The following is a 933,597-nucleotide window of genomic DNA, read 5'->3' as shown; positions in this document are numbered from 1 at the left end:
CAGTTATAACGAGCTATCCAAAAAAGAGCACTTCCATGCAAAAGGTAAAGATCCAGAGTTCAAGTCTTGGTCTGGCACACTGTTTTAATCTGCCAGGAAGTTTCATATCAGCATACACTCTGCTGCAGAGTGAAAAATTATTCCAAAAACTGTTCCACTTGGTATGCAAGATGTACAAGGCAGGCAAAATATCCTCAGACTTAGAGAAGAATGTAATAATCCCTTTTCCAGAGAAAGCTGACAGGTTTGAATATTACTGAACTACCAGTTTAATGAGCCATAGTTGCAAAATACTAACACAAATTATTTACAGCAGAATGGAAAAATGATAGAAGCTGACTTAAGTTTGAATTTTGGGGAAATGTAGGAACATGTGAATCAATACTGAGCCAATGACTCAGATCAGAGGGTAGATTAAGAAAAGCCAGTCTTACATTTCTAGCTTTTGTAGATATGGAGCAAGCTTTTGACAATGTTGTTTAGAAATTCCGAAAGTAACGAGGATAAAATACAGGGAGTGAAAGATCATATACAACTTGTACAGAAACAAGACAGTAGTTTTAGGAGTGGAGGGACATGAAAGGGATGCAGTGGTTGAAAAGGGACTAAGATAGGGTTGTAGCCTATCCCTGATAGTATTCAAGAGTAAAGGAAATCAAAGAAAAATTTGAAGGTGGAATAAAGTTCAAGGAGAAGAAATAACAACTTTTGAGGTTTGGCTATGACAGAATAATTCTGTCGGAGACAGCAAAGGACATGGAGGAGCAGTTGAATGGAATTGAGTGTTTTGAAAGGAGGATATAAGATAAACATCAACAAAAGCAAAACAAGGGTAATGGAATGTGGTCACATTAAATCAGGTGATGCTGAGGGAATTGGATTAGGAAACAAGATATGTAAAGTAGTAGATGAGTTCAGTTATTTGAACAGTAAAGCAACTGACGGTGGCTGATGCAGAAAAGACTGGCAGAGGCAAGAAAAGAATTTCTGAAAAAGAGAAATTTGTTGACATTGAATATAGGTTTAAGTGTTTGGGAATCTTTTCTGCAGGCAAATGTCTGGAGTGTAGCATTGATGGGAGTGAAATATGGACGATAAACAGTTCAGACAAGAAGAGAATAGAAGCTTTAGAAATGTGGTACTCCAGAAGAATGCTGAAGATTAGATGGGTTTTTTATGTAAACATTGAGGAGATAATGAATAGAACTGAGGAGAAAAGAAAGTTGTATAACTTGAGCAAAAGGAGGAGTTGCTTGATAGGACACATTCTGAGTCATCAAGGGTCAGTTGGTACCATTGGGCCTTCAAGGCCTGTTTGGACAGAGTTTAGTTAGGTTTCAATATAAAATGATGCATTGCTTGATCACACAGTTATTACATTCCAATTAGAACTAGGAAAATTAATTACTGTAGTGTCAAAACACAGATGGATACTGTAAGACAGAAGGACCCATATGTCAGTAAGTATTTGTTGTTGCACACATGTTTACATGACTTTACCTCATTTAGACTATATAATCTCCTATAGGATTATGAGACCTGTTTTTAAAAATCCTAAAACTTATGTTGCTCATTGGACTTGTTAAATGGAGCAGCAGAATCACTTGAATAAGATCAATACAGTAATTGGCAAATATTGCACAAAAAATCTGCAGAGCAGAGAAATTGCCATTCATGAAGACACTGACAGCTGTCCAATATAGTTTTTTTTACACCCTAACAGATATTGGACTATACCTGAAATTCATTTTCGTTGTGCACAAGATGTCCTTATACACTCTACGTAGGATTCATTCTTAATTCAGTGATTTTTAGTGAAAGATATAAAATTATGTGCACTTCATTCTTAACTTTGCAAGTGGTAGTGAACCCACAACATTTTGTAAAATTGGGACTGACCCCACACCTCCCTCTCAGTAGTGTCAAAATGGTGAGAATACAGAATTTATTCAGAGGATGTTGACAAGGGGGTTGTATGAACTCCCTCACCAATCCTCTTCATACTGACAGGGTGTGCAGTACACAACTGGGACCTAAACATATGTGTACAGGAAGATGCAATTCTCAAATGTTCGTGAGAAAATTGAGTTTGAAAATTGTAGGTGTACTCGTGTGATGACTGTGAATCAAGAAGTCTACAGCCACTGAAGTAAGCACTTAGTTTAATTAGGACGAGATCTCTAAATTGAAACTCACTGCTGGTACATACCTTTTTTTCCATTCCAGTGTAATTCTAACAACAGCTTTATCATGACTGTGCAAATTATCAATATTTAAAAATTCATTTATCATGATGATCTTTGTTGGAAAAGGAAAAAAAAATTTCTTAAGGAGACTGATTTTTAAACAGGATATACAAGTAAATTCAATCAAATCAATATAGACATTTTATTTATATTATCTTGGAGCACTGCATGAAACAGATTGATAATGATCATAGAAACAAGGAGACAGTAATTACTGCTGCGTACACGATGTAATGAAAGCTGAATTTTTGCATGAGCTTGGTTTTCTCAGTTTGTGGGCAGCAAAACAAACTTGGTTTACATTCATATATGGTTCTCTGAAATCACACAGTTTCGGTGTGTATCACGTGTATCTGTTGCTGGAATTATGCAGAAAGAAAAGGAAAAAAAAAAAAATTGAAAGTAACATTCGATCCAGAAACCTTGTGAAACAAAGTGCTTCCTTGCTGTGCTGCATACTCCTAGAATACTAGTGGTCATGGGAGGTATATAAACACACCAAAAATTTTCAAACTAGATCTTCTCAAAAAGTCAATTGAAAGTTGCATCTCCATGTTTACATATGTTGAGGTCCTAGTTGTGCTCTACATATCCCCTATCAATATGAATCAAATTGGGGAGAAGTTCATATATTCCCCTTACGAGTACTGACTGGGCAAACTTGGGATTATAGTATGGGGGCTGGTCTGGTTATCCAGTAATTCTGCTTAGACAACAACCATAAACAGGTGTGACAGCTGAACATTGTGTGTTCAATAGAATGGGGACCTTGGATTAGATTCCTATATCCCAAGGATGGTACCAACGTCAACCTCAAGGTTAATGGGGTGTTTGGATTTTTGATGCAAAAGTCTCTAGTGATAATTTTTGCCGCTTCAGTTGCAGGCCAGTAACATTAGGCTTGTTAAAGAACGTTTTTTCCAAAGTAGATATTTATTGTCTTTACTGCTTGTGGGAATCTATTCTGACAAAAAGTCAGTGGAGCGTGTCAAATAATGTTAGTACTGTTTTCATAACCATTTGAGAGAAGGCTGTTCTTCAGTTATGTTCAGGGGTTATTGTTAATCGTAACAGTATTGGTCAAATGCACTGGAATTAGCAAAAGTATTGTAATGTGAAAGACTTTAATGGACATCCCAATATCACAAATGAAAAAGGAAAAGATGGAGTAGCTTGCTATACATATTCACTATCAACAACAGACTATAAAACCTATAAAATATGGCAGTTGCCATTTTTATGTTTTAGACTCTATTGTTTGGCAAATTTATTCAAATGAAATGATCATATTAAGACATGGTGCTGTCCCAAATATTGTGCCACAGTTAAGGGGAAAAAGTGACAAAAAGACAATGTGGAGAGGCACAAAAACCTGTATAAAATATGGGTGTACCGTAAATAGGTTGGTGACACTTTCCACCTGATGTTGTCTTGCGACAACCCAATCTCCAAAGAGGACAGACTTTAGTTGTCTCCATATGGAAACTGTTTCAATCATAAAGATTGAGATTGATCTCTTTGGATTTCATATTCAGTTGTGCTTGTTACACTGGTTGCTGTTCAGCCCTAGTGTGATACCATCCACTAGAAACACAATTCTAGTTTCCATATGGAGAAATGAGAGTTTCATAGTTCATGCTTTGTGTAATTAAAGCCCATGTGATTTCCCTCCAAGTTTACTTATGGCAATTAGCAGGAGCATTTTGCATCGCCTATGTTATTTGGCAAAAATAATCATTTTCTCCTGCACTATGTCATCAGGAGAGGTTAGAAGTGTGATCCACCCATCCATTTTTTGTATATATTGTCAAGATGATTTTCAATTATCTACTCCCCACAGTATTCTTACTGCTTGCTTATGCTGAACAAATGTTTTATTTACTTTAGGTGCAGTGCTCCAGAAGATAATTCCGCAAGACAATAGGGAGTGAAAATGTGAAAACTAAACCAATAGTCTTGTGTTTAGGTCAATACAATAGGAGATACTTCTAAGAACATAACACAATCAACTTAGCTTCTCAATTAGATAATTTGTGTGTTGACCCATTTTGACTTGTTGACACTAATTGGTATTGATCTGTCTTTGTCAGAACCAGTTGACTACCAAATGTGATTCTTGAAACTGAACGCCATCTCACTCTTCTAGCATTTGTTTTCATGCTTTCCTCAAATGTTCTGTGAATCTCTGTTAAGTACACAAAATGCTGACAGCCATTTTGCTGATGGTCTGCATTTGAAATTGCCTTATCAGGCAAGTGATCCTGTGAACTTGAAATGCAGACCATCAGCAAAATGTAGACTTGTGTTCCTTGCTGCATTGTACCATAACTGTCACCTAAACTGACCGTAAGATTTCATAGATGCTCCAGCAGCTTGATAATTCAAATTTCTAATTTTATCATGATGCCCAGGGTTCTGTAAAATGTCAGTTTCATGCCATTTAGCATGCATCTAAAAGTAATTTAAGGAACTTTACAGAAGCCAAGGGCTTGACCGTCAAAGAGCAACCACACGCTCCAAGAATGAAAACGGGCATGTTGAGCCTTTGTGGCATATGTAGTATGAAAAGTTGTGTTGTACTCAAATTCACAAGTCACACTAATGATCTGTACACCCATTCAAGGAAATATGTGTTTGTAAAAGGAAAGTAGCAGACATGCTTTTTTGTGATATGAGTAGAAGTTTTCTTCTTTTGCTCCAATAACAGCTGCAGATCATGAAGAAATCAAGTCTTTCCTCAGCTACACATGGGATTTCAGAGGTACTGATTAGCAGGACCTCTGCTTCAAGAGAATCGACTACAGTGACTGGATTAAAAGAGAAAGATAAATCTCTTAAATGTTTTGTTGGGTAACAGACCTTATGAAGTGTTCTGGCTCAGCTTAAACTACAAGGAGTGAGCCAGCAGCTACACAAAACCCTAAACCAACAAGAAAAACACTTCATTTGGCTCCCAGTGTGCAAGGCTTGGAACACTGGAGCAAAAGGAAGAAAATAAAGAACTATAAATTTTCAAAATCTAGAAATTCAACCAGTGATAAACTAAAACATTGCTAAGAGCAACAAGGATTAACTGTAAGTAAATGTATGTAGAACACAATAACAATCCATTACGAAGAAAGCGAAAAGAAATATTCGATCATTTCACAAAATCTGTAAACAAACCCTACTTATACAATTGTGCTACAAGTATTATGGCAGCTTCAGTTAAAGTACATATCAAATAAACAACGTTGACACGTGAATAAAAGAATGTTTTAAATACAATGGTGTAATTTCTAAGCAAGTTTGGAGGAGAAGATTTTGAATCCTGACATCGGCAGAGACGCAGCAGTAGCTGAGTAATGCTGCAGGGGTGCTGTTGTACAATACAGTGCAGTCCACCTATGGCAGTGTTCAAGACATTGGCTGCGCCAGGTAGTGCAAATCATAATAGCCATCACAGTCTAATGTTAGACTGTGGCGAAGCCGTGACAAGTCCATTCTGTAGGGACTTCTTCCTCTGGTGCCACAGTGAAGTACCTTAGCAGAAGCGGTCCCTGGGGTGGTGGTTTGTTAGGGAATCCATCTCTGGGGTACTGTCTTTTTTTCTTCTTTCCCTCTTCTTACTTCTCCATTAGGAGTACCAAATCTACCCTTTCTCTAACCATATGAAACATATGGTGCACGGGAAGAATGATTGTCTGAATGCCTCTGTGCATGCAATAATTATTCTCATTTTTTATTCCTGATCCCTATGTGAGGGATACATAGGGGGTCGTAATATATTCGTATAGTAAGCATTTAAAGTAGTTTCTTGAAATTTAGTTATAGGCTTTCTCCGGATAGTTTTATGTTAACTTCTAGGGTCTTCCATTTCAGTTCCTTCAGTATCTCTGTCACTCTCTATTGTGGATTAAACAACTCTGTGACCAGTCATGTTGGCCTTCACTGCATAAGTTTAATATCCCCTGTTAATCCTATCTGGTACAGGTCTCTCACATTTGAACAATATTCTAGAACCAGTTGCAGAAGTGATTTGTAAGCAGTCTCTTTTGTAGAGTGATTGCACTTCCCCAGTGTTCTAGCAGTGAACCAAAGTGTACACCTGCTTTACCCACGACTGAGCCTATGTGCTCACTCCATTTCATATCTCCACAAAGCGTTTCACCTAGGTATTTGTGAGAGTTGGCCGATTCCAACAGTGGCTTATTGATGTTATGTGATACTATGTTTTTTCATTTTGTGAAGTGCAAATTTTTCTACTTTTGAGTATGCTGCCGATCTCTGCACCACTTTGAAAACTTATCAAGATCTGACTGAATATTTATGCAGCTTCTTTCAGATAATACTTCATTACAGATAACTGCATCACCTACAAAAAGCTTGATATTACTGAAAATATTATCTTCATTGCCTTAATATACAAGATGAACAGCAAGGATCCCAACACACTTCCCTGGTGCACACCCGAAGTTACTTCTACATCTGATGATGACTCTCCATCCAAGATAATATGGTGCGTCCTGCCTACCAAAAAATCTTCAGTCCAGTCATAAATTTCATGTGATACCCCCATATGATCGTACTTTTGACAACAAGCATAGGTGTGGTACTGAGTCAAATGCTTTTCAGAAATCAAGAAATAGAGCATCTACATGACTTGCTTGATTCAAAGCATGGGTATGTCATGTGAGAAAAGTGTTGGGTTTCACATGATCAATGTTTTCAAAATCCATGCTGGCTGGGACTGAGGAGGTCATTCTGTTAAAGATACCTCATTATGTTTGGTGCTCAGAATATATTCTAAGATTCTACAACAAATCATTGTCAGTTATATTGGACAGTAGTTTTGTGGGTCACTTCTACTACCTTTCTTGTAGACAGGTGTGACCTAGACCTTTTTCCAAGAACTGGGCACAGCTGTTTGTTGAGGGATCCACAGTAGATTATAGTTAGAAGAGGAGCTAACTCAGTCACAAATTCAGTGCAGAATCTGACAGGAATTCCATTGGGCCCTGGAGATATTTTCAGTTTTAACAATTTCAGCTGTTCCTCAACACCCCTGACACTAATACTTATTTCATTCATCTTGTCAGTGGTATTAGTATTAAATTGGAGCAATTCTGGGCTTTCTTTTGTAAACGAATATTTGAAAACAGAGTTGAGAATTTCAGCTTTTGCTTTGTTACCCTCAATTTCAGTTACTGTCTCATTCACTAGGGACTGGACACTAACTTTGGTGCCACTAACAGCCTTTATATATGGCCAGAATTTCTTCAGGTTCTATGAAAAATTCCTATTGCAAGATCTCTTCTCTTTATGGTCTGTATAGTAGAATTTACAATCTACAACAGTAGGATTGCTCTTAGAAACATGATCCTGCTGGAGACAGCAATGCAGAAGTCTTTCCTATGGAAACATCATCTAACAGGCATCTCTTTCAACACAGAAAATGCAAGGCAACGTATTGATGTGTTACATGCCATTTAGACAAATTACATTTCGCACTCCTTGTGTACTACAAGGAAAGATGATCGTGACAGAATGATATTAAGTAGGGAGTAAGTAGTGGAACATATCCTGTACACAGGTGTTTGTTTTAGTATGTGCAGACATTAAATGGGCAGTATGGAATATGAGAAAATGGTTAGAGGTGGTAACAAATAAACATTTTGGTATTGCAGCTTTGCAGTGACTTGACTATCAAAGAGCAACCACACTCTCCAAGAACGAAAACAAAAGGCAAATGAAATATATTGTAATGTGGATAGTCATGCTGAGCTTTCGAGGCTCACACTAATGACTGTACACTCATTCAAGGTAATATGTTTGTTTGTAAAAGGGAAGTAGTGAATATGCTTTATCGTGACATTAGTAGCAGTTATCTTCTTTTGCTCCATTAACAGTTGCAGAACGTGAAGAAGTTGCACCTTTCCTAGGCTACACATGGCATTTCAGAGATACTGATTAGCAGGACCTCTACTTAAAGAGTATCAAGTATGGCACTTGGATTAAAAGAAAAGGTAAATATGTTAAATGTTATGACACATGACAGATATCATGAAACTTTCTGATTCAGCTTCATCTACAAGGAGCGAGCCAGCAGCTACATAGAACCCTAAACTAACAAGATACATAAAACCCTAAACTAACAAGAAAAACATTTATAGTATTCCAAATTAACTTTACAAGTGGGATTTTTGTAGCTGGCTGTCATAATTTTTTTAAAATCTTTTCTGCCTTTGTGAAATTCTATTAAATTGCAGTTTGCTTTTTACGCTAATTTATGCAAAAGAATAGGGTCTTGCAGGTAAGTATATGTTAAGGGTCACTCAATTTGCTATATCAATAAACAGCTTATCACTTTCGATAGGAAGCCCACACCCACATGGATAACAGTGTGTGTTAAAGTAATATTTCTGGAGCACAGGGAGGCAAGCCTGCCCCAGACTGAATCTACCTTGCAGATTATTGAAGAGGGTTGTCAAGCCTGCTAGTCTGGAAGTGGTTTTTAGGCAGTTTCTTTCATCCAACTAGGTAAAGACCACACTCCAGATGAGGTACAGATTCTGTCACATATATATATATATATATATATATATATATATATATATATATACATATATATATACATATATATATATATATATATATATATATATATATATATATATATATATATATATATGTGTGTGTGTGTGTGTATAATAGAGGGAAACATCCCACGTGGGGAAAAATATATCTAAAAACAAAGATGATGTGACTTACCAAACGAAAGCGCTGGCAGGTCGATAGACACACAAACACACACACAAAATTCAAGCTTTTGCAACAAACTGTTGCCTCATCAGGAAAGAGGGAAGGAGAGGGAAAGACAAAAGGATGTGGGTGGATGGATATGTGTGTGTGTGCGCGAGTGTATACCCGTCCTTTTTTCCCCCAAGGTAAGTCTTTCCGCTCCCGGGATTGGAATGACTCCTTACCCTCTCCCTTAAAACCCACATCCTTTCGTCTTTCCCTCTCCTTCCCTCTTTCCTGATGAGGCAACAGTTTGTTGCGAAAGCTTGAATTTCATGTATATGTTTGTGTTTGTTTGTGTGTCTATCGACCTGCCAGCACTTTCGTTCGGTAAGTCACATCATCTGTGTTTTTAATATAATGGAAGGAAACATTCCACGTGGGAAAAATTATATATAAAAACAAAGATGAGGTGACTTACCGAACAAAAGCGCTGGCAGGTCGATAGATACACAAACAAACACAAACATACACACAAAATTCAAGCTTTCGCAACAAACTGTTGCCTCATCAGGAAAGAGGGAAGGAGAGGGGAAGACGAAAGGAAGTGGGTTCCCCCTAAGGTAAGTCTTTCCGCTCCCGGGATTGGAATGACTCCTTACCCTCTCCCTTAAAACCCACTTCCTTTCGTCTTCCCCTCTCCTTCCCTCTTTCCTGATGAGGCAACAGTTTGTTGCGAAAGCTTGAATTTTGTGTGTATGTTTGTGTTTGTTTGTGTATCTATCGACCTGCCAGCGCTTTTGTTCGGTAAGTCACCTCATCTTTGTTTTTATATATCATCTGTGTTTTTAGATATATTTTTCCCACGTGGAATGTTTCCCTCTATTATATATATATATATATATATGTGTGTGTGTGTGTTCTTATGACAGTGCTTACCCTGTATGAGTAATGGGAGGAGGAGGAAGAAGAAGAAGAAGCTGTAGTTGAGTGCTGGGAGACTAGATGATTGGAGGGAAAAAAATGATTGGTTTTAACTTTTTTAGTACAAATGACAGTAATGTAAATTTACTTAATGTAATTTCAGGTCACTGTTTGTAATTTTAAATTACTGATGAGGTTTCTGGGTCTCAAATTTTCTGATCAATTTTCAAGCTTGCCATATGTGATAGATATGAAGTTACAGAGATTTGCACGTTAAACATTGTTAAGTTCACCAGTAACAGGATCTGGTATGAAGAAAATTTTTGCATGGTGCAGTTTTATTAATATTTTGTATGGCCCTACCTGAATTAAGACTTTGTAGTTTACAGATCTGTGCGATAAAATTACTTGAAACTGCTAGCTTTTCCACCAGGAGAATATAAAGTTTAAAATTTTTTGGAACATTGATCTATTAATATTATAACTTAATAACTTATTTAATAAACAAAGTCAGGATAACATTTTAAAAAATAAAATTTATAACTTAAATTCAATCAAGACTATTTTATTTTTAATAGGATAAGGTTGGTGGCGCAGCCTACGGAAAGAGTCCCATTCACAGTTTTTTTGCAGAGTTTGCTGGATCACCTGTTTCAGTCAGAAGGTAACTCTTGTTGCATAAAAATTGGATAAGATTGCCATCAACATCACTATGACCAATGTACAGCAAATTATTTGAGTGCATTTTCCTGACTGCCACAAGTCCATCCGTGGCCACACCAGAGCCTCTTGTGCCTGACGCAGTGTATCTGCTGCCCTGGCTGTGAAACATTCATCAATATGCATGCGGCAGTCAACATGTTAAAAGAAAAGCAGGGAACGCACTCAGCTGTAGTTCAAAGAACAATCCCACAAGTTTAGGACTGGAAACACGTGGTTTTTAATTCGTTCCTTTCAAGACAGGAGTAAGTTTCTACACTGATTATTAATGAGTCTGAGTGATTACAATTTACATAGTGTAAGAAGTCTCTGACTCTTAAGTAAGTTTGAAACAATTTTTATTTAATTTTAGATGATTGTTCGATTTTTGTGTAGTTCACTGCAAGGGGAAATCACTAGGTGTTCAATGGTTTTCCTGACCATACCCTTGAGATTCACCCAATTTACTATTTACGATGCATTGAAGTATGTGTAGTTTGCTGGGAAAACTGTCCCTGACATTCATTACACTCCTCTCCATTTACAACTTGTAGGGGAGTACTGTAAATCTCATACCTCTGGGTATCAAGGCACAAGGTAGTTTGGACAAACGAAGCCAACATAGTGGCCAGAGACATGTGAAGGGGCCACACTGGCACAACCTGATACTGAACACCCCCGGCCCCCAGCATGCAATCACACTGCATTGAAAAAGTAGGTCATGTGTCAATGAAAACTGAAGTTACTGAAGAAAATAATAAGAGAACAGCACACTGTCTCCCAAATACATGGTTACCTTCATCAAGAAACAGGATCCAACAGTTTTCAACACTTGTTTAACTGAACCATTTTTAACACATTGACTGCTGTGTGGCCGCTGCCAGCTGCAGCAGAACAGGAGGCCTGACATATGGCTATCAGCAGCTACAGCAGAGCATCATGGCGAACGACCTATGCCTGGCTTCTTGTCTGGTTGTGAAACTTCCATCACTAACCATGTGGCAATCAACAGGGGAACTAAGTACATTTTATGCACTGACAGGAGGCCCTACCTGGGTTTACTAGGTGACATTCTGTGTTTTAGATGAGGTGAATGTGGTCATGATTTTTAAGGTCTGATAACAATATGAATTAGGATAGCTTGCTATTCACCATATGGAGGAGGAGTTAAGGGGCAGACACACACATTTAAAAGAAGACTGTTTGTTATTATTAAGCTATCAAACAAAGTCTAATGTTGGGTTGCTAGGTGGAACATTGGAAGTCCGTGACAGGTGGAGGGGTGGAAACAGAGAAGAGGAAAGGACAATGCAGGTGCAGTTCCACTGCCCACCTAACCTACACAGTAGCCTCATCTGTCTGTATTCCACTCCTGCTACCAGTCCCTTGGCCCACCGCTCACATCTCTGAAAAAGACTGAGATCCAAGACCTGTCCCATACAGCCTCTCACTGTCAGTTACTCATGTCCTGCTACAGACAGTGCCTACCCTATCACAGGCAAGGCCAACTGTGAAAGCAGCCATGTGTTCTACCAAGTTAGCTACATTCTGCTGCTTTGTACGTGGGCATGACCACTGACAATCTTGTCTCACTGAAGGAATAGCCATTGCCAAACCGTGGCAAAGAGACTGCTGGACCACCAAATTATTGAGCATGCTGCACAACACGGTGTGCTTGACTTCAATGACAGTGTCATAGCCCATGCCTTCTGGATTCTTATCACCAACATCAACTCTCTTAAACTGCACAGGTGGGACCTCTCCATGGGATGTAGCCTTCATTCCTGTAACACCATGTGAGGCCTAGTAACGCCTCCATCCCATTCCCTGGTCCACTCCGGCCTCATACACACTTTCCTTCTCTGAAGTGCAACTTCAACTACATTCATACTCTGCAAGCCACTGTATGGTGTATGGTGCATGGTGTTGGGTTCCCTGTACCACTTCTAGTCATTTCTTTTCTGTTCCACTTGCAAATACAGCAAGGGAGGAACGACTCTCTGTATGCCTCCTTATAGTCCTAATTTCTCGTATTTATCTTCATGGTCCTTACATGAAATGTACTTTTGTGGCAATACAATCATTCTGCAGTCATCTTCAAATGCTGTTTCTCTACATTTTCTCAGTAGTGTTCCTTGAGAAGTATGCCTTTCCTCCAGGGATTTCTGTTTGAGTTCCTCTTGAATTGCTTCAACATCTTCCTTTAATTTGACCTGGTGCAGATCCCAAACACTTGAGCACTACTTAGAAATGGGTCACACTAGTGTCCTATATGTGGTCTCCTTTACAGATGAACCACACTTCCCAAAATTCTGCCAATAAACTACAGTCGACCATTTGCCTTCCCTATTACAATCTTTGCATTCTTGCTCGATTTCATACTCCTTTGCAATGTTATATCTAAATATTTAATTGATGTGACTGTGTCAAGCAGCACACTACTAATGTGTATTCTAACAGTATGGGATTGTTTATCATACTCATCTGCATTAACTTACATTTTTCTATCTTTAGAGCTTGCTGTCATTCATCTTCATCACACCAACTGGGAATTTTGTCTAATCATCTTATAAGCTCCTACAGTCACTCAATGACATGACCTTCCCACACATCAAGCATCATGAGCAGACAGCCTTACATTTCTGCTCACCCTGTCTGCCAGACCATTTATGTATAAAGAAGGTAATAGCAGTCCTGTCACGCTTTCCTGGTGACACCCCTGTCTCTGATGAACACTCATCACTGAGGACACTGTTCTGTACTCTGTTACTTAAGAAGTTCTCCGACCACTTACATATTTGGCAACCAGCATAGTCCTTTCCTCTTTTTTACTTATTTGTCCCCCCCCCCCCCCCTTTCCTCTTGCCTCCTGATGCTGCATCTAGCAGCTCTCCATCTTGTCCTCGCACATTCCCAGAGCATGTTGACCAGTGCAAGTTTTACTGTTTAAAGTGTTTAGTAGTTTCTTTCAGAAACCCTCAATCTCAGAAAGCAGAAAGCCTTTCATTTAACTTTAGCTACTTGCTAGACTAACATTGAGAAAATATCTTTCTTTACTGTGTATATATTTTTTGTGAGTTAGTGTTTTGTTTGTAGACAGCTTGGACAGGTAGTGCTCTTTTAGTTCATATTTTTCATCCTGTAACAGAGGAAGTAATCTACATACACTTATAATGCTTCTGTTTTAGATAGATAAGGTAGATAAGTTACTGGTAGATTACAGTGTAGCTTTTTGTGGTGAAGTTTAGACGCGTGTTGTTTAAAAGTAGTGTAAAATTTGACCATAAGTGAGATGTGTGCAAATTATTGCAATGTGTTATGGAGCACACTATGAGCTGTAAGTAAGTGCTTTCACTGGGGTGAGTGTAGTGATGGAGCTGGTGGGGAATCCAACAAGGTTCTCCTGAAGCTGCAGCACCTGTAGTATGGATAGATTAATACTAGAGCAAGAATTGAGAATATGTGCCCTTCAGGCACAGTAGAGGATGTTACAGAGGAACTAGAGAGGCTATAGAAGATAGAGTGGAGAAGTGGAAACTACCAGTTGGTATTTTAGCCATTAGGAAGGGAACACACACTGATAGTTTCATTTCGAATGTTGATAAAAGATTTGGTCAGCTGTCAGTCAGGTGGAAAGGAGCTTCCAGTAGCTGCAGGAGCAAGTAGTCTGCAGCAGACATCCAGTGTTGTTAGGAAGCCTTAGTTAGATAGGAAAATTAAGAAGAAAGGGATTCTGCTGTTAGGTAGCAGGCATCGGTCTAGTATAGGCACACAGTTGTGGGAGTATGAAGTCACCAGCATTGTGAAACTAGAAGCTGGGCTTAATAAGGTGGAAGAAGAAGGTTTTTCAGGGCTTTGCATAATGATATAGCTGGTGACTTGGAAAGGTTTGCTGCAGAAACTCAGACAGCTAATATTTACTCTGTACAGCTGTTCCAGTGTTACAATCAAGCCCATCTCCACAGTGCTGCAAGGAAATTTAATATGGGAATTGAGAGGATGCTGATGACTGCTAACAAGGTACATATTTTGGTGTAGACAGTTGAGAAAACCCTTATGTGCAGCTGTACTAAATACAGCCTACCCCTAAACAGTGTTGGGAAGGGATGGTTGGTGACATAAGTGACAGTATAGTAAGTAGACATGGGTCCACTGAAGGCTAAATTCCATTGATAAAGTGTAGAAGGGTTAGACCATTTTTAGAATAAAATCAGTTATGAGGTAATCTCATTGAAGAATTTTCCTTTAATGCTGAATGATAGTTTAACAAATGGAGAATGCAGATCAGTAGGTGCAGTAAGCTAATTTAATCAAAGTTTTAGGAGAATTAAAGGTAAAGTAAATGAATTGCTAAATAGATCTTGACACTGAAATTATTTGTATCTAAGAGAATTAGTTGTGTAGTGAATAAATACCAAGGCTTCCCTTGGAGGGGCACATCATATCTGATTTTTATGCAAGGTGTTTATTGAAGAAGGGGAGAGTGGCCATTTATGCAGATTTCACATGTCTAAATATTGTTAAGATCAAATATTTGAAAGTTGTGCATGGTAGTTCGAATTTTCAAGGAGTAAACTTTTCATTATAGGCCTCTACAGATATCACAGTTCACATTACAGGGTTTTCCTCTCCAGACTTGAAACTGTGCTATGCTCGGTTCTTAATCGAGACATGAAGTTGATTCTGAGTGGATTTCAATGTAAACTTTGACTGATTCTCCGGAGAAAAGATTTATAATGGATTTATTTGAATCTTAAAGCCTTGTACACACAGTATACTTTTTAATTAGAGTTCAGGGAGATAACAGCAAAGTTATAGAACACATCTTCACAGATTGTCCTCTGGTTGATGGACAAAGTGTGAGAAAAATTAGTAATAGTAACGGCCTGACAGATCATGATGTGCAGATAGTAATGAAACAGAAACAAGTAGTTTTGCCACTTAACAAGAGAGTCTTGCAGTGAGCTACTGAGCTGGCTTTACTGCTACACCCACGCCCTATGTTCAGGACATAGGCTATGGTGATGTTAATTGATGAAGAGCATGTTTACCAAGTGATGCATTTTATTTGCCACAAATGAGTACATGATCAACTGACTGTGATTTCAATTCATAATGTTTATGCACTGGCAATTGCATGGCCGGGGTAATTAGAATTCTGTTCAAACACTGATCCAAGGAGGGCTTACACTCCTCAGAGATGCAAGTGCTTCATCTGATCGCGTGATTATGGGAGAACAATGGACATGTGTCTGGAATGAAGCAAACTTTTTCGCAGTCATGGGGTGCCATGTACTTTGCAGAATCAATGAAACAAAAGTGAAAACAAGTGGGGAGCATCAAACAAACTTCTGTTTGCATCGGTGGGGATTTCCTGTTGGGCTCAAACCACGTGGTCCACAGATGAAAACCTGTTTGCACCATACAATGGCTCAACTCACACTGGCTGTTGCTTTTTGCTGACCTGTACCCATGCATGCCACACCGTTGCCAGTATTTTGCTTCTTGGTAAATGTGCATGTTGGTGGGTATCTGTCACTATCTTGTACTGGCTGTGAGTAGCTCTGGTCTGTTTGCACATTTCTGTGGTGTGGCTGCCACAGAAGTCTACCCCTTGGAGAGAAAACTTGAAAGCTGTGAGAAAGTGCAGGCATCTAGCCTGCATCTGTCTCCTGTAACAAATGTTTAGGTTTTGTGTGCTTTGTAGTGATGTCAGCACAAGCATGATGGAGGCAGTGAAGTAAAGCACTCACGAGTTGTACACTGTTCAGAATGATGCGAGTTATACTATTCAGATTCACAAAGACACACAGACGTAGAAGCATGCCGCAGGATTTAATCTGGCCTTGGCACTGGGACACAGAAGAGACAACAGACACGGAGATTACGCATGTGTCTGTACTCATGCAAATACAGTGTCGTTGCAACTTGTAAGGAATCTTGGAACAGCGACAGACAAGTGGAGTGGCGCGGAGGGTGATGTCCAAGCTCAATGGGACAGAGCACACATAACCAGTGTGGAAGTTAGTCTGGCCACACCCAACAAGCAGAGGCAGGTGGATGCAAATACGAGTCTAGTTGCTGTGATGGACATGCAGCTGGCTGTGTGGGAGGTGGAGTCTGAAGCTCGACTCGATGTGATTTGTTGAAGATGCAGCCTGCTGCAGACAGGGTGACTCCTGCAGGTGGCAGCTGGGGGTAACAGTTTGTAACTCATTTGGTGACTGGGGTACGGGCTACTGCATTGTGTGGCAGGCTGTTATGGTGTATCACGGGTGTCTGAAGTGAACGCAGGGGGCAGAGCACATGACACAGTCTGCTGGCACTTGTGGTGGGAGTCATCTGGCTGGCTCTCGTGGGCATGGCTTGGGCAGCTATGCCATCTGGCTAGGCAAGATGGGGTGGGGCTGACATACACATAGCAGCATAGTGACAGTATGGGTGCATCTTTCAGAGCCATGGGTATGGGCTCTGTCTGAGTGGTGATGGGGAAAGTCATCGATTGACACAGCTTCTGCTGGACTGAAGAAGTGAATGGGAGCAGGAGCAGTCAAGACGTAAGCTGGCTTGACTTCGTTGACACTTTGGTTGGCTTGCACTTGTATTCGATATCATGCATTAGCTCACAACAGTGATGACATAGTGTAAAGCAGTCAAAGTGGAAATTGTACTGCACTGGCATGTACAGTTTTGTTGGTATGTACAAATACTTTGCCATGTCGGTGCGTGCTGTTGTGTGCCGAAGTGTCGTGGAGTGGTGGTACCTCATCCATAAAATCTCCAAGGATGCCAAATGATTGGCCATAGACAAGGTTGGCAGGTGAGGACCTCTTCTTTAGTGTTACTCACAGGCTGAGCAGGACCAGTGGAATATTACTGTCCAGGCAGTGTCATAGGGGCTTTCAGTGTTTGATGGAGCTGCTCGACTGTGGCGTTATAGTGGAGAACTGCGATACATACAGCCTCTGTTTGAAAGATTCTGTAACACTCATAATTTCATGCCATTGGTGTGTTGGAGGGCAATACAATTGTCATCCTTGCACACACCTGTGTTTAATGTGTAACTGTCAGAAGTTTCATTGTTGTATTTCTGTTAGTTATTGTTCAGTGCTGTATTGAGTAGAACGTTGTGTTGCACTGTTCGCGAATTTCGAGATGGCAGAGTTAGAGGAGCAACATTTCTGCACTAAATGAGGTTGAGACCAATCTTCAGTCTTCATAATGCATCGGGAAAGGTTCCCCAAGGCAGAAAATGCTCGTCAGGTCAGGTCAAATATCAAACCCATGCTGATAGTTCTCTTTCACTTTGAAGGAATAGGTGATCATAAATTCATGCCACTTGAACAAACTTTTAATCAGTGGTAGTATCAGGACGTGCTGTGATGCCTGTGAGAAAATGTGAGAAGGAAATGGCCAGAAATGTGGTGAGGCAATTCTTGGCTCTTGCACCACGATAATCCACCTGCACATTCATCCCTGTCGGTGTGTATCCATTGCATAAAAAACAAAATTGCTATGCTGGCTCATTGTCTGTACTCTCCAGACCCCTGCAGACTCTCTTTTATTTCCAATGTTGAAAACCCAAGGACAAAGATTTGCAACGATACACGAGATAAAAGAAAATTCCCACACGGCGCTTCACACGATCCAGCTAGAGGCATACCAAGACTGCTTTTGACAGTGGAAACATTGTTATGAGCAGTGTATCACTTGTGGAGGAGAGTATTCCGAAGGAGACCATGCACAATAAGTAAAAGGTAAGCATAGAAAAATTTTGTGGACAAAGTTGCGGAATTTTTTTGAACAGACCTCATACTCCAACTGTCACAACTGGTGTGGTGTTCACTTGGTATTTTTGTTCTGAAACAAGTGAATTACATGCTTGTGGTCAGTAAAAATCACTTTCTCGAACACTGCAAGCAGCTCAGGGTTGTGAACATTCCTGGTGCATTGCAACTCTAATAGCTCCTGTGAGAAGAAACCGAATGGCAGCCAGTTACTGACTGCACACTGTGGAACGAGAAACGTCACTCCACTTGGACTCAATAAAAGCTTCTCTCCATTGAATCAGCCCAGATAATGGGAGTCCTTCCCTTCTAGGTGGGGACGCAGTGCGGCATTAGGTAGATTACACCGACAAAAATTTCTCATGCTAAGGTAGGGGCGTAAGTCTTAGTGTCTGTGGGTGCAGCACATTCAAGATCACTTGTACCTTGTCTGGTAGTGACTTAGATCCGCTATGGATCATTAAATGGTCTAGAAACTTAATTTCTGTGGCCCAAAGTATACACTTTGAGGGGTTAATAACAAAGACGGGCTTGCACAGGGAAAAATGGGAACTTGTTAACACGTGGCTAAAATCATACATGTGCAGTACAGCATAATAGCCCCCACATGGTCACTATGAATTGTCTTTCTTGGAGACTAAGTGCAAGGCACAGGACCATTGATGGTGGACTGTTGAATGTCCCTTGGTGCACCAGGTGGGCAAGTGAGCTCTGGAAATTTGTCCAGCATGTCTGCGTATGGTCGGGGAGAGGGAGACATAACGGGTTTTACAGTGAAGTGGCCTGCCGGTGTTGTCCCACTATCGTCAAACTTGCTGTTGAATCAGTCAGCCGGGCATTTGCAATGTCAGCTAGCAGCTTCTGCTGGCTGAGCAAATCCGCTCCTAGGATCAGCTCATTGACGTCATCCACGTACATACAAATGTGAGATGCAGTCAGAGATCTGAATTTTGGTGCTGTGAGCCAAATGTTTTATTGCCTCAGTTTTTTGTCACTGTAAGAGACAGTGCCTTTGACTTCTGGAGGTGACAGACAGAAAACCTTATTGCTATGGTACTTCACACTGCCAGCTCGTTCTGCTACAAAGACGCCTCCTGGATATTCCACTGCAGCTGGGGGCTTCTAGGCCTGATTGAAGATGGTAGTTGGATGTGAGCAGGGAGGCTGACACTTTTTCACTTCATTGCCAGAGTGGATATGATACCAGCAAAGGCTGCCCAGTGACTGATCAGATGCTGGAAGAGTACCGATAGAATGGTTGATACTGTACTGCCAGTTGTGCAAGCCAGTTCAGCAGCACCTGGATCTGCTACTGCTGCACTGCTTGTTGCCCTCTGGCTGTACATGCATGAACTGGTTGACTTGCTTGCTGCCAACTACAAGGCCAAGTTCTGACTAGATGGTGCAGGTCAGCATCCGGGGCAGTGGCTGTGGCCGAAGGATTGCCATGGAGTGAAACTTGCTGGTGAATTACGGCATTGTAAGCTGCTGCAGCAGCTATATTAAGCACCATTGCCAGTGCATTATGCATCCGATTGGCCAAGTGCACAATGGCATCCAGCTGCATTTCTGTCCATGTAGTGATGATCACTTGCACTTGTGCTGGGAGGTTGCACACACAGATAGCATGCAACTCTTGAGTCCCGAACCATGTCAGACTATGCCAGGCTCTGCAGATGGCACAGGAACTGTGATGGCCTCCTGTCACCACATTCCTCTTGGTGCAGCAACTGATACACCTGTTATTCCTGCGATGATGAAATTCACCAGATTAATTCCTCCTTTAGTCACTTATATGAAGCCTGTGTTAGTTGGACAGTGATTATGTCCTGCACTTAGGCAACATAATCTTTGTCTAGCTGGCTCATGATATGTCTGAATTAGGTGAGAAGGAAAACTGTCTCCACTTGACAAGCATGATTGGGTCATGGGGCCAAAAGGGCAGTGGCCTAACCAAAACCCCTTGTGCTTGCCAGTGCTCTCATATCTGTGGGAGGTGTCAATGTGGCTGTGCTTTGCACACAGAAGTTTTTCCAACTTGGTTCCAGGTGTGCAGAGTCCATGCCTGTGGAGAATGTCCGTAGCTTGCTCACCAGACTCCTCCTCCCCTCCAGTTGCTCTACCAGTGATTTCAGAAGATTTTGAGAACATAATGTGTGGGAGAATAGTGGCATATCTCAGGGCACACAGCTTGCTGTCAAGACTCCGACTACAGAAGGAAGTATCCACAAAAAATTGTATTAATTGTTTTGTGTGTGAGGAACTAGCACGGCTGAACAATAGATTGAGGACAGTAGTTGTTTACTTGGACTTAACAAAAATATCTGATAATTTCAACCACACATTACTCACATAAAAGTAGAATTTTACTGTCCGAAGGCTGTCAAGTTTAAGTTGGCAACGCCATGTATTCTGAATTCTTAGGATTGTGGGTAGATCAAAAGCTTTCTTGGAAGTATCGTGTTCAAGATCTTGTGGAAAAACTGAATGCTGCTATCTTCACTATTATAATGATTTCCACTGTTTATGTCACAAACACATAAGCTTGTTTACATTACTGTCATTTTATTGTCTCACAGTTTATAGTTCGGGGCAACTCTGTGCACTCTCAAAAATATACTTAGTACAGAAAACGGGTGTCAAACTGATCTGCAGTGTTGTTCATGAACTCCATATACAACTCTGAATACTCCCTCTGCCATCCCTGTATATATATTCGACCATGGGATATTTTGTTGACAATACTGGGTCATCCAGTGAACACTTTATGGAAATACAATACACACCTCGATAATGCTTCCTTAAGCACTGTACAGGAAAGTGTGCACTATTCAGCAAATTTCATTTTCAGTAAGCTTCCAGCAGAACTGAACTTGAGTGATAAACTCTGAGTATTTACCTCCAAGTTGAAAGGTTTCCTTGTAGAACACTCCTATTCTGTACAAGAATTCTTCAGTAGTTGAGAACTTTTTCTATAATGTATTATTTATTCATATACTGTTTCTTCATGTGGGTCCCAGAGAACTTGGTGTGTGTGTGTTTGTGTTTGTGTTTGTGTGTGTGTGTGTGTGTGTGTGTGTGTGTGTGTTTCATCCATATTTTGATAGCTGTCAACCTGTCACACATTTATTTTGTTTATCAAGTTCTCCACAAAGAGACATGGAGATGGGAGCTGCAACTACAATTTCCTTTTATTTTTTAAGGATTAAAGCTGGCCAACAGTTACACTTCCAAATAAAATTCATTCTAGAACATTATCAATTTCAGTGCTTTTTTCAGATCATGGGGCTCTACTGTAGTTTTTTTGTTAATCAAACCAGCAAGACAAGCACATAGGAGAGATTTGGAACATTTGAAAGGTAAGAGTGATCTGTTGGTAGAATTGAAGCTGTTGGGGTCAACTACGACTCATGCATGAATAACTCGAGTGGTAAGAGTGTTGCGCATGAAAGGCAAATTTCTGAGGTTCAAGTCACCCACCCGCAGTAGAGCAGAAAATTCTTTCTGATGATGATCTGCACACCAACAATCTGAGGCAGTGCCCCAATAAAAAGTGCACATCATCTTTAACTTCGATGAGGCTATTATAAGCTGTACATATATGAAAATTAATACTGAAAAATTGCAAAAAAGAGTAAGGAGAGTGACAAATTAGCTGTTTGTATATTTTACAAATGTTGTCTTAAATGGCAATTTTTGCCAGTTATACCATTAACTTGGTGTGACATCCCAGAAGACACTGCTTTATGATGACATTTATGGAACATATTATGTGAATAGATAAATCGTAGCCATTGGGGGGGGGGGGGGGGAGGGGGGGGGTCGGTGTTTGGTCAATGACAAGCTATAGAAAACTATTGTCTTCAGTTTAACATTCAAGTTGCTACCATTTCCTGAACATATTAATGTTAGTTTTGTTCTATTGAAGGTTACATCCTAAATTTCAAATCCTAGGCACTGATAGGCTTTCATTACACAACAAACAACTAAAAATGGTGTAGACAATTTGCACACTGGAGAACAGGGACAGAAAGTCTTAAAGGTCTCATGTGAGCTTTAAGAGAAAAGTTTGATCACATGACGGTAGATGCAAATTAAAGGCAACGAGGTAAATGTGGGATGGTAACACATGAAGGAGGGCCAGGGGACGATAGTTGATCTTCATGAAATCCGTAACACCACATAGCAAAACTGTAAAAGTCATCACCAGAAAAATCCTCCTTGTTACGTTAAATTGAATCTCACAGACGATACTTTTACAACCCATGGATGGCTACAATACTACTACCCTCCTAATGAAAGAAGGGATACACATCCACAAGTAGTTAATGTGGTGCTGCCTTCAAGAGCTGCATATGAATTTATAGCAGGTGCTTTGCCATCTTATTTGACTTCTTCAATATACTGTTAATGTGGGTTCATTACATCCACCTTAACTGTACAATATTCCTGATTCACAGATGATTTTACAGTACTTTGGTTCTCCTCTACTCCCGAGATGGCTATCTACCAGTAGCATCTCATCATGAGGATGTTGGAGGAACTGACGTTAAATTCTTTATAAACAGTTAAATCAAGATGAAAACCTGAGCATTTGAAATGTGGTGCTACAGAAGAATTCTGAAATCAGATGGGTGCATCAAGTAAACAATGAAGAAGTACCAAACTGAATTTGAACAAAAAAAAAAAAAAAAATCTATTATTCCACAACTTGACTAAAAGAAGGGACTCGTCTCTTCAGTTTGCAGACTGAAAAGGATACAGGGTGCATCAGTTATGCTGACACATAGAGGCTTGCATAGGATAGACTAGTGTGGAGATCTGCATCAAACTAATCTTTGGACTGAAGATGACCACAAACAACAACATAAAGAAAACTACTGTATAAATATATTTCATTGCAACATGTTAAAAATAAGACTCCCCTATTATTGTGAAAGAACTGATGAGATTTTTTAGACATGTAAATAACAGGCTCCATTTGTTACCACATCTAGGGGAATCAAAAACATAGGAGTTTCCATTATTGTTACATAATTTGACAAGTGAATTTAGTTCTACCATTGGTTGTTTCCATCATAAAACTATTCACCACTGTGGCTTGCCTGATTTTGCAAGTACATTACTACCCAGAACCAAATGGGGTATCCATTCAACAAGTTCTAAGTGACCTGTCCCACCCACATCTCCAATAAAGATGATGTAACCTGGAGTTTTGAAAGCTAAGAATGACACTAGAAGCGGCACCCACAGAAATTAGTCATCCAACTCCCTTAAGCAAATATTAATCTGATTTTTTGTAGCACTTCTGAAAATATGTGGATGGACAATTAAAGAAGGGAACAGGGAGATAAAAATGACTGGTTTCATTTAGGAAGTAGAATGCTGTAGTCACAAGTAAATCTGCAATGTGCCTTAAACTGCAAGTTTATGGCCAATATACACTGCCCCCAGTGAAACAAGAACACGAATTGATGTTAAAGTCCAAAAAATGAGGTTTGCTGAATTACAAGTGGAAAGATGCATAAAAGACAAGAGTCAAGTCCTGATAGTGCTTGTGAAGATAAGAATGGTGATAGATTTCACATGAAGTGAGATGAAATGATGGGAGATTGATTAAGGACACTCAGAATATCTACTTACTCATCAACAAAAATAATTTACTGCTTTTATTGGACTCTTCCACCCAGATATGACACTACTGTCTTGCAGGACAAGAAAAAGGTGGTTACATAGGGAACAACCAGCATTATTCAATGACTGAAATATACATTATGCACTTTTCAGGACATTCTCAGAGAATATAATTTCCAGTAGATATGTCATTTCACATCTTTCAACAACATACATCTTGAACATGAGCCATTTGTTGGTTTTCAGTTATTCATGTTTTATGATCTACATACTGTAAAGTGCTTTGATGCATTAGTCTTTATCGGTTAAGAGTATTTGGTGTAAAGAAAATGTTTTCAATACTCCAAAACAATGTACTGTAAGAAATAAACAAGAGAGACTGTGGGGAAAATGTGATGAATGTAAAAACTGTTATGAGAATTGTAACAACATTATATACATATGTGTATTAAGTCCAGTCTGACCAATAGTCAGGATTGTGCTATCTTTACTTGTTATGAACATTAGGAAAGAAAGAATGTATAAATAATTCTGTATGCAGCAATATTGGGTATCACTAGTAACTTTTAAAATACTCCCCAATGTGTTTTAGAACACAATTTTGGTTAATGTACTCTTACAGTGAAAAAAAGTTCTTGAAAAGCTTGAAATGTCATACATGACAATTTCTTTGTCAGTACCCACCAAATGGGGTTGCAGCTGCTGCATCAAATATTTTTGAAGGCCAGGATTGTATTAGATTTAAATTGGTGTAGGAGGGAGAATACTCCCAACTGCACTTTTGAATTAACTTCTAATAATCGTGATCATATGGCACCTTACACAGGAGATTTTATGCCTTTTCTCAGTCATCTCAAGTTCCATTTAGTGAACAAATTGACCATTTATGATGCAATGATACCTATGACCTGCAGGACACTGGAGCTGTTGAGATTTTTTGAGGTACTAAATTTATCCGCTCCAACTACCTGCCTGCATTTCAGCCATCCAGTTTATGTACTCTGCAGCAAAAAATAGTTCAACCCATCCAGGCCTATCACCTTATGTGCAGCAGCTGGCAAAAGTGCCGATATTCCATTATAGCATGTAGAAATTCAGGGCAATAATTTGACAAATTCAGAAACCCAATTCAATGACCTTCATGTTAAAACACAGGGATGCACCATTGGGAGGAAGACTGGCTGGAAAAGAGGAGCAAGTTATGGTCAGTAAGCAAACCTGCTCAACTGTATAACAGTCACTAAGTCAGTTACTAAGGTGATATGATGTACTCCTTACTTGCTTTCACACTGGATACTGCTCTCTGACAGATGGTGAGCTCTCTTTTCTGAAGATGACTTTTGTTCTTTTTCTGTAGTTTTCATTAATTTTGTAATTTATTTACTATTAACCTGTAAATCACATGTATGGAAAATGGATCACGTCCAGGCTGTTTTGTGCCCTAAAAAAAAAAAAAAAAAAAAAAAAAAAAAAAAAAAAAAAAAAAAAAAAAAAAAGAGCCAGATTTGCAATGGTGGCTATGCAAAATGAATAAATAAACTGCACAAAAACTTCTTAATATCTGCAATGATGATATTTGATATAAATAAATAAATAGAGAAGGAACCTTCATTTCACTACAAGATCTAAGTAATTTTAAGTATTTTAGTTTCTCTAGTATAAATTAGCTAAGGAGTAAAGGCATATACTCATCAAATAGCCAAGATCCTGAGTTGTCAAAAGGTACATAAATGAGACAGAAAATGTTGCTAGCTTTTGGACAAATCATCCTGCAGGGCTTTAAATCATTAGAGGTATGAAGAAGGATTTGACCAAAAGCTAGCAACAACTTGTCTTGTTTATGGGCCTGTCACTGACTCAGCACAGCACCTCAATTATTCAGTGAATTGTTACCTTTAGTCTCTGAATGGTTTATATTTCACCAAGTGCTTTCTGCACCATATGTTTGGTATACTATGTGATCATTTACAAAGGCTTCATCTGCTCTTTTTTGGCTGTTTTATAAAATAACATACAGTACATAAAAACAGAAGGGATGGGAGGAGATATGAAGCATGTGCAAATCTGAAGAGAATTTCATAGAATTGCCTTCTACAGTATTTGCATTTGGCTTCTTTGCTGTAAGTAAAACTTGTTATGGATAAACATACATGGCAGTTTCATTTGGCCCAACAACATTATTTTATTTTTGAGGTAAATTTTTTAAAATATTTTCAGTCATTTTATGCAGAAAAAAATGGCTGTAAAGTACAATTGTATTTTTCAATAAAGTTAATATTATAACGCAGTCTTTGAATTCACTTTTATTCAATGCACAGAATAACTCACTAATTTCAGTTGGTCAGTGCCCCACTCAGTCAATTTTATGATTAGCCTAGTTATTTCACTTCCATGTTAAGTATTCATTCTTATTTATTACCCTCTGTAGGTCAGAGCTGTGTGAATGAAATCTATAAACTTTTTAACAGCTGTGCTAAAAAAGGGAATCTATCACTGAATCTCTGTGGCACACTGTTTCACACCATGAAGAAAGAGTGTTGCACATACAAAGTAAGAAAGAAGAGAAAATACAATTATCAAATCTCAATTGTCTTATTTATTAGAAATACAAATGTAGTATAACAATAAGACTAGATATTTCACAAAGTAGAAAATGTTACGTATTTATGTATTTCAGTATTTAGTTAAGAAACCCTGATTTCTTCCTAAGGCACATCCAGAAAAAAGATGATATATGAGGAATGAGTAAAGAAAGTAACATCTTCTAGTGTACAAAACATGAAGTATATCTTATAACAAAACACATATATACAAAGTACTTCTTTTTTAAATATTTTATATATAATCAAATTTTGCTGTCTCAACTCTGCATTTTATTAACTTGCTTTGGAATTTATACAGAATGGCTGCATGAAACTTAAGTACAACACCTAAGTGATGAGCCATATTCTTCTGTATCAATAATCCAAACTTTAGAAAATAAATATAGTAATGACGACATAACAACAAAATGTGAAATTAACAAAAGAGCACATCAACATGAAACTAAACTTAACACAATTACTTTGTGTGTTCATCTACCAACAGACAAGTTAACTCAAAATGCACAAACACAAACAAGAAATGGAAAATTCTAAAGTTATACTGCTTAGATATTGTGAAGTGATCTGAAACACGTGTTTCAGACAGGGCAATGACTATGAATGTTTTATTTACAGATTCAATCCAAAATAATAATAAACAGCACCACTTCATTAAGAGCCTCTTTGGTTATAAGTTGTATAAAAGCACCATTTAAATTACTGGACAATGAAATCTACAACTTTCATCCAAAATTTGCAAACTGTTAAGTATTTTGCAACAACTGCTGCTGTTATCATATGTTTTTCTGGCCATATGATATAATGAGTTATGGTCTGTCCGTCTAATTGAATGGAGCGACATATATACTAGTATGTAGGCTGTAAAACAGTGTAAATAGGAACAGGGACTCCAGAATGAGTATACAAGTTCACAATGTTTGGTTACCAATATGAAATATATGATTTACCAGAAGAAAATAAACTCCTTTGTAACATGAAAAACATGTCATGAGTAACACACATACTACATTTAATTAATACACCATAACACTCAATGTTCTTGTTTTAACAGATATGTATACACATTATGAATTAGCAAAGGACTTCCACTAAATTAGTTTCAAATTCAGGTAGAAATATTACTTGCCATTCTGCTCTATTGTTCATCTGTTTGAATTACGCATCACATATATATCTGGACATTTCGATGTATCCTATGACATAGTAGTGGAATCCAACACAAGAATTGGCAGTGTTGTACCAAAACAAGCAATGTTGTTATTTCATTCAATGATGTCTTGAAGTGCTGACATATTTGATACAACACAATTTCTCAAACTAAGTTACTTGAGTAACACAATTCACAAAAAGAACATAATCTTTCATCGGTTCCCTGAAGTGTAGTGTAAGAGGCCAAGATTCTTGACTGCAAGCTATGGCAAAATGAATGCAGCTTATTACAGCTAAGAGGTTGCTACTGTCATCATATTTCACCACATACTGCCTAACAACCTCTTTGACAAATCAAGTAATCCCTTATTCATTAAACATCACCACTTTTGATTTTTCAATAACAGTGGAATCCTGCAGTCATTCTAATATGATTACACTAATCAAAATATAACATTAAAAGATATTTAGTATTGTCATTTTATACAGTATATACCTTTCTGTAGGTGACGTGGAGCCCCACAATGTTATAGAAGCCATCAATAATTGCATCTTTAAAGCTTTAACATTAAATAACTTGAAATGTTTTCTTTCAAATTTTGCAAGCATCAATTTCACATCCGACCTAGATCACATTAATTATTCTACAATAAATATTAACAAGGTACAGTTCAACTTTGCAGAATCATGGAAACTTTTGAAAATACAGCACTCCACAATTCAGAGAGATTTCAGAGTAGTGGGTTACTAAAAATTAGGTAGCTGCTGAACGACTGTACTGTGGTGTGGTGTAATACATAACAGCTGATGCAGGTAACTGCCACCGTGATGCGTGAAGCTCAATCAACTGCAGGAGATGCTTTTTAATGAGGGGAGTAGCAGCTGCTGTGAGGAAAGTGTCTCTAATTTTAGCAAGGAGCTGCTGCAATTGTTGTGGGAGTTCTTGGTCCAGGTCCCGTCCAGCAGTAGTCAGCACAAAAAGTAAGCAATCCGTCTGTAAGAGAAGGGTCAAGTAATAAACTAACATTAACATGCAAATTTCATATTACAGCTCTCTAGACAAATTCCAAATGTCCTTTAAATGTAGAAAACAATAATAGTGACCAAAGTATCAAAAACTAACAATTTGGAAATGGAACAGATAAGAAGAATTTTGTCACAGTGATTCACACTTGTCATAAAATATTTATGAGCAAAACAAAAGAGAATATCAGCCCAAAAAAATAGTTGTTCACCAATTTTAAAAACACCGATTTGGGCTGCTTCACTACATGCAACATGGGGATAAAGACAGTTAGAAAAACCATGTAATTTACCAACATTTTTTCGCTTCATCGTCGTACTACTCCTTTCCACATTAACACACTACTTTTTTCACTAACATTAGTTAACGAGTATTTCCCCGATTCTTTAAAGAATCAGGCTTCCGTGTATTGGACAACATCAAGTGTCTGATTAAAAATGAATTAATGCATCAAGATGTATTTGATGTTATGCATGACAGTAAGGTTAGTTTAGGAAAGGTATCCAGTCATGCTTAATGTGCTTTCATTAATAAAACACTGAATGAATATAGACTGGACAGCCTGCAAAACTGTTGTAAATAGAGTTAGTGTTAAAGAAGTAATAAATTAAAATGTCACACCTAATGCTGAAGTTTTACTGCAAGAAAACTGAAATTGTAGTAAGCAACATATTTTCTCCTTTCATCATGGTGAATATCAGCCAGAAAAAATTGATAAAGGTGTGGCATAGAGCACCATAAATATTGATATTTGTTCAGTGTATAAGTGTGCTATCTTTGAGGAGAGGGCTTTGGGGATGTTGGCCACTAACGGCAGTTAGCCTCTGGACTTGTATCTGTGTAGAAGCGAAGTGCTAATAAATCTGTACCTGAGAGAATTCTAATTGTTTACCTACAACTATATCCTATTCCCTCAAAGGTTTGAAATTTAGTTTAAATTCGTTGGAAATCACTAAAAGCCCTTGTTCTCAAATATTGGTTGAATACACTCGGGGTGATTTCCTATGTTGCTCAAGGCGCATACACGGGTTCTAACTGTAGTATTTGTCTTACTGTATTAAACCTTTAACATAAGAGTATATTTTTTAATGGGTTAGTTATGATAGCATGACAGTAACTTAAATTTTTAAATTTGGCCAGTAATCACAGGACATACTGAAATCAAGTAACTGTTACACCTAGGAGCCACTGGATATGCAACCTCAGCTGGAACAGTGTTACCAAACCCCCAGTTACTTGCTTGGTAATATAGATTATTAAGACACTCATTATTAGTAGTATCCTGCACAGAAGATCGGTAAGTGATAAATACATAGAGAGGATAAACAATCGCATCAGAGAACAGTGCAACAGCCTTGGTGTAGTTTTCGTGGATTCGAACAAATTTATTAGTGATAAATGTCTGGGACAAGATGGACTGCATCTGAACAGGCAAGGATCAGCAACATTCAGCAATATATATAGTGATATATGTAAGAACATACTTGACAAGGGAAACTAGTATGCAAATATGGGGGTGTAAAAATTGATAACGAAGTTTCAAACCAGATGCCATTAGGAATATTCAATGAAGTAACAATACGTTAGTAATGCACTTGAACATAAATGGGTTAAGTTCAAATTACACAGATGGCAGAGAAACAAAAATTAATGACTTGCAAATCATTTTGTCAGAAAAACCAAATATCAAGATTGTATGCTTGAATGAACACTGGCTTACAAAGGATAGTATCAAAATCTTAAATAACCTTGATAATTTTTATGTTGCCAGCAGCTTTTGTAGAAGTAATTTAACTTGAGGCGGATCATGCATACTAGTGGAAAGATCAATGGAATATAAAGCAAGACTCGATTTTGATTCCCTTAGTGAAGAATGTATATTTGAATGTTGCTGCGTAGAATTACGGCAAAATATTGTAATTTTATCTGGGCACAGAATTCCGGGCGCAGAAATAATGAAACATTTTTTTTCGAAATTCCTGCGTCTATTGCAAAAACTTCAAAAAGAAACCAAGAAGAGTGTCATAATAAACGCTGATTTCAACAAAGATCTAGCCAGTGAAGCCAATAACTCAACAAAATTCATTGATATGATTCAAACATCGGGTTTCAGTGCAAATTTAACTGATTTCACTCATGTAAATGAAGTGTCTGCAACATGTATAGATAATATTTTAACCAATTACACTAATATTTTAACCAATTACACTAATATTTTAACCAATTACACTTATAATGAGGCAAATAAGTTTTGTTTGGATTAAGGACTTTCTGATCATTGTACTCTGTTTATGGAGTTAGCAAAAACAATAGAACTTACCAAAAACAATAGAACCTTGCTAAAAAAAAACCTACACCAAACGCCAGTTCAGCAAAGAAAATACAAACTTATTTGAACGTAGATTAAATAAAGTGGAGTGGTCTATAGATCATAGTATTTCATGCTCTGAAAATTTTGCTACTTTCTCGGAAAAATTCCTGCTCGTTTTTAATGAAACTTTCCCCCTTTCTGTGCATCATGAAAAAGTAGGAAATAAAGTAAAGTGGATTACTGAAGGAATAAAAATCTCGAGTGCAAGAAAAAGATGGCTACATAGGGAACTAAAACATAATAAAAGTCCTGATTTTGTTACCTATGTAAAAGATTACAAAAATATTTTTTAAAAAAGTTGTAAAGGCAGCCAAAGAACTGGCAAATAATATAATTATATTGGATAGTGAAAACAAATCAAAGGCATTATGGTCAGTGATCAAAGCTGAAACAGGTGCCACAGGTAGAGGCCATGATATTTCTGAAATCAAGATAGAGGATAAAACTATTGTAAATCTTGCTCAAATTTTTAAATTGTTTAATGAATTCTTCATAAATGTAAACAATGTAGCAGAGTATCCAGACGCAGTCAATTTCTTCAATGGTGAGCAGCCTCATGGTGAATTTTTGAGTACATTTACAAAAACTACAGTAAAAGATACAGAAAATGTGATACTGTCACCAAAAAATAAAACATCAGCAGGATGGGATGGGATGGGATGCCAACAAAAGTGTTAAAAACAGTCTCTAAAATAACTGGACAACCATTTCATCACAAGGAGTACCCCAAGGTTCTGTCTTAGGTCCCATTCTGTTTTTGTTTTACATAAATGATCTGCTATTTAATATTGAGTGTCATTGAATTTTATTTGCAGATGACACACCTTTAATCATTGAAAGTAACATTACAGATGAAATTCCACAAACTGTATTAAATGCTTTAGAAAACTTAGATACCTGGTTTGATTTAAATGGGTTAAAATTAAACAAGGAAGACTCAGTTAATGCAATTTAAAACAAAACAAGCAAAATTAAATGATATTCAGATCAGTCACAGAAACCAGGTTTTGCAGGAAGCTAGCTGTGTGAAATTCATGGGAATGCAACTAGATATAAATCTATCATGGGGTCACACACACAGTACCTTGCAAATAAATTAAATGAGAATACTGTACAATGCTACCAGTATGGGCATAAGAAAAGTAGTATATCACAGCTACTTTGAGTAAGTAATAAGGTATGGAATTGTATTTTGGGATACGTCAAACTATATGTGTCGAATACTAAAACTTCAGAAAACCATCATTAGAAATATGCACAATGTAGGGCGAAGAAAATCGTATCACCCACTCCTAAAAAATCTGAGTATACTATGTGTTTCCTGACTATACTTATATGAGATGATTGTCTTTACACAGTAACTCTGATTTATTTGTAGCAAATCATTTTCAGCATGATTACAACACCAGAAATCAAAATAATTTTATGCTACCAACCCACTATTTAAAAATTTATGCTCAAACACCACACTATATGTGTATGAAAATTTATAACAAAGTGAATGGAAGAGCATTGCTCAGCATAAATTTAGAAACACTGAAAAAATCCTTATATGAGAAACTATTGCAGAAATGTTACTATTCAGTAGAAGAATCATAAATGACAACCTGAAAATTTGAGCAGGAGAGAGCAAGTACTTAGGACTGTTAATCTTAAAACTTTGTTACTTCTGAAGAAAAACTATTAATTGCTTAATTAAGTAATTATTCAGTACTGTATATTATGTTACTGGTATTATAAGGAAAACTGTAAACCAGTTTTTATGTTTTGTTGAGTCTCCTGTACATTTAAGTCAATGACTTGAAATTGTATGTTAAGAGACAATAAACTTCCACTTCCCTTACTATTAAGTGCTGTGGATGTTGTAACAATGCTGATATTTGACACATTTATTTTTGCTCTAGTCTTCTTGGAAAAAGATTTTCAACTAAGGAAGTTGATCAACTCAAATGCAAGGGAAAAGAATTGAGATTCAGCAAATTTTTGTCTTTACTATACTACAGACGAAACTTGTTTAAGAAACTTTCAAGACTGGAGCAAAATGAAAATAATCTCTCATTTAAAGACATAAGCAATATAAAAGCCATGATTATGAGCAATGCTTCACTTACATCGCCTTCAGTGGTAGGAGGTTTTACACAGTCCTGACAACCTTTGTACAACAGGTTTAATAGCACCAAACCAGGAGGTATACCTTCATACTGTGTCCGCAGCTGAAGTTGGCGGCGTTTCAGCTGAAAAAAAGAATTTTTTCACTTGATGAGTTAAACTGGTGTTGGGTGTAACAACAATTTCCTCAATTTCAACACTGTTTCCTATTTTCATCAATTCAAAATTATGTAAAATGAAATGTGCTTTACTCGAGTCTGTCAGCATTTTTTAATAATTGAAGACATCTAAATTCATATAATACATCGAGCTAAATAGAGCTGTTCCATGATGTTTATGTTTATGGCTGTTATTGAAAACAATCGGTGAAGGAGCTTTATGGTCAATGTGATACAAAAATTCTTTTAATACTTCTTTCTTGTGTGATGCCCTTTTATCCAGCCAGTGCCATATTGGGACCAGTATGTTACTTCTATTTCATGAAGAACAAACCACAGCCATATACAGGTTATTATTATGATGGGGTAGCCACTCCCAAAGGCAATTTAGAGTTACTGCCAGTTCTTACCTAGAGATGAATCTGTGTACCTCTAATGTCCATCTACAGTGAAATTGCATGGTAAAATACGACACTGTGGTACCAAGTGTTTGTACATTATCCATAGGAAGTGAGACATAGGAACCATTACAGTGTCTACCTAGGTGGCTGTGGAAAGCCACCTCAAAACCACGTTCAGGCTGACCAGCACACTTGTTAAACCACAGGGCAGATTTGATCCACATTCTGATAATGTGGTACTCTAACACACTCAGCTATCCAGACAGGTTTTCTTATAACATTTTAGTGTGTAAACTGAATCATAGTTCAATTTGGCATTTTGAGCACCCACAAAGTATTACCAGTCATGAAAGTCACAGTACCTACCAGAATAAAATCTTAGATATCAAAACCTGTTAACCACCTTACCTATCAAACTAAAAGCTAGGTGGAAAACAAGCTCCTGAGTAAATAAGCGTGTTAAAATGTGTGTTTTTGCAACACAGGAGTCAAGCTGGTCCCAGGTCCAATCTGCTTCATGGATTAATGATGGGGACTGGTGTACTGGCTAGCCTGGAAGTAGTTATTGGACCGTTTTCCAGGTACTGATCTTACGGGCTAGAAGATGCTCCTTAATTTTTAAGTTATTTTTTAAAGTAATATTATACCATTTTTATTATCAAACTACAAAGCCAGACTAAAAAGAAATTCTTAATGTATAAAGCTGAACTGACCTTTAAAATCCCTGAGAACTATTTCTTCTTCATCAATGTCCTCTTCACATATAAGATGGTCTTCACTGGCATCAAGAGCATTACTTATGCCCCACTTGAAATATTTAACAATGTCTTCTCTCACTCTAGACCACAAATGTTTTATTCACTGACACAACTGTTTGATTGTAGATCATTTCAAAGCTCTCTTCAATGTGAATTCATGTTGGGTTTCAGCCCTCATCAATTTGTTCCATTCCTCTCTCATATACACTTTAAACAGTTTATTTTTCAAGACATCAAGAGGTTGCAGTTGTGAAGTTATCTCCTCCCAGAATAACAGCAAGCTCTGTATTTCCCTGTCTCAATTTCTATTTCACAAAATTTTTCAAATGGCCACTAAAATGATCTAGCAAAAGAACAGAACTCTTCTTGAATAAAATACCTTGCTTCCTCTCCCACACTCTGTTAATCCATAATTCCATACCAGCCTTGTCCATCCAACCCTTGTCATGCGCATGAACAACATTGCCTGGCAGTATTTCAGAGGGTTTTGGCATTGTTCTGTGCTTGAAAATGATAATTGGATTAACTTTAGTACCATCAGCACAACATGAAAGTAGAACAGCATAGTGCATTTTTTCTTACCCACTTGTTTTTTTAGTTACAGTTTTATCACCTTTCATGGCAACAGTTCTGTTAATCTGCCCATCACATGTCAGAGGAGTTTCGGCCATATTTGCTTTAGTTCCACACTGAATAATAAAGTGATGGAAAGATAATATTTTCTCTTCATACTCTTGTGGTATTTTCTGAGATCTTTTGGTTTTGGTTCACATGCTAAGTACATGACGCTTCATAAACCTGTAGCACCAACCAACACTACCCTTAAAGTCTTAAGTTCCACTTCTAGAGCTAGCTTATGAGCATGTATTTGAATCATTTTTGTATTAATTCCAGTGCCATTTTGACGGTGTCATTTCAGTACGTCATCATCTAGTTTTGTTCATTTTACATTCAGTCCTCTATTTGCACATTTAATTTTTCTCATTTTTTTTCTCCCCCAGTTCTTCTTTAATAGCCCGCCAATTGCAAATGGCTTTTTCTGTATGTGGAGGACCAAAATGCCACTCAGTTGCTCTGCTTCCATGTTATTCCATGTATAGCCTTCATCATAAGAATAACTTTTATTTTTTCCATTATGAAAGTAGCTACTAACAGAAATGATGTACTGTTACTGATAACACAAATCACTTTCAATTCAGGTTCTCTGGCACTGTAGACTGCAATGGCTACACAGTGTTCTGGGTTTGTGATTGCAGGGCATGAGGGAGACAGTGTTACCAAGCTTGTGAACCCTTGAAACTCATGTTCATTGCATAGGTGCACTTCTGCTACCAGTGCCATATAGAGTGAGTTTTCCTCTGCATAGAATATATGGACATTTTTAAGACTGGCAGGAATTGTATTAATTTCGAGTATAAGAAGCACATGAATTTTGGAGGCAATTTTTAAAAGAGAAAGGTGTATCTTATAGTATGTAAAATACAGTAAATAGAGGCCTGGTTCCAATGTACCACCCCAGTTATATGAAGCACCAACACACTGAAAAACTGTCACATTTGAAAGTGCAATGTACACTAGAAACAGACGGAAGAGGTACACAGATTCCTCCCCAGAGAGGAGCAGTGACAGTAGCTTTAAAATGCCATTGGGAATGGAAATCCCAGTGTAATAACAGCCTACATACAAGTATGGTTAATTCTCTGTGAAAATTGTGAATTCCCATAGTACTCCTGAACTGGAACTGGTGGATATTGGGACAAGGAAGGAAGGAAGGAAGGAAGGAAGGAAGGAAGGAAGGAAGGAATGCACCCAGGAAGCTCTGGAAAAATTAAACTAATAATCATGAGAAAAACTGTTTACAGTATGGCCACAAACACTAATGCCAAACTTTTTGTGGTTAGCAATTTTGGCTGCATGTCCACACACACAACTTAATGTTTATGAATATTGGCTTTTGCAGCCCTTGTTATTTTTAATAAAACATGTATGGATACAAGGCTGCATCATCACATCGTTTCAGTGGGTTTTAACACTGATGCTGCTCTATATAACTTTACAACATGATCATAAATCTGGAAAACTTTTTAATTTCGTGTTTGTAAAACTATTACCAACTATGTCATGGACTACAAAACAATGCAAGGATCAGTCATGCAAATTACTACACACCTGGTGAAGAGAATGGACAAAGTGTCGCTTGCTGCAAAACTGAGATGTTGAGAAACTGACAGGCATATTGATAAAATTTCAGGAAATGTCCTTCGTCAGAGCTGTTCAAGATATCTCAGTATGTTAGAGCTCAGAATAGGTTCTAAGATTATCTAACAAACTGGTGTCAAAGGATATTGGACAGCAGTTTTGTGGATCACTTATACTATCTTTCTTGTAGATGGATGTGACCTTTGCCTTTTTCCAAGAACTGATTACAGTTTTTCGATCGAGGTATCTACAACAGATTATAGTTAGAAGAGGGGGCTAACTCACCCACGAATTCAGTACACAATCTCACAGGGATTCCATTGGGCCCTGGAGCTTTGTTCTGTTTTAAAGATTTGAGCATTTCTCAACACCACTGATACTAATACTTATTCCATTCATCTTTCCAGTGGTACGATGATTAAATTGGGGTAATTCTCTTGGGTCTTCCTTTGTAAAGGAACATATGAAAATGGAGTTAAGCATTTCAGATTTTGCTTTGCTACCCTCAATTTCAGTTCCTGTCTTAGTGACGAGGTACTGGACACTACATTTGGTGCCACTAAAAGGCGTTACAGGTGAACAGAATCTCTTTGGATCTTGTGAAATGTCATTTGACAATATTCTTCTATGGTAGTCATTGAAGGCATCACACATTGCCCTCTTGACAGCCAAACGTGTTTCATTCAGCATTTATTTACAGTTCTATGCTTCGTTTTACACCTATTACACAGTAATCTGTTTTTTTAGAAGTTTCTTTACAGTGAATATATACCTTTGAGGTTCCCTCCCATTATGAGCTGTTCTACTGGGTACATATCTATCCGGTGCATGGTCAACTATTCTTTTAAAATTGAGCACAGTTCCTCCACACGCTCCTACCCTATGATGCAGTTTCAAGTTTCTCATTGAGATAAACAATAATGATATTTTGTCTAGTTTCCTCAACATATATAGCTTTCTGCCTGTTTTAGTTGTTCTTTTTACATTGGTAATCAATGTTGCCACAAACGTGCCATGCTCACTGATACCAGTTTCGATGTGGACATCCTCAACAAGGTCAGGTCTATTTGTTACCATTAGATCCAACATATTTCCATCATGAGTGATGTTCATAACTACCCCTTCTAGGTAGTTTTCAGCATTTAGTAAAGTTCCACAGGATGTCTTATGCCCATCACTAACAAAACTGTAATTTTCCCAATTGATTGTTGGATGTTTAAAGTCTCCACCAGTGATTACAGTATGATTGGGGAACTTATATATACAAGTGAATTGAGGTTTTTTTCTAAGGCTTTCAGTTACCTAACGAGATGAGTCTCATGGGCGATAGAAAGATACAATTTTCATTTTATGCTCGCCGCTGATACTGAGTTTTGGCCAATCTCACATACTGCTTCAATTTCTGTCTCAGTGGATTTGAGTTTGCCTACTGCGACAAAAAAACAACCTCTATTTGCCATTTCCCCAACCTTTTGATTTACACTTAAATTTCCCCAAAAAGAATCTTGCTGAGCACCACCCCAGATAAATTTAGCATTGTCTTTTAACAGCTCTTGGAGTGCCTGGATTTGATACAAAAATCTTTGGTAAAATGACAGTAATAAGAACACAATCTGAGGAAGCTTCTCACATCTCTAATACTTTTAGGAATAGGAAATTCTATTATAGATCTCACCTTTTCTGGGTCTGGCCGCACACATTCATTTGACACAAGGTGTCAGAGTATTTTGATTTCTTTTGCTCCAAAGAGCCACTTTCTTAGATTAAGTTTCAGTCTGTCTTGTTGGAGACACTTAGGAATGGCCCTCAGTCTTTTTATGTGTTTATCAAATGCCTCTGAGAACACTATAATGTCATCTAAATAACAAAGACATATCATCCACTTCAGGTGACTTACAAGATTATCCATCATCCGTTCAAAGTTGCTGGTGCATTACACAAACCAAACGGCATTACCTTAAACTCATACAGCCCCTCAGGGGTGATGAATGCAGTTTTCTCATGATCAGCCTCATCTACTTCGATTTTCCAGTATCCCGAGTACATGTCCATGGTTGAGGAAAACTTAGCCCCCTTCAGACAATCTAGTGTATCGTCAATTTGTGGAAGAGGGTAAACATCCTTTTTAGTTATCTTATTAAGCTTCCTGTAATCAGCACAAAAGCGCCAAATGCCATCCTTTTTCCTGACAAGAACCACTGGTAATGACCACTGGTAATGGCTCTTCGAAGGCTGAATGACGTCATTATTCATCACTTTCTCTACCACGTCATGAATTATTCGACGTTCTGTTGCTGACACACAGTATGCCCTCTGGCTTATTGGTTGATGGTCTCCAGTACTAATCCGGTGCTTCACTGTTGATTTGTCTAATTTGCTCTTCACCTGTGGATTGAAGCATTCAGAGAACTCTTTAAGAATGGCAAGTAGCTTCTTCTGTTGTTCCTTAGTGAGATCTAGTGATAGTCGAGATAGAAGATCTTGTCTCGTAGTGGTAGTGCTAATTTCGCCCACAGACTCGGCATGGGAAGTTCCTATGATGCTCAGCTGTTCTGCAATTAATGGCTCAGCGTTTGCTATGCACATGCGTCTTGCAAGGCTCTGCGGTTCTCGGCAACAGTTAACTATCCACAATTCACCGAATCTGATCTTAAACAAGGCAACAGAGGCTGGAATGTCCAAATTATTCTTCAGTTGTATGCTTTTCTTACATTCCACTACAAGATCCATGGGTTGATGCATGGCATAACACATGACAGTTACCTATCTAGTGCTGACAGCAGGAATGATCACTTCATCCAGCACATAGTCTCCACACACTCAGATGTGCATCTTCCTGTCCACAGTATCTCATCTCGTCTAGCATAATCTTCAAGCGAACACAACCTATAATTGCCTGAGAAGCTTTCAAAAAGTCCCATCCAAGAATGACATCATGACTACACTCTTGCAAGACAATGAATTCTAAGGGCTGTGTATGGCCACTGATACCCACACGAATGACTCATCTTCCTGTAGGTTTTACATATTTCCCATTAGCCACCTTCAGCAGAGGGGTTTTGTAGTCAACAAATACGGTTTTCTGCAACTGGCGACGGTACTTCTCCGAAATGACTGAATATTATGCTCCAGAGTCCACAAGAGCTTGGGCTGGTCGGCCATCCATGAGGATATCGACATAGTTTCGTATCTTTTTTGTAGTGATCGGCGGCAGAGGATTTCTCTCTTCAGCAGCCTCACCTCCAAGGAAGGTCGCACCCTTTAGTTTTCCAGGTTGCGGCGGCTAGGTGATTGGCTGAAGCTTCTAAACGGCGATGGAGATCTTGTTCGGCATGTTGGGGAGCGTCCTCTCCAGCGGCTAGCTTGCAGCAATGGTGACCTACGTCATCCTGCACCCACATCATCTTGTTCATCTTCGTCGTCCCGGAGTTGGCGTTGGCTAAGATCAGTGGCCTGCTGTCTTCTGGCACAGGCATCATCAAATATCTGCCACCTTTCTCAACAATATTGCACCACATGTCTCGGTCGTCCGCAGTGGAAACAGCTGGTTGGTTATCCTGGGTCCTCCAGACATTAGTCTTCCTTGGTGCCCAAACAGGTTCCTCATGTGGCATTGTAGAAATATAACTTCGCCTGGGGCTCCACCGTTTTAAAGGGAAATGAAGGACGAGAGATTGGGTTAATGTCTGTTCAACTCCCTCCCTTATGACCACTTGAAGCTTCTCGGTTTTTTTCTCACTGTGCAATCCAAGTGCCTTCTGAATTCCCTCTCTCACTATCTGACAAAGAACACTTATGAAATCAGTTTTTTCATCTATCACAGACATCAATACAACATTTGGAAGCTGTTAAAAATTGTTGCATTTAATTTTTTTTTTGATACATTGTCTCGATATACTGGCACCATTTTATGAAGGAGTCTACTCTCTAAACCTCCTTCAGGAGTAGGGATTGATGCATGTTCTCAGCAACACCCTTCATGAGATGTGCAACCTTATCTTCCTCCTTCATTCTAGGATCCACTATTTTACACAGCTCCAAGACGTCATGAATGTAGGATGCTGTAGTTTCTCCTGGCTGCTGTGCCCTGCACTTTAATTTATCTTCAGCCTTCCACTTCTGTCATTGTGTGTCACTGAAATACTCACATAGTTCCACCTGGAATACTTCCCAGCTTGTGAACTTCCCCTCGCTGTTCTCATACCACTGCTTGGCAGTGCCATCCAACTAGAAAAATACATTAGCCAAACACACAGTGTCATCCCATTTGTTAAATTTGGCTATACGCTCATCTTGGCCATTGTCACCAGAGAACCCGGAAGGATGTCTCACGTGGTGGCACACAATTGCTGTCATTGTAACATCCTCCTCTTCTTCTGTCTCCTATAGAGCGCGATCTGTTGAATATGGCTCAAACTCGGGTTTCTCACCACGTACACGGCGGCTCTGTCAAGGTCTGATAGGAGCCACTGTGTCGTCGATAATGTGCGCTATCTCAAGTCCCAATACCAAGCTCCTCCACCAGACTAATGTCATGTAGAAGAAGATGTAATTAGATGAATGACGAACACTAATGTCACTTAACGAAGGTTTATTCAGCACTTGCACATACAAGATCACGGAGCAAACTGCCTCCAGTCAGAACACATATGGTATATATAAAGTTACAGGAGATTCCAGTACAATGATTATTGACATGTTTGGATCCTTCTAGAATGTACTCAAACCGAATATAGAAATTAAAATTTTACAATTCAGGTGAGTTTTGAACTCACAACCCACCATGCAACAGTCTAGTATCATAACCCCTACACCACGGTGTCTGTGCTACTCTGCTTCTTCTGTGCCAATATCACTGCTATTAATTTCAGGTTTCAACCAGCTTTCCATACCTAATATAATGTGAGTTCACTGCTGTTCATTTTATTGCGAATGCTTCAGTAGTTAACTAGTTAGATTTTAATACTCTCACCTGTGGGAAGCATTTCTTTTGGTCTTACACTGATACTTCGGGTTTCCTTCAGCTATTGTTATCTGGATTGGTTGAAGAGTCACCTAATCTAAAAAAAAAAAAAAAAAAACACATTGTGTGTGCCCCCCGCCCCCCCCCCCCCCCAAACAGTCAGCTACTTGAGTAGCAGCCTCTGATGTGTAGTGCACACCTGACCTATTTTGGGTAACCTTACAGTTAACCCTCTAGCCAAAGTCCAGGAAGGCGCAGCCTAGCTTGTCGCAGAACCACTGATGTCTCTGATTCAGTCCTTCCACTACACTCAAAATTAAATTTCCACCATTAGTTCTGGGGACATTGCTGCAAAATTGTGAGCTTTGTTGAAACTCCACACACAAGGCTGGTCTTCTCAACCTTCTCTGCCAGTCACTGGAATGACCCATGAATCACCTCTGAGCTCGGACAACAGGCAACATTTGTTCCAATGCGCATCACAATCTGCAGTTAGTTGCACCCTGTTCCCTCAATGGCTGCCAGAATAGCCTCCTCAACATGCTGAATGAGGCCCCCAGGCATACACACTGAGCGCAACTGGAGTCCTTTCCTTTCTCTTGCTACCATTTCCCTATGAGGTACAATCTTTTCCATACATTTGAGCTGCCTACCCTTTTGTGTTTGTCTCCTCCTGACACTGGATAAAACTAGTTTCCCCAAAACAGGTGAAGTGAGTCCCATTGGCTCAGTTTCAGTTACAGTGAAAGACAAGACCTCAAACATATTGGTTGGTGGGGGGGGGGGGGGGGGGGGGGGGGGGGGCAGTGGAACACACCGAGTCCTCCCTAGTCTCCGTTCACCGTGTGCAGGACACCTAGATCTACCATTGACATGCCACTCACAGTTGAGAGGAATAGACTTGCGACGTCAGGTAACGCCACCACCAATAATCACATGGAGTGACTCCTGGGGACCTGGGAGGCCGAGCATGACGGAAAAGATGGCTCAGCATGCAATCCTCACCAAACAATATGCACAAAAGGTCTTTCACACATGTAGCAATATGGGGTGGAGTGCCACCCACCTTCCAGCAGAGCCAGCTAGAGATGAGCTGACTCCTCCTCTCACTACAGCTCATATTATACACAATTCTCATGTGATGTCACTGGTGTGTTGCCATCCAGTGCCATATATTGGCGAGTTTTTGCACTCACTTTTGATTTTAATAAAATCCTGTGTCATTTCAGGCACGTGTGTCAATTTTTCTCTCTCTACCTACATTATTTCATGAATTAGTGGTCATTCTGTATATTTAAAGGAAAATGAGGAGGTGTATTTCCAAATATCTTCATTAAGTTGAGAACAAATGATCATGCAATTACTCTGTTTACTGAAAAAGGAAGCACTGTGATTTGTATTTATATAACATTGTGTCCACTTTCTTTCATTATAAGATAACTGTATTTTTTATGTTAATATACAGAACTATAATCATTTCCAGTAAGAAACAATTACAAAATGAAGTTTAGTATACAGAGAACTTGTTAAAGAATAGCTATTGTGCTGGTCAATGCAGTTGACAATATGCAATGAATGGACCAGGAAAAAAAAAAAATTAGCCTACCCGCCTTTCATCAGTGGTTTGATAACCAACAAAATAGGTCATATAGTAAGAAACTGAACAGTAATGTAGTATTATTATATTTTATGCTCAGAAGAGGCTGTAAGCTATGTCCTATAAATGGCAATTAAACTACCTGCACTGCATTATTCTGCCTCTACATGTAAGTTAACCTCAGGAACTAGTGTAGGGATTTTAATAAACTTTCCACTATATAATTTATTACCACAGTGCTGGACAAGATGTGTCATACCTCATGGTATTTAATGTTTACAATGTTCCTAGTTAATATTGAATGAGCTGAGTAAGGTTAGTGAATAATATAATGGAAATTATTTACATGTAAAATACAGAAAAATAATAAATTTGCAGCACAGAACAATGGCCCCTGAACTAACATACGGTGCAGGTAAAGTATTTTTAAAACTGCTAAGAAAATCATTAAAATGTGAATTGGATTGGTTAAAGCATAGACAGCAGTTAAGGTTTTCTCTGTAACAACAACTTAACTGAAATATGAGATCAAGATACAGAGCATTAAACATTTCAAATAGTTTTTTTGTTAATTTCAAAATCTTTTTACATGGACTAAATTTCAATTGAATATGAACGAAATATTGTGATCTCATGATATACAGGGTGTTACAAAAAGGTACGGCCAAACTTTCAGGAAACATTCCTCACACACAAATAAAGAAACGCTTAATTTCCATGTTAGAGCTCATTTTAGTTTCGTCAGTATGTACTGTACTTCCTCGATTCACCGCCAGTTGGCCCAATTGAAGGAAGGTACTGTTGACTTCGGTGCTTGTGTTGACATGCGACTCATTGCTCTACAGTACTAGCATCAAGCACATCAGTACGTAGCATCAACAGGTTAGTGTTCATCACGAACGTGGTTTTGCAGTCAGTACAATGTTTACAAATGCGGAGTTGGCAGATGCCCATATGATGTGCGGATTAGCACAGGGCAATAGCCACGGCGCGGTACGTTTGTATCGAGACATATTTCCAGAACGAAGGTGTCCTGACAGGAAGACGTTCGAAGCAATTGATCGGCGTCTTAGGGAGCACGGAACATTCCAGTGTATGACTCGCGACTGGGGAAGACCTAGAACAATGAGGACACCTGCAATAGACGAGGCAATTCTTCGTGCAGTTGACGATAACCCTAATGTCAGCGTCAGAGAAATTGCTGCTGTACAAGGTAACGTTGACCACGTCACGGTATGGAGAGTGCTACAGGAGAACCAGTTGTTTCCATACCACGTACAGCGTGTGCAGGCACTATCAGCAGCTGATTGGCCTCCATGGGTACACTTCTGCGAATGGTTCATCCAACAATGTGTCAATCCTCATTTCAGTGCAAATGTTCTCTTTACGGATGAGGCTTCATTCCAACGTGATCAAATTGTAAATTTTCACAATCAACATGTGTGGGCTGACAAAAATCCGCACACAAGTGTGCAATCCCGTCATCAACACAGATTTTCTGTGAACGTTTGGTCAGGCATTGTTGGTGATGTCATACGGGATACTCTACCTGTGCTGCTAGAACATGTGCCTTTACAAGTACGACACAACATGTGGTTCACGCACAATGGAGCTCCTGCACATTTCTGTCGAAGTGTTCGTACGCTTCTCAACAACAGATTCGATGACCAATGGACTGGTAGAGGCAGACCATTTCCATGGGCTCCACGCTCTCCTGACCTCAACCCTCTTGACTTTCATTTATGGGGGCATTTGAAAGCTCTTGCCTATGCAACCCCGGTACCAAATGTAGAGACTCTTCGTGCTCGTATTGTGGATGGCTGTGATACAATGCGCCATTCTCCAGGGCTGCATCAGTGCATCAGGGATTCCACGCGACGGAGGGTGGATGCACGTATCCTCGCTAACGGAGGACATTTTGAACATTTCCTGTAACAAAGTGTTTGTAGTCACGCTGGTACGTTCTGTTGCTGTATGTTTCCATTCCATGATTAATGTGATTTGAAGAGAAGTAATAAAATGAACTGTAACATGGAAAGTAAGCGTTTCTGGACACATGTCCACATAACATTTTCTTTCTTTGTGTGTGAGGAATGTTTCCTGAAAGTTTGGCCATACCTTTTTATAACACCCTGTATAATGTGATATTGTAAAATATGAACTATTGACTGATTTGGACTTCAGTTAAGTTGTCACTCTAGAAAATGATTCAGTTGTAATACTTTCTTTAGGATACATTACGAATTAGATGTCTTCTTCTGGACAATGAAACAGGGACACTTCTCGAAGGTCTTTTGGTGTATTCTTTTCTTATCTTCCCTTCTATCTTTCAGATGCTTCTCAAAGTAATACTGCAGTTTATATCTTTAATTGCCAACTTCTGTGCTGCTCTTATACACATTCTATGTGCTACATTAGTTCTGTATTGAGCCAACTGTTTTAAGAGTCTTTCACATTCCTGCTTTTATTAATTCATTCCTCTAACATGCATTACTAACATTTCTATCTTCTTTGGCTTCATTGCAAAAGATTCCCAAAACCATTAAAGTTTGATTACCTTTTATATATTGCATAACCCTTAAATTTGTTGTGTAATTTCTCTATCCCAGCTGTCATAGCTATTCCAGCAATTGTTACTCCACTTATAGAGGTTAACCTTTATTGAACTACATAAAGAAGAACAAAAAAATCTGGCATTCTAGAATGTAGTGTTAGCGCCCTTAACTGTGTAGGAAGGTTACAGAACTTGAAAAGAGAAAGTGATATAGGAACATAGTGTGAATTAATGAAGTGTGGTGGCAGGAAGAAACGGATTTCTGGTCAGATGAGTAACAGATTATCAACACAAAATCAAACTGAGGTAGTATGTACCAGAAAACAGAAATGTGGGTTAACTATCAAGAATTAAATGTGTTATCATTGATAGGCACAAAGTCATCAGCAGCTGTACAAGTATATATGCCATGTAGCTCTGCAGTTGATTCAAAAGTAGGGAAAGGAAGAGAGGAAGAAAATAGTAGAACATGGACTAGGGTGATGTAATTAAAGGAGGACTTGCCCGATAAATTTAATCAGTGCTAATAATCGGATTGAATTTAAGTTCTAGGAAGCTTATTCTGAAAATCTTTATCTTGGGAATGGCCTTATGGATGATAAACAATATACCCAAGAAAAGAATAAAAGCTTTTGAAATATTGTGTTTAAAGAATGATTCCGAGGATAAGATGAGTAGATCGAGTAGCTAATGAAGAGGTAATGCACCAAACTGGGGAGTAAACAGCCTCATGGAACAGCTTGAATGAAGGATAGGTTGATAGAACACATCCTGGGACACCAACGAATAGTTAATTCGGTAATGGAAAGAACTGTAAGGTGGGACAAGTGTAGGCTGGACTTGATTGCAGCAAGTAGGTTCAAAAGAGTGTAGGTTGCAGTAGACAGAGCTGAAGAGTCTTCACACAGGATACACTAATATGCAGTGCTGAGTCTATAGTCTTCAAACTGAGGATGACAACAACAACACTGAAAATTCTCTTTAGTTTCATGTCCCTCACTCATATTTCATCTCACTACAATCTGAACAGCACAACATTTGTGTCTGCCTACAAATTTTGGACATGTATTGCCCACCCAATCAGAGGATCTGAAACATTTGTGATGCCTCTAAAGGGCCCCAGAAAACCTCATGAGGTGACTTAATTATATTTAAAAAAATTTGTCAACAAAAATAGACATATATTAATATGGCTACAGTTACAGTTATTTTTGTTTTTAATGTTCTGGTACTGTCCATCTGTACCAACATCTCCAGCTTTGTTTCCCCATTCCAAGGATTTCATCAATTTCTGTCTGTTTTTGAGCAGTCTTATCATAAGGTTATTTGGCTGTGAAGGTCTCATATACTAAAAATGCCTATACCAAATGTAGACAGACAAATGTCATTAATTACCCTAATGAACATAGGAATATCTTAATGGCAATTACAAGCATGAAGAATCACTATCTTTTTCCATCTCTCTATTAGTTCTATGACACACTAGCAATCTATCACAGTGAGGCATATATTCAACAACTTCTGGGTCATTGATATTATGTTCATTTCATATATTATTGTTTTTCATTTGTAACAAAAATACAATAGTCAACAACATGAAAGTTATTTTGAAAACCAAAGTATAGGGTGTCAATAATTAAAGTTCCAGTTTCAAAACAGGGGAGACAGAGACCCACTGCTTGAAGGATGTCAAATTTGAAGAGCATATTACTGATGCAAGAGGAAACAGGAAGGGGGTGGGGGGGAGAGGGGGGGGAGAGGGGGGGGGAGAGGGGGGGGAGAGGGGGGGAGAGGGGGGGAGAGAGAGAGAGAGAGAGAGAGAGAGAGAGAGAGAGGGGGGGGAGAAGACACCAATAGATGGCTCTGTAAATGTCAGAATATGCACACCAATATACACAAGGCACACAGCTGTTCCACAGTTTGCAATCCAGGCATCCAACATGACCGTCTCCATGAAGCATTACATGTTGCTGGTAAAGCTCTTTTACAAGAACAGTGTCTGTGAACCAGTATCCCTGCAGAAGTTCTGTGCACTCAAGGGTATGAAGAAAGGCATTGGTCCAATGTCTGCTATGGGTATGGAGAAAATGATTACCAATTTTGAAAAGACAGGTTCTTGCGACATGCAATGTGCAACAGGGGAAAAAAGTAGTTGATCCAATATCCATCTACGATGTGGCCAGACCACTGCAGGAGGGGTAGGGTGGGGGTGAGTGAACATGCAGTGCACGGGTAACTGCCCATACACTGGACATGCCTGCAAGCACAGTGCATAAAATCCTACGAAGCACCCTGCATTGACAGCCATACAAAATCATCCATGTTCAGGAGTTCCTTCCTGCAGACCTGCCAGCAACATAAATATTCACTCTGGAATTTCTTGCTAGCTTGGAAGTGGGCAATGAATGGCCATGGAATATTATGTGGTCAAACAAAGTTCAATTCCATCTCCATGGACGTGTCAGTAGGCAAAATTGCAGAAGACTGGCAATGGGAAATCCACAAGCACATCAACCAGTAACACTTCATCCTGCTAAGGTAACTATGTGGTGCAGATTGACGCCATTGTTTATCATAGAACTGTATTTATTCGAGAAGATGAGTTCTGAGAATCCTGTTATCTATACCATGACTGGTAAAGGCTACGAGAGTCTTTTGGGCATCAACATCATTCCAACCCTTCAACAGTGTGGACAGCATTATTTAATGCAAGACAGCACTCCTCTGCACACTGCACAGCCAGTGAAGTGGCAGCTGCAGAGGCATTTCAGAAATGCTAGGATTATCAGCCATCATCTCCCTACAACCTGTCTGTACAGATTACCTTATTTTGCTCTGTGTGACATCTGGCAGTGGAGTCATCTGGAGATCATATGCTCAGTGCTCTAAATACCAATGTAGCTGAATTTAATGCACGCATTGCGCAATGCATTCTGAACATGATCCCTGAGGCACTCATACATGTTGTGGAACATGTTGTTTCTCGATTTCAACTTGTGGCACAAAATGGTGGACAACATGTTGAACATGTCTTATGCCAGTCTCATGGCAAATACAAACTGACATCAGTTTGCTCTTTATGCAGTTTTTGGCCTCAGGACAATTAAAAACAAATTTTTCCCATCCAACGTGGTATGACCTTGCCATGGCAGATGAACTTACCTAACTAACAGTGCCGCAACTGTTGACTGTTGAACTTTTGAAGTCATGCACTTAATAATACGGACTGTGTAATGTGCAACTCAAACCATAGTCACCTTGCTGTGATTCATCTGTAATTTGTAGCCGCCACATATTTACGTTAAGATGCTTACAGCAACATCTACTGGTAAAATTTTCCTTAAATTTGTTGCATGACATTTCTTCCTGTGTCAATAATATGCTGTCCAAATTTGATGTCATTCTCAGCAATGGTTGTCTTTCTACAGCATTCTGAAATTGGAATTTCAGTGATGGACACCCTGCACTTTACTAAGAAATTGTCAAATTTAAAGTGATACTTTCTCACTTTTTTCTATGGCATGAACTGATTTACCAAACGTTTTTATAGGATAAACCATGTACAAAGTGATCCTCCAGCTCTGAAAATGAGTAATTTTTATTATTTAAATTTTACAAAGGTTCTACCTATTTTGTCCATTGCCTTTCAGCTGAAGCAATAACAATCGACCAATTCACACTGGAATAGACTGAATCATCATCAGCAAAGCCTCCTCTCCAGTCAAATCATGCCACCAGATCACTTGACTGGTCAACTGAGGGCTTCTGAAGCACAACTGAAAAACATCTCTCTCTTCTGCTCTGAGCTGCCATCTACATTGACGCTAATTGGCTTAGTTTCTCCTCCTCTGAATTTTACCTTCTCCTTCAAGACGGTTCTGGAGCTACTGGAGTCGTCATCTCTTATCATCCTGGGAAACTTCGTCACATAGTCCCCATGAAGAAACAAACCGACATGACTTCTTTTCCTAAACCTGAGTACTGTGTATCAACTACAAGTCCACATCATTTTCCAATCATGACTACACTCCGGAGGGGATGTACAAACTGGTCCCCAACTTCACAAGCAAATCGGACAAAAATGTCCACACTTTCATTCAAAATATAACAAATGTAAGGAAATAGTCCATATAGAGTGACGAGGTGTCGGTAGGAGTCACTGATCTTAAGTTGCAAGGAGAGGTATGCACTTGTGTAAATTCCATGGAAGAGCTCAGATATACTCAGGAAGGGCTCAGATGTACCTAAGCATTAGATGTTCTTTCAAAAGGGCTAGTGGACAGCTATGAGGAAATGCACAGCATTAGCTATTGTATTTCCCATCCTATGCCAAAATTCCAGAGAGGATTTAGATCATTTTGCTGACAGAATATAAGAGCTGTGTCATGTCATACATATGTACTAGGAGAAGGTAATGAAAGGAATGATGTATTACACAGTGAAGCTGAATCTCACTGTGTAGATGTATTTGTTCGCAGGACTGACTCACAAGTAGGTGCTGAGGTAAAGTTTGCTTTGCTGAGCACACTAATGGCAGCTGTATGGCTCACATTTCCACATGAGGACTCTCCCCAATTTGTCTGATCTTCCACCAGGGTAAACTCCACTAGATGTGAATTCATTGCTAATGTGTGCTGCACTCGTTGAAAACTCCCAAGTCACAAAGCTCCTGAGAGTTTGGCACCATCGTGCACCTACTGTAGGAAGACTGGAAATGTGAGAGCGTACTGTCAGTCTCTACAGCATCACACTTGGCTAACCAAATAGGTTATGAAAATGCATAAAGGAATGCGAATACGGGAAAAGCATGCAGGAGTGGTTCTGCCACTGCCCCTCACTCTCATTCTATGAAGCGAATCCAGTAAAAGGTAGGACTCACTGAAGTTGCAAATGTAATTTTGAAGGTGAAATAAATGGTAGGCTGTCTATCATTACCACAGATTTGGGTGCCCAAGTAAGTATTTTGTTCATTAAATCCACTCGAGCTCGAGAATTAAAACCACAACATTGTAGACTGAGTGGATCGAAAAAAAAGGTAGTTTAGCCAATAAGTTTGCAATGCATGGAACTAGAAATAGATGGAAGGAGGTACCAGTTAATATACAAAGTGGTATGGAAGCATGACCACAACTCTGATACCATTTTAGGCAATGATTTCCTTCACCATTTTCATTACATAGTTAACTCCCAAATTGGGGGAAATGTTCACCACTTTGGTAGCATTCCTGTTGTAAGAATGTGAAGGACTCCAGAATGAATGCCATGTTCTGACAATGCACAAAAGCAGGTACCACAGCATTGAAGTTATACAAAACCGAGAAAATATCGGGCAGTACAGGGAAAACTGTTTGGACAGAAGTGAACAAAGATTTTTTAAGAGGAGATATTTTCTCAATGGATCCATTAACAAGAAATGAGGTATTAGATAGTGAACAGAAAGCAGAGATTATGTAAAATGAGTACAACAAGCAAGGGTACATTTTTGCCAGTGAGTGTAGTAGATAATTTTGGAAATAATTAAACCACCTTTCAGCCTCTGGTCTTTACCTACCGTTTGTTCTCAAGACAACCAATAATTAAGAAAAGGGTATCGCATTAATATAGATATGCGAGCAGTCAATCAGATCATGAAACTTGATACTTATCCCCTTTCCAAGGGGATAACACTGTTGTGCAAATTCTTCACCACCTTATATATGGACACTGTCTACCATCAAATTCTTATAGCTCCAATAGGTTGGTAAAAAAAACAGCTTTTGTTGTACCTTCCAGTCATTACGAATACCTAAGGATGCTCTATGGCCTCTGAAACACTCCTACATTTCAACATTTTGCTGTTACACTTTAATTTGGTTTAAAGCCAATCATGTTTCTAATATATCTGGATGCTGTAACTGTTTCTTCAAGTATGACAAGAAAACATGCAGAACAACTGAGAAGCATGCTAATTTCTGTTAGTGATGCCAGTCTGAATTTGAAATTGGGAAAGTGCACTTTTATGCAGTAACAAGTGCTCTATATTGCTGCAGATGATGTCTGACCAGATTTGCATTTAAAAGGATGCATTGAACAATTTTCAAGCACCAAGAAATGTTGCAGAACTGCAATCATCTCTTGGATTAACAAATTACTATTGTTGTTTCATGGAAAATTATGCAGCCACCCCAAAACTGCTCACAAAATTACTAAAGAAGGGAACTACTTTTGTTTGGACAGCATATTTCGAGAGTGCCACGTTAAAACTGAAGGAAATTCTTACCCGGATTTTATGCAACCTTTTACCTTGTCATGTGATGCTAGCAACATACCTGTCGGCTGCATTTTAAGTCAAATACTAGCTGGTGAAGAAAAACCAACTGGTTACACATCAAGTCAGCTGAATCAAGCTGAACTAAATTACAGTACCCTGGAAAAAGATCTTCTATCACTTGTTTTTAATGCCCGTTACTTTTGGTGTTACTTATTCAGATGACAGTTCACAGTAATGATAGATTACGCCATTTTACAATGGCTTTTTAAATTTAAAAGATCCCAGTAGCAGACTTGTTGGATGAGCCTTAAAACTTAGTGAATATGACTAAACAGTCAAGACCAAGGGAGACCAAGAGATGAATACACTAACCAGATTCAGAAGGATGTAGGTTGCAGTAGGTACTGGGAGATGAAGAAGCTTGCACAGGATAGAGTAGCATGGAGAGCTGCATCAAACCAGTCTCAGAACTGAAGACCACAACAACAACAACAACAATAACAGTCAAACTCAATCCTGGCAAGTTAAACAAAAAGACAGAGGTGTTGAGTATGAAAATTAAGATCCTGCAAGTGGATGAGGTGCTAAGCCTATCTGTAAGTGGACACTACAACCATGTCATGATAGCATACAAAGCACTTTGCAAGCAAGCATTGGAGGCCATTATTGGTAGCCACAACAGAAGAAAGATGTGAAAGAATACTTTCTAAATTGTCTTCCATGTGCTAAGAGAGTGCAAGGATCAAGATCAAAAATACCTCTTAAAACTCTGCCTACAGCAGTAGGTCCTTTTCAAATCATAGCCCTTGATATAGTCAGATCATTTCATAACTGCTCAAATTAAGAGATATGTTATATCTATCACTAACCATTTCTCTCGATAACTTATTATGATAATTATTTAATATATGATCACTGAAACAGCCCCCCCATGAACCATGGACCTTGCCGTTGGTGGGGAGGCTTGCGTGCCTCAGTGATACAGATAGCCGTACCCTTGGTACAACCACAATGGAGGGGTATCTGCTGAGAGGCCAGACAAACGTGTGGTTCCTGAAGAGGGGCAGCAGCCTTTTCAGTAGTTGCAAGGGCAACAGTCTGGATGATTGACTGATCCGGCCTTGTAACAATAACCAAAACGGCCTTGCTGTGCTGGTACTGCGAACGGCTGAAAGCAAGGGGAAACTACAGCCGTAACTTTTCCCGAGGGCATGCAGCTTAACTGTATGATTAAATGATGATGGCGTCCTCTTGGGTAAAATATTCCGGTGGTAAAATAGTCCCCCATTCGGATCTCCGGGCAGGGACTACTCAAGAGGTTGTCATTATCAGGAGAATGAAAACTGGTGTTCTACGGATCGGAGCGTGGAATGTCATATCCCTTAATTGGGCAGGTAGGTTAGAAAATTTAAAAAGGGAAATGGATAGGTTGAAGTTAGATATAGTGGGAATAAGTGAAGTTCGGTGGCAGGAGGAACAAGACTTCTGGTCAGGTGACTACAGGGTTATAAACACAAAATCAAATAGGGGTAATGCAGGAGTAGGTTTAATAATGAATAGGAAAATAGGAATGCGGGTAAGCTACTACAAACAGCATAGTGAATGCATTATTGTGGCCAAGATAGATACGAAGCCCACACCTACTACAGTAGTACAAGTTTATATACCAACTAGCTCTGCAGATGATGAAGAAATTTAAGAAATGTATGATGAAATAGAAGAAATTATTCAGATAGTGAAGGGAGATGAAAATTTAATAGTCATGGGTGACTGGAATTCGAGTGTAGGAAAAGGGAGGGAAGGAAACGTAGTAGGTGAATATGGATTGGGGCTAAGAAATGAAAGAGGAAGCCACCTGGTAGAATTTTGCACAGAGCACAACTTAATCATAGCTAACACTTGGTTTAAGCATCATGATAGAAGGTTGTATACATGGAAGAACCCTGGAGATACTAAAAGGTATCAGGTAGATTATATAATGGTAAGACAGAGATTTAGGAACCAGGTTTTAAATTGTAAGATATTTCCAGGGGCAGATGTGGACTCTGACCACAATCTATTGGCTATGACCTGTAGATCAAAACTGAAGAAACTGCAAAAAGGTGGGAATTTAAGGAGATGGGACCTGGATAAACTGAAAGAACCAGAGGTTGTACAGAGTTTCAGGGAGAGCATAAGGGAACAATTGACAGGAATGGGGGAAAGAAACACAGTAGAAGAAGAATGGGTAGCTTTGAGGGATGAAGTAGTGAAGGCAGCAGAGGATCAAGTAGGTAAAAAGACGAGGGCTAGTAGAAATCCTTGGGTAACAGAAGAAATATTGAATTTAATTGATGAAAGGAGAAAATATAAAAATGCAGTAACTGAAGCAGGCAAAAAGGAATACAAACGTCTCAAAAATGAGATCGACAGGAAGTGCAAAATGGCTAAGCAGGGATGGCTAGAGGACAAATGTAAGGATGTAGAGGCTTCTCTCACTAGGGGTAAGATAGATACTGCCTACAGGAAAATTAAAGAGACCCTTGGAGAGAAGAGAACCACTTGTATGAATATCAAGAGCTCAGATGGCAACCCAGTTCTAAGCAAAGAAGGGAAGGCAGAAAGGTGGAAGGAGTATATAGAGGGTTTATACAAGGGCGATGTACTTGAGGACAATATTATGGAAATGGTAGAGGATGTAGATGAAAATGAAATGGGAGATAAGATACTGCGTGAAGAGTTTGACAGAGCACTGAAAGACCTGAGTCGAAACAAGGCCCCGGGAGTTGACAACATTCCATTAGAACTACTGATGGCCTTGGGAGAGTCATCATGACAAAACTATACTATCTGGTGAGCAAGATATATGAGACAGGAGAAATACCCACAGACTTCAAGAAGAATATAATAATTCCAATCCCAAAGAAAGCAGGTGTTGACAGATGTGAAAATTACCGAACTATCAGTTTAATAAGTCACAGCTGCAAAATACTAACGCGAATTCTTTACAGACGAATGGAAAAACTGGTAGAAGCGGACCTCGGGGGAGATCAGTTTGGATTCCGTAGAAATGTTGGAACACGTGAGGCAATACTAACCTTACGACTTATCTTAGAAGAAAGATTAAGAAAAGGCAAACCTACGTTTCTAGCATTTGTAGACTTAGAGAAAGGTTTTGACAACGTTAACTGGAATACTCTCTTTCAAATTCTGAAGGTGGCAGGGGTAAAATACAGGGAGCGAAAGGTTATTTACAATTTGTACAGAAACCAGATGGCAGTTATAAGAGTTGAGGGGCATGAAAGGGAAGCAGTGGTTGGGAAAGGAGTGAGACAGGGTTGTAGCCTCTCCCCGATGTTATTCAATCTGTATATTGAGCAAGCAGTAAAAGAAACAAAAGAAAAATTCGGAGTAGGTATTAAAATCCATGGAGAAGAAATAAAAACTTTGAGGTTCGCCAATGACATTGTAATTCTGTCAGAGACAGCAAAGGACTTGGAAGAGCAGTTGAACGGAATGGACAGTGTCTTGAAAGGAGGATATAAGATGAGCATCAACAAAAGCAAAACAAGGGTAATGGAATGTAGTCGAATTAAGTTGGGTGATGCTGAGGGAATTAGATTAGGAAATGAGACACTTAAAGTAGTAAAGGAGTTTTGCTATTTGGGGAGCAAAATAACTGATGATGGTCGAAGTAGAGAGGATATAAAATGTAGACTAGCAATGACAAGGAAAGCGTTTCTGAAGAAGAGAAATTTGTTAACATCGAGTACAGATTTAAGCATCAGGAAGTTATTTCTGAAACTATTTGTATGGAGTGTAGCCATGTATGGAAGTGAAACATGGACGATAAATAGTTTGGACAAGACGAGAATAGAAGCTTTCGAAATATGGTGCTACAGAAGAATGCTGAAGATTAGATGGCTAGATCACATGACTAATGAGGAAGTATTGAATAGGATTGGGGAGAAGAGAAGTTCGTGGCACAACTTGGCCAGAAGAAGGGATCAGTTGGTAGGACATGTTCTGAGGCATCAAGGGATCACCAATTTAGTACTGGAGGGCAGCATGGAGGGTAAAAATCATAGGGGGAGACCAAGAGATGAATACACTAAGCAGATTCAGAAGGATGTAGGTTGCTGTAGGTACTGGGAGATGAAGAAGCTTGCACAGGATAGAGTAGCATGAAGAGCTGCATCAAACCAGTCTCAGGACTGAAGACCACAACAACAACAACACTGAAAGAGTTGCGAAAGCATTCGTCAATTATTCAGCACTACTGTTTGAAAGTCCAGAGGCTATTATAACAGAGTAAGGAGCAAACTTTATGTCCAATCTTATGGCACAAGTGTGTCAACCATCAAAATGAAATAGCAAACTACTCCATTTCATGCTAAGAGTAATGGCAGTATTGAATGCATTCATAAAACAGTTGTAAACATTATGTTTTAATACGTGAACAGCTCATGCTCAGACTAGGGTAGGATTTTTCATTTGTAATTTCATCACAGAACACCAGGATACATGAGTGAACAGGGGTGAGTCCCTACGAGTTATTAACTGCCGTAAAATGCACTCGGCATTTGACATAGCGAAGTGGCCACTGGAATAAATTCCAGGTAAGTGAAGCACGCGGCTAAAAGATTAAAGTTTATTTGAAAAAGTATTCAGCAGAACAATGCAGTGGCAACACAGATGCAATAGGCCCATAGTCAAAAGAATGCTAGGATGCCACAGTGCCACGTAGGAGATTATATAATATTATGATAAACTGCCGTGAGACTGGGAAGAACTACAAAATTTGTGTCCTGGGATGTACCATTTCAGATACTGCTTTTCACATTGCCTTTCAATGCCAAATACCAAATCCCAGATTGGAAGATTAAAGTTCACTTTGATTGCTTAACCGAGAATAAAGGCTGTGATAAACCAGCTCCTGTAGTGGAGCCATCAAAACTCAGGAAAAATTATTTAGTGCACTAAAGTTGTTACACAGCAACCAACGAGTTCATGTCGCTATTAATTATGTTCTGCCCCTCTGCACAATTTATAGCCTAGGGACTGAGAACAAATTTTTCCCGAGTCTTAGGTGGAAGTAGAGTTAGTACTTTCTATGCCAATGTATTGTTTAGCCATGGTGACGATACTGGTCCTTATAGCTAGAATATTTTGCTTTGTGCCATTCTTGTAAAGTTGCCCCTCAGCCTTACAGTTTTTTTTAAACATGTTAAGTTTGTCACCGCTACCGTCTGCATAACACTTATTCCCCATCTGGATGAACAATAGCCTGTCGGTTATGGACATCTGGACTTCGTGAAACAACGCCAGCCACACCAATGACGTCTTTTGCCCACTGTGGGTTCTAACATGGTTGTACCTCAGTTCCACAAGACTAGCAAGCCTTTTGTTACTAATGCATCTCTACTTTAACATTTGTATGTTGCACACTCCTTGTTATCACAAAATTATCTGGTACACCCTTCCCAGCCTAATTTTGCTGCTCTTTTATTTATTCCTTTATATTTTATTATCAAACTCTATTATTGAATGATTTTGTTGCTAAATAGTTTTCACCACTGTCTAGTATGGCCAAGTTATGTTCAAAGTTCATGGAATTTTAAAACTTGGGTTACGAAAGGGCAGACCACAATATATCATCATGAAAAGGGCTGCCATGTTGTTTTGAAGGATTCTGCACAAATAAGGTCCCTCTCTATGCCAAACTGAACCACCTACTGTTCAACCACTACTGAGTAAGTGCAACCCAGCACTGGTCCACATGCCTGATCTCCGAATAGAGAATGGCGACACAATTCAGGATTTTTGTGGATTCTGCTCCTTCTTAGAACATACTGAAGACAGTTTCTTATATGTAACAAATTCAACTGGTCCCCGAATTAACTGGTTTAATTAATGCAACCTTTGTTCCACAACATAAGAAACTGCTAGTTGCATGTTGCCCCATATCCCATTCAGCTTTCACCTGTGTGTTCACATTGGAATTTCACTCCCCACAGTAATGCTGCATAACAGCGGACTTTATTCAGAACTTTCTGTTATTATACCGTGGGGCCTGAATTTCACATCTCGCATTGTTGAAAAGAACCTTTAATGATACTACCAAACCATTCCTGTTATTCATCCCAGAATTTAACTTTCCTCTCAGTGCCCAGCCCCCTTTACCAGTTTTTCCAGATACTAACAACACTGAACTCAACATTGAATTGTTCAAATCCTGGGATTAGTTGATGGTGCAGGAGCACCAATGAACTTAACTTCACTAGGGTGAGTGCTGCCAATATTATGGCATTCTATCAACTTTTATTCAATATAATTGTTCCTGCAGCAACTCCCACTCTTACTGCTATTCTAATACCTAATGGGACTTTTGATGTTCCACATGCAATTTATGTAGTAAAATACGTACAGCCACTCCAGCTGACCATGTGCCTTGACCAAGTTACAGTCCAAAGTTATGACGACTTTTATTTTCCTACTGTTACAAATCGTAATTTTGTAATCTCACTTGACTTACAATGGTTCCATCCTCCCTTATTACAGTTAAAACAAACTTTTGTGTTTCAAAATTCAGTGATATCATCAGGTTGGCAAACAACTGATGCCACACTGATGGTTACACAGCCACTGCAAGGACATTCTAAAACAAACCAACCACATCTACTATTCTATTAGAAACTACACTGGGTTCATTACCTACTTAACAACACTAGAAATTAATCATTCACTTCTTTATCAATAAAAAAATGGAAGCAAAAAAGATTTGAAACAATCTGTATACACATATTTATTATTTTTATGTTATATCCCAATCCTTGCTGTATGAGTGTTTTTAAGTTAATTGTATTCCTCAAAGCTGTCTCTGAAACCAGCTTCTGTTAACTCTGTAATGCCGCCACCATCACAGTTCTCTGTCAACAACTGCTGTCACTACATGGTGACCTAACTATTATACCCACATTCCAAGTTTTGATTTATTAAATGAAATTGAAATATTGTATTGTTAAATTAAAATCAAATACTTTTACCCCATGTATTTATGGCCCCACTGAGATTGTTGAGTTCACTCCTGGTGTGAGGGGAGGAGATATACAAGGTATACCAAGGTCCTGAATGTGAGCAATTTTTATTATTGAAATTTATAAAGAGTCTACCTATTTCATCCGTCATCTTTCAACTGGTGCAATAACAATCTACTAGTTCATGCCAGAATACACCAAATTATTGACAGCAAAGCCGCCTTGCCAATCATATCATATCACCATAACACCTGATTGGTGAGACTGAGGGCTCTCACTACCACAAGTGAAAAACCCCTCTCTCTCTCTCTCTCTCCCCTGTTCCAAGCCTCTACCTAAAGCAGACACTAAATAGCCACAAGTGAACCCCCCCCCCCCCCCTCTCTCTCTCTCTCTCTCTCTCTCTCTCTCTCTCTCTCTCTCTCTCTCTCTCTCTCTCTCTCTCTCTCTCTCTATCTCCATCCCCCCCCCCCCCCCCCCCGGCCCTGTTCCAAGCCACTACCTAAAGCAGACACTAAATAGCTTATTTCTTTCACCTTTAAACTTTCCCTCCTGTTTTGAGATGGATCTGGAGCTACTGGAGATATCTTCTCTTGATGTCCTGGAAATCCTTATCATGAACCCCCCCCCCCCCCCTCCCTCCCATGAGCAAATAAACTGATACGGTTTCTTTTTCTAAACCTGAGCACTGTGTATTAATTACAAGCCCACACCACTTTCCCATCTTGACTACACCTCTAAGGGGGTGCACGCCTACAGTTTAATGCAGAATCCAAACTCTGGTGCAACTGATCATTTTCCCCATACTGAAACAAATGGCTGTAGAGAAAGATTTTACAAAGTTTATTGGAACTAATATTATTGCTTATTTCTATATATACCAATTGTTGACCAGATTAAATAAATTTATGGACAAATTTATGTTGTTGTTGTTGTTGTTGTTGTTGTTGTTGTTATTGTTGTTGTTGTCGTCATCAGTCCAAAGTCTGGTTTGATGCAGCTCTCCATGCTACTCTATCCTGTGCAGCCTCATCTCTGAATAACTACTGCAACCTGCATCCTTCTGAATCTGCTTAGTATATCCATCTCTTGGTCTCCCTATACAATTTTCACCCTCCATGCTTTCCTCCAGCACTAAATTGGTGATCCCTTGATGCCTCAGAACATGTCCTACCAACCGATCATTTCTTCTAGTCAAGATGTGCCACAAATTGGCTCTGAGCGCTATGGGACTTAACTTCTGAGGCCATCAGTCCCCTAGAACTTAGAACTACTTAAACCTAACTAACCTAAGGACATCACACACATCCATGCCTGAGGTAGGATTCGAACCTCTTTCTAATCTCTTTTCTCTTCTTGTCTAAAATCTCTTTTCTCTTCTTGTCTAAAATCTCTTTTATCTTCTTGTCTAAAATCTCTTTTCTCTTCTTGTCTAAGCTGTTTATCGTCCATGCTTCACATCCATACTTGGCAACACTCCACGCACATGCTTTCAGAAAAGACTTCCTGACACTTAAATCTGTGCTCAATGTTAACAAATTTCTCTTCTTCAGAAACGCTTTCCTTGTTATCATTAGTCTGCATTTTCTATCCTTTCTACTTCACCCTCTTCAGTTATTTTGCTGCCAAAATAGCAAAACTCATCTACTACTTTGGGGTAAGTGTACCATTTCCTAATCTAATTCCCTAACCACCACCTGATTTAATTAGACTACATTCCATTATCTGTTTTGCTTTTGGTGATATTAATCTTATATATTTCTTTCAAGACATTGTCCATTCCATTCATCTGTTCTTCCAAGTCCTCTGCTGTCTCTGGCAGAATTTCAATGTCATCGGCGAACCTCAAAGTTTTTATTTCTTCTCCATGGATTTTAATACCTACTCCAGATTTTTCTTTTGTTTCCTTTACTGCTTGCTCAATATACAGATCGAATAACATCAGGGAGAGGCTACAACCCTGTCTCACTCCCTTCCCAACCACTGCTTCCCTTTCATACCCCTCGTCTCTTATAACTGCCATCTGGTTTCTGTACAAATTGTAAATAGCCTTTCGCTCCCTGTATTTTACCCCTGCCACCTTTAGAATTTGAAAGAGAGTATTCCAGTCAACATTGTCAAAAGCTTTCTCTAAGTCTACAAATGCTAGAAATGTAGGTTTGCCTTTCCTTAATCTATTTTCTAAGATAAGTTGTAGGGTCAGTATTGCCTCACGTGTTCCAACACTTCTACAGAATCCAAACTGATCTTCCCCAAGGTCGGCTTCTACTAGTTTTTCCGTTTGACTGTAAAGAATTCGTGTTAGTATTTTGCAGCTGTGACTTATTAAACTGAGAGTTCGGTAATTTTCACACCTGTCAACACCTGCTTTCTTTGGGATTGGAATTATTATATTCTTCTTGATGTCTGAGGGTATTTCGCCTGTCTCATACATCTTGCTCACCAGATGGTAGAGTTTGGTCAGGACTGGTTCTCCCAAGGCCGTCAGTAGTTCCAATGGAATGTTGTCAACTCCCGGGGCCTTGTTTCGACTCAGGTCTTTCAATGCTCTGTCAAACTCTTCACGCAGTATCGTATCTCCCATTTCATCTTCACCTACATCCTCTTCCATTTCCATAATATTGTCCTCAAGTACATCGCACTTGTATAGACCCTCTATATACTCCTTCCACCTTTCGTCTTCCCTTCTTTGCTTAGAACTGTGTTTCCATGTGAGCTCTGAATATTCATACAAGTAGCTCTCTTTTCTCCAAAGGTCTCTTTAATTTTCCTATAGTTCCTACAGTTCATAACCAATAAATTGTGGTCAGAGTCCACATCTGCCCCTGGAATTGTCTTACAATTTAAAACACGGTTCCTAAATCTTTGTCTTACCATTATATAATGAATCTGAAACCTTCTAGTGTCTTAAGGACTCTTTCACATATACAACCTTCTTTCATGATTCTTAAACTAAGTGTTAGCTATGGTAAGTTATACTGTATGTAAAATTCTACCAGGCATCTTCCTCCTTCATTCCTTAACCCCCACGACTATTAAATTTTCGTCTCCCGTAACTATTTGAATAATTTCTTTAATCTCATCATACATTTCTTCGTTATGTATGGAGCTACTGGCATATAAACTTGTACTGCTGTGGTAGGCGTGGGCTTCGTGTCTATCTTAGCTACAATAATGCTTTCACTGTGCTGTTTGTAGTAGCTTATCCACATCATTTCTATTTTTTATTCATTATTAAATCTACTCCTGCATAACCCCTGTTTGAATTTGTATCTACAACCCTGTATTCACCTGACCAGAAGTCCTGTTCCTCCTGCCACTGAACTTCACTAACTCCCACTATATCTAACTTTAAGCTATCCATTTCCCTTTTCAAATTTTCTAACCTACCTGCCCGATTAAGTGATCTGACATTCCACACTCCGATCTGTAGAACACCAGTTATGTTTCTCCTGACAACTATGTCCTCCTGAGTAGTCCCAGCTCAGGGATCCAAATGGGGGACTGTTTTACCTCCAGAATATTTTACCCAAGAGGATTCCATTATCATTTAACCGTGATTAACAAATTTATATGCTTCAGAATAATTGCTGTGACCAAATACAGAGGACAAATCATAATGTTACCTTCTGGAAGGAGATTAACTGGAATGAACTAACAGCCCAAATCACTAAGAATAGAAATCTAATATTTGGAGAGGTTCTTTATCTTATGCTGTAGGAATTTTCAAAATTTCCCCCCCTAAGGGGGTGAAATACGGGATGACAGATTTTTGAAAATATGCTGCTATTACGGCAATTTTGAAGCTAGACCTACGAACATTGGTATTTTGTTTCTCACTCAGATACAAAGCATTATGGGTTTCAGCATCTTTTGAAATTGTTTCCCTTGGAGGTGACATAGTGTGTGAAAGTATTTTTTTTTTAATATATCATTATTAAAGAACAATTTAAGGATTTTTAAACCTTCATCTATGAAAACTGGTATTTGACTTGTTGGTAACAAATAAAAAATAATTTTTAGTAAAATATTTCATTATGAAAGCATTTTTCAAGCTCAACCTAAGAAAATTTGTATTTGGCTTCCCTAGGAGGGGAGGGTTAAGTTTCACTGTATTTGGAAATTCAATCCCTCTGTGGCTGAAATAGGGGATGAGAGATTTTGTGGAAATACTATGCAAGCATTTTTTAATCTAAATCTATGAAAATTTGTATCTGGTTTCTCTGTTAGAAATGAAAAAAAAATTGTTTCCTCTTTCTGGAAAATCAACCCCTAAGCGACTGAAATAGGTGATGAAACTTTTTTTAGAATATATTTCATTATTAAAAAAAATTAAAGCTAAACCTATGAAAGCTGCTATTTTGCTTCTCAGTTAGATATAAAGAAATATGTGTCAGGGGATTAAATACCACCACACTAATGTAAAAGGTGTGATTAACAAAAATCTTTGACTCCAGCCACTAGACTCATTTTTTGGTCAGAAGCGTATTTGGGGAAACACCATGCCTCTATGACCTCAACTAACATGGAAATTTTAGAAGGTGTTGCAATATGTGAACAAAAAAATTTGATTAAAAATACTCTGTGCAGTCTATACAGTCCACATGAGCAAAGCAGTGGATGTAAAGCTAGCTAATTATAAAAGGCACAAAACTTTTTTAATTTCTATTCATTTTCACATGATATCCACTACAACATTAATGCAGCTACTCGCAAAGTGAATTTCCAATCTGACACATTACATGCTCATGCAGGGCACGAAGAAACGACGGTCAGCCGAAAGCTATACCCAACAGTACAATTTACCTTATATAAAACTTCTTATCTAGAAATAAAAATCATATACAATTCCTACACATGTGCGAAGTGTATAGAAATGAACATGTTAAGACAACTGTGAGAGTAATTGAACTAATTCTTTCTAACGTTAATTCATAGCTGTGCAGCAATAGTTCATTGATTTGATTTATAAATAAAGTGGCATGAAAGTATTTTAGTTATATAAATTATCTCATTCAAAGCAAACTTTTCAATTAAGTTTTTACTCTTACCTCACAATACATCTCATTAACAAAGTGGATGAAAGCACAATATCGGTTGTTAGAGGCTCCGTTGCTCTTCAACACTCTCTCTCTTTCTTGGTACCACTGCTGGCAGGTATTTAACAGTGATTCCAGAAAAGTCTCTTTCTTCTCTTTCTGCAACAAACGTTATAGCACTGCAGCAACACAACTTGTTACACAAACCTCTGGTTTCATAACTAACTGCTGAATAAACAAACACACAAATACAAATCAAACAAATAAAACAAAAACGGTGTCTTACTACTATGTTAAACTCAAAACCCACCATTTTAAAGGCCATTGATTATGTTTCTTAACTATTATTCAATCACATCATTAGCCAATGGAATAGTGTCTCACCAAATGCATTTGTTCACGAGTGGTTAGTACTGCACAGTTTTTATCACTTTTGTAGTGCTTTTTCACTGGGTGAGTACAGCATTCAACTTCTGGAGTGTTCAAATTTGAAAAAAAAAAAATAGTTGCACAATTTTCAAGAATGCTGACATAAGCTTGTCAGATGAATATTCTGGTATCAAAGGAAAGACTACATCATTTCCACCAAAAGGAAAAGAAATAGTATGATTAAAAGGTCATTAAAGACAGGGGACAAGCTTGGGAAGAGCTAGATGGGGAAGGAGAAATCAGCTACGGCCTTTTCAAAGCGATTTAAAACTTAAATCTGGAAGGCTCCACAAGTATTTCAACCCCACTGCATCACTTGGCTTGGTGTCATCATCTCAGCCACCATGCTCCAAAGATATTAGCCTGAAACTGGATGCTAGGTTATTCCTCAATTACCTTCCATGTTGGATGAAAATGACAGGGAATGGGAAGCTGCAACATGTTGACCTATTCCTGTGGATCATACAGTGAAAATTCAGTAGTATATCCTTTTATCAAGAACAATGCAGAAGCTAAATCTGGAAATTTACTGTGAAGAAAGTGGGAAACTGATTGTATAAATCTCTTATTGTTGAAATTTGAAGACTGAGATGATAATCAGCAGATAGCAGTACCTTATACTTCATCTCAGAAGTTGTTGAACAAGGAACGAGTTACGATAAAGAAAGAATTCAAACTCCTTAGCACCCATATCAAAAATGTAGAGTGGTTAAGAAAATAACTGGAGATCAACTGTTGTAACCTCTGTGGTAATCAATAATTGAGAGCCATGTTTCAGTCCCAACAATCTCCACTTTTATTGTAAATTGTGCGATTGGTACTGGGTTTAATTTTTACATGTAAAATGGCCAGCACTGAAACTTTTACTTCAACAGTTTCTTCACTTTCACCAACAGAAGACAAAAAACAGATAAGGCAAATGGACAAATGCAAAAAAATGTTGTGAAACAACAGAGACAGCTACAATAAAATTTTATGATCTTATTACCTTACACATAATGACATAAACCCATGTCTTCAGTCTTACACCTTATTCTTTCCCAGGTATGTGCCAATGCTTCTACCAGAACATTCAAGGGTGCAAACACAATATCAAGCTCTGCAGTGTGCCAAGCTCAGGATGTCCAAAATAATGACATTCCACAGGATGTTTTATGCTTCTAACAATAAAACTGACAAAGATGAAGATATTAAGAAATATTGCTGTCATTTCAGTTGCAAGCAGAAGGCCAAAAAATGAAAGGCATCAGTGCAACACACATTAAACCAAATACTTGATTAAATGCAAAGGAGCCAAATCTCTGCCAATGGGCCAGAAAACATTTCTTAACATACTTCCCAGTCAGGGCAACATTTTCGACTGTCCCCGTTGACTTATATTGACGCCTGTATGCAGATAAGCATAGTGATTTTGTTGTAATTTCATTATCAAATCGAGCTGCATGGTCACTGATGGTATCTGTTCTTTTGTACGTGTCCGAAAGAACTTAAAATACACTGAACACAGGAGGAGTAATTTGCCAAGCAAATTGGTGTTACAGGGCTTTACCCTGGAGAAAGAAGTGGTGGAGCTAGAAAGAAGATGAAGTTCATGGAGCACAAGACTGTTCTTATTAGATTCCTTTCTACTTTTGTGCTGTGGTACCTGCCATCCACTCTTAATACTATTAAAATCTGGAAAATGTACAATGCTCAACTCACAAGCTTTCTAATCACAAAGAAGTCGCATTTTAGGACCCTATTTTCAATACAATTTAATGTGGGTTCTGGCGACTGATCTAAATAGAAAAATGATGTAATGGTTATTAGACGAGCTCATACATTAAGAGCTGAAACATTTTATGGAACACTGCATTGCCCTGATGAAAATGTACTGAAATTTCCTTTTGATACATAGAAAACTTCGGTGCTACCTAAAGTGCCAATCAGTAGGCTTATTGCAGTAGGCAACTATACCTGTATAATTTTACAGTAGTTACAAGGACATCAAGGCCAATGGACCTGCTTCTGTGATAACACCGTTTACCGTCAGATCACTGAAGTGGTTGGCAAGCGAGGTGCACTTAGCCCTTGTGAGGCAAACTGAGGAGTTACTTGATTGAGAAGTAGTGGCTCCGGTCTCAGAAACTGACATATGGCTGGGAGAGCGGTGTGCTGGTAACATGCCCCTCCATATCAGCATCCAGTGACACCTGTGGGATGAGAACGACACGGCGGCTGGTCGGTACCATTGAGCATACATGGCCTATTCGGGTAGAGCTCTTTTTCTTTCTTTCTTTCTTTTTTTATTTTTTTTATTTAATTTATTTAATTTATTTATTTAGCTCCTCTGGCATCTAGCAAACTGTTTCAGTTACATTTGGATTGAAGGTCAGTTTCCCAAAGGAGCTAATCAGGTCTCCTCTGATCTTTATCATTGTTTACAAAACACAAATATGTCCCAGTTCAGAAAAGTCACGTTAGTATAAGACGGATGTTCTGGACAAAACAAAAATAGAATTCTTCTATCTGTGTACATGAAGCGGTTGCTGAAAGCTCCATAATATATCTGTACAACTCAAGTTTTCTGTTACGTAACAATACTCCATTCCTCCCTACAAGGCATTTGGAAATTTAGAAAAGGTTTTCAAACAGCATGAAGTGATATCCAATTCTAAGGAATATGTAGAAATAATCTTGTTTAAAGCAGCAGAGCAATACCAAATGTTAGACTGGCATAAAGAGGCCGATACTTATCTCAAGCAAACAGGATCCTGGCATTTTCAGATATCCACTTCAAAACATAGTTCCAAAGTGACTTAGAAATATTAGTTTGAGGTGAACAGTCAGGCTGTCCACACAGGCAAGGGAAAAAAAATCCCGGATTTTTCCTGGATTTCCCGGTTAAAAATAAACTTTCTCCCAGGTGAAAATACACTTTTTCCATGTTAAGTGACAGTATACTTTTCTTTGGAACTGTGAAACATATCAATCCTTTGAATGGTTACAGTTTTACACACGGTTTAGAATTTCCTGGCACTTTAGAAAAGGGACCTCAGAGGAAAACAACATGTTCTGGAAAGACCTGTGTCATGCAGCAACATGTACACTGGATGTTTTCGTATTACGAAAGTATAAATTTGAATTCCACCAAACACCGCCTGCTACTTTCCAAAACATTGAAATCAAGATTGTAATGTGCTTTTGTAAGCAGGTCATAGCTCATGTCATGTGATCTTGCCAGCCGATGACAGCGGATATTCAGAGTATAGGACACATGAGACAGTCAGCCAATAGCAACATCACTGTTAAGTAGCGCAAACACACAACCAGAAAAAGGTAATGGTTTAAATTAATGCACATAGTGTTACTACAAGAAAAGCAAAGCTTTACATATTATATTGGTCTCTAAGATTAATAAGCTGCAAAAGAAGCTAAGTTTCACATATAATGTTGTTCTTTTTTGAGTGCTTTACACTTTAAAATACATCATACAAATGTGTCAGTAAAATTTTTATTAACAACACAAATGTCTGATCTTCTGGGCTCGAAATAGTCGTCCTCAAAGAGTTGATTTTCCAACAAGAGTCAAAAGCTCTGTGATTTAAGAAATTCAGCGTCCATTCTCATACACAGTTCATCTTGAGTAAAAGGAAATTTACTTTGAAAGTAATGCTTTTCAAACCACCATTTGCAATATTTTCCTGTGACCTGTTAGAAATAGGTTCGTTTCAGCAGTTGTCAGGTGACACCGTGCTTGCACAGCTATGATGATGCAGGATGCTCGTATATTCAAATGTTTAAAACATTAAAAGAGCTTACATTATGTCACAAAAGAAACAAGACATCAGAGAATACTTCAAGAGAACCAGAAATTCGTGAACCATACTAAAATGCACAACTTCGTTTACAGTGCACACTTTTACATGCAGATTCGGATGTAAATTTTCTTGAAGTACCAGTACTGTATTATCTCATGTTTGGCTATTTATTATGGTGGAATGGCACACATGCTAGAAGATGAAAATGTGCACTCAAAATGCAGTGAACATTTGAAACTAGTCAATAGAGTGGAATCAAATACTTCATTTCAAACAAATTGACTGCCTGAGTGGAAAAGATTAATAAAAGCCAAATTTCTTTAGCAAACCGACAAAAATAACTTCCAATTTTCTGCAAGGTGACTAATGCTTGACTGTCAGAAAGGTGGAAATAAAACAAAATCTGAAACTAGTAACATATTTTAGCCTTCCATAATTATGTGAGTGTGTTTTAATTTGCTTGATAGCGCCTGGCCACAGAAACCCATTTTGTTTTCATTTCACATGCAAACTGTAAATAAAGAGGAACCAGCAAAATCAGTAAATGTGAACACTGGTCACGTGGAGTCTATTTTTCAAAAATATATTCATTTTGTACTGCACATCTCTCTGAAGAGTCTGATACATAAAACATGTGTTCAAGCAAATGTAAGGCACATGATTTGGTCTTAAGTGTGCCAGGGTGCAGTGCCATGCCTCTTCACACAGCATTCTTCAACCACACATCACTGTATTTCGCTCTGCCATCAAGCTATATTCAGGGCAGTGGTAATTAAAGTGTCCTGTGGTGCCCCTCTTGCTCCCAGTTGGCCGGTTTGACAGTCTGCTCCTCTTAAAAAACTCACAATTAATACAGGATGGGATCACTTGTAACTGGGAGAATAAGAACTCTTCAAAAAAATCTGACTCTTTATTGCCAATTAGTTAATAACTTGCTGTTTTGTGTGACATAAAGTGAAATATAGGATACATAAAACCAGTAACGACAAGAGACGAGGAAGACAGTAGACATTTCTTCAATCCTTAAGTCCTAGCATTGTCTTCTCTCTCATCTTGTTACAGTTTTACATGGTGTGCTTTCCTTTCTGCAAAAGAATCTATTACCTCATCAAAGTTTGTCATACGTTTTGCTATATGAAAAAACGAAATGTCATTTTCTAATACTGAAAAAGATGTTAATACAAATAATATGAGTCAAAAACTCACCTGAGCTGTAAAATTTTAATTTCTATATTTGGTTCGAGTACATTCAAGAAGTATCCACAAATGTCAAGAATCATTGTACTGTAATGTTCTGTAACTGTATATATACCATATGTGTTCTGACTGGAGGCAGTTCGCTCCACGCTCCTGTATGTGCAAGTGCTGAATAAACCTTTGTGAAGGGAAGTTAGTGTTCGTCATTCATCTAATTACATCTTCTTCTATGTGACTACATGACGTTAGTCTGGTAGAGTTGCTTGGTATTGGGACTTGAGATAGCACACATTATCGACGACACAGTGGCTCCCATCAGGCCATGACAGAGCCGCCGTTTACATGGGGAGAAACCCTAGTTCGAACCATAGTCAACAGATCACAATCTATCAGAGACAGAAGAAGAAGAGGACGTTACGATGACAGCAACTGTGTGCCACCAAACGAGACATCCTTCCGGGTTCTCTGGTGACAATGCCCAAGATGCAAACAAGTGGCTGAAGCTATATGAACGTATAGCCAAATTTAACAAATGGGATGACATCGTGTGTTTGGCTAATGTATTTTTCTACTTGATGGGCACTGCCAAGCAATGGTATGAGAACAATGAGGGGAAGTTCACAAGCTGGGAAGTATTCCAGATGACACAACGACAGAAGTGCAAGGCTGAAGATAAATTAAAGTACAGGGCACAGAGTCCAGGAGAAACTACAGCATCCTACATTCAAGACGTCTTGGAGCTGTGTAAAATAGTGGTTCCTAGAATGAAGGAAGAAGATAAGGCTGCACATCTCATGAAGGGTGTTGCTGAGGACATGTATCAGCCCTACTCCTGAATGAGGGTTTGAGAGCAGCCGACTTCATAAAATGGCGCCAGTATATCAAGACAATGCATCAAAAAAAATTACACACAAGAAGTTTGAATGGCTTCCAAACATTGTATCGATGTCTGTGATAAAGGAAGAAACAGATTTCACAAGTGTTCGTCAGATAGTGAGAGAGGAAGTTCAGAAGGCACTTGGATTGCATGGCGAGCAAAAAACCAAGATGTTTCAAGAGGTTATAAGGGAGGGAGTGGAACAAACACTGAACCCAATCTCTCGTCCTTCATTTCCATTTAAAATGGTGAAAATGTTGAGACGCAGGCAAAGTTACATTCCTACGATGCCACATGAGAAACCTGTTTGGGCACCAAGGAAGACTGACGTCCGGAGGACCCAGGATAACCAACCAGCTGTTTCCACTGCGGACGACCGAGACATGTGGTGCAATATTGTTGAGAAAGGTGGCAGATATTTGATGATGCCTGCGCCAGAAGACAGCAGACCAATCATAGTTGGCACCAACTCTGGGATGACGAAGATGAACAAGAAGCTGTGGGTGCAGGATGACGTAGGTCACCACTGCCACAAGCTAGCCACTGGAGAGGATGCTCCCCAACACACTGATCAAGATCTCCATCGCCGTTTAGAAGCTCCAACCAATCACCTAGCTGCTGCAACCTGGAAAACTAAAGGGTGCGACCTTCCTTGGAGATGACACTGCTGAAGAGAAAAATCCTCCACCATCGATCACTACAAGTATGATAGGAAACTATCCTCATGGATGGTCAACCAGCCCAAGCTCTTGTGGACTCTGGAGCATCATATTCAGTCATTTCGGGGAAGTACCATTGCCAGTTGCAGAAACAAAACATCTCTGCTGAAGGTGGCTAATGGGAAATATATAAAACCTATGGGAAGATGCGTCATTTGTGTGGATATCAGCCCTTAGAATTCATTGTCTTACAAGAGTGTAGTCATGACGTCATTCTCGGATGGGACTTTTTGACAGCTCCTCAGGCAATTATAGATTGTGGTCGCTCAAAGATTATGCTAGACTCCACCTGGCGAGTCATCCTGTTGGATCCTTGAGACCTGTCAACCAACAAAGTGAATGATGGTCTGTAACAACTGTGAATGGCCTTCCATAGAGATACTGTCAAAATTTGCACATGGCTCGGATCACAGCGATACATTCTCTTTCTGTAGTTGAATAGTTTCTCTTGGTTTTTGCAAGTGTTCTAGAAGCATCTCTTTTCCATCCGAAATTTGTACCAGAACAGCACCGATCCCATACCCAGTGGCATATGTGTGTAGTTCTGTAGGTGCTCTCTCACCATACAGACCAAGTACAGGGTCAGTCGTCAGAGCTTTGCGGAGCACATCAAAAGAATCTTGTTGAGCACCACCCTAGATAAATTTAGCATTGGCTTTTAACAACTCTTGGAGTGGCCTTGCTTTGATAAAAAAGTCTTTGATAAAACGATGGTAATAAAAACATAATCCAAGGATTCTTCTCACATCTGTAATACTTTTAGGAATAGGAAATTCCGTTATAGATCTCAGCTTTTCTGGGTCTGACGGCAAACCTTCATTTGACACAAGGTGCCGGAGTACTTTGATTTCTTTTGCACCAAAGAGACACTTTCTTGGATTAAGTTTCAGTCTGCCTTATTGGAGACACCTAAGAATGGCCCTCAGTCTTTTTATGTGTTCATCAAATGCCTCTGAGAACACTATAGTGTCATCTAAATAACAAAGACATATCATCCACTTCAGGTGACTTACAAGATTATCCACCATCCGTTCAAAGATGCTGGTGCATTACACAAACAAACGGCATTACCTAAAACTCATACAGGCCCTCACGATCAGCCTCATGATCAGCCTCATCTACTTCGATTTGCCAGTATCCCGAGTACACGTCCATGGTTGAGAAAAACTGAGCCCCATTTATACAATCTAGTGTATCATCAATTCGTGGAAGGGGGTAAATGTCCTTTTTAGTTACCTTATTAAGCTTCCTGTAATCAACACAAAAGCACTAAATGCCATCCTTCTTCCTGACTAGAACCACTGGTGACGACCATAGGCTCTGCGAAAGCTGAATTATGTCATTCTTCATCATTTTCTCTACCTTGTCGCGAATTATACGACATTCCATTGCTGACACACAGTATGCTCTCTGGCTTATTGGTTGATGGTCTCCAGTGCTAATCCAGTGCTTCACCATTGATTTGTCTAATTTGCTCTTCACCTGTGGATTGAAGTATTCAGAGAACTCTTGAAGAATGGCAAGTAGCTTCTTCTGTTATTCCTTAGTGAGATCTGGTGATAGTTGAGCTAGAAGATCTTGTCTCGTAATGGTAGCGCTTATTTCACCCACAGACTCAGCATGGTAGTTCCCTATGAGGCTTAGCTGTTCAACAATTAATTGCTCTGCGTTTGCTATGCACATGCATCTTGGAAGGATCTGCGGTTCTCGGCGGCAGTTAACTATCTACAGTTCACCGAATCCATTCTTAAATGAGATTACAGAGGCTGGGATGACCAAGTTATTCTTCAGTTGTATGCTTCTCTTACATTCCACTACAAAATCCTTGGGTTGATGCATGGAATAACACATGACAGTTACCTTTCTAGCGCTGACTGCAGGAATGATCATTTTATCCAGCACACACAGTCTCCACACACTCGGATGCGCATCTTCCTGGATGATGAAGATAGTGACTGTCCCACTGCACTCCAGGATATCTCTGCTGAGCAGGAGGAGAATGCCAAGATATCTCGAGTTATGCTTGCCTTAAATTGGTTGGAGGATGTGAAAGGACAATTTAAGGTAGTTAATGGATTACTTTGCAAGAAAAACTTTGATCCATTTGGAACGACGTGGCTACCAGTGATTCCTAAATGCATGCGCTTAGATGTTCTACAGGAATTCTATGACACACATGAGGCCGGATATTAAGGATTTATTAAGACATACGATAGGATCCCCAAGAGATTTTGCTGGCCAGGTTTATTTAGCAGTGTTTGTCACTGTGTCGCACTGTCGAGAGTGCCAGAGGAGAAAGGCAATTCCTCAGAAGCCACCTGGCAGACTCATACCAATTCCACCAGCCAAAACACCTTTCCAGCATGTTGGGATTGACTTCCTTGGACGATTTCCAACATCTGCTAGTGGCAATAGATGGATTGTTTGCACTGATTACCTGACACGCTATTCCATTACAAAAGCCATGAAAACAGCCGAAGCATTCAAGGTAGCCAAATTCATCGTAGAAGACACTGTATTTAAACACAGTACCCCAACGTTGTTAATTATGGATTGAGGGGAAAGTTTTTCAACCAAATCTTGTGACAGAGATAAACCTTCGGTGCAACATTACTATCACATGACGACTGCCTACCATCCGCAAACTAACGGGCTTACTGAACGCCTTAATAAGACCTTGGCCAACATGCTATCAATGTTTATCAATGTTGAGCAGAGCAACTGGGATGAGGTGCTACCTTTTGTGACATTTGCCTACAACACCGCCAAACAAGACACCACAGGGTTTACGCCATTTTTCCTGGTGCTCAGGCGTGAGGTGACGACGACGATGGACACTGTGTTTCCGTTACATCCTGATGACATGGATGATGACTACATCTGGCCAGATGTAAACCAGAGCTGAGGAAGCTCAGCAGTTAGCTCAACTCCGCACGCTGCTGGCTCGAGAATATGATCACCGAAGGTATTACACGAGCCACTGCCCTCTTGTCCACCAGCCTGGTGACCTCGGCTGGATCTTCACTCCTGTTCGGAAGGTTGGACTCTGTGAAAAGCTCCTCAGACACTATGTTGGACCTTATAAGGTTGTAAGATTTTACTTATGAAGTTGAAGATTTTGACCCCGACACAAGACAATGAAAGATCAGAGATACGGTCCACGTCCTTTGAAAGAAGCCCTATAAGGATCCTGCAACCCAGGGTAAATACAAAGCTCCAGTGACAGGCAACAAGTGGAAAGGTGACAAAAAGCATAGTAGCAAGGAAAGTTCTAAGGAGATCACTGCCAGGGCAAACATCAGTCATCGAGAATCTGAGTGTGCAGGACCAATGACTTGTTCGTGGACTAGGAGGACGTAACACCAAGACACTGTTCTCCTAAGGAGGGAGCAATGTTGCAGAAGAATCTGAGTAGCACTGTCACTGTAGTGTAGTGGTAATGATACTAGACTGTTGCATGGAGGGTTGTGAGTTCAAAACTCACCTGAACTGTAAAATTTTAATTTCTACATTCAGTTTGAGTACATTCAAGAAGTATCCACAAATGTCAAGAATCAGTGAACTAGAAGGTTCTGCTACTGTATATATACTGTGCGTGTTCTGGCCAGAGGCAGTTCGCTCCACGCTTTTGTATGTGCAAGTGCTGAATAAACCTTTGTTAAGTGAAGTGAGTGTTCATCATTAATCTAACTACACCTTGTTCTATGTGACAATATAATTCACGAAGTACCAATATCAGATGTCTATTAGGCCTATTACAAGTAAAAATCTTTGTGTTAGGAAATAGTTTCACATTTCATTCATATGCTTGAGCTTCTCAAGCATGAGATCAAAAAGTAGTAAGAAATTTTTATATAAATTTGGAACCATCATACCCTTTCATAATTTTGTGTGATGACTGCATTTCTTCTCCTTCCTTGTTCTAACAGACAATATTGTCATCACTAATTCTGTAACCATTCCTGTCAGTGTCGAAATATATTCTCTAGTTGACCTCACTAACCCTACCACAATCACTGGTTTAGTTATCACATGTTTATTCTCCAGTTAGGCATTATTATGTGTTTGTACAATGGGTTTTCCATGCTGCTCCTAGACTAGAACTTAACCGGCTGCTAGATGGGGACTGTACAACTAGCCCTTACTAGTGTAGCATTCTGGCTAAAAATTTGTCAAAATTTCATTTTCTTGAACACACTGAGAAGATAATATGTAATCTTTCTTACCTGTTGTTTCTGTTGGTCGTTTATTTCCATTCTGGTACTCTGAACCTATGGATTTCACTAGTAATTATAACAAAGCTGATCATTCGCAATCTGCCAACCACATAAACAAACAGCAAATTGGCATTCACCCATTCGGCTTTATTCTGCTCAGCTTGTATAGCCCTGTCCCCTTTTGTATCCAGGAAAGTTTATTTCTAGATGCAACGGCAATTCCCCTGGCAGAGACATCACATACACTATGCAGCACACATTCAAAAATCAACTTATGATTCATTCAGAAATCAACTTAGAATGTGTTCAAAATGTTCAAAAAGCAGCAGGGATCCATTTCAAAATCATATGAATAATCGATAGGCCACCAAGGTTTTTCTCTCAAGAATTTGAATTTGGCCCCCACTCCCCCAAAATTGCCACAAGGGGCAGATATCCCGTTCTGCCCCCCCCCCCCACCCCCACTAACCCCTAGATCATCTGGGCCTGTTGCACATGTGTGAATCTGGGAGCTTGGGCACGCCAGTAAAATTTTTCCAGGTAGCATTTGGCCGCTTGCTGCTACTGCTTATTCAGCTAACAGCCACACTTCCGTAGCCAAAAACTCAACGAATCTAATGTAAACAGTTGTGATGTCACACTCATCAGGGGCAATTTGTTGCTATGAAGCATTGCATAGTCATCCTAAAGTCTTTGACACATTTTGCTGTTGACAGATGCTTGTATGAGCACTGTGTTGTACATGGCACATTTCCTTTGCAACTTCGTTATATTTTTGTTTACTTTTTTTTGTTGCTCATTCATGTTTTATGGCTGCAGTGTTGTTCTGTAGTAGTGGGATACAGTAATATCCTTTTGTTAGAGTATTTGTTCTTACCAGTCAAAATTACACAAATTTAAATGAAAACTAAAACAATGAAAAATTCCTGGAATTCTTAAAAATTCCCTGGTTTTTCCCAGATGAAAAAATTCCCACATTTTTCCCAGACCTCGCAGTTGTCCCAGGTCGTATATACCCTGACAGTTCTACAAGAGTAACTTAGATGGTTGAAAATGCATTAGGTGCAGAAAGGGGTCTGTTGCCGATATTGACACAGGGATCATATGTACCACTAGGTACTTACCACAAAGTGGCATCAGTAAAACTGAAAGACATTCAAACTTGGTAAGAAGACAATTTGGAGAGCAATGGAGACAGCATGAAGATTTACAGTACCACAAAGAGGTGTTGTCAAAAATAGAACTATCACCACCTGCAGTTTCTATCTACAATAATGATCCAGTGCTTGAATGTGTAGTGGAAGAAGACATAGCTTGGCGCATTTAAAGGGGGAGAGGAGAAACAGGGTAAAATAATGATTTTTAAATTAGTTACTTGAATAACTTGAATAACTCAGTATTTATGTGAATTGTGAAAGTGTTTGCACTATTTTCAACAATATAAACAGACTCATAAAATAATATCCTGGATTAAAACAGATTTTTTTCATTTCTCATTACATCAAAATTAGCAGTCTCCCTATCTCGTTCTGTCACAGTCAACAATTTCCGAGTATTGTTTCAAAGTCAGCAGTCTCCATATCTTAACTACATGTCACATTATACAACCAGAGTTTACTTCAAAAATAGATAATAATATGCATTCTCACTGATCCAAACAATTGTGACAAACAGATGAATACTCTCAAAACTGATGGGAAGTACGTACTAGGTGGTTTTTTTTTTTTTTTTTTTTTTTTTTTTTTTTTTTTTTTTGCATCTGTGACAAAATCATCGAGAATGCTGGGTTTGAAACTAATATCCCCCCCCCCCCCCAACTGTCTCTCAGTCTACTGCTGTCACTCTATGCACACTAAAAAAGTGAGTGACTTTCCAGATCTATTGTACACTAGCCCCAGAAATAAATTGGAAGGTTGATAATCATAGTTAAAAAAATACTCTGAATGGTGCATGTGAAAAGTGGCAGCCACTCCACAACGTGACAAGGATCTGTCAGTGAAGTGTATACCATTAAAATCCTTCTGGGTGTGCTGATGCAAAGTCTTATAAAACATACTTCTCGCTATAAAAATGACATCAGGAAGAATAGAAATAACAAAATTTTACTTGTAGTATATAAACTGTTCAGCATAGCAAGAAGAATTCAGGATTAAATTTTTGGGTGAGTTGCGGGAATACAGGGTACAAAATATAGTAAACAATAGCTGCTACCTCCTGTGCAACAATAGCTCTAGCCTAGCTGGGCATTGTGCAAAATGACCTCTGATAACAGATACGGGTACTTCAATCCACGCTTTTTCAACTCTTGATCAAACATAGTGCCTGGAAGTGGTGGAATACCCATCTCTCAGCAACCTGTTATTATGTGTTTTCAATGAGTGAGAGGCCTGGAGGATATGCTGGCCAGGGCATTAATCAAATATCCTCCATATCCTGGTAGGTCAGGAAAGCACGGATAACATACAGTCTTGCATTATGTTGTTGAAAGGTAACACAACAGAGAACTCAAAGATAAGGCACAGGCACAGATCTTAACATGTCAGAAATATAATGGCTGTTGTCCAAATTATAGGCTACCCAAACCAGAGATGATCCTGATGTGTACCCATGACGCCCCATACAATTGCATACATGCTTGGTCCTCACGGCGATGACAAATGCAATCAGCAACATTCATTCTCCTGACAGCTCCACGCATGGGTACACCCATCATGATGGCAATGGAAACACCACTGCTGGTGTACCTTGTTGCCATTTCAAGGGATACCACAACAACACTTGCCATGTTGACCAGTCTACAATCCTACAGACATCATCTCACTGTCTGCGTTGGTACTGCGCTCCTACAAACCCATTTTCTGACTCAAGGTACGTAACGAGTCTGTATGATCTTGAATGGCTGAATGAGTAATATATCTGCCATATTGGGTACAAGATACATGCAGCCACTGAGATCCGGCAAGATGTTGAAAATGGCCATCCTGAACCCATATATTCTATATTCATATGACAGTTGTGAGATCTCGACCGATACTAGCAGCAATATTGTAGAAGGATAAAAGTAAATGGTGATTTTGAAAGGCCGTGATCCTCAGATCAGATTCAGATACATCCTGATAGATGCATCTCCTTACACAAGGTATAGCACAATATTTTCACAGTAAACATTCAAATGCTATTGGGGGAAAAAATAACATTCCATTTAAGAAGATTAGTGACTGTATCAAAAATTAACAAAACTTTATAACAAGTCAATCACTTTTTCCGGTACAATTGTAACTGGTTTCGGCCCACAATGGCTCTCTTTAGGCAGTATAACAGGAAAAACTTGAAAGCTTTTATTAAGATCTTAAAAAAAGTAAAAACATCTTAACTAGGTCTATTTGTAAGTCAAGTAATAAGCAAGTAAAATACATGTAGACAGTGATGTGGGTTGGGCGAGTGTTCAGTGGGCAGGACATTTATAAATGGGCATTTGCCCAAAGTTTTAAATGTCCAGATTCTGTGCACTTATAAAAAAAGTACTTTTGTAAAGTTTTTACTGTTGGAGTGTATAGCATACCAATTAAAATATGGGATGTAATGATACTTCCTGATATTAAAAGTTAGGAGATGTTTACACTGAAACTTATGTATGTTATTCATTGCCTTTATTACTATGAATAAAAGAACTGGCATTCCAACTTGCTGTACCAAAGAAGGGCATGTGTCAATGACAGCTGCTTATCTCCGTGTCAAATCTCTGAATATTACTAAAGAGTGATTGTTGATACCAAAATTATTACTGAATGTATTAAACAGCCAGCATGCGTTTCTTGATAATAAATGTATTCTTAAATGTTAAATGGTTTTCAGTGAAAAAACAAGAATGCTTTATTGTCAGCTGCAGTGAGTGACATTTGAGATAGACTGTAGTTTTCTATTCTGCTTTGTTTATCTACTTTCATATGACTACACTGCTGTGAAGGTAAAATGAGGACACTAACATAAAAAAGATTTATTAACAAAGAATCAATGCCCATGAGGCTAGAATTGTTCGATTCCGATACTAGTCAATTCCTATAGAATTGGTGATTCTCGGAATCGGCACTGGAAACATACATAATTAAAAACATTATGAATGAACTTTTTTGCTCTAATTTCTTTACAGTAGTATAGCATAAGTAAAAATACATAGGTTATCTGCCTAATATAAACTAGACTTTATTTCAAAAATTACTTTTAAACTTGAATTTTGTTTTCTTTCTTTCTTTTCTTTTTTTTAAATTAGAACTGACTTCATTTAAGATGTAAAAAGTCATGTTTACATTCCAATTTATTTCCCTAATAACTCTTCTCTAATTTTCAAGCAACTTTTTCAACTTCATTACCCAACCACTAAAGAAGCAGATTTTCCAATAATAAAGATCAATTTAAAATTCTTATAAATTAATCTTTAAAATGCTTAAATGCCCGGGAACTTATGAATGTTGGGCATTTGTCTCAATTTATAAATGTCCAGGCATTTTACACCACTTCATGCATCTAGATCATACCTATGGGCAGCATTGGTGAACACACTCAATTGTGAAAACCATAAAGTATCAAATCTACAATGAAAATCCCATCAGCTATTAGTAAAGTGGTAAAATAGAGCTCTGTGGATACTGAGAATGCGTGTACAAAGATTTCCACTGAAGGGGCCTTTGACACAAGTATATAATTTCATATGTAACACATGCCTAGGCAAAGCTGCAATTATAACATTGACTGTTCTGTCATATAATTATTTTATGTTTGTCAATAAATGTTACAGGCATGGCAATGGACTCAGTGTGGGAAACTGTGGAGTGAGAACCATAGCAGACTTTTTATTAACCAGCTACATTTTTTTTAACAGAGGGAACAAAATGCAAATCGAGAATTTGGCTAAAAATTGAGCAGTTTGCATTCCAGAACATGAAACAGACGGAAAGATAAATTTTTAGATATTACAACTTGTAACAAAAATGGCAGGCACACATTTCACACATATAGGAGACAGGCATGTATGTACGTGATTATCAATACTCATTCCAACCATCACCTACATCAGAAACATGCATACTTGTGCTCCTACAATACATAGAATAATATGACTTCCATCATGTTAACCAAAAGGGAATATAGAAATTCGTATATTAAGAGTTTGCCTGAGCAAATGAGTGGGAGTCTGATATAGTGAACACCTGATATAACAAAATTAAAAAGAATTGGAAGTTCAGGGTTGAGTCCAGCCACAGCAGCCAGAGACAGCAGTCATCTGTGCGATTTGTGCTTGTGCATGTGTGTGTTCTACTTCTGAAGGAGGCCTTTTGGCTGAAACTAAAATATATAGCAGTCTCATTGCTATTACCAGTTTCAATAGATCTGGACTGTCCTCACTGGAACTTTTAACATTATTAGTGTACGTGCTTTTTACAACACTGAAAGTCATTTGGTATTGCTGTAAAGAGTGTGTACATCTAATAATGTTACAGGTTCCAATGATGACAGTGCAGATCAAATAATGACAGCACAGATCTGCTGAAACCAGTAATAGCAATAAAAAGAGTTACTAGCAATATTGGCAAACTTCATTCTTTAATAATACAACATTCAGATAATCCACCAACAATTAATGCAATGACAAACATATATATATAAAAAGAGAAATTAATCACATATACAGACAGGAACCAATAAAGTCAACTGCACTACTATGAAATACATAGGCAAAATATCAGATAAAATTGTGCACGTATTCTGCATAAATGGGGTTACAATTGCCTTCCACACATCAGGTACTGCAAAAACCTGAGTTTATCATACTTTTCACATTGGAATAATATATATGGGGAATCAGGAGTTAAAAGGTTATATCAACTAAACCTAACAGTTAAGTTGGACACCTACACCAGCAATGAAATATCATTAGGCTCACATATGCTAAAGCAGGGACATGGTATTGGTAACAATGATGGGAGACTACAAATTTTACATAAATTTAAAAAAGTTTACACTTAGATATTTTAAAAGAACTGAATATTTTTGTTGTGTAACGGAAGGAACTGGTCAATTTCCTCTGAGTAGAATGAGTTTGCAACAGATACATATTTTAATATTTATGATAATCTATTCAGTTGGGGTAGTCACTGTGTCATCCACATGTGAGGTGCTATCCAAAATTTTCGGGACTGGTGCTGCCATCTGTTGAAAATCTTACCTTTGGACTAATGGTCACCATCACACTTGAAGTAGTTCCCATCCGCATGTACACACCGGTTCCAGCACTTCTGCCACTGCTCAAACATTTTCTGGAAGTCCTGTTTTTTAAGGGTGTTTATCACCACCAGCGATGCTTTTTCAATCCTCCCTAAAATATTGAACCAATGGCCTTTCAACCTGAGTTTCAGTTTTGGGAATAGCGTGAAGTCGCAGGGTGCCAAATCTGATGAGTACGGAGGGTGGGGTGCAACCACCATTTCTCTCTCTCTCTCTCTCTCTCTCTCTCTCTCTCTCTCTCTCTCTCTCTCTCTCTCTGGCGCCAAAAAGGTCATAGTGAGCAAGGACGTGTGACAGGGCACATTGTCATGATGCAGCAGCCAGTTCCCTGGACACCAATGTTTGGGCTCTCATCGCCGCATGTTTTCACGGAGCCGTCGCAAAATGTCACAGTAGTACGAGAATTCACTGTTTGGTTGGGTGAGACGAATTTTTTGTGCCCAATTCCCTTGATATCAAAGAAAATGATGATCATGCTCTTCACCTGTCTCGCTTTTTTGGGTCTTGGAGAGCCCAGGCTCTTCCACAGGGATGACTGTTGCTTTGTCTCTGGGTCATAACCGTAAATCCAGCTCTCGTTGCCTGTGATAACCAGCGAGAAGAAGGTTGGATCATCAGATGCGGTCTGACAAAGGTCCATGCACACTTCAACATGTTGTGCCTTCTGATCTGCAGTCAATATCCTTGGCACAAATTTTGCGGCGACACGATGCATGCCCAATTCTTCAGTCAACATTCATTGACATGTCCAATAACCAATACCCACTTCATCCACAAGGTCTTGAATGGTTCGACGTCGATCTGCACGAACCAACTGTTGAAGTTTGGCAACAATGCCTGGCGTAGTGCGGCTAATGGGCCTTCAATTGTGAGCATCATCTTTGACGTCTGTATGGCTGGCCCTAAACCTAGCTTACCACTCAAACACACGCGTATGGCTCATGATCTGTCCCCTAAAAACTTGTTGAATCATTGCAAGGGTCTCCATAGTCCTTTTCCCAAGATTCACACTGAATTTGATACACACACGCTGTTCTGTTTGTGGATCCATCATAAAATCGCCACACAACAAACACAAGAGTGTTACGGAAATCACTGTGGATATGCAACATGCCCTCCCAGCTGAATGCCACTCCGCACACTGACTCATCATATATGCAGCTATCGCCACCTTCTGGTGCAAAGACCTCCTCCTATTACTACTACCTACTACTTCTTTCCAGATGGCAGCACCAGTCCCGAAAACTTTGGATTCCACCTCGTATGCTCCCAGCTAATGACTGGGCCTCTCTGGGACATAGTGCTACATTGTGTCATTGCCTTAACTTCCAAACACCTGCCCTACTAATGTAAACATCTCACAGCCAGAAGAAGAATTCTAACAATCAGCAGCAGAATGCCACCCTTGTCATCGGTCCATCTGTCTCCTCTGAGCTTGTGGGTGGCAGTGTAAACATCTGGCAGTCCAAAGAGCAGCAAAATCAGCCTTCAGTAATATGTACCATGACAATTATTCTTTTTATAATAAATAACTTACTCTGTTTTTAAATATAGTTTTACTGCTTTAACAATCTGTGTCTATTTTTTACTTTACAAGTAGCTAACTGAACTTTTATTGTAAATTTAACATATTCTATGGTTTTCACAAGTAAAGATTTGTTTCAGAGAAGCACACATTGAGTGCAAAGAAACAGACACTTTTTGTACCTAAATAAATGCCTGATTTTAGGTAATATTTTTAGTCTGACAATGCATGTTCACCAAATGCTGTTGTATTTTAGTTGCACATTATTTAAATCACAAGAGGATCTAGTAAAAACATTTTTACTTGTTCTAGAGTCTTAAGATAAGCTTTTTATTTTTCATGTGGTTGCATTTGAAGACAGCCATTGTGGACCAGAACTGCTTATGTTCATGTCAAAAATAACAATTCCATATATATGAAATGAAAATGGTGTTACTCCTACCTACTTTGTGCTGTTTTATTGAAATACTAATCATTTGCATTTTCATTATTGTAAGCTGTTGTTTCTGTATGCAAAATATCACACATGATATAAGAAATAAGTACACATGCACCTGAACTTACCTCAATAATTGTAATACAAAGTTTAGCTGCTGGTAGAGCATATGCAACTCCATACAAAACTCTTTCCATTATTATGCGTACCAGTTCCATTAAGGTACGTGTTGATACTTTATTTGGATCTGAAAGTGTTCAAGGTAGTATTGCATTACAGAAGAAGAGGAAATGAAAGATAATACTCAATTTAACTATCCATATCTAATAAAAGTTGATGACATAAACACGGAAATCCAGAATGTACACAACGAACATCTTGTTCATCAAAAGCCACTAATGACCCATATTACTGAGGCTTCTGTGACCACTTGTTGACACATTACAATGGCCAATGTTTTTTAATCATTTTCTGATGCTCCACCATCATCAGTGGCTGGCAATGTCAAAGTTTCACCCATCACTGGTAGTGGCAGACTAGAGTTGAGCCTGCAGGTAGGTACTATATTTACCTACCGCACCAATGTCTGAAAACTTTTTCTTGGTCATTATTGCAGTGGTTCTCTGCTTGCTCTCAGGATCACTGCACAAGAAGCTACTGCAGACTTGTACAGGTGGAGAAATTGGCTGTGGCAGAACATGCACTGTAAGAGACCAACTACTTAGGAAAATTTGCTGACAAGGAGATTCTTACTCTGTAGAAAAGCTACCATGCCCATTCGTTCATGGTAGCCATCGAAATTCATGAACATGATGATAGTTTCAATAAGAAAGAAGAAAGGTTCAAGATAAAAGGATCCTGGTTTCCTGTGCTGCAGCAAATGGCCATGGGCTTGCCTGCAGCCTGCCACCAGCAAAGGAAGGATGAAACTTTGATAATGTCAGGCACTTGTGCTGGTGAAACACCAGCATCAGCCCAAGATCCTGAGACAGAAGCTGATAGGCAATGCTCTGTGACCAATATCATTTGAACATAGCCAAAATCAGTTATGATCATATCATAGGATGTGATTGTCTTAAAAGAAAGGATGTTCACAATACATCTATCACTTTATCTCTCCCCTCCCCCATCCCAAAAAAGCAAGCAAGCCTGTTTCTTTGTGTCCAAATCTCCCCCCTCCCCCCCACCCTTACCAACAGACGAGAAAGTGGTGCTGCAAATAAAAGTAGGTCACTATTTGCTGCTACTCCAGAATATATGAAGAAATCGGAAATTTTGACTATCTCCGGGATTTTGCAGAGGTCTGTATTACTCAAATCAAGCATTTTTTATTCAAATTTCCCTGACAGTCACTCTAGGTTTTATTTATATCACTGATGCTGCACAACTATCAGCTTAAGAAAAAAACACATCTTTCTTCCTCATTTAACATGTTCCAGATAATAGCAATAGTGCACAGTTTAAAGTAAATATGACATACAGCTGTATCCATCATATCACATTTTTAATAAATTATGAGAATTAGTGCCCAGTCTTTACCTTCACATGGCAAAATGTGTAGTAATGCTGATAGACACAAATAAAGGTAAAAGTAGTTCCTTTCTCTGGGAGGAGATTAAAAAGAAAGGGCAGGTCACTCACCCCTGGATGAGCAACACAGAGAGACTAGTCTCAACTAGGGTTGCCAAGTCTACCATGTTTCCCACATTTTCACGTATTTTAGCCTTTTTTTCGGTCTCTTGACTTACATTTCTCTCATTTTTCATTCTAATACAATAATACTGTGCATTGAAGTGGAATATTTTTTCGATTTTCACTGATTCAACTTTGATTATCAAAATGTTCTGACTGACAGCAGGAACTGTAAATTGGCACCATAGTTGTTTTCCAAAACAGTAATGAACCTACTATGCATCACATAAGCACCACTGGAAACATGAAATTAGTTTTATAAGCATGTACTCAAATTTGCATTTATGTAAGTTTATGCTGGTATAGATTGTACAACTGCCACATGGAACTAAATTATAAACTTGTCTGCTTGTGTCGGTATATGTGTGGATGGATATGTGTGTGTGTGCGCGAGTGTATACCCGTCCTTTTTTCCCCCTAAGGTAAGTCTTTCCGCTCCCGGGATTGGAATAACTCCTTACCCTCTCCCTTAAAACCCACATCCTTTCGTCTTTCCCTCTCCTTCCCTCTTTCCTGATGAGGCAACAGTTTGTTGCGAAAGCTTGAATTTTGTGTGTATGTTTGTGTTTGTTTGTGTGTCTATCGACGTGCCAGCGCTTTCGTTTGGTAAGTCACATCATCTTTGTTTTTAGATATAAATTATAAACTTTGTCATACTACAGACCAGAAGTTGAAGATACAGAAAAGGTTATGTTCCTCAAACTTTCTTTTGTGGGGGCTGCGTCACTGGGTGCTTCTCTCTTCTCTTGTACAGTTACAGTATGGCTGTTGTTATATAAGTGTGGTAGTGAAAGTAATGATGAGTACCATTAAACACCAGCAATGAAGAAGCTCGTTAAGGTGTTCTTATCTTTCAGACCGGGAGGAAAATTATTTTGATTTGCCTAGTGAAAACAATCAAAGCACATTGTTCTGTGTAAATTGAAAACAGACAAAGCCAAAAGAATATCTCACACAGAGCGAACAATGACTTCCTACAACATGAATCTACTGCAGGCAATTAATAATGTAATATATTTGGCCAAGTGTAATGCAAAGTTTTGTTTTGTTGGGCCACTTCATCAAGGGTATTTCTATATTAAACTGTAATTAAACATGGTATCATACTTTGAAATGGTGTAGTAATTACATATTTTTCAATTCTTAGGTCATAAAAGTAAGAAATGGGAGATAAAACAAAATACCAAAATCTCTACCTTGTTCAACAGGTCTAAACTTAAGAGAGTTGTTTGATAATCAAACTCGTAGGAAAAATGTCATGTGGACACACGATGTCAGAAAAAATAGTGAAAAATGTTTTAGCTCCGGAAATGATAAGCATAATCAGTGCCAATTGCTATACACACAATACTTGTAAAAATGAGTTCAATTCATTACATTTAGTTGGTGAAGTAATTGTCTTAAAACTGTATGCCACTTTTCTTCTTCATCTAAACACAGAGAGAAATTGCGATTATTTTTTTACATCAGTAGAATTAGAATAGTCAGAAATATTGAGGCATGTGCCCACCAGGTGACTTTCACTCACACCTACTGAGGATAGAATTTTATCTAATTGGGATGCCATTACAAGTTATATGAGAAGGTTGAGGATTACAGTAGAATTTTACAGAAGCATTTTAGTGATAGTGAATCTGGAAAGGACTTGATTCTTCAGACCTACTTTAGATTCTTTCTCACATTGTCAACATATTTCTCAAGAGTTGAAAGCACATAGAAAAAGCAAATACAAATATAATGAATACTTACACTGTTGTAAAGGAACATCAGAAAGTATGTCTGAGAACGAATGATAATTATTTTGTTGCTGTGAAATACAAAGTTTTGAATTTGTTAGATACAAGTGTTAAAAAACAACAGAAAATTCATATTTAACTATTTCAATATTTCAATATTTCAGAGAATATGCAGATTAATTATCTTCTTCCTCCTTGCCTAATCAAAGAAATTTATTTCAGTGAGCTACATGATGTTTTAAAATATTTTGAATTTGATGTAAATGAAAATGAACTGAATGGTGAGATCTATAGTGTCAGGGAAATTTTAAATGATAAAAGTTGATCTTTCTGGTAATACTTGCGAGAAGGCATCTGTGTTTTGTGATTCTAAATGCAAAGGAAGTAGTTACAGAACAGAATTTGCAAAAATTCTTTGTTTAGTTATCAGTATCCGAGATCTGAGGACCATACAGAAAGTGTGTTTTCAAAATAACAAACTCATGTGAGAAACAGAAGTTCTGTTGAACTCACAAGTAGAAATACAAATTGTAGCAAATTTCAATTTAAGATGTAAAGAATTTTTGAAATATGTGAAAGATGATAAGTTTCTTTCTGGGTGTAAATCAAATTGCAGACACTTATTACCGTATTTGCACATTCAAGTGTTTCATATATTTTAAGTATGTCAGAATAAAAATTCAATTGGGCTCATCACAGCTAAAAATTGTAATACTATTTAAAACAATAATAGTATAGTGTCACCTCCTACATTGCACAATTTATTAGTAATTTTCAGAATCTCTCTTACTATCAGTTAGAATACCTGGCCACCCTACTGTCAACCTCAACCCTCTCAACCTATGCTCTGAGTGACCCCCAATCTATTCCTCTTTCCTTCCCGAGAAAAACAAAAATGTTTCCAAAAGCCCACCCTATAATTTTAAGGGTTTCACAAGTGAATTTTCCTTTTGATATAGTATTAGTCACTGAAAGCTTAAGAGTTTAGCTGTTTGCTGCGAATCAGTTATAAGCCTGTTCCATTAATCTTGCCTGTGTCTGATATGGGTGTATTTGTGAAATTCTCGACCTTTATCAGTATACTTGGGTCACCAACAAACATCAAAGTTTTTGAAGACTACTTCGATGTCGTGGGTAAAACATTTCTATCAGTCAAGAACAGGAGTGGGTCAAGTACTAATCCTAAGCAGAGGTGGAGGGGAAGGGGGACCAAGGCCAAAATAGTCACAGAAAATACCAACTGTGTAATTTTTACTGTTTAGTTATATCAGGACTGGGTTTGTAAGACCGTATATTGCTTTCTTGGCACAGAAGCTTTCACGGAAACCAAACTGAACCTTGTTAAAATGTTATTCCCAGAACAGTATTCTGTTATAAGGTATCATGCTAAAAAATATTAAGATGACAAGAAGGAAAGAGATAAATCTCTAATTAGGAGACACTCCCTTATCTTGACTTTTATAAATGGGCGGAACTTGTGCATACTCCAGTCTTTCATGAAATACACCTCAGTTCACTGACTGGCTTCTAAGGTGACCCAACAGGGTGCTACCAGGACACATTTTCACCTGCCAGGAAGTTTCAAATGAGCACACACACCACAAATAAAAGGTAATAAAAAGCTTTTTTTAGGTTGAACATAGTTTGTAATTTCTAGGATTTCTTGCTATTTTCAAGATTCAGTTTTGAACCTACTTTACTTCTGAACAGGGTAAAATAAATTTGGAAGTTTATGCTTTCCCAATTTTCTTGTTTTTAGGCATAAAGGCAAATGGCTGACATGTGAGCAGGCAGGCAGCAGTATCATAGTCAATGTGATTGTGCTGACTTGACTGAGTGCCCCCAGTCAGAAGTGGAGAGGTTGCTCAAACATGTCCAGAATGTATGCGAATAGGGCTGCCTAGCAGATAGCTTAATTTAATCTGTGCCCGATGCGGGCAACCTGGCTATCACTCAAAGCCCCCCCCCCCCCCCCCCTTGCCCTATGGAGCAGTGTTGAAACAGCCTGCTGCACTCTCTCTGTCTATCAGAAGTATTTATCCTAAAAAGCCCTTGTCAGCTCCGACTCCTTTCGTGTTTCTGCATATCTGGGGGATGAAGAATGTGCAGTGTACGTATCACTTTGGGGCAAGTCATGGGTTTCCCCATGTCGTTCTTTAATCAATGAATGTGGCTGTAGACAGAAGCAAGTGTTTTCTTGTTAGTTAAAAATTTAGTTTCAAACCACCTAATGTGAGCAGAATTTTGTTTCTTTCGTTCATATGCTTGAGTTTGGCTGGATGCGGCATATCTGCAATTTAGGTTGACAATGGCGTGTTGGTAAATTTCTCTATGCCTCCTTCATCCCAGCCCAGAAACACGCTTTGTGTAATGGAATCTAGAAGATAGTTACAAAAGTGATGATATCACAATAAGTGACGTCAGCAATCATTAAGTAGACCTAAAAGAGTATTGATCAATTTTATCTGTAACGAAGTGTTCCAAATTATAAATATTAGATACAATATATAAATCATTTAAAAAGAGGAGGTGGGTATAATATTGTAGAAGTTTGTTCCCCATAGGTCAGCTACCACTTTTCAAATTCCTCACGTTTAACACAACACTTGATAGCATAACATTGCTCTAAATTCCACTGTTCCTTTTTAATAACAAATAACAAAAACACAACTTCATTGATGGCACTCTCAAAAATCATGTTACAGCTGTGCAGAGTTGTACTTCTGGCAGTGTTGGAAGGGATGAACTCACTGGTCTACACAAATAAAACAACACAGCATTGCCAGATCACTTGCAATGTTGTCATTCTCATTACTTTTCTCAAACACCTCACACAGAGGACAAAAATAAAACCAATAAACAAATGTAACTGAAAAATTCTTTATGTAGCTAAATAGTACACTCGACATACGATATTTCATTCTGGCCCCTTTTGTGATACAGAATACTTGTTCTTAGCAACCACAATTATGGCACTGCATAAGCCATTGTAGACATCGAAGCTGAAGACTTAATGAAGAATTACTCTTTTGAGGAATAATTATGAAATTCCTCAACAATAATTACATCGAATAAGAGTTTTGAAAATCCACGAGTCTGAAGATTGTCGACTCTGGAAACTGAGGGCTTCAGTTATGTCAGTAGTACTTCGGCTACAACAGCAGTCTAAGGCAGTTGCAGCTATGCACCCAGCTCCAGTGCCGCAGGTCCTTCACATAACTTCAGATAGGCATTGGAGTGGTGATGCCAAGAACTATATAAATTTTCAAAATTAATTCATTACCTGCAAATTTATTGATACCAGCTATATCTGGTATAGTTCTAATACCTGATAGTGACACATGAAAATCTGTGGCACACTGAGACTCAAACCCATATTTCCCACTAACTGCGAGCGCTTGCCTTAACAACTTTGGCTATATGTTCATGTTCCCCATACAGACCCAAACTTCTAAGTGTCACACTGTCTACTTCCCTTATACCGTTGCCCACTAAATCATTTCAAAAAAATTTCATGTAATTGTGGATGGTCAACAATGTAATCTTTGAGACAGTCATGTGAGTATTACAAGCCTTGGTGGGTACATGACGCTAACAATATTGGTCTCGATTCCTCGTTGTCTCTTTCTTACTGTTGTGGGAATCCAAGTACTGTTTCCAGCATCAAGTGACAAATTTAGAGGACCATAATATAAGGATGTAGACAATGTGACATGTGGAAGTTTTGGGTTGGTACAGCAAGCATACATCATCAGTAGCTGAAGTGGTTAAGGTTATCACTCATGATAAGTGGGAAATCTGGATTCAGGTCCCAGTCCAGCCGAAGATTTTGGGTAGTGGAACTCTACCTAATACAGCCGATGTCAAGAAATTTACAATCAGTGAATTTCGAAAATATTTAGTACAGCTGTGAAGCGTCAACAGTACCTCGTTCTTTCTGATGCTTGTAAGCTACCCAAGTGATCTTATGAGAGGTCATTAGTTCAAACCAACTTTTCTTAGTAGCTGGTTGCGGTGGCGTGTTGTGGGTGATAAGCAGTTTAACAACCTGAAATACTGGTTTAGTGGCCTACTACAATAAAGAATAAATATATTCTTGTGAGCACTGTAAGCCAGTGATAATGAGAGTCACGGGGGTGAGCTTGCAATAATTGTTTAAGAATTTGCGAGGTCAGTTAAGGGCAGGTCTGGAACTGATGAATTGAGTACTTAGCTGAATACTGATCTAGGTACTAAAACTGGTACCTCAAATGCTGATTTAAGTAATACGCTAGATAGGAATGTTGCTTATTTACAGTTAACATCTAGAATCAAAGCCCAGGGCACTAATGTCAAACATGCTATTTCTGAAACAGGAACAGTGAATATCAAACTTGAACATATTACCAACTCACATACAGAACACCTTGAAATAATTCATAACATATCAGAATTAGAAGTTACTACAGTAAAGATACCAAGGGAGTAACAGTATAGTGTAACTGTACAGTCATATTTTGTGGTAAATCTATTAGCTACATGTTTTGTTGAGTCAAATATTTATCCAAAACAAACCTCAGACACTGATGTCAGTATAGCTATTTTCAAAACAAGATACAGGTTAATGCCAGGTAGAAGTTTTCTATACTGAATTGGCAGCTTTGGTGTGGTTTAATAGTGCTTCCTTTGAAGTGAAAGTTCAACACAATGTGGAGTTGGCTAATAATTCATGTCTTTCCCCAGAATGGTAATCTATTTCAGAAAGATTATCTGATTTTTGATGCAAAATTGCATTTATGTGGTATGCACATGTGTGACAGAATTCTTGTGAATAGTTTAAGAATAATTGTGTGGATTTGAGTTGTTTATGGACTTAATGTGTGTCAATTTAGTGGCATGTACAGTACTTAAGGTATCAATTTATATGAACTATCTGATACTTTCATCATAGTTGTTTGATCAATGAAGTTGTTTATTCAATTTTGTATGGTAATTTTCAACTGACATTTCTTATTGTTTGTGGTGAAATATTTCAGTAAAACTTTCATTGAGCGTTTTTTGGTTTTAGATAAGAAATTATGTGAAGTTTTTGTGGTACTGGTATTAGTTATGGTTTAGTAGTATTAATAAAAGTGGTTGCTTTATTAGTAGAGTGAAATTTGTGATCACTGTTGTAACTGCGACAGGGACAGTCGCGGGGTTGAAATGATGGAAAGCGTGACGGGACCCGAGGAGAGGTCTGTGAACAACAACACAATGAGAGAGGACGAACATGACCAACGAAGGACAGAATGAACAATGACAAGATCGAACAATGGAGTCACAAGGAAACCTAACAAACCTGTCCATTCGTACACAGAACAAGGAAGTAAGTAAACTGTCTAACGCGAGGCGATGCGTCCACAGACGTACGCGAGATTAGAGTGGCTGGCTGAGCGAGAGGCAGGCGCTTAAATACTCTATCGGGGGCGCCGCTATTGGCCGCTGGAACCACGTGTTCCACTGTGGCGCCCTCACACTAAAAGCAGGCCAGGAGGCACGCGCCGCCACAGCTTACGGCGTGATGGTGCAGAGACCTCTAGGGGTCTTAGACGTCCATGACCTCTGGCGCAGATTCAAATTCTGCGGTGCGCAGTACCAGAGTCGCCACTGTTAGTTCTTTAAACAGACCTACTGTAGTAATTGAACTTAGGTAACATAGATGTTTAGCTTTTTCAATAACTGTTCACACTTTACCATGCGTGAGAAGTGTGGGATTTGTCATGGGTTTGTGATTAGTATGTTATGGTGAGAGATTTGTTGAAAGTATTTTTACTGGGGCAATGCAGTGGGGAAGCCAGTGAGCATTCTAGTGAGAGTCTCTCCTGGAAATGCAGAATGTGTAGCAGAAATAAGTTGATAGAGGAGCAGGAGTGTAAGATCTGCGCCTGTCAGGAGCAGTTACAAGATGCAGAGGAGGAACTAGATAGGTTGAGGAGGGTGAAGGGCTCTGGGGAATGGAAACTAGCAGTTGGTAAAATGGTAGCCAGGTGGAGGAAATATTCAGACAGCTGTACTTTGCGTATAACCAATAGATTTGATCAACTGTCAAGAGTTTAGTGGAGAGCAGCCTCTTTTAGCTGTAGGTGCACAAAACATGAAGCAGTTCTCAGCAGTTAGGGAGCCTCAGTCACTTGCAAATTCTGACAGAAAGAAGAAGGTTCTGGTGCTATGTAGTTCACATGGCAGAGGTGTGGGCCCGCAGTTGCAGGAAGCGGTGGAGTGTTGGCTCAGGCAACTGTTAATGTAGGGGAGTTATGCAGGAATTTTACAAAAAGAGGATCAGGTAGTAATTGTGGGTTGAGCTGGGAATAGTCTTGATAGGGGTGGGGAGTATGATGTAGGTAAAGATAGCTACTCAAACTGGAAGCACTAATGTCCACTTCGTGCCACTGTTTCAGCATCATGATTGAACTTATCTTAATGCTGCTGTCAGACATGTAAACCAGGAGCTTGAGAAGGCACTGATGGCAGACAGCATGGGTCACATTGCAGTTCCGCCAGTTGAGTCCACAGAGTTGCCACAAGTTTCCACAATTGAAATTCCCTGACATTTCCCTATTTCCCGATTTTCAGACAAGTTTTAACATTTTCCCTGACAAATTCTGAGATCTCCAAAAATGTGTAATGACTTCTGTATTTCTCCCCTGTGTGAGTAAAAATCTTAGGTACTAATACCGTCATCATTTGTAATGAATTGTTTCCAGGTGGAGACAGCAAGCAAAATGGTATGGGTGTTTCATTAAGACCAATGTTGCTATTTTATTTCAATGAAATGAAACACATTTGGTGACAAAAATGGGCATTTCCTTGGAGTCGCAAGACAGATTTAAAATACCTTCACTATTTTCAGGAATAATCTCAGAAGAAGGTAGGCCTCTTGAATGAAGCATATAAGGCACAGAAGAATTGTGTAAACTAACACTAGAGGTGACTGACAATAAAATATTGGCTCTACTATGTTTGTTATTGTCAGTTATTATCCATTGTGTTGTGCCTATTATTTTACAGGCATTGTGTGATTTTTCTTTTGAGAAACATACGAGTACATAGCATACAAACTGCCAGTGACTCTCTCAATTTTCTTCTTATTGTCCATACTTTCGAAGTGCCAAAATGTACTACAATAAATGTCTATACAATGCTGCACTGTACAATGTACTGGTGATGAGACAATCACAGTTCCTAAAACCCATTGCCTGTTGGCTCTGGCCTGCCGAGGAGCACCATAGTCTTGGGTACATGGTTAAACCACGAAAATCTGCCGCATTACGCCACACACAGACAGACCCAGCCTGCAGACAGATTGGTGACACTAGATCCCACTGGCAGGGCCTACGCATTAGTGGGAAACAATGGGCTTCAGATCGGCAGGCCTGATCCATTAGAGATACCCGCAAAAACCACCGGTGATTTTGACCTGTCGCGCAAATGCACTCATGTCACAGACACCACGTTGATGAAATGAGACTGCAGTGATCAATCCATGCAATAGATAACTTGCACAAATACTCTGAGAATCAATACTAATGAGGATAGCTAGCAGTTCATCGTAAAATGATCCCTGAGCTGCAGGCAGGCACATAGAAAAGACACTCACAATGTGAGAACTAAATTTTTGGCCAGAACCTTTGTTAGAAAATGAGAGCACACATACATTCACACAACCACCCAGACACGGTTCATGCAGACATGACCACTGTCTGGCCACTGTGTCAACAATCTCTCAGAATCAGATCCAAACAATCCTCTCCTTACAGCTCCCTGCCTCTCATTGGCAAGAAATGGTGACAGCACTGACTGCAAGCTGAAGGGAGTGGTAGGAAGGGGAGAAGCAGTAGGAATGAGAAAGTAGGGAAGCAACACACATATTCAGCTGTGCCCAGCCAACGACAATGCATGACATTGCAGTAAACAAACCATTTCATCTACAAAAATGAAATTATCCAACTTTTTTTAAAATTTCTCTGATATTCCTGACATGTTTGAAATTCCTTGATTTCCAGAACTTGTGGCGACTGTGGTCTATCAATAGATTGGGTTTCACTATACATGGCCTGCACCTCAATAGGTATGGGAAGGGGAGGCTGGCAAACCTTATACGTGACAGCATAGTGGTCGGTGGTGGGATCACTCATGGAAAAATTCTGTAGTAGTTGGTGATAGAGATGCACCTTTTTTATACTGAAATCAGCTGATAGGTATCCCTTGTTAAAGAAAGTCCCTCTTACAAAGTAATCACTTTCAGAGGTGGTCTGGTATCCAAGCAGTGAAGGAATTAGCATATTTCATCAAAATATAAGAGGTATTAGAGATAAAGTTAGTGAACTGCTTATAGATGTTGACTCAGACATTACTGGTATACCAGAGCAGCACTTAAATAATATGACAATTCAGAGGCTCCCTTCACCAGGATAAAGATTAGCTGGCTGTTTTTCAATGAGTTCTTTGCAAGGTGGGGGAGTGGCTATGTACTTAAAAAACCAGTATTCCATTTGAGTCCATAGACATATCACAGTACTGCACTGAACAGGTATTTGATAGTTGTGCAAGGGCAGTTGAATTTAGTGAAACTAAACTTCTAATTGTTATTTATAGGTCCCCTAATCCTGACTTGTATGTGTGGTATTGTATTTTGGGGTACCTCTTTCCGTTCTCAAAGGATATTTTTGGCTCAGAAATTGGTGATTCGGACAGTAAAGGTGTAAGTTTGCAAACCTTTTGTCAACCCATGTTCATTAGTCTGGGTATTCTGACATTGCCCTCTCAATATATATATATATATTCTTTGCTGTTGTTTGTTAACAATATCAGCTTATTCTCAAGAATTAGCAGCTGTCACTCAGTTAATACTAAGAAGAAATGCAGCCTGCATTTGGATCGCACTTCCTTGACTCTTGTGCAGAAAGGCGTGCAGTATACTACTGCATCCATTTTCAATAAGCTACCACAAGAATTCAAAAATCTTAGCAGTAATCCAAGGGGTTTCAAATCAAAACTGAAGGGTTTCCTCCTTCTATTCTGTCGAGGAGTTTCTTGAAAAATTAAGCTGATTCCCATGTCATATTGTTGATTGCATTTACATAAACTTACGGTTTTTTTTTTTCATGAACATTTTATTTTATCTGTTATTACTTTTGTATTGAAATTTCATGTACCGAGTCATTCCATTACTTTGGAGATTTGCTCCTCAATTTGGTTCTACAGAACTAAATGTTTGAAATAAAATAAAAAGAATTTAATACAAATGATTTAATGTCAACAGTTGTGAAAATGATTACTTACAACAAGAACAGAGACATATAGTTATATCCAATAGTAATTTAAAACATTTTGGAAAATATAAAAAGAATTTACATGGTATATTTGAAGTTGAATACAAATGATCTTGAGCCTATATTAAGCAAATTGAGGTCCTTGGTTTGATAGGAATATCAGAAACTACTTACTGGAATATTCTTCTCAATGCCACAGGCACACAGTGGTGACAGAGATGTACCATAAGCCTCAGGAGAGTCTACATTATGTATGGACTAAGTGGAGGGACACCTATTACGCATCCAGTTATCTGTTATATATTTTCTTATTTACATTTAATGTAAGTTTCTTAGTCTTTTACTGTCTCCTTTAAAACTATAATGATTCATTCCTTTACATCCCTACACAAAATGAGATAAAATTGAACAGTACTATTAAAAATAAAGAATATATACTAATTCGGACATTTAGCATAATCACATACTGAGTGATGAAATTTAGATTTACTATGCTTCAGAGTCTACGTATGTTTTAAACATTAATTAATTAAAAAGCAAGAGGTGTACAAGGTATGTCTCATGACAGATGATTGCATTCCTATCTACATTCATTACAATGATTGAAAGAGGAAGCACAGAGAAATGGTACATTAATAACACACCATCACTCCCTCGCAGGTGATCTGAACAATTGGAAAATACAAATACAAAGTTAACTACAAATTAAGAATTTATGTTTTACTAGCATTATCCATGATGATACAATAGTGGCAATTCCTCTTAGTATTAATGACCAGCCTAGTACCCTCTGCTTCGCTTGCATAGACTCTGAGGCCCACACAGATTTCCCACCCCTCCATTTTTTTCTTTAATCAAATTTTTAAGTTGTTCACAAACTGCATCACCTTCAAAACTTTTCACGCTAAAAATGGTCAGAAAAGCAATGTCTTAGCTGAATGTACTTCTCACCAAAAAGCGATTCTGGAGTCCAAGGTTTTCGTTCATCACACTTTTTGCTTCTTGTGGTGGTATTTTCATACAAAATTTTGCCTCCAACACATTTTCAATGATTTGCATTTAAAAAATTTTTTGACGTAACAAAACATTTTCTTAAAAATTTTCATCCTCTATTTTACCCCTTTAGTGGCTGAATTTCCAAAATTGCTGAAACATGTATTTTTTTTATTTCTGACTGAAAAACCAAATACCAACTTCTGTAGTTCTAGCATCAAAATTTCCTAGTACGTATTTTCAAATTTCAAACAATCCCTTCTTAAACAAGGCCTACAGTATAAGATCCAAACCCGATCCAAATGTTCAAGTTTCTATCCTTAGCGGTTTTGGGTTGGGAGAGGATGAGTCAGTGAATCAGTCTGGCTCTATTCCACCGCCTGGGGGTTAAATTTGCAAAAAAGGTGAAGCATGTATTTTTTAATTTTTAACTGAGAAGGCAAATACCAATTGTCATAGATACAGCTTTAAAAATGCTTTCACAATGAAATATTTTCATAAAACATTTCACCCTCCCCCATGTCAACCACCTTAGGGGCTAGGAACTAAAGACAGTGATTTATTTTCATTTGTAACAGAATAGCCAAATAAAAATTTTCATAGACATTTCTTCAAAAAAATGCTTGCATAATGAAATACTTGTACTACTGTAGTAGGCGTGGGCTTTGTGTCTATCTTGGCCACAATAATGCGCTCACTATGCTGTTTGCAGTAGCTTACCCGTACTTCTATTTTTTTATTCATTATTAAACCTACTCCTGCATTACCCCTATTTGATTTTGTATTTATAACCCTGTATATTGAGCAAGCAGTAAAGGAAACAAAAGAAAAATTCGGAGTAGGTATTAAAATTCATGGAGAAGAAATAAAAACTTTGAGGTTGAGGTGAGCTTTTGACAATATTAACTGGAATACTTTCTTTCAAACTCTGAAGTTGGCAGAGGTAAAATACAGGGAGCGAAAGGCTATTTACAATTTGTACAGAAACATTAAATCGGGTGATGCTGAGGGAATTAGATTAGGAAATGAGACACTTAAAGTAGTAAAGGAGTTTTGCTATTTAGGGAGTAAAATAACTGATGATGGTCGAAGTAGAGAGGACATAAAATGTAGACTGGCAATGGCAAGGAAATCATTTCTGAAGAAGAGAAATTTGTTAACATCGAGTATTGATTTAAGTGTCAGGAAGTCGTTTCTGAAAGTATGTGTGTGGAGTGTAGCCATGTATGGAAGTGAAACATGGACAATAAATAGTTTGGACAAGAAGAGAATAGAAGCTTTTGAAATGTGGTGCTACAGAAGAATGCTGAAGATTAGATGGGTAGATCACATAACTAATGAGGAGGTATTGAATAGAATTGAGGAGAAGAGGAGTTTGTGGCACAACTTGACAAGAAGAAGGGACCGGTTGGTAGGACATGTTTCGAGGCATCAAGGGATCACAAACTTAGCATTGGAGGGCAGCGTGGAGGGTAAAACTCGTAGAGGGAGACCAAGAGATGAATACACTAAGCAGATTCAGAAGGATGTAGGTTGCAGTAAGTACTGGGAGATGAAGAAGCTTGCACAGGATAGAGTAGCATGGAGAGCTGCATCAAACCAGTCTCAGGACTGAAGACCACAACAACAACAACAACAATGAAATACTTCCATAAAAGCTTTCATCCCCTGATTCATCCCCACAGGGGTTCAATTTCTAAAACCAGTGAAACACATTATTTTCTAATTCAAATTTTCATACACTTAGATTTCAAAATGTTTTCATAACTGAATATTTCATAAAACACCCCCATAGGTGTTAAATATCCAAAAACACTGAAACACACATTTTTTTTTTAATTTCTAACCGAGAAGTCAAACAACAATTTTCATAGATCAAACTTCAAAAATATTTCATAGTTAATTAATAATGATTTTGACACTCTCTCTCTCTCTCTCTCTCTCTCTCTCTCTCTCTCTCTTTAGATGGATCCCTGTATTCGTTGTGGCATACTATCCACAAGTTCATCAAGGCATTGTTGGTGCAATTGTCCCACTCCTCAACGGCGATTTGGCGTAGATCCCTCAGAATGGTTGGTGGCTCACATCGTCCATAAACAGCCCTTTTCAATCTATTCCAGGTGTGTTAGATAGGGTTCATGTCTGGAGAACATACTATCCACTCTAGTTGAGCGATATTATTATCCTGAAGGACGTCATTCATAAGATGTGCACGATGGGGGTGCAAATTGTCATCCATGAAGACAAATGCCTCACCAATATGCTGCTGATATGGTTGCACTATCGGTCGGAGGATGGTATTATGTGCTGTACAGCCATTACGCCTTCCATGACAACCAGCCGCATACATCGGCCCCACATAATACCAACCCAAAACATCAGGAAACCTCCACCTTGCTGCACTCGCTGGACAGTGTGTCTAAGGCATTCAGCCTGACCGGGTTGCCTCCAAAAACGTCTCCAACGATTGTCTGTTTTAAGGCATATGCGACACTCAACGGTGGAGAGAACGTGATGCCAATCCTGAGCGGTCCATTCGGCATGTTGGTGGGCTCATCTGTACCGCACTGCAAGGTGTCATGGTTGCCAAGATGGACCTCGCCATGGACATCAGGAACAAAGTTGTGCATCTTGTAGCTTATTGCGCACAGTTTGAGTCATAACACAATGTCCTATGGCTGCACAAAAAGCATTGTTCAACATGATGGCATTGCTGTTAGGGTTTCTCCAAGCCAGAATCCGTAGGTAGTGGTCATCCACTGCAGTAGCAGCTGTTGGGTGGCCTGAGCAAGGCATGTCGTCGACAGTTCCTGTCTCTCTCTATCTCCTCCATGTCCGAACAACATCACTTTAGTTCACTCCAAGATGCCTGGATACCTCCCTTGTTGAGAGCCCTTCCTGCCACAAGGTAAAATTGCAGACATGATTGAATTGTGGTATTCACCATCTAGGCATGGTTGAACCACAGGCAACATGAGCCATGTACCTCCTTCCTGGTCGAATGACTGGAACTGATCTGCTGTCGGACTCCCCTCTGTCTAATAGGCACTGCTCATGCATGGTTGTTTACATCTCTGGGCAGGTTTTGTGCCATCTCTGAACAGTCAAAGGGACTGTGTCTGTGATACAATATCCACAGTCAACGGCTATCTTCCGGAGTTCTGGGAACCAGTGTGATGCAAAACTTTTTTTGATTTTTGTGTGTGTGTGTGTGTGTGTGTGTGTGTGTGTGTGTGTGTGTGTGTGTGTGTGTGTGTATTTTTCCTATTCTCTACTTCACCCCCTAGGAGTGGAATTAAAAAAAAATCATTCTTAAATGATGCCTTTAGTATAAAATCAACACCCTTTGCAAATTTCAACTTTCTATCCTTAATGGTTTGGGCTGGGCGACGATGAGCCAGTGAGAGAGTCAATCAGTAGGGACATATAATCACATTAGATTAAAATACATAAATTAACAAACTCGGATCAACAAATAAGTTATAAAACCGTAGGAAAGGATATATGGCCCTAGTCAGACATTTTCAAGAGATGCTGAGTTTTAGTGAAGTCACATAGAATGGGGGAAGGAATGGGAAGTGTGTTAACATCCAGTGTAGAATCAGATGTAACTTAAATAGGGTAAGTTTGGAGATATCTGCAGCACAGGAATGGAAAATAAAAAGGAGTGTACAGAAAATACAAGCAAGACATAATAGATGAGTGAATTCAGCCACCAAATACAAAAGTCTACAATGTTGAACAGGAGATTATATATATATGATGAAAAACTTTTTTTGATTTGTGTGTGTGTGTGTGTGTGTGTGTGTGTGTGTGTGTGTGTGTGTGTGTGTGTGTGCGCATGTGTGTGCGCGCGCATGTGTGTGTGTGTGTTTTTCCTATTCCCTATTTCACCACCTAGGAGTGGAATTTAAAAAAAAAAAAAAAAAAAAAAAAAAAAAAAAAAAAAAAAAAAAAATTAAAAAAAAAATAAATAAAAAAAAATAAAAATATCCTCTTAAATGATGCCTTTAGTATAAGATTAACACCCTTGCAAATTTCAACTTTCTCTCCTTAAGGGGATACGGAATCGGATTTTGGGTTAAAAAATCGAATTTTTTTTATTGGCGTATTATATTCTGCCATGTTTCCTCTTTAAAATGACGTATCATACATAGCTCTACTACAATTATAACTATTTTATTTTTATATATTTGTGAGATCGGGTATTGCGCTTTAGTTATACACGTCTCTCGTGGCTGACCATTAACTTTTTGGCAGTACCTTTAAAGTGACATGAATTCAAATATCCCGGTTTCCAGCGACTATTTATACACTAGTTGCCCGAAAATGTTTCTCTCTGGTTTCCTCAAGTTACTCTTTGACTTTGTGGCGGGACTGTTTTGTAAACAGTGTGATATAAGAAAGTAGTTGTTGTTGAGTTATTTCGTATTTAGTGCTTCATTTTTCGCAGTGAAAATGCCTAGAGCTAAAGCAAAAGTATTTAAAAAGCGTGTGAACTGGCAAAAGAAAAGAAATAATGATTCATTAGCAAAGCAAAGCAGTTCATCATCATCACTGTTGGAAAATGTGAATCCACTTATTACTGATTTGCCGAACGAACTTACACCAAATGAAAACAGTGCTTCTCATAAAAAACTAAGAGATTTGGAAGAGAAATATAATTTACTTGATAGAGGGAATGAAGTTTTTGAACTCATTGATACGAATATATTGTGTGAAGCTCTTGAAAACAGTTTGTGCTGCAAAAAATGTCATGGAAACGTTTCTCTGAAAGTAGAATCCCATGTTGGCCTGGCTGCCCAGTTTAATTTAATATGCAGTGTTTGTAAATACAGCTGTAAGTTTCCAAGTTCGATTTCAGTAACTGTAAATAATGGATACAAGAAAACTGAACTTTATAGTGTAAATATTAGGTTAGTTTATGGATTGCGAGCAATTGGTAAGGGCAAAGCAGCTGGTGATATGCTATGTGGTGTTCTAAATCTTCCAAGTGCACCTTCAAAGTTTGAAGCTTACAATTATGTACTAGGATCTGCAGTTGAAGATGTAGCACAGAAGTCAATGCAGGTTGCTGTGGAAGAAGCAGTGGAAGAAAATGATGGCAGTCGTGACCTCACAGTGGCGTTTGATGGCACGTGGCAGAAAAGGGGCCACACCTCCAACAATGGTGTTGTAACAGCAACTAGTGTTGATACTGGCAAGGTTATTGATGTTGCAATAATGTCTAAATACTGTAGGTGCACAGGCAGGCTGAAAAATGAACACAGTGATGACTGTATTGCTAATTATTATGGTAGTAGTGGTGGCATGGAGGTTGCTGGGGTGAAGAAAATTTTTCATCGCTCTTCACAGTGGTATAATGTTCGCTATGTCAAATATCTGGGAGATGGTGACTCTAAAGCATTCAAAGAAGTTTTGGAAAGCAAACCATATGGGAACAGTGTAAATATAAGCAAACTTGAATGTATAGGACATGTGCAGAAGAGAATGGGTGCCAGGCTGAGAAGGTTAAAATCAGTTATGAAAGGGAAAAAACTAGATGATGGGAAAACCTTGGATGGCAGAGGAAGATTGACTGATTCCATAATAGACCACATTCAGAACTGCTATGGCCTTGCAATCAGGCAAAATACAGGCAATCTTGAAGAAATGAGGAGAGCTATATGGGCTTTATATTTCCACACCGCATCCACGGATGAGCATCCACAACATGGTTTGTGCCCCAAAGGTGAAAACAGCTGGTGTAAATACAATAGGGGACTAACAACAGGAGAGAAATACATTCACCATCACAGTCTACCATCAGCCATCATGGCAGAAATAAAGCCCATTTTCAGAGATCTGGCTGACAGAAGTCTTCTGATGAAATGTCTTCACGGAAAAATGCAGAACCCCAACGAGTGCTTGAATAGTGTGATATGGCATCGTCTCCCAAAAACAGTGTTTGTCGGAATTAATACACTACATTTTGGTGTGTATGATGCTGTGGCAACCTTCAATCTTGGAAATATAACTAAATGCCAGGTCCTTCAAAAGTTGGGTATGTGTGTTGGTTCCCGTACGGTACGTGCTATGTTCTTTTTAGATCAGCACAGACTAAGGCATGCTGATAATATAATCAAGACATTAGTGAAAAAAGCAAGACAGGTGCAGAGGGGTGCCAAAAGAAGACTTGAAGATGATTATGAAGACTGTGAAGGGGGTATTAGCTACGGATAAGGAATGTTTTAATCTTCTTTCTCCGTTTCCCGTAAGTTTACTTTTTACTTCATCTAGGAACATTATCTCAGGTACTGGTCAACCTAGAAGTCTGAAATTTTTATGACGTAGTGACATAGGTCCCTATTACATACTGAAACAACGATTTTTTAATTACTTGATTTACAAAAGACTTAGGGGTGATAGTCTAGTAAAAAGCGATGGAAAAAATTTACTTAAAAATAAATGTACAATATCTCTGTAAGAAAATACTTTGACAATAAACTGTTGTTTCAGTATTGTTGTAACATATGAATGCACATACAGTAAAATTTTTACCTCTCTGTCTCCAGTAGTTTGTGAGAAAATGTTCCCTATAGTAGGCATATATTAACATTGCGGGGATAGGTGATTCCGTATCCCCTTAAAGGTTTGGGGTGGGTGACGATGAGTCAGTGAGTGAGTCAATCAGTAGGCACAGTATCCCGTTCAACATTGTACACTTCCATTTGTCCTCCATTCACGATAATTTTGAATGTCTCAGAACACATGACTGTAGAGACATATGTAATAGAGGGAAACAGTACACGTGGGAAAAATACATTTAAAAACAAAGATGTTGTAACTTACCAAACGAAAGCGTTGGTATGTCGACAGAGACACTAACAAGCACAAACACACACACAAAATTCAAGCTTTCGCAACCCACGGTTGCTTCATCCTTTCTTGATGAAGCAACCGTGGGTTGCGAAAGCTTGAATTTTGTGTGTGGGTTTGTGTTTGTTAGTGTCTCTATCGGCATACCAATGCTTTCGTTTGGTAAGTTACATCATCTTTATATATATTCATTATTAGATTAGGTAGACCCAATGCAGGAGAATTATGACCAAGGTTCAAAATGGTTCAAATGGCTCTGAGCACTATGCGACTTAACTTCTGAGGTCATCAGTCACCTAGACTTAGAACTAATTAAACCTAAGTAACCTAAGGACATCACACACATCCATGCCCGAGGCAGGATTCGAACCTGCGACCATAGCGGTCGCTCGGCTCCAGACAGTAGCGCCTAGAGCTGCACAGCCACTCCCGCCAACCATGACCAAGAAATGGGGGTAAAAGAATATACCGAGACATTATTGCTCTCAACAGAAAATTGTGGTTTAGGAAACATATGTCTGCAGAATATGATATACTTGACTTTTCCTGCTAAAGAAGGGTACTGTTAGATTTTGAGGCTTACTCCAAAAGTGAGAAGTACATGACCTATCTGAGTTTTGGCATCCATTTTATACATGATTTTAAATAAATGAATAATAAGAATGCGTTTGCCTGAGCTTCATATACTATGCACCACTCAGGTTGTCTGTATTCACAGTTATAAGAGCAAAAGTCTTTTTAATAGTTAAGGAAATTGTTCATTTAGTTAGGTGATAAGAATTATGATGACATCAATCACCTCAACTGGGTGGGGGGAGGGGGGGCAGGGGGGAGGAGGAGGAGGAGGAGGAGGAGGAGGAGGAGATTAGTGTTTAACGTCCCGTCGACAACGAGGTCATTAGAGACGGAGCACAAGCTCGGGTGAGGGAAGGAAATCGGCCGTGCCCTTTCACAGGAACCATCCTGGCATTTGCCTGAAGCGATTTAGGGAAATCACGGAAAACCTAAATCAGGATGGCCGGAGACAGGATTGAACCGTCGTTCTCCCGAATGCGAGTCCAGTGTGCTAACCACTGCGCCAGGGGCAGGGGGGGGGGGGGGTTGGAGGGTACGTGGTGTAATGTATCACTTTGGGGAAAGTAAAGTGTTGACTCCTGTCCTTGTCTAACTGACGAATGATGGTCATGACCCTGACAAGTGCTTTTGTGTTAGTTAAGTAGCTAGTTTCAACAAGCAAACTGGGCATGGAACTTTTGAAACTGATAAACAAAGACAAATGTAAAATTCTTTGTATAGTTTGTTTCCCTAGTTTATAGTTGTTCAAGTATCAGTAAGTTATTAAATTAAAAACTGAAGACAACTGTCATCAAACATACAACATATTCTGTCTGCAAGTATTTTAATCCTACATATCTACTACTGCTAAATGTATGTGATCCAGTCTGGTTGTAGATGAAGTTAGGAAAAAGCATTGCAACTTACCTTCAACTGCGCGTGATATATTGCTCAAAACCTCTAGTGGAAAATTTCCTAAATCTGGTGCTTCTTTAGCCACACCAAATCCTGGTCCACTTCTGTTAAGAGCCATATCTGCTGCACTCATACTTTTTGATCTTTTAAGGCTAAATGCAGAAATTCTTAAGTCTCTCAAACCAGAGGTCACACTCTCACTAGGCTCAATGGGCACCAGTCTTTCAGGAAATATTAATTTCATTTCTGATACACTAAATGACTTCTGTGGAGATTTCACTGCAAAGTCAGATGGTGCCTGAGCTGTCTTCTGTGCAACAGCCATGTCTTCACAGCTTGTCTCTTCAGATTCTGCTTTTGAGTCCAACTGGAAGTGAACCCTGTGACCCTGACAGAAAGAAAAGATGCACATAGTTTTATATATTTGAAAGAATTAGCTTATTTAAACAAGATAAGACAATAAATTCCCAAAGTATGTTGAAATCTATAAATATCCCACATTTTTATTTAATTATTGTGTCATCGACTGCTGCCTACATTGAACGTCTCCACACCAGCCATACACCCATTGTGGGTAATACAATCTCATCCACAACTAGCCACTAGCCATGCCTAGCACTAATGCTGATGGGACATGAACAGGTACCCTTCAGCTGGGGTCTGCTGTGGATTGACATCAAGCAACTCCTGGGCACCATCAAGGGATCCTTGCTTCACAGACTGGGCTTCAATTGCATCCAACCCCCTGCGAGCTGCTGGCTGACCAGTGTTCACACCTAGCAGCAAGGCCACTTTGGCAATCAGTCTGCTGCCATTACTTACCTGACAACTGCAGACTTAAGGTACTTACACACCTGTAGAGACACTGACACCACACCAGTGCTGTGGTCACCTTCCTCGACTGACTTCACTGTTGCTGCTATGTGCTTTGCTGGGAATCACAATCGCCCAGGGTCATCACATGCCACAGGGCAATGTCTACACCAACTGTAGGAATTCCGCTGAATAAACATGTTGTCATTTCCAATGGCTTCTTAATTCCATGACAGTCAATGAACTGGCTCTTCATATCTGCTGCCCAGCCTACAATGTCACCCTGATCAGATGTGGGGTCACTACTGCTTGGATCATCCTGACCCATAATAACTGATATCAAAAGTGACTATGGGCCCGCATACATCATCAGTGCAATACGATGAGTCGAAATACACTATCTTTTCCATCTGTGTTTCCTTCATGTATTACATGATGTCAGGCTCATTAGATCGGCAGACTTATTTGAAGGTGAAATTTGTGAACATTAAAGAGGACATAAACTTGAGCAAATTCAAGGAAAATGCAAGAGAGAGAGATGCTGGTATGCAGCCTCTCAGATATCAGATATAAATGGGAAATAGTATAAAAGATGTTATAGCATAGTTAATATTTTCTCCATGTCATCCTATTGTGTTTATCCTATTCCATTTGTCCTACTATGTTACAAAAAAGCTTCGCAAAAAGTGAATCAAAAGCGATGAGGAAATGATTCAGTCTTTATTGGATCAGGTAGCTGAAATGAGAGCCAATAATACTTATCTGCAAAGGCAACCAGATGCTTTAAAACGACAGAGCCTTGTATAATTTATTAGTCCTCATCCCATAAGCTACTACTACTAGCCCAGTTGACCCTTTCTCAGGCAAAGCAGATGAAGATATAGTAGCATTAGCGGATAACCTACTGACAACCGGAAAGCTGGGATGTTGGGTTATGTCCACCCTTTATGTGCTGGGGGAAAGTTCGGTACAATGATATAGAAAACAGATTAGCTGTAGGAACTATCTCAAGCAATTAAAAGAGGTCACAGAAGCAGTACAAATCCATGTTAAGTTTCACAGACAGTATAACAAACTTCAGTGTTAAACCCTGTGAGTTACCAGACAATGACAACACAAATAGGGTCCGTCGTCCTGCTAGGAGTGAAGTGGAGGGCACTGAGATGCATTTTGTTATGAGGATTATCACCCAATGTGTTGAGAGAGGTGCATGCAGAATTTTGAAGGACAGCTGGAGCCGTAGGCATAGCAATGACTTTGCAAGAAACAGATGTGGTAATTTGAGTCCATTATAAGAGATTTAGTTTTCCACTGACATCAAGTGTTACCACTGTGGACAGTTGGGCCACATACAGTGTTAATATCATCAGCCACAATGTAGGAAATGTGGAAGAATTGGACTTTGAAAGTGGGGCTAGTGAAAGTAATGGTCACAGTAAGAGGGGTTGTAATGGAAATAGCCAATTTTTAAACAGAAAAAAGAGCTCCCTGCATCACCAATTGGTGCTCCCAGTAACTTTTGATGCAATGGGAATGAATGCAGAGGTCAATTTTTGCATGACTGGCATAGCAGATAGAAGGGAATCCAAGCATCTATCGGACACACAAGCACAGGATTGGACCTTATCAGAAAGAGGCAGTAAACCCTCCACAGTATAAGTTATGTGGAGTTAGGGGTAATAATCATTCGGTTTGGTGACATTAAGTTTTTAAGTGGGGGCAAAACAGTTCCCAGTGCATAGGGAAGTTTTGTCTATTATGGGTGATGGTTATTGTGCAATCTTGGGGTTAGATTTTCCTTATAAGCACCATTCCAAAAATTGGCCTTCATCTGGGGAAAACATTTGTCAAGGGTACTCTGCTGTAAGGCTCTCGTCTCATGAAAGACGAACCAATTTAGCTGCACGCGAGAGTACTAAGGATAATTCATGTGCTAAAGTATTGCAAGGTATAGGGAAACTCCTACAGATGAGCAAAGGAACAAAGCTGCTTGTAAACATGTGTTTGGTTGAGCCATTAATGGAAAATGATCATTTGCTTAAAGTACTGTGTTTGTCCATCTGTTTTAATTCTGGGACCAGAGATTATCCAAGGGATTGTTGGTTGGCAATTTAGATGTTCAAGATGAAGATGATTTATACAAACGAATTCAGATCCTACCCATTAACAAGCCCCCAGTGTGGCTCTACCACATGGGAAGTATTTAAAAAAGAACAGAAAACCTGTTTAATCCTCGTGGATCTTAACCAATGAACCTGGAGGTGCAATACAGAATCCCAACTGGGAATAAGTCACCTGTGTATCATAAACCATATAAGGTGCTCCATCACTTACAACCAGTGACTGAGGTGTTCATTAACCAGCAACAATGTGATGAAATCCCAATTCTTTTCCTGTGGAATACTAAGCGATATCTCCCCACTATTGAGAAAAGTATTAGCTCATTGAGTGCACCAGTAGAGACAGCGCTGAAAAAGAGCTCGGACAGAACGAAGAAGAATCTATTTTGTTGCAACTATAAATAACCAGTGACGGAGAATTCATTAACCAACAATAATGTGATGGCCTTATTGAGAAAAGTACTAGCCTGTGAGTGTACTAGTGGTAAACACACTGAAAAAGAGATTGGACAGAGTAAAGAACTATCTACTTTGTTGTCACTGTAGATACTTCAACAGTCATACAATTACAGAAGTGTATTCAATTCCAAAAATAATAGAAACCCTGGAAAATTTGGGGCAATGTACCGGGTGATCAAAAAGTCAGTATAAATTTTAAAACTTAATAAACCACTGAATAATGTAGATAGAGAGGTAAAAATTGACACACATGCTTGGAATGACATGGGGTTTTACTAGAACAAAAAAAAAAAAAAACCCACTCATATTGCTAGACGTGTGAAAGATCTCTTACGTGCGTCGTTTGGTGATGATCGTGTGCTCAGCCGCCACTTTCGTCATGCTTGGCCTCCCAGGTCCCCAGACTCAGTCCATGCGATTATTGGCTTTGGGGTTACCTGAAGTCACAAGTGTATCGTGATCGACCGACAGCTCTAGGGATGCTGAAAGACAACATCCGACGACAATGCCTCACCATAACTCCGCACATGCTTTACAGAGCTGTTCACAACATTATTCCTCGACTACAGCTATTGTTGAGGAATGATGGTTGACATATTGAGCATTTCCTGTAAAGAACATCATTTTTGCTTTGTCTTACTTTGTTATGCTAATTATTGCTATTCCGATCAGATGAAGCGCCATCTGTCGGACATCTTTTGAACGTTTGTATTTTTTTGGTTCTAATAAAACCCCATGTCACTCCAAGCATGTGTGTCAATTTGTACCTCTCTATCTACATTATTCCGTGATTTATTCAGTTTTCAAATTTATACTGACTTTTTGATCACCCGGTACTTACTTTTCCACAATGGAGTTACAAAATGGTTATTGTCAGCTGAAGGTAGCACCAGAAGACTGGCCAGATAAAGTACTGCAAGGTACACTGGACACTAGAATGTGAAACCATTTGAAAACCGGAAGGAATTGTTAACAACTAGTCCAATATTGGTCTTTTTGAACTACAAAAAAGGAATTATGTTATTGTGATGCTAGTAATCCTGCATCAACCTATGTTTTAAGTCAAGAGAGAGCAGGGAAAAAACACTGGATCGCCTACCTGCTGCAGTTAACCAAAGCAGGTAGGAATTATTCCACCACAGAGAAGAAAGTGCTGAGCCTTGTAAATAGCTTGACAAATTTCCATTGCTGTTTGGATGGGAAAAAATTCAAAGTAATAACAGATCGGGCTGTGTTGAAGTAGTTAGCACTTGATGCTGAAGCTAAATGAGCAATTTTGAAATATCCCATAAACCCAGTAGAAATCACAGTAATGCAGATGGCCTCAGTAGGAAGAATGGTGTGTTATAGACAGTAGGTCATACCACTGCAGAGTGGCAGAAAGCATAAGCTGCTGACAAGGAATGTAAACAATGTGCAATGCACCCCTGGTTCATTGTACATGATATGTTGCGTAATATGACAAAGCCTGGACTGCACAATGTGGTGAATGGCATGTTGTGGGAGAAAGTCTTAAAACAATCTCATGATCATGTATTACCCAGTCCTGGGGATGGCATAGAAGCACGTAACAGTGAGTAGCTGAATATTAATGGTTGGGTAAGTGGAAACAAGAGGTAGAGCAGCATGTTAAAAACTGACTGGAGTGCACACAGTGGGCACATTTGAGCCATCAAAATATTACACTGAAAAGGATAACGGAAGCTAATAAACCTTTTGAAACAATTGTAATGGACATTTTAGGACTTTTAGCCAGACACCAATGAGGAAGCACTATGTCTGAAACAAAATAGATCATTTCTTGCTTTATGTGCAACTGATTGCTATCCTGAATCAGCAATCCAACACACTGGGATAGGCCACTGTGAATAGCTGGCTACTAAAAACAGTGTTTTGGAAAAGTTAATCATGGATCAGGGCACCAATTTTACATCAGAATTGATGAAGCAGTTGTGCCACTTGTTCCATGTTCATAAGCTGGGGAGAAGCCCTTTAGAATAGTAGAATGGAGCACATACATCAAACAACTGGAAAAATGTTACGCCACAGTGTGAATAACTATCACAGTGACTGGGTTACTTAACTGTCATACAATGTCATAGCTTTCAATTTAAAAAATCCATGAAAGCACAGGCATTTTAGGAAGTAGTGTACAATGGCAAAACACTGTTGCCATTGCAAACATTCAACCCCAAGGTGGGAAAAAAATGGCAAGCCATTGCGAAATTTCATGGAAGCATGGAAGCAGATATGGAGAACTGACAGCAGAACCCTTGAATGTCTGGAATGGGAGGGCAATGCAATACTAAGCTAGCAAAGAATTGTGTAGATCTGCAGATAATGCTGACAAGCCCACGCATCCCAAAGAGCGAAAAGAATATCATCACATGGTATCACAGTCCTTACCAGGTAATCAAGATAACCTCATCAGTGAAGATTAAACTTCAGCTTCTGACACAATCAACAGTCATACATGTGAGATGTGTAAGTCTTTTTCAGGGTGCACCAGGTTTATGCCACCAGTACTGGCACCACTTCCAAATGGGGGGGGGGGGATAGTAAGAAGGAAAAACAGGCCACACACTCCAAGCTACACATGTTACCACGTGCATTAATGCCCTAAAAAAGTTGTGTATTAAGATATTTGTATTTTTTTAGTTGTATTTGTTGTGTGATGTATCACAGTAATGAGTACAAACAATGTAGGAGGAGTTGTCTTTTTTTTTTTGGGGGGGGGGGGGGGGGAGGGATACTGGTTTGCAGGATATGACATGATAAGTTATCAATTGTTTTGGGGGTTATTCTGTGTGTAATTTGCCTGAACTGATTTGCCATGTTGGTATAGCTTTTGCTAAGAAACATCAGGTAATGAAGATTGAAGTTATTCATTTCATTGGGTGTGTACAGCATACTGAGAATGTTGGTGTAGGTATTTGTGGATGACAGACTTAATCCAGGTAGTGGAGAGTGATTACAGCTTCCTTTCTCCAGGTGACATCAACAGCAAGGATGACTGCAGGGTCCATCAACACTTTTGCAGTTGGAAAGGGGTGAATGAACACTTTGCAAAAGTGACCAATTAAGGGAGGGCACTTTTCATTAGTCAAGAGGACACTGTCTTGAGCAACTACCAGTGGATGTTGAGGTTAATTTATGATGCATGGGGGTAAGTACCGAGGTGTGAAGGCTGGATGAAACTTGCTCAGAATTAAACTTGGAAGCCAGGAATAAGGGGGTTTTAAGTGACAGACAAAAGGAAAAACTGAATGCTGTGTATCTCATATGAGCACCTCCACGACTAGGTGCGGCAAGCCATGTGGGGTCTTGAACATTAAGGTGATGGGGGAAGGGTGGCAGGAGGGGGGAGGAGGCAGACTACTGAAAACAATATTTTGAATAATGGACACTTATGCACAGGGGCTCAAACGACATGCTAGTAAAGATGCTGAGAGCCAAAGGTGCCAGAACCATGACAGAATGGCAGACGACTCAGTTAGCGAATCTCGAACACAGATTATTGAATAATACCATAATGCTGGGGGGGGGGGGGGAGAGTTACGAGCAAAGCTGACGCGCTGCATCAAAATGACCAGCACTTCTATGAACCAAGATCTCAGTTTAATATAGGGTGGTTAGACATATTAAGATATCCAATTGGCTGTGGCAAAACTGTTGCATATGCTTGCCATCAGCATATGGAATGTCCATATTGAAGTATCATAATTACAGGAAGCCTTATACCATGGCAGCGTATGGTCAGTTAATTCCTACTTTGTTGCCACGAATACAATCTCTGGTCAGTTTGTGTCAGGTATGGGATGCACTGCCAGGTTGTGGCAATACAGGACAGCACCAACCTCACCCACTTCCATGTGTTGATAAGACGCCTTCCAGCAGTAAGTAGCAATGCCCGATAGTAGTGCTATACAATTCACCTATACCTCTGGAATGAGGGGCCTTGGGGATGAAGGAAATACTACTGTTTATGCAAAGAGGAGCAAAATCAAACTGCCCATCTTGGGTGGTCCAGACTACCAGAGGAACGTGTGAAATGAAAATATTTTTAGGAGGAACGGGAACAGAAGGATGCCTGCAGAACACCGTCGTACTACAATCCCATTGTCAGAAGGTAGGTCCACATTGTGTATATTCAGCATATGACCCAGTGTTGGTTATCACAAATTGCCAACCTAGGGGAACAACTACTGAAGCTACAAGATAGCGTATTTTAATAAACGGACAATGTGTAATATTTTGGGGGCGACTTTTCAGCTACCATCAATCATAACAAAGGCTACGATTCTAGAACTGGGGTATCCACAACTGTACTTGCCTGACAAATCTTTGAAGACACTACCAGCCAAAAACAAGACTTTTCTGAACAATATCCTCTCAGTCCCAACACTTCTGACCTACTTAGTTCCCTGACAAATTTATAGCAGTGCAGGAGGGGAGTATTAATGAGGAAGAAATGTTTCTACAGCAGTATTGCAGCAGATACCAGCACAAAATCATGGTGATAGATGTCAACTTCAAGCACCACCTTGATTCCTAGTCTGGTCTGTGCAGCCTACATCTATTTATGACAGAAAACTGTCCATCCTCCTGAACTCCTGCTGACCAAGTACCAACCGAGTAGGTCACCGTTAGTCATTAAGCATATCAGAGATTAGATATTGTGAACTGGACTGGATTAGTTATAAGGGCAGTAGGAGTCAAAGGTGTACATAAACATAAAAAGAAAATTATAAACACACCATGTAACATTTAAGTCATTAACAGATTTGGCAGCCACCTGCAAGTGGTGGACTAAATGTTGCATATGGGGTAGGAATGCTACACTACCACCTTACCAAACCAGTTCCACAACCTGTGACCAGGTGAGCCAGCGGGCTGCTGGAGCAAGGAAAGTGTTGAACTGGCATGGTAAAAGCTCTGCTCTGGCACCATGGTTACCACACACTGAGTGGGAAGAAATGCACTTTCACAAGAATACAGGGATGAGCCCATGTAAATTTAGGCTGCTATGGCCGTAGAATATCTGTCGTTGGCCACTGCTTCCACTGAGAATGCTTCCATTTTGGCCTGGCATTAACCCAATGTGGGTCTTCAACTAGCCACTGCCCATGATGATCAATGGGCCGCACCTAGAACTGATGACTCGAGGGGCCTGAACTGACACCTTGCAACTAGGGTCAGTTGCAGGCTGACATCAATCAAATCCTGGATGCCACAATGTTGTCCTTGATTCGCAGACCAGGATAGGTACCTAACCCCCCTTTGAGCTACTGGGTGACCTCTGTACTAACACCTAACAGAGATTGCTGTCACTGCGCAGCTGACATCTGCAGGCTCGATCCAGCTACGTGTCTGCTGAAGGCACTGACATCAGACTGTCACTGTGACCACCATCCTGACCTTGCATCCTTATTGCCACCGTGCTTCACTGGGAAAGCACCACCAACCAGGGTCATCATATGCCCCTGGGGCAACATCTGCATCGGCAGTATGAATTCTGCTGAATTATCATGTTGTCATTTCCACTGAGTTTATGATTCCATGATGGCCATAGAACTACCTCTTCATACCACCCACTTGCCCATTCAACGTCATCCCGAGCTGTTAAGAGTCAGTAACACTCTGAGCATCATGACCCATAATAGTATAAATGAAGTCACTGATGAGTAAAAGCCCAGAGATAATTAAAATAAGGCAAAACTTATATATCTTAAGAAATTTATGATTTAGTCCATATTTTAAATCAAGTACTCTGTGAAAAATTTTAAGAAGTTAACCAGTCATTCCTAAGTTTTATGGTAGAAATGGGGGAAAATCGGGATAAATTTTAGTAAACAAAGGTACTGTAATCTATTACTGGAAAGTGAAGCCTGTCAGCTATGTTATACACCTATCAGCATTCAGTAGCAACAGACTCACCAGTGTCAAACCAATACCATGAGGGATATCTAGAAAGTATGCTTACAAGACTTTCTTACACAAACAAAAATGCTTATATTTCAATGAAACCTATAGGAACAGTGGCACAAGAATGACATCATTTTCCACATAAACAAAATTTATTTCAACGCACTTTATCAACCATTTGAAGAGTTTTATAATACTTGCATTGTCAATGTCTCCTGCCAACTCCTTAAACCACTTCTCCAGTTTTTCACCTCACCATCATTGAAAAAGTGTTTTAAATCCACATAGTCACTGGCAGCGAGATCTGAACTGACAGAGGGGTGGTTTAAAAGATTCCAATGAAATAAGGTCAACATCTCTTGAGATGCTTGAGCAGAGAGCGGCCTAGCATTGTCATTAAGGACGACTCCCTCCCTCAGCATTCTATGTTGTTTGTTCTGTACAGATCTGGAGAGTTTCTTGAGGGTCTCACAGTAATGTGCTGAGTTGACTGTTTTGATTCTAGGCACGCATTTGACAAGCAGAAACCCTTTGTCTCAGAAAATGGTTGCCGTAACTTTTGAGTGAATTACTGATCCTTTTTTAAGGGGAATGAGTGTAGTGCCATTGCACTGATTATCACTTGTTCTCTGTGGTATGATAGTAAACCCATGTTTCATCCCACGTCATTACAGAGTCGAGAAAAGTCTATCGATCTCTCACAAAATGATCAAAAACACTCATTTGGCATTGACTTTGTTGATTTTGTGTTCTTTGTGCATACAACTTGCAATATCCCAGTCAATCACTCACGATTTCATGAACGACAGTTTGAGAAACTTCAGGACACACTTGGTGCAGATCACCAATGGTCACATGGTGATCAGAACTAATATGCTCTTAAGTCTTTGCACTGCTTTATCAGTCACTACAGACAAGTGTGAATTTCCTTTCTTCCAAAGGTGAAATTCCGTACTCATTTTGTCAAATGTCATGATGCAACCTCCTCCCCATACATTGACACTATTTCACAATAAATCAAGCAGTGCTCATGCCTCTGGCATTTAGATAATTTATCACTGCATGCACTTTGCAGGAAACAGAATGAAAGTGCTCACCTTTAACCATCACCACAATGTGTGTTGGGATGCTGCTGATGACTTTTACCATCCATTCATTCATTCATTCATTTCAGAGTGTGTTTCCATACAAAACATTGGTACCCCACCGCAAAAAACTCAATTCCAGGGTAAAATTACAGGTCTTGCAATCTTACATTTCAGACATCCCTCATATGAAACTGTTTTAGAAAATTCTTTGTTCTAAGAAAAAGATGTCTTGCAAATGTACAAAAAAGTGGTCTCTTATTTTTTGCAGACAAAGAGAACTCGTTAAAATGGTTGTTGGTCACACTGTTGCTAGTATCACTATCTCAGCTCCCAAATAACCATTAGCGTGCTGCACTCAGATGCTCGGTCTTGGCTTGGCACCCATTCAAAATGGAGTTCCCATTGAAAACACCACCAAGTGCAAAGTTCAAGCAGTTACAGAGTTTTTTTTTATGCAAAAGGTGTTAAACCGGTTGAAATTCAGCACCAATTGACTGAAGTTTATTGACAGTCATGCATGGATGTCAAAAACGTTTGTACATGGTGTAACAAGTTTACAGCCAATCATACTGAGGTTCATGATGCAGAAAGAAGCAGTACACCAATTTCTGATGAGACAGTCACGATGGTTGAGGACGCCTTGCAAAAAGATCAGAGGATCACTCTTGATGCCGTCTGCATTTTGGTTACTGAGGTTTCCTGAAGCACCACCCACAGGATTTTAATGAGAAAGTTGCAATATTGGAAGGTGTGTAGAATACGGGTATCACATATGCTGACAGAAGACCACAAACGGCAATGAGTTTATTCTGCTCACAAATTTATTTACCACTATGCATACGAAAAGCACAACTTCTTGGACTCTATTGTCATACCTGATGAAACATGGACATTCCACTTCACACCTGAGAGAAAACAACTGTCACTTGAGTGACAGCATCCCTCTTTGTCCAAGCCGTGAAAATTCAAACACATTCTGCCAGTGAAGCCACGGAAATTGTGTTTTGGGACTGAAAGGGGTACTGCTGGTTGACTTTCTGCCTGCAGGGACAATAATAAATGTTGATGGGCACTGTGAAACACTTCAAATACTCAGAAGTGCAATTTGGAACCAAAAAAAGAAATGCGGAGCAAGGGCATAAGCATTCTCCACGACAATGCCGATCCACACATCATCCGTCACACCATTGACCTACTGCATAACTTTGGCTGGAATGTCATCATCTGCGCACCATACAGTCCAGACTTGGTACAAAGCAACTACTACCTGTTCCATAAAATGATGGAACATTTATCTGAAAGGCAATACTCCTCTAGTGACAAGGTGAAAGGTGAGGTTCAACACTTTCTGAAGGCTCTGAGCACTATGGGACTCAACTGCTGTGGTCATAAGTCCCCTAGAACTTAGAACTACTTAAACCTAACTAACCTAAGGACAGCACACAACACCCAGCCATCACGAGGCAGAGAAAATCCCTGACCCCGCCGGGAATCGAACCCGGGAACCCGGGCGTGGGAAGCGAGAACGCTACCGCACGACCACGAGATGCGGGCCTTTCTGAAGGACATGGCAGTCTATAAAAATGTGTTGACCAAAATGTCAATAATATAGAAAAGTAAAGTACTCTTCCATCCTTAAAATAATGTAATACTGCAGAAAATGAATGGTGGTTTGCATATTGAAAAATGTAGGAAACCTTTGTTTTGGGGTTGTCCTCATAAGAAGAAACTTAGGAGGCAGAAAAATGGTATAATAACTGAAAATTTTAAGAGTTGCAGTCAGAAGAAGCTTGCATTATTCACTCTGATGATATCACACTACATACAGTATCTGATGGCTGCCTCCATCATCAGTGTTGGGGGGGGTGAGTCCGACTGTTGTGAAACTGGTGAGACTCCCTCTTTTATGCCCAGAGGACGGCATCTGATTGGCTGGATTAACTCACATAGAAGGCAAATACTGGGGCGGTGCCCTCTACAACTTTAGGTTACATCAGCTCAGGCTATCAGGTGTCACTCACAGGGAAACCAGGAGGTAAGCTATGAGAAGACTTCCTCTGTCATCCTTCTTTATCAAGTGCATAGCCTGTGTCTCTATTAAAGTTGTTCTCGCATAGTCTAAATTCAACTGCTACCCTGATTACACAGCCCCAGCAGTTCAATGCTGAGCAAGAATTCTCATTTGTTCAAACACAGTTCTGTGTGCATCTAACAGACTGTTCATCCACACCTGTTTCTTTGAAATTCCCGTGTAACGTGATGCCGGTGCCCGACATGACGATTGGTGACAGTCTGAATAGACAGCCCACTTAACTGCAGCCACACTCGCAAGTAAGAATGGTCTGATACCTTGCCTGTTTACCTTACCTGTTGTACCAATTGTTGCACTACAAAATGGAAGCCACACTATGTGTTGTCCTTCTAGATTGGTTGAATGGCATTGCGTCTAGGTTTGCTCAACAGTGTTGACCTAACACGGACAGAAAAACTGTTCGTACTGAACACTATTGTCAGATGGCTGATCTCATGGCAAGGGTGCTCCTCATGTGAAATAGTCCTGGCTCTGTGTATTATGGTGTTCATCATGATAACAGAATAGCATAGTCATCCAACAGCTTTCTATTCAACCAACACATCTAAGAAAGGCAACTTTTCATTCTCCATCTTATATTAGGATGTACAGCATTCACATTGTCAATGAGCTGCTGCAGTAAATCACTACCATACAGAAAATTAAAAAAGGATTATCAGCTTATCTGAACTAGCAGGAAGGATTGGGAGCAGGCAGCACTGTTCAACATTCATTCTTCAAACCACTCAATGAAAAAAAATTAGCTATTGCTGATAATGGCAATGATTTAATATTTTTAATTTCGCCACATGGCACTGAGGCACTGCAGTAGTTCACTGATCATATGAACAATATAAATCCTAATATAAGATTTCTAGTTGAGATATAGAACAGGAGGTTGCCTTTCTTTGACATATAGGTAAATAGGAAAGTTGGATAGGTAAAAGATCTCACAAAAGCAGCAGCATAGCACGCATATAAAAAGAGGGTTGTAATTGGGCAAGCTTTCAGAGTTAGTGGCTTCTTCTTCAGGGAGAAGGGTTGAAGAGAAAGGAAGACGGATGAAGGAAAAGGACCAGATTTCAGGGAAGTCACCCAGAACGGCAGGTCAAGGGAGACTTACCACAAAAGATGAGAAGGAAAGACTGATTGTTGGGGACTGCATTGGATGAGATTTGAAAACCTGTGAGCTTAAAGGTGGACAGGGTAATATGCAAGACAGGCATTACTGCTTAAACATCACGCACGAGTTAATAAGAGTGAAAAGCTAAGTGCATTGTATGTAACAGAGGTGGAAAGGGGGGGGGGTGAAAAATAGACGAGTAAGACAATGAAAGATGGAGAAAAGTTAAAATGGAGTGAAGAAAAGAGTGTTAATGTGAAAAAATGCTGAGACGGAAGAAATTAACGTAAATTAAAGCCAGGTGGGTGACGAGCACCAAGAACATGTAGCAGTGGGCGGGTGTAGTGAAACAGGCACCGAGATCATGATCGCCAAGTCGTAGAGCATGCCCTGCAACAGGACGTTGCGTGTTGCCAATATACACACTCCACCTATGCCCATTCATCCTAATTGATAATTTGGTGGTATTGATGGTGATGTAAAGGGCCGAACAGTGTTTACATAACAGCTGGTATATGACGTGTCATTTCACAGGTAGCTCTCCCTTTGATAGTATATGTTTTTCCAGTTACAGGGCTGCTATAGGTGGTGGTAGGAGGATGCATAGGACAAGTTTTGCAATGGGAATGATCACAGATGTAGGAGCCACAGGGTAGGGACATGGGTGCAGAGGGTGCATAGGGTGTGACAAGAAATTTGCAGGGATTGGGAGGGTGACAAAAAGCTATTCTAGGTGTGGTGCGCAAGATTTCAGACAGAATGGATGCCATTTCAGAGAATGATTTGAGGAAGTCATGGACCTCTTAAAATAGCTGAGTAATACATTTGAAGCCACGCTAATACTGAGTCATCAGTGGTGTGCTCTGAAGCTGTTCAATGGAGGGAGCAACAGTACCTGGATTGGATGTGATTGCCTGGGAACTGTTGCTTTTGAAGTAGGCTGGTGGAGTAATTACATGTAGTGAAGGCTGAAATCAGAATGGTGGTGTATTGCTGTAAAGTGTCTGCATCTGAACAAAAATGTTTGTGCCGGATGCAGATTCTTTACAGTACTACACCAACATTCTCTCCTCAGCCTTCACTGCACGTAATTACCCCTCCAGCCTAGTTCAAAAGCACAATTTCCCGGGCCATCACATCCAATCCTGGTACTCCTGATCCCTTCAAAAAAAAACAACTTCGGAGTACACCACATGTCACCCATATTATCCTGGTCCGGAATGAATCAGACAGCTACTTCAACAAGGCCACGACTTCCTAAAATCATGCCCTGAAATGACATCCAGTCTGTCTGAAATCATGCCCACCACATCTAGAATAGCTTTTGTCGCCCTCCCAATCTCCACAATATTCTTGTCAGACCCTATGCTCCTTCTGGACCCATCTCCCTGCCCTAAGGCTCCTACCCCTGTGACTGTCCCTGCTGCAATACTTGTCCTATGCACCCTCATATCACCACCTGTAGCAGCCCTGTAACTGGCAAAACATATACTATTGAAGGGAGAGCCACCTGTACAATGACACACGTCATATACAGCTGTTATGTAAATATTGTTTGGCCTTTTACATCGCCATGACTACCACCCTGTTATCAGTCAGATGAATGGGCATAGGAAGGGGGTGTATACAGGCAACACACAATATCCTGCTGCAGAGCATGCTGTACAACATGACAGTCATGAACTTGGTGCCTGCTTCACCGAACGTGCCATCTGGATTCTTCCCCCAGACACCAGTTTCTCAAAACTCCACCAGTGGGAACTAGCACTGCAATGTCCTTGGTTCTCGCCATCCACCTGGCCTTGCTTTACGTTTGTTTCATTCATCTCAGCATTTCCACACAGTAACTACTCTTTCCTTCACTCCGTTTTAATTTCCTACATATTTTATTGTCTTACCCGTCTATTTTTCACCACCCCCTCCCATCTCTGTTAATTACAATGCACTTAGCTTTTCACTCTTATTAACTCATGCATGATGTTTAAGCAGTAATGTCTGTCTTGCATATTACCCTGTCCACCTTTAAGCTCACAGGTTTTCAAATCTCATCCGATGCAGTTCCCAACAATCAATCTTTCCTTCTCATTGCCTGCAGGTAGTCTCACCTGATCTTCGGTCCTGTGTGACTTTCCCAAAATCTACTCCTTCTCCTAGACCTCTCCAGTCCTCTTCCTTCACCCCTCTTCCTTTCACTTCAACCTTTCTACCTGAAGAAAGAGCCACTCATTCCAAAAGCTCACCTAATTACAACCCACTCTTATGTGTGTGTTCTGCTGCCACCTGGCGAGTAGATTTTCTATCTATCCAATAAATTATTTTGTCAAAAATTTATTGTTTTCGTTGTTAAAAAGGAAAGCTGATTGATGACTATGCTATTTTGTGAATTGAGAAACCATGCCTGTGGATCTACATTTCAATGGGCTTAGCTTTCACCACCCAGCTTGGAAAAGAGCTATGCTGAATGTCCTAATACAAAGAGCCACAGAACCACAACTATTTCAAACAAGGTGCATCTCAGCTCCAAGTCTGGCCATCTGATGACAGTGTTCATAAGGAACTGGTATTCTGTCTTTGATATTAGATCAATGCTGTTTAGGTACAAAAACCCCGGCTAGTCCTATTTGGTACGGGGTACCACATACTTATGCTATGGTTACACAGGTAATTTGTATGCAATTCCCTTTGTAGACTGATTGCACTTCCCAAATCTTCTACCAATACCTCCCACCTGCTTTAACCACAATCTGAGCCTATGAGATCATTCAATTTCATATCCCCACAAAGTATTACTACTAGGTATTTGTAGGAGTTGGCTGATTCCAACTGACTGATATTATACAGGGTGTTCAGAAATCCCCATTACAAACGTCTAGGACTTGAAGAGGGGAGTGAGTATGTAATATTTTGAATACAAACCCATGTCCAGAAACATACTGCTTCCATTCTACAGCTGTTTCAATTCAGATGTTTAACTCACCCACTTCTAAATCTACATCTATAATCTGCAAACCACCCTGATGTCCTTGGCAGAGAGTACGTCCCACTGTGCCAGTTATTAGGGTTCCTTCTGACTCCATCCATGTATGGAGTGTGGTAATAATGACTGACTGAATACCTCTATGCATGCTGTAAATTATTCTAATCTTATCTTCATAATCTCTACGTGAGCGATACACAGAAGATTGTAGTATATTCCTAGAGTTGTCATTTAAAACCAGTTCTTGAAACTTTGTTAACAGTTTTTCTTGGGACATCTGTCTTCAAGAGTTCCCAGTTCAGTTCCTTCAGTATCTCTGTGACACCCTCCCACAGATCAAACAAACCTAACAACATTCCTGCTGCCATTCTCTGTCTCCTTTCAGTCTTACCTGCTATAGATTCCACAAACTTGAGCAATAATCTAGAACCAGTTGCACGAGTGATTTGTAAGCAATCTACTTTGTGGACTAATTGCACTTCCCCAGCATTCTACCAATAAACTGAAGTCTACATTGGCTTTACCCATGACTGAGCTAATGTACTCATTCCACTCCATATCTTTAGAAAGCATTAAACGCAGATATTTGTAAGCACTGGCCGACTGACTGATATTATAGTCATAGGATAATATGTTGTTTCATTTTGTGAAGTGCAAAATTCTACATTTCTGAACCAGGGTGTATATGTGGACAAGGAAAAAAAATTCTATGATTTTTCCTGGATTTCCCAGCTAAAAATACACTTTCCCTCGGGTGAAAACACACTTTTACCGTGTTGAGTAACAGTATATTTTCCATCGGAACTGCAAAACTTATCAATCCTTTGAATGATTATGGTTTTATACACAGGCGTAGAATTTCCCAGCACTTTAGAAAATGAAACCCAGGAAAAAAAGACACATTTTGGAAATATCTTTGATGTGCAGCAACATGTACACTGCATATTTTCATATTATGAAAGTATACATTGGAATTCCAACAAACACCGCATGTTACTTTCCTAATCATTGAAATTGAGATTGCGATGCGCTTTTGTAAGCCAGTCATAGCTCATGTCACATGATCTCACCGGCTGATGACAGCGGTTATTCAGAGCATAGGACACCTGACGTAGTCAGCCAACAGCAACATCACTTTTAAGCAGCACAAACACAAGAACAGGGAAAGTTAATAGTTTAAATTAATATACACAGTGTTGCTACAAGAAAAGCAAAGCTTTCACATATAATATTGGTCTCCAAGGTTAATAAACTGCAAGAGAAGCTGAGCTTTCGCATATAATGTTGATCTTTTTTACGCGTGTTACACAGTAAGACATATCACACAAATGTGAAAGTAAAATTTTTTATATTGGCATAAATTTCTGACCTTCAGGGTTCAAAATTCTTCTAAATGACTTATCATTAAAGAGTTTATTTTTAAATGAGAGTCAAATCCTCTGAGATTTAAGAAATTCATGGTACAGTCTCGTACATAGTTCAACTTACGTAAAAGGATAATTACTTTGAAAGTAACACTTTTCAAACCACCATTCACAATATTTTCCTGCAACTTGTTAGAAATAGGTTCATTTCAGCAGTTGCCAGAGAGCGCAATTAACAGATGACAGATGACACCGAGCTTGCGCAGCTACCATGACATAAGAAGCCCATATGTACATATGTATAATACATTAAAAGATCAGACATCAGAGGATACTCCAAGAGCATTGGAATTTTGTGAACCATACTGAAATGTGCACATTTAAAGTGCACATTCATATGTCCAGATTCCTCATGAAGTAGACCTCAACCTGATGTTAAGCTTTTCAGTGTGGTTTTCGGCATGTAAATTTTCTTGGAGAACCACTACTGTATTATATCATGTTTGGTTCTTTATTATGGTATAATGCTATACATGTTAGAAGATGAAAACTTGCACTTAAAATGCAGTGAACAGTTGAAACTAGCCAGTACTGTGGAATTAAACATTTCGTTTCAAATACATTGACTGCCTCTGTGGAAAAGGTTAATAAAAGTCAAATTTCTTTAGCAAACAGACAAAAATAACTTCATTGTTCTGCAAGGTGATTAATGATTGACTGTCAGAAAGGTGGAAATAAAATCAAATCTGAAACTAACAACATATTTTAGCCTTCCGTAATTATGTGAATGTATTTTAATTCACTTGATAGCTCCCAGCCACAGATATCCAATTTTTTTTCATTTGACGTGAGAATAAACGAAGGGGAAACAGCAAAATCACCAAATGTAAACAAGGGTCACATGGAGACTACCCACTATAACTCAGACTGCTCTGCACATCAGCCCCGGATCTACGATATATGTGAACTGGATCAATACTAAAAAAAAACATCGAATTTTCACAACTATGTTCATCTTGTAGCACACATCTTTCTGAAACATTAAACATACGTGTTCGAGGAAATGTAAGGCATGTTATTTGGTCTTAAGTGTGCCAAAGTGCAGTGCCATGCCTCTTCATCCAGCATTCCTCTATCGCAAGTCACTGTATTTCACTCTGTGGAATTGAAACGTGCAAATTTTGTAATGGATGCCATCAAACTATATTCAGGACAGTGGAGACTAACATGTCCTGTGGTGCCTTTCCTGCTCCCTGTCGGCCATTTGACATCCTGTGCCTATTTAAAAAAAAAAAAAAAAAAAAACCCTCTCAATTAATACTGGATGGGATTATTTGTAACTGGGAGGACAAGAATTCTTCAGAAGACTGGCACTCTTTATTGCCTATTAGCTAGTAACTTGCTATTCTGTGCGACATAAAATTAAATATAGGAACATAAAACCAATGGAAATGGAAATGAGCATTTGACGTCATTGGCCGGGAGGCCCCTTATGGGGCAGGTGTTATTGCATTCAATGCCACATTGGGCGACCTGCACACCAGATGGGAATGAAATGATGATGAAGACAACACAACACCCAGTCCCTGAGTGGAGAAAATCCCCAACCCAGCTGGGAATCGAGGGGGGGGGGGGGGCAATCCTTAGCTCCTAGCATTTTTCTCTCTCTAATCTTGCTACAGCTTTACATGGCGTGCTTTCCTTTCTGCGAAAGGATCTAATATCTCATCAAAGTTCGTCAAACGTTTTGCTACATGAAAAATCGAAATGTCTTTATCCAGTACTGAAAAAGCTGTTAATACAAATAATTCCCAACACTGGTGTGGTTTCTCAATCTGATTATGTCTATTCTGTCATTGTCTGCTAGATAAAACAAAATAGGCCTTTCTAATATTGTAGCAATTTTGTAACACACACCAAATAAACAAGACTGTTTTGGCACAAATGGTCATTTTTATAACATGACAGAATATAATCCACGAAGTACCAATATCAAATGACTATTAGACCTATTCCAAGCAAAAAGCCTTATGTTAGGCAATAGTTTCACATTTCATTTATATGCACCAGTTTCTCAAGCATGAGATTGAAAAGTATTACTAAGAAATTTTTATGCAAATTTGTAATAGTCTTATTCTTCCATAATATGTTTGATGTCCCTGTTTTTCATCAAAAAAAAAAAATGGTTCAAATGGCTCTGAGCATTATGGGACTCAACTGCTGTGGTCATAAGTCCCCTAGAACTTAGAACTACTTAAACCTAACTAACCTAAGGACAGCACACAACACCCAGCCATCACGAGGCAGAGAAAATCCCTGACCCCGCCGGGAATCGAACCCGGGAACCCGGGCGTGGGAAGCGAGAACGCTACCGCACGACCACGAGATGCGGGCCTGTTTCTTATCCTTCCTCATTCTAACAAATGATCTTGTCATCACCAATACTGTAGTTACTCCTCCCACTGTCAAAATCTGTTCGCCGATTCACTCCACTAACCCTGCCAGAATCACCACTTTAGTTATCCCGTAATTATCCTCTGGTTAGGCTTTGTTACATGGTCGTACAACACGTTTTCCACGTTACTTCCAGAACAGGACTTAAGCGGCTGCTGGCCAGTGACTGTACAACTGGTCCTTACTAGTGTAGCGACCTCACCAAAAATTTTCTGTCAAAATTTCATTTTCTTGGATACACCAAGAAGATAATATGTAATCTTTCTCACCTGTTATTCCTGTTAGTCGTTTATTTCCATTCTGGTAGTCTGAATCTATGGATTTCGCTAGTAATTATAACAACGCTGATCATTCACAAACCCAATCAACGACATAATCAGACAGCGATTGGCATTCATCTGTTTGGTTTTACTCTACTCAGTTCGTATAGCCCCATCCCCTTTTGTCTGCGGAAAGTTTATTTCTAGATGCAACAAGGATTCTTATGACAGAGACATCACGTACACTATGTACGCATACAAAAATCAACTTATGATACATTCAGAAATCAACTTAAAATGTGTTCAAAAATGTTCAGAAACCAACAGGTATACATTTCAAAATCATATGAATAATCGATAGACCAACGTGCGCTGGATGCTAGGCGCTTTGTGAAACAAGTTTTTATCCTCAAGAACATGAATTTGGCACCCCCTTTTCCTGGTAGCATCTAGCTGCTTGCTGCGACTGCTTGCACAGCCAACAGCCACATTCCTGTAGCCAGAAGTGGAAGAATCTACTGCTCAAACGTCATTCACAACTGTGCATGCGCATGAGCCCACTCGTAACTGCTGAAATGAATCTAATGTAAACAGTTGTGACTTCATGCTCATCGGAGTCAATTTCTTGTTATGAAGCATGCATAGTCTTCCTAAAGCCTTTGACACATTTTGCTGTTGGCAAATGCTTGCATAAGCACTGTGTGTCGTCATTGTATATGATGCATTTCCTTTGCAATTTAAGTTATTTTCATTTTTTTCTCTTGTTTATGTTTCATTGTTGAAGTATTATTATGCAGTAGTGGGATACAGTAATATCCTCTGTTAGAGTATCGGTTCTTACCAGTCAAAATTAAAAAAATTTAACTGAAAACTAAAACAATGAAAAATTCCCTGAATTCTAAAAAATTCCAGGGTTTTTCCCAGTTTTGTCCCGGATGAAAAAATTTCTGGGTTTTTCTCAGATCTCCTGGTTGTCCTGGTTCGTATACACCCTGTGAACATTTAAAGCAAGCTGCCAATCTTTGCTCCAATTTGAAATCATATCAAAATGTAACTGAATTTCAGACAGTACTTCATTATAGGTCACTGCATTATCAAAAAAAAGTCTGCGGTTACTACTGTCTGCAAGATCCCTGAGGCACAACTGAATTTACTTCAACATCTGATGATGACTTTTCATATAAGATGACACGCTGTGTCCTACCTCCCAACCAGTCTTCAATCCAGTCACAAAGTTCACTTGATACCCCATTCGATCGAACTTCTGATAATAAACATAAGTGTGGTACCGAGTCAAATAATTTTAGGAAATCAAGCAATACAACATCTACCAGATTGCCTTGATCCAGAGCTATCAGTACGTCATGTGAGAAAAGGGCAATTTGGGTTTCACGTGATTGTGGATTTCAAAATCCATGCTGGTTCGCACTGAGGAGGTCGTTCTGTTCAAGACACCTCATTGTGTTTGAGCTCACAATATGTTCTAAGATTCTACAAGAAATTGATGTCAAGGATATTGGACAGTAGTTTTGTGGATCACTTCCACAACCCTACTTGTAGATGGGTGTCACCTGAGCTTTCTTTCCAAGCACTGCGCACAGTTTTTTGTTCAAGGGATCTATGATAGATTGTAGTTGGAAGAATGGCTAAAACAGCTGCAAATTCAGTACAGAAGCAGACAGGGATTCCATCAGAACCTGGGGCTTTGTTCAATTTTAATGACTTGAGCTGTTTTTCAACACCAGTGGCACTAATACATATTTCATTTGCCTTTTCAGTAGTGCAATGATTAAATTGGGGCAGTTCTCCTAGGTTTTCCTTTGTAAAGGAACATTTGAAAACAGAGTTTAGCATTTCAGATTTTTTTGCTATCTTTCATTTGAGTTCCAGTCTCATTCTTCAAGGACTGGACACTAACTTTGGTGTCACTAACTGCCTTCACATACAGACAGAATTTCTTTGGGTTCTGTGAAAGGTCACTTAACAATATTATGCTATGGTAGTTACTGAAGGCATCATGGATTAATCTATTGACAACCAAATGAGTTTCATTCAGCATTTCTCTACCTACAGCCCTACATTTTGTTTTACACCTATTATGCAGTAATCTCTATTTCTTTAGAAATTTCTTTACAGTGACTGTATACAATGGAGGTTCTCTCCCATTATGAACTGTTCTACTGGGTACACATCTGTCCACTGCATGGTCAACTAACATTTGAACTTTAGCCATAGTTTCTCTGCACACTCCTGCCATGTGCAGAAAGTTTCACGCTCCTCATTGAGATACAACACTACTGATTTTTTTAATCTAGTTTACTGAACATATATATCTTTTGCATGGTTTGGTTGTCCTTTTCACTCTGGTAATCAATGCTGCCATGGCCACATCATGCTCATTGATACCAGCTACGATAAGGGCATCCTTAAAGAGGTCTGGTCTGTTTGTTGCCAGTAGAGCCAATATATTTCCATCATGAGTAAGGTTCCTAACTATCTCGTCTAGGTACTTTTGAGAGAAGATAATTAGTAAAATTTCACAAGGTGTCTTAACAGGTCCACCACTAACAAAAATGTAGCTTCCGAAAATTCTCACACACACACACACGTTTATTTGCGCTGACATACAATGTAATTCAGGAATGATTATTCTTTGGCACAACAAGGAACCACAAAATGCTGATTTACTATGAAGTAAGCTTTTTTTTTGTATACACTCATACTGGTAACTTACAAAAATATAGTTTGGTAAGCACCCAAAAATTTTCAAAAATAACCTATTTCGTAATTGTACAATGACTTTAGACAATGGTTGCTTTGAATGAGCATAGGCCCACAATTCTCAAAAAATTTAAAAGAACACAATTAAGCTTAAGCCTAAGATTGACAACAGTAGTACAAATTTATCGTGGCACTCTTGAATGTTTGAAATTTCACAATATGTCACAATACAACCATCCCTCAGCTGTTTCTGTGCACGCTTCTACAATGGCATGCTGAAGAAGAACACTGAGGCATGAGTTTATCTCAGTCATAAATCACGAAATGTGCAGCACCAACCAAACACATTCTCTGCCTGTTGCAGCTAACTTATGCTTGAGGAATTGAATTAGTTGTGACACAGAACAATTATTCCAAAATAGAAAAGAACCGTGCATACTGTATATACAGAACAGTATTGATGCACTACAACAACTGCTCAAAGTAGCAACCACCAACATTATTACAGACATCAGACCTATTAAGCATGCTTTGGTACACACACTCCATCCCACCTTGTCGTTTTTCAATTTCTAGTGCACAAGTCAGAATTTGTGCCAGCAGATCTTCCTCTGTCTCTATAGGAGTCTCGTTAATTAAACTTTGCAACAACCCCATAAGAAATAGTACACATTATCCTGTCTACCCCACTGCATACCAGCACAAGCAATTCAGACTTTCTCTTTACCTCAGCAAATGTGGACGCATTACACATCTGAATTGAAACCTTTGTAGCACAGAAACAGTACGTTTCTGGATACGGATCTCCAATCAAAATATTATGTACTCATTCCCATCTACAATGTATTTATGTAGCTTCTTTCAGATAGTATACTTCATTATAGATAACTGCATCATCTGCAAGAAGTCTGTAGTTACTGCTGTCTGCAAGGTCATTAATACACAACATGAACAGAAAGGGTCCCAACACACTTCCACCTGAAGTTACTTCTACATTTGACGTCAACTTTCCATTAAAGATAACATGTTGTGTCCTCCCTAAAATAAAGTCCTCAATGGTCACAAATTTCACTTGAGACCCCATATAATCATACTTTTGACAATAAGTGTATGTGTGGTACTGAGTCAAATGCTTTTGGGAATTCAACAAATGCTCCATCTACCTTACTGTCTTGATCCAAAGCTTTCGGTATGTCATGTGAGAAAACTGTGAATTGGATTTGATATGATTGACTTTTTCAGAATCCACACTGGTTGACAGAGGGGGTAATTCTACTAGAGATATCTCATTACATTTGAGCTCATAATATGTTCCAAGATTCGACAACAAATTGACGTCAAGAGTATTAGATGTCAATTTTGTAATCACACATGTTACCATTCTTGTAGACTGGTGTCACCTGTGCTTTCTCCCATCTACTGGGCACCATTCCTTGTTTGAGGGGTCTACACTACATTATAGTTAGAAGAGCGGCTAGCTCAGCCGCAAATTCGGTATGAAATCTGACAGGGATTCCATTGAGCCCTGGAGCATTACTTAATTTTAATGATTCAGCTGTTCCTCAACACTACAGACACTAATACTTACTTCATTAATCTTTTCAGTGAGATTAAATTGAGGGAATTCTCCTGGGTTTACCTATGCAAAGAAACATTCAAAATCAAAGTTAAGCATTTCAGCTGTTTATTTTCTACCAACAATATAACCATTTCTGTAAAGTAATCCAGCCAAACAGATACCGTCCTCTGGGTATGAAAAAACTGGGAGCCTCGCTGGTCATGAAAGTCATACTGAGTCCCTGACAATGACAATGGAGGCAGTCATCAATAGCTTGGGATATTATCTGAATCTGACATGGCAAGTAGATTGAGAACTTTTTATCCAATGACTTCCATTATGAAATATTTTGTAACCATAAGGATATTTTTGTCTGAGGTGGTAATGAAAATTTGGGTTACAGTCACACGGGATGCATTAATTTGTACAGCATTTGCTGTCTTTAATTAGAAAATATATTATCTTCACAAACTTATTAACTTAGTAAATATTCTAACCTGTGGTATGTTGGCACTTGAACCAGACTGTTGTAGAGAATGCAGTACATTTCCACTGGACTTCGAACTTTGCAGGGAGTGCAAAATATTTCCACTTGATTTGGAAGTCTGCAAATAATGTGAATGGCGATGATTTTCACGATGTGCATGATTGTGACAGTGGGTGCTGTTGAGAGTGGATGGTAAATTAATACTTGACCTGCAAACAACAAATTTCAGCATTAATAATATTATTACCATTATTATTATTATTATTATTATTATTATTATTATTAAGAACGATAAAAACCCTTAAGCTTTGTGAAAAATATGGCTACAACACACCTGATTTACACATCTTAAGAAAGCTTCTCCTTTCATAAAGTTGCTGAATGTATACTGGAAGATGCCTAGGAAAGGCTATAACATATATTAGTTGTTAGGGTTACTGTCAAGAGTAATTTTATTTAAAAATAAGAGGAAAGATACTTTCTTACAGACTTTCTTCCTAGTGGGCTCCACAGTCCTGAACTAAATGAAGGCAGAATTTTTTGACTTAGGCTGTATTTATTCACACCTATAAGGACAAAGAAGAGAGGTCTAAATAAATACAGCTTAAGTGGAAAGACACCACCATCATATAATCATTTCTTATTTTTCAAAATGGAAAAATGCCACAGTCATTTAATCATTTCTTATACTTCAAAATGAGGGGCACAATGAAATCTCTCATCTGACACAAGAAAATCCTGAAACAACTGACTACCAGTTTTATGGAAAGTGTCCAATCAGTACTGTGCTTTCTGACCGACATAAAAGCCTTTTTGCAAAATACTTAGAGGTAAAAAACAAGTTTATTTGTCGAGAAGCATTAAAAATGCTTAATGAAGCCTGTTTGTGAACCACGGTTTTCATGTAATACCATGGTAATGTTGAAGAATGATTTTCAAAATGACATGAACTGCTGAAACAGCAACTACAAATAAAAATATTAAAAAATCCATCATGCAGGAAACAGTTGGAGCTGTGTCTCAGTCACCCATAAAATTGCCTCATAGAAACCATAGAGAGGAATGTAGATGTAAGATGGTTTTTTCCAATTATTTAATCAGAAATTAATATCCTTAAGTCTCTTAAAAGTCCTACAGTAACCCACCGGTTACTACACCTACCACCCACAGTGGACATAAGTCAGAACACTATGGCAAGAGTAGTGTGCACAGACATTAAAACAGAGCGCCCACAACTGAGATGGTCACCAGGGGTAACCCTGCCACCGAGTGCCACCATCGGCTCCATTATGTGCACACGGCACTACACCAGTGATCCCTGATGTGGATAGTGTCTTTATAAGGGCATGCAAGGGCCTCCAGGCCCTCAGTTGTTATAGCTGTCTGAGATGCGTAAACTATTTTCATTTTATCCTTGTTTTTGTCCCTCCATGACCCAACAAATTGTTTCTAGTTAGAACACAAGTGGCAATGTCAAGGATCAGATTTTCGCTTGTTTCGGACACTGCAGTTTTTCTGCCATTTAGCTCTTCCACTGAGGGTTTACTCCAGTCACTTCTGCAACAGCAGCAAGCACATATGGCAGTGTTGCAAAGGTTGCTGGCTATACTGACTCAGGCTCAGCTGCCAGTTGTTCCCCCATCCCCCTGCCCTATGATAAATCCATGAAAGACTGGGACAGTCATGAAAAGTGGCACTGCTAACATTTCTTGACACTCCAGGTGATAAACACGGAGCTCTATTTCATTATCATGCATACTACCTTGTATGTATCACTTACTGTGCTAGGGCTTCCCTGCATGAACCAGCGCCACATTCTTTTGACCATGTGTGTACGATGCTGTCCTCTTATCACGACAAGTGTGTACTAAACTAGTCACTGCGTGTGGTGATTCTTTCCATATTGCAAACAGCTGCAATAATCGTACCAAGCTGGGGCAGCCAAACTTCATGGCCTCAGTCTTCAGTGTCGGTTCATCATGGCTAAGTCTCAGGAGTCTCATCACATGCAGACAGCATGGCATGAGAGAGAATCATTTGTTCAGTCACAGATATGGACATGTGTCAACGCGCCCTTCGGTTTGAGGATCCTATGTTGGGTTGGTTGGTTGTTTGAGGTTTAAGGGACCAAACAGCAAGGTCATCAGTCCCTTGTTTCAAATATGGTCCATTCCGCTAATTGGACATCTCAAGAAAGTCAGAACAATAAAAGGGAAAAAGCTAAAAATGTAAAAGGGCAGTCATGTTGTCAATGGTAAAAACAAAATGAGGGAAGTCAGCAAGAGAACGAACCCAACACTATGCTGAAGCAGCATAGGCAAGACCACCTGTGACTTAAAAGGTGCAACCGCTAGAATGTAGAAGTATGTATGGGAAAAGGAGACTAACCAGTCCTTAAAAAAAAGAAGGTAAAAACAGAGTAAAAGGGGAAGAAAAGAGGATCTCGGTCAGGGAGGTGAATCGGGAATCTCCGAACACAGCATACAGAGGGAGACACCCAAACACTCACCGCCCTGCCCCAACACCAGAGAGAGATTAAAAACCTTAAAACTGAGAATAAAAACCACTTTCCTGGAGGAAACCGAGAACCAGAGAGACCATCCGGGAATTGTCAGCCAACATCAAAGGTAAAGTGTAGGGGAGTCTGTACTTAGCATGCAGAGCCAAAAGAAGGGGGCATTCAACCAAAATGTGGGCTACTGACTGGAAGGCTCCACAACCACAAAGTGGGGGTGGTTCATCACGCAAAAGAAAACCATGGGTCAGCCTGGTATGGCCAATGCGGAGACGACAGTGTGGTCGAGTCCTTTCGGGAGAGGCGCAAGGAAGAACGCCACGAGCCTGGTGTCACCTTAATTGCACAAAGTTTATTAGACAGGGGAGTAGCCTCCCAAGAATTGGCCCATGACTGTGCGAAGTGGGATTTGATATGAAGCTGTAAATCCGCTGCAGGAGGGGTTACAGAAAACGGGGGGTTAGTGACTGCTCCCCCAGCGAGCTCATTACCCGGGATACGCACATGGCCAGGGACCCAAAAGAAGTCAATGGAACAAGCAGCACGGTGAATATCAGCGAGATGGTCATGGATGGCAGAGACCAAGGGCGCGAAAAACACCGGTCAATAGCAAGAAGGCACTCATCGAGTCCGTACATAACAAAACGCAGTTGTGTTGGGACTGTTTCATAAAGGTAAGGGCCTGGGAAATTGCCATCAATTCCGCAGTAAACACCCCACATGTAGGTGGCAGCAGATGATTTGCCGTTCCAACAGAGGACGTGAAGGCATACCCCACATTATCAGCAAATTTAGAGCCATCAGTGTAAAAAACAACAGCATCCCGAAACTCCCATAAAATTTGGTGGAAAAAGGAACGGAACACCACCGGGTGGATGGAATCTTTTGGACCTTGGTGGAGATCCATCCAAATTCGAGGCCAAGGAACTAACCAAGGGGGGGTGGAGGGGATGGAGCGAGGAAGACAGGACAAAGAAGGTAGCTGAAAATCATGGCAAAGAGACGCAAGGCAGAGCCCAACCGGTAAACCCGCCTGTGGGCGGGAGTCGGGTGGGCGATGTCCATGGTCTGGGAACGGGATAGAATAGGAAGGATGAGTGGGAGAGGAACGGATAGTGAGTGCATAAGATACCAGAAGCTGGGACCACCGAACGGAAAGGGGGGGGGGATCCCAGCTTCAACCAGAAGACTATCAACAGGGCTAGCAGGGAAGGCACCGGTGGCCAAACGGATACCACGATGGTGGACTGGATCCAGCACGTGCAGTGTGAAAGGAGCAGCTGAACTATAAACTTGACAACCATAGTCCAAGTGAGATAGAACTAGAGCACAATAAAGACGGAGGAGGAGGGAATGGTCCGCACCCCAAGAGGAGTGGGCAAGGAAGTGAAGGACATCGAGTTTACAGAAACATCCTACCTTCTGGAGTCTGATATGGGGCAACCAAGTGAGCTTGTTATCGAAAAGAAGACCCAGGAAATGAAACTGTGGGACCACAGGCAATCGTTGTGCATCGAGATAGAGCTTTGGATCAGGGTGGATCAAAGTAGGGTGACAGAAGTGGACCACCCGCAATTTTGAAGGAGAGAATTGAAACCCGTGTGAGAGGGTCCATATAGCTCCCTGGAGCAGTCGTTCTGCAGATGCCATCGAGGAGGAACTAACCCAAATGCAGAAATCATCCACATACAGGGCAGGGGCGACCAAGGGACCGAAAGAAGCCACAAGTCCATCGATAGCAATGAGGAAAAGAAGGACACTCAACACAGAACCCTGTGGGATGCCCGTCTCCTGGGTCCGTGGAGAACTAAAAACAGTACCAACTCGAACTCTGAATGACCGATGGAACAGGAACTGGCGGATAAAAATTGGGAGTGGGCCCCGAAGACCCCACTGATGAAGGGTAAGTAAGATGTGATGGCACCAGGCCGTGTCATAGGCCTTGCAAAGGTCAAAAAACACTGCAACCAAATGGCGGCGCTGGGAAAAAGCCTGCCGAACTGCGGATTCCAAGCAAAGTAAATGATTGATAGGAGACCGTCCCTCTCGAAAGCCACACTGGTAAGGGGACAATAGATCCTGAGATTCGAGGACCAAATTGAGCCGACGAGCTACCATCCATTCAAGTAACTTACAAACAACATTGGTCAAGCTAAATGGCTGATAGCTGTCAACAGATAGGGGGTTCTTACCAGGCTTAAGGACAGGAACCAAGATGCTATCCCTCCACTGAGAAGGGAAGTCACCCTGGAGCCAGATACGGTTAAACACCCGAAGAAGATGGTGCCGTTGTGGAGCACTGAGGTGTTGAAGCAGTTGGTTATGAATGGAATCTGGGCCAGGGGCCGTATCATGAGAAGAAGATAGAGCAGAAAGAAATTCCCATTCAGTAAAAGGTCCGTTGTAAGATTCTGACTCACAAGGGGTGAAACATAAGGTGGAAGCTTCAGCCCGCTGTTTCTGGTGAAGCAAAGCAGCTGGTTAGGAGGCTGATGCTGATGCCACTGCAAACTGGGTCGCAAGATGTTCTGCAAGAACTAATGGGTCCGTACAAAGGCCATCTGGAAGGTGAAGGCCTGGGAGGGTGGACTGCCGATGGCAACCTTGGAGAGAGCGAAGTGTAGCCCATACCCGTGACAGAGGGACAGTAGAACCAAGGGAAGAAACGAATCGTTCCCAACATATCCGCTTGCTCTGTTTGATTAAATAACGGGCGGAGGCGTTTAAATGTAGTAAGGCTGGCTACGTATGGGTGCCTCTTAAAGTGTTGCAAAGCTCAACGGCAATCACGGATGGCAATGGCAATGGCCGTACTCCATCATGGGACTTGCCGGCGACGAAATGGCCCAGATGAGCGTGGGACAGCAAGGCTAGCAGCACGAACAATCGCGTCAGACACGTCACGTAGGACGTCATCAATACAACCCAACAAAGATGGAGAAAACACGACCTGTGCAGTGTATAGAGGCCAATCGGCACGTTGGAAAGACCAACGAGGTAACCTGTCCACCGGGGAGTGGGAAGGGAGCGAGATAATCAATGGGAAATGGTCACTATCACAAAGGTCGTCGTGTGGCGACCAGTGTAATGAAGGGAGGAGAGAGGGAGAAGAAAAAGAAAGATCAATGGCAGAAAAGGTACCATGATCGGCACTGAAATGAGTAGGGGAGCCATCATTAAGAAGGCACAAGTTGTGGTCTGCAATAAACTGGTCTATAAGAAGACCTTGTCTAGACGGAAAGGCACTGCCCCACAAGGGATGATGAGCATTAAAATCCCCAGGGAGGAGGAAGGGAGAAGGAAGTTGCTGAAGAAGGGCAGTTAAGGCAGCAGGTGTAAGAGTCCTGTCAGGAGGGAAATAAAGATTGCAAACTGTGACCGCAGAGTCTAAGTGGACCCTAACAGCAACCGCTTCCAATGTAGTTTGAAGAGGAATCCTCGTGCTAGCAATGTCTGTACGGACCAACGTACAAACGCCACCAGAAGCCCATAGGGGTCCGACCCGATTTTGACAGAAAACACGGAACCCATGGAGGGTCGGTGAGTGAGCATCAGTAAAATGAGATTCCTGGAGAACCACACAAGCTGCAGAGTAGGACAAAAGAAGGGATTTCAATTCTGAAAGGTGATGATAGTATCCATTACAATTCCATTGGAGAACCACAGAACAATGATTTAAATGGGGGCTGAACATGCTAAAGCCAGTCATACCGCTGGGTCCCCACCCATCACCGACAAGGAGGGGGCGACATCCATGAACGACAGGTCAGAATCCGGTTGTGAAGTCGGGGAAGGGACCTCTGGTGAAACCAGAGGCTCTTTGTCCCGGGACTTATGTTTCTTCCTCTTTTCAGGCTGAGATTGAGGAGGGCTGTGTAACATAAAGGAGCCAGCTGCAGCAAGATCAGGAACAGAAAGAGACCGGGCGACCTGGGGGCCGACAGACCACGGCTCTCGCAGTCGTCGTGCAGCAGCAGACCTTTGGCCTGGAAGGGGCATCCCGGGAGAGGCGCCCTCGACCGGCAGACGCCGAAGGAGTGGGACACTTCTCCGGCTGGGGAGGGGGAGCAACGCCCAGAGGAGAAGGTGTGGGAGCCGCAGGGGAGGGGGGGATGGAGAGGGGTCCGGGATGGGGGTAAGGAAGGGGGAGGAAGGGGTGAAGATGTAACCAAGGCGTAACTAGATGTCATGGACACAGGGTGAAGACGTGTATATTTCTTACGGGCCTCTGTGTAGGTTAAACGATCGAGGGACTTATACTCCTGTATCTTCTTTTCCTTCTTATATACTGGGCAATCTGGTGAACGTGGAGAATGACTACCATGACAATTTACACACACAGGAGGGGGAACACAGGGACTCCCCTCATGGAGTGGACGTCCACAGTCACCACAGAGAGGGGTCTGTGAACAGCGGGAAGACATGTGTCCAAAACGGAAGCACTTAAAACACCTCATAGGAGGTGGGATGTACGGCTTCACATCACATTGATAAACCATAATCTTAACTTTCTTAGGGAGGGTATCCTCTTCAAAGGCCAGGATAAAGGCACCAGTATCAATGCGATTGTCTTTAGTACCCTTCTGAACACGCTGAACAAAGTGAACACCCCGCTGTCCGAGATTGTCCCGAAGTTCCTCATCAATTTGAAGGATGAGGTCCCTGTGAAAAATTACACCTTGTACCATATTTAGAGACTGGTGGGGGGTAATGGACACAGGAATTGTGCCAAGATGGGTACAGGCACGAAGGGCCGCAGATTGGGCAGCTGAAGCAGTTTTGATCAGCAACGGACCCGACCGCATCTTGGTCAGGGAGTCCACTTCGCCAGACTTGTCTTCAATGTGTTCCGCAAAGAATAAAGGTTTGGTATTGGTGAAAGTATCTCCATCAGTCCTGTGCAAACTAGATAACGGGGGAAAGGTTTTGCCCCTAGCCGACAGGCCTGACCCTCTTCCCAGGGGGTAGCCATATAAGGGAAGGCCGAAGGGGCAAGAGAAGCAGCACTTGAAGAATCAGTTCCACGCAGAGAGACGGCTGCAGAAGAACGGCCAGAGTTCTGGACCCGTAAGCGTTTCATTTGCATAGCGTCCGCCCTGATACCACCCACTCCAATCAGGGGCTCTCCTCACGGGCGCCACCCAGCCACAGCACGGGCCGTCTGGCACGGCGGCCATTGCCGGGAGTTCCGATGCTCCAGGATGACGAGCAACCACTCCAAGGCATGCATGAGGAGGTCACAGCTCAGGTATCAGAAGTGTGATCCCTGTGTGTTCAGGGGGCTCAACCAAAAGGGTACATAGCGACCCCACCACACAGGCTGGCTACCGTGCTGGCTATGCACCCTAGCATCAGACGACGACGTGAAAGGAGAGGTGGAATGTACTAGGAGGGCGCACATCAGAGATACTAGGTAATGTGCTCTTCCCCAAATGGCTCACACTACGGAGGAGAAATTTTGTAATGGAGGTCAAACCCCAGAGGGGGACCAAGGAATGCCAAAAGGAGGAGATGATTACGCAACAAAGCCGAATTGTAAAACCAACAGAACCAGGAGGATATTGGGGGCCAACATAAGCAAGGACACCGAGAGAGGGAGAGGAGAGGGGGACGGGAAAGGAGCAAGGAGGGGAAAGGAGGGGAAGGGGAAAGGAGGGGAAGGGGAAAGGAGGGGAAGGGGAAAGAAATGCAGCCCTGGAGAGAAAGAAGGCTGCAATAGCTCGGGGACCCGTGCTCGCCACGCACGTATCCACAAAAGAGTTGTGGACCCCCTGGGGGACCTATGTTGGGAGAGGTTTTGAATACTGCACAGGTGTTCAGGATCTTCCGTGCCGTAGGCCACCAATTATAGGCTAGAGTGATGTCGCCATTGCCATTGTCAACAGCATGCAGCACCAGGACATGGAGCCTAGCACACTGTGGGACGAATAGGCTGTTGTACTTCCTTCATGTCCCTCATTTCATACAACACGAGCATGCACTCTGTCCCAAGCAGTGGGTTTCTTGCCATAAATGTATTCACCAGTGTCTGCAGGCTAAAACAAACCTTCCGCTGAAATGCATGTGATGGATAAGCCATTAATCCTACAATTCGACATATGGGCACTGTGCTCTTCTCAACTCACAAGCTGTATGGCGGGCTTCAGTCTCCACCACTGGCACACACTATGTGTCGAATGGTAAGCCATAACAAACAGCAGACTACTATTCTCAGTAAATTTATGCCTGATACGGTTTACAAGCCAGCTGTCTGTTCCATTATGTACTTGGTGGTTAATGATACAAGTACTCAAGATTTATTTTGGCTTAACATCACTAGGAGTGACAGACCGAAGTCCTCAAGTGAATGGGCTATGCCTTTAGTGATAAAAAAGAAGCAGTCCAGTCAGCTTTGGCTCTGTGGCTCACTATCAACGCACAGGCACTTGCAAACACATGCACTCCCTCTGGAGGAGTTGCTCACGAAGTAAGCTGCGGGCCAATTCTTTTTGAAAATCATCTTGGTTGACTCTACCTTCAGATTCCATTGGATGAATCATCAAAACAGTTGCTTATGGTTAATACACCTGGCCTGTATCATTATCAATGACTAATGATTGCGGTCGCTAATGTGCCTGCCGTCTTTCAACATTTTTTTTCAAACAGGTAATGATGACTGCCCCTCATTGCATTAACTATCTGGATGACATCATCATGACAGGTGCTACCACAGCGGATCACTTACGTAACATCTGTTCTTTACCCACTGATCTACAGGCATCAAATTTCATCTCAATTTTTTAAGACTCACTTTTTTTAGCCTTCCATTTTTTATTTTGGTCATAAAATTTCCTGGTAGGGCTTGTAGTCCACAGGAACCACACGTCATCACTATTACGGCTTTGTCCCATCTTTCGAACCTACAACAACTTAGGGCATTCCTTGGCAAAGAGGTGTATTACCACAAGTTTATTCCCACAGAGGCAACTACTGCTCAACCCTTTCATATGTTGCTTCAGAAAAGTGTTTCTTTTGTTGGCCTGCAGTCTGTGTGTATGCTTAAGGATAATTTTGACTCCACACCATGTCTTGCAACACTTCAACCTGGCAATCATCTGGAACTGGTAATAGACACATCCCAGTATGGATTGGAGGCAGTCATGGCCCATCATCATTCAGATGGCTCTGAACAACCTACCGCCTTAACACCAAAAACACTCAACTTGACTCAGTGCCATTATTCTCAGGTGGAAAACAAGCTCTTGATATTCTCTAAGCCCTAAAAAATTCCATGTGCTCTTGTGTGGTGCAAAATTTCATTTGATTACACACCATAAGCCCCTGGTTTCCATGTGGGGCCTGTCTTCAGTGTTGAACTCTGTTCTTCTTGCAGTGCAATTACGGTATCCATTTATGTCCCGTATCACAACATGCAAATGTGGTCGCTCTGTCCTGGCTCCCAGTGGGCTCTGATCCATTGCTTAACCAGGAGGAACAGTCTTCTTTTCAACTGGATACAGAGGCGAGGCACATGGTAGATGGCTTCCCCACCACCAGTTTCCATATCACCCCTGCCGCAGCAATGGGTCTAGTGCTCTGGCAGGTCATACGAATGATACAGTATAGGCAAGCCAACCATTGGATGGACTGGGCATTGGATTCACTTCAGAATTTTTGTATGTTGCACCATTGCTTCTCCCTCTTGAATGGTGTTATTCTCCTGTTGATAGAAGGGTTTATTCGCCCTGCACCACCGCCCCAGTGGCTCTGTGGCAGGAGGTCCGCCATTTATTACATCAGGATCACTGGAGGATTTTTCACACAAAACTGTTTGCACGCTACTACATGTTTTTCCATGGCATTGACTGGGACTAGAATACCTTGTCATGTTCAGTATGTGCTGCTGCAGATTGATTTTTTGCCATGGCTGGTCCTGACACTGCCTTTTTAAACATTTTCTGGTTACTGGCAGCTGATGCTTTTTCTTGTTTTCCTCATGTCATTCATTGTCCATCTGCAATGGCAGATTGGACTGTTAAGGACCTGTCAAAGATATATTTCACAGAAGGCTTGCCTTGCACCCTGGCTTCAGACAACAGTTCTCCATTTGTGTCACAATCTTTTGAGGACTTTTGTACACACAATGGAATTTACCACATCATGGCGTCTCCCTTTCATCCACAGTTGAACAGCAAGGTGTAACGTTTTGTCAGAATGTTTAAGACGTAGATGCACAAGCAAGTAGAATATTTCCTGGCAGAGGGGTTTTCACATAACATAGCAAACTGGGGCCAAGTGTCCCAGCAGCTCCTGCATGATTGTCAGTCATGGACGCTACTCAACCTCTTGGGGCCAGGCAGGCATCCCCAGCAGTCAGTTTTGTTGCCATTCACACACCAATTGGGCCAGGAGTTTGGGCAGCAACCTCACTGGATTCCAACTGTCATCCACATCACGCCAGTAGCCATGGCTTCATGGTGAGAACCATCCATGTCCTGTGAGTGCTGTGCCTTTACCGCTTGAACCAAAGATACTCATTGCATGCAACCGAAACTAGCTGCATCCCAGGATGGGTCCAGGGCCTCTACTCGGGCCACGGTCCTGGCACCTTGCTCTTGGTTGACCCTGGCTATTCTGGGGGTGATGTAGATTTAGTTGTGCAGTTGCACGTTTTTTCAGCATCAACAGTGGGTTTGTTTTCTGTGGCCAGTGCTCACACTTCTCACTGCACGGAGTGCGGAAGAAGTCTCATCTCCATTGCTAGTATCTCCTCTGCATTATGCCATCATCACTGCATGCACTTTCATCTGAAAGCATCGATCCAGGCGGATCGAGATCTTCATGCACCTTTGGCTGTCATCCCTGGCAACACCATCTATACCATGGAAATCTCTTCAGTCACAGCATCTCTGACACAATACCTTGTGTCCCTCCTCCCCCTCTCCCCAACCCCAGAAGTCAGAAACTGTGTGCAACAATACTCATCCAACCCAATGACACCCTTCATCACTCTATAGTCCAGGTTTTATTGCTTTTCATGTTACAGGCATTTCCATTACTTACTGGTGGTTTTGGAATTCCATCTCACCCTGAAATTCCCAACTTATGGAGCCCCCTTCATGTTTTTCCAGTGCTGACATGGTTCATAAGAGTGACATTCATTTCTGCAGTGACTACTGTAGCCTTCATTGTCTTATTTTTCACCACAATCCTCTTCAATTACTATCCATCACAACCATTCAACACACACTTTTGTACATGTTGTGACTTAGCAGATGTTTTTTCCACTTTTCCTGTATGCGATATACGGTGTCTGTTGACACACCAAACACTTTGGCTACCTTGGTTATGATAGAACTCATATTACCAGCACCAACAATTTGCCAATGTTCAAATTCACTTAGCTCTGACATAATGCATTCAAAATTACACAGAAAACTGTGCTGGTCACCACTGACACTTGCAACATGTTGAGGAAATTGCACAGGTGCCATTCATGCTCAATCAATCACAACCTGGAGGCTTAGTTAGCACTGGTTTTTATGTGCAAACACGCATTTCTCACAGCATTCCCATATATTTGCACAGCCCCAGTAAGCACGGGGAATGATTATCTCTAATACAAGCAATGCCATATTGTTAGATACTGTGTTGTTATAAAGAGTAAAAGGTTTATGCTAGGCACAAAACCAAGCAACGTGGTGGTGTGTGAGGACAGCAAGTCTAATCCCCATCCAGACATAGGTTTCCTATTGTTTACCTAAAATCACCAAAACAAATTACAGGATGGTTTCTTTGAAAAGGACATGGCCAATTTCCTTCCCTATCCTCTCCCAATCTGAGCATGTGTACCATCTCTAAAGAACTTGTTGCTGACAGCACATTAAACACTAATCCTCCTCCCCTCATAGGGAAAATGCAAAGAGGTCTCACAATAAACAAAACTTGTTTGCAACATTTTTAAGACTTTGTAATCCCATGACCTGTACCATTAATGGTTTGTTATAGTGAAGGTGAAACCGAAAAACTTGATCACAAATTACGAAACTAAAAACTGAACAAAACAATGACACTACCACGGTGTATATGTATGGGGGAGGGTGTGGGGGAGGGATATTTTTCAGTTAAAAATACACTTTCTCCTGAGTGAAAATACACTGTACCTGGGTGAAAATACATTTTTTCTGTGTTAAGTGACAATATGCTTTCCCATTGGGGCTATAAAACTTATCAGTCCATTCACTGGTAAAGGTTTCAGCCATCGATATAGAACTTCCCAGCACTTTAGGAAATGAAACCCAGCAAAACACAATGCATTTTGGGGCAATATTTGATGTGCAGCAACATGTACACCACATATTTTCATATCACAAGTGTAACAAATACAGCACAGTAGCTTCCAAGGCAGTTTTTTGATGTATAATTAAACTTTATGCATCGTTATTGCATAACTTGAGATCTATGAAAGAACTAAAATAAATACGAAAAACTAACCTTTAAGATTTTTTGATCATGAGTGACCTAAACACAAACGTTCAGGTAAAATTTTAAATAATGGCATAAATAGCTGTTCTTCTCGGCCCAAAATTTGTCCAAGTGGCTGGTCCACAAAGTGTTAAGTTTTCAATGAGAATCAAATGCTCCTTGATTTAAGAAATTCACCACACATTCTTGCATGTAACACAATTCATGTGGTGTAAAAGTAAATTTACTTTGAAACTAATGTTTCTCAAACCATCATTCCCAATATTTTTCCGCAACCTGTTAGAAATGTAAACAGTTGTGGCATCCTACTCACTGAAAGCAGTCTGTTGTTACAAAGTACAGCATAGTATTCATCCTAAAACCTCTGACACATTTTGCTGTAGGCACAGGCTTATCCTGCAGTAGCAGGCTAAAGTAAAAGTCTTTGATCACTTTTTTCAAGCCAAAATTTAAAAAAATATAACTGAGAACTAAAACAATGACAAATACTTGGAATTCTAAAAAAATTCTGGGTTTCTTCCCAGCTGAAAAAATTCCTGTGTTTCTTCCAGATTTCCCATGGCGTATACACTCTGCACTATAAAATGCATTTCTCTTCATCTAGGTGAAACTAAAACATTTTTCTTAATTGTTATTTATTATATTCAATGGGCTGCAATAAGGAAGGAAGATAAGAGTTTAACCTTCTGTCACAGGAGAGGTCATTAGAGACGGAAGGTAGGTAGGTCGGTCGATCGGTCAGTGTTTAACATTAACATAGAGGTCATTAGAGACTGAGCATACGCTTTGAATGTTTCAAGAATGGTAAAGGGAATTGGCCAAGCTCTTTCAATGGAACCATCCTGACATCTGCTTGGAGAGATTTAGGGAAATCATGGAAAAGTTGAATCTGGATCGCTTGATGTGGATTTAAATCATCGTCCTCACCAATGCAAGCCCAGTGTGCTTACAACAGTGCCACCTCATTAGATTTGGAGTATGTGGTTGGATTGAAGGAAGTACGGAGAAAAAAATCTGCTATATCAATCTATCTTTCATTCTTCTTTATCATAAGAAATACAAACTGAACATGAATATTAAAATTCATACATAAAATTAGAAAAACGGACAGAACACATGGCAATGAATTGTAAGAATACAATCTGAAAGTGAAATAAACAAATGTTCTCTTACTTCAAAACCATTCCATTCCTTTCAGAAAGAAAAGAGGTAGGGATAGAAGGACGGGGAGGGGGGGGGGCAGAGAGTGAGTGTGTGTGTGTGTGTGTGTGTGTGTGTGTGTGTGTGTGTGAGAGAGAGAGAGAGAGAGAGAGAGAGAGAGAGAGAGAGAGAGAGAGAGAGAGAGAGAGAGAGGAGGGGGGAGGGGGGGGGGTCATACTGCATCTACTACATCCTTCACAGATAATATTGCTGTCACAGTTTGGATAAAAATAAGACATCAGAGGTAGCAGAAATATTTAAAGCGTAACAGTACTAGCAGGTTCCTTTCTTTTCTTTTTACATTTCACTTACTTGGAAGTGGTCAGTTCTCCATGCTTCATGGTAAATTCTTTTGCATGGACATTAAGTCGCGGATTGAGTGGCATGGTACCGTTCTGCATCACATCAGTTCGGACATCTGTAACAAATCCAGAAAATCACGTGTCATCATATGAAGTTGGCAATATTTTCATTTTTGGCTAATTAACGAAAACTAGTGCTTGGGTGTATGAACATTTTCTCCCATTTCTCTAGTTCTTTACAACTGACAACAAAAATTGAGGTTCTGATAATATAGCATGTGAAGAGAAGAGAGATATGTATAACTCATTTCTTCTGCTTCTAAATTACTTGCGTCTCTCAAAGGAATTGCAAAGTAGAATATTCATAAAAACAAACACAAAAGAAATAAACGTTACAGAAACAGCAAAAAATTATACAACAAACACAGAAAAAAATGTTTAAAAATGTTTTTGTGATCATCTCTCTCGTCAACAACAATAAATTTTGACTTTATTGGTTCTGTTGGTTTATCCTGCCTTCCATGACTAAGACTTTTTCTGCTTTAATAACTGTGATTATGGAAAAAATACAGTGAGGAAATTACGAAATTAATTCTTTTTGTCATAATTTCTTCCTCAGATAAAGGCCGATGTTTGATACTACACTTCTCTTGGCCAGGACTGACCCCTCTGCCTGTGCTAATTTACTTTTATTCGTTGTGTGTTATTCTGCTTCCGAGGCAACAGAATTTCTCAACTTGATCTACTTCCAATTTCGATATTATGCTTATCGCTGATCTCATTACTGCTACTCACTACTACCTTTATCTTCATCATCTTCATTGTAATGTTCACTTCATTCAACATGTACTGTAATTATTCTTAATTTTCACTTATGGTAGCAATGACATCAGTGAATCTTAACACTGATATCCTTTCATCCTTAATTTTAATCCCATTTTTGAATCTTTATTGTATTTTTATCACTGCTTCTTCAATGTACAGACTGACCAATTGGGATGGAAGATGACATCCCTATTTTTACACTCTTTTGAATCCAATCACTTCATTCCATTCTTATCATTCTCTCCTGGTTCTTGTACATATTGTGCATTACTTGTCTCTCCCTATAGCTTACTTATATTTTTCACAGAATTTTGAACAACCTGCAGAGTTTTACATTGTTTAATGCTTTCACCAGGTCAATAAATCCTACGAACATGTATCAATTTTTTTTCTTGAGTCTTGCTCCCATTATCAGACACTTCAGAACTGCCTCTATAGTGGCCTTATCTTTTCTAAAGCAAAAAAGAACTTCAACCAACAGATTCTCACTTCTGTTTTCCATTATTTTGTATATTGGAAGGTCTCACACATATCTGCTATTGACCATATAGCAGAGACGCTTAGCTGCAGGTAGGCACAACAAAAAGACACTCAAATTATAGCTTTCGGCCATTAAATAGCTTTCCTTTTCATAATATTGTTACATTCCATCCTGGATTTTCCATTGTTTGATTTACATCTGCTTTTGGTGTCTTCAAAATTGTGTGGATGATACTTTTCCAGATGTCTGATGATATGCCTCCAGGCTCATTCTACAGTAATCACTTGGTTGCCATTTCCCCAATGCTTTCTGAAATTCTGAAGGAATATTATCAATCCATTTTGCCTTATTTAATCACAAGTCTTCCAAAGCTCTATTAAACTTTCATTCTAATCATGGACCCCCCATATGTCTGCCGTACTGATTCCCATTTCTTCCTCAATAATGTCATAACCAGAGTCATACCCCATGTACGGAACCTGCAATGTATTCTTTCCACTTATTCCCCCTTTCCTCTGTGTTTAAAAATAGAATTCCCATTGCACTCTTCATGTTTATGCATTTGATTTTAATTTCACAAAAGGCCCCCTTGCACTTCCTGTTTATTTCAATCTTTAGTGACTTATATTTCTGTATTCCTGATTACTCAGAACATTTTTGTACTTCTTTCTTTTGTTGGTCTGCTGAAGAATTTCTTCAGTTAGCCAAGCTTTCTTCAAAATTACCTTCCTTGTACCTACGTGCGTCAAACTTCATTGAGTTACAACTGTATAAAGCTAACTTTTGAGAAGTGGAACATCAATTTTGATAAAAGAATATATCACATCAGAAATTGGCTCATCACATCTACAAGGCAGGATGGTGAGTTAGCGTCTCTACCTGTTGTCTGGCTGCTTGTTCCTTGACATCAAGGCTTGGAGGTGTTTGCGGCCACAGAGAAAATGTAATTGTTGAGATAAGCAAAAGATGTAATGAATTGTCTTTTGAATCTTATCTGAACTAGGATGATGTAAAGATTACTCTGTCATACAACACGTCCTGAAGACTGTGAAAGTTATTGTGAATGGACATAATGAGATTGTATTAAGAAGAGTTAATATAGGAGTTCAATACAGAACTCTTCCAAAAACCATCCAAAGGGAGACAAAGGCAGTAGCCTACTACTCAGACACTTTTATTTGGCCTTGCCTTGTAGATTTGAATCACTAAAATCGGAGACCACAAGAAATTTTACTAGCTCATGAAATCATCAGGGCTTAGAGGGTGACAAAACCATAATTTCAACAAATCACACTTCCTTGCCCACTTTTCACTTCCAGTGAATCATCAGTGAGGTTAATCTTCCTTCATGTGTGTCCTGTGAGAGTAATCCCAAAAGTAAGGTCTTCTATTTATTTATAAGTACATAGACCTGTTTATTTCTACAATGGTTTACATCAGTTTACAGCTATTTTTCGACATAATCACCATTTCTGTCAATGTATTTTTGTAGACGCTGTGGGAGTTTTTGTATGCCCATGTCATACCAGCTCGCCGCCATGTTGTTGAGAAAGTTATGAACCTCTCCTTTCACCTCGTCATCAGAGCTGAATCGTTTCCCGGCCAAATGTTCTTTTAACCTAGGGAACAGGTAATAGTCACTGGGTGCCAAGTCAAGACTATAGGGTGGGTGGGTGCGTGATTATGTTCCACTGAAACTGTGGCAGGAGAGCAACGGTTTGCCAAGCGATGTGTAAGCGAGCGTTGTCATGGAGAATGTGTACGCCCTTGCTCAACACTCCTCTTCTCCGGTTCTAAATTGCAGTGTGAGTTTTTTCAGTCTCCCTCAGTACCTGTCAGCGTTAATTGTGATCCCAATGGGCATAAATTGGACCAATAATATCCCTTTCCGATCCCAAAAAGCGGTTGTTATGACTTTACCAGCAGACTGTGTTTATTTGAATTTCCGCGGTTTTGGTGAAGAAGGATGCCGCCACTGGCATGATTGTTGCTTGGTCTCAGGTGTAAAGTAGTATGCCCAGGTTTTGTCACCCATGCCTACTGAGTCCAGAAAGTTGTCCTGTTTGGCTGCAAGGCAGTGAAGAAATGCGTGGAAAGTATCAACTCATTGCCACATGTGGTCCTCAGTCAGCACGCGTGGCACCGATCTTGTGCACCCCTTCCGGTAGTTCAATGTTTCCGTTAAAATTCTGTGAGTGGTGCTTTGGGAAACCTCATGAACCAACGTGCAGAGATCATCCAGGGTGATTCGCCGATCTTCACACATGCTTTGCTCGACCTTCAACACTGTCTTCTCAGAAATTGATGGCCTCCCACTCCTTTGTTCGTCGTGAATTTCGGTCCAACCAGCTGAAAACTCTCTACACCACTTACGAACATTTTTGACATCCATGCACGACTCACCATACACTTCCACCAATTGGCGATGGATTTCAATCAGCGCAGTGCCCTTTGTGTTCAAAAACCGAATAACTTCGCATAATTCACACTTGGTGATAACATCCAACAGGAGCTCCATTCTCAATGGCTGCCAAGCCAAGACTGAGCGCCTCAGCGCGGTGTGAGCATGTTTACACACAGCGCGTGAAGCACTCTTTGTAACAGTGTGACCAACTGCCACACAAACAGAGTTATGCGCTTATAAAAAAATAGGAGACTTTACTTTTGGGATTACCCTCATAATATAGCAAATCAACAATTTTTTTCTTACAAGGAAAACAAAAGCAAGAGAGGTGAGAGAAAAAAATCACTGATGGCAGGAACGTCCAGAAACACAGCTGACCACCGTGGCATCATCAACAACCATCTTATTCCACAATGTAATCTAACTGCAACTTTGGTAAATACAAGTAATGTTCCACACACTAAAAAAATTGTGTTGCTTAAATGCTAGGACAACTGGTTTCCTATCAGTTTCCAACTGAAATGGCAACAATTTCCATTGTTCCCAAGTGATCTAGGCCAGTGGTTTCCAGACTTTTTGTCACTGTGTACCATCTAACATTTTTAGAAATTTAAGTGTACCATTATAACTTTTTTACTTTTTAATAAACTCAGGTGCATGAAGGCACAGTGCAGTTGAGGAGGGAGTGGCACTATAGAGGCTAAGAGGGGGAGGGGGAGGGGGGGAGGTGTTTGTGCAGAAGATTGACCAATGAATGACACAGGGGTGAGGAAGAGTAGAGAGGGTATAATTTTTTCCTTTGTGCTCAGTGCTGAAAACACACACAAATAATAATGTTTCATGGAAGCACTGATTTACAGATTTGTTCCATTCCTGTTCACAAGTGGTACTTATATGTAGCAAATAATATGAAACTCAATTAAACCAGTTCTGAAACAAATACACAATGAACAAGAGAGGAATGACATTTAAAATAAATTCTAATTTTACATCACAAACAATATCAATCAGCTGCACAAGAGAGTAATAAACTGAACTGTGTACAAAAAATTAGAAGTTAAAAAATAGTTGGATCAAACCAAACTTTGATGGTAAATCATACTTCAAAATTAGTCATTCGACAGTTTTTTAATTTAGATTCTGATGAAAAAATATATATGTGTTTCAGCTGGAAGCATATTATTGTTTATCTTGAATCTGAGCTTCAAAGTCTGTCTCAATAGAGTTCAACTTAATTCTCAAGTCTTTCACACTAAGTCTGTTTCCATATTTATTTTTAATATACAACAATTCTGAAAACCAATTTTCATGCATGTAATTCATAGCAAATGGTTTCAAAAACTGATGAGAAGGCTATTCCGTTTTTGTTCACATCCAAAAAGAGAGGAGCGCTTTCTTTTTGAAAGCATCTACCATTGATATGTTGCTAGTCATTTTTTTCATGAGTACTTCTTTAGACACTTTTCCCGAAAATAGATTTTGTATCCAGTCACAATTTGCGTAATCTTTGTAAAAGTACTTTTCAAAACTTTTTTGTAGAATCTCTAAATATAATATTTTTATAAAAATACAATAAATATGTAAAAATCTTCCATGTGAGCTTGTTCATTGTCTTTCAAAAATTTATGGAATGTAAAAAAGTTATTGTTCTGTACTTCTGAATTAAAGCAAGTCTACTTTCTTTGAAAGCTGCTACTTTGTTACCTGCCTAAGTAGTTGTGCCTTGTCCTTGTGGTCCCACATTCAAAATGTAAACCCTGCCAAATGTATCAGCTAAACAATAACCACTGATCAACGAAAAAATTCTTCACGGCATGAGAGAGCCATCTTACTTCAGTATGAAGAAGCAAATTTTTAAATTTACCCCTCATGTATTCACACAATATTGTGCATAGCCGTGAGTTTAGAGCCCTTGGCTTGATGAAGTTTATAACCTTTACAGTGTCTGCCACAACAACAGGAGTTTCAGGCATATTCCTGGAAGCCAGTGCTTTTTGGTGTATTAAATAGTGTGTGCTTCAACAATTAAGGGTAATTTTCTTCACTTCTGCTACCAGATCTGTCAGGTGACAATATATTGTCTTGCCCCATCTACACAAATAACAACATGCAACAATACCAGAGAAGGAAAGTTGCTACTCAACACATAGCAGAGATGATGAGTTGCGATAGGCACAACACACACACACACACACACACACACACACACACACACACACGTCTGCAGTCTCGGAGACTGCTGACATAGGCTTTAATGGCCGAAAGCTATAATTGTGTGAATCTTTTTGCTGTGCCTATCACGACTCAGCATCTCCGCTATATGGTGAGTAGCAACTTTCCTTCTCTGGTATTGTTACATTCCAACATGTTTTTGTCAAGGAATAAGTACTTTTAACAAAGAGAAGTCAATAATACTAAAAATCTTTTCTGCTGTAGCATTTGACTCAACCAGATTGCAAAATAAAAACTCTTAGATCATCATCATAGTCATCATGTACAAAAGCAAGTAACTGTGCCATGTTTGTAACAACTGTACTCGAGTCTGTTGAAGAACAAACTAAGCATACTTTTGCAGTTATAACGTTTCTTCAACATCTGAAGACTGGTCTTCATTAGCCACTGAACCACATAATAGGATAATGGAATTTTTGCATATCTTTGGGCATTTTTTATGCTAAAACCACTTGGACAATGTGTCTAGCTGTGGAAGGTAAGAGACTCACCAACTGCGTGAGGTTTTGATTCCTTTGCAGTTCTAAAACTAACTTTTATCAAGTTCTTCTAGTATCAGTTTTAGTAAAATTTGCTACACATTAGGATTCTTTCTTACAAAATGCATATCTCAACTGAAAACGGCAAATGTTTACCATCTACTTCAGAGTTCTTAGAACTTTGATGACGTTTGAATAAAAAAGGCCTCTTACTTTGATTTGACTGTGTTTCTAAGCATACAATGCATTGGAGAATTGGTTCATCACTGGTTTCTGTACCAGCCTTTAATGTAATGCCAAACTGCAAGTCGCTTCATTATGACTGTGGTTAGGCATTAAGTCACACAATAAAGATAAATCCCACATCATAATTATAGCAATGAAGAATCAGCTCATTGTAATATGCACACTCTCTGTTTCAAATTCAAACTTTCTTCACAACACACTGCCATTTAGGGTATCACCGAACAAAGTGACAATAAGAGTGATAAACAGTTGACTGCATAATTACTACTGCAGTGCCACACATTGGTATGACACATTAGCTGACAGCAGTTGCAAAACAGCATGAAAACTTCCAAATAAACAATGACAAGACCCAATCAAAATATCACCAATGTCAAATCAAGACGAAACATTCCCTGCCTACCCAGGCACTACTAATGAATGGAGGAATGGGGTGGTTACAGTCCGTCCTTCCTGTGTCCTGCATACAGTCGAAAACGAACATTCTGTGGTAAACCCATTTTCTTCATCATTCAGAAGCTGCTTTTATCAATCAGTTTTCTCATTATCATTTTACTTTAAAAATGAAATGACGTAAGAGAACAATTTGATGTATAGCCTACCAGTACATGTTTTATTTATTTGTCTGCATACCACCTGATGTGTCCTTGTGTACCACCAATGGTAGACCGATGACCATATCAGTCTGGTCCCTTTAATCCCACAAACCACCACCAATGGTACTTGTACCATGGTCTGGGAATCCCTAATGTTGGTGAGAGCCAGGATGTTTTCTTTACTAAACCAACTATAAATTCCTTTATGGTCTTTTTGTAAAAAAGGAGATACTACTCCATTTAAAATGCAAGAAAATTAAAAAAGAAGGGAAAAAATAGCACATAAACCCAAAGCTCAGAGTAATACGAATGTTTTTCAGACATCAATTATATTTGCACTAATCAAACCTTAGCCTACAACACATCTTCAAATGTTGGGGGTAAAGGGTGTCTGTTTTAGGCAAGACACTAATTATAAATCCCATTCAACACTTTCTTCTCTAACAGCCTATTATGACTTGAAAGTCAGCATATTTTGCTGCAAGTATTATGCATCATTACTGCGACTTACTGTCGTTCATGAACTTTCAACTCATCAATAAGTTTCAGCTGAGTTGTGACTCTCACCATGAGGAAACTTAATAACATCACACCATCCACATTTTGTGTCTTAGACATGTATTCTTAGAGCTAGCAATGTAAGGGGCGAGAGGGAGGGGGGGGGGGGGGGGGAATGTCTCAAAAAGAAGCTGGTATAGTAGTCACACAAACTCTTATTCTGTGAGGGAGTTTTTCCTGTGCAGCAAAACTCTTTTGAGTACAATGGAAGGGTAGTGGAAGGATAAAAAACAGCTTTAATTCTGACAGCTGAAATTAATGGCCAGGAGGTCAATGTGTTAAACACATATTCCTTACTTTTTTGGCTCATCAGTCTTCTGACTAGTCTGACGCAACCCACCATAAACTCCTCTCCTGCACTAACCTCTTCATTACGGAGTAGCAAATGCATCTTACATCAGTCATTTGTTGGATGCACTCCTATTATTACAGGGCATGTCCCACCACTGTCCCTTCTTCTTGTCAGTGTATTTCCATGTGTTCCTCTGTCCATGGATTTTGCAGAGAACCACCTCATTCTTTATCTTATCAGCCCATTTAATTTTCAACATTCATCTGTAGCACCATATCTCAAATGCTTCGATTCTCTTTGTTCCAGTTTTCCTGCTGTCCATGATTCACTACTATACAAAACTGTGCTCCAAATATACATTCTCAGAAATTTCTTCCTCAAATTAAGATCTACATTTGATACCAGTAGGCTTCTCGTTGCCAGGTATGCAATCTTTGCCTATGCTAGTTTGCTTTTTCTGGCGTCCTTTCTTTCTCCATCATGGATTATTTTGCTGCCTAGGCAGTGGAATTCCTTAACTTCATCTACTTATTGATCACCAACTTTGATGTTAAGTTTCTCGCTTTTCTCATTTCTACTACATCTCATTACCTTTGTCTTTTTTGGTTTACTCTTAAGTCTGTACTCTGTACTCAGACTGTTCACTCCATGCAATAAGCCAGCAATTCTTCTTCGCTTTTACTGAGGATAGCAATGTCATCAGCAAATCTTGCCTTGATATCCTTTCACTCTGAATTTTAATCCCACTCTTGAACCTTTCTTTTATTTCTGTCACTGCTTCATCGATGTATAGATTGAACAGCAGGTGTGGAAGACTACATACCTCTCTCTCACTTTTTGGTACTAAATCAGTGTGTCTCACTTTTCAGTCCGAGCACTTCTTTCTTTGTCTTCCAGTCTTCTTTTTACCACTGGTTCTTGTATACAGGGTGTTACAAAAAGGTACAGCCAAACTTTCAGGAAACATTCCTCACACACAAATAAAGAAAAGATGTTATGTGGACATGTGTCCGGAAACGCTTAATTTCCATGTTAGAGCTCATTTTAGTTTCATCAGTATGTACTGTACTTCCTCGATTCACCGCCAGTTGGCCCAATTGAAGGAAGGTAATGTTGACTTCGGTGCTTGTGTTGACGTGTGACTCATTGCTCTACAGTACTAGCATCAAGCACATCAGTACGTAGCATCAACAGGTTAGTGTTCATCACGAACGTGGTTTTGCAGTCAGTGCAATGTTTACAAATACGGAGTTGGCAGATGCCCATTTGATGTATGGATCATCACGGGGCAATAGTCGTGGTGCGGTACGTTTGTATCGAGACAGATTTCCAGAACAAAGGTGTCCCGACAGGAAGACGTTCGAAGCAATTGATTGGCGTCTTAGGGAGCACGGAAAATTCCAGCGTATGACTCGCGACTGGGGAAGACCTAGAACGACAAGGACACCTGCAATGGATGAGGCAATTCTTCGTGCAGTTGACGATAACCCTAATGTCAGTGTCAGAGAAGTTGCTGCTATACAAGGAAACGTTGCCCACGTCACTGTATGGAGAGTGCTACGGGAGAACCAGTTGTTTCCGTACCATATACAGCGTGTGCAGGCACTATCAACAGCTGATTGGCCTCCACGGGTATTCTTCTGCGAATGGTTCATCCAACAATGTGCCAATCCTCATTTCAGTGCAAATGTCCTCTTTACAGATGAGGCTTAATTCCAACGTGATCAAATTGTAAATTTTCACAACCAACATGTGTGGGCTGACAAGAATCCGCACGCAATTGTGGAATCACGTCATCAACACAGATTTTCTGTGAACGTTTGCGCAGGCATTGTTGGTGATGTCTTGATTGGGCCCCATGTTCTTCCACCTACGCTCAATGGAACACGTTATAATGATTTCATACGGGATACTCTACCTGTGCTGCTAGAACATGTGCCTTTACAAGTATGACACAACATGTGGTTCATGCACGATGGAGATCCTGCACATTTCAGTCGAAGTGTTCATACGCTTCTCAACAACAGATTCGGTGACCGATGGATTGGTAGAGGCTGACCAATTCCGTGGCTCCACACTCTCCTGACCTCAACCCTCTTGACTTTCATTTATGGGGGCATTTGAAAGCTCTTGTCTACGCAACCCCGGTACCAAATGTAGAGACTCTTTGTGCTCGTATTGTGGATGGCTGTGATACAATACGCCATTCTCCAGGGCTGCATCAGCGCATCAGGGATTCCAAACGACGGAGGGTGGATGCATGTATCCTCGCTAACGGAGGACATTTTGAACATTTCCTGTAACAAAGTGTTTGAAGTCACGCTGGTACGTTCTGTTGCTGTGTGTTTCCATTCCATGATTAATGTGATTTGAAGAGAAGTAATAAAATGAGCTCTAACATGGAAAGTAAGCGTTTCTGGACACATGTCCACATAACATATTTTCTTTCTTTGTGTGTGAGGAATGTTTCCTGAAAGTTTGGCCGTACCTTTTGTAACACCCTGTATATTACATATTTCCGAACTCTGCCTGTGGCTTACTCTTATTTTTCTCAGAATTTCGAACTTCTTAAACCATTTTACAGTGGCAAATACTTTTTCTAGGTCAACGAATCCTATGAGTGTGTCTTGATTTTCTTCAGTCTTGTTTCCATTATGAGGTGCAAAGTGAGAAATGCCTCTCTGGTGCCTTTGCCTTTCCTAAAGCCAAACTAATCATCATCTAACAGATGATCTATTTTCTTTTACAGTCTTTCATGTCAGCAGCTTGGATGCACGAGCTGTTAAGCTGATTGTGCGATAATCTTCACATTTTTCTGCCCTTACCATTTTCAGAATTATGTAGATGATATTTTTCAAAGTATGATGGTATGTCACTGGCCTCAGATTCTACATGCCACCTTGAATAGTCATTTGGTTGATGTTCTCTGCCCCCCCCCCCCCTCCCCCACTGTTTTTGAACTTCTGATAGAACACCGTCTATGTATCCATTACTTGATCTCAAATCTCCCAGAGATCTTTTAAAGTCTGACTAATACTGAATCCACTACATTATCCACATTGACTCAAATTTCTTCTTCTATGGTGTCATCAGACAAGTCGCCCCCCCCCCCTTCATATGGACCTGCAATGTACTCTTTCCACTTATCCGCTCTCCCTTCTGTATTCATCACAGGAAATCCCATTGCAATCTTAGAATTACAATCCTTGCTTTATTTCACTGACGGTTGTTTTGACTTTTCTATGCACTGAGTCAGCTCACCTGACATCTTTTCTTTTTCTATATCTTCCCATCTTTCTTGCAGTCATATCACCATGGCTGTCCTTTACTTCCAAATTTCATTCCTAAAGGATTTGTTCTGCTGTTTTCCTGTCTTTCCCTGAACATTTTTTACTTCCTTCTTTCGTCCATCAATTGAAGTACTTCACCTGCCTACTCAGGTGTTCCTTATTGCCTAATTGTAATACCACATCACCAGCAAATTACAAACAGGTCTCATCATTCCTCACTACTTCAAGTATCACACTTCCTTTCATATTGATTCTTTCACACTATTCTCTTAAACTTCAGTCTACTCTTTTCATTTTGCAAATTGAGATCCGAGTCTATATCTGCTCCTGGGTATGTCTTACAATGTAATACCAGCTTCAGAATCTCTGACCGTCCGTGATGGAACCTTCCTGTGTCTCCAGATCTTTTCCAAGTATACTGCCTCCTCTTGTGATTCTTAAAAAAGAGTATTCTCTATTACCATCTGATATTTATTGCTGTACTCAATTAGTGTTTCTCCTCTCCCATACCTACTGCCAAACCCATATTCTCCCACAACCCTTCCTTCAATTCTTTCTCCTACAACCAGGTTCAAATTCTCCACACTCACTGAACACCACTACATCTAGAGTGAGTCTTTGCATTTCCTTTTTTGATTTCCTAGCTTTCCTACTATTTTCAAACTTCTGACATTCCACACTCTGACTCATAAAATGTTATCCTGGCACTTGGCTATTCCATTTTTTTCTGAAGGTCATCCCCCCCTTGGCAGTCTCTTTGTGGAGATCTGAATGAAGAACTAATCCATAATCTTTTGCCAATGGGGAGATCAAGAGATCTCATGACACTTTACCAATTTACAGGCCACATGTTGTGTGAATACATATTACGTTTCTTTAATGTAGTTGTTTCCACTGACTTCTGCATCCTCATGGCATTGATCATCACTGACTCTTCCACCTTTTACTGAATGAGGGTAATTTCTTATGCTGGAAGTCTTCGACTGCCAGTGCCGATCAGTTTTACTCAAAATTTAAGCAGTGGCTGGGTTCAAACCTGGGGCCCAAGAAGTTTTTATTAGTAGTCAAAGACACTATACCTAGACTTCTACCACACACTGCCATCAAATTGTGAATGCTTGAGTAGCTAGAATTGTATCAGAAAATAAAAGTTTTTTATTACTTACTCGGCGGTCTATATATTTCCATTGTTGGCTTCCCTCTAATCGGCATTGCGTTCCTTCTTCTGTTTCCAAACTCTCTTTGCTGTAAAAGAAAGAGAATATTTGGGAATAAGATAGTATAACAACAACATTCAGAATGCAGGTAATGTTGACAATATGACACTTCATTAATTTAAAAAAAAATAGTTAAAATTGGGATTGATTCCATGATTCAGAAAATTCTCTTTAATGAATTAGTTATTTCCTGTTCCACTCACAAACAGAACAAGGGAAAAAATTACTTACCATTCATGCCTCCACATGAGCCTTACTTCCTTGTATCTTAGCAGTCCTTAAGCAAAGTGTATGTTGGTGTCAGTAGAATTATTCTGCAGTCAGCTTCAGATGCTAGTTTTCTAAATTTTCTGAATACTGTTTCACAAAAAGAATGTCCTCTTTCGTCCAGATATTTCCATTGAGTGCATGAAGTACCTCCACGACACTCATGTGTTGACTGAATTTACAGGTAACAAATGTGGCACCCCGCCTACAAATTGTTTCAATGTTTTCCTTCAATCCGATATGGTAGGAATTCCAAACACTCTAGCAGTACTCAAGAATGGACTGCAATAGCACTCTATACACAGTCTCCTTTATACATGAGCTACACTTTCCAAAATTCTCGCTATAAAACAATGTCGAGCATTCGCCTTTCCAACTACCAACCTGACTTGCGCATTCCATTTCATACTGCTTTGCAATGTTATGGCTAGATATTTAAGGGATGTAACTGCATCAAGCAGCTCATTACTAATGCCGTATTTGAAAATTATGAGATTATTTTTCCTACTTATCTGCATTAACTTACATTTTTCTACGTTTAGAGCAAGCTGTCAGTCATTACGCCAACTAGATATTCTATCTATTTTGTATCCCCCTACAGTCAGTCAATGCCACCACCTTCCTGTATCACAGTGTCATCAACAAGCAGTCATAAACTGCTGTTCAACATGTCCATGAGATCATTTTTGTATATCGAGAATAAGAGTGATCCTATCACACTTCCCTGTGGCACTCCTGACAATACCGTTGTCTCTGATGAATACTCGCCATAGAGGACAAAATACTGGTTCTATTACTTAAGAAGACTTTCTGTCACTCATATCTGAGAACCTAATCCATATTCTCAGACCTTCATCAACAGTCTACAGTGCGACACTGTATCAAACGCTTTCTGGAAACCTAGGAATATGGAATCTGCCGTTGCCCTTCATCGATGGTTTGCAGGATATCATGTGAGAAAAGAACACAGGTTGTACAAAGTTAAAGATGCCGTCATGAATTTTACACACATGTACAATGTATATGAACATGATGATACTGCAGCTATGTAAATATGATAATATAAATTAACTGTATGCAACACAAGTAATAAATACAAATGTTGGGCACAATACATTGCTAGACAGTACACACTATAAGATTCAAATAGGCAAAGTAAGAGTTAAAGAACAGCTTGTCGTTAACGCAAATTCTATGGCCGGTTAGCAAATAGATGAATCGGAAAAATCACATCAACTGCAGCTTTACATATTTTGAATTAAAGCCCTCCACCACACTTTTGTGTCTGTATTTGAAGGTTAATTTCAGCAACTTGTGTAGGGACTTTGGTACAGTTTTCACTAATAGATAGACTGATTCACAAGGAAAGTTTCAGTACATAATTTATTACCACTACACTAGGCAAGTTGTCAGGATGTAGATATTAAGTGCCTCCTGTTCAAAGTCGGGGAGAGTCACCAGCACATACATTAGCCCATGTTACTTTGTGTTCAAAGTGAATGAATGCCAAGGAATGTAGTTGAGATACTATCATTACTGTGCAGTCTAGAAAGAATATTAGCAGTTTTAGAGTGATGAATCTGAATTCATTGGTTCCAAACCACATATTACACGTTTTAAGGAGCTCTTCACTTTTCTGCTTTAGTTCTTCTGAGTCTCTCACTGTATGCCCAATTAGCCTATAAACTCTGTCTTTTTGTAGCTCTTGAATTCCAGAAATGTACATCATTGGTCCCTCTAGCACCATCTGCTGTCTAAATGTCGGCCTGGGCACAACTTCATTTTTCGTTAAGTCATAATTTGTTTTCCACTACAGTTTATTCCTTGGTATGTTTGTTTATATTTCTGTCTCCCCTTTCAAACAAACATATTTACATTGCTCTTTGAACATCTCCCACTTCGAGTGTGTTGTAGCAGTTTACATACACCTGGTGCAGTGTGTACTACAACAAGACGTAAGTGTATAGACAGATGTGGTAAAACGTACTCTCAAAAGGTTTGGGATACCACTAAATTGGTGGTAAGTATGCTTCCCAAGGACCACAAATGACAGATTAATTTTGTGGTAAGTATACTTCCAAGCCCCTTCCGAAACTACATTGGTGGTAACCATACTTGCCAATAACCATTAAAACACCATTGTTTGGTGGGATATATAATTCCCACTGACCTGAAAGCTATATTTCACAACAAACAGAAACTACAGCTGGTGTAGATGCAAGGAACATAGATAAGTAGTAACACACATTCCCTCAAACGCTATAAAGAAATATATTTAGTGGGAAGCGGTTAAATTACTACGTGTGTCTACAAAAGTGACGAAATGTGGTATCTAATGTAAATGGATAGATAAAAAATCTACTCGCCAAGTGGTGGCAGGGGAAAACACACACACACACACACACACACACACACACACACACACACACACACACACACACGGATTTAACATTTACAAGCTTTCAGTGGCAGTGGCTCCTTCTTCTGGCAGAAGAGTTGAAGAAAAAGGAAGAGGGGCAAAGGAAATAGACTGGAGGGGTTTGAGGGAAATGAATACAGCTCAAAAAGTCACGCAGAACCCCGGGTCAGGGTACACCTACCAGACAGAAAGAGAAGGAAAAGTTGATTGTTGGGGACTGCATGGGACGAGATTTGAAAACCTGAGTGCTTAAAGGTGGAAGACAGGGTAATACACATGACGGAGATTACTACTAAAACATCATGCACAATACATAACAGACGTGGGAGTAGGAAGAGGTGGGGGGGGGGGGGGTTGTAAAAATAGATAAGTCAGATAATGGAAGATGTAGAAACTAACATGGAGTAAAGAAAGGCGTAGTTACTGTGAATAAATGCTGAGACGGGAGGAATTAAAGCAAATTAAGGACAGGTGGGGGGGGGGGGGGGGGGTGAGAACCAAGGAAGTGTTGTAGTGCTAGTTCCCACCAGTGGAGTTCTGAGAAACTGGTGTTTGGGGGAAGAAGGAAGAATCCAGATGGCGCGTATGCTGGAACAGGCACCACGGTTATGACTGTCATGTTGCAAAGCATGCTCTGCAATAGGATATTGTGTATTGCCTGTATACACACACTGCCTATGCCCATTCATCTGACTGATAACTGGGTGGTAGTCATGGTGATGTAAAAGGCTGAACAGTACAAGTCTTGCAGTGGGGACGGTCACAGGGTAGGAGCCTTAGGGCAGGGAGATGGGTCCAGAAGGAGCATAGGGTCTGATAAGGATGTAGCGAAGATTGGGAGGGCAACGAAAAGCTGTTCTAGGTGTGGTGGGCAAGATTTCTGACAGAATGGATGTCATTTCAGGGCATGATTTTAGGAGGTCCTGATCTTGTCGAAGTAGCTGACTGATACATTCCAGACCAGGATAATACTGGGTGACATGTGGTGTTCTCTGAAGTTGTTTTTTGAAAGGATCTGGAGAACCAGCCCTATTTATTCACAGTTACTACTCCTTCTCTTACTCCATTTTAGATTTCTGCATCTTTCATTTTTCTGACCTGTCTATTTTTCACCAACCCCTCTCCCACCGCTGTTACATACAGTGCACTCAGCGTTTCACTCTTATTAACTCGTGCATGACATTTTAGAACTAATCTCTGTCTTGCGTGTTATCCTGTCTTCCACATTTAAGCTCTCAGGTTTTCAAATCTCATCCGGAATAGTCTCCAACAATCAGTCTTTTCTTCTCATCCCATTCAGTAACTCTCCCCTTACCTGGGATTCTGGGTGACTTTTCTGAGCTGCACCCCTTTTCCTAAACCTCTTCACTCCCTTTCCTTCACCCCTCTTCCTTCCCCTTCAACCCTATTGCCAGAAGCTTATAAACTTTACATCCTTTTGTGTGTGTGCCCCTGCCACCACTTGGTGAGTAGATTTTTTTTATCTAGCCATTTACATTATATTATCAATAACTGTCATTTTCATTGAAATATGGTATCTATCCAACCTAACTATCAGCTTTGTTTTCAACTGTTTTCTCACAAATTTTTTTCTGAAACTTATCATTTCCTCTTTAAGACATTTCCTAGTTGTTTTGTTTAACTCAGAACATTCTGCCATGTTCCTGTTATTGTCTGAAACACTCAATTTTACTATGGGCCTGCCCAGCCCCACGTGAAATCAGTTAAAAAAAAATAAGAAAACGAACCTTGATGATTTATTATTTTGCAATTATTGGTCATTTTAGCCCAGCTATAAAAAAAGATAAAAAAATAAATAAAAAATTATAGAGTTTTTGGATACTTTGTTTCTAAATTATTTGTTTCCAAAATTGTGTGATTTTTATCCCATTTCGAATTTTTAAAATTGTCATATCTCAAAAACCATTTGAGGTGAAGCAGTAAAACATATACCATTTCATTCAGTTTATAGTAAGTTTTAAAGTAGGCACTACTCAACCAAATGCATTAAATACTGAATTTCCCTAACCAAACTTAATATAATTCTGAAAATTTCAAATTCGGATGGGTCTTACACTATTTGTTAACTGTGTGCCAAATTTATTGATAGTATTTCAAAGGGAACATTTGGAGAGGCATTTTATTATACTGCAATTCACATTGCCAACTGCACATTGCCAAGTGTACCTCAGCTGCACATAGTTTGCAAGCTGGTTCATTCAACTACAGTTAAAATGCAATTCTTTACTACTAATTAAGCCCACTTCATTTTATCATTTTGAAATTGTACTAAATCATGCCATGCAACTAACAACATAAATACTATAATTGATAGTAGGCCTTTTCCATTTTATATAATTTTTATTTTCAGTAGTAATAGTTCGTATTTATAGAACAACAGTATAAAGATCTATACTATCAATACATAATATAACAAAAAACATTCACATCTACTGAAGTAATTCACTTCAGTAAAATTAACAAAGTACTAGTGAGAGGAAGGTGAGCAAGTTGCTGCAGGCACATAGTAACTCAATAAGCTCATACGCAGGGATAAGGTGGCGGAAAAGAGTCAGTGTCATGATTTAAAATGGTTAGTCACCCAATAAAATGCTGAAAGTCACATGTTGGAATGCAACAACCAAGCACAGCAAATGTAGTGGAATACTGTATTTATCGCATTCATCTTTTTATTGGGCAATTAAGCATTTGAAGTCATGACACTGGCACATTTGTGCCACTTTGTCACCGAAGGATATTCACATAGAACTGAATCAAAAAAGCATCTAAAACAAGAGTTGAGGTGATTTTCTGAACATTCATATTGATCAGTTGTGGAAGATCAGCATGATCAAATATTTACTTCCCTCCAACTGTTTGATATATATTTATTTATGCTATCAGTCACTTTTTTCTATGTGACAAAAGTGGTGAGCAGTGACAGAGAGGACTAGTTTACTTGAATTTTCCCATAGAAGCTGTGAGTGGGCCATTGGTCATTTTAAACTTAGGACAATTTTTACATCTTCCACAATTTTTTAATATGAGCCAAAGCATAACTGTGCTGCTGGTATTTTCAAATTTCCCCACCATATTTTAACACAGGTCACATAAGCTGTGACATCAGAGGGGTTGTGAGGGTGACTGCAGTACTATAACAGACAACATATTAGTGCGTGAAATGGGAACTTCTATATTGGATTTTGAATTTCCCACAATTTTTAACTTAGGACGAGTGGGCTCGGGGATTCTAAACCTGAGATCCAGTGCCCATGGTTTGTGGGGCAGGCAGCGGCGGAGTGAGGGGGAGTGGGAGGGGGGAGTGTAGGACAACTGCATTATTACAACATTTTAAACTTGAATTTCCCACCAATTTATATTTAGAATACATGGGGGTCTAGGTTTCTAAACTTAGGATTCTGTGCATGTTGTCCATGGGGGCACATAAGGCAGTGTGCAGCAGCAGGACCAGCAGAGCAGTAGGCGAGGTACTGTTAGCATGTGGTCGGTGACTGCAGTGGCCCTTAGAGATATGAGCTGAAGAGATTCTCCTGCATTTATTTTTACATGAAGACAATCATTCCTATCCTATATAAAACCAGCAGCCGTGGAAGATGTTTAAACATTAAATATGAACGTAGCACAACTGGACTTCGGCCAAGTCACTCCAAACAAGATGTCAAGTTTTGATGTCAGATGTATGGGGGCAAATTGTCTAAATATACAGGCTGCACTATTTTTGAACTTAAGGCGAGCGAACTTTAATGTCATATGAAAATCGATTTTTGAATTTCCTGCTACTTTAAACTTGGGTCAGTTGACCTGACAACCACGCCAGCTGCACCCATAGTCCTAGATCCAGCATATTGGACTCTGAAGTCATAGGGTTAGGGAAATCCTACAAAATCTGAGAACAGGGCAGTCTGCACTCCTATCCCATGTCCACCCTCTCCGATTTTCAATCACATGGATCACTCCACATTTTTGTGTTTGCCATTATCCTACCTGAACACTCAACTGTGACACCACAGGAATGTTGAAAACCCTATACTTTTTGAAATGCCTGCTATTTTTTCTTTTCCTGCTATTTTATACACAAGGCCATTGGCCTGTCACATGGGTGAGGGGAGAAATCTGGCAATGTTGCATGATGTGATAGGGGAGGAGGAGGGGAATCTGGAAACAATGCTGACTGCACCCTTAGTTGCACAGTGCCACTACTACTGGTTACTGCATCCATTTGCTTTACTGCGTCAACGTGGAGTAATCATGATTGTGTCAGTTCAGAGGTATAAAGTTCAATGTCTCTCAAAGACAGGGTACGGACATTTTGTAAAATGTATGGTGCAGGTATGGTATGCAATTGCCAGCACATAGTAGAATTACAGTGTGCCTGTAACAGGGAACCTCGACTGGGTGTATGCAGAAAATTGTTTGAATAGTTATTACGGAAAGAGGTTTGTTCTCGTGCAGCGTCCCACTGACGACAAACCGTTAGGGACCATACATGGCGTCTTACCACATATTGAGGTTCCTTTTTGTTCCGTTCACATATGATGCGCAGGAAGAACCACTTGAATGCCTGTGTGTGCACTGTAATTAATCTTATCTTATTTTCGCAGTCGCCACCAAAGTGACACTGAGGAGGATACATTCCCAGACTACTCAATTTAGCTTGAAACTTCATAAGTAGGCTTTCACAGAATAATTGGCTTCTATCTTCAAATCACCCCCCCCCCCCCCCCAAATGGAGCAATCAAATGGGACAATAAGAGACAAGTATGGCAAGACTGTATATTGTCAACTTATTTATTCAATATGTATGCAGAGCGGATAATGATGACTGCTGTGTTAAATGAGGGAGAAACTAGAGTTAAAATGATTGGGATAAATATAAATAACTTTAGGTATGCAGATGAAACCACCCTGGTGGCAGAAAATGAAGACGAGTTAAAGACCCTGGTATTAAGGTGAAAGAAGAAGTGCAAAGGCTGGCCTAATGCTGAATGTCAAGGAAATTACACCTGCGACTTCATGGCATCTAGGAGGAGAAACAGTGGAGGTAGTTTCTATGTTGATTTATATTGGCTCCCAGATCTTTGCTGTTACTGACTGGAGCTATGAATCAAAGAGACACCCGTTACTTGGTAGAAAGGCAATGTTGAACCCTGATAATATTTTAAGGAGTAGAGATGTTTCGCGGCCGTTAGCCACTAGTCACTTGAATCAGCAGTTGTCTTGTGACAGCCAGAGCGAGAGCACCAGCAGCAGCGAGTACTGTTTGTATAAAGCGTTTTTGTACTTATTTGCTGCGCTTAGCCTTTAAATAGTTTTTCTGGGAAAACCTAGCGTAGTTTTCGCGTCTCGTATTTCAGTGAGTGTTTCTTGATTATCAGAGTAGCTCATCAGAAGATTATCTTGGGAATTTGTCACCGTATAGAGTAGGGTAAACATAGTCATGTGTAGGGACTGTGGTGGTTGTGAGCGGACGCAAGGAGAATTGGCCACTCTTCGGGGGCAGGTGGAGGCTTTGTCTGTTAGGCTCATCGAGCTCGAGGCGCAGGCGTCGGCTCGTAGTGGCGTTGGGGCAACTGTGGTGAGACCTATGCCTACTTCGGTGGCCTTGGAATCACATGGAACTCCTGATGTCGCTGTGTCTTCCGGCAGTGAGCATCTTACCGGTCAGCCATCACTCCAGGGTGAATGGCGGACAGTGGTGGGCTCGCGCGTGCCTGGCCGAAAGGCGAAGGTGGGATCTGGCCGCGTGGCAGCTGCCTTACCCCTTTCCAACAGGTACGGGGTGCTTCCTAGTGGTGATGACATCGTTTCCGAGCCACCACAGGATGCCTCGCCTGTTGGGCCAGTGGCCGATTCTCCGGCAAGGTCCCGACAGTCACAGAGGGCGGGCCTATTAGTTATAGGGAGCTCCAACGTTAGGCGGGTTATGGAGCCCCTCAGGAAAATAGCGGGTAGGTCGGGGAAGAATGCCAGTGTGCACTCGGTGTGCTTGCCGGGGGGTCTCGTCCGTAATGTGGAGGAGGCCCTTCCGGCAGCTATTGAACGCACTGGGTGTGACCGGCTGCAGATAGTAGCACATGTCGGAACAAATGACGCCTGCCGCTTGGGTTCTGAGGCCATCCTTGGTTCCTTCCGGCGGCTGGCTGATTTGGTGAAGACAACCAGCATCGCACGCGGAGTGCAAGCTGAGCTTAATATCTGCAGCATAGTGCCCAGAGTCGATCGCGGTCCTCTGGTTTGGAGCCGTGTGGAGGGTCTAAACCAGAGGCTCAGACGACTCTGCGACTATAATGGTTGCAAATTCATCGACCTCCGTTATTGGGTGGAGAACTGTAGGGCCCCCCTAGACAGGTCAGGCGTGCACTACACACCGGAAGCAGCTACTAGGGTAGCAGAGTACGTGTGGCGTGCACACGGGGGTTTTTTAGGTTAGAGGGACCCCCCCCCCCCCCTTGGGCGAAACGATAAAATACCTGACGGCTTACCAGAGAGGACATTATCATCGTTGATAAAGAACGTCCGTCCTCAGAGACCAAAAACAGGAAAAGTTAACGTAATATTGGTAAACTGCAGGAGTATCCAGGGCAAGGTTCCTGAATTAGTATCTCTTATTGAAGGAAATAGTGCGCATATAGTATTAGGAACGGAAAGTTGGTTAAAACCGGAAGTGAACAGTAACGAAATCCTAGACACAGAATGGAATATATACCGCAAGGATAGGATAAACGCCAATGGTGGAGGAGTATTTATAGCAGTAAAGAATTCAATAATATCCAGTGAAGTTATTATCGAATGCGAATGTGAAATAATCTGGGTTAAGTATCAAAGGTGGGTCAGATATGATAGTCGGATGCTTCTATAGACCACCTGCATCAGCAACCGTAGTAGTTGAGCGCCTCAGAGAGAACCTGCAGAACGTCGTGAAGAAGTTTCGTGATCATACTATTGTAATAGGGGGAGACTTCAATCTACCAGGTATAGAATGGGATAGTCACACAATCAGAACTGGAGCCAGGGACAGAGACTCTTGTGACATTATCCTGACTGCCTTGTCCGAGAATTACTTCGAGCAGATAGTTAGAGAACCAACTCGTGAAGCTAACGTTTTAGACCTCATAGCAACAAATAGACCGGAACTTTTCGACTCCGTGAATGTAGAAGAGGGTATCAGTGATCATAAGTCAGTGGTTGCATCAATGACTACAAGTGTAATAAGAAATGCCAAGAAAGGAAGGAAAATATATTTGCTTAACAAGAGTGATAGGGCACAAATCGCAGAATATCTGAGTGACCACCATCAAACGTTCATTTCTGAGGAAGAGGATGTGGAACAAAAATGGAAAAAATTCAGAAACATCGTCCAGTACGCCTTAGATAAGTTCGTACCGACTAAGGTCCAAAGCGAGGGGAAAGATCCACCGTGGTAAAACAATCATGTACGAAAGGTACTACGGAAACAAAGAAAGCTTCATCATAGGTTTAAGAGTAGTCGAATCATAGCTGATAAGGAAAAGCTGAACGAAGCGAAAAAGAGCGTAAAGAGAGCAATGAGAGAAGCATTCAACGAATTCGAACATAAAACATTGGCAAACAATCTAAACAAGAACCCTAAAAAGTTTTGGTCATATGTAAAATCGGTAAGCGGATCTAAATCCCCTATTCAGTCACTCGTTGACCACGATGGCACCGAAACAGAGGACGACCGAAGAAAGGCAGAAATACTGAATTCAGTGTTCCGAAACTGTTTCACTGCGGAAAATCGTAACACGGTCCCTGACTTCAGCCGTCGCACGGACGCCAAAATGGAAAATATTGAAATAAACGATATCGGAATTGAAAAACAACTGCTATCACTTAGTAGCGGAAAAGCATCCGGACCAGACGAGATACCCTTAAGATTCTACAGTGATTATGCTAAAGAACTTGCCCCCTTTCTATCAGCAATTTATCGTAGATCGCTGGAAGAACGTAAAGTACCTAGCGACTGGAAGAAAGCGCAGGTCGTTCCCATTTTCAAGAAGGGTCATAAATCAGATGCGAATAATTATAGGCCTATTTCGCTTACGTCAATCTGTTGTAGAATAATGGAACATGTTTTGTGTTCTCGTATTATGACGTTCTTAGATAATACAAATCTCCTTCATCATAACCAACATGGATTCCGCAAACAGAGATCATGTGAAACTCAGCTCGCCCTATTTGCCCAAGAAATTCACAGTGCCGTAGACACTGGCGAGCAGATTGATGCCGTATTCCTGGACTTCAGGAAGGCATTTGATACGGTTCCGCACTTACGTTTAGTGAAAAAAATACGAGCTTACGGAATATCGGACCAGGTTTGTGATTGGATTCAGGATTTCCTAGAAGAAAGAACACAACATGTCATTCTTAACGGTTCAAAATCTGCAGATGTAGAGGTAATTTCGGGAGTACCGCAGGGAAGCGTGATAGGACCTTTATTGTTTACAATATACATAAATGACTTAGTTGACAACATCGGTAGCTCCGTGAGGCTATTTGCAGATGACACGGTTGTCTACAAGAAAGTAGCAACATCAGAAGACTCGTACGTACTCCAGGAGGACCTGCAGAGGATTAATGCATGGTGCGACAGCTGGCAGCTTTCCCTAAACGTAGATAAATGTAATATAATGCGCATACATAGGGGCAGAAATCCATTCCAGTACGATTATGCCATAGGTGGTAAATCATTGGAAGCGGTAACGACCGTAAAATACTTAGGAGTTATTATCCGGAGCGATCTGAAGTGGAATGATCACATAAAACAAATAGTGGGAAAAGCAGGCGCCAGGTTGAGATTCATAGGAAGAATTCTAAGAAAATGTGACTCATCGACGAAAGAATTAGCTTACAAAACGCTTGTTCGTCCGATTCTTGAGTATTGCTGATCAGTATGGGACCCTTACCAGGTTGGATTAATAGAAGAGATAGACATGATCCAGCGAAAAGCAGCGCGATTCGTCATGGGGACATTTAGTCAGCGCGAGAGCGTTACGGAGATGCTGAACAAGCTCCAGTGGCGGACACTTCAAGAAAGGCGTTACGCAATACGGAGAGGTTTATTATCGAAATTACGAGAGAGCACATTCCGGGAAGAGATGGGCAACATATTACTACCGCCCACATATATCTCGCGTAATGATCACAACGAAAAGATCCGAGAAATTAGAGCAAATACGGAGACTTACAAGCAGTCGTTCTTCCCACGCACAATTCGTGAATGGAACAGGGAAGGGGGGATCAGATAGTGGTACAATAAGTACCCTCCGCCACACACCGTAAGGTGGCTCGCGGAGTGTAGGTGTAGATGTAGATAACAAAGGTCCATGAAGTAATGGATACAATATTTCCAGTTATGATGTATGGATGTGAGTACTGGACCATTAGAAAGACTGAATGGTATATATTCCTTTGAATTCTGGTGTTGGACGGAACTATTTGTTCCATGGACTGTGAAGAGAACAAATAGGCCAGTATTACAGAAATTAAAACCAGAGGGTTTCTTGAAAAGAAACAAAAACTGATCTACTTGGGCACATCTTCAGACAACACGATTCACTATAAAAGACATTAATGCTGAGGAAGAAGAGGCTGCAAGCGATGAGATGTACCAATGGCATCAAGAAAGTAGTGGAGTCCAACCTGGAAAATCTATGGGAGATTGCGCAGGTCAGAAGCAACTGGTATGCTTTAGTCACTGGGGTCACGGGCAGTTGGAATCGACTAATCAGTTTTTTCAGAATCCCCTGTGTCAAACGAAACGGTGACTATTTGTCCTGCTCTTCTTCGTATATGTTCAGTATCTGCTGTTCTATCTGGTATGGATCCGACACACTTGAGCAATGTTCTAGCATGGGTCACACAAGCACGTTGCAGGCAATCTCCGTTGACCGATTGCATTTTCCCAGTAAGCTACCATTCAACCGAAGTCTGCCACCTGCTTCACCTACAATTGAATCTATGTGATTAATCAACTTCACACCCCTACAAATTGTTGCCAGGTATTTGTATATAAAGTGGTTGATTCAAACTAGTCTTACGATACTACTTTTTTTTTAGTTTTGTGCACAATTTTACATTTGTGAACATTTCAGATATTACTTCATTATAGATAGATGCATCACAGGCAAAAAGTTTGAGACTACTATTAAAACAGTGTCCGCCAAGTTATTAATTTACAAGGTGATCCTCATTAATGTTTAAAAACACCTGAAACGACGTAGGTGACACTGAGACAAGTAATTTAATATAAGACTTATGGGGCTGCAAATGTCGGGAAATAACCGAAAAGTAGATGACAAACACGTTACATCGCCCGATGATGTACATCGCCGCACTTCCAGCCGTTGAGCCTATCAGTCTACTGTACCGGATCATCTCAACAAAATCACCTCTTCACGTCGGTGGAGCTCTGGGCCGACGTGCGAGACTTTAGCGTGTGACATGTGTTTACACTGTGGTAAGTTTTATTACTTTATTTAGCAGTTTCGCAGTCTCCGTTGGTTTATTGCAAAGTGCAGTACAACAAAAACCTACCGTATTGCGTCACAAGTAAATGAGTTTAAGCTTCGAATTTGCGTCGTTACCCATACATGACCTACGCATCCTTTATCAAGTAAGTTTTGAAAACAAAAAAGAGAGAAAAGGAAAAACTCAACAACAGCTGTTGCTTGGTTACCTCTGGTAACGTCACGTATGTTCAGCTCTTGTCATCCGCTTTTGAGGCATTTTCCGATCCCACGTTGTTTTGTATTAAATTGCTTTTTCGGCGTCATCTACATCGCTTAGGGTTTTTTTTAAGCGTTAGTAAGAATCACTTTGTGCAACATAAACAGCAAGAGCCCCAACACACTTTCCTGGGGCACCGCTGAAATTAATTCTACATCTATACTGTGTCCTTCCTACAGAAATCCTTTATCCAGAACTAAATTAATGAGCAGCATGACAATGAACTCAAGTACTCCTCAATTCGTCTTTATTTCACAACAACGTGATCATTACACTGAAAGTACGACCACATAAAACGCTGGATAATTCCTTGAATTGAAGAAAACACCCCTCGTTAATATGGATCCAATACAGGTGACATTCATCAAACAGCGTTTTAAAATACAAACACCGTTTTAATCATACGGTTTGTCTTGAAAGTAATGCGCAGGAATCGTTTTCACTGCACAACGGCAATGCTTCACAACACAGATTTGTTGCGCCTCCACGTGTGCGAAGTCGAGCGACGCTGAATATAAATTGAGTGCACGGCCTCAGCAGCTCAAGAATCAGCATCCAATATGTATTCTGGGAACCACAAGTCTTGAACACCTGGTGCCGCATGCCAGACCTTGACACTGCGCGCCAGAGAACAAAGCAATGTGCTAATAAGAGGTAAGTTGGGATTGGACAATGGGCGGTGGTTACACACAGGATGTAAAGCAACTTTCGTCAAAGGAATGCCTTTGGTTCAGGGACTCTGTCATAGCCGTTCACACCTACTTGCATACAATTGCTAAAGCAGCAAGCTGTACAGTAACCCAAGTATTACTTGTTACAAACGTGCATTCGACTACATAGTTGTGAGGAGCAAGGGTTAAGTAGTGGACGCGAGACTGTAGTGTATCAACGTTGTGTCACAAATCGCAATGAGCAACACATCTATAACATCAACTGGTCAAGACATTATCCATAACGTTCTGAAAAGAAAAGTGTATGCAAAGATTGTGCACACACCTTGATTACTTAAACTCTCGAACAAAAGCACGAAGCGAGGACACTTGCTGCGACCATTGAATTGTGAGACAGAGAAAATTCTTTTCTGGAAAAAATCTCGGGTGACGAGACTTCTTGTTAGCAATAGAAACCTTCCGCAAAACGATGAAGTGCAGAAATCCGATGAAGGGGCACTGCTTTCACGACAACCCGGCATTCAAGCCAATGTGATATGCAATTTGAACACCATCCACTATGCAGAAAAATGAAGCGTTTAAACTATCTTCCCTCTGGTTTTTATTAGTCCTGTCTCTGAACTTTTCGGACTGACACGGTTGGGTTAGGACTGAAAGTCAAACTACGGGAGAACGTATGACTTCATTACGGGCTGCTAACTACATAAGTAGGATCTATATATTACGCATGCCACTGTACAATGTATGGCAGAGGGTACTTTGTACCGCTGCTTATCATTCCCTTCCCTGTTCCACTCGCAAAGGGAGCGAGAGCAAAATGACTGCCTGCAAGCTATTGTGCAAGTCCTATTCTTCCTTGTTTTATCGTAACAGAGGAGAGGGAGAAGATCGCCTTATCGCCAAGGATTCCTATCTATGCTCACGGTGCATTCCCATGAGACCCATTTACTGAACGAACCTACCAGTAACGGACTAGCAGCACGCTTCTAAATTACTTCAGTTTATTCCTTTAATATGAGACAGCGAGGATTCGAAACAGTCTACTGAGATTTAATAATTTTTTCGTAATGTGGAGCCACAGTCATAATATATTTCTTTAAAGTCAGTACCGCCATTTGACTTTTTTATTTGCAGTCTTACATTTACACGATCATTATTTCGCCTTTAAAGTGTCATTATCAAGAGTTTTAATGTTATACAGTGCCTAAGATGGCATACTGTCGTATTTAAAATACACTATTAGACACATTGTCTAAGGGTCAAAATTTCTGGTAAAAACCTACTGCTTTGTTTTATCACTGAGTATACCATCTTGACTGAATGACATATGGCTAAGACTTAGCTAACTGTCATTCCCTCAAGATGGTTATACACAGTGATAAAGCAGTAGGTTTCTACCACAAATTTTGACCCTTAGACAATGTGTCTAATAGTGTATTTTAAATACGACAGTATGCCATCTTAGGCACTGTATAACATTAAAACACTTGATAATGTCACTTTAAAGCCGAAATAATGATCGTGTAAATGTAAAACTGCAAATAAAAAAGTAAAATGGCGGTACTGACTTTAAAGAAGTCTACTAACAGTACTCAAAAATGGTCTTGTTTATAGGTATGCTACACTTTGTCTCAACTCTCCCAATAAAACCGTATGTGTTCGTTTATTTTCATATTTTTTCGGAATGTTAAGCCTACATATTCAATCAATGTGACGGAAACAAGCAGCAAACCTTTAATTACCCAACCGCATAACTGACATTATCCATCTTCACGCCAAACTGATACGATACTCTGCACAATTCATTCACAATCCCTCTACACTCAACGAGGACACTTTCCCGTACACAACAGCGTCATCAAGATAGTCTCTGATTGCTTCCCACGCTAACCTACAGCTCGTTTAAGTACATGAGGGATCCTATCCCATTTCCCTTGAGCATTCCTAACTTTACCTGTTTCTCTTACATATATTCGCAGTCCAGGACAGCATAAGAGTTGCACACAATGTGATCAAAAGTATCAGGTCACCCCCCCTCCCCCCCATCCAAATATACGTTTTTCCTATTAGGTGCATTGTGCTGCCATCTACTGCCAGGTACTTCATATTAGCGACCCCAGTAGTCATTATACACCGTGAGAGTGCAGAATGGGGCGCTCCGCGGAACTCACGGGCTTTGAACGTGATCAGATGATTGAGTGTCAGGGTGTCACTTGTGTCTTACGTCTGTACGCGAGATTTCCACACTCCTGAACATCCCTGGGTCCACTGTTTCCGATGTGCTAGTAAACGGAAACGTGAAGGGACGTACAGCGTCAAAGAGTACAGGCCGACCTCGTCTGTTGACTGACAGACAGCCGACAGTTGAAGAGGGCCGTAATGTGTCATAGGCAGACATCTATCCCGACCATCACAGAGGAATTCCAGACTGCATCAGCATCCCCTGCAAAGACTATGTCAGTGAGGCGTGAGGTGAGGAAACTTGGATTTCATGGTCGAGCGACTGCTCATAAGTCACACATCATGCCGGGAAATGCCAAACGACGCCTAGCTTGGTGTAAGGAGCGTAAACATTGGACGACTGAACAGTGGAAGAACGTTATGTGGAGTGATGAATCACGGTACACAATGTGGTGATCCGATGGCAAGGTGTGGGTGTGGGGAATGCCCGGTGAACGTCATCTGCCAGCGTGTGTAGTGCCAACAGTAAAATTCGGAGGCGGTGGTGTTATGATGTGGTCGTGCTTATTATGGATGGGGCTCGCACCCCTTTTTGTTTTGCGTGGCACTATCACTGCACAGGCCTACATTGATGTTTTAAGCACCTTCTTGGTTCCCACTGTGGAAGAGCAATTCGGGGATGGTGATTGCATCTTTCAACACGATCGAGCACCTGTTCATAATGCACGGCCTGTGGCGGAGTTGTTACACGACAATAACATCCCTATAATGAAGTGGTCTGCAAAGGGCCTGACCTGAATCCTATAGAACACCTTTGGGATGTTTTGGAACACCGACTTCGTGCCAGGCCTCACCGACCGACATCGATACTTCTCCTCAGTGCAGCACTCCGTGAAGAATGGGCTGCCATTCCCCACGAAACCTTCCAGCAGCTGATTGGAGGTATGCCTGCAAGAGTGGAAGCTGTCATCAAGGCTAAGGGTGGGCCAACACCATACTGAATTCCAGCATTACCGATGCCGGGCGCCACGAACTTTTAAGTCATTTTCAGCCAGGGCGCCACGAACTTGTAAGTCATTTTCAGCCAGGTGTCCGGATGCTTTTGATCACACAGGGTATCACCCACAAAGTCTTCGAACCACTACTAACATGTCTGGAAGGGCATTGCAGTAACGCAACGGCGAGTGTTGAACCCGGATGCTAAGATTCTCCAGAACGGTTGCCTTAACCACCTAGGCTACCCGGACACGCTCTCCGTCAGACCCATATTCCCAACTTCCCGCTCGCCACACCGCAACTAAGCAGTTAAGACAAAAGTTCTGGAGAATCTGAGCGCCCGGGTTCGAGTCACGGTCAGGCACAAATTTTTAACTCTTGGCGGTGCATTACCACAATGCACTGTGCGGATGATAGTCATTTCCTTCCCATCTCTTTCCCATTCCATTTCCTTTCCATTCTTTTCACCCCACTTATTCACGTATACGTACCAGCTGCTTCACTGCGAGTGATGTCTGTCCTGTTGGACATGCCAGTCAAAACAGACACCACTCATATCTATAATTGGAGTGTAGAGCCGGCTGCACTTATTTAGAGACTGAATAAGTGACCTTTGTAAAAATTTATTTACTGCTATTCTGTATCTTGTAATATATCGGGAGTATCTCACTCAGACTGACCTCTTCCCGTATATCAGTGTACAATAATCGCAAAACCCTACAATCGAGATGGGTAAATATTAAAAATATTTTGCTGATAGTTTGTCTACATTCGGTAAGCCATCCTTGACGGTGAAAGTTCCTGATACATTAAACCTGTGTGCCGGACCGGGACTCGAACCTCGAACCTTTGCGCGCCCTACCTGAGCATGACTCACGACACGTCAGCAGCTCTAATTTACAGAAGTCCTCCTGCGAAACCTGCGGGACTAGCGCTCCTGGAAGAAAGGATGCTGTGGGGACAGGGCTTAGCCACAGACTGGGTTACGTTTTCGGTAGTGTTAGTCCGTTAGTTTCGCAGAACATCTGTGAAGTTCAGAAGGTAGGAAATGTACAACCAAAGTAATGCTTTGAGGATGAGTCATCATTGGTGCTCGTCTCGCTCAGTTGGTAGAGCACTTACTCGTGAAAGGCAAAGGTCCTAGGTTCGAGTCACGGTCAGGCACGCTGTTTCAATCTGCCAGGAATATTCATATCAGTGCACAGTCCGTTGCAGAGTGTAAATTCATTCTGGGTCCTTGATGATAAGTTGTGAGCATTTCAGAGTATTTACACTTTTACTCGAACCTGCATTACGCTACTCGTCGGTGGGTGAGACTGTCGTTTATTTCACGAATAGACGCCCCGAATGACGTGTTAGGAGACGAGCCAACGCAGGAGATGAACGCAGCAGTTACACGAGACGTTCTCGCTCGCTGCCATTGTCACTAACGAGGGGACCTTCTGGGACGTGCATCGAGTTATGAGCTCCTATTTCGCCTGCTTATAGTGTGGGTAGGCATCTATCACACTCTAAAATTGTAGGTGCCAATGCGGACTCGGTTTTTTAAATATTGCCTGTTGGTTTGGGCAGATTCATGGTTGTGGCAAGTGAGCGAGACTTCCGTCCAGGCGACCCTGGTTCGAGACCCGTCTATGCTACTTTTGTTTCCTTTTTTTCAAATGTCTGTTTTAATTTATAATTAATCATGAAAATTCCGCAAGGAATCGATTAAAAAGAATTACAAGCCTCTATAAATCAAAGTTACACGTTGAATGTCAAATTTTGTTTTTATCTTTAGCGGTTTTTTAACGGGAAATTAACCGTAATGTAATTTCTAAAAATATTTCATTATTGTTCAATTTTTTTCGTTGTATTTTTAATTTTGTTCCGTTGAGGTAGGGAATATTAAAAAAATACCAACGAATGAAGGATTAAAAATATGTTTCATTTAATGGAAAGTTAATCGATTCCTATATTTTGACGAGTACATTCCGAAGGATTATACTTGTTATAAAAACAATCAAAACATTTGTACTTTCGACACCACGAACGTTGTAAGAATGCACATTCATTTTCGTCGCAATCGCGTCTGTGTTTTCTCAAATCCTCAGGAAACGCCACTGCATTGACGTTATGGAATATTGTTAAAATAAAAAAAAAAACGAAACAAAATTGAAACAAAATTTGGCATTCAATGTGTAATTTTGATTTATAGAGGCATGATGATGGTCGAAGTAGAGAGCATATAAAATGTAGACTGGCAATGGCAAGGAAAGCGTTTCTGAAGAAGAGAAATTTGTTAACATCGAGTATTGATTTAAGTGTCAGGAAGTCGTTTCTGAAAGTCTTTGTATGGAGTGTAGCTATGTGTGGAAGTGAAACATGGACGATAAATAGTTTAGACAAGAAGAGAATAGAAGCTTTCGAAATGTGGTGCTACAGAAGAATGCTGAAGATTAGATGGGTAGATCACATAACTAATGAGGAGGTATTGAATAGAATTGGGGAGAAGAGTTTGTGGCACAATTCGACTAGAAGAAGGGATCGGTTGGTAGGACATGTTCTGAGACATCGAGGGATCACCAATTCAGTATCGGAGGGCAGCGTGGAGGGTAAAAATCGTAGAGGGAGACCAAGAGATGAATACACTAAGCAGATTCAGAAGGATGTAGGCTGCAGTAGGTACTGGGAGATGATGAAGCTTGCACAGGATAGCTTAGCATGGAGAGCTGCATCAAACCAGTCTCAGGACTGAAGACCACAACAACAGAGGCTTGTAATTCTTTTTAATCAATTCCTTGCGGAATTTTCATGATTAATTATAAATTAAAACAGGCATTTGAAAAAAAGGAAACAAAAGCCTCACGGACGGGTCTCGAACCAGGGTCGCCTGGATCGGAGTCTCGCTCGCTTGCCACTTTTTTTTTTATTGGTCATAACATTCCACAGTAGTACATAATTTTCAACTGACATTTAAAAGTAATAAAACAAACTAACATTAATTACAGGTCCTTGACATTTTAGAAAAAATCCAAGTCTAAACCAGATAGTGATGTTCGTCACTTGATCGTATTTGTTTTTCAAAGATCAAATTGTCTCTCGTTTCTTCATGTTCTGAATCGCATCATCGAAAATTTAGTTCACATGATTGTTCTCCTGAGGAAGTTGGCGTATGTACCATAATAATTATTCATGCGTAGTTGCTTGTGATGCTGGTCGGAAATGTACGTCCAAAAATCTCCTTCGCTCCTTTCTTTACTGGACAGCAGGTAAAATACCGCGTGTCCCTTCAACCAGTTGACGGCATTTTTCTTCCAGGTGGGGTATAGTTCTTCTTCCGGGTATAAAAGGCACGCTGGCGTTATCAAATACGGCGGTCTTCTCTGCATAGTTGCCAATCTTTTTCTGATTGCAACCATCTATTATTTGTATTTCTACAGACAAGTTGATGTTCATCTGTGTCAATCAGGTTGCAAGAGGTACACAAAAGGGAATCAGCCAGATGAATGGAATGTAGTCTGGAGTTCGTTGGAAATTTCCTGTTCACAAAATAGTGCCACAATGGCCGCACTTTTGTTGGTAAATGATAGTGGTGTATATTCCTCCAGATATCATGCCAAGAGTGACCAACGTATTTTTGTTCTATGATGTTCTTGGTCTGAAAGTTCATTAAGTTTTGGTATATTTTCTTGACTTTGATAACATCTTTCTCGGGTGTTCCCAGTCTAATGTAGCTATATTCTACGAAGAAATGTTTTAGGTGGTAAAGTTCATCGGCTACTCGCTCACTTGCCAGAACTGTGGAACTTTTCTGTACATATGAAGAGCTGCCCAAACTTTAACAGGCAATATTTCAAAAACGAGGCCGCATTGGCACCTACAATTTTAGGGTGTGATAGGTGCCTACCCACACAATAAGCAGGCGAAGTGGGATCTCATAACTCGATGCACCTCTCAGAAGGTCCGCTCGTAAGACATACAGGCTGCTCGCTGCGTACCGGCTAGGCTACGTTTGATATCATACCAACAAGCGTGCCTCAAACTTGTTCCGATAATGTAAAGCAGTTCCGAAATGCGACGACGGCGTGTCTGAGTTAAATAACGCCCATAGGTATTAAGACCAGGGTACTCAGTCCAGAAATGACGTAAGGAATGAACACAATGTGTTATCATGTCAGCGACAGAGCCCATAGATTACGCATATTATTTATCGCTAACATCACGTTACCCTCCAAATTCATGTGACTATGGCTGACGTAAGATTTGCGCGTAAGAACTTCGTAGATTTTGGATGAGGACCTCGCAACACCACAAGATGATTGTCTCCAGATTTTAAGTATCATTACATCGCTAGTCCAGACAGATCCCGTTCGAAGGTGCTGCGGATTCTGTTTACATTTTTCATTAGCATCTTAATTTACTTCCATAAATGGAATTAATATGGTTTAAGGCTTTGAAGGGATAAATTGGAGGATTTTACTTGTCTGCGCCAAGTCTCACAGTTCAGAGGCCGCTAATATTGGCGATGTATGTAGCAAATTGGCGATGCTCAGACAACGACATATTTTTAGAGATGAAACGGTTGAGGTTTTCTTTCTAGTGCTATATGTTTGTAATCTTCGTTAGCCTCAGGGAAATAGCTACAGTTAAATACACACCAAAATAACTAGTTTCCACAACACTACCACAACCCCAAGTACATAGTTCACCTTTGAGTATTTGTTTACTAACAGCCGCTCATATGGTTGCAGATGACATGATGATCGCTAAGTAAAAAGACGGCAACAGAAAAAAGAGCACAGAAAATATGTCACAAACAGCGCCAATAATAGCTTAAAACATGCTGTAGCATACAATAAATAAGGTAGTATAAAAGTATCAATATAAAACTCTATTTCAAAAGACGATTTGTAAAAATGTAATAATGTTTTACTGTGTTTGTACAACCATACCATTTTCTGCATGTTTTAGATTTAAAAAAAACCCACTGATGATGGTGATATTTGTCGCCGAAACTAGTTTGGGATAATAAAGAAATAAACAAACAACACGGTGTTTCGCATCAAGGCGGACTCAATTTGTGATATTACTGGTTTTCTATGCAAACACGGACCAAATGGAAGAGTTCCAAGATGATATTATTGTACAAACACAGAAGAAAGAAAACCATGAAGAAGCTGTTGCTGCTCGGCCGGTGTCATAGCCGTCTATGTAATAACGGATTTTGAAACCTGCGGCAGGCGCTGTATAATTCAATGGGTAAAAGGAGGTTCCAAGTGTCGCCCTCGCATTTAGATGCAATACTGCACTTGGTCTGGCATTGCGAATTCTTTCAAACACCGTCGGGAATGCTGGACACTTCACAATTTAGATCCTACACAGAAAATTCGGAGGAAATCAGGAAAACTTCAAAGAGAAGTCTAGGTAAAGGCTCTGCTCGACTTATCTTTGACTATATTTTCGCAGCAGCAAAATGTGCCGATGCCCGTCTTGCAAGTAACATTCCTGTCTTTCGGGCCCAAGTCAATGGGGCCTTAATCGAAAAGTTTGCATTTCAACTACTTTTGTACTGAAATCAGTAACGCAGTTATCTTGCAAACGCCACTTTTCCAGCTAATGTTCGCCAGAACGTTTTTGTTTGTGCTTTTATCATAGAATAATTTCGCACGTGTCAAGTTTCGGCTATTAATTACGATACAGCCTGTCTAACAGAGCGGTCAATTACTGTTCTCGTATACTTAACTGACGTCATGACAAATTTTAAGAACAGATTCATACGCCATGCTGCGATCTGTCAAACGCATTAACTAACGTAAGACAGGGCATCAAATATAAGTTACACATTACTAAGGCAAGACAAGTAATTTTTATTGGACGCTGCACTACTTCTAGCTGGCACAGATAATTGACACTTTTCTTTAAACATAGTCAGCAATTCTCGGTAAACATCAGCCGGAATCAGAATGAGATTTTTACTCTGCAGCGGAGTGTGCGCTGATATGAAACTGCCTGGCAGATTAAAACTGTGTACCCGACCGAGACTCGAACTCGGGACCTTTCCCTTTCGCGGACAAGTGCTCTACCATCTGATCTACCGAAGCACGACTCACGCCCGGTACTCACAGTTTTACTTCTGCCAGTATCTCGTCTCCTACCTTCCTGAGTCGTGCTTCGGTAGCTCAGATGGTAGAGCACTTGCTCGCGAAAGGCAAAGGTCCCGAGTTCGAGTCTCGGTCGGGCACACAGTTTTAATCTGCCAGGAACTTTCATCAGCCGGAACGTTCTACCAACCGTTCCATTCCTTGACGGCAGAAATCCGCTCCTTGATCACAGAGCCATTCGAGAACTGTAAGCGTACTTATCGTTGGAAAATATATTTCCCCCACGATTGCCGGGAATACTTCGATTGCATTGACACTGCCGTCTGAGGTCGATGTCGATGGCCTTACTTCCCGATCAGCACCTCTCACGTTGTGTAGCCTTTGTCAAATTGTTGGCACCATTTCATTACGGCTGAACAACATTGCATTTCGTCCCTATACCTCCAGAATTTCACGGTGAATGTGTGTGGAATTTAGACGTTCTGCCCTTAAGGATCGCGCAGTCCCGCGTCCTCCGACTTTGCAGTGTGTTTATAATTTCCGCGCCATTCCATTCGTGTACTATGATGCAAATGTTACACGTTGCACAGCAGAAGTATGTCACCAGGAAACCCAGAACATGTACTCTCTTCTGACAATGCGCCACTCTTACTGCGCAATAGACTTAGCGTTGGACGTGTGTAACTTTACGTTCTGCATGCCCAAGGTATATGGTGGCCATCTCATAATCCAAAGATATCCTCTCAGTTACCATTGCAGAATTGTATGACATGCACTGGTTACACAGTTCGTGTTAACGACTCTTTACGTGACTCACAGGGGTTTAGCAACAATAAAGTAAAACAAACAACTTGATATTTGTAAGGTATGCAAGGTTTTTCTCAATTTTTCTGACGAACTCCTAAGAGGTATGGTTGGCGCCAGTTAGCTAATGATTTGAACAGGAATCTTCTTACGGCGATGAAATGATTTATTGATGTAGGGATGAACATACAAAATAATCTACTCATTTTCCCGCGCCTGCTGGGAAAAGAGCGAAAACAGTTTGTTGTGGTTATGTTGAATAACACCATTGCAATCAGCACACTAGTGTGCTAAGGCACGCACGAAACGCACAGTACTCGCATGTCACGGTAAACCAGGTTTCCCGAACTATGTTCAGCTGAACACTTATGTTCCACAGGGTATGAATAATTAATTGCTCCCTGAGGTATTATAACATGGCGTTTTTTAGACTTTTTCTTATTTTTTTTAAAAAAATAAGATTTTTGTGGATTAGTTATGATTTAAAATTGACTTAATCACTAAATAAAACAGGTTTTCTTACCATTTTTTTATTTATTAACCTTAAAAATAGACAAGGTGTTCTTTCAAAGTACCACGATTCTCAAAGTGTTCCATCAGAGGAAGCGTTCAGGAAGCCCTGCGTTACTGTGTATTTTCTTCACTAATGCTTTGTAACTGCAACATAATTTACTACTCGCACTTACCCGGGCCCTCTACACGCCCGAGAAGATTGCTAGGCTAATGTAAGAACACATTGTTTATGTATACGTAAATCACAAAACAATCTTGTAAGCGGCTTGCAACCAACTACTTCATTTTAACAGTTTCCATTATTTCATATCCACAGAAGTACAACATTTTTCAGTAAATGGGAAATTTCTTTTAAAAATCAACTGACTATCTCGCTGTCAGCAGTAACAAATTATTCCTAACCTTATAAGAAGGAAAAAGCGATGAAAAAATTTGTTAACTTACACATTTTTCAAAGGATGAATACAGTAAACACATTTAAAATAAAATCTTTAACAAACATATTGTAATATTAACTTAACAACATCCATACGTCCACTCCCATCAGTATCTTGTCCTAATAGAGTGTTTTTCCTAAGTAGTAGGCCGTGTGTGCCTAACTTGGGATGAAATTTAGACAGGTGTTTCTAAATTATACTTCTCCCCCTCTCTACCCCAATTCCTGGGACTACTAGGGGTGTCATACATCCACAATTTTTTCCCAAGATATTAAGTAATGTGCGTACCAAATTTGGTTGAAATTGGTCCAAAAGAGTCAGACTTATGTTCATCATATCATACCCCAGCAAGAAAAGTGACAAGTCGAAAAACGGTATCTTTAGTTTATGTTACTGTAAAATACGTGTCAAGTTTTCCAAGTCAAGTTTTTCTCAAGTACTGCATTTTTTTTTTTTTTTTTTTTTATAGTTGTGTCATGATTCTTGCCGGGATGCGATATGTCAGCAATTTCTCTTCACTCCACTCCCATAACTAGGAATGTTGGGAATACCTTACATCCACAGTATTTTTTCATAGATATTAAGCCACAGCTTAAGAGAAATTTCTCCGTGGTTTCCTGACTTAGTCACCCCCATTAAAAAGTCCGGCACGTACCCCATCCCACCCCTAGAAGTATTAGAGTGTTCCAATTCCAGAGTATATTTTCTCCAGATATTAAATCATAAGCGTACCGAGTTTTTTTTTAATCTGCTCGTAGCGTTCCAGAGTTATGCCTTACATTTCACTGTCAGCCGCATATCTGTGGGTTAAATACCGACAACAATGTCATCTATCAGTTCAATAGCTCAGAAAATTGTGGATTCGACAGTAATATAGTTCGTTTTCGATCATCTTCACGTGTCACACCTTTCACACCCCATACCACTTGTGAAGGCATCTTACTGCAACGGTATTTTTTTCCGTAGATGCTACGTGTTTGGTTGAAACTGCTCCAGACGTTTCTGAGTGATATTCGCGTGACATCACCTTCCCCACTCCCTCCGCCACAAATATGAGCGCTAAGTATGGGAAGTCATGCCTCACGTGTTCTGAGCTACGTCGCTTGGTTTAAATTGCTCTAGGAGGTCCAGACAACTCTCCCCCACCCTCCTCCCCCCCCCCACACTAACCTTTATATATAGAATCTTTTAGCTTAATTCCTCGTAGGTAGCAGGCAAGGTTTGGCTTCCCAGACATCGATGTCTCTGTAGCAGACATTTTATAAAACGAACTTGCAGGATTCACGAAGCCTTTAGCGCGAGCTGCGGCTACCCTGACGGGTGTTCGAACAGAAGCCATAGTACGTACGAGGTCGTTCGGCTGCGCTAAAACAGTCCCGAACGTAATTGGCTTGCAGTTAGACAGCTCTCTGCCGACGCTTCCGCAGGCACGCTACACAACACCTAATTAAACCATCGGCGGTGCTCTGTGGGATCTCACTGCCTCACCGTGAGAAAGCGGAAGGCAGGCATCTTCTGGAAACAGGTCTGCTACTGTATGTCGCCAAGGACCGTCCGTTGTGACAAAGTAGGTCAAGCTGCTCGGAAACGATACTGCCAGAAGAATCTGACTCAATGACTGCAGGTGTACTAACGCACGTATAGAATTCAATGAATGCAAGAGACTAGTATCAACGCTTCATGATATTTCATAGCTTTCAATTTGATATAAAATGTGTCGGCCGCGCTTAAACCCAGAATTACAATTCTAAAGGTGACTGCTGTAGCTCGAGAGAGGATTAAAGTGCAATGCGCACGTAAGTGTATAGCATAATACCCATTTTGTCCACTGTGTACCGTAGCGGAGAAATAGCGATGTGGTGGACTAACAAGAAAGGAAGGACTGGCGTCGAGTGTACCAGGATCGGCAAGTGTCTTGCTGCGTACTGGCCTTTCGCTCTACACGAAACGGTGGTAAAAATATTAACTTTACGGAAAAAAATCTGTTACGGATGGTGGATAAAAATCTCTTCTCGATTCAGTTTTCAAGGAATATTACGTTGTTCTTGCGTTTGGCCACACATTTAATGAAGACCATGACACTGTCAGCTTTGTCTTCCAAGACGAAAATATTCAAGTGCACTGGGTTAAAATTGTGGCTTATGGTACGAGGACCGTCCAGGATCAATAACATACCTTTAGAGTTTATCTCAGCCCCTATCTCAGCCCATAAAATATTGGATTGGACTATGCAAAAGTGAATAAGTAATTGTTCTTAATGTGGTGGAACATAGTAAAAGTGAGTAAGTGTTCCTTTCGTGTAAAGACTGGTAAAAAGGGCGCTAAATGATAAAAATGTCAGAGAAGATTTGAATGACTGTGGGAGAATGGTAATAATGAGCAGTTAAAGGTTACACTGATTTACTGTTACAGCGAACGTCAAGTAACTGGAAACAAAAACCGGAATATTACTTCGCTGGAATAGAAGAAATGCAGCGCGTCGAATCAAACTGAAGTTCTTTCCCCTTCCGCCCTTTAAATACTGCACTGCAGAGACGGCGTTTCGATGACGTCACGGAAGCTGCGACACCGGCGGTCCAGCGCAGATGCAGCGAGAAAGGTGCAGATCAATGCTATGATGCGGCCCGTCTTCCCACGTTTGTGAGAAGGGGGCAATGAACTCTGGTGTAGCACAGTTTTTAGGAACTCTGGGGGGACTTTAAAATGTACAGAATTTTTTTAAGTACAGTACAACTGGTAAAGCTAGATTGATCCGATCTGCAAGTGATTTTACTTAATAGAACAATAAAGGCGCTACGCAGGCTGGCTGACTGACTGTCCGTACTATACGATGTGGGAATACGGCAAATCAGTGGAAGCTGTGATGTGTGCACTAGAGGCCATATCTATAGTTGTACAGTCTGAGCCAACGCAACGAACGTGTGACGTATATTCTGTGTTTCGTGTGTTAGTTGTTTCGGCTTTGCAATGATCGGCAACGAAACAATTAAAAACGAATGAATGTTTTGATACGACAAAGAAAAAGTCGTAAATCAACATTCCTCGTGTACCGAGATAGGCCACGACATTTCAGGCAATACGCCATCTTGCGTTATGTTGTTGAAATATAGGGCCACAGGTACATCTTAGACGGGGGATAGCTACCAGTCTTCACGTGTCAGAAATGTAATAGCTGCTGTTCCAATTAAAAGCCTTGCGAACCAGAGGTGTGCTAATACAAACATTAAAAAAAAGTTTTGCATCGCCCCAGTTCCCATAACTCTTGAAGACAGACGTTGACTGTGGATATTCTATCACAGACACAGTCCCTTTGTTCAGATATGTCACTAAACACGCCCAAACATGTAAACAACCATGCATGAGCAGTGCCTATTAGACGGAAGGGGTCCGACAGCCGATCAGTGCCAGTCATTCCACCAGGAAGGAGATACACGGCTCCTCGTGTTGCCTGTAGTTCAACCATGCCTAAACGGTCAATACCGCGGTTCGATCGCGTCCGCATTGTTACTTTGTGCCAGGAAGGACTCTCAACAAGGGAAGTGTCCATGCGTCTCGGATGAACCAGAGCGATGTTGTTCGGACATGGAGATACATAAACTGTCGTTGACATGCCTCGCTCAGGCCGCCCAAGGACTACTACTGCAGTGGATGACCGCTACCTAAGGAACACTGACAGCAACGCCACCATGTTGAATTATGCTTTTCGTGCAGCCAAAGGACATCGTGTTACGACTCAAACTTTGCGCAATAGGCTGCATGATGCGCAACTTCACTCCCAACGTGCATGGCGAGGTAAATCTTTGCAACCACGACACCATGCAGCGCGGTACAGATGAGCCCAACGACATGCCGAATGGACCGCTCATGATTGGCATCACGTTCTCTTCACCAATGAGTGTCGCATATGCCTTTAACCATACAATCGTTGTAGAAGTGTTTGGAGGCAACCCGGTCAGGCTGAACGCCTTTAGACATACTGTCCAGCGAGTGCAGCAAGGTGGAGGTTCCTTGCTGTTTTGGGGTGGCATTATGTGGGGCCGACGTACGCCGCTGGTGGTCGTGGAAGGCACCGTAATGGCTGTACGATACGTGAATGCCATCTTCCGACGATCGGCAGCGTATTGGCGAGGCACTCATCTTCATGGATGACAATTCACGCACCACAGTGCACATCTTGTCAATGACTTCCTTCAGGATAACGACATCGCTCGACTAGAGTGGCCAGCATGTTCTGCAGACATGAACCCTATCGAGAATGCCCGGGATAGATTGAAAAGGACTGTTTATGGACGATGTGACGCACCAATCACTCTGAGGGATACACGCCGAATCGCTGTTGAGGAATGGGACAATCCGGACCAACGATGTCTTCACGAACTTGTGGATAGTATGCCACGACGAATAAAGGCATGGATCAATGCAAGAGGACGTGCTTCTGAGTATTAGAGGTGCTGGTGTGTACAGCAATCAGAACCACCACCTCTGAAGGTCTCGCTGTATTGTAGTACAACATGCAATGTGTGGTTTTCATGAGCAATAAAAAGGGCGGAAACGATTTTTATGTTGATCGCTATTCCAATTTTCTGTACAGGTTCCGGAACTCTCGTAACCGAGGTGATGCAAAACTCTTTTTGATGTGTGCAGCATCCTATACCAACATGCCAGGGGACGGGTCTATACGACGACGAATACGATATGTCAATGTTATTTCTCCTAGGAGTCTCTGTAGGCGGGTAGGTCTATCATGATGTCGTAATGATGGATGTACGAGGAACTCGTCTGAAAAAACGATATAGTGCCACCATTCCTGTGTCCAGTGTTGACGGGCGCATCACTGTCAGTGAGCCCCTCTCATAGCGTGTCAATGGAACACCGTAACAGTGTTCACTGTGCCGGCACTCCGTAATGCTCCAGACGTCGTCACATTGTTGGCGTGAATTGATGCAAACGAGCCCAATTCCTTACAACGTACATGACGTGGCTAAACGATGCCAAACGGTCGAGCCAACAGTATGTCTCTCCTTTCAGGCGCTAGTTGCGTGGGTCTACTGAAATCTGAATGGCTTTCAATATGGCCATCCTGACTCCAGTCGATTTCGTATTCGCATGGCAGTCACCCGATCTCGACCAATGCGAGAAGCGCTATCGTGGAAAACTACAAACTGCAGTCTCGACAGAGTACGAACTGCCGCTATCTAACAGCTACACGTGCAGCTAGACATTTCTCCTTGCAAGAGGCGCAACATAATTTTCTCACATACAGTCAACATCTAAAACGGCTTCTGAACGAGGAACCAGCTGTACAAACTGTAGATGTCGTTACTGCTACCTACTATGTTTGATTACCCAGCAATGCTAACCACCTGCACATCCAAGCATGCAGCTCACTTCATGTCAAATTGACTTGATGTCGCCTTCATCGTTTTACGTTTGAGACTATGGGGAAAGTACAGAAAGGGCTTCTGTCTCAAAGGGTGCAGGACGAACAACGGACGAGGATAGACATAGCCAGCGATCAGTATTGTAGTCGTAAATTGTCAAAGATGTGGTGTAAAAGAACCAGAGCTCCAAGAGCTAACAGAAAGCACTGAAGATCACGTCGTTATAGCTAAGTAAAGCAGGTTAAGGCCGCTGATAGCTTCACGCGAAATTTTTACAAAGGACCTAACGGTGTTCAAAAGGGATAGGATAAATATAGTTGCGGCGTGTTTGTTGCTGTTGGAAGTAGTTTATCTTGTGGCAAAATATAAGTGTATATTTATGTGGCTTATGATAGGCAAAGGTTATCTTGTCAACATGAAAAAAATAACTGGTTCATTTTGCCAACCCCACGGCTCAGATTATTCAGTCGCTCAAGAGCTGAAAGAAAGCTTGACAATCATCTCAAGTAGATACTTCACTCATACAATACTAATTGGTGGTGACCTAAAGCTGCCCTCGATATGTTAACGAAAATAGATGTTCAGAGCCGATGGTAGCTATAAAATTTCGTCAGAAATTGTACTAAATGCTTTCTTCTAAAGTTTTTGAGCACTTAGTTCTGGAGCCCACTCTTTGAAGTGTAAATGGTTGCGAAAATACACTTGACCTCTTAGAAACGGATTATCCTAAGAAAAGAGGTGGGCATCATGACAGATACAGGGAATAGTGACCACGGTCGTTTATAGAGCAAAACTGACCACTAAAAAATCCAAATCCACCAAAAGTAAACACGGCATATAGCTGAGTCACAGATAGGCTGCAAGCAGGAGCAGCAGCAAAAGCAGCAGCAGTAGTGCATGATGGCAGAGGCAACTGGGTAGGGTAAGGAGGAGACAGACATTGAGAGGATAGGATATAGCAGGGTAGGGGTGGAGGACGGTGAAGTGCTGCTGGGGAGTGTGCAAGGACGAGGTGGAGAGGGGGTAGGGCAGCTAGGTGCACACAGGAGGTTAGACGAGGACGTGGGGGAAAGAGGAGGGGTAGTGGAAAAGGACAGAAGTAAAAAGACTGGGTGTGTTGGTGTAGTAGAGGGCTATGCAGTGCTGGAATGGGAACAGAGAAGGAGCTAAGATGTTGAGGGCAGTGACTACCAAAGATTGAGGCCAGGAGGATTACAGGAACATAGGATATATTCCAGGGAAAGTTCCCACCTGCACAATTCAGAAAAGCTGGTGTTGGTGGGAATGATCCATATAGCACGGGATGCAAAGCAGTCACTGAAATGAAGAATGTTGTATTGAGTGGCGTGCTCAGCAACAGGGTTGTCCGCATGAATGGCCACCAACAAAGTGTAGCCAAGAAACAACTGAACTACCCTGTTGGTGAGCATGCAGCCAACATGACATTCTTCATTTCAATGAATGCTTCACAGCCAATGCCATATGGATCCTTCCCGCCAACACCAGCTTTTTTGAACTGTACAGGTGGGAACTCTCTCTGCAACATACTCCATGTTCCCATAACCCTCCTGGCCTCAACTTTCGTTAGTCACTGTCCTCACCCATCTAGTCCCTTCCCTGTTCCAATTCCAGCACTACATAGCCCTCTACTTAACCACACACCCAGTCTTTTTAAATCTGTTCTTTTCCGCTACACCCCCCCCCCCCCCGTCCGCCACACTCCATCTAACCTCCTGACTTCACCTGGCTGCCCTAGTCTCTCTCTCCACCTTGTCCCTGCACGCTCCTCAGCATCCCTCGTCCCTACCCTGCTATACCTCCCCCTTCCCTCGCCAGCCTCCTCCTCCTTATCCCTACCCAGTTGCCTTGCCCATCATGCACTGCTGCTGCTACTGCTGCTGCTCGTAGTCTGGTCTCAGCTGCCAGAGACTATGGTCATGTGAGTCTGAGTTGCCCGCGCGTTTGTGTGTGTGTGTGTGTGTGTGTGTGTGTGTGTGTGTGTGTGTGCGCGCGCGCGCGCGCGCGCGCGCCGTCTAGGTAACTTTCTAAGTGTAATCCAAATGTGGCTGACATTGAAAGAAATCGTAACTCATTTATACCGTATAAATTAATAAAAGATGCTGCTGATCTCCAATGATACACAAAACAGTTGAGAGCCCTGTTGCTGTAGCAACTGACATGTTGCCCGATGTCGCTCGTCCCTCCTTGACACAGAAACTAGTTGTTACAAATGGTGCAATTAACATAAGAATCCGCCCGCGTTTCTTTATGTATGTGTACCTACGACATAACATGAAGCACAAGTACGAAGGACTTAGTATTTGACGATTTATACGCAATTATCGCGAGTTAATTTGAAAATCTCTATAAGCTGCTACTCCTATGCCTTCGGCAACGCTGCAGTGAACATACACATTCGTTCTGACATTTTTAATTACTCACGGAACTGCCGAAACAATGCACATCACACTCCGACTGTCACAGAGAATAGAATCGAATTGTCGACGTAAAGCGCGGGAAACAAAGCAATGTCGAAAGTGTGATGATGATTTGTTTTTCACGATTCTTGTCCATCGATAACATAACTTTCGTTCTCGGCAATTATGGACATAAAGATTTAAATATTACGCAGCAGGACACTGAGATCGCAGGTTGAAAACTGTACTGTCCATTTCAAATCTGGACGTCTGGTCACTGGTTGGTTGGTTTGTTTAAAAGGGGGGGAGGGACCAAACTGCATGGTCACCGGTCGCTTGTTGCTATTTTAACAATTCCACAAGGGCAAGAATAAAACAAAGGAGACATACAGCACAACACCAAGAGGAAGGAAAAACCACAAGAACGACAGAAGAGCAACAAACACAAGGAACAAAATAGGACAAGAAAAACACAAATAGACACAAGAAACAGGTAGAAGAGAGAGAGCAGATTACCATGGCTGGCTGACCACGAAAATAAGAGGATAAGATAGTCACTCTGCAACACAATAAAAATGGTCAAATGTGTGTGAAATCTTATCAAACTTAACTGCTAAGGTCATCAGTCCCTAAGCTTACTCACTACTTAACCTAAATTATCCTAAGGACAAACACACACACACACGCCCGAGGGAGGACTCGAACCTCCGCCGGGACCAGCCGCACAGTCCATGACTGCAGCGCCTCAGACCACTCGGCTAATCCCGTGCGGCACACATTAAAACCTCCACCTTAAAAGCACTAGGTTGGAGGACACAGGTGGACAAGGGATATGCGCTAAAAGTTAGATCAAATGATAAAACCCACCCTCAAAATCAGCCAATGAGGCGTTGTCTGCTAAAATTAATGATAACGAGTCTGGTAACTGAAGATGATGTCTCAGGGTAGCCAAACTAGGACAGTGCAAAAGAAAACTTAAGTGGGTCTTCACGGGGCAGGAGGTAGCCGTGCGTCGCCCAAGCGTGGCCGGCAGAGAACGCTACAGTCCCTGAAAGAGGCCCACATGGAGGACTTCCACACATAGGTAGTCTCCTTGATGGCACGCAGTTTTAAGCGCTTTCCGTGTAGCCAGCCTGTCGGCATGTTCGTTGCCTGGGATTCCGACGTGACCTGGGGTCCAGACAAACACCACTGAACGCCTGGGCCATTCCAGGGCATACATGGACACCTGGATGATCGCTACCAAAGAATGACGAGGGCAGCACTGGTCGATAGCTTGTGAGCTGCTCAAGGAGTCAGCACACAGAAGAAACGACTCCCCAGGGCATGGACGGATGTGCTCAAGAGTACGAGATATAGCCACCAGCTCTGCAGTGAAAACACTGCAGCCATTGGACAATGAATGCTGTTAAATATGGCCTCTGTGAAGGTAGGCGAAGCGAACGAGACCATTAGGCATCGAGCCGTCGGTGTAAACCACTTCAGAGCCCCGGAATACGTCAAGAATCGAGAGGAAGTGGCAGCGGGGAGCCGCGGGATTAACTGACTCCTTACGGCCATGTGAAAGGTACAGGCGAAGCTTCAGCCGAGGTTTACACCATGAAGGTGTACTTGACTGGACCTCGTGTAGAGTTGGTAAAGGGAAGCGCTACAGTTCAGACAGAAGCGATCGAACGCGAACCGCAATCGTAAGCCCCAACCTGGGCCAGCAATGCGGGAGATCAACCACAGTGGTTGGAAAAACGAGACAGTAATTCGGATGCGCAGAACTAAGAATGTGTGCAACGTAACTGGCGAGCAGTTTTGCACGCCTAACCTTCAATGGAGGGACTCCACCAGGACCCCCGTCGATTTTGCTCAGGCAGCGGAGGGCATTGAGGTGATGCCCGCACTTCCGCTTAAGCTGACGAAGGTGAGGTAGCGAAGTCAATCGGGCGTCGAAAACCAGTCCTAAGAATCGATATGTCTCCACTACAGTAAGGTGATCGTCATTAAGGTAAAGTTCTGGTTCTGGATGAACGGTACGACGCCGACAGAAGTGCATGACACGACTTTGCGGCTAAAAACTGGGGGCCGTGGGTTGGAGTCCATGACTGCGCCTTGTGGATGACACACTGTAGGCGCCGCTCAGCAACACAAGTACTGGAGCAGCAGTATGAAATGCAGAAATCGTCTGCATACAGAGATGGTGACACGGAAGGCCCTACAGCTGCTACTAGAACGTTAATGGCCACTAAAAATAGAGATTTACTCAATATAGAGCCCTGCAGGACCCCATTCTCCTGGATATGGGGGGAACTATGGGTGGCACCAACCTGGACACGGAAAGTACGGAGCGACAGCAAATTTTGGGAGCGGGTCCCGGAGACCCCACTCATACAATGTGGCAAGGATATGATGTCGCCAGGTCATGTCGTAAGCTTTTCAAAAATAAAAAAAAAACGGCAACCAGGTGTTGGCGTCTGGAAAAGGCTGTTGGGATGGCAGGCTCGAGGGACCCAAGATTATCAGAGGTAGAGCGACCTTGGCGGAAGCCGCCCCAGCATGGAGCCAGTAAGTCACGTGACTCCAGGACCCAACCCAACCACCGACACACCATACGTTCTAGCAGCTTACAAAGAACGTTGGTGAGGCTGGTGGGCCGACAGCTATCCACATCAAGTGGGTTTTTACCTGGTTTGAGCACTGGAATGATGGTGCTCTCCCGCCATTGCAATGGAAAGGCGCCATCGCACAGATGACAAGGATATGTCGCATGTAGTCACACGAGAGATGTTTAATCATCTGACTGTGGATCCGATCTGGCCCAGGAGCCGTGTTGGGGCAAAGTGCAAGGGCGCTGAGAAGCTCCCAATCTGTAAATGGGGCGTCATAGGGTTCAATGCGGCATGTAGTGAACGAGAGGACGTTCCCTTTCATTTGCTGTTTGAGGATGCGAAAGGGTAATTCTCTGATGCACAGGCTCGTGCATAGTGCTCAGCAAAGTGCTAGGCAATCGCGTTTGCGTCGGTAGATAACACGCCATCGATGTTAACGCCAGGGATACCTGTTGGGGTCTGGTAACCAAAAACACGTCTGATCTTCGTCCAGACTTGGGAAGGTGACGTATGACACCCAATGGTCGATACGTACCTCTCCCAATACACCTGTTTCCGTCTGTTTATAAGCTGGCGGACGCGGACAGGGAGCCGTTTAAAAGCTATCACGTGCTCCAGAGAAGGGTGCCGCTTATATCGCTGTAGAGCGATATACAAACTGAGTAGTCCATGCACAAGATATGCAACATCAAGGAGACTGTAAGATCAGGAGAGCCGTGGTCTCGTGGTTACCGTGAGCAGCTGCGGAATGAGAGGTCCTTAGTTCAAGTCTTCCCTCGAGTAAAAAGTTTGATTTTTTATTTTCAGACAATTATTATCTGTCCGTCCGTCCGTCCGGTGCAAGATAACTGCGCCGTAGTATGGGGACGCTACTCCAAAACAAACATCGAAACACACGACGTCAGTCGACTACAGCGCACGGAAGAGAGAGGTTCAAATGGTTCAAATGGCTCTGAGCACTATGGGACTTAACATCTGTGGGCATCAGTCCCCTAGAACTTAGAGCTACTTAAACCTAACTAACCTAAGGACATCACACACGTCCATGCCCGAGGCAGGATTCGAACCTGCGGCCGTAGCAGTCGCGCGGTTCCGGACTGAGCGCCTAGAACCGCTAGACCACCGCGGCCGGCCGGAAGAGAGAGTATTCCTGCTAACGAGACTCCCTGGCTGGCAGTTGACTGTTCGCTATTTTGGACGAGAGTGCATTAAATACGTGGGATGTTCCCATTGGAGAGACACGACCTTTCGTCTACTAATCGCATGGTTTTGCGGTGCGGTCGCAAAACACAGACACTAAACTTATTACAGTGAACAGAGACGTCAATGAACGAACGGACAGATCATAACTTTGCGAAAATAAAGATGGTAAACTTTCACTCTAGGGAAGACTTGAACCAAGGACCTCTCGTTCCGCAGCTGCTCATGCTAACCACGAGACCACGGCGCTCCTGAGCTCACACTCTCCTTGATGTTGCCTATCTTGCGCATGGACTACTCAGTTTGTATATTTTGCTTATTTTTTTCATAGTTCCACACAACTTCTTCCCGTTCTCTCGATTGATCTGTGTTCAGTTTTTCAAAGCCTATCCACTGTGCCAACTTATAACTAAATCTGAGGGGGGTGCGATGGGGAGGTTCCCTTGTTAGTATGAACGGCGCTTTATAGTCGTCTCTCATTCTAATCTATTTCCTAATTCATCTATATTCTTTCCTATGCCTCCGAGTGATTTTCAAGACCTCTCTTCATTAATCGACAAGCCATCCTCAAATTTTTAATGGTTTTCGAAAGAGAAGATCACGTCTCACTGTCATGAGTTGAAACTGTTGTTCACTGCCAGTTTCATGGAAGCTTCATATTATAAAATTTCTTTATTTTACTAAAAGCACTCAAGCTCACCTTTATTCTTCTATTTATTGCTTTTCCTGTCCATCCAATGGCAGTAATCAAGTGGCATCTGTAGCCAATTCTAGTTGTATTTCTTCAGATTAGGAAAATTGACCAGGGATCTAAGACCAGTTTCAGTGGATGAACGAATATTTCCAGATCGTTAAATCTGAGCCAATGTATAATTTATTAGGCCCTGCAAAGGCAAAACACTATAAATAGATTTTCATACAGCAAAACTGGTATTGTTTACTAGCTATTACTACTGGAAGGATACGGATTTCATTCGTCATGTTTTACAGTTGTGGAAGTGACTTTCTTCTACAGTCGCAATTAAATAATTGAAGCATTGAATGAACTACCTACATAGCGTCGGACATGCAATGGCGGACATCAAACCATGTAAATGAACGGAAACAAACAAGCATCCCACTGATTTAATATTTTTTGGTTTCGTAAAAAAAAACGTGGAAAACGCCTCAGTTTACTTCTATTATAAATAATCTGCCACTCTAAAAATACTAGTGCTATATTTTTTTTACAGTCTAATGTTCGGTTGGGCCAAAATTTGTTTCGGATATTGGAGGACTGCTGATCTCGTTTATGTTTCTGAAAGATTGGGAACAACGGATCTACTGGGACGTGGGAAACCGCCTAAAATAAATATAAATGGGACAGTGCACGGGCACCAGAAGTTGCGCCAGCTACCCAGCGTAAAGTGGCTTCAGAGCGATAGACCTACCCAAATGGATTTCCAGTGAAGGCGCCTTTCATATCAGTTTTGTCTCATTCGTCGGTCGCGTCCAGGTAGGTGCGGAAGGTGAGGCGCAAGAAGCTCGCACCGGCTCTCGGCTTTCTGCGGGCGCTATTTATACCGGCTGCTAGCGGCTCCAATAACAACGGTCGCCCCCGGCGTTCTTTTCGGCACGGAAATACTCGGCCCCCTGCGCCGACGCAGCAGCGGACGCGCAGAATTTTCCCGCGACACATAGGCGCCACGTCACTGCACTACACGCCAGCGATACACACGATCCATTTCCTTAGGATATCCGTTCCACTTTTTCTCGCACTTCCGCCACCCGACGGAGGTCATCTTGTGCACACAGCCGACAGGAATGGTGATTGGTACAAACAGTCAATCACATGGAGTATTACTGACATCCGTGACTTGCAGTGGCATCCTCTGAGAGGTGAAGGATGTTCTCACATTCCATCGCTGAGTATAAATTACTGTACTACGGCGGCCGTCAATTCACCTCCGTTTCAGTCGTTCACAAGACTTCCCGTGCTTAACCCTTTCGTGGGCAAAATTATTGAGCAGTTTTTCTTAATGAATGTAATGAATGGAGAGCAGATAGTAGTTAACAGATAGGTATATTTATCATACAGAATATCAAATTTGCTCGAACTGTGAAAGTGAGGTCACACAACAAGGTGGGAAGCATTCTTCCCACTGCCCTTTCATGGAGTTAAATGACAAAAACAACTTGTTCAATATATGTCATACTTATTTGATAAATTTACTTCTCTTGTTACAAAGATTGTTCACAATTACTTGCCATGAAATTTTCTGAAACATGGGTCTATGCAAAGTGGTATTTGACAATATGTACAAACACAGCTCTTTTCCGCAGCTTTGGTACTACAATGACGGCACGTCCAGTAGATTTCTCCTAAAATGGTTTGATGCTCCCCTACAGCCACATGGCGAAAATCTTCAGGTACTTTACCCTTTTTGCCAGAAAGACAGGTTTTTGTCCACTCCTTTTTTGGGATGAGAAGCCAACGATCAATTGTCTGACTAGATGGATCCTGTATGTGAGCTGATCATGCTGTCCACTTTCTCTTTTACTTAGTTTCCACAGGATAAAACTGTTCACTGCAGCAACGTCCACCAGGACATAAAATATTCTGTGCCACCATTTTACAGAACGCCTGCCAATAACATACCTTTCCCGTAATTGATCAAACTTATCGACACCACCCAATATTTTGTTGTATTCTGCCAAAACTTCAGGACAAGAAATCTCTGTACTAGTACCATCCTTGTTTTTCCTTTTCACTGTGGCTGTTTCTCATGGGTCATGAATTGAGGACAGGAAAGTGACTGGACGTTTATCCATCCATTTTACTGCAGAAATGCCACCTTTTGTTTCAGACTGGAATTCTCCTCGTTCCAGTTTTACGTTTTCCTTCATAAATTTGGGTAAATCAAAAGTACACTCCTGGAAATTGAAATAAGAACACCGTGAATTCATTGTCCCAGGAAGGGGAAACTTTATTGACACATTCCTGGGGTCAGATACATCACATGATCACACTGACAGAACCACAGGCACATAGACACAGGCAACAGAGCATGCACAATGTCGGCACTAGTACAGTGTATATCCACCTTTCGCAGCAATGCAGGCTGCTATTCTCCCATGGAGCCGATCGTAGTGATGCTGGATGCAGTCCTGTGGAACGGCTTGCCATGCCATTTCCACCTGGCGCCTCAGTTGGACCAGCGTTCGTGCTGGACGTGCAGACCGCGTGAGACGACGCTTCATCCAGTCCCAAACATACTCAGTGGGGGACAGATCCGGAGATCTTGCTGGCCAGGGTAGTTGACTTACACCTTCTAGAGCACGTTGGGTGGCACGGGATACATGCGGACGTGCATTGTCCTGTTGGAACAGCAAGTTCCCTTGCCGGTCTAGGAATGGTAGAACGATGGGTTCGATGACGGTTTGGATGTACCGTGCACTATTCAGTGTCCCCTCGACGATCACCAGTGGTGTACGGCCAGTGTAGGAGATCGCTCCCCACACCATGATGCCGGGTGTTGGCCCTGTGTGCCTCGGTCGTATGCAGTCCTGATTGTGGCGCTCACCTGCACGGCGCCAAACACGCATACGACCATCATTGGCACCAAGGCAGAAGCGACTCTCATCGCTGAAGACGACACGTCTCCATTCGTCCCTCCATTCACGCCTGTCGCGACATCACTGGAGGCGGGCTGCACGATGTTGGGGCGTGAGCGGAAGACGGCCTAACGGTGTGCGGGACCGTAGCCCAGCTTCATGGAGACGGTTGCGAATGGTCCTCGCCGATACCCCAGGAGCAACAGTGTCCCTAATTTGCTGGGAAGTGGCGGTGCGGTCCCCTACGGCACTGCGTAGGATCCTACGGCCTTGGCGTGCATCCGTGCGTCGCTGCGGTCCGGTCCCAGGTCGACGGGCACGTGCACCTTCCGCCGACCACTGGCGACAACATCGATGTACTGTGGAGACCTCACGCCCCACGTGGTGAGCAATTCGGCGGTACGTCCACCCGGCCTCCCGCATGCCCACTACACGCCCTCGCTCAAAGTCCGTCAACTGCACATACGGTTCACGTCCACGCTGTCGCGGCATGCTACCAGTGTTAAAGACTGCGATGGAGCTCCGTATGCCACGGCAAACTGGCTGACACTGACGGCGGCGGTGCACAAATGCTGCGCAGCTAGCGCCATTCGACGGCCAACACCGCGGTTCCTGGTGTGTCCGCTGTGCCGTGCGTGTGATCATTGCTTGTACAGCCCTCTCGCAGTGTCCGGAGCAAGTATCGTGGGTCTGACACACCGGTGTCAATGTGTTCTTTTTTCTATTTCCAGGAGTGTATTTACCTTATACTATAGCTTTGAGGAAAAATCACAAAATGTCACGCAAACAGCACTGAAAGGCTCCTCTACAGAGCAACACTCAGCTATACAATGCCTCTGCGCGAAGGTACAGCAAAAACGGCGGGAACTTCCGATTGGAAGTATTACCCTATACTGTTCACTTAGTGGTAGCACCATACAGAGGTGGGAACTGAATCCCACGGGACTAGGAGCGAGTTTATTGTAGTGGGAAGCAAGTTTCCTGCGGCTCACGAAAGGGTTAAAGGAGGAGACTGAAATCCAACGCTAATAAAATTGTCCAATCTGCACTTTTCAATCGAAGGTGGGTAAAGTTTGTATGACGATATGATACAAGATTCTGTGGTGCCACATTGATACAGTTATGGATCAGATTCTGAAAATGAATTATCTTTTTTAAAAAGAATATTAGAAAGATTCAGCAGAGCGGAACTACCACTACCATCTTGCCTGTCATTGTGTATCGAGTTACAGTTGCTGAATTTTAGGCGCCAATACTACATTGGGTAGCTTGTTTCGCGATAATCTGGAGATTTTCACTGGAAACAATTTACCTTCGTTGCACCGGAGGGCTTTAAACTTCATTATTCGGGGTAAGACGGCAGTTTTAATCATATCGTATTTAGCGAACAATTGTTCCTTACGTATTCTGTGATGGCCATAAGTCTAAATAAAACTCCCGAAAGTCGCGTGTTATAAGCGATTCCTGAAGACTATGATACTATTGGAGACCGATATGAGGTTAGCAGAGTCGTTGCAATCATTCTTGAATGCCATCTAAACTGACTTAATCATGTTAATATATTCTCAATCATCATTACTCAGAGTATTTTGAATAATATCTTCCTGGCAGTTTTGTGAGCCACATGTCAGAGACCATAGTTCGAAGTTCACTAGGAACTTAAGGTCCCCTTTCAACTACTAGGAAAATCAGTTCAACGGTCATAGTACGGCAAGGGCGCCTCCATGGTAGGGCACCCACCGACGTGGCATGGTTCAAATGGCTCTGAGCACTATGGGACTCAACTGCTGAGGTCATTAGTCCCCTAGAACTTAGAACTAGTTAAACCTAACTAACCTAAGGACATCACAAACATCCACGCCCGAGGCAGGATTCGAACCTGCGACCGTTGCGGTCTTGCGGTTCCAGACTGCAGCGCCTTTAACCGCACGGCCACATCGGCCGGCTCGTGGCGTGGTATTCTTTCACATATCAGTGGCGTGACATACATGTCACTCGATTGAAACAGCGAAGTGGCGGGTAAAATTGTTCTTCGCACTATGAATGTCTTCTGGATTTAGTCAAGTTGTTTCATGTGCATCAAGCAAAGCTATACCTGTGTCTGTGGTTGGTTTCTCAGTAAAACATTTACTTTTTGTGTGAAGAATTAAAAATGTCTGTTTTGAAATTCGCGCGAGTTTTCCGCTATGCAGTCTCATTCGATTTTGAGGGAGATATTCCATAAAAAAAAATTGATTCCTTCGCACCTTGTAGTCTCAAATCACAAATAACTGACGATTCATTATTGGCCACAGTCACAATGCTTCGTAATTAAGTTACCTCTCACACGTAATTCTGGAATTTGATAGAGACCATACCTCTTTCCAGACTCTAGCACACAGACACGCGATAAATACCGGCGGTTGGCCGCTACCGGCTATGAAACAGTACACCCGATATTATTATCGTGTATTATGTAGAGTTGTGGCTTGTGTTTCTCTTTTGCATGTGGTTTATGAAGTCAGTCAGGGCAACACTAAGTTCACACTGCTTCCACAGTTATTTTCATTTCAAAGTCAGATACAGACAATAGCAGACCCAACGGCAGAGTTATTATACTGCATGCATAAATTTTTCTTGTCTCCCGAAAGTTTCATGCACGAAATTTTCATTAACAGATTTTGTTCAAATATCGTCGAACAAACGGCGTGTGTTCCAGCGAGTAACGAGTACGAAATTGGATTCTGCTGTTGATATAACAACTAAAGCATACTGTTGCGAGAGGTATGGTTAGCAACTAGAAGACACACGTACTGTGAAAGGATTTGAGTTCTGCCACAGGCTTACCATCAATCCCGTTAAATCGGGACCGTCACCGTTATGGGCCTTCTTGTCCAGACATCCCAGCAAGACACAATTTTGTCCCAGTTTTGCAAAATACTGTTACGAGCTTCGCTCATGTGTTGAAGTAACGCCATCTGTTAGCGCAATGTGTAAGTGCAGCCTCAGTTTTATTTTTCCTGTATTGGTGATGTAAGTATCTTCTAGATCTTGCGCCATCATTCGAGAAAATACTAGACTTCCCCAGTTTTACAAGACTGTAACTATTTAAGTGGCGCCACGCGGAAGAATCTGGCAGTTCAAATTTGAATAGCGATCTGATAAGACTATTCTTGCTAAACGTAACACCAACAACACGTAAAAAGTTAGAAGTGTTTACTGCGGGCGTGAAGTGTACAGTGACGTATATTTCGGCGTTTGCAGTGTTTCGACTATTTACCGTCCAATAAACGTATCATACCTTACGAGAATGCCTAAGGATGGGAAGAAAAATAACTTTTCGGGTGATTAAACAAACGCGTGTTCCTTTGTCAAGAAAAGACGCACGGCTCACGAAGTGTTGTGTGAGATTTGTAGCTGTTTCATGTCAGTAAATCACGGAGGCAAGGCAGATGTGGGGCATCTCATTTCTACCAAGAATCATAAATACATTCGCAGTCGCATCGACATCAAAACCTCTTTCTACATTCACGATTAAAGAAGATACCCAGGAAAAATCTCTCGTTTTTGCTGCAGAACTAACAAAAGCTTATGAAGTTGTCAGGTATCATCAATCCTTCAGTTTTCTTGACTGTACCGCAAAAACGAGTGGCGCAATGTATCCTGACTCCAATGTCGCCGTAAAGCAGCTAGAGAGATTGTTAAAAATATTCTAGCACTACACGCCGAGTCCAAATGCATAAAACTATTGCAAGAAGTTTCATTTTACGGCTTAGGCACCGACTCATGGAACCATAAGGCTGAAAAAAATCTTCCTTTAGCTGTTCAATACTTCACTGAAACTGACCTCAGTCCAACAGAAGCTGTTGAAGTTTGACACGCTGAATAACGGAACATCGGATAATACAACTGTAAAGCGTTGTCTGGACACTTCCAGACACCTGCAAATTCCATTAGTCGCTTTTTGTGGGGAGAATACCAACTTCATCGACGCGGCCAGCGGAATATGTTTCACCAAAGTAAAGAAGTACTACAAAAAAATACGAGGTGCATTCAAGTTCTAAGGCCTCCGATTTTTTTTTCTAATTAACTACTCACCCGAAATCAATGAAACTGGCGTTACTTCTCGACGTAATCGCCATGCAGACGTACACATTTTTCACAACGCTGACGCCATGATTCTATGGCAGCGGCGAAGGCTTCTTTAGGAGTCTGTTTTGACCACTGGAAAATCGCTGAGGCAATAGCAGCATGGCTGGTAAATGTGCGGCCACGGAGAGTGTCTTTCATTGTTGGAAAAAGCCAAAAGTCACTAGGAGTCAGGTCAGGTGAGTAGGGAGCATGAGGAATCACTTCAAAGTTGTTATCACGAAGAAACTGTTGCGTAACGTTAGCTCAATGTGCGGGTGCGTTGTCTTGGTGAAACAGCACACGCGCAGCCCTTCCCGGACGTTTTTGTTGCAATGCAGGAATGAATTTGTTCTTCAAAACATTTTCGTAGGATGCACCTGTTACCGTAGTGCCCTTTGGAACGCAATGGGTAAGGATTACGCCCTCGCTGTCCCAGAACAGGGACACCATCATTTTTTCAGCACTGGCGGTTACCCAAAATTTTTTTGGTGGTGGTGAATCTGTGTGCTTCCATTGAGCTGACTGGCACTTTGTTTCTGGATTGAAAAATGGCATCCACATCTCATCCATTGTCACAACCGACGAAAAGAAAGTCCCATTCATGCTGTCGTTGCGCGTCAACATTGCTTGGCAACATGCCACATGGGCAGCCATGTGGTCGTCCGTCAGCATTCGTGGCACCCACCTGGATGACACTTTTCACATTTTCAGGTCGTCATGCAGGATTGTGTGCACAGAACCCATAGAAATGCCAACTCTGGAGGCAAGCTGTTCAACAGTCATTCGGCGATCCCCCAAAACAATTCTCTCCACTTTCTCGATCATGTCGTCAGACCAGCTTGTGCGAGCCCGAGGTGGTTTCGGTTTGTTGTCATACGATGTTCTGCCTTCATTAAACTGTCGCACCCACGAACGCACTTTCGACACATCCATACCTTCATCACCACATGTCTCCTTCAACTGTCGATGAATTTCAATTGGTTTCACACCATGCAAATTCAGAAGACGAATGATTGCACGCTGTTCAAGTAAGGAAAACGTCGCCATTTAAAGTATTTAAAACAGTTCTCATTCTCGCCGCTGGCGGTAAAATTCCATCTGCCGTACGGTGCTGCCATCTCTGGGACGTATTGACAATGAACGCGGCCTCATTTTAAAACAATGCGCATGTTTCTATCTCTTTCCAGTCCGGAGAAAAAAAATCGGAGGCCTTAGAACTTGAATGCACCTCGTATAGCAGGAATTGGATGCATTGTGCATATTCTCCCCAACAGAATATCAAGCGCTACTGCAGTATTAACTGTTGATATCGAAATAAATGTCAAGCAAACATTTACTTTTTCAAAATACGCGGTAAGGACAGAAGTGGAAGAGTTCTGCTTATCGTTGATGTCAATCATCAGACTCTTGTATCTCTCTCTCAAACGAGATGGTTGTCGTTAACGCCCGCAGTCGAGAGAATAGATTTTAACAGGCGCCAAACAATTTTCTTTGACGCCATAGATAGGCCACTTGCAATAATTCCAATTTTTTCAATAGTCCGATCAGTGAAATTTACTTAATGTTTCTGCGGATAAACTTGGCTCTGTTTGAGAAAAAAAGTAAAATACGTGGAGTATAAGTGTCTCGATAATCGAAAAATGAAATACATTAATCGACACTTAAAGATGTCTGAATGAAAGCAGGACTGACAATTTTATTGACATGCAAACCAAGACGAATTAGAACAAATTAAAGAATGAGAACTCTAACCAAGAAATGATTAATTTTATTTCGAAATTTTGAGGAAGTGACAACGGGTTTCTATGCTACTGTATGTGATTACTTAGAGAAATCCTTGTAATAAATAGGCCCATAAATTTTTCGATTGGATAACGCTATCTGAAACCGCAGATTGGGTGATGATTGATAACACTGTTATATACCTGACTAAAACTGGTGAGAAGAATTCTAGCAAAAATTGTTTTCATGAAGATATGTATCTGAAGAGCTTTTTAGAAACTAAACGTGTCTCGGAAGAATGAAAGTCTAAACACTCCGTTGAAGAAAAGTAGATTTAGACTAATGGTGGAGTGATAAAAGAAATTGCCTGCTGCCAGGGACTGTAAAATCAATGTTACAGTGTCAGTTTAACTACAAGCTCAAAAAATGTGTGTGAAATCTTATTGGACTTAACCGCTAAGGTCGTCAGTCCCTAAGCTTACACGCTACTTAATCTACATTATCCTACGGACAAACACACACACCTATGCCCGACTCGAACCTCCACCGGGACCAGCCAGCGCCTGAGACCGCTCGGCTAATCCCGTGCTGCTAACTACAAGCTGAGTTGGTTGGTTGGTTGATCTGGGGGAGGGGACCAAACAGCCAGGGCATCGGTCCCGTTGGATTATGAAAGGATAGGGAAGGAAGTCGGCCGCGCCCTTTCAAAGGAACCATCCCGTCATTTGCCTGCAGCGATTTAGGGAAACCACGGAAAACCTAATCAGTGGTGGTGGTGGTGGTTAGTGTTTAACGTCCCGTCGACAACGAGGTCATTAGAGACGGAGCGCAAGCTCGGGTTAGGGAAGGAGTGGGAAGGAAATCGGCCGTGCCCTTTCAAAGGAACCATCCCGGCATTTGCCTGAAACGATTTAGGGAAATCACGGAAAACCTAAATCAGGATGGCCGGAGACGGGATTGAACCGTCGTCCTCCCGAATGCGAGTCCAGTGTGCTAACCACTGCGCCACCTCGCTCGGTGAGCTGACTTGCATGGAGTTTTATAAATAAGTAAAAGGGAAAAAGTTGCTGAAGTGAAATATTCCGAATAATATGATGTTCCAACTAACTACTACTGCCATAGCAAGTTCCATTAAACAGAATTACAAATAAAAAGTAATTACATTTTTTACTTCATTTGAACGCCCCCATGTCAGAGTGTCCGACGAGGTCCCATCTAGATACGGAAACCCTAATCTACCGTCATCTTTGATGACTAGCGAAAAACCTTGGCAGGGTAGCAAAATTTGTGGAAATGTGAGCTGTCATAAGGATTTCCCATCACACGTACAATTTTGTAATTTCGTTTTTCTATCTTGTTATGTTTGGCATTTTTATCTGAACGTTCTTCCGAAACACGAAAAGACACATCTGCTACTATTTAATCTTCCTCACACTATTTTAACATGGCTTTGCTAAATGTTCTAATTTTATAGATGTCTCACTTTTCCATAACTTAATTCTCCAAGGCAGTATCATAGGTTAATTCATATGTTGCAAAGGAATTTATGGCATTATTGTCACTTGTTCACGAAACGAGCGAAGTAACAGTATCCTTGTCACACCTTGTAAGAAATTATAATGCATGCTGGCACCGTTCCTTCATTCTTATCATTTATCGTATCTGTTGCGCATGTTTACAATAAAATAAATTGCATGTTTCTACCAACAACGACGGTATCCAGCCATCGATCATTCACGCCGGGAATACTTCAGAAATCACATTTCGAACTTGTATAGTTATTTGATCTGTATTATCCTTAACCGGACTTAAAAAAAAAAAAGAGTCCGTCGCAGTTTCCACTGAATTTCTCTATTCGCTAGATTGAGAAGAAGCACGATGAAACAAGTCAATCAACAATTACACAAATGTAGCTGTATCCTAAAACTTTATCGGGCAGGTGATGTTGAACACCCCGCTCGTGCAAATACAGCCTTAAAATGGTTAAAGAGGTTAATATTTATCACACTTTCATTTATGTGAAAGCGTCTACGCACTCGCCGGACGACTGTTCTCGTCTGATAAATACTCTCCCTTTGTTAGCCTACGTAGGGGCATTGTCTTTTGAGAAAAGTATATATGTACCTACATATCGAAAGGATCTGGTATCACACTGGGTACAGAGGCAATAGCACAAGTAGACCAGAACCATTCGTAAACTGTAGCACAGACAGTAGCAAGAGTGGGGCACGCCGCTTTCATCTGTCAGTGGCGTGGCGAGCCGTACGACGTGTCAGCCCACTACGCGTTGCTCCAATGGACTGTGTTATGTTCCACCGGAAGCAGGAAGCCATCGTATTTCTGTCAGATCTGCCGAATTGCGAAGAACCCTTTGTCGCGTTCTGGAGATATTACTTGATCCACTAATTAGCATACTGTGAACTGCTGTATTGTTTTTATGTCAAATCTGGGAAGCAGGGTGACGTACAGGATTTTTTTTTGCGAGAGTGTTACTACGATCCACTGTACACAACAGTTTCAAACTATCTTAAAGGAAAGTTAAAGATCGTCCGATGGTGAATGCCGATGTAGGCCTACGTATTGCTACTGCGCATTTCTCTGATCTGCATTCCTCCGTATCTGCTGACTTCTTTTGTGTACGTACCGCAAACAGTTGAAATCACTGAGGTACTGACATGTATAGTCCGACATTAGATTTCATGCAATTCGGGATGCCTTTGGGCCTTATCGTCAAAATACACGTTTGTAGACTTAGGTCGCGAATTATTTTGAACGATTTCTTTAAATTCGTCGCACCTACAACAGATATGCAGTTGGAATAAATGTATCTCGAATATTTTTTTAACTAATAAATCAACACAATCACAATGAACAAAAAAATGATGTGGCCTATAATCATCCACAACCAGGTTAATATCTTCGACAAGACGGCAAAATTTCTGCTAGGGTATTCATTGTTTCTGTTTTCCGGCTGTTTCTTGGAACTGGCGAGATGTTAATGACATTGCAGTGTGTTTCTGGAATGTTTTGTTGAGTCAGTTTTCACAGGGTATTGGACGCAAGTCGCCTATATAGCCCTTAGAACTTTATAAATAATTAAAGACCATTCAAAAGACAAGATCGCATAAAATATTTAAGACAACTGGTTTCAACAGACACTGCTGTCATTTTCAAGTTTTTAACATCATCTTGTTGTAAAACAAGTTCGTTTTACGCCGAACCTCACGCACAAGATGTCGTGTGGATCAAACTCAACACATATCCACTTTACGTCACGTGTGTGAGGTATAGCGTAAAATGAACATGTTTTACAACAGAAAGATGTTAAATAGCTGATGATGACAGCAATGGCTGCAGAAACCGGTTGTGTTAAATAAAAAAGTATTTTCTGAGATCTTGGCTTTTGAATGGTTTTTAATAACTGAAAAACAGATCGCCCTTCAGTACTCTAAAAATAAGAAAACTCACTCTTTCTTTATACAGGGATGGGCAAAATCACGTGGACAGTGGTAGTAATGGGATGATTGTGTCTGACAGACAACAATGCAGGCAAGGACTAGGCATCAGTGCAGGTTATTTACTTGTAGTGCACACTTCATATTTGCATTCAGAGGCCGAAGTCGACGTGCAATGAACGATCTAACAGAGTTCTAAAGAGAGCAGACAGTTGGGGCCCAATTAGCTGGAGAATCAGTAACGAAGACAGCCAACTTATTGAATGTTTCAAGAGCAACTGTTTGAAGTCATGACAGCTTACAAAAAACATGAAAAGAATTATCGTGTATACGTAATAGTGGGGGGAAATTAAAACTAAATGATAGAAATCGTCGTACGCCAACACGAATTGTGTCAAAACAACACAAAACTACGGTGGCTAAAGTGACCGTAGAGCGCAATAGCCATCTTCGAGACCCCGTATCTATCGACACTGTCCGCCGAGAAATCCATAAAGCTGATATTAATGGACGAGCTGCTATACCGAAACCACTAGTGACAACAACCAATGCAAAGAAGCATAAAACATGGTGTCAGTAGCATAAATCCTGAAGGCTGATCAGTGGAAACACGCCATATGGTCGTACGGGTCAACGTTTCGTTATCTCCAACATCGGGCCGGGGTTACGTCTGGAGAACATCAAAATAAGCCTACAATCCTGATTGCTTGATTCCAACGGTTAACCATGGAGGTGGAAGTATGATGATGCGAGCAGCCATATAATGGTGTTCTGATGGTCCCATCATTACTCTCAAAGCACGTGTTACAGACGATTGTGTTTATGTGATCAGGTGCACCCAATGATTCAAATGTTGTTCCCAACAATGTCACATTTCACGACGATAATGCACCCCATTCATACAGCCAGGATAGTACGAGGAGAATGCAACTCAACTGCAGCGTCATCCCTGATCAGCACAGTCCCTCGTCACTACAGGAGTTAGAAGAGGTTCTGATCGAACAGTGGCATAACATTCCACTGGAGACTATACAATCATTATATGCCAGTATTCCAAGAAGAATCACATCCGTATTACGGACAAGTGGGGGGTCCATCCCCTTATTAATAAACTATTCCCAAGTAAGTACAGGTGTTCACATTTTCCCTATCACCTGTAAATCCATATTGGCTTGCAGTCCTTAGACACGAAGAGCCTCATCGATACACACATTTTTCGAGGCATTATCTCGGGAAACTGCCTTTTTGTCCCTCAATTTCCAGTCGCTAGGTATTAAAGTGCCAATAGGAAATTGATTGTAGCCGAACACTTTTAACTAATCTTTTTTGGTTTGCTTTGGCGCTGAACGCTTCCTACTCCACACTAAGTCTGGCTATCACCAGTAACTACTTGCGTTTAGACAGCAGTTACCGCACCAGTTGCATTATCAAAACGTGTAGAATCAGCATCTTTCCTGAATATTAGGCTGCGCCCTCCATCGCGGAGGTGCATAGTTGCTCCTCTCCGATGAAAAACAATTTTAATATCTGACACTGGTGGAAAGTTTACACTATTCCCAAACAATCCGTTGATTCATTTCGCCTGTCACCCTACCCAGGAAATACATTCGCTTCGCGCGCTACGTAATAGCTGTGCTGTTGGGAGCTCCCACCTTGCACGTGTGTAAAATCTCGTAATCTAACCCATCGCTGCACCCTAACGATAAAAAATTGTGGTGTAATTGTCGTAGCCTTTGTTGAACGGTTATAATTTATCCAACAGGTAATTTGTAGCAGGAAGTAATTTTACTGAAGCTTTACTGAACACGCCACTATGTAAGACGTTTTTTCAGCGTCACCCAATCTCTGTGGCAGTTCGTTTGTGTTGCGCACGTCATTTTCCTCTCGTGCCTCTCTCAAGTAAAATCGCCCAAGTTAAAAGTGTGGGCAGGTTATTTAGCTAGTAAAAAACCTCAACCAGCTGTGTAAGTTCAAATGGTTCAAATGGCTCTGAGCACTGTGGGACTTAACGTCTGAGGTCATCAGTCCCCTAGAACTTAGACCTACTTAAACCTAACTAACCTAAGGACATCACACACATCCATGCCCGAGGCAGGATTCGAACCTGCGGCCGTAGCGGTCACGCGGTTCCAGACAGCAGCGCCTAGAACCGCTCGGCCACTCCGGCCGGCAGCTGTGTAAGTCATGAGATGTAATCATCACAGTATAGTTTAAAAGTATACCAAGTGACAAGTTAAAACCGTGTGCTGGTAGTCTATGAAATGAGAACTTCGACTTGATACTGAACTGTCTCCATAAATTTCGCAGAGGCTCTGCCACAATGTTATAGGAATAGAAACACCGGAAAAAGAATTTCAGGAAATTTGACCTATTCATTGCCTCTGTTACGGGGATGCGACTCTGGGCTGTGTTAGTAACATGTAATAATAGCTATATCGTAACTTATCGTTCACATTCATTACAGCAAATCAACAAGATGTGCTTAGCAACCGTGGAAGTTTTTATAACTAGGCGCGGGAACAGACATAATTATCTTTCTAACGGAGATAAAATGAATTCTTCCAACAATATAAGCAAGAATGTTTGTTATTTGCAAGGTTAATGCTTGTTTTCAGTCTGTTTTGTGATTGGGATCAGGTTACTTCCTTACGTCGCTCTTAACGGTACAAAGTTGTTGAACGTTGGGGGCTCCGTGAAGCTATTCGCGCATTATGTTGTTCACTGAAATGCTCAACGTCACATTGAATTACTTTAGGACACCAGAAAAATATTTATATCTTTCGAGATTAAATGGTAATGGCGTTCTGCAGCATTGCCTAAGTTCGGCGACAAATGTGTCAATTTAACAGATATCACGCTCTCTAATGATGAGATTTCCCTTCTTTCAAAATGACGAACACATACCGCAGCCCACATTAAGCGATGCGACAAGGATATAAAGCAAATTATAGCTGAGGTGAAGTGCGCTATCCATGCAGCCAAACTATCCGTGGCTCAAAAAAATTTGATCGCTAATAAAGTTACTAAAACAAATCAAATGCAAATAGGATGTAAAAATAACAGTAAGAGAATAAAGTGTGAGTAAAAAGTTGAAACACATTGTAAGGAATTAGTTATAGACACCGTGGACATTACAAGCGAAAATGATTTTTTTTTTTCTGGCAGAATAAAAGTAAATAAGGACACTACAGCGAAATTTCATAATGATTAGAGACATAAAAGACGTAACTTCCTTTTTAATGATACTGAAAAACATTTTCTTGTTATGAATCCGCACAGGTTATGCTGCGCTAGCAAGACCAGTCCATGAGAATAATCTCGAACACTTAATGGTCCTAATGCACATATTAACACATCTGGAACATTCAATCAACAATTTCACACTAAGAACACCTATGACTTCGCTGATACCGTCAAACTGCAGTGTCGGAGGGTGCGTTGATTCGTCACTTCACGTAGCGAAGATTTTTGTGTGTGCTAGTCACTGAAACTCTAGATTTAATTAACAACAATTTACTGATGGATAAACGCGCATGTACGGGAAACGACAACCAGCACTTTTTGCAAAGGGTAAAGCCCTCGCTGGTATCATGACAAATGTTCATGAACCGTACAGGGCAAAAACTTTTCAATGAACACCAAGAATTAGCTAAGTAAATAATATACTGTAACTATTATGTTGATGATTCCATTTCATTATTGAAAGGGAATGCAAGTGATATCAATGACGGTGCTTTCCACCCTGAAGTAAAATTTACTGCTGAACGTAAATTTACAAGGGTAATCAATTGACGTAACTGTCGTAAGAGAAGATGCTAGACATGAATGTAGCATTTGCAGGAAAATCGCTTTTACAGATTTCGTAACGGTTTCTGCATCATGTGATCAAACTACATACGAAACAGCTACCATTAACTGACCACGAAAGGAAAAAAAATGAAATGGCCATTCCTAAGGATGTCGTGGAATACTCTCTTTCAAATTCTGAAGGTGGCAGGGGTAAAATACAGGGAGCGAAAGGCTATTTACAATTTGTACAGAAATCAGATGGCAGTTATAAGAGTCGAGGGGCATGAAAGGGAAGCAGTGGTTGGGAAGGGAGTGAGACAGGGTTGCAGCCTCTCCCCGATGTTATTCAATCTGTATATTGAGCAAGCAGTACAGGAAACAAAAGAAAAATCGGAAATACGGAAGCGTCCGATCCCACCTGTCTGCTTTGACCCATGACGTCACAAATATGGCGGAAACAAAAACAAACACACACACTTTCCACAAGAAGCCTAATGACACTAACGGGACAAGCGCGGGAAATGGGGTGTTTTGGGTGGGGGGCAAACTAAATATAAACTAATTTAGACGCCTTGCGTAGCTACAACGTGTATGTGAAGACAGCCATGCATGAATACCCACCCACCTCCCCAGGGGTCGTAACCCCTGCAACCCATAGAAGATAAAGATGCCTAAGTAGCTGATTAGTGTTTTTTGTCTTTTTTTAAAAAAAATCTCACGGGATAGAACGAACAGATCAGAAAGATAAATATAATAAACTAAAACAAATTCGAGGAAATATAATTAAAATAAGTAATAAGTGTTTTTAAATTTAAAAAAATCTCACGAGATAGAACGAACAGATCAGAAAAGAAAATAAAATAAGATAAAACGGAACTGGAAACAGCCACACTCAAACCAAACTCCGCGCCGTCATGACGTCACACACGACAACACCCTTACGTCACGGGTCAAAGCCGACGCGTTGGATCGGACGCTCCTGTCGACCCGAAAAATCTGGAGTAGGTATTAAAATCCATGGAGAAGAAATAAAAACTTTGAGGTTCGCCGATGACATTGTAATTCTGTCAGAGACAGCAAAGGACTTGGAAGAGCAGTTGAACGGAATGGACAGTGTCTTGAAAGGAGGATATAAGATGAACATCAACAAAAGAAAAACGAGGATAATGGAATGTAGTGGAATTAAGTCGGGTGATGCTGAGGGAATTAGATTAGGAAATGAGACACTTAAAGTAGTAAAGGAGTTTTGCTATTTGGGGAGCAAAATAACTGATGATGGTCGAAGTAGAGAGGATATAAAATGTAGACTGGCAATGGCAAGGAAAGCGTTTCTGAAGAAGAGAAATTTGTTAACATCGAGTATAGATTTAAGTGCCAGGAAGTCGTTTCTGAAAGTATATGTATGGAGTGTAGCCATGTATGGAAGTGAAACATGGACGGTAACTAAGCTTTCGAAATATGTTGCTACAGAAGAATGCTGAAGATTAGATGGGTAGATCACATAACTAATGAGGAGGTACTGAATAGGACTGGGGAGAAGAAGAGTTTGTGGCACAACTTGACTAGAAGAAGGGATCGGTTGGTAGGACATGTTCTGAGGCATCAAGGGATCACCAATTCAGTACTGGAGGGCAGCGTGGACGGTAAAAATTGTAGAGGGAGACCAAGAGATGAATACACTAAGCAGATTCAGATGTATGTAGGCTGCAGTACGTACTGGGAGATGAAGCAGCTTGCACAGGATAGAGTAGCGTGGAGAGCAGCATCAAACCAGTCTCAGGACTGAGGACAACAACAACAACAAGGAATGTTGCTAGAAGTAATCATCACAAGATTGAAGTAGGCCTATCAGTAAAACGAAAAATTAAACAGAGCACACCAGAGAACAACTACTACCACGTTAAAACAGGGCCATCAAGTGCGAAAAGCTATTTATATGCTTGTAGAGGGGTCGGATACAGCGCAGCAGGTTTGAAAAAATCGGTTAAGAATAGGCTTTCGCGTAAGTTACACTCTTCTTTTTAAACCAAGAAATTATATAAATAAATTTTAAATACAGCGTGCGTAATATATGTAACGACTGTAATTAAATGTATATAAGTCAGATTGGTAGACCTTTTGAAATTCGAAAACGCACTCTACATCGAAATATTAAGACAGCATTTGAAGAAAATAAAATTGAAACCAAACACCCATTACACATACATTGAAATTTTACACACGGTGCCTAAGAAACGCTTTTTTAACATCTTTGAAACATATAGAGATTACCTGAAGAACCAGGCAAAATAACCTCCAGTATTCTGAAGACGTACTCAGATGGCATAGTCAGCCCCTCTCACCACCTTGCAAGCAGCGTGGCTGCGGGCAGACTGGGCCCAAGTACACACGTTGAAAAACGCAACACAGATGCCATCTGGTGACACCTGCAAGCACTCAGTATTTCAGATCAATTTTTAATTTACTCATGCATGAATTTTATCAAGATGTCTCGCGTGTCGATATTAAGTCCATTATTCAAATCGCTTGTTATTTTTAAATAATTTGCATACATCTTTTAGAAAGTATTTTTGCTAAGGCCCCACACACGCAACAATTTATCGGTTGACCGACCGACCAATTTCGTGGCAATCTCCTCGTTTCCCGACGCACTGCACTCAGAGATTACAGAACCGCCTTGTAGTTGTGATTTGTATATGCAAGTTCATTGTTCTGTGCGATCCCGCTTGGTTTTACATAGAAACAAAAGCTGAAATTTACCTTGACTGTTTTAGAGGTAACAAGGCCAAAAAAGCGGAAAGAAAGCGAATACAGTCACGAGAGGGGCAGTAAGCGGCGACGAGAGGCTGCTAGCTACATTACGGTTTCTATCTACTGGCAGAATTTAAGAGGACCTCTAATTCAGTGCTGTTGTATCCACACAATTATTATGTACAATGATTCCTGAAACCTAAAGTGATTTACAGTTGCCTCACATGTTAAAGGAAAAACAAACAGATTCATGTAAAGTAGCATAAAAAAATGCCCCTGTACGTTTAAGAAACTCATTTCAATTTACAAGAAGAAGGACTACAAATGGTGGTGGCGCACAGTATCTAATAAATACAACAACATATACATAAGAAACAAAGCATTTAGCAACTGTCTGTAAAACAATAAATCTCACACTTTGCTCGTCGTAGCAGAAGGTTTGGATGTAGGCTGGACTTTTTTAACGTTTATAACAATGGAGCAAGTACATTTTACGAATTAATGTCCACTGATTGTCTACATTTCGATTTTTTGGTTTCACTTCCGATACGCGTCGCAAATGAAATCTAAAATCTAATCTGTGTTTTGGTTTTTTGATTTCTTTTCGGGTAAGTATAGGAAATGAAACTCAAAAACCGAAATACAGAAGACAGACGGACTTTTATCGATAAAATACATATGTTATACTCTATATGCCACTTGAAACCATAATGTATTCGTTCAAAAATGAAAAAAAAGCTTCATTTCTTGCATCTCCTTTGCTACACTCGTCGGACGACATGTTCCACAAACATCTACAGTCTTTAAATTTCCCCAAACACTCTGTCATTAAAATTTCGACCACCTCCCACTCCGTCATATCTACAGCTTTAAATCCCATATGCACTTACAAAAGACGAACTTTTGTCGGGCGGCTGGAACGACAGCGCTACACACGGCACCTGTTTGATGGGTGGAATACTGGTGGACGGTCGGCTGACCAAAGCGCCTATACACTTCCGATTTGTCGAATGGTTGGTGCTTGTGCAGGTGCCTCTACATTTAAAAAAAAGACGGTACTGTTGCCTCTCCCCTTTCCCTGCGACCTTTCTTCTTCCCCTACCCATCATCCACGACACATTGGTCCTTGTGTTGCGAAGTCGGTTTCGTAAATTGCTCCATGCCACTGAAAGTTGTCACAAGTGCACTACAGAACTATTCCTTTTATTTCACAGCGTATGCCTATGTTCCTTTGAAAGAAATCCGACCTTCCACAACTCGTAATTAATCATGTATAATTTTAAGAATTTTAAATATTGTCAATCTATGTTAACCCCTTTTTACGTACAATTTTAAGAAATCCAAATTTCTAAATATTATCGATCTATGTTAGCTACTTAAATACTCACTTATTAATGCTTTTTTTCCAAATCTGAACATGATAATTAAATGTGATCGGAGCGAGTTATCAAGAGTGACTAACTGCCGCTGACACTGTTAAGATGAATAGGGCTACTTTTAAAAATGTGCTACTGTTTGATTACACTTCCTTAAAGTACTTAGGACTAAGCATTTGGAGCGACCTAAAGAGGAACGACATGTAAGAAGCTTTAGGAAATACAGATGTGAGGTTAAGATTCGGTGGGAAAATCCTGACGAATTGTAGTTCAACAACGTGAACAATGGTTTACAAAACACTGGTAGGACCGCTTCTTGAGTTACTGCTCATCAGTTGAGACATTCACCAGTTTGGGTTAATACAAGAGATACAGAATAATGCCACGTTTCGTCATGGGATCGTTTAATCGGCAAAAGAGCTGCTCAGCGAAATCCAATGGCAACCGCTACTAGAAAGCGTTGTGTACGGAATGGTTTTCTGTTGAGATTCCGAGAGCGTATGTTCCAGAAAGACTCGGCAGCATATTGCTTCACTCCTCACAAACTGAAGCGCCGAAGAAACAGGTATAGGCATGCGTATTCAAATAGAGAGAGATATGTAAACAGTCAGAATACAGTGCTGCGTTCGGCAACGCCTATATGTCTGGCGCAGTTGTTAGATCGGTTACTGCTGCTATAATGGCAGGATTTAAGTGCGTTTTAACGTGGTGTTATAGTCGGCGCATGAGCGATGGGACACGGCATCTCCGAGGTGGCGACGAAGTGGGCATCTTCCCGTATGACCATTTCGCGGGTGTGCCGTAATATTAGTAATCCGGTAAAACATCAAACCTCAGACATCGCTGCGGCCGAAAAAAGATCCTGCAAGAATGGGCCCAACGACGACTGAAGAGAATCGTTCAATGTGACAGAAGTGCAGCTCTTCCGCAAATTGCTGCAGATTTCGATGCTGGGCCATCAACAAGTGTCAGCCTGCGAACCATTCAACGAAACATCATCGATATGGGCTTTTGGAGCCGAAGGCCCACTCATGTACCCTTAATGACTGCACGACACAAAGTTTTACGCCTCGCTGGGCCAGGCAACACCGACATTGGACTGTCGATGACTGGAAACATGTTGCCTGGTCGGACGAGTCTCGTTTCAAATTGTATCGAGCGGATGGACGTGTACGGGTATGGAGACAACCACATGAATCCATGGACCTTGCATGTCAGCAGGAGCTCTTCAAGCTGGTCGAGGCTCTGTAGCGGTATGGGGCGTGAGCAGTTGGAGTGATATGGGACCCCCGATACGTCTAGACGCGACTCTGTCAAATGACTCGTTTGTTAGCATCCTGTCTGATCACCTGCATCCATTCATGTCCATTGTGCTTTCCAACGGACTTCGGCGATTCCGGCAGGACAATGCGACACCCCACACGTCCAGAATTGCTGCAGTGGCCCCAGGAACACTCTTCTGAGTTTAAACACTTCCGCTGACCACAAAACGCCCCAGACGTGAACATTATTCAGCATATCTGGGCTGTATTGCAACGTACTGTTCATAAGAGATATCCACCATCTCTTACTCTTATGGATTTATGGGCAGCCCTGCAGGATTCATGGTGTCAATTCTCTCAAGCGCTGCTACAGACAATAGTCGAGTCCATGCCACGTCCTGTTGCGACACTTCTGCGCGCTCGCGGGGGCCCTGCACGATATTAAGCAGGTGTACCAGTTTCTTTGGCTCTTCAGTGCATATATCGTAAATTAAGCTCGAAGAGAAAATGACAGAAATTGGGGATGATACGGAAGTTTACCGATAATCAGTCTTCTCAAGCACCATCAGACGGGTAAAACATAGTTCTAAAAAATGTACACCGTAAGGTGGCTTGCGGAGTATAGCACCAAATGTTGAAGTTGAAAGCTGCAATATCGCTTTGCAATTCGTTTTATATTGTATGGACTACTCTTCTACATCGCATACAGAATCTACAAACGAAAGTGCATCATGGTGAAAACATATTTCTTTCTTTCACTTTGGGATATTAATCCTCATTACCTAATAGCAGCCAGAGTCTAAAATCATACATAGATCCAAGTCTACATTCATTTGTGGTGCCTGTTCTGCCAGACATGTCCATCAGAACTGACTCTACTGTTCTTTATACAGTGGCTGTAAATATTAATATTTCGAGGGGGCTACCGACGGCAGCCACAATTGGGCCTTGAAATGATTCAATGGCGAAAGTTGAAAATTTGTACCGGACCGCGAGCGTTCGCCTTAAGCGCTACGGCTATCTGAACACGCTTTCCGCCCGACCCAAATTCTCAACTTATCGCACACTACGAAGTGGCGTCCCTGCACATTTACCTTAGTTTCTCGGAGCGTTTCCCGTATTCCCACAAGAGGTTCGGACCCTATTCAGCATCCGCAGTAAGGATATCCTAGCAGTAAAGCTTACAGATATATATGTGTGGTGTCTGTTCTACAACGGCCGTAAATATCAAAAATTTTAGGGATAGCTGAAGCGGTTAAGGCGACAGCTAGTGTAAAGCGAGAAATCCGGGTTCGAGTCTCGATCCGTCAAATTTTTCAACTTTTGCCACTGAATTATTTCTGTGCCCAATTACGGCTGACGTCGGTACCTCCCTCGAAATACATTCATCTGACCGTCTATAAACCAAATTATTCGTGTCATTTTCATTACCAGTACGATGAAGGTTTACTGAAAATTAATTTTAATGAAGCATTTTAATTTACAACGTGAACCTGATGGACGTTCTGTGCTATTTCCTAATAACACACGAAAACGAAAAAAAAAAAATATCCTGTCGAGCAATCTGTCTGAAAACTCACCTGCAAACGCGGACGGAGTTATCTAACGCCCATGCAATATGAGATAATGAAAGCATATAAGGCGGCAACAGCTGCAAGCGAAGGTGACTACATACAGAACAAGAACGTTAACGCCGCTTCAAGAGAACATTAAAATATGACGAAAATCTGAACCTATGTTAAAATTTACTAACTAGACAGTTCGAAAAAGTACTTTTTCTCGTGCCTTTGTCCAGCGTCGGCAAAGGGTCGGCGTTATTAGTGATGGATTTGGCATGGTTAGTTTAGGATTGGCCGGATGGCCTTCCTGTCGCCGCCCCGTTATCCCCCGGGACGGAATGTGTGTACCCCAACTGCCTACCTGTAGTGTTATTCATGTGAAAGTGTGCGAAAGTTTTCTAAATAGTTGTAAATCGTGTAACTGGGGCGGGACTTGGGTACCAGCCAGTTATTCACCTAGTTAGGTGTGTGAAAACGCCTAAAAACCACATCCAGGTTGGTCGTCACAGAGACCCTCGTCGTTAAGTCGCCGGAAGTGGCGCTTTAACACTCACGGCTACCTGCGCGGTATGGTTGGTTGGTTGTTTGGGGAAGGAGACCAGACAGCGTGGTCATCGGTCTCATCGGATTAGGGAAGGAAGTCGGCCGTGCCCTTTCAGAGGAACCATCCCGGCATTTGCCTGGAATGATTTAGGGAAATCACGGAAAACCTAAATCAGGATAGCCGGACGCGGGATTGAACCGTCGTCCTCCCGAATGCGAGTCCAGTGTCTAACCACTGCGCCACCTCGCTCGGTGTGCGCGGTATGCCTTAAGGGGGAACGAAGGGGGTGACGGACGAAAATACTGCTCAATTCAGAATTTTTTTTCTCCGTACTGGAATGTAGCAGAGAAATGGGATTTACTGTAATGAATAAGGCATACTCTTCAGTTTTTATTGGTAATTTTTATTGAAAAATATTAATATCTACACTGTGTAATTGGGATTTTCCCGAGGCAGCTCTGAAAGGAGGGAAATCGATGGTTGTCGCTGTAACTTCGGTTGTGATTATCTGAAACATGAAATTAACGTACCACCCTGAACCTTACAGACGTAATTTTGGTTCAACGTAGGGAACCGCATTTTTTTTTTTTTTTTGCGGGATTACAGATTTTTGAAAAAAATGATCATTATTTGGGCCCCTCTTTTTTGGCCGTAAAAAATACTAAATATCAACAAAAAAACTACGATGAACTGAAGAGAATTCAATTTGCTTCAAGGGAGACCAAAAATCATTAAATTGGATGAAAATTGTAGCGTGGGCGACGACAACCATGATGAAAAACATGGCTTTGAGGAAAATGCGTTGAAAGTTTGCAAGTATTTATTATATAGAAGAGATTGGAATTTATGGGATATCATCGATGCCACGTCCATGATAATTATCGTCCCGACTAGTGGAGTCCGCAGCTCGTGGTCGTGCGGTAGCGTTCTCGCTTACCACACCCAGGTTCCCGGGTTCGATTCCCGGCGGGGTCTGGGATTTTCTCTGCCTCGTGATGACTGGGTGTTGTGTGCTGTCCTTAGGTTAGTTAGGTTTAAGTAGTTCTAAGTTCTAGGGGACTGATGACCGTAGATGTTAAGTCCCATAGTGCTCAGAGCCATTTGAACCATTTTGACTAGTGGAATGGCGGCTACTTTGGCCTGATAAGCCCTCATTATCGTCCTCAAAGCCCTTTTCGTCGCTGAGCGCATCGCCGCTGACGTCTCTGTCTTCACAGTACCGGCGCATTTCACCGCCCATTTTAATTTGAAGAGCATTTATCACGTGCATTAATGCAGTACGACCTACCTGAATAGACATACGGCCAAATTTGAAGTAATGTTGACAATTTCGCTTAGACTGGATATTATTTTTGGAGGGTATCTCCGAATGAGAGTACTGAAACTTTCATTCACATTTTGACTGAGACCGCACAAACAGCTCTCCAGCAAATCGGGTTTACTCAAATCGGTATAAATAGGGAGCGTGAGAGCGAAATCGGTTCTCTAACACGAGGCGTCCTGTGCACGCTCGACTTCAAAAGCTCACAGAATCGTTACTTTTTGGAGTTCGCGCAAAATATTTTGGGGAATAATTCTTCAATATGTATACATTCGAATTCCGCAATTAAAAAAAATTTCGAGTTACTTCGACCGTCACCTCGTCGTTCCCCCTTAATCTGCCACGCCGCAATGCATCAATTTTTCACTGAGGCTTTCTAATTTGTCACGTTTACTAATACCCAGCATGTAGCAAAGCTGACGTCTACAGGTTGCTACATGATACGGATGGGCTGCAAGATATTTCTGGTAGATTATTACCTTATGCCTTAGGTGAACTGGTCTACAGCGAAAATGTACTTGTAAGGCTGTTGGATAGATTGAGGGTCAGCCGATCTTGATTCAGTTTAGTTGGTTACCCTTCCATCGCGCCAAACCCGAACTGGAAGGTCTTTTTAATCACACCAGAACTGATACCATTTTCATTTATTTTTGCTCCAGAATCTTTGATCTAGCTCTGGTAGAAATGTAATGCCATTGAGAAGATTGCTTTCCCACGGGTGACTTACTCGCGATTCAGAAGCGTTGCTCGTGCGGTTGAGTCGTTTGGTGGAATCGCCGGACCTACAACTGAACTGCGCGGCTGAGGCTCGGTTGGTTGTTTTGGGGAAGGAGACCAGACAGCGTGGTCATCGGTCTCGTCGAATTAGGGAAGGATGGGGAAGGAAGTCGGCCGTGCCCTTTCAGAGGAACCATCCCGGCATTTGCTTGGAGTGATTTAGGGAAATCACGGGAAACCTAAATCAGGATGGCCGGACGCGGGACTGAACCGTCGTCCTCCCGAATGCGAGTCCAGTGTCTAACCACTGCGCCACCTCGCTCGGTGCTGAGGCTCGGTGACAAGGGCTGTGTTTGCTTGGGCGAGACAATTACTAAACTGCAACAAAATGACTAATAATTCATAGCAAAAATGTGTTCCGCACAACATTGTTTGAAAAAGGTGTCGTGTACCGGAACAGGGCATATGCAGCATATGAGAACTTTAGGGGGCGATTCTGTTCAGTCTGCAGTTTTCGAACGGTTATGAGCAAATGCAGAAAGACAAACTTCCAGTAATTGCAGGTGCCTGTCTCGATCAGCGCCAAACAGTGTCACAGGGCATTTACGAGAGATGTCGATTTTGGAACTCGATAAGGATGCTTGTAGGAGAATCAAGGAACCCAGTGGTCTGAAATACACTTGTTTATTGCATTCAGTCTAACAAGTACACTTAAGGTTATTTCCAAGCAATAGAAAAGCAAAGGAATCGACTGTTGGCACAACAAAAGTCAGTGACTCAGTCCATGGCGTGAGAGCTAACAGAAGTAGCAATCACTAACACCATAAAGTACAAAAATTTGAACGGCACTCCAAGTGAGAAAACAGACTTAATCGGAGCTTACCCGAACGACACGGAGTCGGCATCATATCATTCTGACTGTGAACTCTAATGAATAAGAAAATCTTTGGTTTTAAAAGGATTGTGGTGGCGCAAGGGTTTCTCCCTATTTACAATCGGTCCGTCGGTTAACCGGCGTAGGGATGTTCGTGGCCTTTGCAGTAACATACCCCTTGTTTCGTGGCAGCAGCGTTTAGTTGAAAGGTAAACATCAATGTCCTCCGTAGCATGGCTAGCAACAACAGTATTTTACGTCACTTTGCCCCTCCTTAAGGGTGAGACAACTCTCTCTCGGGAGTGCGGACTGCTGTTCCAGGGCTTTTACTCATTTCGCGTCTCACTCTGACCTATGTGACTCTACTGACGTAGTTGTACTCACGAGCAGCGACCATACTTGCTGCATATGCTAAGATATGCCTATTTGCGACCACCGTCTACTGTGGCACTTTACAGCAACATCTAAATGGTGTATGAAGTGGTGGCCAAGCGGTTCTAGGCGCTACAGTCTGGAACCGCGCGACCGCTACGGTCGCAGGTTCGAATCCTGCCTCGGGCATGGATGTGTGTGATGTCCTTAGGTTAGTTAGGTTTAAGTAGTTCTAAGTTCTAGGGGACTGATGACCTTAGAAGTTGAGTCCCATAGTGCTCAGAGCCATTTGAACCATTTTGAATTCTGCGTACTGAAACTCCTACCCTGGGACACCTGCCACGCGTGTATGCAGTTAGCTAGCGCCTTTCTTTACTGTTTACCTTGTGTAGCCCAAACGCTAGCATCTACGGTGGCTACCTGCGTTGCAGCTCTGGTTTCCTATCTTGGAGTACCCTCACCGGCTTCCTACAGCCTCAAGTTTGACAATGCTTCAGCCACAAAAAGTCGTCAATAAATGAAGAAGAGATATATTCAAGTCGGATGAAAATTTAAAAACAATTGGTTTCGAGGACGTACGGAGCACCACGCCTATTAAGACGCAGCTATGCCTCGGATATACGGAACAAATTCGCAGATTACTTTGTTGGCAATGAAGGCTCTGTTCCTTGCATGGGGGACAAGATATAAAATGTATTCTCATAAACAATAAACAAAATAACATATACCTATACGAGACTGGTTTTTTATACAGTTTTGTTTTCGAAGTAAGGAACTTTTTTTTTCCTGCGAAGCATTTCGTTTTTCGATCTTATTTCTATAATCCCCATTTCCTCAATCACAAATTACTGAACGATATTCTGCTTCAACGATGAAAAGTTTCACGCCGATAGTCACTTTTGCACCAAGAAAGAACATGAACATTCTTTGAGGCGACACATGCAAAGCCGGCCGGAGTGGCCGTGCGGTTCTAGGCGCTACAGTCTGGGACCGAGCGACCGCTCCGGTCGCAGGTTCGAATCCTGCCTCGGGCATGGATGTGTGTGATGTCCTTAGGTTAGTTAGGTTTAATTAGTTCTAAGTTCTAAGTCTCATGACCTCAGAAGTTAAGTCGCATAGTGCTCAGAGCCATATGGACCATTTTTGACACATGGAAAGCACGTAATTCAACAATCGTGAAAAGCTGACGAGCGACAAATACAGCTCAACACCAAGCGTGCAATGGTCAAATGCGGCTGAATCGTGTTCATTTGCAGGGTTCAGCGGGAGCAGTGCGGGTCGCGCGGTCAAATCGTCGGCGTGTAAGGTCTTACGGAAACTGCGCGTTAAATAAAGAACGCGATTCAGCCACGCGGGTAAATTGCGCGACCGAGTCGCCAATGTGTATGCAGCCGGAGTGTGTCGCGAACCCAAGAATCTCAATCCCAGACTTAGAGAAAAGAACAGTATCATAAACCACTGTGGCGTCCGCCCCTGGTAGCTGAGTGGTCAGGGCGACGGAATGTCATACCTAACGGCCCGGGTTCGATTCCCGGTTGGTTCAGAGATTTTCTCCGCTCAGGGACTGAGTGTTGTCCTTATCATCCTCATTTCATCCCCATCGACACGCAAGTCGCCGAAGTGGCGTTAACTCGAAAGTCTTGCACCAGGCTATCGGTCTACCCAACGGGAGGCCCTAGTCACACGGCATTTCCATACCACTGTGGCTTACGCCCGAAAATATGAACCAAAACCAAACTTCATAAAGAGTGTGAGAGGATTCAGGGCGCTCGACATGTTCGGTCTTGTGATTCTGTCACTATAGGTGATTCGGAAACCGCTTTGAGAGGCATAATTGATATGGTTTACTTTTGTGACAATAGGAGATAATTCGTATGCAGACACTGGTGATAGGATGTTGAAATGCAATACTTGTAGGGGGATGACGGTCACTGTGGTTCATCTCGCAGGCATTCGAACTTACACAACAGTGCGCGCCGCGTTGGAAGTCCGCCCCGTTTTGAACGTTTCTGTACATTAACCTCTACTAACTGCCGACAAGCAACGATTTTTTGTCTCCTTCCCGACGGAGAGCAATATCTGCTTTCCTACAGACTTCGCCGTTCCCTCACATTAATGACAATAGAACGTCTGTCTCTCTATGCGCTAAAAACCCTCCGGTGTAATGGGTTGGACAGATTTACCATATGCAATACTAGGATACTCTTAGGTGGCTTAAGCGACTATCGGATGTGATTTCATCCGTTTGTATTTTGAGAATAGCTGCACGATACCGTCAAAAAGTAAACAAATCGTAATAGAATTCCATGGGCGGTTTTGTGTATTTATAGTTCCTGATCACTTATCACCCTGCAAAGCATATCGAAGACCTGGCCAAGGCGATAGCACCTTCTCATTTACATTCTAGAAACGTAGCGGAGGTAGTTAACACGGCGTACCCCAGTGTTCTTAAAAGGGAGCACTGTCCCACGGTACGCGTCTATACGCCACTGCCCACTACAGCATTGCTTGACAATACCTCTCGCACAATATTTTTCTGACTGCAGTCATTCACAATGTAATGTATATGAATCCATGTTCCGACTGCACTCACTCAGCATTTGCAGCACTGGCCTGTTCCTATCGCTCGTTGCGGATTTCTTATGTCATTCAGGTTTTGTTCTACTGGGTGCAGCTTTAGTATGACACAGACACAAATACTGGCATTTGCGTTGGCTATTTTAGGAAAAATAAAAACGAGTGAAAGCTGAGGGCGAAGAAATGGCTGATGCAAAGGAAGACACTTGCCCACGCTCTGTCGCTTAACGAGCCGCGAGGTGATTATTTTCAGAATTACTCTGAATAGATGAAACCGGCTTTTCCTAGCTGCTGACCGTCGTTAAACCAAAGTTGGCGAAAAATAATACAGTCAGGAGAAAGGAAAGGTTGTTAGCCTCATTGTCGCTTCTAGCCACTGAATGAAGTTAGGACTTGAAGTTCAGTGTAGTAGTATCCTCAAAATTATTGTCTACAATGCTTCCTGAAATCTGCTGCGGGATTTATAGTTGCTTGAGGTAATACGTCATGGTAAAGAAAAACCAGTACAACAAATGGTGTTCATGTAGACTTTATTAATTTGTTTATGTACGTAACATTAAAGACGTCTCTTTAAGAAACTCGTTTCAAATTAGAAGAAGAACGACTACAAATGGTGGTGGCGCACATCATTTACTAGATACAAAATCAGATATATGAAAAATGAAGCATTTAGCGATGCCAGAAATGTAAAAAAGTCCTACACTTCGCCCTGCTACCCGCCCATTCCACTCAGCATCCTGTTCCTCCTGCCGTATCATCCACTTACTCAACTTTTAAGTTTTTTTTGCACGTATCGTCGGCTTTTTCGTCAACACTGTCACTTCTTGTTCCATCATCCTCAACAAATGTAGTGGCATTAACAATAATCCATCACGTCTGCGCACGACGACATTCTCCGTAATCACTTTCCACGTCTGCACTGCAAGGAAACAACGCGAATCAACTTGAACTGGAACATGGTTTTACCTCCACGTGATCAAATGACAGTTACAGGCGGATCTACGGTTTGTACCGTCGAGTAATCCAGGTGACAGTTATTGAACCACATGAAAACAACGTAAATTTGGTACGAATACGGCGTGCACACACTTTATTCAACAAGTAAACGTCACTACAGACATTCGGATTTAGGTTATGACATCTTCGATATGCCTGCCATCATTGGCGATGATGTGGCGCAGACGAATAGCGAAATTCTGCATGACCCGCCGAAATGTCGGAACATCGATGCTGTCGATAGCCTACTGAATGGCTTGTTTCCAGTTCAGCAATGGTTTTGTGGTTGTTACTGTACACCTTGTCTTTAACATAGCCCCACAAAAAGCAGTCGCATGTATTCAGATCCGGAAAATATGGCGGCCAATCGAGGCTCATGCCAGTGGACTCTGGGTACCCCAAAGCCAGAATACGGTCCCCGCAAGTGCTCCTCCAGGACATCACTCTCCTGCTTCGATGGGATCGAGCTCCGTCTTGCATGAACTACGTCTTGTCGAAATCACGGTCTTTTTGGATAATGGGGATAAAATCATCTTCCAAAAACTTCTCGTACCGTTCGGTAGTCACCGTGCCATCAAGGATCGTCCCAGCGCTTATTCCGTGACTGGACATTGCACACCACACAGCCACCTGTTGAGGATGAAGAGACTTCTCGATCGCGAAATGCGGATTCTCACTCCCCGAAACGCGCCAGTTTTGCTTATTGACGAACCCACCCAAACGAAAGTGGGCTTCGTCGCTAAACCAAACCATATTCGCATGCGCATATTAATTCTCATCATGCCCCGCGGCCAACCGTGCAGTTTGAACGTCCTACTGCATTATTTCAGAAGTTATGACGATTTTATTTCATATAGTTCAACAATCGTCACCCTTTACAAACGTAATCTTATTCCCGCTAATCTTCATGCGGCGCAATGTGTGGGGGTGTGGTGCCGCTCATCTTATACAATGACCAAAAAAAAAATCGCGACACCACGAAGGAGTTGTCGATGTAAACGAACGTTGGCGGCCGTGCTTCTAGTTCCGAAAGATGATGTCTGTCCAGATTTCGCACCAGTCGCGTAAGAGTGGCGCTAGTAGCGCCACTATTAGAATGAAAATCAGCTTTGCTATAAATACACGCTGTAACTGTCGTGAGCGTTAGTTACGTTCCAGATTGTATGTGGCGAGTTGATGTTAGTCAAGAATGCCTTTAAGGCGACAAAGATGCCATTATCAACACCTCACTGAGTTTGAACGAGGTCGTATTATAGGGCTACGAGGAGCTAGATGTTCCTTCTGCGATACTGCGCCAGCCGCTGTGGCCGAGCGGTTCTAGGCGCTTCAGTCCGGAACCGCGCTGCTGCTACGGTCGCAGGTTCGAATCCTGCCTCGGGCATGGATGTGTGTGATGTCCTTAGGTTAGTTAGGTTTAAGTAGTTCTAGGTCTAGGGGACTGATGACCTCAGATGTTTTAAGTCCCATGTGCTTAGAGCGATTTGAACCATTTTTTTGCGATACTGCAGAAACACTTGGCAAAAATGTAGCCATGTACATAATTGCTGGTAGCGGTGGTCTCGAGAGTGTACGGTCGGAAGAAAGCCAGGCTCTGAACGGCTGCGTGGCATTACCGAGAGGGAAGGGAAGACCGTCGTGTTCGGCGTATAGCTCTGGCGCATCGTACTGCATCTGCAGCAGCAATTTGAGCAGTAGTTGGCGCCACAGTGACACAACAAACTGTTACAAATCGGTTACTTCGAGGACAGCTCCGAGCCAGACGTCCTGTAGCGTGCATTCCACAGACCACAAACCATCGCCATTTGCGACTTCAGTGGTGTCAAGCGAGAGCTCAATGTATGGCAGAGTGGAGGTCTGTTGTGTTCTCTGATGAAAGCTGGTTCTGCATCGGTGCCAGTGATGGCTGTCTAACGTTTAGAAGGAGACCAGTTAAGGGTCTGCAACCAACCTGCCAGCGTGCTAGGCACACTGGATCTACACCTGGAGTTACGGTCTGAGGTGGGAATTCGGTTGACAGTAGGAGCGCTCTCGTAGTTATCCCACGCACCCTGAACGTCTATCTGGTGATTCTACTTGTTGTGTTGTCATTCATGAGCAACTTTCACTGGTGTTTTCCAACAGGATAATGCTGGCCTCATACCGCTGTTGTAAACCAACATGCTCTACAGAGTGTCAACAAATTGCTTTATCCTTCTCGATCACCAGATCTGTATCCAATCGAGCACATTGGGGACATCACCAGACAACAACTCCAGCATCATCCACAAACAGCAAGATCTCGATGCCACAAACTGACATCCGGCACCTGTACAACTTAATGAATCCACGACTGCATGCTTGCATCCAGCATTCTGGCGGTTACGCCGGTTATTAATGTACCTGCTTTCCACATTTGCAATGGCTTATCTAGCGCTTACATTAACCTGTGGATCTTGCAATGTTAATCACTGAAATATGTTACCTAGACAAATGTATTACCATAATTTCATTACTCTACATTTTGTATTGGTGTTGCGGTTTTTTGGTATTGCGACTTTCCTCCTTCAATGTAGTCCTGATTTTTTTGAAGCACCCAGTCACAATAACTTCCAGTTTGACGTGAAACAGAATTGAAAATTTAGCGTCGGCGATAACTGATCCTATTTTGGGCCTATACTGTTATGGTACAAGGAAAAATATTACATCGCACTCGGTTCATTTTAAAACTTCGTTAGTGATAATACGCTGTCTCAGTGACTGCATTATCACGCAATGAAGCTTCATTTTATGCCATGCATTTCCAAGAGTTTCCTTAGAATATAGCAGTACATGTCGCTGTGGAAACTTTCCGCATGATGATCCGAAAAGCAAGGGCCAGAGGCGTCCACTGTGTGAGTGATGCACGTGTGTCGGCCGTTCATATTTAGAAACGAGTGACTCACAGCATGTGATGGAAATAAGCCACGGAGTCGCGCAAGTGCAACAACACGCTTAACAGACACGACCAGCTCAAGTCATTCACACTGGTAATTTCGGCGATCTACGAGGGCGACAGATAAGGGATTGCGATGACAATTAAACAAAAGATAATCTGTATAATAGTGGACTTAACCTTTGTGCGCGGCTGTGCAATGAATCATCTACTCTACCTCCGTAGTTAAGTCACTGAAGATGCGGCCGAGCATGAAGTTTAACACGAAATAATTACCGTCCGACATGGAGCCTTCGTCCTTAATACCGAACTAAAGGAGAAAAGAAGGAATTAGGTTTAACACCGCTGACGGCGACGTTATTGGAGACCAAACAAATACACGGATAGAGGATGGATGCGGTAGGAAATCGACATGTCATTCTCAAAGGAACCATTCCAGCATTTAGGCCAACCTTAAATGTTTTAGGGAAACCACGGGAACCCAGTGATCGAGGCACTGGACTTACAGTTTGGAGAACCGGGATTCAAACCTATGCGCCGCCATACAGATTCTGGTTTCCTACGATTTTCCTAAAGCAAAATTCGGTGAAATTCCTTGGCTACAACCTTGGCTACGATAGAATAAGTCTTTCTCCTTCCTTTCTAGAATCTTCTATTCTCATACTACAGTTTTTAGTAATCGTTGTGCATATTCTAGAATAGAATAGAATAAACTTACGCCGGCCGGTGTGGCCGAGCGGTTCTAGGCGCTTCAGTCTGGAACCGCGCGACCGCTACGGTCGCAGGTTCCAATTCTGTCTCGGGCATGGATGTGTGTGATCTCATTAGGTTAGTTAGGTTTAAGTAGTTCTAAGTTCTAGGGGACTGATGATCTCAGATGTTAAGTCCCATAGTGCTCAGAGCCATTTGAACCACTTTCTAAAGTTTACACACATTACGTACTGGGACAGGGTCAGCAAATAAATAAATCACTGGAGCTTAGGTCCTTAATACACTCCTGGAAATGGAAAAAAGAACACATTGACACCGGTGTGTCAGACCTACCATACTTGCTCCGGACACTGCGAGAGGGCTGTACAAGCAATGATCACACGCACGGCACAGCGGACACACCAGGAACCGCGCTGTTGGCCGTCGAATGGCGCTAGCTGCGCAGCATTTGTGCACCGCCGCCGTCAGTGTCAGCCAGTTTGCCGTGGCATACGGAGCTCCATCGCAGTCTTTAACACTGGTAGCATGCCGCGACAGCGTGGACGTGAACCGTATGTGCAGTTGACGGACTTTGAGCGAGGGCGTATAGTGGGCATGCGGGAGGCCGGGTGGACGTACCGCCGAATTGCTCAACACGTGGGGCGTGAGGTCTCCACAGTACATCGATGTTGTCGCCAGTGGTCGGCGGAAGGTGCACGTGCCCGTCGACCTGGGACCGGACCGCAGCGACGCACGGATGCACGCCAAGACCGTAGGATCCTACGCAGTGCCGTAGGGGACCGCACCGCCACTTCCCAGCAAATTAGGGACACTGTTGCTCCTGGGGTATCGGCGAGGACCATTCGCAACCGTCTCCATGAAGCTGGGCTACGGTTCCGCACACCGTTAGGCCGTCTTCCGCTCACGCCCCAACATCGTGCAGCCCGCCTCCAGTGGTGTCGCGACAGGCGTGAATGGAGGGACGAATGGAGACGTGTCGTCTTCAGCGATGAGAGTCGCTTCTGCCTTGGTGCCAATGGTGGTCGTATGCGTGTTTGGCGCCGTGCAGGTGAGCGCCACAATCAGGACTGCATACGACCGAGGCACACAGGGCCAACACCCGGCATCATGGTGTGGGGAGCGATCTCCTACACTGGCCGTACACCACTGGTGATCGTCGAGGGGACACTGAATAGTGCACGGTACATCCAAACCGTCATCGAACCCATCGTTCTACCATTCCTAGACCGGCAAGGGAACTTGCTGTTCCAACAGGACAATGCACGTCCGCATGTATCCCGTGCCACCCAACGTGCTCTAGAAGGTGTAAGTCAACTACCCTGGCCAGCAATATCTCCGGATCTGTCCCCCATTGGGCATGTTTGGGACTGGATGAAGCGTCGTCTCACGCGGTCTGCACGTCCAGCACGAACGGTGGTCCAACTGAGGCGCCAGGTGGAAATGGCACGGCAAGCCGTTCCACAGGACTACATCCAGCATCTCTACGATCGTCTCCATGGGAGAATAGCAGCCTGCATTGCTGCGAAAGGTGGATATACACTGTACTAGTGCCGACATTGTGCATGCTCTGTTGCCTGTGTCTATGTGCCTGTGGTTCTGTCAGTGTGATCATGTGATGTATCTGACCCCAGGAATGTGTCAATAAAGATTCCCCTTCCTGGGACAATGAATTCACGGTGTTCTTATTTCAATTTCCAGGAGTGTAGAAAATCGCGTAGATAAGAGGAAATTGCAGTTCAGCACATCTTCCACACGGGGCCCAAAGTAAAAGATCGTAAAATATAGGAATTAATAAAAAAATACGTAACCTAATTCACTTAAGGCAAGGGCTGGTATGGCCTTCTTTGAAATGATACGTGCCGACTTTCTTGTCCAATCCGGGCTTGTGCTCCATGTCTAATGACGTAGTCGGCGACGCTGTGTCAGACTCCCAGGATTCCTTTCCATCAGACAGAAAGTCGTACATCGAGAATGCCACAAGCGGAAGTTATCTTTGACTCTGACTATGGACCGGTTCGAAATAAACCATGATGACTGGCGTCGAATCTCCCGATTAGCATCTGTAGCCGGTGACTCACTGCTCTTCGGAACAAGATGGTGCAATGGAAAAAAAAAACACTAGGCTTGTATCCGTGGGGATCATAGTTCAAATCCCTCGTACAGTTAACACAGATACTGCGAGCTTTCTCTAAATGAAAATCAAAGTGGCGAGATATTCAACAAGGATAACACCAACTCATTTATTAATTACTGAAGAAATGAGTTAGTACTCTTTGTCTAATAACCTTTAAGTTTACATGACACTTCTTTCTTGCTTTTTGTCTACTCTCATTACAGGCCAAATTATTTTCTTCTGTGGCTACCTCCATCCAGATTGAGAACCATCGCACCGTCCCTGTCACAAAAGCAGATAGATATAGCTGCAAAAATTTTACAGATTTTAAGGTCGTCCAGACTTCAACACCTAACCTGCTGCTCACGGGATAATAAGCATTAATGGCTTGCTCTGGCCACACGTTCTTGGATATACTACTCAACCTAAAAACATACGACTTGTAATAGCTATAATTATTAGTCTGCAACGACACAAATACTAATATAATGTTGTTCAGCGGACTGTCCTCAGTCACCAACAGAAATACCTGCACTTTTCATCGTTACAACCTGTATGTTACTTGACGAGGTGACTTGATTGTGAGCTGGTAAAAGAAGTTCGTCTTCCAGGATACCGCATAAGTTACCATCTCAGAATTAGCTGTATGTGGTTTAAGCAAACTACACAATGACCACTACAACAGCCGATCCTAGATACGAAATGCGATCTGGTCGAAAAGTAACGTTACTTCCACTCCTCAAACAATATAACATTTTTCCCCAAATCTCTGTGGTAACAATCATGTGTGGGAGGCGGCCGAAAATGGTCTTACCTGAATGACTGGAATATCTGAATGACATGATAAATTACTGATGCGTACATTCTGTGGAGAACGTCTCTGAAAGACGTAGGTACAAATTCGATCTGCAGATTTTTTTCTCTGATCAATTAAGTGGAAACATTTTATCAGCTACTTTTTAAGGTATAAACAAAACTCATTTGTCTGTAGGCAGTGTAAGAGCTACAGTCAGCATTTAGGGATCAGGTAATGTAATTTAAGCACAATGTTTTCTTAATATCAGGTGGTTATAACTGAAGTGCGGGTGGTTATAACTAAAATGCGGTTACCCACGAAGACCCAGCGTGGGCTGTAACTATAGTAAAACGAAATTTGATAGATAGGCTAATGCATTAATGCAGGACCGATATCGCTGGAAAAAAAAAAATTAGTTTCCGTTTGGCCACGAGGTGTAAATCTGGCGCTGTACAGCATCTCGTTGCCATCTCCAGTACTCATATTAAACAAATTGTGTAAGTGACGCTCAATAATAAAAATCAAGATTATTGCTTACTTACTCGTTTGACCTTTTCTGGCCACATCCCATTCCTAATCCATTATGTACTGAAACGTTCTTTCTTGCACTCACAGGGCCAGGTTTGCACCTGGTGGACAAAATTGGTACTAATTTTTTTTTCCAGCGTATATCGGTTCCACATTAACATACCAGAATGTCTATCACTTTTCACTGCTAGACGATAGTAACAGCCCGCATCGGATCTCACTGAGTAGGCGCACTTTGTCACCAATTGCACCAAGCTGTAAGGAAGAGCATGGAATGCTGCAAAGTCACATATGCCTCAATTTTTTAAATTTTATTTCGTGTATTTTATTGTGTCATGCTTTTATAGCAATTTACTTCAAATTCCAAATTAACAAAATTATTGCCAATCCAATCAGCTCTAAGAAATTATTAACTGAAGTTATATTTTAGTAGTTATTAAATATAACCCAGAAAACACTAGTCGTTAGAAACGTACGGAAAGGAAATTTAGAAAACAGCCTCTCTTCATAGTGCTTATCCCGTCGTACAGGATCCGTAGTTTTCATGATCTGGGAAAATTGTTTTGTTTGAAATTTGTGCCTAAGTGTTCATACTGTTGTCACAGTCGTCAGTAGTCCTAAAGCTGCATTTACACCTTTGCAACTTTCCGTGCACGGCAGGTGCATGTGGCTGTTTGCACCAAGCTGTAAGGAAGTTCATGGAATGGTGCAAAGTCACATATGCCTGAAATTTTTTGTTTTATTTATTGTATTTACTTGGCCTCTAGTTCAAATGGCTCTGAGCAGTATGGGACTTAACATCTGAGGTCATCAGTTCTCTAGAACTTAGAACTACTTAAACCTAACTAACCTAACGACATCACACACATCCATGCCCGAGGCAGGATTCGAACCTGCGACCGTAGGGGTCGCGCGGTTCCAGACTGAAGCGCCTAGAACCGCTTTTTTTTTTAAACATGTTGTTCGTTATTGATCGTTGTGTTTGGTCGCTGCGGACGTCGCTAGACATCCTGTTCAAGTTCGGTGGTTGATCCTTCCTCTCAGTTTTTTATTACAGAGACCAACCGGCTCTCTGACCGAACACGCTGAGCTACCGCACGGCCACATCGGCCGATACTTGGCCTCTATCTGCCCAGCTATTTTGTCGGATACATTGTTATTTAATATGCTTACCGTTACATATTTGTTTCCTAAGTTTAAACTGAATTTTCGATAAGTCCTCTTTCTTAATACATAATTAACCATTGTCATTCCAAGTTATAAAAGCAAGCAAACCTTATTTTTATACTCATGTTGTTAATGAACGGCAATCATTTTCACTCGTTCATGGAGTTTACGGTTTTCATCGCTGGAAATAAATAACTAAATGAGATAACACTGTACACAAAGAACCAGTTATAAAAGTGAGTGAAGATTTTTTTTTTGTTTTGTGTGTGTGTGTGTGGGGGGGGGGGGGGGGGGGGGGGGGGAAGGAGACCAGACATCGCGGTCATCGGTCTCATCGGATTAGGGAAGGAAGTCGGCCGTGGCCTTTGAAAGGAACCATCCCGGCATTTGCCTGGAGCGATTTAGGGAAATCACGGAAAACCTGAATCAGGATTGCCGGACGCGGGATTGAACCGTCGTCCTCCCGAATGCGAGTCCAGTGAGGAAGATGGTTCCATCTTATTCAGTATCAGTTGTTGTTGTACACCTGTTTAGTCAATTATGTGACGTGGTTACTGTGTCTTGGTGTCTTCACATCTTGGACTTTAGAGATGATGAAAGTATCTCATTATGCGGACATGGATTTTCGGCAATGTGGCAATATTTGAGCTGAGTTTGATGCTTGATTTATGAAGTTTGCCTGTGGCATATTGGGAACAACCGAGCAGTAGGTCATTAAGATCTGCCATGTCTGAAGGATCATCTTCGCCATAAAGATGGGTTAAAACTTTGAATCTTTAGAGATAAGCAGGATAACAAATGTGTCCATTTTGCAGTCTAGTTATTGATGTCGCCACGGAGGTTTTAACTTTGAACGTCATGTTCTTTCAGAAATGTTTGGTTGAATTCTTGCTAAGTTTCACCCTTTTGCACAGCGAAATAATATATTAGTGCAGCCAAGAGGGTGACACAAGAGGCCACGGAATGGTGGAATGTTGGGCAACGCCCATGAACAGGGCACCGATCCGTCTGGTGACAATGTACCATGTCGCCATGGGCAGAGAAGTCACGTCATTTTGGTGACCATGCACGGCTGAGCATGAGCACCTAAGTTGGACACAGGAGTAACTATGTATTCAGTACATTGGCCACAGTGCCTGACATCACGGAGCTTTCAGGAAAGCTGATCATATGGGAACAGCAGGCTAATTGATGTTATTATTGCCTCACATCTGCACGAAGAGCGCGTCCCAGTGTTGCATAAAAGCTGATGATTTCCAGTGGAAGCATTCTCAGTCTGCAGCCGGCCAATCTGGATGAGGGCCCTACGTCAATTTGCCATCTTCTCATCTGGCTGCGAGCTTGTATGGAGCAGCAAGTCGGGCCTTTGGAGGGCTGTGCTACAACTGGTGCCACCTGAAACGCTGACTGTCTAAGGTTCTGTCAGGGGCGTGCAGCTGCTCTTCAGTTATCACGAGGGGACGAGCCGTCCCGGCTGCTTACCTCCAGCTCCTGAGGGCGGACTCTGCCGCTGGTGGCTGTCTTCCCTGCGCACAGTCCACATCGTGACCATGCGCGGCTCGGTCACCCACTTCCGAGGCTGTAAGTCGTTTTGGCAGCACGAACGATTGCGTGTTCTGGCTGTGCGATGCCGGCGGCCTCGTGACGTCGCTAACAGCTGACGCGAGGCCCACGAAGCCGACTAGTGTGACGTCACAAGTTCGTTGTAGGCATTGTATTTCTCGTGGGCCGTGTGGAGCTGTCGGTGTCGCCGCGCGTGGGCAGCACATCCGGATGGACACCTCCTGCTGGCGCCTTCAGCTGCCTCACAGGCCAACGCTGCCTGGGCTACATCATGAACGATAAATGCTTGGCTTTTTAATCTTGTTTCACTAACGCCCACGGGTGTCAGACATGGATGCAGTCACCAAGCCACTACCCACCGACGCCTGGGGTTGGTGGCTTGATGGGCACCTGACTTCGACGGCCCCTGAATCGCTCCCTTCGTAACGTCCAGCCACACAGGCGTTACTGTCCTCTCGTCATCTGAGAGGTTTCCCAGAATCGGCAGCATTCATCAAAAGCCCCTTTCGTTACAGTGGTCACGAAGTCTACATGAAGTAGACGAACGAAGTAATGTATTCCTTTCGTGATACTACTCTTTGCAAATTTTTGAATTATTTCGATGTCTATGATTCTGGAATCCACTTTCATCTAGAGAATTTACATTTTTTTGTACTTTTCGATGCACTGATATACGAGTGTTATGTTCCATGCATCGAAGAAGCAACAGTTTTCAAATTCCACATTCATATGCTGGGTTGTAGAGGATGCTCCATGAATCAGTTATCAGAATATCGTTGATATTATGCAATGCGGATCAGAGAGCGTCTCTTACTGCTAGATCCTTCGCCGTAAAGCTGCTCTTTCCAGGGGTAAGCTTGTACTTAGCTGCTGTTTCAAGTATGCAAATGCTGTTCCTTCAATACACTGCGATACATTAGTGTATAATGGCATCGTTGTCGGGCACGCTGTCAAAATGTGCTGAATTGTGCATGGATCCTCACTGTTCGAAATGGAGACAGACCTTGCTCGATATAGCATGTGCGCATGGGGTGCCGGGAGTATTTTCCAGTCGGCGAGAAACGTGCAACGGTCGTGAGAGAGTTGGGGGTTCTGTTCCATTGTTTTACTACCGCGTCGACGCCAGCAAAAAGGTAAACAGGAAATTTATCAGTCAACATTTTTTGTGTTTTATGAAATTACGCCTTGTATTTCGGGCCCTGTGGTTCCTTCTTCAAATGTAAATCATCTAATACGTAATTTACATTTGCTCGTGAGTGAGATGAAATGCATTTTCCTGTTATGAGAAAGTTAGATGTTACGTTTAGTATTTCGCCAATCGAGTCCGGAAATATGTGAGAAACAGCGAAAAACTTACTGAACAAATAAGGAAGAACATTTTTAACCTTTTGAGGTCAGCCTACGTTGTTGTATTCATACTGTTAACGCACATCACGCCATTTAAGGCGCACATTTGTTTAGAACTGTTTAAAAACACTTCACAGATATAGTTTAACTTGAGGTGATCAAAGATGAAGTTTATCATACAGTGTTAGAGATCTGAGGTTTTAAGACGTTAATATAAGGAAGGAGTAAATTTAAAATAAGTCTTTAAAATTACTAAAATAACTATAGCTAGCAAAATCTCTTTGTTAACTTAAGAGTGATTCACACTTTTTGATTTTGTAGAGGTATATTTGCAACTGTTCTAACAGATTTATGGTATTCATTGGCTTCATTGTGTAGAGCTATCAAATTGTTTCCCCCCTTGTTGATCACATGTTTGGTTTCCAGCATATGCTGTGCAATAACTGATTTTTCTTTTTGAGTCTCAAAGCATTTCTGTATTCTTGGAAACGGAGTTTGAAATTTCTGCCTGTTTTCTCTATACAGTACGCAGTATACATTATACGCTCCACTGGTGTAGAATATTTGATTATCTGTTTTTATATTGTAGATTAGCAAGTATCCTAACTTATTACTAGTGGAAAATGCAATCGTTACATTGCTTTTAGACACTGAAAACCTTACCGAACAAATAAGGAAGAACATTTTTAACCTTTTGAGGTCAGCATAAGTTGGTTTATTCATACTGTCGTCGCACATCACGCCAGTCAAGAGGCACATTTGTTTACAACGGTTTAAAACACTTCACAGTAGTAGTTTAACCTGATGCAATCGAAGATGAATTGTATTACATAATATCAGAGATCTGAGATATAAGAAGTTGACAAATGCAAGTAATAAATTTAAAATACGGCTTTAAAATTATTAAAATAGCTATGGCTAGCGAAATTGTTTGTTAATTTAAGAAAGATGCAGAACTTCCAACTGTTCTAACAGATTTAGGGTCTTAGCACTGGCTTCACTGTGTAGTGCTGTCAAATTGCTGCTGAATTTTTGATTATCTGTTTTTATATTGTGGACTAGTAAGTGCCCTAATTTGCTATCAGTGGAAAATGCAATTGTTACATTGCCTTGGACAACAAATGTGCCTCGTGACTGGCGTGATATGAAGACAATATGAATAAACCAACTTATGCTGACCTCAAAACGTTAAAAGTGTTCTTCCTTGTTTTTCACTGATTTTCTACTCTTTTTCACATATTTCCGCATTCAAGATTCACAAAATACGAGACCTTACATTTAACTTTCTCAAAACAGGTAAATGAATTTCACCTTACTCAAGAGAAAATGTAAGTTTTGTATTAGACAATTTGCACCTGAAGATGGACCCACAAGGTCCGAAATGCATCGTGTAATTTGAGAAAACATGACAAATTTGTGGCTGCGGGCGATTTTATTCAAACTTTCTGTGTACTGAAGATAATAGCCCCCACAGCTGCAAAATATGGATACAATTAAAAAGCAAAAAGGTAGTTTCACGACAGTGCAGCTACTGCAATTCTGACAGGGTCGGCTCGTTACAGTGCTGGCTCTAGCACACACATATCGCCGTGCGGGGAAGCCACTTGCAACAGTTCGCTCGGCTCCCCTCTTCGGAGGTTCGAGTCCTCCCTCGGGCACGGGTGTGTGTGTGTGTGTTGCCCTTGGCCTAAGTTAGTTTAAGCTAGGTTAAGTAATGTGTAAGCCTAGGGAACGATGGCCTCAGCAGTTTGGTCCCTCAGGAACTTACGACAAATTTCCAAATTACACACGAATCGGCCAGTGGTTCGCCGAAAGACTGCACAATCTGCCTTGGAACACTGTATAGACATCCCTCTTTGAAAAGATGTAAGACGTTGTTGCTTTTACTGTGATGGCTGAATAACAGAAAAAACACATGACTAATATACGCGTTGCTGCTACGGTCGCAGGTTCGAATCCTGCCTCAAGCATGGATGTGTGTGATGTCCTTATGTTAGTTAGGTTTAAGTAATTCTAAGTCTAGGGGACTGATGACCTCAAATGTTAAGTCCCATAGTGCTCAGGGCCATTTTTGACTAATATAGTGAAACTGAGGCGTCCCTCGCTGACATACTCAAAACATATTCAAAACAGCCGTCTACTTGGAAGGGGATATATCCAGCAGAAACGGATGTACGAAAACAGCAGCAGCCGCTAGCGCAGTCTGTTTCATGGACACGACGGGTGCCAAGACTGCTACAGAGATAGAATTCTGCTGCGTTCCGGGAAAACCAGTCCGCTGTAAACGTCAAATCAGCTGCTGGCAGTTAAATGTGCCATACAACACGAGGGACTAACTGTGGCGCCTATAATACAAGTATTCTGGAAAAGATAAAGCGCCTGTGTAAGACTCAACAGACAAAAAACATGCTGATGCATTATTGCACGAGAGCTGGAACTACATTACATGAAACTATCCGCAACAAAAGTCATTAATGGTAGTCAACCGAGAACCGATCCTAGCAGCGATACATTGCTGTAGTATATTTCCAAGTTCAGGAATAAGTCATTTACTGAATTCGTTTTTTTCTACCTAGTTGATCATATATTAAATGGTCACTGACTTTCCTAATTAAAGAAAAGTACAGTCTAATTAAGAGTACACTTGGCACCCAATCGACCTTCTTACATTTAATACATTTGTTGAAATATCTGTTTCAAGGGTGTAAGCGATTACTTATAACAAGTTTTCCGTATCACCTTATCAGCTGCGTTCAAAAGAACGTCATTACTAAAGATTTTGTTATATCCACTTATTTTATTTACCGTATGGCAAAACTACATAACTGACGCTTAAAGGACAAAAATAAGATATAAAAAAACATGAAAATATTAATAAACTAGTATAAATTAAAGCAAGCGAATATTTAGAAACGTTAATAATTCAATAGTTCAATCATAGCTCTATGTCCAGGGAACTTCATCTTGCAAAAACCTTTGGGCAGGCACTGATAAGTGGTTTCTAGTCTCCTTTAAATCTTCGTAATGGGCATCCACGAATAATGTGGTCTACTTTTAGCGTCATTGTTCTACAGTCAAATTCAGGGCTGTGTGCGATCCATCAATCTTGCTGATGTGATTGCTTCTAGCTCACCTAGGAGTGCAGTATTTGGCAAGAGAACACTGTAGATCTACCTCTACATGCAACTCATTAAGTCATCGTACGGTGCATGGTGGAGGGTACCACGTACCACTACTAGTAATTTCTTTTCCTGTTACACTTGTAAATAGAGCTAGGGTTAATCCGACCCCGCTGGGATCCCAAACACTTAAGAATTGGTAGCACTAGCATTCTATACGCCGTTTCCTTTATATATGAGCTACACTTTCCCAAAATTTTCTCAATAAAACGAAAACGATTGTGCTGCTATGTGGCGTGTAGACAACCTCTAAGATAGTACCACAGGCAATGTTCTGCTAGACTACAAATCTGCATAAACAGATGACGGTCAAACTAGATACTGCGTCTCTGCCGGCCAGATAAGGAGATCCGCTGACTCAGTAATAAGTATGATTTTTTACAAGCATCATAATTTACCTTCCAAGAGCTGCTAATAATTATTACTTTATTCACGATCAATTTCAGTCTTCACCATCGGGTATCTTAAAGACATTAACAGCTTAATGGCAATATTAAAACAGTGGTGTCACACAGCATATATTGTAGTTGCCAGTATGCAGGGTGTCCCACACGAAATTATGCAACCTGACGGTATAAGTAGAACGAGTGCTTGGTGTATTTTATTATTGACAATCTATTGTATTTTACTACTCGACAGCAGCAATGACATAACTTGCCCAGATGGCCGAACGCGTCAAGGCGCCGCTGCCAGGATACGCGAAGACGAGCCTCCCCCGGATTACCGACGAGGATTTGTGAGCCGGCTAGGCTGGATGTGGTTTTTAGGTGGTCTTCCGCATCCAACTACATAAATACTGGAATGTTACCCACGTCCCGCCTCAGTCACATGCTACAAAAAAAATTTGGAAAACGTTCTCAGACTTGAAGAAAGACTTTCTCTAGACGAAGACAATGAGATGCACAAAATTCTATCCCTTGGGGAATGGTGGGGCAGGAAGGTCACCAACTACCACTAACGATGCATCGACCCGTATAACAACGCCGATCCCGGGGAAGAAACGGGGAAGGGAAAAGAAGAATAAGACAGCAGCAATAACATACGATGGATTTTATGCTATTTAACGTCACAGTTTTAGTACTGTCATATAAACAGCTGTAAATGACTTTCAGATAATCGATGATGATCTGAATATTGAATTAGGTTGTGTATAAAAAGGAATTTACTGGCCGTTTTTGATGGTTGAACTACGACGTTTTTTTAAATACTTGTGAGTGCACCACCTTCACGAAGTATTAGAATGATTTTTTATGTAAATGCAGCTGACAGTTTGTTGTGCGAACTCTCCGATGTAATTAAGCTCCGACTCATACTTGTAACAGAGCGTGAAGTTTCCATTTTTTACCTCTGCAATAGCCAAAGAATTAAAATAAATTCCTGAGCATTTCCAGAAATCCTTTACACTGCCTCTGAGGTGACTGTGAGCTGCTAAGTGTCTAGGTTGTTAGGCGTTCGGCACTCGCCTACGTACGTGAAGTCGCTAACGCACGATTTGTGGTGGCGCCCGACTCTGATGTAGTCTGGTTCGAGTCCAGGTGGGAAGCATATTCAGAGCCAGTATTTGGACAGTAAGAAAAGAGGTGAGGTAGTGGTGTAACGTTACGAATCACCTGACTTTGTGTTAGTGTCCTAGATTCAATTTAAAACCTTCTATCTGCAGTAGCTCATGGAGTGGTAAAGTGTTTTTATGCTTATTCACCACTCCTTCTTCACACCCTCCTGTGGCGTGATGAGGGGAGGGTTTGACTCACACATGCGTGGATAAGATGACATAGTGTCCCCCTACAAACAACCATTTCAGCAACATCCTCGGTGACACTCTTGCACCTATGTTGAGCACGTTGAAAACGTATCTGTCACAGACTTCGGCTGCTCCAATTCAGTCTCGTAGTCGCTCTAGCACCTGAAGGTAGGCAAAATTTACCTAAGGGTGTCGAAGGGATTGCCTAACCCTAAGCTCTAGAGCAGCTGCTAGGCTAAATTGGTGTCGAAGTTTCTGACCGGTACATCTTCAACGTTCTCAATAAACGTGCGTGGGTGGCAACAAGGATGTTACCGAATCAGGTGATCTTACCACTTTATTCACGCATGTGTCAATGTCTAACCCTCCCGTCGTCTCGCCACAGGACTATCCCTTCCGGCGGTCTTCTCGTGCCGTTTCTGGGCTGCGGTGTGTCTGGACTGTATTCCTTGGCCACTAATAAGAAAACCGCGTCATGTCAACGCTGGGCGTCGAAGTTGTGACCTCCATCGCAGAGGCGCCAAAAGAAGGAAAGAGGGGTGTGACGACCTTCCCCTCACGTGATACGTCCACGGTGGCGTTGGACAGAATTGTGGGGAAGTTTGGTGCCAACGAGACATCATTAACCAAACTTACACGTGACATGAGCTTCTGAGGTGCGGATTTTTTCCCGCATGTGTCGACGACACCTTGCTGTCCGAAGCGTCCTCGAGCCCGTAGGTTACGTTGCAGGGCGCCAAACTTTTGCACCATTACAAAGCAAAGTTGCACGCACCTTTGAGCCAAATTTCAGACTTCAGCGTGGCAATGGGTGGGAATCTACGGTGTTTCGAAAAAGTTACACCGCAATGTTTCACGCTCCAAATCAGACGCTATAGAGGCAGAGAGCTGCAAATGTATAGACATGAAGGCTGTAGAATGATAACAACGTTTTTTATTTTAAAAAAACTTTTAAAAGTTTTCACATAAAAAAATCGGTGGCATTACTTTTCAGCACGCCCTCGTAGGAAATCATTTAGAAAACAATCTGAGCAGCGTGCTTAGATTGTTAGCTGATGGTGCGCTCTTTTACTGTCTAATAAAGTTACGAGAAAATCAAAGCGAATTGCTAGACAAGATATGTGTATGGTGGGAAAAGTGGCAATGGGCCACAAACAGTAAAAAAATGTGAGGTTCTCCACATGAGTACTAAAAAAAGACGAACCAAAGGTTGCGTAACAAATATACTAAACAGACTGCATACACTATGCTTGTAGTATTGCTGCAAAGTATGAGATTTTTGGAGTAGTGCTGCGAGGTACGAGATCCGTATCACATAAGATTGGGCGAAGGCATCGAAAAAATTCAAAGAAGGGCAGCTCGTGTTGTATTGTCACCAAACAGGGGCGAGCGCTACGGATTTGGAAAGATAGTCGGAATGGCTTTTATTAAAATGTAGCCTTTTTTTGTTTCGATGAGATTTTTTCACGAAATTTCAATCGCCCACTTTCCTCTCCGAATGCTAAAAAATCTTTACTGCGAGAAATGACCATTGTAATAAAATAAGAAAAATAATAGTTCTCGCGCGGAAGAGTCGCACGGAAAGAATGTGAACATGGTTTGATGTGAATCATCTGCCAAACACGTTAGAGTGAATTGCGGAGTAATCTTGTAGATGTATGTGTATAATCCTCTTACTTGTGTTCTATTAGACGGATGAAGACATTAAGGTCGGGAGCCCCAATGGTACGTAGGCTATGTACCGGCACTAAGTTTCGTGGTTATCCTTCCCTTCGTCTGTAATAACAGAAATAACAACACTGCACTGCATTCATCAGTCATCCTCTAGAAACAAATACACAAGTGACATTTCGTAACAATTTGAAGGACTTTGTCCAGGACTACAATTAAAGATACTCGCATCCGTCCCCAAAGCTAATTTCCTGACTATGAGACTGACCTTGACATGTTGGGCAACGATGTATGTAACATTAAATGCCGCTTGATGAAGAACCAGTGCTAAGATTGACGAACGCATACAAGAAAAAATCGTGACGGATAATTCAAATCATAACGTCAATATTGCTTGTTTCCAATTTAACAGCCGTATTGTTTGCTGTCACGTTCGGTATAACTGCTTAAATACATTCAGCGTTCCCACAGAAAATAATCCTTCCTTCGTGAAACGGTGACAAAAGCGAAAATGAGGCGACGTACCTACGTATAAATCGTAGGATTTTATGCATGCAATTTTCGGTATGCCTCGAGGAATTCCGCATCATGCCTCAAAGGGTAGCATAACTAGCAGGCGAATCAGGCAGGATTGTATACGGCGTCTCTGACTCCATTACAGAGAGTTGATCACAGCCATATTTACTCACACAGGCAATCTACTACACTGATTTATAAAATTATTTGATAGCCAATATCTTTGTTATTCTCTGTGATAGATTCCCATGTCTGAGGGACTAGTGATGTCTAGAACAGATTGTGCTGAAGATTTTTGTGTGCCGTTATATGCTTTCTCGGACATTCACTAAAACCGGTGATTAATTACTAACCGTAGCCGATTGGGCAAAAAGAGCATCGTGCAAAGAGAGTTGCCATTTCATTATTACAAATTTCCACCGTTGCGCAACTTCCTTGCGTCTCAAGATAATCAAGGACAAAAAATTAAATTTGTTACATCGAAGACAAAACAAACTTGTATTATGCTGGTGTCGGGGACTGAAGCCTTAAATCATAGGACTGTATCAACAATTTAAGAAGGGTCAAGTAGCAATATTCTTTTTTATACATTTAGTTTAACGACAGACAAGTCGTGTGGCGATTATCTCCTGTTCCTTTTTGTTACTTAATACGCAGGTATTAACAGGTTCGTCAGTCTCCCACAGGTTTCAACGTGTCTACCTATTTAATCCTATGACGATAGTAAATATACATACTGCTGATCTTAAATACTGTTTATTACTTTATTTACTACCAACAGTCGATTTTACTCGTATTAATGCATTCACAGTACCTTCTCTGATAAATAAGAACACAATTTTTATAGCTTGAGCTATCAGCGAACAAGTAAGTAAGGACTGATATCTTCTGGTATAAATTGAATTCACAGTGACAATGCCTGCAGTATAAAGTATAAAATCGATAATGGAGATGTTTGAAAGCAATATTTAGATAGTTTTCTTCTGCGTCTTTCTTGTAACCAAATAGATTGTCGTGAATTCAGTTCCTAGATACATCCAATTTTACTGATTATATGCTGTGAAATGCTTCGTTTAGTGAAAATGAACATTGCAGATAATATTGTTTCACGAAGTATCTCAAAACTGTTAGCAGCTGAGATAGCAAAGATTATTTCCGGTGGCAGAGAACTTGTGCGACGATTACTAAAAATAAACAACATGACGAAAACAGTTTATGCACACATTTGAATGTATTAGCCATATTACATACTCATTTTTGACTGGTTTTCATAGTTAGAGGTATGATACTAACATTCGAAAATTATTACTTTTTGTCTGTAAGAATGACTTTATGACGGTGTCTAAGTTCCACGGCGATGAAGTTTAGATCAATCATGAAGCGAAATGTTGGGAAGAGCTTACAGACGAGTACGCAGAAGACTTAAAAACAGAGAGGAAATTGGTTTTGTCAAGTGGTACATGGACGGCGACCTTTATTAGTGAACCACAGCTTATAAAGACGACTAATTACTTGTGAAAAAGTAACAGTGATTGACTCTTATTATGCAACGTTAGCTGGTGAAATGAAAAAGACATGGCCTAGAATAATCAGAGAAAATGTGTTCTAAAACGAGGACACCACACCTGCTAACACATTGGTCTTTGGGACTGATAAAGTGTTCCAACTGAGTTTCGAAATACACTACTGGCCATTAAAATTGCTACACCACGAAGATGACGTGCTACAAACGCGAAATTTAACCGACAGGAAGAAGATGCTGTGACATGCAAATGATTAGCTTTTCAGAGCATTCACACAAGGTTGGCGCCGGTAGCGACACCTACAACGTGCTGACATGAGGAAAGTTTCCAAACGATTTCTCATACACAAGCAGCAGTTGACCGGCGTTGCCTGGTGAAACGTTGTTGTGATGCCTCCTGTAAGGAGGAGAAATGCGTACCATCAAGTTTCCGACTTTGATAAAGGTCGAATTGTAGCCTATCGCAATTGCGGTTTATCGTTTCGCGACATTTCTGCTCGCGTTGGTCGAGATCCAATGACTGTTAGCAGAATATGGAATCGGTGGATTCAGGAGGGTAATACGGAACGCAGTGCTGGATCCCAAACGGATCGTGCAGCCACGTCTCGATCCTTGAGTCAACAGATGGGGACGTTTGCAAGACAACAACCATCTGCACGAACAGTTCGACGACGTTTTCAGCAGCATGGACTATCAGCTCGGGGACCATGGCTGCGGTTACCCTTGACAGACAGGAGCGCCTGCGATGGTGTACTCAACGACGAACCTGGGTGCACGAATGGCAAAAAGTCATTTTTTCGGATGAATCCAGGTTCTGTTTACAGCATCATGATCGTCGCATCCGTGTTTGGCGACATCGCGGTGAACGCACATTGGAAGCGTGTATTCGTCATCGCCATACTGGCGTATCACCCGGCGTGATGGTATGGGGTACCATTGGTTACACGTCTCGGTCACCCGTTGTTCGCATTGACGGCACTTTGAACAGTGGACGTTACATTTCAGATGTGTTACGACCGGTGGCTCTACCCTTCATTCGATCCCTGCGAAACCCTACATTTCAGCAGGATAAAGTACGACCGCATGTTGCAGGTCTTGTACGGGCCTTTCTGGATACAGAAAGTGTTCGACTGCTGCCCTGGCCAGCACATTCTCCAGATCTCTCACCAATTGAAAACGTCTGGTCAATGGTGGCCGAGCAGCTGGCTCATCACAATACGCCAGTCACTACTCTTGATGAACTGTGGTATAGTGTTGAAGCTGCATGGGCAGCTGTACCTGTACACGCCATCCAAGCTCTGTTCGACTCAATGCCCAGGCGTATCAAGGCCATTATTACGGCCAGAGGTAGTTGTTTTGGGTACTGATTTCTCAGGATCTAAGCACCCGAATTGCGTGAAAATGTAATCACATGTCAGTTCTAGTATAATATATTTGTCCAATGAATACCCGTTTATCATTTGCATTTCTTCTTGGTGTAGCAATTTTAATGGTCAGTAGTGTAGTTCGCCACTCGATTTATTCACAGAATGCGATTTTTTTCCCGTTTCCTAACCTCAAAAATGATGTGGATGTTAAGAGATATTCGGATTTTTTTTTGGTTATCTATGTTGAAAAAGAACATTATTCAGAGTTAGAAACAAACTGAGGCGAAAAACAAATGGAATCTCATTGGACCGAGTTCATCGAGCTCAATGCAGATTTTTGGGAAATATGGTTTAATAAAACCTGTCATAGGTTACATTCAGTTCGACCTGGCTGATATTATTGTTGATGGTACAGTACTAGATTGTTCTTGAAAGCAGAACTTCTTTTCATGGCCGAAATAGGCATTTTTTTTTTTTTTTTTGTTACTCGCTGAACAGTCTTTAAATTTCATTCAAAATAGCTTCAATTTCTCCGTTCTCCACTTTAGGCAAATGGTTGCTACTTAAAGCAATTTGTTACGCCTTGTTCCTCAAAGCAATGCTCCAATATGTATCCACCTTAGAAACCGGCTGTAAGTGGTCAGTTCGAACATTCGGCTAACCGTGGACTCTGCTATGCGTTCCACAGGTCCAAGTACACACTTCGTTTGCGACTGCTGACAGTAGGAGGTATGTAAATAAAGAACAGTGTGGCTGGGTCGACTTTGCATTGCGCGCTGAGGAAATACGTCCTTCAACCCATTGGGAAACACAGGAATGAAATAGGGATTCCACTCAAACTACGTTATAAAGTCGTGCGAACATAGACGATAATCTAATAATACTTCATAAACTAAACAGAGACTACAGAATGAATCTCTCAGCAGTGTTAGAAATTTTCATCCATAACAGAAAACATAGACACGACGTACTCGGTGATTGAGCTAAGATGGTGGTAATGACCTTTTTAGAAGCTTCTCAAGCGTGCTAGGCGATACACAACAAATATTAGTGCTGTCTATTCATTAGTGATGGAAATATGAAAACCTGAACTCTGAATTCAAACCATGAAATAGATACATTATCACATATATACTGAAATATATGTGTATAACTTTTTAATACGAGTCTACATCTACATTTATACTCCGCAAGCCACCCAACGGTGTGTGGCGGAGGGCACTTTACGTGCCACTGTCACTACCTCCCTTTGCTGTTCCAGTCGCGTATAGTTCGCGGGAAGAACGACTGTCTGAAAGCCTCTGTGCGCGCTCTGATCTCTCTAATTTTACATTCGTGATCTCCTCGGGAGGTATAAGTAGGGGGAGGCAATATATTCGATACCTCATCCAGAAACGCACCCTCTCGAAACCTGGCGAGCAAGCTACACCGCGATGCAGAGCGCCTCTCTTGCAGAGTCTGCCACTTGAGTTTATTAAACATCTCCGTAACGCTATCACGGTTACCAAATAACCCTGTGACGAAACGCGCCGCTCTTCTTTGGATCTTCTCTATCTCCTCCGTCAAACCGATCTGGTACGGATCCCACACTGATGAGCAATACTCAAGTATAGGTCGAACGAGTGTTTTGTAAGCCACCTCCTTTGTTGGTGGACTACATTTTCTAAGCACTCTCCCAATGAATCTCAACCTGGTACCCGCCTTACCAACAATTAATTTTATATGATCATTCCACTTCAAATCGTTCCGCACGCATACTCCCAGATATTTTACAGAAGTAACTGCTACCAGTGTTTGTTCCGCTATCATATAATCATACAATAAAGGATCCTTCTTTCTATGTATTCGCAATACATTACATTTGTCTATGTTAAGGGTCAGTCACCACTCCCTGCACCAAGTGCCTATCCGCTGCAGATCTTCCTGCATTTCGCTACAATTTTCTAATGCTGCAACTTCTCTGTATACTACAGCATCATCCGCGAAAAGCCGCATGGAACTTCCGACACTATCTACTAGGTCATTTATATATATTGTGAAAAGCAATGGTCCCATAACACTCCCCTGTGGCACGCCAGAGGTTACTTTAACGTCTGTAGACGTCTCTCCATTGATAACAACATGCTGTGTTCTGTTTGCTAAAAACTCTTCAATCCAGCCACACAGCTGGTCTGATATTCCGTAGGCTCTTACTTTGTTTATCAGGCGACAGTGCGGAACTGTATCGAACGCCTTCCGAAAGTCAAGAAAAATAGCATCTACCTGGGAGCCTGTATCTAATATTTTCTGGGTCTCATGAACAAATAAAGCGAGTTGGGTCTCACACGATCGCTGTTTCCGGAATCCATGTTGATTCCTACATAGTAGATTCTGGGTTTCCAAAAACGACATGATACTCGAGCAAAAAACATGTTCTAAAATTCTACAACAGATCGACGTCAGAGTTATAGGTCTATAGTTTTGCGCATCTGCTCGACGACCCTTCTTGAAGACTGGGACTATCTGTGCTCTTTTCCAATCATTTGGAACCCTCCGTTCCTCTAGAGACTTGCGGTACACGGCTGTCAGAAGGGGGGCAAGTTCTTTCGCGTACTCTGTGTAGAATCGAATTGGTATCCCGTCAGGTCCAGTGGACTTTCCTCTATTGAGTGATTCCAGTTGCTTTTCTATTCCTTGGACACTTATTTCGATGTCAGCCATTTTTTCGTTTGTGCGAGGATTTAGAGAAGGAACTGCAGTGCGGTCTTCCTCTGTGAAACAGCTTTGGAAAAAGGTGTTTAGTATTTCAGCTTTACGCGTGTCATCCTCTGTTTCAATGCCATCATCATCCCGTAGTGTCTGGATATGCTGTTTCGAGCCCCTTACTGATTTATCGTAAGACCAGAACTTCCTAGGATTTTCTGTCAAGTCGGTACATAGAATTTTACTTTCGAATTCACTGAACGCTTCACGCATAGCCCTCCTTACGCTAACTTTGACATCGTTTAGCTTCTGTTTGTCTGAGAGGTTTTGGCTGCGTTTAAACTTGGAGTGGAGCTCTCTTTGCTTTCGCAGTAGTTTCCTAACTTTGTTGTTGTACCACGGTGGGTTTTTCCCATCCCTCACAGTTTTACTCGGCACGTACCTGTCTGAAACGCATTTTACGATTGCCTTGAACTTTTTCCATAAACACTCATCATTGTCAGTGTCGGAACAGAAATTTTCGTTTTGATCTGTTAGGTAGTCTGAAATCTGCCTTCTATTACTCTTGCTAAACAGATAAACCTTCCTCTCTTTTTTTATATTCCTATTAACTTCCATATTCAGGGATGCTGCAATGGCCTTATGATCACTGATTCCCTGTTCTGTACATACAGAGTCGAAAAGTTCGGGTCTGTTTGTTATCAGTAGGTCCAAGATGTTATCTCCACGAGTCGGTTCTCTGTTTAATTGCTCGAGGTAATTTTCGGATAGTGCACTCAGTATAATGTCACTCGATGCTCTGTCCCTACCACCCGTCCTAAACATCTGAGTGTCCCAGTCTATATCTGGTAAATTGAAATCTCCACCTAAGACTATAACATGCTGAGGAAATTTATGTGAAATGTATTCCAAATTTTCTCTCAGTTGTTCTGCCACTAATGCTGCTGAGTCGGGAGGTCGGTAAAAGGAGCCAACTGTTAACCTAGTTCGGTTGTTGAGTGTAACCTCCACCCATAATAATTCACAGGAACTATCCACTTCTACTTCACTACAGGATAAACTGCTACTAACAGCGACGAACACTCCACCACCGGTTGCATGCAATCTATCCTTTCTAAACACCGTCTGTACCTTTGTTAAATTTTCGGCAGAATTTATCTCTGGCTTAAGCCAGCTTTCTGTACCTATAACGATTTGAGCTTCGGTGCTTTCTATCAGCGCTTGAAGTTCTGGTACTTTACCAACGCAGCTTCGACAGTTGACAATTACAATACCGATTGCTGCTTGGTCCCCGCATGTCCTGACTTTGCCCCGCACCCGTTGAGGCTGTTGCCCTTTCTGTACTTGCCCAAGGCCATCTAACCTAAAAAACCGCCCAGCCCACGCCACACAACCCCTGCTGTCTTTATTTATATGACAACATTCTAAATATGTAAACACGTATTTGCATGTTGTCTATATCTTTGATTCGTAGCGTTAGCCATGGATACAAATGTATATAAATAAAACGAACTCAGTTGTTCTTTTTGCTGGAACACCTTGTAAGTAGCTTTGTTTTTATTTATAACTAGCGAAACCGCAAATGCTTCACCATTGCTAAACACGTATGTGGACTGTATATACATCCTTACGTGGGGTATCCCTGGAAATTGTGTCAGGGCGCAAAGTTCGGCTCCTCGTTGTGACTTTGCCCACTTCGAAGGTATGGAACTCGAAATTATGATAAATCAAACAGAATATGAATGATAGAGGCTCCTTTGTGTTCGTTTTTATTCTTTAAGTTTTTTAGTTTGGTATGAAATACAATTACAAAACTTCACGCTACACAACTGTTTCGTTTTCTGAATACTGCGTGATAAGAATATGAACTGGCTTTCTCAACTACCGGTTCGTGAAAGGGAAACATACAACTGAGCATGCGAAAAATTTGCCTAGTTGTTTAACTGATCTGCCATCGTAAACACCGTCTCCGAGAAAGAAATCAAAACTACACATTTTCACAGCACACACGTGTGTGCCCGTGTGTATATGTGTGTACCAATTTGAGGTTAGGTACCCTGGTCCGGAAACCACCAAGCTGAAAGTTACTAGCGAAAATCGTCATAATACCTCTGACACTCCAGGCTCTTTGCTTTCCTTATTTTGGGAGGAGGTAGTATGGACCTAAACGTGAGAAAAGTCCAGTAAACATGGGCTCTGAAATGCATATCTTAGGGGCAATGAGGACTTCCTCTTCTTTACTAATGTGAAAAACATCTCTTCTATTGAACAAGTGCTCATAGCTCTTTAAGATATGTAATGTTTACTGGACAATTTTTTCTTGTTTTGCTCCATACTAAATCCTCCAAAAATATGAAACGCAAAATACTTTCAGTAGACGAGGTCCGCTGTCAGATATATCAGAACGGTTTTCGCTTATAACTCTCGAGTGGATCCTTTCCGAACCAGGGTACCTTACCTCAAATTGATATGTTTACCCTTCTCCATCATCCCTGAAAGTTTGTAACATCATGGACTCATCATGTATGTTGTATAGATGTATGGCTTGTCCCAAATTAAGATAACAAAGGACATATAAGAATTAATTTGTAGCTTGATTACACAACTAGATGCATACTAGAGAATGAATTCTCCTGTAATTAACTGAAGGTTGAGGGTTTAAGCCTCGAAATGAGTCGTCAAGAAAGTAAGTGTGCGATACAGATATTAATTTGCGTTAATTGAAATTAAAAGAAATGTAACCCCTTATCAAGAACTGTGTTTTTCCCCTTTCATCAAATTAATGATGCTCTTCATCAGTTGCTGCAGCAAGTAAACCGAGATATAGAGGTTATTCGTTCAGTGATGTTCCCCAATCGATTAAACGTTAATTAAACTCATTCTTTTTAGTGTGTCTAGAAACAGATAAGCAGTTCGGCAATGACCGTATAGTCTAATGTACATCACACAAGGAGATAACTGGATATGGCCCTGATAAGACTCTCATATTCTTTAGCATATGAAGAGATAAGTGTTCCCTAAATGGAATTCGCATTTAGGCCTAATTTGTTCTAAGGATAGATCCTTAGCCAAAAGCAATTTAAAGTTGGTACACATAATACACAAGTCCCCTGGTCTAAATAAAAGTTTCATACAAGAGAGTCCAGAGGCACTGGAAATGTTCAGTAAGCGCCAGGCGCGTAGCCACTAACTCTGAAGCGGAATCCCAACACACGTGTTAATCTCTTTCGGAGCTGTTGCACGATTAACAGACCAGAAAATTTAACTATTGCTTAGACATGACGATTCGTGAGAGTTCGCATATAGTTGTGTACGCTCTCATGGTTGTGTCTATGACGTCAATGGTGCTACGAAGCACTACTGCTTGCAAAATGCCATAGTTACAACGAATATAGAGAATAACAGGAGTTTTTAAAAGGCATCATTTTACAGTTCTTCAGAAAAATAGGTCTCAAGAAAATTAAAAATGCGTTTAGTTACACCGAGAGCGCAGTGAACAATTCAGAAATCTTCCTTTTCAGTCAGTATTCTAATGCCAATCATTACTTGCTGCTGACGTAAACTGACACATGATCCATTATCAACGTGATCTGTTTTTGGTAAATCTTTTTGGTACTAGGTATAATTTGTGTTGGAATACATCTGTGATCGTCAGTTAATTTCTCGGAACCATTTCGACTTAATAGGGGTTCCTGAGCCAAGGACGTATCCGCCAGACGTGTGGAGCAATATGTCGCGAGGCCTAATATGGTTCTTCACTGTTAGAATGAAACTCAAATCTCAAACTACCTGCAACTCTCTCTGGCGGTATACAGTACATTACTACAGCGTATAACATTGTCATATCTTGACTTACAGATGTCACATATGAAAGACATACGGGGTTTGGCTGTAGAGGAAGAACCAAGTAAGCTCTTCGCTAACACATTATATGTTGGGAAGTATGAAGCTAATAGTGAACAGCAGGAGTGGTGCATTGAGGCACAAGCCGTGAACCAGTCTCAACTATTGTCAAGCGTAACAATGAACTCAATTTCTGAGAGGGAAAACACTGGCCGATGGTTTCGCAACATAAGCATCTGTCAGTCGTTTCTGCCTGTGTGTGGCTGGCGTTACGCCAGCAACAGCCTCGGCGCATTGTGGATAACCTGATAAAGCCAGATCAAACAGCACCTCTGACAGTTACATCTCTTTAAGACATCCAACATTTCTGCATACCAAGATTCTGTAATGTCGATGCACATTGAACAGCAGTATTACAGAGCCATGCAATCATGCGAAGTTTTTCAGTCTGTATATTAAGCAAGAACTAGGGAAAATAAGGAGAAATTTGGAAAGGTAATTAAAGTTCTGGGAAAAGAAAAAAAAAACTTTAAGATTTGACGATGACATTATAGTTTACTTAGAAACTGTGAAATGACATGGAAGATCAGTTGAACGGAATGAATATTATCTTGAAAAGAGGCTATACGATAAACATAAAAGAGTAACGGTATTTAGTCGTATCAAATCAGGCGGTGCTGAAGAATTAGATTAGTAAATGAGACACTAAAAATAGTAGAGGGTTTTGTTATTTCGGTAGCAAAATAACTGACAATGGCCGAAGAAAGATGATATGGAAAGTAGGCTGGCGTTAGCAAGAAAACATTTCTGAAAATGAAAAATTTTTGTTAACATCGAATATATGTTTAAGTGTTGAGAAGTCTTTTCTGAACGTATCAGTCTGTGGAAAAGCCTTGTAAAAGTGAAGTGTTTACGGTAAACAGTTCAGACAACATGAAAATACTCGTAGAGTGTTTTAAAATGTGGTACCAACGAAGATCAGATAGGGAGATTGGATAAGCAATTACGAGGTACCGAATAAAATTTTAAGGAATGGAAATTTATAGCACAGCTTCACTAAAAGAAGGGATCCTGAGGCACCAAGGAATCGTGAAAGGAAGGCAGTGTGAGAGATGAGAATGGTAGGGAAACCAAGGTTTGGCTACAGAAGGCAGGTTGAAATGTGTTGCAGTTATTATGCAAAGAGGCTTGTACAGGATAAACCAACGTGGATGGTCGCATTATGTCAGTCTTCACATCACAACACGTTGTCAATAAAGCGCAGCGTTGACAAGTTAGCTTAGAAAAGCAGCACCCGCTTTCTTTCTTTAAACGCAATCTCCTACCTTTCCCACATTAAAAAAACATTTAGCATTTCTGAACTGTTAGTAACACATGTTTCGAAACAAAACCGTATTCTGAATTAAGATACTTAATTCATTACTGGCGTATTTTCAATTGGGGTAAGAACAGCATATATTGGGCTTCTTTTGATAAGAAAATTCCGTGTCTAGAGCTCACGCAGTGCAATACAATTGGTAAAATAGCTTAGCAATAACAAAAAACAAAAAGAAAGAAAAATGGTAGTGCTCAATCCATCTCTATATGTAGCAATGACGGAGGTAAATAATGATGAGACGCATTATAAATTCTCCCATAACCCTGAGTCAGTCTTTGTATTAGTACTGAATATGTGCTGGTGTAAGTTGTTGCCTACGACTGCGGCCATAAATACCGTAACACTTTATAAATACACAAACATATTTCGGTAAGTGAGTAATTTTTCAGATAAATACGTTAATAACCATTTATATTACATTAAAAAGTAAATCAATAAACTGCGTAATTGTGCATATGATGTTTCTGTGTTAGCTAAAAAAACATAGCAGTTACATACAACACACGCGCAGCTTTACCTGCCATATTGCCGAATCCAGACCAGCCACAACAATGGTACACAGCGACTCTACAGCTGATCAGCAGAGACGTTTACGAGGCTATTCGGCGATTCACAGGTCCGAGATATCAGCAAATTTGCAGAACTGCGCGCACTCAGTGATGCGGTCTAGCGGAAGACAGCCATGGGTCACTGACAGGCGCACGTAATTTGAGACAGGACGCACGCACAACACACGCACTGAATCGCTGGTTGTCGTTGGCGAGACTGAAGGTCGCGCTCCGTGGCCGCTACTTCTCTGCGGCGCTGCCGTCGCCCGGGCCTCCCACTGACGTCACGGCGGGTTTATTCTCGAAAGCAAGAGAGTATTTTCATATCACCCGCGCACATACGCCACGCTGTAGTGGTCCAAGCATCCATCATCGAGGCTATTCTCTTAGAGGTTCTCTACCAGGAGCAGACGCGTAGGTAAGCAATTATCCGACAGTAAGCACCGTCAACATTTACTACTTCGAGGCCCTGTTGAGCGCGCACGAAAGATGTTCAGTGAGTAGGAGACAGTCTACGCGACGAAAACAAGCAGAACTTCAGAGGGGAGTTTCCGATAAGGGGTATTATCTTACTGGGGTTTACTTTAGACACATTCCATCGTTGTCCACAAGAAAAAGAAAGAACTATCAGCTAAGACAACTTAAACCACTGCGCATAAAGCCTTGCTGTAATGAAAGACGGATCCATGGTTGTGTTTATTCTCGTTCTGTTCAGACGTCAGATCAGATTCGCAACTAGGCAGTACTGCAGCAGCAGTTGTCGTCACCAGTTACGCTACATTATCAGGACAAACCTTGAAATGGGCAGCGCGGAAAAGATCTATGAGCAGCAGGTTACTTTCAGGGTTTATAGAAAACAATGGCGCTTTCAAAATAAATTCCGAGAACAGGCGATAACAACTGGCAAAATGTCACGAACACTGGAAATTATTTTCGCTGAGTAACTGCAGGGATTTTCAGAACTACGGCATTCTATAACGAAAAACAGATCGCCTTAAAACGCAGGCTCGGAAGTAGAAGCAAAGAGAAAGTGTCGCGCAGTCGCAAAGGAGAAAAACTCGCGTGCGACTTATTCTCAAGTATTGCTCTGGCATATGAAATATGGAATGTTCAGCAGCGTGGATTAAAAGAGCGAAGGGAACATGGCCGCCTGCAAAAATTTATTCAGGAAAGCGAGGGGTGGGGTGGGGGGGGGGGGGGGAGACAAGATTGACAAGGGCAGGCCACGGGCCACGACGTTGGTAATACAGATTCACTTCAAACTTTATACACCTCTGGTAGGCCGTTAAAACAACGTAATGTGCAAGTAGTAAGGTGTGCACTACGCTGGCAATTCCGAGAAAATCGCCAAGAGAAGTTCCACGCGTCTATTATGTGGCTTATGTATCTGTGCGCAGTGCCAGACGTTTGAGTTCAGGGTGGGCCACTGGAGCCGGCACGGTAGCTGAGCGTGTTCGGTCAGAGGGTTTAGCTACCCTCTGTAATAAAAAAAAACTGAGTAAACGGATCAACGAACAACCTGAACGAGTGTCATCGGACGTCCGCTAAGAACAAATTCAACGAAGAATATAGAACAAAAATGAGATAAAAAAGCGTGTTCGGTCAGAAGGTTAGCTGCCCTCTTTAATAACACAATTGAGTTAACGGATCAACTTAAACAGGTGGCATAGGACGTCCGCTCCGAACAAATGCAAGGAACAATAACGACCTAAATGAGTTGGTTAGCGTTAGCGTTCGAACCACGTAAGATGAACATGTGAGTGGCAACGGTTCGATGCCGCTCAAACTCAATTTTTAATCTATAGTTGTTTTATCACATGGTTTGCGACCAAGCTATCGGAAGAAAGAGAAATTTTTCAAAATGTCAACGAGGTGTGTTTTCCCTTAGAAACTCTGAACATTCCCTGTAAATGCGGGAGAACTGCATTCATTCGATGTGGTAGGTGCCAATTCAATTTATGTTTTCCATGTCTGCATGAAAAATACCATCCTGCAATGTGTGATAGCGAGAGTACATCCGACATGTAACTGTACATTACTGAGGTGGTCTGGCACATTGTGACTTACGTCATTCGTATCATTATACATCGAGGTTTCACTTCGATTTTCCTCGTTCTTGAAAATTAATTAAAAATAGTAATAATCCAAATAACATATTAAATTCACTACAGCTTCATGAAAATGGACGTGGTCTTTATTTTCATTATATTACCTCTTAAATGTCATATAAATTAAATAATGTAGCCAGCGATGAAAAAAAATAGAGATTAAAAAATAAATGCTAATGAGATTCGTACCGTCGCCTCGTTCTGCATCCTCTTGCTACGGACGAACGCAAACCACGTGACCACACCGATTTTTTAATAGCTATACCTTCGCACACATACATCAGGTACATAACAGATGCGTAAAACTTCTCTTGCGATTTTCTCGGAATTGCCATAGTAGTGCATCTTAAAATATGTGCAAAGTTTGAGGTAAATCCGTGATCCCAACCTCGTGGCCTCCCCTTGTGAGTTTCGAGACACTTCATGTCACAAGAACTAAGCCAATGTAACGCTGCAACTGGCTAAAAGATACATTTAAAGGAATCACGGGCAGTTGTATTTTTGTTCAGCGAGTATAACACTGTTACGGAGATGAAAGACGACTTAATGTCCACACAAATCTTGTTGATGAGATCAAAGAAACAATATCTGGGGCAGACTGCAAAACATTACCACTGCTTCCATCGTATATGTTGGGGCAGGACTATGAGATAAGATGTATTTGGCATACAAGAGAAATATATATCTTTTTACCACGTTATATTTTGGAGTGAAACAGGCAAGGGAGGGAATAATTACGGCCGCGAACACAATCGCCATACCGAATTACGAGGCCACTAAATCAGCTGTGGCTGACCTTTGTATAAAGACTGGCCATACTATGGACTATGAAAAAACAAAAATACTCTGTCAATCCTCCTACTTCTGGGACTGCGTTACTAAAGAGGCCATCGACATCCGACTACAGGACAATCTAATTCATAAAGACAGCGGCCTTCAACTTAGTCAGGGTTGGAACCCTGCACTCAGCCTGGAGAGAAAGATGCGGTCCCAGAGATCGAGGATCGGCCCCGACGGCGGCAGCAGGGAGACTGCAGACCCCAGTTCAGACCCAGGCGCCGTTTCCCCCACCACCTCCAGTAGCCGGCGCGCTGGCCGCACCGAAGACACCAGGAGAGGAACGGTGGAGGCGGTAACGGCTAGTATATATAGGGCGCCGAGAGGAACAGCACAGCGTTCGTCAGGAACCACCTGAAGATGGCAGAGTGTACGTCTGCCGAAATATTGTGGAGGAATTACGACGCTACCCGGTCGGATACCCGAGAACTGTTCAAATTCAAAACGGCACAAATCCTTAGCCGCCACGTAGTAAGCAATAGCGTGCCAAGTATGTATGTAGAGGTTAATATCGACATTAATCTCTTACGAAAACAGGAGCTCGTGTTGAAAAGAAAGAGAAACAAAGCTATTACAGCACGTCTTGTGTTGGAATTCGTTGATTTAACCTTCACTGCCCGAGACCATAGCGGAACGTCACAACAGGCTGCAAGCAGTTTATGAAAACGTGGAATTACATCCTTCATCAAGTAAAACACTGAATATGTTAAAAAATATTGATTGTACACTAAAAATTTGTCACCTCATGCGGTGAACGATCTGAGACAGTTTGTAATATAGGAGTTGGCAAAAAAATTTCTGAAAGAACAAGTACCATATTAAGGAAGCTAGGTACCGTATGGATTTCAGTAACAGGAAATAATTTATAACTTGGAGGCAGGCACGAGTGTTTCCTTTAGTCAAAGAAAAGTCACAACCATAATTTCAAAACTTAGACAAGAAGCAGATCTGACTCAGTAATAATAAATCACAATTACAAACGATGAATTTATTTTCGGATGCATGTCCTTTATTCGGCCAGTTCTTCTGATGTGCTCAAGACGCGTAAATTGCTCATTCAAATCGTTATACGTACATTTCACATACATCCTGTTAATGTGAGTAACTAGTGCGAAGAGGCACACAAATAAGCGATTCAAATCCGTGATCTTCACTTAATGCAACCACAGAAGCTGTCTAGCTTTGACGCCGGCCGAAGTGGCCGAGCGGTTCTAGACGCAACAGTCTGGAACCGCGCGACCGCTAAGTTCTAGGGGACTGATGACCTCGGAAGTTAAGTCCCATAGTGCTCAGAGCCATTTGAACCATTTTCTATCTTTGACGTTAGAATATATTTGTGGTGCACGACGTGCATCTCGTTTTGGAACAGCATGAGAAACGCCAAAACCGAGAGTTAGTGCCATAAACAGCAGTATAGCACGCGTAGTGACGTGTGGTATGTTGACTACCACAGAAAGCAACTGCCATTCTTCTTGAAAATCCTCTCTCAGCCCGATAATCGTCTAGAGATTGCAAGACCAGCTGCGGCACTGCTCGCGAAAGCATCCTGAAGACGGTCTATGGGCTGCAAACTACTCCTTCCTCGGAGTTCTTTGGTATTGAAAATATCTATATGTGAGAAGAGCTGCTTGTTAAATTATTACTAACGACGCATGTCAATAGATCAGAAAAGGAAACGAACACCTTGGTCACAACGCAAAATCTAAATTTATTTTAATTAAATTAATTTAATTTAATCTTCACTCGGCTATTGACAAGTTCTGCAGTGCTGTAAGTGTGTTGTTGCGTTCTTCCCATGATGCAGCTTGTGTGTTTCGATGGCCATCGGTGATGACATCGTCTGGTTTCTCCGTGGGCAGTGAACATGTGAAACTGAACTGGCTTTCTTGGTCTATAGAATGATAAGATTATAGATAGCGGCGACTGGGTTGACGCCGTATGCCTCCAATTCCGAGAAACTATCGATCCAGCCCCGCACGATCGCCTGGTGAACGAAGTACGAGCTTGTGGAATGCTGGAATAATGACCTAGCTGAAAACTTCTTATCAAATAGAACACATTATGTCATTCTCAACAGTGATAAATCATCTAATTTGAAAATAAGTTCGGTTGCTCTTAATTTTTATTTTATTTTATCTGCTGCTACTTACAACTGACCTGCCACCTACTGACTGGACTTGTCGTGTTTTCACAATATTGAAATGTACGTGACATTACTGTCACATGTTGCTACGTGATTTTGATAAAATTTTGTCACGATTTCGTGGTTAATTTTATTTAGAGTGTACTGGGCGTATTTGCTACGAGGCAAGCCTTGTCTTTTTTCTCACTAGGAAGGTGTTCCCTCAGTGTCATCTCTGGATCCTCTTTGTCGGCAGAAGGGCGTCAGTAAATCTCAATCGGGCGGAGGGGGGGGGGGGAGGGGGGGCGCAAGGTCCCCTGGGAGCTGGGGAGTTTTCGTGGAAGCATAGCGAGTGTCAAAAATGGCTCAAATGGCTTTAAGCACTATGGAACTTAACAGCTCAGGTCATCAGTCCCCTAAACTTAGAACTACTTAAACCTAACTTAACCTAAGGACATCACACACATCCATGCCCGAGGCAGGATTCGAATCTGCGACCGTAGCAACAGTGCGGTTCCGGACTAAAGCGCCTAGAACCGCTCGGTTACTAACGAGTCTAATCGCTATGGTGGAATTAACGCTGCGGCCTGCTTCGTGCTTTCGTAGACACAGCCGGCACCTTCCTAGCGCTGAGCGGAAGGCGTCCTGCCGCCAGATATCCCCAGAGAATAACCGAGCACGACATTTTTGCCTATTCTGTTCGAGATCAAAGGGCGATACACCGAGAGGCCGGCCGACCATCGTGGGAAACTCCGTTGCTTTCGCTTCAAAATTTGGTGTACCCAATCGGATTGAGTCGTTCCGCCACCGTGCTCGGCGCGAAGAAGCTGACCAATCGATGGGACGCTGCTTCCTCACAGTACCAACCTCTTATTTGTTAAGGAGAGGTTTGTACGCCAAGAGTGGGGAGTTTCTGCAGTGTTTCCCCGTTTACTCATGAAATAAGCCATATTCGTATCCATTACATTGGCAACAGCAATTTGTCGTCCACACCACGTAGAGGATTTTTTTTTTTTTTTTTCCCCCACTAAGAGAGTCGTAGAGAAAGCTCTGAGTTTCGTGGTCGTTCGATCGCCGCTCGTCGCGAGTGTTACTTGTCTCCCGGCCACGGAAGCATGTCCGAAGAAACCTTGCATCGGAATAACATAGGCGCTGCAATATCGTATTTATCCGCTAACACTGGGCAACCGACTTAGAAATGAAATACACTCCTGGAAATTGAAATAAGAACACCGTGAATTCATTGTCCCAGGAAGGGGAAACTTTATTGACACATTCCTGGGGTCAGATACATCACATGATCACACTGACAGAACCACAGGCACATAGACACAGGCAACAGAGCATGCACAATGTCGGCACTAGTACAGTGTATATCCACCTTTCGCAGCAATGCAGGCTGCTATTCTCCCATGGAGACGATCGTAGAGATGCTGGACGTAGTCCTGTGGAACGGCTTGCCATGCCATTTCCACCTGGCGCCTCAGTTGGACCAGCGTTCGTGCTGGACGTGCAGACCGCGTGAGACGACGCTTCATCCAGTCCCAAACATGCTCAATGGGGGACAGATCCGGAGATCTTGCTGGCCAGGGTAGTTGACTTACACCTTCTAGAGCACGTTGGGTGGCACGGGAGACATGCGGACGTGCATTGTCCTGTTGGAACAGCAAGTTCCCTTGCCGGTCTAGGAATGGTAGAACGATGGGTTCGATGACGGTTTGGATGTACCGTGCACTATTCAGTGTCCCCTCGACGATCACCAGTGGTGTACGGCCAGTGTAGGAGATCGCTCCCCACACCATGATGCCGGGTGTTGGCCCTGTGTGCCTCGGTCGTATTGTGGCGCTCACCTGCACGGCGCCAAACACGCATACGACCATCATTGGCACCAAGGCAGAAGCGACTCTCATCGCTGAAGACGACACGTCTCCATTCGTCCCTCCATTCACGCCTGTCGCGACACCACTGGAGGCGGGCTGCACGATGTTGTGGCGTGAGCGGAAGACGGCCTAACGGTGTGCGGGACCGTAGCCCAGCTTCATGGAGACGGTTGCGAATGGTCCTCGCCGATACCCCAGGAGCAACAGTGTCCCTAATTTGCTGGGAAGTGGCGGTGCGGTCCCCTACGGCACTGCGTAGGATCCTACGGTCTTGGCGAGCATCCGTGCGTCGCTGCGGTCCGGTCCCAGGTCGACGGGCACGTGCACCTTCCGCCGACCACTGGCGACAACATCGATGTACTGTGGAGACCTCACGCCCCACGTGTTGAGCAATTCGGCGGTACGTCCACCCGACCTCCCGCATGCCCACTATACGCCCTCGCTCAAAGTCCGTCAACTGCACATACGGTTCACGTCCACGCTGTCGCGGCATGCTACCAGTGTTAAAGACTGCGATGGAGCTCCGTATGCCACGGCAAACTGGCTGACACTGACGGCGGCGGTGCACAAATGCTGCGCAGCTAGCGCCATTCGACGGCCAACACCGCGGTTCCTGGTGTGTCCGCTGTGCCGTGCGTGTGATCATTGCTTGTACAGCCCTCTCGCAGTGTCCGGAGCAAGTATGGTGGGTCTGACACACCGGTGTCAATGTGTTCTTTTTTCCATTTCCAGGAGTGTATCTCCCCTGTACTGCAATATGCATAATGGATGTACGAGTACAGGTTGTAGACACATGGTTTACGACATATGGAAGTTTGTGTCTGTTAGTGAGCCGTGCTTGGATAACCACATGGTAAGGCGACGGCTCGCGATAAGCGGGAAATCCGGGTTCGAGTTCCGGTCCGGCACAAATTTTCGCTGTCGTCGTTCCATTATACAGCCGATGGTTGTTCATATTCGCAACTGCGAATAAACTTGAATAAAGAACTGTGAATCTCAGTCTCACATTCAAAGATCTTTTGCATTCTCCTACGCCTTTTCCATGGATAGGCGACCCACAAGTAACAAATATAATAGCCAGGTGCACCGTTAAACTGGTTGTTCTCACTAACACGGCGTTATAATTGGTGGACAATGGGTAAACTCAATGATCAGTTGTATTATGAATTCAGTGAACAAACTGAACATTGCACTCGCCCGTCTTGTATGAGCGAAGATTTGTTTTTATCTAGCGTTGCACATATACTTCTCGACTCTGATACAGAACTGGGATGCACCAATCAACAATATGAATCTTATTCGATTTTGTTAGTATTTTACCAAAGTTGCAGCTTAAAGTACTTCGAATCTGGAAACTAATTTGAAATGGAAGTGCTTAAAATTAACATTTTATGTATGAAGAAGACATGAATATAGAAAGACAGCGAAAAGTTTTGATTTGTAGAAGACACCGCCGATGCTGTCCAGCAGTGGGAGTGGGTACCTCAGAGAGACACTGAGCCTTTCGTCCCAGGCCGGCCAGTGTGACCGAGCGGTTCTAGTCTGGAACCTCGCGACCGCTACGGTCGCATGTTCGAATACTGCCTCGGGCATGGATGTGTGTGACGTCCTTAGGTTAGTTAGGTTTAAGTAGTTCTAAGTTCTAGGGGACTGATGACCTCAGATGTTAAGACCCATAGTGCTCGGAGCCATATTTTTCGTCCCAGGGAAGCCACTGCCTCGTCTACCATTATCCGCCATCCGAGGGCGACAACCTCAGCAATACTTTCATTCTCTCGTCCTCAGATAGCGTGATCCTACATCTAGGTTAGGCTGTATTTTTCATCAACTCTACATGGCAACGTGTATTGTTCTCTCTTTATAAATTTGTCTGGCCATCAGTATTACCGTCTAATGAACACCTTTCCGCGGCACCCCGGTGGCCATACATTTAGCACTTGTTCTACACTCATGCTCATAAATTAAGGATAATTGCAGAATGTCGTGCCACATGGGATATGATCACCATCCACACCTACACAGGCCGCACAACAGGTCGGCATACTCTGGATCAGGTAGTCGAGCAGCTGCGGGGTTATAGCCTCCCATTTTTGTCCCATTCTTGCACCAGTGCCTGTCGGAGATCCTGAAGTGTGACAACTGTGACAGGGGTTTGAAGACGTGAAGCGATACATCGACCGAGAGCATTCCAGATGTGCTCGATGGGGTTTAGGTCTGGAGAACAGGCAGGCCACTCCATTCGCCTGATATCTTCTGTTTCAAGTTACTCCTCCATGATGGCAGCTCGGTGGGGCGGTGCGTTATCACCCATCAGGAGGAAGGTGAGACCCACTGCACCCCTTAAAAGTAGGGCATACTGGTGAAAAATGACGTCCCGATACACCTGACCTGTTACAGTTCTTCTGTCAAAGACATGCAGGAGTGTACGTGCACCAATCATAATCCCAACCCACACCATCAAACCACTACCTCCATTCAGATCTCTTTCAAGGACATTAAGGGGGTAGTATCTGGTTACTGGTTCACGCCAGATGAAAACCCGGCGAGAATCATTGTTCAGACTATACGTGGACTCGTCCGTGTACATAACCTGGGACCACTGTTCCAATGACCATGTACTGTGTTCTTGACACCAGACTTTACGGGCTCTCCTGTGACCAGGGCTCAGTGGAATGCATCTTGCAAGTCTCCGGGCGAATAAACCTTGTCTGTTCAGTCCTCTGTAGACTGTGTGTCTGGAGACAACTGTTCTAGTGACTGCGGTAAGGTCCCGAGCAAGGCTACCTGCAGTACTCTGTGGCCGTCTGCGGGCACTGATGGTGAGATATCGGTCTTCTTGTGGTGTTGTAGACTGTGGACGTCCCGTACTGTAGCGCCTCGACACGTTTGCTGTCTGCTGGAATAGTTGCCATAATCGTGAGATCACACTTTGTGGTACACGGGGAGCCCGTGCTACGACCTGCTGTGTTTGACCAGCCTCCAGTCGCCCTAGTATTCTACCCGTCATAAAGTCATCAATATGTGTTCTTTGAGCCATTTTCAACACACAGTCACCATTAGCACGTCTGAAAACGTCTGCACACTTACTCGCTGCACCATACTCTGACATGCACCGGCACACCTCTGCGTATGTGGACTGCTGCCAACGCCACCCTGCGACGACCGCAGGTCGAATGCACCGCATGGTCATACCCCGAGGTGATTTAAACCCGCAAACCGCCCACCAGAGCGTTGTTTCACCATGTATCAGGATTATCCTTAATTTATGAGCGTGGTGTATGTTCGTCCGTCTCCGCCTGCTGCTGTGATTTGATCTGCTGCATTACTGCGGTTGTTTGTCTTGCTAGTGTTGTCTGCGGAGTGTTTCGTCGCTTGTGCTCTTTGCTGCCTGTAGTCTCGTCACTGTGTATGTAACGCTCTTGATACTCCGTCTGCACAGTCGTTGAGATCTGTCCACAAGTTCTGGTCCTTAAGTGACTGTGTATTATCGTCGTGTGAGTGCGGTAGTAGTCTTTCCTGCGATCAAGGTCACAGTAAATATGCATGTCTTTTTGTCTCTTTCTACAGGAACAATTAGCGCTTTATGTTTACGTGCTGTAAATGCATGGAGTATAGCCCATGGCCGGTTAGGAAATGAATCGTGCTCTCACTGACATTGATCTGTTTCATCTTCAGCAGCTTCCTGATCATTACATGTACATACCGTACCGGCCTTTTCGCAGTTGTCCCACTCACCTTACTATAAGTTCACCTAAGGTTTTGAGCTTCCTCAAGGTTTGCGTGTCCTCCCCTAAGATGTCTCCCACTGTCGTGTCTGCCCGTTTTCTGCCAGTATGTTGCCGCGCGATGTTTAATAGTTATGCCTATCTGGTATGTCACCAGCACCACACAACGTGATGGCGGAAGTCTCAGAGAGCCGCAGGAGGGGACTCCTCTGTCCTCACCACTCCACCATGGTGTCAATCACGGAGCACAGTCGATGTGTCCACACGCTGCCAACAAAACACAATGTCGACTCGACCAAAGCGCTGTGATATGTTCTTTAATAGTCATGGGTAATCTGTCGTTAACTGTGTTGATCTTGGCAAGTTTATGCAGTATCTTGCATGCCCTTTCTGTAGCTGTTCTGATATATTAGTTAAAGTTTAATTTCTGGTTCAGGAATATGTCCACGTATTTTGTAACCATGTTCCCTTCTAAGTTACTTCCTTCCAATTTAACTGTAGGATTCTCTTGCATGTCCTCGTTCAATGTAATGTAGGATAAGCTTGCTATCGATGGGCCACCTGAATAAAATCTGTAATAAAATCATGGGATGTTGTAACAAACATTTTATTTTCAGTGTAGCTTGAACATTATCTTTTGTATTTCACTATAGTAGACACAGAACTCATAAATATTCACTGTTAATGAAATATTTAAAAAATTTGTTATTGGCTCCATCAAAGGGATTGATTTGCTTCATTGGGCCAGGCAGTTTCCGTGAACGGGCTACCGAGTAATACCTGTTAAATATTATACATATCTAAATATATATGAATACATTTCAGATTTTTTATTTTTAGAAATATTTTGTTGCCTTCTGAAAGAGAACAAAATTTATTCTAAAGTAAGGAGACTAAAAGAAAAAAAATGTTGCCATCGAAGAAGAAACACATTTGACTGATTGTCAAAACACAAACCACAATGTAATATAATATAACGAAAACAGTTACTTAAATTTTGTTCACAGTGGCCTACTGAGGCCTAAGATTAGGCAAAATTCGGGGTGGGTCATTCGAGGCAACCCGCATGGACCCGCTTAACAGCACGTAGTCTCCTGCCACAGCGCGAAACTTTATATTGCGAATATGACACAATGGCGAGAATTGCTCGTACTTTCCGATGGTGGCTGCAGAAATTTAATCATTATTACCATATCCCTACGACATTTCCTTCATTAATGCCAGTCAATTACAAGAAAATAGCGCAAGTCTTAACTTTTTCACTTTTGCCTGAAACAACTCACCACTTGCGCCGGTTGCCAATCTGTGGCAACACTGAGTACAGTTAATGACCACTAGCTTGCGCTTATTGTCAATATCCCCAAAGAAATCGAGCTGGCTCATCGAAGGAGGCGGCCCATCGACCCTAGAGGGTTTTATTTCCCGCAATGGAGAATCTATTTCTAGCAATCAGCAGCACCTGGTCTCGTGGTTAGCGTTCCTGACTCTCGATCAAGTGACCCCTGGCTTGATTCCCGGCCGGGTCGGGGATTTTCTCTGCCAGGAACTCTCTCTCTCTCTCTCTCTCTCTCTCTCTCTCTCCCTCTCCCTCTCCCTCTCCCTCTCTCTCTCTCTCTCTCTCTCTCTCTCTCTCTCTCTTTTTTGTGTGTTTGTGTTTTCATCATCGTTGACGCCCAGGTCGCGGAAGTGACGTCAAACAAAAAAGCTGCACCAGGCGGTGGAACTCCCCAGCCCGGGACTCTCAGCCAACAATGCCATAGCAAGTTCTTATTTGTATGGCATCAGTTGCTCATAGTGTGCATGAGCCCGATCTATTATTACTTTGAATTTTTTCCCATCCAAACAGCAACGGAAATTTGTCAAGCTATTTATAAGGCTCAGCACTTCCTTCTCTGTGGTAGAATAATTCCTACCTGCTTTGGTTAACTGCAGCAGGTAGGCGATCCAGTGGTTTTCCCTGCTCTCTCTTGATTTAAAACATAGGCTGATGCAGGATTACTAGCATCACAATAACATAATTCCTTTTTTGTAGTTCAAAAAGACCAATATTGGACTAGTTGTTAACAATTCCTTCTGGTTTTCAAGTGGTTTCGCATTCTAGTGTCCAGTGTACCTTGCAGTACTTTATCTGGCCAGTCTTCTGGTGCTACCTTCAGCTGACAATAACCATTTTGTAACTCCATTGTGGAAAAGTAAGTACCGGGTGATCAAAAAGTCAGTATAAATTTGAAAACTGAATAAATCACGGAATAATGTAGATAGAGAGGTACAAATTGACACACATGCTTGGAATGACATGGGGTTTTATTAGAACCAAAAAAATACAAACGTTCAAAAGATGTCCGACAGATGGCGCTTCATCTGATCGGAATAGCAATAATTAGCATAACAAAGTAAGACAAAGCAAAAATGATGTTCTTTACAGGAAATGCTCAATATGTCAACCATCATTCCTCAACAATAGCTGTAGTCGAGGAATAAAGTTGTAAACAGCACTGTAAAGCATGTTCAGAGTTATGGTGAGGCATTGGCATCAGATGTTGTCTTTCAGCTTCCCTAGAGATGTCGGTCGATCACGATACACTTGCGACTTCAGGTAACCCCAAAGCCAATAATCGCACGGACTGATGTCTGGGAACCTGGGAGGCCAAGCTTGACAAAAGTGGCGGCTGAGCACACGATCATCACCAAACGACGCGGCCGGAAGAGATCTTTCACGCGTCTAGCAATATGGTTTTTGTTTTGTTTTAATAAAACCCCATGTCATTCAAAGCATGTGTGTCAATTTTTACCTCTCTATCTACATTATGCCGTGGTTTATTAAGTTTTAAAATTTATACTGACTTTTTGATCACCCGGTGTATTAGGAAGGGATCAGCCGTGATTTTCTAGAAAACGGGTCCGTAAATCGATCTCTGCGGGCAGCTTTAGTTATATTTTTGACCGCTTCACACCACTCTGCGTCTATTTCTGCAATAGTGAAGAAGACTATTGTTCAAGGCCGCAGGGAGCTGCAGGTCTCGAAGGAGTTCAACCATGGCGGGGCACTATATAGCTGCGGTATCTATTAGTAATGCTGTTGTGTATTTATTTTCCGTACTAATAACCTGAAAAACCGCGTCCTCTATCAATTTTCAGGGTGCAAATCTGAAAGATGTAGACTGAGGCCTATGAGCACCCTGTGCACCTGAAGCCATCCACAGAGGAGTTGGTTCGGAACTTAGCCAGTGAACTCAGCAGGCAAATCGGTAGACGAGAATGGGTTCTCAAGGAACTATGTCCATGTATTTCTTAAATAATGACTGCATTGACGACCATCCGGTTGCAAGCACTTGTCCCAGCTGGGGAAGGGAGGCAGTGAACTTAGCAGGCAAATCGGTAGACGAGAATGGGTTCTCAAGGAACTATGTCCATGTATTTCTTAAATAATGACTGCATTGACGACCATCCGGTTGCAAGCACTTGTCCCAGCTGGGGAAGGGAGGCGTCGTTTTGAAGTTTCGTCAGGTACAGGCTGATTTGCGATGTGACTTGCTGTAGCATTCCTGAACTAATTCCGTCAGAGCCAGGAACCTTCTTTCTCTTCAGCCACTTAATGGCTCAAGCGATTTCCTCTTATGCGTAAGGGCGGAGAATGTGTCCGTCGTGTATTGTGTTTCCAGCTGTTCTTGTAACTGCGTGTGTTCAGGTTCGTCGGTCTGTGTGTCATCATCAGGAAGAAGCTTATAAAGTCGAATTCCGTCGTATGCCTCCATCAGTGAGTCATTGCACCACTGTCCTGCCTCAATGTTGGCAATGCTAATGGCGTTTATCGACCGGGGTGGCGCAGTAGTTAACACACTGAACTCACATCCGGCAGGACGACGGTTCAAACCCGCGTTCGGCCATCCTGATGTAGTTTTCCGTGATTTCCCTAAATAGCTTCAGGCAAATGTCGGGATGGTACCATTGAAAGGGCACGACCGACTTCCTTCCCCATCCTTCTGTAATCCGATGGACCAATGACGTCGCTGTTTGGTTCCCTCCTCCCAACCAACCAACCCAATCTAATGGCGTTTTTATTCTCTCTGTCGGCAGTTTATATGGCTCACCGCTGTGACTGCCTTTCGGTTGCTGTCCACGTAATCCTGCCGGTATCTTTTTCAAGGTCGGAGCAGCGCGTCCTGATATTTTGCTTTAGCCTGTCTAAACTGCTCAAGTCTGACCGATTTGTCCCTAGCTATCACGGCACGTTGGTGACCTGCAGGTTACGTTTGTCTCTGGAGTCCTTCCTTAGTCTAGCCAGTTCCCCGCTCCACGGCATTCTGTCTCTAGGTCTTGAGGAGGTGATTGGGATGGCGGCATTCTGCGGACAAGTTGGTAAGTTAGTCAGTACATGTGTGCTGTATTCTATGTCTTTCTTCACCAGCATTCACATACGAACACAACCAAACTGACATTTGGATATGTGGTTTTGTCTTTACTGAAAATTTCAATGATGACCAACTCATCGGTCCAGTTGTTTTAGATAACTGTCTTAATGGAGTATCTTGATTTCCTTCGAAATATGTGTTACCAGAGTCCTTGGAGGATATTCGTTTGGTAACACGGCAACAGAGCAACACAAAAGCTGTCTACAAGAGCTACAAAATGCGTTGTAGTTGACGGTTTTCTTTTTGAGCATCTTTTGTGAGGTAATGTACACAATTAGACAAAACGTGAGATCACAACGTTTCATTTACTATCACCTACATTTGTCCTGTTCCCCAATGTTTTTATTAGTTTCATCGGAAACTTAAGAACAGGACACATTATTATTTAGAATCACTAATACTATCACCCTTCAAAGCATGTACTTTTCCTCTTGACTTACCCGGTATTTTGTCCATTTTCAGTCCTCCCGAGCAGATTGTGCAAGCGTTGCCCCTGACTTCACATACACTATGTGGTCAAAAGTATCCGGACAACCCCCAAAACATACGTTTTTCATATTAGGTGCATTGTGTTACCACCTACTGCCAGGTACTCCATATCAACGACCTCAGTAGTCGTTAGACATCGTGAGAGAGCAGAATGGGGCGCTCCGCGGAGCTCACGGACTTCGAACGTGGGCATGTGATTGGGCGTCAATTTTGTCATGCGTCTGTTCGCGAGATTTCCACACTCCTAAACATCCCTGGGTCCACTGTTTCCGATGTGATATAGTGAAGTGGAAATGTGAAGGGACACGTACAGCACAAAAGCGCACAGGCCGACCTCGTCTGTTGACTGACAGACACCGCTGACAGTTGAAAGGGTCGTCTATCCAGACCATCACACAGGAATTCCAAACTGGGACTTCGTGCCAGGCCTCACCGACCGGCTTCGATACCTCTCCTCAGTGGAGCACTCCGTGAAGAATGGGCTACCATTACCCAAGAAGCCTTCCAGCACCTGATTGAACATATACCTGCGAGAGTGGAAGGTGCCACAAGGCTAACGGTGGGCAAACACCATATTGAATTCCACTATTACCGATGGAGGGCGCCACGAATTTGTGAGGTCCGGATACTTTTGATCAGATAGTGTAGCTCGCGCAGGTTTGACAGTAAATTTTCAGTTCGTAATATCATTCTGTCTGTCTGTCTACTCTGTTGTAGGATAGCTGATCATGCTCCCACTGCCGTGTGTTAGTCGCGCTAAGAGTCGTACCGTCTGAAATATTTCTTTAGACTGTAGTATATTAAATCTCACATTCATTTCTATATTACTATAATTAGTGTTCCAGTTGTCTGCTTGTTAGTTGCTTCCGCTGTCATCCGTTGAGCCGTTTCCTGTAGCACTGGAAGGTATAGACAGGGCTGTAGGAGACCGACTTGCTGAGACAGTGATATGAGCAGAACTGAAGTTTCTAGGGCACAGTGACGGGGAAGCAATGTCTTCCTTCACCTGGCAGAGAACGTTGAAGGGCTTCTGCTGAAGATCTGTGTGAGGCCACGAGAAGAGAAGCACTTTGGGTGGTGGCTTCGGTCTTTGCCATGTCTGTCGCCGGCCTGTGGGTATTCGGTGGTTTGCTACAAGGATATGAGGACACTGTGGGAAGGGAAGGAAGGATGGGGTAGGGTAGAAACTCTGGATGGTGTTCTCGTCCTGACTTTCAATTGATGCACTGACTACAGTCTTAGAGACAACGTGGACTCCGAGGAGCAGTTGTGGACCGTTACTATTAGCGATGAATGTAACTGCCCTGGTGACTGACGTGTGAAGCACAATGAGGCTGCTCGAGAATGATGCTACTGTATGTGGTGAAGACTCATTATTAGAAAATTGTATCGAAATGCAGGAAGACCTGCTGAAATCGACGGTTGATGTGCAGACCAGTAGCTGCGTCTCAATATAAATAAATGTAACATACATCGTATAAACAGACTGATGTGGCCATTTCTATCTATTACAGCGAGGAAGACCAACAGCTTCGAACAGTACACGCCTCCATAGCCGAGGTCGCTCACTCACTACTTTTAGTTTCAAGAAGTGTGAAGCATACATCACTTCCTCTCACAGATATACCGTAAAAACATAAAATAGGAGCTTACATAGCGGCTTATCGACAATCGGTCTTCTCGCATACCATTCAAGAATGGAATTGGGGTGGTGAGTAATGAGAGGGAGGGAGGGAGGCGTGGCGGCAGCGCACGATGTTTCGCTCTCCACGTACCGTAAGACGACTTGCGGAATATAAATACAGAGGAATAAGTCAGGCCCTACTGCAACAGAGAAAGGTCGAATATTTCAAATCACTATACTCGCACTATATCGTTTCTGTGGCTTACCGTACAGCGAACACATTCAGTGCTGTTCTTCTACTGATTATTAAGGCTGTCCAGATAATGACACCAACGAACTGGCACATTCCAGTTGTTCTGGACGTTGTTCTCTCCCAACTAATCACGTCCATAAGTGATCATTATATAGACATGACATTTACGCTAAGAAAAAACAGAAGTCTTTGGAGTAGCGGGAATTAATCGGCGTAGTTGCATCTTTCTTTATGTAGGAAGTTGCGGGAGCGACAGCGCACGGCGCTTGCGCAGACAGCGGCTACCTGTTGGGCGTGTGGCACGCGTCCAGCGAATCGTCGGCCGCTAGTCGACACAGTTCCAACGCGTCCGCTGGCCACCGCATTCCTCATAGGGGCCCCGACGCCGATAGCCGGGGTAGCCGGCAGTGAAAGCTGCTAATCGTCTCTTGCCTTCCCTGGCCGCGTACGCAACTATGACCATCGCGCTTTCACGACATTTCATTTCGCCTTTTCAGCAGCTGCCGAATGAGGCGGTGGTTGACGCCTACTTTTTTTTTATATATATGAAGTTGTTATTATTACCCCCGACGTCGATGTGATACTTTGACTGCTGTCTTCAATGAACAAACGAGGCAAGTAGGCGGCTCTTCTCTTACGCTATTTGCTTTCAAAATGTAAGTATGTACGTATGTAGATTTCACATCTCCTCCAAAACCACTGGACCGATTTGAACCAAACTTGGTGCGCATATCACTTACTGTCTGGAAAGAATCGCTGTGGGGATAAGAACAATCCACCTATCAAAGGGGAGGGAGGGGGGGGGGGGAGCTGCATGTAGCCCACGACGCGCGAATGAGGGCACTTAGTGGCTTGCATCAAACTTTACACACAAATTCAACCCCTTTCGAAACTTTTTCTCGGTGACAACACTGCCAGAAATGATGAAACGAAAAACCTTTGTCGCTTTCTACATTTTCGCTGTTCGTGCAGTAAAACTGACGCGTGAAGCATAACGCTTTAATTTATTACTTCTTTGCTACTAAGCGTATTGACTACACACATTGCACACAGTATTCTCATATAGCACTGAATGTACCAGTAAAATTATCTCACAGTATCACACATAGTTCAGGAGATATGACGTCGTGTCACGGACTGCGCGGCCCCTCTTGCCGGAGGTTCGAGTCCTCCCTCGGGCGTAGGTGTGTGTGTTGTTCTTAGAGTAAGTTAGTTTAAGTAGTGTAAGTCTAGGGACCGATGACCTAACCAGTCTGGTCCCTTAGGAATTCTCACACATATGAAGATTTGAAGATATGACGTCGTAAACATCATAAACACCGAGATGAGGGAAACACTGCCGCATCATGGTTGGTTGGTTTGTTCGGGGAAGGAGACCAGACAGCGTGGTCATCGGTCTCATCGGATTAGGGAAGGATGGGGAAGGAAGTCGGCCATGCCCTTTCAGAGGAACCATCCCGGCATTTGCCTGGAGTGATTTAGGGAAATCACGGAAAACCTAAATCAGGATGGCCGGACGCGGGATTGAACCGTCGTCCTTCCGAATACGAGTCCAGTGTCTAACCACTGCGCCACCTCGCTCGGTGCCGCATCATGCACGACACTTAAATTTATTACATCGCTACTAATAACTCTATTCGCAATACATTTCGAAGACAGTGTCCAATATATGGTCGAAAGTACCTACAAAATACATCATTGTGCGACACATAGTTCAAGAGATATGACGTCAACTAATGAGATGCATCAAAAACTGCCGCATCATGCATGACGTTTTAGTTTATTGCTCCTTCACTACTAACAATATACTTCGCAATACATTTCACAGACAGACTGGGGACCTAGAAAGGAGGGAGAGGCTTCGCCTCCGCCGTAGCCTCAGTGGTACAAAACCCCACAAAAGGCTACAGCAGTCCACTCACCCCTCCGCCGCCTCACACCGAACCCAGGGTTATTGCGCGGTTCGGCCCCCAGTGGAACCCCCGGGAAATTCTCACACCAGACGAGTGTAACCCCAATGTTTGCGTGGTAGAGCAATTATGGTGTACGCGTACGTGGAGAAAGTGTTTGCGCAGCAATCACCGACATAGTGTAACTGATACTTATATGGATATTGTGTCTGTTCTTTCGGACATGTCCGAAAGAACAGACACCATATCCATATAACTATATAGTTCTGGCAATACCGGGCATGACCTTCTTCTTCTGTGCGGATGGACACATACTAACCGAACTCTTACAGGACTTGGTAAGAATGTCTTCCACGATAATGACTGTGTTGGGTAGGGACACTACGAATGTACTGTGTGGACGTATAAGGTGAGAATGTGGGTCTCGTGGCCGTGCGGTTAAAGGCGCTGCAGTCTGGAACCGCAAGACTGCTACGGTCGCAGGTTCGAATCCTGCCTAGGGCATGGATGTTTGTGATGTCCTTAGGTTAGTTAGGTTTACCTAGTTCTAAGTTCTAGGGGACTAATGACCTCAACAGTTGAGTCCCATAGTGCTCAGTGCCATTTGAACCATTTTTGTGGGTCTCGCGGGAGGCGTGCCTGAGATAGTCCTTGCTGTCGCACTGTCCTATGCGCCCTCGATGGCTCAGATGGTTAGAGCGTCTGGCATGTAAGCAGGAGATCCCAAGTTCGAGTCCCGGTGAGGGCACACATTTGCACCTGTCCCTGCTGATATATATCAACGCCCGTCAGCAGCTGAAGACATTAATATATTATTCTAATTTAGTGTAACTGAGGCAGAATAAGGGGGACCACCCCTCATTCGCCGAGGCAGATGGAAAACCGCCTTAAAAACCATCCACAGACTGGCAGGCACACCAGACATCGACACTAATCCGCCGGGCGGATTCGTGCCGGGGACCGGCACCCCTTCCCGCCCGGGAAGCAGTGCGTTAGATCGCACGGCTAACCGGGCGGGCTCGCAGACAGTACCCGCAAATATCACTCAACGTATGTAGAAAAACATATTATTGTACGACACATAATTAAGGAGATGCAACGTCATAAACATTGAGCTGTGTGAAAATGAAACTGCAGCGAATTCGCTAGAGATACAGGTGAAATATGTGTGAAATATGTTAAATATATGTGAAATATGTTTGACATGTGCGTACGCGCGCAAAGCCGCGGGCAAAAAGCTCATCCTTGGAACGATTTCAACCAAACTTGGCACGCATAATTATTAGTAACGATATGGAAGGAAATACTGAGGGGTTAAGAACCACCAGCCTCTTATTGGAGCGGGAGTGGTAACATGGAAAGAGAAGGGGGGAGGAGATGGCCAGAGAGAGGGGAGAGGAGCAGATGGACAGAGTGAGGAGGAGATGGGCAAAGAGGGGGGAGGACGAGGACATGGAATCAGAGGGGGACCGAGGAGGTGGACAGAGGGGCAAGCGGCAGGTGGACAGAGAGAGCGGTAGGAGGAGATGAACAGAGAGTAGAGTGTGCAGGACATGAGCAGGGAGTGAGAATGGAGCAAAGGGGACGAGAGAGGAGGTGGGGGGGGGGGGGGGGTTGAGGGAATGAAAATGGACGGAAAGAGGGAGACGGAGGAAATGGACGAGTATGCGGGCAACGCCTATAACTCAGCTAGAAAAGCATAAAATTACCTAGCATCCGTTATATTACGATCAAAGTTAATTTGTGATTGACGTTTCAGCGAGTTGAATGGTAGGAGCCAGCTGCCATCCAATCTTAGTTCTTTATCGAGCCCCACTTGCTTGGTGAATTGCGCGTTTTGTAGAGAAGCGAAGCGCCTGGTTGCGGGCGATGGTTGCTCTACCCTCACCTACTGCAAGCTGTGACCAGAAAATAATTTTAATTGGAGTATAATTATATATTGAAATCTTCGTTTTATGTCCCAATAAGTACACAGTTGACTATTCGGGTGTGATCGTCATTTTAAGCACACAAGAGCAGCTACGTAACCAGCATCCATAACATTTAAAACACCGTCAGTTACGTTCATTCATGTTGTTAATATTTAAAGATCTTTCTACACACAATTTTCATTATTTTTTGGATTTGTCTTAGCCATCTTTCGTAACGTTTATCGGTTGCTTTGATACATTATTATTACACTCCAGTCGTAATGTTTGCAGCTTCGTATTTAATATTTACATCTACAGCCATACTCTGCAAACCACTGTGAAGTGCATGGCAGAGGGTACTTCACGTTATCCCTGGTATTAGGGTTTCTACCCGTTACATTTGCGTATGGAGCGTGGATTGCCTGTGCGTACTGTAATTGCGTCAAATCTTGTGTTCGAGATCCTTACGGGAACGATTATAGGGGGTTGTAGTATATTCCTAGGTTCTTCACTGAATACTGGTTCTTGAAATTTCGGAAGTAGGCTTTCGCGAAATAGTTCGCGCCTGTCTTAAGGCGTCTCCCTGTTCAGAAAAGTTACTTCAAATTTTGAAAGTGGCAGGATTTCTTACACACTGATGTTCATGAAAATTTCAACTCTAATAAATCTAGATTGAGAGGATGTGTAGAACAGTGTGTCGGTGTTAAGCGATGCTCAGGTAAAGAGCCACCAAACGATGTGGAAGAAAGTGCCAGTATTCGATGTAAACATCAAGAGCACATCAGCTTCTGACTTCAGTCCGAACGGGGCAGAATGATCTTTCTGTATGAAACAGACTTGGCAGACAGTATCATTTTAAACCGTACATGCTGCTACGGCGCGTCTATTGAGCCAATGAGTAGAGGAGGCTGGTACGCAACGACGAGAGTGTGCTGGACCACTCAGTGTGACCACAGGAAGAAATGACTGCCATCCTATCCTCATGGTCGCAAGGGGTCGTACAGGGTGTGCACTGTAAGCTGGAGCGCTGCACCAGCCGTGGACCTGTCTGTGTTGATGATTCTAGACCTGCTGAGGGCTGTATGGTGGCAAATATCCTGCTGTACCGGTTTCCACTGTCCCGGTATCGACGAGCGCCTGATGATGCAATGACACGGAAAAGCCGTCACTGCTGTATAAAGTAGCCAAACGAAGTATAGAAGGTTCCAGTAAGATTCGTCTGATTTCAAAAGACTATGTCTTCTACATTAATGAAGACTGAAACTTGGAGCAGATTTTAACGTAGAGGAAAAAAAAAAGTCATTATCTACGGAAGAACTGCCTGATTTTAGAAGGGCGTATCTTTTACATGCATGTACATATAACTTTGGGGTACTTTTTACAATTACGTTTTGTATCAAAGTTGTCATTTGTCTTTTACAGATGTTCAACATGCCCTACACCTCATTAAGGACGAACATCCAGATGATAACAATCAAACTACTCCCTTACATTTGCGATCACATCTGAAGTTACTCCATTGCTATACAGCATTGTTGTTCACACAACGTTGTTAGAAGGAGGGAAGGACGAGTAGGGTTTAATGTCCCGTTGACATCGAGATCATTAGGGACGGAGCACTAGTTCAGACTGTGCCGAGGATGGGGAAGGAAATCGGCCGTGACCTTTCAACGGACCCGTTCCGGCATCTGCCTGGAGCTATTTCGGGGATCACTGAAATCTAAATATGGATGCCCCGACGGGGATTTGAACCGTAGTCGTCCCGACTGCGCGTCCACTGTGCTAACCCCTCTGGGCAACGTTATTGGAAAGCGAGGCACATACACAGAATCTTTCACATACCTTCTACAAAAAAAAAATCTCATACCGTACGATGAGGCCGCCCTGGAGATCAAAGATGCAATACAAGATCCGTACGCTCCTTATGGCAGTAGGTAGTGTAGTGCTGTACTCTCTAGGAAAATCACCGAGCGAGGTTGCGCAGTGGTGAGCACACTGGACTCGCATTCGGTTGGACGACGGTTCAAATCCCCGCCGGGCTATCCAGACTTAATTTCTCCGTGCTCTCCCTGAAAAGCTCCAGGCAAATACCGAGACGGTTCCTTTGAAAGGACACGGCTGATTTCCTTCCCCATCCTTTCTTCGGGGAATATTACGCTGCGCACTTGAAGCTTAAGGGCACCTGTTAAAATGGAGAATGCAAAATCGCGACTGTTGTTGATTATCGCCACCTCTTCTCGAAGCACATTGGGTAATAAACGAACGAACGAGCTAGCTGCGTGAGAGTGACCGCTGCCCGCTACCACGTGAAACAGCAACTTAACGACTACCGCCAAGATAAACTTTCTATTTGGACGCGTAAGTTAAAAGTAACGGATACTGCTTTCAGTAACAAGGTTTAAAATAAGGTCTTTTCAGTGCAACAATGTAGAGAATGTACTACGTACAATTGCATAAATAACAGACAAACGAAGGGAACTGTTAATTTTATATGCAACAACAGGTGTAGTTTGATTCTGGATGTTCAGTTAGACACACACAGCAATAAACAGTTGTAGTTGTCATTGTCATGATGAGCCACATAAGCCTCCAAGTTAATGTCCGGGGTAATTCTGGTGGATGCATCGCGTTTCCTACGTGCCTCTACGGTAGGTGGTCTCGCCAAGCGACCGCTGTGATTGGTCTAAGACACTTTTACCTTTTCTAACGGCTGAACGTGTGAATGGAGACAGCATTTCCGTGTTGTGTACCAATACCCAGGAAGCAAACCAGTTGCCCTTCACTCGCAGAGCCGCTACTCTGAAAGACGATAGGAGCGCCATCTGACACTCGCTCCCATGTGGCACTTCTCAATGGAACACTTTACAACATTTTCCTCATGAAAGCCAGTAGGTTCTCGACAGGCGAATCACGATTTCTGACTTCGTGGTGCACAAGTAATTAACTCTTAAATAGTGCAACAAATGAAATATTTTACTTCCATATAGACGAGAGACTGAGAGACTAAAGACAGAACTATTGACTCTCTTGTGAAAAAAAAGAATCGTTACCTGCAGTAAGCCGTTGAGTGTGCCTCTTCTCCCCACACGTATTTCTCTGGGGGGCGATGGTGTTAGCGGGATAGCTGGGAACTTTAAATAAACCCACGATGTCTGTGGTGAACGAGAGGACGTACAAGGCAAATTACTCGTAATCGGGATAATACTGCAGAGTACCCTCAATTTGTGTTTTTTAGATTAAAAAAGAAATAAGTATGGTTTAGGAACCACGTCAATAATCGTTATTTATGTATACCGAACTTACCCCAAAAACGATTCAAACGAGTGAAAGATGATTTTTCCCATAAGAGCACTGCGAGAGAATGACGATAATGGCGCAACATGAGGTTTGGGAAATCTGTAATAGGCAAGAAAAGATGTCTAAGAACTGAACATGGTATTCATAGGACGTCAGCTGTAAAAACAAAGTTGTTCTCGGAAGCCGATAAAAACAGGCAGTGCGGACAATGCGAAGAGAGGACAGAAGCCAAATTTGGTACCATTAACGACATATTTATCAGGGGTAATTGCGTCAAGAATCCTGCAAAAGCCATATAACAGTTTATGCAACTAGAACAATACTGAAACAGAAACTATTCTTTATTAGCTGGAAGAACCATTACGTTTAAAAGATGTTCCTAGAAACTATGGCCGCCGAATGGAGTCCACTGAAATCGTTTTCGGTTGGCATGCTGAATGGCTGGAGATGTTTGACAATGTGTTGTGATCAGATGTAAGAATCTATCGAAAACTACCTATGATTTCCGAAATCAACAGTTGGTGAACGACTGCGTCTCTTATGTTATTGAATCTATTCTTTTTCGCACAGTGACCGGCGAAACACTCTGAAAGTACTGCCAGACTCCCAGTGAGACAATGACGCAAATTTACATCACGCATATGGTGCACGCAACATTTCGCAAATGCCGTTCGCAAATCATTGCTTAAATGTTTCCCAGGTACACTGACTTGGTAGCAGTCCAGATCTAAGATCATGCGACTTTTTCCTTTTGGAAGGAAACCAAATAACAGGCATTAAACAGAAGTAACAATCTTCCCTGTGCTCGTGATTTTTCGGTGCAGTGTTGTATGTTTCAAGCGTACCGAATCGGTTGCGAAACTGTGTTGCGAGTACATGGCTGTTGTGGAACTCTCAACTGTTGACTAGAATCGTGAAGTAAAGTGTTTGTAGAGAGACAAGATGTGCACTTCTCGGCGTAAAAGTGAAATGATTGAGGTAAAAAAACGTTCTTGTAAAAAAAAGACACTTTGTCTAACATTTGTGCAGCGAGGAGACTCATTCTTGGAGTGCAATTCACAAGAGTCTCCAAAATATTGCAAGCTCTTTTTTGAACTCAAAACGTCTATAGCTACAAATTCCTTTGCATGTGAAGAAAGTGAGAAGCCGGACGGTGCGAAATATAATGAAAATGGAGGATGGTGCAGCAGTCTGTGTTTGAAATCCCTAAATTTTCCCACTGCCAAAGCAACTTTGTCGGCAGAAGTATTGAAGATTCTCTTCCTTTGGCAAACCACGGCTCTTGCAACTTATTTTCTCATACAGTTGCTTCAGATGATTTGCCTTGTATCTTTCTTTATTTTCTGGTCCTTTGCAAGGTAATCAATAACAATAAACATTTGCATTCCAGAAAACACTATCCCTGTTTTCTCCGACAGATGAAAGCCTCATTTGTCGCAGGTATACTGACCTATAAACGCTGCTTCGATTACTGTTTCGTTTCTGCAGTGGACATATGTGTCTTCCATCATTAGTAGCAAGTCAGCTGAGAAATTAGTTTGCGTATCTGATTTTGGTGAGAATTCAAGAAATGCGGTACCAAAATTGTTCAAAACGTACTCATAATTAATCCTTTCTTCTGATATCCCTTCAACGTCAGCTGTTTATGACAGATTAAAAAAAAAAGTGTGTGAAATCTTATGGGACTTAACTGCTAAGGTCATCAGTCCCTAAGCTTACACACTACTTAACCTAAATTATCCTAAGGACAAACACACACACCCATGCCCGAGGGAGGACTCGAACCTCCGCCGGGACCAGCTGCACAGTCCATGACTGCAGCGCCTGAGACCGCTCGGCTAATCCCGCGTGGCAATACATTTAAAGGCTAGCTTTTTAATTTATCTGTGCTAGCAATTGAAAGTAAAAGAGCGGACATATTACAAATCTACGCCGTCATTTTACTTTATTTTATTTATTTTTTTGGTGACTCGTTGACCAAATGGAAAAATTAGAGTGGAGTGCAGCCTCGCTGATGCCACACACAGTCACGTACTGCAACGGAACGTCCTTTTGACGGTATGACAAGACCTTCTATGGAGATATTAGATACAGAACATTTGTAAGTCCTTAACGGTGAACTGTATCGACCAGCAAAGCCACTTTTAACTGCGATACCAATGGTTGTGGCGAATCTTAAGGGCAGCTGGGGGAGTTGAAAATATTTACGCTCAAAATACCTGACTCACCTGTAGACATCAGCATAGTTGGAAAGACCAGAGCGGCAGGACGTCTACGCTGTGACCATTAGGAAAAATGTTTCCACGGTTCAAATTCTATGTTGGCAACTCAGAACGTAGAGCGGTAACAAGGACAGAAAGTCAGCATTTCGTAGAAGCTGAATTTTTCTTGTTGATCACCTTATGACATCGTCCCCTAGAACCCCATTAATTCTGGTAACTTTAGTTACAACCTGTTTAATAACATGCCTTATGCACGACAGGCCAAATGTCTAATGGTGCTGGAATTGTCTTCCGCTTCCATCACGTTTTGCTGCACCTTTATAGAACTATCTTTTCAGTAAATGGTCTTAATTTTTGAGCATGTGTTCTTAGTGTATTACAGCGCGTTATTTGATTTCAATCTAAACTTATAGACTGTAACCTATAAGAGCACATACTTTCGTTGATATATATTATTATTCGGAAACACACCGGTCGAATTGTGTTTTGATGTGTGAGTGCTTCCACTGCCTCTTTAAATATCTGTGCGTTTCTATATATTTTCCCTAAGCTGTGTATGCTCCTTTTGTTGTTGATTGTGTCATGAACGAAACAGGATGCGCGATTCTCCTGATACACAAATCTATTTCTCGAATGTGGGTTATGCTCCACCAGTATCATGACACAGGACCATGTGGACAAGCAAAATGAAGAAAACTGGCATCAGTCAACGATCGGGGTAAATATGTTGACTCCTACAACTTGCCTCATTTCCTGCAAAATACTTACACTTCACATTATTGCCACTACATAGTTCATTTAAGATTCTACCTGATAAATGCCTCTAATGTTTTTACCATCAAGACTCAAAGCGCGAGATCACAGGTCAAAAACTAAATTGTAAACATAGTTAGTTAGTATGACAATCGCACCAAAAGAAATATTGTAGTTTTACTACAAATGAGCGAAATTCGTTGCCTTTACACCTCCTGTTTTTGGAAACAGAAAGGTCTGAACTAAATAGAAGTTGGGTAATTGTCCTCAGCGAGCAAGCAACTTTAAAAACAAAAAATTATAAGTACAGTTTCTTAATAAATTTTGTGCCTTTTTAAGCAGAAAATTCCAAATTATTTCAAGGGAACAAAAACTGAAAATGTAGTGTTTTACCATTCTGTGGTGCTCTGGCCACCGTTCCCCGCCTTCCCCCTTTGCAAATGAATAGCGTGACGCCGCCAATCTCCCGTTGGTTAGGCCCCTTACACACTGTCGATTGGCTCCCAGCAACCAGGAGGTAAAGGAAGCATGGGCGGCTACGCATCACTTTGTATGCCATAGCCAACGAAGCCGGAGACCAGGAATGCAGGAATGACCAACGGGAGGGAGAACCATTGGGGTGGTTTGAAGTAAGGCATGAGTGTACACTCAGTTTAGCAACCATACAGCGACCAAAGTGTCAGTCTACATTTTTATCCTCCCACATTCGGCCATCATCACTAATTTTGCTGCTAAAATATCAAAGCTGACTTACTGTAAGGGGCGAACAAAAAGTCTCCGTTGGAAGGATGATGCGGATGGCAACCAAAGGGGTCGTGCTATGAAAAGACGTGGCTCTCCAGATCGTCACTCCTGGTTGTCGGCCGTATGGCGGGTGACGATCAGGCGCCTCCAGACACGTCTTCGGCCTGGAATCTCATTTACTGGAGTACAATGTCTCCAGTGATCAGTCCCGCTTCGAACTGAGCCTTAATGATCAGTGAAGACATGTCTGGAGATGCCTCAGACAGCGGTTGGATACCAACCTGATAGTCACCTGCCATGCGTCCCAACAGCCAGGAATGATGTTCCGGGGTGCCCTTTCTTTTCATAACAGGACCCCTTTGGTAGTCATCCACAGTACCCTTACAGCACCGCTGTACGTCGATGATATCCCACGCCCCCTTCTGTTGCCCTCTATGGCACGTCATCCTGGACTGACATTTCAGCAAGATAACGCCCACCAGCACATGGCGGGAGTTTATTTTGCTTGTCTTCGTGCTCGCTAAACCCTATCTCGGCCAGCAAGATCGTCGGATCTCTCCCCAGTTGAGAACGTTTGGAGCATTATGGGCAGGACGCTCCAACCAGTTCGAGATTTTGATGATCTAACGGTCCAATTGGACAGCACAATATCCCGCAGGAGGATATCCAACGTATCCTTCAATCAGTCCCAAGCCGATTAACTGCTTGCCTAAGAGCATGAGGTAGACCAACTCATTAATCGACTTGCTCAATTTGTGAAGCTCTTTCTGTTGAATAAACCATCCAATTTTTCTGAAACTGTAGTGATTTATTTGTCTGTACATATATGAGTACATCACATCTGCCGTTTTCCGTCCCATTCAGATAATTCCTTCGTGGTGCATCGTTTTTTTTTCTGAGAGAGTATAAAGAGAAATAAATGAAATCAAATTACTTTATGTAGCAGTCTGCTGCTTTATGATAAAATCAGCCAAAAAAAAAGCCACGAAACTACCATTTCTGATATCCTAATGTCACTGAAAATCATTGAACACATTTTTTTCTCTTTTTCGTGGCCTTTTTATTCCAAACAAACCGAAGAAACTCCACTGCTACGTATTCTGCGCCATCTCGCTACACACTGGAAGCGAAGAGCCCAAATTCGTTCCACCCTGGTCCGCTCCGTCTGGTTGTCCTTACTTTTGGCCGACAGTGCCTTAGGGTGCAGTCAGCAGTCTCCGTGCCTCAAGGCGGCAGCTGGTGGCTCAATGTCGGGCAGGAGACAACCGGGTCACTGGCAGCGGCAGCGGATGAGGCGCAGTTAGGCGGCGGCTGGCCTAGGTAGAGGCGTGGCGTACTCGCGCACTCGCGTCACACCCGCCTGCCGCGCCAGCTAACTCTGTGTCTGCGCTGCGTTCGCATTCCCACCTGTGCCAATACACCTGCCGACGGCTGGGCAGTAGTACGAATTTTGCGCTGCGTCGTGTTTCCGACGTGTATCTGTATCTACATTTATTCTCTACATATGATTTTACGGTACGTCGCACAGAGTAATTCTCGGGGCGACCCTATTCGGAAGTGCATCCAAAATTAAAACTGTCAGTAAAAACTTACAAAACTCCACCGCTATTCTTTCAGGTGCGGTCAAAATGTTATTTCAAGCGAAAAACGAATTAGTCCAAATTCAAATTGACTCTGAGTCCAGAGAAATGGTTAATAATGCAAAATAAGTGAGCGAAGGAGTTGGTACCGAAACAGAATTTCCCGTACCGACTGGCTCTCAGCCCAGGAGAAAAAAAATTAAAAAATTTACGAGCCAATGAGAGACCCTGAAACATTTTTCAGACTAAACTTCTACTATTACAGGTTGGACACCGTTATAAAAAAAATTTGACGAAAGTTTCGAATTTTTCTTCTTTCAACAAAACTTTTGCAAGAAATTACATCTACAACAGTCTCAACTCAAATATATAAAATGCGAGCAGAGGCTTAAAATCTTATAGCAAAACTACCTCTTTCATGAACTGTAACTTTTGTCGCTCTTGACTGTACAGCCCAGTTAGACGTACTGAACTATTTATTTTTAAAGAATTTAATTTCAGTATTTCTGAATTTATCAACATCACTTAGAATTTATTTATCATTACCAGTCACACCAGCTAATGGTGAAACATATTTTTCTAAATGAAAAATAATAAAAAAACACCTCAGGTCGATATTACTTAGTTGACCCAGCAGTTCAAAAAAATGTTCAAATGTGTGTGAAATCTTATGGGACTCAACTGCTAAGGTCATCAGTCCCTAAGCTTACACACTAATTAACCTAAATTATCCTAATGACGAACACATACACCCATGCCCGAGGGAGGACTCGAATCTCCGCCGGGATCAACCACGCAGTCCATGACTGCAGCGCCTTAGACCGCTCGGCTAATCCCACGCGGCCCGAGCAGTTCAACCTGACTAGTGTTGAACATGAGATCCATACACAAATTAGTGACACTGTCAAGGATTTTTTGAATACTAAAGGTTGGAAAACAGATTTTCTGTAAATAAACTGCCGGAAAAAATGCAACGCCTTCAAAGACAAGGTCATTTTATTGGCAAGTTAGGTGAGATGTAGTTCATATTTGTAGGAGTATTACGAGAACAAGTTCAGACCATATGAAACGCATGTCACATAAAGGGTTCCGAGACAATCGCATCAATACACAGTGTACTCCCTCTGGCGGCAACGCAGAAACGTATTCTCGCATGCAAACGATGATACAGGTGCCGAATGGCTTGCTGCAATAGATTGTCCTAGGCAACCTGCGCAATGATTCTTGCTGGTCCTGGAGAACAAGTGAATTCACACTTCATCATGTCCCTTACGTATTAAACTGGCGACGGATCTGGTAATATTGCTGACCAGGGCAGAAATTACACATCACGACGAGCACATACCGTCGCAGCAACAGTATGCGGACGTGCAATGTCCTGCTGAAAATGGACATCAACTTCCTGTCTATGGAATGTTAGTAGCGCGGGTATAACAGCCTGTGCACTGTAGCAGACACTGGTTACTACACCCTGCAGGAGCAACGCGAGTTGTAATCGATGGCCGCCAGACCATGGCGCTTTGGATGAGTTCTGCGTGTCGTGGGCGATTGCGCTCTGGTACAGGCAGCGCACCAGGCTACGCTATACATTTCTGCCTCCGTCAGTCGGATGCAGACATAACCTACACTCGTCACTCAAGACAGCAAAGCGTCATTCCACTCTCCAATGAACTGCTTTACATCTCCAGAGCAGCCATTCTTGGCGCTGTCGTGGTGAGAGTGGTAGCCTGGCCAGAAAAGTGTGATCTTAACCCTGCTGCAAGCATGCGGTTCCCTAAGGTCCCGATGACACAGCAGGTGTAACATGTGTCCAGACTTCGTCCCTGGATGCTGTTCGGTCGGCCACCGCTGCTCGCACAATGCGTCGATCTCGACGTGCGTCTGAATCTGGTCTTCAGGTGTGGGAAAGTTGCACAGATCTTTGTTTAAAGCAGCGGCACACCAGCGATATATTGTGCCCAACATGTGCAGTAGTCCGTCGAAGCATTCTTCCTTCTTCCCATAAGCCCGCATTGCGACCTCGTTCAAAAACAAATGGCTCTGAGCACTATGGGACTTAACATCTGAGGTCATCAGTCCCCTAGAACTTGCAACTACTTAAACCTAACTAACCTAAGCACATCACACACATCCATGCCCGAGGTATGTTTCGAACCTGCGACCGCAGCAGCAGCGCGGTTCCAGACTGAAGCACCTAGAACCGCTCAGCCACGGCGGCCGGCCGACCCCGTTCAAATGGCTAAAGCTGTTCAATAGGATATTTTTCGGTGGGGCATGGTTGTGCCCAAGAACGAATGTTGCAAACACAACTCTAAGCTCATCACAGATAACCCCTGCAGAATCAAAACTGGGCGCACAGACAGGTTTCCTGAACGCCATCTGACCGCCGATGACCGTGACAAACGAATCGCTAACACTACAACCCCTCAGTATGCACATATTACACATTGCTGCTACTGAGGGTGTTACGAGGGTAATCCCAAAAGTAAAGTCTCCTATTTTTTATAATTACATTGACCTGTTTATCTTTACAATGGTTTACATCAGTTTACAGCTTGAACATTAGCTATTTTTCGACATAGGCTAATCACCATTTCTGTCGATGCATTTTTGTAGACGCTGTGCCAGTTTTCGTATGCCCATGTCATACCAGCTCGCCGCCATGCTGTTCAGAAAGTTATGAACCTCTTCTTTCACCTCGTGGTCGGAGCTGAATCGCTGAGACCACAATTAACGCTGACAGGTACTGTGAGACTCTGAAAAAACTCAGACGGGCAATTCAGAACCGGAGAAGAGGAATGTTGAGCGAGGGCGTACAAATTCTCCATGACAACGCTCGCCCACACATCGCTCGGCAAACCGTTGTTCTCGTGCAACAGTTTCAGTGGAACGTAACCACCCACCCACCCTATAGTCCTGACTTTAGCGCCCAATAACTATCACCTGTTCCCTATGTTAAAAGAACATTTGGCCGGAAAGCGATTCAACTCCGACGACGAGGTGAAAGAAGAGATTCATAACTTTCTGAACAGCATGGTGGCGAGTTGGTATTACATGGGCATACAAAAACTGCCACAGTGTTTACAAAAATGCATCGACAGAAATGGTGATTATGTCGAAAAATAGCTAAATGTTCAGGCTGTAAACTGATGTAAACCATTGTAGAAATAAACAGGTATATGTACTTATAAAAAAGTAGGGTACCTTACTTTTGGGATTACCCTCGTACGTTTTTTTTCCGGCAGTGTGTTTCTGCTATTTTTAAAATCGACTGAGGATGCTTTAGCAACGTATGCTTTAAAATAAATGAAGAGTCTACAGAATGTAGTTTTGTATGAATATGAAAACAAAAATTAATATCCTGATAATTTTGCGAATACTAGGGCTGAATTAGCCACTCAACATAATGTCAACAACGGCTGGGTCGCCAAAGTAGTACACGCACAACAGCGACGAACAGTCCAGGACCTTCTCTGGTAATTTCAGTACCACCACCACTTCCCCGCTTTCCAATTCTATTTTCAAATGATGCATAGCAAGAACGACTGCCGGTAGACCACCGTGTGACGTCAGGTTTCTAAGAGTCTGCGTCGTGGTCGTTTCGCAAGATGAGCGTGGGAGGAAACAATACGTAGCCTGACTTTTGGGAACGAAAGCTCTCAGAATTGTAACAATAAATATCTCCTTGATGCGCAACGGTGCTCTTGTAGCGAATGCACTCCGCAAAGCTCTCGCCCTTAGGATACGAACCCATGACAAAACGTGCCACTCTTCTTTGGATCTCCTCTAACTTCTCTATCAATCTACCTGGTAAGCGCCGCAGACCGACGAGCAGTACTGAAGAATCGGTCGAGCTGGTGTTTTGCAAGCTACTTCTTTGATAGGTGAATTGCATTTCGTAAGCATTCGTCTACTGAATTTCAGCCTGACATGGCCGTTTCATTTTACGTCGTTGTTGACGACTGTTTCTAGATATTTTATGTATATTTCTGCTTTCAGTGATTTGTCGCCGTTTCTGCAGTGTAACATTAATGAGCTTTTCCGTCTATTCATGCGCAATGCGCCACACTTATTTATGGTTCAACTATCAGTCTTTGAACCAGATGTCATCCTTCGACAGATCTTCCTGTGTATCGCAATAATTTTCTGGCGTTGCAACTTCCCTATCGATGACGGCACTGCCCACGAGCGGCCACGCAGGAAATTGGAAATTTGTGGTAAGATCTTATGGGACCAAACTGCTGAGGTCATCGGTCCCTAAGCTTACACACTACTTAATCTAGCTTAAACTAACTTACGCTAAGGAAGACACACACACCCATGCCCGAGGAAGGAGGACTCGATCCTTCGATGGGGGAAGCCGCACGGCCACGTAGGACTTCCGGCGATACCCACTAGATAATTTGTATATACTTTAAATAATAACACTCCCTTGCGAAATGTAATACGTCATTATTGTTAAGGTACAGCTAAGTATATGCCTGTAACTAAGCAGTACTCTCCTAATGAATCCCCAACCCGCGTCCGGCCATCCTAATTTAGGTTTTCGGTGATTTCCCTAAATCGCTCCAGGCAAATGCCAGGATGGTTCCTTTGAGAGGGCACGACCGATTTTCTTCCCCATCCTTCCCTAATCCGATGCGACCGATGACCTCGCTGTTTGGTCCCCTCCACCAAATCAACCAACCTAATGAATCCCCACCCATAGAAACTACTTAACGTAAGTTCGTTTTGCGCATGGTAAACTGAAAGAAGAAGGTCAGTCCTGTAACGCAAAAACAAGTATTTCCCGCTAACACATGCAACCGTGGCCTCCAATAACAACAGCAATCTAAGCTGTTATTCAGGAAAACTAAAGTTATGGTGCATAAAGTTTTGGTGACGCGGGTCCCAACACACAGTGCTGAACCATGGACGCTAACGAAAGTCGATGAAAAGCTACTTCGAATATTTGATGAAAAGATCTAGAAACAAATTCTTGGACAATGGAAGAAATGTGATTATTGGAGGAAGAGATTCAACTATGAATTATGTAATGTATATAATGAACCAGACATTGGCAGTTGTGTTAGCATTAAAAGGCTGGAAGGGCACGAAATGTACTGAGAGCTAATGACAGAATGATTAAGAACGTACGAAGTGTTCGGAAATTCCCGTTATAAATTTCTTGTTCTTGTACAGGTGAGTGAGTACATTATAATTAACCGGAACCCATGTCTGGAAACGTACCGTTTCCTTTCCACGATGATTTTAATTCATATGTATAACGCGTCCTAATCTGGCTGAGGCAAAGAGAAATGTCTCAGAGTTGGTTCAAAAATGGCTCTGAGCACTATGGGACTCAACTGCTGAGGTCATTAGTCCCCTAGAACTTAGAACTAGTTAAACCTAACTAACCTAAGGACATCACAAACATCCATGCCCGAGGCAGGATTCGAACCTGCGACCGTAGCGGTCTTGCGGTTCCAGACTGCAGCGCCTTTAACCGCACGGCCACTTCGGCCGGCCTCAGAGTTGCTTCTCCTTGTATGCAGTAGGGTATGTAGTAGGATATCGTCTACTACGTCAGACGGTCACGTGACGTCAGTTAACGTCTGTCTTGCGAAGTTTAACTAACGAGATTCTTGTAGAGACAGAGGAAGATCTGCTGGCAAGAGTTATGGCCGCTGCACTAGAAACTGAAAAGACACCAGGTGGCATGGAGAGTGTTTACCAACATGCTTCGTAGGTAAAATGTCTATAACAACGTTGGTGGTCGCCACGTCGAGCAGCTACTGTAATGCACCAGTACTGTTCTGCATGTACGGTTTGCTGGTTTCTTTTTTGTTTTGGAATAATGTATGTATGAAATGTTCAAGTGTTAATACAAGCAAATGAGCTTAAGTGACAAATGGATGTTTAATTATGTTTTCTTTCGAATTGTTACCTCCTAATAATTGCACTGCGTCAGGCCTGATTCAATTCCTCGAGCAAAAGTGTGTGAGTTAAACATCTGAACTGAAACCGTCGTAGAAAGAAAACTGTTATTTTCCGGACTTGGGTCCCTATTCAAATTATTATCCACTCACACCCCTCTACAAATCCTATAAGTTTTTAACGGGAATTTCCGAACCCATTGTGATCAAAACAGTCCTCGAAGAAGCCAGGACGTTTGAAAGACCAAGGCTAAGGTGGGAGGAAGGTATCAGAGAGGACATAAGGAAAACTTGAATTCAAAAGTAGACTAGTTCATCATTAAACAGGAAGGAATGAAATAATCTTCTACAGTAGGCCAAGGCTCACAAAGTGCAGTCGTACCAGTGATGATGATGATGATGACATAATGATGATGAGGATGAGATGATGGTGATTAGTATTGTAAAGGTAAATTAGCTACTCGACAGCCATAGTAAGAAGTTCAAGAACAGCTGGAAGAAAAACGCGCCAAGTGAAAAAACTAAAATGTGACATAGCTACTGAATTTATCGCAATATTGTGCGACGATCAGGAAACACATTTCTCTTGAGGCTCATCGACTTCGATATGATAGGGTTACGGATGAAACGCTGCCATACCTCTGTTGATGGAAACTTACCGGCATTCGTTTGGAAAAATGTGAGGTAGTCACTGATAGATATGCAGATAACCCAATAAACGAAGTAAATTAGTATTTAAAGCGCTGGACTCTTTTTTTGGAGGAGTGGAGTGCAAATCCTCACCCAGCAACTCGATTTCCTTCTTCTACGATTTTCCAAAATTACTTTAGGCGAATGTGGAGACGCTTCCTTTACGTAGAGCGTGGCTGATTTGCAACCTATTCAGTAGCCAACTAAGCTCGTGCTCCTGTTGTTATAAGCTCGACCGATGATTAAGCTGCAACCGTTCTTCTGTCCTGAGATCGGCCCCTCCGTTACAACACGTCAGACACCGTCGTATGATGATGATGATGATGATGTTTGGTTTGTGGGGCGCTCAACTGCACCCGCACACAGTTGAAGAATAGCTTCAATTTCAACTACTAATTTTCATATAATATTATACAAAAGTAAAATAGCTCTCTATTTAATAGCATGTAACATGTAATTTAACATTTACAATCATGTTTATTTGCCTCACGCTATTTAATTTCAACCGTCTGCATAGTGAGAAAAGTCCACATTTTCACTAACTAATTCTCTTAAATGTGTCAGCTGTTAGCATTACGTCTGATGGTAGTTAAAATACGGGAAGTATACGAGGGTTGGAACTTAAATAGTGGCAACTATTTATTAACAACCGATAAAAACTGTTAGATGTTTGCACCTGTTACTGTCCTTCGAACTAGTCACCAGCGTTGTGTAGAAACCGTTGCCAGCGATGTGGAAGGTGTAGTATACCGTTAGCAGAGCCTGTTACGTTGATGGTGCGAATGGAGCTGTCTACTGCCTGCCGAATCTGTGGAACAGTTCTGAAGCGAATGCCACCGTCAATGCACAATATTGCTGTTCGTTTTTGGAGCATCACCTGCGACCAGCTTTGCGAAAGAAGCAGCGACACTTCCTGCGCGATCCTCCCATCATTCTGCACGACAAAGCGCGGGCGCATACAGCACAAGCTGTGGCTGCTCTGTTCGGTCGATGGGACTGGGAAGTACTGTATCATCCACCATACTCCCCGGACTTAAGTCCTTGTGACTTTGATTTGATTCCGAAGATGAAGGAACTACTTCGTGGCATTCGCTTCAGATCTGATCCAGAGATTCGACAGGCAGTAGTTCGCTCCATTCGCACCATCAACAGAACGAGCTCTACTAACGGCATACGACGCCTTCCACATCGCTGGCAACGGGTTCTACACAACGCTGGTGACTACTCGAAGGACAGTAACAGGTACAAACATGTAACACTTTTGTATCAGTTGTGAATAAACAGTTGCCACTACTTAAGTTCCAACCCTCGTATACAAAGCTGAAAATCCATACTGAAAAATCAGTTAATCTCCAAAGCACGTCAGAAATCACAGAAACAACAAACATATGGTTCCCGGAGTCATTTTACAGTTATTAAACACCTTAACCTGAAAATTACAGTCGCGATACGCGCACAGACAAAAACGCCTGTTAAAGATGCCTTGTCGTTGTACGCTTTCTTCCGTGTCTAAAAAGCACTTGTCTCCACGACAATTAAAATTTGTTACCGCAGTACGTGTCCGTGAATTTCAGTGAGTCACCTTCTATACACAGGATCGAAACTGTTGAGTACAAGGCACTAGTCACAATAGGCACTTGCGCATAACAATGAAGAGTAGCGTAGGTGAGCAGGACAGAGAGGCGAGCAGGTAATTTCGCGATCCAGAGATAGTAACAGCAGAGATACGGAAACGATTGAAGCATTTGTCTTGTGATGTCAGTGATACAATGGTACGAATATAGTGAGAAATTATGCACCCTCGTTTTCCAGTTCGTAGCATCAACGTTTTGCAAATAAAAACGTAAATGATGAAGGTACAACAGAGCAAACACCTATTATGATTAGAAGTCAAGAATTGAACAAGAAAACAAGAGCGTAAAAATGTCTATGGAGTGAGCTTAGCGTATTGCGCATTCCACCAGCATCAAATCAAAATAGTCAGGTAACGTAGGTATGCTGATTCGTTTCCTTTTACCCTAAGATAGGCTTTAACATTACATGTATTTGCCTTGTTTAAACACATTTATTTATTTGCAACAGCAGTGGTGCTGAACTATTGGTGTTGTGGATTGAAACTAAATACATCAAAGGACGACATACTGCTTTTAATAGGTAAGTAAGGCGGAAGCCTAATTACATTAACAGTACAATGAAGAGGCGCTTTATTTGTTGGAAAATGTCGAAACAGAGTGTAATAAGAAGTAAATAACGTTGGAATAACTCCCCCCCCCCCCCCCCCCCCCCACACACACACATATACCTCCAAACTTCCCTCAGGATACGTCGTAGCAAGCGATCCCTTCTTTAAATCAAGCAGTACACAAACTTCTGTTTTCTCCAGTCCGATTCAGTAACTCCTCATTATTTACTCGATATGTCCAGCTAATCTTCACAATTCTAGTGTAGCAACACATTTCAAATGTTTCTATTCTTTTCTTGTCTACTGACACTGAAGTGACATTTATCAGCCGGTTATAGTGGCCGATCGGTTCTAGGCGCTACAATCTGGAACCGCGCGACCGTTACGGTCGCAGGTTCGAATCCTGCCTCGGGCATGGATGTGTGTGATGTCCTTAGGTTAGTTAGGTTTAGGTAGTTCTAAGTGCTAGGGGACTGATGACCTCAAAAGTTAAGTCCCATAGTGCTCAGAGCCATTTGAACCATTTGACAAAGGTCGTGGGATACCTCCCAATATCGTGTCGGACCTCCTTTTGGTTGTCGTACTGCAGCAACTCGACGTGGCATGGACTCAACAAGTAGTTAGAAGCCCCTTAGATACAAATTGAGCCACTCTGCCTCATAGACGGAGGTGTTGACAGTGCAGGATGTTGTGCACGAACTGATCTCTCGATTATGTCCCACAAATATTCGATGAGATTCAAGTCGGGCGATATGAGTGGCCAAATCATTCGCTTGAAATATCCAGAATGTTCTTAAAACCAATCGCGCACAATTATGGCCCGGCGGCTTGTTTGGGAACATGAAGTCCATGAATGGCTGGAAATGGTCCCCAAGTAGCCGAACATAGCCACTTTCAGTCAACGGTCCGTTCAACTGGACCAAAGCACCCAGTCTATTCCATGTAAACACAGTCCACACCATTGTGGATCCACCACCAGCTTGCACTGTACTTTGTTGACAACTTGGGTCCATGGCTTCGTAGGGTCTGCGCCACACTCTAAACCTACCATCAGCACTTGCAGCTTGATATCTTATAGCCTCATATGACGAGGCCAGTTTTCCAGTCATCTAGTGTCCCACGAACATGGTCACGTGCTCAGGAGAGGAGCTGCAGGCGATGTCGTGCTGTTAGCAAAGGCACTCTCGTCAGTGGCCTGCTGCTATTGCCCATTCAGGCCAAATTTCACCGCACTGTCCTATCGAATACATCCCACATCGATTTTTGTGGTTATTTCACAGATGCTCTCGGCCATTAAGGGAAGCTTTTGGCCACTGTGTTATCCGTGGTAGAGAAATTTGGTATTCTTGGTACGCTCTTGACACTGTGGATCTCAGAATGTTGAATTCCCTAACGATTTCCAATTCCCGCCACACGCCCATAATAATGTCGGAAACGTTTTCACGTGAGTCACCTGAGCACAAATGACAGCTACCCCAATGAACTGCCCTTTTGTACCTTGTGTACACGACACTACCGCCATCTGTTTACGTCCGTATCGTATCCCGTGACTTTTCTCACCGCACGGCTCAGTGTATTTACGAGACAAGTGCTAGACAAATGTGACAGTGCGGGAGTTTGGTGGCAGTCAATCCTTTAAATGTACACATATTTCGAGCAATGTTCATCGACTGATAATATCTGTGTATGACAGCCTCAGTAGTATCTCCAGATTACATGGGAACCGTTGTACTTATTTTAAAGCAGTCACAACATAAATCTGTACTACTAGTACCTGCTACGTTGAAAATGAGTAGGTGGAATTCATTTATGTAAGGATGAACGAAGATTAAAAATATGGAAACAAAGTAAGAGAGGAAGAATTTCGTCGCTAAAAATATTTACTCGCATCTTCATCACAAGGACGCACATACCGCCAAACTGGTGTCAAGCAATAAGATATGCACCAGGAGGCCAAATTACCTAAATAATGCTGTATGATCATTTACTTCATTCCAAATACCGCGCGGAAATTATTAAGATGCCTCTGAAACGCATGTACAAGAGCCATGGTGGTTTTGACTGGGATCGTCTGTACTAGCAATATAATCTGCAGAGCGCTTGCGGACAAGCTTTACGGCGCAACTGTCACTTGGCTTTTAGAATCAATGTATGTTGCTGACAACTGTGCGGCTGGTCCCGGCGGAGGTTCGAGTCCTCCCTCGGGCATGGGTGTGTGTGTTTGTCCTTAGGATAACTTAGGTTAAGTAATGTGTAAGCTTAGGGACTGATGACCTTAGCAGTTAAGTCCCATAAGATTTCACACACATTTGAACATTTTTATGTTGCTGACAAAAATTCTGTTCTACGCGTCTGAATGCTCGCTCCATAGATATTCCTATTCTATGACGAAAAAATTACCGAGATGGTTCAAGTTCCAGGAATGGCTCGCTGAATGTACGAAAATGGTTTGAAAGTGAGCTAGCAATTTATGTGAAATTACCGTATTACTCGAGTGCTGCTGCTGTTTCTGCTAATATTATGTTTTCAGTGCAAAGCCGTAAAGATAGTTTCCGCTTATGCACTGAGCTCAAGAAGGCGTGGTGCTTCGGCTTCCACAGTTTCTGTGTTCCGTGCTTAAGAGCAAAGATGAGGACTCTCCAAGCAATACGGTTAAAATGCATGGCAAGCGGTTCAGTCTTATTCTTTACGAGCAGCTCCCTCATTATGGAGCTAATAACTTGGCAGCATACAATGGGCAGTAAATAAATATTTCCAGTGAGTCCTGCCCAGTCATTGTTCTCTCCTTTGCGCTGCGGATGGTTACCCACTGCTGTCTTCGCTTCCTCCCAGAACTTCTGGGTTAAGAATGGGTCCCTTTAGAAGAGACGAAATGTGGTTTCTCCCGTGTAAGCTAGAACAGGAAAAACTGAATCGGTAAATATGAGACCTAATAGCCACGCTTCGTTTCATTGTAATTAATTCGAATTTTAAAAAGTTGGTTAATTGCTGAAAATATGCCTATATCGCGTTGTTTGGCGTTTTACATTAAGGAGTGAGAGTTTTATTAATAAACGCATTATACAGTGTGCCAGTATGCGGGAGACTATCGTAGTTTAAATTTCTCACTGTTTTTCCAAATGATCCTAAGTGAATGCTGGGACGATTTCTTTGAGATAGCTCTACCCATGTTGTTGTTCTATCTTCATCTCTTTATGGAAACTGTGCTCTAGATCTTTCTATTTTAAAGTAATGCGCTCCTCCTTCAAACGCTTTCATTAGCTCTGACTTCCCGCAAAAGAATTTATGGTTTCATTTCCACTTGACATTTTATCGTTATACTCCATGTCATATTAAGTTAGGGTACTTAAAACGATTTCTGCAATTATAGTTGCAGAATAAATCAAATGTCGCCCTTCGTATGGAGAATTCTGCTTTACTGCGGCGTACAGAGTACAAAATGAGTCATTCGTCGTGACGAAATGATGGTAATTCAAAAGAAAAACTCGCAACAAAAAATGGATTATCGTTGTTTCAAATTTCTTTTTCATCCTGAAGGACGAAGGAACACTGGCAGTTTTCATCCTGAAGGACGAAGGAACACTGGCAGTCTGAAATGCTCCTTCTGTCCGCGCCGACGAGATAGAACGATCGCTGTTGTCATGCACTTACTGCAGAGGGTGCGCAACAGATGGTCTTCGGCTACCATTATTAATTATCCCACGGAGAGCAAACGAATACATTTTATTGGCATATAGAGTCCAAATCCTCCACTACTATCTCCGTTAATCTGTTTTAACGAGGTTCCCAGCCGACCGAGGCAAGGCTAGCCAATCTCTCGGCCTCTGTGTTATTGATGTAAAACCCGTCGGTAAATGATTGCACTTAGGAAAATGCAGATGCGACCATCGGACCAATAGATACCCCTTGTGTCTCTACATAAATCCTATCTTCCTGAAATTGTCGGGCGAAACGTCACAGGACAGTAGAAAAACTCGAGTCTACAACCGCTTAAATGTTAGCACACTATTTTCCACAGAAACAACACGAGACCAAATCCGATTCTTCAGCAAAAGTACTCCTCCAGCTAGCTGTTGGCTCTACAACGTAACTGCTGCCGGATCGTTTTCCGCACTAAATGCGACGTAAATTCAAATATTGAAAAAAAAAAAAAAACGCTACTAAGTCAAAGCGTTGTTAAGAGACTTTAAAGCAACATTTATCGTGTCTTAAGATTTTTTATGCACACTAACGTACCATTACTGCCACTGTTACCTTCTATATTGCGTACTTTGCAAAAACACTTTTGATGCCTGAAGTAAAGAGTATACGTGCCAAACTATGAATCCCACATGCCTTTACTAAAATGGTACTCTCCGGCTTTTGCTTTTAATATCGAAGAATGTAGCTAATGAAAAGCCAGCACTTTAACCTGCACTTACGTCGGTCTTTGCACAATACTCTAAAACCTTCTGTTAAATGAAAGTTTGAAGCCAGATGAATAATTCACTTTCCATAGCGCCTTTTCTCTTCTTACTGTCAGTCTTACACGACCTAAGCCGTTTTTCTCGTGTGATCTCGTGGTAAACTGTCTGACACCCCACGACTTGTGGAAAGGATGCGCGCAATCCACGCAAATGGGTCACGGGTGCAGCGGACGCTCTAATCACTTTTGTGACTCTCGACCAACAGAGATTCTTCACACCTTTCTCCGTTTACCGCGCCTGTACTTATCGCGCCTTTTTTACTTTGTGATAACACCCTTCAGCTTTTTCTGTGCGCTGAGCTTACGCATTACACCAAGCTTTTCTTAACGCGTAATTTTGTTAAATCAAACTGAGCAAGTATTTCTTCAGAGTCCGTGTCAAGTTTACGTTTGTTGAAACACAAACGTTCTCAGAGAGTCCTGAACCGAAACTCTTCAGCATCCAGAAGCGAAAGAAACCATCTGGGTGCAACGTTTAGAACCACTCGAAGTGTTAGTTTGTTTTTTGTTTTGTTTTATATTTGAGAGTTCTATGAATTGTTCCAAATATGTGACTAAATTTTCGTAATTTTGTTTCTATGTCGCGATCAATCGTTCCGGAAATTTCACATCGAAGATCGTTAAAAATGGATGGATACCACGCAAGAAATTTAATTTTTGTCGATGACATGCCTCCTTGTAGCACAGGAACCCACGAATTTGGGTGTTAAACAAGGTAAAGTTTCTCGACGGAACCGCGCATTATGCGGAAATGATAGTACAAGTTGTAGTAAAATCTGAAATTGTATTACATCTGAAGAGGTTATTCATCATGTTTCGTGCAACACGACAGCAGTAAAAAATTATAAAGCGCAGTTGCAAGAGAATTGAACGGGCAACGCCACCCTTCTTTGCCACTTTTGTCTATAATAGACAAAGCAACCAATGGTTGTCGCAACAGTCCCAAAGTACAGAATGCAGCGATATAACAAAGATCTTAAGTTACGATGAATCCCACAGAGTAAAGTGTCAGAGATGAGCGCCTGAAATGCTGCGCATCGCTGTTAGATACTTTGTCCGACGACAGATGGCAGCGGTGTCCGCAAGGCAGCACAACGCTGCGCAGAGACGTAGCTGTAAGTCAGCCTGAAAAAACCTTTCTGTGGGCGTGTTCTGTTGTGCGCGTGACTCACCAAGCTTCTGCCTGTCGCTATGTTTTAAATGTCCTATCTCTGATACATGCATTTTAGTTAACTAAAAATATTTGTGGTCTTTGGTCATTAGGTTTTTCTTTTTGGTAATAAATGAGTACAGATAATCAGCTAAGAGTGCTTCTAATTTCTTTGGATTTGTATGTCGTAAATAATATCCCTGAAACACAAATCTTGTTCCAAATTTCGCGAAAAAAAACTTATACGGCATTAACGGGATTATGTTGATTTCAAAGCAACTTTGCAGGACTTCATTCCGCTTTCCTAATACTTTCATATCTGCACCGCATCGACTGACCGGCTGTAATTTTTGACCTAACATGAGGTGCGTCTCATATTCTTGAATTCATCAATAGCCATTTGCAGCCACGCGGGACTTTCACATTGCTGTTTTCAGCAATGGCTTCGCGAAGCCTATTTGCTATTGTCCATTTCTACTTTATGGATGATGGGCATGATGTAGTCAAATGTATGTGGCTCGTATTTTCGTTCTTCACGCAACAAACGAACATTACAGCGCCTCACAACGACTCTTCTCGGCACTAAAAATCCGTGCGACCGAATACTTTTCATTCTGACTGTATACGTCACTTTCAGAAACATTTGTATCATCTCGCAGGGAGCGGACACATCCAGCATAGTCATACTGAACCCAATAGTAAGTCGACAAATAACTGCTCTGGCAAAATTATTGATGTTACTTTAGAAAATGAAACACTTGTCCGCACATACAGAAGTAACATTGTAAACGATAAAAAAAAAAAAAAAAAAAAAAAACCAGCACTACGAAGCAAACAGCGAGCGAATTATGTGAAAATGGTTCTCAATGTGCTCGCCCAGCATATGTGTGATTAATAAACAGAGTAACCATAGTGGCTGGTCAGTTTCTTATCTACAATAAGAAATTTCTATTATCACGCAACCTCTTCGCCACTTGATATCGGTTTTCGGAAAGAGAGCATTAAATTTTATTAAAAAATGTTATCAACTGAAGCGTTGTTTCATTAATTTATTAGTTTATAGTTGCCGAAACAGCATCCTCCTAGGAAAACAAATAAACATTAAATTTCTGTTGTACAATGTTTCACTTTTTTAAAATATTTTCCTTCGTTAATTTTATGTCCCACACTTAATTTGCAGAACTTTTGTGCTGTAGTACGAGATAGTTTACAAGAAACTTCCAAATGAATAATTTCTGTATTTTTTTATTTGCTGCCCATTTACAGATTAGTAAATACAGTGAAGAAATCATACCCGTATTTTAATAATCTTACACAGCACATATCTAATTTAACATTGAAAGTAAAAAGTAAGTTATGTAGATGAAAAAAATTTAGTTTAGTTTTTGAACTCACTTTGTTATCTATGAGATATTTTACGAGGGCTTTTTTTCAGTTTTTGTGATAACAATAAAAGAAAAACTTTTCTGAACAAAATATTTTATTGTTTCATGAAACATTCGGTTTTAAAATCTGTATTCTTTATCATGTGTTCGAACTAATTCTGGATTTAGTGGACCACTGCGCCACGTGAATGTGCAAATAACCGGGAGTAACATCTTCTGCAGTGCGGCGGTCAAGGTGACTGTATGAAAGGAATATTATTCGTGTGCAGCCTACTAACATCAGAAGGTTGGGAATGCAGTTCATGTTTCTCTAGTACAATATGCTTTGTAGCGTGGGACTGCAGAAAAGAAAACAGCAACGCAGAATCAATCAACTGCTCTGTTTTGTGTAGTAGGTGTGTGATTGTAGTCAAGTCTACAGAGATGAGGAAGGTATTCGAAAGAGCGATACAGAGTGAAATAAACACATTTGCTACACATAAGAGCTAACGTCAAGCTCTGGCAACGTCGGCTCTATTTCCAAACTGTCATCGACCAATACTGCAACTGACAGCAAGTGTTGTACTATGTTACCAAGTATTTTGTGTTCCATGTCATCATAACGTGTGATTTATTCGCCAACAACGAGAGCTGCAAACTACAGACGCATCACCTATTGCCTAATTCTCTACAGTCTTTAAACGATTTGTAACCTGAATTAACGAGTTACAAATTATTTTGTCCGGAAAACACATTAATCCGGTTCTTCGCTGGAAATATACAAGTGGCATATTCCTGTGAGAAGTCTATCCAGCTGTAGTTATGTTGAAAATCCATTTGATTATTCCTGTTGCCACCAGAAATGTTGTTCAATAATACAGTGTTTCACTAAATGAACTCCGTCGACAGCCAAGATCCTCGAAATTGTTAACATCCACTGTTTATTTGTCAGTCAATAAGTGCAGGAACAGAGAACAGGGAGAATTGCAAAACAGCTTGATGTTACCTCCTATCATGTGAATGGTGAAACAAATACAGTATAACTTCTGGCTACTAATGAATATGGCACGACTTAACTATTGCCTGAAATGCTGTTTAAAGAATACCATTTCAATCAGAAGGCCACTGTAAGAGGGGGCTTGAAGAAGTAAGTTACAAATTATTATGGCAGGCCAAGTAACTTCCGTTGGACGCTGCTGTAAGCTTCAGTGTAACACAGATACATGACACCGTTTTTCAACCTAGGCACAAAATCTCTATAAACAACCGGAGGAATAGTCTACGTAGCGTTCGTTTCCTCGATGATTGAAATCCGCTCGTTGATTAGGGAGTCATTCGAAATCCGCTGTATGAAGGTCGTCATGGTTGGAAAACCTTTTCCCCCCAGATGTTCTTTCTCGACTGGCTACACATTGTCCTCCGTGGTCTATGTCAGTGGCCTTCCTTGTCGGTCGGCATCACCAACGTCTGTGCGGCCTTGGTCAAATTGTCGAAACCACTGCACTACGGCTGGACACGACGTCGCATTTGCTCATCCACGCTAGAATTTCATGGTGAGTCAGTGTGTAATTTAGGCATTTTGCTTTCACAAATCGTACTGTCCACGTGCTTCAACTTTCGAGAACGTTCACAATTACCGCGCCATTTCACTGCCGCACTATGATGGTAGACATCGGTTTTATAACATTTAATACCCGTTATGTGGTGAAGATCATAACAAAGTTTAATAAACATCGGATTGGTGCTTCACGGTGTAATACATTCCACTTCTGTCAGTGTATAACATCAGTGCATAACACAAGCCAATTGGCACTGAGTCGCATATGCACTCCATACTTTACAGCTACAAATCTGACACATCATCCACAGACCGGAAGAAGACAACGGAAACAGTCTGCAATACGAAATTTCGAAGAGAGCAACATGAATTATTTAACATTGTCTTAATGCATAGTTATAAGTAAAAGGATACAATCAATGGAATATTAAGAACACAGTATGAAGTGGAATGCTACGGTTTTCTGGATGTATTGATCTACGGATCTTTGACAACAGTATTATCAGCATTGGCGTTGTTCTGCGCAATATATGACAGATAACTACTAGCCATATCCCAACGTTCTACATTACGTCTGTAAAACAATGCCTTAATGTACAGTTTTTTTTGTGAAGGTAGTGACCAGCATCCTGTATTTAAAAAAAGTCGTAGTTCACTGCCAAGAGCTGCTAATACATACTTCTTTATTATAGCCAGTTTCAATCCTCAGACAATCATCAAGTGTCATGTATACTAAGGGAGATAACACATGAAATGCACTTCGTATTGAACTGTCAGTGTAAAGCTGTCTGACGTGCATCTTCACGAAACTCACATTATACACGGGGCGATCAAAAAATGTACGTTTGAAATCCGTACAGTCCAAAATCGCTATGACAATCAGGTAAAATCGCCGTGTGCATTGGGGCAATTATCCCAATGACGCACCATATTAAGGATACTCGTTTGGTAAAATACAGTGTACTGCTGCGCGAATAAGTCTGTAGCCGCCTGCTGCAAATCTTCGTCTGAGAGGAATCGTTGACCGTCCAAGGCTTTTTTTAAGGCACCGAGGGCGTGATAATCGTATGGAGAGGGTCAGGAGTATAGGGGCGGGTGCTCGACTGTCTCTCACTCGAGTTGGCGTAACTTCTGCCTCACGACATTCGCAGAATGGGAATGTGCATTATCTTGAAGCAGCGGCACTCCATTCCACAATGGTGGTAAACGGGCATACTGCCCCGTATACATCCTTCCTTCTCTGATCGATGTCTTTGATATTCCAGAATTCGAAACCAGAACAGTTGTTAGCATGAGTGACATAAAAGCAGATATCTTAGGTGTTGCGAAACAACTCAAATCAATTAAGAAAGGCAAATCTTCCGGTTCAGATGGTATACCAATCAGGTTCCTCTCAGAGTATGCAGACACAATAGCGCCTTTCTTACCAATCATATACAAACGCTCACTTGACGAAAGGTCTGTTCCAAACGACTGGAAAGTAACACAGGTCACACCAATATTCAAGAAAGGAAATAGGAGTAACCCATTCAATTACAGACCCATATCACTGACCTCATTTGCAGTAGGATTTTGGAGCATATACTGTACTCGAACATTATGAATCACCTTGAAGAAAATGACTTATTGGAAAATAACCAACACGGATTCAGAAAATATCGTTCTTGTGCCACACACCTAGCTCTTTATTCCCATGAAGTAATGAGCGCTGTCGACAAGGGATCTCACATCGATTCCATATTCCTAGATTTCCAGAAGGCTGTTGGTACCGTTCCTCACAAGCGACTGTTAATCAAATTCCGTGCATATCGATTATAGTCTCAGTTGTGTGACTGGATTCGTGATTTCCTCTCAGAGAGGTCACAGTTCGTAGTGATAGACAGTGAATCATCGAGTAGAACAGAAGTGATATATGGCGTTCCGCAAGGTACTGCCCTCTGCTGTTCCTGATTTATATAAATAATCTAGGTGATAATCTGAGCAGCCCCCTTAGATTGTTTGCAGATGACACTGTAATTTATGTAATTTACCGTCTAGTAAAATCATCAGACGATCAATTCCAATTACAAAATGATCTAGAGAGGATTTCTGTATGGTGCGAAAAGTGGCAATTGGCACTAAACAAAGAAAAGTGCGAGGTCATCCACATGGGTACTAAAAGAAATCCGATAAATTCTGGGTATACGACAAATCGCACACATCTAAGGGCTGTCAATTCGACTAAATACCTAGGAATTACAATTACGAGCAACTTAAATTGGAAAGACCACATGGATAATATTGTAGGGAAGGCGAAACAAAGACTGCGCTTTGTTGGCAGAACGGTTACAAGGTGCAACAGTACGCTTGTCCGTCCTCTGCTTGAATATTGCTGCGCGGTATGGGATCCTTACCAGGTACGATTGACGGAAGACATCGAAAAAGTCCAAAGAAGGGCAGCTCGTTTAGTGTTATCGCACAATAGGGGTGAGAGTGTCACTGGTATGATACGCGAGTTGAGGTGGCAGTCACTGAAACAAAGGCGGTTTTCTTTGCGGCGATATCTATTTACGAAATTTCCATCACCAACTTTCTCTTCCGAATGCGTAAATATTTTGTTGACATCCACCTACGTACGGAGGAATGATCATCATAATAAAATAAGAGAAATGAGAGCTCGAACGGAAAGATTTAGATGTTCCTTTTTCCCACGCGCCATTCGAGATTGGAATGGTAGAGAAGTAGTATGAAAATGGTTCGATGAACCCTCTGCCAGGCACTTAAGTGTGAATTGCAGAGAGACCATGCAGATGTAGATGTAGATGTCATTCGGCAGCCAATAAATGAAAAACAGCACGTTCGTCTGGTTTGGACACATTTGGTAACGTCTCTATTGTTCACGTTTCCGCAATTACGGCACGCAGGTGGGAAAGACACGAATGCCACTCTAATCAATTGCCTACAAGTCGGTGATTGTATACCGGCATCGGAGTCGCGCCACGTTGCAGATACGCTGCAGCAACGCCCTCAAACGGAAACTTTTTGATCGCCCCTTATAAGATGCACATACTCACATAACACATCTGAAGCAGCTCACATGGCGATATAAAACCTATGGCGCCAATTAACATAAAATCCATCACACATCACCGCAGATAAAAATACGACACGCAAAGTAATGGGATTGACGATTTTCATATGTATAGTTCTCGAGTAGTAAAATGTATTACACTGTCAATAGCAAAATGTACCAAACACTAGTAACCTTTGTTAGATGGTCATTCTCTACTCTGTCCCGCAAGCTAACACGTTCTGTCAACCACGCCCTCCCCAAAGGAATTATTTAGGTAAACTACAAAAATGGATGGGAACACAGGAATATGAATCTGCTCCTTCCGAATACAAAGCTAGTGTTTTAATCACTGCGCCACTCTGGAGAGTGTGGAAATACAGGAGAGCCGCACTTACAAAGTATGTTCATGAAACGTACACGGTCACAAAGGCAGAGTATTATCTGTAAAAGGTTCGAGTCCTGGATAGTACACAGTTTTGATTTGTCGTCATGTTTCATTCTAGCACTTCCTGAATTTGTGTTTGTGCTGTCAGCTATGGTTCACTGACTGTCAACATCATCAGTCTATTGTTTTATGTCGTGATTTAGCGTTACATCGGAAGCCCGGGGAGGTTGTGCGGTTATCACGTTACCAGTGTAGCAAACGTTTAACGCTTATTAATTTTCGGCGACTATTCTTATATTCCGCACGATTTGTTAATTTCCTTAACGCATACGCCGATTTGTGCGTCACTTCTTATGTAGACAAGTTTTGCTCCCCTTTACTCCTCTGTCCGTAATCCAATCTGTAACACTTGACTCCTATGCACTGAAATTCTTCTGATGCATTTTCGACTAGCCAACCCACAGACAGGGAGACCGGGCAGCAAATGGGCTGTTAAATAAGACGGTCCTGCCAGCTGGCAGTCGATAGAAGCAAAGTCGTGCAAACGGCAGTACAAATATAACACCAGGGAAGCCCTTCAAGTTGTGCGTCACGTATTAATTATTCTTCTTCTTGCGTATCTGGCTAGGCCGGGAGGCACAGAGGCCATCGCTAGATGCTGGCGTTCATTTTACTGTTCACACCTTGAATAGTAATCCAGGGGCAGGACGAGGTTACCTACAGTAAGTTACAGATGCCATATTGGAAAGTACGAACAGCTATAAGTTAAACAGCACAGAAACGCCACTTTTACCGATATTTGCATAAATTGAGTAAGTAAACAACCCTTGTCGTCTTTAATATCAGCGCGTAATAAGCGTATTTCAAATCGAAAAAGTGGTTGAAGACGCAGGTACTCTTCACCATTCCATGTTCTCGAAAAATATGCCACAATCCCGCAGGTTTTCCGGTTTCCTTCAAAAACCAGTCCTCCAACCCCGTAGTGAGCCAGCAACTAACCACAGGAAAGCTTGCAAAAATTTGTGTTTGACTACCATCGGGACATATATTTCCCACGATAGGTTATTAGAGAAACAGTTGGAATTTGCTATGTATCAGTGTCCCACTGGCAACGGGAACCGTACTAATGATTAGCAGACTTCTTATAATTACACACTGCACCTGTAGGTTGTGCTGTACTAAGTTTCATTGTTGACCCTCGTCTACGTATTGTCGGACTAATGACCTCAGAAGTTGAGTCCCATAGTGCTCAGAGCCATTTGAACCATTTTTTCGTATTGTCGCATCGAATTAGTTCGCAGCTGCAGATAGGCATCCTAGTTACCAGATGGGCGAAGCGCACTACCTTCTCGCCTTCCCGGACACATCGTGTCAACGAATTGCACCTGTGAATTGACACATCACAAACCGAGCCCATATTGTGCACCTATAGTGTGAGACACAAATTTCCACAGATGCTCTGTCCACAGATGTGTGTCAGATTTCCATACGTCTTGCAGTTTCTGCACTGTCGTCTTCTGAAACGCTGGAGGTACTTATGAATAATCCTGTATGTATCACATCGCAACCCCATCCCCCTTCCAAAAAGAATCAGCAGGAAATATACTTTTTAAATTGCTACTTATGGACATGAAATACATTAAAATAACTATATTTAATGTTTTTGAAATTAAATTGGTAGTGAAAGGGTTAAAATACTTTTGTAAGCCTATTATGAAGTTTTTTGGCTCTGATCATTATGCGAAGTGTACGATGTGGCCGGTAAAAATATTTCCATCCCATACCGATTTTTGTGAAAATTACAGCCCCTTGAAGTAACAAAATGAACGATATGCAACTTCTAAGCAAAAGACACTGAAAGAGGAGTAGAACGGAATATTCAAGGTTAGTATACAATAGTGTATAAGAGGGATGTGTATGTCCCATTGTTTGCTGTACACATGTTAAAGACAACTGAGCAGTGGCGAACATTATCTGGTGTTATTTGTTAATTTTAAACGTCGCTCGTGAGAGTATTGAGGCAGCATATGATTGACATTTTAGGGGATCAGTTCTCGAGAATGTACTTTGGCACAACTGAAGACTGAAGACCGTACTGGGCGAAATGTTTCCGTAGGGCTATGAGCCTCAAAGAGTTTGAGTCTTAAACCTCACTATTCATCACTGAATTCGACGTCAGTACTGACTGACACACATATCACCTGCATGTCTGTGACGATGTGTAGGACTGCACCTCTAGTGTTTGCACGATCTTAAAGCGCTGTTAGAGATATTTCATTGTCCGCCCACAAGATAGGACGATGTCAGGCTGCAAACAAATGTTGCTATGTGCAGGACATAATACACTATGTGATCAAAAGTATCCGGACACCTGACTGAAAATAATTTACAAGCTCGTGGCGCCCTCCATCGGTAATGCTGGAATTCAGTACGGTGTTGGCACACCCTTAGCTTTGATGACAGCAGGCATACGTTCAATCAGGTGTGGAAGGTTCCTTGGGGAATGGCAGCCCATTTTTCACGGAGTGCTGCACCGAGGAGAGGTATCGATGTCGGTCAGTGAGGCCTGGCACGAAGTCGGCGTTCCAAAACATCCCAAAGGTGTCCTATGGATTCAGGTCAGGACTCTGTGCAGGGCAATCCATTACAAGGATGTTATTGTTATGCAACCACTCCGCCACAGGCCGAGCATTATGAACAGGAGCTCGATCGTGTTGAAAGATGCAATCGCCATCACCAAATTGCTCTTCAACAGTGGGGAGCAAGAAGGTGCTTAAAACATCAATGACCAATGTAGGACTATGCTGTGATAGTGCCACGCAAAATAACAAGGGGTGCAAGCCTCCTCCATGAAAAACACGACCAAACCATAACACCAGCTCCTCCGAATTTTATTGATGGTACTACACACGTGGCAGATGACCTTCACTGGGCATTCGCCATACCCACAGCCTGTCATCGGTTCGCCTCATTGTGTACCGTGATTCAGCACTCCACATAACGTTTTTCCACTGTCCAATCTTCCAATATTTACACTCCTTACACCAAGCGAGGTGTCGTTTGGCATTTACCGGCGTGATGTGTGACTTATGAGCAGCCGCTCGACCATGAAATCCAAGTTTTATCACCTTCTGCCTAATTGTCATAGTACTTGCAGTGGATCCTGATGCAACTTGGAATTCCTGTATGATGGTCTGGGTAGATGCCTGCCTGTTACACATTACGAATCTCCTCAACTGTCGGCGGTCTCTGTCAGTCAAGAGACGAGGTTGGCCTGTACGCTTTGTACTGTACGTGTCTCTTCACGTTTCCACTTCACTATCACATCGGAAACAGTGGGCCTGGGGATGTTTAGGAGTGTGCAAATCTCGCGTACCGGCGTATGACACAAGTGACACCCAATTGCCTGACCACATTCGAAGTCCGTGAGTTCCGCGGAGCGCCCCATTCTGCTCTCTCACGATGTCTAACGAATACTGAGGTCGCTGATACGGAGTACCCGGCAGTAGGTGGCAGGACAATGCACCTGGTATGAAAAATGTACGTTTTTGGGGGTATCCGGATACTTTTGATCACATAGTGTATCTCCAAAACAAAGACACTTACAGCAACGCTTTAAAAACTATTAGAGAGGTGAAAGCCATCTTTCTTAGTGCAGTTTCCTGCATCAGAACTCACGATAGTCTCTTATGACCATCCAGAGCGTCACTAGATATGATAGACTGATTCTCGAGCATTTCTCGGCAATCTGTAATCCTTACCAGGCTGGAGTAATAGAAGAGATAGAGAAGATTTAAAGAAGAGCGCCCAGCTGATTGAGAGAGCGTTTAGTCGGCGCGAGAGCTTAGGGATATGCCTATCAAACTCACAGCGGCAGACGCTGCAAGGGGCACTGTGCATCACTGCTGAATTCTGAGAGCGTGTGTTCTAGGAAGAGATAGGCTACATCTTACTTCCTTCCATATACATCTCACGAAATGATCACGCTGAGAAAATCAGCCGAACTAGCTATCCTGCTAGCAAAAGGATGACCTCAGTGGAGTTGAGGTGTGATAGGTTATACAGCCACCCATTTTTCGGCAATAGACGAAATTATTCTTCGTATATCCATCCCCACAGGATACCGAAAATTTTTAAGCTAATAAACTACATAACATGATCGAGAAATGGCTAAATAATGCATGTTTACAAAGGCCACATACACATCTCTTTCAAACAGAAACTTGGCTTACAACCTTAACTTACATACATAATAGATTTCAGTACCATAACATCAGTAAATAATTTATGAAAAAGTCAAAAAATGAAACACATTTATAAGATTAAAATTTAAAATGATTCATAATAACCAGCAACTACAAAGGAAAGAATAAAAAGATTCAAATAAAAAAGTAGTTTTAATTTCACACGAAAAATAATAGTGCAAATATAATGTCAGGAGATGTGTCACATTTATCTACGCATCACTTAGGAATCATGGAAATTTAACAGATTTACTAGACACACTATAGACGATGGAAGTCCCACCAGCTAATTAATGTAGTGTTGAACAGATGTTTGAATACTGTGCTCGAATAATAGATTCGGAAACATACTTTCACGTATAGTTGTTCGTGGATATAGAGATTTGTCTTCACTAATAGGACGAATATTTTTATTTCAAGGAAGACGCAGAGAACCACGATATTTTACATTCTCTTCCGAACGGCAGGTAACACGATTCATACGTCAAGTCTTCGACACAGACAGACGACAGATGGCAACAGTGGCAGATGAGGCCAACAACAAAGTACCGGCGCGAGGAAAGCTCCGCAACTAGTTACGACTACGACACAGACACAGACACAGTTCAGACACAGTAATCCTAGCAGTTTATTAGATACAGCAGCACATAATTATTTTGTGGACAGCTGAACTAATCGCAACATTTCAGTGAAAGAACAAGCGCTTGTTCAAGGTGATTTGAGAATACGAACCGGAAGCTTGATGATACTGATGATAGGTTGCAGTACTTACCAAATATCAGTATACGATATCCCCCGTACACAGACACCTGAAGCCATATGGCGGCCACTAGGGTTGCGGATGGACCACAGCGTGGTCGGCATGCGGCACGTGGCGGCTTGCGGTATGTGTAGCATCGATCCAGCCTCAAACCCTGGCCTGCGCATTCTTATGCACCGTCATGATCGCCTTCTAGCCTACCCGACGTCTTCGAGGCAACAGTTCTTAGATTTCTGCTCACGTCTTTAACTTGCGATTAGAGCAACTTGCTTGTGACATGATAATTTATTATAAATATATAGATCAGTCGGATAGAACATTCGATATATTACTTAAAGAACATCGCTACGTACGTAATCAAACTGGTTTCAAGACTTAGGAGTTGCAAATGACTCCGCCTTCCCTTAGCACTGAAGTCGGTGAGCATTAGACCCAAGTAAAGACACTGTGGTACGGTTGACAAACCAAAAAGGTTATATGCTTTGGAAACTGACAATGAATAGAAAGCGACTAGCCTATACGTTAGTCAGAACAGAACGCAGAACGCAGGATATTAAGGAAGATTTTAGGCAACAGATGGATCAGTGGGCGCAAATGTTTTAGACCAAATGAGGAACTGTAAAGAAAGAGAGAACCCGTAACATCATCGATTAAAACGAAAAGATTGCTGTTTTTTGGACACCTCTTCTGAACGGCGCAAATGTTTTAGACCAAATGAGGAACTGTAAAGAAAGAGAGAACCCGTAACATCATCGATTAAAACGAAAAGATTGCTGTTTTTTGGACACCTCTTCTGAACGTCCAGTGGTAGTCTAACAAAGGAAATCTGCAATTTCGTAAGGCTAAAGGCAAAAAGACTTTGACAGTTCTACGTCCACATACAATCTCCGCAAGCCACCGTGTGGTGCGTGGCGGAGGGTACCCTTCAGAAGACCAGGAGAAGGTACGGACATGACATCAAAGCTGGCAGAGGGCAACACCTACAAATGGAAAATAATAGTGATTGTTCACTATTGGTCTTGAAACGTCCCCTTAGAAAAATCAGTGAATTACTATGCTGATAAACCCCTTACGTTATTTCAATTTCAAACAGCTGAGCAAAACTGAACGTACTCAGACATTTCTCTCTCTACTTATTCTGATCATCACTAAACTGACACACAATATTTTTAGCGCAACGCAATCTGACTTTCAATAATCCCTACAAAAGAATGGCCCTGACTAACAGTAACCTATACTTTTCGTGAATCACTTATCTCACAAAAATCTACATTACTCGAACTACTGCAATACAGCGAGCGCCAATACTGCCAGCTAAATAAAGGATTCTAACTACTGAAGGCACTAACTAATGGTATAGTTAGCAAATGAAAGATTTTGATAATGAACAAACAATGTATTTACCTTAATAGTGTTCAAAAGTCATTATATATATATATATATATATATATATATATATATATATATATATATATACTACTCATTAAAATTGCTACACCAAAAAGAAATGCAGATGATAAACGGGTATTCATTGGACAAATATGTTATACTAGAGCTGACATGTGATTACATTTTCACGCAATTTGGGTGCATAGATCCTGAGAAATCAGCACCCAGAACAACCAACTCTGGCCATAATAACGGCTTTGATACGCCTGGGCATTGAGTCAAACACAGCTTGGATGGCGTGTACAGGTACAGCTGCCCATGCAGCTTCAACACGATACCACAGTTCATCAAGAGTAGTGACTGGCGTATTGTGACGAGCCAGTTACTCGGCTACCATTGACCAGACGTTTTCAATTGGTGAGAGATCTGGAGAATGTGCTGGCCAGGGCAGCAGTCGAACATTTTCTGTATCCAGAAAGGCCCGTACAGGACCTGCAACATGCGGTCGTGCATTATCCTGCTGAAATGTAGGGTTTCGCAGGGATCGAATGAAGGGTAGAGCCACGGGTCTTAACACATATGAAATGTAACGTCCACTGTTCAAAGTGCCGTCAATGCTAACAAGAGGTGACCGAGACGTGTATCCAATGGCACCCCATACCATCACGCCGTGTGATACGCCAGTATGGCGATGACGAATACACGCTTCCAATGTGCGTTCACCGCGATGTCGCCAAACACGGATGCGACCATCATGATGCTGTAAACAGAACCTTGATTCATCAGAAAAAATGACGTTTTGCCATTCGTGCACCCAGGTTCGTCGTTGAATACACCATCGCAGGCGCTCCTGTCTGTGATGCAGCGTCAAGGGAAACCGCAGCCATGGTCTCCGAGCTGATAGTCCATGCTGCTGCAAACGTCGTCGAACTGTTCGTGCAGATGGTTGTTGTCTTGCAGACGTCCTCATCTATTGACTCAGTGATCGAGACGTGGCTGCACGATCCGTTACAGCTATGCGGATAAGATGCCTGTCATCTCAACTGCTAGTGATATGAGGCAGTTTGCATCCAGCACGGCGTTCCGTATTACCCTCCTGAACCCACCGATTCCATATTCTGGTAACAGTCATTGCATCTTGACCAACGCGAGCAGCAATGTCGCGATACGATAAACCGCAATCGCGACAGGCTACAATCCGACCTTTATCAAAGTCGGAAACGTGATGGTACGTATTTCTCCTCCTTACACGAGGCATCACAACAACATTTCCCCAGGCAACGCCGGTCAACTGCAGTTTGTGTATGAGAAATCGGTTGGAAACTTTCCTCATGTCAGCACGTTTTAGGTGACGCTACCGGTGCCAACCTTGTGTGAATACTCTGAAACGCTAATCATTTGCATATCATAGCATCTTCTTCCTGTCGGTTAAATTTCGTGTCTGTAGCACGTCATCTTCGTGGTGTAGCAATTTTAATGGCCAGCAGTATATATATATATATATATATATATATATATATATATATATATATATATATATATATATCAGTTCATGACATCCAGTCTTACAAATTTACTGTCTCTGATGGACACACGTCGAGATCGTCCGCTCTCAAAACTCCGCCATTTCTCTCTTACATCCACCACTGCTGGCGGCTCACCTTCAATTGCGCAACGCTACGCGCTGTTAACAGCCAACTGCCCAACACTACAATAGCAAATTCCAACAACAATGCCACCCAGCCACAGGCTGCACACAGCACAGCCAGTGATTTTCGTACAGAGCGCTACGTGGCGTTACCAATATAAGAACCTAAACAGCCTACTTACAGTCTATAGTGGCTCAATTCGAATGTAAAACAAAACCGATTTAGACACACATTTTTCAAAGAAGAATCATAATATTAGCTGTTTTCGAGTACAGTAAAAGATCTCACTTATAAAGCAAAAAGGTAAACACTTAGACATTTATACGAAACGGACACTTGTGTTTTAAGTAGTAGCAAATGACTCAGCCTTCCATTAGCACTGAAGCCGGTGAGCATTAGACCCAAATAAAGACACTGTGGTACGGTTGTCAAATCAGAGTCCGCAGCTCGTGGTCGTGCGGTAGCGTTCTCGCTTCCCACGCCCGGGTTCCCGCGTTCGATTCCCGGCGGGGTCAGGGATTTTCTCTGCCTCGTGATGACTGGGTGTTGTGTGATGTCCGTAAGTTAAACCTATTAAGTAGTTCTAAGTTCTAGAGGACTGATGACCATAGATGTCAAGTCCCATAGTGCTCAGAGCCATTTTTTTGTCAAATCAGAAAGGTTATATGCTTTGGAAACTGACAAAGAAAATAGAAGGCGACTAGCTTATACGTTAGTCAGAACAGAGCGCAGAACTGCAGAATGAACAGAAAGAGTTGTCCGCGGACGACTACGTCGAACTGATCACCTCATGTTCGAAGCGCCGTCTTCCCGCTATATACACGGGCTTGTGCCCAGCTGCAGCATATCACAACCTTAGGTGGAAGCATAAGCGGCCAAAGACTCTACTAGCTAGGACATAACCACCTATGGCAAGTAACATGCATCCACAAGCGACAACATCGGCTAGCCCCTGCGTGTCAGCAACGTTGACTGGATATGCCAGCTGCTATTAAAGCCGACCAACACGGAAACCGACAAGCTCGCGCGCGCACTGATGCACAAACAAACCGCCAACATTACCCTACACTGTGAATCTGATAAATGACCTATCGGACAAAAAAACGACGATGAACTTGTTGCAGGTATGCTGACGCTGACCGAGAAATCAACACCGGCATCCAGCGGCAGCCGCGAGCAACACCACTGCAAAACGTCAAAGATTGCATGATATCCACTACTAACAAACCCTACCCTTGTGTGACCTGTCGCAGGCAGCAAGAAAAACTGCTGCTGCTCTTTTAACCCGACCCAACTGTAGCAGAGACTTTTTTCCCTTGGCTCTTGCCTTGGTACTTTTTTCCACTGCCCTCCAAGTCGCTACCCTTCGTTCAACTTTCGACCCAATCTATCTCCAGATGAGCGCATATTAATGGATAGCCTTAACCAGACGTACGCAAAGATCGTAGTACTCACAACCTGCGAGACCTCACTGTAGTGAAAACTAACCCTTATGCAGAGATGTGAGATGGCAGTAGACCTTTTGTGTTGGCCATCATGCCAATCCATGGAGAAGAAATAAAAACTTTGAGGTTCCCGATGACATTGTAATTCTGTCAGAGACAGCAAAGGACTTGGAAGAGCAGTTGAACGGAATGGACAGTGTCTTGAAAGGAGGGTATAAGATGAACATCAACGAAAGCAAATCGAGGATAGTGGAATGTAGTCGAATTAAGTCGGGTGATGCTGAGGGAATTAGATTAGGAAATGAGACACTTAAAGTAGTAAAGGAGTTTTGCTATTTGGGGAACAAAATAGCTGATGGTGGTCGAAGTAGAGAGGATATAAAATGTAGACTGGCAATGGCAAGGAAAGCGTTCCTGAAGAAGAGAAATTTGTCAACATCGAGTATAGATTTAAGTGTCAGGAAGTCGTTTCTGAAAGTATTTGTATGGAGTGTAGCCATGTATGGAAGTGAAATATGGACGATAAATAGTTTGGACAAGAAGAGAATAGAAGCTTTCGAAATGTGGTGCTACAGAAGAATGCTTAAAATTAGATAGGTAGATCACATAACTAATGAGGGGGTATTGAACAGAATTGGGGAGAAGAGGAGTTTATGGCACAACTTGACTAGAAGAAGGGATCGGTTCGTAGGACATGTTCTGAGGCATCAAGGGATCACCAATTTAGTACTGGAGGGCAGCGTGGAGGGTAAAAATCGTAGAGGGAGACCAACAGATGAATACACTAAGCAGATTCAGAAGGATGTAGGCTGCAGTAGGTACTGGGAGACGAAGAAGCTTGCACAGGATAGAGTAGCATGGAGAGCTGCATCAAACCAATCTCAGGACTGAAGACCACAACAACAACACCATGCCGGTGTGGGGATGGAGGGGCTCCATCTTTAAAAAAAAAAAAAAAAAAAAAAAAAAAGCTAAAATAGCTGCAGCATTCGAGCTGTCCTCTAGAGTTCGCATGATACGGGGAAGTGGTGCTCCGTCAGCCAAGCATCATCACAGAATTCAGCATCTCCTGCATTTCAGAGTGCACATAAAGAATATAATTAGTAACTAACATTTTCCTTCCTTACTATATTACTTTTGCTTAATTATTGCTCCTCTGCAGTAACTTCGGGGCAACGGTCTTGCTGCAGTGGATGCACGTGTTCCCGTCAGATAACCGAAATTAAGCGCTGTCGGGTGTGGCCGGCACTTGGATGGGTGACCATCCTGGCCGCCTTGCGCTGTTGCCATTTTTCGGGGTGCACTTAGCCTCGTGATGCCAACAGAGGAGTTACTTGACCGAATAGTAGCGGCTCCGGTCACAGAAAACCATAGTAACGACTGGGAGAGCGGTGCGCTGACCACCCGCCCCTCCTATCTGCATCCTCAGCTGAAGATGATATGGCCGTCGGATGGTCCCGGTGGGCCACTTGTGGCCTGAAGGCGGAGTGAGTGCATCTGAGAAGGCCACCTGTCACCATTCAGTGAACGTCCAGTTGCAGTAATGGCGTGCAAATTCCAGCCTTCGTCGCCGATGAACATCAGTCGGCATGGGTGCATGCACCTGCTTGCGGAGGTTCATGCACGGCAACGTCCGGTGAAGAGTCTTTGGGGAGACACTGTTGGTAGCTCCTTGGTTCATCTGGGCGGTCAGTTGCTCAACAGTTGCACGCCTATTCGCCCGGACATATCTCGGCAGCTGTCGCTTGCCCCTGTCATCAACAGCCCGTGGTGCACCACGGTTGCCTCGATGCAGTGGTAGCGCCAGTTTCCCATGCAGGGTATAGTTTGACCACAGCGGCACGCGAACAATTTACAAACTTAGCCGTTTCGGGAATGCTGCCATCCCTGGCCGAGCGGCAATGATCATGCCGTTACAGACATCAGATAAATCACTCTGTCTCCGAATTACAACGACGACTGCATTGTTATCCGAGTCCCCCGACACGCTTTATATACCTTCCACTTCTAGTGCTGTCACCTGCCGTCTGTGCGTGGTTATTGCACGTTGGGGTCGAACATCGGCGGTGGTCCCCATCACTGTGACTGGAACGTGTATCATGCTATATACCAGCACAGCAATTAGGTCTTTCCTTCACACTATCATTGTGGAGGAAAAACTACATAAAAGTATTCTCTTAAATTCACTTACAGCAATTTCAGCTACTCTGCTATGTTTTAAAGAGCGCTTGAAGTTCGTCAGTCTTTTAGAGTCATAGTCCTCAAATTATTTCTGCATCCTGGCACCCTCTTCACCTCTGCACGGCTTTAGTAACATATGTCTATGTAAGGTAACAGGGAATAATATGGAGCTCTTTCAAGTAGTTCATAATTTAAATTTAAAGCACCGCAGCAGAGATAATATGCTGGGCAAAATAGACCGGAAAATACTTATTTTGTGTTTTGATGGGCGTTGTATTTCCGTTGCATAGTGTTTTGGTTTTCTATTAATTGCAACGAATTATGAAAGTGTGGTGATAAATGTATGAAATTATATAATGTATTTAGATTTAAGTATTTAAATGTTATAAAATATTGTAAACGAATTGTGGCCATGCTTAGGGATTATTTTGTCTTGTGACAGCCAGAGCGAGAGCACCAGCAGCAGCGAGTACTGTTTGTATAAAGCGTTTATTTTGCATTTTGTTTACGACCTTCCACTAAGGAAGGGATTCTATTTGTGTTTATCTGCTCTGCATAGTAACTAACAGTTCTTGATAAAACTTTACGTAGTTTTCGTGTTAGATTTCTTAGTGTTTTCTTGATCGTTTAGAACAGAAAGCGCCCTAAAACCGTCTTTTGTTTGTTTCGCGGCCGTTAGCCACTAGTCACTTGAATCAGCAGTTGTCTTGTGACAGCCAGAGCGAGAACACCAGCAGCAGCGAGTACTGTTTGTATAAAGCGTTTTTGTACTTATTTGCTGCGCTTAGCTTTTAAATAGTTTTTCTGGGAAAACCTAGCGTAGTTTTCGCGTCTCGTATTTCAGTGAGTGTTTCTTGATTATCAGAGTAGCTCATCAGAAGATTATCTTGGGAATTTGTCACCGTATAGAGTAGGGTAAACATAGTCATGTGTAGGGACTGTGGTTGTTGTGAGCGGACGCAAGGAGAATTGGCCACTCTTCGGGGGCAGGTGGAGGCTTTGTCTGTTAGGCTCATCGAGCTCGAGGCGCAGGCGTCGGCTCGTAGTGGCGTTGGGGCAACTGTGGTGAGACCTATGCCTACTTCGGTGGCCTTGGAATCACATGGAACCCCTGATGTCGCTGCGTCTTCCGGCAGTGAGCATCTTACCGGTCAGCCATCACTCCAGGGTGAATGGCGGACAGTGGTGGGCTCGCGCGTGCCTGGCCGAAAGGCGAAGGTGGGATCTGGCCGCGTGGCAGCTGCCTTACCCCTTTCCAACAGGTACGGGGTGCTTCCTAGTGGTGATGACATCGTTTCCGAGCCACCACAGGATGCCTCGCCTGTTGGGCCAGTGGCCGATTCTCCGGCAAGGTCCCGACAGTCACAGAGGGCGGGCCTATTAGTTATAGGGAGCTCCAACGTTAGGCGGGTTATGGAGCCGCTCAGGAAAATAGCGGGTAGGTCGGGGAAGAATGCCAGTGTGCACTCGGTGTGCTTGCCGGGGGGTCTCGTCCGTAATGTGGAGGAGGCCCTTCCGGCAGCTATTGAACGCACTGGGTGTGACCGGCTGCAGATAGTAGCACATGTCGGAACGAATGACGCCTGCCGCTTGGGTTCTGAGGCCATCCTTGGTTCCTTCCGGCGGCTGGCTGATTTGGTGAAGACAACCAGCATCGCACGCGGAGTGCAAGCTGAGCTTAATATCTGCAGCATAGTGCCCAGAGTCGATCGCGGTCCTCTGGTTTGGAGCCGTGTGGAGGGTCTAAACCAGAGGCTCAGACGACTCTGCGACTATAATGGTTGCAAATTCATCGACCTCCGTTATTGGGTGGAGAACTGTAGGGCCCCCCTAGACAGGTCAGGCGTGCACTACACACCGGAAGCAGCTACTAGGGTAGCAGAGTACGTGTGGCGTGCACACGGGGGTTTTTTAGGTTAGAGGGACCCCCCCTTGGGCGAAACGATAAAATACCTGACGGCTTACCAGAGAGGACATTATCATCGTCGATAAAGAACGTCCGTCCTCAGAGACCAAAAACAGGAAAAGTTAACGTAATATTGGTAAACTGCAGGAGTATCCAGGGCAAGGTTCCTGAATTAGTATCTCTTATTGAAGGAAATAGTGCGCATATAGTATTAGGAACGGAAAGTTGGTTAAAACCGGAAGTGAACAGTAACGAAATCCTAGACACAGAATGGAATATATACCGCAAGGATAGGATAAACGCCAATGGTGGAGGAGTATTTATAGCAGTAAAGAATTCAATAATATCCAGTGAAGTTATTAGCGAATGCGAATGTGAAATAATCTGGGTTAAGTTAAGTATCAAAGGTGGGTCAGATATGATAGTCGGATGCTTCTATAGACCACCTGCATCAGCAACCGTAGTAGTTGAGCGCCTCAGAGAGAACCTGCAGAACGTCGTGAAGAAGTTTCGTGATCATACTATTGTAATAGGGGGAGACTTCAATCTACCAGGTATAGAATGGGATAGTCACACAATCAGAACTGGAGCCAGGGACAGAGACTCTTGTGACATTATCCTGACTGCCTTGTCCGAGAATTACTTCGAGCAGATAGTTAGAGAACCAACTCGTGAAGCTAACGTTTTAGACCTCATAGCAACAAATAGACCGGAACTTTTCGACTCCGTGAATGTAGAAGAGGGTATCAGTGATCATAAGTCAGTGGTTGCATCAATGACTACAAGTGTAATAAGAAATGCCAAGAAAGGAAGGAAAATATATTTGCTTAACAAGAGTGATAGGGCACAAATCGCAGAATATCTGAGTGACCACCATCAAACGTTCATTTCTGAGGAAGAGGATGTGGAACAAAAATGGAAAAAATTCAGAAACATCGTCCAGTACGCCTTAGATAAGTTCGTACCGACTAAGGTCCAAAGCGAGGGGAAAGATCCACCGTGGTATAACAATCATGTACGAAAGGTACTACGGAAACAAAGAAAGCTTCATCATAGGTTTAAGAGTAGTCGAACCATAGCTGATAAGGAAAAGCTGAACGAAGCGAAAAGAGCGTAAAGAGCGCAATGAGAGAAGCATTCAACGAATTCGAACATAAAACATTGGCAAACAATCTAAACAAGAACCCTAAAAAGTTTTGGTCATATGTAAAATCGGTAAGCGGATCTAAATCCCCTATTCAGTCACTCGTTGACCACGATGGCACCGAAACAGAGGACGACCGAAGAAAGGCAGAAATACTGAATTCAGTGTTCCGAAACTGTTTCACTGCGGAAAATCGTAACACGGTCCCTGACTTCAGCCGTCGCACGGACGCCAAAATGGAAAATATTGAAATAAACGATATCGGAATTGAAAAACAACTGCTATCACTTAGTAGCGGAAAAGCATCCGGACCAGACGAGATACCCTTAAGATTCTACAGTGATTATGCTAAAGAACTTGCCCCCTTTCTATCAGCAATTTATCGTAGATCGCTGGAAGAACGTAAAGTACCTAGCGACTGGAAGAAAGCGCAGGTCGTTCCCATTTTCAAGAAGGGTCATAAATCAGATGCGAATAATTATAGGCCTATTTCGCTTACGTCAATCTGTTGTAGAATAATGGAACATGTTTTGTGTTCTCGTATTATGACGTTCTTAGATAATACAAATCTCCTTCATCATAACCAACATGGATTCCGCAAACAGAGATCATGTGAAACTCAGCTCGCCCTATTTGCCCAAGAAATTCACAGTGCCGTAGACACTGGCGAGCAGATTGATGCCGTATTCCTGGACTTCAGGAAGGCATTTGATACGGTTCCGCACTTACGTTTAGTGAAAAAAATACGAGCTTACGGAATATCGGACCAGGTTTGTGATTGGATTCAGGATTTCCTAGAAGAAAGAACACAACATGTCATTCTTAACGGTTCAAAATCTGCAGATGTAGAGGTAATTTCGGGAGTACCGCAGGGAAGCGTGATAGGACCTTTATTGTTTACAATATACATAAATGACTTAGTTGACAACATCGGTAGCTCCGTGAGGCTATTTGCAGATGACACGGTTGTCTACAAGAAAGTAGCAACATCAGAAGACTCGTACGTACTCCAGGAGGACCTGCAGAGGATTAATGCATGGTGCGACAGCTGGCAGCTTTCCCTAAACGTAGATAAATGTAATATAATGCGCATACATAGGGGCAGAAATCCATTCCAGTACGATTATGCCATAGGTGGTAAATCATTGGAAGCGGTAACGACCGTAAAATACTTAGGAGTTACTATCCGGAGCGATCTGAAGTGGAATGATCACATAAAACAAATAGTGGGAAAAGCAGGCGCCAGGTTGAGATTCATAGGAAGAATTCTAAGAAAATGTGACTCATCGACGAAAGAAGTAGCTTACAAAACTCTTGTTCGTCCGATTCTTGAGTATTGCTCATCAGTATGGGACCCTTACCAGGTTGGATTAATAGAAGAGATAGACATGATCCAGCGAAAAGCAGCGCGATTCGTCATGGGGACATTTAGTCAGCGCGAGAGCGTTACGGAGATGCTGAACAAGCTCCAGTGGCGGACACTTCAAGAAAGGCGTTACGCAATACGGAGAGGTTTATTATCGAAATTACGAGAGAGCACATTCCGGGAAGAGATGGGCAACATATTACTACCGCCCACATATATCTCGCGTAATGATCACAACGAAAAGATCCGAGAAATTAGAGCAAATACGGAGACTTACAAGCAGTCGTTCTTCCCACGCACAATTCGTGAATGGAACAGGGAAGGGGGGATCAGATAGTGGTACAATAAGTACCCTCCGCCACACACCGTAAGGTGGCTCGCGGAGTATAAATGTAGATGTAGATGTAGACTAATGTAGCGTCATGTGACCCGATTCAGGACTGTGGATATGAGCGGGAAAATGGGGTCTTTTTTCGTTGTCCGTTGTGTTGAGTTGGGAGCGGCAAAGTGCCGCGAGTGCAAGCATGGACGCCAGTGTATGCGAAGGAACAACGTGAAAGTGTGTAGGTGCGGGACAAACAGTGTACGGATCGCACCGATTATCATTTGTATAAATCGAGTTTATTTGTCAACTTAAAAATCCATGGCCACAAAGTTAAAGTGTTTCTTTTGAATAAATAAGTTTCAATCTGAACGTGTATAATTCAATTCACTGCTGTTCAAAAGCTAGCCAACATATGACTCAATAATAGGGGCGCAAATGCAACCGTTTACTACCAACCCCCTTTGCAGATGAGCCACGTGAAAAATAGGTAGTGAACGAGCCCGAGTTCAGTTGCATCTACCTAACTACTACTCTGGCTTAACCCCTCACTGCTCCCTCCATTACGACAAATGTGCCGTATTCTTCTCAACTATCATGTCATTACTTAGAATAAAATTTTCCACGTGTGGCGACAAATGTGCCGTATTCTGCTCAGCTATCAAGTCATTACTCAGAATAAAATTTTCCACGTGTCACAATCATTTTGTTTTCATATCTAACCCGGCCGACCACTTTTTTTTTTTTTTTTTTTTTTTGTATCTTGCAATCCCCTACAGCTTTCTTAAGTGTTCACATCGCTTTTGCTGGTATTTCTTGCTATAAATGATCTGGATGTCAAATACTGCGAATATTTAATAAATGCGAGACAGATTGCTTTCATTTCATCTGGACGGATGCATAAAAATGAAATGAAATGTCTGTCTGTCTGCCGGGAGGGCCAAAAGGGGGAAGCTCGACCGGCGGTTGGTAAGTCTTATTTCAGATGACGTCACATTAGGTGACTTGCGTGTGAGTGATGATGATGAAAGTATAATGAGGCCTACACAACACCCAGTCCAGGAGCGGATAAAATTTCCAACCCGGTCGGGAACGAATTTTTTTTTTGTAACCATATATATTTATTTAAATTATCAACAACGATACATTTTTAAACATTTCTTTCTGTTAAGCTATTGTATTCATAAAGTTGGTTAACATTAATGTCGTTTTTATAGTTTTTCGTTTGTATATTCATTTTCTTTTTGATTTTTCCCTTACTGTTGTTCCTCAAAACCGTTTCGATGGTCATTTATCTTGTTTTTTGTGGATAAACCATTGCAGGACAGGCATAATAATTTATATCTAGCGGTAACACATTATTGATGATGAGCTTGGATTTTGTGTATGTGATGCACTTTATGGTGCCACAGGTACGTTGTGAATGCTGGTTTGATATCTTTCTTTAGTAAGCAGCCGGACGCTGTGGCTGAAATTTTGCCACTAACTTCACAAAAAGATCGACAACCGACTAAAAATCGCGTGTTTTCTTATATATTGCAGTAAAGTCAACAAAATGAAGCAGAATCTCACACATCGACAACATCACATAGGAATGACATAGCAAACACAAAAAACGCACTTGAAAATGGGAATCATTTCCCGAAATGAGTCGTGCGAAAAATAAAATAAAGAAAATAGTGACTGGTAGCAGATGAGTTATTTATAAACAAACCTATTGTTTTCACGGTCGCAGGATTTCAGAACCATTTATAATGGATCAAATCAGAGTTATTTATTCCTATACTCTTCTTTTTCGTGTTCTGTAATTATTCGATTCTTTGTTTACAAATTATCTAAGAAGATTTCTATAAACTATCTACTGACTCGTTAGATGACCAAGTGGCTTTGGTTTGCATGGTCCCACGGAACTTAATACATAGATAGACAGACAAAATGGTTAAAATGGCTCTGAGCACTATGGGACTCAACTGCTGAGGTCATTAGTCCCCTAGAACTTAGAACTAGTTAAACCTAACTAACCTAAAGACATCACAAACATCCATGCCCGAGGCAGGATTCGAACCTGCGACCGTAGCGGTCTTTCGGTTCCAGACTGCAGCGCCTTTAACCGCACGGCCACTTCGGCCGGCGATAGACAGACAGATAAATAAATAAATAAAAGGCGGAGTCATCACTTGCTGGATGTGGACGCATGTCACTTTACCGTTTGTCATGTAAAAAGAACATCGGGTCACTGCATTTTATGCTACCGTAAGAGAAGGAAAGGTAAATCGGAGAGTGATCTGCAATTGCTGGAACACACATTCCAGTAACATTTTCTTACCTAAATAAAACTGTAGCGTAAGTGCATTTCACTGACTGAGAACTTTTTTGATTCTGCCAAGATAAACATTGCGGAACGAATACATACTGTTCGATAAAATCAAAGAAAAATTGTCGTTGCTTAAATGTGTGACAACGACGTTGGAGTAAAAGTGGCGAGAGACTTACGCGTGAGGAACGCAGCTGCCGCCGGAATCCCACAGTGCACCAGCCCCGTCTGACAGCGGCGTTTAAAGAAGATAACAGAACAGCTATAGCTAGCTGGTAGCTGGTAGCGCCGTGCCAGCGCGTTGCATCACTGGCGCAGGAATGCGGCGACCTTCGGGACGGTCGACGCCCATGTCTCAATGGGACATCCACAGGGTGGAAACTAAGCTCCTGCCGCAGCGGTTTTGTTCTATGTTCCTCTGCACTATCCATGAAGGTGCAAGCTTCAGTACGTGTCGAATTACGTTGACTAAAATGGATAGTCAATGAATGATACTATGCTCTCAAATCTTTTAAATTGAATTTATTGGCCTTCAGTTTACATCAAATAGGCAGCTCATACTAACGTAAAATACGCACGTATTTATAGAAAATTAATGTTAGAATATTGGTTTGCATGTACGGACACACACACACACACACACACACACACACACACACACACACACACACACACACACCTTGAAGACAGAACATACGTATTACCGATAGACCAACACATTATAATCTTCACTTGGGGACTGGCTGTTATGTTGTCTTTTCGTTCGTATCATCGTGACTGACAAGAAAATCGTCTCCAATACTCTGTCCTATCGTCTTTCCATTATCGAGTTGGCGGAATGGGTCCGAACAGATACCAAATAAACTGAAATAAAATAATACCGCATAATCATTGTCGTCAAATGTTGCAGAACAATTTTGTGCAGTCCTCTGTCATTAATATATTGGACTTAGATGTTGATGCTTGCAGCAACGATAAATCTGTACATCGCGTAGAAGTGTGTATGATCCTGTGCTGCTGACAAAGGCGTCATGCAGGTTGGCAATGGAAGATTAAGCTTCACGAGTTCTTGTTAAAGGGATTTTAGTAGTCCAGCTAGTCTGCAGCATCCAGAGAAAATGTGATCGGCGCCCTCTTCTTCTTGACAGGATCAGAAAGGTATCCCTACGATGTGCATTCTGAGAAGACGTTTACGGAAACTTTCGTGGTTAAATTTGAGTCTGGCTATTCGAGATGCGAGCTGCCTGGGCACTGAATTTGTATGAGTTTTCGTGGGGTACGAGACCGACACGTGAATTGTTGCGCACTTCTCGCCTTTGCGTCATGTTGTTTCCTCCCATTCCAGTTATTAGACTTCTGTCACGAGTGCGTGTGGGACACATCGGTAATCCCAAGCAAAATTAACGGAATGGCCTTTTTCACTCATTGGCTCCGATACTTCGATAACCCTGTTTACAATGTTTTCAGTCAAACAGGCAGTTAAATTTTTTAAGAACTGTTGTAGTAGGACGGGTAATACACAATACCTACAACAGCCAAGAGGGAATAATAAGAGTGGACAACCAAGAACGAAGTGCTCGGATTAAAAAGGGTGTAAGACGGGGATGTAGTCTTTCCCCCCTACTGTTCGGTCTGTACATCCAAGAAGCAACGATGGAAATAAAAGAAAGCTTCAGGAATAGAATTAAAATTCAGGGTGAAAGGATATTAATGATACGATTCGCCGATGACATTGCTATGCTGAGTGAAAGCGAAGAAGAATTACGTGATCTGCTGAACGGAATGAACAATGTAATGAGACAGAATATGAAATGAGAGTAAATTGAAGAAAGACGAAAGTAATGAGATGCAGCAGAAATGAGAACAGCGAGAAACTTAACATCAGGATTGATGGCCATAAAGTAGATGAAGTTAAGGAATTCTCCAAGCTAGGCAGTAAAATAGCCAGTGGCGGACGGAGCAAGGAGGACATAAAAAGCAGACTAGCACTGGCAAAAAGGGCGTTTCTGCCAAGAGAAGCCTGCTAGTATCAAACATAAGCCTTAATTTGAGGAAGAAATTTCTAAGAACGAACGTCTGGAGTACAGCATTGTATGGTATTGAAAGATGGACTGTGGGAAAACTAGAACAGAAGGGAATCGAAGGATTTGAGATGTGGTGCTACAGACGAATGCTGGACTCATAAGGTAAGGAATGAAGATGTTCTGCGCAGAATCTGAGAGGAAAGGAATATGTGGAAAACACTGATAATGAGAAGGAACAGGATGATAGGACATCTGTTAAGACATGAGGGAATGACTTCCATGGTACTAGAGGGAACGGTGCAAGGCAAAAACTGTAGAGGATGACAGAGATTGGGATACATCCACCAAATAATTGTGGACATGGGTTGCAAGTGCTACTCTGAGCCGCGCGGGATTAGCCGAGCGGTCTCAGGCGCTGCAGTCATGGACTGTGCGGCTGGTCCCGGCGGAGGTTCGAGTCCTCCCTCGGGCATGGGTGAGTGTGTTTGTCCTTATTGTCCTTAGGATAATTTAGGTTAAGTAAAGTGTAAGCTTAGGGACTGATGACCTTAGCAATTAAGTCCCATATGTCACACAGATTTGAACATTTTGCTACTCTGAGAGGGAAAGGTTGGCACAGGAGAGGAATTCGTGGCGGGCCGCATCAAACCAGTCAGAAGACTGATGACCCCCCCCCCCCCCAAAAAAAAGCGGATTAGAAGTCATGGAATAGGGAAAATAGAGATGCTGCCATCCGTGAGCAGAAAAGAAGCGCTTCTCTTACCTTAACAAGTTTAGCGGTCATGATGCTTGCCGCCGCTGATAATTTGAATAGCGCCGACTTCTGCAAACACGGTATGCAGTACGCGCTTCCGACAGAATCATTGGTTTTGAAACCGTCAGTATGGATATACATTGCCTCCAGACGCTGTCTTAAAAACTGCGACAAAGTTTATTGTTAATGTGAGCCTCATGGTCAAAGATAATGCCAGTTCACTTTACACAGTTTCAGCGCAAAAGGTACGCTAAATGATCATCCTCGAATTGTGCTGAGTGCCTAAATACGCTTGCACTAGGGGAGGAGGAGTTCTAGTGATTCAGAAGCGTCCAGCTAAGCCCTATATGGTTAGGTTTGAGACGATCGATTTCAGGTTGTTGGATTCATAATCTCCCCAATCTTCTCTCCCAGGCACGCAACTACTCTGAGTTCTTAGTCCAGTGGATCCAGCCTGCTTGTTCAGCAATGTTTCTTGCACGAGCGAATCCGAGTCTTCTCCAAGGCTACTCCGACGTTTGTATAGCTTAACACAGCACCTGCAGCTTTTGACTCCGATACTCAGGAGGACTCGTTACACAGTTGTGATGGACCAGAGTCTGGTTATCTGCTTGTTTATTTGGACCGTGAGCTGTTCTCGGTTGGCCTTCGTGCACTGTCATAGGCCGTAACTGGCGCACGGAATTCAATAGTTTCCATGAAAGCTATTTGCAGTAGGATCGTCAGTTCACCTGTGACACATGTACGCATGTTCATATATGTTTATATGTGTGTGAAATCTTATGGGACTTAACTGCCAAGGTCATCAGTCCCTAAGCTTACACACTACTTAACCTAAATTATCCTAAGGACAAACACACACACCCATGCCCGAAGGAGGACTCGAACCTCCGCTGGGACCAGCCGCACAGTCCGTGACTGCAGCGCCTTAGACCGCTCGGCCACGCATGTTCACCCCAGACGTGAAGGAACTTCGCCGTTTCGGAAACGCTACTCCCCTTGGCTTGGAAGTCGATGGTGAACACTTTTTTAGCTCGAGAAAATCGTATCCCTTACCCAACACAAAAGTGGGAGAATGCGTAAAGATAGCCTCTGAGCACGCTTACACACAGTGGTCAACTCTTGACAAATATGAGCTGCGCGCTATGAGAAGCGACCACCGAGTTTCCTTTGCTACCGTCGGGTGATATGCAAATGAACTATTTGCTGAACTCAGAATTCTACTATAAATTCCCCCAATGCGATTCTTATTTCTCAATGACGTCTGAGTATGCAATCCCGGCCTCTGTTGATGAATCGGACTGGGTGAGGTCGCTTGCCCCATAGAAAATAGTAATGCACGTAAATTATTAGCATGAAGTTAACCCCATCAAAATATGTGACTTGGTTTTAGGAAAGAGTTGCCGTTGCGATATATGTGTAGTCTGAAATATCGGTACAGATAATCAGATTTATTCCATTTGACAATTATATACACTAACAAATTGAATTAATGAGGTGATGCCTCCTCAGTGTGGGCAGATTAATATCGTAATAAACATGAATCTACAACTATAAAACGTAGCGATGCGGATTGGCACTTCCCCTTAACTGAATCAGAACACAAGATTCTAGGTCACGTACCAGGTGATCAAAAAGTCAGTATAAATTTGAAAACTGAATAAATCACGGAATAATGTAGACAGAGAGGTACAAATTGACACACATGCTTGGAATGACATGGGGTTTTATTAGAACCAAAAAAACGTTCAAAAAATATCCGACAGATAGTGCTTCATCTGATCAGAATAGCAATAATTAGCATAACAAAGTAAAACAAAGCAAAGATGATGTTCTTTACAGGAAATGCTCAATATGTCCACCATCATTCCTCAACAATAGCTGTTGTCGAGGAATAATGTTGTGAACAGCACTGTAAAGCATGTCCGGGGTTATGGTGAGGCACTGGCGTCGGATGTTGTCTTTCAGCACCCCTAGGGATGTCGGTCGATCACGATACACTTGCGACTTCAGGTAACCGCAAAGCCAATAATCGCACGGACTGAGGTCTGGGGAGCTGGGAAGCCAAGCATGACGAAAGTGGCGGCTGAGCACACGATCATCACCAAATGACGCACGCAAGAGTTCTTTCACGCAATATGGGGAGGAGCACCATCCTGCATAAACATCGTACGTTCCAGTAGGTGTTTATCAGCCAGGCTGGGGATGATGCGATTCTGTTACATATCGGCGCACCTCTCACCTGTGACGGTAGCAGTTTTGCTGTCCAGCGCCATCTGTCGGACATTTTGTGAACTTTGATTTTTTTTTGTTCTAATAAAACCCCATGTCATTTCAAGTATGTGTGTCAATTTTTACCTCTCTATCTACATTATTCCGTGGTTAATTAAGTTTTCAAATTTATACTGACTTTTAGATCACCCAGTACTTTACATCTGTATCTAATTACGGAAATAATGCGAGAATGTGCTGCTATGCTCAATAGGCCAATGACCACCCGTTTAACTTCTACGTACTGCAGGGCTGATCGTGCTACAGCCGGAGCAGCGTGTATTACCTATTCTGCTCTTCTGCTCCACAGCAGGGTCCCCAGCCGGCTGTTCTCGTCGTGTTGTTATGCCGATCAGATGCGATGTCTTTGCAACCACAGTGGCGCGCGTACGCGACACAATTCCGCGAAATTATCCAGAATTACGGATAAGGTACACAGCTAGTCCGCAGTACTCCGTATCGCCCGGCGCAGAGCACTGTGTCTTTATTGGACGGTCGCTGAAACGCAAGTGTGCCCTCTCTACCAAAAACCTAGCGCGGCGTGCCGCTCCGTTGGTGTGGCTGTCCAATCGCAACATTTTAACACATTTTTCACCAACGTCCGCTACTCCCGCTCGGATATGAATGCGCGGTAAACACCGCTTACATCACGTCGATCTGGCCAATCGCGGTCGCCTGTGAGAGTCGCCGCTCGTCCGAAGAACTTTCCAGACGCTTCCTTGGCGCCAGCGTCTGAACGGACGCATTCCGGTCCCATGCTAAAAAAATATAGAGTGAGGGATTCGAGGAAGTACATTTCTTCCTGGTAATGTCGCCCGCGACGCTTTTGTGAGACCTGGGCGACACGGCCCTTCACTTAAGGAAGACGTTCTGCCCGCCTCGCAGTGTTCTGAGGGAACGGCCGCCTGCCTGTCGGCCGGTATATAGCCCTGCCGCTAGAGACCGCCCTGGGGTGCCAACATCCATGGATTGCTGTAGGTTGCCGGCCGAAGTGGCCGCGCGGTTTTGGCGCTGCAGTCTGGAACCGCGAGACCGCTACGGTCGCAAGTTCGAATCCTGCCTCGGGCATGGATGTGTGTGATATCCTTAGGTTAGTTGGGTTTAACTAGTTCTAAGTTCTAGGGGACTAATGACCTCAGCAGTTGAGTCCCATAGTGCTCAGAGCCATTGCTGTAGGTTGTAAAATTCGAACTTTGAGCTAACGCGCTGCTGGCATCCCGCCACTTGCTCCCTGACTACAGTCCCGCACGAAACTCTATCCCCAAAAATTATTTGCACTTAACGCAATGCAGCACATCCTCATTGCTCATCCCTTAGCTATCTCTGTTAACATAGCGCGATGAACCACAAATTTGTTCACATCCATGATGTTGTTTGTCGTTACTGCCCTGATTAATTATTTGAAAGTGCAAAGTGGCAATTGATGTGGGCGTTACTCTCCCAGTGCGTAGCCCATATAGGATACCACCTTGCAGCTATAGATATCACACCTGAGAGCTGGTCATAAAGTTGTAACCTATACATCCCATATCTCCACTGTGCCAAGCACGTATTTCGGTTCGACAGCACTTGGTTATAATACACCTCACAGGACCAAATGTAATAACATAACGGCTGTCTGTAATGTGAAGTATTATAAATATTAACAAGTAATAAAAATTAAAAAAGGAGAGGTGAATTTACTGATAAGCAAACATAACTCGGCAAAAACTGGATGACAAAAACACCGTTACAATGTAAGGAACAATTCAGCGCACGTGAAGTGAGGGCATGAAGGTAGTATCTCCGCATAGGATAACAACATAGTCCGTAAAAATGTTAACCAAGGAGAAGCTAAGGCACGTAAAATGCAAAACAACACTGCCCTCTGTGACAATAGGAGAAGTAACAACTTGCGATGCGGCCAGCAATCGCGCTGCAGGGCCTACCCGATCCCTGACGAGTAGAAAAATATGAAAGTGAACATCCCATGATTGTGGTCAGAAAACAGATAAAGAGAACGACAGTGCTAGTGCATTGTCGTACGCTGAGAACTCTTCTACGTTGATTCTTTCTATTTTTTATGAATCTTTAATCCCTCTAATCAACTGAGGAAACAACGTTTCGCTGCAGCATGTAAAATGTGCAAAGTTCTCTTGATGCAATGAATATAATGACCAGCCCTATCCTGTAGCCACATACGGCCCCTGAAACATATGTCGAAAAGACCTGTAATATCGATCACAGTCACAGCAATTTATTTGATACTCGCTAGTATTAGAGCACATGTGCTCATTGATAATTTGTGTCTAGTTCTTAACTGCCTTCCTATGTTGTGCTGAGAGTAAATCTCGGTTCCTCCTTAGACTACAAACTTTGAACTTCAGTGTTCTGATTATTTACTACAGCCTCAATTCTCTAAACAAGTTAGCAGGGCTTGCATGGACTTGTACAGTTCTCTGTAGTTTTCATCCAAATCCTAGTCAGCTGGGAATGAGACAGAGAGGTTCCAGATTTCAGTCTCCTCCAATATGGTAAAGCAAAAGAAAGTTTCATGGGATGATTTTATGATCCGAGGGAGATGACAGCGTCGTAGAATTCTTGATCAGGTTCCGAGTAAATTTAGTCGGATGAGTTCCATAACCTTTTTCAATGTCTTATCAGATCACAGTATTCTTCTTACACATTGTTGACGATGATTCGTTCATCGTATGGAGTCGTTAAGCACTGTGATCACCTTGGTGCTTTTCAAAATGCATGTATTGCCTGTACCGTGTAATTTCGATGTATTGCTCATGCGCTGCCTGCTATAGGCAAGGTATAAGAGAATCTCTGACCAGAGAGCAGTGTTGACTGCAGTAGGAACTGTGTAGCTGTAGCAGTAAGTTGTTGCTAGTCTGGAGTCTGCTCTGGTCTGGTATGGTGTATTGTGTTGGCTGGCCCGGTCGCGGTGCAGCGATGCCGGAGCCTGAGTATTAATGTATAAGGTAAAAAGCAGCCTCGCGCATATATAGTAATGTTATCTCAAGTCCCATGTAAATGTTTTAAAACTCTCGTAATAATAATCTTCCTCATAAAAAGTAACTTTTAACAACCATTCATTTCAATTTAAAGAATTTACTAATTTCTGCCATCCATGATCATCCCGATTATTGCAATAGAAAAATCAGTTGCTTCCTTTCATAAATGACAGATAGGTCGGCCAGCATTGCACAGAGCTGTGCCGGAAAAATTTATTGTAAGAGCAGATATACCCGGCGACTTCATTGAGGTAAGAATTTTTCCTTTTTTTATTCAGAATGATCTTTCAGGGCCATGACGCAGCACTGCTGTCGTCCAAAATTTACCAGGTTAAATTCACAGTGAATTATTGAAAAGTCATAAGTGAGCGACAATTTAATTGAGAGGTTAGTTACATTGTTTTATTACCAGGTTACTGAATTTATTTTTTTATTGGGATGTTATACTGAATGTGAACGACATAATGATAATATTTACTGTTGAGAGGTTTACGAACTTTTCTGTTTTGAGGTTACGCTAAATGTGAATGAATTTTGAGCTTAGATTAAATTAGAAAGAATTTTGTAGGGAGGTTACAAATGAGAAAGAATTTTGTGAGGAGGTTACACTAAATCAGAAACATTATCCATAATATTTATTTTATATTTTGTGGGGAGGTTACAACCGGTTCTGCAACGTATGCTTTCCTTTGTTTCATCATTAGAGCGTAACAGCACAGTATTTCTTAGTCAGTTTTCTTTTCTATCTACGTGATACAGTTTTACATTTGACACTTTCATGGACAGGCAGGATGATCAACCTTACTGACTGACAGTTTACCAAAAAGGAATTGGAGCATTTTAGCGCTAGTCCAAAAGGACGACTGCAGCGCAGTGCCTTCATAATCCATGCAGACTGACAGCTGTAACTAAATGCTCTGTTTGTGATGTGAGCTGGGTCCAATTTTCTTTCAGATTACAACTCTTAACTAGTTTTACTTTTCCACAGAAATATGAGCCACGGATCAAAAATTCTACATTCAAGGTAACGGTTTTTTTGTCGTCACTATGAACCAGCAGCTAATGAAGAAAAGCCTATCTGCTAAATGAGTGGAATATCAAGACGGAAAGTATTTCACTAATGATTACAGTGCTTGAAAATTAAATGCACTATAGTTTTTTTAGAAAGAAAGGTGGCAAAAGTCATGGCATAGCGATAAGCGCATATCGAGATGGCGGTAGTATCGCGTACACAAGGTATGAAACGACAATTCATTGGCGGAGCTGTCATTTGTACTCGGGTGATCCATGTGGAAAAGTTTCCGACGTGATGATGGCCACACGACGAGGATAAACAGACTCTGAACGTGGAATGGTAGCTGGAGTTAGGTGCATGGGACATTCCATTTTGTAAATCGTTAGGGAACTGAATATTCCGAGATCCACAGTGTCAAGAGTGTACCGAGAATACCAAATTTCTGGCATCACCACTCAACACGGACAACACAGTGGCCGAGGGCCTACATTTAACGACCGGTAGCAGCGGCGTTTGCACATAGTTGACAGTGCTAACATACAAGCAACGCTGCGTGAAATAATCACAGAGATCAATGTCGGATGTACGACGAACGTATCCGTTAGGACAGTGCAGCGAAATTTGGCGTTATGGGCTGTGGCAGCAGACGACCGACGCTAGTGCCTTTGCTAATAGCACGACATCGTCTACAGTGCCTCTCCTGGGCTCGTGACCATATCGGTTGGACTCTAGGCGGTTGGAAAAATCGAGGCCTGGTCAGAGGCATCTTGATTTCGGTTGGTAAGAGCTGATGGTTGGGTTCGAGTGTAGCGCAGACCCCACGATGCCATGGACCTAAGCTGTCAACAAGGCCTATGCAAGCTGCCGGCCGAAGTGGCCGAGCGGTTCTAGGCGCTATAGTCTGGAACCGCGCGACCGCGACGGTCGCAGGTTCGAATCCTGCCTCGGGCATGGATGTGTGTGTTGTCCTTAGGTTAGTTAGGTTTAAGTAGTTCTAAGTTCTAGGGGACTGATGACCCCCGATGTTAAGTCCCATAGTGCTCAGAGCCATTTGAACCATTTGAACCTATGCAAGCTGGTAGCGGCTCCATAATGATGTGGGTTGTGTTTACATGGAATGGACTGCGCCCGGTTGCCCAAGTGAACTAATCACTGATTGGAAATAGTTATGTTCTGCTGCTTGGAGACCATTTGCAGCCATTCATGGACTTTATGTTTTCAAACAACGATGGAATTTTAATGGATGACAATGCGCCATGTCACCAGGCCACAGTTGTTCACGATTGGTTTGAAGAACATTCTGGACAATTCGTGCGCCCGACGTAAATCCAATCGAATGAACAGTTATAGGACATAATCTAGAGGTTAGTTTGTACACAAAATCCTGCACCGGCAATACTTTCGCAATTATGGACGGCTATAGATTATATTTCTGCAAGGGACTTCCAACGACTTGTTGAGTCAAGCCATGTGAATGAATGAATGAGAGGATGATTGTCGAATACATTTAATCGGCATAATAAGAGACTGGTGACTGCTGTACCCTCGCGAGCACTTGTATAATGTCACAAAATCACCTGTGTATAGTGTGATCAGCCTTCTGCCTTTTGTAGTTTACAGTCTGATGATTTCAGCTTCAAAATACATTGACCTGATTACTCTACGGAGACTCCAAAGCCTTTCATTAGTCGTATTCACTAAAAATCCTTTGGCCGGTCATACGTTACCGGGGCAATGTGGATCGCTACCAAATTGCTCTTGACTGCCAAGTTATCCTGGCTGCAGCGAATGTTAACGCCAATTTTGCTTCGTGAAACTACTGGCAAGGACTGTGAAGAATTCTTGCAGGCAGTATTTTAAAATATAACATAAATGATTATTAATTTTTTAATTCGGTCAGTTAACGACAAAATGGAGCATTTTGACCTTACGGCGTTTTTGGCGTGTAGTAAATGTATCTCGATATTGATAAGCAATGAGAAAAAAAAAGATTCGGAGAAATGAAAAGGGGATGAGATTTTTAATTCAGTGTCTAGTCGGTGTCGGTCGCGTTATATAAGATGAACTATCCCCGTTGGACAAAGATGTCTGCAAAAGTATCAACTAGGTACTAACGTGACACTATTTAACTCCTTAATGCCATGACTTGTGAACTTGCATCATATCAGAGCGATGCTACTAAATGTAAGGTTAATTGCATTTGGGAGCCAGTGACGGTAGGTGCAGTCTGTACTCGACGCTACCAATGCCTCTGACATGTGATTCCGTTTCCTGAGCATTTTGGATACTTTTCTAGAGCGACTTGCTATTCGCATCACGGCACACACAGGACAAGTTATCGTCATTGTTTGGAGAAGTATAGCTACTTACAGAGGTAAGTTCAGGTCTGAAGATTATTTGTTTGTTCTATAGTATCTGTGAGGCGACGTAAACTATATGTTGATGTAAAAAAAGTAGTTGAACGTGCAATTCGAAAATACTGTTTGTGTAAAAATACACATCATTAGGTGTTTGCGTACCTTTGCGAGGGCATGCAAGAGATGAAATCAAGTGAAGTGGGAGCCAATAGTTCCGTCTAATTATAACACCAGAATACTTCAGTGACCTAATTCACATTAACATCCGACCGTAACATTGTTTTGACTGAATGCTTTTCACTTTTATCGCGATGCGGAAATTCTACTAAAATGCTAATGCTCTGAAGCTTTTACTTTATTAGCCATAGATCCCTGAGGTTTTATGCTCCACGCAGTGTAAATGGGTAAATGGAGATCTAAAACCTTGTTTACTACCTATGGAGAGGGGTAGTGCCAATTTTAAAATTCGTCTTAAAACGAGTAAACAAAATGATTTACTACAGTTTAAATCCAGAATTGCACAGCCACTCCGCAACCAGAGAAAAGACATGAAAAATAAGAAGACAAATAGGCCTTTACGCAAGAAGTACCAGAGTTCCACATAACCAGTTCCAGTTAAGTCTACGCACTTTTTCCTCAGGGTCCGGACACAAGGTATAGATGTAGAAGATCAAACTCTAAAGACAGACAGTATTCATTTGCACTAAGTGTCTCTGAACAAGAGAATAAACTATTTCCGAGAATTTCACGAATAATTGTATTATATATAATTTAAAAAGCATGCCCCGTGCATTCTTTTTTAACCATTTAAATCCTATCAATGTGTCGACAAAATGTTAAATAAAAATCTTTTACTAAATGAAGCGTATCAAGTGTTCAATTTTTCAAATGCATGTCGGCGCAAATATGCTGCAAACCTAGTTATACCTGACAGGTATCACCCATCTTAGACACGACCTAATGTACTCTACGACATTCCATTACAGGTTACAAAATATCATTTTTGATTTTTTCTTTCAAGTAGTAATTTATTCACGTTTTATGGGCTTAAGGTGCCTGCGGGAGAGTTAGATTTGTACATATCTCCTACGAAACACAAATCTGTTGTCTTTATCACTGTGCACATAACTAAATGATTAATGCTTTATTGAGTTCGCCAGAACACGCATGGAGAGATTTATGCAGCAGCAAAAATACAGTACCATGTCTGACACATCGGCATTTATCTAATTAAATTACAAGACAAATAGTCATCTCGTAATGAGAAATTGTCTTAAACATGCACTTCTCCTTTCAGTCTATAGGTTGCTGATTAAAGTTTTTTAATTATATTTCAACTGAAAATAGTTCACTGCCCTCCAAAATGTTTGTTAGAAGATGATATATTGCGTCACCAAAGGGGCACAGTACCTAATGTTAGCCAAATACGTTAACGGCTTAGTTTCTGCTGTTGTATTGAATAACTGAGATAATAAAGTTCACTTACCCAAGTAAACAAAATTGATTTGTGAAGTTAAAATATTTATTGAAACTGTTGGAGACCACAGAACTGCAAAGCGCAATTTTCTTGACGAGAGGAACAACCCCGAAAACTTCCCCAAAACACTGCACCGATTAAGCCTATCCCCAGTGGTACGACACGCGATCGCGTTACTGAGCGACGAGCTGCTGATCTCCGCCTTCTGATTAATCACCGTGCCACGCGGAGCTGCGCCGCCGGGTCAGGTTTTGTGGCAATGGCGTAACGGAGGCCAGCTGACTCAGTGCGTGGACTCGGCACAAATTGGCTCATCAAGCGACCGCCAGTCCGCGGACATAAGAGCAGCCTCCGGTCAGCACAAACTCACACTCTCTCCGCCGACCGCAGTCTCTCCATAGGCGATAACAGCAACGCCAGAATACGCATGCATATGGAGTACCATCTCAGTTGTGTGACTGGATTCGTGATTTCCACTCAGAGAGGTCACAGTTCGTAGTGATAGACGGTAAATTATCGAGTCGAACAGAAGTGGCGTTCGGCAAGGTAGTGTCATAGGCCCTCTGCTGTTCCTGATTTACATAAATGATCTAGGTGATAATCTGAGCAGCCCCCTTAGATTGTTTGCAGATGACGCTGTAATTTACTGTCTTATAAAATCATCAGACGATCAATTCCAATTACAAACTGATCTAGAGAGAATTTCTGTATGGTGCGAAAAGTGGCAATAGGCACTAAACAAAGAAAAGTGCGTGGTCATCCACATGGGTACTAAAAGAAATCCGATAAATTCTGGGTATACGATAAAAGGTACAAATCTAAGGGCTGTCAATTCGACTAAATATCTAGGTATTATGAGCAACTTAAATTGGAAAGACCACACAGATAATATTGTGGGGAAGGCGAAACAAAGACTGCGCTTTGTTGGCAGAACACTTAGGAGATGCGACAAACCCACTAAAGAGACAGCCTACATAACACTTGTCCGTCCTCTGCTGGAATATTGCGGCACGGTTTGGGATCCTTACCGGGTAGGATTGACGGAGAACATAGAAAAAGTGCAAAGAAGGGCAGTTCGTTTCGTGTTATTGCGCAATAGGGGTGGGAGTGTCCCTGGTATGATATGCGAGTTGGGGTGGCAGTCACTGAAACAAAGGCGGTTTTCTTTGTGGCGAGATCTATTTACGAAATTTCAATCACCAACTTTCTCTTCCGAATGCGAAAATATTTTGTAGACACCCACCTACGTAGGGAGAAATGATCATCATAATAAAATAAGAGAAATCAGAGCTCGAATGGAAAGATTTAGGTATTCCTTTTTCCCACGCGCCATTCGAGAGTGGAATGGTAAATAAGTAGTATGAAAATGGTTCGATGAACCCTCTGCCAGGCACTTAAGTGTGGATTGCAGAGTAACCATGTAGATGTAGATGTAGATATGTGTGTTGACTTTAGCGTAAGTTAGTTTAATTTAGATTAAGTAGTGTGTAAGCCTAGGGAATGATGACCTCCGGAGTTCGATCCCATTGAACTTACCACATATTTCCAATCTTGATTCAGCTGCCCCTACTTATGGGTTTTACGCAATACGCAACACCTTCAAAAACCAGGTGTGAAATTTTCGTATTCTCTCACTCGACTAGGTGCAAACTATTAGTTCTTTAATAATTCAAAAACTACCGTCTCTAGCGATAACATATCCCAGTACAAAATTTAATTACATTAAATTTCCTGCAAAAAGGTCCTGTTCTTTTTTATGTATGAGTAATAGTTTGTGCATCAATGGAGAGAATATGAAAATCTTGCTATTGAAGGCGTTTTGGGTTGCATAAAACCCATATGTAGAGACAGCTGACTCGCCCTGTATTAAATACAGAGAGGCTGGTATCTTCACTCATCTTCTAACATGACACTCTAACCATAATTTTCAGAGATGACAGGATCCTGAGGAACACTGTTCATGTCCTTGGAATGTGCATACTGTACATGATTCTTAGGGTTCGGTTATTAGCTTTCCGGTATTGTGAGGGATGGCTATAGGTTGCAATTCATAGAAAAGTTTGTTAGGGGAAGGGGGTAAATAGCTTAGGTAGCTTTTACAGCCGTTTTGACATTTTAAGTTAAGAATGGGGGTGGGGTGGAGGGGGATATAAAGAGGAATTGGTTCAGAGTGCAGAGGACATTCAGGCTGCTTTGAACCAGCCTCGCTGAAACCAAAACAGTAGCTCACTCGTCGGCGTTTAAATACCTACGGCAGGCGACTCTATAACACAATGCGCCACTGTATATGCGACGGAGGGGAGAGCATGTGAGCACTTATTCTTACGAAGCTGGCGGAACAAAGATGGCATGATGCGTTGTTCAGCGAAGTGGAAAATAGCTTACACTTCCTTTAGCCAGTGTGAGATCGGAGCCTCTCGTCTGACAACCATGATCAACTTAAAGCAAGTTAGATTATGTACCTCCACCGCTCCTTGGAACTAGAGTGGAATTCATGCACCCGATAAATGAGAAGCGAACATTAAAGGAGACAATCTTAGGCTGATTTTTTTGGGCGTGAGGGGTTGAAATAGGGGTGGGGGGGGGGGGGGGGGGGACGATGCAACGAAAAGTGTGGCCGCCAGCACTAGAGTGCTATGTTTCTGTTTATAGCATGACACAGTTTCTACAATTTTACTAAGTTTCACAGCAATCGACGCTCCAATTTTACGTTATCTTTATTGCCTTCTTCATGAATTCGTACTAATACACGTACATCTGTGTTTTAGAACATACAGAACATCATTTTAACTATGTGTTGTGAAACTTTTGACTGTCTTTAATACATGTAACAAATGAACGTGACATGAGAAACTGTCGCCATCAAATGTTTTCGAAGGTAGGAGGGAGAAAAGGGCAGACAGAACCCGTAGCGCAGGTTGCAAGTGGTTCCTAACTAGTTCAGTCGCTAAAATCCAAAAATACATTCCTTGTAACACATAATTTTCTCATCAACACAGTATAAGCTTATTTGTATAACATTTACGTTAGAGCTGGCCGCTGTGACCGAGCGGTTCTAGGCGATTCAGTCCGGAACCGCGCTGCTGATACGGTCGCAGGTTCGAATCCTGCCACGAGCATGGATGTGTGTGATGTCCTTAGGTTAGTTAGGTTTAAGTAGTTCTAAGTCTAGAGGACTGATGACCTCCGATGTTAAGTCCCATAGTGCTCAGAGCCATTTGAACCATTTACGTTAGACTGAGAAGGTCAAATTCGGGAAAGCTTTTGCTGTAATTAGGGCAATCTGTTGTGATTTTTGAACCTAGTTTTAAATTCAAAAAATTGTGCTCATAAGAACCTCAGTCTTTAGACTAAATGGTTCTATTTAAATGGAAACCATAGTTCATTTTGGCAAAAATGGCAGATGCTAACATATATGACACAAGAGCGCACAGACATTGATAGATGTGTAACATTATTCGGGGCGGTCAGAACCAGTCTGAGAACCTTGTAAGGATGTTGCTGAGTATGTTGTACTAAGAAATAAATGTTAAGAAAAAAATCTGATGCGTTGAGCCGTTTCCGAGTTAATTAGCAACGAAGTTAACCAATCAGGCCATTGTGCGTGCTAATTCAAGCGGCTACCAGATGAAATTAGTGTCAGTTGTTTTCATAGCGTGGATGATAGCGTACGAAACTGCTCCGATTTTGGCTCAGGTTTGATACCTACTACCGTCCCATGTACAATTTTTGTATCGCTCTCTTGTTCAGTTTTAGGAAATCAAACGGGAATACGCTTGGCGACAACGCCTCTGGCGGACGCCTGAATTTGCACGCGCGACGGTGTGATTGGCTAACTGCAACGCTAATTAACTGGGAAACGGCGCAACGCACCGAATTTGTGTTTTTGACAACTATTTCTGAGAACAACCTACCCTGTAATACCATTATAAGATTTTTAGACTGTTTCTGACCACCATGTACAATTCGCAATAAAAGGCATCTGGCGAAGGTTACGCGCCGCTGAGACCATGTTTGATAATTACATGAAAGCTTTGATTCCATCCCACATCGAAAACAAGTGTTATGTCTGAAAAGTTCTTCACTACACTTCTAGGATCATAATGAAGTGACCTAATGCCCCATCACATGTTTCGGGGAAATTCCAAGTATCTTTGCAAGCATAGCACATATCAGACTCACTATTTCTTGGCCTAACGTGTTTGTATACAATAGGGCAAGATAATAACAAGGCGATTTTACCCAGGAAGTGGAACATTGATGAACTGTAGACTCATATCGTAACCGTTTGCCAGACAATACCTCAGAAACTCGTCAAATGCCCGTCTGTTACGGCTCAAAAAATAGTTCAAATGGCTCTGAGCACTATGGGATTTAACATCTGAGGTCATCAGTCCCCTAGAACTTAGAACTACTTAAAATCTAACTAATCTAAGGACATCACACACATCCATGCCCGAGGCAGGATTCGAACCTGCGACTGTAGCGGTCGCGCAGTTCCGGACTGAAGCACCTAGAACCACTCGGCCACAGTGGCCGGCCGGCCGAAGTGGCCGTGCGGTTAAAGGCGCTGCAGTCTGGAACCGCAAGACCGCTACGGTCGCAGGTTCGAATCCTGCCTCGGGCTTGGCTGTTTGTGATGTCCTTAGGTTAGTTAGGTTTAAGTAGTTCTAAGTTCTAGGGGACTAATGACCTCAGCAGTTGAGTCCCATAGTGCTCAGAGCCATTTGAACCATTTGAACCACAGTGGCCGGCTCTGTCACGGCAAAAAAAGGTGAAATTTGCAGCTCTGTTGAGGATGGATAATTCCAGCTTTTTATCAGTAATGTAGATGTGTCATCATTAATCACGTGTGCTAGTAATATTAAGGTTACCTAACGTTTTCTCGACGGTACTGGAATTTATTGGTCCGGCAAAGTGTATGGAGTGAAACCGCTGTTGTCCGTCGCGCATGGAGTACTGTGCAAAATGTTGTAGTGCGTATGTAAACAAACAGGAGAAGCGCCGCAGGTAGAGGGGCAACAGCCAGAGAGTGAAGCGCGCTGCCGCGTTCCAGCCGGTGGTGCAACGCGCGCGCGGGGCAGGAAGCGCGTTTCGCAACAGCGAGCAGTGGCGCGCGGCGTCCCTGGTGGCAGCGCCTTCCCGCGGCTGCTACACGCCGCGGACGCCGTCCTCAGGCTGCCGGCACTCCGAGTTCCCTTTCGCGGACAACCGCTGTCCAGGAGGACGCAGTAGGCACACGAGAAACCTAAAGTGGCTCTAATTACGAGGGCCATTCAATGAGTGATGCAATAATTTTTTTTCTCGACCAGTTCCGGTCGAAAAAGTGTGGAATTTGTTGTAGGACATCGTGGAATATTCCTGCTTCAGCCCCAATAGTTTCATGAAGTTCCAATAGGTGGTGGCGCTATACGCAGCCTTGAAAAATGCGTCTGTAGAGGTGTGTCCCAAGCAGAGAGCTGCCACTGAGTTTCTTTTGGGGGAAACCAGAGCATTGCAAGTATTCATAGGCGCTTGCAGAAAGTCTACGGAGATCAGGCAGTGAACAACAGCACGGTGAGTCGTTGGGCGAGGCGTCAGTCATCATCATCGCAACAAGGTCGCGGAAACCTGTCCGAATTTACGCGTGCCGGCCGGCCGCACACAGCTGTGACTCCTGCAATGTTGTAACGTGCGGACACTCTCATTAGAGCTGATTGACGGTTCACAATCAGTCACCGCGCTGCACAACTAGACGTCTCTGCCGGTAGTGCTGACACCTCGTCCACCCTACAGTCCGGTACTCGCACCTTCCGATTTCCATCTGTTTGACACAAGGAAGGATAGTTCCACGAGATGTAGTACTTGGATGATGAGAAGATGCAGCAGGACGTTAGCTCCGACGTCGACCAGTAGAGTGGTACCACGCGGGCGTATAGGCATAAGGTCATCGCACTGAAAAGAGATTATGTTCAAATCAGGATTCTGTAGCCTAGGGAGTGGGGAATGAAACGATGTATTTTAATCCTGAATAAAACCAGCCTGCTTACAGAAAAAAATGTGTTGCATTATTTACTGAACGCTCCTCGTACTTGTATTGTATTTTACTGGGGACCTAGAAGCGACGGAGAAGCTTCGTCCCCGCCATAGCCGCAGTGGCCCACAATCCCACAACAGCCTATGGTAGTCCACTCACTCCACCGCCGCCGCACACCCCGAACCCAGGGTTATTGTGCGGTTCGGTCACACCAGACGAGTGCAGCCCTAATGTTTCAATATTTGCGTGGTAGAGTAATTATGGCGTACGCGTACGAGGAGAAAGTGTTTGCGCAGTTGCACAGCAATCGCCGACATAGTGTAACTGAGGCGGAATATGGGGAACCAGCCAGCATTCGCCGAGGCAGATGGAAAACCGCCTTAAAACCCATCCATAGAGATGCCGGCACACCAGACCTCGACACTAATCCGCCGGGCGGATTCGTACCGGGGACCGGCACGCCTTTCCGCCCGGAAATCCCCGTACTTCATGTCCCCGCAACAAGTTTCAAGCGGACTGCTGATACTCGAGCTAGGAACTCAGGAGAGAATTTTCGGCGTCAGGAAAAGCGGAAGCCATTCAAAAGACAGGGCGCGTTAAACTACTAACTGGCCGATAAACAATCACCTGCTCTTCCAAGACCATGAAATACTTTAAATCTTCTGTTCAATCATAACCTGACCTACTCATTCCGCCATATCCTGAAGGAAGGCTCCAGTACACCCTTCTTTTAGCAGCTGGTAAGCCACTCATCTCTTAACACCCATCGGCCGCTGTGGCCGAGCGGCTCTAACCGCTTCAGTCCGGAACCGCGCTACTGCTACGGTCGCAGGTTCGAATCCTGCCTCGGGCATGGATGTGTGTGATGTACTTAGGTTAGTTAGGTTGAAGTAGTTCTAAGTTCTAGGGGACTGATGACCTCAGTAGTTAAGTCCCATAGTGCTCAGAGCCATTTGAACCATCTTAACATCAAAAGCCTATCTATCAGTTCTTTCCCGCATAGACATCCCACATTCTTTTCCACATAGTCCGCCTCAATAGCCGAATGGTCAGTGCGACAGAATACCACGCAAGGGGCCCGGGTTCGATTCCCGGTCTACTCGGAGATTTATTCCGTTCGGGGACTGGGTGCTGTTGTCTTCATCATCGACAAGCTAGTCGACGAATTGGCATCAACTAAAAAGACTTGCATCAGGTGAACGATCTATCCGACCGGAGGCCCTAGCCACACGCACACCCGCATTTACATTTTCCATATAAGACCTGCCCTGGTACCCCCATATCCCAAGTCCAACCCACAGTTACCAGGAGCCCGCAGCATATCATGCTCGTAATGAAGGGAATGTACATCACATCATTATCATCGCCTCATAAACGTGATCTCCTATCTAACCGTGTGAAAACTTTTATATTAAAATTACAAAAGTTTGTATTGCAATGACTGACGAGCTGCAATTTGGCAGCTGCCAGTCCGTCCCCAGTAGTGGGAGTGTAAATGACACATAAATTAACAAAAAATGTTTGAGGCAGGCCGTGAGAAATACCCAGGAAGATCAAATCGCGGAGTTCACATTTGCTATGTTGTCGCGTAGAGCAACGTGAGGTCACTAAGTTTGACTACCAAGGATTTCCACAATATTGTTTATTGGTTTCGACACTTTTATCATTTTCAATAGTTCATATTACTTCTTTGCCGGTGGCTGCGTCAGAACATGGTAGTAATGAGCAGCTCCTCAAGGCTCCTCTGGAAGCTATGGAAAGAGACTACGAGTCATTTAGCGAGGACTTTTCCACATTTAATTTGGGTGACAACAGAATTACGAGCCAGGACAGAAAGAACGTCAACATCGGTCGTAATATCATCTGTCTTCTTTATTGCAAGCCTAGATTTCGGCTAACTGTTCAGCAATCATCAATGCTTTACAGTAGTCATGTAGACTGAACGCAACTGTAACAATACATATTCTAATATAACTTAGGTATATAGATGCATTAATCCAAGTAACTGAGTTGAACTAATGCTTGTACATGCCTAAATTGTATTGGAATAAGAGTTGTTACAATTACGCTGAGTCTACATGACTGCCTATATCACACTGATGATAGGTGCACTGTCAGCTGAAATCTAGGCCTGCAATAAACAAGCCGGCCGCTGTGGCCGAGCGGTTCTAAGCGCTTCAGTCCGGAACCGCGCGACCGCTACGGTCGCAGGTTCAAATCCTTCCTCGGGCATGGATGTGTTGGATGTCCTTAGGTTAGTTAGGTTTAAATAGTTCGAGGTCTAGGGGACTGATGACCTCAGAGTTTAGTGATATTACGACCGATGTTGACGGTTTTTCTGTCCTGCGTTACATCACGGTCGTAGGGGACAATCATATCCATGAAACCGGACACGAAGGTAATTACGATCTCTTAAACTATTCAGGAAATATCTTAAGTGAACAGATTAGCTGAATAACCCTAACAGCGAAAAAATCGTAACTCCATTAGAAATAGTGCAGATGCGATATCACATTGCTGTTTTATGCTTGGACTTTCTATCATCAGGATTAGTAATGAAACACTCTTTGTGTACACCTTTTTAAATTTTATTTTTAAGTTAGGTGAAGTGGATACGCAGTCTCTCTTCTTAATCCCTGGGCAGCGCAGATTAGTTCGTTTGTATCTGCATGTGTGTGTGTGTGTGTGTGTGTGTGTGTGTGTACTGATAGGGAAGCATTTTCTGTAAGGTTTTGCTAGACGATATAAAATTTTCTTGCGCTGTTAGGAGTAAGTCGTCACTCTTGATTCTCGATGATAGACTGTCTCCGTTTAGTCAGTCCAGCAGTGCTTGTAAGTCCGCTTAAGAGAATCTGGTTGTTCCATTCTCATAAAGGGATGAACTTCCACCCGACCAGCTATTTTGTTGACATCAGCCGGACGTTGGCCTGTATTGTTCCTGTCGCCTACCGAGCGTGAGGCAGCACCAAGGACAGAGAGGCAGGCGGCCTCTTGTTTAGGCCCCACGTGATATGACGATGTTCCAGTCGTCACACGACTGTCGTATGTTACCCAACAAAGTAGGACAACGGGGCACAGTAGCGTGTTTATGAACTGTGCTTAGCACCTGCATTCCTAAGTCACTCACACTGAGCAGGGAGACGTAACAAGCGGCAACGGCTGACTGTTCTTTGTCCCACTTCAGCAAATAAAAAACACTTGGGAGTCATCGTCTTTGTAGCTGCTTCCGACTTCGTACCGCGTGACATTTCTATACTATTTATTGCCTCTGTGTTGTAGTTCTTCACTGGTATGTACGCCATTATGTTCTCTACTCTCGCTGCAGTGCTCAAATGTTTTCTTACAAGTGACTTGAGTAATTTTTTGAAGGTGGTAGCTATGTCATTCAAACACTGTGCAAGCGAAAATATGATAGACTTGTAAGCCGTGTTGATAGTTACTTTGACCCGCGCTGTTCGTTAGTAAGCGCTAAGCAAGATATTTCTTCTGCAAGAAGAGGAATTGTATTGCTCGCTAACAGTCTACAATATTGAGATACTGAATGTCTAATGTGAAAGGAAAGCTTTGTAACTCTGACAGACAAATATAGTGAAAATTGTGAGATTTTTTTGTCAGATGTGTCGTTGTCACCTTTACTATTACAAACTGCAGCACTAACTAAAGAAAGATCGGAACAGTGTCATCGCTATAGGCGCTATCCTCAACTTCGACTGAAGCGATTTAGACAAGTTATTGAAGTATAAACTCGAAATTCCCAGTCGCTATTAGCCCGCATCTCGTGGTCGTGCGGTAGCGTTCTCGCTTCCCACGCCCGGGTTCCCGGGTTCGATTCCCGGCGGGGTCAGGGATTTTCTCTGCCTCGTGATGGCTGGGTGTTGTGTGCTGTCCTTAGGTTAGTTAGGTTTAAGTAGTTCTAAGTTCTAGGGGACTGATGACCAAAGATGTTAAGTCCCATAGTGCTCAGAGCCATTTGCCAGCCCAGTCGCTATTAGTCTCTTTCTCCTCTAGAATACGCTCATAATGCTTTAAGGTTCTGTAACACCCGAAGCCGGCCGGAGTGGCCGTGCGGTTCTAGGCGCTACAGTATGGAACCGAGCGACCACTACGGTCGCAGGTTCGAATCCTGCCTCGGGCATGGATGTGTGTGATGTCCTTAGGTTAGTTAGGTTTAATTAGTTCTAAGTTCTAGGCGACTGATGACCTCAGAAGTTAAGTCGCATAGTGCTCAGAGCCATTTGAACCATTTTTTTGTAACACCCGACGATAATACTGTGCTGGTCCGCCGTTTTTGCCTCGGCTTTCACCAGGAAACTAGGCATATGAAACTTCTTCGGGGTACTCTTAGCACCATTGCGCAACGCAAATGCACAAAATAATGAATAGAGACGTAACTGGGGCGTATATATTCTCTTCCAGTGGAGATTTAGACAATATATGCCCATGGAACGTACGGAATATACAAGTATATTTCTTTTATTAAAAGGTATTATGTGAAAATGAAGCAACGTCGATCAGTTGTTCCCATGAAAATGTTGCCGAGTTATTTATTTGATACCCTCAAGATTAAATCTAAAATCTTGATTTAGTAATTTCAGTGCCCTCCTAGTTCTCTTACTATTGGTGCTGCTAGTATCCAGAGCAAGCGCTATCTGCGGAAGGTACAGTAGCTAGACGAGTTGGAAGGCATTCATTCAAGTGATGCAGGTCTGCACCGGTAGGTGGAGTTCCCTGAGCTACTGGAAGGTGCCTGGCGGGACACTGCAACAGTAAAATTCATAAGGCGAGCGAGGCCTCATGTGGCCCTTTTGCGGTAATGTAGTGACTAAGGAGGTGCTTGGAGTCCTCACAGGCCTCTACAAGCGCTTTGTGGACACTTCTAGCTCTGTGCCTAGGCGCATTACGGCGCTGAAAGACCCCATCCTTCTCGCAAAAAAAGCTAGAAATTTCAGCTAAAAGGATTCCACATTTAGTATGATTAGTGCACTTTTATCGACATCTACATACATACATCAAGGCAGTGTATTCTCTTTCCTGTTCCACTCGGAAATGCAGCCAGGGACAAATTAGTGCCTATATCCATTTACACCAGTGGTTCCCAACCTGTGGGTAATTACCTTCTGAGGGATAAAATGAAAATTTCTAAGGGTAAAAACAAGAAGGTTCGATCGTGTTTCTGGCAAGAAGCTAAATTATTTTTAAAATATCGCTGCTATTGTCACTACTTCGTAAGATTGTAATACGGATTACATAATTTGTCATTAATTACTTTTTCAAATACTAGTATTAACGCGTGACACAATGTGGAGGAGATGACACCTTGTGAGCCGCGCGGGGTAAACGCGCGGTCTACGGCATCCTGTACGGTTCGCACGGCTCCTCTCGTCGGAGGTTCGAGTTCTCCCTCGGGTATGGGTGTGTGTGTTGTCCTTAGCGTAAGTTAGTTTAAGTTAGATTAGGTAAAGTGTAAGCTTAGGGATCGGTGACCTCAGCAATTTGGTCCCATAAGATCTTACCGCAAAAAAATTGTGACACCTTGTGAAACGAATGCAAAGATAACACATTACGTATATTTTGTACCTTGTACCATGCATCTACGGCAGTAAAATTGAGATACATAAGCCACATATACATAAATATCCCCTGAAAACGCCTTTTCCAAGCTGTAAGTAATTCCCGCAAAGGGCCAGAAGTTGCTTTATTACTCATTTCGCAATACACAGCCAACCAATTGACAGCACAACACAACAGTAACTTCACTGACGGAAAAAAAATAGCAGCACCAAGAAAGAGTTGTGGGACATAAAAAAAAGTGGTTAGGCATGTTTCTACTTCTGAAAAATGATCTTATTCGGATTTCGCCCGAGTCGCCAAACAGTGGCGCTAGAAGCGCCACTATGAGAATGAGAATCAGATTTGATTTAAATACACGCCTGAACGGTCGTGAGCGTTAGAGACTGGACTTGGTGAGTTGATGCTATTCCAGAATGCCTTTAAGGCGATAAAGACGCCATTATCAACACCTCATTGTTTGTTAGAAATAAGCAGTACCGATTTTCACATTGACTGGGTAGTTCGTGGTTTAATAAAAAAAACAGCAAACACTAAATATTTATATTTCGGCGTCTTAAAAATTAAAGTATTCAAAGAAATTTGTTTTTCATTTCAGAGTTTACTTAGCCGCAAATTTTGGTGGTGGGGGCGGGCGGGGGGTGGGGGTGGCGGTGGGGGAGGGGGCGTGTCCTACTAATATCTACGCATGTGTAATGGTCTCAGAAAGGTTGGAACCATAGCTCTAGACGAACTTCATTCTTCCTTATTTTGTCTTTATGCCCCTTATGTGAGTTGAGCAATGGATACAGTGGAATAGATCTGCAGTCTTTCTTAATTGCTGGTTCACTAAACTTTGCTTACTTAGCTGAGATGTAACGTGTTTTCCTACCATGCAGAGGGTCCGGGGGTAACAGAAAAGATAAAGTGTTTCTCCTCTCGCCTCAAATAGTCAAGTATAGTATTCTAAAGTGTTTCTTCTCAGTGAAATCAGTGCTTCAAAGTGCTCCTCACTAAACATCTGTCACGTTCACATCCAAATCAGAGTCAAAAGTACGTCCAGTAGTACTACAGGTGTTTTCTAAACGTGTGTTTGTTAAAAAAGGTAACAGTTACTTCCTGTCATGCGGTGTTGCATAGCATCCAGGTATACTTCATTATGTGTACTATATTGTTTAGGATACAAGCGTTACTTAGTGAAAAGAGCCTATAAATCATAAAAACTGAATGATTTCCTTTATTGTGCGCTTTATAAAATTTATATTGTTTACTCACACTCTCGTCACCGCTTCTCTTATATAATATGACATTGTTTTTCTTTTTTCTTCAATTTAGCTTTTAGTTTGTAGAATATGTAAGAAATTTTCTTCCACGTTTGCTCCACTTGCCATGCTTATGTTTTCTCTCATACTGTTCCACCTAACAGAGCTGACTAAAGAAAGATATCAAACCGGCATGCACAATGTGTCTGTGGCACCATAAAGTGCATCGCGTACACAAATCTGAATTCATAATGACTGATGTGTTGTCGCTAGATATAAATTATTATGCCTGTCCTGCAATGGTTTAGCCACAAGAAAGACGACAAATGGCCGCGGAAACTGGTTCGAGGAACAACAATAAGGGAAAAATGAAAAAAGAAAAGAACGTATAAACTATAAAAACGACAATAATGTTAACCAGCTGTAGGAATATAATGGCTTAATAGAAAGAAATGTCTAAAAATATATACTTGTTAGCATTTTAATTAATATATATGGTTATAAAAAAATAAGGTTCGATTCCCGGCCGGGTTAGAGATTTTCTTGGCCCGTGGAGTGGGTGTTGTGTTGTCCTCATCATCATCTGATAATCACCGACACACAGGTCGCCCATGTGGCGTCGCCTGAAATAAGACTTGCACCCGGCGGGCAGAACGTCCCCGGACGTGGCCTCCCGCCCAACAATATCACACGGTCATTTTTTTTTTTTTTTAGTAGAGTTTCGTGAAAAGATCGACTTGTTTTCTCCGAAAATGCCCTTCGAAGTCCATCGAGCATTTTCATAGCGCTCTCGTGATGAACAAACCGACTGGTAACAAATCTGGCAGAAAACCTGCGAGTCGGTTCTATAGTCCTTTAATCCAGTTTCGCCGCATAGGAATGTAAACAGCTGATAAACGTTGCTCTTAAGGGAATAGTGTTCCTTTGGTCGGAAGGATGCTGAATCTTTTTTTGTGTTTTCGGTAAATCACCTCATTACTAACCACAGAAGTACTCGTAATTTGGACAGAGAGAGTGTAAGCCGCATCGCATTCGTGTATAGTGAACGTCACATGATATACGGTGTGATCTACTAGCAGCAAGCGCTATACCTACGATCGAATAACAACAGTGTGACTCGCTCGTGTAGAACCATGCCTGTGATAATTAGAGGCAATATCTGAAGCTCGCTCGCTGTTTACTTCTTCGAAAGAAATCAGAGCACTGTGCTGGCGGATGCTTCGGTTGTTACCCATCTGCAGGTGATGTGACCTTTGAGGTATACTATTAGCTGCCGCCTGGCCGTCCCTTTAAAGAGTGCGTGCTGGCGCGTCGCCAGCGGTCCCATTAGCAGGGCCACCACGGCCGCGTTTTGGGCATGGCGAGGCGCATTGTCTGCGAGGCTGGCGGCGACGTCACGCGGCCTTGTCTGAGCTGCCGCCGCCTCCCACGCATCAGCTGGGCCGCCGGTCGCCGCCGCCCCACGCCCCCTGCACGGCTGAGGCCGGCAACCGGCTACCCCCACAGGCAGGCCGCCTCTGCCAGGGACTTTCAGACACCGCTATAGTCATGTATTTCTTTAGGGAGACAAGCGGAATACGATAAAACAATGTCTCTCAAATTATCCTTGTTAATAATACTGTATTTGTCATAGCTTTTCGACCCATCTGATCAACGTTGTGTCTCTGATCAAGCCGTGGCGCAAAGCATCACTGTACTTAATCTGTCGGAAACTTACGGTTTTTTTTTGTCTTTGGCTCATCAGTCTTCTGATTGGTTTCATGTGGCCCGCCACACTTTCCTCTCTTGTGCCAACCTCTTCATCTCGGTGGAGCGCTTGCACTCGACATCCGCAATTATTTGTTAGATGTATTCCAATCTCTCTCTTCCCCTACAGTGTTTATCGCCTACAGCTCTCTACTGCATCTCTGATGTCTTAACGCTTCTTGTCATCCTGTCCCTTCTTCTAGTTAGTGTTTCCCTCATTCCTTATCTCATCAGTCCACCCAATTTTCAAAAATCTTCTGTAGAATCACATCTCAAACGCTTCGGTTCTCTTTCTTTTGCCGGCAGAAGTGGCCGTGCGGTTCTAGGCGCTGCAGTCTGTGTAAGTAGGCTGTTTAGGTATTCTTATTGGTAACGCCATGTAGCGCTCTGTACGAAAATCACTGGCTGTGCTGTGTGCAGTCTGTGGCTAGTTTGCATTGTTGTCTGCCATTGTAGTGTTGGGCAGCTAGATGTGAACAGCGCGTAGCGTTGCGCAGTTGGAGGTGAGCCGCCAGCAGTGGTGGATGTGGGGAGAGAAATGGCGGAGTTTGGAAATTTGTAAGACTGGATGTCATGAACTGCTATGTATATTATGATTTTTCAACACTATTAAGGTAAATACATTGTTTGTTCTCTATTAAAATCTTTCATTTGCTAACTATGCCTATCAGTAGTTAGTGCCTTCCGTAGTTTGAATCTTTTATTTAGCTGGCAGTAGTGGCGCTCGCTGTATTGCAGTAGTTCCAGTAACGAAGATTTTTGTGAGGTAAGTGATTTGTGAAAGGTATAGGTTAATGTTAGTCAGGGTCCTTCTTTCGTAGGGATTTTTTGAAAGTCAGATTGCGTTGCGCTAAAAATATTGTGTGTCAGGTTAAGAACAGTCATGTATAAATTGTTCAAAGGGGACGTTTCATCTGGAACTGCGAGACCGCTACGGTCGCAGGTTCGAATCGTGCCTCGGACATGGATGTGTGTGATGTCCTTAGGTTAGTTAGGTTTAACTGGTTCTAAGTTCTAGGGGACTAATGACCTCAGAAGTTGAGTCCCATAGTGCTCAGAGCCATTTGAACCATTTTTTTCCCTCTTTCTTTTGTTGTTTCCACTGTCCGTGATTCGCTGCTATACAGTGCAGTGTTCCAAACACGCTCTCAGAAATTTCTCCCTCAATTTAAGGCCTTTATTTGATATTAATATACTTCTTTCGGTCAGGAATGCCCTCTTTGAATGTGCTAGTCTCCTTATTCCCTCCTTGCTTCACCCTTCCATGGTAGCAGGATTCCTCAACTTCGTCTGCTTCGTGACCATCAATTTTGATGTTAAGCTGTAATCATCAGCTAATCTTATCATTGATTTTCTGTCACCCTGGATTTTAAATCCATTCTCAAGGCTTTCTTTAATTTCCGTCATTGCTTCTTCGATGAACAGGTTGAACAATAGCAGCACAAGACTGCACCCCTGTCTTACATTATTTTAACGTCGAGCACTTTGTTCTTAGTCTTCCATTCTTATTGTTCCCGCTTGATCCTTGTACATGTTGTATGCTATCCGTCTTTCCCTATAGTTTACTCCTATTTTTCTTAGAATTTAGAACATCTTTGACCATCTGACATTGTCGAATGCTTTTTCAGGTCAACAAATCCAGTGAACGCGCCCTGATTTTTCTTAGGTATTGCTTCCATTATCAAGCGCAACATTACAACTGCCTCTTTGTTGCCTTTACCTTTCCTAAGGAATCTTGAATTTTCTTTTCAATTTGTCTGTTATTATTATTGACTGCAACTTAAATGCAAGAGACGTTAAGCTACAGTTCTTTTCCAAATATCTGATGGTATGGATTCTACACACCAACTGGAATAACCGTTTGGTTGCCACTTCCCCAGTGATTCTTCCCTCGCTCCTATCCGAATGAGATGACGTCCTTCTTTTCTTCACGGAACGACGTCTGTCGGTGATCTGAAGACTATAAATGCTCGAAAAGCTACGCAGTCTCCTTGGTGAAACTATGCTCAGTAGGGCAGTAGTTATGATCTCGCATTCGCATTCAGAAAAAGTGGAGTTCAGAATTTCAGATCCATAACTGACCACTCAGATTTCTCTAAGTTGTTTACAGAAAATGACCATATTATTACATTGAAAAGGCTGTTGCCTACATTCCTCCAATTCCTGCTCCTGTTCAAGCTTGTGATCGGTTTCTAATAACTAATTTGTCGACGAAGAGTTAAACAATAGTCTGAATTCAGAATGAATTTCTTATTCTGTAGCGGAGAGTGCACTGGTTTGAAACTTTATGGCCAATCAAAATTGTATGTCTTTCACTTGAAATTCCCTCATGTAATAAGCTATCCACATTCTGTTCACTACACTCCTTACACCTTCATTTTATCTCTCCTACTTTTCGAATTTCACAACATGCAACAGAATATTGCGTATTTTACTGAGCTAGCACCCCTTTCTTTCAGGATCTGACAGAGTTGAAGCTGTAAGGAGGGGAAGCGAGGATACTGAATTGCATCTCGTTAGTTTGTAAGAGCATTAGTAGTGGTTACAGCGTTCTGAGTTCGAGTCCCAATTCAGAGTAGAGTTTTAATCTCTTAGGAAGTAGCGATCTTGTCTATTTTTCGCCGATGGTGTCCGACAGAAATGATTTGTGTGGCAGAAACGCGTTTCAGCCATCAACTCTAAGTAAAACACTATACTAAACTCCAAACGCCCTGTCCGCAGCTCGTGGTCGTGCGGTAGCGTTCTCGCTTCCCGCGCCCGGGTTTCCGGTTTCGATTCCCGGCGGTGTCAGGGATTTTCTCTGCCTCGTGATGGGTGGGTGTTGTGTGATGTCCTTAGGTTAGTTGGGTTTAAGTAGTTCTAAGGTCTAGGGGACCATAGATGTTAAGTCCCATAGTGCTCAGAGCCATTTGAACCAACCAAACGCCCTCAGTACAATGACATACAATTAAGAGAAAACTCTCTCTCTCTCTCTCTCTCTCTCTCTCTCACACACACACACACACACATACATAGCGAAAAAAATATTCCAATGTACATGGGAGAAAATCATTTCCGCTTAAAAAAGGAAGGAAGGAAGGTGAAGGTTTAACGTTGTCACTGACAAGGGCATCACAGACGCAGCACAAGCTCTGATAGGGTAAGGATGGTTTAGCAAGCTAGCCATCACCTTTTTTTAAAGGTATTATGGTTACATTCGCTTTGATATACTTAGGTGAACCTCGGAAAACCTAATTAGAATGGGTCGTCGGGCACTTAAATTCCGCTCACCGACAATGCAAGTTTTGTGCTACCTAGCTATTCATTTACAAACTCCTGACGTCTTCCACTCGGTCTTTCAGCCAACTGCTCTGTAAGACTGTTTTTTTTTAATGAATTTCCGTCTTGACAGAAGTAGACGAATGAGGAAGAAAGGTTTGAATTTAACACTCCGCAGATGTCAGGTTTAGCTAAGTCACAGAAGAAAATTAACTGTGAACTTTTTGAAGGAATCATTCCACTACCAACTCTAGTAAATAAGGGAAATAACGGGATACCTAATTCAAGATGAAATTCAAGATGATGAAACTTAAATTTGCCCCACAACTCTCTCGAATACAGTCCAGAGTCTGCGCAACCTCGCTCAGTAAACTATGTGTGTAAAAAGTTGTCAAAGCACTGTGTAATCTTCAAGTGTACTCGACGCTAGTTTGAACGTCCCTGGGAAATAGCTTCTTCTGATTCTTTCACATACGCAACTGCGTTGCACGTGTACGAGAAGACAGGAATTTGGAACTGGCCAGCTGCAGGCAAGTATTTCCTGCCAAAACAGAGGATGTAGCTGGTGCAGTCGCTAGTGGATGCTCATGAGTCACGAAAGTTACCACAGCGAGCAGTCCCTGTATGGAATGACCGCAAGTAAACTGCTGACTCATGAGAAAAGTAATCTATGACAGAGCGCTTGCGTGTCTAGCTTTGTTCCCTCGCTCGTGTACGTCATAGGGCAGTGGTCTACTATGAGAAAAAGAGCAAAACTTGCGTAGTCGTACATACTAGGATGTACCGAAATGTGAACCCACATTATTATCAACACAGAAACAGGAACGCTTTGAGTCTGTGTCTCTCATTAGTACTATCGCCGTCACAACCTTGCGAGGCAATGCACTTCGGTCTTCCGTTTGTTACTTCTACCTACTGGTGGAACTGTTTTTCTCCGTTGATTCGCCTATATGCGTTTCCTGTCAATGTCCCGCTTGGCACTGCATAAAGTGCGGATATTGTATTATTCTGTAGACAGTTTCAGAGATTCCATGCCCTCTTTTGCATGTCGCCTTTCATTTTCATCAATTTTATTAACGTTCTATGTCATTGCACGGTGGTAACAGACCGAATAATGTTATTGTAATGTACTGAGAGCTCAAAATACTTTTCCCTTGATTTCTTTGCGTGTTGGGTTACTTCCCTGGGTGGCCTGTGCGAGGAGAGCATAGGAGGTTAAAATGGTTCAAATGGCTCTGAGCAAAAAAAATGGTTCAAATGGCTCTGAGCACTATGGGACTCAACTGCTGTGGTCATAAGTCCCCTAGAACTTAGAACTACTTAAACCTAACTAACCTAAGGACAGCACACAACACCCAGCCATCACGAGGCAGAGAAAATCCCTGACCCCGCCGGGAATCGAACCCGGGAACCCGGGCGTGGCTCTGAGCACTATGGGACTTAACATCTGAGGTCATCAGTCCCCTAGAACTTAAAACTACTCAAACCTAACTAACCTAAGGACATCACACACATCCATCCCCGAGGCGGGATTCGAACCTGCGACCGTAGCGGTAGCGCGGTTCCAGACTGAAGCGCCTAGAACCGCTGGGCCACACTGGCCGGCAGCATCGGGGGACGCGGGACACTGCGTTTCTGGTTGGGGGCTATGCTTCTCCGAATACTGAGAGGGTCGTACAATGGGCTTAAGCGCCTGGCAGAACGACTGACGATGGTCTAGTTTCGCCTGTTGTATGCAGGGCGAAACGACCTGCGAGACATCTGAGTGTCCCCGCAGTTTATGTGTTTATCGTTCCGGCGCGTCCGGAACGAAGACTCCTGGCACCGACTGACTGCATTGTTTTCTCTTGATTCTCAGAATACTTGTAGACCGTGCCCTGCTAGGTACGACTGTCTCGCGCCGGATGGCTGGTGGTCTAGGCATGCTGTTTTCGTAGCCCGTTAAAGGGCAAGTTCCGTGCCCTCAGTTGAGTAGCAGAAGCATGATTGGCCAACTTAAACTGAGGCTAGTTGACGTCATAAAGCCCTGCTCGAAATGGGAGAGAACGGTCGCTATTGACGCGAATGATGTTCTGAGACATTGTTGGGGAATTTTGGAATCAGCACTGAATGCTGATTAGCAGTTTTCGTGGAGAGTTGGGAGTTGAGCAACGCTGGCTTCGCTCCTGCGTTGTGCGGGCGCGATAGATTCGGGATCTGATCTTTGTCGGACGGTCTTGCGACTCGATCGCACTTTTTTCGACAGAACTTAGAATTCTCCGGCAGCCTTCGAGGATAGGGGTTGAAACAGAATTGCTGCACACCAGAAGTCTCGGCGCCTGCATCATCAGAAAGCTGCCTACCGACGACCTGCTACAAACGTCAGGATTGGTAATTTTGCGGCTCCGGCATTGTAGGACCTATCAATTTTATACTGAAGTCCTCAGCAGCATGCGCGCTCGCTTTGCCACAAGTCCACTTTGCTCGTTTCTCCATGCGATCCCATGTGACCTCTTACTACTAATTGCGATACGGCAATATTTGATTAATTAGGATCTCCATTCATTATCGTCAAGCTATTGCATGACAGAGAGAAGGAGCCCTTGTTCTCGAGCCATAATAGTTCAGAACGCCCTATCCTATAACCTACTGTTTGTGTTGATAATCATGTGCCTTTATGTTCTGATGTATAATAAATCTCATTGTAATATTTAAGCCGCATATCATATCGTAGATATATGCAGAATCCCGCTTCCTGTTGTTTCTTATGATAAAGTTCTTTTTTTTCTCTGAGTAGATTACGATTTTTATTAAATTATTTTGAGTATGCACTCCTTATTTTACCAACTAGCAGGGTCCACCATCATTTCCCTTCGTTACCGTTGTGCGCATAATTAATTATGTGGTAGGTAAGGAGGTGGTCGAGTGCATGTCTCGTTCTCATACAAAATTCGACAAAATTAAAGAGGTACAAACGCTGCTCCACGCCGGCACATTGCAACTTGACGCGATCTAATACCGTCGCTGAGTATTTACGCGTATTAAACATAAAACTCTTTCTTGTTCGCCTTTAATTGATATGAACTCAGTACAAATGTTAAGCACTCGTTGACTAAGCCATACTTTACCTCGAAAATACACTCCTGGAAATGGAAAAAAGAACACATTGACACCGGTGTGTCAGACCCACCATACTTGCTCCGGACACTGCGAGAGGGCTGTACAAGCAATGATCACACGCACGGCACAGCGGACACACCAGGAACCGCGGTGTTGGCCGTCGAATGGCGCTAGCTGCGCAGCATTTGTGCACCGCCGCCGTCAGTGTCAGCCAGTTTGCCGTGGTATACGGAGCTCCATCGCAGTCTTTAACACAGGTAGCATGCCGCGACAGCATGGACGTGAACCGTATGTGCAGTTGACGGACTTTGAGCGAGGGCGTATAGTGGGCATGCGGGAGGCCGGGTGGACGTACCGCCGAATTGCTCAACACGTGGGGCGTGACGTCTCCACAGTACATCGATGTTGTCGCCAGTGGTCGGCGGAAGGTGCACGTGCCCGTCGACCTAGGACCGGACCACAGCGACGCACGGATGCACGCCAAGACCGTAGGATCCTACGCAGTGCCGTAGGGGACCGCACCGCCACTTCCCAGCAAATTAGGGACACTGTTGATCCTGGGGTATCGGCGAGGACCATTCGCAACCGTCTCCATGAAGCTGGGCTACGGTCCCGCACACCGTTAGGTCGTCTTCCGCTCACGCCCCAACATCGTGCAGCCCGCCTCCAGTGGTGTCGCGACAGGCGTGAATGGAGGCACGAATGGAGACGTGTCGTCTTCAGCGATGAGAGTCGCTTCTGCCTTGGTGCCAATGATGGTCGTATGCGTGTTTGGCGCCGTGCAGGTGAGCGCCACAATCAGGACTGCATACGACCGAGGCACACAGGGCCAACACCCGGCATCATGGTGTGGGGAGCGATCTCCTACACTGGCCGTACACCACTGGTGATCGTCGAGGGGACACTGAATAGTGCACGGTACATCCAAACCGTCATCGAACCCATCGTTCTACCATTCCTAGACCGGCAAGGGAACTTGCTGTTCCAACAGGACAATGCACGTCCGCATGTAACCCGTGCCACCCAACGTGCTCTAGAAGGTGTAAGTCAACTACCCTGGCCAGCAAGATCTCCGGATCTGTCCCCCATTGAGCATGTTTGGGACTGGATGAAGCGTCGTCTCACGCGGTCTGCACGTCCAGCACGAACGCTGGTCCAACTGAGGCGCCAGGTGGAAATGGCATGGCAAGCCGTTCCACAGGACTACATCCAGCATCTCTACGATCGTTTCCATGGGAGAATAGCAGCCTGCATTGCTGCGAAAGGTGGATATACACTGTACTAGTGCCGACATTGTGCATGCTCTGTTGCCTGTGTCTATGTGCCTGTGGTTCTGTCAGTGTGATCATGTGATATATCTGACCCCAGGAATGTGTCAATAAAGTTTCCCCTTCCTGGGACAATGAATTCACGGTGTTCTTATTTCAATTTCCAGGAGTGTATTTTCGACGATTGTGGCACGGTAAATGTTTCTGAATGCAAATGTTGTGGACACTCCGACGAAAGGAAGTGTGTCTGGAAGGACAACGGTTTTGGGACAACACCGCGTGCTCAGCGTCCCTGAACTCATTCTTTCGTATTTCTTCCCTGTGGACCAAAATAGAGAATACTGTATGAGGCCACTAGTTGCTTCAAATTTCGTTTGTCGTCTTAAAGACAACATACCGCGAGCTGCCCTCTTCCCCAACCATACACCTATGTTCTATATTCGCTCATATAGACGCTGTTCATGGTTCAAAGTATTTTGCTAAAAATATTTTTTTCCACATTTGATGCCATATGCAAAAAATGTATTTCACATTACGACGGTTGAGGGACTATTCTCTTCCAGCAATAAGAATTATTCATTAATAAATAAATCCTATTTTCAATAACAAAAATATTTTTCCACTTATGCACAATAAGTTTCAGGCGCAGCAGAACAAAATGGTTCAAATGGCTCTAAGCACTATGGGACTTACCATTTGAGGTCATCAGTCCCCTAGACTTGGAACTACTTAAACCTAACTAACCTAAGGACATCACACACATCCATTCCCGCAGGATTCGAATCTGCGACCGTAGCAGCCGCGTGGTTTCAGACTGAAGCGCCTAGAAACGCTCGGCCACAGCGGACGGCGCAGCATATCAATTTTCAGATGTTGGTTGAATTACAACGCTAAGACGGTGCAGAAGTATGTTGTAATTGTATAAATGATCTAATGTTTTTAATGTATTGTTCAGTAGTAATAACATATTTTTGTGACCAAAGATGTTATTTGTTAATCGCCGATTAGCCTGGTACAAGCAAGGCTGTAATATTTCAGTTAATGGGAAACGAGTAGTAATATTTGTGTTGGTTTTTAAGATTAACAGTCTTTTGGCAACATTGCTAAGAGGTCTTGTTAGATATAGTAGACGTCATCTCCACATCTGGAAATTGATTGTCTTTCACTTGCTCACCTTCGTACGAAGGCAATAGACGATGTCAAAGTAGTTCAGTATCTCCGCATTTCACTAAAGTTTTTTATTAGAAAGATGATTTACTATAGAGATCTCCAAGGTGTAGACACATTGTAAAATGATGTACCAATCTTTCGGACAGAATGCAAGTGGCATTCAGAGTATGTAATACTACTGGAACAGAGGAACTGTAGTATACTGTCTATATTCCTGTCCACTTAATTCCTTAAAAGGAGCGTAAATAGATTTTGTCATAAGACTGGATGACGGGAGTAGAGAGGAAGGCTACTGGCCGCTTTAATTGACACTAGACAACAGGGGAGCTGCACCAGGTTACAAAAGGAGCTGTCTTCTGATTCGCCAACGTGGCCCATTAAAACTCAGCCTTAAATTATATCAATAAAGAATACAAGCTCCGTTCCACTCAGTCAAGGCATCCAATAATATGATGAATTTTTAAATAGGTTATTATAGGGGCAGAAATGAAAACACAATACTGGTGGTAAATGTGCATTTGCCAGTGGTATTACATACTAACAGCCTTGCCGCAGTGGTAACACCGGTTACCGTCGGATCACCGAAGTTAAGCGCTGTTGGGCTTGGCTTGCACTTGGATGGGTGACCGTCCTGTCTGCCGGGCGCTGTTGGCAAGCGGGGTGCACTCAGCCCTTATGAGCAAAACTGAGGAACTATTCGGTTGAGGAGTAGCGGCTCTGGTCACGAAAACTGACAACGACCGGTAGAGCGGTGTGCTGACCCCACACCCCTCCACATCCGCAACCAGTGTCGCCAATAGACTGAGGATGACACGGCGGTCGGTCAGTCCGGTTGGGCCTTCCGAGGCCTCTTCGGATGGAGTTTAGTGGTATTACATGCCCCGACGAGGACTACTTGCAATAGTTGCAAAACGGTGGTTCATCATTTTACAACACGACGCATCTACAGCCCAGAAGAAGCTTGTGGAAATGGACTCCAGCTGTAAGAAATTAATATATTGTTTAATCACTGTTTCTCCCTCTCAGCCTAGTTGCAAAATCTACTTTTGTAACTAAAAAGAGACGAACAGTTTTAATTTGCGCAACACAGGTCCTGATGAACCATCTCGTTTAAGCAGGGGTTGGCATCAGATGGTAACATCACGGAAAAAAGAACCAAATTCTCTGTAACTATAGCCGGCCGTTGTGGTCGAGCGATTCTAGGCGCTTCAGTGTGGAACCGCACGACTGCTACGGTCGCAGGTTCGAATCCTGCCTGGGGCATGGATGTGTGTGCTGTCCTTAGGTTAGTTAGGTTTAAGTAGTTCTAAGTTCGAGGGGACTGATGACCTCAGATGTTAAGTCCCATAGTGCTCAGAGCCATTTTTTTTTGTCTGTAACTGTAACCTGTGTGAGGAGCAGATTGTATGATTCTTTATTAAAGAACTGAACAATGCCATGGAGCCATTTTGATGACTTTGTTTCATTGGAGAAAAATCCTATAGCCAGATATGAAGATAGATGAGATGTAATTACCGCGTAGTGCAAACAGTGGAATACATGACCAACATTTTCTTCGTCGGTGTGCACTGTACTCAAATAAACCTCGAACTGAAGACGGTTGAATTGAATGACCGGTGCGAATACTCCTTACGTTCCCATTTGTTTACTGTCAGTTCCTGCAAAAAATGGTTCAAATGGCTCTGAGCACTATGGGACTTAACATCTGAGGTTATTAGTCCCCTAGAACTTAGAACCAGTTAAACCTAACTAACCTAAGGACATCACAAACATCCATGCCCGAGGCAGGATTCGAACCTGCGACCGTAGCGGTCTTGCGGTTCCAGACTGCAGCGCCTTTAACCGCACGGCCACTTCGGCCGGCTCAGTTCCTGCAATTGGACGAGTTCGGTTGAATGAATGACCGGTGCGAGGACTCCTTGTGTTTACATTTGTTTACTGTCAGCTCCTGCAACTGGACGAGTTACGTTACCGCGCTTTTCCGCACTTCTATTAGTACGGGAGAGACAAAGCCATTTTTACGTTTATTGTACACTATGACGCGTTTATAACAAGTCTTGAGGAGAGGTAGTGCATCACCTAATAAAAAATACATGGTGCTTTTTAGAGAAGACGTACAGCTGTTCATATAATACTAACGAACATAGTTGCAAGAAAGGAAATGATTCGGTTAATGTTCCCGTGGTAGATAAACAACATTTGCTTGATGCATTTTTAATTTTGCTTCTGGACAAAAACTAGTTGGGATGATCAAGCTAAATGGGAAACGCCATATACTTACTTAATGCAGCAAGTGTGCGCAACGCTAGCAGCCGTCATTCGATCTCGCGGTGGACAGTGCTCATAAATTTCGGCTCCTCAGTGTATAGATGTGTGTAAATCTCATCCTCTGATACTGTTATGTGTAAGTCCTGACACGACACCCGCCCAGCTGTTTCGGCGCATGGACCTGGGAGCGCCTGTGCGCCGGACGTTCACATACTGGCTGGTGACTGCGCAGTGTAGCGGACGCGCTCCGCCTACCGAACCATCGGCTGTGCGCGCGTCACGTCGTATTTTGAATTCTGACGAGGCCACGCCGTACTGCGCAACCACGTCTGTGCTGAGCCGCCGACGGTATGTGACGGAGTGCGTCCGCGCTGGAAGTGGCCAGTCTCGTAATCTTGGTGCCAAAGCTCCCCACTTCAGACTTTGACTTGTGGGTATGCTTACCGGTCACGAATTTATACTAATGTTCACACTGTGATTTTACACGATCACTTGTGCTTTTCACAAAATTGTGCAGGGAACCACACCCGAGACCGGTGTACGAAACACACCGACGAGAGTCTCTGCTTCTGAAGTTAGTGAATATAAATTGCACGGGAGCAGACCTAGAAAGAAACTGCAATCGATGCATAAGGCATACAACACGAACAAGTGACACACAAACACCGAAAAAAGAATACTAAGAGGAAACTAAAAGCGTCACTATACACTTTCTAAAGTAAGCAATAAAAAAGCAAAATGCAGAAAAGAAGAAGCAGCAGCTCCTATGCAAGTCCTTTTGCATTTACGTTTAATTATTACTGAATTAATCTTGTAGTTCCCGATAAAAAGACCTAAAGTACTTTATGCCACATTTTCCGTGGATAACATTTCTGAATTATTAGACCCGCCAGGTTAGCCGAGAGCGCTAATGCGCTGCTTCTTGGACTCGGGTAGGCGCGCTGGCCCCGGATCGAACCCGCCCGGCGGATTAACGACGTGGGCCGATGTGTCGGGCAGCCTGGATGTGGTTTTTAGGCGGTTTTCCACATCCCGCTACGTGAATACGGGGCTGGTCCCCAAGTCCCGCCTCACTTACACGACAAGCAGACTTTTGTAACACTTCCGGACTATTTCATGGTTCCCACTAGACACAGATAGCTGGGGTACACTGATCCCGTCCTGGGGGGTATGGGATGGCGGCAGGAAGGGCATCCGGCCACCCCTTTAAATTAACCTTGCCAAATCCGTTGTAACCACACCGACCCTGCGAACATTGCGGGACAAAGGCGCAAGTGAAAGAACAGTTCTGAATTATTAGTGCCAATATTTTACGAGTAGTTTAAGATAATGCAACGCTATACAGGTACCCTGTAGCGTCCATATTACTTATTGATAGAGTATCCCAAGTCGAATATCTGAGGTAAATGACTAAGGATCGAAAATGAACATTTAAGTTTTTATAGACATAAAAAATCAGTCGTTATACTAACAGCTGTAGCTCAAAAAGCACATAAAAAGACGAGCGCCAGTCTCAATTGATATATCGGCAATGACACATAAAATTTTCCCACACCGTCCCAAACACTGATGTTGTCTGGTACACAGTGAGTCAGATAGGCAGTTCCTCTTCAGTTTCTACTGGAATTTTCCACACTGACGAGTTGGTGTAACTTCATGGGAAAAGTTCACAGGAATGATATCCAACATTAACTTCTCCACTTCTATTGTGCGAATATTTCTTTGTCGAGAAGCTTTATCGCCTCAGCGGCCTACACAATTAACCAACACATTTTGGAAAGTGTTCGTCGAGCGGCTGTTCTCGAAGCGTGATACTACTCAGTCCAAACCATGCACCAGCTAAATACGCCATAAGATAGTAGTAGTAAAACAGCGTCGAGGCCACGAAAGACGGAAGAGTGGAGCAGTTCGATAAGGACGGAAGAAGGAATCGGCTGCGGGCTTGCTGAAGAAAACACCCCAAGATTCACCTGGAATTACTTATGGAAGCCATAATATACATAAGCTAAGACAGCTGGACAGGGATTCGAACCACGCTCTTCTCGAATGCGAGTTGTAATGACACGGTAAATTAGAAGCACTGACACACAGTATTGCTCTCTCCTCTTTCTCAAACACTTCGACATTGTGCCAATAAGTTATAAGAGTAACAACCGATACCACCTGTTGGTTGTGTGCAGAAATGTTTCACTTTTTCTATTGTCAACAGAAAACTTTAATTTTTATATTTTAACTATTTTGTAATGATACATTTTAAACTTCGTAAGATTTAAATTAAATGGAAATAGCTGGATGTATAGCGTTAAAGAATATATTCATTTGTAAACGTTTTCTTAATATTTGAGAGAGAGCTTCACTACGTGAATCAAATACATTACTTGTTGAGCGAGGTAACGAGCAGCCAGCCAGCTGCTGCAGTCTCTGCGAGCGGCGGCGTGTGCAACGGAGGTGCCCGCCAGAAGGGGTGTGCCTCGATGCGGGTGAGGTGGCATGCGTTTAGAGGACGGAGCAAGCCACTTAACGCTATGACGGACTATTAGTCACAAAATTACACTGCAGACACTGCAAATAGGGAGAAACTGCAGTCTGCCACTGAAAGTACGACACCTACTTCGACAATGCGCATGTTCAGCAGCACACATATGTGGAAGTGCACCTCTAGATATTTTTTTGAATTTTCAGAATAAACTGTTCTGGGAGATTACGCAGTTTTAATAACTAGTTTACCGATCAAGATAGAGTATATCCGTCTGGAAACAAACGTTACAGATAACTATGTATAGACTCTAAAAACTACACAATCTTCAAAGGGAAACCAGGAGAGAACACTCATTGTGTTGTGATTGCATTTTTTGAGCAAAGAGCAATAACAAATCACCTCGCTGAGATTCGCTTCCTATCGGCGAATCTTTAAATGTACGAACAAGTTTTACACACTAATCAATTGTCACGCACCAATGAACAGACAACAGAGAAAATCCCCAAAAAGTAGAGACATTCTGGGAAGAGTTGAAGTTTACCTAAATAAAAATCCCCAAGGGAAACGCAAATTATTGTTGCGGAACATAAACTCTAAAATAGGGTAAGAAAAATTATTTGGAAATATTGTAGACCAACAGAACTCGGCCTGAAACATCAAATTAATGTCAACCAGCTTCACAGAAATTTCCCAAAAAATATAAGAAGTGGAAATCACCGACTCCAGCTCTTAGAGAATTTCAGATGGACCACATGGTAATATCTTAACCAAACCAGAAGGAAATTATGAATGTCAAAGTGGAAAACGGAATTAACATCGAGACAGTTAATTATTTATTTAACAACATCGAGACAGTTAATTATTTACTTAACATAAAAATCCGAATTATCCCTCAAATAAACACACTGCAGGAAACCAAAAAAGAGCAGTAGGTAAAACAAAATTTCAAAAACGTATCCATATTTTCAGCTAACGAGTGGGAGAAATTGACGGTGTAGAGTGGATGCTAATTTACAGGAAAATTACGGAAGCTGCCGAGGAACTGGCCCTTCTAAGATCTTTGATACACTGGTGGTGGACCGCAGATTGTGTTGAAGCCCTAGGCAAAAGAATGTTGACATGAAAAAAAGTACAGTAATAAAAACCAAGAAAATTATCAAAACTTCATAGAAAAATAAAAGTCAAGAGTCAAAATATTAAGAAATGCCAAAAGCACATTCAACTTCAAGCAGTTATAATCTATTAAAGAATCCTTTCGTAAGAACGACACAACTGATTTTAAAAAACATTTGATAAAGGGCTATAGAAGTATAAGTTGGGTTGCGTCGTTTTGGGGAAGGAGACCAGACAGCGAGGTCATCGGTCTCATCGGAGTAGGGAAGGACGGGGAAGGAAGTCGGCCGTGTCCTTTGAAAGGAACCATCCCGGCATTTGCCTGGAGCGATTTAGGGTAATCACGGAAAACCTAAATCAGGATGGCCGGACGCGGGATTGAACCGTCGTCCTCCCGAATGCGAGTCCAGTGTCTAACCACTGCGCCACCTCGCTCGGTGAAGTATAAGTCTCCAGGTTTATGCTGTAGGAAAGAAAAACTGGAGACCTGGAACTGAACAACACAAGGAACTGTGAATTGCTGGCTGACTATTTTGAGAAACTGCTAAACTACGAATAAACCAAGGGAAAGACTGAACTTTCTTCAACCTGAAATAAAACATGTAAATTATTCACTTCCTACTTTCGAATAAATACAAGAAATTATCAAAAAACTAAAAAGTCATAAAGTTTCTGGAGAAGATGACATATAAGCGAGAATGTGGAAAATAGCACATCTAAATCCAAAAAGAAAGGTTACAAACGTTCAAACATTTGGGTTCGAAAGAAAGGAAATGTACACTAATTCATCTCCTGCACAAAAAGGAGATAAAACATTACAGGCGAGTCTCACTCTTCCCAGTCTCTCTCTTCCCAATAACGTTCGAAATTCTTTCTGGTGAAATACTAACAAGGCTGTAAAAGCAAGTCGACAAACATGTAGGAGAATATCAAGAAGGTTTCCGCTATAGCAGATCATGCTGGGAGTAAATCTTCAACCTCAGTTCAATGATAAGGTACCACACGATGATGAGGCACAGCTGTCCATCTTTATGGATTTTAAAAAGGCTTAAGATTCTATCGACAGACCAATGCTATTCTCTTCTCTAGAACAATTTGGAGTACATAATAAACAATTCAGTCTGATCAAATAATTTTCCACGAACACTAAATCAAATGTTAAACTCCAGAGCGAAATTTATGAACCATTTGATGTCAGAACAGGAGCCCGACAAGGGGATGGACCCTCCACTGTAGTCTTTAATTGCGTTTTAGAAAAAAAATCGGAGAATGAGAAAGTGCCCAACAAAAAGCTGAAATAAATCAACAAATAAAACTAGGAAGGAAAGAGAAGAGAATAAAAATGAACTGCGTGGCCTTTGCGGATGATCTTTCTGTATTTGGAAAATAAATAGAATCCTCTATCACCCAGATAAACCTCTTCGAAAGAACCTAAGAGAAAACAGCTTTCAAAGTTCAATATCCAAAAAAAGTACAACAAACATTGTAAGTATCCCCAAATCGTTGAAAACAGATTTCAGAAAATTAACGAATTTCAAAGACCTCGACGATATTATACAAACCAATGGACTGACCAAAGAAGCAAACAATGCCACACCCAAGAAGATGGAGATGTCAACTCTCCAAGAACACGTACAATAAAACAGCAATCTCCAATAATGTGAAAAATTAGACACAATGATAAAGCTATAAAATGCAAGCACTCTATGCAACAGACTGCATCTTCAGCTTAAAGTAGAAGAAATAAAGACATGGAGAAAAAAGAGGAGAATCCTTCGAGTAATTCTGGGACCCACCACAGATGAAAATAGTAAGAATCAAAATAGAACTCTATCGAAACGAATCCTAAACTGTTAAACACAATCCGGAGAAGGTCGGTGAGTTTCTTTAGGCGTGTGAAAAGAATGGAGGACAATAGATTAACTGAATGAATCTTCCAGTATTTAAATAACACAAAGAAAAACCATCAATGAATCAAAGATAGCGAAAAAGATTTATGAGAGATGAATATATCTGACGAACATAACCAAAGCAGAAAAAAAATTCAGAAAACCAATTTATAAAAGTTTTCAAGAAAAAGAGAAGAAACATGGAAGGCTCTTCATCCAGAAACAAAAACAACAACAGAGCGAGAGAATCAAAAAACACTGGGAAGACAGGAAGAAGAACCTGATTCAAAAGAACTGCTCTTCTAAGTAATTCTTTTACGTGGTGCATAGTTAGCCGAAGCCGATGCAAGACGAAGATAACTGTAGTGAAACGTTGCAATAGACATTACTAGAGTTAACTACTGCACTGATACGGAAGGATAGCATTGAACATGGTCATTTAAATTCAGTACTGTTATTCATTTTCGAAGATTTATTTTTGCTTCACAAAATAGATTCATAGCATTACATCTTGAAAAGATGACACAGTCATTTCTCAGTATTGTACTAACTACTAAATACTTTCGATAGTATGTTCCTTTCTCGATTTGCACTGTTAATTTAGTGCATACTTAATAACAACTTAGCGTGTGTGAGTGTGTATGTATGCGAATGTTATTATTGTAAATCATTTACCACATCTTCTTCAACCTAGTTTGTATTATATGACTTAATTGAATTATTTTATTTGAAAAATGTGCTTCAAATCGTTTATTAATACAACGTTGTGTGTTCGATTAGCCTACGGTCAATATTCCTTAACAGGAATGGGCATTACAGTGTGCATTGCCTGGAACACTAAGTCATAACGCTAGTTCAGGAAATTTTTGAGCACGAGACTAGCACCAGTCAGTATCTACAGTTGATAGAACTAACTCGTGTCGCTGTCAGCCAGTTGTTGCAGTACTTACTGCTACTGAGGTGTTTCTCAGCCAGCAGCCGCAGCAGGTAGGCCTTCTTAGGTGGCTGTCATCCAGTACTTACAATAGATAAGTCTGCTAACCATGGTATGCCCCCACTGAAGTTGTGAGCCAGTTTCTACGTTAAGTAGGTCTAATAATGTCGTTGTTAGGCAACAGGTACGTAGGTAGGACTACAGTCATATTGTTGTTTGACAGTAGCTACAGTAGGTATGTTGCTGTCAGCCAATGGCTACAGCACAGGGTGTTTTAAAAAGAATAACCTGATTTCAAAACTCCATAATTATCGATAAAATTGTACTATAAACATGCGATAAATCGCAGAATACTCACAAACTCTTACAGTTTAAGCTATGCTATTACAAATGCTCTTTGTGCCCACTAGCAGCAGCACGAACAACATCTACACGATAGCTAAATTCGTCATAAACTTTACACAATGTATCCGCTTTTACGGAAGTTATAGTAGCTGTAATTCTGTTCTTCACTTCTTATGTGCCAGGAGGTAAAGGGGGAGCTGAATACACTTTCTTTCACACATTCCTACAAGAAAAAAACAGCAAGGGATCATGTCTGGTGATCTTGGAGGGCAAGAGTTCAGGGCAGTGTTAAGGGGTCCCCAACGTCCTATCTAGCGTTGAGATATCTTCAAATACTGCGGAATGGCTTTTTCCACAACCTCAGGAGGACTCCGATGACTTCACTTTCCGACAGGATGGAGCTCCACCACACTTGCATTACAAAGCACGTCAGTTTCGCAGTGACACTCTGCCTCAGCGCTGGATAGGGCGCACGGGAACTCGATATACTACCTTTCATCAAATAGGGGTAATGCAGGAGTAGGTTTAATAATGAATAAAAAAATAGGAGTGCGGGTAAGCTACTACAAACAGCATAGTGAACGCATTATTGTGGCCAAGATAGACACGAAGGCCATGCCTACTACAGTAGTACAAGTTTATATGCCAACTAGCTCTGCAGATGATGAAGAAATCGATGAAATGTATGAGGAGATAAAAGAAATTATTCAGGTAGTGAAGGAGACGAAAATTTAATAGTCATGGGTGACTGGAATTCGTCAGTAGGAAAAGGGAGACAAGGAAACATAGTAGGTGAATATGGATTGGGGGTAAGAATGAAAGAGGAAGCCGTCTGGTAGAATTTTGCACAGAGCATAACTTAATGATAGCTAACATTTGGTTCAAGAATCATAAAAGAAGGTTGTATACATGGAAGAATCCTGGAGATACTAGAAGGTATCAGATAGATTATATAATGGTAAGACAGAGATTTAGGAACCAGATTTTAAATTGTAAGACATTTCCAGGGGCAGATGTGGACTCTGACCACAATCTACTGAAGAAACTGCAAAAAGGTGGGAATTTAAGGAGATGGAAACTGGATAAACTGAAAGAACCAGAGGTTGTACAGAGCATAAGGGAACAATTGTCAGGAATGGGGGAAAGAAGTACAGTAGAAGAAGAATGGGTAGCTCTGAGAGATGAAGTAGTGAGGGCAGCAGACGATCAAGTAGGTAAAAAGACGAGGGCTAGTAGAAATCCTTGGGTAACAGAAGAAATACTGATTTTAATTGATGAAAGGAGAAACTATAAAAATGCAGTAAATAAAGCAGCCAAAAAGGAATACAAACGTCTCAAAAATGAGATCGACAGGAAGTGCAAATGGCTAAGCAGGGATGGCTAGAGGACAAATGTAAAGATGTGGAGGCTTATCTCACTAGGTGTAAGATAGATACTTCCTACAAGAAAATCAAAGAGACCTTTGGAGAAAAGAGAGCCACTTGCATGAATATCAAGAGCTCAGATGGAAACCCAGTTCTAAGCAAAGAAGGGAAAGCATAAAGGTGGAAGGAGTATATAGAAGGTCTATACAAGGGCAATGTACATGAGGAAATTATTATGGAAATAGAAGAGGATGTAGATGAAGATGAATAGGAGATACGATACTGTGTGAAGAGTTTGACAAAGCACTGAAAGACCTGAGTCGAAACAAGGCCCCGGGAGTAGACAACATTCCATTAGAACTACTGACGGCCTTGGGAGAGCCAGTCGTGACAAAAATCTACCATCTGCTGAGTAAGATGTACGAGACAGGCGAAATTCCCTCAGACTTCAAGAAGAATATAATAATTCCAATCCCAAAGAAAGCAGGTGTTGACAGATGGGAAAATTACCGAACTATCATTTTAATAAGTCACAGCTGCAAAATTGCAAAATACTAACACGAATTCTTTACAGACGAATGGAAAAAACTGATAGAAGCCGACCTCGGGGAAGAAAAGTTTGGATTCCGTAGATATGTTGGAACACGTGAGGCAATACTGACCTTACGACTTATCTTAGAAGAGAGATTAATGAAAGGCAAACCTACGTTTCTAGCATTTGTAGCCTTAGAGAAAGCTTTCGACAACGTTCACTGGAATACTCTCTTTCAAATTCTAGAGGTGGCAGGGGTAAAATACAGGGAGCGAAAGGCTATTTACAATTTGTACAGAAACCAGATGGCAGTTATAAGAGTCGAGGGGCACGAAAGGGAAGGAGTGGCTGGGAAGGGAGTGAGACAGGGTTGTAGCCTCTCCCCAATGTTATTCAATCTGTATATTGAGCAAGCAGTAAAGGAAACAAAAGGAAAATTCGGAATAAGAATTAAAATCCATGGAGAAGGAATAAAAACTTTGAGGCTCGCCGATGACATTGTAATTATGTCAGAGACAGCAAAGGACTTGGAAGAGCAGTTGAACGGAATGGACAGTGTCTTGAAAGGAGGATATAAAATGAGCATCAACAAAAGCAAAACAAGGATAATGGAATGTAGTCGAATTAAGTTGGGTGATGCTGAGGGAATTAGATTAGGAAATGAGACACTTAAAGTAGTAAAGGAGTTTTGCTATTTGGGGAGCAAAATAGCTGATGATGGTCGAAGTAGAGAGGATATAACTTGTAGACTGGCAATGGAAAGGAAAGCGTTTCTGAAGAAGAGAAATTTGTTAACATCGAGTATAGATTTAAGTGTCAGGAAGTCGTTTCTGAAAGTATTTGTATGGAGTGTAGCCAAGTATGGAAGTGAAATATGGACGATAAATAGTTTGGACAAGAAGAGAATAGAAGCTTTCGAAATGTGGTGCTACAGAAGAATGCTGAAGATTAGATGGGTAGATCACATAACTAATGAGGAGGTGTTGCATTGAATTCGGGAGAAGAGGAGTTTGTGGCACAACTTGAAAAGAAGAAGGGACCGGTTGGTAGGACATGTTCTGAGGCATCAAGGGCTCACCAATTTAGTATTCGAGGGCAGCGTGGAGGGTAAAAATCGTAGAGGGAGACCAAGAGATGAATACACTAAGCAGATTCAGAAGGACGTAGGTTGCAACAAGTACTGGGAGATGAAGAAGCTTGCACAGGATAGGGTAGCTTGGAGAGCTGCATCAAACCAGTCTCAGGACTGGAAGACCACATCAACAATAACATCGTCTAGATGTTGTTCATGCTGCTGCTAGTGAGCACGTAAAGCATTTGTAATAGCACAGCTAAAACTTTAAGTTTCTGTGAGTATTTTGCAATTAATCCCATGTATGTAGTATGTTTTATCAATAAATACTGAGTTTTGAAACACCCTGGAGGTGGACCTAATCATGGGTTTGTTAGCTAGCAGCTTCAGTAGAAAGGCCTACTTATTATGTGGTCAGCCAGTTCTACTTTGGTAAGGCTAATAACGAGATCACGTGATTGTTAGCCACTAGACTTGCCTATGTTGTTACCAACCAGTACTTGCAGTAGGTTGTGTGGTTGTCAGCTAATAGCATTAATATCAGGAACAGAATTGGCAGTTCCCGCCTGTAGGTGATTGCTTCTCTCTCGCCTACTCCTGCACTTATTCGGCTATCACAATCCGACACTGGTGATACTGTTTCCCTCTTTAATTACGACTAACCGTCCGGTTCTGAAATCGCAATAGGTAAAACCTAAGTTAATTAACACATTCACCTCTCTTCACATTCGTTCGCCGAAACTGATGATTGCCCTGTGTCGATTAGTACATAACAAAGAGAGAAACCCTGATTTCTCTGGGGATAGTAGTACCGAACGTACAGCCAGAAGTAAAGTATATTTTCACCTCCCACGAAAGTATACATGCATTTCAAACAAGGATGGCTAGTTAAGATGCTGTGTGTACGGTCTGTAGCAACAGATGGATCTCCTCAGCAACGTGGCAGAGTGTTATCGCCAATGACACACAATCAGGCGAAGTGTCACAAATTCTCAAATATTGGATCAAACTGCAGACACTTCACATTTCTGTACAGAATGTGCTCCTACAGTGCAGAAACCTTTCACAACCTTACCGTTAGCTTCAGTTTGAGACTGTGGCCTGTTAATAAAGGCAGAGGTTGAGCCAGACACGTTATAGTCACCTCTATACGGCATGAGCACGTGTGGAAGCTTCGACTACTATCTGATTCATTATAAGGGTGTCTAGATACTTAGCCTGCACAGAATGGTTTACACTGAAGTTACAGAAGTCATGGGATATCGCCCAATATCGTGTCCGATCTCCTTGCACCCGGCGTAGTACAACAACTCGGCTTAGCATGGATTCAGTAAGTCGTTGGGAGTCCCCTGCAGAAATACTGAGACATGCTGCCTCTAACCGTCCATAATTGCGAAAGCGTTGCTGGTGAAGGATTTTCAGGATTTTACGCACAAACTTACCTGTCGATTACATCTCATACATTTTAGATGGGTGGCCAAGCCCATTCACTCGAATTTTTCGGAACGTTCTTCAAACTAATCGCGAACAAATGTGGCCTTTTGAAATGACGCATTGTCATCCGTAAAAATTTCATCGTTGTTTGGGAACATGAAGTCCATGAATGGCTGAAAATGGTCTCCCAGTAGCCGAACATAACCATTTCCAGTCAATGTTCGATTCTGTTGGACCAGAGAACCTAGTCCATTCCGTGTAAACACAGCTCACATCACTACGGAGCCATCGCCAACTTGCACAATACCTTTTTGGCAACTTAGATCCATGGCTTCGTGGGGTCTGTGCCACACTCGAACCCTACCATCGGCTCTTACCAACTGATGTCGGGCCTCATCTGACCAAGCCACGGTCTTCCAGTCGACTAGGGTTCAACTGATATGGTGACGAGCCAAGAAGAGGCGCTGCAGGCCATGTCGTGTTGTTAGCAAAGGCACTCGCATAGGTCATATGCTGCCATAGCCCATTAACACCAGATTTCGCCACACTGTCCTAAGGATAAGCTCGTCATACATCTCACACTGATTTCTGCGGTTATTTCACGCAGTGTTGCTTGTTTGTTAGCACTGACACCTCAACGAATAAGCCGCTGCTCTCGGTCGTTAAGTGATGCCGTCGGCCACTGCGTTGTCCGTGGTGAGAGGTAATGCCTGAAATTTGCCACTGTTCGCACATTCTTGACGTTATGCATCTCGGAATATTTAATTCCCTATCGATTTCCGGAACAGAAGGTCCCATGCGTCTAGCTCCAACTACCATTCCGCGCTCAAAGTCTGTTAATTCCCGTCGTGCGGCCGTAATCACGTCGGATTCGTTTTCACATGAATCACCTGAGTACATATGACAGCTCCACCAATACACTTCCCTTTTATACCTGGTGTACACGATGCTACTTCCATCTCTATATGTGCAGATCGCTATCCCATGTCTTTTGCCACCTCAGTGTAAGTGAGTGTGATTGTGTGTGTGTGAATTATTGGGGGCTCACTGCCTTACAGTGTCCCCGCCTCCCGGAAAGCTATGTGGCCCCTCACTAAATGATGTCATTTTTGTACCGGAAGGTGAGTGCTGACGGCGTGCTGTAGGCGGCCAGAAAAACTGAGCCAGCGGAGGCGGGAGCTTCGTTACGCCCTATTAGTGCCGACAGACATGTGAGCCGCGGGGGTAGCGGGGTTCGCAGCTCCGCCCAGGCTCCTGTTGCTCCTGTGCTGGCCGCAAGCGTACTGCCCAGTACAGTGGCGAGCGTTCTGTTTCCACAGCCAAATTACAGGCCATGTTATATACGCATTACACATAAACAATATGGGCACGCCCAGACACACATAGAACACCCAAACCAGTTGTTTCTAATGTCCACGATGTAGGTAAATCCTGACGCAGAAGATATAAGACTACATAATATATTATGTTCCCCCGAAAACAAAGCCATAACAGATCGAATATTCTGTACCTGGATCACGACTGCATATGGCCGTCATCGACTCTGCTTCTAGTGCCCATCTAACTTATCTACATCAGCTGTTAAGTCATTTATAATTGGTTTTCACTTTGACAAGTCTTACATTGAGAATATTTTTAATCTTAAATATTCATTTTAAGTGCTATCAACTTTATATCATTCACTACGTGGTCAACTATAGGCTTCATTTTCAACACTCAGACATGATCAGCGCCTCTTCTTACCTCTTCGTTTGACGAGTTTCTATGTAACTTATTTACACTGAAGCGCCAAAGAAATTCGTCTAGGCAGGCGTATTCAAATACAGAATATGTAAACAGGCAGATATGGTGCTGGGGACGGCAACGCCTATATAAGACAACAAGCGTCTGGAGCAGTCGTAAGATCGCTTACTGCTTCTACAATGACAGGTTATCACGATTTAAGCGAGTTTGAACTGGTGTTTTAGTCAGCATACTAGCGATGGGACACAGCATCTCCGAGGCAGCGACGAAGAGGGGATTTTCCCGTACGACCATTTCACGAGTGTACCACGAATATCAAGAATGTGATAATACATCAAATCTTCGACATCGCTGCGACCGGAAGAAGATACTGTAAGAACGGGAGCGATGAAGACTGAAGAGAATGATTCAACGTCACAGAAGTGCAACTCTTCCGAAAATTGCTGGAGATTTTAATGCTGGGCCATCAACAAGTGTCAGCGTACGAACCATTCAACAAAACATCATCAATACGGGCTTTCGGGCCGGCCGTTGTGGCCGAGCGGTTCTAGGCGCTTCAGTCTGGAACCGCGACGCCGCTACGGTCGCAAGTTCGAATCCTGCCTCGGGCATGGATGTGTGTGATGTCCTTAGGTTAGTTAGGTTCAAGTAGTTTCAAGTTCTAGGGGACTGATGACCCCAGATGTTAAGTCCCATAGTGGTCAGAGCCATTTGAACCACTTGGGCTTTCGGAGCCGAAGGCCCACTCGTCTACCCTTGATGACTGCACGACATAAAGCTTTACGCCTCGCCTGGGCCCGTCAATGCCGACACTGGATTGTTGATGGCTGGAAACACGTTGCCTGGCCGGGCGAGTCTCGTTTCAAATTGTGTCAAGCGGATGGGCATGTACGGGTATGAAGACAACCTCGTAAATCCATCGACCCTGAATGTCGGCAGGGGCTGTTCAAGCTGGTGGACTCTCTGTAATGATGTGGGGCGAGTGCAGTTGGAGTGATATGGGATTCCTGATATGTCTAGATACGCCTCTGACTGGTGACACGTACGTAAGCATACTGTCTGATCACATGCATACATTCATGTCCATTATCATTCCGACGGACTTGGGCAATTCCAACAGGACAATATGATACCCCATACGTCCAGAATTGCTCCAGAGTGGCTCCACGAACACTCTTCTGAGTTTAAACACTTCCGCTGGCCACCAAGCCCCAGACTTGAACATTATTGAGCATAGCTGCGATGTCTTGCAACGTGCTGTTCAGAAGGGACTTCCATTCCCTCGTACTCTTACGGATTTATGGACAACCCTGCAGGATTTATGGTGTCAATTCACTCCAGCACTACTTCAGACATTAGTCGAGTCCATGCAACGTTGTGTTGTAACACTTCTGCGTGCTCACGGGGGCCCTATACGATGTTAGGTAGGTGTACCAGTTTCTTTGGCTTTTCAGTGTATATGATCTGATGAAAACTTGGCAGTAAGTCGAAACTGGTAATGAAACCACCCTGTACAATAGAATTTACCCTGTAGTGAACCTTTGACCCTCGCTCTACTAGGTAAGTCATCTGGACACATCGCCAGTGCAGAAACGCAAGCAGAAGCACGGTTTCAGCGGTTAGGACCTAGGATGTACTGGCTCGGATGGTTCTGTTGGTAGAGCACTGCACGATAAAAGAAAAGGAAGTTCGAGCGTTGGTCTGACGCAGGAAGTTTTATGTTACAGTTCTGCCAATTGAAAGCTCAGCCCTATGAAGGCAGCACGCATCAAACATCAAATCGGCATGAAGTTTACTACATGCCTGGGTATACAAATGATTAGCGCAAACGTACAAAGTACATAGGAGTAACGCCTACTACATTCCGTATATAACGAACGATTACTCGGCGACTTTCTCATTAAGAAATCGCGCTTGAGTGTTTTTCATTTGTCAGAAGATCGTGTTATGCGTCGTGTAAGACGAAGAAACTTCTACCATCTCGTGGCGAACTTGACAGAGCCACGATAGCAGTCTATGGAGACTGCGTTTTATTGTTACGCGATATCGCTGCACTCGTTGGTCGGGATCCTAGACTATCATTCGAATATGGGATCGATAGTTTCAGGATGGCCATATTGAAAGCCACACAGATTTCAGCGGGCCTGCACAACTAGCGCCCTAAATGATAGACACATTATTCGCTCGACCGTGCAGAACTGTTTAGCTAAAAAGGGGATCGTACGAATTTCCCATAACAGATCTGATTCATATTGACACGGGGTTTTTAGGGTACGACTGAGATTTCAACATATGTAAACAGGAAGAAGCAGCTCTAAACAGTTTTCGAGGAAATCGAGTTTCAAAATATTTTAGGAGTGCTTGCATACTTTATAAGATCGCTAATTCTCCAGACGTACCACCAAGCGAGGTGGTGCAGTGGTTAGCACACTGGACTCGCATTCGGGAGGACGATGGTTCAATCCCGCGTCCGGCCATCCTGATTTCGGTTTTCCGTGATTTCCCTAAATCGTTCCTGGAAAATGCCGTGATGGTTCCTTTGAAAGGGCACGGCCGACTTCCTTCCCTAATCCGATGAGATCGATAACCTCGCTGTTTGGTCTTTTCCACCAAACAACCCAACCCAACCCTCTCCAGCAGTTCGCAGCCCAGCGAATAAGTGCTTAGTTTCGTAAGCGCGAGGTCTCTAGATCGAATGTCGCTGCTGGTACTGTTCTTTTTAGTACGAACGCAAATACAGAAACTGTACCACGTTATCTTCAAACTCCGGCAGAGACATAGCAGCATTATACAAGAAGTTTCTAACCGGCATCTTGAAGTCATACGTGAGAGGAGAACAATTTCTTTTGCTCCTAGATTTATAATGAGGGCAAACGAACCCGGGTTTGAACGATGAAACTTTTCAAGACGGGTAGTGTCTGCCAACGTGAAGTATTAAAGCAATCTTCCAAAATGTATTCCACTGTTGCAGCTTTCCGACGTTTATTTTTACAGGCAGGTGAATAACCTTATAAAACGACTACAAAACTGCGCATAGATCATCGAATAAAGTTCGAGATCGTAGATAGCATCTAGAGAAGATTGCAAGAAAATTCAATCAATCATTCACCGTTAGTTGTCTGTGCCAATAATGTTTTTCCCTACGAATGGTAAGCCGAAACAGTGCGATGACCGAGAACCATTTATGAATGTGAATCAGTTTTGTTTTGCAATAGACACATTGAAAAAAACCATAAACATGCAAAAATTTGGCGTTCATTACATTTGCTGTATGACGCTATAATTATCGTTTTCCCTGTTTCTACGATCAGTATCATCCTAATTCGTATGGTAGCCCATAGACTACATTTTATGCTGGTCACAAATGTAAACACAATAATATGAATGAAATGGATACATTGATTTGATGGAAAGTTCTGTTATATCTTGATTTTTTTCCCGTCTCCTGATGAATTCTTTTCCTCCTTTTTCAGGATAAAGAATATGAAAGCAATAAATAAGTGACTAAGAGTTCATAATCTGCACAGTCTTAATACATTTGTTCTTAGAATCACGATGGAACGAAAAAAGTACCTGCAGGAGACTCGACGCATAGACCTCATGTTTATGAAACTAAGCGCTTACTCGCACACCTGCGGACTCCTTGAGTACTAGTGTCCATACAAAAGTACATAAACGCACCTAAAATATTCAAACTCGATTTTCTAGAAAACAATTGAGAGTTGCGTCTCCTGTTTACATGTGTTAAAGTCATGTTCTATACATCGTGTCAGTATGAATGAAATCGATGAGAGAATGTCAGTAGGTCCCTTTGTAACTCACGTACATTGTCAGGAAATGGGCTTGTTTGCGCCAAAACGAAGCGAATTGTGTGATGTCGACTAGAGCACAAAGGACTGACTGTACCCTCGGCGACCGTTATTGTGGCTTCTCTCGACGCGGCAGTAGAGGCCACACCGTCTCTGGTCCGCTCATTTATAACACTCGACATAAGTAGCACCATTTCGTCTTTTCAGACGAGTCCATGCTCTGTGTACAGTACTGCTTCGAAGAAAACGAACATTGCCAGTTTGTATTCGTCATTGTGAGCCGCGTGGAGTGGCCGCACGGTTTGAGGCACCATGCACGGATTGCGCGGCCCTTCCCGCCGGTGGGCATGGGTGTGTGTATTGTTTCTAGCATATGTTAGCATAAGTTAGTTTAAATAGTGTGTAAGTCTAGGGACCAATGACCTCAGCAGTTTGGCTCCTTAGGAATTCACACACACATTTGAACATTATTCGTCATTGTGATACAGGCCGAGCACATTGTGCCATGGTACAGGTGCCACTGTGCGACTCACCTCTGATACTAATAGCTCGTAATTGGGGCAGCAGTCATTACACATATGACGTGTTAAGGCTATTGGCTGAGATATTGTCTTTCAACAAAAGACAGCAACTGAAGACCGCATGTCCGCAGTGGAGGCTTGACTTATTACCTCGATGCAGACGAAGTTGGAGTGTCGCCCTAGCTAGCACGTTCTCTGTTTCTGTCGCGCATTGTAAACATCAAGCCAACGGCCTTACCGCAGTGGTAACACCGGTTCCCGTCAGATCAGCGAAGTTAAGCTGACGATGGACATTTATCAACAGGCGTACAAGTTCTCCGTCTGTTTCCCGGTACACCAGCATGGAGTCGGGGTCAACCACCCACTCACTGTCACTCATCTTAAAGCAGCTAGAGGCCGCACCCCGTTACCGCTTTCTCAGAGCTTGAGCTGCCCTAAGCTGCCTATTGTCGCTTCCCTTAGCCACTCCCCCGCCGGCCACGCTCAACTCTGAATGCTTCCCTGGGGTAAACTAGCGTCCAGCAAATCGACTCGTTTCCACAAAGTTTTCATGTCGTGTGAATTACTTTAAAACCAACACCCGACATTAATTATTCCAGTATGTCCATACTATACCCTCTACAAGATGCATTGTGCCTTGTCAGTCACTTTTGTTCAGCCCAACTGTTCGCTCAACGTGAGTTAGGTGATCTTTAATGACTTCATGTAAGGGGCATAGTTCTTGCCATCTTACAATGGGCGGACGCTGGTTTGAACCGTCTTCCTCGCGAATGCAAGTCAAATGTGCTAACCATTGCGAAACCTCGTACGGTTAGCATTTTCGATAGACCTTCAATGTGCTGGTGTTCAGAAACAGTTTATATTCACAGGGTATATGTTATAAAGAAAAAAACCGACCAAATAAAGGCTTCAACTCGAAACGACAGATAGAATACACTGTGCCAAAAGTCATGAGATAGCGATATGCAGATGGCGATAGTATTGCGTACACAAGGTATAAAAGAGCACTGCATTGGTGAAGCTGTCATTTGTATCAGGTGATTAATTTGAAAAGGTTCCCGACGTGATTATGGCCGCACAACGGGAATTAACAGACTCTGAACGCCAAATGGTAGTTGGAGCTAGACACATGGGACCTTGTGTTCCGGAAATCGATAGGGACTTAAATATTCCGAGATGCATAGTGTCAAGAATGTGCGAACAGTGGTAAATTTCAGGCATTACCTCTCACCACGGACAACGCAGTGGCCGACGGTATCACTTAACGACCGAGAGCAGCGGCGTTTTCGTTGTCAGTGCTAACAGACAAGCAACATTGCGTGAAATAACAGCAGAAATCAGTGTGAAAAGTACGACGAACGTATCGTTAGGACAGTGCGGCGAAATCTGGTGTTAATGGGCTACGGCAGCAGACAACCTACGCGAGTGCCTTTGCTAACAACACGACATCGGCTGCAGCGCTTCTTCTTGGCTCGTCACCATATCAGTTGAACCCTAGACGACTGTAAGACGGTGGCCTGGTCAAATGAGTCCCGATATCAGTTGGTAAGAGCTGATGGTAGGGTTCGAGTGTGGCGCAGACCCCACGAAGCCATGGCTCTAAGTTGCCAAAAAGGTGTTGTGCAAGCTGGCGATGGCTCCATAGTGGTGTGAGCTGTGTTTACACGGAATGGACTGGGTCGTCTGGTCCAACTGAACCGATCATTGACCGGAAATGGCTATGTTCGGCTACTTGGAGACCGTTTGCAGCCATTGATGTATTTCATGTTCCCAAACAACGATTCATGTCACCGGACCACAAATATTCGCGATTGTTTTGAAGAGCATTGTGGACAATTCGAGCGAATGATTTGGCCGCCCACATCTCCCGACATGAATTCCATCCAACCTTAATTGGACATAATCGAGAGGTCGGTTAGTGCACAATATTCTCCTCCGGCTACACTTTCGCGATTATGGACGACTATAGATGTAGCATGGCCCAATAGTTCCGCAGAGGGCTTCCAACCGACTTGATGAGTCCACGCCACGTCGAGTCGCTGCACTACGGCAGGCAAAAGGAGGTCCGACACGATATTATGAGATATTCTATGATACTGGGAGACAATCTGAGCAGCCATCTTCGGTTGTTTGCAAAACGATTTAGAAAAAATATCTGAATGGTGCGAAAGTGGCAGTTGACCCTAAATAACGAAAGTGTGAGGTTATTCACGTGAGTACTAAAAGGAACTCGTTAAACTTCGGTTACACGATAAATCAGTCTAATCTAAAAGCCGTAAATTCAACTAAATACGTAGGTATTACAATTACGAACAACTTAAATTGGAAAGAACAGGCTGAAAATGATGTGGGGAAGGCTAACCAGAGGCTGCGTTTTATTGGCAGAACACTTAGAAAATGTAACAGTCCTACTAAGGAGACTGCCTACACTACGCTTGTCCGTCCTCTTTCAGAATACTGCTGCGCGGTGTGGGATCCTTACCAAACAGGACTGACGGAGTGCATCGAAAAAGTTCAAAGAAAGGCAGCACATTTTGTATTATTCTGAAATATGGGAGAGAGTGTCACAGAAATGATACAGGATTTGGGCTGGAAATCATTAAAACAAAGGCGTTTTTCGTTGCGACGGAATCTTCTCACGAAATTCCAATCACCAACTTTCTACTCCGAATGCGAAAATATTTTGTTGACAGCGACCTACATAGGGCGGAACGATCACCACGATAAAATAAGGGAAATTAGAGCTCGTACGGAAAGATATAGCCGCGCGGGATTAGCCGAGCGGCCTCAGGCGCTGCAGTCATGGACTGTGCGGCTGGTCCCGGCGGAGGTTCGAGTCTTCCCCCGGGCATGGGTGTGTGTTTGTCGTTAGGATAATTTAGGTTAAGTAGTTTATAAGCTTAGGGACTGATGACCTTAGCAGTTAAGTCCCATAAGATTTCACACACATTTGAACATTTGGAAAGATATAGGTGCTCATTCTTTCCGCGCGCTATACGAGATTGGCATAATAGAGAATTATGAAGGTGGTTCAATGAACCCTCTGCCAGGCACTTAAATGTGATTTGCAGAGTATCCATGTAGATGTAGATGTAGATCTCAGTGTATGGCGTCCCGCAAGTTTTGCTTGTGACGTAAAAAGTGTTCTTGCTTCTTATTGGCCCTACTTTGCGTAGCATGTTGCTGAAACCTCGAAGAACGTATTTTGTGTCAGGTGTCGAAATGACTCCTCAACATGAAACAGCAGGAAGTGACGTCACAAAAGTTCATAGAGCGCCACGTCAACGTTAACTAACTCGTTCCGTGTGACGATGGCTAAACGCAAGACTTTTGCGCTGCAGGCGATAGCAAATAAAGCGAGTGAGCGCGTTCCGTCCACGTGGGCAGCGGCTCACAAGGCGGCCCCTTGTGGCTGTGGTGTGGCGTAGAGGGGGCCGCTGTGAGTCAGGCGTGCCGCGGGACTTGTATGGTCTCGTCGCAACTTGCCAGCGAGCCGCCAGCGCCTGCTGCCAAACCCGCGGCGTCGTCAGCTGCAGAGGCAGCCACTGACGTCGGAAGGAAGCTGCCCCGCCCACTCTGCAACGAACGCTCGCTCGGTTACGCAGATAACCTGACCTACACTTACCCACACCAAGGTGCCTTCCCGGGAAGCCGTCACATGAATAAGTACAGTGTTCACAGTGCTCTGTGCGTTCCTGACCTTGTGAACAAATGTGAGTTTCTCTGCCTAGTGACTGAGTTGACGCTCTTTCTGAATTTCCGAGGTGTCAGACGCTGGGTTGGCACAATTATTGCCCGCACTGGACGTTCAAGATTAGACTTGTGGGAGTAGAAGCTGTTCGTCGACACGATCTTTTGTGCTAGACTGTGGGACGCGGCGCCTGGCTTGGCAGACCCCCTCACGATACGATTTCCGACATCATGATCTGCTCACAGCGGCATTTCTAGTTGCAAACATTCCCTGTAAAATCACGCATCTGTTCATTTTGTTTAGTAAAATGGTTCATCATCTTCATCCTCCGTCTCTAACAGTGCGAAATGTGCATGCCTTCTCGGTCATTACAGAATTGTTAACTTCTAATGCTATTTTGTCTAAGACTGACATGGTGAGACGGTGGCTCTGTATAATTAATGTAGGTTAATTCTTACAAAGAAGAAAACAGGAACCAGCCACTATTAATACTGCTATTTATTTAGGTAAATAGCGCCGTTACCGGTTTCAAAAATGGTTCAAATGGCTCTGAGCACTATGGGACTCAGCTGCTGAGGTCATTAGTCCCCTAGAACTTAGAACTAGTTAAACCTAACTAACCTAAGGACATCACACACATCCATGCCCGAGGCAGGATTCGAACCTGCGACCGTAGCGGTCTCGCGGTTCCCGACTGCAGCGCCAGAACCGCGCGGCCACTTCGGCCGGCACCGGTTTCGAAGTGGCAAGTTTATCATCAGACGACTGTTCACATAATTTTCAAGATACAATTTACATTATCGTCCGTTTTCGATTTTTATTCTTCCACTTTGGCGAAGTATTTTTGGTGTGTTGTTGCCCTACGGTAGAAAACAGTGTTAGAAGCGCCTATGTGAAAATGACTAATCTCCAAACGATGAAATACAGCGTAAATAAATATGTGAGATTAAGTGGTTATGGTGCTCACTTAACCTCACATATTTATTTACGCTGTATTTCCTACATTTTATATCCTCTCTATTCGACCATCATCAGTTATTTTGCTTCCCAAATATCAAAACTCCTTTACTACTTTAAGGATCTCACTTCCTAATCTAATTCCCTCAGTATCACCCGATATAATTCGACTACATTCCATTATCCTCGTTTTGCTTTTGTTGATGTTCATTTTATATCCTCCTTTCAAGACACTGTCCATTCCTTTCAACTGCTCTTCCAAGTCCTTTGCTGTCTCTGGCAGAATTACTATGTCATCGGCGAACCTCAACATTTTTATTTCTTCTCCATGGATTTTAATACCTACTCCGAACTTTTCTTTTGTTTCCTTTACTGCTTGCTCAATATACAGATTGAATAACATCGGGACAGGCTACAACCCTGTCTCACTCCCTTCCCAGCCACTGCTTCCCTTTCATGCCCCTCGACTCTTATAACTGCCATCTGGTTTCTGTACAAATTGTAAATAGCCTTTCGCTCCCTGTATTTTACCCCTGCCACCTTTAGAATTTGAAAGAGAGTATTCCAGTCAACATTGTCAAAAGCTTTCTCTAAGTCCACAAATGCTAGAAATGTAGGTTTGCCTTTCCTTAATCTATTTTCTAAGATAAGTCGCAGGGTCAGTATTGCCTCACGTGTTCCAACATTTCTGCGGAATCCAAACTGATCTTCGCCGAGGCCGGCTTCTACCAGTTTTTCCATTCGTCTGTAAACAATTAGCGTTAGTATTTTGCAGCTGTGGCTTATTAAACTGATAGTTCGTTAATTTTCACATCTGTCAACACCTGGCAAGGAAAGCGTTTCTGAAGAAGAGAAATTTGCTAATATCGAGTATAGATTTAAGTGTCAGGAAGTCGTTTCTGAAAGTATTTGTATGGAGTGTAGCCATGTATGGAAGTGAAACATGGACGATAAATAGTTTGTACAAGAAGAGAATAGAAGCTTTCGAAATGTGGTGCTACAGAAGAATGCTGAAGATTAGATGGGTAGATCACATAACTAATGAGGAGGTATTGAATAGAATAAGGGAGAAGAGGAGTTTGTGGCACAACTTGACAAGAAGAAGGGACCGGTTGGTAGGACGTGTTCTGAGGCATCAAGGGATCACAAATTTAGCATTGGAGGGCAGCGTGCAGCGTAAAAATCGTAGAGGGAGACCAAGAGATGAATACACTAAGCAGATTCAGAAGGATGTAGGTTGCAGTAAGTACTGGGAGATGAAGAATCTTGCACAGGATAGAGTAGCATGGAGAGCTGCATCAAACCAGTCTCAGGACTGAAGACAACAACAACAACAACACGAAACTGTAACGAAATGCGCCGTTCTTCTTTGGATCTTTTCTATTTGCTCTATCAGTCCTATATGGTGCAGATACCGTACTGACGAGGAATATTCAAGTATGATCGAACGAGTGTTTTGTAAACTGCTTTCTTTGCTGGTGGACTACATTTCCTGAGGATTCTTCCAATGAATCTCAGTCTGGCATTTGCTATACTCGCGATTAATTTTATATGGACGTTCCACTACAAATCGCTCGATCTGCATTGTCCATGATATCCTATGGAAGTAATTGCCTCCAGTGCTTGTTCTTAGACACTGTTTATTTTGCCTTTGCGAATAAAAGAAACATTAAGAATTTTCTGTGCGTGGTCGTTAGAGTTGTCTCAAACCACAGGCGAAGCGTGGTAATGTATGTATTGTAGGTGCTGTGGGCAATAAATAAGTCTCGATGGGTTTTACTCGACGGCCGCGAAAGTCGTAAGCGGACGCTGGATGTATCCAGGAGCACGTGCGGCAGAGCTACAGAAAGGCAAGCTGTATTTTGAGCTGCACGTCAGAGGCGGGCGGCCGGCCAAGCAGGTGGCGGACGTCCCACCGTGCAAGGGCTACACGGCGCCTTGTTCCTCTCCGGTAACGAATGTGCAGCGTAAATAACGACTAACCGTCCCTTTGTCCGACCGTGATTCTGGGAAAAGGCTTAAACACACGTGCGATTCGTCTCCTTGTCGAATTACGGGTCAGTGGAGTCTTAAACAAACTGCCTAACTCAGAACATGCCACACAGTCATCAGAACATCTGTACCAGTAGCAAATACCCCGATAAAATGACGCAAAAAGTCGAGGATATTAATAGCTTTAACCGTTTAACCACTATTGGGAGATACACTGGCGGAAAAAAATCGCAACACCGAGAAGAAGTTCTGTGACATAAACGACATTTGGTAGGCGTGTTCTACATTTTGAAGATGACGTCTATTACAGTATCGCGCCAGTCGCATAAGAATGGCGCTAGTAGCGCCAGTAAGAGGATGCAAATCAGGTTTGCTTTAACTACACGCTGTAACGGTCGTGAGCGTTAGTTACCTTTGAGACTGCACGTGCTAAGTTGGTGTTAGTCGAGAACGCCTTTAAGGCGACAAAGACGCCATTATCAAGACTTCACTGAGTTTAACGAAAGCTGATAGTTCTTTCTGCATTACTGGAGGAAGACTTGGCAGAAATGTAGCCACTGTACATGACTGCTGGCAGCGGTGGTCACGAGAATGTACGGTGGCAAGAAGACCGGGCTTCGAACGGCAACGTAGCACTAACGAGAGGAAGGACAATCGTGTTCGGCGTATGTCTGTGGCGCACCGTACTGCATCTGCAGCAGCAATCTGAGTAGCAGTAGGCACCGCAGTGACACAACGAACTGTTACAAATCTGTTATTTCAAAGACACCTCCGAGCCAGACGCCCTGTGATTCCAAACCACTGCCATTTGTGACTTCACTGGTGTCAAGCGAGAGCTGACTGGAGGGCAGGGTGGAGATCGGTTGTGTTTTCTGATGAAACAGGTTCTGCCTCGGTGCCAGTGATTGGCGTTTGTTGGTTAGAAGGAGACCAGTTCAGGGCCTGCACCCAACCTGTCTGGGTGATAGACACACTGGGCCTACACTTGGTGTTATGGTCTGGGTTCCGATTTCGTATGACAGGAGCTATCTTGTCGTTATCCCACGCACACTGAAAGCAAATTTGTACGTCGATCTGATGATTCGACCTGTTGTGCTGCCATTCATGAACAGCATTCAAACTGTTTTCCAACAGCATAACGCTCTCTCACATACCTCTGTTGTAACCCAACATGCTCTACAGAATCTTGACACGTTTCCTTGGCCTGTTCAATCTCCAGATCTGTCTCAAATCGAGCACATATCGGACATCATCAGCCGAGAACTCCAGTTTCATTCACAAGCAGCATAAACCGTCCCTGTGTTGACCAACCAAGTGCAACAGGCATGGAACTCCATTCCACAAGTTGACGTCCGGCACCTGTACAACACGATGCATGAATGCTTGCGTGCTTGCACTCAATATCTTGGAGGCTACACCGTTTATTAATAAACCAGTATTCCACATTTGCAATGGCTTATCTCGCGCTTACATTAACGTGTGATCTCGCAATGTTAATCACTGAAATATGTTGTCTAGACAAATGTACTTCTGAGATTTCATTACTCTACATAAATTACTTTTTTGGTGTTGCGATTTTTTTGCATTAGTGTATGTGTCCCACCATCAGTTGTCAGAAAACGAATCTGAATTTGTTGGATGCTATTTCTGCGAAACAATCTCGCACTGATAAAAGAAAAGCCTGCTAATACTTTGCAGAATTCTTGTAATTGCAGATTGCACTTGCAGGCTGTGCTGGCTTCAAGATGTACGTAGATTATCCGCTCTGTATTGTCGCAGCGAATTAGTTCGCTCCTGCAGATAGGCCACCCAATGAACAGATGTGCAAAGCAGTCTGCTATCGCGCCTTCCCAGGCAACTTGTCACAACGAGTTGCACACACATACTGACGTCTGCCGTGTCACAAATGGTCCCTGTATTGAGCTCCTTTAATATGTATTAAAAACGTGGAGAGGTGCCCTATCCACTGACATGCATCTGTTTTCTGTATGTTCTGTAAGTTTGGCACAGTCGTCTCCTGAAACCCCGGAGGTACTTATGGTTAACCCCGTACGCCAAACCACTCCCCACAGAGGAAAATGAAACGACGGGAAATGTTTTTGTCATATTGTTACTTCTGACTACATCATTATACAAAAAATCCTATATTAATTTCTTTCACTCCAGAAAACAATTGGTAGCGAAAGGGTCAAAACCGGACTGCAGTGAGAATTCCTGCATGTCGATACACTGAACCAAGAGGCTCTACACCAGTGGTCGGGAAACCGCGGCCCGTGGTTCTCAGCCGTATTTTATAGAATTTGCATTTAGTAATTAACAGCTGAACCTAGAAAACTTCAACTAACGTTAAGAGCTTCTTAATACTGTAGTTTTCCTTTTTAGTAAAGGTCCAAAATACAGAGACAGCAACATTTCAAGAAGTGCTTAACTTCAACTGACGTTCGTGAATTTGGCCACGAGCTAAGTCAGGTTGGCCGCTTATCTGAGGGGCAGAGGGGTAAGTAGTGCAGTCACTTCGGGACTAGAAGATGTGAGGGGGAATGTTTTATTGTTTGTTTTCCATTACTGACAACTCACGGGCGTGGTCTTCTCGAACCAATCAGCTGCTATAATATAAATTTGAACCGGAAGTAACAAGACTTCGTGACTGAGCTTTACAGAGGTGATCATCTTCAAATACGGTGCACATTTGTAGCAAGAAATATGAAATAAATTAAGTCTGTTCTAATACTAAGCAATATGCAGAAAAAATGACATTCAGAACACTCAGTAAACATCTGTGACTGCGTCTAATATTGCAAAATGTATTTAAATAAGTACAACTAGTGTCAATCAATTAATCATCCGCTCCTGCAGACAATACAACACTTCGTCAGACAATATCAGTGTCTCAACTCTGGAATCACTGATGGTGGCAGCATTCTGAAACAGAGAGCAGTCGATACGAATTGTTCCAAATGGTGCCAACTTTGAACGACCAACACTTTGGGGTCGGCGGCCAATATCGCCCTTATTATAGCTAGTGTATTGGGGGCAGAGAACATATTTATGTAGGTCATAAATTAATAATAAGATCAGCACTTATGCGGCCCGAGGCGCCTCCGCAGGATATCCGTACTGGCTCTTGAGCAAAAAGGTTTGACGACCACTGCTCTAGATTGTACGCTATGGCGCTATTATCACAGCCCTCAGGCCACAAATACTGGGTGATGGGTGATGATAGAAAGACAAAAAAACACAGCGTGTCGTCGACACTACATTTTCTGTTTCGTATTCCGCCGCGTCCTTAAGGGACAATCTCTTCTTTCAATAGAAGTGACTTAGACTTATGGAAACAACGGAAAATTTAAACGTGGGAGGTCACTCTCGAAAAGGAGTCTATTGTCTTAATAAACGCATCAGCATGTTTGGTTGGAGGATGCTGCAGAACCGATTCCTGGCTAAGGGCAATTCGAACAGGCGATATATCGGACACAGAGGCAAAACAGGTAGGAAACGGTAACTCCTATACTGGAAAGAAGCTGTCAACTTTTTGAGCAAGATAAGGTACAGTGTCATCTCTTTCAGCCGTTACGACGGGAGTGCGACGAAACAAGGAAATCTCTTTGATTTCAGCCATATTCTGAGTCCAACTGGATGCAGTATATGCTGGGGTAGCGATTATTCGGTTAAATAAATGTCGTGTGAGTAGGGACTCCCGTCTGGTAGATCATTCGCCTAGTAAAAGTCTTCCGATCTGATGCCATTTCGGCGACTTTCGCGTCGATGGGGATGAAGTGATGATGATTAGAACAACACAACACCCAGTTCCTGAGCAGAGAAAATCTCCGACCCAGCCGGGAATCGAACCCGGACCCTGAGGAAATACAGTCTGTCGCGCTGACCACTTTTTTTTTATCGTTGTGATTGGTCGTTGCGGGCGTCACATGAGACATCCGTTCAAGTTCGTTTGTTGATCCTTCCACTGGTGCTTTTTATTACAGAGGCCAACCGGCTGTCTGACCGAACACGCTGAGGTACCGTGCCGGCTAACCAACCAGCTACCGGGGGCGGACGATTGTTCAGTTAATGCACTGGAACTACTTTATGATATTTCTCTAGTTAGTTCGCTAGTAATTCCTAACCACATACTTCGACACGTCGCTCATCAACGCATAAAATGTAATGAATGGCAATCATCTCCGTCATGTTAAAGTTGAACTCATGAGACTACTCCGCCTGTAGCCGAAACGAGCGCCATTTCCGAATATTCATGCCAGAGCTGACGGCCTCCCAAGTCTTGTTTCGGCACTTCTTCTCGAATGCCGCAACAGACCAACAGTGGAAATATTCCTGATGCGTAATTAGTATGAAGACTATTTTCTAATTATTTTCATTCTCTGACAAGGCAGAGGATTTATATAAATATGAAAAGGGGCTACGAACAGACATTAATCACGCGTATTATTTTTCAATATAAAGTCCATTGCGACTGAGACACTTGTCGTTACGATGTACCAGCTTCCCTATTGCTCTGCAAAGAGAGCGATGTCTGTTTATCTCAGCCGTCCACCTACTCATTCGGGGTGATGCGTCCGTCCAAACACTTTCGCATCTCCAGAAAAAGGTGTAAGTTACTTGGTAACAAATACGGACTGTAGTGTGGATGCTTCATCACGCATCATTTGAGTAGCCGGAGGAATTGTCGAGTGGATGCAGCAGAATGCGGTCGTGCATTGTCACTCGGCAGGAAGGCACCTGACGACAGCGTGTTTGTTTTGGGTGGATCTGCGTAGCCTTCACGATGTCTCATAATATGCAGTACCGTTGTTTGTTGTACCTAGGGGCATAAAGTTATGTGGCTTCCTCAGGTGAGAAACTGCAGGGCACCGTGACGATGGTTCTACAAATGGCAGAACGACACGAAGTCCGGTACACAGTTAAGAAAATGTTGCACTCGCCACACTGTTTAATTGAAAACCTATCGATACATGTATGGAGTATCTGTATATAAACCGTTTCTGATGTACATACTTACCGTAATATCCATTGATTTTTTTATGTTCTAACAGCAACCTAGTTTGCAGACTGAGTTCTGGGTAGGAGTATAAATATCATGTTCTTGATGTACCTTGTTTTTGTGATTATGTTTGCAAGAGAGTAACACGCATGTGATAACAGCGACGTCAAGACAAGCATTGTCAAGCTATCTGACCACGTAACGAAGGTCCTACAAAACCAAACCTTCTAGAGACTAGCAATGGTATTGCAGTACATTTCGGTACTTAGGTCAAACAAATGGTGCCCTATGCCGGTGTGCTTTTGAAGCATTAGTTACATCTAGGTATCTATCACAGCTGCGCAAACAATGAGCAAAATGGGCCACCCACTGCTCGTAGGCTTCTCTGTAAGGCCTCACTAAAACATGAGCCAATGGTTATGGCACAAATATGCCGATAAATGTTCGAGCAATAAGATTTTTTGGTTTGAATAATTAAGCTGAACCAAATATACATAATATTTATTTTAATTTGCGGCCCTATTCGCAGTAAAAGAGAGAGAGAAAATCCGAACGCAATTTCGGCTGCAGTCAATTCCAATCTCGGTCGAATATGGTGTACCTACATCAGAATATATGTCGAAACGACATCTTCACTGAAAGCCATGTACGAGTAGTATATTGGAAGTGATTTCCGTAGGTCCACACAGTGCAAGTATGTCTGCTCACAGAACAATCGTTACCTACATTACTTCCAAATGAACAGCATATCACTCAGCCATAGCCATCAACATCACTCGTGATTCGATCACTTGTCTTGCCTATTATTGATCATATCCATCTCCGTGCACGCTATACGCTGGATTCCAGAACAGCGGAAGCAAATGTAAATATGCTCAGACTACCTGCCATACTTCTGCATACAGTGGTAGCGAAAAGTTAATCACTCCTCTTTGGGAGAAGACGCACAGCCTTTCCTTGCCTCGTTTATTTGTTTGAAAGATTTAAGTACACATATCAAAAAAAGTTTTGCATCACCCCGGGTCTCAGAACTCCTGAAGATAGACGTTGACTGTGAATACCGTGTCACAGATACAGTCCATTTGACTGTTCAGAGATATCAATAAACTGCCAAAAGATGTAAACAACCATGCATGAGCAGCGACTATTAGACGGAGGGGGACCGACAGCCGATCAGTTTCAGTCATTCCACCAGAAAGGAGATACACGGCTCGTGTTGTCTGTAGATCAACCGTGCCTAGACGGTCAATACCGCGGTTCGCTCGCGTCCACATTGTTACTCTCAACAAGGTAAGTGTCCAGGCGTCTCGGAGTGAACCAAAGCGATGTTGTTCGGACGTGGGGGAGATAGAGAGAGACAGGAAGTGTCAATGACATGCCTCGATGAGGCCGCTCAAGGACTGCTACCGCAGTGGATGACCGCTAGCTAGGATTATGACTCGGATGAACCCTGAGAGCAACGCCACCATGTTGAATAATGCTTTTAGTGCAGCCACAGGACGTCGTGTTACGACTCAAACTGTGCGCAATAGGCTGCACGATGCGCAACTTCATTCCCGACGTCCATGGCGAGGTCCATCGTCGCAACCACTATACCATGCAGCGCGGTACAGATGGGCCCAACAACATGCCGAATGGACCGCTCAGACATGGCATCACGTTCTCTTCACCGATAAGTGTCGCATATGTTTTCAACTAGACAATCATCGGAGACGTGTTTGGAGGCAACCCGCTCAGGATTAACGCCGTCGCCGCACTGTCCAGCGAGTGCTGCAAAATGGACGTTCCCTGCTGTTTTGGAGTGGCATTATGTGGGGCCGACGTACGCCGCTGATGGTCATGGAAGGCGCTGTAACGGCTGTACGATACGTGAATGCCATCCTCCGACCGATAGTGCAACCATATTGGTAGCTTATTGGTGAGGCATTCGTCTTTATGGACGACAATTCGCGCCCCCATCGTGCACATCTTGTAAATGACTTCCTTCAGGATAACGATATTGCTCTACTAGAGTGGCCAGCATGTTATCGAGACATGAACCTATCGAACATGCCTGGGATAGATTGAAAAGAGCTGTTTATGGATGACATGACCCACCAACCACTCTGAGGGATCTCCGCCGAATCGACGTTGAGGAGTGGGACAATCTGGACCAACAGTTCCTTGATGCACTTGTGGATAGTAGGCCACGTTGAATACAGGCATGCATCAATCAATGCAAGAGGACGTGCTACTGGGTAGTACAGGTACTGGTGTGTACAGCAATCTGGACCACCACCCCTGAAGGTCTCACTGTATGGTGGTACAACATGCAGTGTGCGGTTTTCATGAGCAATAAAAAGAGCGAAAATGATCTTCATGTTGATCTCTATTCCAATTTTCTGTACAGGTTCCGGAACTCTCGGAACCGAGGTGATGCAAAACTTTTTTGATGTGTGTAAAATGAAAGTTGTTTCTGCACTGAAATTAAATAATTAAAAATAAGAACCTTTCATCTTTAAATGAAGACTGTACACTGATTATCACTGTGCACTTTTAAATCCAAAGCACGGATGACAGAAAGGCAAGGGTTTACTGCTTTATCGATATTGACGTTATTAATGACGGAGCACTAGTTCAGGTGAAGAAATATGGCAACCGGAATCGACCGAAACCTGGTTAATAAACTGTTCTAGCTCTTTCGATAAACTAACTTCAGGGCAAAGCAGCATCGTACTGGACGAGGGCAGTGTTGCTAACCTGTCACTGTCCATTTTATTGCAATGTTCTCTACCACTTTTCTGCTTTTGTTTAGGTAAAGTTTGTAGCTACATAATCTTCTATCAGAGCTTGAGGCTGTAGACGCCGCTTAGCAAATGAGCGACCTAGACCCATTTTTATAGCTGTAGCGATTATGAGGGCAACCGAGTGAGTTCGGAGCTGGCACGCAGCTATCAAAGGCTGCTTTACCGCATTCCAGCGCCGCTACGGCCCACTCTCCTAAGCGAAATGCCACTCACTTGCCTCGTCTGCAGCCTACGCACTTACGCGTGGGAATATGTTGTCGCTCAGTGTTAATCAAGCAAATGGTACAGGAGCAATTAAAGCTACTTCCAAGACAGATTGCCGTTTCCCTCTTTGCTTCAAACCGTGTCACCTGCCCACAGTGTTTATCTGATTACTCTGGAATACGATGACATCGTGGACGACGTGGTTTGTGAACGATTTACGCCATTTCGTGACTATATTTGCAACAATATTAAAAATTATGTTCCAAGTTAAAGTTTCACATCCACAAATTCAGTGCACTCGGCTTTCGGAAGAAATCTTTCTGATGCCCGGTGAGAAACTTCACCAGTGCAGTTTTACATATTTTGATAATTTGGGTAAAAATGAAATAGTACATGGTTAGTATTCAAGCGAGTTACTGAGCTAGGTGTGTACTGATCCAGACGCTAGATTCGAATTTTGAAGGGTTGTGGTTTAAATTATCGTCCTCATACGAAGATTTAGCACGTTCGTCAGAAATGAAGACTTGTGCCGTCATAACATACGCTCGTGCAGCATTATGCCTCCTCACGCCACGACTGCTGGACCACCAAAACGACCATGCTCGACGATGTTCCTGGCTGGATTACGAGTTCCTCTTCTCTCGCCATATAAGTGTACGTCCATCATTGTCGAGCGTGATCGCTTTGGTGGTCCAAGTGTTATGGTGTGGGGAGGCATGATGTCGCATGGGCGTACTGATCTGCAAACTGACCGGTCAGCTTTATTATGAGACTATACTTCTTCCCAACGTGCGTCTTTTCAAGGCTGCATTCCTCCGTGACGTCATTTTCAAGGGCGACACAGCGTGACCGCATCCAACTGCTCAGGTCGAAGAGCTCCTGAAAAGACAGGGTATTCGGTGAATGGACTGTCCCGCCGGTTCTCCCGACTTACAACCCAGCGATCATGTGTGGGGTGGGTTGGGGAAACGTGTTGCAACATGTCAGCATGTACCAAAGACCACCCGGCAGTTGTCCACCCCTCTGGTGAAGGATTAGGACGCCCTACCACAAAAAGGCCTTACGAATCTTGTGGCCAACATGAGAGCACGTTGCACAATATGCATTGCCGTCCGTGGTGATCACGTACCCAAATAAAAACCATGTCCCGCCTTTTGTAATGTCCAGGGGACCATAAGGAATCGCGGTGACTAAAGTGTCTTTGCATAAAAGTGTCATCCCTGTTCCCGTCATTCCCGTATTTCTTTCAGTTACCTTCTGTACTGTACTGTAGCAGTTCTTTCTATATAGGACCAAGTTTCATCGAGCTATGTTACTTGACAGCCACAAGTCATGCCAAATTTACTTCAGTCCTTAAGCTTTGCACACCAGTATATTTGTTCGACAATTCTCCGTTGCACTTTGCCCGGCAAACACAGCTGATGCGTCAGTTCAGGTAGGACATTTTGAACATGTGCCCTACGGCCGAGACTTGGCTATGGGTCATTTTCACCTCTTCGGGCAAGAAAGTTGATTGGATCCCATCGCCTTGACTTCGACAAAAAACTTTAAGGCTATTAACGCTTAAATCTGAATTGCGATTATGTAGAAAACTAATACAAAGTTGTAGTTTTAAGATTTTGCGTTAACTATTTCAACATTTTATTTGTAACTCGACGGAAATTTTTCTCCGGGTAGCCCTCATATTTTTAACACGTTGCGGCTAACAGTATAAGGTAATTCTACAAACTATGATCCTCCCTTCCCTCTTACATCGCCCATAGTCTCATACAACGTGACTAAAACACATCTACATCTACGTGATTACTCTGCTATTCACAATATAGTGCCTGGCAGAGGGTTCAGTGAACCACCTTCATGCTGCCTCTCTACCGTTCCATTCTCGAATGGCACGCGGGAAAAACGAGCACTTAAATTTTTCTGTGCGAGCCCTGATTTCTATTATTTTATCGTGATGATCATTTCTCCCTATGTAGGTGGGTGCCAACAGAATGTTTTCGCAATCGGAGGAGAAAACTGGTGATTGAAATTTCATGAGAAGATCTCGTCGCAACGAAAATCGCCATTGTTGTAATGATTGCCACTCCAATTCACATATCATATCCGTGACACTGTCTCCCCTATTTCGCGATAAACAAAACGAGCTGCCCTTCTTTGTACGTTTTCGATGTCATCTGTCAGTCCCACCTGATACGGATCCCACACCGCACAGCAATACTCCAGAATAGGGCGGACAAGCGTGGTGTAAGTAGTCTCTTTGGTAGACCTGTAGCACCTTCTAAGTGTTCTGCCAATGAATCGCAGTCTTTGGTTTGCTCTACCCATAATATTATCTATGTGGTCGTTCCAATTTAGGCTACTTTTAATAGTAATCCCTAGTTATTTAATTGAATTTGCAGCCTTCAGATTTTTGTGACTTATCGCGTAATCAGAATTTAGCTGATTTCTTTTAGTATTCATGTGAATAACTTCACACTTTTCTTTTTTCAGGGTCAACTGCCACTTTTCGCACCATACAGATCTCTTATCTAAATCATTTTGCGTTTTGATCATATGATGACTTTACAAGACGGTAAATGACAGCATCATCTGCAAACAATCTAAGACGGCTACTCAGATTGTCCCCTATGTCGTTAATATACACTCTTGGCCATTAAAATAGCTACAACACGAAGATGACGTGCTACAGACGCGAAATTTAACCGACAGGAAGAAGATGCTGTGATACGTAAATGATTAGCTTTTCAGAGCATTCACACAAGGTTGGCGCCTGTGGCGACACCTACAACGTGCTGACATGAGGAAAGTTTCCAACAGAATTCTGGTACACAAACAGCAGTTGACCGGCGTTGCCGGGTGAAACGTTGCTGTGACGCCTCGTGTAAGGAGGAGAAATGCGTACCATCACGTTTCCGACCTTGATAAAGGTCGGATTGTAGCCAATCGCGATTGCAGTTTATCGTATCACGACATTGCTGCTCGAGTTGGTCGAGATCCAATGACTGTTAGCAGAATATGGAATTGGTGGGTTCAGGAGGGTAATACGGAACGCCGTGCTGGATCCCAACGGCCTCGTATCACTAGCAGTCGAGATGACAGGCATCTTATCCGCATGGATGTAACGGATCGTGCAGCCACGTCTCGAACCATGAGTCAACAGATGGGAACGTTTGCAAGACAACAACCATCTGCACGAACAGTTCGACGACGTTTGAAGCAGCATGGACTATCAGCTCGGAGACCATGTCTGCGGTTACCCATGAGGCTGCAGCACAGACAGGAGCGCCTGCGATTGTGTACTCAACGACGAACCTGGGTGCACGAATGGCAAAACGTCATTTTTTCGGATGAATCCAAGTTCTGTTCACAGCATCATGATGGTCGCATCCGTGTTGGGCGACATCGCGGTGAACGCATATTGGAAGTGTGTATTCGTCATCGCCATACTGGTGTATCACCCGGCGTGATGGTAAGGGGTGCCATTGGTTACACGTCTCGATCAACTCTTGTACGCAATGACGGCACTTTGAACAGTGGACGTTACATGTCGGATGTGTTACGACCCGTGGCTCTACCCTTCATTCGATCCCTGCGAAACCCTACCTTTCAGCAGGATAATGCACGACCGCATGTTGAAGGTCCTGTACTGGCCTTTCTGGATACAGAAAATGTTCGACTGCTGCCTTGGCCAGCACATTCTCCAGATCTCTCACCAACTGAAAACGTCTGGTGAATGGTGGCAGACCAACTGGCTCATCACAATACGCCAGTCACTACTCTTGATGAACTGTGGTATCGTGTTGAAGCTGCACGGGCAGCTGTACCTGTACACACCATCCAAGCTCTGCTTGACTCAATGCCCGTTATTACGGCCAGAGGTGGTTGTTCTGGGTACTGATTTCTCGGGATCTATGCACCCAAATTGCGTGAATATGTAATCACATGTCAGTTCTAGTAAAATACATTTGTCCAATGAATACACGTGTATCATCTGCATTTCTTCTTGGTGTAGCAATTTTAATGGTCAGTAGTGTAGATCAGGAACAACAGAGGGCCCATAATACTTCCTTGGGGAACGCCGGATATACTTATGTTTTACTTGAGGCCTTTCTGATTATTACTACGAACTGTGACCTTTCTGACAGGAAATAACGAATCCAGTCGTACAACTGAGGCGAAGCTCCGTAGGCACGCAGTTTGGTTAGAAGACGCTTGTGAGTAACGGTGTCGAAAGCCTTCTGGGAATCTCAAAATATGGACTCAATTTGACATCCCCTGCCGATAGCACTTATTACTTCATGAGTATAAAAAGCTAGTTGTGTTTCAAAAGAACGATATTTTTTGAATCCGTGCTGACTCTGTGTCAACAAATCGTTTTCTCGAGGTACTTCATAATGTTCGAATAGAGTACATGTTCTAAAACCCTACTGCAAATCGATGTTAGTGATACAGGCCTGTAATTCAGCGGATTACTCCTACTTCCCTTTTTGGATATTGGTATGACTTGACAGGGGTGAAATCACACAGAAGACATTCGTAGATTCAGCTGGTCTAGCTGTGTGATGAACAGGGATGCACGCGCTCCATGTGAGTGAGGAAGGAGTCGGTTAAGTGGAGGGAGGGGGCCTGCACCGCTGCAGCGCAACTCTCCGCCCGCCTCAGCAGCCGCCGCGCCGCCTCGGGCAGCAACAAACACGGGACAGGAATACCCGCCAGCCGGAAGCCACCGCCGACGCCGCCGCGGCTGCTGCTGCTGCCCCCACGGCCAAGCAAGGACACGCTCTCTGCTGCCGTCCGTCACCACTACCTTCGTCACATCTACACCTTAGATTAAGGAAAGGCAAACCTACGTTTCTAGCATTTGTAGACTTAGAGAAAGCTTTTCACAATGTTGACTGGAATACTTTCTTTCAAATTCTGAAGGTGGCAGGGGTAAAATACAGGGACCGAAAGGCTATTTACATTTTGTACAGAAACCAGATGGTAGTTATAAGAGTCGAGGGGCACGAAAGGGAAGCAGTGGTTGGGAAGGGAGTGAGACAGGGTTGTAGCCTCTCCCCGATGTTATTCAATCTGTACATTGAGCAAGCAGTAAAGGAAACAAAAGAAAAATTCGGAGTAGGAATTAAAATCCATAGAGAAGAAATAAAAACTTTGAGGTTCGCCGATGACATTGTAATTCTGTCAGAGACGGCGAAGGACTTGGAGGAGCAGTTGAACGGAATGGACAGTGTCTTGAACGGAGGATATCAGATGAACATCAACAAAAGCATAACGAGGGTAATGGAATGTAGTCGAATTAAATCGGGTGATGCTGCGGGAATTAGATTAGGAAATGAGACGCTTAAAGCAGTAAATGAGTTTTGCTATTTGGGGAGCAAAATAACTGATGATGGTCGAAGTAGGGAGGATATAAAATGTAGACTGACAATGGGAAGGAAAGCGTTTCTGAAGAAGACAAATTTGTTAACATCGAGTATAGATTTAAGTGTCAGGAAGTCGTTTCTGAAAGTATTTGTATGGAGTGTAGCCATGTATGGAAGTGAAACATGGACGATAAATAGTTTGGACAAGAAGAGAATAGAAGCTTTCGGAATGTGGTGCTACAGAAGAATGCTGAAGATCATATAGCTAATGAGGAGGTATTGAATAGAATTGGGGAGAAGAGGAGTTTGTGGCACAACTTGACTAGAAGAAGGGATCGGTTGATAGGACATATTCTGAGGCATCAGGAGATCACAAATTTAGCATTGGAGGGTAGTGTGGAGGGTAAAAGTCGCAGAGGTAGACCAAGATATGGATACACTAAGCAGATTCAGAAGGATGTAGGTTGCAGTAAGTACTGGGAGATGAAGATGCTTGCACAGGATTGAGTAGCATGGAGAGCTGCATCAAACCAGCCTCAGGACTGAAGACCACAACAACACCTTTACTTCGTAAACAACGCCTAAATGAGATTCTTTTTTTAATCATGTTTGGGAGCAATGAAACACTGCCAAAGCTCGTTGTTACGACCACATCGTAGTGATGATGTCAACGGCACGTAGTTGACGACGGTTTTTCAGAGACAGAGAATAAAGTTTTAAATAGTCGTGTCCGTTCTTTCTGACATGTCCTAAAGAACGGACACCACTTTTATACGAAATTAGGTGAGGACGAGCAATTGGTCACTTGCGTGCGGATGCACACTACGCCCTACCTCTTACGGGAATCGTTGAAAGGGGCACTACATCAGTAGCGTGTGGGTAAGTTGAGAATTTGGGTTTGACTGGAGGCGTGCTAGGGTAGTCCACGCAACTGCGATGGCCACTGTTTCCAGATGGTGCTGTGGTCAGCCCATCTGCCTAACAAATAGCCGGCACGGTAGCTCAGCGTGTTCGGTCGGAGAACTGCGTGCTCTCTGTAATAAAAAAAAACTGAGTCAATGAGTCAATGATCAACTTGAACGGATGTCTTGTGACATTCGCCCAGACCAAACGCAACGAACTATATAACAAATAAAAAAAATTTAAAAAAACATGCAGGAGACCAGAGTTCGAACCCAGTATGGCACAAAATTTCAACTTTCCCCATTGGTTTAAATCAGTGCTCACTGGCAGCTAATGTCATTCATTCCTTTGTGTCTTGATAAAGCTATATACCATATCCGCACTCGAATCCAGAACCTACGATTTCGCGTGCAATGCTGTCACCAACCTCCTTTGTTTTTTTTTCCTTTTTGGTAAAATAAACAATTGATTCTTACTTAAATAAACGCCATAATTAAAATAGATTCTTCTTATTAGCATGATTGGATCTTGACGAAAAGGGAACTTTTTTCGTCTGTGTTCTTGAAGAAGAGAAAGTAAAATAGATAATAGAATATATTTGATTCCGCATCTTCCAATTTCTCTAACAGAACGATAAAGAAAATATAATTGTATAGGCCTAAATAAATTGCTTCTTCTTTTGAAATCCGTAACATGCTCTTGATCTGGTGTGAATTAAAAAACTGTCAATTCACCTAGTTAAAGTACTTTAAACGGAGCTGAAAGAAAATGTAAAATATGCAGCGCACATAGTTTATGGATTTCAATGACGTTTTTTACATAGATAACATACTTGTACCGCATCTAGTACGTGGTGTTCATCTGCTTTCAATATTTTTAGCAGCAGAATTAATGCCCTGTTTCAATTTTATTACAATTACAATATCCTCCGCAAGATCATTGGTAGCCCGAGGACCTCTAGACCTCAAACCCTGAGAATGACGGCACTAGCACATGTTACAGTTCTGCACAGTATGCGTACCTACTCTGGTACAAATGCATCCACACAAACATAATGAACAAGGCGCAAAAGCGGAAGTACTCAACTTGGATTCAACTTTCATGGTGCGCGGTAGGTGTTTGGGGGTTAAAGATATTTTCATCAAGTTTCCATAACGTTTTGAAATAAAGTATTTCGTAAGTAATTATTATTATATACTTAAACTTGCTGCAATTCTCCCCTATAAATTTTATAGTGTAAATTTACTTTTCTACTTCATAAATCACCATTATTGTGGAAGTGGTGCCGGTTAGAAAATTATGCTAGTAACAGGGTTACAAAAGTGGGCGGCAGGTGAATCAAGTTTACTATCCCTGCGCTACAGGAAACTTGCAGGCTTCCTATAGGTTGCCTGAAACCTATGACACTTGTAAAACTCTACCAACTCGCCGGAATAGCGCCACCAAATATTCATCGTGAAGTAATTGCCAACGGGGAGAAAACAAACCAGGATCATCAGGAAAACCATCCACTACATGGTCACGCTCCGGCAGCCCCAAAGTTGAGGTCCAGAAGAAGCCTCCTCAAGATCATTCCAGTCTTGCAAAGAACAGCATCGACAGCAAGCAAACATTTGTCGATCACTAGACTCCGCCAGACGTCTCGATTCGGAAATTCCCCCCACCTAAGCATGAAGCTATTCGCCCACGAGACTCAGAGGGCCATAGATGCCGTGTTTCTTGACTTCCGCATGGTGTTTGATACAGTTCCTCCACATTCGTTTAATGAACAAAGTAAGAGCATATGGACTATCAGACTAATTGTGTGACTGGATTGAAGAGTTCCTAGATAACAAAACGCAGAATGTCATCCTCAATGGAGAGAAGAGTTCCTAGATAACAGAACGCTGAATGTCATCCTCAATGGAGAGAAATCTTCCGAAGTAAGAGTGATTACAGGTGTGCCGCACGGGAGTGTCGTAGGACCGTTGCTATTCACAATAAAGTTCACTGAGGCTTTTTGCGGATGATGCTGTAGTATATAGAGAGGTTGCGACAACGGAAAATTGTACTGAAATGCAGGAGGATCTACAACGAATTGACGCATGGTGCAGGGAATGGCAATTGAATCTCAATGTAGACAAGTGTAATGTGCTGCGAATACATAGAAAGAAAGATGCTTTATCATTTAGCTACAATATAGTAGGTCAGCAACTGGAAGCAGTTAATTCCATACATTATCTGGGACTATTCATTAGGAGTGATTTAAAATGGAATGACCACATAAAACTAATCGTCGCTAAAGCAGATGCCAGACTGAGATTCATTGGAAGAATCCTAAGGAAATGCAGTCCGAAAACAAAGGAAGTAGGTTACAGTACACTTGTTCGCCCACTGCTTGAATACTGCTCACCAGTGTGGGATCCGTACCAGATAGGGTTGATAGAATGGATAGAGAAGATCCAACGGAGAGAAGTGCGCTTCGTTACAGGATCATTTAGTAATCGCAAAGCGTTACGGAGTGATAGATAAACTCCAGTGGAAGGCTCTGCAAAAGAGACACTCAGTAGTTCGGTACGGGCTTTTGTTGAAGTTTCGAGAACATTCACCGAGGAGTCAAGCAGAATACTGCTCCCTCCTACGTATATATCGCGAAGAGACCATGAGGATAAAATCAGAGAGATTAGAGCCCACACAGAGGCATACCGAGAACCTTTCTTTCCACGAACAATACGAGACTGGAATAGAAGGGAGAACCGATAGAGGAACTCAAGGTATCTTCCGCCACACACCGTCAGGTGGCTTGCGGAGTATGGATGTAGATGTAGACATCTACTTGAAGCTCATTCTTAAAATGCAATCACAGACGAAAACATCCATGTCTACAGTATTAAAGTGGATAGTCAGTGATTACAGGTGTATGGCATAGCTGACATCACAGGTATGTTAGAAGAAAGAGTATGGAGATGTAGATGAACAGTATTCGATCATATGGAGATCACTCAAGCATCCCCGTTCTGTAGTTGGAGGATCCAGAAGTCAGCTCCGGAAATGGTTTCTCTCCATGGGTACCATCAACTGTGACTGCGGAGAACCACAGACGGTGGAACGAGTACTGGATAGTCAAGCATGCTTTGTACCTTACGCAGAAGAAGATTCGCTTGCGACACGAGGTGCAATTGAAGTTGCAAGATTTTGGTCGAGAGCATTGTAGCTTGAAAATTCTTCTTTTCAGTTGTTTGTAATGGTAGTTACCGTGGTTTGTATTTGTTTTCTGATTTGAATACATAATAATTACAATATTAACCTATGAATGGCTAAGAACCATTGTATTTAACATACTGCCAAAATTTATCTTACGATCTTCACAGAACTGAAATACAGTATAATATTTTTATTCCTCAATTGAGCAAATGGCTCAAATGGCTCTGAGCACTATGGGACTTAACTTCTGAGGTCATCATTTCCCTAGAACTTAGAACTACTTAAACCTAACTAACCTAAGGACATCACACACATCCATGCCCGAGGCAGGATTCGAACCAGCGACCGTAGCGGTCGCGCGGTTCCAGAATGTAGCGCCTAGAACCGCTCGGCCACCTCGGCCGGCTCAGTTGAGCTGAATCCTGTTTTATTGACCACATAATTGACAAAGATACCGACAGCCACTTTCAACATTACATTAAAACGCGGTATTTGAGGAACTGGGATAAAAAACTGCAGAAAAATCCTAACCTCCGTGTTCACGGAGACATTGCAAACATCAGCAGAGATAGACTTCACTGTCGTCACCCACCTCCGGAAACCGCAAAAATTTCATTTGGACACCGCTCTAATACTGATGACTGCTGGAGAGATGGCAGATTAGTGCAACGACAGAACAACTTAAGATGCCATACCTGTCGACGAAGCCACCTGCCAAGCAAGACTTGGTCAGTTCTTAACCGAATAAGCACCAGCACAGGAAGGTGCGCAGACTCTTTGCACAAGTGGAAGAAAGCAATTTCACCAAATTGTGACTGTGGCACTGAAAAGCAGACTGTTCGCCATGTAAGTGAAGAATGTCCTCTGGGAGCTTTCCCTGGCTATCCAACCGAGTTCCTAGTGAGGACCGAGCGAGGTGGCGCAGTGGTTAGCACACTGGACTCGCATTCGGGAGGACGACGGTTCAATCCCGTCTCCGGCCATCCTGATTTAGGTTTTCCGTGATTTCCCTGAATCGCTTCAGGCAAATGCCGGGATGGTTCCTTTGAAAGGGCACGGCCGATTTCCTTCCCCATTCTTCCCTCACCCGAGCTTGTGCTCCGTCTCTAATGACCTCGTTGTCGACGGGACGTTACACACTAATCTCCTCCTCCTCCTCCTCCTAGTGATGAGTGAGGGATCAGCAGACTATATTCGTGGCCTGGATATTAGTTTGTAGATTGAGATGATTGTAACATTATTTCTTTGCGATGTAGCCATGTTATAATAAATAAATAATACATAAACACACCACTCATTGTTTCAGTGTTTACCGCAATGCCTCAGGACAGGCTCCCGCTGTCATTTCCCGCAGCAGTCAACATTTGAAGTGAACCGTTGGTTGTCGAGTCAAACTTTTCTCCCACCTTCGTTTTTAGTGGTTCAGTCCAGAGAACCTAAGATTTTACCTTCAATTATTTCCTCAGATTTCCTTCTTAGAATGAGACCCTTGGTTGCCGGGCTTTCTACGAAGTTTATTCTTGTACCCGGGCTAAGAGTATGGCTGCTGTCGTCACCTTCCTTGTCCTGACTGATACTGTAATTACAGACGATGTATTTTTTTGCTTTAATACGTCGTGAGTTTGTTCTTTGTCCCTCAGTTTGACTAGACAAGATTTGTCTCTCGGTTTGGGAGCCTCAGCTTCAGCTGATGGATCTGATACCGGTCTTTTTTCGTTCTTGCAGGGTGTTGCAACACGATTTTAAGGCACATTACTGTCTGTTTCCGGAATACGAGCCGGCAAGAGCAGTGTCCGCTACAGACATAATTCTGGGTCCGTGTCCCCGTCTAGCATACATCAGCTAGGAATTTTCGTCGGATGGGATCTTCCAACATGATAATGGCCCTTTCTGAACAGCTGCAATGTTCGCAAATGGCTGAGTGAGTACGATCAACTCGTCGAAGTTTCCTTCCTGATCCCCAAACATCTTTATCTAAGAGAATATTTGTGGGACTATGTCGACAGGCGTGTTCACTGGGTGACGCCTCTGTCATAGAACTTTCAACAGCTGTTGAAAGTATTGCAAACAGCACAGCTCTGTATACCTTTGGAGAACTACCAGAAGCTCCAAAAGTCTCTTCTAATATTTCCAGCTGCTGTGTGTGCCTGGAACGGCAACTCCGGGCAATTATAGGTGGTCATAAAACGAACTGTGGGAGGGAAATAACTGTTGCACTATATGCAGTGACGACACTTTGAAACATGAACAGTATACATCTGTCAACACAATTGGTTATGTAGAACGTTAGGTTCCAGCCATGCGTTTGCCTAAACGAGGCTGTATTATGTAGTCAAAACAAAAAAAAGATAACCTGCGCTTTGTGATATGTTGTCAAACTTCACCGTCTCCACATCACTGCATATCAAATACACACACCAACATGTTGGAGTCGAATGAATTCATTATTTAAGGTACACTTAGTCATCCCTTCTAAGAAACTTTCCTGACATAGAGTATGAGACGCTCCCTAGCTTGAGTCGTAAAATTCTAGCGTCAGAGTACAATACGTTGGTAATAAACTTCATTTTTTGGAAATCGGATCGATTGATAATTCCAAAATGAAAGTATTTTTTTCCTAACAGAATGCTTGTTCCATTTATTTGTTCTATAGAAACCGATACCCACATACATTATCGAGCGTGTTTTACCGCTGCAGCGACTTTACCGCTCTCTCTTTCTCATCGCCAATAAGGCTATAAAAAAGAAAACTGATTGTGTGGATCAATACATCCGCGTACTTCTGTATTGGAGATTCATGGTCGTTGGTGTTCACTGCTTCCGAACTGACTGATGACAAACTGTAACATTACGGTGGAGAATCTCGAAAGCTTTCTGCTTTCCACAAAGGTGCTGCTTTCTTATTGAATCGAATTGTTTAAATTCTTCTCGGGTGGTTCGCCAGGTCGCACGGATTTTCGGCAAAGAGACTTACTGTCATTTTCACGTGACCGCTTAGGAATGATGGGCTGGTTCACTAGAGCACTGAACGCAATTTCCGCGATTTGTGGTGACTGACTCATCGCTCAAGAACTGCTGTGCGTTATATGCTGGCGTAGCAACAGTATACAGCACTTACTATTGTAGCCTCTCGGTTGCTTATATGTTTGTCCAGAAAACCGGAGAGTACAGCTATAGATAAACGAACATACCTGATTACAAGAGTGCTGTTAATAGATACCACTTTTGACCGAGATTTGGGAAGATGACGAGCCGAAAGTGTGGGTGAATGGAATGAGCAGTGACCTTTCGCCTTCTATATTTGACTCAACAGTGTGATAGTCAATGGCATGGAACATCAAAGTAACGATTTTGAGGCTAGTACTCAATCGCTGACTCCAGAATCACAAGTAGAGGACAGCTGACACTTTTCTTATCTACTCCACAATGAGCAAACACGTCCAGTAAACTGAGAATCGGTTAGTTTGGTTTTCTACGATAATACTTTGAATGCATTTTCTTTGGCTATTGCGGAACTCGACATATTTCATATCTCCAATATTATCTCCAGTTAACTGTCTGACTCTGTATCAGCATCTATTCTGTAAATAGGCAAATTTATTAATTTTACTCAGTTAATGTAAGAAGGTCCCATGAATGTTTTGGATTGTGTCATGCAGACATCGCCGGCCGCTGTGGCCGAGCGGTTCTAGGCACTACAGTCTGGAACCGCGTGGCCGCTACGGTCGCAGGTTCGAATCCTGCCTAGGGCATGGATGTGTGTGATGTCCTTAGGTTAGTTAGGTTTAAGTAGCTCTAAGTTTTGGGGACTAATGACCTCAGAAGTTCAGTCTCATAGTGCTCAGAGCCATTTGAACCATGCAGACATCGGGATTCGAGTAAAGCAGCTAGAGACGAAACCCAGATTTTACAGTGATGGCTGCTGACATACTTTCCATGTCTTGCGCTCAAACAGTTGTCAAATTTGAGTTGCTATACTAAAAGAATAAGCGAGCATTGCTAAAATCATAAGAGCAATGTTATGACGCTGATGAGTCTCGGATTTACTTAAGATCGATTTAATCGTAGCCCCATTCTTCTTCGAAGGAGGCCCTAGCTACACTCCTGGAAATTGAAATAAGAACACCGTGAATTCATTGTCCCAGGAAGGGGAAACTTTATTGACACATTCCTGGGGTCAGATACATCACATGATCACACTGACAGAACCACAGGCACATAGACACAGGCAACAGAGCATGCACAATGTCGGCACTAGTACAGTGTATATCCACCTTTCGCAGCAATGCAGGCTGCTATTCTCCCATGGAGACGATCGTAGAGATGCTGGATGTAGTCCTGTGGAACGGCTTGCCATGCCATTTCCACCTGGCGCCTCAGTTGGACCAGCGTTCGTGCTGGACGTGCAGACCGCGTGAGACGACGCTTCATCCAGTCCCAAACATGCTCAATGGGGGACAGATCCGGAGATCTTGCTGGCCAGGGTAGTTGACTTACACCTTCTAGAGCACGTTGGGTGGCACAGGATACATGCGGACGTGCATTGTCCTGTTGGAACAGCAAGTTCCCTTGCCGGTCTAGGAATGGTAGAACGATGGGTTCGATGACGGTTTGGATGTACCGTGCACTATTCAGTGTCCCCTCGACGATCACCGTGGTGTACGGCCAGTGTAGGAGATCGCTCCCCACACCATGATGCCGGGTGTTGGCCCTGTGTGCCTCGGTCGTATGCAGTCCTGATTGTGGCGCTCACCTACACGGCGCCAAACACGCATACGACCATCATTGGCACCAAGGCAGAAGCGACTCTCATCGCTGAAGACGACACGTCTGTGCGGGACCGTAGCCCAGCTTCATGGAGACGGTTGCGAATGGTCCTCGCCGATACCCCAGGAGCAACAGTGTCCCTAATTTGCTGGGAAGTGGCGGTGCGGTCCCCTACGGCACTGCGTAGGATCCTACGGTCTTGGCGTGCATCCGTGCGCCGCTGCGGTCCGGTCCCAGGCCGACGGGCACGTGCACCTTCCGCCGACCACTGGCGACAACATCGATGTACTGTGGAGACCTCACGCCCCACGTGTTGAGCAATTCGGCGGTACGTCCACCCGGCCTCCTGCATGCCCACTATACGCCCTCGCTCAAAGTCCGTCAACTGCACATACGGTTCACGTCCACGCTGTCGCGGCATGCTACCAGTGTTAAAGACTGCGATGGAGCTCCGTATGCCACGGCAAACTGGCTGACACTGACGGCGGCGGTGCACAAATGCTGTGCAGCTAGCGCCATTCGACGGCCAACACCGCGGTTCCTGGTGTGTCCGCTGTGCCGTGCGTGTGATCATTGCTTGTACAGCCCTCTCGCAGTGTCCGGAGCAAGTATGGTGGGTCTGACACACCGGTGTCAATGTGTTCTTTTTTCCATTTCCAGGAGTGTATTTTTAACCCCAACATTTATGCTAGTTTTCTCGCAGAAGATAGAAACCTTTCTTACTTCGGATATTAGAAACACTGCAGGTTCTTTTCGATATTTCAGTTCTCTGCTAAATTCACACATTTTTTTCCTGCATTTATTTGAACAGAAGGTTTGTAAGCCCCTCGTGTTGCAATGGACAGGGAAACAGTGAAGAGGACTGGCTACAAGGCTAATTCACTGTACTGCAGACCTAGACGTTGCGCACGTAGGCTGCCGTGGTTGTACAGGAACCCTGAAAAGTGGCGGATAACGATGCAAAGGCGAAGCCATGCCGAGGGTGCAGAATCGTTGGTGGGCATACACAGTTGTCCAAACATATCACGTTTACGCTCGGTATAACAAGTAAAAGAAATAATACAGTATGTGTGCAAACAGATAAGCATCAATTAGTATTAGCTCAGCTGGAAATCTCTTAACAAAAATAGGGTGTAACTATGACAGCTTTTACGCTTGAGTTTGGGACTGCAATTCGCTGATGACAGTACCTTCAGAAGAAGTCGGAGGGACTCTGTAAGTACTTACCATTAAGAACTGTACGTTACCTGAGAGCGCATACGTTTGCAAGTGCATGCCGCTCAATGCAGAGGTAGGCAGTTCGAAACCCAATGCTAGAACAATTTGTCATTACCGGTATTTGGCCTGATGAGCAGATCTTGTGCCAGAGCCACGTTCAAATGTCAAATCTCTGCGCAGTGCGGCCCGAAGTAGAGGGCTGTCGCGCTGCTAACGTTGTTCCACCAATCGAAGGAAGACGTTAAACTAAAGTGGTCTGTGGCCGCTATTCCAGAGGACTAGGCCGGCATAGGGTTTCACCTTTTACGTCATGTCATTACACTCCGTACCAAATCACTACACCGATCTGAAGTTAAGAGACATATTTAAGAGAGGACTCGAAAGAAAATAATCTTGCCATTTATACGCCTAAGGAAATTTCCCGTGACCTGTCGTACAACAATGTTTTACGATTCTTTTTAGATAAAAAATTCTCGACTAACTTGCCTGTAAAATTAGGATAAAATTCCGTGCTTTTAACGATAGTCTCTGTGATGGTCATCAGAGGCATTCTTAACAACGAATGTTCAAATGTGTGTGAAATCTTACGAGACTTAACTGCAAAGGTCATCAGTCCCAAAGCCTACACACTACTTAACCCAAATTATCCTAAGGACAAACACACACACCCATGCTCGAGGGTGGACTCGAACCTCCGCCGGGACCAGCCGCACAGTCCATGACTGCAGCGCCTAAGACCGCTCGGCTAATCCCGCGCGGCTAACAACGAATGTAGAAGCTTTTGTCGAAAGCTTTGAATGTTACCCACATTTGATGCAGTAAATTAACCGAGAAGTTTTTTTAAAAAAAATCTTTGAAGTTTGCCGTGTGGCTTTAAGCGTCGACAAAAGCAGCTTGTAAGATTTTCTTATTTATTCAAACCTTCTCTGAGCAGTTTCGGGCATTACCGCCCATCATCAGCGGTTAGAGCATATGTAGTCAAACGGTTCAAAAACCCATCAACTTGTAACCTCTTATTTATAAGTTCATTGTATGTTGGTATAGGAAATAATCCTCTACAAAGTGATCGAACTGTGTATGTTATCGCTTGCGTGTAGTAAAGTAAACATAGTACTATGAAGATCCATTGACTATATTTATGTGCTCTAGCCGTAGATGTTGATCGATGATTCCCGACCCTAGTCGGGGAAATATGTTTGAAGAATAAAAGACAATTAATACAGCAGATACCGTCGACATCTACGCGCAAAAAATGACCATCACGAGTACTGCGTCGCGAAGTTCTTCGTATCTATATTAATTTCCTGTACGGTGAGGACGTAGCTCACAGGGTGAGCGTGACGCCGATGATCGAAGGCATCGGTGGAAGATCGGAATTTTATCCGAATTTCACGAGGCAATTTACTCGAGAACATTTGCGCAAGGACTCCCTAGAGGCGGCTCTTTCTCGTACTCTCAATACGAAGGTAATTGCGAGCTGCAGAGTAAACATGTAGATTTAGATGTAGATGCACGCACAAGTAACAGTGGTCTATGATCCAGAAGCCCAAATTACAAGACGTAGTCATAAAATTTCAATTATCGCTAATTCTTTTTAAGTTACGCAGTTACTTTGTTGTTTGTTTGCGTGTACACGTCTGGGACTGAGTCAAATCCCCGCGCCGCATTACTGTAGCACGCCGCTAGACGAAGCACTAAGGATAGGACGAATTTTTACAATGTAGCGGAGTGTGCGCTGATTTTAAACTTCCTGGTAGATTAGAAGTTTGTGCCGCACCGCGACTCGAACCTGGTACCTTCTCGTTTCGTGGGCAATTACCCTATCAGGTGAACTTTCCAAGCATGTCTCACGAAGTGCCCTCACAGCTTTGCTTTCGCCAGTACCTCATCTCCCACCTCCAAAACTTCTCAGAAGTTTACCCGCATACCTTGCGGAATAAGCACTGCTGGAAGAAACGCTATAACGAAGAAATTGTTTAGCCACAGCCTAAGAGATTGTTCCCAGAATGCATTTTCACTCCGCAGCGAAGTGGGCACTGGTTTCTTCACTTCTGTGAAGTTCGGAAGGTGGGAAATGAGGTATTGGTGGAAGTAAAGATGTGATAGCGGGTCGTGAGTCATACTCGGATAGGTCAGTCAGTAGAGCACTTGCCCACGAGAGGCAATGGTTCCAGGTTCGAGCGCGCATCCAACACAAAGTTTTAATCTGCCAGGAAGTTCCTAGCTCTATGGTGGCAAACCAGTCTTTGGTTTGATGAAAGCTTTGCTTTACGCATTAGATCTGAGGGTGGCCCAAGCCAGTAATTTCGTTCGAAATTACTGTGATTGTGCCAGACAATAAGGTAGTTTTCATTTCCCTTGCTGCCATAAACGAGTTACTACACGTACTCAAATTTATAGGCAATGTGCCGGCACCAGACTTCACTCTCTCTCCCTTACCTCATCATCTCCAACACAGAGATGGCGCTATCCTACAAACAAAACCACTGCAGTCACCTACACTTAAAATATACGCTTTCGTACACAGGTCTTATATTTCACGAAGGGAAGGTGACTGTGGGCGTGAAGGATAGGAGAAACCTTTCTAATTAGGCGGCTGAACCTGCCCTTCGGATTCCCCCAGCCATTCACACCACACGACTTTACATCACTTACTTCAGTTTCTCTGCGGGTGGCGCTTTTGGTTTGGCTCGTCTAGCGATGTACTACGGTACTGTGGGGCGTGGATTTCAGTGTGTACCAAGACTACAGGCATGAGAGTGCAAAGAAATAAAATATACTCTAAGACAACAAAAAACTGCCCACCACGCAGGAAGTTTCGGAATTTGGCGGAAATCGGTAGATGTGATGTACCGTACATGTACAAACAAACAAATGATTACAATTTCAGAAAATGTGATAATTTATTAAAGAGAAAGAGCTTCACAAATTGAGGAAGTCAGTGACGCGTTGGTCGACCTCTGACTCATGCAATCAGTTACTCGGCTTGGCATTGATTCATAAAGCTGTTCCTGAGGGATGTCATGCAAAATTCTATCCAACTGGCGCATTAGATCCTCAAAATCCCGAACTGGTTGGGTGGCCCCGCCCGGAAAGCTCCAAACGTGATGCGGCGACCTTGCTGGCCATGTTAGGCTTTGACAACTGCGAAGACAAGCAGTAGAAACTGCCGCTGTGTGCAGGCTGGCATTATCTTGCTGAAATGTAAGCCCAGGATGGCTTGCCAAGAAGGGCAACAAAACAGGGCGTAGACTATCGTCGACGCACCGCTGTTCTGTAAGGATGCCACATATGACAACCAAAGGGTCCAGCTATGAAATGAAGTGGCACGCCGTTCCATCACCCATGGATGTTAGGTAGTACAGCGAGCAATAGCCAAGCTGGTATCCCACCACCGTCTGGGGCGTCTCAAGATCTGTCTTTGCACGTCGTGGGGGCTCATTTCGAAGTGGAACTCATCACTGAAGACATTTCTACTCCAGTCAATGAGATTCGATGGCCGAAGACGTCACTGGAGAAGCCCTGGAAAGTGGTGGGATACTAACCTGACTGTCGGTCGCTGTATGACCCGACAACCGTGAGTCGCGATTTTCTGTGGTGGCATTTATTTTCATAGCAGGACTGGATTGGGTGTCATCCACGAGACCCTTACAGTACAGCGGTACGTCGAGGATATCCAACAGCACGTTTTGTTGCCCTTCAGGGTAAGCCCACCTAGGCTTATATTTCAGCAAGATAATGCCCGCCCATAACTAATGAGAAGGTATTGATTAGAATTGGGGAGGAGTTTGTGGCACAACTGACTACAAGAAGGGATCGGTTGGTAGGACATGTTCTGAGGCATCAAGGGATCACCAATTTAGTACTGGAGGGCAGCGTGCAGGGTAAAAACCGTAGAGGGAGACAAATAGATGAATACATTAAGCAGATTCAGAAGGATGTAGGTTGCAGTAGGTACTGGGAGATGAAGAAGCTTGCACAAGATAGAGTAGCATGGAGAGCTGCATAAAACCAGTCTCAGGACTGAAGACCACAACAACAACAGTGCCCGCCCACACGCGGAGAGAGTTTCTACTGCTTGTATTAACGTGTCTGCGAAACCCTATTCGGTCAGCAATGTCTCTGGATCTCTCCCCCAACTGAGAACGTTAGGAGCATTAAGGAAGGGCCTCGAAGCACCTCGGGATTTTAACGATTTAATGCTCCAATTGGACAGAATTTGACACAACGTCGCTCAGGAGGACAAAATGGTTGAAAGGGCTCTGACCACTACGGGACTTAACTTCTGAGGTCACCAGTCCCCTAGAACTTAGAACTACTTAAACCTAACTAACCTAAGGACATCTCACACATCCATGCCCGAAGCAGGATTCGAACCTGCGACCGTAGCGGTCGCGCGGTTCCAGACTGTAGCGCCTAGAACTGCTCGGCCACCCCGGCCGGCTCAGGAGGACACCCAACAACTCTGTCAACTAATATCAAGCCAGGAACTACTTGCATAATGGCAGGAGGCGGACCAACTCCAATTTTCCTGAAACTGTGATAATTTGTTTGCTTTACATGTACAACATACCTACGGATTTCTATCCCTTTCGGATAATTCCTTCGTGGTGAGTCTTATTTGCTTTGAGTGTTTTAACTTCGCTATTTTTTTCCTGATCTCTCTGTGTCGCGGAGGACCGCGTGTCGCGCGCGCCGCCGGCCGGCCTACCTGGTGCCGCACAAAGCTGCGCTCGCGCGCCAGGTCCAGCTTGGCGCTGCAGCGCTTGAGCTCGTGCGCCGCCGGGTTGTGCGGCATCTCCGCCATGGCCGTCTCGTGCTGCTGGTAGTCGTGGTAGTGGTAGTGGTGCAGGAGCCCGCCTGCGCCCTCAGTGCTGGCCATGGGCGGCGCGCCGTGCCATGAGAACCTGCCCGCTGGCGCTGCCGCTGCCGCCGCCGCTGCTGGGGGACCACGGCCGCGACCGCCGCGGCGCTCCCTCCGCTGTAAACACACCACAGGCCACGCCTGCCGTCAGCTCAGGCCGAGACACGCGACGGATGCGCTGCCGACGACACACTGCGGGAATTCACTCAAACTTGGTGTACGAGGAGGGGCTGTCATTAAAAGACAAAGATCGTCCTATATCCAGAGTATTAATCGACTGGTGGTAAAGGCATGGAAGCAGTATATTGAAGAAATATATGAGTAATACTTGTCTCAAAACACGTCCTGCAAACATGACGACATTTTGAGGTCACGTGTAATTACAACGACCGCAGGAACTGCTATCGACTTTCGTTACCGTTCGATGTGGGACTCTCTCGCATTCAGGTGCACGGGTGAAGACTCATGCGATAGCAAGCCATTTCTATTGATACTGGCAGCGACAGCGACAGATAGCAATGTGTGTGTATCGCACGTGGCATTCAGCTGCAATGCTATCTGTCGCTGTCGCTGCCAGTATCAATAGAAATGGCTTGACGTTGCATGAGTCTTCACGCGTGTACCTGAATTTATTTATTTGCTTTATTCAGGTGCACGGGTGAAGACTCCTGCGACGGCAAGCCATTTCTATTGATACTGGCAGCGACAGCGACAGACAGCAATGTGCGCGTAGCGAACATGGCCTTCGGCCGCAATGCTACCTGTCGCTGTCGCTGTCGCTGTCGCTGCTAGTATCAATAGAAATGGCTTGCCATCGCACGAGTCTTCACGCGTGCACCTGAATTTATTTATTTTTCTTTATTCAGGTGCACGGGTGAAGATTCATGCAATGGCAAGCCATTTCTATTGATACTGGCAGCGACAGCGACAGATAGCAATGTGCGCGTAGCGAACACGGCCTTCGGCCGCAATGCTATCTGTCGCTGTTGCTGTCGCTGCCAGTATCAATAGAAATGGCTTGACGTTGCATGAGTCTTCACGCGTGTACCTGAATTTATTTATTTGCTTTATTCAGGTGCACGGGTGAAGACTCCTGCGACGGCAAGCCATTTCTATTGATACTGGCAGCGACAGCGACAGACAGCAATGTGCGCGTAGCGAACATGGCCTTCGGCCGCAATGCTACCTGTCGCTGTCGCTGTCGCTGTCGCTGCTAGTATCAATAGAAATGGCTTGCCATCGCACGAGTCTTCACGCGTGCACCTGAATTTATTTATTTTTCTTTATTCAGGTGCACGGGTGAAGATTCATGCAATGGCAAGCCATTTCTATTGATACTGGCAGCGACAGCGACAGATAGCAATGTGCGCGTAGCGAACACGGCCTTCGGCCGCAATGCTATCTGTCGCTGTTGCTGTCGCTGCCAGTATCAATAGAAATGGCTTGCCGTCGCGTGAGTCTTCACGCGTGCACCCGAATTTATTTATTTGCTTTATTCAGGTGCACGGGTGAAGCTGTATTCAAGGCACACATGTGTCCACTTACACAGGTTAATAGTGTTGGGAAACGCTGATAGAGCTTTAGACCACGCAGCGATTGGACTTATATAGTCTATACTCTCGCTTAACGCGACGTTTTGCGGCTACAGCAAGCACTGGACAAACTAATGTAATTGCTTGCTGGTTTCCCACTCCTTTGCAATTTACTATTATACACTCTATGACAAAAAAGGACACTCTCCGAAGGAATTGTCCGAATGGAACGGAAATCCTTAGATGTGATGTACGTGTACAGACAAAACAATTGATTACGATTTCAGACAAATTGGATGACTTAATAAAGAGAAAGAGTTTCACAAACTGAGCAAGACAATAACATGTCGATCTTTCTCTGGCCTTATGCAAGCAGATATTCGATTTGTCATTGATTAATAGAGTTATTTGATGTCGTGAGGTACATCATGTCGCATTCTGTCCATTGGGCACGTTAAATGGTCAAAATCACGAGCTGGTTGGAGGGCCCTGTCCATAATGCTCCAAACGCTGTCAATTGCGGAGAGATATGGCAATCCAAGGTAGGATTTGTTAAGCACGAAGACAAGCACTAGGAATCCTCACCGTGTGAAGGCGGGCGTTATCTTGTTGAAATGTAAGGCCAGGATTTCTTGCCATGAAGGGCAGCAGAGTGGGACGTAGAATATCGTCGACATATCACTATGCTGTAAGGGCTCCACGGATGACAACCACAGGGATCCTGCCATGAAAAGAAATGGTACCCCAAACCATCATTCCTGGTTCTTGGGCGATAGTGGACTTGGTATTCCACTGCTGTCCAGTGTATCTCCAGACATGTCTTCGCTAGACATCGGGGCTCAGTTCTAAGCGGGGCTTATCACTGAAGACGGTCGACTCCATTCAATGAGATTCCAGGCAGAAGTCATGTCTGAAAACGCTCCAGACAGCGGCGAGAGTTTCTAGTGCTTATCTTTGTGCTTGCCAGATCCTACCTTGGCCAGCAATGTCGCCGGATTTCTCCCCAATTAAGAAGGTTTCGGGCATTATGGGCAGGACCCTCCAATTAGCTCGGGATTTTGAAGATCTAATGCGATAGTTGGACAGAATTTGGTACGACATCGCTCAGGAGGATATCCAGTAACTCTATGAGTCAATGCCAAGCGGAGTAATTGCTTGCACAAGGGCCGGAGGTCGACCAACGCGTTATTGAATTGCTCTAATTGTAAGGCTATTTCTCCTGAATAAATCACCCAATTTTTCTGAAATTGTAGTTATTTGTTTTTCTGTACGGGTAATCACGTCTGCCACATTCGGTAATTGTTTCGTGGTGCGTCGTTTTTTCTGTGTTAGAGTGTATTTTAGAGCAAGTGAAGTTATCTTATGGTCAGAGAAGAGTTGACTTAAGTCGATAATAATCAAAGTGGAAGATGAAAGGCAAAGTTTCCGAGTTCGAGTCTCGGCCCGGCACACAGTTTCAATCTGCCAGGAAGTTTCATATCAGCGCACACTCCGCTGCAGAGTGAAAATCTCATTCTAGAACATCCCCCAGGCTGTGGCTAAGCCATGTCTCCGCAATATCCTTTCTTTCAGGAATGCTAGTTCTGCAAAGTTCGCAGGAGAGCTTCTGTAAAGTTTGGAAGGTAGGAAACGAGGTACGGGCAGAAGTAAAGCTGTGAGGACGGGGCGTGAGTCATGCTTGGGTAGCTCAGTTGGTAGAGCACTCGCCCGCGAAAGGCAAAGGTCCCGAGTTCGAGTCTCGGCCCGGCACACAGTTTTAATCTGCCAGGAAGTTTCATATCAGCGCACACTCCGCTGCAGAGTGAAAATCTCTTTCTGAAAGTGGAAGATCGTTATGTGATGAGTGTTGTAACCGCAGGCATGAGAGAGGCTTAGGGTAGAGACTGTACAACACCTTTGTATCAGATGATGATAGGGACCATTCTATAAAGTTGAAGCATATGAGCATTTCAGGAGAATGGCTTAAGAATGTTTTCGTAATTATATGTGTAATTTGAGAGTGCAACTAAGAGGTGATTTATTTCAACAAACCATTCTATTGTGTTCTCCTGTTATGACATCGTCCACTTCCTAAACTCGTTGCCTTCTTTTCTTAAATCAGACCTTTCAGCAACGATAAATCGTCGTAGACTTAGATAAAGCTTTTGACTGGAACACACTGTTTGAAATTAAGAATTTATCAGGGATGAAATACGCCAGGTTTATATAGAACTAGCTGCAAATTCGGCATTGCCCGAGCATTCATTTTGCCAATTCTCTATTAGAAACAAAACCTTTTATGTTCTCCTGTAGTAGAGTCTGTGCGAGGTGATCCTGAACAGTTTTTGTATGATGGGTGCAGCTGTTTCCCATGTGTGCAACGAGGTTTTGTCAATGTCTCTACGGCAACGCTTCTTAATAGCTCTATAAACGGTTGTCGTTTTCAACTACAGCCGTTTGCGCTTCGTAGCTGAAAGTTGTCACAAGCGCAGCCAGGTATAAGGAACTCCTTAAGTTGACTCGACTGTAGGAGTGTCTCAGCGGTAAAGAATCAATCTATTACAACTTCATTCACAATGCGGCACTTTTTCACGCATCTATGTGTTAATGACGTCATATCTATTGAAACATGTATCGCACAGTGATGTACTTCTATAGGTACTTTGAGTTGAATACGTGGATACTGTCTGTGAAATATATTGCGAGTAGAGTTAGTAACAAAGAATACTCGCCAGGTTAGCCGAGAGCGCTAATGCGCTGCTTCCTGGACTCAGGTAGGCGCGCCGGCCCCGGATCGAATCCGCCCGGCGGATTAACGACGTGGGCCGGTGTGTCGGCCAGCCTGGATGTGATTTTTAGGCGGTTTTCCCGCTAGGTGAATACCGGGCTGGTCCCCACATCCCGCCTCAGTTAAACGACACGCAGACATTTGTAACACTTCCACATTATTTCATGGTTTACACTAGCCGCAGACAGCTGGGGTACACTGATTCCGTCCTGGGGGGTATGGGATGGCGGCAGGAAGGGCATCCGGCCACCCCTTTAAATTAACCTTGCCAAATCCGTTGTCACCACGCCGACCCTGCGAACATTGCGGGACACAGCAGCAAGTGAAAGAAAGAAATTAGTAACAAAGAAGTGATAAACTTAAATGTCAAGCATGATGCCGCGTTTTGCTTGCGTATCATTGTTTATGACGCCATATTTCGTGAACTATGTTAAGCACGTGGTTCTTAATCACACAATGATTGTTGCCTGACAGTAAGGGATACTGCACAAAGCTGGGTTGAAATAGGCCCAGTGGTTTAGGAGGAGACGTGGAACATACATACATACAAACACATACACACACAAACATACATACATTTATTTTTATAATATGTATGGATTTGTACAAAAATTATATTGCTGTTACAAGTATCGAATTACAAGAACGCAAGACAGTAGTTGAATTAATGAAAAAAATAGAAGTTTACAGAATATCGGAACTGATTCGTGACTTGATCGAAAATTACGTGGCCGACAGAAGTTAGCAAGCTATTTTTACGCTGAGAAATAGTCAGATGAGTACTTCAGGTGTACTCCACGGAAGAATTATAGAATCTTTACTGCTCACTACGTGCTAGATAACGTCGGGGGCTCAAGGAGGTTGCACGCTAATGTTTCTCTTATACAGAGGGAAGTCTCACACCAAAGAATTATAACTAATTGCGCGATAACCTACTGAGGGTAGATAGACCATTATGTAACGTGCAAGATCCAAACAAACACTGGTCGCTACACGCGCAGAACGAGAGTCCAGGTTCGAGTCCGCAATGACTAAACGCGGATGGATTAGCTGGAGAACGTAATGGTTACGTTCGGAGTTTATTCTTGGCCAGTGAAGAGGGCGGCGAGTGTCTTCGCAGGAGAAATTGCGAGTCAACCGTTCCGTAAACACTTCGCGTTCCGAAGAACTCCGTATAGCGGAGCGACCTGCCTTCGTCTACGTTTGGGCGGACGTATATACCGTTGGACCCCGTGGTGAACGCACATCGCAGTTGGCGCCTTGAGCGGCTTCAAGTGCTGTGTGCGGCTTCTGTCGGGCTCCGGATTTGTCATAAAAGGCGCATATAAACTAGGCCAACGAAGGCCAGTGAACGGCAGAGGCTGGATTCGACCGAACATTGGTCGCCAATACATTGGCGTTCGGCTTCTCATCCACACCAAACGAAGGGCTTGGGTTCAAGGAATTCGGTCATGTGGAATCGCAGTTCGATCTGATAGCTTGCCGACGTTGCTCCCGTTTTGGTGTTGTTAGAAAGTAGCGTTTTAATTACAATTTCACCGGCCGATTTTATAATGGAAGATGAGGATTTAGCAGTCGTCACATGTGCAGCATTTATTTTACTGTAACAAGCTAATCATCATAAAAGAAGAATGTCGCTGGTGGGCGACCTCTCTTTTGAAAAGTAGGGAGGTGAGTGATGGGACAAAATTAAGCTGAATTGGAATATGGGCCATTTCGTAATTTTTTATCTAATGAAAGCTACTGATTTCGAATTGTTATTCAACTGTGGAGGCCCGTAAATTTCCAAAGATAACACCTCTTTTAGGAGAGCTGTACCTACAGCAGAAAGTTAATCGTCACTTCTAGTTTTGTTTGTTCAAAATTGGCTCTGAGCACTATGGGACTTAACTGCTGTGGTCATCAGTCCCCTAGAACTTAGAACCACTTAAACCTAACTGACCTAAGGACATCACAAACACCCATGCCCGAGGCAGGATTCGAACCTGCGACCGCAGCGGTCGCGCGGTTCCAGACTGTAGCGCCTAGAACCGCTCGGCCACTCCGGCCGGCTTTGTTTGTTCTCTTTGTCATTCGTGGGGAAAAGGTGCCAATAAAGACACCGAGTTATTTCCCTTCAAGCGTCTGGCCTTTTCAGTTTGTTTTTATAATCACAGTTCATAGGGCCCATAAAAATTACCGTTCACGATAAAATTATATCAGCTTTAATGCTCTCTCCACATTCCAATATTTTTAAACACAATAAATACACGTCCTTAGCGAGAGCAGACATTGCCTGCTCCCGGGTTCAATTCCCGGCGGGGTCAGGGATTTTCTCTGCCTCGTGATGGCTGGGTGTTGTGTGATGTCCTTAGGTTAGTTAGGTTTAAGTAGTTCTAAGTTCTAGGGGACTGATGACCATAGATGTTAAGTCCCATAGTGCTCAAAGCCATTGCCTGCGGAGGAAAAAGCGACTGTTCAGGTTAAATTTTTCGGAACAGCCACAAGTCGCACTCCGTATGTTTCATTCACTAGTTTCGCTCTTTACTTTAAATTGTAAATTCCGAAGTTCTGATGATGCTCGTGTTAAATTAAAGAACGAAACCTGTCAATAAAACATACTAACTGCGACTTGCGGCAGTCCCGAAAAACTTAAATACGCACCCGCTCTATAGACACAACAAATCCGTACTGAACCAACAATTGAACCGGCGTCCACCCTTGGAGAGTGTTGATGATGATGATGAGTCCCATACTTCTTTTACAGAGCGTAGGGGAGCGACTCGGGAGAACCGCGCCGCCTTACTAGGCAAGGTCCTAGTGGAGGTGGTTTGCCATTGCCTTCCTCCGACCGTAACGGGGATGAATGATAATGATGAAGACGACACAATAACACCCAGTCATCACGAGGCAGGAAAAATTCCTGACTCCGCCGGGAATCGAACCCGGGACCCCGTGCTCGGGAAGTGAGAACGCTACCGCGAGACCACGAGGGGCGGGCAGTGTTACCAATGCCAATCACCACCTGGCTTTGACGTTACCGCCAGCAAACAGAATCGCAACAAAGGTCAACCGCTTCGACGGTCCCGATTTGCCGCCCGTACACTCTAAGGGACTAAGCAAATCTCGGCCCTACGAAGCCACTGGCTGTCGTTCGTTGGCCTTGTGCATACGCGCCTCTATTCATGCCTTCGCCCGGTAGTAGATCAATCACCTCAGCGTCTTCGTCGCTCTGTGATGAGGATACAAGAAATCCACGGACTAACAGCTGTCTCACTACATAAACAAACGTAACTTACTGCACAGGAATAGGTGAGGAGACGAAGTATAGGTTGATTACATATGGAATTAATCAGTCAGTGAAAACTGTCACAATCGTTAAAATGGCTAACAGTAAGTGTCCGGAAAGAATTTAGGTGGACCAAAAAATCTAGTAGTATGAAAGACATGTGGCAGAAATGGTTCAAATGGCTCTGAGCACTATGGGACTCAACTGCTGAGGTCATTAGTCCCCTAGAACTTAGAACTAGTTAAACCTAACTAACCTAAGGACATCACAAACATCCATGCCCGAGGCAGGATTCGAACCTGCGACCGTAGCGGTCTTGCGGTTCCAGACTGCAGCGCCTTTAACCGCACGGCCACTTCGGCCGGCACATGTGGCAGACTAAGATTTATTCGATGAATTCATAGGTTACGTAATTTATCCGTGAAACAGTTGGCTTACAAAAATCGTTGCTCGATTAATTAATGGGTTTTATTTATCAGTCTGGAACTTTTACCAGGTAGTATTATGAGACGAGACAGGAATGACTCCCTCCGTCGGAGGTTCGAGTCCTCCCTCGGGCATGGGTGTATGTGTTGTCCTTAGCGTAATTCAGTTAAGGTTAGATTAAGCAGTGCGTAAGCCTAGGGACCGATGACCTCAGCAGTTTGGTCCCATAGTCCTTACCACAAATTTCCATTTACAGTAATGACTGAAACAAGAACAGAGCGTTCCTTCTCCTGCTTGTTTAGCAAGCGCAAACCATTACTAAAATATTCATGAGTGTGGCTCGATGTAAGCTGCAATGTGTGAAACTATCTGTCGTTCTTTCGAGTTACTTTACTGCAGCAACTTGTTTCGCAGCAGTGAAAAAAAAGAAATTCTCGAAATAGAGTTGTCAGATTACTTGTACTAGGTGTTACTGTACAGTAGCCTCGCTACATTTGCAAATAAGGAAACACGTTTCCTTAAAAATTCCGTTCACAATACACACAAATGATATTTGCTATGGGTGCTCCACTTTGCACTGACTGACTTCCTGGACAACTAACAGCTCGTGAGACCACTTCATCGCCCGTGAGACTCTCAGTCGCTATCTGTTGTGTATGGAATCCTGACATGAAGCGCGAAATCAGTGTCGAAAAGGAGGTCCAATTCCTAGTCACGAATGAGGATATGAAGGTACGTCAGGGAAGCTAGTGAAGTATTCTCGTTTGTGTTATTCCCACTAGGTAAGACACAATTGAGAATTACATATGGTGTCATTCATTTACACAGAAAAGAGGCTCTGAAAGTGCGCCCACTTGTAAGGTGAAATGACAGAGAGAGATAGATAGAGAGAGAGAGAGTGAGAGAGAGAGACAGAGAGAGAGAGAGAAACAGAGAATAACTTCTGTTCCTGTCTTCGCGCCGGCCGGTGTGGCCGAGCGGTTCTAGGCGCTTCAGTCTGGAAGTGCTCAGAGCCATTTGAACCATTTCAACCTGTCTTAGCGCTCTCATAAATTCTGAATAAGACTGTAGCTACGCAGGGCCGATTTAAGGCTCAAGTGAAACAAACCTCTGCTTGAGTCACCAAGCTGAGAGGGACGCGAGACGCATCACAACTGTGAGATTTCTACAGAGGTCGTGTGTCACAGTTAGTCGCGGCCGCTTGGGGCGGCAAGGCGAGAGCGCCGCCAAGGACTCCCATGAGCAAGATCTGTATAATAGTGTGTGTCAGAAATTGTGGCGAAAACTGTCACGGGTGAAAGTGTAAGAGGGAGTAGAGGGAGAGAAGCGGCAAATGATGACTAGTTTGGGTGGGAAAACGTTCTCGAACCTGACGTGCAGCCACAATCGGTAAACCATCTGCTGAAAGAGATGGAGGAGAGGTAACACGCTTTAGCTGACGATCAGTCTTTGCAAAGAGTCTTAACCGTGAATGGCAAGAAAAATTAGATATTATAATTAAACAGTGCTTAAGCTGATGCATGTAATCTGGTATCTAACAGAGCTGAAAATTCCATTTTGCGCTCAAAGTTTTGACGGCTGACCCAGTTGTCGACTTCTGGTGCTCTGAGCAGTCGTCCTACGTGTACTCCCTGCCTGGACTCCAACTAGACTTTTCTTCCATCTCAGCCGTGCTGCGGCTCGCGTTGGCGCTGTTTGTAGGTTTCCGCCCTCTGTTGCAGGCCAGACGGTATCGTTTAGTTGGCATGGTTGCGGTTGTTTGTCTTCTTCTCGTGTTGATTGGCGCCACTCGGCTTCGCAAGTGTTGCCTGTCCGCTATTGTCAGCAGCGGCGGTTATCGATATGTAGTAACTGTTGCCCTATCTCTGGGGCGACGTCGTTTTTCCGGGTCGTGTGAGTGTGCGAGTTCGGTTGGGGAATGAGGAGAAGCCAGGTCAACGCAGTGCAAGAACACGCCGGGACTGCTGATGGTACGCATGGACTGCCAGATGGAAGGGCTGTGGTCACAAGGGTACACCACCTCGTCGTAAACTGGATCCAGCAAGCTTTAAGATGAGTTCATTTCAATCCAAGTAGAGCGGAGTCAGTCGCCCGTGTGGGCCCGCTAGTACGTATGTGATGTGACAGATTATCATCGCGCCGACATGTGCATTTTGGTGGCTCTGCGTACTGCTTAGTACTTGAAGCCCCTACTGTGTTAAAAGCACTTGTCTCAGTGATTAGACGGTGTGGTTACTGAAATGTGAATTAATAAAGCAGTGAAGAGATTTGTTTCATTCTGCCAACCGTCGTCAGAGTTGTCACAGTGAGTTCAGTGTGAGTTTGTGTGCCTAATGAAACTGATGTCACTCATTTGGTACTTGGTTTTGGCTCGCTTGCGATTGTTTCCGTAATGACGTGTGGTTGCTGATTCTGGTTGGTTACATTTCGGTTTTGACTCTCACGCAAATCTAGTGGGATTTTAGTTACTGTTAGTTTGTCTAGTGTCCTGGGCTGTGACTAGTTTGTCCAGATTTTCGGGTTTGTGGAATCGGACGGAAATCTGGTAGTGGTTCCCTTCTTGTTCCGGGCGCTCTAAGCACAGTATTCTGGGGACGTAGTGCAGACCGCCGGTTCCGGCTTTGGCGTATTCTTCCATCGTTGCATGTAGTTTATTGGACGTCAGATAGCTTCATCAAGATTATCATTAGTCATTTGTTAGACTGCCACTAGTCTGAGTTACCATCTTGTGAATGCAACTCTTGGCTGCCTATCTCATCGCTTGCGAAAGTTTTGTTGCTGGTCCATCTCAGAGGTTGATTCCTGGAGCACCGTCTGTGACTACGCCTTGTGTTTTATTATAGCATTATTTATTATCATACCTAGTAATGCCTACATTAAAGGTTATGTATGTCTAGTTAATAGTTCCGACCGCCTTCTGGAATAAATCTAGCAGTTGTGTCACAAGGCTACCATCATCTTATTTCACCTGTTTAGTCGTCAGTTGCTTGTTTCTTTTAATTAACCTTTGCTCGTTTTGCTGTTTTACAGCAGGCTTCTCAATTTTTTTATGTAATTATCCTTCCTGACGTGTAAGGCCTTCAACCGTGATTGTAGTCATTTGCTTTGAAAAAAATAATTCGATATTTGTATTTTAGCAGTAAGCCTTAAAACCTTATTTGCTGCCATTCCTGGCGTCTGATACCTTCTGCTGTATTTGTGGCCACTTACTTTTCAATATTTCAATACCTCTAAGTTGTAATTGCAACGAGTTCTTAAACGTTCTCAATTTATTGCCATCCTTGGCGTGTAAGACCTTCTGCTGTGATCACAGTCGCTTGTTTTTTTTTTTTTAACATCATCTATATCTGTATTTTAAGGTGATTTGCTAAATTGTAACGCACTGAAAACACTATTATTTACACAGTTGTTTATTCCTTCATTAATAACGTGTGGTAATTTTTATTTATTGTTGAGTCGGGAATTACTCTTTTAAATATAAGTGTGTGTAACAGTAAAAGGCAACCAGTAGTAACTGATCACGACCCCGTCCACAATCGTAACCGAAACCTGCCTAACCTTGACTGTCAGGTTTCACCATCCTTCATTTCTTTTCTTCATTGGAAACGGGGGAGGCTGTAGGTGATGAAGAGCACGTATGCTTTTGAGCCACAAATTTGCTGTACGCTGCTTGGACTCCACCTGATCGTTAGTTTGAGGTGAACAATATGTGTTCTGGTTTGAGAGGAGGAATTGATAAGTCCCGGCCAAAAAGTTGAGGGAAACAGCTCTAAACGTTCGCTGGGGGTTGTGTTGTTTGTGGTTGTTGCCTCTCCCTGCTAGCTTTCCTTCTAACAGATCGTTAACTATGCTTGTAGGTTCTAGCTGTGGTCTGTCTCGCAGCAGTTTGCTTCTGTTTTACAGACGCGCTGATCTACTGTCTGTGATACATGAAAACACAAGATTTTTTTAAATTTAAATGTCACAGTTTATCGTTTAATAGTCCTGTCGTAAGAATAATGACTGAGTGCTGTCTTACTTGTTATTTTAATTAGCGTTTCTTTTAATAATTTGGTATTCGCTATATCACATTTAGAGGTATTGGTGCTACAGAGACTAGATATCACTAGACTTTCGGACATAATAAGGACCTTAAAAAACTCCGCCAAATTCAGAATCTTGCTTGAAGTGAAACACTGATATTCCTACATCCAATAATATTTCACGGGCTGGTTTCAGTACAGTTATCAAGTACGTACGAGACGACTCCTCAGAACTTCTGAAGACCTGAAAAAGACCAGGTCAGGTGTCGAAATGGTGCAAAATGGAATCGTCAGCCCATCTATGAATCCACCTACAAACTATCAATGAACCATGGCGAGAAAACATCAGAAATCGCACTACTGCCGTTATTTACTTGCATTTCAGTTCTCAACATATTTAAATAAGAGATCAAGCATATCTTTCAGCTCCTCAGTAAACCAATCTGTGACCACAAGTAACATGGAAGCTCTCTGTTTTGTAAATAAAAGATACCAAGGAATCTGGGCCGTTAGTTCAATATACGATTTATTTTGAACATGTTAATCACAACAATGCCAATGACCGTCAAAATTAATGCAGAGGACTTCAGTGTTAAGTTTTCATAGTACAAGTAGAAGAATACAGTTTTTCAGAGAGCGAAAAATCCAGAACGGGAATGAGCATCATCAAGTATGGACCACACTGTACAATGTATAAAATTGTTGCAATGATGTCAGCATGGACGTACGTTAGCAAAACCACGGAAGATTTCTTCGCATAGTCTTTGCTGTGCTAACATTTGCATGGTGGATTTTTGTGTACCTCAGAGTAGGCTGAGCTTGGCTTATGCTCAACAGCAATACCGTTCGTATGGCCATTTTTTACCTGTTTGGTGTTTTACAATCACTACAAGATAGAGTAGGTTTATATTTTACGAATGCGACAATAGCTTTTTTCTTCGCGTTTCTGCCATATTGAATGTTTGTGTCATTACATATTAAAAAGTTGGAGAAGATGCTACTGCTATAAGTACGCCTCTGAGAGAGCTTCAGCGGATAATGCCAGTCTTAAGTAATTCACGGCACTGAGCCAGCAACAGATGGGACACGTGGTTTCTCGGAAACCTCTTTTTACAGGAGTATTTTTGGGACGGCTAGTATCCCGGACGGCATAACCTGCGTACTGTTCGAGAAGAAATTCCATAAGATATCCGCGTGAGTGCTTGTATGCACATTGTTTTTAGCGGAAATAATTATCTTTTCGAATGACCAAGGACATATAAAGACTACAATATTCTCAAAAGCTCGAATAGATAGACTATGTGTTCGACTACTGTAAGTAGTCTGTACGGCATCATAAACTAAAAATTGCTAAGATTTTTATGTACATAGCTTACTAACTAATTTCCTTCATAACCACTATCGATATATGGTAGTACATTACTCTAAATGAAATGCGCTGTCGCTGTTTGCCAGGCGTCATTACGGAATTCAGTCTCCCACAGAGCTACTACGAGGGATATCAATAAGTAACGCAACACATTTTTTTATTCTGCCAGTTTCAGTTGAAAAAAAGGTAGTATTTGTTGTGGGATATCGTGCAGTATTCCAGCTTCAGCCCCTATAGTTCCATGAAATTGCGATAGGTGGCGGTGCTATACGCGGCCGTCAAAATGGTATCTCTAACGGAGGTGCGAAATGGTTCAAATGGCTCTGAGCACTTAACATCTGTGGTCGTCAGTCCCCTAGAACTTAGATCTACTTAAACCTGACTAACCTAAGGACATCACACACATCCATGCCCGAGGCAGGATTCGAACCTGCGACCGTAGCGGTCACGCGGTTCCAGACTGAAGCGCCTAGAACCGCGCGGCCACACCGGCCGGCAACGGAGGTGCGTTCCAAGCAGAGAGCTGTCACTGAGTTTCTTTTGGCGGTAAACCAAAGTGTCACAGCTATTCGTAGGCGCTTGCAGAATGTCTACGGAGACCTGGCAGTGAACAAAAGTACGGCAGGTCGTTGGGCGAGGCATCTGTCATCAGCGCAACAAGGTAGCGCAAACCTGTCCGATCCCCCGCCTGCCCGGCGGCACACAGCTGTGACTCCTGCAATCTGGGACTTCAGTGTGTTCATCGCCAGAAAAATGCGAATGAACATCTTCTTCTGCGTAACAACGCGAGGCCTCACCCAAAGCCGGCCGGTGTGGCCGAGCGGTTCTAGGCGCTTCAGTCAGGAACCGCGCACCGCTACGGTCGCAGGTTCGAATCCTGCCTGGGGCACGGATGTGTGTGATGTCCTTAGGTTAGGTAAGTTCTAGGGGACTGATGACGTCAGATGTTAAGTCCCATAGTGCTCAGAGCCATTTGAACCATTTGAACCAACCTCACCCAAGTGTGCGCACCAGAAAGACGCTCATAAGACGTCTTTGTATTGCTCTTCCTCATCCACCCTACAATCCTGATCTCGCACACCCTGTCTTCCATCTATTTGGCCCAATGAAGGATGAAGGATGCACTCCGCGGGAAGCAGTACGTGAATAATGTTGACGCAGCAAGACGTTGGCTCAGAATTCGACCGGTAGAGTGGTACCCTGCCGGTTACAAGCGCTCCCAGTAAGGTGGCGCAGAGGCCGTGCATTGAATGGGGATTATGTTAAAAAATAGGGTTTTGTAGCCAGAAATGTGGGGAGTAATATTATGTATTGGAATCCTGAATAAAACAAACCCTGCTTTCAGAAAAAAAAGGCAGTCAGACAGAGTTTTTTTTTTCTACGGATTAGATTCATTCAGTACGCTGACTTACGGATTATTTTCCATCTCATTCTCTTGATCAATGTCAGGATATTGGCGGAAAAATTAATTTCTCCATATTAACTAAAGCGTAATTTGTTTCGCGTGACGCACAGTGCGAAGAGTGAGTGAATTCTGGTCACTGTTGCGAATGGGACATTGTTCGACGCCACGGGAGCTCCGAGAAAGAGAAGGGAGGAACGTTTTCAGAGCGCGTTTATGAGCACTGCTACGTGTAACGGCACAGCTTCCTGGTGATTAGACGGCAACATAACGGTATGGATGATTTTCTCGAGATGTTCAGCACTTTCCGCTGTTCCACTACTAAATACTACAGGCTCGTGGTCATTGCAGGCTATGGCTTCACACGCTAGGACACACGGAATGTAGTCTTGTATGTCATTGCCGCACACACTTCGGTAGTAGCCGCTTCTAGACTATGACGCACTCCCAAATGGTGCTCAGTGAAGGTAAGGAACACTGTTCTCTTTTCGCTAAAGACAAGCTTGCGCCTTTGGCATCATCATCGGAGACGAACTTCAGGATAATCAGAGGTCAGAAGAAGCACGGAGAGCAGCACCGTGCACGTACACCGCCTTCCATGAAACACACACAAACAGATTGACCTCGAGTTTGGTAAAAAAAATCGTTCTCCGGCCCTGCCCACAAATGACATCCTTTTTGGTATAAAGTAGTCACAGAGGCACTTCAGACACCGCAAAAAACACTCAGCTGATTCCGAGTTCACTTTGCAGTGTTATACACTACTGGCCATTAAAATTGCTACACCACGAAGATGACGTGCTACAGACGCGAAATTTAACCGACAGGAAGAAGATGCTGTAATATGCAAATGATTAGCTTTTCAAAACATTCACACAAGGTTGGCGCCGGTGGCGACACCTACAACGTGCTGACATGAGGAAAGTTTCCAACCGATTTCTCATACACACACAGCAGTTGACCGGCGTTGCCTGGTGAATCGTTGTTGTGATCCCTCGTGTAAGGAGGAGAAATGCGTACCATCACGGTTCCGACTTTGATAAAGGTCAAATTGTAGACTATCGCGATTGCGGTTTATCGTATCGCGACATTGCTGCTCGCGTTGGTCGAGATCCAGTGACTATTAGTAGAATATGGAATCGGTGGGTTCAGGAGGGTAATACGGATGCCAATGGCCTCGTATCACTAGCAGTCGAGATGACACGCACCTTACCCGCATGGCTGTAACGGATCGTGCAGCCTCGTCTCGATCCCTGACTCAGTAGATGGGGACTTTTGCAAGACAACAACCTCCTGCACGAACAGTTCGACGACGTTAGCAGCAGTATGGACTATCACCTCGGAGACCATGGCTGCGGTTACCCTTGACGCTGCATCACAGACAGCAGCGCCTGCGATGATGTACTCAACGACAAACCAGGGTGCACGAATGGCAAAACGTCATTTTTTCGGATGAATCCATGTTCTGTTTACAGCATCATGATGGTCGCATCCGTGTTTGGCAACATCGCGGTGAACGCATATTGGAAGTGTGTATTCGTCATCGCCATACTGGTGTATCACCCGGCGTGATGGTATGGGGTGCCATTGGTTACACGTCTCGGTCACCTCTTGTTCGCATTGACGGCACTTTGAACAGTGGACGTTACATTTCAGATGTGTTACGACCGGTGGCCCTACCCTTCATTCGATCCCTGCGAAACCCTACATTTGAGCAGGATAAAGTACGACCGCATGTTGCAGGTCCTGTACGGGCCTTTCTAGATACAGAAAACGTTCGACTGCTGCCTTGGCCAGCACATTCTCCAGATCTCTCAACAATCGAAAACGTCTGGTCAATGGTGGCCGAGCAACTGGCTCGTCACAATCGCCAGTCACTACTCGTGATGATCTGTGGTATCGTGTTGAAGCTGCATGGGCAGCTGTACCTGTACACGCCATCCAAGCTCTGTTTGGCTCATTGCCCAGGCGTATCAAGGCCGTTATAACGGCCAGAGATGGTTGTTCTGGGCACTGATTTCTCAGGATCTATGCACTCCAATTGCGTGAAAATGTAATCACATGTCAGTTCTAGTATCATTTTAATTTGGAACGGGACGAGAAAAGAGTAAATCTTGATCACTTAGGACGGTGTCTCAATAAACTGAAATCACGAATATCCTGCATCTTGAATGGTAGTTCCTTCTCAAAGCAGAAGGCTATACTACAGTTGGCTATCCGGACATTTGACGTGCTACACAATGAAGAGCAACAACAATTTCTAGATTACTTTTTTCTGCAGTTCTGGACGTTGAAGCGATACGTGAGACACAAGAAGAGCAACAAATTCCAGAACAACCTGGTTGGTTGGATTGTAGATTAAAGGGACTTACCCATAAGTGTAACATCGAAAGAAGAATAGAGTTTCAGGTTAGATTTCAAGATGACAGTTCCTTTGAGGAAGGTTTTCAGTTCAAGAAATGACTTTTATCCTCCAAGAAGTCTTAGATCCGGAGAAGAATTTTCATTTTTCAAGAAAAACTCATATTCTTCAAGAATATTTCAGGTTTTCAAGGGGTACATTAACTCCCAAGATGATTAGTAACAATTTTACTACTTTTTAATACACTGACGGAAGATAATCGCAGCACCAAGAAGGAGTTGTGCGACATAAACGAAAATTGGAAGGAGTGTTTCTAAATGTGAAAGATTATGTCTGTTCAAATTTCGCATCACTCGCATAAAATTGGCTCTAGTAACGCTACTACGAGGACGTAAATCAGGTTTGCTTTAAATATATGCTGTAACGGTCGTAGGTGTCAGTCAGTTCTGATATTGTATCTTAGTCAAAAATGCCTTTAAGGTGACAAAGACGCCATCTCACTGAGTTTGAACGAGGTCGTATAATAGGGTTACAAGAAACTGGATGTTCCTTCTGAGGCACTGTAGAAAGACTTGGCAGGAATGTAGCCACTGTACAAGACTGCTGGCAGCGGTGGTCATGGGAATGTACAGACGCAAGATGACCGAGCTCCGGATGGCCACATAGCATTACCGAGAGGGACACCATTGTGTTCGGCGTATGCATCCGCAGCAGCAATCTGAGGTGCGGCTGGCACCATAGTATCGCAACGAACTGTTACAAATCGGTCATTTCAAGGTCAGCTTCGAACCAGGCACCCGTACCATGCATTCTACTGACTCCAAACACAGCCATTTGCAATTTGAGTGGTGCCATGTGGGAGCGCAATGGAGGGATGGGTGGAGGACTATCGTGTTTTCTGAAGAAAGCTGGTTCTGCCTCGGTGCTAGGAATGCCTGTATGCTGAGGACCTGCAACTAACCTGCCTGCGTGCTAGGTTCACTGGACCTGCACCTGGATTTATGGTCAGAAGTGCGATTTCGGACGGCGGTAGAAGCATTCTCGTCTTTATTCCACGCACCCTGACTGCAAAGTTGTACGTCAGTCTGGTGATTCGACTTGTTGTGCTGCCACTCATGAACAGCATACCAGCAGATATTTTCCAACAGGATAACGCTCGCCCACATACCGCTGTTGTAACCCAACATGTTCTACGGAGTCAGGGTAGCGTCATACACAACCAGCGTTAAGGGTCGCTGTATTGGACGACCAAGTGTAACAGGCATAGAACTCCATCCCACAAACGGCCATCCGGCATGTATACAACACAATGTATACACATTTGAAAGGTTGCATTCAACATTCTGCCGGTTACACCGATATTAATGTATGATCATTTCACATTTGCAATGGCTTATCTCGCGCTTACGTCAGCCTGTGCTCTTGCAATATTAAGCACCTACCTACAGAAATGTATTCCCGAAATTTCATTACTCTACATGAATTATTTTTTAGTGCTGCAAATTTTTCCGTCAGTGTATTTAATGTTATTCCTTTTAAAAACCTGTCTTAATTTAATAAAAAACACTCTGAATGCAATATTTGAGATGAAGTCGGCTCGGGAAATAGAGTGGTTTGTAGTACGTTTGAATCGTTCAGCTACCAGGAAAAAGGATGAGGGAGTTTACTCCTAACTTGGACTACTGGTGATTTGCGGATTAGGGGAGTTCAACGACGATCAATATTGACATGCAAGTAGCATATCACGTCCAAAGCAATGAACATTTCTTCAGAAACTCCATCTAACCTTCTGTAGTGTGTTGTTTTTCGTACTGTTCATTTCCTACCCGTAGAGCTAGATCGAGCGGTTCGAATTCTGACCCAACATATAGTCAAGATCTTTTCAGGTAAGAGTCAGGCGAGCTGCTAGTTGCCGGCCGAAGTGGCCGCGCGGTTCTGGCGCTGCAGTCTGGAACCGCGAGACCCCTACGGTCGCAGGTTCGAATCCTGCCTCGGGCATGGATGTGTGTGATGTCCTTAGGTTAGTTAGGTTTAACTATTTCTAAGTTCTAGGGGACTAATGACCTCAGCAGTTGAGTCCCATAGTGCTCAGAGCCATTTGAACCATTTTTTAGCTGCTAGTTAGGCATAGGAAGTACCAATGCGGATATTTGGGAAGGGATTTCGTGTTCTGGCTGTCTTACCGCCAACGTCAGAATAGGGGGGGAATGGGGATATAATTCTGCCCACGTGCCATCCAAATATTTAGATAAGTAATTTCACCTCACATTAAAGAAAAATTAACTCTCACATTAAACAAAAATTAACCCATTCTTTAGTCCTGCCAAATCTTTACCACTGTTGAGTTGTTCAACATGGCACAACTGGGGAAAACTCCAGACGACTGGAATAGCGATGAACGCTTGCGTAAGATATGTGTGCACAAGATTCGGTTGTCAGCCCTTCCTATATTCAGGCTGGATGTGACACGATAGACGGCGTGATTTTCACATTCTCTCATCCATTTCTTTGTCACTGGTGTCCTCGGCACCTCTCCTCATGTACCAAATACCTTCCATAATTGCAATGCCAGACAGGATACGTCCAGCATCCTAGCTGCACATTGACACAACAATAAATCTTTCACCACCTCCTTCTCTATTTCACCCATACGACCTTGAAAGAAATTACCCTGTAACCTGCTTCTTATCCAAAACGATTCTGCATTCAAGAGGAGATTAAAGCTTTATCTTTGATCATCGGTGTAGCTTCCATCTCGATATATCCCAGATGTTTTCTTTTTATCCAATAGCGAACCAGTATAGCACACTGTACACTTTCTTCGCCTTTCGCGTCCCTTTCTGTTTTTCTTTTCTTCCTTCCATTTCATCTGCTTCTCTTACCCAATTACTTATCCCTCTTTCTCTGATCAGCAACTTCTTCCTCACATTGATCGTTTTTTATACTGTTTTCTTACTTTCTGTTAGATGCCTCTATAAGAGCCGAGAAGACCGTGAAGAGGAAATTACTAAATGTTAACAACTATGAAATTTCGTAAATTCCACGTATTCATTAATGCACGTAATAAGGAAATTACTTCATGTTAATAATAATGAAATTTTGTAAATTTGACGTGTTTATTAATGTACAGGTCTGTTCGTATGTACCTCCGCGGTTACAGAAGACGACTGCGCGCAAACTAAAAGACATACAGAATTATGACACTTATCAGTGGAAGGAGCATCTCTCAAGTTTCGATTCGTAGTGCGTGTCGTGGTGTAGTGGCATTAGGAGGGAGGGGGGGAGGGGGGAGCAACAGTATAAGAGAGGCTTCACTCCTGCATACGTTTTTAATACATTATTTAATTACGTTTTAGCTGAATTCACGGATGGGTCTTAACAGAGGGACTCCGTCGGTTGCTCTGCTGTTTTCCCTGACTGTGTCCTCAACATCCAACTGCCTCAAGACTTCAATGTCTACGAAGCGGAATTATACGCGATCTTGCAGGCATGGAGCAGATGATACGTGTTTAAAATGCTAAATTCTTTGTCTGTTCGGAGCCCCTTAGTGCCCTTCACTCTCTACAACACTTGTACAGAGCAGGTAGACTAGTCCACAATATCTAGGACGCCCTCCTCCAGTCACGGAGACCAGGAAAGGAGGCGTCTTTCTGCAGGGTGCGAGGGCGCATGGGTATTGCGCGGAACGAAAGAGAGGAAGTAGCAGCCAAGGAGGCGTGTCGCGATATTGTCAGCTCAGTGTGTCATCCGTTTGGATGCTATAGCCTCGCTGTTGAGGTACAAGTCGTGCGTCGATGGGAAGAAGAGTGGTTGGAAGAGATAGACAAGAAGATGCGTCTACTTAAGTCAACAACGCAGCCGTGGCTTACTGCCTTCCAGCCACGCAGGCGGGATGAGGTCCTCCTTATTCGTCTTCGCATAGGCCACAGCTCTATGACGCATGGCTTCTTGCTCTGACGAGAGGATTCTCCAATGTGTGGCGCACAGATAAGTGAGCCACATTTTATTAGACTGTGTTTTGTTTTCGGATCATAGAGCAGCAGCTCATTTGCAGACAGATGCCGTCTATTTTAACTAACAATCAAACGAATTTGGTTAAGACTTTTAAAATTTTGTGAATTGTCTAACTTGTTGATTAAAACTGTAGGGCGACGTTTTCAGTATGTTATCGGGGTGGTTGTTCATCTGTGTTCCTTGCAAGTGATCAGCCAGCAAAACATTGCTGTGAATCTATTTTAGTTTTCTTCCAGTCTTTCTTAGTTCTACTGAACAGTTTCAGAATATTTGAACACTTTAATGCCATCTTCCATGATGAGAGCTACTGTGATTGTGCAGGTGATCGTGGGTGAGATTGGGGGCGCGCTCGACTCAGGACATGCAGGCGAATTATCCGCTCCATACGGTCACATCGAATGAGTTCGCGCCTGCAGATGGGCATCCCAGTTAAAAAATTTCCAAAGCAGGCAGCTGTCGCACCTTCTCGGGAAATTTGTGCCAATAACTTCAATGAATTGCAGACACACAATAACGTTCGTCACGTCACAAACAGTGCCAATTTTGAGTACCTGTAATTTAAGTTAATAACTTGAAGAGATGCTCTGTGCACTGATGTGCGTCTATTTTCTGTATGTCTCATAATTCTCAGGCAGTTGCCCTCTGAAACCCTGGAGGTACTTAGAAATCACTCTGTACATATTATTATTATTATTATTATTATTATTATTATTGTTATTATATTATTTACTGCACATGTAATATACAAATTGTAACGCTTATTCACTGAGGAAGTCTGGCTAGATCTAAAAGAGGGCTTGAAGGCCTTGACCTTGTCAGGTGAAATAAACGCATAAATAAATAAATTCCAGTGGGAAATATGGAAGTCTAGTGAATGCGTAAGTATATTTATTTGTGTACACAGAGTAAAGTCGATGATTTGCTGGACATGTGCAGTATACCTGCGTCACTGACATCACAGGCAACACGATTTCCTGTAACTGATGAACGCAGAAATTCACATTACGATTTCCCTGAAATACAATTGACTGTGCGAATTGATCTCGTCCGTTCTCCCCTGGCAAATGTACAGTGTTGACTAATCCATTATGCCTTTCTAAACAATAATTGACAGAGCACTGAAAGACCTAACTCGAAACTAGGTCCCAGGAGTAGACAGCATTCCATTAGAACTACTGACAGCCTAACAAAACTCTACCATCTAGTGAGCAAGATGTATGAGACAGGTGAAATACCCTCAGACTTCAAGAAGAATATAATAATTCCAATCCCAAAGAAAGCAGGTGTTGAGAGTAGTGAAAATTACCGAACTATCAGTTTAATAAGCCACGGCTGCAAAATACTAACACGAATTCTTTACAAACGAATGGAAAAACTGGTAGAGGCCGACCTCGGGGAAGATCAGTTTGGATTCCGTAGAAATTCTGAAACACGTGAGGCAATACTGACCCTACGACTTATCTTAGAAAATAGATTAAGGAAAGGCAAGCCTGCGTTTCTAGCATCTGTAGACTTAGAGAAAGCTTTTGACAATGTTGACTGGAATACTCTCTTTCAAATTCTGGAGGTAGCAGGGGTAAAATACAGGGAGCGAAAGGCTATTTACAAAAATGGTTCAAATGGCTCTGGTCTGAATCAGAGGCTGAGACGGTTCTGCGACCGTGTGGGCTGCAGATTCCTCAACTTGCGCCATAGGGTGGTGGGGTTTCGGGTTCCACTGGATAGGTCAAGAGTCCACTACACGCAACAAGCGGCTACACGGGTAGCAGGGGTTGTGTGGTGTGGGCTGGGCGGTTTTTTAGGTTAGATAGCCTTGGGCAAGTACAGAAAGGGCAACAGCCTCAACGGGTGCGGGGCAATGTCAGGACATGCGAGGACCAAGCAGCAATCGGTATTGTAATTGTAAACTGCCGAAGCTGCATTGGTAAAGTACCGGAACTTCAAGCGCTGATAGAAAGCACCGAAGCTGAAATCGTTATAGGTACAGAAAGCTGGCTGAAGTCAGAGATAAATTCTGCCGAAATTTTTACAAAGGTACAGACGGTGTTTAGAAAGGATAGATTGCATGCAACCGGTGGTGGAGTGTTCGTCGCTGTTAGTAGTAGTTTATCCTGTAGTGAAGTAGAAGTGGATAGTTCCTGTGAATTATTATGGGTGGAGGTTACACTCAACAACCGAGCTAGGTTAATAATTGGCTCCTTTTACCGACCTCCCGACTCAGCAGCATTAGTGGCAGAACAACTGAGAGAAAATTTAGAATACATTTCACATAAATTTTCTCAGCATGTTATAGTCTTAGGTGGAGATTTCAATTTACCAGATATAGACAGGGACACTCAGATGTTTAGGACGGGTGGTAGGGACAGAGCATCGAGTGACATTATACTGAGTGCACTATCCGAAAATTACCTCGAGCAATTAAACAGAGAACCGACTCGTGGAGATAACATCTTGGACCTACTGATAACAAACAGACCCGAACTTCTCGACTCTGTATGTGCAGAACAGGGAATCAGTGATCATAAGGCCGTTGCAGCATCCCTGAATATGGAAGTTAAAAGGAATATAAAAAAAGGGAGGAAGGTTTATCTGTTTAGCAAGAGTAATACAAGGCAGATTTCTGACTACCTAACAGATCAAAACGAAAATTTCTGTTCCGACACTGACAATGTTGAGTGTTTATGGAAAAAGTTCAAGGCAATCGTAAAATGCGTTTTAGACAGGTACGTGCCGAGTAAAACTGTGAGGGACGGGAAAAACCCACCGAGGTACAACAACAAAGTTAGGAAACTACTGCGAAAGCAAAGAGAGCTTCACTCCAAGTTTAAACGCAGCCAAAACCTCTCAGACAAACAGAAGCCAAACGATGTCAAAGTTAGCGTAAGGAGGGCTATGCGTGAAGCGTTCAGTAAATTCGAAAGTAAAATTCTATCTACTGACTTGACAGAAAATCCTTGGAAGTTCTGGTCTTACGTTAAATCAGTAAGTGGCTCGAAACAGCATATCCAGACACTCCGGGATGATGATGATGGCATTGAAACAGTGGATGACACGCGTAAAGCTGAAATACTAAACACCTTTTTCCAAAGCTGTTTCACAGAGGAAGACCGCACTGCAGTTCCTTCTCTAAATCCTCGCACAAACGAAAAACTGGCTGACATCGAAATAAGTGTCCAAGGAATAGAAAAGCAACTGGAATCACTCAACAGAGGAAAGTCCACTGGACCTGAAGGGATACCAATTCGATTCTACACAGAGTACGCGAAAGAACTTGCCCCCCTTCTAACAGCCGTGTACCGCAAGTCTCTAGAGGAACGGAAGGTTCCAAATGATTAGAAAAGAGCACAGGTAGTCCCAGTCTTCAAGAAGGGTCGTCGAGCAGATGCGCAAAACTATAGACCTATATCTCTGACGTCGATCTGTTGTAGAATTTTAGAACATGTTTTTTGCTCGAGTATCATGTCGTTTTTGGAAACCCAGAATCTACTATGTAGGAATCAACATGGATTCCGGAAACAGCGATCTTGTGAGACTCAACTCGCTTTATTTGTTCATGAGACCCAGAAAATATTAGATACAGGCTCCCAGGTAGATGCTATTTTTCTTGACTTCCGGAAGGCGTTCGATACAGTTCCGCACTGTCGCCTGATAAACAAAGTAAGAGCCTACGGAATATCAGACCAGTTGTCTGGCTGGGTTGAAGAGTTTTTAGCAAACAGAACACAGCATGTTGTTATCAATGGAGAGACGTCTACAGACGTTAAAGTAACCTCTGGCGTGCCACAGGGGACGGACCATTGCTTTTCACAATATATATAAATGACCTAGTAGATAGTGTCGGAAGTTCCAGGCGGCTTTTCGCGGATGATGCTGTAGTATACAGAGAAGTTGCATCATTAGAAAATTGTAGCGAAATGCAGGAAGATCTGCAGCGGATAGGCACTTGGTGCAGGGAGTGGCAACTGACCCTTAACATAGACAAATGTAATGTATTGGGAATACATAGAAAGAAGGATCCTTTATTGTATGATTATATGATAGCGGAACAACCACTGGTAGCAGTTACTTCTGTAAAATATCTGGGAGTATGCGTGCGGAACGATTTGAAGTGGAATGATCATATAAAATTAATTGTTGGTAAGGCGGGTACCAGGTTGAGATTCATTGGGAGAGTCCTTAGAAAATGTAGTCCATCAACAAAGGAGGTGGCTTACAAAACACTCGTTCGATCTATACTTGAGTATTGCTCATCAGTGTGGGATCCGTACCAGATCGGGTTGACGGAGGAGATAGAGAAGATCCAAAGAAGAGCGGCGCGTTTCGTCACAGAGTTATTTGGTAACCGTGACAGCGTTACGGAGATGTTTAACAAACTCAAGTGGCAGACTCTGCAAGAGAGGCGCTCTGCATCGCGGTGTAGCTTGCTGTCCAGGTTTCGAGAGGGTGCGTTTCTGGATGAGGTATCGAATATATTGCTTCCCCCTACTTATACCTCCCGAGGAGATCACGAATGTAAAATTAGAGAGATTAGAGCGAGCACGGAGGCTTTCAGACAGTCGTTCTTCCCGCGAACCATACGCGACTGGAACAGGAAAGGGAGGTAATGACAGTGGCACGTAAAGTGCCCTCCGCCACACACCGTTGGGTGGCTTGCGGAGTATAAATGTAGATGTAGATGTAGATGTAGCACTATGGGACTTAACTTCTAAGGTCATCAGTCCCATAGAATTTAGAACTACTTAAACCTAACTAACCTAAGGCCATCACACACATCCACGCCCGACGGAGGATTCGAACCTGCGACCGTAACGGGCTATTTACAACTTGAACAGAAACCAGATGGCATTTATAAGAGTCGAGGGGCATGAAAGGGAAGCAGTGGTTGGGAAGGGAGTGAGACAGGATTGTGGCCTATCCCCGATGTTATTCAGTCTGTAAATTGAGCAAGCAGTAAAGAAAACAAAAGAAAAATTCGGAGTAGGAATTAAAATCCATGGAGAAGAAACAAAAACTTTGAGGTTCACCGATGACATTGTAAATCTGTCAGAGACAGCAAAAGACCTGGAAGGGCAGCTGAACGGAATGGACAGTGTCTTGAAAGGAGGATATAAGATGAACATCAACAAAAGCATAACGAGGATAATGGAATGTAGTCGAATTAAATCGGGTGATGCTGCGGGAATTAGATTAGGAAATGAGACGCTTAAAGCAGTAAATGAGTTTTGCTATTTGGGGAGCAAAATAACTGATGATGGTCGAAGTAGGGAGGATATAAAATGTAGACTGGCAATGGAAAGGGAAGCGTTTCTGAAGAAGAGAATTTTGTTAACGTCGAGTATAGATTTAAGCGTCAGGAAGCCGTTACTGAAAGTATTTGTATGGAGTGTAGACATGTATGGAAGTGAAACGTGGACGATAAATAGTTTAGACAAGTAGAGAATATAGGCTTTCGAAATCTGGTGCTACAGAAGAATGTTGAAGATTAGATGGGTAGATCACATAACTAATGAGGAGGTATTGAATAGAATTGGAGAGAAGAGAAATTTGTGGCACAACTTGACTAGAAGAAGGGATCGGTTGGTAGGGCATATTCTGAGGCATCAGGGGATCACCAATTTAGTATTGGAGGACAGCGTGGAGGGTAAAAATCGTAGAGGGAGACCAAGAGGTGAATACACTGAACAGATTCAGAAGGATGTAGGTTGCAGTAGGTGCTGGACTCAAGACCACAACAACAACACACCATTCTTTTGAGCATGCCAGCCGGCCGATGTGGCCGTGCGGTTAAAGGCGCTGCAGTCTGGAACCGCAAGACCGCTACGGTCGCAGGTTCGAATCCTGCCTCGGGCATGGATGTTTGTGATGTCCTTAGGTTAGTTAGGTTTAACTAGTTCTAAGTTCTAGGGGACTAATGACCTCAGCAGTTGAGTCCCATAGTGCTCAGAGCCATTTGAACCATTTTGAGCATGCCACGCGCATGCTCAGTACATGGCTCTGCCCACAGAATGGTATTTTAAATCGTCGCCCTTTGGTCCTCTCTATCAGTGCCCCATGTAGATACAATGTTTCTGTATCACATGTTGTCAAGTGTTCATTCTTCATTATCAAGTAGAGTAGAAGCAGAGTCGAACGGCACACACACTACCTCAGGCAGCGAATAGTTTTCTATCGAACCCCGCACGCGGCTGGAGCTGGTGGTGGTGGTGGCGATATTTTCGGAAGGATGCGTCAGTAGGCGCGATGCGGTACGGGACTCGGGCCGCGGCGGGCGGTATCAGCAGCGGAGTGATTCACAACGGGCCACGCGATGACGCTACGGCAGATTTATAGCCACTTCGGCCTAGCGCAAAACCTAGCCCCCAACTTCACACAGCTGAGAACTCACCAGTGTGCCTGCACTATACAAGAGCATATACACTTGAGCATCTGTAAAACTCACTGAACTTGAAGGTATTCTATATCAATAAATGTCATTTGACTTCACATTTAATCAGATTTACATTATCTTCTCGCCATCATCGACAGTTTTTCATTGTTCCGGCGAGTAAAATATCAGTGTAGTCATATCCAGGTTGTACGATGGATATTTCATGTCGCGCTTGCAGTTTGTAATGTTTGCACTTTGCACGCCTTTCTGTGCCACTTAACCTTTGCAAAAAGCAACAATATTCTTTACGAGAGAAGTCCCTTGCTTTTAGAGTGTGTCACAGGTCTTAACTCCTTTCTCAGCGTATCACTGTCCGAAGTATTCGTCGTGTAGCACCAGTAAAGAGTCGTTGACAGTTTGAAAGATATTTAGCATGTTTTTCCCTCTTTGGATGTAAGTTTCTTCATACGAAACAGCGCTTAGTTCTCTTAGGCCTGTCTGATATTCAGTTCGACAAAAGGTCCGTCTGTTCGTAGGGATCAAACTCATTAAATGTTGGCTCTAAGCGCGATGGGACTTAACATCTGAGATCATCAGTCCTCTAGACTTAGAATTATTTAAACCTAACTAACCTAAGGACATCACACACATCCATGCCCGAGGCAGAATTCGAACCTGCGACCGTAGCAGCAGCGCGGTTCCGAACTGAAGCGCCTAGAACCGTTCGGCCACAGCGGCCGGCTTCATTTAATGTCTCTGATGCGAACGTTGAGGTTCATCAGAGGCACTGTACAGCAATTGAACGTCTCAGTGCTCTTCGGCTTGCTTAACGTTTTAGACTACAACTCCATAGGTCCTCATTTCGAGTTCCACGAAGTGCCGGGATTTTCAGGCGATCACAAGAGGCTACCTCACTCTCTAATATCTCCGATGATTGCGCATGATATGCTCAGGGGGAAAATAATTTTTCAAAACAGTTTGCAGAATATTTCCTCAAAACGATCTGGAATGGCTGAAGTAGAGGCCGACACATGAAGTCGTTACTTTTTTGTAACTCACCGGAAAATAGACGAATTACTGCAGATCTATCTATGTTACTAAACTACTATCGCGGAAACCGGGCACGGTACTCATACCCATTTACAGGTTGCCTATCTAATGGTTTACAGGGGCAACAAAAATTTGATTTTCAATATTTCGTGTAATTTTTGACCGAATTTAATAACTTAAAATGCTGTCATAATATAGTCATCACGAGGTACAATCTTGTGTTAAACGTTTAACACAATAAGACAACTATTACAGTTAGAAACTGTCTGTTTGTCTCGAGCCAACGACAATGACGGCGTGCAAATGCCCGGACTTTTATTTACCCAGTATCTGCAAAGGAGAGCACTTAGCGATTTCCAGAAAAGCCTTACGCAAAATTTGAAACCTTTTCGCCACTTTTTCTCGCTGACGCCCCACAAAAAATGGTGAACGGAAAAAAGTTTATCACGTACTATGTTTCCGCTGTGGATGCAGTAAAACGTGGACGACGGTTCAATCCCGCGTCCGGCCATCCTAATTTAGGTTTTCCGTGATTTCCCTAAATCGCTCCAGGCAAATGCCGGGATGGTTCCTTTGAAAGGGCACGGCCGACTTCCTTCCCCGTCCTTCCCTAATCCGATGAGACCGATGAGCTCGCTGTTTGGTCTCTTACCCCAAACAACCCAACCCCCCAGTAAAACGTCAGCACCAGGTATGACGTTTTCATGTATTACTTCTTTACTAGTAACTCTATTCGCAACAACAACAACATTTTGGAGACAGTGTCAACATATACCACTGCAAAATTATATCATTGTACGACGCATAGTTTGGAAGATACTGTGTCATAAACATTCAGATGCGAGATAAACTAGCTTCCGCTTAGAATGCAGCGCAAATTACCTGGTTTATGAAACTTCCTGGCAGATTAAAACTGTGTGCCCGACCGAGACTCGAACTCGGGACCTTTGCCTTTCGCGGGCAAGTGCTCTACCATCTGAGCTACCGAAGCACGACTCACGCCCGGTACTCACAGCTTTACTTCTGCCAGTATCTCGTCTCCTACCTTCCAAACTTTACAGAAGCTCTCCTGCGAACCTTGCAGAACTAGCACTCCTGAAAGAAAGGATATAGCGGAGACATGGCTTAGCCACAGCCTGGGGGATGTTTCCAGAATGAGACTTTCACTCTGCAGCGGAGTGTGCGCTGATATGAAACTTCCTGGCAGATTAAAACTGTGTGCCCGACCGAGACTCGAACTCGGGACCTTTGCCTTTCGCGGGCAAGTGCTCTACCATCTGAGCTACCGAAGCACGACTCACGCCCGGTACTCACAGCTTTACTTCTGCCAGTATCTCGTCTCCTACCTTCCAAACTTTACAGAAGCTCTCCTGCGAACCTTGCAGAACTAGCACTCCTGAAAGAAAGGATATAGCGGAGACATGGCTTAGCCACAGCGTGGGGGATGTTTCCAGAATGAGACTTTCACTCTGCAGCGGAGTGTGCGCTGATATGAAACTTCCTGGCAGATTAAAACTGTGTGCCCGACCGAGACTCGAACTCGGGACCTTTGCCTTTTGCGGGCAAGTGCTCTACCATCTGAGCTACCGAAGCACGACTCACGCCTGGTACTCACAGCTTTACTTCTGCCAGTATCTCGTCTCCTACCTTCCAAACTTTACAGAAGCTCTCCTGCGAACCTTGCAGAACTAGCACTCCTGAAAGAAAGGATATAGCGGAGACATGGCTTAGCCACAGCGTGGGGGATGTTTCCAGAATGAGACTTTCACTCTGCAGCGGAGTGTGCGCTGATATGAAACTTCCTGGCAGATTAAAACTGTGTGCCCGACCGAGACTCGAACTCGGGACCTTTGCCTTTCGCGGGCAAGTGCTCTACCATCTGAGCTACCGAAGCACGACTCACGCCCGGTACTCATAGCTTTACTTCTGCCAGTATCTCGTCTCCTACCTTCCAAACTTTACAGAAGCTCTCCTGCGAACCTTGCAGAACTAGCACTCCTGAAAGAAAGGATATAGCGGAGACATGGCTTAGCCACAGCCTGGGGGATGTTTCCAGAATGAGACTTTCACTCTGCAGCGGAGTGTGCGCTGATATGAAACTTCCTGGCAGATTAAAACTGTGTGCCCGACCGAGACTCGAACTCGGGACCTTTGCCTTTCGCGGGCAAGTGCTCTACCATCTGAGCTACCGAAGCACGACTCACGCCCGGTACTCACAGCTTTACTTCTGCCAGTATCTCGTCTCCTACCTTCCAAACTTTACAGAAGCTCTCCTGCGAACCTTGCAGAACTAGCACTCCTGAAAGAAAGGATATAGCGGAGACATGGCTTAGCCACAGCCTGGGGGATGTTTCCAGAATGAGACTTTCACTCTGCAGCGGAGTGTGCGCTGATATGAAACTTCCTGGCAGATTAAAACTGTGTGCCCGACCGAGACTCGAACTCGGGACCTTTGCCTTTCGCGGGCAAGTGCTCTACCATCTGAGCTACCGAAGCACGACTCACGCCTGGTACTCACAGCTTTACTTCTGCCAGTATCTCGTCTCCTACCTTCCAAACTTTACAGAAGCAGGAGAGCTTCTGTAAAGTTTGGAAGGTAGGAGACGAGATACTGGCAGAAGTAAAGCTGTGAGTACCAGGCGTGAGTCGTGCTTCGGTAGCTCAGATGGTAGAGCACTTGCCCGCGAAAGGCAAAGGTCCCGAGTTCGAGTCTCGGTCGGGCACACAGTTTTAATCTGCCAGGAAGTTTCATATCAGCGCACACTCCGCTGCAGAGTGAAAGTCTCATTCTGGAAACATCCCCCACGCTGTGGCTAAGCCATGTCTCCGCTATATCCTTTCTTTCAGGAGTGCTAGTTCTGCAAGGTTCGCAGGAGAGCTTCTATAAAGTTTGGAAGGTAGGAGACGAGATACTGGCAGAAGTAAAGCTGTGAGTACCAGGCGTGAGTCGTGCTTCGGTAGCTCAGATGGTAGAGCACTTGCCCGCGAAAGGCAAAGGTCCCGAGTTCGAGTCTCGGTCGGGCACACAGTTTTAATCTGCCAGGAAGTTTCATATCAGCGCACACTCCGCTGCAGAGTGAAAGTCTCATTCTGGAAACATCCCCCACGCTGTGGCTAAGCCATGTCTCCGCTATATCCTTTCTTTCAGGAGTGCTAGTTCTGCAAGGTTCGCAGGAGAGCTTCTGTAAAGTTTGGAAGGTAGGAGACGAGATACTGGCAGAAGTAAAGCTGTGAGTACCGGGCGTGAGTCGTGCTTCGGTAGCTCAGATGGTAGAGCACTTGCCCGCGAAAGGCAAAGGTCCCGAGTTCGAGTCTCGGTCGGGCACACAGTTTTAATCTGCCAGGAAGTTTCATATCAGCGCACACTCCGCTGCAGAGTGAAAGTCTCATTCTGGAAACATCCCCCAGGCTGTGGCTAAGCCATGTCTCCGCTATATCCTTTCTTTCAGGAGTGCTAGTTCTGCAATGTTCGCAGGAGAGCAAGTTTGGAAAGTAGGAGACGAGATACTGGCAGAAGTAAAGCTGTGAGTACCGGGCGTGAGTCGTGCTTCGGTAGCTCAGATGGTAGAGCACTTGCCCGCGAAAGGCAAAGGTCCCGAGTTCGAGTCTCGGTCGGGCACACAGTTTTAATCTGCCAGGAAGTTTCATATCAGCGCACACTCCGCTGCAGAGTGAAAGTCTCATTCTGGAAACATCCCCCAGGCTGTGGCTAAGCCATGTCTCCGCTATATCCTTTCTTTCAGGAGTGCTAGTTCTGCAAGGCTCGCAGGAGAGCTTCTGTAAAGTTTGGAAGGTAGGAGGCGAGATACTGGCAGAAGTAAAGCTGTGAGTACCGGGCGTGAGTCGTGCTTCGGTAGCTCAGATGGTAGAGCACTTGCCCGCGAAAGGCAAAGGTCCCGAGTTCGAGTCTCGGTCGGGCACACAGTTTTAATCTGCCAGGAAGTTTCATATCAGCGCACACTCCGCTGCAGAGTGAAAGTCTCATTCTGGAAACATCCCCCACGCTGTGGCTAAGCCATGTCTCCGCTATATCCTTTCTTTCAGGAGTGCTAGTTCTGCAAGGTTCGCAGGAGAGCTTCTATAAAGTTTGGAAGGTAGGAGACGAGATACTGGCAGAAGTAAAGCTGTGAGTACCAGGCGTGAGTCGTGCTTCGGTAGCTCAGATGGTAGAGCACTTGCCCGCGAAAGGCAAAGGTCCCGAGTTCGAGTCTCGGTCGGGCACACAGTTTTAATCTGCCAGGAAGTTTCATATCAGCGCACACTCCGCTGCAGAGTGAAAGTCTCATTCTGGAAACATCCCCCACGCTGTGGCTAAGCCATGTCTCCGCTATATCCTTTCTTTCAGGAGTGCTAGTTCTGCAAGGTTCGCAGGAGAGCTTCTGTAAAGTTTGGAAGGTAGGAGACGAGATACTGGCAGAAGTAAAGCTGTGAGTACCGGGCGTGAGTCGTGCTTCGGTAGCTCAGATGGTAGAGCACTTGCCCGCGAAAGGCAAAGGTCCCGAGTTCGAGTCTCGGTCGGGCACACAGTTTTAATCTGCCAGGAAGTTTCATATCAGCGCACACTCCGCTGCAGAGTGAAAGTCTCATTCTGGAAACATCCCCCAGGCTGTGGCTAAGCCATGTCTCCGCTATATCCTTTCTTTCAGGAGTGCTAGTTCTGCAATGTTCGCAGGAGAGCAAGTTTGGAAAGTAGGAGACGAGATACTGGCAGAAGTAAAGCTGTGAGTACCGGGCGTGAGTCGTGCTTCGGTAGCTCAGATGGTAGAGCACTTGCCCGCGAAAGGCAAAGGTCCCGAGTTCGAGTCTCGGTCGGGCACACAGTTTTAATCTGCCAGGAAGTTTCATATCAGCGCACACTCCGCTGCAGAGTGAAAGTCTCATTCTGGAAACATCCCCCAGGCTGTGGCTAAGCCATGTCTCCGCTATATCCTTTCTTTCAGGAGTGCTAGTTCTGCAAGGTTCGCAGGAGAGCTTCTGTAAAGTTTGGAAGGTAGGAGACGAGATACTGGCAGAAGTAAAGCTGTGAGTACCGGGCGTGAGTCGTGCTTCGGTAGCTCAGATGGTAGAGCACTTGCCCGCGAAAGGCAAAGGTCCCGAGTTCGAGTCTCGGTCGGGCACACAGTTTTAATCTGCCAGGAAGTTTCATATCAGCGCACACTCCGCTGCAGAGTGAAAGTCTCATTCTGGAAACATCCCCCACGCTGTGGCTAAGCCATGTCTCCGCTATATCCTTTCTTTCAGGAGTGCTAGTTCTGCAAGGTTCGCAGGAGAGCTTCTATAAAGTTTGGAAGGTAGGAGACGAGATACTGGCAGAAGTAAAGCTGTGAGTACCGGGCGTGAGTCGTGCTTCGGTAGCTCAGATGGTAGAGCACTTGCCCGCAAAAGGCAAAGGTCCCGAGTTCGAGTCTCGGTCGGGCACACAGTTTTAATCTGCCAGGAAGTTTCATATCAGCGCACACTCCGCTGCAGAGTGAAAGTCTCATTCTGGAAACATCCCCCAGGCTGTGGCTAAGCCATGTCTCCGCTATATCCTTTCTTTCAGGAGTGCTAGTTCTGCAAGGTTCGCAGGAGAGCTTCTGTAAAGTTTGGAAGGTAGGAGACGAGATACTGGCAGAAGTAAAGCTGTGAGTACCGGGCGTGAGTCGTGCTTCGGTAGCTCAGATGGTAGAGCACTTGCCCGCGAAAGGCAAAGGTCCCGAGTTCGAGTCTCGGTCGGGCACACAGTTTTAATCTGCCAGGAAGTTTCATATCAGCGCACACTCCGCTGCAGAGTGAAAGTCTCATTCTGGAAACATCCCCCACGCTGTGGCTAAGCCATGTCTCCGCTATATCCTTTCTTTCAGGAGTGCTAGTTCTGCAAGGTTCGCAGGAGAGCTTCTGTAAAGTTTGGAAGGTAGGAGACGAGATACTGGCAGAAGTAAAGCTGTGAGTACCGGGCGTGAGTCGTGCTTCGGTAGCTCAGATGGTAGAGCACTTGCCCGCGAAAGGCAAAGGTCCCGAGTTCGAGTCTCGGTCGGGCACACAGTTTTAATCTGCCAGGAAGTTTCATATCAGCGCACACTCCGCTGCAGAGTGAAAGTCTCATTCTGGAAACATCCCCCAGGCTGTGGCTAAGCCATGTCTCCGCTATATCCTTTCTTTCAGGAGTGCTAGTTCTGCAATGTTCGCAGGAGAGCAAGTTTGGAAAGTAGGAGACGAGATACTGGCAGAAGTAAAGCTGTGAGTACCGGGCGTGAGTCGTGCTTCGGTAGCTCAGATGATAGAGCACTTGCCCGCGAAAGGCAAAGGTCCCGAGTTCGAGTCTCGGTCGGGCACACAGTTTTAATCTGCCAGGAAGTTTCATATCAGCGCACACCCCGCTGCAGAGTGAAAGTCTCATTCTGGATACCTGGTTTATGTTCATACACCGTTTCATAGTAGATGACTCAGCGACCTCTGGCAACTTCAAGCATAATTTCATACCTTTCCTAAACTTTTTCTCACTTACATGCTTAAAGCAAATATTTAACACACAAACTCTGTAATTCGACGTTTGAAGCTGTTTCATATGTGAGATTTCGATTCTTTAAAGAATCGGGGGTTACCCGTATTCCAGTAGCTTGTTATCAGTAGTGCCGAAATCATAAACGCGCTTAAAAAGTGGCAGAATTCAGTGCGACAGCAGACGATGTTTGCTATCGGACTATCTCCCTTAAAAAAATTTCTGGTATATAACTGATGTAGAACAAGCAGAGTGATCTGTTGAATTGGTTTCTGTCTAGAGTTAATGAGCGGATTTTAGATGTGCATTTCATTATATGCATAGCTTTTACGTGTCACTTTCTATATTTCACGGCAGATGCTTCAATGAAGTTCTTTTGCGTTGAGAAATGTTGAATACACACAAACGACCACACGGAAAAGCATTACGAAGAATGTGCCACACGACTTTGTGGCCAGATGCTTCAAGGATGCCCCTCCGACAAAGCAATACGCTGCTAGAAACAGCTCTTGGAAACCGGATACATTTTGCGTAAGAAAAGGATTCAACACACACCAACACGGTAGGAATCATTTCCAGCAGTCGAGAAATCTGTGGAAAAATCTCAAAAAGGGCGTTACGAGAGCTAAGATTAGAATTCCAAAGTCACAATCAAGACAAAACATTTGTGAATAATGTGATTTGGCCATCTTTCGAAAAATATGTTGAGTGGGCGTCCGGACCGTACCGATGACTTCTAAAGGAAATACGTTCGTACTTGGTAACTAGTCAGATTTGTGGTTGGATCGAGAACTTCTTGGCAGACAGGACGCAGCATGTTATCCTGAATTAGAGAGTTTTCGACTGGTACGACAGTAATTTTGAATGTGCCCCAGACAAATGTGATATATAAGAAATATTATTCGTGCCATTTGTTAATGATTTGTCATATAGTATTACTTACAGCTTCAGACTTCCTGTAGATGATACGTTTGTCTATAACAAAGTGCTCGCCCATCGTCCACAAATATGGTAGTACACCACTGGCCATTAAAATTGCTACACCACGAAGATGACATGCTACAGACGCGAAATTTAAACGACAGGAAGAAGATGCTGTGATATGTAAATGATTAGGTTCTCAGAGCATTCACACAAGGTTGACGCCGGTGGCGACACCTACTACGTGCTGACATGAGGAAAGTTTCCAGCTGATTTCTCATACACAAACACCAATTGACCGGCGTTGCCTGGTGAAACGTTGTTGTGATGCCTCGTGTAAGGAGAAGTGCATACCATCACGTTTCCGACTTTGATAAAGGTCGGATTGTAGCCTATCGCGATTGCGGTTTATCGTATCGCGAAATTGCTGCTCGCGTTGGTCGATATCCAATGAGTGTTAGCAGAATATGGAATCGGTGGGTTCAGGAGGGTAATACGAAACGCCGTGCTGGATCCCAACGGCCTCGTATCACTACCAGTCGAGACGACAGGCATCTTATCCGCATGGCTGTAACGGATCCTGCAGCCACGTCTCGATCCCTGAGTCAACAGAATGGGACGTTTGCAAGACAACAACCATCTGCACGAACAGTTCGATGACGTTTGCAGCAGAATGGACTATCAGCTCGGAGCCCATGGCTGCGGTTACCCTTGACGCTGCATCACAGACAGGAGCGCCTGTGATGGTGTACTCAACGACGAACCTGGATGCACGAATGGCAAAGCATCATTTTTTCGGATGAATCCAGGTTCTATTTACAGCATCATGATGGTCCCATCCGTGTTTGGCGACATCGCGGTGAACGCACATTGGTAGCGTGAATTCGTCATCGCCATACTGGTGTATCACCCGGCGTGATGGTATGGGGTGCCATTGGTTACACGTCTCGGTCACCTCTTGTTCGCATTGACGGCACTTTGAACAGTGGACGTTACATTTCAGATGTGTTAGGACCCGTGGCTCTAGCTTTCATTCGATCCCTGCGAAACCCTACATTTCAGCAGGATAATGCACGACCGCATGTTGCAGGTCCTGTACGGGCCTTTCTGGATACAGAAAATGTTCGACTGCTGCCTTGGCCATCACATTCTCCAGATCTCTCACCAACTGAAAACGTCTGGTCAATGGTGGACGAGCAACTGGCTCGTCACAATACCCCAGTCACTACTCGTTATGAACTGTGGTATCGTGTTGAAGCTGCATGGGCAGCTGTACCTGTATACGCCATCCAAGCTGTGTTTGACTCAATGCTCAGGCGTATCAAGGCCATTACTACGGCCAGAGGTGGTTGTTCTGGGTACTGATTTCTCAGGATCTATGCACGCAAATTGCGTGAAAAATTTACCACATGTCAGTTCTAGTATAATGTATTTGTCCAATGAATACCCGTTTATCGTCTGCATTTCTTCTTGGTGTAGCAATTGTAAGAGGCAGTAGTGTAATACCCACTCACATCTTGACAAAATATCAGCTTGGAGCAAAGATTAACAACTATTTCCTGTTCCACAGAAATACAGCTGAGTCAAAACTGGAATCCATCAAGCCATAGTACACACTAAAAGGAAAAAATATAGAAAAAAGAATAAACGACGCACCACGGAGGAATAATCCGAATGGGTCGAAATCGTTACATGAGATCTGCATGTACAGACAAAAAATGATTACAATTTCAGAATCTGAATGGTTTATTCGAGAGAAAGAGCATCACAAATTGAGTAAGTCAATAACGCGGTGGAGACGCCCCGGACAGCGGTGGGTACCAACCCCACTGTCGCACGAGATACGGTTCTGGGTGTCATTTCTTTTCATAACAGGACCTCTTCGGTTGTTATCGCGGCACCCTTAGCGCACTGCGGTACGTTGGCGATATTCTACGCCCCGTTATGTTACCCTTCATGGCGAGCCATCCCGGGCTTACATTTCAGTAAGATAATGTCCGTCGCTACACGGCGACGGTTTATACTCATTGTCCTCGTGCTTCCGAAACCTGTCTTGACCAGTAAGGTTGCTGGATCTCTTCACAACTGAAAGTGTTTGGAAGTATTGTAGGCAGGGTTCTCCAATAAGCACCGTATTTTGACGGTCTGACGCGTCAATTGGACAGAATTTGGCACGATATCCCTCAGGAGGACAGCCAACAACTCTGCCAGTCAGTATCATGCCGAATAACTGCTTGCACAAGGGCCAGAGGTGGACCAACGCGTTATTGACTTGCTCAGTTTGTGAAACTTTCTCTTGAATGAATCATCCAATTTTTCTTAGACTGTAGTGATTTGTTTGTCTGTGCAGGTACATCTCATCTATAGATTTCCAATCCGTTTGGATAATTCCTTCGTGGTGTTTTCTTTTGTCTTAGAATGGGTACAGAAACTAGAACTATCAGATAGGCTCAATTGTTGGCAAAGAGAATGGCAATCTTTGATCGACTAATAGGATGCTGACGAATAGCGTGTTCTGTAGGAAAGGTTTGCGCGCAGAACTCTTGTACAGCCTGTAGTGTTGGCAGAAGAGCCAACACTGTGTTGCTAGAGGAGGCCGAAATGCACGCGTTTAATTACACGCTGACTGGCGCGAGGTCTGGAACAGTTAAGGGAATTAATAGTAGCAAATAAAGTACGTATTTGATATAATACTTAACTTTAATCCACAATTGGTGTACATCGCTCTTGACGGTACATGTTATAATCTCAATATCAAATGCTATGGCGCCTTGCTAGGTCGTAGCAAATGACGTAGCTGAAGGCTATGCTAACTATCGTCTCGGCAACTGAGAGCGTAGTTGTCAGTGATCCATCTCTGGCTAAGTCGGCTGTACAACTGGGGCGAGTGCTAGTAAGTCTCTCTAGACCTGCCGTGTGGTGGCGCTCGGTCTGCAATCACTGACAGTGGCGACACGCGGGTCCGACGTATACTAGCGGACCGCGACCGATTTAAAGGCTACCACCTAGCAAGTGTGGTGTCTGGCGGTGACACCACACAGCCCATACCGAAATACTGTTCTTTTGTGTGGGGTCTATATCAAACTGGACTACCAGAAACTTAGAGAGTATAAAAAGTAAGTTATAGTGAATGCTCCAAGAGTTATTTAACTGGCATGGCGGTTGCATAATCTTTAGTGGCAATCTTCTGAAGAAGGAAACCTAAGAGTTCTTCTCGATTGAATGTGCAAGTTATCGGAGTGACCATAATATGACCGTTTACTGTTGTAGCAACGTAAACTTCCACTGTTATGAAAAATTTTAGTACAACTCTCCACATTTGACAAACTGCATACCACATACAAAGACCCCTTAGAGGTCTTTAGTTTCTTAAAGTGCAGTCATTCAACTTTCCACGATCCAACAGCGTACAATATGTGGTACCCTGGCAGATAATTTGTCCCAACAGGATGGAGGTCTCGCCCACTACTCCATCAATACTCATAAATTCTTCCTGGTACGTGGGTTAGGAGAGCGTCAGCGCATCTTCTCCTCGTCCATTAACTGATGCAAGCAGTGGGGTCCTGACAGACTCTTTTTCTGCATACACTGATTGAGATGAAGTCCGCCGCCTTCTACCTATTTCCGCCAATTTGTTTATTCTGTAATTAGTGCATTATATTTACTTCTCTGTTACTATGATCCCTTTAACTGCTTCATTCACCAAGTGTTGGTTACCAGGTAAGCAAATCTGGCCGTCTCGTATTGGTGCTATGATGGGAGTTCGTGTCCAGGTGCCTGAATACGACAGCTGTGGGACAACCACTTCTTTTTGTTAGTCAATTAGGAGTATGTAGTTTCTCGAAAGCGCTTCCTGACGTCGGAACTGAGGCTCGCTGCTGTTGCGGTGTGCGGAAGTACCTCGGTGGGTGGTGTGCCAGTCGCAATGCACGATTCCGGACACAGTCTGTTAGCTGGATGAGCGGGTCCGCTGCATTGACCCGCACTGTGGCATCGTGGTCCAGGACCGGTCGAAGCAGCGACTTCTGCAAGATGACGTCGTGGTGTTCCCTCAACATTGAAATATGGTTCAGCAGAGGTTAGAGACGCTTAAGGTAGTCTTCCGCCTTCCTCAGAGTTCCTGTACGTACTGGCACCACGTTAACCACGGATTTAGCGTGACGCTGAGTTAACACGCAGTTCTGCTCCATCGCACTGGCTTATATAAACATTGACGCTTTGTAGGTTCGCCGGGACGTTCCGATAGCTGATCATAATAGCTTGCCTTAAGCCAGGCATTACTTCAGGCTAAGGTGGCGTTACGATAGATTAAGTCTTGAGGGCGTCGGCCAGAATGATTGGCATCCATGCTCTATCCGAAGATCGCCGAGTGGAGTGCACAGTGTCTGCTATTGGCATGTCGGTTGTTACAAGAGTGCAGAGAAGCGGCCCCAACACCTCCCGTCACACTAGCATTGATGTTACGGTCTGAAAAGAGCCCACGCTACACGTACACTTGGGACGTTGGTCCTTGGAGGTATGCTTGGAAGACAGGGACGTGTAACACAGGTATCCCAGATTAAAATGAAGGGGAGGCCGCTATGTTTCATTTGTCAAAAGACAAGAGGCATGCCAAGGATGACAGCTCCAAGGAATTCATGGCGCTCCGTCGTCTACCACCACCTCCACCAGCCACGGAAGTTAAATCAGTTGTGGAGCGTCCGCTATGAAACCTAAACTGTTCTTCAGGGATAATGTGTACAGCTTTCACAAGCCAATCTGACTCCGCAGGCATAGCTTCTCAAATAGTTTTGAAATCACCGGGGCCGGCCGAAGTGGCCGTGCGGTTAAGGGCGCTGCAGTCTGGAACCGCAAGACCGCTACGGTCGCAGGTTCGAATCCTGCCTCGGGCATGGATGTTTGTGATGTCCTTAGGTTAGTTAGGTTTAACTAGTTCTAAGTTCTAGGGGACTAATGACCTCAGCAGTTGAGTCCCATAGTGCTCAGAGCCATTTGAACCATTTTTTGAAATCACCGGCAGTAAGGTTATTGGTCGATAAGCCATACATATTTGCCAGGCTTTTCCGTTGCAAGCTTTTGGTGTGGTGACCATGTTTCCGGATAGTAACTAGTGCGGAAGAGGGCACTGAAGGCAGCTACGATGTAGTATCGCATTCGTGGGGATAACCGCTTTCGACCTCTCAGAAGTCCTGATTTATTCTGATTCCGCAATGTCATCCTCGACTCTACCGCACCAAAGATACCCAAGCAGGAGTTAAAAGGATCTGTTGCGTTAGCATTCACAAAAATTTTATGACCGCGCAGCAATATTTTATGCCAGGAGAGTGATTGCTTTTGCAACAATTTTCCAAACACGTAGACATTATTTATTTGTGTATTTCTCATGGTAAATTAGGATCTTCAGGCTCTCTCTTAAATCTAACCAGACATTCTTAGTGAGTCAACATTACAAACTTCCTGACAGATTAAAACTGTGTGCCACACCGAGACTCGAACTCGGGACCTTTGCCTTTCCCGGGCAAGTGCTCTACCAACTCGTCTACTACGTTCCAAACTTCCCAGAAGCTCTTCTGCAAACCTTGCAGAACTAGCACTCCTGGAAGAAAAGATATTGCGGAGACATGGCTTAGCCACAGCCTGGGGGATGTTTCCAGAATGAGAAGTTCACTCTCCAGCAGAGTGTGCGCTGATGTGAAACTTCCTGGCAGATTAAAAAAGGTGTGCCGGACCGAGACTCGAACTCGGGACCCCCAAAGGCTGTGGCTAAGCCGTATCTCCGCAATATCCTTTCTTCCAGGAGTGCTAGTTCTGCAAGGTTCGCAGAAGAGCTACTGTGAAGTTTGGAAGATAGGAGACGAGATACTGGCAGAACTGAAGCTGTGAGGACGGGTCGTGAGTCGTGCTTGGGAAGCTCAGTTGGCAGCCGGCACGCTAGCTCAGCGTGTTCGCTCAGAGGGTTTAACTACCCTCTGTAATAAAAAAACTGAGTGAACGGATCAACGAACAACCTGAACGAGTTTCGTCGGACGACCGCCACGAACAAATTCCACGAACCATATAGAACAAAACGAGATTAAAAAAAGAAAGTTGGTAGAGCACTTGCCCGCAAAGGCAAAGGTCTCCAGTTCGAGTGTTTCATATCAGCGTACACTCCGCTGCAGAGTGAAACTCTCATTCTGGAGTCAACATTACAGTTTGGACAATACATGAGCATATATAATAATAATAACAATATGTATAGTAATGAATACATAGGATTAAAAATGTTAGAGTTATTAACATTAAGCAATTTCTTTATTATATTTTTCTGGAACGTGAATAGTGACATCCAACCATGGCGTCGGCATTAAACAACGTGTGCCGCTGCTTACGAGTCCAGAGGACCTTTCTCCATGCGTCAAGCACCCAATCGCTGTGTTCCTGCACCCATGCCAAACTCTATACCCAGAGACATCTCGCGAGGATAGGTGTACAATATCCGATCAAAATTATCCTAACATCACTAAGTAATGCGGAATCGACCACAACATGTCACGAGAAGTTGATCCGTCAGTATAAAAGGGGGTGGTAAGTACTATTTTATCAGTAGATAAGCATTAACAACAGAATAAGTGGGTCAGGAAAGCTCACTGACTACGGGCGTGGACTAGTCCTTCGATGTCACTTCAGTAACAAATCCATCAGTGACATTTCAGCCCTTCTACTGCTGCCCAGATCGACTCCTGGTGATGTAACTGTGGAGTGGAGGCGGGAAGGAACAACCACCAGCCGGACCTTGTGTACTGACGGACACGGACCGTCGATCACTGCAGGGGGTAGTTGTAAGAAATCGCATGAAATCAGCGGAACGAATCACTTGAGAGTTCTATAGTGCTACAAACAGTGCATGTTGGACAATGACGGTGCGTAGGGAGGCCGGCCGAAGTGGCCGTGCGGTTAAAGGCGCTGCAGTCTGGAACCGCAAGCCCGCTACGGTCGCAGGTTCGAATCCTGCCTCGGGCATGGATGTTTGTGATGTCCTTAGGTTAGTTAGGTTTAACTAGTTCTAAGTTCTAGGGGACTAATGACCTGAGCAGTTGAGTCCCATAGTGCTCAGAGCCATTTGAACCATTTTTTTGCGTAGGGAGTTAAAAAGAACGGGGAGAAAGGGTCGAGCGGCTTCTCATAAGCCACCAATTTCTGTAGTCAGTGCCATGTGGTGTTCGAACGACGCTACTGTACATTGGATCACTATAAATGAGTGATTTGGAATGATGAATCATACTATACCCTGTGACAACCAGCCGGAAGGATCAGCTTGGGCTGTGCCTGGAGAACGTTACCTGCCATCGTATGTAATCCCAATAGTGAAGTACGGCGCAGGTAGTTTATTTTTTATTTATTTATTTACACGTCAAGTTCCATAGGACCAAATTGAGGAGCAAATCTCCAAGGTCATGGAACGTATCAGCACATGAAATTACAATATAAAAGCAATAACAGATAAAAATAAAATGTTTATGAAGACGAAAACAGCCAATCCATAAGTTTAAGTAAAAGCAATCAACAATACAACAAGGATCAGCTTAATTTTTCAAGGAACTCCTCGACAGAATAGAAGGAGTGAGCCATGAGGAAACTCTTGAGTTTCAATTTGAAAGCGCGTGGATTACTGCTAAGATTTTTGAATTCGAGTGGTAGCTTATTGAAAATGGATGCATCAGTATACTGCACACCTTTCTGCACAAGAGTTAAGGCATTACGATCCAAATGCAGGTTTGATTTCTGCCGAGGATTAACCGAGTGAAAGTTGCTCATTCTTGGGAATAAGCTAATATTGTTAACAAGAAATGACAGAAAGGAATATATATATTGAGAGGCCACTGTCAAAATACTCAGTCTCGTTAAAAGAGGTCGATAAGAGGTTCGTGAACTTACACCACTTATTGCCCGAACCGCCCGTTTCTGAGCCAAAAATATCCTTTTAGAATGGGAAGAGTTGACCCAAAATATAATACCATACGACACAAGCGAATGAAAATAAGCCAAGTAGACTAATTTTCGTGTCGAACGATCACTCACTTCAGATTCCTTTCGAATAGTAAAAATGGCAGCACTAAGTCTTTGAACAAGACCCTGAACGTGGGCTTTCCTCGACAGTTTACTATCTATCTGAACATCTAGACATCTGAACTGTTCAGTTTCACTAATCATATACCCATTCTGTGAAATTAAAATGTCTGGTTTTGTTGACTTGTGTGTTAGAAACTGTAAAAACTGAGTCTTACTGTGATTTAGTGTTAGTTTATTTTCTGCAAGCCATGAACTTAGGTCATGAACTGCACTGTTTGAAGCCGAGCCAATGTTGCACCCAACGTCCTTCACTACCAAGTTAGTGTCATCAGCAAACAGAAATATTTTAGAGTTAACTGTAATAAGAGAGGGCATATCATTTATATAAATAAGGAACAGGAGTGGCCCCAACACTGATCCCTGGGGCACCCCCTCCCCATCCCCCCATTTGACCAGACCCCACTCAGACCCCAAATCACAGCCATTCTCAACATTGTCAATAATGACCTTTTGCTGTCTGTTGCTAAAGGAAAAAGCGAACCAATTGTGAGCTACTCCCCGTATTCTGTAATGGAATATTTTGTGACCAAAACAATCAAATGCCTTAGTCAAATCAAAAAATATGCCTAGCGTTCGAATCCTTTTGTTTAACACATCCAGTACCTCACAGAGAAAATAGAATATAGCATTTTCAGTAGTTGAACGACTTCTACAGCTGAACTGTACATTTGGTAGCAAATCGTGTGATATAAAATGATCAAAAAATGGTTCAAATGGCTCTGAGCACTATGGAACTCAACTTCTGAGGTCATTAGTCCCCTAGAACTTAGAACTAGTTAAACCTAACTAACCTAAAGGCATCACACACATCCATGCCCGAGGCAGGATTTGAACCTGCGACCGTAGCGGTCTCGCGGTTCCAGACTGCAGCGCCTAGAACCGCACGGCCACTTCGGCCGGCATAAAATGATCAATTATCCTTACATACACAGCCCTTTCAATAACTTTAGCAAACACTGATGGCATAGAAATACGTCTAAAATTGTCTACATTATCCCTTTCTCCCTTTTTATAAACCGGCTTTACTACTAAGTACTTTAATCGTTCAGGAAACTGACCATTCCTATAGGAAAAATTACAGATAAGGCTAAATACAGAGCTAATATGTGAAGCACAGTACTTTAATATTCTGCTAGGCACTCCATCATATCCATTAGAGTCCTTAGTCTTCAGTGATTTAATTATTGACTTAGTCTCCCCCTTGTCTGTATCACAGAGGAGTATTTCAGACATAAATCTCGGAAAGGCATTCGCCAAGAAAGTTATATGATTCCCTGTGGAAACCAAATTTTATTTAATTCACCAGCAATGCTCAGAAAATGATTGTTAAATACTGTACATATATCTGATTTATCAGTAACAGAAATATTTTTACTACGAACTGACTTTATATCGTCGCCCTTGTGCTACTGACCAGACACTTCCTTCACAACTGACCATATGGTTTTAATTTTATCCTGTGAATTAGCTATTCTATTTGCATACCACATACTCTTTGCCTTCCTAATAACATTTTGAGCACCTTACAATACTCTTTTGTAATGGGCTACTGTAGCTTGATTGTAACTACTTCCAACATTTTGATATAATTCCCGCTTTGTTCTACATGGTATCCTTAATCCACTAGTCAGCCACCTGGGCTGCCTGTTACTGCTAGTACCCCGTTTAGAATGTTCTAATCGGAAGGAACTTCCAAAGAGCATGAGAAATGTGTTAAAGAAAGCATTATATTTATCATCTATGTTATCGGCACTATAAACATCCTGCCACTTCTGTTCCTTGACAAGGTTTAAAAAACTCTCTATTGCTGTTGGATTAACTTTGTAATTATATGTGACATTTGTTTGTGTACAAAAGCATTTTAGTGTTAAAATTTGTGCATCATGGTCTGAAAGGCCATTCTCCCTTTTACTGACGGAATGCCCATCTAGTAATGAAGAATGAATAAAAATATTGTCTATGGCTGTGCTACTGTTCCCCAGCAACCTAACTGGAAAACACCGTCTGCATCAGATCATATGGATTTAGGAGACTACCAACATCCTTTTTCTTGCACCACCATATACAAACTTTATATTGAAGTCACCACATATAACTAATTTCTGGTACTTCCTATAAAGTGAATCAAGAACCATCTGTACCTTGAGCAGAAATGCTCTGAAGTCAGAGTTAGGAGACCTATAAACAACAACAATTAGAATTTTAGTTTCACTAAATTCAACTGCCCCTGCACATCGTTCAAATATCTATTCAGTGCAGTGTCCTGATACGTCTATGGACTCAAATCGAATACTGTTTTTTACGTACATAGCCACTCCCCAACCACACAAGGGACTCCTTGAGAAACAGCCAGATAATCTGTATCCTGGTAAAGGAAGCCTCTGAATTGTCAAATTGTCAAATGTGGTGCTCTGATATACCAATAATTTGAGAGTCAACTTCTATGAGCAGTTCACTAACTTTATCTCTAATACCTCTTATACTTTGATGAAATATGCTAATTCCTTCTCTACTTGGAAACATGACGTCCTCTGGAGTGAGTCCTTAGTTAGAGGGACTTCCTGTAAGCAGGTATACCTATCCGCTGACTTCAATCTAAAAAAGGTGCAGCTCTAACACCAACTACTAGAGGAATTTTTCTATGAGTGATCCCACCACCATCCATTACACTGTCACCTATAAGTTTTGCCAGCCACCCCTTCCCATATCTATTGAGGTGCAGGCCATGCCTAGTGAAACCCCATCTACTGATAGACCCAACTGGCACCACTGAAATGTGACCCATGCCCACTGCCATGAGCACCCTCTCCAGCCCCATGTTAAAGCGCCTAACGGCCGCATTAAGAGAAGGCCGATCATGACGCTTAAGCAGTTGCACGAGATGCACATTAGTGCCACCAGTTTGAGTAGCTATCTTTACCAGGTCATCGCGTATATCATATTCCCCGTCCCTCCAAGACTGTTCCCTGATCCAACCACTATCGCTATCTGATCCTCATCCGTAAAATTCCTACCTAACTCCCCTATGCTGCCAGTCACCTGAGCCAACCCTGCGCTGGGCTTCACAATGCTGGTGACCCGGTACTCACTCCCACGGTATAGGAGTGTTTTTCGTTCTTAAGATGTGGGCCTTTATTGTGCTTAAGAAAACGCTAAATGCGGAATGATATGTACACATTTTACGGTATTTTGTACCTCGTGCAATAGAGAAACATTTCGGAGACATGAAAAGTGAAGCAGTCTGTATACGTGAAGACGTGACAAAATGGCACCGTGAGTGAAACTGTCCTATTTGTTGGTCTATCAACACGGACTGCCATTGGTGTGTACGAGGAATGGTGTACCACTGGTCAGACACGAGAGTAACGCCTTGTCATTGGCAGTCGGTTTCGTATCCGACAGGAACTGATGCAGTCACTGAACGCTGGTCCATCATATTGCGAAGGAACTATTGGAGTCATAGAGCTGCACTTCTTCAATGAGCCAAACAACACAGAAACTGGACAGCAGTGGACTGGATGCGTATAGTGCGGTCCGCCCCGACATCTCATTGTGTTTACCCCAAAGTGTGGGGAAGGTATAGTTCAAGCCGAAGATAATTCTTTTATGTTTAAAGGAATTTTTTTTTCTCACAACGACTTGGACCCACTTATTCAGCTTATTTTGAACATAAACCAGCATGCTTATTTCATCATTCTCGGTGACCAGTTGTTGCCCTTTCTTCTTGACGATGAATTTAGTGTTGTTACTCCCGGATTAGAAAATGATGAAAGCCCTGTTCACAGCGCTAAACACACACGTTCCTGGTTGTTGAACTCTCAGGCACCCTATTGGACCTAAACTAGAACCGTCCCCCTTTTGTATCGGCCGAACTTAATCCTGTCGAAAATTTCTGGTATTATCTTGAACAGCGGGTGAAATGTATGAATCAACATGCCTGTTATTTGGTAGCTACACGTAGTCTAATCCACACTGAGCGGCTTCAGCTGTATATGTCATACCTGAAGAAATTTGATCACTCTTTTCCTCATCGAATTGAAGCCATTTTCAAGAGTGGGAGGGGTTTTTTCACGTTTTTCTTTTTTTTTTTGGGGGGGGGGGGGGGAAATTTGTGTTACGGTCTTATGGGACGAAACTGCTGAGGTCCTCGGTCTCTAAGCCTACACACTACTTAATATAACTTAAACTAACTTGCGCTATGGACAACACACACACCCATGCCCGAGGGAGGACTCGAACCTCCAACGGGGGCAACCGCACGGACCGTGACAAGGCGCCATGGATCGCGCGGCTACCCTGCACGGCTTTTCACGGTGTTACCGTAGCCTTATGTCCCTAGGGGTTGACCAGTTTTTTGTCTGGTTTACCTAATTGATCATAAGTGTATTGTAATACAATATTTTACGTATCGCTTAGAAAGTACTCAAAGGAGTTGTGAGCGTAGTTAGGAGGAGAACGACAGTGGAAATCTAATGCGAGTACACGACCTTCGCAAAACCAGACGCACAGTGTCGCAATGGATACTGATGCACTTCTTGCACCCATCAGTAAAATGGCTATGGGTGACGCAATCATCGCGTCCCACAATGCAGGCGCACACCACCATGTTCCACCTGTCGATGCACCTACAACAAGAGACCAGCACCCCTCGCAGAAACTTCAATGGGGCAGTACGGAGGAGAAAGAACACGACGACCAACGAGACAAAATAGAGAATCTGGTACATTGCGACGAGAAAGTGTTACATGTCGACGTCACACAAGAAGAAACTATCACTTACCAACATGTAAGTTGTGCTGTTAAGTTATGCGCACCTACCGACAAAGGGCCTTTCACCTTATTTGTTGAAAGTACGCTTCGCCTTATGGCGCTAGGCAAATTCATTATACGGGAATGTGAGTCATTATTCAAGCCTACAATCAATATTACGCAGCAGGGAAAACCGTGTGAAAATTGAGACTGTGTCAGGATTAACTGCCGATGCCTTCGTTCAACATTCTGTCTTAGGCAAAGCAAATTTAGAGGCCTATATTACGAAGTTCTCCACTACTAAACAAGGCATCGTCAATAATGTTGAAGTTTCCCTTATAGAAGATGAATTTCTAACGGAAATGGCGTGTAGCTGCGAAGTAGCTGCCATCAGGCGATTAGTAAAACTACAAACCTGAACAGGGAAAGGTAACACAGCCGTCGCCAGTTTGTATTTTGATATTTAGATCACAACGGCTCCCTCAGTTTGCTTATGTTCACAGATGTCGCTGTCCAGTGGACGTGTATGTACCTTCAGATTTTACAGAGCTATGCAAAATTTGTTTTATGTCGGTGTCTGTCCTTTGTTAAGCCTACATAACTTAATACCAGGTACGACTTAAACTGATGTACTCTCTGAATTGTCAAAACAAACTGTAGTATAACATTTCCTGTGTTGAGAAGACTGTATAGGCGCGTTTCAAAAGCCTATAAATAAAAAAAGCTAAAGCGAATCAGACAAATAATAACAGGAAATCACAGGTAATCAATAGGCCGCACAATGTGCGAGTTCTTGAACATTGCTTTAGTAGCGTCCGTTAGCAGGGATCAGAGCAAGGCGCGATTCCTGCGTTGACAGGAAAACAAAACTGATACGTGTGGGCGAATGACTAACGTGCCAACTCCACCGACGCAGATTTCAGACTGGAACGGTCATGCTGACAAGGAGGGTGCGGCAGGCTTACGTAAAAGAAATCTCAGCATATATCCCCATCGGTGTGGAAGTTCCTTGTTTTGTTAGTTGGTCTATTGTTAATATTCGTTGCATACTACGAACGTTATTCTTCCAACAAACGCATTTTGAAACACAGAAGAACTAACCTAAAATAACTATTAAAAATAACAGGTGTATCTCTTGCGTCCTGTCTGTTTTCTGGTGTAAACCGATCGTCAAACAGCTGCCTGAATTTGTTAGCTTGACTTGCAACTGAATTAACTCTACGCGACATGTTACATATTGCAGTACAATTATCATGCAAAACAGAAATGTCACAGGCAGATGTGTATATATTACCGTGTAAATTCATAAGAGTGTTTAAGGTTCTTTCGTAAATCAGCAGTTACTCAAAGATATTCTTTATTTTTTAATAAAGTGCACTGAATGCTATGAATTGTAGTGGATATGTTATGTAAACTTAATAATCTGTGAACAAGTTTCCCCTAATTGCACGCTACATTACGGAAGTGCAATAAATGCTGGTCTGAGATCTCAGGAGTAAAAAATGGTTCAAATGGCTCTGAGCACTATGCGACTTAACTTCTGAGGTCATCAGTCGCCTAGAACTCAGAACCAATTAAACCTAACTAACCTAAGGACATCACACACATCCATGCCCGAGGCAAGATTCGAACCTGCGACCGTAGCGGTCGCTCGGTTCCAGACTGTAGCGCCTAGAACCGCACGGTCACTCCGGCGGCCGATCTCAGGAGTAGACATGGAGTTATTTACGCAAACATGTCCACTATCCACCAGAAAATGAAGGCAACGTTTGCCATTTATTCGTGTATCCATTCATGACGATAAAATTCCAGCGAATTCACGAAGGCTCTGATGATTTTTATACCGATACCCTCCATGGCGACAAATACACATTTTACGAAAGAGAGGCATAATTCTTTCAACTTGTGGTTTTGGAAACATATATTTTTACTGAATTTTTGTGGAGTTCATCAACACTCAAAATGGATACATACACTGATAAGCCAAAACGTTATGACTACTGCCCACCGCGATACTGCATGCCGCCTGATGGCGTTGTGAGCACGTGACGCTGTAACAAAAGTATGTAAGCGGAGCCGACACGGACGGGGGATCACCCTAGCCGAAGATGTGAGCTGCAAATGGAGAAATCCATTGAGATAGGCGACTTTGACAAAGGGCAGATTATTATTACGCAGAACCTATAAACGAGTATCTCTAAAACGGCGAAGGTGGTCGAATGTTCACCTGCCACTTCGTGAGCATCTACGGAAAGAGGTAGAAGGACAGTGAAACCACCTCTAGGCGCTAAAGGGCTGGATGTCCATGACGCTTCACAGAATGTGGGGTTCGGAGGCTTGTCTGCTCTGTAAAGTAGAATATTTGGTGATCTGAGGCATCTCAGCCGAAAGAGCACAGTGCTGTTGTACGCACAAGTGTTTCGGAGCAAACCGCTCATCGTCCATTGTTGAATATGGACTCCGCAGCAGACCACCCTAAAGTGTTCACATATTGACTCAAAGAAATCGTCAATTACGATTGCAGTGGGCACGGGACCATCGGGATTCGATCGCCGATCAATGGAAACGTATAGAATCGGCTCTTCGGGTGAAACACATATTTGCTACACTATACCTCGGAGTATGGTCGTCTTCACAAACGCCGTCATCGAGGTGCACGGCGGCTCGAAAAGTTCAGCGCGCCACGGACGCAGGCTGATTGGTTCAAAATGGCTCTAAGCACTATGGGACTTAACATCTGAAGTCATCAGTCCACTAGACTCAGAACTACTTAAACGTGACTAACCTAAGGATATCACACACATCCGTGCCCGAGGCAGGATTCGAACCTGCGACCGTAGCGGCAGCGCGGTTCCGGAGTGAAGCGCGTAGAATCGCTCGGCCACAGCGGCCGGCACAGGCTGATTGGAGCAGTATTATGCTACGGGAGACATTCATCTGCTCTTGCATGGGACCTGTGGTAGTAATCGAAGACACGCTGACAGCTGCGAACCACCTGCATCCCATCATGCTTGATGTCTTCCCCGACGGCGACGCCACCTTTCAGTATTATAACTGTCCTTGTTCCGCAGCCAGAAACGTGTTACAGTTGTTTGAGGAGAATTTTAGTGAACTCACGTTGATGCCTCGGAGACCCAGTTCGTTTGATGTAAATTGTATGGAACTTTTCTGGGTCGCTATCGGGCGCCATCACCGCATACGCAAATCAGAGGCCCGTTATTTAAGTGAATTACGTGATCTGTGCGTAGACATCTAATGCCACACACCTCCACAAACCTACCAACAAATTGTCGGATCCCTGATGTGCAGAATCAGTGATGTATTTCGTCCCAAAGACGGACAAACAAGCTATTAAGAAGGTGGTCATAATGTTTTGGCTCATCAGTGTATATTTTTATTACAGAACTTAAAAACACTCATCAAAATAGTGACAGTCATAGAACATTATATCGTGCACAAGCCACGGTGCTTCTTCAAAATTGTTCCTTCCAATAAATTTCCGTTCTGCAGAGAGGCAGTAGTCAAATGGAGATATCTATTCGATTCGAAAAAATGGCTGTGAGCACTATGGGACTCAACTGCTGAGGTCATTAGTCCCCTAGAACTTAGAACTAGTTAAACCTAACTAACCTAAGGACATCACAAATATCCATGCCCGAGGCAGGATTCGAACCTGCGACCGTAGCGGTCTTGCGGTTCCAGACTGCAGCGCCTTTAACCGCACGGCCACTTCGGCCGGCTTCGATTCGAAATTTTAGCGTCTGAATAGAAATATTTCTCTAGGCAATGAAACTGAAATTTAGACTATTTAATTGCCGAAACAGTCAAAGAACGGAAAGCGAGAACTTTCTGAGTGCATTTTTTCTTTCAAAAAAGCATTTTCAATGCTACTTTGTTCTCGGTACTCTATTCCAAGTCCCCAGACATATTCCAAATATTACATTCATTACTAAAAGGGGCATCGTGTTTGTGCCAAGCAATGCTTCCCTCATGAGCTCCGAATGCCATTCCAATGCATAAAGCCGGCTTCTTTAATTTTAAAGGTGCTGCTAAAACATTGTTGTCTATGCAGGTGTATAAGATTTCAAAAGCCGTATGATCCAAGTGTCTTGTACTCATCCATCTCAAATAGCTATGAAAAATTCTTACTCTGAAACAGGAGAATGGAAAAATGTCAATGTATTCAAAGTAGGAAAGAGCATGGCTGATGTACGTCATGCCGGCCGTTGTGGTCGAGCGGTTCTAGGCGCTTCAGTCAGGAACCGAGTTCCTGCTACGCCCGCAGGCTCGAATCCTGCCTCGGACATGGATGTGCATGACGTCCTTAGGTTAGTTAGGTTTAAGTAGTTCTAAGTCTAAGGGACTGATGACCTCAGATGTTAAGTCCCGTACTGCTCAGAGCCATTTTTTTAAAAAAAAATATCGTAAAGTTTTAAAATTATCAAGTTCGTTGGAAGTCACTAAGTGCTCTCATTATCAGATACTGGCTGAATACAGTCTGCGTAATTTGCGCAATATGAGTAGCGCTGCCCCAAGACATATTCAGTTTCTAACCATAATACTTCTTTTACTGTTTTACACTACAAACGTAAGCTTAGACCTCTAAATGATTACATTACGAGAGCTTTAAAATTTTTAAATTTAGTCAATATTTATATGAAATACTGAAAATCAAATTTCTGTTATTCTAGAAGACGTTAGAAAGGCAATCTACAACTGGTACCTTACAACCATCAACCGAGTTACCTGTTTCGGAATGAATGAAGCATCTCGAGGTTTAGAGCTCATGGTTAGGTACCAGAGTGTGACTGGCCACTGCGTTAACCCGTTTTTGTACTGCCGCCGAAAGAGTTCTTAAATAGACGACGTAATCGGACTGTTATGATCTATCTATAACTGTCAAAGAAATTGTTTAGATCTTCATAGCTTTACTCTGAACATACTTGTCTAGGTCATATTGAACGGTGTCTTTGAATTTTTTCCATTTGTTCTCCACAGCTTCGTCCTCATCACAGAATATTTGATGCTGACTGCTGAGATATTCTGAAATTTGTATCCTGTCATCCTTGCTGAGCAAATACAGTGGCGGTCGAAATAATAGAGCCACCTCTATTGACGAGATTAAGAACTAGGATATCTATTAGTTCGCGAAATCGCCACGAGTGCCGTGTTGTCAGTCCCTTGTAGACAACATCAGGGAAGACGTTGCTGCTATCTTTAGTCGTCCGAAAGGAAGCGTTTGAGCTAGACGTGTGAAAAGAGGCATAAAGGTAAGAATCTTATGGGTCAAAATAATAGAGCCGCTTTACACATGTGCCTTTAAATTGATTTTTATGCAGTTGTTTTGTATGTAAATTGACGTGTGGTTTTGTTTACATTCGTCTAGATGGGCAGAGCAAAGCATACCAGTGAAGATGAGCGTATAGTAATGTTCCGGATGTTCAAAAGTGGGATGTCCATGAATAAAATAGCCAATGTCTTGCACGTTTCGCGAAAACGAGTCCAGAACGCCATGAGACTGTCAAAACAAACAAAGCCGCAGGTGGAGAACAGGGGGCGACCTCGTGTAACTACTCCTCGCGTAGACAGACTCATCACTAGGGAAGTGAAGAAAGACCCATTTTTGTCAACACCACGACTGAAAGCCATTTTGTTTAGCGACGAACATGATGTTCAACCATCAACCTCAACGATTCAAAGACGACTGAGATCTGCAAAATTGAATGGGCGCATTGCAAGAAAGAAGCCACATGTTTCACAAGCTAATGTTCGGAAAAGGTTAGCCTTTGCCCGGAGAAATGAACAAAAACCTAATACTTGGTGGAGGAACATCCTTTGGTCCGATGAATCCAAGTTTAATAGGTTTGCCTCAGACGGAAAAGTCTATGTGCGCCGCCCACCAAACCAGTAATTTAATCCCAAGTACACTTTAAAAACTGTGAAATACGGTGGCGGAAGTGTTATGGTATGGGGATGTTTTTCGTGGTACGGCATTGGTCCAATACACCGTATCAACGGCATAATGAACGCAGAAATGTACAAAGACATCTTGGCAAATGTGATGCTGCCTTATGCTGAAGAGGAAATGCCGCTGAAATGGAAATTTCAGCACGATAACGATCCAAAGCATACTGCAAGGATCATAAGGCAGTTTGTTCAAGAGCACAATATCGAAGTATTAGAGTGGCCACCTCAGTCCCCTGACGCATCACCCATTGAGAACTTATGGGAGATCTTAGACAAGAGAATTGACCGCTCAAAAGCTACATCGTCAGAAAAACTGTGGGAAGAAATCCAGAGAGCCTGGTATGCGATCAGTAGTGACGAATGCAGGCGTTTAGTAGACTCTATGGGTAAGAGGTGCAGGGCAATCCTCAAAAATAAGGGTTACCCCACGAAGTACTAATGCAGTCCTATGCAAAAAAGACTGTTCCTGTACGTTTCATAAGACTGAGATCAAGTACAATATATTTGTTTCAATTGGCTCTATTTTTTTGACCCTGTGGTCTGGTATTCTTTTGAATATTATCGATTATTACTGATTATTTTGTGTTGTGTTATCGATATAACTGACTATAGTACAATGTGACTCGGTTGTAATGGTTTCCATCATAGTTCAAACATGTCAAGTAATAAATGTGCACTTTATTCCAAACCTTTGCCAGGTGGCTCTATTATTTTGACCGCCACTGTATATCTTCCTATCATTTTTAACATCCCTTGTGGGGCCCCTTGTCATAGATGCTGTCACAGCCTTATGATCGCTGATACCTTCCTCTACGTTAACTGATTCAATAAGTTCAGGTCTGTTTGTTTCCAGGAGGTCTAAGACGTACCCTCTCGAATTAGTTCTCTATCTACCTGCTGAAGGTAATTTTCGGACAATACATCCAAAACAATGCCACACAATTCTCTGTCTCTAGCATCAGTTTTTGTGGCATAGCACTCCCAATCTATACCTGGAGAGTTGAAGTCACCCCTTATTACCCCCTATTACAACGGCAAGTTGAAGGCATCCCCGATTACAACGCATTACAAACAGCACAGTTCAATTCCCAGACTTAAATGCTGTTGAACATTCATAGAAGTTCTAAACCGGATTGCATCCTGACGATCGTCCATCTGGCCGGCCGTGGTGGCCGAGCGGTTCTAGGCGCTTCAGTCTGGAACCGCGCGACCGCTACGGTCGCAGGTTCGAATCCTGCCTCGGTCATGGATGTGTGTGGTGTCCTTAGGTTAGTTAGGTTTAAGTAGTTCTAAGTTCTAGGGGACTGATGACCTCAGATGTTAAGTCCCATAGTGCTCAGAGCCATTTTTGATCGTCCATCTCTGGAAGGCGCGTTGGCAGCAAGGAGAGACATTACGGCAAGCCATGGTGGACGGCTAGATCATCAGTATAAGAAGCCACTGTGCTGCATTGACGTGCAAAGGCCTCACATCCCGCTCTGGATGTCACCAGTGAAGGGACGTTAAACGTAATTGCTCATGCTACGTTTTCCGCCACTTCGGTGCGTAAGGTCCTTTAGCCATCTGCCACATATAAACCAACCCTTTCGGAATACGGTGAGGCAGCCGGCCGTGGTGGTCTAGCGGTTCTAGGCGCTCAGTCCGGAACCGCGCGACTGCTACGGTCGCAGGTTCGAATCCTGCCTCGGGTATGGATGTGTGTGATGTCCTTAGGTTAGTTAGGTTTAAGTAGTTCTAAGTTCTAGGGGACTGATGACCACAGATGTTGAGTCCCATAGTGCTCAGAGCCATTTGAACCAACACGGTGAGGCATGACGCATTAGCTCATATTTGTCTCCTCCGATGCTTGTGGGTCGATGTTGCACGTTGCCGTTACCAGTTCCGTTATTGTTTATGGGAAATTTGGAGGTAACATACGTCCGTGACGCTTCAGTTTTCTGCAGATCGTATCGGATTGCAATTACAAGAGTAGATGGTTGTGTTCTGAAGTAATTTACGTCACATTAGCTCCATGCTTCGTTTACGAAATTCTCTGCTATGATTGACGATCCCAGTCACCGAGGATTCGTTTCCAATGATCATTTCCCTTCCCTGCTGACGTGTTTGATGAGTTGTTGTGTGCTATTGTCCCACTGGTACTATTATTCTTGATGTGTCTAACATAACTGAAGTCTTGGATGCATTTGCTCAATCTGGGGTCCATCAATCAATCAAATATTCCCCATTTTGCCTCACGAACGACTAATAAACTGCGGACGTGAAAACGTCTGTCATATTGCATCTATCATATTACATCTAACTTCCTTTATACATTAACAAATCACAGCTGAAAAGTTATCTCTCCACACTGACTCCATGGTCTTGAACATGGCTCTTTCTAGTATTTTTACGTCCATCTAACTTACGTTACCTTCGCTGTTTCAACGATAACTTGAACATTTCATGAAGATCGTGCTCGGACATTGTGTTATTAATCTAAAGTGTTAAGGAAGTTCCTGTACAACTTTCCGGAGGTGGCTGTGTCTTCTCAGAACATCTGCAATCTGAAGTAGCGAAAGAAGTCATAGAGATTTACAAACACCATAATAATTTTAACCGAAAAGAAGAGGACGATAAGTTAAATAAAATATGTGTACTGACTTTGTGGCAATAGAATAACAATGGGTCGCTTTTAATCGGGAACGATGGCGACAGCAAGATATAACCACGCATTCGGCACCAGGTGCCCACTATACAGCTCTACAAATACGGGGGCACACTGTCTGCATTCAAGTGACCATTGTAACAAAGGATAGTTGGTTCAACGTTGAGTTTTCTGTGCTACGACATTACTTCATTGACTTCTGCAAGTTACGGTGAGACACATGTAGTCTACCGAAGCTTTTTCTTGGTGGGGAGGACGTAGCATGTTACCGTGGTTGGAGAGTTATTGACAGATGTAGAGGTAACTATGGGTGTGCCTTGGGAAGTGTTTTGGGACTATTGCTCTGAAAAAAGCTGCAGAAATATTCAGTCGGATTTTGATAAGATTTAAAAGTGGTACAAAGTCTGGCAATTTGCTTTAAATGTTCTTAAATGCAAATTGTTCACTCCACAGACCGAAAGAACATAGTATCCTGGGAATACAGTATCAGTGAGTCACCGTTGGAATCGGTCAATACATACACGTATGCGGGTGTAACAATTTCTCGTGAAATGAAAGGATCACAGAGTTTGGCTCACACACAGTCGTAGGTAAAGCAGGTGGCCGATTTCAGTTTATTGGTAGAAAGCTAGAGAAATGCAGTCGTCTACAGAGGAGATCGCTTGCAAATCACTCGTGCGAAGTATCCTAAGATATTGCGCAAATATACCAAAACATGACTCACAGAGGACATTGAACGTATACAAGAAGGGCAACACGAATAGTCAGAAGTTTGTGACGCAGAAACGCTGAAGAAACCGAAGTGGCAGACATTTGAAGACAGTCTCAAGCTATCCCAATGTACCCTCTTCCAAAGTTTCAAGAACCAGCTTTAAATGACGACTCTAGGAAAATACTGAAACGCCCTATCTATAGCTGCCACACGGATCGCGAGTACAAGATTAGGTAAGATTAGGTTAATTACAGTGTACACAGAGACATTTAAACAATCATTCTTGCAGCGCTGCATACGTGAATGGAACAGGGAGACGCCCTAATAATTGGTAAAATGGAAAGTACCTTCTGTCATGCACTTCATAGTGCTTTGCAGAGTACAGTTGTTGAGGTCGATGTTGAAACGCAAACAGTCTTTCTTCGCTTTGCTTTATTGTTAAGATGTACGTGTCGGTATTAGTTTCTCGACAAAACGTCCACACAAACTGATGACCAATTTTTTGTGCAATTTGTTAAAATCTAACACCACAAAAAAGCGAACATTTAGACCTTTGTAGGCAACAGTTTCTTGTAATTAATAGCGTTGCTCACAATGGCGAAGCAGCTTTTTTTTCAGTAGGTGAAACAAGAAACAGACTTCCTGACCTCCGGTATCGATTTGATTTTACTCGTGCATAATCGTAGCGTAGTGTACTGCAGATCTTTAGTCTCCACGACTAAGGCATGGCCCTCTTCCAAGAGAGAAGTTAATCGGCTTCAGACTCGAACTGCCGGTTCTATTTTAAGTTCCCTGCGATGACCGTCGCTGGTGCCGATATAGCCGACCAAAACTTATGCACGCCTCCCGCAGAAAAGCGCTGGCATTCTTGTGGCTCCACGGCGAAGGCGACGAACAAAGAATCGCTCCTTCAACGTGTTCTTGCAGCACGAACTAATCAATAGTAGACAAAAGGGCATTTCTTAGCTTTTCGAATTTCACTCCATCCGTCGCAATGTCACAATTTAGATGCATTCGCCTCGTTGTCCCACTGAATTTTTATCTAGTTTCAGCATCTAAAAATGGAACAACTCAGCCAGCCTTCTGTTCCTATACTAGTAAATTTTATTTTTAAGTCATTGGTTTACTTCTAGTGCAGTTTTTGTATAATCTTACTTGGAAATGAATCACAAGGACTTAATATTACTATCAGCTTGCAGCGGTTTGTAAAATTTAGTACGCGGCATAGTTTTCTATTAAAATCATGAAACAGTTAAACGCCAGCTCCTGACGCTTTTTCCAGTTTTCAGTCTTTTGTGATATTCTCTAATACCATCAACAATTCTTTCTTGAAGGTAGCTCTTAAAGTCCATTTTATTTGCACCTGCCGATACGTCTTCGTCTTCCCATATCAGTTTGCAAAACTTGTAACCATTCGATATTTACATATTTCTTGTATCCCTTTCGGTCTTCTGGTTTGCAAGTTATAGCACGCTGACTATTTTCCGTAGCCGCAGTAGTAGTCGCCTTTCCATTTGTGTAGCTCTTTAGTTTCTGTTCAAGTGTTCAAATGTGTGTTAATTCCTAAGGGACCAAACTGCTTAGGTCATCGGTCCCTAGTCTTACACACTACTTAAATTAACTTAAAGCTAAGGACAACAGTCACACCCATGCCCGAGGGAGGACGAACCTCCGGCGGGAGGGGCCGCACATTAGTGACATGGCGCCTCTAACCGCGCGGCCACTCCGCGCGGCTTTAGTTTCTGCTTGGCCACACACACTTTATCCAGTGTTCTGGGACAGCTTCTATACCTACAGCGTTTCCAAGGAGGAATGGTCGGCTTTCAGGGGTATGACAGCAACTATCATTCAAAGCAAAAAAGTATGGTAAACATGGGCTCTAAAATGCATGCCTTTAGAGCTAAGGGCACTTCTTCATCTTCGATACTGTGAAACAGATCTCTTCTACTGCAAGCTCTTTGCTTTCAATAATTTGACGGAAGGTAATATAAACCGAAACAAGAAATAAACTTGCACTAAAAATGGGCTCTGAAATACATATTTTAAGAGTTATGAGCACTTGTTCAGAGTAGGGAAGATGAACAAGTGCTCATAGCGCTTAAGGTATGCATTTTAGATCTCATGTTTACTGGATATTTATTTCTTGTTTTGGTCCATACTACCTTCTCTCAAATAATTGAAAGCAAAGAGCTTGTAGTAGAAGAGATTTGTTTCACAGTATCGAAGATGAGAAGAGCTCATTGCTGTTAAGATATGCATTTTAGAACCCATGTTTACTAGACATTTTTGTTTTGAATGCTCGTTCCTATTATATCCCTGAAAATTGATCATTCCTCCCGCAACACCCTTGTATCTACAGTCACACTTCGCAAGCCACCTTACAGCGTGTAGTGGAAGGTGGTATTTTTTTAATGTTCTTCACATTACATGCAGTTTCATTTTATGAAAATCAAAATTAAAACATTTCTGAGCTCGTGGTTTAGCGATGACAGTCATATTTATCCACTTTTGCACAGTTTTCATTTATGATACTGTGGTTAGATTTCTCACTAAGTTACTGCAGTTGCGTTGTCTCAAACACGTTACTCACTTAAGTGTTCTGCTTTATTTGATCTCCACTTGATCCTTTCAGTTTTTTTACGTCACTGACTGTGCTGTTTACTTAACTTAATTCAGCTACAATAGGAACTTCCTGTGTCATAAGGAACAGCTCATAATCGCACCTTTGACTTTAAATATCGCGTTACTAAGATTTTAGCTTAGTCAGTGATATCGTTCTCGAGCAAGATACCGTCGTTGCATCCTCAGAGACGGATGCGGAACATGCTCAGTTACCGCTTCGTATGAAAATTATACATCTTCAGTTTGTGTATAAAATCCATACATGATTACTCCGACGTCGTTGTTGATCATGACCTCATGATGGAGGTGCACATCATCGAAATATTGTTTCGAGAAGACTTCGCATCTTGATAGCATATACGATAATATAACAGACAACAGCAGCGTTGACAAAACATGTAATCTCTGCATTTTCCGAAAAAACTCAGAATTCATCTATGTTATCAGCTCTAGATGTTCGTTTAAATCAGTTTTCAGAGTTGTATGATCACCATATGCTACATTTCACTGTCTTACACCGAGTAGCTACATGTTTCTTTCGAGTACGACCTAAAGTGGACGCAGATTTAACACTGACTGCTTATAGAAAACTGTTGCATCAGAGAAAACGAATAGCATGTCTTAGTACGTGTATCACGACAACGGAGCGCACTGCAATGAAAGGTCTCTTTCCAGGCGTCCATCTCTTGAGAAATGTTGACCCGTTGTCGTCACGCTCTGTTTGAATATTTTACCAGATTGCCTTTCCTTTATGACCGCATATGTATGATGGCACTCACTGGCGTAGCATTATCAACTGTAATTCAAACTGGCATGTAGTACAAAATGAAATATGGAATGTCAAGACCCACATTACAGTTACATTGCTGGCCCAAAATATTACGACCACTGTCCACCGCAAGATAGTATGCAAGCTGATGGTGTTGTCGGCACGTGACGCGGTAGGGAAAGTATATAAGCGGAGCAAAGACGGATGGGGTAACATTCCAACGACTAGACGGGTCGCAAACGGGGGATTACACTGGGATAAGTGGCTTTGACAAGGGACAGGTTGCTGTGGACCAGTGCCTGGAAATGAACATCTTTGAAACGGCGAAGATGATCTGCTGTTGACGTACTGCAGTTGTCAGCATCTACAGAAAGTGGTTGAAGAACCCTGAAACCACGAGTAGGAGCTCTTGGATGTCCACACTTCTTTACAGAACGTGAAAGTCAAAGGCTTGCCTGCTCTGTAAAGCACTATTGGTGGGGATCTGTCGCAGATCTGATGACAAAGTACAGCGCTGGTGGAGGTGCAAGTGTTTCGGAGCAGATTGTTTAACATGGAGCCTCGCAGCAGACATGCTCACATGTTGTCCCAAAGACATCGTCAGTTGCGACTGCGGAGTACACGGTATCATCGAGATTAGACCGTGGGTCAATGTAAAAGTGCTACGTGGACGGATGAATAACGTTCCACGTTATACCAGTCAATGGACGTTTCCGGATGCGGAATATCCAGGGGAACGGCTGCTCGAAACATGCACCGCACCACGAAACATAGGCCGGTGGGGGCAGTATTATGCTGTGGGAGACATTTACCGGGGCTCCCATGAGATCAGTGGTAGTAATCTAAGGCAGTGGACGATGTGAACATTATTGCCAATGACTTACATCCCTTCATGCTCAATGTCTTCCCATTCTTCAATGGCATTTTCCAGCAGGATAGGTGTCCGTGTGGCAAGGCCAGAATTGTGCTACAGTGATTTGAGGAGCATGATAGTGAGCTCACGTTGATGTCTTGGCTACCAAAATTGCCTGATGTGAACCCTATGGAACGCGCCTGGGGCGCTATCTGGCGCCAGCTTGGCAGCCACAAACCACCGGTCCGTAATTTACTAAATGACTGTACGTAGACATCCGGTGTCACACGCCTCCGAAAACCTACCAAAGACTTTTCAAACCCATTCCACACAAAATCGCTGCTGTATTCTGTTCCAAAGTGAGACCAACACACTATTAAGCAGGTGATCATAATGTTTTGGCTAACCAGCGTATATGGACAATAATTTCTTGTTTTGCAGCTGTCTGCCTTAGATTTAAAATCACGTTTTTAATAAATTTATTAACGGCGAATCAGCCTGATCCCCCCTCGTATTTAGCGATCCGAGTATGGCTCTCCACTGGACACGGACTTCTGCTTGTTAATACGTATCTCGTACTACTGCATTGTAAAATAGATTTTTGAGTATTACTGTACTGGCTGATCTAAAGAATTTCGTTTCATCTGAACGTCTGCTTGACAAGCATTTTCCAAATAATTCGTGTAGAAAACATAATTACATCCGCGTATCTAGTAATGCTGTGGTGTTCGCCAGTAACAGATGAATTTATATTCTTTCATAATAATTCAGACTATTCTACATCGTTTCAAGTCAGTAGCGCAACAATTCTTTCATCAAGATTTACGTCGAACTATCAGTCTGTTTTGATCTTTTGTGTCAACGGCAGGTTAAACTCTCACCTTCGTTTCTTATATCATTTTTTCGTGAGTTCTAAATTCTGTTTCTTAATGAACACCATCATCTGCGAAACACATTTTCCTTAATTGCGGGTCTCTTGTACACACTTTTGGCTAATTTTCTATTTTATGCCTCGAACTATAACATGTGCATCTATTTTGTTGCAACTACTCACCTGGAGCTTTGTCACCTCACTGGTTGCTTTACGTATTCTGGTCACTCATGTGCAGGGCAACTGGACGTAATTTGTGTGTGGGAGGACTATCATTTTGGAAAATTATATCTCCATTCAGTATTACACAAAGTCATGCTCGAACGCCATAAAGAGATGTGACATGAAACTTAAGATACCAGTAACTGCACGCCACTTCCCTTGAGTAGTATGGACCCAAAGTAAAACATTATTCGGCAGTCAGCGCGAGTCGAGAATCATTATGTGGGAAAAACTAACTTTTTACAAGGAAAGATTTCTTAGATAAAGAGTTTTATTACAAAAAATAAATGACAGTACTTAACTTTGAGAAATACCTAGATGTGTCGCAAGGAAAGGGCGACAGGCAATATAATCAGTGTCCTTCAGTATAACGATTCCAATACAAGTGAAGTAATACAATGGATGCTTCCATCCAGGTCCATGGTGTTGACGCTTCTGTAGAACTGGACCACAGCCAGTCGGGTGCAGCGCTTACATTCTCTTCGTGTAGAGTGCGCTGTCGTAGCGTTGTCATTCTGGAGAGGGGTCGGTCAGCATGCAATTGTCTGACGTCTTCCTCGCAGCCTTCCCTGCTCTAACGTTCCTGACTGGCGTTTCAGTGCCTGACTTTATGCCGTAACACATTGACATCAATGCAATTTGTCATGTTATCTTGATATATGCTAAGTAAAGTGTCATATCAATATGGGGGGAAATTTTTTTCCAGACGCTTTTTAAAGTAATGACGTTGCGTCCGTCATTGAAATATATGAAATAAAGTACCGTGACAACATAACATTTTTGCGACAATTTGTCACAAAGCTAAAATCTTTATAAGGAATCTAGCCCTTCCACGTCAACAATTAATGGGTGGCTGAAATCAAACGTGGCTGCACTTAGCTTGAAAATGACATGAACGACGTCCAAAAACTGTAGTCACTGCAAAAAACCATCGAGGTAATGGACTGTATGGTACTGGACGACCGGCAATTAAAGGTGACATGTATGCATATCAAAAGAAAGAACACAGAACGCAGTGGATGAAGAAATAACTATGAACGCGGTATATACATGGGAGGCAAATTTGTGACACTGACCAAAATAATAAGTGAATACGACAGTTCTAAGAAGAATTTAACTGGTTTTGTACTCCGATCAAGCCAATCAAGTAATGTAGCATTTCTTGATACCTGAAAAGAATTTGATGCACGCACCAGCTCATATTAACGAAAGTCCGATCATAAGAGATGTAAAACGAAATGTGTGACTGCACTGAGTATTTCTTGGTAGGGAGGACGAAGAATGTCATCTTGAACAGGGAGTCATCGACAAATTTAGAACTGACTTCAGACGTGCATTAGGCAAGCGTGTTCATTTTGTATATTAATGCCCAGGAAGACAATATTAACGGTAACCTCAGACATTATGCAGATGATCTAGTTCAAATGGTTCAAATGGCTCTGAGCACTATGGGACTTAACAGCTATGGTCATCAGTCCCCTAGAACTTAGAACTACTTAAACCTAACTAACCTAAGGACATCACACACATCCATGCCCGAGGCAGGATTCGAACCTGCGACCGTAGCAGCCGCACGGTTCCGGACTGCGCGCCTAGAACCGCGAGACCACCGCGGCCAGCGCAGATGATCTAGTTATCAATTATGAAGTACAGTATTATCATGAAGACGCTGCACAAGTTTCTCCATCAGATCTCGATATAACAGTACTGTATAGTTTCGCAACTTGCTTTATATGTAGAGAAATGCGAAACTGTGCACTTTACAAAACGAAAAAACGGCGTATCCTGTGACTACAGTACAGTGAGTCACAATCTGAATCAATCAATTCATACAAATACTTGACCGTAGCAGTTTGCACGGATATAAAATGGGATGATCACATACGCTTAGATAAAGCAAGTAGCAGACAGTTCACTGGTAGGATACTGGTAAAATGCAACCAGTCTACAATGGGGAACGTTTCCACAGCACTTGTGAGAACCATTCCAGCATATCGTTAAAGTGCATAGGACGCACATCAGATAGGACTAGTAGGAAATATTGAACGTACAAAAAGAAGGCCGAGCACGAATAGTTACAAGTTTGTGCGACTTGTGAGACTGCGTCACGGAAAAAAATGAACTGGCAGACTGGAATTTTGCAAATGGGGAGGGATTCATATGAACTCGAGGGCGACTTTAGTGTAGTCCAGCAAAATCAGTGTTTTACGTTAGCGACAAGGTAAGTAGTCTGAACATTCAATTTTATAGCCGGGTCAATATGTATGCAAGATAACTAAGAGGTTATAATCTGATGCAGACTAAGGGGAGACAGTCATTGGCGCCATTTTTATTGCCAGAAAAACGGACAATGACAAATAAATTGCTATGAAATACTTATGCCTATGGCAACAACTCTGAATGACACTTTCCCAGCGTGATGCTAGCCCCCATGCATTTGCATTTGCATATTACTGGTTAGTTGAACATGCGGTTTCCGTTGGATGGTCTCCATCTTCGCAGGACCACATGAGGACATCCCCAAACCAAAAGACGAATTAAGGTTGTGGTCTGCCTCCAATATCTGACCAATGGTACATAGCGTGCTCCCAACTAAACTGTACTGCATGCACTTCGTGTGTCGCGAATGGCGGCAGCAAGTTGCACATTGTTTGCCAATTGAAGGACGCTATATTGCCCTAATTTGGTAGAATTCTTCATTAAAACGACTTTCATTGTGCGTAATTGTTTCTAGGACACGCGCAGTTTCCGTGACGCGAGGGAAGCGATGCAGCTACCACTGGTGTCCTGACAAAAGGGCCTTCTACGTGAGTCCTCTGCGAACCATATTCGCGATCACAGCTTGGTCAGCGACAACCACAACGACTGCTCGAATTTGTAGCGACGAAATGTGCCTCTGTCTTAGTCCATTGACGAGAACGTATCAATCAGTAATGGGTGATGTTACACATGGTTGCTCTTCCTTTACCAGTTTACTACCATTGCATTAACTTGGCACCTAAACCGACAATCACAAACTGAATGCTCCGACTGAGTATGTTGACAAATTTAAATTAGCAAGGTTCCCATTTCTACTGTTACTATACTAATACGTGTACACCCATACTTTTCTATGTCCTCCCTGCAACAGAAGAGAACTATCATTTTCAGCATGGTCACAGATTGTTGTTTTCATGTGTTGCACTGATTTGGTACAAAATGAAAGTGATACCTGGAGTAGCCAAGGTGGTGTCCGTATCCCGAAACTCTACAGCAAGGGTACTATTATGTACAGATACCATCATGTTGCACTATCTTGTATGGATACTGCTCCATCCAGGTACCGTCATGCCTTACTACCTCGTGCCTTACGAGGTAGTCCGTGAACTGCAACATAGTAAGCTGTCCAGAAACTGTCACACCGTACCACCCTGTCCAGATATCACATAAGGCTGGCACTTGTGAGGGGTTGGCTCCTCCCTCCCACAGACCAACTGTATGGCTCACACATATATACTTTAATTTTTTGAGCTATTATATTATTCCTGTGAGTGCATGTAATTTGTGGTTACCTATATTGGTGGTGATGAGCCAATAGGGAAACTCAGAGCCAACAACTGTAAAGGTAAATAATTCAAACTATAGGCAGATGGAACATGGAACATTACGGTTAAACTGGTAACTAACTCAGCTGTGGTTCTATATAGAATCTGATTTGGATTCCAGTGCATCCTGGAGCATTGTGCAATTTTAGCAGTTTTAGCTATCTCTTAACGCCTCTGACACTAATATCTATACCTTTAGAGTGGAGCAATTTATTAAAATTTTACTGTAACATGAGCAATTTTTCGTCCAAATGTATGAACTGTTACGTCTCTCTCTCTGTCTCTCTCTCTCTCTCTCTCTCTCTCTCTCTCTCTCTCTCTCTGACATAGCACTGACTGAACTGCTAAGTTTCATCTCATGTCCAAAATGTGTAAAGGCTCTCCAACATAACATCAAATCTGCTAAGATCCTGTCTCTCTTGAACAAGGGAAGTGCTAAGTCTCATGGAAAATACACTCCTGGAAATGGAAAAAAGAACACATTGACACCGGTGTGTCAGACCCACCATACTTGCTCCGGACACTGCGAGAGGGCTGTACAAGCAATGATCACGCACGGCACAGCGGACACACCAGGAACCGCGGTGTTGGCCGTCGAATGGCGCTAGCTGCGCAGCATTTGTGCACCGCCGCCGTCAGTGTCAGCCAGTTTGCCGTGGCATACGGAGCTCCATCGCAGTCTTTAACACTGGTAGCATGCCGCGACAGCGTGGACGTGAACCGTATGTGCAGTTGACGGACTTTGAGCGAGGGCGTATAGTGGGCATGCGGGAGGCCGGGTGGACGTACCGCCGAATTGCTCAACACGTGGGGCGTGAGGTCTCCACAGTACATCGATGTTGTCGCCAGTGGTCGGCGGAAGGTGCACGTGCCCGTCGACCTGGGACCGGACCGCAGCGACGCACGGATGCACGCCAAGACCGTAGGATCTTACGCAGTGCCGTAGGGGACCGCACCGCCACTTCCCAGCAAATTAGGGACACTGTTGCTCCTGGGGTATCGGCGAGGACCATTCGCAACCGTCTCCATGAAGCTGGGCTACGGTCCCGCACACCGTTAGGCCGTCTTCCGCTCACGCCCCAACATCGTGCAGCCCGCCTCCAGTGGTGTCGCGACAGGCGTGAATGGAGGGACGAATGGAGACGTGTCGTCTTCAGCGATGAGAGTCGCTTCTGCCTTGGTGCCAATGATGGTCGTATGCGTGTTTGGCGCCGTGCAGGTGAGCGCCACAATCAGGACTGCATACGACCGAGGCACACAGGGCCAACACCCGGCATCATGGTGTGGGGAGCGATCTCCTACACTGGCCGTACACCACTGGTGATCGTCGAGGGGACACTGAATAGTGCACGGTACATCCAAACCGTCATCGAACCCATCGTTCTACCATTCCTAGACCGGCAAGGGAACTTGCTGTTCCAACAGGACAATGCACGTCCGCATGTATCCCGTGCCACCCAACGTGCTCTAGAAGGTGTAAGTCAACTACCCTGGCCAGCAAGATCTCCGGATCTGTCCCCCATTGAGCATGTTTGGGACTGGATGAAGCGTCGTCTCACGCGGTCTGCACGTCCAGCACGAACGCTGGTCCAACTGAGGCGCCAGGTGGAAATGGCATGGCAAGCCGTTCCACAGGACTACATCCAGCATCTCTACGATCGTCTCCATGGGAGAATAGCAGCCTGCATTGCTGCGAAAGGTGGATATACACTGTACTAGTGCCGACATTGTGCATGCTCTGTTGCCTGTGTCTATGTGCCTGTGGTTCTGTCAGTGTGATCATGTGATGTATCTGACCCCAGGAATGTGTCAATAAAGTTTCCCCTTCCTGGGACAATGAATTCACGGTGTTCTTATTTCAATTTCCAGGAGTGTATATTTATCAGTTCAGTTTCTCTACTTTTACCCCCTTGACATCTTTGACATGTTTCAGTCAGTATTTCTCAAGGTACAGTCATATGTTTTCACACATATTATTTTGCAGTCACTCTTTCTTTACAGTGGTTGTATGTCATGGATTGTACCCCCGTTATAAACTGTTCTACTAGATATACAAGCATCCTGTGCATTGTCAAAAAAATGGTTCAAATGGCTCTGAGCACTATGGGACTTAACTGCTGAGGTCATCAGTCCCCTAGAACTTAAAACTACTTAAACCTAACTAACCTAAGGACATCACACACATCTATGCCCGAGGCAGGATTCGAACCTGCGACCGTAGCGGTCGCGCGGTTCCAGACTGTAGCGCCTAGAACCGCTGAGACACTCCGACCGACGTTCATTGTCATCTACTCGTTTAAATTTGAAGTGATGATAGTACGGTTGTATGAACTTCCATAATATTGAACTACAGTTAGAATTTTTTAGGGCAAATGATGTAATGGATCCTTTGTAAGAGGTAAAGGCTGATTTCCTTCTCAGTCCTTCCTCACGAGATTGTGTTCTGTCTCTAATGACATGGCTGACAATGGGATATAGAACTTCAATCCTCTTCAGTTTCATGGATAGTTCATCAAAAAATTTTTCAAATATGTACTTTTATTCATTAGATACAAACTAAAAATTGGATGTGAATGATGATATTGCAATTAAAATTCCACACTCAATGTTCTAAAATTTGTAATATAACAAACAGATACAAAGTTTCCATCATTGGTACGTAAAAAAAAACCTGAAATTGGTTTATATACATGTTAATAAGAGATTGAAACTTAAATTACCGTATACACTGTCGTGTTACAGTAAAATTGTAACATATTATCCAATGTTATAGCACAAATAGTAGCAAGTTGCACGCCAATTGATCGCCATTTGTGTTATCATGACGGACTCTCGCCTTGCCGTTATCTTCAATAGAAAACGTTTGTGAGTGCACTGCCGGACTCTGGTGACGTATACCTTGTTATTTTACACTGCGCTGCTTGATATTGGCAGCTTAAGGCTATTTTATTGACTGCTTGCCGCTTTCTGATTTTATCATTGTCTAGGAGGTTCACATTGTTCTAAAATATGTCAGATGTCTTGGTTTTAGTGCTAATGGCGAGATAAGAACGTTGTGTGTTTCGAACTAGGAGTTGCGGCATCTGATGTACATTTCAGAGTCCTCTTGTTGGAAATGCTGGGGATTAAGTAGTTCTAAGTTCTAGGGGACTGATGACCTCAGAAGTTAGGTCTCACAGCCATTTGAACCATACCACGATTGTACTGTCCTGTCTCTGTGAATGGATGCATTTTTGATCACTGATCCCCATTTCTATACTGATATTAGCGATACGATCCGGCCTATTTGTGGCTGCAAGGACTAAGATATTTGCACTTCCTGTGAGCTGCCGTGCTAGCAGCTCAAAATAGTTTTCAGAAAACGTGTTCAAAAGTATTTCTCACGACTGTCTGTCTGTACCCCCCGCAATGAATACATCCCAGTCTATACTTTGTAGGTTAAAGTCACCTACAACTAATATTGCATGATCTCGGTATTTATGTGCTACTGACTGTAGACTTACTTTGAATGACTTTAGGACTGTCACTGCGGAATCGGGTGGCCGGTAAAAACATTCAACAATTAACTTGGTTTCAACTGCACCTGTTACACGCGACCAGATAATTTCACTGTCGCACTGCACTTCAACCACAGTGGAGACAATATTTTCATCAACTGTTATGAACACTCCCCCTCCTATGGCTATAATCTGCCTTTCCGATATACATTCCATGACTCGCTAAATATCTCAGAGCTTTCTACTTTGAGTTTCAGCCAGCTTTCGGTTCCAAGAATAATTGGAGCGTGAGAACTTTCCCGGAGGACAATAAATTCGGGAATTTTGTTACGAATACTTCGCCAGTTTACTAATAAAATTTGGATAGTCTAAATGTCTTTACTCTGAACGCATTCTGACTTCCCTTGCTGCGTATCGACTGGCGAGTGTTCATCAGAGTACCTCAAACTACAATCTAGCACAAAAACCATCATGTGCACTCCACAAGTTCTCTGCTTCCCGAGTAGCTGCCTCCTTCGTGTAGTGCACCCCTGACCTATCAAGGGGAGTTCTACAAATTACCACCCGATAACGCAGGTCTAGAAATCTGCAGCCAAGACAGTCACAGAGTCGATGAAGCCTTTGGCTGAGATGCTCCCCTCGGCTCAAAACCAAAGGACCCCGGTCAACACTGGAAAGAATGTTGTAAACTGCGAGCTGTTCTTGCACCCTGCGTGTGAGGCCAGCAGTCTTCACCACCTCCACCAGTCGCCTGTATGAACTGAGGATGGCCTCAGAACCCATGCAACATACGTCGTTGGTGCTGACATGAGCCACAACTTGCAGACGACTGCATACTGCATGCTTGATAGCTGCAGGCAGGGCCACCTCCACATCTAGGATGAGGCCCCCTGGCAGACATACCGAGTGCACATTGGATTTCTTTACAGTCCTGAATGCTGTCTGTCTAAGGGGCTCCATAACACGCCTAACGTTTGTGCTCCTGATAACTAGTAAACACCTTGACCCCATGTGCATGCTCAGACCCTGCTCAAGCAGCGACCACATTTCCACTCACAGGGTGAATGACCTAATGTAGATCCCAATTGGGTAGTACATGATGAGTCGCCCAAAGTAAGCCTTCAGCTCAGTATGAGCACTGAGCTGTTGCATATTTGTCAATCATGATCTGATATGTTAATGCCCCTTTACATGCATCACTATAGTCGAGTATGGTGTTGTTATAGGGATTTCTCATGTTGCAGATTCTAATGGTAACGACTGTGATGAAAATGACTTGTTACATGGCTTATCACCTGACCCGAAAGAATATCTCAGCGTCTTATTGAACTGCAGGCATATTTACATCCCTACTACGCCTATGTCTGTCATAGCACGGTTATGTGACAGTATTGCTGAGGATCAGGCTTGCACCATGCACCATCATCATGATGTGAAACGTGGAAAATATTTTTTTTCCAGAAATGCTGTATATTCATTAATAATCGGAAGTGATTAGATTTGCAATAAATTTTGATTTGTGTGTGTGTGTTTGTGTGCGTGTAAGTTGATGTATTGGCTGAGGCTTTGCTGTGTTGTGTGATGCAATCTGTCCTGTGCGAGCTATGCTCAATGTGTCTGTTGGTGTGTGCTGTCATCTCGATGGACTGTTGTTAGCACAGTAGTCGACTGCAGAGACACATTGCCTTGTACAGTCTATCATGATTGTATATAGCAATCAAACATCTTAGTCATTGTGTAAGTGATTGGAGTAGGATACTTTGCATTGAATGACACCTGAATATAGATTGGCAAAGTATACAAAGGACAGGTACGTTCTGCATTGCACACACATTTTCTACAAGAAGGGATGCATTTACACTTCATTAAAAACAATCTGGTGCTTACATGGATGCCTGAAAGAACACACACTGTTGACAATCTACAGCTGCAAAAAATATTTCGAGATTTATTTGCTCGCTGTGAATTACTTGACATCATCTGTATTGGTTATAATCTACTACCTGATAGTGACATATCAAAATTTGTGCTCGACAGGGACTAGAACCTGGATTTTCCACTTGTCGAGAGAGGTTGCATCAACCATTTTGGCTACCTGTGCACACTCCCTTGACTGACCCAACTTGATAATTATATCATACTGTCTACTTCCTTATACTGCAGTCCACTAAATTCATCACCTAATGCTTGCAACAGTACTTGGGTTCTTGCACAAGGGAGAATATGGTAATGATGAAATGAGACCAATATTGTTATCGTCGTATGGCCACCTAGGCTTGTAGTACTTACATACATGTTTAAAAGAACAGACACTGTTAACGATCCAGAGTTGTATGAAATATGAATTTAGTGAACCATGATATAAAGATGTAGACAGGGTGACGTAAAGAAGTTTTCTTTGGTCCGGGAAGCATGCACAGGTAAGCAAAGTGGTTAAGGCAACTGCTTGTGATAAGTTGGAAGTCTAGGTTTGAGTCCCGGTCCTGCATATATTTTCATATGTCACTATTTGGTGGTAGATCTATATCTAATACAGTTTACTTCAAGCAAATCGCAGACAGCAAATAAATTTCGAAATAGTCTGGTGGTCTTATAGGGTTGAGTTCTGTTTACACCATGCCTTATGCAGAAATATTTGCATTGCACACAACTTTCTGCAACAAGAGAGCTACTTACACTTCATTAACAGCTGTGTTTTGGTGTTATGGCGCTGAATTTTTTTACATTGTACATTGTGCTAACATATTTGCACTGAACTCATTTTTCTACTAGAAGAGAGATCTCTACACTTCATGAACCGCAGTCTAGTGTCACAGCTCATTGCAGACAAAAGGTGAAAAGTATCTATCTAAATTTTAAACTGCATGATGCGGCAAACCAGCTAGCGGTACAACAGGTACTCCAATGTGGACGCCAGGGTGTTAGATAGCTATTACATTGGATGGGAGGGAATGGATGACACAGTGCTATGTAGTGTGGTGCGACTGCTGGAATGGTGATCAGTGCAGGACATGTGTCACATTGTGGATGGCAGATAACTAACGCATCAGAAAGCATGGACTGCTTGTGGGTGTGTCCCACATTTGTTTAAAAAGTAAATAAATAAATACTTCTATCCTTTCCTACAACATTCACTGCAAAAGTTTAAACAGCACAAATGAGTTTCATTGTTTTAGCTGGAGGACATTATTTAAACGTGTAGGCTGCACCAGTGAGCTACACAATTTTTCAGACTTAGAGCAACTGTTTAAACATGAGTTGGCTATACACATGCTGTCAGCAGCAAGGCCCAGCCTGGCCAGTGTTTGTTGTCTATTCAATTGATGACGTAGCCCCTGAAGTGGCATGACTCCTGCAAAATGTCACCCTCTCTAACCCAGACCTCCAGCTACTAGCAGACTCGACATGAGCAGTGTGATGTGGAACTGGGGGAGCAGCATGCAGATAGGCGCAGACAGATGCATGGCTGTAGAGGGGTGGGCACTGCTGAAGAGACCCTCCCACATTTTTATATAAATAAAGACATAAACACTTCCCGCCCGTCTCATTGGTGGTGGCAGCAGCACAAATGGGCAAACTGTCACAGTAAGCTGTGATGTCAGAGGAGCGGAGGGAAGTTGTTTAAACATCAAAGGTATATGAGTTTTAAACTTAGGACAAATATATCTAGTCTCTCGTTTTTCTTTCTGCATCAACTCTGACATATAATAGTTTATGAAATAAGATTGCTAGATTACACAGTGTGCAGCTAGATCTGCATTGGACACTTATTTTCTTCAAGAATGGATTCATTTACACTTCATTAACAGTGTTCAGTTTTACAATGCGTATATAAAGGGGATAGGCAAAACAATGTGAACACCTGTACTTACTTGGGAATGTTTTATTAATAAGGGGTTGGATTCCCATTTGCCCATAATACAGCTGCGATTCTTCTTGGAATACTGTCATATAAGGTTTGTATAGTCTCCAGTGGAATGTTATGCCACTCTTCAATCAGAACCTCTTCTAACTCCTGTAGTGATGAGGGAGACGGAAATCTGCTCCGGAGTCTGTGCTCCAATACCGCCCACAAGGGTTTGATAATGCTCAAGTCCGGGGACTGTGCTGGCCGGGGAAGGCGCTGCAGTTCAGTTGCACGCCCCTCATACCACGATTGTACTGTCCTGCCTGTGTGAATGGATGCATTATCGTCCTGAAAAATGGCATCATCGTTGGGGAACAACATTTGAATCATGGGGTACACCTGATCACCAAAAATGTTCACATAATCTTTGGCTGTAACACAGTCTTTGAGAGTAATGATGGGACCAGCAGAATACCATGATAAGGCTGCCCACACCACCACACTTTCACCTCCATGCTCAACCGTTGGAATCAAGCAATCAGGATTGTAGGCTTCTTTTTCCGTTATCCATACGTAAACCCGGCCCGATGTTGGAAATAACGAAAACGTTGGCTCGTCGGAACATATGACGTGTTTCCCATGATCAGTCGTCCAGTATTTATGCTCCTGACGCCATGTTTTACGCTTTTTTCGACTGGTTATCGTCATTAATGGTTTCGGTATAGCAGCTCGTCAATGAATATTCGCTTTATGGAGTTCTCGGCAGGCAGAGTCGATAGATTCGGGGTCTCGAAGATGTCTTTCCATGTTTTGTGTAGGCTGTCATGACAGTTGAAACAGTTGCTCTTGAAACATTCATTAAGTCGGATGTCTTCGTTACTGATGCTCCAGCTAATCGGGCCCCCACTATCTGCTCTCTTTGGAACTCTGTTAGATCTTTCATTGCACATCGACCTCGGCCTCTGAATGCAAATACGAATCGTGCACTACTCGTAAACAACCTGCACTGATGTCTAGACCGTACTGAACATGCACAGTCCAGTGTGACATATGCCTTACCGGCGTTGATGACCGTAAGACACAACCATCCCATTACTAGCACTGTTCACATTATTTTGCCTATGCCCTGTACATCTGCGCTGCACGTGTTTCTCTGTAACAAAATTCTTATTTAAACTTTATTAACAATGTTCAACTCTACATCGTACATGGGCAGGTACACCTGTAATGCATGTGTTTTCTATAAGAAGTGATGGATCTACACTCCATTAAAAATGTCGAACTATGATCAGGAACACTCAACACCAGCCTGTAGGTCCATTATCTTGGATTTTTTAATTTCCTATCATTTAACACTTATGGAAATTGGGTTATGATGTCAGAGGGTGGGGGGAGGGTAATCTGACAGTTCTGCATGACATCATCGATGGCATCATGGGGGAGAGAGTGGGGAGTCGGGAAGTCTTCATACAATGCAGGCTGTCCTTATGCTGGCCCAGCCACCTTACTAATATTATGATTTTATTCATTATAGCATATACTCTGATCACATCAAAACTGCATCTCGAACTTACAGTGAGCTATTAGTACTGCATTTAATTATTTGAGGAATGTCAGATGATTTATTCCTGGATTTTGCGGTTTTCAAAATACAAATTGGCATATTATTTATTGATATAGTACATCCTATCTGATAACACACCTTTGTATTAATGCAAAGATAATATTTCTTCTTTCTTCCCTTTTCACTAGCGTTTATCCTATTTTTAACTTTTTGTGTATCATATTCAGCCAAAGGTCTTGCCACAGTGGCAACACCGATTCCGGTCAGATCACTGAAGTTAAGCGCTGTCGGGCTTGGCTAGCACTTGGTTGGGTCACCATCCGGGTATGCCGAGTGCTGCTGGCAAGCAGGGTTCACTCAGCCCTTGTGAGGCCAATTGAGGAGCTACTTGATTGAGAAGTACCGGCTCCTCTCACGAAAACTGAATTCCGGGAGGGCGATGTGCTGACCACAAGCCCCTCCACATTCGCACCCAGTGACGCCTAAGGCTGAGGATGACACGGCGGCCAGTGGGTATCGTTGGGATTTCAAGGCCTGTTCGGGCAGTGTTCGTTTTGTGTATCATATTCTCTGTGGCAAAATATAGCAACTAGCCCAGAATTTGCGTAAATGGGCGTGAAAAGCGCCCAAAAACCACACTCAGGCTGGACGATGTACCAGCCGACATTCGTTAGTCTGTCGCCCGGATTCGATCTGGATCTGTCTCACCTTCCTGTCTTGCAAGCTAGCGAACTGCACATTACGGTATATGAGCAGGTCATTAACAAAGGGTAATGCCTATATAAATTACTGATATTAATTTTTCATTTATTTATATCATTGACGAAATTCATGTCAGCTAAAACTGTAGCTGACGTCCGGACAGAAAAATGCAAAAATTGTTGGCCGTGTTTGAACGGAAACTATCCCTTTATTCACAATTTATTGAGCACTTTCCCTCTGCATCTATAAATATTGTATATGAAGTGTGGTTGACGCTAATGACTGCGTATGAAGTGTAGTGTGATGTACATATTGCTGATGGTGGTGACGATGAGAGATAAAGGAAGAGGAGAGGAAGCGAAATTCGGTACTCGCACATAGCCATCTCTTCTCGAATAGCATCAAGTGGGGCACCTACGTTGATGCCCCCACCGCATGGGGAATCACCATAAGCAGTGTCAATTACCGTGTCTCTATTAGTCTCTGTGATGAGATACGGGATTTAGCACAGGACACAGGCGCATAATCTAGTAATTTACACTGCCACCTCTTTTCGTCTTATCTGGTGAGTAAAATTTTTCCTCACGACAGGGATTCAAATTCACTACCAGAGTTATGACTGAAGATAGAAAGCAAATATGTGGGCTAAATGTAAGATACAGAAGGTACTTCTCTTATTAACAAAATCTCTTCCTGTCAGCATTACTATTACACCAAAGTGCATTGCAGTTAAGTAAACGTGATCTTCGTTTAAAATGTATTGCACCTAATTTTAACTGATATTTGGGATGTCGAAGGTTGTGGGTAAGTATCATAACCGAAATCTGTCACTTGGTACGAACGACGTGACACCCACAGTCTGCTGGCCAGCCTGGAAACGAATTGTCTGTATTGCTAAAGATTCTAGAAGCGACAGCAGCAAATGTTCGAAACTGGCGAACGATTGTTCAACACCAGAAGCTTGCAAACGGCAATCCAGACACATACACATAACACTAGTAAAACCTGCACCACCACACATGACTGTTTGTATTTCATTCCCATAGTACACGAACGGTTAGGATTACGGAATCGCACTTGATGTCTGACTTTGAGAGTTCAGTATGGTGCGCAGGCTCTATGAGTTGCAGGCATAGCCCCTGAACTTTGTGGGAGGTAACCAAAGAGACACTCGATATCTTCCTGGGGAAACTCCCTTCACTTGCACTGGTTTTGGTTCCTGGATGCCCTAAAGACAAAATGTTGAGGAAAAACGCAGAGGCCATGGAAGCTGTGGTTATCTCATCCTTCGAGGAAGCCTCGCAAATTACTCGACATAATTCGAAGTTGCTGGCAACTGGCCACCTGACGAAGGGTAGCTGGAGGGACCTGGAGAGAGTGCAGTGCCTCGGACTTCATGAATCTTGAAGTTGCAGTTGCTGTTCAGATTGCTCCAATATGTAGGAGTCGAGACAACAGTGGTGTCCACAAAGAATCATGTTAGACGTTCGTTTATTATGCAAACCAACAATAAAGATTGTCGGATAGTGTTCACCACGATACTGTCTAAGACCTACGCAGTCATCGCTGTAGGATAGGCAAAAATGGGATTTGACTAAAAACTATCTTTTGCACAGCATTTACCCACACAACCCAACAGCGATGGTGGCTGCGTACCCATTGCAGTCTAACGCTTTTCTTGTTTCTGGATAACGAAAGACGACTAAATTGCATGTGTGCCACCGGTCGAGCCTGCAACAGAAGGGGGAGACTTTCCGACTCTGACAGGTACACATCCACCGCAATGTTCCAACGTCGAGTCAACAGTGTTGATGAATCTGTACAGTTCTTTACGGCCATTGGGACAATGTGGCTGTTGTTACATGCTGGTAACCTAGTGCTGCAATCTGATTTCCAAGTTCAAACATTGTATATGTACACTACTGGCCATTAAAATTGCTACACCACGAAGATGACGTGCTACAGACGTGAAATTTAACCGACAGGAAGAAGATGCTGTGATACGCAAATGATTAGCTTTTCAGAGCATTCACACAAGGGTGGCGCCGGTGGCGACACCTACAACGTGCTGATATGAGGAAAGTTTCCAACCGATTTCTCATACACAAACAGCAGTTGACCGGCGTTGCCTGGTGAAACGTTGTTGTGGTGCCTCGTGTAAGGAGAAGAAATGCGTACCATCACGTTTCCGACTTTGATAAAGGTCGGATTGTAGCCTATCGCGATTGCGGTTTATCGTATCGCGACATTGCTGCTCGCGTTGGTCGAGATCCAATGACTGTTAGCAGAATATGGAATCGGTGGGTGCAGGAGGGTAATACGGAACGCCATGCTGGATCCCAAAGGCCTCGTATCACTAGCAGTCGAGATGACAGGCATCTTATCCGCGTGGCTGTAACGGATCGTGCAGCAACGTCTCGATCCCTGAGTCAACAGATGGGGACGTTTGCAAGACAACAGCCATCTCCACAAACAGTTCGACGACGTTTGCGGCAGCATGGACTATCAGCTCGGAGACCATGGCTGCGGTTACCCTTGACGCTGCATCACAGACAGGAGCGCCTGCGATGGTGTACTCAACGACGAACCTGGGTGCACGAACGGCAAAATGTCATTTTTTCGGATGAATCCAGGTTCTGTTTACAGCGTCATGATGGTCGCATTCGTGTTTAGCGACATCGCGGTGAACGCACATTGGAAGCGTGTATTCATCATTGCCATACTGGCATATCACGCGGCGTGATGGTATGGGGTGCCATTGGTTACACGTCTCAGTCACCTCTTGTTCGCATTGACGGCACTTTGAACAGTGTACGTTCCATTTCAGATGTGTTACGACCCGTGGCTCTACCCTTCATTCGATCCCTGCGAAACCCTACATTTAAAGCAGGATAATGCACGACCGCATGTTTCAGGTTGTGTACGGGCCTTTCTGGATACAGAAAATGTTCGACTGCTGCCCTGACCAGCACATTCTCCAGTTCTCTCAGCAACTGAAATCGTCTGGTCAATGGTGGCCGAGCAACTGGCTCGTCACAATACGCCAGTCACTACTCTTGATGAACTGTGGTATCGTGTTGAAGCTGCATGGGCAGCTGCAGCTGTACATGCCATCCAAGCTCTGTTTGACTCAATGCCCAGGCGTATCAAGGCCGTTATTACGGCCAGAGGTGGTTGTTCTGGGTACTAATTTCTCAGGATCTATGCACCCAATTTGCGTGAAAATGTTATCACATGTCAGTTCTAGTATAATATATTTGTCTAATGAATGCCCTTTTATCATTTGGATTTCTTCTTGGTGTAGCAATTTTAATGGCCAGTAGTGTATATGTGTATGTTCTATAAAGCTGTTTAATAATAACAATAAAAGAATATCCATTGTGAATTTTGCGTTGGTCATCAATAAACTCTGTTATCATTGCCTTCATTGTTACTTGACGGAGATGTGTGACTGGAAAGTGTAGTGTCATGTTCGTGTTGCTAATCATGATGGCGATTAGAGAAGGAGAAGGAAGAGAAAAAGTCAAATCCCATGCCAGCACATAGTACTATCCTTTCAAATAGCATCAAGTCGGGTACCGACGTTAATGTCCCTGTCACGTAGCAAATCTCCGTAAACAACGTCACATACCCTCCAGCGTATTACTGCATCCAGATTTTTGGCGTAATCCAGAATACTGGTACACAATCTGGTGACTGGGAATCCTACCCTGGCATCACTCTTCTTCTTATCTAGTGGTTACAATTTTTCCTCACAACAGGGATTCAAACTGGTTATCAGAGATATAACTGAAGATAAAAAGTTAATATACAGGCCCAACAGAACACACATAAGTTATAGCTCTTGTTAGCAAAATCGTCTCCTGTCAGTAGAACTGTTATACGAAAATATTGCGATCAAATAAGTGTAATTTAAAAACAATTTGGATCTAATTTTAATTGATATTTAGGATGTAGAAGTTTGTAGATAAGTTTCATACAACAGGAGAGAAAACTGGGCGAGAATAATATTGGGGTTGATATACCCTTACTTTTTAGCGAGCGTAACTTAACCAGTGGCGTCACGGTTGTCATGTCCAAAAACTGAAGAATTTTCACAAGAAAGAGTAGATGGACAAAGGGCAGGAACCATTTGCTTAATCAGGTCAATCAATCTAACATCGCGAGTATGAAATAACGGCAGTAAACTGCAGCACCTTTCTCTTGAGGACACAACAGCTGAACTAGAAACTACTGTTGGTGTATGCGCTTTGTAATTCAACAAAGTTGACTAACTGGTTATTGTGAGCTCATTGAACTCTTGATCAACATGTGGTTAGCTTATGAGAACTACATGCAGTGAGACATGATGTTACAACTTCTGGGTTGGCGACCTTAATCACAGCAGATATTTAGTTATGGTCAAATAGTTCTGTCTCTATACATTACATGATCAAAAGTATCTAGACACCTATTAGTGGACATTAATGTGGGGTGTATCTACCCTTCACTTTTATGACAGTCTGAACTCTGTTGGCGACACTTCCGAAGAGGCGTCTCAATGTCTGTGGAGGAATGGCATTCTTTTTCAAGAACCGAAACTACAAAAGATAGTAATGTTGGACGCTGGGGTCTGGAGAGAAGTCGAAATACTAACTCACCTCAAAGTTGGGTTCAGTTCATGATTGGGCAGGTTAGTCCACTCCAGGAATATTATTGTCGGTAAACCATTGCCCCACAGATGCTCCTATATGACAGGGTACACTGTCTTGCTGAAACGAATAATCATCATCTCCAATATGTTCCTCTACTGAACACAGTATCCTTACGCATTTACCATTTTCTAAGCATTAAAAGGAAACAACACCCTAACCACGAAACATGTCCCCATATATATAGCTTGGAACTTAAATAGTAACAACACTGCTGTGGAGACACTATGCAATGGACTCTACTGTTGTCACGGATAGCACACGTTGTTGGTATACCTACCTTACCCCCGAGCAAATGGACTCGCCCGTCCCACGTCACCGGCGTGCGCACAATCGAGGGAAAAACAGTCACTTGTAAGCGAGCGGTCTAACGTAACTGTGTAATTATGTCTTCGAAACAGGAACAACGGAGTTGGATCAAGATTGAATGTGCCAGAGATCGTACAGCATAACAGTGTCATCAAGGTCTTCAACAGGCGTGCGGGGAATCGGCATTGGTGTACAGAACAGTGGCACGTTGGGTAAAAGCCTTCAACGAAGGTCAGCAAACTGTGGCAGACAGGCATCGGGCAGGTCATACTAGCGTCTCTGAAGAAGAAGTGCATGTTGTTGCCGCGTTAGTGGACAGTGATCGACGCCATTAGATTCGTGCGCTCTCCCACGAAACCGGATTAGCGTATACGACTGCGCTTCGCATCCTGAAGGAACACCTGGGCATGCGAAAAATTGCATCACGATGGGTTCTTCATAACTTGACCGAAATGCAGAAATGGATGCGTTACGACGCTGCTCAGACGCACTTGGAGCGCTATGAGTGCGAAGGAGAGGCTTTGTTACCCCGTATCGTAACAATGAATGAGACATGGGCCGCAACGTATGAGCCAAAACTGAAACGCCAATCCAACGAATGGCGTCATTAATGGGTCGCCGCGAAAGTCGTTAAGTGTGTCAGAGCCCCAGTATGGTGAAAGTTATAGTGATTCTCGTGTACGACTGTGATGGTGTTATTCTAACGCATTACGTTCCTCCACGGCAGACCGTCAATGCACAATATTGCTGTTCGTTTTTGGAGCATCACCTGCAACCAGCTTTGCGAAAGAAGCGGCGACATTTTCTATGTAACCCACCCATCATTTTGCACGACAATGCGCGGGCGCATACAGCGCAAGCTGTGGCTGCTCTGTTCGGCCGATGGGACTGGGAAGTACTGTACCATCCACCATACTCCCCGGACTTAACTCCCTGCGACTCTGATTTGATTCCGAAGATGAAGGAACTACTTCGTGGCATTCGCTTCAGAACTGTTCCAGAGATTCGACAGGCAGTAGACCGCTCCATTCGCACCATCAACAGAACAGGTTCTGCTAACGGTATACTACGCCTTCCATTTTGCACGACAATGCGCGGGCGCATACAGCGCAAACTGTGGCTGCTCTGTTCGGCCGATGGGACTGGGAAGTACTGTACCATCCACCATACTCCCCGGACTTAACTCCCTGCGACTCTGATTTGATTCCGAAGATGAAGGAACTACTTCGTGGCATTCGCTTCAGAACTGTTCCAGAGATTCGACAGGCAGTAGACCGCTCCATTCGCACCATCAACAGAACAGGCTCTGCTAACGGTACACTACGGCTTCCACATCGCTGGCAACAGGTTCTACACAACGCTGATGACTACTTTGAAGGACAGTAACAGGTGCAAACATGTAACTCTTTTGTATCGGTTGTGAATAAGTAGTTGCCACTATTTAAGTTCCAACCCTCGTAGTAACATGACATCCTCACGCATTTTCAATTTTCTAAGCGTAAAAGGGAACTACACCCTATCCACGAAAGATGTCCCCTTATAGTAACATCACATCCTCAGTACTTCACTGTTGGCGCTACACATGATGGCAAGGTAACGTTCTCCAGGCATTCGTCAAATCCAGACCATTCCAGAGGACTGCCGCAGGAAGTAGCGTGATTCCTCATTGTTTCCAGTCATCCACCTTCTAGTAGCGTAGCTCTTTACACAATCTCACGAATCATCTATAGCTGACCACAGAAATGTATGCCATATGTGGAGCTGCTCCACCATTGTAGCTTATTCTTTTTAGGTCCCTTTGCACTGCCATTGTGCTAGGTGGACTGCTGGTCGGACTGTGGCACTCACAAGCGATTCCTTGCAATCATTTCATGAGATTTTTTACACTCAGCCTCCACAATGTTCGGCGGTCCCTGTTGGATAGTAAATGAGGTCTACCTGGTCTTGGATTAGCTGTAGTTGTTCCTTCACGTTCCACCTCACCGTCACATCACGAACAGTCTACTTGGGCAGATATAGAAGGGTTGAAATGTCCCCTGATGGATTTGCTACTCGGCTGACAACCAATGACCAGTCCACATTCGAAGTCACTCAGCCCCATTGACCGACCCATTATGCTATTACTGCTTCTCTATTAACAAGAAAACATTTCCCATTTCATTTCAGATGTGTCCCTCGTAACGTCTAGCGGTCAGTTCCGCATTGCATAGGTGTTTCCGAATACTTTTGATCAGACAGTGTAACTGGACTTTTTTGTAAGAACAAGATTTTCCACTGCCCATGTTGTTCAGAATTACGATGTAATTTTCTTTCGGAGACGCACGACCACTTATGACAGGTGAGACTCACTGCCGGATTAATAAACCAGGGGCACTGTGGCAAATTAACTTGCCGCGAGCAGTCGATGGAGACAATGTCGCTTGTAGCGAAAGGAGGAACACTGGGGGGACTACAGCTGTTATGAAACACCTGAAATGACATTCGCAATTTGAATATTGACAACCATCAGCCATATAATGGAATGACAACAATGAAAACTTGTCCCTGTCGGTCCATCATGCCCAGGGGACATCGGCTGGTAAGTACTATTCAATGTCAACAAACTTCACCAGCAGCCGTATACTTTAAATTGTTTTATTTTATTCTGAAAGCAACCAGTTTCGGCAATTCATTTTGCGATCTTCAGGTCCCATACGCTTTTATCCAAATAAACGAACTTATCGAATAGCTCCACAAAACACTTGATATCGTGAATTCCAATCGTTATACAAATGCTTCATACGAAGACGTGACACTTGAATTGCCAAAACTGGTTGCTTTCAGAATAAAATAAAATATCTTAAAGTACACGTCTTTCATAAAATTTCTGAAAACATTATCAGCGATCTTATATAATATAATTAAATATATATAATTAATAAACAGTCTTGATCGCAAATTTCTTTTAATCGGAGTGACCGGTTTCAGTCCTTAAGGATCATCTTCAGACTCCAGAACGGCAGGTGGACTTCCATGGAGCAAGCAGTCAGTTCAGCGCCGTGGGTTGGCGGAGCTTGCTCCGTGGAAGTCCACCTGCCGTTCTGGAGTCTGAAGTTGATCCTTAAGGACTGAAACCGGTCACTCCAAGTAAAAGAAATTTGCGATCAAGACTGTTTTTTAATTATATATATTTAATTACATACGGCTTTTGGTGAAGTTTATTGACGTTGAAAAATGAAAACTTGTGGCGGACGGACACTCGTACCCGGATTTCCAAGTCAGCGTTAGGCTATACGAGCACGCTATATCATCAACCTTATGTGTACAAGCTGCACTCATACATTCATTATGCTTATTTCCGTACGTGGGAGACATTTTAATTGAAAGTCACTTGCATGTCTGCAGGAAAAATGCATCGTAATTCTGAACAACAAAGGCTCTGCAATGTTGTATTTATTCGCCGACACTCGGCAAGCGAATTTCAATTAAAATGTCTCCCCTGTACAGGAATATACGAATGAATGTCCGAGTACTGGTTGTTGGGTTGGGTTGGGTTGTTTTGGAGGAGGAGACCAGACAGCGAGGTCATCGGTCACATCAGTTTAGGGAGGGACGGGGAAGGAAGTCGGCCGTGCCCTTTCAAAGGAACCATCTCAGCATTTGCCTGGAGCGATTTAGGGAAATCACGGAAAACCTAAATCAGGATGGCCGGACGTGAGATTGAACCGTCGTCAATGCGAGTCCAGTGTGTTAACCACTGCGCCACCTCGCTCGGTGTACTGGTTGTAGGCACATGGTTGATGACATGTTGGAGTTTGGCTCTGGCCGCGGAGCGCGCTCGGATAGCCTAACGTTAAGACGACTTCTCACGATAAGCGGGAAATCCGGGTTCGAGTCATGGTCCAGCACGAACTTTTACTGTCGTCATTCCTTCATACAGCTGATGGTTGAACCATATTCGCAACTGCGAATACATTTCATTTCTTTTGTAAGAACGGTTCCTCCTAACCACTCTTTCACTGGTCCGATGCCTAACTCCACAGCAGACAGCACTCACAACACACGCAGTCTTGATATCGACGCGTAAACAAAAATGACCACTCGTGACAGGCGAGTCTCAGTACCGGAATAATACACCAGGGGCGCTGCAGTCGACAAAGTCGCAACGAATAGTCGACCGAGACAAAGTAGGTCGTATCGAGCTCGGGCGACGCCAGGCGGCAGTGCGAGGCTGTGCAGTCTGCTGTACCTGAGCACGGGCTGTCGGCATGGGCGGCGCGTCAGCCAGAGCTCCATTGGCGCGAGGCGACGCGGCGCGACGCGGCGTCGGCGGGTTTCGCGCGGCCACTGGTGCCGCGGCCGGCCAGCTATAAATGCGCGCCCCTGCGTGCCTCACCGCCCACCGCGGTGACGCTACGCTCGCCTGGCCGCATGTTGACGGAACCGCGCCGCGGCGAGGCGAAGATCGCGCCCACGGCGTCCGCAGCAAGGGGCCACCTACCAGCCCGAGGGGCACGACGTTTTCCCCATTTCTCTCAGGTTTGCGCTCGACGAAACTAGTCGCCTGTCTTTAAGCCGTCCACACACGCGACGAGGCGACTCACACGTTACACGGAACTTGAGTCCACAGCGCTCTCCAACGGCTGTATCAGGCGACCACAATACAGGGTGATTCAAAAAGAATACCACAACTTTAGGAATTTAAAACTCTGCAACGACAAAAGGCAGAGCTAAGCACTATCTGTCGGCGAATTAAGGGAGCTATAAAGTTTCATTTAGTTGTACATTTGTTCGCCATTTCAGCCAATAAAGTTTTTGGTCCCTTATTCTTCGAAGGTGCTACTGTAACTGGACTACAGTATCTGGAGATGTTAGAGAATTGGCTGTTCCCTCAGCTCGAACAAGAAGCACAACAATTCATATTTCAGCAGGATGGAGCGCCACCACATTGGCACTTATCTGTCCGTAACTACCTGAACGTCAACTACCCGAGGCGATGGATCGGCCGCCAGGCAGCCCGTGACAGAGCACTTCATCACTGGCCTCCAAGAAGCCCTGATCTTACCCCATGCGATTTTTTCTTATGGGGGTATGTTAAAGATATGGTGTTTCGGCCACCTCTCCCAGCCACCATTGATGATTTGAAACGAGAAATAACAGCAGCTATCCAAACTGTTACGCCTGATATGCTACAGAGAGTGTGGAACGAGTTGGAGTATCGGGTTGATATTGCTCGTGTGTCTGGAGGGGGCCATATTGAACATCTCTGAACTTGTTTTTGAGTGAAAAAAAACCTTTTTAAATACTCTTTGTAATGATGTATAACAGAAGGTTATATTATGTTTCTTTCATTAAATACACATTTTTAAAGTTGTGGTATTCTTTTTGAATCACCCTGTATTATTACACCTTGTAGTGAGGGCGGTTCGGTCTGTTCTCGTGTTTACCTGTGGGCTTGAAGCTCATCAGAATGTGCTTGCGTTACCACACCTAAGCTACGAGGGTCGCTCCAAAAGAAATGCACACTATTTTTGTAAAAATATAGTTTTCATTCTGCATGTGTGAAAGTTTTACAGTGTGTACATACATATCTGGTGAGCAAGATGTATGAGACAGGCGAAATTCCCTCAGACTTCAAGAAGAATATAATAATTCCAATCCCAAAGAAAGCAGGTGTTGACAGATGTGAAAATTACCGAACTATCAGTTCAATAAGTCACAGCTGCAAAATACTAACGCGAATTCTTTACAGACGAATGGAAAAACTGGTAGAAGTCGACCTCGGGGAAGATCTGTTTGGAATCCGTAGAAATTTTGGAACACGTGAGGCAATACTGACCTTACGCCTTATCTTAGAAGAAAGATTAAGGAAAGGCAAACCTACGTTTCTAGCATTTGTAGACTTAGAGAAAGCTTTTGACAGTGTTGACTGGAATACTCTCTTTCAAATTCTGAAGGTGGCAGGGGTAAAATAGAGGGAGCGAAAGGCTAATTACAATTTGTACAGAAACCAGATGGCAGTTATAAGAGTCGAGGGGCATGAAAGGGAAGCAGTGGTTGGGAAGGGAGTGAGACAGGGTTGTAGCCTGTCCCCGATGTTATTCAATCTGTATATTGAGCAAGCAATAAAGGAAACAAAAGAAAAGTTCGGAGAAGGTATTAAAATCCATGGAGAAGAAATAAAAACTTTGGGGTTCGCCGATGACATTGTAATTCTGTCAGGGACAGCAAAGGACTTGGAAGAGCAGTTGAACGGAATGGACAGTGTCTTGAAAGGAGGATACAAGATGAACATCAATAAAAGCAAAACGAGGACAATGGAATGTAGTCGAGTTAACTCGAGTGATGCTGAGGTAATCAGATTAGGACACTTAAAGTAGTAAAGGAGTTTTGCTTTTTGGGGAGCAAAATAACTGATGGTGGTCGAAGTAAAGAGGATATAAAATGTATGGCAATGGCAAGGAAAGCGTTTCTGAAGAAGAGAAATTTGTTAACATCGAGTATAGATTTAAGTGTCAGGAAGTCGTTTCTGAAAGTATTTGTATGGAATGTAGCCATGTGTGGAAGTGAAACGTGGACGATAAATAGTTTGGACTAGAAGAGAATAGAAACTTTCGAAATGTGGTGCTACAGAAGAATGCTGAAGATTAGATGGGTAGATCACATAACTAATGATGAGGTATTGAATAGAATTGTGGAGAAGAGGAGTTTGTGGCACAACTTGACAAGAAGAAGGGACCAGTTGGTAGGACATGTTGTGAGGCATCAAGGGATCACAAATTTAGCATTGGAGGGCAGCGTGGAGGGTAAAAATCGTAGAGGGAGACCTAGAGATGAATACACTAAGCAGATTCAGAAGGACGTAGGTTGCAGTAAGTACTGGCAGATGAAGAAGCTTGCAAAGGATAGAGTAGCATGGAGAGCTGCATCAAACCAGTCTCAGGACTGAAGACCACAACAACAACAACAACAAGATACATCCTTCCCACTTGTTTTCAAACTTAGTTCTACCTGTTCCCGTGAGTGGCGCTGTCACAGCATGTCTTCAAGACATTCAAGACGTTCGTCAGAAGCAACGTGCTGTCATAGAATTCCTGTGCTGTGAAAACGAGACAGTGGGAAATATCCACAAGAGGTTGAAAAAGGTGTATGGAGATGCTGCTGTCGATCGCAGTACAGTTAGTCGGTGGGCAAGCAGGTTGCGTGATGAAAGCGGGCAGCCGGCCGAAGTGGCCGTGCGGTTAAAGGCGCTGCAGTCTGGAACCGCAAGACCGCTACAGTCGCAGGTTCGAATCCTGCCTCGGGCATGGATGTTTGTGATGTCCTTAGGTTAGTTAGGTTTAACTAGTTCTAAGTTCTAGGGGACTAATGACCTCAGCAGTTGAGTCCCATAGTGCTCAGAGCCATTTTTGAAAGCGGGCACGGCAATATTAAGGATTGTCCTCGCAGCGGCAGGCCTCGTACTGCACACACTCCAGACAATGTGCAGAGAGTTAACGAATTGGTGACTGCTGAATACGCATCACAGTGAACGAATTGTCACGCTACGTTGGGATAGGGGAAGGAAGTGTTTGCTGAATACTGAAAGTGTTTGCGTTAAAAAAGGTTTGTGCCAGGTGGGTTCCCAGGATGTTGACAGTGGCCCACAAAGAAACAAGAAAAAGGGTATGAAGCGAACTTTTGGAACAGTAGGAGGATGATGGAGATGAATTTCTTGGAAGAAATGTGACAGGTGATGAAACATGGCTCCATTATTTTTCACCAGAGACGAGGAGGCAATCAATGGAGTGGCATCATGCAAATTCACCCAAGAAAAAAAACTCAAAACCACCTTCTGCTGGAAAAGTTATGGCTACGGTGTTTTTCGATTCTGAAGGACTCTTGTTTGTGGACATCATACCAAGTGGAACCACCATAAATTCTGATCCATACGTGACTACACTGAAGAAACTTCAAGCTTGACTGAGTCGTGTTCGACCACATCGGCAAAAGCAGGATGTTTTGCTGTTGCACGGCAATGCATGGCCACATGTCAGTCAAAAAACCGTGGAAGCGATCACGAAACTCGGATGGATAACACTGAAACACCCGCCTTACAGTCCTCGCCTGGCTCCATGTGATTATCACCTCTTTGGGAGACTGAAAGACCATCTTCGTGGAACAAGGTTTGAAGATGATGACTCCCTTGTGCACGCTGTCAAACAGTGGCTCCAACAGGTTGGTCCAGAATTTTACCATGCGGGTATATATGCGCTGGTTCCAAGATGACGTAAGGCAGCTGAAAGGGATGGAAATTATGTGGAGAAATGAAAATATTGTTCGTAAAGGATGTATCTACACAGTGTAAGACTTTCAAGCATGTAGAATAAAAGATGGATTTAAAAAAAATAGTGTGCATTTCTTTTGGAGTGACCCTCGTAGCACAATCTCAAGAATCACCTACAGCTGACCACAGAAACGTATGGCGTATGAAGAGCTTCTCTACCATTGCAGCTTATTCCTTTTAGGTCCCTTTGCACTGCCATTGTGCTAGGTGGACTACTGGTAGCACTGTGGCACTCACAAGTGATTCCTTGCAATCATTTCATGCACAGTTTTAGTATCCCAGGCGGTCTGAATGAAAAGAGTTTGTCCTAGTTCGTGGGCAAAATAAATACTGATAGGACATTGGGAGCCCAGTATCAGATCGCAGGAAGGCACCGAATGAACCCTATTTGCAAGGAGCCACCGATTTGAATAAATACTGGGATAGGTGGAAGAACTCACTACACAAAATAAAAGATTTAGAAAGTAGCACAAAGAGATATATTCTGAAATGAGCACAGGACAACGTACTCTTAACTGAGGGCAGCCTCCACAGACATACACATTCACATAGAAACAGGATTCACCTATAGCTAGAAGAGTTTAAATGAGGACACTTCGGGAGAGAATATTGAACCATGAGAACTAGGTTTCGGCAATAAAAAGGTTGGTCGCAGAATTCGGTCAACATTACCACGTGGCTGGCGCTAGTACTCTCCCATAGTATCGCGGGCCGGCCGTTGTGGCCGAGCAGTTCTAGGCGCGTCAGTCTGGAACCGCTCGACCGCTACGGGCGCAGGTTCGAATCCTGCCTCGGGCATGGATGTGTGTGATGTCCTTAGGTTAGTTAGGTTTAAGTAGTTCTAGGGGACTGATGACCTCAGATGTTAAGTCCTATAGTGCTCAGAGCCAATTGAACCACAGTATCGCGAAATACTCGCGATCGTCAAAGACCGAAACGGCGATCGAATCCGAGTATCATTATTAAACTGTGCCCGAAGTCACGATCCGTTAAGCTTTACCGTTGCAGTAGGACAATGGGCCGTCGCGGGCAAGACGGCAGCTAATGAACCTTCCAAGAAGACATTCCAGAATTCGATTGGAGCGGCGACGCTCAGGGGTTTTGTCAGCTGGTCGGCATCTCACACTAGTGTGTTTACTGCTGAAAAAAGTAGTTCCGGTGCCAACCTGCTGCATGGTCAAGCGGCTACCTGTCGCCTGTTGGGCGGTAGACCAGTCCGCTCCTTTTTTGCCCCAGAAATCTAACGTGGCGCAACATCGGCCGTTGGGACGGCGGGAAGTTCTGTGTTCGTGCGCGCATCAAAGCAAAGAAGACGCTTCGTTTGAACTTTAATCTTTTTAACAGTCTCTACCATTTTGAACAATTTATTGATTGCTCTCAAAATTACGACAACCGACTTCTGTTTACACACTTCGTTTCCTCTGTATATAGGGAATTAATATTGTAATGTTTCTGTTATTATTTAGCTGCTTTCATTCGCGGCTGAGCAGCGGTTTGTTCCTCGTCAAAAGGTGCCGAATCTGTCAATTGATTTCATATTCATTAATTACTTCTCGACTCATCCTTTGTTTCCGGGCTTGCGCGGCCACCCAAACCCTCGTCACTGCACGTGGCGTCCGTGGGAGGATTTGTAACACGATGTGTTACGTGCTGTTCTAACGACCAGGCAAGATGCTCGTTAACTATTCCGACATCAACAGTATATACGACAGTCGAAAAAATGGACATGGTTTTTTGATACTCCAACGTCACCGCGCTTTTCCGATAATGGTCATGGGAGGTCAAGTGGAATAGTATCGTGGTTAGGTAGTATTTACCTCCCAAATCATTAATTTGTTTACTAAAATGGACGCGCGTAAAATACCTACGCTAGCTCTATTAAAGCGCACATTTACGCCCTTGTCCATATGCTAGTCATGTTTTTATGTTTGCAATATAATAAGTGAAAATTTTAATATTCATGAACACGTTATAACACAAAAAGGAAAGTTCCATGTCCAGTCAGTAAGGACATTAGCTTATAAAAGTTCACAAAATCGAAAAACTTCACTCCTGAGAGAGAGAATGCACTTATATTTACATAACATCGAATACTGCAGGAAATATATTTATTAAATTGGACTGTCTCACAACCTTTTAGAAAATACGAACGTGAATAATGAAATTTTGGCAACTGGAAGACGGGTACCCATAACACATTACTTCGTAGCTCGACACCTCTATCCAATATACTGTGCTGAAATTCAATATTTGACCTCGTTTTATATGTTATTAACAGACATTTAATTATAACAAATACTACCGCCAACAATGCTTTTTTCATGAATCATCAATGAGCCTTTGCTTTAAAATGATATAAAAATAAACTAAATACAAAAGTTCTTTAACCATCGATATGATGTTTCCCTTCATTTTATTGCTACATATCGTACCAATAACGACAGGTTTTCGAGAGACCCTAAATGTGCTGTTGCTTTGAGACAGCAAATATTCATTGGACGTAAATTATCATATAAAACCCAGAAAATATTGGCTTAGACTGAAAACGGAGAAATTCAATATGGTGTCTTCCAAGTTCTGCTTGTGGCGTGTTCTTGCTTCCTACTGTTTCAATACCACAAAACTTATTTTATGTTTCACAAGCGGTAATGCCTGCTCAACTTGAAATAAGAGATAATGACATTACCAAACTCGTACAGCACTACATAATTGTCAGCTAATGCGTCCCGTGTGAGGACGGCTTTAGCGATTCCCCTTACGTCTGTTACCTGGCAGAGCGATCTGGAGACCTTGCCAGGTTGGCAGCACCGTTTGTTTTACAAGGGGAAGCAGTGAAAGCTTGTAATATATCATCTACTCCAGGATTCTTATTATTGGAGCGCTGACACATGCAGTATGTCTATATGCCGGTCCCTTGCAGAGCACAGCTATTAAACAACGATTGGCACTACAGCTTCTCGCACGTTATCACTGTGATAATACTCGTACTTTAAGAGTTGAAATGTCAAATGTTCCAAGTGCAGTTTTTTCACACAATGCATTCTCAGCTCTACTGTGTTCTAGGCACTCTGCTGCGTCTTCCTAGACTTGTTCCAAGTACCAAATGATAGAGAAAATGTTTCATACAGTCATTACTAGGCGGCGTAAGGAGTTTCTGCCAAGTAGTGCTTTCGTTTAGAGTTGCAGTGCCATTCGCCCAGGTCTCCTCTATTTAGTTGGTGCACAATTTGTGTGGCAAGCAGAATACATTTAAGCTTTTGTTTGTATCAATGAAACGTCCTTGTAATCAAACGATCTAATTTGGGCTTCAAAAATGAAGAAAAAGGGAAAAGCATTATGATCAAAGGGTCTCACAGTGATCCATGTGAAATAACTATTCAAAATTCTTGTTCTGGAACAGAAGAACGCAAAATGTCGATGTATTCTAAAGAGAGAAGACCACGGCTGATGTATGCCATGGCGTACTTCATCTGTAAGACCAGTCATGTTTATCACTTGCAGAACAGAAAGACCTGTTGACGATGTTGCCATTTCTTCCTGAACAGCACAGGATCATCTACAGCAAACTTTACAACATCTCACCTCAATGACAGAGTTCTGGAAGAAACAAAAGTCAATATTGAAAGATTTTTTTATTTAATTTTTTTATTCTCCTGCAAAAATTAAAAAGGATATGAGAATCGTTTTTGTTAACTACAGTTTTACTAGTAAAAACATTACTGATTTATTTATGTACCTATATTGTCACAAATAAAACATAGTAGCTCAGTACTAAATGGCACATGAACAAAAAACTTTCTTATTGGCACTTAGAACCAGACAGTTGCCCTATACAGCATCTAGAACGTTCTTAATCAAATATTTATTTTCTAATTTGTATTATTATTTTTTGCTGTATGAAATGAGCAGCATAATTCTGTGGTATCGTAGTAGCTTCTCAACTTTTTGGATCCAAATAAGTTATGTAGAAAAGGAGATACATTGCTTTTTAAATCTTCTGACAAATGTGAGATTTGACATCAGAACGTTTGATGTTTCCACGCTTCATTTGTTCATAGTATATTTTGTATGTATCTATATTACGTACGAATAAAACAATTGATCTGTTTAATTCTGATGCTTTCTTTTTTTCTGAAGATCCAAGGTAGTATGGCATTCTTGAATGTATGCAGTCTCGTTCGCATTTGACTCGTTTATTTTGGCACCTTTTTAAACCATATCACAAAGAGAGAACAATTTTTCTCACAGTTTCCTTGACAGCCTTGTTCTGTGAGATAAGAGATCTGAAGATTGCGGAAAATTGGTATTTCTCTGAGTTTTTCATAATATCGTTGAATTTTGCTGCCTAACAGCACAATTACCCATATCGTCAACGGGATATTTATTTTGTGCACTTGGCTTCTACTTCTTTTGTACAAATCCTCAAATCCCATTCCCCTCTCCCTCGTGTCGCTCCTGCCATCATTTGCGCACCATCGACTTACTCGACTTCAACATTTCGCTTGCTCGTTCTGGCACATTCTCCGTCGGCACTGTTGCTACTTTCTCGTTCTCGTCGCCAGTAAATGTCATCACGTTAACAGCAAGCCGTCGCAGCTGTTGGTGAAGGCATTTTCCTCGATCACTTCCTGTGCTTTCTGTGCGGAACGTGGCTATACTTAGTCAGCTGATTCAGATATGGCAGGACCCACGGTTTGCTTTGCAATGTAATACATTAACAGGGTGGAGAAAAACAACCTGTTCACAATCCCAGAGGGGACGTCGAATGAAACAAAATTTTCTAGATAGCCACAGGTCGGAAATGCGCTGTCGTGGAACTGTGCTCATAAAATGTCAGCCAATCGGCAACGAGAGAGCAGAAGGTGAGTGAACGTGTTTGGTTGTATCTAGCAGCGCTATTTGGCTCGACGGGGCTGCTGCTGTGCTAGACTGAGGCTGCTGTTCTTTGCTGCTCTATTTGTCATGTGCAGTTTACAGCAAAAATGTGATTCAAGTAAAATTGAATTCCAAACTGAATTTCTGTGTTCTCTTTGACCACTGTCTTAGTTCAAACACTTCTAACTCTGCTCCACTTGTCACAACAAGTCGCACGGGGTAGCCGCGCGGATTGAGGCGTCATGTCACGGTCCGCGCGGCGCTCACTGGATCCGGGCCTGCTGGGCATCGTAGTGGTATTTTGATTTTTTTTTTCAGTCCACATAATTCTCTCACTCAAAACTGTTTGTTTCATTTACGACTCAAAGTACTGCCAAAAACATAGCGTTATAGTCGACAAGTTGGTTACACAGTCTCATAGATTACGTCACAGGTCAAACAGAAAGCGCAATGCTGCAATCTCCGCTTTATTTTCGAAAATTCGTCTCCGGTGACTGCAATGTCTACAGGGACCTAGCCGCGCGGAGTGGCCGAGCGGTTATAGGCGCCATAGCACGGATTGCGCAGCCGCTCCCACCGGAGGTTCATGTTCTCCCTCGGGCATCGGCGTATGTGATGTTCTTAGCATAAGTTAGATTAAGTTAGCTTAAGTAGTGTGTAAGTCTAGGGACCGATGACCTTAGCAGTTTGGTCCCTTAGGAATTCACACATATTTTACAGGACCCTGAGACAGACTAAATTGCAAATTCTACTCAATGGAAGCCAACCAGCCACGTGAAACTCATCGACCGAGAGACTGCAACTAGATCTAGATGGCTTACCAATGCTGAGGAGCCTGCTATTTATTTTCCTAGTTTCGCGCTATAACCTAACGGCATTTTAGATGATTCAGTGGTGCTGACTTCTGATGCTTTCACCGAACATTATACGGGCACGACGGTGTTAAGGTCTTACTAAGCAGCAGTCGCGGAAGCCGAGTTCAGTTCTCTGTGTGCGTCGGGGGTGGGCTTGGGTCCCGAAATACAATTTGTCATCACTGTTTATGATTATCTTAATAACAACAATATAATATACAAAATGTTTAATGTAATAATAAAAAATTATTTAATTACATATACACTGACGAAAAAACCGCAACACCGAATGAGGACTAACAAAATTTTGGGAATACATTTATCTAGGTAACATACACTACTGGCCATTAAAATTGCTACACCAAGAAGAAATGCAGATGATAAACGGGTATTCATTGGACAAATATGTTATACTAGAACTGACATGTGATAACATTTTCACGCAATTTGGGTGCATAGATGCTGAGAAATCAGTACCCAGAACAACCACTTCTGGCCGTAATAACGGCCTTGATACGCCTGGGCATTGAGTCAAACAGAGTTTGGATGGCGTGTACAGCTACAGCTGCCCATGCAGCTTCACCACGATACCACAGTTCATCAAAAGTAGTGACTCGCGTATTGTGACGAGCCACTTGCTCGGCCACCATTGACCAGACGTTTCCAGTTGGTGACAGATCTGGAGAATGTGCTGGCCAGGGCAGCAGTCGAACATTTTCTGTATCCAGAAAGACCCGTACAGGACCTGCAACATGCAGTCGTGCATTATCCTGCTGAATTGTAGGGTTTCACAGGGATCGAATGAAGGGTAGAGCCACGGGTCATAACACATCTGAAATACACTCCTGGAAATTGAAATAAGAACACCGTGAATTCATTGTCCCAGGAAGGGGAAACTTTATTGACACATTCCTGGGGTCAGATACATCACATGATCACACTGACAGAACCACAGGCACATAGACACAGGCAACAGAGCATGCACAATGTCGGCACTAGTACAGTGTATATCCACCTTTCGCAGCAATGCAGGCTGCTATTCTCCCATGGAGACGATCGTAGAGATGCTGGATGTAGTCCTGTGGAACGGCTTGCCATGCCATTTCCACCTGGCGCCTCAGTTGGACCAGCGTTCGTGCTGGACGTGCAGACCGCGTGAGACGACGCTTCATCCAGTCCCAAACATGCTCAATGGGGGACAGATCCGGAGATCTTGCTGGCCAGGGTAGTTGACTTACACCTTCTAGAGCACGTTGGGTGGCACGGGATACATGCGGACGTGCATTGTCCTGTTGGAACAGCAAGTTCCCTTGCCGGTCTAGGAATGGTAGAACGATGGGTTCGATGACGGTTTGGATGTACCGTGCACTATTCAGTGTCCCCTCGACGATCACCAGTGGTGTACGGCCAGTGTAGGAGATCGCTCCCCACACCATGATGCCGGATGTTGGGCCTGTGTGCCTCGGTCGTATGCAGTCCTGATTGTGGCGCTCACCTGCACGGCGCCAAACACGCATACGACCATCATTGGCACCAAGGCAGAAGCGACTCTCATCGCTGAAGACGACACGTCTCCATTCGTCCCTCCATTCAGGCCTGTCGCGACACCACTAGAGGCGGGCTGCACGATGTTGGAGCGTGAGCGGAAGACGGCCTAACGGTGTGCGGGACCGTAGCCCAGCTTCATGGAGACGGTTGCGAATGGTCCTCGCCGATACCCCAGGAGCAACAGTGTCCCTAATTTGCTGGGAAGTGGCGGTGAGGTCCCCTACGGCACTGCGTAGGATCCTACGGTCTTAGCGTGCATCCGTGCGTCGCTGCGGTCCGGTCCCAGGTCGACGGGCACGTGCACCTTCCGCCGACCACTGGCGACAACATCGATGTACTGTGGAGACCTCACGCCCCACGTGTTGAGCAATTCGGCGGTACGTCCACCCGGCCTCCCGCATGCCCACTATACGCCCTCGCTCAAAGTCCGTCAACTGCACATACGGTTCACGTCCACGCTGTCGCGGCATGCTACCAGTGTTAAAGACTGCGATGGAGCTCCGTATGCCACGGCAAACTGGCTGACACTGACGGCGGCGGTGCACAAATGCTGCGCAGCTAGCGCCATTCGACGGCCAACACCGCGGTTCCTGGTGTGTCCGCTGTGCCGTGCGTGTGATCATTGCTTGTACAGCCCTCTCGCAGTGTCCGGAGCAAGTATGGTGGGTCTGACACACCGGTGTCAATGTGTTCTTTTTTCCATTTCCAGGAGTGTATAACGTCCACTGTTCAAAGTGCCGTCAATGCGAACGAGAGGTGACCGAGACGTGTAACCAATGGCACCCCATACCATCACGCCGGGTGATACGCCAGTATGGCGATGACGAATACACGCTTCCAATATGCGTTCACCGCGATTTCGCCAAACACGGGTGCGACCATCGTGATGCTGTAAACAGAACCTGGATTCATCCGCAAAATGACTTTTGGCCATTCGTGCACCCAGGTTCGTCGTTGAGTACACCATCGCAGGCGCTCCTGTCTGTGATGCAGCGTCAAGGGGTCAAGGGTAACCGCAGCCATGGTCTCCGAGCTGACAGACCATGCTGCTGCAAACGTCGTCGAACTGTTCGTGCAGATGGTTGTTGTCTTGCAAACGTCCCCATCTGTTGACTCAGGGATCGAGACGTGGTTGCACCATCCGATACAGCCATGCGGATAAGATGCCTGTCATGTGGACTGCTAGTGATACGAGGCCGTTGGGATGAAGCACGGCGTCCCGTATTACCCTCCTGAACCCACCGATTCCATATTCTGCTAACAGTCATTGGATATCGACCAACTCGAGCAGCAATGTCGCGATACGATAAACAGCAATCGCGATAGGCTACAGTCCGACCTTTATGAAAGTCGGAAACGTGGTGGTACGCATTTCTCCTTCTTACACAAGGCATCACAACAACGTTTCACCAGGTAACGTCGGTCAACTGCTGTTTGTGTATGAGAAATCGGTTGGAAACTTTCCTCATGTTAGCACGTTGTAGGTGTCGCCACCCGCGCCACCCTTGTGTGAATGCTCTGAAAAGCTAATCATTTTCACATCACAGCATCTTCTTCCTGTCGGTTAAATTTCGCGTCTGTAGCACGTCATCTTTGTGGTGTAGCAATTTTAATGGGCAGTAGTGTACTTAAGTGATTAACATTGCAAGATCAAAGGTTCACGTACGCGCGAGGTAAGCCACTGCAAATGTGTAATGCTGGTACACTAACAACCGGTGTAACCGCCAGAATGTTGAATGCAACCATGCAAATGTGCCTGCATTGTGCCGTGCCGCCTGTCAATTTTTGGAATGGAGTTTCATGCCTTTTGCAACTGGTCCGTTACTACTGGGTCGGTTAATGCTGATCGTGGATGACGCTGGAGTTGTCCTCCAATGATGTCGCATACGTGCTCGACTGGAGGTAGATTTAGTGATCGAGCAGGCCAAGGCGACAAGTCGACATTCTGTAGAGCATCTTGGGTTACAAAAGCGGTAGGGGCGAGCGTTATCCTGTTGGGAAAAAACCACTGGAATGCTGTTCGTGAATGGAAGCACATCATGTCGAATCATCAGACTGACGCACAATTTTGAACTTAGGGTGCGTGGAATACCCACTAGTGTGCTCCTCCTGGCATACGAAATTGCACCCCAGACCGTAACTCCAAGTGTAGGTTCAGTGTGGCTAGCATACAGACAGGCTAGTCGCAGGCCCTCAACTGACGTCCTTCTAACCAACGCACGACCATCACTGGCACCCAGGCAGAAGCAGCTTTCATCAGAAAACACAAACAGACCTCCACAATGCCTACAATGTGCCCTCGATTGACACCATTGAAGTCGCAAATGCCGGCGGTTTGAGGTTAGTGGAATGCACGCCACAGGGCATCTGACTCGGAGCTGTCCTTGAAGTAACCGATTTGTAACAGTTTGCTGTGTCACTATGGTGCCAACCGCTGCTCATATTGCTGCTACAGATGCAGTATGATGCGCCAGAGACATATGCCGAACAACGAGGGTCTTCCCTTTCAATAATGCGGGTGGCCGTCCGGAGTTCGGTCATCTTGTGACTACCTTCTCGTGGCCACTGCTGGCAGCAGTCATGTAAGGAGGCTACATTCCTGCCAAATCTTTTTGCAGTGTCTCAAAAGGAGCATCCAGCTTCTTGTAGTCCTATTGTATGACCTTTTTCACATTCAGTGACGTGTTGATAATGGCGTCTTTTTCGCCTTTAAGGCATTCTTGACTAACATTAACTTACCACGTCCAGTCTCAAAGGTATTTAACGCTCACGACTGTTACAGTTTGTATTTAAAGCAAACCTAATTTGCATCCTCATAGTGGCACTACTAGCACCACTCTTATGCGACTGGCGTGAAATCTGAACATATTTCATCTTTCAGATGTAGAAACACTCCTATCAACTTTCGTTTATGTTGCACAATTTTTTCTTGGTGTTGCAATATTTTTTTCTGTCAGTTTGTATTAGCTTTTTTGCTGCAGCTTCGCTTGAATTAGCATTTGACACATACAGTGCAGACGTCTCCTTTCCCTCCCTCCCTGTGTTCACCTCTTCCTCCTTCATATCTATCTGACCACCTCATACTTCCAGATCTATATGTCCATCTTCTTCTTCCCACTCTGTGTCTCCATCTCGTCCTCCCCTCTCTCTTTGCCCATCTCCTCCACACCTCCCTACAACCACATCTTGTTCCCCTTCACCTGTCGCTACCTGGACAGCAACATGCTTGATCCCCTCTCTCTGTCTCTCTGCTCATACCATCCAACCCCTCTCTGTCCATCTCCTCCTCTCCCTTTTCTCTGTCCACCACATCCTCCCACTCTCTCGCTATTCACCTTCTCCCTCCATCTCTTTGCTCAGCAGTGTCTGTTTGTACATGTAGCAGCTGGAAAGGAGGTCAGTAAAGCAGGCCTTTACTACTCCCACACAGTACACCTGTTGTGCACAGCAGCCTACATGTTGGGGGCTGGAAAACTGTTTCTTGCCCCTAATATCTTGGGTTGCACTTCAAAGCAGGGCGGTAAGGTAGGTCTACACTGTCTGCCAAAGTCAACTTATTGTGCTGGGCAGTTTATACGTCTATATACCAGGGTTGAAAAAAAAAAAAAACATGTTTTTGCCCGAATCTCTGCTCCTACTGGAACTGGGGGCTACAAACATACAGAACTGATACTTATGAGGCCTGCTGTTTCTGTGTCAAATTTGACAAAAATCGATACAGGGGTTTGTGAGGAGATCCTGGACCTACGCATATACACTCTGCTTTGTATATCATTTCAATACAATGAATGCATTACTTCACATAAATTCCCAGAAATTGCAATTCAGAAAAATACACTATTTCCTCTAAAAATTTGAGAAGTATTTGTGTCATGCTATTTATTTCAGACCTTAAGAGCCTCAAACTCTTGCATCTTTGAGAAAATCCTGCCTTTTCTTAACTTTCTGTGGTTTGCCAGTTGTACCTGCAGACACATGAACCGTTCTAGGTTGGTTGTTAAAAGCATGTACAGTCAGTCTGTGAACACAGACCTTTTCCTGGCTCGAATTTTCTCCGTAGATGTCAGGTCGCAATCCCAGCCACATTTGTATGTCCTTATACGCGCAACTGCAAACTATCATGCGTTAAATACAGCTTGTATGGAAAACTTCTAGAATTCCTGGTCATTTTCGTAATTCTTAGATTTCAAGCCACTTTATTCGCTGAAAGCTATCTGACAAATACGGAAACTGATGTACGTAAAAATACAAGGTGTTTAAAAAAAATGATCTGATTTCAAAACTCCACATTTATTCATAAAAACAATCTACAAGAATGGGAAGAATTATAAAATACTTTAAAAATCTTAAAGTCTTAGCTATGCTATTAAAAATGTTTTATGTGTCCACCAGCAACAGCAGGAACAACTGCAGACGATACCTAAGTTCGTCATAAACTTTACGCGATGTATCTATTTTACAGAAATTATTGGCGGTTGTTATTCTGTTTTTCACTTGTGTGTCACGAGGTGAAGTGGAGATGAAACGCTTTCCTTCGCTTATCTCCACAAGAAAAAATCGCATGGGATCATATCTGGAGATACTGGAGGACAAGAATGAAGGCCGTGTCTCGGGGTCCCGTGCATCCAATCGAGCGTTGAGACAGTGTGTCATTGAGCAGCTGACGTACGTTGCGTCAGTGTGGTGTAGCCCCATCCTGTTGGCAAATGAAGTTATCGGAATCCTCCTGAAATTGTGAAACAAGCCAGTTCTTCAGCATTTGAAGACAGCTCAATGCTGGATAGGGCGCATGGTTCCCCGAGACACTGCCCTGCATTCTTGCCCTTCAAGATCGCCACGCATAACCCCATGCGATTTTTTTTTTTTTTTGTGGGGATATGTGAAGGAAAGTGTGTTCATCTCCTCTTTATGTCGTGATACAGAAGAAGTGAAGAGCAGAATAACAGCGGTCACAACTTCTGTAAAAGCAAATGCATTGTGTGAAGTTTATGACGAATTTAGCTAGTCTACATGTCGTCCGTGCTGTTGCTGGTAGACACAGAGAGCATTTGTAATAGTATACATTAAACTTTAAAATTTTGTGAGTATTTTTCAACTCATTCCATGTTTGTGGTACTTTTTATCAAAAAATACGGAGTTTTGAAATCAGATCATTCTTTCTGAAACACCCTGTATAAACGCTTTTACTACAAGTTTTTCTTCGGTTCAGAACCACGAGATAACTTTGTAACGCAGAAAACTAAAGATCGTAGTGTCGTTCGGAACGGCTACATTTGTCCATTGAATGTAGGTAGAGATATTTCCGCGTCAGAGTCATTGGCGGCAAGGCCAATGCTGCGGGAGCTGCGACCGTTATTTTTGGGTTGGGCGTCACGACGCCGTCGCCTTCACTGAGCACAGATTCCTGACGTCACGAGTTACATGCACCACGCATCATTTCTGTGACTGCAACATCATCTTCTCCCGATTTCAGATCTCTTCCTAAATTAGTTATCTACAGTATTCGTGCAGCATTTCAGCCACATACACCATAAACAAGTGTGAACAGGACTGTCTTTTCTACTGAATTGTACTACATTACACCGGTGACAAAGAAACTCTTGGGAGCGGCATTATTTACCTGCGTTGCACCTGTTGTTATGTAGCACGGTTGCTCTGAATCATACGGCTGAAACGCAACGGTGGTACCAATTAAGAAGTCCCGTAGTTGAGTCTGGGAAGCTGGCTAAAAATAATCACATTGATCTGCATTTTAGAAGCTCCAGTTCTCTCTCAAATCCCAGTTCCCGTTGTTCCCTTCGTGCAGTTTATGAAGGAGACATGTCCCCTTTAACCCTCTTATTTTTATTCAAGCATTTTTTTTTTTCAATTTAGAACAGTGACCAGAAGTAGTGGGCAGTTAACCAACCTTATTTCGGCAGTATCTATTTTATTTGAATTCTGTAACCGGATTCCCTTCCCGTCGCCGCAGTTGTTAATTATATTGAGAGAGGACAGCCATGTGCAACTTTGTTTAAACTTTGTTCAGCGTATGTTCGTCTTTTACTAGTTGTACACTGTGTTCTGAGACCATGTTATGAACTTAGAAGATAGGAGTGCGAACTTAGCCTATAGGAGAGTAGACAACCTTATAAAAACCACACTCATGCAGTCCAGTCTACGAGACGAAAAGTCTGGCTTATCTATGCATGCACACGTTGTGCCACATGTTAGAATTTATAGCGTTCCAATCGCGTAATAGATCACGGGAATAATGACTGCTTAAATGGAACTACGTGCAATGTAATTAATATTGTCCTCGTGGCCAGGCAAGGAAGCGATACGTAGATGTCTCAAGTACACCACTGTCCATTAAAATTGCTACACCACGAATATGACGACAGGAAGAAGATGCTGTGATATGCAAATGATTAGCTTTTCAGAGCATTCACACAAGGGTGGCGCCGGTGGCGACACCTACAACGTGCTGACAAGAGGAAAGTTTCCAACCGATTTCTCATACACAAACAGCAGTTGACCGGCGTTACCTGGTGAAACGTTTTTGTGATGCCTCGTGTAAGGAGGAGAAATGCGTACCATCACGTTTCCGACTTTCATAAAGGTCGGACTGTAGCCTATCGCGATTGCTGTTTATCGTATCGCGACATTGCTGTTCACGTTGATAGAGATCCAATGACTGTTAGCAGAATATGGAATCGGTAGGTTCAGGAGGGTAATACGGAACGCCGTTCTGGATCCCAACGGCCTCGTATGACTAGCAGTCCAGATGACAGGCATCTTATCCGCATGGCTGTAACGGATCGTGCAGCCACGTCTCGATCCCTAAGTCAACAGATGGGGACGTTTGCACGACAACAACCATCTGCACGAACAGTTCGACGATGTTTGCAGCAGCATGGACTATCAGCTCAGAGACCATGGCTGCGGTTATCCTTGACGCTGCATCACAGACAGGAGCGCCTGAGATGGTGTACTCAACGACGAACCTGGGTGAACGAATAGCAAAACGTCATTTTTTCGGATGAATCCAAGTTCTGTTTACAGCATCATGATGGTCGCATCCGTGTTTGGCGACATCGCGGTGAACGCACATTGGAAGCGCGTATTCGTCATCGCCATACTGGCGTATCACCCGGCGTGGTGGTATGAGGTGCCATTGGTTACACGTCTCGGTCACCTCTTGTTCGCATTGACGGCACTTTGAACAGTGGACGTTACATTTCAAATGTGTTACGACCCGTGGCTCTACACTTCATTCAATCCCTGCGAAACCCTACATTTCAGCATGATAATGCACGACCGCATGTTGCAGGTCCTGTACGGGCCTTTCTGGATACAGAAGATGTTCGACTGCTGCCCTGGCCAGGACGTTCTCCAGATCGCTCACCAATTGAAAACGTCTGGTCAATGGTGGCCGAGCAACTGGCTCGTCACAATACGCCAGTCACTACTCTCGCGTTGAAGCTGCATGGGCAGCTGTAACTGTACACGCCATCCAAGCTCTGTTTGACTCAATGTCCAGGCGTATCAAGGCCGATATTACGGCCAGAGGTGGGGAGCCCGTGTGATATTTCCATTTCAAATATATGCTAGTTTTTAGACCCAGTTGTTTGTATGAAATGATTGGTGTTACGGTGTAAAGCCAAGCGCCGGCACGCCAGTCGGGAACGATAGAGAAGAGATGACTGTGAGAAGACGTTAGCCAATCACACGCTGACAGACCCCTCTCCAGGACGACAACGCGACAGTAGCGGCCCCTATGTAAAGAGGGCATAAGCGCCGCGACCGACTGGTCACGGGCCAGTTGAAAAGTGGATTCACGATTAGCAAGATCTATAGTAGCATCGACACTTGTTACTTTGCTTGTACTATCTATATAGCAGCGGCTTAGGATTGTTTGTACTGAAGAACATTGCTTATTTTGCATGTCGCCCTTTGCTTGCGACACATCTGTGTAATTGTCAAAGTTAAGTATTGTGATCCTATCCTTTTGGAATAAAACTCATTAATAAGGTTAGTTTGCATTGTTTGTCTAGCGAACCGAGTACGCAGGATTCCTAGACTCCTCATATTCGACGACGAACACAGAGACACAAAAATTGGTCTCAATCGTGACTAATTATGTAATGTTATGGTCATAGGATACAACTTTTCTGCACTCGGTAAAACGCACAGTGTTACGTCAACCTTCTTATATCGCACGTTTTGCGTCGCGCGCTGTGCTATTGGAGTATACCAGTTATAACTTTTTGCAATACGTATCATTCTTTTGCAGAGAAATACCACAAAACAATAAGCTGACATTACATTCTGAGCATACTTCGACTCAGACAGTTCCAATAGACTAGTGTCTTTCCATACAGACATTTCACTTTATCAGGCCATACAATATTTTCATGAAACAACATCATGTGCTTAACTGTTCTCACTTTCACCAGAAAACCTGTAAGAAGACTCACTTTTTTTCTCTAAAATACATCAAACGTCCTGTGAAAAGAAGCCACTTTTATTGTCTTTCTCTTTTTGTATTTGTTTCCCAAAGCTAGTGTGCATCTCCAACACAATATAATTTCTCCTTCAATTTGAATGCTTTCCAAGAGTTTCAATAAAGCTAAACAGTCAGGAACAGTATACACTGTGGTCTATGAAAGAAGAAAGATTAGAATTTACATAACCATAGAAGACGAGGTCGTTAGAGCCCTAGCTCGAACTGGAGGAAGAAATCAGCCGCTTTTACCATCCCGGCATCTTGCTGAAGACATTTAGGGAGCCTATGGAAAACCTGAATCTGACATGAACCGTTTCCTCCTGAATCTGAGTCCAGTGTGCTAAGCACTGTGCCACTCCTTTTGGTTTGTGATCAAAGGATTTCGTTCAGCTGTTTCCAGGTGTCGAGCGACAAGCTAGCAAGACTGATTTTAGTACGGCTCAAGAGTGCGAACTATTCTGCAGTCAGAATCGGAGAAGTGACGCAAAGAAGAAGCTGACATTAGGGTCAATGAAGGTAGGTTTTACATTTTTTATATTTAATTCACGAAAGATACTGACTTCAAGAGCATCGCGTTCAATTATTTCATATCCATAAGCGTTGATCAGTTCAAAATTTATTAACAAAAAACTAACCAACGCATTCTTCTCTCCTGGCTATGCAGTAACGTTAGCATTCTTTATATCTTTGGAACAATTCCAGTAATGCGTTTCTGAGAATTACTCACAGCTTTTTTCTAAAAATTTTCTTGTCGCGCGGGATTAGCCGAGCGGTCTTAGGCGCTGCAGTCATGGACTGTGCGGCTGATTCCATAGGAGGTTCGAGTCCTCCCTCGGGCATGGGTGTGTGTGTTTGTCCTTAGGATAATTTAGGTTAACTAGTGTGTGAGCTTAGGGACTGATGACCTTAGCAGTTAAGTCCCATAAGATTTCACAAACATTTGAACATTTTTTAAAATTTTTCTTACTTTTATATTACACTGCCAACACGCTTGTCATAGTAAGGGGTATCTAAACAGTCGCACCAACACACAGCGTATCTCTCCCCCCCCCCCCCCCTCCTCACCACACCTTCCGGCGGCAAACAATGAAGGTGCCGAATGGTATCCAGTGATAGATTGCCCAAGCATCTTGCACCTCTTGCTGCATTTCGGCAATGGTTCTCTCAGACTCTGCGGAAAGAGCAAGTTCCTTCATCATGCCCCATATGCATTCAATTCGTGAGAGCCCTGGTGAACTTACTGACCAGGGCAGTTGTACGTGCCGCCGTAGCAGTCGTACGTGGACGTGCAGTGTCCTGCTGGAAAAGCCTGTCACCGTCCTGTCGAAGAAATGGCAATAGCTCGGGGATAATGGCGTCTGCAATGTAGCGGGCATCTACATCTACGTGGTTCCTTTTGTATTCACAATAAAGTGCCTGGCAGAGGGTTCAATGAACACCTTCATGCTGTCTCTCTACCATTCCACTCCCGAACGGCACGCGTGAAAAAAGAGCACTTAAATTTTTCTGTGCGAGCCCTGATTTCTCTTATTTTATCGTGATGATCATTTCTCCCTTTGTAGGTGGGTGCCAACAGAATGTTTTCGCAATCGGAGGAGAAAACTGGTGATCGAAATTTCACGAGAAGATCCCGTCGCAACGAAAAACGCCTTTGTTTTAATGATTGTCACTCCAATTCACGTATCATGTCTGTGACACTATCTCCCCTATTTCGCGATAATACAAAACGAGCTGCACTTCTTTGTACTTTTTCGATGCCATCCGTCAGTCCCACCTGACGCGGATCCCACACCGCACAGCAATACCCCACAATAGGGCGGACAAGCGTAGTGTAAGCAGTCTCTTTGGTAGACCTGTTGCACCTTCTAAGTGTTCTGCCAATGAATCGCAGTCTACCCACAATATTATCTAGTGATCATTCCAATTTAGGTTATTTATAATTGTAATCCGTAAGTATTTAGTTGAATTTACAGCCCTCAGATTTGTGTGACTTACCGCGTAATCGAAATTTAGCCGATTTCTTTTAGTGCTCATGTGAATAACTTCACACTTTTCTTTATTCAGGGACAGCTGCCACTTTTCGCACCATACAGATATATTATCTGAATCATTTTGCAAGTCGTTTTGATCATCTGATGACTTTAAAAGACGGTAAATGAAAGCATCATCTGCAACCAATCTAAGACGGCTACTCAGATTGTCTCCTAAGTCGTTAATATAGATCAGGAACAAGAGAGGGCCTATAACACTTCCTTGGGGAACGCCGGATATTACTTCTGTTTTACTCGATGACTGTGACCTTTCTGACAGGAAATCACGAATCCTGTCGCACAATTGAGGCGATATTCCATAGGCACGCAGTTAGGTTAGAAGACGCTTGTGAGGAACGGTGTCGAAAGCCTTCTGGAAATCTAATAATATGGAGTCAATTTGACATCCCCTGTCGATAGCACTGGTTACTTTACCCTGCAAATATACCAAATATTATGGTAAGTTGTAACTGACCGCTCTCTCCCCCCTCCCCTCCTCCCGCCCCCACATACACACACCATGTAGCCTCGGACGGGACTTCTAGTGCACACTACACTCTTCAGTCAACTCCTTCACGATACCAGATAAGCCATGCATGGCGCTGCCGTGGTGCCAGCGGTAACCTGGCCAGAAGCACACGTGTGTGACCTTAATCCTACTGCAAGCAGATTGTTCCCAGTGCTCTCTGATGACACAGCAAGTGCCACACGTGCCCGGCTTTCGTCGCTGTATGATGTTCAATCGACATGCGCTGCTCGCACAACGCGTCGATCTTCACGTACGCCTGTACCACACGGATGTCCAGAACCTGGTCTACTAGTGTGGGAATGTTCCACAGACCACTGCTGAAAGCAGCGACAAACTGCCCATGCATTGTGACGTGCAACAATCCACCGATACGTCCATCGAGCTTCCCGCAGGCCCCAATGCTCCTGTTCGTATGGCTGAAGCTGTTCATCAGTAGTACGTACTCGTCGGTGGGGTACCCCAAAATGAATGTTGCAAACACTGCCTGCAGAGTCAAAACACAGGGTGCACAGGCAGGCATTCTGAGCGCCCTCTGATTGCCAATTTTCGTGACAAACGAATCATTAACACCAAAATCTCTCATTATGCATATGTTGTACCCTGGTGCCACTGACCGCAGTCCTTGAGGTGGCTGCACGTATCATTTTTTTTTTTTTCTCAGCAGTGTAATTCGCCATCGGCCTTGCCGCAGATGTAACGCCGGTTCCCGTCAGATCACCGAAGTTAAGCGCTGTCGGGCGTGGCCGGCACTTGGGTGGGTGACCATCCGGGTCGCCATGTGCTGTTGCCGTTTTTCGGGGTGCACTCAGCCTCGTGATGCCAACTGAGGAGCTACTCGACCGAATAGTAGCGGCTCTGGTCAAAGGAAACCATCATAACGACCAGGAGAGCGGTGTGCTGACCACACGCCCCTCCTATCCGCATCCTCATCTGAGGATGACACGGCGGTCGGATGGTCCCGATGGGCCACTTGTGGCCTGACGACGGAGTGCTGTGCAGTGTAATTCGAAACCAGAGTCATTCTGAGCTTGTCTTCAGAATGAAACAACACTTAAGACCAAGAGGATTGAGTGCCATAACGTGGTAACATCCAATTTCGGTTCTCTTAGAGCGCAAGCCTCTTTATTCGTATAACGCCTCTGGCGAATTCATCACGAGTTGGCTGAGAGTGCCAACAAGTCCCATCACTTCAATGTTTCGCAAGATCAATGATGGCAGCAAGGCAGATCGCCGAAACACGGCAATGACCCATTTGCACTAAAAATGCAGATTCAGATGCGAAATCGTGAATCGCAGCCGTTAGCTTTGTGTTTAAACAACTGTCTTTTATTTTGGTTAAATAATATTTTGTAAGCTTCAATGTTACAATCCTAAGTGTCAACTTCTATATGTAAATTGGTTTCACAGCGCCTGTTCTGATAAGAGGTTAATTTTTTACAATGAAGTAAGAAAGTGTGATCGTGTACTGAAGTTCACTTTGTTAGGAACCGCACAGCAATTAAACAGCGATCGTCGGCAACCTTAGCACCTTCTACACAGGTATCACTTTTGTTGTTGACGATCATTCACACCGAGGTTCTTCATCGTTGTTTGTAACTTTTCCACGAATGATTTACAAAAGCTGAAGGAAACATTCAAAAATGGTTCAAATTGCTCTGAGCACTATGGGACTTAACTTCTGAGGTCATCAGTCCCCTAGAACGTAGAACTACTTAAACCTAACTAACCTAAAGACATCATACACATCCATGCCCGGCCAGGATTCGAACCTGCGACCGTAGCGGTCGCGCGGTTCCAGACTGTAGCACCTAGAACCGCTCGGCCAACACGGCCAGCTTGAAACATCCAATAAGTACACTACAAGGGTGTACAATAAGTAATGCAACACATTTGTTCTCAGCTAATTTCAATTGAAAACATGCGGAATTTGTTGTGTGACATCGTGGTATAGTCCCGCTTCAGCTCCTATAGTTTCATGTCGGCGCTATACGTAGCCCTCAAAATGGCCCCTGTAACGTAGCATTCCAAGCAGAAAGGTTTCATTAAGTTTCTTTTGGTGGAAAACCAGTGCATCGTAGATATTCATAGGTGCTTGCAAAATGTCTACGGAGACCTGGCAGTGAGTAGAAGAAATACCGTGAGTCGTTGAGCGAGGCGTCCGTCATCTTCGCAACAACGTCACGCAGACCTATCCGATCGCGCGCGTGCCGGCCGACCGCACACATCTGCAATGTTGAAACGTGTGGACTCTCTCATTCGAGGGGATCGAAGGATCACACTTAAACATCTCGCTGCTCAATTGGACGTTTCTGTTTGACTGTGCTGACTCATTCGTCCACCAGTTAGTGTACTTAAAGGTGTGGTCCCGCTGGACTCCTCGCAGCATAACAGAAGACCATGAAGAGCAACGAAAGACCATCTGTGCGGAATTGCTTGCGCTTTACGAGGCTGACCGTGACAGTTTTTTGTCGAACGTCACCACAGGCAATGAAACATGTGTGTATCACTCCGAATCCATCGAGTGGCGCCACATTATATCTCCTCCGAAGAAAAAGTTCAAAGCCTCACCCACAGTCGGTAAAGATATGACGACGGTCTTCTGGGACTCTGAAGGGGTTATTCTGTTTGATGTCTTCCCTTATTGTGCAACGATGAACTCTGAAAAGTATTGTGCTACCCTTGGGAAATTGAAGAAACGACTTAAGCGTGTTCGTCGCCATAAAAAATGCAAACGAACTTCTCCTTCTCCATGACAGCGCAAGGCCCCACACCCGTCTGCGCACACGAGAGGAGCTCACGAACTTCATTGGCCTGTTCTTCCTCAGCCACCTTACAGCCAGTATCCCGTAGACTTCATCTGTTTGGCCCAGCGAAGGATGCACTCCGCGGGAAGCAGTACGTGGGTGATGCGGATGTTTTTGATGCAGCAAGACGTTGGCTCCGACGTTGACCGGTAGAGTGGTACCATGCGGTCATACAAGTCTCCCAGTAAGGTGGCGTAAGGCCGTCGCATTGAACGGAGATTATGTTGAAAAATAGGGTTTTGTAGCCAAAAGAGTGGGGAATAATATGAATCGGAATGCTGAATAAAACCAACCTGCTTTCAGAAAAATCTGTTATTGAACGCCCTTCATATGTTGCTTCTTAAAGTTTTTCATTTCCATCTCATTAAAAACCGGAAAAGTAGCAAGAACTTCAGCTTACTCCAGTCATTGCAAACAGGGTACTGTCATGACTCTTCAAAAGACATTGCATTACCCAAACTTTCAGTAAAGTAAGGTATACTCAGTGCAAAGAACGGTTTGCTATTTTGGAATTTCGGTTCTTCTAGATGCGGAAAAATACGACTGTCCTAACTCGTCTGTAATTTAGGCACCATGAAGAATGTTCATTAGTTCTCCTTTGACGTCAGTTCGTATAATTTTCAACGCAAGTTTTGATGTGGTAGTAGGCGTCTTTCTTCAAGTGCCCAACTATTCTTATTTTAATGCATTCCTGCGAGTGAAGCAACTGAACGAGAGAAAAGAGGGTTCCAGCGTAACATTCTGTAGACGTCGTAGTTATTGAAGACAGAACACGAGCTCGGGCAGGAGAAGAATGGGGAAGGAAACTTGTTACGGCCTTACTTGAGGGACTCCCTCGCGTTCATCTCAAGTGGTTTGGGGAAAACGTGGAGAAATTAATGAGGATGAAAAGAGGACGGGGATTTTAACTTCGCTCCTCCCAGCTCCAAGTTCAGTGTTTTAATCCTTCATTTGCTGGCTGGACTTAGGAGTCCCGGCGGAGTAGAAGTATGTAACTCAACAGCCCGTTAACCCTGTAGGGGCCTAACGGTCCCGTTCCATAGAGTTTGTGCTTCCTACGCTGGAAGTCAGTACTGACTGCACGGCATTGCGAAGCCTCTGTATAAGCCTGAAATGTGTATAATCGAACTGCAATTGGATGCTTAGTGCATGGTACAACTCTGCATGGTCACGTAAGTAAAAGTAAGATTTTTATGTGAACTAAGGTGAATGATAATTTTTATCTGGTTACCTTTGTACATTTTCTTTTTTTTTTTTTTTTTTTTTTTGGTCATCAATCTACTGACTGGTTTGATGCGGCCCGCCACAAATTCCTTTCCTGTGCTAACCTCTTCATCTCAGAGTAGCACTTGCAACCTACGTCCTCAATTATTTGCTTGACGTATTCCAATCTCTGTCTTCCTCTACAGTTTTTGCCCTCTACAGCTCCCTCTAGTACCATGGAAGTCATTCCCTCATGTCTTAGCAGATGCCCTATCATCCTGTCCCTTCTCCTTATCAGTGTTTTCCACATATTCCTTTCCTCTCCGATTCTGCGTAGAACCTCCTCATTCCTTACCTTATCAGTCCACCTAATTTTCAACATTCGTCTATAGCACCACATCTCAAATGCTTCGATTCTCTTCTGTTCCGGTTTTCCCACAGTCCATGTTTCACTACCATACAGTGCTGTACTCCAGACGTACATCCTCAGAAATTTCTTCCTCAAATTAAGGCCGGTATTTGATATTAGTAGACTTCTCTTGGCCAGAAATGCCTTTTTTGCCATAGCGAGTCTGCTTTTCATGTCCTCCTTGCTCCGTCCGTCATTGGTTATTTTACTGCCTAGGAAGCAAAATTCCTTAACTTCATTGACTTCATCACCATCAATCCTGATGTTAAGTTTCTCGCTGTTCTCATTTCTACTACTTCTCATTACCTTCGTCTTTCTCGGATTTACTCTCAAACCATACTGTGTACTCATTAGACTGTTCATTCCGTTCAGCAGATCGTTTAATTCTTCTTCACTTTCACTCAGGATAGCAATGTCATCAGCGAATCGTATCATTGATATCCTTTCACCTTGTATTTTAATTCCACTCCTGAACCTTTCTTTTATTTCCATCATTGCTTCCTCGATGTACAGATTGAAGAGTAGGGGCGAAAGGCTACAGCCATGTCTTACACCCTTCTTAATACGAGCACTTCGTTCTTGATCGTCCACTCTTATTATTCTCTCTTGGTTGTTGTACATATTGTATATGACCCGTCTCTCCCTATAGCTTACCCCTACTTTTTTCAGAATCTCGAACAGCTTGCACCATTTTATATTGTCGAACGCTTTTTCCAGGTCGACAAATCCTATGAAAGTGTCTTGATTTTTCTTTAGCCTTGCTTCCATTATAGGTGAAACGTCAGAATTACCTCTCTCGTCCCTTTACTTTTCCTAAAGCCAAACTGATCGTCACCTAGTGCATTCTCAATTTTCTTTTCCATTCTTCTGTATATTATTCTTGTAAGCAGCTTCGATGCATGAGCTGTTAAGCTCATTGTGCGATAATTCTCGCACTTGTCAGCTCTTGCCGTCTTCGGAATTGTGTGGATGATGCTTTTCCGAAAGTCAGATGGTATGTCGCCAGACTCATACATTCTACACACCAACGTGAATAGTCGTTTTGTTGCCACTTCCCCCAATGATTTTAGAAATTCTGATGGAATGTTATCTATCCCTTCTGCCTTATTTGATCATAAGTCCTCCAAAGCTCTTTTAAATTCCGATTCTAATACTGGATCCCCTATCTCTTCTAAATCGACTCCTGTTTCTTCTTCTATCACATCAGACAAATCTTCACCCTCATAGAGGCTTTCAATGTATTCTTTCCACCTATCTGCTCTCTCCTCTGCATTTAACAGTGGAATTCCCGTTGCACTCTTAATGTTACCACCGTTGCTTTTAATGTCACCAAAGGTTGTTTTGACTTTCCTGTATACTGAGTCTGTCCTTCCGACAATCATATCTTTTTCGATGTCTTCACATTTTTCCTGGAGCCATTTCGTCTTAGCTTCCCTGCACTTCTGTTTATTTCATTCCTCAGCGACTTGTATTTCTGTATTCCTGATTTTCCCGGAACATGTTTGTACTTCCTCCTTTCATCAATCAACTGAAGTATTTCTTCTGTTACCCATGGTTTCTTCGCAGCTACCTTCTTTGTACCTATGCTTTCCTTCCCAACTTCTGTGATGGCCCTTTTTAGAGATGTCCATTCCTCTTCAACTGTACTGCCTACTGCGCTATTCCTTATTGCTGTATCTATAGCGTTAGAGAACTTCAAACGTATCTCGTTATTCCTTAGTACTACCGTATCCCACTTCTTTGCGTATTGATTCTTCCTGACTAATGTCTTGAACTTCAGCCTACTCTTCATCACTACTACCTTTGTACATAACAACATTAATTTAGATGAAATATCAATACAGTGCCCTCGTAAAACCCAGTTACAACATAAAATATGATTGGGACTGAGGAGTCTCGTCACGTCCACGGCTGCGACTTTACAAGTTGAGGTAACATTGACTTTTTGCTGATTTGCTTTGGCGTTTATAGTTTCTTCTGCTTTCAGGACCTTTTTGTAAATTAGAACATATCCTTGTTGAGGACAGTGTAGTATTAATACAACAGAAATAATGCGTAACTTGTGAAACATTACTGAACTACAGAAAGCAATCTTGTGGGCGGCAAAAATGGTAGGGATGTCAGAAATAACAGCTAAATAAATTTCAAAAGAATGTAAGAAAACGAAAGAAAAGGGGGAAGAGATTAAAATGCCAAAAGACAATGGCGTCATAGAAAAGTAGTTTCTGTAGATGACTTCCATAAAGCACGAACTTGAAGAAAATTTTTGGAGTACTGTGAGCAGAAGAAGTAAATCCCAACACTGAAAAAGCTTCTTATATTTTCGAAAACTGAGATACATTTTCAAGAGAGAAGAACAAACAGTGTAGGAAAATTCTGATCCTAACAGGACATTCCGACAATCTTGCAAAGCGTGTAGAATACGTGAAAGCAATTAGAAATAATGAAAAGCGCCCAAATAAACCAGTGGTATACGCGGACCAAGCGTGGGTGCACAAGTGTTGTACCGTGAAAAAGTGCTGATATCATGGAGTTGCGGGTGTAATGACAAACAGCAGTGCAGGCCAAAGAGCTATGGCTCACGCTGGAGGAGCAATGGGTTTCCTAGAAGAAACAGAGTTCATTTCTGATTGTAAATCTAAATCCAAAGGTTATCACGAAGGTAGAAATGAGGCAAACTATCACAAATAGTTAGAAGACAAACTGATTCCTAATATCCAGGCTGGTAGTATTCTTGTTCTTGATAATACGCCAATACGCCGTATCACAGTCTTCACACAAATAAAACCCTAACTTCTCAAACTCGCAAAAATGATATAACTGAATAGCTCATTCAGAGCAAAATCAGCTTTGAACCGAGCTGAACAAGGAATGAGATTTTATAAATTGTGCTTTATAATAAACCAAAGTCTGTTTTTAAAGCAGATGCAGTTTTAAAACATAAGGAATGTACTGTTTTGATCTTAGCTCTATAGAGCTAATCTGGAATACAACGACACAAAAATTTGGCGAACAAAAACGTTTCTCCCATTAATTACCCTAAAGCAAGTAACCAAAGAGTCTTTACCTAGGTGTGCCCGTTATTTTATTATCTACTTACGATCGTTTTCTTTTATTCTGACAATGTCAGATACATTCACTATGTCACCTTGTTACAATCGTAGCAGCACGTATCAGAATTCTTGCGAATTCTGCTGTCGTGCCTCGTTGATATGTAGTCTAAACGTCGGAGCAATACTCAAGAACTGGTCCCACTAACGTCTTGCGTACGATTTCCTTAACATATGCACCCATCACTTCCCTGCGAAACTAAGTCTTCCAGTCGCTTTCACTACTACTATCGCTTCACAGTGTTACTTCAAATATTTATTCGGTTTGGCGTGCTCCAGTTCATCACTAATCTTGTAAGGGAAAACTGTAGGGTTCTTTCTCTTTCTTATAGGCACTATTTTGCATTTACCCACATTTAAAAAGAGCTACCCTTTAATAAGTTAGAAATTTTGTCCAAGTATATCTCTGCATTTTCTGTAGCCAACAGTACGGTCAGTGAACAATGTGGTAGTGCTACTGGCACTGTTTGTTAAATATTTCATGCATATTGAGATCTGAGGTCCTACTACGCGTCCTTGGAGTTCACCGTACGTTACTATCGTTTTCGTCGAACATTTCGCTATTTCTGCTTCTCTCCGGCATCTGTTACTCAATGAGTCGCGCTTGGTGTCTTATATAATCCACCCCACTGCTTGCTCGCCCATGGTTCATATCTGAGAAAGTATTGTAATTTTTACTATAAGTAAAGGAGGCCTACACATCGACTGTACATTCCTCGTACCAGTTACATAAACTATTTAACGCACTGAAGGAAGCCAGAGACATATGGATTCGTTGACTAACCGACATGTTTTCTTTCAAACCTGGCATCAGGCTGTGGTTTGTGTGTTTTACATCATTCCACCTAACAACAGCAACAGCTATGAGTCTGACGGAAGTGACTGCCTTCTATAGCGAACGTCGTCTCTTCCGAACAGAGAGTACGAATCACGTCCTGCACTATAGTCCGCGTGAATGCTAAGAAGCGCAATTCTCATCCACAGTCGGATGTTTTATTTATATATCCGTACGCACACTCTTTTCACGGCAGAAATGGTTCAAATGGCTCTGAGCACTATGGGACTCAACTGCTGTGGTCATCAGTCCCCTAGAACTTAGAACTACTGAAACCTAACTAACCTAAAGACATCACATACATCCATGCCCGAGGCAGGATTCGAACCTGCGACCGTAGCAAGTCGCACGGTTCCGGACTGCGCGCCTAGAACCGCGAGACCACCGCGGCCGGCTTTCACGGCAGAATCAGTGGCTGTATTAACGTACTTAACACCAAAGTCTTCCCATTCATTCGGCGCTATAATAGCCAAAGAATAAAGTGAGTCGTATTGAGGTAAATAAAAAATGGAAAAACGCGTCACGCTCTCCATTTTGAAGCGCTTACGTATAACAATTCGGAGACTAGACTGAAGTCAACACTGCCGGGAAAAAATGCAACACGCTCACGGACTGTGTTCAGTGTCGCTAGGGTACACGTCCATACTGAGGGATTGTATGTTGCTGATTCATTTATCACGGTCATCGATGATCAGATGGCGCTCTGGAGACCTGTCTGTGTACTGACTCCGCAAGCAGTAGCTGTGCTGAGTTGAGAGGTGAACAGTGTTTGCAACATTCATTCTAAGGTGCAACAATTCCCCCCCCCCCCCCCCCCCCCCGCCACCAAGTATGTGCTCCTAGAATGAAATTTTCACTTTACAGCGGAGTGTGCGTTGATATGAAACTTCCTGGCAGATTAAAACTGTGTACCGGACCGAGACTCGAACTCGGGACCTTTCCCTTTCGCGGGCAAGTGCTCTACCGACTGAGCTACCCGAGCACGGCTCACGCCCCGTCCTCACAGCTTTACTTCTGCCAGTACCTCGTCTCCTACCTTCCAAACTTCACAGAAGCTCTCCTGCGAACCTTGCAGAGCCGGCCGGAGTGGCCGAGCGGTTCTAGGCGCTACGTCTGGAACCGCGTGACCGCTATGGTCGCAGGTTCGAATCCTGTCTCGGGCATGGATGTGTGTGACGACCTTAGGTTAGTTAGGTTTAACTAGTTCTAAGTTCTAGGGGACTGATGGCCTCAGAAGTTAAGTCCCATAGTGCTCAGAACCATTTGAATCCTTTTTTTTCTTTTTTTTTAACCTTGCAGAACTAGTACTCCTGGAAGAAAGGATATTGCAGAGACATGGCTTAGCCACAGCCCGGGGGTGTTTCTAGAATGAAATGTTCACTCTACAGCGGAGTGTGCTCTGATATGAAACTCCCTGGCAGATTAAAACTGTGTGCCGGACCGAGACTCGAACTCGGGACCTTTGCCTTTCGCGGGCAAGTGCTCTACCGACTGAGCTATCCAAGCACGACTCACGCTCCGTCCTCACAGCCTTAATTCCGCCAGTACTTCGTCTCCTACCTTCCAAACTTCCTTTCTTCCAGGAGTGCTAGTTCTGCAAGGTTCGCAGGAGAGCTTCTGTGAAGTTTGGAAGGTAGGAGACGAGGTACTGGCGGAATTAAAGCTGTGAGGACGGGACGTGAGTCGTGCTTGGGTAGCTCAATCGGTAGATCACTTGCCCGCGAAAGGCAAAGGTCCCGAGTTCGAGTCTCGGTCCGGCACACAGTTTTAAACTGCCAGGAAGTTTCATATGTGCACCTGTTGAACGACTTCAGCCATTTGAACAGTGGGCCACTATGGGCCTGCGGCAAGCTGGGTGGACGTACCGAGGGCTCGCTGCACAATGTATTGGTGGTGCGTCGCTATTTTCAGCAGTGGTCTATGGAACATTCACCCACCTGCAGACCAGGTTCTGGGCGTCCGCACAGCACGGACGCATATCGAGATCGACGCATTGTGAGAGCAGTAGTGGCCGATCGAACATCAGCCACAGAAAAAATCTGGGAGCACGTTACCCAAAACACACAAGTCCCGCCCCAGGCTTCGTGGTATTGGGGCCACAATTACATGACGCTGTCACATATAGTGCTCCTGTAGAGTAGAGTAACCAGTGCCCGCTACATCGCACAGGTCGTTATCGCCGTGCTACTGCCAGTTCTTCGACAGGACGGTGACGTGCTTTTTCAGCAGGACAGTGGATGTCATGGCTGCTGCGACCGAACGTGCTCTTCCTAGCGTACAACAACTGCCCTGCCAAGCAAGATCAACAGATTTTTTTTTTTTTTACCAAATGAACACGTATGGGACATGATGAAGCAGGAAATTACTCGTTCTCCAAAGCCTTTTGCCGAATTGCGGCAAATGGTGCAAGATTGAAAAGTTCGTGCAAAAATAAAAACTACTTACGTGTTTAGGGTAAACCTTTTTATTTTTCGACATAGTCTCCTTTTAGACTTATACACTTCGTCCAACGCTGTTCTGATTTGTTGATCCCTTCCGAATAATAGGAAATGTCCAAGTCTGCAAAATAGCTATTAATTGCTGCAATCGCCCCCTCGTTTGAATAAAATCTTTGTCCCACCAGCAATTTCTTCAAATTGGGGAACAAATAGTACTCCAAGGGAGCCAAATCAGCAGAATAGGGGGGATGTGAAACGAGTTGGAATCCTATTTCCATGAATTTTGCGACCACAAGGCTGAGGTGTGTGCTGGTGCATTGTCGTGATGGAAAAGGACTTTTTTGCAGTCCAATCGCCGGCGTTTTCCTTGCAGCTCGGTTTTTCAAACGGTCCAGTAACGATGAATAATATGCACCTGTAATAGTTCTACCCTTTTCCAGATAGTCGATGAGGATTATCCCTTGCGAATCCAAAAATACAGTCGCCACAAACTTTCCGGCCGAAGGAATGGTCTTCGCCTTTTTTGGTGCAGATTCTCCCTTGGTAACCCATTGTTTAGATTGTTGTTTGGTCTCAGGAGTATAGTAATGTATCCATGTTTCATCCACAGTGACGAAACGACGCTTAAAGTCCTGCAGATTCCTCCTGAACAGCTGTAAACAATCGTTGCAACACTTCACTGGATTCCGTTTGTGGTCAAGCGTGAGCAATCGCGGAACCCATCTTGCAGAGAGCTTTCTCATACCGAAATGTTTATGCAAAATATTATGTAGCCGTTCATTCGAGATGCCCACAGCACTAGCAATCTTAGGCACCTTAACTCTTCTGTCTTCCATCACCATATCATGGATTTTATCAATGATTTATGGAGTCGTAACCTCCACAGGGCGTCAGCATCACTTGTGCCCATATGGCCACTCCGAACATTTTGAAACCACTTATAAACTGTTCTAATCGAAGGTGCAGAGTCACCTTAACGTTTATCAAGCTTCTCTTTAGTCTCCTCAGGCGTTTTGCCTTTCATAAAGTAATGTTTAATCACCACACGAAATTCTTTTTCGTCCATTTTTTGACAATCAACCGACTTCCTTGATTCACACGAATGCCAAATACAAAGAAATAGACCAATATGGCTGAAACTTGGTGTGCGTTCTTTCTAAAGATGCTACTAACTAAACATGACATTGATACGAGCTGATGGTGCCACCTCTCGGACTTTGCACGGACTTTTCAAACGCCCCTCGTATTAATGCGACTGTTTGGACACACTTTACGGTGACTGGGTGTTTCATTTGGTCTAAATTTGCTATCATTTACACCTATAATGATGAACTACCTGTCATATCACTTGTCAAGACCTTGCCCCTGTTTTCCGGCATTGCAGAAGCAGATACCATCAAGGACAGGTACGGTACCTCCTTTTGCGCTAAAGTGACCATCCAAGACATAATTCTTAAGACGTATCACGCTGCCTTGTCTGTTTCGTTTAATGTAATCGGTCCGCCTTTTATACTGGTCACCCCACCATACTTCCTTGCCTTTGGTTCTTGTAACTTTGTAAATAGACTCTCCCGTGAATCGAACAGTGCTGCACGTTCAGTATCTCCTGCTACTCCTGTTTGGTACGGGTCTCACACATGTGGGTACCACGTTTCGTAAGCAATCTCAGTTGCAGACTGAGTCCATTTTCTCAGTGGCTTACCAATGAACTGATGTCTGCTACCCACTTTACCTACAACAGAGCCCGTGTGATCATTCCATTACGGGTTTCGCAAATGGTTACAACCTTTTATCTGTTAACACTAGGGTTGGAGAAATATGTCGTTTCCTCTTTGCCTATCATCTTCAATTTCAGCATTTACAGTGAATATCTTTAATTCTGCATACCAATGAGCGATCTGACAGTCACAGCAGAAGTACCGGAAACTTCATTAAGCTACTCAATGCTTTTTATTGTTCCGTTTCTTTTTAAATTGTCTGGACTAACATAATCATTTCTCTTGTACTGTAATAAAGAAACTGAAATCTCTTTCAACAAAACTTTTCTAGTTAAGTGGCCTTGCCGTCATGTAGCATTAAAGATCAAACAATTCAGTGGCTGTTGCAGTGGCCTTCGTATGAGTAGTGTTTACGAAAAGAAGGTATGACAGTCTGTTTTGTAATCATGGCAACAGAGTCCTTTCTTAAGCGGCCCCAAAAGGTCAATAATATTGACAATATTTCCCGAATGCGCAGTAATATTGACCGTCTCACTCCTAAACTTTCCTAGAGATTCCGCAATAATATCAAGAACATCAAAAACTTTGGATATATATTGCGCTTCATGGAAATATTCTGTAGTCTGTGCGCAGTATTGACACTATCCTTGACAGTCTTTTTGCGTGTTGCACAAGCCAAAAAGATTACGTTAGGTTCGATTCGCTAATGTTATGTGGGAAATGAGCTCGAAACAAGACAAAATAGCATTATTATTAGAGTCCTCGTAATGTAAAATTCGGCATTGCAAGGTTTGGGCAGATGAGTAAAAACTTGGAAGTGATAGAATGATAAAGAATATGATTTGTTCCTCAGAAAATATAAGGAACGGCTGCGCAGGAAGATGCTTCCAAAAAATTTAATTAATGTAAAATTGTGAATAAGAGTATATATAGATATTTTTCTCTGTGCATACATTACCACCCGAATATAATCCTTTAGCGCACGTATTGTTGCACGGTACGTTTCCATAACCATGTCTCAAATAATGTAAGGCCGAACAGCACTTTTAAGTTTCAAGTCTTCGAAAGAACTGCCAGTAGCAAGATATCGTAGCGTAATAAATGCTGACTTAGTGCAACTGGGCCTCGCAAAGTATTATTTTGTTTTTTGGTGATGAGGACATGGGCGGCTGCAGAAGTTATGACAATGTATAGCGAGAACCATTTCTAGTAATGTATCGATCATTAACACACCTACAGTTACGCTAATCTTTTTTTTTTTTCGTACACTCTCAGTTCTCTCAGTAAGTTACCGTGAGTCTACTTTGACATTCCTCGAACTAATTTTCCATCCACCTTTTTTCTCCCTGCTACAAAGTAGAGCAGTCATCGCAGTAGCAGCATATTCATCGTCCAACATTCCGAACCACTTTTTTTTGCACAATAGGCTACAATTGACAATAGTGTTTAGCAGCCTAGTGTGAACGTCAATAATATTGCACAATGTTGTGCAGTATTGTTGACAGTCTAGAGGCCGTTTTATGGTATCTAGTCGAACACATCCCGCAACTGCAATGAATGAACGTTTGACCTTAGTTTCCTCATTCAGATTTCGCTGCAACACCAAAATGTGGGAATGCAATTTTTTTACAAAGTTTCAATTCCACATAACGTTGTTGTCCAAGTATTCCTCGCATTCTTGAAAAGTTAATTTGCTTCCAATTTCCTGACTGTTTTCAATGTCATTACATTAATCGCTCGTAACGTCGCAACGTTGTAATTCGGAATGTACGTTGTTGCTATAGGATATCATTACGTTGACATATTTTGATCTGATAATCTATTTAACGTAAAACGCAACACCGTCTAAAGTAGTAATGGTTTTTGTCTCTATACAAGACGGGCTGTAGAAGCCTATGTTGCTAAGTATGGTCGTGTTTGTGTTTTGAGACGGTCTCAACCTAGACAGAAACGTTAGAAACGACAGTGTAACACAGATTCTCTGAAACTCAGGAAATAAAAAAGAAACAGACAATTATAAGCTGTATATACCCTTTGCATAAGGCATGAAAAACAAATACTGTGTTTACGCCACGTAAAATTAACTTAAAAAGTTAAAGATTGAGGAACCATTTCGAGCAGTGATGTGAAGCATCCATTTATACATTATCGTATTAAACAACGATTCTACTTTAAAAGTCACTACAGCTTTCCATCGTATACGCACGATTAGTTGCTCGATACAGAGTTCAAAAGCCTCTAGTTATGAAGATATACTGTTCGACGAACAAAAAGGCTTAAGAATTTCGATTGAAGCAAAAATCTGATGTTACCATCACAGTATTTAAAAGCGAACGGTTTGAAACACACCGACTTCTAAATGTAGGAGAGCACATCAATAATAAATAGAAACTTCAATTGGCCCTAGAGAGATGTAATTAAATTTCATATAGCGCCCTCGCTTTTATAGACAGGAACCCCCGCGTTCTTTGTATTTTTTTCTTTTTTCACTGGAATCGGATATTTGTGTTCCGTCAATGCTACGCTGGAGAGTGCGAGAGGACACCGGTGGCGCTGGATGCTTAAAAAATTAATAAATAAAATTGAATGAATAACTAAAAGCAAAGTGTGATAACTGTAAAGGTGTACTTCTAATCTTGAAAAACGATCGACTTTTCACATAACTGTGCTGGAGTAAACCTGGCAGTATTTGTGGTTAAGTGCTGTATTACTTTCACCTTAGCACTGGATGAGAAGCTTTCAAACATTTTTATGGGGTGAGGTGCATACTACCTTCAAATTTAAGACAGAAATAAATTACTATTCGTTGTGCCATTATCGCCACACTCCTCATTTTGCTTTTATGAATTAAAGAACCCAAATAACAGATCATTATAAATACGAATCTCTTAACACCGAGGATGACAATAAGATTTAGAAATGTAAATAGGAATAAAAATACCTCGTTTCTTTCGTGGCTATAAACTGCCGACTTATGGATGGATTCCACACAGCGTTCTACTTTTCTGTTCCATGCACAATAAGGGAATTCTGCATTTATGTCAGTGACTATGGAAAGCTAACTTTAATTTCACATTCAACGTTCATCAATGGAATTTCCTGCCTGAGAGCTACGAAGATGACCAACGCTTCCAAGTTTAGCCAAACCAGTGGTCCGCGTTAGACGCCACGCGCTGCAAGTAATACGAAACCGCACAAAGAGTTAGCATCTGTTCTAATTTCAACAGCTTGTAATGCCTGCGAAACTACGCTAAAAGGCTGCTGGAAAAACGAAGCCCGTCTATAGTTAAAGTGATTAGTGCTTACAACGAGTACTTACGAAGTATTGAAAGTGCAGAAAAACTGGTACCGTCGAGCTGCAAAACCTTGTTTGCTACTGATGCCACGGTCGCTGGCTAGCGTTTTCGTTATCTCACTGAAAATGAAAAAGAAACGCCTGGTAAAACAAAATTAATAATCACTTTCTATAACTGGCAGGAATATAGTGCGCACTATTCGGTTTTTAAAGTGTGCGCTACGGCGCTCTTATGGAAAGATGCGTGGAAATATTGTTTAAATATCTTTCGTGACGATACGAAACGTCTTTGTGTACAACAACAATTATGTTAGTTTTTTTTCTTTCACTGCGATAAATTTAGAATAGAGGAGTGGAAATAAGTCGCAAGTTATACGGAAGCGCGCACGTCAGTTTAAAATAGCAACTGATATTTTTATAATTGCTGGGGAGAAAAGCGTTTATTGAAATTGTTTATTGCTAATGTTGTCTTACCAGAGGGAATGCAGTGATGCTTCATAAAGTTCGCTGTTCTAAAGAACGTCGTTCTGAAACTTTTAACTACCGCACTTCGCACCCTCCATGTCGTTTCGTCGTCTACTGCCGACAACAGATGGCAGCACTTCATCTCCACAGATAACATAGAAATGAATGTCGGAGATGCTTACTGCATTGTGAACCAGGTGCAGGAGGTCGTGTTAAAGATTGCGGAAATGCAGTGTGTACAAATTTTGAGACAGAATTTATTTATTATGAAGTAGTTGCGGGAGTATGTTTTTCTGGCGTTAACCAAGAGTTGTGTCGAAAAATGGAATAATGACAACTAAATCTGAAATTAACCTCCAAAATTTCTATGTTTACAATTCTTCGTATGGGCAGAAGGAAGGGGAGGTAGGACCCATGACGCTTATTTTTATGAGAATTGCAGGAAATCTTAATTAATAAAGAGGAAACTGATATTCTCGTTGCAGGAACTCAAAAATATATTGTATTATTACCCGCCGCAAACAGACGTCGATACTCAGATGAAAAATGTTGGCCTTAGTGAAGCAATAATTAAGTTTACCGAGTAAGTATATCGGATGCAATTCAAGTAACTATTACTTTTGGAGCAGTAGTCAACAGATCATTTTGTTTGTTTGTTTTTCTTTTTATGATTGCAGTACTTTCAGTCCAGACCTACCATGTGACTCACTACATACACAGAAGACGAAGCAACTTTACTATGAACCAGAGAGCGGTTTTTGGATGGTGATGGTAATTAGGATTTTTGTCTGGCATTGTAAAATTTCATTGGCGAAGTGCCGTCAAAACATAGCACAGTTGTTTCGCCATGTAACCAACAGAAAAAGACAAAGTTCTAATCAGTTAAAACATGCAATAGGGAATAACATGTAGAATCCATATTATTACCAGTCGAAATATATTTATTTTTCTGAATGGGTTAGTAACTATTTGATGGTTTCCATTGAGTTTATTTAAAGTAGTAACAAAACATTACAATTACACAAGCCTACCAATTTACTGAGAGCAATCTAGCCACATTGGGAGACAGTGGACACACAAATTATTTGTTTGCCAGTAGGAATGCCCCTGCTAGGCAATAGTTTTACTGTTTTTCATGTGGCTTTACAAGCTCAGTGAATATGAAGCCATTCTAAGAGCAAAACACAGCAATATGAGTGGAAAACCATTTTTTCAAGTGGGGGAGAGTTGTTGCGATTTAGAATTTACACACACACACACACACACACACACACACACTCTCTCTCTCTCTCTCTCTCTCTCTCTCTCTCTCTCTCTCTCTCTGTTCTCAATGTTTTCTTAAGATTATTTCAATTGCTAACTACTTCGTTTGGATCTGATTCCAAAATAAAATTTCTAATTTACAGACTGTGAACATTCCTTGCGTCTCAAAGACGAAAGATGATACAGAGTATTTGGAATATCAGAGTGATGATGTCCAAGACACTGTCTATTTGGCTGTGTTAAAACAGTCATATCAGATGTTTCGCTTGTTCAAGAACTCATTCACAGCCATTCTTGATAGTAAGGATGGAGATGTTGGATACTTGAAACAGAAACTGGAAAATTTCTTTTCAAGAGTAAGATTTTACTGTTGTGTTGCCTGTAGAATTACGTAATGGATACAATCAATGTTCCTAATGTTCTGAGTATTGTCAAATCAACACACATGTAAATTGCACTGGAAAACTTACTGAGGGTATTAATATTCCTGGTATTTAATGTACTTGGGTATCTAAATCATTAATTAGTAAATGTGTGTTTATTGCTCTGTGGTTTTAAGTTTAATCAAATGAGCCCTTTTCCAGCCCACTCTCCCCTTATTGAATTATGTATAATGCAGTGTCTGTCTATCTCTCTTTTTTTTTCTTTAAAATTTTGGATCAAGTGATATATATTATTTTTATATCTGGGGGGGGGGGGGGGGAGCTTCTGAATTTTTCCTATCACATTAAATATAGGAATACCTAGTGGCATTAAATCTGATCTTTGCAGTATCTCCTCACACTGAAGCTCAACCATTGTGACATACTGGATGTATTTCAAGGAATTCAGTTCCTTCCATTAGATAAACAAACATTCCTCAGAGTGCAGTGTTTTGTTAACCTCATTGAGGCTATGTTCCAACAAGTGAAATATACAGCCTTCCTGTACAATGACCAACTAGTCTGGTAAGTGTTAATTCATATAGAAAATAAATTGTTTCCTTAAACCCTAACATCTTGGAAATAATTCCCTAATTTTTCAGGAGTGGATTAGAGCCTTGTGATATGCAAGTGGTCTATAGGTATCTAGTAACAAGTCTTCTTCCAGCTCACTTAGAGACAGAGTTGCAAGGTGGATCTATGCCCCGACATCCAGCAACACAGTTTTCAACTACTCATTATGGAAGGTTTGTTGACTTCTTATTTTGTAAATTTCTGTGTGGAAGTACTGTACAATTAATGAGCAAACCACACCATATACAGGGTTATTCTAAATGATGGGCCTATTTTCAAAACTTTGTATTTACTCAAGTACAAATCCAAAATGAACAGGCTTTATGGGCCATTCCATTGGAAATCATCAGATGGGGGTTGCATCATGGTTACAGATTTTAGTGAAATTTGGTACAGTTAATATCTGCACTAAAGTAAGTTCATATATCAGGTATTGCAATTTGAATCCCCTGGCGGACTGAGCCAGGCCCTCCCAAAGTTACAATTTTTGGCCAAAAAAAAGGTGCCACCATGTGCCATGTGTGATATACTAGCTCCTGTAGTAAATCAGATACAGCCAAAAGGTTGGTCTCATTTGAAAGGTAACACCTCTCACTTGTAGGAGAAAGCAAGGATGTGTTGCAATGGGCCATGGTTTGGAAGTAATACATGGGCAAACGGCTATACAAGTTATCACATTTTTGCAAGTTTCCAATATTTTTTTATCTCGTGTATGAATGATAGTACTGAACATCATTTGGTGTGTGTGTAGAGAGGTGATAAGGCCGAATCCATAAAACAAATTTGGTTATGTTACTTGCATGCACACATTGACTTTTTGGATTTTGCAAATTGTGAAATTGTCAAAAGTCAGTATTTGGGACCTCCCCAAATGCAATATGTGCAAGGTTACAGCATGCTGCAAATTGCTTCATTATGTAGCTGCTTTCTAAGTCTAATTACCCCCCAAAATATCTTTGTGTGACTCCCATTTATTGTAAGTCATTTAACAATGGTCTAATGCAGATACACCACATATTATACCAGGCATTCCACGAGTGAATGAGCCTATGAGTGGAAGTTAAAAATGTGACAGTCATGACTGTGAATAGTTTCAATCAAATCCTGAGGCACTGCAGTTACATGTAGAGAATAGAATCATTCTGCAACCTTTTTTTTTTTTTCCTTTCGTTTATCACCATAATCTTAGAGAAGTTACACTTGTGGGTGGTAGTAGTAAACAGTAGGTTGTCAAGTTTCCAATGATTTAACATCATTATTGACAAACAGTTCATTGTTGTAATGATTGCCCAACGTTATTGACAAACAATTCATTATTAAGTATGTTTTCAGAAGCATACCTAGAAAACTGCTAAACTAGTAGGCATCACCAAGTTCGTTTGCATTAATCTTTTTTTTTTCCCCCCCATCTGTCACTAAAATCGTGCATTGGTTTGTGATAGTAAGGAAAGACTTTCATTTCATTGAGTCATGCTCAAGAATTACTGAATTCTATAAGTTATATTTTAATTAAAGTCGTTTTTTCGTACATAAAACATTTTATTTTGATTTCCTTAACTCCAAATGTCCCATCCGTCATTTGTGGAGAGCCTGATGCATGTAGTAATAACTCTTCAGGCTTTCCCGGCGAGATCTTGACATGTGGAATAATCGGGTCTACTGCCGGATGTTTGTGTCGCTCTGGCACAATATTTCGGCCACGTAACTCATTGCCTTCTTCAGGTGCTACCTGAGACTGCCGTGTTGGAGGATCTTGTCCAGTATTTATGCCCAGAGAGCACTGGGTGCTCTCTTTGCTGTCCGCGCCCGCCTGGCGCTGCTTGTAATGTGTTGTCTCTTCCCCGGTGTTCCCTCGGATGTCCGCGCCCTACTTGGGTGCCATCTGTGGCAGCTCTCTGAGGCCTGTCCTGTGTCGGGCGTTCCTTTCGCGGTCCGCGCCCACCAGGTGCTGCTCCTGAGGTTTTTACCCCTCCCTGGTGCTCCCACGGACGTCCGCGCCCAGCTCGTCCACCATCTGTGGTCGTGGCAGTTGTCTGGGGCTGGACCCGCATGTGGCGTTCCGTTCGTGGTCCGCGCCCGCTTGGCGCTGCTCCCGAGGTGTTGGCACTTCCCTGGTGCTCCGACGAACGTCCGCGCCCGCCTAGTCCACCATCTGCAGTTGTGGCAGCTGTCTGAGGCCTGTCTCGCATCGGGGGCTCTGATCGCGGTCCGCGCCCTCCTGGCGCTGCTTGTAAGGTGTTGTTTCTTCCCCGGTGCTCCCTCAGACGTACGCGCCCGACTTGGCCTCCATCTGTGGCAGCTCTCTGAGGCCTGTCCTTTTTTGGGCCCTCCATTCGTGGTCCGCGCCCACCTGGTGCTGATCCTGCGGTGTTGGCACTTCCCTGGTGCTCTGGCGGTCATCCGTGCTCGGCTCGTCCATCATCTGCGGTCGTGGCGGCTGTCAGAGGCCCATCCTGCGTCGGGAGTTGCGTTCGCGGTCCGCACCTGCCTGGCGCTACTCCTGCAGTGTTACTACTTCTTGAGGAGTTTGTTGATTCATTTCGTTGAGCCCTGATAAGCTCCAGAGCCAGACTCCAAGCCGAGCTGAGTTGGTAACCGCTGTCTCGGTTTATTAGGTTGTCTGTGACCTTGATCTCGGAGAGCTGCCACAGATGGCACCCAAGTCGGGTGCGGACATCCGAGGGAACACCGGGGAAGAGACAACACATTACAAGCAGCGCCAGGCGGACGCGGACGGCAAAGAGAGCACCCAGCGCCCTCTGGACAAGATCCTCCAACACGGCAGTCTCAGGTAGCACCTGAAGAAGGCAACGAGTTAGGTGGCCGAAATATTGTGCCAGAGCGACACAAACATTCGGCAGTTGACCCGATTATTCCACATATCATGTAATAATAATTTATGGGTCAATGGAAGTGGCCTATTCCACCCGTCTGCTTTGAACTGTAATGTTTGTAGATGTCGTCTTGTTGTTTGATGCTGCCCTGTGGTGGTGGTGGTGGTGGTGGTGGTGGTGGTGGTGGTGGTGGTGTGTGTGTGTGTGTCCGTCCGTCCGTCCGTCCGTCCGTCCTTGGTGTTGGATGTGTGAAGTCGCTGGCAGTGCCCCATTTTTTGTGTGGCTACTGTTGTTGGGTGTGGATATGACGATGAAATGTAACAGTGCTTGCTATGTTGCAGTCAGAGATGTAGTAGGGCATATTGTCCGTGCTTTTAGGTCTGTTCTTCTTGAGTTGTGATGTTTTGTGTATTTATGGTGTATTGAATGTGTTTTAATTTATGTATCGAAGTGTGATGTTTAGATTTTTGAGATAATGTGGTTTTGGTTTTATTTTTTGTAGGTGTATGTATCGGTTTTTTGGTATCAGTAGTTGCGGCTGACCTATATAAGTAAGGGAAATGACTGATTCCAATTTTCATTGTTTTAGTTTTAGGTATTGATGTTTTGGTATTGTCAGCTCTGGTTGCCCTATATAGGTCAAGGAAAATGTCTGATTCCAATTTTCATAATTTTAGCTGTAGGTGTTGGTGTTTTGGTATTGTCAGCAATGGTTGACCTATATAGGTCAAGAGAAGTGTGATTCCTGCAGATTTTTGTTGGTATAGCAGAATGTTGTATTTTTTTTATTTGCATTTTGTGTGTTTTGGGCTAGTGATGTGTTTTTTTTCTGTTCTGTTTAATTTGTCCTCACCCTAAAACCCTCAATTTCCTGCAGTTGTCTCGGTTGTTTGATTATATTTTTGGAGGGAGATGTTATTGTCTTATTTATATGTATTTTCGTGTTTGTTGCCGTGTGTACGTAGTGACGTCATAGGCACCATATTGATGACGCCCTGGATCAAAGCAGATGGGTGGAATTGGACACTTCTGTAATCCCTAATTTATTGCTTTTATGTACAGACAGCAACCGAACACATCACCTTTAATACAGTTCTGCCAGCCCAGGAATTCTAATTGGTTCACCACCACCATTCAACCACAGCTGTGCTTGCATTGTGCACAGTATTGAATCATCCTATGAGGAGTGTGCATGACACTACAGTTCAGAATGGAAGTGAATCATTAAGTGTAAACATATGTGTGATTATAGAGATGAGACAAAACACCTATTGGCTGTTTGTACAGGATTACAAATTGATGATGAGGAAACTTTGTATTACCATCGTGAGAAGGTATACCTGGACAATTTTACACGCATTTCTGGTCACAAATGTTGTTACTCATTCTCTCGTCACAAGACTGTGGTAAAAAAATCTGAGAGTTATTTCCACAGAGATGTGTAGGCAGCTTTCCGGTAATGTTAATCTTACACCTGGCATATCTCTGTGCTCAAAGTGTCATTGCATGATTGACACCAGTATAAGGGGTAACCAAGAGAATGAATATTTAATAGATACTAGTGACAGTTTTTGGCCTACTGAAAAATTTGTATCTGCAGGGAATATGGCAAGTAGTGCTCTCAGTGTGTCACCACTTACAAAACAACATCTAGGTAGTAGTAAAAAAGTCTCACATGGCAAAATGAAGTACAAGAAAATCTCCTCTGCTGTTCATAAGCACTTGGAAAAGTGTGTCGAAATTACATTACCTAATGATGAGGACCATATCCCTTCAACTTTCACCCAGACTGACTTTGCTAATCTTATTGAACAGCTAAAAGAAAAATGTAAAACGGCTACCTATGAAATAAAAATCAAGATTATCAGTCTCTTTCTTTCGAAGTGGGCAGTTGCATATTGTGCTAGGGAATTTGGGGTGTCAGAATATTAGGTTTGGAAGGCCAGGGCACTGAAGGAAAATCAAGGAATCTTGCCTGATGTGATGCACTGTGGTCATAAGTCTTTATGTGATAATGTACAACATGCTGTTTGTACATTTTATGAAGATGAAGATGATGAGTATAGTTGTTTGTGTCCAGGGATGCAAGACTTTGTACCTGTCTGATCGGAATGTCGGAATGTGGTGTTAAAGAACACAAGCTGAAACGCCTTGTTTTAGTGAATTTGAAGGATCTGTATGCAGACTTCAAAGAGAAGCTCCCACTTATAAAAGTGGTTTCTTGAAATTTGCACAGTTGCATCCCAAATAGTGTGTACTCGGGGGGTGCTCATGGAGCCAATACTGTGAGTGTTTGTATTTGTCACCAGAACATGAAGCTGATATTATATGAAACCAAGCTTAGTAAGACAACTACAGACTTACTTGAGAAGATTGTCTGCTCCACAGAAAGTGAGGACTGTATGCTACATAAGTGTGATAAATACCCTGGCGTGCAATGTATTTCAGCTCTTCTTGGAGAATCGGAAGCGCTGTGTTTGGCTGAAGATGTCTAGTATGTGCAGTGGATCACAACATATCGGGGTACATTGATATCAGTAGTGGAAACAGTTGATGATTTCATATGCAATTTTTGCAACAAACTGGAATTGCTGACAAGTCATCATTTTATAACAAAAGAGCAATCACGTTATCTAGCTTCACTAAAAGAAACACACAGCCCAACAGAGTGTATTGTGATTGGAGTTTTTTTTCTGAGAATTGCTCATTTATTGTACAAGATGCAGCACAAGGATTTCACTGGCAGCTGTCCCAGGCCATTGTGCATTCTTTTGTAGTTAATCTACTGAAATCAGGGTCATCATCATCAACTGTAAAGATGATGTGCATAATGAGTGACTATCTCATTCATTCAACAGCTGCAGTACATTATTATCAGAAAACTATTATTCCCCATATAAAAGATGCAATGCCACTCTTAGGAAAAATTCACATTTCAGATGGAGCACCATCTCGTTATAAAAGCCAGAAAATTTTTTAAAAAATCTGACGGCATTCTGAGGACTTCAGAATTGATGCTGAGTGGCATTTCTTTGCCACTAGCCACAGGAAGAATGCCTGTAATGGAGTGTGTGTGTGTGGGGGGGGGGGGGGGGGAGACACGACAGTCAAAAGACTGGCTGGCAGAAGGGGTCTTCAAGAACTTCATCACCCAATCCTCACTGCACAAGGACTTTTCAAATTAGCATCACAAGAGATAAAAGATATTCAGTTCTTCTATCTCTCCTCAGAAGACATTGAAAATAACAGTGCAATGCTACTGAATCAAAGATTTGACCAATGCAGGGCAATTCGAAACACAAGACAGTACCACCACTTTATGCCTGCTGGGAAGGGTGTTTGTTGTTAAGATGTATTAAACTTCATGTTCTGTGAGATGTAATGTGGGTTATCTGTCACACAATGCAGAGGCACAACAGTCTCCAGTACAATACGAAGCAGTATCACTGCAGGATATCAGGCTGCCTGCTTACATTATTTGTGTCTACTATTCTAAGTGGTACCTTGCCTTGGACTGTTCTGAAGAGAACCAAGATGTTTTGGTGGAGTACCTGTATCCGCCTGGACCAGCTAAAGCTTACTTTTTAACCAACGAAGTCAGCTGGATGAAACTCGGGGACATTCTAAACACAAATATTCTGCCAAACACTATAACAGGCAGACAGTATGCACTGGACAGGCCAAATGAAATTGAAATACTCCAGTTGTTTAACAACTTTCAGCAGTCCAATTGAGGAAAGGCACCGATCTTCAGTGCATGTGCTTCCTATGTAACTTTCTATTTAGGTAATGATTGATGTGTTCAGAGTGTAAAACATGTTATTTCTACTAATTCAGGTTGAATATGTTGCAGAATAATGGGTCTCTTGTGTCAAATTCTGTGGCACTTACGATATTGTCCTTATCGACACGTATTGATACATACACACTGTTAAAGAGTACAATAAAAAAAGTAAGCATTGGATTAACGGACAGAAATTTTGGGGGTAATTAGACTTACATACAAGCTACATAATGAAGCAATTTGCAGCACACTGTGATTGGCACACATTGTGTTAGGGGAGGTCCCAAATAGTGATTTTCAACAATTTTGGAATTTTCAAAATCCAAAAAGTCAGTGTGTGCATGCAAGTAACAAAACCAAATTTGTTTTATGAATTCAGCCTTATCACCTCTCTGTGCATACCAAATGTTGTTTCAGTGCTATCAGTCACACGTGAGATTAAAAATATTGGAAACGCAAAAGTTTGATATCTTGTGTAGCTGTTTGCCCATGTATTACTTCCAAACCATGGCCCATTGCAACACATCCTTGCTTTCTCCTACAAGTGAGAGGTGTTACCTTTCAAATGAGACCTTTTGGCTGTATCTCATTTAGTACAGGAGCTAGGACGTCACACATGGTAACATTTTTTTTTCCCTCCTCTTAAAAAAGACCAACACTGTAACTTTGGGAGAGCCTAGCTCAGCCCCCTGGGGGTCTCACATTTCAATACCGGAGATATGAACTTAATTTAGTGCAGATATTAACTGTACCAAATTTAATTGAAATCTGTGACCGTGATGCAACCCACTTTGGCTAAAATCTGATGATTTTTAATGGAATGACCCTTATAGCAATGAAAAGAGGAAGTGTCAAAGTTTTTTTTCATAATGTTTGATATCAGTTTAATAAATTTAGCAATTTGTAATTAATTAGCTTTTAATAATTTGTAAATATAATTAGAAATGTGATAAATGTTACAAATGTTCAATGTGGCCACAGTTGGCTGCACGGGAAACATCAACGTGGTAGCCAAACTCGTCCCACACGCGAGAAAGCATATCTGCTGTTAATGAGTGCATGGCGGCAGTGATCCAGTTCCGCAGATTGTTCAGAGTGGTCGGTAGATGCAGGATATAAACAGCTTCCTTCACATAACCCCATAAGAAATAGGGTGTGTGAGAATCAGGAGATCTTGGTGGCCAGAAATGCGGAGCCGGGTCCTCAAGACCCCTGTGACAGATCCATCGCTGAGGAAGGGAGTCATTCAAAAAGCCTCTTACATCACAGTGCCAATGCGGCGGAGCTCCATCCTGTTGGAAAATGAAGTCCTGGGAGTCTTTCATAACTTGAGGGAACAGCCATTGTTACAACATGTCCAGGTACATGATTCCCGTTACAGTTCTTTCTGCAAAGAAAAATGATCCATAAACCTTTGTACGGGATACGGCACAGAACACCGTGATCTTCGGTGACTCTCTTTCATGTTGCATTGGTGAATGTGGATTTTCCAAACCTCATATACTAACATTGTGTCGTCTGACTTTTCCATTAAGGTGGAACATCCTTCACCGCTAAAAATTACACGCTGTAGAAATGCGACATCCTCCATCTTTGCTAGCACGTTACAACAAAATGCAAGACGCTTTTCTTCATCATTGGAGTTGAGAGCCTGCACGAGTTGTAATTGGTAAGGCTAGTACAGCAAAGCCACCTCAGAACTTTCCATACAGTTGGTTGGGGTATTTCAAGTTCTTGACTGGCTCTATTGGCAGACTTACTGGGACTGCGCACAAAACTTTCTTGAATCTGTCGGACATCATGCTCAGACACATGCAGTCAGCCTGTGCTTTTCGCTTTGCACACACTCCCAATCTGTTTAAATTGCTTAAACCAGCAGCTAATGCTTTTGCGAGTTAGTGGTTGAACACCGAATTTGGTACGAAATGCCCGCTGCACTCAATTTTTGCGAACTCAAGAATGCAGAAAACTTTGTGCTCCACAGTCGCCCTCTGACTCACAATTGACAGTGAAATGGAATGACGGCCCTATTGTGGCAATAGGGCAATTCTACTGGCCACTTCTCAAACCATCACTGCCCACCCGCCGCCGCCCACCAAAAACTTTGAACTTCCTCTTTTCATTGGTATAAAGCTTGTTCATTTTGAATTTGTACTTGAATACATAGACTTTTTGAAAATGGGCTCATTTTTTAGAATAACCCTGTATAATCACAGAGAAATATCCTTTCTTTGTTTGAATAATAAGTTTCTTAATTTTTAGTATAATTCATATTTATCTCAAAAAAGATGATTGTTGTAAAGAAAACATTATGACCTTCCTTTGTTAATAATGCTAATGTTTTCATTTTACTTAAGTACCTGTTCGTGTTAGTGCAAGTGCAAGCAGCTTTCGACTATTCCATGTCATAAGTGTATTAGAGGTCTTCTGTTTTAAGTTTTTATGCCCATTACTGTCAACTAGTTTGAATGTGTCAAACTAAATCTGCCCTCTAACACAAAATCCTAAGATTAACTGAAGACGTAGATATGGCTTTGTCAACTTTCAATAAAACTTTCAGCATAACCTAGACCTTGCCGTACACTACAGCTTACTCTGTCACCACGACCTACTCTCCTTAAAATAATATAGATGCAAAAGAAATATTGTCAGTGTTCTGTTTGCACACCTACGACATCATACCCCACATCATCACCATGTCACCAGATTAAGCTGACCTGGTAGTTTCAGTGGATCCAAATCGCGTACCTGTAGTACTGTAGAGATTCCATAGTTCGGAAGTGTTTGATTGAGTTGACTTGCAGTTGTTAAATCTTTGCCTCATTGGCAGATCTGATGTAGTTATAGCTTCCAATGGACCACAGTGAGTTTGAGTCACGTATTCTTTTGTAACCCATTCAGCAAGTCTTACGAACTGGCATTGTCATGTACATCACATAAGATTGCAGCCCAGTTGTGTAGTGTTCTGCCCATTTCATCTTCATTTACTGTCAGTAACCAGTGAAGTTTACTCTTCATCTGGCACCTTGCCGTGAGTAACACTGCACAGTGCCAACTTCTCTCCATTTTGCACTCTGGTCCAACTTCACTGGGTAAAGATTTTCATTCATTATAACACTTTTCAAGGATTGACAACGTAACAGCCTCCCTCTACCCCCTCCTTCTGCCACTGTACCTAAGCACTCTCTTTCCTGTCCATACTACAACCCCTCCTCCACCATCACCTCCACCATCTCTCCCTCCCTCCCTCCCTCCCTCCCTCCCTCCCTCCCTCCCTCCCTCCCCCCCCCCCCCCCCCCCCCCTCCTCCTCACCCTTGTCTTAACAGATATTGTTGTGTACTACATGCTCGAATGAAACAGTGTTGTATTATAGGGACCAAACCTCTATCAAACTATCCATATTTTGATTTTTCATGATTTCCTCAATTTCCTAATGGGTGATTCACATAAAAAAGATATGGTCAGTATTCTTCCCTAACATTATGTATTCCAAGCTCTGTCCCCTCTCTGACCCCTAATATCCCTCCTGTCTTTGTGAAGACTACACAAAATGGACCCTTTGAATGAGATGACACAATGCCATCATCTCAGCAGCAACATAGATTATACACTATATGATAAAAACAGGCGTATATAATGCAGAATTAACCACGCGATTTCACAAGAGGTCCCAAATGAGGGAGAGAGTATTGTGTTGTCAGTAGAGAAGCATTACCACCAGAGTAGGCCAGTCAGGAGACATCAGTGATTTTGAATGTGGACATTTCAGTCCTTCTAAACTGCCCAAGTAGAATGGTGGTGACGAAGTTGTGAAGTGAAAATTTGAAGGGCCAACCCCAGCTAAACCAGGACTAGATAGATCTCATGTACTGACAGATAGGGATGGTCATGCAAAGACTGATAAGGATGATCATGAATTGCAGAAGGCAGTTGTATAAAATTGCATGAAATCAGGGGAAGGAACCACTTGTCAGTTCTTAAGTGCAGTCCAGCTGGGACGATCTGGGACAATGACTGTGCATAAGGATTGAAAAAGAATGGGATACAATGGCTGAGCAGCTTCTCATAAGACATACATTTCTGTAGTCATTGCTAAGTGATGCTTGAGGTGATGTACAGAACACCACCACTGGATTGCGGATGACTATGGAAATGCTCTACCATCCGAGCTACCCAAGCATGACTCTCACCCCGTCCTCACAGCTTTACTTCCACCAGTACCTTGTCTCCTACTTTTGCACTGCAGAGTGAAAATCTCATTCTGGAAATATCCCCCAGGCCGTGGTTAAGCCATGTCTCCACAATATCCTTTCTTCCGGGAGTGCTAGTTCTGCAGGGTTTGCAGGAGAGCTTCTGTGAAGTTTGGAAAGTAGGAGATGAGGTACTGGCAGAAATAAAACTGTGAGGACGGGGCATGAGTCTTGCTTGGGTAGCTCAGATGGTAAAGCATTTGCCCGCGAAAGGCAAACGTCTCGAGTTCGAGTCTCGGTCCAGCACACAGTTTTAAGCATTACTGCTATCATTTGTAGTGCCAAGGGTGAAGAGGTTTAATGGTATAGTTATGTTTTCTGTAGTTAAGATGTTAAGATGTGGTGCGCTTATTGCACTTAAGAAAATGCTCAATGTGTGAGGACATGAGCACATTTGACAACATTGTGTACTGCTGTCAGTAGAGGAACAGTTCAAACACAATGATTGATTGTATCAGCTTGAAAGTGCACCCTGTCATAAAGTAACATCTGTGAGGCAATAGTGTGTGAACAGTAACATTCCTGAGATAAACTGGCATACCCAGAGACCCAAATTGAACCCAATGGAACACCTTTGGGATAAACAACAACATCAATTCTGCTCCAGATGCCAGTATCCAACATCAATGCGTTCGGCTCTCGGGGTAGAGTGGGCAGCCATTCCTCCATAGACATTGAAACTTCTTTAAAGTTCTCCCCTGCAGAACTGAAGCAATCATAAAGCCAAAGGATAGACATACCCCAAATTGATTTCCACTGATAGGTGTCTGGGTACTTCAGATCAGATAGTATACACCGTCGCTTGTGGTACTGAAAGCTTCCAGAGTGATGACTAGTTGAGAGAGCTACCATGCCAATTTGAATGTCTTCCAAAAATATAATATACATCTTGTTAAGCTCACAGCCTAGTGATTAAAATCTGCTGAGCTTGGTTGCCTCTGTAACATATTGACTGTTGCTCAATAAATCTTTCTGCTCTAAGTTTGCTTTAGCTGCTTAAAATTTCCCAGAAATGCCATTTGACTGTAACGTATAATTCATACTAAACATATTAAGATGCTTCAGTTACACACAAACTTTTTCTTACTTTTAACGTTCGTAAGCAGCTGGTAATTGCCCTGACTGCTGTCAAATGATTGATGGCTGCTGCGAATCAATGTGTTGAAAGAGCTCCTGAGAGTCATGTACTGCGAGAGGTACCTCAAGTACTATCCTCTCTCCTTTGGATCCTGTCTCCTCTGCAGGAACTACAGGATCTGTCATTACCTGTCCACTTGACTGCAACTGACGTGTCAGTGCCCGCATCTCGTGGTCGTGCGGTATCGTTCTCGCTTCCCACGCCCGGGTTCCCGGGTTCGATTCCCGGTGGGGTCAGGGATTTTCTCTGCCTCGTGATGGCTGGGTGTTGTGTGATGTCCTTAGGTTAGTTAGGTTTAAGTAGTTCTAAGTTCTAGGGGACTGATGACCTAAGATGTTAAGTCCCATAGTGCTCAGAGCCATTTGAACCATTTTTTTGACGTGTCAGTGGTAGATCTAGGCACCCTGTACAGGATGGACAAGGACCTAGAAGTACTCAGGGTGTTGTACCAACAAGTTTGAGGTGCTGTCTTTCACTGAAACTGAAACAAACTGAGCCAGTTTTGGGGGAACCTGTTTTGTGCGGTATCAGGAGGAGACAAACACAAAAGGATAGGGGTCTATTAATCATCGGCAATTCAAATGTGTGGTGAATGATGGTACCCCTTAAGGAAATGGCAGCAAGGGACAGAAAAGGACTTGAGGTGCACTCAGTGTGCATGCCTGGGGGCTTCATTCAGCATGTTGAAGAGGCTGTTCCAGCAGCCATTGAGGGAATAGGGTGCAACCAGCTGCAGATTGTGGCGCACGTTGTAGCAAATTATGCATGTCATGTAGGCTCAGAGGTCATTCTTTGGTCATTCCAGTGACTGACAGAGAAGGTTGAGAAGACCAGCCTTGCATGTTGAGTTTCAAAGAAGCTCACAATTTGCAGCATTGTCTTCAGAACTGATCGTGGTCCTTTGGTTCTGAATTGAGTGGAAGGACAGAACCAAAGACTTCGAAGGTTTTGTGACAAGCTAGGCTGCGAATTCCTGGACTTTTGCTGTAGGGTTCAGAACTGTAGGGCCCCACTAAATAGGTCAGGTGTGCGCTACACAACAGAGGCACTACTGAGTTAACTGACCATGTGTGGGGTGCACACAAGGGTTTTTTAGATTAGGCAACTCTCCATCCAGTTCAGATAATGATAGCTGGAGGAAACCCAGAAGTATCAATCTAAGATTGAAAGAAATGCGCCCCCCCCCCCCCCCCCCAGATGAATGTATTAAAATCCTAATTCTAAACTGCCAAAGCATTCACAACACAGTGCCAGAGTTTGAAGCACTCGAGAAAACTAGTGAAGTTCATGTAATACTAGGTACAGAAAACTGGTTGGAATCTGAAATTGATAGCAGTGAGCTTTTTGGGGAAAATTTAAGTGTATATTGAAAGGTTAGGCAAATGGAAAATGGACATTGTATATTTCTCACAGTAGACAAGAAACTCAAATCCACCGAGGTAGAAATTGAAGCTGCTTTTGAAGCTGTCTGGGCAAGATTCAGTATCATGGGTGAGCATAAAATAATGGGATCCTTATATAGTTCACCAGACTCATCTTCTGATGTAACCGAAAACTTCAGAGAAAACCTAAGTTCACTTGTCGTAATTTCCTCAGTCATACTGTAATAATCGACAGAGACTTTAATCATCCAATGATTAATTGGAAAAAATACAGTTTTGTTAGTGGTGGGCATGATAAGACATTCTGTGAAACTTTACTAAATGCCTTCTCTGAAAACTACCTAGAACAGATAGTTAGGAACCCCACTCATGATGGAAATATATTAGATCTAATGGTAACAAATAGACCTGACCTCTATGAGAATGTCCTCATCGAAACCGGTATCAGTAACCAGCTGTGGCAACAATGATTAACAATGTGCAGTGAACAACTAAAACAAGCAGAAGGATATATATGTTTAGTAAACTAGATAAAAAAACTCAGTAGTGTCATATCTCAATGAGGAACTTGAAACTTTCTGCACAGGACAGAAATATGTAACTGAGTAAGGTAGCGCAGTGGTTAGCACACTGGACTCGCATTCGAGAGGACGACAGTTCAAACCCGCATCTGGCCACCTGATTTAGGTTTTCTGTGATTTCCTTTAAACTGCTTCATGCTGGGATATTTCCTTTGGAAGGGTACAGCCAACTTGCTTCCCCATTCTTCCGTAATCCAAAGGGACCAATAACCTCACTGCTTGGTCCCCTCCTCCAAATCAACCAAAGTACCAAGCAACCAGGAATATGTATAGGAACGATGGCTCAAATTTAAAAGAGTAGTTAACCATGCGCAGAAACTTCGAAAGGAACAGAGATTACTGCGTAATATGTGAAAAACAAAGCATAAGGCTATAGATAGATACTGAATGAAATGCGTTTGGCTGTCAAGGGAGCAGTGTGTGCTGCCTTCAATGGCTATCGTAGCAGGACATTGACAAGTGATCTTTCATAGAATCCAAAGAAATTCTGGTCATATGTGAGGCTGTTAGCATCACTAAAGTTAGTGTCCAGTGAAACTGAGGGTACCAAAGCAAAAGCTGAAATGCTTAACTCTGTTCTCAAATGTTCCTTTACAAAGGAAGACCAAGGGAATTGCCCCAATTTATCCCTTGTACTACTGAAAAAATGAATGAAATAAGTATTAGTGTCAGTGGTGTTGAGAAACAGCTGAAATCATTAAAATTGAACAAAGCTTCAGGCTCCAATGGAATCCCTATCAGATTCTATTCTGAACTTGTGCCTGTGTTAGCCCCTCTTCTAACCATAATCTATCGTAGAGCTCTCGAACAAAAACAGTTTCCGGTTCTTGGAAAAAGGCACAGGTCGTACCTGTCTACAAGAAGTCTAAATAGAAGTGATCCACAAAACTACTATCTGATATCCTTGACATCAATGTGTTGTTGAATCTTGGAACGTCTGAGCACAAATGAGGTATCTTGAACAGAATGACCTCCCCAGTGCCAACCAGCATGGATTTCAAAAACATCAATCATGTGAAACTCAACTCGCACTTTTCCCACATGACATACTGAAAGCTTTGGATCAGGGCAACCAGGCAGATGATATGACTACAATGTCAGTGAGTCACTGTTAGAATCAGCAAACTCCTACAAAAACCTGGGTGTAACACTTTGTAGGGGTATGAAATGCAATGATCACGTAGGTTCAGTCCTGGGTAAAGCAGATGGTAGATTTCATTTTGTGGGTATAATACTGGGGAGGTGCAGTCAGTCTACAGAGGAGATTGCATACAAATCACTCATGCAATTGGTTCTATAATATTGCTCAAGTATATGGTATCAATACAAGATAGGACTCACAGAAGGGCAGCATGAATGGTCACAGGTTTGTTTAATGTGTGGGAGAGTGTCACAGAGATACCGAAGGAACTGAACTGGAAGACACTTGAAGATAGATGTAAACTACCCCAAGAAAGTCTGTTAACAAAGTTTCAAGAACCATCTTCAAATGATTACTCGAGGGATATACAACTCCCTATGTATCGTTCATATAGGTATCATAGGAATAAGATTAGAATAATTACTGCAATAAGTGGTGCAATGGGACATACCCTCTGCCGCGCACCTCATGGTGGTTTGCAGAGCACAGATGTAGAATTTTGTGCAACACTAGTAAGAATGCCTTATTTGAAAATTGGCTAAAAACTTCATAGTGAACTCTTTCATTTTTGTTATTTGTATAAATACCCATTGATAATACGCATCAGAAAATTCACCAGAGACTTGTCTGTAATCCAGTTTTAGTTTTTATGACAAAAAGTGCATTAAATGTGTCAAAGTTTGCCAACTATGCCACAAATGTAAACATTATGCTATGCTACATACAAGTCAATCTGTTACTTCAACCTTTTCTTGGTGTTCATATTTGTTGTCTTTGTCTCGACCAGATTACCACCACCTTCCAGCCGAAAATAGATGTCGGGCTACACTACAGATAAGTTTGTCACTACAACAACATTGTTGTAGGTTTTTTTTAAGGGGGGGGGGGGGGTCTCGTAAGAAATTGTGAACTGTAGATCCAGGTTGTTTGGAGTTGGAGTAAGGCCCAGGTTGTTTGCAGTAGTGTTATTGAATTTTTTGTCCAGTCAGTATTTTCCCTGTTGATAGGAACATATGTCAGAGTGCTGGTCTTGTTATACATAATTATTGATTGCACATTGTTAATTAGCAGGGTTGACAACAGAGGGTATGTCTTTGAAAATCATTGGCCAAAGACCATTATCAGTAATCTTAATGTTAAAGCAGTACCAATAAATCGATCACTTCAGTATCATGTTAAATAGAATTTTTCACTTTGGCTAATGGGACGGCTAATCATGCCATTTGTCAAAAGCAAGTGTTTGATATCAGTAACAAATATGCTTTAGAAGTGCCAGATTTTTTTTTTTTTTTTTTTTTTTTTTTTTTTTTTTTTTTTTTTTTTTTTTTCCTCCTCCTAATAATTGGGCCATGTTGTGCAAATGGGTTTTAGGCAGTACAGTATCCCAGTGTACAGCCAATAAACATATGCCAAATGAATGCATGTGTCCTTTGTCAGAAAATTACATTTATCCATGCACAGTTTTACCGGGAACTAGCTGAATATATGTGAAAAGTGTAGTTCTGTGAGCCAATAGCAGTGCAGCCTGTACTCCCCATGATAGAGAAACTAGGGAAGTATGCTCCACAGTACATAACAAGAACAGCTGTATTCCTTAAGGAGTAAGTTACAGGAACAAATGTTTCTAACCATGGGAGGGAAGTGGTAACTCTAATAGCATTCCTGAGGAAAATATAGCATACTGATGAGCTCCATAATACACAGGCAGATTCATCTGTGGCAACTGCCTATGAAAATTAAATAGTTTGGAATTTTAATAAAAAGTTAAAACTTGATTTCACCTCTTCTTTGTGCAAGGTCATTGCTGTAAACCCTCTGTTTTGGTTGCTTTTGTTTCTGGTGTAAATTGGTGGACCCATGCCTCACCCATAGGAACAAATCAGCTGGATCTTTTTAAAGCAGTTTGGAAATGCTAAGAAATTCATTTTTAAATCTGCTTTTGCTTAGTGTTCAAGAAATACAGTGCCCATCCTGCACAAAGATATCTCATTGCTAATTCTCCATGTAAACTTTACCACACTCTTTCTTCTAATATACCTGTGATGTCAGCTATGCCATACACCTGTAATCACTGACTATCCACTTTAATACTGTCGACATTGGTGTTTTCATCTGTGATTGCATTTTAAGAATAAGCTTCAAGTACATGTCTACATCTACATCCATACTCCGCAAGCCACCCGACGGTGTGTAGCGGACGGTACCTTGAGTACATCTATCGGTTCTCCCTTCTAATCCAGTCTCGTATTGTTTGTGGAAAGAAAGATTGTCGGTATGCCTCTATGTGGGCTCGAATCTGGTTCAAATGGCTCTAAGCACTATGAGACTTAACATCTGAGGTCATCTGTCCTCTAGACTTAGAACTACTTAAACCTAACTAACCTAAGGACATCATACACATCCAGGCCCGAGACAGGATTCGAACCTGTGACTGTAGCAGTCACGCAGTTCCAGACTGAAGCGCCTAGAACCGCTCGGCCATAGCGGCCGGCGGATCGAGTCTCTCTGATTTTATCCTCATGGTCTCATCACAAGATATACGTAGGAGGGAACAATATACTGCTTGACTCCTCGGTGAAGGTATGTTCTCGAAACTTCAATAAAAGCCTGTACCGAGCTACTGAGCGTCTCTCTTGCAGAGTCTTCCACTGGAGTTTATCTATCATCTCCATAATGCTTTCGCGATTACTAAATGATCCTGTAATGAAGCACGCTGCTCTCCGTTGGATCTTCTCTATTTCTTCTATCAACCCTATCTGGTACGGATCCCACATCGGTGAGCAGTATTCAAGCAGTGGGCGAACGAGTGTACTATAACCTACTTCCTTTGTTTCCGGACTGCATTTCCTTAGGATTCTTCCAATGAATCTCAGTCTGGCATCTGCCTTACCGACAATTAGTTTTATATGGTCATTCCATTTTAAATCACTCCTAATGCCTACTTCCAGATAATTTATGGAATTAAATGCTTCCAGTTGCTGGCCTGCTGTATTGCAGCTAAATGATAAAGGATCTTTCTTTCTGTGTATTCACAGCACATTACACTTGTCTACATTGAGATTCAATTGCCATTTCCTGCACCACGCATCAATTGGTTGCAGATCCTCCTGCATTTCAGTACAATTTTCCATTGTTACAACCTCTTGATACACTATAGAATCATCCGCAAAAAGTCTTCAAGAGAAGTATAGTCACCTGTAATTTAATCAGAAATTTCTTACTGTGGAAAATTAGGAAGCGTGTGCTTTATAAACTGTCCAAAACTTGCTAAAAAATTCTGTTGGTCTGAAATTTTGACTCCAAAGTATTCCTATTGATCCAGTTGAACTACACACACGGAACACAGCTACTTAAAAAGTAGTATAAAAATTCTCTAGATCAATTTGACAATTGACTTATTTTGTTGTACAGCATGTACCAACATTACTTTGCCCTTGTTTATGAAAACAATCCAAAATGTTTCTAGTTAATCAACATGGAGGTGTAATAAGGGGAGTTGTTATGACATCACAAAATTGAAGTCAGTGTCTGCCATCTTAGAATGGGCAAACAAAAGCTTGTGATGGAACTGTTTTGGTAAAACAAAATGCCAACTTGCATCATTTACAGGTGTACTGTTCATTCTGATTATAGTCTAAAGTGTAAAGGAATTACATTTCATTCATAAGTGAACTCATTCAAGTGATATTTTCTTTCATACAGATGAATTATAGTTGTGTTGCGTGGTTTTACTGTAGTAGTTTTGTTTCTGCAATTTGACTTCATATTTCCTATCAATACAATTCAAAGAGTGCTCTATTTGAATTTTGTAAGAAGGAAATACTGCAAACCATCCAGACACAGCAAAATGCAATTTCTCAACATTTCACAGTTTTTATTAATCTAAGAAATGTAGCCATAACTGTAATATAATTATCTGGCTCAGATTCTCTGTAATGAAACATATTGTCCACACATTACAGGTTTGTTACAGGGCCCCAAAATGTACAAGATGGTACTAGTATTACTGGGAAAGTTCCTAAAGTGTATATCAACCATGAATCATCTACTGAAATGTTTCACTTAGTGGTTTATCGAGCTCTTAGTGCAACAGTTTGTCTCTTCATTGATGGTAAGTAGAACATGAAGTATTTTGCACATAGGGTTGTGACCTGTCAGAATTACACATGGCAACTGTTTATTAGTTCAGGTTGTTCATAATTTTGTTATTATTGCTTCAGTAAAATATTCTTGTAGTGATCCAAGAAACTGTAGTTTGACAAGTCACTTTCTGCTTCATTATTGCCACAGCTACAGTTATTACTGCTACGCAGATTTAGCAGATGAAGTTTTGCTACATGAAACTTCAGCCATGGTAAAAAATGATGAAAAAATATAATTTTGTAAATTTTTTTTCTTGTTCTTCCATTAATCTTGTAACATTGTAGTGAAAATAGTGGATACAATCTCATGGAAAGGCGCATTTGTCAGGCGTAGAGTTCAGAGCCTAATGCGACATTTTCCATAATGTTAGTATGCATGTTACATTGCAGAAATCGCTTATAAATGATTTACAGCTGAACTGGATATAATTCGTAACCTTCACTCCTTAATGTGGCTTGGTGTTTCTATGGTAAATTGTCAGACTACAGATCCAAACGTGTTGACTTTGATCCCTAGTCACTTCAGGAATTTTGATTCGTCTCTTATCAACTCTTTCACCTGGTGGCAATGTTTGTTGATGTGAATTTCAATTGCAGGTTGATGACAACTTTATCTAATCACTCCTTTACCTATCTGATTTTTGTGTCAAGAGCATAACCAGTTTTTCTTAATTGTTTCATTGTATAGCAAAATAAAGAAGTAATTTGTTAGCTCAGAAGTATGTATAACAAATTAAAACTGGTCTGCATTTAATTATCAATGTAAAAATGAAAGTGGAGTACATGAAACACATCTGCTTGAACTTAGGATTGATTTGGGAGTGTTTAATATCCAGTTTAAGAACATTATTTTATGAATATACAGTCTTAATTTCATGAATAAAATCATGTCTCTTCCCCCCCCCCCCCCCCCCCCTTCCCCGCCCTTGTTACATCTTCAATGTGGGCTTGATAAGTTACTTTCCACTCCCCAGAAATTGGTTGTATTTTGTGGTATTCATTAGGACCTTCTGGTGATCTGCTTTCACATTTTGTCTTTAAGAAACTAATGTCTTATGTACTTTTATGAAAAATGTCATTACAGGTTCATTAATACTGAATATGGATCTGTTTAAACACCTTGATATATTCTTGGGACCACAGCTGACAACACTGGTGTCTGAAGTAGCAGAACACTGTTCTAAACAAGCTGCTAACAGTGGTGCAAGTTCACCAGATTCTAGTCCTAAATTTGTATACTTTAACCAACTTAATTTGGCTCAGAAAACAACTGTTCATCTTGATAACAGAAGAACAGGAAACATAGCAGTTACACCTGAAGTTCTGAGGTTATTAGCAGACATAAATGCTGATAAGGAAAGGTATGATACACACTTAAAACAAAGTTATTCAAGTGTTCTGAAGTAATAATAAGTATACAATTGATTAAGGCAGCAAAATTAAATTATGTGTAAATAAGATATAAAAGGTATATTAAGAGAATTTTAATTAAATGTAGTATTACTGCTAAAATTGTACCCAATATTAAAATGACACTATATGTAATTATTCTAAGAGCAAAAATTACATTTCCACACCTTTTGCTTTTTGAAACTATCAGTTTCTAAGAAAATTGAATTCTAGGATATGGGAGACACCTTTGATTGTTTGTGGTAGGCTGGATGGTTCTTTGGTCAGTGTTTGTCAGACCATTAATGACTTTAATATTTTTTTAAATGATGTTATCTATATCAGCAAAGAAAATCTCAATTTATGACATGATTACACAGAGTCCACTCGTATCCATCCAGTACAGGTGGCCAATAGGCACATCAAACATTTCATTCATAACCAAAAGCAACTGTAACACATGATATGTATCAACATACACTGTTTATGTGCAATTGCTATAATTTTTGAATATCCAGCATTTTAATGCAAAAATTGAGTTGTCATAGAAGAGATTTTTGGCATTGTAATGTGTGTAGCTCTGTGTAATCGAAAGCTGGGTGTAGGTTATGTTTACTGTGTTGACCAGAGAAAAGGGCTGCACAGAGTATTGTTATAGAACCATTTAGTCACAGTTCCATATTTTGTGGCTAATAAAGTAACCTCATATTCTGTTTAATTGAGTCTGTAATGGACTGTCATTGATTTCACTGGATGGCTAGAATGACTATGGGATGATATGAGTGGTCTCTCCCAATTGATAATTTTTTAACCTTTATAAAATGTACTTTTGGATACAGAGGGGAAATGATGTACTTAAAACATCTAAACAGAATGGATGACCAGTACTTAATCTTTTGGAGGGAAAATTTCTAGTACTGTCCATAGAAACACTTAAAAAGTAGGAAATAGTAAGCCTAGTTTTTCTCTGTAAATTTCTCATCTTCAGAAAGGAAACATCTATTGCGTAGTGGGTTTCTCCAAACCTAGAATCTTAGTGACTTGCTCCCGCTCCTCCCCCACTCCAGTCTTCCCCAACTAACCTGTCTCACCTCCTTGAATAAGGAACATTTAGTTCCGGAACCTGACTAGTATGGTCTACTCTAAGGAAATTTGGCTCCTAAGGATAAATGTTGGTCATCCATTCCATTACCTTGGAATTTTAGCAGTTTACTCGATTAGATTTTCTGTTTGATAACATTTACTGAAAGATGTCCTAAATGTGAAATGGCTGGTTAATAATATGTAGTGCTAATCTTTATTTCTGATCCAGATGAGTTTTTTATTTTATATTTTAGATAACAATTATGTGTTGCTGTAACTATTTAACTCATTCTAATTACCGTAAGCCATGCCATTTACATAGAAATTTTGTTTAATTTTTGTCCCCTCAGGATGTCAACAACTGGAGAAACTATTTTAAAAACCATGAGTGATTACTGGGTTGTAGGTAAAATTTCAAATCTAAGAGAATTTTATGCAGTTATTCAGCAAAAAAGTGCAAACCTTATAGATATCAATGGTAAGTGTTAAGATATAGTTATTCTCTTTTGTGCTGCATGGTAATAATCAGTGCTTGATTTGTATAAAAAAAAAGTTCTAGTACTGTGACCTTCTGTGAGTGGGGGGGAGGGGGGAATTTAAATTCAAACATCTTGAAACGTTATTTTAATGCATTTTTTATCAGAGGTATCAGTGTGGCAAACTGTCACAATCCTCACAAATCAAGCACTGCTTATGGTATAAATTATACAATTTAAAAGAAATGGGTCTAGTGTAAATGGTTTACAGTACTCTGTAGAATACAATGAATTCATTAAAATGTATTGGAGGAAGAAAGGTAGTTGACAAAGCTGCTTCTAAGAAAATGCATACTTCAGTAAACAGTACAGTTTATTGATAAGCTATAGAGAGTAATATGGGTTCTCCAAAAATTGTAGGAGCCTCAAATTGAAGATCGAGGCTGTTAATAAAGGTGTAACCTAACTGCTTTCAGATTAGGTGAATCTGTAGCTCCCGCACTAATAGCTGATCAGTGTTACCTTCCTCTTTTCACATTAAGCTGTGGAACATATTATCTAACAGAGAATAGACATCTTGCCTGAATCATAATTAATGGTACGAACATGAATCGAAAACCTCTGAATGACTAGGTTAGATGTGCTTTCAAGTATTTTGATGGTTGCTGAGATAGAAACATGTGTTAATGAATTACCTCCGCAACACCTACAACACTATTAAACTTAGAGGAATTGCAAAACTGTCCGCATTATGTTATGTTTTCCTATTATTTCATTAACTTATTGATTGGCGACTCCATAGTGTCCTGTGCACTACGACCAGATAATGGGTATACTTGAAAGGAGAGACAGCATTGGTCGTATATTTTTGTTTATTATCGCAAAATCGATTTTCTGTCACTTAGTGACCATCTTCAGTGCTAGAAGTTAAAAATTTTTTCACATTACGATCAGAGAGTATAAAACAGAAAATCACAATTACATCTGCATATGAACATAACACATGTTAGGAACATACCTGTAATATATAACTTAAATTAGTAAGCACTGGTGTCAATAAGCTTACGGCGATCACATAGACTGAGGTCGCTGTTTACATGCACTTGTTCAGCAGACCTCGGTGTAACGGGGCTTGACACGCCCTCTATGTGACATGTGTCACGTGAAGACATAGTATTACTGGTTTTGCGAGATATTAACACTAAATAACTCTTGTGCATTTGTGAATCGTGCAGTAATTCAAGTTTAAAATGTACGTGCAACACATAGCAGACGAAGGGGGAAGGAAATATCTAAAATACATTGGCGTATTGTTTTTTACAAACTTATAAAACATAAAACAGATCGATGATAATTTGTCAGAGTGCAGGACATATAAAAGAGCAAAAGATAATGAAAAAGAATAATAAATGAATAACATGAAATGAGGTGTAACACAGGTTTTTAAAAAACATAATACCCACCATCTGGCGTGGGAAGTTGGAAGTACAACTTTCGTGATTTACGTAAAATGTTACGTTAAGACTAAGGAGTCAAATATATAAAAAATAATAACAGTACGAAACTGCCATTACTTAATAATTAAAATGCCGTAAAAGACAATGTTCATTACAAAAATGTTTGTAGGTGTGGATAAACAATTTTGTTAGCATATTTAACGGCGTGATAATGTACATATCATTCGTCCCATCACTGGTTGTACGCTTCCGCATAAGCACTGGGTCAGAACCCATATGTACATTCACAGGTTGATAAAACAGTAATGAAGTTGCCAAGCAACCGGTTTTGAATATTAATAAACTAATTTGATTTTACATAACTTATAGTAGTAGTGGAACCCATATGAAATACAAGCAAACTTAAGAAGTACCTATAATTCTAATTGTGTATTTGAAATAAATTTGAAAATATAAGGTGCGAACAGGTAGTATACATCAAACATCGAGAAACCATCATGAGGAAGGACAGGTAATAGTGCCACTTATACCAAAAATATACATCGTACTTTAGAGAAATTAAACATAGGCTATGCACGATATCCAGCACTTATTCAAACAGCAAAGGAATTGTTAACATACATTAAAAATAATTACATAAAGTGATAACCAGTTCGTATTACTTTGTGTCAACGCCTACGAGATGTCGACTGTAGTAAAATTATGTTCAGTAGGCGTCCATGAGTTCTGCAAATTACGGAACAAAAAAGGAGCATCTTTTTTAAAAACCGAAATTAGTTATGTTATTAAAACAAACCGAAACATTTGTGTCTATGTGTTGAGATAGTTGGAATAGCGGCCATTGTAAGTGTTCTCGTAGCAACTATGACTGAGGCGTTGTATATAAGGGATAACAAGCAACTGACTACAAATTGCTAATTGTGATAATTGGCCACAAGTTGACTTTTTTCATAGGAAATCGGAGAAGCATTCCCAAAAATGTGTGCTTCTCGATATCGTTTGCTCGTTAAGTAGCGCGGTATCTGGAGCTTTATTATGACAAAAGATCTCCATCTCTTCCATAAGGTGGAGGAAGCGACCTTTTTTACCCTTGTGCAACAACTTCAATTGCGATGTCAAATCTGGAGTTGTATGACCAGTTGCTACCAGATGGGGTGCGAAATTCGATTTTTTAGCAATATCTTTCCTCTCAAGTGCAACGTGCTCACGGAACCTTGTTTCTAATTTTCGTCCGGTTTGCCCTATGTAACCTGCATTACACGTGGCACACATAAGTTTGTAAACACCTGATTCATGTGAGACGTTGCGTTCATGAATGTTATTCCTTAAAAGCACGCCTAGTCTGTTCGTCGTCGAGAAACCTACATTAATATTCCTCTTCTTGAATACTCTGGCAATTTTATTGCTAATGGGACCATAGAAAGGCAATGTGATAAATTTTTGATTTTTAGTTTCGCTTGTCTCATTCTGACTTAAATTATCTTTACTATATTTTTTGGATACCATCTCATAAATGTTCATGACGTATTTCAACGGGTAATTATTATTTCTTGCAATTTGTTTAACTATGTTTAACTCTTTCTCATGGTTTTCATTAGATAATGGTAATCGGAACATACGATGAAATGCAAAGTGGAAAAACGCTTTTTTGTGTTGGTCAGGGTGTTGTGAACCATAATCTAAGATGATATCTGTGAATGTTGATTTTCTGTAAATGTCAAATGTATGTTTTCCATTTTCCCTTCTAATGGTTAGGTCTAAAAAATTAATGACTCCATTCTGTTCTTTTTCAACTGTGAAAGCAATTTTGTTGTGTAAACCATTAAATGTACTGACGACTTCGTCAATATCAGATTGACTGCCATTAATAAGCAATAGCGTGTCATCTACATATCTATAGTAGTATACGATCTTTTTAGCTAATGTTGGAAAATCTTTTAGTAATTTCAATTCAAGATAGTTAATAAAGATGTCTGCCATAATCCCTGACACAGAGTTTCCCATGCTGAGTCCGTCCTTTTGGACATAAATTTTGTCGTTAAATGTGAAGTAGTTATACTTTAAGCAGAATGATAATAGTTCTATGAACTCATTTATTTCCACGCTGGACATATTACTGTGGTTTCTGAGATTAGCATCAATAATTTGTATTGTTTCCTCAATCGGGATATTCGTATATAAATTGACAATGTCCAGCGAAAGAAACGTCATAGTGTCTGTAATAGGTATATCTTTTATTTTCTCTACTAATTGGGTACTATTTTTAATCGAGAACTGTTGCACAAATTTATAATGCTTATTCAAAATAGTTAGGCATTTTTTCGCAATATTCACCAACGGGACCCCTCTCCCATCAACTACCGGCCTAATGGGATTACATTGCTTATGAACCTTGAATTGTGATCGTAGCTTAGAAATTTTTTGATTCATTACGTTGAGATACTGTATCTCATGAGGGGCTATTACATTTGAAAGTGATTTAAGTTTCTCATTTAACTTTCTTTGAATCTCATTCATTGGGTCTCTCGCAATTGATGTAATACCGTTTTCTTGAAAAAATTGTAAAGTTTTTTCTACATACATTTCTTTTGTAACAATAATAACAGAATTCCCTTTGTCTGCCTTTGTGACAATTCCATTACTTTCTTGTAATTTATTATTCAAGCTTTTTACTGTCAAATGATCCCTTTTTCTACCTCGTTCTTTAATAGCTTTTCTACCGCTACAGCCATTTTATTATGTTCTACCTTATTTATTTTACAACTATCCATCGCGAATTTTACCTGCACTAGTGTATTCTTAATTGCCCTACTATCCAATTGTTTATGTATGTTGTACTTTAAACCCTTACTCAAAAGTTCATTTTCTTCCTGATTAAATACTATATCCGTTAAATTTTTAACCCTAGGATTTTCATTATCTTTTGCTCTTTTATATGTCCTGCACTCTGACAACTTATCATCGATCTGTTTTATGTTTTATAAGTTTGTAAAAAACAATACGCCAATGTATTTTAGATATTTCCTTCCCCCTTCGTCTGCTATGTGTTGCACGTACATTTTAAACTTGAATTACTGCACGATTCACAAATGCACAAGAGTTATTTAGTGTTAATATCTCGCAAAACCAGTAATACTATGTCTTCACGTGACACATGTCACATAGAGGGCGTGTCAAGCCCCGTTACACCGAGGTCTGCTGAACAAGTGCATGTAAACAGCGACCTCAGTCTATGTGATCGCCGTAAGCTTATTGACACCAGTGCTTACTAATTTAAGTTATATATTACAGGTATGTTCCTAACATGTGTTATGTTCATATGCAGATGTAATTGTGATTTTCTGTTTTATACTCTCTGATCGTAATGTGAAAAAATTTTTAACTTCTAGCACTGAAGATGGTCACTAAGTGACAGAAAATTGATTTTGCGATAATAAACAAAAATATACGACCAATGCTGTCTCTCCTTTCAAGTATTTCATTAACTGTTAGTAAAGACTAGTAGTTGTATCAAATATGTGACATTTGAGTTCTTTGTTTAGTATATTATCCCCTCCCCCTAAAATAATTAAAGAGCTCATTCCTGGGAGACAACAGTAACAATTAAACCAGAAAATAGTGACATATCAGTTGTCAAAAATGTATTTTTAGTTGTGAAGCAAGTAGTGATGAAAAGGTATTTGATTTCTACATTCAAAAAACTAAATACAGACAGGAAAAGATTCAGAAATGAGATTCCAATGATGGGCTGCTATCTTCTGCCGAGATACATTATTTCAAATTGAACGAACTTGACAGAGCTTCACAGAACTTATGACTTCAAGAGAAACATAATTTCACACAGAAAGTATAGGAAAGAGTGAATAGAAAGAAGAAAGATATGGATATTCTGTCAGTAGTATGATGTAAATTTCAAGTCACAGATTATTACCGATTTTTTATTGGCTTTAAATACACCTGTCCGTCCAGATTACATAAGCAAAAATTTCATATGTCTTAATGTACAGCCTCAGATTATAGATTCTTTAAGATATTGGACACACCTTAATGAAGCACAAGGGACTGACAACTGTTGGAAATTGTGGCAAAGCAGTTCACAAGACAAGAAGACATTGTACCTCTCCACAGCCCTACTTGTATTACTCTGGCATCCATGGTGTGGAGTCAAGATTGCATTCTGTACTTGGAATAGATGGTGTCCTTTTAAAAACTGAGACAATTAAACTACATTCAGACTATTTGTCTACCGTCCCGCCCTTTAACAGCGTGTGGGAAAAATCGACACTTAAATCTTTCATAGAGAATTGATTTTTCTTATCTTATTACGATGATCATTGTCCCTCTGCAGTTTGGCATTGAGAAAATATTTTCATGTTCAGAGGAGAGAGTTTGTGATCGAAATTTTGCGAAAAGGCCTTACTGCAACAAAAAATACCTTTGTTTTAATGGTTGTCACCCCAACTCGCTTATCATATCCACAGAACTCTTTCCCCTATTTTCCCATAATACAGAATGAGCTGCTCTTTTGTGGACTTATTCAATAAGCTCCATCAATCCTACCCTGTGACGATCTCGTATACCGCACAGCAATACTCTAGCACAGAATGGACAATTGTAGGGTAGGTGGTATCTTTAGTAGACGTGATGTATCTTCTAAGTGTTCTTCCAATGAAACACAGTCTTTGGTTTGTCTTCCTCACAACATTATCTCTATGCTCGTTTCAATTTAAGTTGTTTGTAATAATAATTCCTAGGCCTTTAGTTGAATTGACAGGCTTTAGAGTTGTATGATTTAGCCTGTAACTGAAGTTTAATGTATTTCTCTTAGTACTCATGTGTTTGACCTCAAGCTTTTCCTTACTTAGAATAAATTTCCACTTTTCTCATCATACAGATATTCTAGGTAACTGATCTTGTGGTGACTTTACTAGACTGTAAATGACATCTTCACCTGGAGACAGTCTCAGGACCAAGTGCACCAACATTGATCAGAAGTTAACCACAGTTAAGCCGGAAGGTAACCCTAGCCAACACAAAATTTGACTGCATCAACCTCAGTTAATGTTAAATGAGGGAGTTTATAACAGTTAAAGTTGATCAAGGTTGGAGGCTCGTTTACCTTGAACTGATAGCAGTTAGGATAAAGTAAACGTGTGCTGTATTAAGAAAGTGGTCTGTTTTGATGTGTTAAATTCCATAGAAGGTGAAAAATGTTATATTTTTACCATGTAAAGCATTGCCGCAAACGTATTGGCTACTTGCAGGGAGGGAAAATCCTTTCGAAGAGTACAGGGACATGACATTTGAAGAGAGATCTTGTCGTTCAAAAGAAACAGTGTGTTGGTTACTAGGTAAAATAAACGAGAGATTGGAACTTCCTACTTGTCAGAGTAACCTTGTCTCACCCATGAACAGACCTCTAATGACACTGAGGGCATATGTAACAGGTGCTTTTAAAAACACACACACACACACACACACACACACACACACACACATACACAACCTTCAGTAACATACGCAAGCACATCTCTCAAACACGTGGCCGCCATGGAGACCAGAATGCAACTGTCACAATGTGCTGTTAATATAGTTATTGGTGATAGTGCTAATGTACATAGTACAAAAACGCAAAGAATTACCAGTGATATATCGGGGATTATAGTAGCAATATCTACACAATACATAAAGTTTCCTTCTCAAGCAGACTTACACTTTGTGATGGATAGTTTCATGGTACTGGGTGGATTTCCTGGAGTCGTTGGTACAGTGTATTTCAATGATGTGGCACCAAGATCTATTAAAATGGCACTATTTTGCCACAATTTGCCATAGTTAAATATTGAATGATGACATTTTTAGATATGCTCTTTACATAGTGTTTACTGATACTGACACCTAGTTGCTCTGTTTAAGCTGTAGCTTAATTGATAGTGTCATGAGATGTAAAGAGAAATGTAGCAGGTTTGCGTTCACCTCTGTCCAATGTTTCTTTTTCTAAAAGATTCTGGGTCTGTCTTCTTGATTTAATAGAAGTAATACACGCAGTAGTCCTTGTTATTTATTACAAATAATGTATTTGCTGCAATTCTTGTTGCACTGGCCAGTAATCTTAACATAACAGTCAAGCTCTGTCAGAAAGTAAACACACATTACACACTGTGATTAGCTCACAGGACTATCATTTGAGAGGACAGTGGTTTAAACCCTCATCTGGCCATCCTGATTTAGATTTTCTGTGATTTCCCTGAATTGGTTAAGGCAAATGCCAGTGTGGTTCCTTTGACATAACACGACCAATTTCCTTCTCCATCCCTCTGCAGTCTGAGCATTACTCCATCTCTGATGGCCTTGTTGTTGACAGGATGTTGAACACTAATCTCCCCCCCCCCTCCTCCTCCTCCTCCTCCTCCTCCTCCAAGCTAAACACTGGAACTTCTCTCAGATAGTACTTCATTGTAGATAGCTACATCATCTGCAAAAAGTCTGATTTTGCTATTAACATTGTCTGTGAGGCCACTAATATACAACATGAACAGCAAGAGTCCCAACACACTTTCCTGGGGCACACCCGAAGTTACTTCTACATCTGGCAATAACTCTCAATCCAAGATAAATGCTGTGTCCTCCCTACTAGAAAGAAATCCTCAGTCCATACACAAATGTCACTTAATACTCCATATGACAATAGTTTTGACAGTAAGTATAAGTGCAGTACTGTGTACAGTGCTTTTCAGAAATCAAGAAACACTGCATCTACCTGGTTGCCTATCCAAAGCTTTCATTAATTGCGAATTGGGTTTCACTAAATCGGCATTTTCGAAATCCATGCCGGTTGGCATTGAGGGGGTTGTTTTGTTCAAGATACCTCATTATGTTTGAGCTCAGAATAGGTTCTAAGATTCTGCAACTAATTGATGTCAAGGATATTGGATGGTAGATTTGTGGATCACTTCTAGTACTCTTCTTGTAGATGGGTGGGAACTGTGCCTGTTTTCAAGGATGGTTCAAATGGCTCTGAGCACTATGGGACTTAACATCTGAGGTCATCAAGCCCCTAGAACTTAGAACTACTTAAACATAACTAACCTAAGGACATCATACACATCCATGCCCGAGGCAGGATTCGAACCTGTGACCGTAGCAGTCACGTGGTTCCAGACTGAAGTGCCTAGAACCGCTTGGCCATTCCGGCTGGCTTCAAGGATGGGGACAGTATTTTGTTCAAGGGATCTATGATAGATTGTAGTTAGAAGACGGGCTAACTCAGCTGCAAAAGCAATATAGAATTAGAATTTGACAGGGGTTCTTTTGGGACCTGGAGCTTTTTCCAATTTTAACGATTTCAGCTGTTTCTCAACACCACTGACTAATACTTATTTGATTCATCTTTTCAGTGGTACAAGGATTAAACTAGGGTAATTCTCCTGGGTTTTTCTTTGGAAAGAAACATTTGAAAACGGAGTAAAGCATTTGAGCTTTTGCTTTGCTACCCTCCATTTCAGTTCCTGTTTCATTCACTAAGAACTGGACACTAACTTCAGTTATGCTAACAGTCTTTACGTATGACCAGAATTTCTTTGGGTTCTGTGCAAGATCACTTGACAATATTCTGCTACGGTAGTCATTGAAGGCACCACACATTGCTCTCATGACAGCCAAATGCATTTCATTCAGCATCTCTGTCTCTATAGCTCTACACTTTTACAGCTATTGTGCAGTAATTTCTGTTTCAAAGTTTATTTACAGTGATTGTATACCATGGAGGTTCCTTCCCATTATGAACTGTTCTCCTGGGTAAATGTCTATGCAGTTCATGGTCATCTATTCTTTTAAACTTCCTCTACATGTTCCTGCCGTGTGCTGAAAGTTTCAAGTCCCTTACTGATATGACACTACTAATTTTTTGTCTATTTTACTGAACATTATATCTTTTGCTTGTTTTAGTTGTCCTTTCTACTGTGGTAATCATTGTTGCCAAAACTGTGTCATGGTCACTGTACCAGTTTCGATGTAGACATCCTCATAGAAGTCAAGCCTATTTGTCGCCATTAGATCCAATATATTTCCGACATGAGTGGGATTCAGAGCTATCTGTTGTAAGTAGTTTTCAGAGAAAGCAAGTAATGCCTCACAGAATATATTATCATGCCCACCACTAACAAACCTGTAATTTTCCCAATTAATTGTTGGATAATCGAAGTCTCCACCGATGATTACAGTATGATTGGGGAACTTACATACAACTGAACTGAGGTTTTCTCTAAAGCTTTCAGTTATATCAGGAGATGAGTCTGGTGGGCAATAGAAGGATCCAATTACCATTTTGTGCCCACCCCTGATACTGACTCTTGCCCAAACAATCTCACATGCGGCTTCAATTTCTGTCTTGCTGGATTTGAGTTTCTTGTCTACTGTGACAAGTACACCATCTCCATTTCCCATTTGCCAGGCCTTTTAAACCACAGCTATATTTTCCCCCAAAATCCTCATTGCTCTCAATTTCAGGTTTCAAAAAGCTTTTTCCTCAATCTAGGAATAGTTGTCAAGAAGAAACTTTTCCAGTTTGATTTCAAATTTAATTTTTTTCTTTTGTCAGACATTTTGTATCACTGGGTAAGTGATCAGGACTTATAGTTGCAGCATTGTGCATCTCTTTGTGTGTTAAAGATAACCTTCGTGTGGAGTAATGAATGTTGTTTTCCCTTCTGGTATTGCAATTGTGCACTTCATTGTTCCTTTTGAACTGCAATGGATTATTTACGACAAACTTCATGAGGGAACAAATATCCTGTGAAGCAGTTGTCAGAATGCATAACTCCTTAAACAGATGTCCACAAGATGATGATGGGTGAGCAGCACATAGTCTTCGCGCCACATAGTCTTGCAGCATGTTTTTGGGCAATGAAGACTTTCTTTTGTGAAGATGAGTTACTCTATAATATTATTTCACATGACATTATTGAATGAAAATTTGCAAACTGCGTCAACGTACTGATGTTATGCTTTCCCCAAGATTTGCAATGATTGTAACTGCAAGTGTGGCTCAACTAAGTTGTTTTAGGAGTTCAGAAATGTGCTTTTTTCCAGTTTAAGTGCTCACCATTATGGACACAAGAATTTTGAAATTTCCACCCTATTTATTATTTCGTTACCACGTGTTACACTCATCATTGGTGTCGTGTTACACTCATCATTGGTGTAGTTTCCCTAGACATGCACAACTGAATATGTTGTGCCTTTTTAAAATTGAGGAAAAGACCATTTGCAGAAAACCAGTCCATGATACTTTTAAGAATAGTGAAACTTTCTGGCAGATCAATACATTGTGCCAGACTGAGACTCAAACTCGGGACCCTTGCCTTTTGTGTGCAAGTGTTTTACCTACTGAGCTACCCAAGCATGACTCTCAACCTTTCTTCACAGCTTTACTTCCACTAGTACCTCATTTGCTACCTTCTTAACTTCAAGGGAGTACTCTTGCCCAGGTGAAGTTTGGAAGGCAGGAGACGAGGTAGTGACAGAAGTAAAGTTGTGAGGATGGGTCATGAGTCGTGCTTGGGTAGCTCAGTTGGTAGAGCACTTGCCCACAAAAGGCATAGGTCCTCAGTTCAAGTCTTGATGTGGCACACTCCCCTGCAGAGCGAAAGTTTCATTCTTTAAGAACATTGTTTACCATTCCTTTGGTTTCTGTATGTATGCTTGGATTGATTACAGTACTAGTGTCATCTGCAAAAAGAACTAATTCTGCTTGTTATATATTAGATGGAAAATGGTTTACATATTTGAGGAACAATAGTGGATCTAAGATTGAGCCTTGGGAACCCCATCCATGATTTCCCCCTAGTCAGAATAACATCCCCAAGCTATATTGGTTGAATAACGAAATACAACTTTCTGTATTATTATGGTTAGATATGACATTACCCATTGGTTGGCCGTATATAACAGTTCATGTACATCGGAGAGGAAACAAGACATACTTTTTTGTGCCTCCTTATACAGCTACAACAGACTGTCACTGATACTGCTAACGAGGGGAGACCACGGCGTTGGGATCATGGATTTACTTCAAACTTTGTACACCTTTAGTGGGCCATTAAAACAGCATAATGTGGAAGTAGTAAGGTGCACTACTCTGGCAAATCCGAGAAAATTGCAATAGAAGTTTTAAATGTCTATTATATAACTGATGCACCTTTGCGAAGACGCCAGCCGTAAGAAGTCAGTGTGATCACATGATCAGCGTTTGCGTGTAGCAGGAAGGTCGAGGACAAGGCGATAGTTCGAATCTTGTTAGCATTCATTTTTTAATCTGTCATTTTTTCAACACTGGTCACATTATTTAATTCATATGACATTTGAGAGGTAATAAACACATCGAAAAAAGTTTTGTATCACCTTGGTTCCGAGAGTTCTGAAACCTGTGCAGAAAATTGGAATAGAGATAAACATAAACATCATTTCCGCCCTTTTTATTGCTCATGAAAACCACACATTGCATGTTGTACCACCATACAGCAGGACCTTTAGAGGTGGTGGTCCAGATTGTTGTACACACCGGTATCTCTAATACCCAGTAGCATGTCCTCTTGCATTGATGGATGCCTTTATTCATCATGGCATACTATCCACAAGTTCATCAAGGCACTGTTGGTCCAGATTATCCCACTCCTTGACGGCGATTCGGCATAGATCCCTCAGAGTGGTTGGTTGGTCAAGTCGTCCATAAACAGCTTTCTTCAATCCATCCCAGGCATGTTCGATAGGGTTCATGTGTGGAGAACATGCTGGCCACTCTAGTTGAGTGATGTTATCCTGAAGGAAATCAATCACAAGATGTGCACAACGGGAGCATGAATTGTCATCCATGAAGATGAATGCCTCGCCAATATGCTGTAGATATGGTTGCACTATTGGTCAGAGGAAGGCATTCACGTATTGTACATCCATTATGGCACCTTCCATGATCACCAGCGGCATACATCGGCCCCACATAATGCCACCCCAAAACAGCAGGGAACCTCCACCTTCTTGCACTCACTGGACAGTGTGTCTAAGGCATTCAGCCTGACTGGGTTGCCTCCAAATACATCTCCGACTATTTTCTGGTTGAAGGCATATGCGTCACTCACCAGTGAAGAGAACGTGATGCCAATCCTGAGCGGTCCGTTTGGCATGTTGTTGGGCTCTTCTGTACTGCGCTGCATGGTCTCGTGGTTTCAAAGATGGACCTTGTCATGGACTTCGGGAGTGAAGTTGCGCATCATGCAGCCTATTGCGCACAGTTTGAGTCATAACATGATGTCCTGTGGCTGCACAAAAGGCATTATTCAACATGGTGACATTGCTGTCAGGTTTCCTCTGAGCCATAATCCATAAGTACCAGTTTTCCACTGCAGTAGTAGCCCTTGTGAGGCCTGAGCGAGGCATGTCATCGACAGTTCCTGTCTCTCTGTATCTCCTCCATGTCCGAACAACATCCCTTTGGTTCACTCCAAGACACCTGGACACTTCCCTTGTTGAGAGCCCTTCCTGGCACAAAGTAACAATGCGGACGCGATCGAACCCTCAGTATTGACCATCTAGGCATGGTTGAACTACAAACACGAGGGAGTGTGATTGAACTACAGACAACACAAGCTGTGTACCTCCTTCCTGGTGGAGTGACTGGAACTGATCAGCTATCAGACCCCCTCCGTCTAATAGGCGCTGCTCATGCATGGTTGTTTACAGCTTTGGGCAGGTTTAGTGATATCTCTGAACAGTCAAAGGGACTGTGTCTGTGATACAATATCCACAATCAACGTCTGTCTTCAAGAGTTCTGGGAACCGGGATGATGTAAAACTTTTTTTTTTTGTGCGTGTGTATGATGAAAAAAAAAAGAGACGACGTGCATTTTCATTAAGTTCTCGTGAATTTCATACGTTATTTGGCTGTTTACTATTTTTAATTAAATTTTCAAGGATGAGAGACAGGCTTGGAAAATTCAAGTCAGATCTTGATAAATAATTATGCGATTGATGTAAATGACAGTGTGCCAGACCACAATGTCAGATGTGCTCTCGACATCACACATTGCAGGGTGGTATTTGTCATACAGACATGGAAAACATAATTTGAAACAGCATTTACTACATCGATTGATTGCTGCTTTCCACATTTACAGGAAATATTTGGAGTTTCTAAGGGAAAACACACCTCGTTAACAATTTGAAAAATTTCTCTTTCTTCCAGTAGTTTGAATGCAAATCATAATGACCAGTGATGAAAAAACTATAGATTAAAAATATAGTTTGAGCGGGAGTCGGATCACCGCCTCACACACATTTGTCTTATGAAGCCTGAACGCTAATCACTTGACCATCATGAACTCTAATATCCAACACCTACCCACAGATACATAAGTCACATAATAGATGCTTCAAACCTCCCTCGCCGTTTTCTCTAAATTGCTAGAATACTGCACTGTGCTCCTTGTGCAGTATATTATATTAATCGCATACTAAAGATGTACAAAGTCTGAAGTAAATCTGTGATTCCAATAGTGTGGCTTTCCCTTGTAAATGTGGGAAGTGGTTGACAGTTTTCACTCCAGCATCCAACTCCTATCTTCTTTTTTATCCACTCAGTCAGCAGCATTTTACGGAGAAATTGCATCTGATCTATAGATGCTGCAGTTAGCATTGGAAGTCTGAGATAGTTGATGGAACTTTGGTTACCCAGCGTTGAAGCTTACAACAGCTGTTTCTTCATGTGGAGCTGCATCATACATTATCTGAAATAGACCACATTACACCAGCTAAAGAAAGAAATTCATTACAACATTTAGTGGTACCTAGCAGGGAATACATAGTAAACCCTGTTCAACATGTTTGATAGGGATTAGCAGATAGTCAGTTTCTTTATTTTAGGAAGGACACTATTTTAATCATCCACCTCCTGAAACTTCTTTAAGACAATACTTACCCTAGTAGCTTAGTGCCCACTATTTGTGGATGGTAGATCTCAGGGCTTAGAGTGAAGCGTCAGCTCCTGTCTTACTTGCATGTTAGAATCTCATCATCTTCTTAACCACTATCAGAGTAACGTCTAGCATTAATTATCTAGCTCTGCTTAAGATGGCTACCTGACTCGGCTTAAGATGACTAAAGAAGTGGCTTTCTTATCAGAACAGCACCTGACAACTGTGGCCTTTGGTCTTGATAAGCCCTGTTATACCTGGATGCCTCATTGTCCTCAGGCAGCTCCATGGGCAGAACTTGGGGTGATTTCTTTTCGTATTAACTTTTTTCAGCCTCTTTTGAAAAAGTAAAATTGTTCTAACTCTGAATGCAGTAAGAGAGACAGCTGTGTGAAACCAACTACTCCTGCACAACATTAACGTAGATAGTAAAATACATTTAGTCAAATGTACAAGACTGTCGGCTGGAGCCAGTGTATGACAATATAAAGAACATATGTTCTCCAGGGGTCACTGGTTATCAGCCAAAGGTGACTGAGATCCCCTCCACAGTTGGCGGCCTCTGCTGGAGTCATGGAGCAGCCGAACAGTGCAATACTCAAATGTGTGACGCATGCCATGGTAGAAGCAGCACAGGTGTAGAAATGTGCAGGTTACTATACTCTTCCTTCCTTGGGGGAGAAGAGTGAACAGTATTTGTTAGGTCCTGCACAACCCATTAATGGTGTATACATCCTGGGCGTGAGCTGTTCCTTGTCCACCTAAACCAACAACACGGGACTCGCCATTTGGGAGGACGATGGTTCAATCCCGCATCCGGCCATGTTGATTTAGGTTAGGTTTTCTGTGATTTCCCTACATCACTTCAGGCAAATGCCATGATGGTTCCTTTGAAAGGGCACTGTTGACTTCCTTCTCCATCCTTCCCTAACCCGATGACATCGCTGTTTGGTCCTCTTCCCCAAAACCAGCTAGCAAACCAGCAAGTAGGGGCAGAAGTGGTGCAAGTGAGGACACCTGCCCTCCCCTCCAGGAGAGCAGGTGGCTCTTTTGCACCACATAGGCAGGGGCCATGTCGACATCAGACTCATCTTAGGTGCTGTGAGATGGGAAGCCGCAATGTCTGTAGGTAATGAAGGTGGTTCTAGCATCAGTGTAGAAGATGCCTCCTGTGCTGGTGTAGTTGGTGCCTGCAGGCACGCTGGTGAAGCTCCAGTATCTGCGTTTTCCCCACACAAGAGAGGGCACTGCAAGCTTGTTGAGAGGCCAAGCTTTTTGTCGCCCATGTGGGGCTGGGCCAATGGTAGCCGGAGACTATTTTGGGGGGGGGGGGGGGGGGGGGAGCGAGCATGGACCGTGCGGCGAACTTTCTACAGCGAATGGCAAAGCTCGTGGAAGAGGCGTGGCTATCCGCAGAGAAACATCAATGCCCACCCAAGGGATCTGCTGACTGAAGTTGCATCTCACAAGGCAACCGTCAGTACGCACTATGAATACATGGCACCTGTGCTAACTATGGATGGCGCCTGGAATCCAATGCAGGTTTTACCCAAAGCCTAGGGCCCAGACTGGAATTCTGGGTGCAAACTGTGAAAATATTAGTGCCACTGCAGGTTATCTGTCTGGCAGTTGGAGATTGAGCAGCATCCGTGGGGGCCAGCCATGCGAGTGTTTGGTCGGCCCCTTGTTCCGGATAGCAGTTGCTCTGTAATAGCTGAGAAATACTGTAAGGACCTCTTTTGCCGTAAATTCTGTGACACATTTGCCCAATTGCGTTTTGACAGTCTGCACAAGATATTCTGCCTTGCTATTGGATTGCGGATGAAAGGGAGGCTTCTTGATGTGACGAATGTCATTGCGTGAGCAAATATCTTGAAAGGATTGAGCCAAAAACTGCAGACCATTGTCTGAAACTGCTGTACAAGGTAGGCTGTCAATAGAAAAAAATGGCTGATAGTGCCTTGATCGTTGTCTGCTGTGATAGAGAAATTTGGAAAAGGCTCCAACAACCAAAAAGTATCTGATAAAGGTTTTTTTTCCCAAGGTAGTGTGGGCACTGGGCAAGGGTGGGAAAAGGGTGCAGGGTGCCACCTGTTGATTTGAACACTTGCTGTGGGCCACAATCAGGCACTCCACTCTGTGATCAATACTAGGCCAGAACATGTGCCAATTGTTCTGTGCAGGAGTCAACCCAATGGCCTTGATGAAAAGATTTAGATCCTCCGTATGCAGCATTGCTGGAATCGCAACAGGGGTGCAGGCCCTTCTGTTGACAAGAGTAAGAAAGCATCCAACAGGGAAAGACAATCACGTTGACAAGAGTAAGAAAGCATCCAACAGGGAAAGACAATCACAGAGAGCATAGAAGTTCTGCAGTGGGTCGGATTCCTGACCTGGCAGTTGGTCGGACCACTCGTGTTGTCACATGCACACAGTTTGTTTAAATACTGGGTCCACAGCTACTGCAGATGCGATCTTGGAGCTGGTAATGGAGAAACCATCTTGTTTCTGTGTCAAATTGAAAACACAATAATTCTGCTTGATAAACAACAGATTAGGCCCCATGGGCAGTTGAGACAAAGCGTCTGCAGTTGCGTGCTGCACCAGAGGGCAGAAACGGATATTGTAATCATATATCAACAAAAATAAGGCCCAGCGTTTAAGGTGATGAGTGACATTGTCAGTTAAAGCAGTGGAAGGGTGAAACAAGAAAACTAAAAGTTTGTCTCCTGTGACTAAGTGGAATTTTGCACCATATAAGAATATGTTAAATTCTCTTATGGCATAAACAATTGCAAGGGCTGCTTCTTCAACTTGCAAATAGTGCTGTGAGCTGCGTTGAGCATTTTGGATATAACAGTGATAGTTTGCTCAGAGCCATATGCATGACGATGGGCTGGAACTGCCTCCACCCCATTCTGGGATGCATCCATGGCCAACACTAAATTTTACTGTGTTGAAAGACTGTAAGGCGCGAAATTTGTTTTTAAGCTGCTCAAGTGCATATTCACAGACCAACAACCACTTGAAAGGAACCTTTTTTACGAAGCAACCAATGTGGAGGGTGAGCCAGAGTGGATACATCCAGCAGAAAACTGTGATAGTATGCTATTTTATCAAGGAACGCCAGTAATTCCTGCAAATTGGTTAGACAAGGCAAAGCCGCAATAGTGGCAACATGCCGTTCCAGGTGTCGAACACCCTGCTTGACTGAGTCTTACAATAGTGTGTTGAAAAAATTGTAACTTCGTAAGGTTACACTTCTGGCCTTTGGTCTGCAAAACAATAAAGATATAATGGAGTTTATGTAAGTGTTCTTCAGTCGTATCACCCCTTACTACAATATCGCCAAGATAGTTGATACAGCAAAGAAACCTCCACCATGAATGACTCCAAAACGCATTGGAAAATAGCCAGGGTGTTATCCACCCCAATATTAAACGTTGATATTGATAAAGGCCAAAAAGTGTGTTCATGACAACCAAATTTATGATGCATCATCAAAGGGAGTTTGCAGGTAGGCCTCAGACTAAGTCAGTTTTGGAAAAGAATTGGTCTCTGGCCAATTTCGGAAGTAATTTTTCAGTGTCAAGCAGAGGGTGTGTCTCAGTAACAGACTGTGCATTGACAGTAACTTTAAAGTTTCCACAAAGTCAGAGCTGACACAACACTTTTTTGACAGTTACCAATGACATAGCCAACTCATTTGTTGAAATTGGTCGAATGATGGGTAGTGACATCAACTGATCCAATTCAGACTTAACTTGCTCATGTAGGGACACAGGTATGGACCATGCCCAGACAAAATGCTGCCGAACCGAAGGCACAAGTGTGATATGTACTGTGAAGTAATTTGCACATCCTAATCCCTCAGAAAACAAATCTGAAAATTCAGGTAAGGAACCTGATACAATACAAGATGTACAGTTCCAGTAATAGAAAATTCAAAAGCAGTGAAAGTATCTAACCCAAGCAAATTCTCAGTCTGAGGATTGTTAACACTCAAGTAGGTGATCGGATGGTCTACTGATTTTTAAGCTGTGGCAGCAGTAAATTTCCCATGAACAAGAATATGTTGTTTATTGTAGCTTGCCAGACTGCATTTGATAGGAGCCAACAATGGGGAGCCCAGTCATGTGTACCTTTAAGAGTTGAGGAGTAGAACAGGCTCTCTGGCATCCATTTGCAGCGACAATGGTTTGTTCAGCTCTGGCATTTCAATCAAGAATTTATTCTGAACTGCAGAAAGTGATGAACTAGAATGAATGTCAGTGTTCATTTGTTCAAGGGAAGGCTGAGAATGACAGATTGATGCAGTGTGTCCTTTTTGTGACACTTGTGGCTCAACACCCACTACCTGGGTCATGCATCTCTCTCATGTTGCACAAAGCAAGAGGGCATGATGGAAGTGCCACTCAGTGTTGAGACTTCAAAAGGCCGAGCAATCTTTAAAACTTCTTCCAAGGATGGATCCTCACACTGAAGGCCTTTCTGGTGAACTTCTTTATCGGATGCTAGGTGGGTGACTGCATTTCTTAACTGTGGAGTCTGCATAGGATTCCTTGGAGGTTTTAGTAGTAAATGACACATGTGGCTCAAACCCTGTAGCTCTGCCATCAAAGCCTGGTAAGACTGATGGAGCTGCTTGCAGCACTGGTAAAATTCTGTGCAAGCAGTAATGACTTGGGTGCACTTGCAATGATAATAAAACAACAAATTACACATGACATCAAAGGAAAGTGAGGCCAGTTCCTGAAAAAGCACTGATTGACACAATGACTGGTACTTATGAGGTGGAATCGAAGACAAAAACAAAGCTTTACAAGTGTCCACATCCATCAACTTAAATGCAACAAAGTGCTGCCTTAGCCATTTTTCTTAAGCGTCCGAATTGTCAACAGAGTCATCGTATGGCAGAAACAATAGTGGGAGCACCTGAGACCGTGGAGCCTGACAGTCGGCGTAGCCACAAATCTTTTCAAAGTGGCCGTAGTAAGTTTCTGCTGCTGGTGAAGAGACTAAAGTTCCGCCTCCATGGAGAAGCCACACGAAAAAACTGTCACTAAAGTTGAGCACATGAAAGTTTTACTCATCACCACTTGTGTTCTAACATCGAACACAATAAAAGACATGATCATGAGAAACCAACAACTTTTTATTAGGTGACGATGTGACAGCATTAACATAGGTAGTACACTACAGTTTAATGAGATGAACAAGACTGCCAGCCAGAGCCAGTGCACGGTAGCATAAAAAGCATTTGCTCACCAGGGACTGCTGGCTCTCAGCTGCAGGTGATTGAGGTGCTGTCCACAGTCGGCAGCCTCTAATGGGGACCTGGAGCAGACGAACGGCATGATAATCCAATGTGTGACATGCACTGCTGTAGTGATGGCGTAGGTGTAGTAATGTGCAGGTTACTACAGAAATACTATCTGATTATTTTGAACGCCCAATTGAAGTAATGTTGTAAGTGCGCTCAGTGTCCATAGTTGCAAGTAATGACAGCATGTATTGAAAGGTGTTCCATTTAATGTTCTTTACTTACAGATAACTTTTTCTCGCACTCTTCTGCTGGACTTGGAACAGCAGTAAATCATATACAATAGTTGATAACCAAGAACAGGTCTTTCCAGCATGTTTTAAGTGTTAGACATGAAGCATAGGCAGCAAAAGAAAAATATGCCCTCTTCTTTTTGCTGATTGTTTGTATGATCCCAAGTTGAATGTGGATCTGTGGTACTCGATCAACATAACTGAAATTATTAGGTATAGCATACCATGAGTCAATGAAGTAAGTCGGCTGTGGGACTATTTAGGGCTAGGCATATTCCACGGCAGACCTATTAAACATATCTTACTCCATGACCTGTGTGCCATACTGTTGCTCACCTGCTCAAGGCTTCTCTCTCTCTCTCTCTCTCTCTCTCTCTCTCTCTCTCTCTCTCTCTCTCTCTCTCTCCCCCCCCCCCCCTTTTTTTTCTCCGTGGGACCAAATTAAGGAGAAGTCTCCATAGTCATGGAACGAGTTAATACATGAAATTATAACACGATAGTAGAAACAGATAAAATGAAATATAAAAAAACATATTCAGGCAACAAGTCGTAAGTTTAACAAAAGAAAATCAACAATGTAACACTGGAATTTGCTTAATTTTTTTAGCTCTTCCAGGAGCTCCTCGACAGAATAGAAAGAGTGAGCCAGGAAGAAACTCTTCAGTTTAGACTTAAAAGAGTTTGGGCTACTGCTAAGATTTTTGAGTTCTTGTGGTAGCTTATTGAAAATGGATGCAGCAGAATACTGCATTCCACATGCAGATTGAATTTCTGCCTAGTATTAACTGAGTGAAAGCTGCTAACTCTTGGGAATAAGCTAATATTGCTAACAACGAACGACATTAAAGAAAATATATACTGTGAGGGCAATGTCAGAATTCCCAGACTATTGAATAGGGATAAATTATGACTAACTGAAACCCTCAGCTGCCGACAGGTGTTATTGGACAGCTGAAAATGTGCGCCCCGACCGGGACTCGAATCCGGGCTCTCCTGCTTACATGGGAGACGGTGTATCCATCTGAGCCACCAAGGATACAGATGAATAGCGCTACTGCAGGGACCTATCCCTTGCACGCTTCCCGTGAGACTCACATTCCCAACTGTCCACAATTCTACATATGTAATATACCTTATAGACATTTGCCCATTCACTCATTACTCACGCACGCTTTGGCGATTCCTGTAAGAGTTTGGGCAACCTGTGCGCATTCGCACAGACGAAGGTCAATGGCTGGATAGCCATTCACCAAAATGGCTGGTATCACATTCACCAAAACTTTTCAATTATTTGATGGCTATATTGTAATCTCTTTATTCTTACAAAATCCTTTGTCCTGTGGCAACCTTGAGAACTGTGAAGGTTATTACCAGATGTCTTGACAATGTTCTATACATTTTCAGAAATATGTTTCACAAATTAATGCCTGTGTTTCATACTGGTAGATTTCTGTTGCTGAGGAATGCTCTCTCGTCCAGTGTTAGTCTGCCTCTTACCTCATCCTTGCTTTGACTATTGTGCATTTTTTTGCTTCCAGGTTAGTGCAGTTCATTCACTACTTCTACTTTATGGATCTCAACTTTTATGTGAAGTTTGTCACTAATGTTATTTCCGTTTCTCCTCAGTATTTCATCTTTCTTTAGTTAACTCTCAATCAGCATTCATAGAGGCATTATGATTCTGCAGAGACGGCTCTGCAATTTGTTAACTGATGTCAAACGCATGTGATAGTCATTAATATGTGACAAACTGGATTATAGGTACTCAGTTATTAAAAATCCATTCATTATGCAGAGTCTGCATCCATATTTTATTTTATTCGACTCCCATATCCTTTATTTTATAATTATTATGATGATATAAATTTCTGTGGCAGGAGGAAAAAGACTTCTGGTCAGGTGAATACAGGGTTATAAATACAAAATCATATAGGGGTAACGCAGGAGTAGGTTTAATAATGAATAAAAAAAATAGGTGTAGGGGTAAGCTACTACAAACAGCATAGTGAACGCATTATTGCGGCCAAGATAGACACGAAGCCCACGCCTACTACAGTAGTACAAGTTTATATGCCAACGAAGAAATTGATGAAATTTATGATGAGATAAAAGAAATTATTCAGGTAGTGAAGGGAGATGAAAATTTAATAGTCATGGGTGACTGGAATTCGTCAGTAGGAAAAGGGAGAGAAGGAAACATAGTAGGTGAATATGGATTGGGGCTAAGAAATGAAAGAGGAAGCCGCCTGGTAGAATTTTGCACAGAGCATAACATAATCATAGCTAATACTTGGTTTAAGAATCATGAAAGAAGGTTGTATACATGGAAGAACCCTGGAGATACTAAAAGGTATCAGATAGATTATATAATGGTAAGACAGAGATTTAGGAACCAGGTTTTAAATTGTAAGACATTTCCAGGGGTAGATGTGGACTCTGACCACAATCTATTGGTTATGAACTGTAGATTAATACTGAAGAAACTGCAAAAAGGTGGGAATTTAAGGAGATGGGACCTGGATAAACTGAAAGAACCAGAGGTTGTACAGAGTTTCAGGGAGAGCGTAAGGGAACAAGTGGCAGGAATGGGGGAAAGAAATACAGTAGAAGAAGAATGGGTAGCTTTGAGGGATGAAGTAGTGAAGGCAGCCGAGGATCAAGTAGGTATAAAGACGAGGGCTGGTAGAAACCCTTGGGTAACAGAAGAAATATTGAATTTAATTGATGAAAGGAGAAAGTATAAAAATGCAGTAAATGAAGCAAGCAAAAAAGAATACAAACGTCTCAAAAATGATATCGACAGGAAGTGCAAAATGGCTAAGCAGGGATGGCTAGAGGACAAATGTAAGGATGTAGAGGCTTATACAGGCCTATAGGAAAATTAAAGAGACCTTTGGAGAAAGGAGAACCACTTGCATGAATATCAAGAGCTTTGATGGAAACCCAGTTCTAAGCAAAGAAGGGAAAGCAGAAAGGTGGAAGGAGTATATAGAGGGCTATACAAGGGCGATGTACTTGAGGACAATATTATGGAAATGGAAGAGGATGTAGATAAAGATGAATGGGAGATACAATACTGCTTGAAGAGTTTGACAGAGCACTGAAAGACCTTAGTCGAAACAAGGCCCCGGGAATAGACAACATTCCATTAGAACTATTGACGGCCTTCGGAGAGCCAGTCCTGACAAAACTCTACCATCTGGTGAGCAAGATGTATGAGACAGGCGAAGTACCCTCAGACTTCAAGAAGAATGTAATAATTCCAATTCCAAAGAAAGCAGGTGTTGACAGATGTGAAAATTACCGAACTATCAGTTTAATAAGTCACAGCTGCAAAATACTAACACGAATTCTTTACAGACGAATGGAAAAACTGATAGAAGCCGACCTCGGGGAAGATCAGTTTGGATTCCGTAGAAATGTTGGAACACGTGAGGCAATACTGACCCTACGACTTATCTTAGAAGAAAGATTAAGAAAAGGCAAACCTACGTTTCTAGCATTTGTAGACTTAGAGAAAGCTTTTGACAATGTTGATTGGAATACTCTCTTTCAAATTCTAAAGGTGGCAGGGGTAAAATACAGAGAGTGAAAGGCTATTTACAATTTGTACAGAAACCAGATGGCAGTTATAAGAGTCGAGGGACATGAAAGGGAAACAGTGTTTGGGAAGGGAGTGAGACAGGGTTGTAGCCTATCTCCGATGTTATTCAATCTGTATATTGAGCAAGCAATAAAGGAAACAAAAGAAAAGTTCGGAGTAGATATTAAAATCCATGGAGAAGAAATAAAAACTTTGAGATTTGCCGATGACATTGTAATTCTGTCAGAGACAGCAAAGGACTTGGAAGAGTAGTTGAACGGAATGGACAGTGTCTTGAAAGGAGGGTATAAGATGAACATCAACAAAAGCAAAACGAGGATAATGGAATGTAGTCGAACTAAATCGGGTTATGCTGAGGGAATTAGATTAGGAAATGAGACACTTAAAGTAGTAAAGGAGTTTTGCTATTTGGGGAGCAAAATAACTGATGATGGTCGAAGTAGAGAGGATATAAAATGTAGACCGGCAATGGCAAGGAAAGCGTTTCTGAAGAAGAAAAATTTGTTAACATCGAGTATGGATTTAAATGTCAGGAAGTCATTTCTGAAAGTATTTGTATGGAGTGTAGCAATGTATGGAAGTGAAACGTGGACGATAAATAGCTTAGACAAGAAGAGAATAGAAGCTTTCGAAATGTGGTGCTACAGAAGAATGCTGAAGATTAGATGGGTTGATCACATAACTAATGAGGAGGTATTGAATAGAATTGGGAAGAAGAGGAGCTTGTGGCACAACTTGACTAGAAGAAGGGATCGGTTGGTAGGACATGTTCTGAGACATCGAGGGATCACCAATTTAGTATTGGAGGGCAGCGTGGAGGGTAAAAGTCATAGAGGGAGACCAAGAGATGAATACACTAAGCAGACTCAGAAGGATGTAGGCTGCAGTAGGTACTGGGAGATGAAGAAGCTTGCACAGGATAGAGTAGCATGGAGAGCTGTATCAAACCAGTCTCAGGACTGAAGACCACAACAACAACAAATTTCTGTTGTAATACACACACACACACACACACACACACACACACACACACACAATGCATTTTTTTGGCTAAAGTGTTAAAATTTTGAAATTTTATTTCATGGTCTCCTTACTGGAAAGCAGTTTTAATTACAGCTGACATATCAGTTTGTCCAGACTGACAGCCTTTCTTGATTTCACCAAAGCATGTGTTGATACTTCTTTTCAAGTACACATTACACATTTGGTCACAGTGTCACTGGATTTTAAACACATCAAGTTTTGCCTATGAATAACATAGGTCATCTGAGGAATTCATCTATCTCAAGGGCGACTAAGAAGGGGGAAGCCTAGAATGATTTGCGATTGAAATGGTACATTTTACAAGGAGAATATATTATGAGAAGGTTTTGTCCAGATGGATGCTGCATTTGTTGAATATTGGCAAAAGGAAAATGGGGAAACAATTTTTTTTTGCTTTGTTTTTGGACTCTGTTTCCTAGAATTCAGTTGATTTTTATATGCCAAACTGCCGATGGGAATAGGAGACAAATGTATCTACTTCTTGCCAGAAACATTAATCAAAGCAGTAGGTGGAACCTACTGCACCAGAAGAGCTGAAGTCAGTTTCATCTCCTGGAAAAGTTGAGGCCAGTATTGGATGCACAGAGGATCCTTCTTATTTATTAATGTAACAAAGGGTAAAACACCAAGGCTTCTGGAGCAACTGAGTGAGGAAATAAATGAGAAGTTTTTGGGTTGTACATGATATTTCATTGGGACATTGCAGCTATTCACAAAAATGTTTGACAATGAGAAAATTGAGGCATCTGAAGTAAGAATTATTGGAACACCCACCCTGTTCATATTTGGCAGTCATCCACTTATTTCCATACCCACAGAAACTTGTCTGGGAAAACATTTTGGGTGCAGCAAAGAAGTTGTAACAGCTATTGGTGGGTATGTTGCAGGCTTCGTAGAATCACATTCAGTTGTGAGTAATCGCAGGAACGGTATTGAGCGAAGTATGTTGATATAAAAGGGAAATATGTGTTTAAAAATGTGTTTTGCACCTAAAAATCTGTCTACAACTTCCAGGTTGAGATATTTTCTCCCTGCCCTTTTATCTATGGAAGCTCCATCCTATTCTTCCCCTCGTGATATATTTATGATCAGTTTTTTTATAAGCTTTATTACATATTTTACTTGTATCTCTCATTTTGCTTAATAACGATTTTGTGACTAAAATACAGTAAAATATTTCCATCTATTTACTGAAAATTGTTCCTTGCATTTCAAAATTTCAATATTAATTCGAATTCGGTGAATAATAAAATTATAGAGTAGACATTTTATGCCTCTAACTAAACTATTTGCTTGTTTGTCTTTCTTTGCAGATGAGGTGAAAAGACTCTGCAGTAATCAACTGAAGAATATATTCTTCCATGACTGAAAGCAGTATTTTAAATAATATGTGAATGATTATCACATTCAGGAATGTAATATTATTTTATCTTGTAAATATGTTAATAAATATTTTACAGAATTGTTGTAATATTTTTCCACAGTATTATACTAATTTCACTTTTATGGTATCACCATGGTTAACGTACTCAACTACTGATATGGTCTGGGTTCATTTCCAACAATGAATATTTTGAATAAAACTTCTACTAGGAATCTTCACCCTCATCCCACCAATGACTTTATTGAAAGAGCTATGATGTTTTTAAAACAAATAAGGGCAGCAAAAATTGAGCAGTTGGCAAAACAGACAGTGTGTGTAGCAGTTCATGTGCTTGCGAGTACATAGCTAATATTACAGTTCACTGGATGGTTTAATGTGGTTAAAAAATCAGTCTTATAAATGGAGAAAAGGTAACCATTTACTATATATGGTCAGTGATTAACTTTTCTCCTTCCTTCAGATGTTTTTGCTTTCCAATATTACATTATTGTTACAAATCAATTGCACATGAGTTCTCATTGCTAGCTTCAAGTGATATGGCTGTTATTGGAAGTCAGTTCTTGTTATGTGCAGTAACATCTCATTATAACACTCCTCAAGGAGCCATGGGTAAAGCAAGACAAGTCCCAAGTGGCAAGTGCTGTAGCTGCATCTTTCGTAAGATGTATGTAAAAGGATTTCGTATTATAAAAGTACTCTTAGCATCAAAACTGAAACCTTTCAGATGCGTCGTCTAATATATTGGATACTGACTCTTTGTACGTTTTATACCAGTGAATGATAGTGTTCATCGTTGAGATGCAGTTGCCTGTGCACTGCAAATCTATTACTTTGTCGTCAAACAGTTTTAGCCATCTGTCAAAACAGCATTCCAGATATGACATGTTCCATTCTGCATTTGCTTTCCGTAAACCACTGTATGGTGTGTATGGAGTGGGCACATATTGTACCATATTAATACCCCTTTTCCTGTTCCACTTACAGGTTATGTGCAGGAAGAAAGACTGTCAACACCCCTTTTTTTACACTGACTATTGTGGTTACAAAAGAAGTGTTTTGGAAGAGGAGATATGTTCTGTTTCTTCTTTTATTTAGGCACTTGAAATTTTGTGAAAAATGTTTTCCACTGCACCTTTATTTTGGCGTTTTTGTTTGCAGTTGTAGAGCATTTCTTTGACACTCATAACTGTTTTTAGTCCATCCCCTCTCCCTCCTCCCTCCACCCTCTCTCTCTCTCTCTCTCTCTCTCTCTCTCTCTCACACACACACACACACACACACACACACACACACACACACACACACACACATATGCTTCGAGATCTGGGTGCACATTTCTAGATACTCTCCCCTCTCCTACTGATTATACAGGGTGAAGAAAAATTGTGTCACAAAATTTTAACCCTGGATAGCTGACGCCAGTAGGAGCCAAAATTACTATTGTTGTGTGGGTTGACAACGCACAATTTTTAAACTATGGAAGCTTGGCACTATGTGCTCCGATTGGCTGTGGGACTGCCCTGTTGCCAAATGGTCTGGACAACGCATGACTGCAAATGCTTTGCCTGCCGAAGATCGCAATGTATCCAAGGCTGAAAGCTGACTGTCAACCGTCAAAACCTCCCAGACTAACTGATGAGTGACCGCCATGTTGTGTCCAACCACTCGAGTACTTGTCATAGGTGCTTCCCTGAAGTGCTCGAGAGTAGTCTCTTCAAATACAGCATCCCGTCGTGCTTGAGGTCTTCCAGAATCAACGTGATATCCCACTAACAAGCCTGTTTCCCCAAGTTGCCGGTGAATTGCTGAAACCATTAGCGGGTGTGGGTGGCTTCTTGCTGGGTACCATTCCTCATACAGCCGTTGAACTTCATGTGCATTACCGTCAGCTAATCCATAAACAAAAATCATATCTCATTGTTCTTCAAACGAATACTGTGCCGCCATGCTACTGTAGGACTAAATCGTAGGTGACGTGTGAGCTCCGAAGCGAAGCTTACATGCGAATGCCCCTGACAGGTGGAGACAAACAGCAAGACCCATCTGACACTTGTGCGTATCATATTGGGGCAGTGACAGGGCAGGGGACATTTGGATGTCTGAACCGACAACCATAGTGCTGCCCATCAACCGACGAACAGCAACAGGGCAATCCCATGGCTAATCAGAGCGCATGGCACCAAATTTCCATAGTTTAAAAATGGTGCGTTGTCAACCTACACAACACTAGTAATTTTGGTTCCTACTGGCATCAGCTATCCAGGGTTAAAATTTAATGACACAATTTTTCTCCACCCTATGTAGTTAAGAGTATCTTTGCACCTGGTGGTGATCATCTCCACGTCTCTACATTTTGGAACAAGTGTATTTGCTACTTGCTAGGTGAAAATGTAAAACTTTTATCAAAGGCTCTCTGGAAACTGAGAAGTGTGACGCCAACTTCTACTGTACCTCATGCCTTCTGAATCTCCTGAACAAATTGAGCAATCTGGTTTCACATAGTCAATGCTTGTGGAAACCATGCTGATTCCTTCAAAGTATTTGCTGAATGTCTAGGAAAGTTATTACATGTCAGCAAAAAACTATTTTCCACAATATTGCAATATATCTGTCCTGTGACCCTTTTGAAGTTGAATGACCTGTAATTTTCTATCACATGGCATACTTAAGTGATTCACTGATAAACTGTTCCTAGGAGAGAGACCAGTTCTTTTATGCATTTAACATAGAATCTAACAGGCACCAGATCTGCACCTATATACTTTTATACCTGTTTTTTGCACTTGGGCAATGGTCGAAGTTAGGAATTGTATTGTGATCAAATCAAAAAGTTGGATCCTGTTTTTTGACAGCAGATCCAATATGTTTCCCTTACATTTGTCTCATGAATCGCTCAAGATAAAGTTCAGAAACTACATTTAGTATAATGCCATAAGATTATTTGTTCCTGCCTCCTACACTAACTGCATGCAACTCTCAGTCTAACAATGATAAATTGAAATATTGCCCCTTACTTTACCTTGTTTGGAGAATTTACATGTTTTCCCCAAAGTTTTCCAACATTTCAATACTCGGTTGATATATGAATGATACAAACTTGTGATTACTGTTTTAGGGCATAATTTAAGCTTAACACTCTTTCAAGTGGTGTGTGTGTTTTTACCATCAATGAATAACAGTGGTTCTTAGCCTGAACTCTTCTGCAATTAACAATTTAGATTTATATTGTTCCATAAAATTTTAGGTGAACTGTCGGATGTCTTGGCGTTGCGCATGCACTGTTTGTCTGCAAGTCTGCGCTCTATGTCGTGTGCCCTCCTTGGTGGAAGCTAGCTTCACCGATATCAGATTGATTGTCTTCGCATGGCAAATGACACCGACTATGCAGAGCACAAAATTTTTCTGACTGGATTCCATGCAGAATTTAACTGGAAACCACCATCTCCATTAGTAAGGGGCTCAGGCAGTCATATTTCCACTGAATCATTGATGATGGAGCTCCAAAAGTTTGACTTATGGGCCACAATTTTCATTTGGTTGTATTTCATCAAGTGACCAGTGGAAATACAAAGGTCAGCAATAGCAGACTCATTGGCATGAAGGTGAATATACCACTGATGTTCTATGATGCATTCCTGCACTGGTTACATTGTTTGTCCTGTGCAAGATTTTTCGCATTTGCACAGAATTTTGTAAACACCCACCCTGCACAGCTCTGTCATCTTTAACAGAGCCCAATAGCGTGGAGATTTTTGGAGGAGGACGAAAAACTGCTTTAACGATGACTTCTTAATATTCTGCCAATTTTGTCTGAAATATTTCCAATATGTCGTAAATAAGCAGTCATTTTGAAGGCCTAATCCTCTTGTTTGTCGTGCCATTCGTACATCCATAGTGCTCTCTATACTTGCTGGGACAATCCATTGTTCAGGAACACAGTTTGCTGGTGGTCCAGTTCCGTTTGCAGATTATCGGCATCCAAGATGGTATAGGCTTGGTGGATTAAGGTCTTTAGAACACTCATCATTTGTGCCAAATGATGCCAACTAGTAGCTTGCAGATACCAGTCTGTATGAGAGGGCTTTCAAAACACCAAATACCCAAGTGTGCCATCACTCTTCCTTCACACCAAAACATCTAAAAATGACAAGCAACTGTCTTTCTCCGTCTCCATAGTAAGTTTTATGTTTTCATATATGAAATTCAGATGTTGCAGAAACTCTCGGAGACTGTCCAAACCATGAGGCCAAACTATGAAAGTTGCATCAATATACTGCCAAAATGCTGTTGGTTTCAAAATAACAGGCAAATGCTTGCTCTTCAAAATCTTCCATAAAAAGATTGGCCCAAGGGGAGACAAAGAGCTCCCCATTGCAACAGTCAGATTGTTCCAAAAACTTGTTAAATAAAAAAATACCTTGAGGACAGAGTGTGTTTGAAAAAGCTGCAAACCTATTCCTGATGAGATACAGTTAGTCCACAAGAGGCACATTTGTAAAAAGCAAAACTGACCACCAAATTGTTGCTTTCCAGCTTAAGTAACTGAAATCTGCAGATACAATCACTACAATCTCTTATATGACGTGGACACTTGCGTACAATGGGTTTCTGTAAAGGTACCAAGTATTTGGCCACATCATAGGTAGCTGCTCCAATATCGCTTAAGATAGGACGTAAAGCCACACATCCTTTGTGAACCTTGGGGAGTCAATGCAGCCTACTTGGTCTCAGCCTCCTAATGACCTCCTTTCGTAGAGAACTATTAGATAGAAGTTTTGTTGTTTTCCACATCTACTGATTGGCAGAGTCCTCATCGATTCTGCTATACATAGTCACTCAATAAAACTTTGATCTTATTAATATAGTCCTCCCATTGCATAAGAAAAGTAATATTACCTTTATCCGACTTACACACTTAAAATATCCACATCTGCTCGTAAATTATGGAGGGCTGCTCTTTCCATAGGCAAGATGTTATGCTGCAGTGGTGCGGCTCTTGTCAACACACGGCAAGACTGTCAAGGAATTTCCTCTGCTACATCCATTGGAAGATGGTGCACAGCTTCTTTGGTGGAAAGTGCACAGCTTCTTCGATGGAACTGAAAAAGTCTACTAGTGATGGTGGAACAGATGTAGGGGCATAATTAAGACATCTTTGTAACCAGATCGTCAAATAGGAATTTCCTGGAAAGTCAGTCAATCTTTGCACTCTGCTTCAACGTAGCCTTGTCGTGGTTCCAGTTTGCATTGGCCCATGTTACATCATCCATCCAGTCGAAAGACTACAACAATAGTCTTACTGCTACTTCTAAATGCAAATAATACATATCTCTGGACACAGAATCCAATACATGCCGACTAAAACAAATCCTTTCTCTCACCAGTGCCATGCTCACCTTGCGTTTAATATTGTTTTCTGTGGTGATATTAATAAAATGCACAATTCTGGCAAACTTTGGAAATATCAATGAGCTCAGTAATCTCACTCTTCTTTCATATAACTTATCAAATCTTTGAATAATTGAATAAACTGCATCAATTCCTCCTTTTTGTGTGTGTGTGTGTGTGTGTGTGTGTGTGTGTGTGTGTGTGTGTGACCCACAACTACACATGACCTTTCATGGCTCTGCAGAGCACTACTTAACTGCTCATTCTGTATACTTACAGTTCAAAAGCCCTCCTGTGCATACCACACACTATCAGAGTAGTTACATCCAAGGTGTAGTGCCTGTGGGACCTGTCAAGTAACACCCAGCAATTCTCCACTTAACTGTATAAGTCTAGAAACCTACATTTGGCTTGTTTGCAGAGTCCCTTGTATAAGCCTTCCACCTGACTCCAAACCTAAGGGTACTGCAAATCCTGTGGACAGTGCTGCAAATCATAAACTTTGATTTCACACCACAGTCAGGTCTAACAGTCTTCTCAACTTTCAGCCAGCCACCAAAAGGAACAAAGGATGCTCTCAGAACCAAGGCAACAGGCATTATTTGTTGCCGACACACAGCACAGCTCTCAGCTGTCTGCAACCAGTGTGGTAAATAGTTGCCAGTAGAACCTCAAATGTCTTGTGTGAAGTCTGCACATTCTCTGCTTCTCCTCCTTGGACTTGCTTGTAGACATAACTGTTTTATATTTGGAGACTATCACCTCACTAACATGGGAGCCCCCCCTCCTTATCCCCCCCCCCTCCCACCACTCCCTCTCTATGCAAATCCACACTGTACGGGAACAATGCATCCAGTACCAACAGATGAGGTGGCTCAGTTGTACTTTCAGCAATGAGTAACACTTCATAAGCATACTGGACAAAAAATTAGTTGCCTCCAGGAGACAGTACACTAATACAGTGGAACCACATTTAACGAGCACCTTCCATAATGCGCACCCGCATTACGAGCAAAACAAATTGTAAGAGAATGACTCACTTAACAAGTAATGTTTCGCGTAATGAATGACGATGATTTAGTGTCTGTGACACACTATCATACTTTACACTAATTTATATGGGATAAATTGTTGTACTTAATCAATGTTTCGCACTAAGAGTAAGATTCTGGAATGAATTACATGCGCTATGCAAGGTTCTACTGTACCTTGTAACACTCAGCTGCGCCCAGCCAGCAACCATTTGACACCTCAGTAGACAATCCATTTCATTTACAGAGACAAAAATGAGATTTCTTCCACTGTTTTTTTCCTAATTTCCCTGACACATTTGATATTCTCCGATTTCCAGGACTTGGGGGCGACCCTGTATTAACAATGGAAAGACTTTATAACGAGATTTTCACTCTGCAGTGGAGTGTGCGCTGATGTGAAATTTCCTGGCAAATTAAAACGGTGTGCCGGACTGAGAACTGAACTCGGGATCTTTGCCTTTCGCAGCAAGTACTCTACCATCTGAGCTACCCAAGCACAAATCACACCCCGGCCTCACAGCTTTACTTCTGTCAGTACCTTGTCGGAGACGAGGTACTGGTAGAAGGAAAGCTGTGAGGATGGGGTGTGAGTCATGCTTGGGTAGCTCAGAAGGTAGAGCACTTGCCCATGAAAGGCAAAGGTCCCGAGTTCGAGTCTTGGTCCGGCCCACAGTTTTAATGGAGAGACTTATCATTTTGCCTGTGAACAAACCACTGTCTGACACTGTAGCCATCGAATTTTTAAGTGCTTGGTACTCCTTCCTGCTGTAGTATGTGTATATATGTAGCCTGATTGCACTTCTGTCAAAGTTGTCTGTCTTAGTCACATGACACGATTCCTTCCTCAACTTCCTACAAGTCACAATAACAGGGCAGTAACTGGCAGCCCATTTATCATTTGTGACTCTCTTCAGTGTCCCTGTAGAAATGTTCAGTGTTTCTGCCACCCTGTCAATCACTTTACTCACTGATATCAAAGGGTCACCATTGGTCTCTTTCCCTTCCAAAGTAAACATGCAGTGTATATATAAATTTGCTTGCTTGAGATTTCACTGTAGCTCCTGTTCCAAAAATCCTCTTTGTATTAAAGGAAGACATTTTCCACACACACACACACACACACACACTGTATTAAAGGAAGACATTTTCCACACACACACACACACACACACACACACACACACACACACACATCACAGAAATAGTGGAATGCACTAATATACATACAAACTCGAACAAAGCACATGGCACCACTGAAGCAGTGGCTGCCTAGAACTACAGCAACACTGGTCTGCCATGGTAATGTGAACAAAATCTCATGATCTGATAAGTCATTGTGGACGTGCAAATCATGTGCACCAAGGCCACTTCAACTGTCAGAGCTCTTCTCTGGACGTACAGATTATACAAAAGTATGCAAGCAGCCCAGTGAAGATGACTGTCATCACAATGGAATTTGGGTGTGTCTACTACATATTCATCATGGAGATGTGGAAGAAAGAGCAATGCCTGGTCACCAAGGATGTTGAAAGAGAGATCCTGATCCATGTTCTCAAGGTACTGAATGGGTGGACACGAGTTATGGTTGAAAAAACACCCTCAAAACTCGAAGAATCACATCTGGTCTCAACTACACGCTCAACAAGCAGCAGATTAAATGAATCATTGGGCTGTCAATGCTCTTGATGACATTCATTGTTTGAAAAGAGGCAAAAATCTTGCTTGGCTGGTTGGGCAACACTAGGTGCCTCCAGTTAAATACTGTCCATTTTGTGTAGTTTGCCCCACTGAAGATTTGTGGCTTCATGTGCTGCTGCAGCAATCACTTTCTGGAAGGTACCTGACTCCAAATGTCTATTTTATGCAGATCCCTTCGCAATTTTGGCTTAGAAACTGATTCTGATGAACCTGTGTTCACTGACAAAAGTAATTAGTCGGGTTTGAAACCAATTGTCATTGACAGGTTATGACAATTGTCTGTGAACCCTGTTGATTAGGTTTTTTTCATGGTCACTATTCTTATGCTGTTACATGGCTGTCAGTGGTGCACCATTCCTTGTAGACACATCGAACAATCTGTATTGATACACCAAAAAATTGGGCTGTGACATTCATGGTGTTGTCCTAGGCATGCCCATTATACCACATCAAATCATCTTACTGCGCTGATTACACACCTGTTTTTTACAGGGGCATGTACATTAAGGGCGCGCATGCGCACTTACACACACACACACACACACACACACACACACACACTGCTATGACTTACGTGAGCAGCAGATGGTCACAGTTCTATACTAACTACAGCCCTTCAAAGCATATGGTATGCTCTTTGAAGGTGTGATTAATATTTTTATTTTCTGGTGAGCTAATTTGTTATCGAGCCTCATTCATTCTACACATGAATGACTTGATGTAATTGATTTTCTGAGTCTCGTTTAATAGGTTTGGTGCATTTTGTGTACTACGGACTGAGTGGATAAAACAAGGAGAAGGTCTTCTAGACATCAACTAGTCATAGTAAATTCCCTCTTCCCGATAAAAAAGAAGATATTCTTGGTGGGGAGAGGAAAGACACACAGGATCCTACGTCATTGTTTCATGACATTTAAGAACCAAATACAAGAATCCATAGAATAAACATGCATGGATATGGCTTCAGATCATAAACTAGTCATAACACTGAGCTTTCCAAGCACGACTCAGAATGCCCCCCTCACAGAATTCACTTCTAGCAGTTACATATTGTTGTTACGTACCGTCTTATATTTGGGATAAATGAAATGTCAAATAACTTGAATGATTATTCTGGTCAAAGTGGAAGAAAATGAATATTTGAATGATTAAAACTTTTCCTGAAAAGAGAAGCAGATCCTTTGCTAGTTTAAAATGCAGAAAGACATGTTTATGTTAAAGAGTGGTACATGGCAGGATCGCAGCTTGTTGCCTAACTTGGGTGTTGAAGAAGTAACTGAGGAAATAAACAAAATTTTGGAAGAGGAATAAGAGAGAGGGTAACAGTTACCAGCGCCAAGGTAGGTGAATGATACAGTCCATCTGGCTGGATGTGAGTAAGACTTGGAACTATTGAATCCAGTGAACTGATTAGTGAACAGCATAGGTTATGGATAACAAAACAAAGATGAAAATTATGAATATTAGCGAGAAAAAATGGGAAGGTGTTAAACATCAAAATTTAGGAAGAGAGAATAGAGTAATGTAGGTAGCAAAATTCTGCAAGCCGCACGCAGCAAAGTAGGCAACAGAAGCAGATACAGAACACTTTCTTCAATGAAAGAACATCTTATGAAAAGGAAATGTAAATTTGAGAAGAAAAATGGAAGTATTTTAAAGGTGGGGCTACAGAAAAATGTTAAAATGGACAGATAAGTGTAAAAAAATGTATTAGGAATCTATGAAAAAGTTCTTATAAAAAGAAGGGAAAGTTAATGGGACATGTCATCCAAGAATTTGTACTGGGAGCAGCAGAAGAGAGGAAAACTGAAGGAGAAATACATGGATTAAGTTATGTTTAACAAATCCTGAAGAAAGTTAAGAACAGCACGTACACACAGATGGAAAGATTAACACAGAGTTTTACTATGTTGTTCTATATTTCTGAAGAATTTGCCCCTGGGGAAAACCTAGTAAAAACATTGGATACCAGCCTTTTTCAATAGCTTTTGGCACCTACGATGCGATGGCATGAGGTGATGAATGTATGAATCACGCTATCTTCAGTGATTATACAGTCTCTGCTTTAGCAAATTTGATGAAACGCCTTATGCAGGACTTGTGACAACTTGGAGAATCACATTAGCGGGGAGATGTTTTCAGTAATGCGCTTGTTACTTTCAGTTGGGTAATTGAGACAGTGTTCCAGATGATTGCATGCATACCTTTTTATGTAGGATCTATCCCCCAGAGAGCCTCAATCAACAGATCATGTTGCTGAGCCCTGTACTGTCTTAGAGTTCTTAAGCCTTTGCTTTTTGATCTTAGTTTGCACATTATATCTTTACTGTCAAACTGCTTCTGAATATATTATGTTGTCTACCAGTCTATAGTGCTCAGGGCACTGAACTATGAAATTTTCAGCAACCGAGACACTTTCCAGTGATTTGAAATGCTTGGTCTAACTTCAAGGATCTTAATTAGTCCTGACATTCATTATTTCTAGGAGCTGGACGTCATAACTGTGCTAACTCTTCCGGTGTAACAGCAAGGCCAATTCTGTTCCCAAAGTAGCTGCTGTTTTTCGATTTTTGTATAGTGCCAGTAAGAATTGTTGCTTTGCCAAAAATGATCAGCCTCATTTTCAGGCGGATTATAATGTAACACACTACAGTCACTGCACTACACTTTAGTACACTGATGAGCAAAACTTAATGGCAAAAGTAACTTTTGCATGACGGGTCACTGCCAAGTACTATGGCTTTACAGCGTGGAACAGAAAGTAAAGCAAAGAAATACACAGTCAGATGAACAGAAATGATACTTTTAATCAAAGACTATTACCGCCATTCATGGTGGTCCCCTGGACATTACAAAATTTCGGGAGAACAATGGTTCAAATCCACATCCGGCCGTCCTAATTTAGGTTTTTCATGATTTTCCCTAAATCGCTTAAGGCAAATTTTGGGATGGTTCCTTCGAAAGGACACAGCTGTTATCCTTTCTCCATTCTTCCCAAATCTGAGCTTGAACTTTGTCTCTAAAGACCTTGTTGTCGATGGGACATTAAACACTCATCTCCTCCTGCTCCTCCCCCTCATGATCGTTTTGGTGGTCCAGATGTTGTGTGGGGAGACATAATCTTTGAACACAGTGCAGCCACCAGTCAATGTTATTGTGGCACTGCACTCCTACCCCATGTGCATCTTTTCAGGCATGCATTTGGCCCAGACATCATTTCTGTGGAGGACAATGCATGAGCGTTTTGAACAGCGCAGGTGAAGCAGCTATTGCAATGAGAAGATACTCAGCAAATGGACTGTCTTGCTGATTTGCCGAACTTAAATCCCACAGGGCACATGTGGAATGCGTTGTGGAGACATATTCCAGCACATTCACATGCACCAATGAACATCTAGCAGTTGTAAAGCACACCGGTGGAGGAATAGAACATTGTACCACAAGAATTCATTACCAACCTTGTAGCCAACGTATGCACTGCCACCTATGGTGCTAACACATTCCATTAAGAACCATGTCCCACCTTCTATAATATCCAAGGGGCCATCATAAATTGTGATGACTTCATTGTAATGATTGTCTTTGAATAACACGGACAGTTCTGTTCATCTCATCGCGTACTTCTTTCAGTAACCTTCTGTATTACAGTGTAGTAGTTCTTTCTATGTATGGTCCAAGTTTCATCAAGTTATATTACTTGGCAGTGTGACACATCATGCGGAAGTTACTTTTGTCATTAAGTTTTGCACACTAGTGTACTTTAACTTGGAGATATAAGTGATTGTGCAAGGAAAAGGATGCTGGTAGACCTCCTTAATTCATATAATCTTATGCAAATCGTATTGTTTCCAACAAGAGTGCAAGGGAACAGTAGAACAACCATAGACAACATTTTTGTTCATTCCTCATTACTAGAAGGGCATTCTGTTAGCAAAAAGGTGAATGGTCTTTCAGATCATGACGCACAAATTTTAACTCAAAAGATTTTTGTGCTGCAACACATGTTAAATATAAATGTGAATGTATGCTTTCCCGGCGTATACAGCTGGCGAAGAGTTCTCGGGCTTCCAGCCGGGTGGCGGTGTCTTCAAACAGCGACGTTTCGACGAGCGACATACTCATCATCTTCTGGCGAAGTGCCGAGACTTTGCGGATGCCGGTCCCTTTATACCTGCGGTGTGCCCCCCACCACCTGGCCGCGGGAGGCTGGGTCCAGTGGAGCCGGCGGGCGAGGTGGAGGGGGAAGCGGGTGCGCCGTTCGTGTCTCCGTCAGAGCATTCTGATTGCGTCTCGTGAGCTGGACGGTTCTTGTTGCGTTCCTGGCGTATTGCGGCTAATGCTGGATTCCAGGCCGCGCTCAGTTGATAGCCTTCGTTCCTGTTCACAAGGTTCTCGTGGACCCGTATTTCTATTGATTCTTTAATGACGCTATCCCAATAGCTCCCGGCTCGGCATAGCACCCTGGTGTTTTCGAAGTCAAAGGTGTGGTTTTCTTTGATGCTATGTTCAGCTATAGCAGATTTCTCTATCTGTCCAAGTCGAACATGCCTGATGTGTTCCTCGCACCTTTTAGAGATGCAGCGCTGCGTTTGACCAATGTACTGCACACCACATTCGCAGGCAATGTTGTATATACCAGGTGTGTTTAGTTTGAGTGGGTCTTTAGCTGAGCCCAGCAGCTCTTTCGTCTTCGGCGGTGGTCGGAAGACGGTATTTATGTTAGATTTTCTTAATAGCCTCCCGATTTTGGCTGATGTGGGCCCCAAATATGGAAGAAAGGCGAGTCTCTTGTTAACTTCCTCTGCCTCTTCCTGAACTTTGTCAGCCTGTCTCCTCTTGAAGGCCCTGCCAATCTGTGTTTCACTGTACCCGTTTTTCCGAAATACCTCTCTTACGTGGTGTAATTCGTCTGAAAGGCTTTCTTTGTCACAAATGACGTGCGCCCTATGCACCAACGTGGTCTGTACTGACTGGCGTTGCGCCGGATGGTGGCAGCTGGTTGCATGGAGGTACAGGTCTGTGTGTGTCTTTTTTCTATATACTGAATGGCCCAGCGTGCCATCCGCTTTCTTCCTGATCAGTATGTCCAGGAATGGAATACAGCCATTCTCTTCTACTTCCATCGTGAAGGTTATATTCTCATGTATGCCGTTTAGGTGGTCCATAAACTCCTCCAGTGCCTGCCTGCCATGCTGCCAAATCGCGAAAGTGTCGTCCACATAGCGGAAGAAGTGCCTGGGTTTACGGTGAGCAGTTTGTAGTGCCACCTCCTCAAAGTGTTCCATATAAAGATTCGCGATCCCTGGAGCAAGGGGAGATCCCATGGCCACTCCATCCACTTGTTCATAATGCTCTCCATTGCACTTGAAGTAGGTGGTCGTAAGTGCATATTCAAAGAGCTTCACTGTTTCAGGCTCGAAGTGCCGATTAAGGAGCGCCAAGGCGTCTTGTAGCGGTACTTTTGTGAACAAGGAGGTGATGTCGAAGCTCACGAGTAGGTCATCACTCTGTATTCGGTTGTCCTTCAGTATTCTAACGAAATCCGCGGAGTTTTTCACGTGATGACTGCAGTGTCCCACCAGTGGTTTCAATAGTGTCGCCAGGTATGAAACAGTGTCTGTGTCATGGCGGCTGCAGTGTAACACGTGTTAAGTTCGGCTCGCGAAATTTAGTTGAATTCGAAGGTGTTCTCGTAGGTGGTGTTGTCTAGTACAAGTGGAAATCGTGAAAACAACAGTGTTCTGTGCAGTAGTGCTATTTTTTTTTCTGTGCTCCGCCAATATCTTCGAGAAAATGGTAAACAGAAGAGTGAACAGCAGCGCGTCCAGCAGCGGGGAAGCAGCAGGTGCGGCGGGCCCGCTCTTGGCGGAAGGTGCGGCCGCGGCTCCCGGTATAGCGGAGCTGGTCCGCTCTGAGGTAAACGCTGCGCTTCGCGATAAAAACAATCTCGATCTGATAGCAGGCACTATATCAGATACTGTAACGGCAGCAGTATTGGCCAAAATGCGTGAAACTGTTGAGGCCAATACTGCCGAAATTACAGCACTAAAAAAGTCTGTGTCTGAATACGAGAAAAAGGCACGAGAGTTGGAAGTCAAACTATCTGCCGCAACTGACGAACTAGAACAGTACCAAAGGCGAAATAGTCTACGACTGTTTGGAGTAGTAGAAAATAAGGAAGAAGACACGGACAACCTGTTTATACAGGTTGCGCGTGAAAAATTAGGCGTTGAAGTGACCAAGGCAGATATTGAGAGGAGCCATCGCGTGGGACGAAAATTACCAGGTGCCACCAAACCTCGTCCAATAATAATTAAATTTGTCTCGTACCGAAAAAGGGCAGAGATCTTTACCCAGAAGAAGAAGTTAGCAAGGACAGGACTTACAATAAGGGAAGATCTGACACACGAACGGCTAAAGATTTTAAACAGTGCCATATCCCATTTCGGTCTTCAGAATGTGTGGACTCAGGATGGCAGAGTAATCATTAAGACAGCAGCTGGAAAGAAGACAGTCACAAACATGACAGAACTGAATAGTATTAAGTGAAGCTACTCGAGCCAAAAGTGCAAACTTAACACCATTTGCAATTGTAACAGCCCCAATACTCAGATATAGTCTTGTAATTTTATTAATTTTTTAATTATACCCATATTTGTACCTTCAACTAATTGTTTTTGTAACTGTATTAACTTTTCACTATTTTTTTGTGTCTGTAGCTCTAACCATTACTTAATTTTAGTTACTGCTAATTCTTTTTTCATTTTCTCAGTTTATTCTCTTCCGTTCTGAAATAGTTCTATTGCAATTATTAGTCTCTCCTTTAGCTCATTAATCACCCATCTCTTCGGTTTAAATTGTTCATAACAAAAATCACTATCAGTATCACTTTAGCAAATTTCAATCTAATTGTAGCTTCCTACGATAATCACTACCAGTATCACTTTAGTAAATTTCAATTTAATTCTAGCTTCCTACGATAATCTATTAATTACTAAGCTTACTCCTCTCTGCTGGCAGCATCGGCCTCTTAAATCACTCCCTTCTCCCTTATTTCCACCCTAAGCTGTTTCAAATACGCTAATTACATTTCTCCTCGTACGACAGAGGATACACAGTGACACACAGCCGTCACTATTTCGGTCATATTCTCCTTGCACAGAATACCACTAATCCATTTTCTGTACTCCCGCAACCTCAGGAAATCTTTAGCAGGCGCCTTTCTTTCGGCACTCGCGGTGTCACAAACAGGGCGTGCAAAATCTCGGACACCCCTGTGTTATGTCACTTGGCGGAAGCAGCGGCCAGTGCCCCTCGCGGCAGGTAGTGCCTAACAAAGGGACAAACCAGTCTGCCACCCTACTACAGGCTGCTCGGCGGAACGCGTCAGAGCTTTTAGCAGCTCACTGCAACATCCAGTCTTTACCTGCGCATTACGAAGAACTTAGCCTCCTCTTCAACCAACTAAACTACCACGTAATCCTCTTATCCGAAACGTGGTTGAAACCACACATATCCTCTGCATCTTTTCATCTCCCAGGGTACACATTTCTTAGGGCAGACAGATCAAAAAAGCGAGGTGGCGGGATCGGCGCGTATATACGAACAGATCTCAAAGCGAAAGTCTTATGTACGTCAAATCCTGCTGAAGAAAAAGAGGCTGAATTCATGTTCATTGAAATAAATATACAAAGTCGGAAACTCTTGACTGGCGTCGTGTACAAGCCGCCAAAAATAAGCTCAATGAGTTCCTTCCAGTCGGAATTACATTCACTTCAGTGTCAATACGAACATGTCATCGTAATGGGTGACTTGAACATAGACCTGCTAAGAGACACTCCCTCCGCAATAAACCTAAGAAGACTGTTTAGTTGCAATAGCATGAACATTCTTCCATTACAACCTACACACCATACGGCGCACAGTCATACTCTTATAGACGTAATCGCAACGAAACAGACTGACAAAGTAAGAGATGTTGGTCAAACATCGGCCCCTGGCCTCTCAGCACATGATGTAATATTCCTGGCCTACTCTGTGCAGCCCCCAAGGATCAAATCGCGTTACATAACTTGTAGGAACATGAAACGTATTGACCTTGATGCTCTAACAGCCGATTGCTCAGAAATCTCATGGCATCAAATAATCAGAAAACCCACAATCGACGGCAACATTAATGAACTTGGTGATAAACTCACTGCCCTCTATGACAAACATGCACCTGTGCGCACAATCCGTGTAAGAAAATCTCCTGCTCCATGGCTGACAGCTGAATTACGTCAAATGATGACTAATAGGGATGCTGCCCACAGGCGTTTCAAGGCAGATCCGAAACCCGAGCGTTTCGAAGAATATAGAAAGCTACGGAACAGAGTGAAACAATGCATTCGCAATGCTAAAATCAGGCACGCTCGCTCCCTTGTATGCAGCGATCTGACGCCCACGACTCTATGGAAGAATCTTCGTAGCTTGGGGATCGGAAAGGCAAAATCGGAAACTACTTTTCATGTGTCAGCTAACGAATTAAATGAATTCTTCTCTGCACCTTTGAATACCAGCACAGCTGATAATTACCGTCCACAAGAATCCCCAAACAGGATAACTAACAACGATACCTTCCATCTAAAACATGTAACAACAAATACGGCAAGAAAAGCAATAATGAGAATCTCTTCTGATGCAATAGGCAATGACAGTATCGGTATAACCATGATTAAGAATGTTGCCGATACCTTAGTACCTGTCTTAACTGACATATTTAATTTTTCCCTCGTGAACGGAATATATCCCACTGCATGGAAAAGAAGCCTAATTCGACCCATCCCTAAGATCGAAAACCCGCAACTGCCTAGTGATTACCGACCAATTAGCATACTGCCTGCTGTTTCCAAAGCACTTGAATATATTGTTCATGACCAAATCACTGAACACTTGCATGAATTCAGCCTATATGACAAATTTCAATCCGGTTTCCGTAAACATCACAGCACAAACATTGCTCTAATTAAAGTAACTGATGACCTGAAATATGCCATCGACAATCGAAAGGCAACAATATTGACGCTACTGGACTTCAGCAAAGCTTTTGACACTGTTAACTTTGACATATTGCTCAGAAAAATGCAACAGCTTAATTTCTCTGATAGTGCAATGAGATGGTTTGAAAGCTACTTAAAAGACAGACAGCAATGTGTTGTCTGCGTAAATGAAAAATCTTCCTGGAAACATGTTTCCTCGGGAGTGCCACAAGGATCAGTCTTAGGACCACTTTTGTTTTCTTTATATGTCAACGATATTTCGTCGGTTCTGTCCTCCTGTAAATATCATTTCTATGCCGACGACCTCCAGCTCTACCTAAGCGTCAGACCTGAAGATGTAAACACTGCAATCGCTCAGATGAATGATGATCTGTCTTCAGTAGTGAGATGGGCGAAAAACCTGGGGCTTAAACTAAATGCAAAAAAGACGCAAGTAATCTTAATAGCCCATCAGAAATTAATAAGTTCAGATTTCCGCGAACGGCTACCTCCTATTCTGCTCGACGGTACTCCAATACCATACCAGAAAACAGTGAAGAACTTGGGTGTAACTTTGGATGAGCATCTCAACTGGGCGGAGAATACAGTCGCAGTGTGCCGAAAGACGTCTGCTTGTCTCTATGCTCTCAAAAAGTTTCGGAACGTATTTCCACAGGACTTGAAACGCCAGCTCGTGCAAGCACTCGTTCTACCGAACCTCCACTATTGTGATGTGATTCAACAAGGCATGAGTAGTGAAAACAAAAGACGGCTAGAGCTAATCATGAATGCCTGTGTGCGTTACACCTGCAACATACGCCGATATGATCATGTTAGTGCTTCATACTCCGTGCTAGGGTGGCTGCGGCCGGACAAATTGCGTGACTACCACACTCTATGTCTACTCCACCGACTCCTCATCGCGCAAGCACCCTAGTACCTTGCTTCAGAGATTAAAAACCTGTCATATCATCATAATCGAAACACGAGGTCACTCTTATTTGGTATCCTAACTGTGCCCACTCACAAAACAAAAACTTTTGCAAACTCCTTCTCAGTTGCCGCTGTCCGCCTCTGGAACAAACTGCCCCTTACCTTGCGCAAAATTCGATCTCCTGCTGCTTTTAAGAAGAAGTTGAAGCATTTCCTACTATCATCCTCACAAAGTTCTCCACAAAATTAATGTACAAGGACAATCCCCTCATCTGTCAAATAGCAAAGCTAGCGTCTCCCATCTTGCTCCTGAGATGCCTTCCTCTTCATCTTTCTCTATTAGCCACGCAATCTTCTTTTCCTTTATATTTCCTTAATTATGTTTCATCATGTCTCTATTCTTCTCCCTTCACCATGAGTCTCCCTCATACTCCCTGCTGCTGGCACTCCTATCTAAAATCTGTCTCTTTAATAATGTTTAATTATAACAGTACTTGTGACCTAAGAATATAGACTCTATATGTATGTATTTTTCCAGGTGTACCTTTCAAATTGTTTATTTCACTTTTTGTACTAGATTTAGTTTAACACGCCTACTAAAACATATGAATGTAAAATAAGTAGAGTGCCTGGTTAGATGTAAGAGAGGGCCTGATGGCCCTAATCTTGCCAGGTTAAATAAATCAATAAATAAATAAATAAATAAATAAAGGTATTTGGCCAGTCCATAACTGTGCGAGTTGATAGTGTCCAGAATCGGCCGTAGAGGCACCCCATCTTTGTGAATCTTGGGCAACCCATACAGGCGCGGTGTCGTTGGCGCTCTGGGATACAGCCGTTTCTGCACTGCCTCTGGTAGATCTGAGTCCTTCAGTAGCGCCACGGTTTTCCTGGTCAAAGACCCAGCGTACAGGAAGCTCAACAAGGACCCTACATCGACGATGACCAGGAAAACCGTGGCGCTACTGAAGGACTCAGATCTACCAGAGGCAGTGCAGAAACGGCTGTATCCCAGGGCGCCAACGACACCGCGCCTGTATGGGTTGCCCAAGATTCACAAAGATGGGGTGCCTCTACGGCCGATTCTGGACACTATCAACTCGCACAGTTATGGACTGGCCAAATACCTGGCGACACTATTGAAACCACTGGTGGGACACTGCAGTCATCACGTGAAAAACTCCGCGGATTTCGTTAGAATACTGAAGGACATCCGAATACAGAGTGATGACCTACTCGTGAGCTTCGACATCACCTCCTTGTTCACAAAAGTACCGCTACAAGACGCCTTGGCGCTCCTTAATCGGCACTTCGAGCCTGAAACAGTGAAGCTCTTTGAATATGCACTTACGACCACCTACTTCAAGTGCAATGGAGAGCATTATGAACAAGTGGATGGAGTGGCCATGGGATCTCCCCTTGCTCCAGGGATCGCGAATCTTTATATGGAACACTTTGAGGAGGTGGCACTACAAACTGCTCACCGTAAACCCAGGCACTTCTTCCGCTATGTGGACGACACTTTCGTGATTTGGCAGTATGGCAGGCAGGCACTGGAGGAGTTTATGGACCACCTAAACGGCATACATGAGAATATAACCTTCACGACGGAAGTAGAAGAGAATGGCTGTATTCCATTCCTGGACATACTGATCAGGAAGAAAGCGGATGGCACGCTGGGCCATTCAGTATATAGAAAAAAGACACACACAGACCTGTACCTCCATGCAGCCAGCTGCCACCATCCGGCGCAACGCCAGTCAGTACTGACCACGTTGGTGCATAGGGCGCACGTCATTTGTGACAAAGAAAGCCTCTCAGACGAATTACACCACGTAAGAGAGGTATTTCGGAAAAACGGGTACAGTGAAACACAGATTGGCAGGGCCTTCAAGAGGAGACAGGCTGACAAAGTTCAGGAAGAGGCAGAGGAAGTTAACAAGAGACTCGCCTTCCTTCCATATTTGGGGCCCACATCAGCCAAAATCGGGAGGCTATTAAGAAAATCTAACATAAATACCGTCTTCCGACCACCGCCGAAGACGAAAGAGCTGCTGGGCTCAGCTAAAGACCCACTCAAACTAAACACACCTGGTATATACAACATTGCCTGCGAATGTGATGTGCAGTACATTGGTCAAACGCAGCGCTGCATCTCTAAAAGGTGCGAGGAACACATCAGGCATGTTCGACTTGGACAGATAGAGAAATCTGCTATAGCTGAACATAGCATCAAAGAAAACCACACCTTTGACTTCGAAAACACCAGGGTGCTATGCCGAGCCGGGAGCTATTGGGATAGCGTCATTAAAGAATCAATAGAAATACGGGTCCACGAGAACCTTGTGAACAGGGACGAAGGCTATCAACTGAGCGCGGCCTGGAATCCAGCATTAGCCGCAATACGCCAGGAACGCAACAAGAACCGTCCAGCTCACGAGACGCAATCAGAATGCTCTGACGGAGACACGAACGGCGCACCCGCTTCCCCCTCCACCTCGCCCGCCGGCTCCACTGGACCCAGCCTCCCGCGGCCAGGTGGTGGGGGGCACACCGCAGGTATAAAGGGACCGGCATCCGCAAAGTCTCGGCACTTCGCCAGAAGATGATGAGTATGTCACTCGTCGAAACGTCGCTGTTTGAAGACACCGCCACCCGGCTGGAAGCCCGAGAACTCTTCGCCAGATGTTAAATATAGTTATCAACTGTTTAGGAAAGCTGATCCAGTTGCTGTAGAGACCTTTGTAAACTTTATCAAGGAACAAGAGTGGCAAGATGTTTATAGCGCTGATACAGTAGATGATAAATATAATGCTTTTCTCAAGACTTTTCTCGTGCTCTTTGAAAGTTGCTTTCCGTTAGAACGTTCAAAACAGGGTACTAGCACAAACAGGCAGCCTGGGTGGCTGACTAGAGGGACAAGAATATCTTTTAGAACAAAGTGGCAATTATATCAAAACGTTAGAAACAGGCAAAATCTAAATGCAGCAGCCCATTACAAACAGTATTGTAAGGTGCCCTTAAAAATGTAATTAGGAAGGCAAAAAGTATGTGGTATGTAGGTAGAATAGCTAAGTCTCAGGATAAAATTAAAACCGTATGGTCAGTCGTAAAGGAAGTAGCTGGTCTGCTGAGACAGGTCGAGGATATAGAATCAGTGCGTAGTGGCAATGTCCATGTTACTGATAAATCGCATATATGTACAGTATTTAATAATCACTTTCTGAATATAGCAGGTGAACTAAATAGAAACCTAGTCCCAACAGGGAATCGTATAGTGCTCTTAGAAAAAAGTGTTCCGAGACTGTTACCTGAAATGCTCCTCCATGATATTGACAGGAGGGAGATTGAGTTAATAATCAAATCACTAAAGACCAAGAACTCTCATGGATATGACAGGGTATCTAGCAGAATACTGAAGTACTGTTCTATGTATGTTAGTCCAGTACTTAGCCACATCTGAACTTTTCCTTTAGGAGTGGTCGGTTTCCTGACCGACTGAAGTACTCGGTAGTGAAGCCACTTTATAAAAAGGGAGACAGGGATAATGTTGACAATTTCAGACCTATTTCTATGCCATCAGTGTTTGCTAAAGTTATCGAGAAGGTTGTATATACCAGGTTACTGGAGCATTTAAATTCACATAATTTGCTGTCAAGTGTTCAGTTTGGTTTTAGAAATGGTTTAACAACTGAAAATGCTGTATTCTCTTTTCTCTGTGAGGTTTTGGGCAGATTAAATAAAAGATTGCGAACGCTAGGTGTTTTCTTTGATTTAACGATGGCTTTTGACTGTGTTGACCACAAAATGTTACTGCAGAAGTTGGACCATTATGGAGTAAGGGGAGTAGCTTACAACTGGTTCGCCTCTTACTTTAAGAACAGAAAGCAGAAGGTAATTCTCCACAATATTGGGAGTGGTAGTGATGCTCAGTCCCAATGGGGCACTGTTAAGTGGGGCGTTCCCCAAGGATCGGTGCTGGGGGCCACTGTTGTTTCTTATTTATATAAATGATATGCCTTCTAGTATTACAGGTGATTCAAAAATATTTCTGTTTGCTGATGACACCAGCTTGGTAGTGAAGGATCTTGTGTGTAATACTGAAACAGTATCAAATAATGTAGTTCATGAAATAAGTTCATGGCTTGTGGAAAATAATTTGCCGCTAAATCACAGTAAGACTCAGTTTTTACAGTTTCTAACTCACAATTCAACAAGAACCGATATTTTGATCAGACGGAATGGGCATATTATAAGCGAGACAGGACAGTTCAAGTTCCTAGGCGTTCGGATAGATAGTAAGCTGTTGTGGAAAGCCCATGTCCAGGATCTTGTTCAGAAACTAAATGCTGCTTTATTTACCATTAGAACAGTATCTGAAATAAGTGACAGTTCAACATGAAAAGTAGTCTACTTCGCATATTTTCATTCGCTTATGTCATATGGTTTATTTTTTGGGGTAATTCTTCTGATTCAAAAAGGGTATTTTTGGCTCAAAAACGGGCTGTTCGAGCTATATGTTGTGTAAGTGCGAGAACCTCTTGTCGACCCTTATTCAATAGTCTGGGAATTCTGGCATTGCCCTCACAGTATATATTTTCTTTAATGTCGTTTGTTGTTAGCAATATTAGCCCATTCCCAAGAGGCCCCTTAGGGATATTGCAGCAAGAGAGGGGAAGAAAACCAATGTGCACTCCGTGGGCATACCGGGGGGAGTCATTCCAGATGTGGAAAGGGTCCTTCCGGATGCCATGAAGGATACAGGGTGCACCCATCTGCAGGTGGTCGCTCATGTTGGCACCAATGATGTGTGTCGCTATGGATCGGAGGAAATCCTCTCTGGCTTCCGGCGGCTATCTGATTTGGTGAAGACTGCCAGACTCGCTAGCGGGATGAAAGCAGAGCTCACCATCTGCAGCATCGTCGACAGGACTGACTGCGGACCTTTGGTACAGAGTCGAGTGGAGGGTCTGAATCAGAGGCTGAGACAGTTCTGTGACCGTGTGGGCTGCAGATTCCTCAACTTGCGCCATAGGGTGGTGGGGTTTCGGGTTCCGCTGGATAGGTCAGGAGTCCACTACACGCAGCAAGCGGCTACACGGGTAGCAGGGGTTGTGTGGCATGGACTGGGCGGTTTTTTAGGTTAGATGGCCTCGGGCAAGTACAGAAAGGGCAACAGCCTCAAAGGGTGCGGGGCAAAGTCAGAACATGCGGGGACCAAGCAGCAATCGGTATTGTAATTGTAAACTGTCGAAGCTGCATTGGTAAAGTACCGGAACTTCAAGCGCTGATAGAAAGCACCGAAGTTGAAATCGTTATAGGTACAGAAAGCTGGCTGAAGCCAGAGACAAATTCTGCCAAAATTTTTACAAAGGCACAGACGGTGTTTAGAAAGGATAGATTGCATGCAACCGGTGGTGGCGTGTTTGTCGCTGTTAGTAGTAGTTTATCCTGTAGTGAAGTAGAAGTGGATAGTTCCTGTGAATTATTATCAGTGGAGGTTACACTCAACAACCGAGCTAGGTTAATAATTGGCTCCTTTTACTGACCTCCCGACTCAGCAGCATTAGTGGCAGAACAACTGCGAGAAAATCTGGAATACATTTCACATAAATTTTCTCAGCATGTTATAGTCTTAGGTGGAGATTTCAATTTACCAGATATAGACTGGGACACTCAGATGTTTAGGACGGGTGGTAGGGACAGAGCATCAAGTGACATTATACTGAGTGCACTATCCGAAAATTACCTCGAGCAATTAAACAGAGAACCGATTCGTGGAGATAACATCTTGGACCTACTGATAACAAACAGACCCGAACTTTTCGACTCTGTATGTACAGAACAGGGAATCAGTGATCATAAGGCCGTTGCAGCATCCCTGAATATGGAAGTTAATAGGAATATAAAAGAAGGGAGGAAGGTTTATCTGTTTAGCAAGAGTAATAGAAGGCAGATTTCAGACTACCTAACAAATCAAAACGAAAATTTCTGTTCCGGCACCGACAATGTTGAGTGTTTATGGAAAAAGTTCAAGGTAATCGTAAAATGCGTTTTAGACAGGTACGTGCCAAGTAAAACTGTGAGGGACGGGAAAAACCCACCGTGGTTCAACAACAAAGTTAGGAAACTACTGCGAAAGCAAAGAGAGCTTCACTCCAAGTTTAAACGCAGCCAAAACCTCTCAGACAAACAGAAGCTAAACAATGTCAAAGCTAGCGTAAGGAGGGCTATGCGTGAAGCGTTCAGTGAATTCGAAAGTAAAATTCTATGTACTGACTTGACAGAAAATCCTAGGAAGTTCTGGTCTTACATTAAATCAGTAAATGGCTCGAAACAGCATATCCAGACACTCCGGGATGATGATGGCATTGAAACAGAGGATGGCACGCGTAAAGCTGAAATACTTAACATCTTTTTCCAAAGCGGTTTCACACAGGAAGACCGCACTGCAATTCCTTCTCTAAACCCTCGCACAAACGAAAAACTGGCTGACATCGAAATATGTGTCCAAGGAATAGAAAAGCAACTGGAATCACTCAACAGAGGAAAGTCCACTGGACCTGACGGGATACCAATTCGATTCTACACAGAGTACGCGAAAGAACTTGCCCCCCTTCTAACAGCTGTGTACCGCAAGTCTCTAGAGGAACGGAAGGTTCCAAATGAAGGGTCGTCGAGCAGATGCGCAAAACTATAGACCTATATCTCTGACGTCGATCTGTTGTAGAATTTTAGAACATGTTTTTTGCTCGAGTATCATGTCGTTTTTGGAAACCCGGAATTTACTCTGTAGGAATCAACATGGATTCCGGAACCAGCGATCGTGTGAGACCCAACTCGCTTTATTTGAGACCCAGAAAATATTAGATACAGGCTCCCAGGTAGATGCTATTTTCCTTGACTTCCGGAAGGCGTTCGATACAGTTCCACGCAGTCGCCTAATAAACAAAGTAAGAGCCTACGGAATATCAGACCAGCTGTGTGGCTGGATTGAAGAGTTTTTAGCAAACAGAACACAGCATGTTGTTATCAATGGAGAGACATCTACAGACGTTAAAGTAATCTCTGGCATGCCACAGGGGAGTGTTATGGGACCATTGCTTTTCACAATATATATATAAATGACCTAGTAGATAGTGTCGGAAGTTCCATGCGGCTTTTCACGGATGATGCTGTAGTATAGAGAAGTTGCATTATTAGAAAATTGTAGCGAAATGCAGGAAGATCTGCAGAGGATAGGCACTTGGTGCAGGGAGTAGCAACTGACCCTTAACATAGACAAATGTAATGTATTGCGAATACATAGAAAGAAGGATCCTTTATTGTATGATTATATGATAGCGGAACACACACTGGTAGCAGTTACTTCTGTAAAATATCTGGGAGTATGCGTGTAGAACAATTTAAAGTGGAATGATCATATAAAATTAATTGTTGGTAAGGCGGTTGAGATTCATTGGGAGAGTCCTTAGAAAATGTAGTCCATCAACAAAGGAGGTGGCTTACAAAACACTCGTTCGACCTATACTTGAGTATTGCTCATCAGTGTGGGATCCGTACCAGATCGGGTTGACGGAGGAGATAGAGAAGATCCAAAGACGAGCGGCGCGTTTCGTCACAGGGTTATTTGGTAACCGTGATAGCGTTACGGAGATGTTTAGCAAACTCAAGTGGCAGACTCTGCAAGAGAGGCGCTCTGCATCGCGGTGTAGCTTGCTCGCCAGGTTTCGAGAGGGTGCGTTTCTGGATGAGGTATCGAATATATTGCTTCCCCTACTTATACCTCCCGAGATCACGAATGTAAAATTAGAGAGATTCGAGCACGCGCGGAGGCTTTCAGACAGTCGTTCTTCTCGCGAACCATACGCGACTGGGAACAGAAAAGGGAGGTAATGACAGTAGCACGTAAAGTGCCCTCCACCACACACCTTTGGGTGGTTTGCGGAGTATAAATGTAGATGTAGAGTTAGCAGCTTTCACTCAGTTAATACTAGGCAGAAATCAAATCTGCATGTGGAATGAACTTCCTTGACTCTTGTGCAGAAAGGAGTGCAATATTCTGCTGCATCCATTTTCAATAAGCTACTACAAGAACTCAAAAATCTTAGCAGTAGCCCAAACTCTTTTAAGTCTAAACTGAAGAGTTTCCTCATGTCTCACTCCTATTCTGTCGAGGAGCTTCTGAAAGAGCTAAAAAATTAAGCAAATTCCAGTGTTACATTGTTGATTTTCTTTATTTAAACTTACAACTTGTCACCTGAATATGTTTTTCATATTTCATTTTATCTGTTTCTACTATCGTGATATAATTTCATGTATTGACTCGTTCCATGACCATGGAGACTTCTCCTTAATTTGGTCCCACGGAACAATAAATAAATAAATAAATAAGAAGCTGAGACTTAGCTGTGATTGTATTAACACTCACTACTTCATACTTTAATTATTTTTGTGGGATGGGTAGGTGGGGGGTTGTCACTGGACTCCACACACTACAGAGGAATTGCCTTCCTGAACATGTGCTGTAAGATCCTGTCCAACTGTAAAAGAGCTGTTTGGTTGTGGGCAACATCTATGTACTATGACTTCCCACCAAAAAAATGTGAACTACGGCAAAGACCTTTACGTGCTCTTCATAGATAAAACTTCATTCACCTGAAGAATCTGCCAGATTTCCTAATCAAATCTGGATACCCAAGAAACTTTATAGTCTAGTTAAGAGTTTGTCTCACTGATTCAAAATGCTAAGTGAAGCTCAGAAACCAAATCGAGAAGAGCATTAACATAATCACAGGGCTGAAACAAAGAGATGCTGTATCACTGATGTAATTCAACATGGCTCTAAAAACTATAAGAATTTTGAAGGGATGAAGGTCAAATGTCAGAAAATTACACATGTTCCGACAACATACTCACAGAAGCTCTCCTGCTTCTGTGGGTAAAGTTTGGAAGGTAGGAGATGAGGTACTGGCAGAAGTAAAGCTGTGAGGATGGAGCGTGAGTCGTGCTTGGGTAGCTCCGTTGGTAGAGCACTTGCCTGCGAAAGGCAAAGGTCCCGAGTTCGAGTCTCGGTCGGGCACACGGTTTTAATCTGCCAGGAAGTTTCAGAAATTTTTTGATCACCCTTTATACAAAAGTATGCATTGTACCATTACTTCTATCCAGATACAAGCACAGAAAATCCTAAAAAACTTGTGGTGGCCTCAAGGCCTCAGAACTGTGTACAGAACTCCTTACCGATGTAACACAATCCTTTACCCAATAGTATGAAATACAGTAGATTGCTTTTTACCACATACAGGAATCACTGAGTAGCAGACAGCTACATTGAAAGTATACTGCTGAATATTATTAAGCTACTGAGTCGTGAGTGTGTCCAAAGACGCACACATGTCTGGGGGGGGGGGGGGGGGGGGGGGGCTAATAGACCAGCACCTCTATTGTACTATTGTATCACACATGGCCTCCTACCTTGCACAACATAAGAATCAACCATTTCTTGGAGTGTCAGATCCTCCACACTCACTACCAACCAAAAACCTTCCTTGCCATCATCAATGTGACCTCTGCACATCTGACATACACTTGGGTTGTCAGCATTAAACACTGATGTATCCCAACAACTCATGCCAAGTTCTTCATAAACCTCATTAATTTTGACAGCATTCAACTTCATCCTTTCCCATTATTTCTGCACATACAAGGAAACAATTAGATGGCTGGCTATGTGAATTAAGATAGCCTTGACTTTAAGTAAACCTTTGTGGGCCACAGCACTTCACAGAAGCTGCACATACTGAACTGGTAGAAGTTCACACAAGCACAATTTCTCCGCTTCAACAGCTGCCATCCCTTCAATATCACACAACTCCCATATCATCTCCAACAGCAAGTCCCTCAATATCTATACCCATAACCTCTCCCAGACTTTCCCTTCCCACAACAGTCCCACTACCTTTACCGACATACAATCCTTCCAGTTAATCTTCATATAGGCCTTTCAGACTCTTATAGCTTTTACCAGAAATTAGTCTCTCCTCCTTAATAACTTCGTGAGGCGTGCTTTACAAGAAAATCTTTTATTTATTAAGATTCTTGGTCATGTGCTTTGATTTCCCACCTTCAAGCACTGATTAAGTACTTATGTAGCCTTTCTTATGGATCCATTATTTAACTGCCCTCTACACACTCATCATAATTCTCAGCCAAACTCGGTGACTGTCCTCCGCGCCCCCCCCCCCCAAACATTCACTAGTCCCCATTCTAGTGAAGTCTGTTTATGATATATCCACAATGGGTCTTTTCACTCTAATTTATTCTGGCAACAACAATTACAATCACTTTAATATGACTTATTTTGTTTTAGACATTTCGTTTTGGATTAATATTCCTTCTTGTTTCATGTCATTTTGTTCTAAACACAATTAAAAATTGGTAATGATTTTCTCTGGTATTCTAAAAGGTGTTCAGCAACTGAATTTCTCATTTGCAACCCACTTGGTACATCATTAGTTTCTCATAAACAAGTAAAATACTGACTTTGGCTCAGAATCAGATAATCATTTTTGAAGAACAATATTTTTTGCCTTTAAGGGGTGGTGGTTATTGTTGTTGTTGTTGTTGTTGTTGTTGTCTTCAGTCCTGAGACTGGTTTGATGCAGCTCTCCATGCTACTCTATCCTGTGCAAGCTTCTTCATCTCCCAGTACCTACTGCAGCCTACATCCTTCTGAATCTGCTTAGTGTATTCATCTCTTTGGTCTCCCTCTACGATTTTTACCCTCCACACTGCCCTCCAGTACTAAGTTGGTGATCCCTTGATGCCTCAGAACATGTCAACCAACCAATCCCTTCTTCTAGTCAAGTTGTGCCACATGTATGAGAACTTTTGTAACAAATCAGTTCAAATACAACAAAAGTATGCAAGTACACACCCATAAAAGACTTTCGTAATTGGCAAGATTTTGGAGTCAGTGGCTACTTCTTCAGGCAGAAGTGTTATGGGGAAAGAAGAGGGGTGAAGGAAAAGGACCGGACATGTTTGGGAAAGTGGTAGATTTCGGTAAAGTCACCAATAACCGCGGGTCAGGGGAGACTTGCCGTACGGGATAAGAAGGCAAGACAGACTGGTGGGGACTGCATTGGATGAGACTTGAAGGTGGACAACAGGGTAATATGCAGACAGAGATTACAGCTTAAACATCATTCACAAGTTAATAAGAGTGAAAAGCTATGTGCATGGTACATAACAGAGGTGGGAGGGGGGGTGGTGAAAAAGCAATGAAAGATGTAGAAAACTTAAAGTGAAGAAAATAGTAGTTACATTGGAGAAATTAATGTTAATTAAGTCCAGGTGGGTGGCAAGAACCAAGGACAATTTGTAGTGCTAGATCCCATATGAAGTTTTGAGAAACTGGTGCCTAGGAGTAGAATCCAGATGGTGCGTGTGGTGAAACAGACGCCCGAGGTCATGAATGTCACGTTGCAGAGCATGTTCTGCACCAGGATATTCTGAGTCACCAGTATACACCCTCTGCCTATGCCCAATCATCCTAATTGATAATTTGGTGGTAGTCATGCCAATGTAGAAGGCCGGACAGTGTTTACATAACAGCTGGTATATGACTTGTCATTTCATAGGTGGCTCTCGCTTTGATAGTATATTACAGTGCTGTTATAGGTGGTGGTAGGAGGCTGCATAGGACAAGTCTTACAGCAGGGACAGTCACAGGGAAAGGAACCATACGGCAGCGAGATGGATGCAGAAGGAGCATAGGGTCTGACAAGAATATTGCGGAGGTTGGGAGGGCGACGGAAAGCTATTCTAGGTATGGCGGGCAAAATTTCAGACAGAATGGATTTCATTTCAGGGCATGATTTTAGGAAGCCATGGCCCTGTTAAAATAGCTGATTTATACATTCCAGGCCAGGATAATACAGGGTCAGCAATGGTTTGCTCCACATTTATTTTTTTTTTTGAGGGATCAGCAGTACCAGTATTGGATGTAATGGCCCAGGAACTCTGCTTTTTAACTAGGCTGGTGGGGTAACTACGGGCAGTGAAGGCTTGAGGTGAGAATTGTGGTGGATTGCTGTAAAGAGTCTGCATCCAAATACTTTGGCTAGTCCGCTTCTTGTGTATTCCTTGCACTGGCACCGTGAGTCAAATGTCATGTGATTATTGGAGCAAGGTCCATCTGTACTGAGCAGTTTGTCGACCAGGAAATCTTGGGCCTATTCAGACAAGTATTGGTTGATACGTCTTACCCTTTGGCATTGTCCAAAATACATTTGTACAAAACTTAAAAGCCAAAGCTTCACTCGTAAATATAGGACAAGCCCTATATTAATCTACTAAACAACACAAAAATGTTGACCTCAGCAGCAGTAGCTTACTCTGCAAATGTAAGCTGACCCCATACTTCTCGACGGATGAATTTCGGAAAAAACCTCATCTGAAATCAGGGTAAAATGGTAATTGTCTGGATCAAGGAGAACGCCTCACAGCAAGAAAGCCTTTTAAATACCCTCCACTGACGAGGAAAGAACAACCTAACAGATCCAAAAGCTAAATATAGTTTTCTCTATTTTTAATGCGTCTCTTAACTACAGTAATTTCAACAGTTGAAAGCAGTGGCAGCCAACCATCCTGTCTCCCTACAATTTTAATTGTATGTGTGATACATCATCTCAAAGTTTGAATACGGTAAGGAAAGTTATGAAAATAAGCTAGGAGTTAAGGAGACAACTTACCAAATTGTAGAACCACCGAGTTAAAAAAAAAATAGAGGGAAACATTCCACGTAGGAAAAATATATCCTATCTATATATATCCGAAAGCATTTTTTTTTTGTGCTTGTCGACAACTCAGCCCTTCCACTCTTCGATGAGTTGCTCTCCTTATCTCAAAGTTTGTTGTGTTATGATAGCATGCGCGCTCTTCATGTTACCCAAACCTCGATCCTTCTGAGAATACTAAACACTAAAACCCTTTCAAAGCAGTGCTTTTTTGTTAACAGCACATGAATATGTTAATTACAGCTTTCTTCATCCTACTTAGCATGCATACAAAATATGGAATGTGTATTTATTTCATTGACAGCAAATCTGGCAAAACAGCAAAGATAAATGGGCATAGCAATAATTATAGTTTACACATAAACAACAACATAGAACAGAAATGAATGGATTACATTCGTTATGAGTTGTTGACTGTATGTAACTGGAGGTAAAAGCAGCCCCCAAGTACATCATGTACGTTTTGTTAGCTTTTCCAATTCTACAGTAACACAAGAGAATGAAATGCCAACTTACAGACATTATGGTTTTCAGGAACCAAAGTTAATTATAACTAGACAGGAATAATTTATATTTTGATGTATCTTACTCGCATATGTTCTTCAGATTACACCTTTTTTGCGAGATGAGGTAACAATTTACTGATCTATATTCCAGCCCAAAAGAGAAACTTCATCAATAATTGGCTTTAGCACCAATTCCACTCCACAACACAGCCAAAACTGAAAGCTATAATTTATTACATTTTCAACAAAAGGAGAAAAATTGAAAATAAATGAAATCAAATGAATTTAGCCAAAATGGCAGTTTACTTCAACAGTAACACCTGATCAGGTTGAAACAAAGTATCACACTTAGTTCACATATAATGTTCCTCCATGACACAAATGTCCTAAACACTTATTTATGTACAGTGTTTGTGACTGAATTATTGAGTGACTTCTGGCAACAAAAACTTACAAAAATTAAAAGTGATGGCTAGCATCTTCAAATTTCAATCTAAATTCCATCCAATCACTGGCGGGCAGTCTACGGTACAATATACATATATACGGTGTAAGCAAAGGACACTTTCACTCATATACATCTTCTTTGTCAGCAATGTATCTTACGATATCAGCGGGCCTCACTAGTTTCTCTGCATCTGAATCTGGAATTTCAAATCCTGGAAAAAAGTTAGTATGTCAGTAAGATTTCATAAAGGGAACTACAAAATGACAGGTAAGTATTGTACAATTTCAGATAAAAATGGCATGCAACAAATATAAAGAATAAACAAAATAGTTAGAACCTCCCAAACTTAGAGTTCTGGAAAACTGACATACTATCAAAGGAAAAGACCATGTTCAGCATATTGATTTTGCAGTTTTATTGCCTGATGCTTTCATCTGTTCTAAACATATCAGCTTCAACTATCATTGGTCATTGATACAACCTTGTGCAACAAGGTGAATACTGTAACAACTTATGTATACACATATCATGTTTACTTAAGATGTGACACCATACACATTTTTGCAAAATGCCCTAAAGATAAACACTAACGGCTTAAACTATCCAGTTATGTATTAAAATTTCTATTTTTTAAAGGGTTAAGCGGAATATGGTTGAAAACTGTGTACTGTGTATTACACATCTCACAGTGTTTGTGCTTTTTGTGTGTTCTTATCTCCTTATGTTATTTCATTCTTTTACATGGAAGTGAAGATTAAAGTTTAATTTCCTGCTGACAACTAGGTCGCCAGAGATGGAACACAGCCTATGACAGCTAAAGGATGGGGACGGAAATTCGTCATGTCCTTCTCAAAGGAACCATACATACACACAGTTGCTTTAAGTAGTTCGGAGAAACTACAGAAAACCTAAAACTGGATGGTTGAAAGGAAATTTGAATCCTCTTATTCCAAAATTTGAATCCTCTTATTCCAAAGAAGGAAAAAGATATATTATAAGTTAACCGTGTTTCCGACAGTCAGTCATTGATGTACATTGACGCAGAACGTTTTGGCAGAGTTAATCATTTTTTAATTCGACTGTTTTTTTAATAAGTACATGGCAAAAAAAAATTACAGTGCTAAAATTTTAATTACAGTACATAAATAATAATTTACCAAATTCATCCTCCATCGCCATTATGACTTCTACATGATCAAGAGAGTCCAAACCGAGATCATTCATAAAATGGGAATCCAAGGTGAGCTGTTGAAAATAAAAATAAGATTTTATAGTTTTTCTTTAGGAATACAATGTACAAAAAGTCACATGCAAAGACAAATGTCTGTTTTATTGATGCTAAAAGACAATTTATATGAATATAATTTTTCATTGTGACAACAATGATGTGATTCAATAACTCTGCAAACATGTAATAATGTCCTCAATTTCTCTGCTAGGCTTTGTAGAACTTGAGGAAACTTCCTTGGTATTCTGCACAACAAATTACAACAAGGCAAGAAAAGTTTTTGCCATTAGTGTTGTTTATCTCTATTATTATACAAATCAAACAAAGCAGAATATTAATACTTTCCTGAAATTTGTGCTCAATTTATAAACAGTTCTTAAGCTCTGATGAGACCAGCTAGCATTTTCAGTTGATTACCTTTCATTAATTACTGCAAACTGATAATGTGCTTGAAACAAATCATGCAGGCATGCACAATTACATGAATTGCCAGAAAATTGATAATGTTTTGAAACTATTCAGCTGTGCAGTGCTTTGAAGTAACAACAAGAATCTTGGAGACTAAGAATAAACCTGTGCCTCTGATAAATGGAGCAATTAGATTTCATATAAGGTCTCAAGTCACTGGCTAACCAGTAACTGAACATAGGCAAAGTCACAGAATTCAGTTAAGCATAAAGTGAATCAATGACAACAAAGAAGCAATTCAGAAGGTCACAGAATATGCTTGTATTGGAAATATCTGCAGCTTTTGCCATTCCCGAGAAACTGACATGGGCACATTGTTCATTTAGAATGCCAGTTGTGTTTGATAAATGTTAGAGATCTAGTTCTTAACATAGTTTTTAAATGCAACATCAAATTGTGAATAAAAGTGAAACTGTAGAGCTGCACAATAATAAGCCAACACATCATTAAAACCAATAGGCCCACTCCTTTTGACGAATAAAAGTAGCACACACAACTGTGCTTTTGTAACTAAAACAAATCTGTTACACTTAATCATATTGACACATTAGATACTCATTATGATCACTTGGAAGGACACGCACACAGAACTACCTCTCACTGCTACAAAAATCATAAATGCAATGGCATTCTGAACACGTATGACAATTATTCGACAATTCAATGGATGTATTTCAATGAACAATAATACACCTGAAACGAGATTAGGAAATTATTTTCTTTTCACACAGCAGGTATATGTTGTCTAACCACACTGTTGTCTATAAGCTTAGTGTTTAAACCTTTAGGCACGAGATATGCTGATGGTATTTTCTCATCATATGACTCACCATGAAGAGACAACAATTGCATGACCATATCATGTAACCTGCCATGAAACAGCAATGGCAGCATGCCCTTAGCACGCAACCTGTTATGCTAGGGTGTCCTCCCCTTGTGACCCTCCATGTGTCAACAGCATTCATTTGTACACAGATGGTAAACAATGGCATTCACTTAATGCTGTTTGCTTATACTGAGTGAGCTTCTCCGTACGAATTAGACAGTACTTGTGCATATTATGTTAAATGCATTGTTCATCTTCCTGTGTTCTGTAGTTTAATGGCTAATATATATGTCCCATTTATTAAAAAAAATAAAAATAAAAAAGTGAAACTGAACTGTATCTTGGATGTGTTAAAATGACAGTTCGATTTGTCTGATTTTAGTTTGACAGACACACATTTGCACTCTACACGCTGACTGCCACGAGCCCCCTGGCGGCCACAGCAAAGCCTCATGACTGAGGCCGTGGCCTGATGGTGAATCATCTACCACTATGTGCACGGCAGTCAACATGATAAATAAGAATTGCATCACTACCAGAATTCCCAGATATTACATATGAAAAAGCAAGGAAGGTTACGTTTTATATAAGTAACAGCAAATGTGAGCTTCATACAATAATAGCAAAATGTCAAGCCACATATTCTATTAGCCTGAAAATGAATTTCACCCTGCAGTACGTTCTTCCAATGAAGAGAGTACATGAGCTGCTTTGACTTTGAAGCAAAGTAGTTAATCTCTCATTGTTTCCAATTACATGTCACTGTCATTCGTAGAATGTACTGAAGAAAGCAATTATTTGAACAATGTCTTTCCCATATGATTATATGAATTCATACCTCCTTTCTTCTATTTTCTTGGAATGTCTCCTAATGCTTCATGTAAGGAAGTGGGAGGAGGGAAGGATGATTAGAGATTAATGTACTGATAAGAGGAACATTCGAGATGAAAGCATAAACACGGACTGGATGTGGGAGTTTAAGGAACCATCACAGAATATACTGTGGAAAATCTAAATTTACTGACAGCAAGACGATTTGAGCACTGCTCCTCCCAAATGAAAGTCCAATGCATTAAACACTGCATCATCCACCATGTTTACTCTTGTGCAAACATGTTGCTACTGTATGAATGTTTACAACTATTTTCTACTAACATTCCATTTTATAGATGATATCAAGAAATTGATTTTGATCAGTTTTTCAAAATGAGAGCCACAGTTGATGATGATACTTTTGATTTTTTTACGGTTTCTCTCCTGCACATCACAAGTTACGTAAATCAAATGGTTTCTGTATGTTAAAGACAGAAATATTCAAGTAACAGATTTCTAATAAAACTAGATTTGATCTGGAATAAAATTGTTTGTCATAAGATAGACTGTCAGGTGGATTACATTATCAATTACGCTGTCTAATGATAACTTCCAGTAACCCTTAAAAAGAAGCCTGAAATTAATCAGGAGATCTAAAACCATTCCACACGAAATAAACCAACAGCATCCAAGTCACTCCCATGGTGTTGAACAATGCACAGTTCCAAGCACAATATTCTAAGGTATGGAATTCTACGTTAAACACCACGTCTGCTATCTCTTCTTCGTATGGAGCCAAAATTGGGAATGAACAACTTTAAATAGGTTTTCACATTGTGGTTTTCAACAGCTGATTTAAGATACACAGAATTTCACGTCACTGTTAAATCTTGCAACAAAATAACTATCTACTTGGCCAACAAAGCATAAATAGCCTACTTTCTATAGCTGTAAACATTAAAAGCTTTATACTAACACTACCAATCTCCATTATGTTTGAGCCTGACAGTGGATAGGAGAAACATTTGTAAAATTGTATATTATGTATGTTAAACATGCCTCAATGAATATCTGAACATTAGTTGGACAACTCAGCATGCAAATCACTCTCAAGAACTTGGAAAATAACAAATGCCACACATAACTAGGTCATGAAAGATATTATGCACTTTGTAAGGATATGTCATTTAGTTATGTAATGAACATTACACTGTACATATAACATGATTAAGTACGAATCTTTAACTGCGTAGGCAAGTGTCCTGCTTTGTAACTTCCTAACAATTAAAATTTTATACAATCTCTCAAAGATTGTGCTACCCAAGCATGACATCTTGGTTCTTACAAGTGTTTCCTACAAAAGGGAAGAGTTCTGTGTGGAAAATGCTACTAGAACTTTAACATAAATCAGACCTTGTCTAGTTTTGTAGCTGGACTTTCATTCATAACAGTAACTGACTTCTACTCTATTGCAAAGAAAATATTGCTACTAAAATTAAATTATTTCTTACACTACTATATTTCATGTACAATCATACCTTATTTGGATCTACTTTATCATATAGCCTTAATACCAAAAGCACTCTGTCCTTTATAAGCTCAAGAGTGAGTGGTTCCTTGGCACTGTAAAATCGTTTTGGCGTTATCTGAAATAACGAAAGAAATAATATGAGTGTACCTTATCTGCAGTGACCTTGTCATAAGCTGCACAAACTTTAAGCACTCTTTCGCGAATCTTGTCCATTGTTGGCTTAGCCTCGGCAAAGTGTCGAACATGTCCCTTCTGCCAGAAACCCTGTTATCGAGGTAAGATTTAACATCAGATACAAATGGCTTAAGGTCCATAGCTAACTTATAATTAACTACAAGTTAAAATAGAAATCTCAAACCTTTTTCTGATACTTTCTCAGTTATGCAGTATAATATTAGAATCAGACTAATGAAATTTCAACAATGCAGATCAAAATATTGTGCAAATCCTACAATGATATCTAGCTGCATATCTCAGAAAGCATAGAACATCAATGCCAAAACACTGAAGTTATGTCAACCATTTAAACAGTCTTCGTAATTGCACCATCGGCACTGACAGATCATTTCATTTCATCATACACAAATAGTGAGCCATACCAAGAAACATAAGAACTGAAAATGAAACATTTACGGTAAATGTATCCTTCAAATAACAAATTGACTACCATATAATTCATTGGTCCATTTGACTTAGGTATCACATTTCTTTTGGACACTGTCTTTTTCTCGCACATCATAACCTCCCTCCCTCCACACTCATACACTGCCTGCAAACAGTGGTAGGAAAATACAGTTCGTGTGCGGGGTTTTTTTGTTAGGTCTGAGGAGTATCATTGCCCTGAAGCTTAGTGACAATATTAATCTTGATGTGTCTGCCAACCACTCAGGACCTCAACTCTACTGTGAGTGTTTACTTTTGCACCTTCCAGTAGTTGTATTTTACATCTCACAGATTGTTAGTTATAAGAATTTATTCTTGGTTAGTAAACAGGTATGGCAAGTAATGTATACTATTACAAGGTCACTGGGGTTATTGAATTCACATCTGAAAGGTTGACACTGCTGAAATTTAAATGTTTTCTTTAAAAAAATCTGTAGCTGCTATGTAATTTACAATTTCCAGACTTCAAACCACCCAGAACTAATACACCTTGCATTTACATAACTTTAAGAAACATGACTACAGTACTTTATTTCCTCCACTGATCCAATACTCAATTCTGTTCTGTGTGACCTATGACTTGTGTAAGCATAACTACATCCATAATAAAATCAGATGGCAAGTTTCATATCTTAGAAACTATTTTCCAATAATGTATGTGTACATCACTACTTAATTGCTAATTATTTTCAATACTTCTTCAAACTCAATGAATTCACAATATGTGAAGCACTGTATGCAGAACTTACTACACAATTCATTCATTGATATTCCTTTATGCTGTCTGCAGTGTGAAATACAGTAACTAAATTTCTACAAATGAAGCGGGCCACCATTGTTTGCATCCGAACATGATTCTGATACTTACGAAACACATATGTCACTATTATGACATCTGGTTGCAAAAACGCCTGCCTACTTACGTGACACTTCAGGTTTTATATGAATAACCTACCTGAGCAAAGGCCTAATGCTTCCTCACCACAAAATATGACTACTTTTTCTACTTTAACACCGAAATCGCAGTGAGGCAGTAAGCACGTATCTACAAGAAGGTGTGAATATTGGTATTGTGCCTAAAGTTTATCTTAACCGAAATGCAATGCACTGAATAATGTTTGGTACCGGTCATCATCATATAGAGAACAGGTATAATAATTTTATTCTGAAAGAACATCTTGCCTGAAATGCTTATTCACGATATGAGGTAACCAACACACAAATCAGCTGGCCGATTTCAAATACCCCTGTGCACTTGAGGAACTATCGTGTTTTCGTTTACCCCTCAGCACAAGGAGGCACATTTCCTGATGGAGAGGTTTTACACTTTACTGTGCGAACCAGTCATTTTTTATATGCCAACTGAGAAAATCACAATCTATGTTTACACATTCCGTGCAACTTTTCTTGTCTTGAGGTGTTAAAGCAGAACATTAATGCCGACAAGAACTAACCTGGCCGGAAAGTATTTTTGGCCTTTGAATCGTGTCTAACAGGTTGTTTTGGTGTAAATACTTTTGCTGCACACAAATTGCTGCCATTCTAGGCAAAGTCCTAAATGCACACACATTTCTCGCCAAGACACACCGCAAACCTTGTGCTATAGCAGCCATTTTCGCGCAATAGAACCTTTGCCACACTTCGACCCCCTGCTCCTTGAATGCTCTATTTTGTAGCCGCAACCAAAGATGGCTGAAGACGAACTCTTGAGGTGTCTGAAGATAATTATCACAATCTTACAGTAAAAATTAGTTTACTCACGGGTAGCATTTAACAGCAATAAGAGCACTGCTGAACGACGGGGAGAGATGATCATCCTTTATTAAGTTCTTAATTAGCTTTCCTTGCTGAATTGTAGCTTGGAGTAAACAAAGATAAAGTGGTTAACGTCGATATGTGGTCCATTTCTCCGCTCGGAACCGCGTGTTTTACAAAGTTCAAGGCGATACAGAGGACTTGAAAAACTACCATGGCTTAGCCTCAAGCTGAAAATATTTCTGAAGTTGAGTTCTGTTTGAATGAGGTTTTGATGGGAACTCGTCTTCATCTGCTGCACAGTAACTAGTCATTAATTGACTTGAAATGTTTTACTTTTCTAATCAAATGAATTTATTGTGGAATGGGCTGAAGTTATAAAGTTTTGTGTGCAGTAATTTTATATTTAAAGGTATTCCTACAAATATTGCTTCCTTCATAACTATGACTATTCCTTTGTTGTATCTGACACTATAACGTTTTTTCACACATTTCGTGTCATAAGCTTCCTTTTTCTGTTACATTTAATGCACTGGTCTCTTTTTATATTGGTATAATTGTTCAAAAATGTTCTCCTGTTTCTGTTTTTTCCCACTGACTAAAATGTACGCAACGAGATGACACAAGGGTAAAGGCCGCTTTACAGTAGGTGTGAACAGAACGTCATATCGGGCTAATTCGCTTAGCCCAGTGCCGAACGGTGAAATTAAGGTCCTGAGATACTACTTGTCATACAAAAAGTCGGAATTGAGGAACTAACAATAAAGAAGTTCATGAGTCATGACTGTCCAAAGCAAACTCCATAAGGCATGTTCTTGATCAGTGTTTTGTGCTGAAGTGCTAAGAAGTGAAACATTCAAAAACATCGATATGTATTTGTAGTGATAATATATACATACAAACACATTAAACAATGCTTAAGGTCGGTTCACACTGGCTGTCCTGTTCATGTCACGTCCCATTAAAACACTCGCCAATGCATTTCAAATGGCGGAATCCACTTTGGCCGTCCCGTTACGTCACGGCACAGCACCTTCAATGATTCTCGGTAAGAAAATTTTGGCAGTTGACGTCATCCGACCATTGTTGATTAAGTCATCCGCAAAAGTAGCGACGGGCCAACTCTCGTTTACACCAAACCGAGTTAACCGCATGTAAAGTTTGTGTAAACCGAGTTCAAACCGAGGTAAACCGAGTTGGGACGCAAAAACTGAGATAATGTTCAACGCTGTTCTCTCTGCCACGCGTCTGCACAGCTTAAGATTCAGTTAACGAACAAGAGCTTCACAGCATCCCAGTTGGTGGTCACAAGTGTGATAGATACTATGTAGAAAGTTATTTTTGGTCTTTTGGTTCGAAATTTTGAAGACAGGCTTGTGCAAAACCTGAAACATGCTGTATTGATTTTAACGGCTATCAGGCAGTCGTAAGGTAGCCAAGTGGGTGTTACCGATTATGGGTGCACACGGCACTATAGGCCATAATACAGGCTCTTTTGGTTTGAAACTAAACTTGTGAAACATCTGAAATATGCAGTATAAATTTTCACGGGTATTGGTCACTCGTAAGGTAGCCAGAAGCCTTTTCACGAGCATGACTGCATACCGCGACACACGCCACAGTTCTGGGTCTTTTGTTTCGAAATTTAGAAAATGAACTTGTGAACCACCCGAAATTTTCTGTATAAATTTTCACATCTACTGGGCGATTTTAAGGTAGTTAAATTCCTGTTCACGAGCATGGCTGAAAACGACAGTACAGGCCACAATTTCAGGTGATTTCACATGAAATATTGAAAATAATGACACACCTAAAACTTGTTGTAATGATAAGGCAGCCAAATGACTCACGACGAACGTGACAATTGAAAATACACTCAGGAAATACTTCGAGTTTGCTGTAACACTTGGATGGTAATCGCTCCATCGTAAGTGGCCAAATGCCTCGTCATGTCTATAAATGGTTGCCGTGCTATAGGCCGCAATTCGGAAGTACACTTATGGTGTGAATTTGCGTTTCTAAGGGAAACGTAGTGCATGTTTCCCTTTCCATTATGTTTTTTTCCTAAGTAGCAAATAACATCATAAAACTTTATTTTTCTCCTTCAATGGAGCTGACTTTTCAGTTATTGAAAATTTATTTAATAAAAATTACTTCATCAATTTATGTTACTTGTACACAATGTAGGCATCAGTATTGTTCTATTATTGTAAAACCTAAATCACTTTTCGGTTTCAGTTGGCTGACCTCGCTTATGGAAGAACATCCAACGCAAAATATTAAAATAAAAGCAAAATTTATCTACTACAACAAGGGTGAGCGTGGTGGAAGTAGGTTTATTTCTGGTGGCAGCAGATAATGAAACTGTCAGAACTCTCATCCCAAGAAACCTTGATGGAGATGTGACAGTCCATTGATAGCTTGTATGAATGTCGCCATTTGAAATATATTGTTGGAAGTTTTGATGTGGTGTAACTGCTAATGTGAATTGGCTTTAAGACAGTAGACTTACGTTTTGAGAGGAGATGGTTCTAATCGCCATCCAGAGCTATGTTTCCTGTTATTTCGTTAAATCGTTTAAAGGAGAAACTGTGATGGTTCCTTTGATATTTACTTCTCGATCTTCCCCCAATTGGAATTATACTTGTCTCTTATGATCCCGTCTTTCACATGACTAATCTTCCTTCTTACATTGGTAATAAGTTGGTGACTATCAAAATTTTGTTTCGAGTTTTGTTTGAAACACATTTCAGTGCTTCAAAAATAACGTTCTGTGTATCATATTCACAACAACTCACTTTGATGTGCAACACATCAGTAAATTTATTTGTTAGTTAGTTGCATGTTCCATGTATCATGTGAACGACATTTTTATCGAAAGAATGTGGAAAGAGACTGTTTACAGAATATGTATATATGATCAGTATTAACATTAATGAACATATTTTTAGTCCTACTCATGCAACTATATTTAGAAACTAAGTTTCTTTTTAATAGGTTACTATTGTTTAAAATAGAAATTCTTCCATGTAATTGACAGAGTTGTTGACTAGAAACGATTTTAAGTTAGATTTAAAATTTAATTCGCTATCTGTCAGACATTTTCTGTTGCTGGAAAAATGATGAAAAACTTTTGTTGACACATATTTAACTGCCTTCTGAGCCACTACCAGCTTTAAAAACGGGCAGTGAAGGTAACTTTTCTGCTACTGTTGTAGCTATGGACATCACTATCCTTCTCAAATTGTGATGTATTACTTCTATGCAATTAATACAGTACTTACATTCTGAGTGATGAGTTACCCCAGAAGATTATTCCATAGGCATTATTGAGTAGAAATATGCTAAATAGGTGAGGAGGTTAATTCATTTATTTCCAAGACTAGGAAAAGTACTTTAACTCAATTATTTGAGAAGCTCTGTAGTATGCTTGTCCCAATTAAAGTTTTTATCAATATGTGGATCCAAAAAATAGCAGCACCCAATCCTGTTTACTGACTTCTACTCATGTGCTGCATCTGTTCTTTGTCTGATTTTATTTGTTGCACAGAACTGAATGTTGTGTGTTTCCTTAATATTTGAAGAGAATTCATTTTCAGAAAGCCATTTAATAACTCCCTGGAAAAGTCATTATCAATCTCTTCTGTTGCTTCCCCTCTGATGAGATTCATTGTAACATTAGTATCATCTACAAAAAGTACAAATGCTGCTTGCTGGATCTTAAGAGGAAGGGTATTTACATATACTATGTAAGGAGTAGGAGTGACCCAAAATTCAGCGATATGATACTCCCTTTCGTGATTTCTCCCATGTCACTAAAATTTACTAACCTCCCGACATTTTTTTGAATTATCCACCCCAACTTTTTCCATTCTGTTTGTTAATTATGATTCAAAGGCTTGTAATGTTTATTGACTGAATGTATAAGAAGTATTTTCAGTCAAGCAAGATTTCTGGAAACCAAACTCTGATATACTAAGAAAACAGTTTCTGTAAAATGAGAGCCTGTCCTTGAGCGATGCAAATGGAAAAATATACGAATCTAGAACATCAAATCAGCACACATAAATCTTCTACACACAGTTTCACACAAAGGAAAATTTCAGTCAGCTTTTCTATGTAAATAAATGTCAGTATTGCACGGATTTTTCATTTAGCTGATTCTGTGCACACTTCTACACTGGTGTGCCAGGAAGAACTGGAAAGGAACTGGACACTTTAAAACAGCTCATGGCAATACAGTATATTTTTCTAGTACATCAGATAACTCCATCAATGGCGTTACCTTGTGAGTACACAAGGGGTGGAATGCCACAGTGATTGAGTTCAAGCCCATGAGTGACTGAATAACACTCGTGAAATTCAACACCAGACCTTGCAAGCCGAATGTACTACTGGCATATGCACCAATTTCAACAGCTGATGATGAAGATTTAGAAGAGTTTTGTGACTCTCTTTACAGCTGCCTGGAGTGAGTACCCTAAAAGGTAGGGAAGTGCAATTCATCGAATGAAGTACTTGGCTGTCACAGTTTAGACAAAAGAAATGATCTTGGAGATCGACTGATTCAGTTCTGTCAGGAAAACAAGTTTGTTATAACCAATACTTTCTTCCAACACCATCCACAAAGAGTTTACAGTTGAACCTGTCTCATACATTTTGCGCACCAGATGGTAGAGTTTTGTCAGGACTGGCTCTCCCAAGGCTGTCAGTAGTTCTAATGGAATGTTGTCTACTCCTGGGTTCTTGTTTCGACTTAAGTCTTTCAGTGCTCTATCAAACTCTTCACGCAGTATCATATCTCCCATTTCATCTTCATCTACATCCTCTTCCATTTCCATAATATTGCCCCCAAGTACATTGCAATTGTATAGACCCTGTATGTACTCCTTCCACCTTTCTGCTTTCCCTTCTTTGCTTAGAAGTGGGCTTCCATCAAAACTCTTGATATTCATACAAGTGGTTCTCTTTTGTCCAAAGGTCTCTTTAATTTTCCTGTAGGCAGTATCTATCTTACCCCTAGTGATATAAGCCTCTACATCCTTACATCTGTCCTCTAACCATCCCTGCTTAGCCATTTTGCACTTCCTGTCAATCTCATTTTTGAGACGTATGTATTCCTTTTTACCTGCTTCATTTAGTGCATTTTTATATTTTTTCCTTTCATCAATTAAATTCAATATTTCTTCTGTTACCCATGGATTTCTACTAGCCCTTGTCTTTTTACCTCCTTGATCCTCTGCTGCCTTCACTACTTCATCCCTCAAAGCTACCCATTCTTCTTCTACTGTATTTATTTCCCCCATTCTTGTCAATTGTTCTCTTATGCTCTCCCTGAAACTCTGTGCAACCCCTGGTTTAGTCAGATTATCCAGGTCCCATCTCCTTAAATTGCTACCTTTTTGCAGTATCTTCAGTTTTAATCTATAGTTCATAACGAATAGATTGTGGTCAGAGTCCACATCCGCTCCTGGAAATGTATTACAATTTAAAACCTGGTTCCTGAATCTCTGTCTTACCATTATATAATCTATCTGAAACCTGTCAGTATCTCCAGGCTTCTTCCATGTATACAACCTTCTTTTATGATTCTTGAACCAAGTGTTAGCTATAATTAAGTTATGCTCTGTGCAAAATTCTAGCAGGTGGCTTCTGCTCTCACTACTTCCCCCAATCCATATTCACCTACTACGTTTCCTTCTCTTCCTTTTCCTACTATCGAATTTCGGTCACCCATGACTATTAAATTTTCGTCTCCCTTCACTATCTGCATAATTTCTTTTATCTCTTCATCTGCAGAGCTAGTTGGCATATAAACTTGTACTACTGTAGTAGTCGTGGGCTTTGTGTCTATCTTGGCCACAATAAGGCATTCACTATGCTGTTTGTAGTAGCTTACCCACACTCCTATTTTTTTACTCATCATTAAACCTACTCCTGCATTATCCCTATTTGAGGCGGCCGCAGTGGCCGAGCGGTTCTAGGCGCTTCAGTCTGGAACCGCGCAACTGCTACGGTCTCAAGTTCGAATTCTGCCTCGGGCATGGATGTCTGTGATGTCTTTAGGTTAGTTAGGTTTAAGTCGTTCTAAGTTCTAGGGGACTGATGACCTCAGATGTTAAGTCGCATATCGCTCAGAGCCATTTGAACCATTTTTGAACCCTTATTTGATTTTGTTTTTATAACCCTGTATTCACCTGGCCAAAGTCTTGTTCTTCCTGCCACCGAACTTCGCTACTTCCCACTATATCTAACTTTAACCTATCCATTTCCCTTTTTTAATTTTCTAACCTACCTGCCCGATTAAGGGATCTGACATTCTATGCTCCGATCCGTAGAATGTCAGTTTTCTTTCTCCTGATAACGACGTCCTCTTGAGTAGTCCCTGCCCGGAGATCCGAATGGGGGACTATTTTACCTCCGTAATATTTTACCCAAGAGGACGCTATCATCATTTAACCATACAGTAAAGCTGCATGCCCTCGGGAAAAATTACAGCTGTAGTTTCCCCTTGCTTACAGCCGTATGCAGTTTCAGCACTGCAAGGCCGTTTTGGTTAGTGTTACAAGGCCAGATCAGTCAATCATCCAGACTGTTGCCCCTGCAACTACTGAAAAAGCTGCTGCCCCTCTTCAGGAACCACACGTTTCTCTGGCCTCTCAACAGATACCCCTCCTTTGTGGTTGCACCTACAGTATGGCTATCTGTATCACTGAGGCACACAAGGCTCCCCACCAATGGCAAGGTCTATGGTTCATGGGGGGGGGGGGGTGTTCTCCTCATACGAGCAATAAATGATGATTCGGCAATATTACGTCATACCTGGATCAATTTGTGGCTGCTATCTGTTCTTTTATTTATTTTACACATTATTATACTCTTCAAACTACTGTAAAGTGCATGGCAGAGGCAGCTGTAACAGCAGTATGAAGAGTATCATTGGTAAGATTGTTCTAAATTAATTATTCAGCAAACCTGCATCTGACTGTGTCTCTGAACTTGTTTCTTGCTCTCCTCCATTTTGCCAAAAATGCAACATGTGTTTGACTCAGCAATCAAGTTTAAGAGAATAATGCTGTTTGTGCAATGGCATTAAGATGGTACTGGAAAATTAACTTTTGGCTCTGATGTTTACTTGGTTCTTTCATTGGTGGGTAACTTTACTTTACTACTTATTTTCATATTCAATACAAGCAAAGCATGTGGATTATGATTCAGGCTGTTAGATTTAAACACAATGTTGATCTGAATATATTTATTGTTAAAATTTTAAGTCATACACAAAACTTACCATTTCAAACATTTTTGTAGCATGAATCACTCTTACAAAAAATTTTACAAAACGCTTACTGCATCAAACCTTGGACATACAGTTTCTAACTCTGAACATTATCTAACAAAAACCAATTTGAAATGATTATATATCTTCTCTCATTTATGTGCTAAAGTTTGTTCAGGGGCAGCAACCTACCTTAATGCTGTCACCACATGCCTGCTTCCTCCGGGCACCTAGCTGCGACTTCCCCCTTAAAGCTGTCTGCACACGTCTGCTTCCTCCGGGCACCTACCTGCGACTCCTTGGTTTTTTTACAATACAAAACATACATAGTATTCCAATTAAAAGAGTATTACACAGCAATAAAATTTACCAATAGAAACAGAATGTCAAATAAAATACATAATATCATTAGACTGTCAAATTGCAGTGTATCAAAGAACATCAAAATGGACAAAACAGGAACACATGAATTTAGGGCAAAGACATCAGACCATACATTATTAAGAGAAGTGTATCAAATACCATCAAAATTTACAAAACAGAGGAAAATAATGTGAGGTAAAATCGATAAGGTATTTAGATTTTGAATTGTCTCAAATAACATCAAAAGTTATAATACAAAAATGTAGAATGTGGGGTAAAATGCAGAATATATTTAAATTTCTAAAGAGTAGTGTACCAAATAGTATTAAAAGTTACAAAATAGTATAAAAGACATAAAGACTCTATATAAAAGCATAGTAATTTGGGGTAAAATACCTCAAATAACACCAACTGTATCAAAACAGAAATATAGAACTTGAGGCAAAATAAGTAAAATAGTTAAATATCCACTGGAAGTTTACAGCAAATGTGCATAAATGTCTCATAGAGAACTCTTAATGCTAGTGAGATAATGTAATAAGATACTTTAAGTAATAGCAACATTAAATATAAAATATGTGTCACATCAGGTGACAGCAGATATTGACTTTCAGTTACAATCATTATCTTTTAGTACACCTAGAGTACATGACAAGTTTAATTGACAACAGTAAATGAAGAAGATATGTCATGATAGGTGACAGTTAACATTGAGTCTAATTGTAAACTGCAGTAAAATGTTGGGCCTCTGGTGAAGAAACACACTGAGCCACAACTAGTGTCAATTGTACAGCCCATGTCACGTCAGGTGACAGTTTACACAGATTCTACTTGTAAACCATAGTAAAATAGCGGCCTCAGATGATGAAACACACTGAACAACAAATAATGTCGATTGTACAATAGATGTCACATCAGGTGATAGGACACACTGATTTTAATAGTGATCAGTAGTACAATAACTTGAAGAAGAGTGGGCAACAGGTATAGGACATACTAAGCCACTTTATTGTAACCGTAGAATCCCTGTTAAGTCTGGGGATAACTCACCCTGTTTCAGTTACCACAATGAAAATTTATATTGTGTCACAAACAGGTCTCTCTGATGATGAAACACTCTGAGTCACAAATAATGTCCATTGTACAATACCTGTCACATCAGGTGATTGGACACACTGACTTTAATAGTGATCAGTAGTACAATAAGACTGAAGAAGAATGGGCATCAAGTGATGGGACACGCTGAGCCATGGTGGTATCGATTGTAAAGCATATGCCAAGATAGGTGACAACACACACTGAATTTATAACATCTTGAACCATGTGAAGGTAATTTGTGCCATTCATTGTGTTTTGCATGACAGAAGATCTTAAATAATTTCACCAATTTCTTCATTAACCTTTCTGAGGGATTCGATGAAGCATGGTATCTGGAGATATAAATGGGGGAAATTTTGTGAGTCTGAAGAGTACGTCGCCACGTGCGAGAACGGAACTGCGGCCCATTGTCGGAGATTACTGATGTTACATGACCCACTTCTTTCAGAAAATGTTTAGTAAAAGCACGTGAAACAGTGCAGGCCATAGCTCGACGTATAGGGGTGAAAATGACGAATTTTGAAGTTAATTCCACGCAGACAAAAACATAGGCATAACCTCTCTTTGTAGTGGGAATTGGGCCAAATAAATCAGCGGCCGCTAGCTGACGAAGACTTAACGGGATGATGGGGAATGTTTGAGCAGTAAAGGATACAGTGGGTGGTTTTGCTTTTTGACAAAGTCTGCATCTTGAGAGGTCTTGGCGAATACGTTTTTCCATGTTGGAAAAGTAAGATGTTCGTTTGAGCAACTGAAAACATTTGCGCGGTCCATAATGTGCGTAGCTAAGGTGAACATACCAAATGAGTTTGTTAATTAGGTCTTCTGGGATACAAACCTGCCAAATTGTAGTATCAGACTTGATACGGCGGAAAAGAATATTGTTATGTGTTAAGTAATACTGTCGCAGAGTGGTGTTATTAACATCGCGCCATTGTTGTTTCACATCTTTCTAGATGGAATCCTTATCCTGTTATGAAGCAATGTTGTGCAGGGCATCGGAAACAAAGTTTTCAAATGCGACCTGGCGCATATATATAGCAAACTGAAGTTGTTATGGCAAAATATGTTGGCTGGATCAGTATTGCCGGTGTCTAAAGTCCGTGACAAAGCGGCAGCAACGACATTTTGAGGTCCTGGTACATACACAATGAAAAAGGAGAAGTCTTGTAACAAGAGAGCCCATCTCGCTAAACGACCATGAGATAGTTTAGCTGACATAAAAAATTCTAGTGCTCTATGATCTGTGCATACTGTGGTGTGTCTACCAAAAAGAAAAGGTCCAAATTTGGAAAATGCCCATACAACAGCCAGAGCTTCTAATTCAGTGATGGAATAGTTTCTTTCTGAAGAAGATAACACTCGACTAGCAAATGCAATGTTTTTTTGTACCTTAGTTTCACCTTCAATGAGCTCTTGAAAGAGATGAACTCCAAGGGCTGTGTTTGAGAAGTCTGTTGAAATGCAAAACTCAGTAGTAAGATCGGAGTGAGATAACAGGGGTGCACCTATAAGAGACTGTTTTAGTGTTTTAAATTCCTTTTGAGCAGTATTAACCCAAATCCACAGAGAATTTTTTCCTGTTAATTTACATAAAGTTGGAGTATCTAAAGCTCTGCTGCTAATAAACCTGCGAAAAAAGTTTATCGTTCCAAGAAAACTGCAAAGTTGCGTTTTAGTGTGAGGAACTTGGATGTCATGGATTGCTTGTAGCTTATCAGGGTCAGGTTGAATTCCGGATGATGAAATAAGATGGCCTAAAAATTTGATTTGGGCTTGTCCAAAATGAGATTTTTCTAAATTTACTATAACACCAAAGCTAGAAAACGAGTGAAGAAGTTGAGACAATATTCCATTTTGCTGTTGCCAGGAAGAAACGGCAATGCGAATATCGTCCACATAAGTGGTAATCCTGTCTTTCAAATGAGGTGGCAACACAGTATTTAGTCCATGGATAAAGGCTGCAGATGAGATTGTTAACCCACAGGGGAGTCTGCAAAATTGGCAGCACTGACCAAAACAAAGAAAAGCTGTGTGTTTTCGGCAGTTGGGGTGTAATTCTATTTGGTAAAAACTGGACCAAAGATCTAAGGAGGAAAAAATAGATACGCCGTGAAACTGTTGTAAGATTTCATCCAAAGTTGGTGGCCTATCTGTCTCTGGTATGATGATCATATTGATCTGTCTTGAATCCAAAACAAGACGAATTGAACCATCCTGTTTAGGCACAACATGTATTAGGGAATTGCATGGACTGGTAGCGGTTTCAATAATACTGTGAGCTACCATAGATTGGATTTCCTATTTGACTTTGTCACCGTGAACTAGCGGTATTGGATAAGTTGTAACAGCAAAAGGGGTATGGGGTTTTGCTTGAAATTCATATAAAAAATCTTTAATTGTGCCTGGAGCTGTGTCAAAAACATGGGAAAACTCAGTTAAAATGGCATGTAAATCTTCCTTTTCTTTAACTGAAGCTGAATCAACTACTTTGATTTTTTCCTGAATAATGTTACCAATGTCTGGTGTCGTATTGTCATTGTCAATGTTTGGGGAAGGAACAAAAAATGACGTCAGTGTTACGTCTGACGGGAGCTGAGACTGAATGAAATTAATTTTTCTGTGTGATTTCCTATCAGCAACGGAACTCTCAATGATCTAGGTAATTTTGAAATACAAAGCTGAATGAGACCGGAAGGGCTGTAAGGTTCAGTTAAATGTTGATTCTGTTGAATCATGTGGTCATAATATTGAGTCAAAGTGCCAAATTGTGAATTACAAAAGGGTGGCATATTTAACAACTGATCTTTCACCGCACGCTGTGAAGTGGGATTCCAGTAAGCATCAAGAAATTATTGTTGGAATGACTGGAAAGACAAACATTGCTGTGCAATGTATCTCATTCGCATTGCAGGTTCGCCTTCCAAGAAACTGCAGACAAGTTCTAATTGATGTGCCACTGGCAAATTTGGAGGAAAAGCGAATGTAAATTGCTGAATCCAATCAAGAGGATGTAAATCATTTGGGTTATTCCGGAACATCTTAAATTTCTTGATTCACAGGAAGTGTTTGTAATCTACATTGTCTTGGCGTGGAAAAGAAGGAGCATCATGGGGCAAAGGAAAATTGTCTGGGAAGGCACTGCTTTGTACGGGGTAATCGCGTGCAAATGGAGCCTGTGAAGATAAGAATGGGGGCCGTTGTTGCTGGTATGAAAACGGATTTTCCTGTTGTTCTGGGACCAAATTACGAGGCGCACTGTCGTCCTGTAATTGTTGCTGAATATCGGAAAGTTTACTATGAATTTAGTTGAGTTCTCGTTTTTGTTGTTCATTAATAGTAATTTGTTTACTCTTAAATTTAGCCAGAGCTTGGCATTCAGTTGTCCGTGGAAAGGGAACTGGGGTTGTCTGATCTAATTCATTTTCTGAATTAGTTTCCAAAGCGGCTATTCTTTCTGTTATGTTTTCTAATTGTGAGGGGAATTGCTCACCCTGTTCACTGATCTTTATTTTAAGTTGAGTGACGTCAGATGTCATGGATTCGGTACATGATTCTAAGGCCTGTATGTGCTCAGAATGAGCAGCGCAAGTTTGTTGCAACTTTTCAATAGATTCTGGTGGAAGTACTGCATTGATTCAGTCCCTAAGGTCAGTAACGTTGCGCTTATGCGTTTCAATGATATCCTGTAATTTATTGTCAGTTATTTCTTTAAATGTGTCCATAGTTTGTGTTAATTTCTGTATGCTACCGGTGAGGTATTCGTCACGTTTTGCGTTCTGTTCATCACGCTTAGCATTCTCTGCACGGTATTGAGCAAATTGTTCATCACGTTTAGCATTGTCTGCACGGTATTTAACAAACTGTTCATCACGTTTTGCATTGTCTGCACAGTATAGCGCAAATTGTTCATGACACTTTGCATCACGTTCACTCAACAGTCGAAGAAAACAATCTAATTTATCTTCAGCTAGAGCTGGGGATGTCACCTCGGGATTTGGGTGTTGCAACTCATATTGCTGGGGAGGATTGCTAAAAACTCTTTGAGAATTCTCAGATGAAACAATTTCTCTGTCTGTGGAAGAATGTTGCAAGAGAAATTGGTTGTCGGAATCAACCACATGGCTTTGTGAAGGTTGAATTAACATGAACGAGTCATGGGAAACTCTTTCTAATTGGCTTACTGCATTCTGAGAACCCGAAGGCAGAAGAGGAACCGATGCAGAATTTTGTGGCTCTGTGGCGTCATTACTTGCTGCAGCATTGTCGTCAAATTTCTGTTCACTTTGTGAAGTAGGAGGGTTAACTGACAAAACTAGGGCATTGTCCGGTTGTTGCTGCTTACACGATTTTGAGGAACTGCATAATTGTACTTTATTACCCTGTCGATTTGTTTTGGACATCTTGAGGGAGACATTATGGCGGACAGAATCTCAAAATGGTCGTAATTCACAAGACGATATTTTGTACACAAAAGGTAAAATATTTAGAACAGGCACATAAAATCAGTATAAGCAGAAGTAGAGTTAAAAAAAAAAAATATTCACAAGCGTAGCAGCGAACTCCCTCGCATAAACCATGGACCTTGCCGTTGGTGGGGTGGCTTGCGTGCCTCAACGATACAGATACCCATACCGTAGGTGCAACCACAATGGAGGGGTATCTGTTGAGAGGCCAGACAAACGTGTGGTTCCTGAAGAGGGTCAGCAGCCTTTTCAGTAGTTGCAGGGGCAACAGTCAGGATGATTGACTGATTTGGCCCTGTAACACAAACCAAAATGGCCTTGCTGTTGTGGTACTGCGAACGACTGAAAGCAAGGGGAAACTACAGCCATAATTTTTCCCGAGGGCATGCAGCTTTACTGTATGATTAAATGATGATGGCGTCCTCTTGATAAAATATTCCGGAGGTAAAATAGTACCCCATTCGGATCTCTGGGCGGGGACTACTCAAGAGGACATCGTTATCAGGAGAAAGAAAACTGGAGCTGCAAAATACTAACGCGAATTCTTTACAGTCGAATGGAAAATCTGGTAGAAGCTGACCTCAGGGAAGATCAGTTTGGATTCCGTAGAAATGTTGGAACACATGAGGCGATACTGACCCTACAACTTATCTTAGAAGAAAGATTAAGGAAAGGCAAACTTACGTTTCTAGCATTTGTAGACTTAGAGAAAGCTTTTGACAATGTTGACTGAAATACTCTCTTTCAAATTCTGAAGGTGGCAAGTGTAAAATACAGGGAGCGAAAAGCTATTTACAATTTGTACAGTAACCAGATGGCAGTTATAAGAGTCGAGGGACATGAAAGGGAAGCAGTGGTTGGGAAGGGAGTGAGACAGGGTTGTAGCCTCTCCCCAATGCTATTCAATCTGTATATTGAGCAAGCAGTAAAGGAAACAAAAGACAAGTTTGGAGTAGGTATTAAAATACATGGAGAAGAAATAAAAACTTTGAAGTTCACTGATGACATTGTAATTCTGTCAGAGACAGCAAAGGACTTGGAATAACAGTTGAATGGAATGGACACTGTCTTGAAAGGAGGGTATAAGATGAACATCAACAAAAGCAAAACGAGGGTAATGGAATGTAGTCGAATTAGGTTCTGTGATGCTGAGGGAATTAGATTAGGACATGAGACACTTAAAGTAGTAAAGGAGTTTTACTATTTGGGGAGCAAAATAATTGATGATGGTCGAAGTAGAGAGGATATAAAATGTAGACTGACAATGGCAAGGAAAGCATTTCTGAAGAAGAGAAATTTGTTAACATCGAGTATTGATTTAAGTGTCAGGAAGTCGTTTCTGAAAGTATTTGTACGGAGTGTAGCCATGTATGGAAGTGAAACATGGATGATAAATAGTTTAGACAAGAAGAGAATAGAAGCTTTCGAAATGTGATGCTACAGAAGAATGCTGTAGATTAGATGGGTAGATCACATAACTAATGAGGAGGTATTGAACAGAATTGGGGAGAAGAGGGGTTTGTGGCACAACTTGACTAGAAGAAGGGATCGGTTGGTAGGACATGTTCTGAGGCATCAAGGGATCACCAATTTAGTACTGGAGGGCAGCACGGTGGGTAAAAATCGTAGAGGGAGACCAAGAGATGAATACACTAAGCAGATTCAGAAGGATGTAGGCTGCAGTAGGTACTGGGAGATGAAGAAGCTTGCACAGGATAGAGTAGCATGGAGAGCTGCATCAAACCAGTCTCAGGACTGAAGACCACAACAACAACAACAGCATCGAACTCAATATTATGCAACTAGCGATGCAGCGCACAGCTGGAACAGTGGTGTAGCAGCAAAAGCAATACTACGCAACTAGCTATGCAGCGTACAGCTGAAACAGTGGTGTTGAAAAGAATGCTCGAAAACAAAGTCCACAGTTACTGAAAATATATCCAAGAACGTCACCACAGAGGATGTCGCCAAGTGAAAGTATCATTGATATGATCGTTCTAAATTAATTAATCAGCAAACCTGCAGCTGACTGGGTTTGTGAACTTGTTTCTTGCACTCCTCCATTTTGCCAAACATGCAACATGTATTTGACTCAGCAATCAAGTTTAAGAGAATAATGCCGTTTGTGCAATGACATTAAGATGGTGCTGGAAAATTTACTTTTGGCCCTGATGTTTACCTGGTTCTTTCATTGGTGGGTAACTTTACTTTACTACTCATTTTCATATTCAATACAAGCAAAGCATGTGTATTATGATTCAGGCTGTTAGATTTAAACACAATGTTGATCTCAATATACATATTGTTAAAATTTTAAGTCATACACAAAACCTACCATTTCAAACATTTTTGTAGCATGAATCACTCTTATAAAAAATTTTACAAAACGCTTACTGCGTCAAACCTTGGACATACAGATCCTAACTCTGAACATTATCTAACCAAAACCAATTTGAAATGATTATGTATTTCATTTATGTGCTAAAGTTTGGTCAGGGGCAGTGACCTACCTTAATGCTGTCACCACACGTCTGCTGCTTCCTCCGGGCACATAGCTGCGATTCCCCCCCTTAAAGCTGTCTGCACATGTCTGCTTCCTCCGGGCACCTACCTGTGACTCCTCGTTTTTTTTTTTTACTGCGCGCCCCCAGCTCTCTTAACCATCAAAGATCCTCTTACTCAAAGATATTATACTCGTTCCACCTTGTGGTTGGCAACTACTGCCTATTTTCTGGAGCTACCCTGATCAGACCTTAGCACATACCTTTCAAGTTATAATGTGCGACAAAAATGACATTAATTCACAGGCAGAAATTGGAGACAGGTCTACCGCTTGCTTCAGGACAAAAAAAAAAGCGCGGACAGTGACACAATCTCAAGAAAATTATACTGTGTCTGCAGCCTCCTCTGCCGACCAGTAATACCAGTCGACGGTTTATGAGCAACTTCAGATTTGTAACACGGTTTGGTTGCTCTTTAACAGCAAATTACCGAGAAGAAATCCAAGACAGGAGCCCAAGAAGACTCCACCGTTTTGCAGTTCCACTTCTTCTAGAGCCTCAGTGGTAAAAAACCGATACGTAAAGCAATTCCCGCCCGTGTGCTGGTACCACAGCAACTTCAGCGTACGGGCTATTAGGTATGTCACTCCTTGTATTTATCTGCATGTAAACTATGCAGCTGGCCGTAAGAAATATTAAAGCACTTACCAGTCAACGCACGCAACACTGCAAGTAACGCCGACGTGTTGTTTTGATGGATAATACTGCACGCTTATAATTGCATCTGGATTTGTTTCAGTGGCAAACTGCAAAATTTAATTAAAAAGTTAGAGAAACAGCAAATTAACAAAATGTGAGTCTTATTGGAAATGGATGAACAATACTAATAAAAATGCTACTGAGTTAGTGAAGATGTGAAAGTACACCTGATACATTCCATTCAGTATTGTCATTTCGAAACAGTAAATCCAAATCCGAACGCAGTGTCGTCAGTGAAGTACATTACTTAGAACTTGATAACACCTTTTTCACTGTCACCAAAGTACAGGCAGAACAGAACTTAACTCCTGCATGGAGAATGCAGTTATTTATACAAACATCAAATATCCAAAATGCTAGTATTTATACAATCACAAAACATTCCAGGTAAACAAGCGTTACAAACATAAGACATTTAAAAAACCTTCCAGGAATCATAAATACAAGATAAAATAATCGCGAGTCGTTAGGCCTGAACCAGTGATCTATAGCAAACATGCCAGAGCCGTTAAACGCTACACCACATTGCACGCTCGAGAGCTCGCGGCATTGCTCCCTCTCCCGAAAAAACTGCGTCCCAGTGTTTCAAAAGTCCTCATTGGAGCCGACTATAGCACCCTGGATCTACATCTGGTCAATGGTCTCCGGTATGGCGGCGCTGGCAGATCCTCTCTTTCTAGACGTGTTGTTACATCCTATTCACTACGACGAGCATCTAAGGTAGCCCTTCCCATTGATGCTTCGCGATAGTCGAGTGGGTCTTGAGTTTCCTTGAACTTCCCATCGTCGATCTGCGCCTCTGGACTGTATTTAGGATTCATACAGAGGACATGGACGACGACTCTATGCTTTTGTCCTCTTGATGAAGAGTCATAATTATCTACTTCATATGCGACGTCCGACAAGCGACAAAGGATATGGCCCAAAGTAGCGTTTTCGTAACTTTTCCAGTAGTCCTACATTCTGCACAGGCTTAAAAATCCAAACAGAATCGCCTGGGCTGTATCTCAATGGTCAGTGGTTGGCACTGCAGTGCTCTCAGTCTCTCTCCTGGGCATCTGTAGGAGAGACAACTGTCTTGCTTCTTTGGCTCTAGTACCGAGGTGGTTCACGTAGTTATCCTGAATATCGTCTGGCTGAAACGGGAACAGTGTGTTCCTTGTCGTTTCGGCCTTGTGGCCATCGAGTAGAAAATACTGTGTAAAGCCAATAGTGCTTTGCTTCGCTGTGTCGTATGTAAATGACACTCTGGGCAGTATTCTAACCCGATTTCTCTGTTCGATGCCAGACGCACATTGAGAGCATAGATGCCAGCAACTTATTACAGCATTCTGTGATGTCATTTGTCTGTGGATGGTAGACAGTTTTCATATTGCGGGTGATGTTGCAAAGTGAAATTACCTGTGATTCTTGTCTCAACTGAAAAACTTGTCTGCCATCAGACATCATCAGACGGGGTACTTCGTGCTCCGAAATGACGTCTTCCGCAAGGAACTTCGCAATTTTCGGAACAGCATTAGTGATAGCATAGATGGTGAGACAGTCAATGCAGACAATTATCCATCGATTCCCGTTTGTCGACTTCGGAAACCTCCCCAGAGAGTCTCTGGGTAGTTGTGAAAGTACGAATGTTTTGAAATACCTTCCCGATAGGCACAGAGTATCGGCATGGTGGTTGTACCACCGTTAATTTCGAGCGTTGGGGTAGGTCAAAGACATGACTTCCGTAACAGGTAAGTTAAAGGGTGAGGTAGACAGCTGTGTGTCACGGCGAACTAAGAGATAAGTAAATAAGGGTTAATCTAGGTGGTTATAAATCCTGGTCCCCTTCCCCAAAGTAATGGCAGAGTATGATATATACATGTTTACTAACCTGTGAACACTGTCAACCCTCTGTAAAGTTGTGTCAAAGAATGTTAACTGAATAGTTGTATAAGAATTTGTAAATTGTATTGTTCATTTCTGTCACTTGTCACTGAGAGAAATTTGCCTAGTAGAGGCATCTCAGACTCTAATAATTAAGGGAAGAATCATTTTAGATGGCCGTTTGAGCATGTCGACTGTCTAGCTTGTTTTGCTGTATTTGAGTGTGGAAAGCGTATAGTAGTTAAGATTTTTGGACTAACATGTGTACATTTTGCTCTGTGAGCGGTGTTGTATGTTGTGGAGCAGACTACAGGCAACTCGTGGGTCGGGTTCCTACGTCTGGTCGGTGAACTGGGACAACCCACAGAGCTTGCTCTGATTAGAAGTGGCAAAGGAATTACGTCGCAACCGAGAGCGCCGTGTGCAAGGGCTGCAGCTATTCGCTCGTGGTCACCCACCGGCAGCGGTGCGCCAGCCACCCTTCTCCTCCGTGGCCCACTGGGAGACGTCACGCCCGAAAGTGCTGTGCTGCACCTAGACAAAAACTGCCATCACTGGACGGCCGCAGAGCTAGCGAGGTGTGCGCATCGCTGCCGCTACGCGCTACGCTTACTCGGCCGTGGTAAGCTCGTGAAGAAGTCCTGTGCTGTAGGCGCCGCGGGAAGCAAATTGTCCTGTGTTGTTTTCACAACGCCAGCAGACTGTCATGTTCTGCGCCCCACAGCATGGGAAGGAAGTACGCTTAGTAGAGGAAACCTGTTGCTACGAGGGGTCCTTCGGTTGTGCAACTCACTGAATCTGCCGACCAAGCAAGGAAGACCCGAAGACGAGTCGCAGCACTCCTAAGGGGGTTACCTTGGTGCTGTGACGAGTCAGCGGTCCGGGAAAGGCTGCTGCAAGCTGGGTTTGGTAATGCAACCGCAAGGTTGCACAACTGGACCAACAAGAAGAGGGCGCCACTCTATGCCGTGACAGCACAAACGGCCGACGGCGAGAGCGACATCTTTGCTTGCGGAAGTTGCTGGGCTTCCCGGTTACGACAGAAGCTCTCCTGATCGCCATGGACCCCCAGCCCCAGTGCTTCAGGTGCCAGGGCGAGGGCCATGTCGCGAATTATTGCCGCAACACGGTGCGGTGCGTCAAATGCTCCGGCGAGCACAACAGCCTCGCCTGTAACGTTCTGCCGACTTGCGTCCAGTGTGGCGGCCCGCACGTCGCCATCTAGCGTAGCTACCCGGCTTTCTCAAGCCGCAGCCGTGCCGAAGGCGGTCGCACCAATGCAGCTGGTCGCAGGTTCGAATCCTGCATCGGGCAGGTGTGATGTCCTTAGGTTAGTTAGGTTTAAGTAGTTAAGTTCTAGGGGACTGATGACCTCCGACATTAAGTCCCATAGTGCTCAGAGCTATTTTTTGAACCAACGCAGCTGAAGACGATTTCGGCAACGACGTTGGGCGCAGACCACCCCGGCGCAGCTGAGGGACAGCGCAGAAGCAGCTCCACCTGCCAGGTGCCGTATTCTGTATCGTTCATACCGATCGGTGTAGTAGGTTAGTCTCGGTAGTGACGTCATTTTCGGTTCTTTATCCAAATATCCTATTCAGTAAGCTTCTGAGACATGTTACCGAATGGTCCTCCCACCGATTGTACGACAATAGTACCGAGAGGTTTTGGATTTCGGTGTTGCCCTTTCGATCAGTGAGCTGTGGTTTATGTACGAGTATGCCAATAATTTGTTATTTTAAACATATTTAGCGGTTTTAGCTTTGGATTTAGTGATTGCGTTACTAAAGAATCACCAGAGGACGCATCCTGTTGGAAAGTGAGTTCATAGTAGACTATTTTCCTTTGTTAGAAATATGTTTGGGTTAGGTTGTTACTGTGAATGATTACACAAAACGTGTTTCTATTATGCAATATGTGTTTAAAGATAATTAAATATCATGACATCGGCTCTGCTTATGTATATTACATGAGTGTGAACTGACGTTACTAGTGACTTTGTGTACTTTTTCCCACAAATGGTTTAGTTAGCAATTATCGAAACGTGTTTACAACTTTCAAGTAACAAAAAAAAAAAAATGCCTCTGAGCACTATGGGACTTAACATTTGAGGTCATCAGTCCCCTAGAACTTAGAACTACTTAAACCTAACTAACCTAAGGACATCACACACACCCATGCCCGAGACAGGATTCGAACCTGCGACCGCAGTGGTCTCGCGTTCCGGACTGAAGCGCCTAGAACCGCATGGCCACACCGGCCGGCTTCAAGTAACAATGGAAAGGAACTCTGTGAAGCCAGATATTGGAAACCTACCAAAGTATCTCGCATTCATGACTTAACGCAGCAGAGTTTGGCAACGGAGTCAGCCTACGTTCCTCTACACAATAGTACAGCTGCCACAGTAGCACAGCGTGTTCGGTCAGAGGGCTGCTTTCTGTAATAAAAAAACTAGGTCAAGGAATCAAGGATCAACTTTAACGGATGTCTTCTGACGTCCGCACAGATCAAACGCAACGAACTATATGGAACAAAAAAATAAAATTAAAAAAAATTGTGGTTAGCGCGCGGGAATGCGATACGAAAGGACACGGGTTCGCGAGCGGATGGGTGCAACAATTTATTTTTCCTCTTCATATATGCAACACGTTCTGAGACATTGTTATTCGTGTAAGTTAAAATTTTTCTGCAATATTCGTTACTACTCACAAGTAAGAGCGCACTTCCCCAGTAATGATTTCGTGATTTCTGTGTGTTTAAAAACCGAAATATGAAATTGCTGGAGATGAAATTGCTGTGAGTGAAACAACCTTTATATTTTTTCTTGTCAGAAATAACTCACCATTTTTTCCAAATATGTAGCGTTTTCCGAGTATGCGGTCAGACAGGAATCTAAGAGCACAACTTTAATTACTGGGAATGCAACTAGCAGCAGTCGTCTTCATAATCTTGCTTGTCACAAGTATTTATCTGCGATCGAATCCTCAACAACAGCAGACAGAGATGAAAGATCTCCGCCGTAATATTCTTAGATTGTAGCACCATATACGAAACATTTTCATTCATGAGATGCATATTGTAAACTTCGACGAACTGAAGGAGCTCTCGAAAATGCGTTTTATCAATTTTGTTTTTAAGACCCAAATCGTTGATATATCATATAGGGAAGTGGGCTACTTAATTATTTGGATCTCTAGGAGCGAGTTATAACCAAATTTTGCTTATCTTATTATTCATTGATACTCTCAGAATCAATTTTTCTGGTGTTTTTATAGATGTATTAGTACAATGTGGTACTACACACTATTCCTAACTCATTTTCCGAAACGTAAAATCCAAAACACGATGTCAGTGTCAATAAGAATAAGATGACATAATGCGGCGTTTACGACAGTCTACAGAATACAGTCAAATACGCTATCGTTATTATGCATGCGTGGTAACATGCGGTAAGGGAAACTGTAAAAATTTCTATGCATTTCAGCTGAGAATCATGCAAATAGATGTACTGCGTCTGATATTGTTAAGGAGGAGGCAAGAGCGATGAAGGCGGGCACGCCAGCTCGATGGAATGCACCGTCATGCGTTATGGCAACGTAAACGCAATTTTCGGTACTTGGAAGAATAGTGCGCCTCTGTCGTCTGCTAGCCGATTGTGTTCGTGGCGCCGTGCGCGCTGCAGTGCGCATGCGCGGATCTGCAGCCGCTTGCTTTTGACTGGCTTGCACGACGCGAACCGACAACAACGCTTCGTTTCTCCAGACCCGAGCGGTATCGCTTCCGCAATGCACACTGAATAATGCAGAAGCTCTAATTCGAGTACAAGACCGTTCGGTGCTCTTGAGTACCGAAACGATCGGGACAATGGCGCAAAGATACAGAACAGGCACAGAGGAGTGGAGACGACCGCCCAGAGGCGGTCGGTCGGGATGCAGCTCGCACCCCCAAGAAGAGCTGTGGTCTCGACGTAGGAACCGCCATGAAGGAGGCCACTGCGCCCTCAAAGCCGTCATGGCGGCAGAGAGATCTGCCATCGCAGCCATCGTGGATACAGAGGAGGCAGAGCGCTTGAGGCAAGTGCGTGCAGTCTTCACCCAAGGCCTCCATGCAGCAGAATGGATTCGAACCCCTGCAAGCAATCCTGCGACGACGCAGAAGGACGTTCGCCTGCCTGCCCCAGCGGCCACCCCAGCAGCACCGCAGGTGAAAGGTGCAAAGAAGACAACAGCCGCCCCAGCGGTATCGGCGGCGACGCCGACCGCCTTGGGGGCGGCCCCCGAAAGGGACCGACAAGCCAAACAGGTAGTCTTCATAGTGCGAGCGCGAGCGAATGGCGTGCATTTCTCCGACACTGATGCGGCACAGCTCACCGATCAAGCAGAGCTGCTCAAGCAGAGCTGCAGCATGCAGTAGCGGAGGACGCCGAACGGCGGCGGGCTGCCGCCATTCAGCACCAACCTGATGAAGCTGTGCCAAGTCACTGATGACGCGGCACAGTAGACGGCGTAACGGCAACGCATGCGTTGCCGCACTGAATTCCTTTGTTACAGGGACGAAGCCACTGCAGCAGGCCCGGGAGAACCAACAGGAGCCCAGCTGCAGCACCCGGACTGACCCAGCTATAACGAACACACAGCGACATAGGTAATGATGCACGATACCTCACACTAACATAACCTCACCTTGCATGCACTGTCACATCTAGCAAGCCGCTACTGCCATTACTACCCATCCTACTGTCACAGAGGTTTTTTTCCCTTGGCGCCTGCCTTGGCACTTTTCTTCCTATGCCCTTACAACCGCTACCCTTCGATCGATTTCGTACACTTTCTGTCTCCTGATGGACCATGTAAATGAGTAATCTTATCCAGACACATGGATAACATCACAGCCGGCATCTTGTGAATCCTGATTCAAACACTAACATGTTATGTGGAGGTGACAGTAGAACTTTTGGTTTGATCACCACGTCGGTGTGGGTGTGGAGGGGCCCATCCTTGCCCACTGGACGGCCGAGAAATGCCACCTCGCAGATGTTCTCAACCGGCGTGTGCTGAGCACCACCTCTGTAGCCACTTTGCACTGTCAGGCTGTACCAAAGCCCACTCTTGACTTCATGGCGCTCTCACACACGCTGATAACCCGTGCCGAAAGAAGAGGGGAGGTCCAGCACGACGAGAGGCGACTACCACGCACACATATCGCTGTCAGCAGACGCCTAAACAGCGTGCTAATCTGGTGCAGATACAACGTCACGGCACACTAAAACATGCGGATACCCCGTGCCAAAAGATGGGGGCCAGCCAGGCATGATGAGTGGTGGCTGCCACGCCCACTTTGCACTGTTAGCAGACATGTAAACAGCATGCCCTTCTGGTCAAGGCGCACTCACACATTGGGATGGTGCATGCCAAAAGAAGAGGGGCAGTCCAGCACAAAGAAAGGCAAGCTCATTGAAGCTGTGAGGAGGCGCGTGTAATGGGGCTGTTAACTGGCGTGCTGATGTTTGTGACCTGTGCCGTCATGAGCTCCATAATAATGACGATTGGCACAGCATTGGTATGAGGAGATGGAATCATCGTTTCAGTGACGGTTTTCGTGTGACTCTCACTCCCTATTCGACCACAATGTTTGTACGAGGGTCACTCAGAAAGAAATGCACACAATTTTTTTTTTAAATCCGTCTTTTATTCTACATGTTTGAAGGTTTTACAGTGTGTAGATACATCCTTTAGGAACAATATTTTCATTTCTCCACATAATTTCCACCCCTCTCAACTGCCTTACGCCATCTTGGAACCAGCGCCTATATACCCGCACGGTAAAATTCTGGACCAACCTGTTGGAGCCTCTGTTTGGCAGCGTGCACGAGGGAGTCATCATCTTCAAACCTTGTTCCCTGAAGAGAGTCTTTCAGTTTCCCAAAGAGATGATAATCACAGGGAGCCAGGTCAGGATTGTAAGGCGGGTGTTTCAATGTTGTCCATCCGAGTTTTGTGATCGCTTCCATGGTTTTTTGACTGACTTGTGGCCGTGCATTGTCGTGCAACATCAAAACATCCTGCTTTTGCCAATGTGGTCGAACACGACTCAGTCGAGCTCTCAGTTTCTTCAGTGTCGTCACATATGCATCAGAATGTATGGTGGTTCCACTTGGCATGATGTCCACAACCAAGAGTCCTTCAGAATCGAAAAACACGGTAGCCATAACTTTTCCAGCAGAAGGTGTGGTTTCGAATTTTTTTTTCTTGAGTGAATTTGCATGATGCCACTCCACTGATTGCCTCTTCGTCTCTGGTGAAAAATGATGGAACCACCTGTCACCTGTCACAATTCTTCCAAGAAATTCATCTCCACCATTCTCGTACTGTTCCAAAAGTTCGCTGCATACAGTTTTTCTTGTTTCTTTGTGAGCCACTGTCAACATCCTGGGAACCCACTTGACACAAATCTTTTTTAACGCCAACACTTTCACTATTCTGCAAACACTTCCTTCCCCTATCCCAATGTATCGTGATAATTCGTTTACTGTGATGCGTCTGTCAGCAGTCACCAATTCGTTAACTCTCTGCACATTGTCTGGAGTGCGTGCAGTACGAGGCCTGCCGCTGCGAGGACAGTCCTCAATATTGCCGTCCCCGCTTTCATCACGTAACCTGCTTGCCCACCATCTAACTGTACTGCGATCGACAGCATCTCCATACACCTTTTTCAACCTCTTGTGGATGTTTCCCACTGTCTCGTTTTCATAGCACAGGAATTCCATGACAGCACGTTGCTTCTGACGAACGTCAAGTGTAGCAGCCATCATGAAGACGTGCTGTGACAGCGCCACTCACGGGAACAGGTTGAACTAAATTTAACAAGCGGGAAGGATGTATCTACACACTCTAAAACTTTCGCACATGCAGAATAAAAACTGTATTTTTACACACTTCATTATCAGGGTAGTCAAAACGTGTAACATCTGTGGAGCCACCTTTCATATATCTCTCGTTACATTCGTCATACGTCAACTAAATTTATTTAGCTTCTCTTATATACCCTCAGTCATTATCTTGCAGAGTATAATAGTGTTGTAGTGTGGATCATATCATCTAATGTGTATTACGCTAGATCTTTGAGTTAACTCTGATATTCTTGGATCATATTCACTTATACAAATACTAGTGATCTGAGCTATCAACATGTCCACTCACCATATATAAGATAGGTATTGTGGTTGTGTCATATTAGTGTGATATTTGATGGATCGATTTATCGTTCATTATACATTTTACCACTGCTGTATGCCAATTGATGGAACCTTTAGTTATTATGTAGTTATGATTTACCATACATGGCGTATTCTCCTTTTTATTAATGCCTTGTTTCTGATGCTCTTACCTTATCTGACATCTTCTTCATACTTGATTTTCCAATTATGTATTTATTGTGTTATAATGATTGCCAATTGTTTGCATGTTACTTGTATTTGGAATTATTCTTGAATGCATTACCAGCTGATGGTATCTTGTTTATTTTCCACCCCTTTGTAATACGGTCTACTAATCTGGTTCATGTCATGATTGTTATTATTAATGTTCAATACTTTACCCTTTGCTCTTGAGAACTGAAGTTTTGACTTGTATGACATATATGTTGGTTTCTATACAGTTTCTTCCTCTAATGTTATGTCTTTACTATTGCTATTTTGACCATATTAGTGGAATTATTCTTCAGCTATCATGCTGACATGTAGTTTTTGCGGAATAGTAGACTGTCAATGTCTTATCATTGTTCATAAACAATTATCTCTGAAATTGGCCCTCTTTATGCTTTTGTCTGTTTATTAATGATATGGCAAATTTGGAGCCTCTAACGTATTGTTGTAGTTTTAGTTTTATGCATGATTGTATATAGTAATGTAATTATGGAATGCATGATACTAGTTCTAATATAATATGAATAAAAATGATGGACAGGGATAGTGCTCATTATCAGTGTATGATAAATTGTAGGTTGATATGATGCTTGAGGCTGTCATGTTGTTTCCAGGACAAACTCTGCACTTTTCTTTCCCTGGGGCTTAGTGTGATGAAAGGAGTGAGTAAGACACATTTTCATTTAAATTGAGCGCCAGTTTTGGCTTAAAGTACTGGCAGAATCGAGTTCGGTCCTGCATTGGTATGTTTCCATCTGCTGCAATCTGACACAGTGAGTTTCTATATTTATTATTAATCCATCTCAGAATGTAGCCCATTTCAGCCACGTTTTGCATTGTGGGAAAATCTCTGTATAGTTGTGAAAATACAAATATTCTGAAATATTCTTCATTGTAGGCACAGACTTTCGTCAAGTACATGCTGGTAGTACCACATTAACTTTCTGAATGTTGGGGTACGTCAGAAACATGACTTTTATATCCAGGCACAGTCGCTCCACCACTGTGTGCAGGTATAGAGATTATCACTAGTCAGTTCCACTCCCCCCACCCCATCTGCATGGAGCTGGATGTACTAGGGAGCGAAAGACAGGTTCTTGTTACTAGAATGTAGATAAGTTTGGATGCATCTTGCTGGCTCTGCTTAGAAAGTCCAAATAAAGCATTTGTAGAAGTTCTGTCGATTTTTAGTTAGAATCACACTTAGGAACCAAGTTTTACTGTAATGTTTCACCACAGTCAAAGATTTCATTTTGGTTTGTAATTCTGGTATAATTTTGCCAGTTTGTAGGCTTGCTGTAGGGCCAGCTTTGTTCATCAAGTCTGTCCATTAAACATGTGGCTTTGAAGTGCTTATACTAGTATTCTTGTTAGGATTATTAAGTGGAACAAGTGCCCCCATGCTTACCTGCCGTGGAGTGCCCCTTATCTGCACATTTTAATGGTTTCTGGTGAAATTTGCTTTGAACAAACCTACTTGTTGAAGTTAATTTGAGAGTTTTATGACTAAGAATCTTAATGTCAGTGACTAAAAATATGAGTACATCAGACAACAAAATGTTTAAACAAATACAATCTAAGATAATAGTTACGTCATGGAAAAGTAATAAAATTACCATTATTACTAATATATTTCCATTTAAAAACATGTTCTATACACAACTATGTGTAACCAACTCGTTTATGTTGTCAAACTATAAAACAATTGTAAAAAAATTAAGTTTTCAATTGTTCCTTATTGAATTGGATCTTAAATTCATGGGCTATAAAGAGTTTTTCACCACATGGTGATAGAGTGACAGTCATTGGTCAGTTCCATTATAATAACCCCCAAGAACACTGCAAGCTTATAATGTGAGCAAAATTCTGATACCATTATAACAGAACTGCCCAATATTGAATTTTGACAATCAAAACAGTCATAGAAATTTTTCTAATGTAAATTATTTTCTGAGAGCACAGAGTTCTTTGTTACTATGGGCATATGATTTGTGCACAATAACGTTCAGCTGACAAAAATTTCTGTAGATATTAAAATAAATAGTTATGTTGACAATTTGTTCCTTAAAAAAACTAATCTATATTGTTGCAGAATATTGATCTGACTGTAAAATTAAAAACTTTCAAAATTGATATCACATGTAGCAAAATACTCAAATGTACCTTTGCAAGCTTAACAATAAATAGACCATTCATGTACTTAAGGCATTTGAATACCTAACTTACAACCAGCAGAACTGAAAAACATTAAGAATATTTATTTATTTCTCATGCAAAAAATAAATACTTCCACATTTCATAAGATAATTGCAAAAAATTCAGAGTTGGCAAATTAACTCAACTGGAAGAATGAAGTTAAAATCAAAATTATCTCATTTTCAAAGATACATTGTGAAACATAGCAATTGTACCTATCAACATGCCATAGGGTTGACAGAACTGTAGGGTCCCCCTAAGTGATTCTGGTGTGCACTACATATCAGAGGCTGCTATTCAGGTAGCTGATTGTGTCCAGGATAGATACAAGGATTTTTTAGGTTAGAGGACACGCCATCCAATCCAGATAACGATAGCTGCAGGAAAGCCAGAAGAATCAGTGTAAGATCGAAAGAAATGCCTCCCAAAGGTGAGAGTATTAAAATCCCAGTGGTAAACTGCTGAAGCAATCGCAACAAAAAGCCAGCCAATCGCAACAAGTATTCTACAACTACATCTACATCTACATCCATACTCCGCAAGCCACCTGACGGTGTGTGGCGGAGGGTAACTTGAGTACCTCTATCAGTTCTCCCTTCTATTCCAGTCTCGTATTATTCGTGGAAAGAAATATTGTCGGTATGCCTCTGTGTGGGCTCTAATCTCTCTGATTTTATCCTCATGGTCTCTTCGCGAGATATACGTAGGAGGCAGCAATATACTGCTTGACTCCTCTGTGAAGGTACGTTCTCGAAACTTCAACAAAAGCCTGTACCGAGCTACTGAGCGTCTCTCCTGCAGAGTCTTCCACTGGAGTTTATGTATCATCTCTAAATGATCCTGTAACGAAGCGCGCTGCTCTTCATTGGATCATCTCTATCTCTTCTATCAACCCTATCTGGTATGGATCCCACACTGGTGAACAATAATCAAGCAGTGGGCGAACAAGTGTACTGTAACCTACTTCCTTTGTTTTCAGATTGTATTTCCTTAGGATTCTTCCAATGAATCTCAGTCTGGCATCTGCTTTACCGACGATTAATTTTATATGGTCATTCCATTTTAAATCACTCCTAATGCGTACTCCCAGATAATTTATGGAATTAACTGCTTCCAGTTGCTGACCTGTTATATTGCAGCTAAGTGATAAACTATTCGCTGCACATTACACTTGTCTACATTGAGATTCAATTGCCATTCCCTGCACCATGCATCAATCTGTTGCAGATTCTCCTGCATTTCAGTACAATTTTCCATTGTTACAGCCTCTCGATGTACTACAGCATCATCCCCAAAAAGCCTCAGTAAACTTCCGATGTTATCCACAAGGTCATTTATGTATATTGTGAATAGCAACGGTCCTACGACACTCCCCTGCGGCACACCTGAAATCACGCTTACTTCGGAAGACTTGCTGCTTTCTGTTATCTAGGAACTCTTCAATCCAATCACACACATGGTCTGATAGTCCATATGCTCTTACTTTGTTCATTAAACGACTGTGGGAAACTGCATCGAACGCCTTGTGGAAGTCAAGTAACACGGCATCTACCTGTGAACCCGTGTCTATGGCCCTCTGAGTCTCGTGGACAAATAGCGCGAACTGGGTTTCACACGATCGTCTTTTTCGAAACCCATGCTGATTCCTACAGAGTAGATTTCTAGTCTTCAGAAAGTCATTATAGTCGAACATAATACGTGTTCCAAAATTCTACAACTGATCGACGTTAAAGATATAGGTCTATAGATCTGCACATCTGTTCGACGTCCCTTCTTGAAAACTGGGATGACCTGTGCCCTTTTCCAATCCTTTGGAACGCTGTGCTCTTCTAGAGACCTACGGTACGCCGCTGCAAGAAGGGGGGCAAGTTCCTTCGCGTACTCTGTGTAAAATCGAACTGGCATCCCATCAGGTCCAACGGCCTTTCCTCTTTTGAGCGATTTTAATTGTTTTTCTATCCCTCTGTCGTCTGTTTCGATATCTACCATTTTGTCATCTGTGCAACAATCTAGAGAAGGAAGTACAGTGCACTCTTCCTCTGTGAAACAGCTTTGGAAAAAGTCATTTAGTATTTCGGCCTTTAGTCTGTCATCCTCTGTTTCAGTACCATTTCGGTCACTCATGTGACCCATCCTAGAATATCGCTCAAGTGTGTTGGACCTGTACCAAATAGGACTAACAGTGGATATTGAATGTATACAGTGAAGGGCAGCATGAAATGTGGCAGGTTCATTTAATCCATGGGAGAGTCACAGAGATACTGGAGGAACTGAACTGGCAGACTTACATATAGATTTAAACTATCCCAAGATAGTTTGTTAACAAAGTTTCAAGAATCAGTTTTAAATGATGACTCTAGGAATATACTAAGACCCCTTATGTACCACTCACATAGGGATCGTGAGAATAAGATTAGAATAATTGCTGGACGCACAACAGCATTCAAACAAACCCTAATAACTAGTACAATGGAACGTGTAAGTAGGCTGTTTATGTTATCTTTATGTAAGTAGGCTGTTGAGGTTCTTATGTAAGTAGGCTGTTTAGGATTTCTTATTGGTAACGCCACCTCTGTATGAAAATCACTGGCTGTGCTGTGTGCAGTCTGTGGCTGCTTTGCATTGTTGTAATACTCGCCATTGTAGTGTTAGGCAGCTGGCTGTGAACAGCGCGTAGCGTTGCGCAGTTGGAGGTGAGCCGCCAGCAGTGGCGGATGTGGGGAGAGAGATGGCGGAGTTTTGTAATTTTTCATGAACTGGTATATTTATATATGATGATATCAAGGTAAATACATTGTTTGTTCTCTATTAATATCTTTCATTTGCTAACTATCCCTATCAGTAGTTAGTGCCTTCAGTAGTTTGAATCTTTTATTTAGCTGGCAGTAGTGGCGCTCGCTGTATTGCAGTAGCTTGAGCAGCGAAGATTTTGTGAGGTAAGTGATTTGTGAAAGGTATAGTTTAATGCTAGTCAGGGCCATTCTTTTGTAGGGAATTTTGAAAGTCAGATTGCGTTGCGCTAACAAAATATTGTGTGTCAGTTTAAGCACAGTCCTGTATAAATTGTTCAAAGGGGACGTTTCATATGTCGACCCTTAGCCTAGGATACCTCACTGAAATCTTCTGATTTTTTCTTGTAGTTTGTGTATTTAGTGTAGCTTTTGTTTATTGCTAGCGCGTAATTGTAGAGAGAATTTCCTTTGTAGTTGCAGTCTTTCATTGTTGTATAGTAAAACAGTTGTGGCATGCATGTAGATTTGCACCAAGTATTTCGCAGCTGCGATTGCAATTAACTAGATATTATTTTCAGTGCTATGTTAATGTGTTCTTTTATTTTTGATCTTCAAATTGTGTTTTTCTGTGTTGTCGTGTGAAATACTGTGACAATAATGGCGTGTGAAAAACGTAACACTAGGCTCCAAACTAAACTGAGAAATAATAGTGATGACGAGCGTAGCTTATCAGCGCCGCCGAGTAATGAATTTACTAATGTTCAAAGTAGTAATTTGGTAACTGTGCACAGGGAAATGGAGCGGGCGTCAAACAATGGCGTGGACAGTGAAACAATTAGTGAAGAGGGAAGTATTATCGATCGACCGGTCGGCAATAGCTCGCCTCAGGAAGCCGAAATGACACGACACGATCTCGCAAATACTGTAGATTCAGGTTTTGGATCCTCACCGTTTTCTCAAATAAGTCAAGACACATTTTCTGCTTGTCAAAATGTGAATGTTTCCGGTGTAAATTCACTGCCGAAAAGCACTGAGGAACATGTTTCAGACACCAATGCATTGTTATTACAATTAATACAACAAATGGGACAGACACAGCAAAAGCTTCAAAAGTTAGACACAGTGGAACAAAATCTCAAAAAGTTAGACACATTGGAACAAAATCTTCAAAAGTTAGACACTACACTTGAACAAACACGTGAAGATTTAACCACTGAGTTACATAACATTGAATCGAAATGTCAAAAAGTCTGTAATGACGTAAAAACACAAATTTGTGAGCATTTTCAACCTATTTTTTCGCGGCATGAAAATGCATTACAGAATCACGAAGCAGCCATAAAAGAACTGCAAGCCATTGTTCATGAAAATCATGAGACCTTGTGGGCTAAAATTGACTCAGTTGCATCTACCGATTCGGTTACGCAACTTGCAAAAACTCAGGAAAACTTAAAGGACACAGTAGATACTCTGAAACTTGGTTCAGAAAAACACACTGAGGAAATGTGTTCACTATCGGAGAAAGTAGCCGAACTTTCGGATCAGGTCACTAACTTATCTACAAAGGTAGATGATGATCTGAATGACACAAGACCTGTAGCCTTCACTGACACTGAAGAGTGCGAACAAATTAGGAAATTCAAACAAAATCAGAATCAGATTAATACGCAACACCAAAGAGAAATCCGGGAAGTACAAGATCAGCTGACACAGTTAATACAAGAATTACGTATTTCAGAGGATACTCGTGCCCCAACTTGGGAAGAGGGACTTAGAAACACGGAAAAGCCGCAAAATAATAACACAGGGCATTTCGGAAGTTATGAAAGAAATTGGCAATGTGCACCGAATTTTGAGATGGAACGGCCGACACGACCTAACAATGACCGATATGCGACTCGCCGACATGATGATTTTGACTATAAGCTGTTCATTACTACACGTAAATTCAAAACGTTTAAGAATTCTGCCAACGACATTCATCCACAAGCGTGGCTCCATCAATTCTCTCATTGTTTCCCTCCCAACTGGTCATTGGAGCACAGGTTAGAATTTATGTGTGGCTACTTAGAGAATGAACCAGCTGTAAGAATGCGATCGGTCATTCACGATTGCCACAGTGAAGGAGAATTTTACCATGCCTTCCTCTCAGCATATTGGTCTCAAGCCACACAAGACCGGGTAAAACATGGTATCATAATGATGAAACATTTCGAACAATCTGAATTTTCCAGTCTTGTGAAATATTTTGAAGACATGTTGCACAAGAATCAATACCTGTCAAACCCATACAGCCCCTCAGAACTCATCCGCATTTGCTTAATCAAACTGCCTAAACATTTACGACATATTATTTTAGCAGGACGTTGCAAAGACGACATTGAAGCTTTTCAGGGACTGTTACAAGAATTAGAAATTGACACTGACAATCGCGGAACGCGAAACCAGGAACACAACAATTACAGGTCACATCCGTCGCAAATCCGCGATGAAAGAAGTAATAACTGGACACGACAAGGCTATTCTCACAACACAAATCGTGACCAAAATAGACACCACCCGTATGACAACCGTTGGCAGAGTAGTAATAACTACAGGGAAAGATCACCTCTCCGTGGTAATGACTATCACAGAGACAATCAGAGAAACAGACAATATGGGAACCAAAATAAATATTATCAGGGGAGACAGAATAACTTTAGACGCAACGGTCCAGCGCGCAGTTTCGATTCAGGGAGAAATTCTCCACCACGTGACCGACAAGAAAGAAACTATGGCATCTACCGACATGACGACAGACGATATGATCGTAACGACAGACCTGAATTGCATCAGAACTGGCGGGATTTAAACAGGGCAGGGCCCTCTCGAGTAGGTGAATTTGTAGAAGTTAGGTCTCCAAATCCCAATAACGACGCGCGCCAACAAAGAGACAATAGGCAATGACTCACACCGCTGGCAGCCACAAAACATACTTATGAAACTGACGACGCAGCTGCCGTAGCTAGTAATTACGTAAAAATGGAAGACATTAGGGACATCTTACTCCAGGAACACGACATAAAACATAACAATATTGCATATCCTGTGATTCACATTACAGTAAATGATGTAAAATTTACGGCAGTACTTGACTCTGGCAGTCCCATTTCAGTAATTAGTGAAACAGCCTTTAGCAAATGCAACAAATCGAACGATTGTCCCACACTTCCGTTACGTAAGATTAAATTACAAGGTGCAATCTTTGGAAAAAGTGTAGATGTACGCCAACAAACCAACTTAGAATTCTATTGTCAAAGCCACAGCTTCTCTATGAGCTTTCTCATTGTTCCATTATTGTCGACGGAAATTATATTGGGAGTAGACTTTTTGAATGAATACAAAGCAATCTTAAACTTTCACGATGCTGAAATAGGTTTAGAGAAGGAAGGTAAGTCAATAGCTTTGAAATTTGAAGATTGGCTCTCAAACCATGACGAAGAAATCAATCGGCTTTACCTTCTGTTGGACAACAATTCGGAATTTTCTACGGAACTAGACACTAACAATCACTCTGCAAGAACTGACAGGGATGATATCGACGGCATATTTGAAATTAATGACTTAATTCAGAATAAAATTCAAACAATTGAGAATTGTAATGACACTGATAGGCAGGACCTTTTTGAGATTTTACAAGAACATTCCACAGTTTTTACTCACAAAACAGGAACAATCAAGGGATTTCAATACCAATTTCGTGTTCGTGAGCATGCTAAATTTTGTGTTAGACCATACGTAATTCCGGCGCATTATAGGGACCGTGTTAGAACAGAAATACAATCTATGCTTGACGAGGGCATTATTGAGCCTGCAGTAAGCTCATACAACAATCCGTTACATGTTGTTGAGAAGAAAAATGGATCGATCAGGCTTGTCTTAGATTCGAGACAAATCAATACTATCATTATTCCTGAAACAGACAGGCCGCAGACGATGGAAGAACTGCTTCAAAATTTTAATGGTGTAAAAGTGTTGTCTTCCATTGATCTCAGATCCAGCTTTTATCAGATCGAACTTCATCCAGAATGTAGAAAATACACAGCTTTCCTTTGTTTCGGCGTTTGTTATCAGTTTCGGAAACTTCCCTTTGGTTTGAACATTTCTTCAGCAGCATTCATTCGCGGGCTAAATTCGATATTACCTGAGTTCTTAAAACGTCACATCACCTTATATGTGGACGATATTCTAATAGCAGAAGCTTCATGGGAACTACATAATCGCATCCTCAACAGTTTGTTACGTATTTTTGCAGAATCTGGAATTACAGTTAACTTGGAAAAGTCTGAATTCGGTAGGACAAAGGTGAAGTTTTTGGGACATATTATTTCTTCTGAAGGCATTCAGCCGGATCCTGAAAAGTTAGAAGCAATCAGAGCCATTCCAGTTCCATCCACAAAAAGACAAGTCCGCAGTTTTCTAGGTCTCGTAAATTTTTACCGTCGTTTTCTGAATATGCAAATTCTAGCTACACCAAAACTTTGTTCTCTCACTGGAAAAAATACTATTTGGAACTGGGACGAACAAGCACAGTTGGAATTCAATTCTTTGAAAGAAGCGTTACTTCACGCGCCAATCTTAGCTCATCCAGATCTGTCACAAGATTTCTGCCTTAGCACGGATTCTTCTAAAGTCGGTCTTGGTGCCCATTTATTTCAAGAAGCCATAGAAAATGACACTACCATTCAGAAAAACATTGCTTTTGCTAGCCGAGTGCTAACAAAATCTGAAAAAAATTATTCCGTTACTGAATTAGAAGCTTTAGCTATCGTTTGGGCATTTAACAAATTCCGTTTCTTTCTTTCTGGTAAGCACGTAAAAGTATACAGTGATCATCGTGCATTACAATTTCTTATGTCTTCAAAATTAAATCATGACAGGTTAAAACGTTGGGCATTGTTTCTGCAAGAATTCCGCTTCACAATAGTCTACATTCCCGGCAAGGAGAACATTGTTGCGGACGCACTGTCACGCGCACCGGCTGGGCTTGAGAAAAGTACCACAGAAGGCAACCTCGAGAAAAATTTCAGTATTCTTTACATTCAGAAAGTCGCCTTTGAAAACTTCATCACCACATCTTTAAAGGACATTGTTCATGAACAAGATCAAGATCCGATTTGGAAAGACATCAAGAGCAAATGGCATGAAAAGACACACACACAGATTCGGCATTATTACCTGGTTAGAAACAACATACTCTTCAAACGCTGCACTGTTGATGACAAGCTATGGGTACTTTGCATTCCAGACGATTTTGTTAATAAGCTCATTTGGTACATTCATTTCAGCTACGCACATTTTGGCCCACGAAAATGTTATCATATTCTTCGAACGACTTGTTATTTTAACAATATGGAAAAGCGAATTCGAAGAGTCTTGTCTATTTGTAAACTTTGTCAAAAGGCGAAACCATCTACTGTCTCACATCGTGCTTCGTTGTTTCCCATCATTCCTTCTAAATTAAAAGAATTTGCTGCTGTTGATCTCTTGGGACCGCTTGTCAGAACATCTAATGGATTTTCGTACGTTCTAGTCGCTGTTGAACTTACTTCAAAATTTGTTTCTTTCACACCGTTACGTAAAGCCACTGGACGGTCTGTATCCAACGCCTTTGTTAAAAATTTCTTACGTGAAGTTGGCCACGTTGCTAAAGTCATTTCAGATAACGGACCGCAATTTAGATCTGCTGTTTGGTCACGCATGCTTCGCAACCATAAAATCAAACCTGTTTTTATTTCATTGTACTCACCACATTGTAACCCCTCCGAACGGATTATGAAAGAAATCAATAAGCTCTGCAGGCTTTATTGTCACAGAAAGCATCAGCATTGGGACAGATATTTACACTTATTTCAAAACGTGCTGAATGAAATGCCTCATGATTCCACTGCTTTACCACCTACTCTTGTACTGAAGAATGAAGAACCACCGAACAGAATCAGAGAGCTTGTACCTTTCCCGAATACACGTAAACTTCGACACAAAGACATAATTGATTTGGCTCTTAAAAATATAAAATCTGCAGCAGACAAAAGGAGAAAACTACACGGTAAAGCAAATGCAAAGAAATTGTATATTGGTCAGAAAGTTCTCATTAAAGCTCATTCATTGTCACATAAGAAGAAACACTTGAGTCACAAATTCTTTCTAGTTTACAATGGACCTTACAGAATCCGACGTATACCACATGATAATTGCGTTGAAGTGGAAACTCTGCGTACTAGGAAGAGTAAAGGTTTACACCACATTTCTCATGTAAAACCATTTATTGACAGATAATCTGCCTTTTAACTTTGTCTTTGCCATAAAACGTTTCACTTCACGTTACTAGTATGCTTTAGAAACTGTTAACATGTAACAATGTTTGAAGTGAAATATCCAGTCAAGAACCAAGAGAACTTATTTAAACAGAAATGACGAATGCATTGTTATAGTGAACAGACGTCACAGTGTTATTGTGTGTGTACATTCTTGCTTGTTTGTTGCACGATTACGTAACGACTATAAGGCTCACATACTTAGAACATTTACCAGTACTGCTAATGAGATTTTAATGCAACATTTTGGTTTATTTGAAAATACATTCTGAATTTAAAGTGCTTTCTGAGAGATACCAGATGACACAGAGGTTAGTTTATGTGACAGCTACACGATTTTATCACGACGCTACTAATGAGTGACAATTTACAATGTTGATTTTGCGGTGTTTCTGTTTTATATCTGCACAGTTTTCTGAATTCTTCTGGAAAGAAAAACATGTTTTAGTAGTAACTTTTGTGGTATAGCAACAATGAGACAGCCTTTTTCGTGGCACAACATTACGTTACTGTACAGTGCTTTCTTCATCACGCCAATAAGTATAATAACTACGATATCTATACGCAAAGCATTTCACTTTTATTTATCATGAGGTAAGTACATTGGCTTCTGCAGAACTTAGCTTTCGGAGGAAAATAACTACGACACTTCCACAGAGATTATCTTACAACAAGATGCACATTTAGCGCTACAGGACACGCATTTCAGTGATCAATTTTATACTTAAAACATTTATTTTTAAAGATTTTTGAATTACAAAGAAAGTTTTCCGTGATATATTTCATTCCATTGGTGTAATCTGTAACACCTGAGGGTATAATTACATTAATCCTCAGGGGGGTACACGCTTACTTTGTGTACCATGTGTTTGGCAAGCACAAGGAGCCCTAGCTAATATGGTATTTGCTTATACAACTTTACACATCAGTACCATATTCCTCTAACACATAAATTACATAGCTATCTGATCATTTAACTGAGAGAGACAAACTTCTTTACTGCGGCAGTGACAGATGTTTACGTAATTACACCGTTGGATAACTTCAAACTTACGAAATTTTATTTTGTCTGTACTTTGTAAACTGTTCATATTTTTTCGGAACCATTGTGATACTATGAGAGCTTTGAATGATGTATTTGGTATGAGATCATGATTTTTAAAGTACGTTTGAGGCAGCTGACACTTTTGACATGAGCAGAGAATTATTTTAGGCTTAGAAATTATTGGAGGAAGTTACGACGATTTTGAGATTTGACTGAAGTGTTATGATGTTATTATTACGACGACGATGTGTATTATGTTATTGAGGAATGTTTATTATGCTACGTATTTCTCACGATGAAATATTGAAGAAGTGTCGACGAATATGTATATGTATAATGAGGTAAGGAATAATGAGTAGTGTTTAGGGACTCTGATTTATGAAAAGGATGTTGGAAACCAAGAAACGTACTTTAAGAGTTATGAAATGTGTGACTGTATCACAATGCTGACGAATATTTTTTTTGGACACTTATATTTATAGGATTTTGTTTCTACAGATTTGCAACGCTAATTCTTGACCTGTGAAATATTTTTATGTGAGACTTACCGTAGCGGAAGCTGGTGTCGTAAATATTTCCGTAAGAAAGTTAAGTGACCACCTGCACATAATGCGTCGCGGGCACCCACCTGGGCGACAGCCGCCCGAAAAAAAAAGCCATTAGCCTTTCCGGAAGCACAGGTAAAAAAAAAAAAGGGAAGGCCATTATCCTCGGTATTGACATTTCCTTGTTGAAAGTATAATGTGGAGCTCGTAATTTATGATATTTACTGAAATGCCTAATGAAATGACGAGAAATATTCGTACATCTGCACACCTGATTACGACAAGCGTCTTTCTACGAGAGTTGAGAGAATTTCTACTAACTTACGAAATGCCACATGACTATTGAATGATGTTTTTATGCTTTGCTTTTCATAGTTGCTTATTTCATTTGACATCTGGTTTCCAGCTGTGTTGCAGCATTGCTTTTATAAAATAAAATGCATTTGCTAATGTGAACACTTTCTGTCAACAGAACTATTAAATAATTATTTTATGATCCACATTCTTTAAAAAAGGAGCACTTGGAAAGGAAAGAACAATAAGAAGGAACTAGTAACTGCATTCATAATTTTCTTTTCAAGTAATTGGTAACTTTTTGGTAGAATAACTTCTTGTGGTGCACCACTTTAATTACTTAGACATTAAGATGTGATTATACATTTGCCTTATCTGCATTGTTATCTTTAGTGTACTATTTTTTCTACTTGAGCTATGTCATGTTTCGATATAAGCTGCTGTTTGCCAGGCATAGTGCTACTGAACTTTAATTTGTGTTACTCTGCTAAGCCAGATTTTTTTTTTTTTTGCTGCACAGTGCCCTATATGAGTTGTAATATTGCAATTGCTTTGGCATTTGTATTTTTGTCATTGATGTTTGTGTTAATTGTTTTGTGCTGCTGCATTGCCTCGTCCCTTAGTTTAGCATCTGAGCTCAGTAGATTTAAGTTAGCTTAAGAGGGGGTAGACTATATGAGAAACTGACTATGGAGAATAGGTAAAGAATGCATTGCGAAGTTATATAAAAAGGATTTGGGCCCAAATGAGTATTGTACAATCAGAAATAATTATTTTGAAAGAAATATGAACAGAATACAGAAAGCATGCTTGGATAAGATTTTTTTGGTGGAAGCAAAGGTTGAAATAAGACGAAAGATCTATAGAATGAAGTTTTGGGATGGACTGCAGTACCAAATGTTACACTGAAAACGAACCCTGTCCTTTCCTTTTGTGTTATCCCACTATGTGTTTGTGTACCCTTGAGTATTTGTTTTCTTCCTGTCTCTGTGTAGTTTCATAGAATTTTTTCTTCTTTTAATATTAAGCTACATTCACTATGATGAGGAATACTGTTATCCTCGAATATAATTGGCATTAATAATATGTTATTTACTTTGTAAAGATGTTTAGACATTATTTACTCTGTTTTGTGTTAATGCTAATGTGTGAAGTTGATGTTTCAAAAGTTATTGTGATCTTTTATGTATGTGCTCATGTCATAATTCCTGTAACACTGACGTATATGTCTATTTCTATTCTTTTGTAACGCCTGTTTTACTACAAATGTTATCTGTATTGTTATGTTCTTTAATGATGTATTTTGTATCTTTGTTATTGTATTCTTCTGTTATAAAATTGTAATTGTCACCAGTTCATGATATTATTAACTTGTAAGTTACATTTCACTGCACACGTTTCTGTTGGTCATAGTATATGGACAATATGTGAGAAGTAGGGACTGTCAGTGTTTGCAAGTGTATTAATAATTCAGCAAGGGACTGGATAACAGCATTGCTGGTTCTAAGGACAATTCCAGAAACTTTGTGAGTGCACAAGTGGTGGTTTATGGACTTGCTACATTATCCGCAAGACTCTTCAGTGGTGATTGTGCACCTGCACAGTCACAACAGATGGCTGCTGGCCATCTCTTCAAGGACTACAGTGGGTCTACATCTTTGATGATCCATCAATACCATTATTTCTACAAGGACTGCAGTGGGTCTGCACCTCTGGTGGCCCACCAGTATCGTAATCTCTACCAGGACTACGGTGGGTCTGCTCTGTGATGACCTACCTCCAATGTTCTTCAAAACGTCGAATGACTCTGCTGTGGGTTTGCTATATTGTGGCCCATTACCTGTCAGCATGTCAAGAGTCAGCACTGTCTTTCCGTTGGAAGGACAACACTGCTTCTTCAAGACTCCATGGAAATCCACTACTTCCGTGTGCATTTTCTTTTACTGCTCAGACTTTGAGAAAAGCACTGAAATTTTACAGTGATGAACAATCTGGACTGTCTTTATGGACTGTGACAAAAATTTTAGCTTTTGACCAGCATTGTATAAATAAGTGTGTGCATTTGATATCTTTGTTATTGTAATTATGAAAAATTTTTTCAAATCGTTATTGGCCACTGCCCAAAAAAAATTTGTAAAATTTTTGTGGGGAGCATGGGGGCTATGTAAGTAGGCTGTTTATGTTATCTTTATGTAAGTAGGCTGTTGAGGTTCTTATGTAAGTAGGCTGTTTAGGATTTCTTATTGGTAACGCCACCTCTGTATGAAAATCACTGGCTGTGCTGTGTGCAGTCTGTGGCTGCTTTGCATTGTTGTAATACTCGCCATTGTAGTGTTAGGCAGCTGGCTGTGAACAGCGCGTAGCGTTGCGCAGTTGGAGGTGAGCCGCCAGCAGTGGCGGATGTGGGGAGAGAGATGGCGGAGTTTTGTAATTTTTCATGAACTGGTATATTTATATATGATGATATCAAGGTAAATACATTGTTTGTTCTCTATTAATATCTTTCATTTGCTAACTATCCCTATCAGTAGTTAGTGCCTTCAGTAGTTTGAATCTTTTATTTAGCTGGCAGTAGTGGCGCTCGCTGTATTGCAGTAGCTTGAGCAGCGAAGATTTTGTGAGGTAAGTGATTTGTGAAAGGTATAGTTTAATGCTAGTCAGGGCCATTCTTTTGTAGGGAATTTTGAAAGTCAGATTGCGTTGCGCTAACAAAATATTGTGTGTCAGTTTAAGGTCAGTCGTGTATAATTGTTCAAAGGGGACGTTTCAAACGTAACACCGGCTGACTCAGATGATACAAGTGGTGAAAGGTTCAAAGAAAGCTTGAGTTTAATTTAAAAAATGTGCCTGACTCACAGAATTATAGTTGGTGTTGACATTAGTTAACCCTAGATATGTTGGCGAAAATACATGTTTCAATCAGGAGGCACACGAACAACATCGAATGAAATTGTGCTAAATATAGTCTCTGAAAATTATCTCGAGCATATAGTTCGTGAGCCAATGTGAATAAAAAATGGTTGTGACACTTGACCTCTTAGCAACAAATAATCCTGAGCTAATAACGAGCATAAAAACGGATACAGGGATCAAAGCACACAGAGTTGTCATAGCGATATTCAAAAGTGGAAAAGGAGCACATGACACCAGAGTATGTTGTATCAGGAAATGAGTATTAAGGAAATGTGATTTTGTTTATTAATGTGAACTCCTGCTGGGATACCAACAGTTTTTACAGTAACTAGATGGTGTTTAGCAAATACTATTAAATGTTAGGCCACTTTATTACAGTTTAAAGTACAGAAATCCTTGACATGTAGACACATTACATTGCACGTCATTTATAATCAAACTCGTCATCGATGTTTTCCTGTTCCATTGCATCGTCACTACCATCACTTATCAGTGACTGATAAAAACTTGAATATGTTGGAGGCACAAACTGCAGTAAGCTTCGAAGGTCCTTGAACTTCGATGCCGTAATTTGACGTCCCTTTGGATACTTAGGAACTAACTGGCAGTCTGCAAGTTTTGTAAATCGTCCACGACACTCCTGTAAACTAACTCGCACAGGTTTCTCGGTGTAATTGTGCGAATATTTGATATATACAGAATGTTCACCGCTCAGTAATCTAAACACAATTGCGTTTCTGATGTCTGCAGGCTTTTTGTCAACAGTAACGTTACGTTTGACGATAATGTTTATTATAGGCGACAAAGTCACGAAGTCGTCTTTCTCCATTTCAGCCACAATGAATGGGTTTCTTTTGTTTGCTCTTTCTTATAAGTTCAACCCATTTTGCTGGAGTGTACGCAGCGTGTCTTTCTTTGCAGCTTCTCAATAATTCCAAAATCCCTGTCACATGACAGGAATGTGTGACCAGGGAGGAGAAATTTGTGCTCAACAACATCAAAACATTTTTTATCTGGAAGGCACAACCAGAGACTTAGCACAATAAAGTTTTTATTTTGTTCAACACCCGAATCAGAATAAATGTTGAGCCTTCGATGACGTTCTTCCTTCACCATGTCTAAAGACTTTAAAACACAGCTAGCAATTTCATCGGCCCCTCTAGATACAACATTCTCGGATCAGACACACATCACTGCCTTCTCATCACTACAACGGTGAATACAGAAGTAATATGTCCAAAGTTGTCTCTTATAAAAAACTGTTTCTGTCAAAATACATGGTGTTGGCATTGCATGTAGTAAGTCCATGCACAAAACGAGTGCATCACTACCGTACCGTTTTGACGCATTTGAGTCACTTTTGAGAGCACTATATGGAGCTTCAGCTTTCTCAAGGTGTAGTTTGATACCTGTGGATTCGGTGTTATTACGTGCCTTAGCAGAATCACAAACATGATATGTATCACTCAATAGGAATATTAAACCAATATTATAGTCTGTGTTAAAAATAGTTTAATACACATGTTGTTCCATTGGGACTCAGGGACGGTTCTAGAAGTCGGTCAAGTGGGAGGCTAATCGTGGGGGGAGGGGGTTTGGGGGAATGGAATATCACTTAACGAAAGGAGAGTTGAGGTCCTCTACCGACAAACTGGTAAAATTTGGTGTTGCTTAAAGTAGTTTTTGGTAACTGTTTTGGAGTTCAGGGTATAAACGTGTCTACAGAATGTGTGTGCCTGGGAAAATAATACGATTTGACCCAGATTTCCTGCGATTTCGAAGTTTTTGTCTGGGGTCAGCAATATAAGTGCTGGTAGGCATACCTGGCATATTTAGCTTTGTTGATTATTGTAAGTGGTCCTTGTACATTAATATACATCCAGTGTATATTAATAAATAATAAGACACCCATTTTATGTTACATGATTTTTATTGGTTTAGATGACACTCTTATCCTTTTGTTAAAATGTGTTTGATATACATTGCAACCTATATTGCTACATAAATATAAACAAAAAGATTGAATCTGTTGAAGTAATATAATCTCTGATTTCAGAAGTAATTTTATCCAGTGTAATATGATACTCCTTTGGGGGGGGGGGGTCTATAGCCCCCATAGTACCCCTCCCCCCTTGCCACTGCCCCTCCTGGGACTTCATCTGTATTTTTAAGATCTTCACAGTACTAACGATACAATTGAGAGAACAGAGGTTATGTAGGACTTGTTCGGATTCTGTGTTCTACTATGAATTGATGTGTACCCTGGCAACATTTCGATGTGATTTCTAACCTTATTTTTTCTCTCGTTACCAATGGCATGAGATCTGTTAGAATGATTGTTTCTTCTATCCTGTCCAGCTCTATGTACAGATACATGTGTTGTAGGTTCATGACTCCCAGTATCACATTCTTCATTGCTACAGACAGTCCTTAAACGTTTAACAGAAATGGCATGAACAGCTAAAAATGCAGTCCTACACGCTTCAACCTCAGTAACTGGAGTGTCACGAATAAAATATCTGAAAGAAACCTTCCTCTGGCACCTCGTTCTTCTTTGGATTCACTTTATTGCACTTATTAGTACAGACAAATCTAAATAAATAAGCATTTTGCTTATTATAATCTCCCAACCGTTAAAACTCAATAAATATCGCCTCCTTCTGTCCTTCATTCAGTGTTGAGTATTTCCAGAAACTAGTTTTGCAGCATGGATCACTGGCAATATGAAACACTTTCTCGGGCACAATCGTATTTTTTCAGGATTTATATTTTTTCCACTGTTTCTTAACCTCTTCCTTTCATTATCTTTCCACTCATTTTCTTTATGATATTTTTTACATGTACTGTTGCATCTTATTCGTGAATAACATTAATAGCAACGCATATTGCCAACATCTTGGAAACATATGAACAACATTTGAGGATCTCTTCCTGATTGGCTTTCCGAAACCAAGTCAACCAATGAGACGAATCGACTCATGAGACACAGAGATACTATTGGCCTGAGCCTCTTTTCCACTGGGAATGTGTCAGTCCTAAATAACAGCAAATGTAATATGCTCTTTTTAAAGTAACGGGCACATGCCACTGTGCTAGAAGTTTACACTTACGATACTAGATGGCATCGTCTGTCTTCCTGTACCAAAATCACAAAATCACTGCGCAGATGGTATGTGCCCCTTTTCCACTGGGCCCCTCTATTGTAACCCCCAAATCCTGCAAGCATAAACTAAAAATATACCTATTCAAGAAAGCAGACAAAAATTCACTCGACGCCTTCCTGAGAGGCACTCTCCACTCCTTCGAAATTAACAATGTAAGAGTAGTCTTAAATTCAAAGAAATACACTCCTGGAAATGGAAAAAAGAACACATTGACACCGGTGTGTCAGACACACCATACTTGCTCCGGACACTGCGAGAGGGTTGTACAAGCAATGATCACACGCATGGCACAGCGGACACACCAGGAACCGCGGTGTTGGCCGTCAAATGGCGCTAGCTGCGCAGCATTTGTGCACCGCCGCCGTCAGTGTCAGCCAGTTTGCCGTGGCATACGGAGCTCCATCGCAGTCTTTAACACTGGTAGCACGCCGCGACAGCGTGGACGTGAACCGTATGTGCAGTTGACGGACTTTGAGCGAGGGCGTATAGTGGGCATGCGGGAGGCCGGGTGGACGTACCGCCGAATTGCTCAACACGTGGGGCGTGAGGTCTCCACAGTACATCGATGTTGTCGCCAGTGGTCGGCGGAAGGTGCACGTGCCCGTCGACCTGGGACCGGTCCGCAGCGACGCACGGATGCACGCCAAAACCGTAGGATCCTACGCAGTGCCGTAGGGGACCGCACCGCCACTTCCCAGCAAATTAGGGACACTGTTGCTCCTGGGGTATCGGCGAGGACCATTCGCAACCGTCTCCATGAAGCTGGGCTACGGTCCCCCACACTGTTAGGCCGTCTTCCGCTCACGCCCCAACATCGTGCAGCCCGCCTCCAGTGGTGTCGCGACAGGCGTGAATGGAGGGACGAATGGAGACGTGTCGTCTTCAGCGATGAGAGTCGCTTCTGCCTTGGTGCCAATGATGGTCGTATGCGTGTTTGGCGCCGTGCAGGTGAGCGCCACAATCAGGACTGCATACGACCGAGGCACACAGGGCCAACACCCGGCATCATGGTGTGGGGAGCGATCTCCTACACTGGCCGTACACCACTGGTGATCGTCGAGGGGACACTGAATAGTGCACGGTACATCCAAACCGTCATCGAACCCATCGTTCTACCATTCCTAGACCGGCAAGGGAACTTGCTGTTCCAACAGGACAATGCACGTCCGCATGTATCCCGTGCCACCCAACGTGCTCTAGAAGGTGTAAGTCAACTACCCTGGCCACCAAGATCTCCGGATCTGTCCCCCATTGAGCATGTTTGGGATTGGATGAAGCGTCGTCTCATGCTGTCTGCACGTCCAGCACGAACGCTGGTCCAACTGAGGCGCCAGGTGGAAATGGCATGGCAAGCCGTTCCACAGGACTACATCCAGCATCTCTACGATCGTCTCCATGGGAGAATAGCAGCCTGCATTGCTGCGAAAGGTGGATATACACTGTACTAGTGCCGACATTGTGCATGCTCTGTTGCCTGTGTCTATGTGCCTGTGGTTCTGTCAGTGTGATCATGTGATGTATCTGACCCCAGGAATGTGTCAATAAAGTTTCCCCTTCCTGGGACAATGAATTCACGGTGTTCTTATTTCAATTTCCAGGAGTGTAGTATCGACAGCAAATAAATTATCGATCGACAGAGCTGATCCCCTGTGGAACACAAAATGGGTCAGAACACAGTTTCAGAAACAACTAAAAAAGCATGCCAAATTTAAACAAACGCAAAATCTCCAAGATTGGTGATCTTTTGCAGAAGCTCGAACATTAGCACGGACATCAATAAGAGAGGCTTATATTAGTTTCCACAACGAAACTTTATCTGGAAACCTGGCAAAAAATCTGAGAGATTCTTGTCGTATGTATAGTATATCAGCGCCAAGGCACAGTCAATGCCTTCTCTGTGCGATAGCAATGGAAATACTATCGACGGCAGAACTGCGGAAGCAGAGTTACTAAACACAACTTTTCGACATTAATTCACCAAAGAAGACAAAGTAAATATTATAGAATTCGAATCAAGAACATCTACCAACATGAGTAACATAGAGGCAGATATCCTCAGAGTGGAGAAGCAACTTAAATCACTTAACAAAAGCAAGTCTTCTGGTCCAGACTGTATACCAATTACTTTCCTTTCAGATTATCCTGATCCAATAGCTCCATATCTAACAATCATATGCAAATCATATGCTCTCTCGAGAAAAGATCTGTACCCAAAGACTGAAAAGTTGCACAGGTCACACGAATATTCAAGAAAAGTAGTAGGAGTAATCCACTAAATTACAGGCCCGTAACATTAACGTCGATATGCAGGAGGTCTTTGGAACCTATATTGTGTTTTAACATTATGAATTATATCTAAAAGAACGGTCTGTTGACACACAGTCAACACGGATTTAGAAAACATCGTTCTTGTGAAACACAACTAGCGCCTTCCACATTTCTAGATTTCCAGAATGCTTTTGACATTGTACCACACAAGCCGTTTCTCGTAATATTGCTTGCTTATGGAATATCGTCTCAATTAACTGTCTGGAGTCGTGATTTCCTGTTGTAGAGGTTACAGTTCGTAGTAATTGACAGAAAGTCATTGAGTAAAACAGAAGTGATTTCTGCGGTTCCCAAAGGTAGTGTTAGAGGCCATCTGCTGTTCCTTATCTATATAAACGATTTAGAATACCATTTGAGTAGCCGTCTTAGGTTGTTTGCAGATGATGCTGTCGTTTATTTTCCAGTAAACTCGCAAGAACATCAAAACAAATTGCAAAACGATTTAGAAAAGATTCTGAATAGTGCGAAAATTGGCATTGACCCTCAATATTGAAAAATGGAAGGTCATCCACTTGAGTGCTAAAAGAAATCCGTTAAATTTAGATTACACAACAAACCAGTCAAATATAAAGACAATAAATTCAACTAAATACCTAGAAATTGCAATTACGAAAAACTTAATTTGGGAGGAACATATAGAAAATGTTGTGTGGATGGCAAACCAAAGACTGCATTTTATTGTCAGTACACGTAGAAAATTTAACAGATCTACTAAAGAGACTGCCTACACTACACTTGTCTGTCCCCTTTTGGAGTACTGCTGCATAGCCTGGGAAGCTTACCAGATAGAATTAATGGAGTACATTGAGAAAGTTCAAAGAAGAGTAGCAAGTTTTATATTATGGAGAAATAGTGGGGAGACTGTCATAGACATGATATAGGATTTGGGATGGACACCATTAAAACAAAAGCGTTCCTCATTGTGGCAGATACTTTTCACAAAATTTCAATCACCAACTTTCTCCTCCGAATTCGAAAGTATTTTGTTAACGCTGACCTATATAGAGAGAAACGATCATCATAATAAAATAAGGGAAATCAGAGCTCGAATGGAAAGATATAGGAGTTCGTTTTTTCCTCGCACTATTCAAGAGTGGAATAATAGAGAATTATTGTGAAGGTGGTTCGACGAACCCTCTGACAGCCACTTGAGTGTGATTTGCAGAGTGTCCATGATGATGTGGATGTGGATGAATGTGGATGCACCTCATGGTGGTTTGCAGCATATAGCCGTAGATGTAGAATAAAGAATTTGTAATGCAATGACTACAAAAAATAGGTGTGTGAAAATTATTTGCAGAGTGTCCATGAGGATGTGGATGAATGTGGATGCACCCTATGGTGGTTTGCAGCATATAGCAGTAGATGTAGGATAAAGAATTTGTAATGCAATGACCACAAAAAATAGGTGTGTGAAAATTATTACTCTGTAACTAGTTATGCAGCACCACTTACATACTTCAAGAATGGCAATAATAACTGTTAACTACACACAGGGCGCAGAAATTAAACTGCATATAAAATAATGTTTTCTCCATTACTATTTAGATAGACTTTTAATGATAAACACACAATATTACAAATTCATTTACTCATCATTTTCGAAAATGTGTCGCATTTTTGTCCAATACTTATTATGGTGAATTTCTCTTGAATAAATGTTTGTTACTACTGTCAATGGCAATTTCAACTTATTTCACACGATATTTTCAATGTCTCTTTTATCAGACCTACGTTCTTTTCTTTTACATGACATTTTAATGTCCTATTACAGTAGTTCCATATAATCACGTATAAAAATTATCAAAAAATTAGTTTTTATAGTTACATCAGTCAGTACATGCAGAAGATAGGTTTCTTTTACAACTAGTTTTGTCATGTCAAACAGCTGAAGCAGAACCTTTACAATTTTCTGAGCAAGCTTTTTCAAACTGGATGAAAAGTTCAAAGTCAAAAATCCATACGCAGACGTCCTTTCATGACTTTAAGAAATCAAAACATCATTCAAAATACCAGAAATACACTATCTCTATACACAAACGAAGATATAATATGGAAATTAAAAATGGAAAGCATTAACAAATCATCATAATGTACACATAGGAAGTTGAAACTTGCGAAACACCTCACTAAACATAACTTTTGTCTTTTTTTTCAACACAATTGTGGTGGTCTTCAGTTAGTGTCATGAACATGTTAACCGTATTTCCCATATAAACTGATTACAGCTGTATATGAATATTTATTTGTAAGAATACGTCTGGTTTCATGACATCAAATCACATCTTCCAGTGTGCATCCGAATAATGTACAAAATATTGTAGAGGACAAGAGGTTATTGTTAGGAAATATGGTGCGAAATTGGGATTTAGTGTGTTTCAGTGCGCGATGCGCCAGCCTCATGGCAGATGGCGGACAAAGGCTGGCCAGTGCGTTATGCAGGTGACACAGTTTTGCAATGAGCGTCGGTATGTGTGTAGGTGCGCGCGGCCATCAACAGCCAGAACGCAGCATTAGCAGAATTACGCAGGCGCAGGCCGCGGTTGGTGCGGTAGCGTTAGCCAACTCATCGAGAACATTCTAATAAACACGGCGCGGCGTAACCGGCGGATTCAGCAGCGGACTGCACTCTTTAATGGAATCAGAGGTGGGTGTCGGCATTCGGTTCGACCGATTGGGCGTTCGGTCGCTGTTGCGTCGTCGTCATCAGTGACACTTTCCTTGAGGACTGGCCGGCAGAGGGCGTTGCCCGCTGCTGCACCGGTGACTCCCGGCCACGTCACGAGAGCGTCTCCAGGAGGCGTGCTAGGCCAGGCCTCATGGTGCTAACCTCCTACCGCCTGCGCAGCCGCTGACCGAGCACGGTGTCACGTTCCCCGGGCTGCATGCATCAACACGTCTCCACCACGACACGAGCGGTGGGGCTGAGCTACCTGAAAATGTATTGGAAGAACCAACAATTAAGAGGAAGATTGCTGAAAACAGCCACCGGCCCCGCCCAAGAAACCCCGACCATTCTCTTCAAGAATGTTTAAGGTGTTCCCTTATATTCTCTGTGTAAGACTTAAATTATAGGCTACACCTGTAACAGAATGGCCAAAATCCTGCAACTGGTTACTTAAAGCAGAGTTCGAATTTCCTATACTTTGGTTTTCCCTAAACCTAATCCCAAACTTTCAGCCAGTCTACCCAAAATACCTTGCAGAACATCTGTCACAACTCATCCAATATGCACCAGCAGAGTCGTAGTTTTCACAAGTGACGTTCCCTTCTATGTACAAATCTTTGGCCAAGATTCTGAGGAATAAAGGAAGTTGGCTTTATCTTTCTTTGTGCTAACTTCTTGTCTACATTTTATTATGCCAAAGTATGATATCCTGTGGTAACCAATGAACTCATTTTCCCCTAATGCAATCTCTGTCATGTGATTTCATGTCCATTTGACTCTCCCTAGTCCCAGCGAGTTCTTTTTTTCACAGCATATCCTTATTAATATTCCATACATAACTGAAATCGTGCCCATTGGCATATGAGATGTGCATAAACGCAGAAATTCTGGATTTTGTGGCTCCTTCGCCATGGGTACATTGTGAAGATGATAGAACATTTATCTAAAAGTTGCCATATTGTACACAAGATGTGAGATTTGAGCCATGGTGTATAACAGTATCCATCATTGTAATCTTTCTAAGAAAACCATATTTTTCCCTTTATCTTTTAAGGAAATTTTTAAATCTACATAGCCATCTTCCCTCAGTTTGTTCTTTGGTAAATTGTATCTTATTATGTATAGCATTCATTTTATCAACAAAATCAGATTATTCCTGCTTAGAACCGTCGTCCATCAAAAATATGTCATCAAAATATCTGTACCATAGTAAAATATTTCTAGTATTGGTGGGAAGCGGAGTACCAATTTTCAGTGTCAAACATAGTCTTAAAAATATAGCAGTAATGCAACATGTTAACAGAGAGCTGGTTCTGAACATAGCTACTACCCCCAAACCTGAAATAATTGTAATTAAGCGCTGTACTGTGTAGCATGTGGAAATCGTCAGTCCCATTCACAGTCGGCTGCAATGCCTCAAGCAATGACGAGTCATGTCCTATGCAGTGTCAGTCAGAATACTGGTACATGTATTTTTTACATTTAATGATGTAATGTGTTTGGCCGGAGAAAGATTTAAACCTTACAGTTTATTAATGAATTGTTCTCTATTTCAAATATTGAAGTTAATTAGGTATAAATAATGCTCATTGGAATATTTTGCTAGAGCTTGTTTATAGTCTGATAACCAATCCCCTCCTCACGCTTTGCAATAGCTATTCGTCTAATTGCAGCTCCATCCTTATGTATCTTAATCATGGTCCTTAGACTAGGGAGTCTAGGAGTCATGGGAACTAAATGCTTAACTTTCAACTTTCTAGAGAAAACCTAAGTATATTTTAAGGTCTTTTTTAACCCATCAACAATTTAGAAAGAAGATCCTTAGCACACTGTGAGGTTTGAATATTACACAAGGTACCCACATGGCATCATTAGATATAAAAATATGCATACCAGCTCTGCTGTCGACACTGCACAGGACATGATTGACCTTAGCATGAGACATTGCAGTGGACTGTAGGTAACACTGACAAAGTCCACAAGCTGCTCAGTACGGTACTTAGTTACAATTATTTCGGGTTTGAGGCTAGTACATAAGTCCAGAAGCATGACATGGCACTTAACTACACATTGCCATATAGCATTACTATTATACTTATGACTAAATTTGAAAGTGACATTGGTATTCCGATTCTCATCTATGCTACTAATATTGTACTATAGCGTAGATATATTGATGACATATTTTCACTGTACAGTGGTTCTTAGGAGGAATGCTGTGATTTTGTTGATAAATATAATGATATACATGATAAGGTACAGTTTACTATAGAACGCAGTAATGGAATATGACTACATAACTTATGTTTAAAAATTTCCTTACATGATAAAAGGATACAGTATGATATTTTTAGAAAGGCTACAATGCTGGATACTGTTATACACCACAGCTAAAATCACCCCCTTATGTACAAGATGGCAGCTTTTGGATAAATGTTACCTCACCTCCACAGTTTACATTTGTCTAAGGAGGAGCACAATCGAGAATTTCAGCTATTCTGACAAAATTGAAGAAATTGAGTTTTTAGTGTGATAAGGTTCTACCTGACTTCTGTCAGAAGTAGAATGTACTCCGTTGCAATCTGTAGAGAAATAGCCGAGTTAGAACACTGAAGTTTCAACTTATATCACTTAGTTTAATATGTTGGATGACAATATTCTGTTTGACAGGCAGAACTTAATTTTTTTTACTAATGGATTATTTTCCTCGTAAGTAATGACAAATACATTAAAGGGGAAAAAATCACACTACCGAGAAGGAATTGTGCAACATAAACGAAAGATGATGAGTGTGTTTCTAGATCTTAAAGATGATACCTCTTAACATTTCGCGCCATTAGCATAAGAGTTGCGCTAGTAGCGCCATTACGAGGATGCAAGTCAGGATTGCTTTAAATTCACGCTGTAACTGTCGCAAGAATTAGTTACCTTTGGGATTGGCTGTGGTGAGTTGATGTAAGTCAAGAATGCCATTAAGGCAACAAAGACGCCCATATCAACACCTCACTGAATTTGATCGAGGTCGCGTAATAGGGCTACGAGAAGATAGATGTTCGTTCTGTGATATTGCAGAAAGACTTAATAAGAATACAACCACTCTACATGATTGCTGGCATCGATTGTCGCTAGACTGTGTGGCCTCAAGAATACCGGGCTCTGGAAGGCCACATCGCGTGTTCGACGTATGGCTCTGGCGCATTGCAACAACAATTTGAGCAGCAGTTGGCATAACAGTGACACAACGAACTTTACAAATTGGTTAATTCAAGGACATCCCTGAGCCAGATGCCCTGAAGTGTGCATTCCACTAACCCCAAACCACCGCCATTTGCGACTTCAGTGGTGTCAAGTGAGAGCTCATTGAAGACAGGGTGGAGGTCTGTTGTGTTTTCTGATGAAAGCGGGTTCTGCCTGGGTGCCAGCGACAGCGGTGTATTGGTTAAAAGGACGTCAGTTGAGGGCCTGCAACCAACTTGTCTGCATACTAGGCACACTGGACCTACACTTGGAGTTATGGACTGGCGTACGATTTCGTATGTCAGGAGGAGCACTCTCGTCTTTATTCTGAGCACCCAACTTCAAATTTGTATGTCAGTCTGATACTACATCAAGAAAACACCACTTCAGGTGGACAAACAACGGAATAATGAGTCAAAGAAAAGTTGTCATCAATTTACACAAAATGAATGAAGTATTAATTGACACTTTGTCATTCCACAGGGCCGATATGTCAACGGTATACTGTGTAAAAAAAGCTCGCTAAGATTAGGTAGAGGTCAAATGGAGAGAAGATTGGACTATGGGAAGATGAGTTCATTGGCTACCACAGGATACCATACTTTGGCATGATTTGATAAAAAGTAGACAAAAAAGCTTAGGGCAAAAAAAGATAAAGCAGAGGTCTTTATTCCTCAGAATCTTTGCCAAAGATTTGTACATAGAGAGAACGTTGCTTGTGAAAAGTACGACTCTACTGGATGAGTTGTGACAGACGTCCTTCAAGTTATTCGGAGCAGATTGGTTGAAGGCTTGGCATTAGGTTTAGGGAACGGCAATGCATGAGGAATTCGAACTCTGCTTTAAATAACCTCTGATAAGATTATAGACAGTCTGTAACAAATGTAGCTAATATTTTAAGTCTTACACAGAGAATATAAGGGAATACCTTAAACGTTCTTGAGGAGATTGACATTATGCAGAATTTAAAAGTATTCCATCAACATACCATTAATAGTCAGGTGGAGTTAAGGCACTGCAATGTACTGTCCGTCTTTGATTGCCTTTCAAGTACATAAAATCATGGTTTATTGAATGCCACCTATTGGTCCTGGGCATTTTTTAAATGCTCTTGTGTCTGACATACACTCCTGGAAATTGAAATAAGAACACCGTGAATTCATTGTCCCAGGAAGGGGAAACTTTATTGACACATTCCTGGGGTCAGATACATCACATGATCACACTGACAAAACCACAGGCACATAGACACAGGCAACAGAGCATGCACAATGTCGGCACTAGAACAGTGTATATCCACCTTTCGCAGCAATGCAGGCTGCTATTCTCCCATGGAGACGATCGTAGAGATGCTGGATGTAGTCCTGTGGAACGGCTTGCCATGCCATTTCCACCTGGCGCCTCAGTTGGACCAGCGTTCGTGCTGGACGTGCAGACCGCGTGAGACGACGCTTCATCCAGTCCCAAACATGCTCAATGGGGGACAGATCCGGAGATCTTGCTGGCCAGGGTAGTTGACTTACACCTTCTAGAGCACGTTGGGTGGCACGGGATACGTGCGGACGTGCATTGTCCTGTTGGAACAGCAAGTTCCCTTGCCGGTCTAGGAATGGTAGAACGATGGGTTCGATGACGGTTTGGATGTACCGTGCACTATTCAGTGTCCCCTCGACGATCACCAGTGGTGTACGGCCAGTGTAGGAGATCGCTCCCCACACCATGATGCCGGGTGTTGGCCCTGTGTGCCTCGGTCGTATGCAGTCCTGATTGTAGCGCTCACCTGCACGGCGCCAAACACGCATACGACCATCATTGGCACCAAGGCAGAAGCGACTCTCATCGCTGAAGACGACACGTCTCCATTCGTCCCTCCATTCACGCCTGTCGCGACACCACTGGAGGCGGGCTGCATGATGTTGGGGCGTGAGCGGAAGACGGCCTAACGGTGTGCGGGACCGTAGCCCAGCTTCATGGAGACGGTTGCGAATGGTCCTCGCCGATACCCCAGGAGCAACAGTGTCCCTAATTCGCTGAGAAGTGGCGGTGCGGTCCCCTACGGCACTGCGTAGGATCCTACGGTCTTGGCGTGCATCCGTGCGTCGCTGCGGTCCGGTCCCAGGTCGACGGGCACGTGCACCTTCCGCCGACCACTGGCGACAACATCGATGTACTGTGGAGACCTCACGCCCCACGTGTTAAGCAATTCGGCGGTACGTCCACCCGGCCTCCCGCAAGCCCACTATACGCCCTCGCTCAAAGTCCGTCAACTGCACATACGGTTCACGTCCACGCTGTCGCGGCATGCTACCAGTGTTAAAGACTGCGATGGAGCTCCGTATGCCACGGCAAACTGGCTGACACTGACGGCGGCGGTGCACAAATGCTGCGCAGCTAGCGCCATTCGACGGCCAACACCGCGGTTCCTGGTGTGTCCGCTGTGCCGTGCGTGTGATCATTGCTTGTACAGCCCTCTCGCAGTGTCTGGAGCAAGTATGGTGGGTCTGACACACCGGTGTCAATGTGTTCTTTTTTCCATTTCCAGGAGTGTATTTTGTTCTACCTACATTTTTTTGTAAAGTATTTTCTAGTTTGTAGTAGAGAGTTTTGTAACCAGGTTCTCAATCAGTCTTATGATTTTTGAATACAAGTGGAAATGTTTGTTACTTCCCCACTTCTGTCTATGTTGGCGCTACTGCCCTCTGCTGTACACATGTGAGTAGATTGACTATCTGTGTGGCCCCGTATGGCAAGGCAGTAGGAGGGATGCTATTCACTGCTTCTTGATATGATGTGAGTTTTTTAATTATTGGGCTATCAACACTGCTAGCTGGTATTTCCTCTTTTTTTCCTGTTTATTGTAGGTGAACACAGTTTTAACATGGTAGTTTCTTCTTCTGTTGAATCTGATTCATGATACCCTGCTGGCTGCAGATAACAGGATTTTATTTTTAGAAGGCGAGTCTTCCTCCTTCCCATCTTATGAGCTTAATGTTTTAGCAATGCTTGAGTTTTAGTCATATTGGTGGTCATATGACTTACATAATTGGGATTTGTGTTCGTTTTTAATCACAAATTCGATTCCATGTTTTGTATCGTGTTCAGTTGTACAGTTGAGGATGTGATTTCTTATCACAGAACTGGTAATGTTCGTACAACTAAAGGTTCATATAAAACTGGAAGTGTTTTATGTGTCAAATATGGGTTACTTCAACTGCAGTTGCCTACAACAGGAAACTATTTGTAATGCATGTGTTAGTTTCCTAACTCTTTTTTAGAATTGGAATAATTGGGAATCCACTGAAAGAGTAAAGTCAAAATAATGTGAGAAAATAGAATCAAAAATTGTATTAAAATGCCATAAAAATTTATAACCTTTTTGAGTAATTCAAGCGGCTCTTTATCATATATAAGACGTATTGAACAGTTCTCTTAAAATATTTTTCAAGTATAAGAAGGACAACATAGACAGAAAGGGATAACATTGACAGATAAATGTACAGAAAGATGTAGCACAAAAAACAAAGAAAGAAAGTGAGTCACACTAGCATCCTCTTGGTCTTAGTGTCTCAGAATACAATTTACCTTCAGGTGGAGAAAAAGGTTTTTGGGTTTATTTTATCATTTGTATAACGATCAATTAAAAGTCACAGATGTTTGAATTGATTCTTCAGTTGTTTTATTTTACTATTCCAAGTACAACATTTCCAGGAAATAGATGCAGCAACAGGATGATACATACAGATCTTAGCACAACTGATACCTGAATTCCTGACATCTGTGAGCAAGTGAAGAAGGACATAGGTAAAACATACATCAAAGGCAATGTTAACATTAGCAATGCATTTCGACAATATTTCCTGAAGTTAGTTTGAGAGTTTGTAACTAACAGTCTTAAAAGCAATGACTTTAAATGTAATTGCATCAGAAAAACAATTTTGATATAAATTCATTATAAGTACATATAGTTTTTGAATGATAATAAAATTACTATTAGTCATAATAATATAGTGTTTAAATGCATATTCTGTGTATTAATACACATAACCTATTCATTTATGTTATTCAAACTACAAAACATTCATTCCAAATGAAGTTGCTCACTGCTCCTTATTGAATTGTATTGTCAATTCATGGGGTGTATCGAATTGTTCACTAAATGGCATGTTCACTTTGCAGCCATAGCAAACACAGTCGCACACTTGCTGGCTGTAATCACATAGTGAAACATTTCTCACCTCTTTTGTATTCGCTTTTGAGCATCGCATTAATGGGATTCAAGATGATTCGAAAGAATTAGTATTTGAAATATTTGATAGGAAATGTTAAGCTGAAGAAGCACTTATGACACTTGTCAGTATCAAAACCTAGCTCTAATGATCATAACTCATATTTAAGGTTTAAGAACATGACAATGGTGAATATTCTGCAATTTTGTGTGAGACTTCAGTTCAGATATATTCAGAGAATGTTATTATAGAGATGAAGAAACACCTCTTGATGTTGATGTGGAAAATTTAATTGGACTTTGCTGTCGATCAGTGCAGACAAGATTCCTTTTCCCTGAAGCTGTTTCATTGCATCCTGTTTTGCTCTTTTATTCAAATACCTAATTTGGATGAAAGTTCTCGTTCTTACATATAAAACAATTATTTTCTTTTCGATTACAGGATATTTTGATTGTACTATGCTGCTAATGATACCATCATTTGTTCCATGAAAAGACACAGAAAATATGATACTGTAGCAAACCAGTCAGGTGATGCAGAAGTAAGACCAGCTTTCGAAAGTTCAGCTATACAATCTTGTTTTGCTGTTAATTTTTGCATCGACATGGCTCTTTGCTTTTATAATTCCTACTGAACTTGAGATGTTTATGCACCTGAAAGCGACGTATCATTCCAACTTTTGTAAGGCATCATGAGTGAAGTCTTCACTGGACCTTCCTGAATCACTGAGATCGCAATCCCAAATCTCCTGCATCTGAAGTATAGTGATGTGATGTACTAGCTTCTTTATTGCACAATTCATTGGAAATAAAATTCTCGATTTCGCCTAAAGTTTCTTCTGCAGAATTTTGGGTTTTGCCTTCTGCAATGGAAGAAACGAGGGCCAAGGGTATATTTGTTGTATTGTTTGTCAGTATTAGCAGGCGAATCCTGTTCTTCATCTTGAAGGGCGCTGGGTTAATATAAAATGCAACAGAACCATCAATTATAGAAAACAAACTTTCGAAGCAACCTTGATTCCATGTGACAGTCGGAATGTACGTCACCTCGTCATTTTTCACGTCTATGGAAAGTACAAAAAGTGAATTTATTGATGAATATATCCTTTTCGAAATGTTTCTTTATCCTACTCGCACATTCGAGCGAGTTTCCAAAAACCTCTTCAAGAAATTTTGTTGACTTCTGAGGTTGAAACCATAACCACTTCTAAGAGGTGCCTTCCGATCATGAGTGTACCTCGATACCAACACATGGAAAACGTCGTTTATCAATTCAATGGAGCTTCCTTCATAATGTTTATGGAGGACGTATCTCACAGCTTGGACAGTGCGCCGTGAAAATTGCTGTCCAGCCATTCTAACGTCCTACTCACACGTCCACCCATATAAATATCAGCTACTGGTACACAGTAGGTGACCCAAAGATATCTGATACAGTAGGAGATCTTATATTAAAGTCTTTGTAAATGCGGTACCGTCAGGGAAGGTGATTCAGTTGTCAATAAAGTGATGCAGTGAGTCGTAAAAAACCCATATTTTCCTTGTGTAGCCCACAAGGCTCAAAAAATACATCTTAATTGTGGATACCGTACACCAAGTTGACTCCACGCTTTTCCCATATCACATTCCCATGTCACATAAGGTTCGGCTGAAGGCCATATACTGAACATAGAATAGACAAAATTAACACATGGCTGAAGGCCTGGCACAGTACTTGCAACAAAAGGAAATCACATTCACTAACAACAGAACAGTGGTGCTCAGAAGTGTTCTGAGGGTCGGCCTGGGGAAGAAACTCTAACAGCAGTTTAGGTGAGACAGGCAGCCAAGCATAACACTAAACAATTTGGTGGCAGAACGACCTGTGGACAGCTGAAGAACCAACCAACACCCTAATCAATTCCCTTCCACCTGACCAACGACATGAGAACCAATAATATCAGCGAGAATTAGGATAATAGCAGGACTATATCTTAATAATTGGCATCTTAACACAGTCAACCACTTAAAGAAAAAGGGAGAACAACATCAAGCTGTCGAACTACACGTCATGCGGAACAGCATCAACAAGGTGAGGAAAACACGCTGTCGGAAAACTATGCTAACTACCAGGGCGCCGGCCGGGGTGGCCGAGCGGTTCTAGGCGCTACGGTCTGTAACCGCGCTACCGCTACGGTCGCAGGTTTGAATCCTGCCTTGGGCATGGATGTGTGTGATGTCGTTAGGTTAGTTAGGTTTAAGTAGTTTTAAGTTCTAGGGGACTGATGACTTTAGAAGTTAAGTCCCATAGTGCTCAGAGCCATTTGAACCATTTGAACTACCAGGGCAGGTAACTGGATCGTTGACGGCCACAAGACAGAAGATACCGCTGGTGCACTTCACTAATAAATTATAATCATTTCAAAAGTTAAACTCAATGCAGGAAGACAGGTGCAAAATTTCGACGACTCCAGCACACCATCACATTGCTGCTTGCGGGAACAGCCCAGGAAGTAACAACCAGCAATCAACGAAGAGATGTCACAGCAGTTGATATTTCTTAATGGGTCCACTGATTACGTAACTCCAGTATGCAGGTTCGGTGGGCGACGAACTTTGCAGCTCTGACAGCTATTGTCACACAACTCCGACCGCGCGTGCACGGCGCCAGTGGCCCCAACCTGACCTCACACTATGGGGACTTCCTCGCTGCTCCATCTCAACCGACCAACTACTACACCAGTAACAGACAACATTCATCCGCTCAGCGGAAGTCACAGAAGCTACACACAGTTCCACATAAACACTTATACCAAGAACTCCAACAATCCTAAAACCAATCACCGTGGAACAACAAGGAGAAATGACAAGTCACACACACACACACACACACACACACACACACACACACACACACACAGAGTTTCCATAAGCAGCTGGCGACCAAATACACTTCGTCCGATGAGACGACCGACCGAACGACCAACCAAGGTTGTCCCCACTCAAGTTATGTGTGTCGGCAACGGTCGGGCGAGTCTTGGCTGTCCGGAGCGCCAACCCAACTCAACTCGATACCCGTTCGGAACTCGGTGACACGGCGACCCAGGCACGCTGGTTCGGACCCACCCATGCAGAGGTAACTCTTGACCATCGGCGACGACATCTCTGCGCGAGGAAGGAACCGACCCACGTTCGACAAGATGACCAACTGACGAGGCCCAGAAACGGTCAAAAGACCAAATACACGTCGCCTAATGAGACGACCAACCGAACAACCAACTGGCGGTCGTTCCCACTCCAGTCTCCTTCTGTTGGACAGTTCATGTGTGTGGCCAGCGGTCGGGAAGTACTGGCTGTCAGCGCCTCACTGGCGCTCCGACTGCTTCGTCCAACCGACTGAACTACCGACACACGACGAGCCGGAAATACTAGCGGTCGCTTCAAAGATAATACGACAGTGCTCTTATCGATAAGCGCTGCTGCTGCTGCCACTTATGGGCAGGTAAGACAGGAACTTAGTGACGCCAGTAAATCGAATAAGAAAACGAGGCGGCAGTACCGTAAAGAGAAGATGACAAACAATAAAAGGCATGAACACGACCCGCGCACGGCTCAGTGAGTTCACCGCAACGCTCTTAAAACCACTGTTGCACGGTTCTGGCTCCGAGACACGGACAGTTATACTGCTGAAAGATGACATCGCCATCGAGGAAGACATCAGCCATTACGATATGCATGTGGTTCACAGCTGTAATCGTGTCTTCGATTCCAATCACAGGTCCCGTGCAACCGCATGAGGATGTCTTCTGTAGAATAATACTGCTCCCAATAGGATGGGTCTGTGGCACACTACACGTTTGGAGCATCTCGATCATGCGAAAATTTGATTCACCTGAAGAACCGACACGTTTCCATTGATCGTCGATCGAATCCCGGTGGTTCCATGCCCATTCCAATAGTAACTGACGATGTTGTTGGATCAACATGCGAACATGTAGGGCTGGTCTGCTGCAGAGCTGCATTGTCAACAATGTACAATGAACGGTGTGCTCCGAAGCACTTGCACGTACACCAGCATTGTGCTCTTTCAGCAGAATTGCCAACATCATCACTATCTGTCCGACTTTACAGGAGACAAGCCATCGAACCTCACGTTCTGTGAAGAGAAGTCAAGTCCAACCATTTAACGCCTAGTGGTACTTTCACTGCCCTTCTACCTCTTCCTGTAGATGCTCACTACAGTAGTACATGAACAATCGATCAGATTCGCCGTTTTCGAGATATTGCGTAATAATAATCTATCCTTTGACAAAGTCTCTTATCACAGTGGGTTTCCCCATTTGCAGCCTATATCTTCGTTAGGGTGAACCCCCATCTGCTGTGCGTACATACTTTTCATAGCGCTCCACGTGCCTGCAACGTCACCGGGGGCATCCAGGCTGGCGACGGGCAGCTGTCATAATGTTCTTGCTTATCAGTGTATGCTTCTCATGCATGAGGTATGTACTTGCATTCCCTCGCTTTCAGCGGAGTGAGCTGCACATATACACATATTCGAAAGTACTTCTTCATGATGTAGCTTATGTCATGGTATCAGTGTGATTTGACTGGTTTTGCATGTATTTCATGATAATTTGTGTCTCTTGGTAATTTAATAACCCATGGAACGCAAAAATATAACAGCTATTTTGTTATTTAAGTAGAAAATAATTAAAAGGAAACATTATCCTTATGACACATGTGACTGTTTGCTTTCTTGGAGAGGAAGTCCGCCTTCTGCAAGACACCTTCATAGTTTTGTTTTCATCTAGATAAGTTTCAGCCCTTTTGGTTCTGTCTTCAGTAGGTTTTTATTTCCTTCTACAAAATTGTTACATGTTAACCTTTAAAGAAACTTTTGGCACAAAATATTTACATCTATGAAATAAGCGATTATTTTCTCGTGTTCTTACATTGGTTTGCGTACAGTAGAGATGAAACATGTTTCACTGAGTTAATGCAGTCTGTGTTTTTTGTTTAGATATCTCTAAGAGTTCTAGTTTTATAGTACATTTGGAAATAAAGTGATGTATGCATTTGTTCACATAGCTCACACGGAGCTATGGGACATTTATGGTAGTAGCTTTGAGCCTACTACATAGTCGACACCTTGTCATCTCTAAACAGCAAAACGTTATTTAATTTTTTTGTTATGAATTTCCGACCGTGAACCACTACGTATCGACTTGCTTGTCGTGTTGGTTAAATTTTTTTTGGTGCTATGGTGTTTTTACTTTTTTGTTTTGGGATAACAAGCTTATTTCTTTCGTTTTTGTGTTGCACATTCATTATTCACGCTTTCTTCCCAAGTACAGAGTTTTCGCCGCCACTAGGTGGTGTTGTGACAGTGTAGTGTTCATTTGTTTCGTGGGGTGTTTATCTGGGATGCGCCGCACGTATTATGAAGATTGTTGTCATGTGGAGTATTTAGTTCGTGTGACGGTGTTTTCAGTATAGGGAGAGAGACAGAGAGAGAGAGAGAGAGCTGTGGATAGGCATGTAGAGTGAATGGCGTACAACATTAACAAGATGATTACAAATGCTTTCTGTCAAACCAATGAAGTTAAGTGCTGTCAGGTGAGCTAATACTTGAATGCGTAATCGTCTGTATCTGCCCAACATTATTGGCGAGCGCAGAGCACTCAGCGCTTGTAAGGCAAGTTCAGGAGCTACTAGATTAAGATGTGGCATGGTCACAAATACTGACAATAGCTGGGAGAGCGGTGTACTGGCCACATGTCCCTCCATACCTGCATCTAACGATTCCTATCAGCTGAGGATCACACAGCAGTAGGTCGGTATTTTTGGGGCCGCTGAGGCCTATTCGGTTGGAGTTAGCTACTTAGTTATTCGGGCCAACTTACAAGACTCACGTCAGCTGCTTTCTCCAGTCTTCTGAAAAGATAAGTAGCCTCCAACAATACTACTATGGATGCAGGCATCTTTGAATTTGATTTTTAAAACAAGTCGTTAACATGCACACAAATTTAATCAGCCAAGGAGTTTCACATCGACAGACATACTACTACATCGCGAAATATTCCAAATTCATTAGGAGGATGAAGGCTCTGGGAAATATAATCCGTTAACTTTTGGATTCATATCGTTTAAGCAGACCATTTTCCCTAAGGTCACAATCCTTTTTCTAAACATTTTAGCGTTTTGACTAGAATTTCATTTTATTTCAAATCTCTATGAAAGTGTCATTCAGAAGTAGACTTTCTCTCTCTACTGCCAGAAATTAGAATGTTTCTTAGCCTTTTGGTACATAAAATTGGGTATTAAAGAGTATGATGAAAGTGGAATACTGAAAGTGAGTTTTTGAATAGGTATCATCCATTTACACAAATACTTCATGTGAGTTACCTATGTGGTAAATACAAAATATTTGTAAATGAATTAAAATATAAATAAACAGAATATTCATAAAGCTTATGTAATGTATGTAATGTCAGTTAAGATGTACATTTCATTTACTAATTCTAAACACCCCCAATTCAATATAAGTTATTTCATTTCAACCAAGTCTCTAAAATTTTCCTATGCCAAGTTAATTGTACTGTGGTACATAGTAGTTGCTATGGATTAGTGTTAATGTTGTATATGGAAAATTTCGTATGTAATTATGTTTCTATACATGGTACTATATTTAGAACTTGTGGAACATAATAGCGCCATGGATGTGAAGAACTGGAAGAATTTGGAACACCTAAACTGCAAACTCCACTACATTAGGTTTATGATGGAAGTAGAGAAAGATGGTACATAGCCCTTTGTTGGAGTCTTTGTTCGCTGGAAAACCAATGGGCACCTCAGTCACAGTATGTACAGGAAACATACACACGTGGATCGGTATCTGGACGCTATTAGCCACCACCATCTAGCACAAAAACGTGGCGTCCTGAACACCCTCAGTAACTGTGCTAAGGTCGTCTCAGATCTGCCACTAGAACCAAGCCATCTTTTAAAAGTCTTCTGGAGAAATGGCCAGAGTCACCGCCAGGTATCAGAGGTTATTTCTGGTGAGACACGAAGGATAAACATCACCAAAGAAGACAACAAGAAACTACATTTCTATGATAAAATGTCGGGAAAGATTATCAGTCTCTGTTGAGACACAACATCTCATTATTGTTCGAGCTCCAGTGAAAACACACTAACTCACGAGGCCTATGAAGGACGATCTAGGACTTAGAACGGCTTGAGTGTACCAAATATCGTATCAGTGTGGCTGCTACTATATCAGCCAAATAGTACATGCTGTGGAGCAATGCCAGATGGAACACAGAGGTGCTTATGCCTATGCTATCCTGAAAAATTAGCTATGGCAGAAAATGCTTCAAAAAATGTCACCAAATTCTATTCAATGAAAAATCTGTCATTATGAGGATGAAAGGATTGTTGGATAGCGTTATAAAACAAGCGGCTGAAACAAAAATATCTGAAACAACGGCAGTTTGCATTTCAGCACAGCGTGGGACCTAGCCATCACAAGATTGAAGCTGTCATGGTGGATATGGAATAAAACATTACCACCACTGGTGAGGGAGGGGGCAGCAGGGATGTTGCAGTCAGCAGTGGAGCTCTGTAACAGTGAGTCCACAGTGACTCAGTAGTCGTTTACCACTTTCCTAGGACAGCTCAGTCGAAAGCTCGTGGGACTTTAACCATCTGACATGGCTGGAAGTCTGAGAATATTTTATTGATTCATATCGCTGTGAGACCATGCATTCTATGTAATAAGAAATATTTGCTTGATAACAAATATCAACAAATATACATTTTTGTTGTATTGATTCAGTTGCTCATTCTCTTTCCCTTCAGAGGACTCTTTCTTTCCCTATCCCACTTTCACCGATTTTCGAAAGATAATTTCCAAGGACTGGGTGAGTTTTGTTAAACAGCCAGGGGAAAAGAAAATAAGATGTTACTTTCAGATCTCTTCTTGGACAGATCTCAATCTAAATTATCTTCAATGAGGAATTTTCTTCCACATTTATAATAAAAAATATGGTACTAAAAAGATGGTTTCTTAATATTTCGCTGTATTCTCAGGGAAAGCACAGTATTATCAGTTTAACAAATATTTATGAATACTGCCTTCCTGTGAGCATGTATTTCCTAACTTAATTGTGTTTCTTAAGTGGTCAAGATAATGTTTTGCCATAGGACCAAGAAGATAATGTTGTTATGAGTAATACCATTCTTCACAATTTACGATTTCATCTATTAGTAGTAGCTTTTTCTAATGAGATTTGTCATATCATTTGTCATTAGTTAATCTGTTAGTGAAGTGTACTTAACTAATTCACTTTTACTTATCTGTATTTCTGTACCTCAAAACTCTTGGTATTCGCTGTGGTTTTTATATTTTTAGTGTTTGTTTTGCAAAGTTAAGTTTTTGTTCCTACTCATCTGTCTACTCATCACTTCCAAACGTCATCCTACGCCAAGAAATACGCATTAAGGACTAAGATGTTTTTAAGAAACAGTATGAACTAAATATTCCAAATTTCTCATATTGTTATTGAGTGATAAAGAATAAGATATGGGAAACGTTTTCGTTTCTTGGTTAATATTTCTGTTCGCATTTTTAATGATATTAGTGAAATTAAAATCTATGTAATTAGCACTCATTTACAAATAAAACTTATTTTAAGAAACATAATATTTATCCTACAACTCTAAAATATGATACAGATATATGTGCCTTGTTGATCAAATTATAACAGTGATACATGTTATGCAATAAAACTTAATCCAGATAAAAATCTCACAGCCAGTATCAAACGGATGAGGCAATGAAATAGATAGGATTCAAATTAAGGAGACAAAATTTTCAAATAGCTTTCCAGTCGCCGATATCTAAATTTTCTACATTGCTGTAAAGTATTTTTTGGAGAACATTTAAATGGTTTCTCCGAAAAATGTAGCCAATGTTAGCCCTCAATATTCAGATCATTCATTAGTCATTATCTAACTATGTGGATGACGATTTCATATATACTGCAGCAGTCTTTTCTTTTTCCCAGCAATTTTTGATGACATCTGAGCCAAAGTATTTGAAAAAGAGCTTTATAAGATGAACATCAACAAAAGCAAAACGAAGATAATGGAAGGTAATCGAATTAAGTCAGGTGATGCTGAGGGCATTAGATTAGGAAATGAGACACTTAAAGTAGTAAAGGAATTTTGCTATTTGGGGAGAAAAATAACTGATGATGGTCGAAGTAGAGAGGATATAAAATGTAGACTGGCAATGGCAAGGAAAGCGTTTCTGAAGAAGAGCAATTTGTTAACATCAAGTATAGATTTAAGTGTCAGGAAGTCGTTTCTGAAAGTATTTGTATGGAGTGTAGCCATGTATGGAAGTGAAACATGGACGATAAATAGTTTGGATAAGGTGAGAATAGAAGCTTTCGAAATATGGTGCTACAGAAGAATGCTGAAGATTAGATGGGTAGATCACATAACTAATGAGGAGGTACTGAATAGGATTGGGGAGAAGAGGAGTTCATGGCACAACTTGACTAGAAGAAGGGATCGGTTGGTAGGACATGTTCTGTGGCATCAAGGGATCACCAATTTAGTATTTGAGGTCAGCGTGGAGGGTAAAAATCGTAGAGGGAGACCAAGAGATGAATACACTAAGCAGATTCAGAAAGATGTAGGCTGCAGTAGGTACTGGGAGATGAAGAAGCTTCCACAGGATAGAGTAGCATTCAGAGCTTCATCAAACCAGTCTCAGGACTGAAGACCACAACAACAACGACATCCTTCTGACATGTCACCACTGAATGCTGATAAAATAGTGAACTGCGTAGCTGAATGTTCAGAAAAATAAAAACTGAGTACAAACTACGTGAATTTACACTTACAAATCGCGAGAATAAACCTCTTACATTCAGAAACATGCACGAAGTTTAAGAATTATGTATTACTAAGAAAACATGGGAAGAACTAGATACACATGTGATTCCGTAGTTTTCCCTGGATTCCTTGAGCTCAAAATCTCAGTACCGAGAAGCCGGAGCAATAATTTGCATCTCTTTAAACGACGTGTTATGCCCTTCATTGAGACAATGTTCGGCGACGGCAGATTTTTCAGGTTGGAGCAAACGTATGTGACGCTGATGTTCAACACATCGCCATGAACAGTGCGAATAGTCTGTCCAATATAGGTCTTACCACAATGACAGGGAATTTTATAAACTCCAGGCTTTCTCAATCCCAATTCATATCCAACAGATCCAAACAGGACTCTAGTCTTGGCCAAAGGCAAAATAAGACTTTTAATATCATATTTCCTGAGAATTCTAGAAATACTTTCGAAGAAATACCTCCAGCGAAGGGTGGAAATGCAACTGATATACTAGTGTCCAGCGCTGGTTCACTTAATGGTCCAAATGAAAAGCATGATTAATTTGATAACTGGTATATCCGTTGAGCTTGAAGACAGCTTTAAGATGATCCGGTTCCCGTGTCAAATTTTAGGAATCCTGGCATATGCTCCCTTGACCAAAGTACGTAGAACTCCCATGCACTGCTATGGTGGATGACAACTCATAGAATGAAGAGAGCAGTCCGCATGTGTAGGTTTATAGTATACTCCATGTCCCAAGGTACCATTTCCTTTTCTGTGTACTACATAGAACATCCAAGGAAGCTAATTTGCCAACTTTTTCTATTTCCATTGAAAATTTGATGTGTGGATGAGGACAGTTAAAATAATCTGAAAACCGATTAAGAGTTTCTATTCCATGCGGCCAAACAATGAAAATATCATCCATGTATCTCCAAAAATATGTAGATTGAAGAGAAGAAGTCCTGAGTGCGATATATTCAAAATCTTCTACAAAATGATCGGCGACAGTAGGGGAAAGAGGACTCCTCATAGCCACACCGTTAGTTTGTTCAAAAAATACGTCATTAAACACAAAGTATGTCGATGCCAAAACATGGCGACACAGCTCAGTAGTTTTATCATCCAACAGTTGAAAAATTAACAAGGTCTCTTCCAAAGCTATCTAGGTGTAAAGAGAAACCATGTCAAAACTAACTAAAAGGTCAGATGTTCCAATGCATAAAGACTTCAACCATTGAATAAAATCAGTCGAGTTGGATAAATGATTTTCACATTTCCCAAAGTAAGGGCTGAGGACGGAAGCAAGATATTTTGCTAAATTATAAGTAGAAGCGCCCAAATTACTAACGATAAAACTAAGAGGAGTTCCAGGTTCATGTACCTTCGTTAAACCATACAACCTGGATTGTACTGTCGCCCCAGGTTGAAGTTTTATGATGGTGTCCTTTTGCAGGGAGCTCTTCTTAATAAGTGAAATGGTCTTCCGCTTTATCTGGTCTAGTTTTCTATCCGCTACATCTTAATTTGCGATTTATCACTTTCGCCAGTTTCTACTACCAGCGGCACTGCAATTCTTCGCTTTGCAGGGGGCAGCTCTTCCGTTTCTCATGCAGGCGCAGGGGCTTGGACCCGGGGTATAAAGGAGCCGCCATTTCTGATGTTCATTCAGTTCCAGCGTGATTGTGTATTCAGTGATCGCACCTGAAGATGGCGGCCAGATGAATCGCCAAAGTATCGTGTAGTGAAGACGATCATAGCCAGCAAATACCCATGAAGAGCATAAACATAAACTAGATACATAACTTGCTGCCCTGTAGATGTATCGTCGGCGTCAGCTGGAGCCAGACTAAGTGGCTAACTAGGATGAACTAAACAGTCAGTTTTCTTCAAAATAAACAAATGATTAACTACTACACTACTGACTACGTGAATATGCAAGTCAACTTAGATGTTAATTTCACTAATATCATTACATGAGGTGAACAGAAATATTTAACCAAAAAAAACGAAATTTTTTCCCATAGATTTCCCCCCCCCCCCCCCATGAACCATGGACCTTGCCGTTGGTGGGGAGGCTTGCGTGCCTCAGCGATACAGATAGCCGTACCGTAGGTGCAACCACAACGGAGGGGTATCTGTTGAGAGGCCAGACAAACGTGTGGTTCCTGAAGAGGGGCAGCAGCCTTTTCAGTAGTTCCAAGGGCAACAGTCTGGATGATTGACTGATCTGGCCTTGTAACAATAACCAAAACGGCCTTGCTGTGCTGGTACTGCGAACGGCTGAAAGCAAGGGGAAACTACAGCCGTAATTTTTCCCGAGGGCTGCAGCTTTACTGTATGATTAAATGATGATGGCGTCCTCTTGGGTAAAATATTCCGGAGGTAAAATAGTCCCCCATTCGGATCTCCGGGCGGGGACTACTCAAGAGGATGTCGTTATCAGGAGAAAGAAAACTGGCGTTCTACGGATCGGAGCGTGGAATGTCAGATCCCTTAATCGGGCAGGTAGGTTAGAAAATTTAAAAAGGGAAATGGATAGGTTGAAGCTAGATATAGTGGGAATTAGTGAAGTTCGATGGCAGGAGGAACAAGACTTCTGGTCAGGTGACTACAGGGTTATAAACACAAAATCAAATAGGGGTAATGCAGGAGTAGGTTTAATAATGAATAGGAAAATAGGAATGCGGGTAAGCTACTACAAACAGCATAGTGAACGCATTATTGTGGCCAAGATAGATACGAAGCCCACACCTACTACAGTAGTACAAGTTTATATGCCAACTAGCTCTGCAGATGACGAAGAAATTGAAGAAATGTATGATGAAATAAAAGAAATTATTCAGATTGTGAAGGGAGACGAAAATTTAATAGTCATGGGTGACTGGAATTCGAGTGTAGGAAAAGGGAGAGAAGGAAACATAGTAGGTGAATATGGATTGGGGGACAGAAATGAAAGAGGAAGCCGCCTTGTAGAATTTTGCACAGAGCACAACATAATCATAACTAACACTTGGTTTAAGAATCATGAAAGAAGGTTGAGAAGGTTGTATACATGGAAGAACCCTGGAGATACTAAAAGGTATCAGATAGATTATATAATGGTAAGACAGAGATTTAGGAACCAGGTTTTAAATTGTAAGACATTTCCAGGGCCAGATGTGGACTCTGACCACAATCTATTGGTTATGACCTGTAGATTAAAACTGAAGAAACTGCAAAAAGGTGGGAATTTAAGGAGATGGGACCTGGATAAACTAAAAGAACCAGAGGTTGTACAGAGATTCATGGAGAGCATAAGGGAGCAATTGACAGGAATGGGGGAAAGAAATACAGTAGAAGAAGAATGGGTAGCTTTGAGGGATGAAGTAGTGAAGGCAGCAGAGGATCAAGTAGGTAAAAAGACGAGGGCTAGTAGAAATCCTTGGGTAACAGAAGAAATACGGAATTTAATTGATGAAAGGAGAAAATATAAAAATGCAGTAAGTGAAACAGGCAAAAAGGAATACAAACGTCTCAAAAATGAGATCGACAGGAAGTGCAAAATGGCTAAGCAGGGATGGCTAGAGGACAAATGTAAGGATGTAGAGGCTTATCTCACTAGGGGTAAGATAGATACTGCCTACAGGAAAATTAAAGAGACCTATGGAGATAAGAGAACGACTTGTATGAATATCAAGAGCTCAGATGGAAACCCAGTTCTAAGCAAAGAAGGGAAAGCAGAAAGGTGGAAGGAGTATATAGAGGGTCTATACAAGGGCGATGTACTTCAGGACAATATTATGGAAATGGAAGAGGATGTAGATGAAGATGAAATGGGAGATATGATACTGCGTGAGGAGTTTGACAGAGCACTGAAAGACCTGAGTCGAAACAAGGCCCCCGGAGTAGACAATATTCCATTGGAACTACTGACGGCCGTGGGAGAGCCAGTCCTGACAAAACTCTACCATCTGGTGAGCAAGATGTATGAAACAGGCGAAATACCTTCAGACTTCAAGAAGAATATAATAACTCCAATCCCAAAGAAAGCAGGTGTTGACAGATGTGAAAATTACCGAACTATCAGCTTAATAAGTCACAGCTGCAAAATACTAACACGAATTCTTTACAGATGAATGGAAAAACTAGTAGAAGCCAACCTCGGGGAAGATCAGTTTGGATTCCGTAGAAACACTGGAACGCGTGAGGCAATACTGACCTTACGACTTATCTTAGAAGAAAGATTAAGGAAAGGCAAACCTACGTTTCTAGCATTTGTAGACTTAGAGAAAGCTTTTGACAATGTTGACTGGAATACTCTCTTTCAAATTCTAAAGGTGGCAGGGGTAAAATACAGGGAGCGAAAGGCTATTTACAATTTGTACAGAAACCAGATGGCAGTTATAAGAGTCGAGGGACATGAAAGGGAAGCAGTGGTTGGGAAGGGAGTAAGACAGGGTTGTAGCCTCTCCCCGATGTTGTTCAATCTGTATATTGAGCAAGCAGTAAAGGAAACAAAAGAAAAATTCGGAGTAGGTATTAAAATTCATGGAGAAGAAATAAAAACTTTGAGGTTCGCCGATGACATTGTAATCCTGTCAGAGACAGCAAAGGACTTGGAAGAGCAGTTGAATGGAATGGACAGTGTCTTGAAAGGAGGATATAAGATGAACATCAACAAAAGCAAAACAAGGATAATGGAATGTAGTCTAATTAAGTCGGGTGATGCTGAGGGAATTAGATTAGGAAATGAGGCACTTAAAGTAGTAAAGGAGTTTTGCTATTTGGGGAGCAAAATAACTGATGATGGTCGAAGTAGAGAGGATATAAAATGTAGGCTGGCAATGGCAAGGAAAGCGTTTGTGAAGAAGAGAAATTTGTTAACATCCAGTATTGATTTAAGTGTCAGGAAGTCATTTCTGAAAGTATTTGTATGGAGTGTAGCCATGTATGGAAGTGAAACACGGACGATAAATAGTTTAGACAAGAAGAGAATAGAAGCTTTCGAAATGTGGTGCTACAGAAGAATGCTGAAGATTAGATGGGTAGATCACATAACTAATGAGGAAGTATTGAATAGGATTGGGGAGAAGAGAAGTTTGTGGCACAACTTGACCAGAAGAAGGGATCGGTTGGTAGGACATGTTCTGAGGCATCAAGGGATCACCAATTTAGTATTGGAGGGCAGCATGGAGGGTAAAAATCGTAGAGGGAGACCAAGAGATGAATACACTAAGCAGATTCAGAAGGATGTAGGTTGCAGTAGGTACTGGGAGATGAAAGAGCTTGCACAGGATAGAGTAGCATGGAGAGCTGCATCAAACCAGTCTCAGGACTGAAGACCACAACAACAACAACAGATTTTTTTCTTTATTGCTCAGTAATAGTATGAGAAAATTGGAATATTTACTTGGTACTGTTCTTAAAAATATCTTAGTCCTAATGCATATTGCTTGGTGTAGGATGACTTTTGCAAGTGGCAAATGAATAGGAACATAGACTTAACTGTATAAAACAAACATTAAAAATATAGAAACCACAGCGAATACCAAGAGTTTTGAGATACATAAATACAGATAAGTAGAGTGGAATCAGTTAATGTGCACTTCACTAACAGATTAACTAATGACAAAGGATAAGACAATCTCATCAGAAAGAAAATTCTAACAGATGACATCTTAAAATTTGAAGAGTGGTGTTATCATTACAACAGTATCTTCTTGGTCCTACAGTAAAATATTCTCTTGACCACTTAATAAACACAATTAAGTTAGGAAAGACACACTTCCAGCAAAGCAGTATTCGTACATATTTGTTAAACAGATAATATTGTTTCCAGAATGAGATTTTCACCCTGAAGTGGAGTGTGCGCAGATATGAAACTTCCCAGTAGATTAAAACTGTGTGTCGGACCGAGACTCAAACTCGGGACCTTGCCTTTCGCAAGCAAGTGCTCTACCAACTGAGCTACCCAAACACAACTCACGACCTGTCCCAAGTTCGAGTCTCAGACCAGCACACAGTTTTAACCTGCCTGGAAGTTTCAGATAATACTGTTTTTTTTTCCTGAGAATATTGCGAAATATTATGAAGCCATGTTCTTTTAATAGCATTTAAACTGTCAGAAAGTATTCTGGAAGTTATTTAAGGGACTGTATTCTGTGCCTCTAACCACTTCATTGAGTTCAACTTTGCAAGTAACTTGAGACAAGTGGTCTGGTAACATATTTTAATCATAAATGTGGATGAAAATTTCTCATTGAAGATAATTTAGATTGAGATCTGTCCAAGAAGAGATCTGAAAGTAACATCTTAGTTTCTTTTCCCCTGGCTGGTAACAAAACTCATCCAGTCTTTGGAAATTATCTGTTGAAAATCATTGAAAGTGGGATAGGGAAAGAAAGATTCCTCTGAAGGGAAAGATGACGAGCAACTGAATCAATACAACAAAAATGTACATTTGTTTGACTTCTTGTCACACTTATCGAGCAAATATTTCTTATTAGATAGGATACAATGCATGAATGCTTTGTATCACAGTGATATGAATCAATAAAATCTTCTCGGACTGCCAGTCATGTCAGATTGTTAAAATCCAACATGCTTTCGACTGAGCTCTGCTCTGCGAGTGTGAAATGGTAAATGACTGCTGAGTCACCTAGGCCACGCTGTTACAGAGCCTGACTGCTGGCTGTGACGTCCCTGATGCACTCTCCCTTGCCAATTGGGGTAATGTTTACATCCCATGTCCGTCACGACGGCTTCAACCTTGTGATGGCTAGGTCTCACACTGTGCTGAATTGCAAACTGCTGTCGTTTCAGAAATTTTTATTTCAAACACTTTTTATATAACGCTAGAGGACAATCCCTTTATCCTCATAATGACAGATTTTTCATTTAATAGAATTTGGTGTCGTTTTTCTAAGGCGTGTTTTGTCATAGCTAATTTTTCAGGATAGCGCAGGTATAAGCACCTCTCGTGTTCCATCTGGCATTGCTCCACAATATATACTATTTGGCTGACATAGTAGCAGCCACACTGACTTAGTATTTGTATACTCCAGTTGTTCTAAGTTCTAGATCGTCCTTCACAGGTCTCATGAGTTACCTTTAGACTGTGGCAGCACCTTCTGAATCATGTCTGGCTGCAGGGTGGCATCACTGTCCCCTGCCACTGTCAATATCAATCAAAAAGTTAGTGTGTGATCAGTTGTTCATAATGTTGACGATTCTCGTAACTTTTTTTTAAAAAATTCACATTTCCCGTGATATAATAAGTTAAAATGTGAATTTGATGAAAAATTAAATGAAAAGCTAAATCTCTTTGTTTATGTATGAACCTTTTTTTGTTATTTTCTAACATTTATTCATTTTTTTGTTTGTGCTCAAGATAAGCAGTACGTCATTAATTCTCTCTAGACCTACAATCAGTATCACCTCCAAACTAACTGGTCTTGATAGCTGAAGATTTTGGTGTATGCGGCTGTGAGTTGCCGCTCACAGATGATAATTAATGACTAGTTGTTTTGCGGTAAAATAAAAATTTTATAAGAAATATCCTTATTTACAGGAAAATACATTTTGTTTATCGTCATTTATATGAAACCTGATAGACAGTGGTAAAGGAAACATAAAGCCAATATTCACACAAAATTTCGTGAAGCTGCAGAGTTCTAATGACACCAAAACTCTGCATAACAGGAAAACGTTTGACAGAGGAACAGAAACGATGTGGACATTGCATCAACCCGTCCAACTGTTTTCTGTTGGCAATCGTTGTATTACCTGCGTACACATTGTTTGTCAAAGATTATCTGTGCTTACTTTGAGAGGTAATTTATGATTGTTGCAGAGGATTTGTGTGTCACTGGGAGTGGGTGATACTGTATGTGACCGGGAAATATGATGTTGAGTTAAGCGAGGTGAGTGACAGTAGTTTGTAGAGTTGTGTTACCAACAAAAGATAATTGGATGGTCTGGATTGTAACAAAGATTTTGGTTACCGGTGGTTGGTGTTAATTTCATCAGCCGGCTGCTTGGAAGGTGTCTACGGACGAAAGTTAATGAGATCGTTATCTAATGCCCATTGTTCTGTAACGGCTTGGGCTTTCGTTATCTGTAGAATAAATACCTGCTGTCCTCAGTTACTGTATGCAGTTCATTAGCCGTGCGCTTGGCAAGATGGAATCACAGGTATAGTAGAGTTATGTTCCTTTTGCAGTAACCGTAAATAAAGTAACTGACTGACGCTGACTAAATATTCTGTTATTTAGATCGATAGAGTAGTAAATGTCTACAAAACAGTTGCCCATTACCCATCGCTTACATCAGCAAGGGTTTTAAAGTCGTTGGTGGATGGTAATGGTGTTACTGTGCTTTCATCATGGTCACAAAGGAATCTAGAAAGAGGAAAATCGATAAAATTTCAACAAATGTACATCGTGGACGCGTCATTGCAAAACCCCACAGAACTGGTGCCGGTGGACACTACTTTTGAGTAAGTTGTAATGTTTTCAATGTTAGCTGTGTATTATGCTATTGCATTATTGTATTTGAATTTTCGCTAAGGATAAAGTTAGAAAATTTTCCTATAATTGTGGCCGCCTTTAAGTGTAATTGTAGTATGGTTTTATGGTTTGCAAGTCAACATAAAAACGGATTCACTGAGTGCCAAGCTGTGCACAGTGTGTCCCATGTGTAGTATTAATTTTTTGTTAGTTCTTTAGTCACTGTTTCACAGCAGAAACATAATACATGTTTTTGTTAGCTGTTTTGTTTCTTATTGTTTATTGTTAAAAGTAAGTAGCTTGTTTCTTTGAAATATAATGTAGCAAATGCCAACAATTGGCTAATTGTGTTTCATCACCAGATTAGCATAACAAAAGCTTGAATTTTATGTGTGTAGGTTACTGTCATGCATGTCGAGTTCAGAAGAGTTTCGTGCAGTTCTGCGAGAAGTCCCACAAGATGAAACTAAAAAGAAACAGTACCTTGAGGTCTGGAGGCAAAGGCAGTTATGGAAAAACTATGATTTACAGGCACTTGAAGTTCATGGTGACGTTTATGCTGATGGTAAGCTCTGATTGTATTCACAAGAACTGTATGTCAAGTAACATAGGCTTTAAATATTTTGTGTTGTCAAAACCCTCATTTATTGCATGCAATAGTTTCTTATATAAATAAGTAACTTAATATATGTGCTTTAAGTTAGTTTCAATGACGGTAACTCAGTGCTGTAGGTAAACTGTGTTGTACATGAATTTACGGATATGAAGTGAGATAGAGCAGTCTTGATAGCTGAGCAAAAATAGTTGTAACATCTGTGCAGATGGTGACTTGATTACTTTAGTCAATTGTGATCAGAATTAGGGAATCCAATGGAGGGCTAGAGTGTGCTAATGATTCCCACTGAAAAATTAATTATAGTTACAGAATGGTCTGTACCATAGCCCTAGGTCTTATTTTGAAGGTAATAATTTAGTGTGTGATGGTGACGTGAAGGAATTTAAATGCAAAATACATGTCGTGGTAACAGATTGATCGGTAGTGTAGCACGATGTCCTTGTTTGTGTCATATTTAGTGCACTTCACGTGTTTGGCACATTTTTCATTGTAAGAACTAAAACTGCAAGAGAAATTCAGAGAGACTGTATTAGACTGTGAACAAATCTCAGACCTGTATGTTGATGCCTGTAATTTACACGTATTCTACATAATCCACCAGAATTGGAAGATTGTTCACTACTTGTAAGTATTTGTCCTGTGCCCATATTTGTTTTTACGTTTAGTATCCCTTGTTATACCTGTTTGGTTTGGATCATACACAATTGAGCAGCATGCTAAGATCGGACAGACAAGTATTTTTCTAGCATCACACCAATAAACAAAGTCTGCTATCCGTATTGTCTAGGATGGAATCTGTGATCATTCCATTTCACTTTTATGAAGCCATGTGTTGCTGCAATGGGTCAACTAAAAAGCTAAATATTCGTTGTCAGGAACATGCTGCTAAATACCGAGTGCTTCAAAATGAATACTGGGATTTTAAGGCTTTGTAACGTTTATTACTGAGGTGTGCTGTAAAGTAATGCCTCCAAATTTTTTAAGTGAAAACTTTAATTTTGTTACATAAAACAAACATTATTTACATTCTACATCATTATTCTTAATGTCTGCTCATCTGCAGCCCTCTGCTGCTAAATTGCTCCAAATTGTAGCGTGTAACATGACGATGTGTGATGCAACTATGTCAGTACCTGAGAAACGGCATGCTGTTATAGAGTTCCTAACCACAGAAGGTGCCATTGATCATCCTCCATACAGTCCCTACTAGGCCACATCCAATTTTTCTCTGTTTCTAAAACTCGGAGAATACCTTCAAGGACTTCACTTTGATAGTGATGAAGCAGTGCAAGCAGAGGTGAGAGTGTGGCTCAGTCAATGAAGTAAAAGATTCTACAGTTCCAGTATTGAAAAACTGGTCTCTCGTTGGGAGAAGTGTGTTCATCACCAGGTGATTATGTTAAGAAATAAATATATAGACGTGAAGAATAACAGAATGAGATTTTTACCCTGCAGTGGAGTGTGTGCTGATATGAAACTTCCTGGCGGGTTAAAACTATGTGCTGGACCGAGACTTGAACTTGGCACCATGCTTGGGTAGCTCAGATGGTAGAGCACTTGCACGCAAAAGTCAGAGGTCCCAAGTTCGAGTCTCGGTCCATCACACAGTTTTAATCTGCCAGGAAGTTTCATGAGGAATAACATTGTAGAACGTTAATAACTAGTTTTTAAGCTTTCTGAATTTCCACATTAAAATTTGGAGGTATCACTTTTCAGCACATCCTTGTACATTCAACCTTCTGTTATAAATAATACATCAAGTGAAAGAGCAACTCTAGCTGCACCTATCTGCAAGCTGTAAAGCCTACAGAGTGCAGTTTGTGTGCAAATGAAATGTTGCTGCATGACTACGAAGTTTTTCTGGGTCATGTTGTCCTCAGTGATGTATCGACATTTCACCTAAGTGGAAATGTGAACACAAATAATGTCCACATCTGGGAATCAGCAAACCCCTGTGAGATGGTACAACTGCAACAACACTCCCCTAAATTGAATTTTTTTGTGTCATATTCTGGTAGAAAGTTTATGGGCCTTTTTTTCTCTTTTTTGGAGCAACTGCTGTAACTGATGTTTCTTATGTTGATGGGCCTAGAACTGTGGCTTTTTCCTCAGTTGGAAGAAGCTGAACCACAGAACTTCATTTGGAAGCAAGATAGTGTGCTGCCTCACTGGCATAACTCGGTATGCCATTGGTTAAACAATGTTGTATCTGACCAGAGGATGGGTCACAAGAGGCCATAAGGCAGAGCTCATTTCTCATGGCTTCTGCGTTTGCCTGATCTGAGCCATGCGATTTTTACCTTTGGGGTTTCATAAAGGATCATATTCCTCAGACACCTACTGATCTATCCAACTTAAGAAACAGGATTGAAGCAGTCGTTGCAACAATTACTCCAGTCACATTGATCATGGTTAGGGAAGCAGAATGGATGGTGCTCACACTGAACACTTTTATGAAAAACAGTTTGAGTTGCTTTTTCCTTTGGTGTGTTATTTACAATTGTAGGCTGAATAAAATAAACGCAACAAAGCCTTAAAACCCTGAATTCATTTTAAAACACACGGTATTTTACTAGGGACTGGAAGTGCATCGTGTGGAGTTCGATCTTGTAGTGGCACTGTGGCCAGTGGTCATGTATGTGTCTGGTGTATGTTCAGTGAGCATTGCTGCTTTAGTAGGGGCCTATATAAAGTGATGGTGCTAATGTTATAAATCCCATTTTTTTCCCTCTAAATCTTTGGACTGTGAATTCTGAAATTTTTGATACAATATTGGTCAGCTTTTGTCATATATCGTCATAAGTCAATTATGTGAAACCCATCGTGCATTTTTCTGATGTGGTCTCCTGAAAACAATGCATCAGGGAAGCCAGGTACACAGTAAAAGTTTACTTCCAAAAAGCATTCAACTCAGTACCACACCTATGCTTGTTATTGAAAGTACTATAATATGGGGAATTAAAAGAAATTTGTGATTTGATTGAAGATTTCTTGGCAATATGTTATCTTTGGTGGAGGTTTGACAGACATAGTAGAATTAACTTTTAGTGTGCCCCAGGGAAGTGTATTGGCACACTTGATATTCCTGTTGTATATTAATGATCTTGCAGATAATATGTAGCAACCTCAGACTTTTTGCGGACGATGTGGTTGTCTGTAATGAGGTACTTTTTTAAAAACTGCACAAATTTTGAGTCTCATCTTGATAAGGTTTTAAAATTGCACAAATCATTGGCAATTTACTATAAATAATCACTAATGTAAAGTTATGCACTTAGTAAAATGAAAACACATAACTTTCTATTATTATACTGTCAGTAGGCCACAACTAGAATTGGTCAACTCATACAAATACCTGGGTATAACGCTTTGTAGGGATATGAAATGGAATGTTCACATAGTATCAGTTGTAGTTGAAGCAAATGGCAGACTTTTGGTTCATTGGTAGAATACCAGAAAAATGCAATCAGTCCACAAGGCAGTTTGCTTAACACTTGTGCAACCCATTCTAACATATTGCTCAAGTGTGTGGGACGCATACCAAATAGGACTAACAGAGAATATTGAATGTATACAAAGAAGGGCAGCACTAATGGCTACATGTATGTCTGGCCCATGAGAGAGTGCTGTGGAGATTCTGAGAAAATTGAACTGGCAGATAATTGAAAATAGTTGCAAACTATCTTGAGATAGCGTGCTAACGGAGTTTCAAAAGCCAACTTTAAGAAATGAATCTTAGCAATACACCATAACCCTCTGTGTGTCACTCCAGTAGGGGTCATAAGGACAAGATTAGACTAGGCAGAGTGCACACAGAGCCATTTAAGCAATCATTCTTCCTGTGCTCCTTACTTGAATGGAACAGGAAGACATTCCAGTAACCATTACATTGGGAAGTACCCTCTGCTATGCACTTCACAGTAGTTTGCAGGATGTAGATGTATACATGCTCCTATTTACAAAGCAAAAACCATAAATGCATGTACTGAAGAATGAATTGAATTTAATTAACTTACTGGTGCTTATTTGTTTAGTGTTTGTTAGCACAAGAAATGGTGTATTATAGGCCTACATTGTGTAACTGGTGTAAAGCAGTGGTACTAATGAAAAAATCAAACAAGAGTGTGATATTGCACGTATATGATACAGTAGTTTAGTGAGAAATGCTTATATAAAATTGTCAGACCAGTCAGCAGCATCTGGGGTCAGCACCAGGAAGTAATTTGCATTATGTGGACTTGATATTAGATTAAACTCCTGCAAAGTGTGGCACATAGCATGGGTTTTTCATTGCAGTTAGAAGATGGATCACACACTTCATTCCACCTGAAAAGAAAATTCTTGCATGTACCATGGTGTGAATGGATTCTGTTAATTGTCTCCATATATATCAAGACAAATCAAAATCTTCTGGTTTAGTGTGGGTTTTCAGGTCAGATTGTACTCCTGGTGGTGCTTGCTGGGTCCATATTTGCACCAATTTATGGTGTATATAAAATTCTTAGCAAGGAGATCTGCAGCAGTTTTTATTGCTAGTTGTTTGGATTTTAGCCTGCCAAATGCAACAGTTGAGCTGTAGTCACGGGATTTTCAGGGTCGACTGTATAAAGCATCAATCTTATGTTAAGGTAAAAATTCAAGCTTATCCTGGAAATCCGTGTTGTATAAAGTTAGTATGAGGATCCCACTTTGTACTATAGAGTTGGTTTCCATTTGGATCCACTTGGCCTCCTCTGTCACGGTTTGCAATCTATATCTGTGTCCTTAGGGGCCACCTATACATCTGCTGCTCTAACTGCCCTCCTTAATTAACTCCCCTCTCCCTTCCTCCTACTTGGATATTTTAATGCCCATCACCCTTCATGGGGCAGTGCTGTGTCATCTAGTCGGGGGCTGCTCATTGTCCGTTTTCTTGTAGACCACGACCTGTTGCTTCTTAATAATGTTTGCCCTACTCACTAAAGTGCCACATATCACACTTTTTTACAATTGATCTTTCAGTCTCTTCCCCTCCCCTTCTCCCTTCTGTACACTGGTTGCCAAATGATGATCTTTGCGATAGTGGCTACTCGTCTTTCTCTTGTTCCCTTCGCACCTCCCGCTGAACAGGCTACCCTATTGGCCTTCCCATTATGCTGATTGTTCTCTATATACTTCCCAAGTTGTGTTTTCACCTTCTCTGTCAAGTTGTATTGACAAAATTGGCCGTGATCTGTCCGATAAGATAATGTGCCCTGCTGGCATTGCTGTTCCCCATGTGAAGGGCTCCGTTTGCCTCCTGCCAGTTCCGTGGTGGAGCATGGCCATTGCCACCGCTATCCATGATTGCCTTCATGCCTTGCAACACCTTAAGTGGTACCAGTCCCTGACGGCCTTGTTAACCATTAAGTGTCTTCTTGCCAAAACCCCTTACTTAATCATTCAGTGCAAACAGATGTGTTAGGAATGCTTTGTCTCCGCTCTAGATTCTTCTGTCCCCTTGTCACATGTGTGGATTACCCCCTGCACTCTCCAAGGTAGTAAGTGGCAGTCTTAAATTCCGGACCTTGCCGTGCCAGCTGATCTTTGTTCAGATGCGTCAGTTCTCGCAGAACACCTCATGACCCATTTTGCAAAAGCGTTGGTGTCAGCCTGCTATCCAGCTGCCTTCCGTCTCGGGGAAACAGCAGGCTGAAGCTTCTTGCTTATGTTTTACCCCTTTTCAGGCAGAGTCGTACAGTGAACCTTTCACTGAATGGGAGCTTCTTCTGGCCCTCTCTTCAGCTCCTGACCCTGATTCAATCCATAACCAAGTGCTTCAACACCTCAATCCACCACAACACCAATATTTGGCTCCGAGGCATTCCTCCACAACGCCAATGTCTCCTCCAGGTGTTTAACCATATTTCGCTCTGAGGCATTCTGCCCCCCCCCCCCCCCCCCTCTTCACACCGATGATTTTAAATGTGCTCATGAGATATGCTATCGCGTGTTCCATTGGCATGGAACATCATCTCTTGCGAGCCACGTGTGGGGTATTGACTGCGTAATTGATGGCCGTTGTTGGGCCCTCTGTTTTATTAAACGCTTCTCCCCCACCTGATTTTTATTATGTAAGGACTCAGTAACTGGCCTTCAGGATATCACTCAGTGGTTCTCCCGCCATCCCTTAAGCTCTGCCATCCACGAGCTTCTCACTGATCGTGGTGCCATTGCTTGTCTGGTCGACTTCCTTTGCGTTCCTGGTCACATAGGTAATAAACTTGCTGATCATCTTGTTTTGGGATGGGGGTGCATCTACCCCCCTTGTCTCCTTTTCTCCTTGACTCCTCTGGGAGCAGATTTGTGGCATTACATGAAATCCCTTTTCGCTCAATTGTGGGTATACTCTTGGGAGGGCACCCCCCCCCCCCCTTTCCCCCTCACCGCGGCTAATAAACCCTGTGCCTTCAAGGAGACTCCCTCCAAGTGGCGTTCCTCCCTCTGCCTCTCCCGGTAGAATCTACCATCTTCGTATTGGCCATACTAGGTTGACCTATGGGTTTTTACTCCAGAATGAGCTCTCTTCCCATCTCCCACTGCCCCCCCCCCCCCCTTCCCCCTTTATAATTATGCGGCTCCACTCACAGTGATCCATATTTTGCTGCACTGCCCCTGCTTCGGCCCTTCACATTAAATATGCCCACCTACCTTCCTTGTTTTGGCTGTTGGCGGACAAACCTTGCATTATTAGATGTGTCCTCGGTTTTCTTTGCAAAAATGATTTGTACTCGCGGGTATAAGTTCTTGAATTTTCCTCTGGAATTTGAGTCCCTCAGTTAGCATAGGCATTGGTTGTTAAGGCCTTGTTGACCTTGCCTTCACTCCAGCCAGGTTCTCTCCGCCTTTTCCCTACGTTTTATATGGTGTGTTGTGCTGTTTTGTTTCCTCTTTTCTTGCATCTTCTGCCCCTAGTATTGTACCATGATAATGGTATAGTACAGGGTGATTCAAAAAGAATACCACAAATTTAGGAATTTAAAACTCTGCAACGACAAAAGGCAGAGCTAAGCACTATCTGTCGGCGAATTAAGGGAGCTATAAAGTTTCATTTAGTTGTACATTTGTTCGCTTGAGGCGCTGTTGACTAGGCGTCAGCGTCAGTTGATGCTAAGATGGCGACCGCTCAACGCTTTTTGTGTTATTGAGTACGGCAGAAGTGAATCGACGACAGTTGTTCAGCGTGCATTTCGAACGAAGTATGGTGTTAAACCTCCTGATAGGTGGTGTATTAAACGTTGGTATAAACAGTTTACAGAGAATGGGTGTTTGTGCCCCGCCAGGCAGCCCGTGACAGAGCACTTCATCACTGGCCTCCAAGAAGCCCTGATCTTACCCCCTGCGATTTTTTCTTATGGGGGTATGTTAAGGATATGGCGTTTCGGCCACCTCTCCCAGCCACCATTGATGATTTGAAACGAGAAATAACAGCAGCTATCCAAACTGTTACGCCTGATATGCTACAGAGAGTGTGGAACGAGTTGGAGTATCGGGTTGATATTGCTCGAGTGTCTGGAGGGGGCCATATTGAACATCTCTGAACTTGTTTTTGAGTGAAAGAAAACCTTTTTAAATACTCTTTGTAATGATGTATAACAGAAGGTTATATTATGTTTCTTTCATTAAATACACATTTTTAAAGTTGTGGTATTCTTTTTGAATCACCCTGTACAGTGTGGTGTGGGTGTCGAGATGGTTCGGTGGCGATGTTAGTGTCCCTCTGCACTTAACATTTCTGGGGCATTCCTGTTCTCCTTGTTTCCACCCACCCCCCTCCTGTTCTGTCCTCTTCCTGTTGCCCTGATGTCCCTTTTCCTCTTTGTTCGCACGTTATCCTTTCCCCTCAACTGGACTGTGCTGTTTGTGTTATCTTAGATCATGAGACCAATGATATCACAGTGTGGTCCCTCCCCCAAATCAATCAATCAACCAACCAACCGACCGACTGACTAACCAACCAGTATTTACTCTAGTGAGATAAATATTTCTTTCGGTATGCTCTGGTGATTTACTTCCAAATTGTCGATATAACGGCACCAACACTGTGGTTATATTTGGATGATGCAGTTGCTATCCACCATGAGCATTTGTCCATGCCTGTGGCAAGGTTGCACCAGTCATCTTTCTGGAAATTCCACAATGGTCTAAGAAAAGATGTGATGATGGAGTCTGGATACCAAGCACAAGGATGACTGGCCAATGTTGGCTTTTTGGGAAGTTACGGAGCACCTTCCTGCTGCCATGTTGTAGTTCATTTGCAGTTTACTTACAGACTTGACTGTAAAACAACTGTATTGGTATCAAACCATATTTCTGACATGTGCCTCTAAATTGACTTCCCGTGGTTTGCGTTAACTGACTGCTAACTCAAAAAAAAATTTTTTTTTTTTTTTCATGGTGAACATCCCATGTAACATTTTTTATTCATTTTTGTTTTCATGTGTGCAGTATTAATGTTTTAATTTGTTCATTTTCAACCACTCATTCATTCATTCATTCATTCATTCATTCTTTTTTGCTTATTTATTGATTAATTCAGTCATTGTGTTCAGAGAGCCCATCAACGAATACACTAAAAAAAAAGAGAAGCAAATTTTACAAACTTAATCCGAACACTGCATTAGCAATGAACTATCACTGTACTGCCTGGTAATATTTGTGCTTATGCTAACTGTTTGTAAGCTAACAAATTCAGAGAAAAGCTGCTGCTTTCTCAGTTGTATTAATTAGTCCCTGTTTATTGTTTGTAGTGCTTTGAGACTGGCTGTGGAGCTTTTTTAAATAAATAATAGTCTGATTCACAAAATGGGTATGGCAGGTAAAGGCAGTAAGTGTTCTGTTTTAATGGCACTGCTACATTCTTGCCTAAGATGAGGGGCCGTATTTCTTGATACAACCATCCATCAAGCTTTAGATTTTCTATGGTTGCCCAAAGTATGTTGCAGTCAGTGTTGGGATGGTTTCTTTGCAAAAGAGAATGGCGGCTTTCTTTCCCCACCTGATGTCTAGTTTGAGCCTGTTGTCAGTCTTTAATGGCAGGTTTTTAATTTTTTTATCTCAGGTTGTATGAGCATATACATTTTGCTATTAAGGAATCATTTAATTTGTTTCAATTATTTTGTTATCTCATTATTAAAGTTTACATATGAGTACTTAGATAAACATTGTTTCATATTTTTACAAATTACATTGCACAAAAATTAATGTATTTGTTGGTATTTTCACCATTCTCAGCTGATTTTGGCTCATTCGAATGGTCACCATGTGGTGAAAAGGTTCTGTACATAGCTGAAAAGAAATTACCTAAAACTGAACCATTTTATAAACCAAAACCACTGGATACAAAGGGCAATGGTTCGGGTGATGCAAAGCCATTAAGAGTAAGTATAGAACCACTGGTAATACAGGGATTAACTCAATGATACTGTTTATACTTTTGCTTCATGAGAGTAATTCACAGTGTGTTTTAATGTGCCATTCTAATGCAGTAATTGGCATTCTGCCATAAGTATAATGAACCAAGATCTGTTTTGAGGGTATTTTTGTATGTTTTTCCTGTCATTCCTTTCTTCTAATTGCTCTTTTATTTATGTTTGATTTGTGATTTCATTATCAGTGTGGTTCTGTGGTGGAAACAAAACTAACTGAAGCACTGTGTTAGATAAAAATTGAGTCCAGACTGGGACTCACTCAGAAATTTGCCTTCCAGGCAATTCTCTTAGACTTGATCTATTAAGATATGATTTATGAGGCAGCCACACACTTCCATTGTGCCAGCACTCCTCTCTTAATTACAGTGTCACAGAAGTTCCTCTGTTGGACTAGCACTCGTGGAAGAAAGGATACTGTAGAAAAATGGCTTAACCACAGCGTATGGGTTTATTTTCTAAATGAATCTTGCACTCTACAGCAGTGCGTGCACTATTTTGAAAGAGGAAGGGAAAGCAATAGATAGAATGGTGGTAATTAATTGTATATGTCAACATATATATACTTGGGGGTGGGGGATTTTTTTTTTTTAAGCTTGATGGGGGTGTCAGTGTTTGCTTCCCTACAGGCTGAAATAGTAGTCTCATTTCAGTGAAGGCTTAAGTGGTTTCCTCTTCCTTAGCAGTAATTTTGATCTTAAAGAATGAGCAATTATTTAATTCTGTTATCTTACCTTTAACCCTGACACAGCTCTCTTGCTGCACATAGTGTCTTGAAAGTAATAAGATAAAGGTAGATAGTATCTTCATAGGTTTACAAAAGGCATTCAACACTGTACCACATTGCTAGCTGAAAACAAAGACACAGTCAAATGAAGTATCTTATCAACTATGTGACTGACTGCAAGTATTTTCAGTTGGTACCACCCTGCATGTTCAGCTTTACTGCAAGGAAGTGTAATAAGACTGGTAATGTCTTTAATATACGTAATGATTTATGAGATAGTATTATAACCCTCATGTAGTGCCATCAGTGCTTATTGAACACAAGTTAGTTGTGTAGCAACAAATTTAGATTGTATATTAATTCACAGACCAATAACAGTAATAGTTTTTGAACAGTAATAGTTTTTGGTTGAATATTCATCTGAGCCACAGTAGAAATTAATATGAGACAGTTCCTGATTAATAATCAAACAATGGGAAATACAGGTTGGAATATCAACAGTTATGAAAAGGACAGATTGCTACTTGCTGTGAAGATTACACGTGAGCTGCAGACAGGCACAACAAAAAGGCTGTTACACACAAAGCTTTTGGCCGAAGCCTTTTACAGAAAAGAAAGGAAAATACGCATACATTCACACCAGCAGGCACAGCACTGTCATGAATGAACACTATCTCCGGCCACTTTAATCAGTCTAAAGTGGCCAGAAATAGTGGCTGCTTGCATCAGAGGGGGGGGGGGGGGGGGGGGGGGGAGAGAGAGAGAGAGAGAGAGAGAGAGAGAGAGAGAGAGAGTGTGTGTGTGTGTGTGTGTGTGTGTGTGTGTGTGTGTGTGTGTGTGTGTGTGTGTGTGTGTGTGTGTTTCCCCTTTAGTAATCAAAGTTCGTTTAAGTCCACTGGTAGATGTGAGTAGGACAACAGAAACTGAGGAAGAGACCACTGCCAGCTGGCCTTACATTTGCCCATCACAGAAGTTCAAGTGACTGGCCTGCAGTGCCGACCATGTTCTCTTTGCATATGTGAGCAATGTTAAGTGTATCGTTACGTCCATATCTTCCAATGACACATCTGACAGGGCAACTAAATCCCTCCCTCTTGGAGCTGACATGTAGTGCCAGTGTAGGGAAGGACAATATGGCAAAAATGGTGGGGAGCTGGGTGAAGTCAAGACAGAAGGCTCCTGGAAGGCTGTCAGGACTACCAGCAACAGTAGTACGGTATACGGAGCTTCTTACATAAGCGTGGAGACTGATGGGAGTGGAGGTGTCCCTGCTGGGCGAAGCAGGTCCGGTAATTCAAAAGTCTTTTAAGCCATAATGATGTCCTTGGGTGGGTCTCACAATATGCAGGGAGGACCAGGTGGCCATCCTCTGTGACTCAGAAATCGAATGAGCCTTATGGTTTAGTGGCGGCAGTGGACTCCCCAATCAGGGTGCCCACTCATCAGGGTGCAGCAACTGGAGCTGGCTGTGGTGCTGGTGCAGCATTCCACCACAAAGACCACATGGGACCCCCGCTGTTTTGCCAAAGACCCTTGGATCCATTCCACTTAACTGTGTGTGCCCACACTGGGGCCAATAAAATTCCGGGTTTGCATATGTGTTCGTGTTCCAGGGATGTACACAGGAGATCCAGAAGCATACTGTAAGGGCACTCAAAAAAGAGCTCCACGAGGCCTTGACCATTGACAGTAAGATTTTCAGCATTCACTCTGTTTGATTGCGAGCAAACCTCTGTGAGCCCGCCGGACTATTTGAGGTTGATTGAAAGAAAGTGTGTTAACAGCTCTAATTCCATTGTGGCTGCTAAACTTTTTGAAATTGATTGCTGTGGGGACTTGTTGGTCATCAGTGTGTGGGATAAACTCTCTGTTGTGATGATCTGGTCCCAGCCTCCCACAGAAGCCAGCATTGTTATCTGCTGGACATTGGTCCCGTAACTGCATTGGCCTTGGCCATGGCACGAATGATTGGAATGGACTGGCTGATGTGCTGGGCAAAAGGCACACTGTCACACCAACCATACAATATCCTCATCAGTTCAAGATTTAGTGGCATGCCAGTTGCTTCCTTCTTCAAATACCTCAATGTGATTGATGCATGGGCTGAAGCACCTAATGTTGCAAGGAGGACAATACAACCAACTGGCATTGTTATTCGTCTTCAGTGAAGAGTAAACCTGAAGTTGATGGCATTGCTGAAAGAAACACCAAAGCTCAGGTGTGTCTGCACTGATAGCTTGGGAGGCCAACATGGCTGGACATACTGCAGGATCCATTGAAGAAGCAGTTATGCATAAATACTGTAGCAATGTCCTAAAAATTTATAGGGAATTCATTGAATGATTGCTCCAGTTTACTTTTGAGCTCAAAATAAATTGTTTCCTGGTTCTCAGATTCAGGATCTAGACCTGCTTGAAGGTGAGACAGTGCACCTTGTTTTAGTAAAAATGGGATAATGAAAAGGGTACTGGAAATACGTCAGATGTCAATTCTATTGATAAGAGTGATGCACTGCATACTGTGACAGTTGAGCTTTGGGAACAAAAAGTGACATAAGTGGTTTGTAGTTGATTGATAAGATGGAGTTTGTGACCAAACAAAAAAATGCAAAATTTATGGACAGCAAAGATGATGCTCAACACTTCCTTTGTGATTTCAGAATAATGATCCCGAGCTATTACCCTCTTAAGTTCCGAGAGAGAAAAGGCTTGAGGCTGTGTGACGATGACTGTGCCACCGGCGCCAACAGCAAGTGGGGCTGGTAAATCACAAGGCAGATGGAGATTTGAGGGCTGATTTTAAGTGGGGAAAACCCCAGTGGCACTCTTTGAACCATTAAAAAGGGACTTCCTTTTTACAAAGACAATTTAACGGGAGGGGCGTGGAGGCTGCTTGGAGAATAAATCACACATAGTAAATCACTTTTCCAAGAAATACCTGAAAGTCTTGACACATTTAGGCATATGCATATTCTGAATAGCCTCTCCATACTCTGTGGTGGTCCAAAGGTCCTCTTCACTGTGAATAAAACATAAGTAAGTGACAGCTAATGGAAGGAGGGTGCATTTGGTAAAGTTAAATTAAGGATTTTTTGTGCAAGGACAGCAAAAACCAGACAGAGATTGTGAAGGTGTTCATCTTGTATGATCAGTGACCAGAATACCTGGAAAAATCTGTTCTGGAGACCTCTGGAATGTGATGGGACTGCTAATCATGCCAAAAGGCCATCTATCACAGTCTGAATGGTGCATTCAAGACTTATACCATCCATGAGTCTTCGTCAAGAGGCAACTGAAAATATGCTTTTGCGAGATCGATTTCTGAAAATAGTTTTATCTTCTGAAAGTTTAGAAAAGAGTTCATCTCAACAAGACAAAGGATGAAAATCAAGTCCTTGTGAGCCTTTATGGTTTGCGTAAAGTTTCCACATGACCAAAGAGACACCCAGGTTTCCTGAACACCACTAATTGGGAAGCAAGGGACAAAAATTGTTGTTTTTCTGTTGCATCTAGTTCAATTTTAATCTCATCCTTAATGGCCAGTGGAATTGCTTTGCAGAATCTCGGACTTCCTGTTAGCTTTAAGACAGAGTGGACCTGAGAATCAATTTCTTTCCCCAAACACAGTTCAAACTGTACTGCAAACTGCTTACGAATTGTGTCAGTGGCAGCACAGGATACTGACGATCTGAGGGAATGCACTGCATTATGCAATGAAAATGTGATAGTGGAATCTTCATCAAGACGAAATATGTACTTGACTGACAGATACACCACAGCAAAAATGATAATGTCTGAGCCACCTGATTGTAAGTGACTGTCAGTTGCACCCTAGAAGTGGCATCTTGTACTTCACAGAGCAAGGGAGCAGTTACACTTACATATATAGAATTTTTTATAACTGACATTTATGTGGTAGTATTTAAAAGAAAAGTCACTGCAATGTCCTATACGGTTGTCCGCAACAAAATTTTACAGTGCCAGCACCTGATCATTACCTGAAATGTTACTGATTTGTATTAGATGGGGCTGATGGCTGGTGCCTGCCATGCTATGACTTACTTCTGCAGTATGACATCTATGTAAACATTTATAACAGTTGTCCTCATAATGTGGACATTTCAATTTGGAATGTAAAGGAAAAACAGTCCATGCAACTTGGAAATGAAGTAGATTGCCATAAATGACCCCTGGCACTAGCTCAGAGATTGTGGAGAATGCGGTGGGATAGCAGCTGCTGAATAGAAATTTACCTCTTTAGAGTCTGTTACAGAAACTGCTGCACTGAATCATCAAGACTCGATGAGCCACATGTGGAATGTCAGACTGCTGAAAAAGTTTGTTGTGCTGCTTGTAGTATTTCAAATGCATATGCAATTCACAGAACCTCAGCTAGAGATGGATCGGACTGTCTTAAAGCTTGTTTGTGGAATTTCTTATCTGGGCTTCAGCTTACCACTAAAGTACAAATTAAACTTTCTGTGTGTGATTTACTACACTCGCTTATGAACTTGCATTTCGGACTCAGCTCCTTCAAATCCTCAATCCAAGATGCATAAATGACAGTTTTCATCTTTCGATGTTGTGAGAATTTTGGTCTTGTTGTTGCTACGTGCATTTTATTGCAAAAATGCACAGACAATAAAAAGAATGTCATACAGTTGTAACACAGATGGCTCAGATGACAGGGCTAACTTTTCAATCAAGTGATATAACATAGGATATGTATCCAGCGAAAAGTTCAGTTGGTGATTTAGGTGTTTAACCTGACTTGCCTGAAAATGCAGCATGAGGTGTTTTTGATGTACTTACCAGTTTTCCTCAGCCTTGTTAAATGGCTGAAATGTCGATTTAGCAGACAGCAACTGTGACTGCTCCAAAGGTGAACTAGTTCATTGGTTGGTCAAGTCCTGATGATGGTTTAATGTTACTGCCAAAGTCTTAGAAATCTGGCCTTCACGGTGTGCTTGGTGAACCAGACCAGCAACCTTCTTGTTGCCAATGCTATAACCCTAATTTAGGGTCAACAATTTAGCTTCCATAACAACAAATTAAAGTTGTCTATTAGTTCGCAAACCAAACAGTAATAGTTCTTGGTGGAATATTCCTACAATCCACAGTTTAAATGTGAGACAGTTTGTGGGTGAGTTGAATAAATCCAGGCACTATTTGGGCACTAAGCACACTTCCAGTAATAAGAATTCTGTTCCACTTCCAACGGCAGGTGACTTTGCAATTTTTTTGTGTCAAATTGGGGATCAATTATTTCAATAATTAGAATAATTATAAGGATTGTAATAAATGAATTCAATCAAAAACTGAATTTAGAAGAGATTTTTAATTGACATTTAGCATACAAGAGGCCAAAATTGTGGTCAGCATTATGAAAACAGGAGAAACTAAATTTTCCGAAGTGTTTGAAGTGTCACAGACTGTTAGAACAGCGAATGTGAGTAGTGGAGCTTCCTGTCACAGTAGCAGACACACGCATGCCGGACACAAGAGTGTCACAATATCATCTTATTGGATTGTCTACAGCATCATGACGGATGTATCCATGTTTGCATGCTCAGAGAGTGATATTTACAGGATTGCACTTGTCATTATTTTGAAGCAAGGTTATATATACAAGCTTGTGAAAATGGTGACAAAATTGCTGCCTTGAGAAGGTATTTGTGTAAGTGTGCAGGCCAGACTTGAGAACATGTAAAATGCGTCTCCTGATGTTCCAGAGAAACAGAAAAAGATTTTGTGGGAAAATAGCACTGCCACTGTACAAATAGCCCAGAAATTATATTCGATATAACAGCATGCTGTGCAGAATATTACGGAAAGTGCTGAATGTACAGGTGCATGTTGCCTGCTTCTGTAGGGTTAGGTGCACTGGCAGAGGTGAGTCAGAAAATAGCAATTGAGGAAGATACCACTGCCGAGTGGTCTATTTGCTCTCAACAGGAATGCTTATTACCAGCTGTGTACCTGCTGCATATGTGGGCAGAGTTACACATATTGATACATTAGTTTTCTATTTGCATTTTGGCATGACTTTTACAGTTAGCACACTAATGGTTCAGTGATGAACCTGTTTTCAGGAAAGGATCTTTGCTGGATAATTGTATGGAAATACAGATTGAGTTAGACAGTAATTGTACTTGTTATGCTGAAGGAGTTAGCCAACAGTGTCAGATTACAGCATTAGTTGTAAAATTCTGGAACCTATTTTGTTGTTTACTTAAGGGTAACACTATGTAGTGATATGAATTGGAATGAACTTGTAAAACCAGTAGTAGAAAAAAAAGACAAGAGAGAGGTTAAGAATTATTGGGAGACTTCTGGGAAAGAATAGTATTAATGTGTGAAGAATACCACATGTGACATTGTAGTGTGACCTGTTCTATAAGAGTGCGATGGTATTTAAGGTTGTTATCAACTTGACCTGAAGGATGACGCTGGAAAAATTCAGGCACATTGCTAGGTTTGTTTCAAGTTGGTACAGTTGATACATCTTACAGCAGCAACATGAGACTTAGAATGGGAATATGTGCAAGAAATGAAGTAAAGTTGTCATAAACACTGTTTGATTAAATATAAGGAACAATATAGAGGCATAACCTTTGTAAAAATTCTGCCTGTGTTGTATGTGTTACATAAGAATCATGAGAATAACATATAAGATAAGAGCTCAAATGGCTCTGAGCACTATGGGACTTAACTTCTGAGGTCATCAGTCTATAAGAGAGCTTAAGATGTATGTGGTGCTCAAGTGCAGTGATATCCTCATTGTTTCATTTTAAGTTGAAAGAGGAGGGAGAGGAAGGGAAGGGAAGAAACTGTTGATGTCAGCTGCTTCAAGACTTTATATGGAATCAGCAGCTCCGAGTGAAAATGTGTTACAAACCGGGATTTGAACCTGGGGTCTCCTGCTTTGTAGGGAGTTGCATTAACCACTTTGCCATCTCAACACAGTGTTTATCGCAGTTGCGCAGACTGCCTCGGCACATCTCCTGGCCGACCCACACTCCCATCTAGCAGCACCTATCCACAGTCCCCATCTTTATCCCCCCATGCTCTTTACTTTAAGAGTCCCACTTGAGGTCAAACAATATTGTTCATCTGCACTGAAAGTGGTGGATTCATTTCCCTGAAAGAACATATACCACACTTTTGTATAATTGATGTGCCTTGATGGGCAGTGAATCCACCACCTTCAGTGGGGATGCGCAATATCGTTTGTCTACCTGCGAGAACATCAAAGTAGCGAGCATGACGGACGTGTTTGGGGATTATAGATGGGAAAGTGCTCGATGGGAATGTGAGTTGGCCGGGAGGCATTCTGAGATAGTTCACGCAATTGCAAAAAACACTGTGTCCAGATGGCTCGTTGGTTAACGCAGCTACCTAGTAAGAAGGAGATCTCAGGTTTGAATCGCAGTCTGGCACACATTTTCACTCATCACTGATGATTCTGCATAAAGTCCAGATGCAGCTGACATGGATAGTTCCTTTCATTTCATCTGCTTCCTCCCCCTCCACCTACAACGTACATAATATGGATCACAGCTGCAGATTCCATGTGATGTTTGTTCTTCCAGGCATTCACATAATATTAGTCAGCAGTTGAGTTAGTTTTTTCCCCTGAGAATTTCTCAGGAATTAATATATTTACAACTTGTGTGGTTGCCATTCACTTTCCATTCTTATGGTGTTTTCCACTACCATAGCAAATTGTTTCTAGAATCTGATTCTGTTTATTTAAAATGGGCTCTCTTACGCTACTTAAGTTATTTTGTCATTTATTCCTCTGAATAAATACTTCCTTTTCTGGCCTAAATTGCAGATGCTTGGATTAATTTAATCACTTATTAATGTCAGGAAAGACCATTTCTGGCAGCTGTCTATTTTCGTGTACACAATTCTCATGTGCCCATTGTGTTTTCTGGTTTTTTGAAGTTTGAAATTGATGAATGAACTCACCATTGATACAAAGTGTTGGAGAACCTAGATACAGAGAAGCTTGTATACTAAACTTCAGATTTTTCATCTAACATAGTTGGAATCTGTTTCATTTCTTCAATTGTAAAATGAAGCACACAGTACGTACTAATATTTATGAAAAATTTTTCATTTATCAGAAAAAAAACTTCCGGACACAAAACACTGCTATTTCACAACACCATCTAAACATTAACTATGTGGCAATCTGAAAGTGAAATCATAACTTTTGCTTTCAGGGTGAAGAATATCTTTTCCGTCCAGACTGGGGTGAACAGCTGGTCGGCAAGCACCAACCAGTAGTTAGTATTTGTGACACAAAAACAGATAAGATACAAATTTTGGAAGGAGTACCATCACATTTTTCACCTGGTCAAGTAATCTGGACACCAGATGGAGAAGGAGTAATAGGCGTCGTGTGGAAGAATGAGCCTCGCAGACTTGGTCTTATTCATTGCACCAACCGAGATAGTTACATATTTCACTTGACAATGGATGGGGCGTTCAGTGAGTCTTTGCACACTACTTTTAAATTACTAATTATTTTTAAGAATTACATTACAGTATTTTTAGTGTGTTTTGTTTTGATTTGTTAGTGTGACTATTCTGTCCATGTGAAAAAGGATGATTATTAAAGCTACATTTTGCTTATGAAATAATTTCGCTATGGGTTACAAGTTTTGCTGTTATGTGAGAGTATAATAATTCTTATTGCACTACTGGAAGAAATGGTAAAAAGGGAAACTGCGGAAGACTGCTGAGCACCTAGGAGGGAGATATTGATTCTTGTCTGAATTTTATCATTAAGAGGAGAATAATCCAACATTAAAGCTTCTAACATGAAACAGAAAGTACAGAATGCTCTTGCATTTAGCTTCTGTGCCTGTTCTTACTGCAGTTATTATGTTTGTCACACACAATAGAAGTTTAAAATGTTCCCAATCATCAATGTTATACGAGTTGGAGAGATTGTGTAATGGTTTTATGTAAGTGTATGAAATCTGCTTCTCTTATTTTATAAATACGGTCCTTTTAGACACCACATTATCAAACATGAGAATGGGCTCATACTAAAATCATTTAGAGACTACATAGTCATTACATTGTATTTTTTTGTAATTTGAAAGCTAGAAGTTCTGCAATAGGTTTTTTGCTTTGACATTCACTTTAGCGTACAGTTCTGACATTTAACATTGTATTCGTGTATGGGAACTGAAAATTCACATATTAGACACAGCGTACAAATTAGGTGAAACAGTGAGAGCAGTTTACCATTTCTACTAATAACCTGCAAAAGAAAGCCATACAGGACATCCACTTTATTGCCACGTACATAAGGGCCGAGAGTGGGAGCTGTTTAATCTTGAATACAGTATAGGGCACCAACTATTTTGTTAGAGCAAGGTTAAAACTCTTAGGAAATTTTCTGTGTAAAAATGCACTCTTTTTTTTAAAAACCTCTGTTCGGACAGAATGCCCTTCTAAGGAGTTAGATATGTTAAAGTTCATTAGGATTTGACAGTCTTATCACCTATTTGTCTGTCCGCTTTTGTCTGTTAGTGGGTCAGTTAAGCTGACGCGACTTCTTTACTGCTTCGGAAGTATAAAACATTTGTTATGACTGAAAAATTTTATTCTGATTTCTCATATAGCGGAGATGCTGAGCTGCAGATAGGCACAACAAAAAGAGTTTCTCACATAAAGCTTTTGACCAATGGCCTTTGTCAACAATACACACACATATTGTTACATTCCAGCCTGGATTTACCATTGTTTGCTTTTATTCTGCCTTCTGTCATTACAAGATATTACTGTGATCTGAGTTAGCAGACTGAGTGTTGCTTCCAGAAATATAGGTATTTTGGTAACTGAAAATGGTTCCCACAGCCTGACATAATTGTGGAAGCATTTCAGCTATGGTAACTGGTACCAAACCACATTTGTATCCAAGTCCTGCACGCTTGTAGGGTAATTGATCATCATGCGCAGCCCAGGCAAAGGTTGCAAATGGTGGTTGCCAACTGTGTCAGCACCAGTTTTTGATTCATAGTTACATATATTGTGTAATACTGCACTGCAGGACTCGGCAACATTCATACCTGTCACCATTTGTATATGTTAGTGCTGTGAACATTATGATTCCTGTACTGATTGCTTTAGAGCTATGAATGTTGTTCATTTGTGTTGCTATGACACATGCTAAATTTAAAGCTGGTTTGATGATTTGTCGTTCCCTTACCAGTTCTGCTTCACTTTTATGCAAATGACTACATTAGGACAACACGGTGATCCAAGATAGATCTGAAGGTTCCATATCATACACTGGACTGCCTCTACATCATACACTGAGGTGACAAAAATTGTGGGATACCTTCTAACAGTGTCGGACCTCCTTTTGCCTGACTTAGTGCAGCAACGTCTCCTGCATTCAATCTGTCCATCCGTCCATTATGTACTGTGGATCTCATCATGAAGTACAACCTTCATGGGCATCAGACGAGTCATTAGTGAAAGGCAGCAGCAGTCAGATTCTAATTCTGTATATTGTTTTAAAATTGAGTGCTACTAAACTACCATATTATTTTTGTGCTTACACTGTCTAAACAGGCATAGCAAATTTTGCAGGAGACCTGTTGCTTCCTCCAGTTATACTTAGTAGAGTTTGTTCATTTACCACTAATCTCTTAATATCTATTTACTTCACAAGTAATTTATCAAAGAGAAAGAGAAAGTTTGTAAAGATAAATCTGCATATATTCCTTTCTATTCTAACCTGGCTTTCAGCTGATCTATTGTGTTTACGCAGTTAACTCTATTGTTAGCTCACAAGTTTGTATGCTGTATACTTACTGGAAATATTAAGGACCTGAAGAGACAGTGTTGCCTTTTCCATCAACTATAAATACTTCGGACTGCATATACATTATACACTGAGATTGTGAGATATATCCTAACATTGTGTTGGACCTCCTTTTACCCGGTGTAGTGCAGCAGCTCGCTGTGGCAAGGACTCAACAAGTCGTTGGAAGTCTCATACAGAAGTATTGAGTCATGCTGTCTCTATAGTTGTCTGTAAATGCGGAAGAGTTGCCAGTGCAGGATTTTGTACACAAGCATACCTCTCAATTATCTACCATAAATGTTTGACAGGATTCATGTTGGGTGATCTGGGTGTCCAAATTGTTCCATTGAATTGTCCAGAATGTGTGTGAGGTGTGTGTGTGTGTGTGTGTGTGTGTGTGTGTGTGTGTGTGTGTGTGTGTGTGTGTTTGTGTGTGTGTGTGGTTTGAGGTTTTCGGGCGCTAAACAGAATGTTTTTCAAACCAGTTGCAAACAATTGTGGGCCAATGACATGGCGCATCATAATCCATAAAAATTCCATTGTTGTTTGGAAACATGAAGTCCATGAATGGCTGCAGATGTATCCAAGTAGCGGAACATAACCATTTCCAGTGTGACTCGTGTAAACCCAGCTAACCTTTATAGAGCCACCACGAGCTTGCGCTGTGCCTGGTTGACAACTTGGGTCTATGGCTTCGTGGGATCTGCACAACACTTGAACCCTGATATGGTCACGAGCCCAGGAGAGGTGGTGCAGGCGATGTCATGCTGTTAGCAAAGGCTCTGGCGTATGCTACCATAGCCCATTAATGCCAAATTTTGTCGCACTGTCCTAATAGATATGTTTATTGTAGGTCCCACATTGATTTCTGTGCTTACTTCACAAAGTGTTGCTTGTCTGTTAGTACTACAGACTCTATACAAACACCGCTGCTCTTTGTTTTTAAGTGAAGGCCGTCAGCCACTGCATTATTCATGGTTGAGAGGTAATGCTGGAAATTTGGCATTCTTGGGATGCTCTTGACACTGTGGATTGCAGAATTTGAATTCTATAATTATTTCCAAAACGGAATATCCAATGCGTTTAGCTCCAACTACCATTTCACATTCAAAGTTTGTTAGTCTGTTAGTTCCTGTCATGTAGCCATAATCATGCCAAACACCTTCTCACATGAATCACCTCAGTTCAAATAACAGTTCTGCCAATGGAGTGTCCTCTTATACCTTGTGTATGTAATACTACCGACATCTGTATATATTCATATCACTGTCCCATAACTTCTGTCACTGCTGTGCATGCAGCCTTAAATGCAGTTGCCAAATGTGGCTCGGAAAATTGATCTTGATGCCATAATTGATCTGCTTAAGTGTGTTCAAAAGGTGTCCTCCTCGTGCTCTGATTTCTCACTGTATGATTCATCAGAAGGTTCAATTCAGTTTTGTGTGATAAAACACCTTCTTTGTAATACGACCGTGGAGTGTCTGTTGGTTTAACATAGTTTCAGGTGCTTAAGAGGCATAGCAGTTCTGTTGCGTAGCTGTGAATTTTAGGCACTTGTAAGCTGCAGTTTTTGATTGTTCCGAAATCATTCATAATGTGCAAATTTTTGCTTTTAGGAAGCTTTAATTGTCGAGTGCTAGTAATAGTGTTCCATAGATTTCGTGTTTGTTTTGAATAGTCAGAGAGAGTCCTCTTAGTCAACCATAGTGCCAGCAGTACTAGTGTTTGTTTTCATACAGTCCAGAGACAGGTAGTGCTATTTTCATTGTTTTCTACAAGAAGTGGCTAGCAATCACAGTTTAGTCTACAATCAGCTGCCTTTAGTGAATTAGCAGTGTAGTTAAAAGTTGATTAACTGTCTACAGAAAATTGATTCCTTAGGATGGACAGGATGTGTGACTGCTGTGTACGGACGCAGGAGGAGCTGGCCACTGTTCGCGAACAGCTGAGCGTGTTGATAGCCATCGTCAGCCGTCTTCAGGCTGCTGCCTCGGAGTGTAGCGGCAGTGGGGCGTCTGGTGCGTCGCATGGTACACCCCAGGTGTTACATGCTTCACCCACTGTCCCTGCTGTCGAGACACCTTCGCGGGTACCGGGTGCGGTTGGGCCACCCTCTCCCCAAGGGGAGTGGCGGGTTCAGCGGCGCACGAGGCGGAGGGTAAATGTGGAGGCTGTCCGTGCGGCATCGCCTGCTCTGCCTGTGAGTGGACATGTGGCTGCTCCTTCAGCAAGGTCCGAGCAGGCACACAGGTGGAGGGGTTTATTAGTTATTGGGAGCTCCAACGTTAGGCGGGTGATGGAGCCCCTTAGGGAAATAGTGGAAAGGTCGGGGAAGAAGGCCAGTGTTCACTCTGTCTGCTTGCCGGGGGGTCTCATCCGAGATGTGGAGGAGGCCCTGCCGGTGGCGATAGAGAGCACTGGGTGCACCCGACTGAAAATTGTTGCTTATTTTCGGCACCAGTGACTTCTGCCGTCTGGGTTCAGAGGTCATCCTCAGTTCGTACAGGCGGTTGGCGGAATTGGTGAAGGCGGAAAGCCTCGCTCGCGGGGTGGAATCAGAGCTAACTATTTGTAGTATTGTTCCCAGAACCGATCGCGCTCCTCTGGTTTGGAGCCGAGTGGAAGGCTTAAACTAGAGGCTCAGACGATTCTGCGGAGATCTGGGGTGCAAATTTCTCGACCTCCGCTATCGGGTGGAGAAATGTAGGGTTTCCCTGAATAGGTCAGGCGTGCACTACACGCCGGAAGCGGCTACAAGGGTAGCGGAGTACGTGTGGAGTGCACATGGGGGTTTTTTAGGTTAGAGAATTCCCTCCCTAGGCCCGACAAGACGCCTCCTGAGACGGGGCAAGGTAGGAGTAGGCAAAATGCAACAGGGAATAACAATATTAATGTGCTAATAGTAAACTGCAGGAGCGTCTATAGAAAGGTCCCAGAACTGCTCTCATTAACAAATGGTCACAACACCCATATAGGGACAGAAAGTTGACTGAAACCAGACGTAAACAGTAATGAAATCCTAAACTCAGATTGGAATGTATACCGCAGAGACAGGCTGGACAGCGAAGGGGGAGGCGTGTTTATAGCGATAAGAAGTGCAATAGTTTCGAAAGAAATTGACGGAGATCCGAAATGTGAAATCATTTGGGTGAAGGTCACGGTTAAAGCAGGCTCAGACATGGTAATTGGATGTCTCTATAGGCCCCCCTGGCTCAGCAGCTGTTGTGGCTGAGCACCTGAAGGATAATTTGGAAAATATTTCGAGTAGATTTCCCCACCATGTTATAGTTCTAGCTGGAGATTTTAATTTGCTGGATATAGACTGGGAGACTCAAACGTTCATAACGGGTGGCAGGGACAAAGAATCCAGTGAAATTTTTTTAACTACCTTGAGCAGTTAAACAGAGAACCGACTCATGGCGATAACATATTAGACCTTCTGGTGACAAACAGACCCGAACTATTTCAAACAGTTAACGCAGAACAGGGAATCAGCGATCATAAAGCGGTTACGGCATCAATGATTTCAGCCGTAAATAGAAATATTAAAAAAGGTAGGAAGATTTTTCTGTTTAGCAAAAGTGACAAAAAGCAGATTACAGAGTACCTGACAGCTCAACACACAAGTTTTATCTCAAGTACAGATAGTGTTGAGGATCAGTGGACAAAGTTCAAAACCATCGTACAATATGCGTTAGATGAGTATGTGCCAAGCAAGATCGTAAGAGATGGAAAAGAGCCACCGTGGTACAACAACCGAGTTAGACAACTTCTGCAGAAGCAAAGGGAACTTCACAGCAAATATAAACATAGCCAAAGCCTTGCAGACAAACAGAAATTACGCGAAGCGAAATGTTGTGTGAGGAGGGCTATGCGAGAGGCGTTCAATGAATTCGAAAGTAAAGTTCTATGTACTGACTTGGCAAAAAATCCTAAGAAATTTTGGTCTTATGTCAAAGCGGTAGGTGGATAAAAACAAAATGTCCAGACACTCTGTGACCAAAATGGTACTGAAACTGAGGATGACTGACTAAAGGCCGAAATACTAAATGTGTTTTTCCAAAGCTGTTTCACAGAGGAAGACTGCACTGTAGTTCCTTCTCTAGATTGTCGTACAGATGACAAAATGGTAGATATCGAAATAGATGACAGAGGGATAGAGAAAAACTTAAAATCGCTCAAAAGAGGAAAGGCCTCTGGACCTGATGGGATACCAGTTCAGTTTTACACAGAGTACGCGAAGGAACTTGCCCCCTTTCTTGCAGCGGTGTACCGTATGTCTCTAGAAGAGCGTAGCGTTCCAAAGGATTGGAAAAGGGCACAGGTCATCCCCGTTTTCAAGAAGGGACGTCGAACAGATGTGCAGAACTATAGACCTATATCTGTAACGTCGATCAGTTGTAGAATTTTGGAACACATATTATGTTTGAGTATAATGACTTTTCTGGAGACTAGAAATCTACTCTGTAGGAATCAGCATGGGTTTCGAAAAAGACGGTCATGTGAAACCCAGCTCATGCTATTTGTCCACGAGACTCAGAGGGCCATAGACACGTGTTCCCAAGTAGATGCCGTGTTTCTTGACTTCCGCAAGGCATTCGATACAGTTCCCCACAGTCGTTTAATGAACAAAGTAAGAGCCTATGGTCTATCAGACCAATTGTGTGATTGGATTGAAGAGTTTCTAGATAACAGAACGCAGCATGTCATTCTCAATGGAGAGAAGTCTTCCGAAGTAAGAGTGATTTCAGGTGTGCCGCAGGGGAGTGTAGTAGGACTGTTGCTATTCACAATATACATAAATGACCTTGTGGATGACATTGGAAGTTCACTGAGGCTTTTTGCGGATGATGCTGTGGTGTATAGAGAGTTTGTAACAATGGAAAATTGTACTGAAATGCAGGAGGATCTGCAGCGAATTGACGCATGGTGCAGGGAATGGCAATTGAATCTCAATGTAGACAAGTGTAATGTGCTGCGAATACATAGAAAGATAGAGCCCTTATCATTTAGCTACAAAATAGCAGGTCAGCAACTGGAAGCAGTTAATTCCATAAATTATCTGGGAGTACCCATTAGGAGTGATTTAAAATGGAATGATCATATAAAGTTGATCGTCGGTAAAGCAGATGCCAGACTGAGATTCATTGGAAGAATCCTAAGGAAATGCAATCCGAAAACAAAGGAAGTAGGTTACAGTACGCTTGTTCACCCACTGCTTGAATGCTGCTCAGCAGTGTGGGATCCGTACCAGGTAGGGTTGATAGAAGAGATAGAGAAGATCCAACGGAGAGCAGTGCGCTTCGTTACAGGATCATTTAGTAATCGCGAAAGCGTTACGGAGATGATAGATAAACTCCAGTGGAAGACTCTGCAAGTGAGACGCTCGGTAGCTCAGTACGGGCCTTTGTTAAAGTTTCGAGAGCATACCTTCACCGAAGAGTCACGCAGTATATTGCTCCCTCCTACGTCTATCTCGCGAAGAGACCATGAGGATAAAATCAGAGAGATTAGAGCCCACACAGAAGCATACCGACAATCCTTCTTTCCATCAACAATACGAGACTGGAATAGAATGGAGAACCGATAGAGGTACTCAGGGTACCCTCCACCACACACCGTCAGGTGGCTTGCAGAGTATGGATGTAGATGTAGATGTAGATTGATGTAATATAATACTCTTGTCTATCTTTGCTTCCAGTCTGTTTCCGACTCTTGTGGTTTCTTCTAAACTTTTTGTGAGTAAACTGTGGCCCGTGTTACTAGAGATTAATTTATTAACAGTATTTTAGTGTTTTAATCTCTGTTCCCACTGCTCTTGCTAAATGCAAGATGTTAACTTCTGATCTCAGTGTCCAGAAAATAAGAAGAAGATTGATGTTCATTAACTGCAAAATGAAACTGTTTTAATAGTTGCTTTCAGGTTTGCTGTGCTGCCTGACAATTGAAGATTATCTTTACTGAGTATGAAGTCAGGCCCTACTAACAAGCCCATTACACTGCTTAAAGTGACGAAGCTTTTGTCATGCTATCTGAAAATGTAAATAGCAAGCAATATTTTGGAAATGTGAACAGCTTCAGATGCAGTCACACCGCTCCCAACAAATCATTCGGCTTTAAGTGTGTGCGGTTATCATTAATGCAAACGGTTTAACAAACTGAAGGTAACAAGAAACATTGAAGATACTAAGGCCCAGGAATCCTGTAAACCCTGCTTGCAATATTTATTTTACTTTTTCCTCATTGGGATATTCTTAAAGATATTTGTCACTTAACTTTAGAATGTGAGCATGAACAGTAAGCAGAAGCTACTTCAAATTCTGCGGCTTAAAACTGAATGTGTTCACTTCTCACCCTGATCCGCAGGCATATTTAAGATCTGAGTCTTCTACTGGTGATGGCTGTACTAATGAATGAGCTTGGAAATTTTATTATCTTCAAGCTATCATGATCACTGTATTCACGAAAGTAGAAGGATTAAGGAGAGAATGTGAACATTGGAATATCATAAGAATTAATCTTAAACCTTGCAACTGGTTGTGGTACTTACTATTTAAGAAAGTATAATTAAAACCAACTGCCCTTAAAATATCAACCAGTCCTGTTAAAGAAATGCTTGTATAGTTTTATGTTGTATTCGCCCAACTTAAACGGTATCAGGAAGCAAACTCTCTGCCACAGAAAAGTGGTTGTTGAAGTGGCTTGGCATGCTTGCACACTTGCAACTAATCTCATCATAGGGCTGTTGTAACTAAAACACCAACAGCATTGCCAACACCATGAGTAACAAATTATAATCATAAATTAAAATAATGTGCAAGATAAATACTCGTATTAGTTTGATGATGAACAGGAGTGCCAGTGGAGTAAAAGATACAGACACTGACCTCAGTGATGAGTAACTAATCTAATAGCCCAATCTGAGCTGCAGCTAGACAGTTTATAGTTTTAGATTCTGATAGTAATAAACACTTGTGACACTTGGTGTTAACTGTCTGATGATCACCCATTGATAGATGCTGGGCTACAACTGCAGTAACTTGTGACAATTGGCTGTGGTCGATAATTGGTTGGCGACTGTGACATTTGAGCAGTGACTGGCTGAGTGAAGGTGTGCCACTACCTTTATCCATTATTGGTGGATGGATCGGTGTCGCCCTTCTTTCTGCAATCGGTGGATGGATTGTGATCTGCGCTGTATGTAGCAGATGCAGGAAATATTTTTGGTTTCAGTGCTCTCTGTGGTGTCATACATAACTTTCAGCACATGTAGCAGACCATTTTAATGTCTTGTGGTAAAAGCCAAATAAATTTCCTGTTAAGTGCGCTATCCATATAGGGACTGATCGTTAACTTGTGATGTCATTCCTGGAGGCTGCCTTACTAGTGGTACACTCTGTGGTTGTAGCTGTGTGCGGCATGTGACTGAGTACACAACATGTAGAAACTGAGATCTTGCAGGTACTTGTACCAAGTCTGTGTACTACTTGTTTGTCACAGAGACTTGTAACTGGGATTTAAAGGAAAGGCCAGATATACTGGCAAGCATTTGCAGAGCTTGGGTTCATATGATTTAAATGAATAGAGAAAAAATACACTCACCAAGTGGCGGCAGGGGAATACACACACAAAAGGGTTTAACTTTTACAAGCTTGCTGAGCCAGTGGCTCCTTTTGGCAGAAGAGTTGAAGGGGAAGGACGAGGGTGAAGGAAAAGAACTGGAGAGATTTATGGAAGAGGGTACAGTTCTGAAAAGTTACCCAGAACTCTGAGACAGGCGGCTTACAAGACGTAATGAGAAGACGTTGTTGTATTATCTTGGATTCAGTAATAATTCAGCTGACTGATAGTATTTCTGTGTTAATGAGAAGTGGAAAAACTGTCTTATGGAACAGTAAATCCCAGATGATGATCTTTGGTTTGTGGGGCACTCAACTGTATAGTTATCAGAGCTCGTACAAAGTCCCAATCTGTACACAGTCCAATCTCGTCATGTTCATGAGTTATGATGAAATGACGAGGACAACACAGACACCCTGTCCCTGGGCAGAGAAAATCCCGAAACTGGCCAGGAATCGAACCCAGGAACCCGTGATCCAGAGGCAGCAATGCTAGCCACTAGACCACGAGCTGCAGACGTAAATCCCATAGAAAGAATAACTAAATGGTCATTCAGTTGAGAAACTGTCTTGGTTGTCTTCTGCCGCTGCTTGTGCCCTCTTCTGGTCAGTAATTTGGTCATCTAGTTGCTTCGACATGCATGTCTTAATTGAAGGTTCCAGTTTGTTCTGTTCATCTGCCTTCTTTTATCTTGAAATTGAGGCTTTTTCTTACTGTTTGTCTGAGAATGCTTCCTCATTGTTGTAATGTCCATAACTCTTTTAGTAACTTGCGCACTGACTGAGAGATAAAGGAAGGAAGAAGGGCTTCTTAGCCTTCTTTCTTCTATTTCCATTCCATTCCACATTCTCTCTTTTTCTCTTAGTATCTGTGTTCCTAACCTGTTTGTTTCTATTTGGTTCCCAGTTTTACCAAAATCTTTTTCTACATTTTTTGATTGTTTTGTAGTTTGTTTCCATTTGCAACCTGTAGGTAATGAAGCAAATTATTAGTACTCTAAAATTATATTTTCTACTGTGAGTCATCTGATATCTTCAGATCCTTCCATCCACTCTTTATCTCATTTGCTGAGCATGTCTCTGAAATAACTTCTCTTTCCCTGCAATACACAGTTTTAAATTGCCTATTACTTAGTTACAGTATTCTGTAACTGATTTTCAAAAATTGGACTTATTACATGTACTTTTTATTAGCTTTTTAAATTTTTTGTTATGAATTTCGTATAAGTAAAATAACTCTGTGGTTGATGGATTGGAATTTGGGGGGTGGAGAGGGGGGGGGGGGGGAGGGAGTGTGGTGATGGCTGGCAGTGATGCCATTGTGCAAACTATTCACACATTACAAGTCCCTGCAAGTACCTACAAAGCAGGTAATACAGCAAGCATCTGTTGCTCAAGATAGAACTGAAATTGGCTGGCAGCAGGCTCCTGCCACTTGCTGAAACATCGATCACAAACTTGTTTTAATCTATGAATAGGTGTTCATTTTTTCTCAAACAATAGAAAATCCAGGATGGAATGTAACAATATTAGAGAAGGAAAGTTGCTACTCATCATATAGCGGAGATGTTTGAGTCGCGATAGGCACAACAAAAAGATTCACACAATTATAGCTTTTGGCGATTAAGGCCTTTGTCAGCAACACACACACACACACACACACACACACACACACACACACACACACACAAAAATGCAACTTGCACACATGTCTGAAGTCTCTGTGGTTTCAGTTATCTGAGACTGCAGACGTGTGCAAGTTGTGTGTGTGTGTGTGTGTGTGTGTGTGTGTGTGTGTGTGTGTGTTTTGCTGTCAAAGGCCTTAATGGCCGAAAGCTTTAATTGTGTGAATCTTTTTGTTGTGCCTATCGTGAGTCAGCATCTCCGCTATATGGTGAGTTGCAACAGTCCTTCTCTAATTGTTCATTTATTCGTGGTTTCCATTGCATCTGTTAGTGCTTTGTTAAATCACTTCTAAGTAATTTAGGTCATTTGATTGGATGTTGCATGGAAAAATAGACTGATACACTGATATTGTTTCAAGGTTTACTGTCCGATGACGGTCAGGCAGTCCGCTCTCCAAGATTCAGTGCAGATGGCAGGAATTTGATATGGCTGCAGCGGACAGCTGGTGGCCCTCATCATGCAGCACACAAACTTGTGTGCTATGATTGGGAAACGAAAAAGGTAATATTTTGATGGTTTGTTTTATGCTCATATAATGTGGCATAACTAATGAGGAGATATGGAACAGAATTGGGGAGAAGAGAAGTTTGTGGCACAACTTGACAAGAAGAAGGGACCGGTTGATAGGACATGTTCTGAGGCATCAAGGGGTCACAAGTTTAGCATTGGAGGGCAGCGTGGAGGGTAAAAATCGCAGAGGGAGACCTTGAGATGAATACATTAAGCAGATTCAGAAGGATGTAGGTTGCAGTAAGTACTGGGAGATGAAGAAGCTTGCACAGGATAGAGTAGCATGGAGAGCTGCATCAAACCAATCTCAGGACTGAAGACCACAACAACAACAACAACAATGTGACATGCAGTGTACGTCACAAAACAAGTTTGATCGAGTCCTCAGTGAGTGTTACACATAATCGGCATTACAAGTTTGTGAACAGTTCAGTTTCATCGGGAAATTTTTGATATTTGCTATTACAAACCTCATTTTCTGTGTTTGTAAGCACATATATTTTTTTGTTACGAGGGTGGTTCGCAAAGTTCTCGGAACGGAATAGAAAAAAAAGTACTTTCATCACTGAACTTTTTTTATTTTTCAATGTAGTTTCCTTGTAGATTAATGCACTTGGTCCAACGATGTTCCAGTGCCTTGATCCCATATTGAAAATGAGTTTCCTCCAGGCCTGCAAAATAGTTGTCAACTCTGGCTATCAATTCTTTGTTTGAAGTGAGTCTTCATCCACCAAGAAAAATTTTCAGTTTTGGGAAGAGTTGGAAGTCTGACGGAGCCATATCAGGTGAATAAGGCAGGTGTGGCAACAATTCATACCTTAGTTCATGTAATTTTGCCATGACGACGGCATATGTGCAAGTGCGCATTGTCTTGATGGAAGATGACTTTCTTTCTTGTTAAACCTGACCTTTTTTCGCGTATCTTTTGTTGCAATTTGTCCAGTCATAGCACAGTTTTCTCGAGTAATTTTTGCCTAGTGGGGAAATAATCTGCAAACAGAATCCCCTTTGCATCCCAGAGCACAGATGCAATAACCTTTTCTGCCAAAGGAATTGTCTTTGCTTTCTTTGGTGGCAGAGAATCACCATGTTTCCACTACTTTGACTGTTGTTTTGTCTCTGGGGTATAGAAGTGCACCCAAGTTTCATCTATGGTCACAAACAAGTGCAAAAAAATTTTGTTTGTTTCTCCTAAAACGAGCCAAACATTGTTCCGATATGTTCATTTTCGTGTATTTCTGATCCAGTGTCAAGAGTCGCAGCACCCATCTTGCAGATAATTTTTTCATTTATAATTCTTCAGTTAAAATGTGATATACCCTTTCGGATGACATCTGGCATGCGTGAGCAATTTCACGCACTTGCAATCGGCAATCCTTCATGACCATTTTGTGCAATTTTGCAATGATTTCTGAAGTAGCGACACATCTTGGCCGACCATTGCGCGTGTCATTGTCGAAGCTCTCCCGACCAAATTTAAATTCATTTGTCCACTTGGCAACAGCTGAATACGAAGGAGCAGAGTGCCCCAGTGTATTCTGGAAATTGGCATGAATGTCCTTTGCTTTCATACCTTACTGTACCAAGTTCCTAGTCACTGCTTGAATCTCAATTCCCCCCACTCCCCCCCCCCCCCCCCCCCCATCTTCACAAATCTCTATGCGGGAATAACAACAGAGCCACATCACCGCCACAGCTCTCTTCCAAGAGCACTGACGTGGCACATTTTTACAGGCAACAGTCCAATGAATATCACGTGAACAACTTGTTGCACCAGCGCTGACCTCTCGTGGTGATTCTGAGAACTTTTCAAACCACCCTCGTAATTCATTATAATACATCTACAGCTATATGTCACAAGATACCTTATGCTTCTCTGGTGGAGGGTCTGGATTACTAGGACCGTCCCTTCTTTATTCCCCTGTTCCATTCCTGAATGGTGTGCAGGAAGAAAGATTGTAAGCTCCTGTACAAGCTCAAATTCCTCAGATGTTTTCAATGGTGATCATTTCACAAGGTGTGTTTGGAAAGTAATTATATGTTGTTGTAAACTGTTATTGAAAAATACACCACCTCAATTTAAATAGTAAGTCAGTTTGTGATGTACAATACTTCACTTGTGCAGCATCTACCACTGGGCATCTATGTGGCATTTTTGCACATATTAATTGTATCTTAAAAGAAATAAACAGCCTGTTTTTTTATCTTCTTTATTAAACCTACCTCATAAAGGTCTTAACTGCTGAGCAGTACTGAAAAATTTCTTTTTGTATGAATTACAGTTTCATGTGGTCAGTTTCCTTAACTTTGCTGTATGACATTCAATCATATATATTTAATGGTTATGATTGATATTCATTTGTGTAATAAGAGAATAAGGAGTGCTTCTGCCTATTTATTTGTGCTCAATACATTATATTTATTTAAACTGAAGATCAGCTGCCAATATCTACATAAAGAGATGATGCTGTACAAGTCTTCCTGCATTTCATTACAGTTTTCTGTTTAATGACTTCCTGCACAGAGGAGCATCACTTGGTAAAGCTTTGGCTTCTGATATTATTCACCAGGTCATTTAAATGAAATTTCAACAGTACAGTAGAGTCCCATTAATCCGAACTAATTGGGACCAGACCTCGTTCGGATTACCAATTTGGTTGGATAAGCCGGAATTACGGTAACAAGTTTCTAGAATGAAGTATACCAAGCAGTTGATTCGGTACACCATGGTAACAAATGGGAATAGTGTGGGAACAATGGGTTACTCTCATTCCCTGCCCTTGTTGTTGTGCATTGTTGAGACCTTTGTAGTGTCTGAGGACAGTGCACTGCCAGTTGGCTCACAAAGTGCTTGGTTATGTTAGTTATCGATCGCTGGCATGCGTAACACTTGTATTGTATTCGTTCAGATGTAGTGGTGTACGTATTTTCGTCATGAGTAAACAGAAACATACAACGTTAACACTCTAAGAAAAACTGAATGCTTTGAAACAGATAGACAATGGTGAGAATGTATCTAAACTGGCAACGGAACTGGGTGTTGGTTAAGCAACCGTTTGTGATTGGAAGAAGAACCGAAGAAGAACCGAGCGAAGCTTAAACAGTCCTGTGCTTCTTCGGGAAAAACCCTCGAAATTCGGCAGACTTTCAAACAATCCCAGTACGATAAAGTGGACGAAGCTCTTTTCCTTTGGTTTACGTAGGTAATGGAAAGGGGAACTCCTTTGAGTGGAGCACTGGTTCAGGAGAAGGCTGTTTACCTGAACAAGTTAATGAATGAGGCTGTTTACCTGGACAAGTTAATGAATGGTGATGGGCCTTTTAGTGCAAGTACAGGTTGGTTGGACAGATTCAAAAAAATGTCATGGAATCAGTTAGCTAACAATTACTGGAGAGAAGCTTTTTCTGACTGTGATGCATCGAAGGAATACTTGGCTGAGTTTGAAAAAGTATTCTCCCCAAAAAATTTATAATGCTTGTAATGGATCTGGGAGATGTGTTATTTTCTACCGGATTTGTCGATACCAAATGGTAAATTTTTTCTTATATTTTTGTCAGAATTTTTTTTTATTGTAATTTGCCTTATTATATGCTAATTTACTTATATTTTTGAGAGTGAAAGCATATTGATTACTATTAGTAAATGTGACGAAGAATATCAAAGAGACTGGTTACAAGTGGAAGCTTGTGTGTTGTGTAAAATGTCTTTGACGCTGGAGTCGTCTTTGACTGTAGTCAGTCGGCAGTGAACTCTTGGTGTGTGTTGATGGTAAAACAATGTGCAGGTCGCAGTTATAAATATTTGTTAGTGAACAGAAAAAATGAATTATTTTACTACTGTTTTTTATATAAACTCTAAGAAGAACCCACATTCGAAGAAATGGTATTTGAAGCACCAAAAATGAGGCAAACGCATTGAACCAGGTCATTTCTGCAGCCGACAAAACTGCATTGTGGAATCATACTTCCACTAGACTACTGAAGCCAAGACAAATATTGCCTTGTAAACATTTTACAGAAAAGGTACTGTGACGAAATATGCCAAGTTTAAGTAAATAACAAATAGTGAGCATATTTCATGCTGATGAGACTGGCCTTAATGTTTGGGCCTTGCCAACAAAAAGCCTGGCATCAAAAGCAGAAGACCATGTTCCTGGTTTTAAAATGTGCAAAGATCGTGTGACTTTATTAGCTTGCAGCAACGCTGCTGGTAATCACAAGCTGCCTTTAATGCTGATCAGCAAATCTGCTAGGCCCAGAGCTTTTAAAAACTGCAACATGAAGTCCCTGCCGGTATATTATCACAACCAGAAAAAGCATAGATGGATGGTAAGCTTTTCAAAGAATGATTTCACAGCCAGTTTGTTCCCTCTGTTCGATGGTTTTCGAAGGAAAATGATTTGTCTACCCATGAAGTCCTTTAGATTGATAACCATCTCACCCCAGGACTGAGGAATTATGTGATGGAGAAATTGTGGCAAAGTTTTTGCTGCTGAATGTTACACCACTTCTACAGCCTATGGACCAGGGCATACTGTACACATTAAAAATGATTTACAGAGAACAATTTTTAAGAATGCTGATCAAAGACGATAGCATTCCTTTAGTGGACAAAATAAAAAATACTAATGTGAAGGATGTTGTTTATTGGTCCGCTGAGGTATGGCAGAATATTTCGTAAAATATTCTGAGAAAATCGTGGAGAAAACTGTGGACGTCTCTTGAATTTCTGGACAGCCTAGTTTAAAATGAAGAGGAAAATCTACTACAAATGATACAGACAATCCCTGAACGTGAAGAAGCTAGTGAAGGAGACGTAGATGAGTGGATGGCAGCAGATGGTGCATATGTGGAGAACCTTACTGACGCTGATTTAGTTGCTGCTGTGATTCAGGACTAGAAGTGGACTACTGTGACGGAAGTGACAATGAGCCTGAAAGCGACAAACGAGAGCTGGTGCCACACAGTGATGCAACAGAAGCCCTTGACCTAGCACTACGTTATTTGGAGCAACAGCCCATGTGTACACCTGCTGATTTGATGTTTATGAGACAACGGCGCAACTATGTGTCATATAACAGACTGTCTTCATTATGCCAAAAAACAAGGACTGAGTTTTTGTCATCTAAAAAGTAGAGATAAAATGTCCGCTTTATTTTAGTAAGTCTGACAGCTTTTCTTTCATTGTCATGCATTGATTAAACCTAATGTTTTCTTGCCAATTTTTCTAATACATATTTACTGTACTGTGTAAATTAAAGTAGTGTGTATGTACAGCAGTTTACCTCACAGTTTTCTATACTTGACTAACTTTTTTCATGTTCGGACTAACCGAACGTTTGGATTACCGGGGTTTGGATTAGTGGGACACTGCTGTATTTGTTTTATAATATTCTCTTGGGATATGGCAGAATAAGCTTTTACATTTGACAGTTTCCTCATTTTGAGAGTGGTATCCTGAGTTTTGTGTGATAGAAGGCTTTGGTCGAATCATGAGGCTGGTACTATGTTCCTGAAGCTCATCCTTCATTAGCTAAGTATCAGTGTTGAACTGTATCCTACACTTTCTGGACATCAAGGAATGTGGCATTAGTTTGGGTGTTGCAAACTACTGTCCTCAGGACCGTCACAGACATTCAGCTATTTTTCTCTCTCTTTTAAAGGTCCCTGATAACCTCGCCTTTGAGTGTGCCTAAAATGTGGGTACAAACACGCGTGCATGTGCCCACCCACCCACACATCCCCCACCCGCGTGGGCGCATGTGCGCGGGGCCACACACACACACACACACACACACACACACACACACACACACACACACACACACAGAGAGAGAGAGAGAGAGAGAGAGAGAGAGAGAGAGAGAGAGAGAGAGAGTGTACAGTGAGTTGAGTTCACATGACACTGTGAAATCAATGAATGATTCGTGCAGAGGAGATACACAGTCTCCAAATAGCTCACTGCTGTGAGCATAAAACGTGTTCCATAATTCTTTATTTTAAAATTATTGTTACATTTTGGTACATAGTCAAATATGTGGTGACAAAGCCTATTGTATTGAAACTCATACAGAGCTGTAATTTTTAAGTAGGATGTACCAAATGTCTGACAACAAATCTGTACATAACAAAAAGAATTGTGCAGACAGTATTTTTACTGCCGGACTCTGTGTTCTGCAAGAGCTTGGCATTTGTCCAGTTGCTGGCTAAGAATTGAAGCAGCAGTTATTAATTAGGTGTTGTTTGTACACACTGAAATAGATTTAACATTAGTTGTTTTTTACACATTGCGAATTTTTGAGATGATGAGGTACTATAGTGTCACTAAATTATTGACACTAACATTCATACTTGTACTGCTGGTGCAATCACAGGTAATGTCACATTTATCCAAACTTTGTAATTCAATTATCTTTAATTTGATACAAGTTTTTTCTTAATGCACTATTATTTTAATATGTTTACTTGTGCTTTCATGAGGAATTCTACACCCCCACAGCTTTGCTTCCACCAGTATCTCATATTCTACCTTCCAAACTTCACCGAAGTTCTCCTGTATGCTTTGTGAGACTAGCATATTGTGAATTGTGCTTAGATTGCTCAGCACTTGCCTTCAAAAGGCAAAGTCCCAGGTTAGAGTCCCAGTCTGACATATAATTTCAGTGTGCCAGGAAGTTTCTGTTCCAAGTTTTTTCCATTGTGCAGAGCAGGCTCATCCAAGGCAGTGTAGTTCAGCGCCCCGTCCGCGACCATGTGTCGCTAGTGTCGGCATAGGAGCTGCGGAGCGAGTGAGACCGCACAACACTGTGCTGAGCTGCGCTGGCCTGTCCTGCAGTCAGGTTCAACGTAAACAAAGTAACAGAGGAAGCGCACTTCTGTAAAAGAGGTCGATGAGCGGTAAAACGAGCAAACCTTTCACTGTTTAAGTAACAACTAGTGTTCATGTGGCAGAATTACTATGCAAAGCTTTAGAAAACAATATCCAAAACAAGAATCGAAGAACATCTTAGTTGTTTCCTGACCCACAGGTTCATTCTATTAGTACTGCACATGCGCACTCGTCATTATGTACGATAGGCATCTTCTGAAAAAAATGTCAGTTTCTTAAATAAACTAGAGTCATAAATATTCCATTTTAGAAATAATTTTATGTAAGGGATATACTGTCTCATTCTTACTGTTAGCAGTTACAAGTAAATATTTTTTGTAATACTTTGGGCTATATCTTTTTGTATCCCTTTGAAAGAGTTTAGAAATCGGATCCTTAGTTTGCTGTTTTGTACGTAATAATTTTAACCGATCATGTTTGAATACTTATTAAAAAATAGAATTATGGCTATAAAGCTCTTTAATTCTTACAGTCAACATTGTTAAAGAAGACAATTACGTACGAAGCACGAAACAGCGGCATGGCGAGGCTCAGCGGGCGGTCCGCACGGCCAGCTAAGCGACATGGCTCGGCCACTACGACAACATACGAATTCACCCGGGGCGCTGGCTGCGGGCGCTAGCGCCCCAGGGGCACAGTTTGGACGAGCCTGGTGTAGAGTAACGGAAAATGCTGTATAGGACAAATAATTATGAAACCAGGGAACCGGCACCTGTTGTGACCAGTGACTGCTACTACGTAACCTGGTTGTCCAATTGTTGTTGTTGTTGTTGTGGTCTTCAGTCCTGAGACTGGTTTGATGCAGCTTTCCATGCTACTCTATCCTGTGCAAGCTGCTTCATCTCCCAGTACCTACTGCAACCTACATCCTTCTGAATCTGCTTAGTGTATTCATCTCTTGGTCTCCCTCTACGATTTTTACCCTCCACGCTGCCCTCCAATACTAAATTGGTGATCCCTTGATGCCTCAGAGCATGTCCTACCAACCGATCCCTTCTTCTGGTCAAGTTGTGCCACAAACTTCTCTTCTCCCCAATCCTATTCAATACTTCCTCATTAGTTATGTGATCTACCCATCTAATCTTCAGCATTCTTCTGTAGCACCACATTTCGAAAGCTTCTATTCTCTTCTTGTCCAAACTATTTATCGTCCATGTTTCACTTCCATACATGGCTACACTCCATACGAATACTTTCAGAAACGACTTCCTGACACTTAAATCTATACTGGATGTTAACAAATTTCTCTTCTTCAGAAACGCTTTCCTTGCCATTGCCAGCCTACATTTTATATCCTCTCTACTTCGACCATCATCAGTTATTTTGCTCCCCAAATAGCAAAACTCCTTTACTACTTTAAGTGTCTCATTTCCTAATCTAATTCCCTCAGCATCACCCGACTTAATTAGACTACATTCCATTATCCTTGTTTTGCTTTTGTTGATGTTCATCTTATATCCTCCTTTCAAGACACTGTCCATTCCATTCAACTGCTCTTCCAAGTCCTTTGCTGTCTCTGACAGAATTACAATGTCATCGGCGAACCTCAAAGTTTTTATTTCTTCTCCATGAATTTTAATACCTACTCCGAATTTTTCTTTTGTTTCCTTTACTGCTTGCTCAATATACAGATTGAACAACATCGGGGAGAGGCTACAACCCTGTCTTACTCCCTTCCCAACCACTGCTTCCCTTTCATGTCCCTCGACTCTTATAACTGCCATCTGGTTTCTGTACAAATTGTAAATAGCCTTTCGCTGCCTGTATTTTACCCCTGCCACCTTTAGAATTTGAAAGAGAGTATTCCAGTCAACATTGTCAAAAGCTTTCTCTAAGTCTACAAATGCTAGAAACGTAGGTTTGCCTTTCCTTAATCTTTCTTCTAAGATAAGTCGTAAGGTCAGTATTGCCTCACGTGTTCCAGTGTTTCTACGGAATCCAAACTGATCTTCCCCGAGGTTGGCTTCTACTAGTTTTTCCATTCGTCTGTAAAGAATTCGTGTTAGTATTTTGCAGCTATGACTTATTAAACTGATAGTTCGGTAATTTTCACATCTGTCAACACCTGCTTTCTTTGGGATTGGAATTATTATATTCTTCTTGAAGTCTGAGGGTATTTCGCCTGTTTCATACATCTTGCTCACCAGATGGTAGAGTTTTGTCTGGACTGGCTCTCCCACGGCCGTCAGTAGTTCCAATGGAATATTGTCTACTCCGGGGGCCTTGTTTCGACTCAGGTCTTTCAGTGCTCTGTCAAACTCATCACGCAGTATCATATCTCCCATTTCATCTTCATCTACATCCTCTTCCATTTCCATAATATTGTCCTCAAGTACATCGCCCTTGTATAGAACCTCTATATACTCCTTCCACCTTTCTGCTTTCCCTTCTTTGCTTAGAACTGGGTTTCCATCTGAGCTCTTGATATTCATACAAGTCGTTCTCTTATCTCCAAAGGTCTCTTTAATTTTCCTGTAGGCGGTATCTATCTTACCCCTAGTGAGATAGGCCTCTACATCCTTACATTTGTCCTCTAGCCATCCCTGCTTAGCCATTTTGCACTTCCTGTCGATCTCATTTTTGAGACGTTTGTATTCCTTTTTGCCTGTTTCACTTACTGCATTTTTATATTTTCTCCTTTCATCAATTAAATTCAATATTTCTTCTGTTACCCAAGGATTTCTTCTAGCCCTCGTCTTTTTACCTACTTGATCCTCTGCTGCCTTCACTACTTCATCCCTCAAAGCTACCCATTCTTCTTCTACTGTATTTATTTCCCCCATTCCTGTCAATTGCTCCCTTATGCTCTCCCTGAATCTCTGTACAACCTCTGGTTCTTTTAGTTTATCCAGGTCCCATCTCCTTAAATTCCCACCTTTTTGCAGTTTCTTCAGTTTTAATGTACAGGTCATAACCAATAGATTGTGGTCAGAGTCCACATCTGCCCCTGGAAATGTCTTACAATTTAAAACCTGGTTCCTAAATCTCTGTCTTACCATTATATAATCTATCTGATACCTTTTAGTATCTCCAGGGTTCTTCCATGTATACAACCTTCTTTCATGATTCTTAAACCAAGTGTTAGTTATGATTATGTTGTGCTCTGTGCAAAATTCGACCAGGCGGCTTCCTCTTTCATTTCTGTCCCCCAATCCATATTCACCTACTATGTTTCCTTCTCTCCCTTTTCCTACACTCGAATTCCAGTCACCCATGACTATTAAATTTTCGTCTCCCTTCACAATCTGAATAATTTCTTTTATTTCATCATACATTTCTTCAATTTCTTCGTCATCTGCAGAGCTAGTTGGCATATAAACTTGTACTACTGTAGTAGGTGTGGGCTTCGTATCTATCTTGGCCACAATAATGCGTTCACTATGCTGTTTGTAGTAGCTTACCCGCATTCCTATTTTCCTATTCATTATTAAACCTACTCCTGCATTACCCCTATTTGATTTTGTGTTTATAACCCTGTAGTCACCTGACCAGAAGTCTTGTTCCTCCTGCCACCGAACTTCACTAATTCCCACTATATCTAACTTTAACGTATCCATTTCACTTTTTAAATTTTCTAACCTATATGCCCGATTAAGGGATCTGACATTCCACGCTCCGATCCGTAGAACGCCAGTTTTCTTTCTCCTGATAACGACATCCTCTTGAGTAGTCCCCGCCCGGAGATCCGAATGGGGGACTATTTTACCTCCGGAATATTTTACCCAAGAGGACGCCATCATCATGTAATCATACAGTAAAGCTGCATGCCCTCGGGAAAAATTACGGCTGTAGTTTCCCCTTGCTTTCAGCCGTTCGCAGTACCAGCACAGCAAGGCCGTTTTGGTTATTGTTACAAGGCCAGATCAGTCAATCATCCAGACTGTTGCCCTTGCAACTACTGAAAAGGCTGCTGCCCCTCTTCAGGAACCACACGTTTGTCTGGCCTCTCAACAGATACCCCTCCGTTGTGGTTGCACCTACGGTACGGCTATCTGTATCGCTGAGGCACGCAAGCCTCCCCACCAACGGCAAGGTCCATGGTTCATGGGGGGAGGTTGTCCAATATGTTATGTTTTTGTGTCTAGTAACAGTTAGTGTAATTTTTAGACCGGAGTGTACCATGTGTCCACAAAGTCTCTCCACAGCGGTGAGCCTCAGGTGTCTCACTTTGCGGTTCAAGTCTCATCTGAATGTGTTCCATGGACCTGCATTGAAAGTGGGTGGGTGGGGGGTGGTTGGGGTTGGGGGTAGGGCTAGTAGTGTTGTGTATGTATTGCAGCTGTTGTGTTATTGTCTACTTCTTGTGTAAACTGATTGTAGTGAGAATGCTTACTATTGATGAGAGAATGGTCTTTATGGAAGAGGAAACTTTACAGAGCATGTGAGGTGGCAATTTAGATTGTTTTCATGATTTGAGGTATCCTCATCATGGCACTGTTATTTAATTCGCAAATTCCAGACAACAGGTTCAGTTCATGATGCACCATGAACTGTTAGGTGCACAACTTTAACAGAATGGAAACTGAACGACATTTTGGACATCGTATTGCGGAATCCAACAAAATCAGTTAGATTATTGCAAAATGGTAAAGTCTCTTGTGCAATGGCACATAAGGCCATAACCAAAGAACTGAGGAGGTATCCCTATAAAATTACTGCTTTGCAACAATTACATTTTATGAACCATGTGAAACGAATTGTGTATTGTAAATGATTTTAGCAATTTGTTAACTGAAATGATGTTGGTGTTTTAGATTGAACCTTTTTCACGGATTAGGCTTCGTTTCACCTTTCTGGCTACATTAATTCCCAAAATTCACGAATTGGGTCATCAGAAAATTCGCATGCCTTTAGAGAAACAGCATTGCACGCAGAGAAAACTGTACTGTGGGTTGCCATAACGTGAGTGTGAATTATAAGGCCGATCTTTTTTGGTACTACCATCACCTTTGGTGTCTATTGTTCCCAGATAATTTATCCATTTATTGCCATTCTGAATGAAAATGAGATCAATAATTCATTTTTCCAACAAGGCAATGCTACTGCTCATAAGACACGTCAGCCCCTTTGGTGAAATCTTTGTAGACAGAGTAATTATGAAAGGTCTCTGGCCCCTGCATTCACCGGTTCTGGCTCTGCCCAACACCGGGGTGTCTACCCTGGGCGGCAGTTGCAGGGGTGGGTGCCGCCAATTTCATGTTGGTGAGGGGGGAAGAAACCTTGTCTTGCAAAGCACCTAGCATCCAGCGCATGTTGGTCTATCGATTATTCATATGATTTTGAAATGCATCCCTGTTGATTTTTTAATATTTTTGAAGACATTCTAAGTTGATTTCTGAATGAATCATAAGTTGATTTTTGAATGAGCGCGTAATGTATGTGATGTCTCTGCCAGAGGAATCCCGGTTGCATCTAGAAATAAACTTCCCTGCAGACCAAGCGGATGGGGCTATACGAGCTGAGTGGAACAAAGCCGAACAGGTGAATGCCAGTTGCTGTTTGTTATGTGGTTGATAGGGTTTGTGAATGATCAACTTTGTTATAATTACTAGCGAAATCCATAGATTCAGACTACCAGCATGGAAATAAATGACAAACAGGAATAACAGATTAGAAAGATCATCTTCTTGGTGTATCCAAAAAAACGAAATTTTGACAGAAAAGTTTTGGCCCAGTCATTACACTAGTAAGGGCCAGTTGTACAGTCCCTGGATAGCAGCCGCTTAAGTTCAATTGTGGGAGTAGTGTGGAAAACACATCGTACGAACATGTAATAACACCTAACCAGAGAATAAATGCAGGATAACTAAACAGGTGATTGTGGCAAGGTTAGTAAAGTTAACCAGTGAATGAGTATTGACACTGACAAGAATAGTATAGAATTAGTGATGACAAGATTGTTAGAACGAGGAAGGAGAAGAAATGGGGACATCACACAAATTATTGAAGAATATGATGATTCCAAATTTATACAAAAATTTTGTACTACTACTATTTGATCTCATGCTTGAGGAGCTGGAACGTATGAATGAAGTGTGAAACGTATTTCCTAACAAAAAGCTTTTTGCTTTTTGTAGGCCTAATAGGCATTTGATATTGGTGCTTCATGAATTGTGTTCTGTCGTGCTATAAAAATGACCATTTGTGCCAAAACAGTCTCGTTTATTTGGTTTGTGTTGCAATTGCTACAATATCAGACAGGCCTATTTCATTTCGTCTAGCAGGCAGTGACTAAATAGACATAATCAGATCGAGAAATCACCCCAGTCTTGGGTACTATTTGTATTAACAGCTTTTTCAGTATTAGACAGTGACATTTCAATTTTTCATGTAGCAAAATGTTTGACAAACTTTGATGAGGTGATAGGTCCTTTCATAGAAAGGAAAGCATGCCATGTAAAGCTGTAGCAAGATTAGAGAGAAAAAAATGTTTTTATGTATCCTATATTTAATTTTATGTCACGCAAAACACTAAGTTGTAAAGGAATAGGCAATAAAGAGCAAATTTTCTGAAAAGTTCTTGTTCTCCCAGTTACCAAATAAATCCACTCAGCATTAATTGCAAGTTTTTTTTAAAGAGGGGCAGGATGCCAAACTGGCAAACTGGGAGCAGGAGAGGCACCACAGGACATTTTATTCCCACTGTCGTGAATATAATTTTATGGCATCCATTACAAAATATATACGAGTGAAATACAGTGACTTGTGATAGAAGAATGCTGTGTGAAGAGGCGTGGCACTGCCACTTCGGTCACTTAAGACCAAATAACATGTTTTATGAGGTCTGTCTAAAAAGTATCCGACCTTTGATTTTCCCATGCAAAATAGAGACGATAGCGTGGCACCACTGTGCACAGTAAAGGAAGAGAGTGTTGTGCGCATGTATGAATTTTGTCCCCCGCTTCCAGTTGTCAGTCACTGCCTATTGGTCGCTGAGTGAGGTGCTACACAACGCGTTCATCGGATTACTGATTCTCTCAAGATGACTGAATGTGTTGAGCAAAGATACTGCATCAAATTTTATCAGAAACGTGGTGATTCTCAAAGCGAAACAATTTGTAAGATTCAGCAGGTGTTTGAAGAAAATGTGATGGGTGTAACACAAATTAAGGAGTGGTTTAAACGCTTAAAAAATGGCCGCATATTAGAATGAACCAACTTCATTTGTTTTGAAGTGTGGCCTACAACTTTACTTTCGAGTCTGGTTTTTTGGGTGTGGCTTAGATTTGGATACTTTTTTTCTTTAATTTAGAGTCTCATTTTTTGGGTGCAGCTTACGTTCAAGTGTGGCTTAGATTCAGGTAAATTCAGTAATCTGGTCTGTGTTGTGTGCCTTGTTGTTTTTGCCAAGGGTGTGAGAAAATTTGTAGCCTTCCTTAGAGCCCATGTTTCAGCTACTGCTTATTTTGTGGTGGTCCCAATCGTAATGAGTGTTTTGTAAATACTGCTATTGGTCTGAGATTTTTAGGGCATTTAATTTAATTGTGGCATTGCCAACTGGCTAGTGTGAGAATTAAATTTGATAGATTTCTGTCGAAGTAACGCTGTTTTCTGTTTTCTTTTAATGGCTGTGCTTTGAGGTCACTATAATTTGTGTATTATATTGTAAATGTTAACTTTGCATTTTAAATTGTCACTTTTCATCTGGTTAATAAAGAAGTTGATTAAATTGTGTTGCACACATCTCAACCCTGCATCACCTTTCCTAGCTACCACCACAAGGGTGGTCAGTGAGGAGCATCAACTTATTCAAACAGGATTAGTAGGAGTCTTAAGATTCTCCAGTAGTTAATTTTTTATTGGGGGTGGGGTGGGGTGGGTGAATGAGTGAAGGGGAAATCTTGCACCCTTATATGGTGTACACACAAGTATATGTACATTTAATAATCAAATCTTATTCGTGAACAAAGTACACAAACTGAATGTGGATTAAGTGTTATGTGATGTTATTGTCTTCTAAGTTATTTAAAAGGTTTTGTTAAATACACTTTTATTGTGGTACAAGATACAGTCGTACCTATTAAGGTGTATTTTGTATGTAGATACTAATGTAATGAATACAGACCAGTCGGATATTGAATTTGTTACACGTTGTTGCCCAGAAAATAAAAGAGAACATCCATAGGCAGAATTCTCACTATAAAGTAAATAAATGTTCATACTTAAGATGAGACTGGCAAGTGCTGTTCATTCATGTATGAAAGGCTGTTGCATAAATATGTTGTCAGTCTGGATTAATATTAAACAAACATCATAGCATATGACTGCATAGCAGGTGAAGGGGTTATTTTTCACTTATAATCTTTTGTAGATAAAGTGATTCTCGCCTTCTGTAACCTTTTCCTCAAATTGCATGTCCAATGACTGTTTTTATAAAAGGCAGTTAACTAGGAAAAAACTGAATTTAGGTAGTTAACAAGTCAATGTTCTTTTTCTTCTAAGCTTTTCTTGGTGAAAAAATCACAGTAATTATTATTAAAAAAAGAAAACAAAGAACAGAACTGTGCAGTGTTACTGAGTTCGTTATCTTAACATCTGCATAGCAAATGTAATAGTGCCCAGTTTACGGCGCACAGTGGACGAATTTCAACCAACCTCAGCACCCCCTTGCTCTACATTATTTATATCAAATTTACAATAACTGAATTAGAAAGTGTAACTAAGTTTTACTTTACCTTTGATTGTGCCATTGGTGGAATATGAGTGTTAGTGTCAACAATTTTCTACCTCTGCAGTTGTGATCATCCAGTAGTGCTGATTTACAGGAATAAATTCTACTTGCAGTTTATACTAGACTTTGTGAAGTGATGTTCATGATATTTAAAATGCAGGTGGGGATCATCAACCATTTCATTTACAACATTTGGAATTATTACTATTTCTATAGAAGAATTAAATGTGGATGAGTTTCACAAAAGCCACTGAGGACTTATCCCAGTTTATTTACAGGAAGTTCAATCCATACCACATCAAAATTCCTCCTAATACAAACACAATCTGCTGTAGTAGCATGAAAGCCTAACCAATAGCGCATTTGCCATGCAGTCCACAGATTGCATCATGGCTGACTCAGATCAGATCTTGGCTGGCTTATATGCTTCATTATGACATGGTCGGCATCAGAGGGTGCTCATGATGACCAGCACCATTTGAGTAGTGACACCACGGTCGTTGGCAGTATTGTTGCACCAGCTACTTGTTTTCCATTTTAATGTCAGGTGGCATGACAATTCCCATCCACCTCCTGCATCTCACCCCACCCTGCCAGCGGTTGACTGCAGGTGGAGATGAAAATAGGTCATCCTTGGTCCAGAGGAGCCACCACCAGAAAAGACATTGGATTGATGTATATGCGTTGCTATGAAAGGATGGGGCAGAACAAGGCTCAGTGGTAGTTGTACTAATCACCCCTGGACTGGAGGGTCTACTGGGGGCAGCGAAACAAGCTGCTGCTAACCAGGATGGTGGAGGTGAAGGTGATTTCGGTAGCATCTCTGAAGTCCATGGGCAGAGGCTATGGGCTATGTCACTAACTTGAGACAGGCTGAGATCACTCCGCAGACCCAAGTTCGACAGTGTCTGTGCTTATGGTCCCACAGTGGGGTGCCCACCTGGAAAGTAGTGCAGTGTGCTGGCTTTGGACATAACATAGGTGCCCATTCAATTCACTCTGCTGGGCTGCGACCTTCGATCATGGTGGCCATGTAAGTTGCTAGAAAACACAGGTGTGGTGTCAAATATTGTTTCCTTGCTGTGGCTGCCACCACAGCATAATTTTTATTTGTTTGAGTCCATTGGCTGAGAAGTTAAACTCCCTATCTATTCACGGATGGTTGCCTGAAAGAACACTTTTTGGTTGTTTGCAGTTTTGTGTATCATGAATCGAAAAGTGTGAAATAAGTCTCTCCCAAAAATGGTGTTCGCTGTGGGATCAGCTACCACTATAAAATGTACTGGATGGGTGACTTGGTGGTTAGCAAAACTGGAAACTTTATTAGCAAGGGCACATGATAAAGCCCATAGGCAGAAAGATTTGGTGGTGATCTGCTGACTTGAATCATCACAACTGGTGTAGTTGTTTATGAGATTGTCTGGACCATGGAGCAGGTGAGGACTGCACTGGAGGCAGTGTAATGTCCCTTGGGACAAGTGCCAGAGAGCTGATCTCCACATCATCTTTCATCATAAACAAACTCTGGGTTGCATGGGCAGTTTTATAGACTTGAGCTATTTACATTATTTCCCCTCAGTGAAGGATACAAAGCCTGCATTACATGGTTCCTCACGTCCAAGTTGGGGGTGAGATACACTTCAATATCCCTTATTAGAGTCCTCATAATTCTGTCCACGTAAACATTTGAAATCGCAATATCCACTTAATCCATGTAGCTCTGTGACAGTTCCAGAATAGAGATTGGGGCCCATTTTCAGCAACTAAATTACTAATCTGGGTGCATATTACGTTTCTTCATCTAAAAATGGTCTTGCAATAAATAAAATATTCTAGGCAAGCCAAGTTCGCAAGTTTCATTTTTGTACTAGATGTTACAGTTTGGGATTTCCCAACAAGAACATGAGCTTTTGTCTTTCCGTATCAGAAATTTGACAAGCTGAAAAATATAACTGCAATCGTTGGGGGAAGCCTGCAAAACCGGGGTGCATGGAAGACGTATCTGTTACACTCGCTAATACTTACACTGCCTGTAATATTACTGCCATTAACATGTGACAACCCCACATGGTTTGTGTTTGTTGTAGTTCGTTCAAGGTTTGGGGGGCGGGGGAAGCCACACGCTTGTCTAATTACAAAAATGTTCGAAGTTCTGTTTGCGTCTGTCATAGGCCATGAATCATTGATACTTTTGTAAATTGTGAGTTGCACACGAGCAAGTGAGATCTCACCCTGGTTTGTCTACAAGAGATAAATATAAGAAGGTCCTTGGAAACAGAACAAGCTAGCTTAAGTTCATATTCCAATGCAAAGTAATGTCCTTGCCATGTCAGAGTTCTGCCTAAGAAAAATAGGATCCATGATACACTAAAGCCTAACCAGTAGCACACTTGTTGTTCAGTCTACAGATCGCAACCTGAATCACAGCGGCCCTGGGCCTGCTTATATGCTGGATTGTGGTGTGGTCTCGTCATAGGATACTGCTGATGACCAACACCATCTGACTATTTGCACCACAGTGGTTGACTGTGATATTCCACCAGCTTCTCAGTTTCCATAGTAAAGTCAGGTGCTGGCGCTACAGTTAATAAATTGCTTTGATGCAAAAATAAAAGAACTTCCTGTTTTTAAAAAAAGTAGAGTTAGAATTTTGTTTCCGGAATTGGAACTGTAAAGTCTGCTGTTTTTTCTTTTATATAACAGCAACAAATGACAAAAATGTGGATAAATGTTTGTCTTTATGGCATTTTTTGCTGGTATTGTAGCATCTTTATACTTTGAATACTGAGAAGAGAAATTATGAATGATTGGGAGAGGCAAAAACAATTATTATGTGAGCTCGTAGCATAATATGTAGTAACACATTGCTGAAAGTGAGTTATAAAGCTCTTTACATCTTTAATACTCTCTCTTTCCCACATGCAAGCAGGGCAAGGAATGACAAAAAAGGCAAGTAAAACTTGTAAGTTATTATTCTTCGTGCCATCCTGTTTTTAACATAGAAATTTAATATCAAGCAGAAATAAAATATCTCATTGATAATTTGTGTGCAAAATTAAATTATAGAATTTATTTCCAATGATGTTATTTACAGAAGGAAGTTTTGGTTGACATTGTGCGTCGCAGTGTTAAAACTGCTGGTGGTAGTCCATTCTATGGACTGTTCAATCAGGCACTGCCACGGCGTTGTTGGAGTCGTGATTCCAAACGCATCTTACTGAGTACCCCTCAAAGACACAAGGTGAACTCCTACATGATTGACATAGGTAAGTCTGATATCTCTTAGTGATTCTCAAAGTCTATATCAAGAATAGTGAGCATGAAAATTGACAGTATTCATTTTACACCTGATAAGCTGAAATTGCAAACACTCAACGAGGCAACAAATTCTGTACAGAATTTGAAATGGGTGCCTCCAGTCTAACCATAATTAATGAAATACTGCTTGAGGAGGCATTTTGAGAGAGCATAGGTCAACCCATCTACAACACAGAGAGAACAATTGATGTACTGTCCCATACCACTCTCCCCGGTCTCTAACTAAGAGAATTCTCGAAGAGTTCATAATGATCTCTTCAATTTTCTTGATTTGATTGAGTAATGGTGTACTTTTGGGTGTACAGTTGAGTCTTTGAACAATGTTTTGACGACCAGCTTGCAGCATCTGAGGAAGATCACTGAGTTGGTCATTGAAATGTGTGTAAAAAGTGGCATCAACAGCTCAGCAGTACACCCAAAAGCACACTGTTAAGAGTTGATAGCGACCTACTGGGGAGGAGGGCGGGGAGGGGGGGGGGGGGGAATTATTCCAATTTAGGTGCGAGGACAACTTGCACTTGAAGGATTCCGTATAAATTATGTTATTGATACTGATACTGGCAAGATATCAAAATACAAGGGGCATTCAAGAAGTAATGCCCCACATTTTTTCTCAGAACTTATTTATTTTTGAGACATGTCTTGTCCATGTACCATTTTTCTACGTCGTCTCCATCACGTTCTATGGCTGTACACCAATGTTGTGAAAGAGCATGTATTGCCTGCTGGTAAAAGCTCCCCCTGTGGGTCCAGGGGTTAGAATAGGCCCAAGGTATTCCTGCCTGTTGTAAGGGGTGACAAAGGATTCTCACACGTTTTGGCCTTTAGGTGATGGTCCTCTGTTTGGTTTGACCTCAATTTTTCCAAATTTTCCTGAAGAGCGAGCCAATTGGGAAAGAGTGCCTTTACATGGTGATTCGTGTCCATCATGCGCTGAGACCTCTCGCATCCTTCATTGACGTGGATGTGCACTTGCACTCATTCTCCAGCTGTTGCATTAGGTCACCCTCCTGGGTGTGTTATCCTCCATCCACTGTACAGTATCGTTTTCTGCACTGACGATGATAATAGACCTATTTGCTTGGTTGCTGCTGATATCAGGCACGGTAGACAGTCCGTTGTGGTGGGGCGCCATGTACCCTGTTGGTTCTAGCCCCCTGATCACTGCTGATGCCTGTGCTGTTAACTCCCCACTTATGCCAAGGAGTAGATGCTTGTCACCCTGGGACATCGGGACTCTCGGCAATGGCCATCCTGCCAGGTGGCCTTTGCTGTGACTGGGTGGTGCCCTTGGGGAGGGCCGCTGGTCAGAGTGGGTGGCATCAGGGCAGATGATGCGCGATGAAGCGTACCATGTCATCACTTGCTGGTGATCACACACCAGCAGTCTCTAAGTGTTCCAAGTCTCAGTACAACGCAAGGAAGTACGACCCTAAATCATTCCCCTACCTGGCCACACCATGGGAGGAACGTCAGGCTAAGGATGGCAGTGAACCTTATTCAGCACAATACCTTGTATGTACAAGAGGTGATGGGGACTCCTTTCTTTCAATGAAGCCTCAGTTTTGTTGTTGAGCATTAGAAGACAAGTTTGAGGATTTCGAGGGCTTGTCCAAAATGTGATCAGGGTCAGTCTTGATAAAAACGGCATCCTCTGCCCAGTCATGGGCATTACTCACTTGTGATACACTGGGGGATGTTTTTGTTACCATCACGCTGCATAAGAGCTTAAATATGGTCCAGGGTATTATATTCCACAGGGACCTTCTTTTGCAGTCTGACGACGAGCTGCACACCAACTTAGAGCGCCAACGTGTTCATTTCATCTGGCGCGTCCATACGGGTCCGAGGGATAATCAGGTTGCCGCTGGTGCTTTCATCTTGCCCTTTGAGGGTGACACATTGCCCGAGAAGGTCAAGGTGACGGTCTACGCTATGCTGTCAAGCCATACATCCCTACCCTGAAGCGGTGCTTAAGTGCTGGATGTTTGGCCATATGTCGTCCTGCTGTACTTCCAGCGTCATGTGGAGATTGTGAACGTCCTTCACATGCCAATACTCCATGTGCCCTGCCTCCCATCTGTGTCAACTGCAGAGAGCGTCATTCCCCTTGCTCCTCCGACTGCAGGATTTTACAGCAAGAAAGAAAAACCGAGAATATAAGACCCTGGACCAACTGCCCTACACTGAGGCTAAGAGGAATCCTGTGGCTATGACCTCCTCTTACGCCGCTGCTACGAGAACAGTTGTAGCCCCATCAGTTCCGCGAATTCCAGTTAGCTTTCAGAGCCAGAAGACTCCACCTGCCCCCATGATGGTGGGGAGGAACTTCCCTTCCTGTTGCTCCCGCACCACCTACCTCGGGAGCACTGCCCCCACAACAATCGGGGAACCAGTTCCCACTCCTCAGTCGGAAGTCTTCTTCGGCTTCTCTTGCTAGGAAGGGATCCCTTGGGTCACTCCCTTCCCAGGTTTATGCTAGTGGGAAAGGTGACACTTGCCAGTGGCTGAAGTGCCCAAAAGCAGCTGGTCATAGGGCTTCATGATCACCCTCAGTCCCTGAGCTGAATCAGTGAAGCCCTCACAGCCAGAGAAAACCAAGGAGCAGTGAGAGAAACCCAAAAAGAAGACCTCCAAGACCAAGGGAACTGCAGTGGCAGCCACACCACCACTACCTACAAGCTCTGCATCTGAGGATGGGGTGGAGATTCTGGCATCCACTGAGGACCTAGCTCTCACCAGACCCTCAGACACAATGGATATAGACTGCCCAGGAAATAAGTCAGCGGCGGCAGGTGACCCTGATGCGTAAACTGCCTCATTGAATGTTCTATGCCTTCCCATCCTCACAGTCACATTATCCTCCAGTGGAATTGCGGCGGTTTCTTCCACCACCTGGCTAAGCTATGGCAGTTGTTAAGCTTTTAACCAGCTTTCTGCATTGCCTTCCAGGAGATCAGTTCCCAGCAATGTGGACCCTTTGCTGCTACAGGGGATATTACAAGAACCATAGCGAATATAATAGTGTGTCAGGTGGAGTTTGCGTGTATGTCCTGAACTCGGTATGTAGTGAGCCTGTGCCCCTTCAAACCCCTCTTGAAGTTGTGGTTGTCAGGATATGGATGACGTAGGAAATAACTGTCTGCAATGTATATCTTCCTCCAGATGGTGCAGTACCCCTGAATGCATTGGCTGCAATGATTGCTCAACTGCCTAAACCTTTCCTACTTTTGGGAGATTTTAACGCTCATAACCTCTAGTGCAGTGGCACCGTGCTTACTGGCCGAGGCAGAGATGTCGAAACTTTACTGTCTCAGTTCTACTTCTGCCTCTTAAATACTGGAGCCATCACACATTTCAGTGTGGCTCGTGGTAGTTACTCAGCCATTGATTTATCACTTTGCGGCCCAGGACTTATCTCATCTATCCACTGAAGAGCACATGACAACCTGTGTGGTAGTGATCACTTCCCCATCTTCCTATCATGCCCACGGACGCCTATGCAAATGGGCTTTCAACAAGGCAGACTGGGAAGCCTTCACCTCTGCTGTCACTGCCGAATTTCCCCCACATGGTGCCATTGATGTTGTGGTTGAGCAGGTAACTACAACGATCATTTCTGTAGCGCAAAATGCAATTCCTTGTTCTTTGGGGTGCCCCTGGTGAAAGTCGGTACCCTGGTGGTCGCCGGAAGTCGCTGAGGCAATTAAGAGCATCGGCGAGCTCTACAGCGACATAAGCAGCACCCTTCCCTAGAGCACCTAATAGCCATTAAACGGCTCCATGGCCTTGTTTGGCAACTTATCAAAAGGCGGAAACAGGAGTGTTGGGAGAGGTATGTCTCGACCATTGGGTGCCGTATGTCACCTTCCCAAGTCTGGGTGAAGATCAGATGTGTTTTTGGGTACCAAACCCCAACAGGTATCCCTGGCATACAATCGATGGCATGTTATCTACCGACACAAACACGATTGCCGAGCACTTTGATCGAGCCTCTGCATCGGAGAATTACCCCCAGCCTTTTGAATTCTCAAACGGCAGATGGAAGTGGAAGTCCTCTCGTTCACTACACACCACAGTGAACCCTATAACACCCAATTTACAGTGCCCTTGCACATTGCCCCGACACAGCTCCTGGGCCAGATTGGATACACAGTCAGATGCTTAAACATATCTCGTCTGACTACAAGCGACATCTCCTCGTCATCTTCAACTGGATCTGGTGCAATGGTGTCTTTCCATCGCAATGCCAGGAGAGAGCACCATCATACCAGTGCTCAAATCTGGCAAAAACTTGCTTGATGTGGATAGCTATCAGCCCAGCAGCCTGACCAATGCTCTTTGTAATTTGCTAGAAAGTATGGTGTGTCGGTGGTTAGGTTGAGCCCTGGAGTTACGTGGCCTACTGGCTCCATGCCAGGGCAGTTTCCGCCAGGGTTGCTCTACCATTGATAATCTTGTGTCCCTTGAGTCTGCCATCCGAACAGCCAGACGCCAACACCTTGTTGCCATCTTTTTCGATTTACGAAAAGCGTATGACACCACCTGGCGACATCATATCTTTGCCACATTATACGAGTGGGGTCTCCGAGGCCCGCTCCCAATTTTTATCCAGAATTTCCTGTCGCTTCATACTTTCCGTGTCCAAGTTGGTGCCTCCCACAGTTCGTCCAAGTTGGTGCCTCCCATAGTTCCCCACATATCCAGGAGAGTGGGGTCCCACAGGGCTCCGTATTGAGTGTATCTCTATTTTTAGTGGCCATTAACAGTCTAGCAGTAGCTGTAGGGCTTCCGTCCCACCTGCTCTGTATGCAGACGACTTCTGCATTTCGTACTGCTCCACCAGTACTGGTGTTGCTGAGCGGCGCCTACAGGGAGCGATCCACAAGGCGCAGTCATGGGCTCTAACCCACGGTTTCCAGTTTTCGGCTACAAAGTCATGCGTTATGCACTTCTTTCGGCGTTGTACCGTTCATTTGGAACCAGAACTTTACCTTAATGACGATCCACTCACTGTAGTGAAGACATATCAATTCTTAGGACTGGGTTTCGATGCCCAATTGACTTGGCTTTCTCACCTTCGTCAGCTTAAGCGGATCTGCTGGCAGCACCTCAATGCCTTCTGCTGCCTGAGCAACATCAACTGGGGTGCAGATCGCTCTATGCTGCAGCAGCTCTACAGAGCCCTTGTTCAATCTCGCCTTGACTATGGGAGCGTGGTTTATGATTCCGGGGTGCCCTCAGCATTGCATTTACTCGACCCAGCACACCACTGTGACATTCGACTAGCAACAGGAGCTTTTAGGATGAGTCCGATGATCAGCTTCCTGGTGGAGGCTGGGGTCCCTCCATTGAAAGTTAGGCACGCACAACTGCTCAACAGTTACGTTGCACATGTTCGTAGTCCTCCTTCGCATCCGAATTACCATCTCCTTTTTCCACCCAATGTGGTTCATCTCCCACATCAGCAGCCCAGGTCAGGGCTTACAATTGCAGTTCGTGCCTTATCCCTTCTATCCGAACTTGAGTCCTTGCCTTTACCACTTATACTTTAGGTCCATTCACGTACACCTCCATGGTGTACACCTAGGCCGCGGCTTCGCCTGGACCTATTACGTGGCTCTAAGGACTCAGTTAACCCCGTGGCTCTCTGCTGCCACTTCCTGTCAATTCTTGACATGTACCGAGGCCATGAGGTTGTTGACATTGATGGCTCGATGGCTGATGGTTATGTCAGTTTCGTGTATGTCCATGGAGACATACTGAACAGGATTCCTTGCCCAATGGCTGCAGTGTTTTCACTACAGAGCTGGTGGCTATATCTCGTGCTCTTGAGCACATCCATTCATGCCCTGGGGAGTCATTTCTTCTGTGTACTAACTCCTTGAGTAGCCTACAAGCTATCGATCAGTGCTACCCTCATCATCCTTTGGTAGCAACCATCCAGGAGTCCATGTATGCCCTGGAACAGTCCAGTCATTGAGTGGTGTTTGGACCCTAGGTCACATCAGAATCCCAGGCAATGAACTTGCCGACAGGCTGGCCAAACAGGCTATGCGGAAACCGCTTATGTAGATCGGCTTCTCTGAACCTGACCTGCATTCTGTCTTACACTGCAGGGTTTTTCGACTTTGGGAGATGGAATGGCGTAATAGTACACACAGCAAACTGCGTGTGCTTAAGGAGAATACAAATGTGTGGAAGTCTTCCATGTGGGCCTCTCGCAGGGAACCGGTTGTCCTCTGCCTGCTTCGCATTGGCCATACGTGGCTAATGCATGGTTACCTCCTCTGTCGCGAGGACCCACCTCGGTGTTGCCGTAGCTCGCAAATAACAGTTGTCCATCTCTTGCTGGACTGCCCACTTCTAGCCACTCTGCAGCGGACGTTTAACTTTCCCAGAACCCTGCCTTCGTTGTTGGGTGACAATGCGTCAACAGCAGCTCTAGTTTTACATTTTATTCGTAAGGATGGATTTTATCATTTGCTCTAAGTTTTTGCTCATGTCCTTTGTCCCTCTGTGTACTCCACCCTAGCGCTTTTAGGGTGGAGGTTTTAATGTGTTGCAGAGTGGCTGGCTTCTCCTTTTTATTCTTGTGGTCAGCCAGCCACTGTAATTTGCTTTCTTGTTTTACTCTCTTCTAACTGTTTCTTGCGTCTCTCTGTTGTTTTCTGGTCCTCTTTTGTTCCTTTTAGTGTTTGTTACCTTTCCTTCGTTCTTGTGGTTTTTTATTTCTTTCTCGTGTTGTACAAGAGACTGATGACGAAGTAGGTTGGTACCTTCCTCCTCTTTTAAACCAACCAACCTGCTGGTAAAAGCTCTTGTCCCATATGCGTAGCCGTGTTTCCACTGCATGGCTGACACTCTCATCATCTTCAAAGTGTGTTCACTGTAGAGAATCTTTAAGCGGCCCAAAGAGATGGAAGTCCAAGGGTGCTAGATCTGGACTGTAGGTTTACTGTGACAGGACATCCCGAATGTGTCTGATCATAGTGCTGTTTCTGCATTTCCTGCGGCTATACCTTTCTTTACCCATTGCCCAACTGTACTACTATGAACTGCAGCATTGCCATACACTGCTCACAAACGTTTATGGATGTTCACCAAGGTTTTTTTTCTGCACACAAGAATTCAGTAACAGCACACTGCCTGTAACATGAGTTGTATATGGACACCATTTTGACGCTGTACTATGGCTCTGCCATGTGCCAGAATGGTTTGAAACTTCACTGATGCACAGAACAAATATCAAATGTGAAGCACCAACAAGAATGTTTGTCTGTGTATGTTAATGGCTTTTTAAAAAAATGTAGGGCATTACTTACTGAATGATTCTCATATATATTTTAAATGGCCGTACCTTTTCATTGAATTAACGTGGAAGCTTAAATTTTTTTATGCCACTGTAGTATGTGACAAAAATTTCAATTTGATGTGTCTACCAGTTCCTGAGAAAAAGGGTTCTTAACAGCTGGACAGACAGACAACCAGATGATTGTGTGAAACCAGCCTGCACTCTTCACATGTGATACTTTAAGAACTGTGGATACAAATAACCAGATGTAATCACTATCTTACAAAAAACTTTTAAGTTAGGCATCTCCTAAGCAAAATACGTTGAAATGGCATTTATATCACAGCTTGCAACTAGATTGAAAATTTTTTTTACAGCAGAATGTATCATGTTATTCTTAGTAGTGAATCTACTGTGATGTATAACTAATTTAGTGTGTGCCTCATGAAGTATAATAGGTCCATTATTGTTCATTGTAATGTGTTAATGACTGACAGCATAGTAATACTTGCAGTTTTACAGTGTCCTAGAGGGTCAGATTATATGTGATGAATTGTTATCTAATGAAAATTATTGTTGAATTTTGACCAAATTAACCTGGTATGGATATTTGCTAGTTGCTCATTATATGGACTGGTTAAGTTGTGCACTTAATCTAGTATAAAAATTGAATAGCCTTTGTTAACACCATGAGTGACAAATGTGATCAGTAATGTATTGTACAAATAGCAAGGAATCAACTATATTTGGGATATGAAGTGAACTGATTATGTATGTGCTGTTGCAGACAAAGCAAATGCTGGTATTTGAATAATTGCCTGTTGATAGGAAACTGTTCTTTATGAATGAAATTCCTTGGGTGAGTAATTCTGTTCACAACCCATCCAATCACCTGGTCACTTACGACACAGGATGGGATGAATTCATTTTCGTAATTGGGAAATTTTTGGGGCTGATTCTTAGTGCCTCTTTCAATTTCTTGAATGCCAAGTGAGTTAATGGTTTAGTGATTTCAGCAAACCCTTTGGCAAATTTTCTGTAGTTATTACATAGGGCTAAAGATGATTGAAGTTGTTGTGTTGTTTGCAGTGGTAAGAAATCACAGACAGCACACTTCAAACTTGGGTCAGTCTTCACACTGTCGTGGCTAATCACATGACATAGATAGTTTACCTCTGCAGACACGAAATGCCACTTTTCAGTACTTAACATTGAATGTACGAAATGCAGCCTCTTAAACACTTTCTCCAGTTGTGCTATACTTCTAGATCTTTAGAAAAAACATCGTCTAAATAGGTCATACATTGACTTTGCCTGGATCCCCTTAGCTCTCCATCCAGTAACCTCTGGAACATGACTGGTGCATTCTTAAGCCCAGATGACATCTGTCGATACTGGTAGTGTCCCCATGGAACAGTGAATGTGGTCTTCAGCCGGTTTCTTGAAACCACTCCTAACTGGTGGTATCTGCTCTTTAAATCCATCATGGGGAAGCATTTACATTTACCTAGGTTGTCCAACATTTCTGTTATATTCAGTACAGGATATGCATCCATCATCATTCTTGGATTCAGATATGAGTAATCACATCAAAACCTGTATTTCTTCACCCCATCTGATGATCTCGGCATGTTGGCAGTAGGTGCTCCCTAGGAACTATCAGTATCCTTAGTAATGCTGTCCTTCAACTGTGCATTGTTGAATTCCACCATTATCAGTTGCAAGTGAAGAGGTACTCTGTAAGGGGCTTCATGCAGACCAGAAGATTATCCCCTGTTAGGATTTTATGCTGCATCACGTGTGTTGCTGATAACGGTCCACTAAGATTGAACATATCCATGAATTATATTGACAGGTTTTCCATAACTGTCCTATCTCTTCCTTTTAAATGCTGTACTTTCTTGTGCATGCATCAATGACTCCACTCAACCTGTCTACGTCATCCTCGTCTAGGATATCCAGATTGGCAGCTCTACTGAGTCAGAGCCAAAATTATTCACACTCAGTAGAATCATGTACTCCTCATTTTCCATGCCATGCTTGTATGTTGACAACAGTCCAAAATATCCAATCTGTCATTGTGTTCCAAGGCTCTGTAATGCAGAACTTACTGTTAAGTAGATCAGTAGCCACACTCTCCCATAGTAGCTTCCCTGTACTTCTTGGTACTTTATCATGTGAACTGAGCTTTAGTGAATGTGTCTGCAGTTAACTTGGCTCCACCTTCTTGACTGGTGAACCTTGTGAGAAAGTATCAGTCCCCGGCAAGAGCAATCTTCCACCAAATTTGATAATGTGCAGCAAAAAATCAATTTTTGCGTGATGCTTATTCAGAAAATTCAGCCCTAATATTACACAGTACCCCTCACCATCAGGGGTCAGTTTTTCCATATATTCCTGAAAATTCCTTGCTCCAATACAGAAACTGAGAAGTGTTGATTCCAATGATACCACCTCGTGTATGTTGTGGAGAGTTCAGTCTCTGCCTGCCCAGGAGGTCCAGGCTGGCTACTGACACATGAGCCTCTGTGTCCACAAAAAAACCTGTGTTCCATTCTGTTTACCATGCCGACCAAGCAGCACTCTGCCTCTGCATATGCCTTAGTAGCATTACACTTTGTTGGGAATGCCGTCCATCAGTTGAGCAATTTCTATTGGGGTTTTAAAGAACCATTACCATGATGCTGTTAACTTCACCTTTTATTTTGACAAACTCACACCTAATGACCACCACCCCACATTCATAGCATTGTCATTGGCAGCATTGTTTCTGAATGTTGCCCGTGTATCCATGCCAATATCATTTCACTTCTGAGGAAAAAAAAAAGCACTCCTTTTATCCAGCAACTGACTTGCTATGTCTACTTTCTCTAGTTGCATAGCAACTTTAGTGGCAGCAGTCAAATCCTTGGAATTATTTATCTGTTCTCTTCATGACATACAGAGTGGAGGTCCTCTTTAAGAATAATTGTATGTGTCTCCTCATTCTGTGTTAACTTGCAGTTTTGCACATTGATTTTCCTGATCTGCTCTAAGGATCTAACACTATTCTGCTTGTGGTAACACTGATAGTCCCTAATTAACTTTCCATCTACAATGTATGTGTCAAAATATCTGAAAATGACAAACATATGCATATGTCAGTGGTAGGTGGTGAGGGAGAAGTATATATTTAAAACACTTGGTACTTCATTGTTTCGTAACATGTAGAAAGTGATGCATTGCACCTAAAAACTTAGTTGGGTTAAAAGACTCACAATTGTGCAACATGTCTTGGCACTTCACATTGTTGACCGAAGATAAAGTTGTTCAAACGTACACTCCTTATTCAGCCCCTCATGATACATGATGTACATCTTTGCTTCACCCACTAACTGTAACTTCATCCTGAGTAGCAGCAGCTTTCAGCCTGTCAGTAAAGGCTGACACATCCTTGGGTTTATCCAAGAAAGGAGCCATGAAATTAGCCATAATGAGATCCACTAAAGGAACAGTTACACTGAATGTAGCTTTTGCCTGTATCATCCCAGCTAGTTCACTCTGTTGAAACCCATTATTCATTATTAAAGTGTCTACTGGTGTTTGTAATGCGACATTCTGCTCTGATTGTTTGACCGTTTCCATCACCAAAGTTTCAAATGTTTCCTGTGTCATCATTGCACGTGTTTCTTGCGTTTTTGGAACCTCTGTCTAAAAATACAACATACTTACAGTACACAGCACAACAACAAAGCAAGGACAGTTGCCACAAACACTCAGGCAGCAGTACAAGTGTCTACTGCAACATCAGCTACTGCCATTCATCCAGAAGACCCTCAAACTTGTGAAGCTTGTGGTGTCAATATCCATTGTATAATTTTTATGGAGTCTTGTTTTTTCTCCACTCAAAAATTTGACAAAAAATCTAAGCAGACTTGCAAAGGAAAATGGCTAACAATTTTTGAAACCCATTTTTAAGAAAACTCTTGGAATAACACTGTTCACAGATCTCCTGAAAGTAAAATTAGACTTACATCTTCTCTCATAGAGGCAGTTATTCCTCACATTCTTCACCTGTAAATGAGATGAAATGCTAATAGATTGTGTGGTGAAAAGTGTCTTCCACCAAGCTATTTATTGTGTTTTGAACAGTTTACATATAGATAATAAAAAAAGACTGGGAATAGAATTGCTAAACAGATACACTCAAGAAATTACTCTGAACTGAGGTACCTGAAGCAAATTATGGTTGTGCAATGTGTCTCCACAGATGCTTGTGCACTCTGTTAATTACCTTTAAAATACTTGCAGTTTTGACACACCTCCTCAGCCCCCTCCCTCCCTCCCTCCCCCCCCCCCCCCCCTCTCTCTCTCTCTCTCTCTCTCTCTCTCTCTCTCTCTCTCTCTCTCTCTCTCTCTCATAATCATTGATGATTGTCATGATTTTTGTGAAAATGGGTAATAGTTGGTTTGTCAATGATGACACGAGAAGTAATACTGATTGTGTTAACCCTAGGACGCCCAAGCCAACTTGGATGCCTAAGAGGGGGTTCGGCGGCCCACAGGTATTAAATAAATTTACTGACGAAAAATTACAACTTTCAAAATGGTTTATGTATTTTAACTAAGGCATCAGTTCAATAATGTTGTTAATTGTTATAAATATTGGATTGAGTGAATAAAAAATTGACATATTACAATACAAAATACAAATGTGTTCATATACAATAGACAACTCTCAGTCCTCAACTTCAAGGCAAGAGACACACTTCACAATTTTTTCTGAATGTGTGTTACACACATGTTTATGACACTGTCCACAATACTGTTTTGGTTTACTTAGATTGTTGTACGTCTGCTTCTTTGTTTTAGCTTTTCTTACACAAATATGTCACTGACCTTTCACTGCAGGAGGCTGATGTGCTCCTGTTGTCATTTCTTTGATTTTCTTTTGTAGAATAGTCTCCATTGATGGAACAATTTGGTTAGATAACCTTCTTGCATTGGCACTTCTTTCTTCTACCTGTAATTTCACTAGTTCCATCCCAGCTTGCAGAAGATAAACTTTCCGTTTGTTGTGTTTCTTCTCATTCCATCTTGGATGTTGTTGGATGAATATGGTGGTTGCATTGATAGCACAAATGTCGATGAGAGAGTAAAATACAGATAGAGGCCATCTCTTTGCTCCCCTCTTGCAGGTGTAGATAAGCGCCATTTGATCAATGGTATCAATTACGCCTTTAGTGGAATTAAAATATGCATTTATCTCAGTTTTATTCTTTTCTCCTCCAACAGTGCCTTTATCTTGGTGCATTGTTGACATCAGTAAGTTTTTACTTGAATTCGTTTTTGCTATGTAGGACACCAAAGTTACTGGAGGCCTATGTTTTGGGAACTGCACTAACTCACTGCAAGTTTACAAGATAAGTAACAGCTGTCTGACATCAGCAATCACTTTCTCTGAAAGTAAACCGATTGTTGTGAATATCAAGAATACCAACCAACAAGAAACTAACTTGCATTGTTGTAGAGATGAGAAATATGTAATCCTACCAACGGAAATTTTCTATAGCATGGAAGCCTAAGGGGGGGTTTGTTGGACCCATAATAAGTTTATGTATTTTTTCTTTCAAAGCAGGAATTTTCTATAAAATATATTGATACTAACGTTTCAGAAAATAGCCAACAAACAATAACTCAAAGGGAATATGTAGTATGAAATTTACTTGGGCAAAAGCAGGGGACATAAAAAAATTATGGGTTCAACGAAACCCCCCCTCCCCCCCCCCCCCCCCCCCCCAGGCATCCTAGGGTAAATTAAAAATTAATCCTTTAAAAATATAGTCCTCTTACATATCCAGGAACATGTCAGTCGTATAGTTGATAAGTGAACTCGTGTGTTGGTCCGCTAGCTTGGTTAGCTAGACACCTTGTCCCAATGCTGCAGCCTTATGTTGGTAGGACGGACAGTCATATTAAAAATTCAGCTCATTTCATTGACAAGTTAAAGGTAATGAGCGTGGGCCCGGATGATATCCTCGTCAGTTTTGACGTTGTCGTTATTTACCACGATTCCGGTAAACGAAGCCATCTTATGCATAGCGGATATTTTTCCTACCGATATTGTGGCATTATTCCGACACTGCCTCACCACAACCTACTTTCAATACAATAATAACTTTTATGAACAGATTGATGGGGTGGCTATGGGCAGTCCTCTCAGTCCTGCTGTGGCTAACTTATTTATGGAGACTTTTGAACAACGGGCGTTGCAGACTGCCAGTAAGAGACCAGCCACATGGTATCGCTACGTCGATGACACGTTCGTAGTATGGACACACGGAGCAGAGGAGTTGGATGCCTTCCTAACACATTTAAACAGCATTAATCCGAAAATCCAATTCACTATGGAGACGGAAAGGAATGGGCAATTGAACTTCCTGGATGTGTCTGTGATTAAACGACGGGACGGAACGTTGGGCCATAAGGTGCATAGAAAGCCCACACATACTGATCGTTATCTACACAAAGAATCAAACCACCACCCTAGACAAAAAAGAGGTGTAATGAAAACTTTGGTAGACAGGGCGTACAAACTTTGTGAACCTGTTTATTTAAAAGATGAGATTGAACATCTACGGTCAACGTTCATGAAGAATGGCTATTCTAGCAAGGATATAGATCGAGCACTTCGCTCTAGGCAGAGAATCAGGAGTAACGACGAACAACAGTCGTCCAAGGGCAAAGTTTTTCTTCCGTTCATTAGTAAGGTCACAGACCGCATTGGGAAAGTTTTAGGCAAGTATGGGGTGGAAACTATTTTCAGACCCACCAGAAAAATAAAAGAATTTTTAAGGTCGGCAAAAGATGCACGAGACCCTTTGGCTACACCGGGGGTATATGAAATTCCTTGTAGTTGTGGACAGGTTTACATCGGCACCACAAAGAGAAGTGTGAACACCCGTCTTGTTGAACATAAGAGGAATTGCCGCCTGGGTCACACGGATAAATCAGCCGTAGCGGAACATGTTTACCAGGAAGGTGATCATGAAATAAAATTCAGCGAGACGAGTGTCATATCAAAAACCTCACATTATTATGCACGCTTGTATAGAGAGGCTCTCGAGATTGATAAACATCGTAATAATTTTAACAGGAAAGACGAAGATGTTAAACTGGATAAAATTTGGATGTCAGCATTGCACCGCAAGCGTGATGATCGATTACTTTCAATCGAGAATGTTGGCATTACCAGAGACAATCTCATAGCCGACGCCACGTGATCGACTGTGGCGTCCTCTGTACTGCCTATATAATCAGCGCTTCGTCGAGTTCTCTTCGCAGTTCGCCGCTTTACCTCCGAGGATGTCTCCCGCAGTCGGAGACGAAACGTCAGGAGAGAGTTTTATACTTCGACCACGGCCTATCAGCCCGGAAGTTTTAAGTGAAGAGAAATTGAAGTCTGCCACCTGCTTTATCCGTGACTGAGACTATGTGATCATTTCATTTCATTTCTTACCCCTACAAAGTGTTGCACACAGTTATTGATATGAGTTGGTTGATTGCAGCAGAAACTCAGTGGTACTACAGTCTTCCCCCCGCTCTTTTTTGTGGAGTGTGCAATTTTACATTTTTCAAGATTTAAAGCAAGTTGCCAATCTTTGAACCACTTTGAAATCTTATCAAGGTCTGACTGAATATTTAGGCAGCTTCTTTCAGATAGTACTTTGCTGTAGACAACTGCATCATTTGCAAAATGCCTGATTTTACTATTAACGTTGCCTGCAAGGTCATTATATAAAACATTAACAGCAAGGGTCGCAACACATTTCCCTGGGGCCCACCCAAAGTTACTTCTACATGTGACAATGACTCTCCATCTAGGATAACATGCTGCATCCTACCTACCAAAAAAGTCATCAATCCCATCATATATTTCACTTGATACTCCATGTGATTGAACTTCTGACAATAAAGGTAGGTGTGCTACTGAGTCAAATGCTTTTTGGAAATTAATACTATTTGGCCTTGACTGCCTTGGTCCAAAAAGCTTTCAGTACGTCATGTGAGAACAGTGCGAGTTGAATTTCACATGACTGATGTTTTCGGAATACATGCTGATTGGCTTTGAGGAGGTCGTTCTGTTCAAGATAACTCATTATGTTTAAGCTCAGATTATGTTCCAAGATTCGACAACAAATTGATGTGAAAGATATTCAGTGGTAGTTTTGTGGCTCACTTTTACTACACTTTTTGTAGATGTGTGTGACTGTGCTTTTACCAACTACTGGGGATGGTTTTTTGTTTGAGAGCTATACAATAGATTATAGTTAGAAGAGCAGCTAACTCAGCCGCAAATTCAGAGTAGTATCTGAATGGGCTTACTTCGGGCCTGGAACTTTGTTCAATTTCGATGATTTCAGCTGTTTCTCAACACCACTGACTGTAATACTTACTTCATTCATCTTTTCAATGGTACAAGGATTAAATTGGGACAATACTCCTGGGTTTTCCTTTGTAAATTTTGATAATTTCAGCTGTTTCTCAACACCACTGACTAATACTTTAAATTGGGACAATTTTCCTGGGCTTTCCTTTGTAAAGGAACCTTTTAAAACATAGTTAAGTATTTCAGCTTTTGCTTTGCTAACTTTAATTTCAGTTTTTTTCTGTCTCATTCACTAGGGACTGGACACTAACTTCAGTACCACTAACAGCATTTACATACAACCAGAATTTCTTTAGTTTTTGTGAAAGATCATTTGACAGTAATCTGCTACAGTAGTCATTGTGTGCTTTACACATTGCTTTCATGACAACCAAATGCATTTCATTCAGCATCTCCCTCTCTATAGTCCTAAACTTTGTTTTACACCAATTGTGCAGTAGTCTTTGTATCTTTAGAAGTTTCTTTACAGTTACACTGTACCATGGTGGGTCCCACCATTATGAACTGTTCTACAGGGTACATGTGTATTCAGTGCACTGTTAACTACTCATTTAAACTTGAGCCATGGTTCCTCTACATTCTCCTACCCTGTGTTGAAAGTTCCAAGTTCCTCATTGAGATATTAATTTTTTTACCTTATTACTGAACATATATATCTTTGTGCTTGTTTTAGTTGTCCTTTCTACTTTGTTAATCATTGTTGCCACAACCCTGGTATGGTCACTGATAGTAGTTTCAATATGAACATCCTCAAAGAGGTCAGGTCGATTTGTTGTCATTAGATCTAATATATTTTCCTCATGAGTGGGGTTACTAACTATCTGTAGTTCGCAGACAAGGCATTTAGTAATGTTTCACAGGGATTCTTATTACGCCTACCACTAATAAAACTGTAATTTTCCCAATTAATTGTTGGATGATTATAGTCTTTGTCAGTGATTAAAGTGTAAGTGGGGATGTACAAGTGAATTGAGATTTTCTCTAAAGATTTCAGTTGCATTATGAGATGAGTCTGGTGGGCGATAGAAGGATCCAGTTATTATTTTATGCTGACCCCTGATACTGAGTCTCGCCCAAACAATCTCATGTGCAGCTTTAATTTATGTCTTGGTGGATTTCAATTTCTTGTCTACTGTGACAGATACACCACCTCCATTTCACATTTGCCTACCTGTTTTATATACACTTAAATTTTCCCCCAAAATCTCAGTGCTATCAATTTCAGGTGAGCTTCACTGCTTTTCATGAGCACTTCAAACTCGGGCACTTTGTTGCAAATGCTTTGACAGTTAACCACTAAGATTTTAATACTCTCACCTGTGGCAGGTATTTCTTTTGATCTGACACGGATACTTCTGGGTTTCCTACAGAGATTATTACCTGCATTGGATGGAGAGTTTCCTAATCTAAAAAAATTCTTGTTTGCACCTCTCACACAGTGAACTACCATGGTAGCAGCCTCTGATGTGTAGTGCACACCAGACCCTTTTATGGGGACTCTGCAGATCTCAATCCTATGGCCCAATTCCAGGAAGTCCCACCATAGCTTATCACAGAACCTTCTAAGTCACTGTTTCAGTCTTTCTACTTGACTCAGCACCAAGGACACACGATCAGTTCTGAAGACAATCCTGCGAATTGTGAGCTTCATTGAAACTCTGTGCGCAAGGCTGGTTATGGTCATTAGGCTGTGCTCAGAGGCATATTTCTCTGCTTGCATTGTATGATGAGCCAATGTGATTGTGCCATTTTATATCTCTTCATATTGTTTCATCCAGGTATTTGTATGAGTTTTTTTATTCCATTTGTGACTGAATTATATTGTAGTCATAGGATAGTATGTTTTTTCATTTTGTGGCATGCACAATTTTACATTTCTGTGCACCACTTTTAAATTTTGTCAAGATCAGACTGAATATTAATGTAGCTTTTTTAACGCAGTACTCCAAAACTTCATCATCTATGAAAAGTTAGAGGTTGCTGTTAATATTTACTGCAAGATCGTTAATGTACAACATGAATAGTGAGGGTCCCAACGTACTTTCCTGAGGAACACCTAAAAGGTCTGTCTACGTCTGTCACTGTCGCTCCATCTTTATAGTAAAGTTGGCAATAGTGTAACAGAAACCATTAGGTTAGTGAACAATTGCATCTGTAGTGATATTATCACATTTGCATGTTTTAAATTTCTTGAGAGTGCGTCACAGTCAGTCAATGAAAAATGATGCAAGAAAGGACTGTTCATTTACTTTTAAGAAAAAGACTTTTAAGCCGTATGAAGTTTATCGACTAAATAGTTTTGACAGTTATTTGTTTCAGTAATGCGGTAGTACCAGTATTCAAGAAACACTGAACTATGCAAAGAGAGCTCTGTATTCTTTAAAGATTTTTCAGTTTTCAGAGCCAAAAGGATTTAATTTTGATCAGAATACAGGCAAGGAGATTCAAACCCTTATACTGTTTTAATTATTCCCTGTTTTTGGCCAAATTTCTGAGCCAAGTTATTGGTTGCCTCACAATCCTTTCAGTTGGATTTCAGTGGAATGATTCCCAACTATCTCTAACCTGACACTGTAGTTGAATTAAATGCAATGAAAGCTATCAGTTTCCTGAAGGCATAATTATAATAGTTTGCAGACATGACACCTAAAATGTAAGGTACATTGAAGGTGCAAACATTATGCTTAATAATGTGTTGCTCCGCTGTAGAAACATGGTTCAGCAGTTTGGCATGCATTTGACAAGTCCTTGGTAAGTTTCTAGTGGCATGTGGCACCAAACGTCGAGCACAGGTCATGAAATTCATTTTGTTGTGGGCATGGAGCTGTCACCTGATAGTGCCCCAGATGTTTCCCATCGCGTTCTGATCAGGTGAATTTTGTGACCAAGACAATGATGATGCGAGTTCACTACTGTTCTGCTAAAATCACTGTGGTACATTCTGGCCTTTTGACGTGAGCAGTTACCTTAACGTAAGATCCCATCGCCATTTAGGAAGACATTAAGCATGAAGGGTTGCAGATGGTCTGCATGGACACAATACATGTTTTGAGCAGTTGTTTGGCAGGATGATGGCCTATCTGGACATGACCATCGACCTGGTATAACAAGAAACATAGTTCATCCAACCAGGAGACATGTTTCCATTGATCCATGGTACCAGTATCAGTGATCCCATGCTCGTTACAATCATAATAGACAGTGTTGTTGGGTCAATATGGGGAACACACAGAGGTTGTCTGTTGTGGGCCTCCATATTCAATACAGTGCTCTGGACAATGTGCTCCAAAACACACGAGCCTGAACTAGCATTGTACTCTTGTCATCAGATCTGCCACAGATTGCTACGTATCCTGATTTACAGTGCGTGCTAGACTCCAACCTCCACTGTATGCTATATGGTATGAACATCCAATACCTTGTCACATACTTGCGATTTCACCATCTTTCAACCACTTTCTATAGCTACTGATGACAGCAGCTTGTGAACAACAGAGCAGCTCTTTTGGTTCTGTGATGCTCATTTCAAGGTGCCAGGCCTTAACTATCTACCCTTTGTCTAAGTCACCTATGTCTGTGGATTTCGCAGTTTCTGGTTCAGAATATTAAAGTACTGTGCTAGACATGTTAGTCCTGTACTTAGCCACATTTGTAATTTTTCCTTTAAGAATGGTCAGTTTCCTGAATGATTAAAGTTATGACTTGTAAAGCCGCTTTATAAAAAGGGAGAAAGGGACAATTTTAGACCTATTTCTATGCCATCAGGGTTTGCTAAAGTTATTGAAAAGGCTGTGTATCTAAGGATAATTGATCATTTTATATCACATAATTTGCTATCAAATATACAGTTCAGCTTCAGATGTGGTTTATAACTGAAAATGCTACATTTTCTTTTCTCTGTGAGGTACTGGATGGATCAAACAAAACGTTTTGAATGCTGGGCATATTTTTTGATTTAACTAAGTCGTTTGATTGTACTGATCACAAAATATTGCTGCAGAAGTTGGACCATTATTGAATACGGGGAATAGCTCACAATTGGTTCACCTCTTACTGTAACAACAGACAACAAAAGGTCATTATGCACAGTTGAGAATGACTGTGATGTGGTGTTTGAGTGGGCTATGGTCAAATGGGGGCTGCCTTGGGGATCAGTGTTGGGGCCACTCATGTTCCTTATTTATATAAATGATATGCCCCCTAATATTACAGGTAATTGCAAAATATTTCTGTTTGCTGACGACACTAGTTTGGCAGTAAAGGATGTTGTATGCAATATTGGCTCTGTTTCAAATAGTGCAGTTCATGACTTAAGTTCATGGCTTGTAGAAAATAAACTGATGCTAAATCACAGTGAGACTCAGTTTTTACAGTTTCTAACAAACAATTCAACAAAACCCAATATTTTAATTTCACAGTATGGGCATATGATTAGTGAAACCGAACAGTTCAAATACCTAGGCATTAAGGAAGATAGTAAACTGTTGTGCAAAGCCAACGTTCAAGATCTTGTTCAAAGACTTAATGCTGCCATTTCTAACATTTGACCGGTATCTGAAGTAAGCGATCGTTTGACATAAAAATTAGTCTACTTTGCTTATTTTCATTTGCTTATGTCATATGGTATTGTATTTTGGGATAACTCAGAGGACATTTTTGACTCTGAAATGGGCAGTTTGGGCAATAAGTGGTGCAAGTTCGCGAACCTCTTGTCAAGTCCTGTTCACTAGTCTGGGTATTCTGACAGTGGCCTCTCAATATATATATTCTTTACTATCATTTCTTGTTACCAGTATCAACTTATTCCCAAGAATTAGCAGCTTTCACTCAATTAATACTAGGCAGAAATCCAGTCTACATTTGGATTGCATTCCTTGACTGTTGTGCAGAAACATGTGCAGTATACTGCTGTAGCCATTTTCAATAAGCTACCTCAAGAATTCAATAATCTTAGCAGTAATCCATGCACTTTCAATTTGAAACTGAAGAGTTTCCTCATGGGTATTCTGACAAGGAGTTCCCTGAAATATTTAAGTCGATTCCTATGGTATATTGTTGATTATGTTTACTTAAACTTATGGCTTGTCTTTTTTTGGGTTCATAAACATTTTATTTCATCTGTTATTACTTTTATGTAGTAATTTCATGTACTGACGTGTTCCATGATCTTGGATATTTGCTCCTCAATTTGGTCTTATGGAATTAGATGTGTAAAATAAAAAATAAAAATAAAAAATTGTCACTAGAACCATTCGTCCATTTCTCTCTACTCTGCTTATATTCTTTCCTTAGTATGTTATGTCCTCATGTGTAACACCGCCTAGCAGCACTAAATATTGTGGTGGGCAGTGGTTGTAATATTTTGGCTCATCACTGTATGTTCTGAGAGATGAGGAGAAACTGTAGATCTAAGATAAAGAAATTAAGATCTTATTACAGTTATGTTAAATGTCTGTAAAACATGATTCATGGCATTGATCATGTTATGGGATTTTCTGCAAATAAGTAAAATAAGACTTCATGACACATTAAACTGGAAACTAGACCGATGCATGAATCTGTTTCTTTGACATTCATAGTATTGTCTTATCCATTTGGTCCTGCTCAGTTTTAATGCCATATGATGGTTCATTACAGTGAAAGTTTCAGCACAGGTAGTAAGTACAAAAAATTTATCTCTATTAGATTATAGCTGTATTTATGTCTATTAGAATTCAGTTAGGAAATAATGAATATAATTTTAATGAATATTTTGTAATTTCAGAGACTAAAACAATAACAGAACTGGAGTGGGATGATGGCAGTCAGTCAGTACTTGATGTATGGAATGATATAGTGGTTTGCTCACGAAGTTCTCTGAAAACACCTGCAAACCTTGTTCTGGGGAAGTTGCCACCAGCAGGCAGTGAAAAGACAATGCAGTGGTTCCCTGTTACCAATTGGGTGGTTACATCTGCTCTTGATGGTCTCGTGTGCCACACCTTGGCCCTTACACAGGAAAATGATCCAGAAGCCACTGTCAGTGAGTATGCACAGAGTTCTCACCCCCCTCTTCCACATCTACATCTACATCCATACTCCGCAAGCCACCTGACGGTGGCTTATTGTTTAAATGGCAAAAATAAGATAAAAGAAAAGTTATTGTTGCTTTCCTTGCATGCTTACTTATTTACTTACTCACCTACTTACTTTCTAGCTTGTTTACTTGTTTCTTTGTTGAAATAATAAGCTCATAGTTTCTCTCTTTGTTGAAGTATTGCATATTATATGTAAGTGCAATTGGAATAATTTCCTGCTCCAAATATTATGCAAGTTACCTAAACATCGAAAGAAACTGATAGCAACAGTGTACCACAATGCAGAGAGATACACGAAGGAGAAAAAAAAATGTTGCAAGTGAGAATTCACAGCAAGTGAGAATTCACAATTTTATTTCTTTTTTTTTACAGTTGTATGAGGCAAGTAGTTTCACTCAATTGATGCAGATAGCTTGTTGGATTTTTTATTCTAAAATCCTTTATTCATCGACCTCTAAATCAGTACTCCGCAAGCCATCTAATGTATGTGGCAGAAGATACTTCTCTTATCACTAACTGATCTTTCCTATCCTGTTACACTCATGAATGGTGTGTGGAAAGAATGATTTTCGGTAAGCCTCTGTATTAGTTCTAATTTCTCGAATTTTCTCATCGTGATCATTTCGTGCGATGCAAGTGGAAGGAAGTAATATGTTGTCTGATTTTTCCTGAGAAGTACTCTCTTGAAATTTCAATATTAAACTTCTGTGAATATTCACAATGCCTCTCTCGTAATGTCTGCCATTAGAGTGTGTTGCGCATCTGTGAAACGATCTTGCACCGACTAAATGATATCTTAATGAAAGATGCCGCTTTTCATTGGATCTTCTCTATCTCTACTGTCAGTCCTACCTGGTAAGGGTCCCAGATTGATGAACAGTACTCAGGAATCAGTCGGACAAGTGTCTTCACTGCTGCAATATTAGAAAGGCCTATTTTGTTTTATCTAGCAGACAGTGACAAAATAGACTTAATCAAATCGAGAAACAACACCAGTCTTGGGTGTTATTTGTATTAACAGCTTTTTCAGTATTAAATAATGACATTTTGATTTTTATGTAGCAAAACGTTTGACGAACTCTGATGAGGTAATAGATCCTTCTGCAGAAAGGAAAGCAGGTTGAGGTCTACTTCATTGAGAATCTGGACGTTCGAATGTGCACTTTAAGTAGTAGTAGTAGTTGTTGTTGTTGTTGTGGTCTTCAGTCCTGAGACTGGTTTGATGCAGCTCTCCATGCTACCCTATCCTGTGCAAGCTTCTTCATCTCCCAGTACCTGCTGCAACCTACATCCTTATGCACTTTAAATGTGCACATTTTAGTAAGGTTCACGAAATTATGATGCTCTTGGAGTGTCTTCTGATGTCTTGTTTCTTTTATGACATAATGTATGATCTTTTAATGTTTTACCCGTAGGAAGCTCTTTGATGGCAAGCCATTTAGAAGAATTTCAAACCCTGAAGATGACACATTTATGTCATTATTATTAAGAATTTTACTGGTACATTTGTGTGATATATAAAGTGTAACACGTGCAAAAAAGATCAACATTACCTGTGAAAGATTAGCTTCTCTTGCAGCTTATTAACCTTAAAGACCAATATTATAAGTGAAAGCTTTGCTTTTCTTGTAGCAAAACTATGTATATTAATTTAAAATGTTAACTTTCCCTGTTTGTGTGTTTGTGTTAATTAACAGTGATGTTGCTGTTGGCTGACTACATCATGTGTCCTATGCTCTGAATATCCGCTGTCATTGGCTGGTGAGATCAAGTAACATGAGCTATGACTGGCTCACAAAAGCGCATCGCAGTCTCGATTTCAATGATTCGGAAAGTAACATGCGGTGCTTGGTGGAATTCCAATGTGTACTTTTGTAATAAGAAAATACACAGTATACATGTTGCTGCACATCAAAGATATTTCCAAAACATGTCTTTTTCCCTGAGTTTTGTTTTCTAAAGTGCCAGGAAATTCTACGTCCGTGTATAAAACCATAACCATTCAAAGGATTGATAAGTTTTGCAGTCCTGAAAAGGAAATATACTGTCACTTAACATGGAAAAAGTTTTTCACCCGGGAGAAAGTGTATTTTTAACCGAGAAATCCGGGAAATATTTTCCTTGTTTGCGTATACACCCTGGTCTTGTAACCCACTTCTTTCATGAATGAATTACATTTCCTTAAGATTCTTCATGTGACTCTCAGTTGGCATCTGCTTTTCCTATTGTCTGCTTTATGTGGCCATTCCACTTAAGGTCATTCTATCAATAGTGTAGTCGTACAGTAGTGGATTTCTTTTCCCGTGTATGCACGTTATGTTTCATTTATTTAGGCTCAGGGTCAACTGCCAGAGCTTTCACCATTCATCAATCTTCTGTAGATCGTTCTGCGAATTGATACTATCTTCTGAGATTGCTCTTTCTTATAGACAGTCTTGGAAGAGCTTCTGACACTTTCTACTAGGTCATTTATACACATTGTAAACAGAAACAGTACTATCACACTTCCATGGGGTAATGTGGAAATTAGCTGTACATCTATTGATTTTTTTTTTCATTAAGAGTGATGTGTTGAGTTCTGTCTGCCAGGAAGTTTTGAATCCAGTTGCAAATCTGGTCCAATACTCACTAAGCTTCAATTATTTTCACTAAAGTTTAGTGTGAGACAGTTTCAAATGCCTTCCTGAAGTCCAGGCACATGCCATTAACCTGAGCACCATTGTCTACAGTACTACGGATCTCATAGAGGAACAGAGCAAGCTGTTTTGCAGGATCTCTGTTTGCGGAGTCCATATTGATTTTCGTCATAATTATTGAGCATAAAACATTTTCGATAATTCTACGACAGATTTGACATCCACAAAGTAGTCTTATGATTATGTGCATCTGTCCTATAGCCCTTCCTGAAAATGGAATGACCTGTAGTAGGTCCTTTTTGTTGCTTTGTTGATCTACGATAAACACTGCTAGAATGCAGGTATCTCATCTGATCCTGATGCTTTTCTATTCCACGATTGGTCATCTCGATACCTGCCATTTCGACATTCATACGATGATTCGAAGGAGGGACCGTATTATGATCTTCCATAGTGAAACAATTTCAGAAGACTGAATTCAGTATTTCTGCCTTCTGTCTGTTATTTTCTGTTTTGCAGCCTATATGGTCACTGAATGATGGAATAGATGATTTTGAACTGCTTGCTAATATCACATAAGACCAAAACCTCTTCACATTTGTAGTCAGATTGATTGACAGAATTTTGATTGCTCTCTTTACTCATTTTCACTTCATTCGTCTGCTAGTTTTGACTTCTCTCGAATCTGTGCTGAAGCTCTCTTTGTTTGCGTAGCAGTTTTTTAATACAGCTGTTAAACCACGGTCGGTCTTTCTCATCCCTTAAGACCTTGCTTGGAACATACTTGCCTAAGGCATATTGAACTATGCCTTTGAACTTTTTCCACTTGTGCTCCATATCTTTTTCCTCAGCACAGAATATTTGATACTGACTACTCTGATATATTGCAATTTATGTCTTGTCACTCTTGCTAAGCAAAAATATTTTCCTACATTTCTTAACATTCCTTGTGATACCCATAGTCATGGTTGCTATCACAGCCTTATGATAACTGAAACTTTCCTCTATGTTAGCTGATTAGATAATTTCAGGCCAGTTGTTTGTTGCTAGGAGGTCTAACACTGTGGCGGCAAGCTCACATATGCCGCCATCATAACCACCCGGGAGAAGACAAGATGAGGGTGCCTGCTTCACTCGATGGCAGCACCGCTGCCTCTGAATGAGTGTTCTCAGCAGCACGCTACCAGTGTGACCTCGCTCCCGTGTGCGCAGCCATGCTAGGTGAAGGTCCAGCTCACAAACTCGGACAGCTATTTGTCATTATAGGATGACATAGCATGTGATCAGACTCAACCTGGACTTTTATGCTTCAGTCAATGTTCTCTCATGCTTATGGTAATTCCAGTGCTTGGCTCACCGCTGTTAGACATAATCTTGTGTTGTTGTTGTTAGTAAAAAACTGTAAATACTACAGTTTTTGACAAAGAGATTGTTTTGATTCCACACATGTTCCACGAGTGTGATGGATTCAGTGTTGGTTTCCTTATCACAACAACAACAACAGCAGCAGCAGCAGCAGCAGTTAGATTTCGTCAGTTGGTTATGAATTCACACAGTGAAACTGGCCCTCCACAACTCCCCTCTGCACGCCCAAGTGTTCCACTGGCTTTGCCACCATTCCAGGAAGCGAAGGAAGATTGGAACTTGTATGTACACCATTTCCATCAACGTTTCGCAGATTTCAGGTAGATCACCATTTTTCCAAAAGTCATTCTTCTTGTCTTGAGTTGAGCCCGAAACATACCACTTGCTTTGAAAACATGTTCCATTAGAGAACCTGACAGAGTTGTCGTTTCCTGAATTGTGTAAGTTGCCCAATACTTATTATCTTAAGCAAAGCCATGTTGTTGCTTCCCAATGGAGTTTCACTAGGGACAAAAGAAACTGGGCCAGGCCCATCAGGTGTGGGTAGCCGACATCCACAGTTTTAAGTAGGAAATGCAAATTCGTTTGTGCTCATTGTCAACATTCCTATGCAGACACTCTAGAAGATCTGACAGTAGAGGGATTTTAGGTGTCTCAGGCTGTGACTGAACAGTTTGGGGATGTCCTGGACATTGCATTGGTGCGTGTGTTTCTGCAGCAAAGGTGTTGTTTAGTGTCATCTTCATCATGCTCATTGGATTCATGCAGTTCGCAGTCAGACACGGCCTCCATCCAGTGCTGGTTCCCCTCATGCAGTGATGCACATACCCTCACCAGCAGGTTCAGTGCTGGCATGTCATAAACAAGGCCATGTGGCAAGCTGTGTGCCATAGCTGTCTGTGCAGTCATTCCTCGATCATGGATGTGGAATTGACAGAAGTCCATATTCTTATGTCGGTGTGCAGTCAGGAGCAATGTTTCCAGCAACATCTATATTAAACTGTACATTCAGCTACAGCCGTTGCATTTGCAGGTCAATACAGAGACAACTTTATCTCTAGTGAGTTTTGAAACCTATCATTGTTTAGGTCACCCCACTCTTTCCTCAGCAGATTAACATTTGGTTTGCTGCCAGTTCCTGATCAATGTTACACATCATTATGACACAAAGGCGATAATTTTTTTGGCAATCAACAGTGCAATGTCAGAAAACATGTTTGGTCTTGACACATTTACAGTTTTTGGAGTTCCCTGTCAGGACTCTGTGCATCTTGGTTCTGACTGTATTGGCATTAGACGAGCTCTGCAGTGAATTCAGGTCCCTTTTTTCATCTGGGCTGGGTACTGCAAAGGACTGCTAGGCTCTCGTCACCCTTAAACCTATAGCCTGTCCCTTTTGCTTTGTGACAGATTGTCAAGGATGAATTGAACAGGTTGCAAGGTCTGGGCATCACTGAAACAGTTCCTTCTAGCCAGTGGGCTACACCTCAGGTGGTTGTTTGTAAGCCTACAGGGATGCTTTGTTTGTGCAGAGATTTTAAGTCCACTATTAATGATTGCTACCAAATTCCACGCGTTGGCGGAATTCTCAAGAAGTTGGCATGCGGTTAATGTTTTCGAAAATTGACTTGGCAGAGGTGTAACTGCAGCTTCGTCTTGACTCTTCCTGTAAACAAATTATATTCATTAGCACTCCCTTCATGTTATGTAGATATACGTGCCTTCCTTTCACCATCACTAGTGCACCCATCATTTTTAAGAGATTTTCAGAACAATTAATGTGGGATGTACTGTGCTGTGCAAACTATCTTGATGACATCGTTGTCACCACTCCCTCAAGGCAGCAACATCTTGCTAACTGTATCCTGTTCACAAAACTGCAAGAGGTGGGCCTCAAGTGGAGTTTGCAAGAGTCAGTTTTTTCAGATGGGAATCAAATATCTGGGCCACCGTTTTTTTGGCTGCATCAAACCTATGGCAGAGCATGTGACAGCAATTGCCAGCCTACCTCCACCACGGAATGTGAAGGAACTCAGTTCATTTTGGAGTAAAGTCAGTTATTATTCCAAATTTCTCTCCAGTGTGGTGGACATCATTCATCCACTCAGTAACTTGTGTAAAAAAAGTGTTCCTTCCATTTGGTCAGCTAATTGCAACAGAGCATTTGCCAACATCAAGTCGCTGCTCGAATCATCACTATGCCTCAGTACTAAACAGCTTGTCCTTGCGAAGAAATGGTTGGGGCAGTCTTAGCTCACAAAAATACTGATGGTTCTGAACAGCCTATCACATATGCCTCCAAGATGTTGACAGCTGCACAACCCAATTTTTCTCAAATCAAGAAGGTAGCTCTGGCTATTGTGTGTGCAGTCCAAAGGTTCCAAATCTTCATCTGTGGCAGCATATTGGATCTAATCACCGATAACAAGCAGCTTGTGACGCATTTCAGTTCTCGTTCAAACGTTCCTGACATGGCCGCACAGTGACTCCAGTGTTGGGTTTAGTTTTTGAGTGCTTATCTCTGTGAGGTTTAGTATAGATTGACAGTGGACCATGCAAATGTGGATGTGTTGTCGTGCCTGCTTTCAGATCAATGATTGATTGCAGCAAGTGGTTGATCGACTTCAAGTCATTGCATAGCCTAGGCCACCTGTCAGGATCCTGTGCTCTGTCAGGTGGTTCATTTTATGCACAAGGATTGGCCCGAGCGTTTGCCCCCAGTGTTTCTGGTCCAATATGCAACTTTATCTTCCTGCATCAGCTGATAGTCATCCATGATGCTCTCCACCTTAACACCAACTCCGATGACCCTAGCATTATTGTCCCTCCGGTCCTGCCAGCTCATATACTTGCTTTCCTACAGTGGTCACTGGGGCATGTATTGCATGAAGCTCTCTGCATTTCAATTTGTTTGGCATTAATTCAGAAATTGAGAAGGTTGTTTGTGAGCGCAACAATGTGTGCCGAGCAGCATGCAGCACCACCACAGACCTATACTCAGTGGCCCATGTCCAGTAAGCTGTGGGAACGTGTTCACATTGGCTTTGCAGGCCCTTTACGTAATTCCGTGTGCTTGATAGTAGTTAATGCACTATGTCATTCGCATGCGCACCACCACAGTGAAAGCTGCTGTATGGGATCTGAACTAGATTTTCGTGATTGAAGGACTATCCCAGACAATTGTCTCTCATAATGATTCACAGTTTGTTTTGGTGTTGTTTCAGACTTTTTGCATTGACAGAGGCATTACCCACCTTACTTCCTCTCCATTTCACCACATTCGGATGGGGAGACAGAGCACATGGTGTGCCCATTTTAAGACTCACTTGCAGAAGTGCTTTGCAGATTCATTAGCAGACTCGCCATTGCCTCTGTTTCTCAGCACCTACAGGACCAACCCACTGAATGGCCACAGTCCAGTGGAAACCCTCCATGGCTGTCAACCTCGGGCACTGCTTCATCTGCTCTGCCCTCCATTGTGATCTGAAGTGCATTCACATCCTTCACGGTCTGGGCGAGCTCATCTGGGTGCACACTTTTGGCCAACGGCCTGTGTGGGTGCCAGTGACGGTGCATGTGGCAGATGTTCATGGTGACAACAGGGGGGTGCCACTCGCGGAGCGTCAGAACCAGCGATGTCCTTGGTGAGTCCCTCAACTATCTTCTCTGAAGCCATTGGCGGGGAAACCTCTCCCAAGTGTCACCCAACTCCAGGGGCCCGACGCCTTTAGTGTGCCTCTGGTTGCTGTTCTGTTAGGTGAGAGCGATGTCGAGATGCAGCTGCCAACCACTCTGGACCCTCTCCCAGTGTCCAGCAGTGGCTGCACGGACATTGCACTTCCGCCGGAACACTGGATGGATCCTTCCCTGTCATCATGGCCTCTGACCGTTGTCACCAACAGCGCGTTTCCTGTGTTGTTGCTAAATGCAGGGTTGCTACTGGGCCTTGTTCGCCACTACCAGGACCACTTCCAGCCATATGCCCCACTAGGCTGCAGACAGTTGATCATGCAGCATCATGATGGTGACACCACTTTGGGTGCAGGTGAGCCGATGGTGCAGCTGCTGAGCCACCTGGGTGGACCCTGTGGTTTCCTCGGCCATGCTATCCCATTGCTGGCAGCCCTGCGCAGTTGGTTCACCGCCTTAGTTCACAATTTCCTGCTGCGCGGTCTCCTCAGACGAAGGGAGGAATGTGGCTGTGTGCCAACAAACACCACCACTATGACTACAACATTCATACTCGGCGGTGCCTGCTCACTTGTGCCTCAATTTTGGTAGGCGAAGGTTCAACTCACAGACTTGGACAGTTACGAGTCTTTATAAGACAAGATAGCAAGTGATCAGACTGATCTGGACTTAAAATGCTTCAGCCATTGTTTTCTCATGCTTGTGTAATTCTGGTGCTTGTCTAACAGCCATTGTGTATAATTGTGTGTTGTTGTCAATAAAGAACTGTAAATATTACAAAGATGTTACCTTCTCGAGCTGGTTCCATAATCATTTGCTCGAAGTAATTTTAAGGGAAGACTCAAAATAATGTCACACAAATATCTTCTCTGGCATGAGTTTTGATGGCGTGACTTTCCCAATATGTGCTTGAGAAGCGTAAGTCACTCCATATTACAGTGGCATGATGAGGGAAGTTATTAACAATATTCTGCAAGATCTCTCAGAAGTGCTGTACTACTACAGCTCCTTATTCACCCACTTCAAGCTAATGTGTTGATGTTTTTCACACAAAACATTGTGTTTCAGGAACTTCATACTTATTTCTGATTGTAGTGCCATTTGGCTTTCTTGGCAAAAGGTGTGATTCATGGCCCATAGCATATAAACGTGTTTGGTTAGAATTGTAGGTAGTATCCACAGTTAATTTCAGCTCTGAGTAGCTGTTGCTATTTCTCAGTCGTGATGGGTAGTTTTTGCCACTCTCTGTCCTTTATCAAATGAAATATGTTTTGTCGTCTCTTTCCTTGATGTGTTAATTAAGAGAAGAACCAGTGGACCTCTGGATCTCAGAGTATACAAAAAGCTCACTCACATTGACCTCTATCTCCAAGCATTGGGCCAACATCACCTACCACGGAGAAATTCTTTGGTAAAGACTATCATCGACAAGGCTCAAACCTTGTCAGACAATGAGAGCCTCACTGAAGAATAAAAACATCTACAAACAATGGTACGATGGAATGGGTACTCGGATTTACAAATTGGGTTGGTGTTGCTTCAAAATCAACAATGGTGGAGGTTGAGACTGAGAAAGAAAAAGAAAAGTCAAGAATCACTAGCTGTCGAATGCTGCTTTAATCTCTGGAAAGATTGATAGACTTCTATGGAAACATGGCACCCAATATATTTTCCAATTTTGAACGGAGATAAAAAGTTTCATTTGTAATGGCAAGATGATTGAATTGAGTGTGTACTACATTACACACAAATGTGACATGTCGTGCGTGAGGCAGACTATTAGAATAGTTGAGGCATAGTGCGAGGAATGTTAGAGACACACCTGACTGAAACAAGGAGGCAAGTCAGCTGTTGCCGTGCACTGCCATTAGTATAACCATAAAATGAAACGCAATGAGACCAGGATAGTGGTGGAAATATGAAGTTTCTGGGTCACTATAAATAAGGATCTATCAAAATAAGTTGCCAAAAAAGAGCTATTAAACCAGTATGAGTATTTAAAATTGAGCAAGACTTGGGATTCAGCACTCAGTTTCTTAAGATCCCTCTGGCTGTCTCGTCCATCAGAGCTGGAAAGTGCTGAGAGAATGTGTGTTTCGTAGAATGTCAGTATAGGCTACGAAAAGCAAATGAACATCAGAGGATATATGGGGCACCAAAAAGCAAACTTGTCTGTGGGTAGTGGCCCATCACCAGTAGTACTTCAGTCTAATTAGAGTTCAGGCCATGAGTATGCAAGAGGACAAAGCTCACAGCCTGTGGATTAGTTGACTGGGTTGGCCAGCAATATATTGAGAAGAAAAATGGAATCAGCAGCTTTGCTGAATACTTTAAAGCATACCATTAATTGAAGTATTTTATTCTTCAATGCTCTATTTCACTGAACAAAACTTTTTATACTTCTCTATTGGCCAACTTCATCATTGTAATTTTCAAGTATGTCTTGTGAGACCATTGTACTGGATGGCAAGAGAGTTCCTTCCCACATATCAGTGAGTATGCTGAGGTGAATTGAAAGGTGTAGTTGAAGGCTACAGTGTGACGTGTCTGACGGCACTTGCACATAACATCTACTTACCTTGGGCCTGGTGGTCAAGTGGTAAAATGTGTTCCTTTAAACAGAGAGGTCGCAGAATTAAATCCCGATTGAACCACAGAAATTTTCAGTCTGCTTTTAATCTAATCTCCACCTTTCAACAATGTGAGAGGTTTGGATTCCACTTTAAATTGTAATTCCCGTCTCCCTAGTTGGATAACTGGGATGGGTTTTGGGCACTCAATTCGCTGAAGTGGTGTCCAATTAGAAGACGAGCTCATGGCCATTGAGCCACACACAATAATAATAATAAATTATCCTCCTCCTCCTCCTCCTCCTCCTCCTCCTCCTCCTCATCATCATCATCTTCTTCTTCTTCTTCTTCTTCTTCTTCTTCTTCTTCTTCTTCTTCGCTGAATTATTATTATTATTAACTCAGCTGAATTATTATTATTATTAACTCAGCTGAATGTGTATGGAAAAGGACTCACACAAGATATGTCAATTAACGTAGAACTGCCATCTGAAGAAGAAATCGCTAAAGCAGCCCAACAAATAAGAAAACGGAACAGTTCTGGCCTGGACAACATCACTCCAGAGTTACTCAAAGTAAATCCCTCTATAACAGTAGAAATTTTACATCCGCATGCTCATCCAGGGTGTATATGACTCAGGACAATCGGGAGATCCGGGAAAAACCCGGGAATTTTTTCATCCGGGAAAAACTGGGAAAAACCCGGGAATTTTTTAAAATTCTGGGAATTTTTCATTGTTTTAGTTTTCAGCTAAATTTTTGTAATTTTGACTGGTAAGAACCGATACTCTTAACAAAGGATATTACTGTATCCCGCTGCTGCAGAGCAATATTTCAGCAATATAACATAAACAAGAGAAAAAACGAAAATAAAGGAAATGCGCCATATACAACAACGACACACAGTGCTCATTCAAGCATCTGCCAACAGCAAAATGTCAAAGGCTTTAGGAAGACTATGCAATGCATCATAACAACAAACTGCCTCCGATGAGCGTGAAGTCACAACTGTTTACATTAGATTTGTTTTAGAGTTACGAGCGGGCTCGTGCGCATGCGCAGTTGAGTTGTGTTTGAGTTGCTGCTGGAATGTGGCTGTTGGCTGTGCAAGCAACTAGATGCTACTGGGAAAAGGGGGCGCCAAATTCATATTCTTGAGGAAAAGAACTTGTTACACAAAATGCCTAGCATCCAGCGCAAGTTTGTCTATGATTATACATATGATTTTGAAACGCTTCCCTGTTGGTTTTTGAACATTTTTGAACACATTTTAAGTTGATTTCTGTATCAATCATAAGTTGATTTTTGAATGCGTGATGTCTGTCAGGAGAATCCTATTACATCTAGAAATCAACTTTCCGCAGACAAAAGGGGATGGGGCTGTACGAGCTGATCGGAGTAAAGCTGAACGGATGAATGCCAATCGCTGTCTGATTATGTGGTTGATTGGGTTTGCGAATAATCAGCATTGTTATAATTACTTGCGAAATCTATAGATTCAGATTACCAGAATGGAAATAAACGACTGACAGGAATAACAGGTGAGAAAGATTACGTACTATCTTCTCGGTGTATCCAAGAAAATTAAATTTTGACAGAAAATTTTTGGCCAGATCGCTATATTAGTAAGGACCAGTTGTACAGTCCCTGGCTAGCAGCCGCTTACATTCAGTATTGGAAGTAACACGGAAAACGTGTTGCACGAACATGTAATAGCGCCTAACCAGAAAATAATTGCGGGATAATTAAAACTGTGATTCTGGCAGGGTTAGTGAAGTTAATCGGCGAACAAATTTTGACAATGGCAGGAATAGCTACAGAAATGGTGATGACAAGACATTTTGTTAGAACGAAGAAGGAGAAGAAACAGGGATATCACACAAATTATGGCAGAATAAGACGATTCCGAATTTATATAAAAATTTCGTAATACTACTTTTCGATCTCATGCTTGAGAAACTGGTGCGTATGAATGAAATGTGAAACTATTTCCTAACATAAAGCTTTTTGCTTGTAGTAGGCCAAATAGGCATTTGAAATTGGTACTTTGTGAATTATATTGTCTTGTTATATAAATTGCCATGTGTACCAAAACAATCTCATTTATTTGGTGTGTGTTACAAAATTGCTGCAATACTAGAAAGGCCTATTTTGTTTTATCTAGCAGTCAGTGACAAAATAGATGTAATCAGATCGAGAAACCATACCATTCTTGGGGTATTATTTGTGATAACAGCTTTTTCAGTATTACATAACGACATTTCGATTTTTCATGTAACAAAACATTTGACGAACTTTGATGAGGTAATAGGTTCTTTCGCAGAAAGGAAAGCACGCCATGTAAAGCTGTTGTAAGATTAGAGAGAAAAAAATGGTAGGAGCTAAGGGTTGAAGAAATGTGTAATTTCTTGCTTATCTCTTGTCTTTATTAGTTTTATGTATCCTACATTTAATTTTATATCACACAAAACAGCAAGTTATTAGCTAATAGGCAATAAAGAGTGCAGATTTTCTGAAGAGTTCTCCCAATTACAAATAATCCCATCCGCTATTAATTGTGAGATTTTTTTTTTTTAAAGAGGGACGGGATGTCAAACCGGCCAACTGGGAGCAGGAGAGACACCACAGGACATTTCAGTTTCCACTGTCCTGAATGTAGTTTGATGGCATCCATTACAAAATATACACATTTCAATTCAACAGAGTTACTTTCAGTGACTTGCGGTAGAAGAATGCTTTATGAAAAGGCGTGGCACTGCACTTTGGCATACTTAAAACCAAATAATATGTCTTACATTTCCTCGAACATACATGTTTTATGTTTCAGACTTTCCAGAAGGATATGCGCTACAAGATGAACATATTTTTGAAAATTTGTTTTTTTAGTATTGACCTGGTTCGCAAATATCGTACACCGGGGCTGATGCGCAGAGCAGCCTGAGTTATAGCGGTTAGTCTCCATGTGACCGGTGTTTACATTTAGTGATTTTGCTGTTTCCCCCTCGTTTACTCTCACGTCAAATGAAAACAAAATGGATATCTGTGACCAGGAGCTATCAAGTAAATTAAAATGCATTCACATAATTATGGAAGGCTAAAATATGTCATTAGTTTCAGATTTTATTTTATTTCCACTTTTCTGGTAGTCAAGCATTAATTGCCTTGCAGAACAATGAAGTTATTTTTGGCTGTTTGCTAAAGAAATTTGACTTTTATAAACTTTTCACCAGAGGCAGTCAATGTATTTGAAACGAAATGTTTAATTCCACAGTACTGGCTAGTTTCAACTGTTCGCTGCAGTTCAGGTGCACGTTTTCATCTTCTAGCACATATGGCATTTTGCCATAGTAAAGAACCAAACATAATACAGTACTGGTGCTCCAAGAAAATTTACATCCCGAATAGCCCACTGAAAAGCTTAATATCAGGTCGAAGTCTACGTCTTTGGGAATCTGAATATACGAATGTGCACTTTAAGTATGCACTTTAAATGTGCACATTTTAGTATGGTTCACGAAATTCCGATGCTCTTGGAGTATTCTCTGATGTCTTGTTTCTTTTATGACATAATATTTTACACGTATGTACATAAGGGCTTCCTACGTCATGATAGCTGTGCAAGCGCAGTGTTGCCTGTTATCTGCGCTCTCTGACAACTGCTGAAACGAACCTATTTCTAACAGGTCGCGGGAAAATATTGCGAATGGTGGTTTGAAAAGTGTTACTTTCAAAGTAAATATCCTTTTACGCAAGTTGAACTATGTGCGAGAATGTACCATGAATTTATTAAATCACAGAGTGTTTGACTTGCATTTAAAAATTAACTCTATGATGACGAGCCATTTAGAAGAATTTCGAACCCTGAAGATCAGACATTTATGCCATTATTAAAAATTTTACTGCCACATTTGTGTGACATATCTTAATTGTAACACGTGTAAGAAATATCAACATTATATGCGAAAGCTTAGCTTCTCTTGCAGCTTATTAACCTTAGAGACCAGTTTTATATGTGAAAGCTTCGCTTTTCTGTTAACAACACTATGTACATTAATTTAAATTATTAACTTGCCCTGTTTGTGTGTTCGTGCTACGTAACAGTGATGTTGCTGTTGGCTGACTACATCACGTATCCTATGCTCTGAATGTCTGCTGCCATCGGCCGGTGAGATCACATGACATGAGCTATGACTGGCTTACAAACGTGCGTCACAATCTCGATTTCAATGATTCGGAAAGTAACATGCAGTGTTTGGTGGAATTCCAGTGTATACTTTCGTAATACGAAAATACGCAGTATACATGTTGCTGCACATCAAAGATATTTCCAAAACATGTCTTTTTCCCTGAGTTTCGTTTTCTGAAGTGCAGGGAAATTCTACTCCTGTGTATAAAACCATAACCATTCAAAGGATTGATAAGGGAAAATATACTGTCACTTAACATGGAAAATGCGTGTTTTTCACTTGGGAGAAAGTGTATTTTTAACTGGGAAACCCGGGATTTTTTTTTTTTTTCCTTGTCCGCGTATACACCCTGTCATCAAGCTCCCCAAGAAAGAAGACCTATCAGTTTGTGATAATTGGAGAGGCATCAGTCCCAAGCAAGATCCTCTCACAAAAGATCCTAAATACGATAAAAGCATATGTAGACAAGAAAATAAGAAGAGAACAAGCAGGATTCAGGAAAGATTACTTTTGCACCCAGCAGATGAACACATTGACAATAAAAGCTCAGTATTCGTGTGAATACCAATCACCACCGTATATGCTGTTTGTAGACTGAAAAGGTCTTTGACAGTATAATTAGATCAAAAATATGGCGGTCACTGCAAACTTTTTGAATTCCCAAGAATGTAATTGCTCTTGACAAGGTTGTGTATGAAAACTACACAAGCCAGGTTCAACATCAAGGTCTGCTTTCAGAACCAATAGCAGTGAAAACGGAGTTAAGCAAGGCTGCATGCTCTCACCAATACTGTTTAACATAGTACTGAATCTTGTAATGATGAAAGCAGTGAATAAAGTGAGGGGAATAAAATGGAGCAATGGAACACCCCTAGAAGACCTAGATTTTGTGGATGACCTTTGCCTTCTATCCCACAGCCTTAATGTCATGAAAGAGAGACTAGAAGATCTGACATTTGTGTCGAAGAAAGTCGGTTTGAAAATTGATGCCCAAAAAACAAGCCTTGTGGATAAATGATACCAACACTGCAGAGCATGGGAACCAGGATTGGAAAGTTTTGCTACTCTGGAAGCATGATTACACCATAATATGGTAGTGCACAGAGGACATTAACAGCCGCATCAACAAAGCCAAAGGTGCTTTTATGACTCTCAGCTCTATCTGGAGATCAAAGGAAATAACATTGAGGATTGTACAGCGGATATTTGAATGTAATGTTAAATTTGTGCAACTTCCTGGCAGATTAAAACTGTGTGCTGGACCGAGACTCGAACTCGGGACCTTTGCCTTTTGCGGGCAAGTGCTCTACCATCTGAGCTACCCAAGCACGACTCACGCTCTGTCCTCACAGTTTTTCTTCTGCCAGTACATCGTCTCCGACCTTCCAAACTTTACAGAAGCTCTCCTGCGAACCTTGCAGAACTAGCACTCCTGAAAGAAATGATATTGCGGAGACATGGCTCAGCCACAGCCTGGTGGATGTTTCCAGAATGAGATTTTCACTCTGCAGCGGAGTGTGCACTGATATGAAACTTCCTGGCAGTTTAAAACTGTGTGCTGGATCGAGAGCGGAAGTTTCATATCAGCGCACACTCTGCTGCAGAGTGAAGATCTCACTCTTAAAATTTGTGCGTCTGTATGAATGTGAAACACAGGAAGTGTCAAAGCAGCTAATCCATAAGCTGGAGACAGATGTCTAAGGCATATACTACAAGTATGATGACCAAATGTTATCTCTAACAAATCAGTCTGGGAAAGAATCAACCAGAAGCCAATGGAGCTGCAAATGAGAAGCAGGAAGTGGTGATGGTTAGAACAGGAGATCAAATGAACATATTGCTGAGGAAGCACTTTATTGGATACCGTAGGGACGCCAGAGACAAGGCAGGCCCAGTATAACTTGGAGACAATCAGGTGAAGCGGAATGTCAACAACAAGGAATAGGATGGGAAAACGTGAAAATACTAGCAGAAGACAGAACAAGATGGCGATCCTGTGTTGCAGTTGTATGCTCCACATATGGAGTTAAAGGAATTAATTATAATAAGTAATAAATTATTATTTATTTTCCATGAGAGGAGGTGATTTACCTGAGAGTGCTATTGTTGCAACTTTGATCTGCCATGTTAATGTGAGGAAAGGGAACATCAGAGTATACAATCATGACCACAGAAGATGTGTTTTCTGTTTATGTCAGACACCACATTTTCTGCTGCTGAAACCTGCGCTTTTTCGTTTTTGTCATCTGTCAAATCCTTTCATGTTGCACATCTTTTCCCTTGGTGTAGAGCATTGCAAGGAAAGAGGACTCTGAATTAAGGACAAACTCTTTCCTTGCTGCATCATATGTCGTACAACTGGCAGGTTCTTTAACATTCAAGAACCTGTGCAGCATGTAATATAATTTTTTTCCATTTAAATTTTGCTTAGCCCTTTCGTTTTCTCATTTGTAATTAGACATTACTTTATATTCATTGTTATCTTTATGCAAGCAAATTTTCCAATTTTAAGTTTGAAGCTATAAATGAAAATACATTTCTGTTAATTAATGTATTACATAATTTTTGTATTGGATCTTGCAGAATCATACTGTGCTATTTATTTTGGTCCAGAGAGCACAAAGGAGAAAGAAATACCATTAATTGTATGGCCTCATGGAGGACCACACAGTGCCTTTGCCAATACTTTCATGTTAGATGCTGCACTTCTGACACTGCTTGGTAAGTTATGCTCTATGTTGATTTGTATGAAAATGGATTCTTTAAAATATGCTTTTATTTTATTTTACTGAAGTGACCATTTTTTACTAAAAATACCATAAAAGTCCCTACACATTAATTTCAATGACAAAGGAAAAGCATGTATAAAAGTAATTGCTTAATATTGTTTCCTTTCTGTTTTGCTATTGCAACTGCTTGTATTTGTTGAATGACATGATTTTTTGGCAGTGCCACTGGAAAATGGGTGTTGACTTGTTACTTAAAGTGGAATTGAATAATGCAGCTGAAGTTGCTCTAATCTGATTTTAATGTCATTGTATTGCCACATTACATTTAGGGTAATCATACAGGTGTGGTTGACGGTTTCTTGATTGAAAGATTACAAAATGCCCTACACTACAAATAGTGTTATGTAATGAAATTTGGAACTGAAAAAGAAGCTTAATGCCATTTATGACAAAAATACAATATGATTGACATTTAAGAAACATTCACATGTTCCCGTTGTCTGAATGTAAAGAGATAGTATATTGACACTACAGAGCAAAGAGGGTTCAACATAAGATACAGCTAGAGAAAGGTGGTGGTATAACAGACAGAAGCCTTAGTATCACAAACTAATATAAACATGTTAAGATGCTATAGATCAAACATTGTCAGTACGGTACTTAATAATTGCAGTAATGTCAATTATTAATATGCAAAACTGATTAAATGAGCTGCTTAAACCTGACATGGTATCAGCTCTGGAAAAACATACTATATGTAAGATGTCTTTTTTGACCCCAAAGTGATTGGAGCAACTGTAAGGTGATAAAATGTAAAATATTACCACAAATATAATTATTGACCTATTGTGAAACTCATGCACATTGTTAAAATTATGCTTCGTTGTTGCATGTTGTAAGTAAGTTAAATATGAGTAGTATTGTGTACTACCTATGTTTGAAACATGGAAACACATATGTTGTTTTAGTTCGTTCTTATAATTCCAAAAATTATTTTAACACACAGTATTCATTTGCTACATACTACGTAAACGATATTGTAATTAGGTAATATGACATGTTTTATCCCTAATAAGGAATTTTGTTAGAAATAAACTTCTACTCACTCTCCACCTCATACGGTGAACACTCATTACACAACACTCTTACTCTGGCATGTTCTTTAGGCCAATAATGCACTATCAAATTTATTGGACAAAGTTGATTTGTCCAACATACTGGACATAGTGTGTTAGGGAACTTTTGTCAAATGTAACCTGTTTTCCAATTTATTTAAACAAGTTTAGTGCCTCGCCTTAAATTTGACCAAAGAAATTATTAGGCTTCTGTTCACTGCATGGAGAAATGTAATTGCTTGGAATGCTAGCAATGCTGCAGCTGTCTGACGTGTTATATCTATCAACATGGCTTTGAAATTTACTTGATGTCTCGCATCGACAACGACACTGACGGATGTATGAGGCAGATGAAGCTCTGTATAACTTGTGGCATCCTGAATACAAAAATAAAATAAGAAAAAAGTGAGAGCTGTAAAAAAAAATTGCGAAGGCCGTCAGCTGTGAAATATGGCCACAGTGTACCCTGAGGATATAAAGGAGAAAATCTACAACTTTTGTAGAAACAATAATATTTCTTTGCGGCTACAGTATGTGCTAATCAGTTACTTTTCTTCAGACATTCCTCCTTAAATAGCTTCACACATTTCTGGTATTACTTTCATCAGTGTGCACTGTGGTATTAGTGCTATATTGAAAACTAGAGTAGCTTTCTCCTTTTACAAGAAATCTTACTGTTACGGTAAGTCTTTCTTCTGCAGATACAGCATTTCTGAGGTGAATGGTTCTACTCTGCAATATGAGGAGCCACTTTCCTGAGCACTTATTGAAATGTAGTCTTGTTTATGTGCAAATAATTTTCATACGACTTAACGTCCTTGATTTCTAGCTTCCACAACAAAATTTTGTTTTAATTATCTTGCTGTGAAATCCAAAGCTTCATCCATGTATGTTTCCTTTTCTTTTTGTTTTTTCTGCTCATCTTCCAAATGCGTTAGCACACTGGACTCGCATCCGGGAGGCCGACGGTTCAATCCCGCGTCCAGCCATCCTGATTTAGGTTTTCCGTGATTTCCCTAAATCCCTAATTCGCTCTAGGCAAATGCCGGGATGGTTCCTTTGAAAGGGCACGGCCAATTTCCTTCTCCGTCCTTATCTAATCCAGTGAGACAAATGACCTCACAGTTTAGTCTCTTTCCCCAAACAACCCAACCCAACCCCATCTTCCAAATACAAACACAATACAGTTGTAGTACACACAACTGGAGAGCATGGTAACAAGTTGTGATCTGCCATTCTGAAACTCTGACAAAATATTGAGTGACAGTGTAATATCACCTTTTTGTGCCCTGTCAAAGATCTTTGTCCAGTATTTGATCAAATTTCTTTTTCCAATAAATTTAATAGGGTAAAGGCCCATTACAGACAAACCTGTAACACTCATAACCTTGTTGATTCACTTTTGTGTCCCTTGATGTTGGGCAGGTGTCACACAGTTTTCATTTCATTTAAATTTGGATCAAAGGAATCACACTTCATGTGTTTATTTTAAATGAATTATTATTTGTTTATGAGACACATTAATGCAGTGAGAAGTGTCATGTTTTGTACTTGGCTCATTTTATACTTTCACTGTTAAAATCTGTTCAATTTCATACGTCATTCTGGTTAATGCTCAGAAAAACTTACTCAAGTAGTTTATTTGATGCCTTCCACTCATTAACGTTTTTTTTTTTTTCAATTTTACAATGTTTATGTGGTCCATTAAATAGTTATGACCTTAATTAAAGGACATAATCAGGAATGCTAAATGAAATCAAAATAAAATTTACTTACAAGGCTTCATTCCTCTGTGCAGTTAAAACAAACTGCTTTGTTTCAAAATTCTGTTCTGTTGGCAACCAGATGGTTCCACCCTGGTGATTACTCGGTCACTGTAAGGATGTTGGACACTGTGTGTTCATGTTGTTCAAGAAGACTTACAAGGAGGCCTCCTTACATCATATGGCCCAAATGTGAGAAATTTTATTATTTAAATTTTACAAAGAGGCCAACTTTTTTAGCTTTTTCCTTTCGACTGATGCGACCTGTTCAAATCATTGTCAGCAAAGCTGTCCGCTAATCAAATCATGCTGCAGGATGAGAGACTAATCAGAGCCATAGGTGAAAACTGTATTGCTCCTCTGTTCTCAGATGTCACCAGAGTAGACTGTAAATGGCGTAGTCTTCTTTACATTTGCATTTCCTGTCTCCTCCGAGATGGGTCTAGTGCTACGGGAGCTATCTTCTTGTGTCGTCTTGGCAATCCTGACCAAGTAGCAGAAATTATTTGAAGGAAGGACTCAGATGATTTTTACTGTTTATGACATTCTTAAGATGATCTATGTAACTGAAGTTATGAAAAGAAAATATTTGTTGTTATTGTGTTACAGCAAGAAAAAGCACAGTTTTTGGTACATGGTATTTAATACAGTAACACATAAGGTACAGTTTGTGTGTAGCACTGAATGCATTGACTGGGCAACAGTAATACAGTGCAAAGAATAGGCTGAGAACTCATTTGTGATTGCGTAAATAATGCTGTTTTTCGGTGGGCCATCAGAGTGCAGTAGGGGGCTGACCCAGGTTGCCTCTATAAGCAGGCCTGTGAACTGTATAGACATGTGCTCTCTGAAATTGCAGGCATCTTGAATGAAGTTACAGTTGAAGTTGACATTTTATCATATTGTTAACTTCAGCTGTGAAGTTAAGTCTAGGACATGCAATATTCCATATCAGCCCCCCCCCCCCCCCCCCCTCGCACTCTCTCTCGGTGCACTTAGTGAGCTGAAAAATAAAATACTGGTTTTGTGTTTGTCATTGTTCATTTACTTTAAATTAATAATGCCACATTCTAGCTCAAAATATCCATCATCTTTGTTGTCACAAATGAAAGCTGACTGTTGTCACACTCTGATCTTTCTTACCTGTATATCCATAAGTTGTGTGGGTGGCTATTATGAGGATTTCCAGGCAGCATTCAGGACAGCTGATAACAGCCATATGATGTCAGAGACATTCTTTAATAACAGCATTACCCAGACAATACATGTGTATTATGGCTGTCAACAGCCAGTATCCAGCTGTCCATCACAACTGAGCATCACGGAAGAAGGATGATTGTGATTTTCATTCAGCCAACATTGAAATATATAACTAATCTCTTCTCCCTGTGAGAGTTGGATTTTGTGTTGCCTGTACATTAAAACAGCTGTAGAAGAAATTGTCTTTCATCTTTTTTATTGAAATTTTGGTAATAGGAATATTTACCACTACTTGGAAACAACTATTTTAATCCAGCTTCAGCACAGGAAAAGGATTATACTTCCATTGGTAGTTACCACAGCATTAGTCTCAGCTCCATAGGGAAGAACGCATAGTCATCTGTGAGGATGATTCAAATGGAAACCTTAAAAGTGCTGTAATCCTTTTAATTGTAACAATAAACAAAAACTTACACATCATTTTTTGACATAATCTCCCTGACTTGAGTGCACATATTACACAACTTCGGAAGTGCGTAGTTGCCACAATGAAAGAATTCTTTTGGTCACATATGCAGCCAGATGGGCAGTGCAGTTTTCACCTCTTTGTCACTTCTGAAATTCCTTCCTCCCATTGTTTCTTTGAGTGTACCAAACAGATGGCAGTCCCTAGGACTGAGATCTAGTGACTGAGAATGATGTACCAGACACTCGGATTTAATTTCCTGAATAATCTCAACTGTCTTATATATGTATATAACCAGGGTGCCTATTCTGTATCTTTCCACCGTTGTGCCGATCGTTTTGGTACAAAAGAGCACCGAACGGTCTAATACTCGAATTCGAGTCCCTGCATTATTCAGTATGCATTTCGGTTGTGATACTGTTTGGGTATAGAGAACCGAAGCGCTGTTGTCGGTTCGTGTCGCGCAAGCCAGTCAAAAGCAAGCGATCGCAGATCCGCACATGCGCACTGCAGCGCGCACAGCGCCATGAACACAAAGGAGCTAGTAGACAACACAGGCGCGCTATTCTTCCAAGTACCGAAAATTGCGTTTGCATTGCCATAAGGCATGATGCCGCATTCCATCGAGCTGACGTGCCCGCCTTAATCACCCTTGCCTCCTCCTTAACAGTATCAGGCGCAGTATATTAATTTCCATGATTCTCAGATGAAATGCATAAAAATTTTTACATGTTCCATGCATGCATAATAACGATAGCGTATTTGACTGTATTCTGCAGATTGTCGTAAATGCCGCATTATGTCATCTTATTCCCAGCCACACTGACATTGTGTTTTGGATTTTACGTTTCGGAAAATGAGTTAGGAATAGTGTGTAGTACCACATTGTACTAATACATCTATAAAAACACCCGAAAAATTGATTCTGAGAGTTTCAAAGAATAAGAAGATAAACAGAATGTGGTTATAACTCACTCCTAGAGATCCAAATGATTAAGTAGCCTACTTCCCTGTATCATACGTCAACGGTTTGGGTCTTAAAAACAAAACTGAAAAAAAAAAGGAACAAAAAAAGCATTTTTGAGAGCTCTTGCAGTCCGTTGAAGTTTATAACATGCATCTCATGAATGAAAATGTTTCGTATATGGTGCTACAGTCTAAAAATATTACGGCAGAGATCTTTCATCTCTGTCTAGTGTGGTTGAGGATTCGATCGCAGATAAATAATTGTGCCAAGCAAGATTATGAAGATGACTGCTGCTAGTTACATTCCCAGTAATTTAAGTTGTGCTCTTAGATTTCTGTCTGACCACATACTCAGAAATCGCTACGTATTTGGAAAAAATGGTGAATTATTTCAGACAAGAAAAAAATATAAAGGTCACTGTCGGTTGTTTCACTCACAGCAATTTCATCTCCAACAATTTCATATTTCGTATTTTAAACACACACAAATCACGAAACCATTACTGAGGAAGTGCGCTCTTACATGTAAGTAATAACGAATATTTCAGAAAAATATTAACTTAACGAATAACAATGTCTCAGAACGTGCTGCATATATGTAGAGGGAAAAAATTTTTTTTTGCATCCAACCGTGCGCGAACCCATGTCCTTCCGTATCGCATTCCCGCGCGCTAACAACTTGGCCACGCCAAACAACAGGAATGCAGTGCTCAATTCTTGTAGTATTGTGCAGAGGAAAGCAGGCTGACTTCGTTGCCAAACGGTGCTACGTAAGTCATAAATGCGTGATAGTTTAGAAGGTTTCCAATATCAGGCTTCACATAATTGCTTTCCATTGTTACTTGAAAGTTGTAAACACGTTTTGATAATTACTAACTAACCCATTTGTGGGGAAAAAGTACACAAGGGCACTAGTAATGTCAGTTCATACTCATGTAATATACCTAAGCAGAACCGATGTCTTCATATTTAATGATCCTTAAACTCTTGTTTGCATAAAAATAACACATTTTGAGAGAATATAAACCGAAAATGTTTCTTTTTTTCTTCTCTTCTCTTCTCCTCCTCTTCTTCTCCTCTTCTTCTTCTCCTCTCCTTCTCCTCTTCTCTCTTCTCTTCTCTTAATCCACTTGCTCAGCACATACTTATCCATCTGTCACATGGTGTAGCTTGTTGAAACCTCGTCAGTACTAAGTCATTTTCAATATGAGTTCAGAAGGTGTTAATGTAAGCTTGATAACCAATCCTGGCAGATTAAAACTGTGTGCTGGACCAAGAGCGGAAGTTTTATATCAGCGCACACTCCACTGCAGAGTGAAAACCTCATTCTGGAAACAGCCCCCATGCTGTGGCTAAGCCATGTCTCCGCAGTATCCTTTCTTTCAGGAGTGCTAGTTCTGCAAGGTTCGCAGGAGAGCTTCTGTAAAGTTTGGAAGGTAGGAGACGAGATACTGGTAGAAGTGAAACTGTGAGGACTGGGCGTGAGTCGTGCTTCAGTAGCTCAGATGGTAGAGCACTTGCCCGCGAAAGGCAGAGTCCCGAGTTTGAGTCTCGGTCGGGCACACAGTCTTAATCTGCCAGGAAGCTTCAATTCCACAATTGCTTGCACCCACATCCGTATCCCTTGCCTGACCATCATTGGAACATTTGTTCAACAATGTTCAACAATCATCAGTAGCAATGAGGCCATTTGAGATCTTTATGAGAGACAAGCTTGATATTTTACAAGTTGATAGAACAAGGTACAAAGCCAGCTGTGGAATGGGGGAACCCCCTTGTTAACTTTAGAATTATGTGGTCAAGGTTAACTTTAGAATGAAACGGTGTAGGAAGGCTTGTTCCCCATATGACATTTCATTTTCAAAAAATAAGTTCTATGACATTTTTAAATTGGCATCTGGATTTTATTTGTGTTTACACAATTGGGACCATGCAGGGGGCCTTTATTGGATACTCTGTTGTGTTCCCAAAACATATCCCCAGAATAAGACCCTGCAGCAGTTTTCTATCTATTATGTGGATTTATTTGCTGACCTGAGGACACTGGAATAAATGAAATGACATTTTGGGTAGAAATTCTTCATCTGCTCGTATTGCCGTTGTGCCTTACTTCTCATTGGATAGATGTATGCAGCAGACAGGCTTGTACAGAACATTGAGGGTACACTACTTTTGCAAAGGTAGGAGGAGGAGATCATTTTGTATTAGATCCAGGGGCAAGTGGGGCTCTGGGGTAAGCTTGCTGGGTGGCTGCCTAGAAGCCCTCTCCAATCTGCTTCCTGCTTAGCCCTCCAGATGCCAAATACATGACAAGAAAGGCAGTGCTTTTGTGGGAGACTCGGTGGTTGGAAGTGAGAGGCAATAGCTGCAGTCATTGAAATCTAAAATATAATAATAATAATAATAATAATAAAAATATTAACTTCAGTCATTAAACAGAAATTAATGACACATACAACACAGAACAAAATTATAAATGAAGAACAAAAAGGCTGTTGCAAAGGAGCACGAGGATGTAAAGAGCAACTGATAATAGATGCAGAGGTGACATATCAAGCTAAAACTAAACAAAGGTCGCTACACTACGCATACATTGATTACCAAAAAGCTTTTAATAGTGTACCCCACACATGGTTACTACAAATATTGGAAATATACAAAGTAGATCCTAAATTGATACAGTTCCTAAACATAGTAATGAAAAATTGGAAAACCACACTTAATATCCAAACAAATTCAAATAATATCACATCACAGCCAATACAGATTAAGCGTGGAATATACCAAGGAGACTCATTAAGTCCTTTCTGGTTCTGCCTTGCTCTGAACCCACTGTCCAACATGCTAAATAATACAAATTATGGATACAATATTACTGGAACATACCCACACAAAATCACACATTTGCTATACATGGATGATCTAAAACTACTGGCAGCAACAAATCAACAACTCAACCAATTACTAAAGATAACAGAAGGATTCAGCAATGATATAAGTATGGCTTTTGGAACAGACAAATGTAAGAAAAATAGCATAGTCAAGGGAAAACACACTAAACAAGAAGATTACATATTGGATAACCACAACGACTGCATAGAAGCGATGGAAAAAACGGATGCCTATAAATATCTAGGATACAGACAAAAAATAGGAATAGATAATACAAATATTAAAGAAGAACTAAAAGAAAAATATAGACAAAGACTAACAAAAATACTGAAAACAGAATTGACAGCAAGAAACAAGACAAAAGCTATAAATACTTATGCCATACCAATATTGACCTACTCATTTGGAGTAGTGAAATGGAGTAACACAGACCTAGAAGCACTCAATACACTTACACGATCACAATGCCACAAATATAGAATACATCACATACATTCAGCAACAGAAAGATTCACATTAAGCAGAAAGGAAGGAGGAAGGGGATTTATCGACATAAAAAACCTACATTATGGACAGGTAGACAATTTAAGAAAATTCTTTCTAGAACGAGCAGAAACTAGCAAAATACACAAGGCAATCACTCATATAAATACATCGGCTACACCACTGCAATTTCATAACCACTTCTACAACCCTTTAGATCACATAACATCAACAGATACAAAGAAAGTAAATTGGAAAAAGAAAACACTTCTTGGCAAGCACCCGTATCATCTAACACAGCCACACATCGATCAAGACGCATCTAACACATGGCTAAGAAAAGGCAATATATACAGTGAGACAGAAGGATTCATGATTGCAGTACAGGATCAAACAATAAACACCAGGTATTACAGCAAGCATATTATTAAAGATCCCAATACCACAACGGATAAATGCAGACTTTGTAAACAACAAATAGAAACAGTAGATCACATCACAAGCGGATGTACAATACTAGCAAATACAGAATACCCCAGAAGACATGACAATGTCGCAAAAATAATACATCAACAGCTTGCCTTACAACATAAACTTTTAAAACAACACGTTCCTACATACAAGTATACACCACAAAATGTACTGGAGAATGATGAATACAAATTATACTGGAACAGAACCATTATAACAGATAAAACAACGCCACATAACAAACCTGACATCATACTCACCAATAAAAAGAAGAAATTAACACAACTAAGCAAAATATCCATACCCAATACAACAAATATACAAAAGAAAACAGGAGAAAAAATTGAAAAATACATCCAACTGGCTGAGGAAGTCAGACATGTGGCATCAGGATAAAGTTGACATCATACCAATTATACTATCAACTACAGGAGTCATACCACACAATATCCACCAGTACATCAATGCAATACAGCTACATCCAAACATATATATACAACTACAGAAATCCGTAATTATTGATACATGTTCAATTACCCAAAAGTTCCTAAATGCAATATAACACATACCGTACAGTTAAAATGAAGTGACGCTTGATCAAGGTCCGTGTCACTCCATTTTTAACCGGACTTAACGTCTGAGAAAGTGAAAGAAATAATAATAATAATAATTAATAATAATAATAATAATAATAATGTTGTTGTTGTTGTTGTTGTTGTTGTTGTGGTTGTGGTCTTCAGCCCTGAGACTGGTTTGATGCAGCTCTCCATGCTACCCTATCGTGTGCAAGTTTCTTCATCTTCCAGTACCTATGGCAACCTACATCCTTCTGAATCTGCTTAGTGTATTCATCTCTTCGTCTTCCTCTACAATTTTTACCTTCCACGCTGCCCTCCAATGCTAAATTTGTGATCCCTTGATGCCTCAGAACATGTCCTACCAACCAGTCCCTTCTTCTCGTCAAGTTGTGCCACAAACTCCTCTTCTCCCCAATTCTATTCAATACCTCCTCATTAATTATGTGATCTACCCATCTAATCTTCAGCGTTGTTCTGTAGCACCACATTTCTTAAGCTTCTATTCTCTTCCTGTCCAAACTATTTATCGTTCATGTTTCACTTCCATACATGGCTACACTCCATACGAATACTTTCAGAAACGACTTCCTGACACTTAAATCTATACTCGATGTTAACAAGTTTCTCTTCTTCAGAAACGCTTTCCTTGCCATTGCCAGTCTACATTTTATATCTTCTCTACTTCGACCATCATCAGTTATTTTGCTCCCCAAATAGCAAAACTCCTTTACTACTTTAAGTGTCTCATTTCCGAATCTAATTCCCTCAGCATCACCCGATTTAATTTGACTACATTCCATTATTCTCGTTTTGCTGTTGTTGATGTTAATCTTATATCCTCCTTTCAAGACACTGTCCATTCCGTTCAACTGCTCTTCCAAGTCCTTTGCTGTGTCTGACAGAATTACAATGTCATCGGTGAACCTCAAAGTTTTTATTTCTTCTCCATGGATTTTAATACCTACTCTGAACTTTTCTTTTGTTTCCTTCACTACTTGCTCAATATACAGATTGAATAACATCGGGGAGAGGCTACAACCCTGTATCACTCCCTTCCCAACCACTGCTTCCCTTCCCAACCACTGCTTCCCTGCCCCTTGACTCTTATAACACCGTCAGTAGTTCTAATGGAATGTTGTCTACTCCCGGGGCCTTGTTTCAACTTAGGTCTTTCAGTGCTCTGTCAAACTCTTCACGCAGTATCGTATCCCCCATTTCATCTTCATCTGCATCCTCTTCCATTTGCATAATATTGTCCTCAAGTATAATAATAATAATCTTTTTCTTCTTCTTCAACAACAACAACAACATCAATAATAATAATAATAATATATAGAGGTTGTCACAGTTAGCAAGGGACATAACTGTTAAAGCAGGCCAGACCACTTGTGCCAATCATGCCCCACACTTACTTGGTGTGGGGCAGATGTAATGGTGCTGAACGGAGCAAGTGCACATTTTGGAGATCATATTAGCCTGCATGAGATCTTTGCACTTGAGTATTGTCCTTCTGGAACACTAGACGTTTAGAATTGGTCTATGTTGTTGCCACTACCATATTCTTCATGGTAGTAGTTGCTCGACTTGATTGCATTTTCAATTTACCTTCACTGATGCGAGTTCAGAATCTTCGTATGTCTGTGATCACAACTTTGCATAATTCGTCCCTCCTGTTGTGTCTTCATCAAATTATTTGAGGTGGGCTGCAAAGTGATGAGGTGCAAGAGCAAGCCTGATGAACATTGCACTTGCTCAGAGACCACCTAGATTGTACCTGACTTTGGAATGCAACATTGGTCCAAATTTGTTCTGCAGTCACCATGTGGTCAGCAATGATTCCTTGCCTGTTATGGCAGTTCAGTCCCTGAATTTGTATGCTGATGCTGTTCAGAACCAGGATGACATACATGTGCAACTCCAATGGGCAATTAATAAAATGTGTAACACCATATGTCCAACACATTGAGCAGTTCTTTTCAAAGACTATACTGCCTTCTTGCAAGATGATAATATATCATCACTGGACGTAAATTTCTTGCAGGAATTGTGTTAATTGATAATGACATGGGATGCCAACAATATTTACAGATCTATTGTGATCCCAGTGGATCATTTTTCAGCAGGTCAAATAAAGTTGTTGTTATGATAAGTATTTTCATGTGGCTTCTACTTCGTTCACAGCATGCTCCTACGAATGATTGCCTTTTCCGTCCTCTCATCAGATGTTCAGTTTTCCTACTTTTGTTTAATGGCTGGTAATTGAAGTAAAAACTGAATGTTGCAAGAGTGAGTGAGTTTGTGAGTGTGTGTGTGTGTGTGTGTGTGTGTGTGTGTGTGTGTCTGAAAATTACATTTTCTAAGAAATATTTTTTTCAGGCTTTGGTGTGCTGATGGTGAACTTCAGAGGTTCAGTTGGAGCAGGGCAAGATAGTGTAGACTCACTGCCAGGCAGAATTGGTGATGCTGATGTCAAAGATGTACATTATGCAGCAACTGAAGCACTGAAACAGTTTCCTTTCTTAAATCCTGAAAAGCTTTTTCTGTTTGGAGGTTCACATGGTGGTTTTCTAGTGACACACGTCAGTGGACAGTATCCAGTAAGTTGCAAAATAAAAGCATGAATTGTGGCATTTATAAGGAATTAATGTTCCAGCAGTGTGTGTGTGTTTGCTCTTTTTTGTTATTACAGAAAGACTATAAAGCAGTTGTGGCAAGAAATCCAGTGACAGATGTGGCAGCAATGTTTACCGTCACTGATATTCCAGATTGGTGAGTTTCCCAACTGTGACATTATTGGGGGAAAAAAAAAAAAAAAAAAATGTTTTGGTGTATAGATTTTAAACAGATCAAAATTTTTATTTGTGATAATAATGTATACAGTAGAGTCCCATTAATCCGAACTAATTGGGTCTGGACCTTGTTCAGATTACCAATTTGTTCAGATTAGCCGGAATTACGGTGATGAGTTTCTAGAGTGAAGTACACCAAGCAGATAAGTAGGTACACCATGGTTACAAACGGGAACAAATCTGGGAACAATGGCTCACTGTCACTCCCTGCCCTTGTTGTTGTATATTGTTGAGACTTTTGTAGTGCCCGAGTCAGTGCACTGCCAGTTGGATCCCAAAGCGCTTGGTTATGACAGTTATCGATCGCTGGCATGCGTAACAGTTGTATTGTATTCGTTCAGGTGTAAGTGGTGTACGTATTTTCTTCATGAGTAAACGGAAACATATAACATTAACTTTCAAAGAAAATCTGAATGCTTTGAAGCGGATAGACAGAGGAAATCTGAATGCTTTGAAGTGTATAGACAATGGTGAGAATGTATCTAAACTGGCGACAGAACTGGGTGTAGGTAAAACAAATATTTATGATTGGAAGAAGAACTGAGTGAAGCTTGAAGAAGACTTTGAAACAGTCCCAGTATGATGAAGTGGGTGAAGCTCTTTTCCTTTGGCTTATATGAGAAAGAGAAAGGGGAACTTCTTTGAGTGGAGCACTGGTTCAGGAGAAGGCTGTTTACCTGAACAAGTTAATGAATGGTGATGAGTCTTTTAGTGCGAGTACGGGTTGGTTGGACAGATTCAAAAAAGTCATGGAATCCATCAGCTAACAATTACTGGAGAGAAGCTTTCTTCTGACCGTGATGCAGCAAAAGAATACTTGGCTGAGTTTGAAAAAATGACAAGAGAGGGAAAGTATTCTCCCCAACAAATTTATAACGCTGATGAGATGGACCTTAATTTTAGGGCATTGCCAACAAAAAGCCTGGCATCAAAAGTAGAAGACCATGCTCCTGGTTTTAAAATGTGCAAAGATTGTGTGACTTTATTAGTGTGCAGCAATGCTACTGGTAATCACAAGCTACCTTTAAAGCTGATCGGCAAATCTGCTAGGCCCAGAACTTTTAAAAACTGCAACATGAAGTCCCTGCCCGTATATTATCGTAACCAGAAAAAAGCCTGGATAGATGGTAAGCTGTTCAGAGAATGGTTTCACGGCCAGTTTGTTCCTTCTGTTTGACAGTTTTGTAAGGAAAATCATTTTTCTCCCTGCAATCCTTTTGATTGATAACGCACCATCTCACCCCAGGACAGAGGAATTATGTGATGGAGAAATTGTGGCGATGTTTTTGCCACCAAATGTTACACCACTTCTACAGCCGATGGACCAGGGCGTACTGCAAACATTAAAAATGATTTACAGAGTACAACTTTTAAGAATTCTGATCCAAGATGATAGCATTCCTCTAGTTGACAAAATAAAAAATAACAATGTGAAGGATGTTGTTTATTGGGCTGCTGAGGCGTGGCAGAATATTTCATAAAATACTCTGAGAAAATCGTGGAGAAAACTTTGGACATCTCTTGAATTTCAGGACAGCCTGGTTGAAAATGAAGAGGAAAATCTACTACAAATGATATAGACAATCCCTTGATGTGAAGAAGCTAGTGAAGGAGACGTAGATGAGTGGATGGCAGCAGGTGGGCATATGTGGAGAACCTTACTGACGCTGATTTAGTTGCTGCTGTGAATCAAGACCAGGAAGAAGTGGAATGCTGTGATGGAAGTGACAATGAGCTTGAAAGCAATAAAGGAGAGCTGGTGCCACACAGCGACGCAGCAGAAGCCCTTGATGTCGCACTACGTTATTTGGAGCAACAGTCCACTGCTACTCCTGCTGATTGGATGTTTATGAGACGATGGTGCGACTATGCATCATATAACAGACTGTCTTCATTATGCCAAAAAAGAATGACTGAGTTTTTGTCGTCTAAAAAGTAGAGATAAAAAGTCCGCTCTATTTTAGTAAGTTTGACAGGTTTTCTTTCATTGTTATGTATTGATTAAACCTAATGTTTTCTTGCCAATTTTTCTAATACATGTTTTCTGTACTCTGTAAATTAAAATAGTGTGTATGTGCAGCAGTTTACCACACAGTTTTCCATACTTAGACTGACATTTTTCATGTTCGGATTACTGGGACTCCGCCCCATTTGGAGGTGCTGTAATCACTTGAAGCAGAACAGAATGTGGATCTTTACAGTGTACTAGCATTACCATTGGTGACAGGCCTGGTTCATAACCACTTATTGCATTTTGAAGAGTGCCAGAGGATCAGTACGCTTCCATGCACTTTTAAGTCTTTTACATTCATTTAATTAACTCAGTGTCTTAAGTATTTTACTTGGAGAGTGCAGCCATGAAATATTTTTACACTGTGCTGTTGGCTTAAATTTCATAGACTTAGTGTGCATATACTGTTTGGCAGAGACAGTTCACACAGTGTCGCAGCCTATAGATACCTGCAAACCTCAACTAACACTGCTGAACCTTTCTGCTGGACCAGAATGGAACCATAGAAGCATAATTCATCTGTGTGCATTCATGTGTTCTGCTTGTTCGCTGGTGGTCATTTTTATGCAGAATGCTTTGCAGTGAACACATGATGGATTGTAAATGATATAGGTTATCTCACATGTAGCTGTGCTTCGATGTTACAGATTTTGCTGGTGGTAGTGATTGGGAGTGGCTCGGGGAAGTGGTTGTTGGTGGGTGCATGTCTAGGGCAAAGATAGTCGTCTGAAATCTTACATGATTTGACAAGGATGTTACAGATTTTACAAGGATGACGAAAGGCAGCTCTGGGTGGTGTGGGGAGGGAATAAGGGAAGTTGATATCATTTCATGACTCAACTTGAGAAAGTCACAGCTCTGGTTGAGTAATCTGTGATTCTAGAAGTTGGTAGTACTGTTTGTTTATTTGTGTATTTCTAGGCTGTACTGAGAGTTGCACTTATTAAAGATAATTGCTGGCCAGTCGATATGCTCTTTTGTGAATTTAACACGTTTCTAAAATAGATGTTCCTGACTGTGGAGATAGAAATGGATTTGTGTTACAGCATTGATGTCAGTGAATATAAAGTTTTGCAAAATTTTCAGATAAAGAAAAAGTACTGTTGATTGTTAAGAGAATTGCATTTTCTTTTGCAGGTATAAAAGTTTTGCCCTGAAAGTAATGTCAAAAAGTCTATAAAAAATTAATTTATTGATCAGAATGGAAAAATGCATCAAAAATATTCAAAATAGGGCCCCCACATCAATAATTTTAGCCAGCAAGATTTACAAGTGTTGCAGACACAAGGGAAGACCCACATTGGAAAGTCCTGTGGGGCCAATGCAGTAGCAGGTGTTATTGTTGATGGTTTCAAACCTGTCTCCTTTCATGGGTATCTTGAGGTGAGGAAACAAAAAGTAGTCTGCCGGAGTGAGTCTGCACCAGTCCCACTTCTGCTCAGTCTTACTAATCTTGTGGCCAGCATGCGACCTCGTTGACGAGCATGCGTTGCCATCTGTGGTGATCAGATACTCTGTAGAAACATTTTGGCAGCAGACTTCTCAAGTTTGATTGCATACTGTCATCAAATTGAATGCTGCATCATGGGTGGAAAAGGACCTGCAAACAGAGGTTCACGTAGGGAAATGTCCAAACTCTTTGGTAGCTTGTAGATAACTGGAATTGTTCATGTTTGGATATTAACAGCCCCAATCAACGAATATGGACGGATAGACTGTGCTCTGACCAGTAGGAGTGTCAGGATAGAACTGGTGATAATACATTTCTGTTGAAATCTTGTAGTGATATATACAGTCAGGAATATTATTAAATTATAATTTCATTACATTTTTGTTCAGGAAGTTAAGAAGTTGTTTATAAAATACTGTTACTGCTGGAATCTTTTATGGAACATTTTCTTCTGTTTCACGCTATATTGTAAAGGATTATTTAGTTTATGTAGTGTACACGTAAATAATTTGTACGTACAAAGACGACTGCATATATTCAGTTCAGCTAGACTGTTTCAGTAAAGAATATAAAGAGTAAACATTTACATATAGCGTCAATTACGACTCTGACTAAGATACATTTAGCCTGCTGGGTTGGCCGAGCGGCCTAACGCACGACTTTCCGGAGTGGGAAGGAGCGCCTGGTCCCCGGCACGAATCCGCCCAGCGGACTTGTGTTGAGGTCCGGTGAGCCGGCCAGTCTGTGGATGGTTTTTAGGCAGTTATGCATGTGCCATGGTGAATGCGGGCTGGTTCCCCTTATTCCGTCTCAGCTACACTATGTTGGGATTGCTGCGCAAACAAGTTCTCCACGTACGCATACACCACCATTACTTTACCACGCAAACATAGGGGTTACACTCGTCTGGCGTGAGACGTTCCCTGAGGGGGTCCACTGGGGGCCGAACCGCACAATAACCCTGGGTTTGGTGTGGGGCGGCAGAGGGGTGAAGTGGACTACGGTAGTCGTCGTGGGGGTTGTGGACCACTGCGGATGCAGCAGGGACGGAGCTTCTCTGTCATTTCTAGGCCCCCAGTAACATACAGTACAGTACAATACAAGATACATTTTTATTCAATCATGATCACTCAAGACATGTGCACAACTGGTTTCCACAGGCAGCCATCTTCTGATGTTTCAGTGTTGCAGTAATTATCACCACGTGAGTCAACAAAAAGCAGCAAAATGTCAACCCAGAGGATGTTTAAAAAATGTCACATCTTCCTACAGTAGGTAGTATTAGTTAAAACTAGAAGAAAACTTCCTATAATTATGCATTCGGAAACCAGTACCTGTTGAGATGTAGGCCATTTTGCATGTGATGGAGTAATGTGTAGTAAATGATGGTGATGGTGTCTTTTTGGAGAATGTTACCCTTGCAGAAAGACAACTACTGTGGTTTATGCACGACAGGGCATTTTCTGCAGATCGTGCTGCAGTACCTCACCACAGTGTTTCGTGTGTGATGGGATTGGTCAAGGTGGTCTGTTAGCATAGCTTTCCCATGTGCCAGAACTGAATCTGTTGGATTTCTGGCTGTAGGCACATTTAAAGGTTTTGATATATGCCCAACCCATTGACAATGTGCAGACATTATAAGAGCATATGACCAATGCATGGGATGCCATCTGAACGGAGTAGTGTGCATGATCCGCTATGGAGAAAAGCTGACAGATGTGTGCTAACCATATAAAGCACTGACTACGGTGTCAACCCACGGAAATGACAGGGTAGATTGGCCCATATCTCAACAGGAGTTGGTTTCCGGACATATCATTATAGGAACTTATCTTTTAATTTAACCAACGTACCTTTCTTGGGAATATTGCACTTTTTTTTAAACACTCTGTGTATTATCTATCACCAGTACAGTTCAAATAGATACAAACTGTAGCTGTTTGTCACAGATTTACTGAAATGTTTTGAAGTGCTGTTGTGTAGTATGTCTTGATGAATTTCTGCTTTTTGGTGAATTTCATTGTCAAAATTATTGAAATATTTCTACATCAGAAGATGAATGTAATCAGCTGAAACTAGTAATGTGTATGGCGACTCAATAAAAGCTTTTGTCAAAGGTATATGGAATTTTCAAATAAGGCTTTTTTTAGGGGCTCAGATAAACACAGTACAGTAGATCCACAGTTTGGTGTAATGAATTTCAAATGAACAAGTCTTTTTTTAAATGCACGACTATTGAATTCAGTCTTTTCTCTTGTTGTGGGTGCCAACAAATAAGGGTGCTCTGTTATCATGACTTGTAAGAAAAGGTAAAAGTAACTACACTGTATACATACAACAGCATTTTCAGCATTTGTTTGATTGAATTGAGAAAGTATATGTACATATTTTCAAATGCTTTTTTTTCTTCAAACAAAATAATTACATACATACTGTGCAGCAATATTGTACCTATTGAATTAGTGTATTATGGAATACAACAAATGATAATAATCTTAATAAACAACTTCATGTACTGTTCTTTAACACACTAAATTTTAGTTGAAATACATTTTAGTTTAAAACAGTTACTAGCCGTAATACATTTTACTTCTGTACATTAATTTGGAAAAAAAATCATTAATTGTTGTTGGTTGTATCATTAAGGCAGTTTCTGAAGAAATCACATCTGCCATGGAGGCATCAGAAGCGACAGTAAATATCTTGAAAACAGCAATTGCAGCTGCAGCTTCAGCCATGGGTGGCGATGTCATATCCTCATGTTCCTCCTCCTCCTCAGATGATGATGATGATGACGATGTTGTTGTTGTTGTTGTTGTTGCTGCTGCTGTGGTCTTCAGTCCTGAGACTGGTTTAATGCAGCTCTCCATGCTGCTCTATCCTGTGCAAGGTTCTTCATCACCCAGTACCTACTGCAACCTACTACATCCTTCTGAACCTGTTTAGTGTATTCATCTCTTGGTCTCCCTCTACGATTTTTACCCTCCACGCTGCCCTCTTATACTAAATTGGTGATCCCTTGATGCCTCAGAACATGTCCACCAACCGATCCCTTCTTGTAGTCAAGTTGTGCCACAAACTTCTCTTCTCCCCAATCCTATTCAATACCTCCTCATTGGTTATGTGATCTGCCCATCTAATCTTCAGCATTCTTCTGTAGCACCACATTTCAAAAGCTTCTATTCTCTTCTTGTCCAAACTAGTTATTGTCCATGTTTCACTTCCATACATGGCTACACTCCATACAAATACTTTCAGAAACGACTTCCTGACACTTAAATCTATACTCGATGTTAACAAATTTCTCTTCTTCAAAAACACTTTCCTTGCCATTACCAGTCTACCTTTTATGTCCTCTCTACTTCGACCATCATCAGTTATTTTGCTCCCCAAATAGCAAAACTCCTTTACTACTTTAAGTGTCTCATTTCCTAATCTAATTCCCTCAGCATCACCCGAGTTAATTTTGACTACATTCCATTGTCCTTGTTTTGTTTTTATTGATGTTAATCTTATATCCTCCTTTCAAGACACTGTCCATTCCGTTCAACTGCTCTTCCAAGTCCTTTGCTGTCTCTGACAGAATTACAATGTCATCGGCGAACCTCAAAGTTTTTATTTCTTCTCCATGGATTTTAATACCTACTCCGAACTTTTCTTTTGTTTCCTTCACTACTTGCTCAATATACAGATTGAATAACATCGGGGAGAGGCTACAACCCTGTATCACTCCCTTCTCAACCACTGCTTCCCTTTCATGTCCCTCGGCTCTTATAACTGCCATCTGGTTTCTGTACTCCTTAATCTAGCTTCTAAGATAAGTCATAGGGTCAGTATTGCCTCACGTCTTCCAATATTTCTACGGAATCCAAACTGATCTTCCCCAAGGTCGGCTTCTACCAGATGATGATAGTAAAGCATTATCTTCTCTTTCTGCATCATCAGCGTAATTGATGACTGGTTCTTCAGCACCACAACTGGTGTCATACGGTACAGTCCATTCTCCCATATTGACACTACAAGAGGGAACCAACTGGATGTAAGCCTTAGAAGAGCAGATCAGATCCTAATTTGTATCCACATTATGAATAAATTCAGATGTTGAATCATTGGCTTCCCCTTCAGTTTCAGCAGTGTTATGAGTTGCTGTCCAGGCCACCTTAAAACAGTTGGTTTTTTGTCTGTTGTAACTTCATCCCAAGCAGAAGATATGTTGCGGATAGCTTGCAGGACATTTCAATGTGGAACTGTTTCTTGTAGTTCGACTGCACAGATGGCAGCCTTAACAAGCCAGTGTCTATAATTGTACTTCCATGAAGCAATTATTCCTTGAGCCAAAGGCTGCAGACATCTTGTGTTGTTAGCTGGTAAAAAGACAACTTCTCTGTTGAGAAGTTCAAGCTGTCAAACTGATGTGCTGAGGAGTGGTCGAACGTTAGCAAAATATTTCTCTCCCTCATAGCCATTTCTTATTGAACCTTCAAGAGCCAGCTATGGAGGAGAGATCTGGCCTTCCAGTGTCTGTTGTTACTTTCGTAATGGCATGGCAGATTGAATAAGTTGGCGCGTTTAAAGTAATGTAGACTTTAGTATTCCCTTACTGCATTTTCGTCCATAACATTTTTTGCCCTTAACATGTAGTATTTTTTCAGGCACCAAATTATAGAAATGCCACCTTTATCCATATTAAGCACATCTCTTGGGAGATACAAAGTAGAGACCTTGGAATGAAACCCCTATGTCCACTCATTGTAATCTTCCTCCTTTGCTCTATGTCTCTTCCCACAGGCAAGACAGCACTGATTTTATGCCTCTTTTGAAAACATCATATCCAGCCCTCAGAACACAAACCCACCATTTACCTTCTAGTGTGTGATTTCACGAGCCTTTTCTTGAATCGTGGGACTGGACAACGGAATTTGCTGTGAGTGCATGTTTTGGAACCATTCAAACAGGAATCCTCCACTTCTTCATGTTTGGATGGCCTCATACACTTTCTGCTGTTGCTAAATGAAGATCTTGCCAGACTTGCCTCTATTTTCTATCTTGAACTTATTATCAATGAGATCTGAAAGTCTTCTGTAACTTCTTTTTTTATTTTCTCTCCACTGTTGACCAAATGTAGTATTGCTGCTTTTGTTTTAGTATCAGAGCATTGTGATTTTGTTTCTGATTTGGCATCATATTGTGAGTGATGGAGCGATGGAACTCACTGTTCACAAACAAACAGTGACAGAAACCCTCCTGATAGTTGTATGTCCCGCACCATGTGTGATGTACTGACAAACCCCTCAATTCCCCCACCCTTGCCTCTTACACTGTGGAAGTGACACATGGGCAGCAAGCAAGCGATTGGGCCATTGTTTCAGAATTAAATTATGTACATTATTGAGAAAAATTATGTGAAATGCATAACGGAAACTATTGTAGTGCACTAACATATATATATATATATATATATATCTAAAAACAAAGATGATGTGACTTACCAAATGAAAGTGCTGGCAGGTCGACAGACACACAAACGAACACAAACATACACACAAAATTCAAGCTTTCGCAACAAACTGTTGCCTCATCAGGAAAGAGGGAAGGAGAGGGAAAGACGAAAGGATGTGGGTTTTAAGGGAGAGGGTAAGGAGTCATTCCAATCCCGGGAGCGGAAAGACTTACCTTAGGGGGAAAAAAGGACGGGTATACACTCGCACACACACACATATCCATCCACACATATACAGACACAAGCAGACATATTTAAAGACAAAGAGTTTGGGCAGAGATGTCAGTCGAGGCAGAAGTGCAGAGGCAAAGATGTTGTTGAATGACAGGTGAGGTATGAGTGGCGGCAACTTGAAATTAGCGGAGATTGAGGCCTGGTGGATAACGGGAAGAGAGGATATATTGAAGAGCAAGTTCCCATCTCCGGAGTTCGGATAGGTTGGTGTTAGTGGGAAGTATCCAGATAACCCGGACGGTGTAACACTGTGCCAAGATGTGCTGGCCGTGCACCAAGGCATGTTTAGCCACAGGGTGATCCTCATTACCAACAAACACTGTCTGCCTGTGTCCATTCATGCGAATGGACAGTTTGTTGCTGGTCATTCCCACATAGAATGCGTCACAGTGTAGGCAGGTCAGTTGGTAGATCACGTGGGTGCTTTCACACGTGGCTCTGCCTTTGATCGTGTACACCTTCCGGGTTACAGGACTGGAGTAGGTGGTGGTGGGAGGGTGCATGGGACAGGTTTTACACCGGGGGCGGTTACAAGGGTAGGAGCCAGAGGGTAGGGAAGGTGGTTTGGGGATTTCATAGGGATGAACTAAGAGGTTACGAAGGTTAGGTGGACGGCGGAAAGACACTCTTGGTGGAGTGGGGAGGATTTCATGAAGGATGGATCTCATTTCTGGGCAGGATTTTAGGAAGTCGTATCCCTGTTGGAGAGCCACATTCAGAATCTGATCCAGTCCTGGAAAGTATCCTGTCACAAGTGGGGCACTTTTGTGGTTCTTCTGTGGGGGGTTCTGGGTTTGAGAGGATGAGGAAGTTGCTCTGGTTATTTGCTTCTGTACCAGGTCGGGAGGGTAGTTGCGGGATGCGAAAGCTGTTGTCAGGTTGTTGGTGTAATGCTTCAGGGATTCCGGACTGGAGCAGATTCGTTTGCCACGAAGACCTAGGCTGTAGGGAAGGGACCGTTTGATGTGGAATGGGTGGCAGCTGTCGTAATGGAGGTACTGTTGCTTGTTGGTGGGTTTGATGTGGACGGACGTGTGAAGTTGGCCATTGGACAGGTGGAGGTCAACATCAAGGAAAGTGGCATGGGATTTGGAGTAGGACCAGGTGAATCTGATGGAACCAAAGGAGTTGAGGTTGGAGAGGAAATTCTGGAGTTCTTCTTCACTGTGAGTCCAGATCATGAAGATGTCATCAATAAATCTGTACCAAACTTTGGGTTGGCAGGCCTGGGTAACCAAGAAGGCTTCCTCTAAGCGACCCATGAATAGGTTGGCGTACGAAGGGGCCATCCTGGTACCCATGGCTGTTCCCTTTAATTGCTGGTATGTCTGGCCTTCAAAAGTGAAGAAGTTGTGGGTCAGGATGAAGCTGGCTAAGGTAATGAGGAAAGAGGTTTTAGGTAGGGTGGCAGGTGATCGGCGTGAAAGGAAGTGCTCCATCGCAGCGAGGCCCTGGACATGCGGGATATTTGTGTATAAGGAAGTGGCATCAATGGTTACAAGGATGGTTTCTGGGGGTAACGGATTGGGTAAGGATTCCAGGCGTTCGAGAAAGTGGTTGGTGTCTTTGATGAAGGATGGGAGACTGCACGTAATGGGTTGAAGGTGTTGATCTACGTAGGCAGAGATACGTTCTGTGGGGGCTTGGTAACCAGCTACAATGGGACGGCCAGGATGATTGGGTTTGTGAATTTTAGGAAGAAGGTAGAAGGTAGGGGTGCGGGGTGTCGGTGGGGTCAGGAGGTTGATGGAGTCAGGTGAAAGGTTTTGTAAGGGGCCTAAGGTTCTGAGGATTCCCTGAAGCTCCGCCTGGACATCAGGAATGGGATTACCTTGGCAAACTTTGTATGTGGTGTTGTCTGAAAGCTGACGCAGTCCCTCAGCCACACACTCCCGACGATCAAGTACCACGGTCGTGGAACCCTTGTCCGCCGGAAGAATGATGATGGACCGGTCAGCCTTCAGATCACGGATAGCCTGGGCTTCAGCAGTGGTGATGTTGGGAGTAGGATTAAGGTTTTTTAAGAAGGATTGAGAGGCAAGGCTGGAAGTCAGAAATTCCTGGAAGGTTTGGAGAGGGTGATTTTGAGGAAGAGGAGGTGGGTCCCGCTGTGACGGAGGACGGAACTGTTCCAGGCAGGGTTCAATTTGGATAGTGTCTTGGGGAGTTGGATCATTAGGGGTAGGATTAGGATCATTTTTCTTCGTGGCAAAGTGATACTTCCAGCAGAGAGTACGAGTGTAGGACAGTAAATCTTTGACGAGGGCTGTTTGGTTGAATCTGGGAGTGGGGCTGAAGGTGAGGCCTTTGGATAGGACAGAGGTTTCAGATTGGGAGAGAGGTTTGGAGGAAAGGTTAACTACTGAGTTAGGGTGTTGTGGTGCCAGATTGTGTTGCTTGGAATTTTGAGGTTTTGGAGGGAGTGGAGCTGGAAGTGGGAGACTATATATATATATATATATATATATTTTCCGTTATGCATTTCACATAATTTTTCTCAATAATATATATATATACACACACCTAAAAACAAAGATGATGTGACTTACCAAACGAAAGCGCTGGCACGTCGATAGACACACAAACATACACATAAAATTCAAGCTTTCGCAGCAAACTGTTGCCTCATCAGGAAAGAGGGAAGGAGAGGGAAAGACGAAAGGATGTGGGTTTTGGTAAGGAGTCATTCCAATCCCGGGAGCGGAAAGACTTACCTTGGGGGGAAAAAAGGACAGGTATACACTCGCACACATACTCATATCCATCCGCACATACACAGACACAAGCAGACACATCCTTTCGTCTTTCCCTCTCCTTCCCTCTTTCCTGATGAGGCAACAGTTTGTTGCGAAAGCTTGAATTTTGTGTGTATGTTTGTGTGTCTATCGACGTGCCAGCGCTTTCGTTTGGTAAGTCACATCATCTTTGTTTTTAGGTATATTTTTCCCATGTGGAATGTTTCCCTCTATATATATATATATATATATATATATATATATATATATATATATATATATATATATATATATATATATATATAGACACACACACACACTTATTCAGTTTAGATGATGAATATGAACTGGAACATGTAATGTGGGGGCCAGCTTTTAGTTTGTAGTACAAGTTATACAAAATTAGGTTTAAGTGGTAGATTTTTTTGCTGTTATTCAGTAGGGATTCAAAAGCTAGTATTGGTTAAGCGAGTTTCGAAATAATGAGTCTACTGTAATGGATTAAGAGTGGAAACCGTCATTGTGAAGCCTATGCCAAGTGTGACAGACAAGATGTAGTATTTGTGGACTTGGGACTTCATTCGTTATGTTCCTTACCATTCAAATGCCATTTACCTTAAGCATTATCTCCACTTCTACTAGCCAGAAAATATGACATTTGTATTTACTCTTCCACTTGTGGTCTACTCCAGTTCATGCTGCTTCTTTGTTTTGAAGTAAGACTGTTTTTACTTTTGATTATTACATTTTATGTTTTGCAATTTAAATGGAACTAGAGTTAACAGAATTGTTAATCTCGTTACATCTTTCAATCTCAAGTAAAATGCAACTTCATATTCTAGGACGGCAGTGGAAGCTGGCTATCAGTACAATGTGCTACAAGACATGAGCCTTGAAGCATTTGAGAAGATGAAGAAATGTTCGCCTGTTAACCATATAAATAATGTAGTTGCCCCAACATTATTTATGGTTGGGAAGAAGGATGCAAGAGTGCCAAGCAGTCAAGCAATTGGTTACTACCACCTTCTGCGGTCTAACAATGTTAAAACAAAGTAAGTGTGTCTTCTTTAGAAAAAATAAAATAAATCATTGCACAAGGTGCACCCGCTTGAGGTGCTAGAAAATATATAACCACTGTTAATGAAAACCACTTTCACAGTATAAAAAAAATTAGAAAAGTGGTTTAGTTTTATGTTCTTACTTATATTGCGAGTTATAATGCAATAAGGTTGTATATGGTAATCTGACATCGAGCAAGTGTTTGATATTCTGGAGGAAGGTAAAAATGATTACGCTTAAATAGTTGCAAATAATAATGCTACCCTGTGGATCTGCAAGTTATTTTTAAATTTGCCTTTATATCATACCACCTGATATGAAATTTTCATGATGTTTCATTGCATTATACTGTATATTGACAACTTATTATTTTTGAGCTGTGGGCCAGTCGTAATAATCGTATGCAGTCTTTTATCAATGTCCCTGTCTGCCATTCAGTACTTCCTGTATGTGGTGAGCAGCAATTTATCCTTTTCATGTTATTATAAATATAATGTGTATTATACAAATATTTTATTTTCCTAATTGGCTGAAAGGAATGAAGACATTATGAAAAACTAATTTCTACTTGTGTCTGTCTTTACATCATGACACAATATTGAAGTTCGACAGAAGTCTTAATGTTCTTGTTGTTGGAATACCAAATTACACGTCTTGTTCACTGCTCAAAGAATTTTTGGTAAAATATGTTACGGCCCGTTTTTGGAGCTACCTAAAGTACTGCCTAGAAATAAACACAGTGGAAGGAAGATGGCTACTACCCACTGTCAAGACTTGTAGCAAGCATTTCAGAAAGCAGAGATCGATGATGTAGCATTGTATTTTCTTATTTCTTTAATGGGCCAATGTGTCAGTGCTGCTCCTTGAATACACAAATCACAAGAAACGCTGTAAAGGACATTCATGCGATCCACAACAACTTGTAATTTGTGTGCGTGTGCTGTGGAAGAAGAAAGGGTACTTATTCTTCCTGTTCCCTGTTGAAACCTGTAGGGTTTTTCCTGAGTTGGAAACAGTTTTTCTTAATTGTTTTTATTGTTACACTATCATTTCTGTTGTACTGATGAAATGTGTAAGAGAAGCTGGTACAGAAATCTTAAACTTGTATACCACAACAATCAAGGAGCATCTCATTTCCAGTGCTACCCTTCCTTACTTCTAAAATAGTAAATATGCAATTAATTTATGTATAAATTAGTGCAATCGCATGAGAAACTGAAATATCTGGCAGAATTACAATTTGCAGACATAAAAATGTCCATATTATTGTTGTATTGTACATTTAATTTCCTTCACTTACACAGATTTTATACAATGTATTGGAGAGATTACGATTTTTAATCATAGATACCAATTACATATGTTTTTGCTTGCAATTTGGGCATTTTAATCGATTCTACAGTCTTCTCAGTTTTGCGTAATTGGGGGTTTCGCTGTACTTGTGAAAACTTCTGATGTATATATCATATTACAGTTAAATTTAAAAAAGATCTCTTAATCCATTCAAGAATCTGTTTCCTATTGACTGATATTTCTAGCTCTTTAAGTAGGTCAAGCTTCCTTCCTTTCTTCACTATGTGCACCACCTGTAAAGATTCTTCAATACCTTTTAGTGGGTGGCAACTCAATTGAATTATTATTATTATTATTTTTAATTTAAATGGTCCAAACACTGTTGAGAAATTTGGGCATTTGCTGTTTGCCAGAGTTCAATAAATGCCAAACCCATTCTACATTAGCCTCATTGAGGTCAACTCTTTGAATAAAGTATACCATAATCTTTCTTCCAATATTATGAGAAGGAAAGTTGCTACTCGCCATATAGCAGAGATGCTGATTCGCAGATAGACACAACAAAAAGACTCTCACAATTACAGCTTTCGGCAAGTAAAGCCTTCTCAGTTGCCTGAGACTGCAGTTGTGTGTGTGTGTGTGTGTGTGTCTATTGTTGACGAAGGTGTAATCACCAAAAGCTTTAATTGTGATTGTCTTTTTGTTGTGCCTATCTGCAACTCAGCATCTCCACTATATGGTGAGTAGCAAATTCCCTTCTCATAATATTGTTGTAGTCCATCCTGGATTTTCCATTGTTTTCTATTGGTATTGTTATATAGAGAATATTAAAGTAAATTTTCGTAATTGACTGTATGGAAAGACAGGTTTCAGTTAAAATTCCACTTTCCAAGTTAATAGAGCAGCTTGAAGTCAGTGTATAAAGAAATGTGAGATAACAGCCATCAGTATGAAATTCCTAGAGAGTTGGATTACTTAATTTATACATGGAGTTGGGCTTGTTACATCAGTTAAAATGTATGCATAATGTTATGATGTGTGTGAAAAAATGTTATGTTTGTTAGCAGTTGTGCCAAAAAGTGTGCTGAAGCTGAAAAGAACACTATGTAAAATAATTTGGTAGAAATAAGTTTTTCTAGTAATAGTTGGGGGTCATTATTACAGCAGCTGAAATGAATTCGGAAACAGTTGGTTAATATATTATGAGAGTTTTATGCTTATAAAACTTACCTGGTAATTGATTCTACTTACAAAAGCCTCTGTAGTAGTATACTTCACAAGTGGTCCACTCTCTTTTGGTCCTACAGTTATTTTATTTCTGAGATCAAAAATGACTATCACTGGTGATTACTAGGCCATACCAACACTAAATGGACAGTACTTACTAAACCCCTTCATTCAAAGCAATTTTTAGGTCAGTGACTGCTTCACCTTCAAAGAACAAGATGAAAAATTCTCTTTGTGGAAGGAACAGGAATAAATGCATGTAATAACGGTGAGATGAAAGCAAGCTTTTAATTATAAAATTGTTTGTTGTGGCACACTAAAAAGCTGAATGTTATATTTTTGTTGACTCTTAAAATTTTTTTTGACCTGCCTCTATTCTGCACCTGAGTGAAGAGTATGCCCAGTTCATTTGTCCCCTGTCACCCGGAATACTTAGTGGCTACTTAAAAGGATATGTGTTGGCATGCCTTGACTTGTTACATGCTCTCTCGGTATTACTGCGAATGTAAGTCAAATCAGGGCTTTTGGGGACCAAAACACGTCACAGTTATCAAGACAATGCATTTTGTACAAGTTGGCTTGTGTCTTGGAATACCATTTGACTAGATTAGGTCATCTTATCCAGCATGCCAGTCACTTGAAACCAAACAAGCACATGAATGTCTTCAGGATCAAGAGGTGACCAGTGGTCATCATTCCAGTTCACCCTAATGTTAACTGTGAAGGACTTTACGCTTAATGAAAGCTTGAAGAGACTACTGTAATGGTCTTCATGTTTGCATCTTTTGAAGGATTTGCACCAATTCAGTAATGTAACATTTATACCTCAAGTCTTCTCCAGCATCCTCCAAAGTTCACTCTTAAAAATTGTTCCCAATGTCGAGAATGATGTTACAGGATCCACTGCAATCAAATTTATAAATTGGAAATTTCTTTTGATTGTGTGCAAGGACTTCTTTAAACAGTTGGGCTCTGAACTCACCTATGTTGATACAATATGGGTGCAGAGTTTGCTGCCTACATCATGAGAACAGGGATAATGATTGTGGGAATTTAGTAAATGGGCCATTCATGATTTGAGGAAATTTTTTAAAAATAAATATCATTCTTTTTAAAAAGTGGAGTGCTGTATTTGTTACCTGGTGGCTTCTCGCACTGAATTAGGTAGCTGTGTGTCAGGAATGTACTTTCTATCTCAGTGGGTAGAAGGAAGTAAATGAAGGAGCAACTTACAATTTAATGGGTTACTGGATGTAACAGGTACTCTTATCCATATGACTGTACCCTTTCTATTCAGCAACAGACCAGTAGTTCCTAGCACTTATTTCTCCTAGGAAAGATTTTCATTATTCTCAACCGTAATAACTGGTGTTACTTTACAGACACAATCATAATGCAGTACTTAATTCATAATATGGATTTTGCACTGTTACACCAAAAAAGAAAATTTATTTCAGCTATACATACATAAGGATTTCTTTTGTTTTAGGTTGCTGCTTTATGAGGACAATCATCCACTTAGTCAAGTTCCTGTGGAAATGGACAACCTTATAAACTCAGTTTTGTGGTTCATGCAGCACATGGAATAAGAAAGATTCTTTTCTAATATATGTTGTATAAGTACATTATTTTCTTATATTACAGGAATTAAAACATTTTTCTTTAAATATTGCATTGTTTTAGCTTTCTTACTCTGCCCCCTCTAATGATCTCATAATAAACATTAAGTCCAAACCTTACTCTTGTGAGTGATGTTTACAGTCTCTAGTAATGTACTATAGTTGGAGTCACAAACAATGGCAGTCAACTTTAGGCGTATTCTGTGCACCTGATGTAATACATACTCTTAACAGCCCTGGAGTGTTCTGAACATTATGCCATGAATGTTGTAGCCAGTGCGAGCATTAAACATAATCATGAGTTACTTAGTGAATTTTTATTCCATTTACTGTAAATTATATGGCTGATAGTGATGTGTGACAAATTCTACATAAGCAAGTGAGACATAAATCACAGGATACTCGCTTTCTTTAAGTGCAAAGCATCTGTATGCTTGGAACTAGCAATTCTATACTCCCTGTCCATGCCTAGACCTGCGTGGACCACCAATAGACACACATTAATTTTGTAATAATTCAGTCTCACTTTTTGATAAGTAATCTATAACGTAAGTTACTGGATACCAGGTAAATTTATTCTAGAGTCAATTTTTGTACAGGTTGGATTCACTAAATATTTTATTTTTTATAAAATCAACATTCACAAATATCCACTGATTTCAAAGTATTCAGAATTGATGTTTATAAGTTGGCACTATCAGAAGATGCCTTAAGTTTTCAGTGCCATCAAAAAATACAAAATCAGACCTTTTTCACAATCTGGACAACATCTTCATCCATGAGCATATGATCCTTGCCAACTTTCTGAGGTTGATGTTTTACAGAAGATCCCCATACGAGTGCACTGAAAATATAAGGAAACATGCCATTAGCAAACTTTTTAGAAAATCCTTTACTTCTCTCTCTCCTCATATGTTATCCCCCATCCACTATCGCTCTTTAACCTTTTATGCACACATTTATTAATGTTCTATAAAACCATTTTATTTATTATACTGACTTTCATTTGGATGATCTTTAATAAATGGGACATGATGATGAAATAGTTACTGTGGTTTGTAATTTACAATAGTTTTCCAGTATTTGTCTTCACTGCTGCATTTACATCTACAATACAACAAAACCCACTTATCATTATCACTTCTTCAACAGATGTACTTTCACCACTGCACTGTATGCTTCCTTAATATCTGTTCATGTCTTAGCAATATAGTAAAGCATTGAAGATTGACACTTTAAAGGAGGCTATGTCTTTTCCATTTGCCATCAGACCTAATAAGTTCCGAAAGCATGAATAATTCTCACATTGAAGGTCTGCAGTTTGGTAGCAGGAATTTACACTGCACAATGTGTAAATTTATATTTTTTGGATGTGCAGGGCAACAATCCATAATCAGAATGTTCTGTTATGATTCTTGCATCAGGGCTACGCAATTGCTTCTTAAATAGTTTAGATGTCATCCATGCTTTGTTACTGGCACTGTAGTTTGTTGGCAATGCTTTTAAAACAATGCCCCTCCCCTTACACACAAACATCATTGATTTCTTTCAGGACTATTAGCATTGCTGTAAAGCAAACTCTACATTTCTTTCCACGACAGTCAAGTGTTTTGTTTCGAAAAATGCTGAAAAAGATCCTAGTTTCATTTATCTTGAAGATGTCCCTTGGTTTATATTTCTTTTTGCCATTCACTAAAATGTTTACATTTACCTGTCCCCTTCGCCACATGCAGTTTTGTACACTGCATTATACCACTACTTCAATCTATCAACCCGTCCATTAGATATGGAGAAGCCCTTCAGTCCAAGTATATTGGCCACCTTCAGTACCTTTCCACACACCATTGTGTGCTACCTGAAAACAGTTTGTAATTTCTTCCAGCTCCACATATTTAGAGCAACTGACATGTTTCATCTTTTTTTTAAATTTGGTGAGAATTACAGAAAACCCTGTGTCAAAGCAGACTTACTGGATGGGATGAGAAGGAAAAAAAATGGATAATGGATTTTAAATTACCAGAAGACATTTTGAATAACACCCATATATATTTAAATAAGGGTGTCCTACAAACAATTATGGCATCAACTGTGACTTTCAGATCCTTTACTAAAAAACTTACATTACAACATTGCTCACCTATCTTAAAACCTCCTTCCCACGATAAATGAGCCTTGTAAGCTTGTCAGCTAAACCATTCGTGACTTCAAGAACTTTCACTGAGTGCTCTGCTGTCATACACTAAGACGACAAAAGTCATGGAATAATGATATGCACATACGCAGATGACAGTAGTATCGCACACACAAGATACAAAAGGGTAGTGCATTAGGGGAGCTGTCATTTGTACTCGGATGATTCATGTGAAAATGTGTCTGACATGATTATGGCCTCACAATGGAGATTAACAGACTCCGAATGCGGAATGATAGTTGGAGCTAGACGCAAGGGACATTCGATTTCGGGAATCATTAGGGAATTCAATATTCTGAGATCCACAGTGTCAAGAGTATACCAAGAATACCAAATTTTAAGTATTACCTCTCACCACAGATGACATAGTGGGCAACGGCCTTCAATTAACGACTGAGAGCAGCAGCATTTGCGTACAGTTGTCAGTGTTAACAGACAAGCAACACTGCGTGAAATAACCACAGAAATCAATGTGGGGTGTACGATGAACATATCCGTTAGGAGAGTGTGCTGAAATATGGTGTTAAAGGGCTATGGCAGCAGCAGATAGCTGACGTGAGTACCTTTGCTAACAGCGCATCATCACCTGCAGTGCCGTGGCTGGGTCAGATGAGTCTAGGTTTCAGTTGGTAAGAGCAGATGGTAGGGTTCAAGTGTGGTCCAGACCCCAAAAAGCCATGGACATAAGGCAGTGTGCAAGCTGATGGAGGCTCCATAATGGTGTGGGCTGTGTTTACATAGAATGGACTGCATCCTTTGGTCCAGCTGAATCCATCATTAACTGGAAATGGTTACCATTTGATGCCATACATGGACTTCAAACAATGGTGGAACTTTTATGGATGACAATGCGTCGCGTCACCAGACCACAATTGATCGCAAATGGTTTTAAGAATATTCTGAATAATTCTTGTGAATGATTTGACCATGCAAATAGCCCAACACAAATCTTGTTCAACATTAGACACAACTGAGAAATCATTTCATGCACAAAATCCTGCAACGGCAACACTTTCGTCATTATGGACAGCTATAGAGGCAGCATGTCTCAAATATTTCTGCAGGGGACTTCCAATGACTTGTCGAGTCCATTCCATGTCAAGTTACTGCACTACACCGGGCAAAAGGAGATCCGTCATGGTATTAGGAGGTATCCTGTAACTTTTGTCACCTCAGTGTATCCACCCGTTGTATGGAAACTAACTTCTTTTAGCTTTAAGATCAACCTCAGTATTTGTTCTACTACCATCTAACACCCTCCTGAGTTCTGTAATACCACAGGCACTTGGTTGAACTGTGGCCAAGCATTTCAGTCCAAGACATCTTTGTGACTATCATCACCTTCAATTGCGAAATAATTACTAGTGCAACTGAAAGGCACTTTGAGACCTAGCAATGCAGAATAGCTCCATTTGCTACAATTCTACTCATTATGTAAATAATTTTTTTCTGTTTTCCATCATACATATAACACACATACTGTATGTGCAAACTACGTTGTCAATCGGTGTGGTGGCTGATGGGAGCAACCATAAAGGCACAGTTGCTCCCATTTGTCACTTTGCCGATTGTCAACTTAGTCTGCATGTAGCAATGACTGAATTCTTATTCACATATTTCAAATAACTTTAATTTTATTAATTTGCCCAATTACTGATTACAATAATTAATTAGTTCACATAGAAATATTCTATTTACTAAAATATTCATAATTTATGATACCTAAAGACCACATGCCTGTCAATATTCAAGGATTTTAAAATTTGATTGTTTCAGGACTGACCTAGTTTATTTAAAAGCTCTTATTACTGATGTTTCAATGAATGTTTTATTTTTTCCAAGAACTCAATATCTCAGATGTTATATGCATTCAAAATTTTTGTTTTCCAGAGAGTTCCAATATTAAAATGTAATTATTTTCAAAATTCATAACTATAGTTTTGTAACCCCAATTTTCACTAAAATGAGTTGTTAATTTGTTAATTAGGCCAGTTAGAAAAATTAATTTTCTCAAGAACCCATGGTAAATTTTAGGAATTCCATTACACATTAAATTGACTCCCATAAAACAGTACTGATGATTTCGCCACTTGTTAGTTTTACAGCTAATGGTTAATCAAATGTACTTCTTTAACTATTGTATCTTTGTGGCCTACATGTTAATAACTAAAATGTAACAGTCCAGTATTTTGTCAATTTATAATTTCCTGTAATACATGCAGCTATACATAGCATGCACAAAGCCTTAGCGAGTCAGAAGCTAGCATTCATTATGCAAACAATCTATGTTTCGTCACATAATTTTCAGACAGTTGGTATCATACTGCAAAGTTACTTTGTCAGTATTGGGCAAGTGGTCAAACTATTCAGCCATTATTTTATTTATGTCATTTGCCAGTCACTGCTATGTAGTTAAAGTATAAAATTAAAATGTTGCCACTTTTAAAATATTTAGCCGCTCTTAGATGATGTGAAATCCAAAATTTCTGAACACAAGCTAGTCACTATGCTAGTTACTATGCGACAATAAACCAAGAAGACCGAAAAGTAATTTCTGCAATGTTGCGTATGTTATTTAAGAACTGTTTACCAAATCCAACAATCACAGGAAGACTATCAAAGAAGAAATGTTTGAGACTTTGGAGGCATTGTTATAGGTTGGTAATGTTTCCTCTTCACAACGGTATCTGTAAACTGAACGGGTGACCTCAATGATAATACAACGTGATGTGGCCTGTGCATTTCTTCACATGTTCATGTAAATATTAACATAGCAAATGCCCCACTTACCACGGAAACTTGAAATTGTAGCTTTGCATCACATCAGCTTATTAAGTCTGTGAGCAAGATAAGTAGGACTCAATACCTGCAACTATGTACAGTGGAGCAGCACTATTGCAATTGGTTCTCAAAATTGTGAAAGTCGGCATGATACATGTATGTTGTGGAAGGTTCAATTGTAAACTGTCATGCATGAAAGATAACACTTCCAACAAAAGGTTTCACAGGCATTTGCGGAGTGAAAAAGAGACTGGGGACAATAGCTATTTTCAGTATAGGAGACATTCCCCCAACAAATGTGGTTTTACTGACACTGTAAATGGTCCTGGGATGGTTCCTCATAGTTCTGTCCTTTTTCAAAATTTTAAGGCTCACATCAGTGTGGAGTACTGAAATGTGAAATTGATAAAATATGTTTGCATGTACGTTAACAAGGAAGACAGTACATAAATATTTCGGAGGCAGTATAACTGACCATAAAATGTGAACATTCATGGCCAGAAATGTCTCACATAATAAAATGTTCCAGGCTATTATGCAGTGGTCAAATGGATGGGGAGCCCCTTCAGCCCACTTATAGCGAACTTCTTTATGGAAAAATTCGAGGAGCAGGCTTTGGAAACTGCGAAAGAGAAACCGAATCTTTGGTTCTGTTACATCGATGATACATTTGTTTTGTGGCAGGATGGCAACGAGGAACTGGATCGTTTTCACAACACCTGAACGAGATCAATCCAAAGATTCAGTTTACCAAAGAGGAGGTTGCAAGCAGAAGATTAAATTTTCTTGATGTGCTAATTTTCAAGATAGAAGATGGTAGCTTGGGCCACACGGTTTACCGAAAACCGACGCAGACAGACCGTTTACCTCCACCGGGATTCGAACCACCACCCACAAGAAAAGTGAGGCATAAAAAAAAAGTTGGCAGGCAAAGCAAGGAAAATCTGCAAACCAGAGCTGCTTGATGCAGAATTAAAACATCTCACCAATGCATTGCTCAAGAATGGTTATTCATTTGCTGAGGTGAAAAGAGCGCTAAGACCACCAAGTAGAGATCATAGCGATGGTCAAGCGCTGCTGAAATCGAAAGTTTTCCTGCCATTCATTAAGGACATCAATGACCTCATAGGAAAAATCTTGAAAAAGTAGAAGATTGCAGTAATCTACAGGGAGCGGTAAGGGTGAGGAGAGATACAGACTTGGGGGAGAGGTTCTGTGATGTGCCTAAGTATTTGAAGAGGGACAGGAGATCCTGCTGCTTTCTCAAATAGGATCACTATGGCTGCAGGCTGTAGGTGGATGAATCTGACAGCTGGTAATCCCTGCACTTTGTAAGCACAATTGGGGGGGGGGGGGGGGGCTTGTCTGCAGATAGCGTTATAAGGTTAGGATCAGATTTTAGGTGGTGGACTACAGTTCTTTTTGTGGATTTAAGGTTGGTTTCTATGTTGAGGGATTTGGGGAACGATGCAACCTTCGAGGTTAGGAAATTCTGGAAAGTTAACAGGGGGTGGCTCATGGTTGGATGGAGGAGTGAACAGTCAGGCAGTGTTCAATATTGGTTTTGGACTGAGTCTGATTGGTAAGGTTAGAGAAGGAGAGAAGGTCTCTAGCAAGTCTAGCGTAACTGAATTTGGGTGTGGGGCAAAAGGGAAGGCCTTTAGAAAATAATGATACTTCATTGGGACTTAGGCTTTTGGAGGACAGGTTCATGACTGTGTTTCAGGTCTGTTTAGGTTCTGGATTCTCTATGGCGATGGGACTGAATTTCCGACAGTGAGGTAACTGTAGGAGGTCTGCAAAACAGGGTTTTTGGCCATGATAGGATGCGGGTGATGTTTGAAAGCTCTTTTAAATATGTGGATGATGGCAGTTCAAGGCGGAAGGAGGAGATGAACAGGTTGGAGAGTTTCTTGAGGTGTCATTGTGCACACTCCTCTAGTTCCTGGACCACAAGAGTTTCCATCTGGATGGAGTACAAGGCATTGCAGGCAAGTTTGAGCCTGATGTACATGGTTTTGCATGGCTATGTTGGTTAGGGCTATGGACAGTCAGAATTTGAACACACGACATCATTGTGGAAGGAGAGGTTGCAGCCAGATATGAAAATTCCATGAACTAGGCAACAATTCAGGAACATTGATTAAAATTCTTCTGGGTATTATGCCGCATCATTGCTAAAAACTAACAACAATAATAAACTACAACCGACGTTTCGGCTGAATTGCAATGGCCTTCCTCAGGGCACGACTGGTTTTGCATGGGGATAGGTGCTTCTATTTATTACAGACTATCGATGTCTGACGTCACTGTTGTAAAACTTTTAATTGGCCCTCTAATATGATTGGCTGGTCATGATGTAAGGGAAGATGGAAAGAAAGAGGCTATTCGTGGGTGTCCATGTCGTCAACGATTGGTAACTGTCCGCCAATCAGCATTCGGCTTCTGGTTGGCAAGTTTCCTCCTGGTGTGTGCGGAAGTGGACTGACAGTTGCTCTACAGCTGTTTGTGCAGATGTGTCCATGTCCCGTGTAGCTTCTGCCCTGCAACCGCTCGCAGTTTGGCGGACAGTTACCAATCGTTGACGACATGGACATCCACGAATAGACTCTTTCTTTCCATCTTCCCTTATGTCATGACCAGCCAATCATATTAGAGGGCCAATTAAAAGATTTACAATGGTGACGTCAGACATCGATAGTCTGTAATAAATAGAAGCACCTATCCCCATGCAAAACAGTCGTGCCCTGAGGAAGGCCATTGCAATTCAGCCAAAACATCGGTTTTTGTTTATTTTTGTTGTTAAGTTTTTAGCAGTGACGCGGCATAAAACCCAGAAGAATTTTAATCACTATGACACCGGCCGCAGAAGCCTACGTTCTTAATTCAGGAATGGTACGTGGGACTGGGTTCTGGCTAAGGATAGGGAAACTTTTATGTATTGAGAAAGATTGCAGTTATTACAGAGAAACACATATGTTTGTCAGCTAGCTAAAGTTGGTATTATGCACACATTTTGTAACATCGCAGTTTTAGGTGAGGGTATTTTGAATTATGGTAGCATAAGGTAACAACAGAGGTCGGGCCTGAAATATCTTGCTTCAATGCTGCCAACCTCAACAAGCAATTGCGCAGTAGCAATCACCAAATGATTCGTACAATCTTCTTTGCTTTGGGTTGTGTGTTGCTCATTCATTTCTTTTCTGATTTTGAAATCAGTGAGGAGAAGCATCCTGATTCATCATGGTGTTTGAGACTGTCTCTTATGACACCAGAAAGGATCATTGATCCCTATGACCATTTGTTAGTTCTGCTTTTGCAGAATAATGAAATGCAGGCTATAGACAACTTATAGGGTAGTTAACCAAAGCTTCAATACCACTAAAAGTTTAGTAAATTGTGTATTACTTGATCCACAATATGTAAGGGACAAAAGTGATAAATTATGGTTTTTCATAATTCCTATCAGTGAATTAAACCGTATGGTTCACTTATATACCGAATCAGCATCATTTAAATTATTTCAGATCATTTACCTGTAATTAGCAGACAGCTGTAATTAGTTATAAAACCTGATGATGTAATCTGTCATAAATTTCAGAAAAATTTATAATTTCATTCACGTGATTGCATTATTGCATTCCCACAGAAATGTTAGGAGAAATATCTATGTTGTAATGAAACCAATAATTAATAGTAAAATTTATTAATTTCAACTTATGTAAAAAAAGACTTTTTGAACATTTATCTGTCATCTGATGCACTTAATGTGATTTCTGTCCTTTATGTATCATGTAAATAATGAAAAACCAATTAGATCAGTTGTAATTAACTTTTTCACCAACAGTGCTCGAACATTCTGATGTAAACACTATTGATTTTCAGGCATTTTGGTACTACAAAATTATCCTACAGAACTGTAATCTGAAATTCCATTTTGGCATTTTGTACTGTACCTCAGGTAATGTTCAGAGTACATCGAATGTGAAATCAAAATGTAATTAATGATTTTATTATAAGTATTGTAAATGTAACTTCATAACCAAATTTCTGCACAAGTCAAAAGAACAATATTTAGAAATGTATTCAGAATGAATCATGATTTATTGTCTTTAGAACCTTACGTACAGTTTGTTGCAAATCATTAATTTTTCATTATAAAATCAGTAAATGTAATTGTTTTTGACAATGGGCCAAAGAACATACATTGTTAAGAGAAGGTATATATTGTGCGATGCAAAGCACTTTAAGTCCATCACAGTTTGGCCAATGTAATGACGCAAAGTCTGTAACAGCTGCTGTGTGAATATCTTTGTAACTGCTTTCAGAAAATACATCTGTTGTTAAATGGATTCATCTGCATGTTGGAAAATATTATTTTAACATCCAAGTTTGCATCAAGTTTGAAATCCAGGCAAATCACCAATGTGCAACCCCTAATGGACTTTATTGGTGGAGGAGATTCGATGGTTCATAACTAAATATTCCACTACAAAAACTACATCGCTCTCATACTACAATGAATCTCTCATAATGAGAAGTATTTTAGCCTGGACTGCAGTTAGAGTAACAATAGAAGGGTTAGGCTGCCAGCCTTGCAAGAGGGTGGCAGGGCTTGTTTCCCCCCACTGCACTTCTTCCCCTGGGCAATTTTAAGTTCTCATTTGTTTATGCGCCCACACAACTGCCAGTTTATAATGTTCAGCGAACTGGTCAACGAATTTTGATGTAGCTGAGAGTCTTCCTGTGAAGCATAAAGAGTTATTTTCAGTTTTAATTTTACTCTAAGTATCTTACAATTATATCTGTGTCAAATGATGATGAATATTCAAGAAAGGGCTCTGCAACATGCTAATCAGGGATTATGTGCTACAGATTTGAAATCAGTGTTTTGCTGAACCTGTAATGCTCAACATGGGAGGGAAAAAGATAAAGAGAAGCACTTTGTACAATAGTGAGAAAATGCTCTCCTTGTTAACAGAAATAATTGTGAAAGCTTAAGTAGAGCCAAAAGAAGAAAACAAGAAAAGTCTATTTCAGGGAAAAACAAAGAGGAACTGTTATAAGTTTTTACAGAAGTGAACATTCTGGTCAAAAAGCTATTTATTCTCACTTTTATAATTTTTATCTCTAATATCTTTTTTGTAGCAATCCATTTTACAGCACTGAGGCTTTGTCCTTGGGAATGTAGTGTGCAACATTTCAAAATTACACATGTGCTCATTTGTAAAGAAAAAAGTTCTAATTTCGCCAAAAATAGATGCTGCATTTTCAGCTCCCCACAATCATCAGTGCTTCTACAACTGGTTCCACTTTGAAGTTCATTTAGAAAATGGCCAAAAGGTGTATCTAAACAGAAAACTTAAGTGCTCAATGCACTGAAAACTACGCTACTTCTTTGAGAGTTGGCCCCTTTGCGAAAATTCTGCTATAACCCAAAGTACTGGCCTATTACATTTGGTTCATCTCTACAATCAAAAAAAGAAAAAGAGAAGTGGACACTGGTATATGGCCAAGCATTAAGAAATAATATGCATTAGGCAGAGGACATACAGTTACACCCAAATAACATGGAGTGCAGCTGCCTTTCTATTCTTCTCCACGAAGACCAGAGCCCAAAGATGGTTGCAGAATTAAGAACAGTAAATGATGATGTAAATTCTATCTCCCAATTTGTGGGCAAGTCTTTAGGGTAACTTGAAGATGATCAAGAACACTTAAAAGAGGCCTCACTTGGTCAGTTTCCATTTATGATGCAAGAGATTCTTATAGTTATGTAGGTGTTTATCCAAGTATCAGAGCCATTACGTCTGCGGAGTATTCGAAGAAAAGCTGCCAGAACACTGTAAATGTCAAACACAGGGACAAGTAGGTGGAGATACGGACCACTTAACATGAGATGTTCAATAAATTGTCCAATTTTAGCACGCATTTCATGTCTGATTCTACATTCAATCTTTTCCTCACTACCCACTAATAATACACCAGCTTCCACTTCTTATAAAAGTGACAGTCATCCACAAGCCATTCAACTTCTGTTAGAAGCACAGGCATACTGCTATCTTATGTAAGTCTTTTTAATAGTTCACTTTTTTCCCTAAACCCTTTCATTTCTAAATTTCTCCCATTGGTATTTAATTTTGTATGTTTTATTACATACTGAAAGACTGCTTATCATTCATGCCTTAGGTTTTGGTTAAAGACTGGATATATTAAAATGCTCTTGGATGTGAGTTAGAGATGGGAAAAAGCAAACGGTTAAAACGTATACCGATACTTAAATTATGAGTAAATGCTATTTTTTGGTATTTGTTTGGTCTCTTAAAAGATGTGTTTTTTATTTTTACTAATAACTGAGTAAAAAAGCTAATATAGCAATTATCCATAGCAGCTGTGCTAAAATTTTTCATTTTTAAATGTTTTTTAAAAAAGAATTAACTTTTATTCATAAAATATCATAGAAAATGGGAAACGCAATCAGTGCTATTTTAACAACAATGCCAACAAAAATGAGCAATAAACACATGGCATAAGCACAGGTACAGCATCGCTGATACAATAGTATCCCTGTTGCTGCATGTTGTGAGTTAATGTATGCATGTTCACACTGTGCAAAAGACTTCTCCGCACTTTGTCTTTATGGTAGTTTCTTGCTGTTGTCACCAGATATCTGTCGTATTTCAGAATGGCGCCAAACCTAGACTGGAAACATTTTTACCAAGTGACACTGTAATGAAGTACACTGCTTTGTTTGCCACAAAAGATTAAAGACCTGTCTGCCATTTCTATGAAATAATAAAAGACGAAGGAAATTATGGTAACAGCAATAACTTAAAAATAATTCATCCATAGTATACAATATAAGTAGAAATTAGCTAATCTGCTGCCTGTGTCTACATAATATACCTTTATCTGCTTGTAGCCCTTGAAAACGGACAAATGAACATGAAAAACAGAATTCTTCAACCTCAGTTTTCACCCTTTAGGCCACACGAATAAGGGTGAGATCCCCAATTACAACATAATTTTTGAACAGAGTCTCAAAAAATTAGAATCAATTGGAGAAAACTGGTGATTTTTTGTATTATTCAACCACTTATCTTTTTCCGAGAAAAGAAGTGAATGGTTGATGGACTAAATTTTCTTTTACTTGCCTATTTAATCTAATATTTTTGATTCTGTGTGTCTTGAAACTGAGAGAGTCAAACTATTTCAAGCTTTGTTTGATTTCAACATTTATCACAAGAAATAAAAAAGCATAAAAAACTGAAAATTGGTTATTTCAGAAACAGGTTATTCTGAGTGATCTTAACTAGCACGTTAATCTGGCGTGGGAAAAAAAAATCACCGAAGACCGGTTGTTTCAGCAATAACCACCATCCATAATATGTACACACATGTACTCTATTGCTTCCTATTTATGAGACAAAAATAATTACTATGAATGCTGAGACAACTGCACTGCTTCTGTTTAATGTTCTGGATGTAATCTACACCTCTAGTGGTGAATTACTCTAAAAATATAATTTATACTCAATTGTTGCAATTCTGCAAACTTACTATTTAAATTCTTTCGCTATTGAGCGATGAAGCTTGTTGCAGAAGTCTTCCACACTGCGTCTGTCAGAGTGAAGTACAACAGGTGACTCATAGTCAGGAAGCTGCCCTTTAGGTTTTGTGTATCTGTAACACATTAAAGTAACACTGGTCAGTACAATGAATTAACTTTGACAAGATTTTAAACATGGCTGCAGCAGCAACTGTTAAAATTCTTCACAATAAAGGATGGCAGCCAACTGTTTTTGGCTGCCATCCTTTATTGTGAAGAATTAACTTTGGTCTAGTCAGCATCTTTTGACCATTATGTTTGATTTAGAAAACAGAGATACTATTTGACTGAGACACTCATAAATTTATCAACTGCTTCAAAAGGTGAGAGAACAATGTCCATATTTAAAGATGAGTGATGCAGTAATTTTTTGTTACACCATACTGAAGCAAGGAAACACTTACTGATTGCTCAAGTACAAGGTATTAAAAACTTCATTTAGAAAATTTTTGAGCATTTAGAGGAGATAAAAATGAATTTTTTTATGGAACAAATATTTCATAGGGGCATCATTTCCTCACTAGGGCTGCAGGAATATTTGGACACTACTGATAGAGATGGTGTTCAAACTGATGACTGTTGTTTTAGAGGTGTTGGTGAAAGTGTTGCCCATTTACATTAATGCAGATCTGAAATTTGTATGTTAGTGGTCATAAAATATTCAAAACAACCAAGTGTTTCTAAATAATGGCTGCAGCTTCATCCATACTGGCAACCAGCCCTTCTGGAACTTCTACCGGTGTCTTGTAAAGGTTCCATCTGAACCCCCCCCCCGTCCTCCCCCCCCCCCCCCCCCCCCCCCCCCGTCCTCCCCAGATGTTGGCAGCACAGAAATGATACACCTGTGATATTTTTGTCATGTAAAAAACAATAAGTTTATCTCCTCTAAAACTTAGTATATGTAATTTTTGACACACTCTTTACTGATAACTGAAAAAGTGAAATAATGCTCTCTCCACTGGCAAAACATTCTGCATTGGTCTCACATTGGGATATCTGGGACAGGACTGCCAAGGGGGAGGTTACCATGAGAAGACTGAATAACCATGAATGGGCAGCAGTCTACACGAGTAGAAGTGTGGAAAGTCAGAAGTTTGAACTTGATAGGTAAGCTTTGTCAAATGAGAAATGTAAAGATTCAGTTTAAATGTAGTGGGAGAACAGTGAGGTGAAAACTTCTATTTCTTGTGTCTTTCTCCTGCAGCGGTGCAGGGGTCAGCATCGTTATGAACGGATTTTTCGTGGTTAATTTAAGGGGTGGCCAGATGCCCTTCTTATCACAACCCTGTTACCTCTCAGGACAGAAGGTGCGTAGCCCAAATGTCTGTGTGTACAGTTATTCATGCGAAAGTGAGCAAAAATTTTCTAAATGTTGGTGCATTGTGTAACCGAGATTGGACAAGGGTACCAGCCCAGTATTCACCTGGTAGGATGTGGGAAACCACCTAAAAACCACATACAGGCTGGCTGGCAAACCGACCCTCATTGTTAATCTGCGGAGCAGATTCAATCTAGGGCCAGCTCATCTCCCCATCCTGAAAGAGGCACTTTAAGGTGCACAGCTATCCAGGCGAGTAGATCAGTGAAGTGAAATGGAAAGAAGATAATTATTTCTGGTCACACAAATATAGGGTAACATCTACAGCAGTAGAAAATGGTATAACTGGAGTAGGATTCATTACTTATGGGAAGGTAGGGTAGTGAGTGAGTTATTTCGAACAATTCAGTGATAAAGACTGTTCTCATCAGAATCAACAGCAAACCAATGCCAACGAAAACAACTGTTCAGATATACATGCCAACATCACAAGCAGAAGATGAAGACACAACGGAAGTATATGAGGATATTAAACATATATTTCAGAACATAAAGGGAGATGAAAATCGGATAATCATGGGTGACAAATTCGGTAGTAGGGGAAAGAACAGAAGACAGGGTTCTGTATGTGGGCTTGGTAATAGGAATGAGACAGGACTTCTGCAGTAATCTTCAAGTCGTAATAGTGAATACACTGTTGAAAAATCTCAAGGGGAGGTGATAAACTTGCAAAAGGCCTGAAGACGCATGAAGATGCCATTTTATTACAATGTGGTGTAAGAGATACTAATATCAGATACTGGATTATGAGGCATACCCAGGAGCAGATATAGACACAGACCACAATTTAGTAATGATGAGAAGTAGGCTTAAGGTTAAAAGGATCACCAGTTCTATAATGTGATTATGGATACCATGGCAGCAGTTCTCTGGAAGAGTAATGGATACCTCTAACAAGGGAAATCACAGAAGTTGGACAGATAAATACAGGTACAAGGAATGTAAAAACCACCTCGGGTAATCAGAGAAAATACTTCAACTGATGGATGGAAGAAGGAAATACAAAAATGCTCACAGGAAATTGGTTTGAATACAGCAATATAAAACAGAAATTAAATAAATAAAAAGCATAGGGAAAGCTAAGGTGAAGTGGCTGCAGGATTTTGAAAATGCTCATTTGGAACGACAGATTCGGATAGAGAAAAGTCAAAACAACCTTCCGTGAAATTAAAAGCAAAGGAGTCAACATTAAAGAGCACAAGAGGAATTCCACCATTAAATGCAGGGGAGGAGCCGACTGATGACATTACAGTAGAAGACTCAGGGTGTCAATACTGATGACATAGTTGATTCAATATTAATGAGAGTTTAACAGAGCTTTAGAAGACTTGCAGTCAAGCAAGGTGGAAGGCATAGGTAACATTTCTTCAGAATTTCTGAAAATCTATGAGACTAGAGATGTACCATCCACTTTTGGAAAATTATCATCCACCCAATGCCAAAGATGGCAAGTGCAGATAAGTGTGAGAAGTATACTGAATATTAGGTGGACTGATAAGATAAGGAATGAAGGGGTTCTCCACAGAATCAGCAAAGAGAGTAATACACAGAGAACACTGACAAGAAGAAGGGACAGGATGTTAGGATGTGTTACAACATCAAGAAACAACTTCCATGGTACAAGAGGGAATTGCAGAGGAAAAGACTGCAAGGAGAGACTGAGACTGGAATACATCCAACAAATAACTGAGGACACTGGGTATAAGTGCTACTATAAAATGAAGAAGTTGGCACTAGAGAAAAGTGGGGGACTGCTAGTCATATGAAGCACAGAACCATATAGTTATCTCAACAACTCCCACTCTCCACATAGTAAGGCACAGAACACTTCAGTCTACACCTTACAAATACTACGTTTTGGTAGAACTGGACCACACCGAGCACAAAAGAATTTGATTATGATACATAACAAATAAAAATGAAGAACCTTTATCCACTCACCTACAGATGAAGTATGCGCACCCTCTACAGATCTGACAATTGCTTCAGCTTAGCTCTTTTTCTAGTTTTAGAGCAAATATTGTGCTAATATAAAGAGAATACAAGGTGTACAACTTTGCTTCTGCCGTTTTCTCCCCAACATTTGAGGCTTTAATGAAATAAATTGGTTACACATGTATCATTCAAAGTATTTTCCATAGCTGGCCACTACTTTCTCCTATCTTTCAGGCAGGTACGAATACCGTGTTGAAAAAATTGTTCATCTTTTGAAGCGATCCACGAACCGATCCAATTTGTGACTTCTTCATGAGATTGGAAGTGTTGGTCAGCCAGGTCATGTACCATTGATCTGAACAGGTGATAATCAGAGGGAGCAATGTCTGGAGAATATGGCGCGTGGGGTAGGACTTCCCATTTTAACGTTTTGACCTCTTTTGCAATGGGGTGTAGAGCGTTGTCACGCTGCAAAATCACTTTATCATGCCTCTTGCTGTATTGCGGCCGTTTGTCTTTTAATGGTCTGCTCAAACGCATTAATTGCGTTTGATAATGACCACCTGTGATTGTTTCACTTGGTTTTAACACCTCATAGTACATGATGCCGTGCTGGTCCCACCATATGCAGAGCATGATCTTTGAGCTGTGAATATTTGGTTCGGCCATCGACAAGGAACCATAGCCGAGATATCCCCATGATTTTTTGCATTTAGGGTTATTGTAATGAACCCGTTTTTTGTCCCCGGTCACAATGAGATGCAGAAATCCATTCCATTTTTGTCTCTGAAGCAACTGTTCATGAACACACAAACGCCGTTCAATCTTCATCTTCGAAAACATTCTCTCTTCCACCATTATGCCGGTCTACAACGTTAAATCACCAATCTTGAAGCATTGAAACCACTCACGACACATTCTTTCACTAATAGCATCCTTACCATACATATTTGAGAGCATTCAATGAGACTCAGCTGCTGTTTTCTTCATATTGAAACAAAACAGTAACACCTCCCGCAAATGACGAGAATTAGGCTCCTAAACTGACCTCTTTTTTTTTTTTCAATCAAGAACAACTTTATGATGCAGACACAAATCGACTAATGTTTGAATGAGGTTATGTTGACCGAGGTCCAAGCTAACTGCCTGATGTCTGCGATCTGTTTCTTTCGACAGCTACTTACCGTTGTCGCCACCTATCAGCCAACGGCGGAAGCAAAGTTCTACACCTTGCAAAAGCTTGAGAAGTTATGTTACTTTTGTATCTTTAAGCATGTGATTCCACCACCCATCATTCAGCTACAGACTATCATAATGTTTGTTTGATTTTAGGATATATTTTTTAAAATTAAATGGCAAGAGTCCACCTAAGAACAATTGAAGTGCTCTTTCTTATCCTTAATTGTTCATTTTTACACTTACACCTGTTTTACCCAAATTTTATTTTGTGTTGGTAACCAGGTACAAACTTTTGGTTTCTTTTTAATAGAATATCATATACAAAGTGTTTATAAACTAGTTATACAAAAGTAACCTTTCATTGAGCACAAGATAAATAACTCACGGAATTGTTTGATATAGCACTAACTGCAGTATATCTTCAATTTTTATTTACATATGTTCAACGTGACTACCTTTTATAACATGGCAAATGTCCCATCTGTAATAAGTTTCCTGCCACATATTATGAAGCAAGTCTTGATGTATGGTGGCAACTGCCAGTGTTAGCTGTTCTCGCAGCTCGTCGGCATTTCCTGGAAGCGGAGGAACAAACACACTGTCCAACACTGAAGTCCACTGTGGTTAAATCAAGTGATCATGGTGTCCAGGATATTGTTCGACTATATCCAATCCAAGTCAGCATATTCCTACAGAGATACGTAACAGCTTGAGGGTGATGAAGTGGTGGAATGCGATTTTGCTGGGAAATAAATTCTGTGCCCATATCCTGTTGTAACAGAGGCATTAAATAGCATGTGCAGGTATGGCAGGACAGCTACAGTTGACTTGGCAAATATAAAGGTCCATAAATTTTGTTATTGCTTACAGCACAAAATTCATTTATATTAGGTGAGTCCCTTAAATGTTTGATTATGTGATGTAGTTTCTGCTCAACCTACATCAAGACATTATGCTGATTCACTTTACTGCAGGTATGGAAGGTGGCTTCATCACTGAACACAATTTTATTAAGAAAATCATTTTCAGTCTGAATTTTCTACAACATTTCTACACAAAATTCGGCTTGTTTTCTTCATTACTTTCTTCTTAAAGCCTGAAACAGTTCCAATTTGTAGCGGTTGAGTAACAGGCTTTTCTGTAATACCTTCCACACCGTAATATCAGGCGTATTCAATTCTAAGCTGCCGTGTCTCATTGATTTATCTGGACTATGAATGTAACACTTGCTCAATTGCAGTGGATTAGGATCATGAAACCATAAACAAAACAGTGTGCACTCTGCACCATAATACGATTCCATGATGACTGTCAAAAGAACTCATTCGTGCATGCCACCTAGCCAGAATGTTGGGAACTGACAGTGTTAGGTGGGAATATAACTTGAAAATGTATTGCAATCAGTGCTGTATCAGACGTTTCTGAGGGTTATTGATCCTTTTCACAATTAAAGGTTACTTATAAACACCCTGTATATGCAATATCCTAAGGAACCCAAGGTGTTACTTACATTCGCACTAACTTCAAGTATTCCCACATTTTCTCAAGCAGATCATCAAAGTTCCACCTATGATGAGCAGATATTGGCACACAATGAGGTATTTTGTAGATGATATCCAACTCTTCAATGCTGATCTGGTCTGAAACAAATGATACATATTATATACAATTTGTGAAAATAATCTGAAGACTAAAAATAGCTCATAAAAAACAAATGTTACTGAATATTTACTATTGCGAGATAGCGTAATTACAGCAAACTGTATGTGTGTGTTTCCACATGTGTAGGAATATACTTACCCAATCAAGGGTAAGGCATATTATTTAGTCTAGAAATATGACACTATGAAACTTGGTATGGACTCTGATTTAAAAAACATTAATGTTTCAGTAACATATCACCTTTACACACAATTAAGTGTCAACATGCTGACAATTTGTTTAATTGTATCAAACTGTTACTCAAAAGCAGTTTTTTTAGTCGTCTGGGCTTGTGGTACTACAAAGCCATGACACCTAACTAATGACAAACATCCAATAACATAAACCAAGAGCATCAACAAATAAATAATCCCATAACTGTACATCTGCTCTGTAATATGTCACACATGCAGGTAATTATCACAAATATGTTAATAAATTCAAACTTTATGAATTCATGAGACTTTAAAAAAAGTGTGAGTGGGACTCTCACTCAGAGGGTTCCATACAAGCTTAAATATGTATACAGATGATGATGATAATAATAATTTTAATAATAATAACTCAATGGCTTGTTGCAAGTCTTGGACACCCACGTTGGCAACTTTCGTGTCCCTAACCTACCCCACTTATCCAACCGGGGAGAGGGGACCTAAGTTTAACATGGAATCTGAACCATGTGTTTTTGCTGGTAACTGCTCACATCGTTGAGGTGAAGGCCATGTTAAAATGCAGACTGAAAAATCTGTGGAAGGGGGGGGGGGGGGGGGTACAAATTGTCACTTCGAGCTACTTGTTGTACCCGATTAATACAAATATCAATACAACGGTTAAGTCATAAAGTTTTAATTGATACCTTGAAAAGATAAAGTTATGTAAACAATTTTTTGTGTCGTTAGGAGGCAAATGTCGGTAGTTTGGTAACATCCTCATGTCACGTCACTACACCACACTGCTAGAGGAGCTAAAATAAAATGGCATAGCTCATTGCTACAGTGCAGTATCATACAGTAATTTGTTTTCTGCATTTAAAGGGGAACATCACTGCAACAAAGTGGAGTAAGTAGGTGGAAGTGTGCAGCAACAATGCACCATCACATGGCATAGTGGTTAGGTGGTTCAGATGCTTCCAGTGTGGTCAAATACATTTGAGGAAGAATAAAGTGACAGACCGGCTACTGTGAAGAACCGGGAATCAGAAAAGAAGTGGAGGCTCTCGTATTAAAAATATGACAATCAAGATGATAGAGGAAAAAGCGAAAATCAGTCGACAATCAGGTATCAATGTCTTGCATGACATCCATTGGTGGTCCATTGGGATGATTGTGGTGGTGGTGGTGATGGTGGTGTATGTGGGGCTCTCAACAGCACAGGCATTAGCACCTTTATGAATTGTCATCCATTCCTGTGGGGAGGGAGAGGGGACAAACTCTGCTCCACAGACAGAATTACTTAAAATGCTGTAAAGTTCACATTTCACCATTAAAAACTGCCCTCATGGTTCACTAAACTATGACACTGAAAACTGAGCAATAAAAATGTAACCCCCATTGGGTTCCATGGCTAGCCACACCCATTCAAAACCCTGCTGAACCACGACAGCAGCAGAAATGTTACAACTGTGCTGGGCCAATCCAAATGACTTATTTAGTTTCCTAATTACCTCTGAGGACTGGATATATGACTTCCAGACAAAGGAACAAAGCAATGGTGGAAAACGCATTCACCATTACAGAAAAGGGTGAAGACCCAATCATCATTGGGATTTTTTCTTTTTTTTTTTTCGGCTGCCAATTTATGATATCAAAAAATTATTCTCTTAAAGGACAAACTGCCACAAGGAGCCAAATACTGAAATATTTTGAGATCATTACCAGAGACTGTCATGAAAAAGTGTTGTGGGAGGCTATCTAAGGGGATGTTTTTGCCCCTTGACAACACTTTGCATTCTGCACTGGCCACAGTCTCACACACTGCCTCTATCAAATTTTGAGTCTGGTCCACCTCTCCCCACATTATCCGGACACAGAACCTAGTACCTTCTCCCTGTTTCCATGGGCGGTAGGCAGTGGGGGTGATAATGAGCTGATTTTTGAGGTAGAATATTTCCTAAACAGCCAAAACCACTGACTTCTACATCCCAGGTCTCTGTCGAGTCATCCAATGCTGGGAAAAACGTCATTTTGAAAAGTGAGTACAGAGAAATGGACTAACCCCACCATCAAGTCTCGTGGTCGCAGATCAATTTTTCTGAGGAAACAGTGCTGTGCAATCCCAGGAATACTATGCTGAAAGTCTTTCTAGCACCTTCACAGACAGGAATTACATACCAAACTTCGCCCTAAATTATACCATTTTCACAGAGTGCTCTAATCTTCAGACAACTCCATGAACCAGTTACAAAGGAGCAACCCATCATCACCCAGTAACACTCTGTCCTGGAAGAACTTAAACATGTCCCTGCTGAAGGCCTGCTCCATGTACATCCGCCCTCGCCGCACACACACAGGATCACATCCTATTCTAGCCCCATCATAGGCTTATAGCAGCTCTGTTGTCACTTTCACAGAGCTAATATGTGAGTATGTCCATTAACCAGCTGTCTGTCAGAATGAATGGCTACCGCAAAACATTGACCAAGAACAGAGCTGACCTGCTACTGGAGGATCACACTGCTGAGCTTCTATGGCTGCTTCAAAACTTATGCCACCTGGTTCCTCTTCCTTAATAACAGCATCTATGAACTATGTAGCTAACACATACTTCAATCCTGCAATCTTCCTGGCCTTGACCCCTTATAGTCCTTGTCCACACCCATCTCAGCACTGTCCCCATGTTATGTAATTCACCGATACTACACTTGCCTTCCCCTTTTAGCAGTTTCCCTCTTCTTCTGTTTTGCCTCCCTTTCCTAACTAACTCCTCCATATAACTGTGGGTCACAAGCAACTCCCGAAGCTTGTGGCAGAGTGAACTTACAAGTGCAACATCCCTAACCTGTGTGCTTGCTACCTCTCTCTTCCTGTCATCAGCCACCCTTCTTTCCCAATCTTCCTACTTTCATCCTCTTTGTATGATACAACCTATAATGAGATATGTTATAATTTAATATAGCAACAGGCTTCACTTCTTTCTGCTACACCAATGGAAGATGTTCGCGGAGAAACATGACTTTAATTAGTTGCATGGGAAGAATGACCCACTGTCCATACATTTTTGAATTCATGTGCAGATATGAAGGGCAAAATGTGAGCAAAGTGCATCCACAATATGCGATGGCAAGCAAGTGACTTTATTTGCAATGGGGAGACTGTTTACACTTTGCAGTCACGCTTTAGGGATGCTGTGGATTCCAGAGAAGAAGTGGCTGGATGGCAATGGTCCAGCCCCAGAACATATGAAGCTATACTAAGTAATCTCTTAACTTACTACCTACCTGTCATTTGACGCTGTCTAGACTGACTATGAGCATACTGTAAATAAGAGATCTGTTCACTCAATGTTATTACAGTTTATGAGAAACATTAAACATAGAAGAGTTCCTTAAAAAGGGATTAAGTGATTTTGTAGCTAGTTGCTAGAGAATATGAGCTCTCTTTTACAGCCTTTGACCCAATGCAGTTGGAAATGAAGTCCCACAGTATAATTAGTGCACTGCATAGCAGGACTACTACATTAAGAATTGGTGAAAAGGTGACCGTAAGAAGGTATTCAAGGTAAATGTATTATGAACAGCATCAGTGTGAGAGATCTCTTCATGAAGCAGGTACCTTCAGTAAGGCAAACATAAACCCGAGTGAACTGTACCACTTCACTTTGGCACCACATGTCAGGACATGGATAAAAGATGTGAAAAGAAAAGACTTTTATGAAAAATTTTCAAAAAGTAACAAAGAAAACAGGATGTTGCCCAGAACAACCAAAGTAAATGGTGAAGAATATACAGACCAGCACATGCTTTAGTGTTGACCAAATTACTTCCAATATTTAAAAAGAAGTAATGTTTGATTTGGCAAAAACCAAATAAGTGTGATTTGTCACAAGAGAAGAAATAAAAAGGAGTAGTTGACCATAGCAACCAGGTCAATAATAGACAAACATTTACATGTAGAAATAACTGCCAACATGAAATTGAAGATTTCTCCATCCTGTTTCTCAGACTGTGAATGAAGCCGCGACTTCTGATGACATAGGTGGCAGTCACCCTCCACGACTTGAGAGCAGCTTCACTTTGCAAGATAGCGTTCGGTTATCTGACTACGTAACAGCTACAGTGTCTCATTGAGACATCGCTGCACACTAATGGAATTATTAGGAAAGTTGAAACAGTTAGATAATGTAGCTATGAAAATGAATAAATTAGATGAAACATCAAAAGACGGTAAAGCTCAAAGAGAAGATATGACTACACTGAAAACATGATGAGATAAGTTGTAACAGTTAGATAATACAACTACTAAAGTGGATAAAATTTCTAAAATAAAAGAAATCTTAGTCACTCTACATAAGGAGGGAAAAAAAGAAGAAGAAGAAGAAGAAGAAGAAGAAGAAGAAGAAGAAAACCGCATGTGATTTGATTTGGAAAGAAGTTGAGGAACAATTTAAAGGTGTAAATGATAAGCTGAAAAAACTAGTGAAACCACAAATTAATAATTTCAAAACTACTAATAATCAAATTTCAGATACACACAGCAAGATAGCAAATTATAATTGGATATAAAACAGCTAACAATCCAAAAACTTTGACTAATTTGGAGATGCATCTACAAGTGTTAAAAGAACAAAAGGTACAAGAAAAAGTACACCACTAGTGCTAGCACTAATTCTGTGGAAGATACTGCTGAGCATCATAAAGAATTTGAAAATCATGGCAAGAATTACAGAATATCAAGCAGTAACTTAGGAATAAGACAATTGTATCCAAGACTGGATTATTTAATAAAGTAACAGAATTGCAAATAGGAAGTGAAATGAGTTGACCCAAACAGTTTCCAAAATTTCAATCAGATGGTGATGTACACCCAACATATTTTAAGGGTATTCTCTTAATCTCTTCCAAAGAAATGGTAGGACTGAAAGAAAATAGATTTAGCACTGCATCATTTAGACCTGATGCTGCAGAATGGGGAACAACCCATCCTGAAGAATTTAAGTCATGGGATGATATCCAGGAGTAATTTAAGAAAAAGTATTGATCAATGAGTAAGCAAGAAAAGTTAATGTTAAACCATGAAAAATCCAGGATGGAATAATGACAATATTATGAAAAGGATAGATGCTACTCACCATATAGCAGAGATGTTTAGTCACAGATAGGTACAACCAAAAGACAAACAAGTAAGCTTCTGACTAAAAATGCCTTTGTTGGAATTAGACAAAACAAACAGACAGACAGACAGACACACACACACACACACACACACACACACACACACACACACACAGAACCTCCCACAGAAGAACCCCAAAAGGGCCCCACTTGTGACAGGATACTTTCCAGGACTGGATCAGACTCTGATCGTGACTCTCCAGCAGGGATACGACTTCCTGAAGTCCTGCCCTGAAATGAGATCCATCCTTCATGAAATCCTCCCAACTCCACCAAGAGGTCTTTCCATCGTCCACCTAACCTTCATAACCTCTTGGTTCATCCCTATGAAATCCCCAAACCATCTTCCCTACCCTCTGGCTCCTACCCTTGTAACCACCCCCGGTGTAAAACCTGTCCCATGCACCCTCCCACCACCACCTACTCCAGTCCTGTAACCCGGAAGGTGTACACGATCAAAGGCAGAGCCACGTGTGAAAGTACCCACATGATTTACCAACTGACATGCCTACACTGTGAAGCCTTCTATGTGGGAATGACCAGCAACAAACTGTCCATTCGCATGAACGGACACAGGCAGACAGTGTTTGTTGGTAATGAGGATCACCCTGTGGCTAAACATGCCTTGGTGCACGGCCAGCACATCTTGGCACAGTGTTACACTGTCCGGGTTATCTGGATACTTCCCACTGACACCAACCTATCAGAACTCCGGAGATGGGAACTTGCTCTTCAATATATCCTCTCTTCCCGTTATCCACCAGGCCTCAATCTCCGCTAATTTCAAGTTGCCGCCGCTCGTACCTCACCTGTCATTTAACAACATCTTTGCCTGTGTACTTCCGCCTTGACTGACATTTCTGCCCAACCTCTTTGCATTTACATGTGTCTGCCTGTGTCTCTATATGTGCGGTTGGATGTGCGTGTGCGTGTGTGTGTGTGTGTGTGTGCGTGTGCATGTGCGTGTGCGTGTGCGTGCGCGCGAGTGTATACCTGTCCTTTTTTCCCCCTAAGGTAAGTCTTTCCGCTCCCGGGATTGGAATGACTCCTTACCCTCTCCCTTAATCCCACATCCTTTCGTCTTTCCCTCTCCTTCCCTCTTTCCTGATGAAGCAACCTTGGGTTGCGAAAGCTTGAAATTTGTGTGTGTGTTTTTTGCTGTCTCTATCAACATACCAACGCTTTCACTTATATATATATATATATATATATATATATATATATAGGGAAACATTCCATGTAGGAAAAATATATCTAAAAACAAAGATGATGTGACTTACCAAATGAAAGTGCTGGCAGGTCGACAGACACACAAACAAACACAAACATACACACAAAATTCAAGCTTTCGCAACAAACTGTTGCCTCATCAGGAAAGAGGGAAGGAGAGGGAAAGACGAAAGGATGTGGGTTTTAAGGGAGAGGGTAAGGAGTCATTCCAATCCCGGGAGCGAAAAGACTTACCTTATGGGGAAAAAAGGACGGGTATACACTCGCGCACACACGCGCACACACACACACACACACACACACGCACACACACACACAGACATATACAGACACAAGACTTTAAATATGTCTGCTTGTGTCTGTATATATGTGTGTGTGTGTGTGTGTGTGTGTGTGTGTGTGTGTGTGAGTGAGTGTATACCCGTCCTTTTTTCCCCCTAAGGTAAGTCTTTCCGCTCCCGGGATTGGAATGACTCCTTACCCTCTCCCTTAAAACCCCCATCCTTTCGTCTTTCCCTCTCCTTCCCTCTTTCCTGATGAGGCAACAGTTTGTTGCGAAAGCTTGAATTTTGTGTGTATGTTTGTGTGTCTGTCGACCTGCCAGCACTTTCATTTCGTAAGTCACATCATCTTTGTTTTTAGATATATTTTTCCTACATGGAATGTTTCCCTCTATTTTTTATATATATATATATATATATATATATATATATATATATATATATATATATAGGGAAACATTCCACATGGGAAAAATATATTTAAAAACAAAGATGATGTGACTTACCAAATGAAAGTGCTGGCAGGTCGACAGACACACAAACAAACACAAACATACACACAAAATTCAAGCTTTCGCAACAAACTGTTGCCTCATCAGGAAAGAGGGAAGGAGAGGGAAAGACGAAAGGAACACAAAATTCAAGCTTTCGCAACCAACAGTTGCTTCATCAGGAAAGAGGGAAAAACAAACAACTCATACACACCACCGCACTCTCTGGCTGCGAACAGCAGCGCATGATGAAAGCAGCAATCTGATTGATGGGGGGAGGACGAGGCTGGGGCAGGGAGGGGAGAGATGGCAAGCAGGATAGAGGTGAAGGACTCTATATAAAGTGCTGCTTGTGGGAGCATACAGGGATGATGTGAAGAGAGTGTAGGGCAGCTAGGTAGGTAAATGCAGTCGGCAGGTTAGACAGAGGGCAGGGGAGGGGGGGCAGCGGGAAGAGAAAAGTCAAAAGATTGTGGTGCATTGGTGCATAGAGGGCTGTGTAGAGCTGTAGAGGGAACAGGGAAGGGGACGGTTGGGTGTAGGACAATGATTAACGAAGAGTGAAACCAGGACGCTTAGAGGAACGTATGATATAATGAAGGGAGAGTTTCTAACTGTGCAATTCAGAAAACATGATGTTAGTTGGAAGGATCCAGACAGCACAATATTCTCGTGCATACCTACACAACCCCTGCTCCCAACCGCCTCCTCAGTGCTCATATCCCTGTAACAGACATAGATGCAAGACCTGGCTTGTACATACTTCCACCACCACCTACTCGAGGTGGGCACAAGCATCATCTGAGGCAGGGCTACCTGTGTAAACAGTCATGTGATCTACAGGCTAAGCTGCAGCCACTGTGCTGTGTTCTACGTGGGCATGAAAACAAACAAGCTGTCCATCCCTACGAATGGCCACTGACAAACTGTGGCCAAGAAACAGATGGACCACCAAGTTTCTGAGCATGCTGCACAGAACACAATGTTCTTCATTTTAATGACTGCTTCACAGCCTGTACCCAGCTTTGCTGAATCACACTGGTGGGAACTCTTCCTGTAGTAAATACTATGTTCCCGTAACCCTCCTGGCCTCAATCTTCTTTAGTCATTGTCCCACACCCACCTTCCCCTCCCTGTTCCCGTGTGTGTGTGTGTTTTTTGTTGTGTTGGCAGAAGGGCCAATACCATGTTACTAGAGGAGGCCGTAATGCACGCTTTTTAGCTCACGCAGGCTGGCGTGAGGAGGGAAGGACTATACTGACGTGAGGTCTGGAACATGACACGGAATTAGAATTCAGAAAGCGGATGTAATTAGTTTGATACTTAACTTTAATCCATTAATGATGAATGTCGCTCTTGACGGTACATGATTCACAATATTATCTGTTAGTAACTGAATATGTCGCCTTGCTAGGTTGTAGCAAATGACATAGCTGAAGGCTATGCTAAACTGTTGTCTCTGCAAATGAGAGCGTATGTAGACAGTGAACCATGGCTAGCAAAGTCGGCTGTACAACTGGGACGAGTGCTACGGAGTCTCTCTAGACTAGACCTGCCGTGTGGCAGCGCTCGGTCTGCAATCCCTGATAGTGGCGACACGCGGGTCCGATGTACGCTAACGGACCGCGGACAATTTAAAGGCTACCACCTAGCAAGTGTGGTGTCTGGCGGTGACACCAAGTGTTTTGTCTAATTCTGATGAAGGCCTTTATGGGCAAAAGCTTACTTGTTTGACAGTCTTTGTGATGTGCCTATCTGTGACTCAATGTCTCTGCTATGTGAGTAGAAGCATTCTATCTTTTCATGGTATTGTAATTACTCCATCCTGGATTTTCCATTGTTTGATTCTGCCTAATGGCTTTTCTACCACACTGTTGTTTCCCTTTGTTACTATTTTGTAATGTATTACTATACTCAGTGTCCATCCTCCTTTCTCTTCTTTTCTGTTTCATTTGGCACCTTATGAACTGCACCGCATACTCTACTTATGAGCCACACTGTATCAACTACCTTGGGCGTGTACAACAGATGGCTACAAGACTGTGCTGACTGTTGGTGCAGTATCTCGTGTCCCACACTACTCCTGCCAATTTCATCAATCCTAGACCTGCAAACTGATTACTCTTCCTGCGTCAATCTTGCGAATTTTTGTGTGTTGTTTTCCGTATCTTCCTGTGCCACACAAACTTGCAGCTCATCGTACCAACCACTCCCCACACCCCTTCTCCTCTCTTATTCCAGTTTACACATACTGACTTCACCTAATCTAGTCACATCTGCTGTCCCCCTTCTTCACACTTATGTACCTACAGACCTTCAACCCACATTACAATATTTTTATTTAGTTTTTCTTTGATATTATTGTGTTTTCACAGCAATTTCATTGGTTTTCGCCTTTCAGTTTCGGCCTAGTCTCTCAGGTTTCATCTTGCTTCCCCATACTTCATCTGCTTCGTCGTTTTTATGATTTTTCCCGGTGTATTTTTGTGATTTTTTTTGCATGTATTTCTACATTATTTATGTGTTTTTCACGTTTTTATCCTTCGCCATGGATCCTTGCTCCTTCCATCTGTGTCAATATAGAAAAGTTTACTTATTTCTAGCCAGAACCCAGACCCACATACTGTTCCTGCGTTGTTGCTTGGCTCATGGAATCCTCCAAAATAGCCTTACCATATAATTACCCACCTCTGGCTGCAGGCTCTCCTTCCACAATGACCTCTATCTGCTCAGATTCTGCCAGTACTTAACCCTCACCAACACAGTCCTGCAACACCATGTAATTAGGCCCAAGCCTCCTTGCAATATCTCCTCTCCATTGGTAAAATTCGCCTGTTATAAATCTGAAAATCCTGGATCCCATAGAACTGAAACACAGTCATGAACCTTTCCTCCAAAAGTCTTATCCTCACAAAGGAGTATCAGTCCTTTTCATAGGTCTTGCCTTTTGCTCCACTCCCAAATTCAATCATGCAGGACTTGTTAAAGACCTGCTCTCCTTCTCCCGGTCCAGACAGTGGAAACACTTTTTCACTGCCAACCCTACCATTCACACTCAGCCAAAGATATAGGTTGAACCCTGCCTGACTTCATTCACTCCTCTATCCAACTGTGATCCAACTGCCCCTAATCATAACCTCCTGTTAACCAGAATTTCTTAACCTCGAATCTTGTCTCACCATCATTCATCCCTCAACACAAAAGCCAACCTTCCATCTGCAGAAAGAACCACAAACACCCCTAAAAACTGGTCCCAAATTTATGATCCTACCTACTGCCAAAGGCTCCACCACTGTTGTTTTCAACTGCAAGGATTACCTGGCAGGAGTCCACCAGTTGTCAGGTTCATCAACCTACAAATCCTACCACAGTGCCCCATTTCAGAAATCCAGCAGGATATCCAGTCTCTCCTCACATCCTTAGGCCTATCCCAGAACCTTTCCCCTAAGCCTGTCCCTTTCCTCACCCCTACCACTCCTCATACTCCTATCTTCTACATACTTCCTAAGTCCATAAACAAAACCACCCAGGTTGCCCTATCATGGCTGATTACTATGCTCCCGATGAGAGACACTCTGCTCTCGTAGACCAACGCCTTCAGCCTATTACCCAACCTTCCCTCCTATATAAAAGATACCAGCCATTTGCTCCACCAACTCGCCACAGTTCCTGTTCCTTTACCACATGGTGCCCTGCTTGTTACTATTGATGTCACCACCCTTTACACTAAGGTCCCTAATGCCCATGGCCCTGCCACTACTGAACACCACATTTCCCAGGGCCTGACAGATTCCAAACCTATAACCTCCTTCCTGATTGCCATGACCAACCACATCTTTACCCACAATTATGTCTCCTTTGAAGACATCACTTACAAGCAATCCAGGGTCAGCCAAGGGCACCCGCATGGCACCATCCTATGCCTACCTAATAATGAGCTTCAGAATCTTTTATAACCACCCAGAATTCCAAACCCCTCACCTACTTCAGATTCATTGATAACATCTTCGTGACCTGGATTGAGGGTGAGGACACCCTACCCACACTCCTCGAGAACCTCAACACCTCACCCATTCCCTTCACCTGGTCCTCCTCAGCTTAACAAGCCACCTTCCTCAGTGTTGATCTCCACCTCGAAGATGGTTACATCAATACTTCCATCCCTATCAAACCTACCAACCATCAGCAATACCTCCACTTTGATAGCTGCCACCCATTCCATATCAAGAAGTCCCTTCCATACAGCCTTGCCACCCTTGACTGTCACATCCTTGGTAACGAGCAATCCATCTCGAAATATATCAAGGGTCTCACTTAGGCCTTCACGACCCTTATTACCCTCCCAACCTTGTACAAAAACAGAGCCTAATCACTCCAGTCAACCCCTACCACCCAAAGTCCCACTCTCTGGCTACAGAGGAGCATTCCCCTCTTGAAGGACTGGAGCAACAGAATCACATTCTACGCCAGAGTCTGGACTACCTCTCATTGTGCTCTTAAATGAGGGATGTGCTACCCACTGTCCTTCCTACCCCTCCCACAGTAGTATTCTGCCTGCCCAACAAACCTAAACAATATCTTTGTCCATCCCAATGCAGCCCCTGCTTCCAAACCCTTACCTCAGGGCTCATATCCCTGTAATAGGTCTAAGTGAAAGACATGTCCCATACATCCTCCCTCCCCCTCCCCTCCTCCTCCACCACCACCACCACCACCACCACCACCACCACCACACCATCAGAGGCAGGGCTACCTTTGAAACCAGTCAAGTGATGTATAAGCTAAGATGCAACCACTGTGTTGCATTCTACGTGGGCATGACAACCAACAAGCTGTCTGTCCTGTAATGGATCGTAAATGGTGAAAAACTATGACTCAGGTGCAGCGAATTGTTAATGCTGAGAGTAGTATAAACTGCCTGCGAGAACTGGATGTTCTGTGCTATGGACGCATCTCTCTGGAATAAGTAACCAAATATATATATATCTGAGGACTCTGTGTGAAGCAATTACAGAGATTGGATGTGTTTTATGCTGGAGAGATTTTGCTATTATTGTACTACACTATTAAGCTCCATTGTGAATGTTTAGTTAGTCCATGGCACAATAAACAAATTGAAGAGAATAATATGCATTCAAGGTGCGTATTTATCAATTTATAAAAGATTTGACAAACGTTCTTCAGATATCACCTGATGTAGATCGATCGGAGGTGCAGCATGGAATGATAGCGTGAGCCGACATCTTTTCACAGTCAATATACTTCGAGAGAATATCTCAGAAGCAATAAACTTTTCGTTGATAAAAAAAGTTGGACACATCAAACCATATGCATCATACAACATAGCACCTAGTTGTACCGAATGATCTTTGTAACGAAATAAACATTTTAGAGATTTCAAACGGAGCAGTTCCGACGAGGAGTATCAGTAAGATCGATGCTGCGGAACATATATCTAGCTCTACTGTGGTATTTAAAACCAAAGACTTCTATTCTTTGGCTTTTAAAAGACTGAAGCTAGAACCTAAATAAAACCACTGGAAATCATAACAAAAATACCAAAAATAAATAAGAAGCTGAGAATTTTCTTAAGCAAATTTCTTAAATAAATAAATTAAATTAAAATATATTTAAGTCTGCACAAATGGCCATCAACAAACTGTTACCACGAAACAGCTGGACCACCAATTGCGGAGCATGCTGCCCAACACAGTGCACTTCATTTTAATAACTGCTTCACAGCCTGTGCCACCTGGATCCTTCCTACCAACACCAGCTTTTCTGAAATGCACAGGTGGGAATCCTCCTCACAGTATATCCTGTGTTCCCACAACCCCCCTGTGGCCTCAACCTTCATTAGTCATTTCCTACACCCATCTATCACCTTTCCTGTTCCCACTCCAGCACTACACAGCCCTCTATTCCACTGAAGCACCCACAGTCTTTTTACTTCTCTCCTTTCACACTGCCACCCCCCTCCCCCTCCCTGTTTCCTCTGCCTAACCTCCTGACTCCATCTAGCTGCCCTACCCTCTCTCCACCTCATCCTTGTATACTCCCACAAGCAGCACTTTACTGTCCACCACCCCTGCACTGCTATCCCACTCCCTCTCTGCCCCAAGTCTGCTCCTTACTGCCACCACCCACATTGCTTCTTGCATCATGGGCTGCTGCTCGCAGTCTGGCCTTGTCAGCCAGAGACTGTGGTCGTGTGTGTGTGTGTGTGTGTGTGTGTGTATTGTGTTTGGGTGAGTTGTTTGTTTGTATTTCCGAAGAAGGCCTTTGGTGAGTAGTAATCTATCCTTTTCACAATATTGTCAAAAGTTAATATTAGAATCATTAGATCCTATCTAAAAGAAACATATTTAGTGGCATTTGACTTGGTCTACACATTTAAACAATCCACAGATGAAAAGCATCTGGTACAGGTCCTCGTGAGGATATTACCTTATTTTGTGCAGAAATAAATCTTGTATAGTGGATAAACTATTAACATATGTAGATGGTATGGATACATTAAATAAATAACGGAGAAATTTTAATCATGAGACAATCACAATACAGGAAATGGACACACATGAAACAGTGAAGGTAATCGTTATCCTCCAAAATTTACCAGGAGAAAGGAAATTAATTTCTGTTGTGTAATCAGGAGGCACAAAAACGTAAGCAATAGATGAGGAACAACACAGTAAATAATAACTCACAAGTATTTGTAGGTAGTAACACAAGCACTGTTGACAATACAACAGAGCTCATCACATATTTCCCTAAACAAAACACAGATAGGAGTAGTTATCCTATAACAGCAGCAGAAAACAGACAACATCCTGGAATGTGGGCCAGAATCCAGGATGTAACACCCACATGATAGGCCCTCATACGGAAAGATTAATTGCCTTCACACAAACTATTCCCATCCGATGGTTATTACAAGAAGATAATGTTTTAGAGGGCGAACAAGCCAAACCTACTGCAAGAGCAAAAGTATGAAGAAAACCTGGGAACTTTTTAGAATTCTGGGTATTTTTCAAATGTTTTAGCTTTCAGTTAAATTTCTGTAATTTTGACTGGAAAGAACTGATACTCTAATGAAGAATTTTACTTTGGCTTGCTACTGCAGAATAATACTGATGCCATAAAATGTAAATGGGAGAATAACACCAAAAAGTTGCAAAGAAAATGTGCCATTTACAACAACAAAGCACAGCACACACATAAGCGTCTGCCGACAGCAAAATGTGTCAAAGGCTTTAGGATGAAGACTGTGCAATACTCTGTAACAACAAACTGCTTGCAATGAGTGTGACATCACAACTGTTTACATTTCCAACACGTTACGGGAAACTATTGTGAATTGCAGTTTGAGAAACGTTACTTTCGAAGTAAATTTTCTTTTATGCAAGACGAATTACGTTCTGTGTGAGAATGTGTGATGAATTTCTTAAATCATCGAGAATCTGATACTCATTCAAAACTTAAAACTTTGAGGACAGTCACTTAGCACACCTGTGTCTGATATATCTTAAAGTGTAAACACATTCAAAAAGACAACACTTCAAGGGTAGTTTTCTTATTTATTTCAGTTCTTTCATAGATTACAAATAATGAACGATTTCACACATAACTGGCTTTTCTATGGAAAAGTTGAATCGCTCAATGGAACATGTATTCTCCCAGGTAACTCACGAAATGTTTGGTGCACATACGTGAGATTTATGATTGTGCTTGTCACAAATATTCAGCTGCTGCAATTTCAGCTGTGCTCTCACGACAACAACAACCGTCAGCTGAAAAGTTTTTCTTCCATTTATTCATAACACCACGGACCGTATTGGGAAAGTTTTGGCCAAGTTTCAAGTGGAGACAATCTTTCGACCTACCAAGAAAATTAGTGAAAGTTTAAGATCGGTGAAAGACGCACGACACCCCTTAGCTACCCCAGGTGTGTATAAAATTCCATGTAGCTGTGGCATGGTTTATACTGGAACAACGAAAAGGAGTGTTAATACCCGCCCACGGAACTCAAACGGAACTGTAGATTGCGACAAATTGACAAATCAGCTGTATCGGAACACTTTTCAAAGACTGTGATCACAAAATAAAATTTAGTGAGACAAACGTGATAGCTAGGACCTCACATTATTATACCCGAATGTATAGAGAAGCTATAGAGATCTACAAGCATGAAAATAATTTTAATAAAAAAGAAGAAGGATTAAAACTAGACAAGATATAGCGGTCGACTTTGCACCAACAAAGTGACAATCGATTACCTGTAATCTAGAGAGATGGCACTAGCCAGAGATAATTTTAAAGTCGAAAGCATGTGATGAGTGATGGCACCATCTAAGCGCTCTATATAAGCGGGACCTCCAGCGCCTAGCAGACAGTTGCCGACTCACCTCGGGAGATGTTGCCCGCAGTAGGCAACGAAACATCAGGAAGGAGTAGTAGTTTTATATATGGACCATGGCAATTCAGCCTGGAAGTTTTAATTAATGGATTAATCTATTAACTTTTCTTATTTATGTATTTGTGCTACGTAGCAGTGATGTTGCTTTGGCTGACTACATCATGTGTTCTAAGCTCTGAATATCTGCTGTCACTGCCTGGCAAGATCACATGACATGACATGAGCTATGATTGATCGACAAAAGTGCATCATAATCTTGATTTCAGTGCTGTGGAAGCTACCATGCTGCACTTGGTGGAATTTGTATTTATACTTTCATAATACCAAAATATACAGTGCACATGTTGCCACACATTAAACAACTTTCCAAAATGCATGCACTTGGTGGAATTTGTATTTATACTTTCATAATACCAAAATATACAGTGCACATGTTGCCACACATTAAACAACTTTCCAAAATGCATGGGTTTTGCGGGTTTTATTTCCTAAAGTGCAGGGAAGTTGTACGCTGGTGTATAATACCTTTACCATTCAAAGGACTGGTAAGTTTTATAGCCTCAAAGGCCTGTTAAGTTTTATAGCCTCAAAGGAAAATATATTGTCGCTTAATATGGAAAAAGCCAGGGTATAATGTGTTTTCACCTGGAAAAAAGTGTATTTTTAACCAGGCATTTTTTATTGTCTGTGTATGCACCCAGAAGAAACAACAGACAACCTTGATGAATTAAATGAACAAATAATGATTTAAGTCCATGGACCTAATTCGCCAACTGAAGAACAACACAATTTGTATAAAATATTACTGAAATACAGAAGTATTTTTTCTGATAAACCAGGGGTGATTGTGAATACGTTTGCCAATTTAAGATAATAAACTACTCTTTTGCTGTATACAGTTCCAATAAGTTTACGACCAGCTGCAAATGTAAACAATATGGTGGAAAATAACATAATAGAAAGCAGTCTGAGTGTGTACAGTAAGCTTTTACTAGTAGTAAAGAGGTGTAAGCTTAGCTTTCAATGCACAAACACTTAACAAACATATAGAAACATAAAGGGCTACACCTGCTGATGAGGAGTTGGCTAAATTTGAATAAGGGGGGTACTTTAGTTTAATGGATTTGACTGGCAGTTATTGGCAGATAAAACCATGTGAAAATTCATGAAAATATATGTCATTCTTATTTGATGGGAATCAATTTAGAGTACTAACTTTTGCACTGAACATTTATGTTTTAGTGTTCATACAAGCTATACATGAAGACCCAGGGAAAGAATTATTACAAAAGTTAATTATTATGTACATGATATATTACTTGTGTCCAAGACGTGGGAATAACACTACGTATTGTTAAGTAAAACATTACACAAGTTTAGTGAAAAGGACATACAATTTAGTTACCCAAATGGCATTCTGGAAGAGAACAACTAAAAATTTTAGGACATCTCGTACAAACCCACGGAATAAGACTGGATGGAGAAAGAATGACATCAAAAACTGTCCTGAACCAAAAAATGTGAAACAATTGCACTCTCTTTTGGAAAGAGCTAGATTTTGTTGTCACTACATACAGCTTCAACTGACAAATGACCCCAGATTATCATCATTATTATTAAAGCAAAGATCCAAGTGGATATGGGATGAAGGAGCATCAGAGGCATTTCATAATATTAAGCAGGCAGTAGTAGATGCGTCCATATAAAACCACTCAATAATGAATTAAGCCATTACGTTAGCAACAGATGCTTCTAAATATGGCGTAGCTTGTGAGCTATTTCAAGGTGAATTGAATACTGAGTTCAGAGATCATAAGACAATAGCTTTCATCAGCAGAACTCTCAACAAACATGAATTTAACTATATGCTACAGAGAAGGCATTATTAACTGTTGTGGAGCATACAAAAGTTTCAAATGCTGATTTGGGGCTCCAAGAACATAACACATAGAGATCATCTGGCTTTGGCTTTCCTTATGGAGAGTAGATTGTTACATAGTTGGTTAATGTGGTGGGTATTATTCTTACAAGAGCATCCAGCAGAAATATGAGTAAATTACATAAAAAGGTTCAGAAAATATATTACCAGATGCATTGTTGCTACTACCATTAGGCATGGATGAAATAACGAGAACTGGAGGATCGGGATTTATTTTTTCTGTTCCCTGTCATGGGAGACTAACAGACTTTCCTTCTCATCCCGCCCAGTAAGTCTCCATGACCCAAGGTTCTGGGCAACTTTTCCAAACTCTCCCCATTTCCTAACGCTGACCAATTCTTTTCTTTCACCCCTCTTACTTCCCCTTGAATCCTCCTGCCGGGAAAAGGAGCCACTGGCCCAGAAAGCTAGCAGATTTAAATACCTTTTTATATATATGTTCTCCTGCCACTGGTTGGTGGATAGATTTTTATATCCACCCAATTACAAACCAAGTGGTTATTAGCTCATAATAAGGACGTAATACACCCAAACACATGTATTTTGCTGTGGAGAGAAACTCAGGTCCCTTGAGACCCAGATGTAGAAATAATTATAAATTACTAAACGGTCAAAGCTATCAGATACTGTAATTAGTTGTGTAAGTTATTTTACATGACATCTTTCATTTTGGTGGGGAGCAACACGTCTCACTTCTTCCTCCTAGACTGGTGAAAAACGTTCATGGAGAAACATGACTTTAATTAGTTGTACAGGACGAAGGGCCCACTGTCCACATGCTTCTTGGATTTGTGTGCAGATGTGATGGGCAAAAAGGGAGCCAGTGCATCCACAAGTTATGAAGAAGAACGAGAGTCTTTAGTTGCGATGGAGAAGTTGTTTACACTTTGCAGTCATGTTTTAGGGATAGTGTCAAATCCAGAGAAGGGACCAGACGACAGTGGTCTAGCCCCTGAACAAATGAAGCTATATTATGTAATCTCTTCCTTACTTACTATCTGTCATTTGATGACTTGTTACGTCTAGACTAGATACGATCATATTGTAAATGTGAGATCTATTCACCTAATGTCGTTACGGTTTCTGAGAAATGTTAGATATAGGAAAGTTCTTTAAAAAGTGGTGACTTTATTCACAGCTAAATGCTAGAGAATATGAGCTCTGTGTTACAGCCCTTGACCAGTATGGAATGTTGTTCTCATTCAAGTTTATGACGACACTAGAAACCTATTTACAAGACAGACTTCATTTGAATACACTCACAATTGGTGATTTAGTAAAATTACGAGGATATGTGAAAGTACATTACTGAGATCAGCTGATCATGTGAACTAAATAATAGTGAACATAAATATAAACACAGTGAAAAATGGAATTTTCTTTTGAGGAATGGTCTTGTCCATTTCATAAAATTCTTTCAGTTTTTTACATGTTGCAACTATAATGTTAGTGGGCACCTTTACTCTGTTCATTGATGATGATAGTTCCTTTTATTCTTGCCATGCAATACATAATGAGCTGCTCTTACCACACTGTAATAACGTTGTGTGAAATAATGCAATTGATTACATAATGATGACAGTAGAAAAGCAAATGTGTTTTAATTTAGAGACAAGAGATTTTGCTTCATAGTCAGTACGCTACTTACCAATTTTGTTGAGCAGGTAAATGCACGGTATATATATTCGATTTCCTTCAATTACATCTATAAGATCATCACTAGTTGCATCGTACCTCAGAGTTATGTCAGCATTGTGAATGCGATATTCTGACAAAATTGTTTTCACTGTATCACTGTCCAGTTCTGACTGTGGTACCTTTAAATAAAAAAAGAAAAAAAAGAAAAGAAAAAAAGCATTGTTACCAAAAAAGAAAGATAAATAATACAGACATACCGAATAACTTTTTATAAACATCTGATTTTCACAGAATGGTTGGGTTAGTATGAGTCATATAATGTGGCTAATATTGGGCGTTCATGGTCAAACAATAAAAATAAACAATTATCGATACTAGATACAGCACATGGATATTAAAACAAATGCCTGTAAAATTTTAGATTAGCACAAACATATACACTGGCTTACAGAAATCAAGGATATCTCATAAAAATGATGATTATTCAAATGAAAGAGTGATGAATATGTCATCAGTCACTGTGTAGAACATATGATGAAAAAAAAAAAAATAAATAAAAAAAGAAATCTTGGTTCTGAACAAAAATTTATGGGGAAGAGAGATGTAACCATATTTCTGTTCATCCAGAAAATGTTTCTTTAGGACTGTGACTTTTTTTTTAATGCAACTGTATGCATGTATTTCATGTATATTAGGCAGTATTATGGGTGGTACCAAACTGTGTGCCAAACCTTGACATTGTGGTATGATTCGCTCCACACATATTGTCGTCTTGGAGTTTTGCTGTTTATTACTGTACAATATTCGTATTTCCTTAGCTATAAATGATAACAGTTCATCTGCAAGGAAATTTATGATCAATAAATATTAGCTGTAGGACACGTAGGCCTGCTTCTCAATAACTTCAGCACTGAAAATTGGTGATGTGTTAAAGTTTCGAATTTGAAGTGGCCAGTTCTCATCTGAAATTGTGGACAGGAACCAAACAGTGTACCTTTGAGGTGGGGATATAGAGGAATGTTTGATATGAGTCTCTGCTTCGGCCAGTGACATAGGAAACATGCAACAAATGCCGTAGACAATATCATGACTATAACATGATGTCCTGCAATTTTTTCAAATGGCTTAAGCTACAGATCAGTCTGTCACCACAACCATGTTTTTTTCAGTATCACATTCATTGCCTTCACAAACTCACAAACAAGCTGTCAGCTTTCACTCTAACCTAGACCTCAGACAAAGCTACAGGTAAGTGTCACCACAACCAAGTTTTTTTTAGAATCAGATTTGTTGGCTTTGGCAACTCACAACCAAACTGCCACCTTCCAACCTAACCCATACCTCAGGCTAAACTACAGACCAACCATTGTTTCTTGCTTTCGCATTTATTGGCTTCACCAACTAACAACAAAACTGACATGAGAAAGCCAATGACTCGTATTGAGCATTGCTCTCGACCCCGAGGTGGCAAGAGTATAAAGATAAACTGCATAGTACAGTAATAAACTCTGACTACAATCTATTGGTTATGAACTGTAGGTGAAAACTGAAGAAACTGCAAAAAGGTGGGAATTTAAGGAGATGGGACCTGGATAAACTGACTAAACCAGAGGTTGTACAGAGTTTCAGGGAGAGCATAAGGGAACAATTGACAGGAATGGGGGAAAGAAATACAGTAGAAAAAGAATGGGTAGCTCTGAGGGATGAAATAGTGAAGGCAGCAGAGGATCAAGTAGGTAAAAAGACGAGGGCTAGTAGAAATCTTTGGGTAACAGAAGAAATATTGAATTTAATTGATGAAAGGAGAAAATATAAAAACGCAGTAAATGAAGCAGGCAAAAGGGAATACAAATGTCATAAAAATGAGATCGACAGGAAGTGCAAAATGGCTAAGCAGGGATGGCTAGAGGACAAATGTAAGGATGTAGAGGCTTATCTCACTACAGGAAAATTAAAGAGACCTTTGGAGAAAAGAGAGCCACTTGTATGAATATCAAGAGCTCAGATGGAAATCCAGTTCTAACCAAAGAAGGGAAAGCAGAAAGGTGGAAGGAGTATATAGAGGGTCTATACAAGGGCGATGTACTTGAGGACAATATTATGGAAATGGAAGAGGATGTAGATGAAGATGAAATGGGAGATACGATACTGCGTGAAGAGTTTGACAGAGCACTGAAAGACCTGAGTCGAAACAAGGCCCCGGGAGTAGACAACATTCCATTGGAACTACTGACGGCCTTGGGAGAGCCAGTCCTGACAAAACTCTACCATTTCGTGAGCAAGATGTATGAGACAGGTGAAATACCCTCAGACTTCAAGAAGAATATAATAATTCAGATTCCAAAGAAAGCAGGTGTTGACAGATGTGAAAATTACCGAACTATCAATTTAATAAGTCATAGCTGCAAAATACTAATGCGAATTCTTTACAGACGAATGGAAAAACTGGTAGAAGCTGACCTCGGCGAAGATCAGTTTGGATTCCGCAGAAATGTTGGAACACGTGAGGCAAAACGGACCCTACGACTTATCTTCGAAAATAGATTAAGGAAAGGCAAATCTACATTTCTAGCATTTGTAGACTTAGACAATGTTGACTGGAATACTCTCTTTCAAATTCTAAAGGTGGCAGGGGTAAAATACAGGGAGCGAAAGGCTATTTTCAATTTGTACAGAAACCAGATGGCAGTGATAAGAGTCAAGGGGCATGAAAGGGAAGCAGCGGTTGGGAAGGGAGTGAGACAGGGTTGTAGCCTCTCCCCGATGTTATTCAATCTGTATATTGAGCAAGCAGCAAAGGAAACAAAAGAAAAATTCAGAGTAGGTATTAAAGTCCATGGAGAAGAAATAAAAACGTTGAGGTTCGCCGATGACATTGTAATTCTGTCAGAGACAGCAAAGGACTTGGAAGAGCAGTTGAACGGAATGGACAGTGTCTTGAAAGGAGGATATAAGATTAACATCAACAAAAGCAAAACGAGGATAATGGAATGTAGTCGAATTAAGTCGGGTGATGCTGAGGGAATTAGATTAGGAAATGAGACACTTAAAGTAGTAAAGGAGTTTTGCTATTTGGGGAGCAAAATAACTGATGATGGTCGAAGTAGAGAGGATATAAAATGTTGACTGGCAATGGCAAGGAAAGCGTTTCTGAAGAAGAGAAATTTGTTAACATCGAGTATAGATTTAAGTGCCAGGAAGTCGTTTCTGAAAGTATTTGTATGGAGTGTAGCCATGTATGGAAGTGAAACATGGACGATAAATAGTTTGGACAAGAAGAGAATAGAAGCTTTCGAAATGTGGTGCTACAGAAGAATGCTGAAGATTAGATGGGTAGATCACATAACTAATGAGGAAGTATTGAATAGAATTGGGGAGAAGAGGAGTTTGTGGCACAACTTGACTACAAGAAGGGATCGGTTGGTAGGACATGTTCTGAGGCATCAAGGGATCACAAATTTAGCATTGGAGGGCAGCGTGGAGGGTAAAAATCGTAGAGGGAGACCAAGAGATGAATAAACTAAGCAGATTCAGAAGGATGTAGGTTGCAGTAAGTACTGGGAGATGAAGAAGCTTGCACAGGATAGAGTAGCATGGAGAGCTGCATCAAACCAGTCTCAGAATTGAAGACAATAACAACAACAACAGAGTAATAAAGTTCTGGCAGGTAATGCTAACTTTTAAAAATGTCAACCTGCTGTAGTAGTATCTTGTAAAAGAAAATCGTAATTAATTAAAATACAAGTTGTGAAATATGGAATATCGTACATGACAGTAAAGACGTGGCCTACTGGAAAGAATCTTAACAGGTTCCATCACAAAACATGACTGTAGTACAGTTACAAGGATTATAATTTAAAAAGTAAGTTATAAAATCTCTATTCAAACACCACCATAAACGCTTTCGGCTAATTAATGCCACCTTCAGATGCTTGGTACTGGATTCTTAATTAAGGCTTCCTTTTTTGGTTATTTAATGGTGTGTCACTAGCATACGTTTTTGAGAGATGCAGTCATGTACATCAAATGAAGCTTTCCACAAGTACTTTGATCCACTAGCACTACATGTGTATTCATATAATCCTCTTAATAATTACGCAATGAGGACCATTCTAATTTCTAGAGCTTTGTACATTATTAAATAGATACACAATACAGCCTGCAACCCCACATGAGAAATGATTATCAGCATTACTTCCTAAAAATACAGTTCTTACAAATCCCTCAATATACAGCAGTCTAGTATTTCTGTCTTGCTTACATTTCATGAGTTATATATAGCGGATTTGTCTCAAAATATACTTTCTTCATTTGCTTATGTTATCATGGTCTTCAACCTCCTACGTTCCATGCCTACATAATCTTTTTCCTCATCACGAAAATTATTCATCTTGTGTCATTTTAGTTTTCTATCTTCCACTTTTTCAATTCACATCTGGCAAACAATTCCCATATTAGTAACAATTTTTTCAAGACTGGTATAGTTGTACACAGTAATTAATTATTCTCCAGTAGAGTCTGTTAAACATTTCATCATAATTCTCCTAAATTATCTGTGCTATGTGTAATCCAGTTAGGTGGTGCAGGTGTAAAACACTGGACTGTGGACCAAATCCCTGCATGGCCATCCGCATTTAGGTTTTCTGAGGATTCCATAAATGACTTAAGGCATATGCTGGGATGGTTCCTTTGAAACTGACATGGCCAATTTCCTTTAGTTGGGCTTGTTCTCCATCTCTAACAATTTATCATTTGTGGGACAGTAAAGTCTAATCTTCCTTCGATATAATAAATGAAGGCTCATTAGGATCTGTAAGTGTCCAAAAATGTTTAGTCGGATGTTTGGTTGGACTCCACATCCTTTCCATATGGTTGTTGTTCAAAAAGTTTAAGAGTTATTCCTATAACTACAGCAATAACGGATGGGTAAGCTGAACAATTAAAATCTCATGACTGACCCAAATATGGTGAAACTCTGGTTACAGAATAAAGGAAAACTGTGTTTTATTTATGAAATAAACTACATGCAAATCACTACTGAGACCTTATCTTGATATCCTTTGAGCATGGGAGTTTCAGCTAAAAGTAAGTGGTCCAAACAAATATTCTGACAAATAAGACACATCAAATCAGGAAAATATTGTGAAAGAAGTTAATGAAACAGGGATTCTCCAAAGAGTTGTTAGTTAGGGAATTGATACTACAGTCCTGGGTTATCCATATCTTTCAATTGGTCATTAAGGCATCCAAATTCATGTTTGTAGTGTTTCTACAGGACAGGTGCATTCATTTTGGAACTGCAATCTATACACTTCAAATCAGTCTGCACTTAATGCCGAATCATGTTGGAAATAGTTGTGTAACTGTTTTTTGTCTAAAACCGACATGGTGAGACCGTGGCTGTGTACAATTAATGTAGGTTAATTCTTACAAAGAAGAAAACAGCAACCAGCCACTAATAATACTGCTATTTATTTAGGTAAATAGTGCTGTGTTTGTAAATCTGTAATCTCTGTGATAACTTCAGATGTGGCAAATTATTTTTGGTGTGTGTGTGTGTGTGTGTGTGTGTGTGTGTGTGTGGTGCTTTGCACAATATGGTGATGTAAAAGTTACGTAAGTGCTGGATATATTTAGGAATATGCGAAAAATACAATCCTGCAACTTCGCAACAAAATCGCACAGAATTTTCGACGGCAACAACACACCAAAAATACTTCGCCACAGTGGAATAATAAAAATTGAAAACGGACGATAATGTAAAGTGTATCTTGAAAATCATGTGAACAGCCATCAGATGATGAACTTGCCAGTTCGAATCCGGTAACGGCGCTATTTATCTAAATAAATAGCAGTACATTAATAGTGGCTGGTTGCATTTTTCTTCTTTGTAAGAATCAACCTACATATGTGTAAATGTTCACTGCTTAAAATGAAACACAAAACTCAAATCTTGAACAGTTTGAGTGTCACTAATATGATAGTGTAATGAATTAATCACGCTCAGAGTACAGCTCTCGCTCTTTGCAAATTTTTTTTTTTTCCATAATCAATTATTTGCCCTAATTCCAGAAGCAAAAATGTATATATTGTTACTTTCATTTTGAACTTTATGGAGTTGTGATCAGACTCTTGAAATTGCTGTAGATGGGAGAAGTAGGCATTTTGAGTACACAATTTCCAGCCTATAAATACAATACTGATATCTGCAGATGATTGCTGGTACAGTATCACTAATCATAAGGTTGTGCAGCAGCAGCAGCCAGTGAACCATCAAGTGTCACTTCTAAACAGCACCTTATATAAGTACTTGCAAGCAGTTAGAAGCAATCTCTCAGGTGGCATGAATATTTTTTGAGTTAAACCATTTTAGGTAGTATGAACTCTGATTTTAGCAGCACTGTTGTAATATAAGTATGCAATTTGATTTCTCATCAGATTGCCCGACGTGCAGCACAAACTTCTGATACAGTTGTAAAGATATGGAGTCAGTTGTTGGCTGAAAGCTTTGTCCACTATAAAAATGAACAGTCTCACACATGCGAACAACTGAATGTGGAGACAAGCACTTATATCAACACGGCTGTCCTGGATCACTTACGACCATGTTAATACAGCAGTTCTAAATAATTACAGATTATCAGATGTGTGCCAGCAACATTTGCTCAAGTTCACATCAAACAGGTTTGGCTGCCTGTTGCCCGGTAATGCAATTACCATTGACCTTCGGCCACAACTCTTCCAGCAGCACTCAGCCCAAGAAGGCAGGTAGCAGCATGCTATCTGGTGGCACGCCATCTTTTCTAAATAAACTGCTACTCTACTTATCATTCCATGGCTGCAAATGTGTATTCCACTTTCACACTGCATGACCCTACAAGTACACATACAACAATGTTTTACTGGCCATTACAAACAATGGGTCTACTGTTTTAATTCGAAAATGTAACATACGTATGACAACATAATTTCCAAAAGTGAGCCACAAATGAGTGCAATCATTTTAATAAAATATAACCGATTCATTTTGTCCCATTTGATGTCATAAATATTTGGTAAGATTAGTACTGTTTTGAGAAATATTTATAATGCCAATTTCAGATAATGCAAAACAATAAATCCTAGAACATACACCACTATTTACGTTCATAGAGGCTGCACTGGATGGAAGGCAGGGAGACAATTGACACTCTCCATTAATTCACATTATGTGTGAGTGATACACGGATTATCGTATTTTTTTCTGTTATATACTAGAAGAATTACAAAATATTTACCACTTCTGGTGCTCAGAAGTTATTGTGCTGATCTTTATCATCTCTAAGTTAAATGCTACAAAAAGCAATACAGCATCAACATGTAAACAAAGTTGTACTATGACCAGCAGATTTTTCATTCGGCATTGACAACGTTTCTTGGCTTAGTTGCTTATTAACAGTTAGTGCTTAGTTGCTTATTAATTGTTAGTGTGTCTTGCACCCCTAAGTTTATGTTCAAATAATTTTGAAAGATTCCAAATATAAAAAGTTTGTTGCATGGCCATATTCCGCAGCAAGCACAGAAATACTTGTTTTGTGAATGAAACCGCCTTTTCCTGCTGCCACTTAATTTATTTTTCCCAGACGCATTTCACCTTTTTCTTGCTCTAAGGCGTCATCAGTGGAATCCATAACAATACAATTTTGTTATTATCAAACAGTTCATGTCATAATTTTTAAGTAAAAAAGTAATTGATTTTGATTTGCTGTGATCTGTGTTTCCTCTCATATGGTCTGGAGGTCGCACTACCACTTTATTACCAACACAGAAGCACAATTTTGAGTTCCGACCTTTCTCACACTGATCACCATGTTTCTCCTCTTTTGTGGTCTACTATTACTGTTTTGCCACTCAGTATAACTATTTCTTCGGAAACTGTGCTTTCACCAACATAAATATTGTAACTCCATTACGTGTCTCCTCCTCTTTGGTATGTTTACCTACTTGTTGCTAACATAACAAAACATACGTTCAAAACCAACTTCTATTCATGATGTCTATATCGTGTGAGGTTATGAGAGAGAGAGTGAGTTGAAGAGTGAGTACGGGTTTCCTTTTTTAATGGATACTATCATTCCCCAATCCTCGAATTACCCACACCCACAATAGCAAGCAGCACTTTGACACATGCTCCATAAACTCAACATAGAGCCACCCACCAACGAAAACTACCACAAAGAACTGGACATAATATTGCAAACAGCACAAGACAATGGTTACTATAGTAACATAGTCACAAAGCTAAACAACAAAATAAAAGGGAAATAAAATCAGAAAGCACCAAACCACAGACAACAACACAACAGAACCAAACACAAACACCCAGTCCCACAACAACTACACAGGATAATCAGAAAAAGATGAAAGAAAACACAATATAGTAGCAATGACATACAAATACAAACTATCACATAAAATTACCAACATTTTCAAAAGAAAGGGAATAAACATAGCATTCACAACAGACAATTCTATACAAAACTACACCCCAAAACTGACAAAAAAAAGAGACAAATAGCAGAAAGCAGGTATATATCAACTGCAGTGTAACACTTATGGGGCAAACAGGTAGAACATTTGATGTCAGATACAAAGAACACATGAGAGCCTGGAAATATGGGACAAACCATGGGTCGATCGAAGTGTCCGATCCCACCTGTCAGCTTTGACCCGTGACGTAAGGTTGTTGTGGTGTGTGACGTCACGACGGCGCGGAATTTAGTTTGTGAGAGTGGCGTGTTTGTAGGTGTCGTTTTGATGTGATCGGTGGTGCTCTCTGGTGGTGTGTTAGGTGATGTTTTTGGTTTAGTTTGCGAATGTGGCGTCGCATGTGAATTTTGGTAAATTGCTTTTTTTATGTCTTTATAACTGACAGGGTCAACAGTTTTCGGTTGCTGGCTATGATGGGGGACAGTGCGTTGTCTCTAATAAAATTTCTTCAACTATTCGGATTTTTGGATGAAGTCATGAAGTGTTCAGTATGTCTTGAAGAAATGAGGCTTACTTAAAGTTCCGGCATCTCGGACCAGGGACGGCTGTATGTGGAGATGTCGTAAGGATAACAGGTCAAGGGAAGTGTTCGCTCCTAATGTGTGGCTGTGAATGTCGGTATTGGATGTTTTTAAGCTATATAGGTCAAGGGAAGTGTTCGATCCCAATTTATGGGATCAGGAGCTGCTGTTGAGCTATATAGGTCAAGGGAAGTGTCTGATTCCAGATGATATTGTGTTTAGTGGTATTTAGGGAGTTTTGTGATGTCAGTTTTTTTCGTGGTTTTGTATGGGGGTGGGTGTCTAAATTTGTTTATATTTATATAACAGAGGGAAACATTCCACGTGGGAAAAATATATCTAAAAACAAAGATGATGTGACCTACCAAACGAAAGTGCTGGCAGGTTGATAGACACACAAACAAACACAAACATACACACAAAATTCAAGCTTTGGCAACCAATGGTTGCTTCATCAGGAAAGAAGCAACCTGATGAAGCAACCGTCGGTTGCGAAAGCTTGAATTTTGTGTGTATGTTTGTGTGTCTATCAAGCTGCCAGTGCTTTCATTTGGTAAGTCACATCATCTTTGTTTTTAGATATATTTGTTTATATTTAGTTTGTCCCCACCCAAAAACCCCATATTTCCTGTGCTCGTCCCATTAGTGTCATTAGGCTTTTTGTGGAACGTGTGTGTGTTTGTTTTACGATGTATTTTCGTCCTCATAATGTGTACGTAACAACTTTATATGCGCCATATTGGAATCGTGGTTTATGGTCGTTTCCGCCATATTTGTGACGTCATGGGTAAAAGCGGACGGGCAGTATCAGACGCTTCCGTATTTCCCAAACCACACCACATTTGCAGAACACCTCAGAGAACATGACCACAAATGAACCACAAGAGAAGACATGAAAAATAATTAGAATCAACAATAAAAAACACCTCCTAACCCTGCAAGAAAATTACCACATATAGAAAACCAAAGCAGGAAGGAAAATCCTGTTGAATGATCAAGTACACGTTCCAAACAATTCATTGTTTACACTAATAGGTAAAATAATTGAATAACGCTCCCAGAGAGGATTATAATAATAACATCCAATATAATTATAATGCCACCAACATCTTTACACTCACTTTCCATGAACCCCTTCACAGAACATTGAAACAAAGTCAAAAAAGTCAACTCAGCTGTCACCAAAGCTTCCAACCTCTCGCTAACGCTAACATCCCTCCGCTCCCCCCCCCCCCCCCCCCTCTCATAAACACACACGATATAAACATCATGAATAGAAGGTTGGTTTTGAATATATACTTTGTTAGGTTGGCAACAACTAGGTAAGCACACCAAAGATGAGGAAACAAGTAATCAAGTTACAATATTTACATTGTTAAAAGCAGTGTCCGAAGAAATAGTTTTATCGGATGGCAAAACAAAAATAGTACACCACAAAAGAAACGGAAAAATACGGTGAACAGTGTGAAAAAGGTCAGAACTCAAAATTGTGCTTATATTTACGTAATAAAGTGGTAGTGCGACATCCAGACCAGATGAGAGGCAACTCAGCAAATCTTAAGAAATTACCTTTTTTCCATAAAAAATTGCAGCATGAACTGTTTGATAATCTAAAAATAACAAAATTCTTTCGTTATAGATCCTACTGATGATTGATGATACCTTAGAGCAAGAAAAATGTGCCTGGGAAAAATAAATTAAGTGTCAGCAGAAAAAGGCGGTTTTATTTACAAAACAAGTAATGAAATATGCCTCTGGTCAGCAATAAATCATTAAAATAAAGTGATATTGTATGTACATAATAAGTAACACAGTAGTAAAAAAAATAAAGTGTCATTACGCAACTAAGAGAATTAATTTATACATGCGAGAGCACTTACCATACACTGAAGATTTACACCACCTTTATCCTTTTTACGAAACACAATATTGGGTGGAGACTTATTTAAACGCAAGCCAAAGCCTTCTAATTCATGCTCTATTAGTTTTTTGTGTTGCAATGGTTTAAGGACATCCAGAACAATAAATATGAGGCTGCAGGTTCGAGCCACAGCAATAACCTGACGACCTCGTCCTTTTCCATCTTTGGCTCCTTCAATAATTCCTGGCAAATCCAGTAGCTAAGGGAAAAGTTGCGACATGATTAATATTACACACTCATTTTCCATTATTCTAAAACAGCTAACTTCTATCTGGGATAAATAATGTTAATGGAATATGGCCTACTTTTCTTCATGTTTGTGAAACTTCTTTTGAATAGTAACTGTACAGCAATGCTCTCGCAATTTACAGTTTCTCGGCATCTGTATGCCATTTATGAGAGATAACACATTTTTTCATGAACTATGAAAGAGGTAGTTTTCTACAAAAGTTCATAATCTGCTTGAAAATCAAATACTTTAATTCAAAGATTTTATCATCTGACAATGATCTAACAAATCTACAGTCTTTAACATATCTACCACAAAATAACTGTTTATTGGACTATAAGTTGGCTAATCTATTCATTAAATAAACATAGGTACAAAAACTTTAGGATATTCATGTAATACTACACAAATGTGTCTAACAAACACGTTATGTCAGGCCTGTCTAAATATTTATGGCCAGTGAAGAATTGTAGACACGGGCAAGCAGATGAGTAATGAACATCAATCAAAATCAAATACTCAAGGACAGTTTGAAATAGTGCAGCTGCTTGGATTAGCTGTACCTCAGAATGTAAGTACAGAGCTACAAAATGATAAAAACTGCACTACACCAAACAACCCATTGCATAAATCTAATGTGTTCCTCTCATAACTGCTCTAATATTTTAGTTAATACTTTGCAACTCAGCTGTGTTTAATGGACAAGTCAGCAATGAATAAATGTGACTGGTCAGTATGTGACCATACCATGATTAAGCTTCTAAATAAATTTACACGTTCTATAATCTGACTTTGACACAGAATGGGGTGAATTATGTGCCACAAAAACCTTTGGCCACTTGTCAAATAGCATTAAAAGTCTGACAGACATCCAATCAACATTTAAAAACAAATTAAAAGAATTTCTAAATGACAACTCCTACTCAATAGAAGAATTTTTAGATATTAAATAGTAAATGTAGAAAAAAAATGTGTAATGAAAAATTAGGTTAAGCTGACACATTCCACAGCACTATGAAATGTCATATTCATATCTATGGAGCAAGTATTAATGCAATGTAATGTAAGAGGCCTATATCATAATAAAAACTCTGGATATGTTACATATAGTATGCATAACTAATCAGCCCATCTCTCTCTTTCCCAAAGCTTTGTGTCAAGTGTTGATGTAGGAACATGAGGAAACTAGTATGCAAAGGGGGCAAAAAGTAACAAGTAAAATCCTGGTAATTATTATGTTTCATGTGTACCTGTATTTTAGCTCCCTTATATTTTATGCATCCTGGTACTGTGGTAAGAGTTGTAAATTCATAAGCAGCTACTTCTGAGTAGACTCCGGCGAGATTGCTCAGCAATGTAGATTTTCCAACAGATGGAAACCCTAGAATAATTAACAGCAAGAAACATATATAATGGGTGAATGCTAACACCACTGCAGTAAACATGTGACATCCACAATAAATTATACTTACCGACAAATCCTATTCTGGCATCTCCTGTTTTCGCTACATCGAAACCTTCACCTGGGCCACCACCTCCACCCTTGGGTGTAATCAACTCTCGACGAAGTTTTGCTAACCGAGCTTTTAGCAAGCCAAGATGTCCAGCAGTAGCTTTATTTTTCTGCGTCCTGGCCATCTACACGAATAACACATTTGCACTGGTATTCATCACATTTTCAATGTATACCTCATAAATCCAAATCTTAATTAAACGACTATAAATTTTGGTGTGCATTTAATATATAGTCCCTATATCCTATGAAAATGCTAGCTTTCTATTTAACTTTACAAAATGAAAATTTATTGGGAATGTCTCTGTTAATCTATGTAGGTGAACAATACGTCAAAAACATTTTTTTCTCTCTTAACATAAATTCAAAGACACGTTATCCCCTTTCAATTTCGATGAATTTACCTCAGCTTCTATCGCTGCAATCTTTTCTAGAATAGTTGCCATTTCCGATGTTTGTTTTGATTACTTCTGGAATAATTTTACGTTATTCATACAAATCACAATGTTTACAGCACTATGTTGTCACTTTAATACATTTCACCACCATGTGCACCGTAGTTCGCTATGTCGATTAATGCGTCGGTCCAACTATCGAAGATTTGCGTTATATCGATAAGAAGGTATATCATTGTGGATCGAATTACTAGCAGCGGTCACAGGGCTCAATTAAATGTGTTAAGCTCACTGGTAGCGGACAGCACAGGAACATTCCTGGGAAATTGTGAGTCACAAAATTTGAATTTAAATGCGCCCTTGTGGAAAATACCGTCTAGTAGCCGCTGGTCAGTTTGCGTAGAGACCAAGACAAGGAATCATATTTCGCCTACTGGCGCAGAAGATACATATTTAGGTAGAAGAACGATTTCTGATTTTTCTAAGTTATAGGGAAGATAAACAAAAGAATTCGTAGAGAAAGACAGGGCACATGTCAACTGCGATAATTTTATTGTAGGTTCGGTGCACTGTCCTGTATTCTATATTCTGCAATGTGCGGCTAAGGTTAATACATTGTTATCCGCAAGGTGACTCAGACTCTTCACTGCATATTTAATGCAATTGAAGCTAGAGGAAGTTTCTAATCCAAAAACGTAACATATCGTTAATTCGCGAAAGTAGCACTTCGTCAGTGACAGGCTGTGGACCGTGGACTACCGATGGCACCGATAGATGTCTCAGCGGTCCGGGTTTCGCGGTCTTATATGGCAGTGAACAATGGACCTTGCCGTTGGTGGGGAGGCTTGCGTGCCTCAGCGATACAGATAGCCGTACCGTAGGTGCAACCACAACGGAGGGGTATCTGTTGAGAGGCCAGACAAACGTGTGGTTCCTGAAGAGGGGCAGCAGCCTTTTCAGTAGTTGCAAGGGCAACAGTCTGGATGATTGACTGATCTGGCCTTGTAACAATAACCAAAACGGCCTTGCTGTGCTGGTACTGCGAACGGCTGAAAGCAAGGGGAAACTACAGCCGTAATTTTTCCCGAGGGCATGCAGCTTTACTGTATGATTACATGATGATGGCGTCCTCTTGGGTAAAATATTCCGGAGGTAAAATAGTCCCCCATTCGGATCTCCGGGCGGGGACTACTCAAGAGGATGTCATTATCAGGAGAAAGAAAACTGGCGTTCTACGGATCGGAGCGTGGAATGTCAGATCCCTTAATCGGGCAGGTAGGTTAGAAAATTTAAAAAGGGAAATGGATAGGTTGAAGTTAGATATAGTGGGAATTAGTGAAGTTCGGTGGCAGGAGGAACAAGACTTCTGGTCAGGTGACTACAGGGTTATAAACACAAAATCAAATAGGGGTAATGCAGGAGTAGGTTTAATAATGAATAGGAAAATAGGAATGCGGGTAAGCTACTACAAACAGCATAGTGAACGCATTATTGTGGCCAAGATAGGTACGAAGCCCACACCTACTACAGTAGTACAAGTTTATATGCCAACTAGCTCTGCAGATGACGAAGAAATTGAAGAAATGTATGATGAAATAAAAGAAATTATTCAGATTGTGAAGGGAGACGAAAATTTAATAGTCATGGGTGACTGGAATTCGAGTGTAGGAAAAGGGAGAGAAGGAAACATAGTAGGTGAATATGGATTGGGGGACAGAAATGAAAGAGGAAGCCGCCTGGTAGAATTTTGCACAGAGCACAACATAATCATAACTAACACTTGGTTTAAGAATCATGAAAGAAGGTTGTATACATGGAAGAACCCTGGAGATACTGAAAGGTATCAGATAGATTATATAATGGTAAGACAGAGATTTAGGAACCAGGTTTTAAATTGTAAGACATTTCCAGGGGCAGATGTGGACTCTGACCACAATCTATTGGTTATGACCTGTAGATTAAAACTGAAGAAACTGCAAAAACGTGGGAATTTAAGGAGATGGGACCTGGATAAACTAAAAGAACCAGAGGTTGTACAGAGATTCAGGGAGAGCATAAGGGAGCAATTGACAGGAATGGGGGAAATAAATACAGTAGAAGAAGAATGGATAGCTTTGAGGGATGAAGTAGTGAAGGCAGCAGAGGATCAAGTAGGTAAAAAGACGAGGGCTAGTAGAAATCCTTGGGTAACAGAAGAAATATTGAATTTAATTGATGAAAGAAGAAAATATAAAAATGCAGTAAGTGAAACAGGCAAAAAGGAATACAAACGTCTCAAAAACGAGATCGACAGGAAGTGCAAAATGGCTAAGCAGGTATGGCTAGAGGACAAATGTAAGGATGTAGAGGCCTATCTCACTAGGGGTAAGATAGATACCGCCTACAGGAAAATTAAAGAGACCTTTGGAGATAAGAGAACGACTTGTATGAATATCAAGAGCTCAGATGGAAACCCAGTTCTAAGCAAAGAAGGGAAAGCAGAAAGGTGGAAGGAGTATATAGAGGGTCTATACAAGGGCGATGTACTTGAGGACAATATTATGGAAATGGAAGAGGATGTAGATGAAGATGAAATGGGAGATACGATACTGCGTGAAGAGTTTGACAGAGCACTGAAAGACCTGTGTCGAAACAAGGCCCCCGGAGTAGACAATATTCCATTGGAACTACTGACGGCCGTGGGAGAGCCAGTCCTGACAAAACTCTACCATCTGGTGAGCAAGATGTATGAAACAGGCGAAATACCCTCAGACTTCAAGAAGAATATAATAATTCCAATCCCAAAGAAAGCAGGTGTTGACAGATGTGAAAATTATCGAACTATCAGTTTAATAAGTCACAGCTGCAAAATACTAACACGAATTCTTTACAGACGAATGGAAAAACTAGTAGAAGCCAACCTCGGGGAAGATCAGTTTGGATTCCGTAGAAAAACTGGAACACGTGAGGCAATACTGACCTTACGACTTATCTTAGAAGAAAGATTAAGGAAAGGCAAACCTACGTTTCTAGCATTTGTAGACTTAGAGAAAGCTTTTGACAATGTTGACTGGAATACTCTCTTTCAAATTCTAAAGGTGGCAGGGGTAAAATACAGGGAGCGAAAGGCTATTTACAATTTGTACAGAAACCAGATGGCAGTTATAAGAGTCGAGGGAGATGAAAGGGAAGCATTGGTTGGGAAGGGAGTAAGACAGGGTTGTAGCCTCTCCCCGATGTTGTTCAATCTGTATATTGAGCAAGCAGTAAAGGAAACAAAAGAAAAATTCGGAGTAGGTATTAAAATTCATGGAGAAGAAATAAAAACTTTGAGGTTCGCCGATGACATTGTAATTCTGTCAGAGACAGCAAACGACTTGGAAGAGCAGTTGAATGGAATGGACAGTGTCTTGAAAGGAGGATATAAGATGAACATCAACAAACGTAAAACAAGGATAATGGAATGTAGTCTAATTAAGTCGGGTGATGCTGAGGGAATTAGATTAGGAAATGAGACACTTAAAGTAGTAAAGGAGTTTTGCTATTTGGGGAGCAAAATAACTGATGATGGTCGAAGTAGAGAGGACATAAAATGTAGGCTGGCAATGGCAAGGAAATCGTTTCTGAAGAAGAGAAATTTGTTAACATCGAGTATAGATTTAAGTGTCAGGAAGTCATTTCTGAAAGTATTTGTATGGAGTGTAGCCACGTATGGAAGTGAAACATGGACGATAAATAGTTTGGACAAGAAGAGAATAGAAGCTTTCGAAATGTGGTGCTACAGAAGAATGCTGAAGATAAGGTGGGTAGATCACGTAACTAATGAGGAGGTACTGAATAGGATTGGGGAGAAGTTTGTGGCACAACTTGACTAGAAGAAGGGATCGGTTGGTAGGACATGTCCTGAGGCATCAAGGGATCACAAATTTAGCATTGGAGGGCAGCGTGGAGGGTAAAAATCGTAGGGGGAGACCAAGAGATGAATACACTAAGCAGATTCAGAAGGATGTAGGTTGCAGTAGGTACTGGGAGATGAAAAAGCTTGCACAGGATAGAGTAGCATGGAGAGCTGCATCAAACCAGTCTCAGGACTGAAGACCACAACAACAACAACATATGGCAGTATCAATTCCAGCAGACGAAATATATCAGCAGCTCGTTTTATCTTGAAGTGGAACTTACACTGCAATTTTTGAAGTTATTGGTGCCCTTTCCCCTCTTCAGTGAAAACCTGTCAACTTCATTCACGCGACTTACGTACGTTTTATGGATAGTAATAATAAATTCCTCACTAACAAATGGTTATATAAGTTATATGAATGCGTGGGGTCTGTTCTTTCGGACATGTCCGGAAGGACAAATATCACGCAAAATCCGCAGCCGTGATACATACTACGTAAACTGGAGTTGGAGGGGAGAGAAAGGAAAGGAACTAAAAATATCAGTCTCATCGGGTCTTTTAGGGAACTCAGCGGCTACGAGTGAAAACGTTTGCCAAACCGGGACTCGAACCCGGGATCTCTTGCTTACTAAGCTGCTGCGTCAACCACTGCACCACATGGATACAGCGTTTATTGCAAATGCATGGATATCTCGGCAGACTTCCGTCCGACTCACATTCCTCTCTAGCGCCACCTATCCACGGTCCCTGTCCATGTCCAACATGCTTTCTAATTTTTAGATTCCTGAAAGTAAGAGTGCATCCACACTGAAGGTTGTGGATTGATTGCCCACTGTGGTGTATCGTTTATACGTATGTGTGGTGTCTGATCTTTTGGATATGTCTGAAAGAACACACACCACGCGAAATTTGGAGGTGTGACACATATTACGTAAACTGGAGGTGGAGGGGGAAAAAGTGATGATATCAGCTGCAAGAGGACTTTTTGCAGAATCAGTGCCGATGAGAGAAAATATGTCCCTGATCTGGACACAAACTTGGGATCTCCTACGTACTAGGCTGTTGCCTGTTCAAATGAGCCTGAAAGAACAGACACCACAAATTCATGTAATCGATTCGTCTCGATGGGCAAGGAACCTACAACCTTCACTGCAGATGCACATCTAGATTTGACCTTCAGCAGGAATCTAAAATTGGTGAGCATGGAGGACGGAACTGTGGATAGATGGCACTAGGTGGGAATGTGAGTCAGCCGGTCCCAGACTGGCACACATTTTCACTCGTCGCCGCTGATTCCGCAAAAAGTACTGATGCAACTGATATCATTAGTAGCTTCTATTTCCTTTCCTTTCTGCACCCTTCACCTTTCACCTTTAAGTGTGTTTAGCTTGTAGGTTTTATCGGTCTCGGCGGGTCAGTCGATAAGTAGGCCTACTAGATTATTTTCTAAATATTTGAAGTTAAATTATGCCTTGGCGCAAGGATTTGTTTCCATTTACCGCTTGTTTCACCTCTAGCAACGATTTGTTGACCCCATGGTACAAAGTCTACCTTAAGCTGGTTATGTCAATATTCATTTATACCGTGCCCTGTACATCTACATCCAAAGTCTGCAAATCACTGTAAAGTGCACGCAGCTCGACGTGGCATGGACTCAACAAGTTATTGGTAGTCCCCTGCAGAAATACTGAGCCATACTGCCTCTATAGTAGTCGATAACTGCGAAAGTCTTGCGAGCACAGGAGATTGTGCACGAACTGACCTCTCGATTATGTTCCATAAATGTTCGATGGGATACATATCGGGCGATCTGAGTGCTCAAATCATTCGCTCGAGTTGTCCAGAATTTTTTTCAAACCAATCGCGAACAATTGTGGCCCGGTGACATGGTACACTGTCATCCACAAAACTTCCATCTTTGTTTGGGGTCACGAAGTCCATGAATAGCTGCAAAAAGCGAGATGTGGACTGTATTATAATCTACGAATAATACATATCAAAACAAAATTGTATCATAACTGTATCATTATAGATCCCACTGATGATGCCTTAAAAGGAAAAAAGGCGAAACGCATCTGGGAGAATAAAATACAGTGCAGTAACAGGAGGCGTTTTGTACGAGGGTAATCCCAAAAGTAAGGTCTCTTATTTTTTTTTAAGTACATAGACCTGTTTATTTCTACAATGGTTTACATCAGTTTACAGCTTGAACATTTAGCTATTTTTCGACATAATCACCATTTCTGTCGATGCATTTTTGTAGACACTGTGGCGGGTTTTGTATGTCCATGTCATACCAGCTCGCCGCCATGCTGTTCAGAAAGTTATGAACCTCTCCTTTCACCTCGTCGTCGGAGCTGAATCGCTGGGACCACAATTAACGTTGACAGGTACTGTGTGACTCTGTAAAAACTCAAACGGGCAAGTCGAAACCGGAGAAGAGGAATGTTGAGCAAGGGCTTACACATTCTCCTTGATAATGCTCGCCCACACATCGCTCGGCAAACCGTTGCTCTCCTGCAACAGTTTCAGTGGAACATAATCACCCACCCACCCTATAGTCCTGACTAGGCACCCAGTTTTCTAGGTTAAAAGAACATTTGGCCCGAAAGCGATTCAGCTCCGACGACGAGGTGAAAGAAGAGGTTCATAACTTTCTGAACAGCATGGCGGTGAGCTGGTATGACATGGGCATACAAAAACTGCCACAGCGTCTACAAAAGTGCATCGACAGAAATGGCGATTATGTCGAAAAATAGTGTTCAAGCTGTAAACTGATGTAAACCATTGTAGAAATAAACAGGTCTATGTACTTATAAAAAATAGGAGACCTTACTTTTGGGATTACCCTCGTATTTAAAAAACAAATATTCCTGTGCTTGCTGCGGAGGAGGCTTCGCGAAACAGTCTCGTTACGCCGGAAACTTTTTCATATGAATGACCTGAGAACAAATGACAGCTCCGCCAATGCACTGCCATTTTCTACCTTTTTGTATGCGATACCATCACCATCCGCATACGTGCTTATCGCTCTCCCACAGTTTTTGTCACCTCAGTGTTTACGTTTACGAATATTGCACGAGTTGAACAGCTGCGTAAATGCCTCTATACGCGCTTTAATTGTTTTAATCTTGTTATGTGTAGGGGCTGTAGGATATTCCTACATTCTTCACTCAATGTTGATTCTTGAAACTTCACACGTAGAGTTTTTGGTGGTAATTGCCACCTTTCTCGAAATGTCTCGTATCGAGACACTGCGGATGGGTCAACAGAAGCTCGTGGAACAGCCAGTAGCTGCTCATTGTGACGCAGAGAGAACAGGGACTCGGCTGCACGCTCTTCATTTTACAAGTCACACAGTCCTACCGAAAAGCATTTATAATCTGACAGTCTCTAAACAACGTGTATGGATGAAGCTTTCACATTTTTATGGTTACTGCTAGCTGCGTAGGTGGCTGACATGACACCTAAAAACACACCCAGAAGAGTACAACGTATTAGCTAGAGGTTCATAGGGACGGGGAACAGAATGAACAGTCTAAAAGGCACTCAGACATAGAAGACAATGAGGGTGAAAGAAAGGACGCAGTTGTGAATCATATGAGGAAAAACTAGTGCAGGCCTAGAATTTGGATCTGAGTTTGTTTAGTGCTTACAGTTCACACTTAGGAAACAACAATCCCTAGACACATATCCTTAACTGAAATATCTACCACTTCTATGGTCTCTAAAGTAACCACAGTCTATACCCTACATCTAGCCCTAACACGTTTTTCCGCGGCCTGGAAAATTAATGACTCAATAATCCAATTGAAATCTGATGAGAACCATTCTCACCGAAATTATCGTCGCATTCCACTCCTGATCTTCATGTTTAAATTTCCAGTATGTTCCATCCTGATCAACGATAGTGCTACCGTCACCATTATGCCGTTCCCCTTCTGCTCAGGCGACATTCCACTCCTGATCTTCATGATTAAATTTCCGGAATGTACCATCCTGATCAAGGATAGTGCTACCATCACCTTTCTGCTCAGCCCACACAGTCTAACAATCACTATGTTGGTTTGAGAAGATCTGAAAAGACACAGTTATCACTGAACTGCAACAATCCTCCTGGATAGTGAGGAAGCGTACAATAAGGACGGCATGATGGCTTCTAAGTAACCTATCCCAATTAGTTACTTTACGCATGGTTGACTCGTTCCAACGAAAATATAGCATTTTTGGGAAGTGGTGACATTACAGTACAATCAGATATGCTTAAGCGAGAACACCTCAAGGTTTGGTGATAAATCCACATTGTACTTGCTCCGTGTGAATAATGTACCTAAATTGGCTGACGGGGAGACTATCCTTTACACATTTAACACAGTTGTATTTAACAGCATTGTTATCATAAATGAACACCAGAAACGTGGGAACCTCAATTATCCGGTCCTCATTAATGCAAATCCCTGGTTCATTCAGATCGTTTCTTCTTTTCCACATCAAATCTTTGTCGCCCCTGGAAGCCATTAGAAAAGCAGCCTGCTACTGTTGCCGGTCGACCGTCTCCCGGATCTGCCGTTGGTAACATAGCTACTCCGATACTAGTAGTACAACAATCGACGAGGACAGTTCAGCTAACTGCCATAAACGAATCGTGGCACCCTGTCAGGAAAGGAAAGGGAGGGAACTAAAGTTATCAGCTGCATCGGGACTTAATGCAGAATCAGTGGCGACGAGTGAAAGCGTGTGCCGGACCGGGACTCGGACCCGCGATCTCCTGATTAAAATAAATAAATAAATAAATAGGCAGTTGCATTAACCACTGCACCACCCGGACGCACCGTTCATTGCAAGTTGGTGGACTATCTCGGCACGCTCGCCGGCCGACTCACGTAATACACTCATGCTCATAAATTAAGGATAATTGCAGAATGTGGTGCCACACAACGTGGTACTTCACAAAACTGGCGCTAATAGCATAGGAACATAGGGAACACACACGACACAGATCTGTAAGTCCACGGTATTGGTGACAAATTGAGAAAACCGTCCCGAAACATATGTACTACAAAACGCCACTGTTTTCTGCGCATGTACCCTGACATCAATATGGGATATGATCACCATGTAGACGTACAAAGGCCGCACAACGGGTTGGCATACTTTGGATCAGGTGGTCGAGCAGCTGCTGGGGTATAGCATCCCATTCTTGCACCAGTGCCTGTCGGAGATCCTGAAGTGTCGTAGGGGTCTGAAGACGTGCAGCGATACGTTGGCCGAGAGCATCCAAGACGTGCTCGATGGGGTTTAGGTCTGGAGAACAGGCAGGCCGCTCCATTCGCCTGATATCTTCTGTTTCAAGATACTCCTCCACGATGGCAGCTCGGTGGGGCCGTGCGTTATCATCCATGAGGAGGAAGGTGGGACCAACTGCACCCCTGAAAAGGCGGACATACTCGTGCAAAATGGCGTCCCGATACACCTGACCTGTTACAGTTCCTCTGTCAAAGACATGCAGGGGTGTACATGCACCAATCATAATCCCACCCCACACCATCAAACCACAACCTCCATACAGGTCCATTTCAAGGACATTAAGGGGTTGGTATCTGGTTCCTGGTTCACGCCAGATGGAAACCCTGTGAGAATCACTGTTCAGACAATATCTGGACTCGTCCGTGAACATAACCTGGGACCACTGTTCCAATGAGCATGTACTGTATTCTTGACACCAGGCTTTAAGGGCTCTCCTGTGGTCAGTGGTCAGTGGAATGCACCTTGCAGGTCTCCGGGCGAATAAACCATGCCTGTTCAGTCGTCTGTACACTGCGTGTCTGGAGACAACTGTTCAAGTGACTGCGGTAAGTTCCGAGCAAGGCTACCTGCAGTACACCGTGGCCGTCTGCAGGCACTGGTGGTGAGATATCGGTCTTCTTGTGGTGTTGTACACTGTGGACGTCCCGTACTGTAGCGCCTGGACACGTTTCTTGTCTGCTGGAATCGTTGCCATAATCTTGAGATCACACTTTGTGGCACATGGAGGGCCCGTGCTACGACCTACTGTGTTTGACCAGCCTCCAGCCGCCCTAGTATTCTACCCCTCATAACGTCATCAATATGTGTTCTTTGAGACATTTTCAACACACAGTCACCCTTAGCACGTCTGAATCGTCTGCACACTTACTCGCTGCACCGTACTCTGACATGCACCAACACACCTCTGCATATATTGGCTGCTGCCAGCGCCACCGTGCGACAACGGCAGGTCAAATGCACCGCATGGTCGTACCCTGAGATGATTTAAACCCGCAAACCGGCCACCAGAGCGTTGTTTCACCATGTATCAGCATTATCCTTAACTAAGGAGCATGAGTGTAGTTAACGCAACTGCTTAGTAAGCAGGAGATGTTATTGTTGTGGTATTCAGTCCTGAGACTGGTTTGATGCAGCTCTCCATGCTACTCTATCCTGTGCAAGATTCTTTATCTCCCAGTACTTACTGCAACCTACATCCTTCTGAATCTGCTTACTGTATTCACCTCTTGGTCTTCCTCTACGATTTTTACCCTCCACGCTGCCCTGCAATGCTAAATTTGTGATCCCATGATGCCTCAGAACATGTCCTACCAACCGGTCCCTTCTTCTTGTCAAGTTGTGCCACAAACTCCTCTTCTCCCCAATTCTCTTCAATACCTCCTCATTAGTTATGTGATCTACCCGTCTAATATTCAGCATTCTTCTGTAGCACCACATTTCGAAAGCTTCTATTCTCTTCTTGTCCAAACTATTTATCGTCCATGTTTCACTTCCATACGTGGCTACACTCCATACAAATACTTTCAGAAACGACTTCCTGACACTTAAATCTATACTCGATGTTAACAAATTTCTCTTCTTCAGAAACGATTTCCTTGCCATTGCCAGTCTACATTTTATATCCTCTCTACTTCGACCATCATCAGTTATTCTGCTCCCTAAATAGCAAAACTCCTTTACTACTTTGTGTCTCATTTCCTAATCTAATTCCGTCAGCATCACTCAACTTAATTCGACTCCATTGCATTATCCTCGTTTTGCTTTTGTTGATGTTCATCTTATATCCTCCTTTCAAGGCACTGTCCATTCCGTTCAACTGCTCTTCCAAGTCCTTCGCTGTCTCTGACAGAATTACAATGTCATCGGCGAACCTCAAAGTTTTTATTCTTTCTCCATGGATTTTAATACCTACTCCGAATTTTTCTTATGTTTCCTTTACTGCTTGCTCAATATACAGATTGAATAACATCGGGGAGAGGCTGCAACCCTGTCTCACTCCCTTCCCAACTACTGCTTCCCTTTCACGTCCCTCTGCGATTATAACTGCCATCAGGTTTCTGTACAAATTGTAAATAGCCCTTCGCTCCCTGTATTTTATCCCTGCCACCTTCAGAATTTGAAAGAGAGTATTCCAGGTAACATTGTCAAAAGCTTTCTCTAAGTCTACAAATGCTAGAAACGTAGGTTTGCCTTTCCTTAATCTAGCTTCTAAGATGAGTCGTAGGGTCAGTATTGCCTCACGTATTCCAACATTTCTACGGAATCCAAACTGATCTTCCCCGAGGTCGGCTTCTACCAGTTTTTCCATTCGTCTGTAAAGAATTCGTGTTAGTATTTTGCAGCTGTGACTTATTAAACTGATAGTTCGGTAATTTTCACATCTGTCAACACCTGCTTTCTTTGGGATTGGAATTATTATATTCTTCTTGAAGTCTGAGGGTATTTCGCCTGTCTCATACATCTTGCTCACCAGATGGTAGAGTTTTGTCAGGACTGGCTCTCCCAAGGCCGTCAGTAATTCCAATAGAATGTTGTCTACTCCCGGGGCCTTGTTTCGACTCAGGTCTGTCAGAGCCCCGTCAAACTCTTCATGCAGTATCGTACATCCCATTTCATCTTCATCTACATTTTCTTCCATTTCCATGATATTGTCCTCAAGTACATCGCCCATGTATAGACCCTCCTTATACTCCTTCCACCTTTCTGCTTTCCCTTCTTTGGTTAGAACTGGGTTTCCATCTGAGCTCTTGATATTCATACAAGTGGCTCTCTTTTCTCCAAAGGTCTCTTTAATTTTCCTGTAGGCAGTATCTATCTTACCCCTAGTGAGATAAGCCTCTACATCCTTACATTTGTCCTCTAGCTATCCCTGCTTAGCCATTTAGCACTTCCTGTCGATCTCATTTTTGAGACGTTTGTATTCCTTTTTGCCTGCTTCATTTACTGCGTTTTTATATCTCCTCCTTTCATCAATTAAATTCAATATTTCTTCTGTTACCCAAGGATTTCTACTAGCCCTTGTCTTTTTACCTACTTGATCCTCTGCTGCCTTCACTACTTCATCCTTCAGAGCTACCCATTCTTCTTCTAATGTATTTCTTTCCCCCATTCCTGTCAATTGTTCCCTTATGCTCTCCCTGAAACTCTGTACAACCTCTGGTTTAGTCAGTTTATCCAGGTCCCATCTCCTTAAATTCCCACCTTTATGCAGTTTCTTCAGTTCTAATCATCAGTTCATAACCAATAGATTGTGGTCAGAGTCCACATCTGCCCCTGGAAATGTCTTACAATTTAAAACCTGGTTCCCAAATCTCTGTGTTACCATTATATAATCTATCTGATACCTTCTAGTAACTCCAGAAGTGGTGGTGGTGGTGGTTAGTGTTTAACGTCCCGTCGACAAGAGGGCATTAGAGACGGAGCGCAAGCTCGGGTTAGGGAAGGATGGGGAAGGAAATCGGCCGTGCCCTTTCAAAGGAACCATTCCGGCATTTGCCTGAAACGATTTAGGGAAATCACGGAAAACCTAAATCAGGATGGCTGGAGACGGGATTGAACCGTCGTCCTCCCGAATGCGAGGCCTTTGTGCTAACCACTGCGCCACCTCGCTCGGTAACTCCAGAAGTCTTCCATTCCATGTACACAACCTTCTTTTATGATTCTTCAACCAAGTGTTAGCTATGATTATATGTTTCCTTCTCTCCCTTTTCCTACTCTCGAATTCCAGTCACCTACGACTATTAAATTTTCATCTCACTTCACTACCTGAATAATTTCTTTTATCTCATCATACATTTCATGAATTTCTTCATCAACTGCAGAGCTAGTTGGCGAATAGTACTACTCTAGTAGGCGTGGGCTTCGTGTCTATCTTGGCCACAATAATGCGTTCACTATGCTGTTTGTAGTAACTTACCCGCACGTTTAACTAATATCATTAGCTTCTTTCCTTTCCTTTCTGTTCCGTCCACCTACAATTTACATAATATTGTCACCCCTGCGGATTCTGCGTGATGTCTGTTCTTTCGGACACATCCAAAAGAACAAACACTACGAGCATTCGTATAACTGATTCGCCTCGATGGGCAATGAATCCATAAACCTTCAGTACAGATGCACATTAACGTTCGTCCTCTGGCTGGCATCTAAAATTAGGGAGCATGGAGGATAAGGACGGGGACTGCAGACAGGTGGCGCTAGGTGAGTCGACGGGGGAGCGTGTCGAGGTAGTCCGCTCACTTGCGATAAACGCTGTGTCCGGGTGGCGCACTGGTAAACGAAACTGTCTATAACCCCGAAATCCCGCATTCCAGTCCTGGTCCGGCACATAGTGTCACTCGTCACTGCTGATTCCCCATTAAGTTCCGATACAGCTAACATTGTTAGTTCCTTCCCTTTCCTTCCTCCCCCCCCCCCCCCCCCCGCTCCCCCGCCGCCGCCCCTATTATTTACATAATTGTTAATATTGAGTTGTACGACAGACAACGTTCCAGTTTGTTGCGCGTAATAAAATGACATCAAAGAAAATGTAGATGGTAGTGTCCATGGACAAGAACAGAAATGCTCTGCATAGGATGGATAAAGAAAAATCGTTGAAAAACATTGCTGCTGAATTTGGTGATGGAACTTCTCGCACTGTAAAAAATCCAGGCATGGATCGATTGGAAGAAATAATGATTAACGAAGGTGTTAGACCAGGATGTGGCCTATCACTCACACTTTTTAATATTTACAGTGACTTCATTCTTCGTAAACGAAAATACAAAGTTAATAAAGAAATTAAGGTAGTGATTCAGCAATACCTGAATGTACTTTCGTTAGATATGATTTCGTTACTTTTCAAAAGAATGAAGACGACCTCGAAAGATCAGTATGTGAAGTGAACCAAATATGCAAGATGTATAACTTTAAAATTTCTAGTAATAAAACGAAAATAATGCCATTTCCAAGAAAATATCCAGTCAGATCAAAATGAATCTATTTGTCATTTAGAGAATTGTTCTAGCACCTCCTGCTACGCTAGCAGCTTCCAGGCATTCATTACAGATGTGACGAGCATTTCAACAAAAGCCGTATGAGTCGGCCACCAAGAAGTCGAACTCGAACGAGCTCTCTGAGGAATTATGTGCGAGGGAAAATAAAACAGTAAATTCACACTTCTTAAAAGAAAATATCAACGCAAGATACATAATTTCTATACATACTCTCCCTTCACCTCTATGCGCTTGGTCCAGCACTTCACAAGCTCCTTAATTCCGTTGTAGGAGATGCTCTTTGACACCGCCTTCACAACCTCGTAATGCCTAGAAAACTTACAACTGCGCACGTGTTCCTTCACTGGACATAAAAGGTGGAAACCACTTGGAGCTATGTTAGGAATGGACAGTGAGTGCTCCAGTAGCTTATAACTGAGATTCTGAATGTAATGGATCGTCTTCCCAGCTATATGAGGCCGGACATTACACTAAGGAAAAATACGCTGTCACTAATCACGATTTCACCTTTTGGAGAGTAGTGAATCAGTAATGGACCTTTCATATATCACGATTTCACCTTTTGGAGTGTAGTGAATCAGTATTGGACCTATCATACCCTAAATATTCTCACCATCAATTTTACCGCAGAAGTTTGGCTTTTGAACTTTTTGCTGTAGTTGAAGATGGACATTTCCACACAGTGCTGTGTCGCTTGCTCTGTGGCGAAGTGATGGATCCGTGTCTCATTAATAGTTACTATGCGACTGAGAGAATCTTCTCCTTCCTTGGCTTAAATGTGGTTTCAAATGGTTAAAATGGCTCTGAGCATCATGGGACTTAACTTCTGAGGTCATCAGTCGCCTAGAACTTAGAACTACTTAAACATAAGAACATCGCACACATCCATGCCCGAGGCAAGATTCGAATCTACGACCGTAGCGGTCGCGCGGTTCCAAACTGTAGCGCCTAGAACCGCTCGGCCACCCCGGCCGGCAAATGTGGTTTCGACTTTTCAAAACATTCCTGTTGTTAGTGTTTGTCTGTCAGTTGATGTTGTGTGCAACAAGCACAAACTTTGCCATGAAATACAGATTTATGATCGATTGCAAATGCTGAGACATGGATAACATTAAACTCATCCAGATTAACATCTATTCTGGCACGATGATCATCAGGAATCATTTTCTCAGCTGTCTAGACGTTCCTGTCCGCTTTGGAAGTGGACTGCCTATCGCCCTACCCGAACACTCTGTGCAAACAGATACAAGTCCATTTTTAGAGTGATCTATCAGCTCAAAAATTTTTCGGTCCTTAAAGCCGCAGTCACAATATTGCAGCTTTAATCTGCGCCATATATCATGAAACTAAAGAAATATTTCATACAAAAGTTGTATATTTTGTCACGGAGAATCCAAATCTACAATAAAAAATGGGGGTTCCTATTTAAGATTTCAAAGTCACCACCCCCAGGGATGGTGTATGGGGGCGAGCGCTATGTTAATGGACGTCCCTCCTCGAGGTGAACAACGTTTATTACCACTTTTTTTTAATCCGACGTGTATTTCGCCAAATATTCTGACAAACAGCTTTAAATGCCTTAGCCTGTATATTTATTTTTCTTCTTGCTTTTCCAGATGATGTGAAATCTCATTAGAAAGGCTGATAGACAGCATTTGGATATTGCATCAACAGAAATGGCAGTTTCAGCCGTTTTGTCTTCTGAAATGGGTTTTTTAAAACCATCTAAAGAGTTTAATATGAAGCTAGGAATAATTAATCGCAACTACAGAGTTGATAAATCAGATGGAAAATTGGAAAATATATTCACTGCAGCAAGACGAGCTTCTAGCACACCTGAAGTCTGTGGAGAGCAGACTTTTTAGTCAACCATGAAACATCTCATCGTCAGATCATTAGCCAACAGCTAGGCCGGCCGGAGTGGCCGTGCGGTTCTAGGCGCTACAGTCTGGAGCCGAGCGACCGCTCCGGTCTCAGGTTCGAATCCTGCCTCGGGCATGGATGTGTGTGATGTCCTTAGGTTAGTTAGGTTTAATTAGTTCTAAGTTCTAGGCGACTGATGACCTCAGAAGTTAAGTCGCATAGTGCTCAGAGCCATTTGAACCATTTTGAACCAACAGCTAGCAGAAAGAAATGGCTTACCACACCGATATGCCAAAGAAACCTGTTTAGCTGGGTAGTAATGGTTTATAGGATTTTTTACTAGGTATCCTCTGTTGTCTATTCTCAAGTCTGTGAATGCAACTGGTGCATGAGCGATGAAATTCAGTAAATTTCTGTTAAAAATTAAAATAATTGTACATTTTTCAAAATATCATTACAATTTTCTTATTGTTAACATTTTTTAAAGATTCCTCAGTTTAAATTATTCAGTAACCAACTTTACGTCTTAGTTTTAAGATAATATTCTTCATAATTTAAATACTTGTACAATAATTTTACAAAAATTGCCTTATCTCATTTTTCCCCGTGAGTATGTCAGCATTACTTTGAAAAAATGTAAAAAAATACGTAATACATATTTTTAAGTGCTTTTCGAGTATGGTACGTTAGATTATACTACAACATGATTTTTATACACTCTAAGAAAAAAAAAACGACGCATCACGAAGGGATTATCCGAATGGAACGGAAATCGGTAGGTGTAATGTACATGAACAGACAAACAAACGGTTAAAATTTCAGAAAATAATGGACGATTTATTCAATAGAAAGAGATTCTCAAATTCAGCGAGTCAAAACGTGTTGGTCCACCTCTCGCCATTATACAAACACTTATTCAGGTTGGCATTGATTGACAAATTTGTCTGCTCTAATCCTGTGGAATTTCGCTTTCGAGCCAAATTCTGTCCAACTGGCACGTTAGATTGTCAAAATCCCGACCTGGTTGCAGGGCCCTGCCCATAATGCTCCAAACGTTCTCAATTTGGGAGATATCAGGCGACGCTGCTGGCCAAGGAATGGTCTTCTAAGCGCGAAGACATGTAGAAGAAACTCTCGCTGTGCACGGGCGGACATTAACTTGCTGAAATTTAAGCCTAGGATGGCTTGTCGTGAACGGCAACAAACGTGTGGAATATCGTCGACGTACCGTTGTGCCGTAAGGGTGTCGCGGAATACAAAGAGGTCCTGCTACGAAATAAAATAGCACCCCAGACCATCACTCTCAGTTGTCGAGCCGTACGGTGGGAGTCAGTCAGGTTCGTATCCAATCATCTTTTGTGGTTCCTCCAGACACGTTTTCGCTGATCATCGAAGCAATTTCGAACGGGGACTCATCACTGAAGACAATCCTACTCCACCGGCCGGAATGGCCGAGCGGTTCTAGGCGCTACAGTCCGGAACCGCGCGACCTCTACGGTCGCAGGTTCGAATCCTGCCTCGGGCATGGATGTGTGTGGTGTCCTTAGGTTAGTTAGGTTTAAGTAGTTCTAAGTTCTAGGGGACTGATGACCTCAGAAGTTAAGTCCCATATTGCTCAGAGCCATTTGAATTCTTCTCCAGTAAATGAAATTACAGACCAAAGACATGTCTGCAGACGCCCTTGACAGCAGTGGGATACCAACGTGATTGTCATCTGCCATGCTGTCCGACAACCAGCCTGAGGTCCCATTCCTGTTCATAGCTGCACCCCTTTGGATATCATTCGCAGCAAACTTACAGTACAGCCGTACGTGGACGATATTCTGCGCCCTGTTTTGTTTGCTATTCGTGGCAAACCATCCTGGGCTTACATTTCAGTAAGGTAATGTCGGCCGCACATGGCGAGAGTTTCTACTGCTTGTCTTCGTGCTAGCCAAACCCTACCTTGGTCAGCAGGGTTGCTGGATCTCTCCCCATTTGAGAACGTTTGGGGTATTGTGGATAGGGCCCTCCAACCAGCTCGGGATTTTGACGATGTTAAGCGCTGATTGGACAGAATTTGGCACGATATCCATCAGGAGGACATCCAACAACTCTGTCAATCAATGCCAAGCCGAATAATTGCTTGTGTAAGGGAACAGAGGTTGACGAACGCGTTACTGACTTCCTAATTTGTGGATCTGTTCCTCTTGAATGAATCATCCAGTTGTTATGTAATTGTAATCATCTGTTTATCAGTACGTGTGCAACGATTTCCGTGCGATTCAGATAATTCCTTCGTGACGCGTAATTTCTTTTTTTGTCTTAGAGTGTATCTTTATTAAGTGTTGTCTTGTTCTTTTTTATTTTACAAAAATTGCCACTGAGTACGCACCCAAGTTTAAAACTTTAAGTATCCTGTTCCGTCCCGAATTCCTCTATGTTTGTGCGAGCAGAAACGAATACAGCAGTTATGCGTAGGCCCTATAAAATGGCAGCCGACCGCGAGCTTAAACAAATGATAATTCTGACCACCTGAGAGAGAGGGTCTGTGCAATGGAACAAGCCCCGCCCCGCCTATCTGTCGCAGGGGTGGCCGTCTACAACCTTGATCTGATCTGTGCTTCTGTAGAAGTAGCACTGACGCACGGTCAGGGGAATCGCCGATCCCTTCTGTTGTTGTGGGAGTCGTATTCGAATCGCTTGATACAGCAAGATTACTCTCTTCACTCATTTCAGAATTAAAAAAGAACCAGCAATACACAACAAAAAGTAGAAAATTTTGGAAATTTGTGGTAAGTTCCTATTGGGTCTAACTGCTGAGGTCATCGGTCCCTAGGCTTACACACTACTAACTTAAACTAATTTACGCTAAGGACAACACACACACACCCATGCCCGAGGGAGGACTCGAACCTCCGACGGGGGGCAGCCGCGCAAACCGTGGCAAGGTTCCCCAGGTCACGCGGCTGCCGCGCGCGACAACAGAAAGTAAAGCGGAGTACACAGTTTATTACGGCGCAAATTCTCGCTGAGGTTGGCAGTCTCGTAAACAATGTAGTTCAGGCTGGGTCTGTACCGGTACATCTTACGCAATGCTAGTTAAACGGCCTCCCTCCCCATATCCCCCCGACACAGAGTATTACCACATTATATTATTCCCACTGCCACCGTTGATGTGGCCGGCCGGTGTGGCATAGCGGTTCTAGGCGCTTCAGTCTGGAACCGCGCGACCGCTTCGGTCGCAGGTTCGAATCCTGCCTCGGGCATGGATGCGTGTAATGTCCTTAGGTTAGTTAGGTTTAAGTAGGTCTAAGTTATAGGGGACTGATGACCTCAGATGTTAAGTCCCATAGTGCTCAGAGCCATCTGAACCATTTTTGAACCGTTGATGTGCTCCAAGGTGAACTGAAACCAGTAAAGATGGTTCATTCACGAAGCACTTCGGAGAAATTGTCGCTTGTTTCAATGGTTACACTGGACACGAGGCAGCCATTGCTTTAGAGAACAGAAGAACTGTTTATGCTCTACGATACGCAACAGTTTGTTTGGCACAAGTCATAGATGAAACCAAGAAAAAGGAAACTGGTAATGTCACATCTTTCTTCATCCTGACAATGCCAGCTGCCACAGAGCACAACAAACAATTGTATATTTGACGGAGAAAATCGTGGAATTAATGTCTCATTGCCCATAGTCATCGAACGACTTCTTTATTGTCCATTATACCAAACAAAAATTAAGTGGACCGCAAACTTCATTAGCTATTTTCGTCACCTCAAGAAGCTGCTGATCTACTTGGAAAGAAGTGGAAGAAGTTTTTCCAGAATTGTTTCGAAGCACATAAAAGGTGAATATTTTGATAAACAATAAAAAAATTTGCACAAAAATGTTTTTCTTTCATTGTTTCTGTATAAAGTTAACAGGCGGCGCTCAATGACTTGGTAAATTAAAGCACAGATTTTCAATATAAATAATCTGATTACATATTGACCAATTAACATGTAGTCTATGTATGTGTAAGAAACGGGACTTCTGCAAGAAAAAAACAACTTTTACAACTGATATCAGCTACGTTATTGAAAAAAACAACGTTTTTGAGTATTGTAGCATGAAATTGGACACGAAGGTTTCCACGGAGGACAACCTATCAACAGATGATACGCTATGTGTTGTGAGAGGTGGTGCACCTTTCTAAGGATTGAGGACGAGCTCGTGTATCGGACGCTAGGCATTTTCTGATAGCTCACAGTGTCACCGTTGTTGGATTGTTATTGTTTTTGGGTAGTTCGTGCCCCGCAGCTCACGTGAAGCTTGCAGTTGACTGCTACGTACGTAATCAGATACTCATACACACCCTGGGAATGTATATTTTTCTTGAAACAGTATGGTCCCAGTCCACTCAGATCCTTTACGATTTCATCAATTTCCTACACCACCATAGCCGTCCAGTTGCAAATTCCAGAATCTTGGCACGCTTATACTGACTCGTACCAAGAACATTACAGCTTCACACAATCTCCTTACGAAATTTCAGGCGATTCTCTCCTCCAGATAACTAGATCCGCCCCTAAATATATCTCTTACTCTTCCGTCCATATCCTACCTTACATCCGTTCTCTCCTCCAACCCCTCCATTGCCTTTCCGTCTTTCCTTATTGCTTTGACTCTTTTACCATGACCGAGACCCTACCCCATCCATACCCACACCTATTCTCATCGCTACACCACAATCCACCTGATCCCTTGTGGGAAGTGGAAGATTAAATAATAACGATAAAGACAGAAAAAGGAAATAGGTGAGTGAGCCGGTTTTTACTTTAGGGGTTGCAGTGGTATATCATTATCTCCGGTAAGAACACGTCTAATAAAGCACCTTTTTGGTGAATCAAAGCTTCGAGTTGAGGAGCACTACACTTGTGTTAGCGTAAGTACCTTGAAAATATACGAGAAAGATAATATGAAACGTCCCCTCGCGTATTTTAAGATTTTTTTCTGTGTAACGTATTTGAAGAAGTCAAATGAAAACGAGGCGGATGGAGAAAAGTTAGTAAACCGTTTAGTATTTCGAAAGTAATCACCATAACCGTTACTTCATTTATTTCACTGCGAGATAAGACGATCATACCTTCATGGGAAAAAAAAAATTGTGGCCTACTACGGAAACATGGTTATGTCGACTGTCACGGATATCTTCCTTCAGGACTCCAAAAATATGAAAATCGCATCTGTACCTGTCCATCTATTCCTTGACTCAAAACGCAACCTATGGCTAAATTGCTGGTCACAAGACAGTATGAACTGTTTCTGATAATACACAGAGGCAGAAACTGAATTAGACATTAACAAATCTTTTAGTTGTAGAAATACTGCTTCACAATCTGGTGACCAATGAGACTTAATCTCCTTTCCTAGCAACACTGTGAGATGTCTTACAATTTCAACGAATTTTGGAATGTATTTTCGCTAAAAATGGTGAATCCTAAATATGATGGCAATTTCTTTATTTTAGTGGGTGTCAGAAAATTTTTGATGGCTTGAAAAAGTCGCGGACTGGCTCGAACTTCGTTTCGGCTGACAATATGGTCCAGTTAAAAGACTTCTTGTAAAACGGAGTGGCACCTTTCCTGGCCAAGAGTTAACTGTGCTGCACATAGACGATCGAAAATTTTGTGTAAATGCATTATATTATCGTGGATATCTTTCGAGACACGATTATGTCATCCACATAGATCAGGCATTGCTTCAATTTTAATCATTGCAATACAGCTTCTAACAACCACTGGTAACTAGCTCAAAACGCATGAAACAACACTGATAATGACTCAAATAGATTGAGAATGCTATCTTTGGAGGGTTTCCTCTAACTAATGGTATCCACTCTGTAGGTCCATACTCGTAAAGCGTCGATACTGGCTCAGATTATGTAACGTTTATGTTATATTAGACAATGGGTATACATATGGCGCTGTTTTCTGATTTAAGTAGCAGTAGTTGCAACAGAACTCATATATGCTTTGCTGCCATCTTGCGACTTTTTCGATACGCTGATGACAGATGCTGACCAGGAGTTGCTACTTGTTTGTACGATCCCATCTCAAAACTGTTGACTTATAAAGTTTACTACGACAGGCTGTTGAGTTTGAGGAACATGATACAGTTTCTTGTAAACAGGCAATTAATTTCCAGTGGGAGTATGATGTTGAGTTAGTGGTGTGGCAGGCAATGGGCCAGGTAAAGTTTCTTCTAAAAGTTTTTCATGTCCTCCTTCTCTTGACCCTCTGGATATGCAACTTTATTTCTATGTGTGAATAAACTGACTGCCCCGGTGTTGTGCAATTTAACTTGAAATTCGTCTCCAATTCGTCTTTATCTAGCACTTCTAAATTAGTATCAGGATACTGTGTGATAGCTGAATCTGCTCAGAGCTTCAAAAATGGTTCAAATGGCTCTGAGCACTATGGGACTTAATTTCTAAGGTCATCAGTCCCCTAGAACTTAGAACTACTTAAACCTAACTAACCTAAGGACGTCACACACATCCATGCCCGAGGCAGGATTCGAACTTGCGACCGTAGCGGTCGCTGCTCAGAGCTAAAATTATCAATACTGACAGATACCATGCTATGCAAAACTCTTCACCGTAATGAGATTTTCACTCTGCAGCAGAGTGTGCGCTGATATGAAACTTCCTAGCGGATTAAAACTGTATGCCGGACCGAGACTCGAACTCGGGATGTTTGCCTTCCGCGGGCAAGTGCTCTACCATATATTTTTTTTAGCATGGCCGATCGTTGTATTTGGTCGTTGCGGACGTCACATGACATCCGTTGAAGTTCGTTGTTGATCCTTTTACTCAGTTTTTTTTATTTTTTAATTTTTTTTTTTATTACAGAGGCCAACCAGCTCTGTGACCGAACACACTGAGCTACCGTGCCGGCATTTTTTTCACTCAGTTTTCTTATTACAGAGAGTAGCTAAACCCTCTGACCAAACACGCTGAGCTACCGTGCCGGCATGTCGTCTCCTACTTTCCAAACTTCACAGAAGCTCTCCTGCTAACCTTGCAGAACTAGCACTCCTGGAAGAAAGGATATTGCGGAGACACAGCTTAGCCACAGCCTGGGGGATGTTTCCAGAATGAGATTTTCACTCTGCAGCGGAGTGTGCGCTGATATGAAACTTCCTGGCAGATTAAAACTGTGTGCCGGACCGAGACTTGAACTCGGGACCTTTGCCTTTCACGGGCAAGTGCTCTACCATCTGAGCTACCCAAGCATGACTCACGTCCCGTCCTCAGAACTTCCGCCAGTACCTCGTCTCCTACTTTTCAAACTACACAGAAGCTCTCCTGCAAACAGGTCCTGAGTTCGAATCTCGGTCCGGCACACAGTTTTAATCTGCCAGGAACCTTCTCTTCACCGTGTCTAATTCTTCATTTTCAGGTAAATGTTCAACAATCCATAAAGAATTCACTGGTAGATTATCTCGTACATTAGCCCTGATTATCTTTCCAGTGCCTTTTGGTATGATATCCTATGAGATTATTGTAAGGGATCTTACACTCAGTCTCAGAGGCTGCCCTTGGCCTAGGTACGAACCTTACGACAGTAATAATATTCTGACTGTAGAGATACCCTTACAAGTCAACTTTGGTATGTTGCGTAACCAGGAAATCTGAACCGAGAGTGACTTCATAGCTCTAGCAACCACGTGACGGATTTAATGTTACTTTACCAAGTATACCGTTACTTGCCCCTGATACCTGAGATGCAGTATCTGATAAAAATTTACACTGTCTTCTTTTACGTAACTGGTCAGAGAAAGTCTGTCACTGATTTCGCACTTGTGCCACCTCTTACTGCGAGCATTGTACAGTGGACACACCGCCACCTATCCCATTTAACTCCAGGGTGGGAGGTCCCGCCGGTAACCGTCTTCCATGTCTCTGTGAATCCCTATCATCACAATTCCACTTAGACTGTCCAAAACCTCTGTATATCTGGCACTACTGTTCTCTACAGTCAGACTTCATATTACCCGTATGCCCACATCTAAAATATTTAACATCTATATTAAATATTACCTCTTTTCCTGTGTTTTGGTGACCTTCTCTATCTCAGCTCGTGCTACCACGACTTATATTGCTTCATTCAGACTCTCTGGCAACTCCATCCAAATTCTTCATGACATCTCTGGCCGTAACCCCCACAAAAATTCTTCAAGTGCACTCTTCATACCATCCTGTAACATAGTGTTTTTGGCATTATTATCTTCCGTGAGGTCATATATATTGACATTAATTTTGTGAATGCGGTCTACAAAACTCTCTACTGATTCCTCATGCTTTTGAAACATACCGTTAAGTTGCTCATGCTAGTATTCTTCCTCCTATATCTGTCCACCAACGCTTCCCTGAAGACATCGAACGACTGTGATTCCTTAATTTTTCATAGCACATTACATTCGTCCTAGTGTACCCCGCTGGTTTTAGCTTGGATACTCTCAACAACTGCTCATTTCTCCAATTTCCCTATCTAGCTGTTGAGTCTAGACTATCGAAAAATACAAGGGCATCCTCCCCTGTTTTTCCTGAAAGCAGTGTGACCAATGTAGCAGTGTTGTCGTCGAGGACAGGCGAAACAGGGAGCGACTATTCCCTCCTTTACCGCTTAGCTGCCCTAATTCTGCCTGTAACTGAGATACTTTTGTTTATTAAGCGCTGAGTAGCGTCTTGAGCCGAAACTTGCTTCTCCATATTGCCTGCTTACTACCAACCCAAGTATCAGTATACCCCAAAAAATGAAACGAACAAGAAAGGATAGTGAAACAACTATACAGGCTCAAACATAACTCATGTTGTTGCACGGGACGTCATTGCCACCATGGTTCTGGCTGCTACCTTCACAGGTCTTCTTTTTCATTCAAACTCTGTCCAATTTGTCTTTTAGATGGACGTCAGTTTCGATTTCTTCTATCACACCCATAACTTTTTCCCTTTCTGTAAGTGATGTTATATCTGTAGCGACTTGTTAATATTAAGTATTTTATGGTTGACGTTTTTAAGCGTGCAGCAAAGGTAGAGGGGCTATTGTCACTTATTGTCGTCTGTTTTTTAAATCGAGTGCTAACTCCTTCCCGTTTGTCCACTTCAAACTTTTGAGCAATCCTCGCAGTTAATTCTGTATATTCCTGACTGTGGAAAAGGATATGATATCCGTGGTATATGTCTCAATAATCGTTGTAGATTGTTAATATTCCTGCAACTACTTTTTAATTTCATTTTCTTGAAACATCAAGTTATTTTGTCAGAGAGAATATCTAAATAAGGCCATACAAAAACTTTATTTTTCTTCTGTTCGCATGTGTCTCTGATTTCAGTTATTTCAACTACGGGACTGAGGCATGGTTTATTAGTTTTCTTTTTGAATAATGGGTCCACTAACTTTTTAGGGTAGCCTTTATTTATAGCCACGATTCGAAGAATATTTAGTTCTCTTTTAATTTTTTCTTTTTCCAGTGAGAAACTGACTAATCTATGTTCATCATAACGTGAAAATCGGTGAGTTTGTGTGCCTTCGGATGGCATGATAGACTGTGGATAATTACGTCTGGTTTACGAAAAATGTCGAATGCGTGTCAAGAGTTCTCAAACGAAATTTTTAAATCTGGAAAATTGCTCTTATTTTTCTCTCTTTCCATAGTGACTTTAATGAGGACGCTCTTGCAATGAAGATTACAGATTGGGTTTTACAGTAGTTTGTTTCTGGGTGTGCGCCAGCAAAGCAGTCATTAAAACTGAGTCTACAGATGTGGTTGACCGTGAAAGGTCGGTCAGAAGAAGTATTCGAATAGTGGGTGTCAGAAGAACAGAGCACATTATTCACAAGTAAGGAAGATTGTACCAATCATGCAAGTTGAAGCTTCTTTTTAATTTTTGGTTACTATAATTCACTGACACATTTTGACAAAGGATATAATAACGTAACCGTGAATTGTAAATCCATTGTGCTTAATGAACTCCAAGCAACTGATCACCAGACAGTGCTAACTAAGAAACAATCCTCCGTTAATAGGGAGAGGAGTAATTGACAACGAAGTGAGCAAGCGAGGGATATCACAACTGTCATCTGTTGTCCAAAACAAGGAAAACATAGTGAGCATGAGCTACATGATGTGCGAACATCAGCAGAAACTTCTCTGATAGTGAACTGACAATGATCAACAAAACTTTTTTCTTTTTTCACACTAACATGGATTCGTGTAAACAGATCATATATTCTATCGAGTCAGTGATTATACTGGCGCCGAAACGGAGAATGAGGGGTAGAACGCCAATATACTTGATTCCGTCTTTCAAAACTGTTTATCCGAGAACGATCGTGTTATGATTCATTCTTTGAACCGTCGCATTAATAGTGAAATGGAGTATATTCAGGTAAGTGCGGTGCAGAAAAACAATTATAATCACTCAACTGGAGTACTCCCTTTGAAATTCTGAATGTAGCAAGAATACAGGGAGTGAAAAGTTACCTACAATTTATACAGCAACCAGAAGAGTCGAAGATGATGAATGGAAGGCAATAATTGAGAATAGTTGTAGCCTATTCCTGGAGAAGAAATAATTTCGACTTTGCCAATGACATTGTATTTCTTTCAGAGAAGGCAAAGGACTTAGGAGAGCAGCTGGACGGAATGGTTAGTGTTTTACAAAGAGATAATAAGGTGAATAGCAACAAAACTAAAACTGGCAGTGCTGATGGAATGAAATAAGGAAAGGAGACACTAGAAGTATTATGTGTTTCACTATTTGGGAGGTAAAATAACTGATAATGATCGAAGTAGAGAGAATATAAAATGTAACGGCAAGAAAAGAGTTTATGAAGAAGAGAAATTTGTTAACACTGATTATAAATTTAGGTATTATGAAGTCTGTTATGAGGGTATTTGTCTGGGGTTAGCCTTGTATAGGAGTGAAACATGGACGATAGACAGTTCAGACAAGTAAAGAAATGTGGAGCAACATAAGAGTATTGAAGATTAGATGGTTACATCGAAGAACTGATGAGGTGCTACTAAACCACTTGGATAAAAAAGTTGTTTATGGGGTTTATTGACAGAACGCATGCTGAGGCACCAAGGAATTGTCAGTTTGGTAAATAATGAAAATGTGGAGAGTAAAGTCTCTAGTGGAAGACCGAGGATTGAATAAAGGAATCATGTTCGAATGGATATAGGTTGAAATAGTTATGCAAAGATGAACAGGCTTGCACACGACAGATTAGTGGGGAGAGCTGTATCAAACTAATCTTTGGACTCAACACCCCACAACAGCAATCACTCAACTGGGAGAATGTGGCTGGACGTGATGGGATAACAGTAAGGCTAATTATGGGGTGGAGGAAAACAATCCAATAATTTCAAAGCATGGTAAGGAACGTCGAACCGAGCAAATTTTTCAAATAACCATAGGTCGTAAATGCACCACTGCGGAATAAAACGACAGCCAATTAGAGATGAAAGCGTAGAAATGTGTACATTTAAAACTTTTCATCATATTGTGGCACAAACTCATAAGCGACACTCGTACCGGCAGCAGCTGAAGAAATGTGTATATTACGCATTTTAACAAGAGTTATTACGTTTTCAAGTAGATGGATGTTTCTTTTGTAACCAACAAAAATTGTGTTCCGTTTCTTTTTCATGTAACTGGCAATCGCTTGGAGAATACGTGATGCTTCCAAAGACCGTGCTATGCTGACAAGGGACCATTCCCAACTGATGACGTACGGTCTTGATGAATCTTAGCGAGGGGGCAATATAGTGCTATGTGTATTTTTCTGGTTTGGAGGGAATATCTTCGAAGCGATGATATGTAAAAAATTAATTCTGAAAGCTGAAAACTTTTGTTGCAACATAAATTAAAAAGGTTTTCAAGTGGTTTCTGAAATATCATATTAGGAAAATAAGCTGTACACAACGTGCTGTCAGAGTATTTTCAACATACATAATTTAATATCTAACTTTTCATTGCTGTTCTAATTATTTATTTTACTCGTATTATTTTTATGTTTTAAATTGTTATTTTACGTTTTACATTCATGGTTTTCTGTTTTTTAGTTTATCATTTCACATGCGTGTATTTTGTTAATTGAAAATTATGATTAACTCATTATTGTGATAGAAAATACTTATAAATATGGTAACCTCAAAGGAAATGCTTAAAACATAACGTTTCTTGACACTGTGCACATAAAATGGACGAAATTTCTTCACGTAATATTCAAGACGGAGAAGACAATATAAAAGAAAATTAGGCATGATTTCAAATAGTCACGGGCGATCTTGTAAATGACCTAATTTAAATCAGGCATATTTCGGTACGTTGGTAAGCCTTGGCGAAGAGAATTGATTACGTTCTAGCGAACGCAGCTTGATTGTATCGTTTCTCAAGCGGAAATTGATATCATAATCATTCAAAAAAACTAACCTGAAAATATTCTTACAAAGTTCTTCCAGCGTCGAATGCTGTATACATTTCACGGCTGTACCTGAATTGTTTTGGATCACCAAATGAACAAGTTCCTTGTCCTCAGGTACGATGATCTAAATGGTTCTTTCACATTGACCACCAGCTGCAAATGTACTGTAGGCCGTCACTCATAGGACGGAGAAGCGCATGTATATTGTCCTTGGAAGTTCCATTCGTATTGTAAAGGAAGAAGTATTATTTATATATTTCTTTGTTTGCCGTGAAGTCGTAGAGTCACAATAAGAATAAAGATATGTGTTGATCGCTAGTTGGCGATACTTATTTCTGTGCAGTTAAAGAATACGGGTATTCAACGAGTAATTTATTTACATTTTTACAAGCGACGAAGAGGAAGCCTCTACAGAATATGTCGAATAGAAAGTGATTATTATTTGTTTTTGAAGAATGTGAATATATAGTACAAGAGGGAAGAATTTATTTACTGGGATTTTTACATATACATACTCTGTGCTCGGCAGAAGAAGGTATTTGCGTTAATTGACAGCAGCTTAAATGAAAGATGTTACCCGCTATCATCACTCCTGCCTTTTTCCTGTCAGTTATTTTCTATTTTATTGTAAAATTAACATGGAACAATATTTTGAAATTAATTTCTAGACAAGAGAAGCAAACTTTTATAGAAGAAGAGAGAATGTATATACAGTATGACAAAATTAGTGAGCCTCTGTAACACATGGAGATATTTTTTGTATGGATTATAAAACATAGCCATTAAATAATTAACTAAATCGTAACACCACACATGTGGCTCGCTGTAAGACAGGATCACGACGAGAAAAAAAAGAGTAAGTAGAGAGCAGGAAAGAAGAGGATAATAGACGATTTTTAACAATGGAGAGAAAACCAGTGGGCATCGTCAGTTGGGCAATCGATTATAAATTGTCGACGCAGTTTACGGTAGGGCCGATGTCACCATTGGTAGCTATCGCCATGTTGCTGCAGCTGAAGCCTGGTCGCTGCTGCAGAGTGCAGACACAGCTGCCGCCACCTCCGACAATGTTGCCACAGCAGACACTGTCTCTGGTTGCTGCCACCGCTGTTGCCATGGCTCTGTGGACTTTTCGACTTAAGTGCTACAGATGTCATAGCCCCAAGGTATTTCTGACCAGGGCCTCCTGCATTGTTGCTACTTGCTTTGATGTGGATACAGAGACCTGTACCATATTTGCTGCTAGTTTCACCCACAGCAACTTAAACTATGCTCTTAGCTCCATACTTAATCTCACCTACCTAAATCACGACGTATACGGAAACGAACAGCCAAACATTTGAGAAAAGCAAGAATATATTTTTGTTTTTTAATTTGGTAAAATATGAAAGGATGTTCTTATTACAAAGTTGTTGGAAAAGCCACAGCTAACGCCAACCACTTTTGCACTGTGTTCTTTCCGACAACAGCTTCCCCCGCTGTTGCCTCTTGCTTTTGACAGTTGGAGTAGCCATGGCTAAAAAAATTGTGGGCGGAAACACCATGTTGACATAATGGGCAGGGTTGGGGAGACGACGGTCGGAAAGTCCACGACACACAATACAGTCCGCTGCACTCCCCGCCCCCACTGCTATCGCTACCGCTAGAGCCAACACGTCTTGGGTTACTGACACCGCCACTGCTACACCCGATAGCTAATAAAAACAGCCTCCATGTTCCTTCACCAGTCGCTGCCGTCGCCATTGCTGCCGCTGTTGTCACTACCAGAGTCGATACCATCACACCATTCGCTGCCGCCAATGCCGTCGCATCATCCACCAGTAATGTAGGCAGTCATAAATCCAGTGAATTATCTCGCATTTAATTAGTGTATGACAGGAGAGTATCTGTGTCTTAAAAAGTAAGTGACTTAAGATTGTACACTACTAGCCATTAGAAATGCTACACCAAGAAGAAATGCAGATGATAAATGGGTATTCATTGGACAAATATATTATACTTGAACTGACATATGATTACATTTTCACGCAATTTGGGTGCATAGATCCAGAACAACCACCTCTGGCCGTAATAACGGCCTTGAAACGCCTGGGCATTGAGGCAGACAGAGCTTGAATGGCGTGTACAGGTACAGCTGCCCATGCAGCTTCAACACGATACCACAGTTCATCAAGAGCAGTGACTGGCGTATTGTGACGAGCCAGTTGCTCGGCCACCATTGACCAGACGTTTTCAATTGGTGAGAGATCTGGAGAATGTGCTGGCCAGGGCAGCAGTCGAACATTTTCTGTATCCAGAAAGGCCCGTACAAGCCCTTCAACATGCGGTCGTGCACTATCCTGCTGAAATGTAGGGTTTCGCAGGGATCGAATGAAGGGTAGAGCCACTGGTCGTAACACACCTGAAATATAACGCCCACTGTTCAATGTGCCGTCAATGCGAACAAGAGGTGACCGAGACGTGTAACCAATGGCACCCCATACCATCACGCCGGGTGATACGCCAGTATGGCGATGACGATTACACGCTTCCAATGTGCGTTCTGCGCTATGTCGCCAAAAACGGATGCGACCATCAGGATGCTGTAAACAGAACCCGGATTCATCCGAAAAAATGACGTTTTGCCATTCGTGCACCCAGGTTCGTCGTTGAGTACACCATCGCAGGCGATCCAGTCTGTGATGCAGCGTCAAGGGTAACCGCAGCCATGGTCTCCGAGATGATAGTCCACGCTGCTGCAAACGTAGTCGAACTGTTCGTGCAGATGGTTGTTGTCTTGCAAACGTCCCCATCTGTTGACTTAGGGATCGAGACGTGGCTGCACGATCCGTTACAGCCATGCAGATAAGATGCCTGTCATCTCGGCTGCTAGTGATACGAGGCCGTTGGGATCCAGCACGGCGTTCCGTATTACCCTACTGAACCCACCAATTCCATATTCTGCTAACAGTCATTGGATCTCGACCAACGCGAGCAACAATGTCGCGATACGATAAACCGCAATCGCGATAGGCTACAATCCGACCTTTATCAAAGTCGGAAACGTGATGGTACGCATTTCTCCTCCTTACACGAGGCATCACAACAACGTTTCACCAGTTAACGCCGGTCAACTGCTGTTTGTGTATGAGAAATCGGTTGGAAACTTTCCTCATGTTAGCACGTTGTAGGTGTCGCCACCGGCGCCAACCTTGTGTGAATGCTCTGAAAAGCTAATCATTTGCATATCACAGCATCTTCTTCCTGTCGGTTAACTTTCGCATCTGTAGCACGTCATCTTCGTGGTGTAGCAATTTTAATGGCCAGTAGTGTATGTAGCAGTAAATGTGTGAATAGTTTTTAGAATCAGTGTGAAGAAATGTATTGTGTAGGTTTTTGAAAATTGAAAATCTTAGCGATGTGTCACCAATAAGATAATTGGTATAACAGATAAATAGCAGATTCGATCAACAGAATGGGAGGACTAAAAATCAGATGAATAATCGGTTTCAACAACTGAGTAATAAAATTAGTTGGTGTAAGACTTATTTAGATCATAGATTTAAATATTTAGACAATACTAGATACTCAGTCACACTGTCTAAAATTCAGCAGTCGAACACAGGAATCAGAGGAGAGAGTAACTGAGGGTGAAGTCGAGATTCAAAATGAAATAGTAGAAGTTGTAAACTCTGTTTTGAATACATATGACAATTTAAAAGACAAAGCTGACACTTTTGTTAGGGAATACCACAAAGTAGAATGTAATTGGGACGATCAAGTTAAAGAACCAGAACACGATTTTCAAATGATGCAATGTAAGTGAGGACATTAATAATTATAATCCAGATGTAAAGGAACGCTTACACAATGATTTATTTTATGTCAGTGTGGATATATCTAGATTTTTTGAGAAATTGAAAACTCACTGTGAAAGCCAATGTGAAAATTAATTTAAAGGTTTGGGAGATGAACTGTAAGTAATTAAAGGGTATAGTATGGTAATATTAATAACGTCAGTAACAGTGACTTGCAAGGTTGGAATGTAGTAGATGAAAGACTGAGCTTAAGCAATAGTATCTGCAATGGTAACAAAGGCAACGAGTGGGAGAGTGTAGTGTCTAACAATGGGAGGTCAACCTCCCCCCTCACCTCGTGTGTAGTGTATGCAGTCCTGAGTTGGTAAGCTGGCCATCAAGGTAGTACGTGAATGGAGTGCCAAGTATAACAAGAAGTTAAAGAGATAATTTCATAAATATAATGGGCCAATGGAGAGTGTAGAACAACCCCACAGGAAAGCTGTAAGATTAAAAGACCCACGTTCAGGAGAGAGGAAAGTAGTTTGTAGTGCTGATCATATAGGTGGATATCGTGTTTTCCATGTGAGGAACGTCCATGCTCGAAAGAAAGAGTAGTACTGATTTTTTAAATATATTTTAGTAAGTTCCTTACAGACTCTAAGATTACAGAGAAAATGGCTTTTATAGTTTTTGTAAACCATGTACTGGTTGTGGATATAATTATTAATGTATTAGTTCCAATATTTTGTATTAACAAGGACAAGTTGACTACCAAAGCCTTAAATAATTACATGGACGGTGACAATAAGAGCGGAATACGAAGTTTTTCTCTAGTAGTTAGATTTAGGAAACAGTAATGAGATTGAAGTTGTACAGGGTGATTATAATTAAAGTTAAACTTTCAAACCGCTGTAGAAGTAACACCACTGGTCAGAATGACGTCAAATTGCAACGGAATATTATCTGAGAAGAGGGAAAAGGCAGGAGAAAAATAAATAGTTACAAAATGTGGCAAAAGATGGCACTTGTAGCATCATAATTTAATAATGGTCGACTACAAATGACAAATGAATCATACAACAATGCCTAAGGTGTACGCTTGACATTAACCAAACTGTACTAATCAGTGTGCATGGGTGTATAGGTGTGATACTGTTAGTTACGTAAGCCCATTCACCACGGCAAGGTCTTATCACATTGGATGGGAAAAATCGGTTTTTAATTGTCCTGAGGCCAAAAGCCGCATAAAAAGCATCACTCACATCGGTTTTTGATTATCCTGAGGCAAAAAACAGCATAAAAAGCATCAATCACATCGGGTTTTAATTGACCTGAGGCCAAAAATCACGTAAAAAGCATCAATCAAAATCAAATCGGATAATTAATTTCCATGTGATTGGCGCAAAACATTTTCAATATGCTGTCCACCGTGTTTTGCAACAAGTTGAAATCGAGAAACAGAATGTTCCACAACTGATCGAAGTGTTTCCGGGGTCACGTTCAGAAAGTGTTGAGCAATGCGTGCCTTCAATGCAGCTAAGTTTGCACTCGGAACACTGAACACATCTTTCAGATAGCCCCACAGCCACAAGTCACACGGATTAAGGTCAGGTGATCGGGACGGCCAGGCTGTAGGGAAATGGTGGCTGGTAATGCTAACATTTCCGAAATGGTGCTTCAGCAACTGCTTAACTGTATTTTCAATGTGCAGAGGTGGGCCATCTTGCATGAAAATAATCCCATCCACACAACCACGCTGTTGGAGAGCTGGAATGACGTGGTTGTGCAAAAGAGTCTCGGCGTTTACCAGTTACGGCACAGGGAACAAGACAGGAAGCACCTTTACCTTCGAAAAAATATGACCCTATGATACATGATGCCGTAAACCCGCAACACACAGTGACCTTTTCAGGATGAAGTGGAGCTGTTTGATTTGCGTGTGGATTTACCATTCCCTATATTCAACAATTCTATGTATTGACATATCCTGTTAGATGGAAGTGGGCTTCGTCTTCCCACAAAATCTTCCACTGCCAATCATTGTCAACTTCCATGCGAGCAAGAAAATTTAAAGCAAAGGTCTCACTTGCTGGCAGGTCAAAAGAAAGCAACTTTTGCACATGGTTAATTTTGAATGGATAAAAAAGAAGGATGTTTCGTAGGTGAGAGCTGGTTTCTCAGGATGGGGCAGGGTAAGGTTACGATTGCGGACAGGACCGTAATCAGTTACTCTCAGTTGTACAACAAATACGTAAACTTTATTTTAAAAAATTAAAATTTTAAAACAATCTCTAAAAAAAACACAATTGACTGTATGACTGATAAAGGCCGTATCACAAAAAAATTCCATAATTTTAGGGCTGAAGGCCAACAACAATAACCTCAAACAACAAACGGCTGAAGGCCTGAATTAGAAGTCAGAAGAACAATTCCAAATAGTACATATTAAGATAAACACCTCGTTTTAAAACAAACTGTAACACGGCTGAAGTCCTTATTACGAAAAAAAGTGAAATTATTGCTTGGCTGAAGGCCACACCAACAAGAATTAGAAAATTACAAATATACCTAAAACAAACATCACAATCTAAGGAATCAGGACAAAGCGGTTTTCAGCAAGTGTTCCAAAGGTCGGCCTAGGAAAGTAACTCAAACATAAGGTAAGGTGAAACAGGCATCCAAGAGTTGTACCCACCTAACAGGATGGCGATTTAAACTAGGGGCAGCTTAAGCGCCGATCGACCGACTAACCAATCCGCGTAACGTCCGATCACCGGTACAATGATGGAATATGTTTAGCCAAGAGCGAAGAGACAGACAACACTAAGTCTTCAGAAAACACCCAAGGCCGGAGGAAACACTAGAACCAAGTTAGACCTCCCCAAAAAACACGCACAGTACAATACAAGAGGCTGTCGAACTACACGCCATGTCGGACAGTATCAACACGACAAGAAGAGGTACACTGCCCAAAAAGTACGCTAACCACCAGGGCAGGTAACTGGGGCGTTAGCGGCCACACGGCAGAAAATACTGCTGGTTGCACTTCACTAATAAGAGTAATACTAAATTCAATGATGAATAACAAGTTGTGAAAGACGGCTGCAATGTTTCAGCGCCTCGAAACACTTCACTCGTTGGCACCAGGCTCAGCGGCCCTGGGTGCAATAACCCGCCGACCAAAGGCGAGATCTCAGAATAGTCGAGGTTGCATTGTCACTGAATTGTTCACTCAACTTAAACGTCCAGGGTACGGTGTGCAACAAAGTCGTAGCTCTCGCAGCTACCCCTCCTCGATCCGGCAGTGGCAGCACGCCGCCAGCGGCCCCAGCCTGCCCTAGCGCTGCACGGCCCTGCTCCCTGCTGCGCCCCCAATCGACCTGATGTCCATTCGCAACTCCCCACCAAATCCAGTACGCAGACAGCATTAAAAAAACTGCTCATTCAAAACCACAAGATACACACGGATCCGGGAAAACAAATTCCACCAACAACTCACAATACTAAAACCAGTCACTGTGAAACAACACGGACGAGTTATAAGTCGGCACAAACACAGAGAAGCAAGAAGCGGTAGGAAGACCAAATGCACGTCGTCCGCTGCGACGGATGACCGAACGACCAGCCAACGGTCGTCCCCACTCAAGTTAGGCACAGGAAAGATCCCAGTACAAATCGTCGACTGACAACTTATTGCCATGAGGGCACTTCGACGGGCGGACACACACACACACACACACACACACACACACACACACACACACACAAGTGAAAGTAGCACTACTCGAATATTACTTCCAGCCAACTAAAACTCGCTGAGTCCGGTCCTTGACGTGGTCGTGCACTCTCGCGACCACATCCTTCCGTCGGACAGTGCATGCGTGTGTCGCCAGCGGTCGGGCGAGTACTGGCTGCCCGGCACTCACTGCTGCTCCGTCCCGACTCCACTAGCTCGACACACGACGACCCGGAAATACTAGAAGGCGCTCCAAAAATGGTACCACAGTACGCGCTATCAAATGGTTCAAATGGCTCTGAACACTATGGGACTTAACATCTGAGATCATCAGTCCCCTAGAACTTTTTTTTTTGGTCATCAGTCTACTGACTGGTTTGATGCGGCCCGCCACGAATTCCTTTCCTGTGCTAACCTCTTCATCTCAGAGTAGCACTTGCAACCTACGTCCTCAATTATTTGCTTGACGCATTCCAATCTCTGTCTTCCTCTACAGTTTTTGCCCTCTACAGCTCCCTCTAGTACCATGAAGTCATTCCCTCATGTCTTAGCAGATGTCCTATCACCCTGTCCCTTCTCCTTATCAGTGTTTTCCACATATTCCTTTCCTCTCCGATTCTGCGTAGAACCTCCTCATTCCTTACCTTATCAGCCCACCTAGTTTTCAACATTCTATAGCACCACATCTCAAATGCTTCGATTCTCTTCTGTTCCGGTTTCCCCTAGAACTTAGAACTACTTAAACCCAACCAACCTAAGGACATCGCACACATCCATGCCCGAAGCAGGATTCGAACCAGCGACCGTAGCAGTCGCGCGGTTCCGGACTGAAGCGCCTAGAACCGCTCGGCCACCTCGGCCGGCGTATGCGCTATCGATAATCGCTGCTGCTGGCACTCACGGACAGACAAGGCGAGCAAACGTAGTGGCGCCAGTGAACTAGTAAGAAAAGGAGACGCCACTATCGCTATTACAAGATGCCAAGTTACGAACGGCATCAACACGAGTCACACACGGCCCTGCAGGATTTTACGTACCGCGCTCACGGGTATGTCCAATGTTCGGGCAATTCTCCGTGCCCTACACGTTTGCACACCACCACTCGTCTCCTCCTGCATTGCTACGGACACTGCTTTCACTGACGTCGAATCAATTCGTTTCCTCCCTCGACCAGGTTGCACACCAAAAGAGCCCGTCTTTTCGAATTTCCGAATCATTTTCTCCGGACCCACGGCAGTCATCGGACCAACGCCTTTTTCCAAATCCTTCAGTGTCCGTAACTTCTGCAGAGCGACGTGTGCACAGCCATCAATCTTGTAATACAGCTTTACAAGCAGACCGCGATCCTCCATTGAGACAGTCGTGGTGAACGTCGCAGACGCGAAAGGAGGAAAAGCCGTGTACCCGGCGTGTTTTTGCCAGCTTCAATTGTTCGTGCGCATGACAGCTGTTTTCGTTTACGTATTCCGACACATACAGCGCCATCTATTTATCAACATTATTTTTCTTCTTCTGCTATACGTTTTCCCCCTTCTCCGATAATATTCCGTTACATTTTGACGTCATTCTGACCAGTGGTGTTATTTCTACAGCCTTTCGAAGGTTTATCTTTAATTATAATCACCCTGTATATTTTCTTTAGAGCCGACCACTTAGCAATTATAGTGTATGACAAAACCAAGTTGTAATTTTTCTTGTTGGTGATTACCATGTAATGAAAAGTTCATTGGAGGACTTCAACACATTTCGAGAGTACGCTGTATTGTTATTATAATCCCAAATTGAGCTGCGATTAATCTGCATGGTAATTATTAAGTAAAAGATAACTTTGAGAATAAATGTACTAATTATAAAAAGACTATATTAGAAGATAACATTCAACTATTTTCCTAATAATTAATAATACAAGGCAAAACAGATTTCAGATAGCATTAAGATGAATACAGTATGCAGTAGTTTAACTGAGGGAAGAACTAAAAACAGATGATGAAAGAACCAAGACGATAGAACTTGAGTAAAGAGGTCGAGGACAATAAAAAAAATGTAAAATATAGAAATCTTTAAAGCAAAGATTCTTAGGGAAACACAGACCTAGGACGAGTAACAGTTACACAGATACTTTATTAAAGTGAGATTGGTTTTAAATCGGGCGGCTAACAGGAGGGAAATGTATTTTCAGAAGCTCATTTGCGACATTCGTTTCCACAGCTAATATGAAACTTACGCAGTACGCATTTAAAAACATTTATTATGCTTTAAAGTAGAGGTATGTTTCTTTTGTAACTACAAAAAAATTTGTTCCGCTTCTTTTTCATGTAATTGGCAATCATGGGGAGAATACGTGACGCCTGTGTAGAACGAGTTTTGCGGAGTGGCTGGAAACCAGCTGCAAATGCGGCAAAGGTCATCGCTTCCGGAGAGACGCGCGCGGCTTGTCCTTGGAGTTCCGATCGTTATCTGCAAGGGGAAATTTATTATTTCTATTAACGAGGTTATTATTCTTTGATGTATGAAAGGTGTTAAGTTATTATTATTGAGAAGTTGTGGAGAAATGATAAGATTTATGTCGATATTTATAAAAGTCAATGTCCATTGTTAAGTTGGCGATATTTATTTCTGCGCAGTTAAGTATTATATCAGACTAATAGGCAATGAATGATGTGCTTCGCGAAATGTGCTTGCATAGGCAAATGATTAGCAGGTAGGGTTAACGCAGTTTACATTCTACATACATCAAAAAAAGTTTTGCATCACCCCGGTTCCCAGAACTCCTGAAGATAGACGTTGACTGTGGATATTGTATTACAGACACAGTCCCTTTGACAGTCTGTTCTGAGATGTCACTAAACCCGCCCAAAGATGTAAACAACCATGCATGAGCAGCGCCTATTTAGACGGAGCGGGTCCGACGGCCGATCGGTTCCAGTCATTCCACCAGGAAGGAGGTACACGGCTCGTGTCGGCTATAGTACAGCCATGCCTAGACGGCCAATACTGCGGTTCGAAAGCGTCCGCATTGTTACTTTGTGCCAGGAAGGGCTCACAACAGGGAAGTGTCCAGGCGTCTCGGAGTGAACCACTCAGCCCCCCCCCCCCCCGCCGAGGGCTACTACTGCAGTGGATGACCGCTACCTACGGATTATGGCTCGGAGGAACCCTGACAGCAACGCCATCGTGTTGAATAATGCTTTTCAAGCAGCCACAGGACTTCGTTTACGGCTCAAACTGTGCGCAATAGGCTGCATGATTCGCAACTTCACTCCCGACGTCCATGGCGAGGTCAATCTTTGCAACCACGACACCATGCAGCACGGTGAAGATGGGCTCAATAACACGCCGAATGGACCGCCCAGGACTGGCATCACGTTCTCTTCACCGATGAGTGTCGCATATGCCTTCAACCAGACAATCGTCGGAGACGTGTTTGGAGGCAACCTGGTCAGGCTGAACGCCTTTAGACACACTGTCCAGCGAGTGCTAATGTTCCCTGATGTTTATGGGTGGCATTATGTGGGGCCGACATACGCCGTTGGCGGTCATGGAAGGTGCCGTGTCGGCTGTACGATACGTGAATGCCATCCTCCTTTCGATAGTGCAACCATATCGGCAGCATGTTGGCGAGGCATTCGTCTTCATGGACGACAATTCGTGCCCCCATCGTTCACATCTTGTGAATGACCTCCTTCAGGATAACGACATCGCTCGACTAGGGTGGCGAGCATGTTCGCCAGACATGAATCTTATCGAACATGCCTGAGATGGACTAAAAAGGGCTGTTTATGGACGACGTGACCCACCAATCACTCTCAGGGATCTATGCCGAATCGGCGTTGAGGAGTGGAATAATCTTGACCAACAGTGTCTTAATGAACTTGTGGATAGTATGCCACGACGTATACAGGCATGCATCAATGCAAGCGGACGTGCTACTGGGTACTAGAGGTACCGGCGTGTACAGAAATCTGGACCACCACCTCTGAAAGTCTTGATGTATGATGGTACGTCATCCAATGTGTGGTTTTCATGAGAAATAAAACGGCGGAGATGATGTTTATGTTGATCTCTATTTCAATTATCTGTACAGGTTTCGGAACTCTCGGAACCGAGGTGATGCAAAACTTCTTTTGATGTGTGTATAGCTAACGGAAGATAACGCAGCAGTTTCTCATTCAAAAATAGAGTTTGAATTACGTTTTCTGGAACGACTTTGTAATGCTCACGTAAGAAGGAGAAAGTCTGCCAGTACTGTTCAGAATTTCGGAACGGCAGGGTTGTGGTTTATCGATTATAGTGTGTATCATACAGGTGTGATTGTTTTTATATAGAAAGAAATGTTTGGAGTTTAAGTGTTAGATTTAAGGAATATATTGGCCTGAAGATTAAAACGGATTGAGGCTTTCATTTACGAAGTACAAAACATCTAGAAGGTAATATCGGAAATATTGTGAAAGTTCTACGCATAACGCTTAAGGGAATGAAACTGAACGAATTAGAGGGATGAGAGACATTTAAATAGAAGACAAAGAAACCGGAAAAATTAATAAATAAGGACTCCTGATTTAAAAACTACTATTTTTGTTTTATTTAAAGAAGCGATGCGACCTAGTGTAGCAGTCAGCTGGTGGCAGTAGCACGACGTAGGGCACTGCGAGCTGCAAACAGCTGCGACAGACACTGTGGCTGTGGCCACTGCAAAGCAGCGTTTATAAGTGCAATTTTAAACGTTTCTACATCAAGTATGTAGTGTTAGAACACTTCTATGAGTTTTAGAAAGATTTAAGAGTGTTTTAAAAGTACATATTGCAAACTGTGCAAAACATTTTTATTTACGGTCATACCATATAGCGACTGAACCTGATGTAGGTTCTACAAATGTTACTGAAAAATAACGAAAGGTGCACTAATAGATGTACTGTTTGTAAATTAGCGGATATGCACTAGCACTAAGACAACATCGCGCAAGTATGTATAACGAAGGCAGATGGCGTCTGTCGTTCATACACTTTAATATTTTGTATTTTAAATTTTGTTTACTGATGTACTTTTGACGTAGGTAATGCTCTGAAAATGAACAAACACCTTCGAAACTAGTCAGCACTAACTCAGACCTGAATGAACACAGAAATGTAAAGAAATAGTAAGACTATGATATTTCTAATACGAATGCTTTTTCAACTGCGCCATTTATTACGTGGTCGATAATAAATGGGAAAAAGAGTACACTGAGATACAAGAAGCTGTTGCATTCAACAACGGAACGCACGATTTGCTATTGATATTCAGTGAGTCGAAATCAGACAGCGACGCTTGTCAGCTAGCAGCGAAGCCTCGATAGTAGGATCCATTAAATTCTCCTAATTATTGCCAACAGTTTTTTTTATATTTTGATCTTGGTTTGTCATTTGAAACATATTAAATCATAAGGAGAAATTAAGATGGTCAAACATACGGACTCGTCTCTCAATGATCCGTTATCGATTTCATATTCCTAATGGCAGATACGTGATAAGTTTCTCGAGCATGTGCCGTAGACAAACAGATTGCCACACAGATTTAACTGCTACAGACGTGCTTCTTCAAACACGCGCAGCTAATGTTCGACAACATACTCGTTTTGTTAGCAGTCGTTATGCCAAACAAAAACAATTCTTCTCAGATCGTGGGTTATTTGCTGAGGTAAATATGGAATTACACTGAAGCGCCAAAAAACTGGTATTCAAATACAGAGGTATGTAAACAAGCAGAATACAGCGCTGCGGTAGGTAACGCCTATACATATAAGACAACAAGTATTTGGAGCAGTTGTTAAATCGGTTAGCGCTGCTACCATGACAGGTTATAAAAATTTAAGTGAGTTTGAACGTGGTGTTATAGTCGGCACACCAGTGGGACACAGCATCTCAGAGGTAGCGATGAAGTAGGGATTTTCCCGTTCGACAATTTCGAATATACCATGTGTTACGCCGTCTCCAAGGTAGCACCTGCAGGTCGGCAACACATTTAACACAACACAGGACCGAGGTTGTCTATGCCCAAGGCGTAAGCAATGGTAAACATCGGCTGTTTTGGAAACAGACATTCCGCGTACTACTTCCTGCAGAGGGAGTTCGAGATGGCAGCAGGAAGTATTACTACACCAACCAATGCTGTTTAATGGCTAGAACCAGCACTGGAGGTCAGTTCACGCCGAATACCGAACTCAAGGACGTCTCCACGGAAGACTACGTCTTCGCCATCGGAACAGGACTTGGAATTGAGTGTATGTGTGTTCGCACGGACTCTTGTGGGAAACTTAGAAGTTATCTTTTGTTACCTCTAGTAGGAAATTCTTACTGACTTTGTGATTGCGACTTTTCGTTGTTATTTAGTGATTTCCTTGTAGACTCACGTAAATAAAAGTTGTGTTGTAAAATCTTTCAAATTGTCAGTTACAACACCGTGAGTATCAGAAATCCAGTAAAACATCAAATCTCCGACATCGCTGCTGCCGGAAAAAGATCCTGCAAGAACAGGACCAACGACGACTGGAGAGAATCGCTCAACGTGACAGAAATCCAGCACTTCTTGAAATTGCTGCAGATTTCAATGCTGGGCCATCAACAAGTGTCGGCGTGCGAACTATTCACTGAAACATCACTGATATGGGCTTTCGGAGCCGAAGGTCCACTCATGTACCCTTGATGACCGCATGACACAAAGCTTTATGCCTCGCCTGGGCCCATCAACACCGACATTGGACTGTTGATGACTGGAAACATTTTTCCTGGTAGGACGAGTTTTGCTTCAAATTATATCGTGCGGATGGATGTGTACGGGTATGGAGACAATCTCATGAATCCATGGCCCCTTCGTGTCAGCAGGGGACTGTTCAAGCTGGTGGAGGCTCTGCAATGGTGTGGGGCGTGTGCAGTTGGACTGATATGCGACATCTGATACGGCTAGATACGACTCTGATGGATGGCACGTACATAACGATCTTTCCTGATCACCTACATCCAGTGATGTCCATTGTGCATTCCGACGGATTTTGGCAATTCCAGCAGGACAATGCGACACCCCACGCGTCCAAAATTACCACAGATCGGCTCCAGGAACACTTCTCTGAGTTTAAACACTCTTGCTGCCCACCAAACTCCCCAGACATGAGCATTATTGAGATGCCTTACAATGTGTTGTTCTCCACCCCGTCGTACTCTTACGGATTTATGGACACCCCTGCAGGATTCATGGTGTCAGTTCGGTCCACCACTACTGCAGACATTAGTCGAGTCCATGTCACGTCTTGTTAGGCATGTGTACCAGGTGTTTGGCTCTTCTGTTTAGTTCCCATCGCGAAAGCGCCTGACGGTCTATAACGTGGCAACCCTCGAGACCGAAGAGGACCGCGGCTATGTCGCACCAGCGGGTCTGCAGGTCCAGTCTACATTGGTACGTCTGAAAGTGCGTAAACACTTGCGAGCAGTATGTCAACAGTGGCTAATGAGCCACTCATAGGAAAAACTGAAGTGCAGGGTGTTTTCGGAGCGTTCTGTGAGTCGCACCAAGCCGCTCACGAGCCGTTTGTGAGAAACGTATGGGCTTCCGAGCAACGTGCACCAGAGCGACTCACAAGCCACTCGGCTAGCAAGAGTATAAAAGCACACTGCAGTTTACGAGGTTTAACATTTTCCATAAAGTTTCGAAGATATCAGCGCCACTTCGAGTTGTGTAGCAGATTTGTAATAAATATATTTCACTGCAGAACACTGACATTAGGTTTGTGTCGCAGAAATATAAGTACTTCAGTGCACTAAGTTATTTTCTTCCTTTTCTGCATATGGATTGCGTAAGATGATAAACACCTTAACCACCATTACATGATTGCAGTTGATCGCAACATGGTAAAATGTAATGCGCGAGCAACATCTTTGCGACTCATGTTATGCTGCAAGCAGACTACAGTTAAGGAAAAGAATAACAAAATACTACTGGGGAGTTATAAAGTTTTAATTATCACCTCGAAAAAAGAAAGTTACGCCATTTAAGTTCTTTTGTAAGCACGTGTCTGTAGTCGCGTTAAACTTTGAAATCCCCGCGCCACAGTACACGCCGCTAGAGACACGCCAAAAAGTAAAGTGAAGTATTTTGTTTTCTTCAGTAAAATGGGAATCGCAAAGGCAGTGCAAGATCTGAAGTTCAAGGTCTCCGAACCGAGGCAGCAGCAAAAATATTGCAGCTGTGTCACGCCCATTCAGATGGCCTGTCACCTAATCACCACGAGTGTTGGGTGTATCACTACGACTCTGAGACAAAGGAACCATAAGAATAATGGAAACATGGTCTTCCACAACCGCCGAAACAGGCGATGACGCAGCCAGCAAAGTGATGTTGGGTGTTTTTTAGGACTGCCAAGTTCTGGTGCTAGCAGATTATGCTCTTCGCAGTAACAATACTAACGTATTTTCCATAGCCGCATTACGAAGAACGGGGGGAGTACTCTACGCCCACCCTAAAAAACAACAAAAGGAAAAACCAAAAAGGAAAAACAAAGAAAGGAAAAACAAAATTCGTTGATTATTGTTGACCTATACTAATAACATACTTTTTAAAGAGATACTGTTGCATAAGTGGGGCCCAGAACCTGAAAATATCTTTTGGCGTCCTCTTAGCAATATCAGCACACTTCCAAAAATCATGTTACCGACGAGAGGGTACTTTATGCCCACTGTAAAAATAATTTTTAAATGCAAAATTCATTAGTTGTTGTTGACTTACTTAGAACATAGCTTTTAAGGAGATACTTATGGGTAAGTAAGGTAATGAGTCTGAAAATACTGAATATCACAGTCATTAGAGAAAGTGACTTTAACTACGAAGACTTAGATTTCTGGTTTAAGTTTAAGTGAAAATTTAAAAAAAAGTCTATAGAATCTCGTAGAAGAATTCAATATATATATTTTCAATTAAACTTAACCCAAAAATCTAAGTCTTCGTAGTTAAAGTCACTTTCTCCAATGACTGTGATATTCAGTATATTATATATATATATATATATATATATATATATATTTTAAAACGTAAAGTAACTGACTGAAGTACAATATTTTCAATAGGGGGGCATAAAGTAAAGTACGAGGGTAATCCCAAAAGTAAGGTTTCCTATTTTTTTAAAAGTACAGAACTCTGTTAGTGTGGCAGTTGGTCACACTGTTGTGAAGAGTGCTTCATGCGCTGTGTGTAAACATGCTCACGCAGTTCTGAGGCGCTCAGTCTAGACTTGGCAGCCATTGAGAAAGGCTCTCCCGTTGGATGTTACCGCCAAGTGCGAATTGCTCGCAGTTATTCAGTTTTTGACCGCAAAGGGCACTGCGCCGATAGAAATCCATCGCCAATTGACGAAAGTGTGTGGTGAGTCGTGCATGGATGTCAAAAATGTTCGTAACTGGTGTAGAGAGTTTGCAGCTGGTCGGACCGAAATTCACGACGAACGAAGGAGCGGGGGACCGTCAGTTTCTGGGGAGACAGTGTTGAAGGTTGAGCAAAGCATGTGTGAAAATCAGCGGATCACCCTGGATGATCTCTGCACGTTGGTTCCTGAGGTTTTCCGAAGCAGCAATCACAGAATTTTAACGGAAACATTGAACTACCGGAAACTGTGCGCAAGATGAGTGCCACGCATGCTAACTGAGGACCACATGCGGCAACGAGTTGATGCTTCCCGCGCATTCCTTCACCGCCTTGCAGCTAAACAGGACAATTTTCTGGACTCAATTGTCACGGATGACGAAACATGGGCATACCACGTTACACGTGAGACCAAGCAACAATCACGCCAGTGGCGGCATCCTTCTTCGCCAAAGCCGCGGAAATTCAAACAAACACAGTCTGCCGGTAAAGTCATGACAACCGTTTTTTGGGATCGGAAAGGGGTATTGTTGGTCTACTTTATGCCCACTGGGACCAAAATTAACGTTGACAGGTACTGTGAGACTCTGAGAAAACTCAAACGGGCAATTCAGAACCGGAGAAGAGGAATGTTGAGCAAGGGCGTACACATTCTCCATGACAACGCTCGCCAACACATCGCTCGGCAAACCGTTGCTCTCCTGAACCGTTTCAGTGGAACATAATCACCCACCCTATAGTCCTGACTTGGCGCCCAGTGACTATCACCTGTTCCTTAGGTTAAAAGAACATTTGGCCGGAAAGCGATTCAGCTCCGACGACGAGGTGAAAGAAAGAGGTTCATACCTTTCTGAACAGCATGGCGGCGAGCTGGTATGACATGAGCATACAAAAACTGCCACAGCGTCTACAAAAATGCATCGACAGACATGTGATTATGTCGAAAAATAGCTAAATGTTCAAGCTGTAAACTGATGTAAACCATTGTGGAAATAAACGGGTCTATGTACTTATAAAAAAATAGGAGACTTTACTTTTGGGATTACCCTCGTACTTCCCCCTTCCTCTTGCTGTTGCGAGGCTCCAGGGGTAAATCTCCACAGGAATTGACTGTCGGAATCTGTTCATGAGTTTACGAGAGGCTGTCAAGATGAAGCGTTGCGGAAAGCTATTTAAGGTTCTAAGGTGGTGGGGCGGACTGGGGCAGAGATGACGGGGGCGGAAGGGCTGCTGCACGACGACGCCCCAGCTCATTCTGCGCAACTGCACAAGACAGACCAACACGCTGATTCTTTGGGCTATCAAATTTTACCTTACCCGGACACGAAAGAGAAGCAGTGGTTGGGAAGGCAGTGAGACAGGGTTGTAGCCTCTCCCCGATGTTATTCAATCTGTATATTGAGCAAGCAGTAAAGGAAACAAAAGAAAAATTCGGAGTAGGTATTAAAATCCATGGAGAAGGAATAAAAACTTTGAGGTTCGCCGATGACATTGTAATTCTGTCAGAGACAGCAAAGGACTTGGAAGAGCACTTGAACGGAATGGACAGTGTCTTGAAAGGAGGATATAAGATGAACATCAACAAAAGCAAAACGAGGATAATGCAATGTAGTCGAATTAAGTCTGGTGATGCTGAGGGAATTAGATTAGGAAATGAGACACTTAAAGTAGTAAAGGAGTTTTGGTATTTGGGGATCAATATAACTGATGATGGTCGAAGTAGAGAGGATATAAAATGTAGACTGGCAACGGCAAGGAAAGCGTTTCTGAAGAAGAGAAATTTGTTAACATCGAGTATAGATTTAAGTGTGAGGAAGTCGTATCTGAAAGTATTTGTATGGAGTGTAGCCGTGTATGGAAGTGGAACATGGACGATAAATAGTTTGGACAAGAAGAGAATAGAAGCTTTCGAAATGTGGTGCTACAGAAGAATGCTGAAGATTAGATGGGTAGATCACATAAATAATGAGGAGGTATTGAATAGAATTGGGGAGGAGTTTGTGGCACAACTTGACAAGAAGAAGGGACTGGTTGGTAGGACATGTTCTGAGGCATCAAGGGATCACAAATTTAGCATTGGCAGGCAGCGTGGAGGGTAAAAATCGTAGAGGAAGGCCAAGAGATGAATACACTAAGCAGATTCAGAAGGATGTAGGTTGCAGTAAGTACTGGGAGATAAAATGCTCCTCCATGATACTGACAAGAGGGAGATTGAGTTAATAATTAAATCACTAAAGACCAAGAACTCTCATGGATATGACGGGGTATCTAGCAGAATACTGAAGTATTGTTCCACGTATGTTAGCTCAGTACTTAGCCATATCTGTAACTTTTCCTTTAGGAGTGGTCGGTTTCCTGATCGATTAAAGTACTCGGTAGTGAAGCCACTTTATAAAAAGGGAGACAGGGATAATGTTGACAATTATAGACCTATTTCTATGCCATCGGTGTTTGCTAAAGTTATCGAGAGGGTTGTATATACAAGGTTACTGCAGCATTTAAATTCACATAATTTGCTGTCAAATGTACAGTTTGGTTTTAGAAATGGCTTAACAACTGAAAATGCTATAGTCTCTTTTCTCTGTGAGGTTTTGGACGGATTAAATAAAAGGTTGCGAACGTTAGGTGTTTTCTTTGATTTAACGAAGGCTTTTGACTGTGTTGACCACAAAATATTACTGCAGAAGTTGGAACATTATGGAGTAAGGGGAGTAGCTTACAATTGGTTCGCCTCCTACTTTAAGAACAGAAAGCAGAAGGTAATCCTCCGCAATATTGAGAGTGGTAATGATGTTCAGTCCCAATGGGGCACTGTTAAATGGGGCGTTCCCCAAGGGTCGGTGCTGGGGCCACTGCTGTTCCTTATTTATGTAAATGATATGCCTTCTAGTATTTCAGGTGATTCAAAAATATTTCTGTTTGCTGATGACACCACCTTGGTAGTGAAGGATCTTGTGTGTAATATTGAAACATTATCAAATAATGTAGTTCATGATATAAGTTCGTGGCTTGTGGAAAATAATTTGATGCTAAATCACAGTAAGACTCAGTTTTTACAGTTTCTAACCCACAATTCAACAAGAACTGACATTTTAATCAGACAGAATGGGCATGTTATAAGCGAGACGGAACAGTTCAAGTTCCTAGGCGTATGGATAGATAGTAAGCTGTTGTGGAAAGCCCATGTTCAGGATCTTGTTCAGAAACTAAATGCCGCTTTATTTACCATTAGAACAGTATCTGAAATAAGTGACATTTCAACACGAAAAGTAGTATACTTCGCATATTTTCATACGCTTATGTCATATGGTATTATTTTTTGGGGTAATTCTTCTGATTCAAAAAGGGTATTTTTGGCTCAAAAACGGGCTGTTCGAGCTATGTATGGTGTAAGTTCGAAAACCTCTTGTCGACCCCTATTCAATAGTCTGGGAATTTTGACATTGCCCTCACAGTATGTATTTTCTTTAATGTCGTTTGTTGTAAGCAATATTAGCTTATTCCCAAGAGTTAGCAGCTTTCACTCAGTTAATACTAGGCAGAAATCAAATCTGCATGTGGAATGCACTTCCTTGACTCTTGTGCAGAAAGGAGTGCAGTATTCTGCTGCATCCATTTTCAATAAGCTACCACAAGAACTCAAAAATCTTAGCAGTAGCCCAAACACTTTTAAGTCTAAACTGAAGAGTTTCCTCATGGCTCACTCCTTCTATTCTGTCGAGGAGCTCCTGGAAGAGATAAAAAATTAAGCAAATTCCAGTGTTACATTCTTGATTTTCTTTATTTAAACTAACGACTTGTCGCCTGAATATGTTTCTTATATTTCATTTTATCTGTTTCTACAATCGTGTTATAATTTCATGTATTGACTCGTTCCATGACCATGGAGACTTCTCCTAAATGTGGTCCAACGGAACAATAAAATAAAAAAAAAAAAAAAAAAAAAAAAAAAAAAAAAAAAAAAAAAAAAAGAAGCTTGCACAGGATAGAGTAGCATGGAGAGCTGCATCAAACCAGTCTCAGGACTGAAGACCACAACAACAGCCGTATATTCTCGACATGGCAGCCAACTACCTCTATCTCTTCCGTAGTATGTAGAAACTATTGTGCCGTAGCCACATCCAGAATTCCAACGACGTGTTTTTCGAGGTGTAGCGTCCCTTGAACAGACAAAACAGACTCCTGCAACAAAGGACTCCACCAAGTCATCCATCGCTGGGAATCAGTATCGCACTGAAGGCAAATGTAACCAACGTGGTATCGTACCCAAAATATTTTTGATTTACGTAACCTAGGGAGCCAAGTAAAGTGTAAGAAAGCAGTTTGGAGAATTGTACATATGTAGAAAGAAATTACCACTAATAGGCAATTATTTCAGAAGAATGCAACGAAAAAATTTTGCGATGCACTATATGGAATTGTTGGACGCAAACAGACAACTCGTGGTCAAAACAAAGAGCGATTAACGTTTTTCTAAAATCTCCATAATTTATCGTATCCTGGCGAAGGGTAAGTGGTGCTAGCACTATGTCGTGTGCTGTTGCGCTGTACGGAGTGCAAGAGCAGTGAGCGGCCTGTCTAAGCAGACCTTTGAGTGAAAAATCTGCACCTCTGAGAGAATTCTATCCAAGATGTTCGGCTGAGATAGATATTCTCATTCTTTCTGTTTTTGGAGAGTTGAGTCACAAAGTAGAGCAAATACCGACGTGTCACGATAATTTTCTTTCGTGTTTAGGTAGTCTCTTTACCGAGAAGGCTGTACGAATTGTAGTGCCATGCAGCTTGCATTCTTCCGACAGTGGATAACAGGATGCTACAAAAGTTAGTGCCCCAGTCTGTTGTCAGTTCGCTACCATGACATAAATGGAACTTTGATTTTATCCATAAAAGATATGAGATCATGGTTGCCAAAATCTATATTAAAATGTCGGCCTAATCACTTTTTGACAGTGTAAAAAACACAAGAAATACGCATTTCAAAAGTCAAGCCTTCATCATCACAATTGGAGTAGAAGAATCTATGAAAACGACTAACCTAAAATATGTACATGTACATGACTATATTAAGCAGAAATTGCTACTAGGGAAGTAGCAACTTTACTTTATTTTCATTGTTATTGTTTGTTTTATATTCGTCGCTTTAAGAGGTTCTTGTACAGTAATTGTGATGATGAAGGCTTGACCTTCGAAAAGCCCAAATTCTGTGCTCTTTACACTGAAAATAGGTGGTTGAGCCGACGTTTTAACATTGATAAACGGAATTGTTGCATTTTGCTGTTTACCTTTCAGCAATTCCTCCCCACCCTCCGTCACCCCCAATCCCCACCCACCCACTGCCTCCCTCAGCCATCTTCTGAGGTTGTCAAGTGAGTCATTTGTATGTAATTATGTATTCTGTAAATCACATTTCGAATTACACTACAAATTAATACTTCCTATTTTATATGCTTAAACGGTCTTCCTGTCCCAGTTCACGAATGTGCATAGGAAGAATGGTAGTTCATTCACTGATCTGCAGAGTAATGAATAATGTCGTATTCTGCCATGCATTTTACAAGTATACATACGTTTCTCAAAATTACGGTTCCCAGGAAAGCTAGCCCGAATGAATCTAAACTCTAAGGATGTGCAAGTTATTTACAGTCCAGGGAAAGGCCATGCTTATTGTACGAACAGTTTCTGCTATTATGTAGTCAAAAAGGGCGGTGTTGCTCCAGGTGCGGGCAGCAGTTGCCGCCTAACGAAATAGAAAGGTAACAGCAAATCCTGGTATGCCTGGTCGACGTCAGTTACAGCGGGCGAATTTGAACAAGGCAAAATGGCAGGTCTCAAAGAAATCAGATAGCAGCACCATTGAATTTCGGTTTGTAAAGGCTATGGCAATATGCATTTGTGGTAGCAGCATACATAGAAGTGTCAGATTTTTTTTGTCTTATATGTACAGGGAGATTCACCTGTCCCTACCGCTGTCGTTTCATGCAACCCGCAATGTTCTAGCTGGCCTTAATAAACCACGCGCGAGATTTTCAAATGCCCTCGCTCGCTAGGCACAAACTATTAGTCCCACAGAAAAAAATGAACGGGACCTTCATGTACGATATTTAATGTAGTTAAATTTTGTACAGGGCTACGTTTCCGCAGGAGGCAATGGTTTTAGACTTATTCAAGAAAAATCTACAAAAGTGATCAAACGCACTTCCATCCCGTCCTCATACCTCACCAGTCAGGATTTCTAGTATGTTTCTGTTGGCACTCCATCCTACCACTAACAAAAATTTCCGACTACATAAACTAATTCCGATATTCGACCTTTTTTTGTCTCTACTGGTTGGGCTGTTATGCCACCAGTGTAGTCGGCTACTTCGTTGTCATTATTAATTTAAATGTGCCCGCGAGGGCAATGAGCGAAAAACTACCTTTGTAAACGTTACGTTAGAACTAATTACGTTGACAGTTCAATGCAAACTTGATCCTTACAAACACAGTAATTTCATAGTCAGAAGGCCTGACGAATACAGCTACGTAATTGCTCATTTCATGCTGTTAAAATTCACGAAATTGTTTGGTAAAATTTACACCAACGTAAATTTTACAATTTTAAAGTGCTTGACTAATGCGGAGGCGTAACAATGACAGTCGATGAAAACCAAAAATCGTTGAATGTGGGCAATAATTAGTGCTGTCGCAAATATTTGTGCGGTGGTAGGAGGGAGAGCCATTAACAACAAACAGGAATCCTGACTGGTGAGGGCTGCGTGTGGGAGTAGGGGTGCGTTCGGTCACTTTTGTACTTTTTCTTGAATAACTCGAAAGCTACGGCGTCTAGTGAAAACATATTCCAGTACAAAATTTAATAACAGTAATTTTCCTAAAAAAGCTCTTGTTCATTTTTCTATAGGACTAACAGTTTGAGCGTAGCAACTGAGAGAATGTGAATATCTCGCACATGGTTTATGGAGGTCAGCTATAACATTGCGGGTTGCATAAAAGGACAGCGGTAGGGGCAGTTGAATGACCCTGTGTATAATCTAAATTATAAACTTCATTTCAGTCGGATGTGTGCTCTCGGTATTGCAGTTTTCAGAAATTTCAGTAAATGTGGTACACGACAAAGGCATATGAAATAAAATATCCTCTCACTGATTATATCACTTCTGTAGATCATACATGAAGGTAGACGGAGCGCGGTAGCGCAGTGGTTAGCACACTGGACTCTGATTTAGGAGGACGATAGTTCAAACCAGCTTCCGGCCCTCCTGATTTATGTTTTCCGTGATTTCCCTCAATTGTTTCAGTCAAATGCCGGGATGATTCCTTTGAAAGGGCACGGGCGACTTCCTTCTTCATCCTTTCCTAATACAATGAACTCGCTGCTCGGGCCAGTCCCCCAAATCAACCAACCAACCAACATGAAGGTAAAGCTGTCTTCAGTGCAGAGGCTGGTTAGACTACCACAATAATTTATTACGCATGATCCGATTGGAGGTGTGTGCCTTCCTTCAGCCGTTGTACGGATTTACGCAGCCAGTTATAGAGAGATCTTCAGTTTAACGTGCACACCGAACTACGATGTACAACCGACTGCATTGCTATTTGATAGTTCTCTAGGCTATCGGACAGATAAGAGAAGAGGGTAAGCGATAAAGTCCAGATATATAGAAGGTTATTGAATTGTATCCTAGTGCCTGAAGCTAACCTACCTATTTGCGAAATGATAAAAGTCAGTCTACGAAAACACAGTTTATTAATTCTCGAGACAAGTAAATGGTCGCTAAACCATCTCATACGAAAGTCAACAGCACTCATTCCGTCTAGCCGCAACGTAAAATTTAACTTGAAAATTACGGTCTGAAAAGTTAAGCTGACTCACTGGCTTCCAATATAAGTTCTGCCAATATCCGATTATACCAAAGGTTACGCTATTAGTGTTGAAAACGTGGCTTTAATGTCAACAAGACACGTAATACTCTGTGATCATTCTTCCACGCCGTGCGGGGTAGCCGAGCGGTCTAGGGCGTCTTGTCACGGTCAGCGCGCCTTCCCCCGAAGGAGGTTCGAGTCCTCCCTCGGGCATGTGTGTGTGCGTCGTCTTTAGCGTAGGTTAGTTTAAGTTAGATTAAGTAGTGTGTAAGCTTAGGGACCGATGACCTCAGCAGTTTGGTCCCATAAGATCTTACCACAAATTTCCAATTTTTCCACTCTTCCACTGAAGTGTGAAATGTAAATGAATGTTTAAAAAAAGCCTGTTTAGTTACACAGTCACTGGTATCAACAAACTAAGAATTAGTTGATTTAATCCAAATTTCCATTAAATGAAACCCTTTCTTAGACTTTTTATTTAACTTTTTCAACTGACATGAAATTTATCCCTTTTAAAATCCCTTATTTCGAGCAAGCCTGAAGTGCATTCATCACATTAGACGGAGAACACAATTGTTTGTATACGTAAGAAAATGTTTGAAAGTGAATTTTCTGCTCTAACAATCTCTATAACCAACTATTTACTAATCACTCATTGACAAAGTGTTAATTCTAAGCACTAAAACACAAATATTAAAATGGTTGAAATGGCTCTGAGCACTATGGGAATTAACATATGAGGTCATCAGTCCCCAAGAACTGAGAACTACTTAAACCTAACTAACCTAAGGACATCACACACATCCATGCCCGAGGCAGGATTCGAACCTGCGACCGTAGCAGTCGCGCGGTTCCGGACTGATGTGCCTAGAACCGCTCTGCCATGGCGGCCGGCTCACAAATATTAGTAATAGGTTTGTTTAAGACATAAAATTTGGTTTTTGTTATAAAATTTGCTGAAAGAAAACCTATAAAGACATGTAAATAGCACTTTGCACTTTCATTTACGTTGATACTGGCCTTTTCAGCGTCTTAAACGAGCTCTTAATCACTTTAAATATCTAAAGTATACCACAAACACTCCCACACGCTGTGCGCTGAGTTGCCAGCCATCACCAGCTGTCCAAGTGCGACGACCTGTTTCCCCATTGCTGCCAGCCTTAAACCACCCTCTGTGCATGCCTCGTAGGTCGCCCCTGAGTCGGCCGCAGGCTGCCCACAGCACATCGTTTACGTCCATCGCCAACGCTGCTTCGACGTCGGCACTCAACCATCACCTCGCTGTTCAGCGCCATACATGCACCAATCATGCGTGGTCTTAGTAATATTTCTCATGAAGCATCTCGCGTAGTACACACGAATGATATTCAAACAGACGAAAGTGGTCGCACCCTTCATTGGGATATGTCCCCATTTAGGTGTACTTCTTTTTCTTAGACACTTAGCCTACGCATTGCTTTTAATCACAAAAACTTTTGAGTTCAGTGTCACTGTGCTGACCGTTTATGGCTCAGATCACTACAAACAACAATTTTAATTACGGCCATTGTTATTACCGCTGTGGCTGCTTTGATCGCCACTGTCTTTTTTTATACCTGCTGACAACATCTCTCGTAACTGATTTTCTGCAGTTTTCTTCTATACTTGTGCTACTGCATCTGGGTAACAATACAATTGTTTGTATGGTCTGATATTTATCCTATTCAGTCGACCTTTACTCGTGCCTATCAAGCTAGCAGCGGTCACTCCGTCTAGCCACGATATAAAATTTAATTTGAAAAATACGTTCTGAAAAGTTAAATTGACTCACTGGTTCTTAATATAACTTGTTTCAGTATCCTATGATGTCAACGGTCACATTATTAATGTTGAGATACCCACATGGTATTAATGGCGGTAACGCACGTAATATTCTATTATCACTCCTCCACTTAATAGCTTTCGATACCTGGCAAATGTATTGACAAAAGTTCTACAGTTATATACTTACTTGCTCCGAACACTGAACTTCTTAAAATCTTAATCATGCAGATATATCTTGAGTTACCATAAACCGTTCCTACTCTGTGGCCGCACCCCACTATCACTGCCCGCTAAGCCCAGACTGAACTGCTTCTCCGTCGTCTGCCCAAGTGTGCGCGACGTAATTCGGGACTCCCCGCTTATTGGTGCGAACTGTTCCTTTCTGGCAGCTTCTGGAAGTCCGGCGATATGGCATCCATCGGAAGTAAGTGATTATAGTCTATTATTTAGCGAGAGTACCGACAATGGTACTCTTACAAGTGGAGGTTGTCGTTTTTCACATTAACGAATCATTGCCAGAGCAGAAATAAGCGAGATGTAAATGGAACAAAATTTAACACCCATTGGGGATCCAGTTTCAGAACTTTGGAACTGTTGTCTGGCTGACACACACAGTTTTTAAAGTAAAATATTTCATTTTTATTTCAGCTTCACACAATAATTACATTCGGGTATGCGTACAATGAAAGCAATTAATCCAAAGTCCATCTCGTCTTTCTCTTTTTCTGATTCAGCAACTTATAAAGTTAGTCGAATAAAACAAAGCTCATGTTAACTGGTAGGAGAAGAGGTACTGCCGGACGTAAAGCTGTGAAGACTGGCCTTCAGTCGTGCTTGGGTAGCACAATTGGTACAGCACTTCCCAGCGAAAGGCAAAGGTCCCGAGTTTGAGTCTCGGTCCAGCAGACAGTTTTCATGTGCCAGGAAGTTTCATATCAGCGCACACTCAGCTGCAGAGTGGAAATTTCATTCTGAAAGCTCATGTTATCAAAATTTCATTTTTAATTATTTTTTTCCTTCTCGGGTTTCTTTTCCTCTTTTAGTAGTTAGCAGCAGCTGCAGCAGCAACTCCAGCCGCAGCTTCGGCGCCAGGGGCAGCATTAATGCCAGTGTCTCACACTATGCTGCCATGAGATTTTAAGTGTTATTCCCACTAAGTTAAACGATAACTTTCTTCACCTTGTAGCCATCAGCTTCAGTACCGACAGAGCGAGAATCTTCTCAAAATCTGTAGATGGCAGATTTCCTTCCCATCAAGGATAATAAGCGACCATGTAAAGCATTTTTGTTCTTTCTACATGAAACGTTTAATCGCTTCCTGCTGACGTGATGTAGAGATCCATAAATTACAGATAATTTGGAAACGGTTTATGGGACTGAGTTGACACTCCGCAAAAAACCAAACTGCTCTGCGACATTGATTAGGCATCAACTGGAATTCGTGCTCCAGAAACAACTGCAGCATTGTTCTGAGCATGTGACGTGGATGGTGGATGATTTCGTGTAGAATCGAGAAGGCCCCAAGCAACTAGCCGGTGTAGCATACAGCGTTCACACTGTTTTAACATAACGAGCGAGGTGGCGCAGTGGTTAGCACACTGGACTCGCATTCGGGAGGGCGACGGTTCAATCCCGTCTCCAGGCATCCTGATTTAGGTTTTCCGTGATTTCCCTAAATCGCTTCAGGCAAATGCCGGGATGGTTCCTTTAAAAAGGGCACGGCCGATTTCCTTCCCCATCCTTCCCTAACCCGAGCTTGCGCTCCGTCTCTAATGACCTCGTTGTCGACGGGACGTTAAAAAACACTAACCTAACCCTAACTGTTTTAAGAAACAATCAGAAATGCCAACTAGGCACACGTAATTGCTACCAGTATCATAAACGGCTACCATGGTACTCAGTATGCTCCGTCATATATATATATATATATATATATATATATATATATATATATACGGTGAAGCGAAATTCGCGCACTCGGGCTTCGCATCGCGAATCCTCACATGCTACCGATAAAAAATGTGTGTCACAAAATTTCGTCCGGTGAGTTCATCCGGCAGAGAAAGGACGTTAAAGAGTGGCAATCTGGCAACACTGTAACCACATTATGCTAACTACATCTATTAGCACATTTTCGTTGTGCTGTACAGTTGGTGCAGTGGATAGCGATTTGGGTTAGTACGCAGGAGGTCGAGCGTTCGATCCTGGGTTGGGGTGCATTTTCTTTTATTTGCTAATTTCATTCTGACATATCATACTGTAATATAACCGTTTCTTAGGTCACATGTATCCTAAATTTACAACATTTTGTAACGCTGAACATAATAAATACGTGGTTAAACGAATAAGAAATAGACAGTTGAAACAAATGATCTGCCACAGGATAGAGTAACTACAAAAACAATATCAATTTCAGAATGCTAAAGATGATAGCACAGTGCTTGTCATTTATACTGTAAGTAGTATGAACACGAAGATGTCGCACATTAGCA

At 41.8% G+C, this 933,597-nt stretch overlaps 5 protein-coding genes and 1 non-coding gene across 10 annotated transcripts; 2 read left to right on the top strand and 4 right to left on the bottom strand.

The window, feature by feature from the left end:
- Nucleotides 1-26,583: 26,583 nt before the first annotated feature.
- Nucleotides 26,584-540,371, bottom strand: LOC126481012 (uncharacterized). 2 transcript variants are annotated; one of them, XM_050104472.1, is made up of 11 exons: nucleotides 540,236-540,371; nucleotides 539,786-539,881; nucleotides 415,472-415,741; nucleotides 158,196-158,274; nucleotides 145,637-145,742; nucleotides 131,156-131,354; nucleotides 105,738-106,113; nucleotides 83,812-83,930; nucleotides 64,214-64,360; nucleotides 33,269-33,391; nucleotides 26,584-28,756 (listed from the first exon to the last, which is right to left on the bottom strand). In XM_050104472.1, exons 3-11 carry the CDS (start codon nucleotides 415,640-415,642, stop codon nucleotides 28,517-28,519), a joined length of 1,560 nt encoding a protein of 519 aa, XP_049960429.1. In that variant the 5' UTR covers nucleotides 415,643-415,741; nucleotides 539,786-539,881; nucleotides 540,236-540,371; the 3' UTR covers nucleotides 26,584-28,516. The 2 variants fall into 2 exon arrangements, with proteins under 2 accessions (XP_049960429.1, XP_049960436.1); XM_050104479.1 differs by lacking the exons at nucleotides 415,472-415,741; nucleotides 539,786-539,881; nucleotides 540,236-540,371 and adding an exon at nucleotides 255,551-255,802.
- Nucleotides 533,743-533,817, bottom strand: Trnas-cga (transfer RNA serine (anticodon CGA)). The gene has a single exon. It is a non-coding gene; the product is annotated as a tRNA-Ser (tRNA).
- Nucleotides 540,364-590,784, top strand: LOC126481026 (vacuolar fusion protein CCZ1 homolog). 2 transcript variants are annotated; one of them, XM_050104493.1, is made up of 10 exons: nucleotides 540,364-540,631; nucleotides 540,712-540,809; nucleotides 540,904-540,997; nucleotides 541,633-541,845; nucleotides 542,261-542,436; nucleotides 542,514-542,657; nucleotides 561,558-561,706; nucleotides 562,822-563,098; nucleotides 564,560-564,687; nucleotides 590,625-590,784. In XM_050104493.1, the coding sequence occupies exons 1-10, from the start codon at nucleotides 540,557-540,559 to the stop codon at nucleotides 590,678-590,680; spliced, it is 1,410 nt and encodes a 469-aa protein (XP_049960450.1). In that variant the 5' UTR covers nucleotides 540,364-540,556; the 3' UTR covers nucleotides 590,681-590,784. The 2 variants fall into 2 exon arrangements, with proteins under 2 accessions (XP_049960450.1, XP_049960459.1); XM_050104502.1 differs by lacking the exon at nucleotides 540,364-540,631 and having other exon boundaries at nucleotides 540,791-540,809; nucleotides 540,897-540,997.
- Nucleotides 590,785-622,355: 31,571 nt separating this feature from the next.
- Nucleotides 622,356-629,714, bottom strand: LOC126480989 (acyl carrier protein, mitochondrial). 2 transcript variants are annotated; one of them, XM_050104432.1, is made up of 4 exons: nucleotides 629,503-629,714; nucleotides 627,533-627,649; nucleotides 623,677-623,764; nucleotides 622,356-622,730 (listed from the first exon to the last, which is right to left on the bottom strand). In XM_050104432.1, exons 1-4 carry the CDS (start codon nucleotides 629,659-629,661, stop codon nucleotides 622,639-622,641), a joined length of 456 nt encoding a protein of 151 aa, XP_049960389.1. In that variant the 5' UTR covers nucleotides 629,662-629,714; the 3' UTR covers nucleotides 622,356-622,638. The 2 variants fall into 2 exon arrangements, with proteins under 2 accessions (XP_049960389.1, XP_049960398.1); XM_050104441.1 differs by lacking the exon at nucleotides 627,533-627,649 and adding an exon at nucleotides 627,393-627,500 and having other exon boundaries at nucleotides 629,503-629,711.
- Nucleotides 629,715-704,892: 75,178 nt separating this feature from the next.
- LOC126480968 (acylamino-acid-releasing enzyme-like) lies at nucleotides 704,893-824,882 on the top strand. Of its 2 annotated transcripts, none has more exons than XM_050104402.1 (14): nucleotides 704,893-705,045; nucleotides 705,152-705,316; nucleotides 705,397-705,620; nucleotides 706,029-706,195; nucleotides 715,499-715,644; nucleotides 724,650-724,917; nucleotides 736,916-737,058; nucleotides 755,722-755,893; nucleotides 777,432-777,689; nucleotides 794,776-794,913; nucleotides 807,232-807,452; nucleotides 807,545-807,624; nucleotides 820,477-820,686; nucleotides 824,703-824,882. In XM_050104402.1, the coding sequence occupies exons 2-14, from the start codon at nucleotides 705,275-705,277 to the stop codon at nucleotides 824,800-824,802; spliced, it is 2,169 nt and encodes a 722-aa protein (XP_049960359.1). In that variant the 5' UTR covers nucleotides 704,893-705,045; nucleotides 705,152-705,274; the 3' UTR covers nucleotides 824,803-824,882. The 2 variants fall into 2 exon arrangements, with proteins under 2 accessions (XP_049960359.1, XP_049960367.1); XM_050104410.1 differs by having other exon boundaries at nucleotides 704,938-705,045; nucleotides 705,116-705,316.
- Nucleotides 824,883-825,432: 550 nt separating this feature from the next.
- Nucleotides 825,433-876,230, bottom strand: LOC126480981 (GTP-binding protein 128up). The gene is made up of 8 exons (XM_050104421.1): nucleotides 876,048-876,230; nucleotides 875,603-875,768; nucleotides 875,381-875,511; nucleotides 873,861-874,100; nucleotides 862,941-863,109; nucleotides 843,416-843,545; nucleotides 837,365-837,487; nucleotides 825,433-825,676 (listed from the first exon to the last, which is right to left on the bottom strand). Exons 1-8 carry the CDS (start codon nucleotides 876,087-876,089, stop codon nucleotides 825,574-825,576), a joined length of 1,104 nt encoding a protein of 367 aa, XP_049960378.1. The 5' UTR covers nucleotides 876,090-876,230; the 3' UTR covers nucleotides 825,433-825,573.
- Nucleotides 876,231-933,597: the final 57,367 nt, after the last annotated feature.

The sequence above is a fragment of the Schistocerca serialis genome, chromosome 1 (assembly GCF_023864345.2).
Source record: "Schistocerca serialis cubense isolate TAMUIC-IGC-003099 chromosome 1, iqSchSeri2.2, whole genome shotgun sequence".
Classification (NCBI taxonomy): Eukaryota; Metazoa; Arthropoda; class Insecta; order Orthoptera; family Acrididae; genus Schistocerca; species Schistocerca serialis.
Note: the sequence above shows the minus strand (reverse complement) of the source record. Positions and strands in the feature narration are given on the sequence as shown.

Bases quoted from the DNA above. Each gene is read 5' to 3' on its own strand.
- LOC126480981 (XM_050104421.1), bottom strand. From the start codon at position 876,089: ATGGCAACTATTCTAGAAAAGATTGCAGCGATAGAAGCTGAG. The intron at 875,769-876,047 runs GTAAATTCATCG...TTATTCGTGTAG, and splicing joins TTGCAGCGATAGAAGCTGAG to ATGGCCAGGACGCAGAAAAA. The intron at 863,110-873,860 runs GTAAGTGCTCTC...TTTTATTTAAAG, and splicing joins GTGTAAATCTTCAGTGTATG to GTACCACAGTCAGAACTGGA.
- LOC126480968 (XM_050104402.1), top strand. From the start codon at position 705,275: ATGCAGTTCATTAGCCGTGCGCTTGGCAAGATGGAATCACAG. The intron at 724,918-736,915 runs GTGAGTCTTTGC...TATTGTTTCAAG, and splicing joins GACAATGGATGGGGCGTTCA to GTTTACTGTCCGATGACGGT. The intron at 794,914-807,231 runs GTAAGTTATGCT...TATTTTTTTCAG, and splicing joins TGCACTTCTGACACTGCTTG to GCTTTGGTGTGCTGATGGTG.
- LOC126481012 (XM_050104472.1), bottom strand. From the start codon at position 415,642: ATGGCCAGCACTGAGGGCGCAGGCGGGCTCCTGCACCACTACCACTAC. The intron at 158,275-415,471 runs GTAGGCCGGCCG...TTTCTTTTACAG, and splicing joins GCAGCTTTGTGCGGCACCAG to CAAAGAGAGTTTGGAAACAG. The intron at 106,114-131,155 runs GTTAGAATATTT...TCTTTCTGTCAG, and splicing joins CAAGTGCCAACATACCACAG to GGTCACAGGGTTCACTTCCA.
- LOC126481026 (XM_050104493.1), top strand. From the start codon at position 540,557: ATGACAACTAAATCTGAAATTAACCTCCAAAATTTCTATGTTTACAAT. The intron at 540,632-540,711 runs GTAGGACCCATG...TTCTCGTTGCAG, and splicing joins ATGGGCAGAAGGAAGGGGAG to GAACTCAAAAATATATTGTA. The intron at 540,998-541,632 runs GTAATTAGGATT...TCTAATTTACAG, and splicing joins GCGGTTTTTGGATGGTGATG to ACTGTGAACATTCCTTGCGT.
- LOC126480989 (XM_050104432.1), bottom strand. From the start codon at position 629,661: ATGGCTGCTATAGCACAAGGTTTGCGGTGTGTCTTGGCGAGAAATGTG. The intron at 627,650-629,502 runs GTTAGTTCTTGT...CCTCGATAACAG, and splicing joins CAAAAATACTTTCCGGCCAG to GGTTTCTGGCAGAAGGGACA. The intron at 622,731-623,676 runs GTAAATTATTAT...ACTTTTTTCCAG, and splicing joins GGCGATGGAGGATGAATTTG to GATTTGAAATTCCAGATTCA.